General features: G+C 44.9%; 2 protein-coding genes across 2 annotated transcripts; both read right to left on the reverse strand.

Moving 5' to 3' along the window:
- Nucleotides 1-106,300: 106,300 nt before the first annotated feature.
- LOC115085738 (leucine-rich repeat protein lrrA-like) lies at nucleotides 106,301-108,503 on the reverse strand. Its single transcript, XM_029592070.1, has one exon. The coding sequence runs from the start codon at nucleotides 108,267-108,269 to the stop codon at nucleotides 107,508-107,510; it is 762 nt and encodes a 253-aa protein (XP_029447930.1). The 5' UTR covers nucleotides 108,270-108,503; the 3' UTR covers nucleotides 106,301-107,507.
- Nucleotides 108,504-163,237: 54,734 nt separating this feature from the next.
- On the reverse strand, nucleotides 163,238-954,245 carry COL22A1 (collagen type XXII alpha 1 chain). The gene is made up of 64 exons (XM_029592071.1): nucleotides 954,080-954,245; nucleotides 833,149-833,294; nucleotides 828,418-828,984; nucleotides 719,726-719,800; nucleotides 671,711-671,822; nucleotides 637,114-637,237; nucleotides 633,922-634,197; nucleotides 631,134-631,214; nucleotides 629,949-630,065; nucleotides 624,943-624,996; nucleotides 623,822-623,860; nucleotides 554,042-554,086; nucleotides 545,253-545,306; nucleotides 535,164-535,217; nucleotides 486,142-486,195; nucleotides 480,433-480,477; nucleotides 422,972-423,025; nucleotides 418,335-418,388; nucleotides 408,381-408,425; nucleotides 407,570-407,599; nucleotides 401,495-401,548; nucleotides 386,947-387,000; nucleotides 373,493-373,546; nucleotides 363,264-363,317; nucleotides 356,364-356,417; nucleotides 352,173-352,226; nucleotides 350,695-350,748; nucleotides 344,467-344,511; nucleotides 339,510-339,572; nucleotides 332,690-332,743; nucleotides 332,006-332,047; nucleotides 323,378-323,410; nucleotides 307,426-307,479; nucleotides 306,764-306,817; nucleotides 306,424-306,477; nucleotides 306,095-306,148; nucleotides 303,736-303,789; nucleotides 303,136-303,240; nucleotides 300,399-300,443; nucleotides 299,598-299,675; nucleotides 290,713-290,748; nucleotides 289,273-289,326; nucleotides 275,593-275,637; nucleotides 274,432-274,479; nucleotides 270,538-270,651; nucleotides 262,844-262,897; nucleotides 246,746-246,799; nucleotides 243,561-243,614; nucleotides 242,100-242,153; nucleotides 238,816-238,869; nucleotides 232,335-232,388; nucleotides 227,355-227,408; nucleotides 217,363-217,407; nucleotides 215,586-215,639; nucleotides 210,004-210,057; nucleotides 203,504-203,557; nucleotides 201,289-201,360; nucleotides 198,940-198,975; nucleotides 192,978-193,022; nucleotides 192,674-192,853; nucleotides 182,053-182,119; nucleotides 173,634-173,816; nucleotides 167,832-167,909; nucleotides 163,238-166,302 (listed from the first exon to the last, which is right to left on the reverse strand). Exons 2-64 carry the CDS (start codon nucleotides 833,234-833,236, stop codon nucleotides 166,115-166,117), a joined length of 4,812 nt encoding a protein of 1,603 aa, XP_029447931.1. The 5' UTR covers nucleotides 833,237-833,294; nucleotides 954,080-954,245; the 3' UTR covers nucleotides 163,238-166,114.
- Between the last annotated feature and the right edge of the window lie 199,188 nt (nucleotides 954,246-1,153,433).

Here is a 1,153,433-nt window from a genome sequence, read left to right on the forward strand (position 1 = left end):
TGCGTTGTCTCGCTCTTTTCTTTCAGAAGACGTACGTGAGGAACCACAACACATAATAGATCTGAAGAGGATAATTCTAGCAACCAGCTAGAATGCTGGTAGTTGATGCTACCAACTCTCCTCCAGCATTTTCTACTGGAGAGTCATCTTCAGAAGTGGATTTTGGACATTCTTCAACATCACCACTTCCACTGAATTCCTCAGTGACGTCCACAGCAGCTCTACCCATTGCTGCTGATATCATCAATAACACTCTGAAAGATTCTTCCAAATCTCAAGATCCATCTGTCTCCTTTGCAGAAGACGAAGTTGAAATCAAGATCAAAGAGATTCTGATGTTCATATCAGAGGCAAGGATTTTGAATACTTTCTGGTTTGGGAAGGCTTTGGTCCCGATTTGATCACATGGGAGCCTCAGACCAATATCTTGGATACAGAGATGCTTCATCAGTTTCATCTTGCACATCCTTTGAAGCCTAAACCTGGTACCCGAAGAGGAGATCACCCTTTGAAGGGGGGTACTGTTGCATTCATGCCTGTTTCTTGCCCTTGCTCCACCCTTTTTACTGCTGTGGTGACTCCCTTCAGGCCTGATAGACGGCTTGTGGCTGCGGCATCTCCTTGCCGCTTCTCTTCGGAATCCTTGGGCTAGCCTGACGCTGTGAATCCGCCATGTTCCTGATGACGCAAGGGCGCGCACGCGCTTCAGACTTATACCAGCAAGGGCGTGAACCTCGGGGGCGTCCCCTGTAGTGACGTCATCCACTTCCAACATAAAAGGTCTTTGATTGCAAACTACGAATTGAGTTAGCAAGGTCTTCAATCTTTCTTCTTGGATCTGATTCTCCCAAGCTACTCTGCCTCCTTGTACTCCTTAGGATACCCGCTCCTTGGGGACCTGCTCTCTCTCGCTTCTTGATTTCAGATACAGGACAGGATACGGTACTTGCTCCTCGAAGGCCTACGTTCCTGAAGACTCAGAAGACTCCTATTGCCTGGAAGCAATCGCAGACGTGAACACTGTGAGTTCTATTCAAATAGGAACCGGTACTCACTCCACGAGGGCCTACGCTCCTAATCCCAAAGACTTCTTTCTATCTAAGACGTTATCGCAGGTACGGAGATCGTGAGTTATTGCAGATTGCAAATAGGAACCTGTACTCGCTCCACAAGGGCCCATGTTCCTAAAACCCTTCTCAAACTCTCTTCTATTCCAGAAGTCTTCCCATACACAGTTATTGTGAGTTATTATTTCAGACTGCTTACAGGAACCAGTACTCGCCTGTGGCTCCTGTTCCTGAATACTGAAGACTCTCTGTTGCATTAGAGGACATTACTGACATCTACAATTGTGAGTGTATCATTCACTACTGGTTATGTATCCAGCATACCCTGTCTACTCACTATCTATAGTCTTACAGCTCAGCAACTCAAGAGATTGCGATTCCAGTATCTGAAGGACTTCAGCCCCGCCGAGCACATCAACTAGCTACTACCACCTCTGGTGGTTCTACTTCCAGTCTAATAAAGAACTGTCTGTGTTTGTCTCTATACTTCAGCCTAGCCGGTGGTTCCTCTTAGGGTATCCTCCTGGGGGCGCTGTCATCTGCCATCGGCCCAGGGATTCACCAACTTCATGGGGTATTCTTCCCACACTACTAGAACTGTATTATTACGGACTGTCACTCTGTGGAGAACCAACCTACTACAGATCGATAACTCTGTCTAAGGAGTATTTATAAATTGCTAGCTCCTCCCCTTGGAGGCGCAGCATTGAACATATGTCACTTGTGGAGAGGATGAGACTTCTGATTAGCATCTCTCTGATGTCCCTCTGAAGCAGCTGAACTCCCCGAGAAGGGGAGATGTGCACAGTTCCTGCTGATAAAGTGCAAAGTGCAGATTCAGTTCTCAGATAGCATCTGGAAGGCAATCCCTTTGAAGGCCGATGCTGCTGTTACACATGAAATAGCTTCATTGCTTTTTACTTTGAACCACATGCAACATATGGTCAAAACTGCCATTTTGAAGTGGACATGGTAGGCTGCTCTCTTCCTCCTGATATTGCCCAGTTCCTGGAGGGGGGGGGGGGGGGCTTGAGTGGCGGGCAAAGAGTCAATTGTCAGGTTTCTTATGGGTGGGTAGCTGGTCTGTTGGAGGTTTTACCTCTGGACTAATTAGCCCAATCACTTTGGACCAGTTATCATAGATGAATATTAATGCAAAATATTATCTGCAGCGTGCACCTTAAAAGCGTAACACTCAGCTTAATGTTATTCTTTGTGCACAGTCGTGCTGTGCATATAATCAGATTAGAACATCAAGTTTCAAAACCCAATGCAGCATGAGCATTAAAACAAGCATATTAAGCGTGCCTTATCTGCCTGTTTTAACATGGCTCAGTCATTGACTGCTTTAATGTGAGCAAATGAAAACTTATTTTGCAAATTCACGGCTTGTTTTACTCTCAGCCTTTCTTGCACAGATTAATGTTTTGATTGCAATTAACTTAATCACTTAATTCTAAAAGCCGCTTTTTAGACTCGTTTGATTGCAGGTATTCTGGAAGTCAATTTAGCCTGAATTACAAAGTCTTGCAGAAGCTGGCAGGTTTTAATACATTAAGTGGATGAGGAAAACAGAATTTATCTTTGAAGGTGATTAAGAGGAAACAGAATAACCAACAAGGAGCTGGGTATGGCTGCTGTAGTGTTCCCATGCACTTCCAGCAGCAATCACTCCTGGAAGTAGCAATTACAAAAACAATTTATCTTTTTTTTCCTTAGATATTTTCTTTCTGTGCCATTTCTTGTGCAAGTTAATGTGAATTTATGCAGTTTCTTCCTTAATTAATGTTAAAATTAGTTGAAAAAGGAAAACAAATTAACAAAGCTCCTAGAGAATTACAGATCAACTGGCTCCAAAAGCAATTTCTTTGTATAAGAGAAAGAGAGAGAATGAGAGAGAGAGAGACAGTGTTTTGAGTTAAAAATTTAAAAAATTGATAGTACTTATGGCCCACAAGTTGCAGGGCAGTTCTCAAATTGCCCACATAGTAGAAACGTATATAGGAAATCTTAGCATACATTCATTACACAAATTTTCAAAAAGTTACAACCTGTGTAGTTTGTCTTTGAAAATCCACACAGAGCACATACGCTAGAAGTACCATGCTCTTTATAGCACGTGTCCTTTTGAAAATATCAAGTAGAAACATAGAAATATAATGGCTAAGAAAACATAGTAACAACGGCAGAAAAAAGACCAAATAAGAACATAAGAAAATGCCATACTGGGTCAGACCAAGGGTCCATCAAGCCCAGCATCCTGTTTCCAACAGTGGCCAATCCAGGCCATAAGAACCTGGCAAGTACCCAAAAACTAAGTCTATTCCATGTAACCATTGCTAATGGCAGTGGCTATTCTCTAAGTGAACTTAATAGCAGGTCCATCAGTCTGCCTGGGAAGTTTCCCGTGGCAGCAACTGCTGTTCCGTGCAGGCCACCCCAAGCCCAATGTCAAGGGCAATAATATTTACGGTCAAAACCAAGCAACTGTTAAACCCAGGCCCGGCACATCTGGGTTGTGCATACCGTGCATTTGCAGCACACCTGGGGGAGGCGGCAAAGCCGGCGGCAGCAGGAGAGGCCTCGGAGCTGCCAGCAGCCGAAGGAGAAGCTGCAAGCTGTTGGCGCTCAAGCTGCCGGCAGCCGTCGGAGAGGAGCTTCTTCTGTTTGCAGAAGACGGGGGGGGGGGGGGGGGGGGGGGTGCCTGCGTGTTGAATCCCGGGGCTGCTGAGGGGATGTTGCCAGGGGAGGGAGGTTCACACTGTGTGGGAAGGGAGAGTGAGAGGCTGAGATTCCTGGTTATATTTTGGGGTAAGGAGAGAGTACGAAGGATGTGGGAGTGGCGGTGAGGAGTAGCTCGGGCTTCCAGGGATGGCGACATCTCCGTGCTGAGAGTGAGTCACCTCCTCCTGCACAGACTCCATGCTGACCCGCAGCGTGGGAAGGGAGAGAGGGAGAAGCGCAGGTCTGGGAGTGGTGAGTGAGGCACTTCCCCGGGACAGGGGTTTTTGAATGTCGTGATGTTTCAACTGTGTGGCAGGTGGGGGAGCTGAAGAGCTGCAGTGTGGGACAAAGACAGCTGAGCTGTTCTGCTTTAATTTATTAAACTTTTTAACCATAGATGCACAGCCAGAGGGAGAGGTAAATTGCCTTTAGTAATCCCTGAAAGGGAATTAGAACCCTGGCTTCCCTGGTTCAAGGCCCATTACTCTGACTACTAGGCTACTACTCCACTCTCCCCACCCCAAATCAGGAAGGCCCACGGGGCCTTGGTGGAGCTCAACTCACCACGGTCCAAACACAAAAGGGGGCCATGTGAGTATATGTGTGAGTGACAGAGCATGTGTATGTCTGTGTGTTTGTGCATGTGTGTGTGTCTGTGTGAGAGCCTATGTGTGTGTATGTGTGTGTCTGAGTGAGAGCCTATATGCCCGTGAACGTGTCTGTGTGAGAGCCTGTGTGTATGTCTGTGAGAGCCCATGTGTCACATATAGGCTCTCACAGGCACACACACACACACACGTAATGTATCTGTGAGGGAGAGGGAGCCTGTGTATGTTAGAGAGAGGGAGTGTATGAGAAAATGAATGTGTTATTGTGCGTGTATAAGAAGATAAAATTTGGACATCCCTACCTCCCTCAGTCCACGACAATCTCAGGGTGACTGGAAATCAGAAGATCACAGGTATGGAGAGCAGGAGATATTTTAATCCTTATTAGTTTTAATTATTGGGTGTAATTTGATAATTCTGCTCCTTTGAAACATTTAATTTTGGGGGGGTATAGAAGTTTTGTAATTATTGGACTTTTTATTCATCAGATATTTTGAAATATTTTCTTGCTGTTTGGGAAATTTTGTATATTTTATTCATTAACTGTTTGAATATTTTTTTATGAATATGATTTTACTATTATGATTATTTTATATTTCTTGATTTTATTAGTTAATGTTTTTATGAAGAATGGTAATGTTTCTTTTTTTCCATTGTTTCTCTGCCTGTCTGTGTTCTGCATATGTGACTGAGGTGAGATATTTTGCTGGCATGTAATTTCTGTGTAGGGATCTACAGCAGCCTGGTTTCCTAATAAGAGTTTTATTGGTGTTCTAGGGCCTGGTGTAATATGTGCAGTGTTGCCTTTTCATAGATAAGGTTATTAGGGTTGTTTTGGTATGGGAGGTTTACCATATTGAAATGGTAATTCTGTTTGTTCATGGCTTTCTGAGGGCCAGGCTCACACCCAATAGGAGTTCCAAGTGATTTTTTGTTTTGCAGAGTTTTCTGGTTGGCACCCAGGAGTGCATGTAAATATAATATGCATGTTCTAAGTGTTATTTTTGCCTCAGCAGACTCTACTCTTGAATGTTCTTTTTCATGTAAAATTTAGGGATGTGAATCGTGTGATCGATCGTCTTAACGATCGATTTTGGCTGGGGGGGGAGGGAAATCTGATCGTCATGTTTTTTTTTGTTAAAAAATCATAAATCGGGGGAGGGCGGGAAAACCGACACACCAAAACAACCCTAAAACCCACCCCGACCCTTTAAAACAAATCCCCCACCCTCCCGAACCCCCCCCAAATGTTTTAAATTACCTGGGGTCCAGTGGGGGGGTCTCGGCATGATCTCCCACTCTCGGGCCACGGCTGCGTTAATAGAAATGGCGCCGGTGGCCCTTTGCCCTTACCATATGACAGGGCAAAGGTAGCGCCGGCGCCATTTTGGTTCCTGTCACCCGACGTCACGAGTGCAGGAGATCGCTCCCGGACCCCCGCTGGACCCCCAGGGACTTTTGGCCAGCTTGGGGGGGCCTCCTGACCCCCACAAGACTTGCCAAAAGTCCAGTGAGGGTCCGGGAGCGACCTCCTGCACTCGGGCCGTATTGCCAATATTCAAAATGGCGCCGGCGCTACCTTTGCCCTCACTATTTTGAATATTGGCAATACGGCCCGAGTGCAGGAGGTTGTTCCCGGACCCCCGCTGGACTTTTGGCAAGTCTTGTGGGGGTCAGGAGGCCCCCCAAGCTGGCCAAAAGTCCCTGGGGGTCCAGCGGGGGTCCGGGAGCGATCTCCTGCACTCGTGACGTCGGGTGACAGGAACCAAAATGGCGCTGGCGCTACCTTTGTCCTGTCATATTGTAAGGGCAAAGGGCCACCGGCGCCATTTCTATTAACGCAGCTGTGGCCCGAGACCGGGAGATCGCGCAGGGACCCCCCCACTGGACCCCAGGTAATTTAAAACATTTTGGGGGGTTTGGGAGGGTGGGGGATTTGTTTTAAAGGGTCGGGGTGGGTTTTAGGGTTGTTTTAGTGTGCCGGTTTTCCCGCCCTCCCCCGATTTACGATTTTTTGACGATAAATCGGGGGAATTGCTATTGTATCGCGGCTCTAACGATTTTTGACGATTTAAAATATATCTGACGATTGTTTTAAATCGTCAAAAAACGATTCACATCCCTAGTAAAATTTATTATGATTGCACAATTTAATTGTGTGTGTCTGTAAAGGATGTGGGGGTGTGTGGAGTGGTGTGTGTGCAAGGCTGTAAGGTTTGCCTAGGGTACCTAATACCCTTTCCTAACCATGGGTTCTGAGGTGGAGGGGGGCATGTCAGTTTTTAAAAATATAGATTGCAGGACGGAGCTGGGCTTTATTTGATGGGCCCAGGACAGACACTGAATTAATTTGTGTGTGTGTGTGGGGGGGGGGGGGGGGTAGCACAGTAATATTTTGCACAGGGCAGTAAAAAAGCAAGCACCGGCCCTGGTCAAACCCATAACAAAATTACTGCTAGCAATATTTTTACGGGGTGAATAACCTTCTTGATAATTCAGACAATGCAGTTTGCATTTTTCTCTAATGTCTGTCTATCAGTGCCCGGGACCAAAAATGTCGGGGCCCAACGTTGGCATTCATCTCAATCCAATTCCTCTTTTTCCCCCTGCCATCAAAGCAGAGAGCAATGTTGCAGTTGAACCACATGGCCCATCTAATCTGCCTATCCATCTAATTTATCTAGCCCTTACAATTCCCATCACTCCCTCAGGCATCCCCTTCAGGATGTCAGTTCTCACGAAACCCACCCGCTACTCTGTGGAGTTGGGTTTCCACTACATTTGCTTTCTCGTTATTTTATTTATTACTCTCTTAATTCTATGACTTAAGACTGAGAGGGATCCCGCATGGATGTGTGATATGTTTCATGCTTGAGCCTGCACACTGAGGCTCAGTCAAAGTTCTAGAAACTTTGATTATATTTATTTATCTATTTTGGTGTTTTATATACAGTCATTCCAAAAGAAAGTCACAACAGTTTACATTATTAGGGTTCATATTCAAGGTCAACAATCATGTGCTTTGTGTTAATGTTCATTCTTTGAATTCAACACCATAGAAAACACATATTCTAGTTCATAAGTACACATCATCATGTCTAGCATAGTAGTTCCTATCTAATTTGGTTAATATTAACTCATTCTAGGTTTATGTAGCAATGAAAATAGATTCTAATCATACTGGCAATCTCTTTATGTCATTTATTATATAATGATTGTTCAGCTATCATTGTCTCTTGTATTGTTAATGCAATTATCAGCCTTCTAGATCTTTATGTTAAATCATAAGCCTTTCTAAACAGCCGTGTTTTCAGTTCACGCTTGAAGTTCTTTTTTTCTGTTTTTTTTCTGATACAAGTTTGCCATGCTGGCTCCATCTGATGATGTCACCCTACGTATGAGGAGTGACATCCTGCTGTCCTCGGAGGACACTTGTTACAGGTAAGCAACTCTGCTTTCCCTCACAATCCCCTGCCCAGCAGAAGGAGTGCCCGCTCCCTTTGCCTCCCAACTTCCTGCCCAATATTAGTCTCTTCTTTTGCTCCCCCCTTTATCCCCTGCTCATCAGCAACCCTCTCCCTTTTCCCCCTTTCTTCCTCTCTCCTCCCTCCTATGCTCCTCAGGCTGCAATGCTGTAGATCTTTCTGCAACGGTAAGAGCACTAGAGCCTGTGACCCATCATGCACCCACGGACCCTGAGGCAGCTCTGACCTTTCACCTCAATCTTATTCATTTAATATCCAGGGCAGGTTTCAGAATCACTTCCCTAGGTCATTCAGCCTTGTGCCCTCTCCCCAGATAATTTTTAAGCCTATAGATGCCCCTCTTCTGAGATTTTAATAATTAAACTCTACAATTATTGTGTCCCCCATTACAACCCTTCCATAAACAAGCCTATAAAATCATATAATTGGACAATGTGGAGGTAAATATTGAGCCACTATGTGGCTTAGATAGTTAGCCGGATAAACTTATCTGGCTAACTTAACCTATATATTCAGCGGCATGGCTAAGTGGTGGCTATTCAATGTGGCCGGATATTAAGATGTCGCCACATAGTCAGATAAGTTCTAATTTATCTTGCTAAGTGGCGCTGAATATCACCCTCCATATTTATAAATATTAAACCTTGTTTTGTATGTGTATGTGTGTGAGCATGTGTGGTATATATGTATATGCACACACATAATGGGGCAGATTTTCAAAGGGTTACGTGCGTAACCCCCGAAAAGCTGCCCCAACTTGCCCCTGCGCACGCCGAGCCTATCTTGCATAGGCTCGGCAGCGCACACAAGCCCCGGGACGCTTGTATGTCCTGGGGGGCTTTGATAAAGGGGCATTCTGGGGGCGGGGTGCCGGCTGGGGGACATTCCAGGGGCGGGGCCAAGGCCTCTGGAACAGCCGCTGTGCCGAGGGACCGTGTGCCGGCAGCACGCACATGTTATAAAAATGGGCATAGATTTGTTCGCACCGGGTTGCGCGAACAAATCTATGCCCATGTGCAGATTGTAAAATCTGTCCTAATATGACTATATTTCAGAAATTATTTCAGTGTCTGATGAATGTTTATCATCTTTGATTTTTGGAGACAGAATGAAAAAAAAAATCCCAAGAAATATTTACATTTATCAATTAAAAGAAATTATACTACATTGATTGAAGGGAATCTCTGAAATGGAGTTTTCCCCCCTTTCCACGCCATAGGAAAAACATTCATATTATGTACTCTCTTCAATAAGAGTGATACCTCTGTACCTATTGTACCTAAAGGCTGAAGTATAGAAATGAAGAAAAGAGTGCATAGGGTATTTTGATGGTGCGGTGGTTATTACCCTTAACCAATAAGTCTTGATACTCCATCATAGGTCTCTGCTTCAATGGCAGGGGGAAAAGGGGAATTTCATTCGTTCAGCAACCGAGGACCCCGACTTTTACCATCTGGGGAAACAAGTTTGGGGGTAACTTGCTGATGCAGCGGTTTCTACCCTTAATCAATAAGACTGTTACTGTGAGATGCAACTCAAACATTGCTCTCTGCTTCAACGGCAAGGCAAAACAGGGAATTGGATTGAACAGCAATCAAAGAGGGCTAGCGTGGGGAACTGATAAGCATGAGGGAACGGGGAACTGGATTCAAACAGCAGCCAACGAGGGCCCTGACTTTTATGGTCTGGGAAACATATAAGCATGGGGCATGGGAACGTGCTGGAGTGGCAGCGTCCCACCTCGAAGAAGAGCAGTCGACCCGGAGGCATGGGGATCTGCAGGCGTGGCAGTGTCCATCGTGCATCAGCAGTGTCCCGCCACCGGGCCCAGAGGAAGGCGCAGGAGTTCATGGGGGCTACCCGCCGGCTGCCGATCATAAGAATTACAGTGTTATTCAAAAGCAAAAAACAAAATTGTCTCTCTTCTGTAATGTTCCCCCAATTCTCTCCAAAAGAACTAGCAAAATGAGTTTCTTGGTTGTGGATGAGCTTCGGCACACACAAAAGTCAACCCTGTGGAATTATTGAAGAAAATTAATCTATTTCCTTCCTCTCCTTCCACTGAATGCCATGTGGTGGCTGCATCTCACCGCTTCACTTCAGTATAAGCCAATCAGAATAACAAGGTTTGACAAGCTACAAATATGCAATGGACATGGACTAATTTATTTATTTATTTATTTAAAAAATTTTCTATACCATCGTTAAGTTAAATAATCATCACAACGGTTTACAGAAGAGCACAATAAACAGAAATATGGGTGGTATAGATTACAAATTACTCATGTGCCATCATAGTATGGTAACAATTTAAAATAATAAACTAAGTGTGTAAGTTAAACCTGATTGTTAGGAACAAATTAGGCAGTTTGATTTTAACATTTTTTTTTTTACAAATTGTTACCATTTGCTATTGTCAGTGTCCTCAGGCTTTTTGGGTTCCATGAATCCAACTTTTTGGAAGCAGTACAAATCTGTGCTCAATAAACCATTTTGTTTTTGCACATAAAGCATTTATTGCGATTTTGGTAGGTGTTATGAAGCTAATATCTGTTAGTTCAGATGGAGAAGGTGCAGAGAAGGGCAACCAGGATGATAGAGGGGATGCAACAGCTCCCCTGTGAGGAAAGGCTGAAGAGGTTGGGGCTGTTCAGCTTGGAGAGGAGACGGCTGAGGGGGATATGATGGAGGTCTTTAAGATCATGAGAGGTCTTGAATGAGTAGATGTGACTCAGTTATTTACACTTTCGAATAATAGAAGGACTAGGGGGCATTCCATGAAGTTAGCAAGTAGCACATTTAAGACTAATCGGAGAAAATTCTTTTTCACTCAACGCACAATAAAGCTCTGGAATTTGTTGCCAGAGGATGTGGTTAGTGCAATTAGTGTAGCTGGGTTCAAAAAAGGTTTGGATAAGTTCTTGGAGAAGTCCATTAATGGCTATTAATCAATTATACTTGGGGAATAGCCACTGCTATTGCATCAGTAGCATGGGTTCTTCTTAGTGTTTGGGTAATTGCCAGGTACTTGTGGCCTGGTTTTGGCCTCTGTTGGAAACCGGATGCTGGGCTTGATGGACCCTTGGTCTGACCCAGCATGGCAACTTCTTATGTTCTTATGTTCTTAACATTAATATGCTTATGTAGGTTACTAATAACTTCTAGCTTGGTGCATCCTTACCTATCAACTATTTTTCTCCTTTTCTTTATCTTTATAAAATGCTTGATTAAAAAGCCAGGTTTTCAGATTAGTTTTGAATAATTTCAGATTTCTCTATACAAAGACAATTAACATGGTGTGGAATAAATAAATAGATAAAAGTCTGCTATTTTAAATTTTGGAAAGGAAAAGTTATTTGGTCGCAAAGCTCTGTGGCTGTTTCCTGCTCTAACTCATGCTCTTTAAAGGAGATATTAAGGAAAAGCGAGAGAGTCAAAGAAAAACAAAAAGTAGCTTTTTTTTTTATTATTTGTATAGAAATGACATGGTTTTCCTTGTAGAGAAAGCCCAGGAAACCTATAACTTAATGAAGAAGGGAAAATTCTTAGCATGTTTTCTATTCCTGTGATTTTTTTTTCTTGTGCTGCGTGTCCTGTTGTAAAAGGCCTGATTTATTAACTAACGCTAGACATCAAAATTCTCTTTTGTCCTTGAAGCATGCCAGGCATCACAGACTACCTGAATTCTTTCTTTTCCTAGGAATAAACTAAAGCCAGCGATGAACCTGGTCTCAGTAGAGAGGGGCAAATCCACATGGCTCCCTTCCGCTCTCCCAGCCTTGGGAGTTACGGGTCTGGTCTCTGGGCAGGGGTGAGAGCAGTCATTGCTGCTGGCTCAGCTGTTATGCTCTGCACAATGTAACCACCACCACTTTCACCTTCTTGCAGACCTGGGACTGGGGGGGGGGGAGGAGGGGTGGAAGGCAAGGTGGGCGGATGCCCTGGGTGCCAGCAGGGCTGCTTTAACCCCTGGGCATAAGCGTACAAGGCTCTGCCTCGACAACTCTATTGGCCAGTGCCCTGAATCTCTGCTTTCTGCTCCAGACCCCTCCCTTTCTAGGCAGGATGGGGAAAGGCGACCCTGAAGCAAACACAGCCTGCTCTCTAATCCAGCCCCTTAACCTGCTCCCCACTCTGCTCCTGTCTGCGGGGGAACAGGAATGTGGGAGGGGGGGAGTTTTGAAGCTGCGTAGAATAGCAGAACAAAGAAAGAATTCAGTTTTTGTCTGCGTATTTTTATTTCTAATTTGTGATCCCTCATTCTGTATTTGGTGTATTTGTTTGTGCTCTGTATGCGTCACGGAGGTGAAGTATTTGTTGTGTTGGTGCTGGACCCTTGGCCCAAGGTGGGGTTGACGCTACCCATAGGGCAAGCCTCACAGGTCCCCACCATCGGGAGGTGGAGCAGACTAGGAGACGGAGGTCGACTGGAGCTTCGCCAGTACCAGCCCTCGTTCCCCGCAGGTTGAGCCCTTGGGTGCTGGTGCTGGCTTGGCTTAGGCGGGCCTCCGTCAGATGACTCCCAGTGGACGTTGTAGCAGGTAGCCAGGGACCAGCAGAGGTATAGGAGGGACTGAGGCAGGGATCCAGAGGCTTGGTCGGCAAGGACGGGCCAGGAACAAGAATAGGTGACGCTCGGGTAGCAGAAGGCCGAAGCCTGACCAGGCCAAGTCCAGTGGGATACCAGAAGCAAAGTCGGGGACAGGCTGGAGTCTGGGCAGGCAACAAGGCTAGCCAAGGTACAGAGGAACAAGGGTCAAAGCCAGTAATCAGTCCTGAGCGTAGTTCCAACGAAGCAAGAGTCAAAGCCAGTAATCAGTCCTGAGCGTAGTTCCAACGAAGCGAGGGTCAAAGCCAATAATCAGTCCTGAGCGTAATTCCAACGAAGCGAGGGTCAAAGCCAGTAATCAGTCCAAGGCAAGGCTAGGTAGGAACCAGGAATGGAGTCAGGAACAGGATGAGCAACGAGCACACGACAAGCGTGGAGACCTGTTGCCAAGGCAAAGAATGAGTGACGGGCCCTGCCTTAAGTAGCAGGGCCTGATGATGTAACCATCTGGGGCTGTGGGTGAAATTCCCGCTGCAGCCCCTTTAAAGGTAGAAGAGGCACTCGTGTTTGCACCCAGGAAGAAGCAGGATGCTGGACAGTGGCGTCTCCCCATGGCACACGTAGGGAGACCCACCAGGAACTGGAGGAGTCCGTAGAGGAACAGGGAGAGCCGGAGGAGCCTGTAGAGGAACAGGGAGAGCCAGAGGAGGCAGCGGGGGTGCAGGAGTGCAGGTGGTTGGTCACCGCCACCAGAGAGGACGGGCCAGGGCCAGGTCTTATTACTTACACGTCCTCTGTAGCAGAAATAAAGTTATGCAGGAGTGGACCCCAGCACGCACCTGTGCGCATAAGTATTTACACGCTAATTTGAAGCTGAAATCCCGGAATGCCCAACCACGCCCACATCCTGCCTCGTTTTTTTGGAAAATTTCATTTGTGTGCACAGCGGGAAATATGCGCGTACTCAAGCAGCTTTTAAAATTTGCTTGGCATGCGCCTGCCCAACATATTCGCAAATCTCCCGGTTTTGGTGCATATCAGGCTTTTAAAATTCACCTTTTAAGTTTTCAGCAGAAAATAGATGGTTAACCTAGAGTTCTAAGTTTAAGATTGCCATTGTTTTGCCTACATTTAGGCTACTAAGTTAAGTGCCTAGAGCTGAAAATCAGTGCTAAGTGCCTAATTTACCTAAATTTAGGGTCTCAGCTCTAGTACCTTTTCCAAAGGGCTAATTTAGGCGCCTATCTCCCCAAATTTGGCTCCTAAACCCTTTGAAAATGGCCTTAAAGTCGTCAAGTCATCCCAAGCATGTACATAAGGGTTTAAGCACCAGGCTACATAAAGACATGCCCATAGCAAGCCCGGTTCTATATATTGCTTAAAACCAGTGGCATAGCCAGAAATGATTTTTTTGGCTGGGCCCAAGGTCAGCATGGGTTGGGACTAAGCATACAGGTCTGAACCATGGTAGTTATATTCTTATTGATAAATACTTTAACGTGCACCTGACAATAGATTTCTAAATAATCCACTACAGTTGTCATACTTTTAATATTTTAAACTCAATGCTTCAAGCATTTACCAATACTAATGCATGTATTTAGTTATGAAAGCATGTTAGTGATATTTAAAGATGTCTCAAGAGGCAGTATCCCATAACTTATACATAACCATAAGAACATGCCATACTGGGTCAGACCAAGGGTCCATCAAGCCCAGCATCCTGTTTCCAACAGTGGCCAATCCAGGCCATAAGAACCTGGCAAGTACCAAAAAACGAAGTCTACTCCATGTTAGTGTTGCTAGCCGTGGTTGTTATCTACGTCAACTTAATAGCCGGTAATGGACTTCTCCTCCAAGAACTTATCCAATCCTTTTTTAAACACAGCTATACTAACTGCACTAACCACATCTTCTGGCAACAAATTCCAGAGTTTACCTGTGCGTTGAGTGAAAAAGAACTTTCTCCGATTAGTTTTAAATGTGCCACATGCTAACTTCATGGAGTGCCCCTAGTCTTTCTATTATACGAAAGAGTAAAAAACTACCTTAACGTAGTTTTGGGACGGCTCATGAAACCTCCGTTTGAGCCTCTCTACTCTTGTGATCTCCGTTATCTCACGTGGAAAGTTGTTTTCCTTCTCGCCATCATGTCCGCTCACAGAGAAAATGAATTGCAGGCATTAGTTACCTACCCGCCTTACACTAAAAGTCTGCGTGACAGGGTAGTGCTCCACACTCACCCTAAATTTTTACCGAATGTAGTGTCGGAATTTCATAGTAACCAATCTATTATCCTACCTACCTTTTTTCCCAGGCCCCATTCAAACCCAGGAGAACAGACTCTGCATTCCTTGGGCTGCAAATGTGCTCTAGCCTTTTATCTGGACCGCATGTTGGCCCACAGGAAATCCACTCAATTGTTTGTTTCTTTTGATACCATCAAGTTGGGAAATCCTGTGGGAAAGCAGACCCTTTCCTCCTGGTTAGTGGACTGCATTTCTTTCTGCTACCAGCAAGCAGGCATTCCGCTACAAGACCGTGTAAAAGCACACTCTATCAGGGCATGGCGACATCAGAAGCGCACCTCCGTTTGGTGCTGCTTGCTGATATTTGTAAAGCTGCTACCTGGAGTTCTCTCCATACCTTCGCAGTCTATTATTGCTTGGATAAGGATGGCAAACAGGATTCCATCTTTGGCCAGTCTATTCTACGCAACTTGTTTTCAGTTTAACTTCCCAACATCCTTCCACCGACCCGTTCAGGGTTCAGAATGCCCTCCTAACCAAATTTCCACCCCTGTTATTGTGACTGTTGCACGTCTTTGGGTGCATTTGGTGCTTTACTCGGGCATCCTCAGCTCAGTACTCAACCATATGTGAGGACTACCATCCTGCTTGTCCTGTGAGAAAGCAGAGTTGCTTACCTGTAACAGGTGTTCTCACAGGACAGCAGGATGTTAATCCTCACGAAACCCGCCCGCCACCCCGCGGAGTTGGGTTCGTTTACATTTCTTATTTTATTTTTCACATGTACTTTTTACTATAAGATGAGACTGAAGGGGGACCCCTGCTGGATGAAGGTCAGTGCATTGCTGGGCATGCCCAGTAGATGCCAGTCAAAGTTCTAGAAAGATTGACAAAAGTGTTCCGTGATTGGACTCCATCCTGATGATGTCACCCATATGTGAGGACTAACATCCTGCTGTCCTGTGAGAACACCTGTTACAGGTAATCAACTCTGCTTACTACTGTGATTATACAGAACTTCTTCACAGGCAGAAGAAAAAGAGATTTAGTTGAAGACAGTCACAAAACTGCTATGAAAGGGAAGGTGTCGTTACATGGTGATTTCAGTCTGCTGGATGTTGATTGGAACATCTTGGCTGCAGTGTCTTCTAGGAGCAGGGAGAACTATTTCAACAACTGATAACAGAATCCACATGTTAGAAGTACCTGCTGCTTACAAATAGGGAGAATGTTTCTGATGTCATAGTGGTAATCATCTGGGATCCAATGATCACCACATGGTGTGGTTCAGTATTAAAGCCCAGCCAGATATGTTTCTTTCAAATGCAAGTGTCCTGGATTTCAGGATAAGTACCTTAAGGAGCATTAACTGGATAGGAAACGTTTGGGGAAGTAGAAGAGCAGTAGGCAAAACTAAAAGAAAATATTGTAAAGTATGGTGAAACAGGAGAATTGCATGCACTGTGATTTTTTGTTTTGCTGTGATTTCTAATTTTGCCCTGGAATCGTTTTGCCCAGAGAGCCTCATTCCCTCTGAACTGATTTTTCCACTGCAGTTCAGAGGCTTGGGATGCTTGCTCTACTCAGAGTGAGGTTTGGACAGCATAATTTCACAGTATCCTCGGAGGAGCTGTAGGACTGAAATATTCTGAAATATCATTGGTCAGAAATCTATTGCTAATTAGAAAGCCAGTCACTGGTTAGAGAGCTAATGCTGGTACTTTTTGTGCCCTGGCCCTTCAAACAGAGGACTAGTCCTGAAGTTACTAGAATTCACTAGTCTCGGCAGGAAGTACAGAGAATGCAGATTTCTGTGCTGAGAACCTATTCAGGTCATGTAGACCGCAATTTCCTAAAGTTCCCCATGTACAGTGAAAAATCTTTAGTTAGCATTTTATTTTTTAAATCCTTTACCTGTTAGTGTTTTCAATTTAAAACTTTTTCTGTTCGCGGTTCCTACTGTTTGTAGTTAAAAAAATTAATTAGTTTGTTAACTATGGGGCGGATTTTCAGAGCCCTGCTCGCCTAAATCCGCCCAAAACCGGGCGGATTTAGGCAAGCAGGGCCCTGCGCGCCGGTGAGCCTATTTTACATAGGCCTACCGGCGCGCGCAGAGCCCCGGGACTCGCGTAAGTCCCGGGGTTCTCTGAGGGGGGCGTGTCGGGGGCGGGCCCGGTCGTCGCGGCGTTTAGGGGGTGTGTCGGCAGCGTTTTGGGGGCGGGTACGGGGGCGGTCCGGGGGCGTGGCCGCGCCCTCCGTACCCGCCCCCAGGTCGCGTCCCGGCGCGCAACAGGCCCGCTGGCGCGCGGGGATTTACGTCTCCCTCCGGGAGGCGTAAATCCCCGGAGAAAGGTAAGGGGGGGGTGTAGACAGGGCCGGGCAGGTGGGTTAGGTAGAGGAAGGGAGGGGAAGGTGAGGGGAGGGCGTTAGAGGATTCCCTCCAAGGCCGCTCCGATTTCGGAGCGGCCTTGGAGGGAACGGGGGTAGGCTGCGCGGCTCGGCGCGCGCCGGCTATACAAAATCAATAGCCTTGCGCGCGCCAATCCAGGTTTTTAGCAGATACGCGCGGCTCTGCGCGTATCTACTAAAATCCCGCGTACTTTTGTTTGCGCCTGGAGCGCCAACAAAAGTACGCCAACGCGCCTTGTTTGAAAATCTACCCCCATGCCTTTCTTGGATTGATTTATGATAATATAGTAACATAGTAATGATGGCAGAAAAGGACAAAATGGTTCATCCAGTCTGCCCAGCAAGCTTCTTATGTGGTAGTATCTCGCTCTGTGCAGGATGCCCCCATGTTTCTCTTAAGGGTAGGTAACTGCCATACCATACAGTTATCCCCAAGCATTATGATAAGGGTAGTAATATTTACAATCAAAACTATGCAACTGTCAAACCCATAACAAATTACTGCGAGCAACATTTTTAGTGGTTGAGGAGCCTTCTTGATAATTCAGACAATGCTGCTTGACATGCTTTGCTTTTGGACTTGGCCATAGAGCAGTCCTGTGCTTTTTTCCTTATGGCTGCACATCAGTACTCCACATCGTAAAAGTAGGGGCCCTGCATTGATTGTCATCTGAATCCAATTCCCCTTTTTCCCCCACCGCCGAAGCTGAGAGAAATGTTGCAATTCCATCAAAAGTATCAAGGCTTATTGGTTAAGGGTAGTAATCCTCATGCCTTCTGTTAAAAGTAGTAGCTGCTGCTTCTTGCAGGTTACCCCCAATTCCCTTTCCCCCTCCACTGTCAAAGCGGAGAGCGATGTTGCAGTTGTATCAAAAGCATCAAGGCATAATGTGACTATTTATTTATAAAAACAGACAGAAAGTAAAAAAAGTTATAAAATCTTTCAGGTCTGTATCATATCTTCCCTGCACCTCCTCTCTTCCAGGGTACACATATTCAGATCCTTCAGCCTCTCCTCATAAATCTTCTGATAGAGACCCCACACCTCTTATTTTATTTATTTATTGCCCGCTTTTCACACTTTTTTCAGCACTTCAAAGTGGATTACATTCAGGTACTTTAGGTATTTCCCTATCCTCAGAGGGCTTACAACATAAGTTTGTACCTGAGGCAATGGAGGGTAAAGTGACTTGCCCAAGGGCACAAGGAGCAATAGTTGGACTTGAACCCTGGTCTCCTGGTTTGTAGCCCACTGCTCTAACCACTAGGCTCTTCTCTAGATCACCTCCATCCTGTCTCTATCCTTTTTGAGATATGGCCTCCAGAACAGAACACAGTACTCCAGATGAGACCTCACCAAAGACCACTATCACCTCCTTTTACTTACCTGTTATTCCTCTCTCTATACAGCCCAGCATTTTTCTGGCTTTAGCTATTGCCTTGTCACATTACGTCACTGACTTTAGATTGCCAGACACTTATCACCCCAAGGTCCTTTTCCCAGTCCGTGCACATTGGTCTTTCACCCCCTATCACATACAGCTCTTTTGGATTACCACACCCCAGGTGCATGATTCTGCACTTCTTGGCACTGAATCCCAGCTGCCAAATCTTCAACCACTCTTCAAGCTTTCTTAAATCACTTTTCATTCTCTCTACTCCTTCAGGCATAGCCACTCTGTTTCAGATCTTAGTATCATCTGCAAATAGACAAACTTTCCCTTCTATTCATTCCGCAATGTCGTTCACAAGGATATTGAACAGAACCAGCCCCAAAACTAATCCCTGTGATATTCCGCTTAACACAATTAAGCAGAGTGCCACAGGGATCAGGATGAAATCAGTATTTTCTGTATTTGGTCTGTGTTTGCATTTCCAGGAACTGTGTGACATCCTAGTTGTCTCTTTCAATTACATAAATTGTGGAGATTTCATTCAAGAAGATGAATCTAGTCACAGTAGTCCATGCCACAGTAACCACATGGTTGGATTACTGTTAAGTGCTATATAAAAGACTAACAGATAAATTCCTTCACAAACTCCAGTTGTTACACTGCTTCTTTGTTTATAAGCTATGAAGATATGCAGAGTTGTTTTTCTGTAGTAAATTAATAAAAGTTTTATTTAATTTCTTTTTTATTTAAAAAATTTCTAACCCTGACATACCGCTTTTAGTTCAAGGCGGCTCATGAATATCCAACCAGAGCCCAGCCTGTATCTATTCTCTGGCCATTCTGACTACATGGTGCCACACTCCTATACGTTCTAATATCTTAGAAACATAGAAAAGAACCACAGAAAAAGGACCAAATGGTCCATCCAGTCTGCCCAGCAAGCTTATGTTAGCATCTGCTGCACCATACAGGTCACCCCCATACTTAGTTTCCCAAAGTGTCAAAGTCAGGGTTCTTGTTGGTTGCTGTCTGAGTCCAATTTCCCATTACCTCTTGCCATTGAAGCAGAGAGCAATGTTCGAGTTGCATCAGAAGATTCAGGCTTATTGCTTAAAGGTAGTAACCAGCAAGTTACCCCCATGCACTCTTTTCTTCATTTCCATTCTCTAACCTTTAGGATCCACAGTGTTTATCCCATGCTCCTTTGAAACATATGTTGCCATTCTAATATGTTGTACCCCTACCTCGGGTGAATTTCTTATTCAAAAAGATGGGTAATAAATCCAAATAAATAAAATAAATATCTGGAAAAGCCAAAAGAAGCTGGGGAAATAGTCAGGAAAGCCAAGACACAAAGGGAGGAAAAAAATGAATACAGTAAAACAGTGGGACAAGACTTTTTTTTTTTTTTTTTTTTTAGATATATTAGTGACAGGCAGAAGTAGAAAAGTAGAATTTTGGACTCAGGCATGAAGGGGAGGAATTTGTAGAGTCTGACAATGAGAAAGTGGAATAGCTTAACAAATATTTTTGTTCAGTATTCATTGAGGAGGGCTTGGAGTAGGACCACAGAAAATTGCCACAAATAAATATGTAAGTGAGGTAGACCTCAAGCAATTTTCAGAAGACTGTGTTTGCGAGGAGCTAGCAAAACTGAAAGTAGACAAAGCACTGGGGTCAGATGGAATACATCTGAGGGTATCAAGGTAAGTTAGGGATGCTCTGGCAGCTCTGTGTGATCTTACCAACACCTATTTAGAGTCAGGAATGGTTCCGAATAACTGGAGACTGGCAGATGTACCTGTTCCTCTTCACACAAGTGAAAATAAGAAAGCATATGAGAACTGTAACCCAGTTAGTCTGACTTCAGTGGTGAGTAAATTAACAGAATCTCTTCTGAAACAAAGAATACAGTACAGTTTCTGGAATCCAATTGTTTATAGGATCCGAGACAGTTTTACTAGAGACAGGTCTTTTCAGATGAGTTTAATCAATTTCTTTGATTGGGTAACTAGAGAATTGGTTTGGGGAAAGTGCTAGATGTAATATACCTGGATTTCAGCAAGGCACTTGACACAGTTCCATATAAGTGACTTATAAACAAACTGAACACCCTAGGTTTAGGCCCTAAAGTGACTGATTTGAGTGGGTAGCAGCAAAGGCTAGTGATAAACATAGTTCACTCTGAGCAAGGAAGGGTTACCAGTGGTGTGCCGCAGGGATCAGTCCTCGGACCAGTTCTGGTCAAAATTTTCACAAGTGATATTGTAGAAAGGCTATTGGATAAGGTTTGCCTTTATGTGGATAATAACACAATCAGAAACTGTTGCGTCCATCTCTGCTCGACGCCCTCACTCCGCCCTCCTTACCACTGTGGCGATGGTTTGCTGCCACGGCGTCTTCTTGCCATCTTCCTCTGGTGTCCCCGGAGTGGCACAACGCTGCGGATCCACCATGTTCCTGATGACGTAGGGCTCCAAATGATGTACCAGCAAGGGCGCGAACCTTGGTGGCGTCCCCCTGAACTGACGTCATCGCTTCCAATATAAAAGGTCTCAGAAATTGCTAACGGATCGAGTTAGCAAAGGGTTTCGTTACCTAAGCTACTCTGCCTCCTCGGACTTACCAGGGATACCCACTCCTCGGGGGCCTCGCTCTCTTTTCTTTATTTCAGATTGCCGATAGGAACCGGTACTTGCTCCTCAAGGGCCCATGTTCCTGAACACTCTGAAGATTCTCCACTGCATGGAAGCTATCACAGATACAGACAATTGTGAGTTACCATCGCTCTCTCAGAGCTTTCCCTAGAACCAGGTACTCGCTCCTCGAGGGCCTAACCCTTTCCAGCTACTGAGGTTCCTAAAGACCTTATGTGAGTTTTGTCATCTAGTTCTGGCTATGAACACAGCATACCCTGTCTACTCACTATCTATAGTTTCTCTACAGCTCAGCTACCCTGGGATGTGGTTCCAGTACCTGAGGGACTTCAGCCCTGCCGGGCATAGCAGCTCACTACTGTCACCTCTAGTGGTTCTACACATAAATCAAGCAAGGCAAAAGCTTGAAGGATGCTTGGGAAGATAGGGAGAAGAATAGCCAGGAGGAAAAGGAGATTATATTGCCTTTGTATAAGTCTCTGATGAGACTCATTTTGAGTACTGTGTAAAATTCACCTTCAAAAAGCTATAAACCAGATAGTCCGAACGGTAATAGCTACTAAAATTGTTTATTTATTTATTTATTTATTTGTTTATTTATTTGTTTATTTAAAGGCTTTTCTATGCCGACATTCGTAAGGCACATCATGCCGGCTTACAATGAACTGATAAGAGGAAATACAGAGAACAAAATACCAAATTGTAGATAAAAACAAAGAAGTAATTCAAATGGGAAATAAATGCAGAGAACAAAACCAAATCGTAGATAACAAAACAAAGAATTAATTCAAAAAGGGAAATAAATACAAAGGGGCATTATGCCACAGAAATTTGAAGGGCTAGGAGAGCAAAAGGCAGAGATGTGGGGGGAAAAACTTTGTACAGTCGATACACTGATATCTTAACTAGGAAGTCGTGGGTCGTGGAGTACCAAGCTGGATTCAGGGAGGGAAAGTAGCGTACCAGGGAATCAGGGAAAGGTGAGGTGGGGAGGTGCAGGGGAGGAGGTGCAGAGGCTGGCTGTGTAGTTAATGGTCTTCATCATAAAACTCATTAGGGAAAGCAGGCCCTCGAGGAGTGAGTACCCGGTATCCCAAGATAGGTACCTGAAATAGAGCAGAAGGGCCCCCGAGGAGCGGGAAACCAGGTTATTGAAGATTTACCCCAAAGGGCAGAGAGAGCTTCCTGCGGCAGCTGGGAACTGGCAGAGACACTTAGACCAGAGGCAATCCAATCCTTGTTAACTCAGATTGTTAGCAAACGAAGGACAGGCTAAATACCAGGATGTGATGACGTCACTCGGAGGGGACGTCCCCGAGGTTCCCGCCATGACGTGGATATAGACGTGGGTGGCGTGCGCGTGCACACCCTAGGAGGCCCTCAGGAAAATCAAGGCGAACACCGTCGCCAATGCCGATCCAGGGACACCGGAGAGAGCGGCATGAAGACGCAGCAGCAGCCATCTTCCCAAGGCTTGAGGAGAGAAGAAAGAAAGGTGAGGCACAGAGGTCGAAGCCGTCTGAGACCAACTAAAAGACGTAAATTTATATATACCCTGGAGAAATGGAAGTGGAGATATGATAGAAGCATTTAAATACCTACAAGGACTAAATGCACAGGTGGCAATTATTTTTCAATGGAAAGGAATCTTTAGAACAAAGAGTCACGGGATGGGGATTAAACAGGATAAAATCAGGAATCATCTAAGGAAATATTTCTTTATGGGTAAACGCTTGGAGCGGCCTCCCAGTGGAGACGGAGACAGTGTCTGAGTTTAAGAAAGCATGGGACAAGCACAGAGGATCTCTGAGCAAGGAGGGGATTCTAAAACAAAGCAGGATGAGCAGATTGAATGGGCCATATGGTCTTTATCATCCATCAAGTTCTATGTTACTATGTTAATTACTTCCACCTTAAAACCACACCTTCCATCAGGTTTTTTCCCCAGCTTAACAACCACGCCTTTCTGGTTTCTAGCATGCCCTCTGGTGACCAGCCGCCCAAAATTCATGAAAAGAAAATATGCTCCTATATACTACACTCATTTTTCTTACTAGCTGCAATGCCTCAAAACCCTACTTGCTCTGCACTTTTATCTTCACTTCCTTACTGCTAAGGAGAGAACAGAATAATAATAGTAGTTACAGGGCATCTGTTTTTTTTTGCAGGACCATGCTCCAACTATTACACAATGGGGGTAATTTTCAAAAGGAGTTACATGCGTAAATGTAGCTACTATTGTAGCAATTTTCAAAAGCCATTTACTCACGTAAAGTGCACTTATGCGAATAAATCCTATGGACGATTCAATGGCATATATTGTAGCAATTTTCAAAAGCCCACTTACTCGAGTAAAGTGCATTTACATGCGTAAAACCCAGATTTACGCATGTAAATGCTTTTTAAAATCAGGCCCTTAATTTTTAGTCCTCTACATATAACTCAGCAAAGCTGGACAGATTTTTGTGCCACCCCACAGAATTTAACTGCCTCTGTCCCTGATCCCAGGCTAAGAAAAGGGTAGTTCTCCTTGAAAGAAAAAGGTTCTTATTGACAAAGAAAACAGGGACGAATTGGACTTAAAAAAGGCCCCGAATCATTTCTGCTAAACAGTAAGCTTGAGTGTACAAAAATAAATAAAGTAATTTATTTTATTTTATTTTATTTATGCTGTTTCGAATATATACATCAAGATAAACTTGAATAAGAAAATCACAAGCTAATACCAAAAGATAAAAAAAGAAAATAAGGCAAGAAAATATTGCAAGCTCAGCTAAAGATGAAGTCCATAATTTGGAGAAATCCAAGGTCTCCATCTTGAGGAAAAAAAAAATCAATTAAAAAACAAAGAAATAGCAAAGCAGCAGCTGCCCCCAGGGTTATCTATAAAGAGAACATAAAATTCCACCTAAATGGGAACATCGGGTTCACTAGCAGAGGATTCAGGAGCACAATCTCATCAGCCAAGAAAAAGGAAAGGTGATTAGGCTAAAAGAAAAAAAAAAACCCATACATAGAATTCTTATATTTCACACAGCACTTGCAAGGAAATTTGAGAAAGAGCTGAGCCCCCAGCTGTATCACCCTAGGTCTCATTAAAAAGAATTGCTTCCTTTTCTTTTGTATCGATCTCGCCACATCTGGGAACACCATAGTTCTGCATTGCAGAAAGGTGTCTGAAATATATTCTAAGGAGGCAGTCTCTATCCGAAACCAAAAAACAAGGAAACCAATAAAGTAGAAGGCTTAGCCAAAGCCGAATTAGAGGTTTCCAAAACATCTGTAAACATCCAGAGAATTGTCCAATATTGAAAAGAGCTCCTGCTCTCAATTTCCTTCCTGGATGGAAGCAAGTAATATATTCTGGCAATGGGAAGAAGAGCATTTTTCAGGAATTTTTAAAAAAATCTCCAAACATATATCTCTGAACATGTCCCTAGGAGAAGCCATAGGAAGGTTCACAAAATGCAAATTCTTTCGCCTTCAAGAATTCTCTAGATTTTTCGACCTTATTGGAAAGCATTATGTTATCTTTTATGAAAGTTTCTTGTAAAGGTTTAATTTGACACAAACTTGTATTGATATCAGACAGTTGCGAAACTGTATTTTCCTTAGAGTTTTTCCAAGAGCAACACTGGTAATTCCAAAGGTTGAAAATTACCTCGCAAAGTCACAATTTGTGATGAAATCAAATTCCTCAAGCCTTCTATGACTTTCCCAGATGGTCCCAAGGGAGAAAATTGTAGGCCTTGGAAGAGAAAAAGGGCGCTTGTGAAGAAATAACTCTAATCGGGGGAAAAACTGAAGAACAGCAAGCACCACCTCCATACCCCTCCTGCCTTTACTACCGAGTCCCCTTAAAGGGGACCAAAAGCGACTCTCCTGGCCATGTAGAAAGGAGCCTGGCTGCCGCTGGACCTGCTGGGGGTGTCCTCATCGCCGGGCTCAAAGTTGCCCTCCAGAACTCCCCATGGTGCCAGGCCCTGGAGTACATGAGTGTCCATGGGACCACATGGGGTAGATGCCAGTGAGGCCGCACAGATAGCCACTAACTTCCTTTCCTCTTGTGGCCCATAAGGTAATAAATTGTCCAGCTATATTTTATAAAAGAAAGACGGTGCTCTGCTGCTCAGCTGCTTGCCACCTCCATCTTGGATTCCCCCACCTGTGGCACCCCCCCCCCCCCCCCCCCCAATAAATAAAGTAATTTAATCCCATAATACAAAATACTGTAAAAGGCTCTCTAAATGGATTTTAATGTATATCATAATTGATCACATAACTCTTCATAAAGGTAATGACTTTAACCATGGAGGCTGCCTCATTTGCAAAGTTCAGGAATTTCTGTTCTGAATTATATTTCGCACCAGAGAACAGTTGACACAGATATAATGTACAAGTCAGCTTTCCAGAAGAGTTTTGCTGACAACATGAATTCCTGAACTCTTTTCACACATATTTAACAGGGCTTCCCAAACCTATCCTGGGGTCCCTATAGCGAGTTGGGTTTTCAGGATATTCACATTGAATATGCATGAGATAAATGTGTGTATATTGGCTCTCCAAATGTATGTAAATTTGCCTCTTGCATATTTATTGTGGATATCCTGTAAACCAGATTGAATATAGGATGGCCAGGACAGGTTTGGGAAACCTTGCATTCTCACAGGACAGCAGGATGGTAGTCCTCACATATGGGTGACATCATCAGGATAGAGCCCAATCACGGAACACTTTTGTCAAAGTTTCCAGAACTTTGACTGGCACCTACTGGGCATGCCCAGCATCAACCCTGCAGCCAGCAGGGGTCCCCCTTCAGTCTTCTTTTTTCCGTGCAGCAGTAGCCACGCGGGTTAAGGAGCACTTCAGAGATTCCTGACAGGATTTTTCCTCATGGAACTTTGTTAAAAAAAATTTCAAAAAATTTTACCCCACAGGGGTCCCCTTATCGATTTCTTTGCTCCACGGTTGAATAGTAAGTTTTTTGCCTGTTTGCGGTCGATTCCTGTCGAGTTTTTCCCTCGCGGCCTATCGGCCATCGACGGCACCGCAAATAAATTTTGTCGAAGCCATGGTGTTGGGTTTCTGTCCATGCCCCGACTGCACTCAAACAATGTCCATCACCAACCCTCACACGGTCTGTGTGATGTGCTTGGGGGCCGGCCACGATGTTCTTGTACCAAATGTGGCAAAATGATAGGGATTTGCAGCAGGGACGGATTTGTCCCATTCGGTATTCATATTCGTCGGGACCCAAATCCGTTGCATCCGTTCTTGGGGGACCCCGATCCGTTCATTAGTTATTACAACCCCCCACCCTCCTGACCCTCCCCCCCAAGACTTGCCAAAAGTCCCTGGTGGTCCAGCGGGAGTCCTGGAGCGATCTCCTGTACTTGGGCTGTTGGCTGCCAATATTCAAAATGGCACCGATAGCCTTTGCCCTTACTATGTCACAGGGGCTACCGGTGCCATTGGTCGGCCCCTGTCACATGGTACGAGCAATGGACGGCCGGCGCCATCTTGTGCTCCTACCATGTGACAGGGGCCGACCAACAGCACCGGTAGCCCCTTTGACATAGTAAGGGCAAAATGGCGCCAATAGCCTTTGCCCTTACTATGTCACAGGGACCACCGGTGCCATTGGTCATTTAACCAAACCTATTTTGCACTTTTAAGAAATGTTATTGTATTGTTTTTGCTTGTTTCTGTATATTAAATTTGTTATTCCTAGCCCGGAGGGTTTAATGATTTATGATGCGAGTAAAAAAAAGCCCCCCAATAAATAAATAAATAAAAATAAGTATTACATTAATTCAGAAAGACATGGCTAAAGATGAAGAAAGGAATTTGTCTGAAAAAAAGACAGCTGCTTAAGAGCTATCAAACAACATAAACACAAAGGAAATTAATAAAAGAAACCTGTGTGTGTAGTCATACTACAGACTCAAAAATGAAATGGTGAGATACTTTCGAAGACAAGGCAAAGAACAAATATAACATTAGCTATGTGAATGCAGAAAACCAGCTATGGCTATATATCACAACCCTAAGTCAAATACAAAGACAGTACAAAGCCCATTTAAAACCTTGACATGTTCGTGTTTTGATTGAGTCTGCAGTCTACATCAAGAGGATGGCAAATAATGAGTGACGATTTCCATTCCAGAAGAACCAGGTGGAGTTGCAAGCATTGAAGTTCATGCAGTGTGCTTTCATTTCAGATGTGAAAAAATTCTGCCAAATACAATTCAGCATCCTAACTAAAAAGATGTACATTGTTTATAGCACTGCATGCATCTGGTTGTATGTTTGTATATTAATTTTACACAGATGAAAGCTGTTCATTATGAGTAGACAAAGAAGAGAAAGGGAAGGGAAAACAATCAGAACATTGAGATATGAGATATGTTGATGTTTTAGATTCCAGGAAGGAATGTACTGCGCAAATTTCTGTAAAAAGAAGATTAACAAAAGAGACCAGTAATAATTACTGTTTTACGTAATTCCATGTTGGCTTAAATTGTCTGAATTTTCGACTGTGGATATAAAATCAATTTGGATCCTTTTCTGGCTTTTAGCTATCACTTTCTAGTTTTCACTGCATACTACTATACAATATGGAAATATTTGGATGTTTCAAGATCTGTTTAAAATAATCTTGCATTTTGGTAAATGTGATTTTTTAATTAATTTAACAATGAAGAGGTGTCAAACAAGGGCAAAATGTATCTTTCAGATGGCATTTCCTAAAGAAAAAAAAAGGAGCATAGCAATTAGCATTCTGAATGTAAAACATGCTTTTCAATCTTGACACCACAGGAGAAAATCCTTCAGGTATGAAAGAACCTTGCAGGCAGAGAACTGAGGATGTATTTACAAAATGCAAATGACATAAAGACAGGCACACAAAATGAGAGCTGTAATTAGTATTAAAATGAGCAATTTACTTCAAATTACTATGCATTAGGCAATTATAGTCTGAAATCCAAAAATCATGCATTTTATATGGAAATGATGATGAGAATACAATACGAGGCTCACTCATTACAAAAAGGAACTTTTATAATAGAAAATATAACAAATTAAACTCTTTTCTCACAGGACAAGCAGGATGGTAGTCCTAACATATGGGTGACATCACAGGATGGAGCCCAATCATGGAACACTTCTGTCAAAGTTTCCAGAACTTTGACTGGCCCCTACTGGACATGCCCAGCATGGCACTAACCCTGCAGCCAGCAGGGGTTCCCCTTAAGTCTTCTTTTTTCCACGCAGCAGTATCCACGTGGTTAAGGAGCTCTGCAGAGATTCCTGACAGGAATTTTCCTCACGGAATTACTAAAATGTAATTGACCCCACATGGGGTCCCTCCTTCAACTTTTTCAAGCTGCGGTACTCTGGTAAGGTTTTTACCCATTTTCCGTTGATTACCATCGAGTTTGGCCCTCGCGGCCTACTGGCCATTGACCGTACCACGGCTCAATTTTTTCAAGGCCATGGCGTCGGGGTTCCGCCGGTGCCCGGACTGTAATTGCACTATGTCCATCACAGACTCCGCCGGTGCCCGGACTGTAATTGCACCATGTCCATCACAGACTCTCACAAAGTCTGTGTAATGTGTCTCGGATGTGAGTATGATGTCCTAACCTGCACCAAATGTGCCCTTATGACACCAAAATGTTGCAAGGCTAGAATGGTGAAGATGGAACTTCTCTTCTGTGCTCAAACCCCAACGCCGTCTATTGCATCGACGTCGTCAGAACCGGCACCGTCAACTTTGCGCCAGCATCGACCTCCGGTCGGTGACTGTCCAGCATCGATGACTTCTCGGCCTTTGACATCCTCTCTCCCCCTCAGGACCAAGGGGATCGTATAGATAAACATCGACACCAGCATCGAAAGTCTCGGACCATCGAGGGAGTGAAATTATTGACCTCGCCATCGTCCGAGCCGCCGTCGAAGAAGCCCCGTCCAGAAAAGGCACCGAACTTTTCGGTGACCGGGTCACCGAGGCAACCCTCACCCAACAGGGTATCGGGAGCCGCGACTCCACCTTTAAGAGTGGTTCCTCTGGCTATGCCTCTGCCATCTTCTGTTCTGGAGCCGGGGCTGCTTGCTCCAGGTCTCCGAGAAGAACTGGACGGATGGATCAGGAGGCCATCGACAAGGCGATGCCCTCGACTCCAGGTTCCTCTGGCACCGTCACCAGTACCGATTGTGGATCCAACCACTGACCCAATTCCAGCAGTGTTGGCACCGCTGCTCTTGAGGATGGAAGCGCTTATGGCCGCTTTTCCACCAATGGACGCCGGGTCACCGATGGCTCCGGTGCCCTCCCTGCTTGCTTTGTCATCAGGAGGAGAAACACCGTTCCGATTTCCTCCATCGGGAGTTCTGCCGATGCCTCAGCCGTCAATGCCGATATGTCCGTTGATGCCACCGATCCACCCATCGTTGCTGACGCATCCATCAGCACCACCGAGCCATCCATTGATGCCCTCGATGCCTGCACAGGTGCCTTTGATGCCCTCATTGGTGCCTCCCGTTATTCCTTCGAGTCCTTCGAAGCCTCGAACAGGACCTTTGGGAATCCCACCACCTCGTCCTCCTCTAGTCCCAAGAGGAGCAGGTGCTGATCCCTATGACACTTGGACTGATGATTCTTCACCAGACACCGATGATTTGCCTTCACCACCTTCACCTACTGAAAGCAGAAAGCGTTCTCCTCCAGAGGACCTTTCCTTTATAAATTTTGTGAAGGAGATGTCTGAATTGGTTCCCTTCCAATTTCAGACTGAACAAGATGACAGGCATCAAATGATGGAGCTGTTACAATTCCTGGATACTCCCAAGGAAATAACCTCCATCCCTATCCACCAGGTTCTTCTGGATCTCCTCAAAAAGAACTGGGAACATCCTGGCTCTGTTGCTCCAGTCCACAGGAAAGCTGACACCACCTATCTCGTTCAGTCAGCTCCAGGCTTTCACAAACCTCATTTGGATCACCAATCTGTGGTTGTTGAATCTGCCCAGAAAAGGGCAAGGAGATCAAAACCTCACACTTCCTTTCCCCCAGGCAAGCAACAGAAATTTCTAGATGCCATTGTTCGCCGTGTCTTCCAGGGATTAATGCTCATCTCCAAAATTGCCTCTTATCAGCTCTATATGACCCAATATAATAAGATCTTATTTAAGCAGATACAAGACTTAACAGACACCCTGCCTCAGCAATTTCAAGAGCAACTCCAAACCCTAGTACACAAGGGTTTTGAGGCAGGCAAGCATGAGATCAGATCATCTTACGATATCATTGACAGTGCTACCAGGTTATCTACAGCTGCTATCTCGGCAAGACGATGGGCCTGGCTCAAGTCTTCCGACCTTTGCCTTGAAGTGCAAGACAGATTATCCGACCTGCCTTGTGTAGGAGATAATCTGTTTGGCGAGCAGATTCAACGAACAGTGGCAGAACTCAAGGGCCATCATGAGACCCTAAGACAGCTCCCTGAGTATTCTTCAAAACAGCCTTTCTGGAAAGACTCTAAGCAGTCATTCTTTCGCCCGAAGAAGTCCTACCCACCACCAAGTAGAATCCATTCTACGAGACCATTTCAAAAAGTCCAGTCTCGTCAGACATGAAAACAAAAACCGAAAGCAGCTCCTCAGCCGGGCCCTGCTTCAGGTTTTTAACTCCTGCATAGAGAGCAGCAGCCAGCATCCATTGCCCCACAGACCAGTGGGAGGTCGATTGTGCCATTTCAACAACAGGTGGTACTCAATCACCTCAGACCAGTGGATCCTAGTGATAATTGCTCAAGGTTATCATCTGAACTTTCTCTCCATTCCACCCGACTCCCCACCTCTACTGAAGTGGAGAACTTCCGATCACTCCATCCTTCTGGAACAGGAGGTCTCCCTCCTCCTCCAGTCCAAAACAATAGAACCAGTGCCCTACTCTCAGCACAGCCTAGGGTTCTATTCCCGGTACTTTCTAATCTGGAAAAAATCGGGTGGCGTTCGTCCAATTCTGGATCTACGTGCCCTCAACAAGTACCTCCAGGGAGAGAAGTTCAAAATGGTAACCTTGGGCTCTCTTCTTCCTCTTCTACAAAGAGGAGACTGGCTCTGCTCTCTAGACCTCCAGGACACATACACTCATATTGTGATAATTCCATCTCATCGCAAATACCTGAGGTTTCTAGTAGGCCCCAAGCTCTATCAGTACCGAGTGCTTCCATTCGGCCTCGCGTCTGCACCACAAGTCTTCACAAAATGCCTCATCATAGTTGCAGCCTTCCTCAGGACTCAAGGTGTTCACGTCTACCCCTATCTAGACAATTGGTTAATCAGAGCTCCCACTCAGCAAGCTGCTCTGTTGTCCCTACATCTTACTTTACACACTCTAATTTCACTTGGATTTCTCAACAACTATGACAAATCCTACTTAGTCCCATCTCAAACCTTATCGTTCATTGGGGCAGACTTGGACACCTTGCAGGCAAAGGCATTTCTGCCTCGACAGCGAGCTCTCACTCTCGTGTCTCTTGCACACCAGCTGCAGTCTCAGCACTCCACGACTGCATACCACTTTTTCATCCTACTGGGACACATGGCATACTCAGTTCAGGTCACCCCAATGGCCTGTTTGGCCATGAGAGTCATGCAGTGGACTCTAAGGTCCCAATGGACTCAATCCATTCAGCCCTTGGCTACCATTGTCCACGTAACCGACTCACTCCATCAGTCTCTTGCCTGGTGGAGAAATCAGGTCAATCTCCTCCAAGGCTTGCCCTTCCAGGCTCCAGACCCTCAAATAACTCTCACCACTGATGCTTCCAACCTTGGCTGGGGAGCCCACGTCGCCGATCTGCAGACACAAGGCTCTTGGTCTCCAGAGGAAGCCAAACACCAAATAAATTTCCTGGAGCTGCGAGCAATCAGATATGCTCTCAGGGTATTTCAGGATCGCCTCTCCAATCAAGTCATCCTGATCCAGACGGACAACCAGGTGGCCATGTGGTACATCAACAAATAGGCAGGGACAGGCTCCTACCTTCTGTGTCAGGAAGCTGCGCAGATATGGGCGGAGGCCCTCTCCCACTCAATGTACCTCAGGGCCACCTACTTGCCGGGAGTGGACAATGTGTTGGTAGGCAAGCTGAGTCGCACCTTTCAACCACACGAGTGGTCTCTCAACCCCTTAGTAGCAAACTCGATCTTCCAACAATGGGGTTATCCTTAAATAGACCTTTGCATCACCTAAAAATCGCAAAGTAGACAACTTCTGCTCTCTCACTCGCAGCCAACACTATCAGCCAAGAGGCGCGTTCTCCCTATCATGGGCAATCGGTCTCCTATATGCATTCCCTTCACTTCCACTTCTCTTGAAGACTCTCGTGAAGTTACGTCAGGACAAGGGAACTATGATCCTGATAGCACCTCACTGGCCAGGCCGTGTGGTTTCCAATACTTCAGGATCTCTCCATTCGCAGGCACATTCCCTTGGGAAAGGACCCAATTCTAATCACTCAAAACGACGGGTGCCTATGCCACTCCGATCTTCATGCCTTGTCCCTGACGGTATGGATGTTAAAAGGTTAATCCTTCAGCCACTTAACCTTTCTGAACCAGTTTCACGTGTCCTGATTGCTTCATGGAAGCCTTCCACGAGGAAATCGTATTCTTAGAAAAAGACCAGGTTCACATCATGGTGCTCTTTTCAATCCCTTGACCCCTTTACCTGTCCAATCACGAAGTTTTTGGACTGTCTCTGGCACTTGTCAGAGTCAGGTCTAAAAACTTCCTCCATCAGGATGCATGTCAGTGCGGTAGCCGCCTTCCATAAAGGTATCGGGGATGTTACCATATCAGTACATCCCCTTGTAACACATTTTTTGAAAGGCTTGCTTCACCTCAAGCCTCTGCAACCTCCGGCCCCTTCTTGGGACCTCAAGCTAGTTTTGGGTTAGCTCATGAAACCACCATTCGAGCCTCTTCAATCCTGTGACCTTCAATATCTCACATGAAAAGTGATTTTCCTTTTGGCAATCACTTCCGCTTGCAGAGTTAGTGAATTACAGGCTCTAGTTGCCTATCCGCCTTACACTAAACTTCTGCAGGACCGGGCAGTACTCCGCACGCACCCTAAATTCTTACCTAAGGTAGTTTTGGAGTTTCATCTCAATCAATCCATTATACTACCTACCTTTTTTCCCAGGCCCCATTCCAGTCCAGGAGAGCAGGCTCTACATACCCTTGACTGCAAACAGGCTCTAGCGTTCTACCTAGATCGTACAGCTGCCCACCGGAAAAGCACTCAATTGTTTGTCTCTTTCCATCCTATCAAATTGGGGCAGCCTGTGGGTAAACAGAATCTTTCCTCCTGGTTGGCGGACTGCGTATCCTTTTGCTATCAGCAAACAGGCATTCCTCTTCAAGACCGTGTTAAAGCACACTCAGTGAGGGCCATGGCAACTTCAGTAGCACACCTACGCTCAGTGCTGCTTCCTGACATTTGCAGGGCTGCCACCTGGAGTTCTCTCCATACCTTTACAGCCCATTTTTGCTTAGACAAAGCCGGAAGATAAGATTCCATCTTTGGTCAGTCTGTCTTGCGCAACCTATTTACAACGTGACGTACCAACACCCTTCCTCCTGCCTGCTGGGGTTCAAGATGCCCTTGCCCAAATTTCATCCCAGGCCTAATGCCTTCCATGCCTGAGTACATTTTGTGCATACTCGGACATCCTCAGCTTGGTACTCACCCATATGTGAGGACTACCATCCTGCTTATCCTGTGAGAAAGCAAATGTTGCTTACCTGTAACAGGTGTTCTCACAGGACAGCAGGATGCTAGTTTGTAACGTTTTCATATTTTATTTTTGGCACTACCTGTAGCTTTTTAACAAGACTGAAGGGGGACCCCTGCTGCCTGCAGGGTTAGTGCCATGTTGGGGTGCCCAGTAGGGGCCAGTCAAAGTTCTGGAAACTTTGACAGAAGTGTTCCGTGATTGGGCTCCATCCTGTGATGTCACACATATGTGTGGACTAACATTCTGCTGTCCTGTGAGAACCACCTGTTACAGGTAAGCAACATTTGCTTTCTCCCAGCTAAAACTATTTCTTATACTTTTGCTGACAAATTCTGTTGAAAGAAACCTCTCTTTTGTAGCTGGATCTGTCCAGTAGGCTACACAGGAGGCCTAGGTGGCCAGATGTTTGGGCAAGAACCATGCGAGTACTGCTGGTTATTTAGATTATTACCCTGCTTTGCAGTTACACATGGGAAATGTGAGGGTGTAAGAGAGAACTAAGTATTGTGCGTCCCGGCTGCGTAGGTGCCGCAACCGGGCCTGCTCACCTCGCGCTGCCCTCCAAAAGCACCGGCATGGCTGCTGCTGCTAACACCCAGTGTCCCTCTCGCTCACCATGGCCTTCTTCAGCGTCCTCATTCCTGCAGGCCTCACAGCAGATCTCCCGTCCGAGCTACGTGTCTTCGGCCGTCCCCGCACTGCCCTTAGGCGCACACATGGCAGACGTCCATTCTTTTAAAGCGACAAGCATGGGAAATCTGAGGGTGGTGCGTTCAAGATGACATCACCAGAGCCCTGTATATAAAGCAGGGCTCGGACACCTAATCCCTGCCTTGGCAATCGGGTCGACACCGTTGGAGTACTAGTTTACCTCCTCGTGTTCCAGTGTTCTCTTGTTCCAGTGTCTCCTTGTTCCAGTGTTCTCTTGTTCCAGTGTCTCCTTGTTCCAGCGTCCCTTCATGTTTCTGTATCCTTTTCAGGTAGTACCTCTTCGTACTGATCTTTGTTACTGACCTCTGCCTGCCTGACCATTCTCCTGTCTGCTGCCTGGAACCGACCCTCGCTTGCCTTGACTATGCTCGGACTGACTCTGGTATTGACCCCTGCTTTGGCTAACTACTCTTGGACTAATACTCTGGCTCTGCCCTTGCGCTTCACTCGGACACTCTCTTCTGGCCTACTGTGACCATCGGACCAACCTGCTGGGAAACTAACTAGATCTGCAGGCACCCGGAGAACCTTACTGAACTGCCACCTCCCTGAGGTCTCCGGAGCTTCCAGTCCAGATCTAGTCAATCCACTCTGCATCAGCCACACACACCCCTCCGTTACCTCTCCAGGAGATCATCTGAGGCCCACCTAAGTCCAGGCAGTCCAGGTACCTAAGGGCTCAGCCTGCGGAAACCCCAGACTGTTATTGGTGAAGCTTCAGTTAGCCTCTGTCTCCTTGTGTGCTCAGCCTCCTGGTGGCAGGTGCTCTCTGGGTCCGACCAGAGGGCCGTACCAATCCTGCCCCTGCAGTCTTTCAGCGATTAATGAACGAGATCTTCCGGGTCCTTTTGTACTCATTTGTCGTAGTATATCTGGACGATATACTAATATTTTCCAAAGACCTGAAGTCTCATCGTTCCCACGTTCAAACAGTCCTCCAACGCCTCTATGCAAAATTAGAGAAGTGCATTTTTGAACAACCCAGTCTGCCATTCTTAGGCTACATCATCTCCAATCAGGGATTCACCATGGACCCCGACAAATTCCAGGGTATTCGAGATTGGCCTCAACCAGTGGGTCTCCAAGCCCTACAAAGATTCCTTGGATTCACAAATCATTATCGAAACTTCATCGCTAATTATTTCACGCTGGTCACTCCACTCACCGCCATGACTAGGAAAGGATGTGACCTTCGAGTGTGGAGCCCCAAGACTCAGTCAGCATTCCACACCTTAAAAGAAGCATTCTGTACCAGCCCATGCCTATGTCATCCAGATCCTAACCACCCTTTCATCGTTGAAGTCAACATATCCGCCATTGGAGCAGGAGAAGTCTTGAGTCAATACTCCACTAAGGGAACACTAGTACCATGATCCTTCTACTCACATAAATTCTCCTCCACAGAACAAAATTATACAATAGGAGATCGTGAACCTCTAGCAGTGAAAATTGCTCTCCAGGAATGGCGTCCCTGGCCGGAAGGGGCACAACACAAATTCACAATATTTACTGTCACAAGAATCTAGAACACATAAAGGAGGCCCAGTTACTTAACCCAAGGCAAGACCACTGGGCTCTGTTCTTTGAACACTTCCACTTCGAGCTCCGCTAACGCCCAGCGGCAAAAAATCTCTGTGCAGATGCGCTCTCTCACTCCGTCGAGCCAGAAGACACACCCAAGACACCTAGGCACATCATCAATCCAGCTTGCATATTGATTGCAGCCACCACCAAGGTAGCAGCTGGGAAGACGGAGGTCCCCCGCTGTCTCCATAGCGTGTGCTCCGGTGGGCTCATAACTCTAAACTGGCCGGTAACTCCAGTCGAGCCCAGACACTCGAGATGCTCTGAAGACACTATTGGTGGCCTAGTGATGATTGTGGATCTGCCGCCTTCAAAAGGAAATAATGAATTTGGGTCATCATTGACCGCTTCTGAAAAATGGCCCACTTTATTCCATTACCTGGTCTTCCCTCTGCTCCAGAACTAGCTAGTCTCTTCTTAACCAACGTATTTCGTTTACATGGACTACCACAAGAAATTGTCTCTGATCGTGGGCCTCAATTTGCTGCTAAATATTGGAGATCTCTTTGTAAAAAGTTTAATATTACGTGAAACTTAACATCAGCATACCATCCGCAAGCAAATGGCCAAGCCGAAAGGACTAATTGCTCCTTGAAAACTTTCCTGCGATCATATGTCAATGACCAGCAAGATAACTGGGCTAACCTCCTGCCATGGGCAGAACTGTCCCATAACACTCATATCGCCTCTGCCACAGATGTTTCACCTTTTGCGGTAGTCTTTGGCCGCCAACCAAGTCTACCCCTACCGGTTCCACTCAGTGTGCCCTCACTGGCAGCCCAGTCTACAGCACAAACCATACATAGGCTCTGGAACCAAGTAAAGGAGAGACTCTGTCAAGCAGCTGACCGGGCCAAATGCTTCACAGACAACTATCATCGGGCCGCGCCGTTGTTCCAGCCAGGCCAAAAAGTCTGGCTCAGTACGAAGCATATTTGATTAGGCTTACCATCTCAATGTTAGCCCCCAGATTCATTGGTCTGTTCCCCACCCTTTGACGCATCGTAGCAGTCACCTATCAGCTTCAACTCCCAGCCTCCATGGGAATTCACAACACGTTCCACATGTCGCTACTTAAGCCGTTGGTCCTGTCCTGGCCTTCCTGAAGGCCTCCTTCTCCTACACAGCATACAGCAGAACCTGAAAACACCTTGCAGGTCAAGGAGGTCCTAGATGTCAGACGCTGTCGTGGCCATTGGGAGTACCTCCTATCATGGGAGGGCTTCGGCCAGGAAGAAAACTCTTGGGAGCCCTCTCATAACATCTTTGATAAAGACCTGCTCCGGGACGTCCACCAAGACCACCCAGAGAAGCCTAGACCAGTAAGGAGGAGGCCTAAAAGGGGGGGGGGGGGGGGTACTATTGTGCGTCCCAGCCGCATGGGTGCTGCGACCGGGCCTGCTCACCTCGCGCTGCCCTCCACAAGTGCCGGCCTGGCTGCTGCTGCTAACCCCCAGTGTCCCCGTCACTCACCATGGCCTTCCTCAGCATCCTCATCCCTGCAGGCCTCGCAGCAGAACTCCCTTCGGTGCTCTGCATCTTTGGCCGTCTTGGCCCCACCCCTAGCCCCGCACGTGGCTGACGTCTATTCTTTTAAAGGGACAAGCGTGGGAAACCCGAGGGAGGCGTGTTCAGATGATATCACCAGAGCCCTGTATATAAGGCAGGGCTCAGACGCCTAATCTCTGCCTTGGCAATCGGGTTGACACCATTGGTGTACTAGTTTGCCTCCTCATGTTCCAGTGTTCTCTTGTTCCAGTGTCTCCTTGTTCCAGCGACCCTTCATGTTCCTGTATCCTTCTCAGGTAGTACCTCTTTGGACTGATCTTTGGTACCGACACCTGCCTGCCTGAGCATTCTTCTGTCTGCCGCCTGGAACTGACCACAGCCTGCCTGATGACTGTCTTGTCTGCCACCTGGAACCAACCCTCGCTTGCCTTGACTACACTCAAACTGACTCTGGTATTGATCCTGCTTTGGCTGACTTCTCTTGGATTGATACTCTGGCTCTGACCCTTGCGCTTCACTCGGCCACTCTCTTCTGGCCTACTGTGATCATCGGACCAACCTGCTGGGAAACTAACTGTGGCTCTCTCCTGACTAGATCTGCAGGCGCTGCCTGCTTCGCCCGGAGGACCTTCCAGAACTGCTTCCTCCCTGAGATCTCCGGAGCTTCCAGTCCAGATCTAGTCCATCGACTCTGCATCAAGCGCGCACCCTTGCTCGTGGTGAGCACACCCCTCCGCTACCTCTCTGGGAGATCATCTGAGGCCCACCTAAGTCCAGGCGGTCCAGGTACTCAAGGGCTCAACCTGCAGAAACCCCGGACTGTTATTGGTGAAGTTTCAGTTGGCCTCTGTCTCCTCGTGTGCTCCACCTCCTGGTGGCAGACGCTCTCTGGATCTGACCAGAGGGCCATACCAATCCTGCACCAGGCCAAGGTTCCACCTCCAATGCAACACTAAGGGGATTTTGTATGCTCATCTGCCCTGGCCCATGTGTATAAATCTACGATATTGACAGACATAAAGGGATATGGGATGATTGCAATGTTTTGTGAGATAAGTAGGACTTTCTGGATTATTAATGTGACAAGTTTAGTATGCATTTACTTGATCTTTAGTTTTGTTGAGATTCGATATTTTAACACATAGGGGGAAGAAATCATTTAAAAATTCTAAAAGTTTTGGACCGATGATTATATCCAATAATATTCCTGTGGCAACCAGCTATGATTACACAACCAGTTAGGATTACAACCAGCTATGATTTAGGGAAACTAAAAGTGGACAAAGCCATGGGGTCTGATGAGGTTAATCCCAGGATACTGAGAGAGCTCAGAGATATACTGGCGGGTCCGCTATGTGACCTGTTCAATAGATCCCTAGAAACAGGAGTCGTGCCGAGTGATTGGAGAAGAGCGGTGGTGGTCCCACTTCACAAGAGTGGGAGCAGAGAGGAGGCTGGAAACTACAAGCTGGTTAGCCGCACCTGGGTGGTAGGAAAAGTAATGGAGTCGCTGCTGAAAGAAAGAATAGTGAACTATCTACAGTCAGAAGAATTGCTGGACCAGAGGCAGCATGGATTCACCAGGGGAAGGTCCTGTCAAACAAATCTGATTGACTTATTTGATTGGGTGACTAGGGAATTAGATCGAGGAAGAGCGCTCGATGCCATCTACTTGGATTTCAGCAAAGCTTTTACATAAGAACATAAAAACATAAGAACATGCCATACTGGGTCAGACCAAGGGTCCATCAAGCCCAGCATCCTGTTTCCAACAGTGGCCAATCCAGGCCATACGAACTTGGCAAGTACCCAAAAACTAAATCTCTTCCATGTTACCGTTGCTAGTAATAGCAGTGGCTATTTTCTAAGTCAACTTAATTAATAGCAGGTAATGGACTTCTCCTCCAAGAACTTATTCAATCCTTTTTTCAACACAGCTATAGTAACTGCACTAACCACACCCTTGCCAACAAATTTCAGAGTTTAATTGTGCGTTGAGTAAAAAAGAACTTTCTCCGATTAGTTTTAAATGTGCCACATGCTAACTTCATGGAGTGCCCCCTTGTCTTTCTATTATCCGAAAGAGTAAATAGCCAATTCACATCTACCCGTTCTAGAGCTCTCATGATTTTAAACACCTCTATCATATCCCCCCTCAGCCATCTCTTCTCTAAGCTGAAAAGTCCTAACCTCTTTAGTCTTTCCTCATAGGGGAGCTGTTCCATTCCCCTTATCATTTTGGTAGCCCTTCTCTGTACCTTCTCCATTGCAATTATATCTTTTTTGAGATGCGGCAACCAGAATTGTACACAGTATTCAAGGTGCGGTCCCACCATGGAGCGATACAGAGGCATTATGACATTTTCCGTTTTATTCATCATTCCCTTTCTAATAATTCCCAACATTCTGTTTGCTTTTTTGACTGCCGCAGCACATTGAACTGACGATTTCAATGTGTTATCCACTATGATGCCTAGATCTCTTTCTTGGGTTGTAGCACCTAATATAGAACCTAACATTGTGTAACTATAGCATGGGTTATTTTTCCCTATATGCATCACCTTGCACTTATCCACATTAAATTTCATCTGCCATTTCGATGCCCAATTTTCCAATCTCACAAGGTCTTCCTGCAATTTATCACAATCTGCTTGTGATTTAACTACTCTGAACAATTTTGTATCATCTGCAAATTTGATTATCTCACTCGTCGTATTTCTTTCCAGATCATTTATAAATATATTGAAAAGTAAGGGTCCCAATGCAGATCCCTGAGGCACTCCACTGCCCACTCCCTTCCACTGAGAAAATTGTCCATTTAATCCTACTCTTTGTTTCCTGTCTTTTAGCCAGTTTGCAATCCACGAAAGTACATCGCCACCTATCCCATGACTTTTTACTTTTCCTAGAAGCCTCTCATGAGGAACTTTGTCAAACACCTTCTGAAAAGTAAGGCGTTCATCTTTTGATACAGTCCTGCACAGGAGGCTTGTGAATAAAATGAGAAGCTTAGGAATGAGTGCCAAGGTGGTGGCCTGGATTAAAAACTGGTTGATGAACAGAAGACAGTGTGTGATGGTAAATGGAACTTACGCTGAAGAAAGAGCAGTGTTAAGTGGAGTGCCGCAAGGGTCGGTGTTGGGACTGGTCTTGTTCAATATCTTTGTGAGAGACATTGCGGACGGGATTGAAGGTAAGGTTTGTCTTTTTGCGGTTGATACATAGATCTGTAACAGAGTGGACACACCGGAAGGAGTGGAGAGAATGAGACAGGATTTAAGGAAGCTGGAAGAGTGGTCGAAGATATGGCAGCTGAGATTCAATGCCATGAATTGCAGAGTCATGCATATAGGGTGTGGAAATCTGAAATAATTGTATTTGATGGGGGGTGAAGGGCTGATGTGCACGGAGCAGGAGAGAGACCTTGGAGTGATAGTGTCTAACGATCTAAAGTTGGCGAAACAATGTGAAAAGGTGATAGCTAAAGCCAGAAGAATGCTGGGCTGCATAGAGAGAGGAGTATCTAGTAAGAGAAAGGAAGTAATGATCCCCTTGTACAAGGCCTTGGTGAGGCCTCACCTGGAGTACTGTGTTCAGTTCTGGAGACCGTATCTCCAAAGGGACAGGGACAGGATGGAGGCGGTCCAGAGAAGGGCAACCAAAAAAGTGGACGGTCTTCAGAAAATGACTTATGAGGAGAGATTGAAGAACCTAAATATGTATACCCTGGAGGAGAGGAGTAGCAGGGGTGATATGATACAGACTTTCAGATACTTGAAAGGTTTTAATGATCCATGGTCAACAACAAATCTTTTTCATTGGAAAAAAATCAGTAGAACTAGGGGTCACGACTTGAAGCTCCAGGGAGGAAGACTTAGAACCAATGTCAGGAAGTATTTCTTCATGGAGAGGGTGGTGGATGCCTGGAATGCCCTTCTGGAGGAAGTGGTGAAGACTAAAACTGTGAAGCATTTCAAAGGGGCATAGGATAAACACTGTGGATCCATAAAGGCTAGAGGATGGGAATGAAGAGAAGAGACATGGGGGTAGATTACTGGAGTGGAGGCTACTACCAGGTAATTACTACCCTTACTCAATAAGCCTTCGCAAAGTTAATGCAACTCCAACATTGCTCTCTGCTTCAACGGCAAGGTGAAATGTGGAAAAGGGGATTTGCAGACAACAACCAACAAGGACTGAACTTCACAATCGGGGTAAACAAGCGTGGGGGTAGCTTGCTTATTTCGGCGGTTACTACCCTAAACCAATTAAGCCTGATACATCACTTTGAATGCATATATAGCGTTGTTCTCTGCTTCAATGGCAGGGGGAAATGTGGAAAACAGGATTTACATTCAGACAACATCCAACAAGGCAATGATCTGTGCAGTCAGGGTAAACAAGCATTGGGGTAACTTGCTTGATGCAGCAGTTACTACCCTTAACCATTAAGCCTTATGCTCACCTTTGATGCAACTCCAACATTATTCTCTGCATCAATGGCAGGTTATGGCAGGAAACTTGAATCAAACAGTTACCAACAAGGGCCCTGAAATTGGTGGTTGTTGAAACAGATATGTATGGGTAAAGTGTGGGAGCTTGCTGGGCAGACTGGATGGGCTGATTGGTCTTTTTCTGCCGTCATTTCTATGTTTCTAGGATGCTGCGGATTCATTTATGATGGTCTTATCTTTCAATTAACCTATATAATTATACAGATTGGACTTTTATTTATTTGTTATTCATTTTATTGTTGTCCAACCTAAGAGGTTGATTTTAAAAGCGTTGCACAAAAACACCCGCATCATGTATATCTGGGCTGTGCGCAAGCAACGCAGATTTTAAAAAGCTGCAAATTACGCATGTATGTACCCATGCACGTGTGAAAAATAAAGGAAAAGAAAGGGGCAGGGGATGGAAGGGGAATGGGAATTTCAGGTGGGGCCAACACTCACGCGCGGAACTCCATATTTTAAAACCAAAAACTGCAGCGCCCATAGGCTAGATATCCACGTAACTTTACCGCTGCTCCTGATGAGGAGCAAGTCTTTAGATCTCGCATTTTAGGGCTTATAGAACAGGGTGGGGAAGCAGGTCAACTGGACAGCCTGCAAGATGAAGAACTGGACAAACTGGTAGATTAATTGGAAAACTGTGAATATGCCTCGGGTGAGCATGTTTTAAAATCCGCTTACATACTTCAGTAAAAGCTGACAAAGTCCTATGGAAGATACTTGTGCTAGCTTTGCTCAAGTAACCTCTTAAAATTAGGAGCATATTTACAAGTGGTTGGTGTATTTTTAAACATACATGCTCAAGAGTCCATATTGTTTTAAATTTCAGCATACCTTCACTCGTGCTGATATGCGCGTGTATGGGCACATGGGTGCTCATCTTAAAATTACTGTCTAGGATTTTTGGGTATTTCTGTGGTTGTTAAAACATAAATTAAGAAATAAAACCTTGTATGGGAGCCGCCATCTTCCTGCAAGTAGCTAAGCAGTCATTCTTCTCAGCTGCTGCAATTTCATACTCCTTCACCTATTCTATTTTTCCTTATCATGCTGCTACCACCTACATGCTTAGGCTGTCTTTGTATGAATTAAACCACAAACCATGTGACCTTACACGTCCTCTCTACAATGTACCCATAAACAATCAAAAGAGGACTATAAAATATAATGTACACTGATGTCTGGTATCACTTGTATGAGCTAAAACCATACATTGGTTATGGCTTCAATATTTGTGTGTACCGTTTTAAATTTATATTGTATGTGAATTATGAGTGTTCCCAATTAAACAGTGTATTTTAATTTGCTAATTTTTATCATTGAAATAGTTTCTAAATGTTTTTTTTACAATAAATAAATTGTCTGAGAATCGCTCTCTCCCACATGGTCACCCCAGTTCGCGTGTTCCTGTCCAAGAGATTTTATGCACTTATCTAATCTCTGCATAGGATGCTATCATCTCATATTGATTTGTTCAACTTCTACGAAAATGGAGCCCTCTGTCTGACACTGCCAGTGTTTCAATGAGAACTGTCTTCTTCAGGGACTAGGAGAGCTGTATCAAGACAAGTCTAAAATTTAAAAATCCTGGTGCCACCACATTTGTGTACATTATGTGTTCTTTACTTACATTTGTGACATTATATTCACTTCTGATGTGCCGTTTATTTGTCAGACGGCATATCTGAATCACTTTGTGATATTTAAATGTTGAAGGGACCAATTACCTATCTCCATTCCAGAACGAGGCAATGGGCAGTTCTATATTGTCTGAACGTTTATAACTCTTTGTGTAGTTCTCAACCACGTCCTCAATTCACCACTCATCCAGCTCCCGGAGACAGGTCCTCGCTTTCAGTGGGGTCTTCTTTCACGTCCATTTCTAGCAAACCTCAATCTGCCTTTATTCAGGTCTTTTCTTGCATTCATATTGTGCCTTTTATTACTCTCTAAAGGATTCTAACATGTCCATCTCTGAAGGTCTCTCATGTCCATCTGTCATAATTCAAACTTATGATGAAGATTTCTTTCGCATCTTTATTTTATTCCCGGCTATTGCCTACATCTCTGATGATTCATATTCCGTTTTTCTTTTTTTTGCTTTTTTGCTTTTTTGCTTTCTATTTTTCATTCATCGATGTGAACTGATCACTCTCTTCTATATACATGTAAATGTAGACCAGTTTCACATCCCCATTGTTCCTTTAAACCATCATGTCTATCATTGATCTAGAATTCTTTCATTTAAATGTTCACTCCTTTGGGAATGTGAACAAAGACATCTTTCCTGTCTCCGCTATCTATTGTCCTATCAATGTCCTACATATCCATCTCCAGTGATCCAGAACTATTGTCCATCCATTCATTTTTTTGTCCAATTGTATGTAATAAAAAGTCCCACGAGCTCACAATCACTTTCTTCTATGTGAGTGCTCTCTTACACCCTAGATGCACTAACATCCATCCTTATGCATCATATTACAAATTGCTTGAAAACAACTAATTGGATGACCTTATGTTGCGCGTCCCGGCTGCATGGGTGCTGCAACCAAGCCTGCTCACCTTGCACTGCCCTCAACCAGCTCCGGTCTCGCAGCTGCTGCCAGTTCCTGCCATCCCCATTGCTTACTACGGCCCTCTCCGGCTCCTTCCACTCCCCGTCTCTGCCCCTAGGCACACGCGCGCGCGGCCGACTTCCTGAGATTTAAAGGGCCAAGCGTGGGAAACCCGATGTGGGCGCAGACTGATGACATCACATGAAAGCCTTATATATAGCGAGACCCTGTCCCCAGGACCTCGCCTTGGCAATTGGGTCGACACCGTGGTGTAGGAGTTTGCCTTATCCTGTGCCAGTGTCTCCTTGTTCCAGCGTCTCCTTGTTCCTGAGTCTCCATGTGTTCCTGCATCCTTACTCATGTAGTACTTCTCCGGACTGATCTCTGGTACTGACCTCTGCCTGCCTGACCATTCTCTTGTCTGCTGCCTGGAATTGACCTCTGCCTGTCTGACCATTCTCTTCATCTGCCGCCTGGAGGCTAACTGGAGCTTCACCAATATCATCTTATGCTTTTAGCTATCATATTAGATATGTTAGGGTGTTGCAATGCACATACATTTTCTGTTGATTTTTGTTAATCATTGTGTGGCGATCCCCTAGTTAGCCACCAGATGGCCCTAGCTCCCAGCCTTTAGGATTAACATCACGTTATGTGGAGACAGCATTCCTACATAGGCCCTACCCCAGAGGCTTGCCTGTGAGTGATGATCTCCTAGTCGATTAGGAGGAGTTAGCCCTATTTAGAGTATGGTAGTGTAGATTTTATTTTGAGGGAGAAGGATAAGTTCCAGGAGGAGAAGTCCATAAACTGCGTGGGATATATTTTATGTTTGGGTATTTGCCGGGTACTTGTGACTTGGATTGGCCACTGTTGAAAACAGGATGCTGGGCTTGATGGACCCTTGGTCTGACCCAGTATGGCATGACTTATATTCTTATGTTCTAGAGCAGAATCAGGCCTGCCAGACTGGAGTTGGGACTTGGCTACTATGTCCCTGAAGGTTTACTCTATATACCTCTCTGTCTGACTCAGCTCCTCCAGGTCTGCCATTCTAGTCTCCAGTCTGGTCTCGTTCATTGAGAGCCAGGAGCTCTTTGCACAGTATAAAAGACTGGAAGGCCCCCAACTCCCTGCCAGACTGCTGCCTTCATCTTAATATTGTGTTTGTCACAAAGGAGGGTAATAGATCCATGTGCCGCCGTTAAGTTTGCACTGCCTATCTTGGATAGGCATTGGCTGATGCATCATGGCAGCAAGTCTTCTGCATAGCCAACTTCCTCCCCTTCGGGTTAAGCCCTCAGAATCTTGCAGCCAGTAGGACTAATGGCTGAAGACAAAAGTGGAGCCGAGATCCAATTCGAGGTCGTGGCTGGCTGAAGACAGAAGCAGAGTCAAGGTCCAGTCCAGGGGTCGGCAGCGAAGAGGTAATCCAAGGATGAAAACAACAGAAAGGATCAGGCAACAACCAGGACGCGGAAAGGGGCAGGAGCAGAGGAAAAACCAGGAACCCTGAGCAATGAGCAGCAAGAACTGCAGGGGACCTGTTGCAAAGGCAGTGGGTTGTAGTTCTGGGCTTTCCTTTATATAAGGCAGGATATGACGTCGTCTGAGCGTGTTACAAGAAGTCCTGCCAGCAGGACCTATAAAAGGGCTCAAGAGCTGCAGGAAGTTCAGCCATGTTCCTTGGATACAGCATGATGCCAGAGGCACTTCAGACCAGAGATGAGGGATGTTACAGTTTTCTTAGTTAAATTTAGGTTGCTAAGGGAGTAGGGATGAGTAAATTACAGTCCTTTAAATTTATGTGGTGTACTCACTGTTAATCTAGTAAGGGGATAATTATACTCTTGATAAAAGCTGAGGCTATCCTGTGTTTTAGATAAAACCCTGATTGATTTTTATTATGAAAATGTCTCTTGCCTATAAATTAAAGAATGAGCTAGGGGTGAATTACTTACTTTATGTTAGTGTTTTATTTTAGACACACACATACTCTAAACAATTACCTACCTTTTACTAGCTTTTTTATTTTAGGCACACACACCAAAGATGATACCCCACTATTTCACCTCTCCCCAGACTTTTTAAGTCCTAAAATTTTCCAAAGCAAAACTGTCTGTTTGGAATGTCGATATATAAAATGTGTAAATAAAAATAAAATAAACCACTGATCCTTTTCAGCCAGCAGCAAAACCTTCTCTTCTCAATACTCCCACAGGATTGTTACTGTTTGAGTGCTAGCGATTATAGAATGAAAGGTCTGCTGCTATATTGTAATTGTAGTTCAGTTTATTCATGGCTTTCTGTGGGCCAAACCCACACCGAATGTATTTTACAATAGGCCTAATATCATACGGGTTCCAAGTATCATTTTTTGTAGTGCATGCAAATATAATATACATGTTGAAAGTGATATTTTTATTTAAGAAGACTGAATGCCCCTTTTCCTTATAAAGTCTTGTGTTTTAGGTTAAGGAACTGGATAATAAGACTTTTAAAAAATGCATAATTTTTTAATTGGATGGGGAGGGGATTTGCCAATAGGCACAGTAGGCCTATGCATAGGATGGCAAAAATCTGAAGGCAGCAGACTGGCTGAAGATGTGCCCCCTCTTAGTAGCTCTGACTCTCACTCAGCAGAGAGCAACTCTCCATTTAGATCCTGTAGCCCCACCTAGGCAACCTTGAAGAACCAGGCAGGAAGGTGGTGAGGCTGCAGCAGACAAAACAGAGCAAAGGAAAGCTCCTCCGCCCTCTAATCCAGCACCTCCCCTTCCCTCCTGTCCTCTGCAGAGTTGAGGGGGAGTAGGGAGAAGAGGGGTGGGGAAGGGAGCAACAGCACCAACAATGCCTAATGGTGGCAAAATCCTAAATGAATCCCTGGCAGGCAAGGAGGACGAAAGGTTGTAGGCTTCGCCTAGGGTATTTAAAAATCCTTGCACCGGCCATAAGAGGGTGCACCACACACAGGCTCCCACCCATTCACCCATCTCCACATGGGGGCAGATGCCGAGTTAGAGTGAGAGGCGGGTGGTGGAGCCCCCCCGGGAGTGCGGCAGGTTCGCCAGCTTTCTAGAAATATTACCCCTGACACTCTATCTGCCACTGTTCTTGGGATCCGGACTCCTGCAGCCCCATTTCTGCAGCAATGCAAATCAGCAAAAGGGCCAGACTCTAAGGGGGAAATCCCTCAACCCCTCTGGGCCATTTCACCTGCACCAAACCGTGGGGGAGGGGATGCAATTTCACCACTCACCCCAGGCAAGGGAGAGCCTTAAACTGCTGCTGGCGGGGAGGATGAGAGCGGGCTGATCAGTGGAGGGGGACCACAGCCCTGCTAATTTGTTTTGGGCACCCTCTGGGATCATGTGAATTTTCAAGTGTTAAAATGGAATCACATTGGCTAAATGTCTGGAGAAACCATGGGCTAAGGTCTCTTATGGGATAAATAAGGATGCAAGTAAAGAATAATTCTAAATTGGGCAAAACAAGCCCCAATTACATTAGATACTTGAGAATTACATTTTCACTCGGAATCAACAACAAATCCTAAAATACGGACCACATTGCTTTTATAAAGAGCTCCCCTTGGGGATCAGAGACACTTGAGCCTGCAGTAAACAAAGTGCTACGAGGCCTGTGAACCCCAATCTGCCAGAAGTTCAATTTTACGAAAACGTTCTCGAACAACATCATTTTTCCTGTAGCAAAAATTTGTAAAGAGCTCTGTACACTGACATTTAAATAAAAAAAAAAAACCCAAGTTCAATTAACTGCAATACGCTGCTGTAGCATAAGGTGAAAATGTTACTGATGCAAACAATCCCGTCACATGTCCCAGAGGACTGGTACAGTGGGAGTATAAAGTAATTGTCTTTATCGATTAGCTGTCTGGATTCTCTGTATAGTTCTGACACAGACAGACAGCAGGGCCATGGTAAAAGCACAGCTTCTGCAGCATCAAAGTGCAGAGGAGTGGAAACTGATGGGAGATAAAGACCACCAACGGCATTCAATTTGCCAGCATTCCCAACCCACTGCAAAATAAATCACAGATCCTGCCTAATCTTAGTTTTACAATTGCTTTCTAAGGATCCGCTGTGCTTTTATTTTTTTATTTTTTTGCGGGGGGACGACGACACTGTTTTTACCCCATCAGCTTCACTGGCAGGCTATTCACTACTCTGCATTAGAGAGAAATAGCCAATGTCTCGATGAGCATGAGATTTGCACTGAGGAGAATTAAGATCTGTGCACATATTCATTCCAATTTGTATGCGTACATTTTCGGTGCGCAAAACCCCTTGCTACATCAGGAGTAGAGTTCTATGAGCAAAAATGTGTGCAGGACCCACCTGCTGAAATGGGCGCACCTCATTACTTGGGGGCCGTTAATTGCTCATTGTTTCTTATTGTCCACTATTAATTCCCAAGCCTTCACAGTGGGGAAGTTTAGAAAAACCTCCATCCCCCTTCCCTCAGTAAGCATAAAGAACTGTTCTTTACAAATCGCAAGAAAGGGAAATGGATCTGCCGCTGTATTTGACTCTTTGCATTCTCTGCAGTCCAGATGAACTGGATAGTATACAGGTCGTGAAAATCCTCTCCTCTCTCAAAAGGAGGGTGCAAATCAATGTCTCCACTCCACAGGCTCCTCCACCACGAGGTTGTATTGGGTCAACCAGGGCAGCGCTAAAGTTAAAAAAAAAAGAGAGAGACAGAAAAGCATACAAGACCACAGCCATGCCTCCCATGTCTTTCCCCACACTGGAAGGGAAACATCTCTTTTTCCAAGACCCTTAGGGTTATCTTCTCTGGGGTTTTTCTGCATATCAGTTCAAGCACACAGTGAACCAAAAACACCACATTACACCCAAGTTTGCAAATCTTTACTGGTCTCTGATGACAAGCAAACACAATTCACAGAGGCAATATCCAGTGAATCAACAGTTCAGGAAATAAATCCAAAAAAAGAACACTGTAGCAAAACCTTACACACCCTTAGCAGGTAAGTTATCTGGGGCAATATCCTCCTTTCTGGGAGCTCCCCTAGTACTTGTCTAGATGCTCTCCTCCTTCTCTCTCACTGTTTTTCTTTTGCCCTCACAGCAAAATGAGCCTCTGGTTTATTCCTTTCCTTCAGTCTGCAACTCTGTAGGACCTTCCTTAGTTGGGCAGTTTTCTGTCTGAAACATACCAAGTGCAATCTTTTTTTTTTTTTTTGTTCAAACTTCTACAAGTACTTTCTCTAGACAGATGAGAAATATGGACTTAAAGATCTCTTCACTGAGAGAATACATCTTCAGTCACCTCTCAAGAATTCACTCTGTGGAACCCTAAGGCTTCTTCCATCCTTGAAGACCTGAAAGCTCCAACCTTGGGCCCCAGTCACCGTCCTAGGACAAGAACATTTCTCTCCAGGCACCCTTTATTGAGAGAGAGCCCAATCACTGGGTCCTTTCTCTGTGGAGGAAAAGATCCCACACCATCACCACCACCATCACCATGATAGAAAGGCACCCCATGGACGCCCCCTATACTCAGGTGGGTCAGGAGTTTTATTAAACTTAAGACGCCTCCCACTGGGAGTGTCTAATCTTTCCTAACATTCCTCGCTACACTAATATAGAGGTGGGGGTTTGTTGAGACCACTGACCCTATTCTAGCAAGGAGCAACTGCACAAGTAAGAGGCAAATTGGGGGTGAGGGGTGTCTCCTTATATTTTTAACCAGATTCCTGAGTCTTTTTGATTCCGAGTTCTTTGGGGCTCCCTCTTTTCACGGGTGAGGTCATTCTTCAGGCCTCTCTATCAAAGAAAAAGGTTCTTTAGGGGTGGTCTTTCCAAAGGAGAGGACTGCCTGCCTGCATGTCTCCTTTCATGGGACGTAGCTGTGGCCCAAGGACGGAGTGCCCAGGTCTTCAGGACTTGGGACTTGGGAGCTTTTTGTTGTCTTGGGGTTGAAGAGGACCACTGAGATTTATTGAAGAGCCAGAGGTGATCTTAGGGAAGAGAGAGACTTCTCTACTTCTCAGCTGTCCATGGTAATTGCTTCAAATTGAGTAAAGAGTTGAGTTTCATAACTGAAGTCATAAGGAACACTGACAGGCTTGGGGGAGAAACCATCTTAGAGTTACTAGATAAGAGAAGCATCAATCACAGGCTCATCTGTCTTTGTTTAAAGACAAGAATCCAGGAGTTTGTAAACCTCTATCATATCCCCTTTCAGTCTTTTTTTCTCCAAGCTGAAGAGCCCTAAAGTGTTTAGCCTTTCTTTATAAGGGAGTCATTCATCCCCTTTACCAATTTTGTTGCCCTTCTCTGTGCCTTTTCTGCTTCCACTATATATTTTTTTTGAGATGGGGGTGACCAGAATTGCACTCAGTACTAAAGGTGTGTTTGCACTATGGATTGATGACTTTGAGATACTTTTTTCTGGGTAGTTACTTCTAACACAGAACCCAGCATTGTGTACCTAATTGTTGGGATTAATTTTCCCTATGTGCATCACGTTGTACTTGCCCATATTAAATTTCAAGTGCCACTTAGCTACATAGTTCCCCAGCTGGCAAGGTTCTTTTATAGTTCTTAACAATCCACTTGTCAAGCATTGCCAATTATGATTTTTTAAATTAAAATGCCAGGAATGCCCTTCTGGAAGATGTGGTGAGGAAGAAAACAGTAAACAAATTCAAAAGGGCATGGGATAAACACTGTGGATCCCTAAAGCTAGAGAATAGAACTGTTTACCCTTTTCCATTTAATCCTACTCTCTGTTTCCTGTCTTTTAACCGGTTTGTAATCCATGAAAGGACATTGCGAAATACACTACATCTACTGGTTCACCTTCATCTACATGCTTATCAACCCCTTCAAAAACATGGAGCAGATTTGTGAGGCAAGACTTACCTGACTTTGTGCCATTAAACCATGTCTTTCTATATATTCTGTGATTTTGATCTTTAGAACTATTTTTTCTGGCACTGAAGTCAGGCTAACTGGTCTGTAGTTTCCCGGATCACCTCTGCAGCCCTTTTTAAATAGCCATCCTCCAGTCTTTAGTTAGAATGGATGATTTTAATTATAGATTACACATTTTTACTAATAGATCTGAAATTTCATTTTTGAGTTCCTTCAGAACCTTAGGGTATATACCATCTGGTCCAGGTGATTTACTACTCTTCAGTTTGTCAATCAGACCTACCTCATCTTCTAGGTTCACTATGATTTGGTTCAGTTCATCTGAATCATTACCCATGAAAACTTTTTCCGGAACAGGTATCTCCCCAACATCCTCTTCAGTAAACACCGATGCAAAGAAATTGTTTAATCTTTCTATGATGACTTTATCTTCTCTAAGTGCCCCTTTAACCCCTTGATTATCTAACAGTTCAACTGACTTCCTTGCAGGCTTTCTACTTCAGATATATTTTTAAAAGTTTTTACTGTGAGTTTTTGCCTCTATGGCCAACTTCTTTTCAAATTCTCTCATAGCCTATCTTATCAATGTCTTACATTTAACTTTGAAATTTTGAGATGTAATTTCTTATCTTATGTTGTTTATATTTATATATTTCTATTCATTTCTCTGTAAATTGATGTGATGTGCAAATGAAAAGCAATATATAATAAATAATAATAATATTAACTTGCTAACGCTTATGCTTTATCCTATTTTCTTCTGTTGGATCCTTCTTCCAATTTTTAAATGAAGATCTTTTGGCTAAAATAGCCTCTTTCACCTCTATTTTAACCATGCCGGCAATCGTTTTTCCTTCCTTCCACCTTTCCTAATATGTGGAATACATCTGTCTGTGCTTCTAGGATGGTATTTAACACTGTCCATGCCTCTTGCACACTTTTTACCTTTGTAGCTGAACTTACTGATTCCTTTCAACCACCAGCAAGGTGATCCTCTCCTCTCAGTTCTCTCACTGGATTGTGGGTTACTGAGCTCTTCCCTTGCAATATATCTTCCCTTGCAATATATCTAAGGAAAATTAGTACAAAACAATCCCTTTGGAGATTTACACTACAGTTAGTTGTCCTGATTAACAAATGTTGGTACCTAATCAAACCAAATCACACTATCTTAACACCTTTACAAGGTGAGTAACTGAACTTTTTAACCTTTTTACTTAGGTATACACTGCTCCTAGCTTATTTCTAGCTTCTGGCTACCTTTTTTTTTTTTTTTTTAAATACAAACACACTAACTTCTGTTTATTAGCTGCCTTACTATTTAAAAAAATAAACATACTAACTTTATTAGCTGCCTTACTGACCATTTAAAGCACAAACACACAAACACACTATATAATATAACCCAATAGTTTACTTCTCCCCAATACTTAAAAAAAAATTTCCAAACAGAACTTATTGATTCCTTTCAGCCATCAGCAAGGTAATCCTCTCCTCTCAGCCACCAGCATGGTGATCTTCTCCTCTCAGTGCTCCCACTGGATTGTGTGCTCTTACTAAACAATTAGTACGTTTGAAGAGAATGCAAATAAGAGATGACAGATGATATACAGATTAGAATAACTGATACTTGCCAAGAGTTAAATGCCTTATTGGATGGAAAAGCAAAAGCAAATCTGTGGATTTATAAGTTTGAACTCTACCAATAGGGAAATAAGTTAGGGAAACTGCTGGCGAATCTAGTTCAGAAATCGATGACAGAGTCTGTCATTACTCGTATTTCCTATGGGGGTGAAACTCATGTGACTAGAAATATTATCTCAGAGGCTTTTGCTTCATTTTATAAACAACTTTACTTAGCAGGTTTGTATTCTGAGGAAATTACAAATTATTTTTTCATCATTTGCAGGTCCCTCAACTACTGGATGAACAAAAAGTTGTATTAGATGTTGCAATATTGAAGGGAGAAATTAAGAGTGTAATAGCATTCATTTTACAATAATACTACAAATGGGTAATACTTGAAGACCAGTAACATTGGCGTCCTTATTGCTGTGAAAGCTTTGCAGGGATTTTGATGTTTGACATGTCATTATGTATAACAATGAATCGATACAATGCTTTCACTGTTGTTGCTAAAATTCCTACCGGGCTTAGATAAACTGACAAGAACTCTTTATATAACTACAATGCAGATATTGAAACACTGCTACAGTGTTGAGCTGCCTCAGAAGAGTAATTGATGGCCTTGCCTGGAAGAGGTCATCAATTACTGAAATATTTATTAAAAAAAAGAAACGAAAAGTAACAGACAAATTATATAACCTGTGATTATAAATATTGACTTAGTCGAATAATACCTCAGTCACTCCAACAAATGAGTGCAAGCATCTCTTATATGAGGTCATATCAGATATTGTTATGAAGTTTATTATATTTTGATGTCTCAGTGATTGGGAGTAGGTGAATTCTCATTTGTTCTGTTGGTAATAGTCACCGAAGTGGTTTCTTCCCTGTCTAGTATTTAAACCTCAGACCCGACATTTTATAGTGGAGGAACACTCCCTCTACAGGACATTTCTCTCTATCCTTCTTAGAGGAGAACATAATCTATTAGAGTATATTAACACTCTTCCTACATGTGTAGAAATCCTAGATCTCTACCAGAAACCAAAAGGAGTGTTTCCTTGGCATAGGGGGTAAAGAAAAGTAGTTAGTGTGAATGTATAGCTCCCCCATGTGAGAGATGGAAATTGGTGTGCTCTTATACTGTTCTAGAGGTGGACCCTTGGCCCGAGGTGGAGTTGACGCTACCCCCATGGTCACTACCGTGGAAACCCCCATGGTCACCACTGTCGGGAGGCAGAGCAGACCGGGAAGTGGAGGCTGACTAGAGCTTCGCCAATACCAGCCCTCGTTCCCTGCAGGTTGAGCCTTTGGGTACAGGGACCGGCTGGTCTTAGGCGGGCCTCCACATGGTTGATCCTGAGGAAGATGTTCAGGACAGGGAGCCAGGAAGCAGCAGAGACACAAGGTCTGAAGGAGCTGAGTTCAACATAGGGCCTGGATTCAGAAGCCCGGACAGGCTGAGGCAGGCTAGAGAACAAGAACAAGTTAAGTCCGGACTTATAAGTAGGCAGAAGCCTAAGAAAGGCCAAGTCCAAGTAATTAGCTGGATGCAGAGCCAGATTCAAGGTGGAGTCAGGGCAGGTGGCTGGAGATAAGGTCGAGTACAGGCTGAAGTCAGGGCAGGCGGCTGGAGGTGAAGTGAGGTATAGGCTAAAGTCAAGGCAGGGGGCTGGAGACGAACTCAAGGTATGAGCACAGGTCAGAGCCGGGAATCCGTATGAAACATGGTCAAGAGCAAGCAAGGGTCATAGCCAGGAATCCATCCAAAAGCGTAGTCAGGAGAAGCCAGGAATCTGTCCAAGGTAATCAGGAACAGGAAACAGGTATTGGAACTCAGGAACTGGAAACAGGAACGCAGGACTGGAATGAACGAGCGCAGGAACAGGAATGCAGGAGTAGCAACTAAGCACAAGACAAACGTGGAAACCTGTTGCCAAGGCAATGACCAAGGGGCGGGGTCTGCCTTATATGCCAGGGCCCAGCAATGTCATTATCTGGGGCCGCGGGAAGGTTTCCCGCCGTGGCCCCTTTAAGGTCAGGAAAGTCGCGCGTGCCTAAGGCAAATGACTGAGATTACGTGGTGGCAGTGTGTTTCCCCTATGCGCACGTGGGGAGACCCGACTGGAACCGGAGGAGGCCACGGAGCAGCTGGAGGAACCTGGGGAAGTGATAGGAGTATGGGCGCGTAGGTGGCTGCCTACCACTTCTGAAGACGAACAGCCAGGTCCAAGACCCCGGCGCCAGAGGTGAGTAGGGCCGGTCGCGGGCCTGCTACGGCCGGGACATGCAACATATACTATATAAACCCAGATCCCCATTTTCTGGAGTGAAATTTTAGTTGAATCTTCCAGCATGTCCATGGTTGTTCCCTGCTTTTTGTTATTTTCAGGGAGAAACAACAAAGGCCTCTGGGGGCAGAAGAGTTGAGACTTGGGTTCAGAAAGAACACAGGGAGCCTCTATTCATTTAAAGACCATGTTCTGGAACCCTTTTTTTTCCCTGAGAGGGGAGTTTTTCCAACTTTCTCATCTCATGTTTTCGTTTCCCTTTTTTAACCTTTTGACAGTCTCCCAGTTGAAGGAGCAGAACGTGGCGGAGCTATCCCTAGCGTCCCCAACAGAGCAGCAACCCTCTGCCAGGAGGTGTTACCAGAGCTATAGGAAGGAAGGGTTATTACCAAAGATGTCACTTCAGACCATATCCTCCTTACCACCCGCTGGCCTTCCAATAGAGCAGGCTTCAGCCGCAGCAGTCGCAGATCAGGAACAGATCAAAGGACCAATGTCAATAGAGGCAGCCGCAGAACAATAATTTCAAAGCACAAAAGGGTTTTTTAGCGTAATTGGGTCACATCTACCACCATTAGTGGGAGGCAGAATGTCACAGTTCTACAACTCTTAGGAAACGATCACATCAGATCGTTGGGTGTTAAGTATCATCCACGAGGGATGCAGGCTGAACTTCAGGACCAGCGCAACCCTTCCACACCTCGTCCCTTCCTCTCAGGTTGCCTCTACGCCAGCAAAGCAAGGGGTTTTACTCCCAATACTTCTTCATTCCAAAGAAATCAGGGGAGGGGGTGGTGTTTCCATTCAACTTTAGACCCGCGAGCCCTCAAGTTCATTCAGAGAAAAATTCAAGATGATGTCCCTCACGATTGGATGTGCTCTCTAGATCTCAAGGACACTTACTCCCACATCCCAATGCACCGTTCTTCATGGCACTACTTATGTTTCCAAGTCAATGCACGTCATCATTACCAATTCAAGGTGCTCCCTTTTGGACATCTCAGTATCAAGCAGGGAACTTCTCACCCTCTATTGTTTAGACAAGCAAGGTTTTCAATCAGGCTGGGCATCCTTAGATGGGATAGAAAAACAAATTCCAAAAATACTGATTGGCAAAAGAATTGCAGTTTCTGCACAGTCTTTCTTTCTTTCTTTATTTATTTAGCATTTTTATATACCGACGTTCTCGATACAAATATCAAATCAGGTCGGTTTACATAAAACAAAACAATCGCGGTGAGGCGTTACAATAAACGGAGTTTCAGAACATGAGAATAAATATTAAATAAACAACAGTGACTCATCAAATGACGAGAATCTATATAGTAAATAACATGTAATAAAATAGATAATGGTGTAAATAACTAACTTGAAATAAAATAAATAATAAATAGAATAGTATAAAATATATATGTAAAGACAACAGTAACTCGTTATGATACGTGAAACATGTAGAGAATAACTAAGAATAAATGATGTGTTAATTTGGGATATACAGGTATACCAATGTTTATGGGCCTGGTTATGAGTAATGCATGGGCTAAAGAATTAATGCATCCACAAGTGGAACAATCAAACAGGTTTGATTGTTCAAACAATCAAACAATCAATCAAACAATCAAAACAATCAAACAATCAAACTTTCTTAAGACTCTCTCTCCCAGGGTGAAGACTCTGTTGGGTGTCCTCAGAATAGAAATTTAGGTCTTACTCACAGTTCTTTTCTTCAGTTGTCTCAATAGGATTTATCTTAGGAAAAGTCCAGTAGCAGGGAACACAGCATTTCTCTACAGATATTCCCTCTGCAGGCAGGAAAGGTGTCCAAAAGCTTCCTCATGAGAACTGAGAAAATCTTCACACAAAAGGTAGAAAAATCTGGAATCCTCCTGCAGCGGGTCACCATTTGGAATCTTCCCTACCTCCTGATCTAACCTAACTGGCGGAGACCCCAAATTTCTTCAGCCAGTTGTACCAGGGCTCTAACAGAAGAAAACCCAAACAGTCAAAAATATCCAAAAATCTTAATCAAAAGTAGAACCAGTACCAAGACCAGAGTAGTTAAATCTCAAGCAGATTGTGATAAATTGCAGGAGGACTTTGCGAGACTGGAAGATTGGGCATCCAAATGGCAGATGAAATTTAATGTGGACAAGTGCAAGGTGATGCATATAGGGAAAAATAACTCATGTTGTAGTTACACGATGTTAGGTCCATATTAGGAAAAATCTAGGTGTCATAGTAGATAATGCATTGAAATTGTTAACTCAGTGTGCTGTGGCAGTCAAAATCCCAAATAGAATATTAAGAATTAATAGGCAGGGTTCAAATAGTCTCCCCCACACAGAATCCTCTCCAGGGGTCGTCTTAGTGATGAAAAGGTCTCTTTCTTGGGAGACCCATCGCACAATCATATAATAATTATAATATGCCACTTGAGTTCTAATTTCAGTAATGCCATACAGTATTCAAGTGCTGCATGGTCATTTGCCCCAGAATTGGCTGCATTAACAGCCACTAGATTGAAAGCAATACCATACATGTGGTCAGTTCTCTATAGCTGGCAGATGGGATATTATCCTTAGCAGTATGAACTAGAAAAACTTGGCACACCGGATGGGTCAACTGGTCTTCATCATCCATCATCTATTGTGTTGCTATGTTACTACAGCTGAGAAATATGTCATTGTCCAGTATAATATGATAAAACTTCAGGGCACTAACATGATATAAATCTAGTTACCTGACAGAAAGGTTGTCTTTCTATAAGACTGCCAGAAATTTCAGGACCTCACAGGAAGCTTCCATTATGACTCTGTCAATAAAAAAAAAAAAGCAAAAAAGAATGGACACCTGTAGATGAATTTTCTTGGCAGCAGCATCTGCTCTATGGAACTTTCTCCCAAAAGAGCTCCAACAAACCAAGATTACTCTCATTTCAGGAAGGAAGTGAAAGTCAAGCCTTTGATACCGAACCATGACTTCCTCCATCCTGGAAGCAATCAAACCCTAGTACCCAAGTACATTAGAACTAAACTGACTGCAACAAATTACCTGGCTTCTTCTATATGACTGAACTGAACGTGCTACTACTGCATTTTACTAAGATGTTTTCTATTTGTAGCTAGCATAGTACTATTGTTGTTTTATGTTTGGCCTCTGCATCTCTATCTAGTTTAATCCTGTTGTTAATTCAAATTTAGTCCTTACTGAAGACTCCGTCAGACTAGACTTGTTAAGCTGCTATACCCATGAGTCCCCAACTGTATGTTACCATTCTAAGATGCTGTACCCTGCCTTGGGTGAATTTCTTATTCAAAAAGGTCGGTAATAAAGCCAAATAAAAAAGTATATTCTGCCGAGCAATAAAAATGAAAGGGCCAAGGAAAATAAGAGTTAACTTAGAAGGCAGATATAAATGATTGCACTGAAAAAGTAGTGTCAAGTGGTAAATAGCCACTTTCCAATGCTAAGAAAGGACAGGCAACAAGGATTTCCCAAAGTGGTATTTTTAAAAAGGAAGCGCATTTGTTTTGATTCTCCATTTGGTTCTCAGGATGACTATCATGGACACAACTAAATATGAGGTCGGGGAGGGGGAATGATAATGTTTTGCCAGCACTGATGGAAGTGCCACTGAGAAATGCACACAGATTTCCAGGGTGCTTCAGTCACACTGCTGGAGGGTGCCCTAGGCAGCAGGGCAGATGAAATGGAGCCGATAAGGCCCACCAGTATCTAAGGGGATTTGTTTGGCAACTCACCCAGCAATCCAACTGATTGCATGCCTGCTGCATTGCCAGGTCTAGGACTCTGTGGCAAAATGTAGCTTTCCAATATGTACCATAAATATATAGCAGCCAAAATAAGGACATCTGGTAACGTTAGCCATAAATATTCATGTGAAGAGAAGGGGAAGCAAAAAAAAAACATAGCTCTGTCCTTATGGATCTTCAGCAGATACTGTGCTCTACATGCAGATGGCCAGGCCTGAGATCTTCCTTTTAGTAAGATATGGCAGGCTGCCAGCGAAGCACTCAGTTAAGCTTTCTGTCCATCCATCCTTCACTGGCTCCTGGGATGCTTTATACTACATGCCGTTGAGACTTGGATTGCAATTAGATGTGAAAAATGAGGCCGGATTTGCCAGCGATTCTTTTGTTCCTGTAGGAACAAGGGGTATCCAGGATCAGCGAATATCCTTGAGCAGTTATGCGGCAACCAGCTGATGTTTTGCAGAGCTGACTCACTATGGAGGCTGAATGTACATGAAAACACAGACCATCTGCTGGAACAAAGACAGAAAACAAATACCGGGCTATGCTTATCTGTGTGCCTCACAAAATGTGTTTGTATGTGTGGAATGTACGTATGATGCAGATAGCAAAAGTGAATGCTACAGTCATAAAGCAGAAACAAGAAAGAGGTTAGTGCTTTCCCTCAGTTTGTCAAGGTAACCAAGTGGAAATGACATCCCTTCCAACCTCCCTCCTCTTCCCCCACCCTCGAAAACCCAAGGGTATAATTGCATCCCAACATAAGACTCTGTTTTATGACTCAGTGGCTTGCATGTATGTGTTAATGTGTTTGTAACATAGTAACCACGGCAGAAAAGGACTGAATGCTCCATCCAGTCTACCCAGCAAGCTTCTTATGGTAGAATTTGCCACACTTTGCAGGTTATACCCACTTTAGCTCAGGGGATAGAGCATTGGTCTTGTAAACCAGGGGTCGTGAGTTCAAATCTCGCTGGGGCCTTAGATTTTACCAAAGAGCTAAGAGAAACAGATAAGTATGAGAAAAAAATGTGAAGCTTGCTGGGCAGACTGGATGGGCCGTTTGGTCTTCTTCTGCCGTCATTTCTATGTTTCTATGTTTTTCTCTTAAAGGTAGCAATTGCCGTTCAATGCAATTATCCACAGGCCTTATGATAACCCCTAAAAAATTAACTGCTAGCATTATTTTTACTGGATGATGAACCATCTTGAAAATTCAGGCAGTTTTCCTTTAAGTGCTATGCTTATGGACTTGGCTGTAGAAGCAGTCCTGTGCTTTTTCCCTTATGTCTGCATATCAGTACCCCAGACTATAAAAGTCAGAGCCCATGTTGGGTGTCATTTAAATCCAATTCCTCTATTTCTCTCCCCCCCCCCCCCCCCCCACCATGAAAGAGAGGAGGGATGTTGCAGTTGCGTCAAAAGCATCAAGGGTTATTGGTTAAGGGTAATAATGTGTCAGCAAGCCTGACAGTGTGTCATGCATCACAGTGTTAGGACCGCTCGGACCTATTAATCATCCACCTTTTCAGATTTAAATGAGGGAATTTCTTTTTTTTTAAGTCTTTTTTTTAAGCAATTAAAATAAATTAACGAATCATACACCCAACACGGATGGTGTTTCGCTATGCAGCTTCTTCAGGGGTATGCAGCTTCCTCAGCTCTACTACAAAATGCTAAGTGGATTTACAAGTTTAATTTACCCCTGAGGAAGCTGCATAGCAAAACACCGGCTGCGTCGGGTGTGTGATTACCCTAGTCTAAAATAACTTTTGTTTGATCCCATATTTTTTTTGTGTTGGTTTTTGACCTAAAATTGGGGTTATTTTGCATTCTTTTTAAGGGTAATAATCCCATACCTTCTATTAAGGGTAGTAACTGCTGCTCTGTGCAGGTTACCTCCATGCTTATCGATTCCCCAGACTGTAAAAGTCAGAGGCTTCATTATTTGTTGTCTCAATCTAATTCCCCTTTTCCCCAGCCGCAGAGAACAATAATGCAGTTGCATCAAAAGCATCAAGGTGTATTGGTTAAGGGTAGTAACTGCCACATCAGCAAGTTACTACCATGCACCCTTTTCCATCCTCCAGCCTTTAGGGATCCATAGAGGTAGATCTTAAATAAGTACGCGCGCGCGTGTACTTTTATTCGCGCAAACCGGCACGAAGAAAAGTACGCCGGATTTTATAAGATACGCGCATAGCCGCGCATATCTTATAAAATCCGGGGTCGGCGCGCGCAAGGCTGCGCAAAATCGGCAGCCTGCGCGCGCCGAGCCGCGCAGCCTGCCTCCGTTCCCTCCGAGGCCGCTCCGAAATCGGAGCGACCTCGGAGGGAACTTTCCTTCCATGTCCCCCCACCTTCCCCTATCTACCCCACCCCCCAGCCCTACCTAAATCCCCCCCCTACCTTTGTTGTGCAAGTTGTGCCTGCTTGAAGCAGGCGTAACTTGCGCGCACCGCCTCGGCATCCCCCGGCACAGGCTGCAGTGCCTGGGGACTCAGGACCGCCCTCCCGGCCCGCCCCCGAACCATCACCACGCCCCCGGACCCACCCCGGATCACCCCCTGGCCCCGGACACAGCCCCGGACACGCCCCCTCCCGCCCCTTTTACAAAGCCCCGGGACTTACGCGCGTCCTGGGGCTTTGCACATGCTGGCGGCCTATGCAAAATAGGCGCGCCGGCGCGCAAGTGCCCTGCGCACGTAAATCCAGCAGGATTTACGTGCGCAGGGCTTTTAAAATCTAGCCCACAGTGTTTATCCCATGCCCCTTTGAATTATTTGACTGTTTTTGTCTATACCGCATCCGCCAGAAGAGCTTTCCAGACATCCACCACTCTCTCCATGAAGAAATGTTTCCTGATGTTTATTCTGTGTCATCCCCCCTGGAGTTTCATTTTGTGACCCCTACTCACAAAGTATCCTTTCCAATGGAAAAGGTTCAAAGTTTGTGCATCATTAAAACCTTTCAGATATGTGAAGATGTGTATCATATCTCCCCTGCACCTCCTCTCTTACAGAGTATACAAATTTAGATTCTTCAGCTTTTCCTCATTTGTCTTCCATTACTGACCCCACACTATTTTGATTGTCCTTCTCTGGGCTGCCTCCATCTTGCTTCTATCCTTTTTGAGATACGGTTTCCAGAACTGAACAGAGTTCAAGGACTCTGTACAAGGGCATTATTACCTCCTCTTTAATACTGGTTATTCCTCTCTCTATGCAGCCCAACATTCTTATAGCTTTAGCTATCACCTTGACACATTGTTTCGCCATCTTCAAATCATCAGACACTATTACCCCAAGATACCTCTCCTGGTCCGTGCACATCAGTCCTACATCCCTCCCTTCCCAAGAACACACTGAGCCAACAATTTAAATGTATTATCTAGTACTATGATGCCTAGATCTTGTTCCTGGGTGGTAGCTCCTAATATTGTGTAACTTACAGCATGGGTTATTTTTCCCTATATGCATCACTTTTGCACTTGTCCACATTAAATTTCTTCTGCCATTTGGATGCCCAGTCTTGCATGGTCTTCCTGCAATTTATCATAATCCGCATGTGATTTAACTACTCTGAATAATTGTGTGTCATGTGCAAATCTGATTACCTCACTTGTTGTATCCCTTTCCAGATCATTTATAAATATATTAAAAAGTATCAGTCCAAGAACAGATCCCTGAGGCACTCCACTGCTCACTCCTCTCCACTGAGAAAATTGTCCATTTAATCCTACTCTCTGTTTCCTATCTTTTAACCAGTTTGTAATCCATGAAAGGTCATCACATCCTATCCCATGACTTTTTAGTTTTCTTAGTAGCCTCTCATGAGGGACTTTGTCGAACGCCTTCTGAAAATCCAAATACACTACATCTTCCAGTTCACTTTTATCCACATGATGTTTAACCCCTTCAAAAAAATGAAGCAGATTTGTGAGGCAAGGATGGGTAAATCCATGCTGGCTGTTTTCCATTAAACCATGTCTTTCTATATACTCTATGAGTTTGATATTTAGAATAGTTTCCACTATTTTTCCCGGCAGTGAAACCAGGCTCACCGGTCCATAGTTTCCCGAAATGGAACGGTCCATAGTTTCACCCCTGGAACCATTTCTAAATATTGGGGTTATATTTGCTACCCTCCAGTCTTCAGGTACAATGAATGATTTTAATGATAGTTTACAAATTTTAACTAATAGATCTGAAACTTCATTTTTCATGTCCTTCAGAACCCTGGAGTGCATACCATTCTGTCCAGGTGATTTGCACAGAAATGCAAATGATAGGTCTTTCAGCAGATGTTAAAGCTGCCTATGGCCACTCACTTTCCTACTTATCCTGATATCCAAAGATGACATCAGAAGTGAACGAGTGGTACGGTTTCAATTGGAGTAAGCAGGGCAGCTGATCCGGAGAGTTCAGGGTGCTTGGCGAATAGCCTCAGATGGTACTACGAGGCACAGAAATGCAAATGATAGGTCTTTTAGGGTTGTGATTCTGCTTGTCATGCAGCCTCCCAACCACCAGAAGTCCTCTGGGAGCTGCGCCTACCCTCTCTCCAGCTTTATTCTCAGTGGCCTCATGATTCTGCAATTCCCTGCCTATTTAGCCCTGTCTCAGTCTACACTCTGGGCTTTGTCATTGAGTCTGGTCTGCTCCTTGCTTGGCCCCTCTCGTCTCAGTATTCCTTGTGGCTCTTCATAGCCTTCTGCCTTGTGGCTTTCCTTAGCCTTCCTGTATTCTAGCTTACCTTGTGGCTTCCCTAAGCCTTTCTGTCTCAAGCTTGCTTCCTAGCTCCCAGGCCTCCTGTCTCAAGCTTACCAGTATTAGTAACTTCTGGTTTGTTTCAGTGTTCCAGCCCTGATCTTGATTTCTGCCTGAGCTCCAGACATCAGCCTACAGCCCTGCAGCCTGCCTGACATCTGTCTCCAGCCCTCCAGCCTGTATCCCCAGCTTCACCTGAGTTCGTTCTTTGCCATTTCGGATTCCAGACCAGCCTTGGCCTTATGTCTCCTCCCTTGTTCAAGTCCTGACGGCCACCAGAACCCAAGGGTTCAAACTGCAGGGAAAATGGCTATTATAAACTGAAGATCCCCTCGTCTAGTCTGCCCCTGGGGGTTTCCCAGCCGAGCTGGGTCCTCAACCCTAACAGAATGACAAGACCATACTGCTCCTGTGGCAGCAGTTCCTGAAGTCTGCCTGGTAAGCTCCATAAAAATTGTATTCCCTGAGTTTGCAAGTACTGCCAAGAACATACCCCACCAGGTTTGTTCAGGTGTTGGGAATGTGGGTCTCCCAATCCTGCCATGTGGGAGTGTGAGCAGTGCACTTGTGCAAATCTCGCCTTTCGTCAGACTTTTATGGATTGTGGAGTACATAAATTGACCTTTTGATAAAAAAAAAAAAAAAAGCAAAACAAAAAAACCCTGTGTTTTTTCTCTGCAACAAGGGGCAAAAACCAAAATCAGCAAAACCTGTGCCTAGACAGACTTCTGTTAATTCTGATTTACAACCATGTAATGTTCCTAACAGGCAGCAAAAGAGGAATGTGGTAACCCAGGAGTAAAGGTATCTGTTGTGTCAGAGAAACCTTGTCTTCTGCATTGGAAAACCCTTACAAGAGAGAGAGACCAGTTCCCAGAGTGCCGCCTTCTGCCTCTGATTACTGGGAATGTAACTGGTTGAATCCCACTTCCCTAGGAGAGTGCTTTTTGTGCATGATGCTCAAAAAAAGCATCGCTGGGAGATATGTTTCAGAAGAGATCACAAACACAGGGAAACTAAGTCAAATTGAAAGGGTAATTTCTTTATTGGAGGGCCTTGATGTTTCTGCTAGCAAGAAGGGACCTCTGCAGCTGGAGCTTTAATTAAAACTCACTCACAGACCCTTCAGTCTAGCACAAGAAGTAGTACTCACTGTCTAGCATTAGAGAGGGGAACCCAGTACTCCTGCTCTGACTACCCCTGTACTGAAAGGGGAAGAAAAGCAATCACACTGGAAAACAACCAGTTTCAAAAGTACCTATTAACTGCTCCTTGTGTTCCAGCTCTTACCATCAAGCTAACCGTTGATTCTCCCAGGCTGATGGACACACCTGCCTGTATTCTCTGCCCAGCACTGGCTGACTTCTCAGTAGAAACAGTGCTGCCTGCAGAGGAGGTGGTCAGATTGCCTTCTACAGCTTCTGACGTGTCTAATCTGTGGCTAAATGATCAAGGCAGTGCTTTGAAGCCTGAATCTCCACCTGTGCCTAATCAGCGTTCTACTTCCACAGGCTGCAGCCTGCACCCTCGCCTGCTTTGGGTCTAATCTGGGGGTGCCTTCCACTCCAGATTTTTTGCTTTCCTCTGCCAGAGAAAGTTCTGTGCCTGAAAGGATTTGGAATCCTGCACCAAGCCTCTACTTCACCTTATAATGAGAGCCATAACTCTGTCTCAGTTTCCATTCTATTTTCGGAGCCTGCTTTATTCAGATCTGGGCCCAGTTCCTCGCAGCCCCAGGAGGGGTGCAGTCAAACCCAGGTACCCCAGAAGTGGTGAAATTCTGGCCAGATAACCCAGGAGGGGTGCAGTCAAGCCCTGGTACCCCAGGAGAGGTACAATTTCATCCAGGTACCCCAGGAGGGGCACAGTCAAGCCCAGGTACCCAGGAGGGGTACAATTTCATCCAGGTACCCCAGGAGGGGCACAGTCAAGCCCAGGTACCCAGGAGGGGTGCAATTCTGTCCAGGTAACCCAGGAGGGGCACAGTCAAGCCCAGGTACCCAGGAGAGGTGCAATTTCATTCAAGTATCCCAGGAGGGCGCAGCTCTAGCCAAGTCCAGCCGTCCCATGTAGGGCATAGTTCTAGCTATGTCCAGCTTCCCTAGGAGAGGCACAGCCTAGTCACATGCCTCATGGACTCTAGTTCCCCTTCCCAGTGGGACCCAGGGGGGATTCTGCTTGTCATGCAGCCTCCCAACCACCAGATGTCCTCCGGGAGCTGCTCTTGCCCTCTCTCCAGCTTTACTCTCAGTAACCTCATGACTCGGCAGTTCCCTGCCTATTTAGCCCTGCCTCAGTCTACACTCAGTGCCTTGTCATTGAGTCTGTTCAGCTCCTTGCTAGGCCCCTCGTCTCTGTATACCTTGTGGCTCTCCATAGCCGTCTGTGGCTTTCCATAGCCTTCTCATCTTGTGGCTCTCCATAGCCTTCTGCCTTGTGACTTTCCTTAGCCTTCCTGTATTCTAGCTTGCTTTGTGGCTTCCCTAAGCCTTCCTGTTTCCAAGCTTGCCAGTATTAGTAACCTCTGTTTTGTTCCAGTGTTCCACCCCTGACCTTAGTTCCTGCCTGAGCTCCAGACCCACCAGACATCAGCCTACAGCCCTGCAGCCTGCCTCTTCAGTCCTGCCTGACTTCTGTCTCCAGCTCTGCAGCCTGTATCTACAGGCCTGTTCAGCATCACCTGAGCCCTTTCCTCACCACTCTGGATTCCAGTCCAGCCTTAGCCTTAGGTCTCCTCCCTTGTTCCTGTCGGCCACCAGAACCCAAGGGCTCAACCTGCAGGGAAGGTGGCTGGTATAAGCTGAAGATCCCTAATCTAGTCTGCCCCTGGAGTCCTGGACTGTTCCTATGGGAGGTTCCCCAGCCAAGTTGAGTCCTCATCCCTAACATTCAGCAGATGCTAAAGCTGCCTACGGCATTGCATGCTCCTACTTATTCCATCACCCAAAGATGACCTCAGAAGGGGCAGGTGGTACAGTCTCAATAGAAGTAAATTATGGGGGCATACTACAATTAGGCTGCAACTTTCAAACTTCGGGGGAACAGAGGATCAGTGCTTTGCTGCAACTGCTATGACTTACATTTCAAGGGGGTGCTGGAGGTGGAAAGGAGCTGTTGATAGGGCCATGGGCTTGAGGGGAAGGTGGGAGGGGAGCTGTAAGTTTAGGGATGTTGGAGAGGAGGGGCTATAGGCCATGTCAGCTTGGAACAGGGGGTAGTCATGGATCCTGAAACTTGACTGAGTTGGGGGTGGGGGATGGTTTGTGTTCAGGCCCAGAGGGGTGTCCCTAATACCTCTGGGTTGTGTTTTTGGAAGGGTATTCCAATGTTAATACCTAATTAATTGATTAGCACAACATGTTCTGTTAATTGCTTCATTTTCATGTGCACGGTAATGATAGCATACATACAAATAATGTACATTTTGTGTGGACATTAAGTAATGGCCATTACTATATATTTAATGCGGGCAATAATCCTTAAACCCATAGTATTTAGGCTTCTGAATGCATAGATGAAGTTAGCTTTACACTACAATTTAAGAGCTGTCACTAACATCTACTTTTCTTGTAGGAACAGGGAAGACCCATGAGAATAAGAAGCAGACAATACTAAATATTAAAGTAGACATATTTAATTCAAAGTGCATTGCTCCTGCCTATTCTAATGCCTCAAGTGCAACACACAGCACTAGATCTCATTTATCAATTGTTTTGTCCATCCTGTAAGCACATCCATCGGTTTCTATAAAATCCAAACAGTCCTGCTCTGTATTTACATCATGACAGAGTTTGATGTCAACTATAACAACTGAAATGTTGTTGTTTATTTCATTTTCAAGACTGACGATAAAACTGTGATTCCTCCCAGAATGGATTCTTATGGAATCTCACTTGTCAACCTATTTGGCTAACTAGTTATATTTGCCTGGTTCTGGTTTGCGTGCTCTTCAACAGTATTGAGAAATCTGACCTACCTCAATTGATTCCTTAATTAAATCACTAGGTACCATGATCAAGCAACAGTTTCACCTCAGGTTCTGGTATCTTAATATTTTTTTTTTTATTTTGTCCAATTCTTTGTTCCTTCCTTTTCCAGAGTTATGCAAACTGATTCTGTTTGATATTAGGGCCTAGTGTCCTATTGGGATATCACCCTCTAGTGGCTATTCTAGCATAAATACTGAAGAATGTTTTTTTGGTTTTTTTTGTATGGTGTTATTGCGTTATCCTCATCCCCCCCTAATTATGTTTGCCTGTTCATCTGCAAAGGACCAATGGTATTCCTTGCCATTCTTCTAAGGTTAATATATTTAACTTTTTAGCATTCATTTTTCTAACATTTATTTCATGGTTAATTTCAATTTGGCTGATTATTGTCTTGCTTGCTCTGTAATTTAGCAATGAATTCTGTGCCCTTTTTCTTTCTTCATTTAAAGTATCTTCCTTCTCTTTTATTTATTTATTTATTTATTTAACAGTTTTATATACCAAATATTTGTTTATTACTTCATGTCGGTTCACAATATAATGGGGCCAGGTCTTAATCCTAGTCTAAATACAACAAATAAAACTTAACTATATAAAATTAAAATTAAAACTAGCAGTAAATAAATCTTTTAAAATGTAAAAGAACTTAAAACAACATGAACATAAAATAGAAGAGCCCAGTAAAAATTCTCTATTAACTAAAATTGCCTAATTAAATGAGATTACAAAATAATAAAATACAAACATTTTTTATAAAACCTGCATTGGGCCAGTAACTAAAATACTAACCTTCTAATAAAACTAAAAAAACCCCAAAACAATTAAATAGTGGGAGAGTCAGCAAAACAAAGGATTAACCAGTTGAAGAATAGGCCTGCTCATGTTTTTAATGTTTTTTTGAAAGAATGTATATTTGTTTCTTGAAGGATATCTAGTGGAAGTGAGTTCCAAAGTTTTGGTCCGGTTGAACCACTGTCTTGGTTCAGCCACATGGGAATTACATTTTTATGACTTGAGATCTGGACATCTAAATGGCAAATGAAATTTAATGAGGACAAGTGCAAAGTGATGCACTTAGGAAAACATTATCCTAATGACAGGTACACAATGCTGAGTTCCATATTAGGTGACAGCACCTAGGAAAAGGATCTTGTTTGTCATTTTGGACAATAGGGTGAAATCCTCAGCTCAGTGTATAGCAGCGTTCAAAAAAGCAAATAAAATGTTAGGAATTTATTCAGAAAGGAATGGAGAGCAAAAGTGAAAATATCTTACCCCCTATCTCAAAAACTAATACACTGTAATGAGGAAAGGTACAGAGAAAGGCAAAAAAATGATAAAGGGAATGGAATGGGTCTCTTTTGAAGACAGGTTAAACAGGATAGGGTTATGCAGCCTGGAGAAAAGACAACTGAAAGGTGATACGAAATCATGAGTGGGGTGAAACAGATAAATAAGGAATGGTTATTTAACCTTTCAGATAGTACAGGGCCTAGAGAATATTCCATGAAACAGGTAGCAGAAATGAAACAAATTGGAGAAAGTATTTTTTTCACTCAACGTACAACACACAGTTAAGCAATGGGATATGTCACCAGAGGATGTAGTAAAGGCATCTAGCATAGCTGAGTTTAAAAAGAGTTTAGACAGGTATTGTGAACTGGCCTGAAGCTCGAGACAGGTATAGAAATGAAAGACATTAAAATAAAATAATGTTCCCGGAAGAAAAATTCATAAACAATTTTAGCCAGGTAGACTTGGGGATAGCCACTGCTTATCCTGGAGAGTGGGCAACAAGACATGGATCTACACTTTGGGATCTACCTGTAGGAATAGTACACTGCCAAATACTTTCCAGAGATCTGGATTGGCCACTGTGATATTGATATGACTAGGTGTTCAAGAAAGTATTGTTAAAAAGGGATAATAGCTGAGAGGGTCATTTTTAGAACGTGAATCATCAAAGGGATTTGTTGAAACAATTTGCCTTTGAAGCACAGAAATATAGCAAGGCTAGAGCTCTGTTACCCTCCATCCTGAGGGTGTACTGAGAACAGAAGGTAATTTTGCTGGGAACTGAAGAGGATTTGTAAGTATTATTTTATTGGGAAATTTTGTGACTTAAAGCTTGGAGAAGAAAATGATATATAATGTTTTTTTTAAAAGTCCGCAGTGTGTGTTAGATTTAATAGAGAAAACTAGGTAAATGTTTATGTCTTCTTTCCCTTCCACTCACCCAAATACATTTATTTGATTTATAGTCTTTTACCCCAATTAAGTGGACATTTTACCCCAATTAGGAGGAACATTTTGCGCAAAATGAATCAATCAGAGAATTAGATAAACAAGGGAGTAAGCCAGCCTTATCAATAAATTAACTGTTATCCCTTGTAAGTCATTTCCAAACTAACATTAGATACACCAAATACATTTCAAGGATTTCCATTAAATCAAGCATCCATATCCCTTAGTAGCCTTAATTAACTAACAACTCAACAATATTAAGGTACTATCAGTAGTCCAGCAGATGTTCCTTTTTCTTTTTAACCATTTTATTGTAAACTTTCATTGTTACTTTTATTTTGATATATTATGTATGTTATTTTGTATCCCACTCTGAACAAAGTAAGGGTGGGTAACAAATATTTTAAAAGAAGTAAATAATTAAATAAGATGGGGGCCATCCAGTCTTTTGCACCAAGTGTCACATGTATGATTGTCTATCAATTGGTGAGAGATTGTATGTGTGTGCTCGATGCAAAGAGCTCCTAGCTGTCACATAATGAATCTGATCTCTTGAGGCTAGAGTGGCAGACCTGGAAGATCTGTGGCAGACTGAGATATATGGAGGAGACCTTTGAGAACATAGTAGTCAAGTCCCAACTCTATTTTGGCAGCCCCGGTGGTGACTTGGAGGAGCAAGGTCATTTGGAAGGAGAGCATCATCTTAGTGTATCAGGAAGTGATCCTCTAGCTAGGACCTGCTCTCCGCGTGAAGGGTCTCCAAAAGTTTATGCCCAGGAAGAAAGGGTTAGGACAACCATTATAGTTGGTGATTCGATCATTAAGAATATAGATAGCTAGGTGGCTGGTGGATGTGAAGATCGCTTGGTAACTGTAGAATAGTGCACTGCATATATCCTGCACATATGTAGTTATAGCACTATGAAGCACTATGATCATTGAACTTGCCAGAGAATCATCCAGCACAGATGACATCATTCCTGGAAGGATGGAACTAAGTTTGTTATTCTAACTGATAAGAAGAGGCCTGTGGCCTATAGTAAGAGCAAGCTGCTGTACACATGTTAAAATATATATTGATTGGTTATTAAAGGTAATGGGTGTGGATTATGCAGGTGTCTGATAGTAGCAGATTCAGAAACCTATATAAGCTGATGCACACGTTAAGAACACTGAGCAGATTTTAAACAGAATTTGTACACCTTTGCTTGTACCATTTTTTCTCTGTATTTTTCTGCTCCTAGAGGAATTCTCTGCCTTCCTCTATTTAATTATCTGTATCAATAAACCTCTTTCTTTATTACCGTCTGAAGCTGGTATTCATTCTGTAATCAGATAGAGGGGAAGCCCCTCTTTTAACATCACTTACCTGTCTGGTGTGAAGGTGTCAGACCTCATGTGTCATCTAGATAGGATTTTAGTCAGTGCTGGGAGGAGCCAGTTGTCATGGTACATTTGAGTAATAATGACATAGGAAGGTGTTGGATGCTCGACGGATTGAGGCTATCCTAAAGCAAGCCTTTGAGGTGGTGGCAATGAACTTTCCAATTGCATTTTATTGTGTCCTGGTAGTTCTACCTACCCTGCTTCTTTCTCGTGAATCTGGCCATGCCACGTAAGATAGCGGACCTGTGTTAGAACTGGGAGCTGCCTTCTTAGCTGATGCGGGCTGTAACCTTGTTTGCACAGCCACCAGATGTGTTGCTTCTTTATAGAGGCTAGACGACAGCTGTGGATGCGTAACTGGTTCGCAGATTCTATTTCAAAGTCTAATCTTACTCAGCTGCTCTTCAAGGGTTCGCTTCTATTTGGCAATGAGTTGGAGAACATGGCAAATAAATGGGGAGAAACCCAAGTCCCTCGCTTGCCAGAGGACAAGAAGCCAGTTTCCTGGACTTTTTGGGAAGTGGCCGCTCTCGAGATTACCAGTGTTTTTGGCCTTATAGGGAAAGTTCTTCCCAGAGAGCCCATCCCTTTCACAGATTTCAGTTCTTTCACCCCTGAAGGCCTGGAAAGGATGCAGGCTCCAGAACTGGAGCCCCTCGACCTTCTCAGTGAAAATTTGTGGGCTCGCCTATTGGTGCAGGAGATAGGTGGGTGCTTATCTTGTTTTTTTCACATGTGGGTCCAAATTACTTCGGATTAATGAGTCCTTGAAATGGTTTGAGATGGATAAGCTCTGGAATTTCTTTGCTTTCCTCCTAAGAAGAGGGTAGCAATGGCAGCTACATTACAAAGGCTGTTGGACCTGAAAGTGGTGATTCCTGTTCCCAAATCAAAGCAAAATACAGCCATTATTCCATTTATTTTGTCATGCCCAAGAAGGAAGGGTCTTTTTGACCCATACTGGATCTCAAGGGTGGCAGCTGTAATTTACCAGTCATGAGTTTTAGGATGGAAACGATGTACTCCGTCAAATGGCAGTCAAGCAGGGGAATACCTCATGTCTCTGGATCTGATGGAGGCAAATTTGCATATTCTCATTCTCTCAGGAACATCAATGGTTCCTTCGGTTTGCCATTCTGAATCATCATTACCAGTTTCAGGCCTTGCCATTTGGGCTAGCCACAGTCATTTTGGTGGTTGCAGCAGCCCTATGTAAAGATGGAATTCTAATTCACCCCTATCTGGACAACTGGTTGATTTGGGCCAAGAGCATGGAAGAGAGTCTTTGTGCTTCTCGCAGAGTGGTTTCATTGCTACAGAACCTAGGCTGCATGGTAAATCTGGCGAACAGCAATTTGCAGCTGTCTCAGACTTTGAAGTCTCTCAGGGTTTGCTTTAATATAAGGCAGGGCAGTGTATTTCTGCCAGAGACTCAAGTCCAAAGGTTGATGGATTGAATTTGAACCCTGATGAAAACTGCTCACCCAGCAGTGTAGACTTATCTAAGATCCTGTGATTGATGACTGCTGCATTGGAAGTAGTTCCCTGGGCAAGGACACATATGTGACCAAAGCATGTTGCTTTCCTGATAGAACCCACAGTTGCAGAATTATGCAGTGAGTATGCTCCTATCATTGGAAGTGAGGTCTCATTGAACTGGTGGTTACAGGCAAATCATCTCAGGAAGAGTGTTTCCCTGTAGACACCTGCTTGGTTGGTACTCATGACAGATGCGAGCCTTCTGGACTGGGGGGCTTACTGTTAGGACTTGATAGTGCAAGGTTACTGGAATGCGGTGGAGTAGCAGTGGAACATCAACAGATTGGAAGCATGAGCAATTCGGCTAGCATGCTTGTGGTTTGCCAAGCGTCTAGAGGCTTGGATGGTCTAGATAATGTCTGACAATGCAATGACAGTGGCTTACATCAGTCATCAGGGCGGAACCAAGAGTCAACAGGTGTTAAGGGAGATAGATATGCTCATGGTTTGGGCGGAGCAGCATCTCCTAGGCATTTCCATCTCCCATATTGCTGGAAAGGCTACTGTCAGAACTGAATTCCTTAGCAGGAGAAACTTGGACCGAGGAGAATGAGTGCTGCCGGTCGAAACTTTCCAGCTCCTTTTGAACTGCTGGGGCCTACCAGACCTAGACCTACTGGCCACCTTCAACAATGCGAAAGTTCCATGCTTTTCCAGTCTCAGACAAGACCCAAAAGCACTGGGAATTGATGCTCTCATTCAATGTGGCCATGCAGCATCCTGCTGTATGTGTTTCAGCCCTGACCTCTGATAGGCAGGATTGTCTGGAATATTACAAGTCAAACTAACACTGTCCTTTTAGTGGGTCAGGATTGGGCTTGGAGGCCATGGTATGCCAATCTCCAGAGACTGCTGGTGGGCAGTCCCCTCATTTCAGTCTCTGAAGGATCTGTTGCAGCAGGAATCCATTCTACCCTAGGATCCGGGTCGATTTTGTCTTACGGTTTGGCCATTGAAAGGGCTCAATGGCCAAACTGCTGTGATTTCCACCAGGAAACGTTTTACTTCTCTAGCCTATATTAGAATTTGGAGAGTTTTCGAGGCCAGGTGTTCTGATGGCTTGCATAAGGGCTTGGCCCTTAACACCTTGAAAGTTCAAGTTGCAGCTCATGCTTGTTAAAGGGGGAGAGTCAATGGAGGGCCTATGTCTTCCCATCCCAATGTATCCTATTTCTTGAAGGGAGTTAAGCATCTTCGCCCCCCCCCCTTTATGGCTTCCGGTACCTCTGTGGGACCTTAATTTGGTCATGGAGTTCTTGGCAGGTCTTTCCTTGCAACTGCTTACCTTCAAAACGGTTTTTCTGGTAGCAATCTGTTTGACACATCGGGTCTCTTTCTTGGGAGGAGTCTTTTTTGCATATGACTCCAGGAATGGTACAGATTCGGACTGTGCCCTCTTTTTTCCCAAAGGTGGTTTTGGAGTTTCATTTGAATCAGTCCATTTCCCTGTCCACCTTGACAGGGACAAAGATGAGAGTGAGTACCAACTTTTGTGTTCCTTGGACATCAAGTGTAATTTGCTGCAGGACTTGGAGATGATTAAATCTGTTGGAAGTCTGATCGCCTGTTTGTGCTCCATGGTGGTGGTAAACAAGGAGCACCGGTACACAGGCAATGATATCCCATTAGGCTAAGGAAGTCATTACAGCTGCCTATATGGCTGCTGAGGATGCTTTGCCGAAACAGATTAGACTGCATTCCACGAGGGCTCAGTTGGTATCATGGGCAGAACTTCATTTATTGTCATCTGCTGAGATTTGCTGAGTGGCGACATGGTCATCTTTGTACACCTTTTCCAAGCATTACTGCTTGGATATTTGGGCTAGGGAGGATGCCGTGCTGGCACAGGCATTTTTGACTGGACTGCTGGCAGCCTCCTGCCCTTTTCAAGACTAGCTTTGGTACATCCTACTGGTGGGGATTGATCTGCCAGAATGCAGAGAAAGGAGAAATTACTACTTATCTGTTAATTTCCCTTCCTCTAATGAGGGCAGGTCAATCCCAGAGCTGCCCTAGGCTACCAATGTTAAACATGGTTAGCCTTTTCAGAGCAAACATTGCAGAGTGTGATGCCTGGTCTTTGATAAGAACATAAGAACATAAGAAAATGCCATACTGGGTCAGACCAAGGGTCCATCAAGCCCAGCATCCTGTTTCCAACAGTGGCCAATCCAGGCCATAAGAACCTGGCAAGTGCCCAAAAACTAAGTCAATTCCATGTTACCATTGCTAATGGCAGTGGTTATTCTCTAGGTGAACTTAATAGCAGGTAATGGACTTCTCCTCCAAGAACTTATCCAATCCTTTTTTAAACACAGCTACACTAACTGCACTAACCACATTCTCTGGCAACAAATTCCAGAGTTTAATTGTGCGTTGAGTAAAAAAGAACTTTCTCCAATTAGTTTTAAATGTGCCCCATGCTAACTTCATGGAGTGCCCCCTAGTCTTTCTACTATCCGAAAGAATAAATAACCAATTCACATCTACCCGTTCTAGACCTCTCATGATTTTAAACACCTCTATCATATCCCCCCTCAGTCGTCTCTTCTCCAAGCTGAAAAGTCCTAACCTCTTTAGTCTTTCCCCATAGGGGAGTTGTTCCATTCCCCTTATCATTTTGGTAGCCCTTCTCTGTACCTTCTCCATTGCAATTATATCTTTTTTGAGATGCGGCGACCAGAATTTTACACAGTATTCAAGGTGCGGTCTCACCATGGAGCGATACAGAGGCATTATGACATTTTCCGTTTTATTCACCATTCCCTTTCTAATAATTCTAATAATTCCCAACATTCTGCTAACATTGATGAAGATTGCTAAATGGCTTTTCTAGCCCCCTTAGTTTAGTACAAATGTTACTTCTTTTGTTTGAGCTCAGTGTTCCTGTTGGGTTGGAAGCATGAGTGGTAAATTATACTTGAACATTAACAATCAGTTTGTTCACAGTTTGGCTTTTCCAGAGAATACTGGCAGGCTGATGTTGGGGCAGGATTATATAATCATGACATCAGCTTTTGCTTTGTCTCCATCTGCTGGCAGAAGTGCATAACCCACTGGTAGGGACTGACCTGCTCTCATTAGAGAAAAGGAAATTATCAGGTAAATAGTAATTTCTCAATCATGAAGCAGCTGATCCAGCAACTAGCAAGAGGGGAAGCTATTTTAGACCTAATTCTTAGTGGAATGCAGGATTTGGTGCAAGGTAATATAGTGGGGCCACTTAGCAACATTGTTCATAACGTGAACATATTTGACTTAATAACTGGTGGGAGGATATTAAGGAAAATTACTGCTCTAGTATTTCACTTTCAAAAAATAGACTTTGATAAAATGAGAAAAAATATTTAGAAAAAAACTGAAAGGTGCAGCTGCAAAGATTAATAGTTTGCATCAAGGATCGACATTGTTTAAAAATACTCTTTTAGAAGGCCAAACCAGATGTATTCCATGAATTAAAAAAGGTAGAAGGAAGACCAAACAACTGCTGGAATGGTTAAAAGATGAGGTGAAAGAGTCTATTTTAGCCCAAAGAATTCTTTCAAAAAATGGAAAAAGAATCCAAATGAAGAAAATAGGAAAAACATTGATAAAGCAGGCAAAAAGAATATTTGAAAATAAGCTTTCTGTAGAAGCAGGAAACAGGGACATCCCTACAGCATCCTTTGTCAATTATGTTACAGGCAATTTGGGGAAATTAATATCTTGATGGATTAGCTTTCTGAAAGCGAGTGCTGGTGCCAAATGCACATTCTTGAAAATAAAAATGTATTTTTCGGTATTCTCATCTGTCTTCTTTAAGGCTGGTATGGTTGGTGAAAAAGAGCATTGGGATTTCAGGTGAATGAATAGAAAAGCAACACACTGAAGAGGAAAATAAGACATTTACATACATATACACATGCACAGGGTACATATCATTTCAGCGAGATTGTACATTGGCTTTCTGCCCTCATTCCTCTGACCATCTCCGGAAGGAATGAATCACTTCCTAATACAATTGAAGAGAACACTGGAAAGTGAACCAGGAGCAAAAAAAAAAAACCAAAACAACAAAAAGTAACAGTGATTAATTTAATGGATGACGCAGCAAAAGAAAATGGGCAGGAAGAAGAAAGTAACAGCCACGGTAGGCTTTAAGCAGGACAGCAGCCAAGAAAAAGAGAAAGACACGTGCTTTGGAAGATGAAAAATACAAATTTCAAGAAAATTGGAATGAAGAGTATGTGTTTGTGCTTAACAAAGCATGTACAAAACCTGTTTAATTTATCAAAAGACAGGTTCCACTTCAAAGCACAGCCATTTACAATACCATTATACCAACACGCATTCAGATTTCAATAAAAGGTTACCCGCGCGCTAAGAAAAAGGAAAATTTCAGAATTTGCAATGTCACTTAAAGGCCAGCAGAAACTAATACAAAGATCTCAGTCCATTGCACAGAGTTTGACAGGAAGCATCTTTTGAAACTGCATGGACCTTAGAAAGACTTAATAAAATGATTTATTGACAGAGATTGTCAAAGAGCGTTTTTGGGGCTACACCAGATATCCTGTATGATGGTTTTGATAATAAACATGCAATCCTAAAGCAAATAAAAGGGCTGCGACTGTCTGACACAAGCACAATGGGAAGGGTAGAGGAAACTGGAAAAGAAAGCAGACAGCAGTCAATTGCAGATATTTTGGCAGCAACATGTTTTCGCATAGCAGTGGATGAAAGTACAGATTATGTGATGTTCCACAATTATGTATCAGGCTTAGTTTTCCCACAGAAGAATTATTTTGGAAAGAACAACTCTGTGTAATAGCTATGAAAAGTCAGACAAAAGTGTGAAACAGTTTTACTGTCCTACTCCAATTTTTTTTGCTGAAAATAAATGGGTCTGGACATTAGCTGACATCTGTGTAGATAGATAGTGCATTGAATATGCAAAGGAAGTTCTCTGATAGTAGGAATGTGCATTCATTTTAAACAAATGGAAAAATGCATTGAATGAAGCCATTTTTTGTTCGCTCTGGACAGATTAAACTGAAAATGGCCTCCTCTAAAAAATGTCAAGTATTTTCGTATTCATTGCATTTTTTTTTAAACAAAAAACGGGTCTACTACAGCCTTAACCACCCTCCCTTCCTGCCACAATTTAACCAGGGGCCCCTTCCCACTCTAGAATATTAAAAACGATGCTTCTGCCCAGGCTCCTTTATTTATCTGGACCAGGAGTGAGAGTCGGAGGGGCCCGAGGAGGATTATCTGGGCACAAGTAGGCCCAGGATAAATTGTGGCAGGGCAGGAGGGGGTTAAGGGCTACAGAAAGCAAGGTTTTTTTTTTTAATTGGTTCAAGATTTTATTTTTATGGGAGGTATTCTGATTTTTAATGGGGTTTTTTTGGTTCAGCAAATGAACAGAACCCCCAAAAAATTAAATGAATCAAAAAAAAAAAAAAAAAGAAACTAACTAAAATTTTTGATAAAGAGGACATGAGATGGACTACCCAAATTTGCTGTGTTTCATTGTGCTGATTATTACAAAGCTATCATGGGCAAAGTAAAAAAAAAAAAAATAGTAAATGCAACGTTAATTTGAAAGATGGTCAGTTCTATCATCTGAAGTACACTGGCATTTTTGAGCATTACTGGAAAAGTATGAAACAGAGCATGGTGGCTTTAGTTTTGCAAAATGAAGTGAGATGGTCCATCTCATGAGAAAAGTCCTTGACGGATTTATAGGTCCTTCTTCCTCAGATTGATGAATTCCTGGAACTGAAGGGGAAGCAAGAGGAAGACTTGGAAAATTCAGAGTGGACAATTAAACTGGCATTTTTTAACTGATATCAGGTGCCATTTGAATGTGCTAAATTAGTTGCAAGGGAAACAGGAATTCCCCAGTAACTCCTTGGCACATGTTTGCTGCTGCCTTTCAAAACGCGATTACAACATTACGTCACCAGCTACCACAGAGCTGTATTCTGGCCCTGCTAACCTGCGGCGTGAAATTGGGGAGCTACGGACTAATAATTTGAGGTCCATGGTGTCAATCAGTTCTGTAATTCGCTTCCTGAGACAGAATTCCTATCTGTGACAGTGTGTGCCTAAAACGCTGTCATTTTCTTTTTCAGTTTGTGAACCTGTGAATCTGTATTTTCAACAATGAATACTAAAAAAAAAGAAAACAAAGGGAAAAAATTGACCAATTAAGAGTTGAAGTGCCTTACAAGGATTGTAACTGTTGCGGTTCTGGCCGCGAGCGCCGCGACCAGACCCTTACCTCCGTGCTCCTGGACCTACTCTCACTTCTGGAGGCCTGGTTTGCCCCCTGTTCGGCGGCGTCCCCACGGGGGCCGCGCCGCCGGGAAGCTTCCCATGGACGCCCTGCTTCTAGGCGTGCGCGCACGCCACTTGGGCGCTTTTCTAGGCCGTTTCCCGCCAGTGGTGACTCCGCCCAGTTCCTGACGTCAGACGCCGCGGCCTTGTTAAGCCGGCCGCGGACACTCAGTCTTTGCCTTGCAACGGGCTTTCCTCCAGGTTCCCTGTTGCCTTGTGCCCCGGAGTGAGTTGCCTCGCTGCTCGCCCCGTTCCTGCTTGCCAGCCACAGGACCTGCTTGGTTCCTGCTTGCCTGCTACAATTCTTGCCTGGTTCCAGTACCCGAGCCCTGCAAGAGTACTTATCTACTGTCCTAGTCTGGTTCCAGTTCTCAGTCCTGACCAACAACCCGCCTAAGTCCCAGCGGCCGGGCTCCTACGGGCTCCTCCCGGGGGGAGGCTTCGGCTTCCAAGGGTGAAGCCGCCTAAGTCCCAGTGGCCGGGTCCCTTCGGCTTCCAAGGGTGAAGCCACCCAAGTCCCAGTGGTTGGGCTCCTATGGGCTCCTCCTGGGGGGAGGAGCCCATAGGAGCCCTCCTCCTGGGGGAGCCCTCCTCCTGGGGGAGCACCAGCTTCCCGGGTGAAGAGCACCTCTACGTCCTGCCTGAACATCTGCCTCCCGGCCTGCTATTCATTAGAGACATTGACCACCTTTTCCAGTCTCCTGCAGGTCGGCCTAAGGGTCCACTAAACTGAGACTCCATAACAGTAACAAGCGATAACAAATGTTGAATGAACAAAGTAAAGGAGCAACAGGTGTTCTTTTGTTCATCTTCTTTGTAGGATATATTTTGCCCTATTATGCTGTGAATGGCAGTGAAGAGTTGCTGAAGCAGATAATGACCAAGGCAGAAAGCAAGTGAGAAATTAGAAGGAGCAATACAAAGAGGCCAGTGCCTACCTAAATCAACCTTTGTACATCCTGTCAGCTGAGGGATTGCATTTTTCTTATCAAAACCAGCTGTTCCATGCTACAAAAAAAATACTGTGGTGTATAGGAGTCCCATGGAAGACATATGCTAGAATCTGCGTCTACCTGACGGGGGACATTTCTAATATGTGTCTTCAGTATGAAATCTAGACACCACATTATTTTTTTTTTTATAGCTGGGGATTGCATTTTCTGATCAAAACCAACTGTAGTGTCTAGGAGTCATATAATATCGTGTTCAGGAACCACACTAAAGTAGTTTGCCAGAAATATTTTGAAATAGTTCAAGCTTCCAAACACAGGGAGAACACTATTTGTTGCACTGGAGGTGGACCCCTGGCCTGGTACAGGATTGGTATAGCCCTCTGGTCGGACCCAGAGAGCGCCTGCCACCAAGAGGCGGAGCCACGAGGAGACAGAGGCTAGCTGGAACTTCACCAATAACAGTCCGGGGTTTCCGCAGGCTGAGCCCTTGGGTACCCCGACCGCTTGGACTTAGGTGGGCCTCAGATGGTCTCCTGGAGAGGTAGCAGAGGGGGTGTGCCTACCACAAGCAAGAGTGCGTGGCTGATGCTGAAAGGATGGACCAGACCCGAACTAGAAGCTCTGGAGACCTCAGGGAGGAAACAGTTCAGGAAGGTTTTCCGGGCAAGGCAGGCAGCGCCTGCGGGTCTAGTCAGGTGAAGGCCACGGGTTGAATCCAAGCAGGTTGGTCTGGTAGCCACAGTAGGCCAGAAGAGAATATCTGAGTGAAGCACAAGGGTGAAAGCCAGAGTATCCATCCAGAAGTGGTCAGCCAAAGCAGGGGTCAAATCCAATGTCAGTCCGAGCGTAGTCAAGGCAAGCGAGGGTCAGTTCCAGGCAGCAGATGAAGAGAATAGTCAGGCAGGAGAGGAGGTGATAGAGTCAATTTATTAAATCATAAGGAAAACGCTTGGATACCCCATCTTAAAACTTTGGAACCTTCTGGCCTGAATGACAAAATAGAGTGGTTTTCTCTAATTTAAGATTCATCATATTTTTTGAGCGATATCCAGATCACTGACGTCATGCTTTCGTCACCATTATGACACGAAGGAATTCCCTTTAAATATGGCGCCGCTGTCAGCGTTCTTCGCGCCCGCTAAAGGTACAGCAGCTTTATACCATCGAGTGCTGTTTCACATGTTCGCAGTCGGGCGGATTTTAAAAGCCCTGCTTGCGTAAATTCGCCCGGATTTACGCGAGCAGGGCCTTGCGCGCCGGCACGCCTATTTTCCATAGGCCGCCGGCGCGTGCAGAGCCCCGGGACGCGAGTAGGTCCCGGGGTTTTTCGAAGGGGGCGTGTCGGGGGTGGGACCGGATGACGCAGCATTTCAGGGGCGGGGCGGGGCATATCGGTGGCGGGACCGGGGGCGTAGTTTCAGCCCGGGGCGTTTCAGGGGCATGGCCGCGCCCTCCGGAACCGCCCCCGGGTCGAGTCTCGGCGCGCGTGGATTTACGTCTCCCTCCGGGAGGCGTAAATCCGTGGATAAAGGTAGGGGGGGGGTTTAGATAGGGCCGGGGGGGGGGGTGGGTTAGGGAGAGGAAGGGAGGGGAAAGTGAGGGGAGGGCGAAAGAAAGTTCCCTCCGAGGCCGCTCTGATTTCGGAGCGGCCTCGGAGGGAACGGTGACAGGCTGCGCGGCTCGGCGCATGCCGGCTGCCCAAAATCGGCAGCCTTGCGCGCGCCGATTCAGGATTTTAGAAGATACGCGCGGCTACGTGCGTATCTTATAAAATCCAGCGTACTTTTGTTTGCGTCTGGTGCGCAAACAAAAGTACGCGAATGCGCTTTTTTAAAAAATCTACCTCAAAGTTTTTTGCATTTTTTTGCATTGTTGTATATTTTTCAGTGTTCATGAGCGGGAGCATTGTCACCGCTCGGAATATCCTTAATAGCGAGTAATGGGGATTCTTCGCAAGTATACCTAATTACAGTGCACAACGCACCGTTTACAGCTATCTGTGTGAAAACCTCTGCTACAGAGCAGCCTCGGCTGCCGTGTTATGTTGCAAGTATGTATCATTCTCCACTCTACGTATCCAATTGTTAAGTGATTTTCAATAACCAAGAGGATTCTTCTTCTCTCCATTATTTTCTTGCACAGATCTACAGTCAGCTGTGTTGTGAGCGGGAGCATTGTCACCGCTCGGAATATCCTTAATAGCGTGTTGAGGAGCGCTAGGAGAGCGATCCCACTCCTGGGAGATGTGTGTGCCCTTGGGCCACGGTTCGATGCCAGAGAGTCTGAAGAGGTGCCGCGGGAGGCGTGGCATGCCCGAGCATGGGCTGGACGGAAGCAAGCTGGAGTGAAGACTGGAAGACAGGCCCTCCTCCGGGCCTGCACGCTTCGGAAGACCCAACAACGCTATGTTGGTCTTGTGAACAGTCCTCCGACCGTTCCCAGCCCTTTCGGACCTGCCGCAGGGTACGGCACGAACCGGCAGGCCGGATGGAGGCCAGGGCAGCAAAGACTGGAACATGGATGTAGACGAGACTCAGAAATGAGGTACTGGAAGCACAGAGGTGGAGTCAGGAACGACGTAGATTCAGGCATAGACGTGGACTCAGGACGAGGTACTGGATGCACAAACGTAGACTCAGGCACAGGTACTGGAAGTGCAGACATAGGCTCAGAGCTGAGGTGCTGGATGCGTAGAGGAGAACTCAGGAATGAGGGCCGAAGGAAGACATGGGCACTGTCCCACAGGGCGCCCTACTCAGACCACCCGCGGGACTGAGTCACAGACCAACCTGTCCCATGCGCGCCCTACACTGCCTGGGAAGGCAGGTCGCGGACCACGCTGAGAACAGGAGAGTGCAGGGAAGATCCAGGCGAGAAGAACTCCGATGCCGGGACAAATGACATCCGAAGCCCCATCGGCTGGCAGGAAGGGAAGCTCCAGAGCACAGGGACGAATCCCTCCTGTTGGCCACTCCAGGGCCCAACAGGACAGAAGGCTCAGGAGCCAGACGAAGACAAAGGGCAGAACATCTGGGACTGGATCAGGAACTGGATCAGGTACAGTCATGGAGGCAACAGGGAAGAAGCAGGTTGCTGCACTCCTGGCAGCCTATAGCAGGGTAGCTGCACACCGGCAGCCAAAGGCAAGGGTTTGCTGCACGCCGGCAGCCTAAAGCAGGGTTTGCTGCACACCATCAGCCAAAGGCAAGGTAAGCGTCATTTGAACTGGAACACGGGTTTGGATTGGAGACAGGCCAAGGGCAGGAACATGAACAGGCAAACATCAGGGCTGGAACATCAAGCAGACATCAGGACTGGAACAGCAGGTAGACATCAGGAAAGGACGAGGAGCTCCGACAGAGAACAAGTAACACTGGACCTTGCAGAAGGCTGGAACATGGACAACTCCTGGAGCAAGGATGGTAGAATCCCAGGAGTGACCAACTCCTTGCAAAGGCAAAGTTAGACTGAAGGCCGAGCCCTTTAGTAGGGCTGACAATGACAATGCCCAGGGAGGGACCAGCAGGGGGCCACACCTGGCTGGCCTTTGAAGAGGAGTAGAGGAGCGCGCGCCCGCACCCTAAGAAGCTGGAGAGACAGGCTGGAAGCTGATGGCGTCCTCCCGGCCACGTGGAGAATCCAAGGAAGCCAGGCAGGCAGTGGAGCAGCCCTGCCCTGAAGCTGGAGAGGTGGCAGGCTGCTAGAGCGGCTCCCAGCCGCGAAGACTGAAGCAGGAGGGTATAGAGAGGTAAGGCTGGCTGCAGGGAGTTGAAGAGGCTGCAGGCACCGGCAGGGATGGCCTCCCTCCTGACCAAGGGCCCGGGCTGAAGCAGGCACCGGCAGGGACGGCCTCCCTGCTGGCTGAAGACCCCGGGAAGCCTGCAGAGCGTCGGGGAACACCGGAGCGGTGGCAGCTGACCCAGCCGCATGGAGGAGCTCCCGGTGGCCCGACCCTGCCACGCAGGGCTGGAGGCAGCCGGGAAGGGACCCGGCGATGGCGGCAGGCCTGCCGCGAAGAGAGCAGCGTCAGCAGCCCGACTGGCCGCGTGGAGGTAAGGGCCTGCCGCGCTCCTCGCGGGCAGGATCGCAACATAGCGAGTAATGGGGATTCTTTGCAAGTATACCTAATTACAGTGCACAACGCACCGTTTACAGCTATCTGTGTGAAAACCTCTGCTACAGAGCAGCCTCGGCTGCCGTGTTACGTTGCTTATCACAGAGCAGTCCTCGGCTGCCAGGTGCGTCACAAATCACCAGCGCATAATATTTTTTCTGGCATACAAGCCCTTGAAGAAGGAGCTTTTTGCTCCGAAACATCTAGATGTCGGCTATACAACATTTGCCAGAGCTCAACAACACTCGCCAGAGTTTATCTGACAGCACAAGATAAGTGATATACTGTGACACATACATTTTTTTACCACTTTAAGTGGATAAGCAATGCAAGCAAATAAGCAAATGCAATTATAATTTATGTGAATATTTATTTTTTATTTATTTTATTTTATTAACTTTTGATATACCGACATTCATAGGACATATCATGCCGGTTTACAATCAACTCTTGTAGCGAGGAAAGAGAAATTACAAAACAACAGGGACAGGGGAAAGGGGAGCAGGAATAGAAAAAGGAGAGAAGGGGGGTGGGTGAGAGCAAGCGCGTAAGTAGCGAGAAAAAATAAAGGTTGCAGAGCGTAAAGGAGAGAAGGAAAGTAGATAGGAACTATATTCAAAAACATTAAGGCGACAACATTTCAATGATTATATAGACAACGTTTTCCTTTGCGTGGCACAAATTATCAAAAAAACATCAAGGTACCTAATGATTTTTAAAGCCTTACAGTAATAGGCTTATAGACACGATAGCCACATTTTTGTAGCTACGTATGAAGGTACATACTTGATTATATTCAGGATTCTCTCATATAGCACGTCCTATTATCTTTTTGTTTTCCTATTTATAACATAGCTGATCATACGTTTAAAAGGTGGTCACAAATTTAAGGTAACAGAATACTACAATTTACCTTATAATTTTCAGAGATATGTTTGATTTTAAACTGGGAGTCGCTGTGAATATTGTGAATTGTTGTGGCCAGTGACAAGGTTTTTAAATCAAATTGGAAATACTGAAAAGTTGTCAAAAAGATATGTGATGATATATCTTGTCTGCTATTATGAAATATATTTTGTTTATTGACAAGAAGCTTTATTAATAAAATCTTGGTGAATTCTTATTTTTTGTGCTCAACAGTGTGGTTACTTTAGTTGTATTTAGTATAGAGTGGGACCTTGAGATAAACAAGGAGACATTTATTAGGATAGTCTTACACCAAATTAGCTGAGAGTTAGAAATTTAGGGGTGTTATGGGTGTGGACCCTTAGACTGAGGGGAAGTTAGCACAACCAGCAGGGAGGAGTTCTGTAGATCCCCACCATATACTGATGGAGCAGGCTATAGCCCAACTGGAGCTTCAACTATTCCAGCCCTTGTTTTCCTTAGGTCGTCTGGGGCAGGTTGGTTACAGGCATATTCGGAGACAGGTGGTGGTCACAGCAGGCAGAGTTCAGATGTGGTCGTGAGGCAAGCAGTGATCAGTGGCAGGAGAAGTTCAGGCAAGGTCGTGTGGCAGGCAGAGTTCAATCATAGAAGAGCGTCAAGCCAATATGAAAGCTAAAGATCCATCCGAGGGAAAGCGAGATGGATAGTTAAGCCAGGAAGCAAGGAGCATCACAGGCAGCCAGGAGAAGACACTGAAGAACAGAACTTTATTAACAGAGACTGTGATTTCTAGTGAATTTTATTTTCCTGTACTAAGTGTGCACTGATCAGAAGTGCACCTATTGTGATTTTTGTGTTCCTTCAAATCATGTTCACCAGTAAAAGATTGTATTTTTTAACCGCTATGGTGGGCAGTGTTTTTTTTCTTTTACTGAAGAGTAGCTCCAGAAAATTCTATGACTGACTCTCCATTCGCCCCCTCCCCCAACCCCAACCACCATTTAGGAAGAACCCAGGAGGATGGCTACTGCTTTAGCCAATAACCACCCATATGAACCCCCGTGTATCAGGAGAAGGTAGGACGAGGCTACTTTTACTTTTAATACTGATAAATGTACCACATTGTGAACTCTACATTTTCTTTTCAGTCATTTTTAGGAAACAATTTTCAGACAGGACAATTTACCCAGGTACATGTCTGAAAATCGCTCTCAAAGAGGTCTGTCCATGCAAGAAACAAGGTGGCTTATGTAATGGGCATGTCCATTCGTTAAAAATGAAAGCAAAAAATGCACAAACCAAAAATGGCCTTTACTGATAATATCAGAAAATGTATATATATATATATATATATATTTTTTTTTTTTTTTTAATGAACCCATTCTGGAACCCTTCTGCTCCCGAGAAAGTTAGCTGGCGCTCCTTGGAGAAAACGTACATTTGTGTGATGCTCTTATGTCGCTGTGACAAAGTTTCAAAATTGCGCTGCGAAAATTAATGCATGTAAAAATAATAAATAGAAACAGTCATGTTGGCGTTAGCGTGTCATTATATTACCTGAAAAACTTTGGCACTCACTTGCGCGATGTTAAAAAACTATCTGCTGCCCTGCTATGAACAGTCTATCAGCAACAACGGGACTGCCAGAACGCTGACATTTAAAGCTCAAAGGCCCGTCAAAAACACGGACCGGATGATTGGGAGCCCGCCAAAAACATGGACCAGATGATTGGGAGCATCACACAAATGTTAGTTTTCTCTAATTTCGGCGCCACTTCTTAGAAATTGTATGTGGGTTATTTTTTACACTTTTTTGTCTCAAACTTATAGTCCTTGTGCCGGCAAGAACTGCATCTGACTCCCTGAAGAAGGAGGTTTCTCCGAAACACCGAGTGTCGGACATCGTCAGATATCTTCATTCAGCCGGTCTCCTATTTGGTGCATGGACTTTGCTTGTGGGCTTCACCGGTAAAAATTGAACTGGAAGGTTCGCAACACATCGCACAAGATAAGTGTAATACTAGTTAGCTCCGCATATGGGAGCAACTAATAAAATAGCTCTCAGTGACCAATGATTAAAAAAGATCCCTGCTGCTGAAAGCTCCTTCGAGCCTGTAGCTTCCGTAGCCTGTAGCCTCCAGGGCACGGCATATGAGGTCACTTTGAGAAATGTCATATAATCTCTCTAATCCACTACATATATATTCAGGATCTTTGTTTTGTGTATGAGATTAGTAAAGCAGCAGGCACCCCTTAATGATCTATCTCTGCAAACAGAAAGTAGTTGGATACAGATGACTTTCAACCTGGGCCCTGACTTTTATGGTCTGGAGTACTGACACACAGCCATAAGGTAGAAAGCACAGGACGGCTTCTACGGCCAAGTCCCAAAGCAAAGAACGTCAAGCAGCATTCTCTGCTTAGTAAAAATGGTGCTGGCAGTAATCTGTTATGGGTTTAACAGTTGATTGGTTTTCATTGTAAATATTACTACCCTCATCATAAGGCTTGGGGGTAACTCCATGGAGCGGCAGTTACTAGCCTAAGAGAAACATGGGGGGTATACTGCATGGAGTGGCAGATACTACCAAAAGAAGCTTGCTGGGCAGACTGCATGGACCGTCTGGTCCTTTTCTGCCATCATTACTATGTTACTATGTAAATTTCCCCTGGGGCATCCTATTTGGGCAGTGATGAGGTGGCTGGTAGAAACCCTGAAGCCCTTCAAGGATGCCACGGAAGACCTGAATTCCAGAAGCACCACCCTGGGTGTGGTCATCCCTATAGTAAATATTCCAGAGGAGAAGTTAGAGGGCTTCTGTGAGGAAGAGGGAAGGGAAGCAGAGGTGTTTCAGATTGTGAATTCTTTGCAGCTGCACGAGCAAGAGAGACTGAAATTTCTCACAGAAAATGATCTTGCTACAATTTATGATCCATGGGGGAAAGGGAATTTCACCTTCCAGTCCCAGCATCTCACATTCATGAAACATAGAAAGCACAGAAACATAGAAATGAAGGAGATGCTAGAAGCCAGGGTGTGTCTAGAGGACGCAGAGGCACAGTGGGGATGTGTCATAGAAAAGAGTAGTGCAAGCAGGAGTAGCACCCTATCAGCTATCAATTCCTCCCCCACCTCAATATGCCAAAGCTAGGTTGCCCAGAAAGAACCATCGCTCTTGGAACAAGCCATAGCTAAAGCAGCTGGCAAGAGAAACTCTTGGCCCACCCCAGCAAAGAAGACACCAGCACAAATGTTTCTGGTACGCTATCTCACAGATCCCATCAAGGACATGGACACAGATGCACTGGCATACTGGGATCACAAGTCTGTAGTTTGGCCAAAATAGCTCAGCAATATCTTTACTACCCACCAACCAGTGTACTCAGTGAATGTGTCTTCTCTGAATGCCAGAGGGCATCGTGAGCCCATATCACTCAAGGCTGCTGCCAGAGTTGATGAACAATAAAGCCTTTTTGAAAATCAATCTGCCTTTGCGTGGGTTTCCATTATTTCCATGTGAATGACAAGATGACTGAAAGCACCTTGAAGGCCTTACTGCCACTCTGCGTACCTGCCATGCCCCTTGTATAACTTTAAGGGTCTTGCTGCCACATACCCATCTGCCATGCCCCAGATATACCACCTTAGGGGTCTTGCTCTACTGTTATGTCTGCCTACTTGTCATGCCTCTTATACCCCCTTAGGGGTCTTGCTGCTACTGATCTGCTTACCTGCTATGCCCCTTATATAATACCATCATGGGGGTGTTGCTGCTACCTCAATGCCTAGCTGACATGCCCCTTATATCATTATCACTTCAGTTGTCTTGATGCTACCAGCCTGCCTACCTGCTATGCCTCTTAGACTACCTTATGGTCTTACTGCACCACTCTGCCTACCTGCCATGTCCCTGATGTGACACCTTGGGGATCATGCTGTTAATATGCCTACCTGCCAACCCTAATGTTAATCAGCATGGGAGTTTTGGTGCCTCCGTGTTGTTTACTGTTATTAGTTTGTTGGTTATACTGAAATGTTTGATCTGTCCCCAGGAAAAAAGAAAAATAATGTTAGTTTCTCCTTCCACCCTACTCTTTTCTGTTTCTTCATTTTGTTTTACCCCTCTATAATCCCAGCCTGGTTCTCCAGCCCTGTTTGTTTATTACTGGGGTGTTTTGTCCACAAAAAAACCCTCATTCAGAGAAAATAAACACAGCATAAAAGAAACATGCACATGTGCTAAAAGTTTCAGAGGGCAGACAGAACTAATGCAACACCAGAAAAGCAAGAAAGGAAAGAGAGTGAGTTGAGCTACATAATTTGGGAAAAGCTTTCTTAAGAAAGCAAAGCTTGCCAGGAAAACAACAGTGAGGAAAGACCATTGACATGTTCTGATCATGACTAAACTTTCATTTGGAAAGCAAATTTCACAATAAACCAAAAATTCCACCCAGCAGCAAGATCAAGTTCAAGTAGCGAATGGAATAAAAGCTTATGCCATGAAACTGATAATAACAGATCATTCTCTTGTACTAAATCTGAAAATCCGACAATTGGTAAATGTTTTCACTAGAAGAAAGACATCTCCAGTGCCACTGTACCTTACTGCTATACCCCTTATCCTTTACCTTAGAAGTCATTCTCTATTTTGTTCCTTGAGGGTCTTGCTGTCACTCTGCTTTGCTGTCATACTCCGGACTCTACACCTTGAGGTGTTCTTGCCACTCTTGGGGGCTGCTTTGCACCTCTCATGGTGCCTCGGTGTGTTGATGCCACTCTTTGGTTTTGTCCCTTTATTGGTGCCTTGGGTTTTTTCTACCACCTTTTCTGTTTTCTTTCCATATCGTGGAGCCTTAGGTTGTTAATGCCATTCTAGGTGCCACTTTGCCTCTTGTGCTGCCTTTGAAGTTTCTTGCCATTGTTGGTGCTCTTTTTAGAAACCTTAGAATGTTCTTCTCCCTCTTGCTGCTTCTTTGCTCCTCTGACGATGCTTTGGAGAACTTCTGCCATAGCTGGTACCCCTTTGTCCCTTTACTTGCTTTAAGCTATTCATGCCACTTTTGGTGCCACTTTGCCACAGTCTAGGTATCTCGGGGTTCTTTCTCCCTTCTGATAATGTCTTCCTGTGAGATTCATTAGAATTGAAGAGCAAACCACAATTTTGCAGACCAAAATAGGCTGCATGCTTCCCTCATTGACTTTAAAGGCAAATGAATGAATGAATGAATGAATGAATGAATGAATAAATTAAATAAGCAAATAGGTTTTTTTTTGTTTGAAACTAATTCATGGAATTTAAGTGCATATGAAACAAATGAACAAACCAAACAAAATATTTTTCCTTTGTACATCCCTAGCCTCTGTCACCTTCACTAGCTGGTTGTTCCAGGCATCCACCACCCTTTCTGCATGGAAATATTTCTAATGACACTTCCTGAGCATCCCTTATTGGAGCCTCATATCATGAACTTCTGTACTTTAAAGAATATTTGACTTTACCAGCACAGGGGGCCAAGCTACTGTTTTATAACAAATTGTTGGGCCTTTGATTAAATCATGGTCTGAAGTCTATGTACATGCGTATCCAACACATATTGAATATAGAGGAGCTACCAAAATGCACTGTGTATGTATGGAGGATCAGATGCTAAGCTGATAAAATCAGGACATTTTCAAACATTTTAGCCATTCCTTTTTTTTTCTCTACAATATCTCAAAAATCTGCAGAGTTTGGGAAAAAAAGTACAGTTGGCAAGCTTAGCTGCATTGGGAGCACTGCTTTTTCACACAAGCAGGCCGATACAGTACACTGTGCTCCGCAGTGTTAACCCGCACTGTTAACCTGCCACTGGACGCACATTTTCCCTTACCCTTTATTCAGTAAGGTGTCAAAAATGCGCGTCCAATCCACCGAACCTAATAGCGCCCTCAACATGCAAATGCATGTTGATGGCCCTATTAGGTATTCCCGCGTGATTCAGAAAACAAAATGTGCAGCCAAGCTACACATTTTGCTTTCAGAAATTAGCGCCTACCCAAAGGTAGGCGCTAATTTCTTCAGGCACCGGGAAAGTGCACAGAAAAGCAGTAAAAACTGTTTTTCTGTGCACCCTCCGACTTAATATCATGGCAATATTAAGTCGTAGGTCCCGAAACTTTCCAAAAGTAAAAAAAAAAATAAAAAAAAAAATTTGAAGTCGGCCGGCGGCTGACAGGTCGAAAACCGGACGCTCAATGTTGCCGGCGTCCGGTTTCCGAGCCCGTGGCTGTCAGTGGGCTCAAGAACCGCCACTGGCAAAATTGAACGTTGGCTGTCAAACCAACTGACAGCCACCGCTCCGGTCCAAAAGGAGGCGCTAGGGACGCACTAGTGTCCCTAGCGCCTCCTTTTGCCCGTTTTTACCGCCAGGCGTTCCTGCGGACATTACTGTATCAGCCCGAAGGGCAGGTAAAACAGTGCCTTCTGCTGAGTGCACCTTACTACATCGGGCCCAAGATTTTAACCCTTGACTCCTGGTTCCTAACCACTAGGCCATTCCTTGGTGTTCATGAAGTTAATCTGTTTATAACGAGGAAGTATTTACCAATCACTTAAGCTCTATTGTCAGCCAGTTGGACTGTTTGCTATTTTATTTTTATGATTGCTGGCTGCAGCTCTCATGTAGCCTGTTCTCTGGTTGGAGCCTTTTTGTTTCATTGGTTTAGTAATTGGAGCCATCTCAAAATGATTTACAGCACAATCAGTAATTACTGCTGTAAAAAAAACCAACAATAAAGACAAACATTTCTCTGCTTTACAATGTAATATGGAAACTGGTAAACTCTTGGTTCAGTTAATCAGGAAAACAATACATTTTTTCAACTTTAAGATGTCAATTTTGGTAAATGCTGTTTGTTTTTTTTTACCTGGGTAACCTGGTTGTTAGACACTGGCCCAGCCCTTACCCGGGAGAGAGGATTCATAAGGATCAACACCCCGCATCGTTCCCCTGCTTGTGGGCTCGGCGTTCCCGGGGGTGGGAAAGAACACACCTGGATTTTAGTTTTTACAATTTGCACCTGCGATTTTCCCAGGGAAAATGTAACTGCAGGAGAAGCAAGCGCAAATCTCAGGGCAGTTTTCAGAAGGAAAGGATGTGCCTATTTTCCCTTTCAAAAAACAGCTGTGAAGCAGGGCCAGCCTTGCTTCTGGTGGGCCTGACCGAGCCACCCACCCTGCAATCACTTCCCCTGCTCGTCTTTTCATGTGCAGGGAAAGTGATTACAATGATAAAAACCTGCAAAGTGCAAGGTACGAACAACTGAACACCCACACACACACCAACGTAATCAATATGTGTGTAGTTGTATTTTTATTTTATTTTTTTCGTTCATCACTATAAGATAAAGTTACAGTTATAAAGCTAGTATTGTATTCAAAACTGATATAAAGATCTGGACATTATTTATCACAAACCAATTATTATTGTGTAAAAACCATGTACCGAACCATTATGGCACCTGTGTAAATTGATATATTTTAGCATCATTATGTTATGTGCCTTACTGTAAACCGCTGTGACCGTATCCATCCTAAAATCGGTATAGAAAAGATACAAAATGAATGAATAAATAAATAAATAAATGTGCAGAGATAAAACAGCCAAACCAAGTACTGCTTTCCCCAATGACTGCATTTAGTTTTAGGTTTTAGGTTTTTATTCCAAGTGGTTTGACTCACTTTGAGTCTATTAGGACCTAAACTTTCAGCTTTGTTCCCAGGGTTTTCCCCAGAGAGGAGGGGAGGCTGAGAGTAGAGATGAGCTGCTTTACCCATAATCCAACCACTGCCTCTTCCTGTTGTCCGCCTTCCCCTCCCCTCTCAGGCGACTGCAGGGAACGGGGGTGTGCTGAGACTGGAATGGACGTTGGAGCAACGAAGAGTTCAGTTTTCAACTGCAGATTTCTACTTTTCATCTGTGGTTCCTCAGTCTGTGTTAGGTTTGCCAACATTCGTCTGTGAAAATTCCAAATACTTAGATGTGCTAAGTACAACTTTGGCCGATGGTGCCCTCACACTTCCACGCATGACTATTATTCTGAATCCCAGGGGTCGGAACAGTGGGCCCTGGCCCCCACCAAATGTCCGCCTTCCTGGAAGTGCAGCTGCACCCTCTGCATGTCTCGTGCTTGTCTTGCAAGAAACGCTGGTCAGCGGGAGAATGCAGGTTCACACGTGTGTATATATATATATATATATATATATATATATATATATATATATATATATATAGGTTCACACGTATAGGTGGTGCTTGCATTTCATGACTGCCAGTTCTGCTTCAGTGCACAAGAACAACAACAGGGGCTCGGAAACCCCAACACCTCATTCCCCCCGCACACTCACACAGCCCCTCGAAGAATGACAAGGGCATAGCAGCCTCAACGCAACACCTTCCCCCTGCCTGCACCCCTCACTCTTCTCCCACTTTCAACCCCCTCTCTCTTTCCTTTATCTGCACCCCCTCTCTTTTTCCCTGCTCCAATCCTCTTTTTCTCTCTCCATCATTCTCCACCCCTTATCTCTCCAAAAGCCTGCCCTGCAAACCCAACAAGCACTCTCCCCCTCCCCCCCTCCCAGCTAGACCCCAGCATTCTCCCTTCCTCCATGCTAGACCCCAGCATTCTCCCTCTTCTCCCTTCCTCCATGCTAGACCCCAGCACTTCCCCTTTCCTCCTCCTTCCTCCCAGGCTGGAACTCAGCACCCTCTCCCTCCCCCCCCCCCCAAAAGCTGAGCTCCAGAAATCTTTCACAACCCAGATTGACATCCCCTTCCCCAAACAGCAGGCAGCTGCTGATGTTGCACCCTGAGCTCCCCCAGCATGGCAGATCTCCTCCTTACATACGTACTTGTACGACATGCTGAACGTGTTGTCCACGAATCTCTCCGTCAGGCTGGTCCTGCCCATGTCGCAGGATAGGAGCCAATGATGAAGGCCTGAAGCTTGAAGTCGGCCGGGTGGGGTGGCTGCTTTGTATGGTGGTGCTGGGGACCCACTGCCAACACCCCCCCCCCCCCCCATCACCACTGCAACCTGACAACTGGAGGGGAATCCATCAATAGAAAGGAAAGTCATTCCTCGTCCACAGCCTAAACCCGTCCACCCACCTGCCAGCCAGATCACAGCAGGAACAGCAAGCAGAGGCAGAGCAGGAAAGAGCAGTCCCGCTGCCCGCTCCCCCTCCCCAGCCCCGGTGCAAAACTCCTTCTACAGCTGGGGAAGACCAGGCAATGCCTGTACCGCCTCTCCCACCAACTGGGGGTATAAAACCCAAGACAGTTCAAGAAAATAAATATACCAAGAGCAGCCTAAAATCTGACAGGGCTAAAATCCAGACTACTTCTGGACATTTTAGCCCTTCCTCTGGCTTCCAGATATGAAACAAAAGAAACTGTATAGGGGAGAGATTCCTAAGCAGATGGATAATGTAGGCTAAGCACCCTGGGAAGGGGGGAGCAGTGTGGGATGAGAGCACTGGGTCATTGGATGTGTGTGTGTGTGTGGAGAGAGGAGTGAGAGCACTGGGTCATTGGATGTGTGTGTGTGGAGAGAGGAGTGAGAGCACTGGGCCATTGGATGTGTGTGTGTGGAGAGAGGAGTGAGAGCACTGGGTCATTGGATGTGTGTGTGTGGAGAGAGGAGTGAAAGCACTGGGCCATTGGATGTGTGTGGAGAGAGGAGTGAGAGCACTGGGCCATTGGATGTGTGTGTGTGGAGAGAGGAGTGAGAGCACTGGGTCATTGGATATGTGTGTGAGGAGTGTGGGATGAGAACACTGGGCCATTGGATGTGTGTGTGTGTGTGTGTGTGTGTGTGAAGTGTGGGATGAGAACACTGGGCCATTGGATATGTGTGTGTGGAGAGAGGAGTGAGAGCACTGGGCCATTGGATGTGTGTGTGTGGAGAGAGGAGTGAGAGCACTGGGTAATTGGATGTGTGTGTGTGGAGTAAGAGCACTGGCTCATTGGGTGTGTGTGTGTGTGTGTGGCGTTTGGAGTGAGAGCACTGGGTAATTGGATGTGTGTGTGTGGAGTAAGAACACTGGGTCATTGGATGTGTGTGTGTGGAGTGTGGAGTGAGAGCACCGGGGAAAGGGGAGGTAGGAGTCAGGGTTCCCAGAAGAGTGGCAGATGCAGTATCAGTCAGACTGGTAACCCAGTCACCCTTCCAGGAACCCTACCAACTGCCCTCCCGGAGGAATGGGAGCTGGGTGAATGGTGGGCATGCATGTGTGGCGCATTCTCTCCCACTCACACACTCCTAATACTGCCTTACACCCTCTCTACTTCCCTCCCTTTCCCCCTACCCCTACTTCTCTCCCTTCCTCTTCTTTTCCTCTCTCTCTCTATTTCTACCTCACTCACAATCCCTTTCATTTCCTTCCCTTTCACTTACACCATCCCTTCCCTCTTCCTCAAACTCTTCCTTCCCTTCTCCTTTCCTTCTCTTGCTTACCACCCCTTTCGCTCACAGTCCCTTCCCTTCCTTTCTCTCTCTCTCACTTACCCATACCCCCTTCCCTTCCCTCTCATTCACACCTCCTCAGTTCCTCTCCTCCAACTCATGCCCCACCTTCCCTTTCTCGTCTCTTCCTCCCCTCTGACTCACACACCCTCCTTTTCCTTCCCTTCCCTCTGACTCACAACCAAACCCATTGCCTTCCCTCTCACTTACCCGCAGACCTTCCTTCCCCTTCTGTTCCCTTCCTCTCCTGGTCATCTTCGTCCTCCTACGGGGGGGGGGGGGGGGCTTGCTATGCCACCGCTCGAGGCTGTTCTTCCGATGGCTTCTCCCTCTTTCTGCTGGCATGGGGTGGGCACTCCGCTGGCACCTCATCACATCACGCCACGCCACTGCGTGGATTTCTGTCTTCTTGCCAGTGGGGCGTGAGGAACCCAGCCTGCGAGTCATCAAATCATGCTGCCTTGCAGGTCTCTCTCCTTATCTGACTGAAAAGTAATTCAATCATCTCAGGGGTGCATTGGTGGGGGAGGGGGGGGCACTTGCTGCCACCTCAAACTTTTGCCACTTGAAGTGACTACCACGCCTTCCCTAACGACACAACCATCTCAGGGGGAGGGGGGGGGGGGGGCGCAAGGTTGAAGGTTCACCTGGGGTGCCCAATACCTGTGCACCCCTCCTGCTGGGAGCCTGTGGGTGAAAGTAAACGTTTTGCTGGAAATGTAAATAAAGGTAAGAGTTCAAAGAAGCCACTATGGTTCTCATTATAGTTTTCTAAAAACGTACCTGAAGGTAAGGAAGCATAAAGTTAGCATTTATAAACTACAAGAGATTTCAGAAAGAGGAAGACAGGCGACAATATCTAGAAAAGCTAAGAGAAGCTGGGAAAGTAGTCAGGAGAACAATAAAAAATAGCAAATAAGGTAAAATAGAGGGATAACAGAGTTTTTTTTTCCATATTTTAGTGATAGAAGAAGTGCATAAGTAGTATTGTGAAACTCAGGGGTGAAGTGGAGGATTATGTAGAGCCTGGCGAGAAAAAGGGAAAATGACTTAACATATATTCTGTTTGGTGCTCACTGACGGGCCGATACAGAAAAACCCGCGGGAGAGCCAGCGAGCACCCGCTCTCCCGATGTGCACCCAGGCCACTCTCCTGGGCGCGCGATTCAATAAGGAAAAATATGTAAATGAGAGCCCACGGTGAAAGGAGGCGCTAGGGACACTAGCGCATCCCTGGCGCCTCTTTTCTGACAGAAGCGGCGGCTGACAGCCGACCCTCAATTTCACCGGCGTCGGTTCTCGAACTTGCTGACAGCCTCGGGTTCGGAAAACGGATGTCGGCTAAATTGAGTGTCCGTCTTCCAACCCGTGGGCCGCGGGTAGATTTTAAATTTTTTTATTTAATTTTTTTTTTAACTTTTGGGGACCTCCAACTTAATATCGGGGGGGGGGGGGTTTGGGCGCGTGTTTTCGACGCGCTATTACCCCTTACTGTATAAGGGTTAAAAATAGCGCATTGAAAACACGCGGCCAAACGCGGGCTAACAGTGCGCTCCGCCGGAGCGCACTTTACTGTATCGGCCCGTGAGGAAGGTCCAGGAATATGATCCCAGAAAACAGACACAAATAGGATTAGAAGTGAGATAAACCTCAAACAATTTTCAGAAAAGTGTGTTTGTGAGGAGCTAGCTAAACTAAAAATAGATAAAGAGATGAGGCCAGGTGAATACATCCTAGGATATTAAAGGAGCTGAGAGAAGTTCTGGCAGCTCCACTGGCTGACCTTTTCAATGCTTCTTTAGAATCGGGATTGTTAATGGTTTTCTTTTACTTTTTCCAATGGATTACTAATAAGAGTTTCCCTCCCAATGCAGACTCGGTGAAACACGGTCCCGTATCGGGGAACACAGTTTTGTTATATAATTGAATCCTCTTTGTTTGAAGTCTAATACAAATTTCATTGACTTATGATTACAAAAATTTGCATTGGAAGTTGCTGAAGTCTCCAGACCGAAGCTCATTCTTCACAGCACACAAATTGTCTCTTTCTGATATTTAAGTGAGCTAAGCACATCTTTCCACATTCCTTTTTTGGTGATTTAGACACACAGGTAAACACGAGGAGGGATCCAGCGAAGTTTGAGGAATGGCTGGAACCTGGCTTCTAAGATTTAATGCAAAAAATGCAGGGCCATGCATTTGGGCTGCAAACACCCAAGCGAGTGTTTGATGCACGAATCAAGAGCAGGATCTGGGTGTGATCATATCTGATGATCTCAAGATAGTCTAACAGGTGGCTAAGGTAATGCTTGGGTGCACAGGGAGAGGAATGGTCAGCAGAAAAAAAAAGGAGGTGATTTTGCCCTTGTATAAGTCCCTGGTGAGAACTCAAGATGGAGTCAGTTCAGAGGGTGGCTTCTAGGCAGTGGTCTTCATTGTAAAGCATATGATTACAGACTTAAAGATCTAAACATGTCTATCCTAGAGCAGAGGCTCCCTGACTGGCTGGGCGACCCCCAGCCAGTCAGGCTTTCAGGATATCCACAATGAATATGAATGAGATAAAATGTGCATGCTATGGAGGCAGTGCATGTCAGTTTTATTTCATTTATATTCATTGTGGATATCCTGAAAGCCTGACTTGCTGGGGGCCTTCCAGGTCAGTTTTGGGAACCTCTATCCTAGAGGAAAGGTGGGATAGTAGAGATCTGATAAACATTTTAATATCTCCAAGGTATCAATGCATAGAAGACTCTGAAGTGAAGGGTCATGGGATTAGGGTGAAAGGGAGTAGATTCAGGAGTAATCTAAGGAAATATTTCTTTACAGAAAGGGTGATGGATGCATGGAACAGTCTCCTAGTGGAGGTGGTGCAGACAAGGGCAATATCGGAATTCAAGAAAACATAGGATAAACTCAAAGGATCTCTGAAGGAGTGTTATCGATTGTAGAGATCGGCGGACTAGGTAGTCAGTAGGGCCGGCGCATCCATTAGGTGAACTTAGGCGGTTGCCTATGGAGCCGACCCTTGGGGGGTGCCGAAGAGCAGTCAGGTGGTGCTGCGAGCGGAGCCATTCGCGGCAAAGAGTAGAGATTCATCGGGCCGCGAGCGGCCCTGAGAAGCATATAGTGTGTGGCACGAATGAGGTAGGAGGAGTCAGGCCTGAGACCGGTGGGGGTAACATGAAAGGGGGGCTTGTAGCGTGGCACGAAGGGGGGGGGGGGGCGAGCGCAAGGCAGAAGTTGCCTAGGGCACCCACTATATCGCTCCATGGTGAGACCGCGCCTTGAATACTATGTACAATTCTGGTCGCCGCATCTCAAAAAAGATATAGTTGCGATGGAGAAAGTACAGAGAAGGGCAACCAAATTGATAAAGGGGATGGAACAGCTCCCCTATGAGGAAAGACTGAAGAGGTTAGGGCTGTTCAGCTTGGAGAAGAGACGGCTGAGGGGGGATATGATAGAGGTCTTTAAGATCATGAGAGGTCTTGAACGAGTAGATGTGAATCGGTTATTTACACTTTCGAATAATAGAAGGACAAGGGGGCACTCCATGAAGTTAGCAAGTAACACATTTAAGACTAATCAGAGAAAATTCTTTTTCACTCAATGCACAATTAAGCTCTGGAATTTGTTGCCAAAGAATGTGGTTAGTGCAGTTAGTGTAGCTGGGTTCAAAAAAGGTTTGGATAAGTTCCTGGAGGAGAAGTCCATTAACGGCTATTAATCAAGTTTACTTAGGGAATAGCCACTGCTATTAATTGCAACAGTAGCATGGGATCTTCTTAGTGTTTGGGTAATTGCCAGGTTCTTGTGGCCTGGTTTGGCCTCTGTTGGAAACAGGATGCTGGGCTTGATGGATCCTTGGTCTGACCCAGCATGGCAATTTCTTATGATCTTATGTTCTTACCCTTGCACCGGCCCTGGTAGTCAGTAAGGTCTTTTTCTGCCATCATGTTTTTATTTCTAGAAATGATAAGCAATAGTATTAGTAACAGAAAACTATGCAGCATTGCAAGCAGATTTGAAAGTTACCTAACAAATGTTCCATGAGAGGCTAAGGATATACTCAGCCTCCATTAAACTTTCTGACAGTAATAATATGCTTGTTTTTTGCACAAAGTAAGATATATATCTTTCGGGGAGTATGAAAATGACATAAGCTTTGTGTTTTGGGTCCTTCTGGGTTGGATGTATTGGTTGCTGTACATCTATCAAAAAAAACAAAGAGCAAGCAAAACAGTCCTATCAATTCATTCACATAACAACAAAAGGACCAGATATTAAAAATTCAAGTCAAAGGCTAGTGCTGTAAGTGTATGGAGTTTTATAAGTAGAACCGCATCAGCAAGCCTGACAATGTACTGTGCCTTAGGCAGAGCCATCCGGACTTCTAATCATTTGTGGTTATAAACAGGCATATCAATATGCTCAAAGTAGATTTTTATCAGAAATATAGAAGCGATGATAACATCCAACTGTGCCCTTATAAACAAATTATTGAAGAGACCCAACAGCGGCCGGTGTTTCGCAACGCAAGGTTGCTTCTTCAGGAGTCAATGACTAAAAAATATTCTGAAAAGCACAATATAAAGATGGACTTACTGTGTCATATAGACAAACAAAAATGTAGAATTACTTAACTTAATGCTTCGGCGTCGCCAACCTTCTGTTCACACAAGCTTACTGTTGAAGGAACCTCCATCAATCCAACATTGACTCTCACCCTTCGACCTCTTCCCCTATCCCTTCCCCTCTCCCCCTCTCCGTTTCCAGTCCCTCCCCGTTTCCAGTCCCTGCCCTGACACCACCCCACCCCTGCTCAACTCCCCATGTCTCCTCCTCCCAGATATGTTAATAATCGCCTAGGATAAATCTCTGTTTATATCTCGCTACTATATTGTTTTCGTTAATTTTATCACTCTCCTGTTGTTATCGTTTAAAATCTTTCCTGTCTTCCATCTCCCATGTTTTCGCTTCCTGTTTAGTGTAACTTTACCTTTCTACTTAGTTGTTAAATTGGTTTCCCCCTGTTCTATTGTAAACCGGTACGATAAGACCTCGTCTTGAGTATCGGTATAGTAAAAGAATTTAAATAAATAAATAAAATAAATCTGGACAAAAAGTCTCAAAAGAATTTTAGTAGTAAGTGACAGAGACCGCGGTAAACTGGTTGAAGAGTTAAATAGCCCGCATTTTTTTAAGTGTGATGACGTCATGATGACTAGCGTCTGGTTTGGGAACAATGGATCCTGATGGTCTCAATACTGCTTTGGAACTAAATATTTTTTTGTATTATCACCTGGTATTTGCTTTTTTGTAAAACCTGTAAATCTTTTTTGTAATCTGGTATTCGCTATGATTGACTTGGCCGTTGCTATACAAACCAGACATGCAACATGTTATAAAATCGGGCGTACATGTGCGCACGCTGGGTAGCTTGTGCACATGTAGGTTGCACGCGCTTCTTTTAAAATCTACCCCTAATTCTTTAGCCACAATTGGTTCCTAAAAACTATCTTAATTCAAAATTTTGAAAGCTAAAACCAACTGTCCTTTAAGAAAGATAGTATAAATCGGGCACCCAATACTCTAATTTCACCAAATTTAGTAATATATAGTATTGTAAAAAGCATAAACACATTTTAAAGCATTGCTTTTTTGGGTTCAAGAGGAAAGTGTGGAGTCCTGACTACAGGATATTGAACTGGCAGTGTTTGGAGGAGAGGAAGTCCCTGATACTCTTGCTGTTGATGTCACCTCGCCAAGCTTCATGGTCATCAGCACGTCAGTGTGTGCTCGGGCATCTTAAAGCCAAAAGAAGGGATGGAATTTGGATAATGGCTGTCAATTTAGAAATGTTGTAACTCTGACTCGTAACTCGAAATGCCTTAAGTTGGGGGCTTCTGAAATGATAATAATAAGGTTGAGAGATGCACCTACAGGTGTGTAGTGCTGCAACATGCTTCAAAAGGGAAAATTTTTCTCCTTAGGATCTGATTACTTTCATACAATGACTCTTCAACCTCCTTCTGGGCCCTGTTAGTTTCACCACACTGTGTAGTTTCTTAATGCTTGTCCATAAGAGTGGGCTCGTAATGAGGGTCATGAAACATTATTATGTGAGACCCTGCAACAAGGTGGGTTTTTGCACAAAACTTCATCTTGCACCATCAGCGTGATGACATTTCTACTCCTTGAACACGGTTCCTCCAACCAGCACCAAGATAACAGCCATTGGCAACCATATGCAAATAATATTCATGAAGACAAAATGTCATCACCAACCAAATTCAGTAAACAGGCAACAGAGTTCCATTCCAGACTGAAAGCTGACAGCTCTATGAGCCTCTTATAGAATAGGAGAGAAAGAGCGAAAGGGGTACACGGCATCCTTGACTACAGAGGACTAGGGATGTCTGTGCCTCCAGCAACAGATCACAGGTATTGCAGGTACAAGGTCCATGGGCAGGGCCGATGCTAGCATTTTTGCTGTCCTGTGCGAACAATTATGGTGCTGCCTCACCTGAAGAACTGTGTTCAGTTCTGGAGACCATATCTAAAAAGGGACAGAGACAGGACAGAGGTGGTCCAGAGAAGGGTGACCAAAATGGTAGGAGGTCTCCATTAAATGACTTATGAGGAGAGGTTGAAGGATCTAAATATGTATACACTGGAGGTCAGAGGGAGCAGGGGAGATATGATACAGACCTTCAGATACTTGAAGGGTTTTAATGATGCACAATTAACAACAAACCTTTTCTGTAGGAAGGAGATCAGTAGAATTAGGGGCCACGGGATGAAACTCCAGGGAGATGACTCAGAATCAATGTCAGGAAATATGTCTTCATGGAGAGGGTGGTGGATACCTGGAATGCCCTTCCAGAGGAGGTGGTGAAGACAAAAATGGTGAAAGATTTCAAAAGGGCACTGGATCCCTAAAGGCTAGAGAAAGGAAATGAAGTAAGAGGCATGGGAGTAGCTTGCTGGTGGGGCGGTTACTACCTTTAATCAATAAGCCTTCATACTGATGATGCAACTCCTTCTTTGCTCTCTGCTTCAATGGCAGGGGGTAAAGAGAAAAAGAGGATTTAGATTCAGACAACAACCAACAAGGACATTGAACTGTACAGTCTGTGATAACAAATAAGCATGGGGGTAACTTGCTTGATGTGGTGGTTTCTACCTTTAACCTATAAGCCTGATACTACACTTCTGATGCAACTCCAACATTGCTCTCTGCTTCAACAACAGGGGGTGGAAGGAAAATTAGACTCAAACAGTAACCAACAAGAGCCCTAACGGTGGGCAGTCTGGGAGACTGATAAGTATGGGAGCTTGCTGGGCAGACTGGATGGGCCGTTTGGTCTTTTTCTGCCGTCATGTATTTCTATTAAAAAGCAAAATTTCATAGATTTTTTTTATTTCATTTTAAAAATAGCATAAAATAATGTAAACAATATTGTTGACATTGACGCTTCAAATGAAATCACATCCCTAGTTAACACTGAATATCGCACTGTAGTAAATCGTGCAGACATCCCCGCAGAAACCCGCATGGACACCTATTGGCGTGTGAACACCTGCGATTCATTCTCAGGGTGAAAGCCTTTCTTTTTTGAAAAAATGAATAAATTAGTGGTCAGGAAGTTGATGTGAAAGCGGGGAGAGCAATTATCTAACTCCTTCATGATCAGATTCTGACTGCTGGCTTCTCTCTACCAGTTCCATCCACCGCTTGGCTGACTTGCAAAACCATCAAAAAACCGGTTTCCACACCAGCGCTTTCACTTAACTCCTGCCCTGACCCAGGTCAAAAAACCTGCATTAAAAAACCCACACTAACCCAATCTCCCTGCTGGCGCAGCTCCCTGCATTGCCTGTTAGATAATCACCTCTTTTGCATACCATTAGCATGCCCTTGTGCGGAACAAACCGTAGGTTGGTAAGCAGGTTTATTTGCACATTTTTTTTCCCCATACTTTCCCTTATTACATAGTTCTTTAGGGTTTGAGTGGAAAACCGCGCCTATAAACATGTGCATAGTACGTGCTGAAACCTGCTGCAGCATTACCACTGCTTATTTCGTCGGCCCCAAAATATCGGTTCATTCTGTCTCTGCATATTCATCCTAGCCTTTCTTTTGTACCCTGCCTCTTAAATAAACTAATACTTTTACTGTTTTCCTCAGCTTTATTTTTGTTACCCCTGCATATCTCCATATTTCTCTTTGCTCCAACTGACAGTCTCAATCAAGACTGTCTCTTTTAGCTCCTCCAGCAGTCATTTTTCCTTCCTCAGATTCTCTCTTCCTGAAGCCAGTCCCTCCCTCTTCTCTCTTGTCTCCCTAGTCTCTCATACTTTTTTCTCCCCAGTCTCACTTGTTTTTCTCATTTTCTCTGTGTCTTTCTTCCCAGAAGTTCTCACTTTCACTTATTTTGACCAGGGCAGGCGGGGGCGGAGTACCTGTCTGCCCCAAGGTGGGTGCCAGGCTAGGCCTCAAGCAGCGTGAGCTTGTGGGGGAGGGTGGAGTGAAGGAAAGTCACTTGGTGAATCCTGCAAGGAATGCTGGGTATCCTAGCAGGGAGAGGGGTTTTTGAATGCGGCAAGCACGTTTCTGTGGCTTCTGATTGGGCAGAGCTGGCAGGATTGAAGGGAAGTTATGCTGGGTAAAGTCAAGGGGTGGGGATTTTCCCTTGTCTTTTTGGTTTGATGAAGTGAGCTGCATCCCTCCCACCCACCCTTATGGGGGTTTTTTGAATCAGTTATGTAAGGTGTCATTGCTGTCGTAGCTGGCGGGGGCGGGTTGCCCGAGCCTGATTGAAGTGTCAGTGCATGTGGTGACCAGTTAGCTGGCCTCATTCCGGGGCCAGCACTGGAAACATCCATTGATTCGAGCACTTGGGGGTAGTCGCTCCGGGAGATCTCCTTCCTGAGTGGTGGCTGGGGCTGCACACCAGGCGGCGTGAGGCTGTCTTGAGCCTGCAGGCCGGGTGGCCTGGGGGTGTGCCATCTTGCTGGGGTATGGTGGGTGACCACAGGGGCTTGGTAATTTGCTATGTTGGCTCGGGCATGTTAATGTTTGTTGAATGGTTTAATAAAGCTGTGGCCTGTTGAATTCCAAGAAGTTGTGTTGTTGTTTTATTGGGTGTGAAGGTTATTGTAAAAGGGCGGATGATGGGAGAGGCTGAAGTCCTGGATACCCATGTTATTCTCTTCCTCATCCCCTTTTTATTGGTCACAGATGTTTTTCCCCTCTATTACAGCCTCTCTCTTCAGCTCCCCCTACTCCTACCATATTTTGTCTTTACAGTCTGTCTCATGTCTTCCCTTTTTCCTCCACCTTTCCCCTAACTGCTGTCCCTCTAGTTTCTCTCAGCCTCCCGCCTCCCCAGCCTGTTTCATTCCTCTAAGCCTCATGCTTGCAAGCAAAGCTGTTCCTCCTAGCTCCAGGGTTGTCTTGTTGCTGTTCAGTCCTGCCCAATTCATGTACACTGTTCTCCATGTTGGCAGTTCCTAGTGGCCCATGTTTATAAACAAAGGGCACAATCGGAGTCAGGGTGAGGCTGGCTTAAAAAGGATTACAGCAATTACTTGGGGGGAATTAGAATTTTTGGGAGGGGAAGGAGAGACACATCAAGTATGTCAAGAGGAGGTATATGGTTTGGTCCAAGTTACAACTTTATTTTCAGGATCTGGTGAGATGGAATTTGGAGGAGGAAGAGGAGGAGAAGGGTGACCTCCCCCCCCCCCGCACCTCCCCTCTCCTCAAGTGTACATTCAAGAGTTAGACATTGTAATGAGGCTGTCTTATCTTACGCCCCATAATCATTCTTTCAAAAGATCCTTTTTTGGGGAGTGACAATACAAACTCCTGTCGGTGTTAGGAAATCATTACTGCTTGCGAATCAGTCATTTGGCAGCTGGGCACATAACTATTTCTGATAGAACTAGGGGAATCCAAACTAATATCTAAGATTGCACAACTTTCTTGCCAGAGGTGTTTTCTGTTCATGGGAAATAGATGTGATGCTTCCTGGGAGATGCAGCACCTTATTTATTGTCAAGTGCTCTGTGTTCTCACAAAAACAAAACAACATTTCTCATTAACAGCGTACATTAGAATGTGAATGAGAAGCAGAAGAAAAGAAAATCAAGCACATTTAATCATTTCAGAAGGCACAACACCAGTTTCTCAGCAGTAACACTGAAAAATCTTCTTTTCCAACTAATGAGCACACATTTCTGAATGATGATCTGAACATTTGCACCTTCAGTGCATCTGGCATGAGCAAACACATTCAGGACTTCCAGGGTGCTGTGTTCCTAACGTCTTGGGCACTGTCTCACCGAAGAAATGTGAATGTTCAGGAGGGTAGTCCCTGGCATGTGTGACGGTCTCGGCTATGGAGGAGTAGGCACCCCCTTCCTCACACCTTGCATCACCGACTGGTGTGTGATTTAGAAATTAGCAACATATTTTAGCCAACTGTACAGTACATACAGAATCTAATCTAATCTTGAGTTTATATACTGCATTCCTGCTCCATAAAAGGATCACCCAAAGCAGTTTACAGCAATTCAAAAAAATGCATTGCCAAATACGTCCTAAAAATACATAAACACATAATACATTCATAAACAAATGAAAACCTAAAAAATTTGCCTTGCAAATTCCTTTGAAATGTCAGCTACATCCGATAATCTCCTTGAATGCATACAAGACATTTAGAACTGATTGATTCTTAGAATGTTATAGGAAATATCTGATTCTCACATTTTCTTCATTACTCAGTCAAAGACTTCCTCTGATTGTAATGCCCCTACACTAAAGTTAATGAGCAGTAACTGCAATGTATAATCTATTTATTTATTTTATTTTATTTTTGGTACAAATAAAATAGATCACAACCTGCAAAATATCCTCGTTTTCTTAGAACTGACAAGACAACAAACATTTTAAACTATCACTAGCATACAAATTGTACTGCCAATTCAATTAACCTCCATGAAGTTCACTGGAAGGCTGTGAATCTGAGATGTCAACAGAAAAAAGGTGAGAATTCTTGTAAGGTTGTCTTGGATTAACACAAAGAAGTTGTTTCCATTAATTAGGTTTGTTCTCTTACAGCTTATACCAGTTTATGAGCTTTGCTTGTCTGTGTGTAAATCTGAGTAGGTAGAGTACATTATGTTATATTGCTGCGGCTTTATAGCTGCAAATGTTTTATGTGCATTGAAAATGTAGGTTTTGAGGGAAAATCAATACAATAATGCATTTTTTTATGCTCATGCCTAATTGCTGACAGCTCAGAGCAATCAGAAAAGCTTATATTGGTAAGCAAGGCAATCTATGCTTGTGCACCCTTTCTCCATGCAACAAAATATCGACTGATTTCTTCAGGACCTCTACTGCATACTTCTGGTGGTGGACAAACCAAAGGATTCCCCTCAAAATTAAATGAGCAAAGATTATGTCCCCAGTCCAACTTACCCAGGTCCCCAAAATTATGGGGAAGGGTGCTTAAGTTATTATATCCCAGCCACAAACAACGCAAATTTCTCAACCTGCATAAATCTTCTGGCAGGGTCTCCAATCTGTTGAAGACCAGCGAAAGAGTCTCTAACCTTTTCAGTTGTTGAATGCTGGAAGGGATTATCCTTATTTTGTTGTCACTGGCATCCAGAAAAGTTAGATCTTTCATCTCGCAGACCTGGGAGGGGATGGCGTCAAAGCTATTATTGGCCATGTGGAGGCTCTGCAAGCTCTGAAGTCCGGCAAACTCTTGGGGCAGAAAAGTGAGGAAGTTGTTGCTGAGGCTGAGTCTCTTCAGATTCTTTAAGGTCCCAATCTCGGGAGGGACCTCTTTCAGAAAGTTGGTGTCCATGTACAGGGCACTTAGGTTCTGCAAGTGCCCGATTTCACGAGGGAGCCATTTCATCTGAAAGTAGAGGCAGCTCTCCCTCTCCGGGCTCATCTCCAGCACCTGCAGTTTATCCAGACTGAAGACCTCCAAGGGGATGGAGCCAAGCTCTTTGCCCTCAATTTTGACCTTCTTTTTTTTTTCAGAGTTTGGGCTGTGATCCGCCTGGTACTTCCAGCGGAGATCCATGCCAAGGTGGGAGGAAGAGAGACAATGAGTCGATGCCACTCCTGAAACACCCAATGGAGGACAGTTTAGGAATATCCCATAGTCACATTTCTATGTCAATCAAAGAAAATTATATCGCCCATAAACAACATTCGTTTGGGATTTTCAGTATTTTACAAGAAGTACTTTTTAGGTCTTGAAGCATTTCTGTAATGCCCTCAGTCTGCTGGGTTTTTTTCCCACATACTCTCTGTAGTGAGCTGAAACAGATACTGAATGTTTTGAGTTGCCCAGTTACAACCAGTTGGTAAACAGGGCCTTGCCCGCTCAGCTCCTTTCCTGTTTTTGCAGCCAGCAAGGCAGAAGCACAGCACATACGTGCTGCTCATAAACACGGATTTAGGGAATGAATCACTGAAGTACATTATTTCTGAAAGGTTACCATGTGAGCGTTGAAATGGAGTTTGTTGCTGTGAGGGTGATTTTCCAAGCTGTTTATGCATGTAAAGCCGTTTCATGAACGTAAATGGCTGTACTAAAATAGCGTGGGGCTCTGTGCATGTAAAAGTACAGAGTAATGGGCTGTACTTTTACACGAACTGCAGAGGGGCACTCTTGGAGGGCCAGAGGTGGGGGTGCAGTTGGAACTTATGCTCATATTATTTTTATTTTAAAAAGTAGACACATACCATGCGTAAGTTACACCCTCTGAAGAGCAGGTTAATGTGTTACCCAAACATTTTCAAAGCGAATGTATGCAGGTATGTTTTCTTTGAAAACACTTCCTAAAGTCTGAGTGTACATTGTAGAGGCTGTTTGAAAATCATTCTCTTTATCTACTAAGTTAATATAAGACCTCTTAGGCCAGTTTCTGTTAACATGCTGGCACCTCCCCTTCTTGTCCTTCCACATTATGGGGCTGATGCAATATTTGTGTGCAGAAAATAGGCGCTCAGTGTTCAGCATCCGTTTTCCTAATGCTTGTCCAGTCACCTCTCCTAGGCATGCAATGCAATATTTAAATTAGGAGTCACGCCAAAAAAGGAGGCGCTAGGGAAAATTTGTGCATCCTAGCGTCTCCTCGGCATCGGGTGCACAGGAAATGAGGCTGTCAAGCAGGTTAGGAAACGGACGCTCAATCTACGAGCTTCCGTTTTCTCCCGCTACTGGCATGACACGCACAAGATACATGGCCTGGACCGTGTTTCCTGTGGGTGTCTATTGGGCATCCAGAATTTTTTTTTGAAAAACTTTACTAAATCTGCTTTATTTGGCTCCTCCTACTTAGTATCACTACAATGCCATTAGGAGAAATCACAGAAAGCAGGATTTTTCTTTTATTTCAATGCGCTCTTGAATGTGGCAGACCTTTACGCCAGGCTGGGGTATAGTTTGCCCTGTTGCAATGGGCGCATTGGCAGGATGGTAAATGTTTTACATCGCGGAGAATAGCTAATAGCCTCATCTACATGGAATTTACATGTGATGAGCGCTATTAGCTACGCGGTGATTTGGATGCGCATTTTGGACACGCCAATCCCCGTATTGCATTGAGGGTCATGGACACGCGTCCAAAACGCCCGTCCAATCGCATTTTAAACTGTGCGCTAGCCGCTGCGCATGGTATTGCATTGGCCCCAATCTGTGCAGAGGGGAAGAGAAAGTTGGGGGAGGGGGATAAAGGAGAGAAAGAAGGGGATGCTGGGTAGGAGAGAGAGAACGAAGGATGCTGTGCAGGAACAACTGACTCTCTGCTAAAGGAGGGGGCACTGTGCCAGAACTAGCAGCACCAAAGCTTTGGGGTGGGGGGATGAGGAGAAGGGAGGCGCCAATTTCAGTTTTTGTACATGCGGTCGGCTCGCCTAGAGCCAGCCCTATCCTTGGTAAGGCAATGTGTCACTTGCACTCCATGAAGTTAGCATGGGGCACATTTAAAACTAATCGGAGAAAGTTCTTTTTTACTCAACGCACAATTAAACTCTGGAATTTGTTGCCAGAGGATGTGGTTAGTGCAGTTAGTGTAGCTGTGTTTAAAAAAGGATTGGATAAGTTCTTGGAGGAGAAGTCCATTACCTGCTATTAAGTTCACTTAGAGAATAGCCACTGCCATTAGCAATGGTTACATGGGATGGACTTAGTTTTTGGGTACTTGCCAGGTTCTTATGGCCTGGATTGGCCACTGTTGGAAACAGGATGCTGGGCTTGATGGACCCTTGGTCTGACCCAGTATGGCATTTTCTTATGTTCTTATGTTCTTATGTTGCACACAGGACATACGTATTGCTGTTGGCACAACAGGCAAGTGGACTAAACCATTTGCCAAGTTCTTCCCATGGAATGTGCCACAATGGTTTATTCCTGGGTTGGACTCTAGTGACCCCTAGAATATTCCAGAATCAGAAGAGCAGAGAGAATGGTAAGGAGAGGAAAATGTGAATTCCTCTCCCTTGCAAAGCTCTTTTGCAGGTGGGATTTTCTCCGTGTTTGAATCTGTGGAATTCCCCTCAAGGAACAGTGCCAGGGAACTGGTTGCATTCATTTTTATTCCTGACCACCACTCAAAGTGGTGGTCAAGAATCTTCTACCTTTCCACTCTCTGGAAAGTGGTGGTCAAGGTCTTCTACCTTTCCACTCTCTGATTTGAGAGTCACGAATTTTGTATCTCCATTCGATTAAAGGTGCTCCCAGACATTGAAAGTAGCTTTGATCTTTAGGATGACTTCTTCCTCAAGGGGAAAAGCCCTGCCTGTCTACCTTTTGAGAATTTTTTGGTGTTGTTGGAAGTTTGCCAGGAAAAGGAACTTCCTCAGCCAGCTGTTTTCCTGCCCCCCAGGCAAATATTTTGGAAAAGAGGAAGGGTGTGCCAATCCAGTACCGAACTCCTAGCGATCAGAAGAAAGAGTGTCCGTCTGATACAAAAAGGAGAAGAGCATTGGATGTCAGATACCATGAGTGTCCCAGAGTTAAAGAACTTGGTCATTTTAAAGGAGTCCCGAAGTACAATTCACTAAAGGGGTCCCTGAGAGAGTGGGCAAGTGCCTGCAGCAAGATTAGTATCAAGGATTCATCCCGCAGCTTGTTGTGCAATGTGCTTGCTCATTTATTGTGAAGATTTTGAGTTTCGAGTAAAACTTTGTTTGTTGAAAAACCAACTAAAGCCTGAAGAGTGAGTTTTAGGGGAGAATACTGGTAATATGCCTAAGAGCTCTAAAGGTTATGTTTCCTACCTGTTGAGAACAAACCCCAGATGACCGGCTGTGAGTGCAGTGAGTGTGTCAGGCCTCAGTCAGCCCCTTAACATAACCCACCCATCGATAAGGGGGCACTACGTTAATTACTCGCAGTGCACAGCCATGTTCAAAGAGCCACATTAAAACTCTGCATATAGCTAGCTTCCACCCCAAGCAGCAGGCTAACTGGGCCAAAGTTAACGGGCCAGTGTGATGATGTCACTGTTCGGATGGGAGTCACGGGCCCGGGGTGAGTATATCAGCATTCTGCTCCAAACCTATTCCTCAGTGAGGGTTTATTTTCAGTTTCCACATCTAAAGGATCAAGAAACAGGTAGATAACAAAGCAACACAGTAATGACAGCAGAAAAAAGACCAAATGGTCCATCCAGTCTGCCCAGCAAGATTCTTATGGCAGTAACTGCTGCTCCGTGCAGGTTACCCCTATGCTTCTGATAAGAGTAGCAACTGCCGCTCCGTGGAGGCTACTGCCAAGCCTTAAATTAAGGGTAGTAACATTAACAATTGAAACCAAGCAACTGTCAAAACCCATTACAAAATTACTGCTAGCAATATCATTTTTTACAGGGTGAGCAGCCTTTCTGATAAGTCATACAATGCTGCTGCTTGATCGTGCTTTGCTTTGGGACTTGGCCATAGAAGCCGTCCTGTGCTTTTTCCCTAATATCTGTATATCTGTACCTTGGACCATAAAGGTCAGGACCCAGAGATGGCTGTCATCTGAATCCATTTCCCCTCCCCACCTCACCACATAAGAACTTGCCATGCTGGGACAGACTTGGAGGTACATTTTAAAAAAGAGCGAGCGCGCGAACAAAAGTACGCCGGATTTTATAAGATACGCGTGTAGCCGCGCGTATCTTATAAAATCCAGGGTCGGCACGCGCAAGGGGGTGCACATTTGTGCAACTTGCACGTGCCGAGCCCAGCGCGCACTGCCCGTTCCCTCCACCCCCCTCCACCTGCACCTTCCCCTCCCTTCCCCTACCTAACCCACCCTACCGGCCCTATCTAACCCCCCCCCCCCTACCTTTATTCCAAAAGTTACTACTGCCTCCGGGCAGTAGTAACTTACGCGCGCCGGCTGTCTTTTAAAATCCGGCCCCAAGGGTCCATCAAGCCCAGCATCCTGTTTCCATCAGAGGCCAAACCAGGCTACAAGAACCTGGCAAGTACCCAAAAACTAAATCTATCCCATGTTACTGATGCCAGTAATATCAGAGGCAATTCCCTAAGTCAACTTGATTAATAGCAGTTAATGGACTTCTCCTTCAAGAACTTATCCAATCCTTTTTTAAACCCAGCTACACTAACTGCGCTAACCACATCCTCTGGCAACAAATTCCATACTTTAATTGTACGTTGAGTGAAAAATAATTTTCTCTGATTAGTCTTAAATGTGCTACTTGCTAACTTCATGGAGTGCCCCCAGTCCTTCTATTATCCGAAAGAGTAAATAATCGATTCACATTTACCCATTCTAGACCTCTCATGATTTTAAACACCTCTATCATATCCCCCCTCAGCCGTCTCTTCTCCAAGCTGAACAGCCCTAACCTCTTCAGCCTTTCCTCATAGGGGAGCTGTTCCATCCCCTTTTTCATTTTGGTTGCCCTTCTTTGTACCTTCTCCATCGCAACTATATCTTTTTTTGAGATGTGGCAACAAGAATTGTACACAGTATTCAAGATGCGGTCTCATCATGGAGCGATACAGAGGCATTATGACATTTTCCGTTTTATTCACCATTCCCTTCCTAATAATTCCTAACATTCTGTTTGCTTTTTTGACTGCTGCAGCACACTGAGCTGACGATTTCAACATATTATCCACTATGATGACTAGTTCTTTTTCCTGGGTGGTAGCTCCTAATATGGAACCTAACATCGTGTAACTACAGCAAGAGTTATTTTTCCCTATATGCAACACCTTGCACTTGTCCACATTACATTTCATGTGCCATTTGGATGCCCAATTTTCCAGTCTCACATGGTCCTCCTGTAATTTTTCACAATCCGCTTGTGATTTAACTACTCTAAATAACTTTGTATCATCTGCAAATTTGATAACCTCACTCGTCATATTCCTTTCCAGATCATTTATAAATATATTGAAAAGCGCTGGTCCAAGTACAGATCCCTGAGGCACTCCACTGTTTACCCTTTTCCATTGAGAAAATTGACCATTTAATCCTACTCTCTGTTTCCTGACTTTTAACCAGTTTGTAATCCATGAAAGGACATCACTCCTATCCCATGACTTTTTAGTTTTCTTAGAAGCCTCTCATGAGGAACTTTGTCAAATGCCTTCTGAAAATCCAAATACACTACATCTACCGGTTCACCTTTATCCACATGTTTATTAACTCCTTCAAAAAACATGAAGCAGATTTGTTAGGCAAGACTTCCCTTGGGTAAAGCCATGCTAACTTTGTTCCATTAAACCATGTCTTTCTTAATGCTCTATGATTTTGATCTTTAGAATAGTTTCCACTATTTTTCCTGGCACTGAAATCAGGCTCACTGGTCTTTAGTTTCCTGGATCGCCCCTGGAACCCTTTCTAAATATTGGGGTTACATTGCTCTTCAGGTACAATGGATGATTTTAACAATAGGTTACAAATTTTAACTAATAGATCAGAATTTTCATTTTTTAGTTCCTTCAGTACCCTAGGATGCATACTACCTAGCTATCGAAGTGGAGAGTGATGCTACAGCTGAGTCAAAAGCCATGTAAGCTAATTGGTTAAGGGTAGTAATCCCCACGCTTTCTGTTAGGGGTAGTAGCTGCTGTTCCATGCTGGTTACCCACCATGCACCCTTTTATTAATTTCCAACTCTAGCCTTTAGGTCAAAACAATAAAATTAGCTCTGGCAGAGCACTAACACAAATGTAAGTTCAATGTAATGTAAAGATTTATATTCTGCATTTTGATAGAATCCCAGTCAAAGTGGATTACAACAGTTTAATAGATGTACAAGATAAATCAAGTATTAAAGAAAACAAGTACAGCATGAAGTCCTAAATCCCAAAATCCAAAAAGGAATCTTGCTTAAATAGGGCAATTTTCAAAATTCATTTCTCCGTGTAAATGCTATTTAATTGGGTAAAAGGGCTCTTAGAATATTGCCTACCCTGTCGGGGTGTAAATGTCTATGCATTGTACCTCAGTACTTCTACTTTTCTCCACACTGAGCATAGGAATACAAGTGGAATGGAATGAATAAACATTAATCAGTTGTTTATTCTTTCAAATAGTACAAAGATGAGGGGACACACAATGAAGTTACTAGGTAATACATTTAAAACTATTAAGAGAAAATATTTTTTTACTCAACACATAATTAAGCTCTGGAATTCATTGCCAGAGGATGTGGTGAACGCTATTAGCGTAGCTGTGTTTAAAAAAGGTTTGGACAAGTTCCTGGAAGAAAAGTCCATTAACCATTATGAAGGTGGAGTTGCAGAAATCCACTTCTTATCCCTGGGCTAAGCTGCTTGGAATCTGTCCACCCCTTGGGATCCTGCCAGGTACCTGTGTGTTGAGCTGGCCACTTTTGGAAACAGGATCCTGGGCTTAATGAACCTTTGGTCTGACCCAGTATGGCAAATCTTATGTTCTTTCGTTCTTATGAGAAATGGCTGAGTATCCACCAACTTTGCATCAAAACAGACTGGTTTGAAAAATGCCCCCCAAATATTTATTTTATTTATCTATTTCCAAACATTTGATGTTCCGCTTTTTTTCCCCCAGAACAATGGTCTCATCTTAAACTGGACTTACAGATACATTAGCAGTAGCATACGTTGGGAGGTTGTGTACAGTCAGCCTTGTCTAAATATCCTGGCTTAGTGGATAATAATACTTCGTTAACGAATAGGCTGGGAAAAGGCCTGGTTGAAGAGCAAAGCTTTTGCTTTTTTTTTCCCGGAAACTGAAGTAGCATGGTCCAAGGTGAAGGAGTAGTGGTGTCTTGTTCCAGATTTTGGGGGCACTGCCCCCAAAATATACTTTGGATCTATCATGCATAATACATTGATTAACTAATCCACCCCCATCAAACAGCATGAGTACATTGCTCTACTAGACTGTAACTATATCAAACATCAGATAATAACCAGATTTTTATTAGTTTTCCAAAGCCTAAACATTTATTTACCTCCAGTAAAGAAGGTACAATAGAAGAAAATGCTCTCACTCGCCATCTAAACACGTCCAGCAATCCCTCGTAAATTAGGCTCTAAGTAAGGACTTAAACAAACTCAGTTCTCACTTGCTGAAGGTTACCTGTAAACAGATAAAGAAAGAGGGGAACATTTGAATTGTCTGATCTGCCAGCACAGATTGTTTAACTAGGCCTCTCTTAAAGAATGAAATCTCTCAGCAAACAGAGGGGATCGAAGGCAATGCAGGCCAGGGGTGTGTGGGGACAGAACGGATGCCTTCAGCAGCGCTCAGTTTTGCCTGGAAACTGGATCAACCAATCGGTGCAGGAGACCGCATCATTCAGGTCAGTTCTCCGGACAGCTTTCAGTAATGTAGTGGATGGTTGACCTTCAATGGGGGCGGGGGGGGGGGGGGGGGGGGGGGGGAGGTCAAGCTGGGTGTCCAGCAGTTTGACTTGAGGAAGAAACCCAATCAGACCTCTGTCTGTATCCCAGCTTTAATATGCGAGAGCTCCTGAATATGCATATCCTGGCTCTTGAAAGCAGTGTGGGAGAGGGGCTCAGAGCTCACTAACCAAAAAAGGCAACCGGGTCATTGCTCTTCCCCCCCCCCCCCTCCCAAGCGGAAGGAAGAAATCCCGAGTCCTGAAAGACTGCATGGAAGAGAGTCTCAAGCCCTGCGGTCGTAGCCCATGAACTAGGAGAGTCCTCTGCCTGTTCATCCAGGTGCAGAGACCAACAGCGTGCTTTAAGGTGACAGAGGCCACTTTCATGACCTTGAGATTTTCTTGCAGCTCGGAGACAAAGAATCTTCAAACTGATGAGACTGGGGTTCTATTCCTGTCTCTTGTTTGGGGATAGGAAGCTAGTAGTGTTTGGTGAAATTATATGTACGTCCAAGCAAATGTGATGTGTTATGCTTCTGCTAATTTCTTCATAACTGTCAAGCTAATCGCTATTCAAATATATTCTGTGCTAAGGATTTATTCTAAGTTTCTAAGGAGGTCATTTATCAAAGTGCTATATGGTGTTTTTTGCACACGAAAAGCACCTTTATCGCATGGTGTGATGCAAATTAGGAAAAGGGGAGGGGTTAAGTTCTAGGGGAGAGAGAGCCTAGCACCACTGGGGAGAGAGAGACAGAGAGAAAGAGAGAGATAGAGAGAGAGATACTGAGACCAGCTATAAGGCTCTTCTAGTAGTTAGGTATTTATTAGAGATGTGAATCGTGTGATTGATCGTCTTAACGATCGATTTCGGCTGGGAGGGGGAGGGAATCGGATCGTCGCAGTTTGGGTTTTTTAAATATCGTGTAAATCGTGTACATCGAAAACCGGCACACTAAAACATCCCTAAAACCCACCCCTACCCTTTAAAATAAATCCCCCACCCTCCCGAACCCCCCCAAAATGCCTTAAATTACCTGGAGTCCAGTGGGGGGGGGGAGGGGAAGGGGGAGGGCGGGAAAACCGGCACACTAAAACAACCCTAAAACCCACCCCGACCCTTTAAAATAAATCCCCCACCGTCCCGAACCCCCCCAAAATGCCTGAAATTACCTGGGGTCCAGAGGAAGGGTCCTGGTGTGATCTTTTACTCTCGGACCTCCGGTGCATTGTAGAAATGGCGCCGGCGCTACGTTTGACCTGTCATATGACAGGGCAAAGGTAGCGCCGGCGCCATTTTGGTTTTTTGTCCCCCGACGGCAGGAGCGTAGGAGATCGCTCCCGGACCCCCGCTGGACCTCCAGGGACTTTTGGCCAGCTTGGGGGGGCCTCCTGACCCCCACAAGACTTGCCAAAAGTCCAGCGGGGGTCCGGGAACGACTTCCTGCACGCGAATCGTTTTTCCGTACGGAAAATGGCGCCAGCCATATGCCGTATGGCCGGTGCCATTTTGCGCAAAATGGCGCCGGCCGTACAGCAACACGATTCGACTGCAGGAGGTCGTTCCGGACCCCCGCTGGGCTTTTGGCAAGTCTTGTGGGGGTCAGGAGGCCCCCCCAAGCTGGCCAAAAGTCCCTGGGGGTCCAGCAGGGGTCCGGGAGCGATCTCCTACGCTCCTGCCGTGAATCGTTTTTCCGTACAGAAAAACGATTCGCGTGCAGGAAGTCATTCCCGGACCCCCGCTGGACTTTTGGCAAGTCTTATGGGGGTCAGGAGGCCCCCCCAAGCTGGCCAAAAGTCCCTGGGGGTCCAGCGGGGGTCCGGGAGCGATCTCCTACGCTCCTGACTTCGGGGGACAAAAAACAAAATGGCGCCGGCGCCACCTTTGACCTGTCATATGACAAGGCAAAGGTAGCGCCGGCGCCATTTCTACAACGCACCGGAGGTCCGAGAGTAAAAGATCACACCGGGACCCTTCCTCTGGACCCCAGGTAATTTAAGGCATTTTGGGGGGGTTCGGGAGGGTGGGGGATTTATTTTATAGGGTCGGGGTGGGTTTTAGGGTTGTTTTAGTGTGCCGGTTTTCCCGCCCTCCCCCTTCCCCTCCCCCTTCTCCCGATTTACGATTTTTTGACGATAAATCGAGGGAATTGTTATTATATCGTGGCTCTAACGATTTTTGACGATTTAAAATATATCGGACGATATTTTAAATTGTCAAAAAATGATTCACATCCCTAGTATTTATACCTCTATATGAGGCCCACCTAGTTACTCGAGGTGAGGTTTAGGTAGTAGTGTAGGGATTAGTGGCCACTTTGACATTCAGAGTGCGATGTACGAACAGAACAGTGCACTCTTGTGAAGATGTGATGACCTTCGGAGTGAGGAAACTCACCCAAAGACGAGATTTATGCAATGTTCTCTCAACCTAGCTTGATGTTACCCAGGTAGAGTCTGAATGTCATCAAATCTTCACAAGAGTGCACTGTTCTGTTCGTACGTTGCACTCTAATGTCAAAGTGGCCCCTAACCCCTACACTAATAACTAAACCTCACCTCGAGTAGCTAGGTGGGCCTCATATAGAGGTACAAATTCCTACCTAGTATGAGGGCCTTATAGCTAGGTTCTCTCTCTCTCTCTCTCATTGGTTGTAGGTAGGAATTACAACAATTGTGGCACTTACCGCAAAGTGCGAAAAAGTTATCACAGTTTGTGGTAATACCTATGTGAAGTGCTAAGAAAGCACACTTTGCAATAAACAGTCTATTACCATAAAACACACTCCTTTTCCTATCGCATGCGATATTTACTGCATTTTGATAAATCCAGGCCTAGATTGCTAATTAGTGACTGTTTTCTATGGTAATCTAACTGCCTTACAATAAATTTCTATTCTGAGACAAACAATTGTGAATTCCTGGGCTTATCGAGTCATATATAAAGGTAAAATAAGTGATAATTTTCTGTATCATTGTCTGTCTAGGACAGAAGGGGAAGGGGTCAGCCCACAGGCTATAGCATATGCTTATAAATCCTTACAGCCATTGTGCTCAGTGACAAGGCTAGGCACAGGCTGCGCCCGGTGCCAAGGCCTAGACCTGGTGCCTTTCTGGCCCAGCGCCAAGGCCTAGACCCAGGCTGGGCCTGGGACCAAGGCCTAGGTCTGGGCTGGGACCAGTGCTGAGGTCTAGGCCCAACCTGGGCCCAGATCCAAGGCCTATGCCTGGCACTGAGGCCTAGGTCCAGGCTGACTCTTGTGTGTGGTGCCAAGGCCTAGAACTGGGCTGGGACCAGGGCCCTCACCCTGTCTAAAACTGCTAAGTCTGGAGATCTCCCACCCCGGACCCCCATTTATTACCTTCCCTCATCTTCCTTGCAAAAGGGCAGAAACAATGCCAAGTCACTCATGCCTGGGTTCTGGTGCTTTAAAAATTATGCCATTTTACTGGACAATGGCGAAGAAGTGATGTCACTTAGGTGCCTTCCTCCGGTGCAGTTGGTGCCATTTTGTTGTATGGCTGGGCCTAGGCCTTAGCGCCAGGGTGTCGGCCTTGGCGCTGGGCCCAGATTGGACCTAGGCCTCTGCACTGGGCCTGGCTGGATCTAGGGTTTGCTCCCCCCATTGGCTTCAATGGAATATGAAAAATGAATGGAAAAAAATAAATAAAAATTATTTTTTCATTTGAAACAAACCAAACATATGGCAGTGACCTATGAAACAAACCAATGAACAGAAACAAACATTTTGCCTCTGCACATCCCTACTTAATATCCTTATGAAAGCTTTTCTGTAACGGAAGCAGAAAATAGTTGTTACATTAGGAATCTAATGGCCAGTAGCTTGTTTATAATTTAAGTGAAATTTACATTTGTTGTGTCTTGAATTACTGTTCATGGTCACAGAAAGACGCGTGAAAATAAAAAGGAATGCTTGTGTTTATTGTGGAATCCGACATGCCTATTCGAAATGTTATTAACTAATACCATGCATGACTTACATACTTATCTGACCTGGGCTTGTACATCCTTGACTCCCTCATCCCAGCCCTTGCTCCCATCCTCCAAGAGCAAATCTTTCTGCGTGGGTTATCCCATTCCTTCACAAGTGCAGGCAGGAAGAGGTAAGATATTGGGGTGAATACACACGGTGTCCCCCCTCCACCCCCCGCCATGCAAGGTCCCAAGAGCAGCTTGTGTCCTTATGGTCAGAATCAAATCACACCATGAATGGCAGGTCCCCGTGGCTTTGACAGGCTGCACTGGGCCCCATGTGGTCTCTGGCTTAACCTTTAGTTCTTTGCAGCTGAGAATCCTCTGCACTTGGTGCCTCGATTTATTCACTTCTGTTACCATGTTTGCCTCCTCCACACCTGCTCTCAGTCTGGTGATAGGTATCTCCCCCACGAAGAAACATTTTCTAATGTTACTCCAGAGGCTACCTCCATTGAGCCTCATCTCAAGGCCTTTGGTTCTAGAAATTTCCTTTTCTCTGACAAGTGCATGCCTCAAGTATTTTTTTTTTTTTTTTTTAATAATAATTTTGAGATATTTGAAAATCTCTGTCATAACATCCCCTCCTGCCGTGTGGAGGCCAGGATGAGTGAACTAGCAGGACGGCTCAGCTGTACCAGCGAACAGTTCAAAGCAGTGTTTATTTTGGCCAGATCAAACACTAAAGAAATAAATTCACAGCAACAGAAAAGTATTAACAGAATAGCAGAGAGCTTCACTTCTGTTTTCCAAGTTAAAAAACAAACAAACAAAATATGAGGAAATCGTTTCTGAAAAGATCCTTATTGTCTGGATTAGCTTAGCAGCAGAGGTAGTAGGAACTAACTGCGGGACAGAATTTAGGAATGCATGGGTCAGGTGCAGAGGGCAGTGGTAAGAGCAGGTAAGGGATCAATAGGTGAAACAGAGATGTAGAGAAGAAATTAATGCTTCTGGTCACTTAATTCAGAAAAATAATTAAGAGCATAATTCTATAAACTATCTGGTTATGTTTGTAGGACCGACACAACGCCAGCTAATAATATTTATATAGACTGAATGTCAGTTAGGTCCACTTTTCTATATTTTTTTGGACATTTTTGAATATATGCAAATAAAAAAAGTGAGCACGATAACCCTTACAGAAAAAGCAGTACTTAGCTTGTGTATCCATCCAAAATAACAGAGTGCCCAACAAGCATCCTTGTTTAGAAAATCATCTGCTTCAGGGGGTTTTAAGCATTTTAGTGCCGCTCTCTCGTACTCAATGTCTTAATGGTGCTCGCTCACGGTCAGTCCTTCCTTTGCTCAGCGTTTTAGAAGTCTCTATAAAAGCATGGAGGAAACTGGAGGGGATGGGAGAATGTGAGAACAGGTGACTAAAATGAAATGGATGAAAGAGGATATGGGGATGATGGGGTGTGGTGTTATAGGGGGGTGACTGCTAGGAGAGAAGGAAGCCAAATAACAAAGCAACCCAGTGAATAAGAGATTGATTGTGAGAGGAACAATAGAGGGAAGTGAAGTTTAGGACAGAGGGAACTGGAGGGCGCGAGATGAAAGATAGGAGTGAGGGAGGAGGAGGAGGAATAAAATCCAGGTGTAAGAGAGTGAGGTGATGCTGATGTAAGGGAGAAATTTAGTGACTGAAAAGAAAGAAGGGGCTATTGCAGGTGCAACATCCCAGAGCACTCATGTAGACTTCAAATACTTCAGCTAAGAGCACTTAGACGGGTGTGTGACATGTTGTTATGACGTACATCAGGGGTGGCCAACTTTTCACACATCAAGAGACAAAACCAGAATTCACAGTAGCAGAGAGAGCCCCATGTCTTTCACAAGCAGTAGGTGGGAGGAGGAGGGGGAGAACCTGCCCTCTCTGCCTCCAGAAAGAGAAGGCCATCTCTCTGTTTTCCAGACTGGCACACACACCCCCTCTCTCTCACTTTCTCTCTCACAGACATACACATACCCTCTCTGTCTCTCTCTCTCTCTCTCTCTCACACACACACATTCATTTTCTCACTCTCTCTCTCTCCAAGATCATATATATTCTCTCTCTCTCCCAGACATTCACACACACACACATCCTCTTTCTCTCTCCAAGACAACACACATGCCTTCTCTCTCTCTGATACACACACCTTCTCTCTCTCAGATGCATACAAACACACACACACAGTCTCTCTCTCTCTCTCAGACACACATACCCTCTCTCAGAAACACACACCCTCTCTCTTACTCTATCTCAGAGACATACATGCACACTCAAACACACACCCTCTCTCTCTTTATCTCTCTCTCAGACACATTCACCCTCTCTCTAACTTTTCAAGATACACATAAAATCTTTTCTTTCCCAGATGTACACACATACACACACACACACACACACGCGCGCGTGTGTGTGTGTTTGTGTGTGTAAGTGTCTGGAATAGAGACAGAGAGGGTGCATGTGTATGTGTTTCTGGAAGAGAGAGAGGGGGTGTTTGGAAGAGAGAAAGATAGGTATATGTGTTTGGGACTAGATGAGAGAGAGAAAGAGTGTTACGCTCCGCGGCCGCAGATGGCTGCGACCTCTGCTGCTCATCTTTTTTACTGTTTTGGCTCCGTTGGGTGAACTCGCGGCCTCTGCCAGCTACCGCCGGCCTTCCGTCCTCCTTTCCCAGGCCCACCTGAGCAGCATGGATGTTGCCGACTGCCATCTCATCCTCAGGGTTCCCTAGGCATGCGCGCACGCGCTCCCCAACCTGCTTTAACCATGTCATGGCGAGAACCTCGGGGGCGTCCCCATCCTATGATTTCACTCATCTTTGATATTTAAGCTCGCTGGCCCAGACAGCCAACGACTTGGCAACAAGTTCATCTTGCTGAATCTACCTACTCTCACTTCAGCATTTCTTCCGGTTCCTGCTTCCGTGGTGAGAGACTATCGGGTACCCGCTCCTCGGGGGCCCTTCCTCGTCTCTTGGCTATCCGCTCCTCAGAGGGCCTTTCACCTGGACTCCTGCCTGCCTCGCTTCCCGAGGCTTTCTACAGAACTACTTCTTGTCTCCAGTCGCTGTGAGTAACCACGCTGTGGACCTGTGCTTTGATATCTACGTTGGAATCCTCTCCGGTGTACCCCGCTCTGCGGACCACTATCGTGATCTCCCACCGAGGAACCCTCTTGTGTACCATCTCTACGGACCCCATGCAACTTCAGTGATTGTAACTATCACCCGGGACCCCCGCTCCTCGGGTAGTGTCGCATCTATTGCCTGGCTCCAGTCATCCGAGCTGAGTCTGACATCAGCATCTGCGCTGTCGCTCCGTGGCTCGCCTCCTGGGGTCACCCTCTCCTTCTCCTTCTCTACCTCTGCTGTATACCATCCCGCAGCCGAGACTCTGCCTCCCGACGGTGAGGCTCAGTGGGGCTCCTCCCCTGGACAGTACCATCTCTCACCTCGGCCAAAGGGCCCACTTACTTACAAATGCTAAAAGAGAGAGGGTGTGTGTATGTATGTGTGTCTGGAAGAGAGAAACAGTGTGTGTGTTTCAGAGAGATAGATTGTGTGTTTGAGTTTGACAGAGAGAGAGAGAAAAAAGGTATGTGTGTGGTATGGGAGAGAGAGAGAGGTATGTGTGTGGGAGAGAAAGAGGATATGTTTGGTGTATATGGGAGAACAAGACATGATGTGTGTGGGTATGAAAAAAGTGAAACAGTATTTTTCGGCATAAAACTTCAAACAAAAGAAAGAAATATAAAACATAATATAAAAACCATACTAATAAAAGAATATTTCAAACAGCTGATGAATAAAACATCTATTAATTAAAATCTAATATAATATCTTTTTATAATTACCCAAACAGCAATAACATTGTTTCAAAACAGCAGATACATCAAATAACACCCAATAATTAATACTAAAGATTTAAAATTCCTCCACTCTTCATACCTGGGAGCACTGGATTTCAGTCATGCTGAGAAGATTGTCATGAATTAGTGATGATGGAGGGGAATGAGGGGAAATGCACAAACTTTCTCCTCTCTCTCTCTCTCACACAAACACACACACACACACACACACAGACTCACACATATATACACTCAGTCACATCATCTCTCACCTACATGCTGACAGATACATGTTTACTCACTTGTTCACATGATCACAGATATATACTCTCATGCATATGCTCGCTGACACCCATGCACTCTCACACATTCTCTCACACACATTAACACATGCTCAGTGAAGCACACACATGCTCTCAGATATATATGCTGGCTCACTTGTTCACATGCTCACTGATATATATGCTCACTCACCTCGCACACAGGCTCACAGATACATACGCTTGTTCACAAGCTTATTGACACACACTCACCAAGCTTGCTCACACACATGCTCACAGACAATTACGCTCACTCACATATACACTGTCTTTCACAGACATAAACTGACATAAGTAAACAAAAACAAGTTTTTAATTAAGTTGGTGGTAGAGGGGGTTCAGGCAGGGCCCAGCAGAATGGGTGGACTGCCAGTTAATGATTCTGGAGGAGGTCTTCCTCGGCTGGAAAGAGGCAGGCTGCAAGGGCCCCTATATTACTTTTTTTCCTCACCACAGCCAGAGTATGGTGGGGGGCTGTCAGCAGAGGAGAGTAGCAAGGGCCCTTGATGAAGCAGTGGGAAGTTTGTTAGCTGCTTCCTGCGAGAGAGGCGGAGCACTGTAAGGTGGTGGTGGGGAGTCTAAGGAAGCAGGCTGAGGGAGCTCCTGCCATTGCTGTAAAGAAAGCAAAAGAAAGTAGGTTCAAGCGGAAAACCTCAGGGAAGGCTTCTACTTTGCATGGAGAGAGTAAGAAAAAGGAGGTGTTAATCCCTTGTACAGGTCCTTGGTGAGTCCTCACTTGAAGTACTGTGTTCAGTTCTGGAGTCTGTATCTCAAGAAGGATAGAGACAGGATGGAGGCGGTCCAAAGAAGAGCGACCAAAATGGTGTGGGGTCTGTATGAGAAGACCTATGAGGAGAGGCTGAAAGATCTGAATATGTGTACCCTGGGAAGAGAGGAGGTGCAGGGGAGATATGATACAGACCTTCAGATAGCTGAAAGGTTTTAATGATGCACATTTGACAAACCTTTTCTGTTAGAAAGAAATCAGTAGAACTAGGGGTAACAAAATGAAACTCCAGGGAGGATGACTCATTCAATGTCAGGAAATATTTCTTCATGGAGAGGGTGGTGGATGCCTGGAATGCCCTTCCGGAGGAGGTGGTGAAGATGAAAACAGTGAAATAATTCAAAGGGGCATGGGATAAACACTGTGGATCCCTAAAGGCTAGATGATGGACATGCAGAAAAGAATGCATGGTGGTAACTTGCTGGTACGGCAGTTACTACTAGGGATGTGCAATCGTTTAGATGAATTAGGCAATTTCAATGAAACAGGCGGCCATGGAAGGCCTCTTTATTTTTATTATTTTTTTTTTACCATTTTTGATTTGTTTTTTTATTAATGTCTATTTTGGGTTTTTTTCAAGCAAAGAAAACAAAATAAACATTAAATGAAAAGTGGGGGGAGGCACCAAAAACAAAACATAAAATGAAACAAAATGTTTACTTCTGTATACCCCTCCTAGTCATTGTCCTGGAAAAGATAATGCAGTAGGGATGTTCAACATCGCCGTCTGAAACCTTCGAGTGGTGTGGCAACCATGGAGTGCCAGCCCAAGCCCAACAAGGAGAATTTGCCAAGCAGCCAGTACCATCATCTGGTGGTGATGCAGAGGCAGCTGTCTCTGGAGGGGAGATTGCCAATTCAAGTGTTCCATATCCAGGCAAGAGGAAGAGGGGGAGCGGCAGAGGTCAGAACCAGTTGGGCTTTTCTGGGGAGATTGTGTGGAGGATAGTCTCCTGGCTGAGGAGTGGCAGGATGAACTGATAGCTGACCAAGGCAGTCCCAACATGAGGAATGCCTCAAGGAGAGGCTAGACGCAGAGGAAATTGCTGGAATCTGTCATCACTGGTTCAAGGAAGTACAGCAGTCTATAGTGTGGTCTAGAGATGCCAGGCACTGGAACATGGCTATCAATATCCAGATGGCTCGAGAGAGGTTTGCCATCATTAGGCCAGAAGTGGATCTATTTCCCCTGAGCCAACCACCTAACCAGAGTATTGCGAGCAAGCATTGAAGGGATGCTGAGTTAGCTCCAGTTTCAGATTTTCTTTGCAGGAAGCATTCCAGATGGGTAGCAGTTCAGTTCCCAAGGTGCTAGTTTGGCCAACTTGTCTATTGCTGATTCACCTGTCCTTAGTGAGCTCTTGCTGCCCTCTACACTACTGTGTCAGCATGAGAAGCAACCTTTTCGACCAAACACTGCTCAACGATGTTCAAGACCAAGCCTGGGTAGTGCCGCCCAGTACATATTCATCAGAGATCTGATTCGAGTCTCCCAAGTGGAGAGGTTGCTCTGCAAAAGGGTCATGGCTGAGTTTGGCCTTTACTATTCATGTAAACCCATGTACGCGATGGATTATGTGGATGACCACCATGATGAGTGGCTGAAAGAAGAGACTGATCGCTGGATAATCAAGGCTGATCCCAGTTTTAAACGGGCTTATCTGAACTATAAGAGAGAGCTGGAAAAGAAAATGAAAGTAATGCAGTTGGTTTACCATCATAGAGCAGGTATACCCACTGAATACCACATAGAGTACCTACTATCATGTGGGATGTCCATTTTCAAATAGCATCCTGACCATCATGAGCCTTATCCGGTCTCTGCTCAAAGCCAAGGCTAATTACTTATGGTGGTGGGGGAATTGCTTTATTTACCATAAGGATTGGGTATTTCATCCTCTTAAGGAGGGAGGAATCTTTCAGTTGGACTTATCTTCCAGAATTTATTTTCCTCTGTCAACAAGATGACCTGGCCAAGCAAGAGGCATAAAAGACCAGAACATATGCAGATATGTAATCTACTCTGGATTTTACAGTGAGTTTAATCAAATACCATGCTGATTAGTTAATGTATTTCATTTCTGTGCACTAGATTATGATACTGCCTTCCTTATGTTCCTTATGTTAGGTTTCCATAAAGTTACTTTTTGTTGTATTTAACCTCTCCTTCAGTGCTGCTCTCAAGTTATCCCCTCTCCCAGTTCTTCCTCCCTGTTATCATGTAATTTCAGTCCTTTTGTTCAATTGTGAACTGTTATGATGTCCCTACTAATACCGGTATATAAAAGCTTTAATTAAATAAATAAGATGCCTTTTGGTATATTATTGTGTTCATTAAAATGTATTCTGTTGCATAAAAAAAATCCCAGAAAAAAAATGTTCTATAAAAATTGAAAAAAATTGTTTGGAAAATGAAGCATCCTTGATTTATTTTTATGCTTATTTAAGCTAACCTTTCTTAGGTAGGTTAGACGTTGCAGTAGTGTCCATCTGGTGGACTAATATTTCTTGGTTTGCAGAAGGAGGCCACGGTAAGGATTTGAACCAACTGTGGAATGATTACTTTTTCTTTCCACAGGTATTGGAGGAGATTCTTTCAATATTTCTTCAAGAGTATGTGAATGTTTGGTACTAAAGGTGTGGTGTTAATTTCTTCTCCACTCAGGAGAGCGATCAGAAGAAAGGAGTACCGTAACTTGTGGTGGAGAAAATGACTTGTTGTTGCAGTAGTGTAATGTGTACCTTTACAACAAGACTGTGAAAGTATCCTCCACATCTAGGGTTTATTTATTTATATATTTTATATACCGTCATTCAGGCAAGCCATCATAATGGTTCACAAATATCATAGAAAGAAGAAATACAAACGTTTGTGTAAAGGATTATAAATAAAACAAAGTATATAAAAAACAATAAATAAAAACCATATTACAAAATAAAATAAAACTTGTTAAAAGTAAAAATAAAAGAAGATAAAAATTATGATTAAAAGGTTCATACTAGGTGGGAGTATGTAGGTTGTCGTTTGGATGTTTTCTTATTGTGACTCTTCAAATGCTTTAGTAAATAACCAGGTTTTTAAGTTCGTTCTGAATATCTTGGGTTATCACAGAACTGTCCATAACCAGTTGTGAGAGGAGTGGATTTTTCAGCAGCTATTTCCAGTTTTCAATTATAGAGTTGAAGTGTTGGTGCTTAATCTTTTCTTTCTTACAGGATGGAGCATCATGCTGTGCATGCCAGAGCCTACATCAGATATAGAAACTGCCTGGTTTAGGCCCAGCCTAGGCAGGAATGGGTGTTTAGCTCTCCAGTGATACATAAAGGGGCAGATTTTAAAAGGTATGCGCATGGGGGCGGATTTTAAAAGGAGCGCGAATAGCCTACTTTTGTTTGCGCTCCAGGCGCAAACAAAAGTACGCTGGATTTTAGTAGATACGCGCGGAGCCGCGCGTATCTGCTAAAAACCTGGATCGGCGCGCGCAAGGCTATGGATTTTGTATAGCCGGCGCGCGCCGAGCCGCGCAGCCTACCCCCGTTCCCTCCAAGGCCGCTCCGAAATCGGAGCGGCCTCGGAGGGAACTTTCCTTTGCCCTCCCCTCACCTTCCCCTCCCTTCCCCTACCTAACCCACCCGCCCGGCCCTGTCTAAACCCCCCCCTTACCTTTGTCGGGGGATTTACGCCTCCCAGAGGGAGGCGTAAATCCCCGCGCGTCAGCGGGCCTCCTGCGCGCCGGGACGCGACCTGGGGGCGGGTCCAGAGGGCGCGGCCACGCCCTCTGGCCGCCCCGGGCCATAGCCACGCCCCCGGGCCCGCCCCCGGAACGCTCCCGACACGCCCCGAAAACGCCGCGCGGTTCGGGCCCGCCCCCCGACACGCCCCCTCCGAAAACCCCGGGACTTACGCGAGTCCCGGGGCTCTGCGCGCGCCGGTAGGCCTATGTAAAATAGGCTCACCGGCGCGCAGGGCCCTGCTCGCGTAAATCCGCCCGGTTTTGGGTGGATTTAGGCGAGCAGGGCTCTTAAAATCCGCCCCATGGTGTACATTTGTGCGCGCTACCTGGTGAGCACAAATGTACGCCCGATTTTATAACATGCGCGCGCAGTCACGCGCATGTTATAAAATCAGGGGTTGGCGTGTGCAAGGGGGTGCACACTAGTGCACCTTGCGCGCGCCGAGCCCTCAGGGAGACCAGCTGTCTTTCCCCATTCCCCCCCACCTTCCCCTCCTTGTCCCACCCCCCTAACCCGAAAAAAAACCAACCCTTACTTTTATCTCACAAGTTACGCCTGCCAGGCGCAACTTCCAGCGCTAGATCCCCCGGTACAGCCGCTGTGCCTGAGTCCTCGGCCGTGCCTCCTGCCCGCCCCCAGACCACCATGCCCTGCCCCCGGACCGTCCCCTGCCCACCCATTCAGAAAAGCCCTGGGACTTACACGTGTCGCCGGGCCTTTTGAAAATAGGCCCAGCGCGTGTAACCTCCCTACGCACGTAAATCCATCTGGATTTACGTGCGTAGGGATTTTAAAATCTGCCCCATAGTTTATATGTTATTGTTGGTATATTGCAATGCTACATTTATATTGTTTGATGACTTTAATATAAAATTTGTGTCCAAGTCTCAACCCGTCCTCAAATTTTGAATAAATGTGGGGGGGGAGTGTAATGACCTCCTGGGGTTCATTACTAAAAGGCCCTAGTTCATTCCTTTTAGCTAGGAGAGAGAGGATATTACCATTCTGTAGGCCCCTCCCTTTTATTTCCTCTTTCTGAGAGCTTGGGTGCAGTGCAGAGTGAGCTGTGAGCTTTCCCTTCATTTGGAGCTTTTCCTTCATTTTGGAATTTTGGGCCTACTTGGAGGACTTAAGGCAAATCCCATCTGGTATCCCTAAGAGAAGTCGGGATGCTGCCCTTCCAGTCCACTCACTAGCTGGGCTGTGTTGGGGCTTTTACACATTTTATAGTAAGAAGCCTGCAAGACTCCTGGGTGTTGCCTGGAGAGGGGTCATGGCCACCTTTCCATGGGTGGCCAGGATATGGAGGACCTGCTCCTCTGCACCATCTTGATGATGGAGGAATGATGATGACCTGCTGCAGAGGACTTCTGTTTTGGGAAAAGACTTTTGTTGGAAAGACGGAGAGGAAGAGTTTGGCGGACCCCTTCCTACCCTGAGGAGGAATATTGGAGAGCTGTGATTTTCTGTGCAGATCCCCCCCTCACCCCCATCTAGTGATCTAAAGAGAGAGAGAGAGAGGGAGAGAGACTCTGGAGAATGATAAGACTATTTTAAGATCATTGGAAGACTCCCACTTGGAGTCTTCACCCTGAAAAAGAGGTAAATTGAGACACTGTGCAAAGACTGTTTTACCATTTTTTCTTACCACTTGGAGGGGTTTTTTCCTGCCCAAACAAGGATATCCCTGTCTACTTGGGACCCTCATTTATCCATGCCCTGGAGGAAGAGAGCCTTGCACAGACAGAGAAAAGGATTGTGTGAAATGCAAAGACCAGCTGTGATGTTAAGAACTGTTTTTGAAGAGTGCTATTCATTTACCCATGATATCTTCAGCAAGGTTTACATTTTTAGGCTCTCCATTTAAGCCTCCTGTATGTTATATTCCTGTATGCTACTGGCACTTCCAGCACTCACAGTTGTTAAGGATTTCCAGGCACATGAGTTACACCTCTGCCACTTAGGGCCTTGAAGGAGGAATGCCTTCACCCCGCCCGTAAAGGCTCTGGGGAGAAGAGACTCGTGAGAGAACCAGCGTGAGTGGATCCATCCAGCCTCCAAGAGCTATAAATTCTTGGGGGCCGGATCCACTCGGCAGCTAGCTGCTACCCCAAAACGGAGTTACAGATCCACTTGCAAAGGAGTCTATTCTACTTTGTAAGAACATAGCGGGCTAGATCAAAGCCTTTGAAAACGGACCAAGGTGAATGGCTAAATATGGCACCTACGTTTCAGTGGGTGGTTAAATTTAGTCAATCAAATTCTGTGTAGAGGAGTGAAGAAATTTAGGGAGTTAGTGGTGATTTTCAATGCCAGCCACATAAGTAGGCATGCCACATCTGGGCACCGCATTAGCAGACCTAAATCTGGCCTGCCACTCTCCCAAAAAACAACAAGGTAGGCGATCCAGTAGAGCCGTAAGGAAGTAACAAAATGATGGATGCCACGAGAAGTCTTTCTCGAATATTTATTGATGGAGACGTAAAGAATCAAATGCAAGTGCCCGACTCTGGCCGAGTTTCGCCACCAACGGTGGCTGCCTCAGGGGCTACAAACAAACATGTAAAGAAGTTTATAACATAAATATGTACAAAACATAAATACGTAAAAAATAAATATATAAGAAAACATAAAATCATTAAAATACAAATAATAAAAATCAAGTACGAATAAAATTATTAAAAACTCCTCATAAATTGCATATAAATAAAAGACATATATAAATAAAGTGACATAGTAATTATAGATTGAGCCAATAAGCAACATCATTGAGGACAGGACTATCCGCATAATTTAGTAGGTAATACTTTATATATCAGAGAATCATTGGGATGATGGTCAAAGTGAATTCCAACGTGCACATATGTCTAAAAAATATCAAAATTAGTCATAATAAATTGTACCTTTGTAACAACATTCAGGATGATGTTTAACATTAAATTAAATAAAACCCCCATAATCATAATAGAAGTAAAATAAGAATGAAAACTAATGAATTGTATCTTTGTAACAACATTCAGGATGATGCTTAACATTAAATTAAATAAAACCCCCATAATCATAATGGAAGTAAAATAAGAATGAAAACTAAAATAAGTAAATGATATAAATATTCTATGAATTATAAAAAAAATGCTTTTATAAATAAATAAATAGAACATGTGTATGAATATGTATATGTGTTACTGAAAAAATGAAACAATGTAAATTAAAACCTCTCAAAGCTTAACAAAAGATTATTTTTATCTAACCTATATCTCATCCAAATTTGAATTCTGTATCGAACTAATAACTAGCACCAAGATTCAAATAATAATATGAAACTGTGTTAATGGGAAACTCATTCTAAAAAAGACACTTTCATTAAAATCATCAATTGTGTACCAACTCACATCTTATTTAAACATCGGCAGGTCCATCTCCACTCACAGAAATTTTAAAGGGGGAACGCCGAAAAAAAGTGCTCTTTATAGGATGTCAGAATTTCATTGACAGGGGCATCAGTAAGTAATGGATTAGACGTCAATTTATAGTGATATTTCACTATGTTCTATTACGGACCTAACCTGATACACAAATTTAAATATTAAATATCAAATATTAATGTTAAAGAATGACATAGGGGCGGATTTTCAGAGCCCTGCTCGCGTAAATCCGCCCAAAACCGGGCGGATTTACACGAGCAGGGCCCTGCGCGCCGGGAAGCCTATTTTACATAGGCCTCCCGGCGCGCGCAGAGCCCCGGGACTCACGTAAGTCCCGGGGTTCTCTGAGGGGGGCGTGTCGGGGGCGGGCCCGGTCGTCGCGGCGTTTCGGGGGCGTGTCGGCAGCGTTTTGGGGGCGGGTACGGGGGCGTGGCTACGGCCCGGGGCGGTCCGGGGGCGTGGTCACGCCCTCCGTACCCGCCCCCAGGTCACGGCCCAGCGCGCAGGAGGCCCGCTCGCGCGCGGGGATTTACTTCTCCCTCCGGGAGGCGTAAATCCCCGGAGAAAGGTAAGGGGGGGGTGTAGACAGGGCCGGGGGGGGGGGTTAGGTAGAGGAAGGGAGGGGAAGGTGAGGGGAGGGCGTTAGAGGATTCCCTCCAAGGCCGCTCCGATTTCGGAGCGGCCTTGGAGGGAACGGGGGTAGGCTGCGCGGCTCGGCGTGCGCCGGCTATACAAAATCGATAGCCTTGCGCGCGCCGATCCAGGTTTTTAGCAGATACGCGCGGCTCCGCGCGTATCTACTACAATCCAGCGTACTTTTGTTTGCGCCTGGAGCGCAAACAAAAGTAGGCTATTCGCGCGCCTTTTAAAATCCGCCCCATAGTGAATAAGTGAATAAATATTCTATTATAAAATAAAACTACTCTCTAAAATACTATTAATGTGTAATAAATAAATAAGTGAAATAAAAGTTATGATCACTGTTAATGTGTCAATAAATTATGTGTGAATATACGTGTACATTAATATAACCATTGGCGCGGTCCGTTTGGAAAGGGGTAGACGCCGCAAAAAAGTACTTTTGAAAGATTTGGTTTGGCGCCAGAACTGCCCAATCATTCATTGACAGGGGCGTGGTCAAGCAGTCGATTAGTGGCGTGCTCGGCGTTACAGTAACCTAAAATATAGCGATATATTTTTTATAAAGATCTGTTGCAGACCTAGTCTGATACACAGATTTTAGATATTAAATATAAATCAATAGTGTTAAAAAGGACATAGTGAGTCAGTAAACAAATACTACATTAAATACCAAAAGTACTCTTTGAAATTTTATTAGTGTGTGATTAGATGATGAGTCTTGTGAGTGAAATAAAAAAAATTTTTAAAAAATTTTCAAACTTGTGACAGTGTGGCTAGTGCCAAGATTAAATTACTATTGGTGTGATACAGGCAATATAGGGTTCTCTACTGAAAATCATAAAGCAAATCGTGTCTTCAGAGATACTCAGTGCATGCTAAGTCAATATCCAAGGAGGGTAGAATATCTATTCATCATATCATGAACTTTGTCTGCCAACTTACATTTCATTAGAACATCAGCAGTGTCCGTCTCCTGATGCCCCTGTCAATGAAATTCTGACATCCTATAAAGAGCACTTTTTTTCGGCGTTCCCCCTTTAAAATTTCTGTGAGTAGAGATGGACCTACCGATGTTTAAATAAGATGTGAGTTGATACACAATTGATGATTTTAATGAAAGTGTCTTTTTTAGAATGAGTTTCCCATTAACACAGTTTCATATTATTATTTGAATCTTGGTGCTAGTTATTAGTTCGATACAGTATTCAAATTTGGATGAGATATAGGTTAGATAAAAATAATCTTTTGTTAAGCTTTGAGAGGTTTTAATTTACATTGTTTCATTTTTTCAGTAACACATATACATATTCATACACATGTTCTATTTATTTATTTATAAAAGCATTTTTTTATAATTCATAGAATATTTATATCATTTACTTATTTTAGTTTTCATTCTTATTTTACTTCCATTATGATTATGGGGGTTTTATTTAATTTAATGTTAAGCATCATCCTGAATGTTGTTACAAAGATACAATTCATTAGTTTTCATTCTTATTTTACTTCTATTATGATTATGGGGGTTTTATTTAATTTAATGTTAAACATCATCCTGAATGTTGTTACAAAGGTACAATTTATTATGACTAATTTTGATATTTTTTAGACATATGTGCACGTTGGAATTCACTTTGACCATCATCCCAATGATTCTCTGATATATAAGGTATTACCTACTAAATTATGCGGATAGTCCTGTCCTCAATGATGTTGCTTATTGGCTCAATCTATAATTACTATGTTTCCTGTCACTTTATTTATATATGTCTTTTATTTATATGCAATTTATGAGGAGTTTTTAATAATTTTATTCGTACTTGATTTTTATTATTTGTATTTTAATGATTTTATGTTTTCTTATATATTTATTTTTTACATATTTATGTTTTGTACATATTTATGTTATAAACTTCTTTACATGTTTGTTTGTAGCCCCTGAGGCAGCCACCGTTGGTGGCGAATCTCGGCCAGAGTCGGGCACTTGCATTTGATTCTTTACGTCTCCATCAATAAATATTCGAGAAAGACTTCTCGTGGCTGCCACTCTCCCTCCAGGCTGTGATTAGAAAGAAGTACACACAACTGAAACACACTCCCCCCCCCACCCCCGCTTTCTCCTTCCAGTAATAATAATAAAAAAAAAAGTCCCTGCAGCTGGATTTCCTCTCTTTCCCTGTCAAAAAAGAAAGAGTGCCTATTGGAAATCCCCCCCTCCATTTTACCCTAAAAAGGATAAAGAGGAGGGCCAAGGATGATCTCCTTCTCCTTCCCCATGCAATCCGAAAAAGTAAAGCATCCATCCAGCCTCTTCCTACTGGGAGTACCAAGGTCGAGACATCCACAAGGTAATGTTTCATCCTGCCTTTCCTTTTCACCCTAACACTGAAATTGCACAACTAAGTTCATGCAAAGAGATCTGTCAGCATAAACAAACATAATTCTCAGAAATAAACAACAAATAATATAAGGTGATAACTTTTTATTGGCCTCAATGCATTTCTTGATTTACTTTTGACAATGACCCTCCCAGAGGGAGTGTATTTGCATTTTATATGTAAACTGCTGTGATGCCTCACCGTCCGTGAGGCCTCGAGCGCCGCTCTTCCGTCTCCAGTCCTGAGTCGCCACCAGTTGACCCGGTCCCTGGAGTTTGAGGTGTTCACGTAACTCCCTGAGTCCGTGCCTCTGCTGGCCCTGGTTTTGCTGGGCTTCTGGGTTCCCTTCGGGCAGGGTTGGGGGTAAGCAGGCCCCCCAATCCCCAGAGACAACACAGAGAGAGGGATAGTTCCTTCAAAGCAGTTTAATAAGTAACAACTGGATGCATTACATGGGGTCTGTCCCCTCCCCCTCCAGCCCTCTGGTTCCCTTGCAAGCAGTGCTAGTTCAGAGCAATCATTTACCGTCTCTGCTCAGCACTATTACAAGCCCCAACACAACAGGCCCCTTTAGAGTAAAGATTATACTTCACCCCCACCCCACCTGGATTACTCAGTATCCATGCATGAACTGGAGGACTCCTCTATCCCTGAACCTACCTCCATCTCCTCCCCCTCTGACTCCGAAGAGCTGGGTTTTTGTGGCCAGTTCCACCAAGGGGGCACGCCCTCTTCCTCCACCTCCATGGACTCATCGGTGTCTGCCTCATTAACGTCTATGCCTGCCACCTGTTCGCCTTCAGGCTTTCCTCCCCTGTCTGGTGGTGTTTCAGGGAAGCTGGGATTCGTAGTTCTTCTTCTCTTCCCCTGCGCCCCCTGCTGTCTGGCTCTGGTACTCTTGTTGCTCTTATGGTAGCTTGTCAGCTCCGGTCTGTGGCCGGGCTGCGCTACATCACACTGCATTGATCCTTTTTTGGATTTGTGATCAATCAACAAACTAAACTAAAGAAGGCAGAGAACGTCAACTCCTGAAAGCGAGTCAAGAAATGTATTAGGTTGGCCCAAACAAATAGGTATTGCCTTATACATTTTGTTTTTTGATAACTTTTATTTGCATGCATTCAAGTGGACTAAGACAACAGCCGCTCCACTCTAAAAGGAACTCTAAAAAACATGCCCTCCTGCTTGGACGCCATATTGGATCTCCATGAACAAGGTCAATTTTAAAGCCAACACGCATTTACTTTGCATTTGAAAATCAAGGCGGGGCCGTGGGTGTACTTGAAAGTACTTGCAGACCTTAACACTTAACATGCACTGATGCAACTGTGGAGATTAGCAATCCAGAAGAAGCAACAGCAGGACCTGCAGGCTAGCAATGTGGCAACATGCAGCTTAAAAATGCAGCAGCAGCAATGGGACCCACAGATTAGTAATGCAGAAGGGTTGAGATCTGCAGAGTAGCAACTGCAGTCCTACCAGTGGGATGTACAGATAGGCAGTCTAGTCGCATTGGTGGGGTATAAATACTCACAATGTGGAAGTCTCTTAGGACAAAGTGGCTGGGAGCTGCCTTGAACACAGAATGGCGCTATAAATCCAGGCTCAGACTACTGCTAGCCTGGTGTACGACCATTGCCGAAGATACATATTAGTGCTCGGGGGATTGCAAAGACATGCTGGGATGTTGGATAGATGTTCCTAGCATTTAGACGGCTTAGAGGCCAAGTGACAGTGTGGGATCCCGGAGAGAAACTCCTGAGTTCTTAATCCTGTGTATACTGACGTTTTGTGATGTGAAAGTATTGAGGCTCTGAGTTAATCTTGTAAGTGGAAGATGCGTCTCAGCTATTTACTGCAGGAGTGGCCAACTCTGGTCCTCAAGAGCTACAAACTCTGAATATGCATAAGCTATATTTGCATACGATGGAAGCGGTGCATTCAGATATCTCTCCTGTTTATTCACTGGGAGTATTCTGAAAATCAGGCCTGTTTGTGGCTCTTGAGTACAGGAGTTGCCCACTCCTGGCTTGAAGTGTCTGTCCAGGGAAAGGAATTACTGTGGAAACTGACCCAGACTGGATAAGTGGCCTCAGTTTAACCTTGGCCCCAACTGTGAATGTTTGCAAGCTTGATTGAAGTTACCTATTTATTTATGCCCGCAGTCCATTATAAGTCAGGAAACATTTGTGTTACTGCTCATCTATTAATAGACCAGCATTGAGAAACTCTACACAGCACAGTACGTCCTGTGAGGGCTTCCAATCTGACAATACGCCCGGGAACATACACTCCACCTTGCAGCATTTATCTCTCACCAGAGTAAAACCTGCTTGGGTCACGTTTTGTAGGGTAACTGAGAAAAATGGTCTGGCCCACAGATTTCTTTCTATATTATTATTATTTTGCATTGGAGGCAGGAAGCTTAGCATCCCTCTAGAATGCACATTTGTTTTTACCAAGCTTGGGGGTCACTAACAGACCCGCCATATACAAAGCCCTTTGATGGTACCACAGAACAGCTCTAGGACTATATGGACCAATACGATGCCTGGATCTGGAGTACTCCACCCCTCTTCAGGCATGAGGTAAAGTAGGTAATCGTCCTGCCCTGTAGACCTTTAATGGATATTTCAAGGTGCTGGTCGAGAGATTTGGGAAACCAGGTTATGTGACCATATCTGAGTTTGAACCCTGCTTCTGGTCAGGCAACCAGCTAAAGCAGCCTGCCTGGAATCCAGCTTTGAAAAAGATTAAAGCAGCTGTTGCCAGTGGCTCTGTATCTTTAGGGAGCACTTCACGATGCTTCATGGTGGAGAACAACTGGGACCTGTGGCTAATGATTTGAAGTTTATGTCTAACCCCAGTCTAGAACAGGACACTTCTGACCCAGCTGGGGCTATTATTCAGGTAAAGCAGAATATGCAGAATTGGTGCTGCAGCCAGTCCTGGAAACTGAAGTTAGCCTATATCTGAAAAAGTGACTGTGGCTTTAATAAAGATGAACCCATGTATGCCTGAAGCAAAGTTGGCTGCCAAGTTTGCATCTGTAGGAGGTGCTCTTCTGCCTGGGTGTCTAGCCCCACAAGTAGTTTTTCAGCTACTACTTAGGACAGAGCCATAGTGTACCTATGGCCAATATGGCCTGGGCCATAGGCACCACTAGTCGAAGGGCGCTATAGCTCTGCATCTCTAGCAAGATGGTAGTGCAGGAGGAGTGGCCGCTCAGTTTACTGACTCTTGCCTCTCCTCCCCCCCGACAGAGCTGCTGAATGGGGACAGACACTTCCTGGTGCTGATCTCCTGCCCACCCCCCACCCAGGTCTGAACCAGCTAATGCAGAGGTGGGAAACAGAGATCTGTGAGCTGTATGCAGTTCTGTGGGTCAGAAAAATGATTCTGGGCTGCAGCAAGCTGAGAGAGATCCAAATCCTCCTTGGGCAAGGTGCAGACAGGACATCACAACACTTGCATGTGGCAGTCTTCCCCTCCCCATCTCAGCAGGCTGCAGCCAGCCCACAGGGGGAAATTGTAGAAATGCTACATCTGCTTGGGTGCTGGCTGCTGATAATGGGGGAGGTTTGCCCTGTGCAGAACTGTGAGCCAAGGAGCTGCTTGCTTGCCTGCTGCAGGACCTGGAACCAGGAGCACTCCGCTGGACCCCAGACTACCCACTACTGCTCCAAATCCAGAACCAGGAGCACTCCGCGGGACCCCAGACTACCTGCTGCTGCTCCAGAACCAGGAGCACTCCGCTGGACCCTGACTACCTGCTGCTGCTCCAGATCCAGGAGCACTCCGCTGGACCCCAGACTACCGGCTGCTGCTCCAGATCCAGAACCAGGAGCACTCTGCTGGATCCCAGACTACCCACTGCTGCTCCAGAACCAGGAGGCACTCCACTGGACCCTAGACTACCTGCTGCTGCTCCAGATCCAGAACCAGGAGCACTCCGCTGGACCCCAACTACCCGCTGCTGCTTCAGATCCAGAACCAGAAGCAGTCCACTGGACCCCAGACTACCCGCTGCTGCTCCAGAACCAGAACCAGGAGGCACACCGCTGGACCCTGACTATCCACTGCTGCTCCAGATCCAGAACAAGGAGCACTCCGCTGGACCCCAGACTACCCGCTGCTGATCCAGAACAAGGAGCATCCGCTGGACCCCAGATTACCCGCTGCTGCTCCAGATCCAGAACCAGGAGCACTCCGCTGTACTCCAGACTACCCGCTGCTGCTCCAGAACCAGAACCAGGAGGCACACCGCTGGACCCTGACTATCCACTGCTGCTCCAGATCCAGAACAAGGAGCACTCCGCTGGACCCCAGACTACCCGCTGCTGATCCAGAACAAGGAGCACTCTGCTGGACCCCAGATTACCCACTGCTGCTCCAGATCCAGAACCAGGAGCTCTCCGCTGGACCCGACTACCCGCTGCTGCTCCAGAACCAGAACCAGGAGCAGTCCGCTGGACCCGACTACCCACTGCTGCTCCAGAACCAGAACCAGGAGCAGTCCGCTGGACCCAGACTACCTGCTGCTGCTCCAGATCCAGAACCAGGAGGCACTCCGCTGGACCCCAGACTACCTGCTGCTGCTCCAGATCCAGAACCAGGAGCAGTCCGCTAGACCCAGACTACCTGCTGCTGCTCCAGATCCAGAACCAGGAGGCACTCCGCTGGACCCCAGACTACCCCCTGCTGCTCCAGATCCAGTCCTGAGAGTCCTCTTTGCTAGTGCTCATCTCCCTGAAAGGAGGGACTGAAGAAGTCTCTGCCTGACCCCAGAGACCTGCTGGAAGGAGGGTTTTTTTTATTTTCAAAAATATATTTTTTTAAGTTCAGACAGGGGAATGAGGGGGTAGCAGGGGATGATGAGAGCATACAGGGGAGAAAGAGAGAGATACTGGGCAGAATAAGGGAGAAGGACCTGCTGCACAGAGCAAAGGAGGATGTATAGATACTGGACTTATAGTCACTCTCTTTCTCTGTCCCCTCCTCCTCAAACATTGCCCAGTGTTACTCTGTTTCTCCCACACTTTGTCCATCCCTGCCCCCCCCCCCCCAAACAAATATGCAAGAAAAACTAAGGGAAGTCAGCAGGGAGGACATTGGTGTTGGGGGGGTGGGGTGGGCAAAGAAGCACAAGAGATAGGGCAGGATACAGAGAAAGGGGGAGATAGAGAGAGAAACTGGTGTGGTCAGGGTAGGGGGACTAAAAGCGAGAGAGACTGGTAGGATCAGAGTATGCAGATGGAGAGAGAGAGAGAGAGAGAGAGAGACACTGATGGGGATAAAGTTGAGAGAGCTGGATCCTTTCTTTGAGGGTGGGAGAGGGAGGCTAAGAGTCTTCACCCCTCAAAGAATGAGACTCTGCTAGTGTTTTCTGGTTTTGTGGTTCTTGCTGGGTGAAAGGTTGGCCAACTCTGTGCAGGTGCAGTGCAGTCAGGGAGCTGCCCCATATCTAAGTGAAGGAATGTAAGTGGGGAGAGGCAGGGAGAAGATACTTTTGAAAGGAAGGAAGGTAATTGCTAGGGATAGACCCTGCAAAGGGAGAGAGGCATGGGGCAGATGCGGAGGAAGAGGGAAGGTGGGTCAGATGCTGAGGAAGCGGTTGCTGGGGAAGGGAGGTTGTAGGGACAGATGTTGGGAGAAGAGGCAGGGAATAAATGGGAAAGAGGGTGAGAAATAGAGGGTTATTGGAGGCAAGGGATAAGATATGAGGTGGGGATGGGATTATCTGGGGAACAGTGCTGGGGAGCAGGCAGCCTGGGGTGAAGTATTGAGGAGAAGTGTCCTGCTGGAATCCAGCCTGGGTGGGAAAGGGATGAGTGCTGGTTGGAGGCAGACCTAAGAAGGGAAGAAGAGGGTGAATGCTGCTGGGATACTTGGCAGGGAGGCGGGGGGAGCCAAGGAAGAGAAGGGGAAGGCTGAGGAGGATGGGGTGGGAAGAGGGAGAATGCTCAGCTCACTGGAGTTGGACCTGAGATGATGGATATTGCTGTTGGGGTCCTGCCTTGGCACTGGGGGAGGGGAACAGAGGAAGCAATGCTGAGGGTTCAGCATGAGAAAGATGGGGTAGGAAGGGGAAAGATGCTTGGGTCTATCCTGAGGAGGGTGGGGTGGGAAAGGGTGAAGTGCTAAGGTTTGTCTAGGGGAGGGAGAGTGTTGAGGGTCCATCCTGTGGAGGTCTGTCCTGTGGAGGAGGGGGGATTGGAAAGAATGCTGGGGGATTGGAAAGTGTGCTGGGGTCTTCCCCCTCCCATCCCCTACCCCCATCCACATGAGTCTCAGGGTGACCCGAACTCAAAACTAACCCACTTATTCTTCTTGGGGTTTTCAGTTCAATTTTTGTCTGCACATTTCTATTCTGTATTGGGTTAGGATTTGTCCATGATCTGTATGTGAAAGAGGTGGAGGATTTTGCTATGGTTTAGTTTCTGTAGTTCAGCTTCTTCCTCTTTTATCGTAAGAGGTGTATTGGTGTTCAAGAACTCCTTATTATATTTCCAGATGGAAGGGTTACACTTTTGGCACCATGATCACACTGGTCTACTATAGATTATAAATAAAAATACTGTTGTGTGTTTAAATTAAGGAAACAAACCAAAAGCATTCAACAGAGGCTTCCAACTCATGGTGTTGAGTAAGGGTGAGGCATAGTTTTTCGCTTGGCTACAGCTCTGACTCAGGATATCATGCCTAACTCTATGGAGGATACTGAAGCTGAGCCAGACCCCTCCACATGAGGCGGGTGCCGCAACTGATGCCACATTGGACCCACTAGCCAAGATAACCCTATTTGAGGGGGTTCCTGGACTTACATCTGATTTGGAAAATGGTCCTGAAGTTGCACCCAAAGGAGGCACACTATCACTTAGAAACATAGAAATGACGGCAGAAGAAGACCAAACGGCCCATCCAGTCTGCCCAGCAAGCTTTGCACTTTTTTTCTCTCATACTTCTGTTACTCTTGGCTCTTAGTAACCTTTTGGTTCTATTTCCCTTCCACCCCCACCATTAATGTAGAGAGCAGTGTTGGAACTGCATCTAAGTGAAATATCTAGCTTAATTAGGGATAGTAACTGCTGCAATAAGCAAGCTACACCCATGCTTATTTGTTTACCCAGACTATGTAATTCAGTCCTTGTTGGTTGTTGTCTGTATATAGATCCACTTTTCTTCATTCCCCCTTGTCAAGACTGCTCCTGATCTGGCCTTTATGCTTGTCCAGTTTCCTTCTGAAGGCATGACCATTTGCATCTACAGAGGGAACTTTGCTACATACACTTGTAATTAATGAACCTATATCAGTTTGAGGAATTCTTGTCCAGGACCATGTTCCTGAAATGCCAAATCAGGGCACTGTTACTCTAATGCAGATTCATGTGCCCAGAGGTCATCCCTAGGAGAGGGGAATTGATATTAGGGCAAAAAATGTTGCACTCAATCTTGGGGTAGGTGTGCAGTATGTAGAGTAACAAAATGGCTCTGAAAAATCCAGACCCAGACTATTGATAGCCTGGTGTATGGCCCCATCCCTAAGGATCTGAATTGGTCCTCATGGGATTCAAAGGGTACACTGGGATGCCAGGAAGGTGTTCCTGCAATTTAGAAGTCTCAGAGTCCAAGTGATGGTGTTGAATCCTGCTGGAAGACCTGTGAGCTCTTACTCCTCTTTATGCTGTATGTGGAAAACTATAATCCAGTGAGCCTGACTTCAGTGCCAGGAAAAATCATGGACACTATTCTAAAGATCAAAATCACAGAACATATAGACAGACATAATTTAATGGGACACAGCCAACATGGATTTACCCAAGGGAAGTCTTGCCTAACAAATCTGCTACAGTTTTTTGAAGGGGTTAATAAACATGTGGATAAAGGTGAACCGGTAGATGTAGTGTATTTGGATTTTCAGAAGGCGTTTGACAAAGTTCCTCATGAGAGGCTTCTAAGAAAACTAAAAAGTCATGGGTTAGGAGGCGATGTCCTTTCGTGGATTGCAAACTGGTTAAAAAACAGGAAACAGAGAGTAGGATTAAATGGTCAATTTTCTCAGTGGAAAAAGGTAAACAGTGGAGTGCCTCAGGGATCTGTACTTGGACCAGTGCTTTTTAATATAATTATAAATGATCTGGAAAGGGGTATGATGAGTGAAGTGATGAAAGTTGCAGATGACAGTTTTTCAGAGTAGTTAAATCACAAGCTGATTGTGACAAATTGCAGGAGGACCTTGCAAGACTGGAAGTTTGGGTATCCAAATGGCAGATGAAATTTAATATAGGGAAAAATAAGCCATGTTGTAGTTACATGATGTTAGGTTTCATATTAGGAGTTACCACCCAGGAAAAAGATCTGAGTCATAGTGGATAATACATTAAAATTGTCGGCTCAGTATACCATGGTGGTAAAAAGAAGTGAACAGACCATTAGGAATTTAGGAAGGGGAAGCAGAGTTGCTTACCTTAACAGGTGTTCTCACAGGACAGCAGGATTTTAGTCCTCACATATGTGTTACCTTTGGCGCGCGGCCCGCGGCAGGGCAGCGCGCTGGTGGCGGCGTTTCGGCTCCGGGGCGGTGCAGGGCGGTCCCGGCAACGTCGGTAGCGCAAGCTGGCGGGGATCGGGGCGTTTCTGCTCGGCAGGCAGAGCAGTGTCTCCGCGCAGCAGGGGGAGCCAATCACCGTCGGTCTCACGCGTTGGCTCCGCCCCCTTGACGTCAGACGCCGGCACTGGCTCCGTTTTGCGCGGGAACATAGACTATTTAAAGGGAGCAGTTTCCCCAGTTCACTGCTTCGGCCACGATTGTTCTGAGGAGCTTTCGCCTGGGGATTGCCTCCACTCCTGATTGTCCTTTGCCTGTTTTCCGACCTGGACTGAGTACTGGATTGCGTTGCCCGCTGCCTGCCTCTGGATTATCTGCTGCCTTGGTTCCTGATTGTCTGCTGCCTGCCCCGACCTGGACTGAGTACTGGATTTCGTTGCCTGCTGCCTGCCTCTGGATTATCTGCTGCCTTGGTTCCTGATTGTCTGCTGCCTGCCCCGACCTGGACTGAGTACTGGATTTCGTTGCCTGCTGCCTGCCTCTGGATTATCTGCTGCTCTGGTTCCTGATTGTCTGCTGCCTGCCCCGACCTGGACTGAGTACTGGATTTCGTGCCGGCTGCCTGCCTCTGGATTATCTGCTGCCTTGGTTCCTGATTGTCTGCTGCCTGCCCCGACCCGGACTGACTATTGGACTTCGTGGTCTGCTGCCTAACCTGACTTGGACTGCCTTTGAGATTCCCGTCACGAGGTAAGCGGTCTAATCGGTGGTTCCACTACTATCAATCGGAGACCCTAACAGTTGGCCGAAGCCATGGAATCCGTTGATTTGACCGCTCTCCAAGCCATCCCTGGGATGGCTAATAAAATACAGCAACAGCAGGGGGTCTTAGACCAAGTCACGGGAGTTTTGGACCGATTGGTGGCACGAATGGACGCGCTGGCTCTTCTACCTACGGGACCTGCTCCCAGCCCAGTGGCCACTCCGGTCCCAGTCAAGGTGCCGCCTCCGCCTCGCTTCCATGGTAACGCTGCCTTATGTCGGGGATTCATCAACCAGTGCCGAATGCATTTTTCTTTGCAACCCGCCGCCTTTCCCAATGATAAGACCAGGATTACCTTCCTATTGTCTTTACTCGAGGGCCCGGCATTGGCCTGGGCATCTCCCTTGTGGGAACGAGATGATCCTATCCTCAGTTCATTAGACCGGTTTCTCAAGGAATTCCGGTTGATATTTGACGAACCAGGACGTTCATCCTCCGCGGCAAATGAATTGCTTCAAATAAGACAAGGATCCCGTACGGTGGGAGAGTATGCCATCCAATTTCGCACCTTAGCAGCTGAACTGGCGTGGGGAGAGGAGAGTCTCACGGCCATTTTCCGACAAGGCCTTGCAGAACAGATTAAGGATCAATTGGCTGGCAGAGATCCTCCGGAGACATTAGAGGGCTTGATCCGGTTAGCCATCCGGTTGGACTTACGTGTTCAAGAAAGAATGCGAGAGAGAGCTGCTACCCGTAGAAATTTCCGATTGGCTCCAACGTTTCAACAACCTATGGTTACTCCTTCTACAGCTCAGGCTTCTGGAGACTCGGAGGAACCCATGCAAATTGATCGTTTCCGCCTAACTCCTGAGGAACGAAATCGCAGACGAGCAAGGAATCTCTGTCTGTACTGCGCAGGAGCAGGGCATTTCCTCAATAAATGCCCCAACAAGTCGGGAAACTCCCGGACCTAGGACGGGTAGGAGAGGCCTCCCTGGGTCCCACCATTCCCTCTCCCCAATTATTATTACCCACAACCATCTGTCTTACCAACGAATCAGTGCACCTTCAAGCTTTCATAGACTCAGGAGCGGCAGGAAACTTCATCCAGGAACATTTGGTGCAGAAATATCAGATACCGATTGAATCATTACCCACTCCTCTGGCGGTAACCTCTGTTTCGGGGCAATCGGTGGGAATGCATATCATCTATAGAACCAAACCCGTGTTGCTCCGTACCGGTATTTGTCATTTGGAACACATTCAGCTGTTTGTTCTTCCATCATCAGTAAATCAGATCATTTTGGGATTACCGTGGCTACAGATTCATCAGCCTCGCTTCGATTGGGCTTCCCTACAACTCGCAGCATGGAGTCCCTTCTGTTTTCAACATTGCCTTACGAATCTGCCAGCCATCTCCGTACAGACCACGTCATTGTCTTCAGGAATCCCACTTCCTTATCAGGACTTTCAGGACGTGTTTAGTAAACGACACGCGGAATCCTTACCACCTCACCGCCAATATGACTGTGCCATTGATATCCTCCCCGGACAGACTCCACCTAAGGGACGAATTTACACCCTATCAGAACCTGAATCCACAGCATTACGTCAATATATTGCTGAGAATTTAGATCGGGGATTTATTCGCCCTTCCACATCCCCGGCGGGAGCTGGATTTTTTTTTGTTAAGAAAAAGGATGGGTCTTTAAGGCCTTGTATTGACTATCGTGGTCTTAATTCCATCACCAGAAAGAACAAGTATCCTATTCCCCTCATCTCGGAGTTATTTGACCGGATTAAGGGGGCGCAGATATTTACCAAGTTGGACTTACGGGGTGCATACAATTTAATACGAATCCGAGAAGGGGATGAGTGGAAGACCGCATTTAACACCCATGACGGTCATTATGAATATCGGGTGATGCCCTTTGGGCTTTGCAACGCCCCGGCGGTTTTTCAGGACATGATAAATGACATCTTTCGTGATATTCTTTACTCCTACGTCATTGTCTATTTGGACGATATACTGATTTTTTCCCATTCTTTGTCTCAACATGTGCTCCATGTTCGGCAAGTTTTGCAACGCCTCCGGGAGCATAAATTGTTCGCCAAGCTGGAGAAGTGTATTTTTCATCAACATCAGTTACCTTTCCTCGGTTATATTGTTTCCAACAAGGGCTTATCTATGGACCCTGATAAACTCAATGCCATCCTCAATTGGCCTCAGCCTGTGGGATTACGTGCCTTACAAAGGTTTTTGGGGTTCTCGAACTATTATAGGCAGTTTATTCCTCATTTTTCTTCTTTGGTGGCGCCGCTAACCGCCCTCACTAGGAAAGGTGCTTCCACGCAGCACTGGCCGGGGGAGGCGATACAGGCCTTTCATCGCTTGAAGAAGGCATTTACCACTGACTTATGTCTCCGACGCCCTGATCCTGCCCGGCCGTTTACCCTCGAAGTCGATGCCTCGGCGGTGGGTGTGGGGGCGGTTCTTCTTCAACACTCGCCTGAGGAGCACTGGGTGACCTGTGCCTTCTTTTCTAAGAAGTTTACGTCGGCAGAACGCAACTATACCATCGGCGACCGGGAATTATTAGCCATAAAATTGGCCTTTGAAGAGTGGCGACATCTGTTGGAGGGTGCTCGTCATGTCATCACGGTCTATACTGACCATAAAAATCTCGAATACTTGGCGACTGCCCAGCGACTGAATCCACGGCAGGCCCGATGGGCTCTTTTCTTTAGCAGGTTCCAGTTTTTAGTCCGCTTCCGTCCGGCCCAGAAGAATGTTCGAGCCGATGCACTCTCCCGTAGCTTTGACATACTGGATACTCCGGATCCTCCCCGCTTCCTTATTGATCCAGCCCAAATTCAACTGGCTGCCACCTTCACTGTACCCATCGGAAAGACCGTGGTCCCTAAACGGTCGCGTCTGAGGGTTCTCCGGTGGTGCCACTCCGATCCGCTGGCGGGCCACCCAGGGGTTGCTCGTACCAAGGAACTTCTCTCACGTCATTATTGGTGGCCGACTTGGGAGAGGGACGTCAAAGACTTTGTGGATTCTTGCCCGATCTGTGCGGCCCACAAAACGCCTCGACGGAGGCCCCTGGGGTTGTTGCGTCCACTTCCTCCCCCCACGTCTCCGTGGACTCATATTGCCACCGACTTTATTACCGACCTTCCGTCCTCCGGGGGTCATACTGTCATCTGGGTGGTGGTGGATCGTTTTTCCCGGATGGCTCATTTCATTCCTCTTCCTGGCTTGCCCTCGGCCCCGGAACTGGCTCATCTTTTTCTGCACCACGTGTTTCGCCTCCACGGCCTTCCTCTCAGTATCGTCTCCGATCGGGGTGTACAGTTTACGGCCCGCTTTTGGACAAATCTTTGTAAACTTCTACGAGTGAAGCTTGATTTTTCGTCTGCCTACCACCCTCAGTCCAACGGTCTCACAGAACGCACTAATCAATCTGTCAAGACGTTTCTTCGGGCGTATGTTAATCAACGTCAGGATGATTGGGCCTCTCTACTGGTTTGGGCCGAGATCTCCCATAATAATCATGTTCGTCGGGCCACAGGAGGCTCCCCGTTCTTTTTGGTCTATGGCAGGCATCCGAACTTCCCCCTGCCGGTCCGCACGGTCTCCACTTGTCCTGCGGTCAATGCCACGGTCGCCTCTATGTCCCACCTGTGGTCCACCACGCATGCCTTATTGGTCAAGAATGCTGCTGCCATGAAGCGTCAGGCGGATAAAACACGGATTCCGGCTCCTGATCTTCGTTGTGGGGATCTCGTTTGGTTGAGCACCCGTCATCTTCGTTTACGTCTCCCATCTGCCAAGTTTGCGCCTCGTTTCATTGGGCCCTTTCCGGTTCAGCGACGGATCAACCCGGTCACGTATGCCCTTTGCCTTCCCTCCTCCCTGCGTATTCACAACGCCTTCCATATTTCCCTGCTGAAACCTGCTGTCCTCTCTTGGCCCCAGCGCCGGCGGCGGACCACTGTACCCGTTCTTCCGGAGGACGGTCGTTACGAAGTGCGGGAAATATTGGACTCTCGGCGCGTGCGGGGTCGGCTTCAATACCTGATTTCCTGGAAACACTTTGGCCCGGCGGACAATACCTGGGAGCCTTCTTCTAATATTCAAGCGCCCCGTTTGCTGCGGGCCTTTCATCTTCGCTTTCCCTCCAAGCCTGGGCCACGGGGTGGGAGGAGGAGGTCTTACGGAGGGGGTACTGTTACCTTTGGCGCGCGGCCCGCGGCAGGGCAGCGCGCTGGTGGCGGCGTTTCGGCTCCGGGGCGGTGCAGGGCGGTCCCGGCAACGTCGGTAGCGCAAGCTGGCGGGGATCGGGGCGTTTCTGCTCGGCAGGCAGAGCAGTGTCTCCGCGCAGCAGGGGGAGCCAATCACCGTCGGTCTCACGCGTTGGCTCCGCCCCCTTGACGTCAGACGCCGGCACTGGCTCCGTTTTGCGCGGGAACATAGACTATTTAAAGGGAGCAGTTTCCCCAGTTCACTGCTTCGGCCACGATTGTTCTGAGGAGCTTTCGCCTGGGGATTGCCTCCACTCCTGATTGTCCTTTGCCTGTTTTCCGACCTGGACTGAGTACTGGATTGCGTTGCCCGCTGCCTGCCTCTGGATTATCTGCTGCCTTGGTTCCTGATTGTCTGCTGCCTGCCCCGACCTGGACTGAGTACTGGATTTCGTTGCCTGCTGCCTGCCTCTGGATTATCTGCTGCCTTGGTTCCTGATTGTCTGCTGCCTGCCCCGACCTGGACTGAGTACTGGATTTCGTTGCCTGCTGCCTGCCTCTGGATTATCTGCTGCTCTGGTTCCTGATTGTCTGCTGCCTGCCCCGACCTGGACTGAGTACTGGATTTCGTGCCGGCTGCCTGCCTCTGGATTATCTGCTGCCTTGGTTCCTGATTGTCTGCTGCCTGCCCCGACCCGGACTGACTATTGGACTTCGTGGTCTGCTGCCTAACCTGACTCGGACTGCCTTTGAGATTCCCGTCACGAGGTAAGCGGTCTAATCGGTGGTTCCACTACTATCAATCGGAGACCCTAACATATGGGTGACATCATCAGGATGGAGCCCAATCATAGAACACTTTTGTCAAAGTTTCCAGAATTTGACTGGCACCTACTGGGTATGCCCAGCCTAGCATCAACCCTGCATCCAGCAGGGGTCCCCCTTCAGTCTCGTGTTATAGTAAAAGTACTTGTGAAAAATAAAATAATAAATCATAAGCGAACCCGACTCCGCGGGGTGGCGGGCGGGTTTCATGAGGACTAACATCCTGCTGTCCTGTGAGAACACCTGTTACAGGTAAGCAACTCTGCTTTCTCACAGGACAAGCAGGATGGTAGTCCTCACATATGGGTGAGTACCGAGCTGAGGCTGCCCGAACAATGCACCAAATGTACCCAAAGACGTGCAACAGGCACAAGAACTGGGGTGGAATTTGGTAGAGGGCATCCTGAACCCTACCGGGTTGGCGGATGTTGGTAACTCAGTTCGCAAATAAGTTGTGTAGCACAGATTGGCCGAAGATGGAATCTTGTCTGCCAGCCTTGTCTAAACAATAATGGGCTGCGAAGGTGTGGAGAGAGCTCCAGGTAGCAGCCTTACAGATGTCAGCAAGCGGCACCGAGCATAGGTGCGCTACTGATGTTGCCATGGCCCTGACAGAGTGTGCTTTAACATGGTCTTGAAGGGGAATGCCTGCCTGTTGGTAACAAAAGGAAATACAGTCCGTTAACCAGGAGGAGAGAGTCTGCTTACTGACAGGTTTGCCCAATTTGATGGGATCAAAGGAAACAAACAATTGAGTGCCCTTCCTGTGGGCAGCTGTACAGTCTAGATAAAATGCTAGAGCATATTTATAGTCAAGGGTATGCAGAGCCAGTTCTCCTGGGTTTGAGTGGGGCCTGGGAAAGAAGGTGGGTAGTATAATGGATTGATTGATATGAAACTCCAATACTACCTTAGGCAAAAATTTAGGGTGAGTGCAGACTACTACCCTGTCATGCAGGAGTTTGGTGTAAGGCGGGTAGGTGACTAAGGCCTGTAACTCACTAACTCTGCGAGCCGATGTGACCGCTAAAAGAAAAATTACTTTCCAAGTGAGATAGCGAAGATCACAGGATTGGAGAGGCTCAAACGGCGGTTTCATGAGCCTTCCCAAAACCATGTTGAGGTCCCAAGAAGGGGTTGGAGGGCGCAGTGGAGGTTTAAGGTGAAGCAAGCCCTTCAAAAAGCATGTGACGAGGGGTTGTACTGAAATGGGTACATTCCCCACACCTTTATGGAAGGCGGCCACTACCCTGACATGTACCCTGATAGAAAAAGTTTTGAGGCCTGACTGACAGGTGCCAGAGATAGTCCAGAAACCTCAGAGTGGGACAAGTGAAGGGATCGATGGACATGGAAGTACACCATCCCGTAAACCTGGTCCATTTATAACGATAAGACTGCCTTGTCGAAGGCCTTCGTGACGCTACTAGGACACGGGAAACCGGCTCTGAAAGGTTAAGAGGTTGCTGTATTAACCTTTCAACATCCAGGCCGTCAGGGAGAGGGCCTGGAGGTTCGGGTGGCGAAGGCAGCCGTTGTTCTGAGTGATCAGAAGCGGGTCCTTCCCTAAAGGAATGTGCCGGTGTACCGGCAGGTCATGAAGAATTGGAAACTAGACTTGGCGTGGCCAACGAGGGGCTATGAGAATCATTAGACCCCTGTCCCTTCGCAACTTCATGAGAGTCTTTGAAATGAGTGGAAGTGGAGGGTACGCATAAAGGAGATTGCAGGCCCACGAGAGGAAGAAAGCATCTCTGGGTTGGCGGTGTTGGCTGTGAGTGAGAGAACAGAAGTTTCCTACTTTGCGGTTGTGAATTGACGCAAAGAGATCTATGTGAGGGTAACCCCAACATTGGAATATTGAGTCCGCTACAGTGGGGTTGAGGGACCACTCGTGCGGTTGAAAAGTGTGACTCAGCTTGTCTGCCAACACATTGTCCACTCCCGGCAAGTAGGTGGCTCTGAGGTACATTGAGTGGGAAAGGGCCTCCGCCCATATCTGTGCAGCTTCCTGAAACAGAAGGTAGGAGCCCGTTCCCCCTTGCTTGTTGATGTACCTCATGGCCACCTGGTTGTAGGTTTGAGTCAGGATGACCTGGTTGGAGAGGTGATCTTGAAAAGCCCTGAGAGCATATCTGATTGCACGAAGCGCCAGGAAATTTATCTGGTGTTTGACTTCCTCTGGAGACCAGATGCCCTGAGTTTGCAGGTGTGCAATGTGTGCACCCCAGCCGAGGTTGGAGGCATCTGTTGTTAAGGTTATTTGAGGCTCTGGAATCTGAAATGGGAGGCCTTGTACCAGATTGGATTGGTTTGACCACCAAGCTAGCGATAGATGGAGTTGTTTGGTGATGCGGATTGTGGAGGACATTGGCTGAGAAGACTGAGTCCACTGCATTACTCTCATGGCAAGGTGAGCCATGGAGTGAAATGCACTGTGGAGGCCATATGACCCAATACTATTAGGAAATGACGTGCAGTTGAATGTTGTCAAGACTGCAGTCGAAAGGCCAGAGAACGAGAGTGAGAGCTTGATCCTGAGGTAGGAAAGCTTCCATTTTTAGTGTCCAAGTTGGCCCCTATGAACGATAGAGTTTGCGAAGGAACTAGTTTGGAGTTTTGATGGTTTATGAGAAAACCCAGGGAGATCAGGGAATGCAAAGTGAGGCGAAGGGATGTCAGTGCGCCTTGCCGAGAGGGAGCCCTGATCAACCAATCGTCCAGATAGGGGTAGACGTGGACACTCTTCCTAAGGTAGGCCGCTACCACCACGAGGCACTTGGTGAAGACGCGTGGGGCAGTTGCTAGGCCGAAAGGTAACACTCGATATTGGAAATGTTTTGGGCCTACTAGGAATCGCTGGAATCTGCGATGTGACAGAGTAATTGAAATGTGCATGTAGGCGTCCTGAAGGTCTAGAGCACAGAGCCAGTCTCCCCTTTGAAGAAGGGGAAGTAGAGAACCCAAGGTCACCATCTTGAACTTTTCTCTTTGTAAATATTTGTTTAGAGTGCAAAGATCCAATACTGGGCGCACCCCACCTGACTTTTTTGGTATTAGGAAATACCTGGAATAGAATTCTTGCCCCTGTCCTGAGAAGGGCACTGGTTCTATTGCTCGGGACTGGAGGAGGAGGGAGACCTCCTGCTCCAAGAGTGGTGAATGGTTGGATGTTCCCCACGTCAGCCGAGGCGGGGAATCCAGTGGGACAGAGAGAAAGTTGAGGTGGTAACCTTGGGATACTATTGCAAGTACCCACTGATCTGTGGTGACTGTGTGCCATAGGCTGGAAAAGTGGCACAACCGGCCGCCGACCAGAATGGTTGGAAGTGGAAGCTGGGTACTGCTCTCTAGAAAGGAGTCAAAAACCTGCCGCTGGAGTTGGTTGAGTGGTTGGCTGCGACTTCTGCTCTCTAGGCTGCCTAGGTTGGACTTTTTGGTAAGGCTTATAAGGCCGACCCCTGGACGCCGGGGGATAATATCTCCTCTGCCGGTAGAATTGTCTCTTATAATCCCTCTTAAAAGATCTTTTGGATGAAGTAGAGGGATCAGAAGGCAGTAAGGCAAGCTGGCTCAGAGTCTCTTGGTGGTCCTTGAGCTGCGCCACTGCTTCTTGAATCTTTTCACCGAAAAGATTATCCCCCGCACAGGGCAAATCAGTCAATCTGTCTTGTACCTCTGGTCTGAGGTCTGAAGATTTCAGCCAGGCCCATGTCCTTGCACTGATACCGGCTGCCGACACCCTGGAAGCGGTGTCAAAGACGTCATACGCTGATCGTACTTCATGCTTGTCAGCATCTAAGCCCTTTTGTGCTAAGTCATGAAGTTGGTCCTGGAACTGCAGAGGTAAGGCTTCAGCAAAGTCTTGAATCTTCGTGAACAAGGCCCTATTATATTGGGTCATGTAGAGTTGGTAGGATGCAATGCGAGAGATGAGCATTGATCCATGGAATACCCGTCTTCCAAATGCATCCAGGAACTTCTGATCTTTCCCTGGTGGAATGGTGGAATGGATGAATGAGGTTTGGTGCGTCTGGCCCTCTTTTGGGATGACTCTACAACCACCAAGTGATGATCCAACTGAGTTCTTTGGAAGCCAGGGGCTGAGTGAACTAAGTAGGTGGCATCTGCTTTTTGGTTAACAGGTGCCACTGAGCCAGGGTGCTCCCAGTTTCTCTTCAAAAGGTCCAAAAGGATGTCATGAATAGGGATGGACATGATTTCCTTTGAAGCATTGAGAAATTGTAGAAGCTCTAGCATCTGGTGTCTAGAATCCTGTTCTGTCTGAAGCTGGAATGGGACTGTTTCAGACATCTCCTTTACAAAATTAATAAAGGACAGGTCCTCTGGAGGAGAACACCTCCTTTCATCAGGAGGGGAGGGCTGTGAAGGTAGATCATCATAATCCTAGGATGAATCGTCAGTCCAAGGATTATAAGGGTCATCACCAGCTCCCAAATGTTCTTCAGAAGGAAGTAACGGGGTTATTCCTGAAGGCCCTGGCCTGGGCATCAATGGTCCTGAAGGAGGAATCGAAGGCATCGATACTGACATTGAGGGAGGCACCGATGGAATCACTGACATCGATAGATGTGTCAGTGGCGGCACTCCTGATAGTGGAATGAAGAGCGGTGTTTCTTCATCTTCCTCCGATGACAAAGGAATTGGCGAGAAAGGAGTCGGGTCCCTCGGTTCCCTCTGATCCACCGGTGGAAGGGCACCGATTAACTTGTCCATTCTAGCCAACAGCGGTGAAAACACCATGGGCATCGGGTCGGTGACCGGAGGAGGAACCGGTACCAGCATTGATGGAAGTTGGAAGCCCTGGAGTGCTTTGCCGATGGCCTCTTGGATCATCCAATCCAATTCCTCACGGAAACCTGGGGCATGAATACCCGGTTCCGGAATGGGAGGTAGCACTGGCATAGCCGGAGGGTCCACCGGTGAAGGTGGAATCGCGGATCCTGGCACCTGTCCAGGTGGGGAACGCCTCAGTGATCCAGAGACAGAGGATGAAGCCTTTTCTGTATGGGGCTTCTTTGTCGGAGGCTCAGACGACGTCGATGTCGAGGGTTTACCGGTATCGATGGCCTGAGCTTTACGATGACGGTGTCAATGTTTTTCTCGATGTTTCCCAAGGTGTTTTTCCAGAGGAGGAACAGAGAAGGTCGACACCCGTGGAGTCGTCGAGGCTGGTCGGCTAGCAGTGGATTCACGGTGCTGGCAAGACATAGATGTCACTGGTTCAGATGATGTCAAAGCTATCGATGGAGTCGGGTTTTTGGCCGAAGAAAAGACCCATCTTATCGAGCCGAGCCTTGCGACCTTTTGGTGTCATTTAGGCACATTTGTTGCAAGTAAGGTCATCGTGGCCGGACCCCAAACACATCACACAAGCCGTGTGAGGGTCAGTGATGGACATCATTTGAGTGCAGTAGGGGCAAGAACGGAAACCCGATGCCATGGCTTCGACAAAATTTAGTCGTGGTGCAGTCGATGACCGGTAGGCCACGAGGGAAGAACTCAACTGGAATCGACCGTAAACGGGCAGAAAACTTACCGTTTGACCGCGGAGCAAAGAAATTGATTATTTATTTATTTATTTATTTATTTATTTGAGGCTTTTATATACCGACTTTCTTGATACAAATCAAATCAACTCGGTTTACATCGAACTAGGCAGAATCTATAACCAACCAAACAACAAGAGACAATTTGCGATGGAGAAGGTACAGAGAAGGGCTACCAAAATGATAAGGGGAATGGAACAACTCCCCTATGAGGAAAGACTAAAGAGGTTAGGACTTTTCAGCTTGGAGAAGAGACGACTGAGGGGGGATATGATAGAGGTGTTTAAAATCATGAGAGGTCTAGAACAGGTAGATGTGAATCGGTTATTTACTCTTTCAGATAGTAGAAAGACTAGGGGGCACTCCATGAAGTTAGAATGGGGCACATTTAAAACTAATCGGAGAAAGTTCTTTTTTACTCAACGCACAATTAAACTCTGGAATTTGTTGCCAGCAAATGTGGTTAGTGCAGTTAGTATAGCTGTGTTTAAAAAAGGATTGGATAAGTTCTTGGAGGAGAAGTCCATTACCTGCTATTAAGTTCACTTAGAGAATAGCCTCTGCCATTAGCAATGGTTACATGGAATGGACTTAGTTTTTGGGTACTTGCCAGGTTCTTATGGCCTGGATTGGCCACTGTTGGAAACAGGATGCTGGGCTTGATGGACCCTTGGTCTGACCCAGTATGGCATTTTCTTATGTTCTTATGTAGGATAAAGTTACATTATAACAAGGATGCCTTAATTGGGAGTAGGAAACAAGAAAGGGGGAACGAAGATAAAGTACAATATACAGAGATTATGTGAGAGGGGCAAGGAGCCGTCCTCATGAACTTGTAACATGATTTAGCGTTTATTTATTTACATAGTTGCTGGAACGTTATTAATTTAAATAATTACTGGCACAATTCTAAGTCAAGCTGTTGGACAAGTGGTGGGGAAGGCTCGGCAGAACAGCCATGTCCTTACTTTCTTTTTAAAAGTTAGGAGACAAGTTTCTTGCCTGAGGTCCGGAGGGATGGTGTTCCAGATGGAGGGACCTGTGATAGAGAATAAGGGTACCCCTTAAGGGTACCGATAGGGGGACCCCTGTGGGGTAAAATGTTTTGAAATTTTTTAAACAAAGTTCCGTGAGGAAAATTCCTGTCAGGAAGAGCTCCTTAACCTGCGTGGCTACTGCTGCGCAGAAAAAAGAAGACTGAAGGGAGACTCCTGCTGGCTACAGGGTTGGTGCTATGCTGGGCATGCCCAGTAGGTGCCAGTCAAAATTCTGGAAACTTTGACAAAAGTGTTCCATGATTGGGCTCCATCCTGATGGTGTCACCCATATGTGAGGACTACCATCCTGCTTGTCCTGTGAGAATGGTGAATAAAATGTAAAATGCCATACTGTCTCTGTTTCACTCTATGTTGAGACTGCATCTTGAGTTCTTTGTGCAATTCTGGTCACTGTGTTTCAAAAAAGATATAGTTGTAATGGACAAGGTACAGAGAAAGGTGACCAAAATGATAAAGGCATGGATTGGCTTCCCTATGAAGAAAGGCTAAAGAGGTTAGGTTGTACAGCTTGGAGAAGAGTCGGCTGAGAGGGGATATGATATAAGTCTATAAAATCATGAAAAGACTAGAATGAGTAATATGAATTATTTACTCTTTCGGATAATACAAGGACTTGAAGTTAGCAAGTAGCACATGTAAAACAAATCAGAAAAAAATCTTTTTGACTCAATGCATAATTAAGCTCTGGAATTCATTGAAGGAGGATGTGGTTAAGGCAATCAGTGTAGATGGGTTTAAAAAAGGTTTGGATAAGTTCCTGGGGAGAAGTCCATTAACTGCTATTAATCATATTGACGTAGGGAATAGCCACTGCTTATTACTGGAATCAGTAGCATGCGATCTATTTAATGTATTGGGACTTGCTAGGTACTTGTAATCTGGATTGGTCACTGTTGGAAATAGAATACTGGCCTTGATGGATTCTCAGACTGACCTAGTAAAACAACTTATGTTCTTATGTGATGTGAAGGTGCTGAAGCTCTATGTTAATTTTGGAAGTTGTATCTCAAGTACTTACTGTCTGTCCCTCGAAATTAATGTGGTAACTGACCTGGACTGAACTTAAAACTGTGCCCCAAATGGGAGTTTTTGCAAGCTTGATTGAAGTTACCTGTTGATTTATGTCTTCAGTGCATCCTAAGCCAGGCAATGTTTAGGCTGTCACCTTATCTAATAATAAACCAGCACTGAGACCCTAACCCCAACTTGCAGGAGTTTCCAATCAGGCAAAGCCATTGCTCAAACAGCTGAATAGAATAACTGGTCAAGGAGCGATGAAGAGCCAGGAATAAAGAGGAGGAAGATACTTTATATACATATTTCCAGAGTGCACACAAACAGCATTATCAGAATCTTTCTGAATTCAGGATATGTCCTAAGGTGAGCAAGTGCTCATTAGTCAACAGTATATTTATTTTAAAGTTCTCATAATCTGCAAGCTCCATTAATTATGTCCAATGCATATTACAAGTCAACATACATAAATTCATAGACAATGTAATAAAATAAGATCAGAGTCCTCCATCATAAAACCTTAAAATGTAATATTTATTTAAAATGCCTACCACTGCTCTTACCCATGACTAGTATCTGAACTAATTACTAGAACAGCAGATCTTCCATGAGGCAAGTACAAGACTGCACTCTCCTACACTGCCATTTTGTAGAAAGATGGAGTCATGGAATGATAGAACTAGAGGTCACCTTGCGAACTCTCTTGCCTCCAGGCAGGATCCCGTGTACCTAAATCACTCCAGACAATTTATCACACACAGGTAGCACTTCTTCTGGGATAATACTTTCACAATAAACATGCAATACCACAGATCAGTTTTAAATAGTTTAATAATCCTGTATTAACATAAACAAATATAGCAATATAGCACCATGACAGTCTATTGAAATCCCGAGAAAACGGAGCCAAAAACTGCACTCCAAATATATCAATTTCAAACCCCAAAGGAATGCAAAGAATTTGAAGGTCCACATTTTGGATTCATACAAAGGAATTATTTGGTTTATTTTCAATATGGCAACTCCATTGCTCACAAGCCCAACTGAAATAGTTCTCTTTTAGGATCCCCCGACATGGACCCCATGTTTTGCCTGAAGGCTGTATCGGGAGGGACAGAGTAATTTTAAGAAACAAGAATAAAAGAAACAACAATTATGTATTTATAAGAACTAGACCAAAAAAGGGTACATAATGTCAATGTTTGCGCCGAGAAAACATACCTTTAGATGCAGAGAGGGATTCTTACAGCTGACAAGGCAAGGAGAGTGAGAGGGATTGACAGAACACAGCGTTTAAAGCAGTCTGTTTTGGCGTGAAATTTTTACACCAATCAAGACAGGGGAAAACCAACCAATCAGAGAAGGTAAACAATACAGTAGCGAAAACCAAACATAGACTCACTAATTATATAAAATATTGCCACTCAATTTCATTATTTAAACCCTTGGGATAGAGACAGTCTAATCTGAAAATCCACTTTTGTTCTTTTCGAATAAGCATCTCAGAAAAATTACCACCCCGACGTGGTGGAAGTAGCATGTCAATTACAAAAAATTTCAAATCGTTTTCTGAATGCCCTGCTGATCGCCAATGTGTAACCAGGGGTGCCATTTCACGGCCAGTGCATTTGTTAGAACGATGTTCTACGATTCTTGTCCTAACTTGTCTGGTGGTTTTGCCCACATACAGTTTGGGGCAAGAGCAAGAGATCACGTAGACTTCTCCCCGTGATTGGCAAGTGGTGGAACATTTGAGGGAAAATTTTTGATGAGTTATGGGATGTTCAAAATTAGAAGTGGGAATGACGTGAGGGCAAACAGAACACTGTCCACATGGTTGGTAATCTAAAAAATTTAATACACCTAAGGACGGACTGTCTTGAAAATGGGAATGAACCAAAATATTTCTAAGATTCTTACCATGGCAAAAAGAAAAATGTAAGGGACAGTCAAAAACCTCATGAAGTGACAACATAGACCATTGACGTTTTATAATGGATGTGATACTATGAACATGGGTGGAAAAAGGTAAGATACAATTAATGCAAGTGTCCGCTCTCTTAGTTTGGGGGATAAAAAAAAATCCCGATTCACGTATAAAGCTCACTTTACGGAGGACCCGGTGAGGGTACCCTCTTCTCCTTAAACCTAAGCAGCATCTGCTTAGCTTGTGTTACAAAATCCTCATGGGACGAACAGAGGCATTGAAGCCTTAACAATTGCCCGGCAGGAATGTTCATTTTTAAAGCAGTCGGGTGATGACTATCAAATCACAACAGCGTGTTGCGATCTGTGCCAAAACAGACTGCTTTAAACGCTGTGTTCTGTCAATCCCAACCCGCTCTCCTTGCCTTGTTAGCTGTAAGAATCCCTCTCTGCATCTAAAGGTATGTTTTCTCGGCGCAAACATTGACATTATGTACTCTTTTTTGGTCTAGTTCTTATTAATGCGTAATTGTTGTTTCTTTTATTCTAGTTTCTTAAAATTACTCTGTCCCTCCCGACACAGCCTTCGGGCGAAACACGGGGTCCGTGTCGGGGGACCCTAAAAGAGAACTATTTCAGTTGGGCTTGTGAGCAATGGAGTTGCCGTATTGAAAATAAACCAAATAATTCCTTTGTATGAATCCAAAATTTGGACCTTCAAATTCTTTGTATTCCTTTGGTGTTTGAAAAAGTCTTTTGACATCAACCATTTACATATGGCCCATAACCAGTTGAAACGCAAATAAAAGCTTTGCTATACAGGGTTTAAACCACAAATACAATTCCTTAAATAATTTAACAAACCCATTTTTAAATTTTCAAGTGATTATAGATCTTGTGTTTCATAGACTAAATGGACAAGCTGGGATTTAAGCTTACTGTATTTACTGCTGTTGCAACAATAATTTATACACTTGGAAAAAGAAAAAAATGTCGATGCAAACACACAAATTAGATTCTGCATCTTTGAGTCCGTTTCTAAACATCATGAAAATGGAAACTCTCTTTATTCCATTACAATAATGAAAACATGACCTACCCTCTTTGGTAGAGAAAAGATTTATTTCTTGCACTTCTATTAAATTAAACTCAGTGGGCAGCTTGCAGGTCTTGGTATCTGAAAACTTGCAAGCTCATTTTAAAATCCCCCCAGATTTTACCTGTCAGAATGTGGGGGCTGGCAGGGACTGTGAGCACAAAACTGCCCCCAAACTTTGCAAAGTACACAAGGGGAACTCAGAATGATATCCCCGCACCTGACTAAAGGGTACACGGGCTTTGGGCTGCTGATTTTTTTTCGCCATCAGGACAAATTCCTATGTAAATTGTCTTTCCTATGAGCAGTTAGCAAACCTAACACCAGTTCGTTATCAAGAAAGCGTTAACATTCTCTTTACTCCTGTTCTGCAGAGGGACAGCACTCTCTCTGCTCCTGTGGGACACAAAGGGGACAGCGTGCTCCATGCTCGTGTGATAGACAACTCCAGCACTCCATCTGCACCTGTGTGACAGGTGGGGTGATGTGCTGTGCACTCCTCTGAGTCAGAGGGGGACAGCACGCTCCCTGATCCTGTGTGACAGAGATAGCGTTCTCACGGTGACACACTGTGACAGAGAGGTGCAGCACTCTTTCTGTGCCTGTGTGGCAGACAGTGACAACACTCTCTCCTCAGTTTGGTGATACGTACTTTTCCACATCATACCTTTATGCTGACCACCATGGTATATTCTGATGGTCATGATCGGCATAAACAATTGTGATAGTGTTGTATCAGCAGCAGGTTGCTAAAAAATTTAGGATCCTTTTCATTGTCACTTGGTACATAAGACTTGCCATACTGGGTCAGACCAAGGGTCCATCAAGCCCAGTATCCTGTTTCCAACAGTGGCAAATCCAGGTCACAAATACCTGGCAATATCCCAAGGGGTAAATAGTTTAAGTGCTTATAAAAGTGAATAGGAGAGGCTAGAGCTAGGCATGACTCCAACACTGTGCAAATATTTCCTTAAAGTTCAGATGGGTTCTGGCAGCTCCCCTGCTGTTCCAATACTAGACTCAATAGTCATGGACTGTGATGAATGACGTTTGCTGTTTTGTGGTGTGGACAAACATCAGCTGAGGGCCAAACCTTTGGAGACCACCTTAATAAGGCAATTACAAAAGGGAGAAAGTATAGGATGAAGGTCCAAAATCAACTATGTATTAAGATTTGTTATGGGTTTCTGGGTTTATCTGCATAAAAATGTGTCTTTAATATTGGTCCCTCCCGCCACCAGTGTGGGTAACAGTTTACTCACTGTTTACAGTTCGCATAAGTTTACTCATGTAAACAAAAGGTTAGAGAAGCAAATCATGGCATTAACCTGGTCGACTCACATTTTCATAGGCAAGCTTCGTGGTCCTGTAAGCTCCCTGCAGTTCCATTATTGTCACTCATTTATTTTTTCATCACATATACACAGTATATTCTAAAAACATCTACGTATATGTGCGTACACATAAACTGTGCATATATAGAGATATCTATAGTTGTTTTTAGAATACTGTGTTATATATCTACCACTCTTGATTTCCTTTGTTATGCCGTAGAATTGGTTGCCTTTATTTTTTTCTCTCCTGAGGATATGATAAACACATTCATGTACTGACAGGCTTCAGCAAAGTAAAAGTATGACATACTTCCCAATATAAGGGGTCAACGTTGTATGGCTGACCCATCTGGGAGATGCCCTCACTTACAGCAGCGTAGATTGGGTGGGCCAAACGATCCTTCTCTGCTGACATCTACTACGCTACCATGGCCCATCTTTAAAGCAGAGATTTATGAGCCAGGGGAAATCAGAAATCTTAATCCTTACTTGCACTGATTCTCTCTGTGACCTTCGATAAATAGCTTTATCATTTGGTTTCTCTTTACCCAGATGTAATTAAGAATGTTGCTCATTCTCCAACTTCTTGATTGTGAGCTGTCACACTTACTGCACATGAATCCCAAAACAACTGCAAAGTCTCTCACTCAGAGTAGCTACTGTATATGAACGCATCTGAAGCGCTGCAGTATTGAAGCTATTTGTATTCCTAATAAGATTTAATTATGTATAACAGTATTGCACAATAATTATGTACTAAATTTCAATATTAGCCTATTATAAAATAAATATCAGCAACCATATACTGCTGTAAACTATCTAAAATCTAGTGAGTTGCTGGACTCAAGGCAGCATGGATTCACCAAGGGAAAGTCCTGTCAGACAAATCTGATGGACTTTTCTTGATTGGGTGATTAGAGAATTGGAGCACTCAATGTGATTTACTTGGATTTCAGCAAAGCTTTTGACAAGGTTCCACATAGGAGGCTTGTGAATAAAATGAGAAACCTGGGAGTGGGCGCCAAAGTAGTGAGATGGATTGCAAACTGGTTGACTGACAGGAGACAGGGAGCCCGTATCTTACAAAAGATAGAGATACGATGGAGGCGGTCCAGAAAAGGGTGACCAAAATGGTGGGGGATCTGTATTGGAAGACTTATGAGGAGCGGCTGAAGGATCTAAATATGTATCCCTTGGAAGAGAGGTAGTGCAGGGAGATATGATACAGACCTTCAGATACCTGAATGGTTTTAATGAAGCATGAAGTTTGAACCTTTTCCATTGGAAAGGAAACAGAAGAACTAGGGGTCATGAAATGAAACTCCAGGGGGTGGAAGAATCAGAACCAAGCTTAGGAAATGTTTCTTCATGGATAGGGTGTTGGATGTTTGGAATGCCCTTCTAGAGGATGTAGTGAGGATGAAAATAGTAAATGAATTAAAAAGGGCATGGCATAAACCTTGTGGATCCCTGAAGGCTTGTGGATTGCAATGAAGAAAAAGGTACATTGGGGTAACCTGCACAGAGCAGCAGTTACTACCACCACAAATAGAAGGCATGGGGGATTACCATCCTTAACCAATTAACTTTGATGCTTTTGACACAACTACAACATCACTCTCTGTTTTGATTGGGGGGGGGGGGGGGGGGGGGGGGGTTATTGGATTCTGACAAAAGCCAATGCTGGGCCCTGACTTTTATGGTTTGGGGTACTGATACGCAGACATTAGGGAAAAAGCACAGGACTGCCTCTACAGCCAAGTCCAAAAAGCAAAAACATTCAAGCAGAAGGGTCTGTCTTATCAAGAAGGCAGCTCACTACGTAAAAATGCTGCTAACAGAAATTTGTTATGGGTTGGACAGTTACTTGGTGGTATTGATTGTAAATATTATTACCTTTAACCTAAGGTAAGGAGGTAACCTGCACGGAGTGGCAGTTACTACCCTTAACAGACACATGGGGATAGCCTGCACAAAGCGGCAGTTTCCAGCAGAAGAAGCTTACTGGGCAGACTGGATGGCCATTTGGTCCTTTTCTGCCATCATTATGTTACTATGTCATGAGAAGGTGAATATTAATGGTCAATAAATGTAAACATTTGGTAATCTCTCCCACTTCAAAATATTAGTATTATACCATCACATTTACCCTGACATTTTAGAGCCTGTCCAACTTACATTTTGAAATCAGTCAATCTTGGAGCATACTAGTATCAAGTGAATTGTAAGCGGGAAAAAAACTAAACATATTCAGGTACAAATATATTTAAGAGTAAGTGTTTTCTTGACTACATTTCACAAGACAAATTTTCACTTGCTGAATATACCCACACACACACACACATATTCAAGAGATGGTGAATGCCAAACACCTGGAACAGCTGAAGGTCAAAAAGGCAGAAGACAAAAGACAACTCTGAAAGAGTGGTGGTCTGCCTGCATCAATGTCCCATGAACGTTTTCTACCAAGGCGTGATCCATCTCAGACTTCTGTAATATTTGTGAAGGCGTGCGTGCCATGCAGGTATATGCTGGTTTTACAATGGTATGAAAGGGTTGTATCCATGGATAATAAAAGGCTTCAGGTAGGCTTCAGTGGCTGGATCTGTTTAAGTGAATGGTGAAGGCTTGTTCGTCAAAAGCTGTTTAACTGGGATTTATTCTTTTTTTTTTTAACTGATGTTGAATGCAGTGCCGGCATGCGAATTAGGCATAGGAAATATGCAGCAAGAGAGTTGTTCAGTTACTGGCATGAAGCTAGCGTCAGAAAGTGAAGTCATCCATGGTCGCGTGACGCCATGTTCATTTCTGTCAAGCCAAACACCAAGGTCCATGCACAGAGATGTCACTGCTGCCATTTACTGTTGACTAGGCCTGCCTCATTTACTACTCAACATTTTTTTAAGCAAAGCTTTACATACCATGATTTTATGGTATGGTATAAAAAAACCCAAAACTTTGGAAATTATGTTTTCACTCTGAGAATGCCCAGGTTAGTGTGCTCCTTTCTAAATGTTATCAAGAACTGTTTATAAGATTATGGGGTCCCGCTTCAAACTATTTACACATGTTGATCTGGAGTGATTCCAGTTTATCTCTACAATACTGTGCCTGTTAATAAAGAACAATTCTGCTCATCTTCAGGTGAAAACTATGGGGAGAGACATGTTATAGACCAGTAAAGCAATAAGCTTGTACTCTTTCTGGTTGTCCGGCATTTAGCGCTCATATTTCCTACTGGTCCAATAAAATCAGGAGCTAATTTTAAGCTTCTTATAGTACAAGACTTTGTGACAGGGTGCTGCAACATAACATGTTTTAATGGAAGCAGAAGCAATTATTTAATGGAAGACGATTTCTGATGATCAAGATACTAGGATTTGTTCAGGAAATTGCCGTTGCAGTTTGTCCCCTACTGGTAGTGGCTACCAGTACCTAACCTGGATTATTTAGCACCAAAAGCATTCTGCTAATTAGAAAGCATTCCTCCCGCCTTATTTTTCTGAGTAGACATGCAGTTGGGCTGTTTCACTGCATGCAATGGGAGAGGGCAAGGGGAAAATCAGTTTCTGCTAGTTTAAAAATATCAAATGGAAGTTTATAAAGAAAGCAGTGAATGTGAAAGCTGTAGATATTTCATAATACAATGGCACTTGTGTGCCTTCCCTGAAATGCCTCCAGTTATAAGATTCTTTCCTCATTCAAATTTAGATGGACAAAATTGGACATTTTTCTTCCTTTATATTATGGCTTTTTCACTCCAAATTTATACCATAATAACTTAGGAAAGCACTCTTCAATAAGCCTGGTCATAATACTCTGAATTGGACTTCCAGGGAGAAAAGTTCCTTTGCAATAAGGCCGGTATGAGGCTGTTCTGTAATTTACAGGTCAGGTAGGCACATTTTACTGTTTGTTTTATTTTTTGCATGTCCAGTTATCACACAGTAAAAATTGCACAAGGGCTTGGGACGCTCATTTCATGAGCTGCGGACAGTACTCATGATGGACGAGCTGAGACCATGGACAGTACCTGGATAATGTCAGCACCCGAAAGACTCATCAAGTCCTGATTTCAGTCGCCATCACAGTCTCTTTTTCACTGGAAGGCACTTTAAATGGTCTGCTGGGGCAGTGCCGAGGGAGGGTGGGGTTTAACCCCCCAGGCCTGTAAGCCACAGTTGACTGGATGCAAGGTATCATTCAAATTATTAATCTTGGGACTAGATGTCTGGGAAAAGATTGCACCGCTGGTTGCCTGCGGCAGTGGCATGGGCCTCCTAGAACGAAAGGTAATTTATACAGTCATCAATTTTTATTTTTTTTTAGCATTTCTTAATATTCCCTGCTCTTAGAGAAAAATAAATCGCAAATCACACCACAAAAGAAAAAAAATCAAATTTGACCGACCGGCAGCAATTGATGATTTCAACCATCTAAGGGAAGAGACCTCCCAAAAACTATACAAAAGTACAGCAAAGAGTTCCTTTTGTTTCCTTGTCAGAGATGGGTTTCAAGTTTCAGAAAACGGTCCACAGTGGCCTGGAGTCCGGCACTAGCGCCCTTTCACGTTGCCAGGCCTTGAAGCTAGACTTGCATAGTAAGCACACTGGGAAGGATCGCACTGTCCATTGGGTCCTGGGGGGCCTGGAGTGCCAGGCAGACCAGCTAACCCTGGTTCACCTTGTGGGCCTGGTGTCCCTGGAATTCCATCTTTAGCATAGCCGGGCTCGCCTGCAACACCTAGAGACGGCAGAGAAATGGTGGTGAGCTTCACTTTTAACTGAGAAAATCAGCATTCATTCTTCAGAGCTTGGATTTTGACATTTGTTAAATGTGTTGCATTAACTTAACACTCTAACTTTTCAGGTTTACTGGTGCAAGTTTAGGGTGACTGATCAAAAGAGGTGTGCCCTGATTTGCGTACATCTGTAGTGACAGGTGTCACTCTAACCTCCATGATCCTGACAATGTCAGCCAACAAAATAGAAAGGAACTGATGCCATGCAGATAGAATTCTTATTCGTGAACCTAGTAATTGAATCCGATTTAATTAAACGATGAGTCCAATCTAATCAGGCCATGACAAAAAAAAAATGGAATTCATGCTTTGGCTTTGAGTTTTAATTTGGTTTAATTAGATGTCTCAGCCTTCCTTGTCATCTAGTTTCTTCAGAGATAGACACAGACATAGTCCACTACCTGCCACTCCAGACAATAACAGCTGGAAAGTTTTTTGCATCAGAGATTCCTAATTTGTTTGATATACTGTGAAAGAGATACTGGAATCAATATGTAAACGGAGCTTAAAAATCACAAGCCACTTTGTAGCATCTTTGGACATCAAGCATACTATCCAAGCATTTATAATAAATTAGCATGTCTATACAAGACTTGTAATGGCTCGGTACAGCTTGTTTCTCAGTGCTTCTAGTTATTGCATGCACCATGGAGTCTTTTTAGGTCATGATACCCTTTAGATTGCAGAACCAACAAAAAAAGATTTGTTACATGCGCTTTGAAGACCCAGAGATCCCTCCTTTCAGATGTGACTGGAATGTTGAAAGGAGCAAGCATTTCCAGCACCACATCGGACGAAGGGGTTTTGTACTCTTGAAGGAGTCTGCACTGCTTGCCTGTTGTGTTAAATCGATGTCAGCAAGGCAGTTGACTCCTGATGTTATATGACAGCTATCTTATTATTTAAGTATTGATTTGCAAACACATCTGGCCAGCTAACTAAAGATGAATCCTGCTAGATCGGTTGGGTTGAAACATTTTCCCGCCCAAAAGCTGCTTATTATAGTTGCCTAGTTTCACTAGATGGCCACATTTTATCTGGTCAAATTGTGAGTGTTCCTGGGGCAGTGCTCTTGGCGGGGTATCAAATTAGCGGCCACATTTCAGTAGATATCTGAATGAGTAGGGCTATTTAGCTAAAATTATTTCAGAACATTTTCTGCCACAACTTAGTTGGCTAAGTTGTAGTTGAGAATTTTTCTAAACTTGACTGGCTATAATGTAGCCAGGTAAGTTGCCGCCTTGTGAAAACCGACCCCCTAGTAACCCAAAAAGAGGAAGGAAACTGGGCAATAGGAGCAGTGTAGCGGAAGGTGTGTTCATTAATTTCAAACATTTCTACATAGCATTGCAATAACAATTAAAAATACATAACGAGCATATAACATTTTTTTCTCACCGGTGACCAAATCAATTTAAAAACGCTATTTTCATTTTGAGGGCAGAAACGTCTACAGCCACAGAGGACGTACCTGGAGTGCCTGGAGGTCCCGTTTCTCCTCTCTGGCCTATGCCGGGTTCTCCTCTCTCCCCCTTTATACCCCTTTCACCTGCAGGGAAAGGAAAAGGACTCTTATCAGAACGACAGAGTAATCGCCCCTCTGCGAGGCAGATGTAGCACACATTTGCACCAGCGTAAAACATGTCCATGAAGAGAGCAATCTTTTCATTGCTTAAACTGGACCAAGCCTTCTAATGGAGCAGACATTTGACACGTCTCAGCCTTTGAATTCTGTAAAAAACAAACCAAAGAAATCCCCCAAAGCTATTTCCTGTAATCCAAATGCCTTTGGAAGAGCTGCTGAAATTCAGCAGAGAACTTAGAGCACAGGATAGCAGTTTTTATCTGTTATTTCAATATAGCAAGACAGAACCATCTACTCAACTGGTGATGTGAAATGATTGTTCTCAGATGCCGTAACGTGCCAAAGAGGCAAAAGTAATTAGTGTCCAATGTAATGACATCATTATAGTAATATTACAATTCCTAGGTCTCCTGTCTTTTCTTTAGGTAAGACTGGATGTCACTGGCTAATATTTACAGTTATCAGTGCATGTTCTATCAGCAGAACACCATTATTACAAGGGTATAATGTCTCTTACATGGCAGCAGAATTGTGTGTGCCACCTTGGACACATGTGCCAAGGATTCAGCAGCAATGAGCAAAGTATTAGCACTGAAGGGCTTTGATGATTCATGAAGAGCAACATTGGTTGGTATTTTTTTCAATAATGATCTGCTTTCATTCATTTGTGTGAACTGTACTCTGCGGACCATTATAAACAGCTCCCCTCCCCCTCGTACCCTTCCCCTTCCAAAAATTGAAGGAGACTCCTACAAGGAGAATAAAATAAAAATTAAACATTGAAGACAATTGCCTTATAAAATAAAAGTCAACCAGACCCTGATGATCATGAACAATGGTAAAAACAGGTTCTGAAAAAGAGTACTAGCATCGGCGACAACCATTTGCAACACTGGTGACAGTCAGCTGACTAAAAATAAACAAAGTGAGAAAGCTTGTTAGTAAAAAAAAGAAAAAAATAATGAAAAGTAACAAATGCCTTCACTACCTCTCTCTACACTCTCCTCGTGAGCTCCGCTCAGGAGGCAAATCAATCCTAACTATGCCCTTCTCCTGTCCCAACTCTGTGCTTCCCACCTGGCTGCACCATGTGCTTGGAATATTCTTCCTGAGCTGGTGCATTATGATCCCTCTATTGCTGCATACAAATCCAGACTAAAACCTTTAAATCCCAACCCCACATTATAAGGCTTACAGCCTTATTGATTTTAATCATTTTCTTACTACATGAAATTCCCAGTCTCTCTTTTGCCCTGTATGTTTGTCTTGATTAGATTGTAAGCTCTGCTGAGCAGAGAACGTCTCTCACATGTTTATGTCCATTGAATAGTGCTTTAGAAGTGATAATCAGCAGTAGTAGTTTATTTGTAGTAAATGTCCCCTTCAGCCACCACAGATGAGCAGCATTTCTCTGTGGTTTACAGGCAATGAAGCACAGGCAGTGAAGTATTAAACAATTCACCCAGACATGATCCTTCTTTAGTTCACATGGCAGCCTTTCAGTTTGTTGAGATTTTCTACCAAATAAGCTGATCGTATTAAGGAACTTGCAAAGGTAGTGAATACCCAGAATTGCCAACGAGCAGAGGCAGAAGTAACTGAAATCGTGAGACATGGTTCAGACAGATACAGAAAGTAGTGGTAGGGGCAGGTGAGAGCAGGAGGTAAAAGAGAAGGAGGCAGAAGCAGCCAAAACAAAACGGAGGCAAAGCTTTTATACATTCCCCGATATAAAGCCAGGGGAAGGGAAACATTTTGCAGCATGGCTGCAGGCTCATTCGGCCACACTTCTCAGCTAAGAACTCCACCACTTTCCCTGGGAGGCTCTTCCACACATCCACCACCCTCTCTGGGAAATATTTCTTTACAGAGAGTGTGCTGGTTACGTGGGACAGCCTCCCAGTGAAAGTGACACAAACAGTATCTGAATTCAAGAAAGCATGGGATAAATACAGGGGATCTCTAAGGAAGTGATGAGAATTATAATGTTAAATTGATTGGACGATTGGACAGACTGGATGGGCCATTCGGTCTTTTTCTGCCATCATGTTTCTATGTTTATGTTTCTAAGTGAATGAGTGATATCCTGGCCAATAGCTGCAGGAAATTCCTAACACAGTGGATGAAGGTAAGGGTGATGGAAGAATAATGGTGACCTCTACAACCTGGTGGTCATAACAACATAAAGGCCGATGCAATATAGTGCACTCAGGCTATTGAACCAAGTAAGACTATTGGATGCCTGTTTTTGGCGTGCTAAAATGTTCCCCAATACAATATGGGGATTAGTGTGTCCAAAATGCACGGGCCAATAGAGCACATAGCTAATAGCGCTCATCACATGCAAATTTCATGTAGAAGAATTAGTTATTACCCTGCGATGCCAAAAATTGCCGTGAGACCAAGGCACCCATTTTGACATGGCAAATTTACCAACTGCCCAGGAGCTAGCATTAAAGCATGCTGCCCTCACGTGCTCACCGAAACCCCCCCCCCCCCCCCCCCCCCCAAATATCCTGCTTTCTGTGATCTCCTCATAGGGAGAACCACAGAAAGCAGAATCACCAAGGTCTGCCCTGACTGGCCAAGCGGTCTGGGTCGTATCCTGGTGTCCTGTATCTGAAATGGTGCATCTAAGGTCCTTGTGGTAAAACAGTCCTTGCCAGACTCCAAATCCCCCCACCCCCCTCCTGGCCAGGAACCTGTCAGCAGTAAGTGAAGGAGTGAAAAAATTAAGTGTCGGCCACTTAATATTAATTTATTCACTCCTTCATTTACTGCCGATTGGTCCATTCACTATCACATGTCATTGAAAGGACCAATCCAGTTTCAGAAGGCTGTCCTGAAAGGGGATTGGTCCCCAGACCATAAAAGTCAGGGTCCTTGTTTGCTGTCTGACGGCAGATAAAAACCAAAACTGTCCATCTAGTCTACCCAGCATGATTTTTTTTGGTTTTTTTTGGGGGTAGTAGTAGCAACTGCTGCTCTGTTCAGGCTACCCCAAGGTGTAATAGAAAAGTAATCCCATTTCTTCATTTCCCTTCTCTAGCCATGCAGGGAGCCTCTGTGTTTGTCCCACACCCTTTTGAATTTCGTTCTGGTCTTCACCACCTCTTCCGGGAGGGCATTCCATGCATCTACCGCCCTTTCTGTGAAGAAATATTTCCTGATATTGGTCCTTAGAGTTTCATATCTCGACCCAGGTTTGACAGCTTCCTTTGTGGTAGTACATTACAGACATGAAAGCAGTGAAGCAGCAGTTAAACACTTTTTGACATGTCACACATGAAGTCGTTATTTTTGTTCTCAGTTTTTTTATTTTTGATCATAATCAGTTTTGTAAGTACTAACAACATTATAATCTTGCACTTATTTTCCTATATGTTAGATAAAAGATGCTGAACCACAATGTTATAGAACATTTTTTAACAGATGCGAGGCCAGTTGACATTCCATCTAATTGCAAGCCATACATAACCTAATCTACATATGAGATGAGAATAATTAGCATGAAAGCCATTCAGATCATTTCTTTATAATAGGAAACCAATCACAGAAAGTTTAGCAAGTATGTTATCTAGATGAGGGGTGGATGAAACAAGTGTAGAAATCCTTTAGTCTTGCTATCGGTAAAATCACTTGAGAGAGTGTTATATTTGTGCTTTGCTGCCTCTATCTCCAAGGTATATTGTTTTGTAGGATTTTAATAAAAGAAGTTTGTTTTCCCTATAACGGTTGGCTTTAAGCATCTATTTTCACAGAACCGCAACACCTTTCCATCGGAAACGATTTGATTTTTGTGCATCATTAATTCCTTTCAGGTATTTGAAACTCGGAATCATATCTCCCCTGTCTCTTCTCTCTTCCAGGATATACATATTTAGGTCCTTCAGTCTCATCTCATACTGCTTGCCATACAGCTCCACATCATTTTGTTCACTTTTCTCTGGACCGCTTCCATTCTGTCCTTATCTTTTTTTTTTGCAATACAGTTTCCAGAACCGAACACAGTACTCCAGGTGAGGCCTCACCAAGGACCTGTACAGGCTCATTCTCACTTCCTTGTTCCTGCTGGCTATGCCTCTCTCTATGAAGTGCAACATCCCTCTGGCATTGCTTCGTCATCTTCAGGTCATCAGACACCATCACCCCAAGGTCTCTCTCCTAGTTTGTGCTCATCATCCTTTGGATTGCCATACCCCAAATGTATGACTCTAATCCCAACTAGTGCAGAGTCATGCACCTGTATGGCTTATAGCTGGGAGATATCTTTAGAGACAGAGTGCAAGATCTTACTTTAAGTGCCAGACTCAGGAGAGCTCTGTTCTGGTTATGAGGGCTTCTATTACTACTACCGTACTACTATTTGTCATTTCTTAAGCACTACTAGACATATACAGCACTGTGCAGTAGCACACAAGAGACATTTCCTGCTTCATGGCAAACATACATGACAAACAAGAGTCTATGGGAAGTGTATTTATTGTAGAGATGTACTCAGGATTTAAAAGTAGGCAAGATTTTAGACTGGATTTGAATACGGTCCGAGAAGGAACATGATGCACAAACTCATAATGTTTATTGCAGGTATAATGGTGCAGCAAGGCTGAAAGCAGTGACAGGAGCTAGCAGTGGTGGAGAGGGACTTGCTCCGTGACCCGAGCTCACAAGGAAGGTTGTAGAGAGAGATAAGGGAAGATAGGTAATGAGGAGCTACAGAGTGGATGCACCAAATTGGCTTCTCACCAATAAAGAGAATCTGGTTAACTTAACCAGATAAGTAGCGGTATTTGCTCTTATCCAGTTATGTTAATCGGATAAATTAGACCAGCCGTATAACTGGGCTAAGTAGCGATTTGTGCGCAGATATTCAACGGCATTGCCGTGCCACTGAATATCCCTTGTAATTTAGCCGGATATGGCTATATATATCAGGCCCAATATGTCTAGCCCTACAAACAGTACGGAACCACCACGCAAACATTTTGCAGAGTATTATAGTCTGTTTGTTTATATTTAGCTTGCAATGTTAGGAATAAATCTAAAGTTACAATACAAGTGGACTAAGATCTATAGATCTTTGTTTACAGGAAGATAGAAAATGTAAAAAGGTTATGTGATAACAACACCATGGCAAATAAATAACTGAAGCAGCCTAGTGATGCCTCTAAAGAGCTGTTAGTCCATCTTATGCACTAGCAAGTTTTTACCTCTTAGCTGCTCCAAGACACTATGAGGTCAATATTCAGAGAGCACGTGGGTAAGTTATCCAGATAAAGTTACCCAGATAATTTTACTCAGATATTCAGCAGAATGCAGCTGGTTATGGATTCCACTGGATATATCCAAATAAAGTACAAGTGATCCGGTTAAAGTTGTCTGGATATCTTTAGGACCGCTCGCTGGTATGACTAGACTTATCAGGATAACTTCCCTGGATAATGCTGTACACCTCAGCATTATCAGGGTAAGACAACCTGGCCCTGGGATGTTCCTGGAAGGTCTCTAATTTATCTGGGTAAGTTTTATCCATGTAAATAGTTACCGAGATAATTCAGCAGCTGTCAGCATGGTGGGAAATTCAAATCCTGTAGTTTATCCAGTTAAGACCAGAATTTAGCTGGTCAAACCTTCCAAGTATGGATCTCGCCATATATACAGCAGGGTCACAGCTGACAAGTCACTTACCTTTAGGACCTATTGGACCTGCTGGTCCTTCAGATCCAGCCTGCCCAGGCCTGCCAGGCTCTCCAGGAACACCTGGCCTTCCTACAGGCCCATCTTTACCAGAAGGACCAGGGGATCCAGGCCTACCCTGGGCTGCCTTGATATGTGCTGGTTGCATCTGAGCTGTGAGGTAGGCAAGTTTTGCTATGAAGAGAAAGACACACAAAATTATCAGAAAGATAGCCGTGTTAGTCTGGTGTAGCAAAAATGACCGGAGTCGGGTGGCACCTTATAGACTAACCGATTTATTGAAGAATGAGCTTTCCAGGACTCCTGTCATTTCTGACACACAAAATTAGTGAGCAAAAATGATAATATCCTGAGAAGCAGAGAGGAAGAACTTCAGAAACCTCTGGTAGAACACTATCATACCAAGGTCACAGCTTTCTGGCGGGGAAAAAGAATGTGCACATATATCTTTCCTAAGAATTGTTCAGTTATCCTATAGCGGTTCTATGAAATAAGCAACACATCTTTATGCCAATGTCATGTCAGCATTTTCTCTTGGAACTTTTAAGTATAGCACTGAATAGCAAAGCATCTAGGAAAACACAGGAATGGTATTTTTCAGGTTATCTGTTGCCAAGAGCTAAATGGCTCATTAGTAAATCAAAGGATACTTCCTGCTATAAGTACTGGAGATTTTTGACAAGCTGTCATTTTTTTTTTTTTTAAATCTCCACAACTATAAGTATAATATCACAACAACTTCAAAGACTCCTATAGGAAAATTGTTTCTTACCTGCTAATTTTCGTTCCTGAATACCACAGATCAGTCCAGATGAATGGATTTTGCCTCCCAACCAACAGATGGAGACAGAGAAGAAAAGCTTTACTGACACTGCTACTTAACCTAGTGTGCCACCTGTGGTCCCTCAGTATGACCTGTACCCAAGCCAAGATGAGATTAGCTGTAAATACTAACTTCAACCGCTCTCTTAAACCGAGCAGGGGGAAGGTGGAGCCCTTTGAACTGGAGCTCTTCCGACAAGCATGGGTGATAGAACTTTCCAACCAGCAACCAACTCTGTACTATATACACACTGAAAGTGAGGGTGGGCTTTCCAGAATGGGCAGGGCTCTGGACCGATCTGGATAGTCCTGGAACAAAAATTTTCCTTTCCTGTTCATATCCCAGATCAGTCCAGATGCATGAGATGAGCCCACGCTCCCCTAAATTGGGCAGGAATGCCACAATCTCGCTCGCAGTATACTCTCATCAAAACCGGTGGATTCCGATGCCTGGACCTCTAGCTGATACTGTCTGGTGAAAGTGTGTAGTGAAGCCTAAATAGTTCCTTGACAGATCTCCTGTGGGGAAAATAGCTGATACTCGGCCCATGTACCCTAGCAGCATGGGCCTGCAGTCTCTCAGGAACTGGTGGACTCCTGCAAATATATGCCGATCCAATTGCCTCTTTCAGCCACTGTGCAATAGTAGCCTTGGAAGACTCACTCACTTTCTTTACTCCATTCCATAGAATGACCAGGTCAGACATCTGAACACTGTTGGTAACCTGGAGATACCTCAACAATTCCCTCGCATGTGGCAGCGTTTAATCCAAATTTGAAATAGCAGGAAGCTCCACTATCTGACTGTGGTGAAAGACTGAGACTACCTTTGGCAGAAAGGAAGGCACTATGTGCAATGACACGCCCGCCTCCAAAATCTGAAGAAAAGGGTCCCTACACAATAAGGCCTGAAGCTCTAAAAACCTTCTGGATGAACAAATAACTGCCAAAAAGACTACTGTCAAGGTAAGATATTTTAGAGATGCCCTCTTCAACAATTCAAACGGAGCTCCACAGAGAACCTATAGCACCAGGTTAAGGTTCCACAAAGGACACACTTTTCTCCCTGGGGGATGCAAATGCTTCACCCCACCAAGAAAAACAAACCATGTCCGGATAAGAAGCCAGGGATACCCCCCTGCATTTACTACGAAAACAGCCAAGGTCGCCACCTGCACTCAAAGGGAATTAAAAGCCAGCTCCTTCACCACACCTCTTTGCAAAAAATGCCAAAATATGTGAAACTGAAGTGTGAGTAGGCTTAACGCTCTCCCTCATTCTACCTTAGGAGCCAGGTTCAAGTATCTAACCCAGTCATCCTTAAGGCAGAATGTCGCAAGGAATTCTGGGAGAAGGGAGGTTCCTTCCACCATACCATAAGAACCAGGCCTAGAGAGCTAGAGGAGGCCTCACGAGAGCTGGTAGGTCCTCACAGGAAATCCGCATGATGTTTGTCTACCTAATATGTGTGCCTGATGCAAGGTGAGCTATTACTTTGATAAAGGACCTCAGCAATGGATCTCAAAGATAGGGGGCTTGGCCTCTGTACCTGGGTTCCAGACGCCAATCTCATCCACGTGTTTTAACCATGGACAGAAAGGACACTTGGCAAGGGACTGTCGATATGGCTGAAGCCAACCTATAGATGTTAGCCTAGTGACCCAGCCAACGCTGAAGAACGAAGTAAGCATACTTTAAAGATAATGTTTTGAAGCAGCGATGACCCGCAAACAGAAAGAAAAAGGGGAATCCAGAGAGAAGGGAATAGCCCAGAAATGGGGCTTTGCAGACCCTCTTTTTTTTTTTACATTTTCTGCGGAGGAATATGAAGAAGACCGCTGTCCATATAGGCAGCTGGAAACCGAAGAGTCTTTAAATGAACCTGATAGGCCAGAAACTCAATCTGTCCTATGGGAGTGTGCAGTATGTAAAACAGAATGCCATGCAAAGGAAGAATGTCCTTGGCTTGATGATCTGGTGTGAGAACATAAGTTAGCAGAGCAAGACGAGAAGCAGCAAAGAACAGGGATGAAGCCCCAAAATGATAATGACAAGTGGGACAACAATTGGGATCAGAAGCTGTCAAAACTCCCAAACTGCAATTTTGTGGATTTCCCGCATGCACGACTTAAGGACTTTATAATCCAGGTAGAAATGAATTGGAGCAGATATCGCCTTGGCTAGGCCCTGGAGCCCATCTAGAATAGGATCAACTTCCTCATGCTCTGACTGCTTCCAGACCTCACTCAACACCTAGGGAATCAGTGGGGACATTACTTTCTCCCAGAAAGCCAAACCAGTCCTACAGAGGCAGCTGCGAGACATCTCCCTCACTCCCCGAGCCACTGAATCCTCTAACTGATCCGTGGTCCTGCTAATATAGCTGGCGGAATGCAGGGATCCTTTGGCCCCTCCCCCCAGGGGAAATCCTGTTTGCCTTACTCAGATGCAGAAGGCTGTTAGAGTAAGGGAGACCAAGTAGGCCGTGTGCCTTATAAGCAACATTTGCCAAAAAATGCCTCCCTGAATCCAAGAGTCCCCCCCCAACTGTCTCCAAATCCTTTGGGGCACTATTGAGGATCTCCATGAAAGGGAATAATGGTGGTGGAAATAAAAACCCCTTCCCCATCCTTTCCTGTACCACGGGAGAAGGCTCTAGAATGGCCGCCATTCCGCAGGCACAACCGTCTTAGCAGAGGCTGCTGAATAGGTGGATTTCTTGCCCAGATCCACTATCCCGGTCAACCTCTTGCTGCTTTCCTCTTGATACACGCAACTTTTACACAGTCCTGTGCATTTAAATGCACCCTTTTGGTCCGAACAAGCTCGGCAGTGTTTCCTAAGCTCAGCAGTTGCTGACATTTATTTCTTTAAAAATGTTTGTATACCATTTTTACAATTGGGAAATTAATCAAAACGTTTAACACAGTAAAACATACATAATCTATAATCTAAAAATTAAAAAACAAAAATAACATTATAAAACATACTTCAAAAACATAAAATTGCAAAAAATACAATAAATACAAACATAGTGCCTTCTAAAATGTAATATGAGAAGAGAATGAGTGAGGAAAGATGAATGAAAAATTAATCAGAGGTGAAAATGAGGAAAAGCCTGATTTATGGTTGAGTGATAGGGAACTAAATGCTTTCTGAAACAGATAGGTTTTTAACGATTTCTTAAATTGTTGAGTTGAAGGTAAGAGGCATAAAGAATCTGGCAGAGTTCCACAAGATGGGCTCAGCTACCGAAAAAGCACTTTTGCGAGTTATTTTTAATCTAGCAAATTTGACTGAGGGTACGTCTAGAAAGTTTTTTGATAACGATCTTAATTGTCTAGAAGATTTATATATACGAAGAGTGGAGCAGAGCCATGTGGAAGAGGCATTGTAAATAAGTGTATGCATGATTGTCAATATTTTGTAATATACTCTGTATTTAACAGGGAGCCAGTGCAGAGAGAATAAAATTGGGGTAATATGATTTCTGCGAGAAGTGCCGGAAAGAATCCAGGCAGCAGCATTTTGTATTAATTGTAAAGGATATAATACGGAATCAGATATGAACTTAAGATAGATACACTACTCAGTCTTAGAGAGATTCACCCCCATGGAGGTAAATGCTGGCCCAGGCCTGTGTACCCAAAGTGAATGCGCCCCAGTCTATGCATCCAAGTCAAACGTGCTACCTAGCCTCAGAGGGATATCCTCTCCCCTCCCCATGAACATAAGTGCTGACCCCGGCCTGTATGTCCATGGTACCTGGGCTGAATGGGATTCTCTTGAACTTGTTTGCAGCATCAAGAACTGGACCCTGGCCTTCTCAGCAGCCAATGCCTCAAGTTTTAAAATTCTCCCCGCATCCCTAACACGTTGTTCTCCTCCTCAGCACCTTTTTTTTTTTTTTTTTAAAACAAGAAGAAATAAAGTAGGAATACTTCCCTGATCTGTCATTGGCTGTTGGAAGGGGAGATTGAGTGCAATCTCTGTGGGGAAAACGAGGGAACCAGACCATTGGATTTCAGACTCCTCACTGTCTATGGGCTGAGACAAAGATAGGATCACCAACCCCTCTGCCCACTGTGCTCTCCCAGGGGATTATCCTCCAATGTACCTAACATTCCCGGAAGTAAATGTCTCCTTTAATTTTTTGTTCTTTTCTTTTTAAATCTCCAAACTGCAAGTTTTGCACCTCCTACCATCTGCTAGAGACAGAGAAATACTGAGGGGACTGCAGGTGGCACATTAGGTTAAATAGCAATGTCAGTAAAGTTTTTCTTTTCTGTCTCCATCTGCTGGTTGGGAGGCAAAACCCATGAGTCTGGACTGATCTGGGGGTATGAACAGGAACTTGCTATTACACTGAATCAGGTAAGAATCGGTGACTAAAAGTCATGTAGCTGGTACATACTTCTCATCTTTCTTTCAGAGATTAGTGGCGAAACTGTCCTCTTCTGATATTGAGAAATGTATACTGTCATTTCATAAAAATAAAACTCTGAATGGCATTTCTGTGATTTTCCCGACAGTGATGAGAGAATATCCACAGTGAGCCACACAATTAAAGTAGCCCATACTACCAAGTACCATGGTTTAAAAAGAAAAAAAGAAAGAAAGAAATGTATTATAAGAAAGCTAATATCATGCTGGGATTACATGCAAAATGTGAAGTAATTCTTCCAATCTACTCAACATTTGAAGGCCCTGTGTTGGGAGCAAATTATAGAGAAACTGAAGATGATCCAGAAGAACAACAAAAATTAAAAGCCTTGATAATATGACCTCCAAAGACAAGGAATAGACAGGAATAGAGAAGACTATAGCATAAGAACATAAGAAATTGCAATGCTGGGTCAGACCAAGGGTCCATCAAGCCCAGCAACCTGTTTTCAACAGAGGCTTAGTGGTAGTCTTCGAGTACAGCAAACAGTTGTTCTCCTTTGTTGAGGACAGGACAGAAAATAATGGGGTTCATTTGCAGCAGAAGAGATTTAGGTTAGTTCTTCAGAAGACCTTTCTAACTGATACAGTTGGTCAATTGCTGGAACAAGTTTCCTACCAAGGTGAATCTCCATCATTGGGAATTTTTAGGAACAAGTTAGGCATACATTTGTCTGGGAAGATTATACTGTAAGTTCAGTGGACCCTATCTGGAAGGATGGAGATGGATCAGATGGCTTCCTGAAGCCTCTTCCAGCCCTGTATTTTCTATCATTCTACAAAGTGCATTTCACAGTGCTACATTCAATTCCCATATAAACTCATAAAACAATGGACAGCACAAAACCATAAACAAATGAAATAATAATTAAGGGAAAGGTAGGAAGCTTTTCAAGAAAAATACATTTGCTCATGTTGAGGAAAGAAGGAAGATAGCAGCTATGACTATATCACTCTCTGCTGGTCAACCATCAGTGCCAGGAGTGTGCCTCAGAAGAGGCAGTTCCAGCCCTTAGACCAGAGAAGATTCCCTGGGGTTAACACACTTTCCATCTGAGAGGAGGGTTTTGAAGATGTGGAGAAGCAGGAGAAGAGTCTGCAGTTTTCATTGAAAGTCTTGCATGGCAGATGTAAGGAAACAAGGACCATTTCACCTTAAAATAATCTTTGGTGGAATGGAAGGTTACAAATCAGAAGCAATAAGTAATTAGAAGAAGGATGTGTGTGTTGATTTGGGATGGTATTTTGCAGAGGTTTTGTTGCCAGACAACAGAATGGCCATATGGGGCATCTAATGGGCATCTAATGTATTTCTAGTAATTCATTTAGTTTGCATATGGCAACAATGGACAAATAAACTGGGCAGATAAGCAAGTCACAGATAAACTCCACCCTACAACATATATTAAAATAAGAGGTGGGTATGTCAGACAATCCAGAAATCTGATAGGCTAACTGCTCCTTTGTACTTTATATTACTAGGGAAGTCTGGGTACCAAGCAGGGATGAGCAGCCCCAAAATATTCAGTTTGGTTTCTTTTTTCATTTCATTTTTGGTTAAGATTTAGTTTGTTTACTTTTTTTTTTGTTTAGTTCATTTGCCAGACCAAAAAATAAATTAAACAACACTCACCCCCAAAAATAAACAAACAGGAAAAACACCTGCAAAAAACGAGCTTCTTCCGGGACCAGGCCTCAGCATTGAGGCCCAATCTGAGGCCTCGGCCCAGTGCTGGGGCCCAGCCCAAGGGCTGGTCCTGTTGTCAAGGCCAAGCCCTGGCACTGGTCCTAGACCTAAGGAGATGGGAGGAGGCCTTGGGCAGGTCCTAGTGCTGGGCATAGGCCTCAGCAATGGGACCAGGCCTCGTGCTGGGTTCTGCCCCATGCTTAGGCTCAGGTGATGGCAGCAGGCCTTGGGCTGGGCTCCAGTGCCAGGCCTAGGCCTCAGTGATAGCGCTTTGGGCTGGCCTCTGATGCTGGGTCTATTTATTTATTTATTTAGCATTTTTTTTTATATACCGAGGTATAGCAGAGTTGCCTTTACTCCGGTTTACATTTATAACCACCTGTTACATTAAAAATTAAAAATGTAATTTTAACAATAAACTGAGAACTGGCATATAATGTAGTATAAACAAAACAAGACATACAAAAGGATAGGTACATTGAAATATCTGAGTTCAAATCATAAAAAGGAGACATCTGTAGCTTGAAAGCAGGAGAGATTGTCATAGGGGGGAGATTGAATGTTAGAAGGCTATGGGACTATATTTTAAGATCACTGTGCGTGCTGTCATTAATAGTTTGGCTGAGTAGCCAGGCTTTTAGGTCTTTTTTTAAAAGATTTTACGTTTTCTTGAACGGTTAGGTAATGAGGTAACGAATTCCATAACTTTGGGCCAATGATGGAGATGGCTCTGTTTCTGGTGGAAGACAGTTTGGCATGTGGAAGTGAGGGAATCACTAGTTGAAGTTTACTAGTTGTTCTTGTTGGGCGTAGAGAACAATGGATATGTGTGATGTCATCAAGGGCAGTGTAGTCTGCTTTATAAATTGCTTTGTGAAGTATTGAGAGAACTTTGAATTGGGAGCCACTGTAATTGGTTGAGAACAGGTGTAATGTGTTCAGATTTTCTTTTACCCGTCTAGTCCTAGGCCTGGGCCTGGCCCTCAGTGATGGGCTCAGAATGAGGCCTGATCTCACTCAAGGCTTTTTTAATGCACTAATATGAAAATAACCCAAATTTTCAGAACAAACCAAAATGTTTGTTGCATTTTATGTGTTTGTTTTTAATCAATGCACACCCTTAGTGCCAAAATCTTACCCCGCTATGCTTGTATTTGTCCTATACATATCTCCCTTAATTTATGCTTAACTGGATCCAGCACTCAGTACTGTGTAGAACTGTAGTGGCAACTGACAGACACATCTTCACAGTTTTGGCTAGCTTGATGACTGAGTTTCAAAATCCATTAAGATAATTCTCTAGGTTATTTTGATCTTAAACCAATGAGGTGGAAGTGGTGGGATGAAAAGTTGGGGGAATTTCCTCCCCACTGCTCAGGCCTTATCACTATGAAAAAGGTATTTTCAGCTCCTTGATTCTTTAATAATGTTTCTCAGAGCAAAATGTGTACCACGTACCATCAAGCTGCTTTGCCACTTCTTCCTGGATGAGCCTTCGAAGAGTTTCCAAGGATGGAGGGTCTCCCTAGAGAGGGAAAAAATGACAGAATTACACACACAAACATGGTAAAATAAGGTATGTATTTATTTATTTATTTAGATTTATATTCCGCTTTTCGCACTTTTTTCAGTGCTTCTAAGTGGATTACATTCAGGTACTGTAGGTATTTCCCTATCCGCAGAGGGCTTACAATCTGCTTACCTGTAACACGTATTCTCCGAGGATAGCAGGATGTTAGTCCTCATACAAGGGTGAAGTCATCAGATGGAGCTCCAACACGGAAAACTTATGTCAAAGTTTCTAGAACTTTGACTTGCCACACAGGGTATGCAAGCATGCTCTATACCACATGTTCTTGCAGGGTCCCTCTTCAGTCTTATAATGGAATTAGATATAAATAAAAAAAAAGGAGAATCCCAACTCCCCGGGGTGGTGGGTGGGTTTCGTGAGGACTAACATCATGGTGTCCTCAGAGAACAACTGTTATAGGTAAACAACTCTGCTTTCTCAGAGGTCAAGCAGGATGGTAATCCTCACACATGGGTGAATCCCTAGTTACAGGCTGCTCCCCAACATAAAAAGAGACCAACAGACACCTAAACCAGATGCCAACAGGCACAACAATGATGGCGCTGTTGGTAACAGAGGGGGAGTCAGCCTGAATTTAAACAAGGGCCTTAGGCGGGAGAGAATTGGGTTCTACACCGCAAACAGGTTCTAAAGGACAGACTGGCCAAATCTACTGTCGCTTTGGCCATCCCTATCCAAGCAATAGTAAGATGTGAATGTGTGGTAAGAACTCCACATCACAGCCTTGCAGATCTCCTTCATGGGAACTGATTGCAAGTGGGACACTGATGCTGCCATGGCTCGGATAGAATGAGCCTTGACATGGCCCCCAAGATGTAGTCCACTCTGGGCATAACAGAAGGAGATGCAATCTGCTAGCCAATTCGATAGTGTCTGTTTGGCATCGGCAATGCCCAATGTATTCCTATCAAAAGACATAAAAAGCTGGGTGGACTATCTATGGGCTTCTGTCCGCTCCAGATAGACGGCTAAGGCTTGCTTGCAGTCCAAACTGTGCAGTGTTCATTTGCCTTGGTGCGAATGGGGCCTGGGAAAGAAAGTTGGCAGGACAATAGACTGGTTAAGATGGAAGTCCATCACCACCTTAAGCATGCACCATGCGCAAGACCACCCTGTCATGATAAAATTTAGTATAAGGTGGATAGGTCACTAAGATCTGGAGCTCGCTGACCTTGCACACTGAAGTGACTGCCACTAAAAATATGATCTTCCAGGTCATGTACTTCAGGTCACAGGTGCACAGCGGCTCAAAAGGAGCTATTATCAGCTGAGCTAGTTCCCAAGACACAGCGGGAGGCCTTAGGGGAGACTTCAACTGAAGCAGGCCCCCACATAAAAAACGTACAACCATAGGCTGTACAGAGAAGTTAATGTTAATTTACCCTTGTTCGATGTGAACCGATATGATATGACAGGCGTCATGAATGTTGGTATAGAAAAGAATTAATACATAAATTAATCTACACCATGGTGGTATGTGTCAATTGCACTCAGGTGAACTCTAACGGAGTTGGTTTTTAAGCCAGCCTTTGATAGGTATAGAAGGTAATCAAGCAGTTTTTGTGTAGGGCAGAATGGATCTAGGGCCTTAGAAACATAGAAACATAGAAATGACGGCAGAAGAAGACCAAACGGCCCATCCAGTCTGCCCAGCAAGCTTCACATTTTCTCATACTTATCTGTTTCTCTTAGCTCTTTGGTTCTATTTCACCCTAGTGACTCTAACACCCAGAAAACCTCCTCAGCTTCAGTCCGTAGGACTTTCTCATGGAAGGCTTTCTAGAAGCCACCAAGGATCCAAGACACATCCTCTGAGAGATTGAGTGGCTGCAGAATTAACCTCTCAACATCCAGACTGTGAGTGACAAGGCCTGGAGGTTAGGATACCGCAACCTCCCTCGATCCTGTGTGATGAGATATGGGGAAGTCCCCGGACTGATCAGTTTCCGGATAGACAACTCCCAAAGGAGTGGAAACCAGACCTGTCTCGGCCAATGAGGGGGTATGAGAATCATGGTCCCTCTGTCCTCGCGAAGCTTCAAGAGATTCTTCGCCAGCAAGGGAATCGAAGGATACATGTACAGAAGACCCTTGCCACAATGACAGGCAATGGCATCTGAGGCTGGTTTTCTGTCTGTCCTGTACAGGGAGCAGAACCATTTACCTTCCTGTTCCAGGGGAACATGAAGAGATAGACATCTGGGCTCCCCCAGAGGAGGAAGATTCGATTCGCTACTTCCTGGTCCAGGGACCATTCATGGGGTGTGAAGGCACGACTCATAACTGCCAGATACATTGCCCTGAGTACCATCCCGTGGGACAGGGTCCGTGACCAAATGTGGACCTCTTCCTGACACTGGAGGTACGATCCCATACCTTCCTGCTTGTTGACATATCACATTGTTACCTGGTTCTCTGTTTGGATCAGGACAACTTTGTTGGACAGCTGATCTCTGAAAGCCCATAGCACGTACCTGATCACCTGGAGGTCCAGGAAATGACAGCTTTCCTGAGCAAACCAGAGGCCTTGGGTGCGGAGCCCATCTACATGAACTCCCCCAGCCCAGAGTGGATGCATCTGTGGTTAGGACAATTTGTGTAGGAGGACTTCTGAAAGTGATCCCTCATTCCAGATTGGAAAGTACCCACCACCAGGACCAACAGTCCCGGAGAGATACAAACCTGGCGGCTCTGCGTGGCCTGGCGCCACTGCGACTGCAGGATCCATTGGCCTCTGCACATTTGTAAACGTGCCAAGGGTGTAATATGGATGGTTGCACCCATGCGGCCCAACAACCTCAACATGTGCTGCGCTATCACCTGCTGGCTCCCCTGGATCTCTGCCGCTAGGGACGCCAGGGTGGCAGCCCAGGAACAAGGCAGGAAGGCTTTTGCCTAAGCTGTGTCTAGCAGGGCTCCTATGAATTCCAATTGAGGTGACAGACTGAGATAAAACTTCAGATAGTTGAAGATGAACCCTAGTGACTCTAACACCCAGATGGTCAAGCTCATGGATCGAACGGACCCTGCCTGAGATGTGCTCCTGTCCAGCCAATCGTCCAGATAGGTGAAAGAAATGCATTCCCAGACTGCGGAGGTACACTGCCACCACAGCCTTGCATTAACATAGGAATATAAAAAATTGCCATACTGGGTCACTAAGTAGATCCCATTTTGTGAAGACACGCGGGGCTGACATTAGCCCAAACAGCAACACTCTGTACTGGAAGTGCTGTTTCCTCACCACAAATCAGAGATACTTCCTGTGACTTGGGAAGATCTCAACATGGGTATACGTGTCCTTTAGATCCAGGGAGCATAGCCAGATCCCACTTTGAAGAAGGGGGATCAAGGTGCCGAGGGAAACCTTTGTGAACTTTTCTTTTTTTAGAAATGTGCTCAAGGTCCTTAGGTCTAGGATGGGATGGAGTCCTCCCATTCTCTTTGGAATCAGGAAATACCTGGAATAGAATCCCAGTCCTCTCTCTGCCTTGGTGGAACAAGCTTGACTGCCCTAGCCATTAAGAGGGTGGAGAGCTCCACAAGTAGTATTTCCTGATGGACTACCGGCCCCCAAAATGGGCACAGAGGGTAATTTGGCAGGATACCCAATAGGTTTAATCGGTACCCCTGACGAATGATGGATAGAACCCACTGGTCCAAGGTTATACTGGGCCACAGGTTTGCAAAGAACCGTAGCCTGCCTCTGACCGGGGGATCCAAAGTCATGGGTTCAAGCAACTGGTTTATGCTTCCTCCGATCCAGTCAAAACCTTGACCCAGGAGTTGACTGAGGTGCCGGCTGGAGCTTGGGAGCTCTCTGCTGCCTGGAGCGACTGCAGGAGCTTACATGCTGCTGATGGGAGTGAGAAGGCAGAAGATAGTACGTCCTCTGGTGATAGAAAGACTTCCTCTGCCCCTGGATGAGGAGGACGGGTCTGGAGTGCCAGCGGAGAGCTGATGGAAGATTTCATGGAGGTCTTGCAACTGGCCCACTATGTCTCTCACCCTATCTCCAAAGAGATTCTACCCAGTACACGGCATATCAGTGATCCGCTCCTGAACCTCTGGACAAAGATCTGAGGCTCACAAGTATGCTATTCTGCGGGTGCTGATTCCCACTGCAGAGGCCCTTGCTGCAATTTCGAAAACACTGTAGGTCGCCCGGACCTTGTGTTTTCCGCACTCAAGGCCCTTTTGCACCAGCGACTGGAGGGACTCCTGCTGCTGCTGAGGCAGCTGCTCGGCTAGCTCCTGCATCTGCTTCTAGGGGTCCTGTGAGTATTGGCTCATGTGGAGCTGGTTGGAGGCAATGCTGATTGGAGGATTGGACCCATTCCTCGGCGTCTCTGGGGACACCAAGGAATGGGTCCAAGTGCACTTGGCCCTCTTGATGGTGGATTTGACAACTACCAATTGGTGGGGGAGCTGACACTTATCGAATCCTGTAGCCTTATGGATGAGGTAGACCCTGTCCACATTCCTGTTAACAGAAAGTACTGTGAGGGGGTATTCCCATATCCTAATCAGCAGCTCCTTAAGGATATCATGCACTTCCTTAGGAGGCTCCACAAACTGGAGGATCTCCAGCATCGTGTGCCTGGCTCTTTCAATAACTGAAATGGAATGGCTTCTGCCATTACCCGCACAAAACCTAGAAAGGATAAGTCCTCCAGTGAGGACCTCCTTCAATCTTCTGGAGGAGAATGTTCTGAGGGGATCCACTGAACCCTCAGAGGAGAACTCTGTAGTATTATACCCCCAGGGATCATAGGCGCCCTCATCCTCACTGTAATCGACAGGGGACAAGGCCCTGGATGGTCGGTCTTTGTCCAGATGTACAGTCATCAACAAACCTGGTGTAGGCCCCAGCAAAGCTGGATAGGAGGCAGCAGGCCGTGGCACTTCTGCCGGCCTAGGCAGATCTTCCTCCTCAGAGGAACCGGCAATGACTACTGCAAAGGTCAGGGAAAGCATAGGGGCCCCACCGAGGATTGATGGCCTCCCGGGAACAGACACCAGTCGGGTTGGTAACGCTCCAATGAGCACATTGAGCTGTTCCAGCAGCGGATCCAAAGCAGACAGGACTGTGTCCATACCATAAGATGGATGGCCTGCATTGCTCGCACCACTGCTAGCTGGATGCATTGCTCCAGCTCCTCCTTGAAAGTTGCCAAAGCCAACACTGACAGGGAGGAAGAAGGGGTGGCCAGATCTTCCTCGGATCCTCGAGATGGATTGGTGACTGGAGACCGTAACGAACCCGTGGCATCTAAGGAGGATGGGTGCTCCTCGCCGTGGGGTCACTTCATGGTCATCATGGCATGAGCTGGAACATCCCTGTACCCAGCACCATGCATCAAAAGTGACCGGTGCCAATGCTTCCTTGGATTCCTTCAGTGCAGAGGAAGAAGATGAGGAACCTGATCTCCCCGACCTGGTGGAGACCTAGCATGGCCTGTCCCTGGCGCCCTATCTGCCGGCAGCATCGATGGAACTGACTGTGGTAAACTGTGAGGTTTGGGTGGACCCTTGGACACTGTGGCAGCTGACTACGCCCAAGGGGGGAAGTCCCTTGAGGGGCCACAGGTCAGGCTTAGCTCAGGACACACAAACACAGAGTTTGATCTTTTATTAGACTGTGTAAGGAAGCCACCAGAGGTGGCAGTAGTGAGCAGCTGGAATAGCCCGGCAGGGATGGTATCCCTTAGGTGCTGGAACAGCGACTCCTCCGGTAGCAGTGCTGTAGTGGAAAGAACTGAGAGAATGAGTACAGTGGAGAATATACAAGACCCCAGTATGAAGATCCCCAGGGTAGGGAGAACAGACCCTCGAGGAGCGAGTATCTGAACCCTGAGAGCTGAGAGGCTTGCAGATGATGTACTCATGCAGCGGTTCAATGGAGATGGCACTGGGGCTGGAACGGAGGCAGGCCCTCGAGAAGCGAGTGCCTGGTTCCTGGGAACAGCTGAGGTGAAGATGGTAGTACTGACTGATGTTGAAGTTTAGCAAATTCTTCCAGGCAGAAGAGAAGGTAGGAGTAGGCAGCGAGTCAGGGAACATGGGCCCTCAAGGAGCAAGTACCGGTTTCCTTATAGTGACCTGGAAAGCAAGTGAGGCCCCCGAGGAGTGGGTACCCCGTTAGCGTTAGAGAGTCCAATAGAAATTGGAGAGGTAGGGTAGGTGGGTACGGATAGCGAATCCCATCCGTAGGATTCCCGTAGGATTACCCCCTTGCTAACTCAAAGGCTAGCAAACATTGTAGGCTTTAAGTATCTGGGCATCATGATGACATCATGGGGGACGCCCCGGAGGTTCGCGCCAATTAGGAAATAAGAAGAAGGGCTGCGCGGCGTGCGCGCCCTATGGTACAAACGGAGCATGGCGGAAGGCAGCTCCCAAGCCGGTCCGGGGACGCCGGAGACGATGGCAGGCAGACGCCACGGTAGCCAGGCATCCATCCGCAGCATGAGGAGGAGCAAACAAAGAGAGGTAGGCGGAGTGAAGCTGTCGAAAAGGGACGGTTGCAACACTGACGGTCCCGCCAGTGTTGATGGCATGGTGTCAAGTGGTAGGGCTTCAAGGTCCATCAGTGCCAACACCGCCAATGCCGAAGTCGATGGTTCAGACTTCCCCAAACTGAAGAGTTTCTCCATCTTGTCAAGTTGGGTGCGATGTCCCTTCGAGGTCATTTGGGCACACTTGCGACAAACCTAGATGTCATGTGATGCCCCCAGGCAGAGGACACATACATCATGGGGATGCGTGATAAACATGGCCCTCGGGCATTGGGGGCATCGATGAAAACCAGTTGTGGCCATGACCGAAGCAAATAAAGAGGAATGCAAAAGAAGGAGTTCACCTTAAATATTTGAAGGTTATCAAAGAAAGCCAATAACGAAATACTTAAGGAAATTACAACACAATCTTAACTGGGGAGTTTACTTTATAATTGAGAACCATTTGCAACTCTTTAAGGGGTTACTAACACCAAGCTTTCATCCTTAGTTCTGTCAGTTATAAATTTTGTCAGTTGTGAAGGTTGGAAAAAACAGTACCTAACGTTTTGATAGAATACCCAACATTTGCAGGGAAACCTTAATTTAAACAAGGCTCCCATCTGCAAGAGTTTTGGTCTCATTAACAGGAATTGCTTTGTTCTTATTTGTGTTTCTTTAGTAACGTCTGGAAAAATCCTCACATTTAATTGACAGAATTTCTCTTTGATATTTCTAAAGTATAACCTTAAAACCCAATCTCTATCTGTAGTTAACAGAAAAGAAATAATCATTGTGGCCGGTTGAGCCTCCCCCAAGTTAGATGATTCTAGTATTTCTGATACATTCAAAGGGGAAATCTCTTGAAAATCCTGATATTTTTCTACTTCTTTCTTCCACAAGGGAAGATAGTAAACTTGCTTCAGTGGAGGCATAGCCTGCTGAGGAATTTAAAAAAATTCCAAAGCAAATTTGTTCCACATTTCTTTCGCGGAAATAGCTGGTATCTTAGGAAAGTTTACCAGTCTCAAATTTTTATTATGGATCCGATTTTCCATTTTTCTTATAACATACTGATTTTCTTTTATTAACATTTCATTCTGTTCAGTCAATTGCTTTATATCTGCCTTAGTTGACTCAATAGCCTGATCTCTTTTGACATCATCAAGTATTACCTTATTAACTTTAGTATCAACACTTTCTATTCTTTTTGCTAAGGGCTTCAATGATGAAGTAAATTTTTTATTTATTATTACTGAAGTAGATGAACTCCTTCTTTTCAGGACTTTGGAAATTATGGATAAGAATTTCATGAGATTATTATAAATCTATGTTTGTAAGAAAATTCCTGGAAACCATATGATATAACATATCAAGGACTCCTTGATTATGTAAATTGAAAATTGATAAATTAAAAATTAAAAAAAAAAAGAGGAATGCAAATCAACAATGATGGCGGTGGGCAATGATGACCGGTGAGCACAGAGGCATCGCCAACTCGAGAGAGATCAAAGCAAAGGAAAACTTACCCAAAATGCTGAGAAACCTAGCTGAGGTGGCTATGGGAGGGACCAAGAAGGACCTGGTGTTGATGGAATGCAAAAAACCTGAAGAAAAATCAGGGAAAAAAGTTTTCCACGAGTTTTAATGAAGAAAAAAAAAAAAGCCAAGAGCTCACTCACACCGCGATACAAAAAGCTCCACAGAAAAAAACAGACTGAAGAGGACCCTGCTTGGACATGTGGTATAGGGCATGCTGGGTATGGAAACTTTGACAGATGTTTTCCATGCTGGACTCCATCTGATGAAGTCACCCCATATGTGAGGACTACCATCCTGCTTGTTCTTAGAGAACTGTATTTTTGACATGCTGCCCTGAGGGCTTTGGGGCTGAAGGTTATGATTGGGATCCTTCCTAATCTAAAAATAGTAATTGAAAAGTGAGGATTCATTAATTTTGTTGTTTCATGCTGGACTGTGTCCATCCATCTACTGCAAATTTCACCTATAGCTATCCTATCTACATTTGGATGTGCAAATAAAATTTGTTTTGGAACCAAAAACTGGTATGGACATTGGACTTTTTCAAAATTTGGGTAAGTCTTCCCCTGGGCCTCCCAGAGATATCTCTGGTCCCCAGTTGTTGATATCTGGTGGACCCTGACTATTCCGGGGTGGCAGCAAGGCAAAAGACCCCTTCCGCAGCCCCTGAAGGTGACGCCATAAAAAAACACCGGGTGAGTTGATGCCCAATGGTCACCGTGAGGTGAAGAGTTGGGAATCAACTGCAAGTTGGGAGAAAAGGCCGAAAAAGAGGCAGCACAAACATGAAGGGAGAACAAAAATACTCGAGAATACGGAGGAAAAACGTGGAAAGAGAAGAGCTCCACGGACCACGAGGCAAATGCACCATGGAAAAGAAGAGACTAAAGGGGGACCTTGCATGGACTTGCGGATAGTAGCAGGCTGGGCATGCTCAGTCTGCTGGTCAAAGCTTCTAGAAATGTTGACAAAGGTTTTCTGAGCTGGGCACCATTGGATTATGTCACCCACATGTGAGGATACTATTCTGCTTGTCCTAGGAGAACTATTCTTTCGGTGAGTGATTCTATGTCTGACCACTTTGTTTCAGAGTGATTTGTTCAAACTATTTATTTTTCCCCAACACTATTTAGCTTCTTTCATTTCTTGTTACAGCTTTCCCTCATTATAATAATCAAATTTTATTGTAGCGAACTACTGGAGGATTAAAAGAAGCTCAAAGATACGAAGGCTGAGAAGATAGCTCAGGCCTGGTTTGCACAGCCATACAAAAATCTAAAACCAGAAATGAATGAAGGACTTTTCCTATTAGCCAGATTTACAGGAGAAATGGCTTAACACTCACTCATGCCTAGCTTAGATAGTAATATGATTATGCTAATTTTTAGGTGCTCTTTACAATATGTATATTGTAGAATGTCTTATGTGTCTGATAGTTTGTCCATCTGTTTTGTTTTTCAACTGTGCATGTGCAGTAACTTATTTAGCTTACTTTCAGGCCGATTCAGTAAAAACGCGGGAGAGCGGACGAACGCCCGCTCTCCCAGCGCGTGTACCGGCCACTTGCTGGTGCACGCGATTCAGTATGTAAATTAGGTGGCGCAGTAGAAACTGGCAAAAGGAGGCACTAGGAACACTAGCGCGTCCCTAGCGCCTCCTTTTGACTCGGAGCGGCGGCTGTCAGCGGATTTGACAGCCAACGCTCAATTTTGCTGGCGTCGATTCTCGAGCCCGCTGACAGCCACGGGCTCGGAAACCGGATGCCGGCAAAATTGAGCATCCGGTTTTCGGCCCGACAGCTGCCGGCCCATTTAAAATTTCTTTCTTTCTTTCTTTTTTTTACTTTTTTTTACTCTTCGGGACCTCCGACTTAATATCGCCATGATATTAAGTCGGAGGGTGCACAGAAAAGCAGTTTTTACTGCTTTTCTGTGCACTTTCCCGGTGCCGGCAGAAACTAGCGCCTACCTTTGGGTAGGCGCTAATTTCTTAAAGTAAAATGTGCGGCTTGGCTGCACATTTTACTTACTGTATCGCACGGGCATACCTAATAGGGCCATCAACATGCATTTGCATGTTGAGGGCGCTATTAGGTGCCGCGGGTTGGACGCGCTTCTTCCGCCCCTTACTGAATAAGAGGTAAGGGAAAATGCGCGTCAAAGGGCAGGTTAACAGTGCGCTCCATTGGAGCGCACTGTACTGTATTGGCCTGTTTGAGAATTATGTATGCAAGTTGAAAGTTAGGCTTGCAACTCTGAGAATTTCTGAAAAAGGACATGGACACAGATTTGGAAATTAACACTCAATTTAAAGAACATCTTTGGATATTTTGTGTGTGCCACGAGGTACATCTTTCCAATCTTGTTATGTTCTGTGCAGTATGTCACCTCACGATGTTTTGGACTATTCATGTGGAAATACTTTAAAACCTCACTGCTGGCATTCTTACCCGTGGCCCGGTTAGCCCTGGTTGTCCCGGTAGGCCTGGAGATCCAACCTGTCCTCTGTCTCCTGGAGGTCCATGAGGACCCATCAATCCAGTGTGTCCTTTATGACCAGGTATTCCAGGAGCACCAACCTGGCCCTTCTCTCCCTGTGGTCCTTTGTCACCTTGAAGACCAGGATTTCCCTATTTAATCAAACCAACATATCAAAACACAGAAACATCCTTAGCAAAAATTCTAAAACAAAAAGGTATGATATAGTTCTAGATGATATTGTTTTCCTATATAGTATAATATTATAAACCATACCCGTTCTCCTTTGGCACCCTGTTCACCCAGGATCCCTGGTGTACCCTGTAATTAAATACACAAATAAACAATTATGGACAAAAGTCATTGCCTTCGTGTCAACTCTGAATCTGGAGTAAACTAAATTCTCTGGTGAAACAGGACATTGAATCTGAATTGAAAATTTGAAATGTTATAATATTGACCTCACCTTTTAAACAGTATAACCAGAATGGGCAAGAATCACACAGGAGATTCACCTGAACCTTATCTGATGTAGTTATATCCAGTAATCAGCACTATCACAAGTTATTTTGAACTAGAAGAGTGATTCTCAATCTCACCGTTCAGGACCACCTTTACGAATCTGGTTTCATAATATCCACAATGAATATGCAAGAAACATATTTGCAGACAGAAGAGGCAGTACATATAACTATCTCATGTTAACCAAATTAGCCAGGCAGTCTTTGTGAAAAAACACTGATTTAGAACACTACATCATTGATATTGTTGATACTTTACTACAACTGATATCTTGCTCTAATGACCTAGATCCTTTCAAAGACATACAATCAATAGTCAAAAACTAGATGTGATACCTCTATAGATAGCAATGATTAGAACAGTACAATGAATAGAACAGAAGGTGGCAAATCAAAATTGTCTTCAGTGTGCAATCACCTTTTGTGGCATACTCTAGAGTCTAAATACTCTAAACTAGGCAGGCAGATGTGTATGAGTACATCCTGGCAATACAACTGCTTTAAATGGAGCAGTTCATAGAGGGTCCATGACCTTTGACAAACTGGCTAAATATTCCCTCAGAAATCTGCAGTATTTCTAATAATTTTTTAATTTATAGATTTTTTTAAAATGTTTAGACTGCCTTTCCAAATGATGCTGAAGGTGGCTTCCAGCACTATTCATATTTCAGGTACAATAAATCCCTTCCCCAGACATTTTACAATATAAGTAAGTATATCTGAGACAATGGGAGATAGCGTGTCTTGCCCAAAGTCATAAGGAGTATCAGTGGTGAAAGCAGATTTAAACCTTGATATACCCTAGTTCTCAACCCACTGCTTTAACCACTAAGTCACTACTTCTCTACTCCTGCCCATATTCCTGTATTTACTTTGCAACTTTGGCTATAAAACAGACTTAATATTGTTAAAAATGAATGGCATAGTTTATATAATGAACTACACTAAGAAGATCAGGTATCCAATTATTGCTAACATTTAAACTTATTGCAAAGCTGTACTGCTGTATGAGTCCTGGACTAAATTGGATTTGCAAGGGGTGTCATCATAGTGTCTCGTACTATAAGCATCAGTGTCCTCACAGATCCTGGATGTGAGGTCAGAGATAATAGGAGTACATGGCATTCACTGTGAGATGGTCTTGCTTGAGAGTGTGTTTCAACAATTTTTTTACAGAAAGAAAATGGCATTTGTCCTCCCCTTTCCTCCACATTCCACTATGGAAAATGCAAGAATAATGACCTTTTTTTTTCTTTTCCTTTCAAAGAACTTTTATTCATTTCAAATTTTACTTTCCTTTTAATAGATCTGAACACATAATTTTGAATGATTTTTTTTTTCTTTCTTTTTGGTTCATGCTTGGTATGTAAAATCTTATATCTAAGTCCTAGGAACACTAGGAACATTATGTGATTTGTCTGTCTCACTTTGTTCTATGGATTACCCGAAGTTCAGCTGGGAACTCCATAAATTTCTTTGGAAATGCAGCATGTTGTGTACGTAGTGAACCCCGGTATACAACATCTCTTACAGCAAAATGGGTTTTTGTATCTGCGTGTTAATGTTGTGTATAGGAGTTCACTATCAAGTACATTTTTAAAACCCGCGTGCGGAAATCCCGGGAGATGTGTGAGTGGCTGGGCCGAGCGCATTTTCAAAACGGCTCGGCCATGCGCATATCCGTTGGTACACGTGGAAGAGCTGGAGTTTTGAAAATGGGCAGGTCGAGGGCCGGCCAGGACAATGTGCGCAAAAAAAATTAGCTGAGTTAGGGTGGGTTTAGGGGTCAGAGAGGAGAGGGGAAAAGGGAGGAAGGATAGGTAGGGGGTTAGGGAAGTTCCCTCCCAGGTCGCTCTTTTATTGAAGCAGTCTGGGAGCGGACTGGGAAGGAAATGGGCGCCGTGTCACGTGCATTTCAAAATCCCCCCACCTGCACGCGCACGTCGATACAAAATCAGGCACACATATGCGCACGCCCGCAGCTTTAAAAATGTACCCCTATATACACAGCATGCAATTCAAAAGAAAGTTATGGAGTGCAAAGCTGAACTTAGTTTCATTAAAAAAAAAAATAAAAATCACATCTCGGCCTGTCCCCTGCCTCCCTCCCATCCGAGTTGCAAAGGCCCTATGGGGCCGAACTGGCCACCTCCTCCCCAAAACAGCCCATTTCATGTTTAAAATAAAATTATCAGGCCGTTGCTAGGCAGCTCTATGGTAGTAGCCTAGCAACGGCAGAAGCGCTAGCAGAAGCACCAGCTCCCGATCCTGGTAGGAGAGTACTAAGGGGGGGCAGAGAAGGGAAAGGATTGGGGTGGGCCTTGGGGGGGGGGTACCTGGAGCCCGTGAGAAAAACTGAAAAAATAAAAGGGAAAGTGGGAGCAGGGGGTGGGAGAGGGGGGACTCCGGGACCCAATAATTTTATTTTAAACATGAAATGGGCTATTTTGGGGAGGAGGTGGCCAGTTTGGCCCCTTAGGGCCTTTGCAACTCAGGTGGGAGGGCGGTAGGAATCAGGCCACGATGTGAGGTTTTTTGTTTTGTTTTTTAATTGGAATATAACTTAACTGGCTATATTCTTTTGAATATAGCTGGTTAAGTCTAAAGTTTTACAGCCATCCATCGCTGAATAACTTTATACATAATTGGCGATATTCAAAAGAATATCCGGTTATGTTTAAAGTTATCTGGCTATGGTTATACAGATAACTTTAATTGGGGATATTCAGTAGGACATTTCTCCCACTGAATATCCAGAATAAGTTGTCTGGCTAACTTTAGCCAGATAATTTGTCCATTAAACTGCCTACTGAATATTGGCCTCCTACTTTTTATCTCTATATATAATTATATTTTTGCCTTTCTAAACTTAAAGACTGAATTCATTTCATACAGACAATTAACAAAGCAATCAGCTTCCGTTACAGATGTATCCTGTAAGAAAGGAATGCATTTCCTGCTCAGAAGTTATAAGCAAAAGCAGGAAACTGAAGTGGAGGGGTGGAATGGGTCAGTAAGATCAATCTGAGTTTAACTACTCCAGATAGCACACAAAAAATATATTATAGCAGGGTAAGGCTTGCCAGCATGGAATGAGCGGGGATCTGATATCTATACAAGAATTTAGCACAGGATGGGAAGATGTCCAAAGAAGTAATTGCAGATATAAAACTGTGGACCTTTTATTAAACACACCAGAATTACCAATTAAGGTCTTGCCATACAATCAGATTTGAAATGAACTCTAGCCAATTGATTACAACTTGCTGACATTTCAGAGTGTCCTTCTGATTGTCATAAGGCTCAGTTATACCTAATGAGGTATCTGAAAGGCTAATTAATCAGATGTCTGTGAACTGGCTAACTAACGAAAGAGGCCTAGCACCAGATATCAGCCACTGCCTACGATGAGTGCATGCAAAACCATAAGCACAGAAGTCTCAACCAAGAAGATCACAATGGACAACAGGAAGTGCTGGGTGCACAAGACATCGCAGAGTCCACTGGCAACAACGTGGCATGCTCTGGTAAAGACCAATTTATCCAGACTTCTGAAGCAGCTAATCTTCAGGAAATAGAAATTTTAAATATTTATTTATTTTAAAGTTTTTTTATACCGACATTCAAATAAATATCACATCGGTTTACAGAGAGCAGTTTTAAATCAGCAACATATAAAAATAGGGGTGTTAACTTTGGGTAACAACTTTAAGTGGTAAGCTTTGTTAAAAATAGGAATTCGCCCAAATTTTATTAAGTGATAGCCGTAGCCGGTGGAGTTACTAGAAAAGATGGGGCCACATAGCCTATAATTTGTTTGTACATAATTACAGAACCTGGGAGGTTTTGCTACTTAGTCAATTCACTTATGGCACTGTTCTGCACACGACATCTGTGGCGTTGACTGCACAGACATTATTAAGATAATTTTGTTTTTTCATATACAAGGTTGCACACTTCTACACATTTTAAAATAGACAGGTATATTCAATTTTTGTTTGCAGTCGATATTTCACCGTTCTCTGCGGACTTAGAGCACTATTTTTTGCTTTTAATGTATCCATTTTTATCATTTCAGTTTTAATCCTTTCATTTTTAGGATTTGTTTTTTCAATTGTTTTATTTGATATTTTTATTTTTTATGCTTTTATTTTATTCCTATTTTTACCTTATTTTAACTATACGGTTCTCCATAATTTATTTGTATCTACGTTCATAGTTTGTACACACTCAATTTTAACACCAAGTTGTCTTTTTTAGAATCATTTTCAGTATTTTGTGATGGTATCACATTGGAGTTAATTTATCCAAAATAAGCTATCAATACAGTTATCTTTGTTATAACTTTATATCCTTTTCCATAATCTATGGTTTCCTATTGATATTTACATCCATTGTGCTGAGACACACATATGCATACATATTGAAAATTCAAAAACCATGCAATACAGATGTAAGCCAGTGTGTTCATTTAGCGATGTTAGCATATTTAGTCATTTATTCACATATATGTCTGTACGTTCCAATTTACATGTTGTCATATTGAATGTATTTAATTTCTATACAAGTGAGTTACAGTTTTTACACATATCTATGTTAATTTGTCTTTTATATATGTGTGTTTTGATTTTAATTTTATTTTGTTTATAATAGCCCCTGAGGCAGCTCATATGTGGGCGAAATTTGGCCAGAGTCGGGCAAGTTCAAATAAAGAATCCTTTGTTATACCGATCCTTTTGTTTTTTCGCTATCCAGCTTCTGTTATGTTCAGTGACATTATTAGCTTTACTTGTTGTACTGGAATAATTACACTGGAAAATGATTAAAAATTCAACTTTATATTTTGTTCATTATCAGGAAAAATCTGCTAATAAAATTGAGTGCATTCTTATCTGTCTGTGTCTAATAGTGTGTTTACACTATCTGCACATAACTTTACACGCATAGTGGCACTATATGCATAACTTTACATGCAGATAAGGTAAGCAATTTTCTGAGACCTCATTTCCATCGTAAAACATTGTTTTATATGTGGGAATGACTATGAATATTGTCCACCAAGTCAACAGTATTAATTGACAACCCATATAAGAAATCAGCCGTTTCCAGTTGTGTGTGGCTCATGAAATGCAGTAAGAAATTTTATGAAACATGATAGTCACTAGTGAATTAGTCTGAATTCCAGCAGCAGAACCAATATTGGTAACATCACTATTAGCAGAAATCCTGTATCCTCCAGAGAGTGGAGAACCCCCATGCAGTAATCCTGCGGCATCCTAGGGGGAGGGAGGGTCCTTTTACAGTTATAGAGTTGCTATATTGGAGGAGTCCAGTTGCTGTAAATGCTCTGTGCCATCCCGAGTACTTGTGAAACTCATGGGCTGGCACTTCCTGGTCATGATGAGAGAGATCAGCAAAGTCAGGAAGTGCTGGCTACAAAATCTGAAAATGCTTGTCAGGCAGCACAGAGGGTTTACAGTGGCCAGGAATGGGGCATCAAGTGGAGTGGCATGTGGGGGCCAATGTCTGCCAGGAGCCAAAGAGTACCAACCTGTATTCTGCAGCATCTTTACTAACTGAATCATGCAGAAGAGGATGCCCTACTCTGGCTGTTACACATTGATCTCATTACTCACATGGCAGGATTGACAAGAAGATGTAAAATATATTTTTCACTATAAACAAAGCTGTCATGATAACAGATGCTTTACACTTGCCTCTTTGCCTTGGGATCCCTTCTCTCCTGGTTCTCCCTAAAAATACAACATATATAAGAATTAAGGAAACTAAGAACTATGAGCAATCAAATGAATATGCAAAATTCTTTTCCGTTTTTGGATCCTATTTTAATCCTGCTTTTGGCAAAGAATGCACAGTCTTCATGCCATGAAGGTGCAAAATATCTGAGCAGTACTTTCCTCCATTATGATAAGAGACTTGAACCATGAACTTAATCTGTCCGGTGCTTCAAGATCTCATTAGTTGATTTAAGCTGAAGGAATTTTGTCATAAATAATGTAACTGGGACAAGGTAAGATACAAAAGAAGATGTACTAACCACATCCTGAGACTCCCAACTGAAGAGCAACAGTGATTACTGCTCCCTCCTTAGGAAACCATACATGGGACCTTATTCAACAAAATACTTTTTTCCATGGGCACAGATAAGGAAAAGTCCTTTTTGATTAAGGCCTATTATTTGTATTATAGGATTAATACATGGGTGGGCATTCCAAGCATTCACATTCTATCAATGAAATTACAGATTAATGGGTAGACCATGTCACTAACTCCCAAAGCCAGAACTTTCAGGGGGGCAGAAGATAATATTTCAAGAACTCCCTCAATTCATCTCTGAAATATTTCAGTATTGACCACAGAATCCTGGGAAGATCTCTCTTGTGATCGCTTCACCTGGTCAAGTCTCTTCCATACTGAAACTGCAGTCTATGAGTGGAGGAGAAACGTCAAGGCAGTGCAAAGGTGTAAGCACGGCAAAGTTCACAATGGCAACATGTTTGCAAATGAGCAAGCAACTTGAATCGACATCTTCTGCCTACCGCATCACAGAATCAGTCACTCATGCATTCAAAGACATCAAAACAACAACTGATGTCATGGTTGTCTTTGAATTTGAAGGGCAAACAACAACCACTAGACACAGGAATACAGTACAAAAGCAATTCTTCTATCTTCTGATTTTACTGTGCTATTATTGTCCCATCACCTCATGTTACAAGATAAATTTTAAAAGCCCAGCGCGCTCATCGGTTGGGGGATGCACGCACAAGTTGGGCTGGTGCACACCGAATGAATTTTAAAAGTCAGGCAGATAAGCTCATATCTCCCACTGCATGCACGTCTGAAGAGTTTTCAAAAAGAAGCAGGGTGTGGGCTTGCTCTGGGTAGGACATGGGTGTTTCAGGGCATGGCCAAGAGATGTAAATACGTACATGCCTGGGCGAACGTCTAGGTCCAGTGACATGAACTGATCTGGGTACGTACAGGGAAAGGGTCTGGGGTAACTGGGGGGGAGTGCAGACCGACCAATAGCAGCGGTCGGTCTCAGTGACATAGTGTGGGCATAGGGCCGTTGGCTGCCAGTAAACAAAATGGCGCCGACGGCCCTATGCCCTCACTATGTCACTGAGACCGACCAATAGCAGCGGTCGGTCTCAGTGACATAGTGTGGGCATAGGACCGTCGGCTGCCAGTAAACAAAATGGCGCCGACGGCCCTATGCCCTCACTATGTCACTGAGACCGACCAATAGCAGCGGTCGGTCTCAGTGACATAGTGAGGGCATAGGGCCGTCGGCTGCCAGTAAACAAAATGGCGCCGACGGCCCTATGCCCTCACTATGTCACTGAGACCGACCAATAGCAGCGGTCGGTCTCAGTGACATAGTGAGGGCATAGGGCCGTCGGCGCCATTTTGTTTACTGGCAGCCGACGGCCCACACCCAGGAGATCATTCCCGGACCCCCGCTGGACCACCAGGGACGTTTGGCAGGTATTGGGGGGGTCAGGAGGGTGGGGGGTTGCAGGAAATTAATTTGTCAGGTCTTGGGGGGGGGTCAGGAGGGTGGGGGGTTGTAGGAAATTAAGTCGGCAGGTCTTGGGGGAGTCGGGGGGGGGGGGGGGGTTTGTTAGATTTTTGTTTGGTTTTTTTTTTATATTCGCTCCATAAGACGCACATACATTTTCCCCCCATCTTTGGGGGAAAAAAAGTGCGTCTTATGGAGCGAAAAATACGGTATGTCAGGGCATAACACTTTTACTAATCTTTGTTGATGAACTCTATCCAAATTCATGCCAGTCCATGAATACTTTAGGAATTAGCAGTTAATAAAGTGTGCTGTCTTTTTTTTTTTTTTTAAGAAAGACAATTATCCTGATGAACAATTAGCTATGCATATGAGCAACCATGGCCTGCAAGAATACTAAGGAGCAACATATTTTTCTCCAGATTTTGACGATTTCTGCAACTTAATTTGTAAAAACTATGTGCTATTTGCCCATGCCCACACAAATCACTGATATGCCATCATGGGGATCATTACTTACTGAAGGTCCCCGGGGTCCCTGGAATCCAGGAAGTCCTGGGCTGCCAGTTTCTCCTTTGCTTCCTTTTTGACCCTTCAGATGTAGAAGGAAACAGGGAAATTAGCAATTACATAAATTTCTTCCAGTGTATACATTTTAGATACACTCTCCCATCCCCTCACTTGTTTATTGTAATTTCCACTCGTTTAGTTCTTATGTAAACCGGCATGATGTTCCACACTAATGTCGGTATATAAAATCCTAAAATAAATACATAAATAAATAAATAGCTAGCATCCATGGAAGTCCGTGGACCTGATGAAGGGAATTATATTAAATTTACAGTTGCTAAGTGGTTCCATTTTTTGAAGGACAGTTTGATCCAGTTTAACCCCAATCGGAGGTAGGGATGTGTAGTTCTGATTCCCCTATTGAATGCCAGAAAATTAGAATTACAAGTCCTTGCATGCAATGGGGTAAAACCAGGTCTGGATCATCCCATTCTGAAAAAAAAAATGGAGTCAGCTGGCAACCCTAACTAAGAATAACTTTCAAATGCAGTATGTCATTTTCGGAAATCTGCTGCCAGGAGAGCACAGAGGGTCAGTTCACTAAGTTTCAAGGTTTCTTAAATCTGACATGGGAACCCCACAGCCTGTCAGGTACACAGGATAAATCCATATGCATTGGAGATCCAGTTTATGCAGATTTATCTAATGCATATTTATTCTGGATAGGATATTCTGAAAATCTTTCTGGCTGTAGCGTCCCCAGGACAGGGTTAGGAAGCTCTGTAATAATGTCCGCTGATCATCTTCTTAATCTAGCATAAAGGGGCCAATGAACCAAAGGTTTTATCCCACTCATTTTGGCGGTAATTTTCAAAAGGATTTACACATGTAAATATAACTGCTATTGTAGCAAATTTTCAAAAGCACGCATGCAGGTAAATATTCAATGGCATACATTGTAACAATTTTGAAAAGCCCACATTTACACGTGTAAAACCCATTTTTAAGCATGTAAAGGCTTTTGAAAATCAGGCCCAGTGTGTTGAAGGCCCTAAACCTTTCGATTTAAATGTACACTTTCAATATAAGAACAAAAACTCTGACCCTGAGCTCAGTCTGTATTTTGCCAGTTTTTTCCCCAGTATACTCTGAGGCTACAAACTGGCCCTGGAGACTGAATGTTTGAGGGAGGAATATGAATAGCTAGAGATAAGAGTAGAAGCCTTTGCTGTTACTCCTCCCAAATGTCAAACTTGTGTTGCTTCAGGATCTGGATTATTATGTTTTCATGACACACTGTCTACTTTCCAGATGGCTCTTGCTGAAATTAAAAGACCGTCTTTATCCATTTCAATCAAGGAAGGGGGAGATGACTACAATGGAGGCATCATGGAAACATTTAAAGCGACGCACTGAACTGAGCAAAACTTTACATAAAATTTGCAAAATAGCACATGATATTTTTCTACGGGGACTTACATACCAATAACCCTTCTGTGAAAATAATGTGCAAACGTTTGCTACAGGAAATTTCACACAAAGAAGCCTACATTTCATAGAAATATAATTTTTTTTTTTGGGGGGGAAGAGCATAGCAAGGCTATGTTCTAACAACTAATGAGATGCTTTGCATGGTTTTGCATTGCAGCAACTCATTATTAAATACAGTTTTGCAAACATAAAACTATATACATAATATTATTCTTTGAAAAGGAAGAAGCATTTGCAAATGCTACTTTCCATGCTAAAATAATAACTCGTGTGAGCCATTGCAATTTTGTGCACAAACTATTTGCAATTTTTTTTAACCCTTTTGATATCAGTCTCAATATCTCCCAATCTAGATCTTTATTAGACTTTTATTTTCACTGCTTTTATTTTTCTCTGTAAATGCTTGATTCATGGGACAAACATTTTTTAAATGTTTTCAGAAATGAAATCAACAAAAAAGGAAAAAAAAACTGGAGATGCAAGGTCTGCACCATGCAATTATCTTTCCCACTACCCCTACTTAAGGATAAATATTCTGCATTCATTATTTTGGTTCTATTCTAGAATCCTAATAAGAGCAGCTCTGAACAACCTCTCCTAAAAACTGTCAATGCGAAATATCTTTCTCTACCTTATATTACCTGAATGGCCATCTAACTTTATTGTTCAGCTGCTTAATTACTATTTGATAGCCATCTTGCAATAATCAGATGTGACACACACACCATACTTACTGGGGTACCTGGAACTCCAGCATTCCCTGGAGGGCCTGCTGCTCCGTTTTTACCCTGTAATGATATTGATTAAAATGAAAATAAATACATCACCCTTTGTAATTCCATCCGGCTCGGCACAGATAAAAAAAAAATAAATCTTATATTATCCCTTTACTCTCTCCATTACCAAATTTCTCTTATAGAGGTCTCAATACTTTAAACGTAGTGTTTTCCAACCCTTTCCTCGAGGCACACTATCCAATCGGGTTTTCAGGACTGCCAGAATGAATATGCATGAGACAGATTTGCATATACCAGATCTCCAAAGTATTCAAATCTGTCTCATGCATATTCATTCTGGCAATCCTGAAAACCCAAATGAGTAGGTGTGCCTCCAGTAGAAGGTTGGGAAACGCTGCTTTCATTTCTATTTATGTACAAGTCTCAGTTTGACAAGAGGATTTTTTTTTTTTTTGCTGTGTACCAGTAACTGTCATCCTACAAAAAACTCAAACTTTTAGAGGCAAACAGATCAAGAAGCATCACTGGATAATTACCAATTACAGAGGTGAGAGCTATGCCCAAGCATTTCATTCGCTTATATTAAATGAAGGACTGAGGTTCCTATCCCAAGAATCTGGATGCATTTACATGCAAGATGACAGAATCCTTGGATTATGAATTGCTCTAAGATGTTATCACAGGGAATTTCAGCTTGTGGGATACGCTTTTGTTTAGTCTGTTGAGAAACCATTGGGTATAGTTGGTCAGTCCTCTCTAGAAGAGAGCTGCCATTTGGTCCCACATTGGTTTCTATTATTTGGTTCATACATAATCGTTTGTAAGGAAATCTTTCATTTTTGAATGCTGTTTTATAATACAGTACCTATGACATTGATTCTTTCAGAGTTTGGTTGGTTTTTCACGATTATTCACTTATAATTACAGGACCGGCTTCAAAATTCTCCCGCTCCCTCCTTTTTTTTATTTTTTTTATGATTCTGTCCTGTATAGAATGGAGATTTCAGAATAAACTGCATTAAAAATGGCTGTTATTTAAATCTAGGCTGGCCTGGTGACTTTGTAGGAAATATCCCAATTCTTGTTAACAGGACAAGCAGCTAAGATGGAAACTCTGAAGTCAGCAAAAATGGACATTGCCTGTTCTGCCATGGGCAGCCAAAAGGAAACTGCATTGCTGTGTACCTGACTAAGCCGATGCCAAGGAAAGCATATGGACAAGTGGTGCTGTGTGGGAATCTGTACCCGAAAAACATTAGGGGCCGCTTTTTATGGCTAGTCCCTGTCAAATGTGAACAACTGTCATTCATCAGAACTGACCGCTTGATGAACCTGGAGAGGAGACAAAGGACTGGTAAAAGCATGGGAAGGTCTGCTAATTAAAAGCCTTAATTATGCATTCACGTAACTATGCATGAGCCGCTGAATTATGCATAGTGGAGTCCTTGAAAAATAGCAGGGTGCGAGTATGCAGGGTAGGCCAATTGAGACCCATCTGAAAAGAAGGAACTAACCTGTCTGAGTGCTGTGGCTTTCTACTCCTGCTTTGCCCCTGCATCCTGGGCTGAGGTGACTTGTGGATACAAGGTCTAAGAGACTTGAGAGTTGGAACAGTCTATTGCTTCGGTGGCTATGACTGTCTTCTCTGCATCTGTGCTGGAGACCGGTGAAGGGAGGGACCTCCCAGCCAGCCCGAGAATGTAAGCTACTACCAGCCTGATGGTAAGAACCTGGGCTCCATTTCATACCCCATGGATTAATAAGGTAGAGCTTGTTAGCATTCAAAAGTATGTCTTGGCTAAAGAAAATTGAGATTAATATTAATTAATTAATTGTAATTTGATAGGTACCAGATGTTAAATATGCTTTTGTAACTATTGTTTTTCCTATTGTCTGAGTCCCTAATTGCCTGTGTGTTTCCTGTTGCAAAGTGTTAAGCTTAGCCCTGTGTAACATAGATAAAGTTTTGTTTTTCTTCAGACAATGGGTAATTTTTCTAACAAAGAACAAGAGGGTCGCTGGTAAATAATAGGTTTACACATAAAGGGAGGTGTGGTTAGAAATCAGAGCTCTTCTCCCTACAGCTCGGCGGCCGTATCCTGCTGACAAAGCTGAGCTCAGAGCTCAGATCTCAGCCTGGGCCAGATGAGGCGGGGAGATGCTGTGGAGGTGGTTTTCATTGCCCCTGGAGGAGGAAAGTCTCTGTCTTCGCTCGACACCATTGCCTGTCCCAGAGACCATGACCGCGTGCTCCAAAAGGATTGTGGTTGTTGACCTTCTGGACAAGGACCACCTTTCCACTGACCAGCTTAAAAGCGAGGGAGAGGGATGTAAGATAAGGGTAAAATAACTGGGGGAGTTGTGAATGAAGGCTCCAGTCCTCAGCCTTAGTTCTAAATGAGTAAGGAGAATAAAGGAGGAGGAAACACCCAGGTCAAACCACAAAAAATAAAAAAGATAAAACTGTATTTAAATCTATTTCGTTTTCAAGTGGTGTTCCAATTGTCAGCACTTCTTGAATCAAAGGCTGCTTATTTCCACCTGTGAGTGGAGAAGAGTCAGAAAAAATCAGGGAGAGAAGACTCCAGTCAACATCGAATGTACCTGAACCATCTCTGACAGAGCAGATGTTACAATTGTTCTAAAACCCCATACATGACAGAGATTCAACCATTTCCATAGGTCACTTGTTCCAGTGTTCGACCATCCTTGCAGTCTGAAAGCTCTTCCTAATGTTTAACCTAAATCTCATCTGTTTTATGGTAAAACTATTACTTTTTGTCCCATTCCCCAGTGGAAATAGAGAAGAATTGATTATCAGTCTTGCTATTATTCCCTTTAATCTTTTACTAATAGACTGTAATGGGCCAGAAGATGATCCGGAGGTTTTCTGATCACTTTTGAAAGAGTTGCCGAGATAGCTGGGTAGCCAAAGGAGCAATGGGCAGTAAGGTTAGCCCCGCAGTTGTCTGGGGAGGGCCAAGCCGATTACAGGGCCTTGAATAAGGACCAAGCACTGGACTATGAGGCTGTTAAGGCAGCCATTGTGGATCGGTTGGGTTTAACCCCTGAAGTCTACCAGAAGGTTTTCGGAGTTTCAGGGTGGGAAAAGGGGAAAACCCTGGGTGACAGTGCCGAAGCTAAAAGACTTAGCTAACCAATGGCTTTGCCCGGCGGTATGGACCAGTGAGGAGGTGGTGGATGTGATGGTGTTGGAGCAATATCTGAATATATTACTACCTCCTATGAGAACCTGGGTGGGTTGCCAAGGACCCTGAGATTTAGGGGAGGTCATAAGTTACAGTGAATGGTTTCTGGTCACTGAGGAAGCAACTGTAATAGACAAGTGGGCGACCATTGAAGGCAGGACTCTGGGAACTCAGAGAGGGCGCTGCATGCATGGAGGTGAACCGGAGGGAGTTTCTTCCCAGGGGAAAAGGCCCAGGGAGATGAATTCAGGCCTGGGGTTGGAAAGAAGTGAGGGGAAGATACATAGAAATGACGGCAGAAGAAGACCAAACGGTCCATCCAGTCTGCCCAGCAAGCTTTCACACTTATTTTTTTCATACTTTTCTTTTACTTTTGTCCCTTTTAAGTAACTTTTTGGTTCTATTTCCCTTCCACCCCCACCATCGAGGTAGATAGCAGTGCTGGAGCTGCATCTAAGTGAAGTTCTAGCTAATTGGTTTGGGGTAGTAACCACTGTAAAAGCAAGCTGCTCCCATGCTTGTTTACCCACCCTGTGCAATTCAGTCCTTGCTGGTAGTTGTCTGAATATAAATCATCTTTTTTTCATTCCCCCTGCTGTTGAAGCAGAGAGCTACGCTGGATATGCATTGAAAGTGAAGTATCAGGCTTATTTGGTTTGGGGTAGTAACCTCCGTAACAAGCAAGCTACTCCCCTGCATTTTTGTGGATGCAAATCCTTTTTTCCACATTTCCTCTTGCCATTGAACCATAGAGCAATGTTGGAGTCACATTAACCGTGTGTATGTTTATTGAATAAGGATATTAATCTCCAGGTAGTAGCCGTCATTCCCGCAAGCCACTCCCGTGCCTCTTCTCTTCATTCACATCCTCTAAACTTTATGGATCCGCATGGAAGGGCTTCCATGCAAGTGGGGCGGTGTCCTCTACAGTGCTTTACCTGTGGGGAAGAGGGGCACTTTAAAAGGGATTGTCCCTATATGGAGTGCTCCTTCAAAGGCTGGGGAAAAGCAAAAGAGAGGCGAGAAGAGTTGCAGGAAACAAGATATGTGAAGGAAGTACAGGTGAATGGCACTAAGGAAGAAGCTATCTTAGATACTGGGAGTAACCAGTCGTTGATTTCAGGCCTCAGCAAGGAAACTGAGGCTCATAGCCCCCGGCCGAAGAGTAAAGGATAGGTCCCGGATGACCCAGATCAGGTGTGCGCATGGGGACACATTAACATGCAATTCCATAGAGGCCTCTCTAGCTTGGGGAGGGAAGAAAACTAACTCAAAACTGGCGGTAATTGAGAAGCTACCTTTCCCATTGATCCTGGGAAGAGACTAGGAAGGGTTGAGGGAGCAGATACAAGGGCAAGATGCCTGGAAGGCCACCAGGGCCAACCCCAATCATAACCAGGGGCAAACCGAAGAGGAAGGCTCGAAGGTCCTGGGGGACATTTTCCATTTTATGAATACAGATATAGTAGGGAAGCCCCAGGCCCGTACCTGAGCAAGGTCACAAAATCCGGGGAAGGCGCCCGAAAAAATAAGGGGCTATGCCCTCCTAGGGATCATGGGAAGTCCGTAGGGTTTGGGCCGGAGATACTACAGAAAATGTCACATTTCAGGGAGCAACAAGAAGTGGATAGAGTAATCTGTGAATTAAAACAGAGAATGGAAGAAGAGGAAAAAAAATAAAAGGGGAGAGGAAGTGTATCCATATTGTGAAATTACTGATGACCTTGTCTATCGTATAATCTCTGAGTTAGGCCGGCAGGCAGGAAGAAAACAATTGATAATCCTTAAAGTTTTTCAGAGCACAATGTTGTCCTTGCTCATGTGCTCATGATACCCCAATGGCTGGACACTTAGGGGCACCTCAGATGCACATTTATCGCTCAGCTGGAGCAGGCATTAATAGCAGAGCGCATTGAAAAAAAGTACAGAAAAGCAGAAAAAAATGTTTTTCTGTACTTCTTTAAAAGTTAAAAAAAAGAAAAAAAAACCCAACAACTAGCCAACCGCATTGAAGACCGATGCGGATATGCTCGGTGTCGGTTTTCATAACCGTCCGGCTGCGTTATGAAAACCGATGCCGAGTTTATCGGCTTCGGTGTTCATAACTGGCAGACCGCCGGTAACCGCGGGGTTGTGTTAGCAAGGAGGCGCTAAGGTTACTGTCAGTTTTTATTTATTTTATTTCTTTTTACTTAACCGACTATGTGTTGAGTATAGCCGATTAAATTTAAAAATATCCAGGTACATGTACTCTTAAGTTTAGACCTGCTCTGAATATAACCAGATTTACCTGGTTGAACTTAGTTGGGGTAGCACTGATGTTCAGTTTTTTTTAATATCTGGATATTTGTTTTTTTGTTTTTTAGTATCTGGATAATTTTAACTGGGTAATGACTTACTTGGCTAAAACTTATTCGGTCAGTGGGGGAAGATAGTGAATCTTCAGGGTTTGTCTGGCTAAGTCCGGAACTTAGCTGGGCAAATCCTTTTGAATATGGACCTCCCAAAGTCTGTCCTCTTTTAGAATATACAAATGAGTAATTATATATTTCTGAATTAATCTGTACAGCCTTCAAAATACACATTTGTATACAATAAGAAACACAGAATATGATGGTAGATAAATTAAGAAATAGTCTCTTTTTCCCTTTGTGCTGTAGTATCACAGATCCAAGTGGACCTCTGGCTGTACCTTCACATTTGTAAGAAAATTACTGTATAAAACAATACTGTATTGTGTCATTTGGTGGAATGCAATGATCTATTGCACTGAAATATAGCATTTTTTTATTTTTTTTTTTGCAAAAATGAGAGGTCAGAATATTTAGGTAATGCAATGATTAAATGATGAATACCTGTGTTTGGTTGTTAAAACACCCTGCTGTTACGACTTCATATCAAAACAGCAGCGTATGCAGCAGAAAAAAATTACACTGCAGGTGTTTAAACACCGCTGGCAGTCAGCGATGCCCAGTAGCTACAACAGGCTCCTAGGACATCAGTGGATGTGCAGCTGGATGTCATAGTAACCTGTCTCACATCTGTTGGATGACCATAGAATGATATTAGATTATGAGTGCTGCATGGCAAAAGTCTGAAGACCAATGAACTCAGCCAATGGAAAAAAAAAATACCTTTGGGGTGTCTAGTTAAAAAGAAGAGATCACCCTGATGAGATATTGGCAACTCCCGGAAGTGTTAAGTCCATAGATATTTCATTTTATTGATTTTTGGGATGCATAATATCTGCCTTGGATGTTTTGTGAATTGCAGTCTGCAGAAACTCACCTGCTGTCCCCTAAGTCCTCGAGGTCCCTGAGGTCCCGGAGGTCCTGGATCACCCTAGAGAAAAAGGCAAATTATTCACGTGGTAAATTTATTTGTTAAAAAAAATGAGTCAATTAGAATGGCACAGTGTTCTTATGACTCACAGTAAGCTGATAGCAATTAGGCTGTGTTTGTGACCAGTCTTGTTCTATGCAGATTATGAGGAAAGCCTGCAAAAGGCTCACTAGATTTTCAGGGGGAATGATGCACATCTGTCTATCTGTCTCTCTTCTGTATATAGTAAACATATTAACTGGCTCCCACTGAAACATCACTAGAAAATGTTTAATCTGTGTGAATGCTCTTGCATGCCAATCATCTCCCGTGCAGCTGGACACCTTTGAACAGCAGAAGGGGGAGAGCAAACTGCTGAGAGTGGCTGGATGCATAGTAACCTATATCTGAAGGAATCCTTGTGGCACCCCCTTGTAGAATCCACAGGACCTGCCCCCCCACACTGAGCTGCTCCACACAGGCACCACAAGTCAAGTTTATTAGATATTCACTAGCTGAAAACCATCCAAATTTTCTGGAGTCCCCTATTCAATGATCTACTCCCCAGTCCAAGCCCTGCACTCCCTTCCATTCTATCCATCCCATTCCCCAAAATTTCCTTTCCTTTCCCTCAGTTTGTCTTCAGTACTTCCCCCCTCTGATCTCCCTCCTCAGCTCCACCCCAGCATTCCCGTCCCCCTTCACTGGCTCTATCCCAGCGCACTCTGACGATCATCCCTAACCCGAATCCAGCACATGCATCCCACCCAGCTTCCCCAGCCCAGACCCATCACATTCTGACCCTCCACTCCACAAGTTGACCCCAACATAATCTGACCGCCTGCCCTACCATTCCCTTCTCCCTCCCCAGCTTGACCTCAGGACACTTTGAGCACCTGCCCCATTAAGACCCCAGCACTCCCTTCTCCCTTACCAGGCTGGATCTCGCACACCTTTACACCCTGCTCCTGCTAATTCCAGCACCACTCCTCAACTGCCCAGCCTGACCCTTCTCCCTAAAAACGGACCTCAGCAGAGTCTGAACCCCCCCCCCCCTTCCCAGCTTGACCTAAACACGCCCTGACCTCCTCTCTCCCACCCAGACCCAGCAGCAGACTCTTGCCATCTCCAGCTGACGTCACCAAACTCCAGCTCCCACCTCCTCTCCCGTACCTGGACCCAGCACACTCCCAAATCCTCCTCCTCCCAGGGGGATGAGATGGATTAAACATAAAATAAATAGCAAGACACAAACAAAAAAATCTAATCCTGAAAGACCGAAAGGATGCAAATATGCCCCCCTTCCCTTCTTCAACCGAGGCCCTTCCCACTTAGCCTCCTCTCACCACAGCCTCCCCTCACTCCCAGCCCTTACACATTGTGGCTCTTCTTAGGACGGGAGCCGTCCCTTGACCCTCCTGTACCAGTCCCTCTGGCTATGCAAGATAAGCCCCTGCCGCACCCGTTCCGTCACACACTGGGTCTATGTGGGGCTGATTGGAGGCTGGGCACGTATGCACACTCCAGCAGCCACGCACTCCACTCCGTCCTGGACCTTTGCAGGAGCTGGGTTGTTGGGAATTGGTGATGTACACATGCATACCTCGCCAGCCATCAACAGACATCATCTGGCTAAGCGCATTTTGGGGCGGATTTTAAGAGCCCTGCGCGCCGGTGAGCCTATTTTACATAGGCCTACCGGCGTGCGCAGAGCCCCGGGACTCGCGTAAGTCCCGGGGTTTTCCAAGGGGGGCGTTTCGGGGGCGGGCCCGATCCGCGCGGCGTTTTCGGGGCGGGGCGTAGCGTTTCGGGGGTGGGTCCGGGGGCGTGGTTACGGCCCGGGGCGGTCCGGGGGCGTGGCCGCGCCCTCCGGACCCGCCCCCAGGTCGCGTCCCGGCGCGCTAGCGGCCTGCTGGCTCGCGGGGATTTACGTCTCCCTGCCGGGAGGCGTAAATCCCCCGACAAAGGTAAGGGGGGGGTTTAGACAGGGCCGGGGGGGGGGGGTGGGTTAGGTAGGGGAAGGGAGGGGAAGGTGAGGGGAGGGCAAAAGAAAGTTCCCTCCGAGGCCGCTCCGATTTCAGAGCGGCCTCGGAGGGAACGGAGGTAGGCTGTGCGGCTCGGCGCGCGCCGGCTATACAGAATCGGTAGCCTTGCGTGCGCCGATCCAGGATTTTAGCGGCTACGCGCGTATCTACTAAAATCCAGCGTACTTTTGTTGGCGCCTGATGCGCCAACAAAAGTACGCCAAATCGCGCTTTTTGAAAATCTACCCCACAATATATCTAGAGATGTATATAAAGAATAAAAAAGAGCACACACCAATTTGTTTTTAAATATATGTTTTTTAAGCCACTGCTTATGATCTACATAAACATAGCCCGTTTATAACCACAAACCTGGAGCTGTTGCAGTAAATGCCATACCAGCATTTCAGGCTTTGTTAAATCATTGCCAGGTTAAAAAAATGTCTAGAAGGCACTCAATGGTGAAAATTTATATAAATCAAATTGCAAAAAAATGTTTCAAATGGCTGCCAATCATAATCTTAAAACATGGCGGTTATTCAAAATGTCTATAGTCTCATAAATGATCAATGATTAAAACAGCTGTATGGCATTATGGTGGCGCCACCATGTTTATGGATTATGAGCTGGCTATTTTAACCTATAGTATATCATCAGCTGTTAAAAAAATGCATTTAAAAACACATGAGCATGTTCTCTGTTTTTATTTTTCCATTATTTATGGTTTGGGGCACTTTTTTTTGCAATTGCCGTTTAGCTTACGTAGATGTACTAGCAAAAACTGTCTGACCTTGTTCATAACTGATTTAAATTTTAAAATCAAATAAAAATGAAAAAGATAAATATTGTTTTATTTTAATAATTAACAGAAAGAAAGCACATAGACACACAGAGAATCTCTCTATAACTACGTTAACAGTATATTAGACTTTTCCTGTTGCCAAGCTGTAGACAGCCCTTCATATTGATTGTTAAGAAGATTGAAAAGCACAGGGCCCAGTACAGATCCCTGGGGCACTGCACTATTTACCGTCCTCCAGTGAGAAAATTGACCATTCAGTCTTACTCTTTATTTCCTGTCTTTTAACCAGTTCGCAATCCACGGCAGTATAGCCTCGGGTGGGCCATATGGTCTTTAGCTGTGTTTTCAAACCTTATGCCAGTAGTATCTTCATGTACAAACTGAATTTCTTTTCCTATTTCTGGGTAAAATCATTAAAGCACAGCCTTGCCCTACCATTCCCTTCTCCCTCCCCAGCTTGACCTCAGGACACTTTGAGCACCTGCCCCATTAAGACCCCACACGCCATCAAAGTTAACCAAATATACGTCACTTTTATAATTCATCATTAGACTAATACTTTTTTCAAGCACATATATGCAAACAACAAAAATGTTAGTTCATAACATGCTTTTTAATTATCAAATTTGATGATCGATATTTATTGCATCCGGTGCCGTACTCTTTTGGGAGACTGGAGACCCTTATAGTATGGGATTATTTTGTGTCAATCTGACTACTAATGAACTCAGACATACACACACAGAATGTACATAAGAAAATATAGAAAACTGATTCTGGGCCGGTTAACTTAATTTATACATGTGAAGTCACACAGAACTGTTCCAGATATCTAATCGCCCCCATCTAATTACTGCTTGCATATACCCCACTGCTTGCATAATTACTTACGGGCCGATTCAGTAAAGTCCGCGGGAGAGTGGGCGAATGCCCGCTCTCCCGGAGCGCGCACAGGCCACTTGCTTGTGCACGCGATTCAGTATTTAAATTAGGCCCGGCGGTAGAAACGGGCAACAGGAGGCGCTAGGGACACTAGCTCATCCCTAGCGCCTCCTTTTGGCCCGCAGCGGCGGCTGTCAGTGGGTTTGACAGCCGACGCTCAATTTTGCTGACGTCGTTCTCGAACCCGCTGACAGCCACGGGCTCGGAAACCAGGCACCGGCAAAACTGAGCATCCGGTTTTCGACCCGACAGCTGACAGCCCATTTTAAAGTTTTTTTTCTTTTTTCTTTTACTTTTTTTACCCTTCGGGACCTCCGACTTAAAATCGCCATAATATTAAGTCGGCGGGTGCACAGAAAAGCAGTTTTTACTGCTTTTCTGTGCATTTTCCCGGTACCGGCAGAAATTAGTGCCTACCTTTGGGTAGGTGCTAATTTTTTAAAGTAAAATGTGCGGCTTGATTGCACATTTTACTTACTGAATCGCGCGGGAATACCTAATAGGGCCGTCAACATGCATTTGCATGTTGAGAGCGCTAATAGGTTCGGTGGGTTGGACGCGCATTTTCGCCCCTTACTGAATAAGGGGTAAGGGAATACGCGCATCCAATGGCAGGTTAACAGTGCGCTCCGTCGGATACAGTACAGTGCGCTCCGGAGCGCACTGTACTGTATCGGCCCGTTACTGTTTGCACATCCCCCCAAAAATTGCTTTAAAGTTTAACAGGCCTATTTGCTAATGTCTAGAGCAGAATGGAAGTGTCTATCACAATGTAGATGCTGTTGATTAGGATTGTGCCCTTGAACAAAGATCCGATGTGCTTAACTTTGGCACCAGGAAGATTCTTCCTCCTGCTTCATCTTATGCATCTGCTAGTGTTAAGATTTCCTATAAACAGCATGGGGGTCAATGAAAACAATGCGCTCAGCCAACTACAATAAGGGGATTAGCGAGGCCAAAACACGCCAGAGCAGGCGTTAATTTCTGAGCAGCCCAAAACGTTGTACGGAAAAGTAGAAAATACTGCTTTTCCGTACATCCTCCGACTTAATAGCATGGCAATATTAAGTCGGAGGAACCAAAAGGTTTAAGAGGTTTAAAAAAAATTTTTTTTTTTTTTTAAATTAAAAAAAAAAAAAGTTTCAGTGGTCAGGTTATGGAAACGGACGCTCAGTTAACGAGTATCCATTTTCCTAACCCGTGGCTGTGTACCATTAGGAAAACGGATGCTCGTAAAATTGCGCATCTGTTTTCCTAGCCCGCTGACCACCACCTCTCCTGGGTGCCCGCCACCAAGGAGGATCTAGAGGCCATGCAATTGTCCCTAGTGCCTCCTTGGCAGCGCTACCCCCTCATTTAAATATTGGATCGTGCACCCAGGAGAGATGCCAGAGCGCGCGTTAGGAAAGCGGGCCCCTATAAAAGCAGGCAAAACTGAAAGTGATTAGATCATCAATCCATCTCCAGAGATGGCAGCACAGGCAGATCTCTTGAGCCCTTGCGGCCTGGAAGGTAAGCTCTGATTCTTTATATGTATATGTATAACTGAGTAGTAGTTATTGTCTGAGCTCAATCATTTAGTAATATTTATAAATTATTGCTATAAGCTTATAATAAATCCACTATTACTTGTACCTGGCACCACGGTTGTTTTAGTATTATTAAAGTAAGCCTGGTCAGATGCTGATATAAAAAGTGAGTGATCACTCCAGGCCTCAAACACCCTAACCACTGACAAAGAAGGAAAGAGGTTTGATCCTTGCCATAATCGGCGCACTTACGTCTTTCCCCGGTAAACCTTCGTGTCCTGGAGGACCGGGCACACCTGCTTCCCCCTTCAAAGAAGAGCAGAAGAGGAGGTTAAGAGGTCTAGTTTGATGGTTCTGTGTTACAAGCAGACTGACCTAGAAACATCTTAATGCCTTTACGGATAAATGCTACTGTGTGGGGTCTTTGCTGCTCTGCTGGAGGAAGCTGCAACAATTCACCGTGGCTATGGACATGCAAACACGAAGCCAGGCTGCTGTGCAGTATCCTCCCTGGAACCCATACACTGCTGGTTTCACAATTTGATGTGTCATGGTAATTTTATTATGTATGGGGTTTTTGTTTTTTTTTGTACATTGCTTAGAGCTATGGCATAAGCATACGTGACACAGTATGGCCTGTGGGAAATTCAGTCTTCTAATCATTTGAGTTCCCTGCTAGGACAGGATTGACAGTGGGAAAGAATAACCTTGCTTCATATCATAGGCTGATCCATAAAGTCAAGCAAAGCAGCTTCTGGACTGATGGGGCTATGATTACAACCAAGATGCAATACGTATATACAGTATATATACACACACCCACATATAGCAAATTTAGAGTGTATATAGTACTAAATATACAATAGTTTACAAAAAAGTATTAAAGTGCTTATGGAAAATCAAAAAATATATTAAGTACTAATACACTAACAAATTCAATAAAAACATCTTTTATTTAACTATATATCAGTATCTCCAAATAGAAATGTTACAAAATTATAAAATATGATGTGACAAAATCACATGTCAAATCATCAATTACATGGAATTGTAGAACTAAAATGATAATAGCTGAACAAAAGTCCTTCAGTAAAGTATCTTGAATGGAACTTCTAAACATTGTAGAAACTAATCATCTTGGGAATTCCCAAATATATATATATATGGCCTGAATGAATCAGCAGAACCGTTTTCCTTCTCCCTGTATATATTAAAACGGCTCCCACTGAAACATCACTAGAAAATGTTTAATCTGTGTGAATATTCTTGCATGCCCATCATCTCTCGTGCATCTGGACACCTTTGAACAGCAGAGTGGCTGGATGCATAGCAGCCTACGTCTGAAGCAATCCTTGTGGCGCCCCCTTGTAGAATCCACAGGAACTGCCCCCACACTGAGCTGCTCCAGACAGGCACCACAAGTCAAGTGTATTAGATACTCACTAGCTGAAAAAAAAAGCTATGCTGAAAAAAGGTTGCTGAAATATGATATCAGTAACCAGTATACTCGCGTCGTTAGATCTGAGTCATCTTACCTCTAATACTCATCATAAATTTCAACAAAACTTAGCCTTCCTCCTTCATGCTTAGATCAAAAGGAGTTCAAAATGATGCCTATCTGCTAAACTCCCATGCTAAAATGGCTATCAGCTCAAGATTAGCCCAAGTGGATTTTTTTTTTTTTTGGTCTGGCAGTTTTCCTCCTGCTCCATGGGCTTCCAGATCAATTGGAAGCAGCCTCCAATGGACTATGACACCATGGGCGTCACTCATAACCACCCAAAACCATTCCCTCTGCAGTGGCAGCTTTCAGGCATGGCACATGCAGCAGGTCTCCCTCCAGAATCCTGCAGTCCTGGGCCTTAAGACCGGCCGTTAGGTGTCATCCCTGCATGATGCCTGGAATCTGCAAATACTTCTCTCCACAGCATCCCCGGACGATCAGAATCCTCATCCAGGAATCAACCACTGGGCCGTCCCGGCCCACGAGAATGTGTCCTCTGTAATGGGAACATGATACGTTACTTACACTGGGCCCAGGTGCTCCTGCATCTCCTCGGTGCCCCTTGAAGCCCTACAAGTGAGAAATAAACCACAACATCATCAGAGCTGTGCCTTTGGTTGGATGAAAAGTTTCTTTCAACAGTTCAGGGTCTCTGCATTTGCACTGCAGGCAACTGAATGCACGTAAGTTTGAATAAAACAGGTTCCCCCCATCCCCCCGTCTGGAAGTCCCTATTAATGTCTCTGATGAAATCGAACCTTCAGCTCAGGCCTGTCATCAGAGGATTAGACTATGAACAAAGCATAGTTTACAGATGAAAGCAGGTCAAAGGAGGAGTGCAAATCCCTTTGAAATTAAGTGCTTGCTCAGTTTTGAAACAGTGCAACTTTGGCCCACAGATTCCATTTTCAGAAACATTAGGAAAGGGGAAAAGATAAAACACAGACAAATAAAAAACAGTGCAAGGGAAATGTTCTGCAAAAAGCAGCGTAGGACTTTTTTTTTTGCTCTTTTTAAACACTGACCACACCACTTTTAGCCCATGTTTGCTTGCACGTCTTTTTTGGTCGTGTTTATTTCTTTCCAGAAGCCACTGGAAATCAAATCCTTGGACCAAAGATGTGAGCCCGCTGACTTACAGACTATTGCTTTTTTTTTTCTTTTGGCCTTAACTCTGCTTGAAACTTAAAGCTGGCCTTTAGCATTCTGCAGAGCTATAGCACGCTCCTTCCTTCTTTCCTCAGTCAAATCTGATGTGCACACCACTTCCATTTCAAACACATTTGCTCACTTGCTTTCCAAACTCAAACAGAATGTCTATGTGCAAAGCAACCAAACAGGAATACATGAAGAAGTTATGATACCTTACATTTCCTAAGAAAATATTGTTGGGGGGGGGAGCCAAGATGGCACCTAAGTAGGAGACATGGAAGTTTTTTCTCCTGTGGGGAAACCTTGTTTAAATTAGTGATTACTGCCATAGCAGATTGTAGAATTGTGAAGCTCAAGGTTAGTGGGTATCACTGTTGGAGCTACATAAGAACATAAGAAAATGCCATACTGGGTCAGACCAAGGGTCCATCAAGCCCAGCATCCTGTTTCCAACAGTGGCCAATCCAGGCCATAAGAACCTGGCAAGTACCCAAAAACTAAGTCTATTCCATGTAACCATTGCTAATGGCAGTGGCCATTCTCTAAGTGAACTTAATAGCAGGTAATGGACTTCTCCTCCAAGAACTTATCCAATCCTTTTTTAAACACAGCTATACTAACTGCACTAACCACATTCTCTGGCAACAAATTCCAGAGTTTAATTGTGCGTTGAGTAAAAAAGAACTTTCTCCGATTAGTTTTAAATGTGCCCCATGCTAACTTCATGGAGTGCCCCCTAGTCTTTCTACTATCCGAAAGAGTAAATAACCGATTCACCGATTTACGGATGTAAAATATTTCACGGTTAGCCAGTAAATAAAATCTTACTGATTCCTTTGTTGGGGCAATTTGGGCTGCTATCGGCCGGCAAAGATAATGCATGTGCACATTGGTGCATACAGGGTTGGGGGGTGGTGCAACTGCCTTTTGCATTAATGTCAACTTTCTAAGCTTCTATTAATTATCTAGGTTTCAGCAGTTTAAACGGTTATCTTTCTAAAAGACATTTACACGCTTAGTTAGAACAGCTGGTTTACGGGGCCGAGAAATGGCGAGACCAGTGACTTGATTTGGAGCCGTTGCGGTTTGAAGACATGTGGTAAACTCAGGCACCTGGCCACATTCAGAATTCCGGCGCTGATAAGTCACTTGGGCATCGTGCCAGAGCTTGTTTTCTGTTTTTGCAAATGGAGCAAGCAAGAAATGTGAAAGGCGCTCCCGTAATAGAATTACACATATGGCTTCTGCCGCTAAGGTCTGAGACATGCTTGGTATGCTGGGAGATCTTTAGAGCTCGAGTGACCTGGCTGATATTTCTTTGATAGTAGTTTCTGTGAACAATAGTGGCTAGATGCCAAAAGTGGTTGAGTTGAGTGGTGTCAGAGCAGAGGTTGTGACTGAAGTCCCAGTGACAGCCTGGGTGGCTCTATTTTGATTTACCTTTGCCCTGTCTGCCCTGCTGACTTGATTTGCATTTCTCAGAGCATTTGTGTGCATTTAATTTGGTATCCAGTGATGTGCTCTATTGTATTGCAACTCTGACCTATTGATTGATGGAACTACGATCGTTCCATGCTGGAATTGCTATCAGCAGAAGGGACCTTACTAGGAAAACTCAGCACGGAGGCAAAAGCTGTTCACAGAACAGCATACCTCATGAAAATCTGGCTGGTAGAATATCAAAGAACTAAGATGCTTCTTATTTTTTTTAATTTTTATTGAATTTATTCAAAATCCAAAAGGAAACGAAGAAAATACAAGATGATACAAGATAAAACAAATTATCCTTCTTTACAAAGAAAATCTCCTGGAGATACTTAAATGAACTTAATCTCAATTATTGAGTCCACATTAAACGGGGAGAAATACAAAGAAACAATATCTAAAATAATATTTATAAAAGGTAAGAAAAATGAGGAGTTAGTGTATAACTTTAATTGTACAGTCTAATCCACCCTAAATAATCCCAATATCTCAGAATTTATCTGAGATAAATGTTTCTAAATGGAGTGTTTTTTTTTAAACTTGCTTGATTCAACAATTTATAGCTAGTTCGCTTTAAGTAAATTTAAGGGATAGCCTATACCAGTGGTCCCCAACCCTGTCCTGGGGGCCCACCAGCCAGTTGGGTTTTCAAGATATCCACAATGAATATGCATGAGAGAAAATTTGCATGTTATGGAGGCAGTGCATGCAAATGTTCTCTCATGCATATTCATTGTGGATATCCTGAAAACTCGACTGGCTGGTGGGCCTCCAAGGACAGGGTTGGGGACCACTGGCCTAAACCCCAGAAACAGGGCAAGACTGCAGGGTTTGCATCACCTCCATCTGCTGGAGACAGAGAAATACTGAAGGGATGCAGGAGACACACCAGGTTAAGTGAGGGTGCCTTTCAAGTTTTACTCTGTCTCCAGCTGCTGGAAGGGAGGCATAACCCATGTTCTGGACTGATCCGGGTACGTACAGGGAAAGGAAAATTAGTTTCTTACCTGATAATTTTCGTTCCTGTAGTACCAAGGATCAGTCCAGACTGCTGTGTTATGCCTCCCCTCCAGCAGATGGAGTCAGAGAAAAGCTGAAAAGCACCCCCTAGATATACTGGTGTGCCACCCGCGATCCCTCAGTATAATCGATATCAAAGCAGAAGGAACTAATCAAACACCTCCGCTGAATAATCAACCTATTTAACTCAACCACTGACCAGATCAAGTAGTAACATTGCCCTAAGGACATAAACAAACCTGTCTCCCTATGTATTAAAACAGAAACGAAACTTACTGTATAAGATGCAGCAATACGTAGTACTATAATATTTAAATGTAGAGCACTGTGAGAAACAAAGAACACAGATAGAAATACGAGCGGACTCTCCCGAAAACGACTTGGGCGGGCATCTGGACTGATCCTTGGTACTACAGGAACGAAAATTATCAGGTAAGAAACTAATTTTCCTTTCCCTGTACGTACCAGGATCAGTCCAGACTGCTGGGATGTACCCGAGCCTCCTTAAATGGGGTGGGACCCCGAGAGTCCTGCTCGAAGCACGCTGCTCCCAAAAGACTCAGTCGACGGACCACGAACATCCAAGCGATAATGCCTAGCACATGTATGCAAGGATTTCCAAGTGGCTGCCCTGCAAATCTCCTGGCAAGACACAAACTGGCTTTCAGCCCACGAAGCTGCCTGAGAACGTAGAGAGTGAGCCTTGAGCCCATCAGGAACAGACCTTCCGCAGCCAATGTATGTGGACGTGATTGCGCCCTTCAACCAGCGGGCGATGGTCGTCTTGGATGCCTGAAGACCCTTCTTGGGTCCATTCTACAACACAAACAAGTGATCCGATCTTCGAAACTCATTAGTCACCTCCAAATACCGCAGGAGTACTCGACTGACATCCAAACGGTTCAAATCCCGACCTCGAAAGGACCGGATCTCCTCCTCCGTAAAGGAGGCAATTCCACCGTCTGATTAACAGAAGTCCAATACCACCTTAGGTAAGAAGGAAGGTACTGTGCGCAAAGAAAATACGCAGGAACGGTTCTCTGCACGAAAACGCTTGAAGTTCCGAAATGCAACACGCGGACGAAATGGCCACTAGGAATACCGTCTTGAGAGTTAAATCCTTCAAGGTGGCCCTCTTAAAAGGCTCAAAGGGAGCAGTGCAGAGACCCCTGAGAACCAGGTTCAAGCTCCAGGAGGGACATGGAGCCCTCACAGGGGGTCGCAAATTCCTAACTCCACGCAAAAAACAAGCAACATCTGGGTGACATGCAAGAGAATAACCTTCAAGTTTGCCCCTCAGGCAGCCCAGAGCCGCTACCTGAATCCGAAGAGAACTGTAGGCCAAACCATCTTGTAAAAACGTAAGGATATGCCCTACAGAAGCCTGCCGGGGAGAAAGCTTTAACTCACTACACCAGGAGTCAAAGATCTTCCACACTCTAGCATAGGTTAGAGTAGTCAAGGACCTGCATGCCCGAAGGAGGGTAGAAATCACCGCTTCTGGATAACCTTTCTTTCTCAGCTGTCTCCGCTCATAAGCCAAGCTGCCAGACAAAAGCGATCCGCCAGATCGAAAAATACCGAGCCCTGCCGAAGAAGATTTGGGAGATGACCGACGCAGGGGCCCGTCCACCGCCAGATTGACGAGATTGGTGAACCACGGGCGCCTTGGCCACTCCGGAGCCATGAGAATCACCAGACCCCGATGGGATTCTATGCACCTTTAAACTTTTCCCACCAGGGGCCACGGGGGAAACACATAAAGAAGGGTGTGAGGAGGCCATGGAAGTACTAGCACATCCACCCCCTCCGACCCGTGCTTTCGCCGTCGGCTGAAGAAACGCGCCACTTTGGCATTTAGCCGTGTTGCCATCAAGTCCAAGTGCAGAACCCCCCATCGTCGAGTGATGAGTCACATCGCCTCGGCCGACAGCTCCCACTCTCCTGGGTCTAGATGTTGTTGACTGAGATAATCCGCCTGAATGTTGTCCACGCCTGCAATATGGGTGGCCGCAATGCGGTATAAATGGCGTTCCGCCCAGGCCATCAACAAAGACGCTTCGGCCACCACCGGGCGACTCTTTGTGTCCCCTTATTTATTTATTTATTTAATTTCTTTTCCTATACCGATGCTCAAGACTAGGTCTTATCGTACCGGTTTACAATGTAACTGAGGGGAAACCAATTAACATCAAGGTAGAAAGTAAAGTTACATTAAACAGGGAGCATAAAACCTGGGCAATGGAAGACAGTACAGAGTTTAAACTAAGAAACAATTAGAGAGAGATAAATATATAAATCAACAAAAACTGTAAGATACAAAACATAGGTTTATCCTAGGCAGTTATTAGCCTGGTATGTCCAGGGGGAGAAGGAAAGGGTGAGGTTGGGTGGGGGGAAGGGATTGGGGAGGGGTGGGGGAGTGAGAGTCAGTGATGGTTGAGGAGATCCTTCAGCGGTAGGCTTCTGCGAAAAGCCAGGTTTTCAATTTCTTTCTGAAAGTTGAATGGCATTGTTCTTGGCGTAAGTCTTGTGGAAGTGAATTCCAATGTAGTGGACCTGCTGTTGAAAGAGCTCGCTTGTGAATAGTGTTGTGGACCGATGATTTGTTGGGGGGGGGCCTTGAGCGAACCTTTGTAGGCAGTTCTGATCGGTCTTGCGGAAGTGTGTAATTCAAGTGGGAAGGTGAGTTGGAGAGTGGATTGCTGGTAGACTGATTTGTGGATGATGGTGAGAGCCTTGAAAAGTATTCTATGTTGGATGGGCAGCCAGTGTAGAATTTTTAGTATTGGTGTGATATGGTCGTTGCGACGAGTGTTTGTAAGGATCCTAGCCGCTGCGTTTTGCAGCATCTGAAGAGGTTTGGTGGACGAAGCGGGCAGACCAAGTAATAGAGCATTACAATAGTCGATCTTTGAAAACAGTATGGCTTGAAGCATGTCTGTTTATATATGCCACAATGGTCGCATTGTCCGATAGAATTCACACCGCCCGACGGCGCACCAGCGGAAGGAGTTGACGCAAGGCCAGACGGACCGCCCTGGTCTCCAGGCGATTGATGGACTAAGTGGCTTGTTGAGAGGACCATCTCCCCTGCACTGCTCATGACTGACACACAGCCCCCCAACCTGACAGACTGGCATCCGTCGTCACGACTATCCAAGGTGGAGGTTCTAAGTCCACCCCCTGCAGAAGATGGTCCGGGATCAACCACCAAGCGAGACTGGACCGGGCCGGTTCCATCAATGGTAACAACATGTCATAGTCCTCGGACCTGGGATCCCAGCGAGAAAGAAGCGCTCTTTGCAAAGGCCGCATATGCGCAAAGGCCCAAGGCACCATTTCCAGAGTAGAAGCCATATGCCCAATGACCTGTAAATAATCCCAGGCCGTAGGTAGTGGCAGGTCCAATAGGTTTCGCACCTGAGCCATCAGATTGATCATCCGCTGATGTGGCAGGAACACCTTGCCCACCAAAGTATCGAACCATGCTCCCAGGAACTCCAATTGCTGAGTTGGTTCCAGATGGCTCTTCGCGAAGTTGATTATCCAACCTAGCTTATGAAGTTGCTCCACCACTAACCGAACCGCTCGCTTGCACAAAGCTTCTGACTTTGCCCAGATGAGCCAATCGTCGAGATAGAGATGTACCAATATCCCTTGATGGTGAAGAGAAGCTGCCACAACTACCAGAACCTTGGTGAAAACTCTGGGGACAGTCGCTAACCCGAACGGGAGGGCGCAAAACTGAAAATGGTCCCCCAACACCATGAACTTCAGGAATCTCTGATGATGCTCCTGGATTCCAATGTGGAGATACGCCTCTGTTAGATCCAAAGAAGCCAAAAATTCTCCCTTGTGGACGGCCGCAATAACAGACCGCAGCGTCTCCATGCGAAAACGTGGAACGCATAAAGCCCTATTGACCTGCTTTAAATCCAGGATCGGTCTGAACGTGCCTTCCTTCTTTGGAACCACGAAGTATATGGAATACCGGCCAGTCCGACGTTTGGCAGACAGAACTGGGATTACCGCCCCCAGTGCCCGCAACCGCTCCAATGTTTGTGAAATGACTAGCTGCTTCGCCGGAGGACCGCATGGCGACACCAGAAACAGATCCTGGAGCGGGCGAGCAAAATCCAAAGCGTAACCGTGACTTATAACATCGAGAACCCACTGGTCCAATGTTATCTTGACCCATTCCTCCCGAAATAGGGACAACCGACCCCCGATGTGCGGAAGGGAGGAATGGGCCTGCGTGTCTTCATTGTGAAGCTTTGTTTGGGGTAAAGGCCTGCGAGGATCCCGACCTCTGAGGTCGTCTGCCATGAAAGGAAGGTGTCCAAGATTGTGACCTCGACACCTGCTGTTTCTGGGGAAAGGACCTGCCTCTCCCCATATGGAACTGGCATTGGCCTCGAAACCGGCCCCTGGAATTACTGAAGGTTCGTGACTGTCGGTGCTTGTCCTCGGGCAACTTATAAACCTTGTTGTCCCCCAAGTCCTTGATGAGCTGATCCAGCTCGTCTCCAAACAACAACTTTCCCCTGAAGGGAAAGGAACCCAAGCGTGACTTAGAGGAAGCATCTGCCGCCCAGCGCCAGAGCCAGAGCAACCGCCTGGCTGATACAGCAGAAGACATAGTGCGAGCGGAAGTCCGCATAAGATCATATAAGGCATCCGCTGTGTAGGCGACCGCAGCCTCCATGCAGTTAGCCTGCTCCGCTTCATCCGGCGGAAGCCCCTGGGCTGTGAGCAACTGCTGAACCTAGTGAAGTGTGGCCCGCTGCACTAGACTGCTACAGACCGCCGCCCACACCCCTAATGCTGAAACTTCAAAAATGCGCTTCAATAAGACCTCCAACTTCCGATCCTGGAGATCCTTCAGCGCTATACCCCCTGTCATGGGAATGGTAGTATGCTTTATCATGGCCGTGACCGCCGAATCCACTTTGGGAATCTTAAGAAGATCCAAGGACTCAGTCAGTAGGGGGTACAACTTATCCATAGCCCTACTGACCCGCAAGGAAGCTTCCGGAAGTTCCCATTCCTTAGAAACAATCTGAAACAATTTGGGATGAAATGAAAAAGTTTGCGGCGGGTCCCGAAGACCAGCCAAAGCTACATCCCCCAGGGAAGTGTCCGCTTCCTGGTGTGGAGCCGGAATTTCCAGTTCCTTCAAAACGTGCGGGATCAAATGAGTTAGCTCGTCCTTGCCAAATAATCGAAGAACCTGGGGATCATCCCCTTCCACAGATGCCTGACCGTCCAAATCTCCACCCCCGGCGGAATCGGGAATGTCCGAAGAAGGATCAGGAGTCTCCGGAATCCCCGCGCCCCCTGTGGACAGGGACAACGAGTCCCCGCTCTCCCCTGGTCCGGGGCAGCTCTGGGGATCTTAAGTGGAGAGGGTCCGGCCATCTTCCAACCCGCCTCTGCCTCTAAGAAGGCTTTGTGCATTAAAAGCACAAACTGTGAAGAAAACGGAGCTGTTCTTTTAAAAGTGTCCCCCGCGGGTCGGGAGGACCAAGGGCCTCCGAAATCGGGCGTGTCCTGCGGGCTTAGAGCCGGCGGCGATGGAGGGGAATCCTCCTCCTCCGACGCTGTCCCCTCAGACAGCAGCGTGTTCAAAATGGCCGCCACCTCTTTCTCTATGGGAGGCGGGGCTGCCAACCGGGTGCCAGGAACTCTGCGCCGCCGCGAAGAAGAAGAGCTGCGGGCAGCGCTCGGCCCCCGAGAGGGTCCCTCGCCCCCGGGAAGACATCGGGAGCAAAGACCCTCTCGGGAGAGTTGCGCCCCCGCCCCCCGCAGGCCGTGCAGGCCGAAGATCGCAGCATGAAGAGGCAGGAAGAAAGGGTAAAGAAAGTGCGCCAAAAAAAAGGTAAGTACAGTCCCCGAGTACAGCAGCACACCGGGTGAGCCAGCCACCCCCTCCGGAGTCCCGGGACAGTAAGTCGGCAGGCCGGGGCTGAACGTAATCGGTATCCTGCCTGCCACCAACAGTACTTACGCGTACTGAAACAACTTTACTTTTTTTTTTTTTTTTTTTTTAAACAAACAGCGTCCCCGCACCTGAAAAGCCCCCTTCAGAAGCCCACACACTCCTAGAATAGTTCAACTTGGTGGGGTGACCGGTAAACTCTCCCCCTGGTCCCTAGGGATTACCTCCGGGCATGTGGCATTAGGGCATTGCCCTGCCAAGCCTGCCTTGAAACCTGGTTTTTTTTTTTTTTTTAACAGAATAGAATAATACTGAGGGATCGCAGGTGGCACACCAGTATATCTAGGGGGTGCTTTTCAGCTTTTCTCTGACTCCATCTGCTGGAGGGGAGGCATAACCCAGCAGTCTGGACTGATCCTGGTACGTACAGGGAAATGTGTGTTACCATTCTTTGCTTATTTTCTTTACACATTATGCTTGACCATTCTTTGCTTATTTTCTTTACAAGTATATTATTGTTAAACAATAAATAAATAGTTAAAAAATATATCATTGAGAGGAAAAGAGTGAGAATGTGTTGTATGGTATGCAGGTTTCACTGTTAAATCCCTGCAGGAAAATAAAATGTCAGAGATGTCAGCTATTACAAGAAGAATAGTAAACAGCATCTAATTCCCTGTATTTCTAACAGCCGTAAACTTAAATCTAAGACTACCAAGTGCATTGGATTTGCAGGTACAGTGTCAATGGCAGCCTAGGTCTGTGGCTCCATGAAAACCAGTGGGGTCTACCACAGGTTTGTGTGCCGGCCTATGGTGGTCAGACGATCTGTGGTGACAAATCCCAGCTCGCCAGGAGTCAGAGTGCCACAACAGCTGCACTTCATCAATGCAAGCCAACGTTTTAGAGTGATACTTACAGGTAACCCTCGAGGTCCTTCTCTGCCTGGAAGTCCAGCTTCTCCTGCCGGCCCCTAATTGGAAAAAAAAAAAAAAAAAGAAAAGATAATTCCTGTTGGAAAAATCTTCATGTTTGACAATTTTATTTTGATAATGCTGATTTGGGTTATCCAGATCCAAGCCAGCTGTTGAGCAAGGCAAATATGTCTGATCTTGGTTATCTACAAATAATATTTCTAAGATGTACAGTATTTGTACGCAATGAATTGCTGAATGGAGAGAGATGAATAAGGAGCTACAGCTTCAGCCTGAATTGACATACGGCACATAGAACCTAAGGGGAGAACAGATTTGCAAGTCACGTCTGCATGTGAATAAATTGGCAGTATGAAAATTTCCCACCCACAATGTGACTAGAAATATGCATCCACAATGTGTGTGCTTTCATACGCATTTAAGGAGGTGTGTCTGGACAGGATCGGAGATATATTTTATATATATTTTTTATATATTTTAGTCTACAACATTTTAGAATACTCTAACTGCCATTACTATTGTCTTTCTTCTCTATATATGATAACTGTTATCATTCTTTTACTATTTCAATATTGTACTTTCCTTGTTAAATGATTGTAAACCGTTATGAAGGTTCCCACTGATACGACGGTATAGAAAAACAAATAAACCATAAACAATGCACACAGGTTGTATTTTTAAATCTACACGTGTTATTTACCATAGAAATTCTACCAGCACAAAAAGAAAACAGGTGCAAAAGTCCTTGGATACTCTGCGCCCTTGGCAAGTTTCAAAGTGAAAGTAAGGAGGCACTTTCTTTTTAAAATTTGGTGCAAAATCCCTGGGTAAAAAGCACCCATAGACTTTCTACCAAACTGTACAGTGTGATAATACCAAGTGGGGGGCAAACACATTTTGTACTTGTGGTCCCCTTCAGCTCCAAATTTTCAAAGGGAAACTCTCAGCGACTTCCCCTTTGAAAATTTGGTTGCAGGTCCATAGATACAAAGTTTCCTGCGGAGTTTAAAAATTGTCCCCATTGCTTAAATATTGATTGCTTGAGGATGTGTATGGTATGATATAAAAAGGGTAGATGGACCAGGCAGGTTTCATCTGCTGTCAAGGTCTATATTTCATAACCAACTATGCTTTTTTAAATTTCAAATACTGATAAATTACAGTTTATGGTTTCTTGATTTAGGATTGTAAACAAGTAGTGAAAGCATGCAGGGGCATGGCGTTGGAAAAGCTTTCTAAAACAGATTTGTGGAAAGGGTATATGCTGAAGGGGTGTGGCTCTGGGAAGGCTGTGGTAGGATATGGGGGGAATGGAGGGTGGGTGTGTATGAGGGGGTATGGTTGGTATATGTAGAGTGGGGTTAGGTGGGATGTCTGTGTTTGCGAGGTTGGGTGAAGGTATATGTTTGGGGATGTGATTGTGTGAACGTGGGAGTGTCGGGGGAGTATCTGGAGAGATGATGAATGCATGGGGGGCGTTTTTGGGGGTGCGTAGATGGTTGTATAGGGTCTGTACGTGTACAGGGCTTGTGGGATTTTTTTGGGGGGTATAATTGTGTATGGTAGCAGATGTTTATGTGAGAGACAGCATGTGGATGGGAGTTGTGTGTAAGCTGACTGTGTGTGGATGGGCTGTGCGCACGGGAGCATCTGTGGGCTATGAGAGTGTAGGTGTATGTGGGTGTAGATGTAAGTGGGTACATGGAGATGTCAGGGTATGGGTTGGGGTGGATGTCTGTGCGTTTGGGTAGATTTGTGTTGGGAGGGGGTACAGTAATATCCAGCAGGTTTGCGTGCATAAGGGGAGTTGTGAGGTGTGGGTTTTTTTGGGGGGTATGGATGTGTGTGTGTGTGTATAGGTAGAAGGTACTTGTTGGCGTGTGGTTGAGGCAAGTGTGCGGGTGTGTGTGGCTGGATAAATGCAGAGGCTGCATCATTTATGTTCCCTTTCTCTGAATGTGTGTGGGTCTATACTAAGAATACTGTACCACCAGTGTAGGTAGAGGAGAAGTATACCACGTGGTTTCCAGCTCCCCCATGTGGGCTGCTGTATGATTGCTTCCTGTTTCTAGAAAAGAGGGAAACATCTAGAGGAAGTGTGGAGTTTTAGTTAAACATTAGGGGAGGCAGAATGGTTCTGTTCCTGCTCCTGCTTTCTTTCCTTTTATTTTTTGGAAAAAAAGAACCTTGCATCTAATGAGCTAAGGCTTGGGTTTAGAAAGAATAGTAGAGGGATTCTTTTTTCCTTTTTTTTTTATTAAGAACATAGGGCTAGATTCATCAAAATATCGCATGCGATAGGAAGAGGGGCGTGTTTTATGGTAAAAGCCTATTTATCGCAATGTGCATTATCTTAGTGCTTCACATAGGTATTACGGCAAAGCGCGTTAACTTTTCGCACCTTGCGGTACAAATGTGTAGTTATTTCCGGCGTTAAAATGGCGCAATATCATGAGTTAGGGCTTCGCACTTTGCGAAGACAGCCTACTTTTACAAAATTCCCGCCCCTGACTCCGCCCCAACCCCTCCCCTTTTAAAAATTAGCATCGCACCATGCGATATGATGCTTTTCGCATGCGTTAAGGTGTTTTTCGCATGCAAAAACGTCATAATGTGAGTTGGAAAATAACCCCCATAGTTTGCCTATTTTTGAAAAATTCTTCTGAAGCAATTTCTTTTTGAATTTGGAGTTTTGGAAACTGGTTGTTTTTTTTTTTAAGTCAATATTGAAAAGCCATTTAGATGGATAACTCAAATATTATCCATCTAAATGGCACTTATTTGAATATTGAGTCACTTATCCTTCTAGATTATAGCTAGATAGGTCATTATTTTGCTAAAATCTATCTGGATAAAAAAAAAGGGACGTTCCGGGGGTGTTTCGGACAAGAGTTCGCTTATCTGGCTAACTTAGCTGATTTTCAGCTCTATCCAGCTAAGTTAGTCAGATAACTTTAGATCTGCTTCAGAGGAGGTCTAATGTTATCCGGCCATGTGTGGCCCCGATACCTAGCTACTTAACTGGAAATCTTCAAAAGATATCTGGCTAATTAGCACTGTAAAAAAACAAAGATAAATAAATAAATAAATGAAAGGGCCGAAAGCCAAGTCTCTCCCTTCCACAACACATTGTATAAGATGGCCGCTATCTGGCCGTGCAACCGCCCCCCCCCCCCCCCAACCTCTCCTAAATTCATATAAGGGTTGTGATCCGAAGGTCGGACCTTCCCTCTACCACCTACCCTTCCCCGTTTGGAATTATATTTAGCAATTTGGCTCCCACCCTGAAACTCTGTCACCTACCTGCAATCCCATTCATTTGCCTGAGCCAAATTCATCACCCCCAGCAGACCCCCCCCCCCCCATCCTACCCCTCCAATACCCAAACAGCACTCCTGCTGGGAGAGAGGTCAAAACTCACCCATTCTTGGCAGATCCAGCGCTGCTTCTGACTGCTGGAAGCATAAACTACTTGCAGTTTATGTTTCCAGCACTAGAAGAGCAAGACTGCTAGAACAAGGCTCAGGGCCTTGGAGAGTAATCTCCCACGCCTCACCCGATAGGCAATCCTGGAAGAGAGTAGGTCTTAGGGAAGTTATGGGAGGTGAGGCCATCTTAAGCCCTTGGAATTAAAAATTTCCCTTAGAATCCTAATTGAGATTAAGGGGTTACATAGGTGTAGGAAGTGTGGATGTGCTGGGAGCAGAATGTAAATATGCGATGGGTGACAAGAGGTGTATGAATGATTGTATAGTGGGATGAATTAAGAAGCAGCATCATTTATGTTCTTTGAGTGTGTGTGTGGAGAAATGTAGATGTGCTGGGAGCAGGTGTGTGTGTGTGTGTGTGTGAGAGAGAGAGATGTGTGTGGAGGGTGTAAGAATGTGTGTGTAGTGTGTGAGGGTGAGGTTTGTAGGTCTGTGTGTGGGGGGGTGTGTTGAATGAATGTGAGCACATATGAGGGTGTATGTGGGTGGGTGGAGTGCCTGAAATGTATATGTGTGGGCATGGTATGTGTGTGTGTGTCAATGTATCTGTGTGGGTGTGTATAGAAGTGGCCCTGGCATGTGAGTGGCTGTGTGTGTAGTATCTGGGAAGGGGGTGTGTGGCGGTATGTTTTTGTGTACTTTAGAAGTCCTTTTTTGGATCATTCTTTGTCCATTGCTTCAGTTATTATCCCTGTCTGGAAGGATGAAGGGTTGGGGGGTGAGGATCTGGCCTTTAGAAAAAAAAAAATGCTGGTCAGCATTCTAACAGTTCCAAAAGCTTCTAACACTTTCCCATTGAAAGCAATGCAGATTGCTTTTGGAGGCCCAGTTCTCTGAAAAAACCGATTTAATGATTCTGCCTTTTGAATTCATCTGAAATATTCACATTTTCTTCCTGTATGCCAAATTTGATGAATTTTCATTCCTGTTTTGGAGAGTTATAGTGCCTACAGACAGATGTATGGATAAGACATTGATCCCTTTCACATTCATCTTTCTAACATTCTGTATATTGAAAACATAAAAAGGAGATTTACTGAAGGAGTCCTGTCTAGGTAATGATTGCGCGCCCTTCCAGCATTTTAGATTCTCATTTTCCAGCCCAGTCTTTTGAAGATGAATGCCTGACTGATTTGCATGAATTGCTTCCATTTTTTAGGACAGATTGATCAATCCTAGGTTTTACCCCCATTGCATGCTGGGGCTTGTAGTTCTGATTTTCCTAACAGAAGGCAGACCACAAGTCCTTCCATAAAACCAGGACATGATCAGCTTGTTCTGAAAAAACAAAACAAAACAGAGCCAGCTGGCAACCCTAGCACGGATACATCTGAGGTGCATGTGCATGAGCCGAGAGGGCCACCTGAGAGTCCAGGCCCAGTCTGGTGTGCTCTGCAGTACCGAAGTTGGAGAAGAGCTTCTCAAGCCCAGCTCTTAAAGTTTGGAACTGAGATATTAGAATAAACGCTGACTTACCGATTCCCCAGGAGGCCCGGGTTTGCCATCTTTGCCATCCTTTCCAGCAATGCCCTATAAGTGAAACACACACACACACATTACTATCCCTCAGAGGAATATAAGGACCCACTCTCTGTAACACCTGAGTATTTCTATAAACTGGGCAAGACATTCAGCTGCTATCCAGCTTCTAGGTTGGCCAAGATATTCAGTGGCATGACTGTGCTGAATCTATTTGGTTCTTTCAAAGTCGGCCAAATAAGTTTGTCTGGCTAACTGCCCCCAATCCCTAGACCACCACCAAAACCTCACCTCGAGTTACTAGTTGACCCTCCTACAGTGTTAAAAATAGTTGATTATTATGTGTGCCCCCCCCCCCCCCCCAGAGGCTCTCTCTCTCTCTCTCTCCACTCCATTCCCACTCCTGCCCAAAACAGGATTTGCGATAAAAAATATTGCAAATCAGGTTCGGGTATATCGCACAGCATAACGCCAGAAAAAAATGTGTAGTTATTTCTGGCGTTAAAACGTGCGATAATGTGCATTATGCTATCGCCTTGCAACGTTAAACACCCCTCATTTTCATAAACTCCGCCCAAACTCATCCTCTTTGACTACATTTTGAAAATTTGCATGCGTTATGGAGTTATTGCAGGAGTTAGGGCCCTAACGCGCGCAATACGGCCCTAACGCGATTTGATGAATGACCCTGTAAGCCAAGTAATGCCGAATATCGGAATTTATCTCGCTAAATTAGCCAGACAAGTAGCCCTGTTCCGGAATGCTCCGTCCAACCCTCACTCAGCCAGCTAACGTTTTAGCTGGATATAACGTTTGCCAGCTAAGTGGCAGCCGCTGACTGCAGCTGGATATTCACACGGTGCTGTTTACCTGGCTAAATCCAGATTTAGTTGGCTAAATGGCACAGAAAAAATCTACTCTGTCTCATTGTGGGAGAGTATGTGCATCCAGATACAACATGTGTACTTTTAGCAGTATTTAGGGAAGATATTTTCAGTCAATTTACACATGCAAATGATTATAAGAGTTGCTCTCTTTGGGGGAATACTGTCAAACCGTCCACACTACTGCAAATTCCATGGATATTTGCAAAGTAAAAAAATACATGCAAACTTAACTTGAAAAAAGCCCCAGGCGTCATTTTTTTAAACCAATCCATGTTAACACAATAATGGACTGTAAATGAATGATATTGTTCACATTCATGAGATAACCCCCTGATATAGAAACATAGTTTCAAAAATGCGGATCATGTCGGGGATGTGGCTTCATTAAGCAAGATAAGTTTTAAAATTATTTTTTGCACAAACTTTATTTATTTATTTATTTTATTTAACAGCTTTTCTATACCGACATTAAAATACACATCATATCGGTTTACATTTCAACTAGAAAGGAGGAGAGTTACAATGAACAGGGGAGGGGGAAATTGGACAACTGGCAGGATACGGATTGAGGCTCTTAAGGTAAGAGTATCGCACAGTATTGCAACAAAGTAGGCGAGAAGGATAGTGAAAACAGAGTTAAGTTTAGAAGAGTACAAAAAGATTAAACGAGTTCAACAATTTAAAAAGTTATTTACAGGTTGCATGATATGACAAAGGATTTAACGATTACATGGCCAAAACATTAAAGAGTCCATGACCAAGAATTACAGTATTTACAGCATTAACAAATTTCAAGAGGTCGGGGAAGGTGGTCGAGGGAAATGGGGAAAGGACGTCGCGATTAGTCCGGGAAGGCCTGGTGGAAGAGCCAGGTTTTTAAAGCTCTTCTGAATTTCTGAAGGCAAGGCTCGAGGCGAATATCGATAGGTAGGGTATTCCATTGCATGGGACCAGCGATGGAGAAGGCACGGGCCCTTGTGGCTGTGAGGCGGGCTTTCTTGAGTGAGGGGACTTGAAGTGTGCAAGTCCGGTTCATTCTGGTGGGGCGGGAGGATTTTGTGAATTGTAGGGGTTCAGTGAGCCATGTGGAGTTATGTTGGTGGATGGCTTTGTGAGTAATGGTTAGGGTTTTGAAAAGGATGCGGAAAGAGATGGGGAGCCAGTGTAGGTCTTTGAGTATGGGGGTTATGTGGTCTGATTTACGGGTGTTGCTAATAATCCTTGCTGTGGCATTTTGTAGTATATTGTAGTATATTGAAGGTCGAATGACCGGTAGTGTCTATTATGATGGCTATATTTATCAAGTATGTAATGGTATGAGGAAAAGTGCTTTGTGAAGTATTGCTTCTTGATTTTCCATGCTTTTCATGCTATGATCTATTGAATGTACCACAGATCAATACAGACTTCTGGGTTTTGCCTCCCTGCCAGCAGATGGAGACAGAGAAAGTTTCACTGACACTCTATATAACCCAGTGTGCCACCTGCAGTCCCTCAGTATTGACCTGTACCCAAGCCAAGATGACAGCAACAACCATACATTTCTAAGTAAACTTCTATGCAAACTCGCTCCCCTCCAACGAGCCAGAAGAACGTGAAGTTGCCCAAAAAGACAATAGAAAACTCGTTTCCCAAATTTAACATAAGTGATTAGCATTGAAAACCTCCAACAACTCTGCACTATATACAAAGCAACAGTACGAGCAGCGGACTCTCCCCCCAAGTAAATGGATGGGTCTCTGGACTGATCTGTGGGACTACAAGAACAAAAATTATTAGGTAAGAACCAATTTTCCTTTCTTTGTACATACCCAGATCAATCCAGACTCCTGGGATGTACCTAAGCTCAGATACAGAAGAAGCAGAAACCTTGCACATCCGCAAGAATAGGAAAACACTGGTGCAGGACAAAACTTGTCACCACCAAATATTTCAAAAGGCACTTTATTAAAGTTCCAACAGAAGAAGGTGTATCAATGTAAACATGGCAACTCCATAAATCAGATAACAAACATGTTATAGCGGTCCCCCGACACGGTCCCGTGTTTCGCTAGGCTGCATCGGGAGGGACCAGGCAAGCGATTATAATCTAGAAAATCAAACGAGTAAAAGTCACTATACATAAGTGGTGGAAAGGCTACAGAAATGTACAACATGTAACACATAATACACATACCTTTAGCAGTAGTCAACGGAGCGCGAGCGCCCTCACAATTAGCAGACATTTAAAGGTAGAAAAAGGCGCGAAAGCAGTCAGTCTCGCGAGAGCTGTCAAAGTCAATCACGGCGGCGAAGACATCCACTCAGTCAAACAGATACCACTCGATATCCTTGTTAAGTCCTTTCGGGGAAACAGTGTCCAAGGTAAAGATCCATTTCTGTTCCCTCCGACCCAGGATCTCGGGGAAATCACCGCCCCGTGGAGGACAGTGAACCACCTCGATCACCGTGAAGGAGAGATCAGAAATGGAGTGGCCACAATCCGACCAGTGTGAAACCAGGGGTTCATCTAATCTACGAAGGCAAATGTTAGAGCAATGCTCTATCATGCGGGTCTTGAGCATCCTGGTGGTCTTCCCATCATACAGAAATGGACAAGGGCATTTAACAATATAAACAACACCTTTTGTCAAACTTCGGCCGATCCTCCGGCAACCTATGTATCTTATTGTCACCCAGAGACTGAATGAGGTCCTCCAGCTCCTTACCAAACAGCAGCTTGCCCTTGAAAGGCAGAGACCCCAGCTGGGACTTGGAAGAGATATCCGCCGCCCATTTTTGTAACCACAACAGATGACGTGCCGAGATGGCAGACACCATTGTCCTGGCTGATGTGCGAAGCAAATCATAAAAGGCATCCGAACTATAGGCAATGACAGTCTCCAGCTGCTCAGCCTGGAGAGCATGTGCCTCTGAAAGCGAATCATTGGCCTGTAGTTGTTGCAGCCAACGAAGGCCCGCTCGCAAAGAAAAATTGCTACACATAGCCGCTCAGACCCCCATCGCGGAGACCTCAAAATTTTTCTTGAGTTGCAGCTCCAGCTTCCGATCCTGCAAGTCCTTGAGGGCCGTGGAACCAGTAACCGAAATAGTAGTCTTTTTTGTGACCGCTGCCACTGCGGCATCCACCCTGGGCACGCGAAGAAGATCTAAAGCCTCCTCTGGCAGAGGATATAGCTTATCCATTGCCTTGGAAACCTTCAGGCCCAAGTCAGGGGTGTCCCATTTCCGGAAAAGCAAATCCGTGGCTGAAAAATGGAATGGAAAGGACGTAGGAGGACCTCTTAGGCCTAATAACATAGGATCCATGGCTCCTAGCTGGATTCTTCTGGAGGAGTCTCAATCTCTAGCTCCTTTAAAATAGCTGGAATCAGGGGTTCAAGCTCTTTTTTCCGAAAGAGACGGACCACTTTTGGGTCATCGCCCTCCGTCACATGTGAGCCATGTGCAGCATTTTACGGGGGGGGGGGGGGGGTCCGAATCCCCTTCAACCCCCCTCGGAGGCGGGGATGGTAGATCTTGAGTGTCAGGATCCTCAGAACTGGAAGATGGATCAGATGCAGGCTGAGAAGCCATAGACCGCAAAGGTTGCTTGGTCCCTGCGGGACCCTCGTCCCCCATGATCGCTTCTTTGCCTTTGGAAGAGAGCCCAGGAGTATAGCTTGGTCAGCTCTTCTCTTTTTGCCTGCTTTCCGGGCTTTAAAAGCTTTGTGCATTAAAAGAACAAAGTCTGATGAAAAAGAGGAAGCAGACGATGAGGCATCCGAATCCCCCTCGGGGACAGCCTCCGAGGCTTTAAAACCAAGGGACCATCCTTTGAGGGAATAAGCGCGGCGGGAGATTCCCCTTCCCCACCGCTGTCAGCACCGCCAACCTCACCGCTGCGAGGGAATCAAAGATGGTGCCCGTTTCCGCGCTTAGCAGGGACAGACCGACAGAAGAGGGCTGAAGCTCCCCAAATGCACCGGAGACAGTCTGGACCCTTAATACGACCCTCACAGGGGTCGCGGAGGCTCCCCCTGAAAAGGCAATTTGAACATATGCCATCCCTGGAGAGCCCAGCTCTCATGACGCCGCACAGCATGTCAGCCAAAATGAAAAAGGAACAAGGCTGCCTCAAAAAACCGGCGAAAAAGCAGCAAAAATCAATAAAAAGCGCCCAAACGTGAGCCCGAGGAAAGGAAGAGTCAATAGCCCAAACAAGAAAACCTTTTTAATTAATTAATTTAATTTTTAAATTTGTTCTACTGCCTCTGGGTCTGGGTCCGTCTGGGGGGAGTGAACCGGACTCCCCGGTATCACCCCCAGGGCTGCAGAAAGACGCCGATAGGGCCCTCGACCCTGAGCTGCAGCTGCCTCAAACAACCGGGGGGGGATGGTCCCCTCAGGACCTCACAACCCCCTGGGAGGCTGAAGACTATCTCTTTACCGGTCTTAAACTTTTTTTTTTTTTAATTAACTATCTTAACCTCTCCTAATTCACACTAAGCAATCAGACCAGACTGTAGGCTTGGCACCCTAACCATCTGCTGTCAGGCTGTAGGTGGCACCTGGGTATATATGGCAGAGTCCTTCAAAATTTCTCTGTCTCCATCTGCTGGAGGGGAGGAAAAACCCAGGAGTCTGGACTGATCCGGGTACGTACAGGGAAAGTGTTATTTCTCACTTCTTAATTAGTACTTTAACATGTGACTTCTGACTAGCCGAGCTGTTTTCACCCTTGTAAAACATGAAGTGAAGGAAAATCTGAGTTGAGTCTGTGTGTACAACATGCAATAGAAAGTAATCTGGGCAGACTCTACAATCCTTATCTTTTTATTCCATGTTCCCATGTGAAGCACTGACTACAGTTATGCAGATACGATGTCTTGTAAAATATTAATTACATCTAAAATATTATAGCATTCAACTGTCACTTACTGTAGCAAATCCCAGAAATGGGGCAGGAATAAAAACAGAGAGACTAAAGTGAGACATGTTCATGTGTCACTGCATTACAGGACAGGTCATTGCTGTGCAGCATGATTTAAGACAATGGTGCTCACTTTCTGTCCTCGACGGCCGCAAACAATTCGGATTTTCAGGGAAATCTCTAATGAATATGCATGAGATAGATTTGCATACAACTGAGGCAGTGTGCAGGCAAATCTACTTTAAGCCTATTCATTAGGGATACTTGAAAACCAGACCCGCTTGCAGCCCCTTTAGGACCGTCAGTGAGTACCACCGATTTAAGATAATCCAATGTAATTCTTCTTCATGACAAGCGTTTTAGGAGCAACACTAATCCTGAAGATTACATCTTTTATTGTTCTGACCTGAGAATAATCCAAGGATGATTTACATGAGCTTCTGAAATTGCACAGGTCTCTTCTTCTTTGCATAGACTACAAAGAATCCAGGTTCCTTATAAGAACAATGGCATTCTATTGACCCATCATATTGAATACCGTGCATCATATTGCATGAAGCATGCACTTTGTGGATCTTATTGCTACGCAGCACCATATGTATCTTGAAGCTTATCCAGTCACAAATTTACATGAAATCATTAAACAACAGTGAAAGTGACAGTACAGCTAGTTGCTTACCGGAAGGCCTGGCAATCCTGGCGGACCCTGGAGACCTGGTGGGCCATCTTTACCCTGAAAAGTAACCACACATACAATAAAGTTCAGGGAAGAGCCATGGAGGGAAGACCCACAAATTTTCAACGCTCAAAACGTTTATGAGAGTCAGAGTGCCACATCTTCCCTTGGGTAATCTGCTGCTGAGAAATTGAGGACTGCCAGGGGGTATCAAGGAGAACAGCATAAGAAGCACCAGAGGGATAAGCAGTCTCTGGTCACAGCAGTGTCACGCACTGGCTCCCTATCCTCCCTTCGTCCGCTACCCCCTGTTCTACCCTTCCACCCCCCACCTCTTAGAACGTGCCTATTGTTTTTGTACATATTTGTACACAGCTAATCCAGTTATCACTTGCACTCTGCATGTGTTGTGTTTTTTAGTATTTTAAACTGGTTATCTTTCTCCTTCTCCTCTTATTCTCATTCCTTCCTCCTTTCGCTTAGCTGTGTTACTCGCCCTTGCCCACCTCTCCCCTTTCTAGCCTGCCCCCTCTCCCCTATCCATGTTCATTGTAATTTCCTTCTTCTAGTTACTTGTAAACCGGTGTGATGTGTCCTACGAATGCCGGTATATAAAAGTTCATAAATAAATACATTTTTAAAAAGCAGCAAACTATGTGGTACATAAGAACCTAAGAACATGCCGTACTGGGTCAGACCAAGGGTCCATCAAGCCCAGCATCCTGTCTCCAACAGTGTCCAATCCAGGCTATAAGTACTTAGCAAGTACCCCTAAACTAAGTCTATCCCATGCTACTGATGCTAGTAATAGCAGTGGCTATTTTCTAAGTCAACTTGATTAATAGCAGTTAATGGACTTCTCCTCCAAAAACTTATGTAAAACTTTTTTAAACACAGCTACACTAACTGCACTATCGACATCCCCTGGCAACAAATTCCAGAATATAATTGTGCATTGAGTGAAAAAGAACTTTCTCCAATTAGTTTTAAATGTGCTACATGCTAACTTCATGGAATGCCCCCCAGCCCTTCTACTATCCGAAAGAGTAAATAACTGATTCACATTTATCCGTTCAGACCTCTCATGATTTTAAACACCTCTATCATATCCCCCTTCAGCTGTCTCTTTTCCAAGCTGAACAGTCCTAACCTCCTCAGCCTTGGTCACCCTTCTCTGTACCTTTTCCATCGCAAATATATCTTTTTTGAGATGCGGCGACCAGAAATGTACACAGTATTCAAGGTGCGGTCTCACCATGGAGCAATACAGAGACATTATAACATTTTCCGTTTTATTCACCAATCCCTTCCTAATAATTCCTAACATTCTGTTTGCTTTTTTGACTGCTGTAGCACACTGAGCCGAGAATTTCAATGTATTATCCACTATGATGCCTAGATCTCTTTCCTGAGTGGCAGCTCCTAATATAGCATGGGTTATTTTTCCCTTTATACATCACCTTGTACTTATCCACACTAAATTTCATCTGCCATTTGGATGCCCAATTTTCCAGTCTCACAAGGTCCTCCTGCAATTTATCACAATCTGCTTGTGATTTAACTATTCTGAATAATTTTGTATCATCTGCAAATTTGATTACATCACTCATCGTATTCCTTTACAAATCATTTAAAAATATATTGAAAAGCACAGGTTCCAATACAGATCCCTCAGGCACTGCACTGCCTACTCCCATCCACTAAGAAAATTGTCCATTTAAATCTATTCTCTGTTTCCTGTCTTTTAACCAGTTTGTAATCCACAAAAGGACTTTGCCATCTATCCCATGACAATTTTACTTTTTCTAGAAGCCTCTCATGAGAAACTTTGTCAAATGCCTTCTGAAAATCCAAATATACTATATCTACTGGTTCACCTTTATCCACATGTTTATTAACCCCTTCAAAAAAGGAAAGCAGATTTGTGAGGCAAGACTTGCCTTGGGTAAAGCCATGCTGACTTTGTTCCATTAAACCATGTCTTTCTATATGTTCTGTGATTTTGATCTTTAGAACACTTTCCACTATTTTTCCTGGCACTGAAGTCAGGCTAACTGGTCTGTAGTTCCTGGTTCACCCAGGAGCCCTTTTTAAATATTGGGGTTTTATTAGCCACCCTCCAGACTTCAGGTAAAATGGATGATTTTAATGATAGTTGATGAGCCTATTAGTCGCCCAGGATATGGAAAGTAAAATGTGCGGCCAAGCTGCACATTTTACTCTCAGAAATTAATGCCAGGGCAGGCTTTAAGATGTAAGCAATCCAGAAAAGTGTACAGAAAAGCAGAAAATACTGCTTTTCTGTACACCCTCCGACTTAATATCCTAGCTATATTAAGTCGGAGGAACCAAAAATTAAAATAAATAAATAAATAAATAACATAAAAAAAAAATCCTGCCTGCCGGTCAGCGGGTTACAAAAATGGACACTCAATTTTGTCAGCATCCATTTTCCTAACCCGAGGCTGTCAGTAGGTTCGAAAACAGATGCCGGTAAAATTGAGTGATGGTTGTCGGACTCACTGACAGCCACCTCTACTGCTAATATGGAGGTGCTAGGGATGCGCTATTGTCCCTAGCAGCTCCTTATTAGCGCAACAACTAATTTAAATAGAGAATCGCGTGCCCAGGAGAAGTGCCTGGGCACGCATCGAGAGAGTGGGCGCTCAGCACGGAGCACCGGCTCTCCTGCACTTTAAGAATCGGCCTGTTCAGGGCTGGTGCAAGGGGACTGGGCGCCCTAGGCAATTTCAGCCTTGTGCCGCCCCCACCCCCGCCCCGGTCGCAGCCCCGACTCCTCCCCCCTCCCAAACCCCCAAAAGAAAACTCACCTGGTGGTCCAGTGGGGGCTCGGGAGCGATCTGCCACTCCCAGGGTCTCGGTTGACACTAATCAAAATGGCGCCGGTGACCTTCAGCCCCGACCATGTGACAGGGGCTACCAGTGCCATTGGTTGGCCCCTGTCACATGGTAGGGGCTAAAGGGCACCAGCGCCATTTTGGTTAGTGGCAGCCGAGGGCTTGGGAGCAGCAGATCGTTCCCAGGCCCTCCGATGGACCACCAGGGGGCCATCGGGATAGTGCTATGGGGGGGGGGGGGGGCAGGGCACCTACCACGGCGCACCCTACCACTCGGCGCCCTAGGCACAGGCCTAGCTCGCCTAGTGGTTCCTCCGGCCCTGGGCCTGTTAGTCTGTTAACTGCAGAGACTGTTCAAATACTGCTTTCTGCTGCAATTTACAATGGTCTGGCTCTAGGGAAACTCTTCATTCATGCTACATTGCTTACTGCTTCTCCTGGGACTCCTGGTGGGCCTGAAGGTCCAGCTATACCATCTGCTCCCTGAAGAAAGTGAATGAAAAGTTGATAATTAGCCAGACTAAAGCCTTGTAAACACACTAATTCTGCCATGCAGCAACAAAATTCGGTTCTAATTAATCACTGAACAATAATACACCAACCAACCAGCTGGTCCGCATTGCTTTCTGACTCATAAATAACTTGACACAATATCGAAAGCTTCACTAAGCTTTCTCTGAAATTTAAGGCTAAAAAGCAAAACACTACAGAGTAGGATATTAATGTTGAATGAATGAATGAATAAACTTTGCATAAGCAATTTGTTTAGAATATTAATGTAGTGCAACCACCGAGATGAGAACTAAACTATAGCATTCATATTTTAGCGCTGCATTTTCCCTTATTGCAAGAGTAATACCCTCCCAAGACGATAGTCACCCTCCTAATTACACATTAACGTCAAAGGCAGTGTGCAAAGCAGGAGTGGGTAAAAAATATAGCCAGCCTGGGGAGAAGGAGTTGGGTTCCAGGATGCAAACCAAGGTTTTTAATATGGTAGTGTGTGTGGCAAAATTACTCAGCCACTGGGTCACCCTGGTAGACTCTTCCGAGCAAGCCACCTTAAAAGCTCTGAGGAAGAGGCAGCCCCAGCTTCAAAAGAGTGGGATCACCTCTGTCTTCCCAGAGCTGTTCTCCCATTGGCTGTCTACTGCAGTCTGGCAAACAAATCTTTTCTGAGCTTCTCTTCCACTGAAGAGTTCTGAAGGGGTAATAGGCAGAAAGTAGACAGAGAGGCACTTGAGGAAAGAGAGATATAAAAGCAGGAAATGGCCATGTGAAACAGACCTCAGATTGATTTTGCAGGATTAAAAAAAAAAAATGAAAGACTTGTCAGTGGTTTGGTGGCAATCCATACTTTAATTGGCATTTTCCTTACATCTTTTTTAAAATGATTCAAATTTATGCTTGTCATTAGCCAGTGCTGCAGCACAGGCCGGAATTATATTTTCTGTTTCAACATTAGCTGAACAGACAAGCACAGCAGCACTGTTACCCTGGAGAAAAAAAATAAATTGCTGGTGCTCAGTTCATGATCAAGTCGTCTGACGGTTTTTTTTCCTTTCATTTTACAAAGTGCCAGCCAGGCCACGTTGTGACAAGCGAGCTGCGCATCGTGGTGCTCCTGTACCTAGCAGGAAGCCAGACCCAGAAGGTCCTGTTCCTGGCACTGGGAGGAGGCAGTGGGCTAACGGATTACAATTAACTTTTCATCAATAAACTCAGGCGTGCTGGGAGATGACAATTCTCAACAGCGCAGGCATGAATTGTGCACAGCTGGCTCACATTGGCTTTCCCTGCACGTGCCTGCGGTTGCCAGCCATAATGCATTCTGAACGAAGGGGCAGACTTATTAACAGGGTTAACTAAAATCCACACAGCAGTACTTACAGATGAGCCTGGGTTACCAGGTGGCCCCATAAAACCAGGAATTCCAGGATGACCCTAGCGAAAAAAACAAAACACCACAGATGGCCTTATTAGATTTGGTGCAATGAGCTTTACCTTTTGTTTTTCACTGTGCTAAGCTAATGAAACCAGACTCAAAAGCACGATGAGCGGTGGAAGAGAAGTAATTAAAATCTGCCACCTGGATTCATCTTTACCGGCCCATAAAGCTCCTTTGAGAAACTTGATGTAAGATATGACACAGACCCTCCCATCTTGGCACATATCAGCTGTCTTTTGGGACTTGGTGTGCCAGAGACAAGGAATCAGCTGATCAGATTGACAGACTTAGTGGTTCCTGGAGAATAGAGCCCCCAGTGCAAGTTTTTGTAAAATGTTTGTATCAGATCCTTAATGTCAAAAAAGCTTAAGGGCCGGATTTTAAGAGATATGCGCGGGCGTACATTTGTGCGCACACAAATGTACGCCTGATTTTATAACATGCGCGCGCAGCCGCGCATGTTATAAAATCCAGGGTCGGCGCGCGCAACGGGGTGCACAATCGTGCAACTTGCGCGCGCCGAACCACGCAGCCTTCCTCCATTACCTCCTGCCCCTTCCACCTTCCCCTCCCTTCCCCTACCTAACCCACCCCCCAGCCCTACCTAAACTCCCCCCATACCTTTAACTTAGAAGTTGTGCCTGCCTCCGAGCAGGCATAGGTTGTGCGTGCCGGCCGATGGCTGGCCAGCGATCCCGAGCACAGCGGCAAATGGCCGCTGTGCCTGGAGGCTCCAGCCCTGCCCCCAGACTGCCCTGCCCTGCCCACACCCCGCCCCCTTTTTCAAGCCCTGGGACATACGCGTGTCGCCGGACCTATTCAAAACAGGTTCGGCGCGTGTAGGTTTTGAAAATCTGCCCCCAAGTGTGTGAACTTCTTCACCATTTCCGAGTAAAACATTTCTAAAAGTCTTTATTCCATTTAGCTACAAAGAATTCAAAACCATTTTCTTTTTCTTTTCCATTTGGCCTGGCAATTTCTACCCTCTCCTTCTGCTTCCAGCCGAGCGAGAGGTGTGGGGGGTGGGGGGGGGAGAGGAGGAGGAGGAGGATGCTGGGCCGGATGGGAGAGAGCGGGGTGCTCTCCTGGATTCCACCAGCACCAGAGGGACAGCCGTGCCTTTGCCACCCAAGGAGATACCAGAGTAGCCGCTGGTAAGTCGAAGAATGGGGGCGCTGTAATTCTGAACATCTGTTCTGGGCACAGGAAAGCTGGTCCTGGCACTGCCCTTGGGAGCTATTACAATAACCTTCAAACATGAAAGCGACAGGTGGGTCTGAGAAGCAAGCCTCTTTCTGGAACTCCTTAGGGATCCGTAACATCTCTTCTTTTCCATCCTCCACCATAGATCCCCTTCTCCAAAGACATGCAGAGCTTGCCATAACAATCTGGGGCACTGCTACTCAGGCATGAGGGAAAAGGCACGGGGACCTGCTTGTACGGGCAAGTCCAAAAGCAACGCACGTCAAGCACCGCTGACTGAATTTTCAAGAAAGCTCGACACCCAGTAAAAAATGTTGCAAGCTGAAATTTGTATGGGTTATCATAAACCTTGGCATAACTGCACAGGGCGGCAGTTATTTATTTATTTATTTTATTTTAAATTTTTATATACCGGAATTCCTGTATGCAATACAAATCAGTCCGGTTTACAAGTAACGAAAGAGGTTGCCCTGCTCTGGGAAGTTAGACCTGGGTTTTTTTACATAGAACATGGAACAATAACAATAAACCATTGAACATTATTACAAGTAATATAGAATGTAACAATAGATTTAACCTTTTTTACAAAGAACTTTAGTAGCGAATATGGTCTGCAGTAGACGGTTATATAAAGGTGAATAATGACTGTTAGAATTGCGAATAAGCAAGTACGGTATGAAAATTAAGTGGCAAGGTGTTGGTGACACCCTGCAATGGTTGGATCTGAAAGTCAGGAGGAGGTGCCTATTGGAAAGCTTGCCTGAACAGTTACTACCTTAAGAAGCTTGCTGGGCAGACCGATGGATCCATTTGGACCTTTTCTGTGTTAATCTTTGCAGAAGCTGATTATGGAGCTGAGCTGTAGGGCATAAAAGTACAGCTTAAAATCTGGTGGCGCAAATTCTCCACAGATTTTCACTCTCTTTAGGACTGCTTTAGGTAATCTTGGCTTTCTACCAGATCAGATAAAGAGGTTAAGAAATGTAAGAAGATCATTTATTAAGCTTCCCCGCTTACCCCCCCATAGACACCGCATGGAAGAAACACTATAGTGAATCAGGCCTGAAATAATTTCTCCAGCACATAAACAGGCGACATTTCAAAGGAGAATCTTAGCCTTGGTAAAATGTTCACTTTTATAGCATCAGTCCTTCTCCACCATGAAACGCAGCTACATAAGTCATGTTTGATTTTTGCTAACAAAGGGGGATAATTAAGTTTGTATAATCAGCTTACGTTTCTCAGAATACATGTTCTTAAATCTGCTCTGCAGCCTGCATGAATTAAGATCATTCTTTAATTCTATTTTTGGAATAGTCGAAGGGATTCCGAGGAAGAGGCTCTGTTTCAGTGAGGCTTTATTCTATAAATGCATCTTTTTCCCTCCCCAGAATCACCGGCGGGGGCAAGACGACGATGGATCACCTACAGATACGAAGGCATCATCTGCGGACAAATCCAGCCTGTGCTTTTTCTCACCTCTTCATCCCTGCAAGTTTACACCAAGGGAGAATCATTCTTAAAGCCAGTCCGCTTTACTGGCGGAAATGGATTTTTGCAAAATTGCCCACCTGATATGCCACGGTTCAAAGAGACGATCTTGTGGGCAGGTTTGGGGGTTAGGTCTGGAGTTACAGGCACACGTCTGCATTTTCCCAAAACTGTATGCCTATTTCCCACTCCCCTCCAAGAAAACTCCGCGTACAAATTAGCAGGTTTGGGTAGTTTTGGTGGGATAATACTCAAAGGGAAAATAAACGTGCGCTTTCCTTTTGAAAATTGCTGTAAAAGTCTGTGAGTAAAAAGCAACCCACAGACTTGACACCAATGCGGGTGGGTTACAGTACAAAGTTACCCCCTGTATGGATGGGCTTGCTCTGTGGACTTTGACTTGCAATTCCACAGCTCTAAACAGATTTTTTACCTGTTCGCCTTTCTGTCCAGCTTCACCAGCTCCTCCCTGTTCACCTTTACTGCCCTGATAAAAAAAAACAAAACAGCAAATCAAAAGTCATTACAATATACTGCCCTCCCCCCTACCTTACCATGGCCCAGCTGGGCTGCCTCACCCAGCTGCTGACCACCAAAAAGAAGTCACTTGAAATATTTAAGGCTGCATTTCAATGCAACGTTAGTTTGCTGCAGGAGTTCAATATTAGAGGTAGCTACTGCGAATACTGATACCTTCACAGCTCAGCATATTATGCCATCATCTACAGTTTCTTTGGGCTTCAGCTCAGTCAGAATCAGAATCTGCTGGGTTATGGCACCTTAAGCCTTCACTTGCAGCCACCCAAGGTTCCCTGTTCCTCCCCCCACCCCCCATTTTATTTCCCTTTCCCAACTCACTTAGACCAGTCCTTACAGTTGCAGTCCTCATCAGGAGGGCCCTACAATCACTCATCATGTGTTCGGCCACTGGACGTCACTCTTGTGCAGTAACTGGGATTCCCTCGCCCTGCCTAGGGGCTGAGAGCACTGCCTTTCTGGTATCCCCAGCTCCGCCAATCCAGGGAATGAGTGACCTGACCTGGGAACTCAGGTCCTCCATGTAGCAGCATGCAGTTCTTCCATCGTTATCGTCAACTACAGAAACCCTTCCCTTCATTAGTGATCATTACACAAAGAGGCTGATGCAATATCATGCGCGTAAAAACGGCCGTTCAAACTAGGCGTATGTTTTTTTTCAACGCAACGCACATCCAACCTCTTCCTCATGCGCAATGCAATATGTTAATGAGCTGCCGTGCTAAAAGATGCGCTACGTAAAACTTGGGCGTCCCTAGCACTCAAGCATCGGGTGCCCAGGAGACGCGACTGTGCACCCACAACAGCATTGGGCACCCACAGCTGACCAAGCCATCCCCGGCAGGGCTGTTCCCGATTGGTCCTTTTCACTGATATGTGACAGAGAATGGACCAATCAGCATTGTGATGAAGTGAATAAATACATTTTTAAGTGTCGGCACCTTCCCTCTGCGAGCCACCAGAGCCACAAAGCGCTGCCCAAGCCCACTACCCCGGGCCTGCCAGAAGGTAGTGCTCACCTCTCCATTTGAGCAGCAGAGTGGCCACTGAGTTGTCCTAGAGTGGCCACTCTGCTGCTCAAATGGAGAGGTGAGCACTACCTTCTGGCATGATGATGCTGCTTTCTGTGGTTCCTCCTACTTAGTATTGTGACGATACTAATAGGAGGAACCACAGAAAACAGGATTTTTGTTTTAGTGGTTGAGCCCTTGAGCGCAGCATGCCTTAATATGCCAGCTCCCGGGTTGGCCATGTGGAAATTTTTTGAAAAGCAGGATAAAGGAAAATTGGTTCTTACCTGCTAATTTTCGTTCCTTTGGTACCAAGGATCAGTCCAGACCGCTGGGTTATGCCTCCCGTCCAGCAGATGGAGTCAGAGAAAAAGGCTGAAAGGCACCCCCTGATACCCTGGTGTGCCACCTGTGATCCTTCAGTATAAACAATATCAAAGTAGAATGAAGTAAATTTAGCAACCAATGACTAGATCAAGAGAACTTATCTGAACAATAACCTGTGAAAACTACGTACATGAAAAGAGTACGAATTGAGATGCTTCTACATATATATGTTTGTCTTAAATTCTTCAGAGTCGTCTAAAACACTGTAGAGAGAAAAAAAATCAATTGAGCGGACTCTCTGAAACACTATACCCCTGGGCGGGCGTCTGGACTGATCCTTGGTACTACAGGAATGAAAATTAGCAGGTAAGAACCAATTTTCCTTTCCCTGTAAGTACCAGGATCAGTCCAGACTGCTGGGATGTACCCAAGCTGCCCTAAATGGGGTGGGACAAGAAGAGTCCCACTCGAAGCACACTGCTGTCAAAAGAATCGACATCCGGAGTCTGGACGTCTAAACGGTAATGCTTAGCAAAAGTGTGCAAAGATTTCCAAGTAGCTGCCCTGCAAACTGAAGAGCAGTAAATCACCTGGACCGGATGGTATACACCCTAGAGTTCTGAAGGAACTAAAAAATGAAATTTCAGACCTATTAGTAAAAATTTGTAACTTATCATTAAAATCATCCATTGAACCTGAAGACTGGAGGATAGCAAATGTAACCCCAATATTTAAAAAGGGCTCCAGGGGCGATCCGGGAAACTACAGACCGGTTAGCCTGACTTCAGTGCCAGGAAAAATAGTGGAAAGTGTTCTAAACATCAAAATCACAGAACATATAGAAAGACATGGTTTAATGGAACAAAGTCAGCATGGCTTTACCCAGGGCAAGTCTTGCCTCACAAATCTGCTTCACTTTTTTGAAGGAGTTAATAAACATGTGGATAAAGGTGAACCGGTAGATATAGTATACTTGGATTTTCAGAAGGCGTTTGACAAAGTTCCTCATGAGAGGCTTCTAGGAAAAGTAAAAAGTCATGGGATAGGTGGCGATGTCCTTTCGTGGATTGCAAACTGGCTAAAAGACAGGAAACAGAGAGTAGGATTAAATGGGCAATTTTCTCAGTGGAAGGGAGTGGACAGTGGAGTGCCTCAGGGATCTGTATTGGGACCCTTACTGTTCAATATATTTATAAATGATCTGGAAAGAAATACGACGAGTGAGATAATCAAATTTGCAGATGACACAAAATTGTTCAGAGTAGTTAAATCACAAGCAGATTGTGATAAATTGCAGGAAGACCTTGTGAGACTGGAAAATTGGGCATCCAAATGGCAGATGAAATTTAATGTGGATAAGTGCAAGGTGATGCATATAGGGAAAAATAACCCATGCTATAATTACACGATGTTGGGTTCCATATTAGGTGCTACAACCCAAGAAAGAGATCTAGGTTTCATAGTGGATAACACATTGAAATCGTTGGTTCAGTGTGCTGCGGCAGTCAAAAAAGCAAACAGAATGTTGGGAATTATTAGAAAAGGAATGATGAATAAAACGGAAAATGTCATAATGCCTCTGTATCGCTCCATGGTGAGACCGCACCTTGAATACTGTGTACAATTCTGGTCGCCGCATCTCAAAAAAGATATAATTGCGATGGAGAAGGTACAGAGAAGGGCTACCAAAATGATAAGGGGAATGGAACAACTCCCCTATGAGGAAAGACTAAAGAGGTTAGGACTTTTCAGCTTGGAGAAGAGACGACTGAGGGGGGATATGATAGAGGTGTTTAAAATCATGAGAGGTCTAGAACGGGTAGATGTGAATCGGTTATTTACTCTTTCGGATAGTAGAAAGACTAGGGGACACTCCATGAAGTTAGCATGGGGCACATTTAAAACTAATCGGAGAAAGTTCTTTTTTACTCAACGCACAATTAAACTCTGGAATTTGTTGCCAGAGAATGTGGTTCGTGCAGTTAGTATAGCTGTGTTTAAAAAAGGATTGGATAAGTTCTTGGAGGAGAAGTCCATTACCTGCTATTAAGTTCACTTAGAGAATAGCCACTGCCATTAGCAATGGTTACATGGAATAGACTTAGTTTTTGGGTACTTGCCAGGTTCTTATGGCCTGGATTGGCCACTGTTGGAAACAGGATGCTGGGCTTGATGGACCCTTGGTCTGACCCAGTATGGCATTTTCTTATGTTCTTATGTAAATCTCTTGACGCGAAACACATTGGCTCTCTGCCCAAGATGCCGTTTGAGATCTGAGCGAATGAGCCTTAAGACCATCTGGCACTTGCCGCCTGTGACATATGTATGCCGAAGCAATAGCGTTCTTCAACCATCGGGCAATATTAGTCTTGGAAGCCTTACATCCTTTCTTAGGACTGCTCCATAAGACAAAAAGATGGTCTGACAATCGAAAAGCATTAGTCACTTCCAAGTACCGCAGATGTATCCGGCAGACGTCCAATCTCCTCAAATCATGAGCCTGAGGAGAATTCCGATCCAAATCTGGGAAAGCCGGTAACTCAATTGACTGATTTACGTGAAATGCTGATACCACCTTCGGCAGAAAAGAAGGCACCGTCCTAATCGAAACCCCAGAGTCCGAGATCCGCAAGAACGGTTCTCTGCAGGACAACGCTTGAATCTCAGATATTCGTCTGGCTGAACAGATAGCCACGAGGAACACTGCCTTGAGTGTTAAATCTTTCAAAGTAGCCCACTTGATAGGCTCAAAGGGAGGACCGCAGAGCTTATGGAGAACCAAATTCAAACTCCACGAAGGACACACTGCATGCACCAGCGGGTGTAAATGTTTGGCTCCCTTCAAAAAATGCGCCACATCAGGATGTCCTGCAAGAGACGTACCATTGAAAACCCAATTCAGCAGCTAACTAACTTAAGATTCATTGAAAGCCCCAACTGGGAACAGAACTGGCAGAACCAATAGAACAGGCGAGAATGCATGGTAAATTAGCAGACACAAACAAACTTTATACGAGTAGACTCTCTGTTACTTAAGTGCACACAGCTATAGGGCGGGGCTCTGGACTGATCCGTGGTACTACAGGAACGAAAATTATCAGGTAAGAAACTAATTTTCCTTTCCCTGTATGTACCCAGATCAGTCCAGACACCTGGGATGTACCAGAGCCAAGAAATGAAGGTGGGAGCCGGAGAGGCCCGCACGGAGCACCCCTTCTCCAAATCCCCCAGCCTCCGAAGCTCGCACATCCAGTCTGTAATGCCTTGCAAAAGTATGCAAAGATTTCCAAGTAGCTGCCCTGCAAATCTCCTGGGGTGAAACCTAGTGACATTCCACCCAAGAAGCGGCCTGGGAATGCGTAGAATGAGCGCGAAGCCCCACCGGTATGGTCTTACCACACAGTAAATACGCGGAACTGATGGCCTCCTTCAGCCAACGAGCTATTGTAGTCTTGGAGGCCATCCCACCTTTACATGGACCATTCCACAAAATAGAGATGATCTGATACCCAAAAAGGATTCGTAACCTCCAGATACTGGAGCAGAGCCCTGCAGACATCCAGCTTCCGTAAATCCTTGGCCATCGGATCTGAGCAATACACATCGGAGAAGGAGGGAAGTTCGATTGATTGATTCAAGTGAAAGGATGACACCACCTTTGGGAGAAAGGAGGGGACCGTTCGTAAGGACACCCCTGAATCAGAAATCTGCAAGAAGGGTTCCCGGCATGACAACGCCTGCCATTCTGACACCGGACGTGCCGAAGAAATCGCCACCAAAATTGCCACTTTCAGCGTAAGATCCTTTAGCGTTGTCCGCTTTATAGGCTCAAAAGGTGGCGCACACAAGGACGAAAGTACCAAATTGAGGTTCCAGGAAGGACACGGGTGATGAAGCAGAGGGCGTAAGTGTTTAGCCCCCCTTAGGAAACGTGCCACATCCGGGTGCAAGGTCAACGCATCCCCCGGGACCTTCCCTCGGAGACAACACGGAGAGAACTACAGGTAAGACCTTAAGAAAGACTGACTTGTAGGAAAGCTAGGATGTCAGGGACTGACACCCTCGTAGGATCCACCTCGCGATTCGAACACCAAGCTTCGAAAACTTTCCAGACTCTAACATAAGCCAGGGAAGTAGACGGTTTTCTCGACCTCAGCAGTGTGGCCACCACCACGTCAGAGTAACCCTTATTTTTTAAGTGTTGCCTTTCAAAAGCCAAGCCGTGAGACAAAAGCAATCCACCTCTTCCAAACAGATGGGCCCTTGATGAAGAAGAGCCGCGGACTCCCGAAACCGCAGGGGAGCCGTGGTGGACAGATTGAGCAGATCCGCAAACCAAGGGCGCCTTGGCCATTCTGGAGCTATCAAAATCACCTCTGCCGGAGCTCTATCCTTCTGAGCACCTTGCCAATCAGCGGCCAAGGGGGAAACACGTACAGTAAGATGTCCGCCAGCCAGGGAATTACCAGGGCATCGACCCCCTCGGCTCCCGTCTCTCTGCGCCAACTGTAGAACCGCGGAGCCTTGGCATTCTGAAATGCTGCCATCAGATCCATACTCCGCGTGCCCCACCGGTCGCAGATGAGCTGAAAGGCTTCATCGACCAACTCCCATTCTCCGGGATCGAGATGGTGGCGACTGAGGAAGTCTGCCTGCATGTTGTCTACCCCAGCAATGTGAGATGCAGCAATGTTGACAAGATGCAATTCTACCCTGTCCATTAATAGACGAGCCTCCATCTCCACTGGACGACTCCTGGTTCCTCCTTGGCGATTGGTATAGGCCACCGTGGTTGCATTGTCAGACAATATCCAGACCGACTTACCCTGAAGGAGCAGGAGAAAGGCCTCCAAGGCCAGATCTACGGCCCTGGTTTCCAAATGGTTGATTGACCACTGAGATAGTTCTTGAGACCATTGCCCCTGCGCCGACTTCCCCAGACAAACCGCTCCCCAGCCAGAGAGACTGGCATCCGTGGTGATGACCGTCCAGTCAGGCATTACCAGGGGTACTCCATGCTCCAGATGTTCGGAGACAAGCCACCAGTCGAGACTGCATCTCGCGGAGTCCTGAAGCGGCAGTGGAAGATGGAACTGTTCAGACACCGGGTTCCAGCAGGACAGCAATCCTGATTGTAACGGGCGCATATGAGCGAAGGCCCAGGGCACCAATTCCAGGGTGGATGTCATGGACCCCAAGACTCTCAAGTAATCCTTCATCCTGGGCCCTCACCTGTCCCTGATGGACATCAGGGCCCTCACCTGTCCCTGAAGCTTGTCTATCTGCTCTGCGGTGAGGAATACTCTCCCCTGTGCCTTGTTGAACCGAGCTCCCAGGAACTCCAGAGACTGTGAGGGAACGAGATGACTCTTGGCAAGGTTGACCACCCAACCGAGGGATCTCAAGAGCTGAAGCACCCTGCAGATAGCTGTGTGACACAAAGCTTCGAACTCTGCCCGAATTAACCAATCGTCAAGGTAGGGGTGCACCAGCAAGTCTTCCCTCCGGAGTTGTGCTGCAACCACCACCATCACCTTGGTGAACGTCCTTGGAGCAGTGGCGAGCCCGAAGGGCAGAGCCTGAAACTGAAAATGTTTCCCCAGTATGCAGAATCTTAGAAATCTCTGATGAGACGACCAGATGCCGATGTGGAGATACGATTCCATGGGATCCAGGGACGCCAGGAATTAGCCTTGCCGTACCGAGGTGATGACGGACCGAAGAGTCTCCATCCAGAAACACGGTAGCCGAAGACATCGGTTGACTCTCTTGAGATCTAAAATTGTGCGGAACGTTCCTTCCTTTTTCGGGACTATGAAGTAAATGGAGTAGCATCTCCTATGTAGATCTGCAGAAGGAACCGGCATTATAGCCCCCAAGGCCAGCAGGCACCCGAGTGTTCCTTGAACCGTCTCCCGTTTTTCTAGGTACCTGCAGGGAGAGATTAGGAACTTGTCCTGAGGACGCCTTATAAAATCTAAAGCGTAACCTTGACTTATCACGGTGAGGACCCACTGGTCCGACGTTAATTTGGTCCATTCCTCAAAGAAGAGTGCGAGTCTGGCTCCCACGTTTGGCACATGGTGAACAATGGGTACCGAGGAATGGACCGGCAGTATCTCATTGTGAGGCCTTATCCCTGCTGCCGACGGGGGATTACCTGGCCTGCCGAAACGCTGGCCTCGAAAGGACTGATTCCACGACTGTTGTCTGGTGGAACCAGGACGAAAGGAGGACCCTGATGACTGCGCCGGTCGAGGCCTCTGATTACTACGGAACCAAGACCGAGCTGTAAAAGATCCCTTGGACAGGGGCCTATCCTCCGGTAGTTTATGAACCTTGTTCTCACCCAGAAATTGTATCATATCCTCCAATTCCTTCCCAAACAACAACTTGCCTTTAAAAGGAAGGGAACCGAGGTGAGCCTTGGATGAAGTATCTGCAGCCCAATGCTGTAGCCAGAGTAGCCGATGCGCGGACACAGCCGACACCATCGATCTGGCCAACATGAGTAGAAGGTCGTGGAGAGCATCCGCGCTATATGCAATGACCGCCTCCAGCTAGTTTGCCTGGCTAGCCTCCTCCTCAGAGAGGTCCGACCTGGCGTGGAATTGCTGGGCCCAGCGAAGACCCGCACACAGTGCGAAATTACTGCACATTGCTGCGCGGACCCCTAGCGCGGATACCTCAAACACCTTCTTGAGCTGCAATTCCAACTTTCTGTCCTGCAAGTCCTTGAGGGCGGTTGCTCCTGTAACCGGTATAGTGGACCACTTGGTGACGGCAGACTGCATCCACCTTTGGAACTCGAAGCAGATCCAAAGCTTTCTCCGGCAGAGGATACAGCTTGTCCATCGCCTTACTGACTTTCAACCCCAAATCTGGAGTGTCGCACTCCCTAAAGAGAAGGTCAGTGGCCGAGAAATGAAAAGGGAAAGAAACCGTGGGACCCCTGAGACCCAGTAATACTGGATCCATTGCCCCCAACTGCGACTCCGCCGGTGGGGCTTCCAAACTAACTCCCCCAGAATGACCGGGATAAGGGCTCAACTCCTCTTTCTTAAAGAGGCAAACCACCTTCAGATCATCTCCTTCCAGTACTAGACCACCCTGGATTAAATTAGGCTGGGAGTCAGGGTCTCCGCCCGCTCCCCCCATGGGCTGGGAATGAGGATCCGGAGTCCCTGGTGGAGAAGAGTCCGTGTTCGTCTCAACCGGTCCAGTACGCAAAGGCCTTTTACACTGAGGTGGCTCTGCCTCCCCTTTGGATCCGGAGCGCTGTCGGGACCCTCTTGTGGGACGGTGGGAACAAAATCTTTTACGCAGCTTGCCATCTCCTAGTCTTCTTGGCTTTAAAAGCCTTGTGCATCAGATGCAGAAATTCAGATGAAAAAGAGGAGTCAGAGGAAGAATTTGTAGCCCCCTCAGGGCTATCCTCATTTAAAGAAGCATCTGGAGCCGTAGGGATGCCCTCTCCCGAAGGTCTGCGCTGTGGAGAAAGCGCAGGGGGTAAAATCTCCCCCCCCCCATGTTCTGCGCCATTGCCTGCAGCGATCCTAAAATGGCCGCCATTCCTGCGCTGATCGGGAACGGCGCATCTGACTCGGGCCAACCCGCCCTGGACCACGTGGTCGGTGGCGGAGCGCGAATTTGGCCTTCTCGCCGAGGAACGGAGGGTCCTTCACCGCCCTGCGAGCAGGGAGCACAGAGACCTTTGCATGAGAGACGGCCGCGCGAGGAGCCGCATGAGTGGCAAGTCGGGCCTCAGGGCATAATCGAGCCCAGAAAAACGAAGTGCACAATTCACCTCAAAGAACGCGGAAAAAAAAAAAGAAAAGATGGCGACGCAGGTCGGAAGGGGTACTGGAGAGTCGGCGTGGCGAAGATTCACTAATTAAATTTATTTATTTATTTATTTTTGTGAGCGCAAACCTGCCCCCAAGCACTGGTTCTGGACAGCTCCGGCTCCTGCTGCTGCTTCTACTGGGGTGAGTGAGCCGGGCTCCCCGGTATCACCCCAGTGCTGCTACTTCACCAAGACCCTCTTGAGCAGCTGCCTCGACCAGGGAGGCTGGTCCCCTCAGGACCTGCCAACCCCCTGGGAGACGGATAGGCCTTCTTCTTCTTCTTGTCTTTCTTTTTTTTTTTTTTTTTTTTTAAACAATTAAAAGAACAGAAGCCCCTAATTAGCTAACTATTCCTAACTTTAACTTTAACTTTTTTTTTTTTTTAAAATCAGAAGAGACTGTGGGTTTTGAACCTCTGCCATCTGCTGGAGACAGAGGGACTGTGGGTGGCACCTTGGTATATATGCCAGGGTTGTTTTGAAAAACTTCTGTCTCCATCTGCTGGAGGGGAGGCAAAACCCAGGTGTCTGGACTGATCCGGGTACGTACAGGGAACTTTACCTCTTTAACAGCCTAATGCCGCTACCTGAACCTGGAGCGAGCTGTATTCCAGTCCTTTCTTTAAGCCTCCCTGCAAGAATGCAAAAATGTGCACAATAGTGGCCCGGTGCGGGGACACCTTCAACCCGCTGCATCAAGATTTGAAAACCTTCCATACCCGAACGTAGGTAAGTGAAGTAGAGGTCTTTCACGTACGTAGTAGAGTGGTAATAACTGCATCCAGATAACCCCTCTTTTTCAACTGTCTCCTCTCATAAGCCAAGCCGCTAGACAAAAGCGAGCCGCCTGATCGAAAAATACTGGACCCTGTTGAAGCAAATTCGGTAGATGACTGAGACGCAAGGGACCGTCTACCACCAAGTTGATCAGATCTGCAAACCACGGCCTCCGTGGTCACTCCAGAGCTACGAGAATAACCGGCCCCCGGTGGGACTCTATTCGCCTTAAAACTTTCCCCACCAACGGCCAAGGAGGAAACACATAGAGGAGCATGTCATGGGGTCACAGAAGGACCAGGGCATCCACCCCTTCTGCCCTGTGCTCTTTTCTGCGACTGAAGAAACGAGCCACCTTCGCGTTCAGCCGAGTTGCCATCAAATCCAGATGAGGTACTCCCCATTGGCGAGTCAAGAGCTGCATCGCCTCCTCAGACAACTCCCACTCTCCGGGATCTAGCCACTGTCGACTGAGAAAATCTGCCTGGATGTTGTCCACTCCAGCTATATGGGATGCCGCCAACCGGGTCAGATTGCTCTCCGCCCAGACCATCAACTTGCCGCTGGCCAACTCTTTGTTCCCCCTTGACGATTGATGTACGCCACGGTTGTCGCATTGTCAGATAGAATCCTCACCGAATGATGCTGGACTAGTGGGAGAAAACGGCGCAGCGCTAGATGAACCGCCCTGGTCTCCAACCGATTTATGGACTACTTGGACTCCTGAGCTATCCATTGACCTTGCACAGATCGTAACTGACAGATTGCCTCCCAACTGGAAAGGCTGGCATCCATTGTCACGATCCTCCACTGGGGATTCTCTAGATCTATCCCCTGTTGTAAGTGATCGGGAACCAACCACCATTCTAGACTGGTCCTGGCTGAATCCATGAGGGGCAAGGGCAAGTGGAACTCTTCAGACTTGGGGTCCCAAAGGGAAAGCAATGCCCTCTGCAAAGGTCTCATATGAGCAAACGCCCAGGGAACCAACTCCAGAGTAGACGCCATAGATCCAAGAACTTGCAAATAGTCCTATACCTTGGGCAAAGGGAGGGCCAAAAGACGTCAAACCTGAGACATCAGTTTGCCCATTCTCTCCCGAGGTAGGAAAACCTTGCCCACAGCTGTGTTGAAATGCGCTCCCAGAAATTCCAACACCTGGGACGGTACCAATTGGTTCTTGGAGTAATTGACTACCCATCCGAATGAATGAAGGTGAAGCAGTACTGACTGAACGGCCACCTTGCAAAGATTTTCCAATTTCACCCGAATGAGCCAGTCGTCCAAATAGGGATGAACTAAGATCCCCTCCTGCCATAGACACGATGCCACTACCACCATCGCCTTGGTGAAAACGTGAGGAGCCGTCGCCAAACCAAACGGCAGAGCACGAAACTGATAATGCTCGCCCAAGACCATGAACCACAGAAACCTTTGATGATGTTCTCGGATTCCTATGTGAAGGTAAGCCTCCGTCAGATCCAAGGAGGCCAAAAATTCGCCTTTGTGGACGGCCGCAATGACAGACCTCAACGTCTGTCATTGCGAAAACGAGATACCCGTACCGCTCTGTTGACCTTCTTCAAGTCCAATATCGTCCGGAAGGAGCCCTCCTTCTTGGGGACCACGAAATAAATGGACTATCTGCCGGTCCGACGTTCATCTGGTGGCACCGGGACAACCGCTCCCATAGCCTTTAACCAACACAGGGTTTGGAGCACCACCTGTTGCTTTGCCCAAACCCGCAAGGAGACACCAGGAACAGATCCCTTAGCGGGCGAGCAAAATCTAATGCATAACCGTGTTCTATGATATCTAGAACCCACTGGTCTGAAGTTATCTTGACGCATTCCTCGTGAAACTGGGAGAGTTGACCCCCGATCTCTGGAACGGGCCGGCGCACCTTCATTGGGAAGCCTTGTTGGCAGAGAATCCTTGGGAGGATCCGTTGCAAGGAGGCCGTCTACCACAAAAGGATTGAGCCCAAGTCTGGACCTTGCCGACGACTGTTGAGGAGCAAAGGACGGGCCCCTACCCATATGAAAATGGTGCTGACCCTTAAAACAACCCTGAGATGCACTGAAGGAGCGAGAAGATCTGGGCTTGCCCTTAGGAAGCTTGTAAACTTTGTTGTCCCCTAAGGACTTAATCAGGTGTTCCAGATCATCCCCAAACAGCAGCTTTCCTTTAAACGGGAAGGACTTAGAAGAGACATCAGCCAACCAATTGTGGCGCCAAAGAAGTCTTCTCACTGACACTGGCGAAGACATCGTGCATGCGGAGATACATAGGAGATCGTACAAAGTATCCACTGTGTAAGCTACTGCTGCCTCCATGCGGTCCGCCTCTGCAAGGGGGAAGCTCCTGAGTTGTGAGCAATTGTTGAACCCATCTAAGGATAGCTCTCTGTATGAGACTACTACAGACGGCCACCCTCACGCCAATAACTCAAAAATCCATTTGAGGAGAATCTCCAGCTTCCTATCCTGGAGATTCTTAAGAGCTGCCGCTCCCATCACCGGAATTATTGTGCGCTTGGCAATGGCCGACACGGCTGCGTCCACCTTAGGGATCTTAAGAAGATCTAAGGACTCGTCCGGAAGCGGGTAAAGCTTTTCCATGGCCCTATTAACCCGTAGAGTGGCCTCAGGCACGTCCCATTCCCAGGTCATAAGCTGCAAGAGCATGGGGTGAAAAGGAAAAGTTTTAGGAGGAGCCCAAAGACCCGACAAAACAGGATCCCCCGAAGAAGTATCCGCCACTGACTGCGGAGCCTGAATATCCAGTTCCGCTAATACATGAGGAATCAAAGGGTCCAGTTCCTGCCTGCGAAATAACCGGAGCACTCGGGGGCCATCCCCTTCAACCGAAGCGGAATTGTCAATATCATCGCTTGTGTCCACCAGGGAGGGGTCTGGGAACACGGGCCCTGGGGGAGTGGAGGGTGTCTGTACCATCGCGTCAGGGCTAGATGGGGTAGCCAGGCCCTAGGAGCCCCCTGATCCTACCCAGGCCTAGGGATCTTCGCAGGAGGAGTATTCTTCCAACCCAAGTCTGCCTCTACTTCCATATAAGCCTTGTGCAGTAGTAAAACAAACTGCAATGAAAACAGGTGCTGCCTCTTTAAAGCCCCCCCCCCCCCGGAAGCAAGGCAGGAGGAGGAGGAGAATCATGCCCTGAATTGCGAGGCCTTTCAGGGCTCAACGTGGGCATAGAAAGTGGAGGGAAATCCCCTCCCCCTGAGCTCTGTGCCGCATCGGAGTCCGAGTTGAGTAAAATGGCCGCCATTCCCGCGCTTATCGGGGACGGGGCAGGCCGTTGCTTTTGAGCCATCTGACTCCTTCCTAACCCGCTTGATCGTGGCAGAGCTACTCTTTTTCCTGCAATCGGTACCTGCGAAGGCCCCTCTCCCCCAGGGATACATCGGGAGCAGAGGTCTTTGCGGGAGAACCGCGCTGCTGGCTCTGCACAAGCAGCACACCGAGTTCCCCACAGCATGGCAAGTTAAGCTGCGCTTAAAAAGCAGCTGGGTAAAGAAAATTCACCTCCTCCAGAGGCCCGGAAGATCTCAGCAGGCTCGCTCTGCTCTGAAAGTTTTGTTTTTTTTATATAGAGCCGCTCAACCAGGGGAATGCATGTCCCTGGGTTTAACTAATAATTAGTAGCTCCCACCAGAGGAATTAAACATCTCTGGAACTGTATGGGGGGAGGGAACAGCCCACCGGTAAATCCCCCCAACTCACCGGGCTGTATCAAGATTCTCCAGGTATGAAGGCTGAAGGGCAGAAGCCTAGCCTTGCCTGCTATTATAAAATGATCTTTACTCTTTCCTGGTTTTTTTTTTTATATTGTGCTACTTACTACAAGTTGATCTAGCCAAAGGCACTAAGGGTACAAGAACCCCTTCACTTATTAAGTAATCAGAAAGAATTTTGTAAAGGATCAGGACAGCAGGTTATGCCATCCCTCATCTGCTGGAGACAGAGAAACACTGAAGGATCGCAGGTGGCACAACGGGTTATCAGGGGTGCCTTTCAACTTTTTCTCTGACTCCATCTGCTGGAAGGGAGGCAAAACCCGGCGGGTCTGGACTGATCCTGGTACGTACAGGGAATACCTCATAGCCTCACCTATATGCAATTTACAAGTGATGAGTGCTATTAGCTTTGCGCTGGTTTGGATGTGCGTTTTGGATGCGCTAATTCCCGTATTGCATTGGGAATTATTTTAGCGCATCCAATGGCGTGTTAAGCGGTGTGCTAGCCTGAGCACATGGTATTGCAGCGGCCTGGTTGAAAAGTATTTAATGACTGAACATTAAGTGTTCTCTTCATATACTATCTATAGTAGAAGATTCATACCTATTTTTACCTTGAGCATAAACTATAAGTTTTTGTGGATGTGTGTTTTTTCTGTGTGTGTGCTCGCTTCTTGTGTAAATTAGGTTATCTGATATTTACCAACTGTTATTTTCCCTGTCTTGCACAGTGCTGTCTTTGCTGACAGTGCTATGTGAACAACGCTTCTGCTACTGAGAAAAGCGACTGGAGGAGTCCATGTGATTTTCAACAGGACTCACCAATAGAGATGGGTTAAATCCATAGCTTTCCCCCTTCCTGTGTGATGGTGAGAGGGCACAGAAGGAAGTGTCCAGAAGTGATCTGACAGAACCAAACTCCTTCCAAATCTATTTTCGATTTAAAAAGGAAGACCACCCATCTCTGAAATTTGCAGTGATGTTGATGGACTACAATGGTATATGCCAGCATAAAAGAACAAGGATTTCCCTTTAGGGCTGTACACCTGAAAAAAAATGTCATTGTTTCTTTTTTTTTTTTCCTTTTGTTTCATTTCTTGCTTAATTTGTTTTATTTCATTTATCTAAAATAAAATAAATAAAAAGAAAATGTAAAAAACAAACAGAAAACAGGGGAAAAAAGGAAAGTGCCCCTTCTTCTGCCAACCAAATCCGCTTAAATAAAAGGCCTCCTATAGCCTCCAGGGCCTATGTGGTTTTTCCCCCCTACCCATCCAATTCAGTTCTTACACCACTGGGAGGTCGGTGGGTTTTCCAGAGGCAAGAGTGATTTCCAGTCACTCCTGCTTCACAGCTCCAGAATTTCAAAATGGCCACCAGTCAACCCGAACCAGACTGTGCCATGCAACATAATGGTGCCAGCTTTGGCATGATCGGTGGCCATTTTGAAATTCTGGCACTGTGGGGCAGCAGTGACTGGGGATTATTTCTGCTCCAGTAGACCTAATGACTTGCCAATAGGGTGAGGACTGGGTTGAAGCAGTGAGGGGAAGTTGGAGGGGTCCTGGGGGCCAGAGCAGGCTTTTCATTAAAGTGGGTTTGGTGGGAGGGAAGAGGGACTCAGAAGCAGAGGCTTTTTTTTTTTTTAATGGTAACAGTGGCTGCTTCCTCAAAATGAAATGAAAGAAAACCAAACAATATTTTGTTTGCTTTTCTTTCATTTCATTTTGAAAATGAAACAAAATGAAATAGAAAATGTCTTCAACATTTCCTATTACATTTGAAATGAAAGTGCATCCCCATTAGGGAAATGCAGGCATATATTTTTCAGTTAGACCAATATTTTTTGTTTTGTTTTAGGCCCATTTTTTGGTTGAATTTTGTTTTGGGGTTTTTTTTAATATTTTTTTTTCTTTTTTGTCAGGTTTTTCATTTTGAGAAATAGTGCAAACTACTTTCTGAAACAAATAATCTGAAAATGTTGGGGTTTTTCAGACACGCTGTCCATTTCTTTTGGGTAAAACAAACTGAAACAAAAATGAGCTATTTTTGTTCAGATTACCCATTTGGTTTAAATGAATGCAGATCCCTAATCCCTTATTGTCCTTTTACACCCAAAAGTCATCAAAGTCCTGAAAAGAAAGAAGCATGGATAATATTTCCAGAGATGATATCAGTCAGGTTGGTTCCACGGGGAAATGGATTTTCTGTCTATTCTGATGAGGCTTAATAGGCTACTTGACTCTGGAATCTCTTCTAATAAGGAGGAAAACTCACCTTTATTCCATCTAGCCCAGGGGGTCCAGGGAGACCTCGCAGTCCATTATCCCCCTTAAACAAACAAAGAAAAAATTATTTTAACTATGTCTTTTAAAGGTTGTTTTTTTTTTTTTTTTTACTAACTTTCCCCTCTAAAACAGTAGAAACACAAATCAGTTTTTGAGTTGTACATTAATTAGAAACAAATATATTGCACTTTTTGTTAATATGACAACACTTGGCTAGAAGAATAGCAAATCATGTGCTAGAAAATATTGCTAAAATTTACAGAGGACAATTTTCTGAGCAATTTATCCAGGTAAATTACAAACTGTTTCCCCCACAATGGTTCAAGGTATAGATGGAGTTCCATCTATACCTTTTGTTCTTACCTGATAATTTTCGTTCCTGTAGTACCACAGATCAGTCCAGACAAGTGGGGTTTGCATCCCTACCAGCAGATGGAGGTAGCGAACAAAACTTTGAGGCACTGCTACATATCCGAGAGTGCCACCTGCAGTCCCTCAATATTGACCTATACACAAGCCAAGAAGCTCAAATCAACAAACCCTAAGCAACTAAGGGCGAGCAGAGAATACAGTTGAAGCCCCCTATTACTAGGACCCTTTGCAAAAAAACAAGGAACATATTAACCTATGTACACATTCAGTAACTCTACATATGTCTACATACTGTCTGAGCAACATCCAGAAGCAAGGAAGTCTTTTGAAAGAAGGGATGGTTCTCTAGACTGATCTGTGGTACTACAGGAATGAAAATTATCAGGTAAGAACAAATTTTCCTTTCCTGTTTGTACCCCAAATCAGTCCAGACAAATGGGATGTACCCAAGCTCCCCTACAATGGGTGAGAACCCAAAAGACCTGTGCGCAACACCCTTTCCTCAAAAATTGCCTCGTCTAGCGTCTACACTTCCAAGCGATAGTGCTTGGTAAAAGTGTGAAGAGAAGACCATGTTGTAGCCCAACAAATCTCTTGTGGAGATAATTGGAACTCCACCCAGGAAGTAGCTTGCACCCTAGTAGAATGCGCTCACAACCCTTCCTGAGCTAGACAACCCTTACATATGGAAGCTGAATTTATAGCCTCTCTCAGCCATCTCCCGATTGTGTCCTTGGAAGCTTTATTTCCCTTCTTTACTCCACTAAAAAGGACAAACAGATGATCCGACCTCCGAAAGGCATTTGTCACCTTGAGATACCGCAAGAGCACTCATCTGACATCCAAGAAATGCAACTCCTTTGCTATTGGATCGGCTGGAGACAAATTCGGAAAGGCTGGAAGCTCAACCATGTGGTTAAGATGAAATGATGATACTACTTTAGGCAAAAAGGAAGGTACTGTATGCAACAACAACTCATCTTCTGAAATCCTCAAAAAAAGATCTCTACACGACAGCGCCTGTAGCTCAGATATTCTTCGGGCTGAACAGATAGCCACCAAGAAAACAGATTTCAAGGTTAGATCATTCAAGGATGCCTTTCTAACTGGCTCAAATGGGGGACCACACAGAACTCTAAGCACCAGGTTAAGATTCCAGGCCAGACATACCTTTCAGGCCGGTGAACGCAGATAGTCCACCCCTTTCAGGAAACACACCACATCCTGATGAGCCGCCAATGATTTTCCCCGCACCTTATCTAAAAGAGACAAAGTTGCTACCTGAACCCGGAGGGATTAATAGGTCAAGCCCTTAGACAGACTCCTTTGCAAAAAGGATAAAACTGGCAGAACTTCCACCCTTAATGGTTGCAAACTATTCTGCAAGCACCACGCTTCAAAATCCCTCCAAACCTGGACATAAGCCAAAGAAGTGGAGGCTCTTTGCGCTTGCAACAAAGTAGTAATCACAGATTCCAAATACCCTTTCATGCAGAGTCGCCTCCTCTCAAAAGCCAAGCCACTAGACAGAAGTGATCCCCCAGTCTGAAAATATGGTTCCCTGAAGCAACAACCCTGGCAGATCCCCTAGACGCACGGCCCCGTCTACCACTAGATAAACCAGGTCTGCAAACCATGGCTGGCATGGCCACGCGGGTGCCACCAGTATCACTCTGCCCAGATAAAGCTTGATGCGACACAGCACTCTCCCTATGAGACACCATGGTAGAAACATGTACAGCAACAGCCCTGTTGGCCACAGCTGAATGAGGGTATCTATGCCCTCGGAGCCGGCCTCTCTCCTGGAACTGAAAAATAGGGCCGCCTTCACATTGCCTGGAACCAACATGAGTTCCAATTCTGGCTTGCCCCATCTGCCCTGAATCAGGGCAAAGGCCTCTGCCAACAACTCCCACTCCCTGGGATCTAGCTGCTACCTGGTAAGATAATCTGCTTGCAAGTTGTCTACTCTGACCGCGTGTGATGTCATTATTCTTGCTAGATGGTTTTCTGCCCAAACAAACAAGTCTTGTTCTTCTTGTGCCACTAGATGACTCTTCATATTGCTTTGATGATTGATGTACGCCACTGTCATTGCATTGTCAGAGAGCACTCACACTGAATGAGCAGTAGAAAGGCAAGCAAGGCTTTGTGAACTGATCAGGTCTCCAAACGATTGATGGACCAGGATGCCTCTTCTGGCAACCACAGCCTCTGGGTTGATTTGCCTTGCCAAATCGCCCCCATCCTTTGAGGTTGGCATCTGTGGTCACCACCACCAAGTCGGGTACCTCCAGGTCCATCCCTCTCAACAAAATGCTCAGAGACAGCCCTCATGAAAGACTGGATCTGGCATCCCTGAAGTGGCAATGGAAGCTGAAATTCCTCCGAAAGCAGATTCCATCAGGATAAAAGAGCCCTCTGCAGGGGTTGCATGTGAGCAAAGGCCATGGAACCAACTCCAACATAGAAGCCATAGAACCCAGGACCTGAAAATTATCCCAGATTCTGGGAACCAAAAACCGCAGAAGCCAGAGTACCTGACCCTGCAACTTGGCCATCTCTCCGAGGTCAGAAACACCTTCCCTATCAGGTATTTAAATGAGTTCCCAGATATTCTGACTGGAATGTTTCCAAATGGCTCTTCACCAGATTCGTCACACAGCCCAATGATTGCAAAAGCTGCATGACTCTGTGAACTAAACAATGACACTCCACTTCCGACTTTGCCCTGATAAGCCAATCGTCCAGATACGGATGAACCAGTATCCCTTGTCTCCTGAGGGCGACCACCACCATCACATTTGTGAATGTGCATGGTACTGTTGCCAACCTGAAGGGAAGGGCTTGAAACTGAAAATGCTCTCCGAGAACCATGAATCTCAGGAACCTCTGGTGATATCCCTTATAGGAATATGGAGATAGGCCTCTGTCAAATCCGAGGCCAGAAACTCTCTTTGCGTACTGCCACTATCACTCAACTGTCTGCAACGTTTCCATCCAAAAATGGGGCACCCTGAGGGCAGCATTGACTTTCTGAAGATCGAAAATGGACTGAAACGTCCCCTCTTTCTTGGGAACCACGAAATACACTGAGTACCTCTCTTATCCCCTCTCCTGACGGGGTGCTGGAACAATGGCTCGGAGGAGAAGATGTTGCACATTATCCTGCACCACCTCCTGCTTGGCACAGGAGACACAGCAGGAGACCACAAAGGTGTCCTTGAGTGGCTGTGAAAATTCTAAAGCATAGCTGTCTCTTATCACCTCCAGCATCCACTGGTCCGACATGATCCTGGTTCATGCCTCGTAAAAGAGGGACAGCCTCCCTCCAACCACCTCTAGAGAGAAGTGGACCAGCTTGTTTTCATTGGCCAATTTTATTTCCCCCTCCCCCCTGAGAACCACTTTCCCAAGGAGGTCTACACTGTGCCTGAAAGGACTGCTGCCTGCTCGATCCCTGCTTTTGTGCCGCAGGCACCAAGGACCTACTTGAGCAAAATCTTCTTGCATCTCAAAAACAAGCACACGGTGGAAAGGACTTCTTGGTGGATTTATTGTCCTTGGGTAATTTATTGCCCTTCGATTCCCCCAACTGCTTCATAAGTTACAACAGGTCCTCTCTGAACAGCAACTTGCTCTTGAAGGTGAGGTTAGGTTAGACACCTGGTCTTTAGACCACACATCTGCCAACTAATTTCACAACCACAACAGCCTCCGTGCCACTACTGCCAAGACCATATTCCTGGCAGAAGTCCGAAGCATGTCATAGAGGGCATCCACAACTTAGGCCACTGCTGCCTCCAAACGGGCAGCCTGAGCAGACTCCACCATTGTGCGCTTTCTGCACCCAGCACAAAAGGCTCTCTGCATCAAACTCCAGCAGACCACCACCCGAAGGCTCAAGGCCAACACCTCAAACAGCCTCGCCAACAGAATTTCCAGCTTCCGATCCTAGATATCCTTTAGAGGGGCCAAACTTGCCACCAGGATGGTTGTCTTCTTGGTCATTGTGGAAACCGTTGCATCCATCTTGGGGATCTTCCAAGACTCCAAGGTTTATTCAGGCAGGGGATATAACTTAGTCATAGCTCTGGCTACCTTCAGGCCCGCCTCTGGAGATTCCCACTCCCGATCCACCAACTTCTTCACCTTCTTGGGCAAAGGGAAAGCCTTAGGCGTTCCCCGCAGTCTCTCTAGGACTGGGCTCATTCCCTCATTGTCCAAATCTTCCTGCGTGACCTTAATCCCCAACTCCTCTAACACGGGGAATTAGCAGACCTAGTTCCTCCCTGTGGAACAACCAGTCCACCCTCGTCACCCTCCACAATCGGGACGTCATCCACATCTTGCATAGGATCCCCTAAATCAGTGACTGGGTCCCTGTCCAGGTTCAATGGACCACCCTGCCGCTGATCATTATTTATTTATTTATTATTTTTATATATCGACATTCATCTCAATTGATATATCACACCGGTTTACATTCAGGTACTGTAGGTATTTCTCTATCCCCAGAGGGCTTACAATCTAAGGTTTTGTACCTGAGGCAATGTAGGGTAAAGTGACTTGCCCAAGGTCACAAGGAGCAACAGCAGATACATAGAAATGATGGCAGAAAAAGACCAAACAGCCCATCCAGTCTGCCCAGCAAGCTCCCACACTTATTTTCCCATACTTATCTGTTTCACCGACCACCAAGTTCAGGGCCCTTGTTGATAACTGTTTGATTCGAATTTCCTGCCACCCCTTTCTGTTGATGCAGAAAATAGTGATGGAGTTGCATCAAAGGTGAAGCATAAAGCTTAATGCTTAAGGGTAGTAACCGCCGCATCAAGCAAGTTACCCCGATGCTTGTTTACCCAGACTGCACAGATGGTCTGAATGTAAATCCTCTTTTCCACATTTCCCCCTGCCATTGAAGCAGAGAGCAACACTGTATATGGATTCAAAGTGAAGTATCACGCTTAATTGGTTTAGGGTAGTAACCACCGCAATAAGCAAGCTACGCCCATGCTTATTTGTTTACCCAGACTGTGTAGTTCAGTCCTTGTTGGTTGTTGTCTGAATGCAAATCATCTTTTCCACATTTCCCCTTGCCGTTGAAGCAGAGAGCAATGTTGGAGTTGCATTAACCATGTGAAGGCTTACTGAGAAGGGTAGTAATCACCAGGTAGTAGCCATCACCATTCCAGCAAGCCACTCCCATGGCTCTTCTCTTCATTCCCATCCTCTAACCTTAACAGATCCACAGTGTTTATCCCATGCCCCTTTTGACATCTGACTCCTCTGAGTCCCCGATTCAGCTGTGGACCGTCCCAGCCCAAGGAGACATAGCATCTTTCTGGAGCCCGCTGCCTCCCCCCCCCCCCCCCCCCCCCCAAGACTTCTTAGCCACAGGGGGCTTTCTGGGAAGTGGCTGTCTTATGAAGAAGCAGGACAAAATCCACTAAAAATTGCTCAGAATCCAAAGAGGACTGATCCTGGCCTTCGCGCCCCCCCCCCCCTTTCCCCGGTCCCTTCCCTGCCACCAGCAGGACTTAAATTGATGGGAAATAGCGGGGGAGGGGAATCCCAAAGCTCTGGAACGACCTCCTGGCTCCTGCCATGTGCCTTCAAAATGGTCACCAATTCCTCAGACCCCCCCTGGAGCCTGCAGCACCGGCTCAGCCGACCACGTGCTCTGACGCCCCCCCCCCCCCGATAGTCCCGCAGAAGTCCCAGCCCCACCTGAGGCACACTCCGCGCAAAACCTGGTAGCAGAGAGGTGATCCCCCTTCAAACCGCAGCCGCGACGACTTTTCCCATGCTAACATTTCCCGCCCTGAATGGGCATCGGCTAAATTACGGTTGGGCCTAAAAGTAGCCCCTGCCGTTGAGAAACCCCGCCGCCAACGCGTTCCTGACTCTGAACGAGAAACCTGGCCCAGCAATCAGGAAGCTTCCGCCCTCACTCACCCGGTCCTGCTTTCCAGCCTCCCAGCAGTACGGCCGCCGAACATTGCTATAACTCACTTAGATGCCTCTTCTTCCCTTTTTTTTTTTTTTAAAGGCACAAGCACTGAAAAACATAGAAATAACCACAAGCAAGGAAACCACAAAAGAAAAGGGCTACTTCCCTGCTTCTGATGCCAGGAGGGAGCAGACACTGTAGGCGAGGACCCAGATGGGGTGAGGGAACCAGGACTCCTGGCTTTCAACTCCCCTGACCGATGAGGGCTGAGCTAGCTCAGAGATTATCAACCCCCCCTGCTCGCTGTGCTCTACTCAAGGGATGGCCCATGAAGGTAGCTAACACCTCGAGGAGCTTTTCCAGGAATCATGTCTTCCTTCTGTTTTTTTGTTTTTTTCAAAACTCCAGACTGCATGATTGTACCTCTACCATCTGCTGGAGACAGAGAAATACTGAGGGACTGGCAGGTGGCACTCTCAGATATGTAGCAGTGCCTCAAAGATTTGTTCTTTGCCTCCATCTGCTGGTAGAGGTTCAAAACCCACTTGTTTGGACTGACTTGGACAGGAATGTATGCTTTTTGCTGGGTTAACATGGAGTACTCCTAGGGAGAGAGGTTTAGGTCAGGGGAGTAAACAGCATGCATGGAATTGAATTTTTCACTCCTTGCATGCTGTTTAGCCTCCGATGGGCTGCCTGCACAAATAGCAGATGCGAATATAGATGGCCATTTTTAGAGGCCAGTTTTCAAATTCTTGGCACTGGGACAAAATACTTTCACTTTGAAACATGCCATGGGGACCAAGTACCCACCGAGACTTGCACTTGCTTCTTGTGTGGCTAGATTTTGCATGGGAACTAACGCACGTAGAGGTAAACTTGCAGTTATGCAGTTTGGTTTCAATGGGATTTGCAGAGCATGGACTTCAGCCACAGATCCTGTTTTGATTTATGAGGAATCAGTTTTTCTTTATATGTTAATCATATTATGTCTGCATGCTTTTTTTTTAATGTATGCTTTATCTGGATGCTGCTTAAGGCCTTGAATAGTAAGTGGCTAACAGATGCTTGAAATGAATCTACATGTTCTCCTCTCCTGACCTAATCATAACTCTAAAAGTGGCTAGAAGTATGTGTGTGGTGGAAGAATGCGTGTATTTTTAGCCACTCTGAGAAAGGGTGGTTTTTGGACATCCAATTTATGCACGAAAATTACGCACGTAGACTTGGACTCTTCAAAATTGTCCCCATTATACTCAGTAAATGTGAAGTCATATTTGACCCTTCATGCCCAAGGAGAGCATCCCATTGCTTAGATAATAAGTATTTTTTGTTGGGTTTTTTTTTACTCCACTTACGTTTTTCCCATCAGCTCCGTCTTTGCCTTTAGGTCCTGGGAGACCTTTATCACCTTTGAAACCTGGCAAACCTGGAAGACCTGGAGGTCCAGGTGGACATTCTCTGCACACATCCTGAGTCAGGGAGATACAAAAATAACAACAAAGATGACAATATCAACAATGCAAATGCTTCTGAAGTCTATTGAAGGTAAAACATTTAGGGGCCTATCTACCAATAGGTACTACCATTAACACTCGCATTAATCTGGTTGTTAGCTGTCACCCATATATTAACATGCTAACGTGCAGTGTCAGCATTCATGTTAGTGTGGGTGCTACTTCCCCAGTGGTAGTGCTAACATTTGCAAAAAAAAGAAGCATTTTTATAAATGAATTTGCATAGCCTCATTAGGCATTATTATCCAGAATTAAGACATCAGGGCTGATGCAGATCATCAACTGCAGGAAGATGACTACACATCAGGAGGAATCCTTAAGTTTCTTGCCAGTAACCCATTTTAACACACCCTCCCAGCAAACACTCCCCAAACTCAAATTTTGATCTATGGACCAACACCTTCCAACATAAGGTGTTGCCTTCTTGGACTTTCTCCCCGATATTAAGCCCCTTCTCTAGAACCCTCTTCCCCAATATAAAGCCCTCCCTAGCCTCTTACTCCAGACAGTAGGGGTGTGCATTCGTTCCCTACGAATTGGGAATCCGCAACGTATAGGGCCTTAGTTGTTATATTTGTGAGGAATCGAAACGTTTCGTGATTCCCCACGAATACAATGAATCTTTGTCGAATTATTCAGCCACCTAGGAGCCAATTTAAACAACCCCCCCACCCTCCTGACCCCCCCAAGACTTACCAAAACTCCCTGATGGTCCAGCGGGGGTTCCGGGAGTCATCCCCTGCACTCACACCCTCAGCTGCCAGTTTCAAAATGGCGCCGATAGCCTTTGACCTACTATGTCACAGGGGCTACCTGTGCCATTGGTCAGCCCCTGTCACATGGCCATCGGCGCCATCTTGTGCTCCTACCATGTGACAGGGGCTGACCAATGGCACCGGTAGCCACTGTGACATAGTAAGGGCAAAGGCTATCAGCGCCATTTTGATTACTGGCAGCCAACGGCCCGAGTGCAGAAGATTGCTCCCGGACCCTCGCTGGATGATCAGGGACTTGGGGACCCTCCTGCCCCCCCAAGACTTGCAAAGTCCAGCGGGGGTCCGGGAGCGACCTCCTGCACTCCGGCTGTCAGTTGCCAGTATTCAAATTGGCGCCGATAGCCTTTGCCCTCACTATGTCACAGGGGCCGACCATCTGCCCGACATTGGCCATGTTTCGGCAATGCTCTGCCTGCTTCAGGGACCGCAGTCAGGCAATGTCGGGCAGGCGGATCCGAACCCATAAAAGCGGCAGCAGCCAATTAGTAGTCCCAGATAAGTACAAGGAAAAAAAAGCGAAAATACACAGGGTGGGTCGGACAAGCATGAAGCAAAAAACGGATATATAAAAAATTACAAAATATATTGGAATAAAGCAATAAAAGAGTAAAATACGGGGCTATTGAAAGTGATATTGATGGAGCAGACAGCCTCACTGATGTCAATGGCTCGGTGTCCATCGGTGTGGCTCCATAGTCGTTAGGCATCGATGCCACCGATGCCGATAGCTCAGACTTTCTTGCCCCAAAAAGCTTCTCTATCTTGTTGAGGTGAGCGCGACATCCCTTCATGGTCATTTGGTCATACAGGTGGCACCCCTGAATGTCGTGTGATGCCCCCAGGCAGAGGATACACACCTCTTGTGGCTCCATTATAAACATAGTCCTCGGGCACAGAAGGCATCAATGAAAACTTGATGAGACCAAGATGATACGAACTGAAGGGGCAAAAACAACAACTGCCACCACGGGAGGATGGAAGCAAAAGAAAACATCCCGAACTGCCGAAAAACCTGACTAAGACTCAAGTGGGAACCTGAGAGGGACTTGCACCAAAAAAGATGAGAAAAAACCTGAAAACAATTGGTGAAAAATTTTCCAACAACTTTCTTAACCAGGAAGTGCATGAATTCAGTAACTACAAAGCAAAAGCTCTGAGGAAAAAGAGACTGAAGCGGGGCCCCGTGTGGACGTGTGGTATAGGGCATACTGGGCATGCTCAGTATGCATAGTCAAAGTTCTAGAAACATCTGAATCTGACTGCTACTCTGTCACATTCTTTTGCTAACTTGAGAACATCAGAAATGATCATCCCAAGGTCTCTCAAATGTTTGCTATATGTCAGTATTTCCCCCCACCCCCATAATGAAGGCAAAGCTAGTGCAATGGAAGATGCTCATCTGGGAGGACCGCAAGGCTGTGTCCCCCTTCTGAGACAGCAAGGCTGCTTCCAGGGTTGGTGGATGGGAATTGGGGCATCACAGATTTGCTACACTTAATCTTCGGGTGGGTAGGGCTGTTGGCCCTGCTACCATCTATTTACTCTGGTAAGCAGCAGGGAGGGTTAGGATGGGCTATTGATCAAACAATTTCATTTTTATTGGGCTGGCAGGAGAGGAGGGGAGGGGGCAGTGACCAGATTAAGACTGATCTGGCAGTGCCTAGATTTGACCACCCAAGATGGGTGCCTAACTTCCTTCCCCTGACCTGACCACACCTCACCTCCTTCCCCAACCTTATTTAAGGCACCTAAATTTAGCTGTCTTGTGATTTTATGCTCCTAAATTTAGGCACAGAGATGACCAAATTTTACATTAAAAAAATCTAGGACCTTTTAAAAAAAATGCATTATTTATTGATATATCTATTTTTTTTTATTTATTTGTAACATTTATATTCTGCTTATAACAAGCCAACAGTTTTACGCGGATTATGGTAAAACACAAATAAAACAAACAAACAGGCTTTTAGGTGCCAGAAACTCGACCATTTTTCAAGCTTTAAGTCATTGGTCATGCTATGTTCTCGGGGGAGACCACTCTGTTACAACTATTATAACTTTAATTTGATTCCTAGAGGAGATCAGTCCATCTGAGCAATTATAAGAGAACATAAGAAATTGCCATGCTGGGTCAGACCAAGGGTCCATCAAGCCCAGCATCTTGTTTCCAAGAGAGGCCAAACCAGGCGACAAGAACCTGGCAATTACCCAAACACTAAGAAGATCCCATGCTACTGATGCAATTAATAGCAGTGGCTATTCCCTAAGTAAACCTGATTAATAGCCGTTAATGGACTTCTCCTCCAAGAATTTATCCAAACATTTTTGAACCCAGCTACACTAACTGCACTAACCACATCCTCTGGCAACAAATTCCAGAGCTTTATTGTGCGTTGAGTGAAAATGAATTTTCTCCAATTAGTCTGAATGTATCTATAAATTTATCTGGCTAATTTTGGGACTGCTATTTTGACAACCAGACTTACCTGGCAGTATCAGTGCTCACAAGTTCAAACGTAATTACGCCTTATCACCACCTCTTTTTATCCGACTACAAGTTGCATGGGTGTTGAGTTACCCAGAAAAAAATGTAGTTGGGCAGTGGAACGAAAATTTCAAATCTCGGAATTTGTCCGGGGAACTCCAAAAGTTACCCATACAAAGCCTTTGAATATTGAGCTCACAGTGTCTTTGTGATGCAGTTTTTACCATTTGTAAGACAGTTGGCAAACTGGCTGAGTACGTTTGATTATTTAAATTTTTTTTTTAATCATTTTTGTTTTTATTACTTCAGATCTTCTGGCATCTTGAATTAAGTTAATCAGAGTTTTCTTAAATGCTTCCCCCCAAAAATTACTGTCCAATTCACTCAAGCTCTCTGTTAAGTGTTGCTGCAGTTGCCCATTCTTCCTGCAGAGGTATATTTCCAGAAGGGATTCTTGTGCTTATCCTCCCTTACCTTAATAAGGTGGTTTATATCTCCAGGTGAAAGGATTGCTGCAGGACCCTATAGAAAAAAAACAGTGTATTAAATAAATAAATAAAGTTGTGAAAAAAATAAAGCGTTGCTTAAAGTCATTGCATAAATATATTTGTATTATTTCCCCCTGAAGTGAAAACAAGCTTTTTTTTAGGCCTGGCAGTTTCCTACTACTACTACTTTGGGTTTCCAACTCAGTTGGTGCTGGCTCCTCTAAGGCTACGGCGTTGGAAACCTTCATTTGTAACTCTTCAGGGTCTCCTCTCCCTGCCTAGCCCAGCCATGGTCCTCAGCAATGAACTGCAGACTGCAGTTCCCCCTGGAACCTGGCGCACGTGCTCCCTCTGAGTCTTACCACTAGGTGTCAACATTGTCTATTGGCTGAGACTCCCTCCCACCCCAGGGGCTGCGAAAGCCGCTTCTGCAGCAACTTCAGCCCCGGCCGACTCGAGGAGAAGAAGCCGGGCCTGGAAACTGAACTCGGGTCTTTTGCACAACATTACTACTGAGCCCCAGGGCCAGCACAGGCCATTTCTAAGGGCTCATGTGCCTTACTCTTAGGCTTCAAGCAATAGTTTCTCTAGATTTTACTGAGAGAATCACCAAAAGTGCACCAGCAAAGAATCCTTTTCCTAGTGATCTCCAGTTGTTTCCAGCAATGTACTGGAAAAGAAAGACTTCAAGACTGATATTTAGTCGGCCATGTTTAGAAAAAGTTAATCAAACACCTTTGTCTAGTTAAATTTATCCGGATATTCAGTGTGAAAACGGTCAGGCTAAATAGCCAATCTAAAGTTAACTGTACATAGTTATTTGGGTAAATTTGGCCAGTCTGCGCTGAATATCAGCAAAGGCCGGCCAAAGTTTAACCTGGGCCCAGGAATATTCGCTACGCTTCATCTTTTTATTCAACTAAAGATTGTACAGGCTATGATGGGAGGGGAAATGGGAGGAGGGAAAGAATTTTAACTGTGAAGATTTGCTCGGATAATTTCCAAAGTTAGCTGGGCAAACTGTTTGAACAGGGGCCTCCTTTTGTACGCTGCCTCCAAGCAACCTGCCAAGAGGAAGCTGCTGAGAAAATGAGAGAAAGCTCAACGGGAAATGTACATGATTCCGCAGAAGTGGAGTATTACATACCGGCTCCCCAGGAAAGCCCCTATCTCCTGGATTACCTGGCTCCCCCCTGCAGAAGCAAAAAAAAAAGTCAAAGTTATGATATAGGATCTATTATGCCTACAGTACCTGAATGCAATCCACTCTGAAGGGCTGAAAAGCAGAATATAAAAAAATCTATACGTGTTGATCTCTCATTTCTGCTGATTTTTTTCTTAACAAATATACGGTTGACTCTGTCTGACAGGAACATTTGACAGTTGCACAATAGGGGCATGGGAAGAGCATGCGAGCTGCCAGTTTCTAAATCTCGTGGGTTTCTGTGCCTTCCCGCTGGCTTCAAACCAGTGACTGAGGAGCATTTATTAATATAATTGCTTTCCCTCTGCTCACAAAGGGGAATTAGGGGCAGCACAACAACTCTGAGGTTGAGGTGGGGGCAAGCAAATCAACCCGAGTTCTGCCCCCCCACAGCTTCCACCGCCAATTTCTTTCTGTACATTTAGAGCTAATGTCATTCTTTCTTACATACAATTCTTCATGTAAATCATAAGGGTAAAATTATTCATTCCCAGACCAACCAATAAAAAGCTTGATGCTAGAAAACCAGACATAGAGGTAAAGGAGAAAAAGACAAAAACAGCATGGCTAATGGAAATCTCAGTACTACGTAACCATTCTGTATTATGTATGGAAAGAGAGAAGATTAGGGACCAAGAGATATAATCAGAGGGCAAGAACATGTGGCCTAAAGATACAGAGTCCTAACTGTTGGAGCACCACTTGCTTGTTTAAAAAGGACATGCAGGCTCACCTTGACATGCTGCATGTTTATATGACAGCGTACAGGCTTCAGAAAGAGGCTGTTCAGCACAATGAAAGCACTAAGAGTGCAAGCAGTAAATCTGAGAGATTGAGTTCATACCCAGCATGCCATGGCTTAAGAGCGAGGTTCATTCTTGTCAATGTACGTACAAGACAAGAACCAATATAAATCCTGTACCTCCGGTTCTGAGAATATGTACTCTGTATCCACAAAAATCCTCCCTCCCCCCCTACACACACACACTCTCACCACCAACAATAGGATCAGAGCAGGACATTTCCCCAACATCTCATCATACAAAAAAATTCTGGTGTCATTTAAGTAACAGAAAATACAAACTCCCTCTACTACTAGGCACATTGTGAAATAATTGAAAATCCTGCAAAAAAAAAAAAAAAAAAATCAAAGAAAAACATTGAGGAAATATGTAGCACACTTGCATACCATAACAGCACTAACTCAATGGACTTCAACAGCAACAACCCTACCTATAAAAAGGCAGCACTGCAAACATTACACCGGGCCCTAGAACACCAATACACCTTCTGTTGGGAAAACACAATGAGTAAGAATGCTACTGATCCCTGCATGGTAGCAGAATACCTCGGCTCAGTCACACTTGCAGAGCATAAAAAGACCTTCGCCAAATATAGAATAGTTGACTACAAATTACAAAGGTGTAAACAAAAACTGAAATGGAAATCCAAAGAAGCCAGATTCCATATGCAGTTCAAAACTGGAAAACTAAAAACAAAAATATATTTCCTCCTACACTTAAGCCAAGCCTCCATCGTCATTCTTGTGGGGAGTGGGGATATTATGTTAGATATGCCAAACTTCTGTCATTGTTCTGTCCCCAGCAGTGGGTACATGTTTGTATCTGTATATACTATAGTTTAACTGTGTTTAGTACATTCCTCCCTTCTGAGGATTCTTGATACTGAAACATTATTTGTAACCCATGATAAAAGTCTGTGAGGCCTTGCCTTTAAGAGGAGCCTTTGCCCTTAAGAGAAGCTCCACCCCCCCTCCACTTTCTCTCACTATCAGAAGAGCTTGAATGCCCCTCATTTGAGTCCCTCACTTGAATGTCCCTCACTTGAGTCTTCCTAGGTGCCTTATAGGCTCAAGGGACTGCCCTTCATGCTCCCCCTGTGTCACATGGTTCTTAGGCTCGCTGCCATTGGACCTTGCCCCCCTGCCCCCAGCTTGTGGAGGCGTTTCCTTTAGCAGCTCTCGACCTGAGATCAGTCTTGCCCATGCTTGCTTCTAAGCCAGCAGCGCTTTGGAAAACCCTGTGAAATGATCGGGTTTTTTACCTTTTCTCTTACTGCCTTCGTCTGAAGACTAAATCAGCCTCATATCCCTCAAGCTTCCTACCTCTACCATAAACTAACTCCTGCAACACAAGAGAACTCCTTCTCCCTCCTGCTACCCTGACTCCAGTTACCAAAGATCTTTACCCTGGGGCTTGCGTTTGAGATTCAACAATTGTAAGTAGAATTTACCTGTACAATAAATAATTTCAAAGAATTTTTGTCTTGAGGACTGATTGGAGAAAATGTTTAGCTGCCTGGATGGCAAACTCGGATGTCTGCTGACCCAGAACAGTCATTATTCTATGGAGAATGAGAAGTGTTTGGTTTTGTAACACCCACCCCCACCACAATAACAAGGGCCTGATGGACCTAACATAACACCTCCCACCTCCCCCTCCTTGTCACACTTTGCTCCCCCCAGCCTAGCACCAATACCCAGCTCCATCACTTTGCCCAACAAGAATGCCCTGACTCTCTCTCTTTCCTTTGTGAACAGCAGCCACTCAGCTAGCCTCCAGCCCTGACCCCCTTCCACAGCCAATGAACCTCAATCATCCACAGCCAATCAACCTCAATCATCCACAGCCTGCTCCTGCTTTGATCCCCTCACACAGCTAACCAGCTTCGAACCCCTTCCACAGCCAGCTTCACCTCCCCAACCAACATTCAACCTCCAGCCTCAGATTCCCCCCCCCCTAACAGCCTCCAGTCTCATACCCCTCCAGTCAGACACCAGCCATGGGCCACCCCAGCTTTCAGTCTCCAGCCTCTAGTTATGGAACCGTCTCTACCAGAAACACTCTGCCCTGTGCTCTGTATCGAATCACACGCCGAGATACTCTAGCATCCAAGATGGCTCTTGGCCAAATTCAGCACTCAGCCTAGCTCCTAGAGCAAGGAGATCACCTTGCAAGATGCCAAGTGATTCTCCTCTGCCCTTCTGGCCCGAACCAATCAGACGTCCAGATATGGACCAGAATACCCTCCTTGTGTAGAGATACCGCCACCACCATGACCTTGGAGAAGGTCCTGGGCGCTGTAGACAGCCTAAGGTCAGGGACTGAAATTGATAATGGCATCCCAAAATGGCAAAGCATAGAAAATATTGATGTTCCTGGCGAATGGCAATATGTAGATAGGTCTCTATCAGGACGAGAGATGTCAGAAATTCCCCTGTTTGTACTGCCATTATGACAGAGCATAGAGAGTTTCCTTTCTGAAATGAGTCACACACAAATATCAATTGACCTCTTTCAGATCCAGGATGGGCCGAAAAGACCCTTCTTCTTTCTTGGGGATGTCAAATAAATGGAACAGTGCCCTGTATTTTCTTGCGATCAGGAACAGGAACTACAGCCTTCAACTCCAACAGCCTCCTTAACATAGTCTCCACTGCCATTTTCTTTTGCAGAGAGTTGCATTTAGAGACCATAAAGGCATTCGGAGGAATTCAGAAAAATTCTAGAGCATAGCCATCCCTTACCACTTCCAGGACCCACCTTTGAAAAAAGCGAGATAGACATCCGCCTATCTCCTGATCCAGTAGGTGAGCCTCCACAACTTCATTGTGAAGAATGAGGTACTCCAGCCCCGGAGCCTGCATCTTTATGAGGCTTCTTAGGCTGAAAGGACTGAGATCTTCCAAAGGGACGAGACCTTTAAGTAGTTGCTCCTCTGTAAGCAAAACCAACGGGAATCCCCGGAGTGGCCGCTAGCCCCAAAAGGACATGTCACTGCCTTCTTGTCCTCCAGCAATTGAGGAACCTTGGGATTTCCCCCAGCTATTTGCCATCGTCTCCAACTCACTGCCGAATAAGAGAACCCTTAAAGGGTAACCTTGTGCCGACCAATTTCAAAGCCACAATTGGCGCTTAGCCACTATCTCGGAAGCAACTCCTTTAGCAGCCATCCGCACCAAGTCATAGCAGCATCAGCTAAGAATGCGGCCCTCGGTTCCATCACTGATCTGCTCTCGGACCCTGCTCCTTGTGTCTCTTGAGAGAGATACAAACCAACCCAAGCCATCAGGCATCAGAAAGAAGCCATTTGCAAATTCATTGCAATGGCCACAAAGGTCTGCTTAAGGATAGATTCAATCCTTCTATTCTGAGAATCTTTTAGAGCTGCCTCTCCTTCCACTGGAATGGTGGTTTGCTTAACCACAGCACATACCAAGGCATCCGCCTTTGGGAATTGCAACTGATCCCTGGTCTTTAGTTCCAAGGGGTATAAACCCGCTAAAGTGCACCTCCCTTAAAACTTGCCTCGGAGGGCACTCCATTCAAGATAAATTAATCTTGAATTGGATCCAGGAGGGGAAAGAAACAGAACGTTTTGCATAAGGTGACCAATATGGGATCTTTCTTTTGTAAGCCTATAGCATCACCCCTGCCACACTGATCATCTACAGGGCTGAGTCAATAGACTCAGCAACTCATCTCTGTGAAAAATCCGGAGTAGAGTCTGATATGGCTCTAAATCAGGTGGAATTTCTCCTTCTTCTAGAGGAGCAAAATCCAAGTCCCCATCGCAGTCAACTGACGTATTATGATCCACATCCCCCTGAATGTCTCCGCAGTAGCTTTCAAATGGGAACCCTGAGCACAGAAACCCCTCTTAGAAGGTTGGTTCACCTCTGCTGTCACCGGGAACAAGGAGGGAGGGGACCTGTCTGCTGTGTCACCGTCTCAAATCGCCTCGAGCATCTAAATACCACTGACACAGGCTTAAAGAGAGTGATAGCTAGAGCGCCCTTATATGGCAAGCCTCACAGATAGCAAGTGCTTAGACTTTTTTGTCCCTAGCACCATAGCTTTCCTGCATTCAGCTCTAGGCGGCCTCCTGTGTGCACACTAACCACGCCCAGGTGTACGTGCGCAAATACGTGCCCAAAACTGGGCCACAGGCTATGCACACAACTACCCCTTACGTGCAAATATAATCACAAATGTAGGCTGCAGTCTTACATGCATAAGCACTACTACACGCAAATACGCGCTCAAACTAGGTGATGGTTTTACACGCATAAGTACATGTGCACCTTTATGCCTACTTCAGGCCACTGCCGGGTGGCAAGAATGCATGCACACACCTACTTGTGTGGGAAATAATTTGCCGCCGCCGCGGCCTACCTTGCAGCCCTCGAACCAAGCCGGAGGAGCGGGGCCTGGCTCAAAAGCTGATCAACCCGCCAAGCCCAAGCCACCTCCACTCTACACTAACTCCCCAGAGAAATGAGAGAGAAAAGGGGGTAAGAGATACTGAGAAACAACCTCAGAGGGAGAAGGATCCAATAAAGAAAAAAAAGGAGGACTAAAACTTCCCTACTCTTTTTTCTTTTTACCTGCGCTCAGCCTTCTTTGGCTGAGAGCACGATTGGGTCACTGGCTACGGGGGTAGAGAGCACAAACCTTCACCATCGAGCACTCCCTCGTCCTCGCCACCACTGTTTTTTGGTTTGTTTTTTTTTAAATCTATGCCAAGTCAGGCTCCCAAACTTGAATCACTCAAATGGAGGGAGGGACCAAATGGGTGTCACCTCAGGAGCTCAAATGGTGCGTCTGAATCTTCTATCTTCTGCTATTTTCCTTCTCTTTAGAATCCTTTTTTTTTTTAAAGCACAAGTAATCCCCAGTAGGAAGATGCATGTCAACCATCTGCTGAAGATGGAGAATACTGGCAAGCTGATGATGGGGCAGGGCTATATGTCAGTGACATCAGCAAGTCAGCTTTACTCAATCTCCATCTGCTGGTAGGAGTGTATAACCCCCTGGTGTGCATTGGCCTGTCTGAGTGCAGAGGAAGTATTCTACTGATCTCGTGAGATTGAGGCAAAACAAAACATTTTTGGAATTCTGATCTGAATTCCACTGGAGACGTAAGGGGCACACACCGACTTAGTATGAACTGATAACTGAAAATGTTAAGTAGTTTTTATTTTTATAATTCACAAAGCGATACAGTGAAATGTAAAATTTCTCTGTGAGAGACAGGAAAATTGGTTCTTACCTGCTAATTTTCGTTCCTGTAGTACCAAGGATCAGTCTAGACAGCTGGGTTGTGTCTCCCTTCCAGCAGATGGAGTCAGAGAAAAAAGCTGAAAGGCTTCCCCCTCTTACACTGGTGTGCCACCTGCGATCCTTCAGTATAATCCATACCATAGCATCAAACCACCTAATGAAAAAACTGCATAACTTCTGGAACTTATGTACATGAAGGGAGTACTTCAATATGCAATGTGAATACTGTCCACTTGAGAATTATCTGCAGAATGAAAATGATACCGAACAGACTCTCCGGATTCCATGGGCGGGCATCTGGACTGATCCTTGGTACTACAGGAACGAAAATTAGCAGGTAAGAACCAATTTTCCTTTCCCTGTACGTACCAGGATCAGTCCAGACCGCTGGGATGTACCCAAGCTGCCCTAAACAGGGTGGGACCTGGAGAGTCCTGCTCGAAGAACACTACTGCAAAAACACTCGCCATCTGGAGCACGGACGTCCAAACAGTAATGCTTAGCAAAAATGTGTAAAGATTTCCAAGTAGCTGCTCTGAAAATTTCCTGCAGCAAAACAAACTGACTCTCCACCCAAGACGCCACCTGAGAACGGATTGAATGCGCTTTCAAACCATCCGGTACTGCGCGCCCAAGACATATATATGTCGAAGTTATGGCTTTCTTCAACTATCGGGCAATAGTGGCTTTAGTTACCTTATGTCCTTTCTTAGGACCACTCCATAAGACAAACAGATGATCAGACAAAAGAAAAGCATTAGTGACCTCCAGACAGCGAAGCAGAATCCACCGCATATGTAATCTTCGCAAATCGCAGCCTGAGGCGAATTCAGATCCAAATCCGTGAAGGCAGGCAAACTCCACGGTCTGATTCAAATGAAACTCTGACATGACCTTCGGTAGAAAGGAAAGCACCGTCCTAAGGGACACCCCTGAATCCAAAATCCTGAGAAAAGGCTCCTTACAGGACAACGCTTGAAGCCCAGAGGTGTGCTGTGCCGAAGTGATAAGGCGATTTTCCTGGTGGATAAGTGTCAAGTCTTTCAAGGTGGCCTGTTTCAAAGCTCAAACGGAAGACTGCACAAGCCATGAAGAACCAGATTCAAACTCCAAGAAGGACACACTGTACGAGTCGGAGGGTTCAAATGTTTAGCACCTCTCAGGAAACGTGTTACATCCGGATGAGACGCCAAGGATGTCCCATCAATCTTTCCCCACAAACATCCCAGGGCCGCTATTTGAACCCTGAGAGAACTGCACGCCAAGCCTTTCTTCAGACCCTCCTGTAAGAACGCCAGAATATGGACAATTGAGGCGCGCTGAGGGGACACATTCAACCCAGGAATCGAAAACCTTCCAGACTGGAACATAGGTGAGCGAAGTAGACATTTTTCGCACCTGCAGGAGGGTGGAAATAACCGAATCCGTATAACCTTTCTTCCTCATCTGCTGCCTCTCATAAGCCAAGCCGCTAGACAAAAGCGATCCACTTGATCGAAAAATACTGGACCTTGTCTAAGAAGATTCGGTCCATCGGTCCACCGCTAAGCTGATCAGATCTGCAAACTACGGTCGCCGTGGCCACTCTGGAGCCACGACAATGACTGAGCCTGTGTGAGCCTCTATCCTTCGCAAGACTTTGCCCACCAACGGCCAGGGAGGAAAGACCTACAACAGAATGTCATGAGGCCATGGCAGGACCAGAGAATCGACACCTTCCGCCCCGTGTTCCCTCCTGCGAATGAAGAAGCGAGCAGCCTTCGCATTTCTCTGAGTTGCCATCAGGTCCAGGTGAGGAACACCCCACTGACAAGTCACAAGGTGCATCGCCTCCTCAGAAAGTTCCCACTCTCTGGGATCTAGATTCTGGCATCTGAGAAAATTCGCCTGAACGTTGTCGACCCCGGCTATGTGAGAAGCTGCTAGACGGACCAGATGGCGTTCCGCCCAGAGCATTAGCCGATCAGCCTCCAATGCCACTGGACGACTTCTGGTTTCCCCCTGACGATTGATGTAAGCCACCGTTGTCACATTGTCAGACAATACTTGCACTGATCGCCGGCTCACCAAGGGGAGAAAACTACGCAACACCAGACATACTGTGCTGGTTTCCAAGCAATTTATGGACCATTTCGCCTGCTGCTCTGTCCATCGGCCCTGTGCTGCCTTTGATTGGCAAACCGCACCCCAGCCGGAGAGGCTGGCGCCTGTCATCACGATCACCCACTGAGGCTCCTCCAGGTCCATCCCGCGCTGCACGTGGGCCAGAATCAACCACCAATGGAGACTGGACCTAGCAGGTTCCAAGAGCGGCAATCGGATCTGGAACTCTTCCAACTTCGGGGCCCAACGAGAAAGTAACATCCTCTGCAACGGTCTCATATGAGCAAAGCCCAAGGGACTAACTCTAGAGTAGACGCCATAGAACCAAGCACCTGCAAGTAATCCAAAACCCAGGGTAGCGGTAGATATAACAGCTGCCGAATCTGCTCCGGTAACTTGTCAATTCACTCCTGCGTGAGAAAGACCTTGCTGACTGATGTGTCGAACTGTGCACCCAAGAAGGTGACTAATTAGCTCTTGGCAAAATTGATGACCCAACCGAGGGATTGGAGCCGGTCCACTACAGACTGAACCGCTGTCCTGCAAAGCTCCTCTGACTGCACAGATGAGCCAGTCGTCCAGATAGGGATGAACCAAGATCTCCTCCCACCTGAGAGCCACAGCTACTACCACCATTGCTTTGGTGAAGACGTGGGGAGCTGTTTCCAATCCGAACGGGAGCACCTGAAACTGATAATGCTCGCCCAGAATCATGAACCTGAGAAACTGCTGATACTGTTCGCGGATCCCTATGTGAAGATACGCTTCCGTCAGATCTAAAGAAGCCAAAAATTCGCCGGAGTGGACGGCCACAATGTGTACCCGAAGCACTTTGTTCACCTTCTTCAGATCCAAGATCGGGCGGAAGGAGTCCTCCTTCTTGGGAACCACGAAATATATGACGTATCTTCCGGTCCTGAACTCCTCCGGTGGGACCGGACAATGGCTCCCAGCGCTTTCAACCGGCCCAGGGTTTGAGTCACTGCTATCCGTTTTGCGCGGGCCCCGCAGGGCGACATCAAGAACAGGTCCCACAACGAGCATGCAAAATCCAAAGCGTAGCTGTGTTCGATGATGCTTAGAACCCACTGGGCCGTCGTAACCTTGACCCACTCCTCGAAGAAGAGAGACAAGCGGCCACCTATCACCAGAACAGAGGAGTGGGCCACGACACCCTCATTGGGAGGACTTGCCCCTGGAAGATCCCTAAGGACCCCCATCGTGGAGAGGCCCGCGGCCACGAAAGGAATGAAACCAAGCCTGAGACCTCGTCGACAGCTGACGTGGAGTGAAGGCTGGAGCCCTGCCCTGCCGAAACTTGCGCTGTCCCCGGAACCAAGGGCTCGCTGACCCAAAAGCCCTGGAGGTTCGAGGCTTGTCGTCCGGCAACTTGTACACCTCATTGTCCCCTAGGGATTTGATAAGGGCTTCCAGATCATCCCTGAACAAGAATTTCCCTTTAAAGGGAAGATTGCCTAGCTGGGCCTTGGAGGAAACTTCGGATGATCCGGTTGCGGAGCCACAGAACCCTTCTAGCCGAGACTGCCGAAGCCATAGTGCGCAGGGACACCCAAAGATCATACAAGGCATCCGCGGTTTAAGCCACAGACACCTCCACGTGATCTGCCTGCTCCGCTTCCGCTGGACGCAACTCCTGCGTGGTGAGCAACCGTTGCTCCCAACGAAGAGTCGCCCTTTGCATGAGGCTACTGCAGACCGCCGCCATTATACAAAGCGCCGAGCGCTGAAGATCCTTAAGAGTGGCAGCCCCTGCAACCATAATGATCGTCTGCTTAGTGATGGCTGAAACGGCCGCGTCCACTTTTGGGACCCTAAGGACGGTCAAGGACTCATCTGGCAGCGGGTAGAGCTTCTCCATGGCTCATCCCACCCGAAGGCTCGCCCCACCCGAAGGCTGGCCTCGGGAGCCTCCCATTCTCGGGTCACGAATTGTAGTTATTTCTCACCAGATCCATGTTCTGATCATGTTCTTCCCACTCCCTATGTTTGTGTTACCCTGAGATTCCCACTGTTCCCCTTTCCCCTTCCTTCCCATGTTTACAATTTCTGTGAAACAACTTGAACTTGACTTTAATGTTACCTCCAACAGATTAATGGCTTAAGTTACTCTTGCGTTTAATTACTTAAATGAAACACACATGGTTGATTATAGTTACAGTAATTATATCTTGGTCTATGGAAACATTATTCATATAAAGCCTCAAGCTGCGAATTTTTTTTTACTTACTCTATAAACTGTTATATGTAAAGTTGTTACTAACTTATATTTACTTTACTGTTTACTTATTGTATAAACTGTTTAATGTAAAGCCTGTTGCTAAAATTAATGTTTACTGTAAACCGAGGTGATGTATAACTATACGTACCGCGGTATAGAAGAATCTCTAAATAAATAAAAAAATAAATAGTAGCATAGGGTGAAAAGGAAAAGCTTTAGGAGGGGCCCGAACCTCGAGAGAATGGGGGCCCCCTTGGTAGCCTCCAAGCTTGGCTGAGGTACCTCATTACCGAGCTCAGTCAGAACATGAGGGATTACATGATCAAGCTCCTCCCTCCAAAATAATCTGAAGACCCTCGGGTCATCCCCCTCAACTGGGGTTGGCTCATCAACGTCCCCGTCAATATCCAAAAGGAGAGGGGCCAGCAAAGGGGGATCCAGTAGATCGGAGGCCGGAATCCCAGAGAGATCCAAATCCGCACGGCCCATCCTTCCTCTGAAGGAATTGGAACCCCCAGAAAGCCTAGCCACCTTCGCAGGCGGAGGCTCCTCAGCCTGCAACTCAGCCTCGGCCTCCAAAAATGCCTTGTGCATTAAAAGCACAAATTTGGAAGAAAAGGGAAGCTGCCACTTTAAGTCCCCCCCTGCAGGGGGGGTCAGAGTTCGGAGGTAAGGCAGGCACTGGGAGCCGCTGTCTAACAGGGCTCAAATTCGGCGGGGAGAGCGGAGGAGGGATCTCCCCTCCCCCTGCATCCAACCCTACACTGGAGCGTGGCGGAGGCAAAATAGCCGCCATTCCCGCGCTAGACGGGAATGGGGCAGGCCAAGGCCGGCAGAGGTGCGAATTCCTCCCTGTGCCACGGGAGCGCGCAGAAAACGACCCATTGCTGCTCCCCGACGGTCCTTCCCCTCCCAGGAGGCACCATGTACAAAGGCCATCGTGGGAGAGCCATGCCACCGGCTCCCCACATGCTGAACACGCCAAACTCCGCGGCATACCAGTGGAGAGGGAGCGAGCACGAGGCCGAAAAAATTGGCGAAAATCGCCCCTCCGAAGCCCTGGGAATGTTGGGCGCACGTAGAAAAATAACTCTTTTTTTTTTTTTTTTTTTAAATGTTGACACACAGCCACCCAGGGGAAAAAACGCCCCTGGGACCTCAATTGCGGCACAGGCAGCCCTCCTGAGGAATTATGCCGTCTCAGGGTGTAAGGGGGAGGGACTGGCCCACCGATAAATCCTCCTACTCATCGGTAGAAGAAGCGGCTCCAGGAAAACGGCTAACGGGGTATCTATCCCCAGCCGTGCCTCAACCAAAGCTGCAGCCTCGGGAGGACTGAGTCTGCTCACCTCCAGAAGAAAACTAACTACTTTTTTTTTTAAACAGCTTGATTTAGCCACTGGTAGAAACAAACACCCTTAGGTCTTATAATTTCTAGTTTGCTTTATTTTCTTTTTAAAGGATCAGGACCGCAGGTTCTGTCACCCTCATCTGCTGGAGTCAGAGAAATACTGAAGGATCGCAGGTGGCACACCAGTGTAAGAGGGGGTACCTTTCAGCTTTTTTCTCTGACTCCATCTGCTGGAAGGGAGACACAACCCAGCCGTCTGGACTGATCCTGGTACGTACAGGGAAACAAGTTTCATGTAAACATTTTCTTTTCTGTAATAATTGTTTAGGATAGATTTCTGTCACCTTTCAGTGAATGCAGAAGCGTTTCTGTGATATTAAATGAACTTTCTACTATAAGAAAATGTGTTCCTGTCTCCTATGAAGTATAAGAGAGTCTAGATGTGTAACGTAATGTGAACATTCTGGTTTTGTTTGCATCGTTTGTAGTAGTAATTTATTCACAGCAGCCTCTCTTCCCTATTTCTAGGAGAACCTTTAGCTGGGTTGGCATGTTTCACCTGCCCGTTTTTAAATCACGCATTTGAGAGGTGGAGTTATTTATATAAGTCCGCCCCATAGAGGGATCATTGGCAAATTATTGATCATGATAAACTGGTGACACTGTTCCTTAGCCTGGTGATGGCGGGGGGAACCACTAGTGCTCTCCCTCCTGTATGCGTCCCGACCTACAGCTGGGAAGCTCTGGTGTATACCGTTGGCAAAAGAAAAATAACGCATACTGTTATTATGCCCAGGTACTTCCTGTGGCTTGAAATTTAGTTTGTGCTATAATGTATCACACACACACACACACACGTTACTGCATAAACCAGCTCCTTGCATCAGAAGTAAGTCAGCCGCCTCCAGTGCATTCTGAATCTCAAGCAGTGGCTCTAGCAAGGTTTTTTCATCAGGGGTGCTGAAAGTTGCCATTGATAGCACCAAATTAACAGATACAAAGCACCTTTTTACATCAAGACAAGGGGTGCTCATATGCCCCTAGTTGCGTTCTAACTCAGCAAAAGGTGAAACAGTTTTCATTTTAGCAAATTTATTGTATTTCATTTGTATGAGACAGAAGGCAGTTTCATCATGGGCAGGTGTGTGAATGCCGCTCACTTTTCCAGGCTCTCCCCGGTGAACCAGTGGGTTGACATTGCGTGAAAACCTCCCACAGCTCCTGTGAAGTCAATGGAACCGATCTGGTGGCCCCAGCAACTCGCAGGACCACCTGCCAGTACTGTCCATAAAAACATTTTAAGGGTCAAGGCACGAGAGGAAGGGAGAGATAATGGGCATTATTTCAATGAACCCTCCTGCTAGACCTCCTGAGATGACATAAAATGGCAAGTGATATGTATAAGTAAGGATTCCATCCTCATCCCCTGCTGTGCTGGACGGTTATCATCCCTTGGATTTCTGGTAACGAAGACATGGTGAGAACGGCAGCAGAGGGGCAAACAGAAGGTGGGAGCCACAGCAACCCACTGGAGTTTTGTTACAAGACCCATGACACAGGAAGTATCACCATGCAAGGCGTGGCTAATCATGGACATGTGGTAAATTTATCTATAACACGTTATCAACATACAGAGAAAAGAAAAAGCTGCAAACATGCATTCTGCAGCTTTTTTTTTTTTTTAAGTGCAATAAGCATATGTTCCCTCCCCCAACCTAACCCTACCTCCCAGAATGCCCTTTTTCTCTGTTCATCATGGGCTAACTCCTTAGCTACCCGGCTAAATCCTTCTCAAAACTGATCTCATTAAATATAAGCACGATAGTTAACCTGTAGACTTTACTTACATCTTGTCCAGGAGTGCCCTGGGCACCGGGGACACCAGGTAAACCTCTCTGGCCCTGGACAATAAAACAAAATGAGCAACATTTTAACCTAGGACACATGTGCTTAGAATAAAGGTCCAAGCTTTTATGAAGTTTAGGCACAAATGCAAAAAAATATCTCCCACCACTGACCACAGTCAAGGATTCCCAAAGCTGGACACAGGCCTGCATTATACAGATCTCAATTCTGAATGGAGCAATCCAGGGGTTCTCCATAGCTGCCCGCAAAACATTTGAGGCTAAAACTCTGCAATGTGCTATATATATCATATCTCAACCCTTTGAACTTAGTCATTCCTGGTTTCCCGGAGCCATCAGCAGCTGGCTGCCTATTTTTGATGGCGCTCTGTATCAAACTGCACTCTATGGATCTCACAAAGAGAGATGCAACAGAGATGGGATGGCACCATTCAGCAGAGCACACGTGATGGTGGAGAATCTCTTAACTGTAATTCAAAAGCTGCAAATGTGCAATAAAGCTCGTAATGAACAGACATTCAACATATATGCACAGAAGTTCAGTGTGCAGGTGGCTGTTTTCGCACAACCATGTAATATGATGGTAGATAAATGTCATGCAGTCCCATCAACTCTGTCCAATTTCCTGGATTCCCCTTCCCTTTTTCACTAAGATCCTCTAGGTTTATCCCAGGTTTTCTTGGATTCCCTTACTGTTTTTGCCTTCACTGCTTCTGCTGGGAGACTGTTTCATACATCCATTGCCCTTTCCAGGAAGAAATATTTTCTGGGGTTACTCCTGAGCCTGCCTTCTCTAAGCCTCATATTATGATTTGTTGCTCCAGAACTCACATTACATTGAAAAAGATTTGCTCCCTTTGTATTATATATACGTTTGAAGTAAATGAATGTTTCTTATCTCTTCTAGAGTTTACATAATTAGATCCTTAAGTGTCATATCATGGAGCTTCTGGTGCAGACTCTGCACCATTTTGGTAGTAGGTGGCCCTTTTCTGGACTGCCTCTATGCTGTCTATATCCTTTTGGACATGATGTCAGAACCATGTGCTCTACTTTCTTGGCAAAAGGTCATGCTGTCACCTCAGCTACAGTAGGTAAATAAATCATCAGTGACACTGATGCAACCAATTTGCTGAGAAAGCAGTGAGGAGGTCACATTATTATTGTCAGGTGGGTGTGATAATGGTTTCATTCTAGGGGTGCCGGTCAGATCACTACACATCCCACATCTGGGTTTCCCTTCAAGGGTGACCCAGGCTCTATATCGCTAACAACCTCCTGGAAATCCAAATGAATTTCAGAATGGATGTTATTGGCTCCATACACCCTAAACTTGCCTTGTTGTTTACGTAAATAAGAAAGGTTTATCCCCCTGAGAAAGAATACCAATTAAGCTTTGCTCAGCAAAACAATGTTCTGTACCTGTGATCCTTTTTCTCCCGGAGGTCCAACGGGGCCCTAAAACAAATGAGATATTTTTCAAACCATTTAATACAAATCGACCATTATTCAATTAAATCAATCAAATCATTGGCTACTGTTTTGATGTCTTTTTTTTTTTTTCTAATTACTGCTTTCAAAGCCCATCGGTATAAAATCAACAAAATATTTGCACATATTCTTTATTGATGCTTTTTCTATTACTAAAGCGTCATCTTCTCTCCTGCCCCTCTGGTGCTCCCCGCTTACATCTCCAGCAGCCTTCTCTCTTTTGAGCATGGATGCATGTCACTGGCAGTGTCCTCCTTTTCCTTGAGGTTTCCGGTTCCACCAGAACCTGCCCTATCCGGAGCTAGGATACTCTGAGCCTCCATTCACAGCTACCTGGCGTCTCCCTCCCCCCCCCCCCCCCCCCCTCATTATCATTCCCTCTTCTCTCCTCTCCCCTTCCCATCTAGCCCAGCCACTGTGGCAGCAGTTCTCTGAGGGACATGGACCCGGGACTGGTGTGCACTTGAGTCAGCCAGCAGGTGTCACTGTTGAGCAATGTCTGAAACTCCATTTCAGAGGTTTCTGGACACTTTCACTCCAGCAACTCCAGTCTAGCCACTTTAAGGGCTAGGACCCATGACCGGAAACTGAACCCACATCTCCTGAAGTTTTTGTTGGGCAACTGAGCTGGCTCAAGTTCTCTATTATCTTGATCTTAATCTTTGGATAAATTTGGTATAAACAGTGCTGGAAGATTAAAACTACAGACAATTAGCAATGTCCCTCTTGTTTCCCTGGTGACCTGAGACTGGTCCCCTGATTTCGATGGAACCACAACAGGCTGTCAGCACATCCCTTGGGAAGTCCATGGAATGGCCACTATTTTAGACTTCTGGCACTGTAGTGTCTCTGTCAGCTCTACTATGCCTCCTTTCATTCACGTCTCCCTTTCCCTGAAAGGGCCTTTATTACTTTACTACATTTCTTATGCTAACTAATCCACTTTAAGGTACACTTGTGTGAAGAATGCCATATATTGTAATACTCATTGTGTTATATAGTAGAATAGTGCCCTCTGCTGGCTTGTCCAGAGAGCTGCTGGAGAGTTATAGGAAAATTGGGTCTTACCTGCTAATTTTCGTTCCTGTAATAACTCAGATCAGTCCAAACCAGTGGGTTATGCACTCTCACCAGCAGATGGAGGTAGAGAACAAAACTTTTAGGCACTACTATGTACCAAGTGTGCCACCTGCAGCTCCTCAGTATTGATTAATATGCAAGCCAAGATACAATAGAAAAAAACTTATAAAACCCCCTTAAGGGAGAATAAAACAAAAACTCAAGGGTTGGATTCCCCTGAACCTGAAACCCCAGATCCGGACTTCAGCCCTTAACGTTCAAAAAGAATAAGGAATATACCTTAGAGACTTCTTATATATAGTGGCTAACCACCAGCCAACTCAGTCTTTCGGCAGTTCTACCAGGGTGGGCCTCTGGACTGATCTGTGGTATTACAGGAATGAAAATTAGCAGGTAAGACCCAATTTTCCTTTTCTGAACATACCCAGATCAGTCCAGACCAGTGGGATGTACCAAAGCCACACTACACCGAGCAGGAACCCGAAAGACCCACTCTCAGAAAGCTTTCCCCAAAAACCGCGTTCTCCGGTGCCTGGATAAGTTCTGGATAAGTTCTTGGAGGATAAGTTCTTGGAGGAGAAGTCCATTACCTGCTATTAAGTTCACTTAGAGAATAGCCACTGCCATTAGCAATGGTTACATGGAATAGACTTAGTTTTTGGGTACTTGCCAGGTTCTTATGGCCTGGATTGGCCACTGTTGGAAACAGGATGCTGGGCTTGATGGACCCTTGGTCTGACCCAGTATGGCATTTTCTTATGTTCTTATGTTCTTATGTACATCCAGACGGTAATATCTTGAAAGTTATGCATAGAGGACCAGACAGCGGCCCTACATATTTCTTCAGGAGATACCAACTGACACTCTGCCCAGGAAGCCGCCTGCACTCTAGTAGAATGCGCTTTTAAGCCTGCCGGAATAGGCCGACCCTTGCCAATGTAGGACGAACAAATGGTCTCCTTCAACCAGCGAGCTAAGGAAGTCTTGGACACCTTCTCACCTTTCTTTGGATCCCCAAACAACACAAAAATATGGTCTGACTTTCGAAAGGAATTAGTGACTTTCAAATAACGGATCAAGACCCGAACATCCAACAGGTGAAGGTCTCTACCCGACGACGAAGCTTGAGACCAATCTGGAAAATCGGGCAACTCCACGGATTGATTCACATGGAAAGCAGGCACTACTTTAGGCAGGAAGGAAGGTACCATACGCAAAGACACCTTATCAGCTGAAATGCGTAGGAAAGGATTCAGACAGGAGAGAGCCTGCAGTTCAGAAATACATCTAGCAGAGCAAATGGCCACAAGGAAAACAGTCTTCAAAGTAAGGTCTTTTAGGGAGGCCCGTCCCAACAGCTCAAAGGGCGGAGCACAAAGCGCCCATAAAACCAGGTTAAGATTCCAGTCCGGACACAATTTACAAACTGGAGGCTTTACCCCTTTTAGGAAACGGAAACATCCAAATGGCTGGCCAGGGGCTTGCCGCCTACCCGGCCCCTGAGGCACCTTAGAGCCAAAACCTGGACCCGGAGGGAATTATAAGCCAAGCCCTTAGACAAGCCCTGCTGCAGAAAGGCCAAAATGTGGGGAATGGTCACCGAGAGCAGCACTCTGCCTTGTTGCTCACACCAGACCTCAAACACTTGCCACACCCTGACATACACAATGGAAGAAGAGGGATGTCTAGCCTGCAGGAGGGTGGAAATCACTGGTTCCGAATGACCCTTCATGAGTAACCGCCGCCTTTCAAAAGCCAGGCCACAAGAGAGAAGCAATCCTCCCGATCCGATAAGATGGGCCCTTGTCGTAGGAGGTCCGGGAGATGGGCTAGGCACAACAGACCGTCTGTCACTAGCTGAACAAGGTATGTAAACCAGGGACGCCATGGCCAGTCCAGAGCCACCAGCACCACTGAACGTGGATGTTCCTCTATGCGCCAAAGGACCCGACTGATGAGAGGCCAAGGGGGAAAGGCATAGAGCAGAATCCCGGTTGACCATTTGCACACTAGGGTGTCCAGTCTGACCGACCAGACCTTCTTGCGACTGAAGAACCTTGTTGTCTTCGAGTTGGCTAGGGTCGCCATGAGATCCTGCTGGGGAACCCCCATCTGGCACAAATGTGATTCCAGGCTTCCCGGGACAGTTCCCACTCCTCAGGATCCAGCTGTTGCTGGCTGAGGAAGTCCACCTGCACATTGTCCATGCCTGCCACATGAGAGGCTGCAATTCCTTCCAGATGACACTTGGCCCAAGCAAAGAGGAGATGAGCCTCCCGAGCTACAGCCAGGCTCTTGGTTCCTCCCTGTTGGTTAAGGTATGCCACTGTGGTGGCGTTGTCCGAGAAGACGTGAACCATTCTTCCCTGAACCTGAGGCAGGAACGCTACCAATGCCCTACGGACCACTCTCATCTCGAGGCGATTGATGGACCAGGGCCATTCCAGGAAGGATCTGGCGCCCTGGGCTGCATGTCTGAGACACATCACCCCTCCCAACCTTGGAGATTTGCGACTACCCAATCCGAGACTTTGAGTGGCATGCCCTTCTGTAAGTTGGTCTTCGATAAGCACCACTCCAGGCTGGACCTGGCTTGCTTCGACAATGATAATGGCAGCTGGTACTGCTCCGACAACGGGTTCCATCGAGACAGCAGCACTCTCTGCAATGGCCGCGTGTGCGCGAAGGCCCATGGCACTAACTCCAATGTCGACGCCATGAAGTTCAGAATCTGCAGATACTCCCAAACTCTGGGGATTTGAAGATGTAGAATGTGAAGCACTTGTTGCTGTAACTTGCGCATCCTGTCGCTGAGAGGAACACCTTGCCGATCTGAGTGTCGAAACGAGCTCCTAGATATTCCAAGAACTGCGATGGGGTCAGATGACATTTCACACCATTGATCACCCAGCCCAGTGACTGGAGGAACTGCGACACCTGGTAGACCGCACGCCAGCACTCCTCCGATTTTGCTCGAATCAGCCAATCGTCGAGGCAGGGGTGAACTAACACCCCCTCCTTCTGGAGGGCCGCTGCCACAACTATCATCACCTTGGTAAAGGTGTGTGAAGCCGTTACCAAGCAGAAGGGGAGAGCACGGAACTGGAAATGCTGATGATAGCTCTGAATCAGAATGTGGAGGTAGGCCTCGGTGAGATCCAAGGAGGCGAGGAATTCCCCTTTGCGGACGGCCGCGATGACCATTCTTAGAGTCTCCATCTGGAAGCGCAGAACCCTCAAACTCAAGTTCACCTGCTGTAGGACCAAGATGGGATGGAAGGTACCCTCTTTCTTTGGGACCACAAAATATATGGATTATCCACTTCCCTACTCGTCCAGCAGAACTGGGGCAATTGCCTCCAGACTGAGCAATCTTTGCAGCATGTCCTCCACCGTAGCCCGCTTGTTGCGGGAAATGCAGCGCGATTCCAAAAAGGCTTTCTTGAGCGGGCGAGAAAATTCTACGACGTAGCTCATTACTTCCAGAACCTACTGATCTGAGGTGATTTTGGCCCACTCCTCGAAAAACTGGGAAAGTCTATCCCTGACCACCACGCCCGAGGAGTGGGTGGCCCTGATCTCATTGGGTGGGCTTCCCGGCTCCAGCTCCCTGGCTGGAGCTGCCTCTTGCATACCTGTTGCATCCCCAAAAGGACTGCTGTCGAGCCGTGGATTGTCTGGAACTGGAGGGGGGGATCTGCCCCTCCCTTACCTGAATCTTCGAGAGTCCCGAAAATGGGTCCGTGGAGCGAAGAACATTTTGAAAGGCTTCTGATCCTCGGGCAACTTGTCCCCCTGGTGTCTCCCAGGGACTTCATAAGCTGGTCCAGATCCTCAGCAAAGAGAAGCTTCCCTCGAAAGGGAAGGTTACATAACTTTGATTTGGAGGATGCATCCACCACCCAATTTCGAAGCCACAGCAACCGCCTGGCCACTACCAAAGAAACCATACTCCGAGCCGAGGTATGCACCAGATCGTATAAGGCATCTGCCATATATGCGACTCCTGCCTCCAGCTGGGCTGCCTGGGAAGGGGACAAAGCCCCGGAGGAAGTTGGGCCCTGAGGTTTCTGAATCCAACACAAACAGGCACGCTGCATCATGCTTGCACAGACTGCCGCCAGAAGACAAACAGGAAACCTCAAACAGTCGCTTAAGGTGAAGTTCCAGCTTGCAGGCCTGAACATTCCTAGATGAAAGTCTTCTTAGTGACCGATGACACCGCTGCATCCACCTTCGGAGTCTTAAGGCATTCCAAATGTTCCTCGAGCACCAGATACAGTATAGCCATCGCCCGGCTGACCTTGAGGCCTGCCTCTGGAGAGTCCCATTCCAGACTAATAAGATTCTGGATTTTCTTTGGGATAGGGAAAGTGCTGGGTGGGCCCCTGAGCCCATCCAGGACGCGGTTAACCCCCTCATTATTGCACTTTTCCAGAGTAAGCTTCAGCTCCAATTCCTCCAGCACCACAGGAATAAGGGGTCACAACTCCTCCTTCTTAATCAGACAAACCACACATGGATCGTGCCCTTCTGCCCCGGGCTCCCCCTGAATCTGATCGTCCCCGTCAAGATCCAAATTTGGGGAGAGAGTCTCATCTGGGTCTGCCGCAGCGTCCTCCTGGGGCGAGGGTATATCTTCTCCCTAAAGGTCATCCGAGCCGTCGAGATACCCATGGGCCAAGACAGCACGTGAGACCCAAGAGTCGGCGATTGACTTGGGGTGTTTCGGGAGCCCCCAATTGCCCTCCTGTGGTTTGCACTTCCTGGGCAAGAAGGCCTCATGCATGAGGAGCATGAACTCGGGCGAAAAACCACCCGGGCCCGTTTCGTCGCCACTGGAATCAGACTCTGTATCCCCCATGTCCCCCTGCCCCGGTTTCTCATGCTTCTCCCATCTACCCTTTCCGCTCTCGCCCTACTCTCAGCCGCCTCCTCCATCTGTGTGTTTCGCACTCTGTCATGCATCCTCTGCCACCTCCCCCCCCCCTTACATTAGCTATGCTTCACCAGGTCTCTGCTCCTGTCCGCCATTTCTCCCTCAAGTCCTCCTCCTCCATCAACCTCTCCGACTCTTACGCTACTCACAGAGCCCTCATGTCTCTCTCTCTCTCATACTTCACTTCTCTAAATTGCCTCTCTCTTTCTTGTTTTTTTAAATTATTTATTGCTTTTACAATAATTCCAAGAAATAATTCTTGTATAGAAAAAAAAGTAATTTCAAATAGCAATCCAAAATGCATGAGGAAAATTAATATTCAATCTTTAACTCAAAATGAAGGAAGAGTACTCAAAAAGAGAAGAACATTTTTTAATAAAATATAAGACCACCAAACTTGGCATTAGCTCAGCAAAAACATACGTTTTAGCAATCATTATGGAGAGCTGATAGCCTAGGAGAAGGTGACATCATCGGAGAAACAGAGGTTTGCCTTTGAATTATAAAACTGGATAATTGCTGGGGGGTAAAAAAAAAAGTTTAACCCTCCCTGCATCTCTATCCCAGATTTAATAGCTAAGTTTGCGTTAGATTTGGTGCAGGACTTGGTGATGAGATATTTCTTTCGTAATAGAACAAATTCTTCCTTAAATTTTCGGATTAATATATTTCCTGATGCAGCTGAAGCAACCCAGATTAGAAGAAAGATATTTTTTATTGTTGAGGCCTGGGGTGTTACAACTTGGGGCACTGTTTTGCTTAAATTTCCCCTGTAAATGTGTGGCCTCTCTCTTTCATACTAGCTCCCCTCCATCCGCCCCCTTTCTCCCACCTTCCTTCTTACCCCAAACCTTCCACAGCAGTCGGGGGCCACAGGCAGAGATGTTTCATGTTAATTTCTTTATCAGCTTGTACAGTGAAGGCGAGGGAGGGGGGAGCAGCTGGCACACGTTACTCCTTTCTCAGCTGGCACACTATGCCACACCACACCATTTTTTCCCAGTTCATTTTTTTCTGGTAGGTACGGAGCTGCACTGATCTTTGTTCTTTTATTACAGAGGATGAGGGAGGGGCCAACATTGGATGTTTACTAATTGATAGGCAGTGAGGGAGGGGGCAGAGTGGCACTTTCACTTATTGGCTGGCATAGGTCTGCAGTTAGCTTCTGCTGAGTTCTTGCCTTGGCGTAAACTGGGGCTGAGAGGCGTGCAGTGGCCATTTCTTCTATCGTCGTCTTGTGGGACCAGTTTTCATGGGCTGAACTGAGGCACTGGTTGCTACACTTGTGCGCCATCTTCTCAGGCAGAACTGTAACAGCCACAGCACAGGTCTTTGGTTTGGCTTAATTTTTAGATCACGCATTAAATACTGAGACTGATATTAAAAAAAAAAATTAACCTCCTAAATTTAGGCTTCCACATTAAGTGCTTATTTTCAGCTAAACTTAGGTACCTAAGTTTCCAGAAAAATTCACCTAAATTTAGGACTGCTATTCAAATATTCATTTGCCTTGATTTAGGCTCCTATGTTAAGCGGCTAGAGTTGAAAATCAGTGCTAACCATGCAACATTTTTTCCCCAATCTAAATCTGCACACGGACACCCACTTTTTAGGTCCCTAAATTTAGGGACCTAGTGAAACTTGGAGCCCGATTTTAGAAACACCACCCTAGTAAATTTCCAAAGGACCAAGTTAGGAGCCTAATTTCCAAAGTTAGGCATCTAAATCCTTTGAAAATTGACTTCTCCTTTAAACAAACACCTCAGCTATCCATCCAGCAGACTGGGAAGTGGGCAAACACCATGTCCACACCAAACCAGAAACTTTGCTGTAGGCATACTCTTAGGAAAATCACGGACACAGTGGAGTAAATATTCAGCCGCTGAGCGGCTAGTTAATTTAACAGGACACACATATATGGCTAACTTAACCACATTATTCAGCAGTGCAGCTTTGCCACTGAATACAGGTGGGTAAGTTAGAGTTAGCTGGATATGTGGAATCTAGCTAACTTTATACGAGTCATACGGCAGGTCTAGAGTTAGCCGGTTAACGTAGCTGGTTAACTCTACTCATCTTCCACTCCAGAACGCCCCCAACTTACCCAGCTAAATTCTAGCCGGATAATTCATTATCCGGTTAGAATTTAGCCAGATACGCCTTTTAAATATGAGGCTAAGACATTTAGACTGATAACTTTCCCGTTATCTGTCTAAATGGCTTTTGAAAATCTACCCCAGTGAGTATTTTTTATTCCAGCATTCATGGTTGCTTTTACTTATTTTAGTTGTATAGGGAGGGTAAATTTATAACTGCATACATTGCAATAAAGTCTGTGTGCACAATTCACATGCAGGCTTCGCCAAGGATTGTCAAAGCAAATTTATGTAGGAGTTTTCTTTGACCTTCCCCAAGTACGTGTGGAACTGTCCACGCATAAAGTCACACCTATTCCACGCAGGGCACGATTTGCATAGGGAAACTTACAAGCATATTTTCGTGAATATGAAAGTTATGTAAGTCAGTCATATTCCTGCCCCGACTCCACCTTCTGGAATGCCTACTCCCACTGCACATTAAAATACGAGCAAAGCTTTTCCACGGCGCACTGTCCCTCAGTTCACTTTCAAAGCTCCACGTACATGCATAAAAAACTGGGTTTTATATACACAAGTCACTTGAAAATCAGGCCCTACAAGGGCAATGGGAGGATAACACCGTGTATTGCGTTTTATCAGGCAAAATCCTCAAAGCAGGCCCATTTTTCCCTTCGGTGGCTCTGGCTCACTTTACTCACAGGAGGCCCGGATAGTCCTGTGCCTGGAGGGCCTTGGTCTCCGGCATGTCCGTGGAGCCCTGGGGCTCCTGTCTCCCCCTGTAGATAAAGAAACATGTTTCGGATGATGCACTCTCTTCGAGGGAACTCGGCACTCACACCCCAGCACAGGCGCCCTGCCCTCTCTTTTCTTTCCTTTCACTCAAAATTCAACTTGGCCCTAATGAAAGAAAAAGCCAAGCAAAAAAAAACACTGTCGGCACACACGGTTTTAAAATTCTGCGCAAGTCCTTGCACAGAATATTAAATCGGGTAACGGCAGTGCGGTTTAATTGTTTGACTCGGGGGAGAGAACAAACCAAAAGTACATTGCAAAGCTGTTGTTGACTTATGAAGTTTCAGGCATATGCAGACTGTGATTGTACTGTGAATTATCAACAAAAGAGATGAAAGTATTTGACTTTACAAGAATCATCTAAAACCTTTTGCCTTTTAAAATTAACATTCCATTCACTAACTGGCAAATCCAGAACTAATTCTGTACAGGATGGGCTCTCATGGAACCCTCTGTACCTTGGGTAAAGCTAAGGCCCTCGTCCGGCATTAAACACGGATATCTAGAAATAAGCATTTTCAAACCGGCGTAGACCCTAATTCATCAAATAGCACTCACAAGTCTGAAATGCATTTCCTTACATTTGAGAACTGTACATAATCTCTCTTAGTAGACTACAAATTCTGTTTGAAGCCATGGAGACCAGTTATGGAAATGTTGCCCGAAAGACATCCCCGTACACATTTTGTTCTACACTAATTTTGTACCTTAGGCCCTAGAGGTCCTGGTAGGCCAGCTGCACCGGGTTCTCCCTGCCAGTATGAGAAAATAGAAAGGAAATGGTTAATGTGTGTTTACAATGTTTCGCTTACATGCACAACGAGAGAAAATTCTACAAATTAGGGCACCTAAAATGGTACACAAAGAATGGGTTTAATTTCAAAATCTCAAAGGAGAAAAAAATCCTGTGATGGTTCAGCAGATCATTATTCTCAAACAGGATTTATAAAAATTCTGAAATTACACGACTCGATACAAAACAAACCATGCATTTTGACAAACCACATGATACGGGTTAATGGCATCCAGTGGACTACTATTTTTGTTAGAAGACCTGTTGGTCCCACCTCCATCTCCCTCTGATCATCAATTCATTACTTCCTCTACAGTTGCTCAGGCCATTCCTTTCTAATAACCTCTTCCTTATTTGTACCTTGAGCATCACCTCCTGGTCAGCCCATCACCCTCAAGTTGGAATTGCTCTGTCTTTTCTTATCTTGCTGCTAACCTTGGGACACATTTCTCCTCTCCATATTATTTGCCATTACCCATCCAACCCAAGACCCTACTGAACTACTTTCCTGAAGCAGTCTTACCCCAATCTCCTTGAAGCTGAGCACGGTTGAAGGAAAGATGAGGGGCTAGGCTGACTTTTTAATTCATAAAACTTCTTCTCTTCCTGTTCTTTTAACCCAGTGATTCCCAAACTGTTTTATGGCAGGGGGCAAGTTCGCATCTGATTGAAATACCCAGAATCCTTTCATTTTTCCCTGGCCTCTCCGTTACTTGCCCGCGGTGACTCCCTCACTCGGGTTTTAAATCAGCAGACCTGGGAAATTTGAGGTTTTGCCATTCTGAGATTAGTGGGGAGATGAGGAGTCATTCATCACTTTCTGGTACACACGAAGGTGTCAAACACTCGGGCCGATTCAGTACATTGCGCTCCGACAGAGCGCACTGTTAACCTGCCATTGGACGCGCGTTTTCCCTTACCCCTTATTCAGTAAGGGGCGGAAAACGCGCGTCTAACCCGCCGAACCTAATAGCGCCCTCAACATGCAAATGCATATTGATGGCCCTATTAGGTATTCCCGCGCGATTCAGTAAGTAAAATGTGCAGCCAAGCCGCACATTTTACTTTCAGAAATTAGCGCCTACCCAAAGGTAGGCACTAATTTCTTCGGGCACCGGGAAACTGCACCGGGCTCCGGGAAAGTGCACAGAAAAGCAGTAAAAACTGCTTTTCTGTCCCGAAGGGTTAAAAAAAGAAGAAAAAATAAATAAATTTGAAGTCGGCGGCTGTCGGGTCGAAAACCGGACGCTCAATTTTGCCGGCGTCCGGTTTCCGAGCCCATGGCTGTCAGCGGGCTCGGAACTGACGCCGGCAAAATTGAGCGTCGGCTGTCAAACCCGCTGACAGCCGCCGCTCCGTTTCTACCGCCGGACCTCATTTAAATACTGTATCGCGCGCACAGGTGAGTGGCCTGTGCAGCGCCCGCTCTCCCGCAGACTTCACTGAATCGGCCCGACTGTAAGGTAGCATCTAGACAGGGATTTGTGTTACCGGTATGTCTTCCAGAAAATGCCGACTAACCTTCCTCTTCTCGCCTTCCACACTTGCTTTTCCCTTTGGTCCTCCTGCTCTCCCTCTCCCTTCTCTCTTTTCCTCATCTCTTCACCTTATTTACCTCCCCTTGCCCACCCCTGTTCTTTACCTTTCCCCTTGCTCTCAGTTATGGGTTTGGCTCCTCAAGCAGAGGATTTCCAACAGGCCTGCTGCTTCTGTTCTAATCATTAGCACAGACTCAATGTCGCCATTCTGTGGCAGCTCCGTATAATCAAAAACCTTTTTGCTAGATTCGTCTTTGGTCTTCCCTGTCATGGCCCTGCACCCTCTCTCTGGATTTCAAACCATACTCAAATCTGAATCAAGATTTTAGTCCAGTCTTTCTATACTGTCACCTCCGCTCACTTCTTCCTCCACTATGTTCTAAGGCCCTGGCTCTTCTCCCGTGTCTCCCTGAGTGCCTTACTGCTGCAACTTTTTTTTTTTTTTTTAACTACTTGCTCTGCTGTGGCCAAATCAATTGCCATCTGTTTACCCCACCTGTATTGGGTAAAGCCTTAAAGTCCCTTCTTAAGACTTTTAAAGATTTTGACCCTAGTCTTCACATGGTATATTAGTTCCTTAGTCAATATTTAGAGAGTTGAGCTACATGGTTTTCCTGATCTCTTCACTAACCTTCAATGTGGTCCTTGTGAAGCATAAATGTGATAAAAATAAAAAATAAAATTGAAAAAAAAAGTAAATAAGAGCATAATTGCATATCCTCAGGCCAAAGGAGATGAAAAATTAAGTGATTCTCTCACCCTAAAAATGCAGATGTGAACACTTTTGTAATGGTTAGTGTGGTCTGTGGAGAACCGCTGATGTGTAATTCTGATAAAGGGCTTGGAGAAAACAATTGTCCCCGGCATTCAAATGCAATAACAAATACACAACTGTTTATTTACAGCTCTCTTTGCATAATTATGATGTCATATTAGTGCGTAAGGCACTGGAAACTGGAGTCACGTGTTGGCTGACAGCTGCTGGGAAGTGGAACTGTGCTGATAAATTCGGGAGTTTAACTTGTAATTACAAAAGGAAGCAGTGAGTCAGGAACATACAATCTGGTCACCTTCTCTACTTCACCATGCAACATGTTGACCCAACAGACCTACCGGTTCTCCATCTTTCCCTTTTCCAGGTAACCCTGGTACTCCAGCAAGTCCGACTTCGCCTGGAGGCCCAGGCAATCCTGGCTTCCCTTCTTTGCCTGGATCACCCTGGAAAAGATGATTAAACAGTTCATAGGTTTTTCTGTTATCTTCCTAAATTCTATTCTTATTGTAGAATCAGATAATACAGTGGAGTGGAACATGTACAGTACAAACAGGCTATAATTGCTCTTCTGCCAGCAGTACAGTCCTCATATAATATTCCCACAACTGAGCCCCAAAATTCATTCTATTGAATGGGAAATGCAAGTCAGCATCGTGCTGCATAGCGGCTTGTGCTGCTGTTTAAACGCATCAGCTAGAAAAAGAATAATAAAGTACACCTGCCAATCCTTTTAATCTTCAGTGAACCGTTTCTAACAGCAGGGGGCTTAGTCAAAATGTAATTTTTGGAACTCAAAAGTGTTCCATGTACAAGGCCATCTGCTGAAAAGATAAACAGCCCCTTTTGGGGGAAGTATCTGCTTTTCCTGCAGGTTCCATGAGTGGTCATCTTTCATGTTGTACACACATCTATGAACCAGACATGGTTAGATGTCTTACCTTTTCCCCAGGTTGTCCATCCTTTCCTGAAACACCGATATCTCCAGGAGCACCCTGAAAAATGCATGTACAGTTACAGATTGTCCTAAATCTTGACTGGAGATGTGGGTTGACGGATCCTAAATAAAATAGTGACATTTTGCCTCAGTACTAGCATTATTTTGTAGTGCAGAGTTCCGGTAGATGTGTTGGTTCTGGAGAACACTGTATTCTCTGCAGGTTTGTGCTGGCTTTTATTAGACCCACATAACAGTAAGCCAGAGATGTTACAGGTCATGGGTTTTTGAGATCAGAGGTCCCCTTCTTCAGATCTGACTAGAAGAATGATGGAGGGAAACATTTACACCCAAGAGATTATTTTCGGCAGAGAATTCCTATAGTAGAGGGTTTCAGGAAGGTAGTAAGTGGATTTTATGTGGTAGCGGTCCTAAAAGAGGGCATGTCGCTAGAAATGGGGACCTGCATGTGGCTTCCATTTGAGTCGTGTGTCATCGTGGGAAGAGGTTTATGAAGGGCACGGAATGTTCCTTTAATTGGTGTTGGGTGGGAGAACCCCTAGGAGCAGCATGTATGGATACAGTAAAAGGGAGTGCTTAGAGTGGAAACCTGCTTTCTTTTCTTACAAGAGCCATTCAAGCTAAAATGAAACCGGTGGCGACTCCTGGGCATTGTTATTCAGCCACCTGGGAGGAATCATGGAGTTCAAGTGTATGGGACTGCTTCCGGCAATTGTGCAAGAAGATGAAGAGGATTGTGTGGGTACCGAATGCTAACTCTTTTAAAAACGAGGCTAAGGCTTAGTTCCCCCTAATAGAAGGGAAAGAAAAGAAAGCAGCTGATATTATTATGAAAGGAATTCTTGGAGGAAGTGCATTATTTTGCTCAAATCACAAACAGGCATCATTTTTGTATCCCAACAAGGGGTTACATTTATATTACATATTATGGAAAATTTCTAATCCACTCCCTATGCAATATTAATGACGGGATGGCAGTTCCAGGAAATGTCTTTCAGCCATCATGTTTCTATGCACAGGAGATCTCTGAGGGAGTGGCAAGGATTACAAACTAAGCAGTTATGTGGATAGGCGGGGGCTAGCTAGGTCACATGGTCTTCTTCGTTTCTCTGATTTTTCATCTTATTACTGAGTACTCTGGGACACAGTTCTCTAACTAGCTTGCTCTTCCTGACAAAAGCTGCATTCTGACTCAATGCTTTACATTAAGGACACACACCAGGTATCATTATTGTCCTCAATATACAAGTTAGTTCTGGTTTGATGCATTCTGGAGGCTGGTTGCAATGTTCACGTGCTATAGCCAATTCAAAGTTGATGAGCTGCTGTGATTAATTTAGTTTCATTTATTTATCTTGAGTAATTGTTTTTCTTACATGGAATAAATCAAAGCAATGTACATAAATGAGTAGCTATTTATTTATTTATTATTTATTTATAATTTTTAATCATTGCATAGACAACATTACAATTATCAATGAACCGATCATATTTTAAGCGAATATTCATTTCAGGTATACTTTCATTTATCTATAATCAAATTCCTTTTTAGGCAGATATTAACGTATATTAAAAGAACTTAAACAGGCAATTAGATTTCCATAGTAATTAAATCAATTTGCATTCTCACACAGTATTACTAACATCTTAGTAAAAATTAAGCCATATGACCTGTAAAAGGAAACTCTATTGCTCCTAGCCCTTATTTATAGCACATTATTTACTTGAAAATACTTTAGGGTAATATGCGAACCTTTTTTATTCTTATCTCCAGTTTCTATGTTGGGTTTCCCACACCTGTAGGTACTCTTGCATTGATAAATGATCTCAACTGAACAGGATCAAAAAATATGTATCTGTGGATACATAGATACATGATCTGTGAAGACCTTTTCACATCTACAGTATTTTAGCACTGCAAATATAATTAATCAGCTGCTTTGCATGTATCTTTAATTAGAAGGATGTAATCTGGTTTTAACTAAAACTTGCTTATCTAAGTTATTAATGTTTCTGTTTTATTGAAGCATTGCTCTTTTAGCTGTTACTGTTATCTTATGATTTATGTTTTCATTTAATTTAGTTGATGTTTTATTTTAACTTAACTGATTATATGTACATTTTTATTTGTTTGTTTATAAATAGCTACTCATCGATCAGGACTCTGCAGCCTGAATGGCGAGTATAATACGAGCGTATGTATGTGCGCTCATACCGTATCTTGTGAAAATTGAACAAACATCTTTATAATGACAAATGGTCACATTATACAAGCATGCTCAATTGCAAGAAGTAGAAATGGAAATTTAAAAATTACCACCCATGGGCTGTTGATTACTCACCACATTTCCAGGCAAACCAAGGGCACCTGGGGGGCCAACTGGTCCTGGAGGACCCTGTCAAAAAAAGATGTTCTAGATAAAACTTAGTATTCCTTAAAAAAAAAAAAATCAGTCATAATTCAAAGGCCTGATCAAACAGCTTATCAGCTGGGAATAAGAACTGTGTGGTGAAAGATGGGTAAAGCATGAAAGTGCCACCTAAAAGCATAATAAATCAGAAAGCAGGTATCCACTTCTGTTTATAAATTATGAGCCTCAGTCACTAAGATTTCCGGCACAGAATATGGAAAAGTCTATCAGCAATAAGAGAGCATCGAGGACATTCTTACAGTGTCTCCCTTAGCTCCAGGCTGTCCTCTGGCTCCCTCCTGTCCTTTCAATCCCTGTGTGAAAACAAAAGTGATGATCTAGTTAGCAACAGAACTGGACGACTCAGCAGAGGAAAAGCAGTCCTCGGGATGCTGCACATCGCTGGTCCCTCAGAAGGACAGGCACTTATTACTTCTTTTAGGAAATGTCCCTGTTCCTATATTTCCGACAAGCGTGATACATGGAGTCAGAGCGGAATATATTGCCCACCCCAAAATAAAATTTAAAATGAAATTGCATTAAAAGGTAGACAAGTAGGCATTGGTTGTGCAGGATGACAACATTTTGAATTTCACCCACCTGAGGCCCTGGAGATCCTACCAACCCTTCTTCACCTGCAACACCTCGTAGTCCCTACAAGGGAAAATAAATACATAAATAAGAATAATGATGCAATCAGAGATCAAGAAAATGTGGCAGAAAGATACAGAAATGGCATTGGGTGCCACTGGCCTGATTAAAAAGCTTTCAGTTGCATCGAAACATGTTGCGTATACATAATATACCTTATGAAGTTCAGAAGGAGGCTCTCTTTGGAATAATGCAAATATTAAGAAGGGCATTAGCAGTAGAGATGTGTTTCGGGTAAAAATTTTGTGTCGGGCTTTGTTTCGGGCCCCCCCCCCCCCCCACAGGAATTTCGTTTTTCCCGTGGTTCGGGGTTTTTTTTTTTTCGGGGGCCTCGATTTTCAGGTTAGTGCGGGAGTTAGTGCACACTAACTCAAAAACACAATTTTCCCGAAATTTCAGAAAAAAATCTATCGTTTTTCGGTTCCCCCGAACCATTCCGAATTAGGCAATTTTGTTGACATTGCCTAATTCGGGAAAAACGATTGCACATCCCTAATTAGCAGTACATTTGAAAGACTGTGATCATACTCGGCATACCCTGGCTTACAAGTGAGTTTCATTCCTGTCAAGGTATGTGCAAAATGAACCCACTTGGACACATTACTACTTACAGCTTCTCCGGTTTCTCCTCGGTCACCTTTCTCTCCCTTTTGCCCTGTCTCTCCCTGAAACAAACAGAATATTTTAGCACTGTGAAAATAATCTTCTTTATCCATCTGCCAAAATCCATGCCAGCATGCTTCCTCGTCAGTAACGGAAGCCATGAAAACACCCTCACAGTCTCTGACACTCTTCCTAGCTCCCATAACTGTCCGCTCTGTGGTGAATCTTTGTTGCTGGTGCTCACAATCTGATCAGGTTTCCCAATGCAGCTGAAATGTATACCTCATGCCTGGAATCAACAAATGGGGCAGCTCCCCTTGGACTTCTCTTCTGACTCTGTGTTATCTGTACTCTTACTCACTTTTTGAATGGGGATGCCAGAGGATTCCGTTTTTATTTGCACCCTAGCGGTTTATATTCTTTTTAGGAACACAAAATGTGTTCCTACTGAGATTTTCCCCTGCACCCTTTCACTTTTCTCACCATGTCCTATTGTATTTTGGTGCTTGCAGTCCTGCTTAGGTTTGGATAGGAAAGGAATACCATAGATTAGGCAGAGGTGACACTACTGCAGCACAGTTAGTTAACTAAATGTTGCGTTCGTTCCTGTTCTCACCCTCGCTCCACCCTCTCTACCTTTGTGGTGAATCCCTTTGGTTCAGACGGACAGATGCAGCCGCAGCTTCTCCCCGCCTCTTGGTCCCGCTATCCCCGGGCTGGCCCGACGCTACGGATCCGCCATGTTCCTGATGACGTAAGGGTGCACGCGCACCCGTTCCAGACTTTGTACCAGCAAGGGTACGAACCTAGGGGGCATCCCCCCGTAATGACGTCATCCGTTTTCAATTTAAAAGGTCTTTGTTTGCTAACTACAAACGAGTTAGCAAGGAACTCCAACGGGACTTGCTTCGGCAGTTCACGCTACTTGCAACCACGTTCCGAGTCAGCAAGGGGAATTCTTCTCCCCTGCTCGGCCTTTTCAAACATACCAGGAGTACCCGCTCCTTGGGGGCTCCGCTCTCTCTATTCTTGATTTCAGATTGTTGGACGGGACTCGCTCCTCGAGGGCCTACGTTCCCAAAGACTCAGAAGACTCTTACTGCCTGGAGGCGATCGCAGACATGAACACAGTGAGTCCTATTACAGACAGGAACAGATACTCGCTCCACGAGGGCCATTGTTCCTAATCGCTAAGGCTCCCTTCAAGTCTAAGACATTATCGCAGGTGCGGAGATCATGAGTTACCATTGCAGTTTGGTAGGTTTGTGGAGGCAGAGCAGCAGAGAAGTATTCCCCCTTGCTAACTCGATTCGTAGTAGTAAACAAAGACCTTTTAAGTTGGAAGCGGATGACGTCACTACGGGGGGACGCCCCCGAGGTTCGCGCCCTTGCCGGTACAAACTCTGGAGTGCACGCGCCCTTACGTCATCAGGAACATGGCGGATCCGCAGCGTCAGGCCAGCCCAGGGATTCCGGGAAGAAGAGGCGAGGAGAAGCCACGGCAGCAGCTGTCCCTCAGACCCGGAGGGAGTCGCCACAAAGGTAGAGAGGGTGGAGCGAGGGTGAGAACAGGCACGAACGCAACATTAAGACAGCCAGCTATATTCAGTAATGCAGATGCACTATTGAATATACTTCCAAAGTTAGCTGGATAAGTTTATTTGGCTAAGGTGGAGATTTACAAAGCCATACATTTATATCACGGGAGGAACCCAATATAGTTGGGGGGGGGGCGCATTCCCATGGTTTTGAGGCACAATTGTTACAAATGTGTGACAAAAAAATCACACCACCATACTGGGCCTAATTGTGCCATACTGAGCCTAATTCTGCTGAGGCTGCCATTGTGTTACAGGGTCAAGTAGCCTGAAAATCTCCCCCAGGTGTGTCGGAGGCAAGGTCAGATCTATGCCATTTTGGAAAATGGCATCAAGCCAGCCCAGAGCAAGGGGTATGCCATGCCATACTGACTAACAAAGCTTCCATTTTGAGGTATGGGGGATTCAGGGGTGGGGATGCCTCCCAGAGCACCAGGGTCTTCTTTTTTATGGCCGGAGCTTGTAGCTGTTTGGAGGGGTCACTACATTCCAGGGATATTTTCTTATCTGGAATGGGGGAGGTGAAAGTTATGGGGGCTGCTGAAGGGGGCTTTGGAAGTGGGGAACATTATTTAATAGAAGAGGTTAGGGAAGGGTCAAACCGTTGCCACTTGGTTGGACTAGAGATTTTTTGGGTTTTTAGAGGGAGCCAGAGCCACTTTGAAAGGTGGCAGAGGGTAGGTGGGGGCTCTCCTAAGACCTCCTGGGTGATTTATGAGGTTGGGAATGTGCATTTCATGCCAATTCGCCCTTTAAAATTTCCCGTGGGACCATCAGGGCCTGCACTAGTGTCCTGATGAAAATAATACCTCCCTCAAATGCTATAAAACAACGCAGCTGGTTTTTTTCAAAGTCAGCAGAATTATTTTATTAGCATAAGGTTAGGTATGCATGAGCTGCTTTGCATGGATTTGCAAAATTCATGCATGATAGTGCCATGCAAAGCAGTTCATTGTAATAGAGGTGGATTTCAGGTCCTTACATTGCGCAATATCATTGCAATATGGCTATATCAAGATAAACAGCTTTTAAAACTAGAAATGCTATATAACATGCATTGTAGCAATATTGTGGCTTGGTAAATCTAGGCCTAAGTTTGCTATCTGGACAGTGACAGAATATGGACCTCATATAATACCATTTAACTGGGAAACAAATGCCCAAGAAGCAGTTTCTATATTTAAAACAGGGAAAGTAAAATGTAGTGTTCTTTAAAATATCTTGAATAACAGAATAACACAAAGGTTTCATCAACTATAACAAAGTTCTTGCTACACCATGTCGTCCTTATACAGCTAAAGAGTGGCATCCTGAGCAGCGGTATATATATCAGCTCTTCCCTGCCAGAGCTGGTGGAAACACCATAGTTTTTTTTATCCATTTTACATCTTATAGGACAACTTTAGAAATACATAATGGTGCCATGAAGCAGTCTCTGACATTGTGACACTTTGGTGTCATGTACCTATTTTAATCTCAAGTCTTAAGGATATGTCTGTATCGAAGTGAGCAAGGTGCTTTACAGAAAATGTGAATGCAATATTTGAAAAAATCATCGACCAGAAGAATCTGCCTCTTGTGAGGTGACAGAAATATAGTGCTGACATTAAGGTTTGCTTCTTGAAGAATGTACATCAAAAAGAAAAAATCCTCAGTTTGGAGAGGATTTGTATTCTCAAAATGAAACGTTATCAGTTCCATCTAGTGGAGTGTGGAAGTAAAATTTCCTCCTTTACTTAGCAAAAAAAACTGGCACACTGCAGCCATCCCTCTGGGATGGATATATGAGATACATTTTTAGCTGTTGGTATGCAAGGGACTATCCCTTTGAAAATTAGCATAAAGGTCCATGGGTACAAAATCTTGTGAGATTTGAACATTGCCCCCCCCCCCCACCCCCGTCCCCCTCTCTCTCTCTCTTTCAGAATGAAACAATCACGACTTTCCCTCCCCCACCCTAACTCTGCCTCTTTTTCCTGCAGCACATGTTATGCGTGCTCTGACACAGCATGCATGCTTTCTGGCAGGAGAGGAGGCAAAATGTCAGCTCCAGGAATTTACCTGAGCAACTGATGTGATTAGTCACCCAGGCAAATGCCTTTGAAAATCACCCTCATATTGATTGTTGTAGCACTATAGTACACTATTTCCTGACTCCATTTTTTCTATATTACCCATACAAGGGCAGGGTGAAAAACATAGTTGTTATTGCAAAGAAACCACAGGCAGGGCATGGTCAGGACAAATAAAAGCAGAAAGTCACATTTTGCTGAAAAACTCAAAGTGAATTAGGAATCAAGACAAATCTCTTGTAGACCAAAGACAGAAGGATATTTAGAAGTGGAAATATTTTTCCCCTTCCCTTTATGCAGAATTATTTTATCCCAGGAGCTCTTGGAAGTGGAATGAATAGTTCCACAATAAAATTAGAGTATAGTATGTGTAAAAGGAAAGCTCTATGTCTATGGTAATGTTCTACAGGCTGGCATTAATACTTTTTTGCTACCTTCACTGCTGAGTTCAAGGTATGTATTCCTGCTACTACCAAAAATACCACAGATGTGCAGATTACATAAAATCGTGGTCTATACTTTGATCATTCCAATTGTTAACTTTCTATTCTTTTAGGTACTCAAAGAATGGCATCTGCTATATTTAGTATTTATTTCACTGCTTCTTTCCCAAAAAAAAGCTGCTCTTGGGAGGAGCCCAAAGGAAAATTAGTTTCTTACCTGATAATTTTCATTCCTGTAGTACCACGGATCAGTCCAGACTGCTGGGTTTTGCGCCCCCCCCCCCCCCCAGCAGATGGAGACAGAGATGTTTTTAAAACAAAGCTCCACTTTATATAGGAGAGTGCCACCTACAGTCCAGCAGTATTACATAATGTCAAAGCATGATGGCTCCCTTAAGATACCATAACTATATACACTAACTCTTAAACTAGAAAAATGACAACCGGGTCACTGAACCCGTTTAAGATCTGAACCTGTAGAACCACTCGAGGATAATCAAACCAATTCTCTGCAGAAAAAATAAGAGCAGACTCTCCCCCACGATTATGACTCTGCTCGGGCGGGATTCTGGACTGATCCGTGGAACTACAGGAACGAAAATCATCAGGTGAGAAACTAATTTTTCTTTCCCTGTACGTACCCGGATCAGTCCAGACTGCTGGGATGTACCATAGATGATCTTACCTGGGATGGGTTCCAGAGAGGCCCGCTCAAAGCACACCTTCTCCAAATCCTCCCGATTCCTCAGCCTGCACATCCAACCGGTAAAGCCGCGCAAAAGTATGCAGCGACTTCCACGTAGCCGCCCTACAGATCTCCTGTGGGGAAACCAAGTGACACTCCGCCCAGGAGGCTGCTAGAGACCTAATAGAGTGGGCATGAGCCCAATTGGAAGAGGTCTACCTTGTAGCAAATATGCCGAACTGATAGCCTCCTTCAGCCAATGAGCAATGGTAGCTTTGGAAGCCATATGACCTCGTCAAGGACTATTCCATAGGACAAAAAGAAGATCAGACATCGAAAATTGTTAGTAACCTCCAAATACTGGAGTAATTCCCTGCGAACATCCAGCTTACATAACTCCCCGGCCAAAGGATCTGAACAGTCCAGGTCCCTGAAGGCTGGAAGCTCCACCAATTGATTGACATGAAAGGAAGACGCCACCTTCGGCAGAAAGGAAGGAACCATCTGCAAAGATACCCCCGAACCGGAGATCCGCAAAAAGGGTTTCCTACAGGAAAGAGCTTGGAGTTCGGACACTCTCCATGCCGAGGTAATGGCTACCAGAAAAATCACCTTCAAGGTAAGATCCTTCAGGGTCACCCTCTTTAAAGGCTCAAAAGGCGCAGCACACAAGGTTGTAAGCACCAAATTCAAATTCCAAGATGGACAAGGCTGTTTGACCGGAGGACGCAAGTGCTTTACTCCTCTAAGGAAACGAGCAACATCCGGAATCATCGCCAACGGCCCACCTAGTACCGAACCACGCAAACAACCAAGAGCTGCTACCTGGACTCGCAACGAACTGCATGACAAGCCCTTTGACAAACCATCTTGCAGAAAACATAGAATGTCAGACACTGAAGCTCGAATTGGCGAAACGTCTCCTTCTAGACACCAACATTCAAAAACTTTCCACACTCTGACTTATGCGAGATTAGTGGATGTCTTACATGAGCGAAGGAAAGTGGACACTACCGCTGGAGAATAACCTTTGCGACTTAGGCAGCGCCTCTCAAAAGCCTTGCCACTAGACAGAAGCGATCGACTTCTTCCAAACAAACGGGTACCTGGTGAAACAGGTCTGGGGTCTCTGGGAATTGTAGTGGACCCGCCACAGCTAGATTGAGGAGATCCGCGAACCACGGTCGCCTCGGCCATTCTGGGGCTACCAGAATGACTCGGGCAGGGTGATGTTCTATCCATCGGAGCACCCTGCCGAACAGCGGCCAAAGTGAAGATATGTATAGTAGCACACCCGTGGGCCACGGTAGTACCAGGGCATCTACCCCTTCTGCTCCCATTTCCAGGTGACGAGCGTACAACCTCAGAGCTTTGGCATTCTGAAACGTTGCCATGAGATCCATGCTGGGTCTGCCCCATGTGACGCAAATGCGCTGAAAAGCGTCATCCGCAACTCCCATTCGCCGGGGTCGAGATGGTGCCGGCTGAAGAAGTCCACTTGCACATTGTCCACTCCTGTGATGTGAGACGCCGCAAAGTTGACTAAGTGTTATTCTGCCCAGCTGATCAATTAATGAACTTCTACTGCCACCTGATGGCTTCTGGTTCCCCCTTGGCGGTTAATGTACGCCACCGTGGTCGCATTGTCTGTCAAGACCTGGACTGCTCTTCCTTGCAGAAGAGGACCAAACGCTTGTAATGCTAACCGCACTGCTCGGATCTCCAGCCGATTGATCAACCACTGAGACTCCTCGGGGGACCACAGACCCTGGACCGATTTCCTCTGGCACACTGCTCCCCAGCCGGAGAGACTGGCATCCGTGGTGACCACTGTCGAATCGGGTACTTCCAGGGGAACCCCATGGGATAGATTGTCCGACACCAGCCACCAAGCGAGACTGTCCCGCGCCGCCCCTGTAAGTGGCAGAGGAAGAAGAAACAGCTTGGATACTGGGTTCCACCGGAATAGTAATGCGTATTGCAAAGGCCCAGGGCACCAGCTCCAAGGTCAAGGTCATGGACCCGAGAACCTGTAGAAAGTCCCGAACCCTGGGAGTACTCTTGAGTAACAAGCCCCTCATCTGGTCTTGTAACTTGGAGATGCGTTCCATGGTAAGAAAAACTCATCTCTTCTGAGTGTCGAAAAGAGCTCCCAAATATTCCAAGGACTGAGAGGGTTCAAACCTGCTCTTTGATAGGCTGACCACCCAGCCCAGGACTGAAGAAGCTGTAGCACTCTGTGAATCGCGTCCCTGGCCAGCTTTTCTGATTTCGCTCGAATCAGCCAGTCGTCCAAGTAGGGATGAACCAGAAGACCTTCCCTCCGGAAATGGGCCGCCACCACCACCAACACCTTGGTGAATGTCCTGGGCGTGGTTGCCAGACCGAAGGGTAGAGCCCGAAACTGAAAATGCTGGCCCAGAACGCAGAACTGAAGAAATCTTTGGTGGTCCAGACAGATGCCTATGTGCAGGTAAGCTTCCGTAAAATCCAGCGACGCTAGAAATTCTCCCTTTCTTACCGAAGCAATGACCGACCATAGAGTCTCCATGCGAAAGCGAGGCACCTTTAGACATTTGTTCACGTTCTTGAGGTCTAGAATGGAATGAAAGGAACCTTCTTTCTTTGGCACCACGAAGTAAATGGAATAGCGACCTCCTTCTTCGTGCCTCTGGAGGAACTGGTACGATGGCTCTTAGTTGCAGAAGTCCTTGCAACGTGACCCGTACCGCTGCTCACTTTGAGGCATACCCGCAGGGGGAGACGAGAAACCGGTCCCAGAGCCAGCGTGCAAAATCTAAAGCGTAGCCTTGTTTATCACAGTCAGCACCCACTGTTCTGTAGTCACTTTGGCCCACTCCTCGAAAAACTGGGACAGTCTGCCCCTTATTGCTGGCACCGAAGAGTGGACTGGCGCCCCTTCATCGTGACGACTTTGCTTCCTGTGAAAGCTGAGCCAAACCGGTTCTGCCGAAGCTTCGGCCCTGAAACGGCTGGGACCAAGCCTGTTGCTTCACTGGCACTGGACGAAAGGAAGAACTGGGTGCCTTCGCTGGCCAATACCGCCGATTCCCTCTGAATCTGGCCCGTGACGAGAAGGAACCTCGAGAGTGAGGTCTGTCCTCCGGTAAACGGTGTACCTTATTTTCTCCCAGGGACTGGATCATATCTTCCAACACCTTTCCAAAGAGCAGTTTACCTTTAAAAGGCAGAGATCCAGCTGTGTCTTAGACGAGACGTCCGCTGACCAATTTCTTGGTCAGCCTCCGGGCGGAAACCGCCGATACCATGGATCTTGCCGACGTACGCAAGAGGTCATGGAAGGCATCAGCGCAGTAAGCCAGCGAAGACGCTAGATGTCCCGCCTGGGCAGCCTGTTGTGGATCTGGATCCGCTCCATCCGCTCCCGGCGGAATCTGGGGTTGAGAATCTGGATCTTCAGGATCCGAATCCTGCGATGAGGAGTCAGTACCCCCCCCCCCCCCCAAGGATTCCCTGTGCGGAGGGAACGCTTAGACTTGACCGGACCTGCACCCTCACGAGTCTTAGCACCCTTGCGAGCATGGGACCTGGTCCCCAAGGAGGCAGGCTTCCCCCCCTCCTGCAGTTTTCCTGCTTTTTTTGCCTTAAAAGCCTTATGCATATGAAAAGAAAATTATTACTTACCTGCTAATTTTCGTTCCTGTAGTACCATGGATCAGTCCAGACAGTGGGTTATGTCCCCAATCCAGCAGATGGAGTCAGCACAAGCTTTGAGGGGGCGTATCCATATATACTACTACCCCCTCTGCAGGAGTTCAGTATCGAGTATATCAAAGCCAGAGTAGAAACCCCCGAAGGATCAAGTTTGTGGAAACAGATAATGAAAACAATTGTAACCGCAACAAATAACTGCAAACATCCTACCAACTTGTAGGGAGCTGTGAAAAACAGCGAAAAGAAACGACTGTGAAGACACAGAACACTGCGAGCAAGAAGTAGCGCAGAGCTGAGCAGGATCAAGAACCCAAACGCGGTGGGCGTCTGGACTGATCCATGGTACTACAGGAACGAAAATTAGCAGGTAAGTAATAATTTTCTTTTCCCTGTACGTACCTGGATCAGTCCAGACAGTGGGATGTACCCAAGCTTCCCTAAATCGGGTGGGGTCCTGCGAGGCCTGCTCGGAGAACCTGCTCGCCAAAGTGTCCAGAGACCGAAGAGGCGAGGTGCAGACGATAGTGCCTCGAGAACGTGTGTAACGATTTCCAGGTGGCTGCCCTACAAATTTCCTGCGAGGATACCGAGCGAACCTCCGCCAGGAAGCCGCCTGAGAACGTGTAGAATGCGCTATGATTCCGGGTGGGGGAGTCCGACCCGACCCAATGTAGGAAGCAGCAATGCCGGCCTTCAGCCATCTGGCAATGGTAGTCTTCGAGGCCTGAGACCCCTTCTTAGGACCGGCCCAGAGTACGAAGAGATGGTCAGAGGTCCGGAACTCATTTGTAGCCTCCAGATAGAGGCGCAGAGTGTGCTTGACATTCAAGAGACGGAGAGACTTCGGCTCTGAGGAAGAGAAGGACGGCAACTCCACCGTCTGGTTCACATGGAATGCAGAAACCACCTTCGGAAGGAAGGAGGGAACGGTGCGAAGCGAAACTCCAGAGTCGGAGAAACGGAGATAGGGCTCTCTACACGACAGAGCCTGCAGCTCCGAGATGCATCGAGCGGAACAGATGGCCACAAGAAATACAGTCTTGAGAGTGAGATCCTTTATCGTTGCGCTGCGCAGTGGCTCGAACGGTGGTCCCGACAGGGAGCAAAGCACAGGTTAAGACTCCAGGAGGGACAAGGGTCCCGTAACGGAGGACGCATATGCTTGACACCCTTGAGAAAACGAGCAATGTCAGGATACTGTAGAAGAGAGCCCCCATCGCTCAACAGCGAGCCAAGGGCGGCCACCTGAACCCGTAGTGAATTATAGGTGAGCCCTTTTTCCACCCCCGCCTGTAGAAACTGAAGGATCTGAGGTACAGAAGCCTTAGCGGGTCTCGTGGCCTGGCTGGTACACCACAGCTCGAACATAGGCCGCCGACGTCGATGTCTTTCGTGCCCGCAATAGCATGGATACTACCGCCTCCGGGTAGCCCCGACGCCGGAGGCGGCGCCTCACAAAAGCCAGGCCGCAAGACAGAAGAGTTCTGCCTGCTCGAAAAATACCGGGCCCTGATGTAGGAGCTGGGGGAGGTGCCCCAGCCTGATTGGCCCGTCGATCACCAGCTGTAGCAGGTCCGCAAACCAGGGTCGCCTGGGCCATTCCGGGACGACGAAAACCACGGTCCCCTGATGGCTTTCTATTCTGCGGAGCATCCTGCCCACCAGGGGCCATGGTGGAAAAGCGTAGAGCAGAAGATGTGGCGGCCACGGGAGGACCAGGGCATCCACTCCCTCCGCGCCGCGCTCTCTCCGGCGACTGAAGAAGCGTGGAGCCTTGGCGTTGAGAGCGGACGCCATCAGATCCAAGTGGGGGGCCCCCCACCGATGGACGAGAAGTTGCATCGCTTTGTCGGAGAGAGACCACTCTCCGGGGTCCAGCAGTTGACAACTGAGGAAGTCCGCCTGGACGTTGTCCACACCGGTGATGTGCGAGGCCGCTAGCCGGACGAGATGACGCTCCGCCCATTGCATCAGCAGCGCCGCCTCGAGCGCGACCTGCGGGCTGCGCGTGCCTCCTTGTCGGTTGATGTAGGCCACGGTGGTACGTTGTCCGATAGGATTCTGACTTCCCGGTTCCGAAGAAGCGGGAGGAAATGTCGCAGAGCTAGCCGGACCGCTCTGGTTTCCAGACGGTTGATTGACCACTTCGCCTCCACCGTGGACCACGTCCCCTGCGTGGCGCTTCGATCGCAGACTGCACCCCAGCCTGCTAGACTGGCATCGGTGGTCACTACCACCCAATTTGGCAGATCGAGGGACACGCCACGGGCCAGGTTCGGCGGATCCAACCACCAGCCCAGACTGTCCCTGGCATTCTGCGGGAGCGGGAGAATCATCTGGTAGTCCTGCGATACTGGTTTCCAACGGGAGAGGAGTGCCCACTGTAAGGTCCTGATGTGCGCGAAAGCCCAAGGTACAAGGTCAATGGTGGACCCCATCACTCCCAGGAGTTGCAGGTAGTCCCAGGAGGTGGGCTCTGGTAATGCAGAGAACCGTCGTGTGTGATCCCGCAAGGATTGAGCTTTGTCCTGGCGCAGAAAAACTTTGCCCAGTAGGGTTTCGAAGGTCGCCCCCAAAAAAACCCAAGCGTTGCGAGGGCATGAGGGAGCTCTTGGAGAAGTTCACTACCCATCCCAGGGAATGTAGAAACCGTACTACTCGAGTCACCGCTGAGCGTCCATGATCGAATGACTTCGCCCAGAGGAGCCAATCGTCCAGATAAGGATGAACCAGGATGCCCTCCTTCCGGAGAGCTGCCGCCACGACTACCATGATCTTGGTGAAGGTGCGCGGCGCCGTCGCCAATCCGATCGGGAGAGCCGTGAACTGAAAATGCTGGTCCAGAATTTTGAAACGAAGGAAACGGTGGTGGTCCGGGCGGATGGGAATGTGCAGGTAGGCCTCCGTTAAGTCCAGGGAGGAGAGGAACTCCCCCCGATGCACCGCCGCAATCACTGACCGGAGCGTTTCCATGCGGAACCGGACAACTCGAAGGGATTTGTTGACTTCCTTGAGGTCTAGGATAGGCCGGAAGGAACCGTCCTTCTTTGGTACGACGAAATAGATGGAATAGTGGCCAGAGCCCACCTCTCCGAAGGGCACGGGCGCAATAGCGCCTATCTCCCGGAGTCTGTCCAGAGTCAGCAGCACCGCTCCTCTCTTGAGGTCCGAGCCACAGGGGGAAAAGATGAACCTTCCCTGCGGGGGGCGGACAAATTCCAATGCGTAGCCGTGTTTTATGGTATCCAGGACCCACTGGTCCGAGGTGATCCGTGCCCACTCCGCGTAGAAATACGTTAGTCGGTCCCCAATCCTGGGGACAGGGGAGTGGGCGAGACTGGCATCATTGTAAAGACTTGGTATAGGGGTTCCCGGTTCCGGGAGTAGTGCGTGCGGGCCGACGCCCACGAAAGGAGCGCGACCAGGGCTGAGACCTGGAGACGGATGACCGGGAGCCCGCCTGTCTGTATCCCCTGTAGCGCCGTTACGCTCTGGCTCTGGTCCGAGAAGAAGAAAATGCTCTGGATGGTCGAAACCTATCCTCCGGCAGCCGATGAACAGCGTTCTCCCCCAGGGACTTGATGATCTGGTCCAAATCCTCCCCGAAGAGGAACTTGCCCCTGAAGGGAAGAGAGCCCAGACTCGACTTAGAGGACGTATCAGCTGCCCAATTGCGTAGCCACAGTAGTCATTGTGCTGCCACTACCAAAACCATGGATCTTGCGAGGACCCGAAAAAGGTCGTACGAGGCGTCCGCCCCATAAGCCACTGCGGCTTCTAGCCGATCTGCATGGGCAGCCTCATCGGACGGCAGGTTCTGAGACGTGAGGGGTGAGACCTCGAAAACCCGCTTAAGGAAAACTTCCAACTTACGATCCTGTGTGTCCCGCAACGCCGCACCTCCCGTCACTGGGATAGTCGTCCTCTTCGTGACCGCCGACACTGCGGAGTCCACCTTTGGGACCTTGATGAGGTCCAGAAATCTTCGGGGAGCGGGTGCAGCTTTTCCATAGCCCGGCTGCTCTTCAGGGAGGCCTCCGGGGTGTCCCATTCCCTGGTGAGAAGTTGTAAAAACGAGTCATGAATGGGAAAAGCCCGAGCCCTCGGCCGGAGTGCCGCCAGGACAGGATCTCCCTTCCTTGAAGAAGTGACGACAGCGGGAGCTACTGGGGCAGGCGGGTCTGGTGGCGGGTCCAAATCTAATTCTTGGATGATCTGCGGGATGAGGTCGTCCAGCTCTTCCCTCTGGAAGAGGCGTAGGGTACGCGGATCATCCCCCTCCTGCGTGCCGTCCCCTTGTCCCCCGTCCGGGAGGTCAAGTCCATGTCCCGCTGGGTCTGGCACCGCCCCCAGTGCCGCGGGCGTGGATCGGACCCGGGTAGGGAGGCGGGAGGCCCCCACTCCCGGAGGGTCGGGGGGGGCCGGCGTCGAGGGCGACATCCGAGGGATCTTAGGAGGGGGGGTCCCACAGGTGCTTCCAGCCCCTGCAGATAAGCGGTATGCATGAGCAGGATAAACTCCGGAGAGAACCCCGGCCTGCTCGGGTGCGCTTCGGGGGGCGGCGTGGTTCCTGCTCCCTGGCTCTGGGTGCTTGGTTCCTGCACCAAAATCGGGGGAACACCCCCGCTGGTAGAGTCCTCCAGGGATCCGTTCTCCCTCGTGGCCTCCAGGGATCCGTTCCCCCTCGTGGCCTGCGCCTCAGGGCGCTCAGAATGTAAAATGGCCGCCGTTCCCGCCAAAAATGGCGGAGTGGCCGGCCCGTGCCGCCCGGGCAAAAAAGAGAAATCAGTCAGGGACTGTGAGGTACCTTCCCCCCCGGGAAGGCATCGTGCACAGATGCCCTCCTGGGAAATCCGGGACCCCGGGTCTCCGCAGGCCGCACAGCGGGACGGCCGCGGCATCGGGATCGCTGTAGGAGAAAAGAAAAAGCCACGGGTGGGGCCACGCGCACAAAAGCGCCGCTGCGGGGGGGCCCGGTCGGCCCGCACTGCCTGCTGTCCGAAAATAGAGGAGGGTGCCGCGGGGGGGCCTTCCCGGCCACACGACCCGCCCCAGACATCTTTCCCTAAATGGCTCAGCAGCCCATGAGGAGCTGTAAAATGGCCGCGGATGAGGGAGTAAAGAGCGAAGAGGCTGGCTCCACCGGCTTTCACAGGCACCGGGGGCTGAGCTGTGAAGGAAAAAAACTACAAAAGAAAAACAAACTTACCCCTGGCTGCAACGAGAAATAAACAGCAAGGCCGCAGAGAAGAGACAAGGAAGATAAGCCACTCCCCAGAAGTTGAAAGAACTCTGCCTTTTTTTTTTTTTAACTTAATACAAACTTGATACAAACTTGATCCACAGAAAAAGACAACAACAAGCCATAATCAAGCAAGAAAGTGAAGAAAAAGGAAAAGGAGGGGAAGCCTGATTCCCCTACTCGCATCTGCTGGAGTCAGAAGATACTGAACTCCTGCAGAGGGGGTAGTAGTATATATGGATACGCCCCCTCAAAGCTTGTGCTGACTCCATCTGCTGGATTGGGGACATAACCCACTGTCTGGACTGATCCAGGTACGTACAGGGAAATGAAGGATGAATCAGAGGAGGAGTCAGAAGTCCCCTCAGGACTGTCCTCAGTGTCGGGGGAAGCAGGCAGCACCAATTCCCTGTCTTCAGGGAGCCTCGGCTGAGGAGAAATCTGAGGAGGAAAACCCCCCTTCCTCATGGCAGCCTGAGTAGCAGAGCGGAACGTCTGTAAAATGGCCTCCATTCCCGCGCTCAGCTGAAAAAGATCAGATGCAGGCTAAACAGCATAGCTGTCACTGAAGGGATTCGTGCCGACTTAGTTTTCAGCCCTTTTTTGGATTTTCCTGCACCCAAGGAGGCCTCTCCTCATGGCAGACATGCTGCACACACTCCCTCATTGGAGAGCCGCACACGCGACATGTGGTCGACCGCGGCATCGGAGGAGCCGGCAAGGGCACAAACAGGACACAAAAACCTAAAAAGCACCCCCCCCCCCCCCGATGGTCAAAACGTGGTGAACTACCCCTCCCCACTCCACGATGAGAGGAAGGAGAGGACGATGGCCCAAAATGAAAGTAAAAAAATCACAAACTTTTTTTTTTTTTAAAGTTAGACTTACCTGAAGTGGTCCAGGGTGCTGATCTATCTGGGTGGAGTGAGCCGGGCTCCCCGGTATCGTATCCACGCTGCCTAAGGTGAACAATTGGGTCCTCAACCCTCGTTGGCAGCCGCCTTGAACCAGCAGGGGATGGCCCTCTCAGGACCTTACCTATCCTCTGGGAGTCTGACCACTGAATCGTTGAATTGCTCAAGTCTTTTTCTTTTTTTTTTAAGAAACCAATTCACTAATTTTTTCCCACACAACTATGCACTAATTCTATCTTAAACAAATTCAAACCTCTGACCAGACTGTAGATTTTGCACCTCCACCATCTGCTTGGAGACAGAGTAATACTGCCAAACTGTAGATGGCACTCTCCTATATAAGGCGGAGCTTTGTTTAAAAACATCTCTGTCTCCATCTGCTAGAGGGGGGGGGGGGGGGGCGGGATTATGCAAGGAGATAAAAAAGGAAGTTGTTAATCCCTACCTGTCTTTATGTTGGTAGGGGTTTACTTATAAAGAGTTGGAGCGCAATGCTCACCCAGCCCTTTGGCATTCTGGAGCCTTTTTAATCCATAAGAGCCAAAGGCAACCCCAAGGTCCAGTGCAACCTCTTAAAAATGATCTTTGGCCAGTTGCCATTTCTGACTGTGTGTTAAATGATTTTACACAGAGGCCCATTCCACGTGGCCCATTTTTCTGAAGACTCTTTCCTCCGCCTGCTTTAGGTGTTGTGAGAAACCTTTATCAAGCCCTCATTTAGATTTTATTTGCTTAGAATTTCTTTTTTCTTTCTCACATGTGTATTTCCTTTGCACCTCTCCATCATGCCTTTTCACGTTTATTGCTGCCTTCTCACTAGACCTTCTGAAAGTCTTTTCTTTTAATGGGACAAGGTACTTGAAAGAGAGCAGTAGAGTTTCTAGGCCATCATGAAAATCAACCTTTTACTGAATTTAATCCCGTATTCTTCTGAAGAGGAAAATAGTGAAAATTAATTCTCTTCAGTGGGGGGGCGTTTGACATCTCTCCATGGAGATAAGTATTCAACCTATTATCAGCATGGCCTACACTGCTCTTCCCACTGATAACCATCTTCCATTCTTCCTTGTGAAAATGGCTTTATAATTAGCACATTAACCACTTCTTTACAGGGCTTCCACATTTGGATGCAGCATTACCACATAATCCTGGCTACCCGTTACCATGACAACTGCTTTCCAAACTGATTTTGAAGGCAAGGGCCTTGAGTCACACATCAGCCAAGCACCTCCACACAGGGCACACAAACACCTGGCTCCTTTTTCTTACCAGCAGTGGGGTAAGTCAAAGCTTCATTTGACACTACTTACTGGCGCACCAGGCTCTGCAACCACTGTTTCTGCCTAAAAAGAAGAAAAAAAAATAGAAAGACAAATGAAGAAACAGTGGAATGAATTACAATAGACAAATGGATACAAAAATGATTACACAATTGCTGCAGCAGGTAAAGGATCTCTTGGTTCACTCATTCTGCTCAGGGACCCCGCCCAATCATTGGCTATGTCCCTCCCTTCCTAGCACCTCTGGATCTGTCTCAAGCATGCTTGAAATATGTCACCATTTTGGGGAAGCAGCTCCAGGCACTCGTGTTTTCTCAGTAACGCTGTAAGTCTTTGCATGTCTTCTGAATTCCCCCCCCCCCCCCCCTCCAGCTTCATATCATAAACATGGACAAAACCAAGAAGAAAACTGAGCACAACGAGAACTGGGACAACATAATTGCCAACCCTTGAACTGAAGATGGCGCTTGATGATGATGATGATGGTGGAAAAGCCTGTGCCTATCTACCTGGAATGGTAAAGGTCCAAAACAGAGAGACCACAAAGTGGACTTGCAGATACTGCTGGCATGGCTGCTTCAATGGGTGGTGAGATTGATCAGCATGGAGCAGAGGCTGAGCTTTGGTACACTCACCGATATTACAAGGAGGAAGTAATAGGGGCATCAGAAAAGTTTGGCTACACTCTTCAGCTAGTGGCGACAAGAATAAAGAGCACTTCTACATGTGATCTAGCTTGCACAGTTAACAGCTGGTAGACCTCCTTAGTACAAAGACTGCAGATAAGAGGAAGGAATAGAGAGAACCAGTAGAGTAAGCAGGGGCACTTCAGCAGACTTGGTGGGCCAAAGAGAGTCATCTCCTGATATAACATTCTAGGTACTCTAAAATGTAATAGCAGGGATACAAAAGCAAAGTGAATTCAATCCACAGCAAACCTGAAGCTGCCATTGGGGACCTCCAAAACTTTAGTGATGCTAAACTGAACTGGATAAATCAGATGTCGCAAGAGAAAAATTGCTATGCAGACATAAAAATGATTGCATACAAGGTATTACAAAACAATAATCCTCCTCTGGTTTTTGAAGAATCACCTATTTTCTTCAACAACTCTCTTCATGTGAAAGGAGCACATTTTCAGGGCTGTGGCATGTACTAGCAATGACACAAATGAAGCCCTGAACTAACTGAACCAGACTTTGCCTGGTAGTGTGTGTGTGTTTGGGAGGGGGGGGGGAAATCACAGTATCCTTCTTGGCACTCTGTATTCAACAAGAGGTGTTTTCCTGTCACACAGGAGATGGGATTTGTATGGGAACAGGGAGTCCAAGATATGGAGATAAAGAGCCGGATTTAAAGGCTGGGCCAACGTAGGGTTAAAAAATACAAAATGCATTCAAGTCAGTATGTTTGCACACTTTTAAAATGGCACACTTTCTCCTCAATGATTTCATTTCCTACAGCTATGATGAAACAAAAGCTTGGTTCAAAGAAGACTGTAAGATTCTTGATCCCAAGAGATACATTTAAGGACTGGGCCAAAGTTCCCCATAGGACAATCTTCAAAGCCCTTTGCCCAGGTAAGTAGTGATTTTCTTGGGAGTTCTGGCTGCCTGTAAACTACCCTCACTCAATCCAATTACAAACACATGCAGGATTCCACAGCGCAGAGAGAGGGGAAGTGCTTCTAGGGGCTTATTTAAAAGGAAGTTTGGAAAATAACAGATGTAGATTGGATTTTCAAATCCAAAGGCAGTTTCATAGCAAAAGTTTGCCTGCAGAAAGTAAAATTGGTTCTTATCGGCTAATTTTCATTCCTGGAATTCCACAGATCAGTCCAGATTCTTGGGTTTTGCCTCCCTACCTGCAGGTGGAGACAGAGAAAAGTTTCACTGACACAGCCATATAACCTAGTGTGCCACCTGCAGTCCCTCAGTATTGACCTGTACCCAAGCCAAGATGACAACCATTCATCCAAACACTAATAATCAAGAATCTCAACTCCCACAACTAGCAGGAGAAAGGTAAAGTTGCAAATAAAATGGAAACTTGTTTCCAGAAAGCAAAGTAAAAACAGCATTGAGCCCAACAACAACTCTGTAATATGTACAAATTATCAGTATGAGTGGTGGACTCCCCACCCCTCCCCAAATGATCTGGAGTATTTCAGGCACGAAAATTAGCAGGTAAGAACCAATTTTCTTTTCCTGTTCATACCCCAGATCAATCCAGACTCCTAGGATGTACAAAAGCTCCCCTAAATAGGGTGGGACCTCAAGAGTCCCGCTTGTAGAACACTCTCTCCAAAGCACATGGAATCCGAAGCTCTGACATCTAAGCGACAAAGTGTGTAATGACTTCCATGCAGCCACCTTTCTTGCAGGGATTCTTATTGAGACTCAGCCCACAAGGTCATCTGAGAACAAGTCGAAACAGTCCTTACAAATATAAATCAAGTCAATAGCCTCTTTCCACCAACATGCAAATCATAGCTTTAGAAGCTGTACACCCTTCTTTGGGCCATTCCGCAACCCAATAGAGGTGATCCATCCTTTGGAAATCATTAGTAACTTTAAGATAACTTAACAATGCTCTCTTCACATCCAAGTCTGAAGCTTCTTTGCATGAGGCGAGGACAAACCAAAAAGTCAGAAGTTCCACATTCTGACTAAGATGGAACGCTGAAACAATCTTGGGCAGAAAAGAAAATATTGAACATAAAATGATACCTCAGAATCCAAAATCTAAAGAAAAAAATCTTGACACGACAATGCCTGAAGTTCCAAGACTTTCCTGGCTGGACAAGGAGCCACCAGAAAAACCACTTTCAGAGTCAAGTCCTGTATAGTTGTTCCCATCAGCGGTTCAAACGGAGCCTAAACACCAAATTAGGTTTCTAAGGAGGACAGAGCTTGCTCACTGGAGAACACAAATGTTTTGCACCTCGAAGAAAATGCATCACATCCAGAAGCACGGACAGATGATATCCCTGCACCTTACTCCAAAGACAGCCTAAGACTGCTACCTGCAGTTTTAGAGATTCAGCCAGATGCCTAACCAAACCCTCTTAAGAAAGGTCAAAATATGGAACACTGTAGCCAGCATAGGCTGTACCCCGTTAATGATACATCAGGACTCAAAGACCCTCCAAATCCTCACATACGCCAAAATGTGAAAGGTAGCTTGGCTTGCAAGTGGTAAAAACCTCTTCAGAATATCCCCTCTGTCTCAGACATTTCCTCTTAAAATCCAGGCCGTGAAACAGAAGTGAGCTGCTGGATCTGAAAATATTGGGCCCTGGCAAAGAAGGTTAGACAGAAGGTCAGACAGATAGCCTAGTCTTGGTGACCAATCTATTGCAATGTTGACCAGATCTACAAATCACGTATGACGTGGCCATTCCAGAGCCACCAGAATCGCGTTGCTCGGATTCTTCTCTATCCGCTGTAATACCTTGCCCACCAGTGGCCATGGATGAAAAATCATAACGACAAATGCCTCAAGGCCATGGTAGAACCAGAACATCGAATACTCCTGCCCTATGATCTCTCGCAGGCTATAAAACCAAGGCGCTTTGGTGTTTTATCTGGATGCCATTAAATCTATGTGGGGAAACCCCCTGGCAGTTGCAAAATAGACACATCACTGTCTCCAACAGCATAAGAACATAAGAAAATGCCATACTGGGTCAGACCAAGGGTCCATCAAGCCCAGCATCCTGTTTCCAACAGTGGCCAATCCAGGCCATAAGAACCTGGCAAGTACCCAAAAACTAAGTCTATTCCATGTTACCATTGCTAATGGCAGTGGCTATTCTCTAAGGGCTAGATTTTAAAAGCCCTGTACGCCGGCGCGCCTATTTTGCATAGGCCGCCAGCACGCGCAAAGCCCCGGGACGCGCGTAAGTCCCAGGTCTTTGTAAAAGGGGCGGGAGGGAGCGTGTACGTTCTACCATTCTCCGGGGCCTAGCTTTCGCTGGCTGTGAAAATCTGCTCGCACATTGTCCACCCCAGCTATTTGAGACCTCCAGTCGCTCCAAGCGTTGTTCTGATCACAGAATAAACTACTGGGCCTCCTGAACCATCGCCTACCTCTTGATTTCTCCCTGCTGGTTGATGTAGATCACTGTTGTTGCATTTTCTGACAGAATGGTTACATAATTGCAGCAACACGTACCATACCTACCGCTCTTGTCGCTACACGATTGATAGACAATGTTTCAAATGGCAGGAATAAGCCACCAAGACTGTCTCTGCCTTCCTCCTAGAGTGGGAGGGGCAGATGAAACTCCTCCAATAACAGATCCCACTGGGAGAGAAGAGCTCCCTGAAGAGGCCTCATAAGTGCAAATGCCCAAAGCACCAGTTACAACATTGTTGTCACAGAGCCCAGTAGTTGCAAATAGTCCTAGACTCTAGGCACTGAACTCTCCAACAGGTGACGAATCTGACCCTGCAATCTCAACAATTTCTGGGCTGTGAGAAATACTGTTCCTTCCCATGTGTTGAATCAAGCTCTTAGATACTCCAGGATTTGTGAAGGAATGAGATAGTCCAACCAAGACATCTTAGAAGCAGCAGTACACATTGTACTGAATGCAGACAGAGGTTCTCCAACTTTGCTCAAATGAACCAGTCGTCCAGGTACAGAAGCACTAACATGCCTTCTCGACTGAGGATTGCTGCTACCATCACCTTCACTTTGGTGAACGTACGCGAAACCATTGCCAATTTGAAAGGAAGGCCCTGAAACTGAAAATGTTTCTCTAGTATCATGAACTGCAGAAAACTCTGGTGCTCTGGTCCAATGGGTATGTGCAGATATGCCCCTGACAAATCAAAAGACACCAAGAACTATTCCTTGCATACCACCACTATGACAGGTCTCAGTCTCCAAGCGGAAATGAGGAACCTTTAGAGCTGCATTTATTTTCTTTAAATACAAAATCGGCCGATGACATTCCCTCCTTTTTTCTTGCACCATGTCTGGCATGGGGTACACAAGGGGAAACGATGCTGCAAACCACTCGTTTTGGCTGAGCAATTCTAACATGTAGCCATCTCACATCACACTGAGGACCCACTGGTCTGTAGTAATTTTGGCCCACTCCTTGTAAAAAACCATTAAACCTCCTCTGATGGTCTGAAAAGCAGAGTGGACCTTCCTCACCGCATTGTAAGGAACTTGTAGCCCCATTTTCCAGACCAGGGCTGTCTGAGGATTACTTGTGGCGACCCTGAATGCACTGTCCCCCAGGTCTGCGCTCTGCCTGAGCCCTGCCTCTGAGATGACAAAGAACCTTCATTCTGGAAAAATGTTTTATTGTCCCAGAAGTGAGCCCAAGCGGGAAAAGAAAAGACCTTCGGGCTTGCATTCTGGTAGCTTATGCCTTTGAACTCTCCCAGATGCTTTCCTATCTGCTCCAAACGTCTCCAAAAAGAGCTTGCCCTTGAAAGAAAGAGTCCCGACTGAGATTTGGACCAAACATTCGCTGACCAGTTTCACAACCAAAGTAACCTTCTAGCTGACACTGCAAACATCATAATTCTGGAAGATTTTCTAATCAGATCATACAAGGCATCAGACCTCATATATCATGGCCCCATATGCCACAGCTGCTTCTAAACGCTGTGCCTGCATTGCTGCTGCCACTGATACCAAATGCATCCCTTGCAAATGCTGGACCCAGTGCAGGTACGCCCTCTGCATCAAGCTGCTGCAACCTGCAGCCCTTATTTTCAGGGCTGAGACCTTAAAATCTTTCAATCCTGCACATTTCTTAATGCAGCAGAGCCCTCTACTGGAATGGTGGTCTTCTTAGGCACTGCAGACTCTGAAGTGTCTACCTTTGTCCAATATCTACTCTGGTAGCGAATCCAATGCTCTAACCTTTAAGCTGGACTCACGGGTGTCCCATTCTTGAACCACCAGTTTTCTGACCAGCTAAAGAAAAGGAAAAAGCTTTCACTGGTCCCTCTCAATCCTTCCAATATGGGATCTGCCCTCTCCAGGACAGATTTCTCCCATGAAATACCAAACTCCTTTAGGACTTAAGGACTAAATCGCCAGAGCTCCTCCTTGCAGAAAAGATGCACCTCCTTAGAGTCATCCTCCTTAGCAACTGGACACCTATCTGGTCCTTTGTCAGGATCAGCCTCATTTTGTGCCGACTCCGCTCTTGGGGAATCCTCCACTGCAGCATCGGAATCCTCCGAATCCTCAGTAACCCTCTCGAGACTATTTGGATGAGGTGAAAGACCGAAAATCCACTAGTCGTTGACTGCTTTCTTTTCGCCAACTCGGGTCTCTTCATCGCCGAGAATCATTGGAGGACCAGGACCAGGGCTGAGGGATAACATCCCCCACTGCTTACCTTGTGCATAAGCAACACAAAACTGCTGAGTAAAAAAAAAAATAAAAAATCAGAGTTATCTGAATCTTGATCCAGAGAAAACTCCTCTGAACCAGAGCTTCTTTGCCCCTCCCCGGGATCATATACTGCTGGCAACAACTGCACTGGGGAACCCTCTGCATCTTCCATCGATTCTGCCGGCCCAGGAAGGGAAATCAAAATGGCCACCGTTCCTGCATTGACAGGGAAAGCCACAGCATGAGAGCCTGACACCCACGGAGCTAATTTAAGTTTCAGGTCCACACTCAGCTGCTGCATTGAGCCCTCCCTGCCTGAAATGCAGCGGATATGTAAACTGGCTCAAGAAAGACATGATCAGGAAACCCCCCCACTATCAGCAGGACGAGCCATGCTCCATGCCAACCACGTGGCACCACCAGCCATGTGCTGATCACTGACTGCAGGAAAAACAGAAGAGACCCCAAAAACGGCTATAAAAGCTTTAGAGGGCAGTTATGCTTGCCGCTAGCATCTCCACCAGAGACTAGGCACTGCAAGTAGTATAAACAGCATTTCTCTATTTAAAAAAAAAAAAAAAGGAAAAAAAGCAACTTTAATGCCGCTGCCAGCCCCAACAATAGAAGAAAGTACAATACTTTCCTGCTTAGCCGAGATGTTAGGAAGCAAAGTTGACAGCGCCTATCAAAGCTGCTTTGTGAAGGGTGAGGGATCTGGACTACCAGATATACACCCTCACGGGATCCAAGACTGTGCTTCAACGAAGGACTACCAACTACCTGCTCGTCCACCTCAAGCTAGGTGGGGGTGGCCCCCCCAGGCCCTAAAAACCCCCTGGGAAGAACTGGAAACGTCTTTTCTTAATCTGAAATCTTCTTTTCCTGTTTTGTTTTGTTTTGTTATACTCCACACTGCAGGTTTTACACCACTGCCATCTGCTGGAGACAGAGAAATACTGAGCGACTGCAGGTGGCGCACTAGGTTATATGGCAGTGTCAGTGAAACTTCTCTCAATTTGCTGGTAGGGAGGCAAAACCTAGGAGTCTGGACCGATCTGAGGGAAGAACAGGAAAAAAGCAGCTGCATAATTTGGATCTGTGGCAATTTCCAAAGGGAAGGAAGGCGTGCCGGCTCACTTTGGAAAATTACAGTCTGCAGGACTGTCCAGCTAGGCCAGTGGTTGAAACATTTCCCCCTTCCCCACACCACCATGGTCTTTTTGCTTAAGGGCTTGCTTGCACTGGACCTTTATCTCTTCCAGAAATTGAAGGAAATGAAATCCTCAGACTGATGCTGCGCTGTTTCAAAGCTGCGCCTGAAAAGTTATCTGTTACTTTCTTTTTTTTATTAAACATTTTTCCTGATCTGTATGCCTGACCCCAAGAATCCCTCACTTTAACTCATTTAGCCAAATATGGGTGAATATACGATTTTAGATATTATAGGCCAGGGGTAGGCAACTGTGGTCTACGAGTGTTGCAAGTCAACTGGGGTTTCAAGTTATCTATACTGAATGTTCATGAGATGGATTGTATGCGTTCCCGCTCCATTGTATACAAATGCTTCTCATGCATATTCCTTGTGGATATTCTGAAAACCCAACTACCTTGCAGCACATGAGGATCAAAACTTCCCCACCCCTTTTCTAGGCTAAGGATCTGTCACTTTCACGCATTTACAGGGACACAGTCAAAGCTTTGATTTCAGTTCCACTGATGCAGAAGAGTCACACAGTATTCTGTGACATCAAAAAGCCATTGCCTCCAATGACAACTCGCAGGGAACAATGACTTCTGGCAGGGATTGCTTCATATCACATAAGGGTAAATGCTCAAAGGCTTAGACGGGATCTGTGTAGGTAAAAATAAGAGTGACGTGAATCTACATAAGGGGATTTTCAGCTGCCTAAAAGTGCACACATATTTTCACTATTACATAAACTATGCCAATGCTTTCACTACTGCATAAACTACATACGTACTTTCACTACTATGTGGATACTTTCATTATTACACAAACTACATGGGTGGGTTCTGTTTGAATATCAGGTTGGCTTGTGTGGGCTGAAAAGAATACGCATGCTTCTGTTGTATTGAAAACGGAGTCCATAACATCAGGACAAACCTACTATTGGTGTAAGGCACTGACACAGTTAGGTATACTTAATTTGAGGTGGAGGCTAATGTTAGTTCTCAATTGAACCCTGAGTGCCAAATCTTGGATTCTACACTTTCTTATCATTTGAGTTATTCAGTGTATGCCAGGTAATAAGATTTCTGGCTACTTACGGTTCCTGCTGCGCCCGGAGGACCGGCCGGACCAGTTTCCCCCTGTATATCCAACAGAGACGGACCATTAGCACACAGGATACAGTGCAGACAATTAAATAAAAAAAAACAGTAACCATAAAGATTAAAAAAAAATACTCCACAGTTGTCATGGAAATGAGACACGCATGAGCTATTTGATAAAAGGGGTCATTTTCATACTCTCTGCAGAGCTTGGAGTTTCCCTTTCAAAATGCAGGCTGGGCTGCTTTGTAATCATGGACTTTGCACCTACTTTGGAGCAGATTCAAAGTAAGTACATTGAAGGGCTCCGTCCTCTGTTTCTGGCTGGTAGTGCAATTTAGTGATCAGAGCACAGAGCTAGGACAACTGGAAAACCAGTTCAAGTCCCCTATCTGGCCTTCACTGTGTGACCGCAAGCGAGTCATTTAACCTGCTCAAACGTTGACTCTATGCTGTGTGCAGAGGGGTCTTTGCAAGTAGGTGAATTATCTTGTACGGCACTGGGTATATAAACAATTATTACTACTATTTCTTAATAAGTTAAGAGCTACTAATTCTTAAAAACAAGCAAGTGCAATAAATTCTCTGGGTGACAGTCTGCATTGGCAATGCAGTATAGCGATCCTTATTTGGTTGTTTTACAGAGATCAAAGCTTGAAGAAAACACTACAACAGCCACACCTTTTGACCTTTGTCACCTTTGAATCCAGTAAGTCCAATTTGTCCCCTTTCACCCTGCACGAAAAAAAAAAAGTGAGAACAGAAAGGAGAGTGTGGATTAAGATCGTTATTTATCAACAGAAGAAATTATGTTCCGCACAATATCCTCAGCTCTGCCCCGAGGAACACCGCCGCTCGGTCGACAAACTTACGTGCAAATAGGACATACATGCGGGCAAGTTTTTAGAAGTCTATTTCTGTAGGCAATGCACTCCTCCTGTGGACATGCTTTTGAAAATTAACCTCCTTAGTTCAAACTTCTTGATTTATGGGTGGCCTCCTTCCCCTCCTTAGTTTATGCTCCCTTTTGTTTTTTGGTTTGAACCTTTAAGTGCACGCAATAAATTATTCCCCATAAAGGACACGCGATGGCACAGTTAAAAAAAAAAATGTTTAATTTTCACCCTGTTAAAAAGCTAAAGAGATTTAAAGATCACATACTACTTTCCCTATGGCATGTAACGTTTGTATAAGCAATAAATTCACAACTGGTGTGCAACAACGCAGATCTTACCAAATACCTTGAATGAATGGGGAATCTGAAAACTTTACATCCATCCAAGTGTGTAATTAAATAAGGATTAGGGGACCTATTTTCCCAAATTAAAGATTAGGGGGGGTTTGTATTCAGCTGCAAGATGACTGACAAAGTTAACCAAATAACATCGGACAGTTAAGACAGCCACAACACCGGGCGTCAAGCACCGAAGGGGCGCGACAAAGGTGCTCTCCCCTTTGTGCACCCCTTCGTGCAAACCTTTGTGTATATGTAAAAATGTATTTTTATGTTTCCTTTGTTAACTAAGCCGTTTCATTGTATTCGACTAAGGAATTTTTTCCTGCTTTTTCTGTTTCACTGTAAACCGGCATGATTTGCATTTAATGCAAGAATGTCGGTATATAAAAGTTAAAAATAAATAAATAAATAAATAAATAAATAAATAAACATATCTGGCTAACTCTGGCAGGATATTTAGTGGCACGGCCATGCTGCTGACTATACCCACCCAAGAAAAGTTTATATGACTGACTTTACGACTGCTTTGCTGCAGGACCAGAGTTAGCCAGAAGATAACTTATCTTGCTAATTTAAATCAGTTCACAAATGCTCTGGGAATGCCTCTAAGTTATTTGACTTTTGTCCAGCTAGCTACTTATCCAAAAATAAGCTATACTGGCAATTTTTCAAAAATACAATTTATTAAATATCAATTAAGTCAGAAATATAACAAAAAAAATGTCCTAACTACAATATCAAAAAACAGCTTATAAACCTAAACATGTGTCACTCAAATGAAAATTATTAAATAGAACCAAGAAAACAAACATCAAATGAAACCAATAAATCACAATCGCTTTCATATAACAGTTAAACATTTACACTGATGGGACACCAAAAGGTTTTTTTTTATATATGTAAATACAGTTAGAAAATGATTGAAAATCCATAGAAGCTTCAATAATAATCCAAACGAAGTTCAAATGGCTCAAACAGTGGTAGATGCTAATAACTCAACCCCTTATTCTTCACTGAAACTCAACAAGTTTTGACGAATCAGGCTTCTTCAGGGTTATTCATACAATTGTCCCAGATTACAGGGAAATTTACTTGCTGAAATAAAGGCAAAATTGGACAGCACGGATGTACTGAATCAGCCTGTTGCCTCAGGGTTATTCCGTATAGCCAAGGAACATCTTGGGTTTCTGTGACTCATGAAATGGTGAGGATACTGGTGGGGTATGCTAATTTGCTTTTGTATGATCTGTGGGACGATTGCATGAACTCAATGCCCAGTGTTGAGGTCTTGTAAGTTATAAGGTGAACAGGTACAAGCCTCTGCGCCATCAAGTAATATATACACAAAAGTTCTTCATGAAAAATAAGGACGGGGACAGCAGCCTACCCGATCTTCTGTTCCTGCCCGGGAGTGCCACAGGCGTCATCTGGCCACCTGTGAGTCCAAGTCACTTGACCCCTGCGGCCTTTTTAATGCGGTAAGCAGCGGCGCGACGCCATAGTCGTGCCTAAGCCTTGTGCCAAAGGGGCGTGCACCTTATGCCCGATTTTTCCCCATGTGTAACATGGGGGAAAAAAAGGAAAGGGAAAATCTTCTCTTCTCAGAGCTTATGGATCAGCATGTAATAAGGTCCAATTCATTACTGCAAGGGAACCTAAGCACAGAATTGGACAATGTAACTAAGTCCAGAGGTAAGATCTCCCTCTGCTAACCCCTCGGGCATTAATGGAAGATCTACAGGTGTGGATTTCTTTTACTTTGCCAGCTGGGCAGAGTGCTAATGTGGAACCTTTGATGACTGAGTCTGAGGCAGGATCTGTTTGGGGAGCTATGGATTCTCATATAATTTTTACTGTTATTCCATCTCCAGTGTTACCTCCTGTCTGGGAGTATGACGACATTGGAACCATCTGAAATAACTTTGAAAGACACCTGGAGGATAGCTGCGTGTATAGAGACATCAGTTTCTAATTCTATTTCACAACTTTGCCTTTTTTCATCAGATATCTTTGAAAGAAAAGGAGGTAGATTGGCATAGATTGATAGCAAGCTGGGTGCTCAATCTAATATTACAGCATCAGGTTTAAAAGACAATTTGACCCTCCATTATAAGTATGAGCAAATGGAAAACAGATTAAGATCTAAGAATTTACGTCTACTGAATTTTCCTATACTTCGTCTCCTCAATGTTTGATTTAGAATTGTTTAAGAAATATGTGTTTGAAATTTTACAATGTATTTATTTAATTAATTCATTTCTATACCGACATTCATGACACATGTCATATCACATCGGTTCACATAAAACATGGGAGTTTAATTTAACAATAATCATAGCTAGAGAGGTACTGTTAGAGTTGAGGGAAGTGGTAAGTAGTAAGTTACAATTCTTAGTTAAGTGGTAAGTAGTAAGTTACAATTCTCTTCAGATCAAGTTTTTTCTCTAATTCCTATTATATTCCAGATGAGAAAAGTTGTGTCTATGACAGATGGTGAAACTGTCTTAGCTTTTTTTAATCTATCTCTTTTCTTACAGACATCGTCTGATATTTCTACTCGGTCTACATTTGTTGTAACTTTTGTGCTACTTCACAATAAGGAGCTTTTTCTTCAACAATATTTCAAGTATAAGAGATCTCTGTTTTGTGGTCATACTGTACAAGTATTTCCAGATGTCTCTAGAGAGACACAGCTCAGGAGAAAAATATTTCTGAATTAGAGACCTTGGGTCTTAGCCATAGGGACTGCAATTTTTCTGAAATTCCCCTGTAAACGAGCATCTGAGGAATACGTTTTATTTTTTTTTTGATCTAACACATTTGGAACTTTTCTTTTAGATAGTCCACTTAAATGGTAATGTTAATGCATGTATTAGGGAAGCTATTGTCTCTTTGATGTGGACTGTGTTCTTATTTAAGATGTGTATCCAATTTGGTTCTATTTCTTTTTATTGTGCTCTTGAATTTTCTTTGTTTTGTATCACATAAATGATTAAAAATCAATCAATAAATAAAAGAAGAAGGCTGCACTCATAATATATATTGAGACTGGAAGGCAAATTGTAAATACAGTAGACTAAATTTACCCCTAAAAGAATCTCCAGCCATCACTGAACTCTTGCCCAGAAACCAGCCCAGCAGTGGAGGTTTTATGAGAGGCAACAGCTACTCGTAGAGTATTGAACCTTCCAGCACATGACCCTGTAACTATATAACTTGAAAGGAATATACTGTTGTTAATCATATTTAAGGACTGGTGAGATCATGTGATAATTTCCCCAACTCACATCTAGTACAATTACATTTCTAATCTTGTTTTACAGATCTCTGGGCATACCTACCTATGGCCAACCCTTCGGTTTGTCATTAGATGGCCCTAGGTCCCTCACCATCTGGACTAATAACAGCATGGGCCATCTATTCTCTTTCAATCTCTTCACTGATCTGACTGCAATTGGATACCCCAGGGGCATAAGACGGAGTTAGATGTAGAGTGTGTGTGGCCAGTTTGAGTTAGATTTTGAGGAGTAAGGAGCTGGGTTTGTTTGTTTTTCCCATTTCTCTCTGCTGAGTTAGGCCCTCTAACCCAGGATGGTATTTTTCTTGAGTTAGAGGAGATTCCTTATCAGTACACAACCTGTTGAAGAGTGTCTGCCTCCTCTCTTGTAGAGAGAGAGGTTTTGTAGCCTTTTGGTCAGTTTTTGGATTAGTTTTCCTCTTGTTCTGGGGAACACCTTGTGCTTTGGAAAGGAGCAAACCCCTCCAATAGGGAGACCTGTGAACAACCCCTCTATTCCCTAGAGGAAGCAAGACCGGTGACAGAACTACCCAGCGTGAGATATTTTGAATAGAAACTTTTGGCTTTTCCCCTTTTTGTTTGTGTGGAGGTTTTTTGTCCCACTCCTCTGCACGTTTTGAAGGAGACAAAGAGCTGTGAGCTGAACTGGAACATGTGGCTTCTCTCCCAGAGAGGTCCATCAAGGTTGGAACATCAAGCCTTGGGAGATTCCCAATCAGATCTCCCTCACAAAGGGATCAGGACACAGGCTGTGGGCGTCAGACTGAACTTTGGACTCGGATAGGATCTTTTCGTGGCATGGGCTCCCTCCAAGGATTCACAATCTACTGGCCTGTTTGCACAAATGACGAGGCAGTGGTAAGCTCCCTCCCAGGAGCTGGAGAGAAGGACACAAGCACCCCAGCAGAGAAACCATGCACATAGTTCAATTGTACAGTTTCATTTGTAAATTTGATTTGAACTCCCTGTCTATCCTTAGGAGGATACAACTGTAGAGAGATGCACACATGTCAGGAGAGACACTCCATCACCTGGGCTGCAAAGGATTTCCTTCCCCCCCACTGAAAGAGCGCAGACCCTGGGAAGTGCAGGAAGAAGGTAAGGATAGCGAGAGCAGCCCAGATTAACACATACTTTTATAGAAACACAGAAATGACCAGTCTGCCCAGTAAGCTTATGGTAGTATCTGCTGTGCCATGTAAGTTACTACATGGTTAGTTTCCCAGACCGTAAGAGTCAGGGCCCTCGATGGTTGCTGTTTGAATCCAATTCCCCGTTATCCCCATGTTTATCAGTTTCCCACACAGTAAACGTCAGGGCCCTCGATGGTTGCAGTCTGAATCCAATTCCCCCAAATACCTTGCTGTTGAAGCAGAGAGCAATATTTGAGTTCATAAAAGTACTGGTTTAGGTTAGTAACCGCCGCATCAGCAAGTTACCCCCTAACTTTTTGTTTCCCCAGACCATAAAGGTTGGGGCCTTCATTGGTTGCTGTACAAACCCAGTTCCCCTTTTCCCCCTACCATTGAAGCAGAGAGCAATATTTGAGTTGTATCAAAGTATCAGTCTTACTGGTTAAGGGTAGTAGCATCAGCAAGTTACCACCATACTTATTTGTTTCCCCATAGCGTAAAAGTCGGGGCCTTCATTGGTTGCTAGGGGAACCAACAACCCCCCAACAAAGAGTTACATACCAATTCATGCCAAATGAGTTATTCTTTATGTGTCTACTTGAGAAATAATTGATTCACTGTGTGCACCCACACACACACACCATCCCCACCTGGCTCATTCCTGGATGACCCTCACCAAAGTAGACCTTCTGCGGTTGAGAAAGCAGGATGAGACTCGGGACTTGCTTCCAAAGCATACTTATGTGCGTCAGTTTGCCTTTAAAACCAGTGTAACTTTCTGTATGTGTGAATACATTATATGGGATGTTTGAAAAGTACCACAGATTTTAGGCCAAATTTTCAAAGCAGATTTACTGTGTACGCATACGTTGGCTTTGAAAATGTGCAGGTTGTCTCAGAATGTGCACAGACATATGCACAGAAAGTTACTTAGAGCAAGTGAAACATTCTGTATGTAAATTTATGCGCTTACTTTTGCAAATTAAAATATGCATGTAAATCTTTTCCCTGCCCTGAATCTGCCTCCGGGATTGCCTCCTGTGAGAGTTAAAGTACCCATGAAATCGGGTTTTGCGTGCCCGTTAAACCACACAACGCCCTGGTTGATTTTCAACGAGCAATTTATGTGCATAATACAGGGTTTTATGAGAGTAAAGCACCTTGAAAATCAAACCCTATATGATTGGGGACAAGTTTATTTGAAGGGTCATTTATCTCCCTACAAACCCTCCTGCAGACTAAGATCTGAAAGGGAGGCGTCCCTACAGCTCCCTAGCCCTAAATGCTCCAGGTTGGACCGGACCCATAAGCACGCCTTCTCGTCATTCGTCCCCAGACTCTGGAATTCTCCCCTGACAGAAGCCAGACTGGCCCTGGTGTTCCACAATACAGTGAAGACCTATCTCTTCCACCAAAACTTGCCCACCATATCCCCTTCATCACTCTATTAAGCAAAAACACTGCCTCATACCTCTGATACCCCCTCCCCCCCTCCATACTCTGGTCTTTGACTCTACCATCCCTCAAGGTGTGTTATGTAGTTTTGCTATGTTTATGATTATGCGTCATCTATTTTTATTATGTATATAATTTATCAGTAATCCTGCACCTCGCTCTGCGTACTCTGGCAGGAAAATGGGCAACAAATCTTTGCCATAAATAATCAAATAAAAAAATACTAAGAGCTGTCACTCCATGTTATGACTAGATCCGAAATGCTAATACAGTGTCTTTCCTATAGGCAAAGCTGCAAGAATTTCACATGAAGTTTCTCTTCTGTCTACATCTCTTTCTGAGGTCCACAATCATGTGTTCTCTTCTGACTTTGCTTACCTGGTCTCCCTTTTCTCCTCTCCGTCCAGGTAACCCCGCAGACCCTGGGAGGCCAGCTTCACCCTGAAAGTGACAGATAATATGTCATGGAATATGTTTCACTTACAAAGGCTTCCAACTATGCACTTTTGCATGAGAAACAAACGGGCCCAACACTGTAGCCATTGCAGCTGCTGCATTCGATGTTCCTAGACAGGTCCTTTTCAACTACACTGTTCTTTAATGGCACAACGCTGTAAAGCTACCAGTCCACTACACATCCCCAGGCCACTGTAAGAAGCCGTGGCAGCTCCAGTGATTCTGAGGGAGCCACTGCAAATGCCTCTAGGCTAAAATTAGCAGTGTTTCTGACTAGGATGATAAGTACTAATGAGCATATTATCAACCTATTTGCATATTTTACATGAATTTGCATACTAATTTTTAGCACACACAGGTTTTCAACCATACTAAATCATTAGTGATTAGCCCAGACATAATGAGGGTGAGTAGGGTGCAAAGACTTTAGGGGCATCGCTGCTGGCTCTAGGGCTCACGTACAAGTGCATGTGGATCCCATGTCCTGCACTTGCAGCACAAAAGTGAAGGAGAAGATCAGCGGGAGACAAGCAGAGCCTCTCCTGCCTCGGCTAGAGGACTGCAGGCAGCAGGCCGATCTGGGCCAAGTCCCATAGGAGGACGACTGTGGTGCTAGTCAATCTGCATCCTCCCACACCCCCCTTCCCCCTGGTGAAGAGCACAGAGATCGTCTAGTCTAGGCGGGCCCAGAGAAGGAGAACCAGAGCGCTACAGGGATTGAATGCACCTCCTCCCCCCCACCCCCCTGAGGAGTGCAGACTTTGTTGGAAAGAGGAGGAGGAGAGCAGGTTGGGTGGCATAGGTTTATTCTGCCTCCCACACCCTCCTAACCTCTGGAGAAGCCCAAGCCAGGGAAAGAAGAAGAGTTAACTGAAAGGTAAGTAAAGGTGGCTTCTAATCACATATTGTGGGGAATTGTGGAATTGCTGACCACTGGGAATTGGAAGGGGCAGAGACTCAGAAACCATTGGAGGGGTATTGAAGGGCTGCACTGGGACAGAAAAAGATGTAGAATGAGGAGAGAGCCTGGGTGCTGCTTGTGCAGTGGTGGAAAGGGATCTTAAGGACTACTAGGGATTGGCGGAAGGCACTCAAGGAACTGTGAGAAGGGAGGTTGGGGTGAGGATGTGTGCATCAAGGACTTTTGGGAGGAGTTGATATTGAGAGAGAGAGAGCAGACTGAGGGATGGAGGACCACTAGGGAGAGAAATAAATTGGATATCCTGGGAGGAGGGCTTTTGAGAACCACCAGGAGACTCACAGTGAAGTTGGGAGGACTAAGAACCATTGAAGGAATGATATGGGCAGACAGGTTGAGGATGGAGGACCACCAGGAGGGAGAGAAGGATATAGAGAGAGGGGGAGCCCTGGGGTTGAACCCTGTTGGTGAGTTGGTGTCTTGAGGACTACTGATCAAGGGGGGGGGGGGAGAAGGAGTTGTGGAATCAAAAGTGAGTTTGGGGGACTTGAGGACCTCCAAGGGATGACTTACCGACTGCAGGCTGGGAGAGACCACCGGTGGTAGACAGAAAGAAGGGAGCACTGGAGGGATCGGGTTAAGAAGGGAGAATGATATTGGGGGGGGGGGGTTGCCAGTACCTCATTAATCCATTTAGATATTCCATGTACAAAACAAATTTATTTTATTTATTTATTTATAGATTTTTATATACCGATGTTTGGCACTGGCCTTCACAACGGTTTACAGGTATAACAACAATACAAGTAACGGTTTAACATCAATAAAGATACATTTTACAGGTATATTATGATGATACAGATAACGGTTTACAAATTGAGGTAAAAAAAACTTTGGTCTATAAATAGAACCAGGGATGTATATAGATAGTGGAAATAGTAGTAAAACAAACAATACTTGATAGTAAATAAGGAAGTGTGCAACATTCTGCTTTGAGTACAAAGTAGAGACGGGGTGAATGAATTGGAGATTGTAGGGTGTAAGGGAAAGGGGCAGTTATATACTTAGGAGGCAAAGGTCTTCGTAGGGTTTATCCTATGCCGTCTCTATAGGTTTTTTGGAACAGCCAGGTTTTGAGGAGTTTTTTAAATTGTTTTATGTTGGTTTGCATATTCAATTTTATATCTGCACTGTTTTCCACTTTGGGTGCTCTACACTGTAAATGCAACTAAATAAAGAAATAATGGAGGTAGTGATGGGCAGGATTTGCAAATGTGAATGCCTGTTCTAGGCACCAATAAGCCTAATTACGGGGCTGGATTAGGCACTGTTTAGTGTGCACGCTACCAGCATTTAGCCTGCATGCTAAGTGATAGTGTTCTTTAGTGACTCAGCCCCAATGCTGGTACCTGTGCATTAAATACATTTCTAAGGAAATATTAAATGATCTTCCAGGGAGCACTGGGAGTCCCTCTGCCTTTAGAACATTAAACTCTGGTCTGGAACTGGATGGCAGTGAAGCAACAGCTGATGGGACTGCTCGGTTGTAAGTGATGTCACAAACGGGTTGAAGTTTAAAGCGTGTTTACATCGACCGGTAATATGCATAAAAACAGGGTTTATTGCACGTATCAATGGCTGATGTTAATGAGAAGCAAATGAGGCATGTGTACTGCAGACGGCAATGCAAAAATGAAAATGCACCTCCCAGGAACTACAGTTAAGTTTTATACGTTAATATACCTGTGATGAATTTTGCTCATTTTAACATACGCTTCTTTGCTGCACCTATAAGTAATTAATTATTTTACATACTTTTGCATTTCATCACCTGCATGACTAAAATCAAGGAGTGGATGACCGACAATATGCTGACCCTTATTATGCTCCCTTTTTTTAGATGCCCCCTCAAACTTCTTATATGAAGGTTATATTATCCCAATTTTATTGAAGGCACAAAACTTGGGGGTTCGTATTGATTCCTCCTTATCTCCGTGGCCTCATATTGGGTCCCTGGTTCAATCTTCTTATTACAAGCTTCTCTTGCTGCGCTCTCAAACTGCTTCTCTGTTTTTCTGATTTTCACGCCATCATTCAATCCCTAATCTGGTCACTCTTGGATTACTGTAATGGACTGTCTTGGGTCTACCCAACCCTCACTTTCAGGCTCTTCAATTAACCCAAAACTTTGCAGCTCGTCTAATCTCTGGCGCCTGTCTATGTCATCACATTTCTCTGATTCTTGCTGAGTTGCACTGGTTGCTCATCATACGGCGCACACAATTCAAAACTCTCACCTGGATCTTTAAGACCCTTCATAGGTTAGCCCCACCTTGCTTATCTTCCTCTATTCAGATAAACCAGCCAGCCCATAGCCTCTGCTCTTCCTCCCAGCATTTACTAGAAATCCTCTCCCTGCACAGTTATCAGAGTCATGCAAGCACATTTTTTCTATTATGGGCCCAGCCCAATGTAATAGTCTCCCACTGGAAATCAGCGAAGAAAAGGACCTGCTTCATTTTAAGAAACTGCTAAAGTCTTGTCTGTTTACCATGGCCGACCCTGATTGATGTGATTCCCTTCCACCTCCTTCCTTTCAGATTTCCAGTAGCTTTTGTTCCTTAATTGCTAGTGCTGTTCAACATTATGTTATTGTTTGTCCAATTTTATTTAGTATGTTTTTTGTACTCCGCTGAGATTTGTGCTTCAGCGGAATAGAGGTTTGTATAAATAAATAAATAAATAAATAAATAAATATTTCAGTTTACACATGCTAACTGCTTGCAATAGCTTTACTGCAGTATATTGGCCTCAGTGTCTGTTCCACTGAACATCAATTTGCGGCGTGTTCAGCTAGGTCATAAAGGGGCTTTGACATTAACAACTGCTGTAGCTGTTTCTGTAAATAATATAACATCTTTTCAAATAAAAGACCAGCCAAACACGATGTATACATAAATACATGCTATAAACACAGTGGTTTTTCATTTAAAGATGAGTGAGGGATGGAGTTTCTGGAATCAAGTCAAGTTCTCTCTCTTTGATGATAGGAATCCCTTCTCTTGCTCACACTAGTGAGAATACAGCCTTTTTCCCATAAAGAGGTCTCATGAATTCTCTGAGAATGGGACTATGTTTCTATTATCCTCCACTTTTTTTGTGCCCTGTAAATCCTTACACTACCTGTGTCCATCTCGCCTAGTCTGCTGCCATCTGGTAGAAATTTAGTGATGATCATTGCAATGTTATTCTATTATAAACTTCATTGATAAGCAAAGTTCATTCACATTTCTAAGAGTTTCTTTTCTTTACAAAATACTCCAAGTGCACAGCTGATCAGTGCATTTTACTTATTGTTCATAATTTGTAGTTGCTTTGCAATAAATACTGATGTGCTTCAGCTCTGTTTACCTTGAAGGACAATTTGCCTCAATACATATATATCTCTTGCACTGTTCTTGCTAAATAGGTCTTAACATGTATACAAAGTTTGATCAAACTATTGGAAAGTGACTAACATTGATGATGGGCCTGTTGCTGCCTTTGAGCAGATCAAGCAAGCGGTCATCTCTGCTTTCAACATCCTTTTGGCCAATTGCTGGGCAATGATTTCTCTGTTGACAGACTACCTTTATTTTGGCAGTGAGTTAGAAGGATGCAACAACCGAGCTGCTAAAATCAATAGAACGCATTTCCAGCAGGTCCACAGAGAAATGATCAGAACACATTCCCTAAGAGGGCCACAGAAAAATGACTTGAGATATGGGGGGAAAAATAAAATCTAGCATAAAAAAAGGAAGCTGAAGTTTTAATAGTAGTGACAGTAAGTTTGATGCAAGATTGATAGAAAGATTATAATTTTAATTAAAATATGTTCGCCCCTTACTATGTACAACATATTAAATAAAAAAAGAGGCAACTATTCACTCCAGGAAAAAAAAAAAGGTTTCGCCCGCTTACCTTATCTCCAGTCAGGCCCAGGGGGCCCTGTTCTCCCACTTCTCCCTGAGAACAGAAAGGGCTTCTTTAGGGCATGACACAGAACAGTGACATGGGCTACATAGAGAGGCCCTGACTTTATTCCTTCATTGCTTTAGCTAGTAACACAACATAACAATTCATGAAAAGGAAAATTGGTTCTTACCTGCTAATTTTCGTTCCTGTACCACCACGGATCAGTCCAGACTCCTGGTTTTTGCCTCCCCACCAGCAGATAGAGACAGAGAAGTTTTGACTGAGACTGCCCTATAACCTCAGGTGCCACCTACAGTCCATCAGTATTATGTGGTATCAAAGCAGAACATCTTAAAATTAATTAACCAGAACATTGTGAACTTCATACCGGCTATGACCAGTGATAAAAACCAGATCACTAACCACAAGTAAGAAGAGAACCCATTCAGTCTTCAAAAAAACTTCGAAAAAGCTATTCTGCAGAGAGTATAAAAAAAAAGTATTGAACGAGCAGACTCTCCGTTATCTCCACGCTGAAGAAGGGCGGGACTCTGGACTGATCCGTGGTACTACAGGAATGAAAATTAGCTGGTAAGAAACAATTTTCCTTTCCCTGTATGTACCCGGATTAGTCCAGACTCATGGGATGTACCAGAGCTCTACTACTCAGGGTGGGACCCTGAGAGTCCCTCTTGGATCATTCCTTCACCAAGCTGTAATGGTAAGCAAAGGTATGCAAGGACTTCCAAGCAGCTGCTCTACAAATCTCCTGCGGCAAAATTTGCTGACACTCTGCCCACAAGGCTGCCTGCAAACGCGTAGAATGCACTTTAAGACCAACTGGAAGCAGCCAACCATGAAGCAAGTAGGCTGAATTAATAGTCTCTTTCAACCAGTGGGCGATCATAGCCCTAGACACCTAGAATCCCATTTTGGGGCCGCTCCAGAGCACAAAAAGTTGATCCGACATATGGAAACTTATGCTAGGAGAGCAATCCCAACTTGAGGGGAATGTGTGCTCTTGGACCTTGGCACGACCCCAGACAAATCCAAGGCAGCACCGACGGTTGGCGAGGCGTGTCCCAGCATGGGCAAAGACTAAGTCTGACCCTCTGCCGGACCTGTATGCTTCTGGAAGCCAACAACACTATGTTGGTATTTGAACAGTCCTCTGACCATTCCCAGCCTTTCAGACCTGCCACTAGGTATCGGCAAGAAGCAGCAGGCCGGACTGAGGATGAGGGCAGACGGAGGTCTTGTGACACAGAAGACTCTAGACATGGACAAGAAGACTCTGGAAGTGGATGAGGATCTTGGAAGACTCTCGACGAGACGAGGAACTTGGAAGACTCTTGGACGAGACGAGAAGCTGGGAAGGTTCGGACATTGGCACTGTCTCTCAGGGCGCCCTACAAAGTTCACCCAAGGGACTGGTTACAGACCACCCTGTCCCACTGCGCGCCCTACACAACCTGAAGAGGCTGGTCACGGAGCACACGGAGAGCAGGACAAGCACAGGAAGGGAATCCAGCTGAGATGAAACTCCAATGACGGGAACAGGAACCGACGAGATGGATTTACCCCAACAAGGTGTCATCTGGAGAACCAAAGGAGCTGGAGGATCAGGAGGACTTGGAACACGCAAAGGAGGGTGGAACCTCGGAAACATCAGGAAGTGGAACGTCAGGAAGCCTGTAACATCAGGAAGTGGAACATCAGGAAACCTGGACTAGGAACCTCAGGACATGAAGACATGAAACATCAGGAAGCCACGAACACAGGAAGCAGACGAGACATGGAGCTCCAACAAAGAACGAAGACCTGACGGAGCGCTGGGTGACTTCCAGGAGCAAGTAACTCCAATGCAAGGCAAGGCAGAAGTGTTGGAGAAGCCTTTTTATATGGCTGAGACAGGAAATAGTTATCAGGTGGGGCCCAGGGCATATCTGGCCATGGGCCCTTTAAATCTAGTGAAAAGACGCGGCCCGTATCTTAGGAACAAGAAGCAGGAAGTTGTGCAGGACCATGCTGCTGCTAACGCCGAAGAGCAGGGCGGGGCCCAGTATTGTCGGCAGCTCTCAAACCACAAAGAGCAGACTGAGGAGCGGCTCCAGCCGGAAGAAAGACCGGAGACTGCGGCCTCCAGGTCACGGGGCAGGCAGAGAGAAGGTAAGAGGCTGCCCAGAGGGCAGAATCACAACAGAAACCATTGGTAACCTCCAAATAATGTAGTAGAACATGGCATACGTCTTGTTTCCTCAGATCCCTAGCTTGGGGATCAGAGTCATCCAAGTCCTGAAAAGACGGGAGTTCGATCAACAGATTCAAGTGAAAGGCCAATACCACCTTCGGAAGAAAGAAATGAACCATCCGCAAGGAGACCCTCGTATCTGTAATTCTGAGAAAGGGCTCCCTGCAGGACAAAGCCTGGAGCTCAGACACCCGGGGAGCTGACGAAATATCCACGAGAAAAAACACCTTTAAGGTAAGATCCTTTAACGCTGCCTGTTTTAAAGGTTCAAAAGGTGACGTACATAGAACTCAGAGGACCAAATTTAAACTCCACGATGGATAAGGATTCCTGACTGGAAGACGAAGGTGTTTTGCCCCCTGAGAAACTGTGCCACATCTGGATGCGCAGCCAAGAGCACACCTCGTATTTTACCACGGAAACAACCGAGGGCTGCTACCTGTTCCTGCAAGGAGCTATACGAAAGACCTTTAACCAGGCCGGCTTGTAGGAAAGATAATATAATCGGGCACCAGAGCTCGAGTAGGATTCACCTTGCGTTCTACGCACCACGACTCAAAGACTTTCCACACTCTGACATAAGCTAAAGAAATGGAGGTCTTCCTGGAATGCAAAAGGGTAGTGACGACCGTGTCCAAATAACCCTTGGTCTTCAGTCTTTGCCTCTCAAAAGCCATGCCGCTAGACAAAAACGATTTGCCTCTTCCAAATAAATGGGACCCTGACGGAGAATTTTGGAAGGTCCTGGAACCTCAGGGGCCTTTCCACTGTCAGGTTTACGAGATCTGCAAACCATGGATGCCTCGGCCATTCCGGAGCTACTAGAATTACTTCGGATGGGTGATTTTCGATGTACCTCAACACTTTACCGATGAGAGGCCACGGCAGAAACACATACAGAAGGACATGCCTTGGCCAAGCGAGAACCAAGGCATCTACCCCTTCCACCATTGGTTCCCGGCACCGACTGAAGAAACGAGGAACCTTGGCATTCTGGAAGGTCGCCATCAAATCGACACTCGGTGTGGATCACTTGCTGCAAATGAGATGGAATGCTTCCTCAGAGAGCTCCCACTCCCCGGGATCAAGACGGTGACAACTGAAAAAATCGGCTTGGAAGTTGTCCATCTCTGCGATGTGAAAGGCTGTGATGCTGGCTAGGTGTTGCTCTGCCCAGCCTATCAATTGTTGGGCCTCAATCGCCACTGGTTGACTCTTGGTTCCCCCCGGCGATTGATATAGGCCACTGCCGTCGCATTGTCGATAGAACCCTGACGGGTTTCCTCTGGAGAAGTGGGAGAAAGGCTTGTAGCGCTAAACGATGATTGATCGACCATCGAGATTCCTCCCCAGACCATTGACCCTTTACCGACTTTCCTTGGCATGCCGCTCCCGAGCCGGAGAGACTGGCGTCTATGGTGACCACCGTCCAAGCGGGAACCTCCAAACTGACCCCCTGGTGCAAATTTTCCGAGAGGAGCCACCAATCAAGACTGGAACGTGCAGACTCTGTAAGAGGCAGGGGAAGATGAAATTGCTCGGATACCAGGCTCCAGTGAGACAGCAACGCTGACTGAAGCGGCCTCATATGAGCAAAGGCCCATGGGACCAGCTCCACAGTAAAATACATCAATCCGAGGACCTGTAAATAGTTCCAAACTCTGGGAAGATTGTGAGATAGCAAGTCCCGAACTTGATCCTGCAGCTTGACGATTTGCTCCTGGGTGAGGAAGACCCTGCCTAGACGCGTGCCGAACAGGGCTCCCAAGAACTCCAATGACTGAGAGGGTACCAACTGGCTCTTGGTTAAATTGACCACCCAACCCAGTGACCTCAGCAGTTGAAGAATCCGGTCCACTGCTGCGCAACAAAGCAACTCCAACTTCATCCAAATCAGCCAATTGCCCAAATAGGGATGGACTAACAGGCCTTCCTTCCGAAGCTCCGCTGCCACCACAACCATGACCTTGGTAAATGCTGAGATAGAGGACAATTTTTTTAGCTGTGTGTTTTGGGGTAAGTCTGCATGTACATTTTATGCATAGACTTTACCCCAAATTTTCAAAGCAAACTTTGTGCAGAAATTTGCTTTGAAAAATCCCACATAATTGGCCTGCAAAACACCTAAACTCACCTGTGGAAAGTTACGTCAGCTCTATCAAAGACATAACTTGTGCCAGTTAATTTATGCCCATGCTTTGAAAATTATAAAAATGTGTGCTTAAGTCCCATCACCACCCCCCTGGAATGCCTATCCCCAGTTCACATAAAAGTACGTGCGAAATCGGGTTGTGCACATGCTTTTACATAAACTGAGTCTTGGGCTGTTTGTGAACATAAAAGCTTTGTTTTATGCAAGTTCATGGTTTGGAAAATTAGGCCTATGGGGAGGCAATTCACAGAACTGAGTGGGCAGGTGCAAAGTCCGCAAGCACTTTTACCTTGTGGATTTTGTACCTGTTCTCAAAGAAAAAATACAAATGTAGCTTTCCCTTAGAAAACTGACCCAGGGAAAAAAAAAGTACCTGAAAAGATTTCCACTTACTTTTTCCGGCCAATATAACACACGGAGTTTTGAAAATGCAAAACTATGCATATTGTTGCCTCCCCAACCTAACCCCAATCCAAGAACACTCCCAGATAAATGTAGCTAAAAGGGGCATGTTGTAGATCAATGTGTTTACATTTACCGATATAAAGGGTGAGAATTTTTCAAATAGCCCTTTTACCTGTGTAAGTAGCCATTTACACAGGAAGAATGACTTTTGAAAATGTCCTCATACTGCTGCAATCCACAGGCCTGTCATGGGATGCTCTACGTGTGGAAGTGGAGCTTCCTGTATAAGGACTCATGGGGCCTTTTTAGGTCAGAATAAAGCTCTAACAGTTTTACATTATAACATATTTAGACAGTGCTGAAAAAAAATTGTTGTTATGTTGGGATTAAGAGTCAATCTCCAGGTCATTCATAGTGACTTATATGTGAATATTTGGTGTTTCCTGAGGTTTTCATGGTAACTTTGAGATCTGTTTTCAAAGGGGTTTCTCCTGCTAAGCTCCAAACACAACTGGACAAGCCTCGAATTTTCAATCTCCTGCCCCTCGCAGCAGATAAGTTTTAGTCAGGCAAGTCATTATCTGGCTAAAACTTACCCTGATAAAAAAGATGATGGTGTGGAGACACTCTGGGGCTTAAATTCAGCCTGGTAGCGCTATTTGGCACTACCTAGCTTAGTTTAACTGGGTAAGTCTAGTTATGGGGGAGAGCAAATCTAAAGTTATCCAGGTACAACAACTCAGTTAACTTTAAACCTAACCGGACATAATGGACCTTATAGTAAATAGTAGATGATGGCAGAAAAAGACCAAATGGACCATTCAGTCTGTCCAGTTCCCCTACCAGCACTGCCAAGCGCACAGTCCTGATCTGTCATGGAAGCTTGGCTGCTGGTAGGATATCGTTTCTTATCTAAATCTATTTTTGAGAGGATACCAGTATTAGTGGTTAATTAGACCTGTCAACGTTTTATTAAATAGATGTGGGTTTTTTTGATGGTGAGGGTGTGGGGGGTGAGAGGTTTATTTTTTGTTTTTTTTTGGAAGGTTTATTTTTTCCTGAAGGACAGACTGTTTAACCTCCACAGAGCTTTCTGTTTTCCTTTGAATTTCCGCAAAGAGCTTCCCAAGTGTGGGTAGTCTGAAGCATGTTGAACTTGAGGAACTGATATCGCTGTTCAACCATGCACATTATCTATGTTAAACTATGGTGGATGTTACTTTCTCCAGCCTTTCCCCATGTGCCGAGTGCCTGATGAATCAGATTCCATGACCGTCAAAAATCAGAATGCAGGGCGATACATTCGAAGTCTCTGGAGGCATATATTTGGGGTAACAGGCTGATTGCCTTTATAATAAGTGAGTTGCATACTACCGAAGGGTATAAAGTTAAGAGGTAGATATTATGCAAAAAAGAACTCTCTTACCTTGTGCCCGGGTTTTCCAGTGACACCATCAATCCCGCTTTCTCCTTGCTCTCCCTGAAAAGAACAGAGCCTGATAATAGATAAAGACCAGCAGTAGGACCGTCGCCATGCTAAGTGGCACCCTGGTTGGCTGGAAGGAAGTTATCCCATGCAGGTATTACAGCTGGCCAGGAGATCCCCCTCTGAAGATGCAACCGCATGGGAGGTGTCATGCTAGACCTTACATTATCTTGCCTGTCCCTGACGACCAGCCCCATTCTCAGCACGTTTGCTCTACCTAATGCTGTGGGGTTCTACCCCTCCTTTCCCTCCACTGAGCACTACCTCTCTTCTCCCCAGGCCTTCAGGAATTCTGATCCCTTTTTTGTCCCCATTGCTTCCACTAGGAGACTGTCCCCTAAAATACACAAGCTTTTCTTAGAATAAAGAAAAAAACCTACTCAAGTGGAAATAATACTTTTATCCTTAATTAAATTATTGAAACAGTCACGTACATGACTTGATAATTAGCACAGCATCATTTTGGAGGAATAATGAAATTACAAACACATAAATAATTTGGAATTTTAGCATGCCAAATAATGCTCAAAGTGGCTTGCAGCATTGTTAGTGATTCAGGTACCATCAGATGAGCTGAGGGCCACAGAGTGTAGTTATGCAGCAGTTATGAAAGACTCGGATTCAGGAATGACCTCACAACCTCATATCAGATTGCTACAGGGGCGTTAGTCTCACGGCCACCTGGGGAGAGGGATTCTTTGCCAGCTTTCTTCAGCTGACTAAGAGGTGCTGAGATTGTTTCAGAGTCTCTCCCTTTGTGCCTGGGTGAGAAATCTGTACAGGAAAGTTGCTGTCAGGAGGGCAACAAGGAAAAACTGGATAGATCTCAGACTCTATGCAGAGACCCTTCCCTTCCTTCTGGAAAAGCTCCCAGCCTAGCTCCCGCACACCTGCACATACCTAGGAGGAAACCTTCCTCGCGGGCTAATCAGATACAGAATGAGCTGGCTGCAGTTAAGGATCAGCAGCCTGAAAAGATTCTTTATAGAAGATAAATTCCCTCCGCCCCTTGCCCCCCTCAGCTCCAAATATTTCTTGTGCCACTCTGCTTCCTTCTGACACCTTCTCCCTTTGGCTATGCCCTTGGTGCTGCAGCTCCTCCCTAGAATGGCGAATGTGGTTGGAAGGGGAGAAGATGCCATCACATGCACAGCAAAGAAGGAACGAGAAACAGCCTTTTGGGAGACTGCCTCGTTTAATTTTAGTTACAAACTAAGGACATTTGAAGAGGATAAAGAAGGAACAAGAGAAAGAGAGAGAGAGACGGGGCAATGGAGAAGATGGGAGAGCAATAAAAGAAAGGGCGGGAAGTCCATAGAGACGGGGTAGGGAGAGAGAGGAAAGGAGAGAAAGGCAGGAGAAAAAGAGAAAAATGTGAGCCGAACAGAAGAAACTATGATAATTAACAGACTACTTGCCTTTGGTCCTTGAGCACCGGGGAGGCCATCAAGACCATTTTTGCCAGGTAAGCCCTACACAGGAGAAATACGTCAATACGAGAGGCAATCAGATTTTAAATAGTAAGTAATTGTGCAGCTCTAAGAATGCAAATGACACTGTCTAATAGATCTCTAATGGTGACATGAGCATGGTATGATTCCCAAACAGTGATTAGTGGCTTCCAGCTTTTGAGTCCTGGAAAATATTATTTATTTATTTAACTTTTTTTATACCGACATTCGTTCGGAACATCACATCGGTTTCCACAGAATTAGAAATTCATGAATGAGGGCTGTAAGGAAAATCTGAGTGAGAGAACATGGATTGGTAGATCCCGGTGTATTGATGGTTTTTTGCTTTCAGATTTAGCCTGAAAATCCAGGTGTGGTGAAACAGGAGTTTTAATTGTTTTTGTTCTTATTTGTCTGCCCTGCATAGCTTCCTTTGAAAACTTTATTTTTCTGATGATTTTGAGTTGGGCAGCATCTCAATGCACTGTGTTTTCACATTGCCAGCAGCCAGAGCTGATGGGGTTAATACCAGAGTCAGAATGAGCTGCTCTTGCCAAGCTGCTGCTGAGGATCCATTCCAGAGACAGTTAGGACTGGCTGAGAGACCGTTGGTTATGGCTGAGAGAGAGCGAGAATGATCCTTTCAGGTAGAAACTGGAATGCAGGGTCCTTCAGTGAGCGAAGCAGAATTAGCAAGAGGGAACTCTTTGCCAAGTCGTAGGTAGACAGGGCCAGCCGGCTTAAATGTGCAGGAGGATTGATGTCATCCGGAGGGACCGCCCCCGAAGTTCCTGCCATGACGTGCTTAAGACTGGCCCATGCACACGCGCCTAAATGATTTCGAAAGCAAGATGGCAGTTGGCAGCATCCTGGGAGCGGTAGGCAGGCCGGCGATGGCTGGCTGAGGCTGCAAGTCTTCCCAATGGAGTCGGGGATGTGAAGAAAGAGGAGAGCAACAGCGGTCGCAGCCGTCTGTGACCGACGGGCGTAACAAAGACTTTGGGAATCTCTTCCTTTGCCTTGTAGAAAGAGAGGCAGATTTATTTTTGACATAATCTCTCCTGTTACCTCTTCCTCTACCATTCTCTCCCTCTTCTCTTGTCTCCCCCTATCTTTCGGGTATCCTGTGAAAACTCTCTGTTCACATTGGATATGTATCCCCAGTTCAGGGATTTGTCTGAACTTTGCAGGGATCACTCTCAGCCATGGGGCTAAGTCCCAGTTATACAGTCATGAGTCCTTTTATCCCGGGGCATGGATTCTTTCGATTGGAGGGGAAGGCAGACCTTCAAGACCCAAGGCATGTGGGTGGAATCCCTTCCCCGGGTGTTGCTGATGACTCTTAAGTGTAGGTGCACTGAATAGAACAGGCAGGACTCTATTGTTGAATGTTCCAAATCAAAATTTACTGTGATTTGCTCAAAATAATCAATTTACATTAACAAAGCTGCCCCCAGTTACATCTGTGTCCAGACTGCCTATTTCCTTCAACCTCTCTTTTCTCTCTCTCTCTGTCCCTCATCCCTTGCTCCTGAGATTTTCTTACCCTCCAGGCAGTAGAAGGAAAAGTGTCCCAGGTGGGTAGGGGTATCCTATGTATAAAATGATCCCTTCCCTGTACCTGAGGTCAAAAGAGAGCTCCAGATCTTCAAAAAAAAAAAAACAGCCTTTGCCCTGTGTCCCAGGGTGAACGCTCCAGTGGGGGGGTCTCCAAATGCCACAACTCTTTTTCCTCCCACTCTGTTCTCCAGATCGCTTCGTTGGACCTCTCTGGATAAAGGGTTCTTCGCTGGGAAAAACCCCCACATATCTTCCATTCTTCCCAGTTCTGGGCAAGGAAGGGTAGCTTCTTTCTTCCCAACTCAGGAAAAAATACAAAACCACACAATCTTCTCAACTCCAGAAACAATGCTCTTTTTTTTGTGGCGCAGCACCACTGTCCCTCCGCTGACGGTGAGAGAGGCACAACAGGATCCTCTGTCCTCCCAAGGCAGGTGGCCTGTCCCTTCTCTGGCCCAAGTCCAGGGATTCACAAAAGGAAAAATACATCTCCAAACAGTTCACGTTATCCAAAACCCGAGGCAGACTCTTCCTGGCAGGGAATGCACCGGGCAGGGAAAACCTCGCTTTCTCAAATGATTAAACTGTGAGGCCCAAACAAAAGACGGGAGAAAAAAAAAAAAAAACTCCGTCCCCTTCCAATTCCCTGCTATTCACTCCCTTATCCAGGCAGGGGCTCACCACTGAAGCAAGCCTCAGAGGAGGAGGTGCTGTTCAGAATGGTACGCTTCTCCCCTAACTCTCTAACCCCCAGGGTCGAACGAGGGCCATCTTGTGGACACCGAGAGGGCCTCTACAGAAAGAAGGGTTGGGGGGGAAGGACTGGGCGAGCCCACTGACTAGTTACTTGTCCTTGTAGGAGGCCCCTCTGCATGGGAAGTCCCCTGAGTTTGTGACTGGACAGGGAGTAGGACTGGGTCCCCAGCAAACACTGCTGTTCAGGATATGCCTGCGGGGCTCACCACAGTAAAGATAGTACCTTGGAACCAGTCCATTTCCACACCAGTCTGAAAACCTCTGTGCCTGGTACATTGCGGGGTGTGGAGCAAAGATTTAAGAAAATTTGTGATGTCTGACTACTTTATTTGAGAAGGTACATTTGTGGTGTCAATAAACGAAAGCATGTAATAATTTGCCCAAAAAAAAAAGTGTTAGACATGTTTTATTTTGGCAAAGAGAAGTGTGGTCAAATGCATTCATCTCCACAGGCCTATGCGTAAAGTCGTACGGTGTCATCTCCTGTCCATTTCCTCCATTTTTCAAACCCTCTTTTTCCAGTTAGCTGAGCCCTTTCAAGAGCATGCTCCCTTTAGGCTGATCACACTTTGTCCCTAGTAAGTAACGTGCTCACATTAGTAAGTTAAAACCAGGTCCTAGCAGGTATTAAATTGTATCCATTGCTCAGTAAAAAGTGTGGAGGATCAGCATATGATTTTATTTATCAAGCACAATTGTGGATATAAATCCTCATTTGCATATGAGTTTCCTTCCTTTGTATGCATGCACAGGCAAATATTTGCATGCTCATGCTAACATCTTCCAGGACCCCTTTAACATGCATGGTCAGGTCTTCCTGCAGAGCTCACTATTTTTAGCATGCACACTAGGGCCTTAACATAATGCTAAAGTCTATTACATAGGCCCCATTTGTAAAAATAACATAATATTGTTTGTAATTATTTAATTGTGTGATGGGCGTATCCCATTAATTTTCTGATAGTAGAAAGAATTGGGGAATCCTGTGTTAGCATACTAGCAAAGAGACATCAGACACTTCAGAATAGCTGAGATCCACTGGTGTCTCCTAGCCCACCAAAATCCACAAATAGTTTAACAAGAAATCTTAATGAGAAGGGATTGAAACACAATGGAATATAGCATGGAACATTGCAGGAGGCAGCTTCTCCTAATGTTTTTAAGTGTAGATAAAAATGCTGTGGCACTTATCTCTTAACAACACTGCATTTTTGTTAGAAATTCAATCTTAAAACCAAGGCTCACCAAATATGCACTTATTTTTTTATGTATTTATTTATTTGATTTTCTATACCAACATTCGATAAGTTATGTCACATCGGTTACATAAAACAGAATGTCAAAGGCTGGCCTTAATGACATAGTACAGTATAACATCTTTAAAATTGAGAACCTAGCTAACTACATGATAACAGGATACAATATAACATTTTAGTTAAGAACCAAGCTAACTATAAACAGAATGACTGATAGTGTTATTAATTATTTACTGGATATAATCAGGTTTTGGTTAATTATGCGCAAGGCTGGATAGGGGAACGGGGGGGGGGGGGGGGGGGGGGGGGGGGCCGTGGCAGAAATTATTTGTCTGGAGGAAATGCTTTCCGGAAGAGCCAGGTTTTGAGGTTCTTTCGGAAGGAAAACCTTAACTTGCAGTTTGGATTCCTTTTAATTAATTATGGTAAAAGTCCAATGTAGCAGTCTCAAGGACATGAACAACGTTATTCATTGTCCAAAATTCTGACGACGATGCTCTGTCGTTAGTACATTCCCCACGTAGAGCAGCAGTTCTAGAGCTGGACAGAATATTACATGCTATAAAAATAAATGGCTGAAACTTACAGGTAATCCGCTCTGGCCTGGTTTTCCAGGAAAACCTATTTCACCAGGAAGCCCCTAAAACAAATATAAGCAGAACAGACGTTATGGATGTATCAGTGTATTGACATTCACAGAACTTCCATTACTGCGGAGTAAGACAAGACAAGAGTTCTGGTTGCAACGTAGGGAAAAGGGAAGCGGTTACCTGTGATTGTTCTCTGGTGACTCGCCCTTGCTTGTGGAACCAGGAGGCTCTTTTAGAAATTTCCGTGAAAAAGTTTGAACACGTGTAGGGGTTTCTTGTTTGATGCTAGGCCTGCTGTTCCCAAATTGTCTGTACACTTGCTACACTGCTAACTTGTGTCAGTTGATTAAGAAAAACTTCCAAGCAGGGAGACAGTGTGGGTAGCGTGACTTATTGCACTACTGTCATCGCAGAACCACAACCAAAGCTAAACAATTATCGTTTCTCTAATAACTAAGTGTTGTCTTCAACAGAAAGGAGAAAACAAGACAATGGGCAGAACATAGAAAAAAAATTTTTTTGTTTTGCTAGAAGGGACCTCTTTTCGGCTTGTATCCATTTTTTTTTGCAACCAGGAGAGAGGAGAACTCATTGGTGATGGGTTGCTAGATGCGCCTATAGATGTTAAAGTGCCCACTACATGTGCCTTTACAGTGTCAGCTGAATGCCTGGAAACCCAAGTTTGTGCCAGTCCAACTCTGATCGTAACACCTCATGCACAACTCCGAGAATCATTTGGAAGTTAATCATATCTAATCTGAGGTTTATGGAATACCTCTCCGGCCAATCAAGGGACTACCCAATGTGGTTTACAACAATAAAAATACATAATCAAATGCATAATGCACGGTCATGTACAGAATCAAATGCAGCCAATACATTATATAAAGCAACACATACTAACACAAAAAAAAATCAATACATAACCTGTCCAACTCTGATCACAGCACCTCATGCATTATACCTTTTTCTCATTTCAGTCCGATCCAAACAGGTGGGTGGTGTCCCCCTACCAACAGATGGAGGCAGAGCACACAGACTTTATCCGTGATATCATCGCCACTACATATAGGTGGTGCGGCACAGAGAAACCCCAGTGTTCTCTGCCTGCACAGAAGCTAAGGGTCACTGGCGGTGGTGAGGCAGGAGATTTGCAGCAGCTCTGACATTGCTGCGGGCCAGGCCACTAGTGCGCCCGGGAGTGCAAGCCCATTTTTTGGTTGCTACCTCCTTAGATTAAAAAAAAAGACGAGAAAGATTCTGAAGTCACTCGTTTTTCTGTGCCTTTGGTGCTATGGAGAGGCTGCCCTAACCTGTTCCCCCCACCCCTTCCTTCTCTCCCTCTCCTCTGCCTGCCTTCCTTTCTCTACTGCTGTAAGAGTTAACAAAAAAAAAAAAGAAGAGCTTTAACGGGATAAGGAGGCGATTTTTAATCGAGTAAAATAAATACGGTAAATGTCAGCTAAAAGGAGCAGAAAAGTCTTTCATGAAACAAAAACATTGATGGCAGGACATTTTATTAATGAGCTCTCGCTATTGTCCTGCCGTTTTATTACAATACGCCATCCATTAAAAAGAAGCATCAATCCTCGAAACCTTTACCGTCACTTTTGGCTATCAGTGCAGATGCGGCGGCTAGCACCAGTAGAAGTCAGAAGCCAGCCAGGACTTTTGCCAGGGTTACCACTTTACTACGCATTACACCCTTTCACCACTAGATGGGGATCTTAACTACTGAAATCCACATAGGGTTGGGAAGGGAAACATGAATTGCACTTGAATGGCACAGTAGGAATTGCAGCCTGATCTCATCAGCAGTTTCTCTGACTTCTGCAAATCAAATTTCCACCAAGTTCAAATGTAGAACAAGTTTCTTCAAAGGCCAGGGAAGTGCCATATTGGCTATAGCAAAACATCATTGCAGCCAACATTACAAAAAAAAAAAAAATAACATAGGAAATTCAATTGCAAGTGGTGGGGATGGTGTGTTAGCAGAACAGCAAATCATGTCACAAGAACGTAAGAAATGTCATGCTGGGTTAGGCCAAGGTCCATCAGGCCCAGCATCCTGTCTCCGACAGTGGCCAATCCAGGTCACAAATACCCTAGAGTAGATACACTTCCTGTCACTCACTCCCAGGAAGCTTTCCTCAGTCCTCGGACCTCTCCTCCAGGAGCTTGTCCAAACCTCTTTTAAATCCCAGAATGTCAGTTGCCGTGACCAAGCCCCCCTGGCAACAAATTCCTCAGCTTGACTGTGTGCCGAGTGTAAAAAAAAACTTTCTACGATTTGTTTTAAATGTGCTGGTTGCCTGTTTCACGGAGTGCCCCCTTATTTAGTTTTGTTATGAAAGGGTAAATAACATTCCTTTATTCCCCTGTTCCACCCCCCTCATCATTTTACAAACTTCCATCGTGTCCCCCTACAGCTGCCTCGTTTCCAAGCAGAAGAGCCCCAAGCCTGCACAGCCTCTCATCCAAGCCTGGATTTGTCGCTAGGTAAACCTGGCACGTGCCTAGGGTGGCAGGTATCTGGGGGGGGGGGGGGGAGCAGCAGGCAGAGAAGAATCGTCCCTGATATGTATCTGCCGTCGGTGCTGTGACTAGAAAACTTGCCACCCAACGCCCTCCCAGCAGATATTGCTGCGTTCCAACTCTGCCCTTACCAGGTGGCAGAATGAGGCTGCAAGCAGTACCTGCCACCTGTTCACTGTCTGCTGTGTCCCACGGGATCTCAAAGTAAGGATCATGTTTAAAATTATAGCGTTTTTGCTGTATTTGTGGGCACTTGGACCGAGGCAGTTTTGCCTCTACCTGCAGAGAGGAGCCCTGCAGTTTCCCACCATTGGCAGGCAGACCCAAGCGAACCAGAGGCTGGTCAGGACCTTCACCTATAACAGCTCACATTCCCCTCAGCTTGAGCTTGTGGGTGCTGAGGCCAGCAGGACCTGGGAGTGGGATCGCTGCTGATGGCCAGAGCAAAGGTCTGTGGTAAGCTGGGTCGTAGGCAGGCGGAAGTCAGATGTATTCGAGGCCCGGGCGATGGTCAGAGGCAGGCAGTGGTGGTTCGTATCCAAGATCCAGGCCAAGGTCAAACCAGGTATCCGTCTGAGGGAGGAGACGAAGGGTGGATAGGCCAGATAGGCAGACAAGGGCAGGATCAGGTGGGCAACGTGGATAGGGCAGACGAAGGCGGAAGACAACAGCTGGACGAGGATTGAAACAGGCTGAGTGAAGGCTGAAGACAAGGCTGGAACGAAGGCTGGAACTCAGGGAAACAACACACAGCACTTAGCAAGTAGCTGGACCTGCTGCTGAGGCAAGTTGCTTACTGGGAGCTGTCCTTATATATAGGGCTGTACAGGTAATGTCATCACTAGGAGCTGCGGGGACTTTCCCTCCACGATCCCTTAAATACCTGAGAGGGGTTGCTCGGGCGCGTCTAGGGGGGATGTGTGGCGCACAGTGTCAGAAGCATCTTGCCAGTGGCGTCCCACAGCGTGGCTGACCAGTGGTGTTCACCGTGCTGAGGGGAGACACCGCTGGCCCAACTAGGGGAGGTGAGTGCAGTGGTTCACGGTGGGTAGTCTATGGACCGCCAAACGCAACAGTTTTTGTTTTTTTTTATTTTCATAGCTCAGCCTTGGCTCCCCCTGAGCCCTCTGTTGACTCGCTCCACCCAGTGGCAGCCCGCAGGAGGAGAAGCAGTCAGACAGGGGTCTCAGGAGAAGGGAGAGCTGAGCGAATCTGCCGGATCACATTGACCGGGAGCTGGCGGGATTCTGAGGAGACGGAACCTCTCTATCCGCCTATGCCTAGCAACAAAAAAGCCCAGTGGGGCTGCAAACAGTTCCATTCCTGCCCGTGCCGAATCACAAAAGGCCCATTGGGCCTGCCAGCACCTGCTTCCTGCTGCCAAATTAGAAGCCAGTGGCGGGGGCCCAAGCACATTCCCTCCAGCCTGTAGCCTAAGAAGAGGCCCAGAGCATGAAAGCAAATAGCCGAGTGAGAGACAGAATGCCAGTGTGTCTGAGAGCAAGGGTGTGTGTGTGTGTGTGTGTGTATGTGTGAGGAAGAGACTGCCAGTGAGTGTGCGAGAGCGAGTGTCTGTGTGTGTGTGTGTATGTATGTGTGTGTGTGTGTGTGTGTGTGTAAGAGACTGCCAGTGAGTGTGCGAGAGCGAGTGTCTGTGTGAGGGAGACAGTACCAGCGATTATGAGAGAGCAAGCGTCTATGTGTGTGCGTGTGAGGGAGATAGAGCCTATGTATGTATGCCACCCCAATTTTATACATCAGATCGGGCAGGGTTTAACCAAACCCCTGACCGATCCCGATGCTGATCTACAACACCTTCCTCTGCTCTCCTCCCCCTAAGCTGGCAGCAGGAGTTGCATTTAAGCCTACAACATCATCCTGCTGGCAGATGAAGATGGAGAAAGTCTCATCAGGCTACAATAAAGCCCATTCTGCAGTGGCCAAAGAGAAAGGACGAACCAGACCTGGCAGCTGCCAGAAGACTTCATCCTGCTGGTGGTTGAAGAAGAGGAGGTGTGTATCTGTGTGTGAGAGATATGTGTGTGAGTACGGGGGGGGGAATGGGGAGGGGGGCATCTGGAAATCAAAAGTTCCCACATATGGAGAAAAGCATTTTTTAATCCTTATTTGTTTTAATTATTGCTTGGTGTTTGATGTGTCTGCTGTTTTGAAATATTTTATAGGCATTTGGTAAATTTTGGATATTCAGCAATTGTTTTGCAACATTTATTCTTTTATGTTTTTTGTTTTACTATTATGATTGATGTGTTATGTTTCTTGATTTTATTGTTTGATGTTTTATAAAGAATGGTGATATTTCTATTTTTCTATTATTGCAGTGCATACAGAGTCTGGCTTGTTGCGGCTTCCTGTTCAGTTTGTCTGCACATTTCATTTTATACTTTATGGTCTCTTTATTCTATTTTCTCATTACTTCGCAATCTGCTGCTGTTTTAACAACTTAGAATAATCTTCTGTCATTTGCAAATTTGATCACATCACTAGTTGTTTCCTTTTCCTGATCATTTATGAATATGTTAAAAGCAGAGGTCCCAGTACCAATCCCTGCTGTACTCTACTAATGACCTTTCTCCATTTGGAAAACTATTTAGTCCTAACTTCTATTTTCTAACTTTTAACAGTTACTAATCCACAATAGGACATTGCGTTGTATTCCATGCTTATTTAATTTCATGAAGAATCTCATATGGAGGACTATGTCAAATGAATTCTGAAAGTACAAATACACTATATCAACTGGCTCACATTTATCCGCAAGTTTATTTACAACATCAAAAAAATCTCAAAGAAAGGTAAGATGAGACTTTCCTTTACTCAAACCAGGATGACTTTTCTCCTTTAAGCCATGTCTATCTATATGGCCAGTGATTTTGTTTTGAAGAATGACTTCCACCGTTTTGTCCAACACTGATGTCAGGCTTACTGCCTATAGGTTCCTAGATCATCCCTGGAGACCTTTATAAACAACAGAGTCACAAAACTGAGCTCATCCTAAGACAAGCCAAGAGAAATGTGTCCCCTATGAGGAAAGACTAAAGAGGTTAGGACTTTTCAGCTTGGAGAAGAGACGACTGAGGGGGGATACGATAGAGGTGTTTAAAATCATGAGAGGTCTAGAACGGGTAGATGTGAATCGGTTATTTACTCTTTCGGATAGTAGAAAGACTAGGGGACACTCCATGAAGTTAGCATGGGGCACATTTAAAACTAATCGGAGAAAGTTCTTTTTTACTCAACGCACAATTAAACTCTGGAATTTGTTGCCAGAGGATGTGGTTAGTGCAGTTAGTATAGCTGTGTTTAAAAAAGGATTGGATAAGTTCTTGGAGGAGAAATCCATTACCTGCTATTAAGTTCACTTAGAGAATAGCCACTGCCATTAGCAATGGTTACATGGAATAGACTTAGTTTTTGGGTACTTGCCAGGTTCTTATGGCCTGGATTGGCCACTGTTGGAAACAGGATGCTGGGCTTGATGGACCCTTGGTCTGACCCAGTATGGAAATTTCTTATGTTCTTATGTTCTTATGCTGAACGCTGTGCATAGCCACAACAAAGCACAGTTACCACTTCTTCATGCAGGCGTAATATTCTTGGCTATTGTATGCAGCTTGAGTCTGTTCTAGCTACACATCAGAACTATGGACATATGTGCCAGTCACCTGTTTTGTGACAGCTAGTTCTTCACTTTCAAAGAAAGATTTTTGTCCTTTGACTTTCTACATCCCAAATGCACAATTACATTTTTTTTTTATTATAGTTGCCATGCCTTTGACAATTTTTCAAAATAACCTATTACTCTATGTATTGATTTATATTATGCATTTATTATGTATTTGATTTTTGTTTGTTTGTGTTGATTATGGAGCCAATATTCAAAGAATTAGGCTCCTTTTGGCACCTGAAATGGCCCTTCCAAAAACATACTAGATTAGAGTTCCTAAATTTAGGCTCCTAGTTTCACTCCTAAACTTAGGATCATAAAAATTTAAGTGAATTTCAGCTGTAAACTTAAGACCCAAGTTTGGCTGAAAACAGGTGCCAAAATTAGGCACCTAATTAGGAGCCTAAATTTAGGAATTCAGCTTTTTTTTTTTTTTATATTGGCCTCTATATATGTATAAAACATTGGATGTATTTGATTACATGACTATGTATTTTGTATTTGACTATGCATTTTTATTGCTGTAAACCGCACAGGGTGTTGCTTTGCTGGACCAGGAATGTAGGACATAAACCTCAAATTAGATTAGATTAGATTAACTTCCAAACAATTCTATCCACAAAAATCAGGTTAGGTCAGATCTGAAAGCTCTTCAATAATACAGTAATGTTCTTACTGGAGGTCCAGCTAGTCCTAGGGGTCCAGCAGCGCCAGGCAAACCAGGTAGGCCCTGCAAAAATAAAGGGGATTGAACTTGCATCTGGTATCCAGTTCCTAAAGCACACATTCCCTGGCAAACCCACCCTCCAATTGCAGCACATATAAACAAGAGTGTTATTTATAAAATCAACTTTCATGTGGAGAGTGGCAGAGGCAGCACCCTCCCTCATCTTTGAGTCTGTTTCTAACTACATTAACCTGGATACACCGTAGTAAGCATCTCCTGGGACTATCAGTGCATTAGCTGGAAGAAAACCCCATTTGAAACAGTCTTATAACTAAGGACTCCAATCAGTCAAAATTATTGCTATATTATTGTTCTAGTATGTAGCTTATGTTCACAGTGCAGCGTAGTCTATGACAGGTACACACAAGATCAAAGTAGCTATAGCAAGATGGAGAAAGTAATACATCTATACACAATAAGAATGGATGAGGGCAGGAGGATCTATGGAGAAGCCTTGGGTCCATACAGCTTTAACAAACAGAAAATGATCAATACAGATGATGCTATTGCCAGTATTATAAGGTCAACCTCTGACAAAGAAGTAAAGGCACACTTCAACTGAGCCCTATACACCAGATTTAATTTGATGTCTGATGTAGAGGGGTAAAATAAGGCTGTATAGACTTGACAGGAGAGCTAGCAGTCACCACACAGGGAAAAGGACTGGGAGATATCTCTGATGATCTCAAGGTAGCAAGTCAGTATGACAAAGCAGTTGGGGAAAGGCAATAATATACATGAGTACATGCTTAAAGAGACAACACTAGTGGAAAAGAGGGATGCAATATGGTGAGACCCCAGCTCGAGTACTGTGTTCAGTATAAGTCTCTTGTCCTGTATGTTTGTCTTATTGAGCAGGGACTGTCTTTTTGTATGTTTGTACAGTGCCTCGTATGTCATGTAGCGCTATAGAAATGTTAAGTAGTAGCAGTAGTAGTAGTTCTGGAGAACACTTCTGCATAAGTACAGACAATTGAAAGATCAGTCACTGCTCCATTGTCGGAAACACTGATTATTATACAGGGTGTTTCAAAATGATGTACCCAATACCAAAGCAATATATTTCACGATGGGCCCATCTTTTTGAAACACCCTGTATTGTCTTCTTACTGCATTCCCCATCTAAAGCAAACTGATGTATGGCTTGCACTATACTCCTTAAATAGGGAAACCTAAGGAGCGAAAGATGTACTCTCTAGAACTGAAGTGACTAAACTACAGTCTGCTGGCCATTTCTGGCCCACAGGACCTTTTTTTCTCTGCCATTTCTGTCATTGGGAAAATCTGGATTGAATTAATAGTGTTAGCAGCCCACCAACATGGCTGTCCCTGCTGAGGATGCCACGTGCCTCAGCAGATCATAAAAAAGCAGAAACCTCTGGCTTTTGATGACGACGTCAGCAGGGTCTGCTAGTGGAGCTCAAGACATCCTCGGTTCACTGATCTTTCTTCCCTTCTGCCAACCCCTGACCAGCCTGAGACCATCCCCCCACTGTCTCTGCTGATGCTTCAAGCAGCAGTAAAAAGCAAGCACAAAAAAAAACCCAAAACAACCCACAAAACCTCCTGCGGCCACCCATTCCTTTCCAAGGACCACCAGCTGCTGCTGCTGCTGCTACTTCAGCAAGGACCCTAAAAAAGGCAGTTAGGCGTTCTTTATTCTATAGCCTGGGGAAAATATATGGGCTGAATTGCAAAGCCTCAAGTATTCTTTTTTTTTTTTTTTTAGAATCTCAGGTTACATAATAAAAAAAAAAAATCAAAACTTGAGGCTTTGCAAAGCTTGTTAAAAAAAAAAAAAAAAAAAAGACAGCTGCCCTCTGCAACTACAATTCTGCTGAGTATAACAAGCATTGCAAAGCCTCCGTTTTTTTTTATTATGTAGCCTGGGAGAATAAGATGTGTCTAAAGGGAGACAAGTCTGTTCTTGGGCCAGTTTTTTTTGTATTGTTGCCTGGGGAAATGTGGGTTTATCTAATTTTTTTTTCTTTAACAAGCATTACAATGCCTTAGTTTTTTTTTTTTAATGTTTTTTTTTATGTAGCCTGAGAGTACAAGTACAGAAATATAGATAGAAGAAAATATCAGTATGCTGGGTCTATATTTTTCTAATATAGCGCTCTTGATTTCTCCTTTTCCTCTCACCCACTCCCCTGACCTGAGCTTCAAGGCATCCACCCCGGCGCAGGCGACAGCTGCTAATGTGACCCCCTGTGTAACACAAGTTTTCCCACCCCTGCTCTAGAACAAAGAAAGGAAAAAAAAGGGAAATATTCTACAATCATGCAAGCATCTACTAGGTTTCAATATGGTCCAGAGGTTGGACAAGGGGGTTAGCCTATGCGGCAGAAGGAAAGTCTTTTCCTTCCCTGCTCCCTGCACTAAAGTCACGTTGTGTCCATCCCGTATTATATGTAGGAAAATCATTTTTCACTGTGAGGGTGCTGGACACCTGGAAGACTTCTTATGGAAGTCAAAAACAGTGGCAGAGTTCAAGCATGCATGGGATAGACACAAAGGGGTAGATTTTCAAAAACCGCGAATAGGCGTACTTTTGTTGGCGCTCCAGGCGCCAACAAAAGTACGCTGGATTTCAGTAGATACGCGCGTAGCCGCGCGTATCCGCTGAAATCCGGGATCGGCGCGCGCAAGGCTATCAATTTTGTATAGCCGGCGCGCGCCGAGCCGCGCAGCCTACCTCCGTTCCCTCCGAGGCAGCTCCGAAATCGGAGCGGCCTCGGAGGGAACTTTCTTTTGCCCTCCCCTCACCTTCCCCTCCCTTCTCCTACCTAACCCACCCGCCCGGCCCTGTCTAAACCCCCCCCTTACCTTTGTTGGGGGATTTACGCCTCCCGGAGGGAGAAGTAAATCCCCGATCGCCAGCAGGCCGCTAGCGCGCCGGGACGCGATTTGGGGGCGGGTCCGGAGGGCGCGGCCACGCCCCCGGGCCGCCCCAGACCGTAGCCACGCCCCCGGGCCCGCCCCCGGAACGCTCCCAACACGCCCCGAAAACGCCGCGCGGTTCGGGCCCGCCCCCGACACGCCCCCCCGACACGCCCCCTCCGAAAACCCCGGGACTTACGCGAGTCCCGGGGCTCTGCGCGCGCCGGTAGGCCTATGTAAAATAGGCTTACCGGCGCGCAGGGCCCTGCTCACCTAAATCCGCCCGGATTTGGGCGGATTTAGGCGAGCAGGGCTCTTAAAATCCGCCCCAAAGTGACTTTAGTGGTGAGAGAAGGGAAGGGAAAAAAAAACAAAAAACTACAGAGTGGGTAAGACTTGTGAAGAGCAAAAGGACAGATTGGGTGGCCTTACCTGCTGACATCTTCTTATGTTTCTCTAATGTTTCAAATAAAAAAGTCAATTCTTCAGAACCCTGGGGCATAGTGTTGCCCAGAAAAGCACTTGGCATCCTCACCGCTCGTAGAGACAGGGAGCTGTGTGCTCCTATATGCTCCTTCCTGATAGCCTTAGTAGGAGTGGGGAAGGAAATGGGAAGGAGTTAGGAATTAAAGTCATATTTTAGATTTTCTTTGATCTCCCAAATCTGAAGGATGGCATTGCTTATGAGTAAGCCCCGCACTATATTCTCTCTCTGCTAGGGAGTCAGAGCACACCTCTTCCGTTATGCCTCCGGTTCTTGCTAGTATGTACAGATATGTGGCTGAAACCTGACTCATCTGCATGCACTATCAATGAGCCACAAGGCTACCCACTAGATTGGATTTTATTGCACATGTTGCATCACATAAACAGTGCCATAAGATGAACAAAGGAAAATTTGTTATAACCTGCTAATTTTTGTTCCTGCAATACCACAGATCAATCCTGGGATTATTCCTCCCTTCCAGCAGATGGAGACAGAGAAAGTTTCACTGACACTGGCATATAACCTAGAGTGCCACCTGCAGTCCCCTCAGTATTGACCTGTACCCAAGCCAAGATCAACCCTATAACAACCTTAATGCAAATAAGTTTCCTCAAATGAGCAAGGGGGAAAAAAGGTTAAAACTCCAAAAGAAAACTGTTCGCTTCAAAACTCCAAACCAGGAGAACAAACTTGAAATCTTAAGCAGCTCTGCAGCATACATACAAAAGAATCATGTCAGAAATATGAGCAGGACCAGCGCAGGAGTCTGGACTAATCCGTGGTATTCCGGTAACGAAAATTAGCAGGTAAGAACCAATTTTCCTTTCCTGTCGCCAAATCTCAAAAAAGATATAGTTGCGATGGAGAAGGTACAGAGAAGGGCAACCAAAATGATAAAGGGGATGGAACAGCTCCCCTATGAGGAAAGGCTGAAGAGGTTAGGGCTGTTCAGCTTGGAGAAGAGTCGGCTGAGGGGAGATATGATAGAGGTCTTTAAGATCATGAGAGATCTTGAACGAATAGATGTGAATAGGTTATTCACACTTTCAAATAATAGAAGGACCAGGGGGCATTCCATAAAGTTAGCAAGTAGCACATTTAAGACTAATCGGTGAAAATTCTTTTTCACTCAACACACAATAAAGCTCTGGAATTTGTTGCCAGAGGATGTGGTTAGTGCTATTAGTGTAGCTGGGTTCAAAAAAGATTTGGATAAGTTCTTGGAGGAGAAATCCATTAACGGCTATTAATCAAGTTTACTTAGGGAATATCCACTGCTATTAATTGCATCAGTAGCATGGGATCTTCTTAGTGTTTGGGTAATTGCCAGGTTCTTGTGCCCTGGTTTGGCCTCTGTTGGAAACAGGATGCTGGGCTTGATGACCCTTGGTCTGACCCAGCATGGCAATTTCTTATGTTCATATCCAGATCAGTCCAGCCTCCTGGGATTTATTTTATTTATTTGGAAGTTTTTTATATACCGATGAATGTTGGGAACATCTCATCTGTTCACATTAAACGAAAATCAGCAACAAGCGCTTTACAGTGAAACAAAGAACATGTAGATATAAAGATAGGGTAACATTGAACAGTTTACAAGTTATAAATCATAAAGTTTTAAATATGAAGCTTAAAAATGTCATTAATTACAAGAATGACACTATTTACAAGAATATCGCTATTTACAAGAATGCCGTGCTGGACAGTGTGGGGTGGGTGTCATGGAAGGGAGTGGACTTCATGTGAGGGAGGTATGCTGATCAGAGTATGCTTGTTTGAAAAGGTAGGTTTTTAGGTCCTATTTGAATTTTTTTGGGCATGATTCTTGGCATAGTGAGGGGGGGAGTTTGTTCCAAAGGGGATGTACCCAAGCTTCCCTAATTAGGGTGGGACTCTCACCAAAACCCCTGGTCTCTGGGGCTTGGACATCCAAACAATAATGTCTGGCGAAAGTGTGCAATGACTTCCAATTAGCCACCCGACAAATTTCTTGTGACGACACCAGCTGATACTCAGCCCAAGAAGTCGCTGAGACCAAACTGAGTGAGCCCTCAGTTCCTCTGGAACAGGACACCCCGTTACAGATATAAGCCGAGCTAATTGTCTCTTTCAACCATCTTGCTATCATGGATTTTGAAGCCTTCTGCCCTTTCCTAGGACCTCTCCAAAGCACAAAGAGATGGTCAGACATCCTGAAGCTATTGGTGACCTTGAGGTAATGCAATAAAGTCCGCTTCACATCAAAACAACGTAATTCTCTACTGTGCGTGGCCGCCACATCCAAATCTGAAAAGGCCAGCAGTTCCACTGTCTGGTTCAAAAGGAATGCTAATGCAACCTTTGGGCCGGATTTTCAAAGGATTTACGCATGTAACTGGTCTTATGAGCGCCGGGCCTATTTTCAAAAGGTCCGCCGATGCGAGTAAAGCTCCGGGATGTGTGAAGACATTCTGATGAGGTCATATAGGACATCCACTACATAAGCTGCTGCTGCTTCTAGACAGTCTGCCTGTTTAGTCTCCGATGGAGAAAGCCATCTCGCAGCCTACAACTGCTGCACTCAGCACAAACCTGCTCTCTGCATGAAACTATTGAACACAGCAGCCCAAATGCCACACGCAGACGCCTCAAATATCTTCTTGAGATGAATTTCCAACTTCCTGTCCTGCATGTCCTTCAGTGCTGCTGAACCAGCCACAGAAATAGTGGTTTTCTTAGTGACCACAGATACCGATGTGTCCACCTTACGGAGTGCCAACAACTCGAGGGTGTCCTCCGGCAATGGATACAACTTAGCCATTGCCCAGTCTAATTTCAGGCCCATCTCACAAGTATCCTACTCCTTGACCACCAGCATTTTCACTGACTTGTGAAAAGAAAAGCCTTTTGCTGGACCCCTCAGTCCATCCATGACTGGATTCACTCCTTCTTGATTGGATTCCTCCTGAGGAACTTTGATCCCCAACTCCTCGAAAACATGTGGAATTAAGGGCCATAATTCCTCTTTCCGGAACAAACGCACCACTTTAGGGTCATCCCCCTCTGCCACCGCCACCTTGACTTAAATTATTCTTTCAATTTCTCTGATTTCTTTTTGAAAATAAATTTATCAGAACAATTACGCCTATACCTAAAGAATTGTGAGACAGGGAGACTGTTCTTTAATGGTAATGGATGTGCGCTGGAATAGTACAAAAAAAGTATTTCTATCCGTAGTAAAAAAAAAAGAAGATAATTTATGGCTTTATTCAGAGGACAGTGAAGATTTCATGACTTTTTCAAAGAATAATAAAATAGATTTTATTTATAAATTTAAAAAAAGAGAGGTTTTTTTAAAGACTTATGATTGCAACGACTTGATGAAATACATAGTCGGAACCAGTGCTAAGGTCTTTTCCTCTCTTACAAATAAATATATTACAGAGAATAATACTATTCAATATAAATAAAGGGAATTTTAATTCAAATACATTTTTCAGTCACATGACTCTTCTCACTTTTGATTCTGATTAATAGCAACATAATTTAAATTTATTAATTTGTAATACTAGCTAGTTTATTTTGATTGATTGATTTTTGATTCTGGTGTTCCCCTGGTTTTTTGATAATTGACATATCTAAGCCACAGTATTTTCCACTGGACACGGAAAATACCAGGGGGGTTTACTAAGCAGCGATACTCGGTACCTCAGCTAAGGAAAGCACATGGTATTTTTCCCAGCTATAAAAATACCACATAGAAAAATACCATGGATTAGTTACCCACAAATGCCACATTCTGGTGGTCCCTGAGCCCAGGACCACCATCTTGTTAAAGGGTCCAAGCATCCTGAACAAAGCTTCCCCCTTCTCAAGTGTAAAAAAAACCTCAGGGGTCTTCCAAGTTCTTTGCCATGTTAAAAGCCATACTATTCCAACAAGCCTTTAATTTCTAATGATTCTGAGATCGCTGGAACAGTGATGGCCTGAATGCAGGATGGATAGCATTTTGGAAAATGGCGCCAACTAGGCTGGCCCCGACACAGGATCCATTTTAAGCTATTGGGGGGGGGAGGGGCAGGAGGGAGGTCAGAGGTGGGAAGAAGTGAGTGCTGGGACACTACTATTTTTTATAGGGGAGTGGGACCTGGGATTTGGAGGGTGTAAAGGCCAGGACCTTCACTTCTTTTATTGGACTTGGGGGGGGGGGGGAACACACTATTTTTTGTATGTTATGCTCTCAGGGGGACCATTGCCGCGTGCCAACATTTTTTCTATTTTTACTTTTTGGGAGTGTTAGGGCTGGGTTGAGACGGGGTCAGCAGTGACCCCCCCCCAATAAACCTTCCCATTTTCCATGACTTTTATTTTGAGCCAGTGGCCCTTTAAGGCAATGGTGGTCCCGTGAGGTTCGGGCCACCATCGCGTTAAAGGGCAGCTCACTGCAGCCTCAACACAAAAGAACACGCTCTAGAACCACGATGCTTTTTCAGGGGAGGGGCCCTACTATCGCGGTGAGATCCCCCCTGCAATAGTGGGACCCCTCCCGCAATAAAACATTGTGGCTTAGTGCATCCAGTGCTATTTGCCTCCCCATCTGTTTTTTTCACACCAATTGGTTCCCTTGAGATCATCAGAGATAATAACCCTCAGGTCTTGTTCCTGCTTGGTGACTGCTATTTTGTTATCTTTAAAAAGATATTTGGCCCTTGGATTTCCACGTCCTAAATGCATGATTTCGATATGTTTTTGCATTTGAGCAAACATCTTTGCATTTTTACAATTTTTTTACATCACCGTTTGCTCTTATTTACAGCTTCTGGCAGCTTTGCTCTTTTGATAATTTTCATCTCACTTTCAAACAGGCTGACTTTCCCTCCCTAATCTACCCCACTGTCACTGAGAAAATCACACTGAAGAGGCCTGAATCTAGCACTGATCCTTATGGCTTTCCGCTGGTCACTTTCTCTTCCCCAGAGTGGACCCCAATGACCATCACTCCCTGTTGCTTAACCAGTTTATGATTTAATAATAATAATATTAATAATAATATTAATATGTTCCATCTCCTATACTCGCTAGCTTGCAAACCAGTCTTCTGTGTGAAACTGTGTCAGTATCCACAGTTCAGATAGGCCACCTCTATTGCACCTTCCTGATCTATTCTTATCATTTCATCAAAGAAATCAATCATATTTGTTTGTCTAGATCTTTCCTCTGTGAAACCATATTGCTTATGATCGTTCAAAAATTACCAGAAGGTGGAATTAGCCATAGAATGAAAAAAGTTAAGGAGAAAGGGTCATTATATTGAAGCTCAAGCAACAGAAGCTCAATAAGAATGTCAGAAAATACTCTTTCACTGAGATGGTGGTGGGAACCTGGAAACAAATTTTGGCACAGGTTAAAGAAGCCAAAATTGTGGCAAAATTCAAGCATTCAAGGGACAGAAATAGGGCAGCTAATTTTAGAACTACCTGCACTGGGCTAAACCCTGCTGACACTTATGCTCATAAGTTTGCTTAAAAATGTGCGGGTTGGCTTAAGTATGTGCAAGTGGACATGAATGCATAAAATTACACCTGCTCCCAAGCAGCTATAACTTTCCAAGCTCAAAAGTATGTGCACCAATCTTTTCCCCCTCCTCCCCTGGAATACATACTACGGGTATGGATAAAAGTCCATACAAAATCGGGTTCTGGTTGTACTTTCACATGCTGTTTTAGGCACTAAGGGGCGGATTTTAAAAGGCGCGCGAATAGCCTACTTTTGTTTGCGCTCCAGGCGCAAACAAAAGTACGCTGGATTTTAGTAGATACGCGCGGAGCCGCGCGTATCTGCTAAAAACCTGGATCGGCGCGCGCAAGGCTATGGATTTTGTATAGCCGGCGCGCGCCGAGCCGCACAGCCTACCCCCGTTCCCTCCAAGGCCGCTCTGAAATCGGAGCGGCCTCGGAGGGAACTTTCCTTTGCCCTACCCTCACCTTCCTCTCCCTTCCCCTACCTAACCCACCCGCCCGGCCCTGTCTAAACCCCCCCCTTACCTTTGTCGGGGGATTTACGCCTCCCAGAGGGAGGCGTAAATCCCCGCGCGCCAGCGGGCCTCCTGCGCGCCGGGCCGCGACCTGGGGGCGGGTACGGAGGGCGCGGCCACGCCCTCGAACCGCCCCGGGCCGTAGCCACGCCCCCGTACCCGCCCCCGAAACGCTGCCGACACGCCCCCGAAATGCCGCGACGACCGGGCCCGCCCCCCCGACACACCCCCGACACGCCCCCCTCGGAGAACCCCGGGACTTACGCGAGTCCTGGGGCTCTGCGCGCGCCGGGAGGCCTATGTAAAATAGGCTTCCTGGCGCGCAGGGCCCTGCTCGCGTAAATCCGCCCGGTTTTGGGCGGATTTACGCGAGCAGGGCTCTGAAAATCCGCCCCATAGAGCATGTTTTGTAAAGCAATCCCAGAAACCTTAGTGGTGGGAGAAGGGAGGGAGAAGACCACATGCAAGACCTGTGCTCGCACAGTACGCTGGCACCAATGGGCACACTGGGTGGAATAAATGGTCCTTGTTGGCCAACATTTTCTCAGTTTCTATCTTTCTCAAAACAGAATCCAAACTACATTCCATTTCCGCTTCAGACCTATTTACACTCAGGTGCGTTTCAAGGACACAGGGAATGCGCTATAAAGTAATTTGCATAATGACAGCATTTCAGGCGCTAAGGGCATCTCTTCATCTCACTGATACCTGTTTTCAAAAGGGGTTCTTCCATTCTGTGTGTACTGGAAAGTCGAATCGGTTCTTTCTGAAAAGCCACATGAAAGTTTTGCTTACCGGTGGGCCCAATGATCCATCAGCTCCTGGAATGCCATTCTCCCCCTTTTTACCCTGTGCAGCAAAACAGATAATCAGAAATTAAAAACAGTGACAAACAAGAGCAGTATTTCCCCCAGCAATCTATGCCCCTTTCAACACTCAACAGGTGGAACTGTGGGAGCTACAGGCTTGAATCTGACATGAGCCAGGAGTTCGGATCTGGCTCTGCTTCCCCCTCCTGGAAAGAAGAATGAATTACGTCATGAGCTCAGTCGGCTTCCCTGTGACCTGGAAGGGGGTGAGTAGATAAGAGGAAGTGTGCTGCCCCAACCCATCACAAGCATAGCTTGCCCAAATATTCATTGAGTCAGCTAATTTCCAAATTAGCCGGCTAAATGCTTTTGAATATGGACCTCAGAGAGCCTCATCCCTGTACTGTTTTGCCCCTGCTTTAGTAACTGTTTTAGCTGCCTGGTGAAGGTGGTTTTCCACTTTTTCTGCCTCTGGTTTTGGTTGCCCGGCTGAGTAAAACTGTATCTGTTTTTGTTACTGAGCTCTCTAGGGCCCAGGAGCTCAGCTGAAGTGGATTGGAGGAGCAATGCCTTTTAAGAGTACTGGAGGAGAAGAAAAAGAAGGGGTGTCATCAAGGAAGAATGGACTCCTAAATCCAATTCCAGGGAGAAGCTGAGGTGTGCTGTAAGAACTCTGTGTAAACTCTGGGAGAAGCACCAGGGAACAGTAGTGTATTAAAAGTGCCCTTCAGGTGGCACAAAGTGGAGAATGAAGATTAGTGAGGACTATGGACCAGTATTATTATCGCATGGGGATATATTTCTTCCCATTCCCATGGGAAGATCTGGGGACTGAAGTAAAGAATGGACTTCAAAGGTAGGGTAAGTAAAAAGTCAAATATTTATTTTCTGCTTTTCAGGTACTGGAAAGCGATATTTCCTTTTCCCACTGGCTCATAATCTAAGTTTGACCCTGCGGCAATAAAGGGTGAAGTGACTTATCTAAGATCACAAGGAGCAACAGTGGGATTTGAGTCCTGGTTTCCCTAGTTTGGAGCCAACTGCTTTAACCATTGGGCTCCTCTTCCACCCCAGAAATGGCTGAAATAATTGGAGAACTATTTGTTGGAGAAAGTACGGTCACAAATTTATTAAGTTTCAGTTTGTGAAGATCAGGTGGACTATTTTCACTTTTGAGTTGCAAAGAAATCATCAATTCATTTTTACAACCTATCAGTAAAATTGAGTTGGAACCCACCCAGTCTCCATGTTGCTGCCTAAATGGGGGATCATCTGTGCTGTTTACAAGTGACTGGCAGCAAGGGGAAATAAGTGAAGGGGTGTATATACAATGCAAAGGACATTGAAAATAAGCTTCCCCCTAGAGGGAAGACTCTCAGTTGGTTTGGTGAAATGGTGAGATCTGTACAAATAGGGTCCACCCTTTTAAATGTGAGCTTTTGGGTTACATATAGTTCATTGAAAGAAACTTCTACATTAATGAATTTTGATATCTTTACCTTACCAGCAATAATCAACTAATATATAAAGAAAACCTTCTTAGGGAGAATATTTGCATATTTTATTGACTTTACAAAAGCTTTCCGTTCTATCTGGCACCCTGGAAGTGAGGAAAAACGTATGATATAATTAAATCCATGTAATCATCCATTATGATAATAGCAATAATAAATAATATTCCTCTTCAACATCAACAATTTCCCCACCATAGTAGAGAGCACCTCAACTCCAAGGTTAAAACTAAATGACTCAGAAATCAAACACCTGCTTTATGCAGATGATTTGGTCATTCTGAACACAACTGCAGAAGGTCTACAAGATAATCTAAACCTGCTAGAGATTTACTACAAATCATGGGCCCTAAAAATAAACCTAAATAAATAAAAAATTGTGATTTTCCAGAGAAGACCTAAAAATCTCCAACACAAATTCAAATTCTACCTAAATAAACAAGAAGTTGAGAAAACCCTAGACCAGTAGTTCCCAAACCTGTCCTGGAGGACCCCCAAATTGTCAGGTTTTCAGGATATTCGCAATCTATTTTCTCTGACACCTGTTAGCTTCTGGTTCTGCCCTGATGATAGATGTGAGCTAATGTTGTCGCACTGTGTGACATTACCCTGATTGCCCAAGCCTCTAGACACTTGGTGAACTTCAGGCACATTAGCCAAACTGCACATGCTTCCAGTCGATTGATTCTCTATTGATGCTCCTCAGCACTCCAGTGGCCTTGTGCCATTAACTCCTGACAGTGAGCCCCCAACCTAGAAGGCTCACATCTGTTATGAGCGCTAACCAATCCGGTATCTCGAAGAAAACTCCCTTCCTGAGATCATCCACCTGTAACCACCACTGCAACTGGACACTCAACTCCAATGGCAAGTGGAGCCTCACCATGTATGTCTGTGACTGTGGGCTCCACAGGGAACAACCTCCAACGTGGCCGCGATCAAACCAAGGACCTGTAGATAAGCCAACATTGTTGGGTGAATAGTCCTTTTTAGAGTTTGAACTTGAGCAATCAACTTCTGAATGTGATTTTTGGGCAGAAACACTTTGCCCTGCTTCATATTGAAATGAATTCTGAGATACTCCAGGATCTGAGATGGCTGTAAGCTGTTCTTGGCCACATTCACGACCCTACCTAGATCTTGCAGTAAGGAGACCACCTTGCAAGAAGCCAGGTGACTCTTCTATGCTCTTGGCCCAAATCAACCAGTCATCCAGATCACTGTGCAGATCCTTCCAGCAACATTCCTCCTGCACAAAAAAAAGCATGTGGAAGTACAGTACATGCTTTGTATCTGTGGCAAATTTGGAAAGTGAAAGCGTGTACGTACTTCCGATTTGAGAATTGGTCCAACGCTGGTGGGTAAAAAGGACGCATGGTGTTCTTCCCTTGTGCAGAAAATTTGACAATTTCTCCCTTAATCGCTTCCTGCACCACAAGATGACTGCCAGAAATCCTGTAGGATAATCAGCATTTCCCACCCCAGAAATAATTTAGCAGGCTCCTTTTGCTTGATAAGTTCAAAGAAAATACGTTTAGTAGCTCTAATGCTATGCTCCTGTTAACTAGGAAGCCGGCACATAGCAAATACGATGCCCTGGGGAGGTGAAAAAAATTACAAAGACGTAACTGCAAATTAGCCAACCTTTTGCACAACCAAATGAGCTTCTGTAACAAATTACAGCCTTGTGCAAGATAAATGAGTCCAGCATGTGAGTAAATCAATAGCGTGTTCTACCGAGAGGCCGACAAAACCTGCCTTTCCTGCCATTCAACAGAGTAGGTTGCATGGCCTGGCAGATGGGTTCATTAATCTCTTTTTACAGACTATTTCAGAACTCTTTGATTTTGAATGAAAATAGAAAATTCTAGTTTGTTGGGTTTTTTTGTTCAGCTGCTTCCCCCTGCTTCTATGCAAGTGCAGTTCAAACAAAACCTGTCCCAGCTGGAGCCTGACTTCATGAGCCTTCAGTCACAGCTATTTGGATTATTTCTCCCCCTTACTTTCATAGAAACGCAGTCACTGCATTGGCTCCCTGTCTGCCTCCGCATACAGTTCAAGCTTCTGCTACTCCCCTACAAGTCCCTTCACTCTACAGCTCTTTATTACCTCTCCTCTCTGATCCCCCTCCTTATGACTTTACATGGGGGAAGGAGGTACTTTTCTGTGCCCTTCTCCTCCACCGCCAACTCCCAACGGTGCTTTCCTGCTCACTATCGCTGCACTACAGAAATGTTCTTCTCAAAAGAGACGGTGTGACCAGGCAGCTTGCTGGTGCAACTGTGCTGTAGAAAAAAATCCCCAGGCTGGCTCAGTAGGAATGTTGGAAAAACCAGGCCTAGCCTAGTAGTTAGATCAGTGGGCTGAAAAACAAGGAAGCCAGGCTTCAAAATTCCTCTTCTCCCATTGATGCTCCTTGTAACCTTTGACTAATTCACTTAACTCTCCACTGCCTCAGGTCCACCCAAAGATACATTTTAAAAGCCCAAAACATGCATTAATTAGGGGTTGCACAAACATGTTGGGTGTGCGCACAGCAAGTGGATTTTATAAGCCGCCAAGATACATCCGTATCTCACGGAGTATGCACATCACGGAAGATTTCAAAAAGGGCGGGGCACGGCGCGGGTATTTCAAGGTATGAACCTGAGATGTGCACGTAAATAATTACATAATCCTACGTGTGCCCAGGCCTCCTGCCCCAAAACTTTACTTATGCTATGGATAATATGTAAGTTAAAAAAAAAAGAAAAATAGGCAGATCTGCAGGGTTTTAAGGATCATGGCTAACTGGGGGAAGAGAAGGCTATTAAACAGGGGGGATTTGGAGGACCTGTGTCCTAACTAGGTGAGCTGGAGATAAACTGGTAAAACTGGGAATAGTGCCAGTCCGCGCCCATTTTAAGATCCCCTGATTTACGTGGTAACATAGAAACATAGAAATGACGGCAGAAGAAGACCAAATGGCCCATCCAGTCTGCCCAGCAAGCTTCACACACTTTTTTCTCTCATACTTATCTGTTTCTCTTAGCTCTTGGTTCTATTTCCTTTTCACCCCCACCATTAATGTAGAAAGCAGTGATGGAGCTGCATCCAAGTGAATATCTAGCTGATAAGTTAGGGGTAGTAGGGGTAGTAACCGCCGCAATAAGCAAGCTACACCCATGCTTATTTGTTCTACTCAGACTATGTTATACAGCCCTTATTGGTTGTTTATCTTCTCCCCTGCCGTTGAAGCAGGGAGCTATGCTGGATATGCTTGAGGTATCAGTTTATTCTTCTCCCATGCTGTTGAAGCAGAGAGCCATGCTGGATATGCATCGAAAGTGAAGTATCAGGCATATTTGGTTTGGGGTAGTAACCGCCGTAACAAGCCAGCTACTCCCCGCTTTGTGAGTGTGAACCCTTTTTTCTTCTCCCCTGCCGTTGAAGCAGGGAGCTATGCTGGATATGCGTGAAGTATCAGTTTTTTCTTCTCCCCTGCCGTTGAAGCAGAGAACTATGCTGTATATGCATAGAAATAGAAGTAACAGGCTTATTTGGTTTGGGGTAGTAACCGCCGTAACAAGCAGCATTTGCTCACACTTGCGCGCCCACATAAAATTTGGCACACATGTGCATGTGGCCAGGCTATTTAAAAACATGCACATGTATGCACGCGACTGTTGTAAAATGGCTGTGCCCCAGGGCGCGGGCTGACATGTGCGCGCCAATGTGCGCCCACGCGCCGGTTTGAAAGTTACCATCTTAGACTGTAATCTCTCTGGGGCAGGGACCTACCAACTATGATTGGATTTGTAGCTCACCTTGAGCACAGATTTAGAAAACAAGAAATTAAATCTAAAAGGGGGTTTGGAAAGAAAGGCCAGAAGAAACAACATAAAGAAGTCTCTCTCATTGATCTGTATGACCAGGGGAAGAAAACACATCAGATAATCTGATTATCTATTTAATGTTTGGGTACTTGCCAGGTATTTGTGACTTGGATTGGCCACTGTTGGAGACAGGTCCTGTGCAAAGGTAGTAGGTGCCTGTGGCCCGACGAACCTCTACTTTTTGTTGTTAAGCGGCTCCACTCACGGCACCACCTGGCTGCTCTTCGGCGCCCCCTAAGGGTCAGGATGCTGGCCTTGATGGTCCCTCGGTCTGAACCCAGTAAGGCGACTTCTTTTTCTTACAGTCCTGGCAAGCAAAAATCAATCTAAGGAGTAAACAGGCCGCTGCTGCACAAGAATGACTGTGCATGGGAAGTGAAATCGTTTTTTTTGCCTTTTTCAGAAGTTTCAGGAAGAATTCATCCATTTGGTGCTGAGCACAGTCACATTGACCCACTTGTGTGACTCGGAAAGCCTGCGCCTCTTCAGAGAAATGAAACCCCAGAAGCTTTAATTCTCCTGTAAAATGCTGATGTCAAACTTCTGAACAGAACAGCAGAGAGTCCCAGGGCTTTACGTGGAACCGCACCGAGATTGACCACTGATGTGCACCGAAACTGATGCTTTCTGGCAGTCTGTGCCGAATGTTTTCATTTTTCTATAAGAATTTCACACTTCAATGGCTATATTGGATGGAAAGCGATTTTGTTTTTGTTTTTTTCCCCAATGTGAAAGATGTTCAAGCTGGCAAGATACAGATGCACCCTGAAATGAGCCTTGTGTACTCAAATCCAAAATCTGTTTCCAAGTTTGCCAAATCAAAATGAATTATAAAGGACCTCCACAGATCTTTGCATTTAGGATATAGAAGGATGAACACAATACTTGATCGAGAAAAGCTTTTCTCACAATCATGAATGGTGGAGAAAGATCACCTCACGTCAATCTTCCATTGTTTTTTTCTTGTCTCCAAACTGTTGAATAGTGTAAATATAACTAGGGTCTGAAGGTATCAGATAAAAGTCAGAGAGTGCACATTCCAGTCTGAATGCCTGGATATTCGGCTGGAAAACCAATGTTCATGACTTACCAGGTTGAAAAGGCTTTTCTTTTCTACACCAAAATCACACTTCTATGTGTATTGCTGTACAATGGGTAAAAAGAGAAGGGGGGTCATGTATATACTAATCCCCCTGCAGAGTACTTTCCTGCAAGTTTAAAACGTTTACAAAACCCCAAAAGCATCTCGATAGATTTTAAATTGTAAAAGTTCAGACTACCTTTAAAACAACTTGTCTTCCCTCACAATCCGTTCTTGAGCAACACAAATAATAGCCCCATTTGTGCACAACAACAGTGCTGCTCCTGTACTTGAAGACTAGCTAGAGCTAACTGAGGCTAAACAGTGCAAACAGAGTCAACAGCACAGAGACATGCTATAGCAGCATTATTACATCACCACAATTATGACATAATCGATGATGTCACCAAACTGGAAACATCCAGAATTTTAAGGAGCTCTGCCACTTCCTTTGACTTTCAAGAGGAGCCAGGTTGCTGGCACAAAAATCCCTGGAGTCCAAGAATTTCCTGTGGACCTCTACATTTAATTCAGCTTTGGTTTATGTCCTATGCAGCTGATATGTCTTGTCTTTTGTATCTGTAAGACCACAAGGAGAGCAGCAGAAAATCTTCATCCTTCCATGGGCGGTTTTTATTAAGATCTGAAATGTTCTTGTAATTCAGGCTTTACTGACCTATAGGGTGTTAATCAAGGAAAATAGAACTGCCCAAATGATTCAGTAGCCCTTTGTTTGTTTTTGTATTATTTTCCTGTTTCTTGCTTCACTTGCTTATTTTTTTTGGCCTAATACTTAGGATGCCTTCTTTACATTTAATTGCATCATGTCCTTATCAGGGCAATTTTCATATAGTCTGTGTGACTTGTTGGCACCACTAGGGCACTATCTTCCAGGGCCTGCAAGCTCCTTGTCAAAGGGAACAGGTATGGGAACAGGACTGCTTCTCCCATGTACATTTACCTCTGCTCTGAAGCAGATTCAAAGGTAGCCTTGAGAAGTACAGATGGGGATTTCGAAATTAAAGCACCATGTGAACTTTCTCTCTCTCCAACCTCCCCCTTTATCCCAATTCTACCCCTTTTTGGAAGTTGAGTTCTTCTATACTGGGGGGGGAGGCAGTCATCTTCAGCAGAGCTTTTCCCATAGGCGACAGCTGACAGTGAAGTTTAAATCCTCAATCAGGTCTTGTCTGTGAAGAACCAGACGATGCAGCGAATAAATTAATACACAAGTACCAGGAAATGTCAAAGCAATCGGCACTTATGTATTAAGGGCCCGATTTTCAAAAGCATTTATAAGAACATAAGAATTGCACATATTGGGGCAGACCTAAGGTCCATCAAGCCCAGTATCTTGTTTCCAACAGCAGCCAATCCAGGTCACAAATACCTGGCAAGATCCCCAACATTAAACAGATCCCATTCTGCTATCACATAGTGATAACTTGTGGCCGTTCCCTAAAGCCGCAATGTTCAAAAGAAACCGTCCAAGTAAGTAAGATTTTGTCCTAGCTCCACCTGCAGCCGTGTCCACACATTAGTCTGATGCCTGCATGAGATTCTGTTGACAGCTAGTACAGTAGTACCCCGATTTATTTTAGATCAATAACAACCAACCAGAGTGACCCAAGCGAAGGAAATTTTCAAAAATTCCCTTCTCGGGGATGGAATAAAAGTTGTGAGGTTTGTTTTTTTTTTTAAACACTTCCATTTTCCTTCTACATCCCTTCATCAGCTGACATGTTCCCTTGCTCACCATAAGAGAAGCTTGCTCATGAGTCTTAGCAATACACCTTTAGTCACAGTAGGAGTCACAGAGAAAGCGGCATCAGTCTTCCCTTCCTCCTCAGGATTGAGAAAATCATTACACAGAATACACAACCCCTGCCAGTCCAAGTGACATGTCTTGAGGCTACTGGCCTACATCTTTCTCTAGCAGGAAAAATAATCTAAGTGAAAATTCAGATCATGCATTAACAGGTGGACACTGAAAGACAGAAGCTAATGGATTCACGCTGTCACTCCCCAAGCAAGAGATTGTGGGGGAAAATCACAAAAGCTTTGAACTCACTAACCTATTCTTAAGCAATAGGAGCAGAAGATGAGACCTGTTATGAGGCAATACACAGTATCGGAAAGCCAAGGCAAATCAGCTGGTAAGCTATGCGTACAAATGTGCATAGTCTTAAGTGTGGCAAAATAGGAGGGTTGTTTTTTTTGAACCGTGGTTCTTTGTTGTGCCCTTGGACTTTTGTTTTCCCCAAAGAGAACTCGTTTCCCTCAAACTAGCCTGCAGAGTTGCCTTTAACCTTCATAGCAATGTAGTTCAAATGGGGGCCTCAGATACCTGCCCAACTAAGTGAGGCTTGGACATCATGTTTCCCAGTATTCCCAGTGTGTTGCAAGATTGTAACATTCTGCAGTGTCAATGGTCCAAAAGCTATTGCTTTGTGCCCTGGTTGGTCCTTTCAACACAGCTCACAGAGAACTAGCACCAAAGTTGCTAACATTCCCCAGCCTTGGCTGGGAGTGCATAGGAACGAGATTGGTGCTAGGGCCCTGCCCCAGCTCTACACATCCTCACAACTGCCTAACCTAAACCTCTGGTTAAATACAGTGAAACTTGTCTAGATGATATTAACTATATACATCCTGGTTTTATCTGTTTGCAAATTGCATCTTTTTTTTTGTTCACATCATTTTTTAAAATAAACTTTTAAGCTTGTTAGCTTTCTCTCTGTGACTGATTGATAATCCCAGCATTTTTTTGTATTGGTCTATAGGTTCATTTCTAGGAACTGTATGATCCTTGAGTTCTGTGGAGTTTCAGTGGCCCTAGAAGCCACCAGGTTATAGCTTGTAGGGCCCTGGTACTTGCCAGAGGCAAGCAGAAATGCAGTTGGAATGTGGGAAGTTGCCAGTGCAGGGATATTTGCACAGGTGGATTCTGAGCAGTGCTTGGAGAAGGGCAGATGTGGTCTTTCTTCTTAAAAGTGGTAACAGAGAGGAGACTGGAAATACAGGCAAGTTAGCCTGACCTTGGTAGTGGGAAAATTCATGAAAACTTTACTGAAGGAGAGGATAGTGAAGAATCTATAATCAAGCAGGTTGCAAGATTCAAGGCAGAATGGTTTTAATACAGGGAGATTGTGGCAAATGAATCTGATTTCTTTGATTGGGTAAATAGAGAATTAGGCCAAGGGCATACGCTGGATATGGTTTACTTGGATTTCAGCATGCACAAGTGGTGGAGGACCAAACCAAACATAAGAGATCCCAATAGGAAAGAAGCATGGCCAAAAATTCATAGAGTCCACTATGTATTGTCCAATAATAAAGAGTATCATTTACTGAGACTTAAGGATGTCCATTAAAACTGATTAAAAATGCACTATTGACATCCTTAAGTCTCAGTAAATGATACTCTTTATTATTGGACAATACATAGTGGACTCTATGAATTTTTGACCATGCTTCTTGCTTGGATTTCAGCAAACCTTCTGTTACTGCCCCACCTAGGAGACTCATTAATAAGCTGAATAGCCTGGGGTCAGGTCCCAGAGACTGGTTGGGTTGGGTGATAGACAGAGGGCAGTGATAAATGGAATTCACTCAAAGGAGAGAAAGGTGATTAGTGGAGTGCCTCAGAAATTGTCCTTAGGATGGTTTTGGTCAACATTTTTCTGAGCAATATTGCAGAGGGGAAGGAATGAAAACTTCGCTTCTTTGCAGATAACACAAAGATCTGCAACAGAGTGGACACTCATGAAGGAAAAGACAGAATGGAAAGTGATCTAAGAAAGCTTGAGCCATTTACCCGTGTAAAGTGCACTTACATGCTTAAACATGGGTTTTACATGTGTACGTGCACTTTACACGGGTAAATGGCTTTTGAAAATTGCTATGATAGTATGTTACATTTACATGGTAACGCCTTTGAAAATTGCCACCTAAGCGAGCAGGAGGAGGTGTGAGACTCCACTACTTCTGCTCTGCACAGGGAAGCCTCAGGGCTGCATTAAGGCCAACTGATGCCTCTCAGCTCTTCCATTGCTTAATAGCCATGACTTTTTTTTTTTTTTTTTAATATAATCTGGATAATTTTAGGCCTGTAATTTTTCCAACCAGAGTTAGCACATAACTTAATTCAGCTAACGCTGAATATCAGCCCTGGCTAGGTAAATTTAAGATACGCCCCCAACCCTGTCTATTTATGCGTCTCAGTTTTAGCCGGGAAATTAGTTACCCAGCAAAAAATTTAGCCAGTCAGTGGGGCAAGATATTTAAAATTTAGCCAGATAAACTCGTTAAAAATGACATCGATATTCAAAAGGAAGGAACATTTCTCATCTCCTCATGCTTGACGGGTTTCAGACACAAAACTGGATTGCTGAACTCCGTTCACTCCTGTAGGCTTCCTGTCAGCTCTCAAACCCAGCATTGACCATTGGATGAACTTAGCAATTAGCAAGAGACAGCTTTATTATTATTCATGTATTTATATTCCGCTTTTCAACACTTCAAAGCGGATTATATGCACAATGTGCTGGCACAGGTGGCTCTATTTACATCGACTGAGGTGCAGCAGGTCAGCTCACTGCAAAACCAGTGGGCTGAAGCAGGCTGGCAGGACTTTCAAAAGAAGGGTCCATGTAGAGCAGGAAGGACAAGGAAACTCAGAGATGAAGGGCTGAGCATCCTCATTCTATTAGGAGACTCTTATAGACAGAATATGTCTTCTCTTTTAGATTTACATGTAAATGTCCCTTACTAGCGAGGGCTGCATCTCTACAGACCAGAGCAATGATGTCTGAGCAGGCGCAGGGCTCTTAGACACTCCCCATTAAGAAGTATCCAAGGTTTTGGAGGTTGAATCAAAATGTCAGAGCATGGAAGTTTCTGGGCTCTATCTAGTGTGGAAAGTGGGGCTCTAAGTCACAGTCCTTGGATCTCCTGAGAGGGAAAAAGTGCCCGGAGCAGTCATTTATACACTCTTTGTGCCAGTGAAAGTGGCTCACCAGTCTGTTTCAGAGAGGTGGAGAGATGCATTCGGGAGCAGGATGAGCTCCAGGGTGTGTGCCTGCAGCAAAAGAGGCTCTGCACTTAGGAGAGTGGCAGCAGAAGCTTCTACTAGGGTGAACTGGAAGAGAAGTCTCAGTGAACAGACGCAGGATTTAGAAGGATCTAAATCCTGTGCTTACAGACTATTTCTGAGAAGGCGAAATCGCCAGTTGATTCAGATATCATAAAGGCAATTCCTAGTTCTGAGAGATTCCTGGAAATTATCCTGATAGGGGTTTTAGGAGTCAGAGGAGGACCCTGCTTGTGAATTCATGGAGTTTGTAATGTGGCTGTTTGGACTTTGTTTCTGGATGTGATTTGGATAGAGTATACAGTTTTTCCAAAAGATCGCTTTTCATAAAATGCTTCCGTAAAACTGTTTTCATCTTGGAACACCAAATGCCGGTGTGGACAGTGAAATGTTTTCCTGTGTGGTACCTTGGTCCTAGCCCTATGGGTCCCGAAGCTATTGCTTCTCTCCACTGAAGAATCCCGAATACTGTGGCAAGCTGTGGCCATTACTCTGCAACAGCCGCTTGCCCCAGTATAACAACTGAGGAAAAGGGGGTTACAGCAGCGATATTCAAGTTTGCTCAGGCCCGAGACTGTGCAAGACAAAATGCTGCACAGATTAATTTTGAATCCATCTCCTTTGTGGGACTCAAGAGCTGCTAAATGGGCCAACTGCAGACTCTTGCATTGCTCGGCATCTTGTTTTCAGATGCTCCTTTAGGCAATATAATGCTTTCAGGATTCATTTCAAAGAATCAGGTACAGGCACTCGTTCTCTTGCATCAAATGAGCGATTGTGCAGGGTGCTCCAAACGGGATGACAGTGATGTCCTAACGTACCATGTGCTTATTGATGTTTTTCAGAACTCCAGGAGGGATACCTGTGATCTACAGAATCACTTGAAATGTAATGTGCCATGAACAACGTGGCTCAAGAGGCTACTGTACTTAGAGTTACTAAATGCAGCAAGTTACAGTTCCCAATTATTCCAAGAGCAAAGCAACTGGATGTTAAAATCTGATCTCCTTAAGGCTGAAAGACATCTTGTCCTTGTGGATCCACACTGGATATAAACTTTAAAATATACAAAGGGGGGGGAGGAGGAATTTTCAGCAGCCTGCATAGTGCTACAGTCTTTGGGGTAGAAAGCACCGGCAGATTTCAGCCCGAATTTTCGAACAGACCTAAGTCCACTTTGAAAATTCCTGGGGTGCTGGTATGTGCATAGATGTATGCGCGGGAAGTCAGACCCCCACCCGAGTATGCGTGCAAATGCTCTCCCTGCCCCCATCCCCCCGGAATGCCTACTGTGAGTGCGGGGGAAGATGTACATGCAAAATCATGCTTTGTACACACTACCCCCCTCCCCCCGTTAATTTTCAGAAAGCGATTTACGTACAGAAACCAGAGTGCGTGCACGGAAATCCTTTCGAAAACTGCTCCCTAAATGATTACAGACCTCCCGCAGAGGAGGAATAGATAGAAACTATTTCAACTTCAAAATTACCTTTCCAGGATCATGGTGGAGGAGGCTGACGGGACTTGTGCCTTCACGCGAACCCCTCTGCTGAGAATCTCCACTGCAGGGATTTTGCAATTTCCTTGCAATTTCATTTTTTTGTATTGTATTGTATTGTTAAAATGAAAGACACACTATATTGCATGCAGGCAGCCTCAAGTCAGCCTGGGCTCCCTGCGGTAAAACCATACCAGAAAACCAAATTCTCTGAGAAAAATTAACAAACAATTGCCTCCCTGCCAATTGGATAAGCCCGCCATGATTTTCAAAAGTGACTGTGCTATAACTGTAGTGGGCTGGGCTTTCGAAGTCTTATTCCCCTGCAAGATTCAATACACCGAAGGACATGGCTAGTAAATCTGAGGTAAAGGGATACTCACCCTCTGACCTTGCAAACCAGGGAGTCCAGACTTGCCTTCCTGCCCATCTTGACCCTTTGAAAGAAAAAAGATCTGCATGAATAATCTGCTAATTGAGACCTTATAATGAAGGGTGGAAATAATTTCAATCAGTTCTGCTGTGTTATGCCATACAATCGATTACTGGAGCACCACTCGTCTTGAGGCTGATGTACTAAGCAAAGCTGACGCATAATAAGAAATGAGCTGAAGAATCATGCAAATCAGCTGATTACCTGCGTTTGCAAAGTTAAAGTACGTGTGCTACAAAGCGCAACACCCTCTCTTTGTGAGAGTCTTAACAGCACCCCAGGTATAAAAACATAAGATTTGCCATGCTGGATCAGACCAAAGATCCATCAAGCCCAGCATCCTGTTTTCAAAAGTGGCCAATCAGGTCACAGGTACCTCACCGGATCCAAAAAGGTCAATACATTTCATGCTTATCTCAAAACTAAGCAGTAGATTTCACCAAGTACATCTTAATAATGGTTTATGGATTTTTCCTTCAGGAACTTGTCCAAACCTTTTTTAAGCTCAGCTACACTAACAGCTTTTACCACATCCTCCAGCAACAAATTCCATTCAGTAAAAAAAATACTTTCTCCTATTGATTTAATTGTACTCTTAGTAACTTCATTCCATGTCCCCTAGTCTTTGTACTCTTTGAAAGAGTAAACAACTGATTCGAGTTTACCTGTTCCATTCCGCTCATTATTTTACAGATCTCTATCATACAATATCTCCCCTCAGCTATCTCTTCTCCAAGCTAAAAAGTCCTAACCTCAATAACCTTTCTTCACAGGGGAATCAATCCATCCCATTTATTAGGGCTTTTCAAACAAGCCTTTCCATAATCCGAGACAGCACTAAAACCAACCGTTGACTATGTCACCGGTTCAGTAACTTGCTTCCATCAATCTATTTAGGCAGCCATTTTGATTTAACATTCGATGTAACTAAATCCCTATCACTCCATGTATACCCAGGCTTATCCTCTCCCCCCTTCTTAGTTATCCCACCATCCCCCTTAGAGCCTATATCCTGACAGCGCCCCCCCCCTCCCTGAAAAAACAAAGCTAATTTCTAATCACCTTTTCTCTAGGTATCTTCACTAGTTTTACTTAAGTTTTTCATTTTTTGATCTCTCCACCAGTTATTTATAACTTATTTTGATTATACTGATTATTCTTCTGGTTATTTGTAACTTTCCCAGGTTCAGTTTTAATGTAAACCGGTGTGATAAGACTGTTGTCCTGAACGTCAGTATATTAAAAGCATGTAAATAAATAAATAAATATTATTTTGGTTACCTTTCTCTGTACCTTTTCTAATTCTGCTTTATTTTTTTTGAGATGCGGTGACCAGAACTGCACACAATATACTCAAGATGCTGTCTTTCTCAGACTTTATAATGATCTAATTTTATGTATGGTATAGACCATTTCTATGGTTTGTTTTCCAGTTTTATTTGCTTTAAACTTTTGTTTAAATTTTTATATGTTTTAATAATTTGCTTTATATTTTATGAATGTTTACTTTTTGTAAACCTCCTAGAGCTGTGAATGGGTGGTATAAAAATAAAAGAGTTCACACCATGGAGTGATAGAGAGGCATTATGATATCCTCTGTTTTATTCTCTGTTCCTTTCCTAACAATTCCTAGCATTCTGTTTGCTTTCTTGGCTGCCATCGCTCACTGAGCAGATTTCATCATATTTTCAGATGACACCTAAATCCTTTTCCTGAGTGTTGATTTCTAATGTGGAACCTTGCATTATGTAGCTATAATTTAGGTTGCTCTTTCCTAAATGTATCACTTTGCAATGTCCACATTAAATTTTATCTGCCATTTGCATACCCAGTCTTGCAAGGTCCTCTTGCAATTTCTCACAATTCTCATGTGATTTAACAATTTTGAATAATTTAGTTTTAACTGCAAATTTGATCACCTCACTCACTGTTCCCATTTCCAGGACATTTATAAATATGTTAACATGTAATGGTCCCAGAACAGATCCCTTGGGCACTCCACCATTCACCTTTCTCCATTGAGAAAACTGAACATTTAACCCTACTCATTGTTTTATATCTTTTAACCAGCTCCCAATCCACAGCAGACAGTGCCTCTTATCCCATTACTTTTTAATTTCTTCAGAAGACTAGCAAAAGCTTTAGAACATAAGAAGCTGCCATACTGGGTCAGACCGAGGGTCCATCAAGCCCAGCATCCTGTTTCCAACAGTGGCCGATACAGATTACAAGTACCTGGCAAGTACCCAAACATTATATAGATGCCAGTAACAACAATGGGTATTCCCTAAGTCAACTTGATTAATAGCAGTTTATGGACATCTCCTCCAGGAATGTATCCAGGGCTGGAGGAACCACTAGGCAAGCCAGGCCTATGCCTAGGGCGTCGAGACTTAGGGGGTGCTGCGGCAGGCAGAATTTTGAAAGGGCAAAAAGTGCCCCGACTCGCCCTGCCTCCCCCCCAGTGCCGCCCTCCCAACGCCCCCCCCTGGTGGTCCAGTGGAAAGCCTGGAAGCGATCTGCCGCGCCCGGGACCTCGGCTGCCACTAAGCAAAATGGCGCCGTGACCTTTAGCCTCTACCATGTGACAGAGGCCAACCAATGGCACCAGTAGCCCCTGTCACATAGTAGGGGCTGAAGGCCACCGGCGCCATTTTGCTTAGTGGCAGCCGAGGTCCTGGGAGTGGCAGATCACTCCCGGGCCCTCCGCTGGACCACCAGGGGTACGTCGGGAGGGTGGCACTGGGGGGGAAGCAGGGCGAGTCGGGGGCTGGCTGACTTACTAGGGGTACCCGCTCCTCGGGGGCCTCGCTCTCTCCTTGTTTTTCAGGTGACAGTCTGGAACCGGTACTCGTTCTTCGAGGGCCCTCATCCCAGACTTACTTCGTATACTCTTCTGCCTGGAAGTCTTCATTACCAACTATCTCAGCTACATCAGTGAGTTACCATCGTTCTCTCTGAGCTTTCCCTGGAACCAGGTACTCGCTCCTCGAGGGCCTATACATTCCAGCTCCTGGGCTTCATTGGGACATTGTGTGTGTGTTACATCTGCATACCCTACCTGCTCACTATATCTCAGTCTCTCTTCAGCTCAGCCTCCAGGGATCGCTGTTCCAGTATCTGAGGGACTACAGCCCAGCCGGGCTTGCCAGCTCACTACTGCCATCTCTGGTGGTTCAGTATACTGTCTAATAAAGAACTAGTGTGTGTATGTCTTCTAACTCTGAGCCTGATCGGTGGTCCCTCTCAGGGTCATTCCCCAGGGGCGTGGTCATCTGCCACTGGTCCAAGGATCCACCCTCAACTATCTGATTGCTCCTCCCATCAGGCATCAGATCAATAACAGTTCTGCATGCAAAGACTGAGATGAAGCATTCTTTTAGCATGTGGTTTCTCTGTAGGGATCTGTAGTAGCTTGGCCTGCTCTGTTTTCTTGATAGGAGGTATATTGATATTTTAGATTCTGGTGTAATATTTGTGGTATTCTTTTTCATAGGTGGGGTTGTTATTCTTTGAGTGTTGACAAATAGTACTGTGTTGATATGGGAGGACCATACCGAAATATATCACAATAGGTATGATGCCATATGAATTCCAAGATGTAAAGTTTTCTTGTTGGCATCACAACAGTGCATGAAATTATCATAGCAACTTGTATATTAATTTTACTTCAGAATGTCATTTTTCATGTAAAATATGTTATAAATGCATAATTTAAAATTGTGTATGGGGAGGGGGCGCCAGACTGTAAGGTTTGCCTAGGGTGCCTAATATCCTTGCACCGGCCCTGAACGTATCCAAACGTTTTTAAACCCAGGGTAAACCCAGATACACTATGTCAACTGGCTCACCTTTATCTACATATTTATTTAAGCCTTCAAATAAATGTAGCAGGTTGGTGAGGCAAGATTTCCCCTGCCTAAATCCATGTTGGCTTTGCCAATTAAACTATGCCCATTTGTTCAGTAATTTTGTTCTTTATAATAATTTCTACCATTTTGCCCAGCACATACAGGCAGATGTAATTAAATTTTCTTGTGATACAGTCAGCGTTTTCATTCTACCTTTATGGGAAATAAATTAGCATACAACCAATTTATATATTATTAAAATGATTATTAACAACTACACGTGGGTTTCTGTAATCCCACCTGCAGGTTAGTACATTGGCTCCTTTCTAAGAGAATTACCTTATAAAACATTTGGATGTTTGGATAGTGAACTACAGAAACAAACATAGGGGCGGATTTTAAAAGGCCTGCGCGCGCCGGCACGCCTATTTTGCATAGGCCGCTGGCGCGCGTAAAGCCCCGGGACGTGCGTAAGTCCCGGGGCTTTCGAAAAGGGGCGGGAGGGGGCGTGTCCGTGGGCGTGGTGCCGCCCCGGGGGCGTGGTCGAGGCCTCCGGACCAGCCCCCGGGACCGGAGATGGGGCTGCCGGCCGGCGCGCGCAAAGTTACGCCTGCTGAAAGCAGGCGTAACTTTGCCGACAAAGGTAGGGGGGGGTTAGATAGGGCCGGGGGGGTGGGTTAGGTAGGGGAAGGGAGGGGAAGGTGGGGGGAGGGTGAAGGAAAGTTCCCTCTGAGACCGCTCCGAAATCGGAGCGGCCTTTACAACAAATGTTGATCAAAACGGTTTACAACTAATATACATAATTAAAATAACATAAAATTGGGACACTAAAAAACAGTAAACATCAGATAGACAAAAAGTTGACAATCATGATGCGGTGCCGTAAAAAACTGATGATTAAAACAAACATACAGGTCTGTGCATTTGAACACTGAGCGTGAGTAAATGCGACCTAGTGGGAGATGGAGAATGATTTAAAGGCTAATGAAAACAAATGTGTCTTTAAACTTTTTTTGAATTCTTTATGTGATGATATCTGCCTTAAGTAATCTGGGATGGAATTCCAGAGTGAAGGGCCAGCGACTGAGAAGGCATGTCTTATTTATTTATTTATTTGGCATTTTTTATATACTGACAACCGTTTGTGCATCGTATAGGTTTACAATTAACTTGGAAATTATAGGCTAGGCCTTTACATGGAACAGATAACTGTAGGTAAGAACAGAGGAACAAGAAAAACCAAAATTACATAAATTACAGAAAAATATAGAACTTATTTAAATAATTACAAAGATAATCAATGGCAAAAACGGGGATTCCAGATTACAATTATATGGTGGGGGTAGAGGACGGGTAGGCCTGTAGGAAGAGCCATGTTTTTAGTTTTTTTTTTTAACTTAGGAATGGATGTCTCAGTGCGCAGATCTGGAGGGAGAGAGTTCCAAAGCGTAGGGCCAGCGAGGGAAAAAGCTCTGTTCAAAGTTGAGATAAGCTTATAGGGTTTGATAGAGGGAGTGCGGAGAGTTCCTTGAAGGGCTGGACGAGTGGGTCTTGTGGAGGTGCACGTAAGAAAAGGGGGGCAGAGCAAGTTGAGATTTTCGTTCATAATACTTTTGTGGATGAGGGTTAGTGTTTTGAAGAGGATACGAGATTGTATTGGTAGCCAATATAGCTCAATAAGAGTTGGTGTAATGTGGTCTCTTTTCTTAGTGTTTGTAAGTATACATGCTGCGGCGTTTTGTAGGAGTTGCAAGGGTTTGGTGTGCGTGGAGGGGAGGCCAAGGAAGAGAGCATTACAGTAGTCGATTTTGGAAAGAATAATAGACTGAAGTACTGTGCGAAAGTCTGAGAAATGCAGTAGGGGGTCTGAATTTTTTGATAGTTTGTAACTTGACAGTTTGTAACTTGAAAAAGCAGTCACTTAGGATAGATTTGATGAAGGGTTTGAAAGTGAGTTGGTTGTTAAGAAGGACACCCAGGTTTCGGGTGTGCGAGTGGAAAGTGGTGGAGGAGTAGGTGATATCGAGCCTGGCAAGACGAACAGTGGGTACCTCTAAGAGGTTTTTGTGTTTTGAGCGTAGATATTGCTCAGTTGCTAAATGCAAAGTAATGTGCATTACCAGGTAGAAGAATCATTATGGAATAGGTTGTGTATTATGGAAAGAGTTTTGTATTGTATTCTATATAAACAGGAAGCCAGTGTAAAAAGAATGTAAGGTCGGGGTAATGTGGCCCTTTCCAGAAACGCCAGTTAAGATGCGTGCTGAGGTGTTTTGAATTAATTGAAGAGGATAAAGAGCATTGTCATGGAGGCCGTGGTAGAGGGTGTTAAAATACTCTATACCAGTAAAGATAAGAGATTGTAGCACTGTAAGAAAATCGTCAGCGAATAGTAGATGACGGAGACATTTTAACAAGTGGAGTTTATAGAAGGAGTTTTTAACACTTGTAGAGATGTGTTGAGACATGGATAGACTAGATTCTAAAATTACCCCAAGGTTAGAGCTTTGGAAACTATGGGAATGGAAGTGGCATCCAAAAGCAGGTAAGCTGGAGGACTGCAAGCAGATTGGGGGTTAGTTGAGGTGAAGAATTTCAGTTTTGGACGTGTTTGGTTTAAGACGGTTATGGGACAACCAGCTGTTAATAGTTTTGATACATAAATGTACGGTAGAGAGCGTAGTGGACCTTATCAAATTAAAACAGCAGACAGAATATTCAACTCTGTTTCATGCCTCTGCTGCTTTGTTTTGTTCTGGTCTTTATCTGCCTTACGTGGAATTATGTAATCTCAAAAGGGATCAGATTCATTGGAAAATGCAGATTTTCAAGAGAACAGTTGGGAAAATCCATCAAGTTTTCCACCGTAGATTGCAGGGAAGGGTAGAACAGCAACATAGCAAACATTCACAGATAAGGACCGATTTGTCTGTTTGAACCCTGCCTACACTAATCTAGCTGGCAGTATGTCTCAGCAATACAGCTTTTATTTATTGCCTGGCAGTTTGCTCCTATTCCTGTGGGCTTCAGAATCAATTGGAAGTGACTTGAATTGGACAATAACACCTTGAGACTTAATTCACAACTATTTGGGCTTCTTTCCTATTTCGCTCTCCCCTTGTCTTTGCCCAGCCATTGCAGTGGTAGTCCAAGGCTAGGGGGCACAGACTACAGCTCCCTCTGGAGTGGACCATGATTTGACCAAGAATCTGATCATTAGCAGCCCTGGAAATGGGTGTGGTGCCACAAGATTGGAGAGTAGTTATGGTCCCACTTCACAAGGGTGGTGGCAGAGAGGAACTCAGAAACTACAGGTCGGTTAGCCTCATTTCGGTGGTGGGAAAATTAATGGAGACTACCGAAGGAAAGGATAGTGAACTATCTACAGTCTGGTGGGTTAATGGACCAGAGGTAACATGGATTCACCGCGGGAAAGGTCCTGTCAGACAAATCTGATTGATTTTGATTGAATGACTAGAGAATTGGAGCAAGGAAGAGCACTCGATGTGATTTATTTGGATTTCAACAAAGCTTTTGATACTATCCTGCATAGGAGGCTCGTGAATAAAATGAGAAGCTTGGGAATGGATTACAAACTGGTTGACTGACAGGAGACAGCATATAATGGTAAATGGAACCTAATCTGAAGACAGAGTAGAGTGCCACAGGGATTGGTTTTGGGACCAGTTCTGTTCAATATCTTTGTGAGCAACATTGCAGAAGGGATAGAAGGTAAAGTTTTGTGGATGATATTAAGATCTGCAACAGAGTGGACATGCCTGAAGTAGTAGAGAGAATGTAAAGTGATTTAAGAAAGCTGGAAGAGTGGTCAAAGATTTGGCAGCTGGGATTCAATGCTAAGAAGTACAGAGTCATACATTTGGGGTGAGGTAATTCAAAAGAGCTGTATGTGATGGGGGACGAAAGACTAATGTGATGGACTGGGAGAGGACCTTGAGGTAATAGTGTCTGGAGATCTGAAGACAGCGAAACAAGGCAACAAGGCAATAGCTAAAGCCAGAAAAACGCTGGACTGCATAGACAGAGGAATAACCAGCAGGGAAAAAAAAAGATGTGATAATGCCCTTGTACAGGTCCTTGGTGAGGCCTCATCTGGATTATTGTGTTCAGTTCTGGAGCCCTCTAAAAGATAAGGACAGGATGGAGGTGGTCCAGAGAAGGGTAACAAAAATGTTGTGGGGTCTGTATTGAAAGATTTATGAGGAGAGGCTGAAGGATCTAAATATGTATACCCTGGAAGAGAGGAGGTACAGGGGAGATATGATACAGATCTTCAGATACCTGAAAGGTCTTAATGATGCATGAACTTCAAACCTTTTCCAGTGGAAAGGAAACTGTAGAACTAGAAGTCATGATATGAAATTCCAAAGGGGAAAACTCAGAACCAACATCAAGAAATATTTCTTTATGGAGAGGATGGTGGATGCCTGGAATGCCCTTCTGGAAGAGGTGGTGAGGACAAAAACAGGAAACAAATTCAAAAGACCATGGAACAAACACTGTGGATCCCTAAAGAATAGAGGTTGAAAATGATGGAAAGAGTGCATGGTGGTAACCTGCATGGCGCAGCAGTTACTACCCTTAACCAATTAGCCTTGATGCTTGTGCCAAGGGGAAATGGATTCAATAGACAGCCAATGCTGTCTTTTACGGTCTGATACGCAGAATTTGATATAAAGCACAAGACTGCTTCAATGGCCAAGTCCAAAAGCAAAGCACATTCAAACAGCATTGTCTGAATTATCAGGAAGGCTGCTCACCCACAAAAATGTTGCTAGCAGTAATTTTGTTATGAGTTTGACAGTTGCTTGGTTTTGATTGTAAATATTACTACGCTTAACATAAGGCTTGGGGGTAACCCTGCACAGACTAGCAGTTACTACCCTTAACAGAAACATGGGGGTAACGTGCACAAAGTGGCAGTTACTACCATAAGAAGCTTGCTGGGCAGACTAGCTGGACGAATTGGTCTTTTTCTACCGTCGTTGCTATGTTACTATGGATTTGTCAATAGACACCCATTATTTCTGTGCCCTACTTGCACAGCTTCCTTTCCATTGGAAAAGGTTTCATTCTTCTGCATTATTAATACATTTCAGGTATTTAAATATCTATATCATATTCCCTCCCATCTTTTCTCTCCTCTATGGTGTTTAAGGTTAGGTTCTCAAGTCTCATCCTGTATATCTTTTGGTACAGACCCCACATTATTTTGCCTTCCTCTGTGCCACTTCTATCCTCTCTCTATCCTTTATGAGATACAGTCTCCAAAACTGAACACACTACTCCAGCTGAAACCTCATCAATGACCTGTATAGGGGCATTATCACTCCCTTTCTTCCTGCTGGTTATGCCTCTTTCTATGCAGCCCCACATAAACTCTGACTCTAATCATCACCTTGTTGCATTGCTTCACTACCTTCAAATCAACAGGTTTTTCTCCTGTTCCATGCATCCAGTCTTATGCAGCTCCTTTGGATTTCTGCATCTTACATGCATGGCTCTGCATTTCTTTGCAGTGAAACTTAACCTTTGATCAATCTTCAAGCTTTCTTAGATCAGTTCTTATTCTCTCTGCTTCTTCTGTGGTATCCATTCTGTTGCAAACTTTAGATATAGTAGTTTGGCTGCCATGTTAGTCCATTTGAATGCACAAAAATAAAGGTTAAGAAATAAAAACAAAAAAATATATAAGATGATATCTTTTCATTGGAATAACTTAATACAGACCTAAAGAAGAGAGTCAGTTCTCAAAAACTAGTCAAGAAATATATTGTAAGTCCAATAAAAAGGTATCAACTTATATATATTATTGTTTTGATCTGTTAACCTTTATTTCTTCACAAATCTTAGTGTCTATCCATAAACAAACAAACTTTTCCTTCTAATCCCTCTGTGATATTGCTCGCAAAGATTCTGAACACAATTGGCTCCAAAACTAATTGCTGAACACTCTAATAACCCTTCCCTACTCAGAGTGACTTCCATATACTGCTACCACTGTTGTCTTATCAGTCAACCAGTTGCTAATCCATTCCACTATCTTGGGACCCATTCATTCTACTCATGAGCTTCCTATGGCAACAAATCTTTATATCAGAAAAGTAAATAAAAGTAAGAAGGAGAGGAAACTAATATTGATCTCCAATGAGGTGGCTAAAGAAATTAAGGCAAAAAAATCAGCATTCAAAAAGATCAAAGCACCTCAAAAACTTCTTGTAATTGAAAAGATTTCTATAACCTATGTGAATCAAATCTCATAACAGGAACTCCCCATTATTTCAATGATGATACCTCTACAAGGAGCCCTTGTTTCACCTCCTTAATGGCTTCTTCAGGACATAAATTTTATAGCATATTCCACAGTTTGTTTAAAATTATAGCCAACATTCATTTAAACGTATCTGCAAGGACTGACATTAGATGAAATCTCTTTAGACTGTAACTTTTTTCAAATGGCATCTTTGTCTAAAGAATGCAGCCTAGGATCAACTCAGCCCACATTCCAGATTTTATTATCCAAAGAGGTCATCAGAACCAATTCAAAACAGCCCACAGTCTGAAAAGGCAATGCTCTTTACTTTGTACCCAAGCTGCTTTCCCAGAGTCTGGAAATCTCTCTGCATTGCACGGATACGGTTTCTGGTTCCCAGATGGATCATAACATGGATTTTATAGTCGCTATTTTCTTCTTTAATTTCATTGACAATCTGCATTTCTGCCAGCTAATACTGGAAGGCATTTAACTGTACTGTGTCCCTCAAAATGAGTCCCCAAGTTACTGCCTTTGATGAAGAGTCTCTCAGCAGAAGGAATTTTCTGTTTGGTTGTTTGATATTTCTTGGATTGATAGTATTTGGGTTTTGTTGTACACTGAGTGTCATTTTTTATTTCTGATACCACAGCAGTTTCCATTTCTAGGATATTAACATTTTCCAATACGGAAAAGGCATTTTGAATGGATATCATTTGGAGTAGGGGTCTCTGGGTCACAGCTTACCAAAACCCACAGTAATCCACAGAGATTAACAGTGAAACCTTGTCTAATTAAGGTCTAGCAGCAAAACACTAGCCAATCAAAATGTTTAGCACCACTTAAAATGCTAAAGTCAAGGGCTAGTCCTGACAAACTTTAAAATATAGATACTAGAACTCTACAGATCTGATCACAATAGAAGAACAAGAGAAGCTGAGAGGGGAAGGCATCACAGAGAGGGACAATAATAGTACCAGAAACATGCCCTGCTGAGGAATGCAGCTGGACGCTAGACATCTTTCCAGTCCTAGATTTGAGTGAGAGCAGAGTGTTTGATTTTTAATTAATTAAGAGGATACCTAATTAGTGACACACAGGATAGTAAAGACGGCTGTAGCTTGTACAATAAACTTAGCTGATTCCTAAATTACCTACAGGCCGATACAGTACAGTGCGCTCCGACGGTGCGCACTGTTAACCTGCCCTTGGACGCGCGTTTTCCCTTACCCCTTATTCAGTAAGGGGAGGAAAATGCGTGTCCAACCCGCGGCACCTAATAGCGCCCTCAACATGCAAATGCATGTTGATGGCCCTATTAGGTATGCCCGCGCGATACAGTAAGTAAAATGTGCAGCCAAGCCGCACATTTTACTTTAAGAAATTAGCGCCTACCCAAAGGTAGGCGCTAGTTTCTGCCGGCATCAGGAAAGTGCACAGAAAAGCAGTAAAAACTGTTTTTCTGTGCACCCTCCGACTTAATATCATGGCGATAATAAGTCAGAGGTCCCGAAGAGTAAAAAAAAGAAAAAAAAAAGAAAAAAAAATGTAAAATGGGCCGGCGGCTGTCGGACCGAAAACTGGACGCTCAATTTTGCCGGCGTCTGGTTTCCGAGCCCATGGCTGTCAGCGGGCTCGAGAACAGACGCCGACAAAATTGAGCGTCGGCTGTCAAACCCGCTGACGGCCGCCGCTCCGGGTCAAAAGGAGGCGCTAGGGACGCATTAGTTTCCCTAGTGCCTCCTTTTGCCCGTTTCTACCGCACCACCTAATTTAAATACAGAATCGCGCGCACAGGCCCGCTAATTAGGTAGCGGGGTTCAAGACTGGGAGCTGCCAGTTTTGTAGCTGCTTGTGTATCATTATGGGACCGAGTGAGTATGGACTGCTGGTATGAACCTTAAGGCCCCCCCAAAATTCCCCTCCAGGGCCACAGGGCACTAGCTGGGGAAAGCACTGGGAGGAGATCCCCATCTCACACAACTCTCTCCTCCGTGGCGCAAAAAGCGCTTAAAATGGCTGTCGTTCCCACGCTTGGGGGGAACGGATCGGCCGGGAGCTCCTGAGCAGCGATCAGCCACCCGGCGCTCGACTGCTGCACAACCACACCCACAAACATGCCCGAAAAGTCCTCCCTACCGGGGATGCATCTATCACAGCAGCCCGAGGAAACGTGGCTCCCCACAGTGCGAGCATCAGCTCGTGCGCGGCATGCTGGGGCAGCAGAAGCACGGGGCAGACACCGGCAGCCGCGAGAAGGGGGAGAAAAAACACTGGGAGGGAAGGGAAAAAAAATCAGCAGACCTCACGCCAAGTCCCCCAGGCACCAAACAGCGGTCAGACACTGTCACACAGCCAGCTAACCCTGCCGAAGCTGACAAACTTTTTTTTTTTTTAAATTTAAAACTTTAACACTGAAAGGCAAGGAATACTTTCCTGAAGAGCTGGCAGAGACTGAAGGAGGCTGGAGGTGAAGGAGGAGGAGGGAGCTGGACCACCAGTTATCACCCCACTGACAAACTGAGGAGCAAATGTAGGGTTCCCAATCCCTGCTTGTGCGATGCCTACAACCAGGGAGGATGGTCCCACCAGGATCTCACAACTCCCTGGGAGGCCAGAAACTGAAGTCTTCTTTCTTTCTTTTTTTTTTTTTTTTTTTAAAGCCTAGCTTGGGATCAGAACCGCAGGTTTTGCACCACCTGCATCTGCTGGAGACAGAGAAATACATACTGAGGAACAGCAGGTGGCACACCAGGTTAAGAGGTGGTGCCTTTCAAACTTTCTCTGTCTCCATCTGCTGGAAGGGAGGCAAAAGCCAGCTGTCCGGACTGATCCGGGTACGTACAGGGAATTGGGTGTTAAAAATGGTGTTTCCTTCCATGCCTTTTTGATCGTCCCAGAAGTGTAATGGGCAAGGCCTAGAGGCCTCAGAACTGTATTTTCTTTTATCACCGAGAAATGCACTTATTAGTGAAGATTTTTCGTTTCTTGTGAGCCAGAGAGGCAGGTTGGCAACTATATTTTTTCCACAAGGAACGGTGTTTGGTTTGTAAAGAACTGTGTTTTACTTGCATGCCTTTTTTACTACACCAGAACGACTGCCGGCTCAGCTCAGAAACTGGTAATTGTATTTTCTGGTTTGTTGGAAACTATATTTCATTTGGTGGATGTTTTTTCTTCTCTCTTGAATAGTCATATCGGGGACTATTAGGAGACAGAAGGCAAAGAACTTTCAGAACCATCTACTGCATGGGGTAACTGACAAGTGAAGAATTGTCTTAGTTTGTTCAGCATTCAAGAGGAGGATCAAGGTAAAGTCTGACATCCCCTAAAGGAGAAACATCATTCTCCTATGCAGTATTGCATAGTATAGGCTCCATGAGGGACGGGTCACGGTCTGATTGACTAGTTCGGGGAAGATTATTTTCTAGGCATAGGACTGTTATTCCCATTGGCGGTGCTCTCATCACAAAAGCACAGTCTGATCCAAAGAAACAGCCACCCTGAAGGTCAAGCCAACTATAATCTGCTTGTCGCGTCCAGAAAAGAGGACAATATTGCTGAATGAGAAATGTCATTCTTAGAAGAATTTTACCTGACAGAAATGAATGCAAATGATGTTACTGAGCAAAGGAAAGAAGATGAACTGACAATACGAGCATGTTGCTGGCAGTTGGTAACTGCCTGGTTGCTTGGCATCCAGTTCAAAAGCTTTAACTGCTAGCTGGTGACTGGATCACTTGATCCATATGTGATTCCATTAAGACCATTTATTAGAGAACTGTTGGGAAAACTAGCCAAAAATGATGGGATACATTGAGTCGGCTGCTCTTGTTTCTCTGCAACATCAGAGACATGTACCCCCCGGTTCTCATAGCTCCTCTACCAAACGAGTCTCCAGTCCAGCACCCCACATCTGGATCTGCATCTCCTAACCAATTTCCTTGGACATCAGATTCCCAATATCCTTGGCAAGTTGCACTCTTCAGGTGCAGGAGTGATGGTCAATCACTCTTGCCCTGCTGCCCACACCATGTAAAATGGTGCCTGCTGAGTACTGATTCTGCTAGATGCTGGTGTCTGCTCCGCCAATGCAATGGAGAGATACAATGTGTGCTCATCAGTGTATGCAAAATGGCACTAGCGCACCCTGAGCGGCTTGGCATAAACTATTGTCTTCCAGTGAGGTGCAGAGCAGATAGTCCAAACATACAAACACAACTGAAAACTGCCTTTTAAATAGAGAGGGAAGCAATAATTACAGCTAGTTGGAAGGTCAACTGCTAGAAAAGCTTTAATGTAATATCCGATTTCTGAAAGCCTTTAGCATGAGAAGAATAAAACAAAAAACATTGCAGTGAAAATTTACTCACGGGAGGCCCAGGAGGTCCAAAAGGTCCCGGAGGGCCACGAGGCCCAGGAATTCCCTTCAAAAACCAAGAAAGAAAATATTATTTTGTTTCAATAAAATAAAACAAATGCAGAAAGAGTGAGGCATAGACCAGTTCAAATAGGATGAAACTCCACAAGCTGGAATGGGGTAAGTGCAATATACCTTTTTATTCAATAATTCACAACAGTGGTGCTTTTGTACAACAGTTCTATCATCCAACATTCCCTTGACACGAATGTGTTTCGCATCTGAGCTGCATCGGGAGGAATAGGTACTGAGTCAATGAAAACTTAACAAGCAGCACCTTTCTAAAATCTCTATTTACTCATCTAATTCCACTGCTTTGATGCAAGCTCCAGGAGACGTAAAGTTAACCGCAAAGTATTTGCAGTATACAGCTGACTATATATAGGGAAATAACATGGACAAAATGTTTATTTTAAACCATTTTGCACTCTGTCTTATGGTGCTACATGGGTCCCTGGCCTTGCAAGTTTTGGGGGTTTCTCAGGGCAGTAATTTTCAGCAGCTGTAAAGTCTGTGTGTACTTTTTACCCGCAGATTTTTCAAAGTGAAAGTGTGCTCACACTTTCGCTTTCAAAATTAGCCCGGACTACCCAAACACATTTGCAGCTGCTAATGTGCTTGGGTAGTTTCCCCTGGCGGAATTCACACATATACTTTTTACAATTTAAAACTACCCACATCATGTGTAATCCCTGCCCAGACTCTGGAGCACCCTCCCAAACGCCTCTCTGAAATGAAAGTAAAATCATGCACGGACACCTTATTTATTTATTTATTTATTTATTTATTATTTTTATTATACCGAGTTTCATGATAGGAATCACATCAACCCGGTTTACAATTAACAATGTGAGTAAAGGCAGAGAGTAACATAGTAAAACATTTCCCAATTCAACGTCACATATAGAATGAAACTTAACAGATATAATAACAATATTTAGGATGTGAGAAAGTTACAAAAAACAAGGAAAAATAACTAGGATCTGAAAGGGGGAGGAAATTGAAGGAAGAATATTAACATTTTAGCCAACTGTATCAATTAATAAATATGTATAGTATTATAAAAATATAGATGAGTAGCAAAAATGATCAAATATGATGCTGTTGTGAAGTATAATAATAAGATGCTGTGACTGCGTATGAAGTTAGTGGGTTTATTACAGTTCACTAACTTTGTGTTTGTGCTGATGGGTGGGGAATTTAATCCAGTTCTGGGAACGCTTTTTTAAAAAGCCACGTTTTTAGTCTCTTCCTAAAAGTTGGGGGCGCATGGTTCTTGTCTTAAGTCCGGTGGGATGGAGTTCCAAAGGATTGGACCTGCTGATGAAAGAGCTCTTGAACTGTAGGATTTATGTTGGTAAGTTTTGGCATGAGGTACCTGAAGTGATTCTTTGTAATGTTCCCTGATGGGTCTGGCGGATGTGTATTTTTTAAAAGGGATTTGTAAGTCAAGTTGAGTGTGTTGATGGATGTTCTTGTAGATAATCATGATGGTTTTGTACATAATTCTGAAGTGGATCGGTAACCAATGAAGGTCTTTGAGGATGGGGGAGATATGGTCGATTTTCCTGGAGTTTGTAAGTATTCTAGCTGCTGTGTTCTGTACCATTTGTAAAGGCTTGGTGTAAGAAGCTGGGAGGCCTAGTAGTAGATAATTGCAATAATCTAGTTTGGAGAAGATTATTGCTTGCAGGATTGATCTAAAATCTTGCGCGTGGAAAAGTGGCTTTATTCTTTTCAGAATATGTAATTTGTGGAAGCAGTCTTTTGTAGTTCGGTTTATGAATGGTTTGAGGTTAAGACGGTTATCTAGGATGGCTCCTACATCTCTTACATGGGTGGTTTGAAGGAGGGTAGGTGGCTTTGAGAGCGTGATGTTGTTTTCAGGTGCTATAAGGAGATATTCCGTTTTCGACGCATTAAGGACTAGGTTTAAGCTGGTAAGGAGGTGTTTGATTTCTAATAAGCAACTATCCCAATATTCCATTGTTGACGAGATTGAATCTTTTATAGGGATCACAATCTGTACGTCGTCCGCGAAGAGGAAGTGTTTAAGGCTTAGTTTTGTGAGTAGTTGACAGAGTGGTAGGAGGTATACATTAAATAGGGTGGGTGAGAGGGATGAACCTTGTGGCACCCCTCTGGTGGAGTGGTGATATTGGGATTCTGTATTGTGAATTTTGACCCTATATCCTCTGTTTTCCAGGAAGGTTTTGAACCATGTTAGTGAAGTAGCTGTCACTCCAATATTTGCCAGTTGTTTTAAGAGGAGGTAATGGTTGACGGTGTCAAAGGCCGCCGAGAAGTCGAGGAGGATTAGTAAAAATGCTTTGCCTTTATCGATGCCGGCGAGGAGGAAGTCTGAAAGTGCAAGAAGTAGTGTTTCTGTGCTTGCAGCTTTTCGAAAACCATATTGGTTTGGAGACAGAATGCCGTGGTCTTCCAAGTAGTTGGAAAGTTGGGTGTTCACCAATTTTTCCATTATTTTGGCTATGAATGGAAGGTTGGAAATAGGGCGGAAGTTGTTGGGATCACTTGGATTTAGATTCGGTTTTTTTAGGAGGGGTTTGATTGAAGCTGTTTTTAGATCATCTGGGTAGATACCCTGGGAGAGGGAACAGTTTATAATTTCGGCAAGGGATTTTGATATAGTATCAGGAATGAGAAGTAGCATTTTGGAAGGAATTTGATCAAAAGGGTGTGATGAAGGTTTCATTTTCTTCAGCACTGATTGTATCTCTGTGAGAGTGATGGGTTCGAATGCTTTAAGCTGTATATCTTTGTTAGGGAGAAGGTATGTGTTGTCTTGGGAGCTAGTGGTTAGTGATAGTTGATTGAGGAGGTCAGAGATTTTTTTGCTGAAATGAAGAGCCAGTTCGTCTGCTTTGGTCTGAGAGAATTCGGGTGGTATATCAGGAGTGATAGGTTTAGTGAGATTGGAAACGAAGGCGAATAGGGCTTTTGAGTCAAAGATGAGGTGATGAACCTGACGGGCATAGTAGTCTCTTTTTGTTTTCTGTGTACTGCTTTTGTATTGGTGGAGCGTGCGTTTGTAGTCTGAGAGTGAGGCTGGTGAAGGGGCTTTACGCCATTTTCTTTCTTTCTGCCGAAGTAGTTGTTTGAGATTTCTCAGCTCATCATTAAACCAGGGTTGTCTTTTGGATGCCTTTGAAGAGTGTTTTTTGGTGGTCAGTGGGCAAAGTGTGTTTGCTACTGATTTTGTTATTTTGGACCATGATTGAAGAGCGCTGTTAGGTGTAGAAACATCGATGGATGGTAATTCTGGGGCTAGAAGTTTGCTGAGGAGTTCAGAGTTACATGTTTTTTTGTAGAGGAAAGAAGGTCTTGAGTCAGGCTTGGAATCTGGTTGTAGTAGGGAAAAGCTGGTGGAGATTAAGGAGTGGTCTGACCATGGGACTTGTTGACAGTCAGGTTGATTTGTTTGGGAAATGCCGGCATTTGTAAAGAAGAGGTCGAGTGTGTGTCCTGCTTTGTGAGTGGGTTTGTTGATTTGTTGTTTGAAACCCATTGCGGACATTGCGGTGAGGAAGGCTTCGCAGTTCGTTGAAAGGGGAATTTTGTCAACATGTAAGTTGAAGTCACCCAAGATTATAGCTGGGGAGTCAAGGTTTAGGTGTAAAGTTATAGTTTCTAGAATAGGAGAGGTGTCTGACTCTAGCAGGCCTGGAGGGGCGTAGACTAGAAGGATTTGGAGATCTTCTGATTTGAACAATCCTAGTTCTAATTTGGTGTTTGTGTTGATAGAATAGAGAGAGAACCTCAGGGATTTTTTGGCAGCTAGAAAGATACCCCCTCCTCTTTTTTTTTGTCTTGGGATAGAGAAGAAGTCGTAGATCTGTGTTGGTAGTTGGTTAATAAGTGCGATGTCAGTGGGTTTGAGCCATGTTTCTGTTATGGCGCAAAAATCCGGTGTTGAGTCCAGCAGTAGGTTGTTAAGTATTAAAGTTTTGTTGGTAATTGATTGTGCGTTAAATAGGAAGATGGTAAATAAGGTGAGACCTAGAAACTGTGTGGTAGGGGAAATCATGATTGGGATGAGGGATTTGTAGGTGCGTGGGTGGCAGAACATTGTCTGTTGAATGAATGCTTGTTATAGGTACCAGGGGAATGGCCGTATGAATGCTATTGTAGGTCGGATAAGAGTTGGATGAATGCTGTATTGAGCTGGTTTGGTGCTGGTTGAATGCTGCTGTGAGTTGGCTGAGTGCTGGTTGAATGCTGCTGTAAGTTGGCTGAGAGCTGGTTGAATGCTGCTGTAAGTTGGCTGAGTGCTGGTTGAATGCTGCTGTAAGTTGGCTGAGAGCTGGTTGAATGCTGCTGTAAGTTGGCTGAGTGCTGGTTGAATGCTGCTGTAAGTTGGCTGTGTGCTGGTTGAATGCTGCTGTAGGTTGGCTGTGTGCTGGTTGAATGCTGCTGTAAGTTGGCTGTGTGCTGGTTGAATGCTGCTGTAAGTTGGCTGAGAGCTGGTTGAATGCTGCTGTAAGTTGGCTGTGTGCTGGTTGAATGCTGCTGTAGGTTGAATGGGAGTTGGATGAATGCTTTTGTGAGCTGCCAAAGTAGGGGCAAGAGTGAAGTTTGAGTAGTCTTAGTCTGTCGTTGTTGAGTAGTCTGAGTCTGTCGTTGTTGAGTAGTCTGTGAAGTTTGCTTATTCTGAGTCTGGCGTTGTTGAGTGGATGCTGAAGCCCTGGAGAGTTGTCTGTCTGTGATTGTAGTGTGGGTATGTTTCTGAGGTGCCAGGAGGTGCGAACCACGTGGCTCGGCGGGTTAGGGCGAGTGTAAAAAGTAGTCTAGAGAGTGCCTTACCCCGGTGTGCCTAGCGTCGGTTGCGAGGCTCGTCCTTTCAGCTGTTCCTCCTTCGGTGGTATCGCCGCGTGATAGACCGGAGGTCAGTTGGACTTAAAAGGATTTAAGGAGGTTCACTTCTAAATGAGTAGGCCCTGGACCTGGGGCACTCCAAGGGGCGCCCCTTGTAGCGCGCCCCTTTGTAGGAACTCCCTGGGTGGTGATCGGGGCTGCAACGAAGGGGCGAGACAAAGGGGCTAGCCCCTTTGTCGTGCTCCTTCGGCGTGCGACGCCTAGGAGCTGTGGTTGATTTAAAGGGCTCCTGGCCCTGCTGCTATTGGCGGCTGGTGTCGGCGCGGATTGGCTGCTTCGCGGCCCGGAGGAGGGCTGAGGGTGGCGCCTCGGATCGCGGCTCTGTGCCTCGTGGTCGGCGCTGGGGGCTGCCGGGGGCAAGGGTGCGAACAGGGCCTTACCCCGGTGGGTCTCGGCGCCGGCTGCGCAGGCCTCGCACGTTCAGAGTCGCTGGTGCAGGTAAGAAGGGAGAAATCCCCGTCGCCGCGGTCGATTTAAAGGGCTCCTGGCCCTGCTGCTATTGGCGGCTGGTGTCGGCGCGGATTGGCTGCTTCGCGGCCCGGAGGAGGGCTGAGGGTGGCGCCTCGGATCGCGGCTCTGTGCCTCGTGGTCGGCGCTGGGGGCTGCCGGGGGCAAGGGTGCGAACTTATACGAGCTTAGCTTTCTCTGCATTTTCGGCAGATAATTTTACAATGGCGTTTATGCTTTACCTGCATAAATGCCTTTTAAAATGTTCCTCATGGTTAGAAGAAAACTTTCTACAGTAAAAAAAACCAAATATATGCTATAGCCACTGATGGATCGCTCTGGATACTCCAAGGTAAGACACACTCTATAAGGTTCCATACCTGCTGAACGCCTAACATAATCTATGACAACCCTATTCCCCTCCCCCATAGATATATTTTAAATATAATGAATGTGGCTCTCGTTCATTTCGACATAGCAAAGCAGTTTATCCAGGCTGGTTTATAGCAGCCACAAGAGCATTTCTCCCATTCAAAACCTATAGTATACCCACTTTAAAAAAAATCAAGCCCTGTACGTCCATTTTTAGTTTAATTAACTGTTTAATTTCGTCACTTTCTCCAGTTATTTATCAACTTATTTAAACCTTTATAAGCTATAGGATGTACTCCCAAACAGCTCTTACTTGGTCTCCCTTGAGGCCTTCCTTTTGTATCTGAAATGCAGAGATTAAAATGGAATTATTTAAAGTTAATACCCCACCGACAAAAAAATGAAAGCTCTCAGTGTGAGCAGAAGTTCAATATTTATATAATTAACATATACTGGTGTCTATATTTTCAATTACAGATCTGGCTTTACAGCAGAGGAATCAATGTAAAAGAGAGTGACAAACCTGTCTTTAAAACCTAAGCAAGGCAAAAGACACTAGAGACAATCTCACACTATGAAATAGATGAGCATAATAAATTTAGATATTCATTTAGGAAGAGGGATGTCAGCAAGCCAGGAACTTTTAAGTTCTACTCTCTGATCTAACACAGGTATAAAATGGACAACCTGTGCTATTCAAACATTCATCTCCTATCAGTGCCCATGTCCACATATACTTTATTTTTTTTTTTTTTGTTGCACATAAATTACTTTAATCAAAAGCTATGAAGCCTGTCAAATTAGACATCAACTCAACTCTGTCCCATATACAGAGTCAGTGTATGGGACAGAGATGACATTTTTCACTGCTTTCACTAAAGTAATTTTATTTGCAACAAAAAATTATAAAAATAAGACTATATGTGATCTTGGACAATGACAGGGGATGAATGATTGAATAGCCTGTGTTAGGTCAGAGAGTAGAACTTAAAAGTTCCTGGCTTGCTGACATCCCTTTGCCTTAACTGCAGACATCATGTTTAACAGACAACACATTTTGACATCCTGGTAATTGCTATTAGCTGTGAGTGCAGCTTAGGCTAGCTCGGAAAGTACATGCTTACCACAGAGCCTGGTATCCCAGGAAGCCCAATTTCTCCTCTTTCACCCTACAGAAAGACAACATTTTAAAGAGAACAAAAAGGTATCAACCAAATCTCTACACTAACTCAAATTCTGATCATGAAATCAGAAAGAAAATTATTTGCTGACATGGTAAACTGAAACAAGAGCAAATGAAAGACCATGGAAAGCTGAGGGTTGCTGGCTTCATCCATCCATCTTGGGCTGAGTCTGTCCTGACTTTAATTGGCCTCTCCAGTGAACCTTGGATGCTACAGTGCCATGGTTCTTGGGAAAAGGGGAACAAAGGCTCCTCACATAAAACTGAATAAGAACAGCATCGGCTTAGCCTGCCGGAAGGTCTTGGAGCCATCGGGTAATCAGACTGAATTTCTAAATTCTGAGCATGAACCCCAAAATGGCAGCAAGAAAGCAAAACATTTATTTCAGTGGTAATAAGGCTGCACTATTTGTCCCACACAAGAATGCCCCAATTAACTAATTTCCTTTAACTGCCTTTCCAACTAAGCGGTTTCTGCTAACCTAACTAAATTGGTGACTGTAGAGAAAGGATAAATAAGCAAAGTTTAATAAGTATAATCTAGTATATACAATTAAGCAGAGTTGTTTACCTATAACAGGTGTTCTCCGAAGACAGCAGGTGTTAGTCCTCACTCATGGGTGACAACATTAGATGGAGACCCAACACAGAAAACTTATGTCAAAGTTTCTAGAACGTTAATTTGACACACTGAGCATGCCCAGCATGCTCTATACCACGCATCCACGCAGGGTCAATCTCCAGTCTTATAAAATAGGGCTATATATAAATAAAAAAATAAGAGAAACCCAATTCCGCGGGGTGGCGGGCAGGTTTTATGAGGTCTAACATTCTGCTGTCCTCGGAGAACATCTGTTATAGGCAAGCAGCTCTGCTTTCTCCAAGGACAAGCAGGATGGTAGTCCTCACACATGGGTGAATCCCTAGCTACAGGATGCTACCCAACATAAAAGGGGGACCAACGAACACGCAAACCAAGTGCCAATGGACACAACTACAATGGTGCTGTTGGTAACAGAGGGGGAGACAGCCTGAACCCAAACAATGGGCCCTAGGCAAGAGAGTTGGGTTCTTCACCTCAAACAGATTTCGAAGGACAGATTAGCCAAACCTGCTGTCATGTTGGCCATCCCTATCCAAGCAATAGTGAGATGTAAATATGTAGAGAAAACTCCTCACCACAGCCTTGCAAATCTCCTCCATGGGAGCTGCTCAAGTGGGCCACCGACGCTATCATGGCTCTGACAGCATGAGCCTTGACATGACCCCCAAGATGCAGTCTCGCTTGGGCATAGCAGAAGATGCAATTTGCTAACTAACTGGAAAGAGGAAAATGTGTTCTTACCTGCTAATTTTTGTTCCAGTAGTACCACAGATCAGTCCTGGGTTTTGCCTCCCCTCCAGCAGATGGAGACAGAGAAGTTTTGACTGACCTGCCCTATATCCTGAGGTGCCACCTGCAGTCCATCAGTATTGAACTGTACCCAAGCCAGATGAACAAAATCGCTAGCAAACACTGACTATAAACAACTTTGTCCCCCAAACAAGCAGAGGCATTAAGAAATCATGCAAACTTAAAGCCCTGTCCACCCTAGATAGGACCAGAAACAGAGCCATTCCACAGAGCATTTCTTCAGAGTAAACCTAATAACTGATCGAGCGGACTCTCTACCTTTCTCTTTCCCAAACTGGGCGGGACTCTGGACTGATCCGTGGTACTACAGGAATGAAAATTAGCAGGTAAGAACCAATTTTCCTTTCCCTGTACATACCCAGATCAATCCAGACTCCTGGGATGTACCAAAGCTTCCCTACTTTGGATGGAACCCTGAGAGTCCCGCTCGAAGCACAGTGTCGCCAAATCCTCTTGTTTCTGGAGCCTGGACATCCAAACGGTGCCAGGCAAATGTGTGCAAGGATTTCCAAATAGCCCTACAGATCTCTTGCAGCGAAACCTGCTGACACTCAGCCCAAGAGGCTGACTGCGAATGGGTAGAATGAGTGCGAAGCCAGACCGGCACCGGGCGACCTTGAGCAATGTATGCCTCTTTCAACCACCTAGCGATATTGGCCCTAGAAGCCTTATGCCCTCTTCTGGGGCCACTCCACAGCACTAACAGATGATCCGATAGGCAGAAACTGTTTGTAATCTTCAAGTAACGTAACAGGGTCCGTTTCATGTCCAATCTCCGCAAATCTCTGGACTGAAGAGTGTGAGAATCCAAATCCAAAAAGGAAGGGAGCTCCACAGACTGAGTCAAAAGAAAAGATGATACCACCTTAGGCAAAAAGGAGGGAACCTTTCTCAAGAAAACTCCCGAGTCTGTAATCCTCAAAAAGGGCTCTCTACAGGATAAGGCCTGAAGCTCTGAAACCCATCAAGCTGATGAAATTGCTACCAGGAATATCAATTTCAAAGTCAGATCTTTTAGCATCGCACGCTTCAAGGTTCAAACGGAGACACACACAAAGCCCTCAGAACAATGTTCAGGCGCCAGGAAGGACATGGATTCTGGATCAGAAGATGCAAATTTTTCGCCCCCCCCCCCCCAAAGGAAACGCACGACATCTGAATGCGCAGCCAAGCACACTCTGTGCACTCTACTACAAAGACAACTTAGGCCTGCTACCTGAACTCGCAGGGAGTTAAAGGAAAAACCTTTAACCAGTCCATCCTGTAAGTAGGCAAAGACATTGTGCTCCATTCACCAAGACTCGAAAACACCCCACACCCTGATGTATGCCAGGGAAGTAGAGGTTTTCCTGGACTGCAAAAGAGTAGCAACCACAGCATCCAAATTACCCTTACTCTTAGCCACTCCCTCTCAAAAGCCAGACCGCTAGACAAAAGCAATCTACCCCTTCCAAACAAACAGGGCCTTGAAGCAGGAGATTGAGCAGGAGAGGAAATCACGAGACCATCCACTGTTAGATTGACCAGATCTGCAAACCACGGCCGCCACGGCCATTCCGGTACCACGAGGATTACGTTCCCTCGATGGACCTCTATGCGGTGCAACACCTTGCCGATTAGCGGCCATGGTGGGAACACAAATAGCAGAACCTCCTCCAACCAAGGGAGGACTGGAGCATCCACCCCTTTTGCTCCTGTCTCTCAACGTCGACTGAAGAACCTCGGGGCCTTGGCATTGCAGAATGTTGCCATTAAGTCCATGTATGGCCTGCTCCACTTGCAGCATACAAGGAGAAAGGCTTCCTCCGACAGCTCCCACTCCCCGGGATCCAGCTGTTATGCCTGTCGGTCTCAGATGGCTTCGACCGCGAGTACTTACTTCTTGCACCGCTCTCCTGCCCTCCCTGGGTCTCCCCGCAGCACAGGCCAGCCTACACCTCCGAGTTCCCCAGGACTCCTCATGGCGGCACGGACGCCGCTACTTCCTACTACGATGTCTGGCCTTCCTAGGCGCAAGGGCACATGAGTCACCGGCCCCGCCTTTGAAGCCTCTTCGGCGGGAACCTCGGGGGCATCCCTCTTTGATGACATCATTGGACTTCTGTACTTAAGCTCCACCTTCGCCCCCAGCTAGCCGTCTTGGCAACAAGTTCCGTTCGAGTCTACAACTCCTGCCTTCGTGTTCCTGAGATTACGCTACTTGCCTTACTCCTGGAACCTGTCTGGCACCCGCTCCTTGGAGGTCAGTGTGTGCTCCTACGGGGACTTGCTCTCCTGGCCTACCCTGCTCCTTGGGCTGGCTCTGCGCCTCCTGGGTCCTACTCTGCAAGGTCTTCTACTACACGGGTCTCCTTTGGAACACTGCGGCAACCTGTGAGTTTCTCGGCAAGGCTTCCCCGCTCCTCGGGGTTGTGCCTGACCTAAGCAAGACTGTTCAGAGCTTCCCCACTCCTCGGGGCTGTGTTCTGGTGCATTCAGTGAATGTCAACTACCCCACTCCTCGGGGTTGCACTCTACACGAGACTGCTGGCATTCCACCGCTCTCCAGATTCCTGCCTACGTCAGCAGCAGAGATCTGGCTCAGGCTGCCCTGCTCCGCGGATTGGCCTGCGTCACTACATCTACGCCCACTATGCTGCAGCTCTGCCCCTCGGGACTGCCTTCCCGGAGGACCTTCTGCTCGGCTAGTCTTGCGCCTTCTGCTCCGCGGTCTACCTGGCACCTCTCCCTTCTGAGTCTCAGTTCAGGTACTGCCTCCTGCCTGCCATCCTATGGGGGCTACCTCCTGGTCCCTAGGGATCTCTCCATTACTGTATCCTGAACTCCCCGCTGTGCCTATACCTTGCCTCCTGATGATGCAGACCTGTGGGGCTCTCCCCACAGGCAGTAACAACTCGCATCTAGCCAAGGGTCCACACACCCACAAATCATAACACCAGCTGGTGCCATCTCAGGAAATCCGCTTGAATGTTTCCGTGCCTGCAATGTGGGAGGCTGCAATCCTCTCCAGATGCAGCTCTGCCCAGCTGATCAATTCCCAGGCCTCTGAGGCTACAGCTTGACTCTTGGTACCTCCTTGGCGGTTTATGAAGGCCACTGATGTCGCATTGTCTGACAGGATCCTTACTGATCTCCCTCTGCCCAAAAACATGACCTTCCAGGTCAGGTACTTCAAGTCACGGGAGAACAGCAGCTCGAAAGGAGCTTTCATCACTGAGCTAATACCACATTGAGGCCCCAAGACACAGTGGGAGGCCTTAGGGGAGGCTTCAGTTGAAGCAGGCCCCACATGAATTTTACAACTATAAGCTGTACAGGGGGTGTACCAGCTACACCATGGTGATATTTATTTATTATTTATTTATTTTTATATACCGGTGTTCGATTTTACACATCACATCGCTTTACATTCCAACAAAAAATGCAGGAAATCAAGCGTTTCCTTTGTCAATACATTGAACAATAATAATATGCTCCAATTGCACTGAGACGAACTCTAACAGAGTTAGTTTTAAAGCCAGCCTCCGATAGGTGTAAAAGGTAATCAAGCAGTATTTGTGTGTGGCAGGAGAACAGATCTAGGGTCTTCTACTCACATGGAAAACGTCCTCCACTTCAGTCTATAGGACGTTCTAGTGGAAGATTTTCTAAGTCACTAGGACCTGAGACACATCCTCTGAGAGATCGAGTGGTTGCAGGATTAACCTCTCAACATCCAAGCTGTGAGCAACAGGGCCTGGAGATTGGGATGTCGCAATCTACCTCGATCTTACATGATGAAATCTGGGGAAATCCCCAGAATGATCAGTCTCCAGATGGACAGCTCTCATAGGAGTGGAAACCTGACCTGTCTCGGCCAATAAGCAATTATGAGGATCATAGTCCCCTTGTCCTTGCAGAGCTTCAAGAAAGGGAGGATACACTTGCAGAAGACCCTTACCCCAATGACATATGAGACTGGTTTGCCGTCTGACCTGTACAGGGACTAGAACTGAGGCACCTTCCTGTTAAAAGGGGACGTGAATAGATCTACGTTCGGGCTCCCCCAGAAGCAGAATATCTGATTCTCTACCCCCTGGTCCAGGGACAACTCCTGGGGTCTGAAGGCACAACTCAGTCTGTCCACTACCATGTTTTCCATCCTGGCCAGGTACATGGCCTTGAGTACAATCCCGTAGGACAGGGCCCATGACCAGATCTGGACCGCTTCCTGACACAGGAGGTACGATCCTGTACCTCCCTGCTTGTTGATATATCACATCACTACCTGGTTGCTGGTTTGGATCAGGACAACTTTGCTGGCAGGTACTTTGGGAACTTGCCAGATACTTGTGACTTGGATTGGCCACTGTTGGAAACAGGATACTGGGCTTGATAGAACTTTGGTCTGACCCAGTATGGTATTTCTTATGTTATGTTCTTATTCTCTGAAAGCCCATAGTGCATACCTGATTGCCTGAAGCTCCAGGAAGTTGATTTGACAACAGCTTTCCTGAGCAGACCAAAGACCCTTGGTGCTGAGCCCATCTGCATAAGCTCCCCAGCCCAGGGTGGACTCATCATTGGTTAGGACAAATTGGGAAGGAGGACTTTGAAAAGAGATCCCCATTCCATATTTGAAAGAATCCACCACCAGCACAATGAGTCCTGGAGTTGCGGGATGACTCAAATGCAATCCTGGAGGCTCTGCATGGCCTGGCACCACTGTGACCTCAGGGTCCATTAGGCTCTGTGCATGTGTAATCATGCCAAGACAGTGACATGGACAGTTGCAGCCATATGGCCCAACAGCCTCAACATGTACCAGGCTGACACCTGCTAGCTCTGCTGAATCTCTGCCATAATGGTCATCAAAGTGATGTCCCTTTGCACAGACAGGAAGGCCTTGGCCTTAGCCCTGTCTAGCAGGGCTCTTATAAAGTCCAATTGAGGTAGCAGACCGAGATGAGACTCTGGGTAGTTGATGATGAACCCTAGCAACTCCAACCCCTGGATGGTCAAATGCATGGACCAGACAGCCCCTGCCTGAGATGTGCTCTTGACCAGCCAATCGTCCAGATAAGGGAAAACATTTACCCCAGCTTGCAGAGGTGCGCCGCCACCATGGTCAGCATTTTGTGAAGACTTGTGAGGCAGACACTAACCTGAATGGCAACATCCGGTAATGGAAGTACTGTTTTCCCACCACAAATCGGAGATACGTCTGTGACTGGGGAAGATCTCAGGAGCCATAGCCATTATCCTTTTTGCAAAAGGGGGATCAAGGTGCCGAAGGAAACCAATGTGAACTTTTCTTTTTTGACAAATTTGTTCAAGGCCCTTAGGTCTAGGATGGAATGGAGTCAGAAATTACCTAGAGTAAAATTCCCACCCTCTTTGCCTAGGTGGGACAGGTTTCACCGCTCTGGCTGTTAAGAGGGAGGAGAGCTCCATTAGCAGTACTTCCTGATGCGCTACTGGCCCCAAACTGGGCTTGGAAGGCAACACCCAATAGATCAATTTGTTCCCCTTGATGGACAATGGAAAGAACCCACTGATCCAAGGTTATACTGGGTCCACTGGTTTGCAAAGAACTGCAGCCTGCCCCCGACCAAAAGGTCCAACGTCCTGGGTTCGGGCGACTGGCCTATACTCCCTATTAATCATTCAAAACCCCATCTCTGGAGTTGACTGAGGTGCCGGCTGGGGCTTGGAGGCTCTCTGCTACTTATGGTGGCCACAAGAGCCCTGATGCTGCAGCCAGGAGCGAGGGGGTAGAAGATAGTTGTTGCGTCCGTCGCTGCTCAACGCCCTCACTCTGCCCTCTTTACCTCTGTGGCGACTCCCTCCAGGTCTGATGGACGGCTGGCTACCAAGGCGTCTCCATGCCGTCTCCCTCCAGCGTACCCGGACCGGCTCGATGCTGCAACTCCGCCATCTTGTCCTGATACCTAGGGCGCGCGCGTGAGTCCCGACTCTTGTACCAGCAAGGGCGGGAACCTCAGGGGCATCCCCCTGAGATGACGTCATCTGCTTCCAATATTTAAAGGTCTTTGATAACGCTAACAGATCGAGTTAGCAAGGACACGGACACGGACACAGATACAGATTCATCCAAGCTACTCTGCCTCCTCGGACTTACCAGAGGTACCCACTCCTCGGGGCCTCGCTCTTTTCTTTATTTCAGATTACAGATAGGAACCGGTACTTGCTCCTCAAGGGCCCATGTTCCTGAACACTCTGAGGATTCTCTACTCCCTGGAAGCTATCACTGCTACAAACAAATGTGAGTTACTGATGGATAATTGTTGGAGGATTTCATGGTGTTCCCAGAGCTGGGCCACCGGGTCTCTCAACCTCTCTCTGAAGAGATTCTCCCCAGTATACTGCACATCAGTGAGTAATTCCTGTACATACAGTCTGAGATCAGAGGCCTACAGCCATGCCATTCTGCGGGCATCAATTTCTACTACAGAGACCCTCAATGCCATGTCGAAAACATCGTAGGTTGCTCGAACCTCATGTTTTCTGCACTCTAGGCCCTTCTGTACCAGCAACATATCCTGCTGCTGTTGAGGCAGCTGCTCAGCCACCTCCTGCACCTGCTTCGAGATATTTTACCAGTATTGGCTCATTTAGAGTTGACAGGAAGCTATGCGGACAATGAGCATGGCCCCTGAAACACTTTTCTCCCAAGAGCACCCATTCCTCTGTGGTCCTTCCCTGGGGCTGCCAAGGAATGGGACTGAGAACGCTTGTCTCTCTTGAGAGCATATTCAACTTCCATCGACTGGTGGGGTAGCTGCCGCTTACCAAATCGGCCTTCTTGTTTACAGGAGGCACTGTGAGGAGGTGTTCCCATATCCTCAGCAGCAACGTCTTTATATTGTGTACTGGGGCTACCATAATCTTCTTAGGAGGCTCCATGAATTGGAGTATCTCAAGAATTTTGTGCCTGGCATCCTTCTCCATCAGTAACTGAAATGGGATGATTTCCGCCATCACCCTCACAAACCCTGCAAAGGTTAAGTCCTCAGATGGAGACTTCCTTCGCTCTTCTGGAGAAGAAGGGTCTTATGGGAGATCCGCAGAGCCCTCGGAGGAGGATTCTGTTGTGTCATCCCCCAGGGGTCATAGGGATCCTCATCCTCACTGTAAGCAACAGGGGACTGAGCCCTAGGCACTCTGCCTTCGTCCACAGGTGCAGACACCAGCAGAGCTGGATGTGGAACTACAGGCCTCGGCGCCTGTCGGCCTGGGTGCAGCTTCCTCCTTGGAGGAACTGGCAATGACTATATCGGTAGGGGGAGGCTATGGTGCCCCAACTGGCACCGATGCCGTCCCAGGAACCAATGCCAGCTGGGTTGGTAATGCACCAATGAGCATACTGAGCTTCTCCAGCAACGGTTCGAGGACTAAGATGGTACAGGCTACGGTGCCGTTGGTGCAACAGTACCAATGCCCTGCATCGCCCGTTCCACTGCTAACTGGAATCACTGCTCCAGCTTGTACTCGAGCGTTGCTGATAACACCAACTGAGAGGAAGGAGGGGTGGTCAGATCCTGTTTGGACCCGCAAGATAAACCGGTGATTGGCATCAGGACCAGTGGAGACCATCGCAGAACCCTGCACTGATGGAAGACTGGCGCTCTTTGTCTTAGGGTCACTTCAGGGGCATCACAGCATGTGCCAGTGCATCCCCATGCCAGGCACCGTGCATCAACGGGCACTGGTGCCAATGCTTCTTCGGCTTCCCTCGATGCATGACCTGGTCCTTCCCCGGTGCCGAGGCTAATGAGGAACACAATGTCCTCGGCCTGAAAGAGCTTGACAATGGTCAGTCTGCAGTGCTCCTATCTGCCAATGGCACCAACAGAATGGTTGGTCCCGCTGATGTTGCTGGTGCAGTGTCCATCAGTGTGGTTCTGAGGTTCATCAATGCTGATGCCGATGGCTCGGTCTTCCTCGACTCGAAGAGTTGCTCCATCTTGTTGAGCTGAAGACGACGACATTTGGGGTCATCTGTGCACATAAAAGGCAACCCCAGATGTCATCCGATGCCCCCAGGCAGAGGACACATGTCTCATGGGGATCCATAATGGACATGGTCTTCGGGCACAGAGTGAATCACTGGAAATCAAACATGGCCATGACAGGACAAAATAAAGGGATGCAAAATCAAAATTGATGGTGATGGGCATTGATGGCTGGCAGGCACCAAGGCCAAGATTAGAGCTCAACAACCGCGATGCTGCAGCTCCGTGGAAGAAGAGAGATTGGAGAGGGACCCATGTGGACGTGTGGTATAGGACATTCTATGTATGCTCTGTGTTCCTAGTCAAAGTTCTAGAAACTTTCACATAGGTTTTCCGTGTCGGGGCTCTATCTGATGATGTCATCAATGTGGGATGACTAACATCCTGTTGTCTTTGGAGAAAAACAACTTAAAATAAGCATGTCCTCCATACTATGCATGCTCCATTATAAGTTTTTTAAGCATACCTTGTCACCCTTGGGTCCGAGGTCCCCCGGTGCTCCAGTGCTACCCGTCAGGCCCTGTCAAATACATGAACAAATTAGTCTGTTGCAAACCCGCCCCACCCATTGTAGGCATGAGCATTTAAGGAAACACAATATGTATTTTTTAAATTCAAGAATTCTGAGCATTGAGTAGAAATAGTTCTTATAATGGGAGAAAGTTCAAGAAGAGGTGGCATGACTTAGCCCATCACATCTTCCAATATTTAAAGCTGAGCTATTAGGCTACAAGACAGAACAAATTATTGCAGGATTTGCTGATTACAAAGTTTGGTTTTCTGCATCAGTTTTTATACGCTTCAAAAACGATGCCAACAGATAATTTACAATGTGCATACGACACACGTGAAATAACTGAAAGGTGAACATGTTTTATGCTTTAATTGTGATCTGCTTGCTTAGCACTGATGGCTCGTTATAAATGGAAGATAAATATTTTAAAAGAAATAAATTGCCATATTGGAGAATGTCTAACCAATTACATTTTGATATAATTTGGGCTCCATACAAAACTTTGTCATTAAAATTAAGGAGGCCGCTATTCAGCCGTGGAGCGGCTAGTTAAGTTAGCCAGATATAGCTATCCGGCTAACTTAAATGGGATTTTCAGCGGCACAGCGTGCCTCTGAATATCCCCGGCTAAAAGTTGGCCAGATAAGTATATCTGGCCAACTTTAGGTCAGCCCTACGTGCTACCAGAGTTAGTTGCATAACTTATGCTGCTAACTCTGGCCCACCCCAAAACGCCTCCCACTTGCCCTCTGACCTCTGCCGAATTATGCAGGTAAATTCTAGCTCTATGGGAAAAACCACCTTTATGTAAATCAAGCTTCTAGGCACAAATTAGAGAGATTAGTCAAAAGGAGGGTAATTTTACAACTCCCAGTTTAGCAGTAGAGTCTGCGTGTTCCATGTATACACAGACTATACTAAGGCTTTTCAACGTGAACTTACGCAGATAAGTCTCCAGGAACACCCAGAAGTCTACATGAACAAGTCACACCTGTTCCAAGATGGGCGCATTTTGTGCACGGTAACTTACATGCATGCTTTTAAAAATACAAAAATATGCATCTATGTCGTATGCCTGCCCTCCAGAACTAGCCTACTCCTACTATGCATACTAGTCAGGCAAAACCAGGTTCTGGGGCGGATTTTAAAAGCCCTGCTCTCGTAAATCCGCACGGATTTACGCGAGCAGGGCCTTGCGCACCGGCGCGCCTATTTTCCATAGGCCTACCGGCGCGCGCAGAGCCCCGGGACTCGCGTAAGTCCCGGGGTTTTTCGAGGGGGGCGTGTCGGGGGACGGGGCCGATCGGCGCGGCGTTTTGGGGGCGTGACGCGGCATTTCGGGGGCGGGCCCGGGGGCGTGGTTTCGGCCCGGGGCGGTCCGGGGGCGTGGCCGCGCCCTCCGGAACCACCCCCGGGTTGTGTCTCGGCGCGCTAGCGGCCCGCTGGCGCACGGGGAGACGTAAATCCTCCGACAAAGGTAGGGGGGGTTAGATAGAGTAAGGGAGGGGAAGGTGAGGGGAGGGCGAAAGCGAGTTCCCTCCGAGGCCGCTCCGATTTCGGAACGGCCTTGGAGGGAACGGAGGCAGGCTGCGCAGCTCGGTGCGCGCCGGCTGCACAAAATCGGCAGCCTTGCGCGCACCGATCCTGGATTTTAGCGGCTACGCGCGTATCTACTAAAATCCAGCGTACTTTTGTTTGCGCCTGGTGCGCCAACAAAAGTACGCGAAGGCGCACTTTTTTAAAATCTACCCCTATGTGTATAACTTTACATCATTGGCCCCTGGATTATTTTCATAATGCCACTTTACTCGCATAAAACTGAGGATTAAGTGTACAAAGTTGCTTTGGAATGGAAGCTCAAAGAAGACTAAAATATTCCATATTTTGTTCTGACACTGAAGTAGTGCACATCCATTCCTACCGGTCTGTTTCAATGGGAAATAAGTGGCAGATAGAACTGTGGCAAAACCCAGTGCTGCTTCTTTTAGTAAAGGCCAGGCACTCTTACTACTGTATTCGTCTTTATGCCGGTTGCAGCCCTTACATGGATTGTCCGATTTGTCTAGTCTTTGCTCCCATGCCTTTTCTTCCCTGTCTTTCCTTCTATGGCTGTTTCTTTCTTATGCCTCTTTTCCCCAGAACCCTCTACCCAGAAGGTTCTGTAATCATCTGATGATTTATATATTCCTAAATAGAAAACTAAATTGAATCTTTCTGTATTAATACAATTTGGGAATCATAGCATACAAAATCCATTTTAATGTAAGTTTTGATATAATGAAAAGGGGCAAAAAAAAAAAAAAAGACCCAAAACTAGGAGGAGGCTTGGCTAGTGCTCAGAACATTGATTTAATATATGTTTAGAAGCCTCAGGGAAAGACTACAGCAGTGTAGGGAACCTTTGGTTTCCCCTCACTAAAAGGATTATATCATTTAATGGGGGAGGTCCAGTATAGGAATAGTGAAGAGAGGTTTGGGTTTTGCTCCCCATATGGGAGCTGCAGATGGTATGACCTAGCTGTTTATCATCCCCAGCACCTCATGGATTTTTAGTTACCTTTTCAAAACAGACTGGAGCCCTCTCTCTCTCCTGCTATGCATTTTAAGTTAGCCTTTCAAGAGGACAGGAGCTTGCTGTCTCCTGCCCCTTTGGTTTCCCTTATTTATTGGAAAGGAGATGAGGATTTCCCCTTTGGGGTCAGCCTTCCTTTGGCCTATGTGATTCTGCGTACGTTTTTTTTACTCTTTTAATCCATTTTGGAGAATTCTCTGTGACAGAGTGGATTAGGACGTCTCTGTTTTCAAGGCTGGATCAAGGAATAGGGAAAACCTGCAGTGTGCTCTCTCCCCCTTCAGAGGGTGGACCTAACATAGACCCGATGCAGAGGAGTTTCAAGCTTTAAATTAAATGACTTTTTGGACTACCTCCTTGGCTGTGAGGCAAGGACGTTTTATTCCGCCCTTCTGCCTCTTGCTTGAATTTTCCCCTTTTTAGGTTCAAAGGCTATTTTGTTTCACTGCGAGCTGATGGCCCTTGGTAACCAAACCTTTGGAGAGAGGTGTCTTTCACCTTGATAGAAATTTGAAGTATGGAGGAATTCATCAGGAGGAGAGTACCCCGGTCAGCTGTATAAGGGAAGGAAAATGAGAGTATGCAAAATGGCAAGAACTTTGCTGCTGCTGTCTTAAGTAGATTACAGGTGAGAGAAAAGTGCCCACCAGGTACTTAATAAGGAGTTCAGGGATTCGAGAAGATTCTAGGAAAAATATTTAAACTGGGACTAAGTCCTGATAACTTATTGGGATTGTATTCTAACCGCCTACAGTGGGAAGAGCTGGGATATAAATTGGTAAGAATAAAGGAGGAACTGAACTCTCTTCGCTCTGCTAAATCTGAGTATTTGGGGTAACTGGGAAGAGAAAGAATTCAAGTGTCGAAAAAGTGTGCTTTCAAGATATTGAAAAACTTTACTAAAGAAGTGAGGTCATAAGTTTATTATCCTTCTTACTGTCTTATTGCTTATTGACTTTAATTGAAACTCGAATTGAAGCTACAAATATTCTTCAGTCATCTAATCAACTATCAGTAAAAGAGGCTGGAAAGCACCTTGCTTCTCAGTGTGCTGTTTGGATGAGAGACTATGATACTTATCAGAGCTGTGTACAGAGGACGAAGAAGGGCTTAGAGTGTAAAAAACCGGGTATTAAAACTATTATCCTTTCCCACATGAGAATACTAGAACTCAGATTTTATGCTATCTGTGGAGTGATCAAGAAACAGAGAGAGAGAGAGAGTAAATACTTAGGAGTCTGTACATTCCTATGTGCCCCTGGGTGCCAGCAAAGGATCTTTCCTACCCCGGGGTTTCAGCAAGAAATCAGAGCAGAGATTTAGGAATATGTTAAGCTGTGCATGCACTTGAAAAGTAAAGATGTCCCTGCTGCATGGAAGCAGCAGGGACCTTGGAAGAGAAAACAAGCCACAGAGATTTTTTTGTACAAGATCTGCTTACATTTCCTTTGCTTTCTGTGTTGTGGGTGAACAGCTGAGTGAGACACAATTCAGGCAAACCCTCTGCGATTTCTCTGCACAGTTTTGCCAAAGCATCCAAAGTCTAATACGTGCTGCCTCTGTTGTTCCAGTCCTAGCACACTGGAGCATGGATTGGCACCCCTACCCTCTCATTAGGAAAACACAATCTGCGTGAATCCGGTTATTTAGAAGCGAAAAGTCTGTGCATTTGTCCATTGTGCAATCTAACTACATGATCTGAGCTTTCTACTTATCTTTCGTGTTTGAGACACAGCACGTAATGGCTGGCACATTCCCGCAGTCCTCATGGGATGCCATGCAAACTCCAGCTTCCCCAAAAGTTAGGGGAGCAGGGTACAAGATGTGACATCCCCCTCCTCCACCCCCCCTCCAGTGACTGCATGACAACAGCGACTCGTAGAAGTCATGGACAATTATGTTATTCTTGCAGTTCTCGGACTCATTTTGAAATCCTTGCAGTTGAGCCCAGCGTGGTAGTTCCCAGCCTCTACTTTTCACGAAAAGAAAACTATGCTAGCAAAGCAGCATTACATACATCTAGCCCATCGGCGCCAGGTTTTCCAGGAAACCCATCGAGACCTCGTTCGCCCTAGAGAAAAACAGAATAGGAAACATTAGTCAGATAAAAATTTGCATTTGCTCTTTTAAGGCTTGCGTCAACTGAATTCATAACTTAGAAATATTTCTGGCAGAAAGCTGTTAGTCAACTTCAGCAAATAAAAATAGTCACATTCTATATTAATGGCTGATGTTAATGAGATACATGTTAACAGAGCTACTAAAGTATGCACATTAATGTGAATGGTGACAGAAGCTAACTTTTCTGCATTACTTGTCTGTTACATTTTGCATGTTTTAACACACATATTTCACTGTACTAATAAGTAATGAGCTATTTAGCATACTTTTGTATATCAGTATCTTTTTAGCTTAGATTTTGCATTAATAGCAATATTATTTATGTAATTTATATAAATCGCATATACAAAGCAGATCAATGTGATGTACATCAAGTTTAAATACAATAAAAATGTAAAAAGCAAACTTTACCATGCAAACTATAAACATAACATTCAGAAAGTAAATACAATCACATTTAATAAGAAAATCATATATATGCACAATCAATAAACATAAAAAATTAACCAAATAAATTATGGAAGTCATATTAAAGCGAGCTGGCTTACGCACATTAAAAGTGTTAACACACAGTAACTACTTGTGATAGATAATGCAGGTATTTAATGTATATTAATATTTGTGCTACCATTTGTTACATGGGCCCCTATGTTAGAGAATTTGTCTCAGAAGCCCTTTGTACCTCAGGAATACCAAATATGGGTTATTATACTGGCCCTCTAACCTGTGTATTAAATTATAAACTTCATGTATCCATAATGCACAATTTTTCTCATCATTAGAAACATAGAAACATGATGGCAGAAAAAGATTGTGTGGTCCATCCAGGCTGCCCATCTGCCCATCTGCCCAATTAATTTAGCTGTAAAATTCCCAGCACTTCTTTAGAGATCCCCTGTATTTACCCCATGCTTTCTTGAATTCATATACTGTTTTTGTCTCCATCAGCTCCACTGCGACACTGTTCCATATTTCCACCTCCCTCCCTGTTAAAATGTTTGTCCAAAGATTACTCCTGAATCTAGCCCCTTTCATTTTCAAGAGGCTTGCCTCTTCTACTTAGAAACCTTTAAGACATTTAAATGGCTCTATCATATCTACCTTATCTTGTCTTTTCTTTAGAATGTACATGGTTAGATCTTTAAGTCTATCCCCAAATGCTTTAGGCCGAAGACCAGTGACCATTTCAGTACTGACTCCATCCTGTTTATATTCTTTTGAAGGTGTGGTCCCCAGAGTTGTACACAGCATTCCAAGTGAAGTCTCACCAGGGACAGAGGCAATATCACCTCCCCTTTTCTGCAGAATATTCCTCTCCCTAATGCAGACAAGCATCTTTCTGGCTTTTGCTGTCACTTTATTCACCTGTTTGGCCACCTTAAGATCATCAGATACAATTACCCCCAGATCCTGCTCTTCCTTTGTGCTCAGAAGAATTTCACCTCCAATACGCCACCTTTCCCTTAGATTTTTGCATCCTAAATGCATTACTCTGCATTTTTTAGCATTAAATCTCAGCTGCCAGACCCTAGACCATTCCTCAAGCTTCGCTAGATCCCTCCTCATGTTTTCCACACCTTCTTGTCTGTTCACCCTCTTACAGATTTTGGTATCATTGGCAAAAAGACAAACATTTCCTGACAATCCTATGTCACTCACAAAAATGTTGAAAAAAAAAAAAAACAGTCCAAGGACCATTACTAAGGCACACCGCTAGTAACGCTCACCTCCACAGAGTAAACTCCATTTACCACTCTTTGTTGCTTACCACTCTGCCAGTTTCTAACCCAGTCATTCTAGGTCCCACACAAGCACATTCAATTTATTTAGAAGTCTTCTATGTGGAACTGTATCAAAGGCCTTACTGAATGAAATCCAAGTACACTATGGGGCGGATTTTAAATGCCCTGCGCGCATAAATCCGGGCGGATTTACGCGCACAGGGCCCTCGCGCGCCGGCGCACCTATTTTGCATAGGCCGCCCTCGCGCGCAGAGCCCTGGGCTGCGCATAAGTCCCGGGGTTTTTTAAAAGGGGCAGAAGGGGGCGTGTCAGGGGCATGGCCGAATGATGCGGCATTTCGGGGGCATGACGTGGCGTTTTGGGGGCGGCGACGCAGGCGTGGTTTCGGCCCAGGGGCGTTCCGGGGGCGTGGCCACGGCCTCCGGACCAGCCCCCGGGACCGGAACACGGAGCGGGGCAGCCGGCCGACGCGTGCAGATTTACATCTGCTTATCACAGGCGTAAATCATGGAATAAAGGGGGGTTGGGTTAGATAGGGGAAGGGAGGGGAAGGCGGGGGGAGGGCGAAGGAAAGTTCCCTCCGAGGCCGCTCCGAAATCGGAGCGGCCTCGGAGGGAACAGGCAGCGCGTGCTGGGCTTGGCGCGCGCAGGTTGCACAAATGTGCACCCCCTTGCGCGCGCCGACCCCGGATTTTATAGGCTACGCGCGTATCTTATAAAATCCAGTGTACTTTTGTTTGCGCCTGGTGCGCAAACAAAAGTACACGATCGCGCAATTTTTTAAAATCTACCCTTATGTCTAGCACTCTCTCTTGATCGAGATCTCTGGTTATCCAATCAAAGAAATTGATCAGATTCGTCTGACAAAATTTACGTCTGGTTAAACCATGCTATATCGGTTCTTACAATCATTGCATGGTTTTACCAGAGGTAAATCTTTTCAGGAAGAATCTGACAAAATTTACCTCTGGAACTGGGCAGAAGCAGCACACTAAGAATGATTTAGGACAAGGAGCAAACAATGCTTGCCACACTTCAGTTCCCGAAATGCCTCATTTGAATGGCTTCTAAATAATTCAGCAGATCAGCTCTAGGAGAATCAACGAAAAAAATGGATAAAGAAAATTTTAAAATGATAGTATTTGGTTGCGAAATACTTGTATAAATAAAGCTGACATGAGAAAGACTTTTCTATAGAAGTTTGGTAAGGTAGAGACTATACGTTAGAAAAGTGAAATTTTGAATTAAAAAATTTTGGAAGAGACAATTGTCCTCCCAGCCCTTTTGATAAAGGTGTAACTGGTGGCCAAACCCTTCTCTCATTACTGGGTTCTTAGTGAAACGTGATTGAACAGATGTTGTAGTGTTATGGGAACATGTCTTAAGTAACCCGACTTTAACATAAAAACATAGAAATGACGGGAGAAAAAGACCAAATGGCCCAGACAGTCTGCCCAGCAAGCTTCCACACTTATTTTCCCATACTTATCTGTTTCACTGACCACCAAGTTCAGGGCCCTTGTTGGTAACTGTTTGATTCAAATTTCCTGCCACCCCCTGCCATTGATACAGAGAGTAATGTTGGAGTTGCATCAAAGGTAAGCAAAAGGCTTAATAGTTAAGGGCAGTAACTGCCGCATCAAGCAAGTTACCCCGATGCTTGTTTACCCAGACTGCACAGATCAATGCCTTGTTGGATGTTGTCTGAATGTAAATCCTCTTTTCCACATTTCACCCTGCCATTGAAGCAGAAAGCAACACTGTATATGCATTCAAAGTGATGTATCAGGCTTAATTGGTTTATGATAGTAACCGCCGTAATAAGCAAGCTACCCCCACGCTTGTTTATCCAGATTGTGAAGTTCAGTCCTTGTTGGTTGTTGTCTGAATGCAAATCCTCTTTGCCACATTTCCCCCTGTCGTTGAAGTAGAGAGCAATACTGTATATTGTTGTCTTGTTTATAGGGCTCTACATAGAACTAATACAAACTAATATCTTGCAACAGGGATTAATGATAGAACGTAACTTGGAAAAGAGAATATAAATTTAAAACAGAGATAAGCGCTATACAATATAGTACAATGAGAAATGGAGATTAATTATTAATTATGTATATGCATCAAAAGTGAAGCATAAAGCTTAATGGTTAAAGGTAGTAACCACCGGCGCCGCATCAAGCAAGTTACCCCGATGCTTGTTTACCCAGATTGCACAAATCAATGCCTTGTTGGATGTTGTCTGAATGTAAATCCTCTTTTCCACATTTCCCCCTGCCGTTGAAGCAGAGAGCAATGCTGTATATGCATTCAAAGTGATGTATCAGGCTTAATTGGTTTAGGGTAGTAACCACTGCAATAAGCAAGCTACCCCCACGCTTATTTGTTTACCCAGACTGTGTAGTTCAGTCCTTGTTGGTTGTTGTCTGAATGCAAATCCTCTTTTCCACATTAACCATGTGAAGGCTTATTGAGTAAGGGTAGTAATCACCAGGTAGTAGCCATTATTCCAGCAAGCCACTCCCATGGCTCTTTGCTTCATTCCCATCCTCTAGCCTTTATGGATCCACAGTGTTTTAGTCTTCACCACTTCTTCTGGAAGGGCATTCTAGGCATCCACCACCCTCTCCGTGAAGAAATACTTCCTGACATTGGTTCTGAGTCTTCCTCCCTGGAGTTTCAAATTGTGACCCCTAGTTCTACTGATCTTTTTCCCAACGGAAAAGGTTTGTTGTTGATCATGGATCATTAAAACCTTTCAAGAATCTGAAAGTCTGTATCATATCACTCCTGCTCCTCCTCTCCTCCAGGTTATACATATTTAGGTTCTTCAATCTCTCTTCATAAGACATTTTATGAAGACCTTCCACCTTTTTGGTCGCCCTTCTCTGAACCCCCTCCATCCTGTCTCTGTCCCTTTGGAGATACGGTCTCCAGAACTGAACACAGTACTCCAGGTGAGGCCTCACCAAGGCCCTGGTCAAGGGGATCATCACTTCCTTTCTCTTACTAGATATTCCTTTCTCTATGCAGCCCAGCATTCTTCTGGCTTTAGCTATCGCCTTGTCACATAATGTGTAACAATCTGAAGTAGGCGAAACAATCACCCCAAGGTCTCTCTCCTGCTCCATGCAGATCAGCCCTTCACCCCCCCCCCCCCCCCCATCAAATACAGTTCTTTTGGATTTCCACACCCCATATGTGTGACTCCGCACTTCTTGGCATTGAATATCAGCTTTGACCACTCTTTCAGCTTCCTTAAATCCTGTCTCATTCTTTCCACTCCTTCTGGTATGGAAAACCACAGGAAAATTCTTAAAGTTACAATTGGTATTCTAATTTTGTTAATAGAAGACATCAGAAAATACAGAATCCACATCAAAAGGATAACCCACAGTGAAGATGGCATATCTCCTAACTTTCAAACAATAGAAGCAACATATACTTCCCAAAATATACTCTGTAGCAGAGAATACAAGACTGAGGAGATCCAGTCACTATGGCAAGTAAACTTCAATAATCCAAGGGAAGATGGCCTGACCCTTTTGACTTTATGGAACATTTATTTAATTTCATTTATTTAAAATTTATATTACGCACATTACAGTAGCAGTTCATGGCTGATTACACCAGGAATATATACATAATTAAAAGATAAATGGATTATTACAAATATAAAAAGAAATATTTTGGAATTTATCTTGATTCAGTTTAAAGTCTGCTTTGTGAGAAATTGAAGGCCAAAGAAAAAAGATTGGTCTTTAAGTCTTTTTAAAATGATTTTAAAGTGTATGTGTGTGGGGGGCTTAGCTTCTCTGGGATAGAGTTCCATAGATGTGGGTTTGCAACGGATATGACTGTTTCTGGTGTTGTCTAATCTTGCAAGTTTGACTGTTGGAATCTCTAATAGCCACTTATTAGATGATTGGAGGGTTTATTTAGTTGAAGGTTTGAAGTTAGCCAGGCAGACGAATCTTTATGGATGATATTACAGATAAGTGTTAGCATTTTGAATTGAGTCTGCCAGGGAACCAGAAGCCAGTATAACATTGAAAGTACAAGTGAAATATGGTCTTTAAGCTTTGTACCAGTTAGTATCCTTGCAGCAGAATTTTGCACAACCTGTACTGGATGAATAGTGTTGGCAGAAAGGCCAAGATATAGTGAATAACAATTGAAACCCCCCTCCAAAGGAGAGGGTGGAAGAAAGCATGCTACCATTTAAGTGAACTGCAGCAGAAAATAAGGGCAATACAGCTATGTAACATGAGCCGCCAGCCCAGGGAAAGCCAGAGCTTGATTGAAAAGACCCCTTACTGTGAAGGTTCTTAAATGACCATTGAATAGATGAGTCAGAGATTCAGGTAGGGATATGCATGTCACATCCCCCTTTACTATTGCTGTTAAATTATATTGAACACTTTAAAAACAAAGGATGGCAACTTTGACTGAAAAAGTCAAATTGCATAATTCTGACTGAGAGAGGGATTCATGAGACAGAGTTGTACTGAAAAAACATTCCTTTCAAACAAAGATACTCTCACCCTGACTAACAAGGGGAACCAAAACCCTTGGGTGCTTAGTTCTTAGAGCAGAAAAAGAGGGTCAGACAGGATGGAAGGGTTTGTATGTATGCTCTTTCCATAGTCATTGCTGGATTTTTTGCCTTTTGGCTGAGAGGCAGGTGATTCCTTCAGGCTGGGTAGCAATAAATGTCTGGCCATGTGTTTAGCTGAACTGGAATCACTGAAACCTGAGATTACTAAGAGCCAGAATCACTGACTAATAAGCAAGACATGAGCCTAGTGGAGCTATAAGCCCAAACAAATGGAAACCCTCTCACTGAGGAAGAAAAGCGAAGGACAATGGCAGATTTGAAGAGAGTATGATGAGGGCCCCAGTGGCAAATCAGGAAGCAACATTGGGTCCCACAGAAGGACAGGGATCCCAGCGGCAGATCCAGAAGTGGAGTTGCCCCCCCAGGAGGGCATGGACCCCAGTGGCAGAATTGGGTCCCCAAAGAGGGCGCAGACCCCAGCGGCAGACTGGAAAGCTGCATCGAGTCCCCCATGCCCCCATGGAGGGCACAGACCTGTCACCAGGATGGAAGTGGAGCAGAGGAGATGGCAGCAGTTTAAACAAAATGGACCCTCTCCCCTCAACCAGCAATGCCCATTGGCCCAGGCTAATAATAATACTTGTGAGAACAAAAGAGGTCCCGCCTAATCTATATGGTGATATACTGTGGAGACTAACAAACCCAAATGCCCAAATATTAAATGTTCTTTCTATCTTGCAGAAATGTATATATGCAGTAGTTGCATGGCCTGAGATTAATAACCTTGAGCAGTAAGTGTGCTGTTTGATATCCTTTTAGGGATGCACATAGTCATGGGAAATGTATATAATCATATAGTCTAATTAAACCTGTATAAATGTAAATATACTATCAGCCTTGTTCACAGTCCCATTTGTTTTCCTGGAATGAAGGAGAAAAATTCTACCTACTAATACCTTCTTCCCCAGGTGGAGGCACCAGGTGCCAAGAACACGAGGGCTGATGGAGTCAGTCCTAGGGGGGGTCCCTCCAACTTGGTCCTGGACATAGAAATGCAAGGTAAGCGGTCAAGGGGGGCATTTTGCAATAATCAAAGGCATTGAGCACTATAGATTGTAATACTGATCTAAAGTCCTGAGACTCTAACAATGGTTTGATGTGTTTTAGTAAACATAGTTTATAAAAAGATGATTTAACATTGCCTCAAGTGAAATTTTCATTGAGAGATTAGAATCCAGAATAATACCTAAATTTCTGGCTGTTCTGCCAAAAATCAGCTGATGATTCAAATAAGTTAGGGTGTTGGGAGTTAGATAGGATATAGACATGACTCTTGAAAATCAAATAATTTCAGTTTTTGAGACATTTAATTGCAATCTGTGATAAAATTATGGCTAAAGCTCACCCTTGGGGGATACCTTAAATGATAATAAACCATTCTTATTTAGATTTGTATATTGCGTTTTTCGGCACTTCAAAGTGTACATCAAAACAGATTACATTAAGGTATTATAGGTATTTCCCTATCACCACAGGGTTTACAATCTAATTTTGTACCTGAGGCAACGGAGGATAAAATGACTTGTCAAAGGTCACAAGGAGCAACAGCGGAAGTTGAACCTTGTTTCCCTAGGTTGTAGCCCAGTGCTCTAACCACTAGGCTACTCCCCCATTCATGCCATTCTGAGCTAACTGAACCAAGTCTAACCTGTTTGTGATTTTCCAAATAAGAAGTGAACCATAATAATACAGTACTAGAGATGCCAATGGATTGTAATCTTGACAGATTGCATTATTGACGGCTGCGGATATATCCAATAGTACCATGATATGATCAGTGTTTGAGTCAAAGCGCAAAAACATGGATCATAGAATGAAAGTAGGAGTGTTTCCGTCCTGAAACCTTTGTGGAAGCCATGTTGGTGAGGATCTAGAATACTATAATCAGCAACGAAATCAGTAATTTGTTGCAAAACCACAGATTCAATAATTTTTCTAAGAAAAAAGAGGGATGGAATTAGGCAGAAATTTGAAAAATCAGTGGGGTCTGTGGATGGTTTCTTGGGTATAGGTGTGGCAGAAGCTTGTTTTAAAATTATTTTTCCAGCTGTTAGGGATAAATTAACTAAATTGGCTATATATGGGGCAAAATCAGTTTTAGCATACTTTAGTAATGCTGGAGGACAGGATTTACAAGGCATGATCAAAACGCTTATTTTTTATACAACCCATTGAATAGTGTCAGTGGAAACTGGTGCAAAGCTATCCCATTGTTGATTTGAGTCAGATGTCAAGTATCACAGGAATCGGAAGAAGTGAAAAACTGTTGTACATTTTTTTTAATTTTGTTAATGAAAGAATGATCTAATTGATTACATTTGGTTTTAGCTGGTAATGGATTGACAGAACAGGTTGTAGATAAGAACTTAATCTTATTAAATAACTTGGCACAGTTCGTACCTACTGATTTATTTTCCTTGAACAGAAGGATTTCTTAACATTATTAACTTTGTTTTGATACAAGCAAAAATATGAAAAATATTCAAATCATCATTGGGGGATTTGATGTTTATGCCAATGGTGCTCAAATTGTCTGAGGTTTTTCTTCATTACTTTTAATTTGGATGAATACCCAGGGGGCATAGTGATGTTTCCTAATTCTCCTCGTTTTCAAAGGGGCAATTTCATCCATGCTTATTGTATTATCATTCCAGTTGGTAATTGCTGTCTCAATACTATCCAGAGCAGAGGACTGAAATTTGGGCAGATGCGAGGTTTTAAAAAGTTCAGGATCGATGTGTTCCCCTCTAATAATCTCAGAGGGAGCGACTTTATTAGTTGTTGTATTAGTCATTTCAGACAAGTCTACAGAACAGTTTAACTGAAATGAGATAATGATCTGACCATGGAACAGGGATGGATTTTAGAGAGTATACAGAAGAGTGAGTTAGGTTAGGACTGATAAACAAAAGATCAAGGGTATGGTCATGCTTGTGAGTAGGAAAACTGATGAGTTGTTCTAAGCCTATACGTAGCAAGGATTTGATCAAGGTCTGAGCAGTTTCTTCCTCTTGCCTCAATTTCTCCACACAGTCCTCCACATAGAGCAATGGGTAAACCTTTCCAAAGGTTCAGAAAATCATCCGGCATTCTGCATAATACTCCTATTAGCCTATTTTTTTGTACTTGAAAAAAAAAATTTTTTTTTTTGGGGGGGGGGGGGGAGGCCAGGGCTGGGATCCTACAATTTATTATTGGACTTTGGGGGGGGGGAGAGGGCCGAGGTAGTCACCACGTGGCTACATTTTATACATATTTTTTTTAGTTTGGGGGGAGTTGGAGCTGTGATTGGGGTCAGCACTGACCCTTGTTCAACTTCCCCATGTTCCCAGAACAATTCTTTTTTGGGGGGGGCAGTTGCCCTTTAAGGCAATGGCAGTCTCTTGAGGTTGGGGCCACCATCAAGTTAAAGGGCTGCTTCTTTTGCCCTATGGTGTCTGGCCACAAGAAAAGAGAACATGCCATAGAGCCGCAATGTTTCTTCGAGGAAGAAAGTGCCACTATCGCAACACCCCCCCCCTCCCCCCACAATAGTTGGACCCCTCCTGTGAAGAAACATTGTGGCTTAGTGGCTCTAGGCCTAAGTTAGGCCTTCTCAACTTAGACAGATAAGACATATCCAGCTAAGTAGGTATTTGGCCATGGATATTCAGCTACAAAGTCTATCTGGCTAACTTATAGGGTCGTTTATCATTTTGTGTTAAGGCCCTAACACCCGCGATAACTTTGCAGTAGAGAGTGCATCGTACAAATAAATTCCTCTTGAATCTTTCATCGATTCAAACAGCAGAAAATCTTCAATGATGTCAACTTTGCTGTTTGTACCTCCTACTTTGTATGAAAAACCACACCCCCAAACCTACCCCACCCCCAAACCCCACACTGAGTTAAAAGTGCCCCCTCCTAAAGTTGTATAAATAGAAAGTGACATATTGATTTCTCTACAGAATCTCTCTCTTTCTCAAAATGGCACAGGTGCAATAAATTTATCATACCTTGCAGAAATTACTGATGTGGGAGCAGGGTAATTACCCTAACCACGTCCCTTTTTGTCACGGGTGCTATTTCCACTATATTTATCTAGGCCTTAGACAGCTGGCTATGTTTTGAATAGCTACTTCCATAATAGTCAGGAGCAGTACACCTATAGGGCTCTCGTGCTACACAAGCTATTTCCAGAGCACTCTCCAGAGAGCTACAGAACTGAGGGAAGTTTGAAATGACTCATTAGTGAAACTTTTTTTTTTTTTTTAAATACCTTATAAAATCAAAACTAGATCCGCAGAGAAAAGAAATCAGAGTTAAAACATACACACACAGATTATGGGGTCTGGTTCATCAAGATATTTTCCCATATATAAGGAGAAGAAAAATTTCAAAGATATTTACACGGATTAATCGGTATGCCCTAAATTTAACCTCCTCAGAGCAGCTATAAGTATGTGCAGGATTCACAACATGCGCACTTTTATCCGCCTTATAAAGGAGTGTTCCTAGGGGAACATGTTTACAGTATGTCAGAGAAGTAAAGGCTAATGAGGAGTGGAGACGATGAGCGATATACAGTAATAGGTACAGACCACAGTAGTAGGTAGCATAGCACTGGTTACATTCATGGAACCTTGTCTTACAGAACTCAGTCGAAAAGACTTAACAAAGAATTAATTTTAACATATGCATTGTTTATTCACAGGTGCTTGAAGAGAACAGAGTTTTATTTAATTTTTATTTGAATTTACTGTTTTCATAGAGAATAACTTGAATTCAGAAATTAAGGCATAGTGAGACATGGAAAACAAAAATAAGATAATATATAGATTTATATAATGTAATAACACACTTAGCACCATCTATATAACTCTCAAAAGAGAAGGGAGAATTCAGTGATAAATATATGATGTGAAATGGCATGCCATATCCAAAAATTAATAAAAAGCAGCCAGTTGTAGCATAAATAATTTCTTAAGAGTGACTACACAAGAGTGTTAGCATACATACTTCCTGACCAGTCTAAATGTTTTCACCACCACTTTGAGGTGACCTTAGCAACAAGAAATAGTCTCAAGTATTTGGGCCCCATAAAGATATACTTATTTTGGAAAGACAGAATTAAATAGTCGCAAGGTAAGTATAGATAAAATTTGTATCTAAAAAGAAAACCCTCTGATGCATAGTCAAACATTTTCTTCTATTTTGCATCACTTTATATCATCATTGGTTCCGAAACCTGTCTTGGAGAACTCCAAACAAGTCAGGTTTTCTGGATACAGTATCTGCAATGATTACGCGTGAGATAAGTTTGCATATACTGAGTCTCCCTGGTATGCAAATTTATCTCATGCATATTCATAGGGGACATTCTGAGAACTGAACTGGTTGGAGTTCCTCCAAGTCAGATTTGGGAACCACTGCTCTAGAGAAATCAGATCTTATGGCCCAAAAAATACATATCGCTATAACGAAAATACAGTCTGAATGTCTCAGTTTCAATTAAGTTTCAAAATAGTGTGATCAGCACCAGATGTTTCCTCTTCAGTAGTTGTCTCCAAAACCTGAGTGCTATTTAGGATCCCTAAAGGTAGCTGGCTTTCCTTAGAAAGACTCCTCTCTGGGTTTTTGCTCGCTTTTTAGATGGCAGATAATGGTGCCTCAAAATGACATAACATCGCTTGAAACCTTAAGAACATCTATAAAATATTCCCTGAGCATGTGCAAAGATGTAATAGTAATAGCTTCTGGGAAAATTAACAAATCTCAAACTTAAATATCTAGCTTGGGCCCCAGGAATTAAAATTAATTATGACCTATCAAATTGTCTTTTGTAAAGGCCAGAGAAGTAGCCCATAAGGTTAGGATTTGGGTTTCCAAATTCTTGATTTTCTCAGAATGCACAGAGATGCTGGGCTTGACTAGAAAAATTGAGATAAAAAGTTCCAGGCCATCCACCTAAATGCCTCCAATATGATAACTCCAGGATACTTCTTTACACCTCGGACACTGCAGGAAATACAGCAGTCCCTTCTTTAAGCAAGGTCAGTGAGACCAGTTCTCATTGCAGCGGTTCCTCATACTCTAACAAGTGAACATCAACAGGCCTTTTATCTGTCCCTTCATTACCTTCAGCAAGGCTAGCTTGAATGAGGTTGTGTGTATTCAGCTGCTTCACCCCCAGTTTATGGAACAATATCTCATGGGCTTTCACAAGGAAACCTGTTACTCTTCCTTTCACAAAAGAATCAAAACTTGGCGATTCAGCCAAGCCTACTCCTGAACTCTGAACTTTCACCCATCTTACTGCTATGTATCCTCCCTCAACTATGAAAACTGTATTTTATTTTTTATGTGCCAGGTATACCCCTATACTATGAAATCAGTGTACACCCTGTAAAGATTTTGCATTGTTCAGTTCCTAGATTTATGTTCTTATGTCCCCTTCCCAAATATATGTCCTGCAATTCACATCTTTCTTTGTAATCTGCCTTGAGCTTTTCCTAGGTTAAGGCGGAATATCAAGATAAAATAAAAAAATAAATAAATGAATTTCAGCACCTAATGAATGAGTGACATATGGGTTCAATTCTCTGTATACCAGGAGCGAAACAAAATAATTTAAAATCTTGTTGACGAGTGATAGCACAAGAAAACAAACACAGTGCAACTCCAAGGGTCATTTGTTTCAGCACCAGGCACCCAGCTTCACAATTGCTATAATCCTTTTCTTGCAGACGACGAACATTTCAAATAAAAATTCTGAATACACTGTGAATCTGTTTCAAAACAAATTACGAATTCTAAATATATACTAGCTTTCCATGGATGTTATTTATGTATATAATTTATTTCTCCACCATTTACAATAGCATTCTGAGTTACAGCACATAACAGAAAATACAATACAAGCAAAAATAAACAGTATAAAAGTAAAATACAATACAAACAATAGATAACAAAATAAATATACCAACTTAAAATTGACATTTAAAATCATAGACGTCCAATAAACTATGATCAATATGGCATAGATCACAAAAAAAATAACAGGTAATAATAAATGTATTTATTTATTATTTATCGAGTTTTATATACCGTCGTTCGGTTTTGCCATCACAACGGTTTATAAAGTTTCAATGTTTAACAGGGAGTTCAAAAATTCACGTGCTTGTTAACATAGTTATAGTAGGTGTAATAAGATAGTTCGGTTGTTGAACAGTACAGGTTAAATTACATGCTATGGATTAGATCTACAAGTTTATGTGGGTCGGTAGGGAGGAGGTTATAAAATAGGGTCATTGGGCGTTTTGGTAGGCTTTTGTGAACATCCAAGTCTTTAGTTCTTTTTTGAAGGTTTTTAAATTTTGTTGTGTTCTCAGTTTGGTTGGGAGGGTGTTCCAGAGTTAGGGCTTCCTAGGGATATGGCTCTCTTCCGAATTGGCGAGCCGGTGGAAATTTTAATAGACCTTTGTTGGCAGAACAGAGATTTCGGTTTGGTGAGTAGGGTTTTATGGATGCAGTTAGCCAGTTTGTTTGTTTTTCATATATTATTTTGTATATTATGGATAATAAATCAATTAAAAGCCTGTTCTAAAAGGTACGTTTTGATAAGTTTCCGAAAGACTAAGTAATCTGTGCCTCAGTGGGTTACCAATTCCATCCTGTTATCTAATGTAACCCATGCCTGTGGTACACGATGTTAGGTTACATCTTAGGAGCTACCGCCCAGGAACGAGATCTAGGCATCATAGTGCATAATACTTTGAAATCGTCGACTGCTGTGGCAGTCAAAAAAGCAAACAGAATGTTAGGAATTATTAGGAAGGGAATGGTGAATAAAATGGAGGATGTCATAATGCCTCTCTATCGCTCCATGATGAGACCGCACCTTGAATACTGTGTACAATTCTGGTCGCCGCATCTCAAGAAAGATATAGTTGCGATGGAGAAGGTATAGAGAAGTGCAACCAAAATGATAAAGGGGATGGAACTGCTCCCCTATGAGGAAAGACTAAAGAGGTTAGGGCTATTCAGCTTGGAGAAGAGACGGCTGAGGGGAGATATGATAGAGGTGTTTAAAATCATGAGAGATCTAGAACAGGTAAATGTGAATCGGTTATTTACTCTTTCGGACAATAAAAGGACTAGGGGGCACTCCATGAACTTAGCATGTAGCACATTTAAAACTAATTGGAGAAAATTATTTTTGTTGGAATTTGTTGCCAGTGCAGTTAGTGTAGCTGGGGGTTTGGATAAGTTCTTAGAGGAGGTCAATTACCTGCTATTAATCAAGTTGACTTAGAAAATAGCCACTGCTATTACTAGCATCAGTAGCATGAGATATACTTAGCTTTGGGGTACTTGCCAAGTACTGTAGCCTGGACTGGCCACTGTTGGAAACAGGATGCTGGGCTTGATGGACCCTTGGTCTGACCCAGTATGGCATTTCTTATGTTAATACTAACCAAATGAGGCAGTAAGAGTAGCAGGAAAGGCTCATATAACAAAGAGGCCTGAGGTCTCATGGTGGAAGAAGTCACCAGGTGATCCTTCAGGTATTTAGGGACCTTATTCCTTTTAAGACTTAAAAACCAAGGTAAAAAAATCTTAAACATTAACAGATACTGAAACAGGAGCCAAGGCAGCTTTTCAAGAACTGGGGGCGAATTGGTGAGTTATTTATTTATGAACATTAAATATTCCACTTTTTCCCCAAAGCTGGCCTCAAGGTGGATTTCAATTAATTGAAATGGACAGAGACATTAATTAGGACAGCTTACGATTGAAGCAGAATTTGAAATTAACTTAGTTTAGAATTCAGCATAGAAAAACCCATATCTGATTAGTTTCAAGATCCAGTTTGTCTCTGTTGTGTATAATACAGTCCCTTGTCAGGAGTTCAGGAAGTTGGGACGAAGGGGAAGGCCTGGCTGAAAAGCCAGGCCTCAGCTTTTTTCCTGAACTTAAGGTAGAATGGCTCCAAGCACAGGGTTAGTTGTACTTTGTACAAAATGTTTGGTGCATAACAGCTGGAAGCAGGGAATCTTGTGCAGGACAATCTGGCAGCAGTCAGTTGAAGAGAGGAGACAAGAACCATTTCAGCGGATTGCAGCTCCCTTGAGGGTATATATGGGGAGAAAAGTTGAGAGAGGTATTCAGGGATTTGGTTATTCAAGCATTCAAAGACAAAGCCTAGAGTTTTCAATTTTATTTTGCTTTCTACTGAGAGTCAGTAAAGTTGACATAAAATAGCCTTGATGTGATCAGTTGCTTTTGTACCTACCAAATTCTAGTGGCAGTACTCTGTAGGTGCTAGAGGCACTTCAAACTAGGGTGTTAGGTTCCACGGCTCGCGGTGCTCACCCATGAGCCGCTACACACCCCCCTGATGCCATCGACCTTCTGTCTGGCCCAGTGCCCCTGCTTCTTCATCGCGGCAGGATGCCCGCAAACTACTCTTAGCAGGACGCCACCGATGCTGCCTCTCCAGACCTTCTTCGAGGTGCGTGCATACCTGACAGCCCCGCATTTTGAAGAATCCAGGGCGAGAAGGAGCTACAGCGCTTGTACAGACATCAGTATCTTTGGCCTTATTTAAGGGCTTCTCAGAGCGTCACCTCTTCGTTTCAGCAACAAGTCGATTTCAGCCTGAAGTGTGAGTTGCTGCATCACGTCCCACCTTCCTCATCCTTTTCAGCCCTGCCCTTCCAACCCTGCCTACTCCTGTTCCTCCTCATCTTTCCTCAACCTGACCATTTGTACTGATCTCAGCCTGGACTCCCATTACTCTGGTGCACCGCCCATCCAAGACCTCAGTCTGGACTCTCCTTACTCTTGCCTGCCACTTGCCCTTGACCTCAGCCTGGCCACAGATCTTCTCTTCTGCCTTCACCCCAGAGACTGCCACCTAAGACCTGCTGGCTCCCGGAATCCAAAAACTCAACCCAAGGGGAAAGGGGCTGATATAGGCAAAACTCCTGTCCAGTCTCGGTACCTGTCTACTCCGCCAACTGGTGGTGAGGACCTTCAGGGCCCTCCCTGTAGGTTGAACCAATCTCACCACAGCACAAGGGTCCACAATCCTAACAGGGATGAACATTTGTTTGCAATGAGATAGGAAATCCCAATGATATTTCCTATTTCATTGCATTTCGGGAATAACAAAAAAATAACAGGAGAAAACACGAAATTTCATGTTTTTCCCTATCGTTTTTTGGGAAAGCCAAAAAAAGCAAGTTTTAGAAAAACAAAACAAAACCCAGAACCCGCCCCCAACCCTTCTCATTTAATACAATATTGAGCTGGCCGCCCTTTGCCCCTTTCTTGAGACAAGGGCTACTGGTGCCACTGAGCATCCCCTGACACATGGTAGAGGCAATGGGCGGCCCGCGCCATTTTTCAAAATGGCTTTGGCCAGCCCATTGCAGTAATCAATTTGGCTGGTGATTAACACATGGATTACAGTAGCAAGATTGTGCTTAAAAAGGAAATGGCCTAGCTGGCAGAACTGATGCAGATACTTGACGGAAGACCTTACCACTTTCGAGATGTGGGGTTCTGGAACGTTTTGGTCAAGACAGCAGAAACATGAGAAAACAAGCACTGAATGTATTTCTTTCCTCTCTCTGTTCACTTCAAAAGAGAGAGAGAGAGAGCAGATAGCTGTAACACCACTCGCTGAATTCCAACTACCACCTGGCTAGGCCATTGAGGCCTAAATGTTTACATTCAAAACCAATGCCCTGCCTTCACTCAGAGCAAGCTCCAGCACACAGCTCCCGCTCTGACTAGGCAATTTGGCCTTTTTGCCACCTTGAGCAGAAAACGTTTGTCCCAGAAGAAGAATCCGTTTTGAAACATGGCATCAGTATCGGGCTATGACTATGGGTCACACATCTAATTGGACTTTATGTAAACTGGCAATGAGATAAGTGGTGTAATTTTTTGGACTTATAACAAAAATATTTTTTTAAAAAGGATAGCTTTATCTCAGGACCAACAATTATAAGGGCGGGCAAACTGAATTTTGCACAGCATTTTAATCCAAGTATAATGATTCTTTAACAAGTGCCTGTTTTGAGCAATAATCTATATATATATATATATATACTAGCTGTACTCGGCCACGCGTTGCCGTGGCTCAGTCTGGTTTAATTTCACAATGCGCATTAGCTCTGCTCCGGCCGTCCCAACTCCCTCCCCCCCTTCCCCGGCGGTGGACGGACTGGCTCAGCGACTCTTTTACCCTTTCCTCCTCCTGTGTGTAACTGTCCGGCAGTCCCTACTTCCTCCCCCCTTCCCCAGCGGCGGAGGAACGGGCTGAGCCATTTCTCGGAGCAGCGACTCGTCTGCCCTTTTCTCCTCCTCTCTGTGACACCCAGCACGTAGTGCAGAGCTCTATGGTCCGCAAATGCACTGTAGATCTGCTCTCTACTGCGCATTTGCAATCCGTCGGTCAGAGCCCATTTATATTGCAGATAGCGTGTGTTGCTTTTACGTCCAACAAATGGCGCTGTTTTTCCCAAAAAGCATGTTTTTACCTTTCACACATGTGACATCTATATAATATAGGTATATAAAACCACGCGCGTATTCGAATGCAACGTTGGGTCAAAATTTCAAAGCAATCGGTGAAGAACTTTTGGAGATTTAAGTTTTTGAACAAACGAACATTTACATTTTTATTTATATAGATATAAAGGGATTTTGATTTGTATGTTATCTGCATACATATTTTAAATCCAAATTTTTTTAATGATAGATGCAAGGGGTATGAAGTATATATTGAATAGGAAGGGGGATAGTGGAGAACCTTGGGGTATTCCCCCATCTCAGGAACAAAGAAGAGACGAAAGGTTATCTTCTGCATTCTGCCCATTAGGAAGGCCTTGAACCAGTCTTTCATTTATTTTTATTTTATTTTATTTAACATTTCTTATATACCGATGTCCGTTCGCACATCGCATCGGTTTACAGTGAACAAAAAACCATTGGGCGGAGCCCTTACAAATAACAGATAATATAGTAGCTAGGTAACATATATAAAAGAAAAAAAAAAAATAAATTTTTGGAAGGAGCTCTTACATTAAATACAAACATCAAAGAGGAAATGCTAAGGGTATATGCTAAGGGATTGAGCTCTAACAGAACCTATATACAGATTATTGCACAGTACAGAATCATCAGGCAAAAAGGCGTTCATACCAGGATATCAGGATATCAGATAAACATGTTCCCCCAGACCCCTTATGTTTGACGGTGTAGTCAGCATAATTTGGTGGTCAACCATGCTGAATGCAGCTGAGCGAGAGTGAGGAGGATCAGTAGGCCTTATTCTCACTGACCGAGCAGTAGCCATATATAATCAATAAGGGATATCGACACTGTTTCAGTACTAAAGCCTGCACAGCACCTGATTGAGCAGGGTCTAATCTGCCCGTCTCTTCAAGGAAGTCCCTCAATTGCCTTGTAAGCACAGATTCCAAACGTTTGGCCAACATGTATTTATTCCGCTTTTTGACACCACAAAGATTAGGTTCAGATACTGTAGGTACCTGATCTTTAGTGGTTGAAGGAAACGGCACAGAGTACTAGCAGCGGCAGAACTACTTAGAAGGCATTTACAACAGCAATACTAAATATACTGGCAGATGACAAAATGACTAGCCACACCAGCAGAAGCAGCAGAAAAGTAGTCACTGAGGGAGCAATGTTTAAAATGCTCACAGGACTTAGACCCACAGGTACATTCTCCCCATGGGCCAACAAGCTCACATATATTATTACATTCTTGTTTTTGTTTTGGGGTGTCTCTCTTGTTTACATAAGTATTTTTGGACTATTTTGGGACCTCTGTGATCTTCTGGCAGTATACATCAATTTTTAAATTTACTGTATTTGTAACCCCCCCAAGGTAGCTTAATTCACCCAGTGCCAAGGAAGGGTCGGTTAGCATAGAAGAAATATTATACATTCTTGCAGGTTCAGTCGCCTGAGGGGGTGTGAAATAGTGTCCCAATTCCCCAACACCTCACTCGGATCAACCCAAACATTTCCGGAGCAATAATCATTTTCCCTCCAGTTCCACAGATCTAAATATATAGACACCCAGGTCACATTGATGTAAAAATATTACTACTAAACAAGCAAATAAGACAGCACGGAGAAAACAAACTGGTAAATAGAAAACAGCACATAGCATAAAAGGTGATAAGGAGGCAAAGAAATCACTGAAATACAATCTGTCAAACAGTCAGCTCTGAATAGTCTCAGTCACTTTTAGTAATTAGCAGATTATGTGGTTAAACAATTACAACAGCAAATATAGACATAAGTATAGAAATGCTGGGTTCCCAGAAAAATTGTCTGTGAACAATAAATGTGCACAAAAACAAACATCATTAGGGTCCATGCTGGATTTTCGTAGGCTATAGTTTGTAGGCAGCAGCCTAAAAAAATGCAATAAGCAGCCTAGGGTTTTATGTATTGTCTTTGTACAAAATTCCTCAACCAGCACAGCATTCTTTGGCTTTAAGTCCTCTGAGCACAATTCCCAGCTTGGCCACAGCTCTGTGCAGACCCCGTGTCAAAAACACAGCCCAGTATTTCAAATGCAGAACCTGCAGCAACATTTGACAGCTGCTAGGCTGAGGTGTTTTGGTTTGGGTTTGTTTTTTTTTTTCAAAGCTGAACTTCAACTCTAGCAGGGTGAGTGGGGGGATAAGGAGACTCCCTTCTCCAGCGCACCCCTCCAAAAGCTTAGTCCCTCAGTTCTCTTTTCAACAGAGGCAGATTCCAGTCTTCTGCTACCAGTCAGGGTGGGGGTGGCTTCCAGCCTCTCCAATTCAGGTCTTTGGATCCTGGAAACTGCTTAATCGGCACTAGAGTCTGCGTCTCTCTTCTTCCCCAGTTCAGCACAAAACAGCTCCTTTCCAGAGCCCAGCAGATTTAAAACCCAAAAACCATGCTTGTTTAGACTTCGTTCCTGGTTGGGTCCGCAGGTCCCTCAGCTGCAATTGGCTCTCTAAGGGGCTGATGCAATACAGTGCGCTCAGTCGAGCACACTGTATAACCCGCAGCCGGACGTGGGTAAATAGGCGCTAATCCACCCCCTAATGCACATTTATCGCTCAGCTATTAACGCCTGCCTGGAGCCTGCGGCATCAATAGCTGAGCGCATTGAAAAGAAGTACAGAAAAGCAGAAAAAAACTGCTTTTCTTTACTTCTTTTAAAAGTTAAAAAAAAAAAACCCCAAAACTCAGCCGGCCGCATTGAAGACCGATGCCAATATGTTCGGCGTCGGTTTTCATAACCAGCCGGCTGCGTTATGAAAACTGACGCCGATAAACTCGCGTTTATCGGCGTCAGTGTTCATAACCGGCAGACCGCAGGTAACCGCGGGGGTCGCGTTAGCAAGGAGGCGCCTCCTTGCTAACGCGACCCCCTAATTATAATATAGCATGGCGGGCGCCGCGCACGCGTTAAGAAAGCGGGCGCTGACTTTTCAGCGCCCGCTTTCCACGCTTTTTTTTTTTTTTTTGCATCGGCCCCTAAGTCAGACGATTCTCTTTTTTCCCCCACCCCCCGTCGATAAGCAGACTGAATTAGCAGTCTGCTTATCGACGGGGGGCTATTTGGGCGACGGGACGGGAGTGCTATTTGGGCGACGTCACCGACGGTGCTCTCGCGGATGTTCTATTCTCTGAGCCAAAGTTCTGATTTTGCTGCACCTGTGCCGCTCTTCCCATGCGAAACGCGTACCGGTCTCTTCAGATTTTATTTTCTGCGCTTGGACATGGATGTGTTCTCGTTTCTCTGTGTGTCTCTTCAGCCTTTTTTTTATTATTTTTCTTATATTTTCGCACTAGTGAACCCCAAACAGCACTTTTCAGTGCTTCTATGACTGGAAAATAAACAGGTTTTAAATACTGTTAGTGCGGACACATAATGTCCATCGCTGACTATCAGAATTACTGTTACATCTGCCTCGCTCCTGACCATGACCAAGCGAAGTGTAGTGATTGTGGCCGCATGTCTCCTAGAGCGAGGAGTCAAAGGGCGGTGAAGATAGCAGGCTTTTGAGACCGAGAGGCTTCTGGTAGCAATGAACCCTCCCCGGGTCTAAAATCTAATCCTTAGGATGTCTCAAGAAAAGCTTCTTCCATCGAGCCAAGGGGTAAAATACACCTGAGGTCGCTGTGGCAGCAAAAAATCCTAAATTAGGATCAATGGACGGCTCCACAAAAAGCTCTGAATCAGTGCCATTGAAAGATCAGAGCCGAGATGCGTCAGAGAAAAAACAGGGAATGGCTAAGACGCACAATGTACCCGTGCACGTCTTGCCGCACTATGCAAGAGCGCATACTACTACACATGATGCACCTAAACAGACTACGATGCACCTAAGTGGCCTATGACGCATGAATCATCAGCACAGACCTTGGCACATGATACTCCATCATGCACTTCAAAGCTGGGCGCAGGGTCAGGTGCCTCGACGCATAAGCCAAGGGACCAACCTTCGGAGCCACGTCATGCTATGCAATCCACGTTGACGCAGACACTTCGACACAAACACAGAGTAGCTTCGACGTATACAAAGCTTGCGTCAACACACACATCACGAGAGAAGAGAGACAGGAGTAGAAATCCTGATTCGACCTGTCCTAACTTTTTTTTTTTTTTAACTCTTTATTTATTAAATTTGAATCATAACAAAGCATTCACTTTGTATTAGATACGTAGATGTGAAAATGAAAAATACAAATAAATAAAATTTAGGAAACAATAACATCTATCTTGACCCCAGAAGAAAAAACAAGGGGGGGGGGGGGGGGAGAAAGAAAAATTGGGGAAATTATAAAAGAAATAAATGACCACAAGGAAATGACATAGCCTGAAAAATCCCGGACTATTATGAATTAGAGACTCCAGTGGGAATCGTCAACTTCTTGGAATTAACAAAGACTAAGTTGTTCTGGTGCATGAAAAACAAAACAATCATTATTATCTCATGATGCATTTACAAGTGTATCTAGGAAAAAAGATGCACCAACTCCAAAGGTTTCTTGGCACAAAGCCAAGAAACCCTTTCTTCTTTCCTGTGTCATCTTAGAAAGATCTGGGAATATTCTAACTTTTTGTCCCATAAACAAAGCATTGGAGTTCTTAAACTTTTCATAACAGAGCTCAAATCATACTCGGAAAAGAAAGAGACTAATACAGTAGCTCTCAGAGATTTCATAATCATAGGATTCGAGAAAAGTGGTCAAATTAACATCCAAAGGTTGATTTAAATTAGAAGCATGGGATGGCAAAAAATATACTTTATCCATGGTGGGAGTGGAATCTGAAGGAAAAGCCAGAATATCCAAAAGGTAACGTTTAAGAGTAGACCTAGGATTTTCGCAGACCACCAGTGGAAAATTAAGCAAGCGCAAGTTCAAACAGCACGATTTATTTTCAATAAATTCATATCTTCTGTTCAAAAAGTTACAATCTTTGATAACAGAAGATTGCATGCTTTTACGGGATTTAACTTCCCCCTCAACTTCCTTAATTTTCCCAGACAGTTCTTGATGTTGAGAAGAACAGTTCTTAGAAATAATTTCAACTTGATGAGACACAGCAATAACTTTAGAATCACAAGAACTCTCACAAAATGAGCCACAAGATCCAAAGAGTCAAGAGTGAATACTGCCAGTTTCTCCGGAGAGGCAAATACCATGCTGGACTGAAGGTCTGGAGAAGAAATGCAAATTTCCTCTTGAGAAATGATGGAAGCCATACCTTATCTTCTCTAAGTGCCCCTTTAACCCCTCGATCATCTAATGGTCCTACTGATACCCTTTCAGGCTTTCTGCTTCAGATATATTTTAAAACATTTTTACTGTGAGTTTTAGCCTCTATGGCCAACTTCTATTCAAATTCTCTCTTAGATTGTCTTATCAATGTCTTACATTTAACTGACCCTCGAGAGGAGGTTTTTGGAATACTAAAGTGGAGCATAGGATTTGGTGAGAGTGGTAACGGTGGTGGGGCAGCTTGGTAATAGGGATCATAATATGATCAAATTTAAATTAATGACTGGAAGGGAACAGTAAGTAAATCCATGGCTCTAGCGATAAACTTTCAAAAGGGAAACTTTGAGAAAATGAGAAAAATAGTTAGAAAAAACTGAAAGGAGCAGCTACAAAGGTAAAAAGTGTGCAAGAGGCATGGACATTGTTAAAAAAAAAAAATACCATCCTAGAAGCACAGTCCAGATGTATTCCACACATTAAGAAAGGTGGAAGGAAGGCAAAATGATTACCGGCATGGTTAAAAGGAGAGGTGAAAGAGGTTATTTTAGCCAAAAGACCTTGATTCAAAAATTGGAAGAAGGATCCAGCAGAAGAAAATAGATAATGCATAAACGTTGGCAAGTTAAATGTAAGACAGGCTAAGAGAGAATTTGAAAAGAAGTTGGCCGTACAGGCAAAAACTCACAGTAAAAACTTTTTTTTAAATATATCCGAAGCAGAAAGCCTGTGAGGGAGTCAGTTGGACCATTAGATGATCGAGGGGTTAAAGGGGCACTTAGAGAAGATAAGGTCATTGCAGAAAGATTAAATGATTTCTTTGCTTTGGTGTTTACTCAAGAGGATGTTGGGGAGATACCAGTTCCAGAGGTTTTCAAGGATAATGATTCAGATGGACTGAACCAAATCACGGTGAACCTAGAAGATGTAGTAGACCTGATCGACAAACTGAAGAGTAGTAAATCACCTGGATCGGATGGTATACACACCTCAGGGTTCTGAAGGAACTCAAAGATGAAAATTTCAGATATATTAGTTAAAAATTGTATCCTATCATTAAAATCATCCATTGTACCTGAAGACTGGAGGGTGGCTAATGTAACCCCAATATTTAAAAAGGGCTCCAGGAGCGATCCAGGAAACTACAGACCAGTTAGTGTTACACTTCTGCTCGGGGCTCACCGCGAGCAGGTGCTTACTTCCACGGCATGGAGCCGTCCATGTTCTTTGCAGCAGGAGCTGCAGCCAGTGCTTCTTCACCGCAGCAGGAGGCGTGGACTCTAGCGTGGCTCTCCTGCATGGCGGGCCTGGCCGCCGTGTTCCAACATGGCTGTAGCCGATGCCGACACCCACTCCATCTTCGTGGCCTGGAGGCCGCAATCCCCAGTCTTGCTTGGCGGCTGGAGCCACCCTTGGTGCCTCTTCAGTGGCAGGGCGCTGCTGTCTTCATCGGGGCCTACTCCACGGTCTATAGTTACCCGGATCGCCCCTGGAACCTTTTTTAAATATTGGGGTTACATTGGCCACCCTCCAGTCTTCAGGTACAATGGATGATTTTAATGATAGGTTACAAATTTTAACTAATAGATCAGAAATTTCATTTTTTAGTTCCTTCAGTACCCTAGGATGCATCCCATCCAGTCCAGGTGATTTGCCACGCTTTAGTTTGTCAATCTGGCCTACTACATCTTCCAGGTTCACAGTGATTTTGTTCAGTTCATCTGACTCATCACCCCTGAAAACCATCTCCGGAACTGGTATCTCCCCAACATCCTCATTTGTAAACACGGAAGCAAAGAATTAATTTAGTCTTTCTGTAATGGCCTTATCTTCCCTAAGAGCCCCTTTAACCCCTCGATCTTCAAGAATACAACAACTTTCTGCCTATTTTTTCTTACCACACAACATCATTATTTATTTATTTAACATTTTTATATACCGACCTTCATGAAAAGATTCATATCAAATCGGTTTACATGGAACTAGGGACTAACTAAAAAAATAAATAACCATATAACAAGAAGGCAATAACAAGTTACATATAACGAGGGTATGGAACTTGGGGGGCTACAGTAGCCGAGAAATACAGCAAAAAACTGGAGGGTAAATATATATGTATACTGAGAATGGTCCGAGTGACTAGTTAGTGGGGCGGATCCTGGTTGGGAGGTATGTTGGCATTTTAGAGATTAGGGGAAGGCTTGGAGGAAAAGCCAGGTCTTAAGTTACCTATTGATTCGACTGCTAGTCTAATATATCTCAAGACCTTACACCCTTAGTGCCTGCTGCCTCAGAGAAACAGAATATGATGGTAGCTAAGGATCCTAAAGTCCGTCTAGTTTTATTTAATTCCTCCTACAATGCCAGAGACCCAAATTGATCTCTGGCTTTCCCTTCACTTCTTTATAACCAAGGATCACCTGTGCTTATCCCAAGCTTTCTAGAATTCCATTACCTTATTCCCCTGGGAAGCTGTTCCATATATTTTCCTGCCTTTTGTGAAGAAGTATTTTCAGCTGGTACTCACTGGTCTACCCCCTTTGAGCCTTGTATGTTCTAGTACTTCCTTTCCATTGAAAAATACGTGTTTCTTATGCATTTTTTATATGTTTGAGATAGCTGAATATTTCTATTATACCATCCCTCTCTCTCCTCTTCTGTTGGTTATACATTAGCGCCTTGAGTCTCATTTCATAGGGCCTCAGACGATTTCCCAATATAACCCCTGGGTCCATTTTCTGTGTGACAGTAGAAAGTGCTGTTCAGTTTTTTTTTCTGCATGTCCAGTCTTGTTATGTAAGTGTAGCATATGGCACTTGTCTGCATTTACTCATCTGCCACCGTGGCACCCGTAGGATGACCAGATCTCTTTTTAGGGAGACGGCAAACTAAATAATGTTTACGGCCAAAATAGCTTATTGTTATCAATCAAAATGGCTAATTGCCACCAATCCCCTATCCCAGGTTATTTTGAATAGGATAGATGGGAATTCTATCCTACCTTATTTATCAAATGATTAAGTTTGTAAGATTTTCATTGCCTCAAAAAACTTGCTCTGAAAAGGTTTTAGACCTTCAAAAAAAAGAAATCTAAGGTCTGTTTAATCAGCATCTAATAAGGCTCTGAATTTGTGAAAGCCTGTGCTTCTGTAATTGCTGTACATTAACAAGCAGGAGAAAAATATCTGCTGCTGTCTCTGCAAACTGAGAAAATACATATCTTTATGACATGCCCATTAATTAATGGGAAACCACAAGTGCTATTGCATTTCAGATTCCCTTTCAATATCCTGCATCACAATGCACAAGCAGCACAAAAAAAAAAGAAAAAAGCAGGCTTCAAATGAGCAAGGTTTAGCAGGTTACCCTGAGTGTGCATATAAAGACAAGAGAAGCAGTCTCCTGCTGGTAAGGTCTGTTGGATTCGTGGACCCTTGGGCCGATCAGAACCAGAGGGTGAGCCGCTGAGCGAGGTGACAGCGGAGGTCCCGATCGGGAGGCGGCAAGGACGGAGTTGTGGGTGGCCGGAGGAAGATCCTGGGAAGCCCTATGCGACCAAGGGCCGTGGCAAGGAAGGATGAAACGGTGGAGCTGGTACAATGGTGAGAGGATCTTCGCCCTGGAAGCCAACCCTCCCCCGAGAGGAGCTCTTAGGAGTTCGGCCGCTGGGACTTAGGAGATTCACCCTGGAAGCCGGAGTCCCCCCAGGAGGAGCCCATAGGGACCCGGCCGCTGGGACTTAGGAGGGCCCACGGGGGCTGAGTCAGACGGAGTCCAAGGTCGTTGCTCACCAGTCCAGAGTCGTGTACCAGAGAATCGTTGCTTGCCAGTCCGGGATCAGAAGCCAAAGGATCGCTGTAAGCCAAACCGGGGTCCGAGACCAGAGAGTCGTCGTAAGCCAGTCCGGGGTCAAGAGCCAGAGGGATCATCGTAAGCCGCACTGGGGTCAGAAGCCAAGAATCGTCGTAAGCCAGTCCAGGATCAGGAACCACAGGAGATCAAGAGGGCACAGGAACGCAGCAACTGGAGACAGGTAAACCTGGGAACCTCGTTGCAAGGCCCTGAAGAGGAGCAGCTGCAGGGCTTAAATAGCCCTGCAGCGTCTGACGTCATCAGAGGCAGACCCAGCATTTTCCCGCGCTGGCCCGTTTAAATTAAGGCCTGAGACGCGCGCGTGCGTCTAGGGGGTGGGGCCAGCCGCCGAAGAACGCCGGCTGCTCCGGCGGGGCAGAAACGCGGCGGTAGAGGGGTCTGCAGGCCCAGGAGCGATAGGCCGACGTCGGGGCCGCGAAAGTGGAGGTCCCTGGGGGCCCGAGGAGCGCGGGCTGGTGCCGGAACTGCGAGCGGGTAGGCGCCGATCCCGGGGCCGACCCGGGATCGCAACAAGGTGAAGAAGCCACTTTGCCCTCTAGTTCCAGTGCAACTGTTCCCCTGACCAATCTGATAAATGTGTGCATTGCTCCTGACAGAAGGAAATTAGGAGAACTGAAAGAAAACAACTGCAGCGTGGCTGTCACAAAACTTCATAGCCATTAAACATTATTCCCTGCATGGTGCAGTCCAGATGATCAACTAGTGTGGCTGAAATCAGGCATGGATTTGTCAATAGGCGCGCTAGGCCTGGCGGGCAGTAGGCTTGCTGAAGAAATGCTGCCTTCCTACTGTACTAAACCTCTCTCAGATGACCACTGCACTCTGCTTCCTTATCCAGCTGCAGGGAACAGGAGGGGAGGGGATGAGCCTGGAGCAGACTGCAAAAGGCGATCATTTTGGGGAGATCAGGAGGGTCTGAGTGGGGCACTTCTGGGATGTGAGGAGCTGGGAGATGAGAGATGAGAGAGAATCAGCTAGGGTACATGTATCTGGAGTACGAGAAAGAGGGGAATGGGGGGGGGTGGAAGGGAGATAGTTACTGTGTGTGTGAGAAGGAAGCAATTTGTGCTGGGTGAATGTTTATATAAACCAGATTGGGTGGGAGGTTAGAGAGAGGATGCAAGGGGGGGGGGGGGCGGGAACAGGACTGAAGCAGAATAAAGCCAACTTCCTCCCCTGATTTCGGATTCTAGCCTCCAGATCCTGGAATCACCCTTATCTACTTCTCCCGCCTCCCAGACTCTGAAATTCTAGTCCTTCAACTCTTAATGCCAGACCCTAGATGTGAGAAACACAACAGAAAAGATGCTGACCATTGGAATAAAACAAAACCTTGGATTATTTCACTTTCACATTTTGACTGTTTCTCAGCAACCCCCAGTGGACGCCCACTGCAGTCAAGTCCCTGCCAAGATGCTCTCAGCCTCTCAAGACTGGGAATTCAGCTCCTTCGCCGATACAAAACAATTCTGCAATAAGGAAGCGGGCTGATGAGATGGGCAGTCTGATTTACTGTTAGCCCACTCAGCCAAATTGAACATGGAAAATCAAGGGACTGAGAGAAGCAGACAGGATGGAAGATCTTGGCTGTAGGCGTGATGATAAACCTCTGAAGTATAATGGAATAACAATAGTTGTGTGATCTATTGCTGCACTAATATGTGGACTTACAGAGCCTATCATGCATCAATAAAGTACTAAAGCAATGCCTAGAAATGATTAAAAAAAAAAAAGAGGAACTTCACTGAGGGGAGCCACTGAAGTTCCAGATGTGGGATGTTAGGAAGTTTATGGTGTTGCAGCTTGCTCCTAGCTGCTGCACCTTTCTGGCACGAGTTGTGCTTTATACCATATACATATCTCCTTAGGCATGCAGGAATCTCCGCTTGTCAAATCTGTGGGTGCAGTGAATGTGCTTTACCTAAATGATACTGACTGGCAAGGAAGGGATTTTGTAGCCACTGATGCCTCCAAGGCAGGCAGAGGAGTTGAGGGGCCCAGGGCAAAAGCAAGAACCGTCGAGCATCACACCCACCAATGACATTCGCTATGTATAAGAGAGACATTCAGGTTGCATCTGTACATGTGTGTGTGTGTGTGTATATCTGTGCGCGTGTTTCCAGCCAATCGCTACCTGTTTGGCCTGGTGGAATTTTCCTTATGGAAACTCGCTTTACAGAAAAAAAATGGAATACAAAGCCCAGGACATCAATTTTTCTAATTGTTGCACTTTAGGCAAAAAAAAAAATAGTAGCAAAGCAACTGAAATACAGAGGACATGGGGAAAGGAGGAGGCTCCTGAAGGTCATCTTGAAAAGGGGAAATGGCATATGCAAAGTGTACTGATTTGACTTATGCAGTGCAGATCATTACACCCACGCTTTTCTCTGTTCAGATTTGCTGAGTGGGCTACAGTAATTCAGACCTGCCCATCGCACCGGCCGTTTCCTTTGGCAGTATGACGTGGCTGTAATCACGGTCTGAGGGGGAGAAGCATCTTGGCAGGGACTGGCTGCAGTGCATCTTTGAAGGATACTATTGAAGCAGGAGAGAGCAGAGAGGTTCCAATAAAAGCAAACGTAGTCCATGTGCCAATAAGTAAAGAATCACCTGAGATAAAGAATTCCAAACTATCCCTATCAACTGAAAAGCAGGTTGTTAATACAAACAAATGCATTTTGAAATGTCTGTATGCCAATGCCAGAAGTCTAAGAAATACGATGGGAGAGTTAGAATGTATAGCAGTGAATGATCAGTGCTATATCAGGGTACAAATTATATTGCAATGATAGGGAGGATCAACTTGGTGGGGGTGTGGCACTTTATGTCCGGGAGGGTATAGAGTCCATCAGGATAAAGATCATACAAAAGAATAAATGCTCAGTAGAATCTATATGGATAGAAACCCCATGTGTGTTGGGTAAGAGTATAGTCATAGGAGTATACTACCGTCCACCTGGCCAAAATGGTCAGACAGATGATGAAATGCTAAGAGAAATCAGGGAAGCTAACCAATTTGGCAGTGCAGGAATAATAGGAGATTTCAATTACCCCAATATTGACTGGTTAAATGTAACATATAATTGTAAAGCCTGTTGCTAAGTTCTGTTTTATGTAAACCGACGAGATGTTCCCAACGTTCGTCGGTATATAAAAGTTATTAAATAAATAAAAAATAAAATAACATCAGAACATACTAGAGACAAAGTTCCTGGATGGAATAAACGACTGCTTCATGGAGCAAATGGTTCAGGAACCAATGAGAGAGGGAGCTATTTTTATTTAATTCTTAGTGGAATGCAGGATTTGGTGAGAGAAGTAACGGTGGTGGGGCCACCTGGCAATCAAATCTGAACTAATGACTGGAAGGGGGATAATATGTAAATCTACAGCTCTAACACAATTTTCAAAAGGGAAACTTTGATAAAATGAGGTAATTAGTTAGAAAAAACTGAAAGGAGCAATAGCAAAGGTAAAAAGTGTACAATAAGCATGTTTAAAAATACAATCTTTGAAGTGCAATCCAGATGTATTCCACATAGTAAGGTAGGTGGAAGGAAGGCCAAACGTTTACCAGCATGGTTACAAGGTGAGGTGAAAGAGGCTATTTTAGCCAAAAACATCCTTCAAAAATTTGAAGAAGGATCCATCTGAAGAAAATAGGCAAAAGCATAAGCATTATCAAGTTTTGTAAAACACTGATAAGGCAGGCTAAGAGAGAATTTGAAATGAAGTTGGCCATAGGCAAAAACTCATAATAAAAACTTTTTAAAATATATCCAAAGCAAGAAACCTGTAAGGGAGTTGGTTGAACTATTAGATGACTGAGGAGTTAAGGGGGCTCTTAGGGAAGATAAGGCCATTGCAGAAAGACTAAATGAATTCTTTGCTTCTGTATTTACTAAATAAGGATGTTGGGGCAATACCGGTTCCAGAAATGGCTTTCAAGGGTGATGAGTCAGATGAACTGAACCAAATCACTGTGAACCTGGAAGATGTAGTAGGCCAGATTGACAAACTAAAGAGTAGCAAATCACCTGATCTGGATGGTATGCATTCAAGAGTTCTGAAGGAACTAAAAAATGAAATTTCAGATCTATTAGTTAAAATTTATAACCTATCATTAAAATCATTCATTGTACCTCAAGACTGGAGGGTGGCTAATGTAATCCCAATAATTAAAAAGGGCTCCAGGAGCAATCCGGGAAACTAAAGACCAGTTAGCCTGACTTCAGTGCCAGGAAAAATAGTGGAAAGTGTTCTTTTTGGGTTAATAAACACATCGATAAAGGTGAATCGGTAGATGTAGTGTATTTGGATTTCAGAAGCGTCTGACAAAGTCCTTCAAGAAAGCCTTCTAAGAAAACTAAAAAGTTATGGGATAGGAGGCAATGTCATTTCATGGACAAGTGTAAGGTGTTGCGTATAGGGAAAAATAACTCATGCTGTAGTTACACGGTTAGGTTCCATATTAGGAGCTACCACCCAGGATCTAGGCATCATAGTGGATATTACATTGAAATCGTCAGCTCAGTGTGCTGTGATAGTCAAAAAAGCAAACAGAATGTTAGGAATTATTATTTATTTCATTTTATTTATTTAAACATTTTTATATACCGGCATTAGTTGTGGACATCATGTCGGTTTACAATAAACAGGTTAAGCTTGGAAATTACATTTTAACAGGGAAGTCAAACTGGGAGAGGGGATAGTGAAAGATAGCTGAGAAAGGATAGGATAACAAAACATGGTTCCTCAAGATGAGGAAAGGGAGTATAACAAAATATAGTTCCTCAATATGAGGAAAGGAGTAGAAGTATTGTGGTCTACTTTGGCACGGAGGGATAGCTTTTTATTCTGGGTATGGAATAGTGAAAGGAATAGTGACTAAAACAGAAAATGTTATAATGGTGAGGCTGCACCTTGAGTACTGTGTACAATTCTGGTTGTCGCATCTCAAAAAAGATATAGCTGCACTGGAGAAGGTACAGAGAAGGGTGACCAAAATGATAAAGGGGATGGAACAGCTCCCCTATGATGAAAGGCTAAAGAGTTTAGGGTTGTTCAGCATGGTGAAGAGATGGCTGAGGGAGGTTATGATAGAGGTTTTTAAAATCATGAGAGGTCTAGAATGGGTAAATGTGAATTGGTTATTTACTCTGTCGGATAATAGAAGGATTGGAGACACTCCATGAAGTTAGCAAGTAGCACATATAAAACTATTCGGAGGAATTTCTTTCACTCAATGCACAATTAAGCTCTAGAATTTGGTGCCAGAGGATGTAGTTAGTGCAGTTAGTGTAGCTGGGTTTAAAAAAGGTTTGGATAAGTTCTTGGAGAAGTCCATTAACTACTATTAATCAAGTTGACTTAGGAAATAGCCATTGCTATTACTGGCATCAGTGGCATGGGATCTTCCGTATTTTCCGGTGTATAAGACGACTGGGCGTAAAAGACGACCCCCCCTTTTTTATACATATTTTTAAGAAAAAAAATAATTTTACACTCAAACAGGAGCAACCCTATCTATGAAAAGGCAACACTACAAATACCGTATATCAGGCCCTAAAAACCAATATACCTCTTATTAGGAAAACAGAACTAGCAAGCAGCTATAGATCCCCACACATAAATAATTGTAAAACTATACTAATAAGCAGAATAAATGTTTCAAAACAGCTATGAACAGAATAACATCCAACAATTAAAAACTCATAAAAACTATTAAACATTCTCCAAACACCAATAAAATATTTCAAAAAAGCAGACACATCACATAATATTAAATAATTAAAATGGCAGTCAATCAAAAAAAATAAACTTAAAAAGCCACCTTTCCTTACCCCCTCCAGCAGCTCTCCTATTCCTCTTCCTCTTCCTTAGGGCCCATGTCTCTCACACACACACCATACCAGTCATGCCCCCATGACCAGTTTCTTTCTCTCACGCACCAATCATTTCCCAAACAGTCTTTGACACACACACCAGACACCTTCCTGAACAGTTTCTCTCATGCCATACACACACACAGGCTTCCCACTCCTGTGTTCTGCTTACCGTACATATACGGGCTTCTCACTCTCATAATCACTTTCTCTGTCTCTCACACACACACACCAGTCTCTCTCTCATTTCCATGCTCACTCTTCACGTGCACAGGCTTCTCATTTCCTGAATCACATTCTTTCTCTCACATTCACACACAGCAGTCTCTTTCTCTCACACACACTGTCACCTTATCAACTAGTCTCTCTCTCATGCACGCGCACACACACACACACACACACACAGCCAGTCCTCCCGCTCCCATGCTCTCTCTCACATAATCAGGCTTCTTACTCCCATGCTTTCTCACATACCCAGATTTCTCACTTCCATGCTTTTTCTCTTTCTCACACTCACATACACATCAGTCATCTCTCTGAGCAGTCACTTTCATTGTCTCTCACACACATGAGCTCGCTGACCAGTTTCTCTCAATCACACACATGCTCTCAATCAAATGCATTCTCTCACTTACACACAGGCTGGCTGCTTCTCTCTCTCTCTCTCTCACTTACACACAGGCTGGCTGCTTCTCTCTGTCTCTCTCACTTACACACAGGCTGGCTGCTTCTCTCTTTCTCTCTCTCTCTCACTTACACACAGGCTGGCTGCTTCTCTCTCTCTCTCTCTCACTTACACACAGGCTGGCTGCTTCTCTCTCTCTCTCTCTCACTTACACACAGGCTGGCTGCTTCTCTCTCTCTCTCTCTCTCTCTCTCTCACTTACACACAGGCAGGCTGGCTGCTTCTCTCTCTCTCTCTCTCACTTACACACAGGCTGGCTGCTTCTCTCTCTCTCTCTCACTTACACACAGGCTGGCTGCTTCTCTCTCTCTCTCACTTACACACAGGCTGGCTGCTTCTCTCTCTCTCTCTCTCTCACTTACACACAGGCTGGCTGCTTCTCTCTCTCTCTCTCTCTCTCTCACTTACACACAGGCTGGCTGCTTCTCTCTCTCTCTCTCTCTCACTTACACACAGGCAGGGTGGCTGCTTCTCTCTCTCTCTCACTTCCACGCCCCCCCCCCCCCCCCAGCACAAATAGTAGCTGCAGCAGCTTCCTCCTCCAGCCCCCGCAGGCCAAGAAAGAAGAGACCCATCGGCCGCGGGAGGCTCACGCTGCTGTCTCCTTTCCCGATTATCAGCTCCTTCGACTGCTCGGGGGCCGATGCTGCTGCGCCGCTGCTATTTTTTCACGCGGCACGGCTCTTTCTTCCCGCGCATCACTTCCTGTTCCGGTTCAAAGGGGGGGGGGGGGGCGGGAAGAAGACAAGGACAGCCGCGGATGCCACAGCTTTTTTTTTTTTTTTGCACCGTTGCCGTTCCCGCTGGGCTTGAACGTGCTTTTAGCCCAGCGGGAACGGCAGCGGTGCGCGGGAAGGAGAAAGCCGTGCCGCATGAAAAGATAGCAGCATCGGCCCCGAGCAGTCGAAGGAGCTGGTAATCGGGAAAGGAGAGAGCAGCATGAGCCTCCCGCAGCCGATGGGTTTCTTCTTTCTTGGCCTGCGGGGGCTGGAGGAGGAGGTGATGCAGCTACTATTTGTGCTCGGGGGTGGGGGTGGAAGTGAGAGAGAGAGAGAGAGAAGCAGCCTGCCTGTGTGTAAGTGCGAGAATGCATTTGATCGAGAGCATGTGTGTGTGATTGAGAGAAACTGGTCAGAGAGCAGGTGTGCCCGGCGTATAAGACGACCCCCGACTTTTGAGAAGATTTTCTTGGGTTAAAAAGTCGTCTTATACGCCGGAAAATACGGTACTTAGTATTTGGGTACTTGCCAGGTACTTGTAACCTGGATTGACCACTGTTGGAAACAGGATGCTGCGCTTGATGGACCCTTGTTCTGATCCAGTATGGCAATTTCTTATGTTTTTAAGGGAAACCTGCATGGAACGGCAGTTACTACCCTTAACAAAATACATGGGGGTAATCTGCACGGAGCAGCGGTTACTATCATAAGCAAATTGCTTTAGGGACTGTTTGGTCTTTATCTGCCACCATTACTATGTTACTATGTTATGTTATTTTTTTTTTTATTCTGATTCCCACTGGATGAGACAGAGTGGGGACCTGCTCGCCAAAATTTGTGACAATTCCTCAGGTTCTGCCAGGAGAAAGGACAGAAATGCTGAGAAAGAAAGCATCATCCCCTTGTTATCCTTTGTAAGGAGCTTGAATAATTAAGGGAGACTTGAGGAAAAATTCAGCATTTATCCAGACAGCATCACAGCCTTTCATGGGAGCTTGGGTACTGAAAGCAGTGGCGTCACAGGAAGATCAGGATGGGCCATGGCCCACCCACCTTTCGCTCAGGTCCACCAAATTTTGCACATTAACAAGAATCCCTGTGGGGCCAATAGCAAGCACCCAGCAATTACTCACAAGACGTGTTTCAGTGAAGGAACCAGGAAGGAAGATCAGCCAAGAACATCCAGATTCTATATGCTGAAAAAACTGTCTCTTCCCACAATGAGGGAGGTGGTGATTTCCTGAAGATATAGTTCTGTCCATACCAAGACCTGGACTATTTCCTGTGGCACTTGCTGACTCTTGGTTCTTGCCTGGAGATTGATGCACGCTACTAACATCGCAGTCTGACATTACTCGGTGTGCTTGGCCCTGCCAGTAGACAATGAATCGCAAGCATGCCAACTGTGAGGCACTTGCTTCCAGATGATTGATGCTCCAGAGAGACTTCTCTGCAGTCCAGCACCCTTACACCATCAAACTCCTGACAATGAGCCTCCCAACCCTGGAGACTCGCCTCCATCATAAGTACCAGTCTGTCCGGTATTCCTAGGGAAATGTCCTTCCTTAGATGATCCACTTTCAACCACCACTGCATTTGGATGCTAAGTTTCACCGCTAACTGAAGCCGTATCGAGCCTGCATCATGCCCACCGTGTGCACTGAAGAGGACGCATATGCACTTTTGCCCATGAAGCAACTTCTAGGGTGGCTACTATCAACCGAACATCTGCAGATAAGACCATACCTCCGGGCGAATAGCTTCTGTCAATAGCTGCACCTGTGGTATCCATTTCTGAATGAGGACCTCCGGCAGAAACACCCTGCCTTGCTTCATGTTGAAATGAACATCAAGACACTTCAGCATCTAAGACGGCTGTAACTTGCTCTTGGTCAAGTTCACCACCCAACCTAGAAATTGCAGCAAGGAAACCACCTTACACAAGGCCTGAAGTCTTTCTCCATGCCCTTGGCCCAAATTATCCAAATGTCTAGTACAGGTAGACCAGAATACCATCTTGTCTCGACACTGTCGCTACCACCACCAGGCCCTTGGAGGTCTTGGGCACAGTGCCCAACCGAAAGGTAGAGCTTGAAAACTGATAATGTCACCCCAAAATATCAAACCGCAAAAGCAAAGATGCTCCAGCCGAATGGGAATATGTAGGTACACCTCAGACAATTCAGAGTCATAAGAAACTCCCCTGACTATAATGCCATTATCACTGAGCGTAAGGATTCCATGCATAAACAAGCCACTCGCAATGACTATTGACTTCCTTTATGACCAGGATGGACGAAAGGACATTTCCTTCTTGGGTACAATGTAACAAAAGGAATAATGGCCCATGACTTAAGCACTGGAACCACAATCACCCCCCCCCCCCCCCAGTTCAAGGGCCTTGACAATGTAACCTCCACTGCCAAGTCTCATTTCTGAAGACATGCAGGGAGATGCCAAGAAAATTTTGCTATTGCACCTTTTAAATTAAATGTATAATTTAACAGTCTTTATCTTAAGTCACAGGTCAGATTAATCATCACTAAACTCTTAGCCATTACTATGAAACGATGTTACCGAGATCATCAGGCACCTCCATTACTAATAATAGGAACAGTTGCATGTACAATTTACTATATGTGCCTATATGTAAACCGCTGTGATGGTATTTTACTAAACGACGGTATAGAAAAGATTGTAAATAAATAGATAAATAAATAAATCAATAAGAAGTCATTCTAAGGAATGCAGGACTACACAGAGCATGACCATTGCTTATCACCTTCAGAACCCACTGGTCTGATGTAATCTTGACCAACCCCTGATAAGAGGAGACAGGAAGACCCCAATCTCCAGTTCTAGGAGGTGGGTCAGCACAACTTCATTGAGGGGGTCGGGATGTATCGCCATCCAAGCCTATGCCCTGTCTGGGCTACCTGTGCTGAAAGGATTAAGACCTACTCAGAGGTCAAACTCTCAGATAAGGCGCTTCTCTGTAGGGTCAAAAACATTTGAAACCCCTAGCAAGGCCCCTCACACCAAAAGAGCATAGTACCTGCTTTTAATCCTCTGGTAAACGAGGAACTTGGAACTCACCCCAAACAAGAGTGATCCTTTAAGGACAATTTCATAAGATTAGACTTTGAAATTGTAGCAGTTGACCAATCTCAGCACAGCTGATGCTTGGCCGTCAACACCAAAGCCACCTCTCTGGCAGATAGACGGACCAAGGCGTAGCCTGTATCCTTCAAAAAGATGACAGCCGGTTCCATCTCTGCCCTCGATTTCTAACCCTCACATCAACTTCCTGAGACAGAAGTAAACCAGTGCGAGTCACCAGGGAGCAGCAAGAGTCTAAGTACAAATCATTGCCACCGCCTCAAGGCCTGCGTAAGGATAGCCTCAACTCTCCTATCCTGCGCCTTCTCCAATGCCGCCTCCCCCCTTCTGGAGGAAAGGTTGTCCACTTGAAGACTACACACACCAGCGCATCCACTTTTGGAAAACGCAACTGCTCTCTCTCGCTGTCTGATCCAGGGGGTACAACCCTACCAAGGCTCATCCCCCTTTAACATTAGTTTCTGGAGCGCTCCATTCAAGGCCAAGCAAGGCACTAAAATGGGATTCTTCTTTAGCTCAGACATGAAACCAACACCTGGCCTGCCCAGCATTGTCAGTGTCTGGGAGATCAGAGCAGGCGACCCATATGACTCCAAACCCGGAGGAATTTCCTATACTCCAGGGAACAAGGATTGCCCTCGTTATTGGAAGCACTGGGGTCCCAAACAGTAGAACCTTCAGGAGCCCGGGGCGCACTCTGGCGCTTATCCTCGGCACCAGACTTGTGTGACTCTGCAGCCTGCACTTCTAAACTTCCAGGTTTCCTGGTTCCACCGAACATTAGAAGGGACTGCAGCCCTTGGAAAAATTCCACCCAAGAAAAAAACGAAAAGATTTACACCAAAACCATGGGGCATCAGAGAGGCATCCACTGAGAAGTCCTCCTCTGTTGAAATTCCAGTTAGGGGAGCCTCAAAACCTGGTGAAACGTCTGACAGATACCCCTCAGGTCCCATTCCCGCATCCTGCTGGGAAGGAAAGGCAGTGCTGATAAGATTAGAAGGAACACCCTGCTGTGATGCCCGAAAATGGCAAGCAGTGCACATCGCAAGGCACTTAGGAATCTTCCTACCAGCACCATGAATAAGACATCCACTAGCAGTATGCTTACAAACAAGCATCTGACAATTGTGCTTCTAAATGTGCAAGGCAAGCCCAGACAGGACACCCAAAAAAACAGGTCACCCAAGTATGGGATGCCTATATCATCCTATAAGCGTGTACTTCTCTCATGAAGAAGAGCTTAGGTGCTAGGATCAGAGGAAGACACGAACTACAGACATCCAAAATTTGGATGCACAATATGTGCGGTCCACACAGACACCCAACCTGGATGTGCAGTTACTTTTTTGTGGCAGACTTGCACAGAAGGAGGTGCGCGAACACCATCGTGGCCTACCACGCAGCATCTCAGAGAAGCCTGAGCGTGGGGTCCTAGCCAAAAGGCTGTTCAATCCACCAAAATTGTCACAACTCACTAAGCCCCTCACAGAGGCGGGAATGAATGTTGGATTGACACCTGAGGTTCAGAGACTGGACCAGAAGAGGGAGAGAGAAATCCCTAACCTTAACCCTCTCTCTTATGTTTTTTGGGGTTTTTTTTACATCCCCTTACCTGAGCTCAGTCCGTCCCAGCGTAATTCAGAGTTGGTCTCCGGCTACAGAGAGAGGGGGGGGGGGCTAATGCCATCATGCCGCGCTCAGCTTCTTGCACCCGCTAGTCTCTCAGCTGATTCTCTCCTGGCAGTTAAGTCCTTGCTGGAAAACCAGACCGAGGCACTCGACTGAGGGAGGGATCATGAGATATCACCTCAGGAGAAGTGGTGTGTGATTAATCTCCTCCTTTTCTCCTTCTGTCTCTTTTTTTTTTTTTTTTTAACAAGAAATCCCCAGTATGATTGCTGGAGATGGAGAATACTGGCAGGCTGACAGCACAGGGGTATATATACCGTGACGTTGGCTTTGCTCCATCTTCATCTGCTGGTAGAGGTGCATAACCCACTGTTTGTAGATTAACCTGTCTGAATGCTGAGAAAATGTTGTTATTATAACTGCTGCTTCTCCTGTTTTTTTTGTAGTGGAGAATGGATGCACTTTTGGAATGATGGTAGTTAGATTTTCTGATTTTTTTTAAAGATATTTTATGATTATTGACTTATATTCTTGCAAATTGCATTGGGTCTTCTTCAGGTGAGGAAGGAGATATATAAACGTGAATGCAATGTTCTCCCAGGTGTATTTCCTGCTTATCTTTTGTGAGAAGTATTTTTGGGAAATGTGCATCTCTGATATCTTGTATTTTGCAGAGCCCAGGAGAAATGCATTTCTTTTTCACCAGGATTGCACCATAGGCAGAATGCAGCTTTTTGCGGTTTCCAGTCCAGCTATTTTTAATTTGCCACTTATTCTGTATTTGAAGGGTCTATCTGTGGTTTGTACATGTGAACAATATGAGGTAATCCGCTAGCATGTTGCGTCTTTGTAGGGATACGTAGCAGTCCCCTGCTGTTTTTCAATCTGCACCTCTAAATAGGAGAGAGTATTGTCTTCTGGGACAGTGGTTCTCAACCTTTCATGACTACTGCACCCCTTTCAAGAGTTTCAAATATCTTGTATAAACCCTAAGGTCACAAAACTTCAACATTCACTGCAAATACTATAACCTTTCTTCACAAAGGTTCGTTAAGCGTTAACACACCAAAAGACGCACAAATTAGTGCAGGCCTCATTTTCACTGGGGCCTATTTACTAGCACCACATGTTTTGGCATGTTAACAGTTATCACACATTTTGGAATGGGGCCTATATTTACATTACAGCGTGATATATATATTTGGGCCTCTTTTTCAAATCACATTTATTTGCCAAATACACACACACACACACACACACACACACACACACACGCCCTAAATGCTGATGCTGCTGAATTCAAAGCAAACCTAGCAGACATGACATCAGTCATCATGTTAAGATTAAAGGTATGTCCATAAATCACCAAGCACACCAAAGCACTCTATATATAGTTCCACACCGAAAATGAGTGCTAAGATAAAGTTTGTACAGTCCCAAAGAACTCAGAACAATTTAAATGTCCAAAGGTAATATTTATTCAAAACGGCAACTCCACTGTATAAATCATGCTTTAAGCAAAAGGGGTCCTCCGACACGGACCCGTGTTTCGCCAGGGGCTGCATCGGGGGGGACGCACACAATATTTTAGAATAATCAAGTTGCAGGTTATATACACGTAACAGGGAGCTGCAACTTGATTATTCTAAAATATTGTGTGCGTCCCCCCCGATGCAGCCCCTGGCGAAACACGGGTCCGTGTCGGGGGACCCCTTTTGCTTAAAGCATGATTTATACAGTGGAGTTGCCGTTTTGAATAAATATTACCTTTGGACATTTAAATTGTTCTGAGTTCTTTGGGACTGTACAAACTTTATCTTAGCACTCATTTTCGGTAAGGAAGATTAAAGGTATGACAACTATAGCAGACTATTGAGAAGTCTTTTGTGGGCCTAATGCCCATCCATGTAAACCTTGGGCCCAGCAAAAAAATCTGTTCAGGCTCTGCCACTGGCTAAAAGCGCTCTGCTGGGAAATGTTCCAGGAATGAGATTTGGTTTGCGCTTACTGTGAAAGAAAGTCAAAAGCTGGGATTATAATTGTTCCTGAAACTGCATGCTTGATAAAATCAGGGGTACAAAGCCTCCACCACAAAGATTTTTTTTTTTTTTTTATCTCCAACGTTTATATTCTTTCCTACCTTCTGGGAAACTATTTGCCAGACAAGGCCTTTTATTCAAGGGTACTGTTCTGAATGTTGTATAGAGGGGGAATTGGAAAATAGTGCAGTTTTTCCTATTTTCCCTGGGCTACACTGAGACGTGTTTTCTGAGTAGGGGAGAAATGTTTTCCATTGCTTTAACTTTTTTCTTTTTTTCATGTAGAAAATTTTATTGTTTAGAGGTATTTGATCACTATTAAGTTATCAGATTTCTGAATTTGTTGTTCATTGTCTGCCCATTGCATTACTACTGTTGTATTTTCTTGTTCTCCTTCCTTCTAGCACCTTCCGGCACGGGGAAATGTGGAAAAGAGGATTTGCATTCAGACAACAACCAACAAGGACTGAACTACACAGTCTGGGTAAAGAAATAAACGTGGGGGTAGCTTGCTTATTATGGCGGTTACTACCCTAAACCAAAAAAGCCTGATACTTCACTTTGAATGCATATACAGTGTTGCTCTCTGCTTCAACGGCAGGGGGAAATGTGGAAAAAAGGATTTACATTCAGACAACATCCAACAAGGCATTGATCTGTGCAGTCAGGGTAAACAAGCATCGGGGTAACTTGCTTGATGCGGCAGTTTCTACCCGTAACCATTAAGCCTTATGCTCATCTTTGATGCAACTCCAACATTACTCTCTGCATCAATGGCAGGGGGTGGCAGGAAATTTGAATCAAACAGTTACCAACAAGGGCCCTGAACTTGGTGTCGGTGAAACAGATAAGTATGGGAAAATAAGTGTGGGAGCTTGCTGGGCAGACTGGATGGGCCGATTGGTCTTTTTCTGCCGTCACTTCTATGTTTCTTTCCCTTTGAGCTTCATTAAGTAAAATTGCTTATAAACGTTTCTTATTTCCTATCCTGTGTGGACTGAGTAGGGCATTGCTGTCCATAAAATGTCCCCAAGGGGTGCTCCAGGTGAGGTACTGGGTGGCTTTGGGATGCAGATTGACCCCCCTTCCCCTGCCGCAGGATTTTGTGCACCTGAACAGTTGATAATAGTTTCATTCCTAGGGTTGCCCCCCTCCCTTTGGTGCCTCAGAGTGGGAGGTCACATTTTTTTTTTTTAAGTCCTAACCCCTCCCCGTCCCCAGAATATCTCTGCTCAGTCTGGGTAAACTTACATGCCAGCAGGACAGATGTATGTGAGTTCACCCACATGCTGGGGGGGGGTGTTAAGTTGTATAATAGATCCATTTTTCAAGTAAAACTCTGCTTTTAAAATTACCTTCTTTGGGGGTACTTTTCAACACCAATTATGGGCACAAAACGTGGTTTTATGTGGATAAAAGGCCTTTTAAAAAATTACCAGAGAGGTTGTGCCTGTTAAAGGCCACACACGCTGTAAAGAAACATTCCAGGAAGAGGGGACATGATTTAGGCACAGGCTTTCGATTGTCAAAAATGTGCAATTAAAAATGCACGCACAAAATTACGGCTGCTCCCCAACAGGAACAACTTTCTGCATGGAGATCTGCAGCACTGTTTCCACGCGCAGCCGCAGATTTGTAAAGGGCAATTTATCTGCACAAATGTGCACTGAAAATTCAGGCTACAATCTCTGGGCAAAACATACCTGCAGAATTTAGTTTGTGCGACCTGTCTGAAAATTACTCTTCCTACGTCCATTACTTTGACAGCACAGGTACACATCGTCATGCCAATAAAGTTTCCTGAATTTGAATCAGTGTGTGTGTTTCCCATAAAATATATGGATGCACAAGAAAGCATATACAGCAGATCATACTCATTCCAGGCTAGACAGATACAGTGCTGTTAACAAGCATACACCGTAAGATACTGCCTTTCTCCCTCTGATGGGTCTCTGCTCTCAGGCTGGCCATCAGCAGAGGGAGCTCGGACATAAGAGAATGCCAGCCCTGCTAGTGAAGCCCTCTGCAGTTGGCAAGTAAAGTCCTCATATCCAGAATTGCAATGAAACAGTCACAGTTGCCAGCATTGGAAAAAAGATCCCGATTGTCAAAGATTGTACAGACGACTGCAGTTAGACACGAGTTATCTTGGGTATCCGCATTATGCAGGGTTCCACAAACTATGGATATGGCTCGCTGATCACGTTCATCTGGCATGCCATATTTTTCCTTTCCAGAGCCTGATCTGTCCCAAGGAAGAAGTTTTTATTTATTTTTTTATTTTTTTTATGTGCAGTGGCGGTGGCAGAGAAGCTGCTGAGGTTTCCCAGCCTCCACCAATGGATGTGAAAAATGATGCACCACAGGCCTCACCAGTAGGAGAAGAACCAGTGGAGCTGCACTACTGAGGGCAGCTGCTGGCGGTGAGGCCCAGCGCTGCCAGCAAAACAAGAGCTGGATGGACCCATGCCAGGCCCTGCCAGTGAAAAAGTTGCCAGCTGTAGACCCATGCTTCTGAGGCAAGCTACTGGCAGGGAGGCCAGGCTCTGACAGTCGAAGATTAGGAAGGCACATGAGATGTGTGAGGGAAAGAGTGAGAGGGAGAAGATAGTGTGAGAGTGAACAGTAAAGAAAGAAGGGTGAGAGAGAGGGAAGTGAGATAATGAGAAGGGTGAGGGGTTGAGAAGGGAGGGGAGTGGTTGAAGAGCACGAGAAGGAGGAAAAGGAGGGGACTAGGGAAGAGAGAGAGGGGACTGAGGAAGAGAGATGGGAGGGAAGGGAATGGAAAGGAGGAGTGAGAGTGAAAGAGGAGGATGGGATAGGGGGAAGAGAGGGGAGAGGAGAGATAAGAAAGGAGCAGAGAGCATACCGTACACAAACACACCCTAAGAACTCAGGGGCAGATTCAGGGGCAGGGTTGCTAACTTCTGAGAAATTTCAAAACATTATTATTGATATTCTTAATATCTTTATCTGCCACACTCCAGGGAACCAGCCCCCTACATCCCCACATCACTTTCCCAGCATTTGAAATCGTTAAACAAGCCCAACATGTCACTGCTCTCCCCCTGCCGCCCATCTCAGGTTTATTTGAAACGTCCTATGTGGCCTGAAAAGGTTGGGGACTCCTCACCTTATGGGTGTTCCCTTCATTAAATATGAATTCATTCAGTCTGATCTTTTTCAATCAGGAGCGACGCTGTTCTTGCTTACCCACCATTACTCTGTGCTCTCAGCAATAAAGCCACACTGAATAAGGTTGCTAACAGGTAGGGATGTGAATCGTTTTAGGACGATTAAAATTATCGTCCGATAATTTTAATATCGTCTTAAACCGTTATGGAACACAATACAATAGAGATTCTAACGATTTATCGTTATAAATCGTTAGAATCGTGAGCCGGCACACTAAAACCCCCTAAAACCCACCCCCGATCCTTTAAATTAAATCCCCCACCCTCCCGAACCCCCCCCCCCCCAAATGACTTAAATAACCTGCGGGTCCAGCGGCGGTCCGGAACGGCAGCGGTCCGGAACGGGCTCCTGCTACTGAATCTTGTTGTCTTCGGCCGGCGCCATTTTCCAAAATGGCGCCAAAAAATGGCGGCGGCCATAGACGAACACGATTGGACGGCAGGAGGTCCTTCCGGACCCCCGCTGGACTTTTGGCAAGTCTTGTGGGGGTCAGGAGGCCCCCCCCAAGCTGGCCAAAAGTTCCTGGAGGTCCAGCGGGGGTCAGGGAGCGATTTCCCGCCGCGAATCGTTTTCGTACGGAAAATGGCGCCGGCAGATCGACTGCAGGAGGTCGTTCAGCGAGGGTTCCGGCGCCTCGCTGAACGACCTCCTGCAGTCGATCTCCTGCCGGCGCCATTTTCCGTACGAAAACGATTCGTGGCGGGAAATCGCCCCCTGACCCCCGCTGGACCTCCAGGAACTTTTGGCCAGCTTGGGGGGGGCCTCCTGACCCCCACAAGACTTGCCAAAAGTCCAGCGGGGGTCCGGAAGGACCTCCTGCCGTCCAATCGTGTTCGTCTATGGCCGCCGCCATTTTTCGGCGCCATTTTGGAAAATGGCGCCGGCCGAAGACAACAAGATTCAGTAGCAGGAGCCCGTTCCGGACCGCTGCCGTTCCGGACCGCCGCTGGACCCGCAGGTTATTTAAGTCATTTGGGGGGGGGGTTCGGGAGGGTGGGGGATTTAATTTAAAGGGTCGGGGGTGGGTTTTAGGGGGTTTTAATGTGCCGGTTTTGCGATTTTACGTTTTTTCGATTTTTTACGATTTTTCACGATTTTTCACGATATTTTACCCCCCCAAACGGCAACAATACGATTCCCTCCCCCTCCCAGCCGAAATCGATCGTTAAGACGATCGAGGACACGATTCACATCTCTACTAACAGGCAGTTTCTTGATATTTTTTGCAAATAGTTCTGCTGGCTGTAAACACAGATGTTGCACAGAGTAAAATCTGGCTCTGGGTACAAGAGACATTTCAAGTCTTTTGTATGCTTTTGTGATAATCCCCAGAGATGGCTGGGACTATCCTGCTAAATCTGCTCTTCAGGAAATTCACAACTATTAAAGAACCATCCAGGCTCAAAAAACAGAACATCAGTAAACTAGCACAAAGTGCCCGGTATCGCTCAGGTAATCTGGTCCATACAAAAGTAAAAACAATATTTTATCTTATTAAGGAATTAACAGAAAGCATACAGAAAGCTAGAGAACCTCTCTATAAAGTATACTGATAGTATATCAGACCTCTCCTGTTGCTGGCTGCTGCGGGATGGAGTCCTGCGCAGGCTGAAGTGGCCTGCAGGACGGCTGCTGCGGATCCCATCCTGCAGCGGGCAAAGAAGGACAAGGCTGCCACAGACCCCATCTCTTACTGGATAAAGAAGGGGGTCTGGTAGTGGCCAAAGAACAGACCCTGTGTGTGCATCTGTATGTGTGTAAGATTGGGTGTGAAAACCTGTGTGTGTATGTGTACATATGTGCATGTGTGTGAGCTGGAGACTGTGTGTATGTATGGGTGTATGTGAGTAGGAGTGTGTGTGTGTGTGTGTGTGTGAGTGGGAGCTTGTGTGGGTATGTGTGAGTTGGAGCCTGTTTGTGTACATGGGTATGTGCGAGTTGGAGCCTGTGCTACTGTGAGTGGATGTACCTGTGTGTGTGTGTGTCTGTGCATGTACCTATGTATGAGTGAGTGTGACTGGGAGCCTGTAAGCATATGTATATGTGTGTGAGTGAGAGAGAGAGAGAGAGAGAGTGAGAGAGAGTCTGTGTGTGTATGTGTCTGAGCTGCAGCTCATAGTTGTCTGTTTGAGAGCCTGTGTATGTGTCTGTGAGTCCTTATGTTCTGTCCCCAGCAGTGGGTACATGTTTGTATCTGTATATATCGTCATTTAACTGTGTTTAGTGCAGTCCTCCCTTCTGAGGATTCTTAATACTGAAACACTTTTTGTAACCCATGATAAAAATCTGTGAGCCTTTGCCTTTAAGAGGATCCTTTGCCCTTAAGAGAAGCTCCCTCCCCCCTCCACCTTCTCTATCGGAAGAGCTTGAATGCCCCTCAATCTAACTTGAGTCTTCCTAGGTGCCTCGTAGGCTCAAGGGACGGCCCTTCATGCTCCCCCTGTGTCACATGGTTCTTAGGCTCGCTGCCATTGGACCTTGCCCCCTGCCCCCAGCTTGTGGAGGCGTTTCCTTTAGCAGCTCTCAATAAGAGTTCAGTCTTGCTCCACGCTTGCTTCTGAGCCAGCAGCGCTCTGTAAAACCCTGTGAAACGATCGGGTTTTTTACCTTCTCTCTTACTGCCTTCGTCTGAAGACTAAATCAGCCACATATCCCTCATGCTTCCTACCTCTACCATAAACCAACTCCTGCAACACAAGAGATCTCCTTCTCCCTCCTGCTACCCTATCTCCAGTACCAAAGAACCTTGCTTTGGGGCTTGCGTTTGAATTGCAACTATTGTAAGTAGAATTTACCTGTACAATAAATAATTTCAAACTTACATAATCTTTGTCTTGAGGACTGATTGGAGAGAAACTTTAGCTGCCTGAATAGGAAAAAGAACAGATGTTTACCTGATTCAGAACACTGTGTGTGTCTTTATGAACCTGTGAGTGTCTGTGTGAGTGGAAGCCTGCGTTTGTGTGTGTGTGTCTGTGTTTGTATGAGCCTGTGTGTGTGCATGCCTATGTCTCTGTAGGTGGCAGCCTGAGTGTGATAGTGGAAAACTGTGTGAATGCAAGACAGTGTGTGCCTGTGTATGTGTCTGTGTAGTTGTGTGTGAGTGGGTACCTGTGTTTGTATATGATTGAGTGGGAGCTTGTGCATGCACGCCCATCTGTGGTATGTGCCTTAGTATGTGTGTATGCTTTTCGATGTGTCTGTGTGAGTGGGAGTGGGAGCACCTGTGTCATTCGAAGCCTGTGTGTGTGTATGAGTGGGAGTGTGTGTGCATGTGTGTGTGTGCTCTGTTTTATAAATGTGAGCCTGTGTGTGTGCTCTGTTTCATAAGTGTGTGCCTATATCTGTATATATGCATGTGCCTGTGAGAGCATGTTAGTGTGTGAGAGTGGGAACCTGTATGTGTGTGTATTTGTAACTGTGTGTATGTGGAAATCTGTGTGTGTGTACCTGTGTGTGAGTAGGAGCCTATATGTGTGTGCCTCTGTTTTATAAATGTGTGCATGCACGCCCATCTGTGGTATGTGCCTTAGTATGTGTGTATGCTTTTCTGTGTGTCTGTGTGTGAGTGGGAGCACCTGTGTCATTCGGAGCCTCTGTGTGTGTATGAGTGGGAGTGTGTGTGCATGTGTGTGTGTGCTCTGTTTTATAAATGTGAGCCTGTGTGTGTTTCATAAGTGTGTTTCTGTGAGTCTGTGTGTGCCTATATCTGTATATATGCATGTGCGTGTGAGAGCATGTTAGTGTGTGACAGTGGAAACCTGTATGTGTGTATGTGGAAATCTGTGTGTGTGTACCTGTGTGTGAGCCTCTGTATGTGTGTGTGCGCCCATGTGTACGTATGTCTGTTTCTTTCTGTGTGTATTTGTGTGTGTGTGTGTGTGTGTGAATGTGTGTTCAGGGCACCACTTCTGGACCTAATCTATCTAGTTTATATCCATTTGAAGGTGCAGTCTCCAGAACTGCATATAGTACTCAAATGAGGTCTCACCACAGACTTATAGAGAGGCAATGTCACCTCCTTGTTTTCTGCTGACCAGTCATTTGTGTATAAGACCAAATCTATTCCCAATTCTGCCCCCAAAAACACTTTTGCTCAATCCGAGCACATTTAGGCTGTTAAGGATAATAGGCGGCTAAGTTTTATCTGTATATCGGATAGGTGCTTTTATAACATGTTATGTTTTATAGGGTTTGGGTGGACCCTTGGACACTGTAGCCGCTGACCACGCCCACGGGGGAAGTTCCGTGAGGGGCCACAGGTCAGGCTCAGCTCCGGACTCACAAACACAGATTATATCTTTTATTAGACAGTTTATGAAGCCACCAGAGGTGGCGGTAGTGAGTAGAAGATGGAGCCCAGCTGGGCTAGAATTCCTCAGAGCGCTGGAACAGCGGCTTCTCCGGTAGTAGTGCTGTAGGAAGAAGAACTGAGAAAATGAGTTCACTGAGATATTCACAGAGTCCCCAGTATGGAAAAGCCCCGAGACAGGGAGAGCTGGCCCTCGAGGAGCAAGTACCAGATCCCTGGGTACAGAGACTCATTGGCAAGTACTCACGTAGCAGTTCTCCGTAGAAGATGGCACTAGTGCTGGAATGGAGGTAGGCCCTCGAGGAGCAAGTACCTGGTTCCAGGGAAACAGCTCAGAGGAGTAGATGGTAGTTGTACTCAACAGATGGTATCTGTAGAGAATTCTTCTAAGTAGAAGAGGAGATGGACACAGGCAGTGAGTCAGGGAACATGGGCCCTCGAGGAGCGAGTACCGGTTCCTGATAGCGACCTGAAAGAAGCAGAGAGACCCCCGAGGAGCAGGTACCTCGTTATCAGCAAAGAGTCCAAATAGAAGTTGGAGGCAGAGTAGCTGGGTACGGAGAGCGAATCCCATCCATAGGAATTCCCTTCTAACTCAAAGGCTAGCAATAAATAACAGGCTTAAATATCCGGGCAGCGTGACATCATCACAGGGGGACGCCCCTGAGGATTGCGCCATAGAAGAAATAAGAATGAGGGCCGTGCGGCGCGCGTGCCCTAAGGTACCTGAGGAACATGGTGGGAGGCAGCGCCCAAGTCGGTCCGGGGATACCAGAGAGGTCGGTGGGCAGACGCCATGGCAGCCAGACGTCCACAAGGAGGAGTTGCCACAGAAAAAGAAAGGTAGGTGGAGTGAAGACGTCGGGCCGTGACTGTTGCAACATTTCCCTGGGTAAAGCACTATTTCACCCATGGAAATGCTGCCAGACAGATACAACAGTACGACCAACACAAGCCATATATATATATATATATATATATAGTAGAGAGACAAAAGTAGAGAGTCTCACTTTTTGCTGTGACATCAATGGATTGTTTTGTGCTCTCGGATATGACTACGACCCAACAGAATAGCGACTGTTTATTGATTCATCAAGGCTGTTTTGCTGCACAACGGCAATATCTACCCACACATTGGGTACTGATGTAGTGGTGGGGTTATCTGGTAATTTACTTTCCAAGATAACTGTCAAAAGCTTTGTAAATTCAACACTCATTATTTTGATTGACAAGTGCTTTGACAAATGGGGCTTTTTCATTTGGAGATGCACAGATATAAGGGTTAGGGATAACCCAAAATTAGATCCAAACTTGCTGTGGTGGATGAGATTTATGATCAAGACTCAGAAGTGGCTTCAACCAATCTAAAAGCTCCCATAGTCCTGTACATTTTTAGGATAGCTTTCAAAGCATTTCCACTGGTAAAATGGCGCTTTATTCAGGCAAATAACTGGTAAACAAAGTTTTTGTTTCCTTCAGGCTTTTTGGTGTTCCAAATAGATTTTTTGATGCTGATCACAGATATTACTTAGAAATTTGTACATCACGAAAGGTTTTTGAGAAACAGCCAATTTTGTGTTACAATGATTGTGAAATTTTAAAACATAATCTCACGTACATATATTTTCTTGCTGGACAATGGTTTTTATAATTCATGTCATATTTTTGACGGCCATAAGCAATGTAACATGTAAAAGAGACTAACTTTTTAAAAAATACACCAAGAAACTCTGCCTAATCATGCCAGAACTTGCTCGGGCAAGCCCCAGCTCGGCTGCAATATTTCATATTGTTTCCATGATGATGCAGCCTTATATAAGCAGCAGCAATGAGTAGTCTTCTATGCAACGTCTGTGTGAATGAGAGAATCATATCACTAAAACTGTTGAGTTTAAAGCTTGTGGATTTAATTTCATATACTTTATGAAATGTCACATCAATGTCGTAATAGCTGTGACACGTTTTGTTATATATGTGGTGAGTTTACTCTGAAAGCACAGAAAAGGAGTATGACTGCACTCATTAAGAAGGCATACGAGTTATACTTCAGGTGCAAAATTGGTGACCAGGACAGAGCATGGGCTCCTCATATATGTTGTGCATCTTGCACCAGTAGTCTGCGAGCTTGGCTGAAAGGTGTGTGACCATCCATGCCGTTTGCATCCCAATGATATGGAGGGAACAGAAAGATCATATAACTATTACTTCTGCATGACGAATGTGTCAGAATACTCAAAGAACAGGAAGTTTATTGAGTACCCTAACCTTGCATCGGCAATGAGACCAGTGCCGCGTGACAACAGTCATCCTGTTCCAAAACCGCCACTTGATGACGAGGATGAGGCGATGATGGCAAGCCATCGCAGATGGAAACTGCGGCTGATCCTGACTTTGTGCCGTCAACATCCAGTGATCGTCATTTAATATCTCAGTCAGAGCTGAACGATCTGGTCAGAGATTTGGCTTTATCGAAGAGTCAGGCAGAGCTGCTTGGGTCAAGGTTACAAGGATGAAATCTTTTGTCAGCTGTTATGAAAATGTCAGTATTTCGCAGCCATCATGAAGATTTGACAAAAGTAGAGAGTCTCACTTTTTGCTGTGACATCAATGGATTGTTTTGTGCTCTCGGATGTGACTACGACCCAACAGAATAGCGACTGTTTATTGATTCATCAAGGCTGTTTTGCTGCACAACAGCAATATCTACCCACACATTGGGTACTAGACATGTGCATTCGTTTATGATGAATTCGGCAATTTCAACAAATTGCCTAATTCGTCGTGGTTTGGGGGCCCCGCCCCCCCGAAACAGATTTTCCCCGAACTACGAGAAAAATTTGTTTTTCGGTTTTGTATGGAGGGAGGGACACATTTTATTTTTTTTAAATAAAAAACCACCCCAAGCATTAAAATTTACCATAATACAACCCCCCTCCCCCCCCCACCATCCCGATTCCTCCCCAAGACTTACTAACATCCCTGGTGGTCCAGCAGGGTCCCGCAAGTGATTTCTCCCTCCATGCCATCGGGCTTTTGGGCCTGCCTCGCATCAAAATGGCGCCGTTAGCCTTTGATCTACTATGTCACAGGGGCTACCGGTGCCATTAGTCAGCTCCTGTCACATGGCCATCGGCGCCATCTTGTGCTCCTACCATGTGACAGGGGCTGACCAATGGCACTGGTAGCCCCTGTGACATAGTATGGGCAAAGGCTATCAGCGCCATTTTGATTACTGGCAGCCGATGGCCCGAGGGCAGGAGATCGCTCTGGGACCCCCGCTGGACCCCCAGGGACTTTTGGCCAGCTTGGGGGGGCCTCCTGGCATCGGTAGCCCCTGTGACATAGTATGGGAAACGCTATCGGCGCCATTTTGATTACTGGCAGCCGACGGCGAGATCGCTCCCAGACCCCCGCTGGACCCCCAGCGGGGGGTTTGGCCAGCTTGGGGGGGGCCTCCAGATGAAAGGCTAAGGTTCACTTGCTGTCCAAACTGTGCAGCGCTCGTTCGCCTTGGTGCAAATGGGGCCTGGGAAAATATTAGCAGGACGATTGACTGGTTAAAATGGAAATCTGTCACCACCTTAGGCAGGAAATTAGGGTGCCTATGCAGGGACAGATTGCAGGAAAATATCAGCCCAGGAGATTTTTTCAAAAACGGCCCAAGGGGTATCTTATTCCCTTGTGCACTCTCTCTGCAGCTCATGCATCAATATGCCGTCAACTCTGAAACCCAGCAGAATTAAGCCCAAATATCTCCAAAATATGTTTCACACTTTTTCTAAATAACTAAGAAATAGAGCATACTCTAGACCAGCAGTGAGAAAACAAAGCTGTAGACCCCCATTCCATCCAAGCAAATCAGTTGAGATCACACCACAAGTCTGCATGTAGAACACAGACAGACCCTCACCAAATATAAAATGAAGAGATAATAAAGTATAAATAGAAACATGCAGACTAAAAATATGAACATGAAACTGTAACAAGCCAGATTGTATGGAATAGAAAAACAAATATCATTCCTCACTAAACAACAAACAATACATCAAGAAATATAAAGCATCAATCATAATAGTAAAACCAAATTCGTAAAAAGAATAAATATTTCAAAACAGCTGATGAAAAGATCATCCAATGATTACACTGATAAAATATTTCAAAATAGCAGACACAGCAAATACCCCCCAATAAGCTATAATAAATCCCCTGCTCTCTGTATCTGGGAACTTTAGATTCCAGTCACCCTAAGACTGTCATGGATTAGTAAGGGGTGGAATATATGCACAACTTTCTTCTCTCTAAGACACATGTTCATTCTCACACAAACTCCCTTATATTCTCTCTCATACATGCTCACTAGATCAAACGATGTCTCTCGTACATGCTCACTGGCTCACATACTCTCTCTCAGATATGCTCACTGTGTCACACACTCATGCTCTTGTTCACATACAAGCTCACTGGCTCATTTGCTCACTCATATACATGTTCACACATTCTCACTGACTCAATCACTCTTTTATATTAACACACAGGCCCACTGGCTTAAATAGACCTCTTGCTCAAACATACACTCATTGGCTCATGCGTTCCCTCTCACTGCTCTGGTAACCACAACAAGCTCTCTCTCTCTTTCATACACACATGCAGGCACTCTCTCTCATGCAGATATTCCGGATCTCTTTCATACACACGGGGTGCTCTCTATTTCATACACACATGCAGGCTTAATCTCATGCACATATTCAGGATCTCTCTCTTTCATACACACATGCTGGCGCTTTCTCTTGTACACACATACACATCTCTCAGGCGTCCTCCTTTCTTCTGCGCCTTGGCTGAGCCAGCCCTGCTCATTTACTGCCGGAGGGGGACATGGGAAGAAGCAACCCCAGATACTTCCTGATGCCGAGCCTGAGGCCTTTCTACGAGCCTTCCCTCGGGCCACGATGACACGGGCTCTGTCATGGCCCAACTAACACCTCCCTCGGGCTGCACCAACACTTCCCTCAGGCCACGACGGGTTAGGCTCCATCGCAGCCCCAACACCTCCCTTGGGCCACATCAAGTTCCTCAGCAAGAGCTGAGATTACCACGTGACCAGGGCAACCGGCCCACCGGGGGATGCCCAATCCCCTGATAGGCCAATCTGCCCATGTGCGTATGCAAGTCCACCCTGTTGTGAGAAAATTTTGTATAAGGTGGATAAGTCACTAAGGCCTGGAGCTTGCTGACCCTGTGCGCTGAAGTGACCACCACCAAAAATATGACCTTCCAGTTCAGTTCACAGGTGCACAGCAGCTCATAAGGAGCTTTCATCAGCTGAGCTAACAACAAGTTGAGGGCCTAAGACACAGCAGAATGTCTTAAGGGAGGCTTCAACTGAAGCAGGCCCCACATGAAGCTTACAACTATAGGCTTACAGAGATGGGCATACCAGCTACCCCATTGTGGTGTGCGCCAATTGCACTCAGGTGAATTCTAATGGAGTTGGTTTTCAAGCCAACCTCAGATAGGTGTAGAAGGTAATAAAGCAGTTTTTGAGTGAGGCAGGAGAACAGATCTTGGGCCCTCTGCTCACACCACATGGAAACCCTCCTCCACTTCAGTCTGTAGGACTTTCTAGTGGAAGGCTTTCTAGAAGCCACCAGGACCCGAGGACACATCCTCAGAGATCAAGCAGCTGCGGGATGTGAGCAACAGGGCCTGGAGGTTGGGATGCCGCAGCCTGCCCCAATCTTGCAAAATGAGATCTGGGGAAGTCCCCAGACTGATCGTTTTCTGGCTGGACAGCTCCCGCAGGAGTGGAAACCAGCCCTGTCTCGGCCAATGAAGGGCTATGAGGATTAAAGTCCCTCTGTCCTCGCGAAGCTTCAAGAGACGCTTTGCCACTAAGGAAATCGAAGAATATGCATACAGAAGACCCTTGCCCCAATGACGGGCAAGGGCATCCAAGGCTGGTTTGCCGTCTGACCTGCGCAGGGAGCAGAAACAAGGCACCTTCCTGTCGCAGGGGGATGTGAACAGATCTATGTCCAGGCTCCCCTAGAAGCAGAATATCCGATTTGCTATCCCCGGTCTAGGGACCACTCATGAAGTCTGAAGGCTTGACTCAACCTGTCCGCTTCCACGTTCTCCATCCAGGCCACGTACATGGCCCTGAGCGCCATCCCATGTGATAGAGCCCATGACCAGATCTGGACCGCTTCCTGACACAGGAAGTACAACCCCGTGCCTCCCTATTTGTTGACATACCACATGGCTACCTGGTTGTCTATCTGGATCAGGACAACTCTGTTGGACAGCTGATATCTGAAGCCCATAGTGCGTACCTGATCACCCGAAGCTCCAGGAAGTTGATTTGACATGCACATTCCTGAGCGGACCAAAGACCCTGGCTTGTGAGCCCATCTATATGAATAACCCACGCTAGGGTAGATGCATCAGTGGTTAGAACAATTTGAGTGCGGAGACTCCAAAACGAGATCCCTTGTTCCAGACTGGAAAGTACCTGCCCACCAGGACAATGAATCCCAAAGAGAGGGGATGAGTCGGATGAAATCTGGAGGCACTGAGTGGCCTGGCGCCACTGTGATCTCATGGTCCATTGGACTCTGCGCATGTGTAAACATGCCAAGGGAGTAACATGGACAGTTGTGGCCATATATCCCAACAGGCTCAATATGTACCAGGCCAATACCTGCTGGCTCTGTTGAATTGCTGCCGCAATGGTTGCCATGGTAACTGTAATCAGGTGAGGCAGAAAGGCCTTGGCCTAAGTCATGTCTAGCAGGGCTCCTATGAAGTCCAATGGAGATGACAGGCCGGGATGGGATATGGGTAGTTAAGAACAAACCCTAATGACTCCGAATGGCACCTGCTTGAGACGTGCTCTTGACCAGCAAATCATCCAGATATGGGAAAGCATGCACTCCCAGTCTGGGGAGGTGCGCCACCACCATGGCCAGGCATTTTGTGAAAACCTATAGGGCGGATGCGAGCCTGAACAGCAACACCTGCTTTTGGAAGTGCCATCTTCCCACCATAAATTAGAGATACTTCCTAATCTCGACATGAGTGTATGCGTCCTTTAGGTTGAGAGAGCATAGCTAGTCCCCTTTTCCAAAAGGGGGATCAAAATGCCAAGGGAATCCATCTTGAACTTTTCCTTATTTAGAAACCTTTTCAAGGTCCTTCGGTCTAGTATGGTATGGAGTCCCCCTGTTCTCTTTGGAATCAGGAAGTACCTGGATTAGAATCCCTGCCCTCTTTGCCCTAGTAGTATGGGTTCAACCACCCAGTCCATTAAGAGGAGAGCTCCGCTTCTAGTACCTCCTGATGCGCCAACACCCCCCAATGTGGGCATGGAAGGCAATTTGGTGGGACATCCAATAGATTTAATTGGTACCCCTGACGGATGATGGATAGAACCCACTGCTCTAAGGTTACACTGTGCCACTGGTTCACAAAGAACCTCAGCTTGCCCCCGAGAGGGTCCAACATCCCGGGCTGGCGCATGCTCCCTAAAGCTCAGTCAAAACCCCATCTCCAAAGTTGACGGAGGAGCTGGCTAGGGTTTTGGGACGCTCTGCTGCCTGGAACAGCTGCGGGAGCTCTGATGGTGTTAACGGGATCGAGGACACAGAGGATAGTACTTCTTCTGGTGATCAAACAATGCAGGACAAAACAACACGGCTTGCAGGCTTTTAGGTGCAATGGTGATTCCCCCCACTGGGCACCCCCCCAGCTCCCCCAAAGCTTTTAAGAAAAATCATTGGGGTTCAGTGGGCCCTCCCCTCCGACCCCATACCTTCCCCACACCTCAACCCCCCTCCCATACCCCACAAATTTTTAAAAGAAGAAAAAGCTCCCACGAGGGGGCCCAGGCACCCCTTTGCACCTGGCCTGGTCAACACCATTTTTTTAGAATGGCACCGATCTGACCTTACCCCTATCATGTCGAGGGTGGAGGAACAGTCATTACTCTTTTTGTTTTACTCTGAGGTGTCGAAGCAGCCCTGGTTTGAGCCGTGCAACTTCTTGTTTTGGCTTAGGCAATTTTAAGGGTTTGCATGGCCCTTTAAATGTATCAAGGGAGCCTCGGGACTCACATTAGTGTCTTGGGACTCCCACATTATATTTACCAATTCCCCAGGAAGTGATGTTGTTTTATCGTGGCTGACCACTTTCTCAGTTGGCCGCAATTAAATATTAACTTCAAACTGCCTATCAATAACCTTATTTGCATGCATTTGCATTATTCATGCATCCAAACCACATGCAAAGGAGGTCATTGTACTAGGAGAGTGCCATGCAAATTACTGCATATATCACATGATATATGCTGTTTACCAAGGCTTAATGCAACACCCAATAAGTCTGAATGGGCAACCCAGCCATTCAGGGCTGTGCTAAAGCTAATCAGTCAAATTTTGAGCTAATAACTTAGCCAGTTAGGTTCAGTTGAAAGCTCACCTAAAAATAAATAGTTATCTTTGCCATTCAGCGGCTTTTACAAAACTGACTCCTACATTGCTATTTGGAACTACTTTGAGTAAAAAGTCTGTTCATTCAAGTATCCTTAAAGTGGAGCAACTCAGGGACTTCTATCCCCAATCCTAGAAATCTTGACCAAAAAAAAAAGTCACAAACCATGAGCCGTCTAAGACTCCTTTGGCCACCACACTACGCAAATATCACTCCCTCACCTTTTCCATATATCAATATGACTGATATACTCTAGACTTACCTTTTCTCCTCGAGATCCTCTCTCTCCTCTCTCACCCTGTAGGCCCTAAAACCACAGAAATGATCAATAAGTAGTGCAATTATAATCTGAGGCAAAATTTCTAGGTTTCCAAAATGTTGGATAATAAGCAGCACCCCACCACCTCCACTCCCCCATCTGACTGTCCAATCAGGTCCTCAGATGGAGTTTAAGCTGTGTAGTACGTGTTGAAAATTAGTCCTGTTTTTATGTGCAAACTTTTGCAACTACTTTTGATATATAATTGGATATTAATTATGTACCAACTTCTTATGATGTATTATTTTGATATGCATTGCATTTTATGATTATGTATTGTAACATGTTCAGTATAGGTTTTTGCCCATTGAAAGGCATAAACCAAATGAAATTCAATAAATATTGTAGCTGTTTCAAAGAATGCTTTCCTTTGTCTATGTGCTATCTATTGAATCATTTTTTGTATAGTCAAATTTGTCGATTTTGATTCAGGCCTTAGTATTGTTCAGATTGCACTATTGTAACATCCTATACCTGGCCTGCCACAGAAGGAGACCTAGAAACTCCATTTGGTCTAAAACTTGGCAGTCTGCCTTCTTGCAGAGTGAAATATAGGGACCAAATCATGCCTGTATTAAAGGTTGCTTCACTGGCTATCAATATAATTTAGAATAACTTTTAAGGATATTTCCTTAGTATTTACATTTCTGTATAACATGGGTCCTGGGTATCTTCAGGAAAGCTAATTAAGCTAAATGCCTTGTAGGGTTCATCATTATTATCTTCATTAAAACAGATGTAAATCTCAAAAATGACGGTCATCTGTTTTAATGAAGACGATAATGATGACACCCCCCCCCCCCCCCCCGAAGAAGGCTGTGCCGAAACATGGGCCATGACGGGGCTTTCTAATATTTGTTTGAAGAATGAGTTTTCAAAGCTAAGTATATGGTGGTTAGCTACTTTTAGAAATTTTACTGGTGCCTTAGTTGGCTGTTTTAATGTTTAGTGAGACTGTGAAAAAGTTATTTTGAATAAAGTGTTAAAAAGATTTTTTTCTAAATGTATGCAAAATGAGATCTGCGGTAGATGATTTGAATTGATGGTGAATAGTTCTGATACTGTCTGAGGCCCATTGCGGATGAGAGACAATGGATTACATATTTTTCACCATATTAGTTTCTCTGATACCGCTTTCCTCTTATATATAATGTGCTTTTAAGATCGTTAGAAAGTTTTGTATATATTTACATTTTTTTGATTGTACAGATTATATATATATATATTGCCCTCTCTTTTTGGTTTTATTTCATCTGTCTGTGGCAGGGAAAAGGATCTTAAGAGATAAATTCAAATCCTATGCCATAAGACATTTAAACTAGACGGCGGGGGTGGCAGAAGGACATTGGAACATCACCCCCCTAATACAAATACAAAGAAAATGGGTGCAGGGCACAACAAAAGTCAGCCGAATAAGGCACAAAACTAGTCCAAGAGAAGCAGAAACCTGAATGACAAAAGCCGGAAGGCTATGAGCAGAACCGCTCATAGTCTGGGCAACAAAATCCCAGGGTTGAGGCGGACATGGACATTGTTGCTGTTACAGAGATGTGGCTCACAGATTCTCATGATTGGGCTAGGGCCATACCGGGCTATAACATGTTAAGGAAGGACAGAGAGGACAGAAAAGGGGGAGGAGCAGCTCTTTATGTCAAAAACAATATCCAAGCAAGTGAACTGCAAGGAAAATGGGGTAAAGACGAAGCATTATGGAGTATCCTAAAAACCCATTGTTACTGGAGTGGTTTACAGGTCTCTGACTCAAATGGAAGAACTAGACAGAGATCTGGTTGAAGACATCCAAAAGGTGGGAAAGAAAGGAGAAGTGTTGATTGTTGGAGATTGTAATCTGCCAGACGTATACTGGAGTATCCCTTCTGCAGAACCTACCAGAAGAAGAGGGATAGTGGATGCCCTGCAAGGGGCTCTGTTCAAACAAATAGTAATGGAACCCCCGAGGGAGGGAGTTTTACTTGACCTAGTGCTCACTAACAGGGATAATGTCTCTAATGTCCAGGTGGGTGCCCAGCTTAGCACCAGTGACCATAAAACAGTATGCTTTGATATTGCAAATAGGATCTGGAGAAGTCACAAAGACCCGAGTTTTGAACTTCAAAAATACAGACTTTGGGGAAATGGGGAAGTATCTGGAGGCACAACTTAAAGACTGGGAGAAAATGGGAGAGGTGGAACAACGGTGGTCCAAACTAATAGGAGCAATTACTTAGGCAACTAATCTATGTTAGAAAAGTAAACAAAAGCAAGAGAAATAAGAAACCGATCTGATTCTCAAAGGAGGTGCTGATAAATCAAAGTAAAACGAACAGCATTCAAGAAATATAAAGGATCCCAAAAAGAGGAACACAAGGAAGAATACTGGTGAAACTGAGGGAGACGAAGAAATCAATCAAGAAAGCAAAAAGTCAGGCAGAAGACAGGATTGCCAAAAAGGTAAAGAGTGGGGACAAATTATTTTTCAGATACATCTGAGAAAGGAGAAAGCTCCAACGTGGTATAGAGAAATTTAAAGATGACAGGGATCAATGTGTGGAGAAAGACAAAGAAAAGGCAGAAATATTAAACAATTACTTCAGTTCTGTGAAGACCCTGGAGAGGGACGTTGCTAATTAATAAGATATCAGAGGGGGGTAGAGTAGACGAAACTCCGTTTACAGAAGAGAATGTATGGGAAGAGCTAAGAAACCTGAAAGTGGACAAAGCCATAGGGCCTGATGAGATTCATCCCAGGATACTGAGGGAGCTCAGAGATGTGCTGGCGGGTCCGCTGTGTGACCTGTTCAATAGGTCCCTGGAAACAGGAGTGGTGCCGAGTGATTGGAGAAGAGCGTTTGCGGTCCCACTTCACAAGAGTGGTAGCAGAGAGGAGGCTGGAAACAATAGACCGGTTAGCCTCACCTTGGTGGTGGGATAAGTAATGGAGATTCTGCTGAAGGAAAGGATAGTGAACAATCTACAATCCAGTGGGGGTTGCTCAACCCGAGGCAGCATGGATTCACCAGGGGAAGGTCCTGTCAGAAAAATCTGATTGATTTTTTTGATTAAGTGACTAAAGAATTGGATTGAGGAAGAGCGCTTGATGTGATCTAGTTGGATTTCAGCAAAGCTTTTGATACGGTGCCGCACAGGAGGCTTGTGAATAAATTGAGAAGCTTGGGAGCAAGTGCCGAGGTGGTGGTCTGGATTGAAAGCTGGTTGAAGGATAGAAGGCAGTATATAATGGTAAATGGCACTCTCTTCAGAGTAGGTTCTACAAGGATCGGTGTTGGGACCGGTTCTGTTCAATATCTTTGTGAGCGACATTGCGGAAGAGGTACAAGGTAAAGTTTCTCTATGTGATTTATGGAAGCTTGAACAGTGGTCGAAGACATGGCAATTGGGATTCAGTGACAAGAAGTGCAGAGTCATGCATCTGGGGTGTTGTAATCCAAGAGAGATGGTTGTGATGGGGGGGAAGAAGGGCTGTTGTGCATGGAGCAAGAGGGGGACTTTGGGGTGATAGGGTCTAGTGCTCTGAAGATGGTGAAGCAATGTTTGAGATAGCAAAAGCCAGAATGCTGGGCTGCATAGAGAGGAATAGCCAGTAAGAAAAAGGAGGTGATAATGCCCTGTACAAGTCCTTAGTGAGGCCTCACCTGGAGTATTGTGTTCAGTTCTGGAGACCGTATCTCAAAAGGGACAGAGACAGGATGGAGGCGGTCCAGAGAAGGGTGACAAAAATGGTGGGTGGGTCTCCATCAAATGGCTTCTAAGGAGAGATTGAAGGACCTAAATATCTATACCGTGGAGGAGAGGAGGTGCAGGGGAAATATGATATGGACCTTACCTGAAAGGTCTTAATGATGCACAAACTTTCTCCGTTGGAAAGAAATTAGTAGAACTAAGGTTCACGAAATGAAACTCCAGGTAAGAAGACTCAGAACCAATACTGGGAAATATTTATTCACGGAGAGGGTGGTGGATGCCTGGAATGCCCTTCCAGAAGAGGTGGTGAAGACAAAAACAGTGAAAGATTTCAGAGGGACACTAGATAAACACTGTGGATCCCTAGGGACTAAAGGATGGAAATGAAGAGGGAAGTGCATGGGGGGTAACTTGCTGTGTGGCGGTTGAGGCCCTTGGCCGGTGGGCCTTCATGCTGTTGGTGCAGCTCCAATATTGCAATTTGCTTTAACAGTAGGGTGGGAAAAAAGGAGCGGGGGGGGGGGGGGGATCTGACTCAGAGAGTTGCCAATGAGGACATTGAATTTTGGGGTCTGGGAAAACAAGTGGCAGTGGGGGTAACTTGCTGATGCAGCGGTTGATGCCCTTGAGCAATAAGCCTGATACTTTTGATGCTACCACAAGCTTGCTGGGCAGACTGGATGGTCCTTTTCTGCCGTCATTTCTATGTTTCTGTGTTTCTATGATGTGACCATCAGAGCATGGCACAGCCTCAACAGCACACCCAGATAACACTGCCCCAAGTGGCAGGAGTCATACTCAAGACATGAGCTTGGAGCTCCTGCACGACAGCGCTGCCACTGGGTCACCAGACTGGCCCAGTGTTTCTCATTTTAAACAGTCTGTACTGTTTACTTAACAAGCACATCTGATCCTAGAAGAAGGCACTGTGCTTACCTTCCATTTAAAAAAAAAAAATAATAAAATATATATATATATATTAAAGCTTATTGCGAAAGTCAGAAGATGATTACTTCATTTATATGCCCTGGGCACCCTTTCTGGGTCCCTCTGCCTTTGCACAATTTGGAAAAGCGCATTTTCCGCAAAAGACCTGAATTTCTTGCCACTTCTGAAAGGGGAAAACGACGCCTCAGAAAAGATTGGGCAAGCAAAAGACTGGGTTAAAACTCAACAGGACCTTTGGCACTCTCACCCTTTCTGCTAGAATTTTGGCATGCACAAATATTTTTCTGTGGAATTCTTTTTTTTTCCCCTTTCAAGAGCCATAAAATATTTAATCCTTGAGCAAAAGGTGAGTCACATCCAAATTATGAAAAACCTATTACAAGTGACCAAACTTTAGTTTTATGCAAAAGTATGATATGGCACCAGGGGTTTAAGGTGAAATCATTCTGCTGTTATTGGAGTCATGGCTAATAAGCCTCCAACCATACACCTAAGTTTTCACTTTTCTTCAGAGCTTAATTGAAGGTTTTGAGCAGAACAAATACCTTGTCATGTTGTGAGCCCAGTTCATTTTTTTCTGAATTGCGAACACACTATTTAGAAATAGCCTATGAATAAATGTTTTTTTCTGTGCATGTTCTATTTTATTTTATTCAAATTTTAAGTTATTTTAATCGACTAAGCTGTTTTATGTTTTGATTTATTTAACTTTGTTTGCTATTTTTCTACGCACTATTTCTTTTATTTAGGCTTGTATTGTCAACAGTTTTGCCCAATTGTTTATTGAGAAAATAAATAAATAAATACAAAGTGATATATAAATTAAATTTAAATAAAAATAAATAAATAAATAAACTTGCTTTTTTTCAGTAATTTAATGGCATTACAGTAAATGCTTCTCGTGACCATGTTTTTTCTCAAGTAATAACACCAACAAAACTTGGAGACTAGGAACAATTTTCATATAACTTACAAATCCTTTATCAGACAATTATGACTTACAGGTGCTCCGACCATGCCAGGAGATCCATGTGGTCCAATTCGGCCCTCAGAACCCTGTGGAACAAACAAATGGTTGTGATTAGAAAAGCTGTCGAGAGATAAGCCCTCTTGGACCACCCAGTGTTCCCAGTGGGCCTTGCCCATTGTACCACCACAAATCCTATTCTGTTCTCCTCATCATTCCTCTCTCGTCTCCCCTCACCATCATCCTCTGTATCTTTCCCACACACATTTCAGTTCTGCCACTGTTTCAGCCTCTGCTGGTCTGCTATTCCAGACATTGCCTCAGTAAGGTATCTCCAGAATGATCTAAGCATGCATTACTGATTTCAGAGAAACTAGAGGATGGCAGGAGTTGCTGTGAGTAATTGGGTAGTGACAACACCGCCCCCCATAATCATCTCCACCCCTTCCAGCTGGAAAAATGTGCCAATTTTCAATTTTTGATTGTAAATGCAAAGTGCAGAAAATACAGCAAATAAAAGAACAGAGTAGTGCCATTTAAACAGCATGAGATAACTTTCAAACAACTGCGTGCGGCAGCATATACACATCTATATGGCTGTGCGCATATACAATATTATTTTATAATCCATGCATATCAAATATGAGCAAATTATAAAATACATGCATCTTTATTCTGCAACATACATGCACATGTATGCTTACGCACAATGACATTCACTATATTGAAAGAGTATTCAAAGCACAGAATGCATGTACGTATCCTGTTTTAAAAATATACATGCGTGTATTTTACATGTGAAAATAAAGTGGGACTTATTCACATATTTTAAAGCATACATGCATAACTGAAATTCCCAGTTTTAGCAGTTACTCCACCAGTTCACCTAGCTTTTCTACAGGTCATCAAGACCCTCCTGGTTCTTCAGCCTGAACTCCCAACAGTTCACCCCGACAGCCCACCCAACCAACAATATCTAAAAAACATGTTTAATATCATTTACACAAAATAATTAGCAGGTATGAAATTATACGAGTTAAGTTGGCAAATCCACACGTGTATCGTTTGACACAATATCATACACACAGAAATGTTTGTGCCACCCTGGAATGCCCCTAGAGCACCCCCTTTTTACGAGTATGTGTGTGCATAAAAGCAAAAATAGATGCGTATATTTGATGTTCTAAAATAGCATGTGCATGAGTAGATGTTACTTGGATCGGTAACTTTCAAAAGGGCATGCAGGCACGCATACACACGTGCATTGGCATGTGCCCAAGAGGCGGCCATTTTATAACATGTTCACACATATGCATCTATGTTATAAAATAAGCCTGGTGCATGCATGTGTGCGCCCAGTTTTGCAAATGGGTGTGCACAGCCAAGTAAAGTAGGGTTTGAACTACGTAAGTAGGGAAATTTTATAACAGGCATGAGTCCACCCATGACCAGTTTCACCAGTTCGCCCACTGTAACTTGGGCATCCAAATGGCAGATAAAATTGAATGTGGACAAGTGCAAGGTGATGCATATGGGGAAAACTAACCCTTGCTGTAAGTTACACGATGTTAGGTTCCATATTAGGAGCTACCACCCAGGAAAAAGCTCTAGGCGTTATAGTGGATAACACATTGAAATCATCTGTTCAGTGTGCTGCGGCAGTCAAAAAAGCAAACAGAATGTTGGGAATTATTAGGAAGGGAATGGTGAACAAAACTGAAAATGTCATAATGCCTCTGTATCGCTCCATGGTGAGACCACAACTTGAATACTGTGTACGATTCTGGTTGCCGCATCTCAAAAAAGATATAGTTGAGATGGAGAAGGTACAGACAAGGGCGACCAAAATGATAAAGGGGATGGAACAGCTCCCCTATGAGGAAAGACTAAAGACGTTAGGACTGTTCAGCTTGGAGAAGAGACGGCTGAGGGGGGATATCATAGAGGTCTTTAAAATAATGAGAGGTCTTGAATGAGTAGATGTGAATTGGTTATTTACACTTTTGGATAAGAGGACTAGGGGGCAGGTCATGAAGTTAGCAAGTAGCACATTTAAGACTAATCAGAGAAAATTCTTTTTCATTCAACACACAATTAAGCTCTGGAATTGGTTGCCAGAGGATGTAGTTAGTGCAGTTAGTGTAGCTGGGTTCAAAAAAGATTTGGATAAGTTCTTGGAGGAGAAGTTCATTAACTGCTATTAATCAAATTAACTTAAGAGAATTGCCTCTGCTATTACTGGCATCAGTCGCATGGGATCTTTTTAGTGTTTGGGTACTTGTAGCCTGGATTGGCCACTGTTGGAAACAGGATGCTGGGCTTGATGGACCCTTGGTCTGACCCAGCATGGCAATTTATTGTGTTCTTATGTAATCCCCCAGGTTCATTAGCCTGCATTCCCCCCTCCCCCCAAGTAAACCCAGACCCCTCAACCAGCAATGCCTGGAAACAATTTTATTTAGACTTACACCTCTCCTTAATAGCAAAAGTAAAGTTACGTGGAACTAGATATGGGCACGCGCCCAGGCGTGCACCTACTTATACGCACATCTCTTGGCCCTGTCCTGAATGCCCACGCCACGCTCAGACCATGCCCACACCATGCCCGTTTGGTTTGAAGTGAGATATTCGCGCATCGGCATTTGCGCACATACCTCCTAATTTTGGTGCATGCACACTTTTTAAAATTCACTTCTATGTGCATATATGCTAATTTGTAGGTGCACAACACTTTGAAAATTCACCCTTAAATATGGATATGCATATATATCTACATTGTATAATATATATCAATTTATTACAAAATATCATATTCCAATTTTTTTTTTGCCTGTTTTTGTCTAGTTTTCCCCTTCTTGATCTCTTCTTTGCTTTCACCATCTTTGTCTTATAACTCCTTTTCCTGGCTCTCCTTTCCATTTGTTTCCTGTCTCTCACACCCCTTACCTACCATTTTTCTCTCATTTCTCAAACTCTTCCCCATACCTCACTCTCTCTGTCTTTCCCTTCCCATTTCCCCATCTCTGATCCCTCCTCTCCAATTACCTCTATCTCCCCATCTCAAAAATCTCTTCTCCCTGAGCCTCGTCTCTGCCTGACACCCCCCCCCCCCTCTAAATAATATAACCTCCCCAGTCTCATCTTCCCCTCACTGCCTCCAAGATTTCCATTTCTTCCAGGCCCTCTTGTCCTCTCTGCACGCCAAAATTCCCTTCCCTACTTCCCCCATCTCGTCCTCTCTCGCCCCTTAGAATCCCTTCTCCCCCTTATCTGCTGCTCTCTTCAGAATCCCATCTCAGCTTCTTTATTCCCTTTCTGAATCCTATTTCTTTCAGCCCCTAACTCTCCCTCCAGAATCCCACCGTCTCCACTAGGGTCTCCCTAACTCTCCTTGGCCCTCCACTCTCATCACTTCTTTGTGGCAACAGTCTCAGGGCACGCAGTGGCTGAAGGACAGCTCCAGAAAAGTATCAGATCCACAACCCAGAACGCTCAAGGCAGCAGATAAAGTAGCGGTGGGGGGGGGGGGGGGGGGAAACAACATTAGTGAAGCTGTACGTGCCATGGAGAAAGCAACTGTGGCTCCTCTGCTGGCCTTTGCACTGTCACTTAGAGGTCCAGATTGCAGCGCTGATGCAACTCCAAAGCAGCCCCATGGCCAACACTGCATCCTGGAGCCTAGGATATCGCACAGTGGCTACAGGAGGCAAGACAGCTGTCTGAATTTTCTCACATTTCGCTGAGTCTCTCCTGCCAGCTTCATATAGGGCCTCGTTGTTCTTTACCTTTTATTTAAAAAAAAACAAAACTGGTTGTATTTCAAGGTGAGAGAAAGTAATCGTTTAGCTGGGGATGTACGGTAATTGGGATCCCTTTGTCCAATCATTTGCTGGTGCAGGAATAAGGAAAGCTTTTACATATGGATTTCTCAGGAATTCTCCCTTACCAAGTAAAATGTGGGTTGATTAATGCGCCCTTCAAGTTTTATCATCTGTGTTCTGCTTCTCAGTACTTGGCTGACAGTTAGACAGAAGTGGGACCTTGCTAGAACCCAACCATACAGGATTCAGGACAAGGTTTCATAAATGCTAGCACATCCCAGTACTGTTAATAGAGTAGGGTAGTCAGGTGACTGCACGAACACAGAAAGCAAGGTTTCAATACCCAGAATGCACTGGAATGGCAATTTAGACAAGCAGGGTAAGGTAGAAAGTACCACCATGTTCAGCGTCATCTGGTCACCTCTTGTCAAGATGATCTGTTTCAGGCACCTGAACAGTGACCAAAATAAAGGGCGACTGTAAAGATGGTAATAGAAGCCAGCCTGTTATGCAAGATATGTCCTCAACCTTTAGAGGCCTCTACTTTAAAGAAGCTTTGAAAAACTCACCTAAACCTGACAGGATGACTTATGAATATTTAATACTTTAATAAATCCACTTGACTGCTTCAATGAATGCAAATCCTTGCACAGATGAGAATTCTCTCCTCCTCTCTCTTTTTCATACCCCATAATCTGATATTGGCAACAAATCCAATCTGCATTCTTAATGTTTTCACACAAAACATCCACGTCACACAGCACTGCATTCAACACAGCACTCAAAAAACAAACAAACACCACTGAAGCAAGCAAATGAGCGCTCTGCTTGTGGAACACTCAGGAAACCCTGTAATCACAGCTTAAGACGGCGCGTCTACGGGCTTCACTAAAAACGTGCAGCCACATCCAGACTTTATACTAAAAAAGCAAAGATTGGACAGTGCCGTGGGTAGAACCAGAGGGAGGAAGTAAAGACAGAGCCAATGTGTGACAGTAGTAGCAGATATAGGAGTAATATGAGAGAATATTTCTGCTATTGACTGGATTCTGCTGGAATTTTTCCTTCTTTCTGAGAGTGAGTTTTGTTTGGGTCCACTTTTGACCTGTGCTGGACACTTCCCTTGTTCAACCTGCAAGGGAGTTGGGTTGTTGCAACTGGTTATTTCCATGTACAATTCTGTTTCATACTATCTCAACTTTAATAATGGAAGTAGCATATTATTGGATTTTTTTAAACATATAAAGCACACAAAAGGGAAACAGACTGCAGGCCATTTCCTTTGCTAATGAAGCCACAGAGATGCAGTCATGGACCTGCTAAAGTACTGCACCCTAAGCTCCTTGAGTTACTTGCCCATCCAGCCAGAAATAAATGCAAGCCAGACTTAGGATGCATAGAAATTCAATTTCTTCTGGTATTCTTTATGCTTAAGAAAAGAGAAGTTAATTAACAAATCTCGCCTGATCCGAAGTCAGAAGGAATTTACATAATGACCCAGGCAACATGAGGGAGAGAGGGAGAAAGAGGAGGGAAGAAATTCTCCACCATAGAAATGAAATGATGCAGAAAAGAACCAAATGATCTTCCCAGTCTGCTCAGCAAGCTTATGCCAGTATCTGCTGCACTGTGCAGGTTACCCCCATGCTTATCAGTTTCCCAGACCATAAAAGTCAGGGCCCTTGGATGTTGTTTGAATCCAATTTCCCTTAACCGTTGCTGTGAAAGCAGAGATCAATGATGGAGCTGCATCAAAAGTATCAGGCTCAGTGATTAAGGGTATTAAGCCCCGCATAAGCAAGTTACCCCCATGTTTATTTGTTCCCCACACCGTAAACGTTGGGGCCCTTGTTGGCTGCTGTCTGAATCCAATTCCCCTTTTCCATTCACTGCCATTGAAGCAGAGAGCAATGATGGTTGCACTAAGCCTTGATACTGTTATTTGTTAAAGGAAGCAACTGCCACACCAGCAAGTTACCCCCATGCACTCTTCTTTAATTCCATCCTCTAGCCTTTAGGGATCCACAGTGTTTGTCCCATGCCCCTTTGAATTCCTTGACTGATTTCGTCTTCACCACCTCCTCTGAAAGGACATTCTAGGCATTCACCACCCTCTCCATGAAGAAATATTTCCTGATATTGGTCCTGAGTCGTCCTCCCTGGAGCTTCATTTCATGACCCATAGTTCTATTGATTTCTTTCCAACAGAAAAGGTTTGCCAATGTGCATCACTGAAACCTTTCAGGTATCTGAATGTCTGTATCATATCTCCCCTGTACCTCCTCTCTTCCAGAGTTTACATATTCAGATCCTTCAGCCTCTCCTCATAGGTCTTCCAATGCTGACTCCATCACCATTTTGGTCACTCTTCTTTGGATCACTTCCATCCTGACTTTATCATTCTTGCTCATTCGCAGAATTGACTTAAAATATCAAATTATACGATTACTTGCTCTGTTCTCCTGTAAAACTAAGTTGATGTCAACTATTAAGACATTCCTTCTGACTTTTTACTGACTGGCCTAGTGTTTGAGTGTGAGACGTGCCACTAGCATGATGTATGAAGCCATCCGTTGCATTTCTGATGCCTTGATTCGGATCTTCAGGTAGAAGATTCTCCAGCCACCCAGGAAGACCAAGCCAGGACAAGTTTGAGATGAGTAGTGAGGTGGTACCACAAAATAGAGCTAAAGAATGTGTCTCGGTGCTCTCTTTAAATATTTGCAGTGCTGTGCATGGGATGTAAATTGCCCACTGTTTTGTCAGAATGTTGTTCCTTTTCATTTTATTTGCTGAGCTTAAGATTTTGCAAGAGAGCATATTAGTGACCTGTGTATTAATGAAGAGACCCCTGGGGTCTCCAGTAGATGTCCCTAGTCCCAGCCCTTGGGTAGCCAGCAGCTCGGGGACATGCCATTGTGTTCCACACCTCCCCCAGAAGTTGTTGGGAATTAGACGTCCCTTAGGCACGAGGTGGGTTAGTTTAGGTGAGATTAGGGCAGATGCAGTTTATTTCAGAAGGGAAGGATGTGTATCATGTGTGCTCTCTGAGTTAGGCCCACTAGTCTGACATAGAAGAGAGGCACAGGCCTTGCTAGTTCCTATAATAGGGCTGGAAGGAAGAGGGATAGTAAGAAGTTTTTACAGTTTTTCTAGTTTCTACATTTTTTTTACCTGCTTCATTCCTGGCAGGCTGTATCCCCTGATCAGGGTGGACAGGAGAGACTGCACATCTTTTAGACCAGAATAAGAGGAAGCTGCAGCACCCAGGGCGAGAAAAGTTCCTGACTGAAGTTTTTTCAAGTTTTGTATTTTTCCATCTTTGGGGAAAGGGATAATTTTTCTGCCCCCTTCTTTTCCCCCGAACTGGAAACATTTGGTAACTATTTCCAATACAGGCTTTTCCTCCTGGGAGGTCAAATTCTATCTTTTAAAGAGCAAACATCTGGAAACACTCCACGAAGCTTCCACCCCGGGACTCAGGACACTGCCAGGTGACGCTCAGGATTCAATGAAGACCTCAGGTACTATGGGAAGGGATCCAGTCATTAACAACAATCCCCAGCCACCTTGGGTTAATTATCTTTCCTCACCATGGAGGATATACAGGTCCCACGCCCCTGCCTGGACTGACACATCCTCAGAATTAGAGCGCATCTAAATCCTGGCTCATGTAAATCTGGGAACACTGGAAGCATCTGGACACTTATGTTTTACAGCTATTGATTCTTTTACGAGGAATTTCAATAAACTTTAATTTGAAAACCCATCTAGTGAGTCCTGTCTGGTCTGTAAGTGTACCTGACCCAAAGAACTATGGTAACGCACACATGGAAGAACACGACTGCCTGGGCCAAGGTGGTTATTATTCCCCCACAGAGAAGAATTCCCCCCCTGGGAGAAAGACGAGTAGGGGAAAAGAAGGAGAAGCTAGCCACGTTTAATAAATTATTATTTAATTATTTAATACATGTGTCCTTTGGAATTGGACACCTTCCCTGGGAAAGGGTTACATTAACATCAGTGGAGTTCACTGGGAGAGCCAGGGAGGGGGGAGGCTGTTTCCTAAGGTCTGTAAAAGAGCTTAGGGAGGCAGCAAAATGTGAACGCAGCAGAAGAAACCTCAACGGGTAACAGCAACAAAAATACACATTGGTTTCAGCCCATTCAGTAACTGTTTAAGCAGATCATGATCGTCTGTCATTTTCCATGTTCTGTTTGCCCTGTTGGATAGTAAAAATGAGAATGATGGCAGATGAAGGCTAGAAGGCCCACCTAGTCTGCCCGATTAACTTCCTGTTACTGGTGCCATCCGCTTCCTTCTCTGCTACTTAAGGACCCTCTGTGCTTTACTCCATGCTTTCCTGAATTCTGTTACTGTTTTTTTTGGCTGCCGGGATGCCATTCCGTACATCCTCCACTCTTACCGGGAAGGAATACATTATAACGTTACTCCTGAAGGTAGCCCCGTTAAGCCTCATGCAAGAGTCTGCTGCCGACTGAGCCAGAGGGCTGACCCAGGAAGTTCCCTTTTAACATTTTTCAAAGCTCCTCCTACGTAGTCCCATTATTATATAAAAACTTATTGTGTTGCTGTATTGCCCCTCACCAGAGCTCAGTGCAGGTACCGCACCAACAAAGGCAGACGCTGACCACAGCATGAACGGTTTGGCAAGGCATGCGGAGGAGATGTGGCTACAAAAAAAAAACAAAAAACAGCAGGCATGCACTTTGTATGTAAAAAAAAGTGGAGAGAGAAAACAAAAAAAATACAGTGCCAAGAAAGAGAAATGGGGATGTCTTGAAGAATCTAGACAGAGGTGATGCTTATGCTTTTAGGCAGTGATTTTCATTTCTGTAGCAACGGCACTGGATGCTTTCTAGATTAACTTTCTGATAACACTGCACGCGTTTTAGTCCTGGCTCACCGCTGGGCACACGAATGCGAAATCACGACGGGAATGGCAGAAAAGCCGAGGAGATGAAATAACGGATGGTTGTATGTGCACCGAGGCCAATGATGTGAGTCTTCACTGCACCTGCAAGTTTAATGATCCCAAAGTGCTGACAATGATATCGTTAGAGATGTGCCTTTGATTTCATTCGGTAAAATTAGAATCCGGGCTCCCGGGACTGCAAGAAAAGATGCCAGTTACAAATGTAACCCTTTGTTGGGCTGGAAGCTGTTTTCCCGAAGGCACGGAAACTAATTTTCTATTTCTGGGGCTACTCCGGCCAGCGCTTCTCCCCTCTCTTTGTCCCAAAGGGTGGGTCCTTTTTGTGGGGGAAAGTTTAAGCTTATGGTCCAGGTGGTGGTGTGCTTCTAGCGCCTTCCTCCTTAGTAACTGTAATGCTGTTCCTGGGACAAACAAGCCGGACGAGGTATTGGGTGGTCAAAATAAAAACGTTTACTGATCCTTTAAAGGTAAATTATATTCCAATTGTATCCAAATGTGTGAGATTACAGCCTTACAGATGGTAATCTTCCTCTGGGTATGTGTCCTTTCTCTCAGGTTTCCGGGGTTGAGTTGATCACTTATGCTTTAAATGCATAAGCTGTCCCGGGAACCAGGAAACCTTACTTGTGGGGGAATCCCCTTAGAAGCGGAAAATTCCTGCCTGAATCCAATTGTTAAGTCTCGGTCACCCAGCCTGTGTCCTGATGCCTTTGGGTGGAGCTCCTGTGGGGGGGGTCTCCATGATCTTGGTTCTTCTTCATCAATTTCAGTGGTCTCTGAAAAGGTCTGCAGAGAATGTGAAACGTGCTGTCCCAGTCCTGTTTCCCAGTGAGGAGGGATGGATCAAAAACCTTCCCACAAAACAAAATGGCAATGCCATGTTATGCTCTCACTGGTGCTTGCCTCTTCTAGAAGTAGTAAAAGGCTCACAGGTCTCCAGCCCTTGTCCTTTGGGTCCTGGGGGTTGCCTTCTTCAAGAGTTCAAGGTTTAAACAGTCCCGATCTCAAACACAGGACAAGTTCTAGCCATTAAAAATCCCATGCTGGGATTAGAGGGATTGCTCACAGGTCTTCACAGCCCCTGGTCCCAGGATAGGGGATGTCCCTTTCCAAGGTAACCAAGATTTTCCCCAGAATGAAAATCCAAAAACGTAATCTGGCAGAATCTATCTCTTGTCTAAAAATGAGGCAGGCCCTCTCAGCCAGGGTGTGTACAGCGGTGGAACCTCTTCAACCCAGGGCTAACTAAAAATGACCACACCAAACTTACTGATCTCCTCAATACGAATCCTGAGACAACCACTCACAGCCCTCCAGGTTGGGAGAGACTGAGAAGGAATGGAAAAAATCACTGAGCTGTTATTTTTGTGATAACGGACATAGGACCAGGGGGTCTGCCACACAAAATCACAGCCTCCCATGGTAAGTGAGACGTGTTCATTTATACTGATGTTCTATGACGTATTTCTCCGTTGGCACTCTTTAAAAGAGAAGATGGGGGAGAATCTTAGGGAGGCAAGGATGAGGGAAGAAGATAAGCCTAGAGGTAGCAGAAGGACAATGAGCAAAACTAAAAGGCGTCATCTTAAGAGGCGATAAATCTTGACATTAGGAAAGTGAAAGAGGGACTTCCAGTTGACAAAGGGGACATGAGAGAACATGCCTCGGGTTCCCCAGAGTTTGTTGGAAAGCAGAGACTGGCATAAGATCAAACTTTACATCAAAAGAGAAAAGGTAATGCTGAAGCCTCTACAGCACAAATATCTGTGTTCCATTAAAGAGCCTTATTCTGAGAGCTAGCGCAAAGTTACAGGGAATGAGATCTGCCCCTGCATTGTGTCCTTATCCCTGCCAGCAAGCTTGGAAGGTAATTCGGTTTTCTTCAAGGCTGTTATCAGCAGAGATGAACCTACACACAATCTTGATGAAATCAAGGATTCTAGCAGGGAAATTTTGACATAAGCGATCACAGGTCTAATTTCAGATCTTTTATAGATCCCAGAGGGAGAGGAATGGCCTAGCCTGACGACATTTATCAGAGAATTGCTGATTTTGTGTTTCTGACTGGAGACAGAAGCACAGGGGGGGCAATTTTAAAGCCATTTCCATAGGTAAAACAGTGCTTTATCCATGCAAATGAGCCTTTTGAAAATTGCTTGTCCTATGTGCGGGTACAATTAATTGCACAGTGCCACTACATGGGTCACCATATGAAGAGGTGTTCAGGGGGCAGAGTTGGAGAAGGGTTTGCATTTAAGCACATACATATCTTTTAAAATTCCAAAGTATGTTTTTCCTCAGGAAAACTACCTGCACAAATCAGCAGATGTAAATGTGTGGGGATTGGGGTTTTTTTAGGTCATTTCAAAATGAAAGCATGCAGGTAAAGTCTGAATGACAATTCTCTTGCTTCTTCACTTCCGTCTTACAACAATATACATTTAAAGGTATTTTGGGAATGTCAAATTCAGAGGTTTGCTTAGTTCACTTTCTAATGATTTAGGTATTGCACTGATTGTTCCATCACCTCTTAACATAGCCAATTACAGAATGTCCCACTGGCAGCAATAGGCAGAGCTCTGTAAAGTTTATCCATTTATGGGTCACATTGTAGTTACTCTAATAATGAAACACTATATTCACTATGAGATGCAAGCATTCCTTACTCTGGCTCACTACCCTCAACTGAGATTTTCATTTAAGGATGGCTCTTTATTTTCCACTGAAATGTCAGGGTAACAGCCTGCATCAGTCCTTTTCTCCTCTTAAAACCAAATCTTTCTTAATCAGATATTCAGAAATATCAATCTGTGTAGGAAATTTCCACAAGGCAATGGCCGTACTCTTATACTTCTGTGGTCGTATTTTATGTAACTGACAAGTACACAAACTAAGATACATCAGTTTGCAAGACATTGGATAGAGACAACAGTAAAGGATCTTCTCACATAAATATCCATGGTCTAAATACTTCACTCTTATAGTACCAACAATAACATAGGAATGACGGCAGAAAAAGACCAAATGGTCAATCCAGTCTGCCCAACAAGTTTCTTATGGCAGTAACTGCCACTCCGTGAAGGTTACCCCAAAACCTTATCTTAAGGGTAGTAATATTTGCAATCAAAACCAAGCAACTGTCAAACCCATAACAAAATTACTGCTAGCAACATTTTTACAGGGTGAGCATCCTTCCTGATAATTCAGACAATGCTGCTTGAGCATGCTTTGCTTTTTGGACTTGGCTGCAAAAGCAGTCCTGTGCTTTTTCCCTAATGTCTGCATATCAGTACTCCGGACCGTAAAAGTCAGGGCCCAGCATTGGCAGTCATCTGAATCCAATTCCACTACCCCCCCCCCCCCCCCCCAAAAGCAGAGAGCAGTGTTGCAGTTGCATCAAAATCATGAAAGCTAATGGGTTAAGGGTAGTAATCTCCGTGCCTTCTGTTAGGGATAGTAGCTGCTGATCCATGCAGATTATTCCCTCGTACCCTTTTCTTCATTGCAACCTCTAGCCTTTAGGGATCCACAGTGTTTTTTTGAATTTTACTGTTTTTGTCCTCACCACCAATTCCAGAAGGGCATTCCAAGCATCCACCATCCTCTCCGAGAAGAAATAATTCCTGATGTTGGTTTTGAGTCGTCCCCGCTGGAGTTTCATATCGTGACCCCCTTAGTTCTATTGTTTGGATTTCCAATGAAAAAAGTTCAAAGATTATGCACCATTAAAACCTTTCAGGTATCTGAAGGTCTGTAGCATATCACTTCTGCATCTACTGCAGGGAAGATATGCATCTACTTTCTTTTAGGGTATACATATTTAGATCCTTTATCGTCTCCTCATAAGTCTTCAGATATAGACACCACACCACTTTGGTCGGCCTTCTTTTGACCACCTCTATCCTATCTCTTTCTTTTTTGAGATATGGGCTCCAGAACTGAACACAGTACTCTAGGTGAGGCCTCACCAAGGACATCACCACCTCCTTTTTTTTTTTTTTTTTTACTGGTTATTCCTCTCTCTATACAACCTAGCATTCTTCTTGCTTTATCTATTGCTTTATCACATTGCTTCACTGCCTTCAGATTGCCACACACTACTACCCCAAGATCCCTCTTCCCAGTCCTTGTGCAGTATTTCACCCCCATCACATACAGCTCTTTTGGATTACTGCAACTAGATGCATGACTCTGGCATTGAATCCAACTGTCAAGTCTTCGACCACTCTTCAAGCTTTCTTAAATCACTTTTCATTCTCTCTACTCCTTCAGGCATGTCCACTGTTAGTATCATCCACAGATAGACAAAAAATTAACTTCTATCCCTTCCGCCATGTCACTCACAAAGATATTGAACAGAATCGGTCCTAAAACCGAACCTTGTGCCACTCCACTCTTTCATGGTTCTTTCTTCAGAGTAGGTTCCATTTACTATTACATGCTGTCTCCTATCAATTAACCAATTTGTAATCTACCTCATCACTTTGGCACTGGCACCGACTTCCAAGTTTCTCATTTTATTCACGAAACTCCTATGTGGGACCATATCAAAAGCTTTGCTGAAATCCAAGAAAATCATATCGAGCACTCTTCCTTGATCCAATTCACTAGTCACCCAATCAAAAATTCATATTTGTCAGACAGGACATTCCCCTAGTGAATCCTTGCTGCCTCAGGTCCAGCAACCCACCAGTTTGATCACTATCCTTTACTTTGGCAGTCTCCATTAATTTTCCCACCACTGAGGTGAGGCTAACTTGCCTGTAGTTTCCAGCCTCCTCTCTGCTACCACTTTTGTGAAGTGGGACCACTAGCACTCTTCTCCAATCACATGGCACCATTCCCGTTTCCAGGGATCTATTGAACAGGTCCTTCAGTGGACCTACCAGAACATCTCTGAGTTCCCTTAGTATACTGGGATGTACCTCATTCAACTTGATGGCCTTGTCCACTTTCACTTTTCCTAGCTCTTCCCATACATTCTCTTCTGTAAACGGAGTTTTGTCTAACCCACACCCATCTACGGTCCTGTCAACCAGCAACAGTCCTTCTCCAGGATCTTCTTTAATGAACACCAAACTGAAGTATTTGTTTAATATTTCTGTCATTTCTTCATCTCTCTCCTCACATTGCTCCTTGTCAGCTTTCAATTTCCATTATACCATGTCAGGCCTTCCTTCTTTCTCTGATATATCTGAAAAGTGTTGCGTCACCTCACTTTACCTCTTTGGCAAGCCTTTCTTCAGCTTGGCCTTTTGCTTTCCTGATTTCTTTCTTCATCTCCCTCATTTTCATCAGGTATTCTTCTCCCTGTGTTCCTCTTTCTGGGATCCTTTACACTTCTTGAACGCTGTTCTTTTTGCCTTTATTTCTTCAGCCACCTCCTTCTAACACCATCAACCACCACCAAAACCCAAAGAAGAGGTCCAAAGATTCCTGTACCCTGACTTACTCCAAGGGCCATATACTAGTGACATGGGGCCTAGTTTAAGGGCCCATCACATAAAACAAAACCTTATCTTTTTGTATTACTGTCTGAACAATTTTTTCCTCTCTTTTTACCTTTGTTGTCCCAACTACCTCTCCTGCTTCCTCAGCCATTCTAGATAAATATCCCTATCCTCTTTCTGAGATCCTTCATACCTGCTGAAGACTAATCTTTTTGCCTGTACCCTTGTAGGTCACCTCATTTGAAAACCATACTGATCTCTTCTTTTCACCTTTTTCACTTTCTTTATCTATTACTTTATCTTTATTAGCAATATAAATAGGGAGATGGAATAATGAGCTTCCCCACATAGTGTTGTGTTCGGCAGTCCATGGGCAGGCCCGCGGACCGCTACCCTTACTCTCCAGCCCCGAGCCCAATGTGTCTCCTGCAGTCGCCGAGAAAGGCCCCCAGATAGTTGCACAGCAGGCCGTCACATTCTTCCTGCCCCTCTTGCTCCCGCTGATGCAGGTCCTGTTCTGATGTGTGACAGGCCGCCACACTCTGTCTGCCTCCGACGCAGCAACCTCCTTGGGTCACCCCTAATGCGCACGCGTGCCGCACCCTATCCTTCTTAAAGGGCCTACTGCAGGAAACGACCAGCAGCACCCAGTGCTGAGATCATTACCTTGGGCATATAAAAAGGCCACTTCTGCTCTTGCTCCTTGCCTCGGCAATAGGTCTATTAATTCCAGTAGAGCAAGTTGCCTCAGTGTGTTCCTAGTCTTTGTCTTGACAGTCCCTGATCTTTGTTCCTGAGTTCTTCACTTTCATCTCTTCTGCCTGCCTGTGCTGTACCTCGTCTCCCTGCCTATCTGGTCCAGTCTTCCCTCGGACAGATCTCTGGCAATGACACCGGCTTGACACTGACCACGATTGTACTCTGTCTGCCACCGACCACTGCCTGATTCCTGACCACAACTGAACTCCACCTGCCACTGACTGCTGCCTGATTCTCATCCACGACTGATCTCCACCTGCCACAGACCACTGCCTGACTCTTGACCTTGCCTGAATGCTGCCTGCCCTGACCGCTGCTTGCCTCTGTCTATGCCTGCACTCAGCCTCTCCCAGAACCTGGCCTGTGTCTACTGTCTCTATGGATCTCCACCTCAGCAACAGAGGCCCACGCCTAAGTCCTGCTGGCCCCGGCACCCAAGGGTTCATCCTAAGGGGAATGACAGCTGATATAGGTGAAGCTCCAGTTGGGTCTCTGCAAGAACCAGCTCCACCAGTCAATGTGGGGACCTGCAGGGCTCCTCCTTGCAAGTTGCACCAACTCCACCTCGATCCAAGGATCCATATCCGCAACGCATAGCTTGCAGTGATACCAATACAAAATACTTGCAGAACTGCAGACTCATTTTCAAAGGGAGTTTCCTTTCAAGTGGAGTTTCCCTTTCAAAATCCAACTAGTGTGCAGAATGCAGCCTCTGGAGGCCAGGAAAAATGTATGTGATTGGGCAACACAGGGTGATCCCTTCCTGGTATTAGCAGGCCGATGCAATATCATGCGCTTAAAAAACTTGTTTCTATGCATGTTTTTGAATGTGTGCACATCCTCCTCTCTTGGGTGCTCGATACAATATACAAATGAGCTGCCGCACTAAAAGGGATGCGCAATGGGTAATTTGTGTGTCCCTAGCACTCTGAATCGGGTGCCCAGGAGAAGTGGCTGTGCATCCACAACAGCCTGGCCAGAGTTCCTTCCCCACCCTCCATCAGGGCTGTTTCCAATTTGTTCTTTTCACTGACAAGTGTTAGTGAATGCACCAATTGGCTGTAAGTGAAGCAGTGAATAAATTATGTGCCCTGTGTGCAGGTTACCAAAATGTATGCTCAATTTGGGGCAGATTTTTAAAAAGTAAGCCGGATTTTAAAAGATACGCACGTAGCCGCACGTATCTTTTAAAATCCGGGGTCGGCGCACACAAGGCTGCACAAAATCGGCAGCCTGCGCGCGCCAAATCGCGCAGCCTGCCTCCATTCCTTCCGAGGCCGCTCCGTGCATCGTGGGTTGATAGCTAATAACCTCATCTATATGGAATTTACATGTGATGAGCGACGCACAAGTTAGGATGCACTGATTCCCTTATTGCATTGGGCGTCAGGGACACACGTCTAAAAAGCTAACCTGTGCACTAGACTCAGTGCACGCTATTGCATCGGCCTCTAGGTGTGTGTCCGTCTAGCGTTGGTTAGTCATTGATTTCTGCAGATGCAAGGTGACAAGGTATAAAGTATTTGGGTATTGGATGAGGTCGTTTGATTACAATGCACAACAAAGGGTTGTTAGTTCTATGATATGTTTCGCATTTTATTGCTTTGCTATGCTTGTATTCTAACCAGAATGTTTATTTAGTCATTTGGTTTATATTCTGCCTTTCACACACTTCAAAGCATATTACATTTATGTCCTGTGTATTTTCCTGTACCCAGAAGGCTCTCAATGTAAGTTTGTACTTTTGATCTTCAGTTCTCGCTATGTACACGTTCAGAAGGGAAACGTCTATATGATGCAGGCAGCCAGCTGCATTAGTTACCTTGGCTGTAAAATGTGGCTACCAGAATGCCTCCATTGCTGCTACTTCCAGAATTCAATCTCACATCCAGTACTCAATGCACACTCTCCCTTTCTTATGATTGGTTTTAATTTATTGCAAGGCCACGGGTTTTTAAATTATGTTTGTATTTGCTATGTTGCGATTGCTCTTGGGCGTTTATATGGGAAGGCAAGAAATAAATAAAAATATTATGATGATGATGTAATTTTGCATGTTTGTTTGATTCTGCATTAGCTTTTGATGCATAGATAAGTGCTACTTCTTGAGTAACCTTTGGCAAACATTGTTTGGTTAAATAATTGAAACTGTTCTGAAATGTGCATGATCTATCTATACTGTAAATTCCTTTATGTGGGATTATCTAAAAATCCTGCTGCAAAACCAGGAAATCATTTGAAATGCAGCAGCAAGGGTAATTATGTGTAGAAGAGTTAGTGTTGAAGCTAACTCTTACTATAACATTAGGAACTTTATTGGCTGCTAGTATCCCGATGTGCCAAATGGTGAAATTACTACCTTCTTGATAATTTCCTTTCCTCTAGAACAGTCAGGCCAGTCCTTGCAAATGGGTTACGCATGTCAACCAGCAGATGTAGACAGATTAACAAGATCACTGATGTCACCTCATATATACTCCTGTACTGCCAGTACTTTCTGCAAAGGCTAACCATGGGCAACCTGAAAACTAGAAACAACTTCTCATTCATTACAAATCTTTATGAACTTCCAGAAGTCCAATAGATAGGAGAGTAGAATGTAAGAACAGCATATGAAGGTCAACCAATATTTACTAAACATCTTCCCTATCCAATCCTAAGAAAGGGACCAAACAAGCAGTGTTGAGAGGGGACATGGACTGGCCTGACTGTTCTAGAGGAAAGGAAATTATCAAGAAGGTAGTAATTTCACCTTCCACTGTATCCAGTCAGGCCAGTCCTTACGAACAGAGCAGGATGCTGTCAAGATTCCCACAACAGAGGTGAGGCATAGGAGGCTTCCTCCCTAACTCAGACCTCCAAACAGTAGATCTTGGAAAAGGTATGCAAAGAGGACCAGGTTGCTGCTCTACAAATCTCGGACGGAGATACTAGCTGCAGCTCCTCCCCTGCACCCTCATGAATGAAACTGAACCTACTTTGGCAAAGGCACCTTTATGAATGCTGTCGTGATTGCTTCCTTAATCTAGCTCTCCACGGTAGCCCTAGAAGCCACTTCACCTTTCTGCATTCCGCATGACCTCTATCTTTCTACCATGCACATCCATCTACCCCCCACCACCACCACCTTCTCCACAGGGATGGTGGTTCTCTTAGACATTTAGGATACTAGGGCATCCACCCGTGGAAAACAGAGATTGTCTCCCATCTGAGGGTCCAGAGGATACATGCTGGCCAAAGACCGTCCTCTCTTAAAATTTGCCTCTGGCGAACTCCACTCCAAATCCAGCATGTCCTGCACCACTTCATGAAGGGTGAAGAAACATGAGACTTTCCTCAGACTAATCATGATGAGATTCCCTTGTGTACCTTATCACTGTCTCCTTCATGTGCATTCAACTGCATTGTGCAAAGAGATTGTGAAATCAGGGATGGCAACTCATCCTAATTAAAAAGCCGTAGCATGGTCCTATGGGCGTCCCCTTCAGGAGGAATTTCTGTTTCCTTCAATGCCTCAGGAACAGCCCCTGGAGTAATGCAACCAATAGCTATCTGGAACTCATTGGATAGAAGAGGTTCCATGTTTGCAACAAGATTTCTTTGCTTCTCGAACAAGCGCTGGCACTGAAGGAGCAGGAGACTCTCCAACCTTAGATGTCCCCAGCTCCCTACAAAAAGCCTGCAGTCCTTTAAAAAACTCTACCCAAAAGAGGGAGGACATATCTATCCCTGGGACAGAAGGCCCTGCCATGACTGGATGAAGAAAGTCACCCTCTGTCCCCTATCTGTGCTCTGGTGCCAGAGGAGATGGCCCGTCTTCCTGACCAGAGCTCCTGTGCTGCAAAATAGTCATTGGGGCCCCCCCTCCCCAATAGAAAGGGGAGTATTTGCCAATGTTGCCAATCCAGAGCCCCTGTAGCCACAAAATCAAAGCCCAGCACCTCCCCTGCACAGTCTCTGAGTGGTCCTTGCTTGCACCAATTGCAGGCTGCAAGTGTTGCGTCCCTGCTCGCAGACCCCATCCCGCGAGCAGGCCCTCCACCTTACCGCCATCACCGCTGCTGCAGACGCCACTCTCACGGCAGGAGGGACCACAACTGACCCTCTTTGCGGCTGGGAAGCTGCCGCCACTGACTTTGCTTTCGTGGTCTAGTGCAGACAGGATCTCCATCGCGGCAGGAGGCCGCTGTTGCACTTTCCAACCCGCAGCAGCAGGAGCCGCCGCCGACACGCATCTCCGCAGCCTAAGTGCCACCACCGCTGACTCCGCCTCTGGTGGGGAGAAGCCGCCACTGGGACTTCCTCTGGTGACTGCAAGCCTCCGCCTGCACCGCCTCCACCTTTGCGGCCTTGTGCACCGCCGCCAGGACCTCTCTTCACCACACAGCAGGGACGCCGCTGTCCTTGGTCCTGCTTCCACTCCTGGGCCCTTCCTAGGTGCCAGCGTGTGCCTCTTCAGTTTATTTAAAGGGCCAACGGCGGGAAAAGCCCACGGCCCCACCGGAAGCCAGCCTCAGCTCGTTTCCTGCTTCAGCCCTATACAAGTGCTCAGTTCCTGTTCCTCAGGGCCTTTGACCTGGAATCCACAGTTGTCTGTGCTCCTCTTTGGATCAAGATCCTCAGTGGTCTCCACTTGTCTAGATGGCTCTTTGGTCCATGTCTTTGATGTTCCTGGTCTTGTTCCTCGTCTGAGCTCCTTCGTTGCCTTGTCCTAGTTCCAGATGTCTTGATGTTCCAGATGTTCCGTTGTTCCATTGTTCTGTTTCCTGAAGTCCTGATATTCCTGAAGTCTTCCAAGTTCCGAGTCTCCCAGCTCCAGATGACCACCCCGAGGGTAAATCCGTATTGATCCGGTTCCTGTCTTCTGTCATTGGAGCCTCATTTGGTTGGATTCCCTTTCCGATGTCCTGATGTTCCTAAAGTCTTCCAGGTTCGGAGTCTCCCAAGCTCCGAGTCTTCCAGATGACCACCCCGAGGGTAAATCCGTATTGATCCGGTTCCTGTCTCCAATCATTGGAGCCTCGTTTGGTTGGATCCCCTTTCGGTGCTTGTCCCTGCCCCCGCATGGTCCACAACCAGCCTTCCCATGTTGTGTAAGGCATGCAGTAGGACAGGGGGGTCCGTGCCCAGCCCATGGGGGGCTCTATAGGGCGCCCTGAGGGACAGTGTCCACCTGTACCTTCCAAGTCCTCGTCTGAGTCTTCCAAGTTCCAAGCCCTCAGCCTCTGTCTGGCCTCACGCACTCGTCGTTACCAAGAGGCGGGTCCAGAAGGGCTTCCGAGTGGCTGGAGGGCTACTCCTGAGACCAGCATTGCGTTGCTGGGTCTCATTGGTGCGTGTAGGTCCAGCGGAGGCTGCCTTGTTCCTGTACCGAAGTTCTAGTCCTGCCTTGTTCCTGTTCTGCCCGTGCTTGTATGCTTTCACCTCCCACGGTGTGCCTTGGGGCTCCTCCCTGAGTTGTGCCGAGGTTCAGGGGCTCACGCTCTCCCATGAACTTGCGACCGCACCTCCTTGCTCTCATCATCAGCCGTAGACTGCGCCCGTAACAAGAAGCTGCACACAGTGCAGACCTTTTTCCTGCACTGAGCTGCGGGCACCATCTTGGGCTCACCATGCAACTGGGAGAGACAGCTTGACTTTGTGCAAACTGCCCCTACACTCCCCGAAGTGCATCTACACCTACACTCACCTGGAGCATTCACTGCCGCAGCTCTGATAATGGCTGTTTTTTTTTTTTTAATGTTTCACTAGAAACTAAGAGAGCCTTAAAAGAACAGCCAGCAGCCAAATCTCAGGCATCAATAAAGGAAGTGTGGGGGGGGGGGGGGGCCAGGAGAAAGAGACAAGAGTTGGGGAGAAATAGGGATGGAGAGAGAGAGGGCCAGAAACAGCCAGCAGGGCAAAGAGAGGAACGTTACCCTCCTGGAAGTCTTCCATCAATCTGTCTGCTCCAAGAGGGAGACGATTACCTTCACTTTAAGGACATCCCAAATGCCAAAAAAACACCAACAGGAACATGATCAATTGAAGGAGGCAGAACTAAGCTGTCACCTCAGGAGCTCCACACCTAACCTCATGAAGCTAGGCCCAAGTCCACAGGAACTAGAATGCAATTCCCCATCTACTGAAGAAAGAATACTGAAAGGCTGATGTCACCTCATATATATAATTCTGTGTTGACATTAGTGATCTGTCTCCATCTACTGGTAAGCATGCATAACTTGTTCGTATGGACTGGCCTCCTGACTGGATAGAGAGGAATGTAGAGGTTCATATTTGAAAGCATTTAGCCAGCTAACTGAATATTTGGACACATATCCAGCTAAATTTTAGCCGGCTGATAAGTTAGGAGACTAGAATTTAGCCAGATAAGTTAGGGGTGTTATGGGGGATTAACTGGGAGGAGTTGAGTTAGCCAGCTAACTCCAATATTCAGAATTAGCTGAATTACTTAGCCGGCTAAGTCTGGTCGCGCCAAAGAGGTGTCCTAAAATTTGCTGGCTATATTCAATAGTGTGGCTGCACTATTGAATATACCTCCAAAGTTAGCAGGATAAACTTATCTGGCTAACTTTGTCTGAAATATGGACCTCTTTAATTTTAACAATTACTATAAGTTTCCATAATGGCCACTTTGTCAGCTTATTGTTCTACAATCAAAACATGGAAAATGCTAGTTTTATTAACCAAAGGCCTTGCAGGTAATAAAATACATGCTAGATCAGTAACTCTAATTTTTCAAATTTTATTTTTAATACCAATACCAAGTCAAGGAGGACCATAAGGGATTTAGTTAAAACAACATGGCCTTACTCTCTTAATTTGCCATCTCGGGTTATACCGCCCAAACTTTCTAGTATTCTCAATTATCTGCCCTGCTCCCCCCGTCTCTTTACTATAAACACATATGTTTGAAAATCCCATAAAGTCCACTTCCTGACCCCTATATCCCTTTATTTAATACATAATGTAATGAACCAAAATATCCTTGTAGCTGCAAGAATAACAGCCAACCATATTTACCAAAGAAAAACTCCCAATATCTCATCTTCATAAAATGTTCCCACTGACATAGTCCTGGGAAAGTCCTCACCAAGGGTCTCACTAAGGGGCAATGCCCCCACCCTGGGCTCACCCTTTAGTGAGCTGCCTGCAGCTTCTTTTCAGCGGACACCTTTTGGTGGCATCAGTGGGGTGGAGCCACAAGTCCCACGTGGTGGAGCCGGGGCTTCATCACTCCAGTGCTGGCTGACCCTCAAGGGATCAGAGGAGCACCAGTGAAAAGTTCAGAGAAACAGGAGAATCACAGGTGGACACTCTCAGAGGCGGGAAATCTCCTATGTCAATAGGGGCAAGGTTTAAACCTCGCATTTCATTACTCTCCACATCTGTACCAACTATTCCCTGAACTCCTCAGCCTTGCTTTCAAACTCCATTACCTGTGAAGACATCAAGTCATTAATCGTGTACCAAGTCCCTGAGTTCCTGGATAGGATTTCTTTCCTGCCTGCTTACAGAATGTATAAATATAACATACTGAATCTAAACTTAACCAGAGTAGCCAACTTTTATACATCTTCAGTGACCCCCTCCATCCACAAGAGCTCCTTCCCTTTTACTCAGTACTCATCTGGCTCCTCCTCATAATAGTTACCAGCTCATTAGCTTACCTTACGCCATAAGAAACCAAAACAGTTATACATCCAGAGCCCACCATTACTATCATCCTTTTCCAGTCTATGTATGCCATGACAGGCACCCAGAGGGTAATTTGTAAAGAGATTTCTGGGGGTAAATAAGTGCTTTACCTGCAAAAATAGCACTTTAGAAAATTGTGTGACTGATACACATGTAAAACTACAAACGTACATACTATAAGGAAGTAATTCTCAAAAGATTTTACATACCTAGATAGACTTCTGACAATTGCTAGGATATATGCTTCTTTTACGCGCACAATGCCTTTGAAAATTCACTTCTAAGTGCATAATTTTATGCATCTAGGTCCTGATTACCAAATGGTTTTTATGTGTATAAATGGGCTTTTGAAAATTGCCTGGCGGTCCAGGGGGAAGTATGTGCACAACTTACTTATGCCTGTATTTTGACGTACGCCAAAAAAACAAAGTAGTCCAGTGGTCAAGTTGGAGCAAGTCATAATTTTGTGTGCACTTTCCATTTTCAGACGTGCACATAAAAGAATCTGCATGCTTTTTAATCTGCTCTTTAGCAGGGGGAAGCATAAGTAAGTCTGTTCCAAGCTTCAGCACCCTAACTTTCCAAGCAGAAGTATGCATGCATGGAAAATTCAGGCTAGATTCTGCGAGTGCTTTCTACTTGCACACTTTAGCTCTATGCCCCTCATTATAAAATTATCCTCAAAGAGGAGAAGCATTTCAGGGGAGGAGTCTGGGTGGGGTTGAGACTTACATTCATACCATTTTGATTAAAAAAAAAAATAGGCTTGTACATTTTCTCAGAAAAACTACCTATACCAAATAGCAGATGTGACTGTGTGTATGTAGTTTTGCTGAGATATGTTATTAAAGAAAAAAGAAAACTATCTTGAGAATCCTTGTTACAAGTTAAAGAAGACTGTGCATCAAAAAGCAAAACATTAAACCGGAAAATAAGCAATAAGAAAAAAAAAAAGAAAGATGACATTCTAACACAGAACCAAAATACTTAAGCAGGGGATCTGGGAAACCACCTGGAGAAAGGCAAAAACCAAAAGAGATCAACATGCCCTGGCCATTACAAGATGTCACATCTTCATATTTCAGACCTGGTCTGCACTCCAACAAGAGCCCGAACACTGGACCCAGAGATTTGCTTGGCATCCTGAAATAAAAGTGCAATTGGGACTGCTCCAAAAACTACATCCAACATAATGATACTTCACAAGACACTTACAAGGAAATATAGCAAACATCTGTGCGTCCATTGCCTGTGCTTTCCAACGCAGAGCTAGACATTTTTTATGTTTCGCTAGTGTCATGTTACAAAGGTCTGGAAATATCCAGATTCGCTGTCCAAGAAAAACTTCTGCAACGAAACAACAAGCGGAGAATCCTCTCTCTTTCTTGGTTAAAGATAAAGGATATCAGAAGAGTGGAGCAAGCTCGGAATTGCACCGAAACCTATCGTCACCTAAAAAGACTGTTTTGATATACATCAGAACAGTGTTTTGCCATTTAACCCTTATTTATCATCATTGTGTTACACCGTTTTCACTCCCACCAACTATGCCTTACCTTGCTATTGCCCTGTTATAGTATCTTATGTGTCTTTATCCCACATGCTCACAAATGCTGAACCTGCTGTAAGTTCACTTTAAGCTCTCATGTTGGAAACGCGTGTAATAAAGAATCGGCAATGAGGAGGATGGTATGAACCAGCGTTTATCCTAGCCTTCAAGGCCAGCCTACCCAATCCAAAGAGCGTTGCTTTTTTGGGTAGATAATACAACATAGCCTTTAATGCCAAACCAAGGCAAAGCCTGCAAATGATTCTCGGGCTAGAACATGCCGTCATGCGGTACTATTCTTCTGGCCAGCAACATTGGCTCCGAGTGTGTGCTGTAAAATCAGCAGGTTAGAACATACTTTCAGTCATCTCGAGGGAAAGGTCCACAATGACGAGCTGGGAATCCTTCGGTTCTGGCCAGCGGCCCGTTTTCTTGTTAAGGATCAAGGAGATCAACCGAATGCTGCAGCTTATTTCAAATGCAAATAATGGGGGGAGAGGAAAGATTCTCACAGGACAAGCAGGATGGTAATCCTCACATATGGGTGACATCACAGGATGGAGCCCAATCATAGAACATTTTTGTCAAAGTTTCTAGAACTTTGACTGGCCCCTACTGGGCATGCCCAGCATGGCACTAACCCTGCAGCCAGCAGAGGTTCCTCTTCAGTCTTCTTTTTTCCGCGCAGCAGTAGCCACACGGTTAAGGAGCTCTGCAAGTATTCCTGACAGGAATTTTCCTCACGGAATTATTTAAAATTAAATTGCCCCACAGGGGTCCCTCCGATTACTTTTTTCAGTCCGCGGTACTCCGGTAAGTTTTTACCCATTTTTCGTCGATTACCGTCGAGTTTGGCCCCCACGGCCTACTGGCCGTCGACCGTACCGCGGCTCGATTTTTCTATGGCCTTGGCGTCGGGGTTCCGTCGGTGTCTGGACTGTACTAGTACCATGTCCATTACAGACCCGCATAAAGTCTGTGTAATGTGTCTTGGACAAGAGTACGATGTCTTGACCTGCACCATATGTGCCCTAATGACACCAAAGAGTCGCAAGGCCAGAATGGAGAAGATGGGACTTCTCTTCCATGCTCAAACCCTGACTCCATCCATTGCATCGACGTCATTGAAACCGGCACCGTCAATGTCACGCCAGCATCGTCCACCGCCCGGCGTCGATCACTACCCGGCCTTCGACACCATCTTCTCCCCCTCAGGACAGAGGAGATCATAAGGAGAAACATCGCCATCGGCACCGAAAGTCTCGGACCATTGAGGTATCGAAACCATCAACCTCGCCATCGTCCGAGCTGCCGCCAAAGAAACCCCGTCCAGAAAAGGCACCGACCTTTTCGGCGACCGGGTCACCAAGGCAATCTTCACCCAACAGGGCGTCGGGAGCCGCGACTCCGCCTCCTATGGTGGTCCCTCCGGCTATGCCTCTGTCTCCTTCTGTTCCGGAGCCAGGGCTGCTTGCTCCAGATCTCCGAGAAGAACTGGACCGGATGGTTCAGGAGGCTATCGACAAGGCGATGCACCGACTACAAGTTCCCCCGGCACCGATATCGGTACCGATAGCGGAACCAAGCACCGACCCGATTCCAGCAGCATTGGCACTACTGCTATCGAGGATGGATGCGCTTATTGCTGCTTTTCCACCAGTGGATCCCAGGTCACTGATGGCTCCGGTGCCCTCCCCGTTGACTTTGTCATCGGAAGGAGAAACACTGTTCCCCATCCCTCCTTCGGGAGTACTGCCTCAGCCATCGAGATCGATATCTATACCCCCATCGACGCCATCGAGCCATCCACCCTTGCCATCAATGCTTGCGCCAGGGCCTTCATTACTTTCAATGGTGCCTCCGGTTACTCCTCCGATGCCTTCGGAGCCAAAACCGGGACCTTCAGGTATCCAACTACCCCGTCCCTCTATAGTCCCTAAAGACACAGGTGCGGATCCTTATGATACCTGGACCAATGATTCTTCACCAGACACCGATGATTTACCTTCATCACCTTCACCTACTGAAAGTAGAAAGTGTTCTCCTCCAGAGGACCTTTCTTTCATAAACTTTGTGAAGGAGATGTCTGAATTGGTCCCCTTCCAGTTACTAACTGAACAGGACGACAGACATCAAATGATGGAGTTGCTTCAATTCCTGGATGCGCCCAAGGAAATCACCTCCATCCCCATCCATCAAGCTCTTCCTGACCTTCTCAAAAAGTACTGGGAGCACCCTGGCTCCACTGTACCAGTCCACAGAAAAACTGACTCTACCTACTTGGTGCAGTCAGCTCCAGGTTTTCAAAAGTCTCAATTGGATCACCAATCTGTGGTGATTGAATCTGCACAAAAGAAAGCAAAAAGATCTAAAACTCACACTTCCTTTCCCCCTGGCAAGGAACAAAAGTTTTTGGATACCATTGGTCGCCGAGTCTTTCAAGGATCTATGTTGATCCTCCGAATTGCTGCTTACCAACTATATATGACCGAATATAATAGAGTCATTTTTAAGCAACTTCAAGACCTGACAACCTCCATGCCTCAATCACTTCCAGATAAGTTCCACACCCTTCTTAATAAGGATTTGGAGGCAGGCAAACATGAGATTAGATCATGTTACAATATCTTTGACACTGCAACTAGAGTGTCTGCAGCACCTATTTCAGCAAGATGATGGGCTTGGCTTAAGTCTTCAGACCTTCGTCCAGAAGTGCAAGAGCGGTTGTCCGACCTCCCCTGCATAGGAGACAATCTCTTTGGCGAGCAGATTCAAAAGACAGTGGCTGAACTAAAGGACCATCATGAGACTCTCAGACAGCTCTCTCTGTTCCCTTCGGATTATCCTTCCAAATAGCCTTTCCGGAAGGACTCTAAAAACTCTTTTTATAGACCAAAGAAGTCCTACCCACCAGCAGCTAGATGCTGCTCTGCGAGACCGTTCCTCAAATCACAGTCTCGTCAAACTCGAAAGCAAAAGCCACAGACAGCCCCCCAACCGGGCCCTGATTCTGGTTTTTGACTTTCACATAGAGAGCAGCAGCCGGATTCCATTACCAAATGTCCCAGTGGGAGGCCGCTTGTGCCATTTCAACAACATATGGCAATCAATCACTGCGGACCACTAGGTCCTAACAATCATTGCTCACAGCTATCATCTCAACTTTCTCTCCATCCCGCCGGATTCCCCGCCTCTAATGACGTGGAGAACTTCCGACCATTCATTACTCCTGGAGCAGGAGGCTTCCCTCCTACTCCAGTCCAGAGCAATAGAACCAGTACCATCGCCTCAGCAAGGCCTCGGATTCTATTCCCGGTACTTTCTAATCTCCAAAAAATTGGGAGGCATTCGTCCAATTTTGGATCTACGACCCCTCAACAAGTACCTCCAGAGAGAAAGGTTCAAGATGGTAACCTTGGGCTCCCTACTTCCTCTTCTTCAAAGAGGAGACTGGCTCTGCTCTCTCGACCTTCAGGACGCATACACTCATATTGCGATAACTCCATCTCATTGCAAATTCCTGAGATTCCTCGTAGGCCCCAAGCACTATCAACACCGAGTGCTTCCATTCGGCCCAGCATCTGCACCATGGGTGTTTACAAAATGCCTCGTCGTAGTTGCCGCCTTCCTCAGGACTCAGGGTGTCCACGTCTACCCCTACCTGGATGACTGGTTAATCAGGGCTCCGACTCAGCAAGCTGCTTTGTCCTCCCTACATCTCATCTTACACACTCTCACTTCACTTGGATTTCTCGTCAATTACGACAAATTCTCCTTAGTCCCATCTCAAACCTTGTCGTTCATTGGGGCAGACTTCGACATCTTACAGGCAAAGGCTTTCCTGCCTCGACAACGAGCCCTCACCCTCGTGCCTCTGGCACAACAGCTGCAGTCTCAACACTCGACGACTGCGCATCGGTTTCTCATCCTTCTAGGCCACATGGCGTCCTCAGTTCAGGTCACACCAATGGCCTGTCTGGCCATGAGAGTCATGCAGTGGACTCTAAGGTCACAATGGACACAGTCCCTTCAGCCCTGTCGACCATTGTTCATGTCACCAATTCACTCCGTCTGTCTCTCGCCTGGTGGACGAACCACATCAATCTTCTACAGGGCTTGCCCTTTCAGGCGCCAAACCCTCAAATAACTCTAACCACCAATGTTTCCAACTTCATGTGGGGAGCCCATGTGGCCGATCTCCAAACACAAGGTTCTTGGTCTCCAGAGGAAGCCAAACACCAAATAAATTTCCTGGAGCTTTGAGCAATAAGATACTCTCTCAGAGTATTTTCAGAATCGCCTGTCCAATCAAGTCATCCTGATCCAGACGGACAACCAGGTGGCCATGTGGTACATCAACAAACAGGGAGGGACAGGATCCTACCTTCTGTGTCAGGAAGCTGCACAGATTTGGGCGGAGGCCCTCTCCCACTCAATGTACCTCAGGGCCACCTACTTGCCAGGAGTGGACAACGTGTTGGCGGAAGTGTTGAGTCGCAACTTTCAATCGCGCGAGTGATGTCTCAACCTCTTGGTGGAGAACTCCATCTTCCTACAATGGGGTCATCCTCAAATAGACCTCTTTGCGTCTCCCCAGAATCGCAAAGTAGACAATTTCTGCTCTTTCACTCACAGCAAACATTATCCACCAAGAGACATGTTCTCCCTATCGTGGTCAACCGTTCTCCTATACACATTACCTCCACTTCCACTTCTCTCGAAGACTCTCATGAAGTTACGTGAGGACAAGGGAACCATGATCCTGATAGCACCCCAATGGCCCCGCCAAGTGTGGTTTCCAATCCTTAAGGATCTTTCCATTCACAGGCACATTCCTCTGGGAACAGACCCGCTTCTAATCACTCAAAACGACTGGTGCCTTCGCCACCCCAATCTTCATGCCCTATCCTTGACAGCATGGATGTTGAAAGGTTAATCCTTCAGCCGCTTAACCTTTCTGATTCAGTCTCCCGTGTCTTGATTGCTTCTTGAAAGCCCTCCACGAGAAAATCATATTCCTACAAATGGAATAGGTTCACATCATGGTGCTCTTCTCAGGCCCTTGATCCTTTTACCTGTCCCATCCCGAAGTTTCTAAACTATCTCTGGCATTTGTCAGAGTCAGGTCTCAAAACTTCCTCCATTAGAACGCATGTCAGTGCAGTAGCCGCCTTCCATAAAGGTATCGGGGATGTCCCTATCTCAGTGCAACCCCTTGTAACACGCTTCTTGAAGGGCTTGCTTCACCTCAAGCTTCCACTGCATCCTCCGGCCCCTTCTTGGGACCTCAACTTGGTTTTGGGTCGGCTCATGAAACCACCATTTGAGCCTCTCCAATCCTGTGAACTTCACTTTCTCACATGGAAAGTGATTTTCCTTCTGGCAATCACTTCGGCTCGCAGAGTTAGTGAGTTGCAGGCCCTAGTTACCTATCCGCCTTACATTAAACTTCTGCAAGACCGGGCGGTACTTCGCACTCACCCTGAATTCTTACCTCAGGTAGTATCAGAGTTTCATCTCAATCAGTCCATTATACTACCTACCTTCTTTCTCAGGCCCCATTCCAATCCAGGTGAGCAGGCTCTGCATACCCTTGACTGCAAACGAGCTCTAGCGTTCTACCTAGATCGTACAGCTGCCCATATAGCTGCCCACTCAGTTATTTGTGTCTTTCCATTCTAATAATCTGGGGCAGCCTGTGGGTAAGCAGACTCTCCTCCTGGCTAGCAGACTGCATATCCTTTTGCTATCAGCAAGCGGGTATTCCACTCCAAGACTGTGTTAAAGCACACTCTGTGAGGGCCATGGCGACTTCAGTAGCACACCTACGATCAGTGCCGCTTCCTGACATTTGCAGGGCTGCCACTTGGAGTTCTCTCCATACTTTTACAGGCTACTATTACTTAGACAAAGCCAGAAGTCAAGATTCCATCTTCGGCCAGTCTGTCTTGCGTAACCTATTTACGATGTGACGTACTAACACTCTTCCACCTGCCCGGTGGGGTTCAGGATGCCCTCTACCAAATTCCGCCCCAGTTGTTGTGCCTGCTGCACGCCTTTGGCTACATTTGGTGCATGTTCGGACATCCTCAGCTCGGTACTCACCCATATGTGAGGACTACCATCCTGCTTGTCCTGTGAGAAAGCAAATATTGTTTACCTGTAACAGGTGTTCTCACAGGACAGCAGGATGTTAGACCTCACGAAACCCGCCCGCCACCCCGCGGTGTTGGGTTCGTTTTATTATTTTCTTTTTCGGCACTGCCTGTAGCTTTTACATAAGACTGAAGAGGGACCCCTGCTGGCTGCAGGGTTAGTGCCATGCTGGGCATGCCCAGTAGGGGCCAGTCAAAGTTCTAGAAACTTTGACAAAAATGTTCCGTGATTGGGCTCCATCCTGTGATGTCACCCATATGTGAGGACTAACATCCTGCTGTCCTATGAGAACACCTGTTACAGGTAAGCAACATTTGCTTTGTAAAAGTCATTTACACGCGTAAAACTGAGTTTTCTGTACACAAGTGCCTGCTTTAAAACGGACTATGCTCATAAATGCACTTGCGTGCTCTACGCGAGTGGATGTGTGCACGGACTCGGCCACCGACCCTGCAAAATAAATCAATCATCGGTAGAGCCTGCGTGTGCAAGGTTACCGCTATGCTGCCTGTTGGGAAATTGCCTTGGGACCATTTTCGCTTCACAATAGTTGTACAAAAATTTGTGTAAGGTTTATAATAATCACAAATCCAGAGATTTGGGGTAATAGTTTTGTATACTATTTCCCTCCAATTTGAGTGAAGGTTTATAATAATGACATTTAAGGCTGAGAATTCCTTGATGCTAATAGTCCAGTGATTAAAGAGGTCCGAATAAAAAAAAAAAACCAAACAAACAAACTGGCGGCCTTTGTCTTCTCTCATCAGGGCATTTACTGACAGAAAGCGCCATTTTGCTACGTCCTGAGAACCAGTGGCTGAAGTTCCAGAAAGGGTGGGTGCGGCGGGGATGAGGAGGCAGCCAGTGCAGTTGCACCGAGTCCTCAAGCAGGGAAAGGGCTCTGCCAAGTTATGGGTGCCCCCTGCACAGCCCGGCCAGCCTGAACCCATTCAGCTCCCAGACAATGCGGGAACTTGGACTGGAGCACACAGATGCCCCTTGCTTGTGAAGGGGTCTGAACGCTTCAACCTGACAAAGGACTTCATGTACCAGAATTCCCTGCTTCATGACGGGTTTACTTACAGTCTGCAATACAGCTGTAATTAGGACATTGAGAAACTCTCTGTCAGCACATTGCACATTTTCATTTTTTGGCTTCGCTGTTCTTATTCTCTGATAAGCTTTCACTGCTGTAACCTAGACTAGAACAATGGATGTATTATGTGATGGGCTGTATTACTGCAGACTCGCGAATTCCTTTCCAGAACTGCAAGTCCCAGCAGCCTCTCCTGCAGAACATGGGAGAAGTTTCACGAAAGTTCCAGGGTGTCTAGGGAGGGGGTCAGTAGCCCCTTCAGCCGGAATATGCTCGCTCAGCAATGCTTAGAACGCATGTGTAAAAGATAAGAACTGTAAAGTGCATAAGAGTCTGCTCCTGGAGGGGAGGGGCATGCAGTTGTACTGAGCCTTTGTCTTAGCTGCATCTTGCTGGCAATAAAAGTCTATCTTTACGGATCAGTTGTCTGGACCTCCTTACTGACTAAAAAGAGACGGTTACATTTGGCGAGCCTCAGCCAGGAGGTACCGGGGACGCTATTTTAGCCCCCCAGTTGGTCCAGGGGATTTTGTGGCGGAGTGATCCCCCAGACTTGCCTGGTGAGTGGCCACCGCTGAGTTCAGTGATCAGGTATCTGAGGGGGTCATTCCACGGAGATCCTCTGAGACCTTTGGGCTGGTGATCCGGGAAGAAGGCTTTCATGACGTTCGGAAGAACCCTGCAGGCGAGTATTATGGGAATGATGGGAAAAGTGAAGAATAGCTAAAAGAGTAGCAAATAACCGGTCCATCCGTGAGGGGACCGAGGGGGCTTTGATCACACCCCAAGCGGTGGTTTGGTAGGAATTGCATTCCGAAAGCCACGCGCATAAAAAGAGGAAAAAGAAGTAACGCGTACGATAGTGGGAATAGGTTTCTTGTTGTGTGAAAGAGAGTGAATGGCCTCGCAGTTCTAGGCCGGGCTGACCGCGTCCTAGTCGGGGCGATTGTGACCCTTTTGTGTCTGACGGGTACGGACCCCTTACCTATCCGTCTTCCCTTCCCTCCTCTGTCTGTGAATTCTATCCTGATGGGAGGGGGCGGTTCGACTCCATTAAAAGTCATGACGGAACACTATAGGGAAGTGTTCGATAGACATAAATGTACTAAACCCGGAATGATTCAACGATGCACCCATAGGTGGCCCAGTTTGTGTGTAAATTGGCCTCCGGTAGGAACTTTCGATTTCCAAACGGCCACGAGGGTCCAGAAAATAGTTATACGAGAAGGGAATCCGGGTTGCCCTGAGGATATACCGTACATAACTGCTTGGATTGCAGTTATTGAGAATCCTCCGTCGTGGGCAAAGAAGTTAGTGGAGGGAGCCGCCCTCGTAATGGTGGCTCAGGCGCACAAAATGGGGAACTGGAAGTCCCCATTATTAATTAAGGATTGTAATGTATGTAACTGCTATCTGTGAATTGCAAGCACATGTACCAGGGATTCTTTGTTTTTAATTGTTTTAAACCCTAATAAGAAGAGATTTTGGTTTACAGATGCTGCACAAGACTACTATACAACAAATTAATGTACAGTGTTAAGTTAAAATACTGATTTGATTACTGGAGAATGCATTTACTGGTGTTGAAGTTTAGAACTTGATGGCAGTTAAGGGTTAACGGCAGAGATAATTACAGGAGAGAGGAGGGAATCGAGCCAGAGGGAAAAAAAAAAAAAAAAAAGACGTTGAGCCAGTGCGTAGTGCATTCAATATGGCTGTGCGTTTCAATGCTTGTCTCATATATATTATCTGTTATTTAAAAGTTACATTGGAACGCATGATAAAGTATGAACTCTCTTTTGCTGACGCAGTTTATTTTGAAGCTGTCTCTGGGAAATTTAGAGAAATGATTAAGAATGGTTCTTTGTTAAAGTTTTTCTTGTTGCTTCTTTGGCTAGCAGTAGTTAAATATGCAGAGCTACTCCCTGTTTTAAGGAACTGGCAAGATAAGACAGCCAAGCATGTGCAGCGCTGACTGTGAGAATTACAGGATGCCGTTTGTAAAAAAAAAAAAAAAAAAAAAAAACCGGAGAAAACAAAGACTTAATATTAAAATTTTGATTCAGTGGCAGGCGCAAGATAAGGATTATTGGAAGTTGTGGGCAAGAGAAGGGGCCACTATGCAAGATTAGGAACAAGAGCAAATATGAGTCGGCCCAAATGATAAAGTAGTAGCCCCCACACACACACACATATATATATATATATTGCAATTATGTTCTTTGACCACTGGTGGGGGCTGGGCTCTGGCTATTACCATATGTTCTTAGTGTTTGCAATGTAATTGATACAAGGCTTCCAAGGGTTTGATCATCACTCCTGCACACCTAAAGCGCCCCCCTTGGATCCTTGCCTGCAGATCCAGGTTGACTTTATTGAATTAACCCAATGCCAAACTTACAAGTATGAAGGAAGCAATGTTTTGCAGCTTCTGGCCCTGCCACTTGGGCTGAAGATGGTTCTTATGGATATAGAACTCCAATCTATATGTTAAATCGTATTATCCGACTACAAGCAGTGTTGGAACTTCTCACTAATGACTCATCGTATTTTGAGATGTATGGGAACAGGGATCAGGAAGAGAAGAAAAGGGCCCGTCCCTGCAACCAGGAACTTAATAATAGAGACCCGACATCCGAAAGAAGCTGCAGAAGGGCCGAAGGCTTTGAGGGCATGAGCCTCAGCCAGTTAAAAGCTATAGCAGACCAGGTATGTGGAAATAGAGAAGTGGAAGAGAAAAGAGAGAAGCAAGTAGAGACATGAAGGAGAAAGTGACTGTTAGCCGCCGCTCTCGAGGACACGCGGACGGGAAGGAGCCAAGACAATGGCAGACCGCGAAGAGGAGGGGGAACAAGACCCCCCCTTTGGGAAAGAATCAGTGTGCGTACTGCAAAAATGAAGGCCATTGGAAGAGAGACTGTGAAGAATGGCAAAAGAAATACAGGAGCCCTGCAGTGAATACTAACGACAAAAATGGACCTGCACCGACACAAAAGGGCCGAGGAGGAAGGAGATCGGACAACCCCCACTGGCAGATGGCGGGGGAGGCGACAAGGAGCATACAGCCTGAAGAGACCGGGAGGGAAGAATCCCCACTGACCCTCTGGTGGAGATCCACGAGGTAACACAACAAAAATCAGGGGCCTGTTGGACTCAGAGGCCAACAATCTGTCATGACTGCACCAATCGGCCCCCCCGACGAAAGAGACTGTTTCTATAGTGGGTGCCTCAGGTCAGGTACTCACTGCCCCTCTGCAGAAAGAATGAACTATACAAGTAGGCGGGACCATGGTATCCCTTATCGGATGGAACCTGCTGTGTAAGCCTCAGACCACATTGAGATTTCAACCAACAGGGGAAGTTAAAGCCTCCTTCGGGGACCATCCAGTGATACTCATCTGTCCCCTCCAAGAAGAATGGAGACTACATCTTCCCATAGTCGAACGAACCATCGAACATCGATATGAAAACAACACCCCCCTCAACAAAAACGAAGACAACTGATGGATAGTGTACCCCAAGTATGGTTCGAACAGAACCCGGGAGGAATAGCTATCGACGCTACCCCCATATGGATAGAGATGAAACAGAATGCACAGGTGATTAATCAACCTCAATACCCCATTCCATATATGGCCAGACAAGGAATCCAGATACACCTGCAAAGACTGTATGATTAGGGCATTCTTCGGCGAATCCGATCTGCTTGGAACACCCCTTTGTTGCCAGAAAAGAAGCCTGGATCTAATGACTATCGACCAGTACAAGACTTAAGAAAAGTGAATAGTCAAGTAGCAGATCTAGTAGCCCTCGTCCCAAATCCGTACTCAATCCTGGCTCAAGTCTCTCCTGCATCAAAGTGGTACAGTGTCATTGATCTCAAAGATGCCTTCTTCTCCGTCCCGGTGGCGGAGGAATGTCAAAAGATTTTTGCTTTCACATGGGAAGATGCAGATACTGGAGTAAAGCAGCAGTACACATGGACTCGGTTGCCTCAAGGGTTTAGGCACTCACCTACGCTGTTCGGTGAGCAACTGGCAAAAGATTTAAAGATGTATCAAGTAAAGTATGGGCCAGTCATACAATACGTGGATGACCTTCTGTTGTTTCGAGAGACGTACCTCGAATGTGCGGTATCCACTCTTCAGCTGCTAAAGACGTTGTACTCAAAAGGGTATCGTGCAAGTAAAAAGAAAGCGCAAATCTGTGAATTGGAAGTAGAGTATTTAGGCTTCCAAATACGTGGAGGAACCCGATGTCTGGGGATTTCTCGCACCAGTTCTATAAGAGATCAACCTGTACCCACTTGCAAGAAAGAGCTCCGGGTGTTCCTTGGAGCTGCAGGATACTGTAGGCTGTGGATTGCTAACTATGCAGTTATTGCCCAACCCCTGTACGACAAGCTGCGGGGTAAAGAGGCAGAATCTCAACCCTTCCAATGGGAAGGAAACGAACTGGCAAGCTTACGTCAATTAAAAGAAGCCTTAATTGAACCACCTGCCTTAGGATTGCCAGATGTGATGAAACCATTCCATCTATTCGTCGACGAGAAAAAAGGCATGGCCATAGGGGTATTGACTCAAACCTTAGGCTCATGGGAGCGACCTGTTGCATATCTCTCAAAAGGAATGGACAATGTTGCAAAAGGATGGCCTGGTTGCCTTCAAAGCATTGCGGCTGCATGCTTACTAATTCCAGAAGCAGTCAAATTAACTTTTGGTCAAACTCTGAACGTAACAACTCCCCACACCATTCAAGGACTGCTAGAGACCCATGGACCAAAATGGATGACTAATTCACGTCTTGTAAAGTATCAAGCTCTGTTATGTGAAACTCCTGAAATTCAAATACAAGACAGCAAAAACTTGAACCCGGCCACTCTTATGCCGGCACCTGAACCAGTTGCCCATGATTGTGAAGAAGTCATGACTACAATACATTCCAGTAGACCAGACCTGAGGGATCAACCCTGGCAAGGAGCTTGGACTTTATTAACTGATGGGAGCAGCCAAATCATTCATGAGATACGTTCTGCTGGATATGCTGTTGTATCCGAAGATGAAATCGTTGAGGCTCAACCTCTTCCCCCAGGAACGTCTGCACAAAAAGCTGAACTAATTGCCCTTACTCGAGCACTGCAGTTGGCAGAAGGAAAACTGTAAATATCTATACAGACTCTAAATATGCCTTTCTTACAATTCAAGTGCATGGAGCATTATAGAGGGAAAACAATTGAACAATGCATCAGAAGTACGTGAATTACTAGACGCAGTTTGGCTACCTCGCAAGGTGGCTGTAATGCATTGCAAAGCACACACCAGGAAATCAAACCCTATTGTCAAGGAAATCAGAGAGCAGATGAAGCAGCAAAAAGGGGCAACTCGGGAACCCTTCCAAGCAGTATTAATTGCATCGAATCATCAGGCTTCAGGCAGTCCTGGAGCTCATCACCAACGACTGCTTTCGCTCTTAAACTCTGGGCAAAACAAAATACCAAAATTATGACTGCAGTGTACCAGAATAGATTGGTTTTAGATTATCCTCTGGCCCAGGAAGGAGGGTTTGTGGAACATTTAACCTCTCCAATTGTTGTTTACAGGTAGATGACCAAAACAAGGTTATCCAAGACATCACTGATCGCATGGTCAAGATGGCACACGTCCCTGTCCAGCAATGGAATAGTGCTTGGGACTGGACCAATGGATTCCGTGGTTGGTTTTCCATGATCGGTGGATTTAAGAGCTTGTTTGTTATCCCAGCCAGTTTAATTCTGTTTTGTTTTTTAGGACCCTGAATTATTCCTTTCTTGCTCAAACCGCCTTCGTCAGGTGATGAAGGACGTTGCTGAATGCAAAACCGCCACGCAGCTTCTGTCACTGTACATGTATTCCTCTGAGCCTATAGAACCTGTTTAACCATCCTCATGTTTTATCCTGGGCCATCTTCCCATACATGACAAGTTCGGGCTACAAAGGGGGGTGGAGCCATTAGGGCCCATCCGTCTCAAACCCGTGAAGAAACCATCGGACTGTTTGGGAAATTAGGGCCCCCTGAGAACTCAAATTGCTAATTTTTCTTGTTTCTGTTTCTTTCAGCTCCACAGTTGCGTTGTGATGGTGTGATACTTTTCATAAATAATGATAAGTATCAAAGGGGGGAATGAAGGGGTCTGAACGCTTCAACCTGACAAAGGACTTCATGTACCAGAATTCCCTGCTTCATGACGGGTTTACTTACAGTCTGCAATACAGCTGTAATTAGGACATTGAGAAACTCTCTGTCAGCACATTGCACATTTTCATTTTTTGGCTTCGCTGTTCTTATTCTCTGATAAGCTTTCACTGCTGTAACCTAGATTAGAACAATGGATGTATTATGTGATGGGCTGTATTACTGCAGACTCGCGAATTCCTTTCCAGAACTGCAAGTCCCAGCAGCCTCTCCTGCAGAACATGGGAGAAGTTTCACGAAAGTTCCAGGGTGTCTAGGGAGGGGGTCAGTAGCCCCTTCAGCCGGAATATGCTCGCTCAGCAATGCTTAGAACGCATGTGTAAAAGATAAGAACTGTAAAGTGCATAAGAGTCTGCTCCTGGAGGGGAGGGGCATGCAGTTGTACTGAGCCTTTGTCTTAGCTGCATCTTGCTGGCAATAAAAGTCTATCTTTACGGATCAGTTGTCTGGACCTCCTTACTGACTAAAAAGAGACGGTTACACTTGTGTCCCCCCAGTCATCGGAGAGAGGACGCTTTCCTCGCCTCTTCCACCCTCCCCATAAACTCATCACCCGCACCGCTGCTTGGGACTTGGTAGTTAATACTGTGCAAGTTATTTCCCTGCGAGGTGGGCAGCCCCGTTATCGCTGACAGCTCAGTTTCGGGAAGGCAGAAGCGATGTCAAGACATCTGTGACGGAGCACAGAAGCTGCAAGCAATGGGTGGTGTATTCTTAACAAGGATAAATCAAAGTACATAAAGCCGTCGTGCGCACCCCTACTCTCTCTCTCTTTTTTTTTTTTTATGACAAACTTAACACCGGCCACCGGGTTAGGAAATCTGCTTCCAACGGCTGAGCAAAACCGATCTCCCGGCGCCAAGAAAAGACGGACTCCGCAAACAAGAGAAGTCACCATGACAACTCAGCTTTCCCGCTCAACAAAATCATCCTTTTTTGTGCAGTGAAATTTTTTGCTAGCCTCAAACTTAAAGACCTTAGCAAGGAAGAGGCCGGGTCAGCTTGACAGTACGCCTGGATGTTCACTGAATATATACTTGCAACATCCTGCCTAGGTTTTCACTTAAACTGATTGCTTTTTCAAGGGGGGGCACTTGTACCGTATAGCTTTTTTTTTTTTTTTGGAAGGGGGAGGTTCCAGCTAGGCAGCACACTAATTCAGCTTTAGCTCTCTTTAAGTGACTGGGAGATGTTTTTTCCTCTTCCTCGAGTCTTTTATTTACACATCAGAGATACATGATCAGAATAAGTTACTTTGATCAGCCTGCCAGAAACTCACCGGCTAATGTGTGCAGACAGTCCGTCTTATCTAGCACAGTTTGCACGTCACATTTCTCAGCTTTAAAATAACTCTGAGCCCACAACAAAAGGGCTCTCACGAAATGCTTCAACTGATTTAAGGGTTTAACATTTGCTGAAGGCTCTAGGAATACATTCTCACACAAATCCTTTTTTTTAAACGAGGAACAGCATACCTGTGCAGCTAAAAATCGGTGCATTTCAGAACTAATTAAGGTCATGCTACGGATTAGTACAGGAAAATTCACACTACGCAGCTCTTCCTGCCTCTCCACGAGCTCTCCCTGTCCTGCACTCTCATGAGCCTCTCCCTTCATGCAGCTGAATGCAATCACTGCAGGCTTGCCCCAGACTGCTCTTCACCTGATGACTAATACATGCAATCAGGCCTTTTGTGACGCTTTATAGCAGAGTTCTTTAACTTTTTTTTTTTGTTGTTGTTAGGACACACCTTCAGATTTGCTTGATCCTCATAGCATACAAGCCAAATGTTATAATGTACATTCATCACCTGCCTCCTCTGCTCAGAACCCATCTTCCCACTCACCTTTGCTCCATTCTTCTAAAGGGGTGATAGAAGATGGTGGGGATTGAACCCAGGACCTCATGCATGCAAGTGTGTGCTCTTTCACTGAGCTACACCCACTCCCCCTATCTTCCCACTCTCGGGTCCCCTTCTCCTAGCATGCCTATCAGTATGCCTTCCCAGCAGCTCTTGCTCCCTTGGGAGTGGCAACTCCTCCCTCTTCATTTGCTGGCAGTGGCAGTCCAAGGCCTTTCCGCTCTAGCTGAGGAAATAAGAGCCCGACCACCATTTTCCTCTCCAGTGGCAGCTCCTCTGGTCCAGGGCCTCTTTTCTCTGGTGGGAGCAGCAGCAGCAGTCCAGAGCTTTTCCCCTCCGGTGGAGGCAACAGCATTCTGAGGCCCTTCCTCTCTAACAGGGGACAGCGGTGTCTTCTCTAGTCCAGGATACCTTTTCTCTGGAAGGAGCAGTGGCAGCCCTAGGTCCTTCCTCGCTGGTGGTGGTTTCTCTCTTCCAGGGCCCCTTTTCTCCAGCGGCAGCTCCGGCTCCCCCGCCCTGCCATTCCCACCCTGTGTAGCAGCTACCTCTGCATGATGAATAGGAGAGCCATCCATAGCGCTCTGTGACAGCCCTGCAGGGAAGGGGTGTTAGAGTGGAGAGCTGGGGACGAGGCTGACCACCACAGCACACCACTGTGCCACAGTACACAGGTAGAGAAGTTCTGCTTTATATGCAAAGTAAATATGAGCCTACAGTAACAAGGAAGAGGACCGCTAGATGTATTTTAAAAAACCAAACCCTTGACCCTGTCAGTTATTATTGGAAATGGTATACTCCAAGTCACCAGTCCATACAAACACAGGCTGTGCACTGGCTTCTGAACACGTTCTGCAGTATATTGCTCACTAGGCTAAAAGGTAATGGTTCCTCGGCCTCTTTTTGATAAGATCGGATATAAGTTCAGGGCTATGAATAGAGGATGGTCCTTTTTGGCCTTTTGGCTGAGATTGAGAACCTGTACAATGGGAGGGGGGGGGGGGGTTTGAGGATGTTTAATGGTCTGCCATTCGACCCCCACTGGGGAAATTATTACTTTCCTAGCACCCAGACAGATGGATTCAGGACCAGTGGGTTATGCACCTCTACCAGCAGATGGAGACGGAGCAAACTGATATCACAGTATATATATACTAGGGATGTGAATCATGTGATCGATCGATTTTGGCGGGGGGGGGGGAGGGAAATCTGATCGTCATGGTTTGTTTTGGTAAAAAATCGTAAAAAATCGTAAATCAGGGGAGGGCGAGAAAACCGGCACACCAAAACAACCCTAAAACCCTCCCCCACCCTCCCAAAGCCCCCCAAAATGTTTTAAATTACCTGGGGTCCAGTGGGGGGGGGTCCCGGCGCGATCTCCCACTCTCGGGCCACGGCTGCGTTAATAGAAATGGCGCCGGTGGCCCTTTGCCCTTAACATATGACAGGGCAAAGGTAGCGCCGGTGCCATTTTGGTTCCTGTCACCCGACGTCACGAGTGCAGGAGATCGCTCCCGGACCCCCAGGGACTTTTGGCCAGCTTGGGGGGGCCTCCTGACCCCCACAAGACTTGCCAAAAGTCCAGCGGGGGTCCGGGAGCGACCTCCTGCACGCGGGCCGTATTGCCAATATTCAAAATGGCGCCGGCGCTACTTTTGCCCTCACTATGTCGACATAGTGAGGGCAAAAGTAGCGCCAGCGCCATTTTGAATATTTTTTAGTTAAAATTGTTTTATGTAAACCGACGTGATGGCATTGCTGAATATCGGTATATAAAAGCAAATAAAATAAATGACAAACTAGCCAATCTTCCCTGCATAGGTGATAACCTATTCAGGGAGAAACTCAATTACACAGTGGCCCAATTAAAGGAAGAGAACTTGGCAGTTCAATCTCTGTCAGCAGTTTTGGATTCTCAGGAAACAGTGATATATTTTTATCAACAATATCGCAAACCATATTACTACCAGAGAAAACCATACAAAAGTTTTCTGCCTTTCAGATGTCAACAATTCCAAACTTTCCAGCAGCCATGGTTACAATCTGAACCGGCTCAACATAGAGGATGCCAAAGAGACAGGAAACAACAGAAACCCTCCCAGCCATCTCTTCAAAAGCCCCTACCATCTTTTTGAGAAACGCCCAGTTACAGCCTCACTTTCCAGTAGGGGGAAAGATACAAATTTTTGCCTCACAGTGGAACCACATCACTTCAGATCAATGGATCCTTTGAATCATCCACAAGGGTTATCATCTGAATTTCCTCTCCCAACCTGCCCTTCCGTGTCAATCGGGCCAGTTAAAGAATGCTTCTCAATTACCTCTTCTGGAACAAGAGATTCAGGCCTTACTCCAGCAACAGGCCATTCAGTTGGTGCCCAAGCACCAAATCAACACAGGATAGTTACTACTCCCAATACTTCCTCATTCCAAAGCACTCAGGGGATCTCCGACTTATTCTGGATTTACGCTCCCTAAACAAATACCTTCGGAAGGAGAAATTCAAGATGACATCCATCAAGTTAGTACTTCTGTTCAGTCAGGAGAACAATTGAATGTTGTTGGGCATGGGTGGTGGATGTGGACCCTTGGCCTAGGTTGGTGTTGATGCTACCAGCAAAGGTTGAGCCCCCACAGGTCACCAGCACTAGGAGGCGAGGCCTGAAGCGAGCAGGGGCCAGCTGGAGCTTTGCCACTACCAACCCTCGTTCCCCGCAGGTTGAGCCCTTGGGTACCGGGACCGGCTGGTCTTAGGAGGGGCCCCTGCGGAGATGCCGGTAGGCTGGACAGGGTCAGGTTCGGAGGTCCAAGGCAGGTGGCAGGCATACACAGAGAAGTCTGATCCAAAGGTCCGAGGCAGGTGGTGAGCAAACATGGAGGTCCGGTCCGAAGGTCGGGGCAGGCAGCGAGCAAATGAGAAGAGGTCAAGTCTGAAGGTCGGGGCAGGCGGCGAGCAGGCGTAGTGAGATCCGATCCGAGAGTCAAGCCAGGGGGGTCCGTCCGAAGGGAAACAGGAGCAGGGGTCCGGGGCAGGCAGAGGAAGGCAGGCACAGGTAGTGGTAGGCAAAAGGCAGGTATGGGTAGGCAGGAGCAGGAACTGGAGATGAAGCAAGCAAGGAACCAATAGGAACGCTGAAGCAGACTCGTTGCCAAGTCATAGGAGGGATGTCTGCTGCCAGGTTTTAAAAGGCAGAGCCCTGACGTCAGCAGGAAGGGGCTGGCAGCATTTTCCCGCTGCGGGCCCTTTAAATCTTCGCCGAAGGCGCTCGCACTCACACGTAAGCAGCCTAAGCAGCCTGCACACTGGAAGGCCTGCGCCAGTGCCAGCAGTGGGGGAGGCCCTCTGGCCTCGGGGAACTTTGCCGGGAGGCCCGGCCACTGGAACACGGGCCATGAGTACAACAGATGTGTTCATTGGACCTCAAGAATGCCTACACCCATATTTTGATATACCCCTCCTGTTGGCGGTTCCTGTGCTTCCAAGTGAATTCCAAGCACTATCAATACAAAGTTCTACCCTTTGGTCTATCCTCAGCTCCCAGAGTGGCTGTGGCTCACCTTTCCCCAGACCAAATATCTCTATGTCAGCATCTAGAATCTACAATCTCTTGTCTGGAGTCTCTAGGATTCCTCATCAACTACAATAAGTCTGTAAGACTGACTCAGATTGTACAGTTTATAGGAGCCTAGATAAACTTTGTCTAGTCTCATGCCTTCCTCCCCCAGGAGAGGATTGAGTGGATTCATCATTTGGGCACAGAGTTGCTCCTCAGATCGAGAGTCACTGCCCACCAAGTCCTGGTACTATTGGATCACATTATGGAAGCCACCCATGTAGTATCTCACACTCGACTGCACTTGCAGCGCCTCCAATGGGGCTTGAAATCACAATGACCCAATATCTTCAACCAATATCCACCATAGTAAACTTATCAAACTCCATGTGGAAGGACATTTGTTGGTGGTTAAATCTGGAAGTCCTAACCGTAGGAGCACCTCTTCGGACCTGGCCCACACCCTAGTCCTCACCACAGATGCTTCCATGCAAGGTTGGGGAACGCATTTACTCTATTACAAGACTCAGGTTCAGTGGTCACAAGATGAGCTAGCTTACCAGATAAATCTCCTGGAACCCAGAGCCATGAGACATACTCTAATGGCCTTTACACATCTACTACAATGTCATGCCCTTGTGATTCATATGGACAATCAAGTAGCCATGTTTTACATGAACAAGCAGGGCAGATTGTGATCCTGGATCCTTTGCAGAGATGCAGTTTGGATCTGAGAATGGGCCCTCAACAATTCAATAACCTTCAGAGCCACATACTTACCAAGAATTGCAAATACGTTAGCCGACCATCTCAGCAGAATGTTTCATCATCACAAATGGTCGCTCAACCTGTCAATAGCAAACCAGATCTTTCTAGAGTGAGGTTGTCCTTGGATAGATCTCTTCACCACAGAGCAAAATCGGAAAGTACCTCCAAGCCTATTCAGAAGGACATAGGATGCCTTCCTAATGTCGTGGTTGAGGGGTCTCCTATATGCATTTCTCCTGATTTCACTCATCTCAAGAACAGTTCAGAAGATGATCCAGGACAGAGCTTGCATGATTCTCATAGCGCCCACATGGCCGAGACAGCCCTGGTTTGCTTAACTGTTACAGTACTCCAAAAGCGATCTATTAGATCTTTCCGCAGATATTCAGCAAATTATCATAGCAGCAAGAAGGCCATTAGGCTGACGTAACTCCTTCAAATGGAGAAGGTATGCCAAGTGGTGTCAAAGCCATGACATTAGCCCCTTTTCCTCGGCTCCCAGAGAAATCCTCAATTACTTGCTTCATCTCTGCAAGTCCCGCTTAGCAACATCATCAATCAGAGTCCACCTCAGTGCTATAGCTGCTTATCAAGAGAGGGACAATAATTCCTCAGTGGTTTCTCACTCTCTAATCTGGAAACCTCCGGTCCCCTGGGATTTGAACGTGGTCTTATCAGCTCTAATGAAGGCACCCTTCAAACCACTACAATCTGTGCATTTGAAATATTTCACTTAGAAAGTGGTTTTTCTCATAACCAATAATCTGGGCCCAAAGAGTAAGTGAACTACAAGCCTTAATTCACTTCTCTTCCTACTTATAATTTTATCACAACAAGGTAGTGCTCAGGATTCATCCCAAATTCTTACCTAAAAGGCATTTCAGCCTTTCACATCAATCAAGACAAATCACTACCTGTCTTCTTTCCTAAACCACATAAGAATAAAAAAGAATCTCTGCTCCATTTGTTGGACTGTAAAAGAGCACTAGCTTACTATAAACAAAGGACTCAGCCTCATCAGCAATCCTCACATTTATTCAACCCTAACTCATTAGGAGTAGCAGTTTCCAAAAGAACAATATCCAAGTGGATCACAGATTGTATTCCATTCTGTCATAATTCAGCACAGGTGCCCTTGTCGGGATCCATTTCTGCTCATCAGGTGCGAGCCACAGCACCCTCCATTGCACATCTATGAAATGTACCCATAGAAGATGTCTGTAAAGCTGCTACTTGGTAATCAGTTCATACCTTTACCGCACACTACTGTCTAGACCAACTATCAGCCTCAGATAGTGGGTTGGGACAAATAGTGTTGTCAGGTGTACTTAGCCAGAAAACCATGTCCACTGGGGAGTAAAAAAATAAATAGATGATTTTCAAGGATGATGAGTCAGATGAACCAAATTACTGTGAACCTGGAAGATGTAGTAGGCCAGACTGAAAAACTAAAGAGTAGCAAATCTCCTTGACCGGATGGTATGTACCCCAGGGTTCTGAAGGAACTCAAAAATGAAATTTCAGATCTATTAGTTAAAATTTGTAACCTATCATTAAAATTATCCATTGTACCTGAAGACTGGAGGGTGGCCAATGTAACACTAATATTTAAAAAGGGCTCCAGGGGCAACCCGGGAAACTATAGGACATTGAGCCTGTCTTCAGTGCCGGGAAAAATAGTGGAAACTATTCTAAAGATAAAAATCTCAGAGCATATAGAAAGACATGGTTTAATGGAACACAGTCAACATGAATTTTCCTAAGGGAAAGGGTTCATAGACATGTGGATGAAGGTGAACCAGTAGATGTAGTATATTTGGATTTTCAGAAGGCATTTGACAAAGTCCCTCATGAGAGGCTTCTAAGAAAACTAAAAAGTTATGGGATAGGAGGCGATGTCCTTTTGTGGTTTACAAACTGGTTAAAGGATAGGAAACAGAGCAGGATTAAATGGTCCATTTTCTCAGTGGAAAAGGGTAAACAGTGGAGTGTCTCAGGGATCTATACTTGGACTGGTGCTTTTCAATACATTTATAAATGATCTGGAAAGGAATACGATGAGGTTATCAAATTTGCAGATGATACAAAATTATTCAGAGACTGCAAGACTGGGCATCCAAATGGCAGATGAAATTTAATGTGGACAAGTACAAGGTGTTGCATATAGGGAAAAATAACCCTTGCTGTAAGTTACACAATGTTAGGTTCCATATTAGGAGCTACCACCCAGGAAAAAGATCTAGACATCATAGTGGATAATACTTTGAAATCGTCATCTCAGTGTGCTGCAGCAGTCAATAAAGCAAATAGAATGTTAGGAATTATTAAGAAGGGAATGGTTAATAAAACGGAAAATGTCATAATGCCTCTTTATCGCTCCATGGTGAGATCGCACCTTGAATACTGTGTACAATTCTGGTCGCCACATCTCAAAAAAGATATAGTTGCGATGCAGAAGGTACAGAGAAAGGCGACCAAAATGATAAAGAGGATGGAACAGCTTCCCTATGAGGCAAGACTAAAGAGGTTAGTGCTGTTCAGCTTGGAGAAGAGACGGCTGAGGGGGGTATGATAGAGGTCTTTAAAATCATGAGAGGTCTTGAACAAGTAGATGTGAATCGGATATTTATACTTTTGGATAATAGAAAGACTAGGAGGCAATCCATGAAGTTAGCAAATAGCACACTGAAGACTAATCGGAGAAAATTCTTTTTCACTTAACGCACAATTAAGCTCTGGAATTTGTTGCCAGGGTATGTGATTAGTGCAGTTAGTGTAGCTGGGTTTAAAAAAGGTTTGGATAAGTTCTTGGAGGAGAAGTCTATTAACTACTATTGATCAAGCTGACTTAGGGAATGGCCACTGCTATTACTGGTATCAGTAGCATCTTTTAAATTTAAATTTTTAAATTCTGTGTTCTATCTTATTTTAATATTTTATTATTTTTATTAAGAAACTATGTATTTATATCTTTTCTTTTACTTTTGAAATGCAAATGTTTTTAAATGAATATTTGCCTTTAAGTGTGATATGTTTACATGAGCGTTGGTATATAAAAATTAATAAATAAATGAATGGGATATACTTTGTTTTTGGGTACTTACCAGGTACTTGTAGCGTGGATTGGCCACTGTTGGAAACAGGATGCTGGGCTTGATGGACCCTTGGTCTGACCCAGCATGGCAATTTCTTATGTTCATAAACACAAGTACCAGTAAGAACAATGAGGTCGTTCACCTCTGTTCCATGTGTTTTATTTTTTCCTTCAGATTGGGACTCCCAAATAGCATGGCTAATTCAGCCTGCTTATCGACGGAAAAAGGCAAGTTTGCTTACCGTAAACGGTGTTTTTCCTAGTGAGCAGGATGAATTAGCCATGCGTACCCTCCCTCCTCCCTGGATATTCTTTTCTGCTCTTTCTAATTGCAGTGCTGCCTTCTAGCTTTATTACTAACTGAAGAGACCGATGACACACTTTGTGCGGAAAGTGCTGCACAGGCACAGCAGATCACAACTTTGTCTTGGAGAGAGAGCGCACCCTCGGTGACGTCACCCAAACAGCATGGCTAATTCATCCTGCTATCTATGGAAAACACCATTTACGGTATGCAAACTTGCTTTATTGACCAATGGACTTTATTTAATGATTCTCAAACATTTTTATTTACCATCCAGGGCCTGGTCCTGTCTAATCATTACAGCCTCTCACCTCATGAGAAGCACCTATAGACTGGAAGTACAGTAACATTGAGCTCAAGTGAGAGCATTCCCCAATAAAAAGAATCCCTCCCCAGGGATCGAGAGTAAAGCTTGGGATGGAATTTGCTAGCTGGAGCAACCTCTGAAGATAAATTATGTTTGTGTGCCTTGTGCTAAGTTGCATAAATAAATACAGAAAGATTTTTTATAAATAAAGGAGGCCAATAAGCAATAACTCTAGTGAGCAATATTATGCAGAGTGTGTTCAGGAGAAGGTCTGGGGTGGATTTACAAAGGGTTACGCGCGTAACCCTGAGAATCCGCTCCTGCACTTGCCAAGCCTATTTTGCATAGGCCCGGCGAGGCGCGCAAGCCCCGGGATGCGCGTATGTCCTGGGGCTTGAAAAAATGGGTGGGGCGGGGGCGGGACCGAGGCCTCTGCCACAGCGGTCGTGCCGGGGGCTCGTGCGCCAGCACTCGGCCGGCACGCGCAACCTACGCCGGCCCAGAGGCAGGCGCAACTTCATCAAGAAAGGTCGGGGGGGCGGTTAGATAGGGCTGGGGGGCGGGTTAGGGAGGGGAAGGTGGGGGGAGGGAACAGGGAAAGCCATCGGGGCTCCCCTAGGGCTCGGCGCGCGCCAACCCCGGATTTTATAACATGCGCGCGGCTACGCATGCATCTTATAAAATTGGGTGTAGATTTGTGCGTGCCGGGTTGCGTGCACAAATCCTACGCCCGCGCGTAGGTTTAAAAATCTGGCCTTCTGTGTTTCTACAGAATGGTAACTTGGAGCGTACCATTTCTGGTAAAAACCTTCAGTGAAGGTTTAGTATATGGTTTTTAAATCGCTATAGATACAACTAGGAGACATTTGCTGCTTGTATAACGCTGCACGTGGAGGTCCCCAAAAAGGCCAACCAAGCTTTCACCCAAAGTGGACTTAGGAAAAGTAAACTTTATTCCTGTAAATGTTTCTCTGCTGGAGCAAGATATGGATAAAAAGGTTCTATGTGCTTCAAGCTGACATAAAATCTTCGGGTCCTGTATGCTGTAATTCATGCTATAAACGGCTATACACTAGCTTTTAATCGCGTTTACACAGTAATAACATGTATGTCACCTACCTAAAAGAATAGCATTTCAGTGCTTTTGCTTTCCCATCGTTAAGTAGCGTATGAAACCCAAAAAAGCATGTAGCCAGGATTACGCGAGGCGCGCTGTGGCTAAGTGCCCAAATATTAGCCAATAAGAGCTCAAAATATTAAAAAGTTGGAATTTAGCTGAGTGTCCCACAAATTAACTGCCTAATGCCTTTGAATATGGACCTCAGTGTTATTAGGGGAAGACGCGTACACAGACATGGCAATCTTACAAGTCTTCTTCCCTTTGGAAAGTAACCAAAAAATGCAGCATGCTGGCCAGATCTGTGCAGCTATATTAACAGAAATGTGTACAGTACCTTGAGGCCAGGTGGACCAGGCAGCCCGGTCTCTCCTTTCCCCCCTGTCTGGCCCTGTAAAGAAAAAGGAGCAATATTCTGGGATATAAAACCTGTTGACACGTTCTAGTTTACAGTAAAATAATTGTCATCCAGTATTCCTTCCTTATTAACATTCCACATTCAATTTTGAAATGAAAACTTGCATTTGATATCTGAAAAAAAAATGCAGAGACATCTTTGCAATGACACTCCCTACTGTGTCCATATGACAGCTATATATAGATCATGTAAAACTATCTTTCTGCAAGGCAGGGAGACAGTGTAAATCAAGTGGCAAGATTTTATGCACCAAACCTGAAAGAGCACCAGATTAGCACAATGGCTAAAAGCACCAGCTCTAAGAGATGCTGCATTAACTCAAAGCTGCAACTTTTGCCTTTGTTAAGAAGTCTTTTTTTTTTTTTCCTTGTTCTTCTTGTCAATCAAGGGTTCCCTTAGTCTCCATTTTGGAGGAAATTACGGTAACTTCCAGAAAGTAAGCAATTGATTTCTAAAACTTATTTTGGTTCTCTAAGAGATGGATTATTTTGGTTATTGCTGTATTTGCCGCCTATGAGATCGTGTCTATGTGTATGAAATGTTCTTTCTTTCCCAACCTGAGAGTTCCCTGAACCTGTACCTCGACCCTTGTTAAATCTGCTTCTTAGATGTGGAAGTATGGGAGATCTTCCCTCTGGTCCAGCCTCATTTGGTGCAGGGCTCTGTTCATGAGGTGTGAATGAATCAACATTGTAAGGTTAAAAAGGGGGAGAGGTTATCGGGGGGAACAGACTATATAGAGGTAACACCGGCCATGGTTCTAAGCTGAGAACCTGCAAGGGGACTCAGGCCCTTGTGAATTTGCTTTAACTCCGGTGGCAATCACCCCTCTCCCTATTTCCATTTCACTGCTGAGCCCACAAAAGTTTCTTTTGAAAGTTTATCCTTTTTATAGCCGAACTACACATAGATCCTTAAGGATGTGTCAATAAATCTGACGCAGAGGTAAACCAGGCAAATTGTAGCCTGGCCTGTTTCCACCGAAATGCAATGGATCTGTCCTGGTTCACAGCAAAAATTGCCACAAGGTTCCTTGTAGCCAGGGCTGAAGCCTTGGTGCTGGGCGCTACTGCTCACAGGTTTCACACTTATGCTAATTCAGTCCCTTCTTGTGTCCGGTACCGTATGTCCAATATATGTACATGCATTTTTCTGTGCAATTGCAGGAAGACAGAATTTGTCTACAGATCCAAGGAAATGTGGCTAAGATTCATTATCGCTTGGCTGGGAGTGTACCAGGAGTACTTTTAATTAAATCTGACATTTTAAAAGCCAATAAAGAAATAAACAAGCTTTGAAATTGATATAGTAGGAGGATGAGGATCATGGCAATGTAAGATTCTTGCTATATTTTGGTGATTTTAGCTGCATTCCTCAAGACTGCATCTCTGCTACTTTTAAAAAAATGTTTCTCCCCCAGCCTCCTCTCCCTGCTCCATTCCCTGCACAGTCATATCCACCTACAAATGTTCACCTATTGATGTTTAAATTTCCCAAGGTAACTCCTTAAGAGTTTTTTTTATTTATTTATTTTTATTTATTTGTATTTTTCTATACCGGCATTCACGGAGTTCGTATCATGTCGGTTTACATAAAACAAGGGGTGAGAAATACATTATAACGTAAATAACTAATAACATAAGAGTATACATTAAAAGGTAAAACAAGTGCATGGAAGAAAAAAGTTACAATAAAACGGGGTCATTCTAACTGGGATTAGAGTTAGAGGAAAGATAAACAGTTTAACGAGAAGTAAAACATTGTAATGATTGGTAGATAGAGACTGATTGGTAGATAGAGTTACCCTTTAATTGCTGTTCATCCATTTCAGATCCAAGCATGAGGTAAGTAAATGTGAGATATACTGTCCTTGTTAGATAAAAAAAAAATGTTTCAAGATGATTGGATTATTAATGTAGGCAAAAAAGGTAGGAATGGATAATTGCCAGGGTTGAAGCCTTGATAATTGCTGCTATTGCTCACAAGTTTCACATTTGTACTAACTTAACCCCTTTTTGTGTCTGTGCACAAGTTTCCTTAAAATGTGTACAGTTAGTGGCAAGATACACTGAAATCTGCAGATTGGCTGATTTTCCATAGGTTTGCAGATGAATTTACTGTCAGTGATGTCCGTTTGACAGTGCAGTAACTAGAATCATCAGCTCAAAGTGAGCTTTTCCGCGTATGTGACGGGGCACGGTAGGGTGAGGTGATTCATTAGGTAGGTTTCCTCCAACATGAGTGCATTGCAGTGTCAGTTTTCCCTGACTGTTCTCCACCGGACTGTTAGGTTTTTTAGGTTTCGTGGACCTTTGGCCCGAGGTTGGGGTTGACACTACCTGAGAAGTTGGGCCCCACAGACGAACTGCCTGCATCACAGCCACGTGATCACAGGCGCCTGCACTGCAGCAGTACTGCGGGGTGCCCCGAGGAGCGGGTGCAGAGAGAGTCAGTTCAATGATATCGCAGTGCTGGGCAGGTCTGGAGAGAGGATATACCAGAGGAAGGATCACCGATGCAGAGACATGCAGGGCAGGCCCCGAGGAACAGGGAGCACGTAGACAGGGTCTCTGGTATAATGACACTGAGGTTACCCTGAGGAGCAGGGAAATGTAGAGACAGGATCTCTGGTGTACTAATGCTGAGGCTACCCCGAGGAGCGGGGAAGCGTAGACACAGAGTCTCTGGTATAGTAACGCTGAGGCTGCCCCGAGGAGCGGGGAAGCGTAGAGACAGGATCCCTGGTGTAGTAACGCTGAGGCTACTCCGAGAAGCCGGGAACCGTGGAGACAGGATCTCTGGTGTAGTAACATAGGCTACTCTGAGGACTGGGGAAGCGTGGAGACAGGATCTCTGGTGTAGTAGCGCCAGGGCTAACCTGAGGAGCGGGGAAGTGTGGAGGCAGGGCTCCAGGAATGGAGCGGGTACCCAGAGTCAGAGTCGTCCAAGAGAGAGCAGAGATCCGAGGCGAGAACTGCAGGTCCGGAGAACAGGAACAAGCACCAGAGGAGCTCAGGGAACTCAATGCCAAATTGGTTAGCGTAGGCCAAAGGAGGTGCTTAAATATCTCAGGCTAGTGATGTCATCAGCCGGGGATGACCCTGGAGTACCCGCCATTGGCCCTTTAAGGGAAGGATAGATGGCGCACGCTCGCGCCTGCCTAAGGAGGCCCTGAGTTGGAGTGTAGGTTGGCGGCGTTCCAGCCACCACATGGAGCACGGAGAGCCAAGAGGAACATGGCGGTAGCAGCTGGCTACGGCCGCAAGTTCACCAGGAGTGGAGAGCCAGGCATGACATGACGTAATTGGGTCGGCCGCGGACGATGGTCATAACATGGACGTGTTTCTGTGAATGGAACCACATTTTGTGTGAGGCCAGCCAAGGCTCTCCAGAAAACTCTTTTTTTTATTCCTTATTAGTATGAACTTGAGATGGAATCTACCCACTTCTTTTCCTTCTGAGGGTTAGCTTCTCTTTGGCCTCACTCACTATTCTCCCTGAATACAGAGATCATCACACCTACCTGTGGCTGTGCAAGCAATGTGCTCATTTTACGTAAGTTCACTAGCAGGTTTTACATGAATTCATTTGGCAGATCCAGTCCATCTATTTCCATTGTCGTGAAAGTACTAATGCACTCATATCACTGTAGTCCAGTCCTCAAGGGAATTTCACTGGCACTAGACTTTCTCTGTTTATTGTCTGGGAAGCATACTCCTCCCATAAACCCATCATAATAATATCCAGAGGCTAAACCTAGGACAGTAACTGTGTATCTGCTCTCTACAGATGGGGAGGATTTCCCTTAAATTACCAAGTTCTTTCTGCTAGTTTTGTGGTCCCTTCACCAGCCCTTTCATCAGTCTGGGTCTAAGGACGCTACTGGATTAGCCACCCTTGAGTCATTTTTACTTACGGGAGTGAAGAGAACTGCAGATGCTCAGCCACTGTCGATCTTCATAGGTGGTCCCTGCCACTTCAACTTGAGGTTTTCCTTGTTTCAGTCACTACCAGTGAATCATCAGCTTTCGCCATTTAATTACTTGCCGCTCCAAATCCGAGCTCAAGGTGAATTACAGTTCAGGTGCAGGAGATAGGTCCCAGAGAGGGCTTACAGTCTGGTGGGTGCCTGAGCGCAATGGAGGACAAAGTGACTTGTCCAAGGTTAATATCGTCAGTGGGAAAAGCAGGCTTCCCTGGTCCTTAGCCCTCTGCTCTAACCACTAGGCTGCTTCTCCATTTGCCATGGAAGAGAAATATAAATTGAAAAAAAATGAAAGGAAGTGAGAATGACATCTGCCCCAGCAGCCGCAACAACTCTCTCTGTCTCACACCTACTGTTACCTAGCAGCCAACCACCGACAGACAATGGGATGTCCCGTTTACGGCTCTCCTCAGGGAAGCACCTGGAATAAACCATCCCACTCCCTTTGGGAGAGGGGAGGCATTAAATGAGATTCTGTGAATGGGGTGCTGATGTAGGCTCCTTGGTGGCCACAGAATAGTCCAACTTAGCCTGGTCATTAATGCAATGGTGCAGGCTGACCCAGAGCAAAAAAAGACAACTGGTTCCATTCCTCTTCCTCCAGTGGCCTTGTGAGCAAAACATGGTGCGTAAAGGGTATAGCTTGCTAAAGATTCATTACCAATGGTAATTAATTGTCCCTGGAGTGCTTCAATGTGGCCTCTGCCGGTGAATTTCTAACTGTTCTGCATGCTGGCTAAAAGAACAGATGTTAACCTTCTTCACTTTTTTTTTTTTTAATTATTTTCTATTTATTTTCTATTCCGCTTTTTCAGGCACTTCAAAGCGGACTACATTCAGATTCTTCAGGTATTGCAGTTCGTTTTGTATTATCCCATGTGTGTTGGGTGTTGGGTGTATTATCCCATGTGTGTTGGGTGTATTATCCCATGTGTGTTGGGTAAGAGTATAGTGATAGGAGTATACTACCGTCCACCTGGACAAAATGGTCAGACAGATGATGAAATGCTAAGAGAAATCAGGGAAGCAAACCAATTTGGCAGTGCAATAATAATGGGAGATTTCAATTACCCCAATATTGACTGGGTAAATGTAACATCAGGACTTGCTAGAGATATAAAGTTCCTGGATGTAATAAATGATTGTTTCATGGAGCAATTGGTTCAGGAACCAACAAGAGAGGGAGCTATTTTAGATTTAATTCTTAGTGGAACACAGGATTTGGTGAGAGAGGTAACGGTGGTGGGGCCACTTGGCAACAGTGATCATAACATGATCAAATTTAAACTAATAACTGGTAGGGGGACAATAAGTAAATCTGCAGCTCTAAAACTAAACTTTCAAAAGGGAAACTTTGATAAAATGAGGAAAATAGTCAGAAAAAAACTGAAAGGTGCAGCTGCAAAGGTTAAAAGTGTTCAACAGGCTTGGACATTGTTTAAAAATACAATCCTAGAGGCGCAGTCCATATGTATTCCACGCATTAACCTTTTAGATCCCGCTCATTGAAGGACTTATTTCCTGATGCCCCTTTTTACATATCTTAGTTAACTAGACCCAAATATGGTATAAAACAATTTTCAAGGAAATCGGACTATGGGTTTTTGAGAAAAACGCATGTCCACTAGTGGAACGTTGGGATCTTCAGGAGTCAAAAAGTACTTTTTCAAAAATTCTTTATTTTAGGTAATTCTTGTAACATTTCTTTATTTTAGGTAATTCTTGTAACATACTGCAATACTACAGCTGATATCATACATAAGAATGAAAATTAGTCAAAAAAATCAAGCATGATAATCTGGAAAACATTTTTCATGTAAACGTTTACCACAAAATTTACACCACTTTTTAGTATTTTTGGAGCAGACAGCACATCGGCCTTGGGAAGTTGTGGACAAGAAGTGAGGCTGTGATGCCTTTACATCAGCACTTATGGATGCTGTAGGACCTCCTTTCCGGATGCGGTAGCTTGAAAGGCCACATTTCATTGCTACGGTAGATACTTCACGTAGGAAGTCCAAGTGGCTCATTGCTTCTTTTCCAAGCAGATGGCAGTGAATTTTCCAAGCTGCCACAACAGCCATGTGGTAAAATCACAATATCAGCTTCTGTAGCTTCAGAATCGCCCAAAACTTGTTCAACTGCTTCTTCAACAGTCAAGTACTTCTGAGTTTTCATTGTATTCCAAATTAGGAAATGAACAGGACCGTCGCGGAGCTAGTCTCGCTCGCGCGGCCCGAAAAGAGGACGGCGTCTCGGAGCTAGTCTCGCTCGTGCGGAGCTAGTCTTGCGCGGCCCGAGAAGAGGACGGCGTCTCGGAGCTAGTCTCGCTCGTGCGGAGCTAGTCTCGCGGGGCCCGAGAAGAGGACGGCGTCTCGGAGCTAGTCTCGCTCGTGCGGAGCTAGTCTCGCGGGGCCCGAGAAGAAGACGCTGTCGCGGAGCTAGTCTCCCGCGGCCCGAGAAGAGGACCTTGCTCAGTCCTTGCATCCTGAGATGGAGGCCCAGGAGACAGTAAGATTCCTCATATGGTGTATGGGAGTGATAAGCCTGTGTGTATGTATGTTTGAGAGAGAGAGAGAGCATGGGAGTGAAGCCTGTGTATGTGCTTGAGAGACAGCATGAGAATGAGAAGTCTGTGTGTATGTTTATGCATGAGAGAGAGCATGGGATTATATGTAATTTACCATTTTTTAAAATATTTGTGAATCGTTTTTTGCATTTTATTCATTTTTCAAAAATGTGTATATTTTGAACCACAAAGATCCCAACGTTCCACATGTGGAACATGCAAACATAAATTGGTGCTGATCAATTTGTATCTTACCTACAAAAGAAAGATTTATGCCAACATGATCAGAAAACCCTTGGGAACTTGAATATATCACACTAGTCCTTTATTGACACTCAGTATCATACCAAAAGGTGAAAAGGTCAAACTATGTCAAAACTTCAGTTTTTGACCTACTTTGCATATTCATATCTTTAAGAGTATTCATCTAGGAACATCACATTTTTGGATTTAGACTGTTCAAGTTCTATACTCTCAAGCTAAATGGTTGAAAATTTGATTTTCTTTAGGTTTGGAGTAATTAAAATCATTTAAAAAAATGTTCCACTTGTGGAACGTTGGGATCTAAAAGGTTAAGAAAGGTGGAAGGAAGGCAAAACGATTACCGTCATGGTTAAAAGGTGAGGTGAAAGAGGCTATTTTAGCCAAAAAATCATCCTTCAAAAATTGGAAGAAAGATCCATCTGAAGAAAATAGGATAAAACATAAGCATTGTCAAGTTAAGTGTAAAACATTGATAAAACAAGCGAAGAGAGAATTTGAAATGAAGTTGGCCATAGAGGCAAAAACTCATAATAAAAACTTTTTTAAATATATCCAAAGCAAGAAACCTGTGAGGGAGTCGGTTGGACCATTAGATGACCGAGGGGTTAAAGGGGCTCTTAGGGAAGATAAGGCCATTGCAGAAAGACTAAATGAATTCTTTGCTTCCGTGTTTACTAGTGAGGATGTTGGGGAGATACCAGTTCCGGAGTTGGTTTTCAGGGGTGATGAGTCAGACAAACTGAACGAAATCACTGTCCACCTGGAAGATGTAGTAGGCCAGATTGACAAACTAAAGAGTAGCAAGGCACCTGGACCGGATGGTATGCATCCCAGGGTACTAAAGGAACTCAAAAATGAAATTTCTGACCTATTAGTTAAAATTTGTAACCTATCATTAAAATCATCCATTGTACCTGAAGACTGGAGGGTGGCCAATGTAACCCCAATATTTAAAAAAGGCTCCAGGGGTGATCCGGGTAACTATAGACCAGTGAGCCTAACTTCAGTGCCGGGAAAAATAGTGGAAACTATCCTCAAGATCAAAATTGTAGAGCATATAGAAAGACATGATTTAATGGGACACAGTCAACATGGATTTACCCAAGGGAAGTCTTGCCTAACAAACCTGCTTCATTTTTTTGAAGGGGTTAATAAACATGTGGATAAAGGTGAACCGGTAGATGTAGTGTATTTGGATTTTCAGAAGGCGTTTGACAAAGTCCCTCATGAGAGGCTTCTACGAAAACTAAAAAGTCATGGGATAGGAGGCGATGTCCTTTCATGGATTACAAACTGGTTAAAAGACAGGAAACAGAGAGTAGGACTAAATGGTCAATTTTCTCAGTGGAAAAGGGTAAACAGTGGAGTGCCTCAGGGATCTGTACTTGGACCGGTGCTTTTCAATATATATATCAATGATCTGGAAAGGAATACGATGAGTGACGTTATCAAATTTGCGGATGATACAAAATTATTCAGAGTAGTTAAATCACAAGCAGACTGTGATACATTACAGGAGGACCTTGCAAGACTGGAAGATTGGGCATCCAAATGGCAGATGAAATTTAATGTGGACAAGTGCAAGGTGTTGCATATAGGGAAAAATAACCCTAGCTGTAGTTACACGATGTTAGGTTCCATATTAGGAGCTACCACCCAAGAAAGAGATCTAGGCGTCATAGTAGATAATACATTGAAATCGTCAGCTCAGTGTGCTGCAGCAGTCAAAAAAGCAAATAAAATGTTAGGAATTATTAGGAAGGGAATGGTTAATAAAACGGAAAATGTCATAATGCCTCTATATCGCTCCATGGTGAGACCACACCTTGAATACTGTGTACAATTCTGGTCGCCGTATCTCAAAAAAGATATAGTTCCAATGGAGAAGGTACAGAGAAGGGCAACCAAAATGATAAAGGGGATGGAACAGCTCCCCTATGAGGAAAGGCTGAAGAGGTTAGGGCTGTTCAGCTTGGAGAAGAGACGGCTGAGGGGGGATATCATAGAGGTCTTTAAGATCATGAGAGGTCTTGAACGAGTAGATGTGACTCGGTTATTTACACTTTCGAATAATAGAAGGACTAGGGGGCATTCCATGAAGTTAGCAAGTAGCACATTTAAGACTAATCGGAGAAAATTCTTTTTCACTCAACGCACAATAAATCTCTGGAATTTGTTGCCAGAGGATGTGGTTAGTGCAGTTAGTGTAGCTGGGTTCAAAAAAGGTTTGGATAAGTTCTTGGAAGAGAAGTCCATTAACTGCTATTAATCAAGTTTACTTAGGGAATAGTCACTGCTATTAATTGCATCAGTAGCATGGGAACTTCTAGGTGTTTGGGTAATTGCCAGGTTCTTGTGGCCTGGTTTGGCCTCTGTTGGAAACAGGATGCTGGGCTTGATGGACCCTTGGTCTGACCCAGCATGGCAATTTCTTATGTTCTTATGTAAATCCAAATGAGACCGGAATCCTTGGTACCAGTTCACTCACACACATTTTCCTTCTTTGGGAGATGAATCGGGAATTTTGCCGGGGATCTGCTGAAAACTCCAGCATGTGAGATAGGCTCTTAGCAAAGTATAGAAATTGTGTGGGACAAAAGTGCCGGATGAGCAACAAAAAAAAGTCACACAATCCTAGAAATGATTTAAATAGAAAAAAATCATTCCATGCCACAAAATACTATGAATTCTGAAGCATGTATTTCATATTTTTATAAAAATGTTTTGCAACTAAATATCTGGAGTGTCTGGCCCTTCTTTGTTTTGGTTACTAGGATGATGATTTGTGGGTTTATTTCTCTGACCAGTAGCAACTTTAACACCTCGCCCTTCCTACACTGCTATCCTCCCCTCCATTTTATATTTACCAACTCATCCAGTGGCCTCTCAGGAGCCTTTGGATTACCCTCACTGACAGGGCTGCAAGGAAAGTCTTCTCGGTACCTCACACTTGTGCCAGAAATGGTTTGGTGGCAGCCACCACCCCTGGGTGTCCACACACCGCCACCACAGGGTGCTTCAGTTTTGCATAAGGTGTCAGATGCCAATGAGGGTGTCCTGTGTCATCAGGCTGGCTCAACCTAATCCTTTTGAATAATCATTTTGGAATGGCAAATAAATTATTTGGACCACAAAAATTTTGGGAGTCCGTGGTAGCAGAAAGGTTCCCGAGGCTAGACAAACTCCATACCCTTTCTCCTTTTGCACCTTCTCTTCCAACAGGGCCGGGTGAGCCGAAAGACCCCTGAAAAGCAGCAAGAAAAAGGTAAATTAATGCAATTACAAATCATGAATCTCGTTAACAAGCCAAACATATTAGAAGACTGCTATGTAGAACAGCGTATTAGGGCAATGACATACAAAAATGAGCTAGCCCCATGTATTCACAAACTTAAAAAGTGTGCGCATGCGCCCCTAAACGCACATATCGAGCACACAAGCAAAAACAAGCTCAATTTTATATTGTGTGTGTAAGAATGCACGTACCATTTAAAGTATCTATACCATGCGTATGTGTTGGAGCCTTACGTGTGTATTTGCAGGTGACTCGGGGGGGGGGGGGGGGGGGAGAGAGAGATTCTTTCAAAGGGCCAATCTGACACTCTCTATATATATCCCACTGTAAGGGGGGGGGGGCACTTTCAACTCAGGGTGGGGGAGGGGGCAGTGTTACAAGGGCCTACAGACCCTTGCGCCCTAGGCCGACCATCCCCCCAAAACCCAGCAAGAGCAACAGTTTTAAAATCTGCCTGAAAGTTTTAACATCTTTTTTTTTCTTTTTAAGATAGATAAGACTTTAGCCTACATTCCCAAAGATACATTTTTGTCCACAGAGGAGAAAAATGGGGCCCACATTTGTATTTTTGTCAGCTGTAATTTTTTTTTTTTCATAGTAAACATAACCTGTATTCCATCCGTCCAGTCCAGGAATCTAAGTGGGTTAGTTTTATTTTTCCCGAAAAAGCTGCTAAGCAGCAAGTCGAAGCCCTTAACAGTGTGAAGGAGCACATATTTTCCTCTCGTTATTCACATTTCAAGGTAACCCCAGTATAAATCTTCCAGGATCCCAAGGTAGATCTAATCCCGGGTCATCCAATGAGACACCATCTATACGAGATACATTCCTTCCAGCATCCAGTGGGAAAACTATGATAGATCTTATTTAATCTCACTGGAGTGAGATACCAGCAATACACAATTTTAAATCCATTTTCTAAAATATTAGATGAAATGATTGATTTTCCCATCCCTCCTTCTATCAATTTCCATTGTTCTGCCATAAAATTACAGTGGAATCCCTTTTCCCATCTATATCTATGCCCGTTTTTAGGAAGACAAGAGACTTTGTAATTGGATATTTGACCTTAAAGAAGCAATTTTCACAGTTACTGTCCACATTGGGACAAAGTCCATGTGTACTTTTTATCTGCAGGCTTTTTTTCAAAGTGACAGTATGGATCTTGCATGTCAGGTGCTCATTGCAATCATCCTCAGGTGCTCAAACTTAGGCAGGGCCAAGGCGCCTCTCGTGTACATCATTAGCATGGATCCCGTGCCTTGAGGGCACAGTTCAAGCCCAGATCCTGTACATCAGGTCCTCTTCTTTCACCCATGGAGCGGGTACCTAAGTCATCCTGGAGCGAGAGAACACAGAGCGGGAGTGTCTGATACCGTAGAGAGATCAGCATGGAGGATTCCTTGCTAACTCGTATTCGGAATCGTGAATGGAGATTAAATACCAGAACTTGTGATGTCATTGGTGGGAACGCCCCCGAGGTTCCCGCCATGATGCACATAAAGGACGGGGCTGTGCGTGCGCACGTGTGCCCTAGGTGACTCCAGGAGAAAGATGATGAATGCAATCTCCCATGCCGGACCGGGGACACCGGAGGGGTCGGCATGGAGAAGCAGAGGCAGCCATCTTCCCGAAAGGAACTGAATCAGGCAGAAAAAAGGTGACCGACGGGCGCAACAACACCCCCCCTTCCAAGGGCCCCCCAGGGGGTTTCGGCTTACAAGGATGAAACTGATGAAAGCGACGTATCATGTCTTTATCCAGGATATTAGCCAAGGGCTCCCAGGAGTTCTCCTCTGGTCCGTATCCCTTCCAAGAGATAAGGTACTCCCAACGCTTACCTCTCTTGCGTACGTCCAGTATGTTATCAACGGTATACGCAATATCTTCTTCGGCATCAAGCGGTGCTGGTTCCGGGGCTTTTGTTGGAAAATTCAGACAAGATGAGAGGTTTCAATAGTGCCACATGAAAGGCATTATGAATCTTCGTGGATGGCGGTAGCTTCAAACTGTAAGTCAAATTCCCAAGGCGTCGGAGGACGGAAAAAGGTCCGACGTACCACGGAGCACAACGTGCAGAGGGCAGCTTTAAGTGGAGGAACTTTGTACTAAGCCATACCTTATCCCCAGGCTAAAATTGAGGTGCTTTCCTGTGGTGAGCATTGTAAGTCTTTTTGGCCCTTTCTCCCACCTTGAGGAGTAGATCCTTAGTCTGTTTCCACAATTGTTACAATTCCATTGCGGTGACTTGAGCTGATGGAGACATCACGGAGAGTGGCAGAGATAACGGAGGTAATGGTTGGTGGCCATACACCACTTGAAAAGGTGTTGATCCCGTGGCAGCAGCAGGATGTGAATTTAGGGCGAATTTGGCCCAAGGGAGCAATTCTGCCCAGTCACTTTGACTAGTATTCACATAAGAGCATAAGAATTGTTTGAATGTCCGATTCATTCGTTCTATTTGGTCATTGGACTGCAGGTGATCTAATGCGATGTCGAACGTCCGACACAGAGCTCTCCAGAAGTTTGCGGGAAACTAGACACCTCTATCAGACAAAATGTGTTTGGGCATGCTGTGGAGGCAAAAGATGTGCTTCACGAATAATTTAGCCAACTCAGCAGCGGATGGTAATCGTAGCAGGGCCATAAAATGTGCCATTTTCGAGAATCGATCAACGGTCACCCAGATTGTATTGTTTCCGGCAGAAGGGGGTAAGTCCACCATGAAGTCGGTCGTGATGTGTGTCAAAGGTTCCTCTGGCACAGGCAGAGGTTGGAGGAGACCCCAGGGACATAGAAACATAGAAATGTCGGCAGAAGAAGTCCAAACGGCCCATCCAGTCTGCCCAGCAAGTTTTGCACTTTTTTTTTCTCATACTTATCTGTTACTCTTGGCTCTTTGGTTCTATTTCCCTTCCACCCCCACCATTAATGTAGAAAGCAGTGTTGGAACTGCATCTAAGTGAAATATCTAGCTTAATTAGTTAGGGGTAGTAACCTCCGCAATAAGTAAGCTACACCCATGCTTATTTGTTTACCCAGACTATGTAATTCAGTCCTTGTTGGTTGTTGTCTGTATATAGATCCACTTTTCTTCATCCCCCCTGCCGTTGAAGCAGAGAGTTATGCTGGATATGCATTGAAAGTGAAGTATCAGACTTTCTCCCCTGCCGTTGAAGCAGAGAGCTATGCTGAAAATGGGACGTCAGGCAGGAGGTTTTTGTCTCGCGCAGGAGGCCACGTAGGTTTGGACATCTGTCTTCATGGTAGGCCATCAATAGAAACGTTGAAGCATGGCTAATGTATGGCCTTGCCCGGGATGGCCGGCCAGATGGGAGTCATGGACCCATTTTAGTAATTTCTTTCTCATTCCCAGTATCACCACAGTTTTCCCAGCGGGGACGGCATGAGTGCCTCTAACAGCACCTTCTCTGGACTGATGATGTGACGAGGTTAGTCAGGTATGTCCACCGTAGTTAAGGAGCACGAAAGGGCATCTGCTCTGACTTTCTTCTCCGCAGGATAGTATTTTAGTAGGAAGTCAAAGCGGTTGAAAAACAATGACCACCTCGCTTGCTGGTGGTTAAGGCGTTGGGCATGTTGTAGATATTCTAAATTTTTATCACCGGTATGCGCACCTTCCAACCATGGACGCCACTCCTTAAAGGCCAATTTTATAGCTAGCAATTCTTTATCTCGAATTCCATAATTCTTCTTGGTGGGAGAGAAAAGTCGTGAGAAGAAAGAGCAGGGATAGAGGACATTGGCATCGCTATATTAGCTTAGTACGGCTCCTACACCGACGTCGGAGGCGTCAACCTTGACGATGAAAGGATGCTGAGAATTGGGATGATGAAGACAAGGTGTCTTTGAGAGTTAAGGCCGCTACAGCCTCAGCAGACCATCGAGATGGATCAGCCCCTTTTTTGGTCATGGCCATGAGTGATGCTGTTAGGGTGGAATAGTGCTTGATGAAGGTATGGTAATAGTTTGTGAAGCTGAGAAAATGGCGCAATGCCTTTAGACCAGTGGGTTGAAGCCACTTTTGAATACTTTTCATCTTTTGAGGGTCCATCTGAAAGCCATTCTTGGAAACGATGTACCCCAGAAAGGGCTCTGATTCCTGGTGGAAAGCGCACTTCTCGAGCTTTGCATATAGGCGATTGTCACGTAGCCTTTGTAATACCTTTATCACATCTGCCTGGTGTATCTGCAGGTCCTGAGAGAAAATCAGGATGTCATCTAAATATACCACCATGCACTAGTACATTAAATCTCACAGAATATCATTCATCATATTCTGAAACACCACTGGTGCATTGCACAGTCCAAAGAGCATGACTAGGTATTCAAAGTGTACGTCACGGGTATTAAAAGCCTTTTTCCATTCATCCCCAAGACGGATTCGGACCAAGTTGTAGGCCCCTTTTCAGTCCAGCTTAGTAAACACCTTGGCCCCCTGGAGTCTGTTGAACAGCTCGGTTATCAACAGTAGAGGGTAGCGATCCTTGATGGTGATTTCATTGAGATCTTTGTAATCGATACAAGGGCAAAGGGATCCGTCCTTTTTCCCAACAAAAAAGAACCCTGTGCTAGCCGTGGACTCAGAAGGTCTAATAAACCCTTTTTGCAGGTTCTCCTGGATATAGGCCGACATGGCCTCAATCTCTGTTATTGAGAGGGGGTATACCATTCCCTTGGGAGGCTCTGAGTTAGGTTTGAGATTTATCACACAATCAAAGGTCCTGTGCAGAGGTAATACGTCTGCCGCTTTCTTGGAGAAGACGTCCTGAAAGGATGTATATTGCGGTGGTAGACCAGGTAGAGAGGGAGTTGTTGTCATACAGGGCAGTGGTGAAACTTTGGCTAGACAATGATCATGGCAGCCAGGGCCCCACTCCGAAGGCTCCATGGTGGTCCAAATGAACTGAGGTATGTATTTCTGTAGTCTTGGTAGGCCGAGTACCATGGGGTGAATGGCCTCAAAGAGCAGAAAGGAGATGTTCTCGGTGCGTAGGGCCCCTATGCGAAGGCATATGGGTTGAGTGGTAAGCAAGACCTCCCCTGGAATAGGTTCTCCATGTATAGAAGACAGCAGTAAGGGGGTAGCTATTGGTGTAGTAGGAATTCACAGATGGTCTGCAATTCTCTTTAGCATAAAGTTTCCTCCCGCACCTGAGTCCACAAGTGCGAGTGTAGAAAATTCAAGGCCCCCAGAGATGAGAGAAACAGGAAGAGATATTGTAGAAGAAGGTGCAGTTAGACCTAGGAGGAGTCCTCCAGCAGATCTTAGGTCTGGCCTTTTCCCGGACAGATAGGGCAGGTCTGGACAGCATAGCCAGATTGGCTGCAGTACAGTACAGAGACCTGAGTGTCTGCGAAAACATCTCTCTTTAGAGGTCAGGTGACTGCGTCCTAGCTGCATAGGTTCTTCTTCTTCACTGGGCACAGAAGATTAGGCTGAAGTTATGTACATGACTCGAGGGCGACTACCTCCCACAGAGTGCTTCTTTTGACACTTTGCCTCTTGAGTCCAATCACGTATCCTGCGATCGACTCTCCCAGCCAAATCAATGAGAGATTCCACGGTGTCTGGTAAATCACGAGCCACTAGCTTGTCTTTTATACAGGAGTTGAGGCCCTCTAAAAATATAGCATGGAGACATCCCAAGTCCCAATGGAGCTCAGATGCTAGTGTCTTGAATTCAAAAACATAGTCTGATAAAGGCTTACTTCCTTGTTAAAGGTGAAGAAGAGTAGACCCTGCGATAGTCTGACGTGCTGGATCATCAAACACCGATTTGAACAGGTTCAAAAAGTCAGTCAGATCATTTAAAACAGGGTCTCTGCGTTCCCAGGGAGGTGAAGCCCAAGCTAGGGCTCTTCCATTGAGTAGCAATAGGATATAGGTAGACTTGGAAACAGCAGTGGGAAAGTAGTTCGGTTGCAACGAGAAGTGCATACAACACTGATTAATAAAACCCCTGCATATCTGGGCATCACCAGAGAAGCGTATAGGAGCTGGAAGCAGTACAGTGGTGTGGACTGCAACCACTTGAGGAGAATCATTCTCTAGAACTGTCGGTGTATTCAGTTGGGCGTTCAACTGGTTGAAAGCAGCGGCTAGTTTTTCCAGAGATTTCTGTTGCTCTGTAATCTGCTGGGCCAGGCTAGGAATGGCTTGCAAGGCTGCGAGCTGAGCCAGGTCCAAGGAGTTAGCAGTCTGTTGTACTTTGGACATTGAAGAGTTGGTCCTTGGTCGCTGCAAGAGATGGCACCTCCCACAGGGTGGAGCCCTGCGGGGACTTGCAGCAATAGGCTAGGTCCCGAGCAGAGATGGACACAGAGAAGTTAGTTTTTATTATATTGCAACGTGGATGATAACCCGAGGAACGGGTAATGATCCCAGCTAGCAGAGGAGATGTCTGATGGCAATGTTCTGTCTGAGGGCTGCAGCGTGGAGAAGGCAGCTTCACAATCTCACCAGGTCCTGCGAGGGAGATAGGTCCAGTAGTGGTCCGCGAAGCGGGGTAGGCCGAGAACCCAAGCCACGATGGAAAGGCCAATGAGAGTAGATCCAGTAGTGGTGCGCAGTGCGGGGTAGGCCGAGGATCTATGGAGAGAGAGGTGAGACAATGCAGAGACAGAACTGGAGCGGTAGTACTCACTCTGATGCTGGCAGCTGTAGTAGAAGAGAACCCCCGAGGAGCGGAGGTCCAGGACGAAATAAGGCCCCCGAGGAGCGGGTACCTTAGGTGTCCTTGTAGGTGGTAGGCAACCCCAGAAGGTAGATAGGAGCGAAGCAAGGCCCCCAAGGAGTGGGTACCTTAGGCATCCTTGTTGGTAGTAGATAACCCCGAAGGGTGTAAAGGAGCGAGGCAAGGCCCCTGTGGAGAGGGTACCTAAGTCATCCTGGAGCGAGAGTACACACAGTGGGAGCGTCTGGTACCATAGAGAGATCAGCATGGAGGATTCCTTGCTAAGTCATATTCGGAATCGTGAATGGAGATTAAATACCAGAGCTTGAGACGTCATGCGGTGGGGATGCCTCCGAGGTTCCCGCCATGACGCACGTAAAGGACGGGGCTATACTTGCTTGCATGCCCTAGGTGACTCCGGGAGAAAGATGGCGATTGCAATCGCCCATGCCAGACCAGGGACGCTGGAGGGGTCGGCGTGGAGAGGCAGAGGCAGCCATCTTCCCAAAAGGAACTGAATCAGGCAGAAAAAAGATGAGCAATAGAGGACGCAGCCATCTGCGACCGACGGGCGCAACAATCAGGTTTGCCGCCTGTTGTGACTCAAGGTGCACAGAGTTTGGGATTATTTGCAGATCCTGGGTTCTATGGCATCAATACTAAAACTAGTTCCCTGAGCGTTCACGCATATGCGTCCCCTTCATAGAGAACTCCTTTCCCGTTGGAACCCATTCAGAGGAATTTCAAATTTCTCTTCCCCTCAGGGGGAGTCTAGGTCCTGTCTTTTGTGTTAGCTTGGTTGGGTCAATCTGGAATGAGGGATGGAGTTGCATTTCCCAGATTGGGTGATAGTGACCACCAACACCAGCCTATCTGGTTACGGAATGATGTGTGAGGGAAAGACCATGCAAAGCCGAAAGTCGAAGGAGACAGCATCATGTTCTATCAATTGGTTAGAGACGAGAGTGGTAGGCTTAGCTTTGCTTTCCTTTCTGCTATGGTAACTGTTAGGGTGTGGAGGATTTTTGAGGCTTGGTGTATCGAACAAGGCATGCAGCCTACTCGGGCAACATTTTCTCATATCTTGACCTTTCTGCAAAAAGGTCTAGTGAAGGGTGCAGGTGGCAGCTTTAGGCTATCTTCAGGGTAAGGTGCAGGGAGTGACCCTGGCCTCACATCTGGATGTGATTATTTTTCTTCGAGGGGTCAAAACACTTGTGGCCTCTGGTGTGGAAGGTGTGTTCCTCGTGGAATCTTAATTTAGTTCTGAGGGTGTTATGTCAGCTGGTTTCTCCACAAGAAATCTGTTGGTTGGCTACCTGGAAGTCATTACACACTTTCTCCAGACATTACCGATTGGATGTCTTGAGATCTGGATTCCATGGGCTTTGGAAAGAATGTATTGCGAGTGAGGCTATCACATTCCCACCCAAAATAGGGGAGCTTGGGTACGTCCTAGGAGTCTGGACTGATCTAGGGTATGAACAGGAAAGGAAAATTGGTTCCTACCTGCTAATTTTCATTCCTGGAATACCACAGATCAGTCCAGAACCCCACCCTTTCAGTAAAGCCCGCTTGTCATGGCAGTATGTAAATGATACAGAGTGGTTTGTTTGGTTGAATGATGTTCTACTTAGTACTGCTGGAACAAATTTTCAATAGAAGCACTGCCTTCCTTCTGCTCGTTGAGGGGGATGGAGTGTCTCAATTATTGTTATAGTTATTCTCATCTTGGCTTGGGTAATGCAGGCAGCACACTAGATTAAGTAGCAGTGGCCCTAAATCTTCTCTGTCTCCAGGAATCTAGACTGATCTGTAATAGTCCAGGAATGAAAATTAACAGGTAAGAAACAGTTTTCCTTTTCTTTTGCTAATCTCGCTTTTCATCCTAAAAATCAGACATTTGTGACTTTTGCGGACAAAAGTTGGCCACTCCTAGCCTAACACTTTTGGGGGTCTTTCAAATTGCTAGTGGAAACAGCTTACCTTATCTCCTTTTACTCCTGATGTTCCCGGTTCTCCTTTTTCTCCCTGAAATACAATTACAAACCTCATAAGCCTATGAAAGCAACAAACATCACAAATGGAACCACTGTGATGCTAGCATGACATCTGGCACTTGCTGATGGATTCTTGTCCTTGTCTTGCCACTACATTGTAGCCATAACTATAAACCCCACTTAGTACCACTTCCCTGGCTTTTTATTAAACCTGCCCAAAACACTGTTAAGAGATGTGCAGGGGCAACATGTATGTTCCAGTTCATTTTTGGGGGTGGGGGAGGGGGGAGTCTTTTTCTGGAATTCATTTTGTTTTGTGCGTATTTTGGTCCAGTCCCTAAATATATTACTACATTATGTCCCCTGAATGCACATAGTTATGAAATTACCCTCGAAAGGAAAGTTCCCAGATTCGCTAATTTTGTACGCCGACTAACGTGAGCAAGGCCCTGTTACGTCTGTGTGTCTGTGCAATGCTGATTACGTCTTGAAGCATTAATCGCCGCAGCGGTTATCAACTGCCCAGAAGGGCTGTGGTGGCGGCGGCAGCAAAAAGCAGGTGCTTTCAATGACCAGAAAGAAAAGCAAGGGAGAAACGCCTGAACGGGGGCCCGGTTTTATACCGACTTTCAGGAACTCTGTTGCCTTTTCCCCCCATCAGACTGTAGCTGCAGTCCCCTGAAAACACATTGGCATCCGGCGCCAATGTCCATCTCAGAGCGTGGCGGCAGCGGCATTTCCACGAGCCCGAGACTGGTTTTTGACCCGTGCTCGGATCCCCTTTGCCCCGAGTGTAAGAGAACAGGCAAACCCCCAGTGGGGGTAGAAGAAAGGGATTCTATTAGCGAAGCGCAGCCAGCTTTAACAAAAAAAAAAAAGAGACCACCAGAGAGGGTGCCAGAGAATGCATTGTCCAAGCAGCATCTTTGTGGAGAAGTTAAAGTTCAGGCAATTAAACACGGCAGGGAATGCAATTCGTTGCGGTAGCCGCTGGTCTCTGTGGGAAATGCCCTATTGATTACAGGTCCAGCCGCTGAATCCCGTTTCCAGTTCCACTGCGCCGTGCAGCCGACCCGACCGTTTTACCTGCAGCAATTAATGAAGGCTCTGCAACCCAAGCTAAAAAGTCATGCTCATTACTTCCTTGCCATTTACAAAGCATTTACGGTGCAGATCTATAGAAACAGACAAAAATGCAAAAAAAACCAAAAAACAAAAAAACGGATGGTGCAGTAAAACTGTGCCTCTTTGAGCACGCCTGTGCCCTTATTTCATTTTTTTTTCTCTCTCCCTTCCTCTCCTTCTTTCCCTTCAGAAACATTTTCAGACATTTTCGGTGGGTTAATTCCGAGATGTCGGTCAAGCCTGCTCAGAACTCTGGCTGAACAGTACTACGGTCATGGTTTGTGTGAACGGGTTCTTGCGATGACAGATTTCCTTTGCAAATTCTCTGCAGCCCTCAGCAATGCTGAACGGCCACTCAGATGTTGCCTGGACGGGTTCCAGGGTTTGATTAGGAGCGGCTTGCACGTGACAGGCAGAGTTCTCATGAAATTCAGAAAGCCACATGTTTGTGCCCATATTTCCTATGCATGGAGAAAATTCTGATGTATAACCATTTCCCCCTCCCTCAGCATAGCTATTATCAAAGCAAAGAACCACATTTGAAGGATATCGTTGTTTAAATGGTAAAAGCAAAACCAGGCAGGCCTGATACCTCAGCAGCAGTGCACAACAGGCACTACTACTACTACTACTTATCCCTTCTAAAGCACTGCTCAGCATACACCGCACTATACACAACATATAAAAGACAGTCCCTGCTCTGCTGAGCATATAATCTAATCATGACAAACATGCAGGGCAAAGGAGACTTTAGGAATTTCATTTAAAAAGTAAATGGTTAAAATCAAGAGGGATAATCTGGGGTTAAGAGTTAAAAGATGGGTTTTTAGACTCGATTTGAATAAGGCAAGAGAGGTAGCATGACATACCAACTCAGGAAGACATTTCCAAGCACATGGTGCAGCTAGATGGAGAGTAAGGAGTCAGGAATTGGCAGTAGAGGAGATGGGGATAGGGAGGAGTGTGGGGAGAGATCAGAGAGGGAGAGGTAGTGAGGAGCTGCGGAGAGCAGGCTTTTGCAGGTGAGCAAGAGATGTGAACTGTATGAGGTAGACAGAGGTCCAGCAGCCAGATTCAGGCTATCCACTCTTTTGCACCAGATTTCAGAAACATGATTATTCATCTGTAAGAGTATGTGGGCACGCAGTGCAAAGAGCACCTGGCTTTCAGAGAACAAGTCCTATTTCTAGAGGCCAGTGTGGCAGACCTGAAGGAGCTGAGACAGACAGAGAGGTATATAGAGAAGATCTTCAGGGACATAGTACAGCAGCCCTAAGTCCAGTCTGGCAGTCCCTGTTCTGCTTTCTGGAGTGCTCACAGAAACAAGTGTCAGTCCGGTTCATTTTATTTCGTGGAGAAGATGGTTCTGGTAGAATTATGCTTTGTTGGGGTGAGATTTGGGGTTTTACTCATTACAGGAAATAGCATGCACTATTTACAAATAGTACACACAGTGGGGTAGATTTTCAAAGGGGTACGCGTGTACGATACGCGCGCACCCCCCGAAAACCTACCCCAAACCTCCCCTGCGTGCGCCGAGCCTATTTTGCATAGGCTCGGCGGCGCACGCAAGCCCCGGGACGCGCATAAGTCCCAGGGCTTGCATGGAGGGGCGTGTCGGGGGCGTTCCGCGAGTGACGCAGGTTTTCAGGGGCGGGCCCAGGGGCGTGGCGCTGGCCCGGGGGCGTGGTCGAGGCCTCCGGACAAGCCCCCGGGTTGGGTGATGGTGCGCCAGCTCTCCGCTGGCGTGCGCAGATTTACGCCTGCTTTCCGCAGGCGTAAATCTGCCAACAAAGGTAGGGGGGGTTTAGATAGGGCCGGGGGGGTGGGTTAGGTAGGGCTGCCTGTTCCCTCCGAGGCCGCTCCTCAGAGGGAACAGGCAGCGCGTATCTTATAAAATCCAGTGTACTTTTGTTCGCGCCTGGTGCACGAACAAAAGTACGCCCGCGCGTACATTTATAAAATCTACCCCTATATGAACTATTCAGAAATAAGGTGCACTATTTGCAAAAAGTATGAACTATTCAGAAAGATTGTGCACAATTAAACGAAATGAATAACCTGAAAATTTGGGGGATTTTCAGCACCACTATGGATTTGTTTCATTTAAAATGAAACAAATGGAAAAGGCCTTTTTCTGTTTGGATTCCTTATTTGTTTTAAATGAATACACCCCCCTGCGCTTTGGAGCAGCAAGATCACCTGGAAGGAGACCCTCACCATAGTGTGGCAGGAAGTGATCCTATAGCTACCATCTGCCCTCCAGGTGATACCTTATCCTCTCTTACCAAGCACAGAGGAGCTGGCCAGAAGTTATGGATTGAAAGAGTGACCTGGAGCTGCTGGAGAAGCAGAGGGCTGAGACCACCATGAGTCAAGAGGCCTATGGCACTGAGGCTGAGACCTGCAGCCTTACGGGCTGATTCAGTAAAGTCTGCAAGAGAGTGGGCGAATGCTTGTGTGCGCAATTCAGTATTTAATCGAGGCCCGGCGGTAGAAACAGGCCTCCTTTTGGCCCGGAGCAGCGGCTGTCAGCGGGTTTGACAGCTGATGCTCAATTTTGCCGGCATCGGTTCTCAAGCCCGCTGACAGCCATGGACTTGGAAACCGGATGCCGGCAAAATTGAGCATCTGGTTTTCGACCTGACAGCTGCGGGCCGACTTCAAATTTTTATTTTTTTTTACTTTTTTTACCCTTCGGGACCTCCGACTTAATATCACCATGATATTAAGTCGGAGGGTGCACAGAAAAGCAGTTTTTACTGGTTTTCTTTGCACTTTCCCGGTGCCCAAAGAAATTAGCGCCTACCTTTGGGTAGGCGCTAATTTCTGAAAGCAAAATGTGCGGCTTGGCTGCACATTTTGTTTTCTGAATCGCGTGGGAATACCTAATAGGGCCCTCAACATGCATTTGCATGTTGAGGGCCCTATTAGGTTCGGCGGGTTGGACGCGCATTTTCGGCCCCTTACTGAATAAGGGGTAAGGGAAAACGCGCTTCCAGTGGCAGGTTAACAGTGCGCTCCGTCGGAGCACACTGTACTGTATCGGCCTGTAAGTGGGATAGTGAGAAGTGTTCCTGTTTATGGAAGAAGAGCTGAGGAGGAAAAGATTCCCATGAAGGTTCACAAAGGGGAAAGAAAATTCCTTAGTAGCCTGGAGAGCCCACGGCTTGGGACAAAGGTGTGTGAAGAGAGGAGACTCCAGTGCAGTATCAGTGATTCTGAGGCGTAAAGGATCTTGCTGGGGGTTGGACTGGGAAAATCCTGACCAGAGGATAATGTGTGAAACAAAGAGAAATTGCAAGTAACATCTGAGCTGTTGTGGAAGATTTGGAAGTATAGAGCTGTCTGCCTGTGCTACTGAAGTAAATTTTCTGCTGTTATTCCACTCTGCTTGGACTTTGTTTTCCCCTCTTCTGGACTTTAAATAAATTCTCAGTCTGTTTTGGAACACGATTTTTGGTTTGGACCTGGAATTCTTTCTTTGAGTACTTTAAGACTCCCCTAGGGCCTCGAAGAGTTTGCTGGTCCCTAACTGGTGTTAACGCTGTTTTTTTTATCTGGTTCCAAGGCTGCAGAGAGGTCTTTTTCCCAAACCTGCAGCTGCCAAAGGTGACTCCTGATGAAGGGGGTGTTACAGTAATTACAGGTACCAGAGGGTAACCATTTTCAATTCACTCGCATCTGCACTTGTGTGTGTTACGAGAAAATTCCTTTCCTCATCCTTTATTACAATACTCTAAGTGGCCCCTTCAGTGTACATGGGATTATTAGTGGAAAATGACTAGTCCTCTAGGGATGCCAATAACTTTTATGACTGCTTGATATCAACAATACGCACATGCACACTAATCAATTTCACGCAGTTTAACCCCCGCCTTCCCCAAGTAATCTTGGCTTCTTTAGAAGCCAATGATTAGTAAACGTTTGCTTTTGGGACACCTGGCCCTCCCCAATGTTGCAATTCCCTCGCTCACAGACGGGCATGGCAGCAGCCCAGGGCTTGTTTCCTCTGTCTGGAAGCTCGGTGTGGCAGCACTCTGCCCAGGGAGCTTTCTAATCAGGCAGCTGGCAGCTGCTTGTTTTTCTGAAGTCTGCTCTCCTCAAGGGCTTCTCAGAGAGACCAGTGCTTCTTACCTTACGTCAATCAAGTTTAATTACTGGCAGAGAACCAGACCGAAGGTGCTGTGGTGAAAACCGGGCAAGCTAGCGATGATAGAATGCATTCCCAAAATTAAATACCCGTACCTCTCTGTTTCTGAGTATTCGGGGGTAACCTGACTTGTCATTTACTTCAGTGCTTATTACTCCTGCTTGTACTCTGCCTGTCCTTCTCATGAGCAGATCCCACATTACTGGGACATTCTGCCAAATTTGGTAATCTTAATTGGCTTTTCCATATCACGCCTTTGTTCAAAGCACCAAAAAAACCATCATTCCAGTGGTACATAAATCAGTGTAGAGGATGAAAGAAACTAAATGCTGAGGAAGAGGTCGGAGACCTGTAGGCACAGGCTCCAAACAATGCTCTCCCAAGAAACTGTCGGCTTTTCCCTATAATGTAGTTTAAAATGACCCTACCGTGGATTGGGTGAATGCCCCCTTTGGTCACACACAACACACACACACACACACACACGACAGGTGAAATTCCTAGATAACGATAAGTAATTACTGCTTCTTGGAGCAATTGGTACAGGAGACGAAGTGCTGCCCTAGACGTGGTCCTCAGTGGAACGCCGGTCTCTGTGCAGGGGGTAACAGTAGTGGAACCGCTGGGCATTTGTGTCCACATGATTGAATCTGATTATACATACCAGAAAAAAATATATCCAGTACAAAACTGCAGTGGTTGACCTGAGTTTCAAGAAGGGGGATTACGAAAGAATGAGGAAGCTGATTAGAAAGAATCTAAAAGGATTTTAAGTCATGGGATAATTTAAAAAAAAATTCATATTGCAAGCGCAGTTGAAGTGTATCGTATTTATAAAAATGGGAGGAAAAGGACCAAGCACTTACAAGTATGGCTACATAGCGAGGAGAACAAAGCTATTAGAGCAAAGGAAAAGTCCTTTAAAAATTAGAAAAGGAACCCAAGTGATGAAAATAGCCCAAGCCATTTCAGAATAGATGTAAAACACTGATAAGCCAGGCCCAAAGGGATTTTGAGAAGAGGTTCGCCCAGGAGGTGAGAAATAATAAAAGCTTTTTCACGCATTCAGCTGTCTGGATGACCAAAAACTTAAAGGGTTATCAAAGATGATAAGGCTATAGCAGGTACGCTGAATGATTTCTTTGCAATGGTCTTCACCAGGGAGAAGGATATTAGGGTGAAGTACTAAAATACATCATTATGAGGCAGGAAGAAGTGATAATAATTATAGATAGGATAAACATTGTTTATCCCATCGGCACTCATTTGAGCAACTTCGTTGTAGCGTCATAGATTCAGTAGCACCCTCATTGCATGGAGGGGATATACAGTCTGCATTAAGGATGAAAGAACAATGGATCTTCTTATTGGACTCAGTATAACCCCATGGGATGGATGAGACGTGGTTATGCTCTCAGCTTCACATTTATCAGCCTAGCAGATATTTACGATCTTTACATAAAAACCTGTTAGAAGTTCCAACTGTTCGTCTAGCCAGGTTCAACATCATTAGAAGACGTGCATTCTCAGTTGCTGTCCCTTCAATATGGAACTCCATCCCAGATTATCTAAAGCAGATATCATCCCATAAAGAATTTATAAAAAAAACCCTAAAGACAAATTTATTTTTAGTAGCTTTCAACTCACTTATTTCTACATTATAAATTCCTCCACGCTTTTCCTCAGCGCTTAATTAGCACAAATCATTTCCTGCGTTTACCAGCTTAGACCCCATGGCACTGTGTTTGTATACTATAACACTGATTTTTCCTTTGTTTTTATATGTTTTATAATGTATTGTGTGTTATGTTATTTTAATTATGTATGTTATTTAATTTGTAAACCGTTTTGACTGATGTACGCTATAAAAGTGGTATATAAACATTTTAAAATAAATAAATGAGACAATTGACTGGCTTACATTGATTTAATGTTATATCATGCTGGTTACAGTTTAGTGTGATTTGTATGCAGATGAGTATTTGATTATTGTGTATAACAACAGTGATTGGGTGTTTTTTTTTTGCCTAAACAACTCTTACTATTGGATGAGAGAGATGCTTGCATGATGATTGATGTATTTCCTGCTTTGAAGAGAGACTTAAATATGGCATCTTATTGTGCATTGGATATGCAAGAGAGCATGAAATGAAATGCTGTCATGGAGAGCTGTGAATTTTTGTGTTTTATATCCCCCTGCATAAGTCTGAGTAAGCTGCAGCTATTTTATGTATCTTTGAAGTAGGCAATGCAATGCAGGCAATGCTAAATGTTCTGCTGTTGTTGATTACTGAGAATAATTGTGGTTCATGTCTTTTTGCAGAAGTTTGTGTATGCTACAACGGGTTAGATTGCCCCTGCTGAAGGCTACGAAACACTGCGAGTGCTGCACTTCTTTCTGAATATTATATTTGTGGCATATGGATATTTGAACTGTTTCAGCTTCTCCAGCTTTATACGTGAGATAAGTACTAGTAACCTTTCTAATTGCGAAAGAAATGTTTATTGAAAAAGGTGAGAGCAATGCTTAGAATTCTGGAGCTATAGAAAGGCAATGAGTGACAGGAAACCTGTTATGGGCTCTGTTACAATGTTCCTACTACAAGCTTTATTATATGAACATTTACTTATTGGAATACAGTCCTGCACATTGTAACTTTGTTGATGTTTTTTTTTTAATTAATATATATGTTACCATCAAGCTAAGGATTTTTCATTGTGTTTTACATTTGTAACCCCCTTGGCAAGATGGATCCTTTTTCTTGCACCTCGGGGCACATAAGAAAAAGAAAAGAGACAAGACATTTTCTGCACAACCCTTCTTCAATGTCTCTGTCTCTCCTTCACCCACCAGATAGCGCTGCTTTACTCTCTGGGTCTCAGGATTCCAATTGTGGGGATGAATCCTCTGTAAATATTCTTATACCCTGCTTTTTGCAAGACCTGCCCTTTCTCAGTCTTCTGTACCAGCACTGATAATTAACACTGTCCCTGCATCCAATAAACACAGATGAGAAGAACGGTGGTTTCCAACTTTTTTACTGATAATTAATTAGACGACTGAATAATATTTACAGCTTCAATTCATTTCTTGGTAAAAGTCAATAAATAATAAGATAGCAGATTTAAGATGTTGGGGAGTGCTAGGAGAGCGATCCCACTCCTGGGAGATGTGTGTGCCCTTGGGCCGCAGCTCGACGTCAGAGAGTCTGAAGAGGTGCCGCGGGAGGCGTGGCATGCCCGAGCATGGGCTGGATGGAAGCAAGGCTGGAGAGATGACTGGAGACAGGCCCTCCTCCGGGCCTGCACACTTTGGAAGACCCAACAACGCTATGTTGGTCTTGTGAACAGTCCTCCGACCGTTCCCAGCCCTTTCAGACTTGCCGCAGGGTACGGCACGAAGCGGCAGGCCGGATGGAGGCCAGGGCAGCGAAGACTGGAACATGGATGCAGACGAGACTCAGAAACGAGGTACTGGAAGTGCAGACGTAGACTCAGGCACAGGTACTGGAAGTACAGACGTAGACTCAGGCACGGGTGCTGGGAGTGCAAACGTGGACTCAGAGACAAAGTACTGGATGTGCTGACGTAGACTCAGGAACGAGGTACTGGAAGTGCAAACGTGGACTCAGAGACAAGGTACTGGACGTGCTGACATAGACTCAGAAACGAGGTACTGGAGGAAGAGATGTGGGGTCAGGAATGAGGTATGATGCATACAGGAGACTCAAGGGCGAGGTACGAGACTGGCAACATGGAGCGCCCTACACAGCCTGCCCGTGGGGCTGGTCACGGACCACGACAGGGGTTGCCGCAGGATACCAGGCTTTCAGAGAGTTCAGGAACAAGGTAAAGCTTTCTCAGAGACTCAGGAACGAGGTGCATGGCTTGCATCACGAAGCACCCTACTCAGCCCGCCCATGGGGCTGGTCACGGACCACGACATGGCTTGCCGTGAGGCACCAGGACATCTCGAAGACGCAGGAACGAGGTGCTAGCTTTCAGAAGATTCAGGAACAGGGTAAGGCTTTCTCACAGACTCAGGAACAAGATGCATGGCTTGCATCACGAAGCGCCCTACTCAGCCTGCCCATGGGGCTGGTCACGGACCACGACATGGCTTGCCACGAGGCACCAGGACATCTCGAAGACACAGGAACGAGGTGCTAGCTTTCAGGAGATTCAGGAACAAGGTAAGACAGGTTGCTGCACTCCTGGCAGCCTATCGCAGGGTTTCTGCACACCGGCAGCCAAAGGCAAGGGTTGCTGCACACCGGCAGCCTAAAGCAGGGTTTGCTGCACACCGGCAGCCAAAGGCAAGGTAAGCATCATCTTAACTGGAACATGGGTACCGGATGGGAAGACAGGCCAAGGGCAGGAACAGGAACAGGCAAACATCAGGGCTGGTACATCAAGCAGACATCAGGACTGGAACAGCAGGTAAACATCAGGACAGGACGAGGAGCTCCGATAGAGAACAAGAAACACAGGACCTTGCAGAAGGCTGGAACACGGATGACTTCCTGGAGCGAAGGTTCTCAGGAGTGACCAACTCCTTGCGAAGGCAAAGTTAGACTGAAAGCTGAGCCCTTTAGTAGGGCTGATGATGACAACGCCCAGGGAGGGGCCAGCAGGGGGCCACACCTGGCTGGCCCTTGAAGAGGAGTAGAGAGGCGCGTGTCCGCGCCCTAGGAAGCTGGAGAGACAAGCTGGAAGCTGGTGGCGTCCTCCCGGCCACGTGGAGAATCCAAGGAAGCCAGGCAGGCAGTGGGGCAGCCCTGCCCTGAAGGTAGAGAGGTGGCAGGCTGCTTCAGCGGCTCCCAGCCGCTAAGACTGAAGCAGGAAGGCAGAAGCGAGGCAAGCTGGCTGCAGGGAGAACCGAGAGCTGCAAGCACTGAAGCAGGAAGGCAGCAGGAGCAGCCCCGCCAGGGGGCCGAAGAAAAGTAGCGATGGCAGGCTGCAGGAAGCTGGAGTGGCTGCAGGCACCGGCAGGGACGGCCTCCCTGCTGGGCGAGGACCCGGACTGCAGCACGGGCACCGGCAGGGACGCCCTCCCTGCCGGCCGAGGACCCCGGGAGCGGCAGAGCACACCGGGGAGAGCCAGAAGCAGCAGCGGGGGTCCTGACCGCGAGAGAGAGCTCGCGGCGGGTCGGCCCCGCTGCACGGAGCAGAAGGCGGCTGGAGGGGAGCCCGGAGGCCGCGGAGAGGCCGACGCGGTGGCAGCAGCGTCAGCGGCCCGACTGGCCGCACGAGGTAAGAGCCTGCCCGTGCTCCTCGTGGGCAGGATTGCAACATAAGATTTAATAAAGATATAATAAACTTGTGACTCCACTTCTTTAGTAAAGTCTCTACGTCTATTGGAAATCCTCTATTTACACTGAATTCCTTCTCTTCGCCAGTTTCTTCCCTCCTGTGATTCCTTAGATTGAAATTTGTTCAATCCTTCTTCAGCTCTTCCCACTGAAGCTGGTTAGAATATAGTCCCAATAGGTTATCAGAACTTTGTCCCAGATTTAATATTCTTCCCAAATCCTCTGTAAATATTCTAACTCCGTATGCAGCACGTGGTGGACACTTCTCACTCCCTTTGTGTACCACTTAATAAGGCAGCAACAAAGTTCTTGTTACCTTTACTTTCTAGCCATTAGTTTTCCTTCCTTTTGCTGGGCTCCCATGCTCCAGATGAAATTCTCCACACCTCTTTTTCTTTCAGGTTGAAAGACTTCACTCTCTCAGTGGTTTGGTTACTGAGTTCCAGGTATCAATGGCCATCAGCTCCAAGTGGAACAAATATATTATCTGAACCCACAACAGGGGGGAAAAAATCAAGCAAGAAGCAGGAAGGGTGGAATACAACTTCCTTGCCTCCAAACAGAGGAGATAGTGCAAAAAGACAATTAATTAAAAAAATTAAATCCTCTGCATCAGGTTACATCAGGTCTATAACTCTGAAGGAGATATAGCACACTGCATGTCTTCCTTACCCCAAATCCATCCTTGAATACAGGGATACACCAGACCACTGCAACAAGGGGGATTGGCTCTCACAAGGAACTGTCAAAAATGGTCTTAAAAGGGTCCAAAACAATCATAAAGGCTGGATAGACAAGTCATCAGGAGACTGACTCCTAAATGGGAACAATTCCTTACTCCTTTCCCACAAATGAGGAAAAATTACACCACAGGAAACAGCAAGCTCCTGATTGCTTGAAAGTCTAATTAAAAATCCACAAGGTTAGATGGTGCGCTTTGGGATGATGACAGCTAGAACACACCATGTGCTTTTCCCACAAGGGGGAGCAAAACCCAAACTTCTCTTACTAATTTTTCTACGCAGGACCACCCAATAAATTGGTACACTCCTTTTACTTAGGGAAACCAAAGGTTCCCTACACATTTGTACCTTAATGGATCAAACACAGTTGAAACTATTAGTTACTCATCTGAACATTTATGAGAGATATTATAAAAATCATCACTGTTTGCTGATGGTAAGGGAGTTAAGAACCATTCATTGTGGACTGAATACCTGAATTTACATAAACGTTTTCTCAAATCTGAAATGCATTCTGCAATGTTGATAGAATACCCGAAGCAGTATATGAAACTCAGGCTACATATAAATAAAGCATCCCCGTTGTTTATAGATTATAATTCATTTTCTCAGAAATGGTTAGCTATACTCAACAAATACTCCACTGATTTGATTCTCTAAAGGTTACCCAAGAAATCAAGGGACTAATTTCAGATTCTACTACTCACTCAAAGCAAAGATGTCTTTGGAGTCTTCTGAGGCAGCTATAAATGAGCATAATGATTTTTTTAGAACATTTCTGTTCTACAGTAAAACGAGTTAATGTTCAAAAATTCTGAAGAGATGAAGAGGATTATTCTTCCAATTGATTATATTGATGGCTTAATCCTGGTAATCGAGATGCCATAATCTGCAAAACGGGTCACATTTGATGATTCTGGGGAGGATGAATCTAGTGGATTTAATGAGTTTGAAACATCATCCTGTTAAAAACCTTTTTTAGGGAGGGGTAAGTGGGCACAATGGCCTCATCAGGTGCAGAGACAAGGTGGGGATCCAATATCGTTGGCATATATGGATTGGGAAAGTCATGCACATAAATCCCGCAAAGATCTAGTGCCATTGACATGCATGTGTTCTTCTTGATCCTTACATAGCCAGGGTTCTAGTGCTCCAAGATATAACATCATGTGAAAGACAGTGAAATAAGACCTTTTTTAATTTGAATTCTAAGTTGTCTCAAGTACTTAATTTGTTGGCTGTGGATAGCTGGATACTCATTAAAGCCGGCAGTCAAAGGGGGAGATGTATTCATACAGGATCGCCAAGATTATCGTTCAGAAATTTATAAACAACTATCAGACAGCCACTACTACTGCAGGTTGCCAGAAGATCCAACAATTGAATTATAGGCCCAGAATGCAAAGCTTTGTTCCAGTCGATTTATCTGTGTTTTTGACAGACAAAGAATGTAATTTTCTCTTGGTGGAATGTCTTTGTATCTTAGTGTTTTATGAAGTTCTAAAATGAAATAAGTCTCTTTGGAATCTTCTTGCTAAATCTGCTGAGGTTCATATTCAAAAGAATTTAGCTGGCTAACTCAGAAGTTATTTATTTATTTATTTTCTGGATATTAAGATTTCAAAACACGATGGAATGTTGTCCTTCACAGTGTTTCGAAAAGAAGCTGTTAGAAATAATTTACTAAAGTATCCCATTTGTCATTCAAAACATTTAAGTTGGGGCTTCCGGTGAGACAATTTTTCCAGATTGGATATATTTATTCCACACTACATGAATTTAAGCATCAGGCCTTCTTGTTAGCAGATCACTTTTTTGATTTGGGATACCCTTTTGGAGTAGTCCAGAAAGCATAAAACGCAATATATTCTGATCAGTCTGTCCTTTTACAATAGAATTGTAACTTTTTTGATGTAGATGGCATATAACCGGAGGGTCCATAAAATAATTTCTTAAACGGGGCTATCTACTCAATCTCTTTCCCCACATTCTTTTCCCAAGGGGTGAGTCCTTTCTGTGGGGATGAAGGGAAATCTTCTGGGCCTAGGCAGTGATGTGCGATCTCCCTTATGAGTGTGTAACCATAGGTCTTCAGGACAAGTACACTTACAAACCAAGCTGGACTCTCTGGATGGGTATTCAAATTAAAGTTTACTGTGATTTATTTCAAAGAATCAATAGGTGCAAAAAATAAAGTGTCCATTTACATCCAGTGTCCTCAGCTGTATAAGAGCCAGGATTTAAAAGATCTCTACCTCTGTGGATTTGTCCCTTCAGGTAGGGGCTTGCAACCTGCTTATCTTCCATGGTGTGGAATGATAATTATCCCAAGGTGACTGGGGTATCCTAACTGTGACTGAATGTCTTCCTACAATAACTGAGGTCCATCAAGAATTCCAAACTCCAACCTGTCAGTGTCCTATGTCCCTGGGTAGAAACTCCATTTGGGGGTCTCCAGGTGACACTCTCCTTTTCTCTCCCTTCGACTCCTCTTCAAAAAGGCCTACTACTGAAAGTAATCCTTCCCGCTTCCAGCTCAGGATAAGAAGTGTGACAGAAAAAGACTTCCTTTTCTCTTGGTGTAAAACTCAATCTCTGATCAAACACTTCTCTTCTCTCTGCATGGTCACTGCAACCTCCTCTTGAACTGGGCAAAGAGGGACACAGTTCCCTCTCGACCAAATGGACATGGGATTCTGTCTGCCAGAAGGCTCAGGTCAAACCATAAAACTCAGAAGAACTGCAAAAATCGTTTCTGCGTCTCTCTCTTTTCCCTCCCATCCCCTTACCTGGCAGGGGAGTGTCTCTCCCTTCTGTGTTAAGCTGGGGGCCTAATTTGGAGAGCACACTGAAATTCACTCCTTCTACCTGAAAATAAAATCTACACTACCATACTCTGAATAGGGCTAACTCCTCCTAATGGACTAGGAGATCATCACTCACAGGCAAGCCTCTGGGGTAGGGCCTATGTAGGAATGCTGTCTCCACCTAAAGTGATGTTAATCATAAAGGCTGTGAGCTAGGGCCATCTGGGAGCTGACCAGGGGATTGCCACACAATGATTAACAAAAATCAACACAAAATGTACGTGTATTGCACCACGCTAACATATCTAATATGATATTTATTTATTTATTTATTTATTTAAAATTTTTATATACCGACATTCATCCAGGATATCATATCGGTTCACATTGTAACGCAAAACAAATGATAGCTAAAAGCATAAGATGACATTGACATGTTCTTGCTCTTCGCATGGCATAACTACAGTACCTGAATGTAATCTGCTTTGAAGTACTGAAAAGCGGAATATAAAAATCAGCAAAATGAATAAAATTTTCTGAACATAGCATACTCCCAGGGACCTAACATATGGGATTGGGTTGTTAAATCAACATTATCCTGCCCGCTGTTGTGTGGAATTGACATTTCACCTGTGGGTCATTTTCCTTCTCAATATTGCGACCTGTGTGATACCACATTATCGGGGCCAGTGTGGATTCATCCAACTATAAGTATGAGATTAAATTAAGATTGTACACAAATTGTAACGCAGTGAGTGCAGTATATGTAGTTCAGTGTGAATGTCCCCAGTTTTACATCGGCAGGACTAAGAAGCTGATCAAAGTTCATTTGTGGGAAAATTGGAGCTACTTGAGAATAAGAAAGGAACAAGTCCTTATGGTGAAGCATTGCTTATCCCATCTGCACGTATTTGAGCAACTTCGTTGAAGCATCATAGATTCAATATTGCTCTCATTGCAGGAAAGGAATACATAATCTGCATTAAATATGAAAGAACAACGATGGATCTTCTTATTGAACTCCATGGGATGGATGAGACCATTGACTAGCTTACATTGATTTAATGTTATAGTTAGTGTGGTTTGTATGCAGATGAGTATTTGATTATTGTGTATAACAACGGGGATTGGGTGTTTTTTTACCTTAACAACTCTTACTGTTGGATGAGAGAGCAGCTTGCATGATGATTGATGTATTTCCTGCTTAGACGAGAGAATTAAATATGGCATCTTGCTATGGATTGGATATGCAGGAGAGCGTGAAATGAAATGCTGCCATGGAGAGCTGTGAATATTTGTGTTTTATATCTTCCTGCATAAGTCTGAGTAAGCTACAGCTATTTTATGTATATTTGAAGTAGGCAATGCAATACAGCTGATGCTAAATGTAATGTTGTTATTGAGTACTGTGAATAATTGTGGTTTATATCTTTTTTTGCAGAAGTTTACAAATTCTACAACTAATTAGAGTGCCCCTGAAGAAAGCTATGAAACACAGCCTATGTTGGGCTTCTTTTTGAATATTATATTTGTGGCATATGGATATTTCAACTGTTTTCAGCTTTTCCTGCTTTATATGATAAATAAGTACCATCCTTCTTTGAAATTGCTTTATATGCTTTATATGATAAATAAGTACCATCCTTCTTTGAAATTGGGGTTAAGGTGAGATTGATGATAAGAATGTCGGCCTGTTTCAACATTCCTAATACAAGCTTCATTATATGGTCTTACTTATTGAAATATGGTCTTGCACATCATAACTTTATTGGCGGTTTTTCTTTATTAATCTGCATAAATAAAATAACTGAGGTCAAATCTCAATATTAAATTACCAGAACATTATACATATAATATGGAGACAAGGCAGATCCCTGAGGCACCTAACAAGTGGTTGGGAGAGGAAAGCCTAGTGAACGTTTTGAAATCACATAGAAATGATGAGATCCATTTTGACATCTGTTCCCAAATGCTGATTGACCCAGCTGTTTCAATCAGAACTGGTGAGCCAGTGTCAAAGACACTTGCCACAAACATCCACCCCAATCTAGTTGACAAAAAACTTCAGACAATGCTCCTATCATAGCTTCAATGTCCAATCCAGTCCCGGACCCTGATTGGAAGGCATTCAGTCTACAAGTGGGGCCTAAATTTGATTGGTAATCACTCTGTGAATTACCTGGATCAAGAATGGGTGACTCCATATTGGCCTATAACTTTTACACCTACCAGAGTCCATTGTTGGTTTCTTAAGCATCAGGTGCACAACTGATTATTTAAAACCAACAGGGACACAGCCTTCCACCAATGGTCTTAAGCTAGAGAAGAAAATCATCTTTGCAAGGAAATGTGTGACCTCCTCCTGATGCCCAGTTTCTTTCTTTGTACAAAATTTTTCACTGCTTATAACAATGTCCATTATGTTAATTTCTGTGTAATAAATACATCTTTAAACATTATGGGGCGGATTTTTAAAGGGTTACGCGTGTAAGTTGCACGTGTAACCCTTAAAAAACCCACCTGCGCGCGCCGAGCCTATTTTGTATAGGCTCGGCGGCGCGCACAAGCCCCGGGACGAGCGTATGTCCCGGGGCTTGCAAAAAGGGGCGGGTCGTGGGCGGTCCAGAGGGTGGGAAGGGGCGCGGCCTGAGCCTCCAGGCACAGCGGCGATTTGCCATTATGGGCCAGCTGTCGACCGGCACGCATAAGTTACGCCTGCCAGGAGGCAGACGTAACTTCTTCAACAAAGGTAAGGGGGTTTCTAGGTAGGGCTGGGGGGCGGGTTAGGTAGGGGAAGGGAGGAGAAGGTGCGGGGGGGGGGGGTCGGAAGGAAAGTTCCCTCCGAGGCCACTTCAATTTCGGAGCGGCCTCAGAGGGAACGGAGGCAGGCTGCTGGGCTTGGCGCGTGCAAGTTGCACAATTGTGCACCCCTTGTGCGCGCCGACCCTGGATTTTATAACATGTGCGCACAGCTGCGCGCACATGTTATAAAATTGGGCGTAGATTTGTTCGTGCCAGGTTGCGAGAACAAATCTGCGCTCGCGCGCAGGTTTTAAAATCTGCCCCTATAGGTAGTTATTTTCTCTAGGAAATCAGGTAAGAAATAGAGTCAGCTGGTGATCACAGGCACTAAACCAATAGCAGGCAGCTTTAAAAATATTCAAAGTCAAACAATGGCAGGGCAGCTCTAAAGCCGATCAATGAAATTATAATGTACTTTGACTTCCCAGAGACTTCAGCTGAACTGAACTGGCATGTTCTCCAATAGAAAATAAAAAGAAACAGTAATCTCACTCTCAAAATCCCTCTTCCCCCCAACCCCCAGCTCATAAGTCCTCAGCAATCTCACTCTCAACTTGTGTGAGACTGCTGGGTGCTCAGGGAAGAGGGAGGGGGTAAAGGAGCTTGAAGGATCGAGATTGCTGGGGACTCAGAGTGGGTGTGGGAGGAGAGAGGGGGATAAGGGATCAAGAATTCAGGGGGACTCCGAGGTTGAGAGCTCAAGACTGCTTGGACTTGGGAAAGGGAAGTGTGGGAGGTGAGAGGGGGTTGAGGAAGCAAAACTGGATTTTTGGGGTTAAGTTAAGGTTAGACAGTGCACTAATATTCCCTGCTATAAATGTCACTGCGCACTTCTGGTAAGGGGCATTATCTAACCAGATAAGCCAGAGCTTGTGTGTGTTTGCTTATGCTATGTGGGTGCTTGACCTTTTAGTCCTTTGCTAATGTTTTGTTTAAAGTAAAATAAACTGTCTGGGTATTTTTCTTAGTATAACCTGTTTTCACTGGCAGCCACATACTAGAAGCTCTTCAAGCTGTGCCAGGTTTACAAACATCACTATAAATGTAAAGTGAACATGGCCTCTAATTACATACATCCAAAGATATATATATATTTTTTATTTTTTTCTAAATGTAATTTTTTAGTGCGAATGTGCAAATGGTGGTTGGTGGTTTATGATAATATAGGTTGGTCCTACTCAAAGGAGGAACTACAATCACAATCAGTTCAAAACAGTCAAGACCATAATTAGATCTGTGCTTTTCCCTCTAAATAGTGTTTTCTCTTTGCTTTCTTTACACATCCTTCTAATTCATGTAGTCGGGGATAAAACGTGTCCTTTTCATTTTTATGCCAGCTTGAGCTGCTGTGTTAATGAGAGGGCAGCTTAAGCATAACAGTGCTTTCAATAATACATTTTATTTAAAGTACAACTGATATACTAGAAACAAGCACTGCACTAGTGCTACTATGTTCCCGTCAGACAGAAGCTTTTACCGTGTGGAAATAATTAGCATTCTTTCGCTGCCAAATAAAAGACATTCACAATTAAAAGGGAGAGGTTGCAAGAATGAATTGAGAAGCAGAAGACCAACGTTCAGGTCCTTCTGCTGCTGGGGCCACGGGCAAGTCGCTGTAATTCCCACTGCCTCAGGTACTCACTTAGTTACTCAAGCATGTTGCCCTCAGACACAAACCTTTAGTGCATCTGTCTCTTAGATTTGCAAGCTCTTCAAGGAAGGGATTTATTGATCTACCTGTGTGTAGTTTGCTGTATGGAGCTCCGATTTAAGATGCCAACCAATGACCCCGCTAAATAAAAGACTAGTAATTACTACGTCGGTTAGTAGTACTTGCCAGTCACTAGTTAGTAACTTACTAGAACACTAGTAGAATTACTGTCATAAATGACGGGATTTGGTATTTTGAAAATTTCAATGGTGTGGTATATACCGTATACCAGTATAAATAAAAAAATAACCACCAAACTCATTTAGCAAGCGAGATAACTTAAAAGACCTTCATAAGAACATAGCAGAGCCAGGACCGGCGCATCCATTAGGCGAACTTCAGCAATCGTCTAGGGCGCCAAGCCATAGGGAGCACCGAAAAGAAGACACGTGATGCAGCAAGCAGGGCCTATCCCACTTGCGGCAAACAGAAATAGAGACTGCGCTGCTCGCGGCCCTGAGAAGCACACAGTGTCGTGTCCCCCTCCCCCACCTGCTTCAATGCCATCTGTTTCTATTTCTCTTTGCCGCGACCGGGATAGGCCCCGCTTGCGGCATCACTTGGCTGCTCTTCGGCGTATCCTACAGCTTGGTGCCCTGAGAAGCACACAGTCGGCACCAAAACAGGGGGGGGGGGGCTTGACCCGGAGGGTTGGCAGCGCAAGGGTCGCCTAGGGCACCCAATACCCTTGCATCGACCCTGAGCAGAGCATACCGAAAATGGCACTGTAAACCTTTTCATAGAAAGTCACTTTCAGCTATGATAATTTTAAACATAGGTCTCAATAGCACATAACCATTTTTTTAAAGAGTTTTTGTATGCAAGTGCACATACATAATATCCAAATAGTGATTATAAAAAAAACATCTTTGACTTATCTTAGATTGGGGATTTGCTTAAAATGCTGTATCCAAAAAACATTTCAAGAAACAGAATGTACCCCTATTTTTTTGATATGCACCGTATACCATCCATTTCCTCTCAAGACTGGAAAGGTGTACTTCATGGAGAACACATTTCCAAAGATATTGCAGTCCATATTCAGCCACTGAGTGGCTAGTTAAGTTAGCTGGATCCACCTAGGCACTGAATGTACCCAGCTAACTTAAACATTAGCCAGATAGGAATATCCAGCTGAGCTAACTTTAGACCTGCCTACAGCGGCAGCTAACTCCACTCCTCCCTGGAATGCCTGCCCCAGGAACACCCCCAAGATATCTTGCTTAAGAGTTATCAGGCTAGAATTTAGCTGGAGAGGTCACCGTTTAAATGGCTTTTGAATATCTACACCGTTCTTTATTTAGTCTATTTAGCTCTTGCCTTTTCATTGTAGCTCAAGGCGAGTTACATCCAGGTTCAGTAGGTTTTCTCCCTATCCCAGCAGGCTCATAATTTGTTTGTACCTGAAGCAATGGAGAGTGAAGAGACTTGCCCAAGGTCACAAGGAGCAGCAGTGGGATTTAAACCCTGGCTTACCTGGTTTTCAGTCCACTTCTTTAACCATTAGGCTACTCTTCCATGTATCTGCTCAATCCCCAGTCCTTTCTCTCTCGCTCCTCATCTTCCCCCACTCAATCCTCATTTCTTTCTCTCTGTTCCTACTTGATTTACTCTTCCCTTAATGACATTCCAACAAGCCATAATTATCCCCCTCAGAAACTGCCCCCCTTCCCAGCAATCTCACTCAGCCTCAATTAGTCTCTCTCAGGCCCCCTTAAGTCTTAATTTTCAACTGCCCTGAATCTCCCTCCCTCCCACTCAGTTGCTTATTCCCTTATCGTGATAGAATGGGTTGGCAGCCACCCTCTCTTCCCACCAAGCTCAATTACCTCTCTCAGCCTCAGCAGCCACCATCCCCATACTCAATCTCCATAAAGACTCAATTCCCCTCTCAGTTCAGCAGATTCCCCCTTCCCCTCAGCATGAAGTCCCCTGGTTATGTTGTGTGTTTTTACGTGTGAATAAAATCACTAATCATATGGATAAACATGGTTAATGGAAAAGAACAAGCATGGATTTAGTAAAGGTATGTTATGCCTTACTAACCTTCTTTTGAGAGTGTAAACAAGCATATGGATAAAGGAGAGCTGATTGATATGTATATGGATTTCCAGAAGGCATTTGACAGAGTCCCTCATTAGAGACTCTTCAGTAAACTAAAAAGTCATGGAATAGGAGAAGTTTTCTCAATGAGGATTGGTAACTGGCTAAAATACAGGAAATAGAGAGTAGAACTTAATGGTCACTTTTCCCAGTGGAACAAAGTGAACAGGGGAGTGCCTCAAGGAACTGTCCTGGGATCAGTGTTGTTCAACTTATTCATGTTACGGGAACTTGCCGTGGTAGGCCGCAACCAGCTCCCTCCACCTACCACCATGGCTGCCCACCGCTTGTTAGCCCCGGAAGTCTTGCAGCTGCAGGGTGCCGTGGTCGCCATGCTCTCCCCACGCCGGGCTCCCGCCAGGCCTCTGGCGCTGCTGCTCTTTCCTGGCCATGTGCTCCCCCCAAGCAGAGCCTCCACCAGGCCTCTGACGCTGCTGCTCCTTCTGCGCAGGGCCTCCAATGCTGCTACTCCTTCCCAGCTGCGCGCTCCCTCCATGCAGGGCCTACGCCAGGCCTCGGAAGCTGCTGCTCCTTCCTGGCCTGGACGCGGTGGTGCCCCATCTGGTCCCGCAGGGCCTCTGACATCATTTAAAGGAATCGCTATGGGAGGTGCCAGGGTTCCTCCCTCTTGACCCGAGACTATTTAAGGCAAGGCCTTCCTGCAAGTCCTTGCCTTGGCTACTCGGCTCCTGCTTGTGTTCCTAAGAGTTCCGTTCCTGTGTTCTTGCTTCTGACCGGCTGAGACCTTTGCTTGTATTTGACCTCCAAGATAAGCTGCCTGCCAAGACCTCTGCTTGTACTCGACTACTGAGATATGCTGCCTGCCAAGACCTCTGCTTGTACCCGACTACCTAGATACGCTGCCTGACAAGACCTCTGCTTGTACCCGACTACCGAGATACGCTGCCTGCCAAGACCTCAGCCTGTACCCGACCTCCAGGCACGTCATCTGCCTTGCCTTGCCAGCTCCTGTCTTCTACTCATCTCTGCCTGCTAAGAACTATGCCAGCACCCAGACTGTCTTGTGAGGAACCACATAAGTCCAGCCAGCCCCGGTACCCAAGGGCTCAACCTGAGGGGAACGTGGGCTGGTAGTGGTGAAGCATCAACGAGGTCTTAGGCTTCTCATAGCCTCGCCTGCCAACAGTGGAGACATGTGGGGTTCCTCCCCAAAAGTGGTAGCAACTTCCCCTTGGCCCAAGGATCCCCGCTCTGTAACAATTCATTAATGATCTAGGAAAGGGAGTGACGAAAGAAGTGCTCAAATTTGCAGATGACACAAAAATATTCAGGGTAGTTAAAACCAGTGAGGAATTACAAAAGGACCTTGTGAGACTGGTCATCTAAATGGCACATGAAATTTAATGCTGACAAGTGCAAAGTGATGCTGTTACATTTGACTGGCCGCAGGGTAACCCTTGACCAGCTGCACTCGCTGGTTCACTTGCTGCACACAGAAGGGCACTTTGTGGCAGATGCTGCCATCATCACAACACTGCTGTCAACCTCATTAGGTGCATGTGCTTGCTCCCATTATGAAGGACCCATAGAGGGAACCCTCCCAGCACCTTCTAATGACATCACCCCTACCGGGCTATTTAAGCCAGGGCCTACAGCATCTCCTCACCTTAACAATGGGTCTCCTGCCTAGAACAGTGCATGTTGTTCCTGTGTTCCTAATTCCAGCATCCTGATCCAGTCTTGTCTTGCCCAGCCCAGCCTGCCTCATCCAGCCTTGTCTTGCCCAGCCTTACTCGCCCAGCCTATCCTCACTTGGCCTTGCCCCTTCTTTAGCCTGATTTCCTGGTTCTAACCTCTTGCATCAGACTTGGACTTGACCACGCTTGATTGGCCCCTGCCCTGACTCTTCACCTGTTCCTGGTACTTCCTGTCTGCTGCCTGCCCTGATCTTGGCATGTTCTTGGACTCTTGCTTACTCTTCCACCCTTGGGATCCACCTAAGCCCTGCCAGCCACCAGAACCCAAGGGTTCAACCTGCAAGGGAGGCGGTTGGTATAGGTGAAGCTCCAGCCTTTCCTGCTCCAGAGCGCGTCACCATCTGTTTGCCTATAAAGCTGCGTCAATTAATCCATAGCCCTAAGGGCTCACACCCATGCCACTCATCCCACATTCACATAGAGAAAAATAGCCCTAAATTTAGATACATGATGATGGGTTCTGCATTAGGAGCAACCACCCAAGAAAAGGATCTAGGAGTCATTGTCAACAATACGTTGAAATCCTTAGCTCAGTGTGGGTGGCAGCCAAAAACTGAAACAGAATACCAGGAATTATTTGTAAAGGAATGGAAAATAAAACAGGGAATATTATAATGCCTCTGTATAATGGTGGGCTGACCTTTGAGTACTGTGTGCAATTCTGGTCATCCCATCTCAAAAAGGACATAGCAGAGTTAAAAAAAAGGTATGGAAAAGGGCAATAAAAATGGTTAAGTGGTTAGAACATCACCCTTATGAATTAAAGCTAAACAAAGTGGGGCTTTTCAGATTGGAGAAGAGATGATTGATGTGGGATATCAATAAAATCCACAAAATCATAAGTGGGGTAGAACAGGTAATTAGGAACAGTTATTTACTTTTTCAAATTTTTTTTTTTTTTTTTTTTATTTAGCATTCGTTTATATACCGAGGTATAGCAGACATTGCCTTCACTCTGGTTACATTATAACAAACCAGTTACATTTAAATCTATAATAGTATAATAGAAATTGAATCAGAACAATAACTTAATAATAGTCAATGAATACAATATACCTTAGATAAATGACTGTATACAAATCTTGTAGGGGGACGGTTGATACCGTAACAAAAACGAGAAAGGTTTCTGTGAGTCGGTGCGGTCGTCGTAGAAGGGGGATTGCTAGCATAAAATGGATCGCGCAGTAGATGTGATCAAAGATTTATGCTCTGCTGTCATTGGGTGAGCAGCCATTGCAAGACTGTGTGAGTAGCCAAGCTTTAAGATCTTTTTTAAAAGATTTAAAGCTTTCTTGCGAATTGAGGTGATGAGGTAATGAGTTCCATAATTTTGGGCCGACGATGGAGATGGCTCTATTTCTTGTGGAGGATAGTTTGGCTTGTGGTAGTGAAGGAACATCCAGCTGAATTTTACATGTTGACCTTGTTGTACGTGATGATTTATGTAAATGTATAATATTGTCCAGGGCAGTGTAGTCTGCTTTATGAATTGTCTTGTGTAGGATTGTGACACTAGGCCTAAGGGACACTCCTTTAAACTAACAGGGAGCAGATTGAAAACCAATTGGAGAGAATATTTTTTCAATAATTGAATCTACTCTTAGGAATTGGCCACTGTCAGAACCAGGATGCTGGGCTTGATGGATCTTTGGCCTGACCCAACATGGCACTTTTTATCTTCTTGTGATTTGTGTGTGTTTATGTTTACCTCTATGGCTGTATGTTTCTTTCTGCCTATGTGTGTGTGTCTGGGGAAACACCTCCTTTCAGCAACTCAAAGAGAAACAAAACTGGAGCTTTGAGCTACTAGCTGGCAGCACATTTGCCTGATTACTTGGAAACTATATTAGAACAATTATCTTTTATGGGAAGGAGCATGACAGACAGAAACTTAGTTTTATAGTCAGTACATGGATGCCACTTTAGAGGCAACCAATTAGTGGGCAGTTTCAGCAGGCATTAATTAACAGTACCAGCCTACTGGTTATGGAATGTTGCCAATGATGTGGCAATTTAAAAAAAATATAAAAGCATTAAAACACGTTTTTTTTGGGAAGCATACCAGTATGTTGCCATATCATTAGATGATTCACCTCTGACTTGGGCTATCTATTAGAACAATTATCTTCAGACCATAAGAACATAAGATAATACCTTTTGCTGTAGGCAATTTGGCACCTATGGCCAAGTGAAAAAGTACACACAGCATATATATAGCATGATTATAAATAAAACTGAGAAACTAGAGGCCTGTATGGTGTTGGTATGTGGCCAAGTGTGGGCCTCTCTGTGAATACCCAAAGTCTTCACACTGGGATGGGGCAGACTGGATTACTCAAGGGCATAGGCAACTTTCTCTTATTTCCACCCTAAATTAAAAAGAAAACGACACTGCTGTCCCATCTACAACATTAAGAACATAAGAACATGCCATACTGGGTCAGACCAAGGGTCCATCAAGCCCAGCATCTGACTCCAACAGTGGCCAACCCAGGCCATAAGAACCTGGCAAGTATCCAAAAACTAAGTCTAAGTCTTGTTATTTCACAAGCTTTACATAACAGAAATATGGAATTTGGTACACCATCAAGCTATGAATTTTTTACATTTTATTTGTATTGATCTATAAAACATGCACCACTGCAGAAATGCAAAGTTATTCCCTCATAAGAGAAGTACAAGTTGCATAATATACAGATTCTGGTGTCACCTCAGGAACAGCAACACAAAGTCTCCACTACCAGACACTTTGGAGATTACACAAAAACCTGAACCCCCCCATATTCCAAACCTATGTACAGCAAACCCATCACACAAAGCAGCATTGACTCCCAGGACTCAAACAGCAGCAATCCAACCTATGAAAAGACAGCCCTACAAATATCGCACTGGGCCCTAGACCCCAATACACCTCCAACTGGAAAAACATAGAAAAGCATTAGCAGAATATCTCAGCACAGTCACACTGGCAGAACACAGACAGACCCTCACCAAACACAGAATAAGAGACCACAAATTATATACAGAAATATGCAGACAAAAAAGGAACTGGAAACCCCAAGAGACCTATAACACTGAAAAAAGAGAAACAGAAATGCACTCCCCCCTGTACTGTACAAAATACAAAAATGCTAGAGATGCACTTTCCCAAATCTATCATATTCCAGTCACTAAACTTAGAATACAATGTTTTCTACCTTTGCTGTCTGGGCATTTTATTTTTTTTAATTGCATTGGTCCTGTTTTTTATTGACTTTAGTGCCTTCTTCGTCTCCATTTTTTCCAAACTCATTTTCCAGGGTCTTCTTTTCAGTTTCTGTTTCTTTAATTCTCCTGTTTGCTTTTCTTCCTCTTCTACATCTCTCTTTTTCTTTCATCTAATTCTTCTGCCTCTCTATTCATAGCTAGATTTCACCCCCTCTTTCTCTCTCTTTGGTTTTCCCTGTCCCTGCTATTCACATCACCAAATCTATCCATTTTTGCCTCTCTCAGCTCTCCATCTCCCCCTCATTGATCACAAGCTGACTTCCTATCACATTGCTCCCTCCTTTCTAGCTCTCTAACCTCACATCATTCCAAAGTTGAGTCTCTATCCCAAACCATCTGCTCTCACTTGTCTCAACAATCTCCTTCAAGCTGTCCTAGTCCCATCTCTTTACGTATCCCTCCTTCTCCACATGTTTTGTCTTGTACATTTCCTTATCCCTCCCCATCCTAGTCTAGGGGCATCTCAACCTCTTACCCCCATTGTTCCTCCTAGTCCACAAACATCTTCCTATTTTCATCTCTTACCTACATACTAGCTCTCTAGCTCCTGCTTTCACCCCCCTTTCCAGCTCATCTTACCCTCTTTTTCTAAACCCCTGCCCAACCCTCCCATTCTCACTTTCTCCAGCTTACTATCTCCCTGTCTTTCACCCACTCCCTGGTATCCAGTTTTTACCCTCTGTACCCTAGGCCTCATCTATATTTTTTGCCTGTCATCCCCTTCCCTGCTCAAACTCCTTTGTTACTCACCCTTTCACCTGGCTATGCTCTCTTTCTTCTGTCACTTATCCCCTACTCAGCTTTCCATTCCCCCTCTCTTTCACTCATTCAACACCCCATTGCCATTCTCTCTCAACCTGTCCCTTTCCACTGTCTCTCACACTCCCCAAACCTCCAGATCCTTCACACTATCTCTTGCCCATTCCTCACCATTCAACCCCATCTCACACCCCACTGCTAACACCCTCTAGCTGCATAACATATTCTCTACTCATATCACATGGCCCTGTCCCACCACATCCTCCTCACTCATAATCCCAGTTCCCAGTCTCAAACCAAAGTTCCACCAAACCCAGCTCACCCAATCCTCTAGCCAACACTGACCTCCCAGTGACTGCTTCCCTTACACACCCACCCCAATCTACCAGTGCCCATAAGTCCTCATCCACCCACTCACTCATGTCTTAGTTGTCACTCTTTCCACTCTCAATCTCTCAGTCCTTGCTCATCCAATCTTCCAGTCTCTACTCTCCCCTCATCCTGACCCCCAGTTGCTTTCACCACAAACCCATCCCCCAATCTATACTCTTCACATCCACCCCAGTCTCCCATTTCCTGTTCTTTCCTTCACATTGCTATTCTCCCTGTCCCCATGCTCCCTCAACCCAAATCCCCAGTTGCTTCTCTTCCTCCTTCTAACCCTTAGTCCCCACTCTGCCCCCAAATGCCCCAGGTACTGCACTTCCTCTTCCCAACCCTCAGTTCCATCTCTGTCCCAGGTGTTGCTTTCCCCCCTTCCAACCCCCACCCTCTGCTCTCCTTTTAAATGTCCTAGTTTCTGTTCTCTTTCCCTCCCTGCCTCCCCATGGTCCAGCCCAAGATGGATGAAGAGCATAACTGGCACTTTTCCCGTCTTCCCACTTAGCTGACAGTCTATGAAGCAGTTTGAACCAGAAGGTACATCTTAGATATTCTAGGAAGTTCCATATGGTTTAATGGTATTTTAGACTATGAATCACATGCGAGGGAAGGAAAAGCACCAACTCCACTCTTCTTTTGGCTTGGGCTGGGCTATGGGGAGGGGAAAGCACCAGTATCTGATTTGAATTTTTGGATGTGAATGCAGCCACAGAACTCTCAGCCCCACTTGAGCTGGATCAGGTGAGCAGGGCAATGGCAGAGCATTTTATTATTGGCCCCATGGGTCGCATCAGAATTGGAGTGGGTGCAGCAGCCTGATGATGCCCATAGATGTGGATACCTGGGGCAGGTGTTCCACAAACTCAGTTATATGCTAACCTATCTCATGCATATTCATTGGGGATATCTTGAAAACTAGACTAGTTTGTGGCCCTCAAGTACCAGAATTGGACAAGCCTGCCCTAAACGTAAAACAAAAAGACAGATAAAGACCTCCTGTTCAGCTTTATAATCAATTCATTTCCCTCAGAGATTCTCTATACTTGTCCCATGATTTTATGAATATTGACCTCGCCTCACCATCTCCACAGGGAGGCTGTTCCATGCATCCACTACCATTTCCATGCATCCCCTATCATTACTTCTAAGTTTACCCCTTTTACCCCAAGACTCGTCATTCCAAAGCCTCGTTTCCATTGAAAGAGGTCTGCCTCCTGTGCATTTATGCCTTGGAGGTATTTAAATGTCTGTATCATAACTCTCCTTTCCGCCAGTATATACTCTACATGTAAGTCTGTCCTCATACAATATAATATCGTTGACCATTTATTAGCTGCCTTCTGGATGACTCTATTCAGGATATATCCTTTTGAAGGTGCGGTCTCCAGAATTGTACACTGGTGCTCCAAATGAGGTCTCATCAGAGACTTATATAGAGGCAATATCAGCTTATTTTTCTGATGGCTATTCCTCTCCCTATGCATCCAAGCATCCTTATGGCTTTTTCATCACCTTGTCTGCTTGTTTGTCCACCTTAAAATCATTAGATATGATGATCATGCTCGGATCTCACTCTTGTGCACAGAAGAACACCTCCTAAACTGTATTGCTCCCTTGGATTTTTTAACCCAAATGCAAAAGCCTGCATTTTTTAGCATTAAATCTTAGCTGCCAGAGTCTACACTATGCTTAAACTTCACTAGATCCCTTATCATGATTTACAGTCCTTCCAGAGTGTCTATCCTGTTTCTGATTTTTGTTCTATCTACAAAAAAGAAAAGCTTTCCTAATAGACCTTCCACATTATTACCAACAAAAATGTTGAACAGAACTGGATTAAGGACTGATCCTTGCAGCACTCCACTAGTAACATCCCTCTTATCAGAGTGAACTCCATTTACCACCGCCCTTTGTTGCCTCGCAGTCAACCAATCCAATCAGTCCCTTTAGGATCCATACCTTGGGTGTTTATAAGAAGAACCATGTCAAAGGCCTTACTGAAATGCAAGTGGACTACATCTAATGCTCTCCCCTGATCTAAAACTCTGGTCAGCCAGTTAAAGAAATTGGTTAGATACATCTGATTAGGGCCAGCACAACCGGGTGTGCATACTGTGCATTTGCACGGGGCAGCACATTCCGGGGGGGGGGGGGGGGGGGGGAGCGGCAGTTGAAGTGAGCAGATTCATGGCAGCCTCATCCTCCCGAGTCCTGCTTGGCTGATGTACTGAAGAGTGAAGCTTGAGACGATTAGTAGAGTCAAGGTGGAAAAATACCTTGGAGAGCATGCCCCCCCTTCTGTCTGCCACTGAAGCCAGCATTTTTTAAATTTTAAGATTAGATTTCCCTGAGCTTCCTGGAGCCATGGCTGCTGCATCCAGCAGAGGCACACGGAGCGGCATCGCGGAACACATCCGAGCAGCTTTTTTTTTATCTAGTTAGTTCCTTCTCTGGGCTGCTGGTGTCGGCTGCCAAGACTGGAAGGAGCTGTATCAGCAGGGTAGGCAGAATTGCTTTCAGGCCTATTTAAGCTTGTAAGGGGACTTATCTTGCAGAGGAACCGGTCAGAAGAGGAAAAAAAACAAAAGCAGGAGCAGCTGCAGAAGTTTGGAGCGAGGCAGGGAGTTTGTAAAAAGAGGAAAGGAAGCAGTGGTGTGTCTGTGTTTGTGTGAACAGGAGTCTGCCTGCCTGGGTTGTGTGTGTATTTAATGGGAGCATATCTGAGTTGTGTGTGTGTGTGTGTGAAGAAAAGTTTGTGCCAGCCTCACTAATTCATGAGAAGCTGAAGGTATCAGGAAATCAAATTTTTTCAGGTATGGAGAGTGGGAGATTTTTCCAATCTTATTATTGGGTATTTGATGTCGCTGCTATTTTGAAATATTTTATTGCTGTTTAGAAAAATTATAAACTTTTTATATGTGTTCTTAATTATTGGATGTTATTCTATTCGTCAGCTCTTTGGCAATATTCTTTTTACTGGTATGGTTTATTATACTTGAGTTATATTTCTTGATTCTGTTCTTTGATGATTTATGAGGAATGTTTCTGTTTTTCCATTGCTGCATTGCATAAATGGTCTGGTTTGTTGCAGTTTCCAGCTCAGTTTCTGTCTATCCATTTCTGTTTATTCTTTATAGTCTCTTTATTCTGTATTTAGTGAGGGGTCCATCTGCGTTTGGCATTTGTAAGCGAGGTGGCACATTCTGCTAGCATATAGTTTCTGTGTATGGATTTATAAGGCCTGGTTTGTTCTGCATTCCTAAAGGAGGTATTTTAGGGCCTGGTGTAATATCCGCAGTGTTGCTTTTTCATAGATAGGGTTGTTCCCTTTGGAGTGCTGACAGTTAGAACCTTTTTGGTACAGGAAGTTTACTATATCATTGTAATTCAGTTTACTCTAGGCTTTCTGAGGGCCAAACTTTTAACTACACACATTGCAATAGGCCTAATACCATATGGGTTCCAAATGTATTTTTGCAGGGTTTTCTGGGTGGCACCACATCAATGCATGCTACAGGACCCATCCGGTGCCATTTTTATGTACTGGCAGGTGGGGCAGGAGTAGCTAGGGATCACTTCTGCACAATTTAGGCATTTTGTACCTGTGGATGGGGTAAGATAGTTCAGCGGGTGTGTCAATTTTGAAAGTTTGGATTGTCGGAGGGTGCAGGGCTTATTTCAATGGGGAAAGTGGATATGAGACAGAGTGTGAGACTGACAGTTTCTATTGTGTGTTGGTTATTGGGAAAACAACAAAAATTCTGTAGTAAAAGAAACTGAACGGCGGTGGGGGTGCAGCACCGTAACTGTTCACACAGGGCAGCAAAAACGCTAGCACCGGCCCCTACTGACAAAATAATAACTTCACAACATAATTAAGCAAACTCCCAAATGGAAAGAAATTACTACACAACACAAAGTCCCCTCAGCAAGCAACAGTTCAGCAAATTAGACAGACCCCAGTTTTTACTGAGTGCCAAGTACCTCTCTTCCCTCATCCAATGCTTACGTCCAACTCGCTCTCCTCTCTAACCACATCCCGCTCAGTCTCCTCTCACTCCACCAGCTTCAGCCTCACTCTCCTCCCACAAAAATGCACTGCCATCCTCACTACCCACCCTGTGCGGCTTCCCTTCAGGCTACATCTCGGGCAGGCACGCCTACCAGCATTGGAAGGGGAAGAGCAGAGTGGCATATTGGCGGCCGAAATGTAGTCAAGATCTACTGGCCTGCGTTGGCAGTAGTGGGAAGGCCAGCAGCTATTTCCAGGCAGTGTCAGCTGTAAGGTTATGGCAGTGATAGCCATGACAGCCAGCACCAGCAGCAGCACGAAGGCAGGGCTGCCCAAGCAGGAAAGGATAAGAAGGGAAGCCAAATTTAGGACCTCCAGGGCAGCATTCTCAGAGATGCTTCCAGTTCCACGTGCAAGATCCCCCAAAAGCAAAATGTACTTCTTTGCACAATAAAACTATGGAATTTGTTGCTGGAGGATGTGGTGAAGGCAAATAGCATAGCTGAGTTAAAAAGGGTTTGGACAAGTTCCTGGAAGAAAACTCTACAAACAATTACTAGCCGGGTAGACCAGGGGCAATCTACTGCTTATCGCCTGGGAGAGGGCTACAAGAAATGCATCTACTCTTTGGGTACTTCCTAATGGCCCAGACAGGATGCAGGACTCGATGGACCTTTGGACTGAATCAGTATGGTACTTCTTAGGTTCTTAATTTAGCCAATTTACAATTTCCCAATTTCCGAAGCTTAAAGCTTCACTTCTGTCCCTGGCCTGGGGCACTCAGTGTTGTGGGATGGGATGGGCTCGGCGGGGGACAAGCAACTAATTTTAGATCATAGGTGCAGACATATACTTGCTGAACAAAGGTTAATAACTCTTGGCATTCAGAGCCTTCTGTGCCGAGATATGCAATTTATTCCACCCTACACTTAAAGAATGTAGAGAACTCCTCTGATAAAAGCAATCAATTTCAATAAACGTGTGTCTGAGGCCTAGCTGTGACACCAATAATATTCAACTTTTGACACTGTGTCTGGTTAAAGGATAATAATCATGCTGCTGTAAGTGTAAAGAATTAATTCCTTAGGTACACATTAAATACTTCTGCAAAGCTATGAACCTGCATTTTAGCCAGACATTTTCTATTCGGGCTCTAAACTAACATTTATTTTTGCACTTTTTAATTTAGCTGAAGTTGATAGTAGCTCTCAGAAAAAGTGAGACACTAGCACTGTAGCGTTGAACAGAATAGCTTTTTTTTTTTTTTTTCTATACTCTAGTGATGATACAGTGCAGGCTTGACCTTTAATGCCAGTGCAGTACCAGCCTAGAGCAGAGCGACACACAGAGCTATTTATTAAAATGTCTTCTATTCTGCCCAGATTGGATCGACCATGCTATGCAGATTACAAGATAACAATAATATAAAACTTTTATCGAAAAGATGCTGCAGCCCCAGGAAACCAGGGGAAAGGTTACTGCTTCCGACCAGCTTTTTTTCTACAGTGCCAAGTGGTGAACCAACATAGCAAAAAAGAGAGAGGTTGATTAATGGCCCCTCATTCCCATGCTGTTCCCTCTATATGGCGGCAATTGCAAACAGAGATGAGTTCAGTGACATGCCTGACGTATCAGGCTTTGGGCTTCTGAAAGCAGAGTCTTGAACTCTTATAACAAGCTGTCTGTCTCTGTCCATCTGTCACCACGATAAGCCCCACGCATGCGCAGAAGTGCAGGGCAGCCACATGTGATAGAAACAAGCAGCTAGGAGCATAGTGAGCTGCTTCTTCACATGCGCCCCAAACTTCTTCTCACTGCCGGCCTAAGCCACACCCCCTTCTTCTTTCCCTCCTGGCAACAACTCTGAGCCCTGCCCTCTCACCCCTCCCTTCCACCATGGTTTTGATTAACACTGTCCCTGTCCCCCATTCTCCCTCTAGGAGGGAGAATGGGGGACATACCTCCATACTTAGAGGGGACCAGGCCCCCAGCCTGGTCCCCTTTAAATCCCCCTAGAGGGAGAATGTCTATGGGGGGGGGGGGGGGATCCTGCTGTGTGGGAGGTGCTTGGAGGCAGGATACGTTGCTGAGCCAGTGGGGAGAGGATGCGCTCATGGATTTGGGTCTGGGAGTTCCAGACTTTTCTTGGGGAGAGGACAGGCAGACTTCTGGGACGTGCCTAGTGTGTAACTTACTGAGAATGGAGAACAGGCAGACTTCTGGGAAGTGCCTTGATAGTTGATACTAGAGAGTAGTCTTTGTGTTTTCAGCTGTGTTTGGCAATCCTGATTATGTTAAGTGTGGCACTGTAAATAAACACACTGAAGTTACAACAGAGTATGAGAATGTGATTCTTCTGGCTGTGTCCAAGTCCTTGACCGCTCGAGTGCCACATATGGTGTCCTTGTGGGATCCCTCTAAGCAAGGCACAGAGGGAAGAACCAGTCTCCAGAAGAAAAGATGGCGGTAAAGACAATTTTTTTTTCTGGGCAGTGCTGCTGAGGGAGGGTGTGGCTCTGTGAGCACACTGCAGAAGGCAGCTGGAGCTGCTGGGTAGCTCTGGGGACAGATAGGGTGAAAAGAAAATGTTTGTTGAGAAGAGAAGCAAGTTTGTTGGGAAAGTTTGAGAGTGTGACTTGGGAAGCGCACTATAGAAGGCAGTTGGTCTGGTGGGACTCTGGGAGCACAATAAAGCTCTGGAATTCATTGCCAGAGGATGTGGTTAGGGAAGTTAGTGAGCTGGGTTCAAGAAAGGTTTGCATAAGTTCTTGGAGGAGAAGTCCATTAACTGCTATTAATCAAATTTACTTAGGGAATAGCCACTGCTATTACTTGCATCAGTATTTACTATGCACCAACTAACCTCTTTCCCTCGATGAAATTATTCTGCAACATCCACTGATTCAAGGGAAATCCCTGCTCGGTGGTTTTCTTTGTACGGAAGCTATATTAAAGCATAACCACTTTTTAGTTATCCCTCGTATTAGCCCCGTGAATAATAAAGAGTAACCACTTTTTAGTTATCCCTCGTATTAGCCCCGTGAATAATAAAGAGTAATACACGGGGCTAATATGAGGAATAACTAAAAAGTGGTTATCCTTTAATATAGCTTCCGTACAAAGAAAACCACCGAGCAGGGATTTCCCTTGAATCAGTGGATGTTGCAGAATTACTTGCATCAGTAGCATGGGATCTTCTTGGTGTTTGGGTAATTTCCAGGTTCTTGTGGCCTGGTTTGGCCTCTGTTGGAAACAGGATGCTGGGCTTGATGGACCCTTGGTCTGACCCAGCATGGCAATTTCTTATGTTCTTATGAGGAAAAGTTTGGTTAATTGGGCTGTCTGCCAGAAGCAGCTGAAGAACTGGGTGTGGCTCTGCAGTGCACTGGAACTCTGCAGCACTGCTAGTCTGCAGAGCACAGGAAAAAAAAAACAGCTTTAAACCCAGGGAGAGGTATAAGGGGCTTGTTAGGGAATCAAGTTGTCTTTGTTGGGTTTTTTTTTACTGAGACTAAAGGGGTAGCCCTGTCTCAAGATAGGAGTGCAACAAAAGTGTAGCCAGAGCTGGTCAGCAGGATTTCTTATGTTTTTGGAGGAAAACCAAGAGGACCCTGTTGTGCACTGCGCTGAAGCAGGGTGTGGCCCAGCAGAAAAGAAACTGCGCAGGTGCTGGAAGCCTAGGCAGTATACCAGTAAAGCCTGGTTGGGAACCAGTGGAGAGTACTGCAACACAGGAGAAAAGAAGAGAAGCTAAAGGGCTGGAGAAGGAAGTGAAGTCTGGCACAATGTAGTTCTGCATAGTTGGAGTGCCCCATGCCCAGGAGTCGGGCAAGAGGGAAAACCTGGATTGGCAGGTGTGGTGGCTAGAGAAGTCTACCAGATCCGAGAGTCAGTGACTAGAATGACTGGACAGGGAGTCTCAACAGAGGAGATAGATGAGATACTGGCAGAGAGTACCGGTGAGCTGACCAAGCTGGTGCAACTACCTGAAGCGATAGGTGCTGGAGAAGGTACCACCGGAACCCCAGAGGGAGTGGAGAAAAGCCCAGATGAAGCTACCACTGAGACCCCCAGAGGGAGTGGCCCTCGGGACCTCAGAAAGAAGCATGGTGAAGTTCCTTGCAGATGAAAAAAGGAGAAGCAGCAATGAAAGCATCCAGAGGAGGCTACAAAAGTCCTGTCCAGAAGAACTCAAGAAAAGGACTGTGGGTGTACTTTCTGGCATGACCTTAGTGAATGGGGGTACACAGAGCCCTAGGCTTTCATATTTGACCCTAGAAGGGGACAGCCTGGCTGAGGGGGTTGGGCAGTATGGAATACTAGTGAATCCTAAGGTGGGTAAGGCCCAATGGGCCAAAGCTGAGCAGGGTATGTGAGGCAGCACCCCCTACTGTCCCCTTCTGAGCATATGAGGACCAGTCTGGGAGCCTGGTCCCCTTTAAATCCCCTAGAGGGAGAATGTCTATGGGCGAGACCCTACCAGGAGGAAGGTGCTTGAAAGACATACAGTACAGGGGAGGATAAGTTGCTGAGCCAGTGGGGAAAGGATGGGCCCTTTGGATCTGGGGTTGGGAACTCCAGGTCCTGTCTGAGAGTGGGAGCTCCAGAACTCTCTCTGGGAGAGGGTAGGCAGACTTCTGGCAAATGCCTTGTTAGTTGAGAGTAGTCTTTGTGTTTGCAACTTTGTGCCATTCCTGTCTGTGTTAAGTGTGGCCCTGTAAACAAACGCACTGAAGTTACAGCAGAGTCTGAGTGCGGTTCCTCTGGCTGTGTCCAAGTCCTTGACCGCTCGCGTGCCATGCCCCTGCTCCCTGATAATGTCTAGATCCTCTTCCCCTTCCACTCACCCCCCCCCCCCCACCATGATGCTGAGATTCCTTCCCTCCTCCATCTCATCACTAGTTACTCCTTCCCCCTGACCTCCTGATTGCCCTCATTAGCCCCATTTCCTCTAGACACCAAAACCCTTATGATTTGAGACTTAAGTAACTAAACATAAACACCCTTGAGAAAAGGAGAGGCATTGAAATACATCAAAAGTATAAATGGGGCACAAGAAGAAACACTTTGTCACTGTGGAATAAATGCTCTAGAACAAGAGGCTGAGAGAGGGGGCTACATTGAACAACATCAAAAAAACCGTTTTTGTGTGTGTGTGTGTGTGTGTGTGTTACGTAAAGTGTTGATGAATTCATGGAACTGACTTCCAGTAACAGAATTTGAAAAAGCATGGGCTAGGCAGGCACATAGGATCCCTATTCAGAGAGCTGTAAGGGGAGAGTTGGAGATCAGCGGGGGGGGGGGGGGGGGGGGGGGGGGGGGGGGGGGGGGGTCTATGGCATTGCACCATGAATGGGACAGCGACAGGCCAATGGACCTCCTCTGCTATCTCATACTCTACAACAGTGGCAGGAGCATGTTCGGGAGGTCGCAGTATTGCAAGCAGCTCACCCTTCACTCCCTCAAGAGCAGAGGCAAAGGCAGAGGTGATAAGGACAAAACCCAGAGCAGAAAAAGGAGTAGCAGTAGTGGAGGCCAGAAACCTACCAAGTCGGTGCCAGCAGGTTGAGGGTGGCCAGGTCCTGTCTAGTAAGCCCACGGGGATGCAGAATGCCGTACATTAGGGCAACAGCCTTGCTAGTTTTGGTAGCTGTTTATATTATTATAAAACTTGGTAGTGAGATATGGAGAGGCGGATATTCAAAGGTGTTATGCATATAAATGTGGTCCTATGGTGCAGTAATTCTGAATTTATTTACTGTTAAAACAAACTTTCAAAAAATAAATAAATAAAACAAAATTTTTTTTTCCATTTTAGTTGATTTGGGGTAAATACTCGAGCAGTCTGGCAGCGATTTGAGTATTACATCATAGCTTGCTAATACCCCGTGTTAAATAATGTTACCTTTGATTCTTGCCTTTTTGTGGAACAATAATTGGCATTACCTGTGCACCTCGCTCAGTTCAATGGCATATATTGTACCAATTTTCAAAAGCCCCACTTACACAGGCAAATGCTCTTGAAAATTACCCCCATCGAGTATCCAAAATGCCACTGGAATAGCCTGCACAGGGTGGCAGTTACAACCTTAAAACAGGGCTGCATCAGACTTCCTGAATGGCTGGGATAGTCTGTAAGGAGTGACCATAGTTAAAACCCGAACGTTAGAGAGCATGGCAAGGCGGGATGCCTGGAACCACAGTCTCATTCATTTTGGTATAGCTGTATCAATTATTACAAAACGTATGCAGCAGAGCCTCGCCTCGGCCACTAAGCATGCTCATTGACCCAGGACAGTAGAAAACCAGAGGAAGAATCTCAGCTGGGCAGAGCGTATGGGGCAGTTAGTCTTAATCTGTAATCATTTACACGCCATCCCGCCTGTTGCTGAGAGTCCTGTCCCCACCTTCTCTCTCTCGCTCCTGCATAAACCTTCTTGAGTTCCTCTCGCTCCCCTTCCTGTTCATTGTCCTGGGATGTCACGACCCTTTCTCCTTCCCTGGGATGCCTTCGCCTCCTTACCACGCTGTGCTCCTTACTCAGTTCGCCCCATGATGCTCCAAGTGTCTTTCCCTACTTTCTCCCCCATGATGCCTCTACCATAATTTGTTGAAAAGATACTAGACAGCACTGCCACTGGACTAAGAAAAATAAAATATATATAATATGTGCTAACAGGATAATTTCTATATTTAGAGCAGGGGATTAAAACCTTGGCCGTACCAGGGACAGTGTGAATGGATGACGTAAGAACAATATGTCTGCAATATCTGTCCTTATTCCAATTAACACAAAGACCACGATCACATAACATGCTATCAGAAGTAAGCCAAATGAATCAGTACACAATGCCAGAGTAAACAGATTGGTACCAGGCAAAACAGCACCCACAGCCATCTGGCAAGTGTTGGGAATCAACAAGGCGCTGTCTTTTGACGGCTTAGACCTCACACAATTCTTTGAGACAATGCAGGAAGATGAGGTCTCTCGGTCTGCTCTCCTGGCTACATAAATTCTAGAGCCAAAGATTGAATTATGAGGGGTTTATTTTGTGTAATAAGGATAACTTATTTATGGGTACCAAAATGCTACTGTTTTCTGATGCCTGCAGGCCTACCTCAGATAAGAAGCAAGAAATTAGACAGGATATTAGAGATGTGAATCGGAACTGGAATCGGTTCTGATTCCGGTTCCGATTCACATCGTGGGTTTTTTTTTTCGTCCGGCCTGATCGCGGTTTTGTTTATCGGCTGCGCCCGATCCAATAAACAAAAAACCCACCCTGACCCTTTAAAACCGCTCCCTTAGCTTCCCCCACCCTCCGGACCCCCCCAAAACTTTTTACAGGTACCTGGTGGTCCAGTGGGGTCCCGGGAGCGATCTCCCGCTCTCGGGCCGTCAGCTGCCACTAATAAAAATGGCGCCGATGGCCTTTGCCCTTACCATGTGACAGGGTATCCAGGAGCACTGGATGGCCCGTGCCATTTTTAAAGATGGCGCCGGCCATCCAGTGCTCCCTCCGATTCACATCCCTACAGGATATTACCTCTCTGGGGATAGATTTTGTGTTAAAATCTTCCTGTAAGGGCCTAGTTAGATATCATGGGAACAATTATGTATTTCTGGATCCTGATCAATTGGCAGCCTTCTTGTGGGTGGTTGCTGGGTGTGGGGCTACCATAGGGGCAAGGCATTGGGCAGTCCCCCTCATCCCCTCCGGTGATGGCCATGCACACATCATGTGAGTACTGGCACCTTTTTTACTAGAAAAAAAAGAGCACTGCTTTGAGCACATGCACTATTTGCTTCCAGCACATTTTTTTCTGGCCTATTATTTCTTGGACTCAGAACTTTCGGTGAATAAAATAGTGCTTTTGAATACTAATCCTACCCCCATCAGTTACAGTGCATTACTAAGAGACGTTTGCAGTAAAACCTGTGCAAAACCAATTTTAGCACAAAATAGTTTCAGGAGCATGTAAAAAAAAACCACTTAAGAAGTGAAGTAAAAAGATTTAATGTGCTCACAGTAAAAAACCAGAAGGTCAGAAATAGAATGCTCATTCTATTCTTGTGTTCGGAAACCCAAAAATGCATTGGCTAAACAGTTTGAACATGTTACTTAGCGAGAGCATGCTAAAAACCGTGAGTACGCTAACCTGCGCTTGCTCAGTTCTCTTTTATTCCTGATTTCTCTTCAGACTTTCAATGGGCATACAACGAAGCCAAGCGCATGGCAGTTGCTTGGCATTGCAGAAGGAAAAAGTAAGAAAGCAAGCACATGCCAGGTGAGGAGGCCAAAGGATAGTGGAAAGATCCAGGAGAGCAGAAAAGTTATGTGACTGCATGTTGATACCTCTTCGTCCTCCCTTGACCTCCTCGCCTGGCGCACTTAACTCTCTCGCTTCTTCCCTCTGCATCTTATCATTACTTCCTCCATGACAATGTCAGGAATCGCATCTTGCAGGATGGTCCCACAAGCTGCTGGGCTCACCCCGATGCCACCAGACACCAATGCAGCATGAATGCCGCCATGCTGTTCACTCCGGACCTCCCTTCATAGATGCGTGCATGCCCAAACACACACTAGTTAATGGGCCCACAGCAGTAAAGTGCCCACAGCGCCCATTGATGATGTCAGTGCTTCAGCCCTATTTAAGGGCCTCCCGGACTTCCCTTTCTCACCTCAGCGATGGGTCTCCTGCATTCCTGTGCAGTACGTGTTGCTTCACTGTTCCTGGTTCCTGCTTCATCTCTCCAGCCTTGCCTTGTCTTGCAAGCAAGCCTGTCCAGCTTGTCTTCCTTGTTATTCATCCAGTGTCTTCTGTGTATCCACATGCACCCTCGGCTTGTCACTCCAGATCTTGATCTCTTGCATGGACCTGACCATGTTTGTTTACTGCCTGGATCTTGACTCCTTGCTTGGATCTGATTACATTTGCCAGCCGCCTGGACCTGACTATTCTCAACCACTGCCTGCCCTGACCTTGGCCTTCTCTGACACCAGTAAGCTTATGGCCTATTCTGACTTTGTTATGTCTTAACTCTTGTCTTGTGTCTGGCCTAGGGCCCCACCTAATTCCTCCCACCTCCTTTTCCCTCTCTGTCATTTTGCCCCTGTCCTCATTGTCTTCCCTGTACTGCTGGTGCCCTGTGAAAACATTATTAGTATATTGGAGGGGAAAGGAGACTGAGAGGTCCACTGGCTAGTCCATTGCCTTTGGGAGGGAATCCCACTCTCCTGAAGAAGGTACCTGGCTTTTCTAATTAGCCCTGGGGTAGAAAGGCTGGACCCCCCCCCCCCCCCCCATAAAAAAGACTGTCCTCATGGGGAAGGAGTTAAGATGGCAACATGAGCAGGTTGTGGTGCAGCTGCTGGCTTACCTTCATTCTGTTTTGTTGGGTTTTTTGGGGGTTTTTTGCTGTCCTTTGGGGTTCTATGTCATTTAAAAGGGAAGGTCCTGGTTTTTCCCCCTGGACTCGGTTTATGACATCCTTCGTCACCTGGATTCCTGCCATTGAGGATTTGGATAGCCCCATTGTGATTTCCAACAAGGGAACACTGGAATTGCCAGGGAAAGAAACATTACTCAGCCTCCTAGACCTCCATCCACCATCTAGTGAAAGGTATGGTACATTCAGCAGGCTCTTTGAGGCACTGGGAGATGACCTCACCCAAGTGACCCATGGGAGGGAGCTGCGGAAGTATCAGCATCTGTGCTGGATTCATCACGGCTGACAGATTTGAAGCCTGGTGATGGGTATTTGAGTGAGGGCCATCCTTGTGTCAGCGTCAACCCTGTTCAGCAGTTTCATCCGGGACAGACTTTTGCAATCAGTTTTGTCTTGACCCCTGCTGAGTTTCTGTTGTGTTTGAGGCATCGTGTGGACCCTTAGTCGCAGTGGAGATGACTCCTCCCACAGGGAGGGGCCCCCTGGAGAACCATAGTGATAGGCTGAACTCAGATAGCAGACACTGGTAGGTGGAAAGTTTTATTGTACTGCTGTAGAGAGATGGTATGAAGCAGGAAGGAAAGGCACTGATGTCCGCAAGGTGCCAATACATTCAGACAGTCTCAGATGTAGAAGTCTCACCCAGATGTTCAAGATAGCTAAGAACCTGCAGTGTGGGCAAGGCCGAGCCTGGTAGGTGGAGTTGGAGCACGGGATCGTAGAAGTACTCACAGGAGCGTAGTGCAGGCGTCTTCCTGGCAATGGAGATGGTGGGACCGAAGGTCAATGGTGCAAGATACACAGACTGGTAGGCCCTCGAGGAGCAAGTACCTGATAATCCAGATGATCCTGTAATAAACAGAGAGCGAGAGACCCCCAAGGAGCGGTTGTCTAGTTAGTAGAAACCTCGAAGGGTGGTTGGAAGAGAGAGAGCCCCGAGGAGCGGGTGCCTAGAGCTTCGTAAGGAGCGAGATCCCCGGAGGGTAGCGAGGCGTCTAAGCGAGCAGCTTAGAGCGGTCAGAGTAGCTTAAACAGAAGTCCTTGCTAACTCAATGATGGTAGCATAGTGGAGGCTTTAAATACTCGGAGGTATCGACATCATGTGGTGGGGACGCCCCCGAGTTTCCTGCCATGATGTGTATTTGAGCGTAGGCAACATGTGTGCGCGCACCCTAGGAGGCCACGGGAAGGAGCATGGCAGACTGGGACACCCATGCTGAGCTGGAGACGCCGAGGGTTTCGGCACTCGGCACTGGAGGCAGCCATCTTGCCCAAGGAGGAGGAAAAGGGAAGAGGTAAGGCAGAGTGGTCGCAGCCGTCTGCGACCAACGGACGCAGCAGTTTCCCTTTCAGCTTAAGCCAGCGATGGTTACATTTAAAAACCCTTTGGGACTTGTTATCCAGTTATGGGAAAACAATTTTTCACTGTCTGGCTACGATTCAAGCCCTGACTGAGAAGGTTGAGCCAATAGCCTTGGAGCCCTTCAAACCTTGGAGCAATTGAAAGAACATGACATTAAGCTGCAAGCAATGGATAAAGTTATTAAAAATAAACTTCAGGCTCTTAATGCTGTCATCATACAAGAATGTGGAGCTCTTTCTAGAAGAGTTGGAGTTGTTGAAAATCGTGCGAGACATCTTAACCTGTGATTATTGAATTTTCCTAGGATTGTTGGTATACTACCTCGGGTCATACTTAAAAACTATTTATTGGAAGTTGTTCATATGACAGAGGGTGTTATTCCCTCTTTTAATAAAATTTTCTATCTTCCTTTTTTTCATTAAGACATCAACAGGTTCAGGGTTCTCGTACTTCAATAGATATAGTATCACAAATTTAACCACCTTTCTAGATAGCTCTAATGCTGAGGTCTCTGAGTGTACTACATTATTGATTTCCTTTATTACAGAGCAGGACTTGAGTTTTGTTATGAGGTCTTACTTCAGCAATATGAGCATAAGTTTTCTAGGTTAAGTGGTTAGAATTGTAACCCTGGCTCTGGCCACCAGAAAAATCTGGAGAGTTCAGATTCATTCTTCCTCCAAAGGGAAGCCATGTAGAAGACAGGGAGCCCTGTACTCACAGGACTCTGCAGAATGCAAGTTCCTACCTGTGAAGGCTGGGCTAGTAGGGGGTATAAATATTAGGGATGTGAATCATTTTTTGACAATTTAAATTATCGTTCGATATTTTTAAAATCATCATTAATCGTTAAAGAGTGCGAAACAATAGAAATTCCCCCGATTTATCGTAAAAACATCGTTAATCATCTTAGTGCGCACTAACGGGAGTTAGTGCACGCTAACAGGAAGTTAGTGCGTACTACCCATTGTTAGTGCGCACTAACAGAAAATGATACAATTTGACACTTTTCAGGTCAGTTAAGGTCAGTTAGGAATGAATATGTATTCCTATTGGCTGCCCTCTTATTTATTGATGTTACCAAGGTTCCCACTGAGGTGATGGTTTAATATATGGGGGATGGGAAATGGAAACGGTTGGTAGCTTGACAAAAAAAGTAATGTGATGATCATCAGTCATGTGACTAGAACTTGTTTGTTTATTATTTTTGTTACCAGGCACTGGCATGTGAAATACCACTGCTGGTATATGGGAGAGAGAAGGGGAAGGGAAGGGAAAGGGGGAAGTGAAGGGCCAAGCAGTCCCACTCCCTAGTCTCTGAAGGACAGATCTCTTCAGAAAATCAGAGCTGCTGAATGCAGGGGCTGTCTCCCCCTTCACATCCCTCCCCCCCCCTGCTGGTATATGGGAGAGAGAATGGGAAGGGGAGAGAAAGGGGGAGGTGAAGGGCCAAGCAGTCCCACTCCCTGGTCTCTGAAGGACAGATCTCTTCAGAAAATCAGAGCTGCTGAATGCAGGGGCTGTCTCCCCCTTCACATCCCTCCCCCCCCCCCCCCCACACTCCTGGTATATGGGAGAGAGAATGGGAAGGGGAGAGAAAGGGGGAGGTGAAGGGCCAAGTAGTCCCACTCCCTGGTCTCTGAAGGACAGATCTCTTCAGAAAATCAGAGCTGCTGAATGCAGGGGCTGTCTCCCCCTTCACATCCCTCTCCCCCCCCCCCCCCCCTGCTGGTATATGGGAGAGAGAAGGGAAAGGGAAGGGAAAGGGGGAGGTGAAGGGCCAAGCAGTCCCACTCCCTGGTCTCTGAAGGACAGATCTCTTCAGAGCTGCTGAATGCAGGGGCTGTCTCCCTCTTCACATCCCTCTCTCCCCCCCCCCCCCCCCCCCCCACTGCTGGTATATGGGAGAGGGGAGGGGAGGGAAAGGGGGAGGTGAAGGGCCAAGCAGTCCCACTCCCTGGTCTCTGAATGACAGATCTCTTCAGAAAATCAGAACTGCTGAATGCAGGGGCTGTCTTCCCCTTCACATCCCTCTAACCCCCCCCCCTGCTGGTATATGGGAGAGATAAGGGAAAGGGAAGGGAACGGGGGAGGTGAAGGGCCAAGCAGTCCCATTCCCTGGTCTCTGAAGGACAGATCTCTTCAGAAAAGGTGGTGGCAGCCAATGGAGACGCAGAACGATACCTCTAGCTAACGAACATTTCCTCAAATGTTACTTTTAAACCATTAAGTAACAATTTTTGATAGTGCACACTAACCTTCCGTTAGTGCGCACTATTTGGAAAAACAATTTTTTTACTAAAAAAATCATGCTGATCAGATTTTTTTCTCCTGCCAGATGAACCCGATCGTTAAAACGATCGGGCACATGATTCACGAGGCAGTGGACAGAGTTGATGTGGAGCTGAAAGGAAGCGGAACTTGCAGGCGGAAGATGTAGATGAGAGTAAGGGGATTTCTAGCCCAGGAATCCTATTAGGGAGAAGAGTTGAAGAGCGAATTGATCAGTGACAGGATTGAGCTACTTTCAGCCTCCAAGATGTGAGGTGGTTGTGTAGCTGAAGATTTATATTATACAAGATCACTTAGAGCCACCCAGAGGGATTCAAGCTATGCAATGAAGGGGGTGTTGATCCTTTCTGGGGAAGCTCAACGTGAGGGTATCATGAGGATATTGTTTTCTTTCCTTCCCTAAGTGCTATTTTTATGAGCGTCTCCTCTGTATCCTGCCCTAGGCAGCCCTTGGAGGGGCAGGTAATGAATGCTATCAAATAAATAAATAAATGCCACCTGCCAAAGACCATGGGGTTAAAGACTGAATTTGGTATGGTCATCTGGACGGTGATCTGGTGTTTGCGCAATGAACTGTATTTCGCTTCTGAGTGGAAAAGTATTTACATTCACCATGTTTGTTCTAACCGGATTTTCTTCTGCCTTTTTACTTTTCCTGGAACGCATCTTGAGAAGCTGAAAGAATTTCGTGATAAATTTGCTATTGCTTGGACTTTTCAATAAATTATTTGTTTGGAACTACATTAGAAAGTACCACACCACTAATTCTGTCTCTGAGAAGCACCCGTTGCCATTCTACACGAGGGGAGATGACGTCTCATACAAATCTAAGGGAGAGAGAGAGAGTGATAAAACTATCCAGAACATGTCAGAAACATTAATTACAAATATTGCTTCTTTAAAAATGACCCGTGGGAATTTTTTGCCCCTTACATTTCTTTGAAAGGTAAATCAGGTAAGTTTGGCAGTTTCCCTCTGCGACCTATAAAAGAACAGGAGAACAAGATTAGAAGGTCGAAAGGGTTCGTATGCTGACCCTCCTCTTGCTGTGAGTCGGTTTATCCACACCCTGATTGCAGCTCCTTTTTTTTTTTTTTTTTTTTTACAAATCATCATTAGAGCCAGCAAGAGCTTGCTGCAGATTGAAGCACAAGCTTCAAAGAAATCGGCCAGGACCCCACCACCCCTGCCACTTTGCCAGCAGATGTCAGCATGTGCCAGTCATCGGCCTTCCGCAGAAACACCATGTGGAGAAAAGAGGGAAACCCAGTGAAAAGCTTCCAGGAAAGGGAACCTGCAGGTTTCTTTCAGGGGATGCAGGCTTGCTCTCTGATCTTCTAACAGTTTAGACACGCCATCCCCGGTCACGAACCACAGAAGGGGATAAAATAAAAACCCTTCAATTGCCAGAAAAAAAAAAAAATAAATAAAATTTAGTCAGCTTCAGCTACACAAACTTTCCCGAGCCCGCAACATGCTCGGTGCTGTTACTGAGGGCACTGAACAAAGTCGTCCTGCACTAATTACATTGCTGCCAGGCCATCATTCACCATCTCTGTTACTCCTCGGCCTCTTGCTGGCTAAGAGCAAACACGAGGTTTGAGGTTTGAGTCCTGAGCTGAGGAAGGTCCCGCCTTTGCCTTTTTTTTTTTTTTTGCTAAAACTGAGAATCTACATAATATGGGGGTGCTAGACATTAACACTACCACAAGACACACACCCGTTTGGATCCTGGACAAAGCAGGAGGGGATTAAACCTACTGTAAAACTGGGGGTGGGGGAGTGGAACCCCTGAATCCCCAATGAGGATTATTGCTAAATGAGAAGGGGGATGGTGGGGGGGGGGGGGGCCCAGGACCATCTATTTTTTATTTACAGCCTTAGGGAGGGAGGAGGGATGGGGGCCTCTGAATACCAGTGAATGCTTTTACCTTCGGGGGGGGGGGGGGGGGGGCTCTCGCTGTGCGGGCAACTTCTGTTTTTAAGGTGGCGGCCCCAGCTTGAACAGGGGTCAACCCTGGACCCCACTCACCTTTTTCTTGAGGTGATGGCGGTCCCTTGAGGTTGGAGGTGCCATCGCATTAAGGGGCTGCTGGTCTCGTTCATTTATCCCGCGGTGTATTGTGCCACAGAGCCACAATGATTTTTTGGGGGTGGGGCCCCACTATGGCGGTGGCAATCCCTACAATAGTGAGACCCCTCCTGCGAAAATACATCATGGTTGTTAAGGGTAGTAACTGCCATTCAGTGCAGTTTACCCCATGCCTTCTGTGAAGGGTAGCGACTGCTGCTCAGTGCAGGTTACCCCCGTGCCTTCTGTGAAGGGTGGTAACTGCCGCTCAGTGCAGGTTACCCCCATGCCTTCTGTGAAGGGTAGCAACTGCCGCTCAGTGCAGGTTACCCCCATGCCTTCTGTGAAGGGTAGCAACTGCCTCTCAGTGCAGGTTACCCCTGTGCCTTCTGTGAAGGGTGGCAACTGCCGCTCAGTGCAGGTTACCCCCGTGCCTTCTGTGAAGGGTGGTAACTGCCGCTCAGTGCAGGTTACCCCCATGCCTTCTGTGAAGGGCAGCGACTGCCGCTCAGTGCAGGTTACCCCCATGCCTTCTGTGAAGGGTGGTAACTGCCGCTCAGTGCAGGTTACCCCCGTGCCTTCTGTGAAGGGTGGTAACTGCCGCTCAGTGCAGGTTACCCCCATGCCTTCTGTGAAGGGTAGCAACTGCCGCTCAGTGCAAGTTACCCCCATGCCTTCTGTGAAGGGTAGTAACTGCCGCTCAGTGCAGGTTACCCCCATGCCTTCTGTGAAGGGTGATAACTGCCGCTCAGTGCAGGTTACCCCCGTGCCTTCTGTGAAGGGTAGCGACTGCCGCTCAGTGCAGGTTACCCCCATGCCTTCTGTGAAGGGTGGTAACTGCCACTCAGTGCAGGTTACCCCCGTGCCTTCTGTGAAGGGTGGTAACTGCCGCTCAGTTCAGGTTACCCCCGTGCCTTCTGTGAAGGGTAGCGACTGCCGCTCAGTGCAGGTTACCCCGTGCCTTCTGTGAAGGGTAGCGACAGCCGCTCAGTGCAGGTTACCCCTGTGCCTTCTGTGAAGGGTGGTAACTGCCGCTCAGTGCAGGTTACCCCCGTGCCTTCTGTGAAGGGTGGTAACTGCCGCTCAGTTCAGGTTACCCCCGTGCCTTCTGTGAAGGGTAGCGACTGCCGCTCAGTGCAGGTTACCCCGTGCCTTCTGTGAAGGGTAGCGACAGCCGCTCAGTGCAGGTTACCCCTGTGCCATCTGTGAAGGGTATAACTGCCGCTCAGTTCAGGTTACCCCCGTGCCTTCTGTGAAGGGTAGCGACTGCCGCTCAGTGCAGGTTACCCCTGTGCCTTCTGTGAAGGGTGGTAACTGCCGCTCAGTTTGGGTTACCCCCATGCCTTCTGTGAAGGGTAGTAATTAATTGTTGCTCCATGCAGGATACCTCCTGTGCCTTCTTTTAAGGGTCCACTATTGGAAAAAATTGGGAAAACCACTCTAGGTGTGCTTGGTTGGGATGCTAGCAAGGTCTATGGACAAGACGCCACACATTTATCGCCATATCACGTCATTTACACAATCTCTGAAAAACCTATTCACCTTGGCTCTTTTAAAGTCTATGGGGAAAACCCAGCACTCACACACAGAAACCAATATTCACTACAGTCACAAAGCAAACTGGCAATACCATAGCAAAATATAGGGGACCAAATTCAAAGGTATTTAACTGGATAAAAGTGTGAATCATCCAGCTAAATACCTTCTTTTGAATATTTTAGCATTTATCCAGCTAAAATTTAGCCAGAAAACTTAGGAACATTCCAGAGTGTAGCAATGTTATCGGGCTGACAGCCAATTTTCAGTTGTATCCGGCTAACAGGCCAATACAGTACAATGCTTTCCGGTGGAGCGCACTGTTAACCCAGGTTTGGACACGCATTTTTGATGCGCTAGCTTTACCCCTTATACAGTAAGGGGTAATAGCGCATCGAAAACGTGCGTCTAACCCCCCCATCCCCCGAAACCAATAGCGCCCGCAACATGCAAATGCATGTTGATGGCCCTATTAGTTATTCCCGCGCGATACAGAAAGTAAAATGTGCAGCCAAGCCGCACATTTTACTTTCAGAAATTAACGCCTGCCCAAAGGCTGGCGTTAATTTCTGCCGCCGCCGGGGAAGTGTACGGAAAAGTAGAAAAAAAACTCGCCGGCTCTCCCGCGCGTTTTTCTGAATCGGCCTGTATGTTAGTCGGATAATTTTAGATCTGCCTCAGAGCAGTGCTAAAGTTATTTGGCTGCATGTGGCCGGATAACTTTAGACTTAACCAGCTATATTCAAAACAATATAGCTTGTTTAGTGACACAGATTTGTAAAAAAAATCATTGGCAGGGTGGGCCTGATTCCCTAGCCCCCCACTCAATATATAAGAAAGGAAGCTTGCAGGGCAGGGCCTGCTAACCTCCCCAGTCCTCTCCACGCCCACTCCTTAGTTGCCAAAAAATTACACTGCAAAGACACCTCTTTCCCCAACCTCCCCTTCCCCCACCCCTCCCTTCCCACCCTGATCCTAACCCTCCCCCCCCCCCCCCCACCCCACACACGATACCTTAAGAAACCCATTCTAGCCGCTGGGATCCCACTGTGCTAGGACTGCTCCCAGCGGCATCCAGCATTGCTCTGACAGCGACAGAGCGGTATTCTTACCTGGACACCTTTAAACCTCACTGGTGATAGTCAAAGTCTGCAGATTAGGTTTAAAGTTATCCAGCTAAGGTTAGCTGGATAAATTGATTCAGGGATATATTCAGTAGGACATTTATTCTGATGAGCATCCGCAATAACTTATCCGGCTAACTTTAGCTGTATTTGTTATCCATTTTAGGGAGGTTTTTTTGTTTTGGTTTTTTTTAAACCGATCCGAAACAAGAAATCCTAGACTCCAGAAAACCTGCTGAATGTGCTAGAATTCCCTCCTCTGGATGACTTGTTAACATCTGTTACAGACCAAGTAAAGGTCTGGAATAAAAACTTAACTAAAGCTTTAGACAAAATTACCACACACACACACACACACAAAAAAGCCCTATGCCCACCCCACAGAAATGCCTCCTGGTACTCACAAATCCAAACCCTAAAAGGCCAAGGATGCAGACCAGAAAATTACCTCAGCTAACTTTAGACCAGCCCTACGGTGTGGCCAGAGTTAGCCGGTTAACTTATCTGGCTAACTCCGTTCCTCCTGGGAATGCCTCTTACCTACCCCCGAAATACCCCCAACTTATCCAGCTAGAATACAGTCGGATAAGACTTTTAATATTGCGGTTATCCTTCTGAATATCGGCCCCCCCACAGTGTCTAAAAAAATTGCAAGGCCAGTTGTCAAGAAATCCTTCTCTCTCTTGTGGAGAATTTGAAAACATACTTTCTAAAACCCCCTCATTCCGCCTCTCTCCACAATCTCTCCACTGACTATCTTCTCTCCCCACCACGCATTGTTCTCCCTCCCCCCTCCCCTAACGCCCCTCTTCCCCAACGTACCTGCTCCCATCGGTTTCTCTTGCTCTATCTCTTTGATCTCGTACATGATAAATATCAATCACTGTCGCTACCAACTTGGAAATTCAACTTTATGCCATTATCTACATAATCGCTCTACTGTACATTTTGTAAATAGCTTTTTACTATATAACCGCCCCAATGCATTTACTGTAAATAGCTCCCTGCAACCTGTTTAATCCCTCCACTCCCTACCGCATGTAACTCATGCAACCCATCTTCCCCTCCCTCTATGCAACCATTTGCAACCCTTTTCGCCTCCGCTTTGCATTCTTTGCATTACGTCTTTCCCCCTTCCCTCTCACCCTTCCTCCCCCCTCTTCCGCCCTCTTTCCTTCCTCCCCTCTCCCCCCCTCAAAACAATTTCTCAATGTCATCACTTCTTCCCTACAACTCCTCATTAAGTTTCCTTATCAAACCTTGTTGCCAATTGTATAGTTTTATCCACTGTTTTTTTGTATTAGTTCCATGTAAAGCCTCTGTTTGCTGAGTTTGAAGTTATAATGTAAACCGAACCGATGTTTTCTACGAAGTCCGGCATATAAAAACCACAAATAAATAAATAAATAAAAAATACTTGAATAGCGGCTCAACATCCCTTTTAATGATAGTAGGCATTCGAGGAAACTCCGATATGTAGCTATGACTTGTCTCGCCTGGAGGCCAAAACTGCCAGAGATTAATCAATTCCAACATTTATAAGTGAGTTAAGAACCAGGCTGAAGGGAAGACAGTAAGGGCCAAAATTAATGACACATATGTTAACTGAAATAAGGTGATTAGTTGGGGCTCTACAGGGGTCTGTGCTAGGAGCACTTTTGAATAATATTTTTATCAATCATCCGGAGGAAATAATAAACAGTCATACTGTCATCATTTTTGCAGATGACAGCAAACTCTGTCACACTACAAGTTCACAAGACTCAATTGCTTTTACAGATGGGCGCAGATACTTTAGGATAATGGGCTGACAACTGACAGATGAGATTTAATACTGACAATATAAGGCACAATGCCAGGCAGGTGCAATAGCCAGAAAACAGACCTAGGTATATTAGTTAATTACAAATTGGAAATTAGACAGCAACAGCCAAAGCTTAAGCACATGTTGGTGTGCATTAAAACAAGGCCAGCTGAAGCAAAGAGTTTTAATAACGTCTGTTCACTGTGCAATGTGTTTGTAGGACCACATTTGGCATATGGGGGGGGGGTTCGGATTCGGGTTACCCATCTGCAAAGACAATATCCAAATGTAAGAAAAGATGCAAAGAAGGATCACTGTGCTAACCAAGGGAACACCGAAGGGATTACATATGCTGAAACTGTCTAAACTGGAACTATTTCCAGCCGGGAAAAAAAAAAAAAACTTTAAAGAGCTTTAATTATACTCTACAAATATAGCAATAGACCTGACAGAGAAATTGACAGAGGATCATTTTGCTGAAGAAGCTACACACAGAACACCAGAGCAATAAATGTTACCACCTTCCAAGCGAGGGATTTTTTACTCAAAGAGTGGTGGTACAATGGAATATTTTGCCAGCAAAAGTACTTATGTTACAGCCATATGTAGCAAGCATTTTTCCCATAAATACAAAATGGGACAAACCTTTTGGCGTACCTGGCTCTAAATCAATTGAAAAGTGAGTTGTAGGAGATTTAAGAAGAAAAAAAAATGCTGGTGGTTATGTTGGCTACATTGCTATCCTTGGCTGCATGCTACGAAAAAAATGCTAATCCGGCAATTCGGAGCCAATCGCCTTGCTGGGGTTGGGAACTGCTGCAGAAGTTGACTGCATTTGCACAGCCTTCTTCCACCTTCCTCTGGATTAACTATTAGGTGATTGGGAGAAGGTTGAGCAGCCTCGTTATTTTCATTGTTCTTTCAGGACAGTCAGAGCTCTACCCATTCCCTTATTCATCAAGCTCCATCAAGGCCCATTAACCCAACACAATGGGAAATTCAGGCATTAAGCAGGATTTGAAGGATAAAAACCTGAGCAAGGCCTGTAAAGCACCTGTCTGTGATGACCTTGGATTTGGATTGTGGCTTGCTTTTCTAAATCCAAGGTGAGTTAAAAATCAACGTAGAATAGGTAATTCCCCACCCCAGAGGACTTACAATCTAAGGGGCTGATGCAATACACTGCGCTCAGTCGAGCACTGTATAACCCGCACTCCGACGTAGGTTAAATAGGTGCTAATCCACCCCCTAATGCAATAGGGGGATTAGCGCCTATTTAACCCGCGTCGGACGCGGAGTGAATGCGATAGCGCTCATCACATGCAAATGCACGTGAATGAGGCTATTACTCAATCACTCCACATGCAAAAAAAAAGTGTGCGTCTCAGACTGGATCAGGTGTTAATAGCTGAATGCAGGTAAAAGAAGTATGGAAAAGCAGAAAAAACTGCTTTTCTGTACTTCTTAAGTAAAAAAAAACAAAACAAAAACCTCGGCAGACAGCCGAGTTATGAAGACCGACGCCGGTAAACTCGAGTTTATCGGGGGCCACGTTCATTACTGGCAGATGGCCGGTTATGAAAACCGTCACCGAGTTTACCGGCGTCGGTCTTCATAACCGGCAGCCGCGGCAGGGTCGCGCCAGCAAGGAGGCGCTAAGGTCCTGCAAGCAACCCTAGCATCTCCTTGTAACCGCAAACCCCTAATTTGGGTACTGCATGGCGCCCCCCTTGCGGGCTCCATGCACACATCAGGAAAAGTCAGTGCCCGCTTTCCATGCTTTTTATTGCATCGGCCCCTAAGTGGTGTTAGGGCTTTACCGCGCGGTTAATGCCTTAACTCAGTGATAAAACACAATATTTCAAATACCAATCATCATCCCCTCCCCCCACCCAAAAAAAAAAAACACAGCACAAAATTGGTATGGTAATGAGCTGATTTGCATGTACAAACCAGACTGCTACAGATTGCTACAAAGGAAGTTCACACTAGCAGAATCCTTGACTTTGATGACATGGACAGAACATGGATTCCTGGGAACGCTCTGGATTTTCCCCAGAGGGAATTTGCATCCATTGCTGGGTCTCCGGTGAAACACTAAAAAGCTCCAGGCCTCTTTGTTTACTGCAACCACTCCCCCTTCAGTAAGCCTGCAGGTAGGGGAGAGGTAGACCTGGAGCACACACACACTGCAGGCAGAATGGGGGAAGAAGCCGACTGAAGAGGGCTGCAATAGGTACAACCATACCTGGGTGCTTTTGATTTCCTGTCACCCTGAGATTGCCTGGAGATCTAAGACCCTCAGTAGGGGCATTTTCTATTCAGATTCCCCAGGGGGTGCACTAGCAACATGCACACATACTTTCTTTCTTACACACTAGCACACTCACATGTTTACTCACACTGTCACACAAACATAAAATGTTCATTCTCATACACTCACTTCTCTGCCTCTTCCACACACACACACACACACATGCATATTCATTCACTTCTCTCCTTCTTCTACACACACATGCACACTCATCCGTATGCACACTCTCTCTCACACACATGCACACTCACTCCTCCTTTTCTACACACACACTCACGTCTCACCCTCTCCCCACACATACATGCACTTACGCACACATGTACACTCACTTTCCCTTTTCCACACACACTCACTTCTCTTCCTCTTCCATACACACATGCACTCACATACACACATATGCACACGCTTTCTCTCTTGTTTCCTCGATCCCCGTTAGCCACAGATGCTTGCTCTTTCCCCAGGCCTATGGGACAAATACTCCACTCAGGCCCATGCCACCAGGTGTGCAAACCGTGCAATTGCAAGGGGTGGCACACCTGGTTGGATGGCGTCAGGAGCAGGGAGATACCCGTGTTTCCACCGGTGGACACCGGCAGCAGAAGAAGTGGAGGCTTGTGGTGCCACCAGTGGACCTGTTCCCACCGACGGTGGAAGAAGTGGAGGCCCGTGATGCCATCGGTGAGATCGGGTCCACCAGTGGTAGAAGAAAACGTCACGTCCAGGTGCTGCTCCTCTTTTCTTCCTGCCTGGCACCAGGAAAAAAGTTGCCAGAGCCACACAGGCATGGAGGAGGAGGAGCGTCGCGGCTGCTGCAGAAGAAGAGCAGCATTTGTGTCAGAGCTGCTGTGTTGCATGGTGGCCCAAGAAGAGAAGGCCCGGCAGCAGGGCTGCTACTGATCCCATCTCGCAGCTGCCTGAGAAGATCAGGGCTGCCGCAACCCGTGAAGTGGAGGCCCAGAGATGAGAGAGAGGCTGAGGCCTTGTAGAATGTGTGTGAGCGAGTGAGTTGAGAGATTGAGTGTGTCTCTGAGAGAGAGTGAGTTGAGAGATTGTGTGTGGGAGTGAGAGCCTGTATAATTGGAGAGACAGCATGCGAGAGCCTCTGAGTGTGTGTGTGTGAGAGAGACAGCATGTAAGAGTGAGAGCATTTGTTTGTGTGAGACAACATGTGAGAGTGATAGAGCCTGTGTGTTTGTGTGAGACAGCATGTGAGAATGAGAGCCTGTGTGAGAGTGAGACAGCATTTGAAAGAGAGAGTATTTTAGAGTGAGAGCCGTGTCTGTGTATGTGTGTGACTGCATGTGAGGGTGAGAGCTTCGCCCTGTGTAACTGGCATTCAAGAACGAGTTCTTGAATGCCGGTATAAAAAAAACCTTAAATAAATAAAATAAATAAAATAACTGAGAGAGCAGAAAAAAAAGAGACCCTTTAAAAGGAATTAGCAAAAGACCAAGAAGGTGTGACCAACCGATTACTAAACTAAGATCAGACAGCAAAGGTAAAAAAAATAAAAATCATTTTTTTATTTTTAGTGATTGGGAGCCTGCCTGGGATGGGTGGAGAATGTGAGTTTGTGTGTGTGTGTGTGTGTGTGTGTGTGTGTGTGTATGTGCGCACATGCATGCATGGAAGTCTTCCTGGGATGGGCAGAGAATGTGTGTGTAAGAATGGGAGCCTGTGTGGGATTTAGGTGGATGTGAATGGGAGCCTGCCTGGGGTGTGTGTGTATATGTGTGAGAGAGAGAAAGAATGGGAGCCTACCGGGGTTGTGTGTGTGTGTGTGTGTATGTGAGAGAGAGAATGGAAGCTGCTTGGGTTTTGTGTGTGTATGTGAGAGAGAGGGAGAATGGGTGCTGCGGGTGGATTCCAACCTGCCAGCAGCTGAAATGAAGATGAGGGCCTGACGTTGCTGGTAGATCCCAACCAAAGATGAGCTGGAGATGCCTGTGGGTTTGTCTGAGAGGGAGCATATGTATGTATGAGCTTGTGTGTGTGTATATATATATATAAGAAAGAGAGCAGAAAGTGTGTGCATCCCTCTCCTACTAATCCAAGACAATCTCCAGGTGACTGGAAATCAAAGTTCCCAGGTATGGAGAGCGTGAATTTTTAAAAAATCCTTTTTAGTTTTATTTTTCAGGTGTTATTTGATGTGTCTGCTGTTTTGAAATAGTTTATAGGTGTTTGAAATATTAAAAAAAAACGTAAGTTTTTAATTATTTGATCTTTTATTCATCAGCTTTTTAAAAAATATTAGTATTGTTTTTGTATTATGATTATGTATTTATTTTATTCCTTGATTTTATTGTTTGATGTTTGAGGAATGGTGATGGTTCTGTTTTTTCACTGTTGCACTGCATACAGAGTCTGGCTTCTTGCGGGTTCCTATTCCGTTTCTGTCTGCGTGTTTGTATTTCTACTTTCTGGTTGCTCTAGTCTGTATTTGGTGAGGGCCTGTTTATGTTCTGCATGTGTGACTTAGGTGAGACATTCTCCTAATAGGAAGTGTATTAGTGTTTCAGGGCTTTCAGAGAGTCAAGGCCACACCCAACACACATCACAATAGGGCCTAATACCATATGGGTTTCAAATGTCTTTTTTGCAGGGATTTTTGGTTGACATCACAGCAGTGCATGTAAATATAATGTAAGGGATATTTTTACATCAGAATACTGTACTTTGATATTTTTCATGTAAAATATAAATGCATAACTCTTATGGGGAGTGGGGCGTTATGCAAGGCTATAAGTTTTGCATGGGGCACCTAACACCCTTGCTCCAGCCATGGGTCCGGGGGGGGGGGGGGGGGGGGGGGGGGGGGGGGGATGGTGTCAGTTTTTAAAGTTTGTATCACTGAAGGGAGCTGGGTGTATTTTTGTTGGGCCCGGGACAGAGAATGAATGAACAGTGGAGGGGGGGGGGGGGAGGCGGGGGCAGCACAGTAAATGTTCGCACAGGGCTGCAGAAAAGCTGGCACTGGCCCTGTGGTCCATTCCTCTTCCTTCTGCAGCGTCGGGGACAAACATGCCGCTGCCTCCTCCTTCTGCAGCGCTGGGCCCGCGCTGCCCTTGTTTCACGTTCCGTGTACAGCCTGACGCTGCTGCTCTTCCTGCATTTGCAGTTCCTTGTTCCCGGCAGGGCAGGGGCGAGGGGAGTGACACTCCCGCTCGCCTCGCTCCTGCTGCGCAGCCACACACGCTTTTCCTTGTCTTCTTGCAGCACGGGTGCTGGCCCTCCTTCCCCATCGGGCACCCGCTGCTCCAGTCACGTTTTCTTCCGGCCTTCTGCAGCAAGGCACCCAGAGTTTTCCGATGCTGGCTCGGAGACCCGGCGTTCTGTTCAGAATTCCACAGGCCCTGGGCCGGATTCGGAGAGTTCCAGGGGTATGGATGCTGCTCAGCCTAGAGCTGCGATTCCAGGAACTGAACTCGCTCAGGTGAGGATGGAGTGAGGGTGCACAAGTCAGGAAGCATTACTTATGGAGGAGTGGGAGTTAAAGAGAGGGCTGGAGCCAGAGAGAGAGAGAGCGGAAGGGGAAGAATGCCCGGATCATCCTTGGAGGGGGAAATGTGGTGGTGGTGGTGGATGGGGGGAGGGGCAAGCAGAGACAGTGTGGATTAGTCAGGGGGGATGGGGAGATAGAAGAGAGAAAGCTGCCACACATTATTTCCCTCCCTTCCCTAGCCCCCTGCTAATTAACAGCAATCTCAGGATGACCACAACTCAAAAGTGCTCAGGCATGTGGATAGACCCTTGCCAAACATAGAATAAATGACCACAAAGTATAAATAGAAATATGCAGACCAAAACTGAACAGAAAACCCCAGGGAGCCAGACTCTGCATGCAGTATAACAGTGGAGAAACAGAAACAGAAATGCATTTCCTCCAGTTCTGTGCAAAATACAGGCATCGAAGATGCTGCACGTTCACACTCCCACAGCTGACATCTTCGAATCATTAAACCAACAGGAGAAGGCTTTTTTGTTTTCTTCCTTTGTTGTGTGGACATTTTGGATCCTTAATACAGCAAACCCCAGCTCCAACGTATGACCTTCCACTTACACCAACGGATGATAAGAACATAAGAACATAAGAAAATGCCATACTGGGTCAGACCAAGGGTCCATCAAGCCCAGCATCCTGTTTCCAACAGTGGCCAATCCAGGCCACAAGAACCTGGCAAGTACCCAAAAACTAAGTCTATTCCATGTAACCATTGCTAATGGCAGAGGCTATTCTCTAAGGGGCGGATTTTCAGAGCCCTACTCGCGTAAATCCGCCCAAAACCGGGCGAATTTACGCGAGCAGGGCCCTGCGCGCCGGGAAGCCTATTTTACATAGGCCTACCGGCGCGCGCAGAGCCCCGGGACTCGCGTAAGTCCCGGGGTTTTCGGAGGGGGCGTGTCGGGGGGCGGGCCCGAACCGCGCGGCGTTTTCGGGGCGTGTCGGGAGCGTTCCGGGGGCGTGGCTACAGCCCGGGGTGGCCCGGGGGCGTGGCCGCGCCCTCCGGACCCGCCCCCAGGTCGCGTCCCGGCGCGCAGGAGGCCCGCTGACACGCGGGGATTTACGCCTCCCAGAGGGAGGCGTAAATCCCCCGACAAAGGTAAGGGGGGGTTTTAGACAGGGCCGGGCGGGTGGGTTAGGTAGGGGAAGGGAGGGGAAGGTGAGGGGAGGGCAAAGGAAAGTTCCCTCCGAGGCCGCTCCGATTTCGGAGCGGCCTTGGAGGGAACGGGGGTAGGCTGCGCGGCTCGGCGCGCGCCGGCTATACGAAATCGATAGCCTTGCGCGCGCCGATCCAGGATTTTAGCGGATATGCGCGGCTCCGCGCGTATCTACTAAAATCCAGCGTACTTTTGTTTGCGCCTGGAGCGCAAACAAAAGTAGGCTATTCGCGCTCGTTTTAAAATCCGCCCCTAAGTGAACTTAATAGCAGGTAATGGACTTCTCCTCCAAGAACTTATCCAATCCTTTTTTAAACACAGCTATACTAACTGCACGAACCACATTCTCTGGCAACAAATTCCAGAGTTTAATTGTGCGTTGAGTAAAAAAGAACTTTCTCCGATTAGTTTTAAATGTGCCCCATGCTAACTTCATGGAGTGCCCCCTAGTCTTTCTACTATCCGAAAGAGTAAATAACCGATTCACATCTACCCGTTCTAGACCTCTCATGATTTTAAACACCTCTATCATATCCCCCCTCAGTCGTCTCTTCTCCAAGCTGAAAAGTCCTAACCTCTTTAGTCTTTCCTCATAGGGGAGTTGTTCCATTCCCTTTATCATTTTGGTAGCCCTTCTCTGTACCTTCTCCATCGCAATTATATCTTTTTTGAGATGCGGCGACCAGAATTGTACACAGTATTCAAGGTGCGGTCTCACCATGGAGCGATACAGAGGCATTATGACATTTTCCGTTTTAGTCATCATTCCTTTTCTAATAATTCCCAACATTCTGTTTGCTTTTTTGACTGCCGCAGCACACTGAACCGACGATTTCAATGTGTTGTCCACTATGACACCTAGATCTCTTTCTTGGGTTGTAGCACCTAATATGGAACCCAACATTGTGTAATTATAGCATGGGTTATTTTTCCCTATATGCATCACCTTGCACTTATCCACATTAAATTTCATCTGCCATTTGGATGCCCAATTTTCCAGTCTCACAAGGTCTTCCTGCAATTTATCACAATCTGCTTGTGATTTAACTACTCTGAACAATTTTGTGTCATCTGCAAATTTGATTATCTCACTCGTCGTATTTCTTTCCAGATCATTCACACACCCCACACACATGACAAATGTATTTAATTCACACGCCCATCGAACACACAGAAATAAACACTCCTCACCCCCGTGTGAGCAAGGGGAAGGGGAGGGAGGGTAAAGAACCTGACTCTGCCACTGCAACGCGTGGCTGGGTACCGCTAGTTAAAGAATAAAGGCGTCAGTTGGAGGTAAATTTTCGCCACGCACCGCTTAGCTCCCAGATTTGCATAAGATGGGGAAAAAAAAAACCCGAACTTTCAAATAAAGCGTTTTCATCACAATTCCTGAATGTATAACGTCAGCAAGATAGACGTATTTGTGGCTTTTTTTTTTTTTTCTGTTGTTATTTTCAGCCGCGGAAATACATCTCTCTCTCTCCTGCTGTTCTCCGGGCTCGTATCTTGTCCTCTGCCTCTCGGGGCTCGGGTCCGAGCCGGGAGTGAGGGGGCTCTCCCACACACATGCCCCAAAGAATGATCACGGGAGCTTGGGGGACCCTAAGCCAATGCTTCCCACCCTCCTCACAATATTTTGCCCTCTCTGTCTCCCCCACCCCTCCCAGGGTCCTCTGTCTCTCACCTCCCTCCTCCGAGTAGGGTGGCTGAATCTCCTCTATCGCTTCTCTATCGCTCCCTCCCCCATGTGCCTGCCCAGGCAGCAGTCTCCCTCTCTCCAAGTCTTTTCTCCAAGCAGAAGAGGGAATGCAGGCAGGGCGCGAGAAGGTGGCACAGGATGCATGCTATTTTGAGGGATCACGGGGTAATTCAAGCAAGTGGAGGTAAAGGTGCCTGTACATGATTCCGTAATGTACTTCCTGAAAAATAGCCCTGGGTATAGGAGTACTAGAAAAAGAGCAGAGTAGGGCAATGAAAATTATAAAGAGCAGGGTCCAGCTACCTTACGAGGAAAGGACAAACAGGTTAGGGCTCTTCAGCTTGAAGAAGAAACGACAAATGAGATGTGATTCAGGTTTACAACATCAAGGTGCTTTACAACAAGTTAATAAGGAATGGTTGTTTTCTCTATCAAACAATATTAGGACTATGGAAGATTCCATGAAACTAGTAGCAGATATAAATTGAAATTTAAAAAGTATTTGTCACAGTCACAACAAAATAAATAAAGCTATGGTATTTGTTGCCAGAGAATGTGGTGAAGACTAGTAGCATAGCTATGTTTAAAAAAGGTCTGGACAAGTTTCTGGATGACTGGTCCTTAAACAATTATTAGCCTGATAGGTTTGGGTGTCTCCACTTCTGGTCTTCTTTGCTTTCTTAAGTATCTCCTGGTTACCTTTGCTCAGGTCGAAAGGAAAGGAAAAACCAGAGTCTTTCCTACTGACTAGGGGATGGCTCCCTTTTTTGGCTTGTGCATCAAGGCAATTGTGTGCCCGAAACCTCCTGTGCTGGACCGATGGGAAGTTTGGTGGGGTAAGGGGAGTCACCATGTTCCCTTACCATGGACTCCAATTTAAGCTCAGAGGAATGGTGGGAATCAGCATGCCCAGCTGTTGCGAGCCCGAATACTGTAAGGCTGGAGCAGTCTCCGGATGATGATGTCAGTGTGATGGTGGGGCTGAGGCGTGGAGGCTTCAGAGCTACCAGAATTGCAGTTCCTAACTATTTGGAACAGCCAGGGCCTCCGTTGTCCCTTGGAGTTTCTATGGAAGCTGCAGTGACTGGATGGGCTGCTTTGGTTTCAGAAAGAGAGATTTCAGAATCATCTCAAGTGCCCCATGTCTTTAGTTTGGAAATGATATGTTTAGCTGTTGAAGAACTGGGGAAGATTGTTTTTGGGCAGCTTTTAAAATATTACCAAGAAATTCCTGACCCAGGAGAGTGGTTTGGCATAATGTAATACCAGACTAGACATCTTTGAACAGAAAGTTGAAGCTATATTTGGAGCATACATGCAAGCGCAGGAATTTGCGTTTAATTCATTTTCCTATGTTTGATAGAATTTCGCCTATAAAAATGTTTAAAAGTATCTTCCTGAGATCTTTAAAATTCCATCGGGATCATTGGCCCCCTTTAACTAGAGCTTTCAATTTGCCACCACCATCTTAACAGTGGTTTTAGAAAGCTCTGTAGAAATACAAGCAACTCCTGAATTTGGTCCTTGAACTGGTTAGGGACTGGACAATGAAATTGTTTTGTTCTGTCCCCAGCAGTGGGTACATGTTTGTATCTGTATATACTGTGTTCAGTGCAATCCTTCCCTTCTGAGGATTCTTGATACTGAAACACGTTTTGTAACCCATGATAAAAATCTGTGAGCCTTTGCCTTTAAGAGGAGCCTTTGCCCTTAAGAGAAGCTCCCCCCCCCCCCCTCCACTTTCTCTCATTATCGGAAGAGCTCGAATGCTCCTCAATCTAACTTGAGTTTTCCTAGGTGCCTTATAGGCTCAAGGGACTGTCCTTCATGTTCCCCCCTGTGTCACATGGTTCTTAGGCTCGCTGCCATTGGACCTTGCCCCCCTTCCCCCAGCTTGTGGAGGCGTTTCCCTTAGCAGCTCTCGGCGAGAGCCAGTCTTGCCCATGCAGGCTTCAGAGCTAGCAGCGCTCTGTAAAGCTCCTGAAATGATCGCGTTTTTACCTTCTTTTTTACTGCCTTCTTCTGAAGACTAAATCAGCCTCATATCCCTCAAGCTCCCTACCTCCACCATAAACTAACTCCTGCAACTCAAGAGACCTTTCTTCTCCCTCCTGCTACTCTGTCTCCAGTTACCAAAGATCTTTGCCTTGGGGCTTACGTTTGAGATGCAACAATTGTTAAGTAGAATCTACCTGTACAATAAATAATTTCAAACTTAAAGAATCTTTATCTTGAGGACTGATTGGAAAGAAAGTTTATCTGCCTGGATAGCAAACTCGGATGTCTGTCTGATCCAAATCATGTCAATTTATAGACATAAAGAGAAACTGTTCCTTAACTGTAAGATCAAACGTTTTCCAGATGTGGCGAAAGTCATGCCAAATTGAAGGAAGCAGTTTCTGTTATTAAGACTAAGAGTGGGTTTTTTTTAAGTATCTATCTAAATATTTAGTTAAATATCAGAACGTTAGGCATATATTTGTTGATCCAGGTCTACTTAACACTATTTGTTAGTGAAAAGGCAGTTCATGAAGGAACCCCGCTGTCTGCCTCCGTAGATGCTCCAGGATCTGAGGGTTAGCTGTATTACTATCCTCCCTTAGTATTAATGGGAGATTTTTGTCAGAGAATTGTTCTTCTTTTTCTCTGCTATTAGTTTACAGTTTTCTAGGTATACTGCTTATTCTATGCCTCCTAATATGGTGGACTTTTGTGTTATTGATATTTTTATTTATTTGTATTTTATTTTTTACTTTTTTTAATAAGTTTTTGTAATTATTTATACTTTTTTAAACAAGATTAAATTCTTAGAATTTATGTTAAAATTAATAAATAATTAGATTAAAAAAAAAAAAGTATGACAACTGTGACTAAGTTTCTGCCAATTTATTCCAATTCATTCACCACTTACCACTTTCTTAAGACCTCTACCATGTTAATTTCTGCTACTTGACACCTTCCTTGTTTGTACCTTGCTGTTACTTTGGAGGAAGGGACACCTATGGCCTCGAAAGCTCACACAAAAAAAATATTTTTAGATAATTCTTGGGTTCGTAAAGTAAAAAATATAGCAACCTGCAAAACCCTAGAATTCTGTGCATTACATTTTTTTATTTCTCTGCTGCTCTCCTCCAATATGGACCCAGGGCAGTGTACAAGGAATGTTAATACGTTAGCATGAAATGTCTAGCTCGACCGGCACTCCCTGCTCCGAAAGACCATCAGTTCCATTTAGGAGGAACGACCTCTGATGCTCACCAGACTTTATATGTGCTCACAATGGAAGTCTGGACAGCTCAGCACTATCACCATCCATGCTTGCATCCCAGTGTGCTTCGGCCAATAGGATACATTTCTCTTACTAATAGACTCCCCAGGATTGGGAGACAAAAACTGGCTCAGATATGTTTCATTGGCATAAATGTTCCAGGATCCTTATATCTGGCATCCATGGGGAAGAGTCCATACTAGGGAGGAATAGCCTAGTGGTTAGAGCAGCAGGCTGAGAACCAGGGAAGTCAGGGTACAAATCCTGCTGAAATGCCTGATGGTCTTGGGCCAGTCACATCGCTGTCCATATGCTGGTTATCTGAGAGCTGTCTGCTCCAGGGAACAGGAGGGGAGGAGGTGATGATGCAGGTGTAGACAGAGCACAGAGCAAAGAAAAGCTACTCTGCTCCCTAACGTTGATTAGCATTCAGTGTAAACCTGCTGGGCAGTAGTTTTAAAAAAGGAAGCCCTGGTTGGTTGCGAGCCGGATAATGGGGCTTTCACCGTACCACCTTTGACAATGAGATGCCTCATACAAACCATATCACCCCATAAAAGAAAAATCAACCTCACACCACTTCACTTCATACCCTGAATTCAGTTTAAGGCTCTGGAATGAAGGCTTTAGAACTAAGGCCAGGGCCACCAAATGACTCCAGGTCATCTGAATAGGCTGAGTCAATGCTGATTGTACCCAATAGAATGCATTTCCTGTTTACATTCCTGCATTTTCTGGGGGGAAAAAAGGAGCTGCCTGTCTATTCGAGCAACTGAGGTAAAATACAGACTCCGCCTTCCCAGAGGTCACAGAATCAGTTGATAGCCTTAATCAGAACTGGTAGGGTAAATGTCCTGCATTTCTCAGCGGGCCCAAAATTCAAATGCTAGCCAGGTAGATACGTTTCACAGCTCATGAAGGAGAGAGGGAGAGGGAGACTATTCATAAGGCCCTCATAGTAGTCAACTATTTATATCTCTATAGGAGGGCCAGCAAATAGATTGAGGTGAGGTGTTGGTGGTGGTTTAGAGTTTAGGGGCCAGTTTTACATGCAGAGTGAGATGTATGAACTGCCCAGGACACCTCGGTGAAGATTTGATGTCATTTGGAGTGAGGAAAGTCTCACAAAGATGATATTTGTATAATGTTTTTTTGCCCTAGCGTGTTGGACTCTATAACAGGGTACCATCAAGCTAGGCCGAGATAACAGAGTAGAAATCTCATCTTTGTGAGACTTTCCTCATTCCAAATGACATCAAATCTTCACCGAGGTGTACTGTGCTGTTCGTACGTCTCACTCTGCATGTAACACTGGTCCCTAAACCCTAAACCACCACCAACACCTCACCTCGAGCTATTAGCTGGCCCTCCTATAGTCATATAAATATTTGAATACTGTAACAGCCTCCCCAGAGGTAGTCTCTCCTCTCTCTCTTTCCCCCAGAAATGGCCAAAATGCAATTTGAAAAGTTTATCACAAATTGCATTTTAGGAATATCACAAAGCTATACACCAGGAAAAATTTGTAGTTAAAACTGCAATATTGCCCCTCATTTCAATTAATCCTGCCCTAATCCCACCCCTTCCAAAAATGTGCATTCACACCATGCAATAGTACTATTATCATGTGCGATAACTCATTTGATGAATGACCCCCCCTTAGCCAGGTAAGTCCAAATGTCAGCACTTATTAGGCTGTTAGCCAGATAAGTGACACCTCCCCATTACGTCCCCGTCCCGCCCACCACTTAGCTGGCTACGTACATAAGTAGTTATCTGGCTAAGTTGTGGCCACTCAGTATTGCTGGATATTCAGCCGCTTCTTATCCGGCTTAAGTGGTTCCGAATATCAGGCCCAGGGCAGTCTGAAGCCTGAATGGCGAAGAGTTGGATGAGCTCTTTAGGACAGTACTGCAAAAGAAAATGTGCTCCATCTAGTCATGGGGTAGAACCCAGTGCAAATTAATGGCGTCTGGGAGGAGGGAGGTGGTGGGCTTTTCCAGATCTATTAAGTCAAAGTATGATCTTAATATTTTTTTTTTTGGAAGGATCAAATAACTCTGCTCCTCCCCACCTCCATGGCACTCGAAAGAGGAGCGCTGTTCTTAAAATACTGCTGTGCCGAAACTATACAAAAGAAGCCCCCGGTACTTCAGGCACCATGGAGGCAACTGCAATCTCCAGTCCCTTTTCGTGGGGATATTATATTTAATAGCCAGCGCTGCTAGGCTGAGAGAAGCAGCGCGTCAAGCTGTCAGCCAAAATGACAAGGCGGACGGGTTATTTCTTTAATGGTGCCGACTTACTGTGTCCCAGTAATTTGCTTTCTATTTCAATGGGGTTTTGACATATTCAAGAGCTCTTCTTTAGTTTTTTTTTTTTTTCTCTTTTCAAGATGCCAAATGTGTTCGGTGATATAAAAAAAACCCCCAAAAAACGAAATCAGTTTTTCTTATTTCATGTGCAGAACTGCACCTCTTCCAGGGGGAATGCTACAGCCCTTTAAACTTTCTTACAGATAACGTTTGCCTGGGACCACTGTGCCTTGTTTAGGCATCTGGGAGTTCACTGCAAACTCCTTTTATTGACCCCTTGAAGACTGCACATCCGGCGCTCCTAAGTATCGTATTTATTGGTAACTCTTGCTGCCTTCTCCGGAAGGATGTGAGGAACTCTTCAAGGTCTTGAAGGAGGCCATCATACACCCCCACTGCCGGGGGCTCCACTCAATACCAGGACTGAGTCCCTTGCTCACCTTTCCAAATCCTAATGTGAAATCTCTGAAAGGGTAGGGGGGGAGGGGCTGTGACCCAAGGCATTGAGATGGTATAATATATCAAGGAGAGACTTGATATATTATAGCAGTTTCAAAGTTACAGTCACAAATAGATCTGGGACTTCCGATCCTTGCCTGGGCCATCATCACTTCCTTTCTTGTACTTCAGGTTATCCTGTACTGATGCTGGCCTGACTCCCCCATGGACCCGTTTGGAACCTTTTCCTCCAAATGCGTGAGTTTTCCCCCTTTAATCGTCTTTCCTTCCTCCTATGGACTCCATTTTTTCTCCTTTTACACGTCTTTCCTTCCTCCTCTGGACTCCTGTAGATTCATGGATTAGAGTACCGCTCTCTCTCTCTCCCCCCACCCCCTTCTCCTTTTCATGCTGCTTGACCCTCCAGAATAGATATCGGACACTCGCCTTGTGCTGCTCCACCACAGATCTTCATTCACACACAGAACTCAGATCAGGGTCTTCACGAGAGACAGACGCAGAGTGAGAGGTTCACTCCTTCACAGCTTCTCCACCCCATGGATGGATCGCTCAGGAATAACTACAGCAGTGAGGAATCAGAGGCATCACCACAGGGATTTTACCATGTCATCCCCCATAAACCCCCTTCTGGTCTCTGGAGATAGGGGAGGGATTGCTTCCTCCCTCCGCAAACTTCAGTCTTCCTCTGACCAGAAAAGATTTGGCCTTAATAAGAACATAAGAAATTGCCATGCTGGGTCAGACCAAGAGTCCATCAAGCCCAGTATCCTGTTTACAACAGAGACCAAACCAGGCCACAAGAACCTGGCAATTATCCAAACACTAAGAAGATCCCATGCTACTGATGCAATTAATAGCAGTGGCTATTCCCTAAGTAAACTTGATTAATAGCCGTTAATGGACTTCTCCTCCAAGAACTTATCCAAACCTTTTTTGAACCCAGCCTCACTAACCACATCCTCTGGCAACAAATTCCAGAGCTTTATTGTGCGTTGAGTGAAAAATAATTTTCTCCGATTAGTCTTAAATGTGCTACTTGCTAACTTCATGGAGTGCCCACTAGTCCTTCTATTATCCGAAAGTGTAAATATAACTGATTCACATCTACTCGTTCAAGACCTCTCATGATCTTAAAGTCCTCTATCATATCCCCCGTCAGCCGTCTCTTCTCCAAGCTGAACAGCCAATACCTCTTCAGCCTTTCCTCATAGGGGAGCTGTTCCATCACTTTTATCATTTTGGTTGCCCTTCTCTGTACCTTCTCCATCGCAAATGGTATATCTTCTTTGAATAACACCATGGGATGCACCATTGCGGCCACTCCTAGAAGGAGTGCACGGATAATCTCAATATGCCTCTGGTGGGAGGAGTATCCAAAGGCTCTTTTACGTATTGATTTATTTTTCAGTGGTTTGTACGGCATCCCTGGCAGGGTGCCAGAAGATAACAAGAAATAATGAAAAGCGCTCTGGGCCATTCAAAGTTAAAAACGAAGCAAAAAACTGACCTGCTACCTATCAAGCATTGCAAGTTGGCAAATGCAGGGACTCCCACAGGCCCTCGCAGAATTCATGTTCATATCCAGTGCTCAAGTTGGTAGTGGTTTCCAGTTGTGTCTGTGAGAATAGCTAGGGGGGAGTTGTGAGCACATTTTAGGGCGAGATGCCGTTGGTGTTGGGAGGGGCAGCACGAGGCCGGGCTGCTCTCCCGCGAGCAGTGAGGGAACTCCCTGAGGAGCAGGAGATTAGGGTTTCCTTGCTTGTGACCCAGATGAAACATCCAGTCTTTTGCATTTTCCAACAACGCTGTGACTGTGACCTTTGGCAGGGCATCACTTCCCAGACAAAGGAGAGGCGATGCATTCCTCAGGGGTTACAGAGATTGCAGGCGCAAAAGGAAGAGTCTGTAATAGCAGCAGACGATCCTGGCTCTATTTCTAAGGGAAGGGAGGCCAAAGGGACACCAGGAACCTTCACTGCTGATTGATGTGTGCATATTTTGTGGGACTGTAAATCTGATTTGACTGTAATTCTGGAAGAAGAGATCTTTGTTAACTTCTACAACTTTACTACGTATTTACTTCAGTACTTTTTTTTTTTGACTGGAAGAACGATCCAGTGTGTGAAGAATATTCTTGATCCCCAAGGATTTGACAGCATTTGCTTTCCCCCTGAAAAGCCCACGGTTGTACTGAGTTTTGTCTGGCCTCAGCAACAAAGGAAGGAGTGCCCCTTTCTTAAAACCGGGGTCTTGTGAAGTTGGAATTTTAACCTGCAACAGAAGAGAGGTAAACGAAGACAAAGACAAAACCCAGCGGAGCCTAACTGGCAAGATTTTTAGCCGAACATTGTCCTTAATCTGGCCAGTCAAAACTGGATAGTCTATTTAACCCAGTTCTGTGCGGCTGAGTGGCCAGGCCAAACGTAGCCATTTTGCATTGAAAAATCTGGCAGGGGGACTCACGCTTACCTCCAGCTGGCTCGGCAACCTGCATTTCCCCCAACGACGCTGGCCTTCAGAGCAATGCTGGATGCCTGGACGAGTAGGTGCTAAGAGTGAATCCTCTTGCCAGCTCGGTTTGGAGTCTGAGAGACGGGGTGGGGGTGGGGTCCCAATCATTTTGAAATTATTTTGTGTGCACAAAATTTAGCCGGACAACAGCAATACTATTTAACTGGCTACATTTATGAGGTTAAAACGTCAGTTTTAACCACATAAATATTTTAAATATCAACCCCCTAGATGCCTTGGATGTCAGGCAGTAGACTAGACTGGAGAAGGGAGAAGGTACGGAAGGCTGAAGTTAAGTCTGTTTAGTGAGGCGGGAGTGGGATGATGTGTGATTGAGAATGCTATAGGATGAGGAGCAGAGTAAAACTGCATAAGAGTAAAACTGCATAAGAGTAAAGGGATAGGTAGGAGTCCGGACTATGGATGCGCTTTTTGGTAAAAATTAAGAATTCTAACATGGCCAGGAAACCAGTACTCTAACACACACCATCAAACACAAAAACCGGAGTCCTCAAAAGATAAGCCAAAATCATAGGAAGCCTGCTATTCAAACATTTCTAAGCCGGATAAGTCAGACTTATCAGGCTAAATGGTGGCTGCTGAAGATCTGACTATGTTCAGCCACTGTCACTTAGCCAGAAAATTAAAATTAATCAATCAATAAATAAAATCCACTTATCTGGTTAAGCAGTCAGCTGGATATCTAGGGGGCGGGCAGTGTCCGAATCAGGATGGCGCTACTTATTTGGCTAACTTAGCCAGATACGTAGTGATGTTCGTACTTATCTGGTTAAGTTAATCAGATAAGTCAGACTTGACTTGGCGCAAGTCTAGCTTAGCCAGCTATAACTTATCCGGCTAGGTAACGCAGAATACAGGGATATAGTTGGATGTGAAAATGGAAGGAGAAGTGCAAGTTTCTAGGATAGTGCAATTCATTTTTGAGAAATTGAGAATGATACTTAAATTGAAACTATTCTTATATTTAACACATTTTAGAACTATTGTACAGTCCTTGGTAATTTCTCATTTGGACTATGGAAATGCGCTACTAATAGGTTTACCTAAATGAATATTGCGACAATCGCAGATTGCTCAAAATGTGGTGGCTAGGAACTCCAGTGAATGAAATGTTATCGCTGGTACACTGGCTCCCTATGGAGGCAGGTTTCAAATTTAAGATTTTGACTATGACACTTAAGTATCGAGAGGTGTGGCCCCAGGGTATTTGCGAGAGAAGGTTCAATGGTGTCAAATCCAAAGAAATTTACGATCTAGTCAAGAGGCTCGTCTTGTGGTGCCTTCTTTTAAAATGATACAAAGGTGCCAGGTACGATCAAGGGCTTTCTCAGTGATCTCTCTGACCCCATGGAATGAGCAACCTTTGGTAATCCACCATGACTCTTCCCACAAGGAGTATATGGATGAGATTTTACACTTGAGAGGCTGGTATTATAACATCTATACTGGGGACAGATGGTTTCTTATTTAATTTTTTTAAATGTCTTTTTCTTTTCATTTTCTTTTTATTACTTTTATGTCTATGTTATTTGATTGTAATTGTGCTTGATGTATGATTTATTCGCATATACACTGCTTTGATCAGTACTTTGACTAGAAAGCGGTATATAAAAAATTTTGAATAAATACAATAAAATGAATATTCAGCAGCCTAGCCGTGCTGCTGAATATCCCATGCAAGTTAACCGGATAAATCTTATCTGGCTAACTTACCTAAAGGGATTGCTTTCTGTATCGGGCCCACAGACTTTAACATGAATGCAGTGGCAGCAGCACTGTGGATTGGAGTACAAAGGTACAGATTTAGATCTCCTTCAATCCTCACATAAGTGACTTGCAAGGAAACAATGAATATATGAGCAAGATTCATTCATTTCTGTCATGGTATGTGCTTAACAAACCCATCTGGAGGCATTGCCCCTTTTTCCATAACAGGGGCCACCACAAAATTAAAAGGGCAATTAATTATCACCTTACCTGTTCACCCTTCTCTCCTGTGCCTGCAATTGCTCTGCTCTGTAGGGAAAACAAAAGAAAAGCTTATCTGTGATTGTATAATAGAGCTTATTCGCATTAATTCATTAAAAAATAAAGAAAATCTGCAAAAAGTTCTTTGTGATTAATTTTGGTAGATCACTAGGGTCCATCCTCAGTTATCCATCTGCCACTATCGGCTGCTTAGTATTCTTTAGAAAAACGAGACCAACGAGGTGCAGGTTAGCCCAGGGTCTGATCGCTTTGGCAAAGGCTGTAGAGCGTTGATTGTTACAGCCACATCTTTGCTTTCAAGTACGTTGCTGTAACTAGGGCACCTGTAGAATTATTTTGGGGGGTTCCTTTTTTAGCTGTTGTGTAAGTTTTGCTTCTTGATGAACCATGTTGGCCAAAAAAAAAAAAGCGACTATAGTAGAGTGCAGGTTGATACATCACAGCCCCAAAGCACCATTCACTGATGAGGAAATGTGCATTAGCTGAGTAGAAGCAGCCGCCTTCTGGTACGGTGAAAGAAGCTCTACTGTTTATTGCCAAAAGGAGATCCTCCTCCCTAATTAGCAGTAGAAGTCCTATTCTCAGCTAAAGCCCTCATCTCTTCTCATGGACAGATGCCAATTTATTTATTTCATTCTTTATTTTATTTTATTTGTTTAGCTAGTAACCGTTTTATTTTTAAATTTTGTTTTTGTGTTCTCCTGTAAGCCACCTTGAGCCTCTGGCATTGGTGGCATATAAATAGCAATAAATAACTAAGTAAAAACAAATAAAATGGAATAAATAAATAAGTAAATAAATAAAACCAAAATAAATGGCATCAGTGGCAAGTCTCATTAAAATCTAAAATAAAATAAATTTGACCAAATTAACGAATCAGGCAAAAGTCAGCTTAAAGAGGTACATTTTCAATAGCCCTTTAAAGATTAGGGTAATCTTCTTCCTTCTTTTAACAAATGCTTGACACAAGCACTTCAACAACTTCCCATTTATTTACACACTCATACCCACGATGTCCCCTTAGGGCTTGCTCTACAGAGAAAGCAGTGGATTCTGAACTAGAGAGAAAAACAAACATCCCACACTGTGTTGGGTTGTTCCTTCCTTACCTGTTCACCTTTTTCACCTTTTGGGCCAATGGGACCTGGGCTGCCGGTTTCCCCCTTTAAGAAAAGATAAACAATTAGCACAAGGCCATGGGAATGTGTAAGAGGCAGTAGTGGATTGTGTGTGTGTGTGTGTGTGTGTGTGTGTGTGTGTGCTTGGAGGGGAGGTTGTTGGCATTTCTTGGTAGGGTTGCCAACTGGCTCCAGATTTTCAGGACAGGTTAATCCAGTCCTGGTTTTACTCCCTTGCATGCAGGTACTTATAAGTCTTGATTTTCTTAGGGAATACAAAGGGGAAATCAGAATAAGTCCCAACATGCAATGGGGCAAAACCAGGACTGGATCAACCTGTCCTGAAAATCTGGAGCCAGCTGGCAACTCTATATCTTGGGGTTAGCTTCCCCTTTAAAAATCCAGTGGGTGAAGGCTCGAGATCATTGAAATGCTCTCAGAAAGCGTTAACTACACTTCCTGAGGTGCAGTTAAAATTCCCTTGCTTATTGAAAATTACAATTTTTATTGCAAGCCATGTTAAGGCTTTCTAATATTAATGCGCTGCTTTGCATGTATTTGAATGCAACACAGCATATTAATATTTTCCTTGCATTAGATGGACAGTTTTTACGTTATTGGTAACGCTCACAATAATGTGCTTTCAATGCACGTTCAACGCCATATTCAGCATTTAATGCATTCGCATTGTAAATAAGCCTTCAGAAAGCCATCAGAGCAGCTGGGTGGAGAAGGTACCTTTCTGGGGTGGAAGGCGAAGTAGAGACTTTTAAGTACGCTAAGCTCGCTTCTTCAATGCCTAAGGAGGGGACTTTGGAAATCCCAAAGATTTTCATTCTTGGATATTTGCTGATCTAGTGGGGACGGGCATCATCTCTGCCCAGCTAGGCTGAAGATTTTCTTCTTATTAATTGTATTTCTGGCAAGCTAATTTACTATTCCTCTTCTTCTTTCTTGAATGCGTTTTACAACGAACCACTGTCACTGTGTCTGTGCCTGTTAACGGTAGAAATGAGCTGTTTTTGCTTGTTCAAGACCAATTAAATTGAGTAAGTTCTCCAAAATGCTGCAGGATGGATTTGCAAAAAACCACAGCCCGCAAAGCTGCCTAGTGCCCTGGCTCCAGGAGGGAGGTGTTAGGCCGGTCCTGGGTTTCTGATGCATTGTGGGGACCCACAGCACGGACTTCAAGGGGCAGAGTCGGGGACTACAAAACGCCACACTGCGCTGGGATGTAAGTCCTCCTCCTACAACTTGGCAGCTCTGCAGATGAACCGGGAGGCTTGTGACACTCTTGAGTTGTAGAAAACAACATTTTGGATTGACTGATCTCCGTCTCAGCATTTCATTGCACAACAGGGCTGCCGCCTGATACTACTGCTGTTAAGCGTACATTGGATACCGAAAGGCCCATAACTGAACATCTGAGGTTTACTGTCCTAGGCTAGACCTTGCCTTTACGATTTCATAAGCAGTTGTTCTCATGAGCTGACCTAGTGGAATAATAGAAACCCCCCACCATCACCATCGCCCACACAATAATCGCCTTGAAATGCCGTCTCCCCTCCCATTGTCTCCTTACGTTTTACACGAAAAAGAAAGGGGGCCTTTTTAATTTTTAAAGATTCCCTTGCCAGCTCCTGTTCCCACTGACTGCTTTCTCTTACAGTCTACTGGCAGGTGACTAAACAAGGGAAACAGGCTCACAACGGAGAGATTAATCAAAACTAATTCTGAACGCCCACAATGAGCCGTCCTGTCACCGTCAAGGTCATGCATGCCCTGCCAGTGTTTTACCTCTGAACGTGAATGATCTGATTATGGAGAGTATGGCAATGCCCCTGTTTCAGCTAGCGTCACACAGAACCCTCCTGCCAGACAGCGGTGCAACTTACTGCCAACCTGGGTCATTCCCCACGTTAGGTGTGAATGCTGGGCCTCCCCTTCTCCAGAAAGGGATCCTGATATCCAAACTGTGGTAGGATACGCACGAGGAAACAAAGCACTGTGGAGGTCCAAGTCGTTTGTCAATTCTACCCAAGACCACACTTCTAAATAAACTCTTTGACTTCCTTAAAAACTTCCCCCTCCCCTGCCATCGTCATCGCCCCATATTACAGTCAAATCACATTTTCACTCTGAAAATAATAAAACTAGGCCTTGAGACTCCTGTCAGGTATAGTTGACGCCTTCATCTGTAGTAGGGGTGGTGGGCCTACATGGCAGCAGACGAGAGTTTGGTTAACACTCTGTAAATCTAAGGACAGTCATGCACTTTGAACAGGTTACCTAAGGAGGCGGTGGAGTGGGCACCTAATTGGTGTGGTATAGGTACAGTAGATCCTCTCTGGAGTCAGGGGGAAGGACTCAATGACCTCTTTAATCCCTACTAGCCCTGCCTTGATAATATCAGTAATACCTTCTGCACGCTGTAGCTTTCATTTCCACAAATCGAATTATAGCATCATCACTTTTGGAGTCTTAGGGCTTGCTGGCACAATTCCCATTTAAAATGAAATTAAAACTGAAAACAAAGATCCCTAGTTATAAGAAACTACATTTTCAACCAGCGTTCAATGAAACCAGCGACTGAAAAGGCTAGAGGTAACTTCTTATGATGGTTAAGGAAGTGGGAGACTGAGAGGCATCTCCTCCCAGAATTAAACGAACAGCAACAACAATAAAAAAAACCAAAAAACCCGAAACACACATACATGCAAAACAGGTATTTGATCAGCTTTTGGAAAGCCAGAGGTGATTTGGTGGTGATCTGCCAAATCCCGTCGCCGCTGAGGAGACTTTCGATTTGGCAAATCCTTATGTCCTTTGTAGGAACGCACAGAGATATTTTTAAGGTCAGTGCTGCTTTTATTCATTTCCACCAGACACACAGAGGTAGATGTTCAGAAAACCTGTAGACAGATAACTCACACGTTATCTGTCTAAATGGCTAATGCAGCACATTCAACCACTTATCCGGCTTAATTATATCCAGATAACCACTTATCCGGCTACAGTTTAGCGAGATTAGAAAAAAAAAGGATGATTTCAGGGGTGTTCCAGGAAGGGGCTGAGATGTCCGGATAATCTAGCAGGTGTAAAGTGTGGCCGGAAAGCTTGCTATTTAACCAGGTATATTGAAACGATATCCGGCTAAGTAGTGCTGCCATAAGCAATCCAAAAAGAAAGCAAATAATATAGGGGTAAATGGTCTGATTCCCCCCCCCCCCCAACAAACATTATACAGAGGGCCCTGTCGGGCCATGCAAACGTCACCTCCAACAGACAGGTGGGTGGGAGGGAAGGCAGGGGACCAGCTGACGCCTTGGGTCCTGGGTAAAATCCCAGGGATTTCTACACAATTACACTTGGTTTGGAGGTGACGTTTGCCCGGGCAGACAGGGAGGAAGGAGATTGGCCCCCTTACCCTATTTGAGAGCGGTACTGAGCCAGACGAGGCTGCATAACAAAAAGCCTACCCAGCTATATTCAAATACAGCCATTTAGGCTTTTGTTCTCTGGCTACTCGTAGCCAGATAATCAGCGAGAAATTTGGCGTGGCAAAAAACAAGATGCTTCTCGGCGTAACGGGTCGCAGGGCTACCAGGGCTCCCAGCCCACTCCATGTCCACCTGACCGGCTGATCCAGCCCTGGCTCTGACCCCTTGCACGAAAGGATCTTTCATTCTGGTTTTCATAGGGGAATCAATGGGAAAATTAGAACCACAAATCCGTGAATGCAACAGAAGAAGTGAAAAGCCTAACGCCAATTGAGAATAACCCGAGGAATCCGCCTAAAAAACAAAAAAACCCAATTTTTATGCTATACCGTGAATCAGTCAGAAAGGAGGTCTGGCAAAAATGATACCATTGCAGGCTCCCTCTCAAGCTCGTTGTCCTTGTTTTATATCAGAGGGCATTCACATACGTGGTCCGCTACATTTGGAACACAACTTTCTATTGTTATGCTGGTACTCTATAATCATAACCCTCTTTACATGTTTTCTTTTTTTTTGCAGAGTAAAATAACACGTGTTGAGTCACGGACGAACTGCCACTTCTTTTATCAATCTTGTTCCAGCTGAAAAAAAGTCTAAGAAGTCACGCGCTGCTTGTGGTGTTCTAGAAATGACACTTAAAGAATTAATAAATCATACTCCAGTAGGCATACTATTCAAAATCTGTCTTTCAAATGCAAAGAAAACCCAACTCAGCAGTGTAAAAGCAGTAGAGACTCCAACCTGAATCTCCCCTCCCCCCCCCCCCCCCCCCCCGGGACACAGCATCCCACCATGGCTGCTTGCAGGGCCTCCCTGTATTGCTTCACCTTATCTGCTATGTGTCATCCTTTTCAGACAGATCCACAGTGAGGCCTGTTCAGCCTCTTCAACTGACCCGACGTGAGGTGCCTACGCTGGAGAGCCACCCGCCGGCTGCCGCTGGCTGAGCTCTCGCGAATCCTGCTGCAGTTTGCCCCCTCCTTATCCATAATCAACCCCGATGCAAAGATTTTCACCGTGCACGCTCCCAGTTCCTTTGGGAGGACAGGCTGGCCTGTCCAGCGCCCGAAGCAAGGTGGCAGGAAAAGAAACTGAGCTGGCATAAATCCGTGCATTCTTGTTCTTTTGATCTGCTATCGCTAACTAATCTTAAACCCCACCAAACAACAGGTTTGTTGGAAGAAGAAAGGAGAAGTACTGGAATAGTCCTGCCCTTAACGGCAGGGAGCCTGAAGATATCACAAATACTACAGAGAGTCTTTTTTTAGAAATGTAAGAGGAAATGATATGCCTGACCGAGCTACTTTATCCTATATTTAGCCCACCTGTAGCAGAGATGGCCCTGGTCCTCGAGGGCCACAAACAGGCCAGGTTTTCAGGACAACCACGATGATATATGCAGGAAATGGGTTTGCATACATCTTGGGGTTGGCCACCCCTGCCTATAGCTCCCTTGTTGACCTTTCTTTCTGTATACTCCAAAATTAGAGAAAGCACCTTTTCTCCATGGGCACAGGCGGCGCAGCTGACGGAGCTCTCGGTCCCAACTTGTTCACTGCCGGGGGTGGTTGGGATCGCAGGGGGTGGAGCTTCAGTGACGGTGGTCACCTGGCACTGCAAAGAACACAAACACAAGAGGGGGGAAAAAAAAAGCCGCTAAGAGCTGAGCCTGGCACGAGTAAATTCTTGACTTCCCCCATTCTGCTGTGTGCTTTTCATGCTTTGTTCAGGGAAACCTGCATCTGTTGTACCAGAAGGCTGAAGGGGACATGCTTTTTTAATTTTTTTAATAACTTATTTCTTTGTAATTTGGTAATTTTTTTTCTTTTCTTGGGCATCAGTTCACTCCTTTTCATCCAAGAGTTTCACTACATTTTTTTTCCCTAAATTGCAGCTGAGTACATAACATTGCCTTCTGTCGACAGTTTAATTTTGCAGCGGTTTAATAAGTAAATATTACAAACTTTCCCAGGAAAATAATGCTAATTGCACTTTAGTACAATGGTCCCACAGAATGTGCTTAACTTGCTTGCGGTTGCAGGTAAATGTGCGTTCGTCACGCATACTAATGGGACGATGTTACATGACATGCGACAAAGCCTAAATGGCAAAGTACACACATGCTTAACCCAAGGACTTTATTGCAAAAAACCTTAGCGTATCCCTCATAAGGTGCAATTAATATTCTTGCAAAGCACTTTATCTCCTTGCAAATGGGTCATGAGGATCCTCCTGAATGTGGATCACGTTACTTCATTAGGATGGGTTTTGCGGTAAAATCTGTACATTGAAAGCGCTGTTAGCATTTGCGAGTTTGGGGGCCGCCTCAGGGTCTCTGTCTGTGGTCCTTAATTTTACACCTAGGAGTCGCCCAGTAAAGCAGATCATTGGAATCACCTCCTGCCTTTTTTGGCCAAAGAAGTCAGTATAAAAAAAGTGGAGAAAACAGAGAAAAATACTGGCAATCGTACATGATTTTTCCCTGTTCAGAAACAGCTGGGGAGAAGTGAAGAGCAGAGGGACAAATCGGAAGTGGGCGGGCAAGGAGAAGCCACAAAAATCACACCGAGGCTGGCGACACCCAGGAACACATTTATCGAGGCATGCAAGTTTGAGGACCAGAGGCCCTTCTTCAGATTTGGGCGAGGGGGCAAAAAGAAGAGGCAATGAAAGCTTTCTTACGGGCCCGTTGGAGATGTCACAGCAGGTTTCCAGCTCGGCATGCCGGGAATCACAGTAGATCACAATCCGCTGAAGATCAAACTGGAAAACAAAGGCAAGAGTTAGCTGGTAAAGGGCGAACTTCGGGAATGACAGAATTTTCTACCAACCAACCATGAAGCAAAGCAGTACAGGAGGACTGGAAAGCTATAAAAAAAAAATAATTGCATTTTGTGCTTTTTTTTTTTTTTTTTGGTGCCACATGAAAAGTTTTTCCCTATAATGTTCAAAGGCGCCTTCTTGACCGGTAGACACCCGTTTTGCCAAAGCGAATCCCTCACAAAGCTGCCCCCTTTCTAATTGTGCAGCGCACGACTACACAGTTAACTTACAAAATCCATTGAAAAGTTTGGTGAGTGGGCAGCGAAATGGTCTGCGGGGCTTGGGTCAGTTATCGGTCACAGCCAGGGACAGCACTAGCTCAGAGGATCCTGCATCAGCTTCCTGTTTCTCCCTAGCACTCTCCTATCAGGAAAGGAGGAAGCAGGAAGCCAATTTGCGATGACACAAGACCTGTGGATCTTTCAGTTTTCACTGGCTAGTCTGTTATTGCAGAACAACACCAAGATGCACATTAATAACTTATAAAAAGAAAAGGACGTTGTAAGGATCTAAGGGAGTAAACTCTGAAAATATCACAGAAAAGGGTGCTGGATATATGGAATGGCCTTCCCTGGGACGTGGTGGAGGCAAAAACAGCAACAAACTAATGTAACGGTGCCAAACATTTTCCCTTTTTCCATCTGTTGGGAGATTTTGGCATTTTCAGGTTCTCCCCAGGACTAGGGCCTTCCTTGTTTTGGGATTGCTCAGTGCTTCCCTGTATAAATTGGGTTGAGCAGGCGTGGTTGGAGGTTTTCCATGGTTGGAGAGAGAGATTCTGTTTTGGAGGGAGGTGGAGTTTGTGGTGGATCCTTGTAGGCCCCACAGCCTGCACCCGTGGGATCATCTATTCGTTTAGGTTCACTTATGAAGCGCCTGAAAGATTACAGTAAATCTCTCAAAGTGATGGCATCAGACATCAAACTGGAAGAACTATTTGAAGAAACCATTAAGCAAGGGTTAAAACCCAGGACAAAGCCATGCTAGAGCCTTCACAGACCTAAAGGGTTCTGCTTTGTGGAAGAGGAGAAGGACAGAGAAGAGATTTGATTTTAAGAGAGCTGGCTCTATTTGCGACCAGCTCCCATCTCAGAAGGACAAGCACCCCCTGTCTGAGGGGAATGGATTTTGATTCCTATTACTACCGCTAATTAACATTTCTGTAGCGCTCCTTGATGTACACAGGGCTGTACAAACACGTAATAGACGGTCCTTTCTCTCTAGAGTTTACAATCTAATCTGCGTTCTGTGCCCAATTAAAGCAGAGTCATCAGGGTCAGGGGTACTGCATCGCCCTCTGCTCAATCAAAGTGGGGTGTGTGGTGTCCCGGGAGTGAGAACTGTTGTAAGAGCTTTTTGATTCCTTGAGAAGCAGGGAGATATTTTTCCCACCACCATCTCCCTGCCTATTTAGTGTAGAAGAGAGTTTTTCTTTCCTATGGGAAGGCATTTTGGACTTTGGTCACTGATTCAGAGGCCGAACATGGTTAGAGAGACTGTAGCTCTTGGAGTTATCATTCTTCTTTTATTGATGAGGATTTTTGCTATTTTGGCCTGGATTCTATTTTTGGTTTTTTTTTAAGTTGCTGTAAAATATTTTTGTTTGAACACCACGTCAAGTCTCTGCCTGCCTTCTTCCAACCCGGCAACCAGCCCGCTGAAACCCGCTGAGATCTACGTGTGAGTACTGTGAAGAGCGGTTGAGTGGAGGAAGAGGCTGGATCAGGTCTCCAAGAGCCCAGGGCTGCAGAGGCTTGACCTCCTCCCTGCCAGATGGACCCTGGCTTCCAGGTGGCTGGCTACAGCAGAGTAAATGGTGAGGGCCAGGTCGGTGAGCTTGGCCCTGGGACCGTGTGACTCAACCCAAGAGGGGGTTACACGGAAAAAAAATGTAAAAAGCATGGGATAAGCACAGAGGATTCTCAATTGTAAAGAAGTGAAGGGAAAACCTGATACCAACTGTGGCCAATGGCAATGCCCCAGGAGGTAAATTGGGCTGTACAGTCCTTGTGTGGTGTCCTAATCTCTTTCTAAAGCTTTCAAGCACTGAATTGGTGGAAAGAAGCACTTTAATGTGAAATATCCCTTTAACCCTTTGATACCGAGTCTGAGCTTTTTTTCAGAATAGCAAAAGCGATAGAGTTCAGAATTTGTAGGCTCCGGGGGGGGGGGGGGGGGGGGGGGGGGAGGTCATTTTTCTGACTGCCCGCATTGCTGCAAAACTTGGGGGCCCTTTTTAACTGCGCTGTGGTTTTCGAAGTGAAAGTACGTGCGTACTTTCCGTTTTAAAAATACCAAGGGAAAAAGTATCCACAGCCATTTAAACCTCCTTTTCCTATGGGTACTTTTTCCAGCTAAAAACAATGCCCGTGGCTTTCTCCCATGACACAGGAACACCTCCACGCCAGTGCAGGTAAAATTGGGCGCATCGGGGAACTTTGCACATACTTTGACCCACATACTGCCTGGGAAATGTTGAGCTGGCCAATTCCCGCTGGTAATACGCTTTTTGACCTTGGAAATGGCAGCGAAATCTTGCCCCCCCCCCCCCTGTGGTAAAGTAGAAAGCCAGGACCTTAGCTTTTCCGTTCGCTCCCCAGTGATTTGCTGGCGCCTTGGGAAGTTCCTGTGAAATCCCGGCACTTACGTCAATAGGTACGCTGTCATAGAGGCGCTTGCCGATGACGGTCTTTCCCTGGATGTCGATGTTTTCTCGCTCTTCGATGGGCAAGGTCTGCACCAGTTTGCAGTCGATGTACAGCGAGACGGTCCTGGCCTGCACTCTGAGGGCGATCTTGTGCCAGTTCCGGTCGAAGAGCTCCCCAACGCGTGCGCTCCTGAAGACTGCTCTCACAGCGTCCTTCGTCACACCAATAGCGCTGTACTCTACCGCTTTGTTTTCTCCATCCAGTCTGATTGAGACCTGAAGGACAAACCATGCACAAGTTAACATCATTTGGTGAGTTCCCATCTGATAAAGCAGTTATGGCATGGCTAGTAACACTTTTAGGGGCAATTTTCAACTGTCCCACGTACTCGCAATTACACGGGTGCTTTCAGGGTGTGTGCTTGATGCAAATTTTCAAAGAGAAAGAAATTAGTGTAAAGTACATGCTTTGAAAGCCGCTGCATACTTTTCTGCTGCTCTTTGGGGCAGGTGGCTGAGAGAGAGGGACATAGTGCATCTATTTGTTAAAATGTCCTGCGCGCAGGATATTTTCCTCCCCCGAACCTTGACACACCTCTGGGAACACCTCCTTGCAGACTGACTAAGAGCAGGTACCTACGTGTGGAAGATCGCATCTACTTTTAACTGAGCAGAGGAGGGCAACAGTCAGCCGAGCTATTTATCCCGTTAATAAGAACGCTCTGTTGGCAGAATATCAACATGGCCCATGAAATCAGTAAGATAGGGATGGGGGGTCAGCTCCTGTAAGAGTGAGGGGACACAGTAGTGTGAATGCCCTGAAATCATGAGCTATAATTACATCTGATAAAAACTGACATAGCTGCTAGGGCCTAACCAACAGGAGTGGGGGGTCTCCTTTTGTCTGACTGACTGAGCTACTGCCTCTAGGATGGAAGGTTGTGGGTACTATCCCTTGCTGAGATGTGTCCCCCAACACGCAGATGGTAGATTGGCATAAGGGAAGTGGAAAATGTAGTAACATCTGTTCCCTCTGTAGGCACAGGTTTTCTTTGAGATAAAGGTACTAGCCTTAGCCTAAAACTCCCATTTTCAAGGGTGAAATGTCCGGACTCGCTGTAAAAATAAAAGGATTACAACATATCAGCTTAAGAGCCCCGAAGATCTCAGACAGCGATGCATCAGTGCCATAGGTCGGCCCTTTTATCGGCATCGGTGCCTCCTCTTTCCTTTACCTCTGATCATGAGAGGCCGAGGACTGGAGGAAAAGCGCGAGGACAAACCCCAGCGACAAGCGAGGGTCAGGCCATGTCACACTGATGGACAGCAGGCCGGGGTACATAAGCTCTTGTGTTGCTGAGGTTTTATAAAGAAAACTTCTGGGAGCACGAAGCATGCTTCTCAAATATTACATTATTGGGTTTGTTATGTGCATGTCTCGTCACCTTGAATACATCGGTATGTCTATCATCTGCATCTTGTATACTGTTGTCCTTTTTCTCACGTCACTCTCTCTGGATGCTTTTCCGAAAAGATTCCTGTGTTGTTTTTTTGTGAAAAATCTCAGTCACAGCACTTCTATTTCAGGACCGCATTTTGCTTTGGTAAAGTGATGTGGTTTGCCATGTTAGTCCGCTTGGATGCATATAAATAAAGGTCCATAAACATGTTAGAAGCGATAATCTTTTCTAGGCTAACCTAATACATTTGTGACTGGCTTTCGAGAGCCATGCTTTACTCATTTTGCAATGACTTGCTGAAGGGAGAAAATCACAAATGTCTTAAATTAACCCAATGAAAATGTATCGCTTGCAGCTCGTTTCCTTTTTATTCTTATTATTGAGTTAGGTCCTCCTCGCTTCCAACCCAGCACTGTGAGCTTTTGCTTGCCACTACCTGGTTTTATTTCACCCCTCCTTTAGATTCCCCCTCCCTCACTTACTTCAGTCACGGGTCGCGTTCTGTTCTGTCTGAGGCTTGCAAGCGCAATCCCTGAACCTGTCCTCTAGGTGTCACTGTTGCACAATGGCAGAAGCTTTTTTTTCCCTCTGGCACCTGTGAATGTTGCCTCTGCAGCATCCCCCAGCCCCGGCTGCCCGAGGCTGGGGGACGCTGAACTCAGGCCTCATTGCATGGCCGAGAATAGTCCTGTCACTGAGCCACTAGGCCAGCCCTGTTGACCATTATTTCTAAGCTTATTTTAGACATCTTTAGAATGGAAACCTCAAGCATAAAATAATGTTTCTGTCATTGAGTTTGGGATCAGATTTTGTCCTTTACTACTAAGACATCCAAATAACTTTTCCCTCTGTCAGAAGACAGAAACATTGTACATTAATTTTTATTGCTGAGAAAATGCTTGCTAGAAGGCCATGTAGTGCTGTTTTCTCCTGCTTGCTTGGGCTTCTAGCTCAATTGGAATTAGCTTTTACATTTCTCTGCTATGAGCCTTCATTTGCAACTCCCCGGTTTTATTCACCATTTTCAACCCTTTTTCCATTCCCAATCTAGATCCGCCATTACAGCAACACATTTTGGCCAGGGTGCCATACACCTCGAGTCCTTTTGGGACCTGATATGCATGCACTTTGTGTCTGGCCACTAGATGTCACTGTGGTGCAATGGCCGAGAGACTCTCCTTGCCCCTGTTGCAGGCAGCTGGGGATACTGCTCCCACAGCACGCCCATCCCCAGCTGGCCTGAAGAACAGAAGCCATGTTCCTATATGGCAGCTCACAGCACTGCCACTGAGTCACCAGGCCAGCCCTACACTATACGCTATTTGTATTTGTAAAAAACAACAACAATCTAAAATTTTTTTTTATATATATATTCTTCTACAGAAGTGAAATCACATCACTGTAGTAAAGCCACATTCTGCCATCTGTTAAGATCTGTGCTCCATGGAAACATTTTCTGCTTCTCGTTCACCCACTTACCCCTTCAGCACATCAAGTCTGCTTCCACAGCTTCAACTGCGTTGAAGATAATCATGCAGTAATGGTAAATGAGTTCAGAGAAAACAATGTGTTCGATATGCTCAAACATGCATGGACCCATCCTCATAGCTCACCTTCGTACCATTTCATTATTGTAACTATATAAAGCCCACCGTAAGGAAACAGCAAGAGTCACTCAAGTGCAGCACATATATAAAAGACAAACTAGCAAACAGCTTGAAAAAATACCTACCTGTGGTATGCCATACTTGTCAATAATCTGCCAAATGTACCAGTCTTCTCTTCTTGAAGCTTTCCGAAATCGAAACGTAGCCACAAAGGCATATTCATCGGGCAGGCCTTGGGGGAATACATGTCTGGAAAAAAAAAAAGCCAATAATTAGATTAAGAATGCACCACATGCCCTACTAGCAAACACTTCTTTTTTTTTTTTGGAGTGGAAAGGAAATTCTTGAACGAGTTGAACCTCAAAGTGGATGGACTTGGGTATAACGTAAGGAAATATTTCTTCCCTGAAAGGATGGTGCATGCATGCAGCGGCTTCCCAGTTCAGATGGTGAAGGCAAAACATCATGACCGCATGGGCTAAGGACAGAGGATCCTTAGTTGCAAAGAAGTGAAAGGAAAGTCATAGATCAGATATGGTTTATTGTATTGAAACAGAAAGGAAATTAGACAGACTAGGTGGGTTTTCTGATCCTTATTTGTAGTCATATTCTATGTTTCACCCTAGTTTCAGTTTGCATATTTCTGCATGATTACATATTTTACAGGCACAAGATTTTTGTTTTGTCATTTCAGGGGCTATTTTTCTTTTTTCAATTCATTAAACATTTGTTTTGGTTCATTTTCCAAACCATTACCCCCTCCCCCCCCGCAAAAAAAAAAAAAGATAATTGAAATAGGCCTCCTTGAGGTCCTCCGAACCCTTCTTGTCTTTTTACAAGCCATAGAGCCTAGGACAGGCCCAGTGGGCCCCTCAAACCTTCCTTGGTCAGGTCAAAATGCTTGTGAGGCCTCAGCCTACATGGGTGGGTTCAGTCGATCCCAGCTGGGACCTCCCCTGGCCCTTCTGACCTTCCATCCTTCCTCTTGCATAATCACTGGGGTCTAAGGACCTTCCTGGTCCCGACTTTCCTATTCCATGAGATCCCGGTGCCTTTTAAAGGGCAAGAATGATCCCCACTCACTCCTGCCACGTCGCCATAGAAACTAAAAATGGCAGCAATGGCCCTCCTGACCGGCGCTGAAGTAACATTGCTCAGCGTGAACTTAAAATGTTCGTCATATTTTTTTGCATTCGTTTCAAACAAATACAGATGCCTAGCATTTTATCTATGGGCAATTTTAAAGCCATTTTTGGTTTTAAGAAGTTTTATGCATGTAAATAGCTGTTCTAAACCTGACCCAGCTCAGGGCATGTAAAAGTGCACGTATAACCTGGTTTTGCATGTATGTTTATGTGCAGTGAGGACAGACGTTCTGAGGGGCGGAGTTGGGCAGAGTCGGCACGTGCATACTTTCAGATTTTAAAAGGAATGCATGTAAGTGCACTCCTTTGAAGCGGTGGTGTAACTTTATGTAAGAGAAGGAGGGCGAGCAGAAGAGGCAAGATACCTGAATATTTTCAAAACAAATTTACACCCATAAATTTCCTTTGGAAATCCATGGTAAAACCTGTGCGGATAACTCAGATTTTATTGTTATGTTGGCTGTTTGAAAAATGATCCTCTGTATCCTCCTTTGGTCTTGATAAATGAAAGGAAATGGCATTGCTGGGGATCCTATAGTGTGTCTCATCTGCATGCCCACACCATTGTGTTTGATTCACCCCAGTTCTATTTATTTATTTATTTAAGTACATTTCTATCCCACCTATTTGAAGAAGAGCGATGCTCAAAGCAGAGAACAATAAATAAATCAAAATCAGCAAATGTTACAATACCAGAAATGCAAGTGTGAAAATATTAGGATAAACATAGTCAAATTAATTTAATTTAAAGGTTAAGATTCAATAAGAATCTCAAAATCAGAAATACGATACTGTAAAGAAACTAGAAGTAAATGCCCAAGGTTAGGGAAATACTGTGATGTCTATGAAATGAGAAATTGAGATGAGTGGTAGTAGAGAGTGGATTAACTATTCAGAGAGAGAGAGAGAGAGAGGGGTGGAACTCAATTTCTATATGTGGTGATAGAGAGTGAATTGGACCATACAGGATGTAGGGCAGAATTGAAAAGTACAGGGAGAGAGAGGGGCAAATTCCCAGTGAGAGAGTGGGGTGGAGCTAAAGAGTACAGGGAGAGAGGGGGCGGAACTCAATTTGCATACCGGCTATGCAGGCTTGGGGCAACTTTCTTCTTTATTATAGTTATGTATGTAAATACTGCTTTTCATAGCCTTAGAGTGAGAGATATTACCAGCAGTATGAGGGATGATTTTGCATTTGTTTATTATGCAAATGTTTAAGTATTTTAGTATGTTTTATTGATGTATTATGCTAATGTTTTTTACTGTAAACTACTTTGGGTCCCTGTTGGGAGAGGAAATAGAAACAGAAAATTAAAAAAAAATAGATGCAAATGGTGCTGCATCCTATATTTGGAACAGACTTCCTGACTTCGTGCATCATGCTCCCTCTCTGGCCTTTATGAGGCTAAAGAGGTTAAGGCTGTTCATCTAGGAGGCTGAGGGGGGATATGATAGAGGACTTTTAAATCATGAGAGGTCTAGAACAGGTAAATGTGAATCAGTTATTTACTCTTTTGGATAATAGAAGGACTAGGGGGCACTCAATGAAGTTAGCAAGTAGCACATTTAAAACTAATGAGAGAAAATTCTTTTTCACTCAATGCACAATTAAGCTCTGGAATTTGTTGCCAGAGGATATGGTTAGTGCAATTACTGTAGCTGGGTTTAAAAAAGGTTTAGATAAATTCTTGGAGGAGAAGTCCATTAACTGCTATTAATCTAGTTGCTTAGAGAATGGCCTCTGCTATTACTGGCATCAGTAGCATGGGATCTACTTACTAGTGTTTGGGTACTGGCCAGGTATTTGTGACTTGGATTGGCCTCTGTTGGAAACAGGATGCTGGGCTTGATGGACCCTTGGTCTGACCCAGCATGGCAATTTCTTATGTTCTTATTCAAATCCAGTCTAAAATCTCACCTTTTTGAAGCTGCTTTTAAATCTTAACCTCTGATTACTCTGCTCACAGCCTTATTGATTTTAATAATATTCTTTTTCCTTGTATGTTTGTCCTGATTAGATCGTACGTTTCTCTGCACAGGGACTTTCTCTTTTGTGGTTTTGGACAGCACCGAGTATGTGAAGTAGCGCTATAGAAGTGATAAGTATGTCAAAAAAGTGAAACGATTCACCCCAGCTTGAAGAATGATACTTGAGGTGCCGAAGGAAAAGCCTCTCTAGATGAATCATCAATGCCCTCTCTTCTGTACATGGACACCTGTTCACACAAATACGCGTGCGCCGTTTCCTCACCTCTGGAAGTTGTCAGGCCTGAATATGACGTATGTTTGGGCTGAGGTGCTGAGTAGGGTGACTGGAGTGTGGGCAAATGTGTTTGGCATTTTGCCCCTAGCTTGTGCCGAAACCACTATGAGATTACACTTTCTGGGCTTCTCTATTTTTCGTGGAAGGCTTCAAGCTTCATTGTAGACGAGGTCTCCCTTTGGTCAAAACAACTGCCCCAGTAACCTCTAGTGGAGAGAGTCATGGAGTATTATTACTAGTATTTAGTGTTGATAGGATAGAAGGAACTCTGCTGATGAACATCTGCAGGCAAAATATACAACCTGAACCTTTCAAGATCCAATTGTTTCTACTCCTCTACACCTCTTTAGTAAGGATCTTCCACCTTGGTTTTGTTCTCCATTGATTTCCATTCCTAACCTCTCATTATCCTTTTTAAAGAAACATTTCCATGTATTATGATTCCAAATTCCAGCTCAGATGAATGAGGCCCATTTGATAAACTGCAGCTGTACCTATGAATAGAACATGAGAGGCAGAAGTAATAAGGTGCGCTGGGGAGAGCTCGCAGTTTAACCCTCGGGTGTGCGTACAGTTACTGGGCACGGACTTTATTGCGCAGGCAGCAAGAGTTCTGCAGGCAAAAAAATAAAATAAAATGTGCTCATAGAACTGTGTGTATTTTCTAGCGCCTTCGGCTGGAAATCCCATGTGAATGAAGGCATTCACTATTACCACCCAATACAGAGAGGGGGCTCTGGTTTAACTTGTGCTCTCTTAGCACTGGAAAAACGTAACTCCTAGATGAACATCAGTCTATCAGAGGAAGCTGGAGTTCCAGTACCAGGACCTATAGTCTGGATTTTATGCTTAGAAAACCGGCTTTGTGCACAAAAAAGTATGTTTTCTGTACATTGAATATGATTTATGCATACAAAAATGCTTTCTACATTGAAAAATATATATTGTGCTCATAGCTCATATTTTCTGTGTGTAAATCCTCAGTGCAGGTGCCGACAAACAAGTTCTGAGCAGGCCATGAGTTAGGGGCACAAATCTGTGCTCTTAACTCAGTTTACTCGGGATTTACAAACAGAACACTTTTTTGTATGCATAAATCATTTTTTATGCACAGAAAGCATGATTTGTGCACCTAAAATAATATCTATGCAGATAAACCATGTTTTTCTGTGTGCTAAGCCTTTGCTTTGAGTGTAACTCCCCGGTGCATTAGCATACCATCAGCTTACTGCACTGGGAGTGGAAAAGAATTAACTTGCAGGTTAAGAAACTGTGTGCTGAATTTCAGCCACACAGTTTTAATGCATCAGCCCTTGAGTTATCAGCAAATTGGCAGGCACTTTCTTTGCTCACAAGGAATTCTTTGTATAAGAATTGTTCATGCAGAGAAGCTACATCAGAATCAGAGTACTAGGAAAGACAAATACAAACTGATGTTTGTGACCTTTAAATGTGAAAAAAAAAATAAAATTGCTGACTGGTCAGTCCAGGAGTAAGAGCCCTGTGATCAATGCAAACCATACACCTAATGATAACGTGATTTATTTTGATTTCTCTCTGACCTTATGATCATGATTTAAACTGAAGCTCACAGAGAAAATTAGGGAATATTTTCTTGCCATATTTGAAGAGTCCATTCTTTTCCTCCCTTAGCAGGATAGCTCTATGATGCTTTTCAGACTTAATAAAAAAATGATATATTACAGCAGTTTGTGGTGTGGGGGTTATTCCCACTGACCGCACTGCAGGTCTTAGGCGCTCACTTCCTGGCAGAAAAATATAAATGTTGCAAGTCAGAGAAAGGGAAAAAAAAAACCCCCACCCTTCTCGCTCCTCAGGGTCCTATGCCAGGCATTCAATACAGTTTCGGGCAGCAAGACCACCTAAGCCTTTCCAAAACCCCCTTATACCAGCTTCCTTTCCACGGGCTGCGGTTTGTGCATTTCACGGCATATTTTGGGCAACCTTTGGCGGCAGCCTCCCTCTCAGCAGAAGAAGAAAAAGGATAGAGAGGTTGGGTAAAAGACAAGATTGAGTGGGGGTCTGGATGTTAGTTTACATATGGAAACGTGTTTGCTCATCTACCTAAAATTGTACAAGACTAAGGAGGGATGACAAAAGAAAAAAAAAAGTCTAAATCTGGGAGATGGTCAAACTTCTATAGCAGACAGCTGGGATATTTGTTTAGCTTGTGCTTAACTGGGCAGATTGGGAGGCACAATTCATCTTTGTCTGGTATCATCTACTATGTTGCTAATGTATGGTACTCACAAGGCATAAAAGTATAAAAAGAGGAAACTAGGAATCCGGAGGAGCAGCATCAATACCATGACAGGACCAAATAATATCATAATAACTACCACAGCTCAACATTCTTACCATCAACAACTAAAAGATACTGGGGAAAATACCAGTTCCTGAGATGGTTTTCAAGGGTGATGATTCAAATGAACTGACCCAATATCACGGTGAACTTGGAAGATATTGTAGGCCAGATTAACAAACTAAAGAGTAGCAAATCACCTGGACCGGATGGTATACAACCCAGGGTTCTGAAGGAACTAAAAAAATGAAATTTCAGATCTATTAGTAAAAATTTTTAACCTATCATTAAAATCATCCATTGTACCTGAAGACTGGAGGGTGGCCAATGTAACCCCAATATTTAAAAAGGGCTCCAGGAGTGATCCAGGAAACTATAGACCAGTGAGCCTGACTTCAGTGCCAGAAAAAATAGTGGAAACTATTCTAAAGGTCAAAATCACAGAACATATATAAAGACTTTGTTTAATGGAATACAACCAGCATGGATTTACCCAAGGGAAGTCTTGCCTCACAAATCTGCTACAGGTTTTTTAAGTGGTTAATAAACATGTGGATAAATGTGAACTGGTAGATGTAGTGATTTGGATTTCCAGAAGGCGTTTGACAAAGTCCTTCATGAGAGGCTTCTAAAAAAATTAAAAAGTCATGGGATAGGAGGCAATTTCTTTTCGTGGATTGTAAAGTAGTTAAAAGACAGGAATCAGAGAGTAGGATTAAATGGTCAGTTTTCTCAGGGGAAAAAGGAGGAGAGTGGAGTTCCTCAGGGATCTGTACTTGGACCGGTGCTTATCAATATATTTATAAATGATCTGGAAAGGGATACAAAGAGTGAGATGATCAGATTTGCAGATGACACAGAATTATTCCGAATATTTAAATCACATGTGGATTGTAATAAATTGCAGGAGGACCTTGAGAGACTGGAAGACTGAGCATCCAAATGGCAGATGAAATTTAATGTGGACAAATGCAAGTTGCTGTATATAGGGAAAACTAACCCATGGTGTAGTTACATGATGTTAGGTTCCATATTAGGAGCTATCATCCAGGAAAAAGATCTAGGCATCATAGTGGACAATTCATTGAAATCATCGGCTCAGTTTGCAACTGTGGAATTTAGAGTAAGAAAAACCTCTCTTTGGGTTCTAATAGGTCTCTATATTTGATGGATTGGCTATAGGGAAAAGCACTGGAAACATTTTAGATTTTGTAGATTTTAGCAAGCATGTTGTGTTCTGAGCTGCTGTTATCTCAACAAGTGAATGTACTGTCAGATTTTGTTTGGGCACATGGTAGTCAAAATATGGAGCGGGCTACATGCTGATTCCAGAGATAGGTTGTGCAATATTGCATTAGACTTTGCAACTGATACCTAGCATGATATACTTGATGACACCTAGTTTGTAAGAAAAATTGGTATGGTTTCAGTATCTGGACTTGGTTACAATGGGACAATAAATGATTGGCAGCAGACACTAAATTAGGTCTGTGATTGGACCAGTTATGTTGCAATAAGAATAATGATGTTATATAAGAATGCTTGTCATCAGGGAATGAAGCATTGATTGGTTACATGCCCTGTTAATGAAAGATATTAGAGATGAGCCCCGGGGCTTAAGGGGTGCAGATTTGATGAACAGATCAACTGTGCCAAAACTATGTGAAATTCTATCTCTAATAAAGACAATGAAAGATGAAGTGTTGCATTTTTTAGTAGAATAAATATTAATAACTAGAAAATGTGAAATGGAAACTAGCAGTTGCTTGTTGGAGATATTTAAAATTGCCAGGTCCTCCAGTAGCTGCAATTAGGCTGGGAAGTCTTTTTTTTTATTGTTTGGATCATTTTTAGACACTACCAAGGTAAAAAATTAAACAGAATGTCAGAAATTATTAGAAGGGAATAATAAATAAAACAGAGAATTTCATAATGCCTCTGTATCACTCCATCATGAGATCACATCTTGAGAACTGTGTGCAATTCTGGTCACCGCTTCTCAAAAAAGATATAGTTGCACTGGAGAAGGTACAGAGAAGAGCAACCAAAATGATAAAGGGAATGGAACGGCTCCCCTATGAGGAAAGCCTAACGAGGTTAGGGCCGTTTAACTGGGAGAAGAGACGGCTGATAGAGGTCTATAAAATCATAAGAGAATTAGAACAGGTAAATGTGAATTGGTTATTTACTCTTTCAGATAATAGAAGGACTAGGAGGCACTCCATGAAGTTAGCAAGTAGCACATTTAAAACAAATTAGAGAAAGTTCTTTTTCACTCAATTAAGATCTGGAAGTTCTTGCCAGAGGATGTGGTTAGTGCAGTTAGTATAGCTGGGTTTAAAAAAGGTTTAGATAAGTTCTTGGAGGAGAAGTCCATTAACTGCTACTAATCAAGTTGACTTAGGGAATAGCCACTGCTATTACTGGCATTAGTAGCATGTGAGCTACTTAATGTTTGGTTACTTGCCAGGTATTTGTTGTAACCTCGATTGGCTGCTGTTGGAAACAAGATGCTGGGCTTGATGTACCCTCAGTCTGATTCAGCATTTTCTATATAAACACAAGTTTATCCACAATGTTGAGTGGCAGATGTCTGCAATAGTGCCAGACAACCATGCTACATATTGTCTCATTAAAGTCATTGGCTGGGGGACAGCTTAAATATATCCATAGCCCTGAGTCTCCCACGATTCTGCGGCAGTGGGAGAAGACACATAATTAGCATGTTGCCGCAGGATAAACAAGTCGCTGCAGAATACACATACCAGCTGGCTCCCCATCGCAAAATTCAATTAAATAGCCTGCCAACATGAGGATGAAAACAGCTGCTCTGGCTCCCCTGAGGTCCCATCCAACCCACACTACCCAAAATCTTTACTGGAAGCCAGGAGCTCGGACCTTGTGTCCAGCTCCCAGAGTACCCAGCATTGCTTTGATGGCAATTTTGCTCATGTGAGCGACCAACATTGCTGTTACAAGAAATATTCTGGCAGCGGTGCTGGAAGCCTGCAGGACTAGCATTGTCATCAGAGAAACGTTGGACAAGCCAGGAGCCAGAGGCAAAATCTGAGCTCCCAGCTTCCAGTAAAGGTTTGGAAGGGGGTGTGCAACTGGGATGGGAGAGGGAAAGCTTCCGATGCCACGGTCCTTACAAATGTATTTAACTTGGGGGGGGGGGGGGGGAGGAGGGTGGAAGGTTTTTCTGGCCTAGAGGTCGACAACTTTAATTCTCATTTTGGGGAGTTCAGGGTTGGGAGGGTGACAAGGAGTTTTAGGGTAGGGGGAAGATGGAGGATCGGGGTGCATTTTTTCCCCCAACTAATCGCTGCTTAATTGGCGATCATTCTCTGAACATCGTTGGTTAAAGTTATTCAGGTAAACCTACCCAGATAACTTTGCAACCTAACCAGCGATATTCAAATCTAGCAGATTAAGTTTCAAAGTTATCCAGGTAGGCTTTCCTGGATAATTTTATTCAGGGATATTCAATGGGACATTTATCCTGCTGAATATCCAGGATAACTTATATATATATATATATATATTTTGTTCTATAGTAATAATTATGGGCCTGATTTTAAAAAGTATTTACAGTTTAAAACTAGGTTTTACACATGGAAAATGAACTTTTGAAAATTGCCATTGAATTGTCCATAGGACATTCACATGTAAGTGCACTTTATGTACATAAATGGCTTTTGAAAATTGCTATGACAGTATGTTACATTTACACATGTAACTCCTTTGAAAATTATCTCCTATTTGTGGGGATGGAGGGGATTAATGGATACTTTTAGGGGTGGGTATGGGGTGGGTAGATTGATAGATTATATTGTTGAGGTTTATGTGTTGTTTATGATTGTAGTCTGTATTGTGTTATATTAGAAATCAGTTTGAAATTTTTAGTAGAAACAATTTTTGGATACTGTATTAAAAAGGATTGGAATATTATGTATTATATATTGAATATTTTCAATTCAAGGTTTTGATTTTTTGTTATTGAACATAAAGAATAAATTTTTCTCTTTTCACATTTACTCTTTGTTTGTTTTCTATGTTTTGGGGTTTGTTTGGTTTTTTTTGCAATCTGTGACAATTTCTGCCGATGCTGAGTGCAGCTTTAGCATACATAAACGTATATACTTAGAAAAAAGGAAGGACTTTCCCAAGAAAATAAAAACATAATGGTGGCACTGTGTTTTAAATCAAGACAAAAGTGACATTTCACAGTCCATCTGTAACTTAGTGCAGGTCTTTGTTAAATATTTACAGGCGGATGGTAACTTTCATTCTGGCGTGCGGGCGCTCATGTGGGCGTGTGCCGGCATACACACATGGACACGTCCATTTTACAACAAACGCCTGTATATGTGCGCATGTTATAAAATCGGAAGGAAGCGCGTACAAGTTGAAGCATTTTATATGGGTGCAGGCAAATGCCGTGTCTACCACGTAAATGGGGAGATTTTGTAAGGAACGCGCAGTGACGCCAATACCCATTTCACCAGTCCACTTCCAGTTCGCCCAGTTAAAGGATCGGACTTCCTTACACCCCCAGCTAACTAGCCTTTTGCCCTACCTGTCCCAGGCCCTAAAGCCCTGATGAGTAGCCTGGTTTGTTTGTTTTCTACTTATACCTCCTCCATAGCAGAAGTAAAGTTATGTGGTAGGGGATCCTGGCATGAGCTTGTGCGCGTAAGTACTTACGCGCACATTTTTACTGACTGAGCCGTACTGCCCATGTACCACCAAGACTCCACCCCGCCACACTAATTTTTTTGCCTTCTGGATTTGTGCAAGTACCAGGAAATAGGCATGTACTCGGCCGCTTTTTAAAATCCACATGGCACGCGCTGGCCGGCGAAACACTCATATCTCCCGGCTTTGGCGCTCGTAGGCCTTTTAAAATCTACCCGTATTTATGTACATGATACATTTTGTATTATTGTTATACTGCTTAAGCACAATGCAAATTATTTTCAATACAAAAAATTGGCCTTTTTATACATGTTAAGTGATTTAAAAGTTTAGGTAAAAGTATGTAAATTTGCCATATCTTGCATCTTGAAAACTCTGCCACAGTATTTGTTAACCCTTGCCTTGGAATCTACCCACCATCTGCTCCAGGAAGCCAGGGATCCTGTGCTGGGCCATCACCTAGGCATAATGCTAGTGACATGGTGATCTTCTTTTGCCTGCACGCAAAAGGGTTGCTTCAGATGTTGACTTCTCTACATTACTATAAGAATGGTTGCATTTTCTGCTTTCATTCAGTTATTCTTTTTGCCGCAAGAATCTGATGATGATTAAATTACCAAGATCAGTCAGCGGGGCTTAGTCGAATACCTTTGAATTCAAACACGATGATGTCAGCAGCTGTCAGTCCTCCTGTACACCGAGGGACTGCTCTGCATTCGCACACAAATACAGTTGTTTGTTTATTTTTATTTACTTAGTTTCATGTTATGATCTATCCGCAGAGCCTCTGAGCGAATTGCAACATCACCTCTGTAAAGGCTGGAATGAGCAATCAATTTAATACAAGCAGAAAAGCATAGTATATGTATAACAGTACATATTCATACACGTACAGAAATCGGAACAATCCCTCATTATTTCCCCCAACATCATTCAACTCTAAAACAAAATACAAAACCTACTCCTTCTTCTCCCTCCTCTTTGTCTCACTGAGCACCTTAGAAAAGTGCCACGTCTTCAGCTTTATTTCACAATGTCAGATAATATTAATCCCACTCGTAAATCCAGTGGCAATGTATTCCAAAGCTAAGGCCCAAAATTGCCGTATTAGCATTTTCTAGTAGAAGGAAGCTTCCCCTCGGTAAGACTCGGCAGAGGCAATGAAGCTTGCTTGGGCAAACCAAATGACGACAATTCTGCCAAATACTAGGGGCGAGCAGACCAAATAAGATCGTTAGGTTCCATTGCGTATCGTTGGGGAGAGGTTCTCGCTCGAATTTCATTTCATCGGGAGCTTTTCCTTCCATTTTTTAAAAGTTTCATCAAATGGTGTGCTCCATTAGCAAAACAGTGCAACCTGTTCCAATAGTGCCCGCTAAAAGCGATAGAAATAAAACACAACGTTTAATGTATTTTCTATCGTTTGTTTTTTTAAACAACGTGAATCAATGTAGACAATGTTATTGGCATGTTGTTGACAATGTCTATGTCCTTTCAAATGAAAGCATATCCCCTACTAAATACCTTGGCACGGGGGCAGCAATTCCTTGAACACAATTCATGGAGCTTGGAACGTAATCTGTCGACCAACTGATTGCCAGTGTAAGCTCATTAACAAAGGGAGAGAGCTAATCACACTTATGTAGCAAAATTATCTTCTGTACAGTGATACAATTGAATTTGGAGCAGTCATTTGGGGGAAATGCTTAGCTAGTAAGGAATATGACCTGGACTGGCCCCTGTCAGAGACAGGATTCTGGGTTTGATGGACCCTCGGTCTGACCCAGCATGGCAATGTCTTGTGTTTTTATTGATTTTCAAGAGGTTACAAAAATCTACCTTTGAGAGTCCAGCCATGGACAGCAAGCCAGGAGGAGGGTCAGCCTGGGTTCTGCTCCTGGCTCAGCTTTAAGGAAACCTTGGGAGGTTCTGAGAGGGCCTGGGGAATGGAATTGGTGGACAGGAGACTTGCACTTTTGTTTTTTAGCTTGAAAGAGGGAATCAGGGCACCTGGCAATGTATTTTTAATATTTTGGAAGGGAAGGACGGATGGAGGGTGATCGTGGCATCTGGCACACTTTTTTTTTTTATATCAGAAGGGAAGGGAAGATTGGTGAGCACTTTTTAAAATTTAATTTCAGGAGGGAGTGAGGGAAGGTGGTGGTGTGTTTAGCACCTAATTATTTTACATTTCAGGGAGGAGGCAGGGAGAGAGAATTGGGATGCCCAGCACCTAGTATTATTTTGTTTATCGGGAAAAAAAATACCTAACTGGCTGCATTTTTTTTAGAAAGCTTAACTGGTTAGCCCTGATGTTTCTTGCTAGCTAGCTACCAGGCCTATTTATCAGCTCGTGATAAAGTGTTCATGCATGTTGTTAGTAATTAGGCCCCATTAATCTCAATGCCAACATGCATTATTGCTATTTGATATATAGGCCACCATGTTTGCCTGGCTAGATTTTGCCATATTTGCAGCTGAACACCTAGCTAGCTAGGTTCAACTGAACATTTGAGTAAAGATAGCCAGTTTAAAATTAAGCAATTACTTTTGCCGCTTGGCAACTCTTGGAAATTCATCCCCATAGAGGCTTAAATTAAACAGGGCTGGACCAAAGTTATTGAAATACAGAAGTCTTTGCGGCAAATAAATAAATAAAAGAACAAGAAAGAGGCTATATTATAAGAACGAAGAGAAAAAAAATATCAAATCAATGTTCGAGCGCTTGCAAAGAGAAGGATCAGATGATGAGCTGGCACTTATAACCCGATACAGTTAAAGATTTGCTATAAGACCCCCCCCCAGTTAAAAGTGTCAGGCAGTCATGGACAACTGCAGGGGGCTGACTGGATTCCAAGGGAGCTGCCTGTGGTTTCCTCCCACGTTTAATTGGCCAGTAATATATAGAAATTTGGATTCCTGTCAAAGCAGAGGAGTTGGAACTAGGCTTTTTCTTGGAGAAGTGTTTTGGGTTTGTTTTTTTTCTTCTCCAAATTCTCTCTGACTACGGTGTCTGTTTCTTAGTTAAGCCTTTCCCCTCCCTCTCCCCTTTTCTTCTCTGTGATGGATTGGGTTCCTTCCTCCACAGGAGTGCTAGTGACAGGGTCGCAAATCTTCCACCGGGACAGCAGGGAGCTTGCTCAAAATGCTGATTGAGTGCCAGCCTTCTGACCAGGTGCCAGCCAGGCTGCCGGGAGAATGGGCTGCCTGTAAAGGTCTCTGTCATGGATCAGAATCTTAGTTGTGCTGGACAGCTGCAGGCCCCACTAAAACAAGCACAGCAATGTTCAGGAGCTTGTCTGGCTGAAGAAAGTCAGAGAAGTTCATTTATTTTAGGTTTCAACCATTCCTTGCTTGAGCATGACAAAAAAGTGTGATAATTCTGAGATCGGCATATGAGATACGATCTTTAAAGGAAAGGGAGGGATATATTTTCGATAGGGAACCTAACAACAAAAGTACATCCTGTTAAGCCCACACAAAACAAGACAATTTTCCAACACAAGGTACTTACATACGTTGTATTTGATTATTGGACTGTTAGTTAAGCCGGAAGAATACAGAGAGGCAGAACAAGGTGGCATGGCTAATCCACTGGAAACTGGGTGAACATTATAATGTGGCTGCACCAGAAAAGCCCTGACAGAACTGCAGGGAATGAAGAAGTTGTGATTCCTTGTGTTACGAGCGCGCGCGGAGCGCGGTCGTCTCAAGCAGGTGGTGAGCTCTTGGGCCACGGCAAGACTTAGGGAGCCCCAAGCCACACCATGGGAGGTGAGCCGAGCAGGCATGGTGAGCCAGGCGGGTACATAAGCAGGGAGTAAGGAGTGGAGTCTGACCCTCAGCCGGACCTGCACGCCCACGGCAACCAACACGGGGATGTTGATTGATGAACGGTCCTCCGACTGTTCCCGGCCCTTTCAGACCTGCCGCTGGGTACGGCAATGGGCGGCAGGTCGGACAGAGGCGAGGGCAGACAGAGTCCTTACACAGAAGACGTCAGACGGGGGCTGAAGCAAGACATCCAAGACAGGCTGAAGCAAGACATCAAGGCAGGGCTGAAGCAAGACATGAAGACATCAGGGCAAGGGCTGAAGCAAGACATGGGCACTGTCTCTCAAGGCGCCCTACACAGCCAGCACGGCTGGACTGGTCATGGACCACCCTGTCCCACAAACGTGGGAGCGTGACACGCGCAGGGAAGAGGAAACGGTGGGTTGCTGCACTCTTGGCAGCCAAAGCAGGGAAGGTTGCTGCACTCCTGGCAACCTCAAGCAGGTAGGAACGGCGGGAACTGGATCAGGCATGGGTTCAGGAACAGACATCATGGCACATCCGGAACAGACATCAAGGCAGAGACACTGGACAGGGAGCCATCAAGGCAAAGGCGACCACGGAGGACCTGGATCAAGGCAGCGGTACAGACGACTGTAATGCTCAATCCGAAGGCCCTGAGGAACTGACAAGAAAGTCCTTTTATACAGCTGAAGTGGGTAACTCCCTAGGAGGAGCTTGCCAGGACCGCCCCTTGCTGGCCCTATAACTGGGGTAGAGAGCTGCGGGCCAGCCCCTAGGAAAAGGGCGTGGCCAGAAACCAGGAAGTCCAAACACAGCCATGCAAGCCACAGGCAGACCTCAGGAAGAGCTAGGCCTCCAGGCCCTGGAGCATGTCCCGGATGGAACACAGGCGAGGCCCTGGCTTCGAAGTGGCCTCCAGTGGAAGGTGAGATACCACCTGTAGCGCAGCAACAGGGGGGATCGTAACACCTTGGGTCGTTCCCAGTTAAACTAGAAAAATGGGCATAGTGGTAACGGAGAGATGCACAGGAATGGCATTGCTAAAACAAGTGTCACTACCAACCAACTATTCAGTATAGCATTGGAGAGAGAAGATCAAGACATGCAATCAGAGACCAAGAAAATGTGGCAGAAAGCACAGAAACAGTCTCAGTCGATTAAAAGGAAGTAGTCACCGACCTGATTTAAGGGAACTTCTAAATGCACTCTGATATGTTGTCTGTACATACTACACCATATGAACTCCAGAAGATGACTCTCTTTGGTACAAAGAAAGTAATAAGATGAACATTGAAATCATACCCCATATGTCCTGGCTTTCGAGTGAGGTTCATTCCTGTCACGGTATGTGCAAAAGAAACCCCTTTGGAGATGCTGTCCATAAGCATCTACCCTTACATGCTGTAATACAATAACTGTAATACTGTTTGAAATTCCAAGTATGCATGCAGTTTTCCAACATGCCTCTGAAATGCCTCCCAAAACACTTTTCCATGGGGCCAAAAGTAAAGTACGTTTTAGAAGTACTCATACACTTGCAGGCAGCTAATAAAACACCCCTACCTAGATGTGGCAAACTAAGGCCTGAATTTATCAAAATGCAGTAGTTTATTGCAATTTGTGCTAATTACCTGTGTGAAGAGCTAAGTTAGTACAAATTGTGATAACATTATCAGATTTTGCAATAGGAGCCAAACCTGTATTTCCTGCATTCAATGAGAGAGAGAGAGAGACTGGCTATGATGTCAGCTCCCTAGATAGGTATTTGTATCCCTATGGTAGGCCCACCTAGTAACTCGAGGTGAGGTTTATGTATTAGTGGAGGGGGGTAGGGGACCCTTTGACATTCAATGTTAGACGTACGAACAGAACAGTGGTCTCTTGTGAACATTTGATGACCCTCAGAGTGAGGAAACTCACTCCAAGATGAGATTTGGGCAATGTTCTCTCCACCTAGCTTGATGTTATCCAGGTAGAGAGTCCATCAAGCTAGGTGGAGAGAACATTGCCCAAATCTCATCTTGGAGTGAGTTTCCTCACTCCGGGGGTCATCAAATGTTCACAAGAGACCACTGTTCTGTTCGTACGTCTAACACTGAATGTCAAAGGGGCCCCTAACCCCCTACACTAATACCTAAACCTCACCTCGAGTTACTAGGTGGGCCTACCATAGGGATACAAATACCTATCTAGGGAGCTGACCTCATGGCCAGTCTCTCTCTCTCTAGCTATTGCACAGCTTAACACTATCCAAAAAGGTGTTATTAAAATCAGCATTAATTCTATGCATTAGCTCTTTACAGATAGGCAAGCCCAGCCCACCCCTAACTCCTCCTATTTTCCATATTTGCATTGCACCATACGATATGGTGCTATCGCATGCGGTAAACACATTTTCACATGCATTAACGGGACTTTTCGCATGCGAAAATGCCTTAACGCATTTTGATAAATGACCCCCTAAGGGTGTTAACTTGATTTCCACCCTTTTGAAAGGTGCCTAAGCCTTGGAAAATCTATCCTACAGGTTGCAGTATTCTGTGCCATTGTGCAATTAGCAACTAGAGAAATTGCATGCAATAAAACATATTATCAAGTTAAGTGTAAAACATTGATAAGACAGGCTAAGAGATAATTTTAAATTAAGTTGGCTGTAGAGGCAAAAACTCATAATAAAAACTTTAAAAATATATATAACTGAAGCAGGAAACCTGCAAGGGAGTCGGTTGGACCATTAGATGACTGAGGGGTTAAAGGGGCTCCTCGGGAAGATAAGGCCATTGCAGAAAGACTAAATGAATTCTTTGCTTCCGTGTTTACTAATGAGGATGTTGGGGAGATACCAGTTCCGGAGATGGTTTTCAAGGTTGATGAGTCAGATGAACTGAAACAAATCACTGTGAACCTGGAAGATGTGGTAGGCCAGATTGACAAACTAAAGAGTAGCAAATCTCCTGGACCAGATGGTATGTACCCAAGGGTTCTGAAAGAGCTCAAAAATGAAATTTCAGATCTATTATTAAAATTTGTATCCTATCATTAAAATCATCCATTATACCTGAAGATTGGTGGGTGTCCAATGTAATCCCAACATTTAAAGAGGGTTCCAGGGGTGATCCAATAAACTATAGACCAGTGAGCCTCATTTCAGTGCTGGGGAAAATAGTGGAAACTATTCTAAAGATAAAAATCACAGAGCTTCATTTCTTTGAAGGAGTTACTAAATATGTGGATAAAGGTGAACCAGTAGATGTGGTGTATTTGAATTTTCAGAAGGTGTTTGACAAAGTCCCTCTTGAGATTCTTCTAATAAAACTAAAAAATCATGGGATAGGAGGCCATATCCTTTCGTGGATTGCAAACTAGTTAAAAGACAGGAAACAGAGAGTAGGATTAAATGGTCAGTTTTCTCAGTGGAAAAAGATAAACAATGGAATTCCTCAGGGATCTGTACTTGGACCGGTGCTTTTCAATATATTTATGAATGATCTGGAAAGGGATACGCGAGTGAGGTGATCAAATTTGCAAATGATACAAAATTATTCAGAGTAGTTAAATCACAAGCAGATTGTAATAAATTGCAAGAGGACTTTGCGAGACTGAAAGAATGGGCATTCAAATAGCAGATTAAATTTTATGTGGACAAGTGCAAGGTGATGCATATAAGGGAGACTAACCCATGGTGTAGTTACACGGTGTTAGGTTCCATATTAGGAGCTACCACCCAGAAACAAGATCTAGGCATCTTAATGGATAATACATTGAAAACATTGGCTCATTGTACTGCGGCATTCAAAAAAGCAAACAGAATGTTAGGAATTATTAGGAAGAGAATGATGAATAAAACTAAAAATATCATAATGCCTCTGTATTGCTCAATGGTGAGACTGCACATTTAGTATTGTGTACAATTCTGACCACAACATCTAAAAAAAGATACAGTTGCACTGGGGAAGGTACAGAGAAGGGCGACCAAAATGATAAAGGGGATGGAATGGCTCCCCTATGAGGAAAGCCTAAAGAGGTTAGGGCTTTTTAGCTTGAAGAAGAGACAGCTGAGGGGAGATATGATAGAGGTCTATAAAATTATGAGAGGTCTAGAATGGATAAATGTGAATCGATTATTTACACTTTCGGATAATAGAAAGACTAGGAGGCACTCCATGAAGTTAGCAAATAGCACATTTAAAACAAATCAGAGAAATTTCTTTTTCACTCAATGCACAATTAAGTTCTTTAGTTTCTTGCCAGAGAATGTGGTTAGTGCAGTTAGTGTAGCTGGGCTTGAAAAAGGTTTATATAAGTTCTTGGAGGAGAAGTCCATTAACTGCTTCTAATCAAGCAGAGTTAGGGAATAGCCACTGCTATTACTGGCATCTGTAGCATGCGATCTACTTAATGTTTGGGTACTTGCCAGGTACTTGTAACCTAGATTGGCCACTGTTGGAAACAGGATGCTGGACTTGATGTACCCTCAGCCTGAACCAGTATGGCATCTTCTTATGTTTTTATGTTCTTATAGTCTGTATGGTGATGGCTACACTGTTCTGCTAGGTTAGATGAAGTTTCAAGGAACTGCTAAATTTATTTATTTATTTAACATTTTTTTCTATACCGAACTTCATGACAAGCTTCATATCAGGCCGGTTTACATCGAACTTAGGGGTTAACTTAACAAAAAACCGTATAACAAGAAGGCCGAAGCGCAGATACAAATAACAGGGAAAATGAACTTGGAGGCTAGGGTAGCCAGGAAATAAAGGACAGAAAAAACTGGAGAAAATAACATAAATAACATAAGCTAAATAACATAAGTAAAAGGACGCTAGATCAGAGGTAAGAACATAAGAACATAAGAACATAAGAAAATGCCATACTGGGTCAGACCAAGGGTCCATCAAGCCCAGCATCCTGTTTCCAACAGTGGCCAATCCAGGCCATAAGAACCTAGCAAGTACCCAAAAACTAAGTCTATTCCATGTAACCATTGCTAATGGCAGTGGCTATTCTCTAAGTGAACTTAATAGCAGGTAATGGTAACTTAAGTGAACTTAATAGCAGGTAATAGCAGGTACTCAGTACGGGCCTTCCAGTATCACAGCCAGGTCTGGTTTTCAGGTTAACCACAAAATGCTACTTTAACGGCGACGATTAGATGAAATGTAGGCAGACGTATCTGATGAATATTCTTTTATGGATGATCTAAAGCTCAGGCCAGGCCATGGCCCTTGAGTTCTGGAAGTGAATGTGCCTGATCTAGAAGATACTACAATGAAGATGTCCGCTAGTGGCACAGAAGTGCGACTCAACATGTCTGCACAGAATTATGCAGTGCGATTTAATCCCATTCCTTCAGCATAGTGTCCAGTTCTGCAAGGGTAAACTGCAAAAGAGGCCAGGGTCATGTAATTGCACATCAGTAACTTAAAGATTTCTATTTTCACTTGCTTGTGTTCTCTCTCTACTAGGTCTAGCCTTGCTCTTGATATTCTTTGGCTTTTTTTTTATTCAAACAACTTCTGTCCCTGGCCCTGAGTTGCTCTTGTATTTTCCATTCTTCAGCAGCTACTTACCTCCCTTTTCATACTGCTTGATGAGGATGCTGTGTGAGAGCAATTAGTCCTAGACATGCAGCTGGGATTTTTCCTGTTTAAATAAAGCAGTGTCCAAATAGCCAGCAAAACAATGTCCCCTATTGCAACAGTGCTCAGAGTACTTGGTGCATGTCTTTACTGTTCTACTATATATACAATACACTGATGCATTTAAAGCAGGTTTCAAACCAGTTTCAAGAGAATTTCCTGGTTTCTGAAGACAGTTCAGTCTGCGGTTTAAAACCCAGATTGAATCCAGTGCCCAAAGCGATGCGATGGGAAAATTAAATGAATACAGTACTGTTCAATATCTTTGTAAGCCGCATAGTGGAAAATAGTTAGAAAAAAAACTGAAAGCTGCAGCTGCAAAGGTTAAGTGTTCAACAGGCATGGACATTGTTTAAGAAATACAATCCAAGAGGCGCAGTCCAGATGTATTCCGCGCATTAAGAAAGGTGGAAGGAAGGCAAAACGATTACCGTCATGGTTAAAAGGTGAGGTGAAAGAGGCTATTTTAGCCAAAATAAAGCTCTGGAATTTGTTGCCAGAGGATGTGGTTAGTGCAGATAGTGTAGCTGGTTTCAAAAAAGGTTTGGATAAGTTCTTGGAGGAGAAGTCCATTAACTGCTATTAAGTTTACTTAGGGAATAGCCACTGCTATTAATTGCATCAGTAGCATGGGATCTTCTTAGTGTTTGGGTAATTGCCAGGTTTTTGTGGCCTGGTTTGGCCTCTGTTGGAAACAGGATGCTGGGCTTGATGGACCCTTGGTCTGACCTAGCATGGCAATTTCTTATGTTCTTATGTAAAGTTTGTCTGTTTGTGGATGATACTAAGATCTGCAATAGAGTGGCCACACCTGAAGGAGTAGAGAATGAAAATTGATTTAAGAAAGCTTTAAGAGTGATCGAAGACTTGCCAAGAGGTGCAGAGTCATGCAGCTGGGGTGCAGTAATCCAAAATAACAGTATGTGATGGGGGGTGGAAGACTGCTGTGCACGGACCGTGAGAGGGATCTTGGAGTAATAATGTCTAGTGATCTGAGATGATGTAACAATGCGACAAAGCGATAGCTAAAGCCAGAAGAATGCTGGGCTGCATAGAGAGAGAAATAACCAGTAAGAAAAAGGAGGTGATAATCCCCTTGTACAGGTCCTTGGTGAGGCCTCACCTGTAGGCCGATGCAATAAAAGCACGTAGAAAGCGGGCGCTGAACAGTTAGCGCCCGCTCTCTTAACGCACGCATGGTGCCCCAAAATGGGGGGGGGGCGCCATGCAATATTTAAATTAGGGGGGTCGCGTTAGCAAGGATGCGCTAGGGTCGCTTGCAAACCCAAAGACAGTGGGGGTGGGGAAGAGGAGTCAAGCTCACTTCAGGGGCCGGACGGAGACACGAAATCCAGAGACACCAAATCTAACTTGTAGCTGTTAAACAGCAGGAGGAGTGAACCAGAAATGAAACAGGATCTCAGGGACTACCGAAAGGGAAAATCATCACCCCGCCCCCGGACGTGCATTTCAAGCAGCTGCTAAGAGACTGGAAGAAAAGTCCCTCAGCAATCCCTGAGAACTTCAAAGGAAATGGCAGCAACAAGAGCCAGGCTAAAACACAGCTCCCTGCATGGACGTAATGCTAGAAGTGTTAACTGTTCAAGTGACGGCGACGACGTCCGGGATTGATGGGGTGATGATTTTCCCTTTTGGTGGTCCCTGAGATCCTGTTTCATTTCTGGTTCACTCCTCCTGCTGTTTAACAGCTACAAGTTAGATTTCGTGTCTCTGTCCCACCCCTGACGTTTTACTCAACCAACCGCCGTGTTTTCCCTTACTGCCGTACGGCGGTCACAAAAATCGATGGCGACAAACCCGGCGTCGGTTTTTGTGATGGGTCTGACTGTCGATTTTTTTTTTTTTCTTTTCATCGAAACGGAGAAATCGTGAACGAGTTTAGATATTCCAACAGGCTCCGTGGGGTGGCCAGCAGATCTGCGTGATGACAACAAAAAAGCCTTCAAGATATTCCCAGGTTCTCCTTTTAGGTGACGGTTGTCAGCTCCTCCTTACCAAATTGGAGCTCCAGTTAATGACTTTTCAGGAACTTCTCTAACTCCAGATAGTATCAGTTTTGACTGATTTTTTTTTTTTGCACTCATTAGAAAGGACCCATGTTACTTAGTTTTTTTTCTGCTCCAGATCAGGCATGTGTGCACCTACGAGGCTTGATGCACTGCAATATGGGACTTAGAAAAAAGAAATCCTTGTCCAGTTGGGCAAATAAATGGAACATGAATCCAAGGTTTTAGGCTGCTCCCTTCTCTGCACCATGTAATTTATAGTGTGATACACATGAGCCTCATTATCTCTGCTCCAACATGCAGTCACTCATCTGACATGGCCGACATCTGGAATTTGGCAGAGGAAGTGCTCCAAGCATGCATCGGCTCAAGCTCAGTGCAAAATGTTGAATGCTAAAAACGCCTTGCCAACCACCCTGCCTCATTTAAACATGCTCAAGGAACACTCTGGTGGCCCTGCGCCATAGGAATCAACGAGGAAAGAAGGACACATGCAAGGCAAATAGAAATTATTTATTGTGAACAAAGTTAGTGTGGTGTTGTTTTTGTTGGTTTTTTTTTTTTTAAAGGAAAAAGAATGTCATTCAGGAATTAGAAAAGGGACTCGTCTATCCTGATGTAAAAAAAATAAAATAAAAGAACAAATAGGGATTTCGTGCATATTGCAGTTTGGCAGCGTTCAGCAGCACGAAGCCTGCAGTGGGGCGCGCGAAATGAGAGTGGGATTTCAGGAGGCTGAACAGGCCAACAATGACTGCCCTCGTGGCCCAATGGGAACTATTGGAGAGCCCTTCTAAATCAGCAAATAAAGGCAGGAACAGAGATAGCAGCCAGGGAAAGAGGGGCTAAATATTATCGCCTGCAGATACGCAGGAAGGACATGAGGTCACTTAACAATATTTGCATTATGCTTCTCTCCAGAATACTGCACCCAAGGATTCATCCTCTTCCACATTTACCCACTGTGAGGATGACGGTCCCCCATGTACTCCTACAGGGCGCTCTGCCTCAATATTATGGTCATCATTGCAAAACCAGGAAACCAGTGGACAGGTTTTATATATGCATTAACTTGTGGGATTGAGAAATAATGGTATTTAGAAATCCCAGGTAGTGGTATAAGCAGTTAAAATGAAGGATCCCGAGTAGTCAATTTAGCAGTGCAGTGCACCAGTACAATATAAGCTTAGAATCCTGGGATTCCATAGCCCCATGGACGTGTGCTCTTTGTTTGAGTAGATGAGCGGCTACCCATGTGGAAAGTCGTTAGCATGCATGTAACAAAAAGTGTGGGGTATGTGGGCGTTGTAACCAAATGAGTGTGTGAGACAGAGGAAGCGAAACTGTTAATGCACAAAAAAACTAGACTTACAAAAGGATAAGAGGGTTGGATATATGTTATAGAGGTGGAGAGGCCCCCTTGGGATCTCCACTAGTAGGCGCCCTAGTCTAGATAGTGTAGGAATTGGAGCAAAGCACTTTGCTACAGCATCCCCTGTGTGGTTGCTGCAGTGGCGGACTTCTGCTTGCTCATGTGGGGCTAGAGAGATCTGGGTGGCATTTTATTTCAGCTTCTGAAAGAGAAGGTGTTTTTGCTTTGCTTCCTTATTCCACTGTGACTGGGTCTTGTACCCCTGGCTTTACAGAACAAGTAAGTGAGACTATAACTCTCCAGGCCCTAACCTAATTAATAAGGTGGCTCGGAGTGCTTTTGGATTGTTGAAGGATGTTTGCATTTCATTTCTGAGATTTTCTAGTCTTTGGCTTGGAGCGGGAAATTGCCTCCTCTGGGAAGACTAGGAAGCCAGAAGACCCGCTGATTCCAGCTCACAACTCTTCCAATTCACTCTGTGCCAGTGCAGCTAGGTTTTGTTTTTTTAGTATTTTGTCTTCTTTGGTCTTAGAAAGAAGTTTATTTCCTTGCTTCCTGCCCGGGAGTAGAACATTTTCCCTGCTGTGCTGATTTTGGGACTTTCAACCAGAATGATCCAGTTAACATTTGACGAGAGAGTGGAGCAGTGCCAAGGATTTTCATCTGGAGACCCCCACACAAAAGTCTCCACTCCTGGAACAGACAGGACTGGGGAAAGGGGAGATGGGAGAACATTTGTGACCTTAGGTTCCGTTTCCACGTTTTGGAAAGGGAGAAGCATTGGCGGCTGGGAGCCACACTTCCAAAATCCAGGAGGGCTTGTCACCCTGAGGGTCACAGAGAGAGAGAGAGAGAGAAAACTAAGACTGCGGATTAATCATGGAGGTAACAAAAAGAAAGTGCATTTGATGTCAGTTAATGACCACTGAAGATGTTCTGCAGAGAACTTTTTTTCTGCAATACCTTAACCAGGTATCTAGCGTGCTCATTTGGTACTGGTATAATGAATGGTCAAGAGACTGCATATACATCCGAAAAAGAGGTCACCCCTCCCAGGCCTGGGGCCTAGGAGACTATCCCCTCCCTATTGGAAAATCCGTGGCCTGGGGCCATTAGGAGTGTGCGAGGACATAGCCCCAATGACTGAGTGCGATCACTGCCTTCCCAGTTCACTGGCAGATGAGGGGGCTACGCAGGCAAACGCAGGCAGTAGGACAGGCCAGAGTGATTTCTGAATGTTGAGCAGCAGGATCCCCGACAGGCAAAGCAGCCCAAGCGTTTTGATAGGAGCAAACGCCAGCCGAGATTTAGAAACAGGAGAAGGCTATTACAATGTTTTGCGGTATGTTATATGACCGAGTTAAAGAAGGAGGATTTTGCAAAACAGCTCTCTTACATTTGCAGAAGCAATTTTAAAAGTGTCAACCTTGTTCCTGTGGAAAGTAATGGTAGTTACACATCAGTAGCAGTGCTTGAGCAAGGGCTTTGGTGACCTTGATGAGGGGGAAATATTTTTAGATCCCGGGCCTCGCGGGGCTTACGAGAGGCATCCCTGTATTTGGGTGAAAACGTGCTTCTGAACAGGTCTGTTGGTGGCATGGAAGGAGGTGGATCACAAATGATCCATAGACAGCAATCAATCAAATGCGTACACCATATGACACACAAAACACAGTCAGCAATAACCACCGCCATGACGCAAACACAATTAAAAAGAAAGAAAAAGAATCTGAGTCTTAATTGGTGGTGATGCCTTTTAAAGATCCAGCGAGAAAGATGGTGCAATACAGGAGCTTCCCAGACCTCGTCGCAGGGCTCTTGCTCAGATGTCTGAAGGCTGGAAACTTCTTGCCCCGTATAATCTTTCTTATTGAACCTTTAAAAGGTATCAGAGCCAAGTAAGATTTTAGGTTTTTTTTTCCAGGACACAAGACAGCCACTGGAACTCTGCACTACAAGTTAATCTGACATGACAATTCCTGACCTGCCGTAGGATTTTCTGCCGCGGCCAGACAAGGGGCAAGGGGGGGGAGGAAGAGGGCGATAATGTGCAGCCGGCCGCATCGTGGCGGTGCGTTTTCACCAGCCGTGGTTGTGGCCGCGCTGCACACTATCGCCCCCATAGCGCCACTGCAAACGGTGTTTCTATTTCCAACCCTACTGCCGGCAATAATGTGTAAAACATTATCACCCGCAGCGGTACCGGTATAAAAAACGTTTTGCCGCCCAAACCCCGCCCCTTTCCCTCATTTAAATGTTAAAGTCGCAGTGCGGTCGTTATCGTGTGCATTAGGGCATTATCAGTTGCGATTACGGCCCATCGCGATTTGAAAAACGACCCCCTCCTATAGTGTGCAAACACAGGGGTCAATTTTTAAACCCACTTGCATGCGTCCATGCGCACGCGGTTCCCGGCACGCGCATATGGACGCAGCTATTTTATAACATGCACGTGTAGGTGCACGCGTGTTATAAAATACAACTTCCGTGCGCATATCCACACCGGATTTCAATATCTGCGCATGCATGTGCGAGCAGGTGACCAGTCGCGCACGTGGGAATTTTAGAAAAATACATGTGGCAACGCTTTTCAGGATGTTCCCAGTTCCCTCCCAGTCCGGTCCAATTAAGGAGTGGACTGGGAGGGAACTTCCTATACCCCTACCTACCCTTCCTACCTTTTCCCCTCTCCTCCCTGACCCCTAACCCCTACCTACCTACCCTAGAATCTTTTGTTTTTTTAATGTATCCGCTCCTCCGAGCTGGTGCAAGTTACGTGTGCCGGCCTAATGGCCGCTGTCCCGGCCAGCCCTCTCCCCGCCCCCGGCCCTCCCCTTTTCGATGGCCTGGCACTTCTGTGCGTATTGGGGGATACACGCGTGGGCCAGGCCTTTTTGAAAATGCGCTCGGCGTGAGCAGGGCCCGGCCACGCATGTAGCCTCTGGATTTTACGTGCATGGGCCATCGAAAATTCGGGCTTTATTGTTCCACAAAGGGCACAGCTTGCTGCAATAAATTCCACAGCAGATTTCTGCAGATTTGCCACATCATTTACCGAGGTCTCAGCAAAATCAGCAATTTTTTGGCAGAAGTCAAACCAGTCTGAGATCCATCTGGTTTAATTTCAGATCAGACTGGTTCCCACATCTCTTCCGTTTGCACATCCTTAGAAATGAGTTAAGTTTAAAGATGCTGTGAAAAATATTTTGGATTATCACAGTATATCACTAACGTATCTCCCCCTGAGTGAAAGAACATTACTGTATAACACTCCACTAAGTCTCCCAGGATTTCGAGAGTTATCATTGAATCAAGGTGCCAGGCAACTTGTCTCACTCAGTGCAGCTTGGTTTGAGGTCAAGTCCCGGGATTTCCCTGAAGTCCATAGCAAATATCCATAATATCGTGTGCCCTGGATATTGGCAAAATCCACAGTAGATTGGTGGAAGTTCACTGCAGGCCATTAAAATCCGTACTGATGTTTCCCTAAACAGAACTTCTGTCACTCCATCACGGATTCCACGGCAAGCACGCCAATTTAAGTACATGTATGTAGATAGATAGATATTGTATCTATTGTAGATCTCTACATTCTGATGATTTCAAGTTAGGTTGTGTGCATTTCTGAATAGCCCTGTTTTTATCTCTCATTTAAATCTCTTTCTATCTGGCATCAAACGCAGCATCTCAGGTAGGGCATTCCAAAGTTTTGGACCCGCTATGGAAAACACACGATCTCTTACTTGCGTCAGATATGGGCTCCGTATTGTGGGGAACAGACAATAGTCCCTTTATTTTGAGATCTTGGTGTTCGATGCAGGGTGCACAACAGAAATGCAAAAGGGATCCGTCTTTGGGAAGGCTGCATCATTGGCTTTAACCTTGCCTGCCTGCTTTCCTGTAGCAAGCATCAGCAAATTAAGCAGGAACACTGAGGTTGCAACAGCAGAGTCGGTGCTGCCTCAGCAAGGACAAAGTCACCCCTGATGGAAAAGGTTGATAAATGGCACCCTGAGAAAAGCAAGTTTTGCTTTTCGCCTGGACATCTGTAAGGTAGCAGGCAAGCAAAAAAAAAAAGCCTGTTCGCCTCTCTCTTGCAAAGTCCTCAGGACCGAAACATTCCCCTCTGCTGCAACTGTGCTTCCCGGCTCCTTGCTTTCTCGGTTCCACCTCTTCTGTATGTGTTCACCCGGATGTCAGAAATCCACAGGACGCATGTGGCCATGCCGTCGTTGTGGAGCTTGCTGGGTCCTCTGCTTTGTTGCCAGCCACAAGCGGCCACTGCGGGTCCAGACGCAACCTGCTTTCCTCGGTCACAACCACGGAGCCTCGTCCCGGTTCAGCGAAAGGCCAGAGCCACCCTCGGCACTGCTGACTGCCATTCTAGCCTCACATTGAACTAGTTTGTCCCTGGAATGACATGCTATGAATGGGATCTGATAAAAGATCGCGCTCTCTTATGAATGCACTGCCTGCAGCTATTGTCATGCTTCATTTTCAAACCAGTCCCCTCTGCTTATTTTTACGTAATGCTGAGCAAGACCCTGTGTCAGTCCAACCACATAGAATTATATAATGCTAATAATTTTTATTTATTTATTTATTTATTTATTTATTATTTTTATTATACCGAGTTTCATGATATGAATCACATCAACCCGGTTTACAATTAACAATGTGAATAACTGCAGAGAGTAACATGGTAGAAACATTTCCCAATTCGACATCAAATATAATAAGAAACTTAACAAATAAAAACATTGTAACAATATTTAGGATGTGAGGAAGTTACAAAAAACAAGGAAAAATAACTAGGATCTGAAAGGGGAGGAAATTAAAGAAAGAATATTAACATTTTAGCCAACTGTATCAATTAATAAATATGTATAAAATTATAAAATATAGATGGGTAGGAAAGATTGACCAAATATGAATTGTAGTGAAGTATAATAATATGTTGTTGTCACTGCGTGTGAAGTTAGTGGGTTTTTGTTACAGTTCACTAACTTTTGTGTTTATGCTGATGGGTGGAGAATTTAATCCAGATCTGGGAATGCTTTTTTAAAAAGCCAAGTTTTTAGTCTTTTCCTAAAAGTTAGAGCGCATGGTTCTTGTCTTAAGTCCGGGGGGATGGAGTTCCAAAGGATTGGACCTGCAGATGAGAGAGCTCTTGAACTGTAGGATTTGTGGTGGTAGGTTTTGGCATGTGGAACCTGTAGTGATTCTTTGTAGTGTTCCCTGATGGGTCTGGCAGATGTGTGTTTTTTAAAAGGGATTTGTAGGTCGAGTTGAGTGTGTTGATGGATGTTTTTGTAGATAATCATGATGGTTTTGTACATAATTCTGAAGTGGATCGGTAACCAATGAAGGTCTTTGAGGATGGGGGAGATGTGGTCAATTTTCCTGGAGTTTGTGAGGATTCTGGCTGCAGTGTTCTGTACTAGGGATGTGAATCGTTTTTCAACGATTAAAATTATCGTCCGATAATGTTTATATCGTCTTAAATCGTTATAGAACACGATACAATAGAAATTCTAACGATTTATCGTTAAAAATCGTTAAATCGTGTTAGTGTGCACTAACTCGAGTTAGTGCGCACTAACTCCCCGTTAGTGCGCACTAACTCGATTTAGTGCGCACTAACTGAAAATGATACAAATAAACACTTTCCAGGTCACTGAAGGTCAGTTAGGAATGAATATGTGTTCCTATTGGCTGGCTGCCCTCTTATCTATTGATATTACCAAGGTTACCACTGAGGTGATGGTTGGGGGGATGGGAAATGGAACTGGAAACTAACGAACACCAACAGAAAATGAAACAAAGTGTTCACACTTCCCAGGTCAGTAAAGGTCACTTAGGAATGAATATGTATGTATGTATTCCTATTGGCTGGCTGTGCTCTTATCTATTGATGTTACCAATATGGTTGGGGGGATGTGAAATGGAAACAGTTGGAAGCTTGACAAAAAAAGTAATGTAATGATCAGCACTCACGTGACTAGAACTTGTTTGTTTATTATTTTTGTTAGCAGGCACCTGAAATGCTAGTGCATGTTGAATTTGCCAATCACTGTGCATTTTAGAAAGGTGGTCCTGGCTGGAACTGTACACAGTTCAAATATATGTAATTGATTGTTGGTAAGTGTATTTTTTAAGTAGCCACACTGGCACCAGTATGTTTACTTTTCCTCCTACTTAACTCACTAGCTCAGCTTTGTAAGAAGGGCTTCTCTGCTTGTGTGTTGTTTTTGTTTGGTGTGAGGAGAGCAGAAACATCAGATCTTTATTCAATCTACTACAGTCATCTCTTACAGTGCCCTATCCCTATTAATACCAGGAGTGTTGTGATCTTCCTGCACACAGTGCCCTAACCCTGATACCAGTCTGAGGCAGCTCCCTCCCTGCATTACTAGTGAGAGGCTGGCTTCACAGACAGGGGGGAGCTGCCTGACCCTCACTCCTGACTTCCCCCATGTCCCAGCTAGTGAATGGTGTGTGGGTGAGGGGGGGGGGAGGATGGTGAAGTCTGAGACAGCTCCCTCCCTGCATTACTAGTGAGAGGCTGGCTTCACAGACAGGGGGGAGCTGCCTGACCCTCACTCCTGACTTCCCCCATGTCCCAGCTAGTGAATGGTGTGTGGGTGAGGGGGGGGGGGAGGATGGTGAAGTCTGAGACAGCTCCCTCCCTGCATTACTAGTGAGAGGCTGGCTTCACAGACAGGGGGGAGCTGCCTGACCCTCACTCCTGACTTCCCCCATGTCCCAGCTAGTGAATGGTGTGTGGGTGAGGGGGGGGGGAGGATGGTGAAGTCTGAGACAGCTCCCTCCCTGCATTACTAGTGAGAGGCTGGCTTCGCAGACAGGGGGGAGCTGCCTGACCCTCACTCCTGACTTCCCCCATGTCCCAGCTAGTGAATGGTGTGTGGGTGAGGGGGGGGGGGGAGGATGGTGAAGTCTGAGACAGCTCCCTCCCTGCATTACTAGTGAGAGGCTGGCTTCACAGACAGGGGGGAGCTGCCTGACCCTCACTCCTGACTTCCCCCATGTCCCAGCTAGTGAATGGTGTGTGGGTGAGGGGGGGGGGGGAGGATGGTGAAGTCTGAGACAGCTCCCTCCCTGCATTACTAGTGAGAGGCTGGCTTCACAGACAGGGGGGAGCTGCCTGACCCTCACTCCTGACTTTCCCCATGTCCCAGCTAGTGAATGGTGTGTGGTTGAGGGGGGGGGGGGAGGATGGTGAAGTCTGAGACAGCTCCCTCCCTGCATTACTAGTGAGAGGCTGGCTTCACAGACAGGGGGGAGCTGCCTGACCCTCACTCCTGACTTCCCCCATGTCCCAGCTAGTGAATGGTGTGTGGGTGAGGGGGGGGGGAGGATGGTGAAGTCTGAGACAGCTCCCTCCCTGCATTACTAGTGAGAGGCTGGCTTCGCAGACAGGGGGGAGCTGCCTGACCCTCACTCCTGACTTCCCCCATGTCCCAGCTAGTGAATGGTGTGTGGGTGAGGGGGGGGGGGGAGGATGGTGAAGTCTGAGACAGCTCCCTCCCTGCATTACTAGTGAGAGGCTGGCTTCACAGACAGGGGGGAGCTGCCTGACCCTCACTCCTGACTTCCCCCATGTCCCAGCTAGTGAATGGTGTGTGGGTGAGGGGGGGGGGGGGGAGGATGGTGAAGTCTGAGACAGCTCCCTCCCTGCATTACTAGTGAGAGGCTGGCTTCACAGAGAGGGGGGAGCTGCCTGACCCTCACTCCTGACTTCCCCCATGTCCCAGCTAGTGAATGGTGTGTGGGTGAGGGGGGGGGGGAGGATGGTGAAGTCTGAGACAGCTCCCTCCCTGCATTACTAGTGAGAGGCTGGCTTCACAGACAGGGGGGAGCTGCCTGACCCTCACTCCTGACTTCCCCCATGTCCCAGCTAGTGAATGGTGTGTGGGTGAGGGGGGGGGAGGATGGTGAAGTCTGAGACAGCTCCCTCCCTGCATTACTAGTGAGAGGCTGGCTTCACAGACAGGGGGGAGCTGCCTGACCCTCACTCCTGACTTCCCCCATGTCCCAGCTAGTGAATGGTGTGTGGGTGAGGGGGGGGGGGAGGATGGTGAAGTCTGAGACAGTTCCCTCCCTGCATTACTAGTGAGAGGCTGGCTTCACAGACAGGGGGGAGCTGCCTGACCCTCACTCCTGACTTCCCCCATGTCCCAGCTAGTGAATGGTGTGTGGGTGAGGGGGGGGGGGGAGGATGGTGAAGTCTGAGACAGTTCCCTCCCTGCATTACTAGTGAGAGGCTGGCTTCACAGACAGGGGGGAGCTGCCTGACCCTCACTCCTGACTTCCCCCATGTCCCAGCTAGTGAATGGTGTGTGGGTGAGGGGGGGGGGGGGGAGGATGGTGAAGTCTGAGACAGCTCCCTCCCTGCATTACTAGTGAGAGGCTGGCTTCACAGACAGGGGGGAGCTGCCTGACCCTCACTCCTGACTTCCCCCATGTCCCAGCTAGTGAATGGTGTGTGGGTGAGGGGGGGGGGTGGATGGTGAAGTCTGAGACAGCTCCCTCCCTGCATTACTAGTGAGAGGCTGGCTTCACAGACAGGGGGGAGCTGCCTGACCCTCACTCCTGACTTCCCCCATGTCCCAGCTAGTGAATGGTGTGTGGGTAAGGGGGGGGGGGGGAGGATGGTGAAGTCTGAGACAGCTCCCTCCCTGCATTACTAGTGAGAGGCTGGCTTCACAGACAGGGGGGAGCTGCCTGACCCTCACTCCTCCGGGGTATTGTGACCTTCCTGCACACAGTGCCCTATCCCTGATACCAGGGGTGTTGTGATCTTCCTGCATGCAGTGCCCTATCCCTATTAATACCAGGAGTGTTGTGATCTTCCTGCATGCAGTGCCCTATCCCTATTAATACCAGGAGTGTTGTGATCTTCCTGCATGCAGTGCCCTATCCCTGATATCGGGATGTGTGCAAGAAGATCACAACACCCCCGGTATCAGGAATAGGGCACTGTGTGCAGGAAGATCACAACACCCCCAGTATCAGGAATAGGGCACTGTGTGCAGGAAGATCACAACACCCCTGGTATTAGGGATAGGGCACTGTGTGCAGGAAGATCACAACACTCCTGGTATTAATAGGGATAGGGCACTGTGTGCAGGAAGATCACAATACCCCTGGTATCAGGGTTAGGGCACAAGTTCTAGTCACATTGACTGATCACATTACTTGTTTTGTCAAGCTACCAACTGTTTCCATTTCCCATCCCCCATATACTGTCAGTAGGAAACTTGGTAACATGAATAAATAAGAGGGCAGCCAATAGGAATACATATTCATTCCTAAACTGACCTTAACTGACCTGAAAAGTGTCAAATTGTATCATTTTCAGTTAGTGCGCACTAACTCCCAGTTAGTGCGCACTAACTCCCGTTAGTGCGCACTAACTCGAGTTAGTGCGCACTAATCGGAAAAAAACGATTTTTAACGATTTTTTTAACTTAAAAATCGTGCCTAAGACGATTTTCTTGCCCTGCCACACGATTTCTATCGTTAAGACGATATGGAAAACGATTCACATCCCTATTCTGTACCATTTGTAGAGGTTTGGTGTAGGAAGCTGGGAGGCCTAGTAGTAAAGAATTGCAATAATCTAGTTATTCATGCTGTACAGTGCAGTGCTGTACAGTGCAGAAAATGCCCTGCACGGTAATTATGCAAAGGTGCCTTCTCCAATTATGTATATTTCTCAAGTGCTACCATTGGCAGGATCCTGCTTCAAAGCAAGGTGTCAAGTACAAACTATTATTGCCACTATAAATATCATTTAATTAAGGAGATATTACAGTAGCTTTCCCCAGAGTACAGAAGACTGGCGATCACAATTTGCTCTTTGGTGTAGATTATTCTGGCAGTGATCCGGTGTGTATCCAATTTGGCCAAGTTTTCTCGGGAGCTATCATCTGCAAATATTGGCGACACTATTGTGATCAGGAGGGAGTTTTTTTCAGGGGGGGGGGTGTGCCAGTGCTGAGTACCGGCACTTTTTCCTTCACCTGCCCCCCCCACCCAAAAAAAACCCAAGCATCTGGTGCCACCTCCAGTCCCCACTCCCTATGTCTTCAATACGGAGAAGGGACTTGGGGCAGAGGGACTGAGGCTTGGCCCTTGGGGAAAGAGAAGAGGACTTCAGCCTGTCTATTGGGAGGAGGGAGGAGAGAGAGACAGAGAGGATCCAGGGGGAGGGGAGAAGAGGGAGAGAGCAAAATAGTGTGAGTGGGTGGGGTGGGATGTGTTGTGGTGGGGTTGCTGAGCCCCCCCCCCCCCATCATCATTCTTTTGTGTGTGATAGGGCGGTGGGAGTGGGGATGGCTTATGTCGGGCCATCCATTTATGTGTGGAGAGAGGTCTTACGTTGGAGCTGCTGTTTTTGTTGTATTCCAGTCTACAATGAGAGAGCTAACATGAGAGGATCCAGCCCCCAAAACTATCAGTTCTTTTCCGATCCCCATCGGTGATGTCATCGCCCAGAGATGGGGGATACAATTGGGTACCTCTTCTAGAGTATTTTGTCCAGATCTAGAAGGTGCACCTCCAGAAGGACGGAGAGAGAGAGAGCAGAGGCAGTCCAGAGAGGAAGCGCTACCCAATGGCACAAAGCCTGCACCATAAGCCCCCATGAAAGGACCTAAATATGGACGCCCGAGAGGAGAGGAGGAAAAGGATAGAGGAGAGGGGGTAGCATCGACATTCGAATACCTCAAAGGTGTGTAAGAAGCGAGCACCTTTCAGTAGAAAGTTCCAGAACAGGAGGTTATGTTACGTGGCTGAAAGGGGGTAGGATGTGACAGTAGCCGAATTAAAGTACTGGATAAGCATATAATGATTACAGCAGAATTCATTTTTACCAATCGGCCTCATTTGAAAACTTCCTTCTTTATACTTTCCTGTCCAGAAGCCTAAAATTCATCTATTTTCATTGCCTGCCCCCTTCCCAAATAAAAACAAACAAACCTGGGTCCTATGTGCTCTGATTGTTATTATTCAAATAGGAGGGATTTTTTTTCCCATTTTGTGACTATGGAAAAATGTTTCTTTTTTTTTTTTTTTTTTAAATAAGACCCTTCACTTTATTCTTGCATTAAGCTTGTGGCGCACTGTACAGAAAGTGAACATGTACAACTACAATAAATAACCAGGTTTTTGTGGCGTAGCCCAGCTTGTAGTACAGTGAGTTTTACTGTGGTTTCTGACGCCAGAATTCACTGGAAATTCAGGCCTAGAAGATGTGCTTTCACATTCATTTACAAAATGTAAGCCTCGCCTAGCAAACATTCCTAGGTGACGCACAATAAAACATGCATGCCTCAAAATACAGACTATCGCATGTGCCACGCACCGCACAGCGTCGAGTTTCAATGCTGCCGGGAAGACGAGCAGAAGAAGCGAAAATGGAAAGCTTACTCAGTCTGTTGCACTATCGGGAAGGTCCCCAGGCGGACGTAGGAACTTTGAATTCCATTCTCCTTCAGTCCAAATATTTCTTGCACGCTGAATAACTCCATTAAGTCAAACCCTGCCAGAAAACAGATTATTAGAAGTTAGCAATAAAGCAGGTGAACAACCAAGAGACCGGCAGGTCATGGCTTCAGGATAAAGAGTGGGAAATATTGACGTTGTGATCCCACACTGGCCATTTCCTTCTGGATTGCAGGCATCTAAGATCTCACTGTTTGTTTTCTTTGGTTTTTTTTACTCTTAGTTCAATTTGTTGCGTGAATGCCACAGGATTTTCTCTCTTTATGAAGTAAGCAACAGAATAAAACATGTCAGAGAGAAGATCCAGAGTGTTGCATTCTCAGTACACCATTTTAGGAACATGCATACAAAATATAAGCTGTCTGTTCAGACTGAAAGAAATGTCACAAAACTTTGTTAGCCTTCGAATTGGAAAATTAGGAGTACATTTTAAAAAAGCCCTACGCACACCAAATCAGGGAGATATGCACGTCTCTCGGGCCCGGTGCACGGCGTGCGTATTTTAAGGAGTGTCCATGGACACGTGTATCTCCCGGCACATGCACACACAAAAAGTCAAAAAAGGGGTGAGGCAGGGGCGTGGTCTCAGCGGGGCATGGGCGTTCTGGGAATTTAAATGGAGACCTGCGCGTAAGTATTTACTCGCACAAGCACCTGCCGGGGTTGCCTACTGTGTAACTTTACTTCTGCTTTAGATGGCGTGTAAGTTATAAAACAAAGAAAACTAGGCTAGTCAGTGGGGTTTTAAGGGTTGGGGCAGGTAGGGTAAAAGAGAGGTCAGTTAGCTGGGGGAGTTAGGAAGTCCCATCCTGTGACTGGGCAAAGTGGGAACGAACTGGTTTAACTGATAATTGCGTCAGCGCGTGTGTATATCAAAATCCCCTTACTTACACTGTACAAGCAGCACATGCGCGCATCCATATAAAATGGCACGCACGTTTACTCGCGTCCAGCTGATTTTATAAGATGCACGCATGTTATAAAATAGCCGCATCCATGGGTGCGAGCCGGCATACGCGCATTCATGTATGCCCGCATGGCTGTTTTAAAGTTACTGTCTTAGTATTTAAAAATATCCTGAGAAAGTAATGCATTCTGTTATATGTTTGTAGTGAAGGTAAGACTAGTAGAAAGTGCTGGGCTAAAAATACAAGAAAGTGAGGATCTCTGGTTATTTTCAGGAAAGAGACTGTAGATTTTAAAGACTCCCCAAACTCTCCTGTTGATGTAGCTCAGCCTTGCTATCAAGGAACAAATTCTAGGGATAAAAGGAAAACTATATTTTTACTTTGCATGATACAACCTTTGACATTTTGCTTGAGAACAGGAAAGTTTACCAAATGTGCCAATAATGATAGTAACACGCACAGCAGGCCCTATGTGTTGAGCCTTTTTCTTATAGACACAAAACTGGGAAAAATCCTTTCGCACCTGCACACTTTAGTGTAGTCCCCCCCCCTTGTTATATAAACGCACAAATAAACGTGTAAACGTCGAGTTTTAACTGAGCAAATCGCGTTATTTGGCAGCAATTCACATCAGTTTTCATCGAAAGAAATACAATACCCTCTTGCCCCGCCTTATAACATCATCTTATCCAAATGGAAGCTAATTAAAAAAACTGATAGGGATGCATACTTTTTTGAAATAATAATGGAAAACAGGACAAATGAGCCCGTTCTCGTTTTGAATCAAATAAAGCGAATCTGGTGTGTCCCCCCCCAAAAAAAACAAAAACTTTATTCATTTTCAGCAAAGTATTGCAAATAGCCTGTACTTGGCTGAAAAGGAATAAAAACAAACAAACAAAAAAAAATAAATAAAATAAAAGACCACAAAACAAAATATGAAACCCCGCCCCACAAAAAATGAAAAACAAAAACTGAAACAACATTTTGGGCCATGCAAGTCCCTAAAAACCAATGAAAATAATTCACAGAGGTTTTCTTTCTTTGCACTGTACCAGTGGATGTAAGGTTACTATTTTACCAGGTACTGAAAAAAAGTGGTTGTATTGGTAAGAAAATGTGCAGGAACTCCAGCCGAACTAGCAGAAGAGCCGTGCTCTGCGTTAGCTCTTGCTACATGCCAAGAAAATTAGGACTGATGGGGAGACTTACAACACACAAACTGTTTGGAACTCCAACTCTCTCGCTGACGCAATCAGTACCTGGAGAGCCAGGCTTCATGCCTGCGTCTTCCTGAGCACAATATAAAACAAACCCTGCATGCTGGCAATCAGCTTTTCAGCTTCAGTAGAGCTGCAATACTAAACATTTTTTTTTAACACAAACGCCCTATACGGTCATAGGCACAGGCCCCCAAATGGCCAAAGGCTAGTATAATAGCACAAGGCAGTATGCATGGCCCTGTTGAATGTAATTCCCAAGTGATGCGCTGCTCTGTGTCAGCTCTCTGCTTTGAGGTGTCCTAAATCTTAGCTCATGGCTTGCAGATGTGGAAAAAAAAAATACTATAGGAAATGAAGTAATACCTCTTGTCTGGTGCTCTGAAAAAAAAAATTGATATACGGTAAGGAAAGGTCAAAAGAGAAACGTAATCCACTTTTGTTAACAACTCTCTAGTGATGGAACCTTTGATCTCCTGTCATCAGTCCTGAAGCTCACAGGCTAAAGAAACACAGACTAGCAAAAAATGACAGTTCCCTCTTTGCCTTACAGCATAAACATGGCATGACCCGTCCATATTATAAATTGCTTGATAGCTTTGTTCATTCATTGATACGCATCCTTCATCTTTCCTAGACAGAATGATAAAGAGGAGACACAATCCTCAGAAAAACAAATTCCCATTTGTAAGTGTTTTTTTTCACTTTAGTCCTGCTTTTCCTATGAGGAAAGGCTAAAGAGGTTAGGGCTATTCAGCTTGGAGAAAAGAAGGCCGAGGGGGGATATGACAGAGGTCTATAAAATCATGAGAAGCCTAGAATGGGTAAATGTGTATTGGTTATTTACTCCTACAGATAATATAAGGACAAGGGGGCACTCCATGAAGTTAGCAAGTAGCACATTTAAAACAAATCGGAGAATATTCTTTTTCAATCAATGCACAATAAATTCTGGAATTCATTGCCAGAGGATGTAGTTAAGGCAGTTAGCATATCTAGGTTTAAAAAACGTTTGGACAAGTTCTTGGAGAAGTCCATAAATTACTATTAATCAAAATGACTTAGGGAATAGCTACTGCTTATTACTGGCATTAGTAGCTTGGGTTTTATTTAATGTTTGGATATTTGCCAGTACTTACCGGTATATCCTGGATTGGCCACTATTCGAAACAGGATGCTGAGCGTGATGGGCCCTCAATCTGACCCAGTATGGCAACTTCTTATATTCTTTGTTGTTAATATAAAAACAAGACAATTGTCTTGAGATATAAAGCCCCCTTCCCCCCTTCTAGAATGGGATATGCCCCTGATTGCTTGAAGTAGGTAAGTTGGGAGAGTAATGGGTTTGGCTCATTGGTGCTCAGAGGTTCATGATGATTGGCACTTGTTGGGTCCGTCGGTGCCTGACGCCCTCTCTCCGCCCTCCTTACCTCTCTGGTGCCTCCCTCTCTGACCGCGGGAAGATTGGCTGCCACGGCGTTCTTCTGCCACATTTCCTCTGGCGTTCCAGTTCCGGCTCGACGCTGCTATCTGCCATGTTCCTGGAGGCCTAGGGGCGCGCGCGTGGCCCCGACTGAAGTACCGGCGATGGTGCGAACTTCGGGGGCATCCCCCGAAGATGACGTCACCCGCGACGGATATTTAAGGTCTCAGTATTTGCTAACACATTGAGTTAGCAAGGGTTTCGCTACCTAAGCTACTCTGCCTCCTCGGACTTACCAGAGGTACCCGCTCCTCGGGGGCCTCACTCTCTCTCCTTTGTTTTTCAGGTGACAGTCTGGAAGTGGTACTCGCTCCTCGAGAGCGCTTGTTTCCAGACTTGCTCCCTATGCTCTTTTGCCTGGAAGTCATCACTACCAACTACATCAGCTACATCAGTGAGTTATCATCGCTTTCTCAGAGCTTTCCCTGGAACCAAGTACTCGTTCCTCGAGGGCCTATACATTCCAGCTCCTGGGCTTCATTGGGACATTGTGTGAGTGTTGTCATCTGCATACCCTACCTGCTCACTATATCTCCGTTTCTCTACAGCTCAGCCTCCAGGGATCGCTGTTCCAGTATCTGAGGAACTACAGCCCAGCCGGGCTCTTCCAGCTCACTACTGCCATCTCTGGTGGTTCAGTATACTGTCTAATAAAAGAACTAGTGTGTGTTTGTCTCCTAACTCTGAGCCTGACCGGTGGTCCCTCTTGGGATCTTCCCCTGGGGGAGTGGTCATCTGCCACCGGCCCAAGGATCCACCCACAACTCTCCTATATAACAACAGATTGCTAACTCCCTAGCAGACTGCTAACTCCGATAACAACAGATTGCTAACTCCTATCAGGCCTCCCATCAGGCAACAGATCCTGAACAGCACCAATGGTCTGTCATCTGTTTACAGGACGCAGGATGGAAAGGAATGGCTTGGATCAGTGCTATTTTGGATCTATGAGACAGAAATTCTGTCAGCTGACAAATTTGCCATTTGATTATGCTCTAATGAAGGGAAGCTTTCATAGTGCTCAAACTGGTGGCAACCCCTCCCCCAGCATTCTGGGTATCATTTCTTCAACCTCAAGCACCAGGCATATTACGGTACAAGTTCAATTCAACTTCCTCTTAAGTATGGTAGAGACAAATTGCATTCCAGGTTTAATCCTCACTTAACTTTCCTTCAAACGGACTCGAAATCCATTTGCTTTTGTTTTTCAAAGACTTTTGAGGTGGGCCGCACAATGAACCAGAACTATAGAACCAGAACGGTGGCTTCGCTAAATGAAAATGTAATGTAGTGTTACGTTATCCCGCTGCCCCCAGATCCCGCAAGTGGCTTACAGAATTGGGCACTTTTTAAACTAATTGCTGACAAAATGTGCTGACCTTCTGTGAGTGCACACGGAAAGAGTGTGAGGACACTGCTGAGCAGGATGCACCTCGGGAACTACCTCACCTTCATTTTCTCAGTGATCGCATGGCGGCACCTCTGCAGGCCTGCATGACATCCGCAGAAGGGACCTCACTCGTGCACACCATCTCCGCATAGTTTTCATGATGCTCCAGTAAAAGTAATCAGAAACCAGTGCACTAGCAGTAATCACAAGGATGCCCAACATTCAAGGAAACGCCTGCAGTGTAGCGGATGAGGACCTCAACCCCCAGCATGACACAAGCTGCAGGAACTCAATAACTGATAATCCATTTACACCCTAAATTGCCATAATTGAGGTGGGCTTTATTTTCCCTTTAAAAAGTGGTCAGCTTTTGCTTTTAAATGGAAGTACAATAGGCATGGGCATTCATTTCATTAGTTTCAGAGTTACGCATGTAACTCAAGGACTTTGTAGTACATTCGTAAAAATCAGATAGTGTGCGTATAACTTGAGTTACTAAAAGTCCACACATACTATTTTTTATGCGTATACTATAAAGTCCGTGAGTTACGTGCGTAACTCTGAAATGAATTAAACAAATTCACATCTCTAAAACAAAATCTAAGAAGGACTCAGAGCAATTCTGTAAACAGGTTGAGGCTGATATTCAAAAGCCACGTAGATGGAGAACTGAAAAGCTATCCATCTAAATGGCTTGGCCGAGATATTAAATGGCTTATCTCCTGCTAGAATTTAGCCAGATAAGTCGGGGGCACTCCTGGGGCAGGAGATAGGCATTCCAGGGAGGAGCGGAGTTAGCCAGATAGGTTAATCAGCTAACTCTGGACACGCCGCAGGGCTGGTTTAAAGTTAGCCAGATATGTATATCCGGCTAAGTTTAACATAGCCAGGCTTAACCATTAAGCCTTTTGCTCACCTTTGATGCTACTCCAACATTACTCTCTGCATCAATGACGGGGGGTGGCAGGAAATTTGAATCAAACCATTTCCAACAAGGGCCCTGAACTTGGAGGTTGGTGAAACAGATAAGTATGGGGAAATAAGTGTGGGAGCTTGCTGGGCAGACTGGATGGGCCGATTGGTCTTTTTCTGCCGTCATTTCTATGTTTCTATGTTTCTATGTATATTCAGCTGCATCTGCTGCCTTGCTGAATATCCCAGTTAAGTTAGCCGGGTAGCAGGCCTTCGCATAACCCCCTCCCCCTCATACATCTACTCCTCTTCCACATTACATTAAACAATGCCACTACTAGAACCTTTCTACACAAATGGAGTGGCATCCAGATTATCTATGCACCTTTACCTCTTTAACATCCTCCCCTACAATCATCAACTACAGCTTAATCTTTCACAACCTTCCTCGTAGATTTGAAATTTTACCTCCCCCCCTCCTACTCACTTTTTAGTTCCTCTTTTTTGATATACTAGTTCCTTGTACGTACCTCAATTATGTTCTCCTTCCTGTTACTCTAGTTAATTGCAAATTTCATATCTTGACGTTCAAATCTGTTCCATGTAAATCTCTTTTGTTATAGTTAATACTCTTCCATGTAAACCGATGTCATATGCAATTGAACGTCGGTATAAACGTGTAATTTGCACGATTTTTTTTTATCAGAGTTTTTTTTTTTTCCTTTATAGAAATTGTAATTATAACCCCATGAACTAATAACCTCCCTGGAGGGTCCCCGAGTCTCCTTTCATTCCAATAGGCTCAAGACATCCAAACTTCCCACCCAGGCCTTCCTTATGGCCCCTCTGTGAGTTCCAAGATTCCTTAGTGGAGGGGGAGAGGAAGTAAAATATCTTTCCAAGACCCTGAGCGTTAAAATGTTCTTTGAATACCGCAGTAATAATCATGCTGGAAGCTGATTGTGGTTTCCAAATGCACTTTACTGATAACCGAAGATGAAATAGGGAAAGTGACTCCAATTCCTTTTGCAATCCAATCTATTTACGTGTTGCTCGTCAATAAATCTGTGACTTTATAACGCGTAATGCCTCTTTTTCTTTTATTATGCATCTTTTCTTTTGTTTCCACATCCCTGTCCAATTGCAGGGCTAGCTTTGAAGCTCCCTCTCAGAACTGGTGGACCAGGATGCTTTTACTTCATTAGGACTTTTTAAATTCATTACTGATTCTGGTCAATTGTAAAGGTAATTTAGAAGCTCCCTCCCAAATTATAGGATTCAAGTTTCTCTAATCCAATTCAGATGACACACTTTAAAGTCCCATAGGGCATTCCTTTGTCCAGATGAAAAGAATTTGCTCCTTGCTTCTCAGTCTAATCTCTTCACTGTCCTTGCGGATGCTGGAAGGGTATCTCTCCACTCCTCCATTGACTATCAAGGTTGAGAGGCTCCTATTCTCCATTGAGATGGTAGCACTGAGTCCCTGGGGCCCTTGGGATCTCAGGATGAGGATAAAAACTAAACCAGTTCCAAAAGGTAACCCAAAATGAGGAAAGAAGGGCGGGTAGAACGTCTTCCTCCAAACAAAAGGGTTAAAAACTTGTTATGAGAGTCTCTGTTTAATGGACCCTCAGGCCGGCCTGCTGGAGACTAGGAAGGATGGTCAATGTCTCTAATGAATAGTGGGCCGGGAGGCAGATGTTCAGGCAGGACGTAGATGCTCTTCACCCTGGAAGCTGGTGCTCCCCCGGGAGGAGCCCGTAGGAGCTCCTCCCGGGGGAGCACCGCTGGGACTTAGGCAGGTCGTGGATCAAGACAGGTAACTGGAACCAGACTAGGACAGTAGCAATACTGTAACTGGGGTCGGATTCTGGAACTAGGCAGGAACTGTAGCAAGACTCGGGTACTGGAACCAGGCAGGAACCAAGCAGGTACTGTAGCAGGCAGGCAGGAACCAATCAGGTATTATAGCAGAAACGGAGCGATGAAACGAGGCAGGTCACTCCGGGGCACAGCGCAACAGGGAACCGGGAGGCTAACCCGTTGCAAGGCAAAGACTGGATGGCCGCGGCTGACTTATCAAGGCCGCGGCGTCTGACGTCAGAAGTTGGGTGGAGTCACCACTGGCGGGAAACGGCCTAGAAAAGCGCCCAAGTGGCGCGCACGCGCGCCTAGAAGCAGGATGTCCACAGGAGACTTCGCGGCAGCGCAGCCCCAGTGGGGATGCTGCCAAACAGGCCGCAAACCAGGCCTCAGGAAGCGGGAGCAGGTCCGGAAGAGCGGAGGTAAGGACCTGGCCGTGGTGCTCGCAGCCAGAACCGCAACAAAGCTGGATTCTTTAAGAGGGCAAAAGGTATCTTGTCTTCCATTATATATCCCAGTTCCTTTCGAAGAAACCCAAAGGTCCTTTTCCCACAGAACAAACAGAAAAGCAAGAATGGTAGCATGCTGCCTCTGGAAAGGGCAACTAAAAATCCACACCCACAAAATGGTGCCTTTGGTATCTAAAAACTAGGACTCCTCCATGTATTTCTCCCACATGGGGGGGCTAGAACCCAAGCAAAGCCAATACTTTTCTCTCCCCAGTTAAAAGATTGGTATGTTCCTTTAGTAGAGACTCAATGGATCTTTCTACATAATGACTTAATGAGGATGATTTTCAAAGTCATTTACCTGGGTAAATAGATTGAATTGTCTTCACTCAGTGTGACCAAAGGTATGGGCAGGTTCTGTAAAGCGCCTACTTCTAATTGTGTTTTTTCTGGAGGCGTGTTAAGTATGGGGTTGGAAAACAAAATGCGCAGATGGGTATTCCAAATCTATTCATATTATTTTCCAGCAATAATTGTGCTCACTGAAAAAACTGCTGCAGTCCATTGGTTCTTTGCAACCATGGACAATTTTTGAAGGGAAAATACATAAGCATTTTCTCTTTTAAAATTAGGCAGAAGGTCTGGGGACATGGAGAACGCATAGGTATTGTTGCGATGCTGCCCGCAGCCGGAGCTATGGGCAGCCTCTTACCTCCCTTCATCCAGCCGGCCCAACTCCCGACGCCATTTTCTGCAAGGCGGGTCTTGCCGCCATGCTCCTGCTGCCAGAAGGCCGCCATCAGTGTTCCTATACAGCCCAGAGGCTGCTGCCATCTTGCCGCTGATTGTGGCATGGAGCCGCTGTCGATGCTGCTGCCCTGCGTCCTGGAGGGCGCAGTCCTCAGCCTTATCTTTGTGGCAGGGAGCCACCATAGTTCAGCTTTGCAGTCCGGAGGCCGCCGACATCTGCTCTCTCTACCTCGGTCGGGAGGCTGCGGTCCTTGCTCTCCTTGCGACCTGGAGGCTGCCGACATTGCCTTGTCCACTCCGAGGGAGGGGCTTCCATCCTCAGCCTCACTCGTGGCAGGGAGCTGCTCTCAGCTGTCTTCCCTGCGGCCTGGAGGCTGCTGTCGTCACCATCCTCTTCTGCGGCTGGGAGGCCGTTCCGGAGCTCCTCTTCATGGCCCGGAGGCCGCCACTGGTGTTTCCTTGCAGCAGGAGCCACCCTCGGTCCTTCTTCAGTGGCAGGAGCCGCCTCCCATATCGAGGCCTGTCTGCAGCCCAGCTCCTGCTCCTGCATTCTTCAGTGGCAGGGACGCCGCTGTCCAAGGTCCTGTACTTCCTGTTTCCTTCTCCTTAGGCACGGGGCCGCACCTCTCTTCCTGTTTTAAAGGGCCAGTGAAGGAGTGGCCTGCCTGTGACATCACCGTGGGAGTTGCCTCTTCATCCCTACAAAAAAGCTCACTTGTCATTCCTCCTTCGCCTTCACAAGGAGCTAGTCTTCTCTAAGACTTCTCTGCATTCCTGCTCCTGCTTCGCTTTCCTTTGTCTTCGTGGGATCCCTCGTCATTGTCGTCTGTTCCTGGTCTCTGCTGATGTCTCATCTGTCCTGATGTTCCATGTCCCAGTCCTGATGTTCCGTGGTCCATTCTTGATGCCTGATGTCCGTCCTGTCCAGCATCTTCCAAGGCTCCGTGCTGTACCGTCCCTGCGTGGTCTGCGACCAGCCCGGCTGGGTTGAGTAGGGCGTGCAGCGGCCCAGTGGTCTGCGACCACCCCCACTGGGGTGTGTAGGGCGCTGGTGGGTCTTCTTCATCTGTCGGGACCGAGAACCTTCCATGTCCCTTCCTGCTACCTCCACGGTCCGGAGTCATCTAGATGTCCTACTTCACTCTTCATGACTGCCCTTCGTTGAGTATCCTGAGAGTCCGTCATGGATGTCCTGAACCTTCACCTTGGCCTTACTTTTCACCTTCCTCTGATGTGTTGGACTCCAGCTATGCCTAGCCTTCGGTAGACTGTGCTCCAGTGGATAGCCTGAGGGCCAATCTGGCCACTGCAGCCTCCTTTCCAATAGAGGGTGTTAGCGTGCTATCCAAATTCCACTCCATCCTGAGTTTTATTGCATGATTTTAGCTTGTCTTGTCTTCAGTACCTGAGTCTTATCCTCATTTCGCCTGAGTCTGGTCGTCATCATCGTCTGAGTCTTGTCTTCATCTGAGTCTTGTCTTCATCATCACCAGAGTCTTCATCTTCAGTTCCAGTGTCTTCATCTGCCCTTGCCTCCTGTCCAGCCTGCCGCCTCTGCTGTTACCCAGTGGCAGGTCCAAAAGGGCTTGGAGTGGTCAGAGGACTACTCAGAGACCAAACTTGCGTGGTTGGCCTTACCGAGGCTGTGCAGGTCGGCGGGGGTCTGGGCTTCCAGTCTCCACCCAGAGGAGGACCTGTCTCACCTGCCTCAGAGCTGCCTTGGAGCTCCTCTCCCGGTTTGCCGAGGTCCAAGGGCACACTTCTCTGCGGAATTGGGAGCGCCCCCTAGCGCTCCCTCCTACAGTTCAGCTACAGGCATTGCACCTAGGCGGTTATATGAAAATTACCCCTCTATAAATGGGCAAATGATCTATATTTTCAAAACTGTCTAACAGGGTTTTTATTTTCTCTATTTTTTCTTGCGCAAAATGTATTTGTTCATTTATTTAAAATAATTTACAATCTGCACCCATCAAAGTTTGGGGCAGGGAATACATCTGCATACATAAATCAAAATATATCATAAGAATAAATAACAAGACGATAATAAAAGAAACAATACATAACATATTGTGGACGATATCTGAGGCGGGTTCCAAGGATTGAGGAATGGAGTTATTTGCGGTCTAGTGTGAATGCCTGGCGGAATAGGCATGTTTTTAGGGTTATGCAAATTATTGATGTTAAGAAGACTAAAGCCATTACTGGAGACAAACGATTTTCGCACAGTATTACAGACCCTTATCTTTGGAAGCCTGGACTATTGTAACTCCCTCTTGTTGGGACTGCCTGCATCCACTATTCGACCATTGCAGGTATTGCAGAATGCGGCGGCTAGAGTCCTGACGGGGGTGAGAAAAAACGAACACATTACACCTACACTGATTAGTTTACACAGGCTGCCAATAGAGTATCGCATTAAATTTAAGGCCATGTGCATTCTGCATAAACTAATTTTTGCAGAACAGGTAGATTGGCTGAATGGAGCCATTAAACTACATGTCCCCCAAAGGAATCTGCGCTCAGCGAATAAGGGTTTGCTTTCCCTACCAACAGTTCAGTCAGCACATCTTAATCAGGTTAGAGAAAGAGCCCTATCGTTGGCTGGCCCAGGAATATGGAACTCACTCCCAGCTCCGCTAAGACTAGAACAAAATTTTAAAAAGTTTAAACGGGAACTTAAAACCTGGTTTTTTACAAAAGCGTATACAGAATAAGTTAATTACTGTTGCACACTAGTTGTATGGAAGCAGAAAGGGGGAGGAGGTTGAATCTGAATCAAACTTTATTTTAAAATTTTATTAGGATTTTAGATATATTTTACACACTGAAGAAGAATTTGGAGTGTCGTATATTTTATTTTATAACTTTTTAATGGGTAATTTTAGCTGGAAAAGTTTAGTTATAAGTTTTATATTGTATGTTAATTAATTCTATATATGATATGTTAATTATTATTTGTTGTAAACCGTTCCGATAGATTCTGAGGGACGGTATATAAAAGATGTTAAATAAATAAATAAATAAATAAATTTAAAATGTAAATCTTGCCCTGAGTATCACATGCACACTAAGCTTAGCAGATATGTTCCCTCTTTCATTCCCTGCTGTGCAAAAGTTTTGAGATGAAATTGAGTTAAATTAAATGTAATTGCTAGCATTTCTCTATTATGCTCAGCCTTCTTCAGAGCCTGTTTCATTTTTCTTGAAGACACAGTCATTAAATCGGATGTCCTACTTCAATTTGAAAAAAATGGCTGTCATGAATTTCTTTTAGATTTAATCTTTGGTAAAGTTTTGAAATTGATCCATCCTTGAATTATAACAGTTTGGGCTCCTCCCAGATCCTTACACAAAAATTAAAAATAAGAGCAAAGTTAGTTCCAGTAGCTTTTCCAAAAAGTTATACCAAGGCCCTGTTACAATATACTTTATTATGTTCTACTGTGTCCTTACTGTTCAAGGCTACATTTCAATAAAAGCCATTTAATTTTTATCCAGATGTTGGCAGTGATCCTAACCTCTGCTTTGAATTCTTCAGCAAACATTTGCATCCTGACAGCATTTCATGTAAATTAGGACTCCGGACCAGCAATGTGCTATACCAGGAAACTAATTAAAAGTAGCATTTGCAAGGGAGGGTGAGAGGGAAGCTGACTAACTTCAGCTGCTCGACTGGCATAAGCCTCCATGGCACACCTGAACATCAAAAGGACTAGCTAACACCTACCAGGTATTGTGAACAATTTAAGCAAGGGAGAAAAACAATGGGCTGTGGTTGGCAAATTGCCAAGTGCCAGTCATCAAAATCATATAACGTACTCTCACCACAAAGGAGCCTTTCATCTCGGGGGGAGGTGGAGGGAAAGCACATTACCAAAAAATGTTAACGACTTTCCAACTAAGGTGCCATAGAATAGTGAAGAGCCTGTCCCAAAGGAAGGTTAGACTGAGCTGCGATTTGATGCCATAAATTGGAATGTCTTCAGCTTGAGGCAGGCAACGGGAAGCTATTATTTGCATAATGTTACATTTCTAGCTGTAAATTTAAGAGCATGCCTGTTTGATTGCTTATTTTGGTTTTGTTGACCGCCACCTAATATTATAGTGAAACATTTGGCTGTGTGGAGCATTCTCAATCAGAAGACTTTTGTCATGGCTGGGCTAGCCAATGTGAGGATGCCCCCAAGTGGGGGGGGAGAGCAGGCAGCTCAGGCAGGCTGTGTTCTGCAGGAGTCAGGGGTAGGCAAGATCAGTGTGGAACTTCTGCCTGACTGGCCACTTCCCCCTTGGGTTGGGCCCACATTTTCTGGTGGCCAGCAGGACTTCTCGAGAAGGTCTTCTGGAGATGGTGCACTGGGTCAGGAACAGGATGCTCACTTGAACAGGGAGTGCACTTGCAAAACAGGGAAGACCCATAGACACAAGGCAGGACAAGACTGGAACTGGGTGCAGGGCAAGGAACAGACGAGAGGCCACTGGAAGACCTAGACAAGATGCAAGGCAAGTACAGGGCAAGAATACACCAAAAACAAGATAGGCTAGTGGGACGCCTGGACCATACACAAGTCAAGGGCACAGGGAGGCCCACAGGAAACAGAAGGGCTACTGCGAGGCTCAAAGGGTACAGAAGGGCCACTGGGAGGCCCACAAGGAGTAGGCCCACAGGGAGCAGAAGGGCCACTAGGAAGCGCACAGGGAGTAGAAGGGTCAGTGGAGGGCCCCCAAGATAGGAGATGGCCATACTTATGAAGGAATATAAATGAAGGAACAATATACTGTCCTCTTTTGCACACATCTATGAAGCACTGGTGCAAACAGGAGTGCAATCAGTGCAACAAAGGAAGTTTTCCCCTACGATCCATCTCCACCTCCAACCCCACTTTCCTCTAGCCACTTTTCCATACATCGATGAGTTTATCAAAGGATTGTGATAGTTCTCAGCTCTGCAAGTCTTTTACTGTTACCACCACTGCAAAAATGATGTGAAGGATTTCCTTAGTGGTATAAAAATCCTTCCTCTATTAACATAACTGCAACACTAAGAGGATAACTTTCAAACCACTCCCCCTTGGCCACCTAGAGATCTATGATAGTATTTTGTAACCCGTGCATATCAGATATGTGCATATTATACAATATGTGTAAGTGTGACCCCCAACATACACATATATGTGTTTTTCTGAGAAAATGAATGCAATGCATTGAAAGCGAGTATTTCAATGCATTAAATGTACACATTTTTCCTTATAGTTTTAGAAATATACATGTGCATATTTTAATCATGAAAAAAGTAGGACTTTCCACAACACGATCTATGCGCGGAAGCCAGTATTTAACACATGCGCACGTAATTGACATGACCAATTTTCCGATTCCTCTACAATTTGGTCCACTCCTTCTCCGGGTCATCGAGACCCTCCTGGCTCTTCAGCCTGAACTTTCCCCCCAGTTAACCCAGACCTCCCACCCAGCTGGTACAACACAATAAAAAGGTTGCTATCAATTACGCAAGATGTAAAATTATGCGAGTACGTTGCCAAACGGATATGCATAAGTCACTTATAAAATAGCAACGTATGCACGTAACTGTTGGCCTCACCCTGGAATGCCCCAGACGGTTCTTTTTTTTCACTTGCATATGCGTGCATGAAACCTGAAGTACGCACAGACTTTTGATGTTTATCAAATAGAGATTTCGCAGGTACAGCCTACTTACGAGCGTATGCTCATTTTTGCATGCGTAACTGAAAATTCACTCCATAGTATATAAATCATCCTCAGGAATGTACATAGGCACCAGTTTCTGTTTCTAAGTGTGAATGTCCTTGAGCTAGCCTGAGCATTCAGATCACAGACTATGTGTCCAAGTCTCATACACAGAAAACTCACAATGCAAAAAGTGTTTTTTTCTCCTATAAAATGAATGGACCATCCTCCCTATTCAAATGCTGTTCCAACATGTAATATAAATAATTTCGGGAATGTTATAATTAGCCAGTGACTCACTTGTAGCTTTGGAATGAAACCTCCTTTCTGGTGACCACAGGACATCAGAGCGACGCTGTATTGCCTGTCGGAGTCATATGGGTCTATAATTATCAACTGTTAGGCTTCTATGGTCTAACATTCCATCCTTGGCTGTATACACATATCCTTAACGGGTTATAAATAAACGGAAAAGATTACAATCTACTGGCATTTCTTTCTCGTTTCGGCAAGCGGATTTGAGTTGTGGCACTACAAGCCTTCAATCCAGCGGTGGAAACAAACTGCCCCAGCTGGGATAAGAAAAGCCCCTGCTCACAGCATGCATACAGAAGCAAGGAAACTGTCGGGACCATAAGGCCTCTCCAGTCCGCCCAGTCCTGATGCGCGCTGCTTATTCCATGCTTTCTTGAATTAGGCTACTGTTTTGGCCTGCCGCCTCCAAGAGGCCGCTCCATCTATGCACCACCCTTATTAGGAAGAAGTAATTCCTTAGGCTGCACCAGATATTACCTCCTTACCAGAGAAAGATACTCGCTTCTTGAGTGTTATAGATGGTAGATTTCAAAGGCGCGGCCAATAAGTGTGTAACATTATGTGAATGCACACTGCAGGAACGTAATTTTACATGCACGAGGAGAGGTGTTTCGGGGGGGGGGGGGGGGGGAGGGGTCTGGGCGGGGCTGGAACTTACATGCGTGACTTTTTGATTTTAAAAGGTATGCGTGCCAATTCTCTAGGCGAAGCTACATGCACCAAACAGCACGTGTGTGCGCGCGTGCACTTCTCCTGGGATCATTTTCAAACCAGCCTTAACGCAAGTAATTATGGTTTGAAAATCGCTGTAAGTTATGTACGTGTTTTCCCTGCTGATTTATGCGAGATGTTTTGAAATTATCCTCCGTGAGGGTGATTTTCAAAACCATTAATATGGGCAAAAAAGTGATTTACCCGTGTAAAGTGTCTGAAAAGTTCGCTCCCCCATGCAGCTGAAAGTAGCAGAGCATCCCACATGATACGTAGGAGGGAGGTATTTAGCTTGGGAGAAGGAACATACTTTGCATAGATTGCATTTACAAATCCTCCTGCTTACTTCTACAAGGAAACTCTTCCTGCATAAACCGTAGGCACAAGGGTCCGTGGGCACAGTTTGTGCCCGTGGCAGGCTTCAAAGCATGCACTTTTGCTTTTAAACTTGGCAGAAAATCTGAAGGCAGATCTCCTCCTAAAATGCAGTTTGAAAACTGCTCCCATCTATACTTTTGATGTATTTGAATGTCTCGCTGTCTCTTATCTCTTTATACCCATCTAGATCCTTAGGGGCAGTCTGTACTATTTTGGTATCCTTTTCTGGATGGCCTTTGCTCTATGTCCTTTTGGGGATCATTCCCCAGGATGGGTCTTAATACCCCAAGCAAGGTTTCACCAGTCACCTCCTTTTTCCCTGCTGGTGAACCCTAGTATTTTCCCACCTCTTGCCATTGCCTGGTTGAACCGCTTGGCTACCTTTGGGATCATCAGATAGGATCACTTTTGGTCCTGATTATAAAAAGCATTTGCTCTAGTGAAACTGAATTTCACTCAAGGAAGTGCACTTTACTGGAGTAAATGGCTTTTGAAAATTGCTACGATCATCTTACATTTACGCGCGTAACTCCTTTGAAAATCACCCCCAAACTGGTTCATTTTAAAGATAACGTCCGCGCGGGTAGAGATAGCGCTGCAATTTTATATCATGCGCGCACATCATTTAAAATACCTCTGCCGCATATAATCCTGAGAGGTGGCTCAAGGAAATTGTCTGCATATATTGCCACCAGGGCTTTAGGGCTTTTATGCACGTATGCTCACACAAGGGGAAAAATCAGGTTTTGTCATATCCGTGGGGGAGGGGGAGAAAAAGGGGAGGGGGGAGGGAGAGGGAGAGCGAGAGAGAGTGAGAGACAGAGAGACACTCGTAAGAGAGATAATATGACAACTTTGTATACATCTACCAGTGTAAGAGAGGCACTTTCAGCTCAGAGTGGGTTTGGGGAGGGAGGGCGTTACATTGGTGCAAAGCAGACCCTTGAACCATGGCCATGGGGGAAGGAAGGAAGGACTTGAACAGGCAAATGTTAATCGGTTATTTACTCTGTCAGACAATAGAAGGACTAGGAGGCACTCCATGAAGTTAGCAAGAAACTCAATTAAAACAAATTGGAGAAAATTCTTTTTCACTACACACAATTAAGCTCAGGAATTCATTGCCAGAGGATGTGGTTACAGCAGTTAGTGTAACTGGGTTTTAGAAAGGTTTGGGTAAGATTCTTATGATTCAAATCCACCCCGAGCTGAAAGTGCCTCTCTTACACTGGTAAAAAAAAAAATAAATAAATTAAAAAAAAAAATAAATATATATATATACACATATACAGTGTCATATTGTTTCTCTTACAGTTCTCTCTCTCTCTCTCTCTCATATGTGTATACAAACCGTTAAGCCCGTTAAAACGGGCTACATTACATTTTGTTTTCAGTCCATTTTCTAACACAGCACCCTTCTACACTTTTTCTCCCTCTCTCCCCCTTCCCCTCGTTCATTCCTCCCCTTTCCTCCACTCAGTCTTACTCACCCTCTGTCTCCCACTGCCTTCTTCCCCTCACTCTCACCTCCCTCCCAATTACCCTCAGTCACTCCCACCTCTCTCCCCTTCCTCAGTCACTTCCCCACCCTCTCTCAATCCCATCCCCCTCCCCCTCAGCCCTCCTCCACTCCCTTTTTCTCTGCTCCACAACTTCTTACCTTTCCACTTACTCACTCCCTGTCTCTCACCTCTCCCTCATTCTCCCTCTCCCCTTCCACTTACTCACATCCCTGTCTCTCACCTCTCCCTCATTCTCCCTCTCCCCCTTCCACTTACATCCCTGACTCTCACCTCTCCCTCATTCTCCCTCTCGCCTCACTCTTCCCCACCCCCTCCCACACACTCACCCACTCCTCCCTCCCTCTCACTCACCCACTCCTCGCTCCCTCTCACTCAGTCCCTCCCTCCCACTCAGTCCCTCCCTCCCCCTCCCTCTCACTCAGTCCCTCCCCCCGTCCCTCCCCCTCACTCAGTCCCTCCCAGTCAGTCCCTCCCTCCCACTCAGTCCCTCCCTCCCACCTCTCTCTCTCCGTCCCTCCCCACTCCCTCCCCCCCACTCCAGTCCATCCCTCCCTCTCTCTCTCTCCTCCCTCCCCTCGCTACTGGCCGCTACCGCCCGCCGCCGCCGCTACCGCCGCCGCCGCCGCTACCGCCGCTGCCGCCCGCCGCTACCGCCGCCGCCCGCCACCGCCGCCCCTACCGCCGCCGCCCGCCGCCATGGTTTTTTTTTCCTGACGCTGCCTAAGACCGACGTGCTCGCCCGCACATGCGCAGTAGAGCTGCTCTCTACTGCGCATTTGCGGCACATCGGTCAAGCGTCGTTTATCTAGTTAGATATGGTAATTCAGCAGTCTTATTTATTTATTTATTTATTTATTTATTTGTTATTTTTATTATACCGAGTTTCATGATAGGAATCACATCAACCCGGTTTACAATTAACAATGTGAGTAAAGGCAGAGAGTAACAAAGTAAAGAACATTTCCCAATACAAGAACAAATATAGTATGAAACTTAACAAATATTATAACAATATTTTGGATGTGAGAAAGTTACAAAAAACATGGAAAAATAACTTGGATATGAAAGGGGAAGAATTGTAGAACGACTATAAGCATTTTAACCAGCTGTATCAATTAATAAATATGTATAATATTATAAAATGTAGATGTGTAGCAAAATGATTAGATAAGATATTGTTGTGAAGTATAATAAAATGTTGCTGTGACTGCGTGTGAAGTTAGTGGGATTTTTTTTTTTTCTTGCCAGTAAACATAGAAACATAGAAACATAGAAATGACGGCAGAAGAAGACCAAATGGCCCATCGAGTCTGCCCAGCAAGCTACGCACTTTATCCATTTTTTTCCCTTTTTCTCTCTCCCACCTGTTACTATTGGCTTCCAGTACCCTCCAGCCCTAATTCCCCTCCACCCAATTTAGAGAGCAGCTTTGAATCTGCATCCAAGTGACATCCAGCTCAATTGGGGGTAGCAACCGCTGCAACAAGCAGGCCACCCCCTTGCCCCATACTCTTACCCACCCCTGTTTTTATTTTTTGTTTTTTTTTTTTTTTTTGGAAATAGCAGCCCTCCATCCTTCCGCTCCGTGAAGGTGGAACACCAACTACTGGCCACTGGCATCCCGCTCCATGAACGCCTCTGTGGCTACTGCCGCTCCGTGCAGTGTTTGAATGCCGCTGTGGCTACTGCCGCTCCGTGCAGTTTGAATGCCGCTGTGGCTACTGCCGCTCCGTGCAATGTTTGAATGTCTCCACTTTATTCACGCCCTCTAGACTTGATGGATCCACAGTGTTTATCCCATGCCCCTTTGAAGTCGTTCACAGTTTTAGACTTCACCACTTCCTCTGGAAGGGCATTCCAGGCATCCACCACCCTTTCCGTGAAGAAATACTTCCTGACATTGGTTCTTAGTCTTCCTCCCTGGAGCCTCAGCTCGTGACCTCTGGTTCTGCTGATTGTTTTCTGATGGAAAAGGTTTGTCGATGTCTTTGGATCATTAAAGTTTTTCAAGTATCTGAAAGTCTGAATCATATCACCCCTGCTCCTCCTTTCCTCCAGGGAGTACATATTTAGATTCTTCAATCTCTCCTTGTATGTCATCCTGTGAAGACCCTCCACCTTCCTGGTCGCCCTTCTCTGAACCACTTCCATCTTGTCCTTGTCTCTTTGTAGATACGGTCTCCAGAACTGAACACAGTACTCCAGGTGTGGCCTCACCAAGGATCTATACAGGGGGATAATCACTTCCCTTTTCTTACTCGATATTCCTCTCTCTATGCATCCCAGCATTCTTCTGGCTTTTGCTATCGCCTTGTCGCATTGTTTCGCAGACTTCATATCATTAGACACTATCACCCAAGGTCCCTCTCCTGCTCCGTGCACATCAGCCTTTCCCCCCCCCCCCCCCCATCGAATACAGTTCATTCGGATTTCCACTCCCCATATGCATGACTTTGCACTTCTTGGCATTGAATCTCAGCTGCCATATCTTCGACCACTCTTCCAGTTTCCTTAAATCCCGTCTCATTCTCTCCACTCCTTCCGGCTGTGTCCACTCTGTTGCAGATCTTAGTGTCATCCGCAAAAAGACAAACCTTACCTTCTATCCCGTCCGCAATGTCGCTCACAAAGATATTGAACAGGACCGGTCCCAACACCGATCCTTGTGGTACACCACTTAAAACCTCTCTCTCTTCAGAGAAAGTTCCATTTACCATCACGCATTGTTTTCTGTCCGTCAACCAGTTGTTTCTGTCCGTCAACCAGTAGGTTGACGGACAGTAAGTGACCTACTTGACTCTGAGCCCTCATGCTGTGCTGGCATCCCTAAAACTTGAGATCTCCTGCCAAGGAAGAACTGTACCAGAGATCATGAGCTAATAGTGGTCAAGTTAGACTTGGAGGAATAACATGCAGTAACCGATCACAAAAACCTGGAGCACCTGGCGCAAGTGCAGAGACTGAACCCTCAGCAAGTCCACTGGTTGTTTTTCAATCGGTTTGACTTTGAGTTGCGGTACCATCCTGCTGAGAAGAACCATCGAGCTGGCTCCCTCTCATGCTCCTTCAATACTGAAGGCTCTCTAGAGCCTCCATGACATGCCATTGACCCTGCGAAAATAGTGGTTGCTGCCACATTCACAGATCCTCCCGGTGTGCAGGCCGGGTCCCAAGGCCTGGGCCTCAGTCTAGGTTAGTTAGGAGGGATGGCCTCGGGAGGCCCCATTTCTTTTTTTTTTTTGTTTTCAGGTTTTTGGGGGTTTATAGTGTTTTATTTTTAACTAAATAAATGAAATAAACATTAAATGAAACAAAGTTTTTGGGGGGAAACCCTCAAAAACGGAAAGAAAAATGAAGCAAAATCTGTACTTCTGACTATGCATTTTCCAATAGGGATGTGAATCGTTTTTCTAATGAATTGAAATATCGTACGCTATTTCTAAATTCATTAGAAATCGTTTAAAAGAAGGAAACTGTTACGGTTCTCCTGACAGGCCCAGTCCATCTCCCTTGTTCACTCTATGTTCTGGGCTTTCCTTTAAAACCCTGCCTGACAGTTCCCTCGGTGCTTCTGCATCGAGCTCGCCTGGGTTCCCTGCTCTAGCCTTCCTTGCTTGCTGTGCGTGTGGTCCTTGGACCTTGCGTGGCCTAGCCTTGCCTTGCACGGCTTTCGGGCCTTCTTCCTTGTCTTGCGCTGTGTGTGCCTTTCGGCCTTCTACCTTGCTTTGACTTGCCTTGCGCTGTGTGTGCCTTCGGGCCTTCTACCCTGCTTTGCCTTACCTTGTGCTGTGTATGGTCTTCGGGCCTTCTGCCCTGCCCTGCCTTGCTTACTGCGCGTGCGGTCCTTCGGGCCCTCTGCTCTGCCGTGTGTGTGTGTGTGGCCTACGGGCCCTCTGCCCTGCCGTCTGTGTGTGTGAGGCCTTCGGGCTCTCTGCCCTGTGTCTGTGTGTGGCCTACGGGCCCTCTGCTCTGCTGTGTGTCCGTGTGTGGCCTTCAGGCCCTCTGCCCTGTGTCCATGTGTGGCCTACGGGCCCTCTGCCCTGCCGTGTGTGTGCGTGAGGCCTTCGGGCTTTGCCCTGTGTCCGTGTGTGGCCTACGGGCCCTCTGCCCTGCCGTGCGTGTGTGTGTGTGGCCTTCGGGCTCTCTGCTCTGCCGTACGTGTGTGTGTGGCCTTCGGGCTCTTTGTCTTACTACTAGGTGCCCTGACCCAGCCTGGACTCTGACACTGTTATCTGCTGCCTGCCCTGACTCAGCCTGGACTCTGACACTGTTATCTGCCGCCTGCCCTGACCCAGCCTGGACTTTGACACTGCTACTTGCCGCCTGCCCTGACCCAGCCTGGACCCAGACACTGTTTCCAGCCATCCCTGTCTCTCTCCACCTGGAGCCACCCAGAAGGGTGGCTCCAGGTGGAGAGAGACAGGTGGAGATAGCGAGCACTAACGGAAGTTAGTGCTCGCTATCTCCCTGTTAGCGCGCACTAACTCATGTTAGTGCGCACTAACAAAAATAGCAAAAAATAACAAAAAGTAACAAAAATAAACAGTTTCTGTTAGTGCTCGCTATCTCCACCTGTCTCTCTCCACCTGGAGCCACCCTTCTGGGTGGCTCCAGGTGGAGAGAGACATTTTTCACTAAAAAAAAAAACCGTGGAAACGCGGGAAAATGATTTTTTCCCGTGGCCAGATGATCCTGATAGCGGGAACGATCAGGCACCCGATTCACATCCCTACTTTCCAATGCAGGTAGCAAAGGCAAAAACAGTATCAGAAATCACGAAAGCACGGGATAAGCGGAGGAGATCCTTATTTGTGGGGGGAGTGAAGGTCAGGCAGGAGATTGAGTTGAATCTGCCAGAAGTTCCTACTTAAAGGGTCACAAGCGAAAGCTATTTCGGAACCCACTCTGCATCGGCACCCGAGAACGGCACCCGTGCCTCTGTTCGGGAAAGCAGGACGGACTCCTTTCTTTCCCCTCTTCTGTTCCACTTTCTCTCTCCTGCTCCACCTCTTCCACCTGAACCATTATTTCATCTGTCTCCGGTGTGCAAATTCGGCAAGGCCTTTAATTATTTCCTCTTCCTCCACTCACTTGCCTTCTTTGGTCCAAGCTTCCTGATTTCATCACTGGAAAACGGCGACCTCTCCTTTCACTGTTTAGCTTCCCTACACTGCTTCACTGCTTTCCTTCTGGCCGCTCACCCTCCCTCTGACATTCTCAGACCCCTTTCGCTGGTTCTCACATTTCTTTTTTTTTTTTTTCAAAAACTGTAGATTTTCACTTTAAATCTGAAAGTTTTAGTGGTGACCTACTGAGCTTGCCGCCAGACTCTGGGCTTTCCTTTATTAAGGCTTTTATACCCCCATTCTGGGTCTACGGAGTTAAAGGCTTAAAAATCAGGCCCTTTGAGTGCATTTACGGGCCTGGATTTCCATATATTCTTGCCTGCTGTCTCTTCGTTTCTCCTTGCTAATTCTCTTTTCCAACTTCTTCTTACATAGCCCTATTGGAACCATCTTCTAAAGATCACGCTAAATCAGGGATGGGCAAACGTTTTTTAAACAAGGCCACATTACTGGTGCTTACTGGGAGCCAGGTCCCCCTTAGAACTGGGGGGTGGGGGGGGGGGGGGGAAAGGCAGGGGGGCGGCGGTGGTAGTGGGCAGTCACAGTAGCAAATACACCACACAGTGAGGACCAAAGCAGCAATCACACCAATTTAACACCCAGACCTGGTCCTGTCTGAATCATTTCAGCCTCTCGCCCCATGAGAAGCGCCTACAGTACTACACACACTGGCAACCTTTTAACATCATCTGGGCCATAAATGAGAGCTTCCCTCCCATAAAAAGAGCCCCTCGCGCAGGGACTGAGAGTTAGCATGGGATGGAAGGGCGAGCCGGAGCAGCCCCTGAAGAATAACAATTAGCTATGGACCCTAAGGAGCTACAGCCCTCCAAGAAAGGGGTTACAGAGGAGGGCCGGAAAAACTGTGTCATCGGGCCGTGTTTGGCCCACCCCTGCGCTAGATCATCTGTCTCCGTCCCATGCGCACCTGAAACCTCGCGTCTTTCCTTCTACCTTCCTGCTTACCTAGGGCTCCCCACCCTTGGGTCTCTCCGATCTCTCCCCTTTCTGACTGCTAACCTTCATTAATCACAGGCTTGTATCTGTCCTTGCTCTGATCAAAAAAACATTATTTATGTAAATGAAGATTAATAGAAAAATATAACAGAGTGTTATTATTTGACATAACACATCCTCCCAAAGGTAAAATCTTTTTTTATTTTTCATGGATTCTGGAGACTTCTATCACATGCTTTACTCCTAGCTAATCTCTTATTCCCTGTTAGACCCTGCTGGGTGGGAAGTGCCTAGGTTAATGGTTCCCTGGTGGGGAACTACTAGTTGTTCCCCAACAGCCATCATTTTTGCCTGCTAACTTTGTACTGCAATAGACAGTAAGAGTACTGAAAAGCCACCTGGGAATACTGCAGCAGAGGTTCAAAATTCTAAGTTTGAGAACCTCACCACCAGGAACAGCAACACAAAAAAAGAAATATCTGCTTGCAATATTCACTTGAAAAGAACACAAATCAGAGAATAACACAGGGACCCTAATGTAAAAGAAGCACCGGCATTTCCAATTTAAAACTTCATGAAAAATGTTCTCTCTGAAATGCTTGAAACTCCTGTCCACCTAACCATCACCCGTGCACTTCTCTATTTGTCTGACGAGGACCGTGTATCCCACCCACACACAATTACTTATTCAGCATTGTTGTATTGCATTAAGAATGGAGATTGCCTATTCATGGAAGAGAGCGTAATGCCCAACACTCAGTGACGTATTAGTGCGATTGGAAAAAACTTGTACCATGTATAACATTACTGCAGCCAAACACCTCAGGATGGATACGTGTAATAAAGTTTGGAGGAGCTTGCATACCATGCCTGATTCCTCTAGGCCAGAGCTTTCCAAACTTTTCATGTTGGTGACACACTTTTCAGACAAACATAATTTCGGGACACAGTAATTCAGTCTACTAGCAAACCAGAGGTTAAAGGTTAAACGAACAAAATGTATTTCGACAATTTATGTATGTTTCCTTAAATATATACATAATAAAATGTTTCACGACACAACCTATCTTGTGAAAATCTTTCATTTATATTAAAAATATATAATATTCCAAGATTAATATTATTGTTATAATTTATGAGTAACAATAATAAAACAAAGTTATTGTGTTATTCAATTTACCTCTTTAATGAGATATATGAGCTTGATGGGATGAGCACAGCTTTTGAATATTTGGTGTTAATAAGAAAGTCCAAAGGGTCTTCTGCGTAATTTTAAAAAGCTGGCCAGTTTCACACTATAAAATTATTTGATAGCCTCATTCAACTAATTCTATTTGGCTATGAGAGTGAAGACTGGAATTTATAGGAAGGGACAGAATGTCAATATAAATCCTGCACCTCCAGTTCTGTAACTCTGTGCATCCACTGAAATTCCCCCAAACAATGGAGCTTGAATGTTTCCCTTACAGCTCATCATACTAAAGATGTTTTCAAATTCTGGTGTCACCTCACAGTAACAGCAGCACAAACACCTTCCACTGCCAGGCACATTGTGAACGAAAATAAAACCTCGCAAAAAAAAAAAGACACTCAAAATCTATACTGCAATCCCATCATAACATAACAGTAATAACACCAAGGACTCAAACAACAATAACCCTACCTGTGAAAAAGCAAGGGTAAATATTATACTGGGTCCTAGAATACCAATACACCACCTACTGAGGAAACAAAACAAACCTGATTGCTATAGATCCCTATGCTAGTGAATTTCTCATCATGGTCACACACACAGAGCAGAGACAGACCCTCACCAAATACAGAATACAAAATAAAGGAGCACAAATTAGACAAAACCTGAAATGGAAACCCCAAGAAGCCAGACTCTGTGTATTAATAATGGAAAAACAGAACCACCATTCCTCATAAAACAAATAGAATCAAGAAACATAAAGCATCAGTTATAATAGTAAACCATACTAATAAAAGAATATTTTAAAACTACTGATAAATAGAATTTCTATTCATTAAAATCATATACATTTTTTACAATTCCTAAACACCAATAAAATATTTCAAAACAGCACATATATCAAATAACACCCAATAATTAAAACTAATAAGGATTTTAAAAAGCCCCTGCTGTCCATATGTGGGAGCTCTTGATTTCCAGTCACCCTGATATTGTCAAGGATTAGGAGGTTATCCTCTCTCTCTCACACATACTCACATTTCCATTCTCTCTCACACATATACTGTCACATACATACACATTCATGCTCTTATACCCACCATAACCTCTCGCTCTCACAGACACTGACACACTCTCAAGCTCTAAGACACTCTCTCTCCCTCCACACACACACCCCCACACAAACTCTTACTCCCCTGGATTTTCTCATACATACTCTGTCTGGCTCCCTCACACACACCCAGGCAAGCTCCCAGTCATTCTCACACACTGAAACTGACCCCCAGGCAGGCTTCCATTCAATTTCACACCACTCCCTCAGGCATGCACACATTCATTCTCACACACAGACCCCCAGGCAGGCACCAATTCATTCTCACACACACATACACCACACACAGGCCGGCACTTATTCTCACACATACAAACCCCAGGAAGACACCCATACATTCTCATACACAGACACACCCTCAGGCAGGCACACACTAAAGGCAAACCCCCTCTCTTTCTTTTGCCAGCAACCTCGGAGACTCTCTCATTCCTCTGCTGCCACTGTCACTGCTGCCACATGGCTATTGGGGAGGCGCTGATTGCTGCTATTGGCACTGAAGCCCATTCTGCTGCCTCCTCTGTGCAGGCCCCGTGGGTTTCCACTTCCTCCATGTTGATCTCGTACATTGTGAAATCAGCATAGAGAAAGTGCTACTCTTGCACATTACCAAAGATTACATGTGCCAATCAGTAAAAAGTAATTTATTTCTTTTTTTTTTACCTTTGCTGTCTGATCTTAGTTTTCTAATCGGTTGGTCACAGACTTTTTTGTTCCACCTCCCCTTTCTTATTTTTTTGCCAATTCCTTTCATATTGTCTTTTTTCTATTTCTTTTCTCTCCATCTATCTTCTTCCCTCAAACATTCAGTCAGGTTCTCATTCTCACATGCTTTCTCTCTCTCACACACTCACAGGCTCTCTCTCATACAATCATTCATACAGTCTCTCTCTTGCACATGCTGTCTGACTCTCACACACCCAGGCTCTCTCTCACACCCACATGTTGTCTTGCTCAAGCACAGGCTCTCACTGTCACATGCTCTCTCTCATACAATCATTCATACACAGTCTCTCTCTTGCACATGCTGTCTGACTCTCACATACCCAGGCTCTCTCTCACTCCCACATGCTGTCTTGCTCAAGCACAGACTCTCACTGTCACATGCTCTCTCTCATACAATCATTCATACACACAGTCTCTCACTGTCACATGCTGTCTCTCTCACACACACACACAGGCTCTCTCACATGCTGTCTCTGCAAACATTCAGGTCCTCACTCCCACACACAATCTCTCAACTCACCTCATACACACACACAATCGCTCAACTCACCTCATTCACGCACACAATCTCTCAACTCAGCTCACAGACGCACACAATCGCTCAACTCAGCTCACAGACGCACACAATCTATCAACTCAGCTCACAGACGCACACAATCGCTCAACTCAGCTCACAGACGCACACAATCGCTCAACTCACCTCACACACGCACTCTACGGGCCCTCAGCCTCTCTCTTACCTCTGGGCCTCCTCTTCACGGGTCGCTGCAGGATGGGCTCTGCAGCGGCCCTGATCTTCTCGGGCCGATCCGCGGTGGGGACCCTGCATCCGGCCTCCTCCTCTTCTTATCCGCTGCAACAACACTGCTGCTCCTCTTCTGCACGCGGCTGTCGCTCCTCCCCCTTTCTGCCCGTGTGGCTCCGGCAACATTTTTCTTCCAGGGCCGCATGGGCAGGAAGGAGGCGGAGCACCTGCACGTTTAGACGTGCCCTTTTTCTTCGGGCCGTGGTGACGTGAACTCACCACGGCCATGCCGATCTTCCTGCTGTGTGTCCGCGGCACACAGCACAGCGATTCTTTACTGCTCAGCCGCCAGTGGGATGAGCTCCACCGGCGGCTGCATTGGCTCCCACTTGCCGGTGTGTCACGTGCACCGGGCTTGCGCGACACACCGGCACACCTCAGGCGACACACCAAAGTGTCGCGACACACACTTTGGAAAGCTCTGCTCTAGGCTATCACAAACCTAATATACCTAGTATTTTTTCTTGTATATTCATTGACGTTTATAGTAGGTCATTCATTTATGCTTGTACTTCTGCTTCTGCTGTTATTCCATCTGCTTACTTATTGTCAATGTACTGCCATAGCTAATGTCATATGGTTTACAGCATGATGGGGGGAGGGGACTCAGTTCTTGTTTGTAACACTATAATGTTAACCTTGTCACCTGATGATGTTTTAGCCCTGGGGCCATGCTATGTTTGGGTTTATGCCTGCTTCAAGGCACACAATAAAAATTATAAATTAAAAATAAAAAATAAAATAAAACTTCATGAAAAAGTCTGTGTGTGCATTTGTTGTAGGACAAACCTCCAAGGTGCCAGCATGTGCAGTCCCTGAGAGTCTTACCTAATGCATTTAAGTATTCGGCAAAATAAACATGTTATTTTCACCCAGCAGCCTTCTTCTGTCCCTTGGGGTTTCCAGCTCAGTTGGAAACAGTCCCTTCTGGAATCCAGAGGGCAGCATGTGTTTGGTTCTTTTGTTGCTCCCATTGCCAGTTTGGCATCAGGATCTGGCCCTTGAACCTCCTGCAAACTCTATGATCAATGACTCTGGATCTGCGCCAGTTACACTTAATCTTGACATAGTGATCTGACTGGTGGCAGATGAACCTCTTGATGATCGTAGGATACAGTGTCATGAGTCTTCATTTACAGCTACCTGGGGACTTTCTCTAATATTGTTTTTTAGCTCCCATCCTTTGTGCATTTGTCACTGTGATAATCTTGGCCTTGCGCCACAGATAGCAGCTTCCTACTGAACTCTGGTTCTGATCAGTAGGTTTCACCCTTTAGCGATGGCTGGTATTACCACTCATTGGGGCCGATGCAATACAGTGCTCTCGGCTGAGCGCACTGTATAACCTGCAGTTGGACACGGGTTAAATAGGCGCTAATCCACCCCCTAATGCAATACGGGGATTAGCGCCTATTTAACATGCGTCTGACGCAGATTGAATGGGATGGCGTTCATCAATGCAAATGCATGTGAATCACTCCAATGCAAAAAAATAAATGTGCGTCTCAGACGTAACCCCCTAATTACAATATAGCATGGCACTCCCTTTGCGGGCGCCATGTGCGTGTTAAGAAAGCGGGTGCTGACTTTTCAGCACCCGCTTTCCGTGCTTTTTTTTTGCATCGGCCCCCTCTGGGTCTAGAAATGATGAATGCAAACACTAAGAGGTCCTTATTCATAGGCATTTAGCTGGATAACTGAGAATGAACACTTGAATACTTAACCATATAGCAAAAGGTATAGCGCTAAAAGTTTTAGCATCCTTGTGAAAGTGGTCAAATCGAACAGTCTCTAGAGATACTTTCCAAGCATTTCCAAATTTTTAATCATAGCATACAGGAAAATTTCGGGCCCCCGACAGGGACTGTGTTTCGCCACAAGGGCTGCGTCGGGAGAGACAGAAGCTGGCAGGGGTGCTGCAGCGTGATGGGGTTGGCATACGTCGGGCGCAGAAGTTGGACGTACCCCATCACGCTGCAGCGACCCTGCCAGTTTCCTGCATGATATGTGCCGCATCTGTTTTGGTCTCTTGCCGCTCATTTACCTTATTTATTTATTTATTTTTATTTTTATTTTTTTTTATTTATTTATTTATTTATTGGTTATTTTTCAGTTTACAATAGGTCAATCGTTACATTCAATTTTAATTGAATTGGTAAATAAAAAAAAAACAAGGAACACTGGAGTAACAAGTGTTATTCAAGATAAGTACTTCCTACGGTATTTTATATTTTCTCTCAAAGAGTTAAACAAAAAAAATTAAAAAATTAGAAAAGGAGAAAAATGAGAAAACAATGCAAAATGCAACGCAAGTAAGCTTACAACCAATGACCAATGATTATAACCACAATACACATAAGCTTTCCAATATATGTGGTAATTAACACCAAGAGCAGTATGTTTTAACGCTCTTGTTAATGTGTATGAGGTCGGGTTGATAGCTACATATATATATATTTTTTGGATTCTTCCAGATGAATAAAAATGTGGAAATGCTTGGAAAGTACCTCTAGTGACTGTTTGATTTGACCATTTTCACAAGGCCCCTAAAACTTTTAGCGCTGTATCTTTTGCTACACGGTTGGTCACCACCCAGTATACCGCTCAGTGTCTCCACCCCACTATTTGCTAAATTATAGCCAGATACAGTAGCTTATTATCCAGCTAAAATTCAGCCAGGTAATTCAGGGTCATTCCGGGGGCCTTTTGGGGAGAAGTTATATTAAGCGGATAAATTATCCGGCTAACTATAAGATAGCTGGATTATTCAAAAGTGCGGCTGCACTATTGAATATACCTCCAAAGTTAGCTGGACAGTGACGAAAAATAGACCTCTGAGTTAAGAATTCAGTAAAAAATCAACAAGTTTCTATAAGAGTTATTGAAGGCTGTTCAGCCGACTGCAGCTCTCGAAGTTCTTGGAGGATATATGAAGGGGGTGGGAGTGGGGAAAAGAAGCAATGAAAAGGCATCCTCTTTTTTTTTTTAACCGACATGTCACTGTGCTCCTTTGTACTTTCAGCTCATCTGGCACCAGAGCTGGGATCTTGCACAATGGGGATTTCCTCCTATTTTATACCCCCTCCCCCCCCCCAACATATCTAGTCTGGTCATGGCAGTGATGCTCCCAGGCCCCGGGCCATGCACGGGGCTTCTTCTAGTACCCTGCAACCATGAGTCCTAAATCCAGCTACTTTCACCCTTAAGCAAAGATCAAGACTCCCTCTCCACTAGGGTTGCCAACTGGCTCCAGATTTTTAGGACACGTTGATCCAGTCCTGGTTTTACCCCATTGCATGCTGGGACTTATTCTGATTTACCTATTGCATTCCTTAAGAAAAACAAGGCTATAAGTGCCTGCATGCAGTGGAGTAAAACCAGGACTGGATCAACCTGTCCTGAAAATCTGGAGCCAGCTGGCAACCCTACTCCCCACTGTGGAAGGAGGGGGGAGGGGGGACGGAACGAGGTGAGGCTGTGAACATTGCTTAGATGACCTAGAGAGTGGAAGACCCAGCCTGGGATTGGACCATTATAGAGCAACCACTGAGCCACTTGATCGGCCAGTCATCTTTTAGATTTCGTTTTAGCCATAGTCTCTGAATAGATGAATTTTATGGGCATGTTCTTGATTTAGTTTACCAGATGTAGAATGGAAAGTGCTAGCTGCAAGATCAACTAGAAGTAGAGGGATCATTGCAAAAACTATTTCTAAGGCAACTAGTTGAAGAGCTCACTTTGGCGGAGCAACACTGAATCTGGCATAAACAGGGGCGGCGTTATTGAGGTTATGGTATGGGAGAACATGTGATACAATGATCACAGTAAAAACAAAAACTTGGCTAACATTATAAATGCCACTTGCTTACAAAATGAAGAAAATCAAACGGTAAATATCAATTTCACTGTATACAATTTCCCAAAAAACAGTTTGTATTTACATATTCCAGACAACTATTCTAAACACGTAAAAACAACTAACCAAATACAGATTATAATTAAAATATAAAAACATATATTTATAACAAGTATACAAAGAGGAAAACATTTTACAAGGAGCACACCCTCCCCGCCCCCAAGGAAAAATCCTCAATGTATCCACAGGCAATCTAAAAATATATGTAAGCTCCTAACCAAGAAACCATTAAATGGATTAACAGTTACATCTTACAAAAATGGCCGAAAACCTTCAAAAGTGAAGTCTTGTGACATTCCAAAGCAATATTCCCACACGTTCTTGAAAGGAAACCTCCCCACAACACACTTCAAAGTAACGTCTTAACTTCCACAAAGTTCTTTACCACCAGTTTGGAGAATGATGTTATGAACTAAAAAGGATTTTCTTGTCAGCTGCAAAGAAATCTCCCAACATGGTCCATGTTCATCTTTGGAGAGCCAAAAAATATCCTCTGAAACCTTCTAGCGCCTGTGCTTCTCATTATACTATTTATGTGTGTATGTGTCCTTGCTTTCTTATATATATATATATATATATATATATATACCTTGGTAAACCATCACATATGCTTACGACCCGTTTTATTGAACATTGCAGTGTATTAACACAGCGCGTGTAGAAGCTCTTTTTGTGCCAAATTGAGTGTTGGCCATTCTGTTGATGGTTTGCGATTATTTTGCTTTACATCAGCTTGAAATCAGTTCACCTGGTGGTGATATTGAAAAATGTTTACTACATGCTGAAGAAAAAAATGGATTTATTGGCTTAACATGAGCGTGCGTAATGGACTAAATTTTAAGATCAAATAGGGGTTTTCCTATGATTATGGTGCATGTAAGGACTTTTATGTCTCCATATATTTCTGTAAATGGAATTATTGATTATTTAACTAGGTATGCCCTGACATTCTATCTAGCTATATTGTATTGGTATATGGTATCATGTGATTTCTGGTTTCTAAGTATGGTGGAGACCGTTTTGTGACTATTTTCACTCGCATTTAAATGAACTTGCTTTCTCTCTTTGAGGTAATTAATCTCCATCATTTTTTTAATTTTTGAATTGAGTTTATCATTATGTGAATATAGATAGACATTTTTAATTTATGGGTTGTTTTTTTTTCAGTGTCATATCTTAATCATTTGCAAAAAAAAAAAGTCATTACAAGAACTCTCAGGTAAATACATCAAACAATGTAGAGTATGTGAGATCAATTCCTTTTAACATAGTCCCAAACTTCTTTTTATTTCAAAAATATAGTCTTTATCAATTTATAATCCACCAATTTTTTTTTTGGAAACTGTAGTACTGAGGCTTACAATCTGGGATATTTGTGCTTATGTTTCTACGACTCATATTTCTCTTTCTGTAGTTCATATTTTGATAATCATTCAATGAGACGGTTGTCATGCAATCTGTCAACAAGGGGGTCCAAGAACATTTTGCCTACAAACCTTTGTGGATTATAAATTCATAAAGACTACATTTTTGAAAGAAAATAAATTTGGGAGTCTGCTAAAAGGAATTGCTCTCACATACTCTATATTGCCAACTTCCTCCTGAAGCAGCCATGTTGTCGGCGAAACATGGACCACGTTGGGAGATTCCTTTGCAATTGAAAAAGAAGAGCGGTTTCTTTGCAACCGAAAAGAAAATCCTTGGCAGCTTCTAACATCATTCCGAAGGGAGGCTTTCTCCAAAGTGACAGCATAGAACTTTGAGGAAGTTGAGACGTTTCTTTGAAGTGTGTTGTGGGGAGATTTTCTTTCAAGTCCTCGTGTGGGAATATTTGCTCAGAATTTCACAAGACTTTTTCTTTTTTAAGGTTTCTAGCCATTTTTTTTTATAGATGTTGCGATCGTTAATTCGTTTGATGGTTTCTTAGAAGCTTGATTAGGAACTCTCACATCACAGGCAGTGTCAGTAGCACTGCCTATAATATACTTGGGTTTGGCGTTTTTTGGCTAAGAAGGGCTACAATCCCCCCACCCACTGCAATAACCAGGCAACGCTGAAAGAAGTTTATTTTTAATAAACTGTAGTACTACGGCTTACGGTTTGGGGAATTTGTGTTTCTATAAGCTTTCTGTGACTCACATTTCTTTTTCTCTATTTCATATTTTGATAATTTTTCAGTGAGATATTTGTCCTGTCAACAAGGATTGCTACACTGAGAATGCACACACGGGGATAAACTTTTAGAGAACGTTAGATGGGGGCAATTCCCCAGAGGGGTCATTTTTTCCATATTTTGATAAGTTATCTTTGGTGGGTTTTATGAGGCATTTTTCATGTTGTGAAAAAGAATTAAGCAATTCAGGACCCCACCAGTGAGTCTTGAAACAGGGGCAGGAGCCCTGCACTGCAGGGACAGCCACACTGGCTGTAGAGAGGTGGGGAAGCGGGATTATTATAGGCAGTGCATATACTGTATTTGTGGTTGAGGTTTTTGGTTAACAGGTGTCACCCTGCCCCCATAGCAATAAACAGGGAACATATAAAGATGAGGGTTTTTTTGTAAACTGTAGTGCTTACATTTTGGGGTATATCTGTTTATGATTCTATGCTGCATACTTCTTTTTCTATATTTCATATTTTGATAATTACTCAATGAGAAAACTGCTATGAAACCTGTCAGCAAGGATTGTTACATGAGGAAAGCATGTACAGTGATAACATCTCACTAATGTCACTAGGCAATGCTGGTATCACTGCCTATAGTATATTTGGAGTTAGGGATTTTGGCTCAAATGTTTAAACCCCCGCGCCCCCCCCCCCCCCCCCAGCAATAACCAGGCCACATAGAAAGATGGGCTTTTTTTTTTTTTTTTTTGGAAACTGTAGTATTAAGGCTTGTAATTTGGGGTATTTGTGTTTAAGCTTCTATAACTGATATTTCTTTTTCTGTATTTCATATTTTTATAATAAATGATAAAATTGCTATGAAACCTGTCCACAAGGATTGGTACATGGGGAAAGCACGTACAGTGATAAAACTTTGGTGAATATTAGAAGAGGCGATTCTCTAGAGGGGCCTTTGTCCCTTTTTTTCTTTTTAATATATATTACATTTGACAGGTTTTATCAGGTAGTTTTAATTTTATATAATGTATCTCCAATAGAAGATATATAAAAGGCACATGTCAGTCACACACTTGTGTCTGTTTGTGGATACCTGGTGGTACCTGGAACATTGGAAGATGCACAATGCAAAGACAATATGCTTTGACTGCAAAAGCCCTGCCTCTCAGGCACATTTGGCCAGACACACAACATACACACACACACACACAGATTCATACACATAGGGTCCCCCATGTGCACACACCCAAACACACACATGCACTCATACACACACATACAGATAGGCTGCCCCCCCCCCCCACACAGGCACCCACCCACATAGGCCACCCCACATACTCACACGTATGCTCTCGCACGCGCACACACACACACACACACAAACAAGCTCACCCAGACACACACACATGTTTAATCCATAACTTAATTTACGGAACTAGAACAGAATGGCCGAACTTTTCTATAAAATTACATGTACCACAGAAGAATTTAAGATCTGCAACGATTGAGTCAAGTAAGAGAACGGGTGGTATTCATAGCCGGATCCAAGCTTTGGAACACCTTGCCAACATCTTTGAGATTAATGTCAGATAAAAAAAAAAACATTCAAGGCTGAACTTAAAACCTGGCTTTTTAAATGTGCTTACTCAGAAAATGGGCTACAGGCAGCTATCTAATGATTGTTTTATCTAGATTATATTTAGTACTACCATATTTTAATACTATTTTAAGAGTGAACGTTTTTATCTTTTCTGAACAGCTAAATTCTTCTATTAGTGTTCTTTTAACATTTTAGCTGTTACCGCTACTTATTTAATGTTTTATTGTATTTCTTTTATCGTATTTATATTGTAAACCGTGGTGAAGGCTACGGCTAATGTGACGGTATATAAAAAACAATAAACTATAAACTATAACCACACACAAACACACCCGCATAAGGCTCCTCCACACGCACAGAGAAACGCTCTTACACACACAAACATACAGGCTCCCCCCACACACAAAATCACCCAGGCCTCTCTTCTCATACACACACACACACACATACGCACACACAGGACCTTTTCTTCAGCCACCGCCATCTGACATGGGATGGGGTCAGCGGCAGCTCTCTCCTTCTTTGGCTCTGCAGGTTGGTGTCTAATACACTGTCAATGTAGTTTATACAGAGATTCTCTATGTTTCTATAAGTTTTCTGTGAATTTACTTAATAAAACAAAACAATATATATCGTTTTCACTTTTGTTCCATTTTAATCTGTTACTGACCAGATGACCCGAGCAATGCCAGGCATTTTTACCAAGTGATTCAAAGAGCATCGTGACGCTTGGGTACAGCAGGGGAGGAGGGGGAATGTGCTGGAGGTGCTACAAGGCTGTCCTCCTCCTTTTTCTCTTTCATCAGAGCCGGTGAGTGAGGGAATACAGGTGGGGAAAGGAGGGGGGGGGGGGGGGCGGGACTGAATGCACAGAGCAGGGATCATGGGAGGAGGAGTGAGTGGATCATGGGGATGGGGCAGTGAGTGAACTGGTGAAAATGGGAGGGAGTAGACTGAGGTGAATGAGGGGCTTGAGAGGAGGGAGGAGTGAATGACCTGAATGGGGATCATGAGATGGGAGATGACATTAGATATATATAGTCAGGTTTGGCCTATATCTCGAAACAAGAGGAATAAAAAGAGTACAAAATTCAACATATTTGCTACTATGATTAGGAAATGCAAGCAATTCACCTGCAGAGTATGCAAACAATCATTAATTTGCTGTTAGAAGCCATAAAAAAGGAATGGGCTAGTGAGAAAAATACTCCGATTAGAGCAAAAAAGGTTAATATATTTAATCTTTGGCCATTTAACTAACACTTTCAAGGTTCAGACCAGGTAAAATGCAGTAATATTTGTTGAAGGTATAGTTAAACTCTGAAAAGAAAGGAACTAGGAAAAAGTGAAAACCACACGGGTGTTACCATATGGACGTTCGATTTGTACATTGGAAGAACTACTGAAAACATTTTTTATGTTTAAATCTTTATTATTATTATTATGTATTAAAGCCATACATATAGGAGGACAATGTACATTTAAATAACCATGTCAGCCTAATTAAAAGAAACACTTAATCCAGGCATATAAACATTTTCCAATCAACATTGCCTGCTTGCTATAATAAACAAACAAAAATGATGGCATTAAGAGAGACAAAGAAAAGAAAAATAAAAGAAGAAAGAGATGAAAAGAAGGGAGATGAAGAGAAAGAAAGAAAGAGAGAGAAAAGGAGAAAGTGACTCATCATGTCCAGCAGGCAGAGAAAAGGGGACATCTACCCCGTAGAGTTAAAGGATAGAAGGTATATAAACATCCAATGGTTTCCACACTTGTGACCATGCTGCTAGTCATCGGAATTTAATAGCCATTGCCTTTTTGTATTTAATATACAAGCATACGGAGTTCCACCATAAATGCTTCGAAAGCAGAGCACTATTTTTCCAATTAGAGAGAATATTATGCTGAGCGCCAGTGAGAAGGAAGTCTAGTAACTTGCAGTGAGGGACAGAGAGCGAGGGAGATGAGTGGGCACCTTTTAAAATAATTATAGAATATGAGCGTGGAACGTTCAGCTTAAGGATAGCAGATACAATTGTCCACACCTGTGACCAGAAGGTATAGGTGGAGGGGCATGAGTATAACATGTGCTGTAAAGTGGCTTTGGGCACTGCACAGGACCAACAGTTGTGAGAGGAAGTTAGGCCAGCTCTATGACGTTACCAGGGGGTCCATAACGCCCTGTGCATTATAAAATATGCTGTTTGGGTTAAACTGGAAGAACGTGAGATACGAATCGTAACATTCCAGACATATTGCCAGGTCTCTAAGGAAGGCGTAGTTGCCAGTTCCTCCGACCATACTCTATATAATGCCAGTGTAGAAGGTCCTTGTGATAGTTGCTTAATCAATTTATATAAGCGGGATGCTAAATGACCTTTGGGACCATGTTCCAGATATACCTCAAGCAGAAAAGGAATTTTATCAGAGAAAATTGTTCGTCCCTCAGAGGATAACAAAGCATTCCTAAGTTGCAACCAGGCATAAAATTGAGACTAAGGAAAGTGAAAGTTATCTTGCAACAACGAAAAGGAGCTGAGCTTGTGATTGTAATATCTGAGATAGACCAAATATTGGCAGTACTCCAAACTGGATAATCAGACCACTGGATGGGCTGATTATCTATCCAAAGAAGGGAATTGCCCCATAAAGGGCCATGTTTAGAAGACCACCAGGAAAAAGTCGATGGTGGACGCATATTTTCCAATTCCCCAAACGCTCTATGGAGGGAGCGTAGCAGCAGATTGGGAGCAATGCTAGAGGGTAAGATTATGCCCGGAAATGTTATGAAAGTGGACCCCTGTTTCGAGGTAGATAGCTACCATCGAAGGGCGAGGCCGCTTGGACTGGAGAGGCTTGATTGAAGACTTCACCCTGGAAGCACGCAACCCCCCCAGGAGGAGCCTGTAGGGGTCCGGCCGCTGGGACTTAGGTGACTTCTCTGAAGACTGTAGAAAGGTCTGGATGCAGGCGCCTCCTGCAGGTTGTAGGCTCCAGACGGCTGGCACCTCCAGCAGGTCGTAGCAGTCAGAGGACGGAGTCGTAGAAGAGTCCAAAGCCGGTCTGAGGTTCGATACACAGGCAGGGTCCGCGTCCAGTCCACGGTCTAAGCAGGAGAAGGGTCCAAAGCCATACCAGGATCAAGCCAGGAGAAGACACGTCCACCAGTCCAGAAGTCAGAAGCCAAGAATCAATCCACGGAGCAGGGGAGCAGAGTGGGACGAAGAACGAAGAACCAGGAACACAGGAACACACTCAGGCAGGAATCTCAATACCAAGGCAAGGTCTGAATGCTCAGACCTTGCCTTAAATACCAGAAGCCAGGGGAGGAGCCATGACGACTTCCTGTCATGGCTCCTTTAAGAGCAACCTTCAGCCGCGTGCGCAGCCCTAGGAGAAGCCATGGAGGCGGAGCCGAACCCCGAGGAGCCAGCCAGCCCGACAATGTGGCGGCAGCCGCAGGGAGAAGCCGGAGAGCAGTCTGCCCCACTGGAGCCCCGAATGCCTTCAGGGTAATTAATTCTTCTGCACCTGCTGGCCCGGCCTCAGTCGCAGTCCGCCGCGGCTGGCGGCCATGACACCCGGCCCAGATTGCAGCCTGCCGCAGCAGGCGGTGCTAACAGGAAAAGATTCCATCGGGAGGGGGGCAAGTAGGTATCTTTCTATGCAATGCCAACGTGGATATTCAAATTCAGGAAGAAATCGAGTGAAATAGTAGTACCCTTGCTACAAAATAAAGGCTTGATGGTATGCATAGAAATCAGGGAAGTTTACATCTCCATACTGTTTACTAACCTTCAATTTCTTCAATGCAATTTTTGGGATTTTATTTTGCCATAAAAAATTTGTCAGTATTCTATCAACATGAGAGTAAAAATCTGCAGAAAAAAATATTGGCATCATAGCAAAACATAGGTAATTCTTGGTGCCAAAACCATTTTAATAGTTTCCAGCCTACCCCACCAAGTTAAGTGTAAGAGGGACCATTTAAGTGTCGCAATCCAGAGTTGTTGCAAGATTGTGGTTTTGCAATGAGTAACAGTATCACATGGGTCCGTATGGAAATATATCCCTAAATATTTAAGACCTTTACGTACTTTTTGTATTTGATAATGGGAAATATCTATATGGGACCCACTGTAGTTGAGAGGAAGGAGTTCTGTTTTGTGCCAATTGGTTCTATAACCTGATAGAGAAGAGTATGTAGAAATAAGGGAAAAAGATTAGATAGTGAGGAAATAGGATTTGTAAGAAAAAGAAGGACATCATCAGCATAGGCAGACAACTTAAACATCTCCATACTAACTGTAATCCCAGTAATAGCAGGGTCACTTCTAATCGCCATCAGTAGTGGCTCTAATGCCAGGTTGAATAAAAGTGGAGAAAGGGGACATCTTTGTCGTATTCCTCTAAAAAGTGGAAACTGTGTGGATCTCTGGTTATTGATATAGAAAAAAGCTGAAGGGAGGTGATAGATATGTTTAACCCATGACAAAAAAGTGGGACCAATACCAAACCATTGCAGGGCCTGGAACAGAAATGACCATGCGACCCGATCAAATGCCTTCTCAGTGTCTAGAGATATGGCAGCTGCGGGGGAGTCATTTTGAAACTGAAGATGATTAAGGTGTAGGAAAAGCCGAGAGTTATTAGTGATGAGACGACCTTTAATAAACCCAGATTGTTCCGGATGGACCAATATCGGCATTAAGTGAGATAATCTAGTGGCCAGAATTTTTGCAAATATTTTGTAATCTGTATTAAGAAGAGATATGGGCCGATAATTTGCTATTACTGTATCATCCCTTCCTGGCTTTGGAAGCACCACCACCACACAGGCTTCGGTGAAAGCTGATGATGCATGTGGGTAACTAAGTAAGGAAGAGTAAAAAGACTGTAAATGTGAAGCCAAAGTTTGTTTAAAAGCTTGAAAAAAGTCCGTAGTAAATCCGTCTGGACCTGGAGCCTTGCCGGATGTCATTGATGTTATCGCTGCAGTGATCTCAGTCAACTGGATAGGTTCATCTAGTTACGTCTTTTGAAAATCCGAGACAGTAACGTGGGAAAGAGGAGCCAAAAAGTCCTTAATCCTCACGGGGGACAACAAAACCTCAAAATGATAAAGAGATGTGTAAAAGTCCCAGAAAGCTTGTAAGATATCCGTGTCTGAAGTCAGTATTTATTTAGAAGAGGACTGGATTTTCACAATTCGTTTTTTGTCCATTTTTTTCTTTAACAATGAAGAGAGGAGATGACTGCATTTGTTATTTTCAGCATAGTAGCGGGCCTTATTCTGAAAGAGGTTAAGCTTCACCTGTTCGCTGAGTAATTGATTATAATGGTAACGAGCTTTTAGCAATGTATTTAAGGTAAGAGATGTGGAATTTTGGATGTGAGCTCGTTCCAGTATGTCAACTTCATGTTGCAACGTTTGTAAGGCAGCTCTGTGGGATTTTTGCTTGTGGATGGAGTAGCTAATTATTTCTCCCCTGATGGTGGCTTTAAAGGCTGCCCATATCGTAGGGGCAGGAACCTCTGAGGAATCGTTAAACTGAAAGTATTCCAAGATTTTACGGGTGAGTATGTCTTGAAAGGCTGGATCCAATAGAACAGTAGAATTAAAGCGCCACTGTCGATCCACACTCACCGGAGTCTGAAAGTCACATACCATGGATACTGCTGCGTGATCCAAAATCCGAATTGGATGGATTTTGGTTGAGTGGATTCTAGGAATCAATTTGTTAGAGACAAGAAAAAAGTCTATCCTCGAGTACGAGGAGTGAGGAAAGGAGAAGAAGGTATAATCCATACCTGAAGGATTGAATAGTCTCCAAGGATCTGATAGGTCATATTTATGGACTAGATGCCTCAATGCCATCATAGATTTGGAAAGGAGAGGTTTAGCTAATGTTTTCTTATCCAGGACAGAGTCCATAGGTTGGTTAAAGTCGCCTCCTACAATATATTGAGCTGAGTCCAATGAGAGTAATTGCACAAAAGCTGTCTGGAAAATGGTGGGTTCATCTTGGTTGGGCGCATAAAGATTGAGAATTGTGAATTTTTCATCCTGTAAAAGAAATTAAAGAATGTTCCATTGGCCTTCAGGGTTGGCTGCTTGATGCAAAATTTGTGCACCCAAGTGCTTATGAAGTAAGATAGCTGTTCCCCGTTTTTTCTTAACTGCCAGACTGAAAAAGATGTGGCCAACCCATTGCTGTTGTAATTTGGTCGATTCTAAATGGTTCAGGTGAGTTTCCTGTATTAGTGCAACATCAGCATTTAATGTTTGCAGGTAAGTGATGATTTTGTTTCCGCACTCCCAAACTTTTTTCTCTTTTTTCCCTTTTCCACTCGCAACCTCAACCCACCCTTTTCCCTCACCCCCGCCACTCCTCCCATCTGACATAACATGTATATTCCAGCTGTATATATTCCATATATATATATTTCCATGTATATTTCCGCTAATTATAATCCATGTTTTCTGTATTATTAATTTATTGTTTTATGTTAATTTATAGTTTGTAATTTTGTTAACTTATTGTTCAATTACTTAATTCTGTCCTATCTTCCGACATCCATGTTTTTACTCTCCCTGTTTTAATGTAACTTCTCTTTTCCACTTATACGTTAATTGATTTTTCCCCTTGTTCTAATGTAAACCGGTACGATAAGACCTGGTCTTGAGTGTCGGTATAGTAAAAGAAGTTAAATAAAAAAATAAATAAATAAATTGGATGTGAAAAACCATTGACGTTTAATGAGACTAAGGTAAAGCTGGAGATAGTGGTGGCCATTTTGTAAATTCAAGAGTAAATTGCATAGGTGCTGTTCTGCCATTATGAGCTGGAAAATTTATGTATATTAAGGAGATATTAATATTAATATATTAAGTATATTAAGTGAGAAGAGTGAGAGGATGAAAAAAAAGAGGAAAGCAAATGCAGAGAAACAGCATTTAGACATGAGACTAGAAGTGAATAGTACTTAAAAATGTAGAGAAAAAGAAAGACCTTAGAACACTGAAGCCAGTCAGTGCAAGCACTGCAAGCAAGGAGAAAAAAAAATTAAAGAGCCTCTAGGTGGGCAGATGGCTCCAAACCTTCTACTTCCGTAGAGATCCATGATAATAATGACTGTATCGGCATCATTACAGAACCTACTTGTATATCCTGTAGAGCTCAAGTCAAAAATAAAAGAGATCTTTACGTTTGATTGACATTAACGATAGGGAAACGGCTCCCCCTGAAAATATCCAAATGAGAGAAGGAGCAAAAGAAATTCATCGCTGATTCCTTGCTGCTGACCTATAAAGAATAGGAAAGCTGTAAAAAGTTGTGGAAAGTCAATTACCATTCCAGAATAGAAAGACAAGAGAATCAACAGTCTAATGTAGCTGTGCCCAATCTTATAGTGAAGCAAGCTCAGAAATGAGCGGCTTACGCAGGAACTTCTAAAAGGAGAGAATATTCAGGTAACCATCTCAGAAGCATCATCATGCATCATGAGAAACTCCTCAGCGTCCTTCACATTATGAAAAAGTTTCATCTGGTTTCTAAGAGTGATTTTTAGCTGAGCGGGATAAAGAATTCCATACTTTGCCCCCAAGGCCTGAAGCCGAGGACTCATAGCTAAAAAGGCCTTCCGATGCTCTGCCGTGGTTTTCGCCAGATCTGGAACAAATATGATCGGGTTGCCTTGAAAAGTGATTGGGGCCTTGTCCGTGCTGCCGTCAAAATCAGCAAAGCTTGGGGGTAACGAAGAGTTGAAAATAATAGGTCGGGGGAACCTCGGGTTCCAAGGAGGTTTTGAGGGAACCCGATGGGCTCATTCAATCTCAAATGGGCGGTTGAAAGTGATTTGTAAAATGGAAGGAACAAGCTCGAGAAGGAAAGCCATGATATCAGATCCTTCAGCCCCTTCCGGCACTCCTAAAATCCGAATGTTGCTGCGATGGTTCCTATTAGATAAGACCTCTATTTCTTGTTGCATCTTTTCCACCTCTTTCGTGAGGCACGGGAGCGGGGCAGTAGTCACCAGTAGGGACAACGTTTGCGTTTCTAGATCATCCAGCTTCAGTTGAAAGGACCCCATTTGGGCGGACATATTTTGGAGATCGTTCCGGATAGCCGCTGTAGCATCAATGTTTAGCTGAATCATATCTTTAAGTTGTTTAAGTTCGGTCAATACCAATTCAGCAGACGCCATTGATTTTGAAGTCGGGGCTTTGTCCAGCGAGGGTGGATCTTGCTTAGCCCTTTTCGTGCCCGCCGCAGCTGCAAAAGCCGCCTCAATTTCCCCAGCTTTGGGAGTAGCCACTATATTTGAGAATTAGGTGATTTTTTTCATTAAGCTCTTTCAACGAAGGCTCCGTATGGTAAAAAGGAAGAGAGAAGCTCGCTGAGCAAAAGGTTCAGGCAACTATCTTGTCTCAGCGCTAGAGCGCCCCCTACTGAAAACATTTTATTCATTTCCACCAAACACATTCCATGGCCTACAGAAAAAATCTCAGAAATCTTTTAGTGCATAAAACCTTCACAATTCCATTGTCCTTTTATTATCTCCTATGACCGAATCCTGGGTATAGACACAAACAACTAATCCAGTAGCTGCAAAGTTTAAAACCTTCAACAAAAATTAAGGAAATATAAACAATCTGTAGTCCACTGTGATACATAAAATTCCCACCTGAGCTGATTAGAAAAATCTCACAGCTTTAAAAATGTTTCAAGCATGCTTTTAACTTTGTTTAATGATAACAAAGAAAGTGTTTTCAAAAACAAGAGTTATCAAATTTTCATGCACCATTTGTATTTGTAATCAAATTTTCATACATGAGTAATTTTTTTAATAGTTGTATACTAATGAGCAATTGAGCATGTTAGCATCTTGCTGCAACAAATGTGGCAGAAAATTCTATGTCATCTTGCTTGTAAGGTTTAAGATAGTAAGTAGGAACTAATTTTTATTGGGAAAGTATTTTCCATGCTGTGAACGATTTATGGAAAATGTTTACATTGATACATTTTTTTTCAACCAATGCAATTTCAATAACACTTTACTTGATTGATAGACACATACAAAAGAATTTGTATCTGCAAACTTTTTGCAATAAGATAAAGTGAATTCTCTGCATTCACTTTATCTTATTGCACTATATAGGGAATTGCTCTGAGACCAGTATCCAGTATTTGGTGAAAGAGAATACAATTTTTTCAATAGTTCTTCAGATGTCCAAATGTAACATTCATATGCTAACACATGTGGTGTTCACTTTTTCCTACTTCCTTTCTTTTCAGAGCTTGATCACTGTCATTTGTCCTAGTCTGAACTTTTTAAGTGCTGCCTGAGGATCAAATATATTCACCTTTTTAGCTTTTTTGGAGCATTTTTCTCACTAGTGTGTTTGGGATAAATATTCAAACATTTTTTAGCCAGGTAAGTCAAACTTATCCAGCTAAGTGGCTGCTACTGAATGTCCAGCTATACCACTTAACCAGATAAAGGACTTATCCAGTTAAATAGTTAGCTGTATAGTCAGTGGGAGGGCAATGGATATAACTAGGTGGTGCTATCTATCTGGCTAACTTATAGGATCATCTCAAACTTGTGTTATGGAGTTTTTGCATGCGAAAAACACCTTAACGCATGTGAAAAGCACCATAATGCATGGTGCGATCCCAATTTTTAAAAAGGGAGGGATTGGGGAGGAGTTGGGGGCGGGAATTTTGTATAAAATTGGGCAGGCTTCATGAAGCCATAATGCATGATATCACACAGTTTCAATGCCAAAAATACCTATCTCTTTTTCATTAGCATTAAGCTGTGTGATGACATGTGCTATGCCCATAGCACAAATTGCTCTGTTTTGGGCATTTTTAGGCTGGGGGAAAGGCCTGAGATATGAGAGAAGAGAAGGAAGGAGGGAGAGAGGGAGGGGAGAGAGAGCATCTAGAGGGGGTACCTTAGTAAGCAGCTATTTATGCTGCTATAGGAGGCCCACCTAGGAACTCGAGGTGAGGTTTTGGTGATGGTGTAGGGGTTAGGGGCCACTTTGACATGCAGAGTGAAACATGGGAACAGAACAGAACACTCTTGTGATGATTTGACGTCATTTGGAGTGAGGAAAGTCACACAACGATGAGATTTCTGCAGTGTTCTCTCGACCTAGCTTAAAGACTCTCCACCAGGATACTAAAAAGGCCTTATAAAGAGTCGCTCTCTCTCTCTCTTTGCGCTTTGAGAAAAGATGGTTATTTCCCGCGGTGCTGCCGGCGACATAACTCCACCTACACTCCTCCCCTTCCCCTAATTTGCATTGTATGGCCATAATGAACGACCTGGTTATAAAGCTAACTTTAAATAAATAAATAAATAAATAAATAAATAAATAAATAAATAAAGCTAGATAGCTTTAATTATTGGCCTCTCTCTCTCTTGATATATATATTTATTTTTTATTTTATTTAGAGTTTCTTCTATACCGATAGCCATTTGCACATTGTATCGGTTTACATATAACTAGGAACATTTAGGTGGAGCCATTTACATATAGGAGGAGCCCTTACATGGAACAGTAACAACTGTAAGAGGCAAGGAACAGTAGAATAACTAAATGTTAAATTTGAGGAGCTATGTGTTACATATAAAGCTAATGAACTAGAATACTAGATAAGGTGAACTATATATATATAGTGAATATATATAAGGTGAATATATATATATTTGGATTGACTGCGGAGACACTGAGGATTATGTTTGATTTTTAATGTTATTTATGCATTTAGAATATTTGTCCGGAATAAGTAGGTAAAAATTCTGCTTTTCTGGAAATTGTTTACATTTATTATTTACTGAGATTTATATTTCACTTGATTCTTTTTTGTCAGTGACCACAGTACCAAATGGTTCAATTAAACACTGGAGAACTGTATGACAACAAGGGTTTTAGATTTCAGAAGAGTGGATTTCGTGAATGGTCCTATTAAGGAATCTTTGTCAGGAGTAGAGGATGCAAGAGATAGAGAAAAACTAGGGACAGCGATAGAAAGGAAAAGTGTTCATCTCAGGCATGTCAAGGGGAAGAGAAAAAAGACAGCACAATGATCCCCCAAAGGGGTAGAAGAAAACAAAAAGAGCAAGAAAAAAATAGCATTCGGAAACATTCATGAAGGGAGGAGGAAAAGCAAAATTACCAGGAGAAATAGGAGGAGACAGGAAGGGCAGTTAAACTGGCAATGGCATGAACTGCCAAGTCAGTAAAGGCAGGGAACAAATCTACCTTTAGATATGTAAATGAAACCTAAGGGTTAAAAGAGACTGGGTTAAGTGAGGAGGAGGATAAGAAAAAAAGGAGATATCTTAAGGATTTTTTTTCAATATTCACACTTGAGGGAAGTGGGGATGGACTAAAAGCAAAAGGGACTATAGGGAAAACAAATAGCTTTTTGCTGAGGAGGCAATGGTCGAGTCGCGGGCACATCAAAAGGTAGGCCAAGCTGTGAGATCTGTTAGGATCCATTCCCAAAACCCTGAAGGCGTGGAAGGAGGCGCTGCTTTTAGATCTCACAGCTCTGTTATCGCTTGGAACAGGAGAGGTTCTCAGAGACTGGAAGAGAGCGGATATAGCCCCACCATGGATGGGAACAGAATAAAAGGAGAGAAGAAGAGCAGAGGTTTTAGCTTGACATCAGTGGTGGGCAAAGGAATGGAAACTACTGCATGACCTTACCATAACCAAACTCTTGGGTTACGGGATCTTACCAGGAAGAAGAACTTGCCATACAAACCTGATTGATTTCTTTGATGAAGTGACCAGAGAAGCAAATCAGGGGTAAGGTAGATGTGGCTCTATCTGGATTTATCGAAAGCCTTTGATGCTGTTTCACATAGAAGGCTATTGAGCAAGCTTAGCTAATCTGGGAGTTGGAATTAAAATTATAAATGGGGAAAAAAGTTGGTAAAGCAAATGACACAGAGTGGTGGTCAGTGAGGTCTGAGTTTTTGAAATTGACAGGGATCAACCCTTGACCCAGTCCTCTTCAATATCTTTCTAAATGGCATTGTAGAATAGCTAGATAGGAAGGTTTTGCCTGTTTATAGATGAAATGAAAATCTGCAATAAAGTAGACATTGTGGCAGGGTGCTGGCCGTCCATTACTCCTACCATGTGACAGGGGCCGGCCAATGGCACGGATACCCTGTCAAATGGTAAGGGCAAAGGGCCATCGGTGCCATTTTTATTAGTGGCAGCCGACGGCCCGAGAGCGGGAGATCGCTCCCGGGACCACCACTGGACCACCAGGTAATTTAAAACATTTTTGGGGGGGAAGCTAAGGGAGATGTTTTGAAGGGTCGGGGTAGGTTTAGGGATTTGTTTTGTGTGCTGTTTTTCCCGCCCTCTCCAAAACGATAAAAGAACCCCACGAACAATTTCGTGGGGTTTTCCTATCAGTTTCGAGGAGCCCCCGATTTCTGACAACTTTGAAAATATCGTACGATATTTTCAATCGTCAGAAATATGATTCACATCCCTATTATTTAATAGTTTTGATGACTGCCACTCAGTGTTACATAGAGAGCATTTAGTTCAGAATGAAGGTTACAATTTCACGGCCAGGTCTGTTGCTGCAGCCTTGCAAAATGCCATATTAGAACCCAACACATCATAGATTTTCCCAGCTGTTTTTTTTTCTTGCATCTTTCTTTGCCACATCTGTTACTCTCTTCATCTTCATGTGAAATATTTTGTGTTTAGCGCACTGTGCTTTACCTGGGATATCGTCCCTTTCTCCGTTGGCATGTTGGAATCGATCTCCTTCTACTCTCACATTTGGGCAGAGGACATCTGGAAAAAAGAAAGACAAATCTTTACTGTCAGTGCACCTAGCTGGATGTTCCACAGGTATGTGTTAAGGTGGAGATTTTAGGGAAGTTAGCTGGATAAACATATTTGACTAATTTAGCTGGGATATTCAAGTCACTGGCACAGCAAAAAATACCCGGATAACGTTTTAGACAGCTAGATAAGTACCTCCTCCCAGTTATGCCCCCATGCTGCCCAGTGCCCACCACTTAGCCAGCTAACTACTTAGCCAGATAAGTAGTTATTCAGCTTAGTGGAGGCCACGGAACGTATTCAGATATTCAAACACCACCACTGAATATCAATCTCTAGGTGTCATGATTGCACGATGACTATGACTCCCCCCACAACCCCTTCATGAACTATTTCTTTTATTTATTTATTTGACTTACTATTCACCAGTCCCCAAAGGCCCAAGGTAAATTTACTATTACATATAAAAATACATCAAAATACATAAAAGATTTACAAACCATACATTATCAATACAATTACATCAAAAGACAAACCTAACATAACTCAAACATGCATCTCACATTTAAAAAAAAATCATACATCTGAAAGAAAAAATAAGGCATAAACAATATTAATTTAAAATAAGTGACAAAAATAATTATTTTAGAGCAACCTACAAGCGAATCCATCCCTCAGAAGTTTATAAAGCAGTTCAAATGACCAAGCTACCTGTTTTCTAAAAAGAAGAAAAATCTGTTAAATTCCATAAATATTCAGGCATGCAATTTCAGGCAGCTGGACTTGCCCATGAAAAAGCTCTTTTTCATGTTTCAACATATGTCACTCTAATAGCAGAAGAAATAGAAAGCAAACCTTCCTGCGATGAGCTTAATAATCATGCCAGTACATAAAGTTGTAAATACTTGAGACTTCTGTTCTCAGAACTCTAAAAAATCCACAAAAGTATCTTAAATTTGGATCAGAAATCCAGCAAAACATGGTCAGTGTCGGGAGACAGATGACATGGCCAAGAAAATAATTTAAAAAAAAGAGGTAAGATGAAAGAAAACACCCAAGAAGTATGACAGGATAAAAGTGAGAGAAATGGGGTGGATTTTCGAAAGGTTTCACCAGCTAGTTTCAGGAGTTACCCGTTAAAAATCATTCCCTTTCAACGGGCTAACTGTAACGAGCTCAAAGCATAAGGCACACATTGTACATTTAAGCCCGGATTTTCAAAGGCCCCCGCGCGCGTAAAAAACAGGGTTTGCATGCTTGGCCAGGCCAGGGGGGCGGGGGAGGGGCATGGAGGGGCAAGGCAGAATGGATCGGCTGAGACTGCTGCCATTAGCCGCTGTCCAGGGGAAGCACACGCCAGCAGCCGGCCGGCGCAGGGAAACTACTTCTGCTCCAGAGGAGCAGTAAGTAGTGAAACAAAAACATGTAAGTAGATAGGAAGAGGATAGGGGTCGGGGAGGAGAGGAGAGGAGAAGAAAGAGAAGAGGGAGGAAAGGTAGGGGGGTAAGGAAGTTCCCTCCCTGTCCACTCCTTAATTGGAGCGGACTGGGAGGGAACTGGGGGAAATCCGATTGTGCCACTGCAAGTATTTACAGAAAAATCGCCCCATCCTGCGTGCATGGATTTTAAAATCGACCCCTTAGTGGATAGAAAAGATGGATGGCAGCAGAGGTGCTCCCAGAGCAGGTTTATGACTTAGCCAGTTGGCACTGATGTTTAGCAGCAGAAATAGCAGGCCTCTATCGAGGATAACTGGTCAAAATTAGCCAGTTATTTTTGCCACTTGGTGGCCCTTTGTAATGCACAAGATGTCGAAATGATACATTCTCCAACTTTTAAATCAGAGAAATATTTTCAAGGACAACAACCAACATGAAATATTTTCTATTTCCATCAATTATTTGTCTTACTTTGCTATCTCACTGACGTGAAATTATTAGCTCTCATCAAGAGCAGCTAACAAGTCATGCAGTGAACTCTTTCTGGCACTGGGATTGTACTTTTGGAGGTAATTTTCAAAGAGTTATGCGGGAGCTGTGCTTATAAAATTAGCATAGATGCACGCAAGTACTTACATTGTTGCTTGTAAATGTTAACAGGGCAGAAAAGAGGTGCCTTGCATTCCAGGGGAGGATTCAGAAGTACGTGCACAAATTGCTATTTTGTAAGCAGTTATATAAACCTACTTTATCAAACTCGTCGGCACACTTTTATACCTGCTAAGTGACTCGAGCTATTGAAATCGCACTTATCTTTAGTCTGTTATTTTTGGGCGGAAGTTGTATGTGAACTGGTAGGTATTTGGTGTGATGTACCAGAGGGTCTAGGGGAACTGGTGGTTTGGGTGAATTGATGGAGATATCAGCAAACTGGTGATTCCAAGTACACATACATGTATTTTTAGAGGCAGAGTAAGTACTCCCCTCTGCCTGCCTTATTATACACATTGTTTCAATCATTATGTGTGTGAACTATATATATATATATACATCTGTTCCCCTTGAAAAAGACTTTTTAGAGTCGAAACATGGCCCATGTCGGGTTGGGTATTGATCGACCTTCTATTGGCTAAGTATTCTCTATTATTAAAATTTGGATAATAAGCCGGTTTAGAATTTTCTAATAGATGCTTCACAATTAAATTGGTTTGAATTTAAGAAATTCATAAGTATAATAGTTAGGTGATAAATATATATTTTTTGAAAGACGTGAGACAATAAATGATTAAATAATCTTTGCTCATAGGCTGACTACTGTCTGAGGCCCATTGAGGGCGAGAGACAGCAGATTAAACCTTTCCTTGAGCACACGCTGATGATATTGTCTCTAGTCTATTCTAAATGTCTTTGTGGTAATAGTTGTAATACTATTTCCCTCTCTAAAGTTTGTCACTTTTGTCTTGAGTGATTATTTGAGAGGTTTGCTTCTGTTTTGTGATTGAACTATATATATTCCATCTTTTATCAGATCTATAGCCTATACTAAGGACTTCAAGAAAGCCCTGAAAAATTATTTATTTATTCAAGCATGCAAAGACCAAAGCATGGCCTAATTAGTTTCGGGTCTAATAAGGCCTCTCCAAGAGTAATTTAATCTCAGTTTAGCCTTATAATTTAGGCTTTATAGATCCCTTTGGATTTTTGTTTTGTTTTTATATATTTTTTTTTTGTTTTCTTTTTATTGTGAATGTTTTATATTGTAACCAGCCCCGAACTTTAGAGGGGTGAGCAATAAGTCCTTTTTAAACAGACAAATAAATAAATAAATGAATATGCATGTATTTTTATAAAATAGACAGAGAAACTTTGCATTTTTCTGCATTACAAATTGATGTGCCTATGGACTCTTATGCATGTACTTTTGGGAAGAAATATGTGGTAGTTTGTAAAAGATGCGGCTCCCGCCACACAGTTTATGAAATACTAGCATAAATCTCCATGGACCCACTTTTGCAGCATTTGTTGACTCACGTACACATTTGAAAGTTGAGTTCTTCATATTCTAGTGTGAAGCGAGATATGATGAAAGGCCTTTTTGGTGTAACTGAACATAAGACACAGAGAACCTATAGCTTAGCTTTCTGAGAGCCCAGGATGGCGGGGGACCACTAGTGGCAATTTCCTGGCCATGATTTGTGGGTGCTATTTTCAAAAGCATTTATGTGCATAAAATGCAGTTTTACATGTGTAACTGCATTGCATGAGTAAAAGAATGCCCGGAAGGAACTTTGCATGTATATGTATGCGTACTGCAAAGACGCATTCCTGGGAATGGAGTTGGTGGGAAATAATTTACACACAAAATTTGCATGTAAATGTGCTCGTGGAATAATATTCTCACAGTAACATTGGTAGCTTATGCTTCCAGCATTGTTGTCAAAAGCAATGCTTGACACTACCAGAAGTGGTGAGATCAAGGCAGGCAGCATTCAGCACGGTCAAGTCTGAAGCAAGGGGTCAGGTCTAGGCAGCAGACAAGGGAAGACCAAATCCAGTCCTGAGATCAACACCAGAGAAGTAGTCTGAGGGAATGAAGACAAACAGACAAGCAAGAATCAGAGGCAATGGATAACATGGATGAGTCTAGGCATGGAGAAGAAAAGAATACCTACAGGTAAAGGCAAAGGCAACACTGACTGCACTACAGGAATGCCAGGAGACCTGTTGCAGAAGCATTGAGCAGTGACCAGAGCAGAGTTAAAGTAGACAGGAGCAGTGACATCATCAAAGGGCATTGCGGGATATTTCCCACTGCGTCCCTTTTAGAAATTGCAGGAAGGGTGTGTGTGCTTAAAGCAGTCCAGAGGAGCGATGGCATGGCAGCAGTGGGCAACTTTACTGCTGTGCAAGAATTGGGCTTTATCAGCAGTATTAGGATAAGTATGTCGATTCACGGGAGAGAGCCGTGAACCGCTAGCCATGACACTACCCCTCTCCAAAGCCCCTTCCCCAGTCTTCTGGGTCTGGGTTTCTGGGGGAATCTTTTGTGGAATTCCTGTATCAGTTGGGGAGCTTGGAGTTTGGAGGCTGGCTCCCATGAGTTTTTCTCTGGTCCATAGCCCTTCCAGGTGATTAGGTACTGTAAACAATTTTGGACCCTGTGGATGTCTAGGATATCTTTTACCTCGTATCGAGTGTCTTCTCTACAGCTATTTCAGGAGGTCAAAGTGGTGGCCTGCCACACCAGGAGAAGTTACTGGTTTGAGAAAGGATATATGAAAGGTATAGTGGACTCAAAGAGACAGAGGTAAACAATGTTTGTATGTCCACTGGTCCCAGCTGTCGGATGATCGGAAAAGGTCCAATGAATCAAGGTGCAAAGTTTAAGGATGACATCTTTAGGTGGAGATTTTATGTGCTACGCCAATCCAGTGTTTCAGGATGCAGAGGAGGTGCTGGACATTGACTTATGTCGACTTGAACTTTAAAATAGATGGTGGCTTGGTTTAGGAGGTGATGTGTCTTTTGCCATAATTATAAGAGTTCTTCGCTTGTCAAGGTAGCTGCTGGACAGTTATCTAGAGTAGGATGAGGTTTGTGAATGTGTGGGTCTGTTCTATATTATCTGACAGACCCACACATTCACACATTCTATATCATCTGAAGATGATATAGAACAGTGAAGAACCAGACGAAGCACTGATATGATTGCTGTGAGCAAACTTGGTCCACACAAGTAGGGAAGTCCAATTATCTTGTCTTAAATTGACGTAGTCACGTAAAACCTTCTGAGCTTCTTATTCACCTGCTCGGTCTGCCCATTATTTTGAAGGTGATAGGCAGATGTAAAGTCCAGGATGATTCTGAATTTTCATCACAAGGTCCTTCAGTAATGGGTGGTGAATTGGACCCAATGATTCGAGAGGATATGACAGAGTAGTCCATGCAATCGAAAAATATGCTGGATAAACAACTTGGCCAGTTCAGAAGCCGCTGGAAGACCCGGTAAGGGAATGAAGTGGGCCATCTTCAAAAATCTGTCTACTACCACCCATGTGATGTTGTTCCCATTAGAAAGAGGAAGTCTTGGCTGGGTCAATGATAGGCTGTATGAGGTCTTCCCTGTCGAAGGACTGGGAGAGAACGTCTGCCCTGCAGTTCTTGTCAGTCGGACAGTATCGAGTTGAAAATCGAATCAATTAAAAAAATAGAGATCACTGAACTTGCCTGGGGTTGAGTCATTGGGCCTGGGCAAGGTGCTCCAGGTTTTTGTGATCCGTGTAGATGATCAGTACAAATGTGGCCCCTTCTAGCAGATGAGGCCACTCTTCCAAGGCCATCTTGACCACTAGGAGCTCACGATTTCCTATTGTATAATTCTTCTCAGCTGGGAAGAATTTACATGAGAAGTAGGAACATTGTGATTAAGCTGCAGGAGGACAGCACCTGTTCCAATGGTGGATGCATCTACCTCCAAAATGAAGGGCTTGGTGGGGTCCAGGTGGTGGAGGCAAATGTTTTGAGTGAACGCCTCCTTGTGTGATTTAAATGCACAAAGGGCAACCATGGTCTAGTTTTTCGTATCCACCCCCTTCTTAGTCAGAGCCATAAGTGGGGTGGTTAATGAAGAATAATTGGGAATTAAGTACCTATAGAAGTTGGCAAAACCCAAAAAATGCTGTATTGGCTTGAGTCCCACTGGATGTGGCCAGTCTGTGATGGCCTTCACCTTGACAGGATCGAAGCTGAAACCCAAAGGAGCAGAGGCAACGAGCAGTGTTTAAGACAGAGTTTAAGTAGTTAGGAGCAATGACGTCATGAAAGGGTGCTGAATGGACTTTCCCGCCATGGCCCCTTTAAGACATGGAAGGAGGGGCACATGCCTAAGGCAGTCCAGAGGAGCGGCAGCATGGCGGTAGCGGGTGGCGTTCCTGCCATGCAAGTGTCAGGCCTTGTCTTTGGTGAAGGGGTAAGAGTGGTGGTTCATGGGAGGGACTAACAGACCACTAACCAAGACACTCCACTTGTCTACTTACATGCGCACATGCAGTGATGCACAGGTTTGAAAGTTAACTTTACCATGCTGGTAATGTGCCATACTAATAGACTAGTTATTAGACACATTGGAAGCAGGCAAACATATTGCACTCATGATCATTGCCTGATCGAGAGTCAAGAATACAGCTCAGTTGCCTGCTTGACTTTCTCTAGCTGGTTCTCTTGAACTACTATTAGGACAAGCGGGACTACCCTTGGTGGGTCATTCTGCAACTTCATGCCAGAGCATATCTTGTCTTCTGTTTTTCATGTAAGAAGTATAATGCATACATTATTGATGGGTCCAGTGTGTGCTATCAGAGTGTCAGAATCTTTTCTCTAGACTAATTTGCTTTGCAATAATGTCTTTTTTTTTAAGTTTTTCAGATCAAACCATGTGAATGTTCCTCATCTGAGGGGATTGGAGGGGGACAGTAGAATGAGACACCCTGTTTCTTGGGTAACAGGAGGCAGAAGTGAATGGAGCAAGGATGCCCTTCTGGCTCATAGAAGAACTTCAGAAGTATATGAGCCTGAAAGACCAGCTTTTGATGGTGGAGAAGATCCAGCCAGTGTGTAGCACCAATACATGCCTGTCATTGTCCACCATGGCGTCTTGTCTATGTGACTGCAAGTATCTTTTCATGGGAAAGGCCATTTTGATATTCCCTGTAATTTTTTAAGGCTTGCAGTACCTTGTTAAGTCCTAGTATGCGGACTCTGCCATGCTATGAGGTCATTACCAAGCTATATAACTGTTCAGCCTATGTGAGCATACTAATTTTTAACATGCCCACATATGTGCTTAAAAGTGTCAGTTTTGCCCCATATCAACGGCTTAGTATATCGGGACCTGCGGTAACACCAGTCAGCTTGGGGCTGGTCTAGTGATTCAGTTTGATAAGTGCTGCATTCTATGGAACTCTCTGCCAGCAGAACTGCACGCAGAGAGGGATTTAAGGGTTTTAGGAACAAAATATTAAGGGCCAGATTTTAAAAGCCCTACGCGCGTAGGTGGGGGTTACGTGCGCCGGGCCTATTTTACAAAGGCCCGGCAACGCGCGTAAAGCCCCGGGACGTGTAAGTCCCGGGGCTTCGAAAAAGGGGCAGGGAGGGAGTGGGGAGGAATGGTCCGGGGGCAAGGCGGGGCCAGAGGCCTCCGGCACAGGGGACATTTACCTCTTGCGGCAGGCGCAAGAGGTAAATAAAGGTCAGGGGGGGGGGTTAGGACAGAGCTAGGGGGCGAGAGGGTTAGGGGAAAGGAAGGGAGGTTAGGTTAGGTTAGGGGGTTAGGACGTTCCCTCCCAGGCCGCTCCAAAATCTTAGTTTAGTAGCTTTGGGTTCTGCTGCAGTATTTTTACACGAAATAGAATTAAACAAAATGGACACTCTGCAAACAGGGGCCATGAAAATGAATTTAATTGCATGAAATCTGACATCTGAAAAACAAAGGGAAAACTAGTGAATAATAATAAAAAAAAAAATAGCTCCATCGATTCTTCCTTATGTAAGCCCTTCTTCAAACAAATATCGCCTGTAAGATGGCGAAATACGGCATCGCCCTTACCTCGCTTTCTCTCAATGAAATCTGAAATCAGACGGAAAGCAGTGCTGAATGTATTCCTTGGTGGTTTGAAGTGTTTTGGTTATTTTATAAACGGTTTATAAAACATCATACAGCAAGGGAATAAAGTGAGGTCTGCATTGCAATTTCTTTCTCTCTGTCTCTCTGTTTAATTCTTCTTCTGCATTTCCCCCCAAACCTCCTGAGGATGGTGTTCCTGAGTAAACAAGGTTCACGCGCCAGCTGAAGGCTGAAGGGGATGTTTTCTCTGTGAATATTAATACCTGAGTGAACATTTTTTTAAGTGTAAGCCTTCTCACTGTTTGTTTGGGGTTTTTTTGTTATTATGGCTAACATTGCTATAGATTACATGGTAAATGGACTTTCTTACATAAACTAAAGTGCTTCATAAACATAATCACAATTATTAAGAATGCTTACATATGGGCCAAAATTAACTCATTTGTTGGAAATGATGATGCATTCATTATTTCAAAATTAGGTTTTCCTAACATAGTTGATGTTTAGCCTCTAGTGCTTGCTCTAATATAACAGTGATCAGAAGGAATTTGATATAATCTTTTGTGCTTCAGTACTGAAGTTCTTTGATATGAAACTGTGCTTTTAAAAAAACCCAACAAAACTCAATAAATATCGAAGAGAACTATCATAGTTGCACTAAGAAGCCGCATCCATTTTGGGTCTAGGTCAACTGGATTATTTGCAGGTTGTAATATCTTATATCACACCCATAAGAATTGTCCACATTTATTTATTTATTTATTTGAAGCGTTTTATATACCGTCATTCGGAAACGTTAAAATAATGCCATCATAACGGTTTACAAAATAGGTTATAGGGAAATGGGGGGTTAACAATGGTTGTAAAGTACAAACTGCTATTAGGCTTAGGAAATAACATAAATAATGATTAAGTTCAGTTTATGAGTTCTTTCTTATTTAAGAAAAGCATAGATGTGATGAGTTTCAATTAGTCATGAGGTTGTGTTGGAGGACGGCGATGTTTAGATGATCCTTCCTGTTGAAGGACCAATAGCAAAAAGTCACCCATTACACCACATAGCAAGGGGCTCACATTCCCTAGCTGTGCCATCTGCCCCCATTTAGGAAGGAGTGGAGCTGGAAAGGTTACCTAGATAGGATGCAACCTGTGTTCGTTAGTCTCAGCCTCCATCTTCCTCCCTATCACACCATCACAATCTGTATGTACAGAACCATGCAACTGTGTAGATAATGCTTATTATTTTTCTATTCCAAGCAAAGTATTCTTGCATACTGCCACAGAGGAGTGATGAGTTATTTCCACCTCATAGTAAGCGCTTGTCTTGGAGGAATGGGGGTGCCCGATGCACACACCTGGCTCTGACCCTGAACAGCAAGACTGGAGCAGACCAGTCCCGAACAAAGAACACTTCCAAGGTCCTTTCTTATGCAGGTATTTGCATGCACACTTGAAAGAGGGGCTCCTAGGAGGGGTGGAAGGGGGACAGAGTTGGGACGGGCAAACCATTTGCACACCTACTTTTGATTTTCAAAAGTGCACATGGAAATTACCTCCAGCAATCTGCAGGTGAAAACGGGAGCGGGCATGCCGCCAGGGCCCACTTATGCCCACTGACTTTCAAAGTGGCTTACGCATATAAGTCCGCTTTGAAAATTAGAGCTGAAGTCTGCATGTAGTTTCTACATGCAGGCTTTAGTCCCATGCAGACTGTTATAAAATTACCCTCCCAAAGATCTTTAAAAATATATATATATTTATATATATTTTATTTGTTTAATTGAACCAAATTGATTGTCTACCTTGGCGGAGCCGCGGAAGTACTTGCCGGACTGAAGAATAAGATTTAAAATAAACAGCTTTCTGGCAGTCTTAGCTTGACTGTGAGGATCCTACTATTGCTTTGCTGCCCTTTTGTGTCTGGAGCTGTCAGAGATGTCAGCTTCTTCCAACTTGGAAGTAAAATGAACTGACATATGCAGAGTTGCTGCCTCTGCCACAAGGCAGCTGCAGAAATACTCACAATCTGTTGGAGAACCACTGAGCAACTTTTAAACTAGAGCAAGGGGGAGAGCCAACAGCCACTCAGAGCGCATGGTTTGGAGGTAGGTATCTTCGAAAGATGCTAACGAAACTGGAGAGTTAGGGAATCCCAACAGAGAGGTTCCAATAAAAGCAAAAGTAGTCCTTGTGCCTATAAGTAAGGAACCACCTGAATTAAAAGATTCCAATTTACCCATGTCAACTGAAAAGTAGGTTGTTAATTCAAACAAAAAACATACTTTGAAATGTCTGTATGCCAATGGCAGAAGTCTAAGAAGAAAGATGGAAGAATCAGAGTGTATAGCACAGCAGTGAAGGATGGAAAAGGAACAGAGTGCAAATCCAAGGCTCTCGTGCTAAACTTTCAAAAGGGAAACTTTGATAAAATGAGAAAAATTGTTAGAAAAAAACTGAAAGGAGCAGCTACAAAAGTAAAAAATGTCCAAGAGGTGTGGTCATTGTTAAAAAATACCATTCTAGAAGCACAGTCCAGATGTATTCCACACATTAAGAAAGGTGGAAAGAAGGCAAAATGATTACCGGCATGGTTAAAAGGGGAGGTGAAAGAAGCTATTTTAGCCAAAAGATCTTCATTCAAAAATTGGAAGAAGGATCCAACAGAAGAAAATAGGATAAAGCATAAACATTGGCAAGTTAAATGTAAGACATTGATAAGACAGGCTAAGAGAGAATTTGAAAAGAAGTTGGCTGTAGAGGCAAAAACTCACAGTAAAAACTTTTTAAAATATATCCGAAGCAGAAAGCCTGTGAGGGAGTCAGTTGGACCGTTAGATGATCGAGGGGTTAAAGGGGCACTTAGAGAAGATAAGGCCATCGCGGAAAGATTAAATGATTTCTTTGCTTCAGTGTTTACTGAAGAGGATGTTGGGGAGGTACCCATAATGGAGAAGGTTTTCATGGGTAATGATTCAGATGGACTGAATCAAATCATGGTGAACCTAGAAGATGTGGTAGGCCTGATTGACAAACTGAAGAGTAGTAAATCACCTGGACCGGATGGTATACACCCCAGAGTTCTGAAGGAACTAAAAAATGAAATTTCAGACCTATTAGTAAAAATTTGTAACTTATCATTAAAATCATCCATTGTACCTGAAGACTGGAGGATAGCAAATGTAACCCCAATATTTAAAAAGGGCTCCAGGGGCGATCTGGAAACTACAGACCGGTTAGCCTGACTTCAGTGCCAGGAAAAATAGTGGAAAGTGTTCTAAACATCAAAATCACAGAACATATACAAAGACATGGTTTAATGGAACAAAGTCAGCATGGCTTTACCCAGGGCAAGTCTTGCCTCACAAATCTGCTTCACTTTTTTGAAGGAGTTAATAAACATGTGGATAAAGGTGAACCGGTAGATATAGTATACTTGGATTTTCAGAAGGCGTTTGACAAAGTTCCTCATGAGAGGCTTCTAGGAAAAGTAAAAAGTCATGGGATAGGTGGCGATGTCCTTTCGTGGATTGCAAACTGGCTAAAAGACAGGAAACAGAGAGTAGGATTAAATGGGCAATTTTCTCAGTGGAAGGGAGTGGACAGTGGAGTGCCTCAGGGATCTGTATTGGGACCCTTACTGTTCAATATATTTATAAATGATCTGGAAAGAAATACGACGAGTGAGATAATCAAATTTGCAGATGACACAAAATTGTTCAGAGTAGTTAAATCACAAGCAGATTGTGATAAATTGCAGGAAGACCTTGTGAGACTGGAAAATTGGGCATCCAAACCTGCCTCGGCGCTTCCTTGGGGCTCCTGTCCTAGTTCGCTGAGGTCCAAGGGCACACTTCTCCTCGGAAATGGAACCGCTCTCCTAGTGCTCCCTAATACCAACATAAGTAATAATACATTTACACAGATATCTAAGCAAGAAGGTTGCACCCAATGACAAGACTTCTTAGCGCATAGCAAGAAATAATTTCCTTCTTTCTTGAGTGGATTTAACTACATCTGGATAAAACCAGATATGTTTCCCATAAAAAAGAACATGGGCTTTACAAAAGTAAAATTTCAAAATCATATTTAAATCTTGCTCGAAAACAAAAGAAACCAAAAGGGTCTCTCTTTCTACAGACTCTTCGACAGAACTCTCTAAAATAGCAGACACATCCAGTGATGAGTCCGAGCCTAAAGTATGGCCATTCGCATTCCCAGCTCTTCTACAAGGAGGCAAAAAGTAGAGTTTGGCTATTGGTGGACAAGTGTCATCAGGCAATCCAAGAATTTCAATAAAGTATTTCTTCATGGTTTCTTTAACTGAAACCCCTGGCAATTTAGGAGGCTAAAAAAATGCAAGTTCAAACGCCTAGAAACATTTTCAAGCTGTTCAATTTCACTTCTCTCTCTCTCTCTCTGTCCCTTCCCCCACTCTCCTCCCACATCTCAGGCCCTTCCCCAGCCTAAAAACGCCCAAAATGGAATTTTGGAGAGAATTGGGAAGCTCGGCCCCACAGGATCCATGTTTTACAGCTTGGGTGGGGGGAGTGGGGCTTTAATTTGGGCAGTAGATACGCAAGGATTTTTTTTTTTTAAGTTAGCATTGCTACTTAACCAGCTATTTCTTTGAAAATAGAGCCAGTTAAGTCTAAAGTTATCCAGTCACACGAAGTCAGATAACTTTAGACGTGCTGCATGATAGGGCTAGAGTTAGCTGAAAAACGTATTTGTGCATCGCATCCCTGTCCTGGAACACCACCGCAACGCCCATTACTTATTCGGCTAACTTTTAGGAATTAGCTGGATAGATCAAGGCCTTTGAAAATTTACCAGGGCAGAGCTGCGATAAATTTAGCTGCTCTAATTATGGGCAGTCCTGAGGGTGGGGTTGAGATAGGCGAAGAACTTAGCTGGCTAGTGCAAATTTTTAGCACTAACTTAACTTAACCAGTCAAATCTCGGCACAGAGATAGCTGGCTTAAATCTAGTCCCAAGTCCTGGGGGAATTCTGTGCTACTGCGAAGGGCAGAATTTGGCAATTCTGCGCAGAAAACGGCAGAGGAGACCCTAGCATGCCGCGAATGGAGCATGCGAATATGAAGTCCCTGGTGCGCCATTTGTGGCGAAAATGAAGGCCCCCGGTGCCGCGGAATGTGTGCCGTTTGCCGTGAAAATGAAGGCCCCCGGCGCGCCGTTCGCGATCAAAATGAAGGCCCCCGGTGCCGCGAACAGAGTGTGCTCTGCTCCTGGCAAAGATGAAGGTCCCGGTGAGAGTGAATGTGTGTGTGTGTGTGTGAAGAGAGGGAGAGAGGTGTGAGAAAGAGGAGGGGGTGTGAGAGAGGAGAGGGGAGTGGGGTGAGAGAGGGGAGGGTGATAGAACAGGGAGGGAGGGTGAGAGAGCAGGGGGGTGAGCAGGAGGGGGTGAGAGAGAGCATGGGAGGTGAGGGGAGGGATGCTTGAGTGTGGGTGCCAGAGAGAGGGAGCCTATATGAGGAGATTGTGAAGGAGTGTGTATGTGTGTGAGAGATTGGGAGCTCATGTGTATGAAAAAGGGATCGTGTGTATGTGAGGATGCTGGTCTGTGTGAAGGGATTATGTATGCATGAGCAAGAGCCTGTGTGAAAGGATGCATGAGAGAGAGAGACATAGGTAGCCTGTGTGAGGATGCATGTGTGAGAGAGAAAGGGAGCTTGTGTGGGTGTGTATGCAAGAGAGAGGGAGCCTATATGAGGGTATGTGTATGTACTAGTGAGAAGGAGCATGTGTGTGAGAGAGAGAGGGACAGAGGGAGCCTGTGTGAGGGGCAGTACTGAGTATGGGGTCAAACTCTGGGTCTGATGATAGAGTGGAAGGGGTTGAGCCTAAAGGTGGAGGAGAGAGATACTGGCAGGTGGAGGAGGGGGCCTGAGAGGGCAAAGTGGCCAGGGGAGTAGGGAGAGTGAGCGGAAGGGACACTCTTAGAGTGAATTTCTAGGGAGATTCTGCTCAAAATATTTACAATTCTGCATCTCTAAGTAATAACTTGTTTCTGTATTAATTTAAAATGTAATTACTTAAAGACGGTCATGTAAATTGTGTTATTTTGACCAATATAAAGTTTGCAGAATTTTAAGTTTTTTGTGCGCAGAATATTTAAGTTTTTGCGCAGAATTCCCCCAGGAGTAAGTCAGCTAACCCCCATTGCTCTTGAACCCTACACCTCCTTCCCAATCCTGAACTGAGAAGAACATGTGCCCCGCCCAACCTGGCACTCGCCCATCGCCCTCCCCTGAAGTCCAGGGTCCTCTGGCGCGACTGCTGTCCTCCTTCTATCCCAAGGGAGCCAAGGGGTTGTTCTTTACATTTGGAGATCGGAGGGGATGGAGGGGATTGTGGGACCAGCCAGGGGATACGTCTTTCCTTTTTGATACCGCTAGGGTAGGATGAAGGGAGTCAAAGCTCCAGGAAGAGTTTGTTTTGGCACTGAGAGTGCAGGGCTGGGATTTTAACCACCTAAGCTATACCCAGGTTCGTTTTAGCCACCACCTACTTGGATGGCGTGTGGCTGGAAATTTCCCTAAAAATAGATCCCTGACTCAGCCGCTCGTGGGCTCGTTGGAACAACATCCCTAAATGAGGACTTGCCTGGTGGTACTCGCAAGAATCCTAACCTTGTCTAGCCTGTGACCCTGGAGGTTAGTGCCCTGCACATTTCAGATGAAATCGGAGATCCGGCTCAACCATGGAAGGCTGGGAGCAGGCAAAAAAAAAAAAGGAGCTCTCTCAAAACCACATTTACATTCACTGGAAAAGAAAACCTTTCGGCAGGAGAAAATGACCACGAAATGCAAGGCTTTTTCTCCCCCGGGGGCTGCGTGCCGAATATTGAGCACCGCCACCTTTTTCTCCAACTGCTTCAATTGCCCTGCGGGTCCCCCCCCGCAAAAAAAAACAAACAAACAAAAAAAAACCCCCATGCATCCAGCACTGTCTCGGCCCCCTTCCCTGTGTTTTCTCTTCTGCTCGGAGAAAGGACGTAGGGAAGAGAAAGCTGCTGCCTGGGCAGAGATGTGGGGGAGAGAAGGGGGCAGAACCCGGGCCCACGGGAAAAAGGAGAGACGATTTAGCCTGCCTTATGGGAGGAAAGGGGGTGAGAGACAGAGAGGACCCCGTGGAGGAGAGAGAGAGAGAGGGGGCAAAGAAGGGTGAGGAGGATGGGAAATGCTAGGTTAGGGCCCCCCGAGCCCTCGACATAGTTCTTTTGACTGTTTTTGGGAGGGGGGGGGGCGGAGGGAGGGAAGGCTCATGTTGGAGCCATTGAGTCCCCATCATTGTCTATTTCTGTGTGGGGCGAAAGTCTCGTGTTGGAGCTGCTGAGCCCCCAAAATGTCCAGATGACATAGGTAGATTAAAAAAAAAAAAGAAAAAAAAAAGGCTTTTGGTTTAGTGATTTCAATATGTCAGGTTTGGGAATGTAAAGGTGCAGCATCTCTGATATCATTCATTTACTTAAAACACATTTATATTCCACCGAGCCGCGGATCTTGGTGCATTACAACTAAACACACACAACTTTAAAATCACATCACACAAATACCATCTTACGATTTAAAAACTGTAATCTTAAAGCAGCAATTTATCCAGCCACAACATTTACCCTTTCCCATACATCATAGCCATACTCCTCACCAATTACCCGCCTGAACATTAATGCGCCTCGCTCTGCCCCAGATAACTCACTCTGCCAATTCAATCGAAAAAGCCAGCGAAAAGAAGAGGGCCTGAAGAATTCTCCTAAAGCGAAAGGAGGTCCTTCTCAGCCCTTATTTCATAGAGGAGATCATTCCACAACGTCGGACCTGCCACCCTAAACATCCGATTGCGAGGTTTTCGAACTTCTCTAGGAGATGGAATATCTAGCAAAAACTGGGCCGAGAAGCGCAGTAAACGTTTAGGTGGATAATGATGTACTCGGTGGTGTCAACTGTCTCTGAGCCTTAAAACTCAGCAACAGTACCTTAAGTTTTACTCTCCAGAAAACTGGGAGCCAATGCAGAGAGGCCAATACTGGTATAACATGCCCCCTCGAGCCTGTTCCGGCCACCAAACGGGCAGCTGAATTCTGTACTAATTGAAGACTCTTCAGATAGGATTTCAGGAGGCCTAAAAACAGCACATTACAATAATCAAGCCTTGACAAAATTAAAATTTGAAGCACTATTCTAAAATCAGAATAATTGAGAACAGACTTGTGATTACGTAAAAGGCGCAATTTGTAATAACAAGACTGGACCAAGACAGAAAAATGAGACCTAAGGGATAATGAAAGATCCAAACTTCTGACCTGAGTTTCTGTTTCTCCAGTATTGCACTGCGTGCAGAGTCTGGCTTTTTGTTCAGTTGTTGTCTGCATATTTCCATTCATAACGTGTGGTCACTCACCCCTTATTTGGTGAGGGTCTGTCCATGTTTTGTCTGTGTGATCAAGGTATGGTACTCACTGCGGGTGGGTGTCCAGCCGCCCTAGGCAGTGATGTCGTCAAGTGATCTCTCTCTCTCTAATCACACACGACAAACAACCCCAGCTTCTCAAAGAAATACATACCCAAAAACAGAAAACACCCTCCAGCTCTGAGCCTCACCCATGCCACTTCTCATCTCGCCCGCCCTTTCAAAAACTGCCGCCCTTACCGGCTACTCTGCCATCCTGCCCATTTCTGGTGCCCTAGGCCACCACCTACCATGCGTAATGCTTCCGCTGGCTCTGGCGGATTTATGCTAGTATCTATGTTGTTTCTGTGGAGTGATCTGTAGAAGACCTGCTTATTCTGTTTTCCCAGTAGGAGGTGTATTGGTGTTCTAGGGTGGGTATAATATTTGCAGTGCTGTCATTTCGTAGGATCTATGGCTAGTTACAGGAGTGGGGCCCTGGGTGGTTGCCCCTTCCCATCCCACTCGCAAAAAAACCACTGTATTGTGAATACTGGCACCTTTTTCCCAGACAAAAGCACTGAAAAAAATATATGTTAATGCTATTTAAGAAAGTCTCTTTTTTTTAAAGAAAGATGGTTGGTCATTCTACATGGGCTGGCAGTCTTGCCCTGATTGTAAGCCCAAGATTTAACAGTGTTGACTTCCAGTTAGACATATTATGTGCTGGTACAGCAGGATTGGCCAACCAAGTCAATTAAACCTCCTACATTGAGCACTTAGTGGCTAAAGCTCCCACAGTGTCTGCTGCACTAGCTTTAGTTTGCTCTTCTGTGGAAAGTGTTTTGTTTTCTTGTCTGATATTGCAGGGAATGAAAACTCTGGAGAAAATGACGCACTGTGTCAGAACTGTGCAACAAACCTATCTTCCTGTAGGCCGCAGGCACCTCTTTGATCCCACTTTTGCACCACACTTAGATCTCGTTCTTAGACTAGACGAAGACATGAAAAGCTAAAAACAAGTCCTTTGTTTTCTATCATTCGAACATCCAGCAATCTCTTTCTTGACGAGACTCCCCCCTCCCTCAGTCCTGAAAGCCAGCACATATGTTTGTCGTGGCAGCTTGGAAAGGATGACTACTTCAGCTCTATGGGGAAGATGTGCAAACTGCCAGCTTAGGTCCATCGCACCCAGGGATCCTGTACCTGGTTTTCGAAGAAAGAAATGTGCACATGTTTTGTATCTGCAATTCTGCATATCGTCCATGGCTACAAAAGATCCGCAGACTTTGCAGCTACAGTACTTTTTCTGCGGTCAGATCCTCCGCGAAAAGTAGCTTGAAAGGATTTTAAAATCTAATTTGTGCTTGTTGTTCTTCAGTCCCGCTCTAAACGCGCGTCTGAGAATAATTTCCCTCAATCCAGCTATAAATGCGCACGCTAAGGAAGAACTCCGCGTGGATTATTATTAGACAGATTGAGTGAGAGCAATTTCCAGTCACTTCGTTCAGATAAATTTCTATTTACGTGGGGCAATGGCTTTAAAAAATTGTCCTCTTGTGTATCACATTTATTTGGGAAAAGAATTGCTTGCATTTGATTTCTCTAAGGTTTGCTTTTCAGAAAGAGGAGATCACGTTTTTTGACCTGCACACCTGTTTACTTTCAGCTTTCTAAGAGGTCGTTAACAAAATAAAAGATCAGCCAGAAAACCTAGCCGTTAACAAACGATGGAGCAGACAGTGCATCAAAGAAACAAAGCCTCAGGCTAGCCAGTTTGGAAGAGGTGAATCTTCAGGCACAGTTGGAGAAGAGTGGGAGTTTTCTGACTGGCTGCGGGTCATTTGAACCGGGATCTAGAAGCGGGAAGAACAAAAGCACATTTGTTTTACCAAGGAAAACTTCCATCTGAGTAAGGGAAATCTCCAAAGCCATTCACCCCGGCAAGTAAGCCGGCTGAGAAATCTGCCCACCCTGCACGTACGTACAGGAAACAAGGACAGCAGATAGGCGGACAGGGAAGCCACTTACATTCCTGCAAACTGGAATGGGCCCACAGCCCACGCGGATTGACAGCCCAGATGCAGTAATACCGCTTTCCGCACTGCTTAGGTCCTTTCATGCTATTCCTTCTAAAGGAAAGGTTGGGTGTGTGTGAACCTCAGTAAAAATTAAAAAAAAAAAAAGAGAGAGAAGGAAAAGCTGAGCGTAAGATAGAGTAACACAGCCGTAAATCCTCCAACCTTAACTGTGAGAATCCCTGCAGCAGACTCACATTGCTACCGGGCTTCACTTTCAGGTGACATGATTGGTTTCTAAATGGAGTTGGTATTACTGCAGCACTTTGTCAGTGGCATGATCTGCATTGCACATTATCTACTACCGCCTTACGGTAGAAACTCCATCGATGGCCGCAACCTTCAGCAGGTCGTTTTTCTCTGAAGTGCGCAACGTGTACACACACACAAGTCTGCACACATAAATGCATATCCACGCACACTCCCGCATATACACGGAAAAAAGACCTCAAAAGCTCACCTCTCAACCATCTTCTGCTGCCTCTGCTGCTGCTGTTAATTAGCTATTGTAGAACATACTGATGGAAAAAATACCAGAGGCCTCAAAATGAATTAAGGCTCTGAAGAAAGAAGAAGAAGCTATGGTGAACTATGGCCTAGTTTTGCAAAGCAACATATGAACTATGGCCTAGTAACACACACATTAGCAGAATCCAGGTGAAACGTCAACAAGTGAAGTCACAGGATGAGCATAAGATAAGAAGATGACAGGTCTGAGAAAGGGTATCTGTGAAGATAACAGATCTGAAAAAGGGTATCTGTGAAGAAAGTTTGTGCATATGAAGTAAGATAAGATTAAACGGGAACAAAGAGTAGCTGCACTTAGCAGCAAGGTTAACTGAAATCTTGTGGTTTTGGAACAAATAGTAGTTATCAATTAGCTTACAGAAAATGTATATAAAAAGAGCTTGCAAAAAGAAAAAATTAAGCAAATGTTCCAGACCATAGATGTGCTATGTACATGTTGTAAGTATACCTTTGCTTCCTGCGTATACCATTGCTTATACTCAGTATAATAAATATATTATTGTGTGATTTAAGACTTAGTCAGAGTTGTTATTACAAACAATTGGTGGATTGAATGCGGGCATTTGTCACATGTTTGCGGAAGCAACTCTGATTATTTCTTGGGAAGAGTAGAAGATTTACGTTCTCTTGGTTTGATTCGCTAGGGCTCAGATTGATCAGCTGCAGCCCAATCGGTAATTAAAAGCCAAGAGTCCTGTGTAAATCGTGGTGATAGTTTTGAGAAAAGGCGCCTGAGGTTTTAACGCTGCAGCAATTGTTGTTTTTCTTGTATTTACTGTGTGGGTTGATATTAGCGTGTATATATTTTGTGTTCTTATTTTGTTTTGGTTACTATATACAGTTATATGTGCGTAGCCTAAGTAAACGACAGTTTAAAATGGTTAACACACACCCAACCCCTAAAAGGGTCCCAGAAGGACAATTAGGACAGCCTAACACGGTACGTACATTATATGTTAACAGTGATGATACATGTACGGCTGTCCAGCATGTAATTAATTTATTTCCATTTGAAAAAGACCTTATTAAGAAAACAAATGACAAATGGGGTAAATACTCTGCTAAAGATTCCTTTTCCTGGCCCATGGAAGGATCTTTGAAACTTAGTCATTTATTGCCATTGTTAACATTCCTACAAGATAATAAAAAGAAAAATAGTCTAAAGAAACACCTGCATGTCTGGAATTTATTTTCAGTGACAGGTGACTTATATACAGCTGATAAAGAAATAAAAAAGAAAAATAAGGTTATAGGTGAGATAGGATCAAAATCCCTAAATCCGCCCCCATATGTGACTACATGTCCCCTGCTGGAAGACAGTGATCACGAAATTTTAATGCCTATACCAGCAGGCTATGGTCCGTTGAAAGGTCCTGTACAAAAGCCTAAACCCTTATATCCGGACTTAGAACAAGCAGCTAAATTTGAACGGGAAGCTGCTGAGCTTTTCCCTGGAACAGATAACTTTAAAATTAAGGGATTAGTGCACCTGACACCTGCCGATGGCAAGGACTGTCAGCAATTACGGGCTAATGTGTTATCAGAAACCCCACAGAGTCGGTTAACAGAAACGGCTCAAGGGTCATCCTTGACACCAGAGATGATTAAAGAAAGGATTAAAACGAATGAGGAAGGTTCATATGGGGCTCCATGGTGGACCACTGTTAAGACAGAATTAGGCAATGCAAATATAAACACTCCTTGCCACCCGGAAGGGCCAGTAACTGAAGCACAGCTTTCAGAAATAAGGGAATTAATCAACAAATATTGTACGGAGTCAGAAGATTTGGAATTTATCCAAAAAGGTCTAGATATATGGTTAAAATGTATACAAGATTTAAACACGCCACCTTCTAAGGGAGTAAGAAACAAGAAAGATAATGTGGAATTGAAAGAATTTCCTATCTTCCTAAGAGATAATGGGCAACAGCCACCCATTGCAGCTTATAAACCATATACACCAGTAGATATTAGTACGATTATACAAAAATTGCCTAGTATACATAAAGGAGCAAGGCTCTGGCTCGAGGCAATAGATACTAATACGGCCGGAACACATTTAGCCATAGGGGATTTTAAGGCGCTATGTGCAGCTTGCGGCATTAGTTTACCACAACTCTCAGCAGTAAGCGCACGTCCAAGACTTATAACCCATATTGCTGATGGACTCCCTTTTCAAGGACAGGATAGGATAGATTTGGTAAATGCTTTAAATGTCCTGTATCCTACCAGCATAGATTTTACAGCCATCACAGCAGCCAAATGGGATGGCTTAACTGATTTTGCAATGCACTTGACAAAATGTATGGACATGTATAAGGCACAAACCGGGCAGGATGCTGATATACAGCCAAACATCCCTGTATTTTTACATTTATTCTATGCTACTTTGCCTGCAAATATGCAGACTAATTTGAATAATGTTGTGGCACTTTCAACAAAAACATGGCCAGAGGTGAGAAACACTTTAATGCATTTCGCCTCAGTGCATTGCAAAATGATAAGAACTTCTAATAAAGAGCAACAGAAAATGGCTAGCAAATTAATGACATTACAGATAGCGGACTTAGAGGAGAAAAAGAATATGAAAACACAAAGAAATCAGGATACAGTAAACCTACAAGGCAGTGATATACAGGATTGTTATGTGATACAGGGTCCTCCGCGTACCCCGTATGCAGGAATATATCAGGGAGCATATCCCTCCTATATCCCCCGAGGTCGAGGGATGAGAAGGGGAAGGGGAGGAAGAGGTTTTGCACAAGGGATAATGAATAGACCGTCCCCTGATAGAAGAGCTCATGTGCAGTGTTGGAATTGCCAGTCATTTGGACACTATGCAACTGAATGCAGGCGATCAGGAGTCCCTGATCACACACAACAAACATTACAGATACCGCCGCCGCTTAACCAAACATTGCAGACACCGCCGTTATCAGCACCAGATCAGTTACAGGCTGGCCAACAGCCCTCACAATTCCCTGTGTGGGACCAAGGTAATTATTGACAGACTGCAGGGAATAGAGGAATGATCCAGGGAGATACTGTATTCTTACATAATTCAGAGCCGTTTATTCAATTATTAGTAGGTCCTCAGCAGGTTCCAATGCAATTTTTGATTGATACAGGCGCTACATCATCTGTTATTTGTGTTAAACCAAGCGCTGTAAAAAGATCCATTGAAACAAACACCACTATTGGCTTTGATGGCAAGCCCAGTAAAAAACATTTAACTGAATTAACCCCAGTAGTAATTAACACTACACAAGGTAAAAGAGAAGCTTCAGTTAAATTCTTAATTGCTGAACATTGCCCTGTAAATTTACTAGGACGAGACCTACTTACTCAATTTGGATTAACTCTCACCTTTAAAATCCCAACCTCTAAAAGCCTCCTTTCATTACTCACTTCAATAGGAAGTGAGGAGGAGAATGAAATCCCGGATGAATGGAAATGGGATCAACTACCTTTAGATTTGTGGAGCACTGAAGAGTCTCCTTATGGTAGGGCAAAAACAGCTCCAGCTTATCGAATTAAAACAGTACCATTTGAGCTGGGACCAAATGTGAGCCCTTATCCAGTAAAAGAAAAATTAATGGAACCTACTATGAAACATATTGCTAGATTGTTAAAACATGGTATTATTGAAGAATCACAGTCACCCTATAATACTCCTTTGTTCCCTGTGCCAAAAGGAGAAAATGATGTCAGAATTGTTCATGATTTACGTGCATTGAATGATATAGTGATTCCACAATATCCAGTTTGTGCTAATCCTCTGACATTATTACAAACACAGCCCATATATAAGTTCAACTCTGTCATTGATTTATCTAATGCATTCTTTGCAATTCCTCTACATACTGCTTCTCGTGATCTAACATCTTTTGTATTAGGCACAAAAGCTTATCGGTGGGCACGGATGCCCCAAGGTTTTACAGATAGCCCGACTGTATTTTCAAAACAATTGAACAAGGATCTAGAGCAGTTCAGAAGTATTTTACCTAAATCAGTATCTTTATTTACATATGTTGATGACATATTGCTTTCTGCTGAAACTAAATAGAATGTTGTGAATGGACATTTAAATTATTACAAAGGCTTGGTGAGGCAGGATATAAATGTAATCAACAAAAATGTGTATTAGCTAAGACTCAAGTAAATTTTCTAGGTCAAATAATATCCTCAGCTACTAAACACATAACAAAGGACCTATTGTTAGAACTACAGAAACAGGAGTTTCCCCAGAATTTAAAGCAATTACGAGGTTTATTGGGAACTTTTAATTACTGTCGACAATGGATACCAAGTTATTCAGCGCGCATTTCTCCTCTACTGAGGCATTTACAGGTACCGGCTGGTACTGTTTCTAATGCGCAAATAAAATTGACTGAAGATGACGAAATGGTAATACAAGATGTATTACAGACTTTACTACAGGCTGAACCCTTAGGTACTGTAGACCCCAGGCTGAAAGTGCATATATGGGTCCGAGACATGGGAAACACATGGGCTGCTTTTGTAAATCAAGAAGATACACCGAAACAAGCAGTGGCATTTCTATCTGGATCCTATAGTCCAGTGGAAATGGCTCTACCTGAAATTCCAAAGTTATTAACTGCTATTGTCGCCGCTATTGGTAAATGGCGAGCTATGATGCCATATAGCTCGTTAATTTTACACTGTGCTCATTCAATACATCATTTGCTAACGACTAGTCAGGCTGCATTGACAGCAACCAGATTTGGTAAATATCAAACAATGTTGACTGGCCAAGATATAGTAACAGCACCTCTCACGAAAGCTCAGAATAAGTTACTAGATTGTTTTTTTCCTAGTAATGTACAGAGACAAATTGAAAGAAAAGACATCCCGGACCTTTTACTGACCCAGTTTGATCCCCTTGACAAGGGACTTATATGGTTTACAGATGGGGCACAGAAAGACCAGCAAGCAGCGTTTGCAGCATTAAGTGTTACACCCAGTTTAGATATTATTACCAAAATACAGTATCAAACAGGGAAAGGTGTAACAGCACAAGAAGCTGAACTCCTTGCTGTAATAGCAGCTTTGAAATCTTCAGGAATAAAAGAGCACTGCACGATCTATACTGATAGTTCATATGTAGTTAGTTCTCTACAATACCATTTATTGAAATGGAAAAGAAGGGGAATGATTACTGCCACGGGTCAGCCCTTACAACATATCAACAACTGGAAACAAATACTGAACTTATTATCAAAAAGGGAAGGGGTTGGTTCTAAAACTGCTATAGTATGGACGCCAGCACATACTGGACATATGAGCTTTGAGGCACAAGGAAATGACCTAGCAGATAAAGCTGCTACAGAAGTGCTTACCGTGAAACTAATGACTATGCAAACACGGTTTAGCTCAGAATTAATGCATACTCCATATCCCATGCCACTTGACATACTCCATGAACAACCTAGTGGTGAGGAATTACAGAAATGGGTGACAATTGGATGTTATAAAAAAGGGAAAGAATGGCTCCACCCTAATGGAAAAAAAATGTTTGACAACATCAGAAGTGTTGCGATACTTCTTTGCATGGCATGCAACCATGCATCTGTCTGCCACTGCACTATTAGCAGGCATACAAAGTAATCATTGGAACCAGAATCTTTATGCTTTAGCTGTACAGATAATTCATAACTGTTTAGTCTGTTCTACTCATATAGCTCGTCGAGGCCCAGCTGTGAGTCCTGGGAACTTGCCTATCCCCCAGGGACCAGGTTTGGAATGGCACATTGATTACACTGATATGATTGAAGCAGTTAAAGGAAAACGGTATGTATTGGTATGGGTGGATAGCTTTTCACATTGGATAGAAGCTTTCCCATGTACAAAAGAAACAGCTCATGTAGTTATTGATACCTTTTTACATAGAATTTTACCAGCCCATGGATGTCCGATCAAAATTGTATCTGATAATGGGACACACTTTAATAATCAAATTATGAATGAATTACAAGAGATCTGTAATATTATCCATCGACGTGTGTCAGTCTATAAGCCAACCTCGAATGGTTTGGTAGAACGATATAACGGAATATTGAAAACCAAATTGAGGGTATTGCTAGCAGCATTAAATAAAAACAAAACAAACAAATTATATACCTGGTTGGATGTATTACCATTGGCCTTAATGAATATACGGAATACGCCAGGTACAATCCATGAGATCACTCCATTTCAATTACAGACAGGACGGATTATGAATCCGGTGAGAATAAGACAAACTGATACTCAAGTAGAGTATTGGAAAAAAGTTCAGCCCCTAGTAGCCATGGCAGCAGATCTCATACAGACTGAATCGAAAAAGGTTCCTAAACAATCTTTTTGCGCTTCCTTTTCAGTAGGTGATCAAGTACTACGAAAGAATTACACCCACAAGACTTGGAAGGATCCGATATACGTTGGACCTTTCACTATCACAGACCTCAGCCATACTGCTGCTAAACTATCTGAACATTCCACTTGGGTACATTTGTCGGATATACGGACATTTAATCCGATACTATAATTGGACTGTTGCATTATCTTTTCTCTCTGAAATAGACTGACGACTGAAGGAAATGAAAATGTTATGTTTACTAACCTGTTTATATGTACTAACGTATACATGGCCACTTGTTATTTCTTTCCCTCTCCAACAGGCCCCTGTTTCAGGTTTAACAAATTTGTGGGTACAGACAATACAAGAATTAGTAAAGACTCTTCCAGCAGATGTTACTGATTGTATCGTCTGTACTCCACATCAAAAAGCCCATTCACATGTCCCAGCCATTTCCTTTCCAGTTCCATTACACCATATTTTAGGATTTAAAGATAATGGACCACACAATATGACCATAGATCCATTAGCAGGACAAACATGGACACAATATTTGGGTAATGCCAAACCTCCCCCACTTACAGCCGATTTACCAAAAAATGGTTTTCTTTGCCTTAGTAATGTTACTTCCCCGAACCCTATTCCTTGCAACTATACTTACTCCACATACAATACAACATGGATTATTCGTAAGGGAACCATCTTACCCAGCACCCCTTTTACTGACATTGTAATAAGCTGTAATTGCACATTTTCACATATTACTGCATCTCCTCCACCAGGTTGCCTCCCATGTATAGCAAATCTGTCCAAGATTGTACATGTAGCCACCGACACCCAATATATACGCACTTTCAATTCCACATACACTGTCTGTCCACGTCTGTGTGACCTCTTCAACATAGCAGACAATAACTGTTCATCTGAAAATGACTTATCTTTGGTTCCTTGTAGTGTATTAGGAAAATATAAATCTCCTTTTGTTTATGGCCCTTATGACAATAGCAATGATACCGTAATACAAAACTTTGCAAATCTTTATGTTGGACATTATTGGTTGTGTGATGGAATAGTCTTCCTCAAACTCCCAGCATACTATGAATTTTGTGTGTTAGTTACATTTAACTATTTTTCTCGAATTATTCCATTAAATCACCCTATGCATACCCGCTCCCGAAGGAGTGTTCCCTCAGCTGTCCCTGAAGATCAAGCAATCCAACTCTCATTGGATTATATTAACACAACCTACCCTTTAACTAAAACTAGATTAGATGCATTAAGCTATACCTCATGGTTACCATTTGCCCAACCTGCAGTTGCAGCTGAATTGGGAATGGCCATTCGGCGACTACAATCTGTTCTCCATGTAGTCACGCATGAATTAGAGATCGCCCTTAAAGCCCTTCAAGACACGGTAGATGAATTAACTACTGTTTCTACATATAATCGACATGGTCTGGACTATATATTGGCTGCCCAAGGCGGATTGTGTACAGTACTTAATAGCTCTGAATGTTGTACAGTAGTGGTTAATCGCTCTCATATAGTTTACAACGCAATGCAAAAGATACAAGAACTGGCTAGACTTCAAGTTAGCGATTTTGAGGGAGGAATCTCAGTAACTTGGTGGGATTCCATAACCTCCTGGTTTTCTAACTTATCTAGTCATTTGAAGGGGATAGTAGGGGTTTTTCTTGGATTACTAGTTTTAGGCATAATGTTATGTTTTTGTATTCCATGTATTTGTTCAGTATTACAATATTGCCGACCAAAGATGCCAACACCAAAACCAGTAACCAATATGATAGCGTATAGCAATATAAACTTGAGAACTACTAGAATGATCCAAACCACAATCAGTACAGATGATAGCTGGGAAACGGAAAGTGAGAGCAGTTAAAAAAGGGAGGTCCTAGGGAGGTGTCCACAGATACAAAGAAGAAAACCCTAGTCTCTATGCTGTTCCCCTGTGTGAAGAATGAAGACACCTAATGTGAGCCAGAGTCAATCTGGCTCAAGGGAGGATTGTAGAACATACTGATGGAAAAAATACCAGAGGCCTCAAAATGAATTAAGGCTCTGAAGAAAGAAGAAGAAGCTATGGTGAACTATGGCCTAGTTTTGCAAAGCAACATATGAACTATGGCCTAGTAACACACACATTAGCAGAATCCAGGTGAAACGTCAACAAGTGAAGTCACAGGATGAGCATAAGATAAGAAGATGACAGGTCTGAGAAAGGGTATCTGTGAAGATAACAGATCTGAAAAAGGGTATCTGTGAAGAAAGTTTGTGCATATGAAGTAAGATAAGATTAAACGGGAACAAAGAGTAGCTGCACTTAGCAGCAAGGTTAACTGAAATCTTGTGGTTTTGGAACAAATAGTAGTTATCAATTAGCTTACAGAAAATGTATATAAAAAGAGCTTGCAAAAAGAAAAAATTAAGCAAATGTTCCAGACCATAGATGTGCTATGTACATGTTGTAAGTATACCTTTGCTTCCTGCGTATACCATTGCTTATACTCAGTATAATAAATATATTATTGTGTGATTTAAGACTTAGTCAGAGTTGTTATTACAAACACTATTCTTGGCAAAAGTACTAATGCTTTCCTGTTCAGTCCCCCTTCTGTAAATTACAGGCAACTATCAAACAATTACGCTGACTATTTAGCTATGTGTGCATGTATATCTATATCTAGATATAGATATAAGTGAAGCTGTGGATTAACAGGCCAGCCATTTGTGTTTAAAAGTATTTGGTGCTCGTCCAGCAGCACCACAGCCCGTGGCAGCTGGCATTCAAGCCTTCCCCCCCAAGGATTAAGTCCAAAAGGAAGAGGAACTGAAGCTGCTTTATTTTAGGTTAATCTTTTTGGCTGCGTCTTACTGTACTGCAGGTCCAGGATCACCACCAATGTGACCGCAGTCTCTGGCTGAAGCAATTTTAATTAACGTTCTGCATTCAGAAATACATTTTCGAACCCCTTTTTGGAGCCATGCTCTCCTAACATTTGCACTCTGAGTTCTTCAGTTCCTCGGATGCCGTAGATAAATGTAAAGGACGGATGGGGTAAGATGACACTGACCCTGGGTCACTGTCATTCAGAGGAACATTTGTTTTTTTTTGTTCCCAGCTCTGGCATTTACTGTGGTTGACCCTCTGCATCAGAAATATCTCCAAACCCGCTCTCCATCTTGAAGCATCACCCGCTTCTTAAAGGAATCTCACGCCCGCCGTGGTTTATCCTTAAGTAATGGGCACACGGCACCAAAGATGCAGCTGCCCACGTAACTGCAGGCTCGGATGTGCTATTTGAGTTTAGGCTTAATCTTGCCGTGGAGAAGGAAAGGAGATTCCATCGCATGAAAAATAGGGGAATGGTGCATGGGAAATTCAGGAAAACAAGCAGGGCCGGTGGAAGCACTAAGCCAACTAGGTGGCCGCCTAAGGCGCCAGAGATTTGGGGGGGGGATGGAGCGGTAGCTTAGTGCTTCCACTTGCTCTGGTTTTCAAGCAGCGGTAGAGAAGATTTCTGACTTCCTGGCGCCACCCTTCAGTAGGCAACCCAGGCGCCCTCCCAGGCATGTAAGCACTTTCATTCTCTGCTTCACCACGGAGGAGCAGGAAGGAGCAGGAGGCATCGGTGGAAGAAAGGAGCAGGTGTGGCAGGCACATGTGTCCTAAAGGGGCCCGGGCCTCCGCAGCTGAAGAGAGGAGAAGGACAGCATCTGCCCTACAAACTGGAGAGAGAGGAGGAGGAGGAGGGCCTGCTACTTCTGCTGAGAGAGAAAGAGAGCACCGTCTTATGCATGTGTGGGAGACAGCATGTGTGAACGAGCGAGCGTGTGTGTATGTGGGCAAGAGAGGCTGTGTCTGTGCGTGCTTGTGAAGAGAGAGAGAGTATGTGTGCATGTGTGTGTGTTGGAGAGAGTATATAGGTGAGAGAGACAGCATGTGTGAACGAGCGAGCATGTGTGTATGTGGGCAAGAGAGAGGCTGTGTCTGTGCGTGCTTGTGAAGAGAGAGAATGTGTGCATGTGTGTGTGTTGGAGAGAGTATATAGGTGAGAGAGACAGCATGTGTGAACGAGCGAGCATGTGTGTATGTGGGCACGAGAGAAGCTGTGTCTGTGCGTGCTTGTGAAGAGAGAGAGAGTATGTGTGCATGTGTGTGTGTTGGAGATATAGGTGAGAGAGACAGCATATGTGAACGAGCGAGCGTGTGTGTATGTGGGCAAGAGAGAGGCTGTGTCTGTGCGTGCTTGTGAAGAGAGAGAGAGTATGTGTGCATGTGTGTGTGTTGGAGAGAGTATATAGGTGAGAGAGACAGCATATGTGAACGAGCGAGCATGTGTGTATGTGGGCACGAGAGAAGCTGTGTCTGTGCGTGCTTGTGAAGAGAGAGAGAGTATGTGTGCATGTGTGTGTGTTGGAGAGAGTATATAGGTGAGAGAGACAGCATATGTGAACGAGCGAGCATGTGTGTATGTGGGCAAGAGAGAGGCTGTGTCTGTGCGTGCTTGTGAAGAGAGAGAGAGTATGTGTGCATGTGTGTGTGTTGGAGAGAGTATATAGGTGAGAGAGACAGCATATGTGAACGAGCGAGCATGTGTGTATGTGGGCAAGAGAGAGGCTGTGTCTGTGCGTGCTTGTGAAGAGAGAGAGAGTATGTGTGCATGTGTGTGTGTTGGAGAGAGTATATAGGTGAGAGAGACAGCATATGTGAACGAGCGAGCATGTGTGTATGTGGGCACGAGAGAAGCTGTGTCTGTGCGTGCTTGTGAAGAGAGAGAGAGTATGTGTGCATGTGTGTGTGTTGGAGAGAGTATATAGGTGAGAGAGACAGCATATGTGAACGAGCGAGCATGTGTGTATGTGGGCAAGAGAGAGGCTGTGTCTGTGCGTGCTTGTGAAGAGAGAGAGAGTATGTGTGCATGTGTGTGTGTTGGAGAGAGTATATAGGTGAGAGAGACAGCATATGTGAACGAGCGAGCATGTGTGTATGTGGGCAAGAGAGAGGCTGTGTCTGTGCGTGCTTGTGAAGAGAGAGAGAGTATGTGTGCATGTGTGTGTGTTGGAGAGAGTATATAGGTGAGAGAGACAGCATATGTGAACGAGCGAGCATGTGTGTATGTGGGCACGAGAGAAGCTGTGTCTGTGCGTGCTTGTGAAGAGAGAGAGAGTATGTGTGCATGTGTGTGTGTTGGAGAGAGTATATAGGTGAGAGAGACAGCATATGTGAACGAGCGAGCATGTGTGTATGTGGGCACGAGAGAGGCTGTGTCTGTGCGTGCTTGTGAAGAGAGAGAGAGTATGTGTGCATGTGTGTGTGTTGGAGAGAGTATATAGGTGAGAGAGACAGCATATGTGAACGAGCGAGCATGTGTGTATGTGGGCAAGAGAGAGGCTGTGTCTGTGCGTGCTTGTGAAGAGAGAGAGAGTATGTGTGCATGTGTGTGTGTTGGAGAGAGTATATAGGTGAGAGAGACAGCATGTGTGAACGAGCGAGCGTGTGTGTATGTGGGCAAGAGAGAGGCTGTGTCTGTGCGTGCTTGTGAAGAGAGAGAGAGTATGTGTGCATGTGTGTGTGTTGGAGAGAGTATATAGGTGAGAGAGAGAGTGGAGAAAGTTTGTGTGTCCCTCCCCCCAACCCACTAACCCATGACAAATCTCAGGGTTACTGGAAATCTGAAGTTCCCAGGTTTGGAGAACAAGGGATATATTTTTTTATCCTTATTATTTTGAATTATTGGATCTTTGATGTGTCTGCTTGGGGGAGGGGGGGAGGGGGCATAAGGCTCGCCTAGGGTGCCTAATACCCTTGTACCGGTCCTGAAAACATGGGGATATTTTTGGATAGTGAGTCACAGACAGAGGAGCCCTGCACTTATCTTCATGCTTATTCCTATTAAAACAAATTTCTTTAAGTATCTTGAAGAAAGCCAGGATTTCAGCAATCAGTTCAGGAATGAACACTGACCACATAGACCGGTCAATATAAATATACCCAGAGGGAAAATCCTAACCAGTCAGAGAGTGGACTGGGAAAGGAAAACCCTCCCGACCTTGGTCAGGGTCTCCAGGCAGGGTTTCCCTGGCTCCTCTGATTGGGTCTGAAAAAAATATAAAGCAAACTAAACTCCTCACTCTCTCCTAACCTCAGCAAAACCATGAGGGACTGCCCACAGACTCCCTCTATGGAGCTGTTTAAAAACCCTCAGGGGGACGGCCATTCCGGACCCCTCAAATGGAAGGGCTGTATGTGAATGTTATCCTCCCTAATGTGTGTAGAGACCCCTTGGGGTCTACACACATTAGGGACATCTAGTAGAGACCCCCTTGGGGGTCTCTACTAGGTGTCCCTATCCCAACTCTTGGACAGTCAGCTGCAGAGGGACAAAGCATTCCTTACAGCACCTCCCCCAGAATTTGTTTGGAATTGGACGTCCCTTAGGCACAAGGGGGCGCTAGTCTAGGAGAGTGCAGGGCAGATGTAGGTTGCATTTGAAAGGGAAAGTTGTGTTTCAGATGTGTTCTCTGAGCTAGGCCCCTACCCAGTCTGACAATAAGGAACAGAGAGGCACATGCCTTGCCGGTTCCTGTAATAGGGCTGGAAGAAAAAAGGACATTAAGAAAGTTTCTGCGGTGTTTCAGATCTCCACTTTTTTGACCCGTTCTATTCCTGGTAGGCCGAGTCCCCTGCTCAGGGTGGTCAGGAGGGGCTGTACACTTTTTCTGACCAGCATAAGGAGATGTTGCAGTACCCAGCGTGGGAAGACATCCTAATTCAAGTTTTCAATTTGTATTTTTCCATTCTTGGAGACTTTGAGTGACAGGCCAGTGTTGTCTTTTGAAGAGGAATCATCAAGGGAGAAACAGCAGAAGAACCCCAAACGGAGTTTCCGCCCCCAGGAGACTGCCAGGTGAAGTCAGGATTCAACATGGACCTCAGGTACGAAGGGATCCGATCACTGTTAGGCATCCCCAGCCCCTTGGGATAATCATTGCCAAGGAGGATATCCGGGTTCCAAGCTTGGAGGGACATTTCCACAGACTCAGAGAGGACTCAAATCCTGCCTCATGTCAATCGGAGACCACCGGAAGTATCTGGACACTTTATGTTTTGCATCTATTGATTTATTTCAGGATTCTCTGTAGGTTCGGGACGGGTGAGTTGATCTGTAGCTACGTTAAAGAGACATACAATGACATTTTTACCTAGTGACCGGAAAACTATGCTTCTCAGGCCATAATGCTCTAGATCTTTGTGCAGCAGCAGCAGGAGCTGCGGAAACTCGAAATACAATCAGTATGGGGCTGTGAGCTAACATGCGCTCGCTCACAGGCCCAATGGCAGCCCCTACCCTTCTCCCACACGTTTATTCATTGTGGATATCCTGAAAACCTGACTGGTTCGGCGGGGGATACCCAGGACAGGTTTGGGAGCCACTGCCCTATGTGCTTTAGCCTGGTGCCATGCACCCCCCACCCCCACCCCCAATTAACAACAGGACCATAAGCACCCTCTGAGATTTTGATAATTAAACAAAACAATTATTATGTCCCCACCATTATCCGTCTCAGATCAATCCTGTAAAATCACAGAATTGGACATAGTACTTTGGAAGTTCCAAATGAGTAATATTCGACTGCATTGTTTAAGTGCTTGGTCAGCTTAGAAATATGGACATTTTGCCAAGCACTGACTTCAGGCTGACCAGTCTACAATTTCTCAGATCACTACTGGAACTCATTTTAAAAATTGGTGTTACATTGGCCACCTTCTAGTCTTTAGATATTGTGCCTGTTTTAAATAATAGATTACAGTTTATCAGTAATAGATTTGCAATTTCAAGTTTTAGTTTTTTTAAGATATCTGAGGTCAATACCATCCAGTCCCAATGATTTGTTATACTTTAGTTTGTCAGTCTTATCTATTACATCCTCCATTATCAGAGCTGGACACCAGATGAGCTGGACAAAAAAAGAGATGTGCCGGGGGATGTTTCAAAGAGGAGTCAAACTATCTGGCTAACCTAGGCAATTTTAAACTATAACCAGCTAGGTTAGCCAGATAACTTTAGAAGTGCCTCAAAGCAGGCCTAAAGTTATCCAGCTTTTTCTTCAAAGTAATCTGGTTAAGTAGAAATGTGTAAAATGGGAAAACATTACTGCCTATGTAAAATGGCCTGTGGCTTTGCAGGAGTGGGAGATGCAAAGCTGATAGGGCCTCATCTCTATTTTGTAGAGGGGAAGAAGCAAAACGGGTCACAGTCCCATTTACATATATAGTAATGTTGTTCCATTTTACACATCTCTACTTAATCAGATATCTTTGAAGATATCTGGTTAAGGAGCTATTTATCCAACCACACAAGGCTGAATAACTTCAAAATCTAACCGGCTATGGTAGGCTGGGAAGCTGGAGCACCCTGCTTACTCCCGCCATGGAGAACAAATAGGCAATCCGTCTTTCGAAAAGACTTGAGACCTCCAGATATCACACGAAAAGACACTTAACATCCAAGGAGCGCAAAAGGCGAAATGTCTCCGCATCCCTGACCTTATCCAGGGATGGCAAGGAGATGGACTGATTCAAATGAAAGTCTGAGGCTACCATGGGCAAGAAGGATGGAGCAGTATGCAGCTGTAATGCCGCAGAAGTCACCCGAAGTAATGGCTCCCAGCAAGACAAGGCCTGCAGTTCAGAAATCTGACACACAGAACAAATATCCACCAGGAACATAGTCTTCAAAGTCAACAACTGTAATGAAAGGCTACACAATGGTCAGAATGTAGGGCCTGCCAAAAAAGTCCAGCACCAAATTAAGACTTCACAATGGAACCGGTAACTTCAAAGGAGGACTAAGGTGTTTCACTCCCTTCAAAAAACGGGCCACATCAGGATGAGACAAGAAAACACCATTCACCAGGTCTCTGAAACAGGCAAGAGCCGCAACTGCACCTTCAAAGAATTAAGAGCCAATCCTTTATTCAATCCATCTTGCAAAAAATCTAGAATAAGAGGGATCTTAACTGAATGAGGAAGAACACCTCGCTTCTCACACCAGGCCTCAAAAGCTCCCCAAACCCTCACATAAGCCAAGGAAGTAGAGAACTTGTGAGCATGGAATAAAGTGGCAATCACCGCAGAGGAATAACCATGCTTGAACAGGCGAGCCCTCTCAAGGGCCAAACCTTAAGACAGAATTGAGTCGGATCCTTGTGAAGAACCGGTCCCTGCTGAAGTAGATCCATGTGTAGTGGAAGATGAAGGGAGGTCTCCATCAGGAGGGGCCGCAACTCCACATACCAAGAATGTCTGGGCCAGTCCAGTGCCACCAAGAGTACTAGTCCCCTGAGGCCTTCGATCTTGCAGGATACTGCCCAGCAAGGGCCTCGGAGGAAATGTATAAGCAATCTGTCTTCTGGCCAGCCCTGTATGAGAGCATCTATTCCCAGGGATCATGAATCTCTCCTGTGACTGTAGAAGTGAGGATCCACAGTGATCCACAATCAGCTGAAACACCTCGGCTGATAACACCCACTCTCCTGGGTCCAGATTCTCCCTGCTGAGAAAGTCTACTCTTATGTTATCTTTTCCTGTAATGTGAGAGGCCAAGATCATCTGCAGATGACCTTCTGCCCATTCCATCAGCTGGTCTATTTCGTGAGACACTTGCTGGCTCTTGGTTCCTCCCTGGCGATTGATATAGGCCACTGTCATCATGTTGTCCGATATCAAGCAAGCCACTTGATTACGCAGCCTGTGGCTGAACTGCAAGCATGCCTGCCATCCCGCCTGGGCCTCTAGGTGATTGATGTTCCAGCAGGACTCTTCAGCATTCCAGTGCCCCTGGGCTGTTAACTCCTGACAGTGAGCCCCTCAACCATGGAGACTCGCATCTGTCATGAGCACCAATCAGGCCGGAGAGGACAGGGGAACTCCCTTTCTCAGATGATCCTCCTGCAACCATCACTGGAGGCAGGAGCAGATTTCCATCGGCAAGTGGAGCTGAACCACATAATCCTGAGACTGCAGGTTCCAACAAAATAGCAGAGAGTGCTGAAGTGGTCGCAAATGCGCCCTTGCCCATAGCATCACTTCCAGGATAGTTGCCATCAAGCTGAGTAACTATAGGTAGGACCACACTGTCAAGCATATGGTGTTCATCAACTGACGCATTTGAGACATCAATCACTGGATCCAAACTTCTGGTAGGAAAACTCTGTCCTATCCTGTGTTGAACTGGACCCCCAGATAATCCAACTGGGATGGTTGAAGATTGCTCTTGGTCAAGTTCACCACAAAACCGAGCTCCTGCAATAAGGAGATCACCTTGTGTGTCACCAGTCAGATCTCTTCCTGAGACTTGGCTTGAATCAACCAGTCATCCAAATACGGGTGCACCAAGATTCCTTCTTTTCGCAAGGCCGTTGCTACCACCACCATAATCTTGGAAAATGTGCTGGGAGTGGTGGTTAGACCAAAAGGCAGTGACCGAAATTGATAATGGTGCCCCAACACCGCAAAGTGTAGAAAGTGTTGGTGTTCCAGTCAGTTGGGAATATGAAGGTAAGCCTCTGACAGATCCAAGGAGGTCAGAAATTCCCCCGACTGCACCACCATTATTACATTGTAAGGTTTCCATTTGAAAATGAGTCACCTTCAAGTGACGGTTGACCCTCTTGAGATTCAAGATGGGACAAAAGGAGCCCTCCTTCTTGGGCACGACAAAATAAATGGAATATTACCCCATACTTTCTTGAGATGTGGGCACTGGAACCAGAGTCTGAGGAGCCTTTGAACCATGAACTCCACTGCCTGCTTCTTCTGCGGGGAGTTGTAAGGGGACACCCTTCGCATATCACCTCCAGGACCCACTGGTCCAACGTGATCTCAACCCACCTCTGATAAAAGAGAGAGACGACCCCCTATTTCCTGTTCTGGAAGGTGGGTCAGCAAACCTTCATTGGTAAGCTTGGGAAGGTCCACCACCTGACTTTGCTTCTCTCTTGGACTGCTGGGGTCAAAATGACTGAGACCTACTGAAAGGCTAAGTCCGCTGAAAGGTCAACCCTCTGTAAGGACGAAAACGCCTGGAATGCTGGAAACAACCCCTCATACCAAACAGATGCTGTAGCTGTTTCTTATTCTCCGGCAATTGAGGCACTGGAGACTCGTCCTACTTACTGGCCAGTTTCTCCAACTCACTCCCAAACAAGAGCGAGCCTTTAAAGGGCATCTTGATAAGATTGGCTTTGGAAGCTGTGTCAGCTGATCAATTTCACAACCAGAGTTGATGCTGGCTGCTATCACTGAAGCCACTCCTTTGGCTGAGGTCCGGATCAAATCAGAGCCTGCTTCCATAACCGCTCTGGAATTCCCTCCAGTCTCATCAACCTCTTGAGAGAGATGCAATCTGTAAATTCATCTCCATGCTTCAAAGGCTTGCTTAAGAATAGCCTCAATCCTTCTATCATGTACATCCTTCAAGGCCGCTCCTCCCTCTATGGGATAGTTTTCCGCTTAGACACGGCACATACCAGAGCATCCAGTTTGGGAAAGCGTAAACGTTCTCTCACAGCCGGATCCAGGGGGTACAGGCCTTCCAATGACTGACTTCCTTTAAAATTTGCTTCTAGGGCATCAATCAATTCCTGGATGGCATCCATCACTGGGAAAAAGAAAAGGTAACCAAAATGGGATTCTTCCTCGGCTCTGCTATAGCATCCAAACCAGGAAAACCCAGCTGTTTCAAGATCTGGGAAATGAGGGCCGGTAGATCATCACTATGAACGTACCACAACATGGTTCAAATGGTTCCAGCCCTGGAGGAATTTCCCCATCTTTCAGGGAATCAAGATCAACCTCATCAGTGCCATCCAGATTCCTGTCGGGAACACCTGCAGGGAGCCGAGTTGAGCCCTTGTGCTTAAGCAAAGGACTGGAAGGGGGTAAGCCACCGGCTGAGGGTCCGACCGGACAGGAATGGGGGAAGTGGAGGACTGCGCCTGAAGAAAGGTTTGTAAGCCTTGAAAAAATTGCACCCAAGAAAAAGCAGCCGGGTCCAAACCAAGCCCAGAAGGAACTGGAGCTGGTCCCACTGAACTGCCCTCGCCAACGGAGGAGCCAGTCAAGGGAGAACCAAGTTAAGCATGTAAAAAGGTTTGTGCATTTAAAAAGCATGCCCAAAAACCGCACGCACAACGTGTGCACAGAGCTGACACACTGCATACATCGATGACCTATAGAGGGCAACAGAACACGCACAAGAGCGCACAAAAACAGCCACCATGGTCTAGCATGTGAGTGCAAGAAAAAATCCTAAATGCAGGGCTTAGCCCACCGGGGGCCGCTCAACCAGCCAGGCTGTCCAGTTCCTCAACCCAAAGAGAGCAGGAATGAATGTCGGCACGGCGCACCGAGAACAGAGACCAGAGTAAGTCCTGAAACCCCTCTAACGGTCTCTGATTCAGGTAAAACATTTTTGTTTTTTAAACCTTACCTGAGTTCAATGCTTACCGGCTGAGTACAGAAATGGTCTCTGGCTGCAGGGGGAGAGGGCAACTGCCATCACCCCCGCGTTTGGCCTCTTGCACCCGCTGCCTTTCAGCTGAATTAGCAACGAAGTCCACGCCGGGAAACACAGCTACCAAACTAAGGCCCACCTCTGAGGGACCATGGAAATCACCTCAGGAATTCTCAATCTGGGGGAGGGACCTTCAGGTATCACTGCAGGAGAGTGGGGCTTTCTTTTCCTGAATTTAGAATTTCAAATTTCTCCTTTCAAAAAACTCAAAGCAATCCCTATAGGGAGATGCACGTCCAACATCTGCTGGAGATGGAGAATACTGGCAGGCTGGGGTCACTACAGGGCTTGCTCCGTCTCCCTCTGCTGGCACAGGAGCATAAACCACTTGTCCTGATTCCATCTGTCTACACACTAGGAAATACAAGGATTGTGTGGACAATGAGTTTTTTTTAAAGTGTCTTCGGCCAAGTTTGGCTCTGCAGATATTTCTGCTCCCAGCGTATGTTCTGAGAGACTGTGCTCCCCACCTTCAGAGATATGGTCTAATGCTCGCCAGGACTGAGAAGCTGGGGTTACATAAAAATGTGCCAGGGCCGTGGGTTTCCCTTCCTGGGGCTCACTTCTACCCCACCTGCAGGTCCAGCTAAAAGTAATGCTAAGGGCAGGATCAAAGTCCATTTGCTCCTGCACTGGCATCTGATTCTTTAAAAACAATGCCAGCTGCCTGGAGATGGCACCAAAGAGACATCACTTTGGCACCTGTCTCCAGTGAAGCCGTTGCCCTTACGTTATACAGCTCTTCGCATTTTTATAGACAGACCTGAGGAAAGTGGGTTGGGGAGGGAGATCCCCCAACCCCAGCATATTTGCATTGGAGACAGGAGGGACATGTGTAGGCCTCAGCTGGGCCCAGGGAGGCCCAGTGAGGAAGGTCCAGGCCCTCGACTTGATTTGAGTTTAGGGGTGGGAATGGGTATCCAAGGATTCTGGCTACCTGAGCCGAGCAGGCCCAGTCCCCAGAAAGGATTTTAGAGGGGGGAGGGAGGTTGGAGCATTTTCAGGTATTTTCATGGGAGGCAATTTTTGTATGGAATGAGCTGAAAATGGCCTCATTTGTTAGCATTTTTATACAGTCGTTATAAACAAAAGCTCATCCTTAGTCTTTGGAAATCTTCCTGGGCCCATATGGTTTAGGATAAGAACATGCCATACTGGGTCAGACCAAGGGTCCATCAAGCCCAGCATCCTGTTTCCAACAGTGGCCAATCCAGGCCATAAGAACCTGGCAAGTACCTAAAAACTAAGTCTATCCCATGCTACTGTTGCTAGTAACAACAGTGGCTATTTTCTAAGTCAACTTAATTAATAGCAGGTAATGGACTTCTCCTCCAAGAACTTATGCAATCCTTTTTTAAACCCAACTACACCAATTGCACTAACCAAATTCCCTGGCAACAAATTCCAGAGTTTAGTTGTGCGTTGAGTGAAAAAGAACTTTCTCCGATTAGTTTTAAATGTGCCACTTGCTAACTTCATGGAATGCCCCCTAGTCCTTCTATTATCAGAAAGAGTAAATAACCGATTCACATCTACTCGTTCTAGACCTCTCATGATTTTAAACACCTCTATCATATCCCCCCTCAGCCGTCTCTTCTCCAAGCTGAACAGTTCTACCCTCTTTAGTCTTTCCTCATAGGGGAGTTGTTCCATCCCGTTTATCATTTGGTCGCCCTTCTCTGTACCTTCTCCATCGCAACTATATCTTTTTTGAGATACGGCGACCAGAATTGTACATAGTATTCAACGTGCGGTCTCACCACGGAGTGATACAGAGGCATTATGACATTTTCCGTTTTATTCACCATTTCCTTTCTAATAATTCCCAACATTCTGTTTGCTTTTTTGACTGCCACAGCACACTGAACCGATGATTTCAATGTGATATTGATAACAAGATGAATTTGAAAGCATTTGTCAACCGCACTACAAAGGACTGTTTCCACAAGCTCCAAGTGCTGAAAAGGATAAAACCGCTTTTCCATTTTCAAGACTTTAGAACAATACTACAAGCAATAATCTTCGCAAAGTTAGATTACTGCAATGCTATCCTACTAGGTCTCCCATCCTCATACACTAAACCTCTACAGATGGTCCAAAACGCAGCAGCAAGAATACTCATGAATACCAGAAGAGACCACATCTCACCTATCTTAATACATCTCCACTGGCTCACTTCAGAATCATCTACAAATCTGTTACCATCATATATAAGTCCATCCACCACCTTACTTCACTTGACCTTCAATACCCGCTCAGCCTACACAACCCCCGTAGACAGACCAGAGGATCCCTCCAGATACCCAATTCGAAATTCACACGACACATAACCGCAAGAGAACGTGCTCTCTCGACAGCCGGACCATCACTCTGGAACTCCATCCCCACTAACCTTCGCCAGGAGCCTTGCCTGCCAACTTTCCGAAAAAGATTGAAAACTTGGCTTTTCAAACAAGCCTTCCCAGAGCACATCTGAATCACAACCACCTATTCAAAGAATGTAGCCACTCCGGTTCTATAAATAATTATTAATTTATGAGTTAACCTTCTACTGTATTTTCTCTTGTCCCAGTTCCAGTACCCCTGTTTCAATGTAACTGCAACTCCTCTGCACTAAATTCAGTTTTGTACTGTTTGTACTGTTTGTACATTCGAACAGGGTGTTTGCACACCCTGTTCGAATGTAAACCGGCATGATGTGATTTTTTCACGAATGCCGGTATATAAAAAACCTAAATAAATAAATAAAATAAATATCCACTATGATGCCTAGATCTCTTTCATGGGTGGTAGCTCCTAATATGGAACCTAACATTGTGTAACTATAGCATGAGTTTTTTTTTTCTATATGAATAACCTTGCACTTAACCTCATTAAATTTCATCTGCCATTTGGATGCCCAATTTTCCAGTCTCACAAGGTCTTCCTGCAATTTATCACAATCCGCTTGTGATTTAAATACTCTCAATCCACAAAAGGACACCGCTACCTATCCCATGACTTTTTACTTTTCCTAGAAGCCTCTCATGAGGGACTTTGTCAAATGCCTTCTGAAAATCCAAATACACTACATCTACCGGTTCGCCTTTATCCACATGTTTATTAACCCCTTCAAAAAAGTGAAGCAGATTTAAACCATGTCTTTCTATATTTTCTGTGATTTTGATATTTAGAACACTTTTCTTCTGAAGGGACTCCACCACGGAAATTCCATGGGAGACATTCCCTGACCTCCCAAGAGTTCTTTAAGCCAAAAAAGTTGAAAATACTGCTCTTCAGGTTCTTTTTATTTTATCACTCATATGCTCCTTCCCAGACTATTCCACTAATCATTCAGGGGAATTTCACAAAAATGTTTCCCTTTTCTCCTTCTCCTGGCCAAGAAGCAGAGTTTTTCAACCTAAAAGGGCAAAAGTAAATTATTTCAGGCACTCAATCAATGCAGCTTAAAAAATGTGATTAACAATAAAACCTGCAAATCAGTTTCTAACCAGGACGGCAGCCTTTACTGGCCCCTGTCAGGTCTGGAGTGTGCCGTGTGTTAGCTGCACTCAGGGGCCCAGAACATTGCACCTACAGTAAGTTTGCGATCAAGTGCTGCAGGTGCCAAGTAGCTCTGACTAGAGCTCATTCTGGTACTGAACACCCACTGGGGGCTTATTTATGGACTGCAGCTGGCATGGGTTCATCTCATTCAGCTCTGTTCTTTCTCAGACATTTTCTGCTTGACCATGTTTGATGTGATTGACCGTTATCTGCCATAATGAGCGTCTAGCTGTGCTGAGGTATTTATGCTAAGGATGTCCCCTCAAGGGTTCATGCATTTTTTATTCTTTTTTTTTTTCTTCTTCTCTTAAGAACGCATTGCAAATCACAAGGACAAGCATTTTCCCTGGCTTGCACAAAGTTGGAACAAAAATTAAAAAAAAAAAAGGAATTATTTGTAAACCAATGTTTAAATCATGCGTATCTAGTTGATGTAGTAAAAAAAGAAACAATTTCTGAATTTCCCAGGATATATACTGAAAGTTTGAATACAGTGGGGTTTAATGTCACTGTTATTGTTATTATTATTACTACAATTACTATGCATGTATAACGTGCATTGTTGTATCCAGGAAACCTTACCATGAGGAATAATTTCCCTATGCCTGTGAAAAGTGTTAAGGGATCCTTGTTATCCATAGAGCAGACAGGACCACTGCTAACATTTCATCCCATTGATAGATGCATATCTTCCAAGTTTAGGCATCTAACTGAATCCAAGGGAGGGGAATCATGTTGAATTGGACTTTACACTTACAAAGAAATGTCTTGTGTTTAACCTCTGTTACACCGTACCAGTAGGGTTGCCAACTGCCTGGCTTTGGACCGGACAGCCAGGTTTTCAGCTGTGCTAGTCAGAAGTACTGACCAGACCCTGAAAATCTTCCGGGTTACAGGGGAAACACGGAGCCCAGAGCTGAGCTATGTCCCCGCCCTCTTGCCTCCTTTCCTGTGCTGTGGTTGGATGGGATGGGATGGGGGGAGGAGGCGGGGCACAGCACAGCCCTCAGTTCCCAGGGTTCCACAGATCGCTGCAGCGATGCCCTCCGTGTCCCTCCCCCCTCCCTCACTGAGTGCTGGGCCAAGACCTGAGAGAGGGGGAGGGGGAGGGTGCAGCCAGCCAGCCAGCCAAGGGATACAGAGTTGAAGGGAAGGTGGAGAAAGAGACAGTCAGAGTCAGGTCGATACTGTAACGTGCGGTCGAAGATTTCCCGTCTGTAACGTGCTGGGAGCGCGCAATTCGGACGCGTAAGGCGATTCAGCGATACAGTCTCCAGTTTCACGCATCCTTAGCGCTTTTTAAAACAGACACATAACCCTTTCCGCATGCAGCATGTATATGATATGTAAATGAACGAATTAGCTGTATAATGAAGGAATTAGCTATTCCCCTCCGATACTGTGACGCGCGCTCAGATTATCTCCTTTGTAACCCGCTATTTTGCCGCGTCCTTAACCTGTTAGTTTACCGCAGTTTACCAGGCAGAGGGAGCCGGCGGCCGCTTTCGCCGCCGGCTCCCTCTGCCTGGATGAATGCCCGGCCCCCGCCGGCCGCGAATGAATGCCCGTGCGATTTCGGCGCTCAAGGCAGTCACATGACGTGACGTCACGCCTTGAGCACCGAAATCGCACGGGCATTCAGTCGCGGCCGGTGGGGGCCGGGCATTCATCCAGGCAGAGGGAGCCGGAGGCCGCTTTCGCCGCCGGCTCCCTCTGCCTGGATGAATGCACGCCCACCCGGCCGCCTTGAGCAGTTTTGTTTTTGTTTTTTTGCTTCGGGAGGAGGAGACAGGACTGGGGCTGCACCGGAGACCGGACGGGGCCAGGGCAGGTGAGCGGGGGCTGGGGGATAGTTTGCCGAGCATCGGGGAACATAACTGTCCACTTCCTGGTACCTGTCATTTCAAATGTCATTTGAAATGACAGATACCAGCGCAGCCGTGAAGCGTTAGGCCCGCGAACCCAGGATACTGTATAGGTGCTCTATACAGTAAAATGGGTTGCGCGGGCCTAACGCTAGCCTAAGGCTTCGCAGCCGCGGCATGCATTTGCATGCAATTTGAAGAGCGTATCGAGCGGTAGGTGAAGAGAACTGTGCGTGCGGGGAACGAGGGTGCACCTGACACTGCCGCACTGTTTCTACCGCGGCCTTAGAGTATCGATCTGAGGGTGAGGAAAGGGGAGAGACAGAGGGAAAGGAAGATCGTCACATGGGGAGCAAGGGAGGAAAGAGACACAGAGGGGGGTATGGAAGAAAGGAAGGCCACAGGGAAGGAGAGAGGCACAACGGGAGCATGAGGGAAGGTGGGAGACATAGATGGGGGGGGGGGGAGGAAAGGCAGGGACTGAAGAGGCACAAAGGAGTTGGGGACAGAGGAGGAAACGAGCTAGATAAAGAGAGGAAGGGACGGGGAGGAGAGGAACACATGGGGAAGGAGGGAGGGGCCTAGAGACAGGAGGGCAGCACAAGAGAGGAGGGCATATTGAGAGACACAGATGAAAGGCTGGGAAGGTTTTAAGGAAAGGGAGAGCAAACCACCTGTTTCTGAGAGATGAGGCTTTGTGTTTGGGAGTGTGCATGTCAGTAATCTCCCCCTCCCAAAGCATGAAGTTTAGTGGGGAGTTCAGTTACGGTCCACGGAAAAGTTGACCACCCTCCATACCAGACAACCTTACTCCGGTACGGTATATTGTTATGTGAGTGGTGTTTTTATTTTTATGCTAAATATAATATACAGTTCTCTCAATAATAATAATTTTGATGATTAGCCTGACTTTTCATAAAATGTTCAAGGGGATTTGCAGCAATAAGTCCCTTCCCCCAAAGAGTTTACAGTCGAACTAGGTAACCAAAGCAACAGGAGCTAAAATGACTTGTCCAAGGTCAGAAGGAGTGTTAGTGGGGGAAGTGAGATTTGAACTCTATTTTAAGAGGCTTTCAGGCAATTGCTATAACCACCAGGCCACTCTTTTTCCTAGCTGCAAATGCAATACCTTACAGATTTCATTTGCAGTACAAATGACGAGACGCTAATTTGTAAATAATTTTTGCTAAAACAGTCATCGGGGATCCGCTTCTATCCCCAACATATAATGACAAGGGCGCATTTCATAGACTGACCCGTGAGATTTGCATCCTATCGGTCCCTGTGCCCTGGTGCAGGAAAGAGGAGATGTGTGTCCCATCAGAGGCACGATGTGGGAAGAAAGCCAGCAGCCATCCATGTGTCCAGGATGACGGTCGGCAGGCACCATAATCACACCCTGGCTCTTTTTTTTCACTGGTGCCCAACGGTAAGCCTTAAAAGTTTGATAGTTTTCTCTCTGAGACAGCCCTGGATGGGAGAGAAATGACCCAGTGCCTCTGCCGCAGTCAGAAACGCAGCTCGGAGGCGAACGGGAGTGGGAATTATTTCAGATCTCCTGCGGGTGTCACTGCAGACAGCCAGAAGTTAAGGAAAGGGAGACTGCAAAGATCCTTGAGAAAAGTAAAAGTGCATTAATGGGGGTTTTGAATGCCAGCACAGCATCTCTCAAATTGCCACTTTTAAATCAGGACACCCTGGTTTATTTTTCAACTTATTATTTCTTTCTTTCTTTATTTTTTACAGAGAAATGTCTCTCTCTAGATACAAGTATTAGTTTCAAGTACCATTTCCTCTCTTTGTTCTCACTCCTCAGGTACAAAACCCGAGTAATAAAGTGATATTAAGAGTCACAGTGCATTATACTACTTCTACTGTTTATCATTTTAGAAGCCTTACTAGACATACACAGCACTGTACGCGTAAGAGAGAGTTCCTGCTCCATGGAGCTTACACTGTAGTCAAGACAAACATACATGACAGTCTATAGAAAGTGTATTTATTGTAAAAGTTGTGGTTAGGATTTAAAAGCAGCCTCTCAAAGGTGACTTTTTAGACTGGATTTGAAAAGCCAGAGAGGGAGCACATTGCACGGACTCAGGAAGTCTATTCCAGGCATACGGCACAGCGGGGTACAAAGCATGGAGTAAGGAGTTAGCAGTGGAGCAGAAGGGCACAGATAAGAGCCACTTGCTGGATGGATGTTCATGAGAGAGGGTGTAGACAAGAGAGAGAGAAGAGAAGATAGGTAAGGAGGAGCGCGAATGCATCTATAGGCGAGCAGAGAAGCTTAAACTGTATGTGGAAGTGGACAGAGAGCCAGCGTAAGTGACTTGAGAAGAAGAGTTACATGGTCATAGCAACATTGAAGATAGGAGGTTAATTCTGAAGAGACTGCAGTGGAGAAAGACAGTTCAGCGGGAAGCCTAAGCAGGAGGTGATAACAGAGTGGATGAGCGTTTTCGTGGCACGCTCAGAAAAAAAAAAAAAAAAGGGATGGATTTTAGCAGTGTTACAGAGGAAGAAATGACAAACTACAGCAGGGGTTTGAATGTGCATAGAGAAGGAGAGAGAGAGAGAGAGAGAGAGGCGTCAAAGATGACCGCGTAGTTGTGGCTGAGAGAACGGGAAGGATGAGAATGCCATTCACAGAGGCAGAAAAAGAGGAAAGAGAGGAAGAGGAGGAAAATAAGAGGTTCCTTCTTGGCCATGGTAAGTATAAGGTGGTGGTGGGACATCCCGTCTGCAAATGTCAGATAAGCAGGCTGAGGCCTGGGTCTGGATTCCTGATGCAAAAGGGCAGCTCTGGAGTTGCCAGTAGGCACACTAGGCCTGTGCCTAGGGTGGCAAAAATCTGAGGGGGGCAGCTGGCCGGCTGAAGATTTGCTACCTAGCAACTGTGCTTAATCTCACTCAGCAGAGAAGAGCCTTCTGCTTCCTGCTCCAGCCCCTCCCCTCCAAGAGGGGAGGGGAGGAGTGAGGCTGGAAGGGACAAAACAAAGAAAAACTGCTCTGCTTTATTCGGGGCCCCTAGGGTGACAGCAGATTACACAACAGGGAAAAATTAAGCCCCCCTGCTCCCTAATCCAGGCCCTCTCTTCTCTCATTCAGAGACTTGAGGGGAGGACGTTATCCTGGAGTAAATAGAGCAGAGCAAAGAAGGTTATGGACGTATCCTTTCTGCTCTGTTCCTTGTCTGGGAGGGTGAAGGGAGGAACTAATTTCTGAAAGTAAAATGTGCGGCTTGGCCGCACATTTTACTTTCTGTATCCCGTGCGCATACCTAATAGGGCCATAAACATGCATTTGCATGTTGAAGGCGCTATTAGGTGCCGCGGGTTGGACGCGCGTTTTCCTCCCCTTACTGAATAAGGGGTAAGGGAAAACGCGCGTCCAAGAGCAGGTTAAAAGTGCGCTCCGTCGGAGCGCACTGTACTGTATCGGCCTCTGTGTGTGCCTGAGTTCATGGCTCTCAAAATGAAATTACCACCTCTTTGGAGTCAGAGACTTTATAGCCAACTCATCTGACTCCATACCATGGAATGCAAACTTGTGATTGCCTATATTTGAAGTCTGACATTTTCAAACCTGGATTTCAGCCGGAAAAGTTTGCAAGAGAGGGGCTGAAAAGTTAAAGCCATGCTCTCAGTGGATACCAAAACGTTAGAGCTATTTCCAAAGAATGTCTGTCCTAGATGGGGCCACCTCTCATAGCCTCATTTATTGTGAAACTCGGCACAAAGCACATTTTTGGCCCAAGTAGTCATTGCCTTGAAACTCAGCCAGGGAAGCACTCTAGGCCTGCCACTGGAACGAAGTGGCTCATACACACAGACCCTAACCCTGAGCAATGGTAAAAAATGGAGGGCTGAATTTTCACATGCATTTGCACTCATAAAACTTGCTTTCATGGATGGAAATTGGCCTTTGAAAGTTGTCTGGGGGCTTGTGCATGTAAAAGTATGCTCAGAAGAGATTATACATGTACTTTTGCATGTACTGAAAACAGGCGTTCTGGGAACGGCGTTGAGCTGGGAGATAGAGTGATCATGCGTGTGGGGCGGGGATAGAGTGATCTTTCGCTTGCCTGTGAAAGGCATGGCAGCTCTCTGCCTCTATGAATTCTGGTTTTTGGCTCTCGACACGTGAAAGGTTGGCCACCTCTGCTGTAATGTGCTCCCTTCTTTCATTTTCTGAAGGGTTGAGCATCCTATTTAATACATGGCCAGTTTTTATCTCCTGGTGTGTTGGTTATTATTTGCATTTTGATGCTTTGCCATTGCATGTCTTGGAATTTGCCATTGAATTAATACTCACGTAAGTGCACTTTACTCAAGTAAATGGCTTTTGAAAATTGCTGTTAGTAAGTTACATTTACGTGTGTAACTCCTTTGAAAATTACCTCCTAATCTTTTTTTTGTCTTTGTTTAATTTTTTTTCATTTTCAGAGATTTTGTGTTTGGTTTTCATTTTTGTGGTTTTGATTTTTTCTTTATTCGTTGTTTTCAAGAAATGGTGTGTGCTGTTAGCTAATTGTGCACACTATTTACAGATAGCATGCACCATTTGCTAGCAGTGCACACTACTTCTCCAAAACAAAAAATTCCCAAAATCAGTTTTTTCAAAACTTTTTGACTCATGTGAAACAAAACAAAAATGGGCTCATTCATGCCATTTTTTACTTAAAATGAATGCATATCCTTAGTATTTAGAGATTGGGATGTGTGATCGACTATTTTGTTATCTGCTCTGTTCTGTATTTACATAGTGTGGTATGGGCCTGTTTTGTTTTAAATGATACTGCTACTTGTGAACAGTTGTTTCCTCTTATATTGTGATATAACATTGTGTGTGTCTGTGTGTGTGTGTATGCAGGATGGACATTTGTATTTATCTCAATAAAATATTTTTTGAAAAAGAAAAAAAAAGAATACCAGACTAAAAAAAGGAATCCAGAAATCTCAAAGAGAATTAGACAAAGTCCCGAGGCACTAGGATTTTCCCAGATTTTTTTTAAATCCAAAATTGCAACCAAGGAAACCCTACCTAGCCTTTATACCCAGAAAATGGGCTGAATTTTAGGCCAGGATCATGAACCATGATAAAAGTTTGTCCATCTTTCTGTGAAAGAAATATTTAGCATTCCTTAAACTCCCCCTTCCCCTTTTGCTTTAACGCATTGGTTGACTTCCTTCTGTGTTCCCCTTCTTGCTCACCGTTTGTGCTGATCATGAGATACTTTGTCAAAACACAAAGGGGGGGTCATTTTTTAAAGCTAACACACGCGAAAAGGGCCATTTCGCACGCGATAGCTAAAAAGGGGCGGAGTCGGGGCGGACGCCGCAAAGACAGCGTGGACGGCGAAAAGGTAAAGGAGCCTTCTCGCTGCCCATTTCGCGTCCAATAGCAACACCTTTTATGATGGCGCTATTGGGTGCGAAAGCCGGCAGCGATCGCACCGCAGAAGTGCGATCGCTGCCGGCTTTCGCAGGCCCGCCCCCCCCCCCCCCTGCACCGCGCGATTCACGCCGCCGCGGTGTTTTAGAAAATATAAAGGCCAGAGTCTTAGAAAAAAAGCTTTTGCATGATTCTGTAATCACAGACCCCCCACCCCTACTCCTACCCCAGCTCATTATAATAAGTAAGCATCCAATTAGAGTGAACTCTAGCGGATTTCCTGATCCAGAGGATGTGTCCTAAATTCTTTTCTGATGTATTCCAAGGAAGGAAAACCTCTGATAATCAGCAGTGAAATAGTCTCCATTTATAGTCTGAGGTCATCGGGCTAGCCAGGCAGTTTCATCTGAAGCAACTGCTTTCAGAAAATTATGTTGATGCGTGTCAGAAGCAATAATGGAATACACAGGACCATTAACAGCTACTTGGGAAAGACAGCTTCATACTGTCTGGAACTGGGAACGGACAACAGTGACCAAATTGTCCCAATTAGGATCTATGGATTACTTCTTCCTAGTGATCCGTAATGGCCAGGGTTGGAGACAGGATACCAGGCTCAATGGACCATTGGTGTAACTCGGGACAGAATTTTCTTACACTCCGCAAGATATGGTGATCGTGATATGAGGCTGGAGATTGGGGGAGGCGGACTCAGGAGTAACAAGGAAGTGCTTCTCACGAACGAGCCATGCTTCCGGTAGTGGAGGTGGTGGAGACGGAAACAGCGACGGAATACGCTAGACAAGGCACGAGACAAGGACGGAGGTTTCATAGCAGGGGAAAAGGGAGGGTAAAGCAAAAGAGCAAGCAGGGCCCGAAACAGGAACCGCTTGCTGTCCAAATCCACTTCAAAAGAGGAAATGAACTAGTGCAAAAGCACGGGAAGTACAGGAAGAAAGAATTCCAGGAACTGCACAATGTGAGCCCACTAGGTGTCACTGTTTCTTAACTGTATGCATAATCCATGCACCTTGCCGGATTGTGTTAAAAAGTAAAAAATGGGATTACTACCTTTATCTGTTTGGGTTTTTTTTTTGTTTTTTTTTTTTTAAATAAAAGCATTCGCAATTGTAGATATGCATACAATCGCTACAGGGCAGACGGGGGACGGTCATTATCTGCCATCATTTACAATGTTACTAGGTAGTGCTAGAAGTTCTTTTTTTTTCTTGTCCAGTGATCTGTTATGGTTGTTGAACAGGGTAGAAAGAAAACATCTCTCTTCTGATACACTCACTTTCAAGATATACTGCAGTGATTTTCTCTTTTTTTTTTCCATGAAATATAGGAGTTTGCTGAAAGTGGACTCCGCTGCACGGTATATTAGTGCTTGAAATGTTTAGCTAAGCAGTTCTATTTGCCAGTATTGCATTAGCTTCTGAATGCTCTAAGTCTGCACTCTTTGATCATGCATTAATTAAGCATTGTGATCTAATGACAGTGCATTGTGACTGTATGGACCTTTTTATATTCTACTCTCTTATTAATAATCTGGTTTAACTTCCAGAGGATTTAGAGTTCAAGCACCCAATCTTTTCATTACCACATCTTAGTAGGCTGTGATTTAGCTCAGCTGCCTAAGCGAGCAGAGCACAAGGTTGAAAGGCAAGCATTCTAGGCCAGGTATCGCTAGGGACGGTGGCACTGGTTTAGAGAGAAGCCTGTTTTAGTTACCAGCACCTCAGAGGCTCATTTCCAAACAAAGCTAGGAAGGCGGCACTATGGGAACATTTAACCTGGCTAAAATGCTCAGATCCACTGCACCAAAGTCAACTTAAGACAGAACGCCAAAACTAAGCCAAGCATCTAAAGAATGACATCACTATGTTGAGATGTTAAGTGAGAAAACCTCTGACAGGAGCGGTGCAGCAGCGCCCATTAGTCAGCCTGACAGAGGAAGCGTGCAGGTGCTGCCCCAGCAGATCCCATCCTGCAGGGCTCAGACAGCCAAAAAGTCCATCCCACCGAAATCAGAAGGCGTGTGCCGAGGTCCTCATGCAGGCCTCAGAGGAAAGTTGTACATATGCAGCAAGCAACAGAATCTGTTTTAGACACATAGGAGGTCATTTTCAAAGGAGTTACATGCATAAATGTAACATACTGTCGCGGCAATTTTCAAAAGCCATTTACTGGCGTAAAGTGCACTTACATGGGTAAATCCTGTGGACAATTCAATGGCACATGTTGTAGCAATTTTCAAAAGCCCACTGACTCGAGTAATCTGCAATTATTTAAGTAAAACCCAGTTTGAAGCATGTAAATGCTTTTTAAAATCAGGCCCAATGGAAGCATTTGTACAAAGGATTAGCAAATGTAAATACTGGGCTTTACCTGCATAAATGGACTTTGCATAAGTAAATAGGCTTTTGAAAATTGCTACAATATATGCTACTTTTGTGTACGTAACCCAAGTGTACATTGGAAATTCACTGCATAGAATATTACAAAGAGGGTTGGGCTGCCGTATAGACTAATCAATTTATTGAGGCATGGGCTTTTGAGGATGACTCCATCTCATGCATGAAATGAGGTTCTGGAGGAGGGTGTATGTACAATAAGATGGAGTGGATGGGAGGAGGGGGAGAGGGGGAGAGGAGCATGGAAAGTACAGAGAAGACTGGGGAGTGCATAGGTCAGTCCCTATGAAAAAGAGTAGATGGACACCCAACTGACATCAGGCATGGCAACATCCAAAAACCAGTAGGAGAACATATCAACCTTCCTGAACACTCTGCCTGACCTTAAGCTGTTAACAAGAAACTTCAAAGGGACCCTGCAGTGAGAAACAGCTGAAATAGAATTCATCAAGAAGCCTGACGCAATGGCTTTATGGTCCATTCCAGGAGTGACTTGCATTCTTCTGGCTCCAGCTGCTGCCTCATCACACTATTTTGCAACCGTGAGATTATCAGATGAAATGATTCCAGGATCTCTCTCTTTTGTTTGGTGCACCTCAGTTGCTCACCCTTTAGTGAACCGGACCCAGGATGTGTGTGGAGTCCCCTTTAATTGTTGCCAACTCTACCCTGAGCTGAGCCATCTCACCCATTCCCGGGCTCAGGATATGTTCAAAGTTCACCACAATCCAAGGTTTGTTATGCTATGCTTGGAAGTAAAGTGTCTTTTTTTGCAGGAAACAAAACTTTGCCTTTTTATCTCTAATCTGCTTCCAATCTCATCACCTCTACCCTTGGAAATTTGTATTATCACCTCTTCTTGAGTACTTGAACACCTTGGAAAATATCAACAATAGCCTCATAATGACCTTCCTAATTTATGGGGGCTAAGTCATCACGTCTTTGACCTCTCAATAGAAAGCTCACATTCATTGTTTCCTCTTGCATGTAAGTATGAGTTTGTTTGCCCCATTAGTACATGCAAGGTAGAAGCATGAAAGAAGGAGGAATCTATAAAGAGGTTCATATTCAGTCACTGGTTGGATTACAAAGTTAGCCGGATAAACGTATCTGGCTAATTTTGGAGGGATATTCATGTGTAGCTACCCTACTGAATAAGAACATAAGATATGCCATACTGGGTCAGACCAAGGGTCAATCAAGCCCAGCATCCTGTTTCCAACAGTGGCCAATCACAGCTACAAGTACCTGGCAAGTACCCACACATTAGATAGGTCACAAGCTACTATTCCTTATTAATTAATTCCTCTAGGAACTTATCCAAACCCTTTTTAAACCCAGTCACACTAACTGCTGTAACCACATCCTCTGATAATGAATTCCAGAGCTTAACTATGCGCTGAGCGAAAAAGCATTTTCTTCGATTTGTTTTAAATGAGCTACCTGCTCATTTAACAATCCTAAAATGAGTGTCCTAGCTGAATAGCTCCACTCGATCAGAGAGAGGATGAGTCAGTGCCTGTTTTGCCTTTATGCATGTACAGATTTATAGTCCGGATTTTGTTATAGGGAAATCAGAAAAACACATACAGTGGGGGAAGAAAACAGGAGGGGCTCAAACTGTCTCCGATGAGATGGCTATCTTAAGTTTATCTGTCTGACTTTAGGGCTGTTCTGCTCCATGTCAGATTTAGCCAGCTGTGTTATCCAGCTAATTGTGAATATCAAAGTTAGCTGGCCAGCTTATCCAGCTAACCTAACTCCACCCAAAAATCCCCTCAGAACACCCCTATGTTATCTGGATAATGAGAGATCTTGCTAAACCTTAGCCAGATAAGTGCACAAAATATTCCAAAGTGGGCATTTAGCTGGATAATTCACAGATTGTCCAGCTAAATGCTGCTACACTTGGATCCCAAAGAGGACAAATCTTAGACACAATGGACCCTGCCTCAATATTACGTATTTCTGATTACTTCTCTGCCATAGGTTGGAGGGGATAATATTGTAGCCTGATTCGGTTTCTCTTTGAACTTTTCAAGAGGTAAAAAGGAATCCTATCCTACTTTTGGCTTGGCAAAGCTGTGCCATGCCTGGAGATCTTCACTAGGTGGAGGGGGGAGATAGTACCCTGTTCGTTACATTTCATTGTGCTATAGTGTTACCTTTTTTTTTTTTTCTACAGCCCAGAGAGTAAAGAAGGTGGAGCTGCATAGCTGAAGATACGATAAGACTATTTTTCATAGCTGAGAGTAGTAATTCATCATTTGAGGGATATCTCCAATAATGAGGGTAAAGACTCACTTCCAGGGAGTAATGACTGCTCTGAAGCTGAGGATCACTTTTCTCATGAAAGTTCATCCATCAGGGTTGGGGAGGAGTTGGTGCCAGCAGCCAAGTTGCCAAGTCATCCAATGGCATGGGGAAGAGAACCGTCCTGTGGCTGTCATGGTAGAGGCAAACCTAGGCCTCTCAGTCCATGGAACCACAAGACACCACTCCATGAGAACAGCCCAGACGCTGCCATCATGGGAGGTGGAAACGGCAAGGTCGCAGCAAAGAGCCCCATAGCAGATGTGTAGCAAAACTGCGGCCAAATACATTGTGCATGAACGAGATGAGCCAATGCAGACAAGTCAGAGGGACAATATTTAGGAAGCCTTTGCCCTATTTATGCCTGACAATATTTCGTCAGTAATTGTGAGAGAAACAAACAGGGAGGAAGAGTGTAAGTTCAGGACATGGGGTGAAAGCGATCCTGACAACATGAAAGCAGCTGGACGATACTGAGCTGAAGGCATCCACGGGCTTCCTCATTTGGATTGGCTCATGCCACGGAGGCTACACAAAAGAGTTGTGACTTCTGCACACACAGGGCATCCTGGTTTTTCTACAATAACGAGTCTGGAAATATTCAAACAAATTGCTATGAAGATAAGCATTTTGATTATAAAGTTATATAGGATAATCTGACCAAACCAATTAGAACTCACATTGATTGTCATGGACTACAAAACCCCGGTACCCACAATTGCATTTCCTGAGAGTGAAAAGGGCATGTTCTGCTAAGTGTCCAAGAGCAGCCAACCGCAAGTCATAAAAACATTGGGCCGGATTTTAAAAGGGTTATGCGCGCCGGGCCTATTTTTAAAAGGCCCCGGGCCATTTGCTGCTGTGTTTGGGATCGCGCGCCCCCCCCCCAAAAAAAATAACAATTTTGGGGGGGGGGGGTTAGAGTAGGGCTAGGGGGAGGAAAGGTTAGGGGAAGGGGTGGGAAGGTCAAGTTAGAGGGAAGGGAATGGGGAAGCCCGCGGGCGTCGGCGCGCTCAAGTTACTCTAGTGTGCACCCCCTTGCGCGGGCCGACACTGATTTTATAACTTGCGTGCACAAGTTATGAAATCAGGGGTACCTGTGCGCCCGCGCGCACCTTTTTAAAATCTACCCCATTGTGAGGACTTGCGAAGGTTTGGGTTCAGAGTACATAACTGCAATAAAGCTGTGTTCAGTGAAACAATGAATGTTGATGTGTGTCTCGTATTATTTAATACTTGCTATAAGGTAGATTTTAAAAGCCTTGTGTGTGCAAAAATGGCTACTTCTGCAGGTAAGTGGCCCGAGCAGGAGCCATGCAAATTTTAAATAGCTGGGAAGGGTGCGCGTACATTGAGGTACACGCGCCCAGAAAAGATAGGTGATAAAGGGGCATGGCCAGGACTGACGAACATCAACCCACCTCCCGAAAACTCACCCCAAATGAAATCGCCCCCTTACAATGGTCTAAGGTGCAGGTTGTTTTTACAGATGGACTATGGCCAGAATTTTCAAAGCCGATTTGTGCATAAATCAGTTTTGAAAATTCATGGATGTGTGTTCTGAGCGCCTTTTTTTTTTTTTGCACATACCCACCAGAGCTGTTTTCAAAGAGCCACATTTTATGTGCTTTAAAAATGACCCTCCAGAGGTTGAATGAATGTTGACAAAATAAATCGTGTTTTTCCACAGTTACTTTAAGCTATTTATTGATATTGGGGTCTGGGTCCAAAAGAGCAATGTTGAATTATGGGATTCGAATATCCTTCAAATAGTAGGGATGTGCAACCTCAAAAATTGCAGTTTGGTTCATTTTATTTATTTCAAGAGGGTGGGGGTGGAGGGTTCACCTACATTAGATATTCAGAGGGAGAGCCATGTTAGCCTCATGACAAGCAGTGAGAGTTAAGAAAAGTAGGACTACATTTCCATGCATGAAACAAGGAAACAGAAAAACTGACTGGTTTGTCCCTTACAGACTGGGTCCTGTGACACTTGAGTATAGCCTTAGAAGGTGTCTGGGTAGTCGAGACCCATGACTGCGTCACCTTGCTTTGCGTAACTGATTGATGATGATACTGAAGATTGATGGGGAAGGTTACACTTTATGGAAAAGTACATTGAACAATCACTAGATAGTAGAGTGCATGGTAAAAGATGATGGTGCATATTAAATTATGGGAAGGCTCTGGAAGGAATTTCTATTGGATTTATTCCTTGTGATTCCTTTAAGAGGTTTGGGGAAGAGGTTCCTCGAGAGGAATATAGAAACCTATGTTCAAGGTTTGGCAGGGGTAGTTCTAGGGTTAGCTACAAGAAGGTTGGTGTGCAGGAGTGCTTCTCCTCAAGAAGAGGGCTCTAGAGGGGCTTTGCTCTCAAGGGGAAAGGCCCAAGACAGGAGCAATGTTCTTCCTCGCAGGAAAATGATCAGGGATATGAGTTTGCTCCCAGAGATTGTTGCATTTCACGGTTGCAGCAAGCCTGCGACCGGCTCCACTCACCCCCGACGCCGGGTCCCAGACCTGGCCCTTCCTCCTTGGCGGCTGGTAGGCAGCCGCCTATGCACTCGTGCTCCTGCTATGCTCCCAGGCTCCTGGAGAAGCTCCACAGCCTTCTCCGGGTCGGGTCTCCCCATGTGTGTCGCGGGGAGACGCTACCATATCCTAGTTCCAGTCTGCCCGCCTTAGGCGCACGTGCACGCACCTTCACTGACTTTAAAGGGGCCGAAGCGAGAAACCTTCTTGCGGCTCCAGATGATAACTTCTCTCAGCCTTACTATATAAGGCGGGCCCCGCCATTCAGTCTTCGCCTTGGCAACAAGTCTCTCCACGCTTCTTGTCGTGTGCTTAGTTGCTACTTCGTTCGTGTTCCTGTTCCAGTACCTGTTCCTGTTCCAGCGTTTGTGTTCCTGTTCCAGTACCAGATCCTGTTCCAGTCCTTGTGTTCCAGTTCCAACTTCCTGTTCCCACTACTCTTTGGATGGATTCCCTGGCTTGACCCTCACTTGTTCTTGACATCTCTGAATGGATTCCTTGGTTTTGACCCTTGCTCGGACCTGACCTTGTCTTCAGCCGCCTGCCCCGACTTCAGCTTGAACCTGACCTTGTCTTCAGCCGCCTGCCCTGACTCCAGCTTGGACCTGACCTTGTCTTCAGCCGCCTGCCCCGACTTCAGCTTGAATGTGACCTTGTCTTCAGCCGCCTGCCCTGACTTCAGCTTGAACCTGACCTTGTCTTCAGCCTCCTGCCCTGAATCCAACTTGTACCTGACCTTGTCTCCAGCCACCTGCCCCGACTTCAGCTTGAACCTGACCTTGTCTTCAGCTGACTGTCTTAGAACTTGGCCTTTCTCAGGCACCTGCCTACTCACAAGCCCGGAAACTTGTTCCTAATCGCTCGCCAACTTCTGCCTGTCCGGGCTTCTGGAACCTGGCCTGGTCTTCGATCTTGCTCCTTCGGACCCTGCGTCTCCGCTGCTTCCTGGCACATTGCCTTGGACACTCTCCCCGAGATCAACCACACGGAGGCCCGCCTAAGACCAGCCAGCCCCGGTACCCAAGGGCTCAACCTGCAGGGAATGAGGGCTGGTATTGGCAAAGCTCCAGTTGGCCTCTGCTTCCCGCTCGGCCCACCTCCTGACGATGGGGACCCGTGGGAATTTCCCCATGGGTAGCGTCAACTGCACTTTGGGCCAATGGTCCACCTCCACAACAGAGATGTGTTATGGTTTTGATGAAGTTGTGAACTCCAGGCTGAGGTGAGAGTTGTCTCCGCCCACAGGGAAGAGCCCCGTGGGCCTCACCGTCAGTGGGCGTGGTCTCAGCGACGTAGGACACAGCTGTGAGAGAGACTTTATTAGGGAGAAAAGATAGTACATAACCCGAGAGTGGGAAATGTAATAAAACACAGTCTTTAGGCAAATACAGTAGTCAAGATGGTGTTGTAGATACGAAGCTCTGGTAGTGGCCCACAGCGCAAGGTATGCCGAGGAAACTGTACTATGGATGCCAAGCAGATAGCGGTCTGTGATGCAGGAACCAGGCCGTAAGCTTTGGATAGATGAAGCAATATCCTGGGGCACAGGATAAGTAGCATAGGTAGACCGAAGTGCGGTAGTGGCCCGAAGAACAGGGTACGAGTGGAATCTTCAGTAAGGTTGATAGAAGTTAGAGAATGTACTCACACAAGGAAGTCCCAGAAGAGATACCCGAGGAGTGGTTCCGGAAGTCCTAGGCAGGAGGGCCATCTGAGGAGCAGATATCCAAGACTCGGAAAAGCCCCTAAGGAGTGGGTAAGAGCATCCGAATGCCCGAGTAGAGTCTGGAACAGAAGATCCAAGTAGAATGGATTTAACAAGCGAGAGGACTCCTTGCTAACTCGTCTTAGCAATGGGCCAGTCCGTATAAGTACACTAACGGTGCTGACGTCATTGGGAGGGGACGCCCCTGAGATTCCCACCATGAAGTATGCATAAGGAGGCCCTGCACGCACGCGCCTAGGTGATGCCGGAAGTAAGATGGCAGTCGGCAGCGCCCACGCTGTCCCAGGGACACCAGGGAAGTCGGCGTTGTTTGGCAGAGGCCGCCATTCTCCCAATGATTGACGGTGCAGGGAAAAAAGAGGTGAGCATGAGAAGTCACAGCCATCTGCGACCACAGGCGCAACAAGATGGAGGAGTGATTTCAGGTCCCAAAGCCTGTGGAAGACTTGGGAAGCTAAGAAGTTTAGGAGGGGTGCAAACTTGGGTTGCTGGGGAATCCCTTGCAAATGCCTGAAAGAGAAGTCTGGAATCAGAATGAGAGGATACATAGTTACCTGACGTGATGAGAAGAATTAATCCTTGTCCAATAAAATGAGCACTAAACAGTAGCTATTTCCTAAGTCAGCTTGATTAATAGCAGTTTCTCCTACAGGAACTTGTCCAAATCTTTTTTTAAACCCAGCTACACTAACTGCCTTAACCACATCCTCTGGCAATGAATTCCAGAGCTTAATTCTGTAATGAGTGAAAAATAATTTTCTCCAATTTGTTTTAATTGTGCTACTTGCTAATTTCATGGAGTGCCCCCTAGACCTTATATTATCTGAAAGAGTAAATAACCAATTCACATTTATCTGTTCAAGTTCTTTCATGATTCTATAGACCTCTGTCATGTCCCCCCTTAGCCGCCTTTTCTCCAACCGGAACAGCCCTATCATCTTTTATTGAAACATACCGTAGAAACATAGAAATGACGGCAGAAGAAGACCAAACGGCCCATCCAGTCTGCCCAGCATACTTATCTGTTGGCCCTTAGTAACCTTTTGGTTCTATTTCCCTTCTATCCCCGCCATTAATGTAGAGAGCAGTATTGGAATTGCATGTAAGTGAATATCTAGCTTAATTAGTTAGTAGTAACCGCCGCAATAAGCAAGCTACACCCATGCTTATTTGTTTACCCAGACTATGTAACTCAGACTTGTTGGTTGTTGTCTGTATATAGATCCACTTTTCTTCATTCCCCCTGCCGTTGAAGCAGAGAGCTATGCTGGATATGAGTGAAGTATCAGTCTTTTCCCCCTGCTGTTGAAGCAGAGAGCTATGCTGGATATTCATTGAAAGTGAAGTATCAGTCTTATTAGGTTTGGGGTAGTAACTGCCGTAACAAGCAAGCTACTCCCTGCTTTTTTTGTGAATGGAAATCCTTTTTTCCACATTACTTCTTGCCGTTGAAGCTTAGAGCAATGTTGGAGTCGCATTAACCGTGTGTATGTTTATTGAATAAGGGTGTTATCTCCAGGTAGTAGCCATCATTCCTGCAAGCCACCCACTCTTCATTCACATCCTCTACACTTTATGGATCCAGCAGTCAGGGCAGGCAGCAGACAGTTGAAACCGGAGATGCCTCTTTGAAGTCCTTCACAATTCTGGTCTTCACCACTTCCTCCGGAAGGGCATTCCAGGCGTCCACCACCCTCTCCATGAAGAAATACTTCCTGACATTAGTTCTGAATCTTCCTCCCTGGAGTTTTAAATTGTGACCCTGGTTCTGCTGATTTTTTTCCGACAACTAGAGGATGACATGAACTTGCTGAGGGAAGGCCCACAGCGGCTCGTAGTCGGGAGGCGGATCAGGGCCAGGAAACCACACAGGACTAGGCGGGATCCCCTGGTGCAGAGGAATCTGGAGAACTGTCCAAGTAGGGGCAGGAAGAGGTGCAGAGAATCCAGTAGATGTCCAGAAGTCGGGGCTGGCAGCGGTGATGCACAACGAGAAGACAGACCAGCGGTCAGGGCAGGCGGCAGACAGTAGAAACCGGAGACAGACCAGGAGTCGAGGCAGGCAGTGGAGCAGGAATACCAGAGAACGTACCGAAGTCAGGAGCCAGGAAGACAAGCCAAGGAGAGAGCAGGAGCAGGCGAGGACGGAGCAGGAATTAGGAACAAGCTGGAAGGGAGCAGGAATCAGGAACAAGCTGGAACGGAGCAGGAATCAGGAACAAGCTGGAATGGAGATGGTACGGTCAGAGGCAGGGGCAAAAGAGGCTTGAGTTGTTTCCCATAAACCAATTGGAAATGTGAGAGACCGGTAGCTGAATGACAGTGGTGGTTATACGAGAATTCTGCCCAGGGTAACAGGGCTACCCAGTCATTCTGTTTGTCTCCCACAAAGGCTCGGAGGAAAGTTTTCTAAGTCTGATTAGTGCATTCCACCTGACCATTGCCTGCGGATGGAAGGCAGATGTAAAGTGCAACTGGACCCCGAACTTCTTACATGGTGCTCTCCAATATCTGGCAGTAAACTGTGAGCCTCGGTCAGAGGTGATGTGAAGCGGAAGTCCATGTATCTGAAATATACGTTGGGTGAAAAGTTGCACTAGTTCGGGAGCAGTCGGTAATTTGGATAGAGGCACAAAGTGAGCCATCTTGGAGAATCTGTCAACTGTAACCCATATCACAGTCTTTCCTTCCGATAATGGCAAGTCTACTATGAAATCAGTGGAAAGATGAGTCCATGGCTCAGTTGGAATGGGTAGTGGTTGTAGGAGACTCCATGGACGACCAGGCAAGGGTTTCTGCCTGGCACAGGTAGGACAGGAACTGACATACAGCTGAACATCCTTCTTGACTTGCGGCCACCAATAGTATTTGGTCAATAGTTCCAAGGTCCAAGCAGTTATTCGTTCAAACCTTTAAGACTGTATTCAACGAACCAGGCCAATAGTCCACTGCAACTACCGAACCTTTGCACCTCCTTTATCCCAAGCTGTGGGTTCATCAGAGGCTGGCATCAGTCTGGAAGGAAGGTGGGGAGTAGTCAGTGGGGGGTCATAGAAGAGAGATAGATGGGGTTGGGTTTCACTTTCCAGCTTGGAAGATATTGCCCTTACCTCTGTGCCTTGCTCTCTACACCATCTGCTTGACCATTATATTGTTTTGGTGAACCCTGCTGAGACACTGGTGCTCTGCTCCTAAATAGGCATCCCAGCCTCTTACATATTTTGTATACCTTATAAGTAATACATGATGATGTTCTTTAGTCATAGTAACTTTAGAATTACACCTGTATTACAAATTCACAGCAATCTCGCTCCTTCTCTTTTCTCTTTTTCTCCAGATCTCTGTGTGACAGTATCAGCCTCAGCATTTCTTAAATTGCTTATAAGGTCAGTTTACACCTGCTAAACAGCTGTGGATATTTGTAGCCATTGCGATAACAATGGCGCTCTTCTCAGTGCCTGCCTGTATCCGCAGGAGGCCTGCAGGAGCCTGCAACTTTCCTCCATTTATCCAGCAGGACCGCCTGCCTGTCTGTCCGTCCGTCCGTCTGCCTCTTCCTCTCATCTCTGCCCATCTGCCTTTACTGATGCCAAAGCCCTGGGACCCGGATTACATTAGGGCAAGGTAAAAGAAAGAAGCTTGAGGGGCAGCTGAGGTATTGTCAGGATAAAGCTATCCCTCGCTGCTGTGCTCCATGTAGCAACTTTGCAGATAACTCAGGATGCAAACTATGCTGCACCAGGGGGATCTCGGCAGCCCTCCTCGACGATCGTACTCCTGGAATGTAATAACATTTCCTCCGGATGCCATTCCTGAGGGAGTGCGTAATGTGCTCCCAGTGTACACAAAGCATTAGCTCTGCATGGCTGCCTCCCTGCTCCTCACCGGCTGGAGACCTGCCACTAAGAAAGCGCCCTGGCAGCCTTCCAAGCTCCTGAATGAGAAAACCTCCCTGCTGCCTTGCAGGGGGACCCGGCCTTTAATCTGACTTTAACCATCTCCATTCGAGTCCCAGCCCTTCTAATCCTCAGCGAGTCGCTGGCTGTGATTTCCCTTTCCCACCCTTTTCAATCTCCAGATTGCAGTGCCTGCCCCCACAAAGCTGGGGGGATGGGTGGGGTGGCAGGAGGTGCACGGATTTGCCAAATCCGCTATCTCCTCTCCGACTGTAAAGAGTGAGCGAGTTAATGAGCTATGAGGACTGGACGAGCTGGCTCAGGAATGTGCAGATCGTTTGACAGCCTGCCTCCCACAGTTCCCCACCACTTGTCTCCCAGCCTCCTGATCCCACACAAAGTCTTCTCCACTCTGTCTTTTTCAGGTGCAGAACAGTCTGCCCCCTACTTCCTGTAGCCCTGTGCGAACAATTATTGTGCTGACCCCTCCCCCACCATCACCACCACCACACTTAATTCTCTGTCTCTGACCTGCCAAAAAAAAAAGCCCAGCTCCTTCCAGCACTGTCACCCTCTACCCTCCGGATCTTCACCCCTTCCCCCGGAAACCATTGCTGGTGCCCTAAGCAAATCTTATACCCTTGCACCCCCGCCTCCTGCTCTCTCCACATACACGGTTAAAAATGACGTATTTATAATAGATTTTGTATGAGAAAGAATATTCAAAGGACAGTCTTCTGAGGAAAAAGAAATCATAAGTATTTGCATGCACTTCTTTGGTGCCAACCAGAAAATTCTACAAAAAAAAAAACCCCATATGGCACTAGGGCTATGCGAATTAGGTGTGGGTTTGGCCCTCAGAAATCCATGATTAAATTATAATTGCAATATAATAAAACTCCAAAACAGCACTAACTGCCAGCACTTAAAAAAGTAACAACCCTGCACCAGGCCCTAAAACACCGATACTCCTCCTATTAGGAAAATAGAAGAAACCAAGCTGTTATAGATTCCTGCACGCTAGCAGAATACTCCTCCATATCACACATGCAGAACACAGGCAGACCACTCACCAAATACAGGAGAAAGAAACCATAAAATGTAAATAGAAACAAAAACTGAATAGGAAAACCGCAACAAGTCAGACTCTAAGCAATGCAACAATGGAAAAACAGAAATCATCAATTCTCAGCCATTAAACATTAAAATCAAGAAATATAATAACTACATTTATCATAATAGTATAACCATATTAATAAAAAGAATATTTCAAAACAGCAGACACATCAAAAGGCAGTCAAAAATTAAAACTAATAAGGATAAAATAAATAGTCACTCTGATTGTCGTGGATTAGTGAAAGAGAGCTACATAAACTTTCTCCTCTCTCTCTCTTTCATAGATATATATCTATACATACACACACATACATATGCTGTCTCCCTCATACACATGTTCCCTCTTACATGCACATGCTTCCCCTCTCCTGCACATTCTCACTCACACACATGCTCATAGATGCTCCTTCCTACATATACATGTTCACACACTCACACATGTTCCCTCTTACATTGACACACACACACAAGATCCCTCTCTTTCTCACATATACATGCTCAGACACACGCTCACAAATGAACACATGTTCAGACACATACGAAGAGAATACCCTATGCTTCAATAAATACCTCAACCTTTCCTGATATAAACTAAAGAATGTACTGCTCAAAAAGAACTTAAAACTATTTCAACCTCTTATTCCATCATCCCTCAGTGCTTTCTCTCTCACACATACACACATGCTTCCTCTTTCATGCACATACTCAGACACACACATATCCATGGTCAGACACCCCCCCCCCCCCCCCACACACACACACACACACATACATGCTCAGACACACACAGGTTTCCTCCTGCTCATACAAACACTGTAGAACCAAGGCCTCTCCCAGCAGCCCTGGCCCTCCACTTCTTCAACAGGGCAGGTTGCAAGCTGCCTGGTGGCTTGTTTTTCCTTCTGGTTGGGAACTGCCGCGTAGCCCTATGGCTCCTGCTCTTCTTCACCGTGCGGCAGGTTGGGAACTGCCGTGTGGCCCTAGGGCTCTTCTTGTTTATCGCGTGGTGCTACAGCTCCTTCTCTGCTTTGCCGCGCAGCCCTGCAAATCTCTCATCTTTGCCGCTTAGCGGGTTGTGAACCGCCGTGAGGCCCTGGGGTTCTTCACCATATGGTGAAGAAGAGGAGCCATAGTACCGCACGGTCCTCCGCCTCTGCCTCATATTTGCTGTGTGGCGGGTTGGGAACTGCTACGGGGCCCTGCAAGTTCCTCCTCTTCACCGCTGCGGCCTGCAGCTCCTTCTTTTCTCTGCGGGGCGGCGCCAGCTGCTGACTCAACTTGGTCACAGCCCTGAGACCAAATCCCCGTCTAGGCCGCCGCCCTGTGCAAGTGCACGGCTTGCACAGTGGGTTGCGCCGGCCCTGTTCCTGTGTCTCAGATTTTTCTTCCTCTCTTCCTATTCTCATCTCCCCCCCTTGCTTTCCCTCTTCCTTCCCTTCTTCTGATCAAGATCACGGATTCTCCTACTCAGAGAGATGCTGTCTGCTGCTCCTTCTATTTCTCTCCCCTCAGCTTACTCATTCTTCAACATTCAGGACCTTGGTGAGGCCTCACCTGGAGTCCTGTGTTCCGTTCTGGAGACCCAACATTTGGTCATTTTCTGTCGTCATTATTGTGTTACTATGTGTGTTACCCTTTGGGTCTCCACACCGTGTACCTGCCTCCCGACGATGCACGAGGTTCCATCCTTAGGTGGCACCAACCTCGTCTCGGCTCAGGGGTCCACAGCCTAACACATGAGACATTCATGATCATATCGGATTTTTACTTCTAGTTCATCATGCCCCTTTGCTCCTCACCATCCAGTACATAAAAGCACTCTCTCACACCATGAGAAACACTGTAATTCAAGGCTAAATGACTGGTGTCATAATATGCAGCTATCTTTACTTTTGAAAATATATTTGTTTCCATAATGGAGAGGCCAATGAATGTTTGTATTCTAACTCCCTTGGTGCTTTGATCTCCTCTCAGGGCTTTCAGTATCATCTTTATGCTGATGACTCCCAGATCTATCTTTTCTCACCGGAAATTTCATCAGGACTCCAGTCTCAGATCTCAGTCTGCTTGTCTAACATTGCTTTCTGGATGTCCCACCACCACCTTAAATGCAGAATTGGCCAAGACAGAGCTCCTTAGCTTTTCTCCCAAGCCCACTCTCCTTTTTCCTCTTTTCTCTATTTCTGGGGATAACGCTGTCATCCTTCCAGTCCCCTCAGCCTGTAACCTTGGGGTCATCTTCAATTCCCCTCTCTCCTTCTCTACACACACATCCAAAAAAACCCTAAAAAACAGCCAAAAGGTGTCAATGTTTTATCTATAGCATCACCAAAATCAATCCCTTCCTTTCTGAAGGAACCGCCAGAACCCTTATCCTCTCTGTCATCATCTCCCGCTTAGACTATTGCCATCTGTTCCTCATAGGTCTCCCAGTAATCATCTCCCTCCACTACAATCTATCCTAAATTCAGCTATGTAAGGTATCCTTCGCCAATGTCGTTACACCCGCATGACCTCTCTTCTCAAGTCGCTGCATTGGCTTCCTATCTGTTCCCGCACACAGTTCATGCTCCTCTTACTCACCTACAAAAGCCTTCACTCGGCAGCTCCTCACCATCTCCGACACCCCTCCTTGTGCACGCCGCTCATCAGGGAAGTCTTATCAATGCCCTTCTCCTCCACCACCAATTACCGACGCCGTGCTTTCCAGCAGGCTGCCCTGTATGCTTGGAATAGACTTCCTGAGCTCGTGCGTCAGTTCCCTTTCTTGCCTTGTTTAAATCCCAACAAAATTATTCAGGGGAAAAGTTGTCTGTCCTCCACAGCAAGTGGAAAGAAATTCTGAGAGAATGGAACCCCTACTTAACTTCGATTTCACCTAGGGAATGTTTAAATGAATATCACCCAACGTTTCCTTTTATTTTTATGTCCAGTTAGGTGGGCCGAGAATGGGAGGGTGGAATTGGGGGAATATTTTAGAGGGGTAAGCTCCACTCAGCACTTCTATCTTTTTTGTAAAATGCTATGCTAGTTTTCCATCCTATTGTAACAAAATGTACCTGCTGCTGTTGGAGAGTTGATTATGAGAAGGTTATACCCTTTGTTTTTGTGTTTTCAAAATTTCATAAACAGAATGGAAAAACAAAAACTTAAAAACCCCAAAATGTCTTTTTGAGTCTGCTTTTAAATCGTAACCCCCTGATTATCCAGCTTACCACCATATTGATTGTAACCATTTTCTTAATAATTGAAATTCCGATAGTCTCTTTTGCCTTGTATGTTTGTCTTGATTAGATTGCAAGCTCTACTTGGCTCGTATGTGTTTTTGCACAGTGTTGCACACATGGAGGGGTGCTACAGAAGTGATAAGCAGCCGTAGAGGTTTGATACTAGGCATTTCTTATTGTCTAACCGTGAACATTCAACTATAAATGATTTAATAGTCACTTTTGGGAGGGTGATTCTAACTTGATAACTTGTACTGTTGTAATATGTTACGCAACGTAGGACCTTATTCACATACATTCGTAGAAAATGACAGCAGATAAGGACCTTCTTTTCTGTTGCAATTCCGCAGACTCCGGTGGAACTGTGGATTTCCTTTCACTCCTTCCCAACAAAGAATCCCGATGTGTTTATCCCAGCCTTTCTTGAATTCTGTTACTGTATTTCTCTCCATTGCTTACACCAGGAGACTGTCCCATTCATCCACCTCCTCTCATAAAGGTTATTTTCCTATCCAGTAGTTTTCCTTCCCATCTTTTTTTTTTTTTAACTTCCAGTGCAAATCGGAACCAGGGCTGGGATCTGGCGCCATGAGCCTTCATTCACAACCACCTGCAAATTTATCACTATTTGACCCCCTCCGCCCCTGCTTCCAATATACCTAATCTGCTCAATGCAGCAATGGTCCTGGAACCCTGAAATCATGGGCGCTGATCCCAGCCTGTAGGTGTCACCCTTAAGCAATGACCATGGCTCTACCTTCTCCACCCCCAGGGGCTGTTAACAATCCCCAGGTCCAGCTGACCCAGGGAACAGGAGACCCGGCACGGGGACCAAACCAGGAACTTTCCTCGTGGCAATGCACAGCACTTGCCGCTGGCCTTGATATTTTTTTTTTCAATAGGCATGGAATGGGGAAAAAAAATCATTTTTGAATAAGGCCCTCAGTAAATCAATACCTCGACTGCTATAGTCCAGCCATCTCCAGATCACCAATTGTAGAAATTGCAATCAAAAGCGAGACGCTCTAATGTTGGGCGTTTATGGCTTTTTATTCTCTCAGCTTTTGTGTTTTCCAAAAGTGCTGAGACATGGGTTGTTCTGAAGCTTCTTCCCACGTTCGTTAATATGGTGTTTCCCTGTAGTTTCTTCTCTGAACTTGTAGTTTTTCTTATCCCCCACGCTTTTTCTCCCTTTCAACAATCAGCTAAAACCAGAAAGAAAAAAACAAACCCCCTCTGCTGAGTGGGAGGAATGTGTATTCCGAAGAAAGCGCCTATAACATTTAATAGTTCTCAAATATAGAGCTTTACAAACCCATAATTGCACCCACTTTAAGGGCTACAGTATGTACAACGTGACCTTTCGTTTTGTTTTTTTTTGTCCTACAAATTACTGACTTGTCATGTACACTAACAATTACTTGCCCTCGAAGTGCAATTTCTAATCAAATTACGGAATGGAAGAACATGTCTCCGTTTTTATCTTCGATAAATACTCCCAAAATAGCTTTTGAAAGAGCTTCCCCAGCTACTTTTCCCTTGGGATGTAAAGTGTCTAGTTTCGACCACCAGGGTTTGCAACAATTCATTTTGTGCAAGAAGAAGACCCTTCACATGTCCGTATTGTTTTTATGTTCAGAAAATGCATAACTTTAGGACTGATTCATTTCATGCAAGCTATGAAGGTACATTTTTTCAGGTTTTTTTTATTCCACTTGATTTTTTATTTATTTACTACTCCTGGGGGAATTCTGGGCTAAAAAAAAAAAAAAAAGAAAATTTAGCAAAATTCTGCAGGCTATTTGTTCAGATATAACAATTAATCACTGTATTTGAATAATAGTTAATTCATAGTGAAATACAGAAAAACGTTATTACCCAAAGATGCACTTTTTTTTTTTTGTGTACAGATTTTAACATCATAAAGCCTTTGCCCCCTCCATATAGATCCCCCGTCCCCAGCTGGCTCCTCCTTATGGTTTGAACCCCTTCCCTCCAGACGACCTCTCTCCCACACCTTTTCCCTTACCAGATTTCTCTCTTCCCCACCAGACTCAACCTTCCTCCCCTTATTCGGTCTCTGTACCCCAGACTCCCCAGAAAGCACCCCCACATAATTTGAACTCTTCCCCAGCTCTTTCTGTGTCCCCTCCAAGTTCTTTCCCTTCACCCCAGTAAGACCCCCCCTGTCTGTCTGTCCCTCCCACCATAGCAAGACCTCCAGTTTTTCTCTGTCCCCCCTGGACTTGATTCCTGTGGTTGGGGGGGGGGGGGTGTCCCCTCTAGTTCTCTCCTTTCACTCCGGTAAGACCTCCCCTGGCTTTTTCTCTGACCATCAGCCCCTGACTCCCAGCTCTCTCCCACCTTCCTCCAAGCTCGCTGTCTAGCTCGCTCATTCAGGCTCCACTGGACCGTTACCGCTTCCTGCTTTGGACCACGCAGGTCAAGGCAGATGCTGCAGGCTCATCTCTTTGGACCTACAAAGGCCCGCACTTAGTTTCCCAGCTTTCTTCCGGCCCGTGTAAGCCAGCCCGCCACTACTCATTTCTCATTACCAGTTGACATTGGTGCTATTCCCATGCAGGCCTCCACTTACATTGCTGCTGCTTCTGCTGCTTTTGGCCCCCGTACCTAATTTTTGGGGGGGCAGATGCAGAATTCTGCGCAAAGTTTGTACAACTGCACAATGCAATATTCCTCCAGGAGTCAGCAACTAGGGCCGGGCTCTCCAACCAACTTAGAAGCATACAAAATGATAGCAGAGAAGGACCGAAAGGCCCGTCTAATCGGCCTACTTTACTTCCTGTTGCTTTGCCATAGACCCCAGTTGATCTCTGGCTTCTCCCTCAGGGATTCTTTATTTATATCCCGGGCTTCCACCATCTCCCAGGAAGGTCGTTCCATGCCACCCTTTTTTGTGAAGAAGTATTTTATTTATTAAACTCTCTACGTATGGCCTAATCCAGTTACTCACTAGCGGTTTACAGTATAACATCAAACCTACCTCCTACCACTGCTGTTTGATGGAATGTATGATTTATTTTATTTAATCGCATGAAGAAGATCAATATATGAAGTAAATAAATAAAATAAATCCCGTGCCCCGAAATATTACCCCACCATCACCACCACCAGCCAGTCATCGATACAGGCAGATCCTTCCATTCCAAAAGCTTATTCTTAAGAGCTTTTAGTGGTGGCAGGATATTTAAATCATAAATTTTGATCACAGAAAAAGATAACAATGCCCAAAAAACGAAAGGCTTCCTTTGTCCATTGAAAAGGGAACTTTGTCTGCTATTCACCTGTTGCGCCAGAGGTGGGACCTTGGCCCGAGGTGGGGTTGACTCCACCCACAGGGCAAGCCCTACGGGTCTCCACCGTCGGAAGGCGGAGCTGGCTGAGCGACGGAGGCCGGCGGGAGCTTCGCCAATACCAGCTCTCGTTCCCTGCCGGTTGAGCCCTTGGGTGCCGGGGCCGGCTGGTCTTAGGTGGGCCTCCATCCGAAGACTCCCAGTGTCTGATGTCAGATTCAGCCAGGGGCCAGCAGTGGTAGTAGGAAGGTGAAGGCAGGGATCCAGAGACCCAGGCACCAATTGAGTACAGAAGGCAGGACAGGTGGTGCGCCTGAGTAGTAGAAGGCCGAAGCCTGAAAGGCCAAGTCCAGGGTAGTACCAGTAGAAGCGAAGGAGAGCAGGCTGTGGTTGGGGCAGGTGGCAGACAAGGACAGGCAGTCAATCGAGCAAGGGTCAAAACCAGAAGTCAGTCCAAGAGTGGTCAGGTGCAGCAGGGGTCAAGCCAGAAGTCAATCTGAGAGTGGTCAGGCACAGCAGGGGTCAAGCTAGAAGTCAATCCGAATGTGATCAGGCAAAGCAGGGGTCAAGCCAGAAGTCAATCCAAACATAGAAGGCAAGGACTGGGTACAGGAGCAGGAACCAGAAACTTAGACAGGACCAGGAACAAGCAACGAGCACACGATAAGGGTGGAGACCTGTTGCCAAGGCAAGGAACAACTGGCTGGGCTTGGCCTTACATACTGGGACCCAATGATGTCATCATCCGGGGCCGCAGGGTGGATTCCCGCCGCAGCCCCTTTAAAATCCGGAAAGGCACACGCACGCGCGTCTAATGGGAGGCATGGCACTGAACAGCGGCGTCTCCCTGTGGACCAGGTGGGGAGGCCCGCCGAGGAACCGGCAGAGGAAGCTAGGGTGCGCAGGCGGCTGCCTACTGCCACGAGGGAGGTCGAACCGGGAGCAGGAGTTGGAAGCCAAGGGTAAGTGGGCCCGGCTGCGGGTGGCACACGCAACATCGCCTAAATGACTAACATGGGAAGCTAAGGCCTCAGATTTATTCAGGTTTAACTTAAAACCGGAAAAGGATCCAAACCCTTCAAACAGGTCCATGAGGGCGGATAGCGATACTACGGGGTCAGTTAGATGAACTAAGAGATCATCTGCAAATGCAGCGACCTTAAAAGGAATGGTCCCCACCACTACACCAGAAATAGACATATTTTGCTGAATAGCTACCAACAAAGGTTCTAACGAAAGTATAAACAACAACGGTGATAAAGGACAACCTTGCCTTGTACCACTTTGTAAGGGGAAATCCGCTGTAAGAGAAATATTAATTAACAATTGGGCGCACGGTGCCGCATATAAAAGATGAACCACTCTTAATTAGCCAGCCCGTATCCCAAATTACTCAAAAAAGAGATAATCCCATGCCACACGATCAAATGCCTTTTCAGTGTCAAAACTGACCAATGCAGATGGAATATTACGAGTTATATTCCACAAAATTGAAACCAGTGCCCGATGAACATTAATAACAGGATGTCATCCTCTCACAAATCCCACCTGATGGATTCCTATCAGTAAGCGAGAACAGTTGCTATGTGGTCAGTATAGATCTTCACCAGCAGTTTGGCGTCAAAATTCAGAGAGAGATTGGTCGTAGGACCCAGGGTCCAATGGATCTTTATCTTTTTTAGGAATCAGCGTGATCAAAGCTTTGTTTGCATGCGGCGGGAAAGTCTGTTGGCCCAGCAAATGTTCATAATGCAAAAGCAGGGGTAAGGTAATTCTATCCTGCAATATTTTGTAATATTCCCCAGTAAAGCCATCGGGACCTGGTGCCTTGTGAGACGGTGCCCCCATGATCCCGTATCGGATTTCCTCTAGCTGTAAAGGGGTGTTGAGTTTTTCCAGTTGCAGATCCGTAAGTTGAGGAAGGGCTAGCCCCTGAAAAAAATGCAACACGAGCACTGCATTCACCTGATTTAAGAAAGACCTCACTCAGTTCCGTATGGGTGTTCACTATTTCAAATGGAAGCTATATAAAAGTTAAAATAATGTAAGTGTTAGTGTGTAGTGTTTTATCTTGTGTCATTCTGCTCAGGAATAGGGGCATTAATAGCACTGCATCAGGGGTGCCTGGGTCATTTCCCCAGTAACCGAAGAACCCGCAACCCCCATCTGGTCCTATTGCACGTGGGCTGGTGGGGTCTTCTGTTGCAGCCACCCTCCAGCTATTGGCGGCAGGTTTTTCCCCCATGTCGCCTGGCAGGGGCACTACAGATGGAACTGAACTGAGCAGATGAGAGGGAGTGGAAACTAGTGAAGACAGGCGGAGAATGACTGGGAAGGCGAGGGAATGGAAAGGTGGGAGCAGGTTGGGGTATACAGTGGTGGCATGCTGAAAAGAGGTTAAGGAGAAGGGAGCAATAGACCACTATTAGGAGGCAAGCAGTTAGAAAACTGCTGACAATTATATTGCCGGTGTAAAAGGTCATGCTGGTCACCAGCATCTGTTAAACAAAACAAAAAAGAAATAGCCAGCCTGGTAAAATACTGTCCAGCTGACAGGCCAGTATCATATTATAACCTGCCGTGGCAGATAAAAATCTCTCGGATCCTGGCCAACATGGATTCTCAAACAATCTCAGTAATCATAACCATTGTAAAGATACCTTGGACATCATTCTAGTCTTGAAAACCTTCCATTTAAACTTGTGAGGTCTCTCAGCTGCTAAACACTATTATTCAGTTGTTAAACTCAAAACATAACCCGGGATACACATGCTGAATTCTGTTCTGTATGGTAGCGTCAAAAGTTACAACTTAGTGAGTTACTTTCTGTGCAACAAAAATGTCTTTGCTGCCTTTGCCATAACAAATCTTGCAGGCTCAGGCCTATGTGATAATATAAGTCGATTTACATTACTAAAGATGTATATGCTCCCTAATCAGACCTAGCCTATCTCAAATATTTGCCCTAAACTCCCACAACCTGCCATACCACCTAGGGACATAGAGTGTCAGACCAAATTGGGGTTTTTGACTGGCCTTGGTCCATAATGTTTAACTAATCCATGATCCGAGACCGTAGAGTACTTAATGTTTTTCAGAAAGAAAAAAAAAATTGCTTCATTTTTCTTTTTTGAATCAGCAGCCCAGGGGGTCAATCTGATGATGTAAGCAAAACTGTAAAACATTCACCATGTAGTCAACACTATCCGGTCCTTACCAAGGTCAGAGAAACTTCAATGATTGCGAGCATTAATAAAATGCCTAGTTGGAGCTACTGGAGTTGAATCTTTCCTGCCTTTGTAGCAGCACAAAAACTGGTACTACAATCCTCCATTCCTTTTAAAGAATCTTTCACAAAAACCATGAATATAGTTGCTACCATGGATCACCTGGAAATTTGACCGTCTGGTGCAAAGAGAGCAGACCTGGTGCGCCTCCTAGATAGGATTTTAGAGTGTTGGGAAGGAGTTGGCTGTTGTGGTACATATGGGTCAAAAAGTTGCATTCAGAAAATCATTCGTAAGCACACAGGGGTAGATTTTCAAAGGGTTACGCGCATAATATACCGGCGCACCATTCCCCAGCACAGCCGCTGTGCTGGGGAATGGTGCGCCGGCGCACGCAAGTTACGCCAGAGGCAGGCGTAACTCTGTCAAATAAGGTAGGGGGGGATTTAGGTAGGGCCGGGAGGTGGGTTAGATAAGGGAAGGGAGAGAAAGGTGGGGGAATCGAAAAAAAAGTTCCCTCCAAGGCTGCTCTGATTTCGGAGCGGCCTTGAAGGGAACGGGGAAAGCCATCGGGGCTCCCCCTGGGCTCGGCGCGTGCAAGGTGCACATGCATGTTATAAAATTGGGTGTACATTTTTGCGCACCAGGTAGCGCGCACAAATGTACCCTGCACGCGCTCCTTTAAAAATCTGGCCCACAGTGTGAGAAATTTTGATTATCCTTGGAGGAAAAACTTCAGATGCCCAAGCTCAGCAATAGCTCCCTGTGATCAGGTGAAACAAAGCACCATTAGTTAAAAATCTCCAATGAATCACAGTGGTATCTTTTATTTTCTTTTTAAAATAGATTTTGGCTTTTTATTGTGAAAAACTACACCCTTGGCAAGCTAATATTTTTCTGCGATTTAAGTTCCTTTACATTTTTGTGATTTGCCAGGCTGTGACACTTGCACATTATGATACTATTTTCAAGGAGGATGTATGTGTGTGTGTGTGTGGGTGAAAGAGAGGATAAAGTTTGTGTGCCCTCCCAATTCCCCAATCCACAACAATTTCAAGGTGAATGGAAATCAAAAGATCTTAGATATGAAAAGTGGAAGAGTTTTAATTCTTATTAGATTTAACTATTGGGTGTTATTTGATGTGTCTGTTTTGAAATATTTTATTGATTTTTGAGAACTTTACAATTTTTTTTTTAATTATTGAATGATGTCCTGTTTGCCAGCTGTTTTGAAATATTTATTCTATTAGTATAGTTTTACTATTATGATTGATGTATTATAGTTCTTGATTTTATTATTGTTTTATGAGGAATGATGGTGTTTCTGTTTTTCTATTGTTGCACTGCAAACAGTCTGACTTCTTGCACTTTCCAGTTCACTTTTTGTCTGCATATTTCTGTTTATAATTTATTCTGTATTTGGTGTCAGTCCATCTGTGTTCTGCATGTGAGACTGAGGTGAGGTATTCTACTGGCTCACAGTTTCTGTGTAGGGATCTATAGCAGCTTGGCTTATTCTGTTTTTTCTAATAAGTGGCATATTGGTATTTTAAGACTTAGAGCAATATTTGTAGGATTGTCTTTTCATAGCTAGGGTTTTTACTGTGAATGTTGGCATTTAGTACTGTTTGGGTATGGGAGGTTTGTTATATTGCAATTTTAATTCAGTTTACTCATGGCTTCTTGAGGGCCAAACCCAAATCAAATATGCTTTACAACAGACCTAATACTCAAGGGTTTTAAGTGTCTTTTTTACAGGGTTTTTGGTTGGCACCACAGCAGGGCATATAAAACAATATATATGTTATTGTGTTATTTTTACATTTTTCATTTAAAATCTGTTATTATAAATGCACAGTTTTTAATTGTGGTGAGGGCAGGGAAGGTGGGGGCGCAATGCAATAAAGTTCACTTAGTGCCTCTATTACCCTTGCACTGACCTGGAGAGAGTGCGCCACACACAGAACCCCACCATTTATCCATCTCCAACTTCTCCAAGGGGCAAACATGAGAGGCAGGTGATAGGATTCCTGGGAGTATGTCAGGGTTGCCAGCTTTCTAGAAATATTATCACTGGCACTCTATCTGCCGCACCTCTGGGAACACTGACCTCTGATTTCCCCCTTCTACACAATTTCAAATAACCAAAAGGGCCAGGCTCCAAGGTAATCTCCCTCTTGGTCCTATCAATGATTAGACCTGCGCAATGCATTGTTGGGGGGTGGGGGAGGAGTGAGTGCCATCTCATCCCTCACCTCAGACAGAAGATTGCCTTAAACAACCTTTGTGTGAGTGGGTGTCTGAGAGATAGGACTTTATAGACAGAGCATATTGTCTGTGCACGGTGCACATTCCACTATTCAGGTTGCCATAGACAAACATGACAGAGTGATTGACACAAGCCTATTATATATATATATACAAATAAATGTGAATGGTTATTTATCCTTTCAAATAACACTAAAATAAAGGAACACTCCATAAGAACATAAGAACTTGCCATCCTGGGTCAGACCAAGGGTCCATCAAGCCCAGCATCCTGTTTCCAACAGAGGCCAAACCAGGCCACAAGAACCTGGCAATTACCCAAACACTAAGAAGATCCCATGCTACTGATGCAATTAATAGCAGTGGCTATTCCCTAAGTAAACTTGATTAATAGCCGTTAATGGACTAACTAACAAGGAAGTTTAAAGCAAATGGTAGAAAGTATTTTTTTTAACTCAGCACACAATGAAGCTGTGGAATCTGTTTCTAGAGGAGATAGTCAAAGCAACTAGCATAGCAGGATTTAAAAGAGATTTGAACAAAATCCTGGAGGAAAAAGTCATAAACAATGTAGCCAGTTAGGCTTGGGAAAGCACTGCTTATCCTAGGAAGTAAACAACAAGAGATAGATCTACTTTTTGGGATATGTTGGATACTTGTGACCCAAACCGGCTACTCATGGAGACAAGATACTGGGCTCAATGGACCTTGGTGTGACCTAGCATGGCATATCTGCAAAGCAGGAAGCTTGTGAGGGAGTCGGTTGGGCTGTTAGATGATTGAGGGGTTAAAAAGCACTTAGGGAATACAAGGTCATAGCGGAAAGACTAAATGAATTCTTTGCTTTGGTGTATACCGAAGAGAATGTTGGGGAGATATGAATGCTGGAACTGGTATTTAATGGTTATGATTCGGAAGACCTGAAACAAATCATGGTGAACCCGGATAATGTAATAGGGCAGACTGAAAACTAGTAAATCACCTGCACCAGATGGTTTATACCCCAGAGTTCTGAAAGAGCTTAAAAATGAAATTGAAGATCTATTACTAGTAATTTGTAACCTATCGTTAAAATCATTTATTGTATGAATACTGTCGGGTGACCAATGTGATTCCGATTATTAAAAAGGGCTCCAGGGGTGATTCAGGAAACTAAGGACTGGTGAATATGACTTCAGTGCCAGGAAAAATCATAGCACCTATTCTACAGAATAAAATCACAGAACATATGGAAAGGTATGGTTTAATGAGACACAACCAGCATGAATTTAGCCAAGGAAAGTCTTGCCTCCCCAATCAGCTACATTTTTCTGAAGGGGTTAATAAATACTATATGTGGATAAAGGTGAACCGGTAGATGTAGTGTAATTGGATTTTCAGAAGGCTGTAGGGAAATATCCCATGTTTTACCACTGAAAGAACCAAATATGAATCATAATAGCCAAGAAATATGCAGACCAGTGTACTGGCAGGCCAAGACTGTCTCAATCGAAAAAGAAGAGACCTTGCCCAGATGAGAACTTTACACTGAAGGATACTTTATAAAGATCTGCTTGTTTATATGCTCCTAGGTAAATAAAAAGAAGACAGAGGGACAATGCAGCAGCTAAGCTCCTAAGTCGAAGTTGCAGACTGGCCAAGGCAATTCCAGAGATCAGAAGGAGCCCCACACTTGGAAGAAGGAGGGGCAGTCTAAGATGGAGAAAACACTGACTTTGGCATATAGCTTTGGTCCAAGACTTGACAGGACCCCCCCCCCAAAGAAATGGGAGGGGGAAAAGACCTGAAATGCGACAAAGGCCCTCCACTGTCCACATGATTATGCATGAGCTTATGCATATTTATCATCTAGAAGTATAAGACGGGGGCAAATAAGGAGTGACCCTGAAAATGACCCCTGAAAGAAAAGGAACCAGAAGAGTGAAAGGAGAGCCCGAAGCAGACCAGCACCCCCTGCTATCAAGGAGGGAGAAGACCAGGTGTGGCCAGGAGACCAGGGCAGGAGACTAGAGAGAGGAGATGCTCTGCTCAGGTTCGGAGAGTGACACAGAGTCTGAGATGGTGAGGGTCGAGAGCAAGCCCCAGACAACCTGGCAAGTACCAGAGCTAGAAGCAAGTCTCCTTCCTGCCAGTACCAAGCCCAGGAAGCAAGCCTTCTTACCTATCCACATTCTCCAGACCTCCAGCCAGAGCTGCTTCAGAGGTGAACAGAGGGATATTGCCTGAAGTTGGGACCGGGGTAAGTAAGTTAGCCATAAGAATTAATATATTAAGCAAGCTAAGGTTTATGGCATGTTGGTTACCACCCATGGTACAGAACTTTCTTTAGGGTAAACTGGTGCTTAGTGGCCAGGATGTGAGATAGGAATTGTTGTTATTTTCTAAATGCTAAGTCCTGCCAAATCTGATAAATAAAAGTCTATTTCTGAGAACACATTGTCTTTTTTCTGAGCTTTGGATCATGAATTAAAGTGGGAGGGTAACTGGAAGGGTTCTGCATCCCTAAACTTGCTTAAAGGCATTTAACAAAGTCCCTCATGAGTGGCTTCTAAGAAAACTAGAAAGTCATGGGATTACAAAATGGTTAAAGACAGAAAACAGAGAGTAGGATTAAATAGTCAGTTTTCTCAAAAGAAAAAGATAAACAGTGGAATGCCTTGGGGATCTGTACTTGGACCAGTACTTTTTAATATATTTATAAATGATCTGGAAAGTGGTACGACAATTTTGCAGATGACACAAAATTATTTAGAGTAGTTAAATCAGAAGCGGCTTGTGATAAATTGCAGGAGGACCTTGTGAGATTGGAAGACTGGGCATCCAAATGGCAGATGAAATGTAATTTGGACAAGTTCATTGTAAGACATTTACTTGTCATTGTTGTTATTGTTTAAAATGTAAACCGAATTGATCAATAATTTTGTTATTGGAAAGTCGGTATAGAAAAATGCTAAATAAATAAATAAGTACAAAGTGATGCACATAGAGAAAAATCACCAATAATGTAGTTACACAATATAAGGTTCCATATTATGGAGTTACCATCCAGGAAAAGGATCTGGGTGTCATCGTGGGCAATAATTTGAATTCCTTAGCTCAGTGTGCAGCGCTGGCCCAAAATGCAAACAGAATGTTAGGAATTATTAGGAAAAGAATGGAGAATGCTCTATGGTGAGACTTTTCCTAGAGTACTATGTACAATTTTGATTGCTGCATCTCAAAAAATATGTAGTTGAACTGGAAAAGGTACAAACGATAAAGGTTAGGGCTGTTCAGCTTGGAGAGAGACAGATGAGAGGGGATATGATAGAGGTCTATAAAATCATGAGTGGAATAGAATGGGTAAATGTGAATTGGCTATTTACTCTTTCAAAAAATATAAAATCTAGGAGATGCTCATGAAGTTAGTAAGTAGCATATTTATAAACAAATCGGAGAACATTATTTTTCACTAAATGCACAATTAAGCTCTGGAATTCATTGCTGGAGGATGTGGTAAAGGCAGCTATTGTAGGCAGGTTGAAAAAAAGTTTGGTAAATTTTTGGAGAAGTCCATAAACTGTAATTAACCAGAAAGACTTGGGGAAAGCCACTACTTATCCCTGGGCATTAGCAGCATGGGATCTATCTATTGTTTGGGATCCTACCAGATACTTGTGACCTGGATTAGCCTCTTTTGGGTCAGACCACGGGTTTGATGGGCCCTTGGTCTGACCCAATATGACAATCCTCATGTTCTTACAAAAGATTCTCATAGAATCTACATTCCCTGTTTGGAGAAAGTATAGAACTTCTCAAGCAATATGATGAAAATGGCAATCCATAGTTTGCCACATTACACATCTTTTAGACAACTTATACTCCCTGCAGAAAAAAACTGTGACAGTGTGAATGTACCCCACTTCAAGAGTAGGCTGGCATAAGTCAAGTAAGGGTTACTTCTGTCTCCTGCTCCAACCTGTCTCCTCCACCCCCTTGCAACTGTGAAACTGAAGAACATGCCAAAAATTCCCAGTAGTTTTAGGCAACTCCAGTAAAAAAAAAACTGTTCTGAAGACATCTTCAAATTCTAAGTGATAAACTCAGGTGCTCGCCTTTTTAAAGGAAAGGATCGAGAATTACAGCGAGCAGGTGTGAAGAAGCAAACCCTCCCTCGCGCTATGCGCCAAGCTGTGTGCCCTAAACACCCAGAGAGACCCTACCTGCCTTTCTGGGAACATGCAATAGCTGCTTCCTGGTGTTTGAATGGTGTGAATGGGAGAGAGAGGAGTATGGCGAGAGTTAAGAGAAAAAAAAAGAACCAAGCCTGGTCTTAATTTACTTTGATGCAATGGTCTGTGCCCGAAGGCAGGGCTGCCCAGGTGAACCTAAGGATGGGGAATATTTGTTTCCAAGGACTATTTTGGTGCTGTAAGCATGCCTGAAATCTTCTGCAGGTAGAGGGCCTCCGCTGCGGCATCCCTAATGCTTCGAACCGAGAGCCACGTGGGGACGGGGCTGCTGCAGAGCTGAAGCATGTCTTGTTCCAGCTGAAAGCCCTGCTCGGTCACCTAAGGTCTCGGCACAGCTCCGAGGCTGCCTGCAGGATGTTCCTATGCCTTCTCCCCAAAATAGCATTGCTGCCCAGCGGGTAACTCTCACAAAGGCAGACAAGGAGAAAAAAAAAAAGTGTGAAGTTGGTAAAAAAAAAAAAAAAAAAAGCAATGAGGAAAATAGAAAAGCAGTGGATATTTATTTATTTATATATATTTTTAATTTTTATATACCGAAGTTCTTGTATGGACTACAAATCAATCCGGTTTACATAAAACGAAGAACTGCTCAACAGAGAGCGGAGCTTTACATGGAACTGAGGAGATATGTGCAGATCTAGCAGAAAGAGTAACAGAAATACTATGTATTTATTTCATTTTGAACCCATCTATTCAGTAGTTCGAGGAGCACTGAAAAAATACAGCCTTAATAAATTAAATATTAAACACAGTGCTAAATCAGCGAAATTATGTGCAAAGTATTAAAAGCTATAAACCCTCAGTAATCTGCGGACTGGCAGCAACTTTCAGCAGCAGTCATCGTAGCCTGTTCAGTTTATCGAACATAATCTTTCTCTCTCTCTTCAAAAGCACAGTTCTCTGCATTGAATGGCAGAAGGGGCTCCAGAAAGTGCCCAGAAAGAACAATTAGCAGCCATACATTAAAAAAAAATAATAATAAAATTGGAAGGCATAGAAACCGTTCATTTCCGGCTTCCCCTGCGTCCCTGAGTAGAATGGTCTGACCGACCTTCCATGGCCAGCGGGCGCGCGGGCAGCTTTCCAACACGTGCGCCCAGGCGGGTCATGTTTGGCCCGTCTCAGTTTAGAAGGAGGCTTGACAACGTCCTCCGTCTTTTGACGCAGGAAATTCCCGAGTTAATTCAAACTAAATTAGCCGGCGCTGCTCAGGGGCCCCTGTGCGAGCGCACTCGCGTAACCCCTGCTAGAGGCTGATGACATGAAAGCACGGGCTTCTTCTCTCCCTCAGCGTCCGGTAGGATGTTTGACTGGAACAGGCTCGGAGGAGAGGGCTGTGCCTTTCTCAGCGGGACGGGGGAAAAGAAAATCCGACACTTTTACCCCCTTTGTGACCCATCGAACTACCCTTACTGGAACTCGTGCTCTCCCTCTTCAGGCCCTTGTCCTTGGTCACCCTGGGGGACAAGATCAGAAGTCTCTCTCTCACACAAACCCTTACTTAAAGGAACCGAAAAATGCAATGTCGCCCTGCACTGCAGAACCACCCACCCGCTAAGAATAGTGGTTGCGGTTAAGAAGTAGAGATAAAGTGAAATCACTGGACACCTGTATTTTCCAAATTTAGGCTAGGGCCACACTCACACCACACATCTCTGGGAAGAATGTGATCTGGAGACGGATGTTTTCATAGCTGCCCCCCCCCCCCCCTGCTCCGTTAACATCAAATCCTCATCTGCCCTGCGCTTCTAAAGCTTTCTTGCTCTTGCCATTGACCACATAGCCCTGTACTCCGGAGCCACCCATAGCAAAGAGCAGGCAGGGTGTGTTTGACCACGGCAGCTTTACTCCCTTGGGAAGACTGGGCCAGTACTTAGGCAGTTTAAAAGAAAAACAAGCAGCAGCAACAGACATAAACAGAGCTGAGAGCAGGATACAAGGGATGGCAATGTCACTCGGTTTGACTGCCAAGAAGGAGATTTAAAAACCACATGAATCTGCCAGATTCCAGAAGCAATTGCAGGCCTGGAGTGTTCCATAAGTGCAGAGTGCAGAATGTCCACTTGACTGCACTAAAATTATCTAACCTCAGTTATTATCTTCAATTGGCTTTGCCATTTTATCTGTGTCAATCTTTTTTTTTTTTTTCTTCTGAAATCATAACAGAGGAACATTTCTTCAGCAGATAGGGTCTGGAAATCTGAATAGTTGATAGCCTGCAACTCTTTAGAGAAGTTAGTGTGTGAAAATGAGACCTTTAGTTCCATGTAGAGATCTGGCTTATTCACTTTTACTGCCTCTTGACCACAGTCTTGTTTGTTTATTTATTTAACAGTTTTTTATACCGACCTTCATAGTAAATTACCATATCGGATCGGTTTACAATTTTACAAAGGGAAAAACTAGAGTAACAAATTCACGTAAACGAAAGATAACAATAAGTAGGAATAAGTCAAAGTTACAATCAACAGGGGGAGAGAACTTGGAAGCTTGCAACCAGCTGGAAAGAAGATAGGCCGGTAAAAGAAATTTTACCATAGAGTGTACGTTAAAAACTTAAGGACGGTGCTTTAACCTGAATGTCTCAGAATCCATTTATTTTTTCTTTGAGAAACGGAGTGCCAGACCGGGTAGGAATGAAGGCCAACTAGTGATTGTCTGGTGGTTCAGGGAAGGCTTGTTGAAAGAGCCAGGTTTTAAGTCTTTTTCTGAAAGATAAAAGGCATGGCTCCAGTCTGAGGTTTGATGGGATACTGTTCCAGATCGATGGGCCTGCTATCGAAAAGGCTCTGTCTTTGGTCATAGCGAGGCGTGTGGCTTTAGTGGGGGGAACATTAAGAGTGCCTTTGTAAATGTCTCTAGTTGGTCTGATAGAAGAGTAGAGTTTGAAAGGTATTTCCAGGTCAAGTTGAAGTTGATGATGGATGGTTTTATGGATTAAGGTGATTGATTTGTATAGAATTCTGTAATTTACTGGTAACCTGTGTAGGTTCCTGAGAATTGGTGATATGTGATCGTAGCGGCTGGTACTGGTTAACAATCTTGCTGCTGCATTTTGAATCATCTGCAGAGGTTTAGTAGAGGATTTGGGAAGTCCTAGTAGAAGGGCGCTGCAGTAGTCTATTTTGGCGAACAGTAGCGCTTGGAGGACTGTCCTGAAGTCGTGGAAGAATAAGAGAGGTTTAAGTCTGGTCACTAACAGGACTTATAACCCTTGCGGGTTGATGCATGCCACCTCCTTCTTCTGTCTCATGTGGGCTGATGCACAACGCCTCCTTTTTCCATCCCACGTGGGCCGATGCACGTTGCCTCATACTTCCAGTCCACGTGGGCCGATGCATGTCACCTCCTGCAGTTTAAAATGGCTTGGGAAGTACTGGCCGCATGATCAAGGGGTTAAATTCTTCCAGATACTGCAGGCAGGAGCTAACTGTCATCAGCTCTCAGAGGATCCATTTAGGATGTGAGTGAGAGAGACGGGGAGCAGCAGTGGGGTTTTGTTTGTTTTGACCCACCTGTTGTTCTGTGCTTCCAATTCAACTGGAACTAGGACTTTGATCTCATGTCATGAGCCTTTGTTCACAAGTAACTGGGGATTTCCCCCCTATTCTATATCACCTCCGTCCCTGATATACGTAGTCTTAACGGTCCTGGGCCAGAGGCCATGCACCAAGGTTCTTTTCTCAACTCAGCAATCATGGGACCTGAATCTGGCCACCAGTTATCATCCTTAAGCAGTGACCTAGACTCCTTCATCTCATCCCACCAGGGCTGTGAATGCTGCCTCTGCAGCATTTCAATCCTCAGTCGGTTTAGGAAGAAGATGACCAGCTCAGAGATTAAACTGGAAACCTTCCTCACGGCAGTTTCTTTTTTAGTGGCCAGACATCTGAGGCATGTCCAGTAGAGATGTGAATCGTGTGATCGATCGTCTTAACGATCGATTTCGGCTGGGAGGGGGAGGGAATTGGATCGTCGCAGTTTGGGTTTTTAAAATATCGTGTAAATCGTGTAAATTGAAAACCGGCACACTAAAACATCCCTAAAACCCACCCCGACCCTTTAAAATAAATCCCTCACCCTCCCGAACCCCCCCCAAAATGCCTTAAATTACCTGGGGTCCAGAGGAAGGGTCCCGGTGTGATCTTTCCCTCTCGGACCTCCTTGCGTTGTAGAAATGGCGCTGGCGCTACCTTTGACCTGTCATGACAGGTCAAAGGTAGCGCCGGCACCATTTCTACAACGCAAGGAGGTCCGAGAGGGAAAGATCACACCGGGACCCTTCCTCTGGACCCCAGGTAATTTAAGGCATTTTGGGGGGGGTTCGGGAGGGTGAGGGATTTATTTTAAAGGGTCGGGGTGGGTTTTAGGGTTGTTTTAGTGTGCCGGTTTTCCCGCCCTCCCCCTTCCCCCGATTTACGATTTTTTGACGATAAATCGGGGGAATTGTTATTGTATCGCGGCTCTAACGATTTTTGACGATTTAAAATATATCGGACGATATTTTAAATCGTCAAAAAACGATTCACATCCCTAATGTCCAATAGTGGGGGTCTGAGAGGGAGTCCTGTGATAATTTTCTGAAGGGAGCAGATAACTCAAAGGTGGAGCCTTGCGAGAGACTGTGGAGCGGAAGTAGGAAATGTGCGAGATATCTGGGAGATTTAGGCCAAGAATTCAAAGGTGAAGTAATTCAAGGGTAAAACAAAATGTACAAATTCATACGGAAGTCTTAAGGGAAGGAACACGGGAAGCACCTATGGAGTGCCACTGTCCCTAAAATTAAGGCCTTAGTGCAGAAAGAGTGGCAAAGAATCAGAGTAGGAAGAAAATTATGCAAGCTCAGATTTGGGAACAGGCAACATAGGCAGCTACCTAGGGCGCCAAATTTGGAAGGCACCAAATATGCAGACCAAGGAGGAGCCGTCTTCTGCTTTCTTTAGGGCTATATGCCTGCATAGCTTCAAAGAGGCAGTACCATTTATTTATTTATTTATAACTTTTATATACCGAGGTTCAATTAACAAGATTAATTATCACTTCGGTTTACATTACAACCAGCAAAGTTAACAGAGACAAAGTCTTGTTTTACAAAGAACAGGGTAGTACCATGGCACTCTGCCTATGGGCGACATAATCTTAAATCCAGCCATGAAATTATGGGTTGTCCCTTCGTGAACATCCAGGTAAGGGAAATCAGTTACATTTCCTAAACAGGGCTTTGCAATACTTTTTAAAGAAGCAACAAGATGTGTTGATGCACATGAGATTTGGAATGCAAAACAGGGCATCTAAAGACGAAGTCTATACTCTTGGAAGCTTGTGAGCCAAAGTATCTGTTTTTATTGGTCTTTTAAAAGGTATCAGAGCCTACAAACACTGCAGTCTTTTTCCAGGACAATATGGCTGCCAGAGCTCTGTATTATAAATCATAGTCTCACCTGATTCCAATTGCCATTGGAAAGGACCACAGAATCAGCCCTCACCATGGACTTGCTGGATCGCTTGCGGAATCATAGGAATCAGGAGCCATGTGGGGCAGCCACACCTCTCTCCCTCACTCCTTCACTTGCTGATCCCCTTCCTCTCTGATCCCCTCCCTCATGCGCCCAGATGCCGCCGATAGCCATCTCATTTCCTCTGACCTTCTGCGATGATCTGACCTGCAGTAGGAGGAGGAAGAGTGCTGATGCATTGGGACACTTGCTCCTTCCTGCTGCTGGCACCGACTCGTGCTTTGGACCGTATGGAACTACGGTGGCCCCGATGGTTCAGACAAGGAGTGAGAGTTCAGCAGCAGAGGAGGAGGATGCAGCATGATGCGCTGCTGCTTTCTCCTACCGCAGGCCTAATTGGTGCAGAGTGCTGAGCCGGGGGGATGATAAAGGGGAAGGAGGAGGAGACAGAGAAGGGCTAAAAGGGGGGAGAGAATATCAGAGCAGGGACTAGTGGGGAGATAGGAACTGGAAGGGTGAGAAAAAACTGGCGGCTGGAGAGTAAGAGAGAAAGAGGGGACCAGAAAGGAGAGAGAAGCTGGAAGAGGGATTGAGGGCATCTTAAAAGCACATAATTAGTAAGCAGGGTAATGGCGGGGGCATGAAAAAGGGTACATAGGATGAGGGGAAGGAAGAAATAGGACCAGCATTAAGGAGAAGAAAGTAGAGAAGGGTCCAATGTGTGAGTGTTGGGGGAGAGAGGTAACTAGTAGGAGAGGGAGGGAGGCACATGGAATTCAGGGAAGAAAGAGACCTCTCACACTAAATCTGGTTCCCCCCATTGTGATCCTGGATTCTCTCCCTATCCTCCATCCCCCATCTCCCTTCCCTTTCTCCCTCCCTCATCCTTCCACTTTCTCCCTTCCCTGGCAATCCCAGAGCCTCCCTCATTCTTCCTCTCACACTCACCAATCCAACCCTCTCTCCCTTCATTTCTCCCCTCCCTATCTCCAAATGTCTTGATCTTTTCTCTTCCCCTCCATCCCTGATTCTCTTTCCTGAACCTCCTTCCGTTTTCCCCATTCCTCCCTCCTTCTTTTCCCCACCCTGAGATTCCTTCTTCCTCTTCCCATCCCCAAGATCACCCCCCCCCCCCCAAACAATCTACTTCACTTTTACAATTATGATAAAATGTGCAAATTTATGCAGATGTTTCATTTGATTGCCGCTGGATTTCAGGAGCTTTGCCATAGGACTTCTGGACTCTGGCTGAAGATTCTTAACTCTTTAGATGCCACAGGAACTTGGGGGTTGTGGTCAAGGTGAACTCTTTCAGACCTTGTGTTCCGAATAAGGACACGCAAACACTTTAAGTTTGATGGAGCTTGGTGGAAGTTCAGGGAGAAAACCATAAGCTTTCTTTCTTCCCCAGTGGACATGGAGACAATCCAAAACAGATCCAGCAAAATCTGAAGCGACGGGCCGATTTGAAGAAATCCAGTCCCCTTCGTTTTTCTCAACAGTCCAAAGTGGATATCATGCAAATTCATTCGAATACACTGTCAAACTGTTTTGGAAAGCCTGCCAGAAAATGATTTCAGGTTCATCCAGTGGCATGAAAAGCCATCTTTTACAGATGTTCACACATCCCTGGTGCCAAATTGTTTTATCTAGTGGAAGATTTCTCTCCATAAGAATTTCAGGGCAGAAAAGACTGTCTTAGGATCTGATGTCATGATCGTTGATTCGCAACTACTTGGGGATTTTCCCCTCTGTTAAATCATTCCACCTCCAACAGGGGTTAGACAGTTTTTATGGTAATCACGTGGGGTTTCTGTACTGTGCACTCCTGGGTAATATTATTTTTTATTACCCAGTTAAGGGGTAGGTTTTCAAAGAGCCACGGAACAAGGAAGCAAGCAGGTTAATTTTGGCCCGTTAGCTTTGGATATTCAAGAGGGTGTCCTGACATGAAGGAAGAACCCCAAGGAGAAGTGGAGTGTGAAGACAACCGGGGAATCCTGCACATTGCTGACAGAGAGGCCCAGGATGAAGAAGACATATTCCTGAGGTAATGAGCTCGTGAACAGCTCTTGAGTGACCATAGGAGCTCCAAAGTAGAGAACAATGTGGATTAAGGAAGGATTGAAAAGCTCTAAATTCTGTTCATACGTGAACTGGAAGGAGGATATTCCAAACTTTGAGGTACCATATAGTGTATGTTTTACTCGGACAGTGTATCCCATGAACAGAACGTTTACCCTAAAATATAAGGTATATGGTGGCTGGCTGTAAAATCCAGAAATAAAGTAAAGAGTTGTGGTTATACCTGGGAGTGGTGCGACTATTTTTGTGACAGAGAAGTATGGGGGCTGGGTTCCTGGAAGGGAGAGCAGCCAAGGCACTCTCTGATAGGTCAGTGGGCTACCCTGCTGCTCCTAACAGGCTCCACTTCACCATCTGCATGATCCAATTGATTCTGTCTCAACAGTGTATTTATTTATTTTATATTCTGCTTTTTCTGACACTTCAAAGCAGATTACATTCTGCCACCCTTGAGGGCAGGGTGACGTGTCCCAATGGGCGAACTAGGCGGTTGCCTAGAGCGCCAGCCATTAGGGGGTGGCAAAGAGCAGCCATGTTGGGCCATGAGCGGAGCCCATCCCTTTCACGGCTGAAAAAAGCAGAGTCTTGGTGGGCCACAAGTGGCACCTGTGTGTGTGTGTGTGTGAGTGAGAGGAATGGTGGTGTACGAGAGAGCAATGGTGATAGAGAGAGGGAGGGAATCTGTATAAGGGTGCATGTGTGAATGAGACAAGGAACCTAAGTGTGTGTGTAAGAGAGGGAGCCTGTCTGAGTGAATGAGGTCAGGCCTAGAGCAAGGGCCTGGACTGGGGGTGAGGTATGGGGCGAGAGCAAGACAAGATTCGCCTAGGGTACCTAATACCCTTGCACTGGCCCTGCTTGATGGATTGCTTGGGTTAGATTTTCTACAGGGTACAAGTTGACTATTTTAACTGGTTAATGTTTGAATACTTCTGCTCTTCTTATTAGATCTCTTCTAGTTTGCTCTCTTTCTCTTTCTCTGTATCACTCTCCTCTTCCTATTGGTTTCCTGACCAAAAGGTTGCCTGTCTCACTTCCTGTGGGTTTTTTCAGTTGGAAGAAGGCTCTTGGCAGGCTAACATCTCTTTCTCAATTCTTCTTTTCAAGCTCTTTGAAGCATCACTTTTTTTTTTCACCTCATCCAATAATACGCCACAGCTTCTTCTGCACCTGCAGCTGTCTGTCTCCGACTACTGTGCTTTCAGACATTATCATCACAGCTGTACCAGGTCCTGCTGTCTGTGCGGCTATCCCTGATACCATGTCATTCGCAGTGAGTGTTAAAGAGTTCAGCATTTAATAAATGTTTTGGTATTAAGAACTGATTTTTGCTGATATCTGAAGCTGGGAAAAAAGCTGACCATTTAGCAACTCAAGCAAAGGCAGATGATTTGTGAGAACAGAACACAATTTCTGAACTCACTAAATAAATTTGAGAAGCTGATGCTCACCATACAGGGGCAGAATCACTCATCTTTTTATGGGACCCATTGGTGTGGGGTTACATTTAGAACAAAAGGACAGCCAAGTTGGGTTGGATTAATGGTTCATCTAGACAAATTCCCTGTCTCCAGCAGTGGCCCTGGAGTTATTAGTAACACCCAACAGCCTCAATATCATGCTCATTGGCAACTCGTGTAAAAATTGCCTTGCCGATATGATTCTCTGAATCTGAATGTTACTGATCCTACTACTAGGTGGGATCTGTTGAATCTGACTAAAATATATATAATTTCCCTTAGAAAGGTAAGACTACATTTCCATGCATGCAATGGGGAACACCCAGCACTAGATCAGCCAATTCAGATTGACCTGGATGAGGTGGCCAGGGCTGTTGCTTCCGTTAGGCAAACTAAGCAGTAGCCTAGAGCACCAAAATTTTGGGAATGGTAAAATCCTGCCGAATATAATCCAGAGGTAGCAGAATTATAGGAATTGCTAAATAAAATGTTTAGAGGGTGCTGTTCCACAGCCAATAGTGTCAAAGAAGAGAGTGCAGTGCTGGAGCCATTGCTGCTGATAGTAAAGTTGGAGGAGGGGCTGAATGAACAAAGGTTCTCCTAATGCACCAAATATGCTTGTATCAGCCCTGGAGATGGCAACTCTGAAAACTTACAGATACCTTGGAACTACTATACCATCTAATTTTCTCCTTCTAAAAGAAGTTGTGCCATGGTCCTTGGCACAACTACAAATAACCATCAACTGTTTTTTATGTCATGTACTGACAAATTAGTGTAATTCTTTAATAAACAGGTCCCTTAGCAAACTCAAAAAGAGCAGTCGTGACTGCCATCTTGACTTTGAAGTGTTAAGGTAGATGGAACACCCTTCTACAGGAACTATTTGCTGATCAATTCCCCTTGCTAAGGTTCTGAAGAATTAAACGAGGTTCTGAGGAAATAAAAGGGCATGTGTAGTGCCAAGATAACTGTGGCTTTGACTTTAAATGACAGTAGCTTGGGAACTCTTTAATTTTAGCTTGTTCTGTTCATCTAGCTATGTGTGATGCACTACGGAAACACCAGCCATGAAAGCTAGCCTGCTCACATAGTTGGAAACATTAGCCCTGTAATTTTAACTTAACAAAAATAACCCAAGTTAAACCAAGCTCTGCTCCTAGCACTGAAGGGGAAATATTCTTAGAATCATAATGCAATGCGATAGGTTTCAATTATGCATCTATATAAAAAGATGCCTTTATCATAGGCGGTCTGTGCATCTGTGCAAGTCTATAAACAATGATAGAAACAAAATGTAATTTTCCATGGGAGCAATCATTTAGTGTAACTCACATTTTTCCTAGCCTGATTTTTATTTTTTAATTTAAGCTCCCTTCAACAACCCCCACCTCCCCCACCCCCAAGTTTGGTGGCCGTTAAGGTATGTGGAACAGAGCTCCAAATCAATTAAACCACAGGAATCAGTTGGGCAAGCAGTTAAAAATCTAGGGCTGGATTTCAATGTGTATCAGACCCCCGAACCGTTCGGCAGCATTACCGTAGTTCCCTGTGACTCTACAACCCAAGGACTGGGTTAGAATTCACAAGCTATTTACAGGCCGATACAGTACAGTGAGCTCTGGCAGAGCGCACTGTTAGCTCGCGTTTGGACGCGCGTTTTCAACGCGCTAGCTTTACCCCTTATTCAGTAAGGGGTCGAAAACACGTGTCCAACCCCCCGAAACTAATAGCGCCCACAGCATGCAAATGCATGTTGATGGCCCTATTAGTTATTCCCGCGCGATTCAGTAAGTAAAATGTGCAGCCAACCGCACATTTTACTTTCAGAAATTAGGCATTAATTTCTCTCGACACCGGGAAAGTGTACAGAAAAGCAGTAAAAATATCGACTTAATATCATGGAGATATCATGGAGATATCAAGTCGGAGGTCCCAAAAGGAAAAAATAATTTAAAAAATAAAAAATAAATTTAAAATCGGCCCACGGCTCACGGGTTGAAAACCGGACGCTCAATTTTGCCAGTGTCCGGTTTCCGAACCCGTGGCTGTCAGTGGGTTCGAGAACCGACGCCAGCAAAATTGAGCGTCTGCTGTCAAACCCGCTGACAGCCGCCACTCTTGTCAAAAAAGAGGTGCTAGGGATGCGCTAGTGTCCCTAGCGCCTTTTTTACCGCGGGCCCTCATTTAAATACTGAATCGCGCACACAGCAGAGTGGCCTGTGCGCGTGTTGGTCCGCTCTCCCACGACTTTTACTGAATCGGCCTGTGTGTGAGGGAAAAAATTAACCTCTTCCGTAGTCTTTATAGTGAAAATGTCTGATTCGGCCATGGGAAATGACGGCGGGGGTAAAAGCAGGGATTGCCCACCTTGTTACTTGTTTTCTGTGCCTACTGAAACACGTCTGAAGCTATGCCTATCTCTGACTCTGTGCCCACTTTTTCACTGCCGGGGGAGGTCTGACTCTGTTCCATGCTCTTTGCAATTCTAACGGGGGTCGTTTCCCACACACACACACACACACACACACAGCCCCGTCCTGGAAGTTTAGGTGTCCAGTTGGCAAAGAGTGGCAGATGCTTGGTTTCTGCCAAATATCAAGTGTTGTAAAAAGTTTATCTGTAAGAAACCTAGGTCTATTCGAGGCTGAAACCCCCCCCCCCCCCCAAAAAAAAAAAAAACAACCGTTCAGCAGGGACTGAAAACACAGAAATATAGAAAAATATAAAAACAGAAATGATGGCAGAAAAGGACCAAATGATCCTCCCAGTCTGCCCAGCAAGCTTATGATAGTATCTACCGCGCCGTGCAGGATACCCCCATGCTTATCAGTTTCCCAAACCATAAAGTCAGGGTTGGTTACTGTCTGAATCCAATTCCCTTTAACTCCTTGCCATTGAAGTAGAGAGCAATGAAGGAGTTGCGTTAAAGTTTGTAGGTTTATTGGTTAAGGATATTAATTCTACATTTCCATACTCTAGTTTTAGGGATCCACAGTGTTTATCCCATGCCTCTTTGAATTCCTTCACTGTTTTCGTCTTCATCACCTCCTCCGGAAGGGCATTCCAGGCATCAACAACCCTCTCCTTGAAGAAATATTTCCTGACATTGGTTCTGAGTTGTCCTCCCTAAAGTTTCATTTCGTGACCCTTAGTTCTACTGATTTCTTTCCAACAGAAAAGGTTTAATGATTTTTATATTCTGCTTTTTGACACTTCAAAGCAGATTACATTCAGGTACTGTAGTTATTTTTTTGTCCCTAGAGGGCTCACACTCTAACGGGTAGATTTAAAAAAACTGCTCGTTCGCATACTTTTGTTTGCGCACCAGGCGCAAACAAAAGTACGCTGGATTTTATAAGATACGCGCGTGTCTTATAAAATCCAGGATCGGCGCGCGCAAGGCTGCCAATTTTGGGCAGCCGGCGCGCGCCGAGCCGCGCAGCCTGCCTCCGTTCCCTCCGAGGCCGCTCCGAAATCGGAGCAGCCTCGGAGGGAACTTACTTTCGCCCTCCCCTCACCTTCCCCTCCCTTCCCCTACCTAACCCACCCCCCCGGCCCTATCTAAACCCCCCCCTACCTTTATCTATGGATTTATGCCTGCCGGAGGCAGACGTAAATCCGCGCGCGCCAGCGGGCTGCTGGCGCGCTGAGACCCGACCCGGGGGCTGTTCCAGAGGGCGTGGCCATGCCCCCAGGCCCGCCCCCCAAACGCTGCGCCACGCGGCGACCCCCCTGACACGCCCCTTTTCAGAAACCCCGGGACTTACGCGAGTCCCGGGCCTCTGCGCACGCCGGCGGCCTATGCGAGCAGGGGGTTTAAAATCCGCCCCTAAGGGTGTACTTGAGGCAATGGAGGGTGAAGTGACTTGCCCAAGGTCACAAGGAGTAGCAGTGGGATTTGAACACTGGTCTCCCTCGTTCAAAGCTCACTGTTTTAACCAGAAGGCTACTCCTCCACTCCAAGTATGCATTATTAAAACCTATCAGGTATCATATCTCCTCAGCACCCATGGGATACATATTCGGATCCTACAGCTTCTCCTCATAGGTCTTCTGATACAGACCCCCACACCATTTTGGTCGCTTTTCTCTGGACCGTCTCCATCCTGTCTTTATCCACCTTCAGAATACAGTACTCCAAATGAGGCCTCAACAAGGACCTGTACAAGGGCATTATCACCTCCTTTTTCTTACTGGCTTTTCCTCTCTCTATGCAGCCCAGCATTCTTTTGGCTTTATCTATTGCCTTGTCACATTGTTTTGCCATCTTCAGATCTCCAGGCACTATTACCCCAAGATCTCTCTCCTGGTCCGTGCACATCAGTCCTACATCCCTCATCACATACAGCTCTTTTGGATTACCGTACCTCCGATGCATGACTCTGCACTTCTTGGCATTGAATCCCAGCTGCCAAATCTTCGACCACTCTTTCAGCTTTCTTAAATCACTTTTCATTCTCTCTACTCTTTCAGGTGTGTTCACTTTATTGCAGATCGTAGTATCATCCGCATATAGGCAAATTTTACCTTCTATCCCTTCTGCAATGTCACTCACAAAGATATTGAACAGAACCAATCCCAACACCGATCCTTGTGGTACTCCACTTAACACTGTTTTCTTTTTCAGAATAGATTCCATTTACCATTATACTCTGTCTCCTATCAATCAACCAGTTTGTAATCCACGCCATCACCTTGGCACTCACTCCCAAACTTCTCATTTCATTCATAAGCCTCCTATGTGGTACTATATCAAAAGCTTTGCTGAAATCCAAGTAGATCACATCTAGTGCTCTTCCAATTCTCTAGTCACCCAATCAAAAAAATCAATCAGATTTGTCTGACAGGACCTTCCTCTGGTAAATCCATGCTGCTTCGGATCCAGCAACCTACCGGATTGAAGGTAGTTCACCATCCGTTCCTTCAGCAGAGTCTCCATTAATTTTCCCAACACCAAGATGAGGCTAACCAGCCTATAATTTTCGGCCTTCTCTCTGCTACCACTCTTGTGAAGCAGGACCACCACTACTCTTCTCTAATCCCGTGGCAACATTTCCATTTCCATTGAACAAATCCTTCAGCGGATGTACCAGGACATCTCTGAGCTCTCTCACAGGCCGATAGCTAACAGTGCGCTCCGATGGAGCGCACTGTTAGCCTGCTATTGGACGCACATTTTCCCTTACCCCTTATTCAGTAAGGGGAGGAAAACGCGCGTCCAACCCGCGGCACCTAATAGGGCCCTCAACATGCGAATGCATGTTGAGGGCCCTATTAGGTATGCCCGTACAATTCAGTAAGTAAAATGTGCAGCCAAGCCGCACATTTTACTTTCAGAAATTAGCGCCGACCCAAAGGTTGGCGCTAATTTCTTCCGGCACCGGGAAAGTGCACAGAAAAGCAGTAAAAACTGCTTTTCTGTGCACCTTCCGACTTAATATCATAGCGATATTAAGTCGGAGGTCCCGAAGAGTAAAAAAAGTAAAAAAAAAAAAAAATTGAATTCGGCCCACGGCTGTTGGGCCACAAACCGGATGCTCAATTTTGCCGGCGTCCAGTTTCCGAGCCCGTGGCTGTCAGCGGGCTCGAGAACCGACGCCGGCAAAATTGAGCATCGGTTGTCAAACCCACTGACAGACGCCGCTCCTGGTTAAAAGGAGGCGCTAGGGACGCGCTAGTGTCCCTAGCGCCTCCTTTTCCCTGTTTCTACCGTGCCACCTAATTTGAATACTGCATCGCGCGCACCGACAAGGGGCCGGTGCGCGCACCGGGAGAGTGGGCGTTCTTCCGCTCTCCCGCGGACTTTACTGAATCGGCCTGTCAGTATCCTGGGATGTATCTCATCCATTCCCATGGCCTTGTCCACTTTCAGTTTGTCTAGCTCCTCCCGTACATTATCTTCTATAAACGGAGTTTTGTCTACTCTGTCCCCATCTACGGTCTTTTTAATCAGCAACGGGCCATCTCCAGGGTCTTCTTTAATGAATATCGAACTGACATATTTGTTTAATATTTCTTCCATTCCTTCATTACTCTCCACACATTGCTCCTTGTCACCTTTCAGTTTTGCTATACCACTTCTGATCTCCCTTCTTTCATTAATATATCTGAAAAATGTTTTGTCTCCTTCCTTTACCTCTTTGGCCATCCTTTTTTCCACTTGACCTTTTGCTTTCCTTAATTCTTTCTTTGTCTCCCTCAATTTTAACATATATTCTTCCTTGTGTTCCCTTTTTTTGGGGTTCTTTATACTTCTTGTTCTTTTTGCCTTTATTTTTCAGCCACTTCCTTAGAAAAACAGATCAGTTTCTTTTTCCTTTTACTCTTGTTTACTTTTCTAACATATAGAGTTGTTGCCTTTGTAATAGCTCCTTTTAACTTGGCCCACTCTTGTACCACCTCACCCATTTTCTCCCAGTCTTCCAATTCTTCCTCCAGGTATGTCCCCATTTTGACAAAGTCTTTATTTTTGAAATTCAAAACTTGGGTCTTCGTGTGTCTTCTCTGTATCTTATTTGTAAAATCAAACCATACCGTCTTATGATCACTGGTGCTCAGGTGAGCTCCTACCTGACCACTAGAAGCATTATCCCCATTAGTAAGCCCTAGGTTGAGTATAACTCCCTTCCTCATTGGGTTCCATTACAATTTGTTTGAGCAGAGCCCCTTGAAAGGCATCCACTATCTCTCTACTTCTTGTAGATTCCGCAGAAGGGATCCTCCAATCCACATCCGGCAGATTAAAATCTCCAACAAGCAACACTTCCCCCTTTTTTCCCCCCACGTTTTGGATGTCTTCTATGTCCATTTCTTCTGTTGGAGAATTTTTTTTTTTGTAAGATTATTCAGCCACACACAGAAACAGAACACACAAAGCAGTAAATCATGGCCTGCACCTGCGCTCTACTCCTAGACCAGCCCTCCAAGGGATATTTAACCTCCACCCACTTACTTGGGGTTTTCCCAGATTCCTCCACCCCAAAAATATCTACCCCTGCTCAGGCTCGGTTTATTTCCCCACCCATCATTTCCCATGGCAAGAAAATGCAATTATTTCTTTTCTTTTCCTTCCATAAAAAAATCATGGGAGACAGGCAGTGCCCCTTCAAGTTTCTTCTCTTTTATCATAATCCATTGGAACTGAACATGAGGGAAGTGTCAGGAAAGAGATTTTAAACGACTCTTTTGGAACTGTTTCTTGACAGTTTTTTAAAGAGAGAGGACCACGATCGCTGCAGCACAGCACGGCCCTTGTCTGTTAAGTAACAATTTTTGACAGCTCTTACCTATTACACACACATTTCGATACATTAACCACATGCATTCCTCGCATCACCCCCCTATTCTTAGCATCACTTCTAAGTGTAAGACACCTGGAGCTAGGCTGCACGCATACATGCTCTCAAACTCCTGCATTCGCTGACATCAAATGCTCGTGAACACCACACTGGGCAGCAAAAGATACAGAAAATATGTTTTTAATTAAAAAAAAAAATCCCCATCAAATATGTTTTAGGATTTTCCCTTTTCGCGTTGGGTGGGGAGACCCAGGCTACCTCTTCCCTCCTTCGGGTGGGTCCTGCCTCTGCTTCTACAGCTGGAGGCAGAACGACACAGAGCAGCAGGTATAAATCAGAAAAGAAGGCAGCAAACATAACTACACCTCCATCACTTCGTTTCCAGAGCAAGCCCCAGGCAAAGACTGCAGGCATCCATTCATTGCATAACAGGAGAGCAGGACACCGATCCTTTGGAGAGACAAAGGAGGCAGTGGGGAAAGAGAAGACGTGGAAATATTCTAATAGAAGGGGGCAACAATTATATTTATTTATTATTTTTATATACCGACATTCGATCTCAATTGAGATATCACACCGGTTTACATTCAGGTACTGTAGGTATTTTTCTATCCCCAGAGGGCTTACAATCTAAGTTTTTGTACATATTTACAAATATGGAAAAAGAACAGAAAAGTAGGATACACAGAACAGAGAAGACAGACAATGGCAAATAGGGAGGTACAAGGAAACTTTTTTCATTTTGATTCTTTTTTTTTTTTGTTTGTTTTTGAATAATTTTTTATTAATTTTATAATTTCATGGGCTTTTTTAAAATTTGCTTTTTATGTTTATTCATTTTGGAAAACAATGTGCGCTATTTGCAAACAGCGTGCGCTATTTTCCAAAACAAAAGCTCCTGAAAATTTTCAAGATTTTCAGGGGGGATGACTTTATTTCAGAGTAAAACAAATCAAAATGAAAATGCCCACTTTGGGTCAGACTGCCATTTGTTTTAAAACAAATACTCTTCCCTAATGGCAAGCAACAGGACAAATACTATTCAGGGAACACCGAAAAAGCATGCACCTTTCCATTGCATGCAACAGAGGGCCATGCCCAAAACCTATAAATAAAACACAGCACACGCTCGCTCGCACAGGCACAACACAGAGGGTCAGGAAGAGTGAGCAGCCACTGTGCAATAGCTGGAGCAAATTATAAACAGAAACAAGACAGCGGGATGCAGGAGATGTCAATCTAGCATTTCAGACACTGACAGTCCCCCCCACATTCAGAGACATTTGCAGACAGATAAGGCACTAAGCCACACAAGAGGGGCACGGAAGTGACCCATTCACAGGTTTGGTCTCCTGCATCAGCTAACAGCTATAGTTAGCCCTCCAGATCCTTGTACTCCGGTGAGTCCTCCGTCAACCAATGAGGAACCCTTGGCCTCCTGATGCAACAAGCAGCATCAGGATGTGGTTCAGCATAGTCTGGCAAATATTAAAAAAAAAAATAAAGCCACTCCTTAGTGGGCTAAGTCAAAAAAGTACGAAGCAAAATAGTACTGCAGAAAAAAAAAACTCATTTTCACTCTTGGCAGCACATACTGGCTCCATCAACAATACGCGACATTTAAAATTTTAAAAACTTGGCATTTCAGACAAACATTTGAAGCTGATATGAAGTAAATGCCTATCATTTTTGTTTCTATGATAGCTGGCAGTTTATATTGGGTGTGAAGGCTTGGATTGCTTTAACTGATTGTGCATATGCGTTGTGCCCTGCAGTAGCAACAGATCAAGTGGGTTAGAAGTGATAAAAAATAAAGAAGTAAGTAATCTGCAAACCCTTACCCTCCTTACACAGAAGAATTGGATGCAAGACTTACCAGAGGTGGGGGAAGGACCACAGAGGGAGCTCTCCGTAGCCCAGCATAGAACCCAGAGGACCATCTGCCAAAATGCTGGCATGGCAGAGGCTCGATCTGGGGGCTGAGGCAATTTCAACCTTACTTTAGGCAATAAGAGAATCACTGCTAAGAGGATACATTACCACCATTTAAAAGGACCACATCTGTTTGTGCTGCCTTGGCTCAGCAGAAAGACATCTTGCTCTCTTGTGGTACAACGACCAGCAGTCTTTGGGAAGGGTCAAGAAGAGTGAGTGCCTCCAGTTGTGTCCGTTTGCATGTACATGGAAGGATTATGCACATGTGTACTGGCATGTATCCTTGTTCAGAGGAGTGATAGCAGGATGTGTGCAGGGCATCCTATCATATAATGCACTTTCCCAATGCGAGCGACGGGCGTGGTGTCAGGAATGGGATATATGAATGAAAATATTCATCTTATTGCACAACTGCTAGGGATGCAGGCTCGGTAATGCAGAAATGAGGCCCTTGTGTGAGAGAGAGGATATTTTTAGTTCCCAGTGCCCCTAGCTTTGCTGGACTATTCTTATGCATAGAAGGGGGGGTTGTGAGGCCATGACAGCTATTCAGGGGTAAAGACTGGATGGTGTATGTATGGGAAAGGTGCGCAGGGTTATGTCAATGATGTCCTTTTATAGACAAAGCACCTGACTATAAAGGATGGGGAGTATAAAGTGTATACAGTAGATTGGAAAAGGAGTGGGTGTGGGTATTGGCGGGGTTTGCATTCCAGCTGTTCCTCATGGACTGCAGCTTGCTAAGCTATAAACAATTTTGTAACATATTCGATTTCAGCAGATAGGGGCCATTTGACCCATCCAGTCCCTTCAATTTCCCTGTCTGAGAATTAAGCAATTTAGCTAAGCATATGTGACTGCTGGGCTTTGCCCTGTTGAATACTATGAAGTTGATTAAAAAAAAAAATTATCTTGCTTAACTTTGAATCCTAACGCCTACGTATAAGCTGCTGACGTGCAAAGTGCTGCCAGTATATTTTAGTCAACTGTAGCCAGGATACTATCTATTCCCTGAATCAACAGCCTGTACATTCATACGACTACTATTTTGATAGTGTAAAGGCTCCAGAAACATCATTGGAATCTGAATAGTGATATATCTGTCTTGCAATCCTAAAACACAGTCACCCAATTGAGTCTGCTAACTATAGCCAGGAATGCAAATGGAATAAATTGGTTAAAAATACCTGTCACTGGCATATAGTAAGGTGACAACATATGTTATTTTTGAGAGCACCATTTTATAATATTGTTCATGTTCGGATTCCTTTTCCCTTCCCGCCCCCTGGGGCCTTGGATTCAGCAGCAGCACGTACCAAGGATGGATCATTCAGGATTGTGTGCACAATTCACCACAAGTGGGAATGTCACAGGACAGGACTGCTACTCGGTGGCTCAATTCTGCGTCTCTCCGGTACCACACAGGGCACTTCGGTTCCTCAGTGCTGCTTGTATTTCTCCACAGCTCTAGCGTTGCTGGCTCAGCCCAGCTGGTAGTGGCTGCTATACAGTGCACCGGTTCACTTGTGGCAGTGCTGAGGCACAGGAACTGTCAAGCAAGGGCAGCTACCATGGCTACCTTGTTCCTGGCTGGCCTTCCCAGACTCTTCACTGGTTTCACTCCGCACCCCCTCCCACACTACTACTATTACTACTACACACACTTACTCACACATGCACACTCACTCACTCACACACACAAACACACACACACACACACACACAATCTCTCACTACTCCAGCATGGATTTCCTTGTCTAGGTGCAGGAATCCCTCTTTTACCGGCCGATACAGAAAAACGTGCGGGAGAGCCGGCAAGCGCCCGCTCTCCCAGCGCGCGCCCAGGCCACTCTCCTGGGCGCGCGATTCAGGAGGGTGGCCTATGCAAATTAGGGCCCGCGGTAAAAGGAGGCGCTAGGTACACTAGCGCGTCCCTAGCGCCTCCTTTTTGACAGGAGCGGCGGCTGTCAGCGGGTTTGACAGCCTACGCTCAATTTTTCCAGCGTTGGTTCTCAAACCCGCTGACAGCCACGGGTTTGAAAAACAGACGCCGGCATAATTGAGCGTCCGTCTCCCGACCTGCGGGCCGATTTTTACATTTTTTTTTTAATTTTTACTTTTTTTTTTACTTTTGGGGCCTCCGATTTTATATCGCTATGATATTAAGTCGGAGGGTGTACAGAAAAGCAGTTTTTTCTGCTTTTCTGTACACTTTCCCGGTGCCGGCCGAAATTAACGCCAGCCTTTGGCAGGCGTTATTTCTGAAAATAAAATAAATAGGGCCATCAACATGCATTTGCATGTTGCGGGCGCTATTAGTTTCGGAGGGGTTGGCCGCGCGTTTTCGACGTGCTATTACCCCTTACTGTATAAGGGGTAAAGCTAGCGCGTCGAAAATGCGCGTTCAAACCTGGGCTAACAGTGCGCTCCACCAGAGGGCACTGTACTGTAACGGCCTCTTGGAGAGTTCCAGGCACCCACCTGCAGAACGTCAGGCTCTCCTGCTTCTAGTTTACAATGATAATGTTTAACTGCCTCTAAAGACACAATAAACCTCTAACACAACACTTAAAATCAGCCCACTTACAGGTCATGTCTGTCTTTCTCAGTTTTTCAGGTTCCTTTGGGTGCCCTCATGGATTACTCTGTGTACGTACACCCGAGCAGGCCCTCCTCTCCTCTCAGTGGTTGCCTGCCCTTTGGGGCCTGCATGCACATGCACAGGGAGCTAGAGAGCAGGCATGGCAGTGCTGCTGCATCAGCAGCATCAGAGAGGGCGAGAGGGGTGGAGCAGCTATAGATTCTGCGGGGGGCCGTGAAGTATAAAGGACACACGTGTCCCTGCTCCCGCCCAGACTTCTAATACGATCAAGGCTGCCTTACGTTACACATCCCCTCTTGTTCTCTGTCGCTCATGGAATTGAATTTAACAAAATCTACTAAAAGAGTTCCAGAATAATTAGTCATTAAAATATTGTATACAAGTACTGGAAGGAAAAAAGGCCCGTGTTCTTCACTGGTTCATAAACCGAGTAAATGCCTTGAGATCTCATTTCATTTTCAGAAAAGATGCTTATTTTCAGAAACCAGCGCAAAACGTTGTGTTACTGTTCTGAAAGCCAGGGGGATTTGGGGGGGGGGGGGGGATTTCCATCCCTCCTCTCTTCTTTTCTTCCAATCTGCTGCAGATTTTCCCCAAATTACCACAGATTTACAACCGAAGGAAAGGGAAGACCAGCAACGGTAAAAGCCAGAAAGATGATTTGCTGCATAGGGAGAAGTCCAGCAAGAAGACTGCCATTTGCTTTCAGGATTAGTAAATGCAGTTCCTTACTGACAATGTCACACCAGGAATGATAGACAAGCACGGTCAGAAGAGAGATCCCGCAGAATCGATAGAGCTCAAGATGGAAACTGCCACCCTCTTAGTCATAGATTTCAGACTCAAAAATAGACAGAGGTTGGTTGTTGGTGACAAAACGAATTGAGCGAATGCCTTGGGTGTATCAATAATACAATTAAATGGATTTAGAAATACATTTGTAAGCAACGTAATGCTTGGGGGGAGGGGGAGCAGTAGAAGACTTGAAGTAGGTCTGGCACCTAAGATTTAATGCTAAAAAATGCAGAGAAATGCATTTAGGATACAAAAACCCAAGGGAAAGGTAGAGTATTGGAGGCGAAATTTTTCTAAGCACAAAGGAAGAGCAGGATCTGGAGGTAATTGTATCTGATGATCTTAAGGTGACCAAACAGATGGATAAAGCAATGGTAAAATCCAGAAAGATGCTCGGCTGTAACGGAAAAAGGGAGATGATATTGCCTCTGTATAGGTCCCTGGTGAGACCTCACTTGGAATACTGTGTATAATTCTGGAGTCCACACTTTCAAAAGGATATAAACAGGTTGAGGTTGGTCCAGAGGGTGGCTACTAAAATGGTCAGTGGTCTTCATTCTAAAGCTTATGGTGATAGACTTAAAGATCTAAATGTATATATACAGGAAAGGCTAGATAGGGGAAATATGACAGAAACATTTTAATACCTCCAAGGTTTCAATGCACAGGAGGTGGGCCTTATCAACAGAATGAAGGCTCTAGAACATGGGGCCATGCAATGAGGTTGAAAGGGGGTAGACTCAGGAAAAATCTTAGGAAATATTTAATTACAGAGAAGTTGGTGAATGCGTGGAACAGCCTCCCAGTAGAGGTGGTAGAGACAAAAACAGTATTTGAATTCAAGAAAGCATGGGGTAAATACAGGAGATCTTTAAGGAAGTGATGGGAATTATAATAATACATTAATTGGATGAATGGGCAGACTGGATGGGCCATTTGGTCTTTTTCTGCCATCATGTTTCTATGTAAAGAAATTCTGGTTTCTATGGGGGAGGGGGAGGGAAGGGCAGAGCAGTAAAAGAGTTGAGGTAGAGTTGTAGATGAATTCTGATTTACACAAAGAAAACTTAGGGGTTATTTTCCAAGCCATGTTATGGGCTTTTCGCATGCGAAAAGCACCATAATGCATGGTACGATGCTAATTTGGAAAAGGGGGAGGAGTTTGGGGAGGGATTTCTGTCCATCACATAGTTTTAACGCGGGAAATAACTACACCTTTTTCATTTGCGTTAAAGCTGTGCAATATGGCTATATCGCACTTTGCGATCTTTTCGCTAATAGCGTTTTCAGTATTTTATGCTGTTGGGGGAGAGAGAGGTGAGGTTTAAGCAGTAGTGTAGGGGTTAGTGGTCCCTTTGACAATCAGAGTGAGACGTACAAACAGAACAGTACATACTTGTGAAGATTTGATAACCTTCGTAGTGAGGAAACTCAAACAAAGATGAGATTTGTACAATGTTCTCTCAACCTAGCTTGATGGACTCTCTACCTGGGTAGCATCAAGCTAGGTTGAGTGAACATTGCACAAATCTCATCTTTGGGTGAGTTTCCTCACTCCAAGGGTCATCAAATCTTCACAAGAGTGTACTCTTCTGTTCGTACGTCTCACTGAATATCAAACTGGCCCCTAACCCCTACACTACTACCTAAACCTCACCTCGAGTTACTAGATGGGCCTCATATAGAGGTATAAATACCTAACTACTATAAGGCTCTTACAGCTAGTCCTTCTGTCTCTCAGTGATTGTAGGCAGGAATTGCAAGAATTGTGGTACTAACTGCAAGTGCAAAAAAGTTATTGCACTCTGCTGTAATACCTATGCTAAGATAGCACACTTTGTGATAAATAGGCTATTACCATAAAACACACCCTTCTTCCTGTCACATGTGATAGTTTGATGAATCCTGGCCTTAGTTAGCTTTGGCTCCTGGCTGCCAGGTATGGAACATCCAAACTAGGTGTACAATGTCTTATTATCAGATTGAAGTACAGTTTCCAGAAATTAGGTGAGGCACTTGCTATGGGGTGTCCAGTTGGAGATTATTTTCTTGAAGGCCTTGACCGAGGACCTCATCAGTGGCCCAGAATGAATGTTTGGTTTTTTTTTTTTTTCCATTCAGCATTATTCTCTTCATTGAGTACTGCAAAGGAATACTTATTTACTGAAAATGCAGGGCAGACGCTGTCTTCATTTGGGATGAAAGGTTAAAGCGGGTGCAGTGGCTCAACAAGAGGAGCCGGATGGGGGAAGGTCATTTTCCTACGCTACAAAAGGGCTTTGCTTGGCTAACGGTGGGCACAGGTTTCCGCGGCGCCCGCACTCAGCGCCGCACTAGGACGGGACTTTTCCGTGCGGAAATTAGCATTTTCAAATAATTTTTTTATGGGAAAAGTGCCCGCAGAAAAAGCTGGCGCTGTTCACTCTCAGTTCTTTGTCCCTAATACAATTTTTTCCATGGGAAAACGCGAGAAGGCTTTCACCTTAAAAACTGGCGCAAAGGCCGCAGGTGAAAAGTCCCCACAGGTGAAAGCCCCCGTGGTCTTCGCAGCAGTGCGGACGGTTTGATTATTGCCCCCTTCATGTTCAAGCAAACCCGTTTCTCATTCTAGGGGTTTAAGAGGTGCATATTTAGGGGTTTATTTGTCAGCCAATTCGGGTTTTTGGGGGGGTACCAAAAGTAGGTCTGTATCAGTGTTTTATGGGCACAAATTTAACTTCTTCAGCACATTTTTAGATGGATTCAATTTAGTAAGGCATAAATCAATCTATCTTACGATTTATACATGCTGTGTTGCACAGTGTGTGTACCTGGCTAGGGTGGGAGTGGGAAAGTGTGTGGCTGTGTGTGTGTGTCTGTCTCTGGAGGAGATGGCAGGGTGTGTGTGTGTGTGTGTGTGTGTCTGTGTCTGTGTCTGGAGGAGATGGCAGGGTGTGTGTGTGTGTCTGTGTCTGGAGGAGATGGCAGGGTGTGTGTGTGTGTGTGTGTGTGTCTGGAGGAGATGGCAGGGTGTGTGTGTGTGTGTGTGTGTGTGTCTGTGTCTGGAGGAGATGGCAGGGTGTATGTGTCTGTGTGTGGCTGTGTGTGTGTGTGTCTGTGTCTGGAGGAGATGGCAGGGTGTGTGTGTGTGTGTGTGGCTGTGTCTGGAGGAGATGGCAGGGTGTGTGTGTGTGTCTGTGTCTGGAGGAGATGGCAGGGTGTGTGTGTGTGGCTGTGTCTGGAGGAGATGGCAGGGTGTGTGTGAGTGTGTGTCTGGAGGAGATGGCAGGGTGTGTGTGTCTGTGTGTGTGTGTGTGTGTGTCTGGAGGAGATGGCAGGGTGTATGTGTCTGTGTGTGTCTGTGTGTGTGTCTGTGTCTGGAGGAGATGGCAGGGGGTGTGTGTGTGTGTCTGTGTCTGGAGGAGATGGCAGGGGGTGTGTGTGTGTGTCTGTGTCTGGAGGAGATGGCAGGGGGTGTGTGTGTGTTTGGTTGGAGGGTATTGTGTGTGGAGAAACATCCAGGCTGGGGCCCAGTCCATATTCCAAAGCAAACTGTTAACTTTGTGTGTTTCTGTTCCAGGCTCATACTGAAATTAAAATATGTTTTTTGCCAGTTTATACCAGAACGTTGTGGGCCCGGAGTAACACCTCAGGTCAAACCTTTGCACTCTGCACTCTTAACATTGCATTAATAAAGTGCTGCCTCTTGATTTTGCCTGCTTTCCCCTCCCCCATTCTCTTCCCCTTCCCACACCTCTGGCGCTCCTCCTTCGGCGGGCGGGGCTTGCTGCTCCCCTGCATGTCTTTTTCCACCGGCAGGGATTAGTTCCTCCCCGCTGGTGGAAGGACGAGCAGGCTGGCGCGGCTTGCGCGTTCTTGCCGGCCCTGTGATCTCACGGCGCCTCGCTCTCTCTCTCTCTCTCTGACTTCTTGCACCGGCTGTTGAAGTCCCAGTTAGTTATACATTTTGTAAGACAAAATACTGAGCCGGAATTAGGCTGATTTTCTCGTCCAAGTTCCTGAGGATACTCATGTCCTACTGGGGTAGAAAAGCTATTTTATGTTCGCATGAAACACTTGTCTCACCGCCTCCGAACTTGAACTGATTCAGTACCACATACAGAAGGCTCCGAGACGTAACTTAACACAGGGGCAAAGCTTCCATGTACCGTAGGCATGTCTGAACGTTTTCTTCCACCCGCCCCTGCTAACCACATCGCATAATAACTAGAGCCAGTGGAGCAGGATATTAAATACTTTGATACGAGACATCATTTACAGTGGCAGTCAATGGATAGAATGACTGCCTTTATTGTTCCTTGCAGAGCCCTCCAACAACCACTTTTAATGCAGGAAGGCCTGAGACGCAGGCAGGCGTGACCGGGTCAGCCACCAAAGATACTCAGGCATACCTGATGGGCTTTGGGTGACCTTTAGGCTCTCGGATTCTCTCTTTTCCAAATTATAGATCCCCTTTAAACTCAGCACTGAGAGTTATGTTCTATGGTTTTTAGCTGAAAGCCACTAAGAACCCAACCAGTGGTATTGCAAACTGGGGCCAAACATTAAATGGATGTTTTTGTTCTGTTTTATTACGGTGGGTCATAAGAAAGAAGAGAGCTGGGAAAAAAAAAGTTGCATTTTGTGTTTGGAAGAATTGCAAGCAGCGCTCCGTCTTTTTTATGGGTTAACAGTAGTTTTAAAAAGTGCGAGTTTGGGGGCCCTTACTCAGCACCTCGCAGAATATCTGTAATGCACAGCTTCAAGTTCCTGGCAATATTCCGCCGGGATAACTTAGAAAATGATCAGGTTGCCCATGCCAGCTGACCGTGGAAGAGGCACAGCAGAGACTATAACCCAGAGAAGTCAACTGGCACTATCAGTTAGTAGTGGCCTCCTGCTGACCGAGCTGCAGAAACTATTACCCTTGAGCTGCGCTTTCTGCTTTCTACCAGTAGAAGGTGCTGGATGCTGCTCCCAGCAACCAAAGAGACCTTTTACCTGGCAGTAGCAGCCTGCTAAATCCTGGATGATGGTTTCAAACGATGGTACAATAAAATTCAAGCTCATGTGGTCCCCGCCCCCCTGAATTTTGCTAACTAGTAATGAGAATGCCTTTGGCCGTGGGCTTATCAAATGACTACTTTCCTTATTCCTGGCGGGTACAGTTGTGCCGGATTCAGAAGAAAACCGAGGGAATATTGGGAGATATTTGGGGGATGGAAAGGTATTCTGTGGGATTTCCCTACAACTCCATGGCTGTGAAGTCTGAGTGCTTCCTTGGCCCCCTTTGCTTTGCTTTCTGACTGAGAACCTTGGCACAGTTCTGCTCCATTCTCCACTGGCACTTTGGGCACTGCCTGACTGCCTCGCAAGAATTTATTTCCGTCCCAGGCAGGAATTAAGAGACTTCTAGACCAGTGGTTCTCAAGCCAGTCGGGTTTTCAAGATATCCACAATGAATATGCATGAGATAAATTTGCAAACAATGGAGGCTGTGGATGTCATGAGAACCCCAGGACTGGTTGGGGAACCACTGGTCTAGAGACCCCCACCCCCCCCACCTTCAGCTTCTTGTTTTTCAGCTCTTCTTCCCAGATACCTAGTCTAGGCAAATTCATCTCATGAATATTCATCGTGGATATCCTGCAAACCTGAGTGGCTGTGTTGGGGGGGGGGGGGGGGGGTGTCACCTGGGCAGGTTTGGAAAAACTAGGCTCCTCACTGGGTTCCATTCCTTCGTGAGAGTCTGCTCCGGCCCAGGTTTTATTCCGTGGATTGCTTAGCAATGCAGACCTGCTCTTCTTAGCAAAATCTGACCTACAAGTCTATAGCTAGGACGTGGTAAAAGAAACCTAGGGCTAGAGTGACCTGATGGGAAAAAGTAATGGCATTAGTTGGCAACCCTGATTCCTACTGTTTAATCCTGCCCCTCTCCCCCCCCCCCCCCCCCCCCCCCACACCTTATCTGCCCAGGTAACATTTCACCTTAGCTGCCTTATTTCAGCATTGAATTTCCTCCCTTTCGTGTGGACTAAGAGTTTAAAGCAAGACAACCGGGTTCTTCGGAATATCAGCTGGCCTAGTTCTCGACTCTGGTTGCTTCCTCATTTGGCTTTATTGCTGCTTGGTTGCCATGGCCTGAGGCCCTGGGGCTAATGACTATCACTGTAATGGCTGGGATAAATGAAGGGGGTTGTAAAATGGGGTGGGTGGGAGGAGAAAACCCCCAGGGTAGTTGTGAATGAAGGCGCTCAGCATCAGATCTCAATCCCGGATCCAACTGAGCTGCAAGTCCAGAGGAAGAGAAGGAAACTGTGAGAAGCAAAACAAATAAAGACGAGGTTCAGCTTGTCCCCCACTGTTCCTCCCTCCACTGGTCTTATTCCTAAGCTTTCATTTTTTTTTTCCAAGTTATAGGGTACATTTTTCAGAATCTTAGTCGAGACCTACGTACGTAACACAAATAAGGAGTTAGGCGTGCAGATTGGCTAAATGGCCTCCTAAAACTCTGCACATGATGATTATTAATATTCTCGATGATTGATTTATTTGTTGGATATACTGGATTTGCCTTAGAAGTCAGTGTTTCCCAGCCCTCTCTCCTGCAGGGTTTGCCGAACCGGTCTGCTTCTCAGGATCGCCGCATCGAATGGGCACGGAATCGATCTGCATGCATCAGAGAGAACCACTGTGTGTGTGTGCAAATCTATCTCGCGCCCGTTCGTTGCGGCGATCCTGAAAACCCCCAACTGGCTCGGTGCGCCTCCGGGAGAAGGTTGGGAAGCGCTGGCTTCAGTTCATAACGCTGCTTACGAAAGAGGAGACGTTGCGGGCTGGAGGCGAGGAGATGTTCTGAGTCTACATGCGTCGCAAGCATGCCAATGACATGTCTACCTTTGAGGCCATCGCTTTGAGAAGGGTGACGAGAAACGGATATCCAAACACGATTTACGCAAGCGCTTTGTGTTTGAAATTCAGGTTGCTTTTGCCTTCTTAAAATTACACGCATAGCTTTGCAGCTAAGGGCAGTACTGAAAATGTACCCATCTATCGCTTGGATGTATTTTTTTTTTTCTCATTTGTTCAGAATAGAAATGCTGCTCCTTTTCTTACAACTATGACAAGCTCAATTTTTCATGTCTTTAAAAATCTTTATTTCTAAGCCACTCTTCAGCCGTTTGTCCTGAGGTTATAAGTTGGATGGATCAGGATAGCGCTGACATCTTTTTAATTGCAGTAGGAACCCAATTACTGTGTCCCTGCCTCTTGTGCAGCATAACCTGCTGTGACCTTGTCTTCAAGAAGAGGTGTTTTTTTTTTATCGAGTCATCCACCTGCATTCACTTTGTCATCAGCGCCTTTGTGCCGGGGTTTTGTGACAGTTTGCATCCAAAATCAAATGCAATTATATCTTTCCTCTTTGTCAGATGAGTCCAGCGTCTGCAAAACGAAGCCGAACTTTGAAGGAAACAGATGCATTCGCAACACAGAGTCACAGGACAGAAGCAGAAAGAGAGAGAAAGATTTAAAAAAAAAAAAAAACCAAAACAACCCCACAGCTGTCACTGAGGTAGTAACAGTATATTTTCAGGCTGCATGTGCAAGCTAAAAGCAATTTACCTACAGACGAAAAAAACTGGATCCAGACAGTGCCCCTGCAAATATGTGCTGCACAGAAATAGAATTTAGTGGATGACAAAACACTTGTCCTAATTAACTTTTGCTGATGAAACACAGTTACAGTAAGAAAAAAAAATACTAGCAAAAATCAAGCAAACAGATAAGGCCAGTTCAGAATTATGAAACAACATCTTTGATCGAGTTTGTGTGTATTTACTGCACACAAATAAAACAGACACATTTATAATGGTCTTAGCATTAGAAATGAAATGTTCACTTACTTTCACAGAGCCTTCTTCTCAGCTTCCCCCGGATTTTATCGATGGCATTGTAATCGGAAACGTGAAATACATGGGCTGACTTTGGTTCCGAGGCAATCTCATCCAGTTCCTCCTTGAGAGCTTCTCCAACACCAACTGCAAAGATCCTTATACCGGCTTTGTGCGCTGCCATGGCTGGCTCTAACACAATATCCTGGCTTCTTCCGTCGGTTAGAAGGATAGCAACTTTTTTAATAGCTCTTTCACTTGGTCTTCCTCCTGCTTCTTCAGAGAAACTATAGGACGTAATGTATCTGAGCGCATCTCCTGTATTTGTATTGCCCCCATAGTACTTAATGTTCCTCGAGGCCTCTTTGATTTCCTCAACAGTCTGGTACCTTCCTAGATCAAACTCGGTGGTTGGTTTGCCACTATAACGCACCACTCCCACGCGGGTCTTATCGGGCCCGATCTCAAATGTTTCTACCAAATTAGCCACCCACTGGCGGACCTTCTCAAAGTCCTCCTTCCCCACGCTTGAGGAAGTATCCAGGATGAAGACCAGGTCATAGTGAACATTCTTGCAACCTGAAAAAGCAATGGAAGATGCTGAGAGAAGGTAGAAGAGGAAGGGCATACACCTTGATTCCCTGAATATTTCCTGTTTGCAATCTGTCTTTCAATTGATTCTGCCTGCTTCTTGAGCAGTGTCAATTCCCTATGACACGTCTTCCCCAACCTAACCTGTGGACCCCATAGCCAACTGGATTTTCAGACTATCCACAAAGAATATCTGTGAGATAAATCAGTAGGGGTGGTCCTCCAAAAATTTTTTGTTTCATATTTTCATTCATTTTGGGGGTGGATCATTTTGGGTCCACCCCCAGATTGTTTTTTTTTGTTTTGTTTCTCATTTTGTTTAAAAAAACAAACAACCTCCTCAGGACCCGCCCCAACCTTTCCCATTTAATACAATACTGAGGCCCCCCCCCCCCCCACCAACTGACCCCCCTAGCTTATAGACCTGACCCCCCACTCCGGGGCTAGAGGCTGCCATTATTAAAAATGGCGCCGGCTGCCCTTTGCCCCATCTTATGACAGGGGCTACTTGTGCCATTGGGCAGCCCCTGTCACATGATAGGGGCAATGGGCAGCCCGCACAATTTTTCAAATATCTCTTCATCCTTGTGCTTGATGAATCAATTCATTTCCTTTTCCTTTCTTGATCATGAGAGTTATATTTTCTCAATATGATGAAAAAATCCCTAAATCTTAGAACCTATGATAACTAAATCTCACTGCTGTTGAACAGGAGAAATGTTACCAGTGGTTGCCTACTGGAACACTTATTCTTATTCACTAACCAAGGTACGTGCTGTTGTCAGGAAGCTTTGTGCCTGCAGAATAATAGACTTTGCATAGCACAGCGCCCATGGAATGCATTCTCTTCCAATATCCTGGCCTATTTATTTATTTATTGGAAAATTTATATCCCACCAATCCAGTGTTCTCAGTGGCTTACAAAATTGAAGATAAGAAGACAAAAAAATAAAACCTCTAGCTCACAAAAATTAGTCCTTAAATACCATATTAAAGGAATAGGTCTTTAGCCAGTTTTTTTTAAGGTCTAGGTACAGTCTAGTATATCCAGCTCAAATGGCAGAGAATTTTGCGATACTGGACCAGCCACTGAAAATATCCGTTCATGGGTGCCAACGAGCCGGGCATGATGCATGGATGGAATGTGAAGAAGGCCTCTCTGCAATAACGCAGTACTCTGGGGGGATTGCACACGTGCAGCACCTGGTTGGGCCAAAGGATCAAGTCAATTTTAAGCCATTTATGGATCAATAAGGCGATCTTGTATTGAATCCTTTCATTAATCAGGAGGATCTTTTAAGACTTGAGAGAGACTTCCCCTGTCTTATGCATATTCTGCAGATTTTATGCTGGGTATGGTGCAGTCTTTGCTGTTGGACTGAGTCCCTGTCCCCACCCCAGGGCCTAGTAAAGGAGTATATCATAGTAAGTACATAAGAGCACAAGAATTGCCTTACTGGTTGAGACTGAAGGTCTATCAAACCCAGTATCCTGATGCTCGCAATGACCATTCCTGGTCAGAAGTACCTGGCAGAATCCCAAATAGTATCTGACAGTACTGCTGTCAGGGGGGCCATAGGGGGCGCCCTATGGACATGATAAACTTTTGGGAGGGAAAACAAGCAGCAGTGTTTCCCCACATATAGCAGGGAATAAAAGGCTTGGGAAAGATAAATGTGGTAGTGTGATAAGGGAAGACAGAATTAATGCCTGACAGGAAAGAAAGGTCAAGTGCCGAGGGCAGGGGCTTTGAGGAAAGATGGTGGGAAAAAGGGGAGGGGAGAGCTGTGCTTGGAGAAGAGCAGTCAGCTTGCGCTTTGCAGTTGGAGGAAGTGGTAGAGTTGTATTTGGAGATAAGGAAGTTGTAATGTAATCTTGGGGGACTGGGCTCAGATGATGTATCTGTTGGGAGTGAGTATGGGAAACATTAGAGGTACTGCAGTGAGACATTGACAACTTGAATATGTAAGTGACTACGACTGTGTATGAGAGAAGGCATGTCTACAAAAAGAGGAGCAAACGGGGCAATTCTCAATAGACGTCTAGTTGCACAATTCATGAATGCCATTGCCGCATGGTACTTGAGTTTCAAAGGGAAACTACCTGGGTTGCAGATTTACCAACTCCCAAAAAACACTTTTACCGACAGCCCAACTTTTTAATGAACTGTCTTTAAAAATGTCTATTGAGTGTTGCTGGACTGGGTGCCAATGGACACCCCAGTTGGAGGATCAACAGAGCAGCTGCTGCTAGGCTGTATCTGGGATCCCCATCCCTATCTCTTTCTCGCTCTTCCTCTTGCCTCTGCGAGCTCCAGCCTCCGGGTTTTGGCACCTTGGAGAGAACTGAAGTCTTAAAAGATCTGCACTGGCTCCTGATTAATGAAAGGATTCAGTACAAGATCACCTTATTGATCCTCAATCGGCTTAAAACAGGATACTGCATTATTGCAGAGAGGCCTTCTTGACATTCCCTCCATGCGTCATGCCCGGCTCGTTGACGCCTGTGAAGGGACATTTTCAGTGGTTGGTCCAATATTGTGATATTCTCTGCCATTTGAGCTGGATATTCTAGACTGTACCAGGTCCTTCAAAAAAACTGCCAGTCATTTTTTTTTTGGGGGGGGGGGGGGGGGGCAGCCCATACCGTTACAGGATACTGGCTGAACTGACGGGCAGTTTCTTGTTAAAAATGAGCTAGCGTAAAGTCCGTGTGCAAATGCCCCTTTGCACTTTGCACCTGCTGCTTGTGTGGGACTTTTTTCCTCCGCCCCCCCCCCCCCCCACCCGGGATCGTCTTCTGGTGATGAGGCTGAAAGGAGGCGCGTTGTGGAAGCCCAAGCGAACTTTTAGCTAAGTTAAAGGAGGAAATTTGCAGGCCGACCAAGTTATCCCGGGTAAATGGCTTTGAAAATTGCCCTTGAAGTGCGGACAGCCACACAGTAGAAAAATAAATGAGGAGAAAGAAAGATAAAGGTAATGAAATTGAAAGACATACATTATAAATAGAAAAAAAAAAGAATAAGAGATATAAAACAAAGCAGAGAACAGAAGGATGTAGGTCGGGCTATCCAACCTTTCACGTGATTGGCCACATTGCAGTTTGTTTCTCACTCGTGGGAGGGAGAGCTGTTACTTAAAACATCCAAAAATGTGCACCTTTATGCACATTAAATAATATACATTTTTATTACAGGAGACTTCCAACCTTGCCTTTGTGTCTGCGGAATTTATTTTAGTTTTTATTTTTATTTTCTTTGGCAAAACGGGATCTAAGGCTACAACCCAGGGAGGGGCTCTCGAGGGTGCAGCGAGAAGAAGGCGAGAATGAGAGTACTGGGGGTAGAGAGGGAGGAAGACAGGACTGGGGCTGGAGGGCGAGGGAGCCAGGACCAGAGATAGGGGGAGGCAAAGGGAGAAGGAAACAGAATGGAGAATAAGGGAGGAGAAGGAGATGGCAGACATAGAGGATCGGGGGAAAAGGTGGTGGAGGAGAGAGGATTGAGGAAGGGGAAAGGGGATCCAGGTATCTGAAAAGGGGGAAGAGTAAGGGACGGTTTGAGATCAAGGTTGGGTGCAAGGGGAGGTTCTAGGATTTGGAGAGGGAAGGGAGCAGGAGGGAGGTTACAGGATCTGGGAGACAAAATTTGGGATTCAACCTGGGGTTCGGAGGGAGAAGAGATAGGTATCCCTGCCAAGCCTAATTTTCACAAGCTGTATGCAATGGGTGCAGAACAAGAGGAAGGATGTGATTTTTGATCAGGGGTTAAAGGTGCGGCATTCCCTCGGAATTAATGCCCAGCCCGCTAACGCAACTCCTACAGTCTGGATATTAATGCAGAGGAGCCACAGACAAGTCAAAGAGTCCAAAGATCAATCAGCCACAACCGGTCCTTTGCCCTGATGGCAGCGTTGCAGCAAACCTGAGAATCTCAGATCGCGTGGACTCGTCCATGGGGGGTTGGGGCTTAGAAAATTACAGAAATGGCAACCGAGGCGGCTAGTTGGGCCTTGTAGCTTGGTGGGAGCTTTGCACCTTCAGCACGGACGGAAGGCTGTCCAGTGGCTGCACTGCAGAGGTCCAAGGAAGGCTGGCAACTGCGGGACATTTGGTTTTCAAAGGAAAGGATGGAGAAACAGACAGTAGAGTTACCTGCTCTCTGGGCCTGGGCTTCCCCTCCACTCCCACAGAGTGCAAGGATTAGCAAGAGGTAAGATAGCCGCCATCCTGTCGCATGCATCGTGTCTGGCTTCCCTTTCTAGCTGCGATGAGAAGGGTCTACATAAGCATCAAGCCACCTGGAGAAAAAGAAAAAGGAGATTTCAAAATGTAACAAAAGAGTGATTAAACCAGAAAGAATTGCCCTAGGCCTCCGTTGATGGTGTGACAGAGGTAGTACATTGCTCCTCCCTTGGTTTTTAAGTGCCGAGCCATTAAGATTTTGGGTTGTTTTTTTTTTTTTTTAAATCAAAATTTTACCAACCTTTTACGTAAGGTTTTCTAAAGAACGCTTTGGTCCGCCTAGAAACCATCAACCACGGAAAAGGTGCCGCTGGCAGGGCTGCTTGAGATTAATTTGTGTAGACGTCACTGGATTTTCCAGCGGCTGGCATTGCAACATTTGGACACTGAGAATCAGACCCATCTGAGGATGCTGAACAATTCTTTGTGAGATAAAGGAATCAGAAATACGAGCAAAGCTGAAAGCTAAATCTGAGTTTTGATCTAAAAAAAAAAAAAAGGCAAACCCTGTACCTGAAGCGAGCAGTGAGGACGATGTGCTCGAAGTTAGCTTTCAGCATGCTCGTGACACATACTGGGGGGGGGGGGGGGGGGGGGGGGGGGGAGGGTAGGAACAGGGTTGAGAGGTTAGGCTTAGTTAACCAGATACACATCCAGTAGTGCCACTGCGCGCCCCTGAATTACCCTGCTATCTATTTAGACAGATAAGTGTCTTTTTCCGGCTAAGTGGAGATCACTGAATTCAGCGGCTGCCAGTTAGCAAGCTAAGTAGTTTTTGAATATTGGGCTCGCTAAATTCTACAGCTGACAGCTGGGATTATATCTCTAGCTAGAGCAGCGTAGACAGAACCAAACCAAGCAGACTGGGTAGGCTAATTGGTCCTTGTCTGCCATTATCTATTTTGTTACTATTGTGAGCTCTTTTTAAATGAGTTCTAGCACAGGTACAGAATAATGGGTACCCTTTGGGAAATAAGGCCCTATCTGTTTATGGAAAAGAGTAGGGGGTGTGATTGATTAATTGATTTATTTTATATGGGTGCACAATGATCAGACCAGGGAAAGATTTGGGGCTGTATTATGGCAACGGTAAGATTTTCCCTAGGTACAAAACGGGAGAAATAACTTCGATCAGAGTCCTTCGATTGTAGACTAATTGCAAGGAATCCCGTCACGCGTCTTTGAGCTGTCGGCTGCTTTCTGCCACAACGCACCGGGCCACTGGCAAGCAATGGCAGCAGATGGCATCATTTCCCCCCCCCCCCCCCCCCCCCCCCCCCCCCCCGGCTCTCCTTCGTCCAAACTGCTCTTCCAGCCTCTGTGATGCAGCGTTCGGAGGAACCGGGTCTAATAACTCCTCTTTAATCGCTGCGGGAAAAAAAAGTGTCCGGTTGAAAGCCAGGAAGCTGCCTGAGCTCCATGGCCTGCTTCATGTTTCGTTTCCCCCCACCGCCCTCGATCTTGCTCTGTGCGAGGCGGCAATGTGTGCATGTACCGGTGATTTAATGCAGCTGCTCACCACGGTGCCAGAGGGCCAGCGTTCAACTGTGATATCGCTTGCCAGACAATCCTGTTAATTAACCACAGGTTTTAGGAACAGGGCCGCACCGCACTCTGCCAGTGCTGCATAATAAGAAATACATCATGTCGCTTACTCTCATTGCTATTCAAGTGAAATAATGTGCGTGACGTTTTGGAAAGTTCAAAATAAACCACACCTTGCAGTACAAAAAAAAATACATTGTGGGTCTTCTGTGATGATGACCCTTATCAAATGCCATTTCTTGTGCCAGTTCTACCAAATAAGTTCAAGGCCAGATATTTTTGTATAAATAAAAGCCCCTTTTCTCATGGCGCTCCTTAAATCGGGCAAGGGGGCCACCTTCGTTCAGATGCCGCAGGGCTCAGGAAAACACGGCTGTAGCTCTGGACCAGGCTCTGGATCAGCGAAGCTGTAAGCCCCAGGGGATCCTTCCCTTCTCAATAAAAATCGTCCACAAAACGACTTGGGCTGCAAAACCAAAATAATGTTTTACTGAAGTAAAAAAAAAAAAAAAAAAAAATCAAGAAGTAGAGCATGGACAGGAAAAAAATACTGCGATCGGTCTGTAGGTATGCCGTCGGGGCGCACTGTTAACCCGCCATTGGACGCGTGTTTTCCCTTACCCCTTATTCAGTAAGGGGCAGAAAACGCGCATCCAATCCGCCGAACCTAATAGCGCCCACAACATGCAAATGCATGTTGTGGGCGCTATTAGGTATTCCCGCGCGATTCACAAAGCAAAATTGCAGCCAAGCCGCACATTTTGCTTTCAGAAATTAGCGCCTACCCAAAGGTAGGCGCTAATTTCTTCGGGCACCTGGAAAGTGCACAGAAAAGCAGTACAAACTGCTTTTCTGTGCTCCCTCCGACTTAATATCATAGCGATATTAAGTCGTAGGTCCCGAAACTTTCCAAAAGTAAAAAAAACAATTTTTTTTTAATTTGGTCTACCTGCGACTGTCGGGTCAGCTGTCAAACCCGCTGACAGCCGCCGTTCTGGTCCAAAAGGAGGCGCTAGGGACGCGCTAGTGTCCCTAGCGCCTCCTTTTGCCTGTTTTTACCGCTGGGCCTATGCGCGCGCCGGGAGAACGGGCGTTTGCCCGCTCTCCCGCGGACTTTACTGAATCAGCCCTTGGGTGATTCAGTAAAGGGAACTGGGACTTCGTCCTGTTTCCTCAAAGGCTGTTTGCTTCCCTTTAACATATCTGGAAATAGAAAATCCTCTTCCCCACCCAGAAAAACGCAGCATCCAAGGTTCCTGGCTGGTGCAAGCAGGCCCGAGGAGAATCACTCTGTCCCTTTCTCCTGCAGAAATAGATGCCTAGACTCCTTGCAGGACTCTCCCTGGAATATAATCCAGCACTTGACGTCTTTAAATCGTTTCCATAGCATTTCTGGGCATGTGCAATACATTGCACAGTGATGATAATCCCTGCCCCAAAGAGCTTACAATATAAGTGACTTCTGAGAAAATAAGAGTGGTTTACCCAGAATCTCAAGGAGCATCAGGATTTGAACCCAGTGGGTTGGTGGGTTCTCAGACCCCCCCTTCTAACCACTAGGCTACACTAAACCGGGTGAGACTTGAGCGTGCGCACACTTTCTCTGTGGCACCAGAAGGGCAGCCGCCCTTTCCTTCCCGGGAGCCTCGGAGGGCACGGCACTGTGGCCGCTCTCTCCGGCGACCCACAGAGGGCCCACCCTTTGGGGGACGGGTCAGAGAAACCAATCAAAATCGCTCTACTCCCACAAGCTCAAACATTTCTATTTATTTTACTCCAGGTGAAAGCTGCCAGGCTTCGCATAAACATGAGGGGTAAAGCATTCCTAAAGCTGTCCACGTTTGTATCCTCATAATGTAAACCTAGATAAATAAAGAAGGGACGCCAGAGAATAAGACCAAGGCGAGAACGAGGCTTAACCAAGAAGCAGGAAACTTGATAGCGTAGTTTTAGAAAGATCGGATAAGCTCTGGCTTTATAGCCATTCGCTTTTATTTACAGGATCCGTCAGCACGTTAGAGAGAGGAAGGCTGTCCATTTCATTTTAAATACCGGTACCCTGCTTCTGGTATCAGGACTTTACCCAGAATTTCTGTTTGGTTGGGAAAAGGTTCCCCCAACATGAATCCCATTACCCACCGCACCAGTCCGACCTGTGCCTCTGTCATTCAGCATCATCAAGATACCTGTCTTTAGTTCTCCCACTGGATGGTACCAGGGGCACTAAACTATCCCATGTGAGCGGGCCAAATCTGTACACTAAGATGTGCATAAATTGGTTAAAAATTCCCCCCACTGTGTGAGTTAATTTTGTGCTCACGTAGGCGTAGCGTGCACAGGTTAAGCTGTACAAAAATGGCTGAGGGCAATCCTGGGTGATTTACTGGCTAAATCCTCGGTAGTTACTGGCTAAATCTATCCAGCTAAGTGCAATCGCACAAATAGTTACCCTAAATCCAACATTTAGCCTGTTAGATGTGGCTGGATATCCGGAAAAAGATAACAAGGCAGAATTACCTGGTGATCTTTGGCAGCTGTGCGGCCACTGACCATTGACCTCTCTCAGGAGCCGACGCACCCGTTTTGGCCCCGGACTGCATCCAGAGATGAGGAGCTACTCAGGGGGGACTCTGGGGTGGATGAACAGGGGTGAATTGCACGCTAATGAGCCTAGAATGAATGAATCTAGGCCAGTCTCTCTTCAAATAATAGAATACATACAATGCTTAATTTCCCTATGCACGAACAACTTCATCCCGTTTTTGATATACAAAGTCACATATGTGATGTTGCCCCCCCCCCCCCCCCCCCCCCGTACAAAAAAAAAGGTGGTGAAACCACTCGGAAAATGTGCGGTCTGTGCCGCCAGGGTGATTAAGGCGCAAGGAGTCAGAAATGCTTGCCCACACTTTCTTCCCTGTTCAGCCTCTTTTCCACGCTCCCTGCCTTAGCTCCGAAGGAATGAATGAAGAAAGCAATAGGACCTAAGCATGCGTGTGACCCCCCCCCCCCCCCCCCATCATCGCAGGACACACGTTCAGGCCGATACAGTAAAATGTGGGGGGAAAACCGGTGCCCGCCTCTCCTGGGCATGCGAGACCGTATTTAAATGAGGGAGGGGTCGCGCCACAAAGGAGGCGCTAGGGGTAATAGCGCCCCCCCCCCAGCCCTTCCTTAGCAGCGGAAGCCCAGGAGGGGAGGCTGTCAGCGGGTTTGGAAAACGGGCGCTCAATCTTACCAGCCTCCGTTTTTCTAACCTGTGCACAGCCACACTGGCAGTTTTTTTTTTTTGGTTTTTTTTTAACCTTTTGGTTCCTCTGACTTAATAGCACCACGAGATTAAGTCGGACGATGTACAGAAAAGCAGTATTTTCTGCTTTTCTGTACACATTTTCGGGCTGCTCAGAAATGAATGCCTGCCCTTGGACAGGCTCTAATTTCTAAACATAAAATATGCGGATCAGGCGCACATTTTTTTTCCCGTATCCCGGGCGAATAACTAATAACCTCTTCAACATGCATTTGCATGTGATGAGTGCTATTCGTTTCGGGGGGGGGGGAGGGAGGGTTGGACTTGCGTTTGGACGTGCTAAACCCCTTCCCAAGCCATCAGTGACTTGGGAAGTTAGCATCAGGTGCTACAGTCTTTACAAGCAAACATTCATGCAAACCCCCATCTCTGTCATCAGTTTATTGGATTAAACATGCCCTGCTCACAAAAGTAGGAGCAGAGTGAAAAGGTGCCCTAGGTGCTCCTACATGGCACATCACAGAAATACCTCCTGAAAAAGAGGATTGCAAAGCACTGTCATGGAAGCTCAACAGTACAAGACATTTTACAGAACAATTTCTTAGCAGTTTGCCCAGTCCATCATTACATACTGCACACCTTCCATAGCTCTCTTAACTGAAGTACTATGACAGAACCTGAGCTGCATGAGATTTTCCATTTGGAGTGGACCCTTCATCCTTACTTTCCTGTTCAGAGTCCTCCTCTGGCCAGGGATTGACACAAATATTATGCATTATGTACAGCGCACTCTCTACTTAGCTTTAAGCACTCTCTACCTAGCTTGTTTGAAGCTAGGTAGAGAGTGCAATGTACAAAGAAACTCCTCTTGTATCTTTCATGGATTCAAAGAGCAGGAAATCTTCAGTGATGTCAACTTTGCTGTTCATACCTCCTACTCTGTATGTAAAACTGTCCCCCGAAACTTACCCCGCCCCCCCAAACCTCACCCCAAGTTAAAAATGCCCCCTCTTACAGTGGTATAAATAATAAAGTTACATATGGGCCTCTCTCTCTCACACAACACATTAAAACCTGTGCTGCTGTTCGTTGCTCTATCACATGTGATGAATAAAAGGGTGGATGCACTTTAGAGCTACTGAGGTATATCTCAAATACATATCCATCTTAGCCAAGAGACAAAGAAACCACTATCCTATTTGTACCCCCTTTAATGAAGGCTGCCGTAAATTATGAGAAATGAGCATGAGATGTGTTTCAGCTCTGCCAAATGACGTGCCCTCTTATTCCAGCTGGTCCTCTTGGACCGGCTTTGGGCCAGGTGCAATGGTGATGGCATGGCCGACTCCTTCAAAGCGTCGAGAAATGGCACAGAGACAGGGCTTTTTTCCAGCTTATTCCGGAACCATGTTTTGATGTCGATTTGGGCATCATAGGTTAGAGTAAAAGCAAAAAGTGTCACTGCCGCCTCCCAGAGTTTCTGTTTTACAGAAGCAGAATAAAATAAAATACAAAATCATTGTTGCTTCCATGAGAAACAATGGGAAGATATTCGAGCTGAAGCGAGGCCATCCAGACTTACTTCTACCCTGAGAAAACTAAAATGCATTTGGGATAGAGTAGTTCAGGAAGGTGAATAAAACGAATCACCTTTTATTTATATTCTGCTTTTTTCAGTGCTTCAAAGTGGATTACATCCATGTACTGTAGATATTTCCCTATCCCCAGAGTGCATGTTATAAAATCCAGGGTTGGCGTACGCCGAGCCCCGATGGCTTTCCCCATTCCCACTCCGAAATCAGAGCTGCCTCACCGGCTGCGTGCTTATGCGTGATCCCCCGGCACAGCCCGTCGCCAGGCCTATGTAAAATAGGCTCAGCATGCACAGGAGCAGGTTTTTGCATAACCCTTTTAAAATCTACCCCTAAGTTTGTATCTGAGGCAATGGAGGGTAAAGTGACTTGATCAATGTCTCAAGGAGCAACAGCAGGACTTGATCCCTCATCTCTTGGTTCATAGCCCACTGCTCTAACCACTAAGCTACTCCTCCTTACAGGTAGCAAAGTGGACATAGCTAACCCTATGGTGGTGAATGTAGGCTGATACTGCTTCTTATGTGGAGCAAACATCTTTTTTCAGCCCACTCCAAATATCTTTTTGAAAGTTTGAAAACATATCAAACAGCAGTCAAATGATTCCTTTTATGACAGTGGATACTTGGCAAAACCTGATATTGTCTTTTGGAACACAAAACATATAGGGGTAAGATTTTAAAAGAAGCGCACACGGCTACCCGGTGCACGCACATGTACGCCCAATTTTATAACTTACGTGCGCAGGTGCACGCAAGTTATAAAATCAGGGGGCATCGTGCGCAAGGGGGTGCACAATTGTGCACCTTGTGCGTGCCAAGATGCGCTGCCTTCCCCCGTTCCCTTCCCCCTAACCTGACCTTCCCATCCCTTCCCCTAACCTCCCCCCCCAGCCCTAGTCTAACCCCCCCCCCCCCCCCCAAATGTTTATCTTACCTTTTACGCCTGCCTCCAGGCAGACGCAAGTTGCGCGTACCGGCAGCCTGCTGGCACGCGATCCTCCCATAGAGCGGCAATGGTCGCTCTGTTGGAGGCCTCTGGCCCCACCCGCTGCCTGCCCCTTTTTGCAAGCCCCAGGACTTTCACGCGCCCCGGGGCTTTACACGTCGCCGGGCCTTTTTGAAATAGGCCCGGCTCGCGTAACCTTTTTAAAATCCGGCCCATAGGGTGACTCAACCCCCTATGTGCTCACGTGTAAGAGTGCCAGAGTACATACAGTGCGACAGTACTATAAGTGTGAGATCTCAGAGCTTACAGATGACTTGCCAGGTAGGATTCTAGTTTTTCTATGTAACAATGTCATTGTGTGTACCTGAGTCCTCCTCCTCTACTTCTTCAGCAGTAGGTAGCACCGTTGTAAGGGGTGAACAATAAGAGCACCGCATTTTGAGTCAGTGTCAGAGTCTGCAAACAGATGAAACCCAAAAGGGAAAGGGAGAGGTACTGCTGAAAGCAACCTTTAGTCCAGTGACTGCCGTAGCCGGAGGAACATGCAGTCTGTAACCTGGACAATGCAACGTGGGGTAAGTCTGCACAGTCACAATGGTTTCAATGGGACTTCCCAAAGTTGTTGCGGGGATGTATCCACGGCTGCCTAAGACTTTTAAAGGGATTCCAGGACATAGCTGCTTATCTTATTAAGGATGTCAGATTTCAAGTCCCATTGAAGTTAAGTATATTGGCTTGGAGAAAACTCAATAAGTCTCTGATCAGCATGCCTTTATAGCAAGGTCAAGTCTAAGTGTGCCATGTTGACTTCATGCCCATAATAGTGCTACTTGTGAATAGTCGACTCTCACGTTTTCAGCTTCAGTAATCCACCATAGTGACAGTCCTTGAAAAGTGCGATACTGATCTCTGTGCAATCCTCATCCATGGGCAGGGGTAAGATTCAAAATCCATTTACCCGGTTGAAAAGGATATCTGAAAATTCCCCTACCCTGTACGCAAGTAAAAGTACGAGTTGGGATGAACAACGGACATATCTTTAACCCAATGGGAAAATGGAGACTGGCTCAGAGCTAGACGTTTTAGCTTTCCTATAAAATAACAATATGCAGAAGCCACCTCTTTCCAGGTATTTTGTTCGTGTGCACTTTCTCCGACTGGATGCTGATGAGAAGCTAAATTGCTCCCCTTACACGAGATTTTGTGTCGGAGCTCCACTGCGTCTTCAGTCGACTTCTCTTTCAGCTCTGCCATTTTAATTTCCCTGCGTGTTTCCATTGCCCCAGCTTCCTGGCGACTTAGAGCCCAGCCTGCCTGCCATCAGCCCTGTGCCGTTCGTAAGCTGCTTAGAAGCGTGGAGGTTGCTTACTCGTTGACATACTTTTCAGCTGCTTTCAGACCAGCACCTCTTTCATTCAAGTTGTCTTGAAGTGGCCTTAACAACAACAATGACAAGCACCCACTTGAATCCTAGAATATTTTACTACAGGATATTTTGTTTTTCCTAAACACAAATTGCTCTCTTACATTATAAAGCATTGGAAGTGGGGTTGGACGGGGCTCATCCAAACAAACAAAACCACTTGCCTTGAAGTGAGTTTAGCTACAGCAGTGGCAAACACCCCCTTGACCCCCAAGAATATATTAGTGCTGGGTGTTTTCCTAAAACGTTATATTTCTTTGTTCTGACTTCATAAAGGCCCGGATGAGGGTGGGGGCAGGGGTGGGAGTCGTACAACCAATCAAGCCATGGGTGAATGCATGGAGCAATTCCTCAGTCCAGGTGGTGGGAGGACATATATGGTTTCAGAATTCCAGGAAGCAATGGGTTAAGCACAGATGATGTGGGAGAGTGAGAGTAAAACCAGAGATTAGGGGGTGGGGTGGGGGAGGGGCTGTGATTCTGTGATAGCAAAAATGGGCAGCCTAGGTGTACTTGGAGATCTTTTTTTTAAAAAATTACTAATCTGGCACAATGAACTTCCATTCACAACTACTTGTGGCTTCCCCTCCTTATTTTATATATATCCTCCTAACTTATTTTAGCCAATCACTGGAGCAGCAAGCCTTGCACAGAGGCCGAGCACCTTCTGAGGCTCCTTCTGAAACCCTGCAATCACAGGTCCTAAATATGACCACTAGGTGTCACCACTGTGTACTGACTCCATGCCCCCTATGTCTTCTGAATGTGGCCCCAGGAAGTCAAAGACCCAAATTAGAAACTGAATCCAGGTCCCGCCACATGGCAGTGTACAGCACTCTCTCTGAGCTAGCTCTCCAACCCAGAGGTCTTTTTCTATTCCTATTTTCTCTGTTTCCAGATTAGTCTGATAGCTCAAAGTATAGTAAATCGGTGATAAACAAAGTCTCAGGTTATCAGCGGCAGTGAATCAGCAAAGAGGTGCAAACCGAAGTGGCAGGATTATATTCATCCTGAGAAGCTACTTCCTGTTGTGCTACTGGTTGTGTCTCTGCTGATCCAAATTTGCATATTTTTCACTGCTGTACCGCAATCTACCAAAACATTGCTACAGCTTTAAATAGCAAGAAATAATATTGTAATAAGATTTTCAAATTCACAGTTTGCCAATTTTGATGATATTTCATAGATTAGAAATTTTTTTTTGTAGAAGATGTGCACAGCCATTATTTTTTGTTTCTGAGGTGGGGAGAGGGGAGGGTAAATTCAGTTTTTATTTTAATTTTTTTGTTGTTGTGGTTGTTGTTTCACTTAATTTCATTCTGGTTTTTCCTATTTGGTGCAATTTTCAAATATTTTTTTTTTTATTTGGTATATTTTATATACCGCCATCCGTTTGCACATCGTATCAGTTTACAAAGAACTTAGAACATGGACAGCATGGCTGTCACACAGGCATAGCCTTTACAGAGAACAAAAACTGTGTGATAAAGTTTAAAAAACAGATTAATTATGAACAAATTAACTAGAAAAAGGATTTTAAGGTTGTAAGCGGATTCATTAGGTACAGTGTTTAAAAGTATAGATTAACTAGGTGCAAATTTTTGAAGGGGGAAGATGGGGGAGGATTAAAGAGTAGCTTGGGTATGAGGTTAACATTAAGCTGGGGGATAAGGAAAAAGAAGATAACGATTAAGAGGGAAGATATTTACACAATGTTCAAAAGTATACAGTATATACACAAGATTCAAAGATATCAAGTCATGTGGGACAAATCATGTGGAGCAAATAGCACATACTAAATGCAAATAGTGGGCACAAAATCATTTTTCATGCATTATTTGCATTTTTCTGCACACAATTTGCAAATAGCATGCGCACAAACAGAAAGCACCACAAAAAAATGTTGTTGTTATTTGTTTGGTTTTTTTTTGTTTCATTTTGAAATGACACAAAAGGAAACATTCTGCTTTGGTGCCTCTTTCGTGCCATTTCAAAATGAATGCATATCTCAAATGTTTAGGAGGCAATCACCAAACTGCCTACATTTCTGCAAACCTCACAGGTGGTTCTTACTTATGGTGTTTGCTGCATTAATCAAAGCAAAGCCGTGCAGGTAAATTTTGCCAGCGCTGACCAAACCCTGCTCCAGGAATGCCTCCGTACATGGCCCACCTTCTCCACAGGTAAACATGCCAGCGTAAGTGATAAATAATCAAAAACTACCTGTGTGTTTTTGCTCTGAAAACGTAGCTGAACAAAAAGGGGGTGCCAATGCGTCTGTGTGGGCCCTTTTCTGTGGAGCGATTAATCAAAGCAAACAGAAAAATAGGAACAGAAAAAAAAGACCTCTGGTGCAGGATTCAGTTTCTAATCTGGGCTTTTACACGGCATTTTGCCCAGAAGAATGGGTTTGATTATTGCCCTCCTTGGGAATGCTGACTCTGTTATTGACTCTGTTTTTTCTTAATTTTACTTATTTGATATTGTAATAACAATTTGAATTTTAATCATAAGTTGTCCCCAGCTCCAACCATAAGTTCCCAGCATAATCTATAAATTCTCATGATGTTTGACCTGTTACTTGTTACCTCTTGTATGACATAATGTTCGATTGTTCGATGTAATTTCCTACTTTGGTTTTATGTAAACCGACGTGATATGTACCAGTATCGGTATATAAAAGCCTTAAATAAATAAATAAATACATGCAAGGAATCTAATCCACCAAAATGATTGTTTGGACACAAGTGGAAGAAAGCTGAGTCCAGCAGTGCAGTCGGTTTCCTGCTGAGGTCGGTAGAAGGAAGGGTTGTGTCATTCAAAGGTTAGATCCCTTTTTGCAATCCTTTTTAGCCTTTTTTTGGGCCTGCAGAAGTCTTATCTGTTTTACGAAAGACATGAAAAATCTGCAACGCCGCAGACATGCGAGCGGGACAGGTAGAATGAAAAAAAAAATCACTTACAGAAACTGGAAGAATGGCCAAGGGTTTGGCAGTTGCACCTCAATCTACCGCCCCCCCCCACCCCCCCTAAAACCCAGACAAACAAATTATGTATTTTGAGTACAGAAATCCAACGGTCGCGTACCTTTCGGGAGTAAAGGAGCTAGCAGTCACTAAATAGGAAAGGGAGCTATGGGCCACGATCCGATTTCTTGAAGGCAGCAAAACAGTGTGAGAAGGCAATAGGGACAAGGAAGATTATGCCTGGGTGCAGGAGGAGAAGGGAATATACTTATAGGAAGTAGAGAATACACATGTTCGGAAGAGCATTGAAAAGGTAAATGCAGTTCAAAAGAGGGCTACTAAAATGGTACATTGCCTTCTCTAGAAGCCTTAAATTGGTATATATAGACTCTCTAAAAAAAAGACTGGAAAAGGGAGCCATAACAGAAATATTTACTGTAAATATCTAGTAGACTTCAATAAGCACTAGAAGGTAGCATTTTCTATTGAATTAGATGCCCAGGGACAAGGGGCCGTCACATGAAGTTGATAGGAGGGACGCTCAGATGGAATGAGAGAAAATACTTCTTCATTGAGAAGGCGACGGAGGCCTGGAAGTCCAATCGGTGATAGAATTCAAGCATGCTTAAGACAGATACCAAGCCGTGACCAATTGAGGGTTTTGCCACCCTTAGGCACTGTTGGTCCTGATGCTTTGCTCCACCCCACAAGGTTGGACGACGAAGAGCACCAAGTCTAAGGCATAGGCCCACAGTTTCCGGCGGCAGCTAGGAGCCTTGCTCTGGGCATGCAGAATGGGAAGAAACGGGATGCGTGAGAGGGGCAGAGCAGCACCCTAGCAGCAGCAGGGACTCATCACATTCTCCTGCCCAGATTTACAATACTTGCCTGCTGTGCTGCCATAGACTCCACTTGGTTTCTCCAAAACGTTCCCTGGGTAAAAATTTTGCCGGTGAGAGGGGAGGGGGGTGGGGATGTTTGGTTTGGAAAAGTAACCTGGACAGACCTATTTGAATATAAACCTCTGAATGCTTAATTACCATCATTGCGCCTAATACTGCTGCGGTTGCTGGGAGGTGACGGCTAGCCACCAACGTGTCCACTGGATTGCAGCTGCTCAGTGATAGATACCATAACGCCTACCTTTGGGTAGGAGCTAATTTCTGAAAGTAAAATGTGCGGCTTGGCTGCACATTTTACTTTCTGAATCGCATGGGCATAACTAATAGGGCCATCAACATGCATTTGCATGTTGCGGGCGCTATTAGTTTCGGGGGGGTTGGATGTGCGTTTTCGGCGCGCTATTACCCCTTACTGAATAGGGGGTAAAGCTAGCGTGTCGAAAACGCACGTCCAAATGCGGGTTAACAGTGCGCTCCACCGGAGCGTTAATAAATTGCCCTCTTTCAACAGTCAGGTATGTGAAGCAATCAGTTTTATTAGTACTGCACTTTCATTTTTTTAAGCCATCAAAACAAAATGTAATAGAAGACACAGCACACAAATTAACAGCATATTTGCTTCTGTGCTCATAGTGCAATCAAGCTAACACTTGGCAGAACCCCACTAGGAGAAGAAGTGCCTGTGGTTTCTGTCTCAAACTTATGGTCTTTGGGCCAGCAATCGCTAACTGGGCAGGCAGTAAAGGCAGCATTCACATTCAGTGCCCTTGAAGAAAAGCAAAAAGCTATGCCAGCAGATTGTGCTAGGACTGCTGTGTAGGAACTGTATCTTGCAATCTTGGCTACAGAAAGCTGTTGTGGAATATGACAGGTGAAAGATGAAGAAACATGGGCACAAAATCAGCTGGAGTATGATTTATTGCTCTGTTATATTACCCCGCTCAGCACTAACCAAGCCCTAACCATTAACCACAATGACTGCTTCATGAAAATAGCTAGTTGACTACACCAAAATAAATTGAGCCTTACCCAAAAAAAGACAGAGATGCTATGGATTACTACTACTATGACTTAACATTTCTATAGCACTACACAACATATGCAGCGCGTGTAAAAGCATACAAAAAGACAGTCACGCTCAATAGAGCTTACAATCTAATAAGACAAGAGACTCGAGTGTTTCATAAAGCAAGACCATGGTTAAAAAGAAAAAAAAAAAAAGAAAGTTAACAAGACTAAAAGCAAACAATCAAGCATAAGATTTAAAACTGGTTTAAAAAAATGTTGGTCTTTAGATGGGATTTAAACACGGCAAGAGATGCTACAGTTCAGGAAGACTATTCCAAGCACATGGTGCAGCCAGGTGAAAAGCACGGAGTTGGGAATTGGGGATAGGTGAGAAGGGCACAGACAGGAGTGACTTGTCCGATGAACGGAGTGCACGAGAAGGGAAGAAGAGGGGAGATAAGAGAGGAGAGGTAGTGAGGTGCTGCAGAGTGAAAGCTTTTGTAGGTGAACTGTGTGCGGAAGCAGATAAGAAGCCAACGCAGTGACTTCAGAAGAGGGGTTCTGTGAGCATAGTGACTTTGGTGAAAGATAAGTCGTGCAGCTGAATTTAGGACAGATTGCAGTAGAGAGAGATGGCTTGCTGGGAGACCTGGGAGGATGAGGTTGCAATAGTCTAAGCAGGAGGAGGTGAGAGAGTGGATAAGGGTTCTGGAAGTGTGTTCAGAAAGGAAAGGATGGATTTTGGCAATGTTATAAAGAAAGAAACGGCGTCTTTTTGCAGAGTTTTAGATTTGTGTAGAGAAGGATAGCAAGGAGTCAATGCGGACTCCAAGGTTATGGGCTAATGGTACCAGGATAATGACTGTGTTATCCACAGAAACAGAGAGAGAAGGAAGAGGGGAGGTGAGCTTGGTGGAAAAGATAAGGAGCTCTGTCTTGGCCATGTAGAGTTTAAGGTGGCGGAGGGACATCCAGGCAGCAATGTCAGATAGGCAGACAAAGATCTGGGACTGGATTTCTGGTGAAATTTCTGGTGTAGAAAGGTAGATCGGGGAATCATCACCCTAAAAATGGTATTGAAAGCTATGAGAAGAAATCAGAGCACCAAGGGAATTAGTATATATGGTTGCGGACAGAACCCTGAGGTACACAATAGATAATGGAATGGCAGTAGAGGAGGAATCACCAGAGGAAACACTAAAAGTGCAATGAGAGAGGTAAGAAGAAAATCAAGACAGGACAGAGTCCCAAAAGCCAAGCGAGGACAAAGTATCAAGAAGTAGGTGGTCATTAACAGTGTCAAAAGTAGCAGACAATTTCAAGAGGATAAAAACAGAGTAAAAACCTTTGGCATTAGCTATAAGCATTGGCAAGAGCTGTTTCAGTTGAATGTAGAGGGCGAAAACCAGATTGGAGTGGATCAAGAAAGGCTTGAGATGTAAGAAAGTCAAGACAGCAACGGTGAACAGCATGTTCATGTAGTTTGGAGGTAACAGGGAGAAGGGCGATGGGATGATAGTTAGCAGGACAGATAGGATCTAATGAGGATTTTTTAAGAATCCTTTCCACCCCCTCCAAAGCTTTTTTTAAAGAAACCAGCCACCTCCTCCAAAAGTGATTCTCGATGGAATAACCCTATCCTTCAGCTCTCAAGTACGGAGTCTAGGCTTTATACTAGAAACGCAGCTTACCACCAAAGCCCAGATCCAAGCAGTGTCCAAGACAGCTTTTTTCCATCTCGGCGAGCTCTGACCCCCCCTCCTAGACAACAACACCTTCAAAACTGTGATTCAGGCATTGGTACTGGAATCTCCAATACTTTAAATCACTGCCTGCAGCTCATACAAAATGCTGTGGCCCCACATAATAACAAAGGCAAATAAATGTGACCATATAACTCCTATTCTAAACACACTACATTACTTTCTGACTCTCTATAGCACTAAATTCAAACTCTTAGTCCTATCTACCTCAGGAAATGTCTCACTCCCTACATGCCTGCTCACCCTCTGTGTTCAGTAACTCGGGCATGAGCCTCTCCAACACAAGGAAGAAAACCTTGGCAGGTTCAGTCCCGACACCAGAACTCCCAATCGTTTCACATCAGACTTGCTTAACTAAACTGCATTTTATATATATATATATATATATATATGTATACCTCTATTTCTACTATGTACCCGAATTATATAACACTATCAGGGCCGGTGCAAGGGCCCCTCTTCTCATGCTCCCCCGGTCACGCCACCACCCCTATTAGGGGGCATGAGCCCCCTAATGGTCAGCGCCCTAGGCCCAGCCCTGCACACTATTTATATGCATTTCTTTATACGATGCACCTTATGTGCAGTGTTATTTAACTACTGGACTGTTTATCTAAACTTAATGAGTACCTTAGGCTATAATCACTCTGCGGTTCTATCTCAAATAATTCTATATGTAACATGCTCTGAACTCCCAGGCTGCAAAGGTGGAACATAAACAAATGATGATGATGACTATTGCAGAGGAGCCTGCCTGGCAAATGCTGCAAGAATCATGTGCTGAAGGAGGTCAAGTGCTGTAGAAATAAGGGGGTCAATGCTGAAACACTAATTAGCCAGATAAATACAGTAGTACTTATCCAGCTAAGAGGCAGCCACTAAATATCCAGTTATGTTCAGCGGCCACCACTTAGCTGGCTAAGTATTTATCTGTCTAAGTCAGTAGTGCCCAACCCTGTCCTGGGGGACCCCCAGCCAGTCGGGTTTTCAGGATATCCACAATGAGTATGCATTGTGGATATCCTGATAACGTTATATTGACCCAGCTTTTCATTATTTATTTATGTATGTCAAACTTGCACACCGTTATGAACTAGGGATTCTCACCTGGACTGATGGTATATAAAACACACAAACAACATTGAAACAGAATGGGATTGTTGACCCAGTAACTGAAAGCTGATTTTGTAAACTGTTGTGATCTTATTTTGGAATGGCGGTGTATAAAATGCCTGAATAAATAAAATAAATCCAAATATCCAGATAACTTAAATAGCCGGATGTCTTCGAATATTGTACCTGACTAGGCACAGGAGATCATGGATAGACTGATGAGAATCTGGCATATGACTGTGCACAGAGACCCTTACGTGATTTATAGCATTTTGAAACATCATTTTGTGGAGGCAGTTTCACACAGAACTCCTTGAGCTGATTTTTATAGCTCACTGCCACAACAAGGAGAGAGCAGTTTGACTTAATCGATCAATTTAAATAAACTTGTGGATCTAGCCAATGAATGCTTGCAATGGTGAGGAAAGAGGGTAGAGGACTGGAGCTATGAAATACCTATGAGGTTTGTAAAAAAAAACATTGCTCAGGTAGTGCTCTTACAGCTTTTGGTTGAAAACCAAGTGGAAGATGGACAGTAGGAGAAGTCTGGAAAATGATGAGCAGTTATCACAGGGACAGGCTTATGGGGCATAGCCTAAAGATGATGCCAATGTGTGGAGATTCCTATGCTGTCCAGCATCTAGCTCAAAAGCCTACAGGCCATTCACCTCCCTCAGAAAGGCAGCAGAGATCATCAACAGGCCACCAAGAGATGGCTGATCATTTTACTGAAAATTTTTCCTTCTATTCAAGAGGTCACTGTATAGGGGGACAGCAGGTTTGTCTGTCAACATATGTATTGCCCAGTCCATCAAAGTTCTCTTATAGAATACGGAGGGATCCAATGCATAGCACAAAGTCCTACTATATGAGAAATGGTATCTGCTTTATCTGCCACAACCCAGGTCACAGGAATCAGGAATTCCCTCAGAAGTTACAGTACAGAAGGGATTTGTCTGCCCCAGCTCGCCTGCAGTCTTGACCAGAGAAACTCAGACACGATTTAAACTAAAGCACCTGTGCATGGAAGGGGATACTACAAGTGAGCAAGTCAGACCCCCAGACAATAGCAAAGATCCTGAAAGTGAGTATTGCTATTACCAGGACAAGAAGCCTAAAAACACTACTGCGATCTACCACAGAACACAGAATAACCCAAAGGAATGATTTATTTTGTGTCCACGCTACCCTTTAAGAACTGGTCAAGGTGAAAACTAGGAATAAGAGTGGTTCCATGATATGCACCATGAATGAGGGAACTGAGCAAAGCCCGCAGCAACAGGGAGTCTTATCCAGTGGAGTAAATTACAGAGAAAATACTATGCACAATGTCTGGAATTCCTTTCACCAAAGAACCTATGTGTAGTGTACAAACATTTCTCACACTGGTAAAAGTATCACTAGTTTATTGCACAGATTGATAATAGTTTCTTAATATATGTCACAATCAAGTCAAAACTGGATGATTGTGAAGAAGGGTGGGTTAAAATTTGCAGCTTATAATCTCAAGTATATCCAAGGTTCTCAAAGTGCACAGCAGACGTTTTGAGTTGCCAAACCTTTCTTGGGCCCAGGTTAGGTCAGAGGCTTGTGAGTGATTAATGTGTTCCAGTGATAAGAAGGTTAGAAACTGTTAGTCGAGATACTGTGCAGCCTCAAGATTAACCTATACATGTACAATTTATCCTACCAAGACTTTTGGCAAAAACAGAGGTCTTGATCATTCACCGAGGAAAAAAGATGATACCTGCCTCAGTTATTGGTACTTAATGCTGAATTAAAACTGGCTACTTTTGTGAAGAGTTTAGGTGTATTAATCAATGAGAATTTATCCTTCAATCACCAGTCATTAAGTCTGGTTTCTACAAATTGCGTTTCTTGCATGGGCTGAAACTACTTTTGCATGCCACAGACATTCAAACAAGTTATGATTTTACTCATGCTGGGGTATTATAATACACTATACCTTGGTTTACTTATATTATTGATCAAAGCATTGCAATTTGTTAGAAAATGCTGCAGCACATTTGATTTCTGGTTGCAGCATGCGTGAACATATTATGCCAGTATTGTTTTATCTGTCTAGTGGAGGATGAAATATAAAGTTGCCATTCTAGTTCATCATCTACTTGCTCTTGATTCATTGCCTTGGTCCAGTGGTTTTCTGTGTATATATAATCCTGCAAGATCCCTTTATTCTTTTCAGATGCCCCATCTACCAGGCATGCACATTTAGCAGATGTGCATGCCTGGTATGCTGCCCGAATACATTTGCAGCCTAGTAGCGGAACTGGTGGCAGTCAAGGGAATCCAATGGCATTGAGCGGCCCCTGAAGAAGGTTCTCCGAAACACGAGCCGTGTCGGGCCAGAGCCAGTGTTTTACCCCACCTGCAACACCGCGCTACGATAAGTGCAAAAATAACTTACTACCAATAACCCACTGCTTTGTAAACTGTTACAAGTTCACGGTTACATATTCTTTCTATTGTGAGACCAATGATTATAACACTAAGACGGTGCACAAGTTATCCCGATCACCGCATTTATTTCTAACAGTGGCAGCAGGGCTTGTGTTTGAATAGCCCGCCACACATATGAGGTCTCATTAATGTACAATACTACTTTGGCACTGGCAAAGTTAGTTGGCTTCATATGATGTTGTTTAGAAATTCATAGATAGAGTACATCATATTTCAACAGTTTCTTTAAAACACGTCATTTAGCAGATGTGTCATGCTGTTGCATATCCTTGTAATTTAGCCAGATAAGCTGTATCCAGCTAACCCCCTCATTTATCAAAATGCACTAAGGCATTTTTGCATGCAAAAAGCACCGTTAATGCATGCGAAAATGCCTTTAACATGCGATAGCACCATATCATATGGTGTGATGCAAATCTGAAAAGGAGGAGGACTTCTGCAAAGTCCTATTGCATGGCTTTAACTACAACTTTTTCAGGGGTGTTAAGCTGTGTCACCTGTTGTGATGTTTTTTGTGGATGCTTGATTGAAGTTCTTAGACCATCCACTTAGCTATTGGGGGAGAGAGAGAGAGCTTAGCTGTAATACCCTTATCCTAGATACGTATTTATATCTCTATGAGAGGCCCACCTAGTAACTCGAGGTGAGGTTTAGGTATTAGTGTAGGGGGTTAGGGGTCACTTTGACATTCAATGTGAGACGTACGAACAGAACAGTGCTCTTCTTGTGAACATTTGATGACCTTCGGAGTGAGGAAACTCACCCAAAGATGAGATTTGTGCAATGTTCTCTCAACCTAGCTTGATGTTACCCAGGTAGAGAGTCCATCAAGCTATAATTTTATCATTTATAATTGTTTTCTTATCTTTTTCCCTTTTTGCTTTTCCTGGGATTGTGGTATTGGATCTTCCATTAAATTGAGGGTTTAAAATTGTGGAGACTCAAACTATATTCTTTTTTGCATTTGCTATGAATTATTAGTTCTTGAGTGATTCCTAAAATATCTGTGCAAGATTGTTCTTGGAAATTTATTAGAAATTAATAAAGTATAACAAAGTAAAGAAATTATTGTTCACGGAAAGGTTAGAGTGAGCATGGAATAGCTTATTAGAGGAAGTAGTGAAGGCAATAAAAGTAATAAAATTTAAGAAAAGGATAGGTTAAGCAGAGAATGTTCCTAGCCACTAAGGAAGGAAGGAAAGCTTCAGATCAACTGGGGTCTATGGCATACAACAGCAATATTGCACATTCTCAACTCATGATATTTATCAATTTTATAGGAATATTAGATCTTCACAGTTCTGTACAATGGTGATAATAAGTATTCAGGCATGATAAATCCCTGCCATATTGTCCAGATATCATCCAGCAATGTGATAAGAAGAAACAAGGGGTAGATTGTCAAGGGGCAGCGAGCTGAGTCGGGGCGCACCCCTGCAGAAGCAGTGCAAGGCTGCAGGGCTGGACTAGGGCTGGTCTTCCCCCTCCCCTGCAGGTTGAGCCCTTGGGTTCTGGGGGCCAGTAGGACTGGTCTCCGGTAGAATATCATGGTGCAGACATGGTCTGTGAGCTTCTGTGCAGGGCTGGGAGCTTGGGGTCAGGCACCAACTGGAAGCTGAGAGCAGGCACAGGCTGGATACAGGTACTGGCTGGGAGCTGGATATAGAGCATATACTGGGGCTGGGCACACAGTACAGGACTGGGGATAAATACAGAGCAGAGACTGGGGACTGGATACAGAGCAGAGACTGGGGGCTGGAACCAGGGATTGGTGAGAGCTGGAACCAGGTGCTGAGGGCAGGCAGGAGCTCAATGCAGACAGGGCTGAACAAGGGACAAGGCCAAAGACAAGGAAACAGAGAAAAGAACTGGACTGGGCAGCACCAGACAGAACAATGACTGGACAAGGACCAGGACTTTCCAAAGTACTAGACAAAAACTGGACTAGACAAGGACAGAAATGGACTAGACAGGTTAACAGACAGCAAGAAAGCTCAATAGGGCATGGATTGGGGCAAGGGGTAATCCTAATAGGCCCAGAAGCCATAAGGTAAGACAGAAAAGCCTAAGAGGGCACAGAGCATGGCAAGGAGACCTGAGAGAATGCAGAACAAGGCCAGAAGGCCTGGAAGGACTCAGAGCAAAGCAAGAGGCCAAGAGAGGTCCAGAAAAAGGCCCGGGAGCCAGAAGGCTAGGCAAGGCAGAATAATGAGGTAAGAGTGGCCAGGGTAGAGAGCAAAGGTGACTCACTGAAGAGGCAGTGAGGCATGGAACAGGCTGGGTTAAGTAGGGCTGAGGCTGAGGTATAGTGTGAACAGTGAGGAGGTAACTGGCAGTGCTGTGAGTGAAGCTCACTGAGGACCCCTATTGGAAGGAAGGTTGCACTATGGAGACTCTACATAGCAGGCAAAACCATGACAAAGATAAAGGAAGCTTCTCTACCCAAGATGGTAGAGAACAAATGATGAAGACAAAAAAACTGACTTTGATAAGGAACAATATCCAATAAGCAGTAAAGCTTCTATGCTTGCAGCTGGAATATAACCTTATCATTATGAACCAGAATAATTGAGCAGACTGAACTGCCCAAAAGATCTTTATCTGATCTTGTTTACGATGTAACTGTGTATGTTCCTTTCAGAGATTATGACCTCGAGAAATAGCCTCAATACTTCAGATGAGTTTTCAGAAACTTTCTGTACAAAGTTATTATCACCTCCTTCTTTCTATCAGTTTTGTCTCTCCCTATGAACCCCAGTAGTTTGGTTTAGTGTAGTTTATTAGATTTTCTATACCATCTTTTCAATTAAAGTGATTTATAGTTAAAATTAAATCAAATAAGCAAATGCCATACATTTAAATATAAAAATAAAACAGTATGAAAAGTATCACAATTTCCTGTCTTAAAGCATAATCATAAGAATCAGAAACAAATAAAAACAAAGACCTATTTTTATTTTATTTATTTATTTCTCCTATTTATATACTGCCCAATTCAGAGGACTCTTAACAGGTCTACAATGACATATAACATTAAAATACATAATTAAAATCAAACTAATAGAAACTAAAACATTACAATATAACTAAAACATAAAATATAAACATTAAAAAATCATGCAATTAACAAAGTAAATATAAAAATATAAACAACAACAAAAGCAGGATGTACAGATCCTCACTTTATCATTCGTAAGCTAAATAAAAAAAACCATGCTTTAGAATGTTTATGGAAATTTAAATAATCAGTGATTGTATAAATTTCATTAGCTATTGAATTCCATAAAACTGGGCTCCTGTATGTAAAAGCTTTTTTCCTAGTTTCAATTAGTTTTAGCTCTTTAAGTGAGAGGACACATAGCTGGTTTTCCCGAGAGATTGCAAGTCTATTGAAGAAACATAAACAGAAAGGTGATCTGTTAAATATTTTTTAGTTAGTCAATGTGAAGATTTAAAACTAAACTAAGAACCCTTAAAATCTATCCTAAAAGAAAGGAGAGAAATGAGTGAAAGGATTTTAAGACAGGAGAAATATGATCCCTCACTTTCAGTCCTTGAAGGATGCATGCAGCAGTATTTTGGATAACTTTGCACAATTTGCAATTTGTGCATCTGAACTTTTGTCACACCTGAATACAAGTATTACATAGTCTAACCAACTAGCAATAGTGGCGTGGATAGGGTAGCCACATTTTCCTGGGCTAAGTAATGGCATAAATCTCTGATCTCTCTAAGCTGAAGAAAGCAAGAATGTACAGCTCTGGAATTTGAGACTGAAATGTTAGTTTCAAATCTAATACAAATCCCAAAATTCATACATTTTGTTGCAAAGGGATTTTAAATCTTCTAAAATGATCACTGATGGATGAAAAACCAGGGATGGCTTTTTTATCCAAAGAACTTCAGTTTTGGATGGATTAACTTTTAATTTATTAACTTTCAGCTATTTTAGAATTTCTCTTAGTCCCTGATTCAAATTCTGATCTCGATCTGATCGAGAAGAACTCAGTTCACAGTATAACTAAAGATCACCAGCATGCATATTAAATTGTAGGTTCAATTTCATAATCAGATTACATTGAGATTGGACATAAATGTTAAATAAAGTAGATGCCAATATTGACCCTTTAATTTCCATGAATCTGAATAAGATGAACCTACTGTCACCCTCAACAATGGTTTTTCTAAGAATGATTGGAACCATGAAAGAACCATCCCACCAATTCCAATTTCTTGTAAACAGCTCAACAAAAGGTTGTGGTCAAGGGTACCAGATGCAGCTGTTAGGTCAACAGAAACAACAACAGAATCCATGTCTGTATGCAACGTTTTTCTTAAGTCATCAACTAACGCTACCAAAGATGTCTCGGTGCTAAACAGTTTCTGAAATCCAAAAAAAACCCCCTTAGCTTCTCCAACCACCTATTAAGCTGAAACTCAATAGCCTTTCAACAATTTTCCAAATAGGGCAAATGTGAAAGAAGAGAATAAGTAACAATTTGTGAAACATCATATCCTGCCTTTTTAAAGGTGAATTTTCAAAAGATGCATGCCAAAAAAAATAGCATGTAAGTATATGCTAATTTAAAAACCGCAACATACACGCATAAATCAGGGACTGCACGTAAACTTGCACATGTAAATTAGGGTTGGGATGGGACATTCTCACCATGTGTATGTGTGAGATGTTGTTTTACAAACCTGCCAAAATGATGCACATGAGTCTTTTATTTGCGAATATTTACTCCTGCTCAGTATCTGGTGTAAGTGATCGCAAACATCTTAAAAGTGAAGGAATGACTGGGGTCGGGATCAAGGTGAAATGAAGGGAACTTCAGGCTGAAGAACCAGGAGGGGGTTCACACAGCTGCAGCTGGACTGGTGCGAACTGGTAGACTAATCGATAAAACTGGTTATGTCATTGCCACGCGCATTTGTAAAATCCTTCTGATTTACTCAACATTAGAGTCGACTTCCGGAGGATAAATGCATGTAAATAGCGTGAGAAAAATCTATTTAAATATCCCTTTAAAATGTGAAGTACAAATACGCAGGAGAATATCATTTGCGACCCTTATTCGGCTAAATCCCACTTATCTGGCTAAGTAGCGCCTTTCTTATTCAGATAAGTAGCACTTTCAGATTAATCTGGCTAAATGCTGCTAATTAACCACTTAAATTGGAACTTATCCGGATAAGTCTGAACTTGCACCACTCATGGTTTTTATATGTGTGAGCATATGTATGTGCATACGTACTTGTATTTATAACCTGCACATATCATAGCCACGCAGATTATAAATTAATACAGTAGCAACTTTACCTGTATCCATATAGTTAAAAAGTCATCCTCCCTATTAACGGGCATGTGGTAATTTTCCTTCAAAGCTGCTGAAAACACCCCAGATTGCAGAGAGATATTAATAATCAGTTGCAAGGATTTCACCAATATATTTGAACTTGCCTTAACTAAAGAAGATGGGCACGGCAACAACTGTATTTAATTTGGCCAAATTTCTTTGCAATCTCCCTATTTGATGCAAAATCAAATGAAACTGTATTTGATAAAACCCATTCCCCAGACTTATGAGCTTCCATGCAATCACTAATTTGCAGATGTTTCTAAATCAAAGCGAGCTTCCGGTAAAAAGTAGCAAATGCATTACAATTTGTCAGTATTGTAGCTATATGTTAAATGTGTCTTGGGCTTCATCAGCTCATTAACCAAGTTATAATAACTTCTAAATAAATAAATAAAATTTACAGCATTTTAGGTTCATTTCATTGTACTAAATTTATTATAATCTTAAATCAACTGAAAATCAACCTAAAATGCCGGTAACATGTATTTATTTTATTTAGAAATTAGTTATAAATTGGTTAATGACCTGATGAAGCCCAAGACATATTAGCTACAATTTTATAATTTGGCCTCCTTTTTAAATTATAGTATTTGTAATTACTCAAATCCTCTTCTTTCCTGGAATTTCACCAAACTTTAACTTTCTTCTCTTTCTTTTTAACAGTCAGAGATCAGATGAAAACCATGGACCCCATTCAGTATCAGTGCCTTGTTATTCTTTCATTGTGGCCATTAAAAGCTTGATTATAACGCCAAGTTTTTGCCTTTCGAGTTTAGAATAGTTAGAATATTTATGCATCTCGACAAGAAATACATTCCAAGAGTTGGAGCTTGATAACTAAATGCCAGCTCTATCCCATCTTCCAATCTTATATCCACTGATGAAGGAACCCTAAGTAAATCGAGATTAGAAAAACAGAAGGATCTAGTGGATTCATATGAAATCACTGGATCTGCCAAATACCTAGGCTGGTCTCTACATAAACAAGCCTATGAGTAACTAGTAACCAGTGCAATTGCTGCAACGTATTGGTTACTTGTGCAAAACTTCCTAATACCAGAAATCAGTTCTGCAACCGTATTTTGCACCAGTTGAAGTCTGCCAGGTTCTTGTGGCCTGGTTTAGCTTCTGTTGGAAACAGGTTGCTGGGCTTGATGGACCCTTGGTCTGACCCAGCATGGCAATTTCTTATGTTCTTACGTTCTGTTCAAAGTAGTAACATATAGATCTTGAAGTAAGACATTACAGTGATCGATCCAATATAAAATAAAGGCAAGCAGCAGGGTTCTCAGATCATGCATTTCTAAAAATGGTTGTAAGCAACCAACGTATTGTAAATAATAAAGCAAAGTATGAAATATCAAATAAAGTGGCTATCTGGTAAGACATGGTCAGCCCCAAGTCTAACCTCGCGCCTATAGTGGTTACAACCTCTTTAAATACTAACACCTGCCATTTGGGGCTCATGTATGAGACCTTCTAATCCACAAAGATTTTGATTTTTGAGGGTTTGCCTTAAGCTTATGATCAGAAAGCCAAGATACAATTTGATCAAAACAATGTCATGCATGAAACTTATCTAGCTCCCAAGATTGACCAGGGCTTAAATATGAAATGACTTGCAGATCATCTGCAAATAAAAAAACTAAAACCTAAAGATTGTATGATTGTTACACGTGGAGCCACAGATAAATTAAAAAGTAGGGGAGCCAATGCAGAGTGCCACATGACTATGCTCTTATTTCCAACAAATCGGTACCCCAAGTCACCTGAAAAGAATGGTTTGTCAGACAGGACTTAAATAAACCATTTTAAAGGAGTCTCTGAATATCCCAAATCAACCAATTTCTCTGTCAAGAGCTGTGATAAACAGTATCAAATGTCTCACTGATGTCAATGAAAATAACCAGATGAATCAACAAAATATCACCTCTAATAAATCAATTATACCATATTTGTATCACTCAATATTTTCTTGGAAGAAAAAATCTCTAACCATTCATCTAGTTAATCTTTTAAATTTAACCCAATGATAAATTAGCAACGAAAAATTTTTTTAGGAGCGAAGAGGAAGGTTTCATATCATTTCCTCTTCGCTCATAAAATATTTTTTTCGTTGTTAATTTATCATTGGGTTAAATTTAAAAGATTAACTAGATGAATGGTTAGAGATTTTTTCCTTCAAGAAAATATTGAATGATACAAATATGGTATAATTGATTTATTAGCGGTGTTATTTTGTTGATTCATCTATAATATTATATCCCTCAAAAGGTTATTTGTGCATAGTGTCAATGAAAATAACCAAACATCTTTTCCCCATCTGTTCTCATTTGCAGTGCCACAAGAGCTGTCTCAGTACAGTGGCTCCATCTGAATCCAGATTGACTTAAAGAAGAAAGACCACATGGGAGGTTAGAGACCGGTCTATGATTTTTCACATTTGAGAGATCCAATTCATCTTTTTTTCAACAAGGGGTGCACCTTCGCATGTTTTAATGAAGGACTCATTTTGCCTTGCACAAAACTAGTATTCACCATACATGCAAGATACTTAGATAAACCCTGTTCCAATGTTTTTTTTATTAGCCTAGAAGAAGGCTTGAGCTGAAGTAGAAGAGCTCACTGAAGCAAGGATTTTATCAATGCCCACTGCAGAAAGGCTAAACGTTTAGTCATGGTAAGTCCAGGAATGGACAACAATTTATCTTCCTCTAACCCAATATTAGTCAGTTCATCATCTGCCATAGTGTTGGAAACATCAAACTCTACATGGATCTTCTGAATTCTATCCTCAAAAAAGAGGCAAATACATCTAGTGTATTGATAAATTAGATGGCTTATCTGAGATTTGTCTAATCATGCAAAACAATTGTTTAGGGCAATTATCTGCAAACTTTGACTGCTTTTCCAAATAAGACCTCTTAGCTTTTTAAAATCTCAGCTCGATACTGATCCAAGCTCAAAATATAGGCTTGCTCAAAATATAGGCTTGCTCATTATCTTTCCCTTACTTCCTTTCACACTCTCTACATTGTCTTTTCAACAACCTCAACCTGAGGGAAACCAAGGATCATTTTTCACTGCCCAGCATGGGAGGGAGGATGATTGCAAGTGAGGTTTCAAGAAAGGAGAGAATCTAGCCAGCAAGTGCCGTCAGATGTGCTTTCATTTGAACAAAAAGATGATGTCAATGACTTTCTCAATTTCGTTTCATGTCATTTTTAAAACAAACAATAGGAAAAAACAAAATTTGTGTGCTTTTATTTTCTGTCATTCAGTGCGTACTATTTGCAAAAATTGTGCACTATTTTATGAAATCTAAAAGAACTCCCACCCCCCCACCAAAAAAAATAAATTTGAACAACATAGAATTTGAATCTCAAATGAAACAACATGATATTTTGGGGCCTGTACATCACTAGCTGGTAGTGATTTTCAATGCTAGCTAAGTTTAGGTGGCTTGTAACATTTGTACTGTCCGTGGGATGGCTCTGCAACTGGGTTCACTTACCCCAAGACTCTATGAGTCCTGTATGCGGCAGAGATGCCTCCATCATGCCCTCCTGGATGCCACCTATGCTATTCTTTTCTTCCGTTAGGCATGCATGTGCACCTCTGGCCTGGATTTAAAGGCCCCCACGGTGGGAAGGCAGGAGCGGTGCACACTGATGATGTCAGCATTGGCCAGGGATTTAAACCTGGTCCTGCATTCCTAGCTGGCACCTCAGCAACAGGTCTTCTGCTGAGCTTTGCCTGCAGTACTTGTTGCTCCTGTTTCTTGCCTGCCTTTGTTCTAGTCCTCCTCCTTGCCTTGTGCCTGCTGCCAGATGCTTTGCATCACTTCTTCTACTCTCTGCCTGTCTGCTCGCTTAGATCCTGACCTTTGCCTGGATACTGACTCTGCTGGATCTCCGCTTGCCCTAACCTTTGCCGGGATACTGATGACTGATTTCCAGTGGCCCTGACCATTTGCATGGATATTAAGCTGCCTGATCTCCGCCTGCCCTGACCATTGCCTGGATGCTGACATTGCCTAATGTTCACCCACCCTGACCTTGTCCTGCTTCCTGACACTGCCTGACCACTATCCTCCTGACCCTCGCTTAAGTCCTGCCGGCTTCAGAACACAAGGGCTCAACCTGCAGGGGGAAGAAGTTGGTACAGGTGAAGCCTTAAACCACCCCCCCCCCCCCCATCCTTGAGCATGTTTGCCTATTAGTTGGAGGTCTAGCTGGTTTACAACTGGGCAGTACCAATTCTGCCACAACTAAGGTCTCTCACTCCATGTCAGGTTGCTTGGACCATGAATTTGGCAGACACGGCTATCCCCGTATTGGCCCACTGTGTCCAACAACAACAAGAACAGTTGAGACAGATAGTGGGCCTACTACAAGGTCTGGACATTTGTATGGTTGCCCTGCAAACTTGACTTCCAGCACGGCTCTCCCTGCACCACCTGCACCAATGCCTGTTTGAACCCCTGGATCCATGCCACATCTGGCTGTGCCTCGCAGGCATAATGGATAAACTATGTTCTCCAGAGACTTTCCCATCTGATTAGACCAAGGTCACCTTCATCTTGTTCCTGCAGGCAGGTCCAGCCTTGGTCTGGGCACCCCCTTCTAGGAATGTAATGAATCCCTCATAGGAAATCTGGAGGAGTTTTTGAAGCAATTGTTTTTGTATCTGATGAGCCAGTATGCTCCTCCTCTACGACTTTGGAACTGCTCCACCTCAAAAAAGGAACTAAAACTGCTGGCAACTACACCATCCACTTCCAGACCATGGCCTCCAAGCTCAGATGGAATGAAGAGAGCTTAAAAGCTATCTTCTGGCAAGGCCTGTCAAGACTACATTAAAGATGAGCTTGCAGGAACAGAGGTACTGGCATCTGGAGAACTTTATCGCTCTCAGCATCAAAACTGATGTCCACTTTTAGGAGCTAGCACGAGAATGAGACTCCTAATGTCACCATTTGAAACTTGCCCCCAAATTCCAACAACCCTCGGTGCTTCTCATCAAGGAATGCACAACTGCGGCTACTCCTGAGGAACCCATGCAGCTCAGGAGAGTCAGACTAACCAATGAGGAGAAACAAATGTCGACACTTCAGTCTGTACCTGAATTGTGCTGGCCAAGGGCACTATGCCACACAGTGCCCCGAGAAGTCTGAAAACTTCCAAACCTAGGGCTGGTTGGAGAAGCAGTCCTAGGTCATACTCCTTCCTCTCTCCAATTATTCGTTACTGTCTGTCTCAACTCTGGCACGATGGACGATACCACTGAAGCTTTTCTAGGTTCTGGAGCTGCATTGAAGAAGTCTTGGTACAACAATTTAATCTGTCTGTGATTCCACTGGTACCCACTGTGAGGATCTCATCTGTGTATGAGGATTTTTTCCTCGGTCAGTTGGCCATGACAACCATTCCCCTGACCTTGCAAACTGGAGCATTATATTGGGAGCAGATCACTTTCTTTGTCCTTCTTCAGGCAGTAAACCCGATTATTTTGGGCCTACCCGTTGATTAATTATAACTCTTATTATCGACTGGTAGGCACTCAAGATCTCTCATTGAGGACTCAGATGTTGACTGGAGTGTCTTCTTCCAGTCTCATCACCACCATTGACTGCTGCTCAGAAGCACATCCCAGTGCCACGAGGACTCCCACCACAGTAACCCTTCTTTCTCTGACGTCTTCAGTAAAAAAACATGCTGAGTTGCTGCATCCCCATAGATCATATGATTGTGCCACTGACCTCTTGCCAGGGAAGGTTCCTCCCTGAGGCTGTATGTACCCATTGTCTGCTCCAGAAAACAAGGACATGACTGATTACATTTTTTTTTTTTTAGTGTAATTTAAAAAAATCTTTTGTATACCGCCATTCAATAAATATCATAGCGGTTTACATGAAAACCATACATAGATAAAAACATAAACTACAAATAGTACATTTAAAAAAAAACCTGGAACAAGGGTTCACCCGACTGTCCTCATTGTCAGCAGGGGCTGGTTTCTTCTTTGTGGGAAGAAGGATGGATCTCTTAGACCATGTATAGATTACAGTGTCTCAATGCTCTCACACGCAAGAACCAGTATCCTTTTCTATTAATTGCCAGGTCTTCACCAAACTGGATGTCCGAGGTGCCTACAATCTCATCCATATATGCACAGAGGAGGAGTGGAAGATGGCTTTTAACACCCATGACAGGCACTAAGAGTACCTGGTGATGCCGTTTTGCCTGTCATTTTCTGGCACATGGTGAACAACATCTTTTGAGACCTTCTGTAGTCCTGTGTCTTTGTCTGTTTAGATGACATTCTAATCTTTTCTTGCTCCCTTTCCCAGCACCATTTGCATATGAAGATGGTACTACTGAGGCTCTGAGAAAATAATCTCTACACCAAAATTGAGACATGTATGTTTGAGCAGATGGAATTGCCCTTTTTGGATACATTATCTCTCATCATGGCCTGAAACTGGACTCAGAGAAGCTGAAGGCTATACAAGATTGGCCCAGGCCCGTTTGGTCTTAAAAAGCCCTTTAGAGTTTTCTAGGGTTTACGAACTACTGCCAACAATTCATACACAACCACCATAGTCACACCTCTCACTGCCATTATTAAGAAGGGTTCTGATGCAAGAAACTGGCCAGAAGAGGTTGTGCTAACTTTTGGCCAGCTCAGAGCTGCATTTTGTCGAAGCCTCATGGCTATAGCACCCAGACCCAGAAGTCTTTTTATTGTAGAGGTGGATGCCTCCACTACAAGGGTAGGGGGCCAATCTCTCTCAACATAATGACAAAGGAGTGCTCATGACCTGCTTCTTCTACTCTAAGAAGTTCACACCATCAGAAAGAGAACTACATGAATGCAGATAGGGAACTATTTGGCTATAAAATTATCGCCTTGAAGGAATGGAGACATTTGTTAGAAGGAGCTGCTCATCTTCTCATTATGTACATGGACCACAAGAACTTTCAGTACCTCCAGCAGGAAAATCCCTGACAAGCCAGATAGTCGTTATTCTTCAACCACTTTAGCTTTGAGCTCAAGTATTGGACAGCTGAGAAAAATCAACATGCGAATACCTTCTCTCAATCTTTCAAGATATTCGATATGTAAAAACCTCCCTATACATCATAGATGCTGTGAGGATCCTGGCAGCTGCTGCAGTTCCAGTACTTCCTAGGAAGACAGTAGTACCTAAGCACCTCCAAGTGAAGATTCTCTATGGGGCACATGATTCCCGACTAGCTGGGCATCCGGGCACCATGAAAACTTTGGAATTAGTGTCTCAGCATTATTGCTGGCCCCAAGTAACACAAGTTGTCCACCAGTATGTGGAATCCTGCCATAATTTCCTGGCCGTGGGGAATGTTACAGCCTTTGCCAGACCTCGAGAGACCATGGTATTACATAGCCATGGATTTCATTACAAATCTTGCACTCTCTAATGGCTGCATGATTATATGGGTCATAGTGGACGCGATTCTTGAAAATGGCCCACTTTGTGCTCTCACTGGACTACTTCTCTGCTCCAGAACTAGCCCACCTCTTTTTCCAGACAATACTCCGTCCTCCACAGGTTACCTGATCGTGTGCTCACAGACCAGGGAGTCCAGACTGTGATACATTACAGGAGGACCTTGCAGGACTGGAAGATTGGGCATCCAAATGGCAGATGAAATTTAATGTGGACAAGTTGCAAGGTGTTGCATATAGGGAAAAATAACCTTGCTGTAGTTACACGATGTTAGGTTCCATATTAGGAGCTACCACCCAAGAAAGTGATCTAGGCGTCATAGTCGATAATACATTGAAATCGTTGGCTCAGTGTGCTGCAGCAGTCAAAAAAGCAAATAGAATGTTAGGAATTATTAGGAAGGGAAATGGTTAATAAAACGGAAAATGTCATAATGCCTCTATATTGCTCCATGGTGAGACCACACCTTGAATACTGTGTACAATTCTGGTCGCCGTATCTCAAAAAAGATATAGTTGCAATGGAGAAGGTACAGAGAAGGGCAACCAAAATGATAAAGGGGATGGAACAGCTCCCGTATGAAGGAAAGGCTGAAGAGGTTATAGGGCTTTTCAAGCTTGGAGAAGAGACGGCTGAGAGGGGATATAATAGAGGTCTTTAAGATCATGAGAGGTCTTGAATGAGTAGATGTGACTCGGTTATTTACACTTTAGAAAAATAGAAGGACTAGGGGGCATTCCATGAAGTTAGCAACTAGCACATTTAAGACTAATCGGAGAAAATTCTTTTTCACTCAACGCACAATAAAGCTCTGGAATTTGTTGCCAGAGGATGTGGTTAGTGCAGTTAGTGTAGCTGGGTTCAAAAACGGTTTGGATAAGTTCTTGGAAGAGAAGTCCATTAACTGCTATTAATCAAGTTTACTTAGGGAATAGCCACTGCTATTAATTGCATCAGTAGCATGGGATCTTCTACGTGTTTGGGTAATTGCCAAGTTCTTGTGGCCTGGTTTGGCCTCTGTTGGAAACAGGATGCTGGGCTTGATGGACCCTTGGTCTGACCCAGCATGGCAATTTCTTATGTTCTTATGTTCCTGTTCACTGTGAAGTCCTGGAAGAACCTTTGTCAGAAATTCAAGATTTCTTTAAATTGCTCCTCTGCTTACCACTCTCAGGCCAATGGCCAGATGGAGAGGACCAATCAGATTCTCAAAGGCTTCTTGAGGGCATATGTAAATGAGCTGCAAGATAACTGGTCTTCCCTGCTGCCATGGGAAAATTCTGCCATTACAAACATAGTGGAGAATCTGTGGTTGCCTCACCCTTCAATGTAGTCTATGGCAGGCATCCACAAGTTCCTCTTCCTGTTCCTCAGACAGTCCCATGCCCCATGACCAATGCAGTAGCTCATAATCTGGGAGAGCTTTGGCAAAAGACTCATTGGCTCCTTGTCTCAGCCACTAAAAAATACAAGAGGCAGGCCAATAAGATACACCACCCAGTCCCTTTAAACTGGGTGACAAGGTATGGCTTAATATGCAAAATCTCTGCTTAAAGATTCCCTCCATGAAGTTCTCTCCACAATTCATTTGACCCTTGCAGATCCTCTGCCAAGTGGGACCAGTCAGTAATCAACTATGGCTACCTTCCACATTAAAGGTTCACAATACCTTCCATGTGTCCCCGTTGAAGCCACTGCTCCTGTCTTGGCTATCTCGTCTAAACTTTCCGATGTGATTTCGGAGGAGGACACAAAATACAAGGCACAGACTATTGTGGACTCCAAATGAATTGGGGTAAACTTTATTACCCTGGAAAGGATTTGGATCCGACGAGAATACATGGGAGCCAGACTCAAATGTCCAAGTCCCTGTCTCACTACAGAGTTTCACCATCTCTTTTCCCATAATCCTAAGGCTAGAGGCTTGGGGAGGGGGCTTAGAAGGCGGGGTACTGTAACATTTGGCCAGTTGCAGGACGGCTCTGCGACCAGTCTCACTGACCCCAAGAAGAAGAAGTCCTGCATGTAGCAGAGATACTGCCAACATGCCCTCCTGAATGCCACACTGGCTATGCTTCCCTTAGGTGTGCGCATGTCTCTGGCCCAGATTTAAAGGCTCCATGGCGGGAAGGCAGGAGCAGCACACACCAATGATGTCAGCATTGGCCGGGGATTTAAACATTGTCTGTGCTCCCAGCCAGCACCTCAGCAATGGGTCTCCTGCCGAGCTTTGCCTGCAGTACATGTTGCTCTTGTTTCTCACCTGTTTTGTTCCAGTCCTGCTCCTTGCTTTGCCTCCCTTCCTCCACTCCCTCTCTCTCTCTCTCTTTCCACCTGTTTGCTTGCTTGGATCTTGACCTTTGCCTGGTGTTGCCTGATCTCCGCTTGCCCTCACCATTGCCTGGATACTGATGTTGCCTAACCTGCCCTGACCTTGGTCTTCTTCCTGACACAGCCTGACTGCTCCCATCTGGATCCTTGTCTAAGAATACAAGGGCTCAACCTGGGGGAGAAGAGGTTGATACAGGTGAAGCCTAGTTCTTGATCCCTTCACGCCCCCCCCCCCCCCCCCCCCCCGAGCATGTCTGGCAGGAGCCTATCTGGTTCACCAACTGGGCTAGTGCCAATACCGCCACAGCTAAGAATTCACACTTCGTGACAGTGGCAATTTTTTAAAAAGTTGAGCATCCAAAATCTAGGCAACCAGTAGCACTGAGATTTGCTGATGCAAAAAAAAAAATAAAGAGCCTCTCTCCTAAATTCCAATGTCAAATAAAAGAAGAGCCCTGTGATACCCCTTCCACTCTCCCCTCCTCAAAATTTCCCCAAACATTTACAAAGCCTGGCCAGTCACCTCCTACTGGCTCGGTGTCCAGCATGGCTTCCAGATGCATTAAGTGTCAGGCCAATGTATGCATAGTCTGGACTACTTGCATGTGTTCTACTTCTTAGCTATCTAGGTAAAATTTGATTTTATGTTGGAGAGCTTTACTGTTTATCCGGAAAACCTATCATTTTTGTGTTTTCCATATTCACTTATAAGACCCATGCTTTACTACTGGTTTCTAGCAGCTTTAGGATGTCTTGCCAGACTTCTGGGATAGGGAATATAAAGGCATTTGATCCCTGAATTATTTAGTTTCAGTGCTGGAGCTAAAGATCTAGGCAGAAAAATGGGGAGATCAGTGCTTTAGATGTTAAAGAGCTATAAAGCTTCCACTAATAGAAAGAAGGATGGAAATAACAAGAGGCAAACTTAGAAACCGCATGCCTCCCCCACACACCACAGGATCCCCGACTACCCAGTAATGTCTTAATCTTCTATAAAAAGTCCTGACTGAGGAGTTTATCATTTTGCATAATCCTCTGGTGAGAAGAGAGAGCAGCCTCCCCAGGGAGAACTCAAATAAATTCCACAAAGATAAAGCAAGCTATAAACTGGAGATGAGAATGCAATGACAGGCTGCTGTTCTACCTGTCATTGCATACCTCTCGGCTTCCCTGGGCTCTCATACCATGCTAATATAGAAAGCATTCTGTGACAGTAACTCTAGAGGTTTTGCCAGTTTCCATGCCTTACGCTGAGGCTATACTGCAGGGTGTATTCTTGGCTCAGCAAATACAACTGTCAACTGCTCTTAGCCAGGGGACTCCAGCATCTGCTTGGAGACATCCTCTCTCCAGTCTCCATGACACGTGTGCACTGGCTTGTACATTAGTCAGACCGACCACTGCCAGCTGCCTCTTAGCCCTAACTTACTTGGCTCCATAGATGCCAATGGCATTGGCCCTAATAAATAATATTGTATCTAGCCTGTAATAATTATGACATTTCCAAATGCATTTCTGTGTCTGAAAAGATAGTTTCGGTATGTTATGAAATTGCAAGCCGCTTAGAGCGTGCGGCCTTGCAAAATGTTAAATAAATAAATAAGCCTGCAAGGTAGTGGGTGGAAGATTTGGTGGTTTCCGGGCCCGGCATCCCAGAACTACCGTAGATCATCCTGCAACGAAGTACATACCGGATGTTGTTGCTTAATTGAAATTTTGAGAACACAAAGTCCTTGGCTAATCTGAGTATCTCAGATGCCTTGAGGTACCTGTACGAGGAGTGAATTCATCTGTCCTGGACTCTACAACAGCTGGCAAGTGAAACTCTGTTACAGAAACATGTTCAGCATTGAAAGGGCAGTCAGATTCAGGAAACTTTATTGGCATGGCAATTTGTATATGTGTTGCCAAAGTAAGGCACAGAGGGATCTATGCACCGAAGGTTGCATGCACATTAAAGGTGGCTTAACTTGTAGCTGAAATAGCGGGCAATGCACCAAGCTCGCACACTAAACCAGAGAGAGAGTGCATTAGTGAGCACATGATAAAATCAGTGCACATCAGTATGCCAATGAGAGCACGCTGAAGGCAAATTAGGCATTAGTGATGGCACAGATCACCTCTCCCTTCCCTCCAGTGGACCCCCTCTTCCCTCTCAACTCTTCCTCCATGACCCCCTTGCAGATTTCCTCTCACCCTAATATCCCCAATCACGGATGCCCTCTCCAGTCACAAGTTTTCCTGTTTCTTATTAGTACTGCTGACCTTTTCTCTGCCATCCCCAACACTAGTGCCTTCTACTGAAGTATGGGGAGAGTATTGTGGCTAATCCCTGACCTGGTGCCGTAAATGTGTGAGTTAGGTTGGCCACCCCCACACATGAAAGCCAGCAAGGCTGTGGCCTGTGAGTGTATGTCATCTAACCCTGTCCCTGACATTACCACACAACTGCTGCCACCAAGAAGTCAGGAATCGGCCCCAACATTTCCCCCATACTAGAGGAGACAAGGTCGGTGGTGGCAGTAGCAAAAATAGAAGTCCTTGGCAGGGGTGGGAGAGAGGACGGTCTTTGATTGGGTGTGGGGAAAGGACTGCGAACAGTAGGTCTGTGGAGAGGGGAGGTGAGAAGATCCATGGTGTGGGCAGAGGGCCAGATTGAGCAGTGCATTCCTGTTGTACCCATGATTCCATGGCAATTGGCCAAGTCTACAGCAAAAGACAGATACTGTGGCAATTACCATGGCCATAGAATTTCCAGTAACCAGGGTGGTGTTTCTGTTTCTATTGTAACCCTTTCTTCACAAAGGGATCACTTTCAGAGATTGTGAAGTTCTGACCAACCTTGCAGCATCTGGTACCACATATTCTATGATGGGGACAGGCTTAACCTGTAGCGCCCTAAAGAAGATTACACTTAAGAATAAAACAGTCCAAACTAGTGATGGGTTCCAAACAAAAATCAAATAAATAAACACAATCAAAGGCTGAGTACATACACGAAATAAAGACATTCCAAAGTATCCAAAAGGGCAGGCACATTTCAGTGATGCCACTTTAGTTCTCGCCAATGTATCAGATACAAAAATAGATCAGACTAATTCCCATAAAAGCAAACAAGGAAAAGTCATCAAACCACTTAGGAGATTTCCCCCCGCCCCCAATTCTTCCAAAGTTGTCTTTTTCTCTAGAAAGCCTTGGACTCCAGGAAAATCCTCTTCTTCCACACAAGAATGATCGTCCTTTATCTGATGAGTGTCTCAGATCTTTGGCAAAGCCTTTCCTTCCTTCTTCACTCTTGGAATATAGGAACCATTCTTGGATCTAGACACGATTCACATGGGATCCTCTTCCATTTAATAATGGAAAAGAGAGGAAAGCCACCTTTTTCCTTCCTAGAGCCTCGTGAGAACCACAGCCCACAGCTGCCTCTCACCACTTCCTTTTGCTATTGAATTCCTCAAAGCACTCTCAAGAACTCTCCTGAGGGACCCACTGAGTCACCATTTATCGACCTACTCATTGACCCATGTTTTAGGGGATATATACACCTGTCACTCATAAATGATCACCACTCCCTTGAAATCTTCTATTGTTGCAAAATTCCTAATAGTATTGCGAAAACCCAACCCCCGCTACACTATAGTATTGATACATCGGTATATGGATGGATTGAATTTTTAGATTGAATTATTTGTCTTTCTAAATTGAAGCTCAAGGTGAATTCCAAATTCAGGTGCAATTGCTCCCTGCACAGAAGGCTTACAAGCTAACGGAGATTTATTAAGCCATGATAGTTTATTGTGAGGGGGTGAAATATTACGGTGGGGGGGAGGAAGCATCCTTGCGATATTTGTCTCCTTTCATGGCAGTACCGCAGCATGATTTTTTATCGCAGCACAAATACGTGACAAAAAAAAAAAATCACACTGCGATATGGGGCCTTCCCATGCGATGGCAGCACACCTTTGCTGGGGCCACCATCGCTTAAAGGGACCAAGGCCTAAAATCCCTCCCCCCATTAGTAAAAAAAAAACCCCAAAAAAAACCCCACTGAGATCTTTAGAGAATCATGTCCACCCTTCTGAGGTGGCCTGCCCCCAAAAGTAAACAAAATGTAGGCCCACTCCCTTCTCCCATCCCTACCCCTTATTCAAGAAAAAATGCCCCTTTTAGATTTAGTCCTTCCCCACCCGCCCTCCAAATAAATTAATATGTTCCTGGGGTCTAGGGTTCTCTGCACACCCACCAACCCAAAGAAAATGATCCTAGTGGTCTGGAAAGGCAGGCAGGCCCCCATCCTCCGAACCCCGCAGTACCTGTAAATGAAGTCATAGGTAGTTAGAGGGGGCTTGGAGTGCCTGTAGGTCTGGGTCCGTTGACGCTATTTTTCAAAATGGCTTCTATCTGACCCCTGCCCTGTCGCATGATAGGTGTAAGGTCTGGGGACAGAGAGGGGCAAGGTCAAGTCAACGCCACTTTGAAACGCCACTGGCATTGACAGGCCCAGAGTTAGAGGCACTTTGGGCCCACACTGACTGCCAATGACTTTAGCAGGGTTTGGGGCCAGTCGTTTTTGGGGGGTTGCAGATGGAGTGAGTAGGGGTGGGGAACCCTAGACACCAGGATATTCATTTATTTGGAAGGAGTGGGGAAGGGATGGGGATATTGTGGAGAGAGCTAAAGCCAAAAGGGACACTTCCTGAATAAGGGGGAGAGGTAAGGGAAGGGAATAGCCTATTGCCACACAATTTCTTACATTTTTTTTTCTTTTGGGGGCCAGGGCCACCTCGGAAGATGGAAGGGGGACAAACAGGGTCTCCATTCCCCTAGGGTGATATATGACTAATTGAGGGAGAGTGTTTTATGGGTACCTTGGCCCTTTAATTTTATAGGAGGACCATCAGGGACCTACGTTAGTTGCTTGATGTTCCCTCAAGAAAATATCTGTATACCTCCCTCAAGTGCACCAAAATAACAGGACTGACTTTTTTCTAAGTCATCTACTTTATTTTATTATCATAGAATTGCTTATGCATAAGCTGCTGTACATGCATTAGGCAATTTTAGGCATGCAAAGCAGCTTATTTCCATAGTGGGAGGAAATCTTCACGTGTATCACATGATATTGCATGACAGTGCCTCAGTATATCGATGTTGCATGATGAACAGCATTTAGCGCTCGTTACATGCTGTTTAACTCATGATAAATATCGCCTTATCACTGTTCAGTAAATCTAGACCTAACTTTGTATATGAGGCAAAGGAGCGTGCAAGGAGCTGCAATGGAAGAGGTGAGATTTGAACCGTGGCCTCCCTGGTTCTCATCCCAATGGTCTAACCGGTGGCCTACTTCTCAGAAAACATTGCATACATGCACACGCACACCACCCTCTTTCTAGATTTCGTCATACCAAAACGTTCTATCCTTCCAACATTTGCTCTTACTTTAACATACACCACCCTCTTTCTAGATTTCGTCATACCAAAACGTTCTATCCTTCCAACATTTGCTCTTACTTTAACATACAAGTATCTGTTCTGCTTGGGGATTCCCTTTAGGAAATGTAAGGTAGAGCCCAGTCACCCTTCACCCCACCCCAATCATATTCAGCTGCAATCCTCCTTTCCCTATTGATATTTAAATTTCCTATTGAGAGCCCTCAAGGAGCACAGAGTCAGTCTGTCCAGCTCTTCATAATGATCCAAGCACAAGTGTGATCCAAGGTGAGTGAATGAAAGATTTACTTTGAATTCTAAATGTTTTATGAGAGATGTGCAAACGGACAGCAGACAGTGTTCAAGCCTTGACAAGTCATGCTACTGCTTGCAAGTATCAATCTTGCCTTAATTCAACCTCTTTGTGTTTATTTTATCCACTAAAAATGGGTCATTTGGGATACTGCCCTCCTAATGCGTTTGTTGGGTGTGCACCTTGATAGGAACGAACCTCGCTTACAAGCCATTGTATACTGAGTATGACCTCAGTTTCTCAAATGTATTGCTCATGCTCGTCATTTCTGTTGGGAAATGAAAGAGCTCTTGCGTTACATACTGTGTGCATTTAGTTATTTGGTGTCAATACAGAGACTGTTTCATGCTCTGAATGAGTCCCAGATTTAGAAACCATTGTAAAATAGTAATTGATGGCAGAGAGACCAAAAAGTCCCATCTAGTCTGCCCAGCAGCGACTTTATGCTCATTTACTCAAAGTAGATCAAATTCCCACATGGAAACCAAACCCTTAATCTCATTGCGTCCCCTTTAGGGTCATGCTGAGGTCCCCATCTCTTCCAGGAAGCACAAGCTAGCCACATCATTGTTGCCTTGAGCTGAAACTGTCCCCAGTCCTTCTCAAATTCCCATTATTGGATATTTCTTACAGTTTTATTTCATGCAGAACAGGAAATCTTCTGACCCTAGAGATGACAACAGGATACTGTTCCGCTATATTTGTAATCTCCATTTTTAAACCGGAAAGCTCCACTGCATGAAATATAAAGTACCTTCTTGTTTGGCAGCCCTGCAAAATACGCAGTACAATTGTTGGTCTATGTTTGCATAGCTTTCTTGTAGATATGGGTTCCCCACTGCATGTTTCCAGTTTCATTATCTTACTTCAGAAATGGGACCTCTCCTTCAGGTTATCTGAGCTCCCCATGTCAAAATTGATTCTGTCTGGAGCTTTCATTACCAGCATATGGTCTCCTCTATCACCTTTTTATAGTCTCTATGGATAATGCTGATCTGTTAGAGCTCCAGCTATTCTCTTCGCATACGGTATTCATTTACTTTAGCTGCCATGCACATCCATGCAAGTTAGCTAGGATTCCTGCGTTTTTATATTCCTTCCGTTGGCATTGCTTTGGCTTATGAATCTCTTCCTCACCTTGTACACTGCCATTTGCTATCTTTCTTGCCTTGCAATTTTTCAGTTTTGTTTTTTTTTTTTTACCAGTGAGAACATAAGAACATGCCATACTGGGTCAGACCAAGGGTCCATCAAGCCCAGCATCCTGTTTCCAACAGTGGCCAATCCAGGCCATAAGAACCTGGCAAGTACCCAAAAACTAAGTCTATTCCATGTTACCGTTGCTAATGGCAGTGGCTATTCTCTAGGTGAACTTAATAGCAGGTGGTGTGCTAGTGAGATGTGTGCTAGTGAGATGTGAACTATATTCCCTCACGCTTTCTCATGCGATATGTACATTATCTGTTGCACTTCCCGGCCGCGTTGGTATCGCGATCGGGCCTGCTCACCTGGTGTGCCCGTCTACCAGCTCCTCGCTCGCAGTCTCTGACAGCGCTGCTCGTCCACGGCACCCCCGGGCGTCTCCAGGCCCATCGGGGCCTTCTCTCTCACAGCGCTCCTCACGTCGGGACTCGGCGTCTTCCACGGCATTGGCCCTGCCCCCTAGCGTGCGCACACGCATGGAACTCCCAGACATTTAAAGGGCCCAGCGCGGGAAACTCATCTGCGGCGCACCCCGATGATGTCATCTGAGTCCTGTATATAAGCAGGGCTCAAACTACTACTGCTCTTCGCCATGGCAATCGGGTCGATGGTGTGATAGTTTGCCTCTGTTCCAAGTGTCTCCTGTTCCAGTGTCTCCAGTCCCAGCATCTCCCTGTTCCTGTGTCCTTCCCAGGTAGTACCTATCCCGACTGACTTCTTGGTATTGACCTCTGCTGTCTGACCACTCTCTTGCCTGCCACCTGGAACTGACTACTGCCTGCCTGACCATTCTATTGCCTGCCACCTGGAACCGACCACTGCCTGCCTGACCATTCTACTGTCTGCCGCCTGGAACCGACCCTCGCTTGCCACGACTACGCACAGACTGATTCTGGTTTTGACCCCTGCTTTGAATGACCTCTCTTGGATTGATACTCTGGCTCTGACCCTTGCATTTCACTCGGACATTCTCTTCTGGCCCCCCGGTGACCATTGGGCTAAAGTACTTGGATAACAACCACAGCTTCCACGTGGCTAGACCTGCAGATGCTGCCTGTCTCATCCAGAGGACCTCTCTGAACTGTTGCCTTCCCGAGGTCTCGGGAGCTTCCGGTTCAGGTCTAGCTCATCCACTCTGTTTCAGCCGTGCAACCTTGCTCGTGGTGGGCACACCTCTCCGATACCTCTCCGGGAGACCACTGGAGGCCCGCCTAAGTCCAGGCGGTCCGGGTACCCAAGGGCTCAACCTGCAGAAACCCCGGACTGTTATTGGTGAAGTTCCAGCTAGCCTCTGTCTCCTTGTGTGCTCCGCCTTCTGGTGGCAGGCGCTCTCTGGGTCCGACCAGACGGCTGTACCAATCCTGCACTAGGCCAAGGGTCCACCTCCAGCGCAACACTATCTATATCTTGACTATTTTAGTTTAGGGAAGAATAATATTTAGTACATCACTGCAGCAGGCTCTCCAGTTGGAACTGAAACTGAACAATACCTTGATCTGAGCTCTCAGTTTTTTTGCAAATGGTATTTTTTTTTAACAGATATAAACCAATAAGACATACCTATGAGTTACATAAGAACATAAGAAATTGCCATGCTGGTTCAGACCAAGGGTCTATCAAGCCCAGCATCCTGTTTTCAACAGAGGCCAAACTGGGCCACAAGAACCTGGCAATTACCCAAACACTAAGAAGATCCCATGCTACTGAAGCAATTTATAGCAGTGGCTATTCCCTAAGTAAACTTGATTAATAGCAGTTAATGGACTTCTCCCCCAAGAACTTAACCAAACCTTTTTTGAATCCAGATACACTAACTGCACTACCCACATCCTCTGGCAACAAATTCCAGAACTTTATTGTGCTTTGAGTGAAAAAGAATTTTCTCCGATTAGTCTTAAATGTGCTACTTGCTAACTTCATGGATTGCTCCCTAGTCCTTCTATTATTCGAAAGTGTAAAGAACCGATTCACATCTACTCGTTCAAGACCTCTCATGATCTTAAAGACCTCTATCATATCCCCCCTCACTTCTCTTCTCCAGCTATCCTCTTCAGCCTTTCCTCATAGGGGAGTTGCTCCATTCCCTTTATCATTTTGATTGCCCTTCTCTGTACCTTCTCCATCGCAACTATATCTTTTTTGAGATGCGGCGACCAGAATTGTACACAGAATTCAAGGTGCGGTCTCACATGGAGCGATATAGAGGCATTATGACATTTTCCGTTTTATTAACCATTCCCTTCCAAATAATTCCTAACATTCTGTTTGCTTTTTTGACTGCTGCAGCACACTGAGCTGACGATTTTAAAGTATTATCCATTATGATGCCTAGATATTTTTCCTGGGTGGTAGCTCCTAATATGGAACCTAACATCGTGTAACTACAGCAAGGGTTATTTTTCCCTATATGCAACACCTTGCACTTGTCCACATTAAATTTCATCTGCCATTTGGATGCCCAATCTTCCAGTCTTGCAAGGTCCTCCTGTAATGTATCACAATCCACTTGTGATTTAACTACTCTGAATAATTTTTTATCATCTGCAAATTTGATAACCTCACTTGTTGTATTCCTTTCCAGATCATATTGAAAAGCACCTTCCCAAGTACAGATCCCTGAGGCACTCCACTGTTTACCCTTTTTCACTGAGAAAATTGACCATTTAATCCTATTTTCTGTTTCCTGTCTTTTAACCAGTTTGTAATCCACGAAAGGATATCACCTCCTATCCCATGACTTTTTAGTTTTCTTAGAAGCCTCTCATGAGGGACTTTGTCAAACGCCTTCTGAAAATCCAAATACACTACATCTACTGATTCACCTTTATCCACATGTTTATTAACCCTTTCAAAAAAATGAAGCAGATTTGTTAGGCAAGACTTCCCTTGGGTAAATCCATGTAGACTGTGTTCCATTAAACTATGTCTTTGTATATGCTCTACGATTTTGATTTTGAGAATAGTTTCCACTATTTTTCCCGGCACTGAAGTCAGGCTCACTGGTCTATAGTTACCCGGATTGCCCCTGGAGCCTTTTTTAAATATTGGGGTTACATTGGCCACCCTCCAGTCTTCAGGTACAATGGATGATTTTAATGATAGGTTACAAATTTTAACTAATAGATCAGAAATTTCATTTTTTAGTTCCTTCAGTACCCTAGGATGCATACCATCCGGTTCAGGTGATTTGCTACTCTTTAGTTTGTCAATCTGGCCTACTACATCTTCCAGGTTCACAGTGATTTCGTTCAGTTCGTCTGACTCATCACCCCTGAAAACCAGAGTTGGACAGAAGAGAGAAAAAAATAAGACGGTGACTTTAAAATGAGCACACGTGAGTACACATATACTGGCATTTTAAATCGACTGCGCAAGTGCATGCATATAATATAAAATACACCTAGTGTGCGTATGTGAGCTTCTAATTTTAAGCTGTTATGCAAGGAAACGTTACTCACATATCTTTCCTTTGGACTTGTCGGCTTTTACGCGCACAAGAGAGCACATTTTAAAACATGCATGCGTGAAGGAAATAACCAGTTTGACCACTTAATCCATCAGTTTGCCCAGGGTATCTCTAGGTCATCCAGACTCCTCTCGTTCTTCAGCCTGCAGTCCTCCCAGTTATCCCAGACCCCTCACCCAATAAGTTTTTGTCTGTAATGAATTTTTTTCTATCTTATACCTGAAAAAGAGCAGAAGTAAATATGTGCAGGTAAAAACCAGCACTGCATTCGCTGGTTATAAAATTGGGATTTACCCACATAAATGCTGGCCCCACCCTAGTATGCCCCTGACTTGCCCCAAATCTGCCCCTTATTTCACACGCCCTCTGGGGCTAGGAAAATACCTACAGGACCTGAATGTAATCCTCTTAAAGTGCTGAAAAGCGGAATATAAGTAAACGAATGGATTAATTATTGCTCGCGCACGCACATATACGTGTGTAATTTTCCGGTTTTAAAATAAGAGTTGCTCGCGATCGGCCTATATACTCACGTGTATGGGCCTTTTTAACGCGAGCCACTCTTTTAAAATTCACCCCTAGGTGTTTAAGATAAAGCTAAGCTTTAAAGGAGAGGACCGAAAGGCAGAGAAGCTAAACAGAAGAGTTTATAATGAAAGCGTACATAGAACGGGAGTCAATGAAGGGTTTTATGAAGAGGAGCTATGCACAAACACGGGGCTGAAGGGGTGAGGGGAGAAGCAAGATAAGCAGCAGTGAGTGAAGGATGGAAACCAGAGGCAAATGTAGGAAGCCTGTCAAGCAGAAGGCTGTAAAGTCCAGGCCTCAAGCCTGTGATGTACGGGCAGTTTAAAAGGCCCGGGACAAAGGAAGGGGCTGATTGAGTTAATAGATATAAAAAATATAAATGGTATGGCGGCATGCTTCTTTTTCTTTGGAAGGGAGAGAAGGGAAGTCAGAACAGAGCCAGTGGTGGTCTGTACGCTTTCTATGGCATTCTCCACGTCACATTCTCGACAGTATCAAAGGACTGCAGAGCGCAGCCGCCTTGGCTTTAAGGTTCCTGATCGGAAGCGGGAGGGACGCCATTCGGCCGCATGAATTCAGTTATGCCGCCGTTTATGATGGAACACAAATTCTTTCCTGCGTTTTCAGGGCTCACCATGGCAACTTTCATTAAAGCATATTCCCGCTAGGGAATTGTCCGGTGTTTGAACAGGTGAACCGATCCGAATTTAAAAAAAAAAAAAAAGATTTTCAAAGAGTCTTGGAATAGATAAAAATAAATAACTGAAAACCTTTTTTTTTTAAAACTTTTCCAACTGAAAAGCTTTGCACTTTTCCAGTCACGGTACGGTGAATGCACGTTACTATGGTAATAAGCTAAATTCCGCAAAGAACTTTGCTCGGCGGCACGCGTGCATGCAAAGAGTTTCTGCCATCCTGAGCTAGGGACTGCACCTCAGTTGGAGATGGCGGCGTTTGAAATTGGGATTTTTCTCTGAATGAAGCCCGTGACAGCGCAAGGAGGGAGAGAAGCCGGCAGTGTTGCTAATGCAGGAGTCGTTTAACTTGCAGAGAGAATTATGCAGTTGTCCAAACCATTTCTCTCTCTAGATACACAAGGATAAGATTTTAAAGGCAAGCAGCTGCCTGCCTCAGTGGAATTTTGTTAACAGGGAATGCAGAGGGACCGGATTGATTTTCAATTGGCAGTAGATTTTTGAAACCCTGTGTGAATATCAGGTTGGGTGCCTAAATGGATTGCCTATACAGATGCTTAATCACCGGAATGTTGAAGCCTTCTGAAGAAAGGCTAATTAGGTTAAGGCTCTGCCACTTGAGACGGCTGCAGACTTATGTGCGTAATTGCAAGCGTGCATAGAATCGATCTGCTTTTCAAACATAAGACATGTGTATAAGTTGACTTGCGGGATCGGGTTGCTACGTAGCTAATTATGCACATATGATTTGAACTATTGCAAAAATGGAGTGCAAGGTTTATGTATATAAATAGCAGATCACTTATGTACCTGCTTTTTGAAAATTCAGGTTATATGCATACATTTTTACCATCCTGCTTCCCTTCAACTGTCCCCAGACTGGCCAGAACATTGTGTTGTTTTTTTTTTGCAAAGGTAAATTAGTGAATGTAATGAAATTGTGAACATAATTATTGGCTGAAAATCTACACTGAACACACAGGTTCACATTATGCACAGAATTCAGTATTGTACATGTATAAATCCCAACTAACCTTTCAAACATTTACCCCTTAACTTGTTTGAAAATGGATTAATGAATACTTCACTTAGATGCAGCTCCAGCACTGCTCTCTACATCAGTGGTGGGGGTAGAAGGTAACTGGAACCAAAAAGTTACTAATAAGGGCCAAGAGTAACAGATAAGTATGAGAAAAAAAAGTGTGAAAGCTTGCTGGGCAGACTGGATGGGCCGTTTGGTCTTCTTCTGCCGTCATTTCTATGTTTCTATGTCTAATTGATCCCAAACCTGTCCTGGGAATCTCACAGCAGTCAGGTTTCAGGATATCCACAATAACCAGGCAAGAGATAAATCAGAATCAATTGAAACCCCAATATATGGAAACTTATCTCATGCCGAGTCACTGTGGATATATCCAGAAAGTTCCAGTGGTCGTGAAGTCCCAGGATGGGTTTAGGAACCCTGCTGATTAACTGCTCTGAAATCTTTGAAAATTGATTCACCTATGCCAGGTAATCTGTATTTGGGTTCAGTGGACAGCAAATGAAGCCTGATGGTCTTCTTGGGTGCATTAAATAAACTTCCAGGAAACGATAAGAACAGAGAATGAATTAGCGACACTACAACTATTTGAGTTACAGAAATATACCTTGCTCAGGATCAGTTGAGACTAAACTCTATACAAAGTGCAACCACTGTATTATGTATGCAAGGGGTATCATACTGCAATCCTTAAGGGCCATAGTGAGGTCTAGTTTTCAAGGTGTCGCTAATAGGGATGTGAATCGTTTTAGGACGATTAAAATTATCGTCCGATAATTTTAATATCGTCTTAAACCTTTATGGAACACAATACAATACAGATTCTAACGATTTATCGTTATAAATCGTTAGAATCGTGAGCCGGCACACTAAAACCCCCTAAAACCCACCCCCGACCCTTTAAATTAAATCCCCCACCCTCCCGAACCCCCCCCCCCAATAACTTAAATAACCTGCGGGTCCAGCGGCGGTCCGGAACGGCAGCGGTCCGGAACGGGCTCCTGCTCCTGAATCTTGTCGTCTTCAGCCGGCGCCATTTTCCAAAATGGCGCCGAAAAATGGCGGCGGCCATAGACGAAAAAGATTGGACGGCAGGAGGTCCTTCCGGACCCCCGCTGGACTTTTGGCAAGTCTCGTGGGGGTCAGGAGGCCCCCCACAAGCTGGCCAAAAGTTCCTGGAGGTCCAGCGGGGGTCAGGGAGCGATTTCCCGCCGCGAATCGTTTTCGTACGGAAAATGGCGCCGGCAGGAGATCGACTGCAGGAGGTCGTTCAGCGAGGCGCCCTCGCTGAACGACCTCCTGCAGTCGATCTTTGAGCTGTCTCAAAAGTCAGAAGCAGATGCAGCTCACATTATTTAAACTGGATACCTTCTCCACTTCGAAGAGAGGTTCAGTTTAATCCAAATTGACTTACTTGTACTCAGAACTTCAGTCACTGCTCCAGAACTGGAGTATTGTGACATGCCTTCCATGTCTCCCGTACTCCCACTTCCGGACATCGTCTCCTGCACTCCCACAGGCACAGAGAAAACTCCCGCAGAGCCTGGGGAAGAGACCAGGGAGTCGAAAGCTCCCGTGTTGCATGTGGTGGGAAGCGCAGGCAGGAGGGATGTCTGTCCCCTATGCTACTGCTCCTGCCTCCCCCATCATCCTAGCGGCTGGTAGAGAAAATCCCTGACTTTGGATGTTTGAGGGGAAGGGGAAGCAGCGTGGGGGAGTCAAGCCTCCCGGTTCTAGTCTGGCCTTCATGCTTGAGCGCCTCACTCAGATCTGGTTATCTACCAGGGGACAAGGGGAGGGGAGCGAGCAGAGCTGTGAAAAAAGGGATACTAGCAGTGAGAGGCTCTGGAAGAGGGGGGTGCTGGCTTGAAGGAGAATAGGGAATGCTAATGTGGCCCCTATGACACAAGAGTGTATAGAAGCAGGGCCAGCACGTCCTATTAGGCAAACTAGGCGGTCGCCTAGGGTGCTGACCGTTAGGGGGCGCTGAAGACTAGAGCAGCCACGTGGGGGCCACGAGTGGCAGCAAAGCGGAGCAGAGATTCAGCGGGCCCCGAGCAGCACCCAGTCTGTTCGTGGCCCAGAGAAGCACACACCTGGCGGGCGTGAATGAGGTAGGAGTCGGGGCCGAGACCGGGGGTGGGGGTGGGCGTGGCATGACCAGGGGAGGAAGCAAGACAGAAGGTTCGCCTAGGGCACCTAATGCCCTTGCATTGACCCTGTATAGACGTTAATGCTGACAGGTTTTATGGTAAAACAGAGGTTTCCCCCTTATGGGACCCCCTGAAGGGTCTCAGACAGTGTGTACAGTGTGTGACATCTGTTAGAAGTGCACAGGATGTTGAAAGGGCAAGAGGTTATCCTGGAGCCAGTGCAGGAATATTCCAGAGCTCTGGGTCATCTGTGTATCAGAAGGTGTGACCTGCCCTTCTTGACAGACATCCCTTAGGGGCTTGGTGACTGATGAGAAGTAATACAAACCCTGACTCCAGAAAGAGGCTGGATGGAGCTGCGATCCTCTCCCAGGGTTACAGAAGGGAGCAGCAGGAGTGGGGCAGGGATTTTCCTCTAAAAATCCCCAGAGGCCTGAGGAGAAGAAGCAGAGGGTGCCATACAGTCTGGAAGTTAGAAGGTAAAGCCTGCGCTTAACTGAGGCCAGAACTCCTCTGGACCAGGAAGCCAAACTGTGCCAGAGGGAACTTCTTGTGGGGCTCGGAGGATCCTGATGCTGAACTAGAAGGATTTTTCCTTGAGCTGAGCAGACCATTCTTGTGAGTAACTACTTTGCTAACAGAGGAAATTAAGGAGAGGACCGGGTTAGGTTGTGCAAAAGACTGAGGAAAGAAAAGAAGCAAGCTAACCAGAGACACTGTGTTACTGTGTGAAGAAACTGTTATTTAAGGAGAGAGCAATAAGGAGTGGAGTTAAAGATATTCTGCAACTGCGATTCTGATTCGTTTCTGCATCAGTCTGAACGGTCATTATGCTTCATTCAGAAGATTCTGCAATAAGCTATCTATTATTTGGAGCACAACTCGAGTCTGGAGAGTGGTTTGTGTGTACGGAGTGTTCTCAGCCTGGTACTGGCCCTGCAGGTTATCCTGTCCCAGCTCGCAGCCCCGGAGATTTAATTCCCCACTTCGGGATAGTGAAGACAATGCTCCCCGAGGCTGGGATGGTGACCCCCAGGCATACAAGGAGTTACTCTAACTGTGAGAAGAACTGGAGATAGGGCTATTAGATGTGAGGGGAGAGAGGACTAGGAGAGGGAAAAGGGATAGTGGTTGAGAGAGGAGGAGAGAGGCTGGGAGAGAAGCTTGCAAAGGGACTTGGAGAGGACTTGTGAGAGGGAGAAGTGGGCTGGGAGAGGGGTTATTGCCTATGAAGGAGAGATGATCTAGGAGATGGGGTAGGGAGCAGAGAGAGGCTGGAAGCAGGAGAAAAGTGCCGGGAAAACAGGGTGAGGGTTTGGGAGTTGAGCTGTGTAAGGAGGAGGAAATGGTGCTGAGAAAGTGGACACAGGCTATGAGGAAGGCAAAGGCTGAGAGAAAAACATCAGAGAGGAGAATGGACTGGGAAAGTAGCTGAGAGAGGTCAAGAAAGGGAGCTGATAGGAGTGGTAACATAGAAACATGACGGCAGAAGACCATATGGCCTATCTATCTAGTCTATCCATCCACACAACTGCTCAGCTCGAAAATCCTTACCACCCCTTGAGAGATCCCCTATTCTTGTCCCATGCATTTTTTATTTCAAATACTATCCTTGTCTCCACCTCCTCTACTGGTAGGTTGTTCCATGCATCCAGCACAATTTCTGTAAAGAAATATTCCCTTAGATTACTCCTCAGTCTATCCCTATTCATCCTCATCTCATGACTCTCATTCCAGAGTCACCTTTCCATTGAAAGAAATTCACCTTTTGTGCATTGATTCTTCTGAGGTATTTAAATGTCTCTACCATATTGCCCCTATCCTGCCTTTCCTTTAGGGTATATATGTTTAGATATTTAAGTCTATCCACATATGCTTGACAATGAAGATCATTGTCCATTTTAGCAGCCAGATTTTGTACCAACTCTATCCTGTCTCTATCATTTTGAAGATGTGATCTCTACAACTTTATACAGTACTGCAAAGCAAATTGGGTCACAATATTGCCTCTTTTTTTTCAGCTGACCATTCCTTTCCCTATGTACCCAAACATTTTTCTGGCTTTTACCATCACCTTATCTACCTGTTTGGCCATCTTATGATCATCAGATATGATCACCCCTAGATCCCACTCGTATTTCATGCTTAGAAGAATTTCACCCCTATACTGTACCTCTTCCTTGGGTTTTTACACTCCAGATGCATTACTCTGCATTTTTTAACATTAAATCTTACCTGCCAGACCCTAGACCCCTCTTCAAGCTATGCTAAATCCATTCTCATGTTTTCCCCACCATCCTTGTTGTCTACCTTGTTGCAGATTTTGGTATTATCTACAAAATGACAAACATTTCCCAAGAGTCCTGCAATATTATTTATGAAAATATTGAAAAGAACCAGTCCAAGTACTGATCCCTGTGGCACACTGTTAGTAATGTCCCTTTCCTTGGAGTGAACTCAATTTATCACCATCAATCGAGAGAATTTGAAAAGAAGTTGGCCATAGAGGTAAAAGCTCACAGTAAAAACTTTTTAAAATATATCTGAAGCAGAAAGCCTGTGAGGGAGTCAGCTGGACCGTTAGATGATCGAGGGGTTAAAGGGGCACTTAGAGAAGATAAGGCCATCGCGGAAAGATTAAATGATTTCTTTGCTTCAGTGTTTACTAAAGAGTATGTTGGAGAGATACCTGTTCTGGAGAAGGTTTTCATGGGTAATTTCAGATGGACTGAATCAAATCACGGTGAACCTAGAAGATGTGGTAGACCTGATTGACAAACTGAAGAGTAGTAAATCACCTGGACCAGATGGTATACACCCCAAAGTTCTGAAGGAACTAAAAATGAAATTTCAGACCTATTAATAAAAATTTGTAACCTATCATTAAAATCATCCATTGTACCTGAAGACTGGAGGATAGCTAAAGTAACTCCCATATTTAAAAAGGGCTCCAGGGGCGATCCGGGAAACTACAGACCAGTTAGCCTGACTTCAGTGCCAGGAAAAATAGTGGAAAGTGTTCTAAACATCAAAATCACAGAACATATAGAAAGACATGGTTTAATGGAACAAAGTCAGCATGGCTTTACCCAAGGCAAGTCTTGCCTCACAAATCTGCTTCACTTTTTTTGAAGGAGTTAATAAACATGTGGATAAAGTTGAACCGGTAGATGTAGTATACTTGGATTTTCAGAAGGAGTTTGACAAAGTTCCTCATGAGAGGCTTCTAGGAAAAGTAAAAATTCATGGTATAGGTGGCGATGTCCTTTCGTGGATTACAAACTGGCTAAAAGACAGGAAACAGAGAGTAGGATAAATGGACAATTTTTTCAGTGGAAGGGAGTGGGCAGTGGAGTGCCTCAGAGATCTGTATTGGGACCCTTACTTTTCAATATATTTATAAATGATCTAGAAAGAAATACGACGAGTGAGGTAATCAAATTTGCAGATGATACAAAATTGTTCAGAGTAGTTAAATCACAAGCAGATTGTGATAAATTGCAAGAAGACCTTGTGAGACTGGAAAATTGGGCATCGAAATGGCAGATGAAATTTAATGTGGATAAGTGCAAGGTGATGCATATAGGTAAAAATAACCCATGCTATAGTTACATATTATTAGGTTCCATATTAGGTGCTACCACCCAAAAAAGAGATCTAGGCGTCATAGTGGATAACACATTGAACTCGTCGGTTCAGTGTGCTGCGGCAGTAAAAAAAGCAAACAGAATGTTGGGAATTATTAGGAAGGGAATGGTGAATAAAATGGAAAATTTCATAATGCCTCTGTATCACTCCATGGTGAGACCCCACCTTGAATACTGTGTACAATTCTGGTCGCCACATCTCAAAAAAGATATAATTGCGATGGAGAAGGTACAGAAAAGGGCTACCAAAATGATAAGGGGAATGGAACAGCTCCCCTATGAGGAAAGGCTAAAGAGGTTAGGACCTTTCAGCTTGGAGAAGAGATGGTTGAGGGGGGGATATGAAAGAGGTGTTTAAAATCATGAGAGGTCTAGAACGGGCAGATGTGAATCGGTTATTTAGTCTTTCAGATAATAGAAAGACTAGGAGGCACTCCATGAAGTTAGCATGTGGCTCATTTAAAACTAATCGGAGAAAGTTCTTTTTCACTCAGTGCACAATTAAACTCTGGAATTTGTTGCCAGAGGATGTGGTAAGTGCAGTTAGTATAGCTGTGTTTAAAAAAGGATTGGATAAGTTCTTGGAGGAGAAGTCCATTACCTGCTATTAATTAAGTTGACTTAGAGAATAGCCACTGCTATTACTAGCAACGGTAACATGAAATAGACTTAGTTTTTGGGTAATGGCCTGGATTGGCCACTGTTGGAAACAGGATGCTGGGCTTGATGGACCCTTGGTCTGACCCAGTATGGCATGTTCTTATGTTCTTAATCTGTCTCTAACCCAGCCAGTCACTCTAGGGACCATACCCAGGTTGCTACACATATTCATAAGTTCCCTATGCAAGCTCTGTCAAAGGCCTCACTGAAATCTGCTTATAAGAACATAAGAACATAAGAAAATGCCATACTGGGTCAGACCAAGGGTCCATCAAGCCCAGCATCCTGTTTCCAACAGTGGCCAATCCAGGCCATAAGAACCTGGCAAGTACCCAAAAACTAAGACTATTCCATGTTACCATTGCTAATGGCAGTGGCTATTCTCTAAGTGAACTTAATAGCAGGTAATGGACTTCTCCTCCAAGAACTTATCCAATCCTTTTTTAAACACAGCTACACTAACTGCACTAACCACATTCTCTGGCAACAAATTCCAGAGTTTAATTGTGCATTGAGTAAAAAAGAACTTTCTCCGATTAGTTTTAAATGTGCCCCATGCTAACTTCATGGAGTGCCCCCTAGTCTTATACTACACTCAGTGCTCTTCTCTGATCCATCTATCTGGTTGAGAGAGGAAGGGAGATCATGGAGAACACATGAAAGATGGAAAGAAGAGAAGGAAAGAGGCATAACAGGTGATGAGAGAAAGGGTGGGGAAGGAGCTGGAGTGGGAGAGACTAGGAAAGGTAAGAGAAGGTAAAAAGCAGGGGTGAGAGGAAAAAAGTGAAGAGAAAGACTTTGAATACAGATAGATACACACATGGAAGAAAGGGAACCGAAATGCTAAATTAAGAAAATAAGCGAGGAGGGGAAGGGGGTACCTAGCTCCTATGAGCCTCCAAGTTATTTGGAAATGGGTGAGACCCAGGCACCATGAGCCTTTATTTGCAACTACCCTGTTTTAAACTTCATTCATTGCTCCAGAACTGGAGTATTGTGAGATGCCTTCCGAGGCTCCCGAACTGCAGGATAGACTTCTATAGCAACATCATAACCTAGTATCTATTGGTGGCACAGAAAGACCAATTGGTTCATCCTGTCTGCCCAGAAAGTTTCTTATGGCTGTAAATGCCGCTTTGTGCTGGTTACCCCCAGCCTCATGTGTCTGGTAATAATTATAATCAAAATCAAGGAACTGTCAAACCCATAACAAAATTACTGCTACCAACATTTTTACTGGGTGAGGAGCCTTCTTGATATTTCAGACAATGCTGTTGCTTGAACATGCTTTGCTTTTGGACTGGGCTGTGGAAGCAATCCTGTGCTTTTTCCCTTATGTCTGCAAATCAGTGCCGCAGACCATAAAAGTCGGAGCCCGGCATTGGTAGTCATCTGATCTAACCACAAGACTACTACCCTTTTCTTACTCTTTTTAATTTCCCTGACCATTTCTTCCTTAATTGGGTTTTCTTTTTTTTTTTTAAGTGCATTTTGGGGTAGATTTTAAAAAGGTGCGCACGCTACCCAACGCGCACACGTGTACACCTGATTTTATAACTTGTGCGTGCAGGTGCGCGCAAGTTATAAAATCAGGAGTCGGCGCGCGCAAGAGGGTGCACAATTGTGCACCTTGCCCCCCGAGCTGCGCTGCCTTTCCCCCATTCCCTCCCCCCTAAACTGACCTTCCCACACCTTCCCCTAACCTTTTCCCCCCTAGCCCTATCCTAACCGCCCTATGCTAACTGCCCACGCCCCCCCCCCCTTCCCACCCCTTTAGTAAAGCCCCGGGACTTACACGCGTAAGGCCCGGTGCACGTAACCTTTTGAAAATCCTGCCCTTTATTTTTAAGACCTAGGGGTAGATTTTAAAAGAAGCGCGCATGGCCTATATGTGTGCACGCTACCTGGCGCGCTCGCAAGGGGGTGCACAATTGTGCACCTTGTGTGTGCCGATCAGTGCTACCTTCCTCCATTCCTTCCCCCCAACTTAACCTTTGCACCTCTTCCCCTACTCTAACCCCCCCAAAAAAAATTATCTTACCTTTTGCGCTTGCCTCTGGGCAGGCGCAGGTTGCGCGCCAGCAGCTTGCCGGCACGCGATCCTCCGACACAGCTCCAATGGCTGCTCTGTCGGAGGCCTCTGGCCCCGCCCCCGGACCATCCCTTTTGTAAAGCCCCGGGACATACTCGCGTCCCGGGTCTTTACGCGCATCGCCAGGCCTTTTTGAAATAGGCCCAGTGCGCGCAGGACCTTTTTAAAATCTGGCCCCTAATGTCTGTACTGGAGAGTTTGGGTTGGAAGAATCAGATACACTACAAAGGCACTGATATGGAGAAATCTCAGAATAATCCATTTTCCTACAACTCAAGAATGTTACACCACTTGAAATATAAAAAAAAATAATACTTGACAGAAGTTTGTAAGTACCGAAAGAATTTAATGATGAATATTACATACCAGCAATGAAAACTGTAAAAAAAAAAAAAAATCAGCATTACTTTTGGAGTGGAAATCTGATGCTACCCTAACACTGGATGAAACTAAACGACTCTGTTGGAGACTTTCTGTTCACTTGTGGTTAGGCATGATAAAAATGGGTACTAGAGGGAATTAAGTGGAGATCTTGTAGGCTCTCCTACCCATCATGGCGGAGTACAAGGGAGGAAGACAGAAAGAAGACTGATCTAGATAAGGCGAAATCGAGAAATCTTGCAGGTGTTCGCACTCTCGGGGCTGGCAGCAGGGATAGATCTGTAGCAGTAAGGATAGGATAACTTGGCAGGATGGATGGTCTTTTTCTGACACGACATTTACTGCCTTACTATGTTATTTGATGTTACTTCCAGAATGGATCAACTTATGTCAACCTCCACCTTTATTGTTAATTTTATTCTATAACCTCACCGTAGTGCTCTGGGTAGACTGTTTTATTTTTCTTACACTAGATTTTTCACTTCAAAGGTTAGGATGTTTCTTGATGTAGTGCACGTGACACAGGCAAAGAGAAGGTTCTTGCAGAGGATGACAATCTTAAAGTAGAGGAATACACATACTAAGATTTCTAGCAAAATGTAAGATCAGTTCTGCAGACAACATTTTACTCTTTCTATGAACTAAATTGGTTGAATGCATTGTTTGAAAGACAGTAGCCATAAAGGTGAATTTTCAAAGAGTTGCACACATACAAATTAGCAGATGAGCACGCAAATAGTACATATTCGCGCAAATGCTGTTTTATAAGCCTCAAACATTCGCGTGCAAGTAATGATGCATATAAGACAGGGGTGGGCCATGGGGATTCTGGGGCGGGGTCAGATTTCCGCATATAAGTTGCTATTTTATAACCTGTCAAGTGACGTGCATACTTATATTACCTGCGTATATTTACACCTCCTAATTATCTGATGAAAGTGAAAAGACCATTCTTTATAGCTAAATTCTGACCGGGTGATGGCCTAGAGACTAGACTGGGGAAACTGGTGGACTAATTGGTAAAACTGGTAATTTCCTTCACGCACGCATGTTACAAAATTTGTTGATTTACATGTGCAAAAGCCTAGACGTGCTAAAGAAAAATACATGGGTTAAACCTCCATTAGTAGCACTTATCTTTTTGATTTCTCTTGATAAATGGAGGCTTTGCTTAGCTGGATAAGTCTTAAAACCTGCTAATTCTCCGGCTAAGTAATATAGCGGGGAGAAGTGTTAAAATCTGGCTGTGTTGACAATATATGCCACATACCTACAAGATACACGAGCACGTTGTTGGGTAGATTTAAGTGTTCTTTTTATAGTTTGTGCACGTTTGCGGACATGATATAAAATGCGTGAGCAAGAGCGCGTGCTTCCCTATACATTTATATGAAGGCGAGTGTGCACATATTTTAAAGTTATCCTCAAATAGTAGAAGGATGAAATTTCAGAGTACCGCAGTAAATCTTTGTCCTCTAAAGAACTAATTCCGGATTATAGTTTGCTCACTGCTCATCTCCGAATTTTTTATTTTGTGTATTTGTGATATCTTTTTCTAACTATATGCCATCTCTCCATATATTAACTTTATTATATGGGCACTCTTTTTTGGAGCCCTAATACATCAATATGGACTTTGTTTCTTATAATTGTGGCTCTTAAACTTTAATTAATTAGCTCCCGGTGTTTGTTTGACATTCCATTAATTTCATTGTACACTTTGTGACATCAAAGAAAATATTTTTTGTACATATTCTAAAATGTAATCAGTATAGTTTTTTAAACAAATGGCATTGGTACTAAGGGGTAGATTTTAAACGGTGCGCGTGCGTCCATGTGTGCGCGTGCCATGTGTACGCATCCATGTGTGCGCATGTGTCCATGTGTGCGTCCATGTGCGTGTCCATGTGTGCACACATGGATGCGTCGATTTTATAACATGCATGCCAGCACGAGCATGTTATAAAATCCCATGGCTTTGCACACATGCGCGCTGGATTTTATAATCTCCGTGTCATGTGTGGGTGGTGCGTGCGGGGGAGGGGCCCAATTTTGTAAGATTACACATGGCGACGCAATCGGACCACCTCAAGTTCCCTCCCAGTCTGCTCCAATTAAGGAGCGGACAGGGAGGGAACTTCCCTACCCCCCACCCCCCCTACCCATACTCCTTCCCTCTTCCCCTCTCCTCTTCTCTCCTCCCCACCCCCTAAACCTTTTCGCCTACCTTTTTTTTTGTTTTATTGCTTACTGCTCCGTTGGAGCAAAAGCAACTTGCGTGCGCCGGCCAACTGCCGACGCACACTGCCCCAGGACAGCAGCAAATGGCTGCTATACTGGCTGCCTCCAGCCCTGCCCCTCCCCGCCCCCAGACTGCCCCGGATGCTGGGTTTTCTCTGGGCCCGGCACTTCTGCGCATAATAGGGGTTATGCGCGTGGCCTTTGAAAATGCGCGCAGTGTGCGCAAGGCCCAGCCACGCGCATAACCCCCGTTTTTTACGAGTGTGGCCATTTTAAAATTCGGCCATAAGGGGTAGATTTTCCACTTTGCGCATCCGCGTCCATGTGCGTGCGTTTCCTGGCGTGCACACATGGACACGCCGATTTTCCACCATGCCCACGATGGCGCATGCATGGTGTAAAATTCGTGGCTGTGTGCAATTTTCGCGCAGCAATGCATTCTGGCCTTCCCCAATTTCATCCCAGTCCGCTCCAATTAATGTGCAGACTGGGAGGGAACTTCCCTACCTACCTACCTATCTAACCTCCCTTCCCCTTCCCCTCTCCTCTCCTCCCCACCCCCTAACCCTACCTTTTTCTTTTTTTTTTTTCTATGTTACACAACTTACTTCAGCTCCCGAGCTGAAGTAAGTTGCGTGTGCCGGCAGCCGGGTCTTCGGGGCAGAAAACAATGGCGCTGCCCCGGCCCGCCCTGCCCCACCCCTCCCTACCCAGAACACGCCCCCCCCCCCCGGCACTCCCCTTCGAAGAGGCCCGGCACTTATTCGCATACCGGCGTTTACATGCATGACTGAGCCCCTTCGAAAATTTGCCCGGCACGCGCAAGGCCCGGCCACGTGCATAAACGCTGAGATTTACGTGCGTGGGCGGTTGAAAATCTACGCCAAGTGCATAATACAGTGCCAGAGACACAGAGCTGTAAGTTTGGAGACCATGACTTTCACCGTTCAATGAATGACCTTGAACACGTCACTTAATGTGCTGATACTGTAGAGGATACGATGTTTGGGAAAAGGTGCTGGAACTAGGTAAATGGCCCTCTATATGTTGTATACATTAATGGAACTGTATACGAACTAATCTAGAATATATCCTAGTTGTTTATTAAGGGTTTAATATTTTCACAGGCTGGGAGTACAGTACAGAACCACAGAATTCTGGGAGAATTGGTGAAAGTTGATTGCACTTTTTCATGCTGACAAATTCTCTGTCTGCTTAATGCAAATTGAATTTCAGCACACTGCAACTTGGGACAAACTCAAGTGGAGAAAAAAAAATTATTATTTATCTATTTACTTATTTATTGGCGTTTCATAGTGTTAAGGATCTAAGGCAGTGGTTTCCAAACCAGTCCTCAGGACACACCAGACGGACTCGTTTTCAGAATCCCCACAACGAATCTCCATAAAATAGATTTGCATGCACTGCCTCTATTTTATATATATCATGCATATACGTTGTGGAGATTCTGAAAACTTGGCTGGAGGATCCTGTGAACAGTTTTGAGACCCACTGGCCTTAGGCATAGTTTATCAGGTAGATGTTTTTTTTTCTGTCATCCCGCTTTGGCGGGGGAGGGGGGTGTTGATCTATTGAAAATGGGTTATCATGATGTATAAGACTAAGGCAATCTCATTACAAAGAAAATTATACTTATTTATAATGCATGTGTACATAAACTTGTTAAAATTTGTGGCGAGGAGATCTTCCAGCCTGGGTAAGTTCTCATCCCTGGGGCTATAGGGAGGAGATATTTCAAACTGCACTATGGTCTTCTGTCCTCCAGGATCCTGGGATGAGATGCCAAGCCCGTGCTGCGTCTTTTCCTTCACTGGTGCCACCCTTGGCTGACATTGCTGCAGTAGGCCAGCTATTTATCAACGGTAACTACTACAGCCTCCTCTGTGGCACTGTTTATGTCTTTGGTTTTTTCAGGGCTCCTATGCCATTTTATGTGGAAATGCTGAATTTACTGTAAAACAACATGCTTTTCTCCATCTAATAGAAATCCGAACCAAATCTGTATGATACTGTGGGAAGTGCTCAGGAAGTTAATATACAGATTGTTCTGCAATATAGTGGCTACCTGAGATGCTCTGCCTATGTTTTCACAATGCTCTTAAACTGACTTATTTATTATTTATTTATTTGGGGGGTTTTTTGTATTCCGCTACCTCCACAATATTGTTTGGAGCGGATTCCATTTTTCACATACATACTACAATTGTGAGAATCATTCCAGTCCACTGCCTCACCCGTTGCACGGTTGTCTCAAAAGATAATTTACTGGAAATTAGCTCAAGCTAATAAATGTGGAGCAGTGTGTGCCACACACTAAATGAAACAGCTCAATGCAGGTCTACAATGGTCTACCAATATCCCAGGCCCTGGGGTAATCCCTCCACAAAGATTGAAGCCTGTCTGGTCGATTTTAAAAGCCTTACGTGTGCCAAAGCCAGGGCACATGCGCGTGACTCGGCCCGATGCACGACGTGTGGATTTTAAAACCCGCACGGGTACGCACATATCTCCCGGTACGCACATAAAAATTTTTCACACCAAAATAGGCGGGGCATGGGCGGGCCGAGTCTGCACCATGAAGTTAGAGTGTAAATAGTTACGTGCACAAGTGTTCGCTAGCATCCCCTACTGCGTCACTTTACTTCTGCTATGAATGGCGTGTAAGTCATGTAACAACAAAAAAAAAAACAAGGCTAGTCAGCAGAGTTTTAAGGCTTGTGGTTAATAGGGTAAAAGATAGGCAATATGAATACTCTCCTTTACTGGGGTGAACGGAACGAACTGGGCAAACTGCCTATTGCATTGCCTCGTGTACCTACTAAAATTCCCCCCACTTATGCTTCTCGAGATGGTATTTGTGCGCACATGTGCCGTCAGGCCGAGTCAGGCGCGCTCATGTGCACACACGTACGGGTCTTAAATTTTACTTCATAGCCTGGACAGCTTTTACACAAATTGTTAAAGTTTCTTTATACAATAGTTCCTCCTTGAGTCAGAAGGAGCTGGATCATTTGCGAAATGGCTTCCAACCCCAGTCCAGACTTTACATCCAGTTCTAAGGTTACAGCACAACAGGGTTTTGACATTAAAAAAAACAAAACAAAACACTACCTACAGCAAACATGACATTTTTCTTAAGCCTTCAGCGTGGTGTTCTCTCTCCTTTTTTTTCTAGTAACTCCAGAACAGCAAGTGAAAAAGATACACCTTATTGTTATAACTATTACTGTTTTGTAATTAAAGCCAATGCAATTGCTAATGTTTGTAATTATGTAGTTTTGTGTCATAAAGTCGACAGCTGTGTTTGTTGTGTAGTATATTGTTAATCTGGTGGTTTCCTTAGACATTAAAAAACAATAGATACCGTCTCTTAATCTTTTCCCAGGCTCAGCTATTTTAGTGCTGTACATAAAATATTTAAAGATACCCAAGGAGATGTTACAATTATGGAATAGATTATTGCAATGAAGGCAGAAATATTAGACTCTGCTTTCTTAATAATTCAATCAGCCAGTGCCAACTGTTAGAACAAACACACATACTGGCATACTTTTTTTTTCTCTGTCTGGATTTCATTAATAAAATAAATATATAAAACCTTTTAGTTTTCACTATGGTCATTGCAAATCCACGTAAATCAGGATGCTTCTACTTTGTTTCCTATTGGTAATATAACTATGGATTCCAATGTTTGGAAGCGAATAAGAAGAACATTACATGGGGACAGAGAGTATTTATTTATTTATTTATTTATTTATTTATTTATTTATTTATTTATTTATCTATCTATCTATTTATTTAAAGGCTTTTATATACCGGAGTTCATGCACTAGTGCATACCACTTTGGTTTACACAGAACAAGGAACAGAAAATTACATCAAACAGATTGAACAATTAAACAAATATACAATTACATCCAACGATTGGGTATAAATAACATGGCTAACTTAGTAGGAACTTAGAGTTTGAGGTAAAGGAGAGAAATAGTACCAAGTGGTAACAGAACAATGTTAATAGCTAAATAATAAATATAAATAGTAAATACAAATTCTTATAATAAATACAGGTGCTTACAGATTACAGTCTTCATGAAAAGTTTACGTCTACAGAATAGGGTTAAGTAAATAAGAACTGGCGGTTATTTCTATAGGAGTGAAGACTTCAAAAACTGAGGTTACAACTGGATTAAGAGGTATTGGTGTAGCATGTAGCATGTAGAGAGTAGTCCCTAATCTGCTTTTTACTGTCAGTTACAACTGTCTGCTTATTGGTGACTTGTTTTGTGTACCAAGTGTTCAGAGCTTTCCTCTTGTGTGCAAATTAGAGTCCCAGCTAGCCCATAGGCTGCTTTTCTTAAGAGGCCTCATTTCATGCAACCCTACTTGATATTGTGGAGGAGTAGCCTTCTGATTAGTGCCGCAGGCTTTGAGCATTGGAAACCAGGGTTCACATCCTGATGACCCTCCTTGTGATCTTGAGCAAGTTGCTTTACCTCAGGTCCAAATTTAGGGGTTTATTTACTAAATTGTGGAATTTTTCCTGGAGGGTAAAATACCATGGTAATCAGAAAAGCAGGTTTGTAAATGCCACCTGGAAAAATATCACAGCGAAGTGCCCCTAGTGTTCAGCACATCCTGACAGCTCAGGCCCACCATCTTTTAAAGGGCCTGAGTAGCCCAAACCCAGTCATGTCCTCTACCCCACTCCTCCTTACGTCTGCCAAAGTAGATTATGAAATGATAGTGGTATACCAGACCTCACTTTCTCCCTCCCAAACCCCACTCTCTTTTTAATGAAAAATTAACCCCTCCACCACTGGACTTTTTCCCCCTTCCCATCCTAGGCTGCCCTTAATTCCCCCTGAATTACCTTCATAGCCCTTGTGATATAATGGAGCCAGGGACAATCCCTAGGACTCTGAGCCTAGGGATTGTCCCTAGGCTCAGAGGAACCAATTAAAAAAAGGTGCCTGTCATCTGCAAACAGACTTTTGCCTTATAAAATGGTAACTTTCAAACTGGTGCACATGTTCGTCGGCCCATGCCCAGGAACGTGGCTATTTTATAAATTGCGCATGTATAAGCAAGCTTGATAGAAAATGGCCTCGCTGCATGCAGATATGCACCGAATTTTGAGTGGACGCGTGCGAGTGCACGCAAATGCCTCTTCTACTGCGGAAAACAGGGGGTTTTAAAAAGGGTGCACGCCGACGCCTTTTCCAATTTTACCAGTTTATCCCCAGTTCACCCAGTTAAGAGAGAGGTGCTCCAAACCCCTATGGCTTAATAGCCTTCACTCCCCCCCTTAAAACCCCACAGATCTGCCTATTTATGTTATAACTTATATGATATCTCTAGCAGAAGCAGTTATGCGGCAGGGGGTGTAAGTATTTAAAACACTCATGCCCCACCCAGACCCCGCCCCTTTTTGAAAACTTCCTAGATGTGTCTGCTGCTGCATTTACGAGTGTATCCGGGCGGCTTTTAAAATTTGCTCAGTGCATGTGAGCCAGACATCCATTGATTAATGCATGCGTTGGACTTTTAAAATGTCCATTTAAGTGTTTACTACATGGTAAAGCCCCAACACAACTTACTAAATGAACCACCTTAAACTGCAAGCTCTCTGGAGACAGGGTAATAGCTACAGCACATGGATGTAATCCGTTTTGAAATGACTGTCCAGTCAGGAAAATCAGAATTTAGATCAAATCAAAATTAATTAAAGCTGCCCCTTCCTTAATTAATTCCATTTGGTATAGCTCTTAAATGTATTAGGGCATAATTATTTGCCTCTCCAAATCTGTGTTTAAGGTGCATTACATGGGTCCCTGTTCCGGAATGGGTTTATAATCTAACTGGGAATTGGGGCAGTGGAGGGAAGAGTGACGTGTCCAAGGTGAGAAGGAATGTCAATGGTTGAAGTGAACTTCAAACCCTCACTTCCCTGTTTCTCATTCTCCAGCTTCTATCCACTAGGCCCCCTCCTCTTCTTTCCAATCACAGTCTCACGGTGTCTTTTGAGCGCTGCATCCACCTGGTAATGCTATACAAATATGCAAATGAATATCACTAAAAACGTTTTCAGTGAGGAACCTATGAGAGTATTGATCATCTCTGAGAGAACTTAAATAGTGAAAATGTTAGAAAAAACCCACTTCTCTTGGGTTAGTTCTCTATTAAGATTTGCAGTTTTGGTATCCGCACTGGACACATATTGGAAGATGCGGAATATAAGAGCGTTTTAAATAAATACATAGATAAATACATGTTCAGGAACATCTGTTTTCTACATGTAATTATGCATATTAGTGTGATATCAGCACCAAATAATTTTGGTTGGATAATTGCCAGGTTCTTGTGGCCTGGATAATTGCCAGGTTCTTGTGGCCTAGTTTGGCCTCTGTTGGAAACAGGATGCTGGGCTTGATGGACACTTGGTCTGACCCAGTATGAGAATGATTTTATTAAATCCTACATTTAAGAAGTAATATCTCAAAGAGATAGTAACTCAATAATATACCTGGACTAGACCAACCTTGCTCAAATATTGATTTTATTTATGAAATTGTAACTGAACTTTATTGGCACCTGTTAGAATGTACGATAACCTACATTACATACCTTAGTCTATGTGCCTATTTGTAAACTGTTGCGATGGTATATAACTTAGTGACGGCATAGAAAAGTTTTAAAATAAATAAATAAATAACTTTCTTATGTTCAAATATCCCTTCTTGTCTCATGAACGTCATAGTAGTATATTAGCTTAGGCTGTAGAGAGACCATTGTGTTCGACCTTCCTCGACTGCCTTTGATGATGCTCTCTCTCCACCTCCAACCCCCTTCCGCCAAGTGGTGATTCAGAATCACAGCATATTCTGCCTCCTAGTGGAAGAATTATTTACAGGTCTTCAAATAATATTTTCCTGGACTGGCACTCAGATTCAAAACCAATCCTTGGGCCTGTTAATCTGCTTATCTTCCATTAGCTCATTCAACCTCCTGCTTGACTGATTTTATCAGCTGGCAAATGAAATTCAATTTCTAGGAATGGGTGAGGTCCACAGAGCTGTACTCCCTAAAGGTATGAACTGCAGTTTGACATTAGAGTCCGCCTCAGTTCTTCCATGTCCCGTTTCTCCTCCTCTATCATTAAAGTAGACAAAAATCTGTGGAACATTTACACTTGCATTATCTCCACTACAAGGACTGTGTGAATTTAGGTTTAGCTGAACCTTTACCTGAACCTTTACCTGAACCTTTACCTGAACCTTTTCTGTACCTGAACCTTTACCTGAACCTTTACCTGAACCTTTACCTGAACCTTCAGAAAAGACAGAATCTCTTTCAGATCACCTAGGTTTATTAGGCCTGTTCTTTTTTTCTGAATTATGAAGCATGGAAAGCAAATAGTACTGCCTTGTGACACTCGACAGCGAACAGTGTTCCTTATTATTTTAAGTTCATAATTATGCATTTCAGAATTTTTTTAAGAATTTTAAATCTGGCACATGACTTTTACACAATCATATATTTTCATAGAATAAGCACCTGCATGCTCGTTTTATGCAAAATGGCCGAAACATTCTTACAACCAACAGTTCTGAAAATTGCAAGAATTTTCCCAAAAACCTTAAAGAGACACTCAGGATAGTCATTAAACTTTGGTGCAGTTCCACGGACATTTGGGTGAGTCCTAAGGTCTGGGAGCAGCACTATGTGTCAGCTGAAAAGGCGTGCCTTAGAGATGAGGTTTTCAGGATCTGGGTGAAGGACTGATGGCCATATGCTAAGGCAACGAATGATTGCAGGAAATCATTGTTACAGCACCAAAGTTTTCTTTCTTTTTTTGAGGCAAAGATTTTAATTGCTGCTCGCTTTTGAGATCCTGCTTTCTATGTCACCAAAGCATGGGCTCATTTTAGAATCTGTCTTGTCCTTTCCATCCTGTCATGTTACAGATTACTGGCAAAAGGAGTGAGCTATATCCATTTCTAAACAGATGCTAAGAGGTTGATATTCAAAGGGTTTCTCCGGCTAACTATAGGAGTCAGCCGAACAAAACCTGAGAATTGAATAGTTCCCTTGGTTCTCCAGCTAACTTTTGATTGGTTAACTTGTCACCCACCCAGAATTTGCCTGGGTAAAAAGAGGCAATTCCTGGTGAGCAGTTTCATGTTCATTTTCAGTGATGCCTAGACAGCGTTAGCCGGATTAGTCTGGTCGAACAAATACTTGTCCCAAAATTAACTGGATAAACTTACCCAGATATATGCAACAGAAATACTTATCTGTTTGTAGCAAGCTACTATAAACCAGGTTCTTGCCCCCACACGCTTATGATGTGTTGCAGCCTTATAAAATGGACTGAGCTATGTCTGGATATGAGTGATGTGTTTTGGACCTGCCAAAATGGGGTTTTCATCCCTACAGAGACTGCAAGATGCTGCAGCAAGGTGAAGGTATATAAAAATATGTCAGAACCCCTGTGTGCTCCCTTGTGAATGACAAATGTTGTGCAAGAACCAGCATCCAGCACTCACAGTGTTAACAAGTTGAGAAAAGGGCAGTACTGTTTAGCCTGCCTACAGAACAGCACTACATAGCCAACAGAGGAGAAGCCAAAGTAATGCTGGGAGACCATATAAGGTAGAAAAAGCACGCTTTGGCTGGCTTTGTCTGTGTGTGTGTGTGGGATGGAGATGCATGAGTGGGAGCCAGGAAGAAAGGAGTGCATCTGGCAGCCCTGCAATCAATTCTTCTCCTGAAGAGCAAATTATCAAGAGGGAGAGACAGAAGTTCTGTGCTTTGAGGAAATAGAGAGACAGACAACTATTCTTGCTTCATAGATGAGCTCTGTAAAATCCCAACAAGGGAGGGATAGAGGTGCCAAGAGCTGAAAGACTGAGAGACTTCCTGTCCAGGGATATCCAGGCCCAGGAATGTATGGCTGGATCACCCTTCTAAGAGACCGAGTTAAGTAATCTAAACGGAAAGTATCTTAGCAGAGAAGGGAGAAGGTTTATTTCCTTGCCTTTTGGTGGGCCGTGGTCTTTCTGTAAGAGACGGAAACCAGGCCTGCTTTCTATTTAGTGCCAAGTAAACCATTTGGAGAAGCTCCCCAGGAGAGAGAGACCTTCCACACACACTGCAATGCTCATCTATTTGCTTTGTCATCTAGCCAGCTCCACCACCAAGAGGGACGTCTTCATTTTCTCGATTATTATTTTCCACACAATTTTGTGTTTGGGACCGGGTGACATTGGGGTGGATGTGTTCCTCACCCTTTTTGAGTACTCGGGGGATAAAGACCATTTATGAAAGCTGTGTACTTCACTGCTTTCCCCCTCCCCAACCTCTCTCTATTAGTGTGCCTTATTATTATTATTTTTTTGCTATCGATATGAGTATGTTGGTTGCCCTGGCTAACCAGTGTTAGTTTTGCATTGTTTGATTTAAAATAAGAAAACTGCAAGTTTATATTATGCTTCACTGCTGTACTTTTCCCATTTCTGGTTGGATTTACTGTCTACTTATATAACACTAGCGAAAGGATTAATTACTGTGTTATTCTGGTGGGATGATTTTATCTGGCCTGTGGTGCCACAAGTGAGAGGTTGTTTGGGAAGGGCACAGAATTCTGTCTCATCCCCCACTCAGGCTACGACCCTGAAGATAAATCATACTAGTGAATATAATTTCTCATGTGGTACCCCCACCCTAAGGGTAGGGGGTAATTCATAGTCTGGACCATGGGGGGCACATGTCTAAGTTCCACTGAATATAAAGTAACTTTGCCAAAATATTTCCTCAGTTTGGGTCTTTTAAGGCCTTATTATGTCAGGAAGGAGGGCAAGTCGCGTCACTCTCAGGTTTGGTCTGAAACTGATTCCTGATGAAAAGACCCGTGCTTGGAGACCTTGAATATTCTCCTGAATTCTGCTCTTGGAAAGATTGTGAAAAACAAAGCAGGCAGCTCTGTCCTTGAGAACAGCTTTTTAGTATCTGCTGAGCAGACATGTGAAGGACTTGGTGGTCTTTTTGACTTTTGCTGTCTTTTAGATTCTGGATTCCAGCTGGCAGTGCACAAGCCCTGCTGTTAACAAATCATGCAAAGTATATATGGGATCTTTTGGGGGATTTTTAAAGCAAATGGTTTTGAATTTTAGATCAAACATTAGTGGATGTCATGATTGCTATCTTTTATTTATTTAGTTAGTTTGGGGGAAGTGGGTTGGGGGGGGGGGGGGGTCTGGCCCAGCAGTTTCTTCCTCCTCCTCCTTTCGGACTCCACCTCATTCGGAACCGGGACTAGGATCTTGGCACCACGAGCCTTCATTTGCAACTGCTTGGGGGTCTGGGCCATGCACCAGGGCTCCCTGAATCCGGCCACTGGCTGCCACTTCTGAGCACTGACCATGCCTCACTCCCTTCTGCTCACCCCTCCCCCAGGGGCGGGGAATGCTTCCCTGACCCAGGGAGTAACTCGGGGGTGGAACTGGTGGCTTTCCTCACAGCGGGGCACAGCACTGCCCCGGAGCCGCAAAACTGGCTCGATTGCCGCCTTTTAGAACAATGCAGGTAGGCTTTTGAGAAGGGGGAAGGGCGAGTGCACCGTTTAGCCTCCATTTGGCCGTGCGTTTTTGACGAGCTATTATTACCCCTTATACTGTAAGGGGTAATAGCGCGTGGAAAACGTGTGCCCAACCCCCCTGAAACTAATAGCGCTCATCACATGCAAATGCATGTTGCGGAGCCTATTAGTTAGTCATCCGCAATACAGAAAGTAACGCCTGCCAAAGGCCGGCATTAATTTCGGCCGGCACCAGGAAAGTGTACAGAAAAGCAGAAAAAAACTGCTTTTCTGTACACCCTCCGACTTAATATCATAGTGATATTTAAGTCGGATGCCCCAAAAATAAAAAAAAATAAAAAATCTAAAAAACAAATTCTTGTGGTAATTGCTATTCTGCAAAATCCTATTTGCCCTGTAAAGGCCATACATATTTTGGATGAGGAAGTCCGCTATGCATTGGGAAAATGCGCACAAATCCAGACAGGCAAACCTAACATGGCTTGCTCACAGTATTATAGAGCAGTGCAGGTTTATCCCAAGGCTTAATTTTCCTGCAAGTTGATAAACAACCCACAGATATGCTAACCTCATGCAAAAAGTGTCAACCAAGGCTGTCATGTGACCCAAATTAGTCTAGTTATTTCAAGGACCACATGTTTAACCTGTTTAATTTATGGTATAATTTACTTAAGATAAGAAGTTACCATACTGGGTCAGACCAAAGGTCCATCAAGCCCAGCATCCTGTTTCCAACAGTGGCCAATCCAAGCTACAAGTTCCTGGCAAGTACCCAAAACATTAAGTAGATCCCATGCTATTAATGACAGTAATAGCAGTGGCTATTCCCTGAGTCAATCTTGATTAATAAAAGTTAATGGACTTCTCCTCCAAGAACTTATCCAAACCTTTTTTAAACCCAGCTACACTAACTGCACTAACCACATCCTCTGGCAATAAATTCCATAGCTTAATTGTGAATTGAATGCAAAATAATTTTTTCCTGTTAGTTTTAAATGTGCTACTTGCTAACTTCATGGAATGCCCCCTAGTCCTTATATTATCTGTTATGATTTGTGGGTATGTGGACCCTTGGCCCGAGGTGTGAGTTGTTACAGCCTGTGGGGAGAAGCCCCACAGCTCCGCATCGTCAGGAGGCGAGATACCAATACAGCGGGGAGCTCTAGGCACAGCGGTGGAGAGGCCCCAGGGACCAGGAACTAATCCCCGCCGGGTGGTAGGCTGTATGTGGTTCTTGGAGAGTGTCCCTGAACAGAGAGGCGCCAGGCGAACCGCGGAGCGATAGGCACCAGGATGATCAAGTAGGAGGTTCTCCAGGAGGTCGGCCCCAAGGGGGCAGAGCTGCAGAGTGATGGAGGTAGGTAAGAGACGTAGACCACCCAAGGGGTAGAATAGTCCGGTCTCGAACCCAGCTGCTGAGGTAGGCAGGAATCCGGTGAGCGGAGGTATTGCCAGCGGTGTAGTAAGGGCGGACCTGAGGAGTGGGGCAGCTGACAGTCAGGAAGAAGCTGAAGTCCAGCCCCCTGGAGCAGGGTGGTGTTAAGAAGCGCAGCCCGAGGAGCATGCGAGTGCAGCCAGTCTTGCTGAGGATACAGGCGCAACCCCGAGGAGCGGGGAAGGCCAGGCGAGGAACTCACAGGTTGCTGCGGTGTTTCAGAGTAGCTGAAGCCAATGCAGAGTAGGACCCAAGAGGTGCAGAGCCAGCCCGAGGAGCGGGGTAGGCCAAGGGAATGAGTCCCTGAAGGAGCGTACATTGACGCCCGAGGAGTGGGTGCCAGACAGGGTCCAAGAGCGAGGCAGCAGGCGACATCTCAGGAACACAAGGCAGGAGTTCAGACCACGGATGGAACTTGTTGCCAAGTCGGCTTGCTGGGGGGCGAAGGTGGAGCTTAAATACGGGAGACTGATGATGACATCACACAGGGACGCCCCCGAGGTTCCTGCTGAAGAGGCTTTAAAGGCGGGGCCTGTGACAAGCGCATGTGCGCCTAGGAAGACCCAGCATCAGAGTAGGAAGTGGTGGCGTCCATGCCGCCGAGAGAAGTCCCGCGGAAAACGGTGATGAAGGCAGGCCCGTGCAGCGAGCAGCCCCAGGGAGGGCAGGATAGCAGTGCAGGAAGTGAGTACTCATGGTCGCAGCAGTCTGCAACCGACAGGCATAACATTATCCAAAAGTGTACATAACCGATTTACATCTACCTGTTCTAGACCTCTCATGATTTTAAAGACCTCTATCATATCTCCCCTCAGCCATCTCTTCTCCAAGCTGAACAGCCCTAACCTCTTCAGCCTTTCCTCATAGGGGAGCTTTCCATCCCCTTTATCATTTTGGTCACCCTTCTCTGTACCTTCTGTTTTTGTTTTATGTAGTGTTTTGGCTTTGAATGTTTTATATGTATATCGCTTAGACAGTTTGTGTTAAGCAATTAATACATTTTAATAAATGTAAACGTAAATGAATGATTAACCTTTCTTGAATTCATGTTGGGTGATGACGGTAGTCTGTTTCTAGTGATTCTGACTTTTCTGAGCCCTGACAGACTCTGGAATGGAAATGGGACCTTGTACATGGGACCACATCAACAACTGACTCCATGCACATTGATGTACAGGCAATATTCCATAGCAATTTGAGTCAGTCCAGCGCTTACTCCAAGCCTAATTGTGCAGATTTTAATAATTTAGGAAACATTGGGCTTCCTAACCATTCCAGCATGTATGGAAAATGCTGGAATGGCTAAGAAATCTGTGCAAAAAAGAGAAGCCATAATAGATTCCCTAGAGATCTACTGAGCCACATTCAAGGCTCAGTAGCAATACTGTATTTCATTTTTAGCCTAGTAGTTTCCTCCTATTCCTCTGGGCATCCAGCTCACCAGGAACTTACCTGTGTTGGATTATGGCACGTGAGCCTTCATTAGTAACTACTGCGTGTTTTTATCCTCCAAACTCATCTTGCCCGGGCCTTGCAATGACCATGCTTGGCAGGGAGTAATGCATCAGCGCACCTTCCTTCCACTAGGTGTCACTGCAGCATCCAGGGATTGGTAAAACCCTGGCCTGAGCATGGCAGGCGTGCAGCATTGCCAGGGAGTGACCGGGACAGCTCAACAATAATTTCCTTTAACCTATTTCATGTTGTTTTTTTCCTGCTGTATCCAATGGGTAAAATGAGAAAGGATGTGTTAACGGATCTCTATTATGGCTTTTCAAAACACTTTCTATTGTGGAAGTCAGCGAGAATACACATTTAGCAGCTTTTAACTAAAACTGATAAAACACTTCACTCTACAGACTGTAGATGTCTATTTAAAAATTACATTTTCCATGCAGCCAGCAAAGTGCATTCATAAAAGCTTGCCAAGTGCAACATTACCAAACCGCTGCTAGTGAATAAACTCCATTTCCCGTAATAAACTAGTGACAGTTTTACAACTTTGTACCAGGATGGATTTTATATACATTATATAACATACTGGGAAACAATAAGAAACAGGACCTAAGAGTGATGTAGCGGCTTCTACCGTACAGTCGTCTTCCACATTGCTAATGTGGCCAAACATGTAGTTAAGCATGTCATGTTGTACTGGTTTATGACAATAGTAAATCTTCTATCGCCTTTCACGAAAGAGCCGTAAGATGAAAGGAAAACCATAAGGCGATAGACCGATCATGCACGACCTTGTCAATGTTAAAGTCTCACAACAGCATGGGTGAACAGAGTCATCGCACATAAAGACTATATTTTCTACAGCGCCTCAGTTGCTCCCGGCTAACACACTTCTTTGCTAACCCTTTAAGCATTTTCAGCTAATTTGCACATCACTGCAGCAAAGACAGGCAGATGGGGGCCAGTAAAGCCTTAGAAGTCCCACGTTTTATACAACCTGAGGCTGTGCTGCTGCTGCTGTACTAGCACACAGGGATATTAGATTTGAAGGATTGAAAGGAACCATTTTTTTAGCCCATTTTAAGAATTTGAAAAGCACTATTAATTGTGATGCGGGCATCTGGTATTTCTGTCTGTCTGTGCATCTGCTTCAGGGGTGTGCGTGGGAAAAACTGTTCTTTTTTTTTTTTTTTTTGTTGCACCTTATAATTTCGTACACGAGTATGTGATTGCATGTAATTAATGATCTTTACGCACATAAAAAATGCATTCAGATAAAGTAATGAAACTAAAGCACATCCCTCTGTGTGCCTGCCTGTCTGGCCCCAAAGGGCAAGAAGATTAGCAATTGTGGACATGACAATAAATCTTCCACTGAAAAAATGTTTTAACGTAAATCCTTAGATTCATTCATCTCCTTTTCAGTGAACATGGGTGATCAAACGTCTCAAAAGTCAGTAGTTCAATTGATAAATAACACAAAAAACAAGGCAAGCTGATGTGGCCACCTTTAGAAGGTCTTCTGGCTTACCAAGAAGGCAGCCCAGATCAGTAGATGGTAAGGAGGTGGGACCATTACAAAGACAGGAATGGTCTAGTGGTTTAATAGTGGACTGAGATCCAGTGAAGCCTTAAGCATGGTTTTGGAAAGGCGAATACCTAATTCCAAATTACAAAGGGGCCTGCATACTAATAGGAATGAAAGCGATACAGTCATAGCTAACATCCATGGGCTGAGGTATGCAATGACTATTAAATGCTTGTGCATTAGGATCAGAGGTGGCTCAAGGCAATCTGCTGCCTGAGGCAGGGGATGAGATGGCACTCTCTTCCCCCGCCCCTCCCCCACCACCACCAAGGCATGGCAAAGGTCAAGTCATTGAGAGGGTCAGGTAATGGGCTCTGTTTTGGAGTCTAGCCTCTTCGGTGATTTGAAATGCTGGGGAAGGGGGATAAGCAATGGTCAGTGTTCCCAGAGGTGCGGCAGATAAGAGTGTCAGTGGTAATATTTCTAGGAAGCTGGCAACCCTGCCACACTCCCAGGAATGCTATGACCTGTCTCCCACCCTTGCTCAGCATCTGCCCCTTGAGGAAGTAAGAGATAGGTGAATTGTAAGGGACTGTATGTGGCGGACTCCCTTGGGGCTGGTGCAAGGGTGTTAGGCACCCCCTTCTACACACAATTAAAAATTATGCATTTATAATGACAGATTTTACATGAAAAATGACATTCAAAGCAAAGTCTTCTGAGGTAATATAGCAACATATTAATGACGGCAGAAAATGACCAAAATGTGTATTATATTTACATACACTGCACGAAAAAGAAACTTGGTACCCATATGGTATTAGGCCTATTGTAAAGTGCATTGGGTTTGGCTCTCAGAAAGCCAGGAATAAGCTGAAGTACAATGACAACACAGAAAACCTCCTATACCAAAACAGCACTAACTGCTAGTACTCAAACAGTAAGAACCCACCAGGCTCTAAAATACCAATACACCTCCTATTAGGAAAACAGAACATGACAGGCCATCTATAAATCCCTATACAAAAACTATACGGTAGCAGAATACATCACCTGGGTCACATCTACAGAACTCAGATAGACCCCCACCGAATACAAGTAAAGAATACCGTTGTTGTCTAAAAACTCATTGACCACACACGCCCCTTCTTCAGATGTCTGTGCAATAGCATCCTGGCTTAATGGACCTAGCTGAAGAAGGGACCTATCGGAGATCTCAAAGGCTCACGTGCATCATTACTGTTGGATAATTTTGCATCGGTCCAATAAAAAGTGCCACAACCTTGCAGGATACAGTTCTCTCCAGGACTAATACAGCTGCTAGAACTCTGCAAAACGCAAAGCAATGCTTCATGATACCAATCCATGGAAACCCGAGTCCTCCCCAGTGATATTCACCTCAATAAAAAAGACATTTGTTTTTTTTCCCATTAGTTTTATCCCCTTGTCAAAAAAAGGTACATAAATTTCCATAAATATCTACAAAACTTGGTGGTGAATAAAATCAGATTTATTTCTGATCTATTACATACATTAATAGAGTGAAAAATATCAGGCAGCATGGTTTTTTCTTCAAAAGAGCTCTGCTATAAATAGACAAGGACCAAGTAACGAGCTGAGGTTTGGATTATGCGTGCTTCTATGGGAAAACGTGGAGTTTTCTGGGCACAGATAACCGCTGCCGCCTGGGAGCTGTGAAGGTAGGACCCTGCCTCATACACTCAGGGGCAGTAACTTCCAAACCAGCGTGCAGGCGCGCATGCCGAGATACGCGGTCATTTTCAAACATACGCACACATGTTATAAAAATTGCCTGGCCGCGCATACGCGCGTGCCAAATTTTAAGTGGATGCGGGCATAGGCGAGTCAATCCCACTCCTACCGTATAAGCCGGGGGATTTTAAAAGGGGTGCGCGTCCATGACATTGCCAGTTTAACCAGTTCACCGCCCTGGCTTGATAGCCCACACTCCCCCCCCCCCCCCCCCCCCCAGTTACCCCTCTATCATTTTATTTTATTGCTTACACGTCCTCCACAGCAGAAGTAAAGTTATGTGCGTGGGGGACCTCAGAATGCACCCAGGGCACATAAGTATTTACGCGCACATCTCTTGGCCAGGCCCTGAAACGCCCATGCCCTGCCCAGACCATGCTCCTTTGGGGACACTTTTCAGATGTGCACGCAGTAGGTTTTCCCGCATATATCTCGGCGCTTTTTAAAATAGGGTCGGCGCGCGTAAGCCCGATTTATTTGCGCATCCCCCGACTGATGCGCATGTTGAGCTTTTAAAATTCACCTTAAGAAGTGCATAGATCATAGGAAATCCAATTCCTGATAAACAGGCACGTGCAGAGACAAAATTTCATTTCAAGTTGTTAATTTCTTTCATAGGTCACTTCCATTTATTTGCTTTATTTCACACACAAAAAAATATTTTATTTGTTTTATTAAAGAACATAAAGAACATAAAACTTGCCTTACTGGGTCAGACCAAAATTCCATCAAGCCCAGTATCCTGTTTCCAGCAGTGGCCAATCCAAGTCACAAGTACCTGGCAGGATCCCCAGGGATAGACAGATTCCAAGCTGTTTATCCCAGGGATAAGCAGTGGATTTTTCTGCATCTCCACCTTAATAATGATTTATGGACTTTTCCCTCAGGAACTTCTCCAAACTTTTTAAAATGCAGCTACACTAATAGCTTCCACGACATCCTCTGGCAATGAATTGCAGAGCTTAATTATTGTTGTGTAAAAAAAATATTTTCATTCATTTGTTTACCATTAAAGTCAAGCACTACAGCCTATTTTGGACTCCAAAACTGGAGTTTTTTTGATCAATTCCAAAAAAACTAGTCGTAAGACATTATCAGAAGGGGAAATAACTCCAAGGCACCTACATTGTGCCAAAGTGGCAACAAACGTGGCATGAATAGCCTAAGGCACTGTAAAGGGGCAAAGGGATACCAGCAGTGGCAGGAGTTCTCCAGGGCACTATAAGAAGAGCAAAGAAGCAGCCAGAGATGGAAGAACACTCCACGATATCAAAGCAGTGTGCGTTGAGCCCTTGACTGCAGCACGAGAGGCAAGGTGGCACCAAGAGTGGCATTAACATCCTAAGGCACCATGATGGGGGGAACAAAGCATAAAAGACACCAATAAAAGGACAAAGCAGAACAAGGAGTGGCATCAACACACCAAGGCATCGTGAGAGGTGGAAAGCAGCCCTCCCCCACCCCCACACACACAGTGGCAAAATACCCCAAGGTGTAGAGTATGGGACTAACAGCAAGGTAGAATGACAGCAAGACTCTCAAGGTGCAAGGTCTGTGTATGGCAACAATGCTGAGTGGAAGAAAGACTCTTAGTGTAGGATAAGGGGTATAGCAGCAGGGCAGAATGGCATGGGAGATATCTGTCTTCCTATTGAGGCACTTCCCACTTGTCAGATTTAGTACAAGAGAATTATCTGCCATCAGTATCATTTTTGTGACATCTGTAGTTGAACTTAGTCCCTTCCTTATATTGAGATTTTCTGCTGTTGCATATATAAAAGGTTTCTCCCGTGTCTGTTTTCTGTTTTGCCTGCATTTTTTCCTTCTGCCTGCGGGTTTTGCTAAGGTCTTTATATGTATATTGTTTACCTTTAGAATCACAACGCTGCTGTGATTTCAGCATTGCATGTACATCACGTATACAACTTTTTTCTGTTGCATGATTTCTCTGCTTTTTGCCAGTATGTGAGATATAACTGGCACTTTGTTCATACACAAGAAAATTCTCAGCTGAATGTCATACTGAATTTATTTGCTTATTTTCTCAAATACATTTATTCCTGTACTTTATCCCCCAGAACAGGGGTTAGGTATGCTCTGTTTGTCTTTCTGGTAACCTCTGTTTCCCTTCCATATTCTCATTGAGCTCCTAGTGATGTGTCTCCATATCACTGTTTCTGAGATCATGTTTTTCTGAAGATTGGAGAGTGGCCTGGGATAAACACGCGAGATCCCTAGTGGCTAAAGAATGAAGATGAAGGAAAGATGTAACCTATATTAATTGGGGTAACCTGCACAGGACAGCAGTTACTACTCTAGAGAATGGGGTGGGAGGAGAAACGTGTTTTCTTTTCTTTTTTAACATTATTTATTTTATGGAAAAAGTAACTCTAGTATAACCAAGAAAGAAGAAGGGGATGTATAACAAAATAGTAAGGTAGAGAACCAGAAAAGAGATGAGGTGAGAGGAGACGCATGATTTATTATTATTTTTTTACATTTTACTTTAGGGACAAAAAAATGCAGTATAACAAAAAAGAAATAAGGTGGAAGGACTAGGCTGAGATTCAAGCCACAAACAACAAGAAGGCATCAAAACCACCAAGGTGTTGCATCAGGGGCATGGCAGCTAGGCAGAGTGGCAGCAAGACCCCAAGGTGGTACATCTGGGGCATGGCATTTAAGAAGATTAGCAGTAAGATCCCCCAGATGTAGCATAAGGGATATAGAAGCAAGGTAGAGTGGCATCAGGACCCCTAATATGTAGAGTCCGGGACATGGCAGCAAGGATGCGTGGTAGCAAGACCTTCAAGGTGAATCATCAGAAGAGAGGCATCTTCATCTTGATTGGTCCTCCATCATGTCTACTTGCTTTCTTTTCTCTTACCTCGGCTCTGTCCTTGCTACTACCTCACTCAGGAATTTCTTGGTTGCTATATTTATTAGTCTCACTGCAGTACTTTTCAATGGGCAATAGACTTGAATGGGAAATATATGAATAAAACAACAATTTATAATTTGTGGCACCTTCCATTCTTTTTTGGGGCCCCCAAATGAAATGAAAATGGTCTCATTTGTTGCATTTTACCCATTTGTTTCAATGTTCTGTAAGGGATTATATTACTCTGGTGCTCCAGCAACTCCATTGGTTTCCTATTACTCAAAGCATTCAAATTAATGTCATGTCATTAGTATATGAAGCCCTTCAATAGCCCAGCCTATTTGGCTAAAAAATTGACTAGGTAGGTCCCATTGTGTACTTTAAGTCTGTTGAAAAAGCTCTCCTAGTAGTTCTACCCCCAGAAATGTGGGCTTTCAGGCCATATGTATATGGGCATTTTCCACTATTGGTCCCACCCTGTGGAATGGATTGCCCATGGAGTTGCAGGAAATTCCTGACTACAATTTTTTTAGAAAAAAATTGAAAGTTTATTTCTTTCAGTTTGCTTTCTCTTGATTTACTGTTTCATTAGATTTTAGACTTTCCCTTGTACAATTTTTTGTATTCTGTATTGCTTTGATGTAATTTAGTTTTGAATACCTTGAACTTTGTAAAGTTTTGTTGTTTTTTAACTACTATTGAATGGTTCGTTATATTAGTATAGTGTTTGTATATGTGTTTGGTTTTATAATTAACTGTTTAATTGAGTGTGGATTTTTGAGAACCACCTAACATGATTGTCCTTACAGGCGTATATAAGAACTGTTAAATTAATAAATTAGCTAATTAATTCAGATCCCTACAAAGGCAGATCCCTATAAAGGCAGAATTTACTAAAGATGCTTACAAAACCAAAGAAGAATCCTAAATTTGAAATTTTGATTTAGGGGAAGAAAGCAATAGTTGTTGATTTGTTTTAAACTGGGCGACCTCTTATGCCTATAATATGATAATTAAAGGCTGAGCATAGTGGGAAAGCAGATGGAAACTGGTGCCATCACTTTATTATGACCTTATGGGAAGTCTCCTTTCACTCTGTCTACATTTGGAAAAGATTTTCCCATTGACAGATAAGGCACTTTCCTAGCCTGATCACTGCCTGCATTTCTTCCTCTGTCAAGAAATACCTCAGATCCTGTCACTAACTTCATTCCTAATCCTCCCTGAAGAAATATGTGGGAAAAGAGCTGCAGTTACATTTCAGTATCTGATCTTACTCACAAGTTGCCTGTCTAAAATAGGCCAGTTGCCCATGATCGCAGATTGCCATTTCAAGTTAATACTTCCTCAGGGCCTTGCCAAACCTTAGTAAGATTGTTGAAAAGAAGATTGCATTCACCACTGTCTATTGTGGAGTACTTTAAGAGTTCCTGAGGCAAGTGGCAAAAAGCAACCAGAGAAAAATGTCTTGATTTGGTAGCAGTAATAACTGTGGCGGTTCATTCACCCATTTTGCTGCTGTAAATCAGTCAGAGATGAAGAGCTATTTTGGCAAGCTGGCTGGCTAATACAATTATTTGCTATTCACAGCTAGAGCAGGGTTGTACGGGAAGCCAAAAAGAGATCGATAGAGCAAAAAAGGGATATTTCTAGAAATATTTGGTCTCACCCAGCTCCAAACCTTAGAATGTATTGGTTGCCTCATTTCCCTGTGAGTGAGCCTCATTATCCCTTTTCAGACATGCAAGTCACTCTGCTGACAGTAGGGTTAGGCTTCTCACCCCACATTAACAGGACCGACTGATCCAGTTCTGAATTCATGAATGCAATGGGGAAATCTCCGGTCTAGATCAGTCTGTTTGGTTGCTCTGAAGTAAGGTAGCCTTGACAGTAGCCTACAGAAAAAGATGAGGAGGAACATACTGATCATGCTCAGACTGTGTGATGTCTGCACAGTGCAAAGGCAGGAAGCCAAAAATATCTGCTTACACTTCTATCCCCACCCTGCCTCCTCTGCACATTCACTGAAGCACTGATTTACTATATAGTTCCATAAAAATCAATGGGGAAAATACCAGCACCAACAAACATAACAAACCCCCCCATTTATTACAGTTGAATGACAAACAAACAATACCTTAGCGAGCAGAATGAGCTGCTGGCATGCAAGGCCAGTACAGATTCAGTAGTCAAAAAAAAAAAAAGCCTTATCCCATTCTACACATTCTCTTGTCTGCCTCCCTCCTTCACAGCTGCCCTCTCCATGATGCAACATCATTCACAAGACAAAGCCACACATTCTTCTTTGCTCGATTCCTACATTGCTGCCACTGCCTCGCAATCTCCCAATTCTCTTCCTCTCAGGCCAGCAAGTTAAGTGGCACTGGCCGTTGGAACCTCATCTGACTCACGCCAGATCTCCACCACAGCAGCCATCACCCACCCTGAAGCCTCAGCACCTATGCCATAATAGAGAGCCTACTGGCCCCCTCTATCCCACTGCTGCAAACACCCTGCCACCTGCTACACTACAGCCAGGATACACACTGGCGGACATAGTGCCTTCGAGACTAGCAGGCTCCCTTCTGTCTGGGTGGGGGGATGTTAAGTAAAATTTAATTTATTTGTACAACATAAATATTCTTGCTTGGCTGACATTTTGTGTCTTCTGTCTCTTTCCTAGGCTAAGTGGGACGTGTGCATGAATGATGGGTCTTGAATAAGGAGTGTCACCCTACAAGCTGTCACGGACTTTGACGGGCAGCATGGATGGAAACATCTGGGCAGAATGGATGGGCGGGCTGAACTTTTTCTGTTCGGGCATTTGGGTGACGTCACTTGTGACTGCTGCTCTTGGGAAGATTGGTTATGATTGGAATTGCTGACGGGTGGGTTACGAGTGTAGTTTCTAATGTTTGAATTGTGATAAAGAAAGATGTATTTTTTTTATTGCAGCTCGCTGTGGGCTGACAAGTTTATCATGCAATCAAGTACAACAAATAAATAAGAATGCATGTTTCTATGCGCTTTGAGTAGCATGTTAATCTACAGCGATTTTTAAATCCACATTTCAAGGACAAAGGCATGCACTGCTATGCTGCCAATTAACATTTTGCTTTAAGTGCAAAATGCATGAGGGAAGAGGATTTGGGAAAAGTGACCCAAACTGTTGATTGTCCTAGTTTCATGGTGAGTCTCATGGATAATTCTTACTGTGGTTAACTTGTAAGACAGTTTCGACCATTCAGCCTTTGGCCCTGGGCCTTACTACTCCTGTGGGGTGAATGGTATGTTATAAAATATTATCTCTAACCACAGACCTTTTATTGAGCTCATGTAGACTTCCAATATTGTTTTAGCAATGTAAGAAATCCATGTTCAAACACATGCAATTAGATGCCTGATTCTGTCACTTAGTGTATCATTTGTTTTATTATCTGTCACGCTCAGCACAGCAGAACTGATAAAATACTCCCTTAATAAGATTTTATTTTTTTTTATATGGCGAGGTACTTTCATTTAGATAGGACTTACATCATTTATAGTCCTGGCATTTCTGAAATGCACACACAGTTATCTCTAAGATTTATGTAGGCAAAGTAGCTTTCAAGTATATAGACATGAGCCAACATCCATTGACGTTGGTAGACCTGGAGTGCCTTGAGGGGACTGGACTGATTACTCAATGGTTGCAATAGGCATTGCTACACAGACACCTAGGCTGGCTTCTTGAAGCTTGTGCTGTTTCTTGGGACCACGTAGTTTCAGAGTGTCCTTGCTGAGGAGGCAACATTCATATTACCCAGCGATGGAGAGTTGTAGCTATCACCTTGGAATGACGCCTACTGACTGACCTGATACGAACACAGAATTTCAGAAGAAACATTGGTTGTTCAGGGTCAGGTTGTTGGAATTGAAGTTTAATTAGAGCTGTGACCACTACTGGAGGGGAACAGGTATAATGGGAAAATACCTTAGGAAAACAGGTAGCAGGGGAAAGCGAGGTTGACAGAAGATAAATATTGTTCATTAATATAATTACTTTTCCTTTAATTACAGATGAGTAAACTGAAGCACAGGGAGATATGTGATATTATCCATATCACACTGTTGTGAAAGAGTCTGGTTTTTATTCAGATACTATTGAATCCCGATTCTGTGCAGTGCTCCAACTGCGAGATCACTGATCCCTTGCCCTTTTGGGTCCTTTTTCCATATCATATGATTACAATTCAGCTGTCTATATAATCAGCATATAATATTAAAAAAAACATGCGTTGATATAACATTATTGAAGAAGAAATCCTATCGGCTTTATTACCTGCATGTAGGTCATCATAAGGGGCCATCTTTGACACAAAGTTTAGTAGCTGTGTTACATCAGTTCTATCTATTTTCTGCTTTCCTCTTTACTTAACTCATTGTTTCCAGATGTTAGCTATTTTAAATGTCATTGCCCTGGATTTTCCTCTGCACTCTTTCATTTAGCGGCAGGCCCGGTTTGGCAATCTGGCAACTCTGATGCATGCCAGAAGGGCTGGTCCAGTTATGGGATGAACAGACTAGTTAAACTGGCTGATGGGAAAAACAAATTCAAATGGCGTTTCAGTCCAAACACTGAACATTATCAAGGTCTTGCATAAAACACACTTCATTTGTGAATTGACCCTCATAATTAACTGATTTACACTCTTGACTGAAGCGTTCCCTGACTCTACAAGTAGCTACCAGGTCCTGCTCACTGGTCTGTGTCTGTCTGCAGCAATCAGGTGCGGGCTCCCATTGTTAGTCTGAGGTTACTGTGGTGATCCAGCACATATTTCAGGGCCAAGTAAGCAGCGAAGGGCGGCACCGCTCTCTCATCCCTCATGTGGCATTCGCAGCAGGAGCTGAAGTCCCAGATGTGCCAAGGCACAGACGTTCTCTCAAAAATTCTCCCCCTGCAGTTAGATCGTCCCCAAGGTGAAGTCTGTGATGAAGTGGAGCAGGCGAGGGCAAGGCAATGAGTAGCCAAGCGGGTACAGAAAACACTGCATGGAGGAGACGTACATCCAGGGTGAGGCCATACACGCCATAGAAAGAGAGGCTCATCTAGGTGAGCAGCTTCTGCAGGCCCCTTGGGCTACTCTAAGGAGCCATTGAGGGTCACCCCCCCCCCCCCCCCACACCCCCAGGGCCGGTGCTCTTGCTTGCCCCTGCCGAGAATCACCACGAAGCTGCCTGAAGATGTGCTGCACCCTGGCCATGATCCATGGCACTAGCACAGAGGAGATGCAGAGCTGCTGCTCCCGGTTTAAAGGGGGCGGGGAATCCATGGCTGCACACCTGGCTCGGTGACTGCAGTCATCCCAGGGGTGATTGGCTGCCGCTGCCCCTGCCAATGCAGCAAACTCTGCTCCTGCATTCAGTACAGGTTCTGATGCTCCCCCCATGTGTGCCACTTGACTCTTTTCTTGTTATGCCAGGAAAGGAAGCGATAATGTTCTGGGGAAAAAGCAAGGGAAACGGGGCGATCTCTTTTCCATGATAGCAGTGAAAATAAATTGTTTGATTGTGTGACAATGCACGGGTGAAATCCCGAAGACCTTTTGGATTCATGTTTATAAAAACCCCACCTGCATTCTTCTAGCTAGTTTGATATTTAAAACATACACCGTGCCCTGAATGTTCTATTTTAATTAAAAATGTAGTACAATACTCCCATAGTTGACATATGTCAATCACTAAAAAACTTACCTCAGTCACACATGCAGAACACAGACAGACTTTTACCAAATACAGAATAAAGAAATCATAAGATAGAAATAGAAATGTGCAGACAAAAACTGAACTGGAAATCACAGGAAGCCAGACTGTATGCAGTGCAAACATCAAATACTAGAGATGAGATTTGGTTATCGGCCCGTTGCAGGAAATTTCGTTTTCCCGCAGTTCAGGCCGATTTTTTTCAGCTGCCTCGAAACGAAAAAAAAAAACAAAACATCCCCAACCCTTCATATTTAATTAATTACAACCCCCCCAAAACTTGACAAAAGTCCCTGGTGGTCCAGCGGGGGTCCTGGGAGTGATCTCCCACTCTTAGGCCATCGGCTGCCAGTAATCAAAATGGCGCCAATGGCCCTTTGCCCTTACCATGTGACAGGGGCTATCGGTGCCATTGGCCAACCCCTGTCACATGGTAGGAGCAATGGACGGCCGGCACCATCTTAAAAAATTTGGACAATCAAAGCAGGGCAAGAAACCTAAGGTGTATTAATTTTCCTAAGCTACCTTATTCTATACCTAAAGAGATTTGGAGAATATACATGACTGAGATTCTTAAAATGCCTGAGGAAACTTTGCCCATTATTTCTAAAGCATATTATATTCCCCCATTGAAGAAGACTCAAACTAACTCCAACAACTTTCAGATATTAGCCCCAAGGGAATTACCGAAATTGGATATCTCTGCAGTATTAGACCAGTTGGAAACAAACATAGCTGTTCCTTCACTTTAATTGCTGTCTTTTTACTAGAAGCAGACAGAGAATGGGTCTTTAAGAGCTACTTTTCTCATCACTTGGAAATGTTTCTAAATCATAAGATTAAAATATTTCCTGATCTCTGGAGGCAGACACAGAAGAGATGTCACAATTCCTTCTGTTAGAACTGGGATGTTTATTCCTTTTAACATTTCCATGTAAGTGCTTGATTAAGCACCAAGGAATTTCCTTTTTATTTTACCAGCCGTCCCAGTTAATCACCTTTATCTCAAACAAGAAAAGTAGTGTGGCGAGTTCTCCTCACCAATGACTAATCTGTTCACTCCATAAGTTGTAACTTTAAGATTTATCATGTCAAATGCTGTACCCCACTGATACCAAGTTTATTGTTTAACTCTATACTAGGAATAATAATTAATCCTGGATCTGTTTTGTGGGCATGATAATGCTTTGTAACTTAAACATTTTGAATTTTTCCTTAAGGGGTAATTTAGGATTGTGTTAGGATTAATTTATGTGTCATTTTCCTTTTTTCTTTTCTTTGCCGAGAGGAGAATTATACCTCGTACGGAAGTTTTATGTGACGATTTTCTGTTTCTGCTATAAGATTACTAAGCATGTATTTCCTTTCAAGTGATACTTGATATATTTGTAAAATGATAAATAGAAAATTAAAAAAAAAAAAAACAAACCCACATACAAAAATGTTCAAAAATTACCGGCCACCAATACAATATTTCAAAACAGCAAAACAGCCAATAATTAAACTAATAAGGATTTTTTAAAAATCCTCCCTGCTTCATTCCTGGGAACTTTAGAATTCCAGTCGCTCTGTGATTACCGTAGATTGGAGGAGGGTGCATAAACTTTAACCTCTCTTACACACACACATACACACACACATATGCAAGCAGGCAGACACACACTCTCTCTCTCTCTCTCACACACAAACACACACACACATGTACACAGGCACTCTCACACATACAAGCAGGCACTTTGACTCACACACACATTCAAGGAAGCAGGCACTCTCTCTCATACACACACATTCTTTTCCCAAGTCTATCTGGTTAATAATGTAGAATAGATAAATGTAAATCAGTACATGCAGGAAGGCACTCATATACACCCGCAGGCAGGCACTGAAGCACACACCCACACCACAAATGCAGGCAAGCACTCCCACAGGTACATACCCACATGCAGGCAGGCAGGCTCCCTCTTTCATACACACAGATGCTGTCTTTTGCACATACAGGCACTCTGTCTCTCTCTCTCTCTCATTCTCACACAGTCACTAATATACTGTTGCGTCCGTCGGTTGCAGATGGCTGCGACCGCTCTGCCTTACCTCTTTTTCTCCTCTTTCACTCTCCTTGGGCAAGATGGCTGCCTCCGGTGCCGAGTGCTGAGGGTCTCAGCGTTTCCAAACCAGCATGGGCATCCCCATCCGCCATGCTCACTCCCGTGGCCTCCTAGGGCGTGAGCGTGCACATCTCCTACGCTCAAATACACGTCATGGCGGGAACCTCAGGGGCGGCCCCACCTCATGTCATCAGTACCTCCGGGTATATCTAGCCTCCGCTTCCTCTACCACCTTGAGTTAACAAGGACTTCGGTTTTAGCTACTCTGACCGCTCTAAGCTGTATGCTTAGGCGCTGCTTCACTCCAAGGGCCTCGCTCCTGTAGAAGCTAGACACCCGCTCCTCGGGAGTCTCTCGCTTCCAACTACCCTTCGGGGTTCCTCTCTAACTAAGACAACTGCTCCTTGGGGGTCTTTCTCTCTCTTCTACATTTCAGGATATCGGACCATCAGGTACTCACTCCTTGAGGGTCTACCAGCCATTATATCCTGCACCACGGACCTTCGATCCCAACTTTCCACCATCAGGAAGACGCCATCATTCCTGTGAGTACCTCTACGATCTGGTGCTCCAGCTCCACCCACCAGCAGCGACGTTCCCGCATTGCGGACTTCCGCCTATTGTGAACATCTGGGTGAGACTTCACTTCTGAGCCTGTTGAACGTACTGGCACCTCTGGGATCAATGCCACCCCTTCCTGCTTTTACCATCTATCTACAGCAGTACAATAAAGCCTCTATCCATACTGTGTCTGCTATCTGAGTTCAGCCTATTGCAGTGGTTTCCCATGGGGCCCCTCCCCATGGGCGGAGTCATCTCCACTATGACCAAGGGTCCACTATGCCACAAACACAACATATACACAGACAGTCTCTCACTCACACATACTTTGGATTTCTCCCTCTATTTTGGCCACTGGCTGCAGGGGAAGCACCAGCGGACAGGCAGGGCCTCTTTTTCTGTGGCGGGTCTTCCTATTGCTGGTGGAGAGTGGGAACCCCATCAGCACATCATTGCTCTATGTTGTTGCCGCCGGGGCCAAGCTATTGCTGGTGGGGAGTGGGAACCCTGCTAGCACATCATTTCATGGTGTCATGGGTTTTCCTGCAGGAGGCCTGGGGCTCCCTTGTTTTGGTGGGTCTGGAGCAACCACTCCTTTTGCCCCTAGGTAAAAGCAGTCCTGGATGAGATATCTATATTACTATCATAGAAAGCACTGTGAATATCTGGCACAAATTCTTTTACCAAGACCATAGATGAAGTAACCCTTCTCAGGACCAGCTCTAAATTTTAAAACAGTTGGGCATCTTGGTTTACAGTGCATTTGAAGAGGGCAAAAGCTGACTTACGTCATCTACAGCATCACTGGCCCATTCCCATTCCAACACGTTGATCTATAATAGTACTTTTGATAAATACAAGCAGGATGTTATTGTTGCAAACAGAGAATATTATTCTAAAAGAATTCTGAGAGCAGGTAACAAACCACAGTTGTAACTCATTTATCATGGTTTCCTCAACTGGCTCTGGCCAATGATACTGAGATCCCTGATAACGTTTGCTTACTTTTTTCAAAATAAGATTACTATTCTGTGTGCTAATTTTCTTAGGGATTATGAAATCGTATCGTATAATGCACATGATTCTACTTGTACATAGGTGCAGTTAAGCCCAGTCGCTGAAGAAGTCGTTGTATGAATCTTAAGTTCCTTGTGTGATCCAGTGATAGTTTGTGCACTAAAAAAACATGACATCTGTGCTCCTCTGGCCAAATTGGTGAATGCCTCTTTGAAGTTTACATGCTGCTGAGACTGAAACGAGCTTCTGTGTGACCATTATCAAAGAAGCAGAATCTTGATGCCGAGTGACTGTGTTAACTTTCGCTCAATTTTATCAATTACGCTTGCGGCGAAGGTGGCTGAGGCCAGACCCAGCTTCAAGAGTTTCTGGAGGCCAGTGAAATCCTTGAGAGCCATCTGTTTGGCTTTCAGCCTAAATTCAGTACTGAAATTCTCATACTGTCCAGTACCGATGTGATTCGCCGACAATTTGATTGGGGAAGCCCATTTTCGCTGACTATGCTCGGCAGTATTTCAAACTTAACCACAAGATTCCACTTGCCAGACTAGCCTTAATTGGCATTTTAGGATCTGTACTGAGCTGCTTTCACTCATTTTTGTCTGATCGTACTGATCAGGTAAAATGTGGCTCCCAGTCATGCTCATGGAATATCCCAAGCTCTGTTGTCAGGAATACCCCAAGAATCTGCTTTGTCAGCGGCCTTATCCAATATCTATATTACTCTGATTTGCAAACTGTTATCAGGGTTAGGCCTTTATTATAGGCTGCACACCGATGAAATACAGCTTGTTTCCCCATTACTTCCATTTGTTTTTCTGCCATTCATCAGTAAGTTGGCCTTAAATGTTTGAAAAACTGAAATCATTATATTATCTCAATTTCCAGTTTCAGTACCCTCTAGCTTACAATTTGGAAGTTGTAGGATCCCTGTTGTCAACCAAGTGAGAAATCTGGGAGTCATATTCACACCCAGTCTTTCTTTTTTGTGCTCAGATTAAATCTCTGATTTGGAACTCTTACTACAAGCTTTAAGTGCTTCAAAAATTGACGCCATATTTAAATTAACCTGAGTTCCAGTCCCTAGAGATTACCAGCCTTGATTATTCTAATTCCATTTATTTGGGGCTACTGGCTTCACACATAAAATCCCTGCAACTCTGCAGCAAGAATTCTTACTGGTACTTATCATATGGATCGTATCACTTCCATATTGAAATCTCTTCATTGGCTCCCAGCTCAAGGGCGGATAAAATGTAAAATACTTACCCTGAATCATAAGACTTTGAGGAACCATACTCCACTATAGATTATATCATTACTCAAAATATATAAGCCTGTAAGCGAACTACCATTCTGTGGATAATGTCTATGGGATACTCCATCAGCTCAAGTAATATGATTGTCAGGGTTTGGGGAGAAAATATTTGCAGTTGCTGGCCCAGCTTCTTGGAAACTCTGTGCCACAGCCTATTAGACAGAAAGGAAGCAAGCTTGAAAACATTCAAGAAGAATTTGAAAACTTTAATCAGGTTTTCAGTTAATTCTGGGTTCTTATAAGCCTGATGTGGTTGTTATTCTGATAGCCAGGGTGCAACCGATTAGATTTCTATTTTACATTTTAGCAGCTTCCACCCAAGAAGATTAAAAGAATCCATTCCTGTGTCTCAATTTTTAAGATACAGACGTCTTTGTTATTCTGTTGAAGAATATAAGGACAAAGCTATATTATTGCATGATAAGTTCATTTCCAGAGGTTATCCAAAGAAAATTGTAAAACATGCTTATAAGAGAGCATTGTATGCAAATAGAGAAAACTTACTAATAACGAGTGATACCACTCAATTAGATAGAATTGTTTGCACTATCCCATATTCCTCTAAAGGTTTTCAAGTTAAAAAATTAATCTTAAAACATTGGGGCTTATTGAAATCCATAGAGGGATGTAAAGATCCCCCTATTTTTGCTTTTACTAAGGGTAAGAATTTAAGATCATTACTTGCCTCCAATAGAAATAAAACTCAGTTGGAACAGTGCATGGAGGAGGTTGGACAGTTTGAATGCCATAATTGCTCAGTGTGTGAAAATGTATTAAGTGGACAGAAATTTTATCATCATCGTAAACAGATTATATACAATTTAAGGGGATACTTCACGTGTTCAACTAGACAAGTAGTTTATGCCATTGTCTGTCCTTGTCAGCTTGTATACATTGGGTATACTACTAGAGGCATTCGACAACGCATTATAGAGCACAAAAGTAACATACGGATTTATAAGGAAGGGGCTCCTCTTGTAAAGCATTGGTATGATTTAAAGCATACTCTTGTGGAGCTTAAATTTTGTGTTCTTATGCAATGCTCCTCTGAATATCGTGGAGATATCGTGAAATGGTTATGGCATAACGAGCAAAAACTGATTTTTCAATGGTCTACTATAATCCCTAGTGGTTTAAATTTGGATGTTGAGTGGGCAGCCTTTTATACTTAGGAGATTTTTATTTAGTGGTAACTTTTAGGTTTTCAATTTTGATTGTGATTTATATTCTAATAAAACATTTTGCTTAATAATGGATATGCTTGGTGGATGAGGTGCTGCAGTACTTTGCCGGTGTTACATCCGGTAACGCAGGCAATGTGCTTAAATAGAGTTGAGGAAATGCTTATGAGTTTTTAAGTCCGTGGCATTCAAATATGCAGATATATTGTATATGGGTTACTAGTTGGTGATTTGGAATTGTAGGGATATTTTGCTAATTGATTATGGCAGGTACGAGGATTTGGTAGTGTAGGATTCGATAATGATTGATATTTTTAGGTTTTTTGCGTCTTTGATTGATAATGATTGACATCTTCAGGTTTTTTCCGAGTTGTTACGTCAGGTTTTACGTCTTTGATTGACACCTCACGTGTGTAGGTAGGGGATTTAAAATAAGCGGAAATGATCGCTGTGCTTCCGATCTGGTAGCCGTTGTATAGCGGCGTTATGATGTGGTGCTGAAGTTTGAAGAGAAGTGGAATTGCGACTATTTGAAGAACTTTGAATTATGTAGGCTTCAGATTGTGGTATGTAGCGCTTGTTTTGAAAATATAAGGGGGCTGATTTTGTGATATATATCATGTTACATGTTTTGTTTTTTGAAAAAAATTTTTTGATTTAGGAAAATTAGAAATTGAGGCTGGTTCAGCCGGGTTCACGGAGGAGTCTGGAGATAGTACGATGTCCTTCGTGGAGAATATTTTGTGAAAATAATGGTTATTGTCGTGGTTTGTGGAAGTTGAGTTTCGTTTGTGAGTATGTAGGTTTGGCAATTATTTATATATGGTTTATGGTAATATTTGGTATTGTCTAATTTATTGTGTTTTTGGATTAATTATTTAGAATTTGCATTATAGGTAGTGTGGGTGCCGTTGAGCAAAAGAAGACTTTATACACTGGAGAATTGAATCCCTATGAAGAAGGAAAGAGTCAGTTCATTTTGTGAATTAAAATCAACCCCTGAGGAAGCTTAAGTGCGAAACAGGATCCTGTCGGGGATCATAAATATAAGAGATTGCTAATAATTATATAGGGTTCATTGTTCCTGTTGTCCTTTGTTCAATAGGTATTTGGGAATATGTGCAATGTGGGTATTTTAACTGTTTGATTGTGGTGAGTGAATGAAGTGTTTTATGGGATTGGTGGTATTTATGATAAGAAAATTTTGGGATTTGTTACGGGTACCCTCACTATGTTAACAAATAATATTTGAAAATGAAAAAATATGTCTTATCTTTCCATGTAATATTTTATAATATGTGATGTATATACAATAAATTTATCATAGTTGATGTAAAATTTGTAAGAACATTTATTGAGCATATTTTGCTTTTCTTATGTCCTTATGTGATGTTTTGATGTAAGTAAGTCTTGACAGGTATATTCATTGTTTGTCATGATGGATATTATATATGGTTTTTTATATGAGCCATTAAGGATGTGGGATTATGCAGCATATAAGAATTTTTATATATATATAAATAAACATGATTCAGCACTCTTCAGTGGCAGCATGCAAGGATAGTTTACTTGGGAAACTGGGAGAGAAATTAATAAAAATTCTATACACAGGTACAGAGTGATTGGTGTGACTGACACAATAAGCAAGGCAGAAGATGGAGAACTGACACTAGTACAAATTACATCCTACCTAGATAACCCTTGCAGACCCACCCCCTTCCTATGCAGGGTTAGGTGACACAGCCAGGGAACATTAACCCCTGGTTGTCTGGTCTGAAGGATGACATTTGCTATCGGTTCTCCAATACCCCTTCTCAGTGGCTGAATGATCACCTTCAGTTGACCTCTCCCCTCCAGGATATCCTTTTGGCAGTGTCTAGTGGAAACCCCATAACTGTCCATGCTGTGTCCTCATGGGGAGAGTCTTTTATTTCTTGTGCCACTCTTCTCAATTCCCTGGTCTCACATCTGGGCAATCCTTTGATGCCCTCCAAAGGTTTAGGGTTCTGGTAATTCTTGTACCTGCATTTTGAACAAGAGACTGCATGTCAGTATACCTTTCATTGTCCAGGTAGATCTTTGAAGTATGAGTTCCTCTTTAGGCTCCGCCCCCTTCAGTGCTGACTGGACTGTCTCAAGTCTTCTCTTTGTCTTAGTTGGCTGTTCTGCAGCCTTGTCTGGGTTCACATCTACAGCAACATCCAGTTGTTCTGTAGCTCCACCTTGGTTAGCACTGGTGATGATTAGAGATGTGAATCGTGTCCTCGATCGTCTTAACAATCGATTTCGGCTGGGAGGGGGAGGGAATCGTATTGTTGCCGTTTGGGTGTTTAAAGTATCGTGAAAATCGTTAAAATCGTGAGCCGGCACACTAAAACACCCTAAAACCCACCCCCGACCCTTTAAATTAAATCCCCCACCCTCCCGAACCCCCCCCAAATGCCTTAAATTACCTGGGGGTCCAGCGGGGGTCTGGAACGGCCTCCTGAAATTGAATCGTGTTGTCTTCAGCCGGCGCCATTTTGCGCCGCCATTTTGCAAAATGGCGCCGCAAAATGGCGCCGCAAAATGGCGCCGGCTGAAGACAACACGATTCGATTTCAGGAGGCCGTTCCGGACCCCTGCTGGACCCCCAGGTAATTTAAGGCATTTGGGGGGGTTCGGGAGGGTGGGGGATTTAATTTAAAGGGTCGGGGGTGGGTTTTAGGGTGTTTTAGTGTGCCGGTTTTCGCGCCCTCCCCCTTCCCCCGATTTACGATTTTTTGACGATAAATCGGGGGAATTGTTATTGTATTGTGGCCCTAACGATTTTTGACAATTTAAAATATATCGGACGATATTTTAAATCGTCAAAAAACGATTCACATCCCTAGTGATGATATCTAATTCTGTGGCTTCACTTTGACCCATGTCACTGGGGATGCTCATAGGAACCATTTGCTCAGGGCTCATTGAAGTCATAATGTTTGTTGAAGGTGCCCCATCAAAGTGCACACTTCAGTTTATTGTCACCTGGTTTGTCCCAGGGATTAAGATTCTGTTTCCCCAGCCTCATTCACTGTGTCCCAGCAGCATGCCCTCTTTGGCTCTGTCCACTATCCTGGAGCACTTTCCATTACAGACATATATGTAGGCCATGCAGCCGAATACCATCAGGTGACTCATGCAAAGGTTTTATGCCATGTTACATATTGTATTGTGTCTCCTTATTGCTGTTATTAGCAGCAGGTTCTGCAGATAGTTCGCAATTTTCAGTGCCTCTCCCCAGAACTTGTCATGAAAGTTGGCAATCCAGTAGCATGCTCCTTGCCATCTTCAATGGTGTGATATTCTTCCTCTTTGCTACACTATTCTGATCAGGAGCATAGGACTGTTCTGGTGCTTGATCCCTTGTTGACTGAGGTATACTTGAGTCATTCTATGTACGCTCCTCTATAAAGATGGTTTCAGTTTTATGCTGGAACTTGTTGCTTGTCACTGCTACACAATCCTTTGCTCTCTGCAGTATTTTCCTGGATAAGAGCTATTTGAATTCAGAAACCTTTTCCCTGAGTCCATAGACTTTTCTGGGCCCATAATCTTCTTTCAGGTACTGGTCTGGCCCAATCTAGTTGCTCATGGTCAGAACAGTGTATACAGCAGAGGCCTCTCATACCTCCAGGAGAAACACTGTAAAACAGAAATGATTCAGCACTCTTCAGTGGCAGCATGCAAGGATACGTTACTTGGGAAACTGGGATAGAAGAACAATAAACAGTATATACATAATTACATTGATCTATATGCAACCCAGGCATCTTTTCGGCATACCAGTAAGCCCTGGGTTAGTGCAGTCTCAGTTAGCTAGAGTAGGATGGATGAAGAAAGGAACCATTCAAATATAGCTCCTCCTTCTGTGGGGTCTGGAATGGCCTTCTCACTTGAAATAATATGTAACTGTGCCATTGCTACAGCTTGGGAGGCAGTCCTTTGAGCTTAGAACAGTGTTCAGAGGAAGAGAGAGTTAAGCTTTATGCTATTTTACCGGCCCACGATATATTAAAGGTGCAAAAGAATTACAAGGAGAATGTTTCAACAAACACACCAACAGTTCTGTCATGTGCAGTGCTAAGATAAGTTTTACTTGTGTATATATATATATATTAATATAGAAAAATATTGGTATTTGGCTGTTGATTAAGCACAAGGCAAAGAATGTGTTTGATATCGGGAGTGCCTATTACAATGGCCACAGGAGATGGTTAAAAATTTGATTGTGAAGGTCTGTTGGTGTGTATTTTACAGCCCCAACCAGTTTTAGACAAGCAAGTCCTGTTTGCGGTCCTGGTCAGGGTCGGGTGAGGTTTCTGCCCAGCCAGTACACAACCAATCTGGTGGGAGATCCCTCTGAGTGCATTTGTTGGACTTTTACCTTTTGAGTGCAGGGGCCTTGCTGGAGCCTGTTCAGCTCAGGAAACAGGGAACCCCGGGTCTGGGCCTGGGCAGGTTAGGGAAGACAAGGCCCCCATTGCCTCAGTAAAAAAGAGGGTGTCAGTGACCTGTTGTGAGCTACCCCGGAGTTATCTTCAGTTTTGTAAGCCTAATTTCAAGATCCAGGTTGGACGTTCTGATTGCCTTGCCTTCCTTCCTTCTGGGAGCATTGAGATCCCTCCCATCAGGGATTCGAAGAGAAGATCTAAGGACTGCATTAAGATTTAAGAAGAAATTATACATCTATCCGTGAGTGAAGGCAAAGCCTACCATTCAAAGGACACCCATCCGATGATTCTTCAAACTCTGGGGAAAGAGAGGCTTAACTTTCTGTGCAGCAGCTTAGTATTTTGGCAATCTGGAAGGGGGTGTCCTTCCTACCTGGGACTCTATTTTTCCAAAACCCTGGAGGGTAATAGTTCCCTAGGCATTGTTAACACATATTCCTGTACAGATTGAGGACAATTCTGTAAAGAACATATTTATGGTGCTGTGGACCAGTATTGTGTCATTTTTCAACTATTTGTAACAGTAAAGATTTATTTGGACACTAAGACAGTGGTTCCTTTGACTTTTGGTACACAGCACAGAGTATCAAAATTTCCCTAACCCAGGAGATTCCAGAGGGAGAGTTAGTCATCCCATACTGGGCATCGAGAGGATTCCTTTCATCTCCCAGTCGAAAGAGTCTGGGAAGGAAGGGAGGTTGGAAAGCTAGCCTCGGTTCCTGCCCCAAACAACTTATAAATACCTTTACGGCCCCATTGGAGTGCAGTCCTCACCATTGATGGGGTTATGTGGGATAGGAGTTTTGCTTTCCAGGCTCGCTGGCAAGCCACGTCATGGGAAGGGAAACTCCATTGCCATTTCTAACTGGTTTTTTCCTTAAACCTACTCTTGGTATAAAGAAAATGTTTGCTCCGACCGCAGCATATGAACAGCCCCCAGCTAACAGGAAGTCAGCAGGAAACATATTTAGTGCAAAGCTCTTGCAGCAGCTCATGACCTACTTGCATTTATGTGCCTTTCACACCTAGATAGTTTAGAACAAATGACCAGCTAATGACCTCCCCCCTCCCTGCCTGAAGACTGACCGCTTGCACCTACTGCCCACTTGCACCCACGTAGTAAAAGGTCAGCCTAAACACTTGTGGTGGAAAACATTGTAGCAGGAAAATATGTGACGTATGTATCATATCAAATACTATGAGATCATTTACAATAAAAGAGCAGCCTTCCCAAAAGCCTGGGAGAGCACGCTTCACCCTGAAGACCGTCTGAGGTGTTTTCATTGCGACAGGGTTACTTGTACATAGGGATTGTGCTGGTGTGACTGGCACAATAAGCAGGGAGGACGATGGAGAAGACTTGACTCATTCTCTAGGTAACCCTTACGGTCCGACCCCTTCCCATTCAGAATCAAGTGACACAGCCAGGGAATGTTGAACCCTAGCTGTCTGATATGGAGGATGACCTTCCTCTATCGATCCTCCAACAGAAGCAAGAAGTTGAGTCTCTCAGGTGGAAAGGCCAGAGGGTCATTAGCAACTTTGCTCTCTAAAATGACAGTCTGGCAACTAATTCAGGAGAGTGTTCCAAGCAAAGACATTAAAGCTGGAATGTTTTCAGTTCAAATCGATGCAATGCATGGTATAACATCAAAAGACCAGTGCTCCACTGTATTCTGCTATGTAGCAGACTGCATTCATGAGAAGCTTCTTACAGTTGTAAACTAAGTCATCAGGTACAGCTGGCAGCAAGCACCCAACACATAATCTCCAGGTGCCTACTTGGAAATTATTCTTATCTCACTGATAATTGTAAAGCAATTAAAAAGCAAACCATAAATCACATGAGCCTCACCCATGAGACATGTATCAACAGGCAACATATATCAATAATCAATTAGTCTTTAAACAATTCTATGTTACCGGACACTACTGGCACCTTTATTTTTGTAAAAGTACTAACTATGTATTATTATATGTGCCTCTTTGTAAACCGTTATGATGGTAAATAACTTAATGATGGTATAGAAAAATCTTTAAATAAATAAATCAGTTGGATTTTTGTCCCCTAAAAAGGGAGTGTCAGTTTATGGATACAGGGACCAATTCTAAAGCTGGAATATCCAGTTTTGGATATTTCTGTGGGATTAAGGAGAGGCCGGTATAATCCAGGGAAGTGAGTAGCCTGTTAAAGTTTGGAAATTTAATTCTACCGCCCTAATGGTCCATTAATACAGTGTCAAGCACTGTATTAATGGACCATTTCCTGTAGAATGCAGTCAATATACACATTTTCCTTGAAAAGAAAGAAAGCCAGCTGGGATCCATGGGCATAGTCTCCAGTTATTCTACATCCCAACAAAAGAGTTAACAGGTTGTCACAGAAAGAATAGAAAGAACAGGTTATCTTTTCCCATGAATGCATTCCACTCTCAGTCCACCACACCATCTGTCAAACCCTTGATTACAAGAACACTAAAACCATTCAGGACAGTTCTCTGAGACCATTCGGTGGCTTTCTGAAAAGGAAAAAAAAGAGTCAGTGGTACTACATGGAGCCATTGCACAGTGTTTTATTTACCTTTCTCTAAACTGAATTTGGTATTCCATGTCCTTGTAAAATGAGAATGTGCCTGAGAAAAGCAAGTTCTTAATGTGTTTAATATAGATTTGATACACAAATGATATATAAGGTGGAGGATTCAATAAGGCTGACGAGCAGCACGCAGCTTGAAATGCTCCTCTCTCCATTAAGCAAGGCTGAACTTTACTACTGGTTGAGAGAGAGAGAGTGAGTGAGAGAGAGGGAGATTCAGTTAGACAGACAATCTGACACTCTATTTATCTATATATACATTGTATTGTATTTTATCTTTGTTATTGTTTTTTCTCCCATTCATGGGCCGTAAAAGGAAGGGAAAGCAAAGGACTTTCCCTGCAGTCTCATCTGATCCTTCATTCTCGGGACATTGTTCATGGTGTGCCTTCACTGGCGTCTCAGCCGCTGGAGAATATGGGAGGAGAAGCTGAACTTCCATCTCTCCCTGGCTTTGAAACATCCTTCAGCCCAGCTGCCAGAATGTTGCTGAGGGGCCCAGCTGCCAGCCGAACATCTGACCTGAGTATGGTTGAGTCGCTGACTGAGGGCGTCAAAATAGCTGCACCGGGTTCTTTGAACGTGGAGGATCATGCTGCAGCAGCCATTACCAATTATGAGCACATGGGGTGGTCAGCAGTTTGCGAGATCAAGCTGAGGCAATTGGTGATGAGACATTTTCACCCACCAGTTACTCCCTTGACTCCACTCTTCTATGCAACGTCTACAGAGAACTCTCAGCCTGGTGAGACTTACACAGCTTATATGCTGAAATTGATTTGGGGCACTATAGCGTGGTTAGGAGTTATTATTCTGTCTCACATGTTTCCTCTTCAGGAGAAGTATGCTGACTTAGAAACGCAAGTTCAAACTTTAGAATCTAACAGGTAGATTTTAAAAGCATTGCTCTTGCAAAAATGGCCCCATACACAATCCCCAAAACCCACCCTGAGTTGAAAGTGCCCCTCTTACAGTGGGAGATATATAGAGTGTCAGAATCTCTCTCTCTCTCTCTCTACCAGGAGTAAAGTTCAGCCTTGCAAAATTTGGGGGTTATGCGTGTAACTCTTGCCCCACCTTATTCTTTTTTTTTTTTAGAAATCTGTTTATTTGAGCCAACAAAAGACAAAGAACCAAATCTAAAACAGCAAATCTTGCCAGCAAATCATGACTCAAGAGAACCTTAGGTTGAAACATCACTGTACAATAAGAACAGAATCCCCACCCACACATGCCACAATCATACCCCATTCACCCACTCACGCCACCATTCGATGTTGGGAAGCTAGTAGTAGTACAAAGCCCACCTTAGGTAGGTTCAGAAAAATGGACCACTTCACACTTCCTTAAAACTTTTTCCCAAAGCAAAAAGTAGCCTTTAAGAACTGCAAATGCCCTTTTTGGGAGCAGATCTTTCTGCTGCAGCTTCTAAACTTGTGCAGTGCTCTGCATCAGCGCTATCCAACATGCAAAATCAGGGACATCACTAGTTTTCCAGCATGACAATACAATTTTCTTAGTGAGCAGAAGTGCCGATGCTAGAAATGTCACACCCCCCTGCGGGAGCCGGAAACTCCTGTCCATAATATGCAAGTATATTAACTTGCCGAACCAAGGAACTCCACCCCCCAGAATCTCATCTCGAAGTCTGAGACCTCACCCCAGAACCCTTGTATCTTAACGCAGCCAGTGAACATGTGATTTAGAGTCCCAGTATGGGTGTTACATTTAATGCAAGAGTTACCTAGAGCTTCATTTTAATCCCCAAAGCTCTGGTAATATATACTCTGTGTAGCAATATAAACTGGATCACTCGCATATCTGCAGCCAGGAGATATTTGTGAATCAGCATGAAAGTGAAACTCATGGAATCCACATCGATCTGTTCCCCCAAATCCTCACTCCACTTCGCCGCTAAATGCACCATATGGGAGGAAGACAGGAGTTCTTTTAAACGAGAGGCCTATATTGAAAGAAAACTAACCTCCTCATGCCTAAGAATAACCTGAGACAGCTCTCCAGCACAAACACTAACCCCATATTGGCAGGCCTGCAGAAAGGCCAAGAATTGACTATTCGGTAACTCCCATTCAACCTATAATTGCTGTTAAGAGAACCATCAGGGGATATCTGGGTCCACTAAAGATGCCAAGTTTCATAACCCTTTGCTAGCCCAATCTTGAAGCACAGCACACTGAAACCCAAGCAAAAATTCAGAATTCCCCAACAATGTAATAAAAGATGAAACCCAAACATCAGGACCGAGGAGGCCATGCCATCACACCCATGCTTTCCGAACAGCTGCCAACCAGAAGGCAGTGACCCATAGGGAATTGAGAGTATTCTGCTGTGCATGAACCAAACTGATTGGCAAATAAGGAGAGGTCCAGTCGACCAGCAACTCTTCCACATCAAACTTCCGTTTGCCCAAGACCCATTCCTGCACTTGGCAGAGGAGACAGGCCGCATTATACACTCACAGATCCAACAGACCTATCCCATCCTTTTTCTTGTCCAATCACAACACATCATAGCAGATCCGCGCCCTTCTGTTATTCCAAACAAATGAACCCAAAAGCGACTGGAACTTCCATACCCTGCTATTGTCAATCCACAAAGGCAGCATTTGTAAGAGGTATAGCACTTTGGGCAGAACAACCATATTAACCAAAGCTTTCTCCCCAACAACAACAAGGGTAGAGATTTCCACCGCTGGAGAAGAGATTTTATCTTATTAAAAATCTTCTTAGTTTTTGGATAATTGCCAGGTTCTTGTGGCCTGGTTTGGCCTCTGTTGGAAACAGGATGCTGGGCTTGATGGACCCTTGGTCTGACCCAGCAGGGCAATTTCTTATGCCCTGCTGGGTCCTCCACAGTGCAAGCTAGTCAAATCCCCAAGTACCAAAACTGGTCCCTAGCCCATTGTAGTGGAAAAGGGCCCACCCATCTATCTATCAAGGCAATATGCAAGGGAAAAGCCTCAGATTTGTCATAATTAATCGGCAACCCAGAAAAACTCCCAAAATCAGTAATCGTGCCAATGATCTCCTGGAGATACTTTTGCGGGTTGCCAATGAAAAGCAAGAGATCATCTGCAAACATGCTCAATTTCAATTCCTTACGCTTAACCTGAATCCCTTGAAAAGAGGGCAAACTACGAAGCTTGATTGCTAGTAGTTCTAAACCCAGCACAAAACGCAAGGGAGATAAGAGACATCCCTGTCTATTGCCCCATCCAAGGTAAAAAAAGTCCAACAAAGACTCATTAACCAAAATCTGCGCTAGCGGCCGGTGATATAAAAGACTCACCTATCTTGAAAAAGAAGACCCTACATTAAATTTCTCCAACTCACACTGCAAATAGGGCCACTCACCATAGTCAAACGCTTTTTCAGCTGACCAGCAAACCATCCCCATTTCCAGCTCGAGCTGCCTGAATAGCCACATAAGCCTTTAAAATATTAGTTTGCCAACCTTCCCCTAACAAAGCCCATTTGATCAGGGAAGACCACACTCCCTATAACCACATTGAACCGAGAGGCCAGGTTGGCTGCCAAAATGTTTATGTCCTGATTCAAAAGAGATATGGGCCTGTAAGACTGAGGCAATAAAGAATCCTTGCCGGGCTTAACTAACAAAGTAATGGTCACTAAGTTATGGCCCCACTCAAACTCCCCCTTCTCTTGAGCTATGTGGAACATGTTTTTGAACAGGGTGAGACAAAAATCCCCCAAAACTTTGTAAAACAAAGGCACTAACTCGTCTGGCCCAGGTGCTTTCACAAGCTTCAAATGCACATGCAGAAGCTTTCGTGGCTGTCAAAGGAGAAGATATTTGCTGCCAAAAGAGAGCTTAACGCTATTTTGGAGGCGAGGGCTAAGCAAAATTTGCTGTACCTTAAGTACCTTAAGTGCTGTACCTTAAGTACTACCTGCTGATTGCTTTCACTTAACTGAGGCAGTGCTAGTCCTTGGAAAAAGGACTTCCTGCTGATTTCGTCACTAGACCCAGCAGCGAATAACTTTTTATAATATGTCTCAAAAGCTTTAAGAATATGTGGCGTGGAAGAGTATGATTGCGAGTTGTATTATATGCGGGACACAATGCCTTTAGCACGGGAGCTGGACTTTACCAAACAGGCCAGCAAACTTCCTGATTTATTGCCCCATTGGTAAAGTTTATACTTAAGGTATAGCAAATTTTGCTTAGCCCTCGCCTCCAAAATAGCATTAAGCTCTCTTTTGGCAGCAAATACCTTCTCCTTTGACAGCCACGAAAGCTTCTGCATGTGCAAACGCCGAAGCACTGCAATCTTTTTAGTCAATTCCAATACTCTGGCATTTTTGGCTTTTTTAACCCCGGCTAAGTAAGCAATAATGTCGCCCCACATAACCGCTTTTGCAGCATTCCAAAAATCCAAAGGATCATGTCAGGAAGCAAATTAAACTCAACATAGTCCTTCCATTCACCGTGTAAATATTCTACAAAAGCTTTATCATGGTGAAGATGTGGGGGCATTGTCCACCTCCTGGGCCCAGGATTGGCATCCGTCAGTGCCACCACAGTTGACACCACAGCATAATCAGAGAATGGAACATCTCGAATAGAACTAGAGAGAAGTTTACTAAATAGCATTTCAGAGACTAGAACATAATCAATTCAAGAATAAACATTATGCACGAGAGAATAGAACACAAAATCTGTGTCATCCAAGTACAAAGAGCGCCAACTATCAACCAGTTCCTGCTCTTGACTCACAAATCCCACCCCAATATCCACTTGGTTCTTTCTAGGGATCGTAAATGGTTTGCAATCCTCTAGCGGGTTGTCTGTCAAATTAAAGTCACCCCCCCCCCCAAAAAAAAATAATGGCATAACCTTGCCAAGCAACTAACTTCCTCACCAGATTCATGAAAAACCCATCAGAGTATTCATTGGGAGCATAAATGTTTGCCAATATAACTTTCCGTCTCTGCAGCTTCCCCACAACAATAACAAACCTGCCATTTGGATCCGTAAAATTTTTTTCTTTCTCAAAAAACACATTTTTGTTAATAAGAATCTCAACTCCCCTCTTCCTAGCAGAGAAAGAGGAGAAGAAGCAATGGCCAACCCATTCCTGGCACAATTTCTGATGCTCCCCATCTTCCAGATGGGTTTCTTGAAGGAAGGCCATATTTGCACTGCCCAACCTTAGCTCAGTAAGCAACTTTTCCCTTTTATAGGGGGGAGCAAACCATCTATATTAATGGAGCAGATAGTAATTGCAGTCAGGATCCATCCCCAATGCTGCTCACAAGGCTGCCGCAGTTAGGCACTTTTTGGGACGGGACTCCCCAGCACAGGTCTCCCCCCCCCCCCCCAATCCTCCAGAATCAGCTTGCCAAAACAAAAAAACTCCCCTCAAGAAAGGTAGTTGTCCACGCACACACATTCATACACATCCACACCAAACATACACCCATCCACCACCCACCCAATACCAAGGAAATTCTCCACATCCCCTGACCAGAGAAACCACCCCCCGTATCTGTGGTGAAGAATCTTGGTTCTGCAATCTTTGCAAATAGGCAGTCGATCTCTCAAAGCAGGGATCTCCCAAAGCCAGCAGCGCATTGAAACTCGCATGAATTCCAATCCCTGGAATTCGAAGGGGCCAGAAGCAAATCTGTTCAGCGGGCCTTGTCAAGACCCTCAAGACTGGCCGTCCATTACAGGTGCAGCCCTCCAGCTAAGTAAGGGAGAATACAGAAAGGAGTACACTTCCCAATCTAACTGCATAGTACCAACAATAAGAAGAGAGGGCGGCATGGCTGGCAAAAAGAGTGTCCTTGAAAGTGGAATCAGATGCTTGATCTTTCAATTCCAAGGTCCAGAACATGTAGATGAATACTGCAAACATCAACATAGAAGGCATAATATACCAATTGCTTGGAACTTCAATGATGCTCCAGCCCAGCTTAGCAATCCAGCAACTGTGTAGGGGAGCCAATCCAACAGTGAGATGCACTCCTAGAATATTAGAGGGCCTGGCATCCAACAAGCATGGCCTCTATTCAACCAAGCTGGGCTAAAAAGTCCTTGGCCTCGGCAACTGTGGCCAAGATCCTCACCTCCCCATTGTGGAAGAGTTTAAGCTGAGCTGGAAATTGCAAGAAAAAGCTTTGTGAAACAGCTTTGTGAAACAGCTGGGTGCAATACGGAGTGAACTCTTTGCGGGCAGCCAGGACCTTAGCTGAGAAGTCTGTAAACAGGAACATCTTGCCATTCTCAAAGGAAAGATCCTCCCTTTTGCAGTATGCTGATAGAATTTTTTCCCTGTCGGTGAAATTCAAAAATTTAGTAATCACCTGACTGGGCCGCACCTGATCCGGACCACCAGCTCCCAACCTATAAGTTCTTTCCACCAAGATCAGCCGGGCCTCCACACTGTCTTGAAGCACCTCGGGGAGCCATTTCTCACAAAAATTAATCAGTGCCTCTCCTTGAACAGACTCCAGGACTCCCAGAATCCGTAGATTGTTGCGCCTGCTTCTGTCCTCGAGCTCATCTAATTTAAGCTCCAGCACTTTGTTCTTTTCTCGCAGCTCCACAGCAGCTGCCTCCAGTGACAGCACGCACTTGTCGTGCTCAAAGAGCTTGCCTTGCATGCTGCTGGTGGTAGAATTAAAAGTATCTACCTTATCATGTAGCTCATCAACCGACATTTTAATTTTCTGCAATTGTCCTGTTAGGGCAGCGGAAAGGGCACGAGTGAGGTCCCGCTGCGTAGCGTCGGAAAGGCCGCCAGCTGCCGGGCCTACCTCCGGCGCCATTTTTTCTTCACCACCGCAGGGTTTATTGGCTCCCATTTGTTATGTTCACCCAGCCATTTGTGCTGCCGATTCGGCCTCCAGATAGCCGATGCTGTCCACCACTTGAGCCACGTAAGTAGATTTCAGGTCGGGATCGGGAACACTGAAAAAAGAATACCACTGGCTTCAAGGGAGCAGGATGGAAGAGCGGCTACTCATGGTGACATCATCACCACGCCCCCACCCCTTCTTAGTCTTAATGTGTGTACTTCCCGGCTTTTTAAAATTCACATTGCTCGTGCAAAAATGGCCCCATACACATTAAGAATAAGGAGGGATTACACATGTAACCCTCAAATTTTGCAAGGCTGAACTTTACTACTGGTCTGAACAGAGAGAGAGAGAGAGATATTGAGAGAGAGACTCTGTTAGATAGACAATCTGACACTCCATATATCTCTCACTGTAAGAGGGGCACTTTCAGTTCAGAGTGGTTTTTGGGAGGGATGGTGTTACATTGGTCTGCCTAGGGCGCAAGGGTCTGTAGACCCTTGAAACAACGTCCCCCCCAAAAAACCCATCCACCCTAAATTACAGTGGGAGATATATAGTGTGTCAGATTTTCTCTCTAACAGAGTCTCTCTCTCTCTCTCTCTTTCATCACTTGTGTGAGTACGCGTGGTAGGGATATTTTAAATGATACGTGTGTACTTGCATACACGATATAAAATTATGCTCGCGTGCCCAATACGCACATTTATGGGCGCACGCACACTCCTTTTAACATTTACCTGTCTGTCTACAACTTTGGAACTGAAATTTGCTGATACTCAAACTGAGCTGAATCAATTGAAGCTTGTTCAGGAGAATGTTAACAAGGAAAATTCCTCCTTTGTGGGTAAACTGGAAAATTTAGAAAATACGATTAGGAGTAAAAATTTGTGTTTTATTAACTTTCCAAAATTGCCTTTGGTTTAAATGAATCTGATTGATTTTTTTCCCATTGGGTGACTAGAGAATTAGATTAATGACATGTGTTGGATGCAGTTTACTTGGATTTCTTCAATTTTGATACTGTGTAGCATAGGGGACTCATGAATAAAATAAGCAGTCTAGGAGTGAGTCCCAGAGTGGACCCTCTTCAGAAATTGGTTGACTGATGGCAGAAGGCAGTGGTAAATGTAATTCATTATAGAGAGGGAGAGGTGATTAGTGGAGTGCTTCAAGGATTGGTTCCCCAACCAATTTGGTTCAATATATTTGTGAGTGACATTGTGAAGGCGTTAGAAGGAAATGCTTGCCTTCTAACCCCTGCCAGAACGTGAACACCCCTGAAAAAGTAGACAGAATGAGACGTGATGTAAGAAAGTTTGAGGAACGATGAATGCTTGGAAATTAAGATTCACTGTCAAAAACTGCAGTCATGCATTTGGGGTGCAGAAATCCAAAGGCTCTGTATGTGATGGGAGGTGAGAGATTGCATAATGGTAAATTCTGCAGACTTTACCAAGGATTTTCCAAGGATAAGTTTGCTTTGAAAATGCTCCCATAATCGGCCAAGCATGTGCAGGAATTCAACTCATGTAAAGTTACTCCTTCTCTTCGAAGCATATAACTTGTGCATGTATAATGTGCACATATTCTCCCTAGTGATCCAGTGGGGGCCCAGGAGTGACCCTTCCACTCCCATAACCAGCAACTACCATTTTTCAAAATGATGCCAGCTACCCTTTGCTTTTGTCATGGGACAGGGCCTACTGGTGCATTTGGGTAGCTGCTGTCACATGATAGGGGCAAAGGAACGATCAGCCCCATTTTGAAAAATATTCAGGGGCAGATGTTCTGATTAAGGTTTTTGTAAGTGATATTGCAGAAGAATTATTGGAAAAGGTTTGCCTTTCTACAGATGATACCAAAATCTTCAATAGGATGGATACCCTAGAAGGTGTGGAAAACATGAGGAGGGATCCAGTGAAACTTGAGAAATGGAGTCCAGCAGCTAAAGTTTAATGCCAAAAAAATGCACAGGCATGAATCAGGGTGGCAAATCAGAGAAATATTACATAAATGCAAACCCCTCCCCAACCGGGGATGCCGCAGATCTTGTTGGATTCCAGAAACTGCACTATGCTCTGTTTTAGCAGTGTTTCCATTAATGTACTCACCACTAAGGTCGGACTAACTGACCTATGGTTTCCTACCCCCTCCTAATTTCCATAGGAGGAAGTAAGGAATGCCTTCCCACAATATTTCACCTTTCCTGTGGTAAAAGATTGTGTACCCTATGAGGACAAGGAAATACCTAACGTACCTTAATATAACTCACCATGAGCTATCAATGAAAAGGCATCAGCTAAATATACTGTTATGAAAGTGGACCCTTGTTTCGAGGTAGATGGCTACCGTCGAAGGGCAAGGCCTCTTGGACTGTAGAGACTTGCTAGAAGACTTCACCCTGGAAGCACGCAACCCCCCCAGGAGGAGCCCGTAGGGGTCCGGCCGCTGGGACTTAGGTGATTCCTCTGAAGACTGTAGAAGGTCTGGATGCAGGCGCCTCTTGCAGGTCGTGGGTTCCAGATGGCTGGCGCCTCCAGCAGGTCGAAACAGTCTGAGGACGGAGTCGAAGAAGAGTCCAAAGCCGGTCCGAGAATCAATATACCAGCGAGGTCCGAGTCCAGTCCAGGGTTGAAGCAGGAGAAGGGTCCAGAGCCGTAACGGGGTCAAGCCAGGAGAAGGGTCCAACGCCATACCAGGATCAAGCCAGGAGGAGACACGTCCACCAGTCCAGAGGTCAGAAGCCAAGAATCAATCCACGGAGCAGGGGAGAAAAGCGGGACGAAGAACGAAGAACCAGGAGCCAGGAACACACTCAGGCAGGAACCTCAATACCAAGGCAAGGACTGAATGCTCAGCCCTTGCCTTAAGTACAGGAAGCCAGGGGAGGAGCTTCAGGAGGAGCCATGACACTTCCTGTCATGGCTCCTTTAAGAATATCCCTCAGTCGCGCGCGCGGCTCTAAAGAGCAGAGGGGGAGGAGCCAGATCACCACAGAGCCACACTGCCGAATTCAGCGATGGCAGCGGCCGGAGAGGGAAGAAGAAGGGCTGCCTGCCTCCGCAGGCACCCTAGACCATACCCGGCAACCCAGGTGAGTTAATTTTGCTGCGCCCGTCGGCCTGGCCTCAGTCGCGGTCGGCCGCGACCGGCAGCCATGACACCCGGTCCCGGTCGCGGCTTGCCGCGGCCGACGCTGCTAACATATACAATAAAGTAAAAAAAAAAAAAGAGTATGATAAATCCCATTTCTGTTTCAAAGGATAGAAAGGCAGCACTTCTTTCATTCATCAAATATCCTATGTGGCATACCCATAAGATCATAAGAAATTGCCATACTGGGTCAGACCAATGGTCCAACAAACCCAGAATCCTGTTTCCAGCAGTGGCCAATCCAGGCTACAAGAACCTGGCGAATACCCAAAAATTAAGTAGATCCCATGCTACTAATGCCAATAATAGCAGTGGCTATTCCCTAAGTCAACTTGATTAATAGCAGTTAATGGACTTCTCCTCCAAGAACTTATCCAAACTTACATTAACTTCCCTAATCATGTCCCCTGGCAACAAATTCCAGAGTTTAATTGTGCTTTGAATGAAAAAGAACTTTCTCCGATTAATTTTAAATGTGCTACATGTTAACTTCATGGGGTGCCCCCTAGTTCTTCTATTATCCGAAAGAGTAAATAACCGAGTCACATTTACTTGTTCTAGACCTCTCATGATTTTAAACACCTCTATCATATCCCCCCTCAGGCGTCTCTTCTCCAAGCTGAACAGCCCTAACTTTTTCAGCCTTTCCTTATAGGGGAGCTGTTCCATCTCCTTTATCATACTGGTCACCCTTCTCTGTTCCTTCTCCATTGCAACTATATCTTCTTTGAGATGCGGCAACCAGAATTGTACACAGGTTGTGGTCTCACCATGGAACGATACAGAGACATTAAGACATTTTCCGTTTTATTAACCTTTCCCTTCCTAATAATTCCTAACATTCTGTTTACTTTTCTAACTGCTGCAGCACACTGAGATGCAGCAGTCAAAATGAAAATGTGATGTTTGCAATCTGGGTACAAAGTCACCATAAGCAATTAATTTAATAAATGGAGAGTGTTCGGATCTCTTACCTCCATTTTCTTCCACCTCCAATGCACTTAGTCACTTCTTATTATAACATTATCTTCCATTTCCAAAACCATTTAATAATTTTTCATATGTAATATATTTATGGGCGGACATGGATCAACAAGATTTTCTACAACATTTCTGATTATTTGTTGAGTCATGGATTAGTCACATATGGCATGCCACATTATACCATATAAACTTAAATTTCTTATCACTAATCCAGCTCCCATTTTGTCTTGTGTTAGTGTATTACAGGTAATTCCTGGGTGGGAGGGGAGTTGTTTCCCATATACATTTTGTTATATAGCTTTAAATTATTTCACATCTTTTGTTAGCCATAACGATAACAACTGCACTAGTATAACAAGTTGGATAACATTACCATTTTTACCAATGCACATTTTTCCAGCAATGTTAATGGTAGCTCTTTCCAGCTTTCTAGTAACCTCTCAATATTTTCTAATACCTTGTAGGTATTTCATTTGTAGATATCTTTAATATTGTCAGGAACTTGAATCCCTAAATGTTTAATGCTAATTACAGTAGTGTTGAATCCAAAAGGTGAAGCTTCAGTTTTCAAAAGTAACTTTTAGTCCAGTGGATTCCACAAACTAATTTACTTTTGACATTAAGTTAGGCAGTGATGCAGTAGGGGTTGTTTATATTAACCAAGTCTTGTTTCGTCAAAAATATACCAATCCCTTAATTTAAATTGCTAATTGTTCAGAATAAGTAGAAACAAAAGAGGAGACAATAGCAATCGCTGTCTTGTATCTCTAAGAATCGAGAATTTAAACAGAGCATTAGCCTTAGGCATCATATATAATATCTTACTGCAGATAAAGAACTCCACACATAATCCAAATTGATCTAAATCCATAACAAGTAGCTCCATGAAATCCTCTCAAATCATTTTTTTCAGCATCCCAAAATTTACCACATCAGATCTTCTGCTCTGGCATGCTTACAGACTGCTGCTGTTGCCTTCATTAAGCTGTGACTGAATTGCGCGAACCCTTTCGAAACCTGCATAATCTTCCTTAATCAAACAGGGCATAACTTCACGCAATCCGTTTGCCCAAACTGTTGCCAAGATGTCAATGTATTGATTGAACAGTGGTTTTGCACAGTAAGAGGGTGATTTTCAAACAGTCTGCGTTTACATTGGGCATGCAGACTTTGACAAGGATTTCCAAAGCATACACAGAAGTTTGCTTTGCAAAGTCTCACATTTTTGGCCAGGCCCGTGCAGAAATTCACTCACGCCTCCTCTTTGGAGCATATGGCTTGTGCATGTATAATGTGCACGCAGGTATTGACTCTGCCCCCCCATGCCACCCTCCATAATTCTTAGTTTGCGAAAACATAGGCATATGTAAATGTTATGAAGATATTATAATAAATATTTGGAAGATAAAAAAAAAAAAGGGGGACCTAAGACGCTATAATTTACAACACAACGAACGGAGTTGCCGCTCTTTGTAAATGTTATGAAGATATTATAATAAATATTTGGAAGATACCTATGGACTAAGTGATATCTTTCCTGCACTCATTGTTATGAACATATCTTGGTAGAGTGCAGTCTTGCTAATTTGTTCTCTTGGATCCCCTTGCGGGCACCATGTGTGCGTTAAGAAAGCGGACGCTGAAGAAATCAGTGCCTGCTTTCCGCGAAGATTATTGCATCGGCCCCTATGATTGCAGGTTTATATGGCTTTCTATTTTTCCCTATAAATATTGTCTGCCAGTTGACCAAGCTATTTTGATGAAGGTAAGGCTTGTCTTGGTCTGCTGACTGGCAACAGCATTATGGTTTTACCCCTGTGAAGTGGACATTAAGAAACCAAAATTCAAAAGATATAGATTCCTAACTTATGGCTTGATTTACTGAGGCTTTTCTCTCATTCTGCAACTATGGGAATAATGTTTAGTAAATAAGGCCCTTAAAGGATTAGGCGCCTAAATCTGGCCAAGTGATAATTTTCCCTATTTGGCAACTAAATTATGGCACTCATTTTTACTAGATCTAAATGTACACATGTACTTTCTCTTTGAAAATTGCTGTAAAACATGCACATGTTTGATTTAAAATTCAAAAATACTATCCTGAAAATAGCTGGAAATGCTTGTATGAAAACAATAAATAAATATTCCGCTATGCTGATAGGTTCTTACTGATGTGTGGGAAGAGACCTCATACAGCGCCCTTGCAACAAGTGGCTTTATATGTATAAGCCTTTACGAGCGCTGGGGCTTAATTATATAAAGTGACCTATGATTATATAAAGTGACCTATAAAGTGACCTATGATTAAAAAGCCCCAGCGCTCCTGACCCTGCATTTCTTAGCATTACGTGTGAGCTGCCGGACTCGACCTTTTCTCAAGCTTCCCTGGATCCCTTCTCAGGTCTTCCACACCGCTATTGAAGATTTTGATCTCATCCACAGAAAGGCAAGTCTTTTCCGATAGCCCTTCTGCAATATCGCTTACAAAAAAGCTTACACAGAACCGCTCCCCCTGAACTGTTTTTTGCTGTGTTTGCAGATCACCAAAATCTGCCCTAAATCACTTGCTTACTCTCCCCTTCCTAATACATAGCAGTGTTTTCTCGAACCAATGAAAAGTCATTCTTCCACAATTTGTTTTCCAGTGCTCTATAATAAACTCTGTTATTTCATTTTGCCAGGGTTAAGTTTGCATTTATTTGGGTGAGGCCTCTGATTGGCATTATTGTGACCCATTACTTTCCCCAGCAGCCTAAATGCTAAGTTTCCGTGAGGGATTCACTTTGCACTTATTTTTCCAAAGCCCTGGTCAGTTCATATGAGATGTACATTTTCTCGCTGCCCCCTAATTGGGCAACAGTCTGTAAATGTTGATTTGAGGGAGGGGGTAGGTGGGAAAAAGAAATCAAGGGCACAACTCTATCATGCGGTCATAAGTGCACTCCCAAACCCGGGAATAGATCCAAAGATGTTGGGGATCTTAGGGGGTAATTCTCAAAGGCTTTCGTGCTTGGAATATCTGGTTTTGTGCGCGTAAAAGGCTGCAATAAAATCGACCAGGGCTCTGTCCAGGTAAATGGATGTGCTTAACCTGGTTTTCTGCCTATGTTTTCGCAAACTAGGAATTATGGAGGGTGGAGTGGGGGGGGCAGACACACTGGAGATATGACAGAGGCATTTAAATATCTCCGAAGTATCGATGCACAGGAGGTGGGCTTTTTTAAAGGAACTGAGGGGTCAGGGGATGAAAGGGGATAGATTCAAGAGCAATCTAAGAAAATATTTCTTTACAGAAAAGGTGGTGATTGTATGGAAGTGGTAGAGACAAGGACAGTATATGGTATGAATTCAAGAAAGCATGTTGTGCACTGGTCCTGTGTTTTTCAGGAGCTATATGTTCAGTGGACTTATGCTTTACAGTCTTTGAAAGGTTAAAAGAGTTGATAAACTTTCCGTTTGAGAAGGTTCTGCTCTGTGCAAGTCTGGACTAAGGATTTTGGTGGGAAGGACTAGTGAGAGGACATGTGTGAGCAGCCCTACCCCCCAAGGGGATGTCCGATGTCTGTTTTTTCTAAAAGGTTACAAACATTTGCCTTACCTGTAAAATGGGGAAAATTCTAGATAGTGTTTCAAAGGACGGCCCCCGTAGGTGTGTGTTGGGAGTGTGAATGGCTGATGTGATAATTACAGCCATAGCCAGGCCATTTGGCACCTATGGTCAAGTTAAAAAGTGTGCCCTCACCAACAACACAACATACACCACTAAGAGGCGGGAGCCTCTGTTAAATGTAGGGGGGCTTTTATTTCTATTTTTGATTTTGACCCAGTAGTTTTCTCCTGCTCCTTTGGGTTTCTAGCTCAATTGGTCCCAGTATGGGGATCCTGGCACCATGAGCTTTATTTATAAAAATATATAGCCTGTTCTGTCTACAATTATAGGTGGAATACAAAATTACATACAGATTATAACTCATAACTATCAAAAGATTCACAAACAAGACAAAAATAATTACATATCCATGCATCAAATATCATTCACCATATTTAAATTAGTAAGATTTCGAATGTTGGAATAATGAGCATGGAAACTAATTTCATCTGTATCTTATGGATGGATCAGACGATTCCATATCATCAGACATCCAAGAGGCTGGGAAACTGCCCACGAAGTTTCTCTTTGAAAATCTAGGAGCCAGCCAAAACCATGGGTCCTTGCACAACCACAGACTTTGCACCTGCTGTCATAAAGCACATGCAGGGATTTCAAAATTAAATCTCAGCATGTTGTTTGTCAGTTCCACCCTCCCCCATGAAGCCTTTCATTAGACACCAGTCAACCTTCCCAAAACACTATTTATAACTACGCATTTAGGGGTAGATTTTTTTAAAAAGCGCGTTCGCGTACTTTTGTTGGCGCACCAGGCGCAAACAAAAGTACGCTGGATTTTATAAGACACGCGCGTAGCCGCGAGTGTCTTATAAAATCCTGGATCGGCGCACGCAAGGCTGCCGATTTTGGGCAGCCGGCGCGTGCCGAGCCGCGCAGCCTGCCTCCGTTCTATCCGAGGCCGCTCCGAAATTGGAGCGGCCTTGGAGGGAACTTTCTTTCACCCTCCTCTCACCTTCCCCTCCCTTCCCCTACCTAACCCACCCCCCCGGCCCTATCTAAACCCCCCCCCACCTTTATCCATGGATTTACGTCTCCCTCTGGGAGGCGTATATCTCGGCGTGCCAGCGGGCTGCTGGCGCGCCGAGACCCGACCCGGGGGCGGTTCCGGAGGGCACGGCCTCGCCCCCGGAACGCCCTGGGCCGAAACTTCGCCCCCGGGCCCGCCCCCGAAATGCCACGTCCCGCCCCCAAAACGCCACGTCGTTCGCCCCCGCCCCCGACATGCCCCCGACACGCCCCCTTCCGAAAACCCCGGGACCTACGCGCGTCCCGGGGCTCGGCGCGCCGGTGCGCAAGGCCCTGCTCACATAAATCCGGGCAGATTTACGCGAGCAAGGCTTTTAAAATCCGCCCGTTAGAATACATTAAAAAAGTCTTCGGAGGCAACTTACAACATGTATATCATATTACCCTCTCAACTGTGGCGCCAACCCTGCAAAAAAGACTCTTTGAACCCATAGTAGACAGAACTAATGTCAGGAAGTATATCTTCACGGAGAGGGTGGTGGATGCCTGGAATGCCCTTCTGGAGGAAGTGGTGAAGACTACAACTGTGAAGGATTTCAAAGGGGCATGGAATAAACACTGTGGATCCATAAAGGCTAAAGGATGGGAGTGAAGAGAAGAGGCATGGGGGTGGCTTGCAGGCATGCTGGCTACTACCTGGTGATTACTACCCTTACTCAATAAGCCTTCACACGGTTAATGCAACTCCAACATTGCTCTCTGCTTCAACGGCAAGGGGAAATATGGAAAAGAGGATTTGCATTCAGACAACAACCAACAAGGACTGAACTACACAGTCTGGGTAAACAAATAAGCATGGGGGTAGCTTGCTTATTGCGGCGAGTACTACCCTAAACCAATTAAGCCTGATACATCACTTTGAATGCATATACAGCTTTGCTCTCTGCTTCAACGGCAGGGAGAAATGTGGAAAAGAAGATTTGCATTCAGACAACATCCAACAAGGCATTGATCTGTGCAGTCTGGGTAAACAAGCATCAGGGTAACTTGCTCGATGTGGTGGTTACTACCCTTAACCATTAAGCCTTATGCTTCATTTTTAATGCTACTCCAACATTACTCTCTGCATCAACGGCAGGGGGTGGCAGAAAATTCAAATCAAACAGTTACCAACAAGGGCCCTGAACTTGGTGGTTGGTGAAACAGATAAGTATGGGAAAATAAGTGTGAGAGCTTGCTGGGCAGACTGGATGGGCCGTTTGGTCTTTTTCTGCCATCATTTCTATGTTTCTTTAGTATTAAACCTATCATAACGGTGTTGGGTAGGTTTGTCCCTGAGACCACTATGAGTAAACTGAATTACAAGTACAATTCAATAAAACTACCATACTCAAAAAATAACAAACCTACCTGTGAAAACCCAACACTGCAAAATATTACACCAGATCCTGGAACACCAATACACTTTCTATTAGGAAAATAGAACAATTCGAACTGCTACAGATCCCTACACAGAAACAACAAGCTAGAAGAATCTCTCACCTCGATCATAGATGCAGAACACAGAGACTCTCAAATATAGAATGAAGTGAGTATAAAATATAAATAGAAACATGCAGACAAAAACTGACCTGGAAACAAGTATGCAGTGCAACAATGGAAAAACAGAAACCATAAAACAAACAATAAAATCAAGAAATATAAAACATCAGTCATAATAGCAAAACCATACTAATAAAAGGAATAAATATTTCAAAACAGCTGATGAATAGAACATCCAATAATTAAAAACTCATAAAACTTTTCCAAACATCAATAAAACATTTCAAAACAGCAGACACATCAAATAACACCCAATAATTTAAAAATGTAAGGATTAAAAAAAACCCAAAACCCCTCTGCTTTCTATACTTGGGAACTTGATTTACAGATGCCCTGATATTGTCATGGATTAACAGGGGGAAAGTAGGGGGTTGTTGCCCCCAAACTTTCTCCTCTTTGACTTCCATGCTTAATCTCATGCACACACACATTCGATCTCTGCTATACTCAATCTCTTGTGCACGCACGCACACATACTCACTCTCTGCCACACTTAATTTCACACACACACAGAGAAGCATGATGCTATGTTCAATCTCACATACACATGCACTCGCTCTCTGCCATGCTCAGTCACACACACACAATCACACACACACACAGACACACACACACACAGACACCTCTCTCTGCCATATTCAATTACACACACACACGCTCTCTCTGTGCCATGTTCAATCACACATACACACAGACCTCTCATTCTCGTTTTCCTCCTCTGGAAGCATAAGGCGCAGCAGCAGCAGCAGCAGCCTCCAGTCCCAGGACCCACCAGAATCCTCCTCCTAGCCTGGGGTCAGTGCTGCTCCTGCTCCTGACTGAAGCTGCGCCTTTTGACCGGTGGCCCTTCCACTTCTGACTGCATGGGAAGAGTGGGAAAACGTAATTTTTCTGATGGCCCTGAGGGCCACACTGCTCCTTCCTGCTGCTGAGTGCTGGGCAGGAGAGGCACGCCATCGATCGCAGAGGGAGGCGTGCCCTGTGCAGGCCGCTCGGCTGAGCGGCAGCATTTGGGTTTTTGTTCAGACAACGATTTCGCACCTCCAAAGAAGACGCTGAGGGGAGGAGGGGACGCCATAAGCAGGCCGAGCAGCTCATCTTCTCCCAGCTGCAGCGGAGGACCAAGGTTTTTATCAGAGAACAGAAAGCAAACTGTGAGCCACATTTTGAATGGTGCGCCATGGTGGTAGGCGCCTATGGCCGTGGCCATATCAACCGTAGGCTAGCTACGCCTCTGGTGAGCTGAGTGTGCTTTAAAAGCGGGATGTGCACATGGACAGGCTGCTGGTTATCTGAGGAAGGGGGTTGGACTGCCTGGAGGATGCCTACCGGCGGAAGTAGTGTTACATCCTGAGGTTCTGGTACAGAACTGGAGTGTGGATTGAACTGAGAGAAAGACCCAGCTGTGGATTACAATTTCGTGGAGTGGGAGAGGAGTGCCTGGGGTTTCCAGCCACAGGAGGGCAGAGTGTGCATCTGGACAGAGAGGGGAGAGCCGCAGGAGTCTGCTGGCACTGTGCAAGAAGAGAGGAAGGGTTTTTGGATTAATTTGTGTGGAGGAACTGTGTTGGGGGCTGGCTGGATCTGGGGGGAAGGTACTAGCTGGTTATTTCAGCACTGGGCTCAGGACTGACGCTGCGCCCGACGGACCGGGGGCGTGCAGACAGACCCTGGAGCTGCTTCTGAAGTGCGAGGCCTGGATTCTGAACTATTTCTAGGGTGAGAGTGCAGTTGAGTGACTTCTGTGAAAGGAGATATACAGCTGGGCTCCCCCCTAGGGAGAGAAGGAGACTGAAGAAAGAGATGTCTGGGATGTGAAGATGAGAGGCGTTACTAAGGGGAAAGGAGACATTTGAGAGAGTTATCTGCAGCTGCAGAGGTTTTGGGGAATAATGAAGAAGAGTGAAAACTTACTATCTGGACAGTATAAAATTATTAGACTGTAATATTTATTGTGATCTGACTCACATGACCACTGAAGTGGCTCTGGATATGAACTGGGGGTTTCGACTGGATAGTTTTGCCTCTATGTTGGGTGTTTTTAAAAATAAGACTCTCGCTTTTTGGAGCATGTGTACTGTCCACACGACAGGGGAGTTTATGGACTATGCTTTAGAGTGTCTTTGACCGGTTTGGCCCTATTGGGAAGCCTGTCCCAGAGACCGGGTGCACTCCACCCTGGGGGAGTCACCCCATTGCTCCCCAGGGCGGGGAAGGTGGCCCCTTGGCACAGGGGTTGCACATGGAAGAAGTAGAGGGGATCTCTGAGAGAACCGTACAGATTGTAAAGCTGAAGAGTTAGCGTGGATGGGGCAGGCTAGACAGGCCATACAGGCCATACGGACTTTTTCTGCCATCATGTTTGTATGCTTCTGTATTCCCTCCAGTAGCCAATCTTGAGTTTGCATGGGAAGAGTCACCGAGACACTATTGCTATTCATGATCCGAGAGAAAGCGGAGCAGGGGACGGGAGTGGACAACAAAGCCAAATCTGGAGTTACATCATAGGGGGAGTTGTAATGAGTCAGAGCTCTTTAAACAAAGAGGGAAGCAGTCCTTTCCTGTTTAATACTTTTTTTGGGGGGTACTGTGCATCTCATTCACACTATAACTCTACTTGAAATAAATGTGCCAGGTTTTCCAATTTTACTTTGTGCCAACTACACTCAACTACAGACTCCCTGAACATGACTGACAGTTTTACCTCATATGGTTATATAGATTATCAAACAGAAAGATAATATAGGCCGATACCTTTTTTTTACAGGACTAACAATACATTTTCTGACCAGCTTTCAGAAGCCAACTCTCCCTTCCTCAGGTCCAAACAGAATGAGCAGAAGAGTTATTTATTTATTTTTATTAAGATGTTTATATTCCACTTTTCACAGCACTTCAAAGCAGATTGCATTCAGGTGCTGTAGGTATTTCCCTATCCCCAGAGTGTTTACAACCTAAGGGCAGGATTCATAATCCCGCAAAAAAGGGGGCGGGCCTGCGAAAGGCCAGCTGCAGCCTTTCACACAGATAGCGCCACCGTAAAAGGTGGTGCTAGTCGCCGCGCTACTGCCAGCGAGAATGTCCCTCACATTATCGCCAGCAGCGATGCCGTGGCCGACTCCTCCCCCTCACCGACTCCTCCCCTCCCGGTCATTTACATCCTATCGCATGCGAAAAAAAACCCTTTTCACGTGCTTTAGGGCCTTATCGCTGAAATGTCAGCGCCCGCTTTCCGCGAAAATTATTGCATCGGCCCCATTGGTAGAATGAAGAGGAATGCAGTGGGTATTGATGCATCCGCATGATAAGAAGGAGACAGACAGAGGCAGCGGAATTATTTCCGACAGTGAGAGTTAAAAAAAACCCCAAACCTGATTGTCCCAGTAAAGTCCTTTTATGGGAGTTCTGAAGTGTTAAATCATCCACTGCCTCAGGTACAAAGTTAGATTGTGAGCCCTCCGGGGATAGGGAAATACTTACAGTACCTGAATGTGATCCGCTTTGAAGTGCTGAAAAGCGGAATATGAAAATCTCACATTAATAAATAAATGAATGCTTACGTCGGATGTCTCATTCAGTGAAATCTGCCGATTATAGCACTATTGGCTGCCCATACAGCTAGCTAGCCCTGTTCCATGTGTTTCCCATACCCAGCCCAGTATCGCAGGAGTGTGCTGGTGAATACTTTGCTGCGGAGAATGCAAATCCTTTATTGTGAGATTCTTAAACTTAGGTTTTGCTATTAACAAATTAATGAAAGACAGAAGGCGATTTTCAAACTCCTTTCCCTGGGCGAACAGGCTGCCTGAAAAAATTACCCCCCCCCCCCTTTGAACCCTCTACAAGCAAACAAGGGGGCTCCAGGCAGGTGCACCTGCAGGCAAACTGAGGGGAGGCACTGCCAGGGACCACGTCGTGGGTGGCACCACGCAGTTTGCCAAATCCACGCAGGCGGTTTTCAAAGGGAAAGGGATGCGTGTGATTTCCCTTCTGAAAGTTAGGTGCTAGGCTGGCGGGATAGGATGCTGTGAAATCTACCCTCATAATTTCGAGCAATTCCCATCCAGCACAGGTAGGTACCCAACGGAAGCAGTGTGTGCAGCTTATATGGAGCGGAAGAAGAAGCAGAGTCTGGAACCGCTCTGGAGAAGCAAAGCATCTCCTGCCGGGAGGATCAGCCTCAGTCTAGGCCGCATCTCGCGCAGGAAGGCAAAGTGCAACCGGGTAAGCCAGGGGTAAAAATGGTTTTTAAAATAATATGTGACTGTGTTATCATAAAACTTTCAATTTTGGAATGATTATAAGTACCTCGATAAAGCCAGGTAAAAGCATCTAAAGTGGAGGCATTACCATTTGCCCATACTGCACTTCCGTACTGGCAGCAAAGACCCAGGTGTCACGCCGTGGGTGAATATTTCAGATCTGATTTTACAATGCGGGTACATTGCTTCTGATGTACGTTTGAGCCACTTCTGAATTGCGGGGCTCCGTGCCGGCTGGATCTAATCTAAGCTAATTCGGCCTACCATATCCTGGCTCCCTTTCAGGTTTCATTATTGACTCCGCTTATGGAAACAATCAGACTCTAACTGCTAGATAATCAGATCAAGATAAATCTACCATCACCACCTCACCCCCACCCCACCCCCCCACTGGACAGCCAAAGGTGATCTGCTTCTCATTAAAAAAAAAAAAAAACAACCCAGCATTTGAATGAGGGATAGGCAAAATGGTTTGGAGAAAATGCAAACCCCGTCGGAGCAAGAAGGAGCAGTCACTTTGATAAAATCAAAGTTGAACAGGCCCCGAATCAATTTATCTAAATGTAAGTCATTCTTTGCTGGGCTAGAATCTCTTATACTCCCAGATGCCAAGGCTGGCAGCCTCACACATTCAAAGTGTTTGAAGCTTAGCACTACCTTCCATTACTTTGAAAAGTAGACTAAATATAAACTGAACAGATCATATCCAGAAGAAAAAAAAAGTTAGATTTGAACCGATTTAAGGCTGACTCGTGAGGAAAAATGTAGGCAAAAATTTAAGATTGGTATCTGGAATCAAACAGCTTGCATTTGAATAAGAAGTAGCTTACTCCCAAAGCAAACCGAGGTGAGACTGGCAACTGTAAATTAGTGTCTGCTGCTGTTCCAACTCTCTCCATTACAATCTATTCAAAATTAGTAGCATGACTTATCTTCCTGCATCTGACTCCTCCTCTCAAGTCACTACATTGGCTCCCCGTCTGCTTCAGTACAAAGTTCAGATTTCTGGGCAGGTGCATTCACTGGTCAGCTCTTTTTTAACCTGGTCCTCTCTTCTTATCTCCCCTTTTAACCCCTTCCAAACTTTGTTCATCAGGCAAGACGCTTTTATCTGTACCCCTCTCCTCCATCACCAAATCCAGACCCCGCTTCGTCCATCTCGCTGGGTCTGAATATCTGGGTGCGTAATGTTCCCCTGGTACCATACTCATTCAAATCCCTCCTACAAACCTTTCTCAGGCTGCTTTTAAAACTTAAACCCTGGTTGTGGATCATGACCATCCTGATTTAACCATTTCTGTCATAAACAGTTGCATCCTACAGGTCTTGACCAGACCATATATATCAGGGACTGTCTCTGAAAAGCGTCTGGACAGTGCCGCTCGCGTTTCGTAAGGCTGAAAAAAGAATTATAATACTACCGGCGGCGTTAGAAACAGCGGAATTTCATCAAACCCCTTTTAGAAATCTGGACAAAAAAAAAAAAAGTCCAGCTGAGCCTAGAATGCAAATCAGAGTACAAATAACCAAAATAAAGGACATGAATAAAGTGTAATAGCCCGATACTCTGATGCTGACTTGCCGGGAGAAGGGACTAACTTTTGGATCAGTCGGATGGCAGTGCCAAGGCCTGATTGCTTCCTCTTACTGTGACGCCAGAGATACTGTGATCGGGTGCCAGCGTGGAAGAAGCATGCAAGTAGGAAGGAACCCACTCCTGCCGTTCACTTAGCCAACTTTGACTTTGCACTTGTCTCTTCCCCCCCCCCTCGGTTTACAAGTGCAGACATTATAAGTGACTACCAGCTCTGCTTGCCAGCAACCCCAAAGGAAACCAAAGCGTTTCATTTCAAATATAGCTCTCTCGGCAGTAAAGGCATGCACCATGGAGCTCTACCCACCACCATTAAGACCCTAAAGGTTGGGTGGAGGGCACGTCAGCACCACGGGTGCCTGGACTCTCCAGGCACCTGGTTATAAATTGCAACCATCTAAACAAAGTCAAAAGGTTGCTGGACCGGCACGGAAAGGCTTGGACGTGAGCTGGGGAATGCCAGCTCGGTGCTGGGTGCATCCCTCACCCAGAGTCAGGGCTCACACACCCACCCCCAAGCGCCTGTGACCTCGCAGCTTCTGATGGAAGTGCATGCAGGCTCCCCATGCTCCCGCAGTGCCTGCCCCAGGGCTGAGCCCATGTCAGCTGCTCCCAAAAGCCGCTAGCCAGCTTGTGTCCTGCCCTGCCACTGGAGTCTGGGCAGGCTGGGGTTGAGGTGCTTTCTGGTTTTTTCCCCCCTCTTTGGCGTCCAGAGATCAATTTGTAAGCTCGCTGCCGGCTCCAGGGCAAACATCTTTGAGGCATCTTTAAGTTCAGGACTCTTGTGGTGCAGGACATATGGAAACTCTCCGAAGTGTTACGACCTCCAGACCCTCCTCCCCATCCCCCCCCCCCCCCCCCCAAAACGCTGTTTTGCCTCTTCTTTTATGTGAAGGAGCTCTTCTCTCTCTCTCTCCTGGAGCTCCAGAGAAGGAGATGTTCAGGGCAGAGGAGCCCGAAGTTCATAGCTAAGGGTGCCAGGTCTGATCGTCCTCTCTTTAGCATTAATAATAATAATAATAATATGCAAATCTTCTTACCTAGGGAAAGCCAGCCCTGTCGCAGCTCTTCGGCTCCAAGCTGCTCTCCCACATTCACCCGAGCACCAAAGCCCTCCAGGCTTTTACTGTACGAGCCCTCCTCCTCCCTGCCCCAGAGGGGGGGAGGGCAGAGAATACGTGGGGCGAGAGAGAAACCCAAAAAACCATCAACGGGGGGGGGGGGGGGGGGGGGGAAACAAGATCTCGGTACTTTCTGATCTAAAGATCCAAGCAGGCAGCAGAAAAAAAAAAAAAAATAAAAAGCCTAGAAAAAAAAAAAGGAAAGTTTTGCAGGGATCTCAGGCAAGGTGGAGGGCAGCAGGGCAGAGGCAAAAGTGCCGAGAGGGGCAGCGAGACTTCAGGGGATGGAGCCAGCCCTGGGACCACAGGGGAGGGGAGGGGAGGCGGACCCGGAGGGGAGGAGGATTGGGTTTCAGGAGCCAGCACATGGACAGGGAGAGCGAGAGGGGGAGGCTGACGGTCCTCGCCAATTATAGCCCAACTTTTCTGGATATTTCGGGCTCTTTACGGCTGCATCCGAAATAACTTTGCAAGGGGGAGGGAGGGGGGAGAGAGCCAGGCAAGACCCGAGGAGCTGGGGGGGGGGGGGGGGGGCTCTTTCTGTAGGTTGTGACACTGCCCCCAGGTCTAAAAGACGGGGGGGGGGGGGGGGGGCAGGTGCTGCTGCGATGGGGCAAAACTAGAGGAAAAGGTTCCCCGGGCCGGATCCTGGGGTGGGGGCGAGAACAGGTGGCCGGGCCGCCGTCTCTGCTCTGAAAGCTTATTTCGGGGGCGGCTTTCTGAGGTCAGCCTGCCTCCAGATGCTGAGGAAAGCTTTGCAGGACGGGAGACAAGATGGACGGGGTCCCCCCCCCGGGTCTGCAGATCGCTTTCCCCGGGGGAGGGGGCGGAAGAAACAACCAGGGGAGCTGTGGCTTTCACTTTCCGGGAGAAGCCTTCGTTTGCAGGAAATGCACAGCTCGTCCCAGCTCTCAGCCTGGAAAGCTGTCGGATAGGAGGACGCTGGAGACCCAAAAAGAAACTTCCTTCTCCTTAACTGAGTTGCACTAAAACATTTCCACCGAAATCGCTGGATCAGGCAATTATGATTTGCTCCTATTCTGCCTTTAAGTATAAAATACACCTTTCTTCTCCACAAGACAAAAAAAAAAAAACTAGGGTCACAATTTCTTTCTCTAGAGACAAATTATGCAAGTTAAGTTGCAGAGCATTGCTGAGGTGGTTTCATTTCTAGCCCCAAGACAGAGGTGGTTTACAGGGGGGGGAGGGGGGTGCCCATGGCCTACTCGGAAGAAGGCGCCTTGCATTTCTAGGCTTAAGAGCCACAGAGATCGCACTAGATGTCAAGGTATGGAGGAGGAGCGCCCTTCCCCACTGGGAGGGGGAGCAGGGAGGTCTAAAAGCCTCCGCACCCACGGGTGAGGGAAAGAAGAGAAGCTGAGAGGGGATTCTACCGTCTGCAGCCCTTCTGAGGTTTGGAGCCCATCCCTCCACAGCAAAGGCTTAGAGGCCTTTGATCTCCTTTGCCCTCACTTTGTCACAGGGACATAGTGACATACAGGTCGATCCAGTAAAGTGTGCTCTGTCGGAGCGCACTGTCAGCCTGCTCTGGACGCGTGTTTTCCCTTACCCCTTATTCAGTAAGGGGAGGAAAACACGCGGCCCACCCGCGGCACCTAATAGCGCCCTCAACATGCAAATGCATGTTGATGGCCCTATTAGGTATGCCCGAGCGATCCAGTAAGTAAAATGTGCAGCCAAGCCGCACATTTTACTCTAAGAAATTAGCGCCGCCCAAAGGTCGGCGCTAATTTCTTCCGGCGCCAGGGAAGTGCACAGAAAAGCAGTAAAAACTGCTTTTCTGTGCACCCTCCGACTTAATATCATGGCGATATTAAGTCGGAGGGCCCCAAAAGTAAAAAAAAGTAAAAAAAAAAAATTTTGAATTCGGCCCGTGGCTGTCGGGCCGAAAACCGGACGCTCAATTTTGCCGGCGTCCGGTTTCCGAGCCCGTGGCTGTCAGCGGGCTCGAGAACCGACGCCGGCAAAATTGAGCGTCGGCTGTCAAACCCGCTGACAGCCGCCGCTCCAGGCCAAAAGGAGGCGCTAGGGACGCGCTAGTGTCCCTAGCGCCTCCTTTTCCTCGTTTGCACCGCATCAGCTCATTTGCATACTGGATCGCTCGCACCGGCCCTTGGCCGGTGCGTGCGCCGGGAGAGCGGGCGTTCGTCCGCTCTCCCACGGACTTTACTGGATCGACCTGATAGTGAGGGCAAAGGCGATCGGCGCCATTTTGAAACCAGTCCAGCACCGGCACCGAGGGTATGATTGAAGGGATGGCTCCCGGACCCCCCGCTAGACCACCAGGTACATGTAAAAGGTTTTTTGGGGGGGTCGGGAGGGTGGGAGAAGCAAAGGGGTAATTTGTAAAGGGTCGGGGTGGGTTTTTTTTTATCGGGCCATCGGCGCCATTTTTATCAGTGGTAGCCAAAATGGCGCCAATGGCCCGAGAGCGGGAGATCGCGCCGGGACCCCCCCCCCCCCCCCCACCCACTGGACCACCAGGTAATTTAACATTTTGGGGGGGTTCGGGAGGGTGGGGGAGGGTAAAGGATTGGTTTTAAAGGGTCAGGGTGGGTTTAGGGGTTGTTTTGGTGTGCCGGTTTTCCCGCCCTCCCCCCAAAAAATTCCCATACTCGATTTAACGATTTTTCACGATAAATCGAGGGAATTCCTATTGTATCGAGTCCCTTACCGATTAATGCCGATTTTAAAATTATCGGACGATAATTTAAATCGTTAAAAAACGATTCACATCCCTAGAGGCCTGTAGCAGTCTTGATGTGCAAATAAGATTTCAGACCTGCATCTTTATAGGGAAAAAGATGAATCAAACCATCTAGAAGCCAAAAGACAGGGAACTTAGTATTCAAAAGCAAGAGGAAATCCTTGGAGGAGGCGTGATGTCATTTTCAACTGTTCAGAAACATGTAAAAGCAGCTCTTTTTATTGAAACTTTTGCTTCAATTTGATTTTATGTTTTGTCTGTGTTGTTAGGTAATTTTATTCTGTAATTTGCATAGACTGACAGTGTTAAATAGGTGGAATAGAAGAATTGTAAATAAATAAATAATAAATGTTGCACCGCCATTTCATTCCTCATTACTCAACAATGGCGGCTCCTCTTACCGCATTGACCCGTAAGGGCCAAGATACCCGGAACTGGACCCCGGAAGCCATTACAGCCTTTCACTGCCTCAAAGAGGCCTTCCTAGCTGGATCTTGCCTTCACCACTCAGACCCAAACCGCTCCTTCCAGGTCGAGGTGGATGCCTCTGCTATTGGGGCTCGGGCAATAGAGATGTGAATCGTGTCCTCGATCATCTTAACGATCGATTTTGGCTGGGAGGGGGAGGGAATCGTATTGTTGCCGTTTGGGTGTGTAAAGTATCGTGAAAATCGTTAAAATCGTGAGCCTGCACACTAAATCCCCTAAAACCCACCCCCGACCCTTTAAATTAAATCCCCCACCCTCCCGAACCCCCCCCCCAAATGCCTTAAATTACCTGGGGGTCCAGCAGCACACTAAAACACGGCACACTAAAACACGGCACACTAAAACCCACCCCGACCCTTTAAATTAAATCCCCCACCCTCCCGAACCCCCCCCCCAAATGCCTTAAATTACCTGGGGGTCCGTAGCCTTAAATTACCTCCGTAGCGGCGGTCCGTAGCTAAATTGGGGGAAGGGGGAGAGCAGGAAAAGCGGCACACTAAATCGTGTAGTCTTCAGTCGGTGCCATTTTGCAAAATGGCCGCCGCAAAATGGCGGCGGCCATAGACCAAAACGATTCGACGCAGGAGGTCGTTCCGGACCCCCGCTGGACTTTTGGCAAGTCTTGGTGGGTCAGGAGGCCCCCCCAAGCTGGCCAAAAGTTCCTGGGGGTCCAGCGGGGGTCCGGGAGCGATTTCCTGCCGCGAATCGTTTTCCGTACGGAAAATGGCGCCGGCAGGAGATCGACTGCAGGAGGTCGTTCAGCGGGGGTCCAGAACCCCCGCTGAACGACCAGGAAAACCAGGCATTCAGTTCAATTATCCTAATTCATTCTAAACTGATTTTTTTTTTTAACTTACTGTATGTCAGGTTGTTCTTTTCCCCCATGTTGAACAAGATATTACATTCCCACTTGCAGCTGATATGCTTTCCTCTGAAGCCGGTCTTTGCTAATTACTCTTGTTGGTCTCCCTCCTACCTCCACCCCCATGCAATTCATCTGAAATACTGCCATTTCTTTGCTCTTCAATCTGCCTGGCCCTTCTGTCTCCGCTCCATTACTTCTCTGACATTCCCTTCAGAGGTCAGGTTCAATGCACTTGTTTCCTCCCCTCTGCTGTCTAGGACCTCCTCTGCACACTCACTTACCAGCACTAATTGGCTTCCTTTGCCATTCTTGCAATACCTTCATCGTTTTAAGCTAAAAAGCCAGTTTAGATCACTCGCCCATCTTTTAATGTCTGCTCTAATTTTATCTGGCTGTGCAACAAGAATTTCACTCTAAACGCGCTGACTATTTAAGAAAAAAAGGCGTGCAACTGAAAGCACTTCAGACTAAATCTGGAATGAGCATCATCATCACATCAAAGGACTCCATCTAATTGCTTTCAATAACGAATGTCCTAAATGACGCCAGCGTTTAATCATCAGTCATTCCACTGAAATTGTGGCTCATGTCAAAATGTACCTTTTTTTTGGTTTGTTTTCTCAAATGTGCAAATACAGTAATAATGCACTTTTTAAAATTTGTTTCTTTTTCATGCAAAATGCAAATAAAATAGTATCATGAGTACTTGGTTAACTTATTTTTCACTTACATGGAAAGGTAGTGAAAGTCCACTAATAATTGTTAGCAGCATTGAATGTCTTTTGTCTTGAGGAGAAAAACTGTTAATTTCAATGCATAATGCTGGCTGTTAGAAGGAACATTATCCGATGCAGCGTTTCGAGAGCGGTGTGCTCTCTGCATGAGGAAGTATGATCTAATCTAGATATCCCCTCCATAGTGGATGCTTTATTAATTCTATTTCATCTCTAAGCATAAAAATAAAAATTGTATGTTAAAAACGGTATTTTATACATGAGCAAGAGCCATATGATCACAAGACTTTGTTAAAGAAATAACAAGTGCAGGTTATGGACGGAACTTCAGGAAACTTGAATGATGTTAGCTTAATTGCACTAATGTAGCAAAAAAATTTGACATTACACTCATTGATGGCATGTGTTTCTGACAGTCAGCAGATAAACGAGAACACCGGTCTGGCAGCCATTTTTAAATACCCCATACCACGGGAAAATCCTGCAATTGCTGGACATTGTTAAAAAAGAATGTAAGTAGCCCTGATTATAAATTCTGCAATTACAACAATCTAATTTTGTTTAGGTCACAAGCTATTTGGGAGCACATCTGATCCATGATATATTTGATTGACTTGTGCAACTTTCTTTTTGGTTGTTTTACCACATACCTGCTTTGGTTTATCCATGGCGAGTTAGTATGTCTAAAGAAGCTGACAGTGCTTTTTAAAAAAACAATAATAATAATTCTGCATGGATTATGACACCTTTGCCCCTTCATTCATACATATCATCATCACCTTTGTCTTCATTCCCTTTGGCTACTGCACAATAGGCAGATCTTATATTACAAAAACAGCACCAACACAAAGCCACTTCTGTCTGCAGCATTAGCTATTGGTGGTAAAGTCATCAGCAGTACCCTCTGCAAAATGAATTACATTTGAAAGCAACGGCCTTTGCTAATAGCATCAGCAGCCTTCCTGAGCCATTCTATAAAGACAGTGGTCGCATTTCAGCACGAAAGGATAATAATACCCCTCACAATTCCAGATGTGTCATTGTACTCAGCGGTGTCAGAGCACACGTTTCAAGGTAGTAGGATCTGAGGCAACAGCAATTCTGAAAGTGCAGGTTACAGAGTAACATCTGCTGTTGGCAAGTACCGGTTTAAGTAAATATTGATTGCATGGTGTCGCTTAAACATGTACATACAAAATAGAGATGCACAAGGAGAAGGGGGAATTAGCAAGTTAGGACTGGCTATATTACACACTCGCGAGCACAGGATCTAAACTCTTTCTTGCAGGTGGCTGCAGGACAGGATGGACATAGCACCAAGGGATTGCAACATCCAGAAATTCATGTGCTTATGACTGCTCAACATTACTGTTCCTTCTGCCTTCCAACTAAGTTTTACCTCTCACCTACTCAGCCCTCTATCTCATCTTATGTGCTGGCTAAGCCCTGATTGGCTTCTGTACTTCAAAGGTCAATAATAAATCAGCCAAGATTACCCCCATTAATGTAAGCAATCTCCAATACTGGACCCACGTGTTTTAAGAAGTGACTAAAAGACTGCACACCCTACTTACCCCCCGCAAACACTGGCCTATCTAGTGGGTGATGAATGTTAACCAATAAGTTGCATCCTTCACTCTGGACATACATATTATGATTTAAAAGTGCATAACCATTTGACATTGTAGATGTCTGACATAATACAATCTTCATTTAACTTTCATTACAAATGAATTGGAAATCCACTTCATCTAAGTTTTAAACACACTTACTGTAATAAGGCCTTTTCTTTAATTCTGTATCTATGGGAAGAAAGCTTAGTAAATCAGGCTCAAAGATTGAAACTCAAATGAAGTGCCATTGAAACACATCTGACTGAAAGTTAAAATGAGGATGGTATTACAACCATTTAGGTTAAAATAAATATAGAACTTTTTACATTGTTCACAATATACTTACAGTAAGTATTTAACTCATTAAAACTTCTTTTATGGACTCCAAGATGGACACACACTAAAGGAAGCTGCTCCATGGATTCCCTCTTACATCCTTGAAGGTTTTGCCTCATACTCACGTCTTTGCCTCTTGTTATGGGTAAGAGGAAGGTCAAGGCTAGAGAGTGTTTTCGGAGGTGTCCGAAACCTCCACTTCAGCTGGCCCGATGGACAACCACATCCTCCAAAGCCAGGCTCCTCCTTCTTTCTCTGTTGAGGCGTTGTTGGACAACTTGCCGAGCAGAGGTCAGCTGGTGTTAGTCCCAGACTTGAAGTCATCTCTAACTCCAGAGTTGCACCGAATTCCTCCACAACCTGGGCTACTCATGGCTGTTGCTGATGGGAGTTTTCTTTCTGGATGATATCGGAACGCCAGCTTCGGCGACTTTGGGAGGGGCCTGAATAGTGGAGCTGAGCCATAGAACTCTCGGCTGGTGTGCGCAGGGAGCCAAACCTTTACCTGTTTCTATTTCTTCTACATCTTCAATAGAAGGGATTGTCTTCAAAGAGGTACTGTTTGCTCCTTTGGCTAAACCCGCCAATATTACTCTGGACATTATTTGGGAGGTCATCACAAATCTTTCCACTCTGGTTGCACAGTTTGTTTCACAGCAACAAAATTTATCTAAAGCAGTTCAAGCTTCACATTCGCAATTACTTGAAATTTCATCTAGAGTTGATTCCTGGGAGACCAAGGAGAAAACTCTGCAAAGGTCTGTTGAAGTTGTTTCCTCTGGTCATTTATATTTACAAAATAATATTGAAAATCCTGAAAATGTGGTTCATCATCAGAATATCAGGATCATCAACTTTCCAAAGAAAATGTTGACAAATATTACAAATATTTTATGGAAAATCTATCTATTACTGAAAGTTTGCTTGCTCCTATATCGAAAGCTTGCTCCTATATCGAAAGCCTACTATGTCCCAGTGAGTCAGAAAGTTATCCAAGTGAGTGAAGATTCCGCTGCTGTTGGGTTATTGGATTCTTCACATCTTTCTTCATTCCTTGAAAGATTGGTGGATGAAGAAATTGTAACTTCAGCTTTGCTTGTCACTTTTGCTTTAGACTCTGACCGAGATTTTATTTTGAAGTAGTTTTTCGTAAGAGAGATACTCCCTTTCTAGGGTTTAAAATTCGTATGTTTCCAGATGTCGCTAAGGTCACTCAGTCTAAGAGGAAATGATTTTTATTAATGGGTCCAGCTGTTTTGAACTTGGGGACTTTGTTTTGTTTGTTTTTTCCTTGTAAGTGTGTGATTAAATATCAGGGAGTTAAATATGTCTTCTTTGACCCTTCTCAATTAAATGTTTTTCTTAATGATAGATGCAGACAAGATTCTGTGCCTCAAGCATCTAGTCACTAGTTTCCACTGCTTAGAGTGTGTAATATCTTATGAAGATCTCTTCCTTTAGCGCTCAACTGATTTCTTTGTTGTAATTATATTTCTTCTCTTATTTTGTACTGGATTCCCCCTTTTTGTGGTCTAATAAAGTATTTGAGATCATATATTTCATTAAATGACTAGAGTTCCTGTGCTGGCTAGATGGAAGAAAACTGCTGGGCCCATCCTGACTACAGAGTTCCTTTGCTGGTTTGCTGATGGGGTTGGTCTACTGTCTCCCTGTGTTGGCCTGCTGCCTACTTATAATGCCCTCCTCTATGCTCTGCCCGTACTCCAGCCTCCTTGCTGAGATCTCCAGTTACAGTCCTGCTGCCGTCTCATCTCTTGCTGGTGTCTCATCTCATCTCATCTCATCGTGCTGCTGCATCCATGCTGGTGTCTTATCTCTTCGCATCTCATCATGCTGCTACCTCCATGTTGATGTCTCACCTCATCTCATCTTCCGGGGCTGCTTCCATATTGCTGTGTGTGTCATCTCCTGGGGTTCCTGCCTCCATGTTGCTGTGTATTCTTCTTGTCCTTGGCCTCCATGCTGCATTCTTTGGTCCTGGTCCTGCTGCCTTCTTGTTGAATTTCATTGCCTTGGCCTTTAGGCTGTCCCCCCTGAGTGCACTCTTTCAACATGGACTGTCTGGATCTTCTTCTTGAACTCTGCTGCCTTTGCCTTTAGGCTGTCGTCCCCCCCCGAGTGCAGTTTTTCAACATAGACTGTCTGGGCCTTTTCTTGCCATCATACTGATATCAGCTCTAACATTAGAGTTGTACTGTAGCTATTGGGTTGCCACTTCTGCTTTCTATGTTCTTAGCTTAAATCATAATTATCCTAAAGGATAAGATACTAATACTGTATATGTTATGTTACCATTTGTAACATTGAATGTACAGGTCTACACTCCATGTCCTGGTAATTTCAGTTACAGTGTCATGTGCTATTTGATATCTTATCCATGCAGAATGTAATTACCAAAGTCACTGACTTGCTTTGAATCTGTTAATGACATTTGTTGTGTAATAAAGTAGTCACAGGTTTTAAAAAAGTAGTTTCTGGTTGTGTCTTTTCATTGTGTGGTTTTTGTCTTAAGAGTTCACTAGGTAAAAGGTTTGGGACCCACATGACCTTGCATGCTAGATTGCCATTGGCCATTCCAATTAGGCATATTTTTTGCATGCAAGACCATATGGCCTAGCCCATACAACTGAAAGCTCATTCTATGCTCCCAAGGAAGATAGCAAGAGCTAAACCGGAAACTCCTTACTGTTGAGCTTCATAAGTGGCACGTGTTTCCTTCTCCAGAGAGCATACTCTTAGAAAACTCTTGGTTTCATGGGCACATATGTGAGATGGGCATTAGCTAGCTAGTGTTCACCTCCATATATTGTCTAGTGGGATAGATATAGAAATGCTTGGCTTGAGGTGATGTGGCAATGTCTTCATGCTGTTGATGACCAATAGGTTATATAGCTTTGCTAATGTCATAGTATAGCCATAACAAACCATTGAACTCTTCTATTATGAAGATATCTCACCTCTGACCAAATGATGGGCCTTCTTTCTGGGTCAAGCACCAAATGCTGTTCTCACATGTCTTTAGTCAGGAGCTGACTTTCAGAGTACAGAAAACACTAGATCTTGTTCATCTCTAGGGAGCATAAATGTGCAGCTGCAGGTTCTAGGCCTAGAGAGTATATAGTCTACATGTATCTCTTGTGTGGTATTGAGTGAAGTGACACTAAGCACCCCACAAAAGATTACTTAGGGCCTCTTATTTGTATCCTCACTCCACTTAAAAGGCACTCAATACCAAAGGCTTTTTAGGTCAGACACTTTAGCAAAGATGTCACCAACTGCAGGCTGCTGGGGCCCCATGTTAGCTGCTATCTGACAACTGAGGAGGAGTCAGGAAGGTGTGCAGTCTGGAGGTTGCCCACTGCAAGTATACAGAGGTGCATAATCCTAAGGTTAGGTAGTGGATAAGTAATGTTGAGAAAGTTTGCATCAAAACCTGTCCCCTATAATCAATGGAGAAATGTGCCACCACTTCAGTGTATGCATAAAAAATGTATCGAGCTACATATGGCAGATTATTTGTAAGTCTAATCTGCCAGTGTTTACATATGGCAGAGTAAGCCTCAAATGATGCGGCCTTGTTTAGCAGCCTGTACGTTAGGTTACCAGGATATGTTCCACAGGGAAGAGGGAAATTAGGCCACTGTCTCCAAAAAGGGAAGCTCTAATAGGGGTGCTTATAGGATTCATGCTCCCTCCCCCAAGGTATAATCAACATGCTGCCACTCTTCCCTTCCCCCAACCCATTTATCTGAAGAACCAAAATGTTGATGGCAATAGGCTGGCATTGCCACTCCCCTTTTCCACATCCCTGCATCTGCAGATTATGTGGATAGCCTCTAACCCCCCTCCAAAAAAAATATCAAAGCCTCCCAGCCAGCTGAAGATCTTTGAACCACTCACATCCCAAATAGCAGTACAATTAGGACCACTCAAGGTGCTAGGTGGAAGAACCTAAGGGACGGGGGGGGGGGGGGAGGAGGAGAGGTGTACACTACTCATCCAGTAATGTGGCACAGCATATCTGAGGTCTGACACAGGCACGTTTCAATAACCCCTGTCAACGCAAGTAATAAACGGGTTTCAGACTAAAGTGGAATACTAGTTTACTAAGCATGAGGTCATTTTCTCCCCATCCTATACAATAACATCTCTGAGATGCCCATTGTAAAGACTGGAAGCACAGGATCATTGTGTCCAAAGCCACACTGCATGCTCTGGGGTATGCATAGGGTATGCATAGGTGTGGTAAGGAAGGGAACAATGAGGTTGACATCACCCACAGAGACAGATATAGGCAGAGGTAACACTGCATTTTACTCACCCAGACACACCCAGACACACATATCTGTTTGCCCATAGTTTGGTACAGACTACCTCCACCATTTTCTTCACCTACCCATGCCCAATGTGGAAGTTTCTAGCCTAGTCATCATCAGTCATCATAGATGTCTCTGCCAAGCTTGTCCCTACCTGCTAATGAGGGAGACCGAGTCATGACTCCTCACAGAAGATTATCTACATCTGGCAGCATGACAGACATCTGTCAGAAGCATTTATGATTACGAAATTGACAGTTACAGATATGAGCCCCTCCACTTTTCTTTCTTCATACTAACACTAAATGTGGAGAAGCCACAATGCCAAATACCTGATACCTCTGGGATCAGATAGCCTATACATTTTGCACAGCAGCACACTTTAGATGTTGGTGGTTGACTCCTGAGGTCATCAGCTGACAACAACTTCTCTAGCCTTAATGCTATACACAGAGCTGAGGATTGATAGTTTATCAGCACACATGCCTTGGTCACAGTATCCACAAACTCTAAAAGTCACAAACACCACATGAGATACATCCTAAAGGACAACAACTCTTCATTGTTGGCCACAGGTCATGGTAGCCAAATGGATAAGTCAGGAACTCAAACCAGAAAACACCTGAAGGATGGCGACTCACCTTAGAAAATGTCCATTCTGCAAGCTGCTGTTCCCTGGAGTCCTCAGCCTATGTGCTTTAAGGGTGGCCATAAACAGGATAAGGAGACTAACTGATACTAGCAATTGGAACAAACAATTCTGCATATTTTCTACGTACAGACATACAGCAGGATAACATGACTAGCCCTGAGTTGAACAAGCCGCACCGTGATATATTCATATTTCACAAAGGCTACCTGTGACATGGCAGGCTAGGCAAAAAGCTTCTAAGACTTTTGCCTGGGTTCAATGAGGGAACCTTTTCTTAGAGGACATGTGGGTGCTCTTAGAGTCATTACAAAATATACTCTGACCTACACATTTCAGAGGTGATTTTCAACTTCAGCCGAAGGTATGACACCATCTTTTTCCCTATCTAGCCTTTACACAGTCTGACCAGCATCCTTGTCTAGGATCCCTGAGCAGCTTACATAACCAAGATGACATCCCAATGGCCAAGGCCCTCCTTTACCATCTCTGCATGAGAGTTGACAGTTTGCCTAGATAGGTGTAGCAGGGTCCAGGTGTGTATGGGTGCATGCAACCACAATGACTATGTCAGCTTGCAATGACCTGTGAGCAGTTTGAGAATGCTGTAAGTGAAGGCGTGCTAGGCGAGCACTCTGAGGTCAGCACCACCTCTGAAACAGCTGAGACAGTGCTGCCCTCTGTGTCCTTGCAGGCCCATGTGACACAATGCATCCAATGTAGAGGTGCATAGCTTCAGATGTACATGGATGTCAGTTAGGGAATATGGCTGTAAAATGTCGACTCAGTGATTGATACTTTTAACTGTTAACTTGTAGCTTTAGGTTGTGCCTTTAAGCAGCTGAGCTACTTTTTATTTTATTTATTTTTTAATTTTTTCTATACCGATGTTCCTGTATACAATACATATCGCACCGGTTTACATGGAACTGAACTGATGCCTCTGGGGCGGAGTACATTGTAACATGTTGACAAAGAACTTTAAGGGAGATATTCATGAACAAGATAAACTGAGGCAGGGGTACAAAACTAGATACAAAGTGAGGGTATCCACAGGTGATATAAGGTATAATAATCAGAAGGAGTATGTACAGTGATATGGATACCGTCTGTCTGTCTGTCTGACTCTTCATCAGGATTTAGCTCTCAGGGAAGGCTTGGGTGAATAGCCAGGACTTTAGCTTCTTTTTGAAAGTTGCTAGGCAGGGTTCTTGGCGGAGGTCTGGCGGAAGCCTGTTCCAAAGGAGGGGACCTGCAGTGGACAAAGCTCGTTTCCTCAATGAAGTTGTAGCCGGGTGGGTGTGAAGCATGTTCTGGTATGCACTTCTGATCGGTCTCTTTGAGGTGTGCTGTTGTAGTCGAAAAGAAAGGTTGAGGGGAGAGATGTTGTGAAGAGCCTTGTGGATCATCATGATTGCTTTAAAGTGTATCCTGAATTTTATAGGCAGCCAGTGAAGGTTCTGGAGGATAGGGGTAATGTGTTCCCTTTTTTTGGTGTTAGTAAGGATTCTAGCCGTCGCGTTCTGGACCATCTGAAGTGGTTTGATGGTGCTGGCGGGCAGGCCCAGGAGGAGAGAGTTGCAATAATCCTGTTTTGGGAGAATGATAGATTGAAGTACTAGGCGGTAGGGATGTGCAGGCAAAAAGTTTTCGTTGACTCGTTGATAAGTTTTCGTGGGGTGTCGATTTCATTCAATATGGACATATGGAGAATTCCATAAGTTGAGGGTCTGTCCATATGTTCACCGGTTCCCTAAATAAAAATTTAAACCCCTCACCCTCCTTAATCCCCCCCCAAGACTTACCAAAACTCCCTGGTGGTCCAGCGGGGAGTTAGGAAGCCATCCCTGCACTCGTCTGCGATTTCCTCATGGCGCCGATAGCCTGTGTCACAGGGGCTGCCGTGCCATTGGTCAGCCCCTGTCACATGGTCACCGGCACCATCTTGTGCTCCTACCACGTGACAGGAAGGTCATGTGGCAGGAGGTCGCTCCGGGACCCCCGTTGGACCCAACCGGAACTTTTGGCCAGCTTGGGGGGGCCTCCTGACCCCCCCAAGCTGGCCAAAAGTTCCGGTTGGGTCCAGCAGGGGTCCGGGAGCTGAGGCGCGGAGGAGCACGTGACGTCGGTGTCACATCGGAGTGACGCCGACGTGACCCCCCAAGCTGGCCAAAGTTCCGGTTGGGTCCAACGGGGGTCCGGGAGCGGAGGCGCGGAGGAGCACGTGACGTCGGCGTCACTCCGACGTGACGCCGACGTCATGTGCTCCTCGCAAAGGAATGCAGGGATGGCTTCCTGACTCCCCGCTGGACCACCAGGGAGTTTTGGTAAATCTTGGGGGGGTCAGGAGGGTGGGGGGTTTAAGTGTTTATTTAGGTTCAACGTATTCAACATAGCTATGTTGAATACGTTGGAACTCGCGATGCGTTTTTCCTCAAACCTTTTTTTTCTCATTTAAAAATATGTTGCGTTTTCCATATGCGTTCAAAACGAATGCACACCCCTACTAGGCGGAAATCTCTGAAATGTAGGAGAGGTTTTAGTTTTTTTAATACCTGCAATTGTGGTTTATATGATTTCTAGAGCAGTTGGGCTCCATGTTCAAGGTCCTGCTGGAGTTCCATGCCCTACACATGAGGGCTGGGACAGGGTCCAAGGCATAGGGCCTCCAAGCAAGAAGACGCAAGCTAGGGCAAGCTATGTACACCGTTTTGGCAGTCCTATACAAACATTATTGCAAGGTATGGCTCTTTTAGACCTAATATCAGTCAGAAAACATTAGGCCAGCCACATGTTTTTGGTATAATCTCTACTTTGAGTATTCATTTTATACTACACTCTGTTGCTTCATTGTAAAGATGTAGCCTACCTAGGCCTAAGTGGTTTCTGTGACACACTGACCTAGGTAGAGAGGAGAGCAGCTGGAAACACTCTGCTGGGCTGTCTGCCATGGAAGGGGAAGGGGTAGTTGAGGGCTAACCAGCAAAATAGTGTTGTATGACACTTTGCCAAAGCTGCCAGTCAGTATGGTGTCCTTGGCTTGTAAGGGTAGACATGGGGGATCCTCGGGTAGATCTGGAAGTATGTCTGTTGGGATATCATGGCATACAGCTAAGCAGCACAACTCTGGGTGAGGCATACTTTAAAGCTCAACCTGTTTTGTCCAGACAGCAACATTTACTTTCGAGAACTCCAAAAGTGCGCTCTACGACACAGATGGCAGTACATAAGGCCTTGTTGTTCCTCGTCTCCACCGGTGTGTTGGGAATAGCAACGGGGGGTGAGAAGCCAGGTCCTGCAACCGTATCCCGAATCTCCTGTGGCGAAGAGAGAAGGGCTGCATCACTCACACCACCGTGACTTTGTGATACCCACAGCTGCCAACCCACAGCATGCTATTAGACAGTAGAAGTTAAGCTCTAGCTTAGCATGAGCCTTGAAAGGCTCTTTTCTAACCCAAAGTCCATGTTGTCTTTTCTGTGACACTATATGAACACTATAGCACTTGCTTATGCTGTGTCAGATCTTCCAGAATGGAAAGCTGCATCTGGGGTTCCTACCAAATGGGTGCATGTCGCTCACAACGAAGCTCTTGCTACCCGTTCCTAGCACTGCCCTAACACTGAAGCAGTACATCACAGCTGCCACACATGTCATAGCAGAAAAATGTCAGCCTCGTGGTATTTAGATTGTGCATGTCCCTGGCTGTTCTGCAGTATGTACTCCAGAATACACATTCGTCTGACCTGACACAGTGAATATGCTGGGGCCAAAATGCACAGCCCCCAGCTTCTGGTTTACCTGTGTGATGGTCAAGACAAACTGTGGCCGACATCCTGACTGACCAATCACGAACAGGGCACCCATGATCTAGGAGTCCCTGCCATGTGGACGCTAAGAGCTTGCGAATAATAATTGAGATTTCAACCGCTCCAAATAGGAGGATTTGAAAAAGCAAGGCAATTGTTGAAAGTGAACCCGTAGAAAGTGTGTAATGTCTGGTCTCACACACACACAGCTTTGTGGCAAGTGCATTGTTTGGGCACGCAACATTAGCAGGCCTCTCCAGCATGGAGAGAGAAAGCCGCACTCTGGCTTGACAGCTTGCAAACCTAACTGTACAAGCCACTTGTCACGTAACCGATGCTGTCCCATCCTCGACAGCACCCCCGTGTCAGTGCCGTTGACTGGAAACACATAGCCAGAGAGGAAATAGAGAAAGGAACATCGCTCTTTACTACGAGCCAACCATCACCATAGAGGCCATCTTCAAAATTGTCAAACAGGGCCAATTGCCTAAAGTATAAAGGAACCATGCGTGGATCCCGGTTCCCTGGTCACCACATCGAGGATGCGCATTCGAGCATCACAGGCCACTCACACATTGATGGAGTAGAAGAGTTTATTGTTGCTGTAGATCTCCTCCCTGCCACGGGTGGAATGATTGCTATGTGAGTGCAGTCGATAGCTCCCAGAACATTTGTAAAGTTGGCAATGGCATAAAACCCTCACTTCAATTCTGTCAAGTTCCTGCCTGTCACAGGGAATGCTATGTAGCGATTAATGCAGTCACGTACAACTGTTATGACCTGGCCCAGACAGTGGGAAAAAGAGGTTTGGGACATTTTCCCGATGACCCCCGACTGTCATTTGGAAGGAGCCAGATGCCATGAAATGCAGGGTGGACAATAGTTTGGTGAGGCCCGGTATAGTGTGGGGATCTCTGTGACCGGATCCAGATCCCCTCTGACTATTCATATAATTCCATGATAGCCTGAGAGCTGAGGTGATATCTGTTAACCACATGTTCCTCTGGCATGCCCAGCAATGTGGTTCGTGGAGGAAAGATGCGCTCCCTGAATCGCCACCATGCCCTCCTGCGTGGCAAGCACTGCCGTGGGCCCCGATACTCTCCCAGCAGGGCCAGAGGCTGTGGTTCCAATGCAGGGACTTCCCTAGGAGGGGGGTTGAACTTCTCTTACCTGTTGTTGTGGTTGTTGTTGTTCTTGTTGTTGTTGGCGCCGAGCAACCCAAAGCAGCCAGTATCCCACTACAAGAAAACTTCCCCCTAACAATGTAGCTTTAGGTAAACAGGTCAGGTAAGAAAAGGTGTTTTTATTGGCCCAGGAGGGCTTGGTAGGTGTGTCTGATGGAAGGTCTCATTTTATCGGGCAAGATAATAGCTGCAATAATATCCAAGATCCATGATAATCGCCACTGTCGCACGAAAAACTTTCTTGTCCCTCTAATGCAAAAAAAAAAAAAAAAAGGTGGTGTTATTTCCGACGTTAAATCCTGCATTGTTGTGTGTTAAATCACCACAAAATGTGGTAGGAAACCCTAATTTGCATTAACGTCTCCCATTTGCATGCTCATAATAAAATTTACATGTTTGCATGCGACGCAATATTTATCATGAGTGTAACCACGTTGACACCATTTAACATGTTAGGGCCTCTTTCAGGCTGATACAGTACAGTGTGCTCTGACGGAGTGCACTGTTAGCCTGTCGTTGGACGCGCGTTTTCCCTTACCCCTTATTCAGTAAGGGGCGGAAAATGCGCGTCCAACCCGCCGAACCTAATAGCGCCCTCAACATGCAAATGCATGTTGATGGTCCTATTAGGTATGTGCGCGGGATACAGAAAGTAAAATGTGCAGCCAAGCCGCACATTTTACTTTCAGAAATTAGCGCCTACCCAAAGGTAGGCGCTAATTTCTTCCGGCATCGGGAAAGTGCACAGAAAAGCTGAAAAAACTGCTTTTCTGTGCACCCTCCGATTTAATATCATGGCGATATTAAGTCGGAGGTCCCGAAGAGTAAAAAAAGTTAAAAAAAAAAAAATTGAATTCGGCCCGTGGCTGTCGGGCCGAAAACTGGATGCTCAATTTTGCCAGCGTCCGATTTCCAAGCCCGTGGCTGTCAGCGGGCTTGAGAACCAACGCCGGCAAAATTGAGTGTCGGCTGTCAAACCCGCTGACAGCCGCCGCTCCTGTCAAAAAGGAGGCGCTAGGGACGCGCTAGTGTCCCTAGCGCCTCCTTTTGCCCGTTTTTACCGCCGAGCCTAATTTAAATACTGAATCACGCACACCGGCGAGTGGCTGGTGCGCGCGTTGGGAGAGTGGGCGTTCGCCCGCTCTCCTGCGGACTTTACTGTATCGGCCTGAATGTGATTTGAAAAATGACCCTATTAAATTGTGAGCCCTCTAGGGACAGGGAAATACCTGCAGCACCTGAACGTAATCCACTTTGAAGTGCCCAAAAGCAGAATATAAATAAAAGGGAATAAGATAATGTTTCAATGGCACGTCATCCCAGTTAGGTTATATAAGACGAAACGGGGTGATTCAGGGGGAGGTAGGGTCCTTTAGTTTTACATGTGTTGGACCTGTCCTCAGATAAAAATTTACTGCAAAGAGGTTATTTCTTGAATTTATGCAATCACCAAGTTTTCTCTTCCGTATGATTCGGCCACAAATTTACTGAGCTTGCCCCTTCCTGGTCTTACATCTTCTCGTGAAGAGGGTATTCCCTTAATAGTTCATTTTTTAGTAGCATCAAGCTGCAACGTGGACAAACAATAGAGGTCTCTGGACTTAGACGCGTTCCGGGGCTTTACGTGCCTCGCCGGTCCTGTACGCGCGTAGGCCTTTTAAATCCAGCCTTTAGTGGATTTGGGCGGTTGGAAAGTCTTTTCTTTGGAACTCATCACCTTTTATGTGGGGACAAATATCAGAATGTTTTTAAAACTTGAGATCCCTTCTTAAAGTTCGCCAGTAGTCCCATTGAATGCCTTACGGGCGCCTTGGAGTCCCAGATATCACGCTCTATAATTTGGCAGGTAATCTTCGCCTGGTTAGGGACTGGCTTTTGGACCGGCCCTCTTTTGTTCCTGCAGCTGCTGAACAAGCATTGGTTGCCCCTTTAGATTTAAATTATGTACTACAGGCTCCTACTCATTCCCTGTCTTCCTTTCTGACTCAATCTCCCTCCATTAGGCCCATTCGTCAGGCTTGGGTGATGGTGACAAAGTTAATTGGGATCCCACGGGTGTGTGCATACCTTCTCCCACTGCATGGCAATTTGGAGTTTACCCCTGGCTCTCAAACTACGGGGTTTCAAGATTGGAGACGAAAGGGTGTAACACGCTTAGGGCACTTATTTGATACGGAGGGGAACTTGTTATCCTTTGTGGAATTGCAGTCCATGTACCATATTGGTAGAATGCATACACTCCCCTATTTGCAGGTAAAGCACTATATCAGATCTTTGTCTCCTGACATGTTTAGTGTTTATTTATTTTTTATTTATTTAGCATTTTTTTATATAAAGATGTATAGCAGAGTTGCCTTCACTCCGGTTTACATACAGAAACAACATGTTACATAGAACGATGTATGAAGATTACAATTTAAAATTAACGATAGTAAATACAACAGGAGAATGTATAACAAGATAACACAGGATAGAACCCTGAATAGATGTACATATATCTCATGAAGCATTGAAGGGCATCTGTATCATTGTAACAGGGAGATTGAAAAATGGCAGAATATATAAAAGAATTTTAGAGTCATTAACGCGCTCTGGTAAAACATTCTGATTCCATTTGGGTTTGTTGGAATGCTGGAATAGGGATGGGTTGGTCGTGCTGACCCTAACTACACTTAGAACTTGCTTCCAAAGAATATCGCACGTTACACAAAACATGTATTATAGGGAAATGCAGTATAAGTTTCTGTATAGGGCGTACGTGACTGAACAAGTAGCCTATCGTTCCAAGTTTGCCTTTTCTGAAACTTGTGTGAGATGTGGCAGTGCGGTGGGCACGCTCTCCCATGCTTTTTGGGCCTGCCCCCCAGTGAGGCGGTTTTGGGGTCGTATAGCTCAATATCTCATGTTTTTACTGGATTTCAAGCTGCCCATCACGCCCATGGTTTTTTTGTTTGGTTGTTTGCCAGGACTCCCAGTGAAGAAAAGAAGGCTTGGAATGTTTATTTTAAAGTCATGCTTGGTGGGGGAAAAGGTAATATTGTTACAATGGCGACGTGCGGAACCCCCTTTGTTCTGGAATTGGAGGAATCACTTACACCAGCTGATGCGTATGGAAGACCTTGACTCCCGCAGCACGCCTCAGAAGCGCTGGCGATTCTTGGAGGTTTGGGATGCTTATTTACAGGCGTTGCCACATCGCTCCAGGAGTTTAATTCTAAATGATTGACTCAGATCTTCATATGGACAGTGGACCATGGGACTTATAACAGCAGGACTGCTGATTCTGTTGCTGGGGGGGAAGGGGGGTGGTAGGGCGTTAACAAAGGTACAGTGTGTGATGTTGTATATGCTATTGCTGAGGCAGTGAAGGTGCAGAGAACACCCTTCACTGCCGCTCTCTTTTCTGTGAATGAATTTTCTAGTTGCAAAATAAAAAAACCTTATACATTAAAGTTCGCCAGTAGGGAAACAGCTTTGGAAAGCACTCCTACCAGTGCGTGACAACTGGGGTGTGGTATTTTTATGCCCTTGTCCTTGTTGGGATCCAGTGTCCAGTTTGTAGGTTGTACTATTCCTGTTTGTGTTAATAAGTGGAGTGGGCTGAATTTTAGTACGTAAGCTCTCTGATATGGAATTTTACTTCTTTATTATTAGATTCAAACTTTATTTGACACTTTTTTTGATGCACATATGCTTCTCTCCGTATTTGAAGTTTCCTTTGTATTGTATTGTAATGCCTTGTGCATATTTCAATGACAGCATTTATGAAAAAAAAAGTGTAAAGGCATGACTATATGGGAAGTGCCTTAATTTAAAACAAATGGTTAATCCAAAGAGAAATGGCCTATGTTTTATTTTGTTTTGTTTACCCATACGAATGCACGGTGTCTCAAAACATCTGACTATTTTGAGGTTCATTCATTTTGGAAAAAAACATGCAGTGCTTGCAAATATGCATGCACTTCTTGCAAATAGGCATGGTATTTTCCAAAATGAAGTTGAACCAAAAAACCCCAAAATAAAATGTGGACAAATAATGTACCAAAAACAAATAAAATGAGCCAAGCCAAAAATATTTACTGTGCACATCGCTAATGTTGCTGCATATAGTGAATATAAAAGAGGCATAAGAATGACAGATCTGGAAGAGAGTAGGAACATGCAGGTCACTAAACAACTGAGTCATCCATATGAATGGAAAAATAAATGGCATATTGTATATATTTATAAAAGCTATATAGTAATAGGTATTGGGTACCCACACATGAATGAAACTGAAGTGACACGACAAAGTCAAACCTTTTGCTGCCACCCTATGCCAATACATACAGATCTGACGCTCACTACCCTGAATACTTCCAGCAGATTCCCAGGGTCTTGTCTCTTGCTACAAGGAGATCCCCCGCCTTTCAGCTGCCTTTTCTTATTTCCCTCCCCTCCTTCCAGTGAAGGAAATGCCTTAGTGTGCCTCTCCCAGTTTTGCCAGCACTTATTTTTGTAGAAGGGGCTCCAGAATGGTCCTGCAGTCCTTTGAGGTGGTGCCTGACCAAAGCCCATCCTTCTTCCCAGGGAGGAGGCTCCTTCCTTTGATCTACTGAAAACAGAAGAGGAACTTAGGGTTGTGGGTTTTCTGAATCACAGCTTTTGTTGGCCCATATAGGACAAAGTGCTGCCTATTCTGCAGACCCTCTATCATTGAAACTACTCCTGACTTCAGATTTTATATTAGAAGACACTGCCCTTATGTAAAATATATGGTATATCGTTGTGATATATATAATTTTAGTTTCTTAATTTACATTATTATTAGACACTGTATCAAATTCTAAAATATCTACGAAATAACCTGTTGGCCATAGTTTTATTTCAGAGCTATTCAGCCGGATAAATAGTATTAGCTGGATAAAGTGGTGGGTGGGATTGGGCATTCAGGGGAGTAACTACTTATCCAGCTATTCTAGCACTTTAATTGGGGATATTCAGCAGCATAGCCCTGCTGCTCTATATCCCTTATAAATTACCCGGGTAACTTTTATCCAGCTATGGATCTTATTTACTAAAGGTTTCCTCCCATTCTGTGTCTATGGGAAAAATGCTTAGTAAATGACCCCTAGTGTTTGAATATCTACCCTACCGTATCTTAATAGCATATATAGTAAGATTTTAAAATGTGTATTGGACTGGAAAGGAAGATTTGGAGATGAAGAAATGCTTTTGTGTGCAAGTTATCGTAATATTCTTAATTCTTTGGATTTTACTGTAAAGCCTTTAGAACATGTCCTGGATTCCTCTATCAGTGCTGGATTTGTCATTTATCAAAGAGCAGCAGTAATACTCTTGCAGACTACGGTACATTTTTTATTCTAGCTAGAAATCAATGATTTTACTGAGAATTAAGCCCAGTGGACTATGAATATGATATAGTGATACTACAGGATGAGGGTTTCCCACAGTTAGATAATGAAGACAAATGCACAGATTTATACCTGCCTTATCTTTTATCATTCTGAAAGCATCTCTTGTTCTTAGACAGCGGCACCAAGGAGAATATGTGAATTTATAGACGTGAAATCTGCTACACAGCAGAGGTCCATATTCAAAAGGATTTAACCAGCCAACTCTGAAGTTAGCTGACTAAATGAATATTTCGGGACATATCCGGCTAAATTCTAGCCAGCTAATAAATTAGGCAACTAGGATTTAGCCAGCTAAGTTAGGGGCATTCCAGGGGTGTAACTGGGAGGAGTTGACTTAGCTGACTAAGGGGGTCATTTTCAAAACAGATCGCACGCGAAAAGGGACTTTTCGCGTGCGATAGCTAAATTGGGGCAGGTTCTGGGCGGCGTCCGCTCTGGAAGGGGAGGAGTCGGGGCGGCACCAGGGCGGATGCTGCGAAGACACCGCTGATGGTGAAAAGGTAAGGACCCTTTTCGCCGCCAGTTTCGCGCCCAATAGCACCACCTTTTACGATGGCGCTATTGGGTGTGAAAGCCGGCAGCGATAGCACTGCGGAGGTGAGATTGCTGCCGGCTTTCGCAGGCGCGCCCCCTGCTTCGCCACCACGATCCCTGTTACCGCCGGATTTCCTAAGGTCTACGACCTTAGGAAATCCAGGCCTAAGCCTGGTCAGACCAAAGAGCTGTCCTAAAGCTAGCCGGCTATATTCAATAGTGTAACTGCACTATCTGGCTAACTTTGCTATCTGGACAGGGTCTGAATATGGGCCTCAGAGAGATTAAGAGTAGATAGATAGACTGGAGAGGAGGGAGGTCAAGCAAGAAGGAAAGTGAGTAAGTGCCCTGGCTTAGGGTCAGGGGCTCACTGGGAGACTCATGGACCACAGCCATCCCCATGTCTCCCAGCAGCTTCCCACATAGGGGACAAGAAGCTGTTTTTTCAAGACCCTTAAGGTTTTCACTCTTCTGGATGCTATTCTGCGCACCTGTCCAGTCAAAGTAAAGAAAAAAAAAACCCATCACACTGCATTAAAGCTGGTCACAGATGGCAGGAAACAAAGTTCATACATGATTCACCCAAACAGGTCAGAAAAATAAAGTACAAGGTAGCAAAAATAGACCTCAGTCTCTCACATTAGCAAAATGCTGCCACACTTGGGAGATGAGCTCTCTGGAGCAGGAAGCCTCTTCTCTTAGCCTTCCTCTGGTACCTGTTCTGGATGCAGCTCTCTTTCTCTTCTCTCACTTGGATGAGCCTCTGGCTGATTTCTTTCATCAGTCAGCAACTCTTCAGAACCCTCCTCTGTTGGCCTCTCTGAACTTCCCCAAAGATCAGTTTCCTTAATGCATTCTTTCCCTCTCACTGAGACCTTCCCTTTGACTTGAACCTTCAGACTTAGAAATTCTCAGGAACACTATCAACCATCTCTCCAAGACCCCAAGATACTTTTTCCTTCCCTTGAAAGCCTGAGAGCCTTGGGCCCCAGGCCATGAACACAAACACTTTCTCATCTCAGCCCACCACCTCTCTGCTGAGAGAGTCACCCACTTGGTAATTTCCCTCTGGAGGGAAGGCTCCAGCACTGTTCTGCGAAGAGATGGTACTTTCAGACTGCGGACTGCAGACCAACCTTTGGGACTGTGCCCAGCCCTCACATGGGCACAGGAGTTTCGTTAAACCTATGACACCTCCCACTGGGGAATGTCAAACCTTTTTAAATACTCCTCTCTACTCCGACACTACTCATTGGCGCAATGGTCTTTTGAGACCACTGATCTTACACTAGTAAGGGGTGGAGTTTGGGGTCCCCTTATATCTAGTTGAGAGCACCCTTCTCCTTCTTTAAAGGAGGCAAATCAAATCCGAGTCTCTGTGAGCTCAGGTGGAGCTGGAGGACTACCTCATCCTAACCAGAAGGGAAGAGTGTGAGAGCTTCAGAAGAAGCAGCAGCCACTGGGAAGGGCACAACAGGTAGGGAACTTTGACAATCTGCTTTAATCATCAGGATTTCTCTATGGCAATAAATGGAAGAAGCTACGAATGAATGATGCTGCACTGTCCTCGGCACAATAACACTACTGTAACTAATTCTGTATCCTTTGGTGGCTCCTAGAACCAGCGCTCAAAATCCCCCTTATCTCGCTACTGCTTGCTCTTTCTGCAGGTTCATCTCTTGGATACTTATTTGGACATCAAGGAAATACTAAGAGAGCATTAGATGCCTGGAACCAGTAGAGGTCATGGTAACTAAAAGTGTGAGTGAATTTAAGCACACTCGGGACAGATACAAATGGCAGTGGTAAGAGGAGGTGGGCGAGAGATTGGATATAAGAAATGGGGTAAGAACAGCAGAGGATCCAAAAAAGGGATGTGCAGATGTTTCATTCATTTTATTTATTTATTTTTATTTATTTAAAAAGTATTTATATACCGTTTTTTTAAAAAGAAATTTTATCAAAAACGGTTCACAGATTTAAAACCAAAAATAAAATAATCAAAATAAAATGGAATTTTTAAACTTTACATAAAAATTGGTAATAACTAGACAGAATGCTAGTATATAAGGTTATTAAAAATATAAAAAGTTTGGAACCATGGGCTTATTGTTTTGGGGGAAAAGGGGAAAAAGGGGGGAAGGGGAACGGGAGGAGGAAGGGGAAGTGGGAGAAATAGAGCGTAAAAATTATATGAGATAAAGGGAAGAAGGGAGAAGGGTATGATAGTTGGAAACGTGTGAATGAGCAGGTATGAGCAGGTATGTTGTAGTTTAAACACATAAAATTGTATGTACGCCCATAAGGTAAGACGCATGCACAGGTTTGACTTTATTTGCATAAAACTTATTATGCACGTAAAGTAACAAAATAAATGGGGACAAAATAAAATATCATAAGAAAAGAAAGGACAGGAAGCAAATGATTTTGCCTGCGCACAAGCCTGTCAAACAGGGAAAATGACAAAGCCAGGATGCACAGAGCGAGCGGTGGTATGGGCTGCATCAAGCTCCCAAGAAGAGCCAGGAAGATCAACCAACATGCAGCAGTGGCAGGGCTTTCTACATTCTCAGCTATAACTGGGGAGAGGCAGAATCGCTCCTCGCATGGGCTCCAGGCTGACTTGGTAACAGCTAAAGAGACACATGTGAAGGAAGGCTCTGGGAAATTTCTTTAGTGCAGCAAATGGAGATAAAGACAAGGAAGGGTAATGGCCAGAGTTAGAGCAGGCAAGATTTTATGGCTGAAGGATGTGAGATATCCTTAACTAGAACATCAACCCTCCTCCCCTTACTCCCCCCCTCCCCCCCTAATTTAATACAAACACTGGATGGCAACATTGCACACAAATCCACGAAGTTCTGTCAATACAGGATACTCCTCTTCATGGACGTGGAAACAGGAAGAAGGTTGGCAACTTCAAGGCAGTTAGTCAGACTTCAATGTTGGGGAAATTGATGTCGACACTACAAAAGAGAATCTTGAAGCCAGTGGTTGTAAGAATCGAGGCAGCATGGATTTATGAGCAGGAGATCATGCCAAACAAACCTGATCAATTTCTTTGACACAGGAGGATCTTGCGAGACCTGAAGATTGGACTTCCAAATGGCAGATGAAATTTAATGTGGACAAGTACAAAGTGATGCATATAGGGAAAAATAACCCTTGTTGTAGTTACATGATGTTAGGTTCTATCTTAGGAATTACCACCCAGGAAAGAGATCGAGGCGTCATAGTGTATAATACATTGAAATCGTCGGCCCAGTGTGCTGTGGCGATCAAAAAAGCAACCAGAATGTTAGGAATTATTAAGAAGGGAATGGAAAATAAAATGGAGGATGTCATAATGCCTCTGTATCACTCCATGGTGAAACCGCACCTTGAATACTGTGTGTAGTTCTGGTCACCACATCTCAAAAAGGATATAGTTGCACTGGAGAAACTGCAGAGAAGGGTGACCAAAATGATAAGGGGCATGGAACGGCTGCCCTATGAGGAAAGGCTAAAGGGCTGTTTAGTTTGGAGAAGAGATGACTGAGAGGGGATATGATAGAAATCTACAAAATCATGGAAGGACTTGAACAAGTTAATGTAAATCAGTCATTTACTCTCTCAGATAATAGAAGGACCAGGGGGCACTCCATGGAGTTAGTAAGTAGCTCATTTAAAACAAATTGAAGAAAATTCTTTTTCACTCAGCGCATAGTTAAGCTCTGGAATTCATTGCCAGAGGATGTGGTTACAGCAGTTAGTGTAACTGGGTTTAAAAAAGGTTTGGATATGTTCCTAGAGGATAAATCCATAAACTGCTATGAAGCTAATTAATAAGCAATAGTAGCTTGTGATCTAGCTAATGTTTGGGTACTTGCCAGGTACTTGTGACTTGGATTGGCCACTGTTGGAAACAGGATACTGGGCTTGCTGGATCCTTGGTCTGATCCAGTATGGCATTTCTTATGTTCTAGTGTCCAAAAAATTAGATCTGGAGTGAGCACTTGGAATTCAGTAATGCTTTTGACACTTCCTCTCATAGGAGACACATAAATAAACTGGCTCCAAGGGGTTAACTTGGTTAGAACTGGTTGAATGATAGTCAAAGGGTAGTGATAAATGGAGTTTACTTTAAGAAGAAAGGGGTTATCAGTGGAGTGCCTCAGGGATCAGTCCTTCGGCTAGTTCTGTTCAATATTTTCATAAATGATATTGCATAGGAGTAAGAAGGTAAGGATGAAAAGGTTTGTTCTCCCCTCCCCATACACACCCCACCCGCAAGAAGACTGATTCTGTGGCAGTGGCCATGGGATTCTGGAGAAGAAGGATCTCTGAATAAGATTACATTCATGCTGTCTTTCAAAAGACAGTTTTCTGAGGTTTCCATAAAGTCCAACTCCTCTCCTTAAGCAAATACATTTCACTGCATATATATTGGTGTGTGAGTGGAGTATGTGTGTGTGTGGGTATGTGTGCATGAGTGCATATATTAATGCATCTGTTGGGGAATGATATTGCATCAATGTAACAATAACCTATAAATCCAGTCCATAAGCTTCTAATGCCTAATCCTCTACTCTGAGGTCCAAACCACAGCACTTGCAAGCTAAATCAAAGTGTGAAGATGCTCCTCTCATACCACCACGCACAGCAATAGAGTCCACTATGCATCCTAGCAAAGACCTGTGAAGCACTTTAAACTGGGAAAAGAAGGTTACAGTATTAATAGGATCTTGTCGACAGAAACTGGAAAGCCACACCGGATAGTGGGCTTCCACCATGGTTCCTGCCTGCCTGCTCCCACCAGACCCAGGAGCAAAGCCTGACTCCAGAAGCCCTCAGTGTAAGGCTTTTGCACCTCACTGAATCTCAGTGAACAGGAGTGTGGAAGTAACTGACACTCTGAATTTATTTCACTTTTTTTCCTTCAAAATGTGTTGGGTTTTTTTTTTTTCCTATTTTGCCCTCCAACTATTTGAGAATTTCACATCTGGATCCGTGTGAGGTTTCGACTTCCACAAATAATCAGAAACAGACCCCCCCCCCCCTACATGTCATGTAGTCCCTCAGAATATATTTATTATTTCTTCCCTTTGTGTTTTTGCAGTGGAAGGTAACCAGGATTGAATTAGGGGCTTTCCTTGCATGATTTTGTCCATAAGTATCAGCTCCCTGCGTGCTGTGAGCACACCCCAATATCGCATTTGTCTCCCGTGTCACCTCTTTGATAAAATACTATTTTTATTTAGCACTCTCCTCTCCTAATAAAAGCCCAAGGCGAGACACAACAGATTGCGTCTCGCCTTGGGCAGCCATTGCTGCTGGACTCGCCCTCAACAGTAGAGAATATCGTCAAGCGTTGCCGCCCCCACGCTCTTTACAGGAAGCCCTCAGGGGTGAGACTTTGCGCGAAGCTCTTCAGTTGGGCTTGTGCTCCTGCCTGTGCCACAGGATTTCTTTAATTGGCCTGCCAGAACTGACCTGTTCCTAAGCCACTCTGCTGACCCATCCAATGCTGAAGGTACTGCTGCTGGACCTGTCGCCAACAATGTGGGATGTCATTAAGAGTTGCTGCTCCATGCCACACAGGCAAGCCTTCCACCAGCAGGCCTTGACCGTCGTGCTCGCCAGAGGTCACACCCCTTTGAGGGTCACTTCGTGGGGATTGGGTGGTTAGTTAGGGGTCCCTACTGATATTCTAATTGAGACACCTCAATGCAGGTTTTTCTGCCTCTGTGTGTGCACCAATCTGCAGTGAGTTGGCTGGAAGCATTTAGTCATCCTACCTATTCTGGCATCATGTACTCCAGACAGGCTGGCTCAATAACGCCTGCATCACCGCGATTCCTGCCTGAGAGACACAGGTTTTTTTTTTTCCCTAAATCTGCATTTGCACTTTCTTCAGGAAGCTGCCTGGAAGCCATTAGCCCCTTCCACCTAACCTGATGCCATCTGTGCGTCCGGGGTCGAAGTTCCTCTGGTTGCCAGGGGACGAGTATCGGGGGGGCTGAGGGAAACCTCGGTCCCAGGTGAATTCGCCTCTCCTCTAGGCGCTTTCACAGCGGGATTCACCACCTCGAGTTGTGCAGCTCCCTAGGCGAGGAAGGATGTTATCAGAGCTTGCTTGGATAATTGGGTAGGTATAGAGGGAAAAACCCTCACCTTCCCTTTTCTATTCGGAGGCATTTTGAGGAAAAACTTCTGCAGATTAGGAGCAGCTCTGTTCCATACACCCGATCAGGATGCCATCTTGCCCCCTAAAGTTGTTCATCGAAAAGTTCCTTTTAGGGAGTGTTTTGGGTTTTTTTAAATTATTAAACCTGTTGAGCTCCAGGCATTTAAAGAAGTTCAATATCTGTTTTGGAAGTTGGTAGCCCCCAACAACTGGATATTTTGTCTTTATAGTGATCCCCATCTCAGGCCAAAGAATTGTTGGATGATTTCCTGGGTTTAATAGCAGATGCTATGTTGATTTTAGCCAATCTCCAAGTGATGGGTGATTTTAACATTCACGAGAAGGTCAGTTTGCAGGGGAGAGAAGCCCAGTTTATGCTTTGGTTGCAAGATATGGGCTTGTTGTAGCCCCCACCCAGGGGTGTGGCGTGGGTGGTAACGCTCCCCTCTCTTTGAATAGACTTCCGAGGGGTACTTTCCCTGTGAACCAGCCAAACACACTGAAGCAGAGCAATGCTGCTTTTATTATTGCAAGAGACAAGCTGCATCAAAAGCTGTGCATAAACAAAAGATTAAACACGTATACCAAGTGCTAAAATCTATAAATAATGTAAACAGTTTTAGGATAATCTTCCACGCATGCCAATACACACATCCATAATGAGTAAGAACAGTTTCACAGTAACATTCTGCTCTGGGAAGCATTAACCATTAGGGATGTGAATCGTTTTTCAACGATTAAAATTATCGTCCGATAATGTTTATATCGTCTTAAATCGTTATAGAACACGATACAATAGAAATTCTAACGATTTATCGTTAAAAATCGTTAAATCGTGTTAGTGCGCACTAACTCGAGTTAGTGCGCACTAACTCCCCGTTAGTGCGCACTAACTCGATTTAGTGCGCACTAACTGAAAATGATACAAATAAACACTTTCCAGGTCACTGAAGGTCAGTTAGGAATGAATATGTGTTCCTATTGGCTGGCTGCCCTCTTATCTATTGATGTTACCAAGGTTACCACTGAGGTGATGGTTGGGGGGATGGGAAATGGAACTGGAAACTAACGAACACCAACAGAAAATGAAACAAAGTGTTCACACTTCCCAGGTCAGTAAAGGTCACTTAGGAATGAATATGTATGTATGTATTCCTATTGGCTGGCTGTGCTCTTATCTATTGATGTTACCAATATGGTTGGGGGGATGTGAAACGGAAACAGTTGGAAGCTTGACAAAAAAAGTAATGTAATGATCAGCACTCACCTGACTAGAACTTGTTTGTTTATTATTTTTGTTAGCAGGCACCTGAAATGCTAGTGCATGTTGAATTTGCCAATCACTGTGCATTTTAGAAAGGTGGTCCTGGCTGGAACTGTACACAGTTCAAATATATGTAATTGATTGTTGGTAAGTGTATTTTTTAAGTAGCCACACTGGCACCAGTATGTTTACTTTTCCTCCTACTTAACTCACTAGCTCAGCTTTGTAAGAAGGGCTTCTCTGCTTGTGTGTTGTTTTTGTTTGGTGTGAGGAGAGCAGAAACATCAGATCTTTATTCAATCTACTACAGTCATCTCTTACAGTGCCCTATCCCTATTAATACCAGGAGTGTTGTGATCTTCCTGCACACAGTGCCCTAACCCTGATACCAGTCTGAGACAGCTCCCTCCCTGCATTACTAGTGAGAGGCTGGCTTCACAGACAGGGGGGAGCTGCCTGACCCTCACTCCTGACTTCCCCCATGTCCCAGCTAGTGAATGGTGTGTGGGTGAGGGGGGGGGGGAGGATGGTGAAGTCTGAGACAGCTCCCTCCCTGCATTACTAGTGAGAGGCTGGCTTCACAGACAGGGGGGGAGCTGCCTGACCCTCACTCCTGACTTCCCCCATGTCCCAGCTAGTGAATGGTGTGTGGGTGAGGGGGGGGGGGGGAGGATGGTGAAGTCTGAGACAGCTCCCTCCCTGCATTACTAGTGAGAGGCTGGCTTCACAGACAGGGGGGAGCTGCCTGACCCTCACTCCTGACTTCCCCCATGTCCCAGCTAGTGAATGGTGTGTGGGTGAGGGGGGGGGGGGTGGATGGTGAAGTCTGAGACAGCTCCCTCCCTGCATTACTAGTGAGAGGCTGGCTTCACAGACAGGGGGGGAGCTGCCTGACCCTCACTCCTGACTTCCCCCATGTCCCAGCTAGTGAATGGTGTGTGGGTGAGGGGGGGGGGAGGATGGTGAAGTCTGAGACAGCTCCCTCCCTGCATTACTAGTGAGAGGCTGGCTTCACAGACAGGGGGGAGCTGCCTGACCCTCACTCCTGACTTCCCCCATGTCCCAGCTAGTGAATGGTGTGTGGGTGAGGGGGGGGGGTGGATGGTGAAGTCTGAGACAGCTCCCTCCCTGCATTACTAGTGAGAGGCTGGCTTCACAGACAGGGGGGAGCTGCCTGACCCTCACTCCTGACTTCCCCCATGTCCCAGCTAGTGAATGGTGTGTGGGTGAGGGGGGGGGGGGGAGGATGGTGAAGTCTGAGACAGCTCCCTCCCTGCATTACTAGTGAGAGGCTGGCTTCACAGACAGGGGGGAGCTGCCTGACCCTCACTCCTGACTTCCCCCATGTCCCAGCTAGTGAATGGTGTGTGGGTGAGGGGGGGGGAGGATGGTGAAGTCTGAGACAGCTCCCTCCCTGCATTACTAGTGAGAGGCTGGCTTCACAGACAGGGAGGAGCTGCCTGACCCTCACTCCTGACTTCCCCCATGTCCCAGCTAGTGAATGGTGTGTGGGTGAGGGGGGGGGGGGAGGATGGTGAAGTCTGAGACAGCTCCCTCCCTGCATTACTAGTGAGAGGCTGGCTTCACAGACAGGGGGGAGCTGCCTGACCCTCACTCCTGACTTCCCCCATGTCCCAGCTAGTGAATGGTGTGTGGGTGAGGGGGGGGGGGGGAGGATGGTGAAGTCTGAGACAGCTCCCTCCCTGCATTACTAGTGAGAGGCTGGCTTCACAGACAGGGGGGAGCTGCCTGACCCTCACTCCTGACTTCCCCCATGTCCCAGCTAGTGAATGGTGTGTGGGTGAGGGGGGGGGGAGGATGGTGAAGTCTGAGACAGCTCCCTCCCTGCATTACTAGTGAGAGGCTGGCTTCACAGACAGGGGGGAGCTGCCTGACCCTCACTCCTCCGGGGTATTGTGATCTTCCTGCACACAGTGCCCTATCCCTGATACCAGGGGTGTTGTGATCTTCCTGCATGCAGTGCCCTATCCCTATTAATACCAGGAGTGTTGTGATCTTCCTGCATGCAGTGCCCTATCCCTATTAATACCAGGAGTGTTGTGATCTTCCTGCATGCAGTGCCCTATCCCTGATACCGGGATGTGTGCAAGAAGATCACAACACCCCCGGTATCAGGAATAGGGCACTGTGTGCAGGAAGATCACAACACCCCCAGTATCAGGAATAGGGCACTGTGTGCAGGAAGATCACAACACCCCTGGTATTAGGGATAGGGCACTGTGTGCAGGAAGATCACAACACTCCTGGTATTAATAGGGATAGGGCACTGTGTGCAGGAAGATCACAATACCCCTGGTATCAGGGTTAGGGCACAAGTTCTAGTCACATTGACTGATCACATTACTTGTTTTGTCAAGCTACCAACTGTTTCCATTTCCCATCCCCCATATACTGTCAGTAGGAAACTTGGTAACATGAATAAATAAGAGGGCAGCCAATAGGAATACATATTCATTCCTAAACTGACCTTAACTGACCTGAAAAGTGTCAAATTGTATCATTTTCAGTTAGTGCGCACTAACTCCCAGTTAGTGCGCACTAATCGGAAAAAAACGATTTTTAACGATTTTTTAACTAAAAAATCGTGCCTAAGACGATTTTCTTGCCCTGCCACACGATTTCTATCGTTAAGACGATATGGAAAACGATTCACATCCCTATTAACCATTAAAGTAGTAAATCTGGGATTTGTGGTACCCAGTCCTGATATACCTTAGAATATTTCCCTGGGGGTGGGGTATACCACTCCACTAATCGCTGGCCCCAGTATTGCTCTTCCCCACCTTTTCCACAGGAGTGCATTACAGAATATAATGTTCCTTGAATCCAAGAATTAGCAGCCACGTGAAGGGCCCTTGACTTCCTGGAACTGGCAGACCATATTGTAGCACAATGCTGTGGCAACCAGGATGAGCAAAATGAGGAGTCCCTTCCCTCCTGGGATATGGTAATGGGGCTGGGGAATGAATAGTTAATGGTTAGACAACTCAGTCTTGGGTTGCCTTGTAATCCCATGGTTTATAGATGCTGCAGATATTGATAATTAACTGTGACATAATGAGAAAAGTCACAATAGGGTACACAACTGCCACTGCAGGTTTATTACAAATACCACATTAATGCAACAACCTTCAACAGTTTAAATCACCACATTTATCCAATATCATTTTGTCAACTACGAAGCACACATATATTCACATTTAATTTTTCAAAAATTAGTGGTCAAAATTTAACTCGTGCATTTAACCAATATCACTTCACTGATTTCATTTCTTAGATTCTAATGTTCTTCAAACAACCAGGAAAGGGCAGTGGCAGTTGTCTGTAACATGATCATCTAGGAATGGACATGCTGTGAACCACGGATGGATGGATTATTGATAACGCATGAAGATAATGGAATGGTCCCTTTCAACTATAGCTTTTGGAAACAGATTTCGAAATTGATTTTAAAAGGTATTAAGGTATTGTAGGGTACATAATTGATATAACATTAGTATTTCCTTCCCCTGAAGAAGCCATGTTTTTGGCGAAACATACTGGATCCCGATGTCAGGAATTGTATTTTATGGGTATTGAGGTGTTTATTGAGAGATTTAAAGAATATAGGCATTGGGCAGTTTATTGTTGGATTGATACTAGTGGGTTTTGTGTATTTTAGATTTTGTAAGATGAGTGGGTTGAATGTGTGTGATATATATATGAGTTGGTATAGTGGTATGAATAATATACATTTTTATATTCTGGTATGTATAATTTGGGACTGTTACGGTATGATGTACATTGTAAGAAACACATGCAATTTATTAAAGCATTAAATGTTTCATAATATTTTGGTTTAATGAATGTTAATTACATATAGATTCTTTTACTGGATATGATATGTTGAAATCTAATATATACCTTCAATAACATAATTTCATATTGTGTACCAACTGTGATTTGAAGCTCTGCAAGAAGGGGGCTGAGATTAGTTGATACTAGTTAAGCTTAGTTAATGAATGATGGTGAATGTAATAAATGCTATAGCTAGGTCAGACTAGGGGATGCTGTTCTATACTAATATTTGTGGAGGATGGGTAGACGAGTTCATGGGGTGGTTTGTTGGAGCTTTGGGTTGGGCTAGGGTAACTTGATTTATTTATTGTTTAGTATCAAGTATAGTTTTTCTGAATGGGTTGAGCCAAAACAAAACAAGAGAACACTATTAGGACCAGGGTTGATCTAGACAAATTGGGAACAATAATTTGGTCACCTTACGAATGATATCATGACTATCTTGTTAAAATTGTAAACCGGCGTGATGTGCCCTACGAACACCGGTATATTAAAAGCTGTTAAATAAAATAAATAAATAAATAAATAAATAAATAAAATAGTGGTATTCAACCTTATCTGTGGCTTATTATAAGGCAGCCCCAGAAAAAAAAAAAGTTGTATATATGGAATTAAATCCACTCCTTTTTTAGTCTTTACCTGAACTAATACAAAAGAAACATGCTCTTCATAAAATAGAGCAACCGTGGTAAAAGTTAAAACAGCCAGGTGATAAAGAACTTTATAGAGTAGGATTGAAAGGTTAGAAATTACAGGTTCAAGCTGCTAAAAGAATCTATTATTCTGATGGAATAAAGGCCTCAATCAATCAGCCTTGTGAGCTTTTTCACATAAAAATTTGGTAAGAAAACCTACTTTAGTAGAGGACACTGTTATTGATTGCAAGGTATTTGGAAATTACTTTCAAGAAGAGGTGGATGTCCTCCATTCTAATTTACTTCTGGTGATTAACATTTTTGATAATGTGAAGGAGGCTGGTTCAACAGTTTGGATGCAGTTTAAAAATCATAATGCTTGTTGATATTTCAAAGCCGATCCCTTAGTTTAAAGCAACTTGTTCTCAATTAGACCCTTGCCCTTTTTGGGTGGTTTGTAGTTTGAAAGATGTTACTTTTGGTCCACTGTAAAAATAATCAATGCTTCTCTTGCTGAAGGGTTTGCTCCTGAGATATATCCTATATAAAAAAAATCCATTAGTCTCTGCTTTGGAGACATCAAATTACCTCCCAATCTCCAATTTGCCCTCAGTCAATAAGTTTTTAGAGAAATAGGTTTTATTGGAAGAGCATTTAGAATATAATAAGATCTTAGATTATTTTCAGTTTGGTTTTAGGAAGGCACATGGTCCTGAAACATTATTCATTTTTTTAGTTGAGTCTCTTTGTTGTAGAGAAGGAAGTCAATACTTTGCTTGTGATGCTTGATATATTGGCTGCATTTGACACTGTCAATCCATCAGGACTGGAGATACTGTGTTAGCTTGGTTTGCATCTTTCCATCTGGAAATGTCTAAAAATTAGGGTTCCTCAAGCATCAGCTTTATACATCACCTTATTTAACATCTATTTACAACTTCTTGAAAGATTTTGTTTGTGGGTATTTGCACCGATAGCATTCAATCTTTTCTACCTTGTATTTCTGATGGTATTCCTCCTTTGGCTACCCTTGCCAACTGCTTTAAGCTTGTGTGAGCCATTGGGCGTCTTCCAATAGACTGATTTTAAACCTCCAGAGATCATTTGTGCTTTGGCTGAGAAAATGCTCATTTACCAGCTAATCTGTTGGCAATATGATCTTAGCTGGCAGCATTATGTTGCACGTCCCGGTTGTGCTAAGGCCGTGCCCAGGCCTGCTCACCTTGTTTCCAGCTCCGCAGGACCCGGGCCTTCCTCCCTCACTGCCGTAGCCAGTCGGCTGTGCCCCCGGCTCAGGGCAGCGGCATCCCTGGCTGCCTCCAGTGCTTCAGCATCCCAGGCCTCGCTCCTCGCCCCACGCAGAGGCTTGGCATCCTCCGCTGCCTCGACTCCGCTCCTAGGCATGCGTGTGGGGATTGCCTGGCCCTTTAAAGGGCCAAGGGCAGAAACTCCTCTGCGGTGCGTCCCGATGATGTTACCTAGTCTCAGTATTTAAGCGAAGCCCTGCACCTCATCCCTCGCTTTGGCAATTGGATCATCACCTCTGTGTGAGCTAGCTTGCCATCCTTGTTCCTGTGCTTGTTCCAGTGTTCCTGCGTTCCTTGTTCCTGTGCCTGTTCCAGTGTTCCTGCCTTGTTCCTGTGTTCCCGTGGTCCTTCCTGTGTTCCAGCGTCTGTTCCCGAGTTCCTGTGTTCCTGAGTCCTGTTCCTCGTCTTGCTACAAGGTAGTACCTTCTCGGACTGTTACCCAGTACTGACCTTGGCTTGTCTTGACCCTTGGAACTGACTTCTGTTTGCCTGTGACCACGCCCAGACTGATCCTTGGAACTGACCTCTGCTTGCCTTTGACTATGCTCGGACTGACACCTGGAACTGACCTCTGCTCGCCTTTGACTACACTCGGACTGATACCTGGAACTGACCCTTGCTTTGGCTGACCATTCTCAGATGGATACCCTGGCGCTGACCCTTGCGCTCCATTCGGACACTCTCTTTGCTCCTCCTGTGATCACCAGGCCTGTCTGCCTTGACACCACCCATGGCCTTCTTCGAGCTGGACCACTAGGCACTGCCTATCCTACCTAGCGTGATGTTACCCAGGTAGAGAGTCCATCAAGCTAGGTTGAGAGAACATTCCACAAATCTCATCTTTGGTTGAGTTTCCTCACTCCGAAGGTCATCAAATCTTCACAAGAGAGCACTGTTCTGTTCGTACGTCTCACTTTGAATGTCAAAGTGGCCCCTAACCCCTACACTAATACCTAAACCTCACCTCGAGTTACTAGGTGGGCCTCCTATAGAGATATAAATACCTATCTAGTGTGACAGCATTATGGCTCATTTCTCTCTCTCTCTTTCTCTCTCTCTCTCAGTGGTAGGAGGGCCTTAATATCCATGCAGAGGAATATCACCCCTAAATAAGGTGCTTTAATTTAGGTTTTCCCAATACTGTATTAATGATAGGTCCTCAAGTTAAGGTGGCCAAGGTTACATTTAGTTGCCATTCAGCCATTTGGTACAACCTTAATTCAGTCGCCTTTAAGCGGCTGAATATTGGCACCTTAATTAGGCTAATATTCAAGGCACCTGAAATCAAGCGCCGAATTCTGTTTTGAAAATTGGGCTCTATGTACCGTAACTCTTTTAAGATTGACCTCCGATCCAGGGAAGGTCATAGCTGACAACTCAGCCACAAATTTATAAAAATGTGTCTGATAACATTGACCACTCTCCTGGCATCTAAATTAAATGCTGAATTTAATATAACTAGGTTCTCAACTTTTGTCTTAAAGGCACATGTCCCCTCTGTTACTGGAAGAACATCTTGACTAGAGATGGCCAACTCCAGTCCTCGAGAGCCACAAACAGGCCAGCTTTTCAGGATATCCACAATGAATATGCGTGAGATACATTTGCATACAATGGAGGCAGTGCATGCAAATCTATCTCATTATGCATTGAAACCTTGCCTATTTGTGACTCTCAAGGAGTAGAGTTGGCCACCCCTGATCTTGACTATCATATTTTTATTACTGCTGAATTAGTGAATTTTAGTTTTTGACTTTACGTTTTATTTTAAAAATCTGTATTATACCCCTACGTGTTTATTCATGGCAAGGTTAATTGAAGAATATGCATCTCTTCAGATCAAAGTGTTTTTTTCTGTCTGTGACCCTGTAATATTCCAAATTATCTCACCACCTCTGGACAGTATGTCTTCTTTATTGCCTGTTCTTTTATTGCTGTCTTTATTTTTCTTATTTTCTCCAAGCAGAGCTGGTGCCTAAATACCTCTACCCGTAATGCAGTTTTCCCTTTAAGCAAACCATTTCTTTTGACTTCTAGAACAAAATGTTGCTTCTGCCTATCTCTTTCTGTTCTAACAAATGGCAAAACATTTTGCGCCCATAAAGCTTGTTTTTGATATTTGGCTGTTTCAACACACTGCATGAAAACCAGAGCTGCGGCTTTGCAAGTTATTGTCCTCCTGCACAGCAGTGGACTGAAAACACCAATAATTCCAAGGCGACTCGTCCCGTCTACCGTGGTACACTCAGAAGAATGGGAGCCCTGATGCTCAGGCCCTCGAACAACAGTGGCCTGCTTGTTTATTCATGACAAAAGTCAGCCATCTACTGGAGACCACCTGTAACAACATCTGTCAAGCTGCCTGGCCCTGGAATAAAGGATGATCACTCTCCAATTGTCTGTGCATGATTTACCACTAACATATTTATTTGCTGCACATAAAACGTCAGGGCAAGAAATTTTAGAGTGCGATTCTCAGTTTTTCCTAAAAATGGAACCCATAGACCTAGGTCATGCTGATAAAATATAAGAGGTTTCAGTGGCAAACCCACAAAGAAAACGAGATGGAGAAAGTTGACTTAGGTTGAAGGGGTATCAGTAAGACGTTTTATCCTACATTAGTAATAATGAGAAACTTCTGAGCTCTCAGAGGAAAGTCATTAGCCATGCTTGGTGCCTGGAACTATAAAGCTGATATAAAGAACTGTATATAATTATGACGTAAATACGTATTGAAATTCAAAACAACTATAAACTATAAAGTGACAGAACTTGGATGCAGAACTGTTTCATGGGGGCGAGCATGTCAGAGCCGTACTAAACATTTCTACAAAGCCAGTGCTGGTTTAGGCAGATGCTGCCTGTTTTTTGTTTTTGCCACTTTAGAAGGAGAGTTACAGACCAGGCGCCAAGAGAGCACAAACAAGCTATGGCAATAAACTATATTACCTAAAGTAAATACTAAATAGTCATAAACACTGAAGAGGGATGTGGATGAAAGACAATAATTAGAGATGCAGGCTATTTTCAGGGAACTGAATTAATAAGACTAAACCATGACATGCTATCTGGGGAGCCAGAGTAGGAAGAATGTTTATGGTACTTTGCTGTCCTCCTAAGCAGCTTGCATAGTAATGCATGCCTTGTACAGCTGCCTGGCATGGTTTTAAAGTGTACACTTTGTGCCCTGCACCCTTGCATTTCTCTAGCGCAGGGGTGTGCAATTCCAGTCCTCAAGGGAAGCAAACTAGTCTGTTTTTTCAGATGATCCACAATGAATATTCATGGGAAATATTGGTTCAAGAGCCATGTGCCTGGTTTGGTTACCTTGAAAAAACAGACCTGTCTGAGAGCCATGAGGATCAAGCTGAGAACTACAGGACTAATGATTTCATCATTTTCCTGTATAGGATTTGTATACTTAATCTAATTGGAATATCACCTGGTTGATGACGGTTTGTTGGTGCAGATTTATCATGACATTCAAAATGAAAAAAGGGAAACTATCATGTTTGATAAAAGAGAAACATGAAGACCTGATAAAGTTACATCTTGTCACCCCAGTGTGATTTCTTATCATCTGCTGCATTCGTGTATTCATGTTCTGTAAAGTCATGGGATAGGAGGCAATGTCCTTTTGTGGATTAAAAACTGTTCAACGCACAATTAAACTCTGGAATTTGTTGCCAGAGGATGTGGTTAGTGCAGTTAGTGTAGCTGTGTTTAAAAAAGGATTGGATAAGTTCTTGGAGGAGAAGTCCATTACCTGCTATTAATTAAGTTGACTTAGAAAATAACCACTGCTATTACTAGCAACAGTAATATAGACTTCGTTTTTGGGAACTTGCCAGGTTCTTATGGCCTGGATTGGCCACTGTTGGAAACAGGATGCTGGGCTTGACCCTTGGTCTGACCCAGCATGGCATGTTCTTATGTTCTTTCTTTTTCTTTTCATGTTGAGCATTAGAGATGTACATTCATTTGAAACAGATTAGTAAAATGCAATTAAGCAATTTTTGCTTTATTCGTGGACTCCAAAATAAATAGAGGGTGTCTATGAATTTAAATGAAACTTATTGTCTCATATCTTTGTTTCCTATTCAAGTCTATGGCCCATTGAAAAGTGCTGCTATGAGAGTGGTAACTATAGCAACCAATCAATGCCTGTGTGAGGTAGCAGCCAGGCTGGAGCCAAGGTGGGGGAAGTAGATAAGAAGAGAGAGTTGAGGACCAATCAAGGTGAAACATTTGTTTTTAAACTAGCCTATAGCTGGCATCTGATCAAGTGGCACTGTCTTCCCATAAGCTTGTCTTTTCAGTAGTTCTGTTAGACAAAGAAAAGGTTTTTGCAAAGAAGATAAGAGGTAAATTTTGGCATTGACAAAGGGCTTTTTGGTATCTTCACTGCTTCAGTCACAGGGCACTGCTCTCATTGTGAGTGAGAGACAACTTGTTGTTGCTGCATTGTGTCTGTTCACTGGAGCAGGACATAGGCCAGTGCCAGTGAAAAAAACAGTGATAGTGATATTTTTTCTCTGACTGCACAGTGTGCACTGCTTGACTGGCAGAGAAAGAAAAGAATTGCTGCCTTGCCAGTATTTTTTTCTGTCACAGTTTTTAGGTGCACAAATCGAGTAAATCTACAGTGCACACACTCTGTGTATGTGTGACAGAGGGAGATTTTTTTGTACAGCACACACTGTGAGGCATAGCACTAGCCAGGCAAAGATAGACAGGCTGATGAAATAAGATGCATGCAAAAAACGGGCACCCAATATGAGTGTCATTTTCCTAATGGTCATATAGCCCATTCCCTATGCGCCTGATGAAATATTCAAGTGTGCATAAAATCAGAGCTGTGTAAAAAAGGGCACATTAAAAGAAAAATGAACATCTCTGGTGCTGAAAAGTTTATTGCATCATGCAAAAATGGACATCTAGATTGTGTGTTCCTAATAAAAGTGAATCATTTACATGAAGTTATAGAAATCTGCAATGCCTTTTTGTCAAAAGAAAAGAATTACCCATTTTTTTTCAGCTTCCATTAGCTAATCAGCATGCTCAGATCCACCTCTCCCTATATCTAATGTTTTATTTCCATAGAATTTACATACATTGGGTGCTATCAGGTGCACATTTGTTAGGACACGTGTACCTGATAGATGCGCTAATCTTCTTACTGCATTGGTGGTTATTTTAATGAGTGCAAAATGCATGTCCAACCACAAGTAAGACCATGTGCTAGGCTAGCTGCATCTTATTGCATTCGCCTGTGAGTTTTTACCACTAGCAAGTTGCTAACTTTGGCCTGGATTCACCATTCTGTCGCAGAATGGTGAATTCAGCGAAAATGGGGGGCGGGGAAGGCGAAGGGGTGGCGGGCCTGCAAAAGCCGGCAGCCTTTGCACCACTGCGGTGTTTTCGCTGCCGACTTTCGTACCCAATAGTGCCACCGTGAAAGGTGGTGCTATTGGGTGCGCTACTGGCGACGATAACATTACTAACCTTATTGCCGCCAGCAAAGACATCATAAAGTCTGCCTCCTCGCCGCCCCGACTCCTCTCCTCGCTGCCCCGACTCCGCCCCCAGCATGCTATCGCACGCGAAAAGGGCCTTTTCATGTGCGATAGAGGCTTATCCCATGCGATAAGCCTTTGAAAATGACCCACTTTGCTTGGCAAGTTGTCACTGTGCTTGATAAGCAGTGAAGTGCACATTTGTCAACTGATTGCGTGACAGACAGAAATTCAGTCATTATCATAGTGGTACTGGTGGGTGGTACAATATCAATAACTTATATTGTGATTTCAGAAGGCCCAGCAGCCATTTCTGATTCCATCATCCCACTGCAAGAAAAGGAGAAAGGAGATAATGGAAGAGGATTATTGCATGTGTTTGCAGCATTTGATACATTGGATCCTTCGATTTTGATATCACGCCTAGCAGACTTTGGAATAGCAGGCTCTGTGCTCGAATGGTTTAAATTGTATATATCAGATCGGGACCAACAGGTTGGGAATTGTTAGATGGTTTCAACTTGGCATTCTATGACTATAGGTGTCCCTCAGGGCTCAACAGTCTTGGCTATACGTTTTAATATCTGTAGACTGCAGGCCGGCCTTGGTATGAAATATGAAATTTATGCTGATGATATAACATTTTTTATTCTGGTTTAATTACAATCTCTCATGCCTTTTAAGAAACCGCTATTAGTTTGGTTACTAGACCTGGTCGTAAACTTCCAATTTGCTCTTTAGCACATGTGAAATTCTTTTCATGCAGATATAACACTGAAGGATTATATTTATCCCCTATCTCTTCAGAGCCACTAATAAAAATATACACTCCTATATCCTAGCTGCTCATACATATCACATTCATACATCACACCAGTTACATAAAACCCTAAATTATTTTTAGATACAGTTACACATAATAAAGCACAATCCTACTACAAATTACACCTTCAATTAATATAATGTTGCTTGTTATTCATCAATTAATATAATGTTGCTTGTTGTTCAATACATAAAAATGTTTATCATAGTAGACACTTTCACTCAATGATTAATCCCACATTGTTCATATTTAATACTCAATACATTTTTTACTGAATGATTAATCCTTATTTGATACACAGTATATAAATGTGCATATATGTAATTTTTGTTTTATTATGTATAACTCTATCTAAACATTATTGGAGGATTTATGTAATTGGTGTGATGTATGAATGTGATATTTATGAGTAGCGTGGATGTCGGAATGTATATTTTTATAGAAATGTAATATACATAAAAAACCTTTTTGATGATAAGATTGTTCTGCCATGTCTCTTGGGTGTTTTGTATGGGTGCTGCATAATTGAACTTTCATTGAAAATATAATAAAATATTGCTGGATATAGATTAGATTTCCTAATTTATTAGTGATTCTTTTCATGCCACCACCTCTCTCAAATATATCAAATGTAGAGAATTCTTCCAAAAGCAGGCAATAGTGATTCTTGTCACATAGACCAGATAAGAGATTGAGGACCCAATATTCAACGCTACTTAGCTGGATAAGAAGTGACTTATCAGGCTAAGTGGCAACTGCTAAATATCTGGCTTCATATAGCAGCTACCACATAGCCAGATAAGTTACTTATCTGACTAAGTAGTTAGCCAGATATCCAGTGGGTGGGTGACACTATTTATCTAGATAACTTAGCAAAAATCATACTTATCCGGTTAAGTTAATCGGATAAATAGACCTGTCATAGGGCAGATCTAACGTACCCCTGGATTCATCAAAATGCTATAAATGAATATAGCAGAAGTAGTGCCTGTGATAAAAAGGGGGAGTGGTTAGGCTAATTTTCCTGCTCCTGCATAGGTAATTTCCGCAACGTCATCGTGCGAGGGAGAGGGAGAGAGAGTAAGAGAGAAAGAAAGAACCTCTGTGGAGGCCAATATGTAAGTTTACTATTTATACCACTATAAGAGGGGACACTATTAACTCAAGGTGAGGTTTAGGGGGGTAGGGTAGGTTTTGGAGGGGCAGTTTTATATACACAGTCAGAAGTACAAACAGCAAAGTTGACATCAGTGAAGATTTTCTGTCATTTGGAGTGATGAAAGGTAAAAGAGGAATTGATTTGTTCAATGTACTCTCTACCTGGCTTTATCTCTACCTAGCTTAATCAAGCTAGGTAGAGATAAAAACCTTTTCGGTCAGAAATTCAGAGCTAATGCAGGCACAACGCTCAGAAAAATGGTTTACCTCCCATTTACTACTAAAATGACCTTGAACATTGGAATATTACAATCATTAGTTTTATCGTTCTCTGTTACTATGTTTGTTCTTAATTGATATATAATACGTTCACATTATTTCACATTGTCTGTAAAGCTTGTTGCTAATGTTTTTGTTTATTGTAAACCGAGGTGATGTTATTAACGTGCCGCGGTATATAAAAAAAAAATCACTAAATAAATAAATAAATAAATTTAGTTATTTCATGCATTACTGTATTGCATTTGATGTTAGGAGCCACTCATTACCATTAACTCCATCGAAACTCCTCCCACTTGCATAGCAAATGTGACATTTGCATACTAATGCGTGTTGCACTATTTACCATGTGTGTTATGGTGTTAGGGCGTGTGTTAGGGCCTTAACGCCAGCGTTAAGACTCTAACGCAAAATGATAAATGACCCTGTTGGCCGGATATAATTTATCCAGCTAAGTGGTACCAAGCTGCTGAATGTCCCATATAACTTAGCTGTATAAATTTTATCCAGCCAATTTACTGAAATGTTTTATTCTTAATATCTAACTAAAAAGCTTAGTTGTAGATGCAAAAAATACATTTTTCTCATCTCCTCAATGAGGAAGCTGTGCATATTCTTAACAATTGGCCAATTTTAGCTTGAATATAATTTAGTACATTCCCACCACATATGTAAATTACATGCCTGGAACCCACATCCTCTCCAACATAAGGGACTAGAAATATTGAATCTGGCAAAGTATAATGAAAATCTATATGTTTTATGTAAAAGTTTAAACATAGGAATTCTCTATTTTTATCAGCGATGGAAAACATTTGTACTGCGCACCAGATAGACTGCCAAACATCAACATCAAGATCCAGAGAAGATCCACATTCCATGAAGAGAGGATAGCCAAAGAAAGATGAACAATATTTCTTAAAGTTGAAATAGGAACAAATCCTCATAGTCCCTTATTAAAAGTTTATTAACACTGTGCCAAATCTTAAGAGTGTGGGAAATGATAGGATTTTTTCTATTCATTTTTGTAAAAATCTTGGCTCTCAAGGGATAATATAAATCCTCTGCTAGAAGTGCCCCTGAGTCTGTATATTTTCCAACTCATGCAAAGACTGGAATGAATCTCTACCTCATCAGTCATGGATTCCAACTAAATGGTGATAAATATAGATATAGATCTGGGATATCTAAAGGTCCGAAGTCCCTTCATTGCTGCAAAACAGAAAATATAATACAAAACGTTCTTTCTTTCCAAAGAAAGGATGAAAGCACCCCATGAATAGATAGAAAGGCCTTGTTTGGCACATTTTAGGGGAGATGTTGAAATAAATATAAACCATCATTTTTAGTAAATTAAGCTCTGCCTATCTAGCCAAGTGAGATTTCAACTTTGTAATTAACTCAAGATGGTTAATTTTGTAAAGCTCATCTAAATTAGCTGAAACATTTATTTCAGGTATTTAAACCATGTTCTCATCATAGAAAATGCTCAAAAGCAATTAGAAACTTTGCCCCTGGACCCTATCTCCAGAAAGGTTGATTTAGCATAATTAACCTGATAACCAATGTACCATATTAATTTAGTAACTGAAGAAGGGCCGGTACTCAGACAACTGGTTTTGTTATAAATAGCAAAATATCATCCTCGTCCAGCACATGTTTTCTTCCAGGTTACCGAACTGAAATCTATGTACATCCCCCAGTTCTCTAATCCGTTGGGTCAGAGGTTCTAATGCCAAATTAAAAAGCAAGGACAATAAGAGCTAGCCCTGCCTAATACTCCTTTGAATTGAGAATGGAGTCGACTGCACTCTATTTACAATAATTTGTGCCCTGAAATATAAATATGGGGGCCAATATTCAGCCACAGGGCGTCTAATCAAGTTGGCTGGATATAGCTATCCAGCTAACTTAATGGGGATATTCAATGGCGCAGCCATGCTGCTGAATATCCCTGGCTACCTTAAAGTTAGCCAAATAAGTATATCCAGGCAACTTTAGGACAGTCCTATGGCATGATATTCAGAGTTAGCCGCTTATGTGGCTAACTCTGCTCCATCTGGAAATATAGTCGGGTAGCCATTTAGATAGATTACTGAAAAGTTGATCTAAGTTATCTATCTACATGACTTTTGAATATTCACCTCACAATCGGGCCAATTATAAAAAGGCGTCACGTATAAAAAGCAGCGGTTATGCACGTGACCGGGCCCTGTGAGTGCTGCATGCATTTTCTAAAGGGCCCAGCCACGTGTGTAACCCATGTTTCGTGCAGAAGTGCCGAGCCTAAAAAAAAGGGATGGGGCGCGGAGGGACGGAGGCCGGCCGGGACAGCAGCCATTAGAAAATACTTCTGCTCCAGAGAAGCAGTAAGTAGAAAAATAAAAAATGTTCAGGTAGATAAGTATGGGTTAGAGTGCAGAAGGGAAGGGGAAGAAAGGTTAGGCAGGGGGGTAGAGAAGTTCCCTCCCAGTTCACTCCTTAATTGGAGCGAACTGGGAGGGAACTGGGGTAGGCCCGATTGCGTCGCCGTGCGTATTTGCAGAAAATTCGGCCCCCCTGCGTGCGCTGCCTGCACATGTGCAAGTGGTTGCTATGAAATCGGCGCGTCCCTGTGCGCACACCGGGAACCACATGCACATGGACGGCCACGCACTTCTTTAAAAAGCAACCCCATAGTTTTGATCTAAGTCACAACTTTTGCAGAAAACGCCATCCTCTTAAGCACTAGAACATATGTTACCAGGAGATTCTATTGAATGCTTTATCTAAAGACAGAATGACTCCTTGAGATCTACGCCTCCCAGCACGATGAACGATGTTACATAACCTCTTGGTATTATTGACCGAGGATCTCCCTTCTACCTGGATAATTTGACTGTATACAAATTGCACTCTCTCAATCTTCCTAAAACTGAAAGTGGGGATCCATAGCGCACGTTTGGCTGGATTGAGGGAAGGCATTCCCGACAAGAGAGGGGAGGATTGTTTTGGGCAGGAGTTGAAAATAACCTCCGTAAATTGTATTTTCAAATCTAGGCATGTTATTTTACATAAACATTTTACATGCACAAAAAGCAGGTGCAAAATCTCCAGGTACTTTGTTCTTGTGGCAATTTTTAAAGGGCACATGCACGTTTACATTCCCTTTCATAATAAGGTGCAAATAGGCAGACAGTTTGAACCCTTTTACTCAGGACTTAATGTTTCTTTTCACAATTTTGTTTGATTGCTTAAGTTGCATGCAGGACCAATGTACTGCCTTCAGTTCTTGATCTCTAGCTGGAGTTACTTTTTCCTGGCTTCAGAGGTCTCAGTTGTTAAATACCAAAAACCATTTATTAGATTGAAAAAACTGTTCAACATGCACTGTGAGCGGCAAGACAAGAAGCCGTACAGACAGCAGTGCCTGGTTCAGCTGTTATGAGTCCCTGATAGCCCAGTAGTCAGAAGGAGATGAACTGCAGCTGTAGTTGAAGCTATATATACTAATGAATGGCAGTGGGAAAATAAAGAGGTGAAAAGCAGTGCTTCTTAGAATTCAGCTAAGAGCCAACTGACAATCCCTTTAGGCGGGGAAGAGTCCCAGATTGCTTTGCATCAAGGGGCCAATAGAAGAGGAGAGAGACACAGTGGGAGAGAGAAACAGACAGGAGCAGATCCAATAGGGAGTTCAGAAACATTCAAACAAATAACCAGAGCAGAGAACTTTAAAACCCTGCAGAAGTCTAAGCTATGAAATATCACAAGATGACAGAGTGGCAGTACAGCAAAGAAATATACACAGGCTGCAGAAGCAGAACAATCAATACATTTAGGGAGAAATTTTAATTACACTCCTTTGCCTCTAAATAGGACAGAAACCAAGTTGTTAAACAGATCTCTGATGCTAAAACTTTACAAGCTAATTTACATGAACTAGATCAATGCCTGGGCCATGATTAATAGGGAGTGAGAGACTACTTCTATTTCTCTCTAGTACATTAATCCTATTCTAATATTGATTTCTGGTTCATCTATAGTACACTGCCAGGTTCAACAAGAACCTGTGCTATAGGGGAGAGTCTATTGTCTGATCATGCACATGTATTTTTGGAATAAGCAAGGAAAGATGATGATAAACTGCAGGAGATGTGGACTGTGCTCAATGGACCATCCTCTGTATAGAAATTGATCTCCATTTGACAGGAGTGTATTGCATACAACTGCAATAATAAGGTTAGCATAGTCACAGGTTAGGGCACTGCTAAGGCTGTCCTTATGAAACAGATTACTTCTGTATCCCTGAATATGAAAAGACAAAGATTAGCCAAGACATCAACTTTATAAAATTGTTCCACTGAAACTGAAGCAAACCCGTAAGGCCAGTAGTGAGGAGAATCATCTAGAAAGGCTGATAATTATCAGAGGCAACATTAATTCACTTGAAATTTCTCAGATGGCCCACCTGCTTAGACTTACAAAGAAACATTTTTTATGACCATATGAGTAACCTAAGAGATAGCAGTCCTTTGAGGCTGAAGATCAAAAGAGGGGATCATCAAAATAATGATGGCTTCGGAAAAGGAATTACGTAAATCTAAACAGAAAGCAAAAGATTTTGTAGAGGATTCTAAAACATTATTCATTCCACAGCTCCAGATGTCCTAGGACAGGAATGGCCAACTTTCCATGCACAAAGAGCCAAGAAATCAGAATGCACAGTATCAAAGAGCCTCTGGTGTAGCGATGGACACTGCTAACATGTCCACCATATGGCAATACACACACACCAATGAGGGGACTCTGAGATTTATAAGGCATAAGAAATAGCTCTTTAGTTGAATAACGAGCATGTTTATATGCACATTGGATGACTTTTAGAGGATACGTTCCACAATTCTAGCTCAAGGCTCACTAGCATATTTATCAAAATCCACAATTGATGTACAGATTCTTCTTAATCAAAAAATTGTCCGACAGGTAGATTTTCTCTAATAAACCTTGGGTGACAACTATTAAAATGTAAAAGGCCATTTTTGTCTGTAGGTTTCCTAAATAATTCAGTAACTAGAGAACCACTGACCACACTAACCCTCATATCTAGAATGGGATAAATATGTTTTGATCACATTAGCAGTGAATCGCAAATTAACATCACATTTATTTGTATAATGACAAAATGATTCCACTTCTAAACAAGTGCCTTGCCATTATCATAAAAACATCGTATACAAAAAACAACGTTTTATGATGTGTGGTGCAAAATCAGAAGCATAAATTTGTCTGCAAAAATCATGATATATAAACAAGTGAGATCAGGTGCCATTGTGGCCTCCATCGTTACACCATGAATTTGTTTATAAAACTCATCCTTGAATGTAAAATAATTCTGAGTTAACATGATTCTAGCCAATGTGATAAAAAAAGAAGATGGAATCCATTGATCAATTCTTTTTCCCAAAAATGACTCAGTGAGAAGATTTCTGAGATTAGAAAAGAGTAATCCTTCTATATAATGATGGTAATGTTGGGAGGCTGGTTATAGTTTAATACAATCCTGGATATATAGTAGTTATTTAAGATATATGTAAAAATGTTGTATAATATATTGGGGTAGATTTTAAAAGGTGCGCACGGGAGTAGATTTGTTTGCGCAACCTGGCGTGAACAAATCTACTCCCGATTTTATAACATGCGCGTGTTATAAAATACAGGGTCGGCGCATGCAAGGCTGCGCAAAATCGGCAGCCTGTGCATGCTGAGCCGCGCAGACATCCTCCATTCCCTCCAAGGCCGCTCTGAAATCGGAGCGGCCTTGGAAGGAACTTTCCTTCTGGCCCCCCCCCCCCCACCTTTCCCTCCATTCCCCTATCTAACCCACCCCCCAGCCCTAACTAATTCCCTCCCTACCTTTATTTTACAAGTTACGCCTGCCTGAGGCAGGCGTAACTTGCGTGTGCCGGCCAGCTGCCGGCACACCATGTTCCAGTCCGGGGGCTGGTCCGGAGGCCGCAGCCATGCCCCTGGAATGCCCCTGGGCCAGAACCATGCCTTCAGCCCCTGCCCCTGGAACGCCCCCTGATGATGCACCGGCCATGACACCCCTGACACGCCCCTCCTGGAAAGCCCTGGGACTTACGCACATCCCGGGGTTTGCGCACAACACCGAGCCTATGCAAGATAGGCTCGGCACACGCAGGGGGTGGAAGGGGCAGCTTTTCGGGGGTTATGCGCGTATCTTACACATGTAACCCTTTGAAAATCTGCCCCATTATATTTTATATGTTTTGAAAAATCACAGATGCCCATGATATTTTACTTGTGAAATATTGACATCTTCATGGGCAAATATTTTTTCCAATATGTCTTTGCTGCTTGATTCAAACGCCCCCCCTGAATAAGCTCTTATTAAAGTGAAACATGTTGGGGATTTATATTAATGAAGGGGTTTTGGATTAATAATTAAACTAGTATTGAAGTGTTTTATATGATTATGCATGAATCTTTTTGCAGATGTGGAGTGAAAGATTATGAATGGTTGATAGTGTGTATGACTGATATTTAATATCTGGATATTATCTTTGGATGCTAATGTAGGGAGATATCTCATGTTTTACCACTGAATCACCAATTATGAATCATAATATCCAAGAAATTGACAGCCTCATGCACACTCACAGAAAGAAGAAAGACTTTTACCCAGGTGAGCTTTAAAACAGCACTGTCTCAGTAGAAAATGAAGGCCATGTGCTGATATACTGAATGATATCATATCAAGATGTGCCTATTTGCATGTTCCTGGTCAATAGGAGCAAAACAGACAGAAGGATAACAACTTAAGCCCATAAGCAAGCAAAGGTCAGAAAGACCCCCACCTTCGTGGGGGGAGGGGGGGGGCAATCAGAGATGGAGAAAAACGCTGACACTGGCAGACAGCTTGGCAACCAGATGTGGCAGTTCTCCCCCCCGCCCCCCCCACAAAGAAATGGGAACAAGACCTGCAATGTGGTAGGACCCCTCCTGAAGTAATGGGGAGGAGGAGAAGACCTGCAATGCCGCAAAAGACTCTCCACCCACCACATGGTTATGAATGAGATTATGTATATTCATCAGCTGGGAAGTATAAGATGGGGCAAAGAAGGAGAAAGGAGAGGAGAAAAGAAAAAAAGGAGAAGAAAGTTGAAGCGAAGGACCTCCTGAAAAAGAAAGGGAGAAAGAGAGCAAAAACCCAGGTAGAAAACCCGGGGAGCGAATCCTAAGAAAGCGAGAGGGGAGCCAGAAGCAGACCAGCACTCACTGCTATCAAGAAGGGAGAAGACTAGGTATGGCCAGGTGATCAGAGAGAGGACACCCCTGCTCTGGTGTGGAGAGTGACACGGAGTCATAGCCATTGAGGGGTGAGAGCAAACCCAGACAGCTGGCAAGCACTAGAGCCAGAAGCTAGTCTCCTTCCTGGTCAGCCTGCCCACTCTGTCAGTACCAAGCTCTGCCAGTCACAAGCCTCTTCCCTGCCCATATTCTCCAGCTGGAGCCTGCTTCAGAGGTGAACAGAATTAACACCTGAAGTTGGAATCAGGGGTAAGTAAGTTAGCCATAAGTGTTAATATATTAAAGCAGGCTAAGGTTTATGGCATGTCTGTTACCACCCATGGTACAGAACTTTCTTTAGGGAAAACTGATGTTTAGTGACGAAGATGTTAGAGACAGGAATTGTTGGTATTTCTAAATGCTATTTCCTGCCAAATCTGAGAAGTAAAAGTCTATTTCTGAGAAGAATATACATTGTCTTTTCCTAACAGGGTCACAAGTAAGGTGGGAGGGCAGCTGGCAGTGTTTTGTAGCAAAAAGTAAAATCACAACGAACTTTCACAAAATGTTTTAGAACAAAAAATTATTCATAATAAACCAACATGGATTAAAGAATCCTTAACATAAGTAGGAAAAAGACCTCGGAACCTTATATGCCAAGTTCTCTGTGGAACAAATAAGCATATTGATAGGTAGATCAATCATGGGTGTTAAAATACCTCCTTTTTTTTACTTCTTTTATTATTTGATTTTTCATTTAGTGTTTTGTAGCAGACAGATCCCTGCGTCCCTAAACTTGCTTACAGTACAGCCTTTATTTTATGTTATTTTGTCTTATTAAATTGCATTGGAAATAAAATTGAGGATAAAAAGAAATTGATTGAAAGGATTATAGGTTTATATTTCTATTAGGGATGTGAATCGTTTTCCATATCGTCTTAACGATAGAAATCGTGTGGCAGGGCAAGAAAATCGTCTTAGGCACGATTTTTTAGTTAAAAAATCGTTAAAAATCGTTTTTTTCCGATTAGTGCGCACTAACGGGAGTTAGTGCGCACTAACTGAAAATGATACAATTTGACACTTTTCAGGTCAGTTAAGGTCAGTTTAGGAATGAATATGTATTCCTATTGGCTGCCCTCTTATTTATTCATGTTACCAAGTTTCCTACTGACAGTATATGGGGGATGGGAAATGGAAACAGTTGGTAGCTTGACAAAACAAGTAATGTGATCAGTCAATGTGACTAGAACTTGTGCCCTAACCCTGATACCAGGGGTATTGTGATCTTCCTGCACACAGTGCCCTATCCCTAATACCAGGGGTGTTGTGATCTTCCTGCACACAGTGCCCTATTCCTGATACCGGGGGTGTTGTGATCTTCTTGCACACATCCCGATATCAGGGATAGGGCACTGCATGCAGGAAGATCACAACACTCCTGGTATTAATAGGGATAGGGCACTGCATGCAGGAAGATCACAACACCCCTGGTATCAGGGATAGGGCACTGTGTGCAGGAAGATCACAATACCCCGGAGAAGTGAGGGTCAGGCAGCTCCCCCCTGTCTGTGAAGCCAGCCTCTCACTAGTAATGCAGGGAGGGAGCTGTCTCAGACTTCACCATCCTCCCCCCCCCCCCCCTTACCCACACACCATTCACTAGCTGGGACATGGGGGAAGTCAGGAGTGAGGGTCAGGCAGCTCCCCCCTGTCTGTGAAGCCAGCCTCTCACTAGTAATGCAGGGAGGGAGCTGTCTCAGACTTCACCATCCACCCCCCCCCCCCCTCACCCACACACCATTCACTAGCTGGGACATGGGGGAAGTCAGGAGTGAGGGACAGGCAGCTCCCCCCTGTCTGTGAAGCCAGCCTCTCACTAGTAATGCAGGGAGGGAGCTGTCTCAGACTTCACCATCCTCCCCCCCCCCTCCCCCACACACCATTCACTAGCTGGGACATGGGGGAAGTCAGGAGTGAGGGTCAGGCAGCTCCCCCCTGTCTGTGAAGCCAGCCTCTCACTAGTAATGCAGGGAGGGAGCTGTCTCAGACTTCACCATCCACCCCCCCCCCTCACCCACACACCATTCACTAGCTGGGACATGGGGGAAGTCAGAAGTGAGGGTCAGGCAGCTCTCCCCTGTCTGCGAAGCCAGCCTCTCACTAGTAATGCAGGGAGGGAGCTGTCTCAGACTTCACCATCCTCCCCCCCCCCCCTCACCCACACACCATTCACTAGCTGGGACATGGGGGAAGTCAGGAGTGAGGGTCAGGCAGCTCCCCCCTGTCTGTGAAGCCAGCCTCTCACTAGTAATGCAGGGAGGGAGCTGTCTCAGACTTCACCATCCACCCCCCCCCCTCACCCACACACCATTCACTAGCTGGGACATGGGGGAAGTCAGGAGTGAGGGTCAGGCAGCTCCCCCCTGTCTGTGAAGCCAGCCTCTCACTAGTAATGCAGGGAGGGAGCTGTCTCAGACTTCACCATCCTCCCCCCCCCCCCTCACCCGCACACCATTCACCAGCTGGGACATGGGGGAAGTCAGGAGTGAGGGTCAGGCAGCTCCCCCCTGTCTGTGAAGCCAGCCTCTCACTAGTAATGCAGGGAGGGAGCTGTCTCAGACTGGTATCAGGGTTAGGGCACTGTGTGCAGGAAGATCACAACACTCCTGGTATTAATAGGGATAGGGCACTGTAAGAGATGACTGTAGTAGATTGAATAAAGATCTGATGTTTCTGCTCTCCTCACACCAAACAAAAACAACACACAAGCAGAGAAGCCCTTCTTACAAAGCTGAGCTAGTGAGTTAAGTAGGAGGAAAAGTAAACATACTGGTGCCAGTGTGGGTACTTAAAAAATACACTTACCAACAATCAATTACATATATTTGAACTGTGTACAGTTCCAGCCAGGACCACCTTTCTAAAATGCACAGTGATTGGCAAATTCAACATGCACTAGCATTTCAGGTGCCTGCTAACAAAAATAATAAACAAACAAGTTCTAGTCACGTGAGTGCTGATCATTACATTACTTTTTTTGTCAAGCTTCCAACTGTTTCCATTTCACATCCCCCCAACCATATTGGTAACATCAATAGATAAGAGCACAGCCAGCCAATAGGAATACATACATACATATTCATTCCTAAGTGACCTTTACTGACCTGGGAAGTGTGAACACTTTGTTTCATTTTCTGTTGGTGTTCGTTAGTTTCCAGTTCCATTTCCCATCCCCCCAACCATCACCTCAGTGGTAACCTTGGTAACATCAATAGATAAGAGGGCAGCCATCCAATAGGAACACATATTCATTCCTAACTGACCTTCAGTGACCTGGAAAGTGTTTATTTGTATCATTTTCAGTTAGTGCGCACTAAATCGAGTTAGTGCGCACTAACGGGGAGTTAGTGCGCACTAACTCGATTTAGTGCGCACTAACACGATTTAACGATTTTTAACGATAAATCGTTAGAATTTCTATTGTATCGTGTTCTATAACGATTTAAGACGATATAAACATTATCGGACGATAATTTTAATCGTTGAAAAACGATTCACATCCCTAATTTCTATATGATCACCAAAGTTGATATAACAATTTGTAAAACCATATATATTTTTGAAGCATTCAAGCAGTGGCAGGATTAAGCTCTTAGTACTCAATAATGTATTGCGAGCGCAGCCTTTGGGAGCCGATGGTGTGGGCTCGGCACGTGTCACTTGGCTCATAGGAGATTGGGCCATGGAGCGGTTCAGGTCGGGACATGAGTCGCACCCATGCTGAGGTGTGTGTGCAGGAATGGGCGGCATAGGAGCAGAGTTGGATGGAGCTTGGAAGACTGGATGTAGACTTGGATGTAGACTTGGAGTAGACTTGGTTGGAGACTTGGAGGTAGATGTGGAGACAAAGACTTGGAACTGAGGAGATGAGGAGACGAAGACTTGGAACTGAGGAGATGAGGAAAGGAGACAAGGAGGGATGAGCACGGCCCTCAGGCCCTCTACACAGCACGTGGGGCTGGTTGTGGACCACATTGTCTCCATCGTACCCTACACAGCTGTACGGCTTGTTGCGGACCACGAGGAGAACGGGACAGGCTCAGGAAGTCTCTTAGCGCAGGGTTGCAGCGACCCCTCGGATCCTCCGGAGTCGGGACTAGGAAGACAAGCTAAAACCTTGGAGCTTGACAACTCGGATTAAAAACAGGGAATCTCTGGAGGCATGGGTCCTACAGGACCTGGAGCATTAGGACCAGAAACATGATGGAACTTGGAACACAAGGAGACTTGGGACATCAAGGAAGCTTGGAACATCAAGGAGGTTTGGAACATCAAAGAAGGCTTGGGACATCAAGTAAGGCAGACGTAACTGGAATGGAGTCATGGATATCTCTCTGGAATGGACGCATGAACATCTTGAAATGGACTCACAAACATCTTGGAATGGACTCACAGAGCATAGACATCTGGACATGGAACAGACATCAGGTTTCGGAGTCACGGACATCAGCACAGGGAACAAACATCAAGACATGGGACAGACATCAAAATTCGGAGTCACGAACATCAGGACATGGAGCAGACATCAGGATCTGGGATCACGGACCTCAGGACTTGGAACAGGCATCAGGCTGAAGAGATGTCTTTCGGAGCATCTGGAGAGATGCGAAGACAACGAAGGAATGAAGCAAAGCCTTCTTATAGTGCTGAGAGGGCAACTCCCTGGGAGGAGCTGCCTAGAGAACCACACCTCTCTGTCCCTTTAAGAAGGGAAAAGAGCCACGGGCCTGCCCCCTAGGAGGGGCAGGAAACAGGAAGTCCAGGACCCTGGACAGTGGCGTCCCCGCTGCAGATGAGCAGGGGAAAGCTGGGCCTAAGGGCAGTCCCCGACGGATGGCGGCGCACTGCCGCCGAAGGAGGAGGCTCCAGGACGGCCTCCCATCCGCAGTAAAATGACCTGGCTGCGGCAGCCTCCGGGCCCAGCCACGGGGGAGCTGCAGTGGCACGAATGTGGCCTCCGGGCTGTGAGGTGAAGGCCCGGCAAGGCTCCTGCCGTGCCGGCAAGATGGCGGTTGGGCCGCGGGACGGCGGAGGTAAGGTCCTCTCCGCGGGAACCTCAGGCAGGCGCGCAACATAATGTACTTAGTAACTTTAAATGAACTCTTACTAGCTTCAAGGCAAATCCCTTTCATAGATTACTACAGCCTTTAAAATTACCCAAATCAAAACATATAACACAGGGAAGCACTAATTTCCCCTACCTATATGTGATTCACCTTTCAATTCCCTTTTGGCTAAAATACATGATAGCAAAAAAAAAGCAAGGAACTATAACTTAACTCTGTGTGAGGGTTCTGCCTGCAGATAGCTCCTCTTCTGGCTCTGCTTCTACTTCCTCTTCTCTTTCCATGGGTTTCTACAGCAGGACGTCTGCTGACATTGCTATTCCCCTGGAACTGGAACTCCCCCATTTATAGCATCTGGCCACCAATATGGGACACTTGCTAAGCCACTCTGGTCCAACCTACTCTGACTCATGCTTTCTCAAATCTGGGTACCAGGAATTCTGGGAATTGTAGTCCCCTTTGGCATCCATCTTAGCTTTTCTTTACTTTGACCAGCAGCTAGATTCTGACTAACAGTGCATTATTTGTGCAGGAACTACCATGAATACTACCAATCCATCAAACTCATGTTTTCAAAAGATGAGGGGTATGGGAGGAAGAGGGGGGAGTACTCCTTTCCAACAGTATCTCTTCATCTCCCAATCTACCCACCTTGTCCTCACCCCTCTCTCTCTTTCTCAATCCCATCCTGTCCCCCCAATCTTTCAATCCTCCCACCTGTCTCTTCTCTCAATTCCCCCACCCTGTCCCCACCAATCTGTCTAAATCCTCTTACCATATCCCCATCTGTATCTCTCTCAATCTTCCTATTATGCCCCACCTGCCTCTGACCAGCATTTCCCTCTTTCCTACCAATATGTTCTTCCCAATGTCTGTTTTCACTCGCTTTCTCATCCTCATCAGTCTCTCTCAGTCCCCAACTCTGTCCCTAATAGTTTCTTTCTTAGCATAACATTTCCCAAACCCCTCAAGGTCAATGACAGGCACATAGCAGCTCCAAAATTTACCCTCCACCCTACTCCTTGAGCTATTCTGCCCCCCCCCCCACACCTTCTGCCCACCAACAGTATCTCCCCTCTCTTATGCTTTCATTCGCCCGCAACCCTCTTGCTCTCTATTTTTCTCTCTCTCTCTTTCTCACTCTGAACCCTCCCCTACAGTGCCCTTTCTGGCTTTCTCTCATATATTCTCCACCATTATCCCTTCTGGTTCTCACACATCCATCCCCTCACCCCTAAATTTACCCCTTTTCAAGTCACTCCATCTAAAAGCATTCACCCCCTCTTGCATTAACCCTCCCCCAACACATACACGTGTCTCTCTCAAATCCTTCACTCTCCAATCACCATCTTTGGCTATCTTGTCCCTCCAATCCTGTCACCCCTCTAGCTGCCATTCTCCCCCTGCCCCATCAGTCCTTCTGGATCTGTTACATTCCCTCTGCCCTTTAACCTATATCAGAACATGCCATACTGGGTCAGACCAAGGGTCCATCAAGCCCAGCATCCTGTTTCCAACAGTGACCAATCCAGGCCATAAGAACCTGGCAAGTACCCAAAAACTAAGTCTATTCCATGTTACCGTTGCTAGTAATAGTAGTGGCTATTTTCTAAGGCTATTTTCTAGCTCTCCCTTACCCTTCCTTCCACCTTCACTACCTTTGACTGTCACCCATCCTCACCCTCCCTCCCCTTTCACCCCCTCTGGCTCTTTCACACAGATCCTCTCATCTCTATCTCTGCCCCACCCTGACACCATTTCTATTTTTTACCATCCACGCAATCACAACCGCTGACTTTCTTGCACACATGGCTTTCTCACACCTCTCTACTGCCGTTCCCCATTTTTCAACCGTTTCCATGCCCTCTCTATTCCCCTAGCATGGCTGTCGTACAACACCCTATCCCAGCCCTTTCTCCCTTCTTGTATTTCCCCCAACCAAGCTCTGGTTCTCTCATACCTGGTGTAGAATAGGTTGCAGTGTGGACCTTGGGGAGGAATAAGGTGTCAGACAGTTCAGTTTGCAATGCTGACTTTGGGGAGATGTAGAGGGAAACAATATTCAGGCCCTCTCACAGCATAAACTCATCTGTGTCTTATTCCAACTCTTGCAACATTCACCCCTTTTCACGGGACTGCTCTTGGAAGTATTTGCCCCAAATTGCATTATTATTTCTCCTTCAAGCACTTACACCCCTCACCTCCACAAACATTCACTTTATGGACTCTTCCCCCAAGTATTCATCGAGATTAACTTAAACTAACTGTATTCACCTCTTCTCTCCTTACTCCCTTTCAGCACTCTCTCCCTTTCCCTTTGCCAGAAATTATTCTGCAGGCCTCACTGGAGCTCCGGGTGACTTCCTCCTTCCCTCTGGTGTCAGCTGAGTCCTAAATGTTGGGAGCAGAGTGAGCTGTAGGACCTGGGGCTGTGTACTCTCCATCTTCTCCCCTCCAAACAACCTTCTAATGTAGACAGCAGGTGAGGTGGGGGGACAGGATAGCGAGGATGGAGGAGTGAGCTGCCTGGCTCGTCTTTGCTGTCCTGTCAACTCTAGCCTCACCTCTTTCTCCTCCTCTGCTGCTGATTGCAAACAAGGTGGGAGAGAGGAACAGAGCTGGGATGAGCCGAGAAAACCTTCTGAACCCTGCTCCAGCCCTTGCCTTCTGTTTCTGCAGCAACCGGGACCCCCGTGGGGCCAGGGAGATCCCTGGCCATGACAGAGTTTTTTTGAGAGGGCAAGAGAAGGGGGTCATAGTGTTTTGGGGAAACCCCGGCTGGGCTTGGCCCAGCCAGCAAGACCTGGTCCCCCATCTTATTGATGGTGGTGGAGGTGGGGGATCAAAGACATTGGAGGGGAAGGGGTGGTAGGGACCCAGGGAGGCCATGTTTCAATTTTCTTTTCTTTTCTTTTTTTTTTAATGTTTATTTCAGTTTGGCGAATGAACTGAACTGGAATAAACATTAAATGAAACGCAAACAAACACAAACCCTCCCCAACCCCGAAACAAAAAAGATGAATCAAAATGAAAGTATTGGGGCTGCACATTCCAGATAAGGAGTCTTGTCTGCAAAAGCTGCTTGTCAGGATTTCCAGTTTCAAAGTATCCTAAGAAGAGCAGGAGTTATCTTAACAAAGTCAAAGACAGTACTTGCCAAAAAGGGATTGAGAAGATAGCTAATTACTTATATTGAATTTATAAAGAGACTGTATGATTCTTCACTGCATATATGTCAAACTGGGATCACGGAAGATTTTTTTACAGTAAAGTGTTGCGCTGGAGGTGGACCCTTGGCCTGGTGCAGAATTGGTACGGCCCTCTGGTCGGACCCAGAGAGCACCTGCCACCAGGAGGCAGAGCACACAAGGAGACAGAGGCTAGCTGGAGCTTTGCCAATAGCAATCCGGGGTTTCTGCAGGTTGAGCCCTTGGGTATCCGGACCGCCTGGACTTAGGTGGGCTTCAGAGGGTCTCCCGGAGAGGTAGCAGAGAGGTGTGCCCACCACTGGCAAAGGTGCGTGACTGATGAGGAATGGACACACTAGACCTGGATCTGGATCACTGGAGACCTCCAGAAGGAGACGGGAGATGAAGGTCTTCCGGGCGAGATAGGCAGCGCCTATGGGTTTAGTTGGAGGTAGGCCACTGGTAGCGTCCGAACAGGCTGGTCTTGTTGTCACAGGAGCGAATAGAGTATTCGAGTGTAGCGCAAGGGTCAAAGCCAGGGTATCAGTCTGAGAATGGTCAGCCAAAGCAAGGGTCAGTTCCGAGATCAGTCTGTACATGGTCAGTAGGCAGGCAGTGGTCGGTTCCAGGCAGCGGTCAAACGTGGTCAGTGAGCAGGCAGTGGTCGGTTCCAGGCAGTGGTCAATGTGGTTAGTAGGCAGGCAGTGGTCGGTTCCAGGTAGTGGTCAATGTAGTCAGGCAGGCAGAGTTCAGTACCGTGAATCAGTCTGAGGAGGTACAACAAGAGGAGGAACGAAGGCAGGAATCAGGAGAGACACTGGAAGATGAGGAGGACCACTGGAACACAGGAATGCAGGAACACTGGAACGAGACTGGATCAGGCAGAGGAACAAGGAACAGCAAACTAGCTACACCAAAGTGTCGACCCGATTGCCAAGGCGAGGTTCTGGGGACAGGGCCTCACCTTTTATACAGGAACTACTTGATGTCATCACCAGGTGCCGCGGACCGGGTTCTCGCGCTGGGCCCTTTAAAAGAGAGCGCGGTCCGCGTGTGCGCGCCTAGGGGCAGGGCCGACACTGAGGAGGATGCCGAACCCTTGCGTGAGGAGCGCTGAGAGTCGGAAGGCCCCGATGGGCCTGGGGACGCCTGGGAGCTCCGCGGACCGCATGTAAGGGGTGTTTTATGAGTCCCTGAATTTATACCCAAAGGGTCGAGAAGCAAAGGTCCCATTTGCTTCGGAATGACTCACACTCAGTGCTCCCTTATCAGGACAGATAATGAAAGAGTGCTATATTTATATTTGCAGTTGAATTGGGATGTGCACAGGAAAACATTTCTTTGGTTTGTTTCATTTCATTTTTAGTGTTTTTTTAAAATTGTGTTTTCCCATTTTGTTTTATTTCATGTCATTACATCACATGCTTAAATTTGTTTTCAACTGCATAAGTAGTCAAGATATGGGAGATGTGACACAGACTTTTAGAGGTCAATATGCAAAAGCCATTTAGACGGATAACTGAAAAGTTATGTGTCTAAATGGCTAACCGGCAATATTAAATCCCGTATGCAGCTAAATTCTAGCCGCATAATTCTAGCTGGCTAGAATCTATTCTGGGAATGGGTAGATGGTGTTTTGGGGAGGAGTGGAGTTAACCACATAACTTATATGGCATACTCTAATAGCACCGTAGGGCTGTCCTAAAATTGGCTGGATATAATTAGCCTGCTAACTTTAAGATAGCCGGGGATAGTCAGCAGGCTGTCACACTGCTGAATATCCCCATTAAGTTAACTGGCTAGCTATATCCAGCTAACTTAACTGTTGCGCCTGTCGGTCGCAGATGGCTGCGCTCTCTATTGTTCACCTTTTTTCTACCTGATGCAGCTCAGCTTGGGAAGATGGCTGCCTCTGCTTCTCCACGCCGACCACTTCGGCGTTCCCAGTCCGGCATGGGCGATTGCGTTCACCATCTTTCTTCCGGAGTCACCTAGGGCATGCGCGCGCAGCCCCGTCCTTTACGTGCGTCATGGCGGGAACTTCAGGGGCATCCCCACCGCATGATGTCACTAACTCTGGTATTTAACCTCGGTTCACGAATACAGATACGAGTTAGCAAGGAATCCTCCATGCTGATCTCTCCTTGCTACCGTACGCCTCCGCTCTGTGTACTCTCGCTACTGGATGACTTAGGTACCCACTCCTCAGGGGCCTTGCCTCGCTCCTCTACACCCTCCGGGGTTATCTGCTACCAGCAAGGACGCTTAAGGTACCTGCTCCTCGGGGCCCTTGCCTCGCTCCTGTCTACCCTCTGGGGTTGCCTACCACCTTTAAGGATGCCTAAGGTACCCAATTCTCGGGGGCCTTATTTCGTCCCGGACCTCCGCTACTTGAGGGATCTCTGCTTGTACAAATGCCAGTATCAGAGTGAGTACTACCACTCCAGTTCTGTCTCTGCATTGTCTCATCTCTCTTCTCAGATCCTCGGCCTACCCCGCAAAACGGACCACTACCGGATCTACTCTCACTGGCATTTCCATCTAGACCTGGGTTCTCGGCCTATCCCATTTCGCCACACTTTTGTTCCCTCTGTAAGAGAAAATTATCAAAGTTCCCCCCATGGTGGCTTGCGAAAGTCAAATCAGTGAAAGTGAAACAGTGTTTGGACAGTAATCACATTTTCACTGATTTGACTTTCGCAGTTATTGAGAAACTTAATCCTTGCCACCATGGGGGGAACTTTGATAATTTTCTCTTATAAAGGGAACAAAAGTGGATATATTTTTTTGACACAGTGTTCCCTAGAGGATTGAATAAAGAGATTGACTGTCAGTGTTTTGAACAGTTGTTGTGTGGAGTTTTTTAAAGATCTTGCTAGGTGGTGATTGTTTTCAATGATGTACATATTAAAGGGTCTAATCACTGTGGAGTTATGTGGCCATCAAGATGACAGCAATGGATTAACCGAATGTGATCTTCAAAGAAGATTGCAATGCATGTAGGGCGATGTAGTTCGAGTAAGTTATGTTTGGCTTGTATACTTCCGGTCATGTGCACTAAGAGGGAGATTTAAACCAGAGTTCCAGATTTAGGAAAGTAACTTAGACGCTGAGTCGCCATGTTATGATCCATTTAGAGACGTATGAAATGGTCCGGGTGAGTTGGCAATTCTTCAAGCTTCTTTGAGTCTTTGGATGATTAATTTTTAGAATGTTTCTGGTGACGAGTAGGATATATTATGGTTGTAGCTTTGAATAAAGATGCTTGATTGTGAGTGATGAGCGTGATAGATTTACTTCTGAAGTATGCGTGTGCAGCAATATTATGTAGGTTTTTGTTTTCATTTTCTATTTTTTCTATTTTAGGATTTGAGAATATTGTGCCGTTAATAAAAAGATTTCCCCTGAAGAAGACTTTTTAGTCGAAACCTGGCCCATGTCGGGTTTTGAATGATTCACAGTGCGGCTAAGTATTCTTTTTAAATATTTTTATAGGCTGACATACACCATGCAGCAATATTTATTTATTTATTTATTTATTTATTTATTTATTTGGAGATTTTTATATACCGCGGTACGTAAAGGTCTACATCACCTCGGTTTACATTAAACAATAACTTAGCACAAGGCTTTACAAGTAACAGGTTATGCAGTAAGTAAACAATAAATAGCAAACAATAAATAGCAACAGGTTTTACATAGAACAGTTAATAGGAGAGTAGACAATTAACTTCAATAGAAGGTGACAACTTTATACAGCAGAACTGAATTTCAATTTAAGTTAGACATTGATCATCTATAGTATGCTTGTTCAAACAACCATGTTTTGAGATTTTGTTTGAACGTTTTGTGGCAGGGTTCACAACGTAAGTCCAACGGCATATTGTTCCATAAGTTGATTCCAGCAATCGAGAAGGAACGTTCTCTTGTGGACACGTGTTTGATGTGTTTGAGTGGATGAGCAGCCAATTTGGCTTTGTGGATATTTCTAATTGGTCTATTAGATGTGTGGAAAATGAACTGGTCAGAAAACCATTGCATCTCTTGGTTGTGTATTGATTTATGGATGAGAGAGAGCACTTTAAAAGTGATCCTGAACGTTACAGGAAGCCAATGTAGAAACATTAGAGCAGGGGTGATGTGTTCGTGTCTTCGAGTATTCGTAAGTAAGCGAGCAGCAGCATTTTGCAGCATCTGTAAAGGTTGAATTATGTTTTTTGGGAGACCCAGCAGTAGTGCGTTACAAAAGTCTAGTTTTGGTAAGATTGTTGCTTGCAACACTGTCCGGAAGTCCTGAGCATGTAAAAGAGGTTTAATTCTTTTCAGCGTATGTAACTTAAAGAAGCCATTTTTAATAGTAGATGAAATAAAATTTTTAAAGGAGAAGTGATTGTCAATCATGACCCCCAGGCTGCGGATGTGCTTTAAATGGAGGCTGTCAGCTGTAAGGATAGATGGTGTGTTAGCAATGTTGTTCTTGTTCGGTGTGATGATGAGTAGTTCCGTCTTGTTAGTGTTTATTGCTAGACATTTTTCCATGAATAGCTCTTTTATTTCAGCAAGGGCCGTATCCCAAGTTTTCAGGGCTTTGTCCAGTGAATCATTGATGGGGATGAGGATCTGTACGTCGTCGGCGTATATAAAATGGTGGAGATCCAATTTGACCAGCAGTTTACAGAGCAGAGATAGATAAACATTGAATAGAGTTGATGACAGTGAGGACCCTTGTGGGACACCTTGTGCTAGATTTCTGGGTTTTGAGGTTTGGTGTCCTATCTTGACACTGTATGTCTTGTCTTTCAAAAAAGATTGGATCCAGCATAATGCATTGCCATTGATGCCAATTTGTGAGAGTAGAGAGAAGAGGATATTGTGGTTTATAGTATCAAACGCCGAAGAGATGTCCAGAAGCGCTAGCAGATAAGAGTGACCAGTATCCATATTTTTGAGAATGGTGTCAGAGAGTGACACGAGCAAGGTTTCAGTGCTATGGTTCTTCCGGAATCCATATTGCGAAGGGAAAAGTAGTTGATTTTCGTCTAGAAAGTCAGTGAGTTGTTTATTTATGACTTTTTCTAGGATTTTAGATAATAATGGGAGATTCGAGACTGGTCGATAGTTTGCTGGTTCAGCGGGATCTAGATCAGGTTTTTTGAGAGTAGGCTTTATAATGGTGTGTTTAAGTTGAGTAGGAAAAACCCCATCTGTTATGGATTTGTTTATGATGTTAGAAATAGCCGGTGCAATTCTAGTTGGAATGGCCAGGAGTGTTTTAGTTGGCATGATATCAATTGGGTGTAAGGCTGCTATTAAGAAATGAATTGAGTACTTTAATAAAAGAGAAATGTTTGTGTGGAATATTTAGAACAAGAGATAATAAATGATTATAAAAAATGTGCTCATAAGGCTGAATACTGCCTGCGGCCCATTGGGGGCGAAAGACAGCAGATGAAATACTCTTGAGCATCAGCATATGATGTTGTCTCTTTGTCATATTTAATTGTAGTTTATAGGATTATATTCTAGTCCCTCTCTGTTTTGCTTGTTTGTTGAGTAATTATTAAGAGAGGAGTTGCTTCTGGAGGTATTAACAATGCACATGAATTTAGCCTTTTCCACTAGAAAGATGTCAACTTATGGGTCATGATATAAAACTTCAAGGGGGAAGAGTCAGAAGCAGTTTTAGGAAATATTTCATAAAAAGGGTGGTGGATACCTGGAATGCCCTCCTGGAAGAGGTGGTGAAAACAAGAATGGTAACAGAATTAAAAAAGGGTGTGTGACAAACATAGAGAATCTCTAGAGGCCAGAGGATGTAAATGAAGAAACTGTGTAAGCTATGATAACTTTTCTTTTCCTATTATATCTTTTTTTTTTTTTCACCGTTTCTTTATTAAATTTTTTACAGCATAACAAACTAACACTTCAGCCTAAACAAGCATAATTCCCACCTCACCCTCCATTCCTATTATATCTTTATTGGAATTTTTCCATCAAAATAATTTAGAAAAAAACAGGAAAATTGGACCGTAATACAGGAAAGCAATTATAAAATGAAAAAACACATAAAAATATTACATAGAAGGGCCGTTACAAGTTCTCATCCATTGGGGAGTAAAGGAAAAACAAATTATAAAGAAAAATCTATATTGACAAGCTGATCCATCCAAATTTATAATAAACCCCAGTGCAACTAAGCAAACTTCTTCCCATTAGATTGCAACAGATTTATTAGTGACGAAAGTCTCCAAATGTGAGGGATCTGTGAAATATACAGTACCTGTTACCTAAATGGGTCACCAAACAATTACAGGTAAATTTAAGAAAAAAGAAGGATGCATCCAAGGAAACAACTGTGGTAACATTTGATATAATGTTTCTGAAGGGGTAGTTACAATCCTTAGCAACTTGCTGGCAGACTGGATGGAACATCTGAATTTTAATCTGCCATCAGTTACTATCCCATAATGATATTACCCAGCTAAATAAAAGTAACCGCATAAAAAATTTAGGCATTCAAGTTGTGGAAGCTAAAGCAAAGAAATGCGCAACCCTACAGTAGAAGCCCTTGCTGTATCAGATGATTGGAGAAGTTGAAGGGAGTTAAGACAAGAAATAAAAAAAAACCTTTCCATCTCAGTATATAATGTGTCAGGCTGAAGCCTCTGAGCACATGCACACAAGATTTATCTTGCAATAAAAGTTTTATGAGAGGTGTAAGCAACAGAGTACTTCTTGACTTATGCACTGCAGGTGAATAACAAGTAGGATAAGTCTTACTGTCAATCCAGGTCTTAGCATGACAGCTTCCTTCCAGTAGACAGACTTCAAAACCTGACAGTACAATATCACATTAATAAATAGCTTGATAGAAACTTGCAGATATCCTCTGGGATCCCACACCTTTCTTTGGCCTCCATAACAACTAAATGCTGGGAACATCTGAGAGGAGGTCCAGCAGTCCTTTTGGATCCTCAGGGGTGTGGCCATATAGAAGGCTATCCCTAGGCTTTCTCTGAGCAATCCTGTGGCTCAGTACACAATACACCAGCCCGAACCAGGCAGATCCCATTCAAGACCAGGAAATATACCTGTTGCAACATCTCATGCTCACCTCTTTTCTTGCTCCTTTGACAATTCTTGGAAGAGTGGTGGCTTCCGCCAGTGAATGCCAACCTCCCTGGTGTCCCCGAGACGGTATGGGCGATGCCGACCGCCATCTTGTTCCTGGAGTCACCTGTCCTATCTGTCTGGGAAACTCGCAGACCTAGGATCCGCAGGAGGACTCCTCCTAGGTATAACATCTCCATCTCCTCCACTGGCCCTTTCAGTCTCTATCACTTCAGACGCCCTTGAGTTCCACACATTAGCCTTAGTGGATTCCAGTGCAGGTGGGAACTTTATTCTCAAACAATTCGTGGAGTACCTACGAAGTCCCACTGTTCGGACACCCATACCACTGCTTTTGTCTTCTATCCATGGTGAACCATTACCTGGTGAGGTCTCGCTTTCCACTCAACCTATCTGTCTCCACACGGAGACCATCTTGTTCTTAGTCCTAGATAAAGCAATACACCCGGTGGTACTTCGATTACGTGGCTACAGTTGCATACACTTCAATTTAACTGGAGCACCCTGCAACTATCCCAATGGGGAGACTCTTGCCATGGGAGATGTCTCGAGGTTGTGACTCCTATGCCATGAATGACCACTACCACCTCGCTGCTGGGCCTACCTCCGCAGTATTCCGCTTATCAAGACATATTCTCCAAGAAAACGGTGGACATCTTACCACCTCACCAATCCTTTGATAGCACCATCAATCTACTACCCGATGCCGAGCCTCTCGGAGACCAAAGCTGTGTCCTCCTACATCCAAGAGAACTTGGCGAAGGGTTTTATTCACCTGTCTAAGTCTCCTGCTGGGGCCGAGTTCTTTTTTGTGGGTAAGAAGGACAGTTCCCTTCGCTCATGTATAGACTACCGTGGTCTGAATGAGATCACTAGAAAGGTCCACTACCCATTACCATTGATCTCTGAACTATTTGATAGGCTTCAAGGAGCCAAAATATTCACAAAGTTGGACCTCAGAGGGGCATACAATTTGGTCCAAATCCGCCGGGGTGATGAATGGCTGCGATGGCCATTTTGAATATTTAGTTATGCCCTTTGGTCTTTGCAATGCCCCGACCGTGTTTCAAAACATGATGAATGAAATCTTCAGGGACCTACTTTACACCTGCATAGTAGTTTATCTTGATGACATACTGGTCTTTTCCCAGAACCTCCAGAACCATCAATTGGATGTCATCAAGGTGCTTCAGAGATTGAGAGATCACCACTTATATGCCAAATTGGAGAAATGCTCCTTTCATCAAGAATCCGTTCCCTTTTTGGGCTATGTGGTGTCCAGTCAGGGTTTTCAGATGGACCCACAAAAGAACAAGAGCATTTGTGATTGGCCCCAACCTACTGGACTTAAGGCTCTGAGGAGATTCCTTGGATTCACCAACTATTACAGATCATTCATTCACTATTCCACCTTGACCGTGCCTCTTACAACCATGACGTGAAAAGGAGCTAACCCTTCTCAGTGGTCGCCAGAAGCCGTGAGTGCCTTCCAACAACTTAAGAAGGCATTCCTTCAAGAGCCTCTTGTATGCCACCCAGATCCCCAATGACCTTTTGTTGTCAAGGTTGATGCCTCGGACATCAGGGTTGGTGCAGTCCTTAGCCAACATGCTGATAGCCACACCCTATATCCCTGTTCTTTCTCATGGCGTTTCTCTCCAGCCAAATGAAACTACAGGATAGGAGACAAGGAGCTACTAGCAATTAAGTTGGCGTTTGAAGAATGGCGCCCCTGGCTCGAAGATGCTCAACACCAAATCACGGTTTACACGGATCATAAAAATCTCGAATACTTGTGTCAAGCACAGAATCTGAACCACAGACAGGCCTGTTGGTCATTATTTTTTAATCGTTTCAATTTCCTCCTGAAGTATTGCCCAGCGGACAAGAACACTCATTTTTCATTTCATTTTCATTTATTAAAATTTATTAATCGCCTAACACAAATTTTTGGCCTAGGCAATTTACAGTGGAACATACAGAAATTAAAACAAAATCAAAAACAAATATAAAATACAAACATCATCGAAACATATCGTGACATATCACTGCAATCATCAGCTATTCAGAAAACACCTTAGGCACATTGTAGGAAGAAGCAGAAGCGCTATCCCACTCTTTTTCCACAGAAGATGTCCCTAACACGCTGCACCACATCATTGACCCAGCTAGGGTACTTCTCTCTGCTACCCACATGGTCCCAGCCGGAAAGATGGTAGTTCCACAGACCCTCTGGAAGAAGATACTCCGGTGGGCCCACGACTCTCTGCTTGAAGGCCATCCTGGACAGTCCCGTACCTTTGCTACCCTACAAAGGTACTGCTACATAGGTACGGACCTATGTGGAGTCGTGTCCCACTTGTGTGAGACAGAAACCACCGCCTGGTCATCCATGGGGTCTTCTTCAGCCACTACCTGCTCCAAGTGAACCATGGACACACATAGTGATGGACTTCATCGTCGACCTACCTAAGTCCAATGGCAACAACACCATCTGGGGTCACAGTTGACTGTTTTTCTAAAATGGCCCATTTTGTGGCACTACCCGGGCTACCCTCAGCTCCAGAACTGGCAAAACTATTCATATGGCATATCTTTCGCCTCCACGGCTTACCCAGACATATCCTCTCCGACAGAGGGGTTCAGTTCACGTCAAAGTTTTGGAAAGCATTATGCAAGAAACAAGATATCTCTTTGGATTTCACCAGTGCTTACCATCCTCAGGCAAATGGACAAACTGAAACAACGAATTGCACACTAAAACAATTCCTTCATGCCTATGTTAACTCCAGGCAAAGCGATTGGGCCGAATTACTCCCATGGGCTGGATTTGCATTGAATTCTCATCCATCAGCTTCTACAGGGTCATCACCCTTTCAACTCATCTATGGATGTCAAACTCTACCTCCTCTACCGGTGCCGTTGTCAGTATCGCCTCCAGCAGCCCAGGCATCAGCTCAAGAACTGCATCAACTGTGACAACACACCAAGGACCTTTTGCAAAAAGCTGGACAATAGGCAAAAAATTTTTATGATGCACACCATCGAGCAGCTCCACAGTTACAACCTGGAGACAAGGTATGGCTCAGTACCTGCTTCATCCACCTAAAACTGCCCTCTGCTCGATTTGCACCTAGATGCATCAGACCTTTTGCTGTCTGTCGCCGCCTAGGTCCTGTCACCTACAGTCTACAGTTACTTTCTTCACTGCGCATCCACAATGCTTTCCACATCTCTCTTCTAAAACTACTCATCCTTTCAGAATTCTCAAAGAAGACACCTGAACCACAACGTCTCACTGCTGAAGAGGACATCACCTATCAGGTACATGATATTCTGGATGTTTGAAAACATGGAAGGCGCTGGGAGTACCTCATATCCTGGGAAGGATTTCAACCGGAGGAAAATAGTTGGGATCCTGCATGCAACATCCTTGAGGAGTTGATCCGGCAATTCAATGTTTTCTATCCTAGGAAACCAAAACCCCTGGGGAGGGGCCCTAAGAAGGGGGGTACTGTTATGCCCATTGGTCGCAGACAGCTGCGACCTCTCATGCTCACCTCTTTTCTTGCTACTTTGTCAATTCTTGGAAGAGTGGCGGCTTCCGCCAGTGAACGCCAACCTCCCTGGCATCCCCAGGATGGCGTGGGTGATGCTGACCGTCATCTTGTTCCTGGAGTCACCTAGCACGCGTGCATGCACAGATCATCTTTAATACACTTCATGGCGGGAACCTCAGGAGCGTCCCCTCCGCATGACGTTACCGCCTCGCTGTATTTAAGCTGACTGGCCCTACACTCAGATGAGTTAGCAAAGAGTTCTCCTCGTTGCTGAATCCGCTTCTCCTTAGACCTCCTGTTGCTGTCTCAGTGGGGAATGCTCTGAGTACCCGCTCCTCGGGGACTCTTCCGCGTTCCTAGGCTATCCGCTTCTCGGAAGGCCTTCCTGCCTTGTCCTTCTGGAACCAAGCCTTGTGAGTTCAACTCACTTCATCTCTGCCAAGTCTTGCTGGGGGCCTCAGGCCACTACCACATTCTCACCAGCAGGATTTGCTACATCTACCATGCGCTGCAGGAAGATTGCTATTTCTTCTTCAAGTACTTCTGGGCTCCAAGATCTCAGACCTCCTCTACACCATCTGCCTCATACAGTCATCCTTGGCGTACCCCACGCTGCAGGCCACTATCACCAGATGTATTTACTACTCTATTGGGAAGACTGTCTGGGATACCCTGCACTGTGGACCACTACTGGATTGTCTCACCTGAGGTACCTTCCTGGGTTTACCCCTCAGCTAAGAACTGTACTTTGATTGTAGTACCTGCTCCACGGGTTTTGCTCAAGAACTGCACCTTTACCGCATTCCCTGCTCCACGGGTTATGCTCTTCCTTTCTCCCATAATAAAGTCTATACTACAGCTGTGTTCTAGCTACTGAGACCATGCCTACTGGCAGTGAGGCCCACGTGGCTCATCCCTGTGGGCGGTGACACCTCTCACTCCGGCCCAGGGTTCACATCCATACCAAAACATAACAATACCTTTTTCCCTGACAGAATTCCACTTCCCCTCAAGGGAGGCCATCATGGTACCCCAAAGTTTCATCATGGCCTGGATCAGGTGGCACATTCTATCCCCATTGGTGATGGAATTGTCAGGAGATATCGTAATCCACCCTGCAATAGACATGGGTGCCATAAATCTGGGTGGAAATTCACCTTCTAAGGATAGCACCTTTTCAGGAGCCATACCCCTAGAACCTTTCCATACAGAGGAAAATTCTCAATTAGTGGCTTCTGAAACAAGAACAGCATGGTTAGTCACACTTGCATTTAAAGAAACATTCCTTAACAGTTTCCCAGAATCCAAGCCCACTCTAATGGGAATAAGTTCTAGATCCAGCAACATGGAAAGTATGTAGAACTGGGCAGTCTTTTATTGGCTACAACCATTCACACGCTTCCCTGCCTTTACTTTGCTGGCCTCCTTTTCATAGTGGCATGGGGTTTCCTGTATCCAGGTTTGGCACTGGTTCAGCTATTTCTGCAGCTTTCTTCCTCCAGTGCCATCAAAAGGCTCTGGATATAGAAGTACGGCTTCTGTGTAGTCAACAGCACTACTCTTCCATGTAGCAGGTGTCGGTTCCCTTGTAGGAGCTGCAATAGAAGATGGTTTGGGTGAGATTTATGGTTCCCTAAATCTCTGTTCCAGTGCCTCCTGGAAGGCCCTGGGATCCCCTTGAGATGTAGTCTAGAACCAGTCCTAGGCAAACTTCTCTGCTTCTCCCTAGATTTTCTGGTAAATGAGGGCTCTTTTGGTTGCCTCATTATAAATCATCACAGTAATGGAGCCTTCAAGAAACCGGCAGGGCAGGCCTTAAAGCTTTGCAGATTCTTTCGGGTGGCCCTCAAACTCCTTTGGGAATGCAGGGTGAACACAATCCCCAAATCCCATGATGTCCCTTTAGGGCGCACTACAAGATAGTCTTGAAGATAAATTGTTTGTATCGGTTTCAAGTCACAGGTCTGTATTCCAGCACAAAATACGGACTGGAATATAGTCAGAGTTGGTAGCACTGCTTGAAGGGTGTGCAGGTTGCTTAGGCAGCATTTGGAAAGCAGTCTGGCTGCAGCAGAATTAGATTACATCTGAGGAGTCCTTTTCTCTCTAGCACTACATTCAGAAAAACTCATAAAACAAAATCCTAGCTCTAACCGAGTCTAACTAGGAATGTGCATTTGTTTAAAATGAATGCGCAAACGTGACGAATAAGGCTGATTCGTTTCATTTAAGGGGCCCCGAAACAAATTGGGGGTCCCCGAATGAAATGAACCTTATTCATTGCATTCGTTTTAAATGAATGCATTGGAGCTAGGCCTAAGTCCAAGACCAATGCCTCTCATAGCACATAGGTCCCATTCCAATGCCTAATTTTTCATCCATTCCCTCTCACACCGCTCCTTCCCTCTCCTCCTTCCCCACATAGCTCATACTCTTGACTCCCTAATGCAGCAACTGTGCCCCTTTCTGTCTGCCTCCCTGGATGCAGGCTGTACCGCCACTTAACGCTTCATTACTTCCCATGCAGATGCTGCCTTCTGCACCGCAAACCTTTCTCCCAGCCCCTCTCCAAATCAGGCCTTTCATGCTTCCACCCTGCCACCACTGCACCTCCTCCTCGCTCTGCACTAAAAGATGCTACTTCTGGCACTGCAGCCTCTCAGTCATGGTCTCTCCCTCTGTTCCCCCAAACCACGACTCCTCTCTCTCCCCCATTCCCAGCCCCACCAATCAATTTCCTTCTTTTCCAATCCATCTCCACTGCCCTTTCTTCCCTCCTCACCACCACCACCACCACCGCCGCCATTAGTTTCTCTCTCCCCCTCACCTATTGCCGCCACACTGCTCTTCTCATGCCCCCATCCCCCCCGCCCCGTGGGTTGCCACTGCTCCTGCTTCCGATTCATGTGGCCATGCTGCTTCTGTCCCCCTGGCTTCTGCTGCCTTTGGCCAGTAATGATGAACCTCATGAATAGACTGTGTAGTTTTTCCCTTTCCCACATCCCTGCGGACACCTTGTGATAGCTTCACGGACCATCAAAGGTCCCTGAACCACAAGTCGGGAGCTACTGCGTTAGGAGCTGAGCCTCTTGGGAATTCACAGGATCCCTAGAAAGTTCTGACTGTCCACCACTGCAAACTGGAGTGATGGCTGTCGTTGCACGATTGCTCAGCGTGTGTCCCACATGGCTCATGTGCTGGCTTGCCTATTGCGCTTGACTTCTTGTTCTGTTTGTTCCATCCAAAGCACAAAGCAATCAAAATGCCATCATGGAGCTTTCAGTTATCACAATTTACATGAGAGCTGCTGGAAGACGTAATAACAACAAAAGTGACATCAAAACTGGTGAATCAAATAATAGACAATGGACATGCATGCTGTTTTTGCATAAATCAGATTTGCATTTTTCATTACCTAGGTTTTTTTTTTTCTACCTTGACAGTCCGTCACTGCAATAGGACTTGTGCCTTGGTGGGAAATACGTTGACAAATTATTGCAGGATGTTAGCACTAAAACTATGTCAATAAATCAATTTACATTTAGTTAAAGCCATTGAATTAACACAAAAAGAAATGCAGCCAAGCAAGCACTGCACTTAATTTTGCAACTTTTAAATGATCGGCAGCAAATTTCAGAATTGCTTTGGAAAGCACCCAGCTGTATTCAGACCAGTCTTTGACCTTTCCACTTTGTAGCTAAACTTTAGCAACGTTTCCAGGCTCCGCTGGCCCCAGGAGACGGAGCCAAAGCCCATGTCTGCTTCTATACAGCTCAGACCACTGACTGTTTGATGGCCCAGTTCCAAGTTTGATTCTTTATTCTATGCAGCTTTCTTTTCCGCCTGCTAATCTCACATTGCTTTGGAATAGCAGCTGAGAAGAGCAGGCAGCCAGGTTTCCCCCCCCCCCCACCCCCGAGGACCCCCAGCTTCAACGTGTGCGCTCAACCTGCCTTTCCAAAGCACAGCAGAAGAGGGGGTCACCCCAGTCCCTGGGGCGCCACCCGCTGGTTGGCTTTTCAGGATATTCGCAATGAATATGAAATGTATGACATACATTTGAATGCCATGGAGGCAGCGCAGGCAAATACACCTCATGAATACTCAGTGTGGACATCTTGAAACCCTGACTGGCTAGTGGCGCTTGAGGGCTGAAACTGCCTACCCTGGCACAGCATGTGGGTGAATGTTGGAGACAGTGGCAGGATGGTATTGCAGCTGTAAAGAATGGCCAGAGTCCATGAGCCTTTTCTGGGCCCTCTGGCATTCCAAGCACATGCATTTTGATGCTATCATTCCATGACATTGCTCTTTTTAAAAAGCAGAACTGTATAATTTAAAACTTCTGCCTCAAAAAGACTATCTCCATTTATTAGTTGCTGAAACTTTTCCAGTGACAATAAATCCAATAAAACTAATTTGCACAGGAAGCTTTTATTCTATGCCTGCTGATTGCATAGTTGTTTGTCAGGTATACTTTTTTTTTCTTCTTTTCTGCATATCTTGGCACGTCCAATTGATTGTTCTTGCGGCAGCCTTACTTTGGTGCAATCATGCAATTTTTGAAGAAAGTCTTTTGAAGTTGCATTTGCTTTTTAAATTGGACTTTTCCTCCAAACCACGATGAACGCTTCTTACTTACTGTGAACTCTGGTGTGGTATTAAGTCACATTGAATTACATGTGCTTTGCAGGAAAGTGAAATATCTTGGACAGACCCTTACTTAGCGATCTCACATCCCTGCAGGAAAACTGATAGAAACAGGGAGATTGATCACAGATATAGACCTATAGACCTAGCCAGTGCATACAGCTTATTTGTGGTCTTGCAGATCTGGTCTGATTTTTGGCTTTAAAAATTCAATGAAGGGAGAAGGGAGGTGGTCCCTGGACTGGGAAACGTAGGCTTGGCTACAAAGGTGATAACTATGTGCCTAATTTATTAAGCCCTTTTTTTTTTTTTTTAAATCCGTAGACACAGAATGGGAAGAAAACTTGAATAAATCAGGACCCGAATGTTTTCATGGCTGGGAGCAGTTTGTAGTCTTTAACTGCACATAAGGCGGCTCCTGCTTTTTCTATATTGAACATCTCTGATGATTCTCGCCTGTCAGCAGAGTTATTTGATTTGAGAAGTGAACGCTCTTCTTCGGGGGGGGGGGGCTTTGAATCAAGCAGCAAAGAGCTATAGGAAAAAATATTTGCCCACGAGGCTGCCGATACGTTCACAAGGAAAATATCACGGGCGTCTGTGATTCTTCAAAGCATATAAAATACACTATATTATGCCACAATGTTTTTTTTACATATATCTTAAATAACTCCCATATAGCTGGAGCTCCTGCTAATTCCCTTTCTGAAACTTCAGACTTTCCTTTAAGCAGAAGCTCTGTGGCATCTTCTCCCTGCAAGGGCAGTCTTCCCTCTGAGTGCCCACAAAGGCAATCCTCGCTATCCAAAACGCCGAAGAAATCTCTCTCAGCCAAATAAGGAGGAGCACGAGGGCTAAGCCCTCTCTTCCTCCACCCAGACCTCTTCTCCGTTTCCTTGGGTAAAGATCACTACGTTTCCTTACTGGCCCCCATTTCAGGGAGGGCGGAGGATCGGCCCTTTTCACACCGTCCCTAAGAGTCACACCCTTGCCCTCTTGCGCAGTGATTGGCCGAGCTCCCTTTTACAAAGTGGGCGAGCATGACTCAAGATGCGTTCAGCTGTAGTTTCGGTTTTCAGAGGAGTGAAGATTTTTTGCTGGTGATCCCAGTTGGCCCCTCAGCCTCCAAAGTGGGGTGACAGGGAGAAATCCTAAATGTTATGTCCTCACAGACCAGGAGGGGATATTTTTCCTCCATGCAGAAGAGAGTTTTTGCCATAAGGTGGGTGTGTTTGTTTTTTTTAACGGACATGCCCAGCCTTGGAAGGGAAGCCCAGGGACTGCCTCTCTGTTTTACCAGTCAATTGGGCTGGCAGTGCTCTCGAGAGAGATTTTTGTTGGCAGAAGTACTGTTTTTTTTCCTGTTTTTGAGAGGAGGAATTGTTTTGGCCTTCACCTTCCTATCCCATCACTTGATGCACTAGGTCTCCTTTTCCAAACACTGGGGAAAAGACACTGATTCAAGTTAGGAGATGGATAAAGGGATTGTAATACAGGGAGTTATAATGTTTTTGTGCTATTCTAGCTTGGAGTTTATTTTTTTTTATATTGCGGTAAATAGTTTTCTTTTGAACACCACTCCCAGTCTACTGCCTGGCTCTTGTTACCTTCTACTTGAGAACTGTCACAAAGAGAGTGACCCACGTGAGTTCCAGTTGTGATAGTGAAAGTGAGGAGTGGGGAGATGAAGAGACTGTATTGTATGATCCCCCAATACCACCTGGTCCTCCTCCTCCTCGCTGGTGGTACCATGGCACCCAGAGTCCAACGTCTGATGGATAAGAGGAAAGTTAGAGGTCCAAGCTGGTGAGATTGGCCTTGGGACTTGTTGTGCCCTTTGTATTAGGAACTTTTAAAGCAGGAAGGGGTTACACTTGGAATACTTAGTATCTCCTAGAGATGTTCATTTGTTTTGAATGAATGATATGAACCTAAAATAAGCCTTAGCTGAAAATACACAAACATTTTTGTGAATGCTTTATTTGTATTTGTTTGCTAAAAATACATCTATTTTTGGCTAAAACCAAAGGACCTGATTTTCAAACATATTTACACCCTTAAAACTGGGTTTTACATATGTAAATTCACTTTACCCATGTAAGCTTTTGAAAATTGCAACGATGTTACAATGCATAATGTTACATTTATTTATTTTATTTATTTAAAATTTTTATATACCGGCATTCATGATACAATCACATCATGCCGGTTTACATAGAACAGGGGTGTACAAAGAACAAATGAGTAACCTATTAGTGAGGAGGAAGCAGTTACAAATAACAAGGTACTAGAACTGGGAGTAGAGAAGAAAGGGAGAGGATAACATTAGATAAAGATATTTACATTAAATTAACATGCGTAACTCCTTTGAAAATTCACCTGATAGGCCTTTACTCAATCCTTATTCTTCTTGACCTATTTATTACTTTTGCCACTGTTAATCATCACCTATTCCATTATATTCTGTCCTCACTTGGATTTCAGGACTCCATTCTGTCATGATTCACTTCATATCTCTCCCATTGCACTTTTAATGTGTCCTGTGGTAGATCCTCCTCTACTGTCAACCCACTATCAATTTGTGTGCCTCAGAGCTCTGTCCTAGTTCCTTTTTTCTTCTCTCTGCATGCTATTTCCTTGGTGCTCTGATCTCCTCTCATATCTTTCAATAACATCTTTATGTTGATGATTTCCAGATTTACCTCCCTACACCAGAAATTTCGTCAGGAATCCTCTCAGATCTCAGCTTGCTTATCTGACATTGTGGCCTGGATGTCCCACCATCATCTTAAATGCAATATGGCCAAGACAGAGCTCCTTATCCCCCTCCACAAGCCCACTTCCTCTCTTCCTCCTTTCTCTGCTTCTGTGGATGTAATCCTTCCAGTCCTCTCAGCCCATAAAATTGGGATCATCTTTAACTCCTCTCTCTCCTCCTCTACATATATCCAAAACACTGCTAAATTGTGTCATTTCTTTCTCTATAACATCACCAGAATCTGTCTTTTCCTTTCTGAACATACAACCAGAATCCTTATCCACTATCTCACATCACACCCCACTTAGTCTACTGCAACCTGCTCCTCACAAGTCTCCCATTAAACCATCTCGCTCTACTACATTCTATCCAAAATTCAGCTCTGAGACATGTCATATCTTTTATCAAAGTTGCTACACCCATATAACACATCTTTTTAAGTCAGTACAATGGCTTCATATACATTTCCATTTACAGTTCAAGCTCCTTTTACCTACAAGAGCCTTCACTCTACAGCTTCTCATTATCTTTTCTCTCTTATCTCTCCTTACTTCTCTCCTTATCAAGCAAGTTACTCCCATCAATGCCCTTCCTTTTTCAGCCCACGCCTGTCTCCGAACTTTGGAATAAATTTCTTGAGTTGGCGCGTCATGCTCCCTCTCTTGCTTTACCTAAATCCAGTCTAAAGACCCATCTTTTTGAGGCTGCTTTTAAATTTGATCCCTGATTATCCTGCTTACGGCTTTATTGATTCTAACCATTTTCTTAATAAATAAAATTCCAAAGTCTCTTTTGTTCTCTGTGCTTGTCTTGATTAGATTGTAAACATGTAGAGCAGGGGCTGTCTTTTATACGTTTTTGTACAGTGCTGCATATGTCAAGTAGCACTGTAGATGTGATAATTAGTAGTAGTAGTAGTAGAAATACAAGATAGAGTTGCTAAAGTGCCATACCTATTAAAAACTTGCCAACAGTCAATGCTACATAGCTGCACTATAAACTTTCCTATATTGGACCATAAATATTGTTGCATGTGTTTGTATATGAGTACTTGCACTGCAGATTGGTGGGGAGATAGGGGTGGTGAAATACTGGGAATAGCTATATTTCAGGCTCAAGCTCAGACAGCTTTCTAGTAAAGGGCCTTCTCAAAGGTATAGCTATCCTCATCTCATCCTCTACAGCTGTTCTCTGTTCAGTATTCTTCTTTGGTATATTTTTCATTGCTTTTCAGCTTGGAATTGAGAAGGGATACAAATTTATAAATCATGAGTGGTTAATAGTTATTTACCCTTTCAAATAGTACTAAGACTAGGGGACATGCCATGATCCTGACTGGTAACAGATTTAAAACATATTTAAGAACTTTTTTTTTTCAAAGTATAATTAAACTGAAATTTGTTGCCAGAGGGTGTAGTCAAGGCAAATAGAATAGCTGGGGTTAAAATGATTTGGACATGTGTTTTGAGAATAAGCTCATTCAAAATTATTAGCCAGGTTGACTTTTTTCTGGGAAAGAGCAACAGAGAATTGATCTCCCCATTATAAGCTCCTAGATATTTTCTGTAATAATTCATTCATTGTGCAGTTTGTGTGGATTTTGTTTATTTGAGTTCAGAAAACCTCTGTTTAACTCTATACTCTGAATATGGTACAGGTATAATAGCAAATAAGGATGTGCATTTGTTTGACATGAATGGGAAAAATGCAACAAATGAGACAATTTTCATTTCATTCATGGACACTAAAATAAATGGAGGGTCCCACAAATTTAAATGAAAATGTTTTTTCCCCATTCAGGTTTTTTAGCCACAGAAATCAGAGGAGGAACTCAGCTCAAGCCATAAGAAAGTAAAATTGGGAGAGCATGTTCCACCACAACATTTTCCTTTCCCTCTTGCTTTGGAGAATGGACAAAAGTTAGGAGAGCTATCTGAGGCTGGCTTTAGCAGGATAGAGGCAACAAAATTGCAACAGCCAAAATTAGCAGTGTGCTCCTCCATGATTACTGCTTCTGAGGTAATGGAGGTAGTCTTTGCAAAAACCTATTCCCTGAATCAAAAAACTCAAAGAGTTAGTAGCCAAAGAGAATTTGGAAGCTTTAGTCAGTAGCATCTTCACCTTGAGTGCAGAAGTGGGGGAGGTGGATGGAACCGATGGTGCTGAGAAAAACCCCAGGAAAAATAGGGAAAATTGATGGAAAGTTGGTCTTGTGGAAAATCGATCTGCTTTTACTGGGTTTCCCAGAATTTCCCATGTGAGTGGCAGGATGACAGGGTTTTGGTGCCTCTCATATTTTCTGCCTTACCCCTGATGTACCACCTTGGGGGGTCTTGCTGCCACTCAACATTATTGCCAAACCCCAGACTTTACATCTTTTGGGTCTTGCTGCCTTTCTGCCTTGCTACTTTATCATTTATGCTACACCTTGAGGGTCTTGCTGTCATTCTGCCTTGCTTCTATACTGCTTATCCTACACCTTGGGGATCTTTCTGCTACATAAGATTTCTGCTATACCCCAGTCTTTATTCCTTGAGGGTCTTGCTGTCATTTATTTAATTTTTTTATTTAAAGATTTTTTTTATATACCGGGGCACGTTAAAAACATCACCCCGGTTCACAATGTAACGTAACATAGCAACAAGCTTTACAATAATTTGATATAAGGCAAACAGTAAGAAAACTAGGTCAACTTGAGACAGGTGGTTACATAATTAACTCTTAAGGAGAGTAGAGGAAAGAAGTTTTTTTTTAACTATTAACAATTAACTATTAACAAGGTGACAGGATATAAGCAATGATTGAAAGGTAGAGGGACGATGGAGGGGTGAGGGGGGAGGAGGATGGGGGGAGGGTGGGAGGAAGGGGAACAGGGATGTAGGGGGAGGCGGGGATGAGGGGGGGGATCTGGGGTAGTTAAGTTTGATAGAGGCGTGTCAGTCGGGAGGGGCGTGAGGGTCGGGTATGTATCTTTGGGAGTAATCATACCCCAGTCTCTACACCTAGGGGGTGTACTTGCAACTGTGGGTGGCCGATTTGCATGTCTCATGGTGCATTGGGGTGTTCGTGTCACTCTTTGTGTTGTTTTGTCTCTCTGTTGGTGCCTTGGAGGTTTTCCAAGAGCCTTTGCAGCTTCATTTCCCCTTCATGACACTCTTGATGCCACTTTACCCTTCTTGTGCTTTCTGCATGGATGACATGACATTGTTTTTGGTGTCCACGTTCGAAGCCTTGGGGTATTCTTGCCACTCTTGCTGCTGTTTTGCTTCTCTCATGATGGAGAGCTCCTGCCACTGTTGGTACCCTTTTGTCCCTTTATGGTTGCAAGGGCTATCCCATGCCACTTTTGATTCCATTATCCTACAGATTTGGTGCCATGGAGTTTTCTTCTCCCTTCTGATGATATCTACCCACAAGTTTCATTAGAAATTATTAGAAAAACTCAATTTTGGAGTTCAAAATTGGCTGCCTTGCTTCCTCCATCGACTTTGATAAAAAAAAATGAATGGAATGAATACATTATTATTTCATTTGGTGCAAATCAAACAAATGGAGCCAGCTTACAAAATGAATAAATAAACCAAAATGAAAATTCTGCTTCTCTACATCCCCAATACCAAACACCTCTGAAATACTTCTGGAGCTCTTCTGCTCTGAGTATAATTCAGTGAGGGCATTCAGTTCACTGTAGGCAGAATTTCTCCTAAACATTCCCAATAAGGTAAAAAAAAAAAAAAGTACTCTCAGTCCTCTGGCTTTTTCAGAACATTATAGTTTTTATTTCACAGGGAACAACTGGCAGATCAAAAGCCAGTACTAATGTTGTAACATAGGATGCATATAGATAAAAGGTCCTTGTCTGCTTACTAGCTTCTAATTTCAGTCTCTTTGCAACCAAGTTCTCTTCCTTTAATTTGGAATTATTCCATTCATGTGGATTTGTATGTTCAGCCTCCTCCATTCTGAATGCTTAGTTTCATCTTGGTTTTTCTTTGCTATTAAGGGCTAAGGGGGGGTCATTTTCCAAAGCGATTGTACGCGATCACTAAATCGCGTGCGATCACTAAATGGGGGCGGCGTCAAGACCAGAACAGGAGGAGTCGGGGCGGCACCGGGGCGGAAGCCGCAAAGACATCGTGGACAGCGAAAAGGTAAGAACCCTTTTCGCTGCCAATTTCGCGCCCAATAGCACCACCTTTTATGATGGCGCTATTGGGTGCGAAAGCCGGCAGCGATCGTACTGCAGAGGCACGATCGCTGCCGGCTTTCGCAGGCCCCCCCTTAGACCTTAGAAAATCCAGGCCTAAGTGTCTTAACCAAGCCGTGTAGTATCCATTCCAATTAGACAAACCCTTTTCTTCCTGCTACTGAGTTACTCTTTTTACTACTTTCTCCCAGGAGTGTTACATAAAATGGAGAGGGAGACTCTATTATTACTGCAAAGAAGAACAGTATCAACACACACAGTCTAGAACTTCAAGTTTGCCTGCACAGGACACCTCTTGCTACCATTTTTCTTCTCCTGCTGTATTGCTGTTCCAGCATGCACCAGCCAGGGTGCTCCTTGCTGCGCATCAGGCAATCTCAGAGTACTCCATCTGCTTCCTCAGGCATGAGGATTCACTTCACTGCACAGGCAGGTGCTACGACACTCAGATCTGGAGCTGGTCTACATCTGGTGGACATCAACCACCCTAAAGTGTGAAGCCATTGGAGTGTCAATTTCCAAACAGTTCTCAGATACTTCTCACCTGCTGACTTTAACTCAAATTTCAAAAGGAAAGTACCCTTTGAAAATTGCTGCAGGTTCAAAGTGCCCATGGACTTTTGATGTTCATATGGGTAGAATGTTTTTAGAAAAAAGATGCACAAACATATGGAAATAGAATTTGTGCACATTATTTTTTCATCCTGCCCAGAACATGCCCCTAGGAAATCCTTCTCTAAATGCAGCATAAAATAGGTGCATGGTGAAATGCTGAACATACTTTTAGCTGGCTTGGAGGGCAATTTTCACACATCCAATAGTAAAACACTATCTGCATAAATTACTTTGAAAATCGCCATCTGTAAGATTACTGAAAGTTGCCATCTGTATGATTAAGGGAAGAACTGTAGCAGAACATGACTAAAGCTCAAATATTCTCAGGGACAAGATAAAACTTTCACTGTGAACCGGGACAGGTGGAAACCAGGAAAATTGTTTATATATTTGGCCTTTAGCATTCAGTTTGTGTTGGCTGTTACATTTTGGCCATTTCAGTTATAATGCCACGCGCATGTTATAAAATCCGGGGTCGGCGCGCGCAAGGGGGTGCACACTTGTGCACCTTGCACGCGCCGAGCCCAAGGGGAGCCCCGATGGCTTTCCCCCTTCCCTCCAAGGCCGCTCCAAAATCGGAGCGGCCTTGGAGGGAACTTTTTTTTAGCTCTCCCCCAACTTTCCCTCCCTTCCCCTTTCTAACCCACCCCCAGCCCTACCTAAATCCCCCTACCTTATTTTGATGAGTTATGCCTGTCTCTGGCAGGCGTAACTTGCGCGCGCTGGCTGGCTGCCGGCGCGCGAACCTCCAGCATGGCCACTGTGCCAGAGGACTTGGGAACGCCCCCGACCCGCCCATTTTTTAAAGCCCTGGGACATACGCTCATCCCGGGGCTTGCGCGCGCTGCCGAGCCTATGCAAAATAGGCTCGGCACGTGCAGGGGTAGGTTTTCGAGGGTTACACGCGTATATTACGCGCGTAACCCTTTGAAAATCTACCCCATGTGCACAGCTATCGCACTTCCAAATTGTCCCCTATTGGAGATAGGATGCTGGGCTTGATGGACCATAAGTCTACCCCATCATGCTACTTCTTACGTTCTTATGGCTCTTTTGGCTAGCAGATTTTCTGTTTTTGTCCAATGGTTTGGATCTTCCTGGTTTGTGATATGTCTTGATCTGAGCAGAGTTAAGACAAATATCAGGCTCTCTATTGATGGTGTTTCTGGTGTCACCAGGCAGATGTGTTTGGAGAATGTTTCCCCTTGCTCTGGAGAAAGGAGGGATTAAGTGATGCAGCCATGACCTAATTAGAGAATTCTTTCTTCGCCAAGTCAGACCCCCATGTGGGCATGTGAAAGGCTTTGAACTTCACTTCTTGCCTCAGTATTCTTCCTAGATTCAAGGGCATTTTTATTTTTCAGAGACGCCTCCTTTGTAAATGTTACCTTATCCGGGTTTTCCCATTTCATTTGCAGAAGGCTTCTCACTCTCCTCACACTGGACTTATTACTGGTGGTGTTAGGATAAGTCAGGGTTTCCATGGCAACTTTGGCTTCAGCTTGCATGTTCATGATTTTCTGGAGCTGGGCCTCTTTTATCTCTACAGGAAGCATCAAAGGAGCTAGTCTGACAGGTCTTTTGAGGAAAGTAGTTTCAGCGCCTTGCGTTTCTGCTAAATAAGCTGATTCTGGTGAAGCTGACCTCTCTGTCTTTTGTTGGTCATGCTTGAGCATTGTGTCAGCCTTGCATATCTTGTCCTCTTTTGGCTTGTTAGCATTGGTTGAGGGAAGAGATTGGGACGCTATGTACTCATTCTCCTTTTTCCTGCTTGGCAATTGAAGAAGAGGCTTCTTTCCAGGCTGCATATTGAGGGCACTGACTTCAATAATTGTGCTAGATTTGAATGGCAGCTTTTCTTCATCTGCTGGATCATTCTGTGATTAAGAAACAGGGGACATGTTACTGTCATGTTTATGCCTAAATATATATTTCAAATATATCATTACATTTTAATTTGTCAAGTCAAGGATTATATTTTATTTTATTTTGCTTTCTCCCTCCTTTCTGTTTCTTAACCCAGTTTTCCCAGTGATAATAGTGACAGCAAAAGAACACAAAATAGGTTATAAACTAAGAACATAAGAAGATGCCATACTGGGTCAGACCAAGGGTCCATGAAGCCCAGCATCCTGTTTCCAACAGAGGCCAATCCAAGTCACAAGTACCTGGCAAGCACCCAAACACTAAGAAGATCCCGTGCTACTGATGCCAGTAATAGCAGTGGCTATTCCCTATGCAAACTTGATTAATAGCAGGTAATGGACTTCTCCTCCAAGAACTTATCAAACCTTTTCTGAACCCAGCTACACTAACTGCATTAACCACATCATCTGGCAACAAATACCAAAGCTTAATTGTGCGTTGAGTGAAAAAGACTTTTCTCTGATTAGTCTTCAGTGTGCTACTTGCTAACTTCATGGAATGCCACCTAGTCCTTCTATTATCCGAAAGGGTAAATAACTGATTCAAATCTACTCATTCAAGACCTCTCAGGATTTTAAAGAACTCTATCATATCCCCCCTCAGTAGCCTCTTCTCCAAGCTGAACAGCCCTAACCTCTTCAGCCTATCCTCATAGGGAAGCTGTTCCATATCCTTTATCATTTTGGTCACCCTTCTCTGTTCCTTCTCCATCACAACTATATCTTTTTTGAGATGCGTCGACCAGAATTGTACACAGCACAGCATTCAAGGTGCGGTCTCACTATGGAGTGATACAGAGGCATTATGATATTTTCAGTTTTATTAACCATTCCCTTCCTAATAATTCCTAATAATTCTGTTTGCTTTTTTGACTGCTGAGCACATTGAGCCAACCATTTCAAAGTATTATCCACTATGATGCTTAGATCTTTTTCCTGGATGGTAGCTCCTAAGGTGGAACCTAACATCATGTAATTACAGCAAGGGTTATTTTTCCCTATATGCAACACCTTGCACTTATCCACATTAAATTTCATCTGCCATTTGGATGCCCAAGCTTCCAGTCTTGCAAGATCCTCCTGTAATGTATCACAATCCGCTTGTGATTTAACTACTCTGAAAAATTTTGTATCATCCACAAATATGATAACCTCACTCATCGTATTCCTTTCTAGATCATTTATAAATATATTGAAAAGCACCAGTCCAAAAACAGTTCACTGAGGCGCTCCACAGTTTACTCTTTTCCACTGATAAAATTGAACATGTAATCCTACTCTCTGTTTCCTGTCTTTAACCAGTTTGTAATCCATGAAAGGACATTGCCTCCTACCCCATGACTTTTTAGTTTTCTTAGAAGCCTCTCATGAGGGACTTTGTCAAATGCCTTCTGAAAATCCAAATACACTACAACTACTGGTTCACCTTTATCCACATGTTTATTAACCCCTTCAAAAAAAATGAAGCAGATTTGTGAAGCAAGATTTCCGTTGGGTAAATCCATGTTGACTGTGTTCCATTAAACCATGTCTTTTTATATGCTCTGTGATTTTGATCTTTAGAATAGTTTCCACTATTTTTCCCAGCACTAAAGTCAGGCTCACTGGCTAAATTTTCTCAGATTGCTCCTGGAGCCCTTTTTAAATATTGGGGTTACACTAGTCACCCTCCAGTCTTCAGGTACATTGGATGATTTTAATGATAGGTTACACATTTTAACTAATAGATCTGAAATTTCATTTTTTACTTCCTTCAGAACCCTAGTATGCATACCATCCAGTCCAGGTGATTTGCTACTCTTTAGTTTGTCAATCTGGTCTACTACATCTTCCAGGTTCACAATGATTTGGTTCAGTTCATCTGACTCATCACCCTTGAAAACCATATCCGGAACTGCTATCTCCTCAACATCCTCATTAGTAAACACAGAAGCAAAGAATTCATTTAGTCTTTCTCTTCGCCTGTCTTATCAATATTTTACACTTAACTTGACAATGCTTATGCTTTTTCCTATTTTCTTCAGATGGATTCTTCTTCCAATTTATGAAGGATGTTTTTTTTGGCTAAAATAGCCTCTTTCACCTCACCTTTTAACCATGCTGGTAATCATTTTGCCTTCCTTCCACCTTTCTTAATGCATGGAATACATCTGGACTGCGCATCTAGGATTGTATTTTTAAACAATGTCCATGTCTGTTGAACACTTTTAACCTTTGCATTTGCACCTTTCAGTTTTTTCTAATTTTTTTCCTAATTTTATCAAAGTTTCCCTTTTAAAAATGTAGTATTAGGGCTCTAGATTTACTTATTGTCCCCCTTCTAGTTATTAGTTTAAATGTGATTACTATTGCCAAGTGGCCCCACCACCGTTAACACTCTCACCAAATCCTGCATTCTACTAAGAATTAAATGTAAAATAGCTCCCTCTCTCATTGGTTCCTGAACCAATTGCTCCATGAAGCAGTCGTTTATTACATCCAGGAGCTTTATGTCTCTAGCATGTCCTGATGTTACATTTACCCAGCCAATATTGGGGTAATTGAAATCTTGAAACCACAATAGTGCAAGGAAACATCTGAGTTCCACCAAGAATTTTGAAAAGTATATATTTATTTCACAACATTAAACTGGCAACTCCACTTTCAAGCGACAAGCATCTTATAAAAGTCCCTCGACACGGTCCCGTGTTTCGCCGTGGCTGTGTTGGGAGGGATCAAAGGCTTCAATATAATCTTTTATACTGGCATTACAAATTTCACCAAGGAGAAATTTGTAATGCCAGTATAAAAGATTATACTGGCAGTCTACCCAGTTCTTCCAACTGGGTAGACTTTACCAGATCAGGAAAGATCCATACTCTTTGCCTGTAAAACATCTTTACTCGATTACAAAAAAATAATTTCATAATATTGTCTTTCTCAGTGATAAAGGCAAATTGAATTAGTAATGTGCCCCGTGTTTTTACTTCTAATTCCTCTTGGGATTTTTGCAAAAGGCCAGAGATATTTATTGAGCTATCTATAGGGGATTTTTGTTCTAAAGTCTCTTTCTCCTTGTCCTCCAAAAGTTGCTGATTTTGTTCTAACTCCTTTTTTCTAATTCCTAGATAGAAAGCTCTTACTATAACAGGTAAACACATTTCTGGGATATTAAGCACTGCCACAGTACTGGGCTAGACAGAGGACACACAAACACAGTGTTAGTTCTTTTATTATACAGCTTGAAGTATACCACCAGAGGTGGCAGTAGTGAGGTAGTCTAGATGTAGCAGTTTCAGAACCCTCGGCAGAGGGAACCCTTCTCACCCCGTTTGTATAGGGGAATTCTGGTGTAGGTTTCCCAGCAAGGCAGTACTGTGGATGAGATAGACTGAGAGTTAGATTACTCACTAGATGGTTGCTGTAGGTATGCGATTCCACCAGGTTGAAGAAGATGGTACAGGCACCGAGGCAGGGGGAGCAGGCCCTCGAGGAGCGAGTACCTGATCCCTATAAGGCACCTGAAATAAAGCAGAGGACCCCTGAGGAGCGGGTACCCAGGTTAGCAATTACCCCGAAGGGCTGACAGAACTTCCATTGGCAGCACGGAAGCGGCAGAGTAGCTTAGACCGGCCAAGACCAATTCATTGCTAACTCAACGAGCTAGCATAATAGTACAGGCTATATACCTGAATGGCATGATGTCAGTAGAGGGGAATGCCCCCGAGGTTCACGCTAATGCTGGAATAAAGACGTGGGTGGCATGCACGCGTGCACCCTGGTAGGTCCTTGGGAGGAGCTTGGTGGGAGGCAGCACCATAGCCGTTTCGGGGATACCGGAGAGGGCGGCTTGTAGACGTGGTGGAAGCCATTTTGCCAAGGAAAGCGGGAGGAGCAGTGAACAAGGTGAGGCAAACGGGGCGAAGCCGTCTAGCACTGATGGACGCAACAGGCTCCTTCTAGCAGCTGTTGCTATTCTTTCAAGGCTTTACCACTAGTAGCTCCCAATCTCCAATGGTATAATTCTTCTCCACTGGAGATAATTTCTTTGAAAAGTAAGAACAGGTCACAGGATTATCATTATGGTTATGCTGCAGGAGGACAGCGTCCACCCCAAAAGTAGATGCATCTACCTGCAAAATGAATGGCTTGGATCGATCTGGATGCTGTAGGTACAGGTCAAAGGTGAACTTTTCTTTGAGATGCTCAAAAGCTTGGAAGATGTCCATCGTCCACTTTTTGTTGTCTGAGCCATTTTTAGTTATGGCTGTGAGAGGGGCTGCTAAGGAGGATTAATTATAGATAAATTGCCTATAGTAATTTGTGAACTCTAGACAGCACTGTTATGCTTTAAGATCCATTGGTCAGGGATGGCTTTTCATTTATCTGGATCCATATGGAGTCGTGATGAGAGATAATATATCCAAAGAAAGGAAGTTCTTCCTGTTCGAAGGTACACCTCTTACTTTGTGTAGAGGTGGTGATCACGGAGTCTTTGGAGGACTGGTTTCTCATGATGACAATGTTCTGACAAAGACTTTGAGAAGATGGGAATATCATCCAGGTAAATTACTACATGAGAGTAGAGAAGGTCCTGGAATATCTCATTTAGCATAAATTGAAGACTGCAGGGGCATTGCACAACCTGAAGGGCATCACTAGTTATTCATCCATCATGGGTGTTAAAGGCAGTCTTCCATTCATTGTCCTCTCAGATTCTGATCAGGTTGTATGCCCCTTGAAGGTTCAGCTTGGTAAATATTTGCACACCCTGAAGGCAGTCAAAGAACTCAGAGATTAAGAGAAGAGGATAGTGATTCTTTTTGGAAATAGAGTTAAGACCACGATAATCAATGCAGGGATGTAATGATTCGTCATTCCCTATGAAAATGAATCCAGCCCCTGCAGGTGAGAAAGAGGAACAAATGAAGCCTTTGTCCAAGTTCTCTTTAATATATTAAGTCATAGCCTTTGTTTTAGGAGCAGAAAGCAGATATACTCTGCTTCTGGGTGAAACCTTGCTAAGGACTAAGTCTATGGCAACATCGTAGGAACAATGAGGCAGCAGGAGCTCTGCCTGCTAAAAACATTTGTGAATTCAGTATATTGTGGTGGTACACTTGGAGGCTCAGAGGTAACTGTCCAAATCATAGGCAGCACAAAAGAAATTTTGGCAAGGCATTGCTCATGACAAATGAGAGCCCATCTGGAGATTTGCAATGTGGTCCAATTGATGTAGGACTGATGTAGCATGAACCACAGCAGACCCAACATAAATGTGTTAATTGCCTTGGGTGATACATAAAGATTGATCTTCTCTCCTTGCAGGATCCATGTTTGCATGATTAGGTATACTGTGGCTCTTGTGACATATCCAAGTAAAGGGTCTCCATAAATGGAGGAGATCGGTGGAGCATCCAAGGAACCATCAGTATGTGGTAGTGTTGGACCAAAACCTCATGAATAAAGCTGCCCCCCAGTGCCGGTATCCAGAAAGGCAAGACCATTGGCAAGAATGTCCCCAAGGGATAAACATATTGGTGCTAACAGTTGCAGAGAGGTGCAAGGATGACTTAGAGTGGCATCTCCCACCAGGCCTAGGTCCTTGAGTTTCCTGGCTTATTCAGGCAGCAACTTACTAAATGCCCAGATGCAGAGCAGTATAAATACAGGTTCAGGTTATGGTGTCTCTGCTTCTCTTCTGCTGATAGCTTTAAGTGATCTACTTGCATAGCTTCCACTAATGCAGGCCCCCAGCTCTGGAGGGGATCTGGAGATTAAAGGATGCTGGAAATTTGGGGCAAGGTTAACAGGATGGTGATCCGAGCCATTCTCTTTGGCCCATTCCTGAAACCTCAGGTCTAGTCTTACAGCTAGGCTAATCAGGCCTTCCAAGGTGTCCGGCAGGTCTTGGGCAGCCAGCTTGTCTTTAATATGCTCCTTGTGGGAAAATCTCAAACAGGCTGTCACTGCCCCATTGAAGTTCAGAGGTCAAGGTACAAAATGTATCGTGTATTCTCCCACAGACCAAGAGCTTTGCCAACTCTGTAGGAGTTCAGATGTCTTCGAAGACATGTGATAGAACTCATGAAATATTTGCTGGAATTCCTGCAGGAATCCCCCAACAGTGGATCATTCCTTTTCCTAAGGGCTGAATCCTGAGCCATTTCAGTGCCACCCAACAAAGAAAGAATGTAAATCACTTTGACTTGGTTGGTTGGAAACAAGGGTGTTTGCAACTCGAATTTCATCAGACATTGGTTAAGGAAGCCTCTCATTAAGAAAGTGAATCTCGGGCCAAGATGGCGGCTTAGCAAGACAGACAGATGCATCACTCCTGCCTTGGTAGTTTACCTCGAGATCCTTATGCTGCATTCAGCACAGAAGCACAGAGCTAGGGAGCACTTAGCCTCGGAGGCACTACCGGAATTATCCTTGGTAGGACCCATGGACACTCATGTCCATGCCCATGGTGTGGACCCATTGCCAGTGAGGGAAGCTTGCAGACTGCCGAACGGGGGGAAGTGGAGCCCAAAGACGGTGTTGAGCTGCTGACATCTTTTTCTCCGGCTGAGAGGACGCCGACCGCTAACCCTGCTGAGATAAGGATGCTCCCAACACGAGGAGACCAGGGGAAACCTGAATGGTTAACCCCCGGTATTTCTCTGCTAGAGCCTGTGTTGTTGGGGCAGGAAGACTCGGCCAGAAGTGAGACCTTTGGGGCTGGTGGGGGAAGGCCTGTTGGAGCTGCTGAACCGGAGGCCGGAGAGGTAAGAAGTCGGTGTTTCAGGCAGCTGACCTGGTAAGGCCTCAACTTTATTCTTTAGAAACACTTTGGGAAGCAATAAATATAGTCAACAAGAATATGATATTACAATTGGTAATGATAGACATATCTTCTGCCTTTGATACTTTAAACCATACTATACTCCTGTCTAATCTACAGCAAATTGGTATCTCAAATACAGCCCTACAATGGTTTACTTCCTTCCTACAAAATCGCCCACAGAGAATATCCCTAGGTAAAGCAAAATCCAATTGGTATACAACTAATACAGGTGTTCCACAAGGCTCATCATTATCTGCATTACTTTTCAACATTTATCTTTTACCCCTTTGTCGACTTCTAGATGGCTTAAATTTAAATTTCAAGCTTTACGCAGACGATATTCAATTCATCTTACCTTTCACTGAATCATGGACCAAAACACTCTCTTTACTTCAAATCTACTTAGAAACAATAAAAACCTGGTTAGTGCATAATAGACTCAAACTAAATGCAGCAAAAACAGAACTAGTCTACTTATCTACTGTCCCCGACTCCAGTCAACGCCCTCCAAAAACATTCACTTTTGATGGACAATCCATATCCATAACAAACCATGCCAGAAACCTTGGTATAACAGTAGACTCTAAGTTATCCCTATCAAAACACATATCAGAAACTGTCAAAAAATCATTTTTCAAGATACACATGTTAAAAAAACTAAAACCACTTTTGTTATCATCAGATTTCCGAACTGTAGCACAAGCATTAATATTATCAAATTTGGACTACTGTAATGCACTTTACATTGGGCTTCCACTATCATCTTTACACCCACTTCAGCACATTCAGAATGCGACTGCCAGACTGATCTTCAACCTTCCTAAAAGAGAACATATCTCCCCAGTACTGCAACATTTACACTGGCTCCCCATTACCCACCATATAAAATACAAAATTCTAACCACTATCCACAACCTACTCTATAATCCCAACTCTGTATGGCTTTGCTCTATTCTACACATATATAAACCAACAAGACAACTCCGATCTACAGAAAAATGTCTACTGGAAATCCCGTCAGTTAGATCTACCAGCCTAGCACTAACAAGAAGAAGAGCCTTTTCAGTTTTTGGTCCATCTTTGTGGAACTCTATACCAGACAATATCCGAATGATACCTAACCGAAATGAATTTAAAAAGATGGTTAAAACCTTTTTATTTAATGATGCATACAATTACAGTACTATCACCTAAATGATTACCTTGATTTATCCATATCCGTTTGATACCTGTTAATCAAGATTACTTTATTATGTTTATTATGTTTATTTTAATATGTATGTGAACTATGTTTTATGCTTTACATTTAAATTTGTTTTATTGTGTATGTAAACTTGTAAACCGCCTAGATGGACACGTAAGTGACCCCATGTGCGGTATATAAAAAACTTTAAAATAAATAAATAAATTTAAATAAATAATAAATGTTAAAAAGCTTGAACAACGGATGAATGATGTGGAAAATGAAGTTTTGAAATCAACGGAGAAGGTAGATTCTGTTAAAGTCAATTTAGAAAGTAATGCAAATACCCAACAAATGCTTATTAAAGAAAATCAACAATTGCATATGAAGTTGGAAAATTTGGAAAATCAAAGTCAAGATCCTGAGAGTCAGGCCAAAGGTGGACAAAGTCACACTGAAGACAGTGGACAAGACGAATAGAACAAGGCAAGGCAGGATGAGGAATGCTGCAGGCTGGAAAAGGCAAGGCTAGACAAGGCAGAAACTGGGAACACAGGATACAGGGAACCGGAGCAACATGCCTCAGGGATCTGTACTGGGACCCGTGCTTTTCAATATATTTATAAATGATCTGGAAAGGAATAGGATGAATGATGTAATCAAATTTGCAGATGATACAAAATTATTCATAAGAACATAAGAACATAAGAAATTGCCATGCTGGGTCAGACCAAGGGTCCATCAAGCCCAGCATCCTGTTTCCAACAGAGGCCAAACCAGGCCACAAGAACCTGGTAATTACCCAAACACTAAGAAGATCCCATGCTACTGATGCAATTAATAGCAGTGGCTATTCCCTAAGTAAAATTGATTAATAGCCATTAATGGACTTCTCCTCCAAGAACTTATCCAAACCTTTTTTGAACCCAGCTACACTAACTCATTCGATGTAAACAGATCTGATATGGTCTTTTAACCATGAAAGTCGGTATAGAAAAGTGTTAAATAAATAAATAAATAACTGCACTAACCACATCCTCTGGCAAGAAATTCCAGAGCTTTATTGTGCATTGAGTGAAAAAGAATTTTCTCCGATCAGTCTTAAATGTGCTACTTGCTAACTTCATGGAATGCCCCCTAGTCCTTCTATTATTCGAAAGTGAAAATAACCGAGTCACATCTACTCGTTCAAGACCTCTCATGATCTTAAAGACCTCTATCATATCCCCCCTCAGCCGTCTCTTCTCCAAGCTGAACAGCTCTAACCTCTTCAGCCTTTCCTCATAGGGAAGCTGTTCCATCCCCTTTATCATTTTGGTTGCCCTTCTCTGTACCTTCTCCATCGCAACTATATCTTTTTTGAGATGCGGCGACCAGAATTGTACACAGTATTCAAGGTGTGGTCTCACCATGGAGCGATATAGAGGCATTATGACATTTTCCATTCTATTAACCATTCCCTTCCTAATAATTCCTAACATTCTATCTGCTTTTTTGACTGCTGCAGCACACTGAGCTGACAATTTTAAAGTATTATCCACTATGATGCCTAGATCTTTTTCCTGGGTGGAGCTCCTAATATGGAACCTAACATCGTGTAACTACAGCAACGGTTATTTTTCCCTATATGCAACACCTTGCACTTGTCCACATTAAATTTCATCTGCCATTTGGATGCCCAATCTTCAAGTCTTGCAATGTATCACAGTCTGCTTGTGATTTAACTACTCTGAATAATTTTGTATCATCTGCAAATTTGATAACCTCACTTCTTGTATTCCTTTCCAGATCATTTATTGAAAAGCACCGGTCCAAGTACAGATCCCTGAGGCACTCCACTGTTTACCCTTTTCCACTGAGAAAATTGACCATTTAATCCTACTCTCTGTTTCCTATCTTTAACATGGGTATTCGAGACCAGCCGCTCACACAATCACTCCCCTACCTCCCATGTCCCATTTCACAAAATAGACAAAACAACAGTGTGGCATTGAACTCAAAAGGCCGCAGTTTATTAAACATAACCCGAGCCTCTAATTTAACATCAAATCCAAAACCTTCCCCCCCCCCCAACTTCGTCTGCCGCATGCCTCTCTTCGCTTACCATCGCGGCCCAATGGTAAGCCAGCGTTGTTTTCCCCCCCCCCCAATGTCTTACCCCGCCACGGCACCAGCGAGAGTAAGCGTGTGGCCTGAGCATCGGCCCCCCCCTTGCTCTTTAGGCCTTCCCGTGTAGCAGCCCCCACGCTACACGAGCATTCCCCCCCCAGCAAAATGTCTTTTCCAATTCCAAACAATACATTACAACTATGGCTCGGGTTATTCCGCCACTAACAAAGGCAAGTAAATTGCCTTTGTTCCCCCACTGCGGCCATAAACTATAAGATTTGCTGCTTAATACCTTCTTCCAAGGCATCATTGAATAAATCCATTCCCACTTCCGAAAGATGAACTCCATCTCCCAGGAAATAACCGCCCAAAACCTCACAGGACCATTGATGCCGAATCCAAAAACCACCTTCTCTAACTAACCATTTCCCAGTTTGCCTATTCAATTTCTTGACACCGCTACGCCAAATAGGCTCGTCACCATTCCATATCCGAATTATAATATCGGACCAACCGAATCTGGTGCGTGGCAAGCAATTCATTAAAAAGGCCAAATCCTTGCGAATTATTTTGATTAATTCCCTACATGTGAGCTTGCCGATATCATTACCTCCCAGGTGTATAATAACTAATCTTGGAACACCCCACCCTACTATTTTGCCTTGCAAGAAGTTGCACAATTCCCCCCACCTCATGCCCCCTTTCCCAAACCAATGCACAATCAATTTTCTGGTATTGATGTTCAAATTTTCGCCATTCGGCCTCTTCCGCGCCCAGCGTTGCGCCCGATGCACGAAAGAATGGCCCACGATCCAAGCACATTCGTTAATCAGCTCGACCCCAACCGATTCTGAAAAACAAAGCTTCACATTACTTTTGTGCTCAGAAATTTCAACAAGAATACCTCCCCTTCTATTTCCGCACATACCCCTTGAATACCTCGGACTTCCAGCGTCCTAGCACCTGAATCCTTTGAGCAGACCACCCTAATTCCGCCTCCGTCGTTGCCGTACCTATCCGAAAAGAATGTGAACTATACCGTCTGGCCTCCCACCCTAGGAACTCCACTGCCCTGCGCAAAACCGCTGAAAATTGATACATGGTTAAGGGACAACCGTTTTCATGCACTAAAAAGTGCTGTGCCCCTGATGGCCTGACACGTAAATAATGCAAGACCGCACGAACAGGACACACCAACTCATTACTTGCACGAATCAAAGAAATCCACGCACCCTTGCCTTTTTGATCCGTTTTGGAGCGTCTAATATATATAGTCACTCTATGTTCGTACACGTGAACATCCTGCTCCATCAAACCCGCTCTACTTCCCTCAGATTTTGACTGCGCGACTAGCTCGCTCACCCTGAAAGCACCGAAGAAAGCCCATGCAAACGCCACCTGAAATAATACGATCTTAAATTCCGAACTACACACCATACCCAAACTTTCAGCTATACTTATCAAGTCCGTATATCTAATGGGCAGTCTGCTGTCCTTACTGGTACCCGCTCCCCGACTCCAACCCTCTAACAGTTTTCTAACTAGAAAACTGCTGGTTGGGTTTCTCCATCCCCCAAGCTTCTGAAATAATGCAAACCCCGCTAAGTGGCTCTTGACCGACCCCAATGAGTAACCTGCCTGCTTGGCCCATAATATGAACTGCACCACCTCCCTCTCGCGGACATCCCCCCCTTCCCAACCCATGGACAACAAAAAACGAGACACTAATCCTCTTCCTGCCATGTACGACTTCCATGTAGCTGGAGCCACTGAATGCCTGATCAAGTTCCACTGTTCTTCATGCCAAGCTCCCATAGGTGCTCTGGGACTACTTCTCCCTGTTGATTCGCATGAGGAGCCTCTGCTCGGAAGATGTCCCACTTGAAACGAGAGAGAGCATCAGCAATGAGGTTCAGTGTCCCCGGTACATGCCTCGCTTTAATAGTAACGTTCCATCTTAAACACAACATCACAAGTTCCCTCAACAAAACTGAAACTCTAGGGCATTTAGCCGCTTGCTTATTTACCACTTGAACAACCCCCAAATTGTCACACCACCAAACCACCTGCTTATTTGCCAAGTCTGCACCCCAAATTGTTAACGCTACAATAATAGGAAAAAGTTCCAAAAAATTAATGTTCTTAACTATGCCCTCCGAGATCCATTTCGCCGGCCATGGAGCAGCACACCACCTCCCGCGAAAATAAACCCCCATGCCAGACGCACCTGCGGCATCCGAAAACAGTTCTAAGTCCTTGTTTGAAATTTCTTCCTCCTGTATCATACGAATCCCGTTAAACGACTGTAAAAAACCCTCCCATATAACTAATTCCTCTTTCACTGCTTTAGTTACCCTAATAAAATGATGACCTGCCCGCACACCCGCTGTCCTGGCCGCCAGTCTCCTAATAAAATAACTTTGCTTGCAGGGTCATAGGTATGACCCTGCAAGCAAAGTTAAGTGAGCCTATCAAAGATTGCAACTGCCGCAACAGATCCTTTAACTACCCGTATGGCTTCTTTTAACTGTTCAAGTTTTTCCTGAGGTAACCTAGACACCATTGCCACCGTGTCCAACTCTATGCCCAAGAAAACTAATTTCGTTGTAGGCCCTTCGGTTTTGTCTTCTGCTATCGGCACTCCAAAATATTGAGCCGTACTCATAAAACCTGCCAACTGTTTCCGACACGCCCCAGAATCACTAGGCCCTACAAACAAAAAGTCGTCCAAGTAATGCAATGAATCATCACAATCATTGAGACGCTTGGTAGCCCAGTGAATAAACGTACTAAAAGCTTCAAAAAAGGCACACGACACTGCACAGCCCATTGGCAAACAACGATCAACAAAATAAAAGCCCTCGAAATAAAACCCCAACAAAGGGAAACAGGACGGATTTATGGGTAATAACCTGAAAGCGGATTCGATATCTGCTTTAGCCAGCAACGCACCCGGACCAGCTTTTCGCACTAACGCGAGGGCTTCATCGAAAGAGGCATATTTAACAGCACAAGCATGCCGGGGAATAAAATCGTTAACCGACGAACCTTCTGGGTAAGACAAATTGACAATTAATCTAAATTTACCCGGCACCTTCTTAGGGATGACTGCCAGGGGCGATAAATGCATACGCTCAAATGGTCTGTCAGAAAATGGCCCTGCCACCCTACCCAACCGCATTTCCTCCTGCAACTTCGTCCTGGCCACCTCGGCCAGTCTATGCGCCGACCTAGAATTCCTCGCCCTACCACCCTCCCCTGGACCCTCATAAGGAATGGTAAAACCCTTCGTAAAACCTAAATGCAACAACTGCGCCGCTTTTCTATCAGGATAAGCCCGCAAACCTTCCGCTAAAGCCGCCAAAACAATGGGCGATTCCGCCTTGGACTGCAAACCGGAATTATTTTGAACCTTTGGTACCCAGAACCCCTTGACTCTGCTGGCACTTGAGGGCTGAATGAGCTCCCCCGCATGTGGCACATGCATGCTTAAATTTACAGTCAGGAAACAAGCAAGTAAGCTTGTTGTATCTCCAACAGACGTCTCCTCCTCCTCCAAAACCCTTGACCGCCGATTCGCTTTTTCGCAAAGGCCCGGAACGAAAGGACGCACTCTTGGTACCCCCCAAAGACTGGTTACCCAAGCTAGCTCCCGCCCCTGCTCCTCCCTGCCCCCTTTGCTCGCACCAGAACTCTTGTTAGTCATCTGAGTAAGCCACAGATGAATGTCTTGCGAACCCCAAGACATGAATTTATTTCCAGCCATTTTGTCCCGGAACTTTTCATCATAATTGAGCCAGGCCCAACCATCGTAGTCCTTAAAAGCACCCAAAATGCTGTCCGCATAACATAGCAGCGCTCCATATTGGGATGGATCAAAATGACTGACTACACTTGCCAAGCGTAAAAACCCGCGAACCCAATTAACTATATTTTTCGCGATCTTGGGTCCCGTGCTCCCCTTCCTATGTCCCTTCTTATCTTTCTTAGACGCTTTTCTCCCGCCCCTTCTGCCCTCCAACAATTTGAATATATCAATAAATTTCCTCTTCCGTATACGCTTCACTAAACGAGTGGGCACTTCCTCCCACAATTCAGTAAGAGATGCCAGGGCCGGATGCCCCACATCACATTTTGGCCCCTCCGATAATGCTACCCTCCTACTCAATCTACTTTTGCTCGACGACGACAAAGAAGTCGACGAACTAGAACTAGAATGAGCCCTTCTCCTCTTTTTACCCTGGCCCTTCTTGTCCCGCAACTTATCCACATTACCTGTAGGTTGCTCCTCTCGTAATGGGCTGGTGTCTTGTGCTCTTGACTGCTCGCCAAACCGTCCCTCCGTCTGCTCCTTTCTCATGCCCCTCATGTAACTCCCGCCTGCCGGGCTGAACGCTGCATCCGCACGCTCCCTCCACACCTCGTGACTCGACGGACCCGGGATCTCATCATCCCCGCCATCTGCAAAAAATTCTGCAACTCTGTTTTGCCCCGCTCCCCCCACCGTCTCCAGAGAAGATCTGCCACTTTCCTGTGGAAAGCCCTCCTTGACCTTCTGACCCGATGGCTGAACCATAGCACGGTCCCCTGGGATCCAAACACCTGAGGGAAACACTTGCTCCCCAAACAGAGTGCCAGACCCACCCTGCCAACCTCCAATGCCATGAGGCCCTCTATCTCCTGACCGGTTCCCAGCCGGTAAATGCCCATACCCAGACCTAGCCATGTGGCCCAAAATATCCGCAATCAGCGCTGCTGTACTGCTAGCGCTGATGTCCGCTGCGGGGGAAGGGACAATGTTAGGCTCCCTATTACCCGCGGATTTGGCGGCATGAGCTGAAGCAGGCTTTGGCGACAAGTACCCGCTGTACTTACTCTTAAGCCTAGATACTAACCTCCCCGCTCTCTGCCCCGGTCTACCTCGGCTGGCTGGGGCCGGGCGGCAGCCCGGATGGGGGTGGGGAGACCGGACCGCCCGGCCAGGAGAAGAAAAGGGGTCGCATCGTACCCGCGAAAAACCTCTGCTGCTGCGAGGCTGAACCGGCGAAGGAAATACCCGGTGAGGACGGGGCACTTGTCGGGGACGGGCAGGCAGCGCGCGCACTGCCTCGCCTGCGGTAGCAGGAATGCGCGGCTCCACATGCTCTGCCCCAACGGACGGGCCCACGGCAGGGGCACCAAATGGCGAAGGGCGGGAGACCGCAGGGGGGCAAGGGGGGGGGGGGGGGCGAACGGAAGCAGGAAAGGGGGGGCCGCCGGGGCGAATGAGCTAGTAATAGGGCTGAACACCGGCGGTGGAGAGGGCGGCTCGGGGCCGCTCTCCCCCGAGTCAGTCAGAATAAGGGGGGGAGGCGAAGCCGGCGACGGTCGGGGAGGAGGAACGCTGTCACTCACCGGAGGTACCGAAAGTGCCACACGGGGATCCGTCGAACGGCCGGCCCGCCTGGGTCTGCTCCTCGAAACCGGCTGGACTCCTGCAGGCTTCGGAGCTGCCTTTCCCCTAGCTCCCCTCATTTCCAGCTTTAAAATCGGGAAACAACCGCGATAAGGCACAGTTGGGGATTCGCAGCACAGCAAGCAAAATTCTGCCTCCGCTCCGCTGGCGAATTCCCAACTGCCCACTTTCCCCTAATCCCTTACCTATTCTACACTCCCTGACCAATGATAACGCCGCAATTCAAACGTGCAGCGCTACCATTGGCCACTTGTCCCCCCCCTCCACCTCCCCCTCTGCTCTCTGTTGTGAGTCATGTTCGCGGCGCTCGAGCCCCAGTTAAATGCGGCACACCGGGACAAGCCCGGCGTGCCTCCACTTAACCAGCTTGTAATCCACGAAAGGACATCGCCTCCTATCCCATGACTTTTTAGTCAGCTGGAGAACGTGCCTTGAAGCAGGCCAGGTACCAGCTGCCTCCCCCTACAGGTTGAGCCCTTGGGTTCAGGTGGGTGGCAGGACTTAGGTGGTTCCGAGGGTGATCTAGGACCAGAGACCAGAGACAGGCCAAGAGTCAGGGCTGGCAGCAGGCAAGATGTAATCAAGGTGGAAGGCTAGGGTCAGGTCCAGGCGGCAAGCAAGTTCAAAGTCCGAAGCTGAGGTCAGAACCGCAGGATCAGGCCAAAACAGACAAGACACTGAGAAACAAGACAGGAGAAGACTGAGAAGGCAAGGCAAGGCAAGACTCTGAGGTCAAGGACAAAGACCAGGCAGAGAGACAAGGCGAGGAGACAGAGACAGAGATAGGGCAGGGGCAGAAACAAGACGAGGCAGAGTGAGGCAAGACTGGATGGCTGGGCAAGGCAAGGCTGGGAGAGGCAAGTCTGGATGAGGAAAGGCTGGAGCAAGCAGGAACAGACACCAGAAGCAACACATACATGAACTAAGCAGGATGGCCTGTTGCTGGGGCATGGTAGGGGGCGTGGCTGGGGTTTAAATACCCGAGCCGCGTGACATCAGGAAGCTTCTGAATAGAGGTTCCCACCGCAGGGGCAGCTGCTTGGGAGCATCGGCAGCGTCAGGAGGAGGCTGGGGTGAATGTAGATGGCCATGGTAAGCCACCGACGAACTAACCGATACCTGCAGGTTTTGCACCAATGCAGGCAGAAAGCTGTCCTCAGTGCGGACCTGTGGAAACTGTTCTGTGTTCTTTCTTCTAATGACTTTTCAATCTAAATAAGCTTTGTTTTGCGGCTAGTGATTTGTTGCCGCTTGGCTGAGCAGCTGGCAAATGGCAAGCTGATCTTGTTTCATGCTGGCCCTGGATTCCCTGTTCTAGACGTACTGGGGAATAAGAAATCTATGATTTTTATTTTGCTTGCATTTTCTGAGTTACTGTGTCGAGCTCCCCCTTAGCTTTTTCATGCCCTGGAATTTTTTAAGCCGCACAGGCTCGTTACATCGCCTCATCATCCCAATAATGAGATCTGAAAGGCTCACAAGATATGGAAAGAAAAGATCCTTTGAAGTCTCAGTGTTTCTTTCCACAACATCCATCACAGCTTAATGCAAAATAAACATGCACTGTCTTTTACCATCTACTCTCCTGGAAGTTCACTCCCCCAAATAATTCGCTCCATCACACCTTTCAGCAGATAACAAAGCCTTGATGCTGCTGTTGACACTTGCTGTCCATCTGTCTTCGAGAGTCATTCCATCATCCTATCCCATGGGTGCAGTTTTGCCCAGATCTCAGAAGCTCATTCTCTTGGCCCAGACACCGCGTTGTACGTTGGCTCGGGTCATTTCACACAAGATTTGCAGAAAACACAGCAATACGCCTGGGCACAAGCCATTCACCCCCCTCCTCTCCACCCCGTCCATAAGCAGACCACCACATCACAGTGAAAAACTGGCTCAATGAAATACTTTCCACACTGGACTTTTAAGTGTGTAGGAAGAAGGGAGTTTTTTTCTTTCCTTTTGCCTACTAAGGGGATGAGAAAAAAAAATAGATTTGTTTAGTGCAATGTTAATGAGCTTAGCAAGAGTTTAATAACCAGATGTAAGCATCTGTCACAAACGCTACAATACCTCCTTTATCACACACCCTGAAATTCTGCAGTTCTGCTATTCTCCCTCCTACTCAGAATTTGGAAATGGAGGATTTAGGTGACAAAAAAAAATGTAACTGGTTTAACTCAGCGGCAGGCATTAATTGCTGAGCACTCCCCAAAAATTGTACAGAAAAGCCGAAAATACGGCTTTTCCGTACATCCTCCTAGGAGGAACAAAAACTTTGGCAAAGTTAAAAAAAAAATAAAGTAAAAAACAATGTGCCGGCGGACAGATTCGGGAGACGGATGCTCAGTTAACAAGCGTCCGTTTCCTGAACCCCTGGCTGTGCGCCGATTAGGAAAACGGACACCGATAAATTCGGCGTCTGTTTTCTACACTGGCGGACAGCCGGCCGCTCGCAGGCTCAGCTGTCGAGGAGGTGCTAGGGGCACACAATCGACCCTGGCGCCTCCTTGACCACACCACCCCTAATTTAAATATTGCATGGCACCCCCAGGAGGGGGGCAGGAGAGCGGGCGCTGAACACTCAGCACCCGCTTTCAGCATGTCTTAATTGCATTGGTCCTTCAGTGCTCTTAGCTCATGCTTTGCTTTATTTGTTTTGAGGGAGCAATATGCATGGAACTCGAGCAGCTTGTTTGAGTTTACAGAACTTTACCAAAATTAAAACAAAAGTTTTAATTTCAATCCGCAGCATAAGGAACTTGCTTAAGCTCCTCCTTTATTTTTTTTTATTTTTAATGCTTGATGCACGAGAGCACAAGAACAAAAAATGTGGCCACCTTGGGTCAGACCAATGGTCCATCGAGTCCAGAATCCTGTTCTGACAGCGGCCAAGCCGGCTCACTTGCAATAAGCTGGAAGCTCATCTCCCAGGGGTAGGAGGTGGGATCCCCGTGCCTACCTAGCTAATAAGGCTTAACGGACCTTTTCTTCAGAAACATGTCCAAACCTCTTCTAAACTTATCCATGCTATTAACTTTGACCACATCCTCCGGCAGCAATTTCAGCAGCTTAATTGTGTGTTGAATAAAATAACGCTTTCTCAAATTTCTTTGCAGTCTGCTAACAGTTAGTTTCATGGTGTGTCCTTTCGGCCTAGTACTAAAGGGAAAATAATTTCCCCGTTCCACACGACTTATCATTTTATAAACTTTCGTATCTGTCTCTTCTCCAAGCAGAAGAGCCCTAACCTGGGAAAAGGTAGCTGTTCCGTTCCATTTATCATTTTTGTTGCTGCTCTCTGCACCTCTGTTAGTTCTGCTATAAGTTTTTTGAGATGGGGGCAACCAGAATTGCATGCAGTACCCTAGATGATCTATGCAGAGGCATCGTGATATTCACAGCTGGATTCTCCATTCCATTCTGAATCATTCCTATTTGCTTTGTTAGTCTGCCAACGCACACTGAGCTAAGAATTTTAACACAATCAGGGAGATTTTAAAAACCCTGCATGTGCCAAAAGCGGAAGATGCACGCCCAAGTTGGGCTGGTGTGCGCCGAGCGGATTTTATAAGTCCCCCCTTGGATGCGTGAATCTCCAACTTTGTGCACAAGTCAAAAGTTTTTAAAACGGGGGTGCAGTATAGGCATGGTCTGGGCAGGGCGTGGGCATATTGGGGCTTGGATATTTATGTATCCTTGCGCGTGCTAGGATCCCCTGCTGCATACATTTATTTCTGCTACGGATGGCGTGTAACTTAAAACAAACAAAATCTAGGCTAGTCAGGGTCAGGGCTAATGGCGGGGGGAAGGGAGGTTATTAAATTAGGGAGGTTTGCAAGTCCTATCCCTAAACCGAGCGAAGTAGGAACGAACTGGAAAAATGTAAAAAATAGCATCGGCAAAAATTGTAAAATTCCCCTGCTTACGTGATAGACGCAGCATGTGCGCCCACACAGCTATTTCAAAGTTACCGTTAATGTCAGCATTGACTCCAGGATCCTTTCCCTGGGTGGTGACTCCTAATATGGAGCCCAGCATTGTGCACCTATTAGTTAGGATTATTTTTCCCTATGTGCATTACCTTGCATTTGTCCACATTTAATTTCATCTGCCATTTGCAGAAGGTGCATGGTTTCCCAGTCTTGCAAGGTCTTTCTTTCTGCACTTCCTGTGTCATCTGCAAATGTGATCACTTCACTCATTGCTCCCTTTTTCAGATTGTTGATGAAAAATAGGGATGCGCGTTCATTTGTTTTGTTTCATTACTTCATGTGAAATGTTTTATTTGCATAATATAGTACTTACTTGCATAAAATAGATTTTCTGACTGTATGCAAAAGTTAATTTTCAGCTGTGACCCACCCAGAACAGTTTTTCTGCTATGGGCGGAATATAAGTATTTTAAATAAATAAAATAAATATAGTGTATGCATGTAAAAATGCATTTTACGTGCATAACACAATGAAAAAAATGAGATTAAAAAGTGCCACAGAAAACCCAAGAAAAACAAAATGAAACAAATGAAATACATTTTTTCCCATGCTGTCAGGAAGAAGTAAGCATATGCAGCATTCATGCTGGACCAGATATTGCTGGTGAAATGTGCCCTACTCCCCGCTGCCTTAGCCAGCTGTGCCTGGATGTGACTACAGCCCTGGTTGTACAGGGTAGAAATGACTTTCCTGGAGGCAACTTTGGAACCGGGGGCTAATACCTGCAGTAGATGCTTAAAACCCATGTTCTCCACCACCATCAGGGGCTGATCATCAAGGGTAATCATTTCCCCTGTGCTCCTCATTACAACTGTTGATGCTGTCTGCTTCTTGCCCCAGGGCAGTGCTATGGAAGACCATCCCATTTGCTCCATGGTGGGTTGCAAATTCGGATGTATGGCAAGAGGCTGCTGGCTTGCCACCTGACTGTTGGAAGGGGCTGTGAGATCAGCTTGGTGAATAGTCTTCACCTTTCCTCTGGCTTTTACCTGGAGTGGCAGAAGGGATCCCCAAGCTAGTACTGCCATCCTCCCCCGACACCAATGCTAGTAGGTGCCATTTCTCTAGGCGATGCTGTATTCCAGCATTTGTGAGTTTCTCCGTTTTCTTCCCTTGACTGAAATCCTTTGTGCAGTGAATACACTGAGCAAAAAGTGGGTCCTCCCTCAGTCTGAAGTTCCTCCAGATCAGGGGTTTCTTCTGTGATCTCTTTTCTACATCCCTGAGAAGAGATTGCAGTAGAGAATGGATCCTGAGGAAAAATGCCAGGAACATCTCTCGGGCTGTTTCTTCTTCCTCATCATCCTATTTCTTCTATCTCCCCCATCACTGAAGTGAAGCTAAGATGCTACTAACTAATCCTATAAAAATTTTCTTCAGCTAATAGCTCTTCAATTTCTGATTCAGAGAATCCCATACAAAATTATTCCTCTGAATCAGTTGATGCAAATTCCACCTTCACTGCCTCAACAGCAGTAACTAATATCCTTTCCTTTTTTTTTCTTTTCTTTTTATCCATTGTCTTGCTTTATGAAATACCCCAAGTCTCTTGGCCTTTATGTTTGCCTTATTAGTTTGTAAGTTCTTTTGAGCAGGGACTCTAATTTTAAGTTTGTACAGTGCTGCAATGTCATTAGTGCCATAGAAATATTAAGTTGTAGTAGTTTTGGACATTGCTCTTCTGCTACCCCTGCTGCCATGCTAATGCCAGTCTTGGATGTCTTTCCCACTATTTGCCTCTGCTCCAAAACAAGAGAGAGAGAAGAGCAGGCAACAATGGCATATCCTCTCCAAACTTCTTTTTCTTTTGCCTGGAGCTTCTATCCTTTCCTTCCATTCTAGGCTTGAAAAAGTCCCTCTTCAATTTAGTGCAGGACTGACTTTCATTGCTGCCCCTGCCAATCCTGCTAACATTCTGTCCTCTGACATTCCCTGAAATGATGGAATTTGTTCAGGTTAGTGCACAGCCTACTGGGGTTTTGGATATTACAAATAATTTTTTATTTTTTGGTACTATAACTGTACCCCCACTCACATTTTCACTCTACTGTGTGTTTGAAGAAATGTGTTACAGCAGGTAGGGTTTAGGGATACCTTCTTGAGCAGAGCAGGACCACAAAACAGGAGCTGGATCTGTCTTCTGCCTAACCAGCCCTCTCCCCCCTCAGGTTGAACTCTTGGTTTCTGGGGTCAGTAGGACTTAGCTGGATACGCTGGGTAAGGTGGTCAGGGCCAGGCAGAACCTGGATGGCCACAGTGCTTGGATGAGGCAGGACTGGAAAAGGCAGGCAAGGCAGGAAGGCTTTCCAGATATAGACAATGAAAGACTGGATACTGGGATGGTTCGGGGACTATGGACTGGATCCTAGGGACAGAACATGCAGGACAGGACAAGACCAGACAAGGACAGCACCAACACAAGGCAGACTAGGTAAGAATCAACAGGAATCACATATACCAAAGAACATATAAACCCGAAGGCTTAAAGACTAGGAGGCCTGAAGGCCACTAAGCAAGGGGTCCAGGAAGGCAAGGCTAGGAGCAAGAAGGCCCTAAGGCAAGGCAGGAAGGCCCATAGGTGGAGAGCGTAAGGTGAAGGAGCGTGAAAGATTTTCTCCCTGCTAGTAGCTGTTTGTTCCCGGGGCCGAGCATCTGCCTGCCTGACCCGACGGTAACTCGCAGCTGCTGAGCTTGGTGACATCGAGGGGTGGACCCGGAGGTGGAACCAGGAAGTGCTCCACTTAAGCGGGCACTCAAGACCCCTTACCTCGAGAGCGTAAAGTGAAGGAGCGTGAAAGATCTTCTCCCTGCTAGTAGCTGTTTGATCCCGGGGCCGAGCGTCTGCCTGCCTGACGTGACGGTAACTCACAGCTGCTAAACTTGGTGACGTTGAGGGCGGACCTGGAGGCAGAACCAGGAAGTGTTCCACTTAAGCAGGCACTCAGGACACCTTACCTCAAGAGCATAAGGTGAAGGAGCATGAAAGATCTTCTCCCTGAGAGTAGCTATTTGATCCCAGGGCCGCGCGTCTGCCTGCCTGACCCAACAGTAACTCGCAGCTTGATGACGTTGAGGGGCGGACCCAGAGGTGGAACCAGGAAGTGCTCTACTTAAGCAGGCCTTGTGCAGGGCACTGCAGACACCGGCATGCTGCTAAAGCCGCGCGCGCTTAAGGAGCGCGCGGCTTGCCAGGCTTTGCCTGGCTTCGCCTGGACTCGCCTGGATTTGCTTGGATTCGCCTGAATTCGCCTGTGACATCCTCGACTCGACTGATTTAATTTTTTAAAGGTACTTTTTCAGATCTATTTCGGCACTTCCCTATTTGGCTGCATAGTAAGAGCTGAGGCAGCGTTTGTTTCTGCTGTTTAAAGTGGATATTAATTAAGAAAATAACTATGCCTCCAAAAAGAAAAGGGAAAGTGAGGGGTTTTTCCTCCCTCCCATTACCTTCACCTATACAGCAGGAAATTAGCCGCTTTATGATCTCTCCTGCATTAAATAAGGCAGGCACCGAGGAATCTGATGTGCCAGGCAGTCAGGGAGGATTGCTTGTGCCAGCAGAGGAGGCCTCCTTAAGTCCGAATACTGGACTACCACCAGCGCAGAGACTTTGTGAGAGGAGTCATGAGGAGGTTTTGTCAGAGGTCATCACTTCTAGCCTTGAGGCGGGGATTTATGAAACCCGCGTCAAAGGACTGGGAGAAGAAGGAGCTACTGGTATCACTGGTCTAACTCCATTGGGTGCAGTTGGGGGATTGGAGTCATTAATTTCCCCAAGAGGGAAAGAGGATCAACTGACTAGCGGGATACCCTCAGGTCCTCTCACTCGCCCTGCAGTGGTAACATTAGATACTCTGTGAGAAATGATGGCTAGAATATCTAATATTAAATGTTTAGAAATTAAAGCAGATGCGTTAAGGACTGGGAATCAACAAGAATTCCTTCAAACACAAAAACAAAAAGAATCTGTTGATAGGATTAAAGGGCTTGAAGATTGTGAGAAAAAAACCCCAGGAATTTCATGTAGCTGTGGTTAAAGATAGGGAAATTATAACTAGAAGAATTGAATCTCTCGAGAACAACACCAAGAGACTAAATCTAAGATTTCTTAACTTCCCCAGAATAGTTGGAGAAGTATCGTTAGTTACTCTTAATAAGTTTCTATTAGAAAAGCTTGGCTTTATGTCCGAAGATTCTCCAGTAGTAATTAATTGCTGTTTCTTACCTAAACCTAGGAATTTAGATGATAATAGATTAGAAATGATGTTTCAGGGGGATCTTACAAATTTTTTAGAAGATTTCACAGCTCAGATTATTGACTGGGGTATTTTATTGGCAACTTTTTCTTCTATAAATGATATTAATCAAATTATGAAAAAATATTTCAATAAATACCCTATTAATTTTTTGGAAAAAAATAATTAAAATATTTCCCTACCTAGCAATATCTACTCAAGTCAGATGGAAAGCCTTTTTGGCCTACCGCCAAGAAGTAATATCAATGGGTTTCTCATTTACACTGCGATTTCCATGTAAATGTTTAATTAAGAAACAAGTTGATTTGTATATTTTCTTTATACCCGAACAATTAAAAAAGTTCCTAGAACAAAGAAAAATAACAACTTCATCCCCAGTGTCTAATCAACAAATTTAGAATAGTAATGCAGGTTCTATGCCAATTAGCCTTTATCTATGATTATGAAGTTTGTGAAATCTCCCCTTAGTTTTCTACCATCATGCATATCGCTCTCAATTTGTCTTGATATGATTAATGGTTTTGGTACTAAAATATGTTTTTCTTCAGTAAAATGATAATATGTATGTATTTATTATTGCTTAATATCTCTTGTGATGGCTACAAAACCATGTTTTTTCTTTCTGCAAACTAATTGTATAAGTTTGGATTATTGAAAACTTATAAATAAAGAATTAAAGGAAAGCCCTTAGGCCACAGAGCAAGGCTGATAGCAAGAAGACCCTAAAGCCACAAGGCAATACAGGAAGGTCCATATGCCTCAGAGCAGAGCAAGGAATAGAGGCTAGGACAGAAATCCAAGAGTAACTCAATGAACCAGCAGGGAGGTTCTGTCAAGGTAAGTCTAAATAGAGCTGGAGATGGGTGTGTTGCAGGCAGGAAGGAGGAGCCTGGCAAGTTCTGGAAGACAAGCCTGCTGAGAACTACTAGTGGAGAGACAGCTGCTCCACAGGCTGATTCAGGTTGATCACTGAGGAGCTGAGAGTAGAGTCCTCTTCTGGTGAGGAGGTGTCATAGCAGGAGGCAGCAGAGTAGGATAAGGCTGTGTAGCAGACGACATCCTAACAACTGTCTCAACCACAAACACACATACACACACAGTACCAGTGCTGAAAGATTCCACCCACAAAATAGCACCAACCAAAAAGACTGGCAGCCTTGTATAGACTCTTCACTTCAGAAGGCCCAGACTCTTCACTTCAGAAGGCCCAGACAGAGACAAAAAAAATCACTAGCACTGCTTCATCACCCCACACTGTCTTCCACCCAGATTCACCCCCAATGAAGAGAAAAATCAGCAGTAAGTGCCACTGTCTTTTTTTTTTCTAGTGACTGGCACAGTAAGTGAGACCAGTACAGCACAGCTCCGCAGCTAACATTATTTTGATTGAATTCCAGTGATTTATGGTAGAATATCAAATATGGAAGAAACATTTAAGCAACCCCTGACGGAGATCCAATATTGAAACATGGACCCATGTACAAAACTATACTACCGTATGGATCTTCACTAACTACAGAAGCGTTTTAAATTTACTGCAATTTTATCTGCAAAACAAAAAAATATGGGACCTATTATTATTTACAAGGCTATGAAGGCATTTGTTTACTAATATACAGCATATATTTTTTTCAATTCTAACTATGTTTAAAAGACGACTTGTGAAAAGTATTAAGAGCAAAGGTATAACACAATAATAAAGACAGCAGTTCAGACTCACTAATCGTGCAGGCAGCTCCTGTTTTGGTCTTCGCTTTATCATCTTTCTGCTCGTTTTTCTCTGCGCAGGAGTCTGGTTTATTCCGGCCCTGGCTCTGTCTTCCATTCTTGCGGCTGGCGGCGAGAAGGCCTGGGTTCCTTCGCTGGCTGAGGATCAGTGAGAGCTTACCAGGATAATATCACTTCAGGATAAGTAAGGAGGGATTAGGGTCAGAGCCTGAAAGGCACTTGGAGGAAATTGGTTCTACTCGGAGGCCTACATGCAAGCAAACAAGCCTAGAAATGAAGTGCTAGTTTTTCTGCCTCATGGTTTCTCTCCAGAAATCTCTGATCCCCCCCCCCTCCCCCTGCCCCCAGTTTGACATACAGCAGATTTTGTTTGTGATCCCATACTGCAGTCAGTAGAATGCTACTGCTCAAAAAAAAAAAAAATCACACAACCGACTGTGCATCCTGAACGGTAAAAGAAATCAAAACATTTTCCTGTCAAAGGAACCAACTTTTGGAAACGATGGGGGGTCTCCTAAACTCAACATAAATTTACAATGCCCCAGCAAAAAAGAACAATGAAATTCAGTGGGTGGTAAGTGTGCCTGACCAGTCTGTATTTAAATGTCCAGAGAGAAGCAGGACATGTGTAACCCCTTCCACAGGCTGAGTTTCTCTTTATGAAGTCTTGGGAGAGAGAGAGAGCGAGAAGAGGGTATAAAACGTGCCGCCATGCTTAAGGGCAATGCACACGCTCAGTAGCTGGAGAAACTGCACATGGAATAAATGCACATAGCTAGCAGGAAGGTGGGAGTTCTGCATAACCCCCCACTACCAGTACCACCACCGAGGAGGCAGCAAACTCTGCTACCAACAGGGTAGCGTTAGGCCATAGGCCAATAGAAATCTGAGTGGGATGCAGGACTTAAGTTGTGGAAACTTTCCTTTCTGGTTAGTGCTAAATAATTTTATTAAGGAGCACAACTTGATGGTATCTGTTTTACTTGTAGATAATGTTATATTTCTGCAAATACAAATCTGTGCAATAAAGCCCAAATTTTCAAAGGCCATGTATGCAAAGACCAGCAGTTACGCGTGCGGCTGGGCCCCTGCGCGCGCCTCGCACATTTTCTAAAGGGCCCAGCCATGCATGTAACCACTTATACGTGCACAAGTGCCGGGCCCTGAAAAAGGGGCGGGCTGAGGGGCATCGTCTGGGCAGGGAGGGGCTTAAAGAAAGGTCAACTGAGTCCGAAGACAAATACCTACATTGCATGTATATTTAAAGTATGTACTACTTTCAGTGTTACAAGGGAGCAGCCAGGCAATGAGACAGATGGACTGGGACCAAGTGGCCAGCGAAGGGCCACATAGCGCTCATGGGTGCTGCCTGCTTCCTCTGAGGAGGACATGGGGGCAGAAGAGGGCGCAGCAGAGGAGCAGCAACAGCCTGAGGAGGAGGAGCGGGCCACACCTCTTTCACAGTCACCTGATCATGGACAGCTTGCATATGACCAGCAGGAGGGCAGCTCAACAGAGGAGGAACTAGTCTCTCCTCCTGAAGAAGAGGTGCAGATCACGCCTGCTGAGAGTCAATTCACAAACATCAATGCCAGAGTGATGGAGGAGATAACGGGACTTCACATGGAGATGCATGGCCTCCAGAAGGCTGTGAGGGAGGAAATTCAGGTCCCCAGGGATGTTGTGCGTGAGGAGATGCAAGGCACTCGTTAGGCAATAGATGCCCAGACTGCAATGTGACGGGAGATGCTGCATAGGATGCCCCCCCCCCCCCCCGTGGGTCACAGCCCCCACCAGCTCCATACTTTTTCATGGGTCCCTGGATGTAGCCATCACCAGACCTTTCAGCACAAATACCTGGATGACACCGCTCCAGGCCAAAGTTCCACTGGCACCATTGCCTGCTCTACCTATTCCACCACCACCGCCCATCATGCTACCATCTCTTGTAATGCCACCATTACCAGCACCACCCAGGCAGCCTGCAGCATCACCACCACCATGACCAGAGAGAGCTGCTCCTATCACTCCTAGGGAACAGGTGGCTGAGGACACAAGGACCACTACAGCTGCCAGGCTAACTTCTTGGCTCACTCGAAGCCTGCAGGACCCTCCAGCAGCTATGGTGATGATGTGCTACTGCTCCCAGATCCTGTGCCCTCTGAGGGCAGCATCAGCAGCAATGGGACCCCACTGTGGAGGAACTCCAGAATTGGGCAAGCAAAGGCAGTAGAGATTCCTCCAACCTCAAAAAGAGGGCAGCTTGGGGTCGTCGCAGACCCCCTTGCAATACCGTGAGTCTGATAATAAAATTCCCCATCAAAAGAGAAGTAATTATGGAAAAATGCCATTTCTGCCAACTGAATAATAAATTCACTTGGTATTCTCTGTGTTCCAGTCCTTTGTATCACAGCTTGCCTAACTATGGTCAAAGCTGCTTCCTGAGGGATATTTGTGTACAACAATTGTATATCCATAGTGACTAATATTGCATTGGAAGGCAATTCTGTTATTTGTGAAAAAATACAAAGCATACGTGTGGAGTCTTTAACATAAGACTTAGCGCATGACACAAAACGTTTTAAGAAAATGTCGATAAAAATAGAAATTGGTTGAAAAAGAGATCCTCTAGCTGAAAGTATAGGTCTCCCCAGGGGAATGGGTGGGGCTGAAATCGATTTGTGTACCTTGGGTACAAAATATAAAACAGGAATGGTTGGGCACTGATACATAAAAAGGTTAATTCCTTCTTGGTAAGAAAATTTCTCATCACTGCCACTTGTAAAATTTCTTTGATCTGTGTCTGAATGTTACCCGTTGGGTCTTCATCAACTTTTCTGTAGTACTTCTCATCCGACAATTGTTTACGTGCTTCATGTTTCCGTGATTGAATCACGACAGGTCCACCCTTATCAGCCTGTTTAATAACCAAAGACCCACCTTGTAATTGACGTAAGGCTTCACGTTCTTTATTAGAAATATTGGAAAATAGCCTACATGGTTGCTGTTCCAATTTCCTGATATCTTCCAGCACTAAATTTTTTAAGGTGAATCAATGGCTTCCCCTGGTATCCAATTGGATTTAGGTTTCACTATAGAGGGATCAAGGACATTTGGTTGTTTGCTAAAGTGCAATTTCATCTGTAGCAACCTGAAAAAAAGATACAATTCAATTCGAGACCTGAAGGCATTATATTGTTGTGTGTAGACAAAGCTCAAACCCTTATTAAACAAGGATTCTTGAGCTAAAGTCAGTGGTTTACCTGAAATATTTATAATTGTGGTTGTACTCTCCCCCTCGATCTGGCTTGGGGTCCATCCCATAATGTTCTGTCCTGGTCATTCCAGTTGTTGCAATCCATTCCTCATTGAAAATTTCTTCCTAGTGCTCTGTATCTGCTCCTGGGTTGTCTGCCTCAACTCAAAAATGACCCCCATTACTGAAATCTGTCTCATCACTACTACTCGTAGTTTCATCTGAAGATAAGCGAAATAATACTTTTTTACAATCTTGCTGTTTATTTTTACTCATCGAGGAATAGACATTATGGGGTAAATTTTAAAAGATATGTGTGGGCGTCCATGTGTGCACGCTACCCGGCGCGCACACATGGATGCCCGATTGTATTACATGCGCGTGCAGGTGCGCGCATGTTATAAAATCAGGGGTCGGCGGGCGCAAGGAGGTGCACACTAGTGCATCTTGCTCGTGCCGACGCCCGCAGCCTTCACCCGCTCCCTCCCAGGCCACTCCAATTTAGAAGCGGCCTGTGAGGTAACTTCTCTTCCCCCTACTCTATCCTTCCTACCGCTTCCCCTAACCTTCCCACCCCCTAGACCTATTCTAACCCCTCCCATTTCTTTAACTTACCTCTTGCGCCTGCCGGCAGTCTGCCGGCACGTTATCCTCCAACACAGCGGCAAATGGCCGCTATGCCAGAGGCCTCTGGCCCCGCCCCGGACCACCCCGCCCACACCCCTCCCCCTTCCCACACCCTCCTTGCCCCTTTTTCGAAGCTCCAGGACTTAGACGTGTCCCGGGGCTTTATGCGCGTTGCCAGGCCTTTATAAAATAGACAAGGCACGCGTAACCCCCCCCTAAGCAAATAAATTCTATGGATTTACGTGCATAGGGCTTTGAAAATCTGCCCCTATTTTTTTATAATCATTTTCATCTCTATGAAACTTCTTTATTTTACTTTGTTTTAATTTATTTCTAAGCTGTTCCACTTCACCAATAGACTCATCCTTCATACTTGAGTCTAAGTTATTAATTTTAGATTCAATGATCCCAATTGACTCTTGTACAGATGATTTTTCAACTTTAATTTGTTCAATTAATAATAACATCAAGTCCTGGGAACATTTATTAAGAATACTGATCCATTTGTTAATAAACACATCCTGATCTTTAAATATATTAGATTCTGTAGTCATTCACAGCCCACATTGTATCATTTTATGCTTAAGGTATTCTACCAATGTTGCGGAATGAAGCTCATATTGAATGACGTTCTTGTTATGATTTATCAATTTTTCCCTAATGATGAACTAGTTTCTGATGCGCTTCCTTCGCGGCTGGAGCCACGGGAGGCCTCTTACCTCCACGGCAGAGGCCTCTGCCATTCCCATGTGGCCTGAGGCTGCCGCTGCTCTGCCACCATCTTCCTACCTCCCGCGGCAGAAACCGCCGATGCCGTGCCTTCACCACGGCAGGAGCCGCGGACTTCGCAGTCCTCTTTACGTCCTGGAGCCGCACTCAGACCTCTACTGCAGCTGGGGCCGCCCCAGCTTCCGCTTCAGCAGCAGGAACCTGCCACTCCAACCTCAGGGACTGCCTGCGGCCCAACATCCTCCTACACTCCACAGCGGCAGCATGGCCACTGTCCAGGGTCCTACTTCCTGTTCCTGCTCCTCCTAGGGGCGTGGCTGCGTCTTCTTCCCCTTCTTAAAGAGACAGTGCAGGTGTGGCCCTCCTTGGACTCCTCCCTAGGCGTTCCTGGTCCAGCCCTACAAAAGGGCTCTTTGTTCACTCACTCCTCACCTTGGCATGGAGCCAGTCCTCATGGGAGCTTCTTCTCCATGGACTTCGCTCATCTTGCTCCTGCCTGGCATCTTCGTTCCTGTTGTCCGACTTCCTGTTGTCCAACTTCCTGATGTCCACATCTTGATGTTCCAGGTCCTGAGTAGCCGTGCCTCCGGAGGTTCCTTGTTTTTAAGTGATCCGAAATTCTGGTTTCCAAGTTCCATGTTTTAAAGACTGTATCCTAGTCCGACTCTGGAGCATCCAAGAGGTAACTTGTTTCTGACCTGGTCTGTGTTGTCCAGAGCTTGCCCCGCTCCTCTCGCTGTCTGCAACCAGCCATCCGGCTGTGTAGGGTGCGTTGAGAACAGTGTAGTCCGTGACCAGCCTATGGTCTGTGTGGGGCGCCTGAGGGACCTTGCTCGCAAATTCTTGTCTTCAGAGTTCCAAGCTCCATGTCTTGTCCTCAGATTTCCAAGCTCCAGCTCCACGTCTTGTCTCCAGAGTTCCAAGTTCCATTCCCAGACAAGGCTTTGTCTCACCACAAGGGCACACATCTCTAGTCCCTCTATGGGGAGTGCCCCCTAGCACTCCCTTCCATTGCAGCGCAATAGTTTTTTCACATTATTAGTCTTTTTCACAGGGTAGAAAAATCACTGTTCAATGTTGATCCCTTGATTAAGGGACATTTACCTTGTGGAAATTGTTCCCATTGTATTAGCACTATTGTTTCTGATCAATGGGTAGCTATTGATTCAAAATTGATTTAAGAACATAAGAACATGCCATACTGGTCATGTTCTTATGAACATGCCATACTGGTCAGACCAAGGGTCCATCAAGCCCAGCATCCTGTTTCCAACAGTGGCCAATCCAGGCCATAAGAATCTGGCAAGTACCCAAAAACTAAGTCTATTCCATGTTACCATTGCTAGTAATAGCAGTGGCTATTTTCTAAGTCAACTTAATTAATTAATTAATTTATTTATTTATTTTGAATTTTTATATACCGGAATTCTTGTATACAATACAAATCAATCCGGTTTACATGAAACGATAAGTTGCCCTGGTCTGTGAGGTCCGACCGGGGCTTTTTACAAGGAACATTAAACAGGAACAATAAACCATTAATAGCAGGTAATGGACTTCTTCTCCAAGAACTTATCCAATCCTTAAACACAGCTATACTAACTGCACTAATCACATCCTCTGGCAACAAATTCCAGAGTTTAATTGTGCGTTGAGTAAAAAGGACTTTCTCCGAATAGTTTTAAATGTGCCACATGATAACTTCATGGAGTGCCCCCTAGTCTTTCTATTATCCAAAAGAGTAAATAACCGATTCACATCTACCCGTTCTAGACCTCTCATGATTTTAAACACCTCTATCATATCCCCCCTCAGCTGTCTCTTCTCCAAGCTGAAAAGTCCTAACCTCTTTACTCTTTCCTCATAGGGGAGCTGTTCTATTCCCCTTATCATTTTGGTAGCCCTTCTCTGTACCTTCTCCATCGCAATTATATCTTTTTTGAGATGCGGCAACCAGAATTGTACACAGTATTCAAGGTGCAGTCTCACCATGAGAGGCATTATGACATTTTCTGTTTTATTCACCATTCCCTTTCTAATAATTCCCAACATTCTGTTTGCTTTTTTGACTGCCGCAGCACACTGAACCACTATGATGCCTAGATCTCTTTCTTGAGTTGTAGCACCTAATATGGAACCTAACATTGTGTAACTATAGCATGGGTTATTTTTCCCTATATGCATCACCTTGCACTTATCCACTTTGATGCCCAAATTTCCAGTCTCACAATGTCTTCCTGCAATTTATCACAATCTGCTTGTGATTTAACTACTCTGAACAATTTTGTATCATCTGAAAAATTGATTATCTCACTCGTCGTATTTCTTTCCAGATCATTTATAAATATATTGAAAAGTAAGGGTCCCAATACAGATCCCTGAGGCACTCCACTGCCCACTCCCACTGAGAAAATTGTCCATTTAATCCTACTCTCTGTTTCCTGTCTTTTAGCCAGTTTGCAATCCATGAAAGGACATTGCCACCTATCCCATGACTTTTTTCTTTTCCTAGAAGCCTCTCATGAGGAACTTTGTCAAACGCCTTCTGAAAATCCAAGTATACTACATCTACCGGTTCACCTTTATCTACATGTTTATTAATTCCTTCAAAAAAGTGAAGCAGATTTGTGAGGCAAGACTTGCCTTGGGTAAAGCCATGCTGACTTTGTTCCATTAAACCATGTCTTTCTATATGTTCTGTGATTTTGATGTTTAGACCACTTTCCACTATTTTTCCTGGCACTGAAGTCAGGCTAACCGGTCTGTAGTTTCCTGGATCACCCTGGATCCCTTTTTAAATATTGGGGTTACATTAGCTATCCTCCAGTCTTCAGGAACAATGGATGATTTTAATGACAGGCTACAAATTTCATTTTTTAGTTCCTTCAGATCTCTGGGGTGTATACCATCTGGTCCAGGTGATTTACTACTCTTCAATTTGTCATTCAGGTCTACCACATCTTCTAGGTTCACCATGATTTGATTCAGTCCATCTGAATCATTACCCATGAAAACCTTCTCCAGTACGGGTACCTCCCCAACATCCTCTTCAGTAAACACCGAAGCAAATAAATCATGTAATCTTTCCGTGATGGCCTTATCTTCTCTAATTGCCCCTTTAACCCCTCGATCATCTAACGGTCCAACTGACTCCCTCACAGGCTTTCTGCTTCGGATTTATTTTAAAAAGTTTTTACTGTGAGTTTTTGCCTCTTCAGCCAACTTCTTTTCAAATTCTCTCTTAGCCTGTCTTATCAGTGTCTTACATTTAACTTACCAACGTTTATGCTTTATCCTATTTTCTTCTGTTGGATCCTTCTTCCAGTTTTTGAATGAAGATGTTTTGGCTAAAATAGCTTCTTTCACCTCCCCTTTTAACCATGCCAGTAATCGTTTTGCCTTCTTTCCACCTTTCTTAATGTGGAATACATCTAGACTGTGCTTCTAGAATGGTATTTTTTAACAATGACCACTGCTCTTGCATACTTTTTACTTTTGTAGCTGCTCCTTTCAGTTTTTTCTAACAATTTTTCTCATTTTATCAAAGTTTCCCTTTTGAAAGTTTAGCACGAGAGCCATGGATTTGCATACTGTTCCTCTTCCAGTCATTAATTCAAATTTGATCATATTATGATCACTATCCGACCTCATGTGCATCCTCATGGGTGGTATGTGTTTTGATATGCCCTTGTAACTTGTTATATGTGAGACACACATAAAGACCCATCAGACCATGATGAAATGAACACCACAACTGCGTAGCAACTTTAAAAACATCTGCCCCAATGATATAGCACTGTATGGATAATAACCATTTTTTTAGTCAAATACGTTGGCTGGTTATTGATTGTGTTCCAGTCCCTAACTGAGGTGGGGATTTACATGTTGGGAACTCTATTCCCTTTAGGTTTGGATCAGAAAATTGATTAGTTTTTGCTGCTTTAAATTTGAATTTGAGGATTAGGCCTGTTTTTACATATTAGTCAATTGTTTGGGTTTTTTTTTGATATATACAAATGTGGCATGTGAAATACATTAATTGATTGGCTTATCCTGCATCACTTTCACTTTTCTCTTTAAATAAACTAGGGAGCATTAAACCTTATTATGTCAGGTGCTATCTCAATGCCCCGAGTGCCATGATGAAAAGATAAACGTTATTCAAAGTTATTGAGTGATGGAGAGGTGAATTTCATTGAGCATTTTTTCAATAAGGTGAACGCTGGCCATTTAAAAAATTATTTTGGACAAAATCCCGTGGACAGTGTTTGACCAGTTGGAGGGAAGAAAAAGACCATTCCCTGAGGTAGGAAGTGTAGTGTCTTCCGAAAAGTGGAACGTGTTGGTTTTGGTCTTCCTTTTGAAGTTCACCGGGACTACTGGGATATTTAATTGACTGCTCATCACAGATTTCTAAGATAAGTGTCTTTTTATGAATTTTCATTGATTTTCACTAAGGTTTCACTGTTATCACTAAATGCAAATCTCTAAAAGGTGGAAGGAGGCATAAACCGATGAGTAAATCAATATTCTGGCATACAATAGTTGCAGAAAATATTGCAGTGTCTAGCCTGTTGTTATGCCTTCTCTATTTAAAAAAAAATATATATATTTACTGGACATATAAATTTACTGGATATATAGATAGGCATAGTTTAATGGGATAAAGCCAACATGGATTTAATCAAGGGCAGTCTTGCCTCACCAATCTGCTACATTTTTTTGAAGGCATAAAAAAAAGTGTGGATAAAGGTGAGCCAGTTGACATAGTGTATCTGGTTTCCAGAAAGCATAGAGGATGGGGGTAGTGACCTATTGTAGATGGGAACAGGTTAAATGATAGAAAACAGATAATAGGGCTAAATGGTAAATTTCCTAATGAAGAAAGGTGAATTGTGGCGTGCCCCAGGGATCCATTTTGGGACCACTGTTTTTTAAGATATTTATAAACAACCTGGAAATGGGAATAACAAGCAAGGTGATCAAATTTGCCAATGACACAAAATGATTCTAAGTTGTCAAATCGTAAGAGGATTGTGAGAAATTGCAAGAGGATCTTGCAAATCTGAGAGACTGGGCATGCAAATGGCAAATTAAATTTAATAAGGACAAGTGCAAAGTGGTGAATTTAGGGAAGAGTAACCCAAATTATAGCTACATAATGCAAGGTTCAATAGTAGGAGTCACCGTTCTGGAAAAGCATCTAGGCATCATCATTGATAATATGTTGAAATTTTCTGCCCAGTGTACAGCAGCAGCCAAGAAAACAATAGATTGATAGGAATTATTAGGAAAGAAATTGAGAATAAAACAGAGACTATCATAATGCCTTTGTATTGCTCCATTGTACAACCTCATCTTGAGTATTGTATGCAGTTCTGGTCACCACATCTCAAAAAAGATATAGCAGATTTAGAAAAGTTACATAGAAGGGCAATCAAAATGATAAACTGTATGGAACAATTCTCCTATGACAAAAGGCTAAAGAGGTTAGGACTCTTACCTGGAGAAGAAACGGCTGAGGGGAGATATGATAGAGATCTATAAAATAATGAGTGGAGTGGAACTAGTAAAATGTTAATTAGTTGTTTACTCTTTCAAAGAGTTCAAAGACTAGGGAACACACAATAAAGATAATAGGTGATACATTTAAAAGTAATAAGAGAAAATATGTTTACACAACACATAATTAAAATCTGGAATTCATTACCAGCGGATGTGGTGAAAGCTATTGTTGTAAATCTGCTAGGAGTTAGCAATCTGTTAAGATTCTGTTATGTTCCGCTATCTGATGGGAGGAGCAATCAGATAGGAGTAGCAATCTGTTAGGAAAGCTCTGTTATAGAGCTGTGAGGTAGCAATATGATGTAATGGCTCCTAAAGGAGGAGGAGTCAACAATCTTGTAGTGTCTCAGATATTGTCTTGCTAAGGAGTAGCAATCTGTAATGAATCTGATATAGTTGTAGGTGAATCCCTGGGCCAGTGGCAGATGACCATGCCCCCGGGAGGATATCCCGAGAGGGACCATCGGCTAGGCTTGAGTATGGAGACAGACATTCATTAGTTCATTTATTAAACAGGTTTTTGAAACCACCAGAGGTGGCAGTAGTGAGCTGATATGCCCGGGAGGGCTGTAGTCCCTCAGGTACTGGAACAGCGCTCCAGAATGGCTGAGCTGTTGAGAAACTGTAGAAAGTGAGTAGGCAGAGTAGGCAGAGTTCATGAACAGAACTAGATGACAAAACTCACATAAGGTCTCAAGGAAGCTCAGGAGCTGGAAAGGTTTAGGCCCTTGAGGAGTGAGTACCTGATTCCAGGGAAAGCTCTGAGAGAGCAATGGTAACTCACAATTGTTTGTAGCAGCGATAGCTTCCAAGCAGTAGCGAATCTTCAGAGTGTCCAGGAACATAGGCCCTCAAAGAGCGAGTACCGGTTCCTATCTGTGATCTGAAAGAAAGAAAAAGAGCGAGGCCCCCAAGGAGCGGGTACCTCTGGTAAGTCCGAGGAGGCAGAGAAGCTTGGGAGGGGTAGCCAAAGCAATCCCCAAGGCAGAGTAGCTTGGACAGCCGAAGCGAGTCCTTGCTAACTCAGGCCTGGATTTATCAAAATGCGGTAAGTACCGCATGCGATAGTAAAAGGGTTGTGTTTTATGCTAATATAGCATTTATTGCAATTTGCACTAATTACCTGTGCGAAGAACTAAGTTAGCACAAATTGCAATACTCTTCAGATTCTGTGATAAGTGCTGACCTGTTGTATTCCCTGTATTCAACCATTGGGGGGGGGGGGGGGGGGAGAGAGAGAGAATGAGACTGGCCATAATGTCACTCCAAGATGAGATTTGGGCAAGGTTCTCTCAACCTAGTTTGATGTTACCCAGGTAGAGAGTCCATCAAGCTAGGTTGAGAGAACCTTGCCCAAATCTCATCTTGGAGTGAGTTTCCTCACTCCAAAGGTCATCAAATCTTCATGAGACCACTGATCTGTTCGTAGGTGTCATGTACAATGTCAAAGTGGCCCCTAACCCCCTACACTCTTACCTAATCCCCACCTCGAGTTACTAGGTGGGCCTACCATAGGGATACAAATACCTACCTATGGGCCATGACATTATGGCCTCTCTCTCTCTCTCTCTCTCTCTCTCTCTCTCTCTCTCTCTCTCTCTCTCTCTCTCTCTCTCTCTCTCTCTCTCTCTCTCTCTCTCTCTCAGGCCTTATGGGAGACATTGCAAAGGGCAATGAAACCTTACCACATGGTCATGACAGCTATCACACAGCCTAATGCAATTCAAAGAGGTGTAGTTAAAATTGGTGTTACAGCTGTGCAATAGCTCTTCACAGACAGGCTAACCCAGCCCACTCTCCTCCTATTTTCTGAATTTGCATGTGGTAAGGGCCTATCACATGCGTTAACGGGGCTTTTCGCATGCGATAACGCCTTATCGCATTTTGATAAATGACCCCCTCAGTTTGTTAGCGAAATAGAGACCTTTAAATATTGGAAGCGGATGACGTCATCTCAGGGAGACACCCCTAAGGTTCGCGCTCTTGCTGGTACTTCAATCAGAGCGCGTGCGCATGCCCTAGGTCTTCAGGCAACATGGCGGATCTGCAACGTCAAACCGGTCCAGGACGCCGGAAGGAGACGGCATGGAGACGCCGCGGCAGCCAGCCATCCATCACAAACTGAATACATTGCATACATTGGAGTCGCCACAGAGGTAAAGAGGGCAGAGAGAGGGCGTCGAGCAACGACGGACGCAACAGCTATTAGTGCAAATGTATATAAATATGGTTTGGACAAGTTCCTGGAAAAATGCATTATACATTTTTAAGGTAGAACTGCAGAATCCACTTCTTATCTCTGCGATAAGCACTTGAAATCTATCTACCCCTAGGCATCCTGCCAGATACTTATGATCTGGATTGGCCACTGTTGGGAACAGATAACTGGGCTTGATGGACCATTGATCTGAACCAGTATAGTAAATCTTATGTACTTATGTAATCAGTGAAATTACTATGAACCCCTGGATTTGCCGCAGATGTTCCCAAGAAAAGATGACTAAATCAATATTGTCATTTTTTCCCATGTATTTGTAATGTAGTTATCACCATGAATGTCTTTAAGTGTGTGGCAACTGATGCTATGTTGCTTATAAAATGATAAGCCCACCTTTTCTCTTGCTAGAAATATTAAAGTTAAAGGTGAACAAGGATTTGCTTCAAGGCAATGTTTCATTACCCCGGGGCCTCCTAAAGCTGATCCTGTGACACCCACAGTTAGGTTTTCAGGATATCCAATCTGAACACTTGATACATTTGCATACATTGGAGACCCAATACATGACAATTTATTTCATGCATATTCATTGTGAACAGACTGAAAGCCCAACTGGATGGGGGATCACCAGGAAGGCCTGTATTACCAAGTGATTTGCTCTGCCTGCTGTTATTCACTGCTTATGTTCAGACATCCAGTTGCAGTCTCCTTCTCAGCATACCCCCATGGAGATCTTATCATATGGGTAGCATAACAGAAAGAAATCATCCACTTGATTGTACATGCACATTTGATGAAACCTCTTATTTAAATTTCACACCCATTGAAGTGCTAACCGTCATTTTGGCCTCTGCTGTTTGAGCTATGAACTCATCTTCAGCGTCTCCAACTCCCCTGGTGCAATTTACCCATCCGTGTTTGCAAAGTGTGACCCTTCAATTCACTCCTAATGAGCATATTTCCAAGTGTCTAACCTTTCAGGGAGGAGAGGATCTTTGGGAATTGAGTCTGAAGCCTCGGCAGCATGGCATCAGTCTTCAGAATATTAAAAACCACACAGCAAGTGCCGGCACACAAGGAAGACCAAGGTACAAAAATATCATTAAGCTTTCCTGTAGCCGCCAGTAAGAGCCCTATGAGCAGCACTCAGAAACCGAGAAAGGAACCCCCAGATAATTAAATATGCAATAAAGTGATAATTTTCTTGATCTGGCATGAATAATTGGAAAAGCTGGTTGAAAAAAAAAAAAAAAGAGAGACATCAAATCACTCCCAAAATTAATTCAAGGGGGGGTGTAATGACTCCAATTGAAAATTTCAACCAGCCTGTTTTCAGAATCTGTTTCATCCAATCAATGCATTGCCGACTAGAGCTTTGTTGACCTTTTTCTAATACCTATGACATGAAAATGAAAAAGTGTTTATTGTTCTAGTATTATAAGTACTACTCTCGGGATTCACTTGGTTTTAAGAGAGTACTGTAAGCTGGTGTAGTCCTAGATTGCTAATCAGTTGCTACATTCCAATCACTAGGGATGTGTGCAACAAATGAAGCCATTTTTGTTTTTGAACATGGCCTCCTAGGAAAATACCCCAAAGGTTTGGAGTATTTTTGTATTTGTGGCATTAAAAAAAAAATGAGGCTCCCATAGCCCTTAACCACATTCCCAACTAACACTGGGGCCTGGGCTTGCCAGGCTGGGCCTCCCTGGGCCCTGCTGGGACATCCCCATGCATCTTTGACCCCCCAATCCTGGCTCAGAAAAGTAATTAAGCCAGGGACAAGCTGGGGTCACCCCAGGCTCCTTATGCCCCCCCCCCCCATTCAAATTTACCAGGGCCAGAGACCTCTCACCCTCTCACTTACCCCATTCCTGGGTCCTTCTCGAATCTTAAGGAGCAGGAGGGAAGCCCGCTCACTTCTGCCCTGGGTCTAGAACTTTCAAAATATCAACATCCACCTGGAGAATGGTGCCAAAGTGATGTAACTTTGGTGCCTTCATCCGGTGTGGCCATAAAAACATATTCAGCCCCAGCTGAATTGGCGCCATCCTCCATTCGGACAGCATCCAGCTGAATTGGCGCCATCCTCCATTCGGACAGCATCACTTTTAAAGTTCCATACCTGGAGTTTCCCTCCTGCCCATTAGGATTTGAGAAGGACTGGGGAAAGAGGTAAGCAGGGGCTTGGGTGGTTGTACCTTGGCCCTGGAACATTTCAGTGGGAGAGTAAGAGGGGCGCGGGGCTTAGGCTCGACTATTTTTCTGAGTCGGAAGTAGGTTTAGGCCCAGCTGGGCGGCCTTGGATCCAATTGTGGCAGGGCAGGAAGGTGCATGAGGCTGATGGAGACCTGTTTGTTGTTTGCTTTTAATCTTTTCTTTTCTTTTTTTTTTGCGGTTCAGCAAATTAATCCAACTGAAAAAAAAAAAAAAATTGAAGCAAACCTAAAAAACTGATCCTTTCCCCCCCATCTCCCCGAAAACAAACAACAAATTGAAGATTTTGGAGCTGCACATCCCAAACTGTCAAGCTCTTGCAGACAGTGATCGTGGCATTTTTCTGATGGGATGGGCACCCTGAGCTTGCAGGCTGCGTGCGAGAGGCGATCAGGAAAACTGCACGATGTGTCAGCAAATACAGAGGATGCAGAACGTTAGAGCACCTCAGTGCTTTCTGGAGAGGACTATGCACAGAACCTTGTGAACCCGCAGCGGGGAGAAATCTCTAAGTACAGAGCTGTCAGTACAGAAGGAGCTAAAGTGCAAGCTCATTCAGGCAGGGCATGTTGTGAGGTGACATGCAGACTGGTTATGTGGAAAGGACTGACTAGACTGTAACGTGGAACGATAATGTGCAGAGATGGACTGAAATGATCTAAACACCAGGATCAAAGGCATGCTGATTGTCAAGCTGCTGGCCAACGTCTACTGCATCATGCTGCGCTGTGTAAATAAAAAAAATTGGTTTTGAAGAAACTGTCTTAGACATTGCTTAACTGACTTACACTAAGAGAGGACAGGGGCCTCAAGACCCATCATGTGACCCCTGTGACTGAAAGTGGATTACGCATTGCAATGACCCGGCACAAAATGGCACCCCAGATAGGACCTGAGGAGCGTATACATGTGTGTGAACAAGATCATGAGGCAGAGCAGCATGAATAATTTCAAAATGGCTGCAGAATTCACCAGAGAAGACTTAATGAAGAAATCTGAGCAGCAAGATGAGAGAGAGCTTGAGCAGAAGTAAGAACTTCCTGGAAGATCAGATGCCGGCATCTGCGGTTATTGCCTCAGTATACAGGGTCAACCAAAGCTGGCCACATCAGAGAGGCAGACTCAAATATGCTTGGGGTTGTGCTGGAGAGGAGCGAGTAGATGCTTAACTTGTGTTCAACAATCTTCCTTACTGGCGTGTGCTGTGGTGTGATGCACAGCAAAGTCACCCTAGACGCCTATACTGCCCTCGGTTTCAGAAAACCTGGACAGCCTTGGAGGGACTGATGGGTCAGGATGGACACCCCATCTCTCATCTACTTCAGGAACCCCACTCTGGTGCAGTTACAATGCTTTTTCATGCAGAGGACCCATATATGAAGCAGAGGTGGGCAATTGTCTTGGAGGGGAGCTTTGACTCCAGATAAGAGTTCATGTTTCTCCTGTCGTTGAAGTGCAATCAGGAAGAAAGGAGAAAGCAGAAGGCCTGGACTTTCCAAACAGAGCATGACCTGAACTGCTTACAACAAAGGGAGCAACAGCTGCTGAGAGAGCTAAAGAGGATATAAAATCTGTCTCCGTGTGCTTTTTATCCATCTCTCTCAGGGGTATATTTACCTAACTGTGCTAGCCATTTACTATGCCGTAAACACTTTAGCCATACAAACATTATCCCCACCTTAGCCATACAAGCAAGTATGGTAATGAGCTGCTGTGTATGCAAATGTATGCAAAACAAGTCGTTACTAGGCAAAGTACCATGCATATAAAATAATGTGGCTTGCCTGGAAAATCACAAGCCATATTGCTTTCATGGGAATCAGCTATAAATCTGGAAATTTAAAAAAAATGAATTTAAAGCCATGTGGCACAAGTCCCTCTCCTCTCTTCCCAACTTTTTCAAAATAACCCCTCCCCCAGTCTCCAGACCATCCCCCATCTCTCCTTTCCTAATCCACCTCAAGACACACTCCTTGGCCACACCTTTCAATTCTTGGTGGAAACCCGGCACTTTACATGCATGGACGGGCCTTGTGGAAAATTGGCTTGGCGCACACAAGGCCCGGCCACATGCCTAAAGGCTGGAATTTACGCGTGAAGCTGGTGGAAAATCTACCTATTAATATTTGGCAATTTGAGGTTGTTGGCCCCCACAGTATACCACCATATATAACAGAAGGAACCTCTTGAGTTCCTACTTAATCAAGTGCTATTATTATCCTCCCACTTTTTCCCCAAGTCTCACCTATGTGAAAAGATGCAAATGGACTGGTGGGCAGCGTTGGCCTAGGGGTTCCATTGTATCTAAACTGCTGCCATCTCCTCTCTGCCACTTCTGCTTCGCTGAAAGATCTGTGCTAATGCAGGGGTCCAAGCCCACCTGGGGATCTGACTCTGCCTCCTGGTCTGTTGCTGGGATCCAAACTCTTCTAGTAGACCCAACTCCACCTCCTGGAACGCTGCTGGGATCCATGCCCTCCTTGGGAACACAACTGTACCTCTGGACCTGCTGCTGGAGTCCCCTTCTTCCTGGGGGACTGCTTGATCCATTGTTGGGGTCCACACCCTTCTATGGGACCACTCAATCTGCTGCTGGGGATTCATTTGCTCGAGGGACCAAGGGTCACCTTCCGATCTGCTGCTGTGGTTCCCTTCCTCCCTAGGACTGTTTAATCTGCCACTGGGGTCCACACCCTCCTGGAGGACCACTTGATCTGCTGCTGGAGACCCCTTGCTCAAGAGGAACTCAGGGTCACCTCCCAATCTGTCACCATGGTTCCCTACCTCCTGGGGGACCACTCCACCTTTGGGTCTGCCACTGTCATTCAGTTCTTTTCCCTTGGTAGGAGGGTTTTTCCTGGATTGGGTTTTATATCTCCACTAAGCTCATGGCTAGACATTCATTGTTACCCAGCATGGATGGGTCACCTTCTCTCATCCAAGAGGCCAAGACCCAGATAGGACCATGGAAAGAGAATATGTACACACCCTGCCATCCTGCTTGGAACTTTTTTCTGTTGACTGGGAACTAGGTACCCAAGGGTCTGACTCCTCTTATTAATCAGGGTGAGAAGCTGTTTGCTTCCTAGGACTGTTTTTCAATACATACATTTCTCTCATAAATCTCTTTCTCATTCAGAATTTGCAATGTAGGACTTTTCCAGTCATAGTTCTGTAATTTAGGATTTTGTTATCCTTAGATTTAAAGTGATATTTCACTGCAAGTTAACAACATTAGTCCAGGGGGCTGTGATATGCAAATCCCCTAACTGAGTCTTTGACTCATCTATTCAATGATTATTTAAGCACCTTCACAGTAAGGGGTCTGGCAACCTTTTCAATCTCATTCTGGGTTTCCTAGGCTTGTGGCTCATGTTATATAGCTGCATTGTCAGCTTTATTTTTCTGCTGCAGTTCACTTAAATGGTAGCATACTCTTTAACATCTGTCTCCCTTGGGAGGTGGGTTTCCCTTGTATATCATCTACCTTCAAAGTATGATTATTTCACTGATAAGTCAATTGTTTGTGTGGAGACCCTTTGGATTCTCCAATAGATGTCCCTAGCCTAAGCCATAGGTTGAGAAGATAGGAGAGGGGTATATCCTTCTTAGCAGCACCTTCCCTGAGGATTGGTGAAATGGTGACCTTCTGACTGCATAAATGGAGGTGGGTATAGAGAGTCGGGTGGCATTTTTGATGGCTTTTGAAGGAGTGGCAGCATTTTTGTGTGTCCTCTGTCTCCAGTTTTAGGCCCCAATGGTCAGAGACATTGGGGAAGAGGATAGGCATATTCCAGTCCAGTACACCTGTCTGAAAGAATTTTTGCCTCAGGTTTGTGAGTATGTGAATTATTCCTAGGGAAGGAAAGGCCCTGGCTTGTGGAGGATAGTGGTAGAGAAAACCTGCTGTGCCCACCTTACAGTGTATGGAGAGACAGTGATAACTCACCACAAGAGAGCTTTGGTTGCTGGAGTTTGAAAAATACTTTTTCTTTTTGAGTTTGGAAAGAAGTTTTTGCTGCCACCCTTCTTGCCCTATAATTGAGGAAAGGAGAAGAGACAACCTTTCCTGGCTTCAGGAGATACAATTTTTATATTTTGAGAGGAGTTCAAAAGTAAGTTTTGTGACATCTAGAAACCCACATTAGAGCCTTCACCCTGGGATAAAGGATGATTGTTTTTTGGAGATACTGTTGTAGAAGGGATCCCACTGCATCTAGGATACCCCCATCCACCTGGGCCACTTACAGTCCAAACCCTAGAGGGTAAGAACATCTCAAGACCCAGTACTGAGGGACAAATAGTAGACACAGGAGAGGTGTGAGAGAAATGCACTAGACTGGGACATGGATATAACACTGAAATAACTTTCGGGCCGATAAAGTACAGTATCGACCCGAAAGTAACCCGCATTTGGACGCGTGTTTTCAACGAGCTAGCTTTACCCCTTATTCAGTAAGGGGTAATAGCGCGCCGAAAACACGCGTCCAACCCCCCCGAAACTAATAGCGCCTGCAACATGCAAATGCATGTTGCAGGCGCTATTAGTTATGCCTGCGCGATTCAGAAAGTAAAATGTGCAGCCAAGCCGCACATTTTACTTTCAGAAATTAGTGCCTACACAAAGGTCGGTGTTAATTTCTCTTGGCACCAGGAAAGTGCACAGAAAACTGCTTTTCTGTATACCCTCTGAATTAATATCATGGCGGAGGTCCCAAAAGTTACAAATAGTTCAAAATTAAAAAAAAAATTAAAATGGGCCCGCGGCTCGCAGGTGGAAAACCGGACACTCAATTTTGCCGGCGTCCGGATTCCGAACCCGTGGCTGTCAGCGGGTTTGAGAACCGACGCCAGCAAAATGGAGCGTCGGCTGTCAAACCCGCTGACAGCTGCCGCTCCTGTCCAAAAAAGTGTCCCTAGCGCCTCTTTTTACCGTGGACTCTAATTTAAATAAATTAATTTACTGAATCGCGCGCACAGGAGAGTGGCCTGAGCGGGGGCTCGCCTGCTCTCCCGCGATTTTTACTGTATCGGCCTGTTTGTTAGTGCAAATTGATTATAATGAAAGATGGTAAATTTTAATTTGGAACACCCAACCAGAGTGTTCTTTCTTTCAATTTCTGCACCCACATATGAGTATAAAAAAATATACCTAATTAGGAGGTTTCCACCACGCCTTGGGCCCTAGAAATATAGCCTCCTCCCATTGAAAGATACCACACCATGGGGCGGTTTGGAACTTGTGATACTAGGTGAGGACGTAGCCACAGGACTAGCAGGCTAATGTTAAAATGAGTACGCGTGTGCCCGTACACATATCGGTGCACAAGCTGAGATACGATGCAATTTGAAATTGTGCGCGCACTTGTTCACGTATGTTTTAAATAGACTTCATGTGTGTGAGTATGCACCAAATCTTAAGAGATCGCCCAAGACAATGTACTTCACGTATCTGTCCTAGTACTTTGCTGGCTTTTACACCTGGATGTAGGCGGATTTTAAAACATGCTGGTGCGATGGACAATCCAGTTTTCCCAATTAGTCCACTAGTTTGCCCAGTTAATATCGAGGTCTTCAAGACCCTTCTGGTTGTTCATCCTGCACGCCCTGCAGTTGTCTCAGACCCTCCTCATCTGTCCTTTAAGCCCTAAAACTCGAGATCTACAGAGCTGCTCCTCATCTGGAGCAGCAGTAATGTTATGCGGATAGCAAGCTCACATGTGCCACGATCTCCCCCTTTTAAAGTACGGCGATATGTGCATGACTGTTGGCCCCGCCCCAGAACGCCCATGCCCCGCCCATGCCCCAACCCTTTTCTGTCCTTTCATTTTTGATGCGTGCACAGGCATATACGTGCATACTTCGCAGCTTTTTAAAATCCACATTGCGGGCGCACGGCCCATGTGCGCTCGTATGTGGGCATTTTTGCGCGAAGAACACTTTTAAAATTGAGCTCAGCAGGTGGCCCCTGCACTATTAAGGCTACAACCCCAAAGCAGGGGGCTATACAGACAGTCTTGTACTGGAATACCAGGATATTCTCATTACTGGTGACTGAAACTTCCATGTAGACTCTGTGACAAATAGACTGCCAACGTGGCTGCACCCATATAACCCCTGAAGTCACTGCTTTGGCTCACTATTCATTCCCACATACAGTTCAAGCCCCTCTTTCTCACTTACAGATGTCTTCACTCTGCAGCCCTTCACTATCTCACCTCTCTTATCTCTCTCTACTCCCCTCCTCCTGCACTCTGCTCATCAGACAAGTCACTCCTATCTGTGCCTTCCTCTTTTCCGCCATTTTCCGACACCGTGCTTTCCATCTGGCTGCACCCTGTGCTTGGAATAGACTTCCTGAGCTGGTTCGTCATGCCTCCTCTCTCGCCTTGTTTAAATCCCACTTTTTTGATGCTGCTTTTAAATCTTAAGCCTGATTATTCGCTTTCAGCCTCATTAACTAATTTTAACTATTGTCTTACTATCTGAAATTCCCCAAGAATCTCTTGCCTTGCGTATTTGTCTTGATTAGATTGTAAGCTTTATTGACTTGTGTGTTATTTGTAAACCGCTGTGTATGTCGAGTAGCGCTATAGAAATGTTAAGCGGTAATAGCAGTTATAGTATTCCAGTTTTTGATTTTGTTTCTGCTGTGACTGTGCTTGAATATTCACAATTGGCCAAAGAGCCAACTCATGAGGGTGGTTATATTTTTGACCAGATTCTGGCTTATTTATTTACTTCTGTTCTGGACAGATTCTAAAATCAATAAAACAATACACAAAGCTTCCTCATACCACACATCAAAACAGCAAAGGATAAAACAGTAAAAAACTAAAAAGCCTATGGAATAGTAAAAGCTTCCATACAATTTCTGACATTTTTCTAAAGGCCCCCTTAGTTTACAGAACATCATCTTGATTTGACGAGAACTAGCTATGCTCTTGAGAGCAGATAAAACTGAGACGAAAGGGCTCCAGTATGGAAATCAGAACTGAAAAATTCAAGATGCATAAAGAAGATATTATTCCCCTAATCTCAGAGCTAGTGATGATAGTTCAAAAGAGCTAGTGATGTTTATTAACAACAAATGAGGCAAAATTATTGCTGGTCAAAGAGCAATAGGATAGCGAGGAAAGACTTACTGCCCAAAAAGCTGATGCGAATTATTCTGTGCATTCTCTATGTTAGCTTGAAAACAGAAGGTTTGAATACCAAAACAGCTTCCTTAGCTGCAGAGACTTCCTTGTCTGCTTCCAGTTTTGCTTTCCACCAATCTTCTCCAGTCGGATGTTCTAGCTTTTCATTTCCTTTAACTCTTGATTGAACCAGGCGGAGTACAGTGCAATTCATCAGTCACTTAATTCCATTTAGCGGCTGAGATAAATGATGCTCTCCCTGGTACTGTCCCCCATGCTCCCTTCCAGGGACTTTCCTGAAGGGAAGCTACTCCGATCAGCCTAGCAGTAGAGTTTTGTTATGACTCCCTCCATAGGAAAACCAAAAGGCTGACTCCACTGGTTTCTGCACTGGACAGCAAAAATAGACCAAAAAGTCACAGCTAAAGGACCCTCGTTCATGGAAAGTCTCACCCTTTATAGCAGTAGATGTCCCTGCTGACATCATCAACGCTTAAAGTTCCAAGCCCGATATATTCTACTGCTAAAACGAATAAAATGCATGGTTCTCTGTAGGTAAATAAATTGAGGATATGCATGAACCATTTTGGACAAGCATCACATATTAATATGATTTTATGAGTGAGCTGAAATGTTTTCAGTATGTATTTATTTAGTTTTATATCTTTTGTGAGTACTTTGAATTTTTTTGCTTTCTTTTTTTATTTATTTGTCAACACGTCAGCTGCATTAGTGAGGATGATTCTTGCTATAAAAGTCAGTCTTGGTGAACTAGCAGGCAGTGACGGATTTCGTATTTTGCCACTCTTAGGCACTGATGGTACTGTCGGCCCCCCCTTACCTCCCACCGGAGAAAGGTTGGACAACAGGGAACAGGGCATAGATCTCTAAGCCACAGACCCAGAGCTCCTGCCACAGCTCAGGAGTAGATTCTGGGGCAAAAATGTGAAAATTCTGAAGTACACTGACAAATATGTCCATCTTTTATATTACAATATAAACCTTCCTCGTGTCTGTATAATTTATTTTCCTTTTAGCGGCTGAGGAAAAGGGATTTTAAATATCAGTACAGGAAAGCGATAACAGGGATAGGGAGAGAAGGAGGAAATGAGAGGGACCAAGGATGAGGAAAGGAATGGAGAAGGACCGGCGATGGATGGAGGAAGAGTGAAGGGGGAGGGAGGGTGAGATTAGGAATTTAGGATGGGAGAAAAGGAAGGAGGGGGGGGGGGGGGGAGTTCTGGGCCTGAGGAAGGGGAGGAGGGGAGGGGCTGAATAAGGAAACTGAGAGCTGTTTTCTGCTAAGTGAGATTCATCACGGCTGCGAGGCAGGAAATGTTCAGCCAGACTGCTGCCCTCCCCTCCCCTCCCCCGACTTTTGCTTCCCTAGGCACAGGCCCTGTGTGCCCAGCTGACAAATCCAGGCCTGCCCGCAGGGGAGATTAAACACAGCCATGATTGATCTCAGCACCTGTCTTACTTCATCACAAATATAAGTTTCAGGCAAAGGCTGAGCCAAAATCGTGCAAGGGCAGGCAGGCACCTTTTCGAAACAGGGCACCTTTTTTTTTGCCCAAGGACTGCATTTTCTGTCACCTCTGGAAATGGGAAAAGAACAATTGCTCAAAGACATTTTCTGCCAAAAGCTCAGTGTCACTTTTGCCCCGGGGGGAGTGCAAAATTTAAGAATCAGGAAAAAGTTCCCCTGTGCTTTTTTTTTTTTTCCACACCAGTACAAGAGAGACGCGCTTGTGAGTTTTGTGGCCCATGGTCCTTTTCGAATCGTTTCACCGTGAGGACTGTTTACTGGAGCTCCAGCATGGGCACGGCAGCTGCTGAACTTCATCATGTGCGATGGCTTTATTGTGCGGGGCTGCTGCCATGAGGTAGCCAGGACCAACAAATTAATTGCACTTCAGGCCTGTGGATTGAACCTGCGCTCGGTCCAGAGGGGGACGGCGCAGCGATTTATGAAGACAGCTGCCCAGTCTCTGATTGCTTCTGTGCTTTCCATTACAGACCTGACGTACAAGAGAACAATAAAAAATAATACAGTGATGCTTTAAGAAGGAAGAAGTAGCCGTTTCATTACATTAGAGCTCTGTACAATTGGTCTGCTTGACATTTTACTTCCACTGAGTCTGCAGTTTCCTTCTCGCTCACTAATTGAAGTCTTTGCATTCTCCGAGGTGAGCAGGCAGGCGCTCTGGATTCTGTCCATCATGGGCATTACTTTAAATACTTTTCCCACCGCTTAATTAAATGAGTCATTTCTATCTGATGCATGGTGCAAATTATGGGGAATTCCCACAGTGGCTGCTGGTCCTTTAACCAAAGCGGAGTAATGTCCGAGCTTCAGGATACTCTGATCATCCTGCCCTGGGTGCGAGCTTCTTTCCTGGATGAGCCAGATCACACTGGCAGGCATTTACATCATGGGCTCTCGGCGCCCACGGCTTGAAAACAGTAATCCATGGGTGTATTGTGGCTAGCCATGGGCAAGCCAAGACAGCCCCTCTGCTTTAAGCAGAGTCACGCGAGGGCTTCCAGGGCCTGGCTGTTACAGGCCCATGGATCATCGGTGGGATCCTCATATACATAACTGGACAGGAATCTGCTATACATAATGGGGTAGATTTTCAAATAGCGCGAATTGGCCTACTTTTGCTGGCGCATCAGGCGCAAGCAAAAGTAAGCTGGATTTTAGTAGATACGCGCGGAGCCGCGCGTATCTGCTAAAAACCTGGATCGGCGCACGCAAGGCTATTGATTTTGTATAGCCGGCGCGTGCCGAGCCTCGCAGCCTACCCCCGTTCCCTCCCTTCCCCTACCTAACCCACCCACCCGGCCCTGTCTAAGCCCCCCCTTACCTTTGTCGGGGGATTTACGCCTCCCAGAGGGAGGCGTAAATCCCCGCGCGCCAGCGGGCCTCTTGCGCGCCGGGACGTGACCTGGGGGCGGGTACGGAGGGCGCGGCCACGCCCCCGGACCGCCCTGGGCCATAGCCACGCCCCCGTACCCGCCCCCAAAACGCTGCCGACACGCCCCCAAACGCCGCGACGACCGGGCCCGCCCCCCGACACGCCCCCGACACGCCCCCCTCGGAGAACCCCGGGACTTACGTGAGTCCCGGGGCTCTGCGCGCGCCGGTAGGCCTATGTAAAATAGGCTCACCGGCGAGCAGGGCTCTGAAAATCCGCCCCAATGCATATATAATCCTTACTGCTTAGCTGGATTATTTATATATCATGCAATAATTCATTTTTGTGTATTTAGTAGGGATGTGAATCGTTTTTCGACGATTAAAATTATCGTCCGATAATTTTAATATCGTCTTAAACCGTTATGGAACACAATACAACAGAGATTCTAACGATTTATCGTTATAAATCGTTAGAATCGTGAGCCGGCACACTAAAACCCCCTAAAACCCACCCCCGACCCTTTAAATTAAATCCCCCACCCTCCCGAACCCCCCCCCAAATGACTTAAATAACCTGGGTGTCCAGCGGCGGTCCGGAACGGCAGCGGTCCGGAACGGGCTCCTGCTATTGAATCTTGTTGTCTTCAGCCGGCGCCATTTTCCAAAATGGCGCCGAAAAATGGCGGCGGCCATAGACCAACACGATTCCACGGCAGGAGGTCCTTCCGGACCCACGCTGGACTTTTGGCAAGTCTTGTGGGGGTCAGGAGGCCCCCCCCCAAGCTGGCCAAAAGTTCCTGGAGGTCCAGCGGGGGTCAGGGAGCGATTTCCCGCCGCGAATCGTTTTCCGTACGGAAAATGGCGCCGGCAGGAGATCGACTGCAGGAGGTCGTTCCTCGCTGAGGACTGCAGGAGGTCGCTGAACGACCTCCTGCAGTCGATCTCCTGCCGGCGCCATTTTCCGTACGGAAAACGATTTGCGGCGGGAAATCGCTCCCTGACCCCCGCTGGACCTCCAGGAACTTTTGGCCAGCTTGGGGGGGGGGCCTCCTGACCCCCACAAGACTTGCCAAAAGTCCAGCAGGGGTCCGGAAGGACCTCCTGCCGTGGAATCGTGTTGGTCTATGGCCGCCGCCATTTTTCGGCGCCAATTTGGAAAATGGCGCCGGCTGAAGACAACAAGATTCAATAGCAGGAGCCCGTTCCGGACCGCTGCCGTTCCGGACCGCCGCTGGACACCCAGGTTATTTAAGTCATTTGGGGGGGGGGGTTCGGGAGGGTGGGAGATTTAATTTAAAGGGTCGGGGGTGGGTTTTAGGGGGTTTTAATGTGCCGGCTCACGATTTTACGATTTTTCACGATATTTTACCCCCCCAAACGGCAACAATACGATTCGTTAAGACGATCGAGGACACGATTCACATCTCTAGTATTTAGCATTCTCCTTTCATTTCAGAGATGTGCAAAGCTTGCATCAAAAGAGAAACCTGTGAAAAATTATTTGCCAATTAATTTATTCATCATATTTGCTCACTTGCCTTCTGTTCCAGAGGACTACTAGGCAGGTTACATAGAAAACATATGAAAAATATAATATAATATCTAAAGAAAACCTATAGTAATCCTAACAACATAGCATAACAATTCAATAATAAACTCCAATTCGATCAAACAGTAGACTCCCCATCCACCTGTTCCTCCCATCCTCAGAAGAGAATACACTCTATCCTCATTTCAGATGCTATTTACTAATAAAATTATAAACATAAGCAACAATGACCAAAACTCAAGCCTAGGAGACCACGGTTACGCGTGCCATCCACGGCAGACCCGCGGCAGACCCGCGGCAGACTCCAGCTTCTTGTTCCTCCTCGTTGGCGGCGGTGGGCCACCAGCTCCATCCTTGGGCCTCCCCCGGTGCCTCCGGCACTGCTCTGGCTCCTGGCGGACTTGGTCCTGCTGCCACTGCTCGTTGGGTCTCTCCGTGTGGCCCGCGGAGAGACGCTGCTACTCGCACTGCGCCCCTTCCTAGGTGCACACGCACCACTATTGCTTAAGTAGGGACCGCGGCGGGAACCTGGCTATAGCCCCAGATGATGGTGGAATACTGGCTGCAGCCCCGGATGATGACATCAACACTGTTATAGTTTATAAGCTCAGGCTCCACTCCCTAGCGTCGCCTTTGCAACAGGTCTCCTCGCTGGTTTACTCGTTGCCTTCTGAGATTCGTCTTGCTTCCTGCGTTCCTTGTTGTTCCTGGTTCCAGTCTCCATGCTTCTACCCTTGCTTTTCCCTCGGATTGACTACACGGACTTTGACTTTGCTTTTCTTGACTTCGCCATTGACTCTCTCCATCCCCGACCTCTGCATTGCCTGACTTTGCCATTAACTCTCTCCAAGCCCGAACTTCTGCATTGCCTGACTTCGCTATTGACTCTCTCCAAGATCGGACCTCTGCATTGCCTGACTTCGCTATTGCCTATCTCCAGACCCAGACCTCTGCTTCACCTGACTACGTCATTGCCTATCTCCAGACTCAGACTTCTGCTTTGCCTGACTAAGTCTGACTACCTCCGTGATCAGACCTCAGCCTTGCTTGCCACTGCCTTTGGATTGCCGCCAGCCCTGATTCAAGCCTGTTCTTTGACGCCTCTTCGGTTTACCCCCTGGTTGTGGTTTATTCAGGCTTTGGCCTGCTTTTGCTCGAGCGCCCCCTGTCTGCTTCTGTTCCATTGGCATTCAAGTTTCCAGGACACTACCTTGTCCAGAGTAAAACTGTACTGTCTCTCACCTGCTGTCTCTGGGCTGAACCAACTCTCATCCTGAGGCCCACCTAAGTCCTGCCAGCCCTTGCACCCAAAGGCTCAACCCGTGGGGAATGAGGGCTGGAATAGGTGAAGCTCCTGTGGCCTCTGTCTATCAGCCCACTCCGCCTGCCGACTGTGGGGACCCGAAGGTCCCTACCTACGGGTTGCATCAACCCACCTCGGCCCAAGGGTCCACCTCCGATGCAACAACCACTAGGAAAAGAATCAGATATAAAAAAGCCTGGACAAAAAAAAAACCATGATTTAATCATGTTCTCAAAGTAAAATAATAAGGATCAGAATGGATATCCCATGTTCATAGATGTATATCAGAAATAAGCAACTGATTTTTTGTGTATTTGTACTGCTGTTGTTACTGGTCCAAAATGGTTACCCTGTGGTGCAGTCATGTGCCAGATTTCCTGGGAAGGGTGTCTGGGTGAGGGAAATTAGCTAGGGATGGACTGTTGTCCTAGCAGTCTAATGGCATGGTATTATTGAGTAGCCATTATTCCCCAGATTTTGAAAACCAGTTGGTTCTTTTTTTTCAACTTTGAGCTTCACTAAGTTCATGAAGGACTCCACTGATAGATTGAGGGTCTACGTTAGTGACTGAACTATTTTATAAAATCCAGGGTCGGCGTGCGCAAGGGGGTGCATAATTGTGCTGAGCCGCGCAGCCTGCCTCCGTTCCCTCCAAGGCCACTCCGAAATTGGAGTGGCCTCAGAGGGAACTTTCCTTCCACCCCCCACACCTTCCCCTACCTAACCTACCCCCCAGCCCTACCTAGAACCTCCCCTTACCTTTGTTGAAGAAGTTACGCATGCCGGCCAATGGCTGGCCTGCGATCCCGGGCACAGCGGCAAATGGTCGCTGTGCCTGGAGGCTCAGGCCCCGCCCCACCCCCGGACTGCCCACGCCCCACCCCTTTTTGCAAGCCCCGGGACATACATGCGTCCCAGGGCTTGCGCACGCTGCCGAGTCTATGCAAGATAGGCTCGGCACGCGCAGGGGCAGGCAGGGGCAGCTTTTCGGGGGGTTACGTGCGTATCTTACGCGCGTAACCCTTTGAAAATCTGCCCCAAAGTGTTTCAAAGTGAACTTAAGAGCATACGTTTGCTTTGAAAATGCTGGCTGAAGTCGACATGTGCAAGTTACATGAAGACTTTCATTTTGTCCACACAGTTATAAAATTATCCTCTCATCCAACAAGGGTGTTGGATGAGAGGATAATTCCATAGAGCTCCAAAAAATAGTGAAGCTATTGTCTAGAAATTCTGGCCTCTCCATGCTCACTGAAATTTAGATTTTTTTCCCTTTATTTTTATTATATTTAAACAAAATCAAAGAAAACAATTCTTTTTAAGAAAAGTGTAAACAACAAATGAATGCATCATATTGTATCGAACACCCAAATATATAAGAAATGCACAAAAGTCCATAAATAACAAGGGGGAAGAGTTCACCATTCAAAGGAAAAAGAAAAACAAGAAATAAAAGGGAAGCTCAATGATTCACCAAGGGGGCCCAAGAACATTGAGGAAAGTTCAAACATTTTCAGGGGGGGCCTTTCCCACAAGAAAAGCAGACAAATGAGCGGGCTAAAAAACCTCCATAATTAACATTTTGATATTCGACTAAACATTTGGCTGGGTATTTTAAATAGAACATTGCGCCAATCTGTGTCACTTGAGGTTTTAACAATAAAAATTGCCTTCATCTCAACTGAGTGACCCTTGCCACATCCGGAAAAATATGGATTTTACAATGGTAGAACAACTCATCTTTATATTTGAAAAACAATTATATAATCCATGCTTTATCAGGTTCTAAGACCAGGCTAACTACCAATGTAGCTACACTGACCTGACTCTCACCAGAATCTTCTAAAATAGCAGTAAGATTGCCAATGTCTAAAGGAGTAGATGACGGTATAACTTCTTGAAGACCTGCAGGTTTATCCTTGCGGGAAACCGGTAAATAGAAGGCACAGGCTACTGGAGAAATGGACTCAACTGGAATCTTTAAGACTTCAAGTATTTCCAAAAGATTTCTTTAGGGGAAAACATTTCAGTCTTCGGAAAGTTAATGAAATGGAGATTCTTGACTCTAGAAAGATTTTCAAACTTTGCAAGTTTCTTATGAATAAGATAGTTGTCTTTAATTAAGGCAGAAACATTCTTGTAAGCATTTTAATTTCTTAGGTCATCAATTGCCAATCGTCCAGCAAGCAAGAAACGTAGATATTATTATTGAATCAGATTTATCTTTTAAAGCACATGAAAAATCCCTAGTACAAAAATCTTTCTGGATGCTTCTTGTGCTTCGTAGGTTAAAGCTCTATTTTGATCTAGCAGACTTTAGACAGGCTTAGATACTTCCTTGCATAGATTATTGTAATTCATTGTTCTTAGCTCTTCCTGCATATACAATTAAAGCCATTCAGATAATTCAGAATTTGGTGGCAAGGATTTTAACCTGCACCTCGAAATTAGCATATTACCCCTTTTCTGAATTCTCTGTTGATTTCTGGATGTGTTATAAAGTGCTTGCAATGATTCATAATCCTTTGAATAATGAATATCCTCTTGGTATGAATGATCCTCTGGGTCATTCATCAAGCCATGTTATGGCCTCATTATGGGATAAATGGAATGTAAAGTGCAATAGACATGCGATGTTTATCACAAAGTGTGTTAGTATTTAAATATGATAATGAGTATTCAAAATCAAGAAAATTATGCAAATGAAGGACTCTTACTGCATTTTGCAATATAATATTGCATACAAATGCTGGATTTAATGTGGGAAATAACAACACTATTTTGATTTGTAGTGGGGGGGGGGGGGGGGGCGCAGAAAAGCATTTATTGCACCATAGCGGCCATTATCACGGGATAGCAGTAATTATCACATGCAATAAAATGAAGCCTTCTCTCAGAGACACCTACACAGCCCTGGTGAGCCAATAAAACACCTTTTTTTTTTTTTTTACCTGCCTTGTCTTCCTAAAGCTATAATGTTAAGTGGAAGTGTACTAGTAGTGGGATACTGGCTGCCTAACAACAACCACAACTACAACAACAGGGAAGGGAGGTTCTAACACCTCCTAGGAAAGTACTTGCACTGGAGCCATTGCAGCAAGCTCTGCTGGGGAAGTGGGATGGCCCCCGTCAGGGCTTGCCATGCAGGAATGCATGCAGCAGGTACAGAGAACACATCTTTCATCCCAACACAATATTGTTGGGGATGTCTGAGGAACTCAGAGGGGACCTGGATCCTGTCACTGAAATGTCCCATGCTATACCAGGCCTTACCAAACTATTGATTGCCCTGTATTTTATGGCATTTGGCTCATTCCAAACAACAGTCGGGGTCATTGGGGGAATGTCACAATCATCTTTTTCCTGCTATCTGGGCCAGGTCATAACAGCTATACGTGGCCGCATTAATCATTTCAATCAGATTCCTTCATGAAAGGCAGGACTTGAAGAGAGGTTATTATGCCATAGCAAACCTTCGGATAATAGCAGGACTAGAGGGCACTCCATGAAGTTAGCAAGTTAACAAGTTAGCAAATAGCACATTTAAAATCAGAGAAAATTCTTTTTCACTCAACGCGCAATTAATCTCTGGAATTTGTTGCTAGAGGATGTGTTAGTGCAGTTGGTATAGCTGGGTTCAAAAAAGGATTGGATAAGTTCTTGGAGAAGTCCATTAACTGCTTTTAATCAAGTTGACTTAAGGCCGGATTTTAAAAGGCCTGCGTGCTTAAAGCCCAGGGTTTACGTGTGTGGCCAGGCCTTGTGTGTGCCGTGTGAGTTTTCAAACTGACCCAGCACACGCATAAACCCTTCTATGCACACAAGGGCTGGGCCTCTTCAAAGGGGCAGGATGGGGGCGGGATCTGGGCAGGGAAGGGTGGGGTGGGCTGGGACAGTGCCATTGTATGCTGTCCTGATGACTCGCACGCCGGCTGGCTGCCGGTGTGTGCAATTTATTTCAGTTCTGGCCCTGAAGTAAGTTGAAAAACAAAAATAAAAGGATAGACGGGTAGGGTTTAGGGGGGTGGGGAGGAGAGGGGAAGAGGGATGGAGTTTAGGTAGGGGGGAGGGAACTGGGGAAGGTCCGATTGTGCCTCTGCCCATAATTTGCAAAAGTTCACCCCCCCCCCCTTGCATGTGCTGCCTGCACAAGTGCACACATCTTTTAAAATCTACCTCTTAGGGAATAGTCACTGCTATTACTGGCATCAGTAGCATGGGACCTACTTAGTTTTCGGGTAATTGCCAGGTTCTTGTGGCCTGGATTGGCCACTGTTGGAAACAGGATGCTGGGCTTGATGGACCTCCCAAAACATTTAGAACATTTATGTTCTAAATGTTTTGGGAGCTATTGATTACACTCACATAGTCATCATCCCTCACCCCAGGCTCAGGGAAGAGATCTACTGCAACAGAAAGCTATTCTACTCCATCAATGTGCAAGAGGTCCGTGATGCTCAGCTGCTCATCCTCAATATGGCCGCCAGATACCCAGGAGCTGCGCATGATTCCTTTATACTTAGGCCATCTGGCCTGTTTGAAGAATTTGAAGATGGCCTTCTTGGTGATGGTAGGCTAATAGGTAAGACCAGTGCTTCTTTCTATCATCCTTTTCCAGCTATGTGTTTACAGCAAATGGCACTGCCATGGAAGACTGTCGGGGATGTGACTACATCCGTTAGATGACAAGTGGTTTAAACATTTAGGTTAACAAGCCATAGTGCCAGGTCCTAGATTTCTCTCTCTCTCTATGCTGTAGAGGCCTGCTAATGTTGCGTGCCCTTACAATGTAATTGCCACACAGCTCTGTGTGTGACCGAGCACTACAGACTTTCAACTTGCTAACTTTATGCAAGTGCCTGTTCAAATCTTCCCTCTTGGAGCTGTTGAAATGTCACTTGTCAACCAAATCCTTTTTGTGTCCACAGGGCAGGTGTACTCTGTTAGTACTCTGTCAGTCAGGATGTCAGCCACAGTTTGTCTTGACCATCACAGGAGTACAAGTATTCAATTGAAACTGGGAGCTGTGCATTTTGGGCCAATTCTAGTTAGAGATGTGGTTCGTTTTTCGCCCGAATTAGGAAATTCAACGAAATTTCCTAACTCGTTGTGGTTTCGGAGGCCCCGAAACCCGAAAAGAATTTTCCCCAATTTCGGGGAAATTTCGTTTTTCGGGTTTGCCATGGGGAGAGGGACACTTTTTTTTTTTTAAATTAAAACCCACCCCAAGCATTTAAAATCAGTTTTCTACATAAATACAAACTACCCCCCCCCCCCATCCTGATCCCTCCCCAAGACTTACTAAGTACATCCCTGGTGGTCCAGCGGGGTCCCGGGTTCCATTTGCCCTCCGTGCCCGTGCTACTGCAAGCCGTGCTCTTTAAAATGGTGCCGAATAGCCTCTGAACTACCATGTCACAGGGGCTACCGGCGCCATTGGTCAGCCCCTGTCACATGGCCATCGGCGCCATCTTGTGCTCCTGTCATGTGACTGGAGCTGACCAATGGCGCCGAAAGCCTCTGTGACATAGTATGGGCAAAGGCTATCGGCGCCATTTTGATTACTGGGGGTCACGAAACGTATGGTGAACCCCCATGAATACAACGTCATATGACAGGGCAAAGGTAGCGCCGGCGCCATTTCTATTAACGCAGCCGTGGCCCGAGAGTGGAAGATCACACCGGGACCCCCCCACTGGACCCCAGGTAATTTAAAACATTTTGGGGGGGTTCGGGAGGGTGGGGGATTTATTTTAAAGGGTCGGGGTGGGTTTTAGGGTTGTTTTAGTGTGCCAGTTTTCCCGCCCTCCCCCGAGTTACGATTTAAACGATTTTAAAAAAAACAAAACCGCGACGATCAGATTCCCTCCCCCCCCAGCCAAAATCGATCGTTGAGACGATCGATCACACGATTCACATCTCTACTATGTCATGTCTGACAAATGTGTATATCTGGAAGACATACTGCAGAACAGCCAGGGACATGGACAATCATACCATGAGGTTGATGTCTTTCTGCAATGACATGTGTGACAGCTGTAATGTACAGCTTCAGTGTTAGAGGACTGCTAGGAATGGGTAGCGATAGCTTGGTTGTGAATGACATGGATATATTGTGTAGGAATCCCAGATGCATTTTTCCATTTAGGAAGATCTGACACAGTGTAAGTAAGTGCTATAGGGTACATATAGTTTCACAGTAAAAGGCGGCATGGACTTTGGGTTTGGAAATAGCCTTTCAAGGGTCATGTCACGCCATTCTTTAGATCAGATTTTGCCTGGTCCCAAGCAACAACAGCCTCATTAGGGATGTGCAGCAGGGACGGATTCATCCCATTCAATATTCATATTCGTCGGGACCCAAATTCGTTGCATCCATTCTCGGGGGACCCCGATCCGTTCATTAGTTACATATGTATTCGTTTCCCAAAAAAATCCCCATCCCAACCCTTTAAATTTAAATACAACCCCCCACCCTCCTGATCCCCCCAAGACTTGCCAAAAGTCCCTGGTGGTCCAGCGGGGGTCCTGGAGCGATCTCCTACACTCGGGCTGTCAGCTGCTGCTATTCAAAATGGCGCCGATAGCCTTTGCCCTTACTATGTCACAGGGGCTACCGGTGCCATTGTTCGGCCCCTGTCACATCTTCCTACCATGTGACAGGGGCCGACCAATGGCACCGGTCCTGGAGCGATCTCCTGCACTTGGGCTGTTGGCTGTCGGTATTCAAAATGGCGCCGATAGCCTTTGCCCTTACTATGTCACAGGGGCTACCGGTGCCATTGGTCGGCCCTTGTCACATGTTCCTACCATGTTCCTGCCCCTGTGACATAGTAAGGGCAAAGGCTATCGGCGCCATTTTGAATACCGGCAGCCAACAGCCCGAGTGCAGGAGATCGCTCCAGGATCCCCGCTGGATCGCCAGGGACTTTTGGAAAGCCTTGGGGGGGGTCAGGAGGGTGGGGGTTTATTCATTAGTGATACGTTGTATTCATGGGGGTTCACCATACGTTTCGTGACCCCCACGAATACAACGAATATGGCATATGCGTTGCGGATTGCCAATACGTTGCAAACGAATGTACACCCAAGGCCTCATCACTTTCTGTTCTTAAGCAGTGGGGACTCTCTATGCTCCACACCTTCGTGACTCTAGTTTGCACAAAGCAGACTTTATGAGCTTTATATAGAAGAGACATTCTGGGTTGATACTGTGTTCGAGCAAGCTGCAAGTAGAATAAATATATTTGAAGCTGTCCTACCTAAAAAAGCTGAAGTAATCCTGCCTTTTTAGGTGCAGTGAAGACTAATCTAAGGGCCCCAATGTTAGCTCTTGTGGAGTTATTTGTGTTACTCTACCTAAAACCAGACAAGAGTTATGTGTACATAATCAACTCTCTGGGCCTGGCACCTGCAACTGCAAAAATATGTTAACGCGTCATATTTCTGCTATATTTACCATGATTTGATGAATCTAGGTCCCTGTTAGAAGTTTAAGATCCGAGGGTCAGTGCCTATTGGATGTCCCTAGCTATAAAACTGTTTGTTTAGTGGATTCCATTACTAGCAGATCCCTACCTGACAGCTCCCGGGGATTGCTGCATTCACCGCTGGACTTCGCTCGCCGTCCTCCGTTCTGATTTTGGCTAACTCCGCAGGGGCCTTCCCGAGGCTGCCCCATCTACACGACCAGTGACACCGGCATCCAGGGAGCCTATCAAGGCTACCCCCGAACTCGCAGTTCTCCTGCCTCTCTGCCCTTCTCCTAAGGCCGCGGAAAGGCCTCTCGCCCCGACTTCAACTTCCTCGCCGAAAGGATAACCCCTTGACGTCACAGGAGGGGCTGGGTGAGTGGATTTAAATCTACACACTCACCAGGCGCCGTGCGCCGCGCGGCCGAAGGAGCGTGGCCAAAGGAGCAAGCCCCTTTGCGCGCCCCTTTGCGCAGCCCATTCAGCTAAAGCCACATCCCTCTTAATCCACCTTCCTACAACAACTTTCAAGATAAATAGATTACCATGCAATACAAAACCCACCCAGCTAAGAAACAACTTTCGCCACAAATGAAACCTAACTCTTCAAAACCAATGGTTCCATGGCATGTTGAATGTCTAAAACATCCAAACAAAAACAATAAACATATCCAATTATCAAACTATATGCTCCTTTCTTTCATACTTATCAATACCCGCTCAATAATGAAAAAAATCCACCTATTCAATGACTTCCTCATAGAACGCAAACCTGATTTCATTGCAATCACTGAAACCTGGCTCAAAAACACAGACTCTGTAATAATAAATCAAATATCCAACCAAGATTACATTACCTCCTCAATCCCCAGAAAAAACAAAAAAGGTGGTGGATTAATGCTCATCTCTAAAAAAAACCCTTCAATTAACACTTCGTCCATCTAACTTTCCCCTACCTTTTGAAATAGCTTTATTTGATTCTCCAAACTTCAAATTTGCCTCATCTACTGTCCTCCTGGAACACTCGATAAAAACTGCTTCCCCCTTATTGAATATCTAATGAACAACATATCTCTCAACAAACCCATCATCATCCTTGGTGACTTCAACATTCATTTCAACGTATCCTCCCACTCAAAAACCTGTCAAACCATTATTGATGCACTATCAACTCTAAATCTAGAATAAAAAATATTTAAATCTCCAACACATAAAGCTGGTCACATCATTGATCTCATCTTTATCAATACTGAAATTTGGAACTCAATCTCAACTCACATCACTGAAATTCCTTGGTCTGACCACCACCTCATCCAAACTAACCTTCATACCAACATCAACCTAAAACCTACTCAACTCACACCAATTATTATTTCTTACCGTCCTCCTTTCAGTAATGAACTTTTACAAAAAAATCTACAAAGTGAATTAAACAACATCAATCTATCCAGCTCTGAGAACGCTACCTCATCATGGCTACTCATCACTAAACAAGTTGCAGACAACATTAACCCCATCATTACAAAATCTAAACAACAACCCAAACATAACAATCAATGGTATAACGAAAGCATCAGAACTGCCAAACGCATACTTCGGAAAAAAGAAAGAGAATGGAGAAAAAACAAAAACACTACCACTCTAAATAATTACAGGTCCAACCTAGCGCAATATAAAAATATCATCAATAACGCAAAAAAGGAATTCTTCTCCAAAAAAATCTCCAAATATCACCATAATCCTAGAATGTTATTCACAATAGTTCAGAAACTTACCAAAACCACCCATGAACCATCATGCACCAAACATGGAAGCGATGATTTTGCTGATTTCTTCAATGACAAAATTTCTCTTCTAATCCAATCCAAATTAACCAACATCCAAGACACCAACCTCAACAACAAGACAACCTCAGCATTGTCAAACTTTGACACTACCTCAACCATTGAAATTCAATCAATAATAAACAAAATGAACCCAGCCAGCCACCCACTGGACGCCATCCCAATAACAACCCTCAAATCAATTGAACCTACCATATCAAAAACTATCACCAAAATTGTCAACCTTTCACTGAACGAAGACAACTACCCCAAATGCCTCAAATCTGCCATCGTCAAACCAATACTTAAGAAAAACAACCTTGATCCTGAAAACCTTAACAACTACCGTCCAATTTCAAATCTATCTTTCTTAGCAAAAACAATTGAAAAAGTTGTTCACACTCAACTAGATGACTACCTGGAGACATACAACATCCTTTCTCCATCCCAATATGGTTTTAGAAAAAACCTAAACACAGAATCTCTCCTCATCTCTTTAAATAACATTATCTTAAGAGGCTTTGATAAACAAGAAAAATTCCTACTCATTCTTCTCGACCTGTCAGCCGCCTTTGACACCGTGAACCACAAACTACTATTAGAACAACTATCCCAGATTGGTTTAACTGGCAATACTCTTCATTGGTTTTCTTCCTATCTATCTGACCGTACTTACCAAGTTTCAGTCAATAGCAACCTATCAAAATCAATCAACCTCAACACCGGTGTCCCTCAAGGATCAGCTTTATCAGCCACCCTTTTCAACATTTACCTTCTCCCCATCTGCCAACTGCTAAAAGAATACAAGATCACACACTTCCTCTATGCTGACGACATTCAGCTCCTCGTTCCCATACATAACTCAATTGATGACACATACAAGAAAACCTCTGAACTTCTTATCTCAATCAAAAACCAACTAAACTCCCTCAAACTCATAATCAACTTTGACAAAACTGAAATATTACTAATGGACAAAAAACCTAATCCATCTCTGACACCACTGACAATTCCTGGCAAACATACCAAAGCTATACTCCCTACAAATTATACCAGAAACCTTGGAATTACCATTGATAATGAGCTTTCTTACAGGAACCACATCACAAACAAAACCAAAGAAGGTTACCACAGACTCCTTACCCTAAGACACCTAAAACCATTCCTCAACCCCCACGATTTCAGAACTGTACTCCAACTCCTTATCTTCTCCACCTTTGACTACTGCAACTCCTTACTAATTGGATTACCTCTCTCAGCCCTCAAACCACTCCAAATCTTACAGAACTCAGCTGCCAGAGTCCTAACTGGTACAAAAAGAAGCGAACACATCACACCAATTCTGACAGCACTTCACTGGCTACCCATCAACGCACGGATTGCATACAAATCAATGACTATTATCCACAAAATCCTAAATAATGATAATCAAGGTTTTAACTCACTAAACATAATTCCTCAAAAGCCTGCAAGAAACCTATGATCCAATAACTCTGGCTACCTAAACATTCCCCCTGTCAAGGATGCACATCTGGCAACCACAAGAGAAAGAGCCTTCTCAATTGCCTCACCCAAAATGTGGAATACCCTACCTAAATTCTTACGAATTCAACACGACCTAAACATTCAAAAAGGACTTAAAAACAATATTGTTTTGCAAGTTCCTCACTGACTTTCAACCATCTAATCATACCGACTTTCAACTGAACTCCCAATTGCTTACCCCATAATCCACCCCTTTTCCTACTTCCCCTCCCCCTCTATCCTAATATTATATCATTCTGGACTCGATATCCACTTCGCTAATACTGTTTAATGGTTCAAATGTCTATATACTACTACACATTTGTTAAGAATCTGTTTACTGTTCTTACTAATGCTCAGTTACAATATATTGTACACTTTTGTAAACCGTTATGATGGCTCAACCGAATAACGGTATATAAAACTCATCAAATAAATAAATAAATAAATTCAAAGGAAAAATTGTTCTCAGTAGCAGATACTATATTATGGAACCAGTTGCCAATCGAGTTGTACAAACAAGTATGTAGCAAAATATTCAAGAAACATCTAAAGACACATTTTTATAAACAGGCTTTTTATTAGTGCACACATAGCCTATATTACAAATACCTTTTATTTATTTATTCAGGTTTTATTTATAAGCACAAAACATTTGGTATTATGGCTAGTTCATTTTTATAATTTCCTGTACCATTCTATGTATTTTATTTTGTTTTCAGATTGCATTATGATGTACTGTGGTTTGTGTTTAGGTTATATTTTATAGTGGTTTATGTATATATAATATTCTCTGTAATTTATTTAGTTTATGATATATTTTATGAATGCTATTTATGTAAGCCACCTAGGTCATGGGATAGTGTGGCCTATAACTTTTTTTAAAATAAATACTGATTTTTTTTTAGTATGCTTAATGATTTGCAAATGGTATTCCAGAGCCACTGCTATTGTCGGAACAGACATTCAACATGCCATGGAACCACAGAGATCAAAGTATAGGCAAACAACTTGCTGCTTTATGCTGATACACTTTGTGTTGCCTGCTAGGTGGTTGCGTTCAGAAAATCAGCGATTGCTTTATATACCTGCTGTGGAAGATTATTGGTAAAAACAGACCAGATTGAGATCATTCTCTTTTATAGCTCCAACATTATGGAATGCTTTTCCAGTGAATTTAAGAAATGTTAAAATGTTTAGGAAGTGTTTTAAGACATTGTTTTTCCAAGGGGCAATTCTAGAAAGTTTGAGATATATTATTGTACTTCTGTTTGAATATTGTATGTTAACAGTTCTGTGATTTTAGATGTTTGAGAGAACTGTTACTTAATAATTTTATGTATGCTATTTTTTGAACTTCATTGACTACATTATTTGCATGGAAGCTTGTAGAATACAAGATTTTGTATTAAATAAATAAATAGATGCTATTGGCAGAACGTTTTCGGGTTTTGGAATGAGAGGTCAATGCCTGCTACTATAGATTGTAGGGATGTGCAGAGGGACACCATACATTGCATTCGGGATTCGTATTCGTCGGGGGGCAGATACATTGCATTCGGCAAGGGGGCCCCCCCAATACGTTTATATGTTAATTCTTATTCGTCCCGGCTAACATTAAATTAACTACAACCCCCCCCCCCCCCCCCACCCTCCTGACCCTTTTAAAATCTACCCCATAATTAGCCATCCTGAGAGAAGGACAACACAGCTGAAAAGGAGCTGTGTTCCTGGAAAAGCTAGGGTGACGGGAGCATCTTCTTGAGAACGTCATGAAACAAAAAGTCCATTGAAACGTGCAAGAATCAAAAAGATTTACCGTGAAAGAATTGGCAGGCCAGTTGCAATGGCTCAGCTACCGTAGCATAAGCCATTTTAACGTGATGGTCTTCATGTGAGGCATTTCAGTCTCTGGAGCAGTAGGGTTATCTGATCCAATCAATAAAAGGATCAATACTGCAATTAGCCACAAATGACATTTAAAAGCATGACATGGTTATGGCTTCCTACAATGGTTTTTCTGTACATTTATTTTTGATAAGGCAGTTATGGTTATAGATTATAATGGGTTTCCCAAATTTATAAACATAAACTTTGCACTGCAATCAATTTATAGAATATTAAATCTAATGTAGAAAACACTTCTATTTATTTGAAATTCATTAACAGCAATATATAATAAGTGCATACAGTAGTGGCTGGAAAAAAGGAATGCTTTAAAATTAATTAAAATAGTTAATCAATATAAGGTCCTATTAGAAATGGACAATCTTATTACTCTATTTTACAGTGTGAAAAATATCAGGTCATACTATCTCTGAAGTCAGTTGAATTCTTAGTAACTGGAATAGTAACAAGTTATGAAGTTAAAATAACTGTTATACAGAATGCCAGTGAATTGCTCATAGTAAGATAGTAAATGATAACAGAAAAAAAGCAAATTGGCTTAGCAAGTCTTCCAAACTGAGATTCTTCCACCTGGGGTGGACGAGCATATAAATTCCCAGATTTAGTTATTTATTTATTAAAATGTCTATACCGGTATTTGGTAAAAACCGTCATATCGGTTTACAAAATTACATAAAAACAGATAAAATTAAACATCAAACATTTAAACATTTACAATTAGTAAAATAACAATTCTAATAGGTTAGACTTCATACAGTTCTTGTAATAATGGCCTAATAATAAGACCTCCGAATACTAAACATTAACACAATGACCAGCTCTATGATGTTTCATTTCAGCTATTAGCTCTTTTTTTTTTTGTCACACATTGCTATCACCATCATGAAACGCTTGTTGGAAAAGCCACTTTTTAACTTTTTTTTGAAATATCATTCTATTTGATTCTAACTGAATGTCTACTGGTAATTTGTTCCAGATTTTTGGTGCAGCAAGTGACAATGCTCTTTCCCTTACTGATGTCAACTTTGCAGAAATTATTGAGAGAATGGACAGTAAGCCTTTATTGGCAGATCTTAAATCTCTTTGGGGAGTATGTACCCTTATTGCAGCGTTCAACCATTCCACTCAACTCCAGCCCCTTGCCTCCCCTGCTGGCCCCTACGTCTTGTTTTTCACCTGACTTCTCAACCCCTTTTCCCACCCATCATCAACCACATTCACCGCAAGTATTACCAGAATCGGTTAAAGGGCTGGCCTTCTCCACCTCCACTGGTAGGCTACTTCAGGCGCCGTTGTCATCTTCCTCTAAGATTCTTGTATTCAATCCAACACCCGGCTCCCTTTTCATATTTCTTTAGGAAGTTTTCTAAATAACCTGCACAGCCACCAAAACTAGTGGAGCTATTGTTACTGTCCAAAATGTCTGACCTTCCCGCGCTTATTGAATTTTGGACACTCCACGTAGTTTACCGCAATGCCTTCTTGGAAGCCTGATGTAGTATAACAACACTGTTAGAATCATAACCATGAGCTCCGTGCAGGTTATCTCAGTACTCTCTTAGAAGCCCAGGCCAGGCGCGACCGGTTGTGCACACTGGTGCATTTGTACGGAGCGGCATACCTGGGATGGCAGCAGCAGCAGCAGCAGCAGGAGAGGATGCAGGGCCGCCTCCTCTCCTGCTGGTCAAGGTACCAGTGCAGGAGCAGAGGGGCCTGAGTAATGGTATGTTGAAGCAGGCCCTAAGCGGGGAATCCACTGTGACAGGTTCTAGTGGAGTAGAAGCGCTGAGGCACTGCCTGAGGTGCTGCAGCGCAGTAGCAGGAACCTGTGAAGTAGAAGCGCTGAGAGATACCCCGAGGAGCGGGGACACAGAGACACAGTCTTGTAATGTAGAGGTGCTGAGCCAGGTCCTGAGCGGGAGCATAGAGACAGCATCTCGTGATGTAGAAGCTCTGGCCCAGGCCTCGAAGGGCGGAAGTGCCGAGACAGGGTCTCGTGAAGAAACAGCGATGAGCCAGGTCCCGAGAAGCGGGAGCGCTGAGGCAGGTCCCAGATGTAGAAGCGCTGAGGCAGGCCTCAAGGCGTGGGAGCACAGAGGTAGGGTCCCAGATGTAGAAGCACTGAGGTAGGCCCCGAGGAGCAAGAGCGCAGAGACTGGGTCCCTAGATGTAGGAGCACTGAGCCAGACCCGAGGAGTGGGGCGCCGAGGCCGGGTCCCAGGTGTAGAAGCGCTAAGCCAGGCCCCAAGGAGCGGGGTGCTGAGATAGAGTCCCAGATGAGGAAGCACTGAGCCAGAACCCCGAGGAGTGGGGCGCCGATGCTGGGTCCAAGATGTAGAAGTGCTAAGCCAGGCCCCGAGGAGCGGGAACACAGAGACAAGACGCCGATGAGCAGAGCAGGGATCCATACAACAGGAACAACAGGTCCAGAGACCTGGAGCAAGCACCAGCTAGGAACCAGGGAACTTGTTGCCAAGTCAGCTAGTGGTGGAGTGATTTCATCAGCTGGGGACGAGCCTGAAATTCCCGCCATTGGCCCCTTAAAGGGAGGACAGATGGTGCGCGCGAGCGCCTAGGGAGGCCCGGGGTTGGAATGCTGGTCGGCGGCGTCCCAGCCGCCACGTGGAGCACAGGGAGCCAGGAGGAAAGAGGCAGCAGTGACAGGCTGCGGCTGCAAGAGTACCAGGAGTAAAGGGCCAAGCATGACATGAGGTGAGTTGAGCAGATGGATCTGTCTGGATATGGTACAACTGGGGGAATGGACTGGATATGGAACAACTGAGGGAATGGACTTTTTCCCCATACTTATCTGTTTCTCTTGTCCCTTGTAAGTGACTGTTTGTTCTATTTCCCTTCCACCCCACCATCCCTTCTACCCCGCCATCGATCTATTTCGATGTAGTTAGCAGTGCTGGAGCTGCATCTAAGTGAAGTATCAGTGCTAGAGCTGCATCTAAGTGAAGTATCTAGCTAATCGTTTAGGGGTAGTAACCGCCGTCATAGCAAGCTACTCCCACGCATGTTTATTCAGCCTGTGCAACTCAGTCCTTGTTGGTTGTTGTCCGAATATAAATCCTCTTTTTATCATTCCCCCTGCCGTTGAAGCAGAGAACTATGCTGGATATCATTGAAAGTGAAGTATCAGGCTAATTTGGTTTGGAGTAGTACCCGCCATATCAAGCAAGCTACTCCCCTGCTTTTTTGTGGATGCAAAATCCTTTTTTTTCCCATTTACTCTTGCCATTGAAGCATGGAGCAATGTTACCCAGGTAATTACTTGGGTAATATAACTCAGAAAAAAAACCAAGTTTTGTTTACCTTAGCGTAGGAGTTGGTACCCCTTGGATGTCCTTTGGTAGGGTGGTGTCTTGGCCTTAATGGAGAGGGCTTATGATAGAGACATGGGAGTGCAGAGGATTGGTGCTCACTGCGGGAGGCAGCAGGCACAAGTCTGAGGATGTGAGCTGCCACTGTAAAGTTTCTCACAAATCCAGAGTAAGGTTGTGGGGGGGGGGGGGGCGGGCTGAGGCTGCCACCATGGGGCCCAGCAGTGAAAGAGTGAGACCAGTAATGGAAGTGGCAGGGAAACTCATGCTACTGTGGAAAGGTTTGGGGGAAGTTCATAAGCCCTGTAACAAACCAAGAAATATTGGGCACCCCCTCCATGCCATGGTAAAAACCAGCCTGGGTGGGAAATAAAACTCAAGACCATGGGGATCCAGTGCTGGAGGAAAAACAATTTACTGGGGCAATTTTGTGCATGAGCAATGCTGAGAGGGGAAGCTAAAACTAGCTCTGGGACAGCAAATGAAGCTGGAAGTTTGATAATTAGTCCATCAGTGGTGTGGGACTGGGAGGGATGTATGCGGCATTGCGAGACTATGGTTGTTGTGCTGGGATGAGTGGAGTGTGTCCTTGGACCTCAGCGAACCGGGAGAGGAGCTCTGAGGAAGCGCTGAGCGAGGTGAGACGGAGCCTCGTCTGGGCGGAAAGCAGAAGCCCAGGCCCCTGCCGACCTGCACGGCCTCCTGGAGGCCAACCATGCAAGGTTGGTCTCTGAGTAGTCCTCCGACCACTCCAAGCCCTTTCGGACCTGCTGCTCGGTAACGGCAGAGGCGGCAGGCCAGACAGGAGGCAAAGGTGGACGAAGACCACTGGCACTGGACAGACTCAGGTGCTGATGAAGCTGAAGACTGGAGATGAAAAAGACGAAATCTCAGCTGCTGAAAAAGACGCTGACGAAGACTCAGGCACTGATGAAGACTAGAGATGTGAATCATGTGATCGATCATCTTAACGATCGATTTTGGCTGGGGGGGGAGGGAATCGGATCGTCGCGGTTTTGTTTTTTTTAAAATCATGTAAATCGTAAATCGGGGGAGGGCGGGAAAACCAGCACACTAAAACAACCCTAAAACCCACCCCGACCCTTTAAAATAAATCCTCCATCCTCCCGAACCCCCCCAAAATGTCTTAAATTACCTGGGGTCCAGTGGGGGGGGTCCCGCTGTGATCTTCCACTCTCGGGCCACGGGGGGAGGGCGGGAAAACCGGCACACTAAAACAACCCTAAAACCCACCCCGACCCTGTAAAATAAATCCCCCATCCTCCCGAACCCCCCCCCAAATGTCTTAAATTACCTGGGGTCCAGTGGGGGGGTCCCGCAGTGATCTTCCACTCTCGGGCCATGGGTGCGTTAATAGAAATGGCGCCGGCGCCATTGACATATGACAGGGCAAAGGTAGCGCCGGCGCCATTTTGGTTCTTGTCCTCCGACGTCACGAGCGCAGGAGATCGCTCCCGGACCCCCGCTGGACCCCCAGGGCTTTTGGCCAGCTTGGGGGGGCCTCCTGACCCCCACAAGACTTGCCAAAAGTCCAGCAGGGGTCCGGAAGCGACCTCCTGCACTCGAATCGTATTTGCCGTATTGCAAAATGGCGCCGGCCGTATGGCCATATTGCCGTATTGCAAAATGGCACCGGCCGTATGGCCGTACGGCAAATACGATTCGAGTGCAGGAGGTCGCTTCCGGACCCCCGGAAGCGACCTCCTGCACTCGAATCGTATTTGCCGTATTGAAAAATGGCCATACGGCCGGCGCCATTTTGTATTGCAAAATGGCGCCGGCCGTATGGCCATATTGCCGTATTGCAAAATGGCGCCGGCCGTATGGCCGTACGGCAAATACGATTCGAGTGCAGGAGGTCGCTTCCAGACCCCCGCTGGACTTTTGGCAAGTCTTGTGGGGGTCAGGATGCCCCCCAAGCTGGCCAAAAGTCCCTGGGGGTCCAGCGGGGGTCCGGGAGTGATCTCCTGCGCTCGTGACGTCAGGGGACAAGAACCAAAATGGCACCGGCGCTACCTTTGCCCTGTCATATGACAGGGCAAAGGTAGCGCCGGCGCCATTTCTATTAACGTACCCGTGGCCCGAGAGTGGAAGATCACAGCGGGACCCCCCCCACTGGACCCCAGGTAATTTAAGACATTTGGGGGGGGGGGGGGTTCGGGAGGGTGGGGGATTTATTTTAAAGGGTCGGGGTGGGTTTTAGGGTTGTTTTAGTGTGCCGGTTTTCCCGACCTCCCCCTTCCCCTCCCCCTTCCCCCGATTTACGATTTATGACGATAAATCGGGGGAATTCCTATTGTATATCGCCTCTAACGATTTTTGACGATTTAAAATATATTGGACGATATTTTAAATCGTCAAAAAACGATTCACATCCCTAATGAAGACAAAGTCTCACGTATGGGAGGTAAGGCAAAGCATGGCAAGGCAAGGCAAGCTAAAATCAGGCAAGTAAAAGTCCAGAACTTCCAAGAGAGCGCAGGGCCTCCTGCTGCTTGCGGACACTCGGCGAAGAGCAGCACAGAAACGCAGGATGGATGACAGCCCCTCAGGAAGTCCAGGAACAGGGAAACAAACTCTTGAAGAATGAACAGACGACAGCAAGGTAAAACTCAGGATGGAGTGGAATCCGAATAGCATGCTAACTCACACAGCCGGCAAGGAGGCTTCAGTGGCCAGGAAGGCACTCAGGCTATTTACTGTCAACACAATCCGCTGGAGGCTAGGCAAAGCCGGAGCCCAAGACATCAGAGGACAAGGCTTCAAAGAGAGGAGCCGGAAATAGTGAATGCCGAAAGGCGGAACATCTGAAGATTAAACAGCGAGGTCATCTGGAGACAAGGACATTGGAGACATCAAAGACAAGACATCTGAAGGCAGATTCAACTGGGTTATCCAAGGCAAGGACATCAGGACAGACAAGCCTCAGGAGAGGCGGACATCTGGACAGATAGACATCTGGACATCAGAAATGGAGGATGTCAAAACACTGAGAACATCAGAACATCAGGAACATAGTCGTGGACTGACAAGGGATGTGGAGAATCCTTGGCGACGACGGATGGAGCTATCCCACTGAGCACCCTACACCCCAGCTAGGGTGGTTGCGGACCACTGTGCGCCCTACACAACACTGCCGGGCTGATCGCGGACCATGCAGGGACGGGACAACGCGGAGCCTCAGGAGACACTAGACCACGGAACCTCTGGAATCTTCGGAGACAACCAGGACATCAGGCGATCTGGACACACGATGGACTTAAGAACGTAAGAGCATGCCATACTGGGTCAGACCAAGGGTCCATCAAGCCCAGCATCCTGTTTCCAACAGTGGCCAATCCAGGCCATAAGAACCTGGCAAGTACCCAAAAACTAAGTCTATTCCATGCTACTGTTGCTAGTAATAATAGTGGCTATTTTCTAAGTCAACTTAATTAATAGCAGGTAATGGACTTCTCCTCCAAGAACTTATCCAATCCTTTTTTAAACACTGCTACACTAACTGCACTAACCATATCCTCCGGCAACAAATTCTAGAGTCTAATTGTGCGTTGAGTGAAAAAGAACTTTCTCCGATTAGTTTTAAATGTGCCACATGCTAACTTCATGGAGTGCCCCCTAGTCTTTCTATTATCTGAAAGAGTAAATAACTGATTCACATTAACCCATTCTAGACCTCTCATGATTTTAAACACTTCTATCATATCTCCCCTCAGCCGTCTGTACTCCAAACTGAAAAGTCCTAACCTCTTTAGTCTTTCCTCATAGGGGAGCGGTTCCATTCCCTTTATCATTTTGGTTGCCCTTCTCTGTACCTTCTCCATCGTAACTATATATTTTTTCAGATGCGGCGACCAGAATTGTACACAATATTCAAGTTGCGGTCTCACCATGGAGTGATACAGAGTCATTATGACATTTTCCGTTTTATTCACCATTCCATTTCTAATAATTCCCAATTCTTTGGAGACATCTGGAGACATGGCAGAGAACAGGAACATCTGGAAACATCAGGAATGAAAGAGACATCAGCAGAGACCAGGAACATGGACGACGAGGGATCCCTTGAAGACAAGGAGATGCCAGGCAGGAGCAGGAAGCGAAGAGTCCTAAGGAGGACTAGCCCCTTGCCAAGGCAAGGAAGAAATGAAGGCAGGACCTTTTTGTAGGTAGAAGAGGTGACTCCCACGATTACATCACTGGGGCACCACTCCCTCACTAGCCTTTTAAGAAGCTGAGAAAGGCATGGCCCCGCTTCTAAGGAGGAGGAGTGCAAGACCTTGGAGAGCAGCGTCCCTGTCACTGAAGACAGAGCCAAAGCAGGTACCAGGCCGCAGGACAGGCCCCTGACATGGGAGGCGGCTTCCTGCCTTGGAAGAAGGACCAAGGGCGGCCCCGACGCAAGGAAACATCGGCGTCTGCAGCCTCCAAGCCACATGGAGGAAGAAGATGTCAGCGGCTCCCGCCACGAAGGCAGGAGACTTCAAAGCGGCCACTAGGCCGCGGAGGGTTGGAGTCAGCGGCTGTTCCAGATTGCGGAGGCAGCGGGCCCGCAGAGGAGACGGCTTTGGAAACAAGCAGGCTGGTGGAGAAAGGTGAGAGGCTGCCCGTGGAGTAGAGTTCTGCGTGGCTTATGAGAGAGTTTTAAAAAAAAGTTTGAGTAAACAGTATGCTGGGAGCTGTTCCTAGAACTGAAATTAAATTTTCATGTTGATTTCAAAGGCATGTGTGACAGATGCTTTCCGCATGTAGAAATTTTTAAATAAATTTCAGAATAGAGTTTCTCTCCCAAAACAAACTCATGTAAGGTAAAGAGAGAGCTTGGGAGTGAGAGTAAAGTGTGTAATATAAAAAATAATGCTGAACAGTTCTGCAGGACTTGAATCATAAAACTGCTCCACTAAAATTGGAAGTGACTAAGGAAAGAGAGGTTGAAGGAAATCGGGAAGATTACATTTAGAGTAGAAGAGTGAATATTGGGACATTATTCATTTAAAGCTGCTTGATGTCAATATTTAAACTGCAGTGAAGGATGTTGAGACACTGACAACCTGCTTATCCTCAGTGAAACTGTAGAAATTTGGATTCTAATGGAAAGAACTGTGGAATGGGAGAAACATTTTAAGCATAAAATAAAAGAGAGTGGTCTAAGTAGGGAAGAGTTCTAGAATTCACCGTGCAAAATCTAGAAGAAAGATTCCACTCTTGCCTCAGAGTCAGATCAAAAACAGAATCTTAGACATGGGCTGATGTTTGGTATAAACTGACAGCCTCGTTCACTAAGCCACGCTAGGCCATTTACCATGTGAAAGATGGCATTTTTCATGCAGTAAATGGCCTTACATGTGGATAACATGAGATATTTTAAATACTTTGAGTTATTCCAGGCCCTGCATCTCACATAGTTAAATGAGCTCATTAGCATGCAATCAATGCAATCAAATAACGCGGCTTGCCAAAACATTCACGTTGCATTATTTGATTTCAAAATAACTACAATTCAGGAGCTGCAGCTAATTTCGTGCTGGTGCATCAGAACATTGAAGGATATCCCAATACACCTGCGGGACACTCGGCCCTGTGTACGCCCCCCCCCCCCCCCCCCCCCACTAAAGTCATTAAAACCTCTGGGCACCTGCTTAGATCCTTTGGAGGCATCCCATTGTTTAAAAAAAAATTAACATTTTTTTATACCCAGCACTGAACATTAGGGCACTGAATTAGTGCAACAGCCTCTCCCCCAACCCTGCCCCTTTACAACAAAATCAAGCCCCAGGAGGCTTGGAGGCTGGGACCCCCACCCCCCTGGACCTCCGTGACCTCCCTTTCTTAAAACAATGGCCTTGGTGGTTCAGTGAAGCGTTCCATCCCCCTGGATCCCCTACTTACATAAAAACAGATCTCTAGTGGTCTAGTGGACCCTGGCCCTCCCCATTACCCACCCCCCAGAACCTTCTTTACCTAAAAAAAAGCCTCTTTGATGGTGCAGTGGATTCCAAGAGTGCCCCATAGGCTCTAGGTCCAGGCAACAGCCATTTTCCAAAATGGCGCCACCTGGCCTTTGAACATATCATGTTAGTCTGTTTCTGTATGTCTACACTTTTACAAAGATAAATTCCTTTGTATAGTTGATGTTCTTGCAATTCAAGTAGAGTGATATTAGCTACCTTGTTTTGCTATATCGGGGGTTGCCGGTTCAGATATCTGCAGAACTGACACTTTTTGTCTAGCATTTGCTGAACCATACATGTGTGGGTTTATTAAATAACACATATTGCATTTATTGCTGGATTTTGACACTTTAGAAAAGATCCTTTCATTGTGTGATTTTCGCCACGTTGTTTTGTTAGACCAATAGTATAGCGGCGTCATCACAGGAACCTCGAGTCACCTTGAGGTAGGCAGGCCACCCTGTAGGTGGTTTACAGTAACTCTAGGACAGTGATTTCCACCGTCAGACTTGACAGGATAAAGGTATCTGGATAGAGCAGAATATGGATGCTACTCAGATAAAATTAGGCCATGCTCACAGAATGCCTCCTGCCCTCCCTCTTTTTATCCGGCGAAATTTTACCCAAGTAACAAATTACCCAGAAAAATGTTGAAAGCAGTGGGAAGGGGTATTTAAATCTTGGAGTTTGTTTGTTTAGGTAATTCAAAAGTTACCTGGACAAATCCTTTTCAGTATTGACCTCTATGGGTCGTATACACTAAAATTCATTTTTTTTATTTACAACATCTTAAAAATTTTAGCATGTATGCTAAAATACTACTTAATGGTCAGTGCCCTAATGTTTTCATGCATACGGTGAAAAATAACTAGAATAGCGCATACTGGGCACACTAACACAGGGCTTCGTTTACCTACCTATTTCATAAACATTGTGCACGTATATTTTTGGATGCATAAAAAGAAGTACGCATAAAAACAGGTATTTTATATGTGCATATAAATATTTTCTTCCACAAGTACTTGAAATCGCCAGTTTGCCAATACCTCAGCCAGTTCAGCCAGTCTGTCTCCACTTCACCTAGACACTCTAGCACTTCATCCCGAGTCCCCAACAGTTCATCCAGACTTCCCATCTGCAGACAACAAACAAGTCCAATTACCAATGTGCTAGTCAAATATCAGGTGTAAAATTATTGTGTAAGTTCGACAACTGGTACGGTGAATATCTCTTATAAAATAGCAACTTCTGCATGTAACCCCCCAACCTCCCAGCCCGAACCTTTTTATGTGCCGGTAAATGTGCTCGTGAATCTGAAAATACACGAGTGCTTTCGATGTTTATAAAACAGCATTGAATGCAAATACACTAGTGTGTACATATGATAGTGTTAAGCATGTAACCCCTTTGAAAACATACTCAAACATTGTAACAAAAAAAATTACAATATAAATGTTTTTTTTTTCCTCATTCTCACTTCTAGTGCCTGAACCTCTCCCTTGCTCTCGTCAAGTTTCCATCCACTATTTTAAATGACTTCCACATTCACAGAACTCTTTGTACAGCCCACCTCGATGCAATATGGAAGGAGAAAGTTAAATGCAAGGAGAAAGATTCCTAAGGCGTCAAAAAGTGGATGCCTGCACTTCACTGCTTTTTATCTTGGTTATAATCATCTCCATTATGAAAGGTGATTGCAATAGATCTGTGAAATGAAATTAAAATTGCTTTCCAGTTTTCAAGATTTTTCGCTAGACTCTAATGCATAATCCAGCTGACACCGAGAGGCATTTTGTTTACTGGCGAAGTCACGGATAGCGCAGAGTACATTATGTTTCACTTCGGTGCAAGCAGCAGTATCGAAGTAGCAGTGGTTTACCTACTTTTTATAATTGAGCATGTCTATTGCGTGCCCACAGTTCAAAGGCAGTCACACGGGTAATTGTGAAGAATACAGTGCTGGTTTTTTGATGTGGAGGCACTGAAGGGAGGTATAATGTATGCCATCACTAACAAAACAGCAGCCCATCGAGCGTGACATTTTCCCAGTCAGATCTAGCTTCTTCCAAAAGATGTGAGTCGCTCTGTTCGAGGCTTTGCTTAAAAGATTCAGGGCACAGCCCATGGGGCTCGACTCGTACAGTCTCACCCTGAAATACTGATAATTAAATTCAACAATCATGATCACCCCCCTCTCTCCCTCGAGAACGATCCTCTGTCTGCCTTCACCCCGTCACCTCTTTCTTTCTTTCTTTCACACAGACTCTCCCCTGAAGGTCTCTCTGTCACATGCACCCCAGTTCATTTTCACCTCTCCCCCCCTCCCCCCCTCCACAGGCTTGTGTCCCTGAACACCTCCATATGCAGGACCCTCCTCTCATATCATTCTCATGTGAGGGGTGGGAGCAGGGGAAAGGGAAAGGGAATGAGAAGGAGAGATGGAAGAGGGAGGCTGAAGAATGACGAGGAAGATGGAGGAGAGAGGTGTGTTGCTGTAGGTGGGAGAGGAGAGGTCAGAGAGTGAAGAGAAGGGGCTGGTGGTAGGAGGGAGAGAGTGAGAGACAGAGGATGGGACTTCTCAGCTGCCTCCTTGCTCTCTCCCCTGTCACTCTCTCTTTCCCCTGCTTCTAGCCCTCTCCTTTCTCCCTTTCAGCACCCCTCCCACCTCTTCCCCATCTTCCCCTATCTCCACCACCTCTTGCTCTTCACCCCCTCCATCGTCCTCTCTCCTGTCTTCATGCCATGGCGCTCGCTCATCACCTCAGACAGCCCAAATTTGCATTGCTGATTTCAGGGAGATGAGGGAGCAAACCACATTTACCTCCTCTTTATCATGCTCCTCAAGCATTTAAACTTCCTCAGTCTCCCCAGCAACGAGCTAATCCTTATCTCCCATTCACCATCTTTTGGGACCCCCCCCCCTCCTCATCTCACACCACCATCATTACCACCCCTCTCACTTCACCAGCATTCACCCCTTTTCAGCATTTACCTCCTCATCGGTAGCTTAGAGCTCCTTGGTTGTGCTCTGGGGTGCCCGCTCCTTCTCGCCTGCTCTGCACGCAGCTAAAGTCCAAAGTTCAGGGATCGCGAGCTGTGCTTGTGGCTGGTCCAGGTCTTCCTGTTGAAACAGGAGGACAGGATAGGAGGGGATGAGAGAGAGTGGGGACACACGCAAAATTGAAAACAACTGCTTTACTTCCTTGCCTGGTCCATGCCCTCGTGTTTCTCTCCACACGCTCCCTCCAGTGTTTGCTCCTGGGGAAAGGAAAAGGGGGGCCGGGGGAGGGGGGAGGGGGAGGAGTCTGGAGCAGATGCTGCAGAACAGATGCTGCTCCCTTTCCCAGCCCTTCCCTTCCTCTTCTCCGCAGGCTGCCTAGAGGGAAGGGGACTAGGATAGAAAACAGCTGTTTGAGATTCAGAGCACTGGCCAATGGTTTCCGGGCATAAGCCCTGTGCGCCTCTGACCAGTGATGCCCCTGAACTCTGTACATTTTACTTTGAAGAATATCAAGAAATTCTGCCAGAAGAGGATTGTTGAGAAAAGAAATGTCATCCTTTTCTTTCAAGCTGAAATTTCAGTGATTTCTTTACTGATGGTAATAAGGACACTGCTTTTTTTTTTAAAGATGCCATGTGTGTTGCGGCCTCGGTCGCAAGTCTCGCGACCGAGCTCTTACCTGCGCCACCAACGCTCCGAGTGCGGGGTCCGGGGTTCGGGCGCTCCTTCTCTCTTCCGGCATATCAGCAAGCGCCGCTGCTCCTTGGGCCGGCTCGGCCTGCCTCTAGAGCCTTCCTCCTGCACTTTCCTATGTCATTGGTACCCACATGTACCAAAACAGCCAGCTGGCACCTCCCCAGCACTGTCTAAAATGCATGAGGTCCGCCACCTTCGCACCAGGCAGATTACCAAGTGATCCTCATGTTCACCAGCCACCAGCTATCTACCTTCCTAATAATTGAATCACCAACTACAATGGCTATCTTACCTCTTCCCTCCAGTGGGAGAGGATACTAGATCACCTTGAGGGCAGGTTCTAGCTACAGGATTGCTTCCTGTCTCATCAAACTGATGTACTTCTTCTAGGTGAACTTTCTCCTCCAAGGCAACACAGGGTCTACCAGATTGGAGGTGGGACTTCTCTACTGGGTCCCTGAAGGTCTCCTCTATATACCTCTCTGTCTCTTTTAGCTCCTCCAGGTCTGCCACTCTAGCCTCCAGAGATCAAACTTATTCTCTAAGGGATAGGAGCTCTTTGCACTTAGTGCACACATAGAATCTCTCACCAACTGGGAGATAATCATGCATGTGGCACACAGTGCAAAAGACTGGATAGCCTCCCTTTTGCTGCTGGACTAATATCTCCATCTTAACTTTGTTGATTTATTATCAAGGGATTAGTGTTTGTATATATGTTAAATTGGATGGATGGTAAGAGAGTAGGGGAGTAGGACATGGTAAAGACAGCTCTCAACTCTATTTATTAATTTATTTATTTGGCAACTGGGATTTATTTATTTATTATTTATTTATTTAACAACTTTTAATATACCGACGTTCGTATGGCACATCACGCCGGTTTACAAGTAACTCAAAATAAGGAGGAAATTACAATGAACAGGGGAAGGGGGGTGGGAGCAGGCGAGAAAGAGGAGAGGGGTGAGGGAGACAGGAGAGGAGGGAAAAGATAGGTAGCATGGAATGGAGAATAAAAGAGCAACCGTTAAAATAGAAGGAACTTATTTACAGAAGGATCTATTTACAGTAGTTGATTTAATGCAGTAATCTGAAGAAACTGTATGTGATGGGGAGTGAAGCGCTGCTGTGCACAGAACAGGAGAGAGACCTTGGGGTGATAGTGTCTAGTGATCTAAAGATGGCAAAGCAAGGTGACAAGGCAATAGATACAGCTAGAAGAATTCTGGGCTGCATAGAGAGAAGAATATATCATAAGAAAAAGGAAGTGATAATCCCCTTGAGGCCTCACCTAGAGTACTGTGTTCAGTTCTGGATACCGTATCTCAAAAGGGACAGAGACAGGTTGGAGGCGGTCCAGAGAAGGGCGACCAAAATGGTGGGATGTCTCCATCAAATGACTTATGAGGAGAGGTTGAAGGACCTAAATATATATATACCCTGGATGAGAGGAAGAACACAGGAGACATGATACAGATCTTCAGATACTTGAAAGGTTTTAATGATGCACCATCAACAAACCTTTTATGCTGAAAAGAATCCAATAGAACTAGGGGTCACGAAATAAAATTCCAGGGAGGATGACTCAGAATCAATGTCAGGAAATATTTCTTCATGGTGGTGGATGCCTGGAATTTCCTGCCGGAGTAGGTGGTGAAGACAAAAATGGTGCAAGATTTCAAAAGGATCCTTAAAGGCAAGGGGGAGGGGAATGAAGTAAGAGGCATGGGAGTATCTTGCTGGTGTGGCGGATACTACCCTTACAAATAAGTCTTCATACTGTTGATGCAACTTATCATGATCACTGCTTCAACAGTAGGGGAAAAGAGGAAAAGAAGAATTGGATTCAGACAACAACCAACAAGGACATTGAATTGTATAGTCTGGGAAAACAAATATGCATGGGGGTAACTTGCTTGATGCGGCAGTTGCTACCCTTAACCTAAAAGCCTGATACTATACTTCTGATGCAACTCCAACATTGCTCTCTGCTTCAACAGCAGGGGGGGGGGAAGAAAAACTGGACTCAAACAGTAACCAACAAGAGCCCTGACCTTGACGGTCTGAGTAACTGATAAGTATGGGAAACTAATAACTAAACTACGGAAGCTTGCTGGGCAGACTGGATGGTCCATTAGGTCCTTTTCTGCCATCACTTCTATGTTTCTATCTGTTTATTTATTTATTTGTACACTTTTTATATACCGATATTCGTTAGAATTCATATCGGTTTACATATTCACATTCAAACCAAATAGACATTGTAAAACTAAGTTCTAAAATACATCATTATGTTATAAGTAATCAATTAAAATTATCAAAATTCTAATAACTAGCTAAAATAACATTCAAAATTAAAATTAAAACGGGAAAGAAGAAATGGGAAAAAAGGAGAACCTCAATTTAAAAATGCCTGCTCAAAGAGCCAAGTCTAAAAAGTGTATGGATGCGATTCTAACCTTAATTCACCTGGAAGATTGTTCCATATTCTTGGACCTGCGAGAGACAAAGCACTATCCTGAACCATATTCAAGTATGCCAGTTTAGGGGAAGGAATAGACAGTCACAAGAGTGCCTTTCCTCCGGAACGTAAATTACGTTGGGGTACATGTATATGCAAAGCTGCATTTAACCAGTTGTTAAATTGAATCCAGTTGTTACACAATGCATCTGCAAGGATTCTCACAAAGTCCAACAAAAGGGACCATATAACTCCGATTCTAAAGAAGCTTCACTGGCTCCCAGTCAAATCCAGAATCCTCTACAAACTATTAACCATCATCCACAAAGCCATTCACCACAACACACCACTGGACCTCAGAATTCCTCTTCAACTTCACACTTCCTCCCGTCCGCTAAGATTAGCACAGAGAGGCACGCTGAAGGCACCTCCTATTAAAACATCCTTAAGAAAACGATCACCCTCCACCGCGGGCTCCAAGCAATGGAATTCTCTCCCACCTGAGCTCAGGCTGGAACTTTGCCCCATCACGTTCAAAAAAAGACTCAAGACTTTGTTATTCAGCAAAGCTTTCCCATAATTTCAAGCTGCTTCTCAGCTTCCACAAACTGTCCCTAATCAAGGCCCACTCTCATGTTTATTCAACCTTATTATCTTCTCCTTCTCCTCTTCCTTTAGTCAACTTCTCCTTTGGATTGAATCCCCTCAAGGCCACCTCTTTCTACCTGCACACTTTGTTTCTTTCCTAGTTATGTTTATTCCAAGTTATCCTCCTCCTTGTTCTTTGTAAGACATATTATTGTCATTATTTATTGCCTGTTAGAATGTAAACCGGAGTGATAAGTAACTCTGTTACCTGAACCTCGGTATAAAAAAGTTATAAATAAATAAATAAATAACCACTCTACCTTCCCCCCATATATAGATTTATGGATTAATGTTAAACATTTGAATTGTGTTCTGTAGTAGATGGGGAGTCAATGCAGTTCTTTTAAGATTGGAGTAATATGTTCCCGCTTTTAACTTCCTGTTAAATGCCGTGCCGCTGCATTTTGCAGAAGCTGCAATGGGAGGATCATCGCCACTGGAAGGCCCAAAAACAGGGCATTTCTCTCCCTTCCCCAAGATACTGTAACCCACACCTTGAACCCACCTACTCCTCCCTCTCCTTTTTCAATCCCAGTATCTCCCACTCTCTCCCTCCCCTTCCTCCATCCCAACATTCTGCTCTTCCCCATCTCCTGTCTCTGCTTTTCTTTTCACACTCCTTCCCCCATCCCAGGCTTTTACCTCTTCACCCCACCTCTTATCTTCATCCCTTCTTCTCTCCAACCCTGGTCCTCTCATCTTCTCCACCTCCTTTCCTCAGGCCTGAGACTTGAAATTCCCTTTTCTTCACTTTAAAAAAATAAATTAGAGACACAAGGAAGTCTGGAAAACTATTTTTATAATGTAGTTTGGAAATGTAGATGGAAATGTTAAAAGTTTGTTTCAGAATTTCCTAATTTTCACAACTGAGTTCCCTGAGCTGCTGTAAAAAAAAAAACAAACTGTGGGACCTCGGTGACTGTGCTTTAGACCTTCTGCTCCCTGTTGTCCAACCTTGGCAGAGGGAGAGGGACAGGGGCAGGAGGCGACAGTGCAAGAGTGCCTGGGGGTGACAATATCCTAAATCCATCACTGATTACAGAACAGGAAATCAAATCAAATTGAATAAAACATTTTTTTTTTCCGGTTGTGTCACTTCGTAATCCAACCGTGCACATAAACCTTCAAGACCAAATATCCCCCTTGTTCAAGTCATAGCTGATTAAAGGGGCCTATATGAGCCAGAAAGCTCACTCACAACCACAATTTTGGGTAAATCTGGTGCCATTCCAAATATTGTAGCTTGTAAGGAATCTGATTCTCCAGGATCAGTGCAGCTACTGGAACTGAGAATTACCAATCAGTCAGAAAGCAGCTAAAGCCTGCTTCTATCAACCAAGAAGGTGAGGAGGTTTCTCTACAAAGCTGATGCTTTCTGGTTTGTCAGTGTAAGCACAGTCGTTCAGTGAAATGTGAAATGACACCAAATTAAAGTCAAGCCAGCAGCAAGGGAATGAAGGTGCTCTTTATTTCTGCTTCCCTTCCTCTGTTTGTAAATTTAACATTTGGCTGTCTTTCAGAAGGTTCTAGAACAAGAGGACTAGGAGAGGGGGTAACCATACCAGCAGAATAGAGGCGGCGACTTAGGGGTAATATAAATACGACCCCGTATGAATGTTGATGATACAAAGTGTATGATCGCAGACCATGAATTTGAATGCTGATATACGGATGCTGTAAACCGTTGTTATCTTCTCTTGGAACGCCAGCATATAAAACGCCTAAATACATTTCATAAATAAAGAGCACAGAAACGAGCAGGTCAAGGCTTTTTCTCGTTGTGTGCTTTATTTACAGTGCAAATAGGCCAACGGTATTCCCGATTCACGACTCCGGTTCGGCGCGTCAAACAGGTCAGCGATCTCGAAGGGGCTGTCTTTCCCTCTTTACTCACAGTCGGTCCACAAGCTTATTCTCTCCTAGAGTCTGGGGTCTCCTCTGCTCTCGTCTAAGCTCACTTTACATCCCTGGCCCAGAGGAGACCGAGCCTGGACCGAGCATTCCTTATCTTAAGGTGGAGCAGGCCAGACAGTGGGGCCTTTAATTGAGGTGTAAAGTGTTTCCCTGATTATATGCTCTCTCACAGCCTGGTCCCAAAAGTTATGACATGGACGCCAATATTTGGAGGCATTTAGCCAGCTGGATAACTGGTTGCTGGCCTAGAGTTAGCTGGAAAAAGTTTTCCGGCTAACTTTAAGATAATCAGCTATACTCAATAGTGGGCCTGCACTATTAAATATTCCTTCAAAGTTAGCTGGATAATTTTATTCAACTAACTTTGCTAACCAGACAGTGACTGAATATGGACCTCTTAGTTTCTCTGACAATAGCCGCAGCGATGGAATAGCTATCCTGATACCTTTAAGATAAGATGATGTCTCCAGTGAGAAACATGAGTATAAAGGAAGAGAGTCTTGCAGAAGGCATGTACAGTTGATTCAGGGGGATTCAGTGGTTGATTCAGAAGAGATTCTGCTGATCCGAGCGGAGAGAGGTCTGCAGCGACTGTTCGTTTAAAACCTGGATTATGCAGTATCTCATAGAAGAAGTAACCCAAATACTCTACTTCTAGACTCAACGGCCCAGCTATCTACGAGAGAACTCCTAGGAGGAGGATGGAAACAAAGGAAAATAAAACACATCTTCTTGTAGATCTCAGTGTAACCCATGGTTACTTATTAAAATGGTTCAGTCCAGCACCCTCCCCCCCCTCCCTGTGGGAGTTGCCGATGGTTTAATCTTTTGTGTTTGTTCTGATTGTGCTCAGATTTTTAGTTACTCTGCAGAGAGCTTGCAGACTGGTTGGTGTTTGTTCAGCATACAGTCCTAATGGATCCAGCAATGTTCACAGAATTTGCAAGCTCCAGGGAGGTTATAACAATCAATCTAACCAGATTTTACTCTGAACTGAAAAAAAAAAACAAAAAACTGCAACAAGCCATTTCTGTACCATGGTTTGCGCAAGTCCAGGGATGCTGAATCTCAGTTTTTGAACTCTGAAGGCTTGACTTTTATGTTGGCGTGCAGTGGAAATAATTTTACCACCTTATGGTGCATTGGCTGTTCCGGATTGAATGTTCTGAACTGAAACTATTACCCCTTGCTGGTGGGATACCGTCAGGTTGTACGTTTGTGTGAAAATAAACGCGTTGGTTGGACTCAGGATGAAATGTGTTGCTTGAAATACACGATGCTCGTGAAGTGCAGTGGAACTGGTGAGACAGAGAGAGAGAGAGCACTCGGGACCTATCCTGTCAAGAGACGGCAAGCTCTATCGAAGAAAGGGTAGTGAAGTTTACAAATTGGCACCTGGGAAGTGGGGCATTGCGGTGCAATCAAATTCTGGTCTGTTTTGTGTATTTGTGACTTTTGGTGCAAATGCGACATATTAGAACATAGCATAGCCATGGGGTTTGTTATCATTTTCTTTTTAAATGCTTCTATGTAAAGAGAAAGGTCTGCAGCATCTGCAAGCTGCAAGACCTCTCTAGAACTGTGATGTCGTATTTTTGGACCAAGTCTTTCTGTGCTGCATAACCGAGTATGCCACGTTGTCATACATCCATTTATTTATTTATTTAGCTATTTATTTAACAAATTAAAGGCTTTTATATGCCACTTTTCCAACGAAGTTCATAGTGGTTTACAAATTTACATACATAATTAGAGTTAACATAAAAATACAAAACAAACAGAAATACAACATAATAGTCCTTTCTATATCTCACACAATATATAGTCTCTGCTCAAAAGTTTTGGAGCTTCGGAAACTTTACACCTGTACTCTGATGCGATTCTGTAGAGCAAAGAGAGGTGTGAGAAAGACAGTGAAGGACTTTCGGGTTTACAAATACCCCTATGTTCTGAAGTGGTCCATGGAGGTGATTGAGAAGAATTGTGATGAATGGATACTTGAAAGCACAAAGGAGAATGAAAGAAGATCCGAAGCTCGCTCATCTAAAAGAGGAGTCCTCACGATTCCTAACCTGTCTCTTTCAAAAAGTGCAGAGACTAGGGGACACACAATGAAGTTACTAGGTGATATATTTAACACTAATAAGAGAAAATATTTCTTTACTCAGTGCATAATTAAGCTCTGGAACTCGTTGCCAGAGAATGTTGTGAAAGCTATTAGTGTAATTGCGTTTAAAAAAGGTTTAGACAATTTCCTGGAGGAAAAGTCTATAAAACATTATTAACGTGCAGTTACAGAAATCCACTGCCAGAATTTCTGAATGCTGTGGCAGTAGGTGGGAATAAGCAGCATGGAATCTATCTACCCCTTGGGATTCTGCCAGGAACTTGTGACCTGAATTGGCCACTGTTGGAAATAGGATTCTGAGCTTGGTCCGACCCACTATGGCAAGTCAAGTGAGGATGCTCTGTGTGGTGTACATTTTCCCACGTGGCAATGAAAAATATGTCATTGTCACCATGGAAGTTGGGAGATGGTTCCATGCTGGAGAAACCAGACCCAAAACATTACGAGTAGCCAACTGTTTAAGAGACACTGCTACAGAGTTCCTGTTTGAATATAAGTTTTAAATGGTCCTGTTTTAATGAATATAAGCTTTAATGGTCCTTTAGGTCTGGCAGATGGACCTAAAGGAGTTCTTGCTATGCACGCTGCCCACGGCAGCCCCGTGGCGCGGCCTTCTCACCTCTTCAGACGGACTTCAGCTGCTGGCTTCTCTTCGCTGGCGGCAGTGGGCCACCAGCTCTGATCTTGTGTTCCCTCCAGTGCCTCCTGCCCTGCTGCACTGCCCAGTGTTGCCAGCCAGAATTTCTGTTTGTCGGGCCTCTCCACGTGACCCGCGGAGAGATGCTGCCACCAGCACCACGCCCCTTCCTAGGCGCGTGCACACTCATCAGTGATTCTCTTAAAGGTCCTGCAACGGGAACCTGGCCACGGACCTGGATGCTGACGTCAGACCCTTCAGCGTATAAAAGCTCAGGCCTCGCTCCATAGCATTGCCTTTGCAACAGGTCTCCTCATACTCCTCGTACTCCTCGTACTTGTTGCTATTCCTTGAATCGTCTCATCATGTGTTCCTGTCTTCCTGTGGTTCTCTGTTCCTATTCTCCTAGTTCCTGTTCGTCTATGTGTTGGATTGACTCTCCGGACTTGACCTTCGCTACGCCTGACTACTCTTCAGCTTCTCTCCAGCCCCGGACCTTTGCTACGCCTGACTTCTCTTCAGTTTCTCTCCAGCCCCGGACCTTTGCTATGCCTGACTTCTCTTCAGTTTCTCTCCAGCCCTGGACCTCCACTATGTCTGACTACTCTTCAGCTTCTCTCCAGCCTCGGACCTTCGCAATGCCCGACTATTTTTCAGTCTCTCTCCAGCCCCAGACCTCTGCTACGTATGACCATCTCTGCCTTCTCCATGCCCTTTCCACTGCCTTGCCTGACCACACCTGCCTTCTCTGCGCCCAGACCCTTGCTTTACATGACTATGCTACAGACTCTCCTTCATCCAGAGTTCTTCATTGCTTGCCACAACTTCCATTCATCACCAGCTCAGAATCCAGCCTGTCAGTGACGCCTCTCCTTGCCTATCCTCTGGGTATGGACTTTCAAGGCTTAGGCCTTCCTTTGCTCGGGTGCCTCCAGTTCCCTATTGTTCCTTTGGCACCTGAAACCTTGTACTGAATCCAGTCCAGGATAGAGCTATGCCATTTACCGACTGCTGTCTCTGGGCTGCACAGCTACTCACCTTTAGCTAACCTCGAGGCCTACCTAAGTCCTGCCGGCCTCGGCACCCAAAGGCTCAACCTGAGGGGAACGAGGGCTGGTATACGCAAAGCTCCAGTGGCCTCTAGCTTTAGCTCACTCCACCTGCTGAAGGTGAGGACCCGTAGGTCCTCACCTATGGGTTGTGACAACCCCACCTCAGCCCAAGGGTCCACCTCTGACGTAACAGGTTGCAAAGGCTATGGACTCGGAGGAACCGCATGCCCTCCAGGCCATCCCAGGCTTGGCATCTAAGGTACAAGAACAGCAGCAGTTCCTTGAGGCATTTGCCTCCTCCATGGATCGTCTTCCCGCCCGGCTTGATGCCCTTATGAATAATTCAGCTCCTCCTCCTCCACAGCCACCTCCATCGATGCCTCGAGCCTTGTTGGCACTTCCAGTGCCTTCATGCTTCAATGGTGACTCCAGACTCTGCAGAGGGTTCATAAACCATGCTACATGCAATTTGCTATGCAGCCTTCCATCTTCCAGGACGAGTTAACTAAAGTTATGTTTATCCTGTCCCGCCTTGAAGGGAAAGCGCTGGCCTGGGCTTCTCCCTTGTGGAAACGCTCGGATTCCTTGTTAAAGGAACTGGCTCAGTTTGTGGCTGTTTTCAGACGGACATTTGATGATCCTGGGTGACATGCCGTGGGCAAGTACCAGTTTACTACATCTTTGTCAAGGACAACGAAGTCAATTTGATTATATTATTGAGTTTCAGACTTTGGTTACCGAGCACGCCTGGCAGGAAGACTGTCTCCGAGCTATCTACCTGGATAGACTCTCTTCGCAGCTAAAAGATGACTTGGCTGCATGGGAGCTCTCTTCCTCTCTAGAGGACCTTATAGACTTGGCAGGCCGAATTGACCATCGTCTTCAAGAGCGTCACCGGGAGAGTCAGATGCCCAAGAACCTTTCGCAGGTTCACTTCCGCTCACCACCAGTTACCAACCATGCATCCTGCAGTGATATTCGAGTGGTCAAAGTGGAAGAACCTATGCAGTTGGGTCGCAGGCGGCCGATACCGGAAGACCACCTCCAGAGAGACAAACTGGCTTATGTCTATATTGCGGAGCACCTGGCCACCATCTACAGACTTGCCCTATCCATCCGGGAAACTCCTTGGCCCGAGTTCAGTAGGAATCCTGAACTTGGGCGCAACCTCTCTGGCCCTTCATTTGTCAGTACCGGTCATGTTAATTTGGGATTCCCGGGCCTTCCCGGTTCTTGCTCTGGTAGATTCCGGAGCAGGAGGAAATTTTATCCTTAAAGACCTTGACAGCTTTTGGGTATAAAAACCTGTTCGCTTGATATGTCTTTGTGCATTGCTTCTATCTATGGAGATCTGCTACCCGGCCGCATCTCCTTGACCATGGAACCTGTCCAGTTATGCACTGGGGCTTTACATCTTGAGGAACTTGAATTACTAGTATTGGATAAGTCCATCCACCCTATAGTACTTGGGCTCCCCTGGCTACAGAAGCATTCTCCCCAATTCAACTAAGCTTCATTGCAACTAGTAGAGTGGGGTCCTGCTTGCCATCAGTCCTGCCTCCTAAAGGTGATACCATCTGCTGTGGTTCCCCTGACTACTACGTCCTCTGGCTTACCTGCTCCAATTGCTGCATATGAGGACGTGTTCTCTAAGCAGAAGGCTGACCTCCTTCCGCCTCGCCAAAGGTTTGACTGTTCAATTGATCTCCTCCCTGGAACCACACCTCCCCATGGACGCACCTATCCTTTGTCATTACCTGAGACAAAGGCAATGACAGAATACATTCTGGAAAATCTTGCAAAAGGATTTATTCACCCATTTATATCTCCCGCTGGGGCGGGATTCTTTTTTGTGACCAAGAAAGACGGGTCACTTAGGCCGTGTATTGACTACCGCGGCCTAAACGCCATCACTTGTAAGGATAACTATCCTTTACCGCTGATTTCTGAATTGTTCAACCATCTTCACGAAGCTGGATCTGCGTGGGGTGTATAACCTGGTGAGTTCGCCCCGATGATATATGGAAAATTGCTTTTAACACCAGGGATGGTCACTACGAATACTTGGTGATACCCTTTGGCCTCTGTAACGCATCTGCAGTATTCCAACGAATGATGAATTACATTTTTAGAGATCTATTATACACTAAAGGCATGGCTTATCTGGACAATATCTTGTCTTTTCCACAGATCTCGAAACTCATCTCGCCGACGTACAAACTGTCCTCCAGCGTTTTCGTGAAAACCATCTGTTTGTAAAATTGGACAAATGTCTATTCGAAAAGTCCAGCCTGCCTTTCCTGGGTTACATAATCTCCCAACAAGGCTCCCAACAAGGATTCTCCATGGACCCTGCTCCAGCGCTTCTTAGGATTCCTCAACTATTACCAGCACTTCATCCCACACTATTCTACACTTGCTGCTCCACTGACAGCCTTGACCCGTAAAGGCCAAAATACATGAGATTGGCCACCTGAAGCCATTGCTGCCTTCCATCGTTTAAAGAAGCCTTCCAGAAGGGGTTCTGTTTATATAACCCGGATCTGACTCGTCCATTTATAGTCGAAGTGGATACCTCTGCCACTGGGGCTGGGGCCGTCCTAAGTCAATGAACTTCCTCTGGTGCTGTAGTTCCCTGTTCCTTTTACTCCCATAAATTCTCACTGGCAGAACAAAATTACAGCATCAGGGACTGTGAACTACTCACCATAAATTGGCTCTCGAAGAGTAGCGCCTGTGACTAGAGGACACACAACATAAATTTACGGTGTTCACTGATCATAAAAATCTGGAACATTTGAGTCAAGCACAAAGGCTCAATGCCTGTAAAGCTTGATGGGTTTTATTCTTCACCAGATTTAATTTTGAACTCCTCTATCGCCCAGCTGACAAGAACCTTCTGACGAACACCTTATCATGGTCTTTTGAGCCTGAAGACATTCCGGAAGAACCAGCCCACATCATTAACCCAGCTTGTATCTCTTTGTCTGCCACTCATCCAGTTACTACTGGAAAAACGGTAGTGCCCCGAGGACTCCGAGAAAGAGTTCTTCGCTGGGCACACGATTCCAAATTTGCCGGTCACCCAGGATGAGCATGAACCATGGCACTGCTCCAGTGGTTCTTCTAGTGGCCTACCTTGGTCTCCGATGCGAAAGTGTATGTTGAATCCTGTAATGTTTGTGCACAACAGAAACCCCCGGTCGGATGACCTTGGGGTCTTCTTCAACCACTTCCAGCAACCGAAGAACCGTGGACTCACCTGTCTATGGATTTCATTGTGGATTTGCCACCTTCTAAGGGTCACACCGTAATATGGGTCACCATAGACCACTTTTCTAAAATGGCCCATTTTGTACTTCTACCGGGCCTGCCATCCGCTCCAGAGCTAGCACGATTGTTCTTCCACCATATTTTCAGATTGCATGGATTACCCATGGATATCGTCTCAGATCGAGGTCCTCAATTTGTCGTCAGGTATTGATGCTCACTCTGCCAAAAATTCGGTATTAACATCAGCCTCACGACCACCTATCATCCCCAGGCCAACGGGCAAGCCAAACAGATGAATCACTCTTTGAAGGCTTTCCTGCACGCTTACATCAATGACCTCTTATCTTGGTCAGAGTTTTCTCACAACTCTCACATCGCTACAGTTACATCTCCATTCTCAATCGACTATGGGAAAAAACCTCGACCACCTCTACCCATACCTCTATCTGTGCTGTCTCCTGCGGCCAGGCTACTTCGGACGCCCTTAAGACACTATGGGAACAGACAAATCTTCGCCTGTGACAGGCTACCTCTCGGGCCAAGAGAACTGCTGACAGTCGACACCGCTCAGCTCCTGAATTCCTTCCTGGCCAGAAAGTCTGGTTAAGTATCAAATATATCCGACTTCGAATTCCATCACAGAGATTTGCTCCCATGTTTATTGGAACTTTCCCTGTTACCCAATGCATCGAACCTGTTACATACCAGCTTTGGCTGCCCCCTACACTGGGGATACATAATACATTACATATATCACTTTTAAAGCCTGTAATTCTGTCCTGGCCTGCCCGGAAAGCTCCTGAGCCACCTCCTCTGGTGGCAGAAACTAACACGACATACAAGGTCCACGAAGTCCTAGACATCTGTCGCAGGGGCCGCCGATGGGAGTACCTCCTTTCCTGGGAGGGATACGGACCCGAAGAGAATTTGTAGGAGCCAGCCCGAAACATTCTGGATAAGACCCTCCTCTTGAATTTCCATAGTACCCATCCGGGCAAACCCCGACCTCCAGGAGGGGGGCATAAAGGTGGGGTACTGTTACGTGCGCCACCCACAGTAGCCCCATGGCGCGGCCCTCTCACCTCTTCAGACGGACTCCAGCTGCTGACTCCTCTTCGCTGGTGGCGGTGGGCCATCAGCTCCGATCTCGGGTTCCCTCTGGTGCCTCTGACCTTGCCGCACTGCTCAGTGTTGCCAGCCAGAATGTTCCTGTTCATCAGACCTCTCCGTGGCCCGCGGAGAGATGCCGCCACCAGTGCCATGCCCCTTCCTAGGCGCGTGCGCATCAGTGATTCTTTTAAAGGGCCTGCAGCGGGAACCTGGCCACGGACCCGGATGCTGACATCAGACCCTTCAGAATATAAAAGCTCAGGCCTCGCTCCATAGCGTTGCCTTTGCAACAAGTCTCCTCATACTCCGAGTACTCGTTGCTATTTCTTGAATCGTCTCATCATTTGTTCCTGTTTTCCAGTGGTTCCTGGTTCCTGTTCTCCTAGTTCCTGTTCATCTATGTGTTGGATTGACTCTCTGGACTTGACCTTCGCTACGCCTGACTACTCTTCAGCTTCTCTCCAGCCCCAGACCTCCGTTACGTCTGACTACTCCTCAGCTTCTCTCCAGCCCCAGACCTCTACTACGCCTGACTACTCTTCAGCTACTCTCCAGCCCCGGACCTCCGCAATGCCCAACTATTCTTCAGTCTCTCTCCAGCCCCGGACCTCCACTATGCCTGACTACTCTTCAGCTTCTCTCCAGCCCCGGACTTCCATTACGCCCGACTATTCTTCAGCCTCTCTCCAGTCCTGGATCTCCGCAATGCCTGACTATTCTTCAGTCTCTCTCCAGCCCCGGACCTCTGCTATGTCTGACCATCTCTGCCTTCTCCGCGCCCTGACCACTGCCTTGCCTGACCATGCCTGCCTTTTCCTTGTGCCATGACCACTGCCTTGCCTGACCATGCCTGCCTTCTCTGCGCCCAGACCCTTGCTTTGCCCGATTATGCTACAGACTCTCCTTCGTCCAGAGTTCTTCGTTGCTTGCTACAACTTCCATTCACCACCGGCTCAGAATCCAGCTTGTTAGTGACGCCTCTCCTTGCCTATCCTCTGGGCGTGGACTTTCATGGCTTAGGCCTTCCTTTGCTCAGGTGCCTCCAGTTCCTTATTATTACTTTGGCACCTGAGCTCATGTACCGAATCCAGTCCAGGATAGAGCTACGCCATCTACCAACTGCTGTCTCTGGGCTGCACAGCTACTCACCTCTAGCTAACCTCGAGGCCCACCTAAGTCCTGCCGGCCCTGGCACCCAAAGGCTCAACTCGAGGGGAACGAGGGCTGGTATAGTTGAAGCTCCATCAACCTCTAGCTTCAACCCACTCCATCTGCTGACAGTGGGGACCCATAGGTCCTCGCCTACGGGTTGCGTCAACCCCACCTCAGCTCAAGGGTCCACCTCCGATGCAACAGTTCTGGGATGAAGCCAACCTCCTTAGTTGGACCTAGAGTCTGTAAAACCAAATATGGCCTATGTTTGCTTCCTTATAGAATCTGGTGAAGGGACTGATTCCAGGATTTTCCTTGGAGCCTGGACCAATGATCTTGTAGTATCAGACCTCAGAATTATGACTGGCATATATTGACTGGCGCTGTCTATTCCCTTCTGCATTATAATTTCTCTCAGGACATGTTTACTAATAGCTATTTGCCCTGTTGCTTGAAGCAATAGTTAATTAATTGATCATTTTATAATACACAAATTAAAAAAAAACATGGAGCCCAATTGTTTGTGTATCATTACCAGAAGTTACTGATAATGACTTTTTGTATGTGCAATTAGGATTCATGTTCTCATCAAATTGAATATAATCAGTTTATGATCTAAATAATGGTAACAGTTCTGTTTCTGTATTGTGGATGAGAAGTTGTGAGCTACTGTACAGTATTTAATGATAAGATCAAGTTTTGGTGTAAACCAGTATCTGCCTGGAAAATGCATTATCTATGGATATATAGATCTGTGTGTTCTGATGAAGAATTCCCCTTAAAGTACTGCTCATTGTCGGAAATTCTCTTTGGAAAACTTTTTTCATAAAGTCTGTGCTAGTGTGTCACAGCAAAGCTGAAGGACAAATTTATCATCATTTCAATTCCGCATCTCCATTGTATTATTTCTGTATTGTCTGTGCCAATTACATTTTCCGAATTAGGATAATAATGGTAATATAGCTAAACTGGCCTTTGTGCATCTACTATATAAACTTGGTTATTGCCAGGATAATAGATACCACATCATTTTGAGATTTTCTAAGATATCGCTGTTACCATGAATGCGTCCATTAGCAATTTTGTGTGATTGCGTGTTGATTGGATGGTAGATTATATAATAATATACTGTTCTAATGCAATTACAGCTTGATACATTAGATGTCTATCACTTATTTTTGATCTGAGCATGCTCAAACGTCTAGTCATGCTTGCAGACTGGTTGGTGTTTGCTCCTCGTGCACTCCTAATGGATTCAGTTCCCTGTAGACCATTTGCAAGCTAACTAGATTTTCCTCTCATGTGAAAAATAAAATCCCTGGATCAAGCCATTTCTGCATTGAGTACTGGCGTTTGCACTAGTCAAGTGATGTTGAATCTCAGTTATTGAGAGCTGAATGCTTGAATTGGAGGGTGAAATGCCCTGGAATTAATGCACTGGCTGTTCGGGATTGGATGTTCTGAAGTTGCTTGGACTCACAAAGAATCTTTTCCTGGTGTTGCTTAAAATAACAGTATATACATGAAATTCAGTTCATCCAGTGAGAGGGAGAACACCCAGGGCTCACGCCCTCAGAGTCGGCAATTTCTATGGAAGGTAGGATGGTGCACTCTTAATCAGCATTTATCTCACCCCTCAGAAATGAGTCTATTTGAGGAATGAACTGTACTGGTTTATTCAAAGAAATGCGTTCTAATGGCAAGGAGTTCTGACTGCTGTTGTAAATGTGCTGCCACCTGCTGAAAGATTCTTCACCGCGGAGTCTGTGGCTTTAGAGTTTGTTCCAGATTTTGCCAGTGTTTTAAAGAAATTGGCAATAGTGGAACCATCTTACCATGCTTGGACTGAACAAATTCCAGAGTTTGGGTTCGCTTGCAGTGAGGTAGCCGTATATTGGTTCAGGGGTAAAGGTTTCAGAAGTTACTGAAAAGGAACTTTGCCAGGCACACGGGCCGATACAGAAAATCTCGCGGGAGAGCCGGCGAGCACCCACTCTCCCGACGCGTACCCAGGCTTCTCTCCTGGGCGCGTGATTCAGGAAGACAAGGTATGCAAATTAGGGCCTGTGGTAAAAAAGGAGGCGCTAGGGACACTAGCGCGTCCCTAGTGCCTCCTTTTTGACAGAAGCGGCGGCTGTCAGTGGGTTTGACAGCTGACGCTTAATTTTACCGGCATCGGTTGTTCAAACCCACTGACAGCCACGGGTTCAGAAAACGGACCCTGGCAAAATTGAGCGTCCGTTTTCCAACCCGCGGGCCGCGGGCAGATTTTTAATTTTTTTAATTTGGGGGTCTCTGACTTAATATCACTATGATATTAAGTCGGAGGGTGTACAGAAAAGCACATTTTACTTTCTGAATCGTGCGGGAATAACTAATAGGCCCATCAACATGCATTTGCATGTTGCGGGCACTATTAGTTTCGGGGGGAGGGGGGGGTTGGCTGCGCGGCCAAACAGGGGCTAACAGTGCGCTCGGCCAAGCGCACCATACTGAATCGACCCGACAGAGAGGACAGTTCTCCTTCTCCAGTAAATGCATCAGCTGGCCCCAGCCTACTACAACAGCTGCTAGACCACATATTGTAAAGAACCCAGTAACAGATAAAGGATTAAAAACCCAGTTTCAAATCACTGGTTACATAAAGTAGTATTTCTTCACAGAAAGAGTGGTGCATGCATGGGAATCTCAAGATTCACGGAGCTCAACGACATGCAGTGTCTGCATTTAGGCTGCATAAATCCAAGGGAGCAGTTTGTGCTGGGGGCTGAGATACTGATATACACCAGACAGAAAAGCCTGCCGGGGAGGCGACAAAAACCAGTCCTGGAAAGTCAGGAAAACACAGAAACAGAGAATATGATGGTAGATGCCCACTTATCCTCTGTGCTCATCCCATGCCTTCCTGAATTCTATTTATTTGATTTACATTTAGATATTCTGTGGATTTCTCTGTCCCCAGTGGGCTCACAGTCTGTGTCTCTTACTGCTTTTGCCTGCACCTCCTCCTCTGGCAGACTGTTCTATGCATCTGCCACCCTTTCTGTGATTTAATTACTTAACATTTCAAGCCCATGCTCAAGACAGGCTGCAATTTAGATAGGTCCCTGCCCCAAAGATGGCTTACAATCCGAGAGCCCTATTTACTAAGCATTTTTCCTATAGACAAAAAAATGGGAGAAAACCTTTAGTAAATGACCCTCTAAGTTGGCACCTGGGACAATGAAGGGTAAAGTGACTTGCCCTAGGAGGAGTGGCCTAGTGGTTTGTGCAGCAGCATGAGAGCCACGAACCTCTAAGCCACTCTTCCCCTGTAGTACTGCTTCCAAGTCTACCATCTCCGAAACTTACATCACGATCTTCCAGAGTTTCCATTCCATTGACAAATATTTGCTTTCTGTGCACTGTTTAAACCTTTGAGTCCCATGTCTCATCTCACAGAGCTGTAGATCCCGCAAGATTTTGTAGCCCTTTCTGCAATACTTCTGTTTTGCCTATTTCCTTACAGAGGTACGGCCTTCAAAATTAGACACAGCATTCCAGATGATGTCTCACTAGCGACCTGTGCAAAGGCATTATCACTTCCTCTTTCTGCTGGCTTTTCTTCTCCCTGTGCATTCTGCCGTGTTTCTGGCTCCTGCCTCTGCCCGTGTCACACTGTTTCACTAGCTAGAAACGATCAGATTTAATCACCCAGAGGTCTATTTCCTGCTTGGTGATCATCAGCAGCTCAGCCCCCACCACATGAATTCTAAAAGGATGACTCTGCATTTCTTTGCAGTGACACTTAGCTGCTAAGCGCTTGCTCACTTCTTAAGCTCTCTGACTCCTTATTCTGTCTGCTTCTTCAGGGGGGTCAACTCTGTTACATATCTCAGGGTGCCATTTACTAAGCCAGGGTATTAGTCCCTTGGATGAGAAAATTATCGCTAGGTCCATATTCAGCCGCTGTGCTAGTTAACCAAGTATGTATAATCGGCTAACTTTAGGACAGCCTTACTGCCCAACCAGAGTTAGCTGCAGAAAGTAACAGGCTAACTCCAATATTCAGAGTTAGCCCGTTAATTTATGCAACTAACTCTGCTCTTCTCCAAAGCACCTCTTGCCCGCCCCCAGAATGCTCCCATTTTATCTGGACAATTTAGCTGAAGTGAGAATAGCTGTGAAAGCCATTCGGATCGATAACTAGGCTGCCATCATGTTAAAGGGCTAGAGTGATCCAAATGAAATCCCCTCCCAATGTGTGGAACCCCCTCTGGCGAGGTCTTGTGATAACTCCCCTCCCTCCCCTCACCACCTCTCGAGGCGGCCTTGGTAAAAAAAATCAATTACGCATAAATAAATGTGGTGCATGCCCTGCCCACTTCCTTCCCAAGCTTACTCCTTTGTAAACATAAAAAGTTATTTTAGAAAGCCTCCCAACCCCACCCTGACCACAGGATCCCCCCACCATAACCCACCCTAAACCCCCAGTCATACCTTCAAAATCCTGGTGGCTTACTGGGGCCTGGAGTGCCCCCCTAGCCTCCAGGCCCTGTGCCATCACGTAATAGGGGCTTTAATTGAAATGTGTGGGGCTGGTGCAGAGCCCGGAGCATAGGGGGAATGGCTTGTACTGCATTTATTGGTGGGTAATATTTTTAAATCTGGTATTGGGTCCCCCTCTAGGGGTGGGACTGGGTCTCACAAGACACTTGGGGGTTCCACACATTGGAGGGATTTCATTCAGGTCCCTCTGACCCTTTAACTTCCAGCCCTGGGAGCATCATGGCCCACGTTAGTGCCCCAGCTCCTGAATTGTAGTTAAAGTTTCATTAAAATAACGGGGCTTGTGATTTTTTACCACCAGGTTAAAATTCTAAGTTGTCTTGATAAATGACCCCTTAGTGTAAAGCACAGACGATCCTTATTTTTGGGGTAATGATTTAGTTTAAGGTCTGAAATACTAACACAGGATAGGAAAATGGGCAGAGCAATTGGCCTTGTGTTATGATTTCAGGCCAAGAAGGCCTTAGGCCAGGACCTCCTACCTTCTGACGCCAGGCCCCGAACTCAGTCCCTCCTGCTCTCACGGCGGTGGGCAGCCCTTTTCGCGGCCATGCACTGCCGGGCATCCCGGTTCCTCCGGCGTGGTGAGGGGTACCCCTCTGCCAGCCTGCATCTCCTCTCCTCCGCCGGCGGCTGCCGCCATGTGGCCTATGCTGCCGCTGCCGCCTTCCTTGGCGTCCTACTCCTTGGTACATGTGCCCGCCCCACGCCGAGATTTAAAGAGGCTGCAGCAGAAGAGCTCCCACAGCCCCTACTGATGACATCAGAGGCTCAGAGTATTTAAGGCAAGCTTTGCCAGTCAGAGCTTGCCTTGGCAACAGGTCACCTCACTTGTCCTGACTGCAGTTCCTGAGTTGCCGTGTCCTTATCCTGCGTTCCAGTCTTGTTCCTGCTTGTTCCTGATCTTGAGTTCTAGTCTTCATTCCTGCTCGTTCCTGATCCTGAGTTCCATCCTTTGTTCCAGCTCTGCATTTGTTCCTTCTCCCTGCCTTTGGACTGACTTTGGCTTGACCCCTGGACTAGACACGACTATGGGTTTGCCACCTGCCTCTGACCCCTGGACTGGACCTGACTTCTCTTGCTACTTGCTGTGGCCCCTGGACTGGATCCTCATTGTTCCTTGTCTCACTCCTCGCCTGGCCATTCCTGGGATCATCCAAGCTGAGGTCCACCTAAGACCAGCCGGCCCTGGCACCCAGCCCCCAGCACCCAGCCTTGCCTCCCGACAGTGGGGACCTGTGGGGGGTCTTCCCTCTCAGGTAGCGCTAACCCCACCTCAGGCCAAGAGTCCACCTCCGCAACACCTTGGGTTACGATCTGCCATTATATTCTTTATAGTAGGGTTTCCCAAACTGTTCGCCAGATTGACTCCATTTAAGTACTTGAAAATTCACATGAGCCCAGAAGATGACAAAACAAATCAGCAGAGTTGTAGGACCCCTCCAAAAAATCATCCTTCCCATACTTCAGTTCATGCCCTCTCTCAACCTCTTCTCTCTCCAGTAGATCCTCTCTCTTAACCCTCTCTTAGCCCTCCAGTAGACTTCCTCTTACATCCCCCAGCTGATCCTCTCTCTTTCACCCCTCCAATCATTTTTTCATCCCCACAGCTGAACTTTTCTCACATATGAGCATAATAATTTATATGCTGTGTCAGACCAAGGTCCATCAAACCCAGCATCCTGTCTCTGACAGTGGCCAATCCAGGTTTCAAGTACCTTGCAGATCTTATCAAGTAGATCTGATTCCTGATACTCACCCACAGGCCATTCTTATAACCCCCAAGTGATCCTCTGTCATCCCTTCCTACTTACCCCATCCTTCATTGCCTCCTCACTCTCCTGCCTCATTCTCTCTCTCACCTCCCAGTCTTACCTCTTCCCTTCCAACCTTTCTTTAGTATCCCACCATTTCATCTCTCACTACCCAACCTCTCTCAACAAAGTTTTCTCTATATCATCTAACCTTCAAACCCTTTGATATCCATTCAGAATCAAATTACATGAAATTCTGAAAAATGTTAACATTGTTCTCTTAGTCAGGCATTTGATTATTGAAGCAGGCTGTTTTTTATGGGCTTTGCATAATTATTACTTGTCTTTGACTGTAAATCTTGGTTAATGTGATTGATTATTAATGTTATGCTTGTTCTATTTTGTAAATTTCCTGGATATATCTATTACAGGCAGTATATTAGCTTTAAGAAAATAATAATAATAATAATAGGATCCCTCCCTTCAAACAGCTCCTCCTCCAAAAAGGCCCCTGATCAGAATGGAAGATCTTTCTTAGCTTGGCTGACCTATATACAGAACTCAGGCCCTGGTATATTTAACATTAAAACAAATAACAAGCTCCTTTCAATTCCGAAGACTTCAAAGATATTATTTATAAAGGCAGAAGAAAAAAAAATACCTAACAGCAAAACTGCTTTTCTCTTCTAGACTTCCTCTTTAAAAACCTAAACATCAACAATACCCAGCAAACAAAAAAGCAATGCAAACGATATCCCCTTTTCAAAAATAAACAAAATAAAAGCAATGAAAAATAAAAGAAAAATACCACCTCCGCCACACATACACACTTCAAGATAAGGTTGCAGCACTTGAATCAAGCCAGAAAAATGTGTTTGTAGTTGTGCTTTTCCATGAATGTTAACAATTTCCTTTGGACAATTAATGAGGAAAAAAGGTAGACTGATGTCAGAGATAACATTTTTCTCAGGTAGGTTCAGAGTGGATAAAGAGAGAGGATCATTGGCAATCTCTACTAGCCCATGCACACACTTAACCCTCCCCTAACCTTATAGCTGTTCCCAAGCCCAACAGTGATCTGTAATGAAAGTCAGCACAGGGACTTGAACCAAAGCAAGTTCACAAGTGCTTCAATGGCCCTGATCCCTCCTCATGCAGGGCTTTGAGGGGCCACAGAAACTCATGAGAGGACAGGACCTCTGCAGGGCTTATGCTGATTCATAGACTCCATGCTGATTTCTACACTAATGCTGTTCGTCCCTGAAGATCGCTGCTGTTTGAGGCACTTGTGACCCCAGTTGAAGGATCTACAACCCCATTTGAGATCCTGACCAATAGTTTTGGAAGTCTTGCTTTATAGAGATTTGTAAACATCTTAAAAAAAATGTTTGACAAATTGCAAACCTTGGGAAACATTTGAAAGTTTGCTGAATCAGTTTAAAGAATCTATCCATTCCAATCACTACTCTCTGTTTTCTTCTTCTACTCATATCACCTCTCACTCTTCCCATACCACTGATCTCCTTCACCTTCCTCCTACCATCTATGTCACAACTCTCTTGATGCTTAACACAGCAAATATATTTTTTATGCTAAATGTCCTGAGTTCTCTGCAGTAGGGGTGTGCAGTGCTAAAAAAAATAAACAAAAAAAGAAAATGGGCGTCCCAAGGCATTCTGTCCCCAACACCCATCCTTCTCACTTGGAAAAATGCCAGGGCCAGGATCCCCCTGGCCCCCACTTACCCAGTTTGGTGGGGATCTGCCTTCGAGGCCTAGGCCAAGGCCAAAGCCTTGGCTTTGCATAGGGTAAAAATGCAGTAGGTCGTCAAGACCTCTGTCTTGGCCAGAGCCTGGACCCAGGCCTGATGCGGAGTCTAGCCCAGAAGCCAGGTCCAAAGGCCTGGGCCTAGGCCAGAGCCCGGGCCAAGTCTGATGCCATGGCCCAGCCTAGAGGCCAGGTCCCAATGATAGGGCCTCAGCCCGGACCCAAGCCCGAATCCAGGGACCAGCCCAGAGGCCAGTCCCTAGCTTAGGATGGAGCCCAGGCCCAAGTCCGATGCCATGATCTGGTCCAGAGGCCGGGTCCTGATGCTAGGGCCTTGACCTGGACCCAGGCCTGAAGCCGCAGCCTGGCCTGAAGGCCGGGTCCTGATGCTTGGGCCTCAGCCCAGACCCAGACCCAGGCCGGGTCCCAATACCTGGGACCTCAGTCTGGAGCCCAGACTTCTTAGCTCCAATGATGGCATCCTCTTCTTTATTCTTTCTTCGTAAACTGATACTGTTCACTGAGTTTGCGCCGTAGTTAATTAACTCTGGCACATTCACCCCAGTGCATAGTGTCATTTTAATGTATGGCACAGTACTCCATTAGAATGGACCTAAGTGTCACATCTCTTCTCCCTATGAACAAACACATCGCATATGATCCTGTTATTCTGCCCTCCTATTCCAGAGTCAGAACTACAGACTTATTGCTGTATTAATTACTGGCAAAGATGAGTAGCAAAGCTCAGTGATTAGAGAGGCAGGCTACAAAACAGGGAAGCCAGGCTTCAAATCCTGCTGCTATCCTTGTGTCCTTTGGCACGTCACTTCATCCTCTATTGCCTCAGGCACTAATTTAGGGCCTGATTTGCTAAGGATTTTCTCTGATTCTGTGTCTGTGGGAAAAATGCTTGGTAAATGCCCTTAGATTGTAAACTCTCTAGGGACAGGGAAATACTTTCTGTACCAGAATGCAATCCACTTTAAAGTAGCTGACCAATCACAAAAGGTGGAATATAAATCAGAAATGAAATGAAATATATCTGCTGAGCCACACACCATTCTTTCCTCCCACACACAATGGGGTGAATGCATACCAGCTTTCTGCATTATATTTGCTCATTTAAATCAATTTGTTATTGGAATATTCAAGAACTCAATGGCTTTTATATTTAGTTGCAGTTCTTAAACACTGCAAACTCAAAAAGATATAGTCAAAGAATCAGTGAAGTGAACATTTCTCAGACCCGCATCCTCAAGAGGTTTCTCGATATCCCAAAGAATGTTTTTCTAAATTTAAATATCTCATTAAGATACTGCAAAAATAAGTGCAATATATAAAGAATTTACAGAAAATAGCAGACTAATTGAGAAAGCATGCCAATTAAATAAAAAAAAACTTTGAATAAAACAAAGCTAGACTAAATTCCCCAACCCCTCACAAAGATGCAAGCAGCTACATAAAACCTAGGGATGTGAATTCATTTAAAATAAATGTGACAACTGAATGGGTATCTATTTGTTTCATTTGTGGGGTCCCAAAACAAATGGGGGCATCCCATGAATGAAACATATCCTATTCATTTCATTCCCCATTCATTTCTATGGACCATTGAAATCTATGGGTCATAGAAATCAATGGGAGAAGACAGGTGTAAATAGCCATAGCAACCAGACATTTCCTGTGTGTCAATTGTGACCTCACTGCCTTGACAGAGACTGGTCAGGATATGTTGGCAAGAAGACCACGGAGACAACATATCAGAGTGAAGCATTTTCTGATCCAATCTATCATTGCTCCCTGGATCCAGTGATGCCAATCCAGGAGCCTAAGCATATATGAGGAATATTGTGCATTTCTTCTTTATCCTGGAAGGAGGCTGTATATTGCGCTCTCCTCTCACAGAGTGTTCAAAACTTCAAATTTCACTTGTACTTCAAATTTAGGAAAAATCGTTTTGGCTGCCAACTGCCGCACGGGCCTCACCCACTGAAAATGGAAGGCAGTGCACTTTGCTGCTGAATTTATTTTCCCATTCACAATTTATTTTCCCATTCACAATTTATTTTCCCATTCCCATTTCATCATTCCCATTCACAACTCTCTCTCAGATGCCCTTGCTTTCTGGAACACATGTCTTGCTAACATAAATGACTTCCTCTCCAACATCCACCTTGCACTAAACTCCTCTAAAACGGAACTGCTCCTCATCTCTCCTCACCTCCCTCCCAAGCCCCTGATCTCCAACGACCCTGCTTTCAGCACCATAATGCCCCACACTACTGTAAGGGACCTTGGAGTAATCCTGGATCAACAACTCAATCTAAAAAAACAGATCAACACCATACTCAAAGAAGGTTTCTACAAGCTCAATATCCTGAAAAAACTCAGACCCCTCCTCCACTATCATGATTTCCGCACCGTCATCCAAGCTACCCTTTCATCAAAGCTCGACTACTGTAACGCCCTCCTCCTTGGTCTACCCTCCTCCACTACCAAGCCCTTACAAATGTTCCAAAATGCTATCGCTAGGGTCATTACCAACTCACGGAAAGCTGACCACATCACTCCTATACTCAAAGAACTCCACTGGCTCCCTATCGCATCCCGAATTCTTTTTAAAATTCTAACCATAGTACACAAATCCATCCACTCATACAACTCTAACTGGCTAGATGAACCCTTCTGTCCCATACGTACTGAACGACCCACCCGTACTGTTAATAAAGGCACCCTCTCCATTCCCCCCTTAAAAAAAGCCCACCTCACCTCTACTAGAGATCGCGCCCTATCCATTGCAGGCCCTAAACAATGGAACGCCCTCCCCACCACACTCAGGCTGGAGCCATGTTACTCCAAGTTCAGAAAGAAACTTAAAACATGGCTCTTCCAACAAGCCTACCCTGACTAACCTCCACCTCCTCCCCCCTCTGCCCTATCTAAGTCTCCATCCCCCGCCCCCACCCCACCCCACCAACCCCGGCCCCTTGAACCCCCTTTTATACATTTCCTGTAAGTAACCCGCTTAAATTTGTATATAGTCCGCTTAAGTAACCCGCTTGAATTTTTGTATATAGTCCTGTAAATAGCCCGTTACAGTTTTAATGCTTTAATTTCTATGCCCCTTGCTCTTTGTATAATCCTCCCTGTTCTCCCCTCCCTGTTGATTGTAATTTCTGCCTTTAGTTACAATGTGAACCGGTATGATGTATGCATACTAATACCGGTATATAAAAGTTTCAAATAAATAAATACATTTTTCTTCCCTAGGGGAAGGTGCAGGTAGAGTCTGGGTGTGGGTGGCAGACAGTATAGATAGTTGCAGCAGACCAGTGGTGTCAGTGCAGAGGGTTTTTTTTTTCTCTGCCTGGATGGGCACTGCAGCACCAGTCCAGTCTGGTGAAGTGGACACTGCGGTGCAGCAAGCAGAATACCACACACATGCTACCGGTGTTTGTTTTTATGTAGCCTGTGAGCAGAGCAGTCTCAATTATGTACTAGTGCACAGCATGGCACTGCATTGTCTTTGTACGTGTAGTTCTCCAGACTCACACACACAGAGTGGTGCAGTCAATGGTGTACACACAGTCAGTTACAGTGCAACTAATAAACAGAAAATCCTGTTATTATCCAAATACCCAGTACACAGTTGACAAATTCCATCATGTCAGAGAAGAGCAGAGCCCAAGGGAAAAATATCGTTGGCAGAGGAGGCACAAAATCAGGGAATCCAGCAACTAAATTGAAAAGGGACTTTTTCCAATCCAAAACGGAAGGTGAGGCAAGAGTTACCAGCCAGAAGAAACTGAAATTTGGAGAGGATGTGCCACCATCACCTCTTTCTCTCTCTTTCTGTTGTTTTGGAGATGAGGGGAAAGGATGGCAGACAGCAGCAGGGCAGTAGAGGTAGCAGAAGTGCAAGACCCAAGACTAACAGCTTGCTCTTTCTTGGTTAGTGCTGCTGAGGCAACAAAGGCTCTGTGTCTGATTCTAAAGAAGAATCTTGCAGGATTCCATGAACAAGAAATCAGAGAGCTATAAGTTGAGGGCAGTTTTGGCGGATTAGTAATCAGCATTTTGGCCTCCGCTTCAGCGATGGAAGAGACAGAGTAAATGTGATGATCTGGAGGAACAGCAGGCAGTGCAGGTAGAGAGTGTGACTGATGGTTCTGGCATTGTTTCTCAGGGCCCACACACTAGGGATGTGCAGAGCAAAATTTTATGTTCATATTTTTTATGTCCGAAAGGGGGTCCCACTTGCGGCCAATATGGACATAAAAAAAATCCAATGAGTTGGGTATATGTACATATGTGCAAAAAAAAAATTTAAACCCCCTCACCCTCCTTAATCCCCCCCCCAGACTTACCACAACTCCCTGGTGATCGAGCGAGGAGTGAGGACGTCATTTTCTGCAATCCTTGGCGAGAAGCATGTGACGTCAGTGGCACGTCGAGTGACGCGGCGTCACGTGATTCCCGGCTCGTTCGCGCCGGGCGGCTCGTTCGGCCCAAAAAGAACTTTTGGCCAGCTTGGGGGGGTCAGGAGGCCCCCCCAAGCTGGCCAAAAGTTCTTTTTGGGCCGAACGAGCCGTCCGGCGCGAACGAGCCGGGAATCACGTGACGTTGCGTCTGAGTGACGCGGCGCCACGTGATTCCCGGCTCGTTCGCGCCGGACGGCTCGTTCGGCCCAAAAAGAACTTTTGGCCAGCTTGGGGGGGTCAGGAGGCCCCCCCAAGCTGGCCAAAAGTTCTTTTTGGGCCGAACGAGCCGTCCGGCGCGAACGAGCCGGGAATCACGTGACGTCGCGTCTGAGTGACGCGGCGCCACGTGATTCCCGGCTCGTTCGCGCCGGACGGCTCGTTCGGCCCAAAAAGAACTTTTGGCCAGCTTGGGGGGGTCAGGAGGCCCCCCCAAGCTGGCCAAAAGTTCTTTTTGGGCCGAACGAGCCGTCCGGCGCGAACGAGCCGGGAATCACGTGACGCCGGCGTCACTCGACGTGCCGCCGACGTCACATGCTTCTCGCCAAGGATTGCAGAAATGGCGTCCTCACTCCTCGCTCCATCACCAGGGAGTTGTGGTAAGTCGGGGGGGGGATTAAGGAGGGTGAGGGGGTTTATATTTTTATTTTGGCTCAACAATCGCGATTTCCCACATATCGAACATATCTATGTTCGATATGTGGGAAATCCGATCGTTTATGTCGAATCAATTTTTTAAGTAAAAAAAAAATATGAGTTGCGTTTTACTAATGCGGTCAATCCGAATGCACACCCCTACCACACACTACCTCAACTCAAGTGCCAGCATCCACCCACAAGGGTGTACGGAAGGGATCATGAAAGAAATCCATGTTCTCAAAGACAGGTAAGACCCACGTTTGGCTCAGTGTATTTACTGTACCAAAGATATAAGCCAAGGCAAGCAAGTGGAGCATCTTATAAATGCTGATATGCTGCATCACCTGCACAAGCAGCATCCACTAGCACTGGCTTCTGATAAGGGTGACAGTACTAGCCAAGGGATCCCTTCTTCTAGTCAGAGGAAAGTGGCTGAAAATGGGAAAAGTGTTCCCACAGCTGATCCCACAGCCTCAGCCACTTCCAGCAGTCAGGTGGCAGGCCAGCAGCCCCCCCTGCCATGCATCAGAAACAACAATCCACCATGGAAGAAATGAGGTGGCGTTTGGTAGCACTATTCTGGGATAAGAGGCAGGCAGCATCAAAAGTTGTAACCAGGAGCATCAGGAAAATGATTGCCTTTGATGACCAGCCCCTGCAAGTAGTGGAAAAATATTGGTTTTAAGCATATGTTGCAGGATTTAACCTCAAATTACAAAGTCCTCTCCAGGACCATATTTAGTAGAAATGGTCATCCCCAGTTTTGTACAACCAGTGCCATAGTTGCATCCAGATGCTTCTGGCTAAGGCAAAGGAGAATAGCGTGTATCTCACTAGTGATATCTGAGCTGTCACAAATACTACACACTCTTACTTCTGGCTGATGGAGCACTAATGGGACTTGACTGAAGCAGGGGCAGGCAACTGCTCTAGTGGTGACTGAGCATCAGGGTGCAGGTGAGCTTTGCTGCCCACACAGTTGATAAATGAGGCCTATACCTCATTGGCCATTAGAGAGATGCAGATGGGCTGTCAGGTAGATGAGGGAGTCAGGAATCTTTGGGCAGGGTTCTTTGTGACAGATATTGGTCAAAATATGAATAAGAAAATATATAATGGAGCTTTCAGGGAATCCTGTTTTGCACGTACTCTGCACCTGGCAGTAAAGGATGCTCAGGGTTGGAGGTCCAAGGACCATGAGAATGAATACTTGCAGCAGTTGACAGACAAGTGTAGGAAAGTAACAGGCCATTTCCACAGAAGCGTGAAGGTGGGCAGCTTCTCCATGGACAGATTCAGGCTGCTTCATGAGTGTCTCATCCAAAACTTTGTCACTCACTGGAACTCTCCCTTAGATGATGCTGCAGAGGTTCGTGGAGCAGCAGACACCCCTTTCATGATCTGCCTTGGGAAATAGAGATAGGTAGGCACTGCCCCCCTGGGGCATCATGATTAGGTAGTCATGAGGCAGCTGGTACAAATTCTGAAGCCCTTCAAGGATGTCAGGGAGGAGCTGAGTTTCAGAAGTGCCACCTTGGGCGGGGTCATCCCTGGAATAAATATTCTGGAGGAAATGTTAGAGGCTTTCGTCAGGATGAGGGAATGAGAGTAGAGGTGCTGCAATTTCTGGACTCCTTACAGTAGCAGGTGCAAGAGAGACTAAAATGTCTTACAAAAGAATATACATATATAATCTTGCTACACTTTGTGATCCCCATGAGAAAGGGAGTCTCATCCTCCAGTCCCAGTGTCTCACATCCATGAAGGAGTTGCTGGTAGATAAGGTCCGTCAAGAGGAGCACCAAAGACAAAGGCAGAGTATCACAAGAGAAAACAGTGGCCATCTCAGAGAGTAGTACGTTGTCCCCCAGCTCAATATGACAAAGCCAGGTTGTCCATAAAGACCCTTCTCTTTTGGCAAGGTTTATAGAAAAAGCAGCTGGCAAGAAAGATTCTTGGTCCATCCAAGCAAACAAGACACACTGTCTCGCAGATCCCACTGAGGACAAGGACACAGAGATGCTGGCAAACTGGGCACACAAGCCCATTTAGTCAGACCTAGCCAAAGTAACTCAGTACTATCTGACCTGCCCACTGATCAGTGGGCCCAGTGAATTCATCTTTTTGATGACAGGGGACATCCTGAGTCCTCATCGCTCGAGGCTGGCATGACAGTTGATGGAAAAGTGAGTGTTTTTGAAAATCAGTCTGCCTTTGCTTGGGTTTCCAGATTTTCCATGTGAGTGGCAGGATGAATGAAAGTCCTTTAAAGGCCTCGCTGCCACTCTGCGTACCTGCCATGTGCCTTTTGCTTCCACAGGGGCCCTGCTGCTACTGCACTGCCTACCTGCCATGTACCTTATACCAACACAGAAGTCTTACTGTAATTGTTTAGCCTGCCTGTCATATCCCATATACAACATATCATCACAGGGGCCTGACGGTTACCTCTCTGCTTGCCTGCCATATCCATTATGCCATCACAGGGCCTGACTGCTATAATTCTGCCTTCCTGCCATGTCCCTTATACCACTACTGCAGCCTCTTACCTCTCTGCCAGCACAGGGGCCTCACTGTTACTGCTCTGCTTGCCTGTCATGTCCCAGATAAACCAATTTAGGGGCCTGACTGTTACTGCTCTGCCTGCCTGCCATGCCTATCGTGCATGAGCACTGGAGTTTTGGTGCCTCTATATTTTTTGCAGTTGCTAGTTTGTTTTTATATGGGGGTCTTTGTTTTTCACCAGAAAAAATAAATGTAAAAATTAAAAAAAAAAAAAAAGTTTCTCATCACCTTCCACCTGTTTATGGTTCTTTGTTTTGGTTTAACTCCTCTATAATCTCAACCTGGTCCTCCCACCTTCGGGCCGATTCAGTAAAATCCGCGGGAGAGCGGACGAACACCCGCTCTCCCGGCGCACGCACCGGCCCTTTGCCGGTGCGCGCGATTCTCTAAATTAGATTACGCAGTAGATCGGGTAAAAGGAGGCGCTAGGGAAACTAGCGCGTCCATAGCGCCTCCTTTTTGACAGGAGCGGCGGCTGTCAGCGGGTTTGACAGCCGACGCTCAATTTTGCCGGCGTCGGTTCTCGAGCCCGCTGACAGCCACGGGCTCGGAAACCGGACACCGGCAAAATTGAGCATCCGGTTTTCGGCCCGACAGTCGCGGGCCAAATTCAAATTTTCTTTTTTTTTTTTTACTTATTTTACTTTTCGGGACCTCCGACTTAATATCGCTATGATATTAAGTCAGAGGGTGCACAGAAAAGCAGTCAACATGCACTTGCATGTTGAGGGCGCTATTAGGTGCCGCGGGTTGGATGCGCGTTTTCCTCCCCTTACTGAATAAGGGGTAAGGGAAAACGCGTATTCAAGAGCGCACTGTACTGTATTGGCCTGCTTGTTTGTTGGTTAGTAGGGGTGTGCATTCGTATTGAACATAAATGTAAAACGCTACTTTTTTTTTTTTTTAACTTAAAAAAGTGATAAGACATAAACGATCGGATTTCCAACTTATTCAACATAGCTATGTTGAATAAGTTGGAAATCGCGATTGTTGATCCAAAATAAAAATTTAAGCCCCTCACCTTCCTTAATCCCCCCCCAAAGACTTACCACAACTCCCTGGTGATCCAGCGAGGAGTGAGGACGCCATTTCTGAAAGCCTTTCTGAGGAGCACGTGACGTCGGCGCCACGTCAGAGTGACGCGGCGTCACGTGATTCCCCGCGGGTTCGCGCCGGAACGCTCGTTCGGCCCAAAAGGAACTTTTGGCCAGCTTGGGGGGGTCAGGAGGCCCCCCCAAGCTGGCCAAAAGTTCCTTTTGGGCCGAACGAGGGTGCCGGAGGGAACTCGCAGGGAATCACGTGACGCAGGGGGGATTAAGGAGGGTGAGGGTGAGGGGTTTACATTTTTATTTGCACATATGGACATATACTCAACTCATTGAATTCTGTTTATGTCCATATTGACCGCAAATGGGACCCCCTTTGGACATATGGACATATGAACTTAAACTTTTGCTCTGCACATCCCTATTGGTTAGATTGTGATTTTTTTTCTCCCCAGAAAAAAAAATATATATAAAAAATGTCTCACTCCTTCCACCTGTTTTATAGTTCTTCATTTTGTTCTACCCTTCTACATTCCCAGCCTGTTCTCCCAGTCTGTTTGTTAGTTATACTGGGGTGTTAGAAGGAAGAAATACAGGTAAAACAGAAAGCATGCATATTAGAGACCATTTCTATATTCTGAATATGGTAAAAGTTTCAGAAAGAAGAGAGAACTAAAGCAATGCCAGAAAATCAACAAAGGGAAGAAACTATATTCAGCTATAGATATGGGAAAAACCTTTTTTTATTAAAGCAAACCTCATGAACAGATGAAAAACCATTTACATGTTCTGTCTAAAGTTTCATTAGGAAAGCAGATTTCACAAGAAACCCATAGTTCTCCCCAGTAACAAGATTATACTCAATTAGGTAAGGAAATAAAAGCTCATATGACAAAAATTATACTGACAACTAATTATTCACTTGTCCTAAATCTGACAAGTGGCAAGTATTTCTACAGGAAGATAGATATTTTCCTTGCCACTCTGCCTTACAGCTATACCCATCATGCTACACCTTAGGGTACTTTCTGCCATTCTGCTTTGCTGTCACACCCCAGACTCTACACCTTCAAGTGTTCTTGCCAATGTGGGGAGTTCCTTTACAACTTTCAAGGTTCCTTGATATGTTGATGCCAACCTTTGTGCTGCTTAATGCCTTTATCTGTGAGTTTTTTTTCTGCCACGTTTTCTGCTTCATTCCTCTTTCATTGTTCTGTAGGATGTTGATGCCACTCTTGGTGCCTTTTTGCCTTTTGTACTGCCTTCAAGAGCTATGCCACTATTATTGGTGCCCTTTTTTGAAGCCTCAGGATGTTCTGGCCACTCTTGCTGCTTTTTTGCTCCTCTGGTGGTGCCTTGGAGAACTCCTGCCACTGCTGGTACCCTTTGCCCCTTTACGATGCCTTAGGCTATCCATACCACTTTTGGTGCCACTTTGCCACAATCTAGTACCTTGGAGTTCTTTCCCTCTTCTGTTGATGTTGTCCCATAAATTTCATGAGAATTGATGAGAAAACCCCTCTTCTGGAGCCAAAAATGGGCTGCAGTGCTTCCCCCATTGTCTTTAATGGTAAATGAATGAAAGAATAAAACGAATACACAAATGTTTATTTTTGTTTTGAAACCAATGAAACAAATACAAGTACCCACACAATGAATGAACAAACCAAAGTGAAAATTTTCCTCCTGTCCATCCCTAAACCTGGATAAGCCACACTAGTCCAAGCCCCAAAACAATGACAGTTGTGTGCTTCACTCCTTTTACAATACAACTTTTTGTGTTAGACTCTTTGGAGCAAGTACCTTCTTCCCTATCTGCAATTGATATGGATAATCATACCTTTGGCCATTGTCATGCCTAGCATTCATGTGCTTGTTCCAAAAAAAAAAAAAAAAAAAAAAGAAAAGAAAAGAGATAAAGAGCCATCAATCTGAATATATTTATTATGGTCTGCTTCCACCCACGGGGGATCTGAGCAGGTGAGTCATAATGAATCATCTTGCTGAATCACATTGAAAATCTGTGTCAAAATCATTGAACTTAATTTATGAAACACTTGAGATATACCTTTGATTATATATGTGTAAACCTGTGAAGGAAGTACTGGTTGATCTCCAGGCTAGTACGGCTGGACAGTATTTTTTTTCTCAGAAAGCATCCAAGTAAAACAATGTTTAGTTTATTTAGTTTTGATTGTTCTCATTGACGAACTAAATAATCCATAATGTAATCACGTTTATTATATAAAGATGTTCCCAGATTACAAGAAATAAAGTGGCAGCCATATCCTACCAGAGGTACCTCCTATCCTTGCCAGGAATTGCCGTGGCACTGGTGGGATACAGTAACCTGCACCATACAGAAGACAATAGCAGCAGCATTGTCCACTATTCACCTGGAAATCCCTTCTTGCAAGGTTTTGTGCAAAACAGCAACAGGCATGTTTCACCATGAAATAAGAACTCCCCTGCTCAGAATTGACACGGGTACTCGGCTCATGCAGCTGAGCTGACGTTTCTTTGGGTAATGCTTCTGTTGCAGATATACATGTATATCCTTCCCATGTTAACAAGTAATGCAAAAATAGGCTAACATCTATCAATAATATTAAATACTCAATGGACAACTAAGACATTCTATGTAACCCCCTCTTCAGGTGACTCCTGGAATGCAGGGGCACCCAACAATCTCCCAGGGCAAAGGTCTCTCCTGGATCTCTTCTCTCTCTCCCTGAACCAATCCAAACTATGCAGTTGGCCACTGGGATGCGGGGACGAGGACAAGCCTCTGGGATCCTAGGCTCATGGGATGTGAACCCTGGATCAGACCCCCACACTCCACAATCTCATACGTACTCGCTCCTTGTTGTCTCAGCTGGCACATCCTTGAATTGAAAGTAGCAGGTCGGATACTTGAAGTGGAGCTCAAATGAAACGTTATTGTAACGTATCCGATTCCAAAATCACAAAAAAGAAGCTCATAATCTCTTAATAAGGTACAAAAGAAAACTACAAGTGCTTTAGCCCACTCTTTCCAACCATTCATTCAATGTCCTTTGTGACAGGAAAGTAGGAAAATGTTCTTTGGGTGGCTAGGAATTGGTGGTAAAAGGTTCCGCCCAATAGAAAAACAAAACAATTCTTTCTTCTGACAACTGCAGACCCCATTTAGTCAAGTCGTAGGACAAAGCAGCACCCAATCCTATTCCCCTCACGCAAGGGTGACCTCTCTTGAGAAGGGAGCAGATCAAGGAAAAAAAACCCAACGCTCCAAAACGGGAAAAACTTTCTCTTCTTTACTCTTCTCTCAAGGGCAGGTTCTTTCTAGGACCATGAGGGTAGTAGTAAGAACACAGTCCTGATTACTCAACTGGTATAGGCTGTAAGGCCTACAAAGGTCCACTGAAAAAAAACATCACTCCTCTCCTTCCAAAAATCAAAACTACAACCACACTCTCGCATGCACAGCCACATCTCCTGGGCGCCCAATGCTTTTGAGCGCTAGGTACGCACAATTTATCCCTAGTGCCTCCTTTTTAGTGCAGCAGCTCATTAGAATATTGCATCACACACCTAGGAGAGGTCGATGTGCGTTTATTGTGAAAACAGGCACCCAGTTTGGATGCATGTTTTACATGCATGATATCGCTTCAGCCTGTGGGTGAGGGAAAAATCTTAGGGTTGCCTTAAAAAATATCAAAGTTCTCTCTAGAGGTAGCCAAGGGAAAAATAAGTGGTAAGGGAATGAAATACCCCTTACATATGTAATGACCTCCCCTGTTGTTCATTACTAATATTGCCCTAGTTTAACTCTTTCACCTAGGAAGAGTACAGACTAGGGATGTGAATCGTTTTTGAACGATTAAAATTATCGTCCGATAATTTTAAAATCGTTCTAAACCGTTAGAGTACACGATACAATACAAATGCCCACGATTTATCGTCAGCATTTATATTGTATCGTTAAATAGGGCACGGGAATTATTTGGGGGAGGGTGGGAAAACCGGCACACCAACACAACCTCTAAACCCACCCCAACCTTTTAAAACAAATTCCTTACACTCCCCCACCCTCCCGAACCCCCCCAAAATGTTAAATTACCTGGTGGTCCAATGGGGGGGGGGGGGGGTGTCCCCGGTGCGATCTCCCGCTCTCGGGCCATCGGCGCCATTTTGGCTACCACTGATAAAAAGGCGCCGATGGCCCGGAAAAAACCCCCCACCCGACCCTTTCCAAATTACCCCTTTGCTTCTCCCACCCTCCCGACCCCCCCCAAAACCTTTTAGATGTACCTGGTGGTCTAGCGGGGGGTGAGGAGCCATCCCTTCAATCATGCCGGTGCAGGTGCTGGAGGTTTCAAAATGGCACCGATCGCCTTTGCCCTTACCTTGTCACAGGGAGCGACCGTCGCTCCCTGTGACAAGGTAAGGGCAAAGGCGATAGACTGCCAGTATGGTGCCGATTGCCTTTGCCCTTACCTTGTCACAGGGAGCGACCGTCGCTCCCTGTGACAAGGTAAGGGCAAAGGCGATAGACTGCCAATATGGCGCCGATCGCCTTTGCCCTTACCTTGTCACAGAGAGCGAACGTCGCTCCCTGTGACAAGGTAAGGGCAAAGGCGATCGGCGCCATTTTGAAACCTCCAGCACTGGCACCGGCACGATTGAAGGGATGGCTCCTGGACCCCCCGTTAGACCACCAGGTTCATCTAAAAGGTTTTTGGGGGGGTCGGGAGGGTGGGAGAAGCAAAGGGGTAATTTGAAAAGGGTCGGGGTGGGGTTTTTTTTTCGGGCCATCGGCGCCTTTTTATCAGTGGTAGCCAAAATGGCGCCGATGGCCCTAGAGCGGGAGATCGCGCCGGGGTCCCGTCCCCCCCCCCCACTGGACCACCAGGTAATTTAACATTTTTTTGGGGGGGGGGTCGGTGGGGTTTTGTTTATCTGCTCAGGCCTCACTAAAAATTTAACAATGTGAATTGGAATCGGAACGATTCCAATTCACAATCTCTAACGATCCGATTTTTCCCTCCCACCATCCGAACCTGATTGTTAAGACGATCGGGCACACGATTCACATCTCTAGTACAGACTAGTAATTAAGGAGAAGCAGCATCCTGTACAGCCCCTCTCTTTGAAGGAGTTGGGATGGCCATCCCCTTGT

Source organism: Rhinatrema bivittatum, chromosome 2 (assembly GCF_901001135.1).
Source record: "Rhinatrema bivittatum chromosome 2, aRhiBiv1.1, whole genome shotgun sequence".
NCBI classification, from domain to species: Eukaryota; Metazoa; Chordata; class Amphibia; order Gymnophiona; family Rhinatrematidae; genus Rhinatrema; species Rhinatrema bivittatum.

What these genes read in the sequence shown, in the direction of transcription:
- LOC115085738 (XM_029592070.1), bottom strand. Translation starts at nt 108,269, where the DNA reads ATGGATCTCCGCTGGAAGTACCAGGCGGATCACAGCCCAAACTCTGAA.
- COL22A1 (XM_029592071.1), bottom strand. Translation starts at nt 833,236, where the DNA reads ATGCATGCGACAGGATGGCGGCTATCTTACCTCTTGCTAATCCTTGCA. An exon ending in AAGGGAAAGATGGAGAACCG is followed by an intron (nt 300,444 to 303,135) that starts GTAGGTCTGTTG and finishes TCATACTGGCAG; the next exon opens with GGAGAACCCGGTGCAGCTGG. An exon ending in CTGGACAGAAAGGCGAACAG is followed by an intron (nt 243,615 to 246,745) that starts GTAAAAAATCTG and finishes TTTTTTCGCTAG; the next exon opens with GGTCATCCTGGAATTCCTGG.